This window comes from Pseudorca crassidens, chromosome 5 (assembly GCF_039906515.1).
Source record: "Pseudorca crassidens isolate mPseCra1 chromosome 5, mPseCra1.hap1, whole genome shotgun sequence".
Lineage (NCBI taxonomy): Eukaryota > Metazoa > Chordata > Mammalia > Artiodactyla > Delphinidae > Pseudorca > Pseudorca crassidens.
Window position 1 is genome coordinate 56,473,290 of NC_090300.1, and position 1,153,433 is coordinate 57,626,722.

The 1,153,433-nt window shown below is 36.1% G+C and overlaps 1 protein-coding gene and 2 pseudogenes across 8 annotated transcripts; 2 read left to right on the top strand and 1 right to left on the bottom strand.

Annotated features, from left to right (window-relative positions):
* The first annotated feature begins 2,215 nt into the window (after positions 1-2,215).
* Positions 2,216-891,707, top strand: NLGN1 (neuroligin 1). Of its 8 annotated transcripts, none has more exons than XM_067738068.1 (7): positions 2,216-3,012; positions 178,912-179,724; positions 394,655-394,714; positions 401,940-402,092; positions 880,529-880,741; positions 883,986-884,775; positions 885,575-891,707. In XM_067738068.1, exons 2-7 carry the CDS (start codon positions 179,232-179,234, stop codon positions 886,395-886,397), a joined length of 2,532 nt encoding a protein of 843 aa, XP_067594169.1. In that variant the 5' UTR covers positions 2,216-3,012; positions 178,912-179,231; the 3' UTR covers positions 886,398-891,707. The 8 variants fall into 8 exon arrangements, with proteins under 8 accessions (XP_067594169.1, XP_067594170.1, XP_067594168.1 ...); XM_067738069.1 differs by lacking the exon at positions 2,216-3,012 and adding an exon at positions 4,162-4,410; XM_067738067.1 differs by lacking the exons at positions 2,216-3,012; positions 394,655-394,714 and adding exons at positions 161,353-162,022; positions 180,151-180,210.
* LOC137224921 (mesoderm-specific transcript homolog protein pseudogene) lies at positions 436,547-438,775 on the top strand (annotated as a pseudogene).
* A 15,476-nt stretch (positions 891,708-907,183) lies between the features above and the next one.
* Positions 907,184-907,558, bottom strand: LOC137224265 (anaphase-promoting complex subunit 15 pseudogene; annotated as a pseudogene).
* Between the last annotated feature and the right edge of the window lie 245,875 nt (positions 907,559-1,153,433).

A 1,153,433-nucleotide genomic window follows, 5' to 3' on the forward strand; every position in this document is an offset into this window, starting at 1 on the left:
GGTGCTTTACATGCATTATTTTAGATACTCCTCACAACATTCCTGCAAAGTAGGTACTATTATTATCTGCATTTTGCAGAGGTAGAATTTGAGGTTCGGAGAGATTAGGAACATGCACCAGGCAATAACATATTAAGTGCAGATCCAGGATTCAAACCAGGCAATCTGATTCCAGAGTCCCAGCTCTTAACTGCATACCAACAAAAGAAGAAAAAAATAAATAAAAAGCAAAATTTCTTGCTTTTTAATTGCTTGTGGGATTCAATGGTATGGTATGGATTTATCTCCCTCAGGGGGTTTGTTTGGGAAAGTGGAGAAGAATAGGCGGGAGAATTTGGTTCATTTGCCTGTATTTACAGATTATGATAAATGCTATTTGTGTGACAATTCTATTGTGTTAAAATTCTTGGGCTTCGTAAGACTAACTCATAAAAATGAGATAATAGTGCCCAGCTGATAAAGTGTAGCTGTGAAAAGAATAATGAAAAAACACAGTAGAACCTATTTAGAATTAATCTATACTACAAATGCCAAATATTAAAAATGAAAAATGTTCAGTCATTACCTTTAGGGTTCTGATATTAACCTCAGCAGATGCATTTAGAATATGGTGCCCACAGCCTTGGGAAACAAGAGAGTATACAAAACTTTACATTCTGTAAATTACAATGGACAGTTTATCAAATAAGCCCTATTTCTTTTTTAAAAGTTTGGTTCTGCAGTTATCATAATGATACCCTCTATTAGGCTACCTTAATTGTGTAGTCCCATGAAAGATGAAAGGATTCAATCAGGTACTTTCATTGACTTTGGAATACTTATATCTCATCTTTTCTAGGAAATTTCCAGAGAACTCTCCAGATTCCAGAGACCTTTCACAGGATTTAGGATTTAGACAAACTGGGCAGGGTAGATCTGTCACCAAGAATCAGATACATGCTTTAGTCGAATGAAATTTCACTTTCCTGGGAGCAATATCAAAATCTACTACAATATTTGTCAACACATCACCTAAAGGTTACTTCTAAAAAGAAGGAAAAAATGACAAGATACACTGAATTCTAAAACTATGTCGGGAGAATGTGGTACTGAATTCCTTTTAAGGAAATGGAATGTTATGTCATATTTCAGATCGTTTTTAAAAATCAGATCACATATTCTGGAACCTTAGGTTTCTTATTTATTATTATTGGTAAATTAATGAGTAATACTTCAGAGCAATTGCATTCTAAGTGCTGGTTATTTTAAAGTTCCTTTCTTTGACCTGAATTTTACAGATTAAAGGATACATGCAAATGAGAAATATGAAGCAAGCTCTTAAACAAGAAAAAACACTTTTCAAGACCAAGTGTGACGGACTTCTCTTAGGGATTTCCTACTGGTGAATTTTATTATTATTATTATTACACGTTGCAGTCAATTAATTCAGTGGTTCTGTTGGTAGGCCCCTGTCCCCCAACTCACTTGCATTTAAAATTCACACAGAGAAGCTGGTAGGAGGTGGGTAGGTGTAAACATGTGGTATAGTGAGTCACACCCGTCACAAAAGCCAACACTGATTAGCTACGATGAATTTTTAAAAATCACCTATCCAGCAGCAGAAGATGTGGGCGCAGCCCGCGGGAAGAGGCCAAAGGCAGTGGCTTTGCATTTACACTACTCCCACATAGGAGACTACAACCGACACGTCAATTCGGAGCTTACTCTGCCTCTAGCTGGTGCAAACAGAAAACAGGGGCGAGTTTGGTGGCAAGGGATCTACCAAGGGGGTGGGGGGGGGGAGAGGGAAAAAAACAAAAACAGAAACTGAAGAAACACAGTAGAAGGCTGTTGCCTCTAACTCCTCACTACACCAAGACGAAAACGCCTGGGAGGGAAGCACAAGGACTCCGAGAACCGAGAAACCCGTTGCGTCCGAGGCCTCGCGGCTCCGCGGCCGTGCGGCTTCACTCACACGCTCCTCCGAGTGAACGTCACACGTGACGCCCGGGGCCTTTAACCCCTCCTGTCGCCGCGGACGCTGCGGGCGCTGCGGGAGGAGGGAGGGAGGAGGGCGGAACTTGTAAAGGGAGGGACCACCGCCAGCCTCAAGTCTGCCACCGCGGGACCCGCGCCCCCGAAGCCCAACCCCACTGAGATCGTGGCTCCGGACCCGGGGAGGGGACTTGCGGGGCGGGGGCGGGGGGGGGCGAATGCTGTGCCACAAACCGGGAGAAGAGACGGTGGCAGGGGTGGGAATCGTGGCTCTGAGGGGGCTGGACGGGGTCGGAAGGATGGGTCTAGCTTGATTCAGACTCCTGCACCCGGCAACGCCACGAGAGAGGGGGGAGAGGGAGAGGAGGTTGTGCTGTGTGTGTGCGCGCGTGTGTGTGCGCGTGTCTACAGGTAGCAGCGGCGGCGGCGGGGACCGGAGCAGGGGACGCATCTGCAGCCACCTCCCCTCCTGTGGCTTTCGGAGGCGATTGCTCACTTAGCTGACGGATCTGTACCCTCGGGAGCTCTTCTCATCCTCTCCATTTCCACGCGTCTTAGGCGTCTTCCAGTTTCAAGTGTGTGTTTTGGGTATTTTATTTTTATTTTTTTTCCTTCTCCCTCTAAATCTTTTCGGGAATTCTTCATATTGAAGCAGGTGGCTCCTGGGACGAAGTCTTTGGATACATTTGGCCTGCCAAGTTTTTCTTTTCCCCGTCCCCTCCCTCTTTCAGAGGCATCTGTGGTGCTTTCTTTTTGGATTTACATACAGAAAACGTATATATGTTTATATACCGACCGCTTAATATATAAATACATATACGCGTGCCCTAGCGCTTGGTTTTCGTCTCTCTTCCTGACAAAGCGGAATGTTTTGGAGCCGATGGATAACGAGAACAGTATTAACATTCTTTTGAGCCTGTATTTTAAAGAGGGGAGGGAGAGTGAAGAATTAACATTCGGCCATCGTTTGGCTGCACACTAAGCATCACGAAATATTTATGGTTGCAGATCAGGTGCAAACGGGGCTTAGAGAGAAAGGTAAGGGAGCTTCCTGCGTCCGCCGAGCTCCGGTGTTTTTCTTTATCCCGGGGATTGCCGAGAACTTCCTACTCCCTGCCTCTCCCTCTTCTTCCCCACCTTCCACCCACCCTGCCCCGCTCTCTCCTCCGTAAGCTTAACCCTTTCTCAGTTACGTTGGGTTGGGGCGGGGGCCGGGGGAGAGGGTTGCTGGAGGTGTAGACTTCTGTTAGAGTTTAAATGCTTCTTTCCCCTCTCTTCCCTCTCTTTCTCTCCCTCCCTCCCCCCCCCCCAGCTGAGTAACTGAGTTTCCCAATCCCCTTTTAGCTGTTTTAGGAAGCCCATTTTGTCGTTTTGAAAAAGAATGCTACCTCGATAGCTGTTTTAAATATTTCTTGGTGCCAACCCCTACCTTGGTGCGTACCTCTATCCTCTGACGAAAATAAAGGCAATAAAAATAACGAACTTTCATGAACTGGGTGGTTTCTTTAGCACTGGGGGTCATGGAACCTCCCAAATGGTCATTTTCATTTAAAGAAGAGCCAATACCTCAGGAGGACTCCACAGTGGAGGAAATTCAGCTTCCGTTTCTGCGTACTGCCAGTTCATTTACTTGGAGGGTCATTTACCAGAGTTGAAGGGGATGGAGCTGAGTCTAGTATAGGAAAAACTACACGACACTTAATGCCTTTTTAAACCCACCCTTTACAACAAGATCAGTCCCTGTTTAACTCTCTCTGTACTTGGGAAGCGTTTTCAGACTCGACCTTTTGGGGAGAGGTGGGAACTTGCCCTTATTTTTCCTTTTTTCCTTTCAGCCTCCTTCCTCCTCCGCTCACCAGCTCTCGCCCCGGCACTTTGTAAATTTCCCGTTTTGCCCACCCCTCCAGGTGGGTGTTCTCGGCTCTTCTCCGCTCCTGCCCCCTCCGTCCTCTCTTCCTTGGCGCTTTCAGAGCAGATGCCTCTTCTCTTTTCTTGGGCTCCCTCTCCCCCCACCCCCTCGCGCCGCCCCCCGCGCTCTCCACCTGCCCCGGCTCGCCTCGCCCCTCCTCCCCGCCTCCCGCGGCGCCCTGACCCTTCCAGCCCGAGACCGGGTCTGCGGGCCGGGGGGCGTCGTGTCAGCGCGCCGACGACCCGGCGGCCGACGCGGAGCGTGCGGCGCGCGCGACGCGGGTGTGAGGAGAGACCGCGGGGGAGGCGAGCCGGAGTCGGGCTAAGAGGCCGGGAGAGCCCGTCGGAGCCGGAGAGCCCCGGAGAGAAGGGAGGAAGCGAGAGTGAGGCGCGCACGCCGCCCGAGCTCGGGCGGAAGAGTGCAGTCGCCTCCGACGCCTTAGAGCGGCGCCCCAGTCGCTGCAGCCTTTCACCTTAGAGCGGTGTCCAGGGACCACAGAACCCAGGAGCCGAGAAATCGGCAGAGAGGTACCAAAGCAATAGGGAAAAGATTACGAGAGAGCGGGGAGGGTTTCCTGGCGAAACACGAAGGCTGAGCTGCTGGAGGAACAATGCCGCCTCCACTAGAAAACCCTTGCTTGAGGCCGGGGCGGAGCGCGGAGGAGCTGCCTCCAGCCTCGGGCTCTCTCTCCCCAGGCCCGCCGGCTCGTTCCGGGACCGGTTCCGCCTCGGAGTTTGACGGGGATAAGAAAGTTGCGCTTCCGCACAACATTTCCTGCGAAGTGGTTTTCAGATCTGCCTGGTTTGAGTCAAGATGTCACTCTCGGTAGATCCCCGCGATGAGCAGTTAATAGATTATGCATTATGGGGCAGTCAAGTCCCCTGGGCACAGAAGGTAGTCCAAACATTGCCGACCTTCTCCCTTGGCTCCCGACCGGCCAGCACAATGCTTTGGGAGTAGAGATGAAAAGCCGCCTGCAGTGAATTTAAAATTATTTAGGTTGAGATTTTTCAATTGGGAATGATTTATTCCAGAAGAGGTTGTTAGAGGGTTATAAAGATGAGAAAAATTCTGTGTTTATCTGAATCACGAGCAGTTGGCGTCCACAAAGGTATTCTTTCTTTTTTCATTTCCAGGACCATAGTGATACATGTAAGACTTAGAAAACATGGAATCAGAGAACTAACCCTGTATCTATTACTCTGCCTTTTTATAGGTACTCAATATACTCATTTTTCTTTTTTTTATACTGAAACTACAGTAGACTATTTTTGCTTAAATAAATGATCATGCTCTACATGAAAATTACAGTTATGTATTTCTCAAAAATTAATTGTGCTTAATTATAAATAAGACCATAGGTATAAAAATATCACTAAGGAAAGGTGTGGGTGCATGTGTTTGAGCATAAAACGTATAAAATGTCTCGGCATTTCATTCAGCCATTGTAACCTAGCAGAACACCAGCTTTCTGAAATGAGCTCAGAAGCAAGGGCCATGCACGTACTTAAAATATTAAGTGTTAAGTACAAAAACATTACGTTTACCGTGCCCTTGGCAGAGAATGAATCTCAAGTCTACCTGCTCTGCGGAGTGATTCACAGAGCAAGTGGAAGTTAATTATTACTCAGGCCTTCTGATTACATGGTTTGATTAAAAGAAGTAACTGTTTTCTGTAAGCCTGCTATTCTGCAGTTACTCTTTCCAATCCTATTAACGTAAGCAAAAATTGAGGGAGTCAGTCTTTCAACCGACTGTACTAGACTTCCTGCAGTGTGGGCTTCAGAAAAGCCCTCTTAAGCAACTCTCCTTTCCATAGTCTCCCTCCTCCCACGCCAAAGTACTTTCTGTCAGTCTTTTATTCCCTTAGTGGCGGTTCATTGTGTGAAATTTTCCTTTTATATTTAGGTATAACATATTTTCAAATATAAATGTCTGAATTGTTTTGAAATTGAAGGTGGAATATATACTTACAGAAGGTAGGCTGAGAACTTCATTTGCTGCAGGCAGAGTGTTTGAAGGTTTGATCACTCTTTGCATGGTTGGCTGACTTCCCTGACTTTAGAAAGTCTCTTCCAACCCTGAAATTCTCATATTTTATTCTATTCTTATTATTTCCACATGGTTATCCAGTAGCAGGGTCTATATCTTCCTTCAAATTTCTTTAAATTAGTTAGATACAATTTTTATAGGATAATTAAGTAGCTATAACTAGAGAATACAGATATAAATAAATCTAAGCTCCAGTGTTATTGACAACTTTTTGAGGGGCAATATTGATATTGTAGGCATAGTTGAAAAATACCTCTCTGGGATTCCGTATGCTGAAACAAACCACTTCTAACATTTTTTTTTTTAAAGCAAAGCATAGTAATTTTTTATTTCTAGAATTCTTTTTTAAAATTTTTACACAAAGGAGTTATTTTATGAATTATCAAACAAATACTAATTTGTAGTTTCTGTAAGCAAAACACAATTGGAATTAACAATAACATTGGAAACTGCAACAGTTCAACAGTACACTTCTGCTACATTTTCAAGTATTTTGAAGTGAAGTTTGGTGTCTGTTTCTATCTTATTAGATTGTAAAGAGAAAGATGTGGTTCCTCAGTTATATTTAATTATTTGTAAATGGAATCACCCAAGTCCAGTTCACCAAACATTTATTTATTTTTTTCTAAAACACAGTCTGGTCTTGCAGATCTTCTATCAGCCATGGCCAATGGCTCCTTATAGCTTGGATGGTAATATTTAGACCTCTGAGGGCATTCAGGTCTTTTCACAATTTACTCCCCAACCTTCCTTTTTAGATTAAAACACCTTCCACCTGGAACTCCTCCCAATTTACTCTGCATTCCATTCACCTGACTCCTCCTTACCATTTTCCCCAATACTACTTGACATTTTAGGCTTCTGTGCTTTTCTTATACTAGTCTTTCTTTATGGATTACTTCCCAGCACATAAACCCCAACTGTAGGATGGGAAAACATTTTGTTTCCTTAGAGTGGTCTTTTCTCTGTCACCCTGCTGTCCTTACTCTGAGCTCCCACAACATGTTATTCATGCTAAGAGTCCCCCACCTTTCACACTTGCTGATGATTGGCTCCCTCCCTGGAGAGTAAGTTCCCAGAGGTCAGAAGCCATGCCTAATTTATCGTTTCATTCAGAATGCTTAGCTCCATGTCTAAATATAAAGCAGGCCATAAGTGAATGATAAATGTATTATTTAGAAATACGTTTGGCTATGAGGCAACAGAAAATCTGGCTAACCGTGGATTAAGCAAATAAGGATTTATTTATCTCACATTATTAAAACAAAATCAGGAGAAGACAGTTGCTTAAGCATTTAAACAAGGAATCAGGTTTCATCTATCATCTAGGTGCTTTCCTTCTTATGGTCATAAGATCACTGCTCTGCCTCTGGCATCATGTCTGCTTTCTAGACCCAAAGAAGGAGGGGGCAAGGGAATGTAACAAAGGGTGTTCTAGCTCAGGATTTCTCAACTTTGGCGCTAGTGTCATGTGGGACTCATAAGTCGTTGTCTTTGTTGTGGAGGGAGTATCTTGCATGTGGGAGGCTGTTCGGTAGCATCGCCGGCCTCTACTCACTAGATGCCGGTAGCACCCTCCACCCACTCACCCACCTGGTTCTGAAAACCGAGACTATCTCTAGACGTTGCCAAATGTCCCTTAGAGGTTAAATCCTCCTGGGTTGAGAACTTGAGAATGATTAGAGTCTGAAGGAAGGAAATTCCTTGTTTCCTACTTCCTCATTTTTGCATTGCAGTGGTAGTGAGGATCTGTTTGATTTTGTTTAATAAATGGTAGAGGGCTCTTTATGAGATTAAAAAAAGAAAAAAGGGAGAGGAAAGGACCAAACGAACCTTCTCCTTGAGCATTTTGTCATTTTTGTGATGTGGACATTCTCCCCGTAGACTTCTATACCTACCAGAACTGTGTCAAATCACTACTTCTACATACCCGACAGGTTGGGAAACATGTTTTTCCTCTGGCATACCACTACCTTGGAGAAAATCAGAATCTGTGAAAAAAGAAGGGGAAACTGATTCGGGGTTGGAAACTAGAAGTGTTTGATACTGTGACAGAATAAATGAATATGTAAAAATCACCTAAATATTTCAGAAAGGAGAAAAAGTAAAGAAAAAGTAAATAGCCATAAAAGGGGATAGATATAATTTTTCACATGCTAAATATTCATAAAATAACTGTGATAACACTGTGATTTTATTTTTCCTCTGGATGATAGTTTACTTGGAAAATAACAGCTGAATGGAGGCATCCTACTCTTCCTGGCATTTTTTTTTTTTTTTTTTTGGTCAGAGAGCACCCTGTCTTCTTCAATCTATTGAATAAAGCAATAAAAGTTGCTATTCATGCTTACAAATTAGTCATCAATCATATGAGAAATGTTGTCAAGGAAAGAAAATGCAGATCTTTGTTTTAGTACTCTTTTCTAATGCATGTATAAAGATAGCACATGCGAGTGATGGCATTTGGTAAAATAATGGTTTTTTGTACAGGTGTATTAGCATGGACTGTAGTAACTTTAAATTAGGTTGCTCAGTTATTCACCTCAGTGTAGTTTACCATTATAGGGAAGAATTCTGCCTTACAAAGATGTATCAGTATTGCCCTGATGACCAATGATCTTATCTGATTGATACAATTTTTTCCCATGAGCTTGTTGAATGCTGATTTTTGCTCATGTCTGTGTAGAATATAGAAATATAAAATATGGTGTCTGTTACGAAACCTTGGCATGCAAGCAACACAATACCCAATTTAACATCTAAACAGTAAAGAATCATCTCTCAGGACAAGGATTATGGAGGTATACTGGTCCACAGTTGGCTACCTCAGCAGTTCAAGGATGTCACAGCTCTGGGACAGCTTTGCTGTAATTCTCTTGGCTCTCCATTTTGGAAACAAGATAAACAATATGACTACCACCAAGCCAAACACTACCTCTTCAAACAGTCCCACCCAAAGCAAAAAGAAGAGAGGAAGTCGTCTTCTCATGGAAATGTCTCTTGTAGTCAAAAAGGAAAATTTTTTTCCAGAAGCTATCAGCAAACTTCCCTTTATGCCTGATTGACTAAAACTATGACATCCCACTCCTAAACTAATCACTGGCAAAGAGATAATACATTGCATGACTGGTTTTGATCAATCATAGTCCTTCCCCAGGGGCTGGAGGAGAGGTCTGCTTTCCCTGTGGACATGGCAGTGTTACACTTAGACAAAATCAGAGCTCTTGTTAACTGACAGGAAGGAGGCAATAGTTGTAACCTAGGGTACCTAATAGGATGTGCCATAAACATCATGCCCTGACCTGCTTGAAGTTCTTATAATATGGAATGTCTACACTGGAATTAAGTGCACACGCCCACGCACACACACACACTCATACACACAAGAATTAAACAGTCTTTGGATCCGTGAACATAAACTGTACACATGTCAGGCTGCATGCTTCTGATATAGAATGATTGCTTTCATAATGTTCCAGAGATTTTTTTTCCAGTATTATCTGGAGAACTATTATGCTACATTCCACATATAAATCCAAAACCCTACATTTTCAACTTATAACTGTATCATAATAACAGAAACCACAGTTAAAGCAGAGCATGTTCTTCTTACTAAATAGGTCATCTATGTTTGTCATATTATCTTATATTCATAAATCAGAAATAATGTGAGAAATGACTGAACACTGTTGCCAGTTATTCTCATGAAGCACTTGATATCAGTTATGCCCAATTAAAATTACTTCCCTGCTTTTGATAATTGTTTACTTGGAGAGTCTAGGGGAGGGAACTAATTTTTAGCTCACAAGGCAGTATCTCATTAAGCATTATGAGTCTTTTTTTTAAGCACAGAAAGCCGTATTTTCATTTTTTTTTTGGTCTGACTTCATGGAAGCTCAGAGCCAGTTTTGTGTTCAGTTGAAAAAGAGGTCCTGAATTATCTCCTTTTACCCTGTTTCATTATTTGAATCCATTTTAAAACTTAAACTTTGGTTGAAGATTTGATTGTATTTGGGCTTTTTATCATAAGCTGCTTCAAATTATTTTTGGAAGGAGGAAGTATATGTACATGTATATATACATGTACGAAAAATGAATGGTGTCATACATCACTCAATAAATGTTTTCTTCCTGAAAGAATATATGTTTAGAGATTAGACAATATTGTGTGCAATAAACTCTGAATTATGCTCCCATCAACATGTACAATAGGATTTCAGGGAAAGGAGATGTGAGTGATGCCTGGGCCATTCGAGAGAGATACACATTGTACTTTTGCAGACAGATGGAAAATTAAGGCAGGGTGGGTGGAGGATGTATAGCTGAAGTCATTATATGTATTTTGCTCTATGACCAGATAGCAATTGGTTTTCAGTTTTTTTACCCTCTATCCTCAGTATTTCAATAACCACCTTTCTACCCTATAACTTCTCCCCAATATAAAGGGGCAATTAAACTTTAACACCAAAGCTACACGGTAAAAGAACCGTGAACTAGAAAAGAATGGATCTGATTTCTCTCTTTGTTCCAAAGCAAATTTTGTGGTCGTTGGCAATCTTCTCTGTTACCCCTGGCGTTTCAGAATGTATGTTCAGAGTCACATCTTTGCATCGTCAGTGCTCTATTTTCAGGCTCCAGGCCTGAAGCGGTTTGCAGCACAGCTACCACCTCTGACCTGGGCTCCTTGCCTCCAGGGAAACTGATTTTTGAATCAAACTTAAAATGATAATGAGTAACTCCATTTGTGTTTGGGGTCAGAAACATATGCTTCCCCTTTTTGTTTTAAGAAGGCATATTTGAAAGTGAAAACTGAGTGAAATTGGGTTTTAAATAGTTCACATTTTAGTGGACACATTTGTATCAAGTAAAGACCACGAGGGGAGGGCGTGTTCTAGGCATCTGTCTGACCTTCTCTCCACTGGACTTAGCAGCGTCTTGTACTTCAGCATATCCACTGTGAAATAGTATGGTTTACAGTATTGACCCTAAGGTACTGCAAGTTTCTGAGGCTTCTCTTAGGGAATAAAATGTTTAATTTTATTGAATACTTTACAAATATTTCATTTAAACTAAGGAACCACTGACTACAGGACACATCGTTATTTTACGAATGCTTTAGAAAGAAGCAGCATCCCAATTAAATCGTTGTACAATGCTTTCCTACCACTTAGAATTTTATACTTTAACAAAGAGCAATTTAGACTTAAATAGATGTAGATTTTTCTAATATATTAATCTTATGCATGTATAAAAAGTATATTAAAAAACACATTGGTTTAAGAATTCAAAAATTTTTGTCCTATTTAGATTCTCACTCTTTTGAATCATTTTTTTTTTGACTCAGAGTCATATCCATATCCATGTTTTTCCCGACAGTAGTCTGTGTGTGTTGGTGATGGACCCTTTCTTAAGCGTACTTCATGGTTGTCTTTAGGATTTCATTCCAAGCAGCTGATACCTTCTGAAAGTTTTGATGGTGGTGTTTTGTTGATCTTACTAGAATGTGACAGTTGAAGATTTTCAGACAGCAACCAGATCTCATATTTCTTCCTTCAATTGTCCTAAAATATCAGGAGTGATGGTTGTCTGGTCGTGGCAAGAGAAATACAACCAATTTTCACATACAAAGTCAATGGCAACTATGCCTCCACTACTGCTTGGCTATAAGGAATTATAAAATGCATCCTGATTTCAGAGATGTTAAAGGTTAAAAAATAGTGTGTCAGAGTCAGTGAAATATGGCAACTTTAATGATATATGTGTTCTCATTTTTAAACAAGCTAGTGGAATAATGATAATTAATTAACCAAGCTATTTAATTAATCTCTAAGCTTTTGGATAAGAGAGAATAATACGTAATTCTTAGAGAGTGTGATTAGAATCCAATTCTAACCCTTTTTATTCTCTATTTACCCTCCCAGTTTGCAATGTACAAAATGTAGCTAGTCTTCCAGATGGATAATGGTAGGATGAAAAAAGCACAAGACTAGGAATCAAGGGACCTGAGTTTATAGAGCAGACTCTTCTGATAACTATATGTGTCACTTCCTATAATTCACTTCATCTCTCTGGGCCTTGGTTTCAGTGTTTAAAATATATAGTTGGACAAATTGAAATTAAATGTGTCTTTTGGGTCTCAGAACTGTTTTGGGGAAAGATTATCAGTAATAAAGAATGTTTATAATAATAATATATATATATTTAAGCTGGTATTATATAGGTATATAGTAATAGAGATGTGTCACTCTAAACTGGTAAGCTTAAGATATACAATATGTATTGTATATCTTTAAGATTATACAGCTTTTTTGGAGGTTTACACATGCATATCTTATTTGCTATTTAAAACAACTGTAAGCAATGCAGAAGGTTCAAAAGAACACAGTTAAAACTGAGGACCCTTCTTCTCAAACATACTGGAATGGAAAGATTATTGAATAAATCAAAGCCAAATAAAGGATGTAGACCTGGGAAGAGGCAAGGAGATAATGCATTTTCCATCAAGAACAAAGAAAACTTCCACAAGGAATGAACTATCACTATATATAAATGTTCTGCTTAAAAAGAGAGTCATCAGTAAAAAGCAGGAGAAAATTAGCAGGTAAAAATGAAGTTTCTTTTCTAATTTTTGTTTTATCATTACTCAACGCCATACTACTGATTTTAAAAAATATGAATAAAAGGAAGAGGAGTCTTGGCTTGGATCAGTCAGATGCTACTATTTGTGGATATATCTTGACAGTTCTTACTGTGCAATTCCACAGACAACAGTGATTCTTCTCTGTATTGTATTTGAAAATTGCCACTGCTCTTAAGTGGTCAGAAAGCTGGGTACTTACTTTCTGATGAATAACAAGCTCTCCAAAGGTGCCCCACTCTCTTTTCTCTCATTGTAGCTGTAGTCACCACAAAGAAAACATGATGTTGCCATAAAAGTGAGTTGATTTATACAGCATGAAGAAACCTTTCCCTATTTTTTTAAACTACATATTCTGGAAGCTCTCTTTTAAAATAATTAAAGCGTGGAATATGTAAGATAGAGATATAATATTGCTGCAAGTAAGTAGATTTTTATTGAATAATTAATTAAATAATTTTAATCCTCTATGTAGGTCCATTTGTCCATAAGAAAAATATTCAAGATAGTAGTATTTAACATGGAGAATATTATTTAATGGTAGAGTCTTACACCATAAAATAGGATGTTGAGATTATATTTACATTGCAATCACTATTTTATGACTAAAAGGGAAAAATCACAATTTTTGACCACAGATGATCTGTAAAACATGTTTTAAAAAGAGAACAGTTCATTTTTAAAGCTCTCAATAAATATTCAGTGGTATTTCCAGCTGAGAAACTGAATGGGCCATAATGGTTTTTTTAGACAATTATAGGGCAACCTTCTTAGATTGCAGGTGGCAAAACTGAGGCTGAGATAAGAAATGACTTGCTCAGTACATACAATGATAGAACTTGGACTGGAACATCCCAATCTTCATGTAATATTTTCATGCATCAGTTTTACATACAGGACAGTAATACATATACCAGCATCATATATGATTTGTATCTGTGATTATAGAATTATTAGTTTAGAAGTATAGGCAATAATTGCCAGAATATAGGAAGAAGAGAGTTTTATTTTTAGGAAGGTTTAGTGAAGAAAGTGTTACTTGAAGGACATTGGGATATGAATGAATGAATGGAGAAGAAGAGGAAGTAAAGCACGGCTTGATCAAAAGCAGTAAAAATTAAGAATAGGACATGTTACAGAGGTAACTGGTCATTCTAGACTTTTTCAAAAGGAAAAAAGCAAAACCAAAATCAAAAAACATACCAATCCACAGTAATGTTACTGTAGAAAAGAAAGAAATGTACTCATTGAGAAAATTCATCTCATTCCGTGTTCAGTAGTTTGGCTTAGGACCTATGCAGATCAGAAATATAAATTATATACTTATCCTGAGATAAACAGGTCCTTGGAAAAACTGGTTTATATTACTCATATAAGAAGAAACTCATTTCTACCGGAAAGCAAATTAAATTATTTAAAATGGAAAATATGACTTTCTGAGTATGTGTTTATGCATATGTGATTGATAACAAATCCATCTGAGATCATTTGATTGTTTGTCATCAAAAGAGGAGATTCTTATCATAACCTGCCTAGATACTATTTTCTAACCTGGGTACCCTCTCCGCAGGAAGTACTAGAAACACTCTGCCTCTCCAAACATACCTTCTTTCCCAACCTCCCTTACAATATAATGCTTGACTGAATCCTTCCAGATCTGCTGATTATAGGACACTTATTGAAATGTCCCATTTGCTTAAGGGAGAGAGGCTCTAGTTGGTGCTAATCTGCCTTTTAATACCCAGCAATCATCCTCATCATCACTTAAACAATTGTAACATTTCTAAGGTCTTGGAGGTGCAGTTTCAAGTGAGATACATTCCTCAGTTTCTACTGAATTGCACATGAAATCAACATGTCCCTCCTGACTTTCCTTGAATCCACTCTCTGTAAAAACAGCAGCTCATTTTGGGAATCGGTGAGTAGAATAACCAGCACCTAGGGAACAAGGAAGGAATCAGTTAGAAGAGCATGAGCATGTTTTCTACAGAACTCCATAAACATGGTCATGATTTCTCACAAATCGGTGCATTACGACTCTGCTAGTCAGAAATACGCTGGGAATAGTCTTGGTATTCAATTTAGAATGTCATTCCCTCACCAGTCTTCTCTAAAACTCTAAAGAAGCATGAGGCTTCACAGAACCACCTCTCCTCCTGGGGCCCTGTCTGTACCATGCAAACCCATAAAGAACAAGAGAGTGAGGTGATGCTGGTATAGGGCAGAAAGAGGGCATAATCACTGGAATGGAAACCTCTATCAGGGAGATAGAATATAAAGAGCATATTTACGTTTGCAATATGCTTTAAATCTGCTATACTTAAGCTTGCAAAACAGTTTTATATATGTGTGTGTGTGTGTATCTATTATCTATCTACCTGTCTGCCTATGTATCTATCTATCTGATTTAATTGAAAATTGTAGATGACTGCCTGATATCAGAAACTATGAGAAGAAACAAGTACTTTTCTTGGAAAGGTTATTAATATTCCATATACTCTTTAGATGAGAAAGGGGAGAGACACTAGGAAATGTGCTCCTGGCTGCTGGGAAGATTAACCCAGCATCCATCTATCAGTCTGTATATGTTTTTCTTATCCTCATGAATCTTATTTCTCTCCTGCCTCCCACCCCTGTACTCATGACTCCTGATCCCTGCAGTATATTCTGTGGTTCCCTTTCTGTATCTAAAACCAACACTCAAATTAAAAATGTTCCATTGTACCATGGGACTATTGCAAAAGCCTCCTAACTATGAATGTCAGCAACTAACACTCTAGTACAAATATGTTTGTCTGAATTTTTCCCTCCCCCATGTGATACTTGGCTAAAATGGATGAAATAAAAAATAGACAGGTATTGATGAGGAAGGCCTGGAAGATCAGTTTAAACTAGGACCATTTCCAGTGAGATGAAGCCTCTGTTCATGCCAGGTGCTTACCAGAAGAATGCTTTAGGGTTCTAGAGAGAGTCCAAGAGGCAATCCCTGGAGATGGTGGGGGATTGAGGAACTGGGCCATGGGAAAGGGGCAAAAAATGAACAAGACTGAGGAAAATGAACTTATTCTGCCTCACTCTTTAGCCCCAAAGGTGATCCTGTTGCCAAGATAGTACAAAATGCGTTATTCTTTGTAGTCTTCAAACTTTCTTTGATTTAGTTTATGTATCTGTCCAAAAGGGTTGATGTTGTCAACTTCATAGGGCTGTTGTGGGATTAGATGAAGTAATGTATTATAGCACCTTTGTCTGGCACATAAAAAAATGTCCAGATGTGTTCTTATTACCATGATAACCCTCCACAAATATATACAAACACACTCTCTGCTTACTCAGTAATAGGCACTTGATACATATTTTTTTATGCAGCAGGTTAGACATAGTGCTAGGCATAGTAGAGAAGGCAAAGCTAAGTCAGACCCGGTCTGAGACATTCAGGGAATCTTTCTTTTTGCCTCTGGAGGCTTTGAAATTAGGCTATAGGGTGTTCTACATCATTGTTTTGGCTAATGCAAGGAAGATAGGGCTGTTTTTATTTTACAAGCTCATGGAAGGAAGGGTAAAGCATTTAGAAATGGTGAAATTGGCAGCTTCAAAAAAATTCAAGGACTCTATCAGCATTAGAATGTGAAAACATTTGAGTCAGGCTTGCTAGGGAGTGAGTGTTTAATAGACGCCTTCGTAAAATCTCCAAACTAAGCTGTATCATTTTCTATACATGCTTAAATCTATTAATTACAAAGCAACTTTAATTATACATAAAGTATGCCTCTTCAATCATGTTTTAATCACACATGAAAAAAAATTAAATTTATCCCAAAGTTATTTTCTGCATTTCAATTCTGATTTTTAAACTCTGGCATATTCTGTACCAAAAAATTGCATTAAGCTAATGTTTATGCTTGCACATAATCCCACACTTTCAAGGCAACACTTAAAATATTCAGAAGAGCTTCACAAGACGGAGTAGTTTAATTCTGTTGTTGACTCAGAGCCATTGTTCTTCACAGTTAGAGCTCTGCTGGCATAGGCTACATATGGTCACTTGTTTTCTCAGTGTACAGAGTGATATAATGCATTAACATTCTGGCTGATGGTGGAAGCTATGCTGTGCTTTAGAGGAATGTATCAGGGAGGATGTACTGCCTCTTGGAGAGAAAGGAGGACAAGATCAACATGGGAGAGCCTGAAGATTGCAGATTGCCTTTGACTAATCACCATTGCCTTACAATGTGGAGACTGACCTAGGAGCCTAGACTTCAACCATTGGCTGTCTGTGGGTAGGACTTGTATTGAAAGAGCAGTCATTGGAGACAACTATGGATCGCAGCCATGAGAGGAGATTTTGCTCGCTTCTTTCCCACTGCCATTAAGTGATGCTGTTCTGGAGCCCTCAGTTGCCTTTTGCAACAGACTATTTATGACACCATGTTTGCTCCAATCACTACTATGGAGTCCACAGGTCAAAGTGGAATCCAGGGCTGGAGAATTGATGGCCGCATGGAGGTCTGTTAGAAGTACTTAAGAAGTTTCTTGGGGCATTAGAATTTCAGGAACAAGGATGGGGGTATCTGGCCAGGGTTTAGTGAACATGACTTTTCTTTTACCTTTTGCAGTTCTCTTTGGTGTATATGAAGTGAAGGAAAAAGGCCAAGGAAGAAATTGTGTCTATTCCCATATCATAAAGGATGTCACCCTTCATCTAATTTTATTCCAAGTGGAATTGTATTCCAAGAGACAATTCTAGTGATGCAGGCCCTCAGGGCTTCTACTTACCTTTCCCAGCAGCTAATCTGGTTTACATCTATGGCTGTGAATATTAAAAACAAACAAACAAAAAAATAAAAAAAAAACAAAAAATCCCAAAACTAATACTAGTGGCAGCACCAGAGGGAGCCACTTACACAGTTTTGTCTCAAGCATCAGCAAAGCTGACACTAAGGCTTGAAATGCAGAAATATTAAGATTTTATTGTATTTTCTAAAAAAGAATAGCAGAAAAGTTGATGATATGTAACATCTGTTAGCAGCAATCCCAAATTATGGGACTAGTAGCAACCACTTCATTTCTCCCACTTGAAATATTTGCCAGTGGTAATTGCCTGGCTGTAGTCCAGAAAGTAAATCATATTTCAAAATGTTAAATTGTATTTGGAGCAAGAGGTATCTCTCTGATCCTGCCATTGTCCCTTTGCAAAAAACTATCAGCAAGTTTGTATGTTTGAAACTTATGCCAGTTTACTGTTTTTGTAATGTAAATGATGCTATGAAAAACAAAGATGAAGGATAAAATTCTAGATGCATGTTCCAGTGCTCAAACACATCCTCTCTCTCTCTCTGTCTCACTCCCTGTCTCTCTCTCACACACACCCATACACATGCAAACAGACACATACAAACACATGCACACACATATTTGCACTAGAGATTTTGTTGTAAAACAGTGGAACCAGGATTGCTTTAAAGACATCAGGTAAGCTTGTCTTTGAGTCCCATAGTGGGGAAGAGAAAATCTGTACACTGAAAGGAAAATAGAAGGCACATAACATTATTAGCATACTGACATTTTTTATGAAGAGTTAGTCAAGTGCATACAGTCCTGAAGATAGTCTCTTTAATACCACGCTTGACAAGATATTTCAGGAAAATGTATTGATTCCAACTGTCTGTTCTTGGAGGGGAGATTTCTAGGTCCTCTGTTGCTTTACCTTTGCCAATTCTAACCCCAATCATAAAAACATTGGAAAGGGAGAATTGCCTTTGTTCTTTGAACAAAAGGGCTTTATTCTTAATACTGCTGAGCACCCACCAGCCTTGACAGCATCAGGTAAATTTCATTACACACAATCACAAGAAAGAATGATTCTATCAAGTAAAATGATCTCCATGCTCATGTAATGGCACTTTCTTGACCTGATTACGGTAAAGTCTGCAGTGCATAATGCTGACAATGAATGCTTTTTCAGGTTCCTTTCCAGGTAACAGTCATTCTCTTCAAGACAGTACTTGATTATTTGTGGTTTGTGCTACAGATGGAAAGGAGAAAATGAGAGAGAAGATTAGTTGCACTTGACTCTCTGGCAGTACTTATCCTTCTTTGTTTATAACAGTCTTTCATTGTCTTCCTGTACTGCCGCCCCAGCCAAACTGCTCCCCTGATAAATTGCTCATACTTAATCAGTTTATGAGGGAAGTGGTTGAGGGAGGGTAGTTGGGGGTATTTAATGTGATCTGATCTAATGTCCTTCTGCCTGTGGGACTTCAGTCTTACAGATTTGCCTCTGAGTCAAAGAAGCATGTACCGCTTATTTTTTGGTTGGTTTTTCTATCTATCTACCTATCTATCTACCCACCAATGCATCTCTGTCTATTTTATATTTCATTTTAAAAATAGTACTTCCAAATCTAGAGAGATGAACCATTACTGGGGAAAGAATCCAAAGGAATTTTGCCAGCTGCCAGGAGTCTAGCTGACATCCATTAGCACTTCCTCAGGGAGCCTTGGCTCGCAGATGTCTAGAGAAGTTCTGGGACTAGGCCATGGGTCATGTGGGGAGGCCTGGATCTAAAGATATCAGGTGATCTGCCCACTCCATGGGCAAGAAGGGAGGAAGAGACCTTTTCTTGCTTGGAAGAGGATGAGGGAGAAATCATCAGTGGCGATAATGTGGAAGGCAGCCATCAATGGCAGAGGGGTTGGTGTGAGCTTTGCAGAGAGAGGGTGCCCCAGAGTGCCTCAGTGGCATCTCCATTCTTAGGTTTCACTGGGATGTGTGACATATCAGAACAGGAATCCCAGAGAAGGGGGCATGTAGGATCTGAAATGGTCATCCTCACACCTTGTTGACCCTGAGCTATGTCTTGCAGCAACGTGGTAGCTGTACCACTGGCTTAAGAGAGAGAGGAATTCCTGAACATTGATTTGAATGTGAGAAAGGAGGTACTTATTATGTAGTACTTTTCTTATTCTGTTCTGGCTGCTATAACAAAAATACCATAGACTGGGTAGCTTAAACAACAGAATTTTTTTCCTCATACTTCTGGAGGCTGGGGAGCCCAAGATCAAGGCACCTACAGATTCAGTGTTTGGTGAGGGTTTAGTTCCTGGTTCCCAGACAACTGTCTCCTGGGGTCTCTCTTATAAGGGCACTAATCTCATTTGTGATGACTCCACCCTCATAACCATATCACCTCTCAAAGTTTCCACCTCAAAATATCATCACATGGGTGATTAGGTTTCAATATACGAATTTGGGAGGGACACAAACATTCAGTCTATAACAGTACTATTATTGGTAGTATGCAAAAAGCTGGGCAAGGGCAGAGGGCAGGGCAAGTAGAAGGCCCAGTCTCTGCTCAGGAATGATTAGATGGTGATATTTGCGTTGGGATGGCAAAAGAGCAATCTTCAGGCAGCTAGGATAGCAATGGACTTAAGGGATCAGTGTTTTTTTCTTTTAATCTTCCCAGAATTACTGCTATACTTTGTTTAGCAGAGGGCACATGGAGGCTTCAGTTTGCTACCTCAGAGGGAGATCAGGAGCTTTAGATAAGTAATTAGAATGACATTGTGTGTTGTACTACTCTTAGTTTCCCTCTGTGATTAGCAGTAAAACCCTTGAAAGGAAAAGGACCTGCACGTTTATGTCTTTGGGGAGAGCAAAGAAGGAGGATTTGGGGGGCAACGTCTCACTTTGAAGTCAGATTTATTGGAGCTGGACCACAAGGGGTGGAGTGAGTGGTATTAAGGCTGAAGGTATAGGACCTAAAAAGATAAACAGTAGGAAATAGGAAGTCTGACATGGGAAAGAATCTTGGGAATTAACAGTGGAGAGGCCCTAAGACATCCACATATGAAAACCTCCATCAAAGAAATTCACCTGGAACTCCTAAACAAATAAATTGAAATAAGAACTCACAATAAGATGCAGAAGGAGACAAGGGGCACTGAAGGAGGAAACTGCAAAGTGAACAAAACTCTTCCTTGGTCTTTGGTTCAATGTTTATCAAAGCAAAGTCAGAACACCTGGAGTATCTTGAAAACCATATTTGTTTTTTGAACTAATTGTGATTAAAGGGTGATTTCAAATGCTTTGATTTAACATTCCTTCAAATAATTATAGTAACTCAATGGTATATAGTTAAATTCTGTACCTTCAAGTAATGGTTTCAGCAAAAACCTCTTTTGTCAAGTGCAATATAGGCAAATTTACAGCTCCCTATTATACAGGGATTGCTGTTTAAATCTAAGGAGATTGCAGGGGATGGGAGGGGGCGATAATTTAAGGCAATTGACAGGCATTATATCTCTTTCTCTGATCCTTAATTTTTTTAGTCCTCGACAAGTAATTTAACAGTGTGAAGACAAATGTTGGTTGTTCCTAGAAGAAGTCAGATGAAGAAGAGCTTGATGCAGTGGATAGTGCACTGCATTTAGAGTTGGATGATGTACATATAGGTCCTGTCCTAACTTTGCCATATATTAATGATTGGTGGAAGCTGCTTAACCTAGCTCAGTTTTTACCCATGAAATGGGAAAGACGACATATCCTTGCCTATTTCACAAAGTAGTTGTGAGGATCAAGTGAGTCAAAGTCTGAAAGGGCATTTTATACACTGTTAAGCTCTATGTGAATATAGGGTACTGTTGAATACAGCAGAGCTGAAGGTAGAATCCTCTAGTGGAGTCAGGAAGTGGAGTGATTCAGAGTATAGGCTTACAGTCAGAGGGCCTAACTGTGAATTCCAGCTTAACCATCTGTCATTTGTCCTCTCTATGCCTCAGTTCCCTTATTTATAAAGAAAGATAAGGATAGCTCTACCTTTGAAGCATTTGGAAGTCTAGGGAGAATGTAGATAAAATGCTTGGCACAGAGCGTAACACATAAGGATAAGTGAATCAAATAAATATTAGCTATTACTAGGTGTGATTATTATGGTTGATTCTGCTGAGTTTATTTAACTTGGAAATAATAAACCTTTGAACTTCACAGAAAGGGATCTCGAAACCCAAGCACTATATTTCTATATAATACTCACATCAGTTTATCTGGATATGTAGTTTGGAAGAGCGAAGGACTGAAATCTATATATTTTACAGCTAACAGTGTACAAGAAGTACATCAATTTTTTTTTTCACTTGGGGAATTTGGTGACCCAGAATTTAGCATTGTATTATTGGGATCTATCTATCTATTTATCTATCTATCTATCCATCTGTCTATCATCTATCTATATCTATCTAGTTTTATGGGCTGCTGCATCCTTCAGCCATCATCTCTTGTGTCACATCAACATCAGGAGGGTGAATGAACATCATGCTGAAGGGGCAGACCTGTTTGGTCACAATGAAGGAATCCTGAGAACTCCCCTTCCCCATTCTATGGCCACAACCATGTTTACTGTGAGGCAGAAAAATACAGTATCCAGTGGTGCACAGATGTTTTAGAAACCACAGATGATTTAGAAAAGGGAAGTGCAGAGGTGTTTCTTTCAACTCCTTGTCTCTCTATTTTCTGCTATTACCTTCCTTTTATTTTTTTCCTCCTTTTCTTTTCTACCCTAAACATGGCCCATCCACATTCTTCCCACCTTCTCTCATTTTTTCTTTTCTTTTTTTTTTAACATCTTTATTGGAGTATAATTGCTTTACAATGGTGTGTTAGTTTCTGCTTTATAACAAGGTGAATCAGCTATACATATACATATATCCCCATATCCCCTCCCTCTTGTGTCTCCCTCTCACCCTCTCTATCCCACCCCTCTAGGTGGTCACAAAGCACCGAGTTGATCTCCCTGTGCTATTCGGCTGCTTCCCACTAGCTATCTATTTTACATTTGGTAGTGTATATATGTCCATGCCACTCTCTAACTTCGTCCCAGCTTACCCTTCCCCCTCCCCGTGTCCTCAAGCCCATTCTTTAGTAGGTCTGCGTCTTTATTCCTGTCCTGCCCCTAGGTTCTTCATAACCTATTTTTTAAGATTCCATATATATATGTGTTAGCATACAGTATTTGTTTTTCGCTTTCTAACTTACTTCACTCTGTATGACAGACTCTAGGTCCATCAATTTTGTTTCTTTTTATGGCTGAATAATATTCCATTGTATATATGTGCCACATCTTCTTTATCCATTCATCTGTCAATGGACACTTAGGTTGCTTCCATTGTCCTGGCTATTGTAAATAGAGCTGCAATGAACATTGTGGTATATGACTCTTTTTGAATTATGGTTTTCTCAGGGTATATGCCCAGTAGTGGGATTGCTGGGTCGTATGGTAGTTCTATTTTTAGTTTTTTAAGGAACCTCCATACTGTTCTCCATAGTGGCTGTATCAATTTACATTCCCACCAACAGTGCAAGAGGGTTCCCTTTTCTGCACACCCTCTCCAGCATTTATTGTTTGTAGATTTTTTGATGATGGCCATTCTGACTGGTGTGAGGTGATACCTCACTGTAGTTTTGATTTGCATTTCTCTAATAATGATGTTGAGCCTTCTTTCATGTGTTTGTTGGCAATCTGTATATCTTCTTTGGAGAAATGTCTATTTAGGTCTTCTGCCCATTTTTGGATTGGGTTTTTTTTTTTTTTTTTTTTTGATATTGAGCTTCATGAGCTGCTTGTAAATTTTGAAGATTAATTCTTTGTTAGCTGCTTCATTTGCAAATATTTTCTCCCATTCTGAGGGTTTTTTTTTTTGTCTTGTTTATGGTTTCCTTTGCTGTGTAAAAGCTTTTAAGTTTCATTAAGCCCCATTTGTTTATTTTTGTTTTTGTTTCCATTTCTCTAGGAGGTGGGTCAAAAAGGATCTTGCTGTGATTTATGTCATAGAGTGTTCTGCCTCTAAGAGTTTTATAGTGTCTGGCTTTACATCTAGGTCTTTAATCCATTTTGAGTTTATTTTTGTGTATGGTGTTAGGGAGTGTTCTAATTTCATTCTTTTACATGTAGTGTCCAGTTTTTCCAGCACCACTTATTGAAGAGGCTGTCTTTTCTCCATTGTATATTCTTGCCTCCTTTATCAAAAATAAGGTGACCATATGTGCGTGGGTTTATCTCTGGGCTTTCTATCCTGTTCCATTGATCTATATTCCTGTTTTTGTGCCAGTACCATACTGTCTTGATTACTGTAGCTTTGTAGTATAGTCTGAAGTCAGGGAGCCTGATTCCTCCAGCTCCATTTTTCTTTCTCACAATTGCTATGGCTATTCGCGGGTCTCTTGTGTTTCCATATAAATTGGGAAATTATTTGTTCTAGCTCTGTGAAAATGCCACTGGTAGTTTGATAGGGATTGCACTGAATCTGTAGATTGCTTTGGGTAGTATAGTCATTTTCACAATGTTGATTCTTCCAATCCAAGAACATGGTATATCTCTCCATCTGCTGGTATCATCTTTAATTTCTTTCATCAGTGACTTATAGTTTTCTGCATACAGGTCTTTTGTCTCCTTAGGTAGGTAGATTCCTAGGTATTTTATTATTTTTGTTGCAGAGGTAAATGAAAGTGCTTCCTTAATTTCTCTTTCAGATTTTTCATCATTAGTGTGTAGGAATGCAAGAGATTTCTGTGCATTAATTTTGTATCCTGCTACTTTACCAAATTCATTGATTAGCTCTAGTAGTCTTCTGGTAGCATCTTTAGGATTCTCTATGTATAGTATCATGTCATCTGCAAACAGTGACAGCTTTACTTCTTCTTTTCCAATTTTGATTCCTTTTATTTCTTTTTCTTCTCTGATTGCTGTGGCTAAAACTTCCAAAACTATGTTGAATAATAATGGTGAGAGTGGACAACCTTGTCTTGTTCCTGTTCTTAGTGGAAATGGTTTCAGTTTTTCACCATTGAGAACGATGTTGGATGTGGGTTTGTCATATATGGCCTTTATTATGTTGAGATAAGTTCCCTCTATGCCTACTTTCTGGAGGGTTTTTATGATAAATCGGTGTTGAATTTTGTTGAAAGCTTTTTCTGCATCTATTGAGATGATCATGTGGTTTTTATTCTTCAATTTGTTAATGTGGTGTATCATATTGATTGATTTGCGTATATTGAAGAATCCTTGCATTCCTGGAATAAACCCCACTTGATCATGGTGTATGATCCTTTTAATGTGCTGTTGGATTCCGTTTTGCTAGTATTTTGTTGAGGATTTTTGCATCTATGTTCATCAGGGATATTGGCCTGTAGTTTTCTTTTTTTGTGACATCTTTGTCTGGTATTGCTATCAGTGTGATGGTGGCCTCATAGAATGAGTTTGGGAGTGTTCCTCCCTCTGCTATATTTTGGAAGAGTTTGAGAAGGATAGGTGTTAGCTCTTCTCTAAATGTTTGATTGAATTCGCCTGTGAAGCCTTCTGGTCCTGGGCTTTTGTTTGTTGGAAGATTTTTAATCACAGTCTCAATTTCAGTGCTTGTGATTGGTCTGTTTATATTTTCTATTTCTTCCTGGTTCAGTCTCGGAAGGTTGTGCTTTTCTAAGAATTTGTCCATTTCTTCCAGGTTGTACATTTTATTGGCATGTAGTTGCTTGTAGTAATCTCTCATGATCCTTCGTATTTCTGCAATGTCAGTTATAACTTCTCCTTTTTCATTTCTAATTCTATTGATTTGAGTCTTCTCCCTTTTTGTCTTGATGAGTGTGGCTTATGGTTTATCAATTTTGTTTATCTTCTTAAAGAACCAGCTTTTAGTTTTATTGATCTGTGCTACTGTTTCCTTCATTTCTCCTTTTTTCTTTATCATTAGCATAGATGATTTTCTTTCAAGAACCATTAGAATAGTATTTATATATTTCAAATATTTTATAATGTTTTGCCAAATAGTGTTTTTCTTACAGTAGCTTATGACTTGGCAGGTCTGCAAACAAATGCTTAGAAGTATAATGAATGCAAAAATTATTTTTACCTTTATCTTTGTTGGCCCCTCCTAATTCTTATCCTCCGCAGTTCTTTCCCAAAGCTAATGTAAATGGAGCAATAGCTATAGCTATAGCTGTAGTAAGTTACCACCTTACTGCTTGAGAGCATAATGACATAAACTTGTTGAAAGGCTCTGGGGGCTTCCCTGGTGGAGCAGTGGTTGAGAGTCTGCCTGCTGATGTAGGGGACACGGGTTTGTGCTCCGGTCCGGGAAGATCCCACATGCCGCCGAATGGCTAGGCCCATGAGCCGTGGCTGCTGAGCCTGCACGTCCGGAGCCTGTGCTCCGCAACGGGAGAGGCCACAGCAGTGAGAGGCCCGCGTACCGCAAAAAAAAAAAAAAGAGAGGCTCTGGAATTTGGGGGTGCTATATGTTAGTGGTAATTTGACTTCTGCCCATCCCATTCCTATTTTGTTGTTCATCAGTTGGTAAATGGATACCTGCCTCATAAAGAGATACTTTGACAGGGAATGGGCCCCGGAGCCTTACCTGAGAGACTGAGGTCCTGCTACCTGCTCTCTGCACACCCTGAAGCCAACTCATCATCTGTGTTATGGTACATGCTTCTAAATTTCCCTAGCACCATGCCTGCCCTAACACTGGATATTTTATTGCTCCTGGTTCCCTTCCTGCCCTGATCCATGCCCAAGGCTGTACTCTATGCTTTTGTAGCCCATTACCATCTATCTCCCTCACTCTGTCTGAACTCCATGAAAGGGTGGTGCTATGGTCAGAATGTTTGTGTCTTCCCAAAATTCATTATGTTGAAATCCCAATGCCCAATGTGATGGTATTAGGAAGTGGGGTATTTGGCAGGTGATTGCCATGCAGGTGAAGACCTCATGAATGGGATTAGTGCCCTTATAAAAGAAGCTCCAGAGAGCTCCCTTGACCCTTTTGCCTTGTGAGGATACGAAGAAAAATCTGTGACCTAGAAGAGGTCACTGAACCAATCTGGCACTCTGTTCTCAGACTTCCAGCCTCCAGACTGTGAGAAATTTCTGTTAATAAACCACCCACTCTGTGTTTTTTTTTTTTTTTATAGCAGCCTGAATGACTAAGACAGGAGGATAGTGGTGTTTAGCTCAGTATTCCTAATATCAAGCAGATTGAGAGCTTAGTCTACTGGGTTCTCAGTATAAGTTTTTAAGAGTGATGATGGACCACTCTCATGCCTCCCCCAGTGGTTTGTTGCCATACTACTGGAAGACTTCCTCCCAACCTCTGCTGGTAGGTTTGCATAGATAGAGTAGTAAATGTTATTTGTTGGTGATTGGTGATGCTGTGACAGAGAAGGGCGCATGAATTCAGTCTCTAAAGGAGAGTGGGAGTTTGCCAGTTATTGAAGTCTTGAAGTAGGATATTCAAACAAAGCCATGGTGTTTTTTTGTACCTGTGGATAGTATGGTATGACAATCCTATTTTTAAAAAAATTCCAGCTATCTTTGCCATTTGGCTCCAAAAACTTTTGCTTTGACTTATAGCAAAATTCTAGAAGGTTTTGCTTTCTGAATTGTATGAGTGAGCTCTAGAATCAGATAGAAATGGTTTCTAATCCACTGTTTCTGGCCATTTCATGATCTCATTAAGTTAACTAACCTCTTTGAGCATCAGTTTGTTGCTAAGTGCCCGATATGTGATGGAGGATGAGCTCAATAAAGGTTCATTTCCTTTCATTCTTAACTCAGCTTTTTCTGGACAGATATTCACTTGCTTTCTCAGAAAGTGTGTGATACTGTTCACCAGTAGCTTGATAGGCTAAATATTTCAGGTGACTTCTACCCTTTATCTTTTATTCTCATTCCTTAAGCTTTTGTAGAGATTTTTTTCATGATTCAGATCTTGAAACATTAATTTCCATGTCATGGAAATTAATCTTTCTTGATGACCTTTTGTAAATAATTTTTCTGATTTGTCCTTGCATTTATCTTTCACTCTATTCTTTCACCAGATTCTTTCATACTTGACCATTTTCCTGATTTTGTTCCTCTGGCCATATATTCTTTTTTACTGAGAGTAATAGAAGATAAAGAATTAAGACATTAAGATGGGAATCTCTGCAAAAAATGGCTGATGAAAATTAAGTGGAGGATAGACATTTTCATGTATGAGTCAGACTGGTTAAAACATGGCATGTTTTTATGAAGATTCCATTGCAGCTGAACAATCAGATGTTTATGACATTTATGGTAATCAATCCCAATTACCATAAACTACAAGTAAAATTCTCCTTAGTGAGAGACAAACAAAGAAGTGTGGCTAGGTAGAATTAATAGTGAAAATTGACTAATATCCCAAGTTAGGTTGATTCATTCACTTTGTCAAAGGTATTTATAATGCTAGGCTCAGTTCTAGGATCTTGGACTACAACAGTGAACTATACAAAAGGAAATCCCTGAGCTCATGGAGCTCACATCCTACTTTTGGGGAGACAGACTATAAACAAAATGAATAAATAATTGTATAGTGTGTTCAAAGATGATAAGCACCACGGAGAGAAAATGTGTGGGGAATATTGAGGAGAAAAGGTATCATTTCAATTCAAAATCAGATGGTCAGAATAAGTCTCACTAAGAAGCTGGAAAAGACTTGAAAGAAGAGCTCTTTAGGTGAAGAGAACAGTCAGTGCAAAATTCCGCCTGGTGTGATCATCAAGGAAGCAACTAAGGCAGGAGTTGCTATAAGGGGGGAGGAAGAGAGAAGTAGGAGATGAGGTCACAGAAGTCAGGGGAGTGGTGCAGATCATGTAGGACCTTATAGGCCCTTGTAAGGACTTTGGCTTTTAGTCTGCTTAAGATGAGTCCATTGAAGGGTGTGACCAGAAGACTGATGTAATCTGACAATTTAAAAGGACAATTCTGTTTTTTGGGTCAGTAACAGAGTATAGGGAAACCAAGTTTTTAAGTGGGGAGACCAGTTACAACACTATTGCAATAATATAGGTAAACAGTGTCTTTTACCAGGATGGTGATATGGAAGTGGTTTTAAAAAAATGCTTGGATTCTGGAAATACTTTGACAATAGAGCCTACAGGATTTGTTTGTGGATTAAAAGTAGTTTCTAGGAGAAGAGTTGAGTACAGGATAACTCTAATAAGGTTTTGGGCATGAGAAAATGGAAGGATGAATTTGCCATCAACTGTGATAGAGATGGCTTAGGGTGGAGCAGGTTTTGAGAGGTGAATTCAGGAGTTCAATTTTGGACATATTGAACTTAGTAGTCTTTTAGGGATTCAAGTAGAGATGTCTTTTGGGCTGTTGTACACAAGAATCCAGAGTCCAGCAAGAGATCTAGGCTTGCTATATCTCTGTCTCTATCTCTGTGTATCTATATCATCTATAATATATCAATATGTATTTGGCAGTTGTTGACATACAGATGGCATTTAAACCATGAGACTGAATTAGATCACCAAAGGAGTAAGCAAGATCAATGTCCCAAATATGCATTCCATTCCGCAAATTTATGAGCTGTATAACCTTAGGCAAGCCCCTTATCCCTCTGAGTCTCATTTTTCATCTGTAAAGTGGAAATAGCAGTATTTTCCTCTTAGCATAAGAGGATTAAATGAGATAGAGTATATAGAATACATGGTACCTCATGGATTGATTTTATTCTGTTCTTTCAATGATAACCCAACCTTCAAAAATGGCATTGAAGGGTCAAATGAAAAACAGGGCATCAAGGAGGAGCATGAATTTTTTTCCCCTTAACTCACATATCTTTTGCTTTCCCAGTTTCTAAATGACTGCTTCAGTTCCGAAAATATTGTCTTTGATCACAAAGTAGACGCCTGTCAAGTATAATCCTGAGACTGCCCAGTAAAGCCATGTAAAAATTTACATGTCAAGTAATGTCTTTATTCCTTACTTGGATACCATTCCAAAACATGGAGGAATCAAGATTGGAAAGGAGGGATACAGAGATATATGCTTGCAAATGATAATTGTATTCTTTAGAACTCAGTATGATCAAATTTATGCTGGCATGGTTCAAGCACAAAGATTACATCCCTTTAAAATATATAGCTGAAGTGAGTCTAATATACTTGGTAGAGATATAAGAAAACCCAAGTGTTTATTTTGAAGTCTACAAATATGTTTTTATAATTTTTTATAGAATAAATCCTTTTGTTACCATGGATTGAACTGTAGCATTTCACCTGTATGTTTTAATTCAAAGCTTATGTCCAGTAATATCAATATATGCTTTTATAATTGTAAAATTAAAACTTTTTGTGAGTACAGTCTGGTGACATTGGGAATCGGTTATTTGGAATTAGTACTTTGTGTTATTTGTTTGTTTATAGAAAATGATCTACCTTTTTGTATTAAGTATTGTATTTGGACATATTCTTCCATGTCATGAGGTATTCCCTGTGGCTGCACAAATTACTTTTGTATGTCATTTATGTCATTGAATTTTAGAGTCCTATTTCAAATTTTTAGTCCAAGAAAGTTTGTAGTGTAGAAAATAAAATAATTTTTCTGATATTTTTTAGAAAAATGGTATCTTTCCCATTTTAAGACTATAGAATTGGACAGTCATTTAAAAGTTTACTAATTGAAATGACTTAAAAATAGTTCTTGATATGATGCTTCAACTCAATTCTTCAAATAATCTGTTTACATTTAAAATATATGTTTTCATATTTTGCTTAATTATTTGAATCAAATATAAGCATTTCTAATTTCATGGAAACAGTCATTCTCTTCATAAAATTAGTAATTCATATTTTATCGTCATGTGGATTTAAATTATCTCTTAGAAAGTATGATTCAAATACCATTGCTAAATCTTTTGGGTTGCTTAGTTTTATGTCATACATGACACAGAAACGTACAAATTTATAACATTTCTTGCAACAATGACTTGCAGTTTTATAAATATAATGTTGGATCCCTATCAGTTATACAATTCTTCTGTAACTTAATAGCAGATATTTTAAATTGCATAGCAGATAATGTTATACAAAATATGAAGAGAATGCACAATATGAAAAATTAACTACATTCTTTAGATGTTTTGTTTCTTCATTAACTAAAAATTTTGTAAATTTTCTGCCTCCTTATTCTCAGATTGTTTTCCTCACAACTTTTTAAAGCTTTTATTATTTTTATTAAGTAAGAAACACATGCTCACTTTATAATCATTAGAAAAGAAATAGTGCAGATAGAAAGAAAAATCCTAGAATCCTATCATCCTGAGATAACTCCATTTATCCTTTCAATTTCTTTCTCTGCCTTTCTTTTACTCTTTAATTCTCTCCTTCTGAGAAGTGTCACACACACTTTTTAATACAAAAATGACCTCTTAAGCTCTGTCATAAATTTATCTCTCATGTTTATATGTGAAATTTTAGATGACATAATTATTAGCTTGTTTTAATGACATAATTTAACACTTACTTGATTTTTTTAATTGTTTCTAGATTTATGGTTTGTTTTTCCCGTTATCAACAACAAACATTGCATACACATTATACAGTTGTTTGATTATTTCCGTAGGGTAAATTTTTAATGGGGAATTTTTTTGGTGAGGAATCTGTACATTTCCAGTCTTTTTAATGTATATTCCCAATGTGCTCTCCCTAACGGTGGTGGCCATATATAATCCCTCTGGCAAAGGTTCATTGTGCGCTCTTCAGTACCGTACATTACATTCCTTTTTAAAAATATTTTATTTATTTTTGGCTGCGTTGGGTCTTCGTTGCTGTACGCAGGCTTTCTCTAGTTGAGGCAAGCAGGGGCTACTCTTCATTGTGGTGTGCGGGCTTCTCTTGCTGTGGAACACAGGCTCTAGGCATGAGGGCTCAGTAGTTGTGGCACACGGGCTTAGTTGCTCCGCGACATGTGGGATCTTCCCGGACCAGGGCTCGAACCAATGTCCCCTGCATTGGCAGGTGGATTCCTAACCACTATGCCACAAGGGAAGTCCCTACATTCTTTTTAATATATGCCATTTTAATAGGTGTGATCTTCTTTCTCATTGCCTAATTGGAAAAACTTTGACTACTAATGATTTAAACACTTTATTAGCCAAATGAATTCCATCTTTGAGATTTTTCTAATCTATTGTCCCTTTATTCTATTTATGGGAATATAGGTCTCCTTTACGGTTTCCTTCTTTGACTTCAAGCTTAGCTTCTGTGACACCAAATTATATACATATTAACCTATATTTTCTTTAGATACCTTTATGTTTTGAGTTTTTTACAATTAAACTTTTACTTCACTGTTGTGAAGTAGAGATAAAGCTCTAAATAGCAGTATTGAAGAGCGCATCTTTCCATCCTAATTTGAAATGTGTTCTTTATTATGTCCAAAATACTTACATGTACATGCATCTTCTGGACTTTTTCTTCAGTTTTGTTGATCTGTTTATTTTTGAAAAATGCTACATTGTTATGATTTATTGTTTATTTCTGATATGTTTATAATGTCAAGTAATACAAATCCTGTGTATTACACTTTTTAAAGTATTTTATTTCTGTCTTATCCAGGCTTTCTTGCAGATGGATTGTAGTATATTTGTTAAGTTAAAATAACATTCTTAGAATTTTATTAACTTAACCAAATGAATTTTAAATAATCTTTATGCTGTTAAATTTTCAGAATCAGGAACCCAGTCTACCTATCACTTTTTTCAAATTATTATACACTTTTTATTTTGAAACAAACAAACTTATAGAAAAGGTGCAAGGAGAAAACAAATGCCTGTCTTTCTTCTAAGCCATTTGAAAGTAAGTTGCCCATCTCCCCTTCAAATACGTTAGTGAGCATTTTCCTAAGAATAAGGACATTCTGCTTCCTAATCACAATATAGCCATCAAAATGAGGAAATTAACATATATTACTCCATCTAATTCTCAGACTCTCTTAGTTTTTGTCAAGTGTTCCGTTAATGTCCTTTATAACAAAAGGATCCAGTTTAGAATCATGTTTTGTATTTCGTTGCCATGTCTCTTTAGCTTTTTTCAATCTGATACAGGTTTTCAATCTTTTTGACTTCATAACCTTGACAGTTTTAAGGATATAGGGCAGTATTTTGGTAGTCAGTCAGTTTGTTTCATGTTTCCTCATGATTAGCTTTATGAGCATGAATCTTTGGGAAGAATATCATAGACGGGATGTTACGCTCTTCTTCACTGAATCCTCTCTGGTAGCATTGGATTAAGGTGATGTCTGCTGGTTTTCCTCTCTGTAAAGTTACTCTTTTGCCCTTTGTAATGAATAATTACTTTGAAAGCGATGCCTTAAAGTTACATAAATATCTCATTCCCAGCTAACTTTTAATTAGTTATTTAACTGCTTTTTATCAGGATGTACTCATGATATTCAACTTTATTTAATGGGGGTACAACAAGTTAATCTCTTCTTTCTTTTTTCTGCTCAAATTTTCCCATATTTGACCAGTGGAGTGCTTTGGGGCAGAACTTGTGACCTTTTGACATGCCTCTATCATGCTTGGAGAAATAATACCTTGCTTTCTGGCTCAGTAAGATGTTCCAGGCTCATCTTGTACTTTCTCTTCTCCAGCCCCGAAACCAGGAATTTCTCCAAGGTGCACTATTTCCTTTTTTTTTTTTTTTTGTCACTTAACGCTTCATTTAGTTTTTCTAGGGAAAGAGTGGTTTGGGGCAAATAGGAAGTCAATATCTGTTTTCAGTCAGTCTACTTTTCTTATCAAATCTAGCAAATATATGTAATATATAATATATAAAATCTTTATCTCATATATATTAATGTTTTTATTTGCATGGCATATTTAGTGACATTTTTGATTAAACCAATATCTGTAAGCATATTTTCATTTTGGTAATTAATTTCCTTTGTATGATTTTGGAAATAAAATAGACTAATTTTTAGAGCAGTTTTAGAGTCAATGCAAAATTGAATGGAAGGTACAGAGATTTCCCATACACCCCTTGCCTCCACATACATGTAGCCTCCCTCATTAATGCCACCCAACCAGAGTGGTACATTTGTTAAAATTAATGAACCTACACTGACAAATTGTTGTCCCCCAAAGCCCATAGTTTACATTAGGATTAATTCTGGGGGCTATACATTCTATGGGTTTTGACAAATGTATAATGACATATGTTTACCATTGTAGTATCATATAGAAATAGTTTTACTGCCCTAAAAATCCACTGTGCTCTGCCTATTCATTCCTCTGTCCCCGCTAACCTCTGACAGTCACTGATCTCTTAACTGTCTCCATAGTTTTGACTTTTCTGGAATGTCATATAGTTGAAATCATGCAGTATGTAGCATTTTCAGATAGGCTTTTTCCATTTAGTAATATGCATTTAAGTTTCTTTTATGTATTTTCATGTTTTGATAGCTCATTTCTTTTTTGTGTTGAATAACATTCTATTACCTAAGTGTGGCACAGTTTATTTATCTATTCTCCTACTGAGGGGCATCTTGGTTGCTTCCAAGTTTTGGCAAGTATGAATAAAGCTGCTATAAACATCTGTGTGAAGGCTTTTGTGTGAACATAAGTTTTCAACTTCTTTGGATCAATACCAAGAAGCGTGGTTGCTGGATAGAATGGTAAGAGTATGTTTCCTTTTGTAAGAAACTGCCAAACTATCTTCCAGAGTGGCTGTACCATTTTGCATTCCCACCAGCAATGAATGAGAGTTCCTGTTGCTCTGAATCCTCAACAGCATTTAGTGTTGTCTCTGTCCTGATTTTGGCCCTTCTAATAGGTGTATAGTGATAATGTTTTATAGTGCATTAAAGCACTATAGTTTTATAGTGTTTTAATTTGTATTTCCCTGATGACATATGATGTGGGACATGTTTTCATGAGTTTATCTCCGATGTATGTATTTTCTTTGGTGAATGAGGTGTCTTTTAAAGTCTTTGGCTCATTTTAAAATCAAGTTTGTTTTCTTATTGTTGAATTTTAAGGGTTCTTTGTGTATTTTGGATAACAGTCCTTTATCAGATATGTATTTTGTAAATATTTTCCCTCAGTCTGTAGCTTGTCTTCTCATTCTCTTTCACAAAGTCTTTCAAAGAGCAGATGTTTTTAATTTTAATGAAGTCCAGCTTATCAGTTATTTCTTGCATGGATCACACATTTGATGTCTCTAAAAATCATTGCTATACCCAAAGTCATCGAGATATTCTCTTTTGTTATCTTCTAGCAGTGACTATTTCCTTTTAGAGGAAAATAATATATAAAAGCAAAAATCTGGGTGCTAGGTACTGCTATTGGAGTGTCACTCCCTCCAGGCTCTCTCAGTAGACAGATCTGGGAATATATATTCACAGACACTTACATCAATATTACTATGTCTTTCTACCTATTTAAAACAATGAGTTATCATTAATACTTCAAATCTAATCAAGTACCACAGAATTCATTCTGATCTTGTTCCTTCCCATATTTGCAAATTGCTTATCTGTAAGTGAGGAGCACATCTTCCAGTATTCTTAAGATATTTATTCATTTGATCAGTTGCCCTGTATGAAAAATTTCCCATTGCTGCCACTGCTCCTTCCTCTGCATAGATGCCCTCTTCACCCAACTTGTACTCTGACAGTCCTCGTTGGGCTGCTCCCCGCGTGAACACCCTCCCCATCTCATTTGGGCTCCAACAGCCTGTGTCTGGGCTTGCCCCTCTATGTATACTCTCGTTGCCCTTCTAATGCTCTGATTCCCCACACTGGGTTGCTTTCCTCTGTGAAACCCTTCCTCAACCTGCCAGGGTCTGACACCTTGCTCTGGGCCATCATGGATCCATGCCCTACCTTACCCTGCTTTACCCAGTTATTTTGACTTGATTGTTTAGTGATGAAAAATAAGGGGGAGAGAAGAGAGACAGATTTTTTATGTCCTTTAGTGAAATTTATACTTTGGTGTTATTTTCTTTGTTAGATTTCTAGCCATTTTATATTTTTGTTTGTATTGTGAATGCTTTTTTTCTATTTTCATGTTATGTTTGGTATATAAGAAAGTTTTATTTATATGTTGAGTGTTTAATTTATAGCCAGCCAACTTCTTAAGCTCTTCTATATAGATTTAATCATTTTCAATTTAGGAATCATAATTTCATCTTCAAATAGTGATCTTTTTGCTTCTTACTCATATGTATTTAATAGAACTTTTCCTAGAACATGAGTTTCTTATTTTATGCATAATGGAAGTTTCCTTAAATAGATAGAAGTCCTTTGCATTTGGGAACCTCTTAGCTTAAGTTGTATAATTTGTATTTATAGGAAAAAAGTTACTTAAATAAACATTTTTGTAAAATTTATTGCTTAGTATTAAGATTTATTTCTGGTTTATATTCTGATTAATATATTGTATTAATGTATATAAAATTATTAAATTTAAAAGAATGAGGGGCTTTTAAATATACTTAAGAATCAGCTAACATACTGATTGATCATTAAGTTTAGATTTTTTTCCTTCCAGACTATAGAAGTAGAAAATCCATGATTACACAGAATTCTAGAATCTACTGAATCCAAAATCCTTAACCAGAAGATGGGGGTCAGGTGGGATGGGAAATTTATGAAATTAAAACTATGTATTATGATTGATTCATATTAGACAATTTTTGAACTACTTAAGTTACTCAAAATATTCTTCCATCATTTCCTAGAATCTTCTAAAAGTATCAGAAGCATAGCAAAATAGATTCTAATTTTCATATTCTTCTGAAATAATGCATGAGCTCTTTGTAGCAGTGGTTTTCAGACTTTAACAGGCATATGAATTACCTGTGTATGGGGGCTGGGAATTCACATTTTCATCAAACATTCCAGGTGACAGCAGGTTTGTGAGCCTCATCTAAGAAACATTGATTTAGAGTGAGACAATGTTTGAATAAATATTTCAGCGAACACACAATACACTTTTGTTCCAAGTGTAACAAGCAGTTTCCCAATGAGGATATCAGAATTCATAGAATAGAAGGTATTATGTAGTTGGAGTCAACTTCACTCTATAAAATCTACTTCTAAAATACACTGTTGATGTTCATCATCTGTCTGGGACCAAGACCTAAGTTCTTTGAATGTTCCTATCATTTTTTTTTAGGTTTTTAGGAAAATGACACAATATAAAATAGTCTAAAAGGAGTTGCAAATCTACTCTAGTTATTTATCCAATTTTCAGTCTTTCAGAAGCTTTCTTCTAGGCAAGAGTAAGTTTAGAATTATCTGTGAGTAGCTACAAAATATCTGCTGTTGCCTGGAATTTCCTAAGTATAGCATATGTTTTGGAGGAAATTATTTGGTCATTTAGTCTAATGTAAAACTGAAAAGTGGCCCGAAGTTCGCCCCACAACTTAAAATATGTTGGTGTTCAGTTCTGTGTAACTAACTTTCTCTGTTGGTCTCTTTGCTATCTGTCACTTCTAAGGGCCAGAACTGTGAAGCTTGAGGCCACTCAGGTTCCAAATTTGTGACAAATCCCCCAGGGCTCACTGGAGTGGCAGTAAGTTCTCACAGTTTGATTTCCTTTCAACCACTGAAGTGTTAGAAAAGTAGCAACAAAAGCTCCCATGGAAAACAGCAATTCTGTTTCCTGACTGACCGCCATGGTGATGACTTACCTCTTTTGTTCCATTGATTTTTGTTGTTGTTGAATAATTTTAATACTTCCCTCCATATAATATATGGTATGGTTTTCACAAACTGGCGTAATCCTTTAACTGTGCTGTGAATGTAGCCACTGTTTCTCACATTCTTCTTCCGTCTATCCCCATCATCTGCCATAGAAAAGTTGATTTTATTTTTAAAGATTTCTTTACCCTTTTAAGCTGTTATTTTCACTTTAAATATATGGTGTTTTTATGTTATAAAGTTAGATCCTCTTTTAATAGTATAGATATGAATAAAAACCTCATGTTCACTGAAACATTATTTTGTGATATTTTAGCATCAGTCCAAGTAAAAGAAAGTCATTTTTAGGGAAAAATGTAGTATAGTCTATGCATTCAGTCAAGAAAGAAGACTAACATTTTTAATGAAGGAGGGATATTACGAGGGGGAAATAATGACTTTTGAGTCAGACAGAAACACCAGTACCAAACCAAACTGCTTGGCTTTTTGTAACTCTATTCAGAAACTGACTAATCTACAAGGACAAGGGCAAAATCAAACGCACATGATCTCTATTACTAGCAGTAATGTTTTTACTTTTGAGCATATGTCTAAAACTTCCTTTTAAAATCAACTTATCAAATACTAGGCACTTGAACAAAAAGGCAGAAATGATTATTATGTAGCCTTTGCTAAGAAATTAAGCATCACCTTTAAATGACCGACATTAAAAGCAAAATAGTTTTTCATCACCATTCAAATATATTAATAAAGAAAAATCTAGACTATATTTCCCAATATTCAAATTATTTCAGTGTTTTTAGAAACAAGCAAAAAGCTGCTACTTATCATACATTTTCTGTTTGCTCTGGCTTATGGTCCCATTCTTTGGCAAATAATGCATGGCACACATAGGAGTTCTGGAACGTATTTTAATAACTCTGAATTCCCTACCACTCATGACCCATCTGATAATTTGGGGACCCCATGCTATAGGGAAGTCAAATGGGGAAGACTCTGTGCTCAAGAGAGTTGATTTCTTGGCATGGTTTAACTATGCATCCTGTTAATGCTATAAACATGTACTGGTTATTATCTGTTCATGACCCCACCTCACCCAGGTCCCTGTTCTGCCCTTCTGTCTTATTCTATGCCCTGGGAGGCTGGCCTTGACCTCTTTGAGCTGCATTTACCCAGGCTCCCTGGACAGCTGGCTTCCTGTTTAAATCTAGCAGGTGCCAGTCAATGGCAGGAGAATGGAGGGTCGTAGAAGAGAGAGTTTTGGGTTATTTTTTCCCCTTTCTTTTCCTCTTTGGGCCATGGTTTCTGGCATCCTTCCATGACTACAACTTCAACAAGTTTCTTTCTTTCCACCCTCCAGCTCTAACTGTACTCCAGTAACACTGTTATTCCTCTTGCTCTGGGCCAGGAAATGACTTCCTTCAGTTGCTCTTCTTTAGGTGCTGCAGCATTCCTTTTTGGTTCCCTTTACCCTGCCCTCACCTCTATAAGATGTCCTCTTAAAATCTTCTGAGTTGGGTTCTGATTCCTGCATGACTGACACAGCATGAAACAGCAATAAGATGCACTACATGACACATTTGATTGACAAAAATTCCATTTTTGGATATAGAAATAAGGTGGGAAACCTAAAGAAAAGTCTCAAGGCCTGATCTACCTAGAAGGTCCTTACATTTCATACAGCTTGACTATTGCTCCCTACTGCTTCTCAGCTCCTGCTTTCTCGATGACTGCAACCAGCTCCTCAGCTACTGGCATTACCTACCATTCCCATTGCCAGGACCCTATTGCCCACAGTGATCAGAAATCTTTTAAGGTGGGGTGAAAGAAGGCAAGGCTATTTCAGGAGCATTAGTAGAAGATAGTTGAGGCTGCAATAAAACATGCATTGGGATTTATCTAGCACTCCTGTGGGCAGCCACCGCACCTCTTGCTATTGAATCTTGATGGAAATGACTTTTCTTCTAATCCCAGTTGTGATCCTGATACTTGGGATCCTGATCCCTACTCTGACCTGACTCTTTGTTTGGCTTACTGGACTTACTCTCCTCTCATTTGTCTGTGCATTTTTGATGTTCTTTTAAGTCCTACTCCAAGACTATAATATGCCAAGTATCACGTAGACGCTACCATCTTTGTCTCCTCTATTGCTGTTCCTGCCACCATCACTCTTGGCTTAGCCTCTGCTAGTGCCTTTACTTTCACCACTGCCATCCCCTACCCTTCACACGCCCCTCTACAACCCACCACACGTGCCATCCTGCTGTTCCTTGGTCTGCCATCATTGCCTTCCTTGACTCTGCCTTCCCTGCCGTTGATCACCCTTCAAGCGCTGCCATGATCATCTCCGCCACCAGCTCTGTATTTTGCACCAGCTGCCAATTTAACAGTCTGTTTCCTTCTGCATTTCAGCCCTTAAACTGAGCTCCCAAATATCTAGTCCCCACAGATTGTGGAGTTTGGTATTTTAAATTTTGTTTTTAACACTGCAGAAAATATAAAGAGAGGTTAGTTCTCAAGGATTCATTAGTTTGTGGTTTATAGCAGATGCACATGAATATATTTTTCTCTTGAGGAAGTAGGAATATGCCTTTGATCACTTTGTTATTTTGAGATAAATTTCATTTTTATAGTGTTTCTTTTTTCTTCCTTTGGACTCTGTTTCCAAACCCAAACCTTGTTCATTTGACAATGGAGAAAATCTTATATCCTGGGTGCATAAATTTTTTTTAATTTTTAAATTTAATTTTATTTATTTTTTTATACAGCAGGTGCATAAATGTTTTGTGCAAAAAAGTTTCTATAATAGAAATCCAATTTCCTGGTTAACACAGGAGTCGAGTTTAAATAAGATGATGAAAAACTGAATAATATACATATTGTCTTTCCTATTAAAACAATGTAAAGAAAAAAATGACAGAAATGAAAGAGATAACTGAACGAGGAGACCCGCCAACTTTCTTCAGAAAAATTTCTCTAGATTCTGGGCTATACCACTAGTGCTGGGATTACAGACATAGTATGCAGCCTTTCCTAAGCAGTGTATAATGTCACACTCTTATTTTTAAAAAATGAACATAATCACTAAGAAAAGCTTTTACTTATTTTTATAGTTTTATTTTCAAAGTTTATGGTTACCATTTTTAAGAAAGTCATAGACAAACTGTAGAAGATTTAGGAAGCATTAAAAATGACTCAAGAGTTTTAAAGTGGGAGCTCTGAAGAAAGCTTAAAGGAATTAGAATTATTCAGTAGAGAGAAAGATGAAGGTCCAGTTGCCTTCAGGGGATTAATAGGGACTGAATGTTCCTTTTTCTTCCTTAAATGTAAGGAGAGGGAACAGTGATATATGTTAGTAAGAAAAGTAAAAAACAGTTTCTGTGTGGACATTTTTAGCATTCTCTTTTCTGAAGTTCTTCAAAAATAGACTTATCTGGAAAATTTTTCCAGCATTTCCCAAATTACATTCAGTAGAGACGTGGTTTTTCAGCAAGACTAATTTTTCTAAGATTTCCTTGGTCAGAGATGCTCTGCACCCCATCCTCTTGCATACCCCATCCTCTCCTTGGATGTGAACAGTACACATCAGCGTATTGCAGGCTCTGAGAAGTCCCGGAAAGACAGGAGCTTGCTGAGGTCTGTTTAATGCTTAGGCGACAGTGTTTATTTCCAGAAGGGAAAATTTTTTATCCGCCTGTAGCACACATCATATTCTTTAGATTTCTCTTTAATACCTGTCTAGGAAGCACTGGTTTAAAGGCTGGAGAATGAATTTCCAAACCTGTTGAGGCTCACTGTTGACTTTTAAGATTACATTAAGAAATGGTTATGAACTTGTGGAATTTAATCCAAGAGATGAATGGGAGTTACATAAGAAATATGTAGGAAACTATACAAAGGAAGTACCTGGAGGTTGGGTAAATGCTTTATACTTCTATTCCTATGAAATATGTGTACCAGGATGGAGAATACAAGGAAAAATGTGCTGGTTCCACATATTTGGAGAAGCTGAGGTTTATTTTATACTATTAAAAGTGCTCTCCATGCACCTGCAAAATAACCTATATGAAGTGTATGTTAAATATATTAAGCCACCAGGCCCTGATGTAAATGTCTGGATGCTTTTTGCATTAATCTAATTTTAGAATTTTGAAATAAACCTATTTTTATTATAGAAAATTTTATTATAGAAAGTAGAGGTGCATATTCACCCTTTTAACTTAAAAATCATGACACTTGCATTCAAATTATGTAAAAAGTATGTATAAACAGCAATTAACTTAAATTTGGAGGAACGAAAGTGTCTTTGTAGGTTGGAAAAATGCCAGCAACATTCTGGAGCTTAATTCTATCATCCAGTATTCTTGCAATGATTTATGTTGAGTACACTGTCAATTTACTCTTGATTTTAAAATTATTCAATACTGAAAATTGTAATGCTATAAAGAACTAGAAAGGATTTTCAGTGTATGAAGAATATTGAGTTATTATAGTTGTATTTAACATGTGTTGAATGGTTATTTTTTCCCCTTTGAAATGCTAATTATATTTTCCCTCTAATTTGTTCTCATTTTCATTATAGGGTTAACTTGGTTTAGTCCCTCCATTTAATAAAATAGATCACATTTGCCTTTTATCCATCAAAAAATAATGTATAACATGCAAAATGTAAAGTATTCAGTGTTCTCCAAGGAAGGAGAGACTCCTACAGACTAATTTTTGTAACTTTACTTTGTTACCATGTGACTGTATATAGATGTCTGTGTTAAAGGGTTTAACTTTCACTTCAGTTCTCTTGTATATTTTCAGTAATTAATGAGTCTTAACATTAGACTTGAAACAACTATAATATATATTTTCATGATTATGTTAAAACTTTTAAAAATTACATTCTTTTTGAAAGGTGCTTGATTTATTCTATTAAAGTTTTACAAGATATGATAAGCAGTAGGGGAGACAATGAAACCTAGGGGTCTTAAATTTAAGAATATTAATGACCTGTCTCTTTTTATTTGTAGTTATAAATCTTTAAAAATTTTTACTCTGCCTAATTAATTATAGTATGACTTGGTCGAAAAACTAGGATACACACATTACATACATATATATGTGTGTGTGTGTGTGTATATATATATATATATAATATATATATTTAATTAAGCCAGCAACCTTCAGAATTCACAAAATATAATATAACTCTGTATAACCAGTTTAGAGGAATGACAGAGTGGTTTGAAGCTAGTTGGTGTAATAAAGCATTTGCATCATTAATCTTTCCAGGGGATGCAACTAGCTGTATATTTTATTTTATTTTTTATTTTTTTAATTTTTTTTTTTTTGCGGTACGCGGGCCTCTCACTGTTGTGGCCCCTCCCGCTGCGGAGCACAGGCTCTGGACGCGCAGGCTCAGCGGCCATGGCTCACGGACCCAGCCGCTCCGCGGCATGTGGGATCTTCCCGGACCGGGGCACGAACCCGTGTCCCCTGCATCGGCAGGCGGACTCTCAACCACTGCGCCACCAGGAAGCCCTAGCTGTATATTTTAAAGTGGAAACACAAGATTTAAAATTGAGTACCACATTTTAATTTTTTCTCTTTGATAACATGTATTCTTAAAAGAATAGATTGAGGTATTTTTGTTTTTGAAAATGTACTTTACTTCCAATACTGTTTTACACAATTGTATCAATTATGATTTCTGTTGCCTTGAGATTTTTCTAAAAATTGTTTCCTAATTCTGAAAGCAGTTGATGAGAAGGGAGGAAGGAGTAAACGAGACATATATGTGTATTTGCAGTATTGACAGATTTGGCCTCAAGTCTCTATAGATCACATCATTGATTATGTGGAACCGCTATGTACATGCTGGCCCATAGCAGATCTTTTAAATTTATTTTCAGACTTGAACTTTGGATATTTAATTCTCAACTTTCAGCAACGTATATTTTTCTGCCAATTTATGAATTTCCATTGCTTAAGGAGGAAAAAAGTGTAAACATTACTTTTAAGCTGGAAATTTTTTCTAGAGAACAATTGCATTGTATTTTCTCAGTAGGAAGACTATTCTGCCAATTAAACCCATTACCATTAAGTACTGAAAATTGGAATGCTGTAAAAAACTAGAAGGGATCAAATTCTTGCAACGTAATTCACTTTTGATATAGATCATTTATACCCACTCATAGTTATTCACTGGCAGCATGTCCTCTGTAAATAACAACTTACTTAACTGACCAGTGAACATACATTCTTGGCTAATAAGCTATAAATGATTGTATTGACACTTTGGTATTTATTTCATAATTTATGTTCTATTTTATTTTTGGTGATATCTATGTGTAATTTTAACTTGAAAAAATCTTCAAAAAATGCAGTTTGAAAACTATAGCACATACTGGTCACCTTTTAACAAATCTTGGCGATATTACTGGAAAACAATGCAAAGATTATTGAAAATCAAATTAACAGTCCTCTTCATAAAACTCTGACTTAAAACACCTTTTCAAAAAGTTCAGTATCTGCTTTTTAAAGGTTATTGTGAAATCTATTTCATATTTGATATCATGTTGTATGCCTAGATAAAACGATTGATAGATTTCTGTGACTGTCTGTATAGCAGAAGGAGAGCAGGTAATGCTGCTCATCAAAATGGGTAGACTCTAATATCCATAAAATGGAAGATAAACCTTAGGCTTCTGCTTGAGTTAAATGAGCCACTGATGTAATTTCATGCTAGTCCAGGATACATTTATTTCACCTTTACTTCTGCCATTCTCTTCTTCCAATCTCGACAAGGTAACTTTTATATAGTTGATTTGTGATCTAGGTATTACAACTGTTACTTTAAATACAAATGTGTAGATTTTGGTCTTTAAAAACTTCCTGCTCCTGACTCTTACCATTTTGTAAAAATAAAATCAAAAGCCCAAAATATATCTTCCTTATTTTACTTTCTTCAATTTGGCTGCCCTGAAGAAAATGGGTAATGATCAAAAAGGTTAACATTTAAAAGTGCCTTTATCATATTAGTTTATTTATTATACTCTCTACCTTCAAAAGCTAGATGTTCACCACTATAGGCTGCAGGAGCATACTGAGATAATTAATTCATATATACATGCATATATTATATTTTATAGCTTATTTAAATTATTTTTTTAAAGTTTTTTTTGGTGTTTTGTTCTGCTGCTTCAGAAATGAAAGCTGTAAGGAAATACATAAAAAACTTACTCGTGTGGAGAATCATCATGGTTTTCTGTCAATCAGTGCCTTTTCTTTTATTGGATATAATAGTAGAATGATCTGTTTCATATGTATGACATTGCCAGGTTAATTAAAGCTTAATTCCCAGGCTCAAAACAACTCTTCAAAGAAGGCATACATGTTTCAGATTACAGAAGCAAAACCTGAGACTTGGAGAGATTAGGTATTTTGCCAGTGATCACACAGCTAGTTAATGGCTGAGCTGACTCCAATTCTGAGCTTGTTGCCCTCCACTTACAGTGATCTCAGTTGTTACCCTCTGCAGTAATACACTAATGGTTTTAGATCCTGCTGAGGTATGTTGGACAGTTTTCTTCAGCACTAAATAGTTTCAGGTAGCTAAGCCTTTGGAACATTGTGCTTTTTATATGTCATCAGCCTTCTTCCCCCTTCTTGGTTGATTCCACTAGGGACTGTTTTCTTTGTGTTTGCACCAGGGCACCTGAGCACTGCTGGAGGAAATCTGAAAACAGAGAAGTTTGGGAATACTTCAAATTCATATTGACCAACCTCAGCTGAGCTCTCAGCACAGCCTAAGCAATTCTAGTGCTTTTCTCTAGTCTCCTGCTCTGCGCAATGAGGATTTCAAAGCTTCTTCACCTTTAGCAGACATTTGCTCTATCCATCCTCCTATTACTTTGAACAGATAACCCCTCTTTCTGCTTCATAGAGAAAATAAATGCTATCAGATATAAATTCTGTCAACTTTCTGGCCAGCATTCACATTCAAACTTTCTTACTGCTGCATTGAAATGAAACTCATATTTTGTTGAAAACTTACGATATATAAACTTTATTCTGTGCATTGTGTGTGTAGATATTAATAAGCCAAACTAGTTTCCTGGCCTCATGGAGTTATCATTTCTATAGTAGAGACAGAGAGTAAACTCCTGTATAAATATAAATAATAATTTTTAAAAGTGAGAAGTTCTAGGAGAAGAATAAAGAGGGTTTGGGAGAAGGCAGCATTTAATAGGGTGGCAAGGAAAGATGCTTCTTGGGAAGCAATATAGCGTGGTGATTAAGAATATAGATTGAGATCCAAATTCTACCACTTATTGGCTGGGAAACCTTGAGCAAGTTAAACTTAAGCTCTGTTCCTGAGTTTCCTCATTTGTAAAGTTGAAGCCTTGACAAGACCTTTATAATAAGGTTAATGTGAAGATTAAATACATGCAATGTGTTTAGAATAGTGCCTGGATTGTAGAAACTGTTCAGTGATCATAGCCATCGTATCTGTCAAAGGTCAATTAGCACCCTGAAAAGGTTCAACTGAAGAGAGTTTAATGAAGGGGGTATTTACAGAGGTGTGGACTTAGTTAAGGGAACTGGCAGGACATGGCAGATCGCCCAGGTAATAGTAATAATGGGAAGCCATTACTACCTTTAAGCCTAAAGGGACAAAAAGAAGGAATGATGTTATTTACCAGAGCCTGTGGGACAGAAAAGTCACTATGGTTGAGGATCCCCCAACAAGAGCTGAGGTGATGGGGAAACTCAGCCACTGTTTGAAGAATGGCTTGAAAGAGGAGAAACTGGGGATGGGAGTGTGGGCAACACCTTGACCTCTTTCTTCCCACCCTTCAATCTCCTGGCAGTGTTTACTATCAGGACACCCAACCAGAATTCAGGGATAAGAGAATTTAGGTGGGGCCATCATTGGAGGTCCTCCCTCCAAGGCACAGAACAAGGAAGAGAAGAGTAGAGAAATAATTTGGGGAAGACAGTAGGCAATCAGCTGTTATCATCATCATCATCATCATCATCACCATCATTATTTTGCCATTTTCCAAATTTTCAAATTTTATTTTTTGAAGAATTCAGATTTCAATATTCAACTTTTTAAGTTAGAAAAGCTGCAAAAATATTGGGTTGGTCAAAAAGTTCGTTCAGTTTTAAGTACAAATAAAAGACACGTTTTTCATTTTCTCACCAAGAACTTTATTTATTCATTAACCGAATGAACTTTTCGGCCAACCGAATAGTACACAAAGTTCCAATATCCTTCACCCAGGTACATTTCTTCCATTTCAGAATTGTCATATTTTATCTTATTATTTTATTTTTTATGATTTGATATGCATATATATTGGGAAATCATTGTCATCATTATTAAGTATATTTGGAGCTGAGAAGTCAGGCCATTCAGAGATCAGGGTGAAAGTACCAGAAATAGAGAAAAGTAAGTAAGTGTCAGTGCTCTGAAGCAGACTTGCTGCATTGGTTGTGCAGATTTTGTAGGGGCTGGTATTCACAGAGGCTATGTTCCCAAAGCAGAGAGATGAGTGTGGTTTGAATAAAATAAATAAGGGAAATTGAGGGAGAGGTGCAACTGAAGAGATAGGCAGGGCCAGGTCATGTAGGTTCTTATAGTCATGCTAAGGAATTTGATTTATTTTAAATGTAATAGGAAGGCCCTTGAGGTTTTAAATGAGGAAGTGGCTTGATTTGGTCTATGCTGATAAAAAACAACTTTGGGTGCTACCTGGAGATTGAATTTTGGACAGGCAAACAGAGAAGCAGGAAAGTTGTCACAGTACTCTTGTGCGAGACTATGGTGGCTCGGACTAGAGTGGAGGAAATGGAGAGAGAAGTGGACTGAATCTGGGTATGTGGGAAGTAAAGCCAGTAAGGCTTTCTGATTGGTTGAATATGAGAAGAGTTGAGGATGATGAAAAAAGAGGAATCAAGGATGATTCCAGACCTTTGGTTTAAACACCTAGGTAGATTAGATTGGCATTTACCAAGAGTGAAGGCCTGGAAATAGAAGAAATATCTGTATTTTGCATGTGTGTGGGGTTTGGGGGAGGGCAGGACTGGAGGGAGTGATATGTGGTAATTGCAGAATCAGGACCAGTGTCTGTGAGGCAAAGAAGTAGGCATATTGAGGAGATAATGCAGCAATCGGGGGTTAATTAAGACCTGAAATATACATTTAAATGTCATCAGCATATTGATGGTAATTAAAATTATGGAAAGTATAGTTAAAGAAGAGGATTAAGGATTGAGCCCTCCGGGTCTACCCCAACACTGAGAGATCCCACAAAGGTATAGACAACATAGGAGAGTGAGAATAAGCTGACAGTGAAGTAGGGGAAACCAGGAGTGTTTGTGACATGAATGTCAAGAAAAGAAAGAAAGAAAGAAAGAAAGTGTTTTAAGGAAGAAGAGATATCCTGTGTCCTGTGGAGCTGTACATATCATTTCCTTTCAGTTTCAGTAAGCTTATGCTAAAGTTAATTCTTTTTTTCCTCTGTATCATTTATCTTCTCCTAAGTATTGTATCCTTCCAATCATCACTCTTTAAGTATATTCAAATCTTTTCTCTCTTAAAAACAAAAACTAACCAAACAAAAGAAAACCAAAAAAAATTTAAAAATCCAAATCTCTCCCCAAACTCCTGTTCCCGCAACTTCCCCACCCCTCAGTATTTCAGTCATTTCCAAGAGCAATCTAAACTCTGTTTCCAGTTCTTTATTACCCAGAGAGTTCTTAATCCCCTTAACAGAGATGTGATTCTTTTGGTAGCAAGTTACTAAATGCCCAGCTAAAAGTGACTTTAAAATGAGGGTTTATTTTCTATGTCAGATGATTTCTATGCATTTTTATGCACGTTTAAGTCAACAATTCAAGGGTGTTATACTCTGTGATCTTGGCTTTCCCCTCATGGTTACAAGGCAACTGCAGTGGTTCTAAGAATATGTCCTCACGTAAGACATGTTTTTATCTCTCAGTGTTTCACATTTCATTAAGGAAGAAAAACCTTTCAAGAAGCCACCAGCACTCGTCACTTAGGTTTCACTGGCCAATACTAGGATACATTCTCTAGCTACAAGGGAGGCATCTTTAGCTTCAGTGGTGGGAGACAGGCTCTGTCAACCAGAAAAAAGAGGGCAACGGCCATTAGGTAGGCAACAGAATGCTGTCTTCCACACCACTCCAGTATTGCTCTCACCAGATCCCTCCACTAAGAGAGCTTTTACGTCGATTAGTGATAGTAGCTCCATCGTGATTTTTAGTTTTGATTTCACTTGATCTCCCTCCTTTTTGGAAAAACTTTTTCCTTTGAATTCAGCGTCACCATGCTCTTCTGGATTTCTTCCTCATATGTCTACTTCTCAGTGGCTTCCCATTGTTCTTAGGATAACCCCAAATGCCTATCCTACCCTACTAGCCCAAGTAAGTTTCATCACTAGATTCCCTGCCATTTCAGCTCTGCCAAAGAGCACATTACCTCATGATCTCTGCCCTTCAGTTACATGGATCTGCTTTCAGACACTTGAACCACACTCCCATGCCTTAGGACTTTCCTACATGCTGTTTAGCCTTTTTCCCTGGAGTTCTTGCAATGCCTTTATCTAGTTCATGCCTGTCTATCTTCCAATTTCAGTTCAAAAGTCACTTCATAAGGGAAGTATTTCCTAATTCCCTCCACCTGACCTGCCCCATGCTGCCCGCCTTTTTCAGTCTTACAGTTTTCTGTACTTTTGCATTGTTGCGTTCATCAGTTTGTATATGTATTAGATTACCAATGAATGCCTACTAGACTAAACTACTTGCTCTTATAGCAGTATCTGTTTTGATCACCATTTTATTCTTGTTTTTTTTTTTTTGCGGTACGCGGGCCTCTCACTGCTGTGGCCTCTCCCGTTGCGGAGCACAGGCTCCGGACGCGCAGGCTCAGCGGCCATGGCTCACGGGCCCAGCCGCTCTGCGGCATGTGGGATCTTCCCGGACCGGGGCACGAACCCGTGTCCCCTGCATCGGCAGGCGGACTCTCAACCACTGCGCCACCAGGGAAGCCCCACCATTTTATTCTTAATGCTCAGCTCATTGCTTAACTCAGTTAAAATACCGTTGTTTAATGGGTGAATGAATGAATTTCAGTGTGTCTTTTCAATTAACTACACTCAAAATTCTAATTTTCTATTTCCACTTTGCTGGAGATTAGCCAAATCCCCAAGTCCTTTCAGGTGTGTGTGTGCGTGTTCACCCACATGCATGTTGGTATGTGAATATCATAGCAAATAGGCTTGGCAAGAATGACTGACAACTCTCGCATAACAATGCACAAACTCTGTGACATTTATTTAGTTACTCAGAAGCCTTACATGCTAATTTTCTGCTTCTTGAGTTTGTTAAGGTCAGCAGAGATTGACAAACAGGTGGCATCTAGACCAATGAGGTTATTTAATTTCTTGTTGAAAATAAGATTCTGAGAAAGTATGGCAAACTTTCCTGTATTCACATTTTTTCCTAATAACTGAAATAATCTGAAGAAATTAATGCCTGATTGCACTTAAAGAAGAAAAGTAAAACTATTACCATAACTGTATTTATGATAATTTTATGGTAATGATAAGACATAAACAGACCCATTTCAAGAATCTTTATAACAGGTTTGAGTGAAAGGCTAGTCTTAAATAATTTGGAGTTAAACACTGTAACAGCACTTTTTTGTAAGAGTGTCACATACATATTTTTATTTTATTTAAAAAAGAAATTATAATCAGGGACCTTATTTATAAATCTGTTATCCTGGGTTATTGGGAATTTTTAAGCTTTTATTTAAAATAAAAGAATTATATGAGATGCAATTATTTTTTAGCATGTGTGGATGAAAATTGGCTATGCAAAATTATATTTTGGTATGAGAATTCTTAGATACATACCCTAAATAGTAATTTAAAAAATCAATATTTATTAATTAACATTAATTAACACATATTTAGAGAGCTACTAATGTAGGCTAGGCACTGTGGTAATGAGTTGATTGCAAATTTCAGAGTTGCAATATGTATTTTTATAAATCATGTAGGAATTTTGATGTGCTGTAATTACCCTTTGGACTTAGTGTAATATAGGTATCTTAGTTACTTGTGAAGTACTTCTAAGCTAGCTGAAAACAGGCCAAAAGAAAGAAAGAAACAGTCATACATTTAAAAAGCCAAAATGTTCATAACTAAGACAACAGCATGGCTTCTGGAAAATTCTAAACCTTGAGTATTTTATTGTTCAAACACTGGCATGTCTTCCTCCTGTAATAGTTCAACCAGCTAAGATTGAACTATTAAAATGTTGGATGTTGGGCTTCCCTGGTGGCGCAGTGGTTGAGAGTCTGCCTGCCGATGCGGGGGACACGGGTTCGTGCCCTGGTCCGGGAAGATCCCCCATGCTGCGGAGCGGCTGGGCCCGTGAGCCATGGCCGCTGAGCCTGCGCGTCCGGAGCCTGTGCTCCGCAACGGGAGAGACCACAACAGTGAGAGGCCTGCATACCACAAAAAAACAAAACAAAGCAAAAATGTTGGATGTTGTGACCCAAATATTACCTAGAGCTCAAGAACTCAAGGTATGTTTTATTGATTTTTCTTAGGAACCAGTAAGGGTAGAAGTACCAATCAGTAGAGTTCAGCAATTGATTGGATCCTTGCATTTGTACTGTTTGCCAAAAATTAGATGTGGTCTATATTGCAGAATTCCTATTTCCCTGGCCCAGACAAGAGTTGGATCTACAAAGGATAAAGAAAGTTTAACTTGGTTATAATCAGTTTTTTGGTGTCTACATGACAATAAAAGAGAGGTTTTCAGAGATAAATCATCTTTGGGGATAGGCATTGGTCCCAGGTGACTCTCATGTTCCCACAGTGTAAAGATCTGTCTAGGAATTCTCTTTCCAGACCTAAAGCACAGTTCTGACCATTCTGTAACCATCTTACAGAGTTGGGTTTGAAAGGGACTTAGGCTGTTTCCCCAGGGACATGTAGACAGCATTAAACATGGGGATGAATCAGAGAGAAAGGAGTATGAAGAGACAGGAATTTACTCTAGAAATTATTGAGTGCCAGAGAGGTCCATTACAAGCAAGTCAGATACATCTCTCGATCAACTTCAAGCAATTAACACCTATATGAGCTTTGATGTAAAAGAATCAATCAAACAGATTGAACTGTCTATGCATGGCTGAAATCCTTGATTCTGAATTAAAAGGGTGGTAAAGTACCAAATTCAGTTAGAGCTTTTAGTAGCACTTGGGGAATTTTACAGTCTAGCTAACCATATGGTTATCCAGTCCTCTTGGGAAAATATAGGCTCCTGAGTACACTCGTTCCTCCCACCTCATTCATTTCTATTTTTATTTTTTGAGCCTTTGCATTAGTCAGGCATTGCACTGAGTTTTACACGGACCACATCATTTAGCTCTCAAATGGGGAAGATTCTATTATCACTACCATTATGTAGATATGGAAACTGAGGCTTAGAAAAGTTATCAACTTACTTAACTTCACCCAATTAGAATATCTCCTTCCCCCAGGGCCCACCTTTCAGCATAGCCGTATGTCATACATGTAGTAGGCCTTCAATACATATTTGAGAAATAGAATAATAACTCACAAGTCCACATTAATACCATTCTTTTAATTTTCAGGTTGGTTTTATCATTGTTCTATAAACATTCGTGATTTAGGCCACAGATATTCAACCATGTGCTGTGTACTCACAAAGGAAACTAGAAAGATTCTCTCCCCATGTGATATTTTCTTTATACTTTGAAAGTGTACTGTAATATTCTATGAAAAATCTGTCCTTCCCTTGCTGCTCCTTCCTTCTCCTCATGCATTGTTTTAAACCTTCTATGTAGGTTAAATTTCTTACCACTTAATTGTTGTATGAGTTTGCTCAGTGCCTAAATTCTTCACCTGTACAGTGGGCATGAGAATAATGCTTCCTGGCATAGCTTAGAGAAATAAATTAGATAAAGCTTGTGAAATTGTGCTTTTCAGACTATCTCTGGTGAAGGACCATTTTTGGAAGGACTGTTTTCCTTAAGGAAAAATTAAATGAAAAATCAAAAGAAATTTTTATGGTTAGATTCAGCAGATGATGTTACTGTGCCAAATTGCTATAAAATTTTGCAAAGGTTATTCTCATTTCTGTGCCTGTCTCATGGCAGACTGATAGGGAATAGATCCCTGAATGGTGGTAGTCCTCTGGCCCTGTTTTGAGTTAACACTGATATAAAGCCCCTAAAAGACTACCCTGCACATAGTAAATGCTCGGTAAGAATTTGCATTTCCACTGAAAATAAGCCAGATACCAAAGACACTAGGAGTCATTTCTTGCCCTTTTAACCCTCCCTGTCCTCCCAACTACTTGTTTCTTTCTAGATTTTCTCCCTTAGATTTTTAACCACTTCCTGTCTTCCTCTGCACCTTTATTGCTCTTGTTAACTTATTTTGATCTTCCTTAAAATTTAACCCTTGCACTCGAGGCTCTCTCTTTTTCCATGCATTTCCTTGGGTCGTTCATTTCATGAGATGGTCACTTCTAAATCTGTATCACCAAGTCTCTCCTCCCTGCCTCTACCACTTCCTCCCGGGTTTTGTGTCTTTCCATAGCAAGTCTCTAATTCAGATAATTCTGCCTTCAGGGTGACTTTAACCTTCAGCTTTGTTATTGCACTCCCAGATTAAGGCAACAACCCCCTACTGCACTCTCTACTATCACTTTCTTTCTGTTTCAAATTATCTCGTATGCAGTGGTTATTATTCACCATCTTAATACCTCCCTCTACTTCAAATGATTGCCATTTATTAATTTTTCCTTTTCAAATTTCTATTAGGAGTTGATAACTTCGTATTTCCAAGCAAATTCAAGAGGAGATGTTCATTTTCTCTTGAGGTTTATTTTAACTCCAACAATGTCTTCTACCTAGCTCTTCTATTAAAAATTCACAATCCATCTCTTCTTAGCTTCTTTCATTTATCCATCCACTGTTCATCCCTCACATCTTCTGTGAAGACTGTTTATAACTCTGGTCATGGTGAATTGTTTTATGTAAGAGAGGCACAGTCTTCACTTTGTTCTAATCCCTCTGGGACATTTTCTTTGTCCAAATCTAGCTCTGTGAAGAAATCTTTTGTTCTCAAACTATGGGCTGAAGATCCTGGGGGAGTGCTAAAATTTCTGCAAGTGATCGGTGACTCTATATGTACCCTAAGCATCAGTATTATTAACTATTCTGAATAATCAAAACTCTACTTTCACTAGTATGAATCATTTTGCTCAAAAACATCAGCAGAAGATTATTCATCTAAAACAACTTGAAAACAAAATACAAGTCAATACAAAATATAAATACAAGTATGCTTACTCCCAATTTCATTCAGAAGTTTTCACATCCCACGTTTCCTCCACCCCTGAGCCCCCCAATTTATCTCCTTTTTTTTCTTAGTTCTCTTCAGTACAGATCTATTACCCCTCCTGACCTGGTTCCCTCATGATATTTTACATTGGGTACGTTCTATTCCACATTTCAACTTTCACCATAGATGTTACCATTGCCTAGAATGTTTCTTTGTAACTTTTCTGCCAATTAGTATTCATTTATTATTGTTGTTATTGTTACTATTATCGTTGTCATCTTCATCATGGTTGAATTGACTTAATGACTCACTTCCTCCAAGAAACTATCTTGACTAAAACTTCAGGCAAGCTGTTTTCAAAGTGTGATCTGAGAATCCCTCAAAGTTCCTGATATCCTTTCAACTCCATATCTGTGTGTGGACAGATTTTCTTGTAATATATCAAGCAAAACAACATATCCCAACAGATTGAATATAGAAGTAGATATGACAACCCAGCTGTCTTATAATAAGCCCAGCATTAAAGACACTTACAAAAGTGTAAACCAGTGCCACTATTCACTTCTCACTGAATAGTTTTGATTTTGAAAATATTTTTACATTTATAAATATGTTGTTAATATTGATATGTAATGGATTCATTACTGTTTAAAAATAAAGCAGTAAATAAATATTTTAATTAAAAAATAATTTCTATTATGGTAATCTGTAGGTGTATACAAAATGAGAAAAAGTCTTTGGAGTACTCCATAATTTTTAAGAGTCTAAAAAAATCCAAAGACCAAAAATTTGAAAACTGTTGTTTTAGGCATTAAGATGTAAGGGGCAGGGCTTCCCTGCTGGCGCAGTGGTTGAGAGTCCGCCTGCCAATGCAGGGGACACGGGTTGGTGCCCCGGTCCGGGAAGATCCCACATGCCGCGGAGCGGCTAGGCCCGTGAGCCATGGCCGCTGAGCCTGCACATCCGGAGCCTGTGCTCTGCAATGGGAGAGGCCACAACAGTGAGAGGCCCATGTACCGCAAAAAAAAAAAAAAAAAAAAAAAGATGTCAGGGGCATTTTGTTACTATTTATCTGCTCATACTCTCTAGCTTTATAAGTAATAATAAATATCATTTACTGGGAGTCTACTATAGAGAGGCATGTTATGTACTTTATCTCTAATTCACATAATAACCCTGTAAATTAGCTTTCTTATTCTAATTTTACAGATCGTAAACTGGGGTTTAGAGAAATCAAGGAATCCTCCAAGTTCTCCCAGAAATTAAGTGGTAGAGTCAGACTACTGCTTGACTCCAAATCCTTAGTGCTTCTTACTATTTTACACTGTCTTTCATAAATGCATATTATTCCTGAAACCACCTCCTGTGGCATGAGTTAAAATTCTATGCACAAGGAGTTAATGGACAAAATGATTATTGAATAGATATGGACATTCTTCAGAAGCCCTTAATGGTGAAGGTTAATCTTAAAATGACCTAATTATCTTTAGAAGTATGTTTTTCCAAAATATTTTCAGTTCTGGATTGCCTTCTGTAGACAGTGGATATTGGTTTTACAAATCAATACATTTCAAAGAATGAGCACAATTCATTCGGCTTTTCCTAAGGTAAGCTTTTGAAGCCCAATTCTATATTAATTCACCTGTAGATGCTTAATTTGATCTGGAAACATTTCATAATTCCATTTCTCAATAATATGCTTAGTCATTTCCCAACAGAGGAATGAAGATTTTCAAAGTTACCAGTGCACAATTAAGCTTTGTTCAATTAACTAGTCTCCTACCATGCTTGCAGGGTGCTGTGTCCTGCAACTCAGAGAACTAAAACAGCATCACAGAGGATACTGGCTTTTGTAGACTGAGCCAACATTGAAGACATAATGCTTAGGGGAAAAAAATGAATAATTGATTTTATTTGTTTCTGAGAACTTCTTGGAGGAAGTAGTACTGCAGGACAACTGACTCATCTTGTAGGAGCCTTATATAAACTTTGTGCTGGGAAAGATCCTAGTGGATGAGACCTACCAGGGCAACAGGGAAAAGAGAAACACCCCAGCTTAACATACAGAAACACAGTAGTTACCTGAGGAAAGGAATTGGTAAAAAAGATAATACATTTAGTTTTAGTCAAATTTGATGTAAAGGCTAGACTTTCAAATGGAAATGTCAGAGTAGGCAGTTAGAAATCTCTGAGCTTAAGGAAAGAACTGGATGGAATTTACAGAAGTGAATGTTTTGGATTAGAGGTGAGAGATGAAGCCATATTTTTTTTGAATGGAAATCACAAAGAAATAAGCTTAAAGGGATGACTGCTAATCATTGTACAAATCCTATGTTAGACTGAAAGATGAAGAAAAGAACAAGATAAAAATGGCCAAAATAAAATATGGTAGAACATGCAATTATAATACACAAGTGCCTTCAAGTTCTAGTGAGAAAGAAGTTTCAGGAAAGAATATCAACAGTATAAAATGTTCCAGAGGATGTGGAATTAAGAGAGGAAAAGAATATTGTGCTTATTAATCAGGAAGTCACTGGTGACCTGTGAGTTCTTGGCGTGAAGGGTAGATCCTGGAAACATGAGAATAGAAATGAGACGATAGCTTAAGGAACTAATGGAAAGACAACAATTATAAACAAAGAAATGAAAATAGACAAGGTTTTAAAGAAGACAGGTAGATGAAGTTAGGGTGGTGCATGGTTGACTTGAGAGAAAAGTTTATCTGCAGGTATCTGGTAAACACATGAAACATATATTCACTGAGCACCTATGGTATACAGGCACTCTTCTAGGTGCTTGGAATACCAGTGAGCATTTTAACTCCAAAGCTCTACACTGTGAAGCCTGATGTCTTTTTTGACTACTTAACAATCTCCTGGCCCTGAGTTAATTAAGCAAAATTAGAAGAATCATACTGTTGTGTATATGTTGTGGTGTGCTAGTAAACTAGCTCACTGCAAAAAAAAGATAAAAAATAAAAAGCCCCGATGTAGTATTTGAGGACTTCCTAGGTGTAAATATTACACGATGGCCAGTTCCTAGCTACAACATGATACCACTGACATGAGTTGGGGAAGATGTGCAGAATGACCTCCCAGAAGCCAGTACAGCTGGCTCCAGCATGGTCCTGGCATGTCTTGTTTTGTGTTCTAGGTATATATATATATATATTTTTTTTTTTTTTTCCCGAACGTTTTATTTTATATTGGAGTATAGCTGATTAACAATGTTGTGATAGTTTCAGGTGCACAGAAAAGCAACTCAGCCATAAGTATACATGTAACCCTTCTCCCCCAAACTCCCCTCCCATCCAGGCTGCCACATAACACTGAGAAGAGTTCCCTGTTCTAGCTATATTAACATACCTCTCTGCCTTTAGTTCATTCATCTGTACAATGGAGAAAATATTTTGCAATTATTATGGAGAGGGAGTTTATTGTTAAATAGTTTTGGTGGAATCAAAAACAGGAGGAATGCAAGCTATCAAAAAATTTACCATAAGTCATAGATCTTTATATGTGAAAATAATTTTAAATTTAGATGTGAAAAGCAACAGACAATTAAAAAATAAACTCACAGATGGTAGACAACTTTTAGAAATACTGTAATAGCACTTCACTTATCTAACATCATCAGGAAATGAGCTGCTTCACATAAGTGAATTTTCCTATTAGAACTTGCAGATTTAAGCACTAGCACTTTTTAATTTTAAACAAATTTATGTGGAAACTTCAAAAATGGATTAGAAAATTCCTTGCCTCCTTTATTTTTATAACATATGTTGTGAATTCAAAAATAATATATGATCATTATATAACATTTTAAAATAGAGACAGAAGATAAAATAAAGATCTTTCTAATCCCACCATCTAGAGACAATTAATATTAACATGTTGGTTTATTTCATTTTCATCTTCTTATTTGCATTCATATTTGTAACAAGTTGAAATATTTTGTATCTAGCGTATGTCACATAAATTTATTTGTAAGCATTTTCATACATTATTAACCATTCTTGGAATACGTGATTTTTAATGGGTGCATAATATTTCATCAAATGGATATATTAGAATTATTTAAAATATATACATAATGTTAGTTATTTAGGTGGCTTCAGTTTTTTTATAATTATGTGCCAAATGGACAATTTTATTTATCTCTGTGTACATCTTTGACATTTCTATTTTTTTTTTTTTTTGCGGTACACGGGCCTCTCACTGTTGTGGCCTCTCCCGTTGCGGAGCACAGGCTCCGGACGCGCAGGCTCAGTGGCCATGGCTCACGGGCCTAGCCGCTCCACGGCATGTGGGATCTTCCCAGACTGGGGCACGAACCCGTGTCCCCTGCATTGGCAGGCGGACTCTAAACCACTGCGCCACCAGGGAAGCCCCATCTTTGACATTTCTGATAATAAGTTCCTGGAAGTGGAATTAGTGGGTCAAAAGATAAGGTTATTGTTTTAGACTCTTAGTGAAATTGGTCAAATTTTAGTACAGATTGGTCAAACCTTGACTTCAGAAAGATTATGATAATTAATACTTCCACAAGAAGTGTATGAGAGTACCCATCTCTTTGTGTTCTTGCCATCAGCAAGTATTGCCATGTTTGCCATTGTTTTCAAACTTTGTGCTGTATGTCATAACGATTCAGAGTCACAATCATTCATATAAGTGGGATAAATGAGATCATGTAAGGGAGAAAACTTACTATACTCCCTGGCACATAGTTATTATTTAGTAAATAGCTTCATAGGTCCGAGTTGTGAGTTCACGCAGTAAAGATTTATTTCTCATTCACATTTCAGTATGGGTCAATGAGGAGTCTGCTCCATGCAGGCATTCAGACATCCAGGCTTCTTCCATCTTTTGGCTCCACCATCACTTGGGGCCTCAGAATCCTTCTTTTTATTTCTTTTTTGTTTTTCCAGCTTTACTGGGATATAATTGACATATAAGTTTGTGTAAGTTTAAGGTGTACAACGTGATGATTTGATACACATGTATGTTGCACAGTGATTACCGTAATAAGGTTAGTTAACACCTTCTTCTCCTCACTTAATTACATGTGTCTGGTGAGAAAATTTAAAATTTACTCTTCGCAACTTTCAAGAATACAATACAGTATTGTTAACTATGGTTACTGTGCTGTATAGTACACCTATAATAAGTGAGTTCAATCACTTTCATATTATGGTTGAAGAAACTGCAAATAAAACTTGTTCTAAATGTTATCCACTGCAATTGAATTAAAAGTTAGTGTATAATAGGGAAATTCATTTAAGTATTCTGGAATTGAGAAACTGATCTGAATTGGTGTATGACTAGGGTATGTGAAAGAGCTACTTGTGATTCCACAGCTACTAGATGTGTGATCTTCATCTAAAAGATGTTTTATAATACCTGTTCTATCTCCATCATAAGGTTGTTAGGCTTGGGTGAGATCAAGTATTCAGAAGAAATAAAAATGATATCAAAGCTTAAAGTAATACTACTATATTAAATAATATACTATTTATACTTTTTGTAAAGTTTTAAGTTTTAATCATCTCTTTTTTCTCTATCTATTGCTAGTTTGGATATATTTTACACAAAATTACAATAATTTATCCTTGACATTACGCTAGATAATGCACCTTTAAAATAGTTACTGAAACATCTCTTCAAAGGGAGCAACTTTGTAGATTTCCAACTAGGTATCTGACCACCAGTAGGCCACTGAAAGATAGCAGTACCCTCCCATGTTGTTAATTAGTTCTCCTACTCCCACTTATAGTGGTGGTTGCCTCCTTTTCTCTAGTTGTTCCTGGCAAAGCAGTCCCATTACATAGGCTGCTGTATGTTTAGTTGGGTGATTAGTATCTGTCATTTGAAAATGCTCCTTGGCTTGTAGCACTTGTACCTGTTAACCTTCAGAGATTCACGAGAGTATTCCTAGGGTAGCTGGATTGAAACTGGCATTTGGGGGATGTCTACAAAGCAGAATTAAGTCCTCAAACTGTTGGTGTATATATCTAGATCTATCTATCTATCGATCGATTGATCTATCTATAGGAAAACACAAAAAAATCAGTGGTATTTAGCACATTCACAGTGTTGTTCAACCACCACCTCTATCTTGTTCTAAAACATTTTTATTACTACAAACTAAAACCCCTAACCCATTAAGCAATTTCTCCTCATTTCCCCACCCTCCTGCAGCAACCACCATTCTGAATTCTGTGCTTTTAAAAACTTTTTATTTAGAAATAATTTCAAATTTATGAAATGTTGCAAAATAAAAATAGTACAAAGGACACATATATGCACTTTATCCAGATTCACCTACCATTAACATTTTACCCCTTTTGCCTCTCCCTTTATATATATAATTATTATAATTATATATATATTAATTATAGATATATTTTCTTATATATAATTATACCTATGTATATAGATATAATTCTGAACCATTTTGTGGTGACCCTTGGAGACCCGTGTGGTTTGGACAGATTCGACTTTAGAACTGGCTTGTCTTCTTCCACAAGCCACCAGGGCTGCATCTAAAGCACAGACAAGGCTGTGTCTCTCATATGCTCAAAACCCAAGGAAAACTCCTTTTATCTTACAGAGTAATCTGCAAACTGCTTTGTAGGGCATTCAGTGTGCTTCACACTCTGTCTTCAATTTCTCTCCCACTTCTTCTGCTGCCACTATTTCCTTATCTGTCACCAGCTCCATCCATACTAAACTGCTTCTGATTACCTGTGTCTTGCATTATTTTTCTGGAGATTTCTTCTTCCAGATATATACATCTCTTTATCTCCTTGTCAGATTCATCTGTGGCTCAGCTTAAATGCATATTTTTGTTACGGCTTCCCTGACCTCTTCCCCCACCCCTAACACACATAGCGTTTGTAGCAGAGACACTAAAATCATAGATTTGTTTGGTTGAATCCTGACTCTGTCACTTTTTAGGCATGTGATTTTGCTACATTCCCTTGTCTTTTCTTCTGCCGCTCACCTGTAAGGTGATAATAATAGCAGTACCCACCTCCTGAAGCTGTTACAGGATTAAATGACATAAGGATTCTAAGTGCCTAAAGCAGTATGGAAAATAGTAAGCAGTCAATAACATGTTAATTACAGTTTTTTTGCAGAGCACAACTCAGTATATTTTAATTAGTTGTTTATATATCAGTCTCCCATGGAAGATTATGAACTTCTTAACAGTTAAAACCTGTATTTATTCATCTTCATACCTCCTGCCCAGCCTTCGGTAGAGTTTACTCTTGGATAATAAATACTGCTAATTCTACAGGTATTGCAGAGCAGAGTAGATTACAAGAGGCATCTTGAAGTGACACACTGCATTGAGGAGTCTTTAATTCATAACTGCTTTTGTAATCTGTAATGAGCAAGTAAGAATTCTAATGTTTTTCTAGGAAAAAATCAAGTGAAAGAATATGTTGATCTTCAGAAAAAAAATACAGTAGAAACCCTTGTCATTTCAGCAGTTTACTGAAGGAAGACATTACACTTTGGGATGCTTCTGTTGGTGCATGTCATTCTCGAGGAAATAAAGGCAGTTTCTAGGAAATGACTCCCATGTGGTGCAGGTGGCAGAAATATGAAGGAGATAGACTACAAAGAAACACATCCATTAGAATAAAAGTTCACAATAAGCCAACAGTATCTCTGAGTCAGTTACTAAGGTCAAAATTTATCATAGATGTATTAGGGGTGCCATAACAAGGTACCACAAACTAGGTGGCTTAAACAACAGAAATTTATTGTTTCATAGTCCTTTGAAGTCTGAGATCAAGGTGTCAGCAGGGTTGATTCCTTCTGAGGGCTGTGAGGAAGAATCATGCCTCTCATTGAGCTTCTGGTGTTTTGATGGCAATCTTTGGTGTTCCTTGGTCTATAGATGTATCACCCCGATCTCTGCCTTTGTGTTCACTTGGCATTCTCCTGGTGTGAGTGTCTGTGTTTAAAATTCCCTTGTTTATAAGGACGCAAGTTATATTGGATTAGGAGCCCAACCTACTGTAGTATGACTTCATCTTAATTACATCTGAAAGGACCCTATTTCTTTTGCTATAGGTCACATTCTGAGATATTGGGGGTTAGGACTTCAACATATAAATTTTGGAGGGACATCATCAACCTGTAGCAAAAGATTTTAGAGAATGTGTTTAAAATTTGTTAAAGGCAGAATTTCAATGCATGTGATTTTGTTCTTCTATTGGGCTTGGAATAGCATTGTTTTAGATGCTGCTTTTTGGAACTTAGGTGCTGAGACCAAACCCATTTAATGTTTCTCAACTTGTGTCTGTGATACTCGATATTCCTGTGTACTAGAGCAATTTCCTATCCAAATAGATAGATTTATGATTGCTTAGAGATCATGAACCTGAACTTTGCTGAAGCAGGCAGGTTTGCAAATTTTAGCAGTATTGACATCCCAAGAAAAAAGGTAATGAATTCCAGCTTTCAGAAATTCAAATCTTATTATTCATGCAGAAGTGTTTGGGGTTAATATGAAACTCACCAGAAGTAAAATATTTAGGAGAACTGTGGAGATGTCATAGAATTTAGGGACTTGGGAAACATGCAGTCCTTCTACTAAGATAATTATGTCCAAAATAAAGAATACTGTATTCTCAGTCACTAAGCACAGAGACAGGATGCTGGTTATATTACAGTGTAAGATAAATTTGAAAATGCTTAGCTTCTTAGTGTGCCCAGTGGTGGTATCTCTTAAATTTGACCGTAAACTTTAAAACTATCTCTTTCTTTCTTCTTTCTTTTTTCCCTTTTCTCCAACAAAGAAAACCATCGCCCCTATCTTCTCTATTATTTTATCCTTTTTGTAATGTCTTTATGAATGATTTCATTGTTTTATCTCCTTAAATCTTGACCTATATAGAAAATGTATATGTGAGCCCTACAGAGAATTATGTTCCTTACCCAGAAAGAATATTTCAAGAATAAAATTTGTAGTTAGGAATTATATCAAATATTTCAAATAGAGAATAACTTCAGTTAGCAAATTGTATTTGAGTTAACCTTGAGGAACTGCCAGTATGTAGCATGGTGCCTTGGATAGAAGGAATTTATTAATATTGCCAACCCTCTTGGACTTCTTCAAATTATCCTCTATTCAATATTTTTTACTAAAAATTAATATTTTGCTCTTTTATTATTACTAATAAAGAAATAGTCCTACCTGGAATGTAAACACATAAAAAATGTCACAGGGACGCAAGTTCTCAGAGAATTTAATTACTGTGCCAGCAGTGTCTTGTTCTTAGTATTTTTCGATTATCAACTTTAAAAAATCTGTTATTTATACTGTGTTAGGTACTTTTATTCAACGCTGAGTTTTTAACCCAAATAAGATAGCAATTTGTTTTTATCTGTCTTCTCAAGAATCTTTTGGGTTGATGGATCTCTCATCATGAATAATTGAACAGTGTTGGATTGTAAATTCCATCGAGAACGCAGTATCTCAGAGATTAGTATTTATTTCACAAAAGACAGCTATATTGAGGAAACAAATCTGTCAGTTCTATATAAAGCTTACTTTCAAGTGTGTAGCATGAGAAATTTTTCATGGAATGAGAAGTCAAAACCCTTGATAGCCAAAGAGTCAATAAGCACACAGTAGAAATCCATGAATGGTCCATTATCCTTCCTAGTATTAAGATCTATGAAATATTTAAATACTGTCTCTAAGTATGTGAATTTAAGCTATACAAAGTAAAAGAAATATTGAGAAGCTGTATTGATAATTACTGCAAATTGAGAATCTGTATTTTCCCAGCAAGAGTACCAGGCCTTCCTAGAAGAATGAAACAAAACTTCAAGGAGGACGTTGTTTTCACTGTTCATTTTGAATGTTGGCCATCGGGTTAAAAGTAGAGATGAATTCCCCACTGTGGAAAATGAGCTTCGAAGTTCTATAAATGCTGATTTGCAGAAAAGATGTTTAGAATGAATTCAGTTTTCTCTGCTTTGACCTTCAAATATAGACCTTGAATTCCAGAAAGAAAAAAATTATAAACATGAAACTTTAGTGAAATAATTGCCACTTGAGGAATCTGAACCTTGAGTACTGCTCCTCTCAGATAGTGACACAACATGGTCTCTTCCAGAAAACGCTCTCTCTCACCCCTCCCCTCTGATTTTCCCACTGCCAATGGTCTGTTTTTAAATAGGAGTATTATATAATAAAATAATGACTTTCTTTATCCATCGGGCAGTAATTCCTAGTTTACTTTCATGTGTGCATTCCCTTTTCAGTCCCCAAAGAAGTATTCTTAAGTCAGCTTCTCAGCATCTTCTTAATGGTCAGGAGGACAAGCCTGCTGTGTGCTCTACAGCTGCCAGGATGCCAGCAGGCTGATAACACAGGGCTCCCTTTAACGAGGTGGCGGATCTCCTGCCTCTGAAAATTATGAATGTTGGTCTCTACTGTACTTTGGCATAGGGTTGCCTTTCCCTTATAAAATTTCTTCCAGTAGCAGCAGAAATAGTGCCACTGTCAGCCTCAAACCCAGAACAAAGGAAAGGAAGTAAAATATATGGTTAACCTAGGCCAGGTCTCTAGTGAGGTTTATAGTCCCGTGTATATGTTTTTCTTCCCCTCCTCTCTCACTTTTCCTCCTCCTCCCCCTTCATCATCTTCCTTCAAGTTTGGTTTGTCATCTTTGGGAGTCTTAAAACCACCCTCAGCTAGTATGAGATAGGATCTTTAGTACTTGGTAAAAGAATTATCTTTCTTTTACCTGAACACAGAATAAACCTGAATCAGCAGCTGATTGAACAAACTGTTCTGGGATTGTTGCATGGGAAATATGCTGTATATTCTGTGGAATGTTACAACATCCTAAAATATTAATTCCAAATAATTTCTTAAAACTATCTATGTATCTATAGATATAGATATGTTCATATAGGTACAGACATAGACGATACAGATTTAGATACATACATATATGTATATATAAAGTATCTGCACATATATATATGCAGCATTTAACTGAAATGTTCAGTTACTCATAAGAACAGAAAAAAATGAGAACATTTTGCTAATATTTTAAAAGTTATTCTGATGTAGTTTGATCTATATATATATACACACACACACACATACACACACACACACACACATACATATACTGATAGCCACAATTTTCCGTGCTTACTTTAAACATAAAATATACATATTTTTTATTATATGTCCTAATGAAATGGTGGAAGTTATACATAGCAAGTTAATATGGTCTCTGATATTTTGATATTATATGTAAACTTAAAAAGTTTTCACATCAAGTGCAGAATGAAATTTTTTTTCTCTTTTTTTTTTAAGATCTTTATTGGAGTATAATTGCTTTACAATGGAGTGCTAGTTTCTGCTTTATAACAAAGTGAATCAGCTATACATATACATATAACCCCATATCTCCTCCCTCTTGCGTCTCCCTCCCTCCCACCCTCCCTATCCCACCCCTCTAGGTGATCACAAAGCACAGAGCTGATCTCTCTGTGCTATGCGGCTGCTTCCCACTAGCTACCTATTTCACATTTGGAAATATATAGAAGTACATGCCACTCTCTCACTTCGTCCCAGCTTACCCTTCCCCCTCCTCGTGTCCTCAAGTCCATTCTCGACGTCTGCATTTTTATTCCTGTCCTGCCCCTAGGTTCTTCAGAACAATTTTTTTTTCTTTTTTTAGGTTCCATATATATGTGTTAGCATACGATATTTGTTTTTCTCTTTCTGACTTACTTCACTTTGTATGACAGTCTCTAGGTCCATCCACCTCACTACAAACAACTCAATTTCGTTTCTTTTTATGGCTGAGTGGTATTCCATTGTATATATGTGCCACATCTTCTTTATCCATTCATCTGTCGATGGACACTTAGGTTGCTTCCATGTCCTGGCTGTTGTAGATAGAGCTGCAATGAACATTGTGGTACGTAACTCTTTGAATTCTGGTTTTCTCAGGGTATATGCCCAGTAGTGGGATTGCTGGGTCGTATGGTAGTTCTATTTTTGGTTTTCTAAGGAACTTCCATACAGTTCTCCATAGTGGCTGTATCAATGTGCATTCCCACCAACAGTGCAAGAGGGTTCCCTTTTCTCCACACCCTCTCCAGCATTTATTGTTTGTAGATTTTTTGATGATGGCCATTCTGACTGGTGTGAGGTGATACCTCATTGTACTTTGATTTGCATTCCTCTAATGATTAGTGATGTTGAGCATCCTTTCATGTGTTTGTTGGCAATCTGTATATCTTCTTTGGAGAAATGTCTATTTAGGTCTTCTGCCCATTTTTGGATTGGGTTGTTTGTTTTTTTGATGTTGAGCTACATGAGCTGCATGTAAATTTTGGAGATTAATCCTTTGTCAGTTGCTTCGTTTGCAAATATTTTCTCCCATTCTGAGGGTTGTATTTTCATCTCGTTTATGGTTTCCTTTGCTGTGCCAAAGCTTTTAAGTTTTATTAAATCCCATTTGTTTATTTTTGTTTTTATTTTCATTTCTCTAGGAGGTGAGTCAAAAAGGATCTTGCTGTGAGGTATGTCGTAGAGTGTTCTGCCTGTGTTTTCCTCTAAGAGTTTTATAGTATCTGGCATTACATTTAGGTCTTTAATCCATTTGGAGTTTATTTTTGTGTACGGTGTTAGGGAGTGTTCTAATTTCATTATTTTACATGTAGCTGTCCAGTTTTCCCACCAACACTTATTGAAGAGGCTGTCTTTTCTCCATTGTATGTTCTTGCCTCCTTTATCAAAAATAAGGTGACCATATGTGCAAGGGTTTATATCTGGGCTTTCTATCCTGTTCCATTGATCTATATTTCTGTTTTTGTGCCAGTACCATACTGTCTTGATTACTGTAGCTTTGTAGTATAGTCTGAAGTCAGGGAACCTGATTCCTCCAGCTCCATTTTTCTTTCTCAGGATTTATTTGGCTATTCGGGGGCTTTTGTGCTTCCATACAAATTGTGAAATTTTTTGTTCTAGTTCTGTGAAAAATGCCCTTGTTAGTTTGCTAGGGATTGCACTGAATCTGTAGATTCAGTTTTGTTTTGGGTAGTATAGTAATTTTCACAATGCTGATTCTTCCAATCCAAGAACATGGTATATCTCTCCATCTGTTTGTATAATCTTTAATTTCTTTCATCAGTGTCTTATAGTTTTCTGCATACAGGTCTTTGTCTCCTTAGGTAGGTTGATTCCTAGGTATTTTATTCTTTTTGTTGCAGTGGTAAATGGGAGTGTTTCCTTAATTTCCCATTCAGATTTTTCATCATTAGAGTATAGGAATGCAAAAGATTTGTGTGCATTAATTCTGTATCCTGCTACTTTACCAAATTCATTAATTAGCTCTAGTAGTTTTCAGGTAGCATCTTTAGGATTCTCTGTGTAGAGTATCATGTCATCTTCAAACAGTAACAACTTTACTTCTTTTCTGATTTGTATTCCTTTTATTTCTTTTTCTCCTCTGATTGCTGTGGCTAAAACTTCCAAAACTGTGGTGTATAATAGTGGTGAGAGTGGACAACCTTGTCTTGTTCCTGATCTTAGAGGAAATAGTTTCAGTTTTTCACCATTGAGAATGATGTTGGCTGTGGGTTTCTCCTATGTGGCCTTTATTACGTTGAGGTAAGTTCCCTCTATGCCTACTTTCTGGAGGGTTTTTATCATAAATCGGTGTTGAATTTTGTTGAAAGCTTTTTCTGAACCTATTGAGCCGATCATATGGTTTTTCTCCTTCAATTTGTTAATATGGTGTATCGTATTGATTGATTTGTGTATATTGAAGAATCCTTGTCTTCCTGGAGAAACCCCATTTGATCATGGTGTATGATCCTTTTAATGTGTTGTTGGATTCTGTTTGCTAGTATTTTGTTGAGGAGTTTTGCATCTATGTTCATCAGTGTTATTGGCCTGTAGTTTTCTTTCTTTGTGACATCTTTGTCTGGTTTTGGTATCAGGGTGATGGTGGCCTCGTAGAATGAGTTAGGGAGTGTTCCTCCCTCTGCTATATTTTGGAATAGTTTGAGAAGGAAAGGTGTTAGCTCTTCTCTAAATGTTTGATAGAATTTGCCTGTGAAGCTATCTGGTCCTGCTTTTGTTTGTTGGAAGATTTTTAATCACAGTCTCAATTTCAGTGCTTGTGATTGGTCTGTTTATATTTTCTATTTCTTCCTGGTTCAGTCCCGGAAGGTTGTGCTTTTCTAAGAATTTGTCCATTTCTTCCAGGTTGTTCATTTTATTGGCATATAGTTGCTTGTAGTAGTCTCTCATGATCCCTTTGTATTTCTCCAGTGTCAGTTATAACTTCTCCTTTTTCATTTCTAATTCTATTGATTTGAGTCTTCTCCCTTTTTGTCTTGATGAGTGTGGCTTATGGTTTATCAATTTTTTTTATCTTCTCAAAGAACCAGCTTCTAGTTTTATTGATCTTTGCTATTGTTTCCTTCATTCCTTTTTCATTTTTTTCTGATCTGATCTTTATGATTTCTTTCCTTCTGCTAATTTTGGAGTTTTTTTGTTCTTCTTTCTCTCATTGCTTTAGGTGTAAGTTTAGGTTGTTTATTTGAGATGTTTCTTGTTTCTTGAGGTAGGATTGTATTGTTATAAACTTCCCCCTTAGAACTGCTTTTGCTGCATCCCATAGGTTTTGGGTCATTGTGTTTTCCTTTTCATATTTTTCTAGGTATTTTTTGATTTCCTCTTTGATTTCTTCAGTTATCTCTTGGTTATTCAGTAGTGTATTGTTTAGCCTCCATGTGTTTGTATTTTTTACAGATATTTTCCTGTAATTGATATCTAGTCTCATAGTGTTGTGGTTGGAGAAGATACCTGATACAATTTCAATATTCTTAAATTTACCAAGGCTTGATTTGTGACCCAAGATATGATCTATCCTGGAGAATGTTCCATGAGTGCTTGAGAAGAAAGTGAATTCTGTTGTTTTTGAATGCAATGTCCTATAAATATCAATTAAGTCCATCTTGTTAAAAGTGTCATTTAAAGGTTTTGATTCCTTATTTATTTTCATTTTGGATGATCTGTTCATTGGTGAAAGTCGGGTGTTAAAGTCCCCCAGTATGATTGTGTTACTGTTGATTTCCTCTTTTATGTCTGTTAGCATTTGCCTTATGTATTGAGGTGCTCCTATGTTGCGGGCATAAATATTTACAATTGTTATATCTTCTTCTTGGATTGATCCCTTTGATCATTATGTAGTGTCCTTTTTTGTCTCTTTATTTTAAAGTCTATTTTTTCTGATATGAGAATTGCTACTCCAGCTTTCTTTTGATTTCTATGTGCATGGATTATCTTTTTCCATCCCCTTACTTTCAGTCTGTATGTGTCTCTAGGTCTGAAGTGGGTCTCTTGTAGACAGCATATATACCTGTCTTGTTTTTGTATCCATTCAGCCAGTCTGTGTCTTTAGGCTGAAGCATTTAATCCATTTACATTTAAGGTAATTATCGATATGTATGTTCCTATGACCATTTTCTTAACTGTTTTGTGTTTGTTTTTGTAGGTGTTTTCCTTCTCTTGTGTTTCCTGCCTAGAGAAGTTTCTTTACCATTTTTTGTAAATCTGGTTTGGTGGTGCTGAATTCTCTTAACTTTTGCTTGTCTGTAAAGGTTTTAATTTCTCCATTGAATCTGAATGAGATCCTTGCTGGGTAGAGTAATCTTGGTTGTAGGTTTTTCCCTTTCATCACTTTAAACATGTCCTGCCACTCCCTTCTGGCTTGCAGAGTTTCTGCTGAAAGATCAGCTGTCAATCTTGTGGGGATTCCCTTGTATGTTATTTGTTGCTTTTCCTTTGCTGCTTTTAATATTTTTTCTTTGCATTTAATTTTTGATAGTTTGATTAATATGTGTCTTGGCGTGTATTCCTTGGATTTATCCTGTATGGGACTTTCTGTGCTTCCTGGACTTGATTGACTATTTCCTTTCCCATGTTAGGGAAGTTTCCAACTGTAATCTCTTTAAATATTTTGTCAGTCTCTTTCTTTTTCTGTTTTTCTTCTGGAACCACTATAATTTGAATGTTGGTGCATTTAATGTTGTCCTGGGGGTCTGTGAGACTGTCCCCAATTCTTTTCATTGTTTTTTCTTTAATCTGCTCTGTGGTAGTTATTTCCACTATTTTATCTTCCAGGTCACTGATCCATTCTTCTGCCTCAGTTATTCTGCTATTGATTCCTTCTAGAGAATTTTAAATTTTATTTATTATGTTGTTTATCATTGTTCGTTTGCTCTTTAGTTCTTCTAGTTTCTTGTTAAACGTTTCTTGTATTTTCTCCATTCTATTTCCAAGATTTTGGATCATCTTTGCTAGCATTAGTCTGAATTCTTTTTCAGGTAGACTGCCTATTTCCTCTTCATGTGTTTGGTCTGGTGGGTTTTTACCTTGCTCCTTCATCTGCTGTGTGTTTTTCTGTCTTCTCATTTTGCTTAACATACTGTGTTTGGCATCTCCTTTTCACAGGCTGCAGGTTCGTAGTTCCCATTGTTTTTCGTGTGTGCCCCCAGTGGCTAAAGTTTGTTCAATGGGTTGTGTAGGCTTCCTGGTGGAGGGGACTGGTGCCTGTGTCCTGGTGGATGAGGCTGGATTTTGCCTTTCTGGTGGGCAGGACTGCATCCAGTGGTGAGGTTTGGGGTGTCTGTGACCTTATTATGATTTTAGGCAGACTCTCTGCTAATGGGTGGGGTTATATTTCTGTCTTGCTAGTTGTTTGGCATAGGGTGTCCAGCACTGTAGCTTGCTGGTTGTTGAGTGGATCTGGGTCTTACCGTTGAGGTGGAGATATCTGGGTGAGCTTTCGCCATTTGATATTATGTGGAGCGGGGAGGTCTCTGGTGGACCAATGTCCTGAACTTGGCTCTCCCACGTCAGAGGCACAGGCCTGACACCCAACCGGAGCACCAAGACCCTGTCAGCCACATGGTTCAGAAAGAAAGGGAGGAAAAAAGAGAGAATGAAAGAAAGAAAAGAAAAAGAAATAAAGTTATTAAAATAAAATATATTAAATATAGAAAAATGTGATTTAAAAAGAAAAAAGAAGAAAGCAACCAAACCAAAACACAAATCCACCAAGGATAACAAGCTCTAAAAAGTATTAAAAAAAACAAAAAAAAAAAAAACAAAAAAAATAACGGACAGGCTGAACTCCAGGACAAATGTTAAAAGCAAAGCTATACAGACAAAATCACCCAAAGAAGCATACACATACACACTCACAAAAAGAGAAAAAGGAAAAAAAAAATATATATATATATATATAAAAGAGAGCAGCCAAATCAATAAGCACATCTACCAATGATAATAAACCCTAAATACTAAACTAAGATAAACATAAAAGCAGAAACCAGCCAGTTGCATACAGCAAACCCCAAGTCTACAGTTGCTCCCAAAGTCCACTGTCTCAATTTTGGGATGATTTGTTGTCTTTTCAGGTATTCCACAGATACAAGGTACATCGCGTTGATTGTGGAGATTTAATTCGCTGCTCCTGAGGCTGCTGGGAGAAATTTCCCTTTCTCTTCTTTGTTCGCACAGCTCCCGGGGTTCAGCTTTGGGTTTGGCCCCGCCCCTGCGTGTAGGTCGCCTGAGGGCGTCTGTTCTTCGCTCAGACAGGACCGGGTTAAAGGAGCAGCTGATTCAGGGGCTGTGGCTCACTCAGGCTGGGGGAGGGAGGGATTCGGATGCGGGGCGAGCCTGCGGCGGCAGAGGCTGGCGTGATGTTGCAACAGCCTGAAGTGTACCGTGTGTTCTCCAGGGGAAGTTGTCCCTGGATCACGGGACCCTGGCAGCAGCGGGCTGCACAGGCTATCGGGAGGGGAGGTGTGGATAGTGACCTGTGCTTGTACATAGGCTTCTTGGTGGCGGCAGCAGCAGCCTTAGCTTCTCATGCCCGTCTCTGGGGTCCGCGCTGATAGCCGCGGCTCGCGCCCGTCTCTGGAGCTCCTTTAAGCGGCACTCTTAATCCCCTCTCCTCGTGCACCAGGAAACAAAGAGGGAAGAAAAAGTCTCTTGTCTCTTCAGCAGCTCCAGACTTTTTCCTGGACTCCCTCCCAGCTAGCCGTGGTGCACTAACCCCTTCAGGTTGTGTTGACGCAGCCAACCCCAGTCCTCTCCCTGGGATCTGACCTCCAAAGCCGGAGCCTCAGCTCCCAACCCCCGCCCGCCCCGGTGGGTGAGCAGACAAGCCTCTCGGGCTGGTGAGTGCCGGTCGGCACCGATCCTCAGTGCGGGAATCTCTCCGCTTTGCCCTCTGCACCCCTGTTGCTGCGCTCTCCTCCGCGGCTCAGCAGCTTCCCCCCTCCGCCACCTGCAGTCTCCGCCTGCGAAGGGGCTTCCTAGTGTGTGGGAACCTTTCCTCCTTCATAGCTCCCTCCCACTGGTGCAGGTCCCATCCCTATTCTTTTGTCTCTGTTTTTTCTTTTGCCCTACCCAGCTACGTGGGGAGTTTCTTGCCTTTTGAGAGGTCTGAGGTCTTCTTCCAGCGTTCAGCAGGTGTTCTGTAGGAGTTGTTCCACATGTAGATGTATTTCTGATGTATTTGTGGGGAGGATGGTGATCTCCACGTCTTACTCCTCTGCCATCTTGAAGGTCTCCCAGAATGAAATTTACTGAAATAAAGTTACACCCTAGTAAGTTTTCCAAAAATGAACAAATAATAATGATACTTTATCTTTTAGTAATTAACTTAGACTTTCAAGTCACACCTCTATAATTACTAATATTTGTGAAAAATAGAATATAGTTGCAAAAGTAATGTTACTGTGATAACTTGTTAGTGTAGTTAATGCTATTTCTATATGTAAAAAGTTACATGTTTATAATGGTTTAAACTTTTTCTTAAACAAATTCTGTTGTTTTCTGATTAATTAAGAAAAAGACTTATGAAATAACTGTAATCTCTGTGTTTATGCATTTGTATATATACATGCTTGCATGCATCCCTCCATACATGTGTATTTATTGCTTAGTGTTTGATTACTCAGCTCTCTTACCTGACCTTTAAATATGTAGAGTTGTTTATTTTTTTCCAAATTTCCAACAAAATATATGAATTGCAATCAGCTGATCAAAAGCAAAACATCTCATATGATATGCTATTTTTTGCTTACAAGTCTGGCTAAATATTAATACAATCTTTTGGGGAGCGAGCACTATATCTTGTCCACCATTGAATTCCCAAATCCTTACATGGTGATCGATATGTAGTGGCGATCTAATAAATATTTGTAGCATGCATCAGTGAATGAATGATTGATTTGCTTAGTGAATAATTATTACTAATCATTCTTCAAGTGTATGTTTCATCTTTTCTGACTAAACACATTACTCTTAACAAGATTTATAAAATTTGAAGGTGATGTAAATACTTTAATCTTTGCATCTGGAACAGTTTCTAAAAGAGTCCATCTGCTAAATGTTGTTGGAAATCAGTTAATTGGATTCATTTATTAACCAAAGAAGCATTGTGCTTTAAAAGAATTGGCATCCAGTACAGCTAATGGGGTGAAAGGAAGGAAGGGAGTCCTTTTCTACTCTGAGAAATTAGAGAAGTCGGCATGGTGTTATGATATTTTATGACTGTAGTTCTCTGCCTCCAGTGTCTCATAAATACTGATTACTTGAGAGTAGAGTGAGATAAGCTGGAGAATTACCTAAGGAGAAGGCCAAGAAGAGAACAAAAACCCCATTGGCAGGAAGACATAATTCAACCCAGAAGCAAGCTGATGTCTCCCTTTGACCAGCAGAGCATAGCCTGAGCGGGGACTTCGTCCTCTAGAGACAGTAGTAATGCTGTAAGTTGAAGATAGGTTTCCAGACAGGTATTAGCAAAAAGTCAAAATTTTATAGTAAGCTATATAAAAATGATTTTTCTTCTCTTAACCTGTATGTGGAAGAAAGATTTGGATAATCTTAATATTGTAGCTTTTAGGAGTTAAACCATTAGGCAAGATAACCGCATACATTATTTAAATCTATTTATCAAGTCTTTGAAGATTGCTGTAAAAATTGGTGTTTTTTTTGGTGTACGTGAGCCTGCTTCACAATGGAGTGGGTGTTCCAGGAAGAATAAACAGGATGGGCAGAGCCCTAGAGGCATAAGAGAATATGGAGCATTTAGGGAACTGTATAATAAGTAGATATCATAGGTGGTTAAGATGGAATGCAGAAATAAGAAGGACCTGAAGATGAAAGGTCCTTGTGTGCTAACATAAAGAATCTGTGCCTTATTCATCATTAAAGTGGAGTGAAACATTAAAGTTGTATTTTGAAGGGCCATTCTGACATCTCTATGGAGTGTGAGTAGATGGTGTTGTACCAGAGATACAGAGACCAGTAATAGAATATTTCAGTATGCTAGAAGAGGTAGAAAATTTGTTCATCTGCATGTAAAAGGTAACATCCATAAGTATTGATTATGGATTGCTTATGAGTTGGAGAAAGAGGGAGGAATCTAAGGTGTTAACTTGAACCAGGGTCATTGTGGGAGCAATTGAATGGTTGGTGGTGACATTGACCAACATAAGGAAAGGAGGAGGAAGAACAGGGGAGAGACAAGTTCATATTTTGATATGTTGAGGTTGAGGTATCTGTAATATCTAAATGGAATGAGCATTGGCAGCCAGTTGTATATATTGCTCAGAATTCAGAAGGGAGATCTGGACTAGAAATGTGGACATGGCTGCCATTTACATATAGTTGGTAGGTGAAGCCATGGAAAGTGAGATGAAGCCAAGAATTAAACTCTAAAAAATAATAAATTTTAAGGGATAGTCATGGAAATGGAGCCTCTATAGGGACCTGAGATTGAATAATGAGAGAGGAAAAGCAAAGAGAATGGAAGCATGGAAGCCAAAGGAAGAGTAAGTTTCAAGGAGTTAGTAATCAACAACATCATGTGTTGGAGATAGGCCAAGTAAAACAAGGACAGAAAAGTGAAACTTGGATTTGGAAAACAGTTATATCAATTTTAACTGTTGCATATTGCATTTCAACGGAGTAAATAGGGTTAAAACCTGTTGAGGAAGTGGATGAAACAAGTATAGACTTTTCTTTCAAGAAGCTTAATTGTGAAAGAAAGTAGAATGAGAAGGAGGTAAATAAAGCAGGATATGCCAAGGAAGCTGTCTGTGTTTGTTTGTTATATGAAAAAAGACTTTACATGCAATGGAAAAAATACTTAATAGAAAGCCATGATCTGAAGACATAGAAAATGAAGGCTGTGATGGAATGAGTTGGTGAAGCAAAGTTCCTGAAATGATGGAAGGAATCCTTGGGTAAGAGTGAGGATGAAGGAAGTAAGAAAATAAAGGAGGGAGGCAGAGAGGGAGGGGAAGAGGGAGGAAATGGAACTGATACATATTTTAAAATACCAAACCAAAATATCACAAACAAAAAAGGGAATTTATTGGTTGTCATTTTTTGTGTAACTCAGGGCTGGAACTGGCTTCCATAAAGCTAGATCCAAAGGATCAAAGTCATTGCAGCTGTGACAATCATGGTCCTTTATGGTTTAATTCTGTACACAGGCTTTCTTTGTGTCATTAGTTTGGTGGTCTCTGAGAGGTCCAGATTCCACTCCTCCCATTTTAGCAGCCTCTGGGGAAAAGATTCTTCTACTCTCAGTGTTGATATATCAATCCAGAGGAGTTCTCTGCTTGACTTTTCCTGGCCATGTGCCTGCCCCAGATTACAGACAAAGGTGGGGGTGGGGAACATTGTTGACAGCCTAGCCAAGACCACAGGAGATGGGAATGGGATGTGGGAGGAACCATCAAAATTGTGTGGGACAGGGAAGAAAAATCAGCAGTATTCAACAGAGAAGAAAATTTGATATGATTTGAGAAAGGGCTTAAGATTGAGGGAGTAAACACACAATCATTTTTATCTTTTGTGTGTGTGTGTGTGTGTGTGCGTGCGTGTAAAGTAGAAGGATGTTATAAAAGTGAGAAGTATTGGCGTCAAGTAGGAGACTTGCAGACAGTGATGGAGGTTTGCAACTGTCATTGAAGAGACCTAGAAAGGAATCTGACCTGAATATGTAAAGCGATGGACAAGTTGTAGGATGTTTCTTATATAAGACAGTTGAAAAGTTACTAGATTTGGTTCAGAGGGATTGGAGTATATTCTAGTGCTGTCACATGTTGTTTGTGTGAGTTTAGGCAACTCCTCTGACCCTCTATTATTTTCTTTTTTTCATTTTTTACAAATGAAATGTGCAAAGCATGTGGATCTCAGGGCTGGCCACAAACTGGATATTACATTATGGATTTGTAGACTCAAAATCAGATGAATGACATTAAAGTGATAGGAGACAATGCATGACTTGCTTCTTGGAAAAGAAATGAATAATGGGTTTCCACTTGAAATGAATATTTAACTTTCACTGAACAGAAAATGTAAAAAAGAAACCAAAGTTCACTTTTCTTTCTCTTGACATATTTAAAAACTGAACCTGTTATATTGGTGATGCTCTGCACGTGTGCACTCAGATTTGAATAAACCGATGGAGAATATAAGAAGAATAGGTCCAAGATGTTACTCACGGGGTCTGGACAGATACTAAGATTTATAGCAGTTACTTTCCATATCTCATTACATAATTACCCAATCAAGGACATCAACAGGATTTAGTCTGATTAAATTGGTAGTAAATTTTCTAATTTGTCAATAGGAAATCTCTGGATAATTTGGCTAGGTGATAGTTCTTGCTTTTTAATTATTCAGCTTAGTCAATCACTTATCTTGGTCTCTAAGTTCTTTCTCTAAGCTCATTCAAATGTTACTTGAATTTAGTAACTACAGAATCTTTGAAACTACCTAGACTACAGCAAAACTCCAAACTGTTTAGTTCATTTGTTCATCACAAGAGAAGTAAAATAAGATCAATTGCATGTCAGGTAATTAGTGTTTCATGAGCACAATGAGCGTGTGTGTGTGTGTGTGTGTATGCGCGCGCACGCACGTGCGCCCATGTGCACACGTGCGTGTGTGTGTATGTACACAAACCCTTATACTGTACTTTTTGTGGCAGGCACTGTTATAAATACTTCACATATATTAACTCATTGAAATCTTCACAAACATGCCTGGAGGTAGATATTCATGTTATTATTATTAGTCTAGTGGTAGTATTCTGAATTGTTAGATGAGGAAATTAAGACAGAAAACGCTGGTGTTCAAACCAAGGCAGTCTGGGTCCGGAGTCCATGTTCCCAATGATACAGTGATTATGCTTTAAATATTTGCTATTTTAGAGAGGTTTTATGTACAGAATTTAATTTTTTTCCAGAGTTATTATTTTCCAGTAATGATTCATAACTACAGAAATATTTGTAGTAACTACCTACTATTTTAAAATAACATTATTTTTCTGACTATAAAGTAATATGAATCATCATGGAAAAAACAATAAAAACTAAATATTACACATAAACTATCAGGCAGAGCTATTAACTGTTAACCAATTTGGTCTATTCTGGCCTTCTTAGTAAGATATTAATTTTTTTGTTTTATAAAATTTGGATCAAATTTTAAATAAATTTCTGTATTTTGCCTTTTTCATTCAACATTTGATGGGGACCATATATTTTCCTAAATTTATACATATTCTTTAAATTAAGTATGTTTTTGGATATGACATTTTCATATGGGTGTATCGTGATATATTAAATGTCTTCTATTGTTGGATACTTTGTGGATCCAGTATTTTATTTACTTAAATAATGTGATGATCATTGTTATGCATTTTGAAAAATTTGTAAAGGTACTTACTTAGATGTTGAATTGCTTAGTTAAAATACGTGGTTTTTAAGGCTCCTTGAAAGACACTCCCAACTTGGTCTCCAGGAATATTATTATGCCAGTTTACATTCTCACCAGCAGAGTGTGAAAATACCCATCTCATCACACCCTAATTAGCATGAATATTTTCACTTAAAAAAATCTTTGGCACTTTGATAAGTGACAAAATTACATTTCATTTGTACTTTAATTTTCATTTCTATGATATTAATAAGATGAAACACTTTTGTTAGTCATTTTTATGTCTTTTATGAATTGCTGATATCTTTTATTATTTATCTCTTTCTTATTAACTTACACATAGAGACTTTGTTTTCCAGACCCTCTCCACTCTCCCTAAATTGTCATTGGTCTTCCAATTTTGTTTGTAGTAGTATTTGATATTTCCCTTGTATGTAATCAAATAAAGTGGCCCTTTATGTGTTATTTTCAATTCTGATGGCACATGGAAACATCTTCTTCACTCTTATGTTATGCTAATCTATGTATATTTCTAGTGTTTTTATATTTTCATTTTCTACAATTAAACTTTAATATTCCTCAATTTCTCTTTTACATAAGGTGTGAGGAGGAGCTCACATTTCTTACTAAAGTACTTTTGAAATTACTAATTTATTATGCAATACAAATGTTTTAATATAATTGATTATTTTTCCCAGTATGGATCTACCTTTGTCTTTTGGTTTTGGTAATCATTTATATTCCTAACCACTATCCCCTCCATCTCCATACCTCCAATACACTATCAAAAATTTCCTGGATATAAGTTTTCCTTTCTACGTGAATTATAGGAACATTTTTCTATTTCCTCAAAATATCACATAGGAATTTCAATTAAAAAATTTGTAAATCCCTTGGTACTTTGGATGAGCTCTATTGATATTTAATGTTTCTCTTGGAGCTATTATAGGTAGAGTGGTCAGGGAGGTCACTCTTTTCTTCTCCCCCTTCCCATTTCCCCCATTTCTTTTCCCTTGGGAGTGTTGCCTACTCTGTCAGATGATCCTTATGGGGAAGTCTTAGATGATAGCCCCTGTTAGCCCCAGTGAGCCAGGGAGTGAGGGGGAGTGGGTGAACCATAGGGAGTGGAGTGATGCCCAAACAGTGCAAAATCATAAAAAGTCTATCTTGTGCCACAGAACAAATCCTTAGGTCAAGGCCTCCCTCTTTGACCCTCAGGAGAAGCAGCATTAGGGGAAAACATCGGATCAGGGGGCCCATGAATATATAAAACAAAATCACATTTTTATTTAAGGCTCTTTGAAAGACAGTTACTATTATCTAACTGAATTTTAGGATTTTCTTTTTTTTTTTTTTTGGTTAGTATGATAACTTTTTATTTGACACCTACAAGATTGTGGTATATTGAAGCTTTTGACCAGGTTTATACAATCTTAGTTTTTCAATAGTGCAACCTGTGCAAGCAAAAAAAAGGAATGAAAAAAAAAAAGAAGCAAAAAGACCAATTGCCCCATCACTTGTTTTTTTATAAACATCTATTATAGGTGAAACAAAACTTACCCATATTATAGATGTGTCTGTTTACATTTGTACATTACCATTTTTAACAGCTTGAGATAAACTCTACAATGTCTTACAACACATTAAACAATATTCAAGTTACTGGGTAACAACAATAACAACAAGAAATAAACATACAGCAGTGTAGACGTTATCACAGTACATATCACAGATCTTTTCATGCCCCTTATAGTTAGAGATATATCAAGTATTATTTCTGCTTATTATTATTTTGAAATTACAGTAAGAACTAGTCTTGTAGCTATCATAGTTAATGCTTTATTTTTTAAGAAAAAGCGCACACAGTGCTATGTCATAAATTTAAAAAAATATTTTGGTGGTTGAATTTTAATTTCTTTGTAATGCTGTATTTATGGACATTTCGAGATGAAGTTTATAGGTTTCAACAGACTGTCAAAGGGGCTCATGGCACACAAAAGCTAAGAACCTTAGACTGTAATTATATGTCCAGGGATTTGGAGCAAAAGTTGTGGAGAAAAGACTTCCTAAGGCTCTTTAGTACTCCTATTTTTTATCCCTCCACATACACGTGGCTCTGTACCACACTGATGTACTTCTTAGATACTGAAGAAGAGCTCTGAGTCACTGCAGCTCTTAGAACAGGCATTATTTGTCTCAAGGCAATGGCAGGAAGGAAGCAAGAGTACAATGCTAGTTGTTCTTTACTATTTTATCCTCCCACACTCGTGGATGGCTGTCTCCTGCTCAAGATGCATACCTGAGCAAAACAGTCCTCTTCAGTTTTGGAGTTTCTGTTTTCTCAGTTTCTTTTTACACAATCAACTTTTGCCTGATTTATTCTAACTAATCTGTATATTTCATTAATTTTTGTTCAAATAGAATTTCCTTTTAATGATTTCAAATTTTAAAAAAAATTTCTAATGTCTTAAGTTAGACTTCTACCTTGTTCTTTTTTAATCTTTCTTCTTTTCCAATATATGCCTTTAAGATTATGAATATTCCTCTAAGTACTGCTGTAGGTGTATCCCAGAAAACATCTAGTGTTCTTATTACCATTTCAGATCTATATATACTAGCTACTTTTGTGGTACCTTCTTTGACCCATGAGTTATTTAAAAGTATATTTATAAAGTTTCAAACCATGATATGGAGGGGTTAAATATTTGTGATTTTGTTGCAGTGTGGTTTGTATATCATTCCTTTTGTCTTTGTTAAGCTTTTTTGTGTGATCAATATTTGTAGATCTTCTATGTGTGTTTGAAATAATGTTAATTCACTAATTGTTCTTGCTAGAGTCTTGTACTTGTCCATTAGGTATCATTATTTGTCTTTTCCAAATCCTCTGTATCCTAGCTTTTTTGTTTGCTTTGTCTGTCAGATATTAAGAAATCTAGGTTAAAACTGCCAAATTAAATGTTTGTTTTTGTTCATTTCTTCTTGTAATTCACTCAGTGGTTTTCCTGGGAAGATATAGGAGAAATATTATTATGTCTTCCTAGTGAACTGTTCTTTTTTTATCACTGTGTAATTAATTACTCAGTTTACCTCTAATATTTCTTTTTGTCACAAAATGTATTTTCTCTGAAATCAATATAATTACACCAGTTTTCCTTTCTATTTGCTTAATTTCTTCTTTTTCATTATTTTTATACTTTCTCTGTTATGTTTTAGTTATTTTTGTAAACAGTATACACTGTCATTTTTAATGCATTCTAAGAGTTTCAGTTTCATCTAAACTTATGAGTTTATTTAATGTATATTCATTGTGGATACTGATCCATTTTAATTTCTTCTTTTTTATCTTATATGTTTCATAATTACTAGTTTTTGTTTTATTTTTTTTGTGGGGAGGTATTTTGCTTTTTCATTCTTTTTTCCTGCCTTATGTTTGTTGACATTTTTTGTTCTATTTTGTATGTTTTATATTCTATTTTTCAGTATTATACTTAAATTTAAAAAAAAAGACTTTTCGTGCCAAAACAGTGCCTAACATTAAACAATACCTGTACCTTCCTTTCTAACAATATAAATCTTAGAATACTATATACCTTTAATCACTACTACCTCATCATTTTGTGTATTGTTTTACCTTTTTTTGGATTTCAACTTCTTTTGATACATGTGTACTTCTTATGAGTCAATACAGCAATATGTAAATGCAGAAAGGATTGAAAGTTATAAATGGTAGCATTTTGTTACCTTAGAATTTCCTGTAGATTTGGATGTTTTCTAGCGAAGGTTAAGATTGGTGTGCGTATATGTGGTTCATAGTTCTATTAAAATTATAAATATATTAGAATATAGTAATGAATTAGTCATAATTACATAATAAGAAATAAAGTTAGCAAGGGAAGATAGTCTTAAACATATTGGATCAGAATCCATTTCACATACAATACAGTTGGCCCTTCATATCCATGGATTCTGCATTCTTGGATTCAACCAAACTTGGATCAAAAATACATGGAAAAATAATTCCAGAAAGTTCCAAAAAGCAAGACTTACTTGAATTTGCTGTATGCTGGCAACTATTTATATAACATTTTAATTGCATTTACAACTATTTACATAGCATTTGTATTGTATTAGGCATCATAAGTAATCTAGAGATGATTTCAAGTATATCAGAAGACGTGTGTGAGTTATGTGCAAATACTATGCCATTTTATATAAGGGATTTGAGCATCCTTGGATTTTGGTATTGGTGGGGGGTAGGAGGGATGGTCCTGGAACAAATTCTATGTGGATATCAAGGGATGATTGTAATTCACTGAATCAGTGGGCCAATAGAAAGGTAGAATAGGTAGAAGAATATCAAAGGATAAAGGAAACAGTAACCTTTGATTTATTTGCACTGAATTATTAAAGAGCATGATAGGTGAATAAATTGGTTTTAAGGCATTGAGCAACTAGGCAACAAGAATGGTGTCTCTTCGAATTTGTGATTGGTAGTAAAATGCAGACTTTTTAAAAAAAATATACTTAATGCCTCTCATTTTTAAAGTCCAGAGAGGCAAATAAATTACCTGAGAAGGTGATATCAACTCAAAGTAATAAAATATTCAAACAATGTGAATGTAAACTATAGAGTACTATGCATAATCCATATTTCTCAGGAATTTTTTCAGTCATATTTCTCTCTGGCACTTACACAGTCTTTTGGTTTACATTATAAAAATAACGTAGTAAAAATACAAATAATAGTCTCCATATCTGGAAATTTAATTTTGCTATTGTAACCCTCTTACCTTGGGCTTAAAATTTGGGACACTGATATTCTAACATGGCGATTATGAGTATCTTCCTGAGAGTCCTGGAAGAAAGAACTTTCTGGATCTTTGAGCCTATCATCCAGCTGCAGGTCATTGTCAGCAGTCCCTGAGACATATTATTATATATATATCAATAAATATTTCTCAAGTAGTAAAAAATGAGAACTCCACTTATTGAGTTTATATTATATGCCATACTCTGTACTAAAGTTTTACATATAGTAAATTTCATTTATTCCTCAGTATATGCCTGTGAGGTATTATCAACCTCATTTTACAAATGAAGAAATCGAAGTTCAGCAACATTAAATATCACGCCCCAGGTCACACAGCTGTTAAGTCACTTGTCTGAGAATTTAATCCAGGCATGTTTATGAAGTATGAATCACAGTCTCTGCCTTCTGGATATGTGCCATATTTTGCCTGCGTAGTGAAGGAATTCTTTTTTACATGCTCCCTGGTCTAAAGAACATAAAATGGCTTTGTTTCAGCATCTAATAACAGACGTCAATTTGTGTTTATCAGATGAAACTGCTAATAAAAACGGGGATCAGTTATTCAGCAATTTCAGTGTGTACTCTTGTCTGTTGCAAATACATGTGGAGTGGATGATGTACTTGAGTTAATTTGTGTATGTCATAATATTATAATAGGTAACATTTTTAAGTATTTATCTTGTGCTAGGTCAAATTAGAAGTGCTTTGCATGCATAAGCTCTTTGAATGCTTACAGCAACCGTACAAAAATGGTACTCTTATTACTCGTATTTTACAAATGAGGAAATTGAGGCACAGTGACGTTAATTGTTTCATCCACATCCACTCAAACGGTAAGTAGAAACCTGAAATTAAAACTCAGCCAGTGGAACACAAGAATTTATATACTTGACCACTACTCTGTAAAACAAATACTACACGTAGAAAAAGATCTAACACATGCACAGTGAATGATTTATTTGCTATATATATATATATATATATATATGTGTGTGTATATATATATATATACACACATATATATATGTAAATAGTATTTCCTTGGGGTTTATACTCTGATTTTTAAACTTTTTTTAAAAGCTTCTAAGTTGAAAGAAAATTACAAAAAACTTCCATATAGTCACTGCCCCATATTCAACAATTACTGCATTTCACCATATCAGAATGATTGTTCTGTAGTTATTGTGGTATCTTATTGTGTTTTTAATTTAAATTTGTCTCCTGACTGAAGATGTTGAGCAGTTTTTCATGTGCTAATTGGCCATTTGTAAGTCTTCTTTAATGGAGTGTTTCTTTCAGGTATTTTACTCATTTGTTTTATTGGTTGTCTTTTTATTATTGAATTATAAGTGTTCTGTAATATATCCTCAATACTAATCCTATGCCAGATTTATGTTTTACATATATTTTTGTGAGTTTGTTGCTTTCCTATTCATTTTCTTAATGATCTTTTTTCTTTATTGAGTAGAACTTTTTGATTTGATGAAGTCTAATATATATATATATATATATTTTTTTTTTTTTTCTCTCTCTCTCTCTTTTGGTCTGTTTTCTGTGGCCTACCTAAGAAATTTTGACTATCCTCAAATTATACAGACATTCAGTATCTTTCTCCAACAGCTTTTTATTTTGCATTTTATGTTTAAATGTATAAGCTGAATTATTTTTATGTGGTATGAGGTAGGGCTGAGAGTCTTCTTTTTTCCCGCTATGGATATCCAGTTATTCCAGCATCATTTGCTGAAAAGACTTTTCCACTATCATTTAATTGCTTTTACATATTTGTCAAATAAGTGGGAATTTGTTTCTGAGCTCATTATTCTGTTTCATTGATCTATTAGGTTTTATGCCAGTATTATTTAGCCTTGATTACGGTAGAATTATACAAACTCTTGAAGTCAGATAGTATGCATCCTCTAATGTTGCTATTCCTTAATAAATTGCTTTGAATGTTCTAGACATTTCCACGTAAGTTTTATAAGCAGCTTGACAATTGTTTTGGCTGTGCAAAATCCTTTGTATATACATATAAATTTTATAATCTGCTTGCCAATTTCTATAAAAAAGCTGTAGGGATTTTATTAATGATAGTATTGAATCTATGGATTAATTTGGGAGAATAGATATCTTTCAATTCATGAACATGAAATATTGCTCCATTTATTTACAACTTCTTTAATTTATGTCAGCAATGTTTTGTGGTTTTAACTGTCTTGCATAGATCTTCCACATCTTTTGTTAAATTTATCTCTTAGTATTTTGTATAGTGATGCTGTCATAAATGGAATTGCTTTTAATTTTAATATTCAGTTAGGTATTGGTCTATATAAATATAATTTTTAATATTGACCACATATCCTGCTAGTGTTAAAAAATCACTTTCTAGTCTAGCAGCTTTTTGATAGATTCTTTATGGGTTTCTATACATATGATCATGTTGTTCACATAATGTTTTTACTTCTTCCCTTCCCATATGTCTGGTTGTATTATTTTTTCTTGCCTTGATTCACTGACTAAAACTTCCAGCAAAACTTCCGGTCTGCTGAGTGGTAAAAACAGATATTCTTGATTTGTTTCCAATCTTAAGGAAAAGTGTTCAATCTTTCACAATTAAGTAGGTTATTAGCCACAGTTGTTGGTTTTTTAAAGAGACTTTATCAAATATGAGTTTATTGCTTTTTTAACATAAGACTATCTGGAGGTATGTCTCTAATTGCACTTGTTTGGCTAGTTGACAGTGCCAGAGCTATCAGAAATATACATTCATTTTTATACTTATTTCTCAGAAATCTAAGAGATGTCGTAAAAGGATATCAGTACCCATTCACTTTTTATCTTGTTTTGAGCTGTAGACTTTAAAAAAAATAGATGCCCTTTATCAGTTTTAGGAAATTCCCTTCAAATCTCCCTTACTAATTTGCTGAGACTTTTTTTTAAACCATAAGGGGTATTGAATTTTCTGAAATTGTTTAAAAAAATATCTATTGAAAAAGTCATATTGGCTTCTTTTTTAGTCACAGTAGTTAGTATGACTGGTTACACACTGAATTTCAATCATTAAACCAGCCTTGCATTCCTCAGAAAAGCCCCACTTAGCCAAGATGTATCATTATTTTTGTATATTGCTGATTTCAATTAACTAATATTTTGCTCAGGACTTTTTTGCATCCAGGTTTATAAGGGTTACTCGTCTGTAGATTTCATTTCTTAGAATGTCTTTTTTTTTTTTTTAATTTTGCTATCCCATTAAAGTTAGCTTCATAAGTTGTAAAGTTTTTCCTTCTATCTTTTGAAAGTGCTTTCGTGGGATAGGTATTATTTCTTCTGTAATTGTTTAGAAGAATTTATAAGTGACAACCATCTGGGACTGGACTTTTATTTATTGGAATATTTCTCAATTTATTCAATTTCAGTTTAACTATTGTTACCTGGCCTTTATAGATTGTGTCTTTCAAGGAGTCTGTCTGTTTTATCTAAGCTGTCAACTGTATTAGCATAAAGCTGTTCATATTATTCCCTTATTACCCTAATGTCTGTGACAACTGAGTGGTATTTCTTCTGGCGTTTCTTGTTAATTTGTGTTTCCTTTCCATATCTCCTGATCATACTGATTATGTGTTTACTGATTGTTTTGAACTTTTCAAAGAACCAGCTTCTTTTTTTCACTGATTTTCTCTAGTGCTTTATCATCTCCTATTTCACAGATTTCTGCTAACTTTATGATTTTATTTCTTTCTACTTACTTTCAATTTAATTTTTTATTTTTTCTATTTTTCTTAAGATGGATGTTTAGATACTTGGTTATGAATCTTTATTTTTTTCTAATAAAGACATTTGAAACTATAGATTTCCTTAAAGCACTGCTTTATGGTTTTTTTCCTGTACATTTTGTATGTTGTAACTTTCTTATCATTTAGTTAATTTTCTACTATCCCATGTGATTTTGTCTTTGACCTGTAGATTATCTCTATGATTTCAATACTTTTTTAAATTATTGAGGTTTTGTTTTTAATGGCCAGTCACATTGTCTACCTTGGTGAATGTACCGTGTTCTTGGTGAATGTACCAAGAGTGTGCTTTCTGCAATTGTTGCATGCTCTATTCTATAAATATCAAATCTAGAGGATTAAAGTCTTGTTCAGATCATCTATGAGCCTACTTAATTTTGGTCTGGTTTTTAAAGAATATACCTACATATTCTTAAAAATGGGTATCAAAATCTTCAATTGTTATTATGTAAATGTCTTTGTTCTTCTCTAATTCTTTTCATTTTTGTTTCATGTATTTTGAAGATTTCTTATTAGGCCCAAATATCTTTATGAATGTTTTGTATTCCTGATGAATTAATTCATTTATCATCAGTAAGTGCATCCATGGCAATATTCTTTGCTTGAAGTCTATTTATCTGATATTAATATAGATAATCCCCATTATGCTTATTCTTTTGCATGATATATCTTTTTATATCTTTTTACTTTGAAGTATATCTTTATATTTAAAGTGTCTCTTTTGTGGCTACCATAAGTTTAAGTCTCTTTTTTAATGCATTTTGAGAAAGTCTGCCTTTTAATTAGAGTGTATATTAGTCCCTTATCATTTTATGTAATTATTATTATTAATACTTGAATCTGTGCATACTATTTTTATTATTTTTCTGTTTGTCTCTTCTCTTTATTTGATCCTCTTTTCCCTTTTTCTGGTCTTCTAGATTATTTAAAATATTTTTAGAATTTTAACTTAATTTCCTTATTAATTTTTTACTATACCTCTTTGCTTTTATTGCAGTTACTGTAGGGATTCCAGTATATACCTCCTTAACATATTGCAGTATGCTTATAGTTAATATTTTATCACTTCACAGAAAAAAATACAGCAATCTTGAATCCATAAAGGTCCATCTACCCTTATCCCCACCATCCTTTATTTATAGTTGTCATATATATTATACCTACATATATTATAAAGCCCACAATATAATAATGTAATTTTTAAATAGTCATATGAATTTTGAAGAGATTATAAGAAAAAAAAGTCTTTTATAGTTACCTAGATACTTTCAGTTCCAATGCTTTCATTCTTCCCTGAAGATCCAAATTTTCTGTTGGTAAAAATTACCCTAACCTAAAGAATTTTATTTAATATTTATTTCACTATAGATTGGCTAACAGTGAATTCTCCTTAATTCATCTTTATCCTTGAAGGATATTTTCAAGTGATATAGAATCCTGGATTGACAATCCTTTAAAAATATCTTTAAAGATGTTTTCCTGCCTCTATAATTCTGATGAGAATTCGGTGGTCATTTGAATCATTTTGTCCCGCACATAATATATCCTTTTTCTCTATATGCTTTCAAGACTTTTTGTTTATCTTTGTAGGTGTGTTGTTATAATTCTATTATTTATGTGCCTAGGTGTACTTTACTTTCTTTCTTTTTTTTTTGGATATACCCTATGTGTATTTAGTTTATTAAGCTTCTTGAATAGGTAAATTTATGTCTTTTACCAAATTGTGCAATAGTTAGCCATTAATTCTAGTATAATTTGTGTCCCTTTTTCTTCCTTCTATCCTTCCAAGACTCCTATTGCATGTATATTAGACCTTTAGATATTGTCCCTGAGGTCCTTAAGGCTCTGTTAACTCTTTAAAAATATTTTTTCTCTCTGTTCTTCAGATTGTATAAATTCTATTATTCTATCTTTAAAGTTATCTGTTCTTTTCTCTGTTGTCTCCATTGTGATATACAATAAAGTATTTTATTTCAAATATTTTATTTTCAATTCCATATTTTGTTAGTTATTATCAATAGTTTCCTTTTTTCTGAGAGTTCTTTAATTTTTATTTGAGGGTATTTTAACCTGTTGTGTACGGTTATAAGGACTTCATTAAATTCTGCTAATTTCAGCCTCAAGATCATCGATCATCTGAGCATTATCCTTCATTATTTTCTTGAGAATAGTTTGTGTTTCTTGGTCTTTCATATGCTGAGCACTTTTGGATTTATCCTGGACATTGTGAATGTTATGTTGTAGAGTCTTTGAGCTTTATTTTCATCCTGTCAAGTGCTATTTTTGATTTTATCAACTAACTTGGTTGGATTCAAACTACAAACTGTTTTGGGTGCCAGCTTAAATTTCAGGTTTGTTTTTTTTTTTCTTCTTGGATGTGCTGTTTTTTTGTGTGTTATTGTTTTTTGGTTTTTCATGTTATTGATTTTATATGTTAATTCTTTCTTATTTTTAATTCTTGGTTAACTCTTTATTTTTTCTGTAATAGTTATTAAATCTCTTTTTTTACCCTTTGGAGTTTTGCTAATAAACTATTTTAAACTTTTAGCTTTTGTTGTTTAACATATTTTTTCTTTATGCTTTAATAACTCATATTTATTAAATCAAGCCAGTCACCATGGATTTAGCAGTAGACTTCCCTCTCACTCATCAAGGAGGATTGGTATACATTTCTTTTATTTGGCTTTCTCCTTAATAAATGCATACTATGTATACCACCCACACCCTGCCATTCCCTTATCATTCTTGCAAATATGAACTCTAAAACTGTAAACAGAGACCCCAAGGCTTCTCCAGTCTTCAGATATGATAATAATAACAGCAACAACAACAACAGAAAATGTTTAATATGTGACTATTATGTGAATTAAGGGAAGTGGCCACTATGGATTTTATTGAAGGTTTTCCTTTTGAAATTGAGTAAACAGTATTTTCTCAGGTTACCAACTGACAACTGAACAAGGAGGAGAATCATTATCTGGATATATTTATCACCAGTGAAATTCAGTTTTAGTTTCCTTTATAGTTATCTAGCCAGAAATGACCAGAGTTAAGTACTGAGACCCTGCCATAGGCTCTACTTTCTTTATATTCTTTATATCTGGTATGTATAGAATCTAAAATTGTACCTTGCTTCTGAGACTGTGCTGATAGATCAGTGTGTTGACAGTTGTTTTTATGTCTACCTAGATGTTTTATGTCTATACCATCAGAATATAATTTATATACAAAGGTATTACATGATATTCTGGATAAGCAGAGTTCTATATTGAATCTAATTTCACTCTATTATTGTTAGAAAAGCTATCTCTGGCATAAAGCAATAATTGAGATTTTAGTTACTCTTACATACAACTCCTTTTTTTCTGTACTTGGTACAAAAAAACCCAACACATTTTCTTAGTTATGGAGTATATATTTTGCCTGCTATTTAATTTAACTATGTAATTAAGTTTTCCTGGATCCTAAGGTCAAGCTCTTCCTTGTCTCTGGATAGCAATTAACAAATATTTTATCCATTCTTTTTGTACCGTCTGTATTATTTATGACAGCTGTACATGTACCCCATCTTCTAAATGTCTTTCCTTGTCACAGTTTGGTGTTGGTTCAGCCCTACTTGTTTTTTTCTCTTTCTCTTTTACCCTTTTCTTTTTTCTCTTCATTATATCTTCCCTCCTAATTTCCAATTAATTCAAATAAAGTTTTGTTTCATTACTTACTATCTTTCTGCCATTTTGTTATTTGTCCGTATTGCAGATTCTGGCTGCAAAATTAATTACTTCCTTCTCCCTTTCAAAGTTCACAATTCTAGACCCTTTTTTTTTTTTTACTAGACAAATCTCTCTATGCTTTTGTTCTCATCTCCCCTCAACTTCCATGGATTTTGTGCTACCAGTTACACTTGGATTTTTATATCTTCATGCCTTTTCTTATGGTTCTTCCTAACAGGATTCTATTTTCTTTTCGTCACCCAATTCTGAGAATAGAGATCATGTCTTCATCATTCTGTATTCATCAATCAGTCCTTAACTGAGTGCCTGTGTTGTGTCTGTATTGTTCTGAGAATCTAGGTTGCAAAGATGTAGTTCCTATCTTTGCTTGTGTAGAATGCGCACTCTTTCATCCCTCATCTTTACCACTCTCATCAGTCCCTAACTTAACACTTTGTAATAAAGAGCGTATTACTGAACTGAATAGCCACCAATTATTTAAATAGTCTATAATTAGATGCACCCTCACTTAAAATTTTTTGTCATACTGCATATTCTTTTTAAAGTTATAGTTAATTTTCACTTATGCAAACTTTGAGCTCTAGACTAAACTTCCAACTTCTATTGAAATTGTAATATTTTATTAAAATTTTTTTCTTATTTAGCCCATAATCGTCACTACTTGCAGTCCATCAATAGTTATCTTAACCTGGTGATTGAGACAGTTGTAAAATATCCTGGTAATTGCTCATCTCTAGTGATACTCAGAAAGTTCTTAGAACAGTGTTTCATAAATTTTAATGTTAGTATGAATTATCCAAAGATCCTGTCAAAAGAAGATTCTGGTTCAGAAAGTCTTGGTGGGCCTGGGTTTCTTTATAATGGGCTATTAAGTAATACCTGTACTGCTGGTTCAAGAATCACAATTTGAATAGCAAACTTCTAGAGTATTCTGGGATATTGGGGACAGGTAAAGGTTAGATCAATAAATATTTTCCCGTCTAATAAAAATAAGAAATGTAGTTTTATGTAAACATACAAAATACTGAAATTTATATTCATCAAGAGGCAGCATATACCACAGGTGAGCAGGACTAAATTGAAGATATATAAACATGCAGTAAATTTTATTTTTTTTTATTTTGCTGAAAATTGGAACCAATTAGGTGATCGATATTAAATAAACAAATACTTTTAACCAAACATGGGAAAATCTGAGATACATTGAAATCATGAGCAGTGGAGAGACTAGCTATGTAGATTTTTCAATCAGGGGCACATTAATATTTAGCCTTTCTGTTGCTATCTCATCACAATTAACAGAGATCCTTTGGTTGTGAGTTTGGTATATGAACATAAATATCGCTGATAGAGGAAAGAAGAAAACATTTTTCTTGGGGAGAATACATAAAAAAAGATTGGTGTAGCTATTAATGTTACTCATATGTTTAAACAGAGCGCATACTTAGAGTAAGATTTAAAGAAATATGACTTCTTGTTTTAACTAGATGTCTTTTAATCTTTATTAATTACTAAATCCCTTCTTAATCCAACTCTGAGATTTTGAAGCCCTGGGGCTTCTGTTACTCTACCAGCAGCTTTTTTCAGCTTTTCTTATTCTGTTTTTTCATCTTTTTTAGTAAAGCGTACCAATTACTTCCAAAATGACGGAATAAGACAGTTATGCAACGGTGTAAGAGCACTGTTCTCCATGAATCACTGTGAATACATTTTCTCTAGACAAAGAATTTTTGTTTTCTGACTTTGTCATTGTTTCTTTAGAAAGCCTTTTATTCATGTCCTCTCCTAAACTTTTACAGATATCCAGTAAACCAGCAGAATCAGCTCACAAGATAATTTAGATACTTCTTTTTATGAAAATCTTGAGATTAAAATTATTCAGATATACATATATACCTATTTCATATCATACTTTTTAATGTACAGTTAAGTAAAACAAAACATTCCCACCTGCAGGGTGGTGAATTCCAGTTTTCTTAAACCCTATCCCAAAACTGAGCAGGATTATTCCTTTAAATAGCTTCATTTGCACAGAGAGGCCTTTTCTAACTCCCCAGTGTTGGTTTACTCCCCTTGCTACTAGCTCCCATGACTTCCTAGGCTTATATTTACCTAATCATGACATTTAGCACACTTAGTAGTATCACTTGACCAATTGTGTGTATTCCTTGCTCTACTGTGAGTTTCTTGAAGGTCTGTGTCAGGTTCTTCTTGTTTACCCCAACACCAAACACAAAGCTTGATACATGGTGGACACTAAAGAAAATATCTGCTGCATTTCAGTGGTTATCTAATGACTATGTATATGTACAAGCTGACATCCTCCAGGTTTATTTAACTCTTCCAATAAGATATTTCAGAGTTGTGAACAGGAAATAAGATGACCTCTGAAGACCTGGCTCTCAGAAGTCTAGTACTAATTATTTTGTAAGAACATAGGCAATATTAAAAATAAGCAAAAACAAAACCCAAAATTGAAGGGGACTTTCCCAACATACTTTTCTCACTTAGAAGTTTTCCTTTAGCATACAACAATAATTGTTTTCTATGTACCATTTCTGTTACCACTTAATTAATGATTTTCAGTTATAGATTTTGTTCAGTTTTGAGAGAAGGGAAAAATGTGAATGGAAGATAACTGTAAATATATTAATTTCTTTTCTGTTTAGTACATGTAAAAAATTATCATTAGTGTAAAGAATAGTTTATAAAATTTTTATCAGAAGAAAGTTGGCTTCTTCCTGACTCATTAATTAAATGCTGCACAATCACTTAAAGGCTGTTGACTGGAAGTGTTCCAAATGGTTAGCCTACCCAGGACACCCACATGCCTTAGTATAGTCATAGCCCTATAATAATAAGACAGTGTGTTTGAGTACCCACAGTTTGCAAGTCCATGGCTGATCCCAAAATTGTATCCTTTCACTCATTCTTGATTTAATAATACCTGTCATGACCTACACTTTGAAGTTGCTAGACACTTAATGAGTTTATATTTTAACTCATACTGTAATAATTTTTCTACAAAATATTTTTGCAAGTTTAAACATTTCAAGTGGTAAGTAGTTCATTTCGACAACAATCAAACTCTATTATCAAGAATGGATTTCTGTTTTTCAGTGTTCAGAAGTGATTATTAATTTTTTTGGCCATAAACATTAAACTCTAGTTCTTGGCAATTTTCCTGGAGACTTAGGAAGATAGGATCTTATGTGTCAAAATCTCTAAAGTATATAAATAAATCTCCAGGTCTAAAGGGGTAATTTCAATGAAATGTGATACCTTTATTCATGTGTGAACTCTTAGATGACACAAATTAAGTTGATTTGAGGTTTGCGCCATGTCAAGTCATGTATTTAATAAATGCTTCCAGAGAATATGACTACTACTCTGATGTTGCCACAATTCTCAGTTTTTCACAACAGGACTGTATGCTTTTCTAGCTAATGTTTTCTTCCTGTGCCCACATATGTTTCAAGTTCATTTGTGTGTGTGTGTGTGTGTGTGTGTGTGTGTGTGTGTGTGTTGCTAAATATTTTTTATTCTTCATACTGAAAAATATATGGGGGTTTTGTTTTTTTCTATGACATCAGTCACCTGCAGGAGAGGTATTAATAATTTGGTGCAGAGTATAAATACTAAGTGTAGAACAACTGGGAAAGAGATCTAGCAAATGCCACACATCACTGAATTTTAATTGACATCCTCTCCCCTGGCAGTACTTATAAGTTCCTATATGACCTTCACAGAGGGGTTTCATGTTAAAACATTTAGAGGAAGCAGTGTTCAGGTTAGCAGCAGAAGCTAAAAATGCACTTCTAAGTCTTGGAGGCTACTTATATTTGAGTTGCTGTTTGTTGTAGTTTTATAAACTAAAGCTGAATTATATGTGAATTACATTATATTTATTAATTATATATAATTTTATAGACCTTTTACAACTTATTGAAGCCTTATTGTGTATGTGTATAGTATCTCCTTTTTTCCACAATAATGTGCAAGAAGATATGGATGTTTGTGTATATACATTATATATATATATATATAACATAATTATATGTACATATTATATTTATAAAATTAACCGCATTTACAAATGAGAGAACTGACACTTAAAGACATCAAATGACTAACCTGAAGCCTCATAGCCATTAAGGCCTATACACAACAGCTTGGATACTTAAAATCTTGGTAAAAGCCTACTTCAGTAAATATATAAGAATTAAGCAATATGGCAACAAATAGAACAAATCTATTGGCAAATATTTGCTGAGTGCCTACTGTGTGCAAAGCGGTGTAGGAACCTCATTTTCTCATTGCTTAGTGGCACTTTCTAAACTCCTTGGCTGTTTTATAGTTGCATTTTCCATCATTATAAAGGCATGACCCTCTCCTGGGCTTCAAGCCAAATACTGAACAGCATGAGATAATATGCAAAAAGTTATTCTTGTCATCTGATAATTTATAAGAGCAAAATTGTCCATGAGAAAGATCTCTATAAATATGCTTTATATAAAATCATGTGTAAGATTTTACTTTTTGAGTTAAACCACTTGTTTTCACTTATATTTTAAGACTGTTGATCAAGGTGGCCTACTTAGTCGTTACAGAAGCAGACATTTCTAGTGCCTGCTGTTCTCCCTGGGAATGCTTGTCACTTTGCAGGAACCATATTATCTTTTTGAGGCCACCTGGGGATAGTTTATTAATTTGTTGGTTTACCAGTCTCTAATTATCCTGAAATACTTAATGCCATTTCCAAAGGTGCTACAGAGAACAGCACTGTAAGTCTGATACTTGGTAATTTTCACTTTGTGATATCTTTCCATGGGAAATTCTAAATGCATATCTAGAAGGCAGCCGTGGCTAGGGTTCTTTCTCCTTCACTTAATATTCTCCACTGAAGACAATTTGTTTCCCTTGCTCAGTGAAGAGAAGAAATAACACACGAGAGTTATTGGCAGCAAAATAGGAAAATAGCAACATCAGAAATGTGACAATTAAGAGGCCTGTAATGGCGCATATGTGTCGTAAACTGCCAATTAACCTTGATTATAAGAAATGTAGTCAACCTCATTTACCAATATTCCTCTTCCAGAAGATCTTGACCGCCATCAATGGTCAGTGCAGTGTCTAACTTGGCTTTTGTTTCATTGGACCACTATGGGCAAACCTTTTTACTTCACTTCAGAATTCTCATCTGGAGGTTACAAGGGAATGTTGTTTCTAGTTATTGAGTATAATCCATGTATTTGCTTATTTGTACATAATACAGAACACATGTATAAAGCAATTGGTGAATTCATGAAGAAACATGTGGAATATATTCCAAGACTTTTAACCTGATGGTTCATAAGTGTGCTTCAGCATTTCCAGAAATAGTCAATGTTTTGATTTCCTTTACATCAAATTTATTTCAAGCTTATTTTTTCCATCAGCTTCAATAACTCAAAATTTAGCCTAAAAAGAGAAAAAATGTAGTTTGCAAAATGCATATCTTGTGGTTCAAATGTTCTGATAGTATGAGGACCCGTGAAATCTCTTGACCTCCCATTTATTTTCCACACTAGTCTGCTACCATTCACAGTCCAAGGTTAAAAAAAGAACTGTTTACATCCAAGTTTCCATGTCCTCTTTTCTCATTCACTCTTCAGACCACTCCAGTCTGGCTATACATCAACTCTGCACCAAAATAGATTTGATCAAATAACATCTTTCGGTCCTCTTTATTGTTGATCTCTCAGCAGCATTTGACCTCATTGGCTACTTTCTCTTTTCCTTATCTTTTCTTCTTATCTATCTCATTTCTTCTTTCAGAATTCCCTGAAGGCTTGTATTCTTAAATATGACTGTTAAATGTCAGTTTCTCAAGACCAATAACTCCTGGATGTAAACGGGCGAGGCCCCGATTCTAAGTAGCAGGCTCAGAGATTCAAGATCCTGCTTGATATCTCCAGTTGGGTATCTCATAGATGTCTCAAGTTTAACACATTTATAACTAAATAAACTATAATAAATAAAGTATACCTTTCTTTTCCCCTCACACACACACCACACACACACATCTCACACATCACACACATACCCCACCCCACCCCACAAACAAACAACCACACACCACACACTTCTTCATAACCAGCCTTCCTCTTGTGTTCTGTATCTCAGTAAATGGTGTCCCCCTTCAACCACTGCATCAGAAAACAGGAAATTATGCTGGGCATCTATCTCTTTTTCATCTTCTTTATCTAGTTATAAATTTAAATTTCCAAATCCTCCTTGATTTTGCCTATTTCCAGTTCCCACTGTCATAACCCAAGTTCAGGTTACTTTCTTCTCTTGCCTGGATTAGAATCTGCAATGGCCGATCCTCACTGAACTCCCTGCATTAATCTAGCCACTGCATTGCAGCCAAAGTGAACTTTTGAAAGCATAGATCTATCATGTCCCTACCTTACTTAAAACTCTGTGTTGTTTTAATGTAACATAATTTAATTATATACTATAATTCTTAGGATAATGATCAAGTGTTTCATACATCCCAAGATGCCCTACAGAATATAATCCCTGCTACCTCTCCAGCTTTATTCTGTGCCATTCTTCTCCTAAGTGCCTTTCAGTGTACCAGGTTCCTTTCTGTCTCAGGACTTTGGCATAGTCCATTCCCTCCATTTAGAAAGCTTTCTGCACCCATTGAACCCTATCTCATCTCCCTTCACCCAGTAAATAACTACATATTCTTTAAAGCTCAGTGAAAATGTTGGTTCCTCAGAAGCCTTCCTGACCATTCAGAATCCTCTTGTTATAAAGTCTCCTTGGCTGTCCTTTTCTGTTGTTGAATCTAACAAAAATATTAAATAATGGCTTAGTTAACGACTTGTTTGAAGTTTTTCTCACCTGCTGTAATATATGCTCTATGGGATCAAGAACTGTATTTATATTGCTTGTTACTGCACAACGCCCAAATAGTACCTTGCTATGAAAGCAGTTTCATTTATGTGTATTTAATGAATGATCAAACGAACAAGTAACAATTTAAATGATAACTGATATTAGGAATTTCTAAAACACTGGCACATAGTAGCCACTTAATAAATGTTTATAAATCAATCAATGAATGTTTAAAAGATACCATTTTTTGCTTAAATAAAGAATGCTCCTGGTAAATATTGAAACCTGGCCAGATTATTAACTATACCTTTTATTATCAAAATGATGTTTGTTATTTTTTGCTTTGGCAGAGGGAGTTTTCTATTCTCTTGAAAGCATACAATTCAGAGAAGAGAACGTGAAATGCTTGAATGCCATCATACTAAAGCTGATAGTTACCATGTTATATATAGGAAGTTTTTTCCTGTCAGAGTCTACGTATTTCAGATTTTTTAAAAATGGGGTGGAATAAAATTTTCTGCAACTCTTAGGTTTAACTGATTTTGTCATTATATTATTCTAGATGTTTTAAACTCACAAGACTTCACTGACAAACTCAGTAACCTCTGCTGAATTGTAGTATTTTCTTTAATTATGAATTTAGGCAATACACACACTAGTACTAGCTCTAATTGTGACTCCATTACCTATAGAAATTAAAAGCTTTTCATATATTAGAGTGGCTGCAGACATCTCAAATATCATTTTAAGTAATCTCTACTTTGAAATTATGGGTAGTTACATTTTGTTACTTAATGTTCTAATAGAGACATAAAATGCTATATTACGAACTTAATCATTTAAAATATTGATGACTGTATATTGGTTCCTTTGAAATTCTATGTGTTTTTAAAATGAATTTTAAAACATTACTCTGGAACGAGGACTTTAGGTTTTACCAGATTGCCAAGGATTCCATATCACAAAATGTAAAGAACTCTTGCATTATACTATTTTTTTAGTTGTGTCATTCATTGTGTTTAGTGTTCATTCAGAAAACAATTCTTTAGCGGGGAGACTCCAGTCTTCAAAAGAAGGGTCAAAATGAAAAAGAATGCCACAGGTCCTACATTCAAATTCAGTTGTTAAAATCTTGGTTTTTCAAACTGTTTTGTAAATTTCTTGCTTTAACATGTAGTATGTTCTTTTCCATCCCTATCCTGTTTGAACCCAAATTCTACTCATTTCAGGCTGAAACTGAGGTTTTGAAGTAGAGCTGGGTCCCTAAACACTTGCCACTTCACACCTCTCTGCATGGAAGTAATTCTTTGGGACTAAATTTTTCTCTTTCCCTGTAGGGAATAAATACATGTTTGCTGACGATGAGAAAGAATTAACCTCAGGCTCACTCTATTCTGGGCCGCATAAGCCTATGGTTCCGAATGGAAGGAGGTTGCAAGAAGCATTCTTATTATTTTGTCACACTGAGGGTGGAGGAGTTGGTCAGTGATTGCTAATGAAAATACAGTCAGACTCAGTATTTCCACCATGCTATAATGGCTTTAAACAAACTAGCAATGAACTGTCTGTTTTAGTGAACTTTCTAGGTAATTGCTGAATTGTTTTTGTAAATGTAGAAACTTTGATCCATATTATTTTATTGATCAGATTATTTATAAATGCATTACATATCTTCTTGCTTTCCTAAAGTGTGTTTGTGGATGTATATACAGATATATACACATCCACACACACACATATTTCTTGCCTGCATTCTAAAAATGATTTAATTGTGACCATAGTATTGCATTCTGTTAATTATGGTTCACTTTTCCTGACATTTTCAGATTACCTATAATGAGAGCAAATGTTGGTATCCCGAAGGACATTGGCTTTGAAGCAAGACATCTGGGCTTGATTTCTGCCTCTTCTGTTCAACAAGCAGTTTTGTGACCATGGGCAATTTATTTAGCCACAGCTCAGCTTACTCAACTGTAAAAAGAGGGTGTTAATACTGCCTCATTAATTGAATGAAATAGTAGATGTACATTGAGAGGTACATATCTGGTACCTAATAAATGGTAGTGACAGAATTAGTGTGTTATAAAATTCTATCTTCAGGACAACTGAATACTTTGTGCTTTTTCCTGTATGAAAGATCTGTTCTAGTGTTCTTTTGTCTACTTTTAGTGGCTAGCATATCACTGCTGACAGAGTAATTGTACTTTCTAGCTCCTTCCTTATTTTTGCCTTGTTTTATTCTTCCTCTCTTTGTAATTTTGGTTCATAACTTTTAGTGTTATGATTACCAATTCTTGCATTTCATAGGCAGGGTTAGCCATTGCACATGCTTCTTCCATTTGATCAATGAACTAATGAATTATACTTTGAAGCATGCGATAATTTTTTCTCACGTATCCTATTGTCTTTTGGGAAATTTTATGTTGTTCAGAGGCTTTTCTTTTTCTTTTCTGTTTGGTCTCTTTTGAGATTATGGGAACTACCATGAATAAACAGGTGTAATCTGAGGTTGCTTTCCTGTGTGATGTCCCCTAGGCTCTGCAAGTCATACATCTGGGGGATGTCACTACTCCTGCTGTCCCTCTGTTCCTGTGTATGCTAGAGATTTGGGACATTTGTCAGTCTCCTGAGTTGTGCAACCTACTCTTCTTTTCCTGTTCATTAAGAGAGAAGCCCACAACACTTCAGTTTGCTCCCCCAGGAATATAGTTCTCCAATCATATGAAACTGTCCTCTCCAAGGCAGAGAGCAGCCACAGGGTGAGGTTGAAGGCATGTTGGGTCCTGGTGGGGTTGAGTTCAACCTAAACTCTATGCCTGGATTGACTGCACATTCTGACACCCATCTCCATTAGATGTCTCTTACTCATTGTCTCACAATTTTCCTTGAGAGTCTCGCTGTCTTCCTGTCATTCCAAAGTCATAATTCCATCATCCCAAGTCCATCAGAAAGATGCTACTTCTGGAATAGGTTCAAATGTATTTCCTGCGGGGCCCATATTTAAGAATATTTTGGGACAGGAAGTTCATCAAACACTCACTAATAGAAGGTTTCCTTCTCTTCTTTCTCCCCTCCATCCCAAACAAACACAAAGTAAAATTCTAATAAAACCTTCACCTCTGGCTGAGTTAAAATATGCTGTTACAAAAGTAATTCTGACAGATTTTGATGTTTTCAACATTTAGATATTTTGAAGAAAGATTTTAAAACTCATTTTCATCCTGTGTGAAGCTTTCGCCGTACATTTTTCCTCTTACCCTGTTTATATGGATTTACATTTTTAAGTCAACTTTTTTGCCATCAAAAATGTACTTAAATTATAAATAGTATTTCTATATTCATGGATTTTTCTTTTCACTAGCAAGCAAAAAGTCAGGATATCTTAGCTGTGTAATAGTTCTAAAACTTTTAGGTAAATTTGTGAATATTAGAAATTGTACTTCACATGAAAATATAAGGTTCATGTGGTACTTTTTTGAATTTAAAAAATATTATGGTATAATTCTTTTTCTTTGAATTCATGAATTCATCAACAAGTTAATCTTAGGAGAATGGATTTTCTTTAAAAGGACTGTGGTAAATCTAACTTCAATGTTCAAATGACCCATAATGTGAAGGAGATAAGCACATGGAAGATGCTTCAGTACACAGAACAGAGTTTAGTCATAGGAATAAATTTGATAGGAATCACATTCGGCTGTAACAGGAATTTACATGAGGAGCAATGTAGCGGGTAAATTCTCCACTTAAGGGATCAAAATGTAAGGCAGACTTACATAGCTTCTAGGTTTGCTGCATTATGATTATGCTGTTGTTTCATCATTCACTCCTAGGGTTTATTTTGTGCCTCAATGTGAAAGGGAGCTTTTGTTTGTTTGCTTTTTGTGGGTTTTTTCACCGTTATTTGTTGTAAGCTGTTTATTTCTTCAGTAATGTTTCACAATTTCATTCAACAAACATTTATTCCATTTGGCTTTTTCCACAGCAAAATCTGGAAAAAACTGTGTCAGGTTCTGTGGAGAAACAGAAATGAATAAGGTATGAATTTGCACTGTCTTCTAATCCACTAGTGTAAAGAGACATACAGACAACTAATTCACACAGAGTGGAAGGAAATGAGAGCTGTGGCATGTATGCAGAGGGACAGCGTTAAAGTGGATGTGGAAAGGAATATGTCTATTTCATGAGCGAATTCTTGAAAAAGAGGTGGGATTTATGGTTGCTGGACCTAGCATTCAATTAATAGCTTATGAATAATATGGATTGTTATTAGAGATTTATTTATTTATTTTTGTGTTCAAGCACGTTAGGTGAAAAAAGTAATAAATTTTAAAACCAAAAAATTGTGACAAGTGAAAATGCATACAAGCATCCATGTCACATTTCCTTTTCTTTGGGGAGCAATATTAAGTCAAGTCAGAGAACAGGGAAGTGGCTTTATCTGAAGGGTTCTTTTAGGAATCACTAACATTTGAGTTCAAAGTAGATAATTACTTCAGATAAATGTAGTTTAAATATAGTTTTCACCCTAATGACTGTGTTTAAATCTTAGGCTATCTAGTCAACAGAAACATGAAGTTTCACATTGCTAGACACAGTTAAGCATTCCACAATTGCCCTTTCTTGCCGCTGTGTTTGCAGTTTTGAACAAAACTGATTAACTAAATCCAAAAGTTTTTTTGTTTGTTTTTTTTTGTTTTTATTTATTTATTTTGAGAATAAGTCAAATGGATTTTAAATGGCTTAGGAAAAGATACTTATTTTTATTAGAGGGCTTACTTTCCTGTAAGAAATTCAGCAAGTTTTATGGCCTTATCAGGGGCATATTTAGAAATCAAACAGAGAAAAGGTTTTAACAAAACCATGTTTCACAGTATTTGTCTAAAACTTCCTCATAACCATTAGCTCAGCTACCAAAGCTGGTACCATTTTGTGATGGTGGAACTTTAATATGTGCCCCTATACCCCTCTTCTAATTGTTAGGCCTGAGAAATGTATTAATTGTCTTCATACTAAAAAAATATGCACAAAATGGTAAATCACGTGGCTAAATCCAGAAAAGAAAGCAATAAAAAATATGACTAGAGCCATTCCTCAACATTCTCTCTTCCTTTCCTCAATACTGCACAGTTTTAGCATATTTATTTCTGTACAAATTTTATAAATCGACATGCTTTTTTAGAGTCAGAGCTGTCTTTGTGTTCCTTGCAACAGGTAGCATGGTCCTTGCCTATAAAAGACACTTGGTAACTATTAGACCGAACCACATAAATTGCTCTTTGTATAGAGTCAGAAATACTCAAACACTAGTGATGTCAAATGGTTCAATCTAAATTTGTTGAGTGAATGAGGAAATCAGTGCATGAATTATTCTTCCAACTCATAGTCTATGGATTTTTATCACATAACATAGAGCTTTTACTGGATAATGCACCTTACTGAGCTTTGTCACTCTAGAACATTGCTCTCCAAGCTCCTTTGATGACACACCCTCATTAATAAAACATGTTTGAGATGACACATCCAAACATGTATTCTTATTATAATCTATATACTTACGTTTTATTACAATACTAAGGTATTCTTGCAATTCTGTGCACCATCTATCAGTTCCCTGGTGTATGCATGCCTCATTTTGTAAACACCATTCGTAGCTGAGCTCTCTGGTTCTTGCAGAGAACTACAAGTATGTTATAACTGATCTTCAAAGTTAATAATTTCTGAATAATTTCATCTAAAAATATAACTTCTGTGTAAAAATTTAATGATGGATTCCAATCAAAGTGGGAGAAGAGATATTTCTCATATACAGACACATTAATTAAACAACAAAGGGAGCCCTCATGCATCCTAGCAGATTCCCCCTTTTAGGATTCTATTTTAATTCAATTAAATATGGCCGCTTTTTGTTCAAGGTCATGTTGTTTTCAATTTGTATCTATTCAATCTTTCATAAATTGCAATGTATTCTACCTAGGAGTTATGATTTATACCATTTATACTGCCTCATAAAATGTCTTTAATACTTTAGCCTACATTTATTTCTCCTTAAAAATTCTAATGGCATGTATTGTCTAATTCAAACAACTGCAGTCATTACCATATGCTGTTTTTGTTGGGAAATCTAAGGAAGGGACAGAGGCTTGAAGTGGATGATCTGCTAAGTTTGGTTCTAAGATTTGATGCTTCTGAGTTTATGAGAAGGCTTTTAGGACTTGAATGTCACCTTTCTCGATCTATACAAGCAATAACCACATAACCAAAATTATTTTTCTATTTTTAAAAAAAAAGAAAATAAAAAAAGGATGCTGGAGGACAGTTAGAGAAACTGAGGCTCTAATTCGTCCTTTAAATGTGGCTCCTTTATTCAGCGTGAGGATCAACATCACTCACCTGTCATTTAATTTGATACTCTACTCTTGGCAAGGTTTATTCTCCATTAGGCTCAGTGGGTGATATTGTCACTGTCCATATGATTAAATGACACTTAGTAATATGGATTTTCCAAGTTGTGTAATATCTTCCTACTATGTCATCACTATCCCCACTTTATAGCCAGAACACAGGCAAATTTGGCTCTACAGTGAAGGGTTCAGATAGATAAATACGAGAAGGGGAGGTTTTAATTTGGCACTAGCGTTGTTTAGGATTCATAAAAAATTGTTTTACTGCCCAGATGTTGGAAATTTATTAATTATCATATTGGCTCTTGGGCCTCGTTCTTGCAAGAACTATAGTAGGTGCCAGAAGCTAAATAACCTTTTGTCATCTGCTGAATAAAGGATTGTTTGTGCTCTCCAGTTGATGAATTATCTCTGTGCCTTGTCGTTATAAAAAGAAACTCATCTTGTTCACTGGCCTGGCAGGAGATGAGAAGGCCCTAGAGAGAGCACAGAGGATTTTTCCTTTCACAAATCATATGTAGGATGTATGCTGTGAGTCCTGTCTGGAAATGAAAGTGAAAAGAACTCAGGACAAAACATAAAACTTTCATTGTTAGTAATAGTTGATATATGATAGATCATTACAAATTTATAGGATTAAACATCTGCTTTTACCCATACTAAATTATTTCAAACTAGAAATCAGTTGTAGCATAGACAAATGTACTTTTGCGTGTGCTTTGGAAGTCAAGGGAAATTTAAAATTAAAATTTAAAATTCTAATGAAGCTAAGATAATACCAATAATTTTATGTTATTATACTCGTTTATGATAGATTTATGGAAACATTTGATATCAGAGCATATCATTGTGTATTGAAGAGAAAAAGCTAAGTTATTCCTTATAATCATTATGTTTCCACTAAATAGAATGGGTCAAAACCTGCAACTGGATTCATTGCTTTGCTGTTTTTTCTTTTTTAATTAGTGAATAAACTTTATTTTTTAGAGCTGTTTTAGGTTCACAGTAAAATTGAACAGAAAGTGCAGAGTTCTCATGTAACCCCTGTCCCCACATTGATAGTGGGTGATAGATTCACCCACTGTCAATATCCCACACCACATGGTACATTTGCTATTATAGGTGAACCTACACTAATACACCATTATCACTCAAAGTCCATAGTTTACATTAGGGTTCACTCTTGGTGCTCTGCATACTTTGGGTTTGAACAAATGTATAATGAACATGTATCCACCATTATGATATCATACAGAATAAACTAAGCTCTCTGTGCTCTACCTATTCATCCCTTCATCCCCACCCCCAACCAATGGCAACCATTAATCTTTTTCCTTTCTTCAGAGTTTTGTCTTTTCCATATTATTGAAAACATACAATATGTAGCCTTTTCAGATTGGAATTTTTTCACTTAGTGATATGCACTTAAGTTTCCTATGGAGGACTCTCTTTTTAAGGCTTGATAGCTCATTGCTCCTTGTCTGGGTGTATCACAGTTTATTTTTCTATTCACCTACTGAAGGACATCTTGGTTGCTTCCAAGTTTTGGCAAGTATGAATAAAGCTGCAATAAACATCCATATACAGCTTTTTGTGTGGACATAAGGTTTTAGTTTTGAGGGGTAAATACCAAGGAGCACAACTGTGGATCACATGGTAAGAGTATGTTTTGTTTTATAAGAAACTGCCAACTGTCTTGCAAAGTGGCTGTACCATATTGCATTCCTACCAGCAGTGAATGAGGGTTCCTGTGGCTCCACATCCCCACCAGCATTTGGTGGTGTTGGTGTTTTCTAGTTAGCCTGTCTAGAAGCTTATCAATTTTTTAATCTTTAAAAATAATCAGCTTTTGGATTTGTTGATTTTCTCTTTACAATTTCTTTGATTGTGGCTATGATTTTTATTGTTTCTTTTCTTCTGCTTACTTGGACTTAATTTGCTCTTTTTTTCTAGGTCTTGGGGGGAGTTTAGATTATTGATTTTTAGATCTTTCTTCTTTTTAAATATATGTGTTCAATGCTATAAATTTCCCTTTAAGCACTGCTTTTACTGCATCCCACAAATTCTGATAAATTGTATTTTCATTTCCATTTAGTTCAGAATATTTTAAAATTTCTCTTAAGATTTCCTTCTTTGACCCATGTGTTATCTATAAATGTATTGTTTAATCCCCGAGTATTTTGGATTTTTCAGCTATCTTTCTGTTTTTGGTTTCTATTTTATCTTCATTGTGGGCTGAGAGCAGACCTTGTATATCTATTTTTCCAATGTGTGAAGGTGTGTTTATGGCACAGAATGTCATCTGCCTTGGTGATCGTGCCATGTGATCTTGAAAAAAAATGTGTAATCTGCTGTTGCTAGGTGAACTGGTCTATATATGCCCATTTATCTAATGAAGTGATGATACTGTTGAGTACAACTGTATCCTTACAGATTATCTACCTTCTGGATCTGTCCATTTCTAATAGAGGGGTGTTACAGTTTCCAACTATAATAGTGTCTTTATTTCTCCTTGTAGTTCTATCAGTTTTTGCCTCACTAATTTTGATGTTCTGTTGTTAGGCACATACTCATTAAGAATTGTATGTCATTTTGAAGTATTGACACTTTTATCATTTTGCATGACCCCTCTTTATTCCTTATTGTTTTTCTTGCTCTTCCACTGTGAGCTTGTGGGCTTAAATGAAGTAATGAGAAGGGAATACAGCAGGAGTTAGAACGAGAGCATTATGGAGGTTTTAGTTGGAGGAAGAAGGCACAAACTCTTTTCACCAATCTCACTTATTCTTCAACCAAATGCAATTATGAATTCTGCACACATAACTCATTTATGAAATTACTTGTTACAAGTCCAATTAACTAATATTTAGTCTTTATCTTATTTGTTCCCTCAACTGCATTTGACACACACAGACTACTAGACTACTCTCTTCTTTTGAAATATTCTCTTCCTTTGCTTTCTGTGATACTGCAATCTCCTTATTCTCTAACTTTTCTTTCTACTCTTCTCTGTTTCAGATATTTCATTCTCTCTTACCCTGCAAACTGTGGTTCACTTTATGACATTACTTTAAAGCCTCTTCTCCCTTTGAGTACTTTCCTGGAACAGATGTGTCCACTTCTATGGCTTAAGTTTCAACTGTTATAGTTATGACTCCCACGTCTACACATCCAGCTTAGGTCAATCTCCATAAGCTACAGACCAGCATATTCAAGTGCTTACTGGACAACTCCACTGGGAAATCTTTCAGACACCCTGAACTCAATGTATAGAATACTGAATTCAAAGATTTTCTCCATAACTCTAGTCCTTTTTCTGTGTTCCTTAACCTAGTGAATGATATCAGTCCACCATACCATGTTGCTCTAGCAGAGAAATTTGGGATAATTCTTAGCTCCTCTTTCTCATCTCCAGTATACAATCAATCATCACATCTTGTGTATTTGAACTCCGTAAAATCTCTTGAATCTATTCAATTTCCCCTATCTTTTCAAATTTGTGTTATTATCATAGTTGAATGGAATTGCCACCATTAGCCCCTAATTGGTCTTCCTCTCTCCAGTCTTTCTACTTATCCATTCTTTATCAAACTCTTTTTTTTTAACATCTTTATTGGAGTATAATTGCTTTACAATGGTGTGTTAGTTTCTGCTTTATAACAAAGTGAATCAGTTATACATATACACATGTTCCCATATCTCTTCCCTCTTGCGTCTCCCTCCCTCCCACCCTCCCTATCCCACCCCTCTAGGTGGTCACAAAGCACCGAGCTGATCTCCCTGTGCTATGCGGCTGCTTCCCACTAGCTATCTATTTCACGTTTGGTAGTGTATATATGTCCATGCCACTCTCTCACTTTGTCACAGCTTACCCTTCCCCCTCCCCATATCCTCAAGTCCATTCTCTAGTAGGTCAGTGTCTTTATTCCTGTCTTACCCCTAGGTTCTTCATGACCTTTTTTTTTTTTTCTCTTAGATTCCATATATATGTGTTAGCATACGGTATTTGTTTTTCTCTTTCTGACTTACTTCACTCTGTATGACAGGTCCATCCACCTCACTACAAATATCTCAATTTCGTTTCTTTTTATGGCTGAGTAATATTCCATTGTATATATGTGCCACATCTTCTTTATCCATTCATCCTATGATGGACACTTAGGTTGCTTCCATGTCCTGGCTATTGTAAATAGAGCTGCAATGAACATTTTGGTACATGACTCTTTTTGAATTATGGTTTTCTCAGGGTATATGCCCACTAGTGGGATTGCTGGGTCACATGGTAGTTCTATTTTTAGTTTTTTAAGGAACCTCCATACTGTTCTCCATAGTGGCTGTATCAATTTAATTTACATTCCCACCAACAGTGCAAGAGTGTTCCCTTTTCTCCACACCCTGTCCAGAGTAGTTGAAGTTTCAAACACTTGAAACTTCTTTCAAAAAGGGTAATGGGTTTGCTCTCCTGTCTAAATGTGCACTCAGGTTGTTTTCCTTGAATGGAAGTCATTCTCATGACCAATTCCCTTCTACTTATCTTTCTTGTGTAGGTTAAATGTTGCTTTCTCTTGAAATCACTTTATGGACATCCAAAGTGTGTGTCCCATATGGTCTACAAGTTCCATATGGTCCTGTATACTCTGTAGTGTAAGACTTACTGCACTGTTTCTTTACTGCCTGATTAGTTGTCTCCTCCCTTGGCCTGCAAGCTCCTTGACACTCCTTGGCCTTTTTCACTATTATGCCTCTGGAATCTAACACAGTGTTTGACATGGAATAGGTAGGTAAAATTATTTTCTTAATGGAGGAATAAAAACTAAGGCAGAAGAGAGAAAACAGTATAAATAATAGCAGGGATTTTTGTTTGTTTGTTTGCACTTTTGAAGTTCTTACCCATAAAGATTTCTGATATTTACACAGAGAGAAAGGGGAGGCTACATTTGAAAATGCTTGGAAGCAAAGGAAGGAAGGGGAGCAGCTGGAAGATGCTTCTTAGGAAAGATGTGGGAAAAGTATTGGAGAGAAGGGATATCTCTTACTTTAAATATTTAAAATAGATTTTGTTTATCTTCATGAACTAATTTATACCTGTTTTACAAAATTCAAAAGTACAACAGGGTGTATAGTGAAAAGTTAATTTCCCATGTTTCCTGTCACCCAGCCATCCTTTTACTCACCCTGGGGACAATCACTGTGATTAGTTTTCTTCTTTTCCTTCTATGTACAGTCTATGTATTCCTAAACATCTATATATGTTTATATGTATGTTTTTTAAAATATATTTTATAGAGTCAGCAGCATGATATACACTTTTCTATTCTGTGCTTTGTTTCTGCTATTATCTATCATCTATCTGTCTGTCTATCTAAAGTATCTATCCATCTATCTGTTTATTTATCATGTGCTCATCAGCATAACCTTATTCTTTTTAAACTTTCATAGAATTCCATAATATGGATGTGTCATATTTTCTTTAATCTGCTCCACACTATGGACAATTGGACTGTGCTCTATCTTCTGCAGTGACAAAGAGCATAACAATGTATACCCTATACCAGCATCATTTTGCTTACATGAAATATAAATACTTAACATTAGAAATGTCACATAAAAAGATGGAAATATTTTTAATCTTGAAGGACTTTACTAAGGTGCCTTCATTGGAAGCTGCATTAGTTATACTCCCACCAGCTGCATCTTCAGCTGCCTTTACTGGCACTGTCACCAATGCAATATGTTGCCAGGCAAGTTTATTTTTGCCAAACTAATGGGTTAAAATACATCTCATTTTAGTTTTAATTTAAATTTCTGCTAATATAGCTGAGAATACAGTGTCCTTTTCTATGTTTAAAAGCCATATGTTGTTGATTTTTTTTCTTTTTGGTAAACAGTCCATATGCGTTGCTCATTATTTTCTTAGTGGGCTATGAGTATTGTGATGATTTATTTCAAAGTTCTATATCATTATAAATATTTATGTAACCTATAATTATATTTAAATATTTATAATGGTAACTGTAATTATTATATATGTATGCGTATATATATATATATAGCTATAGTTACATATCACAAAGATATATGTGTGTGTGTGTGTGTGTGTGTGTGTGTGTGTGTGCATGAGTATGTGATACGAATAGAAAATATTTCCCCCATTTATCTTTTATCTTCTGACTTTGTTCATGAAGTTGTTACCCCTTTGGAGAATCTTTTAGCACTGCGTAGTCAGACTTATCAGTTTTTCTTTTACTGCTTCTGAGTTTTGTATAATTTGGGAAGTCATTCCTCATTTTAAATTATGTTTTAAAAATTCTCTGCTGTTTTCTTTGAGTAATTAATTTAATTTTACATCTAAATCTTTAATTCAACAGAATTTTATTTCATTATAAAATATGAGGTCATATCCAACTTTTTTTTTTCAGATAGTTTCCCAGATTTTCACAGTGTTATTCAATGTATGATACATATTTTCTTCACTGCTTGGAAATGTTATTCTTTTTATATATGTCAATGATGATTTGCTCAGTTTTCATATGTGATTTATTTATAGGGTTTTTGTTTGATTCAGTTTGATTCTTCTCTCTTTCTACTTCTCCACCAGATCAATTTTTTAATTATTAAAGCCTTATCTAATATATTTTGATATCTAATAAATACTTTCTCATTAATCTTTATTTTTTTACTACCTAGCCTTGATTGTTTATTGTTCTATGTGTTCTTTAGACTATCTTTAGACTAGTTTGCCTAGTTTTTACAAAATCTGTTGAATATTATCATTAACGCATATTAAAATAGATTAACTTACAGATACTAACAACTTAATAATAATTTTGTATCTTCTGCAAGAACATGTTTTTTATTTGTTTTAGTCCTTTTGTGTTCCTCAGAGGATTAAAAAATTTTTCTTATATAGAATTTGCACATTTCTTATTAATTTATTCCTCGATCTTTGATATTTGATGCTATTTAAATGGAATATTTTCTTTCATTATTCAGCACGATTGGTTTTTGTATGCATGTATGAAAGCTATAGATTTCTGCATATTAATTTTTCACTTACTCATTGATATCTTTGAATTTCCAGATAAAATAATTTAATAATTATATTAATTGAATTAATATAATATTAATATAATTAAATCAATTGATATTTGTTTAATATATCAATATCAAATAATATATTTTTCAACTCTCTTCCAATTTGTATTTCTTTTCCCTATCTAAATGTGTTGGATAGTACCTCCTTACTTATGATGAAAAATGTTTGTAAGAGAAACCATCTCTATCTTGTTTCTGACATTAATGGGGGTATTTCTATTGTAAACTTATTAAACTCATGTTGTGAGTTTATGATTTCAGGTAAATATATTTATGTTTTATCATATTAGTAAAATAATTCTTTATTCCTCTCTTCTCATTAACAATTGTAATCATTATCAAGAATGGGTTTTGATTTACATAAAATCTAGTATAGTATAAAATGTAATATCTGTACATAATAATAATAATTGTATGATTTTTTTCACTTTAGATTTGTTATCATGGTGAATTACACTAATGCATTTCTTAATATTTGGTTTCTTCACATTTCTGGGAAAAAATACTTGGTATTTTAATATGCTGCTGAAATCTGTTTGTACTTAGACTAATATGATGGGAATAGATGGAAAATTATGTTGAGATAGGAACAAGCAAATGTATGCGCTATGTGCTTATTATTAATAACCTTGGTCATTTCACTGAAGTAAGAGGAATGATAATCTCTTTAATTACTAAACATTTTAAATGCCCATCCTAGAAGCGAGGATTGTGCTTAACACTGGGGTTAAAAAGATGAGTAGGACATTATTCGTATCTTCAAAGATCAGTCAGAAAAACATTCAACAAATCATAATGCGTTGTGGTCAGTGCTTTTATGATGATAGCGGCCATGGCAATTCAGAGGCTGGGACAACCTGGATGTATGGTGGTGTTGGGGAGGGCACCACAGATGGTGACACATCATCTGGTTTGGAAGGGCAAGTTTAGGTTTTGCCCTAAACTTGGGAAGTGGAAAGAAAGAAATGCAGAGGGTGGCAGGTGGGACATCCTCAATTCATGATGATGTGCTGGAGACTGAAGTTTGATTTGAGGTGTACCTGGAGCAGCAACAGGGTGTAATTTGTTAGGAAACAAAGTGGAGATGGTTTCTGGTAGCGTGTACACAGAAGGAAGTGCCAACTTGACTAGAATTATTATATAAAGGCTGAAAAGAAACTTAGGACTTATTTCATTTATATGGCTACCTTGGTTGACAGCACCTTTCTCTAGCCTGAGAGATGGTACTAAAATCACCCAGGTGTAACCAGGTGGTAGAAGTCAATGTGTGCAAGAGCCTAGTGAGGTTCTGGGCACAATGAGCATTTCTTCCAAAGAGGGGTAAGAATGATTGCACTATGTAAAGAGAGAGGCATTGAGAATAAACACATTCTGATGGTGTCAAAGAAAGAAATCAGCACTGCTTATTGAAGGGGGCATCTTTTCTCCATTGTATATTCTTGCCTCCTTTGTCTTAGATTAGGTGACCATAGGTTGCGTTGGTTTATCTCTGGGCTTTCTGTTCTGTACCATTGATCTGTATTTCTGTTTTTGTGCCAGTACCATACTGTCTTGATTACTGTAGCTTTGTAGTATAGTGTGAAGTCAGGAAACCTGATTCATCCAGCTCTGTTTTTCTTTCTCAAGATTGCTTTGGCTATTCAGGGTCTTTTGTGTTTCCATAAAAATTGTAAAATGGGGAGGGGGAGGGAGGCCCAGGAGGGAGGGCATATAGGTATACATACAGCTGATTCACTTCATTGAACAGCAGAAACTAACACAACATTGTAAAGCAATTATACTCCAATTAAAAAAAAAAGAAAGAAATCAGATGAGACTGTGTAGCTAATATTTAACAACTTCCAGCTGAATGCATGCCAGACACTGTATATGTACTATCCCCAAACCTCAAAGCAACCCCGAGAGATAGGTATTTCATAAGTGAAGGGTAAGATACACTATGTAGTGTGCTTAAGTCACAAAGCTGGTAAGTGACTGAGTCAGGATTAGAACCCATGTCTGCCTGGTTTTGGAGTATAGTGAGAGACACAACATCACAAACCTGAAGGGATGCCTCGAGAGGCCACACAAGTCCTGTGTATGTTCATGCCAGTGTGCAGCTTATGTGAAGCTAGAGATCAATTATGGAGAAGTATGTAAGAGCTCCCTGGGGGACCAGCCTTCTGTCTCTACAAACTGCCTACGTTAAGATCCCAGTTCTCCTTGTGGCCACTATGTGCCTACAAGTATTGAACACCCAAATGTGGCAGTGACTCTAAAAAAGGGTGGCAAAGCCTAGATTCAACATTGTGCTTATGGTCTGGTCTCTTGTTCTTCACTAATTTTTAAGGTCAAGAATTCTTGACCCCTTTTCTGACCCTCCTAATTGTATCTGCTCTCATAGAAAGTTTGACCTCTATACTTTACATACAAAGTCCTATACATTAGAACTTTGTTGTTTCCAGAACCTACCAGCTCACTTATTCTGAGTCTAGTAATAGTAATGATAGTGCTTATATAGCATTTATCATTTGCCAGACACTGTTCTAAGTGCTTTACATATTTTAACTTATTTAGTCCTCCCAGCAATGCTGAGGTAGGAACTGTATCAGCAAGAATTAAGCCACAGAGCTTCTAATGGCAGAGCATGATTTGGCTCAGACCTTAACAGTGAAACTAATTTATTAAACATTTTCTATGTGCCGAGATGCAGTAGGTGCTTTATTTGCACTGTTAGCTCTAATTCTCACAATAACTCTGTGAGGTGGATATTATTATCCCCATTTGATAAATGAGGAAAGTAAGCATCATAGAGGTTAAACGACTTGCTAGTAGGTGGTGGGTGAATCCGGGATAATTGAAGCACAGGCCTGTTTGACTCCAAAGCCCAAGCTATCTCAGTCCATCCATGCCTGGAGCCTACCCGTCATTCTGAACTAGCTCTACTCATCCATGTTGGGTCCTAAGAGTGGGGAATGAATAAAGGACGCTGATGGATTCAATGTACTGTCATACTGGATAATAAAGAGAGATGGTGGGGGGAATGAATGGAACAGAAGCTAAGCTCTCTTAAGGAAGAAATGTTCTCTTCCGGACAGTAGTAGATATTATCCTCATACACAGAAGATATTTGTGAGGGTAATTTACAGAAGTGAGCTTAGTTGGATTACTTTCAGATATTTGAATGAAGAATTTCCATCATCTGTACTTAATTTAGCACTTTTGACTGAGAGCTACTGGTGTTGGTCTTTTACCAGCAGAGAAAACATTACTGAGTTAATTGTCACTTAAGGTGTTAAACTGCTGGTTCTTTAATTTCTCATCTTTCTACTCATAAATCTGATTTGATGCTAAGTAAATGCCTGCTCCTTTTCTTTATTTCTGAAGATAGAGTCTAAATAATTACTTCATAGACTATTTCTTTACACTTCATCACTTTTCTTTTGTCAGTTGCTTAGTGTATAATTGTATTTAAAATATTTGGTTTTAGTCGATGCTCTTTTTTAAAAATTAGGCTTCTTGAAGTATTTTTGATTGTCTTGGGCTTTGCTTTAATTGACATAACCTTCCAGTTCTCCAGCTTTTTTGAAACTTTCCAAATGTTTTTTTTTACTTCCCAAATTCCTGCTATTGTTTTGGTATTCTGTGACCTATACAGCTCTTCACTTTTAACATATACTGTTACCCTATTCAAAAAATTATATATTAATCTATTGTGACACTTATTTTTCTTGAAAATAACATATATTCCATAAATTTTGTGTTCAAGCATGTAAATCCAGAGGACTTTTGGATTTTGCCTTTATCATTTTTTTATTACTATTATTTTTCCAAACACCTTGATGTCAGGATATATGTTAGAAAATAGGGGAGAAAATATAGAAGTATAGTGCTTGAAGACCTTGATTTTTCAAGAATTGTGAAACTTGGTATAAACAGAAGAAGGGTATATAGGCAAAATAACATGGCAATAGGTATTGCAAAAACTTTTCTGGAATTTCCTACTATTGCTAATTCTGTAGGACATTTAAAATTACAAGTCTTTATGGTATTCAATTTTGTGAAAAAATTCAATTATTGTCTTTAATTTTTTCTTCATTCTTAGGCTATTTCTAGCTTATGTGATAGACTTGATTTTGATTCCTTTTTATTTTTCCTAAAAATTTTATTAATTTTTACCTGTATGGAAAAATACATACACATTTCTATAGAAATCATGTTATTAGACAGTCAGGTTCTTATCTTCTTTATTGCAGCTAAACTTCCAACTACCTATAAATCCCATGCCTCCTTTCATTCAAAGGCAAGGTAACCAATTATTTAAACATGTAATTCTCAATAGATCAAAGATTTTACCTTTGGTTGGCAGACAGTCTAAAGCTCTACCTTACATTTTCCTGTAAGGAAATAGGATATTTGATCCTTGGTCTAAGTCCTCTGCTATTTTTTGCTGTGATGCCACTCATCTCCTTATAAAATCCTGCATTTCATTATTAGCTTCATGCAGATCTGCAAATGGCTGTTTTCTCTTATTAAGTTTCCTTGGGCTCTTCAGCTAAAATGGGGCTCTATTTTATAGAAATGCATTTCTACTCTTACTATTACTGTATCCTTTTAGTCATTATTTCAATTTCCTCCTCACTAGATTTCTTTTGAATTTCCTTTAATTTGGTCCCTTAACTCATGAATTCACCAAAGCTATATTTCCAAATGTCACTAATAATCATTTCTTGTTAAAAACCCAAAGCTTTCTCTCTGCTCTTGCATTTCTTTCACTCTTGATTACTTTAGACACATTTAAAACTCTCTTTATTGCTTATATTTTTTTCTCAGCTCTAAGACCCTATGAGTTGTAGATGTTTGATGTCATCTCTTTCAGATATGTCTTTCAAACTTTTAAAAGTCATTTATATTATTTGGTCTCTTGAGGACCAACTGTGGACATTTCAAGGTATAACTCCTCTATTTTCAGGAACTGGCAAAATGAAGGATAATTGGAACTACATTTACATTCCTAATGCGTTTTTTCTTCAGTTTTCACACTGTCCAGAGGACATATCCACTGGAATAACCCATTGCCATCTTAAAGCAAACCAGAATTTACCAACTCTTTCCTATTTCTAAGCCATTTGTCTTACTATGTACATGTATATGTGTTTCTTGAGGGAATCTCAGTGATTAATTAGATACTATATATTGTCTGTGTCATCATAATAAGCAAAATCTGCTCTAATACAGTAGTTGCTAGCCATGTTTGGGTGTTGAGCACTTGAAATGTGGCTAGTGATTAGCTTCACTTGTTTCTTTTTTATTTTTAAACGCAAATGATATATTTTCTATCTATAGGGATAAATATTAGTAAAAGTTTCACCTGTTTTTGCATTTTTAAATGTGGCTACTAGAAAACTTAAAATTACATATGTGGCTTACATTTTATTTTCTTGGGCAGTTCTGGGAAAGGTTATGCTACAGTCACAACTCCCAAATCTTAGTGATTCACAACTACAAAAGTTTAATTCTCACTCATGCTTCATGTCTGTTGCAGCTTGACTGCAACTTATGCTCTAAATCCCCTCACTTTAGAATCCAAGTTGATGGAACAGCCACTATCTCAAAGTCTTTCAGTCAGTGGGATAGAGGGAAAGGGAACTCCAGGGGTCTTGAACAAATAATGAAATGCTTTAGCCTGGAAGTGACTCTCTTTACATCTCTAGTTTTGATTCATTTATCAGCAAAGGTTGCATGGTCCAACACAGCTGTAAGATCAGGAACTACAGCGCTACTATGTCCAGAAGGTAGAAAGCCAAAACTATATAACAAATAGCATTAATCTACTATACAGTCTTTTGGAAAGTTCTTTCTGATTGTTTTTCTCCATTGATTTTAGTGTCTTTAATGCAAAATGGCCTCAGTTGTCTGTTTTCCTTTAGTCGCCTATTTGGAAATGCTATTTTCGCAATCATACCATTACATTTTTTATAGAATAATGGAAGTAGTTATTTAATCTTCAGAGGTATCTTGAATTATTTTCAGTTACTGATTAGAACTTAGTCATTATTGGATGTCTCATACAATTGTTATAGTTCAAATTAAATACGTATTAGAAAATTTAGAAAAGTAAATATTGGCAGTTTTCACTTATCCTCTTTGTTTATAGATTATTTCCTCATGATTTTTTCCCAAATTAAAGGACTTTTATATTTTTCATAATGCTACAGAGATGTGTTTCCAGTTTAGCAGAGACTTCATAGCAATTAACACACTGTCACGAGCTGTAGTCACTAGAAGAACAGAAAATATTGAATTATTTGTTACCCTATGATCATGGGGGCAACCATTCTTTCTATGAGACACTGCTGGAGTTGGTGTCACCTGGTTCTTCTGGAAAATAAAGCCTGTAATTTTACTTATTCAAATTCACCTTATGCTTTTTTCAGAGAGTTGATGTAAAATCCTATATGAGATGCTCACTCTCCATGAAAACGACCAAACTACATTATTGACACAATCACCACAAAGATCCCATAAGATGCAGTTATGCAGAGAGGTGAAGGGTGATAATGAAAATATCACAGGTTTTGGAACACAGACTTAGCCAGGAAGCATCTCCATGTTACCATTTGCTAACTGACCTTAATTAAAGTATTTAAGCTTATTAAGCTTCACCTGCTCTGGAAAATGGGGGTAGTTCTTACTGTGTAGGACTGATATGTGTCTAACTGACTTCTGGCATGTATTAATTTCTCAGTAAATGCTAGTTGTTATGAGAAGAGCTATAATGTAGCCTCATATCCTAATTGGTGGCAACAAAGAGCATATTACTTTTCACAGATGGATTCCTTTTGCAGAAGAAGTGTTCTCATTATTAGTTTCTTCTCGATAGCTTTTTCATTTTATTTTGAAATTATACAGTCTGTTTCAATTTGTCCTTCAACCCTGAGTCTTGTTGTACCTTTACTATGTGTTCTCAAACACCTTAGGTAGCCCTTCATTTAAATCACTAGAGGCTTTCCTTCAAGTTGGCCTCACAGCTGGGTCTCTGACTTTGATCATTTCTTTCTGCGCCTTTCCCCACTATGCTTATGCCACTTTCATAGCATTTATTACATATGCCCTTCTACTATAGTCTTATGTATAAGAGTTATTGCTCTATAAATCTTAGGCTTTTAAGGGAGGGAACTTTCACAGTAAGAATCAATTAAAAGTAAATGGAAAACACATTCTGTACTAAGCTTTCCAATGCCTTTATCTCAATTTAAAGCTCTAAGGGACACAAAAAGACAGATGCTGTGTTATTCCTGTTTTATAGACAAGGGAAACTGAGGCTAAGACAATAAGTACCCAAAGTAATACTGATAGGATTCAAAGCCAAGCTGGCCTCTATTTAAAACTCAGGTTCTAAACCACTGCCCACATTTCCTGCCCCACCTCTGCTCGACTCCTGTGGACCTCTCCACTCCCTGTAACACTCAACATACTGTCTTGATTCATGCTTTCACTTGATTAATAAATAAATTTAACTTTCCTTAAACATCATTACTTTTATTAGTAGTCAACTCATGTTATTCATGAAAACCGAAGGGATCAAAAGCATCAATAACTTAAGAACTACAGAAAGTAATACCTCTCTCTTCCATTATTTTAGATAAAGAAGACCAGTCACAGAACATGCTGAGAGGGCCTGTTTCAACTGGGCAGGAGCTAACTTCTAAGCTTAGGGCCACAGTTTTGAGCTTCCTTCATGGTGCATGGTTCCTCTACACTCTTGATAACATTTCCTCTTCTATCTCTATTTATTACCTACTTATTACTTCTACTTTTTTAGCCTATGTTTTGAGATAGTTCATAAAGATACAATTTAATAGAATTACAATGAAAAGATGGAAAAAATAAAACATGGAATAAAGGAAAATAAGAATAGAAAAGCTAGATGCCAGGAGTATGGTTTGTTCACAAGGATATATCGTAAGACCCTAGACAGCTAGGGGGAAAAGACTGGAAATTTGTTGCTGGTCTTCTTTACACCTAAGTAAAGTAGAAATGTAATCAAATGTGAGGTTTAGTGTTCCTAATATGGAAAAGACTGCTTTCTCAAGGGAAATTTAACATATGCAGGCATGTTTTGGTGTAGTGAAAAATATCCTCTATTAAATACATTACATTTTCCATGGCTACTTGATAAGTTTTGCTTTGTGTCACAGCAGTGCAACAGAACTCGCTTATTAAATGGTGTGTATTCTGTCTTTCCACCAGATGCCCATCTTATTCCCTACTACATTTAGATATCAGGCTGCAGGTGGCAGTGGCAGGACTGAGGAGGGAACTATGAGTCTTAAAATACACATATAAAATGAAGGGGAAAATGTAGGTAGGATTGTATTTAGGCTACCAAAAAAAAAAAATGTAAGTAGGATTGTGTTTAGGCTACCAAAATGAACAGACTCCAAAACTGGAGTGAGATGGTCCCACCAGACTAAACAATGACCACAGATGTTGACTCACTTACTTTTGATGATGATGAACAAGACCTATTTTCAGTAATGATTTCACGTATATTTAATACTTGCTCACATTTCACTGTTGTTTCTTTAGCACCCATTGCTAGCTTTTGGTTTTCTGCTGTCAAAATAAGTGGGAAAAAGAGAAGGTCAGGGCTTCCCTGGTGGCGCAGTGGTTGAGAGTCCGCCTGCCGATGCAGGGGACATGGGTTCGTGCCCCGGTCCGGGAAGATCCCACATGCCGCAGAGCGGCTGGGCCCGTGAGCCATGGTCGCTGAGCCTGCGTGTCCGGAGCCTGTGCTCCGCAATGGGAGAGGCCACAGCAGTGAGAGGCCTGCATACCGCAAAAAAAAAAAAAAGAGGTCAAATGGATATGGCATTTTTTATTCCAAAATAGGGCATGAGATTTGAGTATAGCCAAGGACATGCACAGATGAGTTTTGACTAAACTAAGAATACGTTCACAGTCATCAGGTCAGCTGTCATGATCTGAAACTGATTAACTGATTTACAGAGTCACGTGGCAAAAACGAAGCACTGTGACTAGGCAGCAGAAGTGAGTTGGAAAATATAAACCAAGTTGCCTTTTGGAGTGATCTTTTTGAGTGACGTTGGGGTCTCCAGGAATTTGACTGGCTTGGTGAATCCCTTTCTCTTTGACCCTCCTCTGCCTCTCCTGGATGTGTCTGTAGAGATGGGAAGATGGCCATTGATCCAGTTGATATCTTACCAATCACTGAGCTCTTCTGAGAGGTGACCAAGCATGACTCTCTGGTTTCCACTCTGTCTTAATCACAGTCAGTTCTTTAGATGGTTAATCTTCCCTGATAATGAGGATTTAATAATGTTTTAATTGTGATTTTTACTTCCTCCCATTTTCCATTTCCATTACTTTTTTCACTGAGAGTTAATCATTCATCAACATTTGAAGCAGAAAGTAAACAATCTTTTGAACTTTAATGTGTAAATAGTAAAACATTAAGGCAGTATTCTCAAAGTGTGTCTAAGGGCTACCCATATCAGAATCTCTTCGTGTGGGGACTTCCCTGGTGGTCCAGTGGTAAAGAATCCACTTTCCAATGCAGGGAATGCAGGTTCGATCCTTGGTCGGGGAACTAAGATCCCACATGCTGTGGGGCAACTAAGCCCACGTGCCTCAACTAGAGAGCCCGCGTGTCACAAGCTACAGAGCCCACGTGTTGTAAGCTACAGAGCCCACGCACCGTGGAGCCTGCACGCCACAATGAGAGAGAGAAAACCTGCATGCCAAAACTAGAGAGGAGCCCCAGTGCCAAGGTCCCACGTGCCGCAATTAAGACCCGTTGCAGCAAAAAATCCCCACTCCAGACTCATTGAAGTTTGAAAAGCAGTACCTTATGTAAACTAGCATAGCAAAAAAGTAATTTTTACTTACTCTTCATTGTTTTAATTATTTAAAGGTATAATAATGCTAGCTATCTTTCCATGAGTTACCATACTAACTCCTGTGGGGACTATGGTTCTCAACTGGTGTCCCACAAGGAATTAAACCCTAATGACTTAAGGCATCTGTTATATGTAATGAGCTTTTCTATTATGCCTCTAGAATGATACTAGTTATGTAGCAACTACCAGAGAGTGGAAAAAAATAATCATTCAATTTTCTATGTTCTGAGGTTCAGAGGGGCAACCTTATTGAGAAGGAGAATTAAAATCATTTTATTGAGTTTATAAACTTGGCATTCTCATCCGTTAACAAAGACATGATATTTATGTTACTTAGGACAAATTAGAAATTGGCAATGTCTTTTGATGTTTCAAAATGTCTTATTATCAAAGTAAATCATGCATATGTTTAAAAAAAATCAAGTAGCGTTCTTCCCCTAACTTCTGCTGCAGTGAAAAGCAACTCCAAAGTTGCATTGGCTCACAACAGCAAAGGCTTATTTCTAGCTCATACTGCATATCTATCCCAAGTTGTCTGGGGGCTAGCTCTGAAACATGTATTCTCATTCAGAAACTCGGGCTGATGATTAGCCACCAGAGTTTCTGATTAATGTTACAAAGAAAAAGGGAGAGGGTGGTGAATTATGCACTGGTTCTTAAAGCTTCCGCATGTCACTTTCACTCAGCTCCATTGTCAGGAAGTTCAGTCTTGCCATATTCTCACAGGGCAGAGACTGGGAATATACAGCACTAATGATTACAAGTTTACTGAAAAGCAAGTTTATTTTTAAACTCCTCCCTCCTCCCAGGCTCCGTCCCCAAGCGACAACCACTTCTGTTTCTGTGCTTACCTTTTCTGATGTTTATTTTTAAATGATATGTTTATACCTCTTTTTTAAAAATATACTTACACATAGTATATTGATTTCCTGCTATGAAAGAATAGTTTAGTTCATTCACCCCATCAACCTCTCTGTTCCCTGCCCCTGATCCCCAACTATCTTGCCTTCTTTGGAAGTGAATTGAAGATGTACTATAGTAAGAAGAGGTTATACCAAGGAAGATGAATACATGTCGAGGAAAGAGTGGCCTTAACTTAGAAGCACAGTCACATGCTGTCCTACTATGATAGCTATACTGCTGACTTAGAGAAGAGTAGAACAACTGGTTTTGGGTAGAAGACTGGAAAATAGGAGTCTGTAAGATACAAAGAATGATTTAACAACTTGCACAAAATTACGAATATGGTAAAGGCATTTGGTGGAGGATTAAAAAATGAGAATTCATTCTAAATGACACAAAAAAGTATTTTCCTTATAGAAATATAGGGGCTATTGGACTTAGATGAAATAAAATCCTAGTATATGACTCAAGGTTGCAACTGACTATACTTGCAGCAGCAGCATCACAGTAATAACAATTACTAGGTTTGAGAGTTTGGAACTAATCTAACTATATAAATATAAAAGTAAATTTAAGGCTGTCAAAGCTTAGGTAGGGCAAAAAAGAGGGTGAGGAATGGGTGGGAGCATTAATGTCCTTTCTCATTCTGCAAAATGTGGAGTCAGTGCGTATTGTCTGTGATTCCTGACATTTGAAGTGGAGGTTTGAAATTTCAAAGGTATCAATGAGGGGACTGAGGATAGTGATTTAATTATATGTGGATTGGAAGATTAACTTCCTGAGAAAGGAAGCAAGAGTGGTAAATTTTCTGATACTTTGCGTACCTAAAAATGCCTTTATTCTACCTTCATATTCAACTGATAATTTCATTTTACATAGAATCTTTTTTTTTCATTTATAGTCCATTACTTTGAAGGTTTTGCTCTAATTTGTTTTCATACTTCCAGTATTACTAGAATCCAATCTGATTCATGTTCCTGCATTGCTGACCTATTTTTTTTCTCCTTAAAAGAATTTGTGATCCCATCTTTGAACTTGATGTGGTTAATTTTTACAAAGATGTATCTATACGTGGATTTCTTTTTTCATTCTTTTTACTAGGTACTTGATGAGCTCTTTCAATTGAAAAGTCATATCCTCCAGCCCTGGGAAATTCTCTTCTACTATTTCTCTGATAATTTTTCCCCTACATTTTTTTCCTATTCTCTCATTCTTGAATTCTGGTTAATCAGATAATGGACTTCCTTGTTTGACCTCCTGCATTACATATTTTCTCTTATTTATTTCATCTTTTTAATATATTTTTACTCTTTCTAGAATATTTCCTTTAATGTGACTTTCATTTCTTCTACTGAACATTTATTTTGGAAATTTTATTTGCCTTTTCCAAGAGCTCTTGTTCTTTTATTGTTCCATTTTTGTTGAATCCATTTCTTATTTTATGCATTCAATGTCTTCCTATATCTTCTTCCCAGATACTAATGAAAGCCTCTTTTAAAGTCTTATTCTGTTCTCTACATTTTTTCTGTCTCTTTTGGAGTTGATTTTTCCATTTGCATAGTTAGGCCATTTTTTTTTCCACATTGCTTTTTTTTCCTTAATGATTGGCTACCTTTTATGGTTAGAAATGAAGTATATAAACGTTTCCTAGAAGCTCTATAGATGTGGACAGAATTGATCATTAGTTTTCTCTTTATGGTGAATAGGAAAGAGGCCAGCCCTTATACTGGGGTTCTGTAAATGTCAGATACTGAGTTTTCTTATATTTTCATTAGAAAAGAACTCTCTGTTTATTGTTTGTTTGTTTGTTTATTTTTGACCTGGGATAAGTGATGGACTACTGGGTATTTTGCGGGATCAGGAATTTTATTTAGACTTCCGTTTAATCTCCCTTTTTTCAGTTTCATCCCTCAATTTTAGTGTTATTTATATAGAGTTGTCCTTTACATTTAAAGATGTTGTTGCTGCAGGTGTCAACTATTACTCTAAGAGCGATTAAAAATCCATGCTACATGTCTGTTATCCCTTCCATTCCAATAACTATAAAATACATATTTTTGTTCAAATAGCTGTAGCTGGTGTGATTTTTCTCCAGAGTTCTGAATATTTCCTTTAACTTTTCTACCTCATCTACTCACATGACCTGTGTTCAGCTTTTCGTTTGCAGTAGGTAGTCTATTGTATTGAATGTATTGAAGAAAACTCAGTATTTACTTGCATCATTTTATCTAGTTCTCTTGCTACCCTGGCTTTAGACAACTCAGGTGAGCATATTACCTAGCTTAATTTTGTCCAATTTCTTAATTCTGTTTGAAACATCCATTATTGGTTTTATTTTGGGTTTCTTGGGGGGTTATTTTTTGTTTTTGTTTTTTTTGCACTAAAATGTCAGAAACTATGTCATTGAAACAGAACTTTTCATCCAGAAAAGAAAAATCATTGCTTATATAGCTTCCAGCTAATTTCACAACATATGTTCAGATTTTCTACTTTTGACTATTATCATAGCACTTAACAATGTTCTACAAATATAGCAAAAACGGATGTGCTACTAATGAAATCTGTCACTTGGATGTGGGGCTTCCCTGGCACAACTTAGTAAAGAACTCAGAGCTTCTTCAAGATAATGATTAATTTTAGCACTAGTCTGCCTTTTCAAAGCAGTACATACACTCCTGATGTATATACATATGACATATTCATTAGGATAAAACCAGTTCTTGAATAGTCTTGAAGTTTTCTGATAATTTTGACAGTGTCCAGTGAGTTGAAAGTTTATCAGAAGATAGCAAGCATATTCTAATATTATCTTATATTCTGAAACATGACTAAAAGAGATTAAATAAAGTCAGATATCATAAGTTAAATTCTTATAAGAGTAGCCAAAGAATCTTGGATTTCTGAGACTAAGACATCAATAAGATTGATGATGATTCATTCATTTATATATGCAATTAAATGTTTATTGAACTCAAAATCTGTGCTAGTCACTACACTGAAAGCTAGAAATAAAATGGTAGAGAAAATAGATGCAGTTCTTTCCCTCATAAAGCTTAGAGATAAGTAAAGAGAGAATTGTAATACAATGTGATAGTGTAATAAAATATTGTTTGTCATGGGAACACAGATGAGTGACAGTAAACAAAGACTTGGGTGGAGGGATGGAGGTCAGGGAAGTTTTCTCAGTGAGAATAATGTCTTAGCTGAAATCTAAATGATGTGTGGAAGTTAACCAGGTATATAAGAGGTCAGGAGTGTGTTTTAGAGAAAAAGGACATGGAAAATTCTGAAGCATGGGTATAATTGAGTACCAAAATAATGTTTAGAGTGACTGAAGTATTGTGTTGAATCATGTGTGAGAGTGGAATAAGGTGGTAAGTCATAATAGTGTGCTAACAGCAAAGGAAACCATAAACAAGACCAAAAGACAACCCTCAGAATGGGAGAAAATATTTGCAAATGAAGCAACTGACAAAGGATTAATATCCAAAATATACAAGCAGCTCAATAACAAAAAAAAAAAACCCAATCCAAAAATGGGCAGAAGACCTAAATAGACATGTCTCCAAAGAAGATTATACAGATTGCCAGCAAACACATGAAAGAACGCTCAGCATCACTAATCATTAGATAAATGCAAATCACAACTACAATGAGGGCTTCCCTGGTGGTGCAGTGGTTGAGAGTACGCCTGGCGATGCAGGGGACAGGGGTTCGTGCCCTGGTCCGGGAAGATCCCACATGCCGTGGAGTGGCTGGGCCCGTGAGCCATGGCCGCTGGGCCTGCGCGTCCGGAGCCTGTGCTCAGCAGCAGGAGAGGCCACAGCGGTGGGAGGCTCGCGTACCACAAAAAAAAAAAAAAAAAAAAGCTACAATGAGATATCATCTCACACCGGTCAGAATGGCCATCATCAAAAAATCTAGAAACAATAAATGCTGGAGAGGGTGTGGAGAAAAGGGAACCCTCTTGCACTGTTGGTGGGAATGTAAATTGATACAGCCACTATGGAGAACAGTATGGAGGTTCCTTAAAAAACTAAAACTAGAACTACCATGTGACCCAGCAATCCCACTACTGGGCATATACCCTGAGAAAACCATAATTCAAAAAGAGTCATGTACCAAAATGTTCATTGCAGCTCTATTTGCAATAGCCAGGACATGGAAGCAACCTAAGTGTCCATCAACAGATGAATGGATAAAGAAGATGTGGCACATATATACAATGGAATATTACTCAGCCATAAAAAGAAATGAAATTGAGTTATTTGTAGTGAGGTGGATGGACCTAGAATCTGTCATACAGAGTGAAGTAAGTCAGAAAGAGAAAAACAAATACCGTATGCTAACACATATATATGGAGTCTAAGGAAAAAAAAAAAGGTCATGAAGAACGTAGGGGTAAGACGGGAATAAAGACACAGACCTACTAGAGAATGGACTTGAGGATACGGGGAGGGGGATGGGTAAGCTGTGACAAAGTGAGAGAGCGGCATTGACATATACACACTACCAAACGTAAAATAGATAGCTAGTGGGAAGCAGCCGCATAGCACAGGGAGATCAGCTCGGTGGTTTGTGACCACCTAGAGGGGTGGAATAGGGAGGGTGGGAGGGAGACGCGAGAGGGAAGGGATATGGGAACATATGTATATGTATAACTGATTCACTTTGTTATAAAGCAGAAACTACACACCACTGTAAAGCAATTATACTCCAATTAAAAAAAATAAGTGTGCTAAGTCATAATAAAGACTTTATTATTTTAAAAGTAATAGAAAGCACTTATTTGATTTTAAGTAAGAAAGTGCCGTGATTACTTGTGTGTGTATGTGTGTTTATTACTCTGCTTCTGTTGGAGAATTGTCTAGAGAGAAGCAGCTTAGGATGCTAGAAAGGCAAAGGGCTATGCCTTCAACTGTGTAAGAGATAAGGACGTGGCAATGAAAACAGAGAAAAGTAGATGTCATAGAATTTGTACATTCTAGTAATTTATTGGCTATAATGAATGAGGAAAAAGGACTCAGGAAGCACCATATTTCTAGCTTGGGCAACTAAGTGGTTATCAGTACCATTCCCTGAAAAAAAAAAAAAGGAGTACATGGAAAGAATTGGGTTTGGAGAAATCCTTGAGATAAGTTTGAGATATATTGAGTTTCAAGTACTTGGTGGAACATCCAGAAAGAGGTATGTAGTAGATAGTTAGAAAAATCGGTTTAAAAAATATTTGACATAGATTTGGAAATTTTCCATTTATTGGTGGCAAACTAAGCCATAGAGTTCATGACACAATCCAGAAAAAGACTGCAGAATGAAAAGGGAAAGGGTCATAATAGAAAACTGAGGAACCTCAACATTGAAGGGATGGGAGACCAAGAAGGCCCTAGAGTTAGGAGAAAAAAACCGGGAAGGGGTATTACAACAGCATCAGGGAAAGAAAGTGCTGTGACATGGAGGGAGAAAGTAATCAAGAATGTGAATTGATACTGACAAGTCAACACATGATAAAGAGTGTAAGTTATCTGTTAGATTTAGCGGCAAGATAGTCATTGACGACTCTGCAAAAATTTTATTGTCAAAGATGAACTGACGCCTAAGAGGTAGTGTAAAGGCAGAGATAGAAACAAATATACATCCCAGAAGACTTGTAACTCTAAGAAAGTAAGTGAGAATTAGCTTTCTTTGAAGCCCTGTCCTGCAAGAATAGAGATTAAGCTAGGTAGATAGATTAATTTTAAGTAAAATTTGAGACTTTCTCACAAGAGTAATAAAAGAAAAATGCATATGAATTAGATTTCACTAGATCCTCTGTCTGGTACGTATTGGTATGATAAGCCTGGGCAGTGGGTTGTGCTGTCAAATCTCTGCATTATTGTTCAACTGACAATGAAATGATAACAAATGTTCAATATCATCTCTTTATATATACTTGTACTTATACACATAAGTTGAGCAATACTCACAAATCTGCAAACAAAAAAGTATTCTGCATCTTGAATGAAGAAGAAAATAATTCAGTATCTTACTAAATTCCTTAACAAAAAGAGCAATGCTCTTTTGAAATACTGTTGTAAATTAATACATGCACATGCTTTTTTAAAAAGAAAATACTGGGCTTTCCTGGTGGCGCAGTGGTTAAGAATCTGCCTGCCAATGCAGGGGACCTGAGTTCGAGCCCTGGCCCGGGAAGATCCCATGTGCCGCAGAGCAACTAAGCCCGTGCGCCTCAACTACTGAGACTGCGCTCTAGAGCCCGTGAGCCACAACTATTGAGCCTGCACGCCACAACTACTGAAGCCTGCATGCCTAGAACCCATGCTTCTCAACAAGAGAAGCCACCGCAGTGAGAAGCCCGCACACCTCAGCAAAGAGCAGCCCTTTCTCGCTGCAACTAGAGAAAGCCCATGCGCAGCAACAAAGATCCAACACAGCCAAAAATAAATAAATTTTTTAAAAATTTTTTTTAAAAAGCAAATACTGCTCAACTCAAAAGGTATGAAATAAAAATATAACATCTTACATTAAGCCCCCGGGTTACTCCCTGGAGAAAACCATCTTTTCAGAACTTTTCCCTGAGTCTATAAGTAAGATATGCATTCTAGGGGAGGCTTATCCACTTTGGGGCACTTGTTAACTGAATTTGGGACTAGAGTGACTTGCATTATTTAAATTGTTCTTGGGTACAATTACTATTTTCTCTTGTGACTATCTCAGTGCATACCAGTCTGAATCTTTCCAAATCTTATTTTCATACCAGAGGCCACCATCAGCTGTCATTTGAGTTCTCTCTCATTCTGAACTACAGTCTTGTAAATTTTTTATTCACTCAACAGGATTATAGCCCATACTTTGAAAGGGGTACTTCATGCTAATTAGTTCCACAGGTGCCTTTCTTTTCAAAAGGAAATAGTTTCCACACTGTCTCCAGAAGAATGTTTTTGGGTCATTATCCCTTTGATAAATGAACTCATTGCTGAGCTGGGGTTTCCTTAAAGGGTCTCTGTGATGCACAGAAATGCTGTGTTATAACTTTTGATCCATGACTGCTCTAATTTTCTCAATTTATCCAATATTATATCCAGATATGCAATCCCAGATCTCCAATGAACCACACTGATACTTCCTTGTTAATTTTATGTACTTATTTTTTCTCATGTTGCTACTAAACATAAGTTCTTCTCTTCATACTAGTTATCATGTGTCAGCATTTACAGAATTAGGTTGTTTATGGCATTGGTATGAGAATAAAGCATTCACAGACAATGGATTAGTGGGTTGAATTCTTCCCATGCTATCAGTAATCAAAAGTTGTTAGTACTCTCTTGGGGTCTATATAAAGTGAAGGTGGTCAGAGTACAATTCTAAGGCAGGAACAGAAGTCTTGGTAAAGAGACCAGATGTCTTCTTTGAATAGCAATAAAATGTTTCATTCTCTCTTCCCAGCAATTTGCTCATACTATAGTAATTTATAAATTTATTAACTTACCCATTTACTGCTTTCTCCAACGGTAAAAGCTCAAAATGTTCTTTGAGATTGTTTCTGTTTTCCTTGTTCCAAACCAAAGCCTGCCAAAACCAAACATCTTTGGTCCTTCACTTAACACCTGCAGCTACCTTATTACTGATGTTTCTCTGGATCTCATAGTTTATCATCCTGTCAAATGATGGCTGTAAATCTATCCTGCGTCTCTAAAATTAATGGTTGGTCAATATATCAAAGAAGCTTTATGTACATTTAACCAAGTCAACTAGGATACAAAAATATATATAAGATGATTTTTGAATGCTTCTGTGATATCAGCCAGACTTTAAAGTTTTGCATACCTTAATATAATAAAAAGGTGAAAGAGAAAGCATTGAGGAAATCAAACTGGAAACTGTGCTTGAAATCTAGAATGTTTCAATGCGCCTAAACTTTCCTTTCTAGACATGTGATGCTTCTGAAGTGGTTACAGAAATAATGTGATCTGTCTGGAGAGCTAATAGTGGTCAGTATGTTTTAAGACAATTTTCTGAAGGAAAGTACAGTATATGATTTTTGTTTGATAATAAAGACTGGACTTTGATATTATTTATTGAAGAATTTTTCCATTATTTTTTACTGTGGCCCGCAAAACATGTATTATTTTATATTAGGATCAAGTATACACAAACACACTGACACGTATGTGTATGTGTAAATATATATATATAAATATGTTTAGATTTGTATGTGCATGTATATGATATGGAGCAGAGATTTTATTAAACGATTCTTACTTTACAATGTGCAGTGCTCTCTGATATATTCTATTCTCTTCTATTCTACTGTGTACCATTAAAAAATAACTAATCATATTCCATTAGATTTATTTCATGCCCGATTAATGGGTTACACACTACAGTTTGAAAAACACTGCTCTATTGTGATTCCTTGAGAATTGTGAATATATATTTCTATATTATGTTCTTCCTACCACAATTGCTTTCATTTAAGAAAAAGATTTGTCATAAGATATATTTATGTGTTAGGGATTTTTTTAAACCACTAACTCTGAATTTCTGTTAGATTAAAGGTACCACATGTTCTAAGGGAAGACCACAAGTATGGTCAGTATCATTGTGGATCAAAATAGTCCATAACTATCCCTCTTTCACACAACTAGATAGTAAATCCAGGTAAGCTATGTGTTTAAAAGGAGTATCAAGCGAGAGAGTGGCATGGACATACATACACTACCAAACGTAAAATAGATAGCTAGTGGGAAGCAGCCGCATAGCACAGGGAGATCAGCTCGGTACTTTGTGACCACCTAGAGGGGTGGGATAGGGAGGGTGGGAGGGAGGGAGATGCAAGAGGGAAGAGATATGGGAACATGTGTATATGTATAACTGATTCACTTTGTTATAAAGAAGAAACTAACACACCATTGTAAAGCAATTATACTCCAATAAAGATGTAAAAAATAATAATAAAAAAATAAAAGGAGTATCAAGATTTTTCTTTTCACTTGTGCTTATCTGTTCCCTGAATAAATGAAAGCCTGCTTCCTAGACTAATATTCCAGCATACTTACAAGCTCTAAATATTCTTTAGCAAAAGACAAAAGTAAATATTTCAAATTTTAGTTGAACAAAGTGATTATATAATATCTTTCACTCTGTATATCTATTTTAATATAGTTTCAGTGAGCTATACATGTTTTTTTTCCTGTTTACTGATCTATGCTCCTGTGTCAACAAAAAAGTTGCCTATCATTTTATACTAAAATTTACTTTCTCCCTGAATGAAAACAATGCTTCCTCTTTTTTTATTAGATTAAATTATTTACAGGAGGGATGCTAAATCATGCAATGCTTGTTATAAAAATTGTTTGAACCAGTTCTTTATGATGCTTACATTCTTGGAGAAGATGACTGTGCATATTTCTGAACCAAATTTAGCCTGCTGACAATGTTAACCCTTAAAATTTGGAGGACAAAGCAGTCCTTTGTAAGTTATGTTCATATTTCCTTTGCCTGCAAGTCATCCAACATTTTTCACTCTATTACAGAAGTCAGTCACATAGTCTCTCCTAAAAGCTAACCCTTCCCAGTGGGCCATGATTGGTGACATAACCTTATCTTCTACCTCAGTGATTAATTCCACAGGTCACTGGCAGATGATGGTTTTCAAAATGCAGAAAGTGATGAGGAGATTATGAGGATATGTGTCACTTGAGTTAGACTCTGAAAGCCTGAAAGGAGTCATGAATTCTATTGTTGGCTCAGTCAAGGTTTGACTTTTAATATCTCAATTGAACTTACCCTTTTCGCTTTTCCTGCAGAGTATTGCAGTTTGTTATAATTTTTTTTAGCAATCTTGAAGATTTTTTACAAGTGGAATGTGAATGAGAAGTACCTTTAGGCAATTAAGATGGAGAAAATTTTGCTTTTAATAAATACATGCAGAGGTTTAGAGCAAATATCAGTGTAATTGGCTATCGGATCCAATATATGTCACGTTTTGATAAATAGTGCGTTTAGGCACATGTGCCTGGTGTCAAGGAAGGATCTAATGCTTTTATGTCCTTCATCAGTCTTCACAAACGACTGAAGTTTAGGGAGAGCAGGAAGAGTAAAAGTAAAGAAAAGAGGGCTTCCCTGGTGGCGAGGTGGTTGAGAGCCTGCCTGCCGATGCAGGGGACACGGGTTCGTGCCCCGGTCTGGGAAGATCCCACATGCGGCGGAGCAGCTGGGCGTGTGAGCCATGGCCGCTGAGCCTGCGCGTCCGGAGCCTGTGCTGCGCAACGGGAGAGGCCACAACAGTGAGAGGCCCACCTACCGCAAAAAAAAAAAAAAAAAAGTAAAGAGTCTAAATGAGTTAATAAGAATAATGTTAGATATTTACCTTATTATTTCCCTTCAACACATTCATCACATAGAATTTTCGAATGACCTGGGAGTCATCATAGTCATCATATGGCTACTGGGTATTTAGTATATTTCCTAAAACTACTGAAAAAATGTTGAAAGTATTTGCTAAATTCTTAAAGTTCACAAGCCGCATTTGTAACCTGCGAAGTCTTTGTGAGACTATTATGCTAATATTTAGTGAAATTAATTTTACTAACATAAACTTTTCTCTTAGACCAGCGACTAGAACAATAGAATGTAAACTAAGATTTTATCATGAAACATCTTAGACATTGAGAAGTTCTGACTCATTAAAATATGCACTACAATTTAGTCACTTATAGCTATATCCTATAAGAATATTTTTAATTTAAATTCCCTGACATTCTTCCAGTTTTTTTCCCTACACATATGGTCTTTTTTCATCGCAAACATTTCTATAATCAGATTTCTTCACTGCACTATCACTTTAATTGAAAAACTTCATTCTGTTTCTTTCTTCTAATCACCTCCACTTCTGTCTTAACCCTCATGTGTAACTTTTGCAGCAGAGGAGTCACAGATTGAGTTGGGCTGGAGTTGCGGACAGGTGGTGACGTGATGACTACAGAAAGTAAAGGAATATCAGTGATGAGCGGTGTAATTGTCAGATTCTTACCTGAGTTTTGACAGAAAAAAAAATAAGTAAAAAATGGAATTGAAGTGAAGGATCATCACATCTTGGGACAAGAACACAGAGCTAAGCCAGCTCGGTGCTAGCTTGAACTAAACATTGGAGATGTTAGTTCTGCTACCGTCTATATTATGGATTGATTAAATTGGTTGGATACTCTTCGTCACTTAGTTAATATGCAAGATTTAAACGGCTTAACGGCTGGAGTAATTGTTTTGTGTTTTTGAAAGTATTGTGTTTGACATAAATTTTTTTTTAATGATCTCTGATCCTAAGAAGGGTTATATTTATGCCCTGAGGATCCACCCTTTAAAAGATCCTTTTGTCTTTTACATAAACTTTGGATCTACTTTGATGTAATCTCTCAATTTTAAAGGTAATTACTTTCTTCAACAGAAAATCTCTTTTTAAAAAAATTTTATTTTATTATTTTTTTTTAGCTTTTTATTTTATATTAGAGCATAGCTGATTAACAATGTTGTGATAGTTTCAGGTGAACAGCAAAGGGACTCAGCCATAGATATACATGTATCTATTCTCCCCCAAACTCCTCTCCCATCCAGGCTGCCACATAACTTTGAACAGAGTTCCCTGTGCTATACAGTAGGTCCTTGTGGGTTATCCATTTTAAATATAGCAGTGTGTACATGTTGATCCCAAACTCCCTGACTATCCCTTCCCCCCATGCTTCCCCACCCCAGTGTGGTTCATTCTCTAAGTCTGTGAGTCTAACAGAAAATCTTTTATGCATCAATATGAAATCCCTTCCAGAGGCAGGCAGAGTTGCACTGTGATCATGGAATCAAAGCCATACGGCTCCAAACCCCAACTTAACTATTTACTACTCAGGTGACCCAAACCAAGCTCTTTCATATCTATAAACTTCTATTTCTTCATCTATATAATGGTACCAATTGTACTTACTTATTCAGAATTCTGTAAGCATGACCAATGACAGTACTTTGCAAGAAAAAGGCACTTAAAAATGGTAGTAGTAGCTGTTTTATTATTGTCATTATTAACAAAGCTCTGTATAAAGTTCCTAGGCACTATAGTAAGTTAGCAGTAATTACAATTTATATAGTTATAAATTACAGTGATTCCTATCAGCAAATTAGTAGAAAACTAAATAAAACAAATATATCCAAAATGATAGAGAATACTCTTTGTAAGCCAGCCATAAGATGATGACTGTTAAACAATGGATGATCCTTTCCTTAGAGAAGAGAAAATTATTTATTCCATATTGAAATAGATGCACTGTGTAAAATTCATGCTGTGACACATGGGAAATTTTCTGTAGAATGTGTGACTAATCCACTGTATAATAAGTTCATTTTCACCTTTGTGAAAACATGGAAAAGTCTTTTTGATGGCAAAAGTGAGAGCTGGCCACCTGGGAAGAAAGGAAGTCAGCCTATAGAAATCAGATTCTTAACAGGTACAGGGTCAGAAAAGTTACGGTGGTTTTAAATACAGCATGACTTTTGAGCCTCTAAATATTGAGCCTCTAATTATTGGCCTCTAAATAATCCAAGATAATTTGAAAGAATATTTTTTTCTTAGCTCAAATCATCCATACTTCAGATAATAATTGTTGGCAGTGGAGAATTAATGTGATAGTCTCTAATTTTTCCTACACATTTGAGATTTTTGTATTAAATAGCATCACTTATTTATATATATGTACTATTGTTAATGTTTTGCCTTATTTATATGTTTATATAATACAGTAGTGTAGAAAAGCACACTATATTTTTGAAATTTAATGATTTCTATATAAGAAACTATTTAGATATTCAAAATATGATCTGTGGACTAGCAACAAGGAAGCTTATTTAAAATGCACACTCTCAGATTCTGCCTCAGAACTATTGAATCAGGTATTGTGTTTCAATAAAATTCCAGGTAATTCAGTGCACATTAAAGTTTGAGAGGCCTTGGGTTAGATCCCAAAGTTATTCCTGACTTCGGAGATCTTTATATTTCCAAATTATAAATACTTGCAAATTAGTCCTGCAGATCCAAATTTCCAAAGTGATGGGAATTACCATAGTTAAGTGGTTCATTAAGAAATAAATCCTAATTAAACAAACAAAAAAAATCTAAGTGCACATAGATATGTATGAAAAGGAAATTACATTGTTTACCAAGGCTGATACCAAATCCAAAGCAATGACAAGAGTCTCTAAATATATGAAGGGCTGTTCACCAGAAGAGAAATTGAAATTACTCCATGTATTGTATATGCAGAGAGAATTACTGGCATCAATGAATAGAATATAGAGGAAAAGAGATTTTGGTGACAGGTAATTGAACTGTGCATATGTGCATTACATTCCTTCACAAGTAATATGTTTATCTCCCTTCCCCAAGCATAGGTTACCCAGTTATCTGTCAGGAACACTGTTGAAAGAGCTTCTTGGGTAGGAGGTTTAAACTGAAACACCTCAGAAGAATGACCTCCGAGGTGACTTTCAACTTTAAAATTCTAGGATTTGTCTACTCAGGTACTAAAAATGCCTGTGAATAGTTGGATATATGTGACAAGTGAAAAGAGAACTGTTTGAATGAACATAAGTAGTGGTTAGGTTTAACAGCTGATAAGAACAATCAGCTACGCTGCCTGTGTAGATTTAAGAGGCAAATTACATGTTTAACAAAGCTGACTAACAGAGGTGCTTCAAACTATTTTGTGAAGACGTGGAAATTCTCTCACTGAGCCCTCTGCTGGCTGATATGCAGGGCAGCACTGATTTTGGGGTAGGAGAGGAGACAAAACTTCCCCTCTGGGTATAATGTTAGCTGGTGTTTGTACATAAAGAGAGGTACAGAGAAAGAGCAGGGATCAGTTGACTAAGATGGCTCGTGAGAGTTGCAACTTGTTTGACTCTTGGAAATTTATTTTTGATTATCTTTGTTATAGCAGTTGATTCAGTTGGTGCCATGTGGTGACACCAGTAGATAACTTATCAATTTTTAAATATTAAAACCAAATCTATTTTCAAAAATTATGCTGAAATTTATAATTATATAAAGCTTTAAAAAGTATAATTAATAATTGGCAGTTTCCTAAATTAAGAGTGAAAGATAATTCAAAATTACTTTAGAAGAGAAACAAAACTGTATAAAGGTCTACCCCTGCTTCAATATGTTTAAAACTAGGTTTGTTTAAGACTGAATCAACAGTGATGGTTAATTCACTATCATTTTCAGGATGCAGTGGTGCTATTGAGGGAGAATCCAACACATGGGGGGAAAATACCCTAATGTGGAATGTTTCCATTATCCCCCAGAGTTCCTATTGTGCTTTTTTTCCAGTCAATCTCTAACACCTACTTTTCTGAATTGAATCACACTTTAATCAGCATAGCTTAGCATTGCCCATTCTTGAATTTCAGTGTATATGATTTACGTTTGGCTTTTTTGAGTCTGAAAGATTCATTCAGGTTTTTGACTTTATCAGTAGTTTGTTCCTTTTATTTATGAATAGTATTCCACAATTTATTAGTTCTCTTGATGGTGGACATTTAGCTTGTTTAAAGTTTTTGGCTCCTATAAATTAAGTTACTATGAATTTTTTTTATTTCTCTTGTGTAAATAGGTAGTAGAATTTTTTCTCCTAGGGTAACTGTGTAAATATAAAAAAACTAACAAACTGTTTTTCATAATACTCAAACCTTTCTACATTCCCACTAGCAATGTCTGAGAGTTCCAGTTGCTCCACATCCTTGTCAACACTTGGTATTTTTAGTATTTTAAATTTTAAGCCCTTCTCGGCTGGGGGGGGGGTGATTATGAAAATGTATTTCATTGTTCTTTTAACTTACTTTACTCTAATGATGTTGAACACCTTTTTGTGCCCTAATGGACCATTTATGTGTCTTCTTTAGTGAGTGGTTTGTTCAAACTTTGGCTATTTTTTATTGTGCTGTTTATCTATATATTGTTGATTGCTTAGTGTATTTTATATATAAGTCCTTTATCAGATCAAGAAAAAATCCTGTTATTGTTGGTTTGCTTATAAATATTTTAAAATCACAAATGGGTATAAAATTCTATAGTTATTTTTCATCAATTGAGATGTTTATATAATTTTTAACATTTAATTGATGAATTACATTGAATTATTTTTGAATGTTAAGCCTGCCTTGAATTAATGGGAAGCTACAAATTGAAGCTTTTGTATATATTGCTGTATTCATTTTACTAATATTTTGCTAAGGACTGTTACTCCTATGTTCAGAAGGAACATATGTAGTTTTGTGTTTGATCTCCTTGTCACGTTTTGGTATCAGGATTATGTAGAGTTCATAAAATGAATTGGGAAGTATCCCATACTTTTCTAACGTAAAGAGTTTTTTACGTAAAGAGTTTTTTAAAGATTGAAAGATTGACATTATTTATTCCTTAAATATTTGATAAAATGCAACAGGGAAGCCTCTAGGCCTATAGCTTTTTTGTTGTTGTTACTTTTTTTTAAGAAAGGTTTTTAATTATTCAGTTTTTAACATAGATATGGGGCTATTCAGATTTTCTCTTTTCTCCACTACTTTTGATAGGTTGTGCATTTCAAGCAATCTATTTATTTTATTTAAGTTGTCAAATTTATTGGCATAGAGTTCATAGTATTCCTATGATTTCCTTCTATTATCTGAAAGTTTTGTTTTTACTTGATCTTACCTCTTTCATTCATGATACCAGTAATTTATGTCCCCTTATTTTGCTTGACCAGTCTTCTAGGTGTTTTTCAATGCTATTGATCTTTTCATAAAAACAGCTTTTGGTTTTGATGGTGTTTTAAATTGTTTCTTTGTATATATGTACATATTTGGGGGTGTTATTTATTCTCTTTCTTCTAACATTAATTTATGGCTATTAATTTCTATCTAAACACCATTTTAGCTGCACCTCACAAATTTTGATATTTTATAATTGTATTATCATCTACTTAAAATGTTTTCTGAATTACCTTGTGATTTGTTCTTTGATCAATGTGTTTTCAGGAGGGTGTTTTTAATTTCCAAATGTATGAAGTGTTCTTTTTTAAGATTTTTTTTTTTTTTTTGCTGTTGAATTCTAAGAATTAATTGTGGTCAGAGAAAATACTCTTCATGATTTTAATATTTAAAGGTTTTAAAACTTATTTTGTGCCTCAGCATATATTACATCTTGGTAAATGTTCCATGTACATTTGTAGTTTTTGTTTGGATGAATAAATACATAATAAATATGTAAATAAATAAATATCTATTAGTTCAAGATAGTTGATACCTTAATCCAAATTTCCCTAGACTTAACTGACTTTTTAATATGCTTGTTTATTAGTTATTGAGAAAGTAGTGATAAATTCCATAACCATAATTGTGAATGCATTTACTTCCTCTTCAACTAAGTTTTGAAGCTCATTTATTAGGTATATACATATTCAATTTTTGTGTCTTCCTAATGAATTGACTTTTTATCATTATGAAATAATGATAAAATTATCTCATAAAACTCTTTATCTTAAAGCCTATTTTTATGGTATTATGATAGCCACACCAGTGCTCTAATAATTAGGGTTTGCATGGCACAGGTGTTTCTATCTTTTTTATTTTTAACCTATTTGTGTCTTTATATTTGAAGTGTGACTCTTGTACACAGCATATAATTCATCTCACCTTTTAACCTAATTTTAGTCTGGTCTTTGAATTATTTAATCCACTTACATTTAATATAATTATTTTAAGATTGTGTTGAAGTCTCCTATCTTCTTTTATTATTTTCTGTTTACCCTATCTAATCCTCTTATTTTGTTCCTGCTTTTTTATATTCTTTGAATTAATTGAGTGTATTTGAACATTCCATTTTATATCTTCTGTTAAAATTTTAGCAAAACCTCTTTGTTTTGGTGATTGCTTTAGAATTTATAATATGGATTATTAACTCATCAAAGTCTACCTTAAATTAAGTATTTATTACTTACCACTTCACAGAGCCCCCTCCCTTATATTTTGTCCTATTGCTACACTTATTTCTATATTACTAACCCCTGACACTTTGTTATCATTTTGCTTTGTTTTTAAACAAATTGAGAAATAAACTGCAATGCAACACCCTCCTACTTCCAATATTGTAAGTTCAAAAAGGCAGAGGCATCGCTGATGGTAGTTGGTACACCTAAATGTAGATGAATTTAATCTAATTAAATATGAGTGCCATTGCCAGATCAACTCAGCCTGCAAGGATGCTGAAAGAGCAATCGCTCATATTAACTACCAGAGAGAGGAAAGAGCTTGTACTTTCAGATATTTGGGTTTATTTTGGATTGATCCTTAGCAGAGCCCCCAAATCTGAGGTGCTGGGAATACTGTGCCATCTCTCAACTTTCAGCCCCTCCTCCACTGCTGCTTTCTTGGAAAGATTCAGGAGGGAAGAATTGATGGTCCAAATAATTTGTTCTAACATTTGGGTATCTTTTAGATACACACACAACCTACATGCCCTACACTGTTATCTAAGGCATGACTGATTTGCCCTTGTCCTTGAAAAGTCTCTCTGTCTATGACAGACCTAGTCTCTCTCTGCCCAGATCAAGCACTTAACTCAGTGTGTAGAAGCTGCTACACTCATGGCTCACCTATTAAGTGCCTGTTCTTGTCTGGAATTTGGTTCATCAAGGCTTCCTAGCATCTACCATGCTTCATCCACCACACAGAATGTTATGATTTTTTATTTGTCTAGTTTTTCCTTATTATTACAAAGGTAGTGAAGGTGTTTTGCACTCCTCTACATCCTATTTGGAAGTAGAAGACTCACCAGCAAGTAAATACTTTAAATCAATACTGTCTTTCTCTGCAGATATAACTAGAGATAGAGATATATAGAGAGATAGAGACAGATATACAATAGATTTAAAGAAATGTTTTAGCTTAATGTATGTTTTATGCTCTGTGAATGCTAGAAAGCTTTATGTATATATTTTATATGGCTAGTTAAATGAGAGTTATATATTAGCAGACTTTAAAATAGTATATGAAATATTCTCTCCCATGAAGAGAATACATCTGATCATTAATACAAGGCAGTAAAGTATATTATCAATTGACTTCAGTGATAAAATTACTTTATCTAGGTCAGCTTTGCAGTAAATCTGAGCATTACAACTTTCCTTATAGTCCTAGAGATGTAGAATTGTAATGAAGAGAGAGAGAGAGAGAAAGAACAGGAAGAAAGAGGGGAGGGAAGGAAAAGGGAGATGCTGTGAAAAGTATAGAGATTACTTGAGACATTATCACTGCCTGGTTATTTACTGCTGTAAATTTAAAGCAGTCAACAGAGTGATTTTTTTTCCTTGTTCAAATACTCACCAGTTTTAGGTCAGTGCTAGTTTTTCTGCAGACCTTTACATTTTGGACTAGATTCTTAGATATATTCTAACATGTTAAAATTGCAGAGGTTTATAAAACTTACAGAAAATTTTAGTTAGTTGCATTTACCCCAAGATAAAAAGGCAAACATTAGAAATGGTGAAATTACTCAAGATTAACTAAAATGCCAAAATAACTTATATGTATGCATATCTATATCTACCTACCTACCTATCTATCTATCTATCTTTATATATATTTGTCTCTGGAAAATTCTTCTCTTCAAGACTGTAAGACTGTTCAGGCCTGGATATTCTTGGGCTTTCACAAGGTAATATAGCCATACCTTCTCATCATTTGCATCAGTGATAAGGATTAAATATGTTGAAGAACACAAGATCATATACTGCTATAAGCTATTTAGCTGAAAAATCAAGATGTTAAAATATATAACAGCTTATCAATTATCATCTATACAATAAGGTTTATTTTATTTTGTTTTCTGTTTGTTTCCTTTGTCTTATATCAAAGAGAAGCCTAGATTGTTCCTGTCAAGAATTGTCTACAATACACTCGAGAATCAATAAGTACTTCCTTCTGGGCTTAGATTTCAGCCACTGCAAAAAAGTTTGTCATTACTTGACAAAAGCTTTAGGTGGCCTCAGCTTAGTGATGGCTGCTCTCTAGGAAGGTTATCATTGGGTCCTGCTCTAGCAGGCAAACCATCAGAGAATTTCTATCTGAGGAAGCATCGCCTTCACTTTCAGCCTCTTGTCTCTGCCCTGAACACATTGGTTGCTTATATGGTTGTGATGTTGACTTCTAAGATCTGTGCTCCCTTCCACATTTTTCCTAGTCTTTGTTTTCAGATCTCATGTCTCCCTAGGTCTTAGCTCAAAACCCCATCCAAAAGCTTTATTATCTTCTGGCAGAAACAGGGGTGTAGGTCACTATGGTTGTAGATATACCTCTCACATCAAGATCCCCTGAGGGCCACAAACAGCACAGGGACTTCCACCTTCAACTTAAAAACACAATAGCAGGCATTACATATGTTTGGCAATAATATAAAATTAATTAAAAAGTACTATATCATAAGAAAAATATTAGTTGAAGACTTTTTGCTGCAAAAGAAGTAAGACATTGCTTAAAACAAACATATGTATTACTTTATTCATTAACCGATTCATTGGATTAGTAGTTAATTCATTGAGCCCATATGACATATTAAGCACTAAATTAGATGCTGTGAAAAGTATAGAGATTACTTGAGACATTATCACTGCCTGTAAAGAATTTAGCCATCCAGTAGGAGAGATGAAATATGTACATTAAAAAGTATAACGAGAGGTATAATCTGCTGAAGGCTATACAACATTCTGGGAAAATGCTTTAATGGTCCAATTTCTTCGAAGTGTTGTGGCAGAAGGATTGAAGAAGTTGGGTCATGGAAGATCAGCACAGTTGGACCTTTTATTTATTTTATTTTAGTTTTTTAATTAATTTTTATTGGAGTATAGTTGCTTTACGGTTGTGTTAGTTTCTACTGTACAGCAAAGTGAATCAGCTATACATATACATATATCCCCTCTTTTTTGGATTTCCTTCCTATTTAGGTCACCATGGAGCACTGAATATAGTTCCCTGTGCTATACAATAGGTTCTTATTAGTTATCTATTTTATACATAGTATCAATAGTGTATATATGTCAATCCCAATCTCCCAATTCATCCCATCCCCCCTTTCCCCCTTGGTATCCATACGTTTGTTCTCTACGTCTGTGTCTCTATTTCTGCTTTGCAAATAAGATCATCTGCACTATTTTTCTAGATTCCACTAATATATGATATTTGTTTTTCTCTTTCTGACTTACTTCACTTTGTATGGCAGTCTCTAGGTCCATCCACGTCTCTACAGATGACCCAGTTTCATTCCTTTTCATGGCTGAGTAATATTCCATTGTATGTATGTACCACATCTTCTTTATCCACTCCTCTGTTGATGGACATTTAGGTTACTTCCATGTCCTGGCTATTGTAAATAGTGCTACAGTGAACGTTGGGGTGCATGTCTCTTTTTGAATTATGGTTTTCTCTGGGTATATGCCCAGTAGTGGGATTGCTGGGTCATATGGCAGTTCTATTTTTAGTTTTCTAAGGATCCTCCATACTGTTCTCCATAGTGACTGTATCAATTTACATTCCCACCAACAGTACAAGAGAGTTCCCTTTTCTCCACTCCCTCTCCAGCATTTTATTGTTTGTAGATTTTTTGATGATGGCCATTCTGACTGGTGTGAGGTGATACCTCATTGTAGTTTTGATTTGCATTTCTCTAATAATTAGTGGTGTTGAGCATCTTTTCATGTGTTTGTAGAGAGGCAGAAGGGTGAAGATATTTCAGACAGCAAAAAGAATGTGAGCCAAGAATAAAGGGGAGCCCCTGAGAAGCATATGCTCAAGGAATGAAAAACAGTGCAATTTGAGCAAATGCTAGGGAATGTGGAGATGGTATAGCTGGAGATAATCCTAGAGAAGTAGACCAGGATCAGATGTGTATGTGTGTGTGTGAATGTGTGTCTTGGAAGTGGGTAATGATGTAAGGGGCCTTACATCGTTAATTCAACCACTAAAGACTGCAGTAACTAAAATATATATAGCAATCTACATTTATATATAGCATCTTATTTAATCTGTCCAGCAATTGTCGTCACTCAGTCTCCTTTGTTGGTTACTCCACTTCCTCTAGACATTTTAACATTGGAGTGCTCTGAGGTTCAGTTCTTGGTTCTCATCCTATGTGTTTACATTCACTACCTTTGTTATTTCATTCGGTCTCATGGCTGAAAGTAGCATCTATACGCTATAGTTTTTCAAAGCTGCATCTCTATTCCAGGAAGTTCTTTTGAATTCCAAATTTTTATACAAAGGCACAAGTCAGTACTGCCTACTGGACACTCCACCAAGATGTCTCATAAACTTTGCCTAACATATCCAAAGTTGCAATCCTTATCTCTTCACATCCTCCGAAAAAAAAAAAAAGCCTATTCCACCTGCAGCCTCGCCACCTGAGATAATATTGATTCCACCATTCCAGTCACTCAGCTTGTAGTATATGTTGCAATAGTAGAGAAACGTGCTTGCAGTATGGGTCATCTGAAGACATGAGCTGGCCACAGCACGAGCCTGCAGCTTTGCAGTCACCAAACATTGTGTAATGAGAACACAGTGTGCCTGCTCAGAGTGAATTGCTGTTCGATAAAAATTCGAAAACAACTTGGAATTACTGATAATATACATGCATTTGCTAGTTGAAAAACATCAACGGGGCCTTTTAGAGATGCTCCAAACTCACCTGAAAAGGTATTGCATGAGAAATTCAGAATAAACAAGTGTATCTGTAGGAAAAGCTAAAGGAAGTTAAATATAGGTAAATGGGCGCCAAAAGCCAGGAATGATTTAAGTTTATTGACTATCAAGAGACATTTATTTACATCAAGTAGTAAAATTATATTACTAAAAAGATAAGAAAAACAACAACAACTTTATCTAATTAAGAGCCTCTAGCATTACCAGGACTCTGGATTCTCTCCAATCTGCTTGTATATGTTTGCTCTCAAACAGATTTATATTTTACTGAGACCTTTGAAAATGTGGTAATGTTATGCAACAAGGGCACAGACCTTAGAGTCATCCTTGAGTCATTTCTTTTTCTCACTCCCTCCTATATTCAGGAAATCTTCTTGCGTCTACCTTCAAAAGATACGGGAATGCCACACCTTTCTCACTACCTCCATTCCTGTCACCCCAGTGAGAGCCATCAGCATCTGCCATTTGGATTTCTGCAACTGGCTTCTCACTGGTCTTCCTGTTTCCACACTTGCCCCTCTACATCCATCTTCAACACAGCAGGAGACTGAGTTTTTACAAAATAAAACTTATTTTCCATTCTCATGTTCAGCATCCTGCTAGGGGTTCCCATTTCTCATAATAGTCAAAATCCCTATAATGGCAAGTAAGATCCTATGTGATCTGGACCTTATTACCTGTCTGACCTCATCTTCAGTCTCTTTCCCCTTTCTCTCTGCTCTAGCCACACTGGCCTTGTTGCTGCTCCATGAACAAAGATACCAGGCACACCAGGTACTTACTTGCTCTTCCATCTGCCTAGAATGTTTTTCTCCCCAAAAGAAGTTTGCTTCTTTGAGCACCTTCCACCTGTTGTAGGCACAGGTTTCTGTTAAATACCTCTGCTTTTTCTCTATGCCCGTTATAAACCTTAGTGAAGGGAACAATATAGGGATATAGGATTAATAATGAAGAGTGCAGGTTTCTATTTATCCTACTTGTTCAAGTAGAAAGACATTAGGTAGAACTATGCTGATCCTACTGAGAAATGGATGCTTAAGGATATCATCCCATCAACTCTGAGCTCCTGAAGAGATGGAAGCATCACAAGATGGTTCAATCCTCATTCCCTGAACTCTTCAGTGTCTATGAGGACCAGAATCTCTACTGAGTCATGTTGTACATGCCATGCACAAGAAATCAATCTTTATTGTTATAAATAACAGGAATTTTAAAGTTATTATTATAGCCCAACCTAATCTTTTCTGAATAACATACTATTGTTTTAATTCACTTAGCATGTTTACCAAGGTTACAATTAAGAGTTCAGAAAGCTAACAGGAATGAATGAGGAAAATCTTCCATTCAGTTAATATGTGTTAACCATGCCTATTTTCTGGATACTGGGAATATAGTGATAAGTAAAATTTCCTGTCTTCTTAGAGCTTACAGTCTAGGAGAAGTTGGAATCAAGTGTTGGGTAGAGGGAACTATGAAGCAAATGTCCTGCCAAAAGGGAAACCCAGCCCAAGGTGATGAGGATGAGGAGCACAGGGCAAAGTTGGACGGGATGTGGAGCTAGATTACAACCATTTTAAGTTGGGGAGGTCAGCAGAGGACCATTAGAACTCAGTCCTGGGAAATGGGGAAAGCGAGCACTGTGAGGATGTGGAAGAGAGCAGGCAGCCAGGTGAGGAATTCAAGAGAGTAGTCACCATATAACTTACTTTGATCATATGGGAAGATGTTAAAGGTATGCTGTTTGTACATCTAAGAGCCAGTGTGCAATTATCCATGCTTTCTTCTCCTTTGTGAACTCTGAGCTCATGAAGAGACGGCAGCATCCCAAGAAGTCTCCCGTGTAGACTGAATAGAGTAAGATAGGCTGCAGGCTGCCTTACAGATGGAGGATAAAGCGGATGCCAAGGTGAGAGCAAGTATTTTGCAGTGGTGCAGCATGGGAGTGGGAAAAGGGAGATTACCCGAAAGTGACTGGGATTTGGTAGCTGAGCAGCAAAATTATATTTTGCAAACTCTAGTAAATCCCAGGATCTGGGCTGCTGAATTCTTACTTGTTCTACTTCCCTGAAGCCAGGAAAAGAACCAGAGTGCATTTAGAAAGCTGGAGCCTTCTTCTAACAATTATGATGGGCCTAGGAAAGGCTAGGTACTAAAAGATGGTGGAAGTAACATGGGCAGTTCTTCAGAGAGATAGCTTTATTTTTCCCATTGCATAGGGAAAAAGAGAGAAGTTGTAAGATATCTGTCACCACAGAGAAAGGAGGAAAAGTTCCAGAAACATGATTTTGAGACATGGCTCTTCAGATTCCTAGTTATATGTAATATCACATAAAGATAAACTGATTCATACTACCACCAAGGTGCTTTGACAGAAAGAAATGCTCTGACAGACTTGACAGTTTCAAATTCAGAATTAATTGGAGTGAAGATGGAGCAGACGTTACAATGAGAATTTTATTAAGACTATAGATGTATGTATTGAAGAGCATTTCCTTTGAATGAAAGAAAACAATGCCAATTAAAGCTGTTTTAGGCATATTAGAATTCAGTGAATTAAACTGATTTTTTTCATTAATTGTGAATAGAGATTTAATCCATCACTATGTTCATCCTCTTCAAACTCAAAGCAAACAGAATTATTCATAAAGAAGAGGGCCTGAGAGAAGTGGGATTAGGTAAAGAATGGGCTATAAGGGGTGAGGTATAATGGAGAGATGTAAGCCTATAATTAATGGCACTGAGAGTAGCTGATGTCAGGCAGTTATTACAAAATAGTACTTTATTCTTTCAAATTAGTCTGAAGAGGGCTTGAAAGCATGCATCACCGTATCTTGTTCGTTAATGGGTTAACCATCCACAAATTTCATGCGTCATGATTTCAACAGGAAATAGCTTTAGGATGGAGATTGAAGCTACAGAGTCTAGCTTTTCCCCTAGGCTTTTAATTGTTAGGCATTGTTCTTGACCTTCCCTCACCTCAACTTCAACAGCATTCAGACAAATTAGTTAATTATATGGGTTAATAGGTCACCAAAACATGTATAATTGAACAAACCATATGCAAATCAAGACTAAATTATTTGGGAATTAAATAATGCTTGTAAAATTAGATTCTTTAGTGACACTCATTAACAAAGTTCTGTGAAATCCTTAAATTCCGAAAAAGAATCTGCATTCTAAAATAGTATCACTCTGTGCCCCACTTTATATCTCAATACTAACTGATGCTCATCTTCCATACTTAGCCTTTCTCAAGTATTTTTCCCAACATCCTCTATATCCCCATCACACAAATGATTAAACATTTTCTTGTCTATGTGCTGTTGATAGCTCTACTTCAGCAGTTATCTCTTTGGCTCATACCTCTTTATTTTTTTAAAATAAATATTTATTTATTTATGGCTGCATTGGGTCTTCGTTGCTGTGTGCGGGCTTTCTCTAGTTGCAGCAAGCGGGGGCTAGTCTTCATTGCGGTGTGCGGGCTTCTCATTGCGGTGGCTTCTCTTTTCGCAGAGCACGGGCTTTAGGTGCACGGGCTTCAGTAGTTGTGGTACATGGGCTCAGTACTTGTGGCTTGTGGGCTCTAGAGTGTAGGCTCAGTAGCTGTGGTGCACAGGCTTAGTTGCTCCGCGGCATGTGGGATCTTCCCAGACCAGAGCTCGAAGCTGTGTCCCCTGCATTGACAGTTGGATTCTTAACCACTGTGCCACCATTCCTAGACTGCAAATCCTTTAAGGATAAACTGTAACTTAGGCATCTCTTTATCTCTAGGGCTTGGTAGACGGCCTGGTACATAGTGTGTCTTCAAATTTTTTTGGTTAAAAAAGGAATGAACAAATGAAACGTAAAGAAGAATTTTCCTGCAGTTTGAAAACTAAAAAAAAAAAAAAGATTTATTACCCATAAGTCAAATATATAATGAATTATTCTAATATCAAATGGTGTCATAAGATGACACTAATGTAGAAGAAGGGTTTGCAATGAGTTTCATTCTATGACCCCATAGGACCTTAGGAAAAATTTTTAACCCCTTTACCTGTTAAAAAAGGATGATAATACCTATAATACCTACTCCTATTATCTACTTTAATCTTTGCTTTGAAGATAATTGAGAATTGCATAATCGTGTGTGTATGTGTGTGTGTAAATTCTGAAAACCATGATATGTTAAAACATGTAAGTTTCCAGTGCTCCATTAAAAGTGGTCACCTTCTATAAAATAAGTTAAATTAGAAAAGGCATTAATCAATTTCAAGAACCCCTATTTAATATTACGGTTGAATGTATGAACCATACATATATTTACTATTAATTCTAAGCTGAATCATTTTTTTTTCTTTTGGGGTACTCTTTTTTTTTTTTTTTTTTTGCGGTACACGGGCCTCTCACTGTTGTGGCCTCTCCCGTTGCAGAGCACAGGCTCCGGACGCGCAGGCTCAGCGGCCCTGGCTCACGGGCCCAGCCGCTCCGCGGCATGTGGGATCTTCCTGGACTAGGGCACGAACCCCTGTCCCCTGCATCGGCAGGCGGACTCTCAACCACTGCGCCACCAGGGAAGCCCTCTTTTGGGGTACTCTTAATCTCACTAAGTTTGAGATATTAATGGGAAGGATGGAAAATTCTGTTTTATTTTTCCTTTTTAAAAATCCAGTGTACTAGTTTTATTAAATAGAAATAAGGGAGGTATACATTGATTCAAATAAATCAAATATTTTATGTTTTTGTTATCCTTCAAAATTCTTCAAATCCAAATGTTTACATTTTTATATAATTGAAATCAGAGCAGAAATTTAATTTTGAATACTGTTTCCTTTGCTTGCATTGTATCTTGAATGTTTTTCCAAGTTGCTACAGAATTTCCTAATAATATTTATCAAGCATATTACCATATTTTACTTAAATATTTCACTAATTCTGGATATTTTGATTGTTGCTAATTTTGCTATTATAAATTATATTGGAAGGAACGTGTTTCTGTAAATAGGTTTTCCTTCTTTGGGATTATTTCTTTGGATTAAATTTCTAGAGTAGGGATAAATTAAACCACTCGGCTAAGTTTACCTCCAGTAAACACCTATATAGGAAAGGGGAAATATTTTCCTTCTTAATAAAGAATTCTTCTGTTGAGCGTCAAAATCCTGAAGCTAAATTAAATGAATGACAAATAAGAATTTGAGATATGTCATGAATATTTAAAACCATTACTTAACAAACAAAACTAAAAAAAGAAATTGGGGAAATAAAGGTAGCTTCAGAAAACAAAAAAAGATTCCAGGACTTATTTCTTCAGCACTATGTGTTTGTTTTGTCACTACTTTTGCCTGAGGTGAAAAATGCAAAATTACAATGGAAATACTATGGTTCTTAAAAAGTTCAGTAAAATTACTCTCCAAAAGTATTTAACACCAATAATGTACTAGTTTATCCTATCAGTTTTGTGAGAGTGTTTTGTACTATGGAAATATGTTTGATTAGACTTAATTTTAATAAAATTATTGTATTGTTTACCTTAAAAGCAAAAGAAGTAAAAGAAAACAAGGGAAAGCCCAGGATTGTGAGCCTTCATACAAATGTTTCTTCACAATCTATTATGTATTAGATTTTAAAACAGAGATTTTTACTTCATCTTCAGTTTATGACTTAATCTGTAGCCATGTTCATTTGGTTACTGAGGGCTTCTATTAAATTTTTCATTTCAGTATTTAAATTCTATAAGAACTCATCATTCTTTTATAGGTATGTTTCAGAGAAGCCTATTTTTGTTGTCTTAAAACAGTAGTCCCTTGAGTCTCATTAAGAGTAACAGGTTAGGGCTTCCCTGGTGGCACAGTGGTTGAGAGTCCGTCTGCCGATGCAGGGGACACGGGTTCGTGCCCCGGTCCGGGAAGATCCCACATGCTGCGGAGCAGTTGGACCCGTGAGCCATGGCCGCTGAGCCTGCGCATCCGGAGTCTGTGCTCCGCAACGGGAGAGGCCACAACAGTGAGAGGCCCGCGTACCGCCAAAAAAAAAAAAAAAAAAAAGTAACAGGTTAAATGAAAAAAAAAATTTCCTCTGTTTTCTTAAATATATATTTCCCCACCATGGTTTTCTTTCTTTCTCTTTTTTTTCCTATTTATTTGTTCTTTCTTTTTAATGCTATGGGTTTTCCTTAAATGCTTGCTGGTTTTCTGTTCAAATTTATGAATAAAAGATTAGATTGTTTAACATAGGTATCTGGCAAGGTTGTCCTCTCATGGTAATGGAAAGTTTTAGAGCTGTGAATTAGGAGCCGCTGAGGATCATGGTTGCCCTATTTTCTGGCAGTGTGATACAGTATATGCAGCAAGTTCAAGTGAGGCCCACTTCTCTGGAATGTATACCACATTGTCCCACATTCGTGCTTTTTATAAAAAATTACTTAGAAAATAGCATTCATTCATTCTTGTGTTTTTTCTTTCAACAAAATTTATTGTTGTGACACTGAATAAGTTCAAAGTGCTTGTGAATAAAGGTGACTCTCTCCCTCAAAGAGCAATTAGTAAAAGTGCAAGTGTGGGGCTTCCCTGGTGGTGCAGTGGTTGAGAGTCCGCCTGCCGATGCAGGGGACACGGGTTTGTGCCCCGGTCCGGGAAGATCCCACATGCCGTGGAGCGGCTGGGCCCGTGAGCCATGGCCGCTGAGCCTGTGCGTCCGGAGCCTGTGCTTCGCAACGGGAGAGGCCACAACAGTGAGAGACCCGTGTACCGCAAAAAAAAAAAAAAAAAAAAAAAAAGTGCAAGTGTGATAAAAGAAAAGGAAAAGTAAAGGTTGACTAAAATTCCTCCCTAACCCAGGTTGGGAGTGAGACCAGAGGCTGGTAAGAGGTGGGGTTGGGTGGAGTGAGTGGTGTCATGATCTCTAGAGTCAGTGCTGACTATAGTAAGATTTGATGGATCTGTACAGTTAAGAAAGGTGAATTGGTTGAGAAAGAGGGCTTTCAAAGAGAACTTTCGAGACAAAAGGAAAGTCATGTGAAGAAGTCAAATGCTTAAGAAAGGCCACGGTGGATTTGAAAAATCACAAGTAGCTCAGCATGCTTAGAGAAAGTAGTGTGTGCAATGGCTGGACAGGAGGAATCAAGAGACATGACGTCACTAACTGGATGAGCTTATTGGACGAATCACTTGATTACTTTGTTTTCTTATCTGTAAAAGGAGCAAGTGGTTTTCCAGTGGTGCTCCAAATTGCCCTCCTAGGGGCTGGAGGAGCATGGTGGGCAGACCTCTTGGTCCCCTGCCTCCTTCCCTTCTACTACATCAGTTCTGTTTTCATCTGAAATATTTGACTTATAATTTCACGTAATTTTTTTGAAAAACTTATCACCGCCAAAAATATTTTGGGAACTAAAAGACTAAACTATTTAGGTCTTTCTGCCAATTTAGGAAAAATAGCAATGTGTACTGTTAGAAAAAAACGTCAGACTGGGAGTCCAAGGTCTGATTTCTACACTTGACAAACCCCTGCGTGACCATAAGGAACTCAATTTTCCTCTTAGTCAATTTCTTCAGTAATAAAAAGGAACAAATATTATCTGCTCTCTTGTCTCAAAGGTTTTTTTTTACAAGTCAAATAAAATTAGATTATGCTGAAGTACTTAATACTCAAAGTACAACCATGATTGATATTCTTAAGGAAAATATCACCTATACTGAAAGGTCTTTCTATGTGCAAGAATCTCTTATATCAAAGATGCTCTTGGCATGAAGGATTTGGTTACTTAAGGGAAGTATCACACTTATGTCACACATTTCTTGGCTCAAATTCCTTTACCTAGAATTGAGATAAAAATCTCTGTAGTGGACAACTTTCTCCACAACTTTCAAGATATATCAGAATGAGTTTTATTTATTTTAAAGTTTTATTTTAATAAAATTTAATATTAATAAGCATTATATAGTTCATTGACCAGTGATGGTAACCCTGTATCCCAGGATTTTTCCTTTTTCCTTTTTTTTCCTCTTTTGGCTGTGCTGCACAGCTTGCGAGATCTCAGTTCTCTGACCAGGGATTGAACCCAGATCACCGCAGTGAAAGCACTGAGTCCTAACCACTGGACTGACAGGGAATTCCCTTCAGGATGTTTCCTTGAGTTATACATTCCCTCTCCCAAGTATATAGAGATACTATGTATGAAATGAAATGTATCTGTTGTTCATAGTACATTCCTTACAAAGCTCTGGAGAGTAGGTTTAGATGTTTGGTTTTCTTGATTGTTGGCGGTGTTTTAGTAGAGCATTTACAAAAGCAACAAAGCTTTCTCTTATTAATGCTGATCATTCCCAATAACAGAACTTAGACATGTGTTAGGTTAAGAGACCTTTCTCTATCCAAGACGAATAGGTGAAAAAATTGAGGAAAATAGATAATTCTGCTTTTCCACAAATAATGTGGCCATTTCAATATTGCACATGAGGAAAGAGAAACTCAGAGGAAATAAAGTGTCACTAGCAAGTGGAACACTTAAGAATTGAATCCAGATCCATATGATAGCAAGCAAATCCTGTGCACATCACTCTGTGCTAGAAGGTCCAGTTTAATTCAGTTAAATATATTTAATATTATATACACTTATACATTATATATTGTATTGTATGTATGTTAAAAGAGAGGTAGAAGGGGAGAAAGAGAGAATGAGAAAAGGAGGGAGGCAAGCTATATTGAGACTGTATTCTGTTTTCTGTTATTATTGCTATTATTATTGTTATTATTTTGTCTTTTACATTGGTTCCTGGTCTACTTCTTGAGGTATTCAGGGAACAAGAGGATAGAGAAAGATTTTTTAATTTCACCAATATTAGGAGTCAAAAAAGATGAAAGAACATTAGCATTATATCATAAAATTTCATTTCAAATGTATGTAGCCAAAATTAAGATTGATATTGAGTTGTAGTTTGACTAGTTTTAGATTTGGATTAATTTTGAAGCTTTTATTAAAAGCACTCGATTTATAACCCAAAGTTCTTTGTAACTCAATTAAATGCTATCAATAAGAAATACCTTTTGAGTATGGTGTAAGGTAGTGTTCTAATTTCATTCTTTTACATGTAGCTGTCCAGTTTTCCCAGCACCACTTATTGAAGAGGCTGTCTTTTCTCCATTGTATGTTCTTGCCTCCTTTGTCATAAATTAGGTCCCATATGTGCATGGGTTTATCTCTGGGCATTCCATCTTGTACCATTGATCTATATTTCTGTTTTTGTGCCAGTACCATACTGTCTTGATAACTGTAGCTTTGTGGTATAGTTCAAAGTCAGGGGCACTGATTCTTCCAACTCCATTTTTCTTTCTCAAGATTGCTTTGGCTATTTGGAGTCTTTTGTGTTTCCATACGAATTGTAAATTTTTTTTGTTCTAATTCTGTGAAGAATGCCATTTGTTCACTTTATTGTACAAAAGAAACTAACACAGTATTGTGAAGCAATTATACTTCAATAAAGATCCGTTAAAAAAAAAGAAATACCTTTTGATAAAAATATGGTTGATTAATTAAATAGAAATATTCACATAATATTGATGAGTAAACCAGAAATAAGGAGACCTTACTGCACTAGAAGATAGAGCAAGATACTAGATGTTAAAATTTGATTAAATAAAATTAAAATTCAATTTGAAATTTAATATTTAAATAATTTATATCAGGCTTCCTATAAATAAGTAGTTTGAAAAAACATTATTGGAAAGCATATTTCCAAAAACACTTGATCATTTTAGGTATTCTGTTTTTAAAAGTGTATGATCCAAGGCAGGCTCCTACCAAAGTTTCTCATTTATACCCATCATTAGACTAATTTGCTTAATGGACAGTCTTGATTACAAAACAAATTCCTTTGGAAACTTTAATCCTCAAAGAAAGGGAAAAGAGAACAGGTCATCAAAGAACATTCATTGGATACCACAGAGAATGATTATTCAACTTTCAAAGGATCTACTCAACTACTCCATCATTCAGCTTCAGAAGAAAATTATGAGTGGTTTTTATAAAAGGCCTTGGATGGAGTCAGGATAAACAAATCGAGCCACATTTTTGATCTGCCACCCCAGTAATTCTAATAAAAAGATTTTATTCTGATTTGTCATACACTTAGTGAACACATGTGAATGTGGGTTCTAGAATTTCAGTTAATGTCCAGAATAGTACACTTCAGTTTCTGGAATTCTGTTTGAAAAACAGGACAGTTAACAATTTTCATGGCATTTTTCCATGGTGACTCAAAGATAATAGATATTAGTTCCCAGAATACATCTTCATGTATTTTTAGTATCCTATTAGGTAATTGATTTAGACTTGGAATCTTAAAACTAATTTAAATCACCTTAGGCTTTCTTACCATCTCCTCACCATCATATTCTTTTCTAGTTTGAACATCATTCTTCTCTGTGGAGAAATTGGAAGCTAGGGTTTAATGGTTTGCTTTTCTATTGGTCGTTTGTTCATATTACCTAGTTGGCCCCAAGCAATGTCATTCTTATCCTATCCTTGGTTATCTTTTTGCTCTGAAAATATCAGAGAAATTTCTTTTCTTATATCCTTAGCATTTTTCACAAACATCAGACAACTCAGTATTGTTAGGTATTCATATTCTTCTTTCATGTTATGTTGTTCTTCCTTTCCCAGTTTTTCTTTTTAAACATACTTCTTAAGTGCAAAGTTACAAGAAAATCGGCCATAAAATCATCCTGATTTCTTTAGATTCCTTTATGATTCTTAATCTAGATTGTTATAGATAAGAGAATATTAGAATCAACTGTAGAATAATATATGAATTTTTCTTTTTAATTTGTTTCTTACTGTCTGATGCTGCACTGTTCAATGTGGTGGTCACTTATATGTGGCTTTTGAGCTCTTGAAATGGAATTGGATACCAAGATGTCCAATATAAAGATTAGATTTTATACTTTGTATGAAAAAATTATAAAATATCTCAATAATTTTTAATAGTGTTGCATGTTGAAATGATACTTTTAAAAAATATATTGAGCTAAATAAAATATTGAATTTACTTTCACCTGATTCTACTTCTTTTTAAAAAACATGTTAGAAAATGTAAAATTGCATATGTCACACACACTTGTTTCTGTTGGGTAGCATTGATTATTCTCAGAATACTTCTAATATTTTTAATTAATTGTATTATCTTCCTATTGCTGCTGTAACAAATTACCATAAATTTGGTGACTTAAACAACAAAAATTTATTAATTTGTAGTTCAGGAAGTCAGAAGTCTAAAGTGGGTTGGCAAAGGCTGTCTTCTTCGGAGGCTCAAGGGAGGAATCCATTTCTTTGCCTTTTCTAGCTTCTAGCGGCTACCTGTATTCCTTGGCTTATGGTCCTTTCCTCCATTTTCTAAGCCAGCAGTGTAGCACCTTCAGATCTCTCTCTATTTATCTCCCTGTGATCTCTGCTTCTGTTATCACATTTCTTAGTCTGACTCTGACTCTTCTGCCTCCTTCTTATTAAGGACCCTTATGATTACATCAGGCCCATCTCAAGATCCTTAATCACATCTACAAATTCTCTTGTGTCATATAAGGTAACACATTCACAGATTGCAGAGATTAGGATGTGGATATTTTTGGAGGGCCATTGTTCTGTTTACTATATTAAGTACATTTAATGTTATGCATCCTTGGTTTGTTTGTTAATTACAATTTTTTAAATTTAGTTTAAGAACAATGACACTTTAATACAAGCAACCAAACAGAAACAGAAACAAGTCTGAAGTGGCATGGTGCAATGGTTTCTCATCTATCAATGCCATGGACCACAGTGTGACCTTAGTTACATCAGTCATTTGCCTTCTTGGGCTTTTTCTATTTAGCAAAAGGAGATTTGGGGTGTCTATGCAAGGACTATAAAACTGTAATTCTTTGGGTCACAGTTCAAATATACTCTACTTTGTTTAATGATTAGTTTGAATCCTGGTAAAACTAATTTCAGCTATTTTTCCTGTATCTTTTATCAGATTTGTGAATGAGAATATGAATTATTAATTGGTTTAATGTATTGCAGATAGCTAAGAATTATACTTGCTTCATTGTATAATAGGTAAACTCCATTTTTCTAAACTACCTTATAGTCTGTTAACTTTGTGACTTATAACAAATCTTGCTTTGAACTTTTTTGACATTATCTTCTCTGCATAATGTACTTAAGCAACTACTTTTTAAAAATTACTATTTTGTCTCTTTCCTTCTCTCCCTCCCTTCTAGTAAACTTAGATATAAGTGGTCAAGATTTCATTTTTAAAATAACAAAACATCATTTATTAGCTTGCTTATCTCTAGGGAAGTTTGGGAAGTTTTTAGAGAAAAAACCAAAATGCTTAAGCTGAAGGTCATGATTTTTAGAATGGATGGTTGGAAGGTTGAACAACTTCTTATGCATTGAGTGTAATGTGGTTTTATCATTCTGTTTGACTGCATCATTCTACTGTTTGTTTCCAGGTATCAGAAATGATTTTATTCACATACAATCAAAAAACAAGCTCTAAATCCAAATACATGTGATTTTAGAAAAACATCCTTTTGAAACATTTGTTACATAATTCCTAGTTCAATGTAAATAATCAAACATTAACTAAAGAGGCAGATTTATGTATTCAGAGATCCTGAGAGGGAGAGACAGACACAGACAGAGAGAGAGAGGGAGAGGAAGAAAGAGATGGAGACACACACAGAAACATACAGAAACAGAGAGAGAGAGAGAGAGAGAGAGAGAGAGAGAGAGAGAGAGAGGGAATATCCATTCCTTTTTAAGATGTAATTTAAAGGTCTCCTTTATTTAATGTTTTAGGAAATTATGGAACTAAATATTTTGGGACAGGTAGATGATGCTCATTAAATCACTAATTGAACAATAATGAAAATCCAGGCTAGTGTTTACTTTTAATTGTGTAATTGGCATAAAATCCTATTCAGAGAAGAAAAAGTAACCAACCCATGTGTGTGAAGTCAATGAGATGGCAATGCCATTGGGATAGAACTAAAAATTTTTTTTCCAGCTTGAACTACAGAACATTAATTTTCATGTGACTTTTCCATAGTTAGGTCAAATTTTACAATAAATTTTATTAATACTGGAAGTAAGACTCAAATAAGCTAATATACAATAAACTTTAATGGATGATATACAATAGGATGGCTTCCTGGTTTCCTGGTTGTATTTATTTGGTACTAAAGGAATACTTAAGGAACTTTTAATACTTATTATAAAATACATTTTAGACTGCACTACAATGTATTAAAATTAATCATGGTATGATGGAGTCAAAAGCAGCTAAAATATCAAGAGAATCTGCTGTGACAGTTATGAGAGGGTCAGCATAAATGCTATTCAATCTTACAAATATATAAAGATCTACAATTTAAAATAAATCAGATTTTCCACAAAATGATAATGTATTAAGCTATTAACTAAAATCTTTGAAGTTGAAAATGTATATATATATATATATATATATTTTAAACATCTTTATTGGAGTATAATTGCTTTGCAATGGTGTATTAGTTTCTGCTTTATAACAAAGTGAATCAGTTATACATATACATATGTTCCCATATCTCTTCCCTCTTGCATCTCCCTCCCTCTCACCCTCCCTATCCCACCCCTCTAGGTGGTCACAAAGCACCGAGCTGATCTCCCTGTGCTATGCAGCTGCTTCCCACTAGCTATCTATTTTATGTTTGGTAGTGTATATATGTCCATGCCACTCTCTCACTTTGTCACAGCTTACCCTTCCCCCTCCCCATATCCTCAAGTCCATTCTCTAGTAGGTCTGTGTCTTTATTCCCGTCTTACCCCTAGGTTCTTCATGACCTTTGAAAATGTATATATTTTTAAGTAAAGAATAATTGTACCAATTAAAGATAAGTATCAATAATAGGTATTTTAAAAAAGAGCTCCTTCAAAAAGAAATGAAACAGATTCTTAATTATTAGCATATTATTAGCATAATAGCACAAATATTTGGAAGTTTTTAATAGATCAAAATGATTTAAGCTTGTTTTGAAATTTTGGATGTATTTCTGACTAAGTCCCTGAGCTTTGAAAATATGTTTCATTATCTCATACAACCCTTGATGAAGAAGCCCCATTTCTCTATGTAATAGTTTCATCCTAAAATATCTAGTCTTGATCATTCCTTCTTTGGTTTCCATTACAGGTCTTCAAACCAGGAAATATAAAGATGCATCTGGTAAATTTAGCATTCAAGCAGGTGTGTTCTCCCAATACATACCTGAAATATTCAGTATCAGTCAAGTGTTTTAAGTAGTCTTTTCTAATTAAGCAGGCTTATGTGAGCAGATTCTTCCCTGTAGAAAGAACCTCTTCGTAAACAGCCACCCTTGCAGTAGTTAGACCTTGTAATGTTGCAACACTTTTTATTTTTATGCCTTTCATAATCCCCAATTGCCATTCATTTAGATTCAAGACTTGAGCACTTAAAATGAGGTTACATCAGGGGAGTTCTGAAGATGGTAGAGGAGTATTTTTTCCGAAGACTTGCTTTTGAAATATGTTTTACAATATTTTATAAGGTATTTTTTTTTCAGACATAGACCAATCTTTCATAACATCCTAACATGTTTACTACCAGGCAGAACTTGATTGATTTGACCTGGTCATAAAAGTGTGCTTTTATATCAATTATCCAAAAAAAAATTACAGTTCTCTTTTCATAATGACTCTTGTATTAAAAGCAACAATTAAATACTTTCTCATCTAGTTTTTCATAGAACCATGCAATTTCTTTATATGATCCATTTGGTATTAATCATTTTTTAAATTTGTTTACAGTAAAGAAATTGAAATAGGATGTGTAATCCTACCTACTGTGGGTTTTTTCAGCTGAAATTTTAGTGACGCAATCAAATTAGAATCCCATATTCCAACTGGCACTCAAGTTTGCCGTTCTTGGCCCTTCATTTCCCATTATTGTTAGTCATAGTAATTTTTTACTTCCCTCCTCTATTTCATTCTCTGAAGAGAGACTAGTGAGCCCATCCAGCATAGAGAATAAATTTGTTTTCTTCATGTACTGACTAGTTTCACTCTTTGATCTATTGAGTCATTCATTCACTAATCATTTGCACTATGAGGAATATAAAGATTAAGTAAGTTTCTATCATCTCTGTAAAGTAAACCATCAGGGAAAGAAATGAATTTTATTCATATTTTATTCTCATCCTCCTACTTCTTCTTTTACTTTTCCACCTTCAGTGACTCTTTCAACCTGTCAAACAAGTTTGCACTTAAACACACTAAAAATGAACCTTCATTTTTATATTAATATCTATATCTCTTCAGTATGCATGGTGAAGTATTAATTCAGAATAACTGGTAACCATTTACAATCAACAAATCAATCATCAATAGCAAATTCAGGGTTTGTGGTGGTTGTTTGTTTTAAAGTCAAGTCTTCTGTGATATGCTTTGTACCGTGCCCAGTATGCAAGAGGTATTCAATAAGTGGTTACTGAAAGAATATGTCAACCTCTCCAAATTTCAGAAATATTGTATCTGCTTCTTGTAGACCCCTTGTCTGCTCTATTCTCAAAGGAAATTAAATTGTTCTCTTACTCTTTCTTTATAACAAAGCTTCTTTGCTTATTGCCCAGGAACACTGTTCTGAATGGTTGACAATCTATTGTTTGACGATTTGTCCAGACATCTTTCCTGAGTTCACTGTGAGTTGAGAATATTAACTGCTAATATAGCTCATTTTACTTCTAAGATTGGGCTCTAAAAAATTCTTCCCAAATATTTGGTACCTTCTCCTATTTTGTATTAATTATGAAAAATACTATCTAATGACTTTGAAATGAGATTTCCAGTTCTCATGTTTCACATCAACAAAGTCGCCTTATTTGAATTCACATGTGTGTTTTAAATGTTCTGGAAGAATCTTCTTTTGTGTTGTAGTTTGGCTTGGGGCTACTCTGAATTTGGTGGTTTCCAGTTAACTGGTCAGAACTGAACATGGTCAATTAATTGCCTGTTTCACAATTTCAGAGGCCCAGTTGCTATATGTAAGATCAAAGGAAAATACCGCCCCCCAAAAAAGCTAGTTAAGCATTACTTTTTCCCCCTATTTCAACCATATTTTTCTCATTTAGGTGGTGATTTTTGCTTGCTAGCTGGAAATTTTTATACCCCTTATAGAAATAAATAAGCATCTATGCATTTCCAGTTCTTAGAAATATAAAGAACTACAAATTTAAAAAAATCTGTATAGATTTAAAAAATCTATATAGACTTCTATGCAGACAGTACCTTATGAAATTCTGAACTCTCATATTATTTTTTTCACTTCTACATACACTTATTCTAAACAGAAATTTTTCTAAAACTACAAGCGTTCGTAGAAATCATCTAATTTAAATATTTCATTTTAAGAAAATGGTTCAGACCTACAAACACTTTACAATGTGATATTATAAATACCTGTGTGGTCAACATTGAGTATGAGAAAGAAAGCGCTGAACATTGGGTTGAGGCTCCCCACAATGTCTTTCCAATTTCATTAACTTTGGTTCATCCCAGAGATAACCTATGCCCTGAATTTCATGCTTATCATTATCATGCATGTTTATATAATTTTGCTACATACACATATGCTCAAAAACAATAGATATAATTAGATATAATAATGTTTTAAAACTTGATACATAAATATATCATCCCACAAGTACCTTTCTGCAACTCTGCTTTTGTTGTTGCAGCTCCACATTGCACTTTTGAGGTGCAGTCATGCTAACTCAAGTAGCTATAGTGCATTCACTTTTCTTTTTACTGCATCTAATATTGCAGTATGTGAATATTCTATAAATTCCTTGTTCACTAATATATCCAAAGATGTTTTTATTTTTTCTCTTTCAAGTAATTTTGCAATGGGTATTTTCCATACATGCATAGAGACCTAGAGAAGAATGCACGAGTGGAGAGACTGGATTTTGGGATGGAAGAATCTTTATTGCTCATTCTCTTGAAAGTTGTACTATTACCTGTTCTTCACGGTTTCTCCACATCCTCATAAATATTTCATATTGCTGGACTTATAAAATTTTGCCAATTTCATAGTTGTGAAATGATATTTCATCATTTTAACTTGCATTTCTCTACTAATTAGGGAAATTGAATACCTTTTTCAGATGTTTATTGGACATTGAGAATCCTCTTCTGTCAACTGACTGTTCATCTTGTTGGCTCATTTCTTTTCTATAATATTTTTGTCTTTATCGATTTATAAGAAATCTGTATGTACTTGGATACCAATCCTTCTTTGGTTATATAACCAGAGATATCGCATAGCAAATATATTCTCTCAGTCTATGCTTTGACTTTTTGTATGTACATACATTTTTTTCATATGCCTAATCTATTGTCTGAATAATTCATCTTTCCTTACTGCCCTCTAATGCCACCTGGTATTTATCAAGTTTCCATAAATGTGGGGATAGATTTCTAAGCCCTCTATTTTGTTCCCCTGGACCAACTTCTAGCTATGAACCAAAGCTCCATTGCCTCAATTACTGTCATTATATATTAAGCCTTAATAGTCAATATAGAAATTCCCCATACCTTGTTCTTCAAAATTGTATTGACAAGTTTTGACCCTTTCCTCTTGTATAAACACTTTAGAATTAACTTTTCAAGTTCTATGAAAAACTACAGTGGGCTTTCAATAATAATTACTTCAGTTTTATAGATTAATTTACAATTGAGTCTTCCATCCAGGAGCAAGTATACTTGTTAGTTTATTTGAGTTTACTCTTTAATTTTAATAGATACATTAACCCTGGGTCAGAAGTGACTGCTCAAAGTCACATAGCCAATTAATAACAAAACCAGTGGTAGAAGGAAGATCTCTTGACTCCTTAGTAGCTCGTACACTAAAAACATTTAATTATTTAGTCAGTTAAGAAAGAAGACCTTGGAGTCCTTGCAGCTACTGCACCCACCAGCAGGAAAGTGAATTCAACTTCCCGAGTTTACTAGGCCCTTGATAAATCAGAGTGTAGTCAGAGGGCTTGCTAGAAATGCAGAATTTCATCCCTTCCCTGGTCCTACTGAATCAGAATCCTCATTTTTAAAAGATCCCTGGGTTATTGGTAGGCACATTAAAGTTTATGAAATATTGCTTACCAAACAATCCTGAAATTCATTGCATTGGTTGTTTTTCTCTAAAACCTGCCAAAAATGCATATATATATATATATATATATATATACACACACACACACACACACACACACACACACATATGAATATTCCTTTAAAGGAAACAAAATGTTAAGGGTTTTTCTAAAAACAGCATATCTCAGGAATACTGAGTCTTCTTTTGATATCTGTAGTTATTCAGGAAACAAATACATTTGCTTTGAAATCACTAGCTGCCCCAAATTGGCCTTTTAGCTACTATAAGCCATTGGGGAAAATTCTGTAGAAAAAAGATGGAATACTGCAGAGACAGAAGCACAGAAGATTCAATCTTTAAAGTAAAACAAAGAAGAAAGATCAGACGATTTTTTCAAGTAGTCACATACTATTCATGTTAATCTCTGTTCAGCCTTCTTCTTGTTTCACTACTATAGCAGCCAGTTATCTACAGGGGGGAGAGGGGAGGGGAAAAATAAAACGGTGAGGAGAGGGGATTAAAAAAAAAAAAAAAGTGAGATCCCTGCAATATCACGTCAAGCCACTAGGGGTATCTTTGTACCATTTTTCATCCTGCACTGATTTGGAGTAGAAACCTATATTAGGGGAAAACCAGGGTCCTCGGCATTTTTTGCGAGCAGTGCACCCAGAATCCAAAAAAGACTTTAAAAAGAAAGAAGGAAAGAATCCACAGTTCTTTTGGTCATCTGAACAGGGCTACGAAATCGCTCTACTGGACATCAGCACCAGGGATTCATTTTTGAGGTCAATTTCCAATCGAGATAAATCTATTGGATTAGTAGGATTATCTGATTGCAGCTGAAAGAAGTAACGTTGTTTGATCATTTGTATTTTTCGCCTGATGGTCGGATTTACATGGAGGTGGCTTTGAGTCTCAAGGATTCTGGATCGTGGTTGCATCTGGAGAGAAAAAAGGATCAATCGACACGTTTTGGAAGTGTCCGTGGGTGAATAAAAAAAAAGAAAAAAAAAGGAAGGGGGGGGCGCAAAACTGGGGTTGCGGCTGCTTAGAGAAGAAAAAAATAAATAAAATAAAGGAAGCATCTTGAATTCTGAAACAAGAATTAACCGGGTGCTCGAGATTCCAAAATAAGCGTCTAGGAACTGGTAAATACTTAGAGCAATTCAGCTTGAATTTGACGGCGAAGTGTTACAGAAACTGTCTCCTTGAATTATTGGAAGGGGACTGGGGGAAGATGAGGGGGCTCCTTCTGTGGATTTATCTTACTGAGGGTAAGTGTGGGGTTTTTTATTGGGAGGGGGCTGCCTGGGTCTGTGTGCCGCCGCGCGGAAGGTGCTGCGGACACGGTGCCTGTGAAATGGAAAGAGAAGTGGGGGATGTAGACCACCTCGCGCATCTCCGGTGGATCGCTAGGGAGCTACCTAGATCGAGCTTAAAAACCTTATTTTGTGGCGTCGGTGGGGAAGCCAAGCAACCCTCCAAGCTCTCAAGTTTGCATTGAAAATCTCTCAGTTGGGAGATCCCTCTTGGATCTAGTGCTTTCTCCTAGTGATACTTTAAGGAGAGGCGGCAGCGATGCCTTGGAAAACCTGCATGTGGAAGGGGGGGGAAACCCAAGTAGAAATCGCTGCTGCCTTGGCCGCGGTTTTGGTGGCTGTCTTGGCTTCCAGGGGGAATTGGCCGTTTCATATTGTCTCTTTCTCCCTCGCTCTTTCTTCCTTCCCCTTCCCGCCTCTCCCTCCTCTCAGAAACACCAAAGGGTTACAGGGTCACTGCATCGGATAGAGACAGTAGAAGTGGGTGACTGGCCACACATGTTGTTTTGTAATTCACTTGCTCGACTTTGCATAATACAGTCCGAGGTAACTTTCTTCGAGTTGGACGAGTCCAGGAAGGCGTTGCAGCCTTTCTGCCGAGGGCCCAGGCTGGCAAGTGCGCCAGGCAGCCGGCTGCATTTCTGATGGATCCCTACCCTGGCTCCCTCGCCAGTTACTGGCTTTTCTTTCCAACTGAGCGGTGCGCGCGTTCCCAGACATTTTCTTGCAACTGAATTCAGGGATTTTTTTTCTTTTTCTTTTAAAATGTTATTTCATTGCTCTCAGTAAAAGCTCGTCGTTATTTACAGTAGGAAAATCAATTTCAGCAGATATAATTAAAATTAATCACTCAAATGAGTGAATATTAATTGACTTAGGAAACTGTAAGTTGCTTTGGAATCAGAAAAGCATATTATTCTGAACCAATTTTGGAGTCCACATAGGTTCAGAACAATTATATATAAAGAAGTGGTTCGTTTAAAATATGTAGATAGATATGTTAAATAAGTTAATGCACTCCCCTCCCTTTATAAGCTTCTAATACCTCAGCATCATAGTTTTAGTTGGCTTTTCCTATTTATTTAGGCCAATTTGTTAAATTTTAAACCTCAGACGTTCAGCTGTATTAGAATAAAATGGAGATATATAATAGTTAAACTATAAAATAATGTATTTTCTACATTTTAATCTTTTAAAGAAAAGCATCAAATATTTTTTCAGGGGTTTCTGTTTATAGATTATGAAATGTGACCTTTATGGTTTTAACATTGAAACCTGTTCATTAAGTGTGAACTCATTGAAAGGCAACTCTTCAATATCATCTAAAGCACTCATCATCCCAATACTTATTTCAGGAATTCCAGATACATCAGACGTTCAGGTATTAAAAGAGGAGCCTCACCAAACTTTCTTCCTGGATTTGTGTGTGTATATGTGTTTCGTAAATCTAAACACTGAAACAAGAACAATGCCATTCCTTTTTTAAGATTAAATAGTAAAATATGAAACTCTTGTCTCCCAAGGATTCTACAGTGGAAAAGTTACTTATTTCTGCAGGCTTTGCGTAAGTTTTTCTAGAGATGATAAAAACAGTAAGAAATAGTTTCTACAAGCCAAACTGTTAGTTTTAAGAAGATATCTGAGAGGTTGGGTTTGCCTTTTTTTTTTTAAAAAAACGCAGCTCTAAATCACGTGGTTTATGTGCAGCAAGAACTAGAAGAATGGATATTCTGCATTTTGTTACATTCTAGCCACTGATGCTGGCCACAGAGTCCACTAATATTAACATCTTTTTCAAAGTTTAAGTTAAAAAAGACAGCTAGCAAGTAACACATTAAATGATAATAGTAAATCAATAATGAAGGTGAATGGGAGATGGGCTGGGATTCCTCTTTTTAGACTAGTAGAGAATATAATGTTGATACTATAAAAGTAGATGGAGAATATGAAATATGAAAGAGGAAGTCATTTTAAAATTTAATTTGCATATTTCACAACCACTGACGCAGTGGTCATGGCATGTGCCATAGTGCTAAAGCCAGAAGAGTCAGCTTAAAGGACCTTTGTAATGGCTGAACAATATTTTCGTTTGTCAAGAATAATCAATACTTAGTAGTCCCTCATTCCATTTTCTTTTGGCAGTAAAAATGAAAAGGGGGAAACTTCGGCCCACTCTATGGTTTCTACAAGCGGTTCCTACATAAAACTCTGGTAAACTTTGTAGATGGTAGATCCACTTTGGAAGGTTAATAATGATAGAAATAAAAATAAACAAAATGATACACCACAAAAAAATTTTAAAGCTGTAGCCAGTAAATGAAGAGCAAGTTACCCAGTTACATAAAAGTTCTCTATTAATAGAGTGGATGACTCTAAGAACTATTGAAAAACCTGAAGAGTTCATTTAGAAAATTAATTACATTTGCTCTACTTTATCCAAATACATGTTTTTTGGGTCATGATTATTAAAAAGAACATGGTAGCCTTGATCAGCTGTTTCAATTTTGCTATTGAATAACACAAAATGTGGTAGTTTGGGGTAAAGAAATAGAAACTCTCAATTAGCCCTGAAAGTTGCAAGCACAGTTCCTAATGTATGTGACAAGAAATAGCGTTGGATTCCCCCAAGCTTATCACCATGGAAAAACTGATGTTGATTCACTGGAGCTTTGCCGCACCTGTCTCTCGAAAGCCTTCCATGTGTTCTAGCTGGCCTGACATTCAGGGGGTGCTGAATACATTTGCTGCAGATTCGTTCCATGATTTTGAGACATTTAAATACAGTTAAATATTATTCTACATTAACTGATTTTTTTTAAAGAAAATTGCTACACACTCTTAATTGAAAGAAAAATGAAAAGGGCAATCCTTTTTTAATGATTTGTTGAAATTTAACACATGGCTTCTCAAAGTGCAAATCTTCCATCTCTTCTGCTTTATCAAGAAATGCAAAAAAATAAAACCCTTAAAACTTAAAAAGTTTCAATATTTAATTTTGCAAAGCACAGAAACATTAAAAAAATTAACATATAGAACACTCACGATGAATTTAAGGTGTCCTTTTAAATGCCTTTTAAAAGGTAATTTAAAACATTTTGAGGTAGCTAACCTCTTAATGTTGTGGGATAGCTACATTCTCAACTGTTCCTAAGAATAATTCCTTAATAGTAACAGGTTTGATTATTTATGCTTTGTTATTAATGGCGTCACATTGACAATGTCAAATTTTGCTATGTTGCTATAAAAGGATATGATATATTTCTGCCTTCAATATCTCCCCCCCCAAAGAAAACCCACCTATTTGGTAGCAAACATGTTTGAAAGAGAAAGACTGCCAACTCTAAGCTTAACTGAAGTCAGGGAAAACTAGTAAATCACTCCAGACATTTGAAATTATTAGACATTAAACTTTTGGGGGATTTTATATGAAGTCTTTTTATAACAGTCGATATAATCTCTTCTGTGTCTATTTCCGTTGCATGTAAGAGAAATTCTAGTCAATGGCAAAATGCTTTACTGCTGCCATTACTGCAGACTTTATAGATGAGAGATGTGTCAGCATGTTAGCTTTAGCAGTAATGCCTCTTTTGTGTGAAACCTTATGGGCCTTACAGGCACTTTCTCATCCTGACACTCATAAAACATTCAATTCCCCATATTTATTATTTAATTTTCTTCCTATATATAGCAACAGAGCACTTCAGTATATGAATGCGTACCCAAAAAAATGACAGGCAAGCATGAATGGGACTAATGAGCTTTAATAATACACATATTAGGGGTTGCTAAAGGAAGTTTAATTAAGAAAAACAAGTTGAGCATGAAATTCATTTTGGAACAAATGCAAGTTAAGTTATTTCTACAGATGTAAAATCAAAAATCACAGGGATACATCACAGGAAATAAAGTTCCAGCCTGAGACTAGACCTACTAAATGCAGTTGACATCTTAGGACCTGCCTTTAAGTTGATGAGCTTGGATCTGACTTATGAAATCGAAGAATATACACCTTTTCACAGTTTTCACTCTTCTATAGCAATTTTGGTTTAGTACATTAACTCTGTATCCAGGCATGTTCTGTATTAGTCCCCTTGAGACAGGCCACACAGTAGCCTTTCATTTTTCTATGGTCTACTTTTCTAATACCACATATGCCTGCAGGTAGGGCTACCTGCCAAAACCCATGCCATCCCTTTGGGTGTGCTGTAAGTGGTGCTTCCGTAGGAGGTCTGCTCATATATCAATTTACCTGCACCTATAGTTTAATTTTTGGCATAATTTAGAAAATAAGTGGATTTATTTATCTGTTTGCTTGCTTATTTATTTATTTGGTAGTGGCATTGTATATTGGGGCAGAAATTGAAGGAGGGAGAGAATATTGGGCAAATATTTCCTTAGAATGTGGTTTTCTCATATTTTGTCTGTATTTAAATAATGTAGGTACATTCTGGGAAGAGTGAAGCAGTCAGGCAATAATATGAAGGTCCTCCTTCACATTATTATGTGTGCTCCTCAACAACTGCCTTTTTGGAAACATCCAATTGATAGGCTAATTTATTATTCATACAGACCTTTGGCATCACTTGTGTGTAACAGTAGTTTTTTCTTCCTTGAAACACCCAATGAATATTGAGTCTTCAGAAGAAAAGAGGTTAGTTGTAACATTTCAAAATGAATTGAAAATCTTGCCTTTTTTTTAGATAGTTATGGTGAATACTTTCATACTGTCGTATGGAATACTCCATATTGGAACTTTAACATGGTCACACATTAAATCAATAAATACTGATTTGATAAAAAACTAACTTAGAATTATCACTGGCGTAAGTTTTTCCCATAGGACAACCATTCCGCTTGTGATAGAACTGACCAGGAAAACAGTGATTACTACATATCACATTGACCAACAGTTATCACAGTATTCACACCTGAAAATAATACTTGAGCCATCAATTCGTTAACCGTAATGCTAAAAGGAGTAAAATTTCACTTCTGTAACCATTATGTTTCAAGTCAGTGCATCTGTCATTTTTAATTTAAATCTATATTACTTAGCTATCCAAAACTTTACGTGCAAGTGACATTGTTATCTATCCTTTCTATTATGGGTTAAAAAAAGAAAGTTACTAGTTTCTTTACCTCTTTAACTGTGCCAAGTATTCTACTGCATGTGTTGCTCTAAGATTGATGCCAAAAGTTTCTATTATTTAGAGCTGTGGTCTTTAGTAATAAATCTGAGAATTATTTAATATATAAGAGTAAAACATTTTACATGCTGCAATAATACAGTAGTAGTAGTCTGTATAACAGCCATAATGGCAGGGATTTTTGTCTGGCTTTTCAAAGCTATGTGTGTTTCTCCCCAACACCTAGAACAGTGCCTGGTATATCAGTAGTGACCAATAAATATTGCTAAATAAATATAGAGACCTGGTTCTAGCCTTGGTTGTTAACAACTAAATTGGTAACCTCTTGCTTAATACCTGATCTCTTCATTTTTGCTTTTAATTTTTTCTTAACATAAATCGTTGTTTGAATTGATAGATATTTAAAGCTATGTGCAAAATTCCAAAAGTAGAAAGGAATATATTTAAAAGATTGCATTTTAATCAAAGATAAATAATAATTAAAACTTTTTAGTGAAATTTTTATACAGTTTATTTTATTTTGTTAAATTATTTTATCAAGACTCATAAGTATAATAGGATTGTTTGTGGTTATACTTTACTAAAATGTACATTAGAATTATTTTCTGCCATGTAGAAAATGTGATATCTCAAGGAACTTTGGAAGCACCACAAATTATTTCAAACACTTAGAACACGGGCAGTAAGATCTAAAATATAATGATGTTTGGCATTTTGGCCATTAATTCTTTTTTCAATTTTTAAAGCCATTTATAATTACAAATTTCCTATTGTTCGGTTTTATTTAAATGGTGAAATAATTTAAACTTACTCCATGTGTATATTAAATTCTTGTGAATATATATTCATTGATGTTTTGTTACACAAATGGCCCATGAATAGAGCATTGTTTTGAATTTTGTTATTATTAGTACTAATAATACTGTAATGCATCAGTGTATAATGGATCTGTAATACGAAGAGAAAATAAAAGATGTGGATATCTGAAGAAGATTGCAAGTGTAATAGCCTTTCCCCTTTGGGGCACTGGTTGATCTCTAAGCCAGGTCAGGAGTGACAGAACCCTTATTGTTGTTTGGTGCCTTACACGAAAGGAGTTGGTGGTCTCAGTCCAGTTCCTAGCAGACAGTTACTGCTTAAACAATGGTAACTATAGTATTTGCCAATTCCAGCAGAAGCCTAGGACTGAATGGGCACAAAGGTTTAACTCCCCCCTCTCTGCTAATCATCCTCCAAGGGGTCAAGATTGACTCACCCTGGCACAGGGCCATACTGAGAAACTTAGCCCTTCCTCTGCCAAAGTTGTAGCTATTCTCTGGCAGCACGGGGTTTTTTAAAGAGGAATTTAATTAAACAGGGCACCAGGAATGGCAATTCTCCACTCTTCCCAGGCACAGCAACTCACCACAAAGAAAAATAGGCTTAAATACTGAATTGAGAAGGTAGCACTGCTCTTAGGTTGTACTGTCTTCTCTATAAAGATACTGGCGGGCACAATTAAGTTGCTTCTGGACACGATGACTTGCAACCCAAAAGGGGCTCTTGTCAGACAAAAGCCTCATTAATATCAAGGAAAGTAATCAGCTCTACCTAGCTGTCTCTCCTGAGCTCTTGAGTGATTATTCATTTCTTTTGGGAGAATCACAGGGTCACCAAATGGTTTTAAAAATGTGTCCTGTGGTATTTTACATATACATTAAAACTGTTGCCCATGCTTTTTTTTTTAACAACCTGTTTTACAGTTCTTGCCCTTCTTGCCCCCTTAACCTTCTTGCTCCTCAGTAGATTTTAAATTTAACAATTAATATTTAGATATTCTATCTGAGAATAGGTTCAGAGTAAACAGAAAGTAAAACTTGTTTTATACAGTTAGATGTTAAATGGATTGTTTTACTTGCATACCCAAAACAAAACAAACAAGAACCACCCAATGTTTAGCCATTTGTGTAATGATGGTCTTAGTAGAAATATTCAGTTGCAGAATGCAGAAGGAAACACTACCACTTAGATCTCTTTTTCTTTGTGTTGTCAGAAAGCTGTTATGGCATCTTAAAATCCCAATTTTTGCCAAACAGTAATGGAATTAGTCACCAGTCTATATGACCGTCCATGCACACCTCTGCATGATGAGGAATTTTCATTGTACTTCAACTTGTCATCGCCTCTTCTCTGTTTTATCTTCTCTTGCTGCAACTGTAATTAAGATAATGCCTTCACAGAGGTCAGGTATCACAGATGAATAAATAAAATCTGAGGATAGGGTTAATTAGTGAAAAACAATATAATGAATGAATGGGTTATTCATTCAAGAAATATTCTCCAGTGACCTACAATGTAATAAATTGTTTGGGGGATGGTAGTTACAAATCAGCAATTCAAAAGCCATAGCCTCTGTTCTCAAAGATTAAGGCTAATCTGATTATGTTATTTTTGTGATTATAATTATTCTCATCATACTTGGAGTAAGATCTCACATCCCTAATTTTTTGGCCTAGAATTTCTTGAAATGTCACTTCTTCTCCAGCCTGATGCCCCACCCTTCTCTCAAGTTACACTGATCTCTTTGTTAATAGGGAGCCCCAGGCTTCACAGCATTTGGGTCTCCCCTTGCCTCTGTCTGACACAGTTTGCCCCCTGACAACTTCTACTCATCTTTCAGAACCCAGTTTATAGATCACTTCTTCAGGAAGATCATCCTTTCCACTCCAGACTCATTAACTCTCCCCTCAGAGCATTATCCTTCTTGGCAAAGCATTTATGACTAAATAGTTACCTGTGTGATTGATTTACATAAAATTTGTCTTCCCCATTGAACTTTAGTCTCTTTGGGAATCATCACCATGCCTCTCTCCTTCATGTTGGCCTTCCCCGTGCCTGACAATAAATGATGTAATAATATAAGAATGAATAGGGAATCCAAGTTTACAAATTACTACAGTAAAAAGTACTACAGGTTCAGTTACAAGAAAGGCAACAAATGCTTTGAGAGTTGCAGGGAGGGAGTGTTTTTGTGACTGGGAGGGTCTGAGAAGGAAGTACTGACATTTGAGCCAGACCTTGAGGGATCCTAGCTGGAGTCCCTCCAGGCAAAATCTGATGGGGAGAGTATTTTTCAGGAAGGAAGATCTTGGTAAACAAGTTAGGTCCAATTCACTGACCATGGCTCCCAGTGCTGTGTTTTGTTTGTTTTAGTTAATATTGTTTTTTCACAAAGATAGTTTGCTACCAGGTATAACCTCTGTGATATACTTGTGATTTTTTCCTGTTAAAATATTTTGTTGGTAAAATTTTTTTCTCCTATTTCTGTCAAATTTTAGTTTGCCTTTTCTCCGTAACATTCTATTTTCTCTGTTATTTACTTACATCATTAGAGAAGTTCATTCAGAGTAGAAATAGCCCAAGGAGAGAGAGAACAAGTAGAACCCTGCTTACATGTTCTGTGAAGGAAGGGAGAACGGGATGTAACCTGGGAACCCACTGAGGCCTGCTTACCCTTCCTCCTAGAAGGAGGCTCTGGATAGAATTGAGGAAGAGGCAGGGTTTATCTTTAGAGTCTCTAAATTCTTCTGCCTTATCTCTTTCTATTTGTTGGAACTCCCTACGTTCATAAAAATGTTTTCTTTTTTTGTTGAAAAGTGTTTCAGTGGTTTTGTGTTTCTGATCTTTAGTTTAATTATCTGTTACATAGAGATGATAATTGTCTCTAACTCATGGTATTTAGACACAGCTAAATGAGATGATATAGTTAGCTCACTGGCCCCAGTCCATACTTGTTGGTGCTAGCATTAATCAAGTTATTAATTAATTAACGATGATCATGCCAGTATATACTTGTCACCATGTTGTCCATAGCTACGGGTTGGCATGGCCACAACATGGGCTGTGATAGACCTTGAACTTCTACATGATTAAGGTTTTGAACTTTGATATTCCCATCTTTGTGATTTTTGCTTCTAATTCTTTCTTACGTTTTCTCCTTGTACCCTTCTGGTTCTGCCTGCCTTCCTACCCAGATTTAGTTAATCTATTCAACACTAGAATTACCATTTCTTAAAACCTTTGCTCCTTGAAATTCTACCATTCTTGCCTTGCTTATCCCTATTCCTAACTGCTGTCATTTACTCTCTGACCCAGGTTATGGAATGTTGCTGGAAAAACTTTCAATACCACACCATTTGGAGCCTCTCCAAATGATGCCTATTAATTAACCTCAGCAAGCTAATCAGCCACCTTCCTATTTCCCTCCTGTTGGTGTCCTGTGTATTTCACTCTCCTGAATACCTCCAAACTGAGCGTACGACTTTATTGAGTTTGTCTCATTCAGGAGCAAAGCAAAATGTCATGTATCATAAAGGTTCAGGACATATTCTTTAGAGTTAGGGAGTCTGCCTTTTTATTTATTTATTTATTTATTTTAGCTTTGTGGCCTTAAGAAAGTTATCTAACCACATAAAGCCTCATTTTCCTCATCTCAGATAATAATACTTGGCTTATAATTTTGTTGTGAGGACTGAATATAAAGTGCTTTGGACAGAGCTTGGCAAATATTTGATGATCTATAATGTTAGCTTTTCTTGATGTCATTTTCACATAAATGTGGATGTATTTAGCTGTACTTCAAACTGTACATGAAAATAAAACTGTTTCCAGTTTCTTTCCCACCAATTCATTCACTAAAGTAATGGTTTCCACACCTTTGTGGTCACATAATCCTCTGTTTTTGATAACCAAATCATAAAAAAGTATAAAATATATACTTATACTCCTACATAAATATCTCTACCATCAGGTTGCAAAACATACACAAAAATAGACACTAAGTGATGAGAAAGATGTCAGTTTTTTTTTTTTTTAACATAAACTTGATGCCTTCTTCCCATGATTCATTAATAGCTCAAGATGTAGAGATTCTTAGGGCACAGTTCACAGCTACTAAAATGGATATAAATTTGCATTTCAAAATTATCTTTATGATGTTTGTAAATATTTTTGTCTGCTTGTTATTATATATGATTAGATAGCCATTATTTTCAGTCTTGCAATGTAGCTGAAAAAGAACTTATGCTAGAACTAGGAGAAGTTTCATTTCTGCTCTGTTTTTGTCCATATATATATATATATGTTTTTGTTTTTGTTTTTTTTTTTGCGGTACGCGGGCCTCTCACTGTTGTGGCCTCTCCCATTGTGGAGCACAGGCTCCGGACGCGCAGGCTCAGCGGCCATGGCTCACGGGCCCAGCCGCTCCGCGGCATGTGGGATCTTCCTGGACCGGGGCACGAACCCGTGTCCCCTACATCGGCAGGTGGACTCTCAACCACTGCGCCACCAGGGAAGCCCTGTCCTTATTCTATTACTAGTATTTCCTTTAATGTATATCTTGTGGGAAAATCTTAATGTAGTAGCCAATTTTTTGAGTGTTACATGAACTAAAACATGATGAAAAAGGTATACATCTGCTTATCCAGTGATATTAACTCTAATACATCACCAAACATTGAAAAGGAGCGGTAACAACAACAAAATGCCACCTGCTGGCAAACCCACCGCAGTGTAGAACCATCACCTTCCAAAGAACATCTCAAGTGTTTTGTGCATCATACAACCACGTGAAGACACTGGCATGAAACCATATATTCATATTAGCAAAGCTTAATTTCTTCCTCTTTTTGCTTTATAAAAAAATTACAATACATAGAAGTTCAATGATTTACTTCCCTTCTCTCATCTGGTACTCTTGTGGTGGGGTATGAACACACTGCTTTGGGTATCTCTGCTCCACAGTACTGCCAGTTTAATTTTCTTGTGAATAGATTTGATAATACTCTTCCCCTGCTAAGAACATTTAATGGCTTTTCATCATCCAGTGAATAAAATCCAAACTCTTTAGCCTTTTAATTAAGGGCTTGCTTGATTTGGCTGTAACCTGCCTTTCCAGTCTCATCCAGTGCTCAACCTCATTTACTCTGTGTTCTGCCCAAACTAACCTGTGCCCTCCTCAAATGTGCCTGCTGCTTTCCTTTCTGTCGTAGGTCAGGTTTCCCAGGGAAAAAAAAATAAAAAGACTCTGAGATGGAGGTTTGCCTGCTTAAAGTTTATTTGGACATACCATTGGGAAAAACACCTGGGAGGGCAGTCAGGGAATCACAACCAACTCCTCCCTCGGCCCCTTTCCACAGGGAGCTTTGGGTCTGGGATGGCCCCTCAGAGTGGGTCTGCATTGAAGCAAGAAGACCAGACCTTTCTACACTGGTGTGGACTTTCTACTTGGAGTGTGAGCTGCTCCCAGGGAGGTTGAGCACCACACTACCACTACATATCTTTTCCACTGTTTCTAGAATATGCCCTCTACCTGGAACCCCTTCTGTAACCATCAGTGTTTGTCCAATTCTTTGAGGCCCAGCTCATATTCCCCTTGATTCATGAACTCTTTCCTTATCCACTAATTCAAGGTAGACCTGTCTCTCCTTTTAAAGCCTAAGAACATTTTTTTTTCTGATTGCATTCATTTGTTTATTCATCTCATTTTTAATTACTATGTGAATTAATTACACATTATTTACTTTAAGTGGTCAGTTACTGAACTGACCCACAGGACTCAGATAGGTTATACTCACTGGACAGCTTTATTACAGGCAAATAATATAATAGAGCAATAGCAGGAGAAGGGTATGCACTGAATAGGGTCTGTAAATCTCAGACTCAGGCTTCTTTGTTCTCCCGTTCCTGGATCCCACGGGATACCCCTTGTCTCCAGGTCTTGAACCACCAACAGTGTGCATGTGAAACATCTTGGTATAGGAAGCCCACAATCTGCTGGTGGTCAGGTTCTCTTACAGTGAGCCGTTCCCATAAGCGCATTTCAGTTACATGGCCAGCATTGGCCATTGTAAACTGCCACACTCCACTGAATCCAGTTATTACTAAATGCAATTATTATTAAATTATTATTACTAAATCCAGCTCTTAAATCCGATTATTATTACTAAGTGCTGTTGCCAGGCTATGTTCTGACTTCAACTTATAGATTCATAGGTATGAAACATTATTTATCTTTAGTTAATACAGTCAGTCATTTATTTCTGGATCTGGATTGCAAATTTGCATGTTCACTAAAATTTATTCATAGCCCCAAAGTCAATACTCATGGTGCTTTTGCAGTCATTCACAGACATGAGCAAAGCAACAAAAAATGTGAGTCACCCCATGAGCGTGCTTCCTGCTGAGGTTGAGCAAGGTGATGATGTGACTTCTGGTTTCAGCTCTCACGCAGAGATGAACAGAGGATGGAGATGGTAGAGAATGCAGTATAGTGAAAGAAGCTCCAGCTCTGGGGCCCGGTGGAGGGGATTTGAATCCCAATTCTGTCATCTATCAGTGAGGTGGCCTCAGACAAGTCACTAAACACTTCTGAACTTTGTTTTCTCTTTTGTAAAATAAAGAAAATAGACTCTACTAGGATGAATTGTTTTAAGGGTTTAAGATGATAATTTGTAACTATGTGAAATATGTATATATAATATATGTTTGTGTGTATATGCACATACACATTCACACATGCATGTATGTATACACATGCATTTCCCTCAGAGCAATGGATTCATATTCTCTAATTCAGTGTTTGCAGTGACTTTATAGAACATAACTATGGTAAATAATAACCATCAGTTGTGTAGCATTGGCCAGGCTCCATGCAGCTCTGGTGATAAGCGTGTAGTCAATTCAGATCTTTACAATATTGTAGCTGCTTGGGAATAATGACTAGATTGTACTTATCTTTAAATTCTCATAGGATTTAGCACAATAGCTTATACGTTATAGATATCCAATAAATGTTTGTTGAGTGAAGGAAAAATTGGATGCATGTGGCCACCCACTGTGATTATTTAATGTCCTAGAAATTTCTCTCTACTCTCTCCAGCATCATCTCTTTGATCTGGGTCACTCAGGAACAAACTAGTTGATGGACCAGGTGTTATGCTAAATTAATGCAAGGAGGTAATATATTCCCATCTATTATGTTTTTTTAAATGTTATTTATTTTTGTTTTATTTATCTCAGTGGGATTGCGCATGCTTTAACCCAAAGGGAAGAATAATGGAAGAATTTGTGAGCTAGTATCTCCACCTACTGCAAAGTCAGAGAAAGCTAGTCCTGTGTGGCTTGATAAGCTCATCTACTTGCCTGGACTACTGAATAAGGCTTTTCTGACCTCATTATTTTAATGTATTTATTATAAAATATTTCAAACATACAGAAAAATACAGAGAATTCCATAACAAAGATGTGTGTGCTTGTGTGTGTTTGCGTGTGTCACCCAACACCATCAAATCTTAGATTTGTAAAACTTGCTGTAGTTAATTGTGGTCTTTTAAGGCCTCACCCCAGATTATCATTCAGAGTTCCGATTAATCAATTAATAACATTAATTGCTAGAACTAATTTCATACCCTTTTCTCCCTACCCATGGATAGCAAATATTCTGTTATTACATATTTATGCATCTGTGAATAATATATAGTTTTGTTTTTCATATTTTAAGCTTTATTTAAATAGCATTTTACTATATCTAATCTTTTTCAAAAATATTGAGATTTATTCTTGCTGATATATTTAGGTCTAGGTTCTTTATTTGCTCTGAAGTATAGAATTCTAATTTGTGAATATATCATAATTCATTTATCAATATCTGTTAATGGACATTTATCCTATTATGAAGTTGGGCTTTTTGGGGTTACTCATTATTTTAACATGATCTTGCGTAAACACATATACATACCCAATCACTGCATTCAATGTAAAGTAAAAAAAGGTAAAAAAGGTAACAAAATCTAAAGTGCCAGTAAGAACAAGGTAGACCATTTAAATTTCTGTTTCTATGAAATCGTCAGAGTATTTACCTCCATTCTGTCTTCTGAAGGAACATAAAACACTTTTACAATTCAATTTTAAATGCACTAGGATCAGTTTTTTAAAAAGTGTTCATTGTGAAGTGAGAGACTGTATCATGTGTAATGATCAAGGGGATGGCCTTTAAATTAGATGCCAGTGGGCTCCTGGATCTGCTGTTGTTTAGCTGAGAGACCTGGGCCAAGACACTTAACCTCTAAGTCTCAGTTCCTTGTAAGTAAAAAGGAGATAACTGTTGAAGCTAGTTTTCAGAGTTGTTGTAAATGAGATGTAAATGCCTAAAAACTAAGGGTTTGGCATATACTGTACTAATAAAGCACCAATAAATAGGGAAAAAAAAAAACCCTGCCAACAAATTTGAAAGTCTTTATATTTAGGCATATATATACACGTATATATGTAAATTTTCAGTTATTTAAACAAGCCATATTTTTACATTAAACTTGGGCAACTGTTATTATTATAACAGTGACCTCTGAAAAATATTTGGGGTCGATACTGTAATTATACAGGTAAGCCCATGTATAATGGGATATTTATGTAACCTTAAAAGCTAACCATTAGAATTTGAAAATTTACCATGGAATGCAGAATTCTCATCCTCCACAGTTTGTGTTAAAGTAGCACATTAAAGTGGGAAACAGCAGCCCTTTTATTTTTAACACAGTTAAGGATTTGTGAGTACAAAAATGAGCGTTATTTTGTTAGTAACCAAACAAGTACTTTTTTTTAATTTTTAAATTTTATTTTATTTATTTTTTATACAGCACGTTCTTATTAGTCATCTGTTTTATACATGTTAGTGTATATATGTCAATCCCAATCTCCCAATTCATCCCACCACCACCACCCCACCCCACTTTCCCCCCTTGGTGTCCATATGCCAATCAAGTACTTTTTATTCTGGATGAGATACCAAGTATGTAAAGAAGAATTTTTAGAAATCACTGTATTTGAAAATTAAGCTGAATAAAATATGGTGATGGAAATTTTTAAGTCCTCACCACAGGTTCTCTATTTTAGGTGTCAAAATGCTGCTCTTTAACACCAAAAGGTGAGTAGGGAAGACTGAGTCATGCTGTGGCCCACCACGATTCTGTGCAAGAATGAGCATTATGTACTCTTAACAGAAGTGGGTTTGTGTAGCTAAATCTTCAATACATGCTAGAGTTCTGGCACAGAAATGGGATGGGTCTAAGCCTGTCTTTTGTATGTTAATGTGCTTTCACAACAAAGGTATGAGCATTAACACAGACAAGTATTCTTGAAGAAAGGCATTTATCTTATTGCCATCTGTGATGAATTGTTCAGAGCTAAAGGAACACCAGGCTTGAACCAAATCTCCTGCTGCCCTAAATAGTTTTTGCAGTCTCCTTTTCAATAATACAAAGTCAGGACAGCCTCACTGCCAGACCAGCACTTCTTCAGGAATCTTCCCCATAATATGACAGGATAGAACCATCTATAATACAAATCAACACTGTTATTTTCAAACTATGCACTTTAAAACATTGCTTGAACAAGAAAAGACAGATTTGTCCAGTTGTGTGCTATTTTGCAGTTAACGCAAGATTACACTGTGAATTGCATTGCACTGAATGTTACATTTTATTCTGATGCATCCTAAGTTGGACTGGGTAAAGAGTGTTAGATGTTTGATTAATGTCAGTATGCAACGCTATGATTAGGTATGGTTGCTCTTTGAAACTGCCGCACTCTTCTTTTTGTGTTGTTCCTTTGACCTTTAACAGGTAGTGAGAACATTTGTAATTTAAAATATATTGACTGACTCAGAAGTTAATTTTCCTGTTGCAGATTTACTGATATCTAAAATATATAGCTAGCTAGATGGTAAAAAGAAAAAGTCTGCAAAAAATGATGCCAACTTCTGTCTCTTTTTCAAGTTGTGTCTAAAGGCATTTTGTCTTTTAAATTCTTGAATCTTAATTTAAGGTGAATGACCTTATAAGGTAGTTGCACGTAAATGATCATAGTTGAGCTAATATTGGTTTTCTTGTTCTAGCATAATCTTTGTTTTTTCTATATAGCACAGGATTGGGGAACCATCCTTTTATTTGTTTAATATATATAGTCATTCTTAAAAAGTTTGTTTATATTCCACTAATTCCCTACCTATATATATATATATATTTTTTTTTTTTTTTTTTTTTTTTTTTTTTTTTTGCGGTATGCGGGCCTCTCACTGTTGTGGCCTCTCCCGTTGCGGAGCAGAGGCTCCGGACGCGCAGGCTCAGCGGCCATGGCTCACGTGGGCCCAGCCGCTCCGCGGCATGTGGGATCCTTCCGTACCGGGGCACGAACCCGTGTCCCCTGCATTGGCAGGCGGACTCTCAACCACTGCGCCACCAGGGAAGCCCCCTACCAATATTTTTAAAAAGTTTTTCTGCTACTGAATTCTAATTTTTAGTATGTTTGGTGATTAATACTGTGGTCCCTTAAAGTGATTGAAGACTTTCAATAAAGGGAAAACTTCACACATAACCTTCAGTATTTTAAGAAAACTATATTGTGAAATGCTCCTGAAACTGTATATTTTAACAAGGCCTGCTTTCTATTAAGTGTGTATAAAGCCAGGAGGCAAGTTTCTCAATATTCTAATTATCGGTGATTTCATCTGTCATCTCACATCAAACCATAATTTTCCTATGGTAGTATTTAACTCACCTGAGTCCAGCCTATAAAAGTATTTCTGTAGCTTGTAAAACATCTAGTTATCACTCTGTCTATTTTAGCTTGTTTGTACTAATGATTTATTTTCATTTTCTCTAGGATATAGACCTGCAGCTAACTGGATTTGATTTATAAGAGGGAAATGTACAGTCAATGGCCACTCTCACTATGTTGCTACTATGGAAAACAGAATGGTCAATAGGATATGGCCTGATAAATAGCGATGATTGAAGATGCTACTTCAATACATGTGAAATCAATGGGAGATACTGGCTGCATGAAGAGCTTTCTGAGCTTTTCTTGACAAGCTCGCCTTTGAGAAATCTGAGGTGTATTCTACCGTTATACGGTTTTTCTCAAGTGGATACAAACACCTTTGCCTCACTGCAACCAGACAACTACACAACTGATGTGGGACCATGGCACTGCCCAGATGCATGTGGCCAGCTTATGTTTGGAGAGCAGTAATGGCATGCTTGGTACACAGGGGATTGGGTGCCTCATTGACTCTTTGTGTGTTGGGCTGTTTGCTTCAGGCTGCTCACGTGCTCTCACAAAAATTGGATGATGGAGACCCACTGGTGACTACCAACTTCGGCAAGATAAGAGGGATTAAGAAAGAACTCAATAATGAAATTTTGGGTCCAGTTATTCAGTTTCTTGGCATTCCATATGCAGCCCCGCCAACAGGAGAACATCGTTTTCAGCCTCCAGAACCACCATCTCCTTGGTCAGATATCAGGAATGCTACTCAGTTTGCTCCTGTGTGTCCCCAGAATATCATTGATGGCAGATTGCCAGAAGTCATGCTTCCTGTGTGGTTTACTAATAACTTGGATGTGGTTTCATCGTACGTACAAGACCAGAGTGAAGATTGCCTGTATTTAAATATATACGTCCCAACTGAGGATGGTGAGTTTACTACAGGAAAAACAGGGAGATATATTTATATTATTCTATTCTAACAATATTAATTCATGTGTACTGGTAGCATGCATGGCTTTTCCTGTCGGCATGTAGACATATTTTACATGTGTGCATGCAGCTCTTTTTGTTTATGTGTGTTGGCGTTCTTATTTTTTTCCTGTGCCTACTCATTTTCTTTCCTCTGCAGCACGTATATTTAGGTAGAAATGGGTTCCTAATTTCCATTTCCTACCGAATGACTTCTGAGAAGATGCATCAACATTTCTCCATTGCATGTGCAGGCTCACCGAATTGGGGATCTTTCGCACTCAGTAAATGCAGGAGCGTATTAAGTTAGATAGTGGTGTTGCATGTTCCGGCGGTCTGTGATGGAGCGCCATGTTATTTTCTAGTCTTCTATTCATTTTTCAGTAAAAAGAATATCCAAGGAATGTGCCAGAAAACCCGGCAAGAAAATATGTAGAAAAGGAGGTATGTATAAAAGTGAAAATAAAAAATGGGGGAAACAGCTTGCAGAGGAAGAACAAGATATTCTCCCTAAGGATGATTTGCTGACGCTGGGAAGTGAATGGTTAGGCGATATTTGGAATTTATTGAAGGCTGTCAAAGAATAGAAAGATGGTTGAGGAGAGCTCTAGCTGAGTAGATGACATTGACAAAGCTCATTGGTGGTGCCCTGTGTGCTGGCGCTGGTGGCATGGACAGGAGTTGAATCTCTGCTTTGAGTTTGTGTATACAGAAAAAGATACTTAGGTTGTTACATTGCCTGCAGGGAACCCAAAGATGCTGCCTTCCCAGCTGTTCAGCTTTGATCTCTGAACCCTTTTCTACAGATAATAGATTCCTGTTTCTGTTAAAATTGATCAGTTCAGTCACAAACCTAGTTTTTTGTTTGTTTATCCTTAGTTCCTTCTGAACACCCTATGAACTTTCTCATGTAAGGGTAAATTTTCCATAACTGTTGGGCAATTACCATTATTAAGTAATGGTATTTTTTCCCAGACAGTCTTTCTGTTTTCAGTCACTCTTCCAGAAAAAAATGAGATTTTGCAGCTTTTTATACTAAATATTTACAGTCTTAAAATTGCTTTAACATTTTTATATTTATGTTAAACAATTTAAAGCATAGGGAAGAACATGATTCAGAAGCTACAATTAAATCAACCTTCAAAGCATCCTCTAGCCAGATTGAGCAAATGTAGACACTGACAGCTGCAGGCTTGCATCTGAATGTAGCTTGTCCACACTCCATTTTTATAGAACATCTAGTAAATCACTCATAGGAGAGTATGATTTTCTCTGGCAGTAAATTATCTGTGTTATTTTGACCTTATTATAACTTTGTAGAATTTTCAATCTTCATACAGAAGTCATATTAATATTCCAGTTCTGTACATTCTCTCTCTCTCTGTGCATTTCTAATCTCCTGGCTGGACCAAGTCAGATTTCATTACAACATTCTTGTGGGGTGGGGAACGTCTAAACTGCTTTTTTTCACTGGGATTGCATTATGTGGAAGAAGCTTCATATCACCAAATCCTCAATTGCAGATCAGACGTATTTGCATTAAATTGAATTTTGCTTTGTTTTTGTTCTTATTTCTTTGGTCAGACTGATAGAATGGAATTTAACCTTTATTTTATTATTAATGTCATGATTTGGGTTAAAAGAATAGTATACTTAAGAAGGTGGATATGGAGGCAACAAAGATGTTTTAGATAACTAAAAAAGTCTCTTGTTTTTTCCCCAATGAGAATAACTGCAGTAATTTATATGCTTTCAACTAATGTACAGTACTGCAGTGGTTATTATTATGCAGCTTATCAAGCACGTGTAATTAGCTAAGTGACTTTTGCCTCCTATCACAAAGATGTTGATTCACAAAGTCATAAATAAAGATGCCATTGAAGAATGCATAAATATAGCATAATACATAAAAATGTGTACAATTAAAAATTGATAAGGACATCAAAAGGTAAGCTAGTAAGTGAGAAAGTGACCTTCTTCTCATACAACTTCAGAAAGAAATGGATTCATTAAAAAATTCTTTTTCATGGTTCTTTCGATGGTTGGTTCCATCTGCTTTATGAGAGAGTTGGCAAAGAAGTATGTAGGCTGTGCTATTTACTTTGGCAAACTTTGAACTACTTTATAATTAGCCTGAGGACAAGATCTATAGATACCTACATCAGTCTGTGGTTTATAGTCCAAATCTACTGTGTTTTCATATTAAGAATTCTAAAACATTTGTTCACTTTGGTATTTAATATATTATTATAACTAAGTTATGCTGTTTATTAGCTCTTTGTATATTATCCTAACATCTAAATAATAAATAATTTAAATGTAATTTTCTATATAAATAGTTTTTTTAAAAAATAAACAAAATCAAAGTTTAGAGCTTGACTTTTAAGCAGAGGAATAGAACTTTTTCCCCCAAACTTTCAGCTTTTTTTTCCTTCTCTATCGTGAAGGGTCTATTCACTTCAGGAAATCATATTTTCCTGGTTCAAAAAATATTAGTTATTTCATATTTATGCATATGCTAATATATATACTGCATATGGACTTAGAGTTCTTCAACAGAATTGTGGAAGTTTAGGAAGTATAGAAATAGTTGTGTTGCATTTTATCTAGGTGCTAATAAAATTCTGGCTTATTGTTTATCTCTTCTTTTTTTAATTGTGTATGGTCATCTGCAGAGGCAGATGGACCACCACCCTTGTGCCAATCTGTGTGTGCTGTATTCATTCAAATCTGTTTCTTAATTGCCTATTATATGCACTATCAGTAATGAATGAAACAAAGATCTCTCTTCCCATAGAACTTATGTTCAAGTAAGTTTACAAAGAACAGAGCATTTTCTGCACTTTAATCTGTATGAAAGGAAGAACATCTTCTCCCTCCTCCAAAAGATGCTTTGCTGTAATTTTTAAACAGAGCTTTTATACTATTTTTCCTATACAATTGAAGAAAAAAACATATTTTTACCAATAGGCTGCCTCTCATTTACAAAAGGTCCCAGTTGCACTTTTTAATCCATCTTTTTAAATTTCCCATGATAGTTTTAGCCATATGTTAACTACTCTTGTAGATATTTCTTCAGGGCTTTATCCTTGAAAAACTGAAAGAAAGGATGAGTGATTAAAATGAGATAACTGTCAGCACTTGGCCAAATAGGCAGGCAACATGTGATAGAAGCTGGAATTTGGACGTAGAGACTGACATAATTTATCACCAAACTTTATGAAGAAAGTATATGACTGTCCTTATTTTACAAATTTGAAAGAAGGTTCTCAGAGTTAAGCATTCTGACCCAGTTTCTACTGCTAGTAAGTGGGTGGAGTCAGGTTTGGCCCTAGTTCTTGCTTATATTAGATGCATTTCCATTATGTTAAATTACATCCTGTAGATGATTTCTACAGCAGAGGCTTGTATGTCTCCACCCCTTTACCCTCCTTTTCTTCCTGCTTGCTTTTGCACATTCAAATGTATCGTGAATTCTTTTTATTCTATCAGTTGACTCTATTTTAGATGGGTTTAATGCTCACCTTATTGAATTGGGTCAAGCCAATGTTAGCAACTGATTTCCAGAAAACATGCTTAGTACACATTTTAGTGAATACTTTTAAATAGTACACGTTTTCTCACTGTCCAGACAAAGATCCCAGCGTATTCCTCCTGGCTGCTATCAGGAGTAGCTTTAATTTGCTTATGTTTCATTTTGCTTCTCTAGTTCACTCTCTTATGAGAGTTGCCAACAAACCGTAAAGTGGTCAAATATTAGGCAGTAAACATGAGAAGAGGAACAAGAGACCCGGAGAATCCACAGCAAATTGATTGGCTTACGGATACCCTAGAGTTGTTTAGCTTTGTATTTCTCCAGTACTTTGACTATAATTTGCATAGCTCGTGTGAGACGAATACAGAATTAATTTTCGTTTCTGCATAAGTTAACTCACTTTTTTCACTTACCCCAATTTTATTGTATAGAAAATTACAATCTCTGTAGATGGCTGTGGTACAGTTCTTGACTCCTTGAGAATTTTATTCCTGATTTTCATAAGTATTTAACATTTACACACTCTGCTTAGTAGTCTTTACCTGAGATAATATTGAATTCATTCAAGAGCCTTTTCCATAAATTTAGGGTTTATTTGGTCATTTGTTGAACATAGAGACTGATTTTTTTCCTAATTAGATATGTATAAAAATGACTGCTATCACTGTCAGTGTGTTTAGGATTTTAAAAGGGGATTATATTCCAGAATGCTCTTCCTTCATGCTTATACATTTCTATCTGATTTATTATTCACTTAACAAATGTTTATTGAGTCCTTACTCCGTACTGATTAGATTACTGCTCTAGGCCCCTGAGATACATCAGTGAAAAAAAAAAGCAATTAAAAAATCCTTGCCCTTCTGGAGCTTATATGCTAGTGTGTGGAGACACATTGTAGACAATAAACACAATAAACAACTAAATTTAGAGGGTATAAGAAGATGAGAAATAAACAGAGTATGGAGGCTTGGGTGTGCTGGTGTGGAGGGTGAAGGTAATTTTAAATAAGTTAGCCAGTATTGTCTTCTTTTGGACAAAGCCCTGAAGGAAACGAAATGAGTATCTGAGGAAAGAACATGACAAAGAGCAAGCACAAAGGCATTAAGATGAGATTCTGCCTTGTGTATTTAAGGAACAACTAGGGGTATGGTAAATCTGGAAAGAGTAGAGAGAGTGAGGCAATGAGATTCAGAATGATCTGACTTTATGTTAAAGAGATCATTCTGACTGACTTATTGAGAGTAGATTGTAGGAGAGTATGGAGGAACCGGGAGAGCAAAGAAGAGGTTGTTGTAGCTTGGACAAGATGTCAGCCTGGTCCAGGCTCAGACCAGAGGAGTAACAGTGGAAGTCATAGTCTTGATATATTACAAACATCACATTTCTTGCTCATTTGGTTATGGGTTGTAAAAGAAAATGAGCAGTCAGAGAAGATTCCTAGATTTTGGTCTGAATGTCTAGGAAAATAGATTTGCCATCAATTAAGACAGAAAAAAGGAATGTAGAATAGTGTAGGAGGAGGCACAGTAGAAGAATGATGTTTAGCTTGGACATGTTAAATCTGAGGTGACTCTTAGACATCCAAGTGTAGACATCAAGGAACCAGTTTGGCATTCAGGAGAGAGGTATAAATGGAGATATATATCTGGGAGTCATTGTAATATAGAAGGTAGAGTTTTAAAGTCATGAGTCTGAGTGAGAATAAAAGGAATTGAATGAAAATAGAGTAAAGAGATGACACCAAAGATTAATCCAGGGACATTCCAACATTAAGAGGTCTGGAAGAAGAGAAGGAAAGACTATGGAGACTGAGAAAGTGTCACATGTGAGATGGGAGGTAAACCAATATATTTTTGTTGTCCTAGAAGCTAGGTAAAGAAAATGCATCAAAATAGACAAGAGTGATCAACTCTACCAAATGAACTCTTGTGGGGTGGTGTGGGTCTGACACACTGGAGTGGGTTGAAGAGAGAATGGCGGAAGATTTGGAATCACTAAGCATAAATGATTATTTTAAGGAGTTTTGCTGTAAGAAGGAGCAGAAAAAATGGAAGTGTAAGGACAATAGAGGTTGTTTTGTTGCTATAGGTTAAGATGGAAGAAATAGAGAAATGTTTGTATGATTAAGTTTGACATAAATACACTACCATGTGTAAAATAGATAGCTAGTGGGAAGCAGCCGCATAGCACACTGAGATCAGCTTGGTGCTTTGTGACCACCTAGAGGGGTGGGGTAGGGAGGGTGGGAGGGAGACGCAAGAGGGAAGGGATATGGGGATATATGTATACATATAGCTGATTCACTTCATTGTACAGCAGAAACTAACACAACATTGTAAAGCAATTTTATTATAATAAAAGAAAATTTAAATAAGAGAAATGTTTGTATATAGTAGGAAGGGAACAATTAAAAATATAGAGGAAAGATGATAGACTTCTAGAATAATATCTTTAGAGAAAGTTGGGATCTAGTATACAATTGGAGGTTTCAGATTAAAAAGAGCATTAGTAGATAATTTAAATTAACATGTAGCTAGGCAGAGTACATGAGTATGAGTACATGGGTAGAAGTAGTAATATGATTCTATTCTCATCTGATTGTTCCTATTTTAATTGTTCAGTGTGTAACATTAAGGGAAGTGGAGATAGAATTAGCATTGGTGAGCTCTTAATATGTTCTAGACATTTAGCCTTATTCATTTATTTAATATCACAACAATCCTATGAGATTTTTATTCCCACTTTACAAATGCAGAAATAAATGGAGGACCAAAGAGGTTAAGTATCCTGCCCAAATATACGTAATTTGTTAGTGGCCAACTGTATTTTCTTTAAGGAGATGATTTTAGAACAGAGGGAATAAAGCAAAGCAATATAGCAGCAACAATAACAATTCTGTTTATGTGGGATCCCAGATCAAATAGAAAATTTGGTGGCCAATTTGCTAGTAGAAAAATCACTACATACTGAAATAATTAAAACGTCTGGTTTATTTGGGGTCTGAAGATAAATGGGAAATCAGATTAAACCAGAGATTTGGCTTCATATTTGAATTAGTATCCTTGGACAGATGTGGTTAAGTCTTCTAAAAGCTAAACAGTTTAAGTTGGAACTCTGAAATGAAGCAGATCTAAAAGGGTTGTAAAGTTTTAAAAGAACAACATCAATTGTTCCATTGTCTACTGATAGGCAGAGAGAGTCTCCTGAAGCTGATGATTAAAAGACTGTTATAGGTGTCCAACTCATTTTTTCCAGAGAATAAATACTTTTTTTCTTGTAGAAATTGGGGTTGAAGTTGAAAACATATGACATGCCACCAGCAAAAAGAGCTATGTCACAGAATAAATCCTCTGTAGAAAATGCTTTCCTTTCTACTATCCAGTGTAATGATACGTGTTTTAAAGTGTTGTTTTCACATATAGAATATACTACTAGCTTCATAATTATGATGTAATCTTTGCTTTAATTAACTTCTACATTACTTTCTTTTACAGATTTTGTTGATAGTCTTTTGTCCTCTCATATTTCTCCCCCTCTTCTTCTTCCTCCCATGGAGGTACATGCTGAAGTAGTTTAGGAAATGACCAACTTCAAAAATCACACCAGTACATATATTTGCTAGTAACAATCACATGATCTCATTCTGGATTTGATCATCTTAAGCTCTGGACTAGATGTGGAAGCATAATTTCTAATCATAAATCTTCACATAGTCCTTTGTAAGTGGCCAGAATACTCTATGTAATACTCCCTATATTAGATTCCTAGGGCTGCTGTAACGAATTGCCACAAACTGTGTTGCTTTAAACACCAGAGATTTATTCGCTCACAGTTCTGGAGCGGAGAAGCCCAAAATCAAGGAGTTGGCAGTTTTGGTTACTTCTGGAGGCTCTAAAGGAGAATCTTCCTGCCTCTTTTTGTAGCTTCTGCTGGTTGCCAAAAGTCATTGGCATTCTTTGGCTTGTAGTTGTATTGCTCCAGTCTCTACTTCTGTTGTCGTGTGGCTTTCTTCCCTGGGTGTCTCCCAGTGTCTCTGTGTCTTCACATGGCCTTCTGATAAGAATACCAGTCATAAGATTTATGACCCTTCCCAATCCAGTATGACTTCATCTTAATTACATTTGCTAAGGCCCTATTTCCAAATAAGGTCATTTCTTTGCTAGGGTTGCTGTACAAAGTATCACAAACTGCGTGACTTACACAGCAGAAAATTTTGGCCTCACAGTTTTAAAGGCTGGAAGTCTGAGATCAAGACACTGGCATGGTTGGTTCTTTCTGAGGGCTGTGTAGAAGATTCTGCTGTAGGTCTCTCTGGCTTGTAGATGGCTATCTTCTCCCTGTATCTCTTCACAGGACATTCTCCCTTTTTCTATTGAGGCATGATTGACATGTAACATTATATTAGTTTCAGGTGCACAACATTATGATTTGATATTTGTATATATTGTAAAACAATCACCACAATAAGTCTCGTTAACAGCCATCCCTATACATTTTTTCTTATGATGAGAACTTTTAAGATTTAGCAACTTTCAAATATGCAGTACAGTATTATTAGCTATAGTCACCATGCCGTACCTTACATCCCCATGACTTATTTATTTTATAGCTGGAAGTTTGTACCTTTGACCCCCCCCTTCACCCATTTTAACCACCCCTCACCCCCAGCCTCTGTTCTATCTATGAGCTTGCTTTTTTGTTTGTTTGTTTGATTTTTAAATTCCACATTTATAAGTGAGATCATACAGTATTTGTCTTTCACTGACTTATTTCCCTTAGCATAATGCCCTCAAAGCCCATCCATGTTGTCTCAAATGGCAAGGTTTCATTTTTTTATGGCTTAATAGTATTCTATTATGTGTTCTTTATCCATTTATCTATCAGTGGACACTTAGGTTGTTTCCGTATCTTGACTATTGTTAAGTGATTCTGCAATGAACATGTGGGTACATCTTTTCGAATTAGTGTTTTTATTTTCTTCAGATAAATACCCAGAAGTGGAATTGCTAAATCATATGGTAGTTCTATTTTTAATTTTTTGAGGAACCTCCACATTATTTTCCATAGTGACTGTGCCAGTTTACATTCCCACCAGCAATGCACAACTGTTCCCTTTTCCCAACATCCTTGCCAACGATTATTATTAGTTGTCTTTTTGATAATTACCATTATTATAGGTGGTATCTTATTGTAGTTTTGATTTATATTTTCCTGATGATTAGTGATGTTGAGCATCTTCTTACATACTCATTGGCCATTTGCATGTCTTCTTTGGAAAAATGTCTGTCAGATCCTCGGCCTGTTTTTTAATTGGATTTTTTGTGTTTTTTTGCTCTTGAATTGTTAAATTACCACTTTTTATAAGGACACCAGTCATATTGAGTTAGGGCCCACCCTAATGACCTCCTCTTAACTAATTATATCTGTAAGACCCTATTTCTAAATAAGGTCACATTCTGAGATACTCAGGGTTAGGACTTCACTATATGAATTTTGGGGTAACACAATTTAACTTGTAAAGTCACATTCTGAGGTTCTAGTTGGATATGAGTTCTTGAGGGATACCAAGCACTCTTCCATTTTTTTCATTCAAACTGAATCCCTGGAAAGATCTCAAAACGGTGTTATAATTATACCCATTCTATAGTTGAAGAATTATTGCTTGTTGGGGTTAAATAACTTACCCAAGGTCACATGGCTGCTAGTTAGGAATGCTGGGGCTCTTTTCAAATCAAAACTCAAATTTCACTTGATATCCAGTCCTTCTAATAGACACAGATTCTCTCTCCTCTACTGAGAAGTTCCTTTAATTTGTTTTTAAGCATTTTTCTATCAAGATAGTGTACTATGCATTAATCTAGATACTTTTAAATATCTAAGTGTTTGACTTTGTGTAGACAAAATAATTCAGACTTTTAAAAAATTTTCCCTGAATTTTAAACATTTTATCCAGATGGTTGCTTACATGCAAACACTGTTTTAGTTAAGATTAAGATCTTACCAATTTAAAGCTGTAGTAGCATTGATTTTCAATACTGTTTCATTTGTCATATTTAGGAAATTGGACCAAGTTCTTTTTAAAATAATTTTTAATTGAAGAGCTATTTCTTTGTTCACTTTAATCCTATTCATCTGGTATCTATGTAATGATAGCATTAGAGCAATTTAATTATAGCCCATAATTTTCATTAAAGTATGTGAAATGTTGCAAAAATTAGTTTTCAACAATGACAAAAAGAAATCTTAATAAAAGGCTGGGGTCTTTGCAACCATTATTATAATTTTCAAAAGTAGAAAAACTGATTAATCAATAATAGTCTCAATATTCTGTTCCTTGTTTCAGGACTGAAGGAAGAAGTTTTCACTCTCCCCTTCATCCCTTTCCTTTGAGGCAAAGACTTTTGCCACTGTTACGTCAAAAAGGAAATGACATATTGTCTCCTAGTTAGGAGGATGATACAAAAATACCTTCCCTCTCTTCTTTTTGGCTCACATTCTGTTCTTCCAAAAACGGTTCAGGGCTCCTCTTCTAGAACCTTCTTTTCCAAGTTCTCCAAGTGGAAGGAGGAAGAGAGAGGATAGAGGGATAAGTGTGCACAGCACAGGGATGACACAAGGACAAATGTAACACTTCCAAGTAGATATGAAGCATTTGTAAATATTGCTGCTGCCAGGAAAGGAAGAGGGAGGCCTGGGTAGAATTATTAAGAACATTTATGCTCCTTCTGATTTGGATTCCTAGGCCTCTCAGGAACAGATATGTCCCCATGAAGCGGGTCTGTGGAAAGGGGAATGCCCCTGGCTAGTGATCACTCTCCATTCCTGCTAAGTTCTCATTCACCATCTTCTTCAAGCTCACCATCGTTCCAGGTAGTGAAAGGTCAGGCCTCAGTTTGCAGCTCTAAGCTTTGGCCAGAAAGAATTGATATGTCCCTTTGGCACAGTAATTTACAAGCCAGGCAGTTCCTGAGGATTCTGAGTGCCAGCGCCTCTCCTGACCCACACCCAAGTCCCCACCATCACCCAGTGCCATGCCCTCACACATCCACACCACCAGCACAACTTGGCTTTCATTCCTTACACATATAGGGAGAGACTACCTACCGTGTCAAGATTTCTTAAAAAAAAAGAAGAAAGGAGGGGCGGGATTCTGTTGTTTAAAAAAAATTGGAAGTCATTTATTTAGGGGATTAACTTTATTTCAATGAGAACTGAAATATCTATAAATTTGGATTCGGAAGAGGAATATTTTCTGTAATGACCATTTAAAATATTTTGTATTTCAATTTACTCTGAAAGACCAGGGATGAGATTTTTTTCCTGTTTTTATTTTATGAAGATCTTTGGTCAGCTGTGCAGTTTAGCAAAGGGCTTTTTGAGGGAAACACACATACACGAACACACACACCACACACACACACACACACACACACACACACACACACGTAAAATGTGGAATATTTACTGGGGCCTCATATTGCCATTAGTGGACTCTTTGACTATCCAAGCCGTGCTTTTCCCTATCTATATCTATCTATCATCTATCTATGTATCTATCTATGTATCTATCTATCTATGTATCTATCTATCTGTATATCTATATATTTATGTATTATTCTTTTGGTGTTGATGTTGCTTTGCTCTGTTTTGTGTTCTGCATCCAGAAAGCGGTGCTTCAGATTTCCTACATGACTGTTTCTTCTCTCTGCCTGAGCCCACTGTGGACAAAGCACTCATGTCCAGAACTGCTGGAGGCTCAGTTGGGCAGGACATATTCTTTGCTCTCAGGGAGCTTAACCTGCAGTGACAGCCAACAGGACATTTTTGTTAGTGACCATGTCAATATGACCAAGCAAATGTAAGCCTGATCTGTATTGAAATCTCAAAACAAAATGAGGGAATGGCTGTTTCTGTGAGAAAAAAAAAGGTAATGAGGCTGATATTTGGCACTGTGTTCCCTATAATAAAACATTTAATTAAATCTTTAAATGTGTTTGGAGAACAAAATATGCACATCAGGCATAACCAAAACTATAATTATATCAGTCCTGTTGCCTGAGCCCACCTTTGTTGCTCTGCCAAGAAGCAATGGTTTAAAACTTTCTATCCATCTGTTTAAAAAAAAAAAAACAAAACAGCCTATGCTGTACCTCTGCAAATCTCTGTAAACCTTGGGAATGCTTTGGCTACTGATACAACAGCTGCCAAGTTTCTGGGCTGCAGGCTGTCTCCTCTAGAGGTAGGTTGTCAGCTGCTGCTCTGTGGTTCTTTCCACACTTTTGTTGAGCATCTACTCTATGCAGGGCCCTGTGGTGGGCCCTGGAGATACAGAGATAAAAAGGGCATTAAAGAGCTGTCCTCAAAGCATTCCCTGTCTTGTGTGGGTAGCAGATACAGAAAGAGAAAACAACAAGGTAGTAAGAGCCCTGAGGAAGGGAAGCAAGGACCATTATGGGAACACACAGGAGAGGTGTCTGTGGTTTAGAGATGTCTCGTGGTAGAAAGTTGTCCCCTATGTGAGCACCCAGGAATAAATATTGTAGTCCCTTCATGCCTTCAAAGGCTAGCATGGTCTGTGGGACCATTTTACCAAGTAACTCCAGATTAAAATATCTCTGAGTGTTTATTTCAAATGTTTGCTTGTTTATTTGTGGGTAGGGATGTGTAAGTATGTATATCTGTGTGTCTCCACCTTCTTTGCCCAGATATCAATTGTCTTCTGTTACTGCTCTTACTTTGCCAGGCTTTACAAACACTGCCTGCCCACTTCTGAGGTAATGAATCTGATCTGTCATGGGTTGGGAAACTGAACAATCACAATTAAAAAGAAACAACAAAAAAAACTTGTTTGTGAAGTAAAAAATAAATAGGCTTGAAATGACTGTCTCCACTATGAGTAATCCATAGCAACTTAAATATATGGTCTTTCTTCAAAGATTTTTTTTTAATTTTATGTTCTAAATAACTGAGGCTTTTGAAGATGTAGCCTCCGGATAAGTGAGGTGTTTACTAATTGTGAAGCTATAGGAGCCAACCTCGTCCTCATGAGGTGACCCCTCAGGGATGTGTGCAGGCATCACTTACTCCTGATACTCAGGATACTGCAGGCATTATCCCTCCACCTCAGTGCACCCCTTCCCTCCTTCCTTCTCCACGTCCCTTACCTTAATCTAGAACCTCCATCATTTCTTGCCTGAACCACTACAATAGCCTTATAACAGGTCTTTCTATTTCCATTCCTGCTCCTGCAGTACATTCTTCACATAGTGGCCAATGTGATCTTTAAAGTCTGAAATCAGATGCTATCACCCCTTTCAAATCCCTTCAGGGGTTTCCTATTGCTTTTAGAATAAATGTAGTACTACCAACCATGGTCTACGAGATCCTACATGATGATTCCTGCCCATCTCTGCAGCCTCCTTCCATATATTTCCTCCTTGCTCTCTAAATTCTAGCCTTGCTGATCCTCTTTTGATAACTGGAATAGCCAATTTCTATCCTGCCTCAGGACCTTTGCACTTGCTGTTCCTTCTTCCTCAAATGTACAATGTCTACCTCTTTTCCTAAGTCTTGTAAATCAAGTCTTGGCAAAATGCCACCTTATCAAGGGAGCCTTTGCTGAACACTCTGTTAAGGTAACCTCACCTCACCATTTTCTTCCACTTATTCTTTTACATCCCCTTGGTTATTTCCTTCATTATATTTTTATCTCTATATGAAATTATCTTGTTCATTTATGTGCTTACATATATACTTTGCCCCAGAAGAACATTTCTCTTCTTCACTGCTCTATCCTCAGTACTCACAAGGGATTCAATAAATATTCATCCAAAACATAAACAACCTTAAGAAACAATGCACTTTGTTGGAGAAAGCCTTCATCTCCCACCATCTACATTTATTTGAGTAATACTGCACCTGCTATCATTCCTCACCAGACAGAGCAAGTAATAATATATTCTGCTCCTCTCTGCTATGCAATCACTATTTGTTTATGGCTCCCAAAATAAAGAAAATTTCAAAGCCAACACCAGAGTCCTTAACTAAGAAATAACAGTGTTCAGTGGCTCAGTGTCTGACAGATATAACCTGGACTCTGTTGCAGGGGCCCGAGTGGCTGCCAACAGCCGAGCCGAGGCTCTTGGCCCTCTGCCTTTGCACGTTTCTGCCAGCCTTATTGCCTCTGCACTGAATTTATATTTTAATATAGGACGCCAGCAACGCATTTGTGTAATAGGAGCACGGAGAATGATTTTCCTTTTCCAGGCCAGATGCTTCATTTTCCCTTCCCACCTTCTAATTTAATTTTCTTTCCCTCTTACCCAACCCCAAGTTCCCTCCTGTGACAAATATATTTTCTTTTGTAATTATTTTACCTTCTTTTGTCCTTGTTCTACCATCTACCTCTGTGATAGGACTCCTCGCCACTGTTTCTACTAAGGCATTTCATTTGAGGTTGCTCAAGAAGCAGCGCCTGAGTGCTAGATGAGCTAAGAGGAGGTCTAACTGAATTTGCTTAAGGGATTTTCTAGATAGTATGAAATAACTCCTCCAGTGGCCTGTGCTGGGGAGCTCCTTCCTTATGATTTAGCCTTCAGTTCGTTCATATCACCATTAACATGTGCGTGTATCCAGAGGGTTATTTTGCCCTTTTCTTCTTCTATTAGGTATTATCAACTACTGGCTTTCCTATGAAAAACCAGAAATTTCTTTTTAAAATGAGGCAAACCAGAGATTGAGACCTTCCTATATGTACAGCACCATAGGCAGAGTTTTGGAACATGGTTTGTGCCCCCAAATGACTGATAAATGAAGGAGTATTTTGAGCCTGACGAATAATGGGCAGCTTATATTACTGAGATAAATGGAGAGGCCAGTGGCTTTTCTAGTGGATGGTGGAGGCTGGATCTTGTACAATTCAGGATGGAGAGGCATAGTAAGAGCATGGTAGACCTAGAATCTCTTAACCTAGTTGAGAGAGACAAATCTGGCAGTAACGTAGACTAAATCTGTGTTTCAGAACACATTGCAGAGCTGATGAGTAGAGGATATTAGATTCCTAATACGGCTGGCTTCATAGGAGGGTAGTCTGTGCAGTCAAACTGATCCCTGTATGCAGAATGTCTTCACACTTAGTTAAATGCTCTACTGTTGCCATCTTGAAATTCATAAGAATTTTTGAACAAGGGATTCTGCATTTTCATTTGGCATTGGGCCTCACAAATTATGCAGCCAGTCCTGCTTCCTGGCTTTGCTGGCATTTTCCCCATTCTGCATACCCATAGATGCTCTTGTAATTCTGAGAGACAGTAGAACAGAAACCCTCTGTGCATGTCGGAAAGTCTGATTAAAACTCTCAACTGAAACGCTATGAACACTTGTGTTTGTACCCTTAAAGTTCCCTTCACGTCTAAGGGGAACAATGAAAAAGGGACATGTTGTAATTTGGGGAAATAAAAGGTCTGTTTTTCTCTTATTGCTATTTTTATGCATTTGTTCATTTCATGAAGCAGTTACTGTGTCTAATATGTCCTAAGGACTATGCTAGAAGCTGAGAATAAAAACAACTAGATATACTAGATATGGTATTTGCCCATAAGGGGCAATCAAGCAAGGAATAATTTTTAAAAAAATAATTATTATAATAGCTACCATTTGTGCAATGCCTATCGTGGACTAGCCATCGATTTAAGCATTTTATATATTAACTTAATTCTCGTAGAAGCTCTTTGAACTTGTTACTGTTTGTGTCCCCACTTTACTGATGAGAAATGTAAGGCACAGATAGGTTCCATAAACTGTATGAGATTCCACAGCTAGAGAGCGGTGGAGCCAGGATTCAGAACCAAGCAGCTTAACTCCTTTGACAGTGCCCTCCGTCATTAAGTGTAACAGATGTTAGGGGTGCTATGAGGGAAGTAAATAACAGTTATGTGTGGTAGGGTGCTGTCCTGAGGAGGGAATGGCTAGTTCCATCTTGGATGGGAGCTGGAGAGAAAAGGGCTTATTGTAATCATCTTGCTTGAAATGGACTGTGAAGCATGAGGAGGTGGCCCATCCACTGAGGAAGAGGATCTCCTGGGATGACGAGGGAGGGGGCTTGACTAGGTAGAGAGCAGCATGTGGTCAGAGAGTACACTGAAGCCTTGATAAGGCAGCTCCCAGATCTTTGTGTCTAAGGACCTTGGAGGTTTTATCTAGGTGATGGCAAGTCATTAAACATTTTAAGCAAAGACTTGACATGATCGGATGAGCACTTTAGAATATTCTCTCTGACAACAGTGTAAATCCACGAATGAAAAACCACAGTAGAGATGAGTAGAGGGCTATTGTAATGGTGTGTTAGTGACTATGCAGGCCTTACCAAAGGCAATGGCTGGAGGGTAGAAAGGAGGAAATGAAGGATAAGAGATGTTTATTGGCAGCCTGATAGGATTGGGGGGTTGACTAGTGTTGGGACGGCGAGGAAGGAATGGAGCACAGGATGTCTCTGGGATGTCTCGGTGCCCAGTGCCTTCCATTCTGACCCATTGACCTTGCTTCCCCTAACCAGCCTTCTCTAACGTGCTTTTTCACCAGGACTCAAGAGGGAAGGGCAGGATAGAGAGTGAGTTACAATAAAGAAATGAAGTTTGAGGGAATTTCCTGGCAATCCAGTGGTTAGGACTCCATGCTCTCACTGGCAAGGGCCCGGGATCAATCCCTGGTCAGGGAACTAAGATCCCACAAGCCACATGGCAGGGCCGAAAAAAAAAAAAAAATTAAGAAATGAAGTTTGAGAAAAGGGAAAATGTCAGTAGCAGAGGAGAAAGAGAAAAGGAAAAAAGCTTCCAGAAAACAAAACAAACAAAAGGACAGAATAGTATACTGAACAAGTTTTTAATCTCCCATATGCCAAATGTAAGTTAAACTTCTGAAAATAATGCCATATATATATATATATAAACTGAGTCATCTTTTAACAGTAGAACTTAGAGGGAGAGAGAAGTATGTCAGCACGAGAAAGACTTAGACGCTTAGAAAGAGTCCTGAGTCTGTAACCTACCCTTGGTTGGTGCAAGCTTGAAAGTGATAAGAAAGAAATGCATAGACAGCAAATCACAAACTGTCAACTAGAAAGAGAGTAAAATTATTTAGTTACATGTAAATTGTTAAAAAGAACATACAGGTGCATAATTTATGTAGATTTGTATTAATGACTAGACAAACGAACGTAAATTTTCAGAACACTAATAACTCAGAAAATACATGTTGATTGAATTCAACATGTATTTGTGGAGCATTTACTTTGCGGTATGCCTCATGCTAGCTATTGGAATATAAACTCCAGTCTGTACAAATTAATGACACATACAGACGTACACATTATACATGCTGTACTCAGGTACTTAAAATCTAGTATGGGGCTTCCCTGGTGGCGCAGTGGTTGAGAGGCCGCCTGCCGATGCAGGGGACACGGGTTCGTGCCCCGGTCCGGGAAGATCTCACATGCCGCGGAGCGGCTGGGCCCGTGAGCCATGGCCGCTGAGCCTGCGCATCCGGAGCCTGTGCTCTGCAACGGGAGAGGCCACAACAGTGAGAGGCCCGTGTACCGCAAAAAAAAAAAAATCTAGTATGAAGGTAAATTATAGATAATCAAGTATGTGTACTAAAAGACTAGAGAGGTCATTAAAGAAAGACATGTTATAGATCCTTTTAAGAATGCAAGAACTCATCAAGTTGGGTGTGAATCAGAAAAGTTCCTTAAAAGAGGTAATATTTTGAATCAGCCTTGAAGGATGGGTAGACTCTCAGCAGGCAAAGATGTAGGACTTGTATCCAGCAAAAGGAAAGGCATAGCAATTAACAAAGACTGGGGACAATAGTATTCAGTTATTTATATCACAGAAAATATTGAATTATAGTAAAAGATCAATACTAGTTTTAGTGAAATATTAGAAGGCTAAGATGAGTGATTTTACTATCAACGATTATGCATTAATGATTTTGGGGGCAAGGGATTATGATAAGTGTGGTTTCAGAAGAAAGTGGGCAAGGAACAGGAAGGTTGGAGAATTGACTAGATTACAGGAAAGGGGACTAGATAGGAAATAATGGTCCTATAGTTCAAATGAAAAGTGGCTTGCAGTGGAAACAAAAAGATGATGAATTTGAGAGAGATTTCAAAGCAGAATTAGCAGAATTGGAAATTGATTGCAAAAATATGGGGGTGGACAGTGAACAAGGAGCCATTGTCAAAGTTGACAGAAGATAGGAGACTGTATGATCCTGAGGAAATTGATGCTGTTAACAAGTCATATTTCCAGATCTACTCCAGGAATAGATGAGCTTGTGAAGTTTTCAGCAAAATTGATCATGGGAATGAATATGCCCTCCTTTCCTTTATTCTTATCAAAATGAAAGTACAAGAAAAGCTATTTATGCCTTTGTAGTGTGTTCAAATAAAATATTAACCTCATCAAGGCAAGGAAAGCCCCTGAAAAAAACCCTACATTCATTTTTTTATCAAAGAGGGGAAAAAAAGATGATGCATCTTCTGCACTAAAATTCCTCTATGACTGTCATTTCAGAGCTGAGTATAGCTCTAGATTTCCAAAAGAGAAATGAATAGGGTGCATAATACTTTGCTCAGAAAAAAGCCACCCATATACTGCCATAGCCTGTGTGAGTATAATTCTCATTGACAAGCCAAGATTGAGAAATGTATACAAGGCCAATTACACAGACTCAGCCTGTTTTTCCAGCTATTTAACTGTTCACATCAAGGGCTGTGTTTACTTGCATGGAAGTGGAATGGACCCAAAGAACCTGAAAGCAGCATAGCCGCATGTCTTGCTGTGAGAAGTACATGCAGGGGCTGGTGAAGCTTTTCCCTGAGACTCATACTCCTAGATCATTAAAACCACATAAACCTCAGAGAAAGACTGAGAATACAGAATGTGGGACATGAGGTAGAAAATTATCTAAAGCAGTGGCAGGAACATCTGGCAAGATCAGAGCATGATAGAATGCCCAAATTGCTTTCTGATGCTGACCTGCTAGAAGAAGAAGAAAAATAGTCCCAGGAAAAAGGGGGAAAAAAAATCAAACTCATTTTGAGATTTTAGGAAAATGAAAGTTTACATTTCTAAAGTGATCACAGTGATCACTTTTAATAATAAGTTTCAAATAGGAAAATTACTTATTTGGGGGGATTTCTGAAAAATAAAAAGAGAACAAAGTAACTAGCCAACCCAATTAGTAAACACAGCAAGTTGCCATATTTCCTGCCCAATAACAGATGCAGGCCTTAGGGGAGCTGCACGCCGCCTTCCAGATCATTGAACAAATGACTTCTGCATTGCACTAATTATGCTGAAAGAGTTAAAAAAGCATCTAAATATGTTCTACACCCTAGGAAATTTTGGGTCTCAGGGAAGCTCAGCTGTGGGAAGAACCAAACTATGACTATTCCTGAAACCCCACATGCCAGCATCCAGCATCCTGTCCCATCACCATCCTGTCCCATCACAGCAATGCATGATGTTTATTCCTCTCTGTCCATCTTGTTTGCCATGTCCATGTTGGTGGCCTGCCTCTAATATGGGCTTCCACATAAACCTCAGTGAAGGTTAAACTTAGTGAATGTTACATCATTCTTATGTGTTTTGTCCTGAAAATCCTTTGGCATGAAAGTCAGTGATACTGATTGCATGTTGACAGCAGGGGAGCCTATGACAGGGTTTTAAAAGGGCTCAGTGGATGGGAAAGGAAGTTAGGACAGGTACGTATATAATGTAAGTATAAGGGAGTATGATAATCTTCATGAAAGAAGAAAAAAGTGGAGTCTTTGGAGGCTTAAAAGATAGGAGGGATGATATCTAATTGTGAATGTGTTTTAGATCAGGTTAGAGAGTGGGCAATCAGAAAATGACAGTATTTAAGGTGACCTGGACTTTTGACAAGCAGATATGGAAGGAGAGCAGGTGTGCCAAGAGGACAGAAGAGCATGAATGAGGAGAGGCAAGGAGGTAGGAAAGAACAAGGATTGTTACTGTCTCCTGGCTGGAGTTGGGCTGGGAAGCAGGCAAGGAGTACCGGGAAAGAAAGACTGATTGGGACTTTGTGAAGGACTTTGAATGCCAGTGTGAGGATATTACATTTAATTTGGTAGGCAAAGGAGAGCCGCCAGATGTTTGTGCATAAGAGAGTGACATGACTAAAACTGTTTTACGAAGATTAATTTGGTAGTTGTCTTTGGTTAGATTGATGTTGCAAGAGGCTGGGACTTGGAAAAAATTGGTTAATAGGCTTTTACAATTGTGTCATCTGATCAGTAATTTAAAAAATCTTATAAATATTTAAAATTTCCTGTAGTCCCACTGGTATCTGTTTAAAAGACTCCAAAAGAGTATAAAGAACATTATTAGCTTTTTCTTTCTTTCTTTCTTTCTTTTTTTCAAAGAAAGAAAGTTGTGCTAGGAGAACCAGCACATGAAGTTGAAAGGTTGTTTTCTGGGAAAGGGGCTGGGCCCTCCAGCCTCCTGTCAGCACATTAGCTGTGGAAAGAGCTCGGGCTGGATTCATGGCTTCCTGTTCTCCTTCTGTCATTGCATCGCTGTGTGACTTTGAACAAGTCGTGTCACCTCTTTGGGCCTCAGTTTTCACCTCATTTATGAAATGAGGTTTGGGCTCCATGACCTCTAGAGTCATTTTCATATTTCACTCTTTCAGTTTTTTTTTTTCTTTTTTTAATAGGAACAAAGGGAATTGCAATGGATAAAGGATTAATGTCTGTCTACATTTTCTTCCGCCTATTTCACTGACTCACCAAGAATTCTAGAGAGGAGGATGAGTTGAACACTTCACTTCGTGCGTGGATTTAATGTAGCATGAGCTTGTTTCATTTCTTGCAACAGTTTAAATGCCATCTTTAATGTTTTCTTGTCATGCTACTCTTGCTGTTTTTCCCTGTTTCCAGGAAACTAAACTGTTGCAGATGTCTGTTCCCGTCTTACAATGAATTAAGGATACCTTAAAGATATAGTTTCTTCTTTATATTTAAAAAGACTTAGAATACCAATTTAAATAAATTAGCTGTGGTGTAATATTGGTATATCTTAGTTTTATCTGCAAGGGAATAATTTAAATCAGCTAGCTATGAAGTGTAATACTTTAAAGACGTGAATGCAAGACAGCTGCCGCATGCAATAAGAACAAACAGAGGCTATTTCTACTAATTAATTAAATTATAACAGAACATAGCTAGCATTAGGCAACCAATGGTAGTATTTCCAAGACTGATTTATAGCTCACAGGTTGCCTAATTTTTCTTAACTGGGGAGGTGATATGGTTTATAATTCTTATATTTTTTTCTTTCCTTCTTTATTTATATATTTTTTCTGGAGGCTTCCAGATAGTCTTATAAAAGGCTTGTGAGGATAACATTATTAATATGTATTTCAGTGAGAATCTTCTTGAGTTGTATGTAATTTCATCCATGTCAGTTTGGTCAGACAGATAGGTCAAATATTCTTAACTCTACTCCCTTGCCACTTTCCTGATTCTATTTAGAGAATCATCAACTGTTTCTGGATATACTCTATTATGTTTAAACAGTATTCAGCAAACAGAGTTTGAGTCATTGGGGGACTGGGGATACTACTGTTAGAAGTACCACTCCCCTTTTCTTTAATTTTACAGAAAAATGGACAGGTGAACTACGGTGGTAAAGAATTAGGGTAAAAGAATGACATTAATACATTAGGAACAGTATCCTTCATATGAGTTTTAGAGATAAGCTAATGTGAACTGTTTTCTGAGACGTGGACAAGTATTTTGACGTTGTAGAAAATGGAAAATTTTTGCCTCTTTCCCACCCTAACCCTCCCTCAGACACACATACCATCATTGCTACCACCTGGTACTTTTGCTCATATGGCAGTTGAATAAACAAATTTGGATTTATTTATCGGTTTTAGTATATTTGATTAAGTGGGGATATGTGTACATTTACTCATGCTTCTACATCGTCTCCCAGGTAGCATTTCCAAATGGGTCTTGGTCTTTCCCTTTCCTCTTTGAGAAGATACAAAAGACATGTTTGTTTCAAGCTACAAATCATGAACCATTTACTAAATAATCTGTTATGTATTATTTATGAATTAACTAACACATCAATATTTTAGTTATTGATCCAAAATTAAGAGCAACTGTTAACTAGTAAAATAATAAGGTAATTAAGAAGTATTCATTCAACTTGCCTGACCTAGTCACCTAAATCTGCCTCAAAAATCTTGGAATGTTTAACGTAATAAAATAAGTATTTAAGGAGTCTACAGATACAAATCAATTGACTTTTAACAGAGTTATCAGTTTGAAAAGCTCAGTACCAAATTGAAAAACCTTAGTGTTAGGACTATGGACTTTGATTAATATAAAGGGTGATAGAAACATCTTTGAAATTTAGTGTGATTACTTCTTCTTGTAGCTAGATATATAGCTTTGGCAATTGAATTTATATTAGCATCTGTATCACAATACATTCAAATTATGAAGTCTCTTCTCTGTTTATAGCCTGTAGATCAATGTTGTCTAATAGAACTTTCTGTAGTCATAGAAATGTTCTATATCTGCTCTGATTGGTATGCCAGCTACTAGCTACATGAGGCTATTAAGAACTCAAGATATAGCTAATGTGACTGAGAAACTTAATTTTTATTAATACAAATTAAAATTTAAACAGCCATCTATGATTAATTGCTACCATTTTGGACAGTGAAGCTAGAGGATGAATACTAGTATCACCAGAAGAAAGATAAGGGTTATCTAGGATTTTCATATATGAGTAAAAACTTAGTATCTTTATTTTCATGAGTTTGAATTTAGAAGATAATAGCTATTAACTGTTACAAAAAAGGAACTTATTCAAATGGAATATGTCAAGTATGATTATTTTTAATTTCAGGCATTTTTAGAATAGGACACTATAAAATTTATTTTAACCAGCTCTTTGCAAAATTTTTTCCTTGAAATTTTATCATCAATGAAAAATTGAAACAAAAGATATTCAGAACAGTCTGTTGCATCAAAGGTTATTATTTTATACAGGGTACTCTTGATAATATTTTTTTCAGAGAGATAGATACTTAAGAGCTTCTTTTTGTTATTGAAACTAATGTTTACCAAATTTTCTCTCAAGGACATATACCATTGTGGGCCACATTCCCCTAGCTATTCTAGAATTGGTCTCTGAATAGTGACTTAATCATTTGGAATTATTTTTATTAGTTGTTTTTATGACTCTCAGCTTACAAACTTGTCATATGGTTTGTTTTTAGAGATTTTAAAGTGACCATTATAACTGTTGAATTTTCAAATCGTTTTCTAAGACTGTGCTGATGAATCATAATCTATCCTTCATTTTCAAAAACTAGCTGTTGCCAAAAATGGCAAAACTATCCCAGTGGGAGACAAAAGTAGATTTTCCTCGGGATCTTTTGAAACTCACTGTCTGGGGAACAAAAACATTTTCATGAGATTGGTTCATGAGGGCTTCCCTGGTGTGCAGTGGTTAAGAATCCACCTGCCAATGCAGGGGACACGGGTTTGAGCCCTGGTCCGGGAAGATCCCACATGCTGCGGAGCAGCTAAGCCCGTGCGCCGCAACTACTGAGCCTGCGCTCTAGAGCCCGCGAGCCACAACTATTGAGCCCGTGTGCCACAGCTACTGAAGCCCACACACCTAGAGCCCATCCTCTGCAACAAGAGAAGCCACCACAATGAGAAGCCCGTGCACTGCAACGAAGAGTAGCCCCCACTCGCCACAACTAGAGAAAGCCCGCGTGCAGCAACAAAGAACCAACTCAGCCAATAAATAAATAAATAAATAATAAATAAATAAATTTATTTAAAAAAAAAGATTGGTTCATGAGTAAGCCAACGTCACCAAAAGTGATGTCTTCTTTCTTGCCTTTCTTTCTTTACTCTGATTACTATGGTTTTAAGCTGAATGCATTATATGGAAACGTTTGCAATTTGTGATTTTCTAGTATATTAACTTGCAGTATTGCATCATCTCACCTAGCGTGGCTTTTGATGTTGTTGTTTGTTTGTAGCAAATGAGTTCATTGCAGCCCTTGGTACAAAACCTCTTGCTTTTAAGGCTATTATTCTTTTACTCATGATTTTCTTAATAGCAGCTTGAGTTTTTTCTAATTTTTAAGAAGATTACATGTCACTTATTTTGCATACTTTTTTTGTCACAAGGACTCATGCTTTAAGCTTTCAAGAAGCTGGCTGTGCTTATCATCCAGGTGAGACTTTTTATCTGCTGCCTGTTCAGCAAAAGAATCGTTCCTGAAAATCTGTATTCATTGTCTGAATTCTTCTGCTGTCTTCCCATGAAGCTTTTGTTGATGTTGTATCTGAATCCAGTATTTGTCCTTTGAACTTCTCTCTTTTATATCTCCGTATCTTTCTCTTTTACGTGAATGCTTGCTTCTCTTCTTGTCAGATACTGCTCTCATCTTCTATCATTTGCATAGCTGGGAGTTTAAGCAGTGAAAAATAGTTCTTATTGACTTGAGCCTGTCCTGCCTGAATAAGCAACCTTCCTGAAGCCCCAGGGTCATCTGAACTGGCTTGGATTCCTCACCTGTGAGATAATCTTGCTCTGTAACATGCTCTTCTTAGTGAAGACTGTTTTCTGTTCTTGTTTATAGATGTGAGGATGTCATTTGACATTAACCTTAGGGTGAGCTCACTCATCTGGAGGGAAAAAACCCCACAAAACCTCTTTCTTATTCTTTCATTATTACTGAGTTTTTCTGCCTGCAATTCATATGAATTTCCACACATTTCACGAATTTTAGGTTTTGCCTTTTAACAATAGTCATCGAGCATCCAAGCTGTGCAGAGCAACATATTGGCCTTGTGATTGGTTACATATGAAGGAATCCATGTAAATATGCACATAAAGAAAGGAGTTAGAGGGTATGCCAAATGAGAGTTTTAAACATATATTCACTCAATATGTAAAACATTGTATAGTTACTGTCTAATAAAATTGAGGAGAACCTTAGAGATACTTTAAGCCACATTATTTTTTAGGAAAGTAATTTGTTTGGGACCTGACATAACTTTAAAATTTTGTCTTAAGAAGCTAAATGTAATATTTTCATTACTTAATGAAGTCAAGGCACTTTGTGGAGCTTTATATAAGTAATTATTATTACTTTATAAGCAGTTTTAGGATTCCTATAATCTTTTTCTTTATTGTTTATTTTAATTACAGTGGTAAGGGGCATATCTGACTTGTAGAATATCTTGTTGCCTTTTTTTTTTTTCAGTCCTCTAACCAGGAGGATCTAATTACTTCCTTGCACATGGACCAAATCCTCAGACTAGAGTTGATCCAATGTTAATTAGGTTGGCAAACACCATCTCTAAGTTCTTAAAAATTAGACTTCAAGAATAGCAAAATGATCAATAGACAATTACCTTTTTAATTAACAAGTACTTCTCAAATTAAAAAGAAATATTCTTTATTCAGAGACTTAGCTTTGGTTATCATTAAAATAGAAAAAAATAATTTAGGTTTAAAGGAAGAGCCATGTAACAATAGGTTGTAAAATATCCAATGAAAGGTTATTTGAAACTTGGGAATCCTTAGATAAAGGGCTTTTAAGCAAGTTTCTATTAGACAACTCCCTTTGAGTCATGTATGCATAACTAATCCCTTTATCTCCAACCCCTTCGCGTCTTGTTTAATATTGCTGGTTTAAACATCTGTACCTTCATTGCTTTAAAAAAAGAAAAGAAGGCTTGACTCTGTTAAGACATTGAAGAAATCGATCTCCATTTCAGACTTTATCAGACTTGTATAATTATAGTTGAAAAAGCCTTCAAAATTCAATAAATTCTTTTTCTAACCTTTATAGAAAAGTTTTTTAATACTGTATACCAAAAATTCAAGAGAACTTGAAAAATGCTGAAAGTTAAAAAAAGGTAGGAGTTGTTTGAGGAGGATTTCTTTTCTCTAGCAAAGGAAACGAGAGAAAAATGCATGTCTTTAGAATAAACTATGTTTGTTGGTTACTTATGAGACATGCCTGGGAAAACGAACAAAGGCAGAGCCAGTCAAGTGTAATTGGGAAGCTAAGCTATTTTGGAAGGAATTACCAAGTCTACACAGACAAGGAGAAAAGTATTTCCAGGGAAGCGCTTAAATGGCTGACATTCTCTCCAAAGGATGAGGAAAATTTTCAAGGCACAGAGCTAATGTTTTCCCCTGTTGGCATCATGAATAGAGAACAGTAATGTTTTTTAAAGTAATGAATATGAAGTTCTAGAACCCCTAACTGTACTATAATTATTCATAATCTTACCTGTTTTTCTTTAATTTTGGAGTAAGTCTGCTATGTTTAAGAAGATAGAACCAAAAAAAAAAAAAAAAAAAGAGAGCGAGAGAGAGAGAAAGGAAAGAAAAGAAAATTTTATTAAAATATGTGTGGATGGCAGTGTTCTGCATTTCTCCCCAAATCAAGTGGTTCAGTATATTGCTTTCAGGTAGTTCCTACTGACCTTAGATACTTAGACAACACCCCCCACCCCATCACCAATTTTGTGCAGTAATCAATTTAACAGCATTCTTATTTAATATTATCATCCTTCAGAATATCTTCTTTTCCATAGAGGGAAGCTCAATCCTTTGTGAGGTCTATCTCTGCAAGGGCATCTGTCAGGTACCAGCATTCTTTAAATTTCCTTTCTTACATGTTTCCTCGATGTAGAACAATATGCTTCTGACGTGCCTTGCTTACATTTTATTTCAAGTGTTATAAACCTCCTTGACTTTGTTACCCCAATTAACACTGCATACAAATATTAGAGTTGTTGAAGGTTGAGGAGGAAGCCTCTTGGGAGAGATGAGACTTGAGGGATGTAGTAAGGAAGAGGTATGGTTTGGTTGAGGTTGGTCCATATGGGGAGCCTCAGATAAAATTCCAAGATAAGAGCCAGTAGGTAAGTTGCCTTCTCAGGACTTAAAATGTGGTATGACAATTTGGCCTTCTCAGTGATCTTTCTGATTGGTAACTTCATAGATAGTTTTAGATTTCAATGATTGGAGAGAGACAAGTCCATTCTGAAAGTGCTTACTTTATATCAAATGTGTGGTTCAAATCATTATTATTAGCAAGTATCTATTAACTGATCACTGAATAAGGAGTATTCTATTAAGTAAGCAGGCAGGGGATTCTTACATGTAGAGAATACAGATTCTTTGTTTTGAAAAAGATTGTTTATGATGCTATTTGTTCATCCTAAGTGTAGATTTAAAAAAAATCTTTAGGGTTAACTTTTCTTTCCTTTTTTTCTTATTTATTTTGGGACTTAACTTTCCTTTTACTCCTGAACAGCCAAAAACAACAAAAGACTTTGTGCTTGGCTCATATGTTTCTGTGTTTCTGTGTGTGTATGTGTATGTGTGTGTTTGGCGGGTAGTAAATATTTCTATGAAATATGTATATATGAAAGAAAGTGCTGCTACTAGGAGCAAGGGTTTCACTTCTATCTTTGTACTTCAGAAATGTTGGTTTTTGTCTGAGAGTTATTTTTGAAGTATAATATCATTTGACAACTCAGTAAGTGTAGATATTTGTAGTTACCTATAACCATGGTTACAAGAGTAAATCCAGTCCAACTACAAGTAAAATCTACTCTGGAATAATAGTTATTTACTTGGGAAATTATTTTCCAGCATGCCTTCAGAATAAGTGAAAATGGGTTTCCATCTCACGAATTTCTGGTCATTATTTTTCTTGCATTGTACATTAAAATTAAGTTGTGGCACAAAAGCCTTGAAAATTGTTTTTTGGTAATTTATAATTTAAAGATGGAGTTTAAAAATGTTCCTTATTTCATAATGAACGTTAATATTTTTCTCCTTTCTTAAGCCTACAAAACTTGATCCAGGAGCAGATTATTTTACAGCTGGGGTATAAACTTTTGGAAAATGTTTTTTATAATAGAAATGCTGCCATAACTTTAAATCTAGCAGTGAGAGGAGGCAACCTTCAATCTTCATGATTTGCTGACAACATAGAAGTTTGTTTTCAGATGCATCTGCAATGTCTATCTTGAGCAGTCCAGATTGTAGGAAATAAAGTATCTTCCTCTTAGAGAAAAAAATTCATTTTGCTGAGGGCAGCATCAGTGGAAATGGGTTTAGTATGCTGTACATTTCACTTAGTGCTTCTTGAATTTTGCTATATATTTTGGTTATAACATGGGGCTTCCCAAATGGTGGTTGTGCAAACATTTGTTCTGCATTATTTTTTCCCCAGAGTGTCTGGAAACCGTAGCTATGAAGTTTCTAGGAATAGAGTAAAAAATTTCATCTTACTTTCCTTTCAAAAATTTTGGTGCATCCTAGTCTTGTGGAAAATGCCTGAAGTTACTGTGAGATTATTTTATCTGAAGGGATGCTTCTGTTGATGGTCTGTATATTATAAACAGTCAGAAAAAATGGCCATAAACTGCAGCAGAAAAAAACGACCTTGGTTTACTTTTCGCCTTGTCATTTTGTGCTTTATGTCCAGGTGAAGGCCAGAGAATTCAGTCAATCAATCATTAGATATTTGAATACCAGCTGGGTGCTTGACTATTTCTAAAAATTTTTATTGGGGTATAATTGCTTTACAGTGTTGTGTTAGCTCCAGGTGTGCAGCACAGTGAATCTCTGCCTGTCTAGCAAAGCTCAAGGAGGCAGGGTTGCTTACAAGTCACTCTGCTCCCTCTGTCCATTCTTTCTCTCTTGAAATTAAGAGACAGGGAAACCAGCTCCCAGATATTTGTGTTCCTCTAATACTGTGGGCTCACTAGGTACACAGACAGGATTTTTGATAACTACAGAGGGTTCACCTTGAAGGATGGTTTTCGTAGTTGTCTTCCAAAGAAGGATTGGGATGAGATTACTTCAGTATCTAGTCTCAGAGAACTATGAGTCTAAGTGCTTCTGGAAAGTATTTTCGGTAGTGAAAAGTTTGTAGTTCTTAAAATATTCCTAACTTTTGATACCATGAAATATTTGTTATATAAAAGAGGTTCGTGGGAGCTAAAATCTGATAAATGGTGGGGGAGGGGTACGGAGCAGATCATAGAAAGCCTTGTAGGCTACATTATGGACTTTAGCTTTTACTCTGTTTGAAATGAGGAGTCTTTGAAGGATCTTGAGTCAAGAATCATCATGAGCTGACTTTTTTTTAGCTCGTTTCAATCTTAATAATAGTATATCCAGAACTGATATCTTCAAAACATGACAGATTATTTTACCATCATTTCATACTCTAGTTAAAAACCTTCTGTGGTGTTCATTTGCTCTTCATATAATATCTTTCGTGGTTTGGCCTCTGCCAACTTTTTCTAGATTTATCTGGTTCCACACTCACCTTGCTATCTGGACTGCCTTCACTTTGTCCTTCCTTTAACATTTCTAATATACTTTCACTAGGACAGTTTCTCCTATTGTATGCTCTTAGCCATATATATGTATATCATTAAGTGACAAGATGGGTGTTTACAACTGATCTGATAGGAAGTGGGAGATTTTGTAAGTTCCTAAAAAGACATATTTTGTAGCCCAGGAGTTCACCCTTGGAAGAAACTTTGGAGGTATCTAGTTCAAACAATTTCCTAGCATTCCAAAATGGCGACTTGGGTTCTATGTGGACACCTCCAGCGACAGGCAAAGGAATTGCCACCTGTGAAGAAAGCCCAGTCCTTTGAGCTATTAGAAACAACTTCTCTGAGAAAAGAATTCCTGATGAAGTGTATCAGGTAAAGAAAATTAGACTTCTAGGGCCACAACAGAAAGAAACTTCCTGATTCTCCTTCTGGCTCTCATTTAACAGTACAGTATTTATAGAAAAACAGAATATATTGGTCTGGATTTATTTTTACTCTTAACCCTTACTGATCTCCCACAGCTTGTTAAACTTCTTACGCATAATCTGCTTCTCTTAGCTTATACTAAAAACGACACAGCAGGGCATTGTTCTATTGCCTATTTTAGTAGAATTCTGAGATGGTGTGATGAATGACAACTTGTCTAAATAGTTCCCTACTATAATAAAGACAATCTACTCAAGGCTTTATATTCCAATAAAGGTAACCTTGCCTAAATCCATATTTTTAATTTAAAACATTATAGGCCTTTAAATTTTTCAAATTACTTGTGAAATACATATTCCTTGTTTTTTTAAAAAACAAACAATATAATATTAGATAAAACAGTAAGTGAAAATCTCCATTGACCTCTTGCATCTCACTAGATAATTTACTGACAGAAAATATGAAAAATATGGTTATAAAACACAAATTAAAGTTAAACAAAATGCCCATTATATGCCCCATAAAAGAAATGAATAATAAAATCTCCTCCCTCATGCTCCCCAATCCCATCCCACAAATATGATTACTATGAACAAATTCATAATCCTCTATATTTACATATATTGCTGTGCCTCATGTAATATATTCTTACATACATATTACAAATATCTATCATATGAATAAGTATCTAATTAACTCTTTTACAAAACGGGATAACATAATAGATGTTATTCAGCAATTTGCTTTTTTTCACTTAGCAATAAATTATAGACATCTTCCCACATTCCCTTTTTTTTTCTTTTTTACTAATTTTTAAAACATGTAATAGGAGGTTTTACCATGGTTCATTTAACCATTCCTGTCTTGAAAATGTATTTTAAGATGCATACTAAATATTATTTTATTTAGTGCATTTATACTTTAGCTTATTTACTGTTGTTAATGAAAACTGTGCTTTAGGAAGATTGCTCTGTCGTCAGTGTTCAGGAGAAATTGAAATTGGGAAAGAAGGTGCACGAGAAGAGCAATAAGATATTTTTTCTCCCTGTGATCATCCCGATCTGAGATGGAGTGAGATAGACTGGGATGGTGCAGAGGAAGGGCTGAAGCTGAGAGCTGGAGGAAGCACAGTCAGGGAAGGGGCCCATGGGATGACAGTAGAACATCTGAGTGGACATGAAGAAGATGAGAGGGCTTTGTCACACAGTGTAGGAACGTTGCCACTGTGACACATAGATAGATTGAAATTTTGGATCTCTTCTAAAATAAAACACACTTAAAAAAATAAAGTCATCAACAGAGTCCATGAACATTAATTTTGCCTAAAACCCACTGATAGTTATATAATACCATAAATAATAACAGAAAATATTTACAGGCCATTGTTATGTTTCCACTTGCCATTTGCTTCTTATACACATACCATCCACTTTCCACAATCCCCCTGTGAGGCAGGCATTGTCATCCCTATTTTATTTTGTCTGTGTGGCTCAGAGATATTAAGTAATTTAAGTTTATAAGGAGTTATTATCTTTGGAGCTATGCTGCTTCTGCAGATAAGGGCAAGGGAGCTCCTGCTTCCTATATTAATTCTCATTAGTTCCCTAATAAACATGAAATAAGGCATGATGGCAATAGAAGTAGAGTCCTCTGTCTAGTTTTGAAATACAGGTACTATCGTTCCACTTTTCTGTTTTGAATTGAAAGTTTGGGTTTATTTTTTCTGTTTGTTAGAAGAGAAAAACAATCACAGAGATCTATGGTGTCTTGACTATATTTCTAATAGGAGTATACAAGATTTTTCTGAAGAAAATGATTTCAGAACACACTTTTCTGGAATGTATGCTCAGGCCATTCAAGAAACTGACTACAATTTGAATTCTCTCCCTTTGTTTGGGTTTCTATACTCAGAAATAATTTTTCTTTATTATCTTAATTTTTTCATTACTGTTATTGATTGGAAGACATTTTATATGCATGAAAAGCTTAAAATATCATTCATTCGTTCCTCAAAATTATTAGAGACTCTGTCTATGGGGAGCTCATTATATAAAACATTTTTGAAAGGACTGAGTTTTATGTTTAGTAAAATGAGACCCACAATTCTGTGGAATTATTTTACTACTGAGTCTGTTAATAAATAGATATGGAAGAAGATAGTGATCAAGAACCTTAGCCTCCTGATGTGCAATTCCAAGCAGAGGAGAGCTATAGTTTATTTATTGGCCATGCAAAGACATCAAGGAGGGAGTGTTGTATTCCCAACTTCTAAATTATTTTAATTTGGTATTTGCCAAATTGCCTACCCTAGTTTCTGTATGCCTACTAAAAAGTAAGAAGGGACCTTAACAATGGTGTTTATCAATTGATTGTTTAGTAGGATATAATTAGTCAGTATATGGAAAAATTGCTCTGTATAAATTGTATCTGTGATTCCCCCTACCTCACCCCTCATTTCTTGGGTTCCAGGAGAACTCATCCCTGTTGATTTCCAGAACTTCACATTTGGTCCTTCCCTTTTGGTACTTCCACCAGTGCCAAAAGAGAAAAGAAAAGAAAGAGGGAAAAAAATGCCTTCTGTCAACCACCTGTTTCCTGTATAATTAATTAATAGAGCAGTGAAGTGGTCCTATTACACTTAGAGGTAATATAGAGCCCCAGAGAAAAGTAAGACTCACAGTACCAGAGTTGGAGGGGGAGGGTAAACCCTGAAAGGAAATTATAACCTAGTATAGATTACAAAACTGAGATTCAGAAGTTGAGTATCTTCCCTAAGGTCATAATTTGTCCATGACATTTCTGTCTCTTCTTCTGCCTTTCTTCCTTTTATTTTATTTTATTAACCAGAAAACCACTCATTCCTCATCTTTAGTGTGTCCTTTTTTTAAACTCTTCAGCCTGGGATATTTTTGGTATAACTAAAAATTTCTAAGCAAAAGAGAATTGAGTTCATGGTATGGAATTTCAGAACACAATTATAGTAAACTTTTTGTTCATTTTTGGGACTAGCTGGAAAATTGTTCTATGGGTACTGTTAACTTGACCAAATTTTAAGAATAGGAAGGATATTAATCTTCCAGATAACACAGTGACTCTCATATTTCTATTGGATTCATACACTGTTGGGGTCATTAATAAATATAATGGAAAAGATTACAATAACAAACAAAATTAGAAATCTAAAAGAATTAGGATGAAAATGACTTCCCATGTAAAGAGGTCAAAAGAGGACCTTTGGGTGTCTCATGACAGTGCTGTGCTTAAACCAGTGTAAAAAGTAAATTCTCCATTGTTAACTTTGATTCAAAGTAGAATAGAAATAAGATAAGCTCTGGGAAAAATTTTTGTCTCATATTAGTCTCACAGTGAATAAGGTAATGTAGGTTATTCTGATACATTCATAAGAAAAGTGTTACCTTGGCTGAAGACACATACTGGGTCCTTTATTCTCAAGAAAAGGACTTGGCTCACCTATCTGTAAAATCTGAAGGTCAAGGAAAATCAAGAGGCCTGTGAGATGTCTTAGCATATTATACATGGAGTGAATAGGTAGCTGTATCTAGGAGACATTTTATTATAAAATAGCTTTGGAAATATGCAGTTTAAAATATTGAGAATAATTTTAGTTTCCTCCTGCTTTTTCATTTGCTCTGCTATTATAATACATAAAAGAAACAGTGATCACAATAGTCCATAGTTGGTTTCTGAATAACATTCAAATTGAATGACCCACACCTGGTATGAGTCAGATAGAAAATAATTTTTTTATACCTATTCCTCTATAGGTAAGTCTTTTACATGACTTTGTTTCAGTCACTAGAAAATGGTGAAAGTAACATTTAAAAAACGAGTTAAAAAACAGTACCGTATACCTATTTAAGGCTACTAATATAATCAGAATTTGATTTTTATGACCGTTATTGCTTTTACAGGCATTATTTTATAGTTGAGATATTGGGATACTGTGATGTTATGAGGCGTGTCTACATAGCACAGATGTTTGTTCTCTGGAAGCTGAGCTTAGGGAAGCTTCTGTGATGCCTTAACATATAGAACTGAGTTATGGGTGAGAAGGCCATGGGGAAATTACATCACTAGCTATACTATTATGCAAGGACATAAAGATGGTTTCTTTTGTGCCTAGGTCACTATAATATGCACATAGGATATAAACTTTGATGGGTGCTTGTGCTTCTCTGTATCTATGTATTGGATTTGGCCCTCTGGACCCAGATAAAAATCACTAGAGACACTGTTTCATTCCTTACCTTTCAGCATTTGGAAGTGGAAAGTTGTGAAACTGATGGTAAACCACTCACTGCAGTTGAAGGTGTATGCTGTTAGGTATATTGATAGATTTTAGTAGAGGTGTTTTCTTTCCCTACATCCTCCAGAGATCTAAAACTTGAGATAAGACTTTTTTTTTCAGCTAGGATAAAATTCTGGTTTTATGCCACTTCATGTTTATCAATACAGTTCCTGTTCTTTTTTTTAAAACCAGTGAATAGATAGGGGAATGCATTTGCTAGAATATTTCTTTTATATACAGTAAAGGTGAAAAACCATGGATGTGCCTCTATTTTGATGTTCCAGGCTGAAGAAGTGTCACTATAGCTGTGAAATGAAGTGGGTGTGAAATGAGTTTGATGGTTCCATCAACTTCAGTAGGCATATGTTTATTTTATCCTCTAATAGGAATAGATAATGCAAAAATTGTTATAAAATTAAAAGTACAATAAGTTGAGGAAGGAACCAAGATGGTGGAGTAGAAGGACGTGTTCTCACTCCCTCTTGTGAGAATGCCAGAGTCACAGCTAACTGCTGGATAATCATTGACAGGAGGACACTGGAGCTCACCAGAAAGGGTACCCCACATCCAAAGATAAAGGAGAAGACACAATGAGACAGTAGGAGGGGCACAATCACAGTAAAATCAAATCCCATAACTTCTGGGTGGGTGACTCACAGACTGGAGAACACTTATACCACAGAAGTCCACCCACTGGAGTGAATGTTCTGAGCCCCACGTCAGGCTTCCCAACCTGGGGCTCCGGCAACGGGAGGAGGAATTCCTAGAGAATCAGACTTTGAAGCCTAGTGGGATTTGATTGCAGACCTTTGACAGGACTGGGGGAAACAGAGACTCCATTCCAGGAGGGCACACACAAAGTAGTGTGCACATTGGGACCCAGGGGAAGGAGCAGTGACCCCAGGGGAACTGAGCCAGACCTACCTGCTAGTGTTGGAGGGTCTCCTGCGGAGGCAGGGGGTGACTGTGGCTCACCATGAGGACAAGGACACTGGAGGTGGAGGTTCTGGGAGGTGCTCCTTGGCGTGAGCCCTCCCGGAGTCTGTCATTGGCCGCAGCAAAGAGCCCAGGTAGTCTCCACTGTTGGGTTGCCTAAGGCCAAACAACCAACAGGAAGGAAACCCAGCCCCACCCATCAGGAGTCAAGTGGATTAAAGTTTTACTGAGTTGTGCTTACCAGAGCAGCAGTCAGCTCTACCCACCACCAGTCCCTCCCATCAGGAAACTTACACAAGCCTCTTAGATAGCCTCATCCACCAGAGGGCAGACAGTAGAAGCACGAAAAACTACAATCGTGCAGTCTGTGGAACAAAAACCACATTCACAGAAAGAAAAGATGAAAAGGCAGAGGGCTATGTACCAGATGAAAGAACAGGATAAAACCCCAGAAAAACAACTAAATGAAGTGGAGATAGGCAATCTTCTAGAAAAAGAATTCAGAATAATGATAGTGAATATGATCCAGGACCTCAGAAAAAGAATGGAGGCAAAGAAGAGAAGATGCATGAAATGTTTAACAAAGACCTAGAACAATTAAAGAACAAACAAACAGAGATGAACAATACAATAACTAAAATGAAAACTACACTAGAAGTAATCAATAGCAGAATAACTGAGGCAGAAGAACAGATAAGTGACCTGGAAGACAGAATGGTAGAATTCACTGCTGCGGAACAGAATAAAGAAAAAAGAATGAAAAGAATTGAAGACAGCCTAAGAGACCTCTGGGACAACATTAAATGCAACATCATTTGCATTATAGGGGTCCCAGAAGGAGAAGAGAGAGAGAAAGGACACAAGAAAATATTTGAAGAGATTATAGTCGAAAACTTCCCTAACTTGGGAAAGGAAATAGCCACCCAAGTCCAGGAAGTGCAGAGAGTCCCATACCGGATAAACCCAAGGATAAACACACTGAGGCACATAGTAATCAAATTGGCAAAAATTAAAGCCAAAGAAAAATTATTGAAAGCAGCAAGGGAAAAATGACAAATAACATACAAGGGAACTCCCATAAGCTTAACAGCTGAGTTCTCAGCAGAAACTCTACAAGCCAGAAGGGAGTGGCATGATATACTTAAAGTGATGAAAGGGAAGAACCTACAACCAAGACTACTCTACCCGGCAAGGATCTCATTCAGATTCGAAGGAGAAATCAAAAGCTTTACAGACAAGCAAAAGCTAAGAGAATTCAACACCACCAAACCAGCTCTACAACAAATGCTAAAGGAACTTCTCTAAGTGGGAAACACAAGAGAAGAAAAGGACCTACAAACACAAACCCAAAACAATTAAGAAAATGGTCATAGGAACATACATATCGATAATTACCTTAAACGTGAATGGATTAAATGCTCTAACCAAAAGACACAGGCTTGCTGAATGGATACAAAAACAAGACCCATATATATGCTGTCTACAAGAGCATATATATGCTGTCTAAAAGACCATATATAGACTTTAAAATAAAGAATGTTACAAGAGACAATGAAGGACACTACATAATGATAAAGGGATCAATCCAAGAAGAAGATATAACACTTATAAATATACATGCACCCAACATAGCAGCACCTCAATACATAAGGCAACTGCTAACAGCTATAAAAGAGGAAATGGACAGTAACAAAATAATAGTGGGGAACTTTAACACCTCACTTACACCAAAGGACAGATCATCCAAAATGAAAATTAATAAGGAAAGAGAAGCTTTAAATGACACAATAGACCAGATAGATTTAATTGATATTTTTAGGACATTCCATCCAAAAACAGCAAATTACACTTTCTTCTCAAGTGCTCATTGAACATTCTCCAGGTTAGATCACGTCTTGGGTCACAAATCAAGCCTCAGTAAATTTTAAAAAATTGAAATCATATCAAGCATCTTTTCTGACCACAACACTATGAGATTAGAAATGAATCACAGGGAAAAACACATAAAAAAGACAAACACATGTAGGCTAAACAATACGTTACTAAATAAGCAAGAGATCACTGAAAAAATCAAAGAGGAAATCAAAAAATATCTAGAGACAAATGACAATGAAAACACGATGATCCAAAACCTATGGGATGCAGCAAAAACAGATCTAAGAGGGAAGTTTATAGCTATACAAGCCTACTCAATAAACAAGAAAAATCTCAAATAAACAATCGAATCTTACACCTAAAGGAACTAGAGAAAGAAGAAGAAACAAAACCCAAAGTTAGCAGAAGGAAAGAAATCATAAAGATCAGAGCAGAAATAAATGAAATAGAAACAAAGAAAACAATAGCAAAGATCAATAAAACTAAAAGCTGGTTCTTTGAGAAGGTAAACAAAATTGACAAACCATTAGCTAGACTCATCAAGAAAAAGAGGGAGAGGACTCAAATCAATAAAATTAGAAATGAAAAAGGAGAACTTACAACAGACACGGCAGAAATACAAAGCATCCTAAGAGACTACTAAAAGCAACTCTATGTCAATAAAATGGACAACCTGGAAAAAATGGACAAATTCTTAGAAAGATGTAACTTTCCAAAACTAAACCAGGAAGAAATAGAAAATAAGAATGACCAATCACAAGTAATGAAATTGAAACTGATTAAAAATCTTCCAACAAACAAAAGTCCAGGACCAGATGGCTTCACAGGTGAATTCTATCAAACATTTAGAGAAGAGCTAACACCCACCCTTCTCAAACTCTTCCAAAAAATTGCAGAGGAAGGAACACTCCCAAACTCATTCCATGAGGCCACCATCACACTGACACCAAAACCAGACAAAGATACTACAAAAAAAGAAAATTAGAGACCAATATCACTGATGAATATAGATGCAAAAATCCTCAACAGAATATTAACAAACAGAATCCAACAACACATTAAAAGTATCATACACCATGATCAAGTGGGTTTTATCCCAGGGATGCAAGGATTCTTCAATATACGCAAATCAATCAATGTGATACGCCATATTAACAAATTGAAGAATAAAAACCATATGATCATCTCAATAGATGTAGAAAAAGCTTTTGACAAAATTCAACACCCATTTATGATAAAAACTCTCCAGAAAGTGGACATAGAGGGAAACTACCTCAACATAATAAAGGCCATATACGACAAAACACAGCAAACATCATTCTCAATGGTGAAAAACTGAAAGTATTTCCTCTAAGATCAGGAACAAGACTAGGATGTCCACTCTCACCACTATTATTCAGCATAGTTGTTTTTTTTTTCTTTTTTTTTTTTTTGCGGTATGCGGGCCTCTCACTGTTGTGGCCTCTCCTGTTGCAGAGCATAGGCTCCAGATGCGCAGGGTCAGCGGCCATGGCTCATGGGCCCAGCCGCTCCGCGGCATGTGGGATCTTCCCGGATCGGGGCACGAACCCGTGTCCCCTGCATCAGCAGGCGGACTCTCAACCACTGCGCCACCAGGGAAGCCCTCAGCATAGTTTTGGAAGTCGTAGCCACGGCAATCAGAGAAGAAAAAGAAATAAAAGGAATACACATTGTAAACTAAGAAGTAAAACTGTCACTGTTTGCAGATGGCATGATACTATACATAGAGAATCCTAAAAATGCCACCAGAAAACTACTAGAGCTAATCCATGAATTTGGTAAAGTTGCAGGATAGAAAATTAATGCACAGAGTGGCTTCCCTGGTGGCGCAGTGGTTGAGAGTCCGCCTGCTGATGTAGGGGACACGGGTTTGTGCGTCGGTCCGGGAAGATCCCACATGCCGCGGAGCGGCTATGCCCGTGAGCCATGGCCGCTGAGCCTGCGCATCCGGAGCCTGTGCTCCTCAACGGGAGAGGCCACAACAGTGAGAGGCCCGTGTGCTGCAAAAAAAAAAAAAAAAAAATTAATGCACAGAAATCTCTTTCACTCCTATACACTAATGATGAACAATCTGAAAGAGAAATTAAGGAAACACTCCCATTTACCATTGCAACAAAAAGAATAAAATACCTAGGAATAAACCTACCTAGGGAGACAGAAGACCTGTATGCAGAAAACTATAAGACACTGATGAAAGAAAATAAAGATGATACCAACAGATAGAGAGATATACCATGTTCTTGGATTGGAAGAATCAATATTGTGAAAATGATTTTACTACCCAAAGCAATCTACAGATTCAATGCAATCCCTATCAAATTACCAATGGCATGTTTTCCAGAACTAGAACAAAAAATCTTAAAATTTGTATGGAGACACAAAAGGCCCCAAAAAGTCAAAGCAGTCTTGAGGGAAAAAAACAGAGCTGGAGGAATCAGACTTCCTGACTTCAGACTATACTACAAAGCTACAGTAATCAAGACAATATGGTACTGGCACAAAAACAAACTTAGATCAATGGAACAAGATAGAAAATCCAGAGATAAACCCACGCACCTATGGTCAACTAATCTATGACAAAGGAGGCAAGGATATACAATGGAGAAAAGACAGTCTCTTCAATAATTATTGCTGGGAAAGCTGGACAGCTACATGTAAAAGAGTGAAATTAGAACACTCCCTAATGCCAAACACAAAAATATACTCAAAATGGATTAGAGGCCTAAAAAACTCTTAGAGGAAAACATAGAAAGAACACTCTTTGACATAAATCACCGCAAGATCTTTTTGATCCACCTCCTAGAGTGATGGAAATAAAAACAAAAATAAACAAATGGGACGTAATGAAACATGAAAGTTTTTATACAGCAAAGGAAACTGTAAACAAGAAGAAAAGACAACCCTCAGAATGGGAGAAAATATTTGCAAACGAATCAATGGAAAAAGGGTTAATCTGCAAAATATATAAACAGCTCATGCAGCTCAATATTAAAGAAACAAACAACCTAATCCAAAAATGGGCAGAAGACCTAAGTAGACATTTCTCCATAGAAGACATACAGATGGTCAAGAAGCACATGAAAAGCTGCTCAACATCACTAATTATTACAGAAATGCAAATCAAAACTACAATGGTGTATCACCTCACACCAGTTAGAATGGGCATCATTAGAAAATCTACAAACAACAAATGCTGGAGAGGGTGTGCGGAAAAGGGAACCCTATTGCACTGTTGGTGGGAATGTAATGTACAGCCACTATGGAGAACAGTATGGAGGTTCCTTAAAGAACTAAAAATAGAATTACCATAAGACCCAGCAATCCCAGTACTGGGCATATACCCAGAGAAAACCGTAATTCAAAAAGACACATACACCCCAATGTTCACTGCAGCGCTATTTACAATAGCCAGGACATGGAAGCAACCTAAATGCCCATCAACAGACAAATGGATAAAGAAGATTTGGTACATATATAGAATGGAATATTACTCAGCCATAAAAAAGAACGAAATTGGGTCATTTGTAGAGACGTGGATGGATCTAGAGACTGTCATACAGAGTGAAGTAAGTCAGAAAGAGAAATACAAATATCATATATTAATGCGTGTATGTGGAGCCTAGAAAAAATGGTACAGATGAACCGTTTTGCAGGGCAGAAGCTGAGACACCGATGCAGAGAACAAATGTATGGACATCAAGGGGGGAAAGCGGTGGGGGGTTGGGGTGGGGGTGGGATGAATTGGGCGATTGGGATTGACATGTATACACTGATGTGTATAAAACTGATGACTAATAAGAACCTACTGTATAAAAAAGTAAAATAAAATTCAAAAAGTGAAAAAAAAAGTACAATAAGTTGCAGCTTTGTGAACATTTTTAAAAGAACTGTATATGGAGAAGTTTAAAATAAAGTTTTTGGTCATAGTCTTATAAATATTTTTGTTTCATTTTTTTAACAGTTACCTCCTAAGTATGTGAGGTTAGGTCTCTAATTCCTTTGATATTTTGTTTCTCATTTGTAAAATGAAGGTGATACCTACTATACAAGGATTAATGAGCAGTTAGATGAAAAAATGTGAAAGAGTTGTAACTCTATCACCTTTTGCATGTAATGGGTTATTTTGTCAGAGATGAAATCTCCATGAAGTGCTTTTTATGGGAATATCAATTTTTTAAATATGATCTATAATCTCATGGTTCTATGATAATTTTTCCTATAAGACCATTATAAGAAGCACCCAAAGTAGCTTTGGAGAGAGGAATTCTTTTGCTGTATTAATTTTCATGTACTAATTAAAGGCATTAATTGCTTTCCCAGCTGATAGAATATAGGCACACAGTACAGGAAGGTATTGCCACACATTAAAGGAAGTGTTGCATAAATTGAAGAAGTATAGTCACAATGTTTAAAAGTCAAAGAAGTGGGAATTTAGGAAAACGTTCGAACTTAGCTCCAGGTTTGATACCACCCATACTTACAAATTATAACGTATTCATATTTGCTGTTACCAAAGGTTAATCATTCTTGTAAAATATGAATTAAGGGATTCTATTTTTAATAAAAATAGAAAAAAAAGAATTGAAACTTTAAAGTGAGTGATTGTCACGCCTTGTATTACTTTTAGCCTGTTTCATGTGCTAAACAGGAATGCTGAAGGCCTTGTGAGACCTGCAGGGGTAGGGAAAGTAGCAGTATTGTTGAACTTGAATCTTTGATACAAGGTACTTCACCCAGTTAGAATTTGATTCCACTAGATTTGTTTTCTGACTATAAATGTGAATGGGACAGACCATTAAGAATAAAATATCTAATCAATAAACAGTTTTCCTGGCCAGCATGCTCTTTCTGACTCAGGGCTACATCCTAGGGAAAATGCTGCTGATTAGCAATCTCTCTCATACCTACCCAATGGAGTGAGATAGTTATTTGGGGTCTTACAGTCCTGAAAGTTCATAGTTATTTGGGGTCTTACAGTCCTGAAATTTCAACCAGGCAGGTGACTAATTTGAGTCCAGAAGTAGAGTGAAGGGTGTAGAACTTGGTCTGACAGCAAACAACATGGCAAAATGACAAAGAGGTTAAGAGAACATAGCCAGCCTAAATGTTTATGCCCTAATAGTAGTTCTTCAAAATACATAAATCAAAACTTGATCAAACTTCAAAGAGAAATAGATAAATTAGAATAATCTTCTCTAAATAATTGATAGAATCAATAGGCTGAAAATCAACAAGAACGTAGAAAAGGTGAACAGTTTTACAAACAATTTGAACTAATTGACACATATATAACATTCCACTCAACCTAGAGCAGAATACACATTCTTTTCCAAGTGCACACAGAACATTTACCAAGGTAAACCATATTCTGGGCCACAATATTCTCAATGAATTTAAAAAGATTAAAGTCATGCAAAGTATGTTTTTTTTTTTTTTTACCTTAATGGAATTAAACTAGAAATCAGAAAGAGAAATTCTCTAGAAAATTCCCAAATATTTAGAACCTAAATAATATACTGTTAAATAACACATGGATCAAAACAAATCAAAATGAATATTAGAAAGTATTTTAAACTGAGTGAAAACAAAAATACAATATATCTAAATATATGAGCTGCCCCTAAAGCAGAATATAGGGGGACAGTTATAACAATAAACTCCTATATTATAAAAGAATGGTCTCAAATCCATGGCACCAGCCTCTACTTTATGAATCTAGAAAAATAGGAGCAAATTTTACTCAAGTTTAATATAAAAACACATGAAGTACTTAGGGATAAATCTGCCAAAAGATATTCAAGACCTGAAAAATATTGTTGAGAGAAAGTAAAGAAGACTGAAATAAATGGAGATATACCTTGATCATTGGTCAAAAGAGTCAAAAGAATGTGTATTGTTAAGGTGTCAGTTCTCTCCCTAATGATCTATGGATTCAGTGTAATGCCAATAAATATATCAACAGGCTTTTTTCTTAAAACAAAGATTGATACCTGTCTCAAGCTCATAGAGAAATGCAAAAAATCTGGACTATCTAAAACAACTTTGAAAAATAAGAAAAAATTAGGAGAATTAGTACTACCTGATTTCAAAAAAATATTAATAAATTGAACATCACCAAAATTTAAAACTCTGGCTCATCAAAGGATACTGTTAAGAGAATGAACAGAGATGCCACACACTGGGAGAAAGTATTTGCAAATCATATCTCTATAAAGGACTTATATCCAGATTATGTATAACAAAACCTCAAGAAGCAATAATGAGAAACCAAAACACAAAATAAAAACTGGTCAAAATATCTGAACAAATATTTCACCAAAGAAAATTTAGGGATAGGAATCAAGCACATGAGAAGATGCTCAACATAATTATTCATAATTACTCACAACAGCAGTATACCACTACATATGTATTACAATAGATAAGACTGACCATGCCAAGTCGGTGGAGGATGTGGGGGAATGAACACTTTTGTACATTGCTGGTGGGAATGTAAAATGGTACAACTACTTTGGATAACAGTTTAACAGATCCTTAAGAATCTTAACAGACACTACTATATGATCCTATCACCTGATTGCTAAGTAATTAACCCAGAGAAAAGACAGCATGTGTCCATGGAAAGATTTATATGTGATGTTCTTAAAACCCTTATTTGTATTAGCCGAAAACCTTAATCTACCTAAATATCCATCAACAGCTGAATAAATTGTAGAATATTCATAAAATGGAATACCACTCAGTAATAAAAAGAGAATAAACTACTGATACAAGCAACAACATGAGTGAATCTCAGAATAATTATTCTAAATGGAAGAAGGCAGACTGTCTTTTTGCCTACATTTCTCTTTCATCATTCTTTACTCAAGTCAGTTTCCTATAGATAGCATTTAGATGGTGTCCACTATTTTGCCATGGCAAATAATGACACAGTGAATAATCTTTTGCATGTACTGTTTTTTACTTTTGGAGGATTATCTTCTGGATGAATTCCTAGAAGTGGATTTGCTTTTATTGGGGAAGAAATTGCCAACTTCCACTCCATGTGGTTGTACATTTACACTGCCACCAGCAATCTATAGTCTACTCATTTCCCCCACAGCCTCTCCTTTGTGTGTGTTGCCAAACTTTTGAAGTCTTACCGATTTGACAGATTAGGAATGGTCTCACCTTTTAGGTTAAATTTGGTATTATTTTACTATTTGGGTTATAATGAGGTTGAGTACCCTTTAATATATGTTCAAAGACAATTGGTATCTTTTTATCTGTACTTTCATCTCTGTCAGTCTCTCTAGGTCTCTGTCTCTGTCTCTGTGTCTCTCTGTTTTTGATTTTTAGAATCTTTTTCTATATTAGGGTGGTTTTTCTGTGAGATAAACTGCAAATATTTTATTGCAGTTGGTAATTTGTCTTTTGTCTCTGCTTATGGTATCTTTTAGAACATGGTAGTTTTTTTTTGTTTGTTTTAATTGTAATTGAAGTTATCAAACTTTCATTGTTTCTGGATATTTGGTTATAATTAAGAAAGCTTTAGTTATAATTTAGAAACCACACTCAGTTTATAAAGTGATTCATCCACTTATATGTCCTTTTAGTATCAACATGGTTTACTTTTTTTTCACTTAAATGTATTTCATTTGGAATGTATTCTATTGAGTAATGTTAGATGCAGAGCCAGGTTGATTGTTTTAAAAATGACTATCCACTTGTCTCAACATAATTTATACACTCCATCTTTTTCTTATTGATTTAGAATACTACTTTTTTTTTAACTAATTTATTTATTTTTGGCTGTGTTGGGTCTTCGTTTCTGTGTGAGGGCTTTCTCTAGTTGTGGCAAGCGGGGGCCACTCTTCATCGTGGTGCGCAGGCCTCTCACTATCGCGGCCTCTCTTGTTGCGGAGCACAGGCTCCAGACGCGCAGGCTCAGTAGTTGTGGCTCACAGGCCTAGTTGCTCCGCGGCATGTGGGATCTTTCTGGACCAGGAATCGAACCCGTATCCCCTGCATTAGCAGGCAGATTCTCAACCACTGCGCCACCAGGGAAGCCCTAGAATACTACTTTTATAATACACTAAATTTTCACATATCCTTGAGTATACTTTCGGTCTTCTATTTTGTTCTATTAGAGCTGCGTCATATAGTTTTAAGATTGTAAAGGCTGAAGAATTTGTTTTCATATGTGGCAGGACTGGTACTCAATTATTCATATCTAGGGATTTCCTAGCTATTCTTGCATGTTTATTTTCTTACGTAAACTTTAGAATTAACTCTCTTAGCTCAAAAAATGAAAAGTTAGCATTTTTATAGACATCATAATGAATTTATGTGTTGATATGGTTGATTGAAGATGGCTACAAATTCTTGGTTACTCATACATGAAGACGTGGAGTTTAATAGCCCTTCCGGTTTAATGGTCTAGCAGTATTAAGGAAGTTGTATGGCTTTGGGATCCCATGGTGTGTTTGCCTCTTGAATTCCACTCACTATGGTATCTCAGGTAGGAGCCTTAAATTCTGGGGATGAGGGAATCTATGGATCCTTCTGCTTGTTAAACAGATTTTCAAACAATCCTGAAGTTTTTAGGCTTGATTCACCACCCTTTTAACTACTTATTTGCCAATTCTTGGAACATTTGGAGTTCTGCAGTGAAATTGGGTTGGTGTTTGACCTTCCTACTGCAGCTTAGAAATCAACTGTTTTAGCTAAGTACTTCATTTCTTGTTTTTCAGTGTTCTAGCTTCCAAAATGGTACGATTGTCTGCTTTCTCTTCTTTTGTTATTTTGATGTTTTGCCTCTTTCAAAGGATCTGAACTGTCATTTTAAGGGGAACTGGGGAGTAGTGAGGACTGCTAACACAAGGTTTTTGCTTTGAATTCATTTTTTTCGAAGTATAAATACTTCCTCCTTAAAATCATTAGTTAGAAACCTGATAACACACTCTTGTTTTAGAATGTTTTAAAATATGGTGCATATATTCTGCCTTCAGCTAAAAAAAGAAATTAGAATTATCCCACCCACTCCAAAGTCCCAGATTCACTCACTTCATCCTCAGTAACACTAGATAACTAACTAACTAAATAAACAAACACCAGGGCTTCCTGAGAGACAGAGCCATGAATAATGGATAATTTTGAGAAGTACTGGAATGATGATCCTTGTTGGAAATGTTCTTCCCAAAAGTTTCTTATTACTTCATGTTATTTTTCTCATAAAAGCTGATAAATGTGACAGCAGATGTATGCCCGGATCTACTGTGGGAGTGATAAACCTAAGTTTGAAAGTGCATAGACACTTTCACCAAAATTCAGTAAAAGGGATTGAAAGAAATTAGGCTATAGCAACTCTACCAATAAAACATAGATAATTAAGGAGAGGAAAACAGTATAACTTGTATATCTAAGTTGAAGTAACTTAACAGACGAGGTGACAGTGTATATATTAGTAGAAGCTGTGGCTGTACATATTTATAACACAAGTCCAAGATACCACATCCTACAACTATTAGCATTCAGCAGGATCTTAGAATTCAGGATAGTGACCTACAAGAATGATAATCTGAATTTTGTACATGCTAGGATAATGCTACTTCTGATTTCTATACTGAAACATTTTGGCTACTCTAACCTTAATCTGGAAATAGCATAGAACCTTCCTGTTCCATCAGATGACTTCTGATATGTCCGCTCTCAGGTGTGCATGCTTTTGCGGAGCTGGCAAAAATGAGTCAGGGTGAAAAGGTATCAAAGGCTTCTTGCTACTTTGTTTTGGTTCAAAGCTAAAGGTGCTGCTAACCCAAGACTCTCTTTGGGTTAATCTTGCTAGTCTCTCCCCAGGGCCCTGTTTCAAGGGTACGAAGGTGGGGTGTTGATTCCAGTGCTAGCCATGGTCTTTAAGTGGGGGCCCCAAATGATCCACTGGGCCTAATATCTCTGTATGGTTTATAATGTACATTGCAATCTATTCTTACAGGACTGTGTCTGTATGATTTATACACATGCATAGAATGGCGGTCCATCCTTAAAACATTTGTAAAACTATCCTATAAAGTAAAAAAGTTATTCAAAGAGAATAAATATCCCAGATAGCCTTATTTGGCACTTCTGTGAAGACAGGCACATAATTATCACAGCCCTCTCTTCTCCAAGGGAGAAATGTAACACGAGGAATGTAAAACCTAGTGTCGTCTCATTAGGCAGATGAGTCCCTTAACTTCTATTGCCTCTATTTTTATATTTTAACCAGAGAATCTTGGCTTACCATTTGTGTCACTGTGAGCAATAGCCAGTGCAAGTAATAATAAAATATCCAGTGAAAATAAAATGTAGAAGAATTCTAGAGTTCAAAAGGGTGCCAAGTTAATATATACATATTCTCATATTATATTTAATTGTGATGTATTAGCTGTTAAAAACAAAGTGGATTAAAGAAAAGGCACTTGTATTGTAATTTTTTTCAAATAAACAAGTGGTGATTTCTAAGTCTATTCTATTTGCTGACTTCTCTTTTTGCTGTGTGTCAACTCTTTGTGACACAGCTAAAATGACAATCACTGCATGATATAACCATGTACCTGGCGTATACAAGGGTATGTCAGAAATATTAACCATGTGGGAGTCATTTAAAAAGCAAGTAAGTATGACCAGAATCATTTAGCACTTAGAACCTTCCAGAGGAGCAGTTTAAAAAATAGGCTTGGGCCACAGGGTCTTCTTTGACAGCTAACATCCTGGGTTTATTATATAAGAGGGACACTGTGATGCCTTGATCCCTGATTCACACATTTTAGAGCATTGCTAGCTTCAAATCTTGACGTGTGTATTGTTGCTGCTTATTTGTGACTCTCTGAGCTTCTTCGTGTGCCTTTGAGTGTATTTTCTTCACTGCTTTCATCATTTGCATGCTTGTGTTTGTCTTTAGCTAGGAGTTATATGTGTGTGGTTCTGTTTTGTCAAAATCCCCTATCATAATGGTCTCCCACCTCAATATCTTGTAGGCTAAGTGTGATTCCTGAAAGTCATGTGTTTTGTTCTGAATTTACTTAACTTCTTGTATTTAATTGATAGAAAATAAGTTTTCTTCTTCTGTACTCTGTTGGTTTATGTAGGTCTCCTATCCTAAGTATATAGCAAGAGAAGATGTGATACATGTTGTAGTAAAATGAGTGGTTATTCTTGCCATTCTGTAGAAACCTCCATGACATAGAGACAGCAGAGGCAGGTGAATTATGTTCCTCTATGTCAGCCCCAAGCTAAATGGGGCTTTATCTTTTCCACACAATGAAAGCATCTAGAGAGAATGCAAAGTAGTTTCCATTGTACAATGAATCACTCATTAAAGTCAGTTGACATCCATGGAACACTTGTTTCAGGTATCACAGCCATTGGGGCAAAAGCTGGTTATCAAAGAAAGACAGAACACTACATTGGACTAATTGTACTTTTATATTCTTTTCAAGTGAAAAACATATTTGGGGGTACATTAAAGACATTTTCTGTATATGTGCATTGAAATTTATGTCCCCCAACTTTCAAGTGTTGTGTTTGTTATAGGTTTCTGAACATATGTGCGTTATTTTAACTTCTAGAAAGTTGTCAAACCTCTTAAATTGCCTGAATGATTGAGGATCAAAACCATTCTAGTCAATTATTATGAGAATGCTATTTGAGTGAAGATCTTTGGAACATGATGCTTTATATATTAATTCAACTTTACAACTTGGAATTAAAAACAAAACAATTTTGTGCAACAAAAACTGCTTTAATATACTTTATCTTATCTAAGACACTATTAAAATGCTAAAATGTACTACTACTAGTTTAAAATGAGGAATCAGAATCAAAGAAACATGAGGTTCTCCATGATAAAGTCCTTTTGACTGGTAACAAAAATACTGGTTCATATATTATATGAGTCTCCCCAGTCTGTCCTCTCTTCATATTACACTTTGAGGTATCATTATGCCCTGGAAAGATGTTTGGCTCAATTTCAGACTCAGCTATTTACTCTGTATGATCTCAAGTTAATGAACTTCTCTGGGCTTGAGTTTCTTCAGCTGTAAACCAGGAGAGTATGAGAGTGCTTTTAAAACATTCTTTGAAGAGACTGGAGAGCAAGCAGGAATGAGTAGTGTCCAGTTAAAGATCTATTATAATAGTCCACTTGAGAATGATTGTGCCTTTCGTAAATGTAGTAGCGGCAGAATTGAAGAGAAATGAACTAATTAAGGAAATGTTTAGATGAAGAAGATCAAGAGAATTAAAGGTAGAGTAGTGAGTTGAAAAATTTTGTAGAGTTTCTCTAGGACTCCAAGAGAAAATATTTGGTTGATGACTATGATAATTATAATACTTAATGTTTATTAATGGCTTACTGCTATGTGTCTTAGTAAAGGTGAATGATATTATCCACCTTTTTCAGATGGGGAAATTGAAATCAGAGAAGGCATGTGCCTTCCTTAGCATTACGTGGCTGGGAAGTGGAAGCATCTGGATTTGACTCTACATCTGTCTGAATTCAAAGTCTAAGCTCCCAGAATTAGGTACAAACCAAACTATATGGTAACAGTATATGGTTAGTATTGATACTACATTACATAGTGGTAGTGATGGTATGTACAAAGCACTAATAATTCCCCTTAGGATTCTGAGTTTCCTTCCACCATTTGAAAGAAGAATTTCTTCTTTGATTAGATATTTGGCATGTGTATTCCTAGAGCTATGTATCACCAGACATAAGTCTTTGTTCTCATTAGAGAAAGGTATACTGTTACTTGTCTTCAGCTGTCTCTTAAATACAGCTGCCATTCATGACTATAAATTATCCAGAATCATTAGGTAAAGATTGTAATCCAGCATTTTGGGCCGTTTAGTGAAGGTCATTAGAATAACCATTTTATTGATTAAAAAGGAATATTTACCAATATAGTTAATGTAAACAGTGATCTACTTACGCTATGTGCATAGTAATGCAAATCAGAACAAGAAGTAGTGTGTGCAACAACATTTGGGATCCCCATTAATCAGACAACCGCAGCTTTTTACTAATTAAGTTGCTGTGGGATGATTGCTGAAGGCATTGGTCTGTCAGAACTCAAATGACAAGACTCATGCCAGTGTTTGCACGGGTAAATTCTTTAATCATTTCACTCTTCTTTGTATAGCTTATAATTCTGTTACCCTTCCAGTGAAAGATAAACAAGCTATCTTTCACTGGTTACTGAAGTCTCCTTTCAGCCCATGTGCACTCATGACAAAGGACATTATGGGATCTTAAGAAGAAAAATATTAAGGCTGTTCAATTCCATTGTCAGATAGGCCCTTGCAGGTCCTAAACTTAATACATAAAGAAGGGATGATAAACTTAGACTCAGATAATTTGCTTCTAGACATAGTTCTGCTACTTACAAAAAAAAAAAAAATTCAACCTTGACAAAGTCACTTTATCTCAGTTTCCTCACATATGAAATAAGGAGGTTGTACAATTTAGGGTGTCTCTCATCTATAATATCCTAAAACCTGGTCATCTAACTATGTTTAATTTCATAAACTATATTAAAATTGTTAGAATAATCTGTGCAGTTTAAGGTTGATTCAGAAATCCATTTGTGGTATCTCTTTCAAGATAGCTACAGTCTTTCCTTTTTTATTCCTTATAAATATTAGATGTTTGGTTCTCTGGAAAATTGGATTTTTTTAATTCATTGGCATACAATTTTATTAATTTCCTTTAACTTAATCAGTAATTCCCAACTGGAAGAATTTGGCAATGTCTGGAGACATTTTTGATTGTCACAGATCGGGGAATAATACTGGTACGTATTGGTAGAGACCAAGGATGCTGCTTTATATCCTATAATGCACAGTACAGACCCCTACCCCCAATATAGAATAAAGTGTCAACAGTGCCAAGGTTGAGAAATCCTAAACTAAATATGCACTTTAGAGTAAATAGGAACTAGTCTGGGGGTCTTACTTTGTACCATATTATATAACATATTACAGGGAAAATATATAAATCAATTCATTACCTATTTTAAATCCATCAAGCAACATTGAGTTGTAAATAATGTTTTTCAGTTTCTACAGAGGAATATTTGAAAGGCAGTGGGATAGATACTAAGAGAGATTCTGGAGTGGGCAGATATAACTTCATAGCCCATATTAAAAGAGAGTATTAAGTGCTTATAACTAAAAGCTGTTTAAAACTGACACATGGCAATGATTATGTTAACAATGATTTCAATGAATAGTATACTTTTGTTAATTGATTTCCTAAAAAAATTCTATGAATCAAAAATTTCTTTGTACCAGTTGTTTGACTTATTAAGGTTTTACAGCAGAAAAGGAATACTGAGCGATGCTTCTGTTTCTTATTGAAATTAGAAAAGAAAATAGGACAAAAACAACTTTCAAAAAAGTTTTTTCCCATTTTTAAATAATGTAGGGAAAAAAATAATTTTATATGCTGTAAGAAAGAAAGTACTTGCATATATAGAAACTGGTGCCAAAATAATAAATAGCATTGGAAAGATACTGTAAAGAACTGTGCTGAACAAGAGAAGCTCCTAAAGATATTAAAACCACCCACAAATGAATCAGAAAAAAGCTACAGTTGAAAGATGACTAGAAATGTACTGGTAATTGAGCTGGGAACCATCTTCAACATGCTCCTTTTCTAAATATTCCATCTTTTCTGTACTAATGTGACCTGTAAGGGTCAGTAACCATGACCAGAAAATGGTCAAGTGTAGAGCAGTGAATTCAGATACTTGAAAGCCGAGCTTCCTGAAAATGATCAGTTTAAAATCTATAAATCAGTGCTATTCTTTCCCATTATGAGCAGTCTTTTTCCCAAAGGAATCCTGGCTGATGAGTAGGAGTGCATTGTTGGAAAGAACTGCAGGAGTACTTCTTAGGTGTTTTTCCCCTTTAGCAAACCGTTGGGTAGCTGGAGGAGTATTCAGCATGAGGTATACTGTCATTATATTTATTCTAGGGCTTTTTCAGCACTGTAATTTATTTTTGTGCCAAAACAATATAAATTGTTAAAAAATGTACTTCTTCACAATATGAAACAATCGGACTGGATCCCTATGGAATTATGCACATATCTTAGCTAAGAGGATGGTATTTTCTGAATAATAAAAACCACATCCTTTTGCAAAAACAAAACACTTAAAATCTTTATCAGTACATTTTTAAGGGCTACTCTTCTAGTTGGACCTAAAATGAACTTTTGAAAAATTTTAATGATGCCCTGAAAGCTCACCACATCTTTATTTTACAACACATTACATCTACTATCTCTTGCCTTTTTACTGAGCTGCTTCCTTCCGGAAATGAACACTTAAGTAGAAGCAGTGTCTAAATTTTAGAAATACAGAATCACTTCATTGTGCAGGGAAAAAGTTCTAGAAAAAGTATGGCCAAATCATCCCCTTTATGAAAAAGTAATGGGCAGCTTAGATAAGAGAAAAATTAAAAGTAAAAAGTGAGCACTAGACAGAACTAGCAATTCTCTCCTCTGTGATCCTAAGGCAAAGGATAAGGAAGTTCCAGTCACTGAGCACCTGCAGTGGGTAAAGCACTCTTCTGATGCTTTCACATATGTTCTCATGGAATCCTTTGAGGCACCATGCAGGATGAGTGGCACTGTATTGTGTATATTTCATAGATGAGACTACTGAGGTGCAGAGAGGTTAAATAAGCTCATTCAACTAGTGAGTAGACAGAGTTTGAGTCCAAATGTGAGGTCTCTAAAGTTTGATACCCTTTCCTCTAATCACACTGCTTACATTCTTTGCTGTTCTCTTATATGTATTTCTATTAAAAAAAACTTCCTCAACCACCTTAAATCTCCACTGCTAGATGAGTTAGTTCTTCAGAGTCAGAAGCCAGGGTTTACACATGTTAGTGCTCATCAAATACTCAGTATTACTGACTGGCATATGGTTGGTCCTTACAAATATTTGTTAGATAGATGCCAAGATTGAAAACATTCACAAAGTGCATCATCCTCCATTTGTCAAGCAAAGGTTGTAGAATGGCATACCTGTCAAAGCATTTATATATTCTGAAGGTCAATGTTAAATAAACGTGTGGTTTTAGTTCTGCTGAAGTGACAGAGTTTACGTAATTGACACTGAAGACTTCAACATGTGTAAAGACTGCTTAACTTCTGTCTACTTGAATCACCTTACGAAAAAAAACCCAATTCTTTAGGTATGTGTTCAAAAATAGTGTTTGTCTAAAACAACATGGGAAAAATAAGAAGATATGTATTTCAAAGGAAAACATTTACATTTACCTATGTGGTGTGTGTATTTCTCAATGTGCAAAGGGAACAAATCACCTGTAATTAGAAGATCTAAAGTAGTGGTGACCAAATCCTTTTGGTAAATTGTTTCTATAATAGGAACTTTGTTATGCTTGTTCACGTTTTTTTGCATTTGTAATTGGTATTAGTTTCTAGCCCCAAATGATATTATAATGGAGCGCTGCCCAAGTATTTTGTTTATGTCTGACCTCTTCTCGTGAACTCCTGGTGGGCAGGGACTGGCTATTCATCTTTGTATCCCTGCTGATGGTTAATGGGTGAATTCGTAGTTTACAGTACTGTGGTATGTGATTGAGGATGCAAACTGTGATATAACTGGAAAAAGTATCATGCCTGGACTGGAAACTCTAGCCCCACATCTTCTCTTAAATGTCTCTTGACTTTGAGTTCCTGATAAGTAAAATTATAGCATTGCAGAAGTTATATGAAGCCTTTTCCCCCTCTGCCAATCATATTCTATTGACATAGATACACACAAGCCTAAGGATCCTCTTCTCTATTAATAGAATACACTGATGCAATTCTGGACCAAACCATACGCTCTGACCAAGATGTGTATCATTTTGAGTGAACTATATTCAGTGAGAGTTAAAAGTTATACTCTGCAGGGAGTTGAAAGCATGCCTGATGTGTTCATGTTAAAACAATTTATTGTTTTTGAAAGAAAATTGTGTTCAGTTAGATCTGTCTTAATCAGAAGATGTCAGAATTTAAGGACCTTTTCTCCTGTACAGAGATATGACTAACAGATCAATCATTCCATAACAGGGAGTCTCCTGATGATGTTGTCTTTCTTTGAAAATGATCCCAGTTCTTTCTGAATGTATCATAGCTTCATTGCTATCCTGAGGGTGAAAACTCTGTTCCAGTCACATATTAAAAAAAAAAAGGCCTACATTTCCATGAATACTAACTAAATGGATAATAAAGATGAGCAGCTTTATTTATAATATTACTTTTTATTTATTTATTTTTTCTTATTAGTCATCCAATTTATACACATCAGTATATACATGTCAAACCCAATCTCCCAATTCATCACACCACCATGCCCACCCCGTGCCGCATTCTCCCCTTGGTGTCCATACGTTTGTTCTCTACACTTGTGTCTCTATTTCTGCTCTGCAACCCGGTTCATCTGTACCATTTTCTAGGTTCCACATATATGCGTTAATATACTATATTTGTTTTTCTCTTTCTGACTTACTTCACTCTGTTTGACAGTCTCTAGATGCATCCACATCTCTACAAATGGCCCAATTTCGTTCCTTTTTATGGCTCAGTAATATTCCAGTGTGTGTGTGTGTGTGTGTGTGTATATATATATATATATATATATATATATATATATATATATATACACACCACATCTTCTTTATCCATTTGTCTGTCGATGGGCATTTAGGTTGTTTCCATGTCCTGGCTATTGTAAACAGTGCTGCAGTGAACATTGTGGTACATGACTCTTTTTGAATTATGGTTTTCTCTGGGTGTATGCCCACTAGTGGGATTGCTGGGTCTTATGGTAATTCTATTTTTAGTTCTTTAAGGAACCTCCATACTGTTCTCCATAGTGGCTGTACCAGTTTACATTCCCACCAACAGTACAAGAGGGTTCCCTTTTGTCCACACCCTCTCCAGCATTTGTTGTTTGTAGATTTTCTGATGATGCCCATTCTAACTGGTGTGAGGTGATACCTCATTGTGGTTTTGATTTGCATTTCTCTAATAATTAGTGATGTTGAGCAGCTTTTCATGTGCCTCTTGGCCATCTGTATGTCTTCTTTGGAGAAATGTCTATTAGTTCTTCTGCCCATTTTTGGATTGAGTTGTTTGTTTTTTTTAATATTGAGCTGCGTGAGCTGTTTATATATTTTGGAGGTTAATCCTTTGTCCGATGATTCATTTGCAAATATTTTCTCCCATTCTGACAGTTGTCTTTTCGTCTTGTTTATGGCTTCCTTTGCTGTGCAAAAGCTTTGAAGTTTCATTAGGTCCCATTTGTTTATTTCCATTACTCTAGGAGGTGGATCAAAAAACATCTTGCTGTGATTTATGTCAAAGAGTGTTCTTCTTATGTTTTTCCTCTAAGAGTTTTATAGTGCCCGTTCTTACATTTAGGTCTCTAATCATTTTGAGTTTATTTTTCTGTATGGTGTTAGGGAGTGTTCTAATTTCATTCTTTCACATGTAGCTGTCCAATTTTCCCAGCACCACTAATTGAAGAGACTGTGTTTTCTCCATGTATATCCTTGCCTCCTTTGTCATAGATTAGTTGACCATAGGTGTGTGGGTTTATCTCTAGGTTTCTATACTGTTCCATTGATCTATATTTCTGTTTTTGTGCCAGTACCATATTGTCTTGATTACTGCAGCTTTGTAGTATAATCTGAAGTCAGGGAGTCTGATTCTTCCAGCTCCGTTTTTTTCCCTCAAGACAGCTTTGGCTATTCGGGGTCTTTTGTGTCACAATACAAATTTTAAGATTTTTTGTTCTAGTTCTGTAAAAAATGCCATTGGTAATTTGATAAGGATTGCATTGAATCTGTAGATTGCTTTGGGTAGTACAGTCATTTTCACAATATTGATTCTTCCAATCCAAGAACATGGTATATCTCTGTATCTGTTGGTATCATCTTTATTTTCTTTCATCAGTGTCTTATAGTTTTCTGCATACAGGTCTTTTGCTCCCCCTAGGTAGGTTTGTTCCTAGCTATTCTATTCTTTTTGTTGCAATGGTAAATGGGAGTGTTTCCTTAATTTCTCTTTCAGATTGTTCATCATTAGTGTACAGGATTGCAAGAGATTTCTGTGCATTAATTTTGTATCCTGCAACTTTACTGAATTCATTGATTAGCTCTAGTACTTTTCTGGTGGCATCTTTAGGATTCTCTATGTATAGGATCATGTCATCTGCAAACAGTGACAGTTTTACTTCTTCTCTATCAATTTGTCTTCTTTTATTTCTTTTTCTTCTCTGATTGCCATGGCTAGGACTTCCAAAACTAGTTGAATAATAGTCGTGAGAGTGGACATCCTTGTCTTGTTCCTGATCTCAGAGGAAATGCTTTCAGTTTTTCACCATTGAGAATGATGTTTGCTGTGGGTTTGTTGTATATGGCCTTTATTAGGTTGAGGTAGGTTCCCTCTATGCCCACTTTCTGGAGAGTTTTTACCATAAATCGGTGTTGAATTTTGTCAGAAGCTTTTTCTGCATCTGTTGAGATGATCATATGTTTTTTCTCCTTCAGTTTGTTAATATGGTGTATCACATTGATTGATTTGTGTATATTGAAGAATCCTTGCATCTCTGGGATAAATCCCACTTGATCATGGTACATGATCCTTTTAATGTGTTGTTGGATTCTGTTTGCTAGTATTTTGTTGAGGATTTTTGCATCTATATTCATCAGTGATATTGGTCTGTAATTTTCTTTTTTTGTAGTATCTTTGGTTTTGTTATCAGGGCGATGGTGGCCTCATAGAATGTGTTTGGGAGTGTTCCTTCCTCTGCAATTTTTTGGAAGAGTCTGAGAAAGATGAGTGCTAGCTCTTCTCTAAATGTTTGATAGAATTCACCTGTGAAGCCATCTGGTCCTGGACTTTTGTTTGTTGGAAGATTTTTAATCAAAGGTTCTATTTCATTACTTGTGATTGGTCTGTTCATTTTTTCTGTTTCTTCCTGGTTCAGTGTTGGAAGATTATACCTTTCTAAGAATTTGTCCGTTTCTTCCAGGCTGTCCATTTTATTGGCATAGAGGTGCTTGTAGTAGTCTCTTAGGATGCTTTGTATTTCTGCGGCGTCTGTTGTGAGTTCTCCTTTTTCATTTCTAGTTTTATTGATTTGAGTCCTCTCCCTCTTTTGCTTGATGAGTCTGACTAATGGTTTATCAATTTTGTTTATCTTCTCAAAGAACCAGTTTTTAGTTTTATTGATCTTTGCTATTGTTTTCTTTGTTTCTATTTCATTTATTTCTGCTCTGATCTTTATGATTTCTTCCTTCTGCTAACTTTGGGTTTTGTTTGTTCTTTTCTCTAGTTGCTTTAGGTGTAACGTTAGATTGTTTATTTGAGATTTTTCTTGTTTCTTGAGGTAGGCTTGTGTAGCTATAAACTTCCATCTTAGAACTGCTTTTGCTGCATCCCATAGGTTTTGGATCATCGTGTTTTCATTGTCATTTGTCTCTAGCTATTTTTTCATTTCCTCTTTGATTTTTTCAGTGATCTCTTTGTTATTTAGTAATGTATTGTTTAGCCTCCACGTGTTTGTGTTTTTTACGTTTTTTTCCCCTGTAATTGATTTCTAATCTCATAGTGTTGTGGTCAGAAAAGATGGTTGATATGATTTCAATTTTCTTAAATTTATTGAGGCTTGATTTGTGACCCAAGACGTGATCTATCCTGGAGAATGTTCCATGCACACTTAAGAAGATAGTGTAATCTGCTGTTTTTGGATGGAATGTCCTAAAAATATCAATTAAATCTATCTGGTCTATTGTGTCATTTAAAGCTTGTGTTTCCTTATTAATTTTCATTTTGGATGATCTGTCCTTTGGTGTAAGTGAGGTGTTAACGTCCCCCACTATTATTGTGTTACTGTCCATTTCCTCATTTATAGCTGTTAGCAGTTGCCTTATGTATTGAGGTGCTGCTATGTTGGGTGCATGTATATTTATAAGTGTTATATCTTCTTCTTGGATTGATCCCTTGTTCATTACACAATGTCCTTCTTTGTCTCTTGTAATATTCTTTATTATAAAGTCTATTTTATCTCATATGAGTATTGCTACTCCAACTTTCTTTTGATTCCCATTTGCATGGAATGTCTTTTTCCACCCCTTCACTTTCCATGTGTATATGTCCAGAGGTCTGAAGTGGGCCTCTTGTAGACAGCATGTATATGCGTCTTGTTTTTGTATCCATTCAGCAAGCCTGTCTTTTGGTTGGAGAATTTAATCCATTCACGTTTAAGGTGATTATCGATATGTATGTTCCTATGACCATTTTCTTAATTGATTTGGGTTTGTTTTTGTAGGTGCCTTTCTTCTCTTGTGTTTCCCACTTAGAAAAGTTCCTTTAGCATTTGTTGTAGAGCCGGTTTGGTGGTGCTGAATTCTCTTAGCTTTTGCTTGTCTGTAAAGCTTTTGATTTCTCCATCGAATCTGAATGAGATCCTTGCCGGCTAGAGTAATCTTGGTTGTAGGTTCTTCCCTTTCATCACTTTAAGTATATCATGCCACTCCCTTCTGGCTTGTAGAGTTTCTGCTGAGAACTCAGCTGTTAAGCTTATGGGAGTTCCCTTGTATGTTATTTGTAATTTTTCCCTTGCTGCTTCCAGTAATTTTTCTTTGGCTTTAATTTTTGCCAATTTGATTACTGTGTGTCTCGGCATGTTTCTCCTTGGGTTTATCCTGTATGGGACTCTCTGCGCTTCCTGGACTTGAGTGGCTATTTCCTTTCCCATGTTAGGGAAATTTTAGACAATAACATCTTCAAATATTTTCTTATGCTCTTTCTCTCTCTCTTTTCCTTCTGTGACCCCTATAATGTGAATGTTGTTGTGTTTAATGTTGTCCCAGAGGTCTCTTAGGCTGTCTTCATTTCTTTTCATTCTTTTTTCTTTATTCTGTTCTGCAGCAGTGAATTCCACCATTCTGTCTTCCAGGTCACTTATCTGTTCTTCTGCCTCAGTTATTCTGCTATTGACTCCTTCTAATGTATTTTTCATTTCAGTTATTGTATTGTTCATCTCTGTTTGTTTGTTCTTTAATTCTTCTAGATCTTTGTTAAACATTTCTTACATCTTCTGGATCTTTGCCTCCATTCTTTTTCTGAGGTCCTGGATCATCTTCACTATCATTATTCTGAATTCTTTTTCTGGAAGATTGCCTATCTCCACTTCATTTAGTTGTTTTTCTGGGGTTTTATCTTGTTCTTTCATCTGGTACATAGCCCTCTGCCTTTTCATCTTGTCTGTCAGATTTATTGAGCAGCTACTATGGGGCCAGAGAATGTTTTATTCTCTGGCTTTAGAGTGGATTCCTTAAAGAGAAAGAGGATTTACATTTTAGTACAAATATTGCAACATTATTTGTAATAGCAAAAACTTGGAACCATGAAAACTTAATACTGTGTTATATTCTCACCAAAAAGAAAAAAATTGTAAAATATTAGGTGATGGTTGTGTTAAGTTGATGGTAGAGTCCTTTCCCAATGCAGATATATATCAAATCATCACATTGTACACTTTAAATATCTTACAATTTTTTTGTCAGTTTACCTCAATAAACCTGAAAAATAATGTTATATCTCATTCATTTATTTATGTAATCCATAAATATATGTTTATTGTAGGTTGTAGGCCCTAGGGATACAATGTGCTTTCCTTAAGAAGCTTACAGTCTAGAAGGAGGATATAGACCTGTGAATAGTAATATAAATGTCTAAATACTCTAATTGGAATTTTTCCAGGTTATCATGAATTCAGAAAGTAGGCAGTGATCATCAAATTTTCCTTAAGGAGAACCTAACTAGACTTCATGGAAATGGTAGTTGACGGGTCTCAAATATGAGAAGGCAGTTGTCAGTTTGGTTGAGATTTCAAATCTGAAGAAAAAGAAAGGTGTTAGCAGAAATAATGAACAGGGAAACACCCAGCTAAATTAAAAGGCACATAATTTAAAATGAGTGTATGAGAAGGTAGGTAGGGTAGTGGGAAGGTTGGTGTGACGTGAAGAAATAATCTTGAATTACAACACAAGTAGAAACCATATCTGAATGGGCCTTTCAGTTATTGTAGTTTTCACATGGTCCATAACTATCTGTGCTCTCAAGAAAGACAATCCTGGGTGAAACCCTGGCTTGGCCCTTCTTTAGTGGTATTGCCATGGGCAATTCACTTCCTCACTGTCTTATTATTTTTTTAATCTTTAATATGGGAATACTAATGCTTAATTCAGAAGGATGCTAGTAGTATATACTAGTTGTGGCTAAACCCCATGCATAGCCTGTAGTAGTTTATCATAAATATTAAAGCTATCATTGCTGTATTTTTGTGCTATGTTTATTTTTTTTCCTATAGACGTTGAGAAGTCATTACTGTCATTTTAAGCAGGAAAGTAAATGATTACATTCTTTTATTAAAAAATTGGGATGGGATAATTTTATTTTCATTTTTAGTTTAGTTGAGGAAAATGATCACATTCTCTTTTTTCTATCTATTATCTCATGTATTTTTCTTTTTTCCTTTTTTTTGTGAGAACATTTCAGTTCTATTCTCTTAACAAATATCAATTGTACAATTCAGTGTTATCAACTGTAGTCACCACATTATACATTAGATCTTCAGACCTTATTCATCTTATAGCTGAAAGTTTGGACCCTTTTATCAACCTTTCCCTAACTCCCCCACCCCCAACCCAAGGCAACCACTTTTCTACCCTCTAGGAGTTTGACTTTTAAATTTTTTTTTAAGATTTCACTTATAAGTGATACCATGCAGTATTTGTCTTTCTCTGGCTGGCTTGTTTCACTTAGTATAATGCCCTCAAAATCCATCCATGTTGTCAAAAATATCAAGATTTCCTTCTTTCTTGTGGCTGAATAATATCCTGTCATATATATATATTACATCTTCTTTATCCTTTCATCTGTTGATGGACACTTAGGTTGTTTCCATATCTTGGCTACTGTGAGTAATGCTGCAATGAACATTGGAATACAGATATCTCTTTCATATCTTGTTTTCATTTCTTTTGGATATATACCCTAAAGTGTGATTGCTGGATCATATGGTGGTTCTATTTTTATTTTATTTTTTTTGAGAAACATCCCTTCTGTTTTCCATAGTGGCTGCACCAATTTGCATCCTCAAGATGATTGTGTTTTTAATTTAAGAAAGAGCAGTGTGGTGGCAATTTGGGAATGACTTGAAGGGACTTAAGAAACAGACTTCTTAGGAAAGTGTTACATTTATTGAGTGTGTAGAGGGTAATGTGGGACAATCTTTTAATATATTGTTTGTATTAGTTTCCTAGGGATGTTGTAACAAAGTACCATAAACTAGGTGGTTTGGAACAACAGAAATTTATTTTCTCACGGTTCTGGAGTTCAGAAATCTGAAACCAAAGTGTCAGAAATGCCGTGCTCCCTCTGAAGGTGCTAAGAAGGAATCTAGCTTCTGGTAGTTCTTTGGTTTGTGACAGCATCACTCCAGTCTTCTTACATCATTCTCCCTGTGTGAATGTCTGTCCTTCACATGGCTTCCTTTTCATAAAGACACCAGTCATATTGGATTGGGGCGCATCCTACTCTGGTATGATCTCCTCTTAACTAAATACATCTGCAACTATCCTATTTCCAACGAAAGTCACATTCTAAGGTCCTGGGGGTGAGGACTTGAACATATGAATTTGGGAGGACACAATTCAAGATATAACATTGTTCTTTCTGACTTCAGAAAGAGCATTGTGGTAAAGATTACAGAGTGAGAATTCAAAGCTACTTTGTAGTTATAAGGTCAGTTTTATTATAGAACCAACTGCCTCTGTTCATCAGTGCTAATCAGAAACAAACCTCACCATTCAAATACTGGGCAAGTATGGGATGGTGCCTATAACTTCTCTTAATTATGCATGTATTCATGGATCAGGCAGTTTAAAATTATTAAGTGATATCAGGTTTTAACAAAGCAAAGTATAAAATTTTGTTTATAATATAATTAAAGCTATATAAGGAATATTCATGTATGTGCATGTCTAAAATTTAACATACTAAAAAGAAGTGTTAGTTTTATTATGATGCTATGATTATGAATTTTTCCAAAATTGTCTTTAAGTTGATTTTTCCTATAAATAAAGAGAAAGCAGATAAATCCAAAACATCAGCTGATTTGTTAAAACTGATTGCTTTGACTTCTAGATCTTGATTTCCATGCAGTTTGAAACCTATCATCATTATTCTGAGCATATAGAAGAAGCTTAGTAAATGCTTCGTGCCTTGATGTGATTATTAATACCACAGCTCAGATGTGACATGGAAAGTGAGTAGAGTGCTGAATTGTTTTAACTGCATCTATTCCATTTTTGTTTTAACTGTTGGCCCATTTCTTGATGTTGAGAGAGATAATGTTTAACTCAGTCTCATTTTAACTTAGAGTAAGGATGAAAAAGTGTTGATCATCTCATTCATTTACAGAAGAATTATGGTAGCTTTTTCTTTCAGGAAAAAATAATTTTGGACGCCACCTAAAAAGGCACTGCTTTTGAGTAAGATGAAACGAGAAATAGAGGTGTGCCGTTTGTTAATTATGAGTTATTGGTGGTATTTTTAGAAATTCTATAAGTAGCTCAATTTAAAAATGGGCAAAGTGTGTGAAGTTATTTTGAGAACAAAATGTCATTACCAAAGGTGTACTTTGTCATATACTGAACTAATAAATAGTTCAGAAAGTCCTTTGCAAATTTATCAAAATGTCATCTTCAGGTACTGGGTTGGAAAATTAGTAACTGCTGGAGTGTGTGACTACTAAAAGGTGTCACTGTAGGCAGGGGCCTATCAGTTTTTAGCTTCAGGCATAAAGCAAAACTGTTAATCATCAGTGTTGAGATTTAAAATGTCAGAAGTTCTTAACATAAAACATAAAGGTTAAAAGTTAAGCATCTATGGTAGTGTATATCCCAATGTACAAAAAGAAAACAGAATGCTAAAAATGTACTCAAATAAGTATCTGAGTACTTTAAAAATACTCAAATAAATTACAATAGCTAAGAACGACATAGGTAGCAAGCACCTTTATAGTATATAATGGCATGTTCTTTAGTTTTATTCCTATAAGATGATTTGCCTTGGCTTTTAACTACTATAGGTGGGCTGAGGGATGGTTAGTATACCCTTCACACATACACCTAGATACACATACACATAGATACATATGTGGCTATTAATGTGTTTGGGAAAATATAATTTTGCTTCCTCAACGAAATTCTTAGCATGTGGAAGTAGCCTAAAACCTTTAATGAAGTGATATAGAATTAGACCATTTTACTTTAACATGTTTATCCACTTGGAAGAGAGAAGACCTGCGTAGGAAATGACTCTATGCTCACTATACCTGCAACAATATTTCTCCTGACACTTTATATTTGGCTCTTTGCTCAACTTCCCAACACTTTCACATACACTTGGCTCATTTGCTCCTCCCCAGGATGCAGATGGAGCCAGTAGGAAATCCCACTTGACAAACGAGGTCAAAAAAGTGACCCTCTGGTGTTTCTAGTATTTGACCCAAAGGCAAACACAGGCTAGACCTGGGACGAGAATTTGGGTCTTCTAGAGGTCAGAGATCCACTACAAAGTATTGTGGATAAAATGATATTTTAAGTGCAGAATAAAGATTTAGGGCTCATCAGAGTTCAAGCAAGAAAGGAATAGCTTATTTTTAGTCATGAAGCTATACTGGTCTTTAAGATTTGAGCAGAGTAACACTTGGGATTTATCTGCTACCCTTCCTTCAAAGAGAATACATAAATATTTCAAATGCTATTAATCTATACCAGTGAGATAGCAGATGGTGACTATTAGAGTAGATAAAGACTGGCCCAAATGCTTAAGGGACCTGCATAAGGCCACTGTTTACAGCACAGTCTATTCTGACACCTAATGATTTAGAAACCCTTGGAGAGATAAAGATTAAATCCTGGCTGAATTCTCAATGGCTTTGGACAAGTTATTAAACCTCTGAGAGCCTCTGTGCTTCATCAGTACAATGGGCTGCTGGTAATTCGTCTTGGATAGAGTTGACCTAAGGATTAAATGGGAAAGCGCATGTAAATTCCCTAATAGAGGCCTGACACATTCAAGAAAACATGCTTCTTCCCTTTCTCTCTTCTCTCCATCACCTAAGGCACTTCTTTATGATTTCAGCCTAGTTTACTTCAATCAAGCCTAGTTACTATTTACCTTGTTATCATATTTATAGTATTTTGTAGTTTTATCCTCAAGTTTAAGTACTTATTATAGCGTGCCTCTTTCAACTGAATTGTTTTATTCTCCTTGCTGAAAAATAGAGGTCAATGTCACTTTATAACAGCATAAATGATTATGCTCATTATTTGGGGGACATTTTAGAAGGAAGCAGACCTTTAGGGACTCATTGGAGGTTTTGCTGGCTTAGGCCTTCTCAGTAAGCAATTGATCTCTCAGAGTAAGGGAATTTGGAATGACAGAGTTTTATTTTTAAGAACTGTTATGGTATAACAAGGGAGCTGGTTTGTGGTAAATAAAGGTTGTTTTTTTAAAGGACTAAATGGATATTTTAGGAAATTTTATTTATAATTCAAAGATTTGTATTTGTATTTATTTATAATAAATTATAAATTTATTTCCTCGTGAATAATATGGAAGAGACAAAACAGCATTTTCTGATGCTATGAAATGTACCCCTGGGTAACTGAGCAAACTAAATTGCCAAAAGACATAGTGAGTCGAACTGTGAAGAGTGTCTCCAAATACAGTGATTTTACTTGAGCATAATTCATGTTATGTCATTTGTTTGGCAATAATTAGGTTCCAGTCCTAGTTAATCCCTGATAAAATCTTTAACGTATGATGATGTGGTCATGCCATCCACACAGAGGAAGAGAACGTCTTCCTATTTGCTACAGCAGAATCCTTGTGCATTTACTCTGAAAGCAGTATCAGAGCTTTAGGATATACGTTAAGAGGAGAAGCTTTAAAATACGGCCGCCTTTTGAAATACTGGTCTGGTCTGTCAAGGTAGCATACCTTCTGACCATGATTTTTGCAGTGATGTTAAAATGCCAATTTTTAAGAAAAAGAAGGGAGTATCAAGCATGATACCAGTATCTTACCTACATTATTGTATTTAGTTCTTAGAATAACCTTGTAAGCTCAGTGGTGTTATCTCATTTTACACATGAGAAAAACTGGGGCTTGGAAAAGATTAGCATCTTGTTAATGTCACACAACTAGCTAGACATTACAGTGCAATCTCTGAATACAGTATCCATTTTTGTTAGTTTTTTTTATTGTTTTAATTACGTGCAGTCACCCAATAATCATTAGTGTCTGGAGATCCATATTAAGGTCATGAAGGTTTGTTTCATTTTCTGGAGTAATAAGAAGTGAATGAAAAGTGTACAATATTAAAAATTTCTTTTGGCAGATTTCTGTAAAAGATAAAAGAAAATATAAGGACAATCAATAGTAAAATGGTCTTGTCTGAAATTTACTTATTTCATATAAGAATTATTCGTCATTTTATCAAGCACATTTATTGAGCCCTTATTGCATACCAAACGTTAAGCGTTCACATTATTATCTCAGTTTTAAAGATGAGGAAACCAAGGCTTAGAGAGTTTAAATACCTTACCTAGGTCACCAGGCCTTAACTGGAAAAGCTAAGATTTGAGCCAATGTTTGGATGACTTCAAAGTGTGTGCACTTAATAGCTTTGTTTTCTCTTGGGCTGAAGAGGAAGCCCTGTAGGGGAAAAAATGTGGTAAAGTTTGAACACATTATTCAAAGCTGTAGGAAAATTTGTTAAAGATATAAAAGACTATCCTTTCAAAAATGGTATCTGTATAAGAAACCAGTACTGGGGAGTTTTTAGGACAATAGTAAATTAAGGGTTGAAGCCCAGTAATTATTAGGGTAGCTTTAAAAATTTCCATTGCAAAGACCTTTCCTGAAGTTAGTTTTTTTCTGAAATTATGTAAATAAGACATGGTAAAAGAATTTAGAGAGTCTTAGTTGGCATAAGACATAAGTTCATAAACTTGGAGGAAGTGATCCAAATTAGGCAAAGTTTTCTGTCCCCAGGTATCTGTAATGGCAGTAATAGGACCCTGAGATCTATTTTTATTGTTACAAAAAATCTAACTCTTTTCATGTTTTTTGCATGATGAGGTTATTCAGGTTCACTACGTTTCTTTGTTTTTTACTCATATCCATCAACCAGCAAGGTAACATTATTCTCCCCAAGCTGACCAGGAGTTTTGATTGACAGCTATATCCTTTTAATTTATAAAATGCATTGATTATTAATAAATGGTATTTGTTAGTCTTTAAAAATATGAAGCTTTGGATTTAGTATAAAGAAGGAGTGAAGCAATAAAAAAGAAATCTTTGTTGATTAAATATTTGGAAATGATTATACTGAAATCTATGTGGATCTTTTTTAATGAAATCTTTTTACACAAATATGGATGAATGTCAATAGAATATCCTTTTTTTGTTCTTTTTGGTCTTCAAAGTAGTTGATTTTCAAACTGCCGGTATCCCAGGCTCATTTCATTGCACATACATTTCTCAATTGACCAGCCAGCTCAATATCCAGACCTGATCATATTAATATGTTTAGGAGCTTCAGGTAGCAGAAGTAAACCGAGCAATTTATTAGAACAACAACAAAAACAAAAACAACTGAGAAGTCCTTACATATCAGAAGTAATCTGAAAATCAAACTACAGGTAAATGAGAAAAAAGCGGTTGTAAGTAGGGGAAGTATCACATTACCCAATAGTTTTTTTGTTTGTTTTTTTTTTTTTGCGGTACGCGGGCCTCTCACTGTTGTGGCCTCTCCCATTGCGCAGCAACAGGCTCCGGACGCGCAGGCTCAGCGGCCATGGCTCACGGGCCCAGCCGCACCGCGGGATGTGGGATCTTCCCGGACCGGGGCACGAACCCGTGTCGCCTGCATCGGCAGGCGGACTCTCAACCACTGTGCGACCAGGGAAGCCCTACCCAATCGTTTTAACCAATTCTTTTATTCTTGGTGTCTGCTAATACTTTATTAACTATCATTTATTGATGCCAGGAACCAAGCTAGATGTTTTGTAAATATATAATTTCATGTTCTAAAAAACATTCGAGGTTGGTTTATACATGAAAAATAAGGTTAAGTAACTTGTATAAGGTTATATAACTTGGGATTAAACCCCTGCTTGCTTGATGCAAAAGCCCATCTCTTCTATCATGCCATTTTTAAATGCAGTGTAATAAAAGATGTAGCAATGGTACCATGGCATACTACTCAGCAATAAAAAAATAATGAATTGTTGATACACTAAACAACTTGGATGAACCTCAAGAGAATAATGCTGAGTGAAAAAAACAAAAAGCCAATCCCAAAAGATTATGTACTATGTGATTCTGTTTATATAACATTCTGGAAATGACAAAATTGTAGAAATGGGGAACAGATTAATGGTTGCTAGGGGTTAGGAGGGAGTGTATGTGGAAAGGGGCAAGACGGAAGTGGATGTCTTTACAAAAGAATAATACTAGGGATCTTTGTGGTGATAAAATTGTTCTGTTTCTTTTTTTTTTATACAATTATTACTTTATTTATTTAAAGTTTAATTTGAATGGCCTGCAGCTGGTTTACAATGTTGTGTAGTTTCAGGTGTACAGCAAAGTTATTCAACTATACACATACATATATTTATTCTTTTTTAGATTCTTTTCTCTTATAGGTTATCACAGAATATTGAGTAGAGTTCCCTGTGCTATACAGTATGTCCTTGTTGGTTATCTATCTTTTATATCGTAGTGTGTGTATGTTCATCCCAAGCTCCTGATTTACCCTTCCCCCAACATTTCCCCTTTGGTAACCATAAGTGTGTTTTCAATATCTGTTAGACTGTTCCTTTTTGTAAATAAGTTCATTTGTATCATTTTTTAAAAATTGGATTCCACATATGAGTGATAACATATTTGTCTTTCTCTGTCTGATTTAATTCACTTAGTATGGTAATCTCTAGGTCCATCCATGTTGCCGCAAATGGCATTATTTCATTCTTCTTTATGGCTGAGTAATATTCCATTGTATATATGTACAGCATCTTCTTTATCCATTCATCTGTCGATGGACATTTAGGTTGCTTACATGTCTTGGCTATTGTGAATAGTGCTGCAGTGAACATTGGGGTGCATGTATCTTTCTGTTTCTTGACTCTGGTGGTGGATACATGAAACTGTACAAGTGATAAAAGTGCACAGAACTACACACACACACTGACACCACCCACATATACACATGTACATACACACACATACATATACACACACATACATATACACATACATACATATACACATACCTACACACAGAAGTACAAGTAAACTGTGGAAATCTGAGTAAGGTCAGTGGATTGCATCAATGTTGATATCCTGGTTGTGATATTGTATTAAAGTTTTGTAAGATGTTACCATTAAGGAAACTGGGCAAAGAGTACAGGGGATCTCTCTGCAATATTTCTTTCTACTGTATGTGAATCTACAATTGTCTAAAATAAGAAGTTTAATTTTAAAAAGGTAGGAAAGGGAGTGCAGAAAGGGAAACCTTCAGCAAACTTTGGGGCTTGCTAATCTTTCCTGCTTTCTGAACGGTCAGAGAGGTGGGGTAGTGATGCCTTGGACAGATTGTAAAATCTCAGCAGGCTAACGGGCAAACCAACAGGACTGGATGTTAACAGGGTCCAGATGGAAAACTGGAAAAAAAAACAAGGCCTGGTAATAGGGCCAGAGCCCTGCTATATTTCAAATAAGTGCAAATGCCATGTAAAGAATTTTAGCCAGTCCACCCTCCTTGGGCCCTGACAGTGGCCATTTAGCCCCCAATAACTGATAAAAGAGAGAATACACAGGCTATCTTTTCTAGATAAAATGAAATTTTAGGGTTTTTTCCTAATAAAGGTACTATGTTAAATGTATAATTGATTTTATGTGTATACCTTTGGTGTACTGTTCATGAACATTTATATGTCAGAAAATACATTTAATACAAATGATATTTTTGTTGTGAACATATAGTTGCTACATACTGGAGATGTTGAGTAAATATCCATCCTTAGACTTAAGAATGCCTAAATTTCCACTGCACATCTCAATATACTCCAAACAAAGCAATTTTTCATACTTTCTTTTCATTATTTGTTTTCATGTTCTCCCCTGTCTAGACATTGAGTCCTAGGATTGTGGGCCAATTCTTCATTTTTTTTAAATCTCTTCTTCTTTTACTGTGGGCATAATACCATGCAAATAGTGATCTTAATTAATGTGTGTTGAAATAATATAAAAGTGAATGGTGAGGAGAAAAAGGGTAAAATAGCATGTATAACTGCCCAGAGCATATTAAATTTCCAGGGAAGGAGAAGGCTACAGAATTGGAACTGAAGGACCTGAGACGCAGAGAAAGAATATTTCTAAAGCCATCAGACAAGTGCTTTGTTGAGGGACCAGGGCAGGATATACAGATGTCCAAACAGGTATGGAATGAAAAATGCCTATCATCGGGGCCAGAAGGGTGATCTGGAGACCAAGATTCACACCTGAGGATACAAATAGGAAGCCAGCCAATTATTAGAGAATTTTGTCTTTTACCAGACCTAAAAATAGTTCCATTTTACATCTGCTTGGAGCTAGATGCTGGAATATATTTCTGACATCCAGTCTAGTCCAGAAAGTGTACGAAATTTAAGCTCTTCTTGCATGTAATTCTATGCATTTCATATCTCTTTTGTCTGCTTTTATTGGTTCATTTTCATTCCTCATAACATATTAATAAATTTATCATTTAAGGTCTTCAAGTTGCCTTTAAACTGTTTTGGAGAGAATTTGATTTTGACTTCCTTAGCAACAATTTTTTTGAACTAAAACAGTTTCTTTACAGATAGACAGAAATATTGTTGTTCAGAGACCACCGCATAGACTTGATAACTGTATAACCAATATATGAAGCTTATGTATTCTGAACGTGTATTCTTAAAAATATTTTAACATAGATAGAAATAGAGGTGTAAATATCTAAACACTTACATCCATGGGACAAAAAGAAACTACTATAAATGAACCGTCTCACGATCAACCAGACACTGTGTGCTAACCACTCATATAATCTTCCTAATAATCATCCCTTCATTGTGTACTAATGTACACATTTGGTAGGTACAGAAACTAAACTTTGGAAACATTAAGTAATTGATTGAAAGAGATACAAAAATACTTGAGGTGGGATTAAATTTGATGGCTGACTCCAGAGCCCTGTTTATTCTGTGACATCAAGTGGCTATTTTCAGGGAAAAAAAAAAAAAAAAAAGGCCCAGTAAAATATAATTTAATTTTCAGTTATCTATAATTTCTGCTGTAATGTTTAAAATTTATGTTCAATTCTGTCAGTGGGATACGTGCAGTTTCCTCAGTTTGTCCCTTATCTTGCTATATGTATGTGGAAGCAGTTATGATTTAAGCTGTTGAAACAGTTTCTGAATTGAAATGCAATACATCTAGTCAACCTGAGTGCCCACAGGCCTTTAATGTGACAAGAGCAGTTCATTCTCACAGTGTCTCTGATGTAGTCATACAACAAACATATAGTAAATGTCTACTATTTATCAGTACTTGTTCTACATACTGGAAACACTAAGATGAATGTGACATGATTCCTGCTCTTAAGGAACTTATAGATTGGTGGAAGGGATATGTAAGAAATAAGAACTCCATAGAGTAATTAGCATTAGAGGTAAAAGAAAAGGCCATATTGCTCGTACAAAGAAAGGAGAGCTTATCGTTGCCTACTTATTATGAAGCTATGAGGAAACTAGGGCAGGCTTCACAAAAGAGATGATGCTTGACTATGAATTGAAGGAGTAGTAGGAATTATCAGATAGACACATCTCGGGTCATTCCAAAGAGAAAGATTCATGCTCTGAGGTTTCAAGGGTGCTGTGATAGTTCATTGTTGTTATAATAACTACAGAGTAAAAAGTTGAGGAGTGGCTGAAGAAGAGGCTTAGAGAGGTACACTGGGGCCAGATTTTAAAGGAACTTGTACAGTAGCCAAAGAGTTTAGTCTTCATGTTGTTGGTAATGAAAACCATTCACGAGCTAGTTTTTTATCAGGAGAGTGACATGATCAGATAAAAATTTCGAAATGATCATTTTGGCAACCGCATGGAAAAAAGATTAAAACAAAAAAAAAGCCGTGGAAGCAGAATACTGGTTAGGGGGCCACGAATGTAATCTAGGTGAGAAATACAGGGGTCAATTCAATAGGAATTGAAAAGAGGGGCGGATTTTAAAGATATTTAGAAGAATGTGTTGCTCTGTAACATGTTGGTGTTGAAGAGTCTGTAAAAGCTGGGTGGTTCCATGAACTGATATAGAGAATATAGTTAGTGGAGCACGGTTTTGTTGAGAATTAAATAAATTTGGTGTAGCTATGTTGCTGAGTTTGAGAATACTCTGGAGACCATCAATTAGTACTGACCCAGCCTGTCAGTACAAAGAATTCCATTCTGCAATGTTATGCAGTCTAGATGTTAAAAATGTACAATTAGATTTTAGAAGCAACCTAAGGTTGATGAAGGACAAGTGGATGAGTTGACTGAGGTTTTTTGTGAAAGAAAAATGTGATTCACTAGGGCTGGTAAAAATGAATAAGTACAGGGAGAAACTGGTAGATCAGCAGAAAATACACAGATCAAGGACTTAGAGGTCCCAGGATTTCAGAAAGAATAAGGGAATGAAAGAGCTGAAAATAGTTTTAAAGATTTTACAGGTAGAAGAATTCTGAGTCATATGGTACTCTATAGATTAAGGTTATATGAATGGGTTGCTGAAATTATTTGGGGATAAATTTTATTATAAAAGAAGAGATCAAAAAACTGAGAAGCTAGGAAATTGGATACATGTACTGAAATCACTCAAAATCATTACATGAGTTAGACTGGAGAGGGAGATTGTAAGCCAAGTTATTTTTTTCTGTGAATATAGGGGAATGATTTGAAGATCAGTAAAAGAAATGATTAGAGTGAGGAGTGAAATATAGTATAGTAAAATATTTTGGCCTGTAGGAGAAAGGACTTTTTCAAGAATGAATTAATAATATTCTTAAAATTGAAACCAGAAGCCAGGACAATGCCTGAGGTAACCCCTGTGTCTGATGAGAAACCAACTGCATGAGTACTATCACCAGATGCTGACCATGGATGACTAAGTCATGGAAACCAGCTCCATGTTCTAAAGAATATGGCCTGTTCTATGATAAAAGTTCTTTGGAAAGTGCCTGCTGAAGGAACAATTAATTATGATTGGGGGAAGTCAGGGAATGTTCTACAAAAGATAAAATATTGGACTAATACTTGGGAGGTGTATAGGATTTTCACTGGAGGAGAAAAGAGGAAGAAGTTGGAGGGAAATATTTCAGAATAGCAAATATTTTGAGGCTACAGTGAAAAGAAGATGAGGTTGGAAAGCTTTTATCCTGTCTTTTAAAGTTATTTTTTTTTCTTTAGCAGGGTTATGAGTTTTGTGCTAATTTATGTGACTATACTGCAGGTTTCTTAGAAATTTTACTTGTATATTGCTTACTGATAAAGTCATTTGTCGAATAGTAACTTAGCATTTATTTGAAAAAGGAGATGCCATTTTAGGGGTAATCAGAGATATACTTTTAGTATGAATCACCACTCATAGTTTTAGAAAAGCCTAAAAGTAATAAAAAGCAAAGGTGGAAAGGTCAATAATGTAATCTTTTGATTAATTTAAAATATAATCATTAGTTTTTAGAACACTGTTCTCTATGTTATGGAGGTGGTAAATTTTAAAAATTCTAAACAACTAAATTCATTTTAAATTCTAATTCTCTGAATGTCAGGCGGCAAGATGGATCAAGGTCGTGCATGGTCCCTGTGCTTTCTCAATAATACCATTTTATGGCAATAATGATATTCCAGCGTGAATTTGAAATGTGTTAAGGGCAAATAATTGAAGGAGAGGAAGTTGGTTGACAATCCATTTAGACCTCTGTCACTAGGGGATTTGTAAGGAAACTGAAGTAACTTTGGGGATTGAATTATATGTATATATAATTGTTTCAGACCTTGGTGCAGAACATTTTTGATCTGATTTATATATATATATATATATATATATATATATACACAAACACATATGCACACACATACACATATATATATATACACACACATATACATACACATATATTAAAAATATATATAAATACATATATAATATATAGTACATATTAAATATACCTACTAGATATGATATATTTATATATTATGTATATGATATATATAATATATATATATCTCTCATATACATAATATAAGGTTAAAGAATGTTCTGAACCAAGAACTGAAACAAATGCACCCTTTCTAACCCAAATTAAGCAATCTGATGCCTAGGAATTGGAATTTGAGACATGGGAAATTGGGTCAGACTTTCTTTCTGCTTCAGGCTACATTAAAAAGAAAGCTAGAACAATTCATCTTAAAGATTGCCCATTTGTCTCATGTTAAAGCAGTATTTTTCAAGAAAATAATGTTTACCAGTAGGGATTGCAGCTACATTTTTTATTTGAAATTTGTTAGTCTATCAAATACATGATGACAAGATTGACTGTTAACTTGGTATACCTTCAGACTACTCTCTCTTCAAAATACATGTAGCATTTTCTGTCCTGTAAGATGAGATAAGCAGAGGTTGTTTTATATGCTGAGCACTACTTTTTTAATACGGTAAGGAAATATAAACATGAAATGTTTTCTCCAAGCCAAGGTAACAAAATGACTTTATGGTCAGTGTTTGGGTATGAAAGAGGAATAGAAGATTGATGTTTTGATGGATAATGATTGACTCTTAGCTGTTCTCACTCTTCTAAAGGCAAGGATGAATTTGCACTGATGCTTCCTTGCTGTCATTCTAAATAATATATTTCTGTTATCAGTAATTGTAAGAGGGTATTTTTGTGACAGTCAGCCCTCTGGAGCCTGTGTGATGAATCTGTCCTTGGCTTCTTCAGCCCTCCCTGGCTGCTGTACTTGAGGTGTGCCTCTGCACTCCCTACCTCTCAGGATGAGACCTGCACAGTCTTTTCAAACTGTTTTTATGACGAACTCCCTGAGTAAGAAGCAGTTGAATGCCTTGATTAAGCACTTGTGCTCTGGACTCAAACCTGCTGGTAACTACCTATTCGATATATGATCAGGGCAAGTTATTTAAGCTCTCTGCACCAGATTCCTGCACTGAGAATGGGAATGCTGACAGCAACCTACCTCACAGGAATGTCAAGCTGAATGAGCAGGCGTGGAATGCCCTCAGTAAAGAGCTCATATGAGCTCAATGAATGCTCAGTACTGTACTTACTATGATGTTTGTTTGGGAATTCATCTAACTACCCCACTCAACCTCCTTATTTTTTAACAATATTTGTAACAGATTCTGAGATTTGTAAAATGAACTTACTAAGAATTGACAGACGGTGTAAGCCCTATTAAGTAGGAAAGCAGGCTATGAAGTTTGTTAGACCTGATTTGAACTTGACTGTGCCATTTACTAGTGTTGTCTGTGGGCAATTCATTTAAACTCTCTTTGCTCTGTTTTTCATTTTTGAAATGGTGATAATGCTAGTAATATCCACCTTATAGGGTTTTGAAAGAATTAGATGGGCAAGTATATATATACCACTTCACATAGTGGCTGACATAATGAATTCAAGAAATGATAACTATTGTTATTATTAATATTACTCTGAAATTTTTCATGAAGTGATTCCCTTTATGAAGTTATCTCTGCCCACCTACAATAACAATAGCTATTACTATATATGCCATGATTTTCCAAAAGATATTCCTTATCTTTTAAATTGCTGCCTGAGGTGTCAATGAATTATATATTAGAATGTCATGGATGTTGAAACCTGAGGGTCATACCTAAACTTAGGTATCTCTTTAGTTGAAGAAATCCACCAAAGCCACTGTAATTTAAGGAGTTTTCTCCATCATGAGAGAATATTTAGAGATTGTTATTAAATTGTCATCCTGTATAAGTTGCTGCTCTTGCAACTATTGACAGAGATGAAAGCTGTGCTTTTCATTATAGGGCATTCTGTATACAGCATGCGTTTTTGTGGTTAGTTTTACAAAAATAAATTTAAATGTGCTTTCTTTCATTTAGTATTAATATGCAGCTGGCATGTATTTATAACTGATGTATAAGTAGCTATTTTTTGCTCCTTTTAAAATACAGAGATTTCATTTGATTCACTTTTCTTTCATTTTAATCCTCTTGTGTTCTCAGTGGAAGAAATGATCATTCCTGCATATGTCAGGTTCTCCTTCCCAGCCCCCTCCTCTGCTCCTCATGAATTTAATGCTGCTTCATGCACTGTGTGTTTGAAAACACCATGTTTAGTGAGTGCTGGCATTATCTTTCTGGAAAATAGGGTTGAAATTTCCCCAGATCCCACTAAGTTTTCCTCAGCCTGTCACAATTGAGGATGTGAAATTGACTCCAAATGGGGGGAATCTCCCAGTGACAGAACGATGACCAGTGCTGAGACATGTAAAAGGTAAAGAATTAGAGAAAAGACTAGATTTGATAACCTAGAGGTAGTAACACAAAATATAGTTTTCTTATCCTCTTTCTCGCACTCCCCATTTTCATGGTAATAAAAAAAAATGACTTAATTACAAGTTAATCACTTCCTGTGAGCAAATCATTTATACTTAACCTCAGGTCCATACAATTAAGACACAAGTAATTCCCTTCACTTGGTTGATAGGATCAAATAAGATAATGTATATGATGAAGGCACAGGATAAACTGTGAAGTTGAGAAGGGTATGTCAAGTATTATGCTTTTGTGAATTTTTTCAAATTTAATCATCCTTTCAACCCTAAGAGATGCATATTATCACCATTTGGCAGATGAAAAAACAGACTCTAAGGATACATGTTAGTAATTGTCTGTAGGGTTTGATTTTAACCAAGATGCAGCTGATTCCAAAGCTAGTGGTTTTTGTTTTTTATCACAATATGCAAATGTAAGATATTATTATTATTACTTAATTATATATAACAAGAGTACCTTATTTTGTTCAGTGAGTTAAAATTCAAACCTGCTAAAACAGAAAATAATTCAGAGTGATTATTAACTTTTCAAAAGAATTCTATGCTTTTGATGACACAATAGTGTCTTTTAAATATAACTTTTTTTTTCTAGTGCAATTAAGATACAATTTGATATTTAAAGACTTCATTTATATTCAAATTTCCAGAAACGTGGTTTGCCTAAATTGACATGTCCCTTCAGTGCATTTTCACTTTGAGCTCAGAAAGTAGATGAAGCATATTTGACAAGGATAAATTTGGAGGTTAAACATCAGAATCTGCATAGTGTACTTGCCATGTTCAGCATAGTTTAAGTCTGAATTGTACCTGAGTAATAAGATATAAGCGATGTTTATTGCTCTAATATACTTACAGGACATTAGCTTTTCTCACATCTGGACTTTGAAGACCTAGGCCAAAGAAAAATATGCTTGTGATGTCCAAAGAACTCAATGTTTAAAATGTGCTGAAATGGTCCCATTAGATCTGTGAGCTCATGTGATACCCAATTTAGAGCATATTGGAAGTGCTGGTCACTGAGTCAGGTTATTGTTTGCTTCTTTGTTAGTTTTAAAATTATATACGGAGAATTTATGTGGAATTTATATTTCCTGGAGAAGAGATTTAAAATCTGAAAGTTGTATGTAGTTTAATTGACTATATAGTCATCTCAATTTAGTATTTTCCTGGCCATAGCAGCTAAGACCATAACTCAGCTATTCTAAAACTTAAGCAAATGAACAATGGAATGATACTCCAGAAGCTTTAAAGGTAAATAATCCTTGTCCTACATCTAATGATTCAGAAGTTACTGTTTTTAATAAAGTTCTTTATGTTGAGGATAATATATTACTTCATACTGATAGAACTTAATTTATGTCACCATTTTAAGCCTCTATGCCCCAGTATGGTGCCAGATGAGTCCTACCGTGATGTTAGCCTTCATTATTAGACTATCTAAGGGCCTTTCTCTTTCATAATGGAAACTCATTTAATAATGTACGGTTTGTGTTACATAAAAGATAATTACAGGATACCCAGTAGTTGCCCCAGTTGAAAATCAATTTAAATAAATTGCTCCCAGTATTACAATAGACACAAAATGAAACATATTGGTAATTACTAATTATGAGACAAAATCATTAAGAGCTCTGTGGACAAGAAGAGGACACATTTGAATCATTTTTTATATATGGTTAAGACATATCCTCAGGTTTTATGAGCTATGTGGGTTGAGGTTACTAATATCTTAAGAAAATTAAGTGCTAATGTTTTGGAATGCATCAATAATTTGAAGTGTTCTAAACACTATGGTAAAAATGTTCCCAAGATTCCTACCCACACAATATTGCTGTGTGGTTTTTGAGACCTTAAGTTATTAGGTATCATTGTTATTCCATAGCTGCTGCATAGAACATGGGCTGCTAGGCATGAAGAAAGGAGGATATTAGGATCTAATTATCAGAGATAGGTTGAAAGTCAGTGATTCAAGAAGGTGAGCTCTGTGTTGATAGGGAAGGGAGATGAATGTGTCAGGTAAGAACCCAAATCCAGGAAATTCAGTAAATCAACCTAAATCAAGGTTGGGTGATTCTGAGTGACCCTGAAGCAGGGACTGGGATTTTCTATATACACTGTATCAAACAGGCAAGCCTTAAGAGAGGGTTTAAAGTGGGTGTGGACAGATCATTACTTTTTGTAAACCTCAGATGTCATCACACAATTAAAATCAAAAGAATAAACTTCTCCCATTTAAGTATTTTTGTTTTATTTTCATTACTCGAGGAGGTGGGTCAAAAACAAATCTTGCTGTGATTTATATCAAAGAGTGTTTTTCATGTTTTCCTCTAAGAGTTTTATAGTGTCTGGTCTTACATTTAGGTCTTTAATCCATTTTGAGTTTATTTTTGTGTATGGTGTTAGGTAGTGTTCTAATTTCATTCTTTTACATGTAGCTGTCCAGTTTTCCCAGCACCACTTATTGAAGAGACTGTCTTTTCTCCATTGTATGTTCTTGCCTCCGTTGTCATAGATTAGGTGACCACAGGTACATGGATTTATCTCTGCATTTTCTATCCTGTACTATTGATCTATATTCCTGTTTTTGTGCCTGTGCCATACTGTCTTGATTACTGTAGATTTGTATTATAGTCTGAAGTCAGGGAGCCTGATTCCTCCAGCTCCATTTTTCTTTCTCAAGATTGCTTTGGCTATTCAGGGTCTTTTGTGTTTCCATACAAATTTAAAAATTTTTTGTTCTAGTTCTGTGAAAAATGCCATTGGTAATTTGACAAAAGCTTCTGCATAGAAAAGAAAACCATAAACAAGACAAAAAGACAACCCTCAGAATAGAAGAAAATATTTGCAAATGAAGCAACTGGCAAAGGATTAATCTCCAAAATATATAAACAGCTCATGCAGCTCAATATCAAAACAGCAAACAACCCAATCAAAAAATGGGTGGATGCCCTAAATAGACAGTTCTCCAAAGAAGACACACATATGGCCAAGAGGGACATGAAAAGATGCTCAACATCACTAATTATTAGAGAAATGCAAATCAAAACTACAGTGAGGTATCATCTCACACAGGTAAGAATGGCCATCATCAAAAAATCTACAAACAGGGCTTCCCTGATGGTGCAGTGGTTGAGAGTCCGTCTGTTGATGCAGGGGAAACGGGTTCATGCCCCAGTCCAGGAAGATCCCACATGCTGCGGAGCAGCTGGGCCCGTGAGCCATGGCTGCTGAGCCTGCACATCCTGAGCCTGTGCTCCGCAACGGGAGAGGCCACAACAGTGAGAGGCCCGCATACCACAAAACAAAAACAAAAACAAACAAAAAAAAATCTACAAACAATAAATGCTGGAGAGGGTGTGGAGAAAAGCCAACTCTCTAGCACTGCTGGTGGGAATGCAAATTGATACAGCCACTATGGAGAACATTATGGAGATTCCTTAAAAAACTAAAAATAGAACTACCATATGACCCAGCCATCCCACTACTGGGCATATACCCTGAGAAAATGATAATTCAAAAGGACACATGCACCCCAGTGTTCATTGCAGCACTATTTACAATAGCCAGGACATGGACGCAACATAAATATCCATTAATAGAGGAATGGATAAAGAAAATGTGGTACATATATACAGTGGAATATTACTCCACCATAAAAAGGAACAAAATTGGGTCATTTGTAGAGATGTGGATGGACCTAGAGTCTGTCATACAGAGTTGAAGTAAGTCAGAAAGAGAAAAATATTGTGTATTAACACATATATATATGGAATCTAAAAAAATGGTACAGATGAACCTATTTGTAGGGCAGGAATAGAGACGCAGACGTAGAGAATGGACATGCGGACACAGAGGGGGAAAGGGAGGGTGGGACAAATTGGGAGATTAGGATTGACATATATACACTACCATGTGTAAAATAGATAGCCAGTGGGAACCTGCTGTATAGCACAGGGAGCTCAGCTTGGTGCTCTGTGATGACCTAGACGGGTGGGATGTGGGGGGGGAGGGAGGTCCAAGAGGGAGGGGATATGGAGATGTATGTATACGTATAGCTGATTCACTTCGTTGTACAGCAGAAACTAACACAACATTGTAAAGCAATTATACTCCACTTTAAAAAAATTAAAAAAAAAAATCTTCTCACTTGGTTGAGAGGATCAGAACCTGAAACTCATGAGGGGGGTGTGTGATGTGTTTGGTGTAGTGACATGTGTCCAGGAAGAGTAGTTATCATGTGTGAGAAAGTGTGTGACACTGGGACATTGTTAATCTATGTATGTTGGGTTCTCCTGTGGTTGCGAAGAAACTCCAAATGGAATCTACAATCATGTTGTTTTCCTCGGATTTGGGACTTAACCATATGTTTGTAGAACCATGATAGATTCCCCTGAAACAGTGGTTTGCAAAATGATCAGACTCAATAACTTGTTTGTATAAAATCTTTTGTAATGTACTTTAATTATACTGAAATGAAGCTAATAGAGAATATTCTCTACCTACATATGCCTTTTTTCAAAACTAATTTTAAAATGAATATGTACTTTATTATGTAAATGCATGGGAATGGCTTCACTAGAAGATAGATGAAGTAGTCAGATGTCTATGCCTATGCATAGAATTGCTAAAATGGCTAAAATGCAGACAGATACAGGTAAGCTGTGTTGGAAACACAGACACCATCAGCAGTTCTGCTGTCAGTCACCCTATTCTCCAAAATGGTAAGTGACTCTTGATAATGTTCTGGAAAAGAAAATACAAACTTCCCTAGATTTATATAAATAGTTGTATTTGGGGAGAATTCATATTTCTATTCGACTGTGACAAAAATAAAATGTTTAAATATTGATAAGCAAAAAGGAGTCAAATTATGGGCTCAGATAACTACATATAGTCTTTTTACTTTATATATATATGTCCAGCAAGGTGTTTGAAAGGTGTGTGAGATGAGATGTAGGATAATTCTTCACTCTACAGGATTGTTCTTAGAAACAGAATATCTAGCAAGTAGTGTCCAACAATCAATGAGAGAGGCTCCCAAATTAAAAACAAACAAACATAAAACAGGCTAGAGGGCACCAACCACTGTAGGTGGAAACTGTTGCTCTATACTAGTTTTTAAATCTGAATTAAATTTCAGGAAATATTAGTTTTCTAACAAAGGTCTAAAATCAAATAGAATGGTAAGGAATGCAATCATAAGACATGTTAGTGTCTAAAGTGCCTGATCTTATGGTCATTCTGCAGTTCATACATGGAAATGTATGTATTTGTTTGGGTTGTGGACCTAGACCGAGTCTGAGTGAGAGTGTGCCTTGACTTTTCAAAGCCCTTTTCTTCAAATTTTAAATGACACTACATGACATGGTGTATGTGAACATGCCTTGTAAACTGTTAAGTCAAATATGAATGCTAGCAATTCTATTATGGAAATTTCCTTAAATACTGACATAAGGGTTTGTTAATGGCTCCTAAAAGGCAATGGAATCCTTTTAATTTGTGTGCTCTCCTGGGGTAGTAAGTTTAAGTAAGCTTAGACAAAGTTAATGACTCATTAGGATTTGAACTTTGGCCCCCCAAAACAATACTGTTTTCTTAGGACTTTGTATTCCTCGGAGTGCTGCATGGCTGGGAAGCAGAGAACAACTAAAAGGTCATTTGCATTTTCTTTTTAATCTTAGTAATCCACTGGAATCAAAGAATCATAGTCACTCAGAGAGCTCTTTAATTGTTTTAGTCCTCAAAATAAGGCTGTTTATCGAATACTAAACATATGCCAGGCACTATGTTATTAAAGACATTGTAGGCAAGTCTCATGGTCTAACTCTCCCTCTAACTGGATGTGTAGGAAAACTAATCTTGCCTTCCTCTACATCTGTGTTAAACAGTCCTTACAGTCAGTATTCAAAAGTGGTCTTCAAAATCTCACGGACAAATTGCCAATTTCTGAAACAAACTTTTCTTATTGCCTTTTCTCTCCCTAAAACTGTCAAGGAGTATTTGGAAGGGTGTTATGTATGAGACGATGGCAAAAGTTGAGTTTCTCCATTTCAGCATCCTGTTGTCAAATTTAGTCCCTGCACATTCCACGTGGGTGTACCAATTATTTGTACTAATTACTGACATCTGAAACTAGTGCAATTTATGTCCTGCTCTGATAGACCTTACTCTGCTCTGACTGGCTGCATTGGCCCCATTTGGCATCAAGACAGTCAGACCCTGTTTTCTGCCCTAATTCACTTCCAGCCTCTTCTTTGGATTCTTCTACATTATCCTGGTGGACTACTCAGCAGGTTTGCTGGTTCTCAACTCAATATCTTGACCATGTGAGATAGTGCTTGCAACATAGCAAAACCTACCCAAGAGCCTTTCTTTGTCTGACTACTTATGCTTCTAAGGGTATGAAATTTAGTTGTGTTCCAAGACCATGTGGGATAGCACATGAGTTGGCTTCTTCCCCAAGTCATAGAGACTAGATAAGAGTCATGGTGGAGCTTGCAACTAGTACAAGACCCATTCCGCTCTTAAGGTTCCTCGCACTTACCTGATGCTCCTCCCTATGTTTTGGACAATCTAGGAAAGTCAGGACATGCATCTACTGAAATGGCTCTTCTACTTTCCTTTCCTTCTTTCCAGTGTTCTCTGGGGCCAGAAAGGGGAGAGTGGGATTTGGCTACATGGCCTTTTCCTGTTGACCCTGCCAAGGTCTGACCCTCATTACCCTAAAGGAGGAGCCTAATTAATTTTGACAATTATTTCTCAAGATAACGGGAACCTCGTTTGCAAGGCTTAGATGTGCACAAAAATCAGATATTGACTAAAATAAAAGCTAACTTTTATCTCCATTTTTTCTTCCTTTTTGTATTTTATCTTTAACAAATCCTGATCTTCCCATTCTACCTTGCCCCATTCAATTAGGTGCTTTGGGTGAACTGCAATAAAAATCCTCTTCTCATGATAAAAAAGCACTTTGATAATTTTCAAAATATATCCCCAGTAAACTAAGCATTTAAGATAACGGTGGTAGAGAGGTAGACATTATCCCTATTCTCATGGAGTCCACATTCTATTTGTGGAGAATGGACACAAGATAAGTAAGTATTAATATAAATAAAATAAATTGAAATGAGTATACCAAAAAAGTAAACAGAATGTTAAAGCAGGGAATATTGGTGGGCTTGAAGATATTGGGTGGTTCTGATTTTTTGTTTATATTTAAAGAAACTGAGACTTAGAACTTTTCAAATATTAATCACTTAGTTACTGGGAGAGTCAGGAGTAGAGGCCGAACTCCAGAATCCTTTCTGAGTGAACCCATTTTACAGGTGACATTTAAAAATAATAATAATAATGATTCTGGCGTGAGTGTCGGTCTGACTGGTTTGTATAAAATATTATGCTATAAAATATCCTCTGCTCCAATTAAACTAGGGTGCTCACCACCTCCGTCATAGCTTACATATTTCATACCTTTGTGCTTTTTTGTTTTTCATTCCTGGAACGTTATATGCTCTCACTTCTAGGCATCATAATTCTCTTCCAGCTTAGACACATCCTTATTCATGAATCTAATTCTGAATACCACATCTAGAAATAAGCTCTCAGCTCCTGTAATTACCTCATATGGCATTTTTCACATACTGCCTGAATTACTGTTTGGTTTCCCACTGAGTTGAAATCATGTTGTGGTCCAAATACTATATACTATAAATGTATATAGCGCTTTGCTCACAGTTATTGGTAATTATTTGGTGACTAAATACATGAAGTATGTAATAAAAACCCATGATTCTAGATTCCATAGAAATTCCTGGTACATAAATGGTTCAAGGGCCTCATTATCTAATCTAGTTAATGAAGGACATAGTTTCTGCTTCTGTTTACAGCAACACTGAATGCATGCAAGAATAAAAGCACAGTGAAGCATAAATATAGATACGTGACTAATTTTGTATATGAGGAGATCAGAGGCAGGTGTGCTTAGTGAAGGGAGCCGAAGACAAAGAACTTGAGTTTAAACCGTTTTTGAAGTACAGGCTGAAAAAGTTGTGGTGCCTTGGAAAAAGTGGCTTAGGAGAAGCTTTAGAAATTGCAGAAGTTATAAAGGGTGAAGACAAGTTCTGTGTAGAGTATAAGTTGATATGCCTGAATGGAGTATTAGCTGGAGAATCTAGGGGATGGGGAGGTGGAAGCTTTGAAGCCTGTGATTAGGAGTTTTAATTATATTCAAGGGATAATTGGGAGCCATTGTTGGCTTCTGAGAAGGGGAACTTGAAATAACATTTAGGGAATACTCCTACTCCTGTCCTTTGCTCATGCTGTTTTCCCATCTGGAAGGTTTCTTTTCCTTTCTTCCCACCTCTCTTTAGCCCATTTTCCTTCAAAGATTTGTTCAGGCCCTCCATCTCTGAAGCTTTTCTGATGATTCTAGTTAACGTGCGTAATCTCCTTCTCTCTCTCTCTTTCTCTTTCTCTCTCTCTCTCAATGTCTCTCTCCCACCTGCACCCCACTGCATTCACTACAAAATTAGCACCCTTCTTAATTCTTTCTTCTTAATTCATAATTGACTCCTTAATTTTTTTTTTTTTTTTTTTGTGGTACACGGGCCTCTCACTGTTGTGGCCTCTCCCGTTGCGGAGCACAGGCTCCGGACGCGCAGGCTCAGCGGCCATGGCTCACGGGCCCAGCCGCTCCGCAGCATGTGGGATCTTCCCGGACCGGGGCACGAACCCGTGTCCCCTGCATCGGCAGGCGGACTCTCAACCACTGCGCCACCAGGGAAGCCCCTTAATTTTTGTTTTATTTTATGGTCATATTCAGTAGTCCAGAGTTTCTTGTGTACATCGATGGAAAATAAGGTCTCTGCAGGAAGGTATTGTATATTATATTCTAGAATAGATCTAGGTGCATGGATGATTAATACATATCTTTAAGTTACACTGGAAAAACCTATGACCCAGTTATCAGCTCAGAAATAAATAAAGTTTAAGGGTTAGAAGGGACCTAGAGTCCTCTTCAGAGCTTGTGTTGGGATCAAATATGGAATCAGTACCAATGGTTTGTATCACACTTTTGACCCTCGGTGGTGTTTTAGACTGATCATATGCTAGGTTCACCATACCTGGTTCTGAATGATATTGATCTGTCTCAAAAAGAAAATAAAATTAAGCAGCAGCAACAAATATTTCCTCTAGGTGAAATGTTTTCACTGTTGAAGGTTTTGGAAAAGTTATTGGCTTCTAGTTGGTAACTAATAGACAAGTTGAATTCCCATTTGCAGAAGGACTTTAGTCATGTGAAAGCCAAGATGGTCTAGCACAATGCATCTTTTTATAACTGAATACAAGATTAATTTAATTGCTCTTAGATACATATATCTTGCGTACTGTGGATTTAATATATCAGAAATTAGTAGAAGATTTATTTTTCTGGTAGCAATAATTAGTAAGTAAAATTCAATGTACAAATAAATTCAGTGTACTGATTATTATGTCAAATCTGGCATCTTTAGAAAAAACTGGCATCATTATGATTTCCTTTGTATTTAGTTTCTAGAGATAAGAAATTCTTATTTGAAATCAACATTTTGTTAAAGCCAACTAGTGTTTAAAGAAAGAATTGTTCTGATATTAACCTGCTAGATGTCATTGCATCACTTACTTAGGTAGCCACTGTCTTTTCGAGTATAAAATAAGTAAGCTGTAAACCTTGTTTGGCAGATATCACTCCTCTGTGCATGGCAGAAGTGCATTTTTACTCAATTATTTTTTAAAAAGCAATGATATATTTACATATGTGGCATAAGAATTAACTGATAAATATCTCTGAGGCCCAAATACCATGTGACTGCTGTATAATATAGCAAGCAATCTTTGAAAATATAGAATACTATATAAATGCAAACTGTGACTCTTTTCAACCACATTTCTCTGAAGTACAGAGGTAAGATTGGACTTATCAAATATCTGCAGTGGGTGTTGAAAATCCTTGGTAACGTACTAGTTTAACTTTTATATTATTTTAGAAATGTGTTTGATAGCTGAGATTTGGAAGTGCACAGAAATCTTCAGAACCCTGAAGGCAAAGATGAGCTACTTGAATTTAATATGAACTAAAATGGTAATACCTTATACTCAAAAGCTAACTTTTTTTGCAAGATACTCTGAAGTCTTTAGCTGCATTACGTCTAATACTCAGAATACATCTGTGAAGATGGTCTCTGTGAACAGGGTTAAATGCAACGGAAAGAACACTGATAGAAATAAGGAGGGGTCACTTCCCCATTAACAGTTACTGTATAGAGTGAAAAGTACGTGCCTGATTTCAGAAAGAGCTGATTACACAACTGTCTTCTCCACTAGTGGGACAGGTCAATCAAATCAAATATCTTTGCTGTTTCACATGGTACAAATTTGTGGCCTTGGAGAGTTTTGTTACATGATTTCCTCAAGAATACACTAAGTGAGAGTAAGAATTATGAGAAGCTGGCTTAGGAATCTTTCTAAGATAATTTTATGGAAAAATAATACAGCAAGTAATTTTGACATCTTAAAGTAGAGTGAGATGAAATACTGAGGATCTTGCAATATGGGGGAAATATTTTGGGTGACCAGTGAACCATCTGTAAGGTCAGTCTTATTAAGGACTGGGAATATGTTTTAACTATAAATTTCAAGGAGCAACTGAAATAAAATTTACCTATCAACTACAGGAAACAAGGGCCATTATTGCAAATTCCTGCATAGGTGAGTGGTAGCATCAGAGGTAAAAGCAAAGGAGAATAATGGAGCGTGTAGGAAAGTGAAGAATAAATAACCCACCATGTATTCAAATCCAACTTACACTTTTGCATTTGGGCCAGAAAAACAAACATCTGCAGGCCCAATTTCAGGTTGCAGTATTTTAGATTGAGCTCTCTGATATATGTCAAAGGGTTTTCCAGAAATATTAAGACTGTAATTAGAAAATAACATTTTGTAGAGATTCTAAACCATGAGTTCAAACTTTACCAATACTTCAAACACTACATAAAAAGTTACCTAAATATTGATATGGTATTTATAAGTTAAATGATCCATTTATTGAAGAGAATTTCTGTAAGCATCGCTTTAACAACCTGGTTATACTTGTGTTTTATTAGAACTTTAATTCATATTAGCCTTTATTCTCCTGAATTTAGTAGCATGAATTAAAGAATTTTTTCTCTCTAATACTGGCTGTAGGACAGAATTGCAGATAACTAATATTTGGGGTTGAAAACATGGAAAATAATGAACAAAAGGAAAACAAGAAATTGTGGTTAGAAAGATGAAAAAAGAAGTGAATTTACCAAAAAAAGGTTTTTTCTTGGGCTTTATTTTGGGTCTCCAGATATCCAGAGCAAATATTTTCAGGGGGAATTGGAGATACTGCATTGGAGAAAAAGAAAAAGTGATTAGAAAACTCTTAATATAAGAGATCTTAATTTAATCCATGCCGCAGAATGAAATTTATAAAGAAAGCATAAAAGCACACACTTTGGGGCTTCCCTGGTGGCGCAGTGGTTGAGAGTCCGCCTGCCGATGCAGGGGACACGGGTTCGTGCCCCGGTCCGGGAAGATCCCACATGCCGCGGAGCGGCTGGGCCCGTGAGCCATGGCCGTTGAGCCTGCGCGTCCGGAGCCTGTGCTCCGCAACGGGAGAGGCCACAACAGTGAGAGTCCCGCGTACCAAAAAAAAAAAAAAAAAAAGAAGCACACACTTTAAGGGCAACACACTGACAGCGATATGAAGACACAGGAAAGTAATAGTTCTTGAAAAGCATGGCGAAAGTCCAGAGGAAACTGTATCCTTATATATATAAACAGAGAGTGCTGTGAAATTGACCAACCCTATTAGTAATTTTGTGGGACATATATTGGTTGCTACTGGTTAAAAGTGTAAAACTCAGGGGTTTTTCTCTTTGTGCTCTAAATTAAATAATATCAATTATCAATTATACCTATTTTTCTATATGTTTAAGTCAGTGATTCATTGTGGTTAGGGTAGGACAAAATAGGGCAAGATGAACCACCAAATAAAGCTAAACATAATGTAGAGGTGCTAAGCAACCTGAAAATGAGTTGGACGCTTGAGGGGCAAGTGGTGTGCTGAAAGCTTGTGAACAATAATGACGAGGTCCTATTTAGTGTCTCAGTGTGTTTGGTGCATTGGGACACATTGAGGGGTGCATGATCGAGGGCTTCAACGATATCAAGATATGAATTGATTCAACAACACATATTTTGTTATTACATTGTCTTGTGCTACAAAAAGAAGCAGCATTGCACAAGCTCTTGTTTGTCTGTCAGAGTATATGGTTGGATAAATAAGACATGCTTTTGTGCCTAGTTTCTGGTATCCAGATTGAAAGCCTGCCATTGTTGCATAGGCATCATTGAAAATATTACTTGCCTGATGGATTTCTGCCTTGATTGTAAATTGAAAAGTAAGATTATTAAGCTAGGACCCTCAGCATATGTATGCAATGCTCCTGATTGGAAGGTTACTCTCATGTGCAATTTTGTGTTGCCTTTTATTGACTGTGACAGAACACACTTGCAGCATTCGTACAACCAGCTGCTCCAAAGAGTATTAACAAGAAATGAATTCCAAAGGTGGAAAATAGAAATATATTCTGCTGCCAGCCCTTCACTGAAGTGTAGACAGATAGTTGAGCTGTTGAAAATTTGCAGGTTTATCAGATTCTACTAATAAATTTCTACCTATATCTTTATTTGTCCTCCTTTTTTGTAATGATATTGAGACTCTTTAGCTTTGTTATATGACACTTTTCCAGAGACTTTTAACCATGTATATGGAGACTTATATGTAGTCACAGACTTCCAGTTTTTTAAAATTAGTCAATTTTTAAAGTATTACACATTTTATGGCCAAATAAAGTTGCCAATAAATAATGCATTTCAAAATACACTAATTTTTCAGAAGAAAAAGGGAAGAATATTTACCTTCAAAAGCTAAAGTACTTTGAAAATGTAGTACTGTAATTTTAAATATTCTATCAAACTGAACAGTATTAATACAGCCAGTCCCCAAGTTTCAAAGGAGTTGTGTCCTAACATTCACTGGTTAGTCAATTTCTTGGAAGTAAAAAGTATACATACATATTTTTATGTAGGAAATGGTGATTAGGTTCCCAGACTGACTCACAAAATCCTCCTCAATAAGTGCCGCTCATGGGATACATTCATACTGGGGCTTTTATTACCACCCATTTATTGTTCTGAGTTACTGGTAAAGTTTTAGTGGCAAAACTTGGCCTCATATATGAATCTTTTTTTTTTTTTTTTTGCAGTATGCAGACCTCTCACTGTTGTGGCCTCTCCCGTTGCATTGAATCTTTTGATCCTATTATTTTCCAATGCTATTTACACTGGTATGCTACCTCTAAAATTTTTGTTTTTGTTTGTTTCTTTTAATTGGATATCGGTGAGTAGTCCATAGACTTTCTGGTTTGGATATAGGAGGCATACCTGCAAGTCAGTTTTGTCTTCCTCACTCTTGCAGTAAAATCTTGGGCAATTTACTCTCTGACTCTCACTCAGTTTCTCTCTCTACCTGTAAAATGCAGAGAGTAATTCCTTTATCATAGGATGTCTGTGAACATTAGAGAGAGAGTTTGTGAAAGGTCTGTCACAGTGCCTAGCATATGTTGAGACACTCAATATGTGGTAGCCATTTATGTGTGACACTTTATGGTGCCTCTGAAGAGATTAAGTTCCTACTAACTTGATCAAAAACTGGAAATCTATTAGATTATATATTTCAAGGAAAGAGTGAACAATAAAATAGTGGCATGCGACAGGAGCAACTGGCCCTCAGAAATAACTACAATCAAAGCTTTAACTGCTGACAGCATTCTCTCCCTAGCTTTTATTTCTGTTTGTCTTGGTATCTTGACTTCAGGGCCTCCCTGAACACTCTAACTTCTCTGATGACATAGTGGGAGAATGGCTATGTAATCTCCTAAGACCTTCTTTTTCATCTCTAGTTCTTTAAATCTAGGGAAAGGACTTTGAGTTGACCATGTTGGTTAAGTGGTCTACTCACTGCTAAACCAATCATCTGTGGCCCCAAATGGAGTCATTCTGAGCTAAAGTGAACATTCATATGGCAACTGTCTATGAGGAGGGTGTAGACTGAAGTTTCTAGAAAATGGAAGACAAATGCTGGGCAAACAACCCTGTTTGTTATGCTTCTTAGTTCTTTCCTCTCCTTCACGTTTCTTCTCTTTCCTTTACCTAAAAATATGGCCAATTGACAATTGAAGGAACACCAGTTAGACTTGTTTCCTTGTTTCTAACACCAGTAAGACTTGTTTCCTTGAGCCACATAGACATGTTGCCCCACATACACAAAAAATTCTCAATTTCTGCAGTCTAATCATACTTCCATGATTATATTATGATCATTATTCATCTGCAAGGAGTTCTACAGACATTATGGGGTAAATACCTAACACAGTAATATGTTTCATAGGAGTGTTTTGCCAAATAAGAACATGTTTGTTGTAAAGAAAACGATCGGAAGATATGACTCTTCCAAAAGTGGACAGTCTACTATAGCCATAGAGGAGGCCCGAGTATCCCTGGCTGTACTTACCAATGCTACTCTTCTCATATAACTTTAAAAATATGATCAGAAGTAATATTATCATATTGGTTTTGATCATGGGGAAAGTTAAATTATCAGTTTTTGTGCTATCTTTTATTAACTAATGTATAAATACATATTTTAATTACAGTGAGATTTCATAGCTATGCATAGAGAACTCTGATGAGAGTCAACGTGGCACTGTGTGCGAAGCACAGGTCTGGGAGCGGACCAGTGATTTTTTCTTTGTTTTTTGTGGATATTTTGGAGGTCTGGATTTCCAGGTCTATGTGACCTCAAGCAAGTTATTTTACCTTTCTAAGCCTCAGTTTCTACATCTGGTAAACAAAGAAAATGCAGATATAAATAGTGCTTACCTCATAAGATCTTTTTTGAGAAATATAAATAATGCATGCAAAGTATCTTGCACACAGCGCTTTCATATAGGTTAGTGATAATAGTGATTATAAATGAATTAGTGACCATTTTTATCTCTTGTCTGATTTTATGGAATTTTTAAATAAGATTGAGAGCAATATGCAAATGTTTATACTGTTTGTTAGGGAGAGGGAAAAAGATTTTCAATCTAATTTTCATGCCTATTCTCTCGTATAGGCTGGACCCTCTCTGTAATTAGAGAGTAAATTACTCACCTTTTATTGTTACATTAATATTTTTCAGATTACTGTGGCCATTTTGTAAATGTGTGTTGCAGTGCATTGAATGGTAACCAGTGGCCTAAGAGCATTAAGATAAGGCTTAAGAAGTGAGAAAAAAATATGCCTTATCTCTAGCTAACTTAAACACTATCTGCTTTTCCATGTTTTAGTGTATCAGTCCATAAATTTTTTGGAGAATCATTGCTTTGTTGCAGGAGGTTGTTGATTTGTGGAGCTTTGTATTTTTTTTGCAACTATTAGACACTCAATAAATGCTACTTGAAGATAATGGTGGTATTTTCTTTTCCCCTCAAGAAATGGAAATTCAGAAAAGAAAAGCATCACATTGCAATAATGAATTATCACATTGAAGATTTGTTTTTCTATATACAAGTGAAAATAAAATCAGTGTTCAGGTGTTCTTTTCAATACTGATTCTTCCACTGATGAGAAGTAAAAAACCTTTCAAACTATTCCATTAAATAGATTCCATGCACTTTCTAATGGGAGAACAACAAAATACTCCCTTTTGATATGTTAAGACTTCACCCACTGATGGCAAAATGCCTTATAGTGGGGGCTTCCCTGGTGGCGCAGTGGTTGAGAGTCCGCCTGCCGATGCAGGGGACACGGGTTCGTGCCCCGGTCCGGGAAGATCCCACATGCCGTGGAGCGGCTGGGCCCGTGAGCCATGGCCGCTGAGCCTGCGCATCCGGAGCCTGTGCTCTTAGTCTACACCTTGTTCTTTACCATGCCCCGTGGGACATACTAAAGAAATATGTCCTCAAAAAGCAATATTTTGCTAGATAAATTTTCTACATTATGAAAAAATATCTGAAATTCTTAACAACAAAAACTAGGACCATTTACCTCTTAATCATGGCAAAACCATTTCTTAGATTACTAATCTGTTTGGTCATGCTCATAAACCATGGTTAAATCCTTGCAATAGCCAATCTTAGGGACATATATTTATTGTCCCTACTTCTCCCAATTTTCCACATTGTGTATTGTGTAAAAAAAGTAAGGCAAATGCCAGTTCTAAATAACAATTTTAGATGAACTAATTATCCAGTAAGGCTGACAAATATATGCTTTGACTGGTATTGTAGAATTACCTCATTTGTTTTAATAATAGTATGAGTTACTGTATCACTTGTCACAGTGTTTCTTATAATTAATTGAAGGGGGTTAACCTAAAATTAATCTAAATTTTCTTCTGTTTGAATTAATATCATTACATAATTTGTGAAGCACATATGACCTCACTCCTGTAACCTGTAAGATAACTGTTTTTATTTTAGTTGTTATATGCACCCTTCTAGCCTTTCTCCTTGCATTCATAGTTGTAATCAAAATTGATAATAATATGGATACTAAATTACATTTCCCTTTCAAAAACAGGACATGGCCTTAAAATTATGGGATGCCTCATTTAAAAAACACCTTACAAAGCCTTACCTCAAAGACAAATGTTTGTATGACTCTGATTTAAAACTTAATGACAATTTGTGCATTATATAGCTGTGCATACATAGATATTTTCAGCAACTTGATTGTTGATTTTCGTAATGTATCCTATTTTTACTTGGTTTTTATTTCCTTGGATATGAATAAGCATTTTTTTTTTTTTACTTGAAGGAGAGATTTAAAATGTAAGTACCACCTTCATCTTAATTTTATTCTGTGTTCTATCCACTTTATCTATTTTTCCATTTCAGAGGCCAAATTTCATGATGATTTACCAAGCATGAATATAAGATAAAGGAATCCAAACTAAATGTCACCAATACAGTTAAAAACATACATCTATAAATTTTAGGAAAAATCCAAAATCAACCTGATATTAAATATGTTAGTCTACTCTTGTGAAGCTCTTTTCTTCTTGGTTTGCTTTGACCTAAATTTCCAGCCTGATATTCTGATTCATATGTGTCATGAGGGCAGCCAGATGGCCTGATTTTTCCAGGCCAGAAGCAAAAACTGTTCTGTTTTCTCATGGATTATTTGAAATAAGTTGCTCTTGCAGTGAATATAAATGTAAGCTTCCTGTGTCAGTGAGCTAAGCAACAGAATGGGCGGTTTAAAGTCACAGGCCTGAGTCCTCGTCTCCAATACTGTCATCATAGCCTCTGTGACCTTGACTTGTTTTTCAGTCTTGAAAATGGGAATTATAATATGATCGAGAGCATTTTATGTCCTAAGGCTTGGAGGAAAGAATAATGTAGAAAGGTATAGGAGTAGCAGCAGGTAATTTGGGGGGGACTGGATAATAGAGACATTGTAAATTGCCTCACAAATAATGAGCTCTCTTCTCCTACCAGTGGGGAGAAAATTACCTACTATTACAAGGTTAGAGGATGATAAGAAAAGAAAAAGAAAAAAGAATTTTGCTGGTCACAGAGGTACCATTTAGTGCACTGGAGTGCAATTTATTAAGTGGACCTTTGTGGCTAAAAAGAGCTAATTCACCTACCAAACTGAGCAAATTTACATTATTCCCATCCGAAGGATGAGACCCTGCATAGCTAGTTATTCATCTTTTGGGAAATAACTTGGTAAGATATGAGCAATGGAGTAAATCAGCAAAATGAAATGTATTCCAAAATGCTGAAAACCACAGGCTCCTGGGAAATATACTAAAATATTATTGTTAGTTGTATATCTACAAAAATTCTTGTAAATGCACTCATGTTAATCACTACTGCAGAAGCGCTCTATTTCCTTATGTCTTATAATGTTCTGTTTCTCAGAAAAATACAAGATAATTTAAAAATTAATCAAAAGGACCAGATTAGTTCATTTTAATTAAATCTTATGGAAAACTGCCTTGTTATAGATGTGAATCCTAGTTAGTGACTTTCTCAAGGTGAGAAAAGATATACGCAAACCTCCATATTACTATAATGTACTTTGTACTCTACAAGTAGAAACAAATAAATTCCACCATCATTAAGACTCTATGAAGGAAGCTGGGCAGTAGTGGTTTATGTTTTCACAGTGAGTTTCTGGTGTTGAATGGAGAATTTCTATCATATTTTCATTGAGTTTTCATAGCATCTGTACATAACAAAATGCCTCTTTTTCCTCTCTGATGCATCATTTTTAGGCAGAAACTTGTGTTTGTGTTTTTGGTGTTTAGCTATTACCTGAATCTAACCCAGTCTCCAAAGATTTCTGCCACATTTATCTTTTGCATGCAAAAGATTTTTCTATAGAAGCTATGACTGATATATGGCAGGGCAAGCCAGTTATCAAGAATCCAGAATAGAGTGCTAATGTGTGTATTTGGGAGTGGCCAATAGAAATCTTAAAACCTAGGCTTCACAAAGGTGCCAGAAAATCCCATTAAAGTTTATCTAAAGATTTTCTGAAGCATATAGTCAGAAAAATGCCACCCCCTCACCGAAGGATGTCCATGTTCTAATCTGAGTCTATGAATATGTTACGTTATATGGCAAAAGGAACTTTGCAGATGTAACTTATTTATTTTTTATTGAAGTATAGTTGATTTACAGTGTTGTGTTAATTACTGCTGTACAGCAAAGTGATTCAGTTATACATCTATACATTCCTTTTTTATATTCTTTTCCATTTTGGTTTATTATAAGATATTGAATATAGTTCTCTGTGCTATATACAGTGGGACCTTGTTGTTTATTCATTCTATATATAAAAGCTTACATGCAGATATAATTAAGTTAAATACCTTGAGGTGGGGCAATTATGCTGGATTATCTGCGTGGACCCAATGTAATCACAAGTGCCCTTATAAGAGGGAGGCAGGAGAGTTAAGGTTAGAGGAGATGTGAGGAAGTAAATTGAAAGCAGAGTGATGCAGACTTGAGCCAGGAAAGAGGGTAGCTGCTAGAAGCTGGAGAGGGCAAGGAAGCAATTCCCCTAGAACCTCCAGAAATAATGCAGCCCTGCTGACACCTTAACTTAGCCTAGTGAATCTGATTTTGGACTTCAGACCTCTGGAACTGTCAGATAATAAATTTCTGGCATTTTAAAATCAGTAAAATTTGTGGAAATTTGTTAACAAGAAACTAATAGACAGTTGTTAATCTGACTTTTCAACTTTAGAATATAGATTGAGGTTTAAATTAGAATAGAGTGATTCAGACACGACCCTGAGCCATGCTCTTAGTTCTTTTCAAATAACAGAGCTAGAATATATCTTAGTGATATAAGCCTATTGCACTTGAGTACTTAAAGCCAGAGGAGATAAATGATCTGCTCAAGGTAACACAGCTAGTTACAGTGCAGAGTAACTTTGGGGCTACATAAGACTCTTAGACTACTGATATGTAATTTCTCTTCAGCTGCCTCCGTTTCATGATATGAAAACATTTGCTTACAAAAGGTCAGTGCTTAAGAAGTGTTTTCATATGTTGTGATAAGGAACAGGGGTAAAAGTGAGTGTGACGGTGAGGGCATAGGGCTGGGGAGGGGTCACTTCAGAACAAGAATTTATACATGTCCTACTGAATTCAAGACTAGGCAGACAGTCATGAACTGATTAGCCATGTCCCCTGCCCTCTTGGTTTCTGTTAGTTAGGAAGGCAGACATAAACAATTATAATTAATAAATAACTTGCAAGCAGGAAGATTCTGCAAAGAAGCCTTCAATCACAATATGCAAGGAATTTTTTCCATAATCTATATGGTCTTTGAATAAGATGATAACCAAAAAAGAATTTAGTTTCACCAAGAGACCACCATAATTTTGAGCTGTTGTTCTTGCCCTGTAGAGATTTCATAATCACCTGTTACTTTGGGGAAGGATGGATATATGTATTTTTCAATATCTTTGGAAACATACTTGTGTATTTTTTAGAAGCCCAGGTTTGCTGATGACACTTTACTGCATTACCATCAGTTTCTATGGAGACACTAACTATTGTGCAGTTAAGGGGGGGGGGAAAAAAAGACTCCTCTGCTTCCCTGTGGCTTTAAAACTGTTTTTACTTGTTTTCCTATTCTGCGTATTCAGAAATAAAATTAAAATGGTTTTCTTTTCAAATAATGTTATCTGAATGCCAATAGGATTCTCTTTTATTTCCCCAAGACTGTAAACATTTACAAATTAAATACAGTCCAACAGAAAATGAGATCTTCTCTGACCATCCCATTCTAATGGCAAAGATAGTGTTTCCTCTGTTTGCTTTATAAATCTAGAAGTTTTTGGCATTATATTTCTTAAGTTCCTTTTTAATAACTTATACATTAAACATTACCAATAACTTTACCTTTGATCTTTTGTACAACTGTGGTGTGTAGATAACTTCCATTTACATTAACTGAAGTTACATTTGTATGCTAATAGGAAAGTACCCTTTATACAACCAAATTAGTATAAAGCTATATGAAAGAACAAGTCTTTTCTACTTAGAAGAGGCATGTGATTCTATTTAACAAAGGAATTCACATTAGCGTTTGTTTCCTGGATTCTGGTGGATCCATTCTGTTTTCTTTTGCATCATTTAAAATAAGTTTTTAAAAATGTATTTGGTAAACAACAGATAGGATTTCCTGCTCCAAACTCCCTTTTTACACTGGCTTTACTTACTGGGTAGATCTTTTGATTCATTTTAATTCCTCCTTAAAATAGGATTCTCTGCCAACTGTTTTTTTTTTTTTTTTAAGTTCTATGAAATGCTGAATTACATACATATCAGTAAATATTAGAGTTGGTGAAGGCTTAAAACCTTTCCTAAAAATGGTTGTAAGATATTTAAAAAAAATTACTCCTGAATTCATACATTCAAATGCACTTTAATATCAAAGTTAAATGTTAAGTGTTAACAGTGAATCCATGGAGATGGTGTCATACTTTGCAGTCTAAGTACTTTTAAGTAGCACAAGGTCTTTCAACATAATTAGCACAGAATAGTGAACCCTGCCAGAAATATGGGATTCACCATTAAATTTAGAGGCTTCTTTATCTCTCTAAGTCTAATCATGTGTGCAGAAGACTAATTGTTAATAGCATGGTCTTTATTGCTCATAGCTTTCTTTTATTTTAAATGGAATGGTCTGCTTTGTGAGAAATTATTAGGTTTTATAGGCCTACCTACATAGAACCTTTTGTTGAATGTCTTATGGTTTTGCCAATTCAGATCCTGAGAGCAATTAGAGGCTATGGCAGAACTGTTCCTTTAATCACACACATCTTTTTTATTGCCTGCTTTTTATTTTTTTTACCTGCAGTAGCAGGTGCAAAAGCTTCAGTTACTTGCGAGTACACAGAGTAATTGTTAGCCAGTGCAAAAGCTTGGATTGGGAGGCATAAGCTAGGAAGAGGAACATGTTACATAAGTCTGGCACATGGCAGAATGTGTCCTGATGTCCAACATTGTCCCCACAATGCTTATGTTCTCAATCATAGAAGAACAAGTCTTTAACCATTCTCTAAAATGACAGGGTGGTTTCATTGTTTAAAATGACGGTCAGAGTTGGTCAGACTGCAGTCTTTTCGGACGTATGGATTTGTTCAACCAAAATAATTTATTTGCTTCCCATAGTCAGTTGGGAATTATTTGTTGTTCAGTGAGGTAAATAATGGGGACACTTTTCAAACGTGCTCATAACAGTGGTCACAATCAACATTTCATTTCTGAGAGTTCAATTTATATGATGAGTCAGAGACTCCCCTGGTGAGATCCGATAGAGGCATTGTCAAAAATGTTGCAAAGTTTGATAGTATTTTGAGAGAAATTCATGTTACGGTAGAAAATTTTGCTGAAACATTTTGGCCACTTGGCCTACTGAGCTTCTCCATGTCACAGAAGGACTCAATGAGATTACTCTTAATAATTTAATGATGATGAAAGTCACTGTTGTTTCTATATTAAAATGCCTGTATAAACTGCATATTACTTAGAGTTGTCAAATAGTGATGAAGAGTTGGTATTTACTTTCCAAAAAGCTTTCATCAAATGACAGTAAGCTCTATGTGTGTACTGTTGCATGTGCCTTGAACTTAACAGTGCTTTTCCTTCTCTGTATCTTCAATTTGTTAGCCAGTTACCGGTTGCTCAGGCAACTCTACTTCTGCTACCATATAATCAATAACAGTCAGGGTACTCTCAATCTTGACAACTTTCTTTAGTGGAAAATTACTTTGCATAGGCTTTTTACCATCCCGACTGACAAGCCATCTTCACTCAAATCTACAGTGTCAGGCATTATCAACCCCCAAAAGGTACTGACAGCTTTAGATATATGCATGTACAAATCAATATTATTTTTCAACTAATATCCTTTGGAAACATTTTTTTTTTTTACTGAAATAATAAAAACTAGATAAATTTGTGACCTAAATCTAGTGGCAAACCTGAAGCTAACTTTGAAGAATGTCATGTGAAGTTTCAGGAGCCACAGTGAAATATACCGGTGGGGAGTGGGATGACCTGTCATTTTTGATATAAAGAAATAGGTCATTGTGAAAATGTTGTCATAGCAACCAGTGGTACTAAGATGTTTCTTCCTCCCTTTCTCCCCCTTCCTTCCTTCCTTCCTTCCTTTCTTTCTTTCTTTCTTTCTTTCTTTCTTTCTTTCTTTCTTTCTTTCTTTCTTTCTTTCTTTCTTTCTTTTTCTTTCTTTCTTCTCTCTCTCTCTCTCTTTCTTTCTTTGTCTTCCCCCCAAGGTAAAGGAAAAAATAGAAAAACACCTTTACGCTACCTGGTAGATTCCATTTTGGGTAATGGATTTTAGACAGGTAAAAATGCATATTGTTGCTTTGAAGCATACCTGAGATCTTTGAAATCCTAAGAGGGGTTTACAGTTGTATAAGTACTTGTCTAATTAAAATATTGATGAGAGATTGAGGGAGTATTTCTTTTTATGGAAAAGATATGAAGAAAATAGAAAATCCAAGAATAACTTTAGCAGGTAGGAAGTTTTATTTGAAATAATCTGACTTCTTTGGTTATAAAAACATGGAATAATTATTCTGTCATCAAGTGGAAAACCTAACCTATCTGTCCTTTTTCTTCTTTGGACATTTTGGCCACAAAAAAACCTTGTTTGTATTTATGAAAATTAGTTGTTGTAGCGCTGTTTTGTGGTCTTCAGATCAAACGTAATTAAGAAAAAAATTCTAAAAGAGGTTGAGAGTTTTTGAGTAATTTACCCCTCAAAGGCAGTAAGGTTGGGGAGAATAATGTGTTATGAGTTATGACGACTTATAATATTTAAACTTAAAATAATTAAACCTACTCCTTGCAAGTATTCAAACAGTGCTAGTGTTAAGTAGAACTTGAAAGTTCCTTGTAGTTCTACTTTCAGAGATAAATATTGTTTATGATTTGGTATAGACTTTTCCGTACTTGTCATACATATGTACATATATTTTATCTACTTAAATGCAGGCATACTGTATTTACTGTTCCATCAGTTGCTCTCTTCACTTAACAATATAATGATGATTTGTTAATACACGTAGATTTACCAGTTTTTAGAAAAAGATGTTCTGTAATTTATTTTTTAAATTCCATATGATTAAGATTCGGACTGTTCAAATTTTCTCCATTATAAATAATAATACTACCATACTATTCTACTATAATAAATGTGCGTATGCATATGTCTTTGAGTACTTGTTCAGGTACATCTTGGGTATCGGTTTCTGGAATTGGATTTGCTGGCTCCAAGGTGTTCAGGCCGTTAATCCTATTTTACATCCCCACCAGCGATGTATGAAATTTTGGGTTTCCACATCCCTCATTTACATTGTTCTTAACTATCTTTTTTTGTTCTGTGTTGCTATGATAAGTGAAAATATATTCAGTTGGTTTTTGAATCCGCTGCTCTCTGTTATTAGTAGACTATTGTTTTTTTCAGCCATCAGATATAGCAGGCATTACCAAACGTGTAGATATGGATATCTCCCTATAGATATCTATGATTATAGATCATATAGATATAGACATGGTTATAGATATAGTTACAGATATAGTTGTAAACACAGATGTAGACATAGATATAGACATAGACAAAGATACACACACACACACACACACACACACACACACACACACACATTTCTTTTCCCCATCGCTAGCTTCTGCTTATGCTGTTTCATCTATCTAGAAACTTGGATTTCTCCCTATATACCTTGATTCATCCTGGGAAGCTGAGCTCATGTTCTTCTATCCCTACTGAGTCATAACTCTTTTGATTGCAAGAGTCAGAAATTGTATCTCCCTCCTTAGGACGTCTGTGGTGCCTTGCACTCCTCTGGGACACTTAGACTTATCCTATCTCTTTAATTTGACATAGGCATTTCTCAACTTCAGTATTAGTAGGTACACTCCCTGATTGCAGGAACTATGTCTTACCCATCTTTCATCCTCCACAGCTACCTTTGATTTGGCAATATTTATTGATTTGGGGAAGGTAATAAGTCAGTGTTGTATACTTATGAGTTCCCATCATTGTCTGCCACAAAAGGTGTGATGTTTGAGAAATATGGTGTTTTGGAAAAAAAACATAGGATGTGGAGTCAGAGAATTTGCCACTTACATGCTGTGTGATTTGGGGATGTTCCTCATCTTCTGTGCACTTCAGTTTAATTAATCTGTGAAATTAAGATAATAGCAATATACTTCACAAAGTAGTAATGAAGAATAAATAATAGTTTGATAATTGCTTTGTACATTTTTCTATAATCATAAATATTAGGGTTAAGATGTGAATTTTTGTGTCAGTAGAAAGTAAATAAGAAGGCTGAGTCCCCATCTCCCAATGTGTTTCCAATGATGTGAATCTTAAGTAGGTAAGTAGATAACAAGATTCCAGTTGTAAATGTTATGACCATATGCATCCATCAGAAACTGTTTAGTAAAAACCGAAAGAAAAATCAACTCACAAATAGGGTTATACTCTCTTTCCTGTATGATAGAATAGTTAAATTAATGGCTAAATCTAATTAAGAAACTGAAAAATTACAGCATTGCCTGCTGCCAATACAAAACCCAATGGACTGTGAGATAGGGGTATGGTAACACTTGAAATTACCTCACATTGTTGAATATTAAGGCAATTTTGCTACCTGTCCTTAGAAATAAAACGGCCCTTGCAATTACATTTTGTAATTTATCATTGGTTCAAAAATTAACGACTTTTACTGTAATAAGTGGATCATCACAGATGACAAAGCACAGTTTTAATTAACAGTGACAGGTAAAAGTCCTTACAGTCAGATTGAATTTATATTAGCAATTATATAAGAAATTCTATTTTAATTATCGCAGTTTTACTTTGAGGTTAAGAGTACTAATCATATATAGTCTTACCCCTAACAGTTTGTAAGGCATGAGCAAATATTAAAGAATTGTAAAATTCTTAAATATGTTAAATATGTTCTTCTTGATAAATACATTTTCATAATGACCTAGAAGCCCAGGTTTGAATTTAGAATTCTCTAACCCTTGGGTTTCTATGTCAGACCTTGGCTGAAGAGCAGGTCTCTCATCTGTTGACTGAGGCATCACTTTTCTATCCCCAGCTCAACGGTACACCACAAGGGATCTCATGCTCCGATTCTAATGAATCCTGTTTCTAAGTCCCTTGATGCTACTTCCCAGCCCCCAAAGCTCTGTCTTGGCCAACCTTCTGGTCTAGTGATACACATATTCTACCTTTAGGAAGATGGACTAGGAAGGAGTCCTACAAGTTCCTGGATTAACCTTAGGAAGATTAGGGCAGGAAATGTCAGAGTTTTACATATCCTGGAGAATGGTCTAGAAAAGGTACCATAACCTGCAGGTGGGCACATCCATTTGGCCCTGCATATTCTTTATCACTTGAGGAGTGCAGAATCACAGGGAGTCATAGATAGGCCTTATAAAGTACGGGGTCCAGGGGCCCACCTCACCTGGGTCTAGGGGTGGTAATGATTGCACATGAAGGATTTGAATATATCTCAGAGTTATCAATAGATAATGCCACAAATATCTCAAAGATAATAATGTCTCATATACTGATTTTAAATTATATACACTTTATATGATAAAGAAGGCTTTATATTTAAACCAATGCATTATTTGGTATATTAATTTTGTTTTAAAAACAAGGTTTCTGTTTGAAACAAAATTTCTGTGATTTCTGTTGAGTTGTGGTATGATTTCTTTTCTAACATTTTTGTAGGGCATGTAGTTATTAAGAAATCTATATGTCAAAGGCGTATATGTCAAAGTCACAAAGTGTACCAAATAGTTCACATAGACAGTGCTACAGCTATAGGTATATGCACAAGTCTGGAGAGTCTAGGTATTTGTCCAGCAGGACTAATGACTATCCTGTACACTGTATAGAAGTATATATCTAGAAAAGCATAAGAAACATTAGAAGCATATGCATCAAATTGTTAACAATGGTTTCCTTGGGGGTGGAGTCTACATTTCTAATGTTTTGTGCTTTCAGTACCTTTGTAATATTTTTAAAACTAAAGCCATTGATAGACTTTAAAGGTATAAATACCTAATGCAGTACTTATATGTTGAAATTTCAATATGTGTATACCTAACATTACTTTTTCTTTTATGCCATGCCAAACTGGTGATGGACATATCTTTCATTAAATTTGACATTCAGTAGACACAACTAATTCTAGATTTTCAAATATTTAATGAATGAATATATATTTAATCTGACACTGTAAGAAAATTTTAATGAACATGTGAAAAGATACAGTAGAAAATATTAGCCTTACATAAAATAGAAAAGGAACAAGAAGCTACCCTTGTTGACTTCTTTGGAATCCTATAGGTTCTGGAATCTCACTACTGTCATGTTTAACATTTCATTTAATAATACTCTATTTGCTGTATTCCTACTCACACTCACAACAAAAAAAATCTCTGCATTGATTTCCCAGGATTCATGCTTTTCTTTCTTACTTGACTGTCTAGCACAGTCTAATTTTTCAGCATTTAAGTACCCAAACCTAGTTTTAAATGCTAAGTTTCTGAATTATTTCCAGTTATTACCTACTGAAAGCAACTAAAAACAAGTCATATTGCTTAAAGATGATTTAATTTTCTAAAGCTTGGTTTACGTAGAATACTAAGTCTATGTCTGCAATGACCATTGAATGCCTCACAGTGCATGAGTGCAGTGTCTCTGATAGCGGGGCTTTTGTTAAATTAATGAAAGCTTAATAATTGCATTTTTAATTGTAGCCATAAATTTTTTGTTAACTGAGGATCTTTTCACAGTGAAGTCCCTTCATACCTGAGACAGTTTAGAGGTACTACATACTTTTAGAGGCATCTAATTCAGGCTTAGCAAACTCCAAAGCATGTATAACTGATTTACTTGCTGTACACCTGAAACTAACACAACGTTGTAAATCAACTATAGTCCAATAAAAATTTAAATAATAAAAAATAAAAATAAATTAATTAAAAAAAAACCCAAACCAGTCAAGTACTATGAGAGAGTAGATCGGCTAGTCTATAAGAAAAGAGGAACTCATGGTTCGTGTGGTGACCTGGGAGTGCATACACCTCCTAAAGGCATCCGTTAGAGCTCTTTTAAAGTGTTGTGCCAGTGAAACTAAACACTCTTATGGGCTCTGAGTTTGAGACTCTAGAACTCAGATTCTCACTTATTATACATATTTAATATTCTGTATTGACCAATGCAGATAAGAAGGTCCATAGATTGCCATATTCTAAATTGAGGAAACAGGAAAAACACAAAATCAAGAGATGCAGACATTTGTGGATGGAAAATAGTATTGATTTTATGATGGATATTTGGTATTATTGAGCTCATTTGGGCTATCTGTTAAGATTTAAGTGATTCAGGGTACTATTTCACAGATATCCCAATTTAGATGTTTTCTGGCTTAGAACCAACAGTGGGCTTATTAGCTTGTGTCTGGTGACGAGGGAGAAAAATCAGTGTGTAACTTGCTTTTCAAGTCAGGGAGGTAAAAGGCAATCTCTTAAGTCAAAACATGGAGCATAAAGAAAAGAAGTCCCCCAATGAAACAGAAACTGTTAAAGCTACCACTTACTGCACGTCTGTTTTCTTTGCTAACATATGAAGGCAGCAAGGCTCATAATTTTCATATTACTAGGTTCAGGTCAATCAAAGGGTTAAAAAAAAATGGAGGCTGAAGGGACTTGTCCTTTTGCCAGGGGATGTGTCTCCATCATTCTTATCTTTTACCTGCTCTTAGGGGTACCCAGTAAGTATGGTGGCTGCTTATGCTTGTTATGGGAATTGGCTCACCAAGGTGTTGCCAAGTCTCCATGAAATGGGAGCCCAGCTACCTAAGGAGGTAAGGTTAGGGCCTAGAACCTGACTGGCAGTGAGGCTGTCTGGATGCCACCTGACATATTGATCAACAGCCCTTTACATTTCCCAGAGCAGGGACAATACTTGTTCCAGGTTTGGAGTGGCACAGAGATCACGGCTCACTAAGTGGGTCAGAGAGTGAGCAATAGAAAACTGTGAGGGCACAGAGCAATACAGGTCATTTTACTTTTGAATCTGACATTTGTCAAGAGCCACGTGTATTATTTGGTTCCTGCTTTTAAGCAGCTTTAAAAAGTGAACAGAATGTAGATCAGGAAGTACTGTACATTCTTCTATGGCTGTGCCTAATAATAATTTATAAGGCATGTAGTATATGATAGTGATTTTTTTGTTTTTAGTGGATTTCCATCTGAGGACACTGAAATTTAGAGAGGGTGAGTTGCTTGCCCAGGAACACATAGCTAGTAAGAAGGGGGATTCACACCCATGTTTGTTGAATTTCAAGCCTAAGCTAGCCACTCTTTATTAGCTATGATTAAGCTAGCTACACTTAAGATTCTGAATCACTAAACTTGTCTAGTCATTTTAGCATAATGGCTAAGATTTGGACTCTATACAAGGCTGTCTGGGTTAAGAACCTGGCTCCACCACCTGCTACTTGTGTGACCTCAAGCAAGTTACTTTACTTTGTTGAAGCTCAAGTTTCTTACTATAAAATGAGGATAATAGAATTCAGTTCCTAGGGGTCTCATTAATATTAAACGAATTAATACATGGGACATGCTTAGACTAAATCCTGCCTAGCGCATAGTGAGTTCTCCATAAATAGCAGCTATTATTGCTATCATTATCATTACTATTACTAATTATCAAATACCACCAACCCTACAAGTAAGGGCTAAACAAAGCCTTATAAATAAATGAATGACTTTTTTTTAACTTGAGGTATTAAAATTCAAATTTTTGAAGTTATGATGAGCAATGTGCTATATGTTAAGTAACAGATTAATTTCAACACTTCAAAACAGACTGACAAGGGTCGAGAGAAATGCAAAACAGCAAGAAAACATGAGAAGGAGAGAGACAGACAGACATGCACAAAGAGACAGTGAGAGACCTATACAGCAGCAGCCAGGATAGAGTCAATGATAAGCCCAAAGACAAAGAGGCAAATGTACATTCTAAGAGACTGTTCATCAAGCAATACAATTAGCTTGTGATTTCAAATGAACTATTACTTTAAACAAGATTGCATTTTCATAATTCTAGGCAGACATCAAAATATCCTCTCTTTGTATTGATTCAGATGGAGGCTTAAATAAGGCTTTCCAAAAAAATAGCTGTCACAGTATCACTGAGAACTCTGTGATAATGTGGAATCAGAATAAAGAACAGAGGCTAGGTCCCAAATAAGCAAAACATAAGAAAATGGATACTTTATTTGTGTTCTCTTTACTCAATAAAATATTACCATCTTGGGGTTTACAAATTACAGAGACACATGGCTTCATAACTTAGTTCTCATTTGTTTAAAAATCAACTTTATTTTTTCTTTATCTGTGGGGAGCAAAGTGATAATGAGTTAGTACAGTGTAAGAGTAGAACAGTTAAAGAAAGGAAAAGGATGGCACAAATGTTAGCTTTATATTTTCAGATATGATGCTTAGGACACTGAAAATTGCCCTCCTTTTTGGGAAAAACTGTAAATTATTTCCGTTTTCAAAATTATAATAATCCTATAATATATGGCCAGATTGCCTGGCTTTGAATCCCAACTTCACCACTTACTATATGACTGACTTTGGATAATTATTTGACCTTTCTGTACTCTTTGTCTTTAAGATGGGATTAATGATAGTAGAGGGTTCTTGTGGGAATTAAGTAGGATAAATATGCAAAGTGTTTAGAATGCTGCCTTACACCTATTTGTACTCAATAGATGTTTATTATTAGCAGTAGATATTATGTATGTGATTATGTTCTTTAGCTGACTTTCCATTAACCAGGCTACATATGCACTCGTTAGATGTTATAAAAATGTTTCAGTGATATTTTATGGCTTTATTCCTAAAGAGTTAATGCTTTTTATGTTTTGCTCCCTTCAACCAAGTTAGAGATGGCCCAGGATACAAAGATAAAAGAGAAATATGAAGAGACAAATAAACTAAGGAAAAGAGGGATGAATATTTGAAGGCAAAGAATAATGGGAATATATTTGTAACTCTGTGTTATTAGAAAATAATATCTTTTAAGGATATTAACTTGTTAAGATTCAAATTACAATGTTACATTAGTTGTAATAATTGGTTATAACAATGTTTTGAAAACATTCAATTTTTTGTGTTATATCATCAGCTCAGCTGAGAATGTCTTGAAAGTGGAAATGCAAGTGTTGATAACTCTAAGGACATAAACTTTCACTCATCCATTTATAGAGTCTTTGTTAAATACTTAAAAAAAAATGGCATTTAAGAAAATGGGTTCTGGGGACTAGAACAGAAAATTTCACAATTTGTATGGAAACACAAAAGACCCCGAATAGCCAAAGCAATCTTGAGAACAAAAAACGGAGCTGGAGGAATCAGGCTCCCTGACTTCAGACTATACTACAAAGCTACAGTAATCAAGACAGTATGGTACTGGCACAAAAACAGAAAGATAGATCAGTGGAACAGGATAGAAAGCCCAGAGATAAACCCACGCACATATGGTCACCTTGTCTTTGATAAAGGAGGCAGGAATGTACAGTGGAGAAAGGACAGCCTATTCAATAAGTGGTGCTGGGAAAACTGGACAGGTGCATGTAAAAGTATGAGATTAGATCACTCCCTAGCACCATACACAAAAATAAGCTCAAAATGGATTAAAGACCTAAATGTAAGGCCAGACTCTATCAAACTCTTAGAAGAAAACATAGGCAGGACATTCTATGACATAAATCACAGCAAGATCCTTTTTGACCCACCTCCTAGAGCAATGGAAATAAAAACAAAAATAAACAAATGGGACCTAATGAAACTTCAAAGCTTTTGCACAGCAAAGGAAACCATAAACAAGACGAAAAGACAACCCTCAGAATGGGAGAAAATATTTGCAAATGAAGCAACTGACAAAGGATTAATCTCCAAAGTTTATAAGCAGCTCATGCAGCTTAATAACAAAAAACCAAACAACCCAGTCCAAAAAAGGGCAGAAGACCTAAATAGACATTTCTCTAAAGAAGATATACGGACTGCCAACAAACACATGAAAGAATGCTCAACATCACTAATCATTAGAGAAATGCAAATCAAAACTACAATGAGATATAATCTCACACCAGTCAGAATGGCCATCATCAAAAAATCTAGAAACAATAAATGCTGGAGAGGGTGTGGAGAAAGGGAACCCTCTTGCACTGTTGGTGGGAATGTAAATTGATCCAGCCACTGTGGAGAACAGTATGGAGTTTCCTTAAAAAACTACAAATAGAACTACCATATGACCCAGCAATCCCACTACTGGGCATATACCCTGATAAAACCATAATTCAAAAAGAGTCATGTACCAAAATGGTCATTGCAGCTCTACTTACAATAGCCTGGAGATGGAAACAACCTAAATGTCCATCATCGGATGAATGGATAAAGAAGATGTGGCACATATATACAATGGAATATTACTCAGCCATAAAAAGAAACAAAATTGAACTATTTGTAATGAGGTGGATAGACCTAGAGTCTGTCATACAGAGTGAAGTAAGTCAGAAAGAGAGAGACAAATACCATATGCTAACACCTATATATGGAATTTAAGAAAAAAAAAAGTCATGAAAAACCTAGGGGTAAGACAGGAATAAAGACATAGACCTACTAGAGAATGGACTTGAGGATACGGGGAGGGGGAGGGGTAAGCTGTGACAAAGCGAGAGAGTGGCATGGACATATATACACTACCATACGTAAGGTAGATAGCTACTGGGAAGCAGCCGCATAGCACAGGGAGATCAGCTAGGTGCTTTGTGACCGCCTGGAGGGGTGGGATGGGGAGGGTGGGAGGGAGGGAGACGCAAGAGGGAAGAGATATGGGAACATATGTATATGTATAACTGATTCATTTTGTTGAAAAACAAAAGAAAAAAAATCTTTTCTTTTTAATCATATACTGAATAAAGTAGGACCCTGAAAATGGAAAAAAAAAAGAAAAGAAAATGGGTTCTGGGGGCAGATGACATAGTGTTCAAAATTCATTTCCATCACTCATAGCTACAACCCTGGTTGATCTCTCCAATTCTTGATTTCCTCATCTGAAAAAAAAGGGCAAACGATATGTCTATCACAGAGGTTGTTGTGAGATTTATTGGACTAATGCACATAAAGGGCTTAGAACTGTGCTTGATGCCACATTTGCATTCCCTAATTGTAACTTATTATATTAATCCTTGGGTTAGGAGGGACGGTGATCAGAAAGTTGCTGTTCTTTTTTCTTTTTATTGGAGTCTAGTTGATTTATAATGTTGTGTTAGTTTCAGGTGTACAGCATAGTGAATCAGTTATACATGTACATATATCCACTCTTTTGTAGCCTCTTTTCCCATACAAGCCATTACAGAGTATTGAGTAGAGTTATCTGTGCTATACAGTCTGTCCTTAATATTTATCTATTTTATGTATAGTAGTGTGTATATGTCAATCCCAGTCTCCCAATTTTTGCCTCCCCCCACCCCTTGTTCTTGGTCTCAAGCAGATTGCAAGTCAATTGGAAGACACTGAAGAGTAAATAGGCTTCTGTAATATGGTATGGTAATTATTCTGCAGCAGATAGAAGTATGTATAGGTCGCTGCTCATAATGAGTAATGAGAACCCAATCATTTTAGGGAATGAAGGATGCCTTTCTGGAGAATGTGATCTGTGAACTGGATTCTAAGAAAATGAGATTTAACCTGAGAAGAGAGTGGGAAGGGTATCAAAAGTTGAGGGCACTGCATGTGCCCAGGATACTTTGGGAAAATTCCAGTTGTCTAGTATTGCTGGAGAAAAGTGAGCGAGTAGGCTGAGGAGAGCGGAACAGTTGATAGAAGAAGAAAAGTGAGCAGGGGTAAGATCAGAAGGGTTTTGTTATAGGTGTCAAGGAGGTTAGACCACCAGGGATTCCTCAGAATAATCACATGTTGAGAATGAAGCTGTAGAAGGTCCCTTTGGTACAACATAGAAGATGGAAGGAAGGAGGTTTCTGGCAAGGCAACCCCTTTGGAGGCACTTCCTAAACTCCAGTCATGAGGTCAGAGTAGCCCCCAAAAGGGCCCAACAGTGGGGAGAGGGATAAGTGGATGGATTTTACTCAGGTGGAATCAAGGGAACTTGATGTTTCCTCACTTCTTTAAATATGAATACAGACCTTCCCTCAAATGATTATTCCATACCCATTTTCACTTTATTTCCTAAGTATAAATCTGGACCTTGTAATTTGTTTTGCCCAATAAGAACTTATAATATTCATGTTTGATGGCCTCAGTATAAGCATTGTTCTTGCCCAATTCCACAACTATCATATAGACCATTTCTGCTTGAAATGTATTAGGTCCGTGGTTCCAATACCAAGAGAAGAAGAGGCAAAATAAATACGCCACTTCTTTTTTCCTTATTTCATAAGTGACAAACAATTTTCTTGGTGTGATTCATCTCACTTATTAAACAGTTTTAACATTTGAGGATCTGATTTTGTGCTATTACAGAATAAAGGTAGCAAAAAAGGGACTATTTCCCTGTGAGAGGAGAAAGGTTTTGCATCCTTTTTATTACAAACAAACTTGACTTCAGTTTTCTCCTCATTTTCTATCCATTGGCCAGTATATAGAAGTCTTATTATGCTTTCTGATACTGCATTGATGAGAAAAATTAAGTTACTTAGATAAGTAGCATCCATTGTTTTTATAGTTAGAAAGTTTATTGGTCAAAAATATATAAACTATTCCACACAGTGCATTGGTTGATAGTTAAATGAAAAAATAAAATCCTTGTTCTGTTCACACTGTCTTTTATGTTATAACAATAAGAAAACAGGGTTTCAGACTTATTTTTTTTCTTTATTTAGAGTTAATGAATTTTTTCAACTCTTGCTGAACAAATAAAATTACATAAGACAGCAGAGAGTTGTATTTTAAATTATTTGGAGGATTTTAAAAATCCCTAATAAACATGTTTACTATGTTTAAAATCCCTAATAAACATGTTTACTAATAGCTAGAGATATTCATAAAACAATTCTACCATTAATATAAAAAGCTTTGAGGTTTTTTTTTTTTGCAATACGCGGGCCTCTCACTGTTGTGGCCTCTCCCGTTGCAGAGCACAGGCTCCGGACACGCATTCCCGGACCGGGGCACGAACCTGTGTCCCTTGCACTGGCAAGCGGACTCTCAACCACTGCGCCGCTAGGGAAGCCCCGCTTTGAGTTATTTTACAAAACAAAATTGAATCTACAACCTTATTGGTTTCCTGTCAAAATTGACTATATACAAGATCTGGTTGAGAAAATGAATTTGAAGTTTTAGAAAAGGGATTTAAAGGAATTAATCTTTACAGACATTTTAAATTTCTGAATTTAACTAAAATATCTCATTTACTGGAAAGATGGGTCACAATTTTTTTAGATATATTCATTTTACTTAAACATGAGTGCTTGTCAGTAGGATAATTTTTTATTTATGTATAATATATACCATATATACATAATGTTTGCGTTTCAGGTAAAGTATCATTTATATAATCTATAAGTAAGTGACTCATTTAAACTCTCTTACAGAAGCCTAAGCACTACTAATATATAGGAAGCAAGAGGCAGCGCGGTCTTTACCTCCAGAGAACCTCAGATCTCACACCTTTGGAGCTCATCAGAGCCCATTCAGATTTATCCCGAGGGGTCACTTGATGCACTGCCTGATTCTCCTTCTTCCTGGGGGCTGAACGCACAGCTTCAGTAAGACACCCAACTCCTGCTGGCTTAAGAACAGTGTTATTTTAGTGATGATTATAATGAGCTTTAGTGTTGCTGGGAGCCAAATGTATCCTTAAGTCCAAGAGAGAACACTGCAATCAGGGTGAAGTATAACGTAGCTTAGATTATTATTTGATAAGTTGGCCTTTTAATTTTTCCCTTCTTCTGTACTCATTTATTGCCTACTGTTCCAAGGTGAATAATTACCATGTATCTTTATGAAGATATCACAGCAACTGAAACACATTGAAGGCACTGAGGGGAGGGAACTGCCTCAGAACATCTATCCTGACACATAAATCAGTGAAACTGTGCCTTTGATCCCAGGACCTGAATTCATTTCTAGTATTTGATTGCGCCTCCAGCAACCATTACAAGCTACTTTTTATTAAGTGACTCCGCCTTAGCAGATGACTTTTAACAACTGCTAAGCCCATCCTTGCACTGCATTGTCATGAGAAGTTCATTTAAGAAACATCTAATAAAAGAAACTTCAGCTAGCCATTCGATATGATGATGCCGTGGCAATCCTGAGGGTTAGTGGACATTGCGAGTGAACTTTGGTTTTAATAGAATTTGATGTGATCTGGTCTGAAGTGGTTCTGTTTATTTTCTCTCCTGCCAGACTTTATGGTTGAGAAATTTGTGGAAAAGAATCAAGTCAAGTCGTTTTCATTTTTAAGCTGTTAAAATCTCTTAAGGGAAGTGCATTCACTTGATATTGCTCATTTCCATTTTCACGAAAAAAGGTTTATCCCACCAGATAAAATTGGGAGTGCATAAGAAGCAGGAAACTAGAGGTCTTGGTCCCAGCTTGCTATGTAACGGCTCCTAACCAGTGGCTCCCGAAGTGTTTAGGGTATGATCCTTAGTAAGCAGCACATTCTCCATACAGTATACACAGTATGTTAAAAATTGAAAAAAAAAGTTTCACAGAATAATACCTTTTGTAACAGACAATGGACTCTATTTTCTATTCTATTTGATTAAGAAGAGATGTTGGTCACAAATCACTAAATTGATTTCACCATCCATGAATGGGTCTCAGTTTGTAAAACACTGCTCTAGACCACAAATTACACGACTCAGAATAGAGGGAGGCATGCAATCTATTTCTAAAAGTTCCTCCCAACTGTAAAAATCTATGACTCTGACTAGAAAATGCATGTAGATATGATCCTCACGTGGTAGATTCAAATCAATGAATATCCTGACTAGGCCGATAGATGCATCACCTGCCTGTGTGATCCCATTCAATATGTGGCTCTCTGATGAAAATTGTTTCTAAAATAAGTGGTAAAATGTAAGATTTTTTAAAGAACATTTTTTTAATAATCACCAAAAAATGCTTATAAAAATACCTGAAATTTTACAGTTATTGTACAATATGTGAGTATTACAATTGGTGAACTGAATGTGAAAAACTTTTTTTGAACCACTAATATAAAATAATTTCCTAATTGCTGAGCCACAGTTGAAGGTAATTTATGTAATGAGATCCACTTTTCACACCACTATCATTTTCTCTGTCCCCAGGATAGACCCAGGCTGGCATGGAAATTTCATGGGGACAGGGCCATTGTGTCTTTAAGACCCATTGACCATTTTTTTCCCAAAGCAAGGCACTATTCTAGGCCCAGTTCCATGGCACTCACTGGGTATTTATAGAGTCTATGAATGTAAGTGAATGGATGAATGGATGGATAAGTAAGTTTGTTTTATTAAGGCTTGTACTAGACAACCCAGAAGTAACAAAACTGTCTTATTATATCTGGTTTTACTTTCTTTTAGTCCTTCCTGGACTTAATTCCCTTAGTAAATGTACCCATTCTGATCTCTTGTTTCACCTAAACCACTTCCTTCTGAGTACCTTCTTGCCTGACTTAGCTCCTGACCATCTTCTTTTTACATTTTCCTCACAAAACTGACCAGCCTATTATCTGGTTCCTCAGATCATTAGTTACACACTAGTGCCCATTATTTGGTTCTTCAGGCCATTTAGTTAAACACTAATTAATTCATGTAAAGGAATGAAGAAATCTCACTAATTGCTTATAGTATAACTGCTTTCAGAAGAATTTACATCTCTTTTCTGGGAGAAGGCATCCTATTGGATGGTGTTATTAGCACTGTCAGAAAGATATGGGAAAGTTAAAGGAGCATATTTTGTCGCTGTCTCACAAATAACCTCATATGGTTGATTTTGAACTTTCCTCAAAATACGGACACTACGCTGGGGACATAGACCTTTCTGTGGTCTAGGAGAGTTTTCTTTTCTTTCTTTCTTTCTTTATTTATCTATCTATCTATTTAACATCTTTATTGGAATATAATTGCTTTACAATGGTATATTAGTTTCTGGTGTATAACAAAGTGAATCAGCTATACATATATATATATATATATCCCCATATCCTCTCCCTCTTGTGTCTCCCTCCCACCCTCCCTATAGGAGAGTTTTCTCAAACTGTGGTTGTGGATTTTGGGGTGCTTCTAAAAAGGGTCAATCTCTGAGTCATAAATCAGACCTATTAAATCAGAATTTCTGAATATAGTAACCAGAAATCTTTATTTTAAAATAAACTGTGTCAAGTGGTACACACGCATTAAACTGAAGACCCACAGTTTAAATATTTTTTTTGCATGTTGCAAAGTATCTGTGATAACTTGTTTGAAGATAAGTTTCAATGTCCCCCTATTCAAATGATCCAAACATCACTTATTTTTCCTCTTGCATTATAAATGGGCTTTGGGACCATGTGACATGAAAGCACAGTTTAGTAGGAATGTACAGTGAATTCTAGACTACTTATCAAGACTTATCAAAAGTCTGCCTCCTTAATAATCAGAGCTAGTGTTCATTTATCACAGATTATTTACTTAGGAATGACCAAAAATGTTTGAGACGATAGAGGTAGATGATCTTTTAATCCTGTTTCAGCTCCAGGGGAAAAAAAACCCAAAACTTTCATCATACTACACATTATTTGGAAGTTAAATCCACTAAGGAAAAAACACAACAAAACTAAATGTTTTACTCGTATTTCTATGCAAATATATTCTGAATATTCGAGACCTTTAGATTTTCCATCTGAGTTTCTCTACTAGCAAGGGTAACAGAGTTAAATTTATTCTTTAAATGAATATTATTAAATGCCTACCAGATAGAAGGCATAGTGCTAAGATCTGGAGATGGAGGAAGAAACAAAGACTTCATACTTGTTCTCATGGAGCTTTTGATAATTCTAAGGAGATAATTATTTGTGAAGTTAATTTTTAATGATACCGAAGTACAGTTGCAATGAGAAGTATGTGAGTGGGAGGCCAGGGCACCTGATTCAGCCTTAGGGGTCAAGAAAGGCTGCCTTGAGGAATAATATTTCATCACAGTCCTGAAGAATGAACAAGAGGTAGATGACCAGGCAAAGGGTCAGGCAAAGCATTTCAGGCAGAGACAGCATCAGTGAAGAGCCTATCCTTTCATTTGTAAAAGATGTTTTGTTTTGATTTTTTTTTGAGTGTTCATGTGCAGCACAGCACGTATTTTCTAAGTAAACTCTATCGTTTTAGTTGTACATAATCAATTCTTTACTTTCTACTTCCAAATTTGTCAGTTTGGTCACCAAACTCTAAGGTAAAATACAAATGCGTAATAATTTATAATAATAATACTATGTTCAGGATGCTTGCTGTGTGCTAACTACTGCTCTTAGTATATTTATGAATTATCTTATTTCATCTTTACAACAACCCAATGAGTTTTTCAAAGGCAAAACACACTATATAAATTTTATTTAATTATTTATAGAGATTATTAGAGAAGGCCTTGAGATAGTAGAGAATTTTAAAAGTAAGAAAATATGTTTATTACTGCTAGAACAATTATAAAATAATTTTGTGTCATCTCTGCAGTATAGTAGTCACAAAACTACGGCTTGCTCTTCTCTCTGCATACCCATTTAATCATTTTAATGGAATGGAAAAGTGGCTCCCATTTGGCCAGGATAAGGTACCAGGCAGGCATTGGTCCTGAGTAGGAAGCTGCTATGACTTGGTGGACATCATGAATATATGCTGGGCAAAAAAAGGGCCCCCATGGACCTGAGTTAGATATTTAATTATTAGAGTTTTAGAGTCTTTTGTATTTTTCAGGAGTCTGTTGTAAAACTGTAAGTTTCTTAGAATGAAGAAACACCTTAAGCAGTGGCACCTCTGAGAGATTAGTAAAATAACAGAATTGATTGAAAAATTGCTCCAAAGTTAGTATCTACAGACTGGGTTGGTATCCTTTGCTGTCTCAGTAATAAACTCTGTGATAGCTTTGTAAAAGCCATTACCCTGTACAGACTTTGCTTTTTTTTTATCCTCATAAACGGTCTTAGACTGTACTCATATATTAAGCCACAGGAGACAATACTAAGAAAAGTTTCATTGTGCAGGCACTGTAGCCACACCAAATCCAGGGTCTGACAACTATACTATCATGTGACCTTCATAAACTTACTTAACCTCTCTGTACCTCCCTTTCTTTATCAGTACAATAAGACTGATAATACTCTCACTATCGTTGATAAGCTTAATACCTATCATAAGATTTTTGTAAAGACCCATTCATTCATTCATTCATTTATTCATTGAACACATTTTTAAGAGCACCTACTATGTGCTAGGTACTATGGTACTTTTCAGTGGAGGAAAGAAAGACATTAAATAAAAGAAAAAAATAATGGAGTATGGAGAAAAGTTAATTTGAGAGGAGGAGGACTGTTTTAAATAGCATGTGTAGGGAAGATATTGCTAATAAAATGGCATTTGAGCAGAGAACTGAAAGAAATGAGTGAATAAGTCTTACAGGTGTGGAGGGAGTGGGAACATATTGGTAGAAGGATTAGCAGAGGCAGAGGCATGACATGAGTGTTCATGACATAGTCATAGAACTGCAAAGAGGCCATTGTGGTTAGGGGAGAATTTTGCAGAGATAAGTTCAGGAAGATATCAGGATGGTAAGAGCATATAAGGGCCTTGTAGAACATTATAAGTACTGGCTTTTACCATATATCATCACATTTAAGACAGTTTTAGTTTCACCATTATTCCATATATGACTAAGAAAAAAACAAACCTTCCATGTAAACAGTGGTACAGTGTTTTCCAATTAAATTTTTTTATTTTGTTTTTATTTAAAGAGCTCATTTAGCTTTATTTAGGCAAAGATTCTTTTTTATGCCATTCATTCTGGCCTGCCACTGTGTCTTGTTGCAAACACAATAACTTCTAATTTCAATGTTGAATCATAGTAGAAACTTATTGAAGATGTTAACTCAAGATATGTAGTCCCAACAGTATCTATAATTCAGCTGAAGTGATGGTGCTGTGAGCACCTATGACCAAGTTTGCTCATGCATAAGCAGTGACCACTGTATCAAAACTGCCACCTGGCTGACAGCAAATATCATACACCTTTTGATTTCATATATAAAAAGTAAATGTGTATTATTATCAGTTAAATATAGGCCTAAATGAGATAGAAATTCAGAAGAGAGTGTATTGAGAAAAGGGGTAATGATTTACTTCAAGAATCATTCTTGTCCCCATAAAGGGAATAGACTGACTGAAATGAGCAAAGGTGGAGGCAGAGAGTGGGCAGGAGGTTTATTTTAATTACAGTAATTCAGTTAGATGGTAGTGGTTTGACTCCAGTGGTAGTTCAGAAATGGTATGACATGGTTAGGTTCTTATATATTTTGAAGGTAGAGCTGACAAGGTTGTTGATAATTGGGTATGGGGAATGAGAGAGAGAAATCAGAATGACTCCCAGGTGATGGGGAAGACTGTGGGCAGTTGGTTTAAGGTCCACAGAGAAGGTTAGGAGTCTGATTTTAGGCATGATACATTTGAAACTTATTACTCATTCAAATAGAAATGTTGAGTAGGCAGTTAGAAAATGGGCCTGGATTTCGGAGAAGTACAGTCTAGAGAATCAAAATTGACATAAAATGACTCCATCCTAGGATAGATGCTGTTTAATACCATGAAGCAGGATGGCATCACCTAGGGCAGTGTTTCTCAATATTTTTGGCACTATCCACACTTAAAATAACATTTTACATCACAAAGGTACACAACCTACACACTGGAGAAAGAGGTATTGTTCCATGTAACTTTATCTTACTATGTGTGATACATTTTGTTTTTCCTGTCTCCTTTTCTCCTTTTGTTCAAAAACCACAAGTTACTGCATGTTTCTCACCTTGAAAAACAATAGCCTAGAATGACAATGAGGATGGAGAACAGATGAGTTCCAAAGACTGAACCTTGGAGTTCTCCAACATTTAGAAATCTAATTGATATAGTATATGCAAATATCTTCAACAATGCCTAACTCAAAAAGTTAAGTTTTCAAAAAAATGTTCATTTTTATTATTAAAATGCACTCCCTCCCCCAAATATTCCTTGATTTATTGTTATCGGTCTTACAGTTAGAGGGCTCAGGCTGTAGTTTACAGAAAAAGAAATAGGTACTATGTTAGTTTTCTATGGTGTATAAGTAATAATCACAAATTTAGTAACGTGAAACAGCATACCTATATTATGTCAGTTTTGACGACTTAGAAGTCTGAGTACAGTTTAGATGAGTTTTCTCTTTCAGGATCCCACTAGGTTACATTCTAGGTGTTAGCTAGGGCTGTAGTCTCATCAGAAGCTCAACTGGGGAAATATCCAATTCAAAGCTTCTCAGGCTGTGGGCAGCATTCATCTCCTTAGAGTTGTAGAACTGAAGTATTTAGTTGCTGGCTGTCTCCTAGGGGTCACTCTTAGCTCCTAGATGCCACCTCCTTTTTCTATTCCTTGACCCTCTCCCTAGACAGTTCAGAGCATATATCTTACTTCTTCAAGCACAGCAGGTGAATTTCTCAAACTCTAGTCTGCTAAGATGGACTCATATAATGTAACATAATCATGAGAATGACAACACAACCTTTGCCATACACTATAATATAATCAAGGGAGTGAAATCACTTTTGTCATACTCTATTGGTCAGAAGCAAGTCATTTGTTATACCCATAAGGGGAAAGGACTATAAGAGGACCTGGCTTATTGGAGGTCACCTTAAGGTGTGTCCTCCTGCCTTTCTCCTTTTTATTCAGGTATTCCTCACAACCTGGAATTGTAGAAAAGAGTTAAATTTCTGTTCTTCATCTTGATTATGAAATAGGAGAGCACAAACTAGGGGTTAAAAAGACATGACCTCTACTATGAGTACTTTCACTGTTATCAGGTGAATATGACAATGTAATTAACTGTCAGAACCTCAGTTTTCCCATCTTTAAAATGGTGGTTGCAGTGTCTTTCTAGAATCTTTTCTCACAGGACTCTCATGAGTATGATATGAAATAATTTATGTAAAATTGAATTTTAAGCTATGAAGTAGTGACAATACAAAAACTCTAAGGTGACAATATTCTATATGATGATTATACTCTAATTCTCTAAACTTTCATTGGCCATCTGGGAGGATACAGCAATATTATAAATGGCTTATGGCTTTTCACTTTGCTCTAAACCTTGTCCATAGCAAGCTCTCAAATATTTATTGGACAAGTAAGACGTGTTTTTCCCCATTTGGTTTATAACTAGTTTTGTTTATCTTGGGAGCCATAGATAGTTTTACCTTCTTTTATAAAGTATGTTTGATTTTTAAGAGAAACCACAAGTGTTGCACAGTTTGTACTAAAGGACTACTTTATTGCTTTTTTTATTACCTGAAAAATGCAACAACAATTTAAAATTAATAACAGTCAGTAACAGGGAATAGGGATAATAAAGGTTATGATACTTGCTTCAGAAGCAACTGACTTTCCATTTCTTATTAAAAAAAAAGATGAGAAAAGCTTCTGGTGGTTTATCAGGGGAGTATTAACAAAGGAGATAGAGAAAGAAATAAGAAACTTTTAAACTTGAAGCTTAAATTTGCTACTTAGCATCTTTCAATTGAGAACAAAATTGGGGATTTGCTTGATTTGGATGGTTCCTCAACTCCCAGAAGAACCATATTCATATTTGGGAGGAGAAAACAATGAAACATTAGGGGGGGAACAGAGCAATCTGGGTACCATAATTATTTCATGGGACCATGTCAGTTGGTCAAAGTGGCAAGCTTAAATGACCATTCCCAGAAAACTTATGTGATATACAGAGCTGAATCCCTGGGAAAGAAACATATTTTCTTTGTAGAACAATATCTATTTTGTATTTGTTTTAATTTTTTTTATTTCATTAAACACATCTTCCAGTGCTCATCATTTAAAATAATTGCATCTTGTCAGTATCTTGCATTTATGCCTGTCACTGTCTTTCTAGTGCTGGAGTTTTATGCTCTTTTAGCATCTCAATCGATCTCCTAGAAATAATATTAACACGTCCAGGGTCGCCTTTCACCATCTGCTGGGTATTTCCAAATAAATCTTCTTCTTTCAACTGAAATTCACTTCAGCAAAAGCAAGTTTCTAACCTTTCAACCTGGTTCTTGCCCAGCCACTTTTCCTTCTTTATCTGTATAAGGACAAGAACATCTACACCTGGCGTGTGCTATGGGGCCTCAGTCCACAAAAATGTATCTGAACTCTTTATCCTTCATTCAGGGAAGACATTCTGGTACATTTACCAATCTTTTCTACCCTGGAACATTGGTTTATAGTGCCTTTTGAGATGAAGGCAGAATTATTCTGATATAATGTGTTCTGTACATTTTTTGATATTGCTGAGAAAGAATTTTTGTAATTACTGCCTCTTGCAAGCAAGAAGTGAAGGAGGGCAAAAGACACAATACACTCGGGCTTACTGGAAGTGATGTTTCCCATCTAGTTGTAAAAGAAAGTATATTTGAGTAGGTGAGTCAGGTCAAAACATAAAAGTCTTTGTACCTGGTCTAAGGAGTTTAGATTCTACCCCAAAGAAATAGGGAGCCACTGAGAGTTTAGGGATTATGAGGAAATGTGAAAAAAAGTAAGAAAGTAATCTTTAGTGGTTTGTCCTATGATTCAATCACACACCTTGAGGCCGGTGTTGCTTTGAAGGTGGTTATACTCATGCTGGTGTGAGGTGCTGAGGTTGGGTAGAATTAGAAGTGAGAAAGACAACTGCATGTGTAGTAGAGAAAAATGACTAGAGTTAGTGATAGATTTGAGTGACAAATGGTTAAGATGTGGCTAGACTGTAAGTCCTAAGAAAAACAAAAACACAAAAACTTTCATAGAAGCTCTCTTAAAGGCAAGTTTTGGAAAATGGAAAAATAATATTTTTACACTACAGATCTAGGTAAACATTGCACGTATGTATGAGAAAACAGTGTATAACAGAGATGATTATTTTGTTTTTTGACCTTTCTCTTATCTTGCTTAAAGCCATGTGAGGCTTAGAATTAGTTAAGTATCTATAGTGGTTTGAATAGTGCCCCTCCAAAATTCATGTCCACCCAGAAGCTCAAAATATGACCTTATTTGAAAATAGGGTCTTTGTGGATGTAACTAGTTGAGTCATGCTGGATGAGGGTGGGCTTTATATCCAAAGACCTGTGTCCTTACAGGACAAGGAGAGAATACACAGGGATACACATATAGGGGAGAATGCCATGTGAAGACAGAGTAGACTTTGGCATGAGGCAGCTACAAGTCAAGGAACACCACATATTGTTGAGAGCCACCAGAAGCTAGGAAGAGGCAAGGGAGGATGCTTCCCTAGACTTTAGAGGGAGAATGGCCCTGGTGACAGCTTGATTTCAGATTTCAAGCCTCTAGAATTTTAGCAGAATAAAATTCTCTCATTTCAAGCCACCAAGTCTGTGGTAATTTGTTATAAACACTGTACTTAGTGCTTTGTTCAGATGAGTTCACAGAAATCTGTGTTGGAGGGCTTATTATTACATACATTTTAAATGAGGAAACCAAGGCTTTGAAGGACTTTGGACCTAAGAACACAGTGGTAGTATCTGGTGGAGCTGGGATTCTTAAAATTACAGTTGGACTCAAGATCCACCAAGCAGATGACCTCTCCTCCATTCCTTCAGCTTCAGAGCAACTCCTAGGAAATGTATTTCAAGGTTTAAGGGTCTCTGAAAAACATTTTTCGTTGGAGTAATTAGAATCAGGAATGGGTCAAGTGTTTCTGCCCCAGATAAGACATCTTATTCCTGTGCTTAGACTTCTTGGGCTTTCTGTGGGCCTCTGAGTCTTTGGGGATCACAAAAACTTCATTTTGTTTCCATCCTTCCCAATTCTCCAGTCTTTGGTAACTAAAGATTTTTATAATCTCTAAAGTTTTTTACACAGGGACATAAGTTGTGTGGGTGGTTTAAAATACACACACTTCCATAAACTTGGAGTCTCAGTGAAGCAATATGCAAAATATTTAAGCTTTTTTTAATGATTTCTTCTTAATTTATCATAATGCCTTTGATGGAATGCAAATCTGCACTTTGGAGTTTCTGCTGTTTATAGAAGATGTACACTGGCAAGTGAACTTTTTTCCTTTTGAAGGAGAAATATCACCAATATTGAATAGAACCCTTTGAAAATGTCTTTCGGGCTTCCCTGGTGGCGCAGTGGTTGAGAGTCCGCCTGCCGATGCAGGGGACACAGGTTCGTGCCCCGGTCCGGGAGGATCCCACGTGCCGCGGAGCGGCTAGGCCCGTGAGCCACGGCCGCTGAGCCTGCGTGTCCGGAGCCTGTGCTCCGCAACGGGAGAGGCCACAACAGTGAGAGGCCCACGTACCGCAAAAAAATAAATAAATAAAAATAAATGAATAAATAAATAAAAATGTCTTTCATAGCCATGCTTGTATATATTGAAGGTAAATTCAATTTTTAAATCTCCAGGTTTCCCACATTATAAATGTATACATTGTTGGATTCATAAATGGGTGATTCAATAATATCATATAAATTTTTATTTATTGCCAATTTCCATATTATTGTAAATGCTTCAGAAATCTCATTTTTCATTTACATGTCTCTTTGTTTCAAATATTTCATTTATCGGACTTACAATTTCTGAGTGGATCTAGGAGGCAAATTCTCCTCTGCTTGCCCTCTGCTCTGAATTGTGTTTACTGCTAGAAAAACGCATTGGTTCGTAATACAATCAACATTTACTTATTGAGTGCATACTATTGGCCAGACACTATTCTAGATATTGAAAATATAATAACGAACAGGAGAGTGTAAAATATGGTTATATGCTTATGTGTATGCATACGTAAGAGATTAATTTGATCAATTCTCTGGGAAATACTAGGATATAGAAGAAATAGTAAAAGAAAATTGTTTTAGGAAATATCACGTACAGAATATCAATGACTTCTGACTCAAACTGTCTCAGGGTTTGATTTTCTAACACAGTGCAGTCCCAAAGAAATAGAATGTGAGCTACAAATTTCACCATATGTAATTTTAAATTTTCGAGCAACCATGCTTAAAAAATGTAAAGAAAAATAGATGGAATATATTTAATATATTAAATAAATGTATTAAAATATGTGGTAACTATATATTTTATTTAACCTAATATTTCCAAGCATTATCATTTTAACAAGTAATCAGTGTAAAAATTATTGAGATCATACATTTTTTGTACCAAGCATTGAAATTCAATGGGTATTTCACACATACAATATATCTCAGTTTGGACTAACCATATTTCAGGTGCTCAAAGCCACACGTGGCTAGTGGTTACTATATGACACAGTGCCTATCTAATGCCTTGATTTTTTCCTTACCTTTTCCATTTAAAATAGGGACATCCGATCTTTTTTTTTTCTCTAGTTCAACATTCTACAAATGGAAAAGATGGGGGAGAAAAGCGAGGATTTATACTCAATTATTTTCTCCAGTATTCCAATAAAAACACAAAGTATAGGATTTATTAAAAGGACATTTAAAAAATATAAAGCTAAAATGTTCATAGCTTGCTTATAAAAGTATCAGATTTGGATAGCAGAAGCAGATAATAAAATCCCTGATATATGTTTTTTGAAAATAACTGAGCAAATGATATTTTCTAAGTTTAGAAATTTAAAGAAATTTGTAAAAGACTTCAAAAGAAGCCATGATATGAGCCTTGAGAGATCTTTGGCCAGCACCAAGGGATTTTTCTTTCTCTTCGAGCAGCTCTGCAGAGGAATTTTATAATATAACCTGTTACTGTTTTCTTTCCAATATCTATCACGTTGAGTCTCAGATGATGATTTTTTCTTTTTCTCTGGCAGAATTCAGTACTATTTTATGCATAATTTAGATTGTGTTATTACTCTGGCTTTAACGAAAAATAGGTTTTTTGCAATTCTTAGGTTCATTTTATTCTTGATGAGTTTATAGTTTTGATGAGTTTTATACATTTGTTCATTTAATATAACAATGAAACCTAGCACTGAAATCTGGAGAATGAAAAGAGAAATGGAGTTACTTTATAATTCTGTTTCTAACACTTTGTAAAATCATTTAATTATAAGATAGACTATGTTTAATTTTAAATTTTTACTTCAGAGGTGCACAAATGGTATGAAAACTGTATGGACTTTGAATCTTGGGTCCCACCAGGATTATGAGTTTCCTCATTGTGAAATGGGAACAATACTACCTTCACTGCAGGTCTGTTGAGAGGATTAGATGAGATAAATGTGACATACAGCGTTGTAAGAGTATCACAGCATTGTGTGACTATTAGTAAAGGTTAACTACTCCTTCTCCCTTACCATAATCACGGCTTATTTTTCTGTTAAAACAAACAAACAAACAAAAAACCAAGTTCTATCTTCAATCTGAACAACAGCAGATGAAACATTTTTTTTCTTCTTAAGGAAACTGATAAAATTAAAAAAAAACTTGGTTTTAAAAAATAATGCATCAAGAACAAAATCCTGCTCCTATAATTTATGTAGGCATATAAATATTTAAACAAAAAGTGCAAAGTAACATGCATTTAGGTTCTTCGATCATGACTGATTAGTTGAAGCAGTCAAAAAATAAAAAATCAAAAATGAAAATACTGCTCTTTGCCAACAGGTTAATCAAAAGACAAAATCACTGAAGAATTAACTCAATAAAAATCATAAAAGAATTATAGTTTAGAATAACTGATGTATATTTTTTCAAGAGAAATACAGACTAAATTATTTTCTACATTTATTCTAATGCACACCTCCAATTTATCAGTGGTTAGGACAGTATTTTAAGCTAGTTAAGATAAAATATTGTCTGTCATTTAAATTGCTTTAAACCTGCTTCACTAGAACCCTACATGCCCTAGTAGGATGTCTTAGCATAACTAGATGTTTTCCGTCTTTTAATTACTATGACTAATTTTTACAGCTCAGTTACAAACCCTTGAAAATAATGAATATGGTGACACAATCTTAATTATAATGGTGCAAATAGCACCACTCTAATACAGTGTGAGACTTACATTGAAAAGGAATTTCCCCGGAATTGAAGCTCCTCTGATTGCTTTCCACATCACGTTTTAAACAAACACTGTGGTGCTTTAGCCATTACTTGGTTGCCTAGGATACACAGTTAATGTAGCCCTAAGATGCTGCTACCAGTTAGGCTTTGAAGCCATGCCTGGAAGTGCTGCATATAGCTGCTTTTTAATAAATTAGAGAAATTTAACAGAGACACTTTGGGGGAGGTGCATTTTGATTAATGAAATAACCAACTATATTTTTTGAGTAGTTACATTGCTAATAGTTATTTTTATTTTAGTTTAGTGTAATTTTCTGTGAGACAGGCTAAAAGTGACTGTTTATAAAACAAATGCAAAATTGATTCAGTGACCTAATTCTCAGGCCATTCTCCAAGATTATAATTTTCTTTGTTACTGAAGTACTGAAAAAGGTAACTAGCTAATCAGATGGAGTCATCTCTATAAGCTTCTTCATTGGATAGTTTCTTTTATTGTTACATTTTTATTTAGTCTGTGTGACATACCACAGTTTATTTTTTTAAGATAGTGCAACGTTCATATATTATCATAAAAGTTTTATTACAATAAAAATAAACATTAGCAAGACAGTATTTGTAACCAAGTAACTAATGAGATGCTGAACCACAGAAATGTACATAAATTTCAACAGTTGGTGTATAGGTTACTATATCTTTCGGATTAACAAGTTACCTTTCAATTCCTGTAATAGTACATTTTTAATGTTTCACCAAAAGTTGGTTTGCGATTAAACGTAAGATGGAAATACAAAGCTAGTTTTAAATCTTAGCAAAATTTGGGGTTATCTGATTTTAAAAATCAGTAGTGGTCTTGCCTTATTCCTATGAAAAATTGAATTGTTTTCGTGGCCGACTTGAATGCAAATCAAATTGGAATTGCTGTTGAGTGGGAAAATCCAGCACTGAGCCAGCAGGTGGTGCTTGAGTTATAAGTGCATTTAGGATAGAGTTTTTTTTGTTTGTTTGTTTGTTTGTTTTTAAATCTTGTACAGTCTTCAGGGATGGTTGCTCTTGTTTTTGTTTATTCTGTAGGAGTCCTTACATTTTAGAGGGGAAAATATTATTTAGGGATTCTGAAGTATCTCTGGAATTGAGAGGCTTAACTCTTTTCCTTTCTTTCTTTCCCTCCCTCCCTCCCTCTTTTCTCTAATCATTGTTTCCTGCTCCACAGTGGCTTTCAGCAGCTGTACTGTCAGGTAGGAAGGGTGAAATCTTTTCTCCAAAGTAGAGCACCTGGGTGGTAGGAGTGGTAATATATTGTTTCTACAGTCAGGTGCACAGGGAGAGATTCCGGCATGTAGTGTGCAAGTGCATCACTTTCTTATCTGGGAGGGATTCAAGGAGGTTCCTACCTTCATCTTGAAATCTTAGTATATGTTTATGGCTCCACTTTCCAAGTTCACTGTTCTGTGCCTGCTCTCTTTGCCTGTGGTTATTAGCATGCAGCATTCTTTATTGCGACTTCACTTTCTTAAATCCTCAAAACACATATGGTCTGAAAGGTAACAAAGTTATGTCTTTTCGCATTTGTTACAAGTAGGAAGGATGGTGTTTATGTACTAAATTCTCCAGAAAAGAGTTTACCATTTGGCCAAATTCAACAGGACATCAAAAATCATTGCTTTTCGGTAGATTGTGCATTTTTTATTGAAATATAGTTAATTTACAATGTTGTGTTAGTTTCAAGTGTACAGCAAAGTGATTCAGTTTCATATATATATATATATATACATATATATAAACTAACATATATATGTTAGTTTCAAGTATACAGCAAAATGATTCTTATATATATAGTGCACTTTTAAGTTAGATGTACTAACACTAGTGAGTGACCATAGTACCTAAATAACAAAGGACATTATACTGCTGCATACCTAGTGTTTTTTCTTTCCATGAGCATATCCAGTATATTTTACTCTTACATTTTGATTATTAAATCTAAAAAAAGTGCCAAATAGTCCACTATTGCTACAGAAATAATCAGAGAGCAATTTATAATTGCATTAACTTTAGAGAATCCCTTTATTGGTTGTTTTTATTAAGTAATATTTTGTTTTGTAGTAAGGATAATTTTAAGGTCCTAGAGTTTATTTGGACCGTCAGGTTTCTGATGCTTTAGTTTGGGTGTTAACTAAGTTATATTCCTAAAGTAATAGGTGTGCTGTTTCTCCATTTATTATGAATTATATTAGATAATAATTAGACTATGTGGATAGTTGATTCATTTTAATATAAGCAATCTGAATAGATCACATTTTTCCTTTCATAAAACGTCCCCTTTCTCCTATTTTTTTTTTTTCTGTAGGAATTTTCCCTCCCAGAGTTAATTCTTCAACCAATTATTGTAATGGTTCCTTTCTAACTCTGATTTAAAGTGGTCAGACCAGTTGGTATCAGCAATGGCAGAGTAAAGCAAATAAAATAATGGGCCTTCCTTCTGTATGATTAACATGGCATCACACATCCTTTTCTTCAAAAATTTTTCTTTTCCCTCTTAGAATTAAACTTAATACACTATTTGTCAGTTATAAATCAGGCTATGAAAATGGGGGTCTGCTAGGTCTCTGATGAAGGGAATGAAATTCATTTTGCCTGTGTAAGCTCCATTGGTTTGTACGTTACATTAATGTTCCATTTTCCAGGTTTTTATTATTAGGAGTGGACATAGATGCAAAATGTATACATGGTTCATTCAGACTCCAACTGCTATTGAAAAACATAATAACCAAAATACAAAGTCCTAATGATCTTGGGTCCAGGGAGTGACTATTTTGTTTTTTATTCATGGGAGCTTATTTTCATATCCTTTCTCCCTTCAGATCTTGCACATAGAACCAGTGAAACAAATTTCTTCTTTCCCAGTTCATCCTTGGCTACTTGAATTTACTGTAGAGCTAGAGAAAAGGAATGTAAAATACTAATGAAACAATGTCAGCTCACAATCCCAGAGTGCCGCAAATCAAACTCAAAGGGTTAGGAAAAAGACCCCTCTTACGAATTTATGAGAAGGACTAAAATTTCTTACCAGTTCACAAATTATATTTAACTTTTCATTCTTTTTCTGCATATAAAGCTTATTGTCAGCTGGCTGATTCTTTACACACCAGGCCAACTCTTCTGTCTCAAATCTGCCTAGAGATAAGTTTTGAGAGGAGCAGAGACCCTTGGGGATGAAATTTGGTTTTGCTAGTTTTGTTATTCCCTTTTCACAGGACACTGTATAATAATTTTCTGCTCTGGGGTCTTGAAATAACATTAAAGATTGACAATTCAGTTAGGCTTGTCACCTTCAGGTCTAAAGTTGACTCATATTGTACAGGGGAATTATGATATCCACATGACTTTTAAAAAATACGTTTTATATATAAATATTATTTTTCCAATTACAGGTGGCATTTCAAAATACTTTCCTGTGTTGTGGGTCATTCAAACACATTATAAAAATACGTATTTTATCTTTGTATACCCATACTCTCCCTTAGGGTGATTTTGGTCTTTGGAGGAGCTCTTAGAAATTTCTTTCTCAGGCAGACACCAAGCAGATGGGAGCACAGAAAAGTTGGAAGATTCCATGATTGGAAGATAGGCAAAGACTGAAGGAAGTAGATGCCCTAGGTTAGAGATAATTCCCAGGATTTAGGATTGTGGGAATGGGGTAAAAATGAACTCAGCTTGATTCATTTTTAGGCTTTATATTTACGACTTTGTACAATATATGAAAATGAGAACTCTTTCTACCTACCTTTGTTTTTGGCCTTCCTTCTTCCCCCCAGCCTTCTCAACTATGGAAGTGAAATTGCTCATTGATTTCTGTGGTTGAAGAAGGAGGAAATTTATCCTGTGCCCCACCCTCCTTCCCTGCAAAGCCCTGCAAATGTGATCACTGAGCTTAGAAAAACCATGTAGGTTCATTATGTACATTTTGTATGTAATGTCTTGGCAAGCTTAATGTCCAAGGAACATAATTTATAGACAGGAATGCAGAACCAGTATCAAAGGAATGGAGAAGAAATGCAAACAGAGAAAGGGACCAGAACATAGTTATGAGATGTGATTAAGCCTTCTCCCTTTTGTTTCTATTTCTGAACAAAAATGTTTCCTTTGTCACTTCTCGTGGAGCTTTCTCCTATGTAGGAGGCAGGCTTGGGAGCTTGGGGAGGATTGCAGTGTGAGAGAGGAGTCATTAGAGTGACCAAAATGAGTTTTCACTTGAAAATCCATGTACCTATACAAGTTCCTTTTTCCTGTTCTGTGGGTGGTCTTTTCAGTTTCTTTATAGTATTCTTTGCAACACAAGTTTTTAATTTGGGTGAAATCCAGTCTATAAATTTCGTCTTTTGCCATTTGTGCTTTTGGTGTCATATTTAAAAAGGCTTCACCTAATGCAAGGTCACAAAGATTCACTCCTATATTTTTTTCTAAGAGTTTTATTGGCTTTGCTCTTTAGGTTTATGGTCCATTTGGGTTAATTTTTTGTGTGGTGTGAGGGAAGGTCCAACTTCATTCTTTTACATATGGATATCCAGTTGACCTAGTACCATGTGTTGAAAAACCTATTCTTTCCCCATTGAATCGACTTGGAATCCTTGTCAAAAATTAGTTACTGCAAATGTGAAGGTTTATTTCTAGACTCTTAATTCTATACCATTGATCTATATTTCTGTCCTTAATGCTAGTACCACACAATCTTCCTTGGTAGTAAGTTTTCAAACTGGAAATTGTGACTCTTCTAACTTCGTTATTTTTTAAGATTATTTTGGCTTTTTGGGGTCCCTGAAACTTCCATTTAAATTTTAGAAACAGCTTGCCAATTTCTGCAAAACAGTCAGCTGAAATTTTGATAGGAATTGTGTTGAATCTATAGATAAACTTGGAAATTACTGCCATCTTAACAAACAGTAAGTATTTTGATAGATGAACATGAGATGTCTTCCTTTTATTTATGTTTTTAAAAATTTCTTTCAATAATGTTTTATAGTTTTCAGAGTATGTTTTACACTTTTTGTTAAATTTATTCCTAACTCTTTTATAATTATTTTTATGCTTTAATAAAGAAATTGCTTTCTAAATTGATTTTCTGATTATTCATTGCTACTATATAAAATTAGAATTTATTTTTTATATTGATCTTGCACAACACAAAATTGCTGAACTCATAAGTTTTAATAGTTTTTGAGTGGATTCCTTAGGATTTTATATAACAAGATACATCGTCTGCAAATAGATTTTTTACTTCTTTTCTAAAATGGTGCCTTTTATTTCAAAATCAAAAACATCCAGTCCAATGTTAAATAGAAGTATCAAGAAAAGACATGCTTGTCTTGTTTCTGATTTTATGGGAAAGCATTCAGTATTTCACCATTAAAATGGTAAAATTAGCTCTGGGTGTTTTGAGCATGTCCTATGTCAGGCTGAAGTCGTTCCTTTCTATTCCTAGTTTATTGAGTGTTTTTCTCATGAAGAGCTGTAGATTTTTTTCAAATGCTTTTTCTGTATATGTTGAAGTAATGGTGTGATTTTTGTCCTTTATTCTGTTGTTATGGTGTATTACATTAATTAAATGTAAAACCAAACTCAGATTCTTGGGATAAATCCTACTTGGTCATGGTAGATGATCTTTTTATATGTTCCTGGATATAATTTGCTAGTAGTTTGTTTAGGAGCATACTCACTTCTACAATGCAAAGCACTTGTAAAAGCAGGCTGAAAGACAGATACAAACAGACTATGCATCCACCCTTGCCCTGTTTTCATTCAACATGTTTGTCATCAGCAGCAAAAATGAGGAGATACAAATTTAAAGTATTTGGTATCTTAAATATACGTGTGCATTAGTGACATAGCTAAAGAAATACATAAGATACCAAAATCATGCCAATCCTAACCTCCAGTTTATAACCAGGAAAAACATTTTGAATCTGAATCTAGGTGTCCCAGAAAGAAAATGTCCCTGCCTCCATTTTGAGGTAAGGAGAAAAAAGTTGTAGATGTAGATCTATATATCATCTACCTATCTTATCTATTTATCTATATCTATCTACCTAATCTTCTTCTCACAAAAATTAAAATATATTTGCTGAGGAATGTCACTTTCTATGGGTTTAGCCTTTACTTGGTAAGCAATGGAAAAACACTGCCATCTTTTGATTAAGGATGTGCTATAATAGACGTGCAAAATCTGGTTAGATGAAAAGCACACGTATCTGTAAAGGTTTTAACCTGCACAAAAGGCTACTGACTAAAGGTCCACGCTCTGACAACCAACCTAGTAGATCTTCTGGAAAACAAAGGGAACCATTGTTTATCTTGTCAATGGAAGGGGTTTGCATATATTAATTCAGGTTTAATAGCAAGCTGAGCCATAGGGAGCTGCTATCATGATGATAAACGCCATTGGAGTCCTCCAGAAAAGGTACTTGTGATGTAAAAGACCTCAGGGAATGGTTTCTGGGGAATCCGTGATTAAACGTCACATCATGGCAAGGGCAGAGATAAAAAATGACTTGGAAAATGATAAAATACGAATGTCGGGTCAAAATATTTTTATACCGTGTAGAAAAGGCTGGCTCTCTATCTAGTGGCTCTGGACTTCCCATCAAGCAGCTTCGGTGAATAAACTATTTGTAAACAAAACAAAGATAGTGAATACACTTCAGCATTGCTTGTCTTGATAATGTTGATAGAAATTCCTGGATTCTAAACGGGATTTCTTTCATTCTGGATTGATGTCCACGAGAAAATTGAACAGAATGATACAACAGTAATTTGTTTCCTAATAGATAGTTTAAAATATGTTAGGGATGAAATAGTTGTACTTGCTTTCCTCACTTTCCCTAATTTAGTTTGTTTATTTAAAAAAGGAAAAAAAAAGAAACAAATAAACCTACTTTAGTTTTTGGTCGTATAGTCTGATAAGAGAGTATTGTGATTCAAAACCAGTTCATTCCTCCATGTGGATCCAACTCACTGTGTTAAACACATAAAATATGAAGGTAGGTAAATTTATACACAGTAGTACCCCTGGGGGCTGCCATAGAAGCCAAACAATTAAAATTGCTGGGCATCAACTGAACTGGGTAGTTGGAACGACATCAGTGATTTTGGAAAATACTGGTTTAATCCTACAGTAAGGGTAATTGAAAAATTCTGATCTTTAAAAAAGTGGATTCCCACTTTCATGACCTTCTTAGGTGAGTTTAACAGTGAAAGAATGGACCATCTTTTGCACAAGGTACAGAATGAATATGACTCTTTAGATAAAGTCAGATATAAAACCAATATAAAAGCAGTGTCCTGGCCATAGTTTCTCCCTAATCTCTCACCCAACCCCCTTTTCCAAGAAATGCTGACTGGTAAGAGAAGAAAATGAGTTAAGACAAAAAAGAAAGAAAAATCTCAGGAATAGAAGTTAAACAAAATACAGTGAAGTTTAGGAAATAGAGAATACAGAAAACAAAACTAATGACGACAGGCAACAACGTCTAAAGTGAAAATATGCTTGCTTTTTCTCATACCACAGGTCATAGGCAAGGAAGCATTCTTGGATAATGACAGATTTTGGAATTGAAGGAGAAACTGAAAGAATAAATTGTTCTCAAAAACTAAAATAGCTGTACATAGGTGGAAGAGGTAAGGGCTAAGGACCAGCACTGACAAAGAAGAACCAAATGAAAGTAGATGAGATGTGAAATCAAGAAGGAGTCAAATTATCTTCTGTGACACTTTCAAGGCCTATAGAAAAAGTTTTGACCTTATACAACACACACTGTATTATTAACATCCAAAAACCAGCTAGTAGATTTAGGAAAACTCTTAGCAAATAGATATGGAAATAGTTATGAGAATGACTAAATACAAAGAAATTTGACTTAGTCAATATTTTATAAACTAATAGAGTTTTATAAACTAATTAAGATAGTTATTAGTACATAAGTATTATATCTTAAATATCATAAGAATCAATGCAGTAATAATCCATTAACTTGCTGCTTGATTTTCATTAAGTGGCACCAACTGTATTTATGTGCCTAGCACAATATCTGGTACATAGCAGGCAATCAATAACTATTTCTTGAGTTAGTATATAAATACGTTTTATCCAGTGCCTTCATAGAGCAGATGATATTATTGGCCTTCACCCAATATTTCTTACATGCCCATTATGTGCCAGATAAAAGGGACACAGGACACACATGTTCTGAGGGGTTGATAAACTTTGAAATGGCATAAATGGGCTCATTGACATTTATTCTATTTACTGTGGTCTTTTATAACAGCTCTCGAACTCATGAAAACATAGTTATGTTACAGCTAAGAAAATCTAAGATACAAAGACTGGGAAAAGTAAGAAAGCTTCTATCCCTGAGAAAGTTGAGTATGTATCCATACACCTACCACATCCCTCTATTTCATGCTCCCTTCATGGAAGCTGGCATTCTTGCTCCCTCTAAGCCCTCTGGGGAGCAAGCAGAACTGGTCTCACTTCAGTTCTTACATCAACCAAGTCACAGAGATGTCTTAATTTATCCTGCAATGCTGTCCATCCTTTCTGTAATATGATTTGTTTCAACCATCTCTCTTCCTTCCAGAACCCCATTCCACTTCCCTTTCTCCAAGGATAACTATATTACCTCTCTTAGGGATGAACAGTATATCTATTTTCCCTTTAAAGGAGGCTGACACTTTTAGTGAAACTGAAGACTCAAGTAGTTATCAACAGGGACATTGAAGAAGAAGAGGGAGGAGATAAAAGAGCTGAGATTCTTTAAAATTATGACCAATTGTTACTGTACCAGGTAGTATATATAGAATTTTTCTATTTGTCTCAATTGATTAAATGTAGTTAATGCCATTTCCAAAATACTTTGTTTTCCTTAATAAAAGAAAGTGAGTGAAATATTTTCAAGCTCCTACTACATGCTATACATGACTACTACATTATGCATACATTTTATATACACTATCTTACTTAATCTTTACAATGATCTTTTAAAAAGGTAGCTACTGTATTCCCATTTTACAGATGAAGAAACAGTGTCAGAAAGATTGAGCTTTCGTTAAGGACTCATAACTAGGTATATTATAGAAATAGCTCTAGACTCTTATACTTTCTTTCATAAAACATTATTGCCCATATATGAAAATAAAGATTTAATTTTTTATATGACATATTGATGCAACAAATTCTGCCTGAGTTCAGGCATATATTTCTCCTTCACTTTTGATTTATGCTAGATACCTTTGCAAGAGGGCAAGTTGTGATTTTGTTCTCATGAAAGTGGCTCTGGTTTCCTTATTTTAGTTGAGGTTTTAGGAACCTGTTCCTATGGGTCATCCCTAATGTAGGAAAAGCAGAAGCATATTTAATGCTATTTTGGATAAATTATTTTTCTAGATTTGGGGGTGGATTGTTTGTATATTACCTGTAAAATTATTTGTACATGTTTGAATTTAGTATATTTCCCCCAAAACTTGTAGAGATTGCCTGGCTAGACCTATGTCTTAATAGCAGCAACTTTGCTACAGAAGATCATTACGGGGCTTAGCTTGTTTCCCTCAATATGCTTTGTCTACCAAAACTTGTATTATTATTGAGACCTTTCTGTAGATGGAAGTTTTCTGCTGTTGACCCTTAAAGACTCATAATAAACTCACACTTCAGCAATATATGGCAACAGTTGAGTTCTGCAGTCTAAATTTAATTTATCATTAATATTTGATAGCAGCTTTAATATTTAAAATCACACAAATATCTAACAAGGAGTGGTGACATGTATAGCATCTTGAGTAGCTTGTCCTGGAGTGTAGTCTAAATTATGTTCTCTGTGATAATGATTTCATAGTGACTAAGTACTCATCAGCTCGAGGGACAAATACACCATTTACTCTACTGTGTTATATTTCCTTCTTTGAACAGCTGCTACTTAGTATTCTTATTACTTCATGTCAGGGCTTTGTACTATCAAATATATCATAGCAAATATCCATTTCTTTGCTTCCTTCACATAGAATTTGAGAAGAGAATCAGTTTTTTTCTTTAGAATTTCCTCTTCACTTTTTTCAGCTTTGAAACAGTATTGCCAACATTCTGTTTTCTGTGTCTTAGGGAAAAGTGTTTCATCCTTTGTGGGGCTACAGGGATGAAATAACAGAAGCAGCAAGCTGCTGGCCTCTCATTGGGCAGTTTGATGTGGAGGGGGTGGGAATTGTTCAAGAATGAACTCTGATTCACTAGGCAAGTTCTCTGTCTCTCCTTCAAGGTTAACTCCAGCCTCTGCAGTTTCTTTGACTACCTGCAGAATCCGATGTTCAGAGATAGACACTCATATTTCATTTGTCATATGTTTAATATTTAATATAGTAAAACCTGTCAGAGGAGGCAGTTGTCAACTGTGTAAGATTTCTGAACACTGGAGCATCACCATTTTTTAAAAAATTTAAAATAAGCCAGTTAGGAATTCAGACAAATTTCTGTAACATAAAGAGGCAGCATGATATAGTAAGGAGTAGTGGAAAATGCATGGATTTGGGGCTACACTGATCAAGGTTTATGTCTGTGCTCCACATATTTTAGTTATGGAACCTAAGACCATTGACTTCATTCTCTGAGATTCAATGAAATGCAAATAATAGGACTCACCTTGAAAGGTTGACATGAGAAATATATATCATATCAGGATAATAGATACCACACAATATGTATACAAAAGTTTCTTTAATTTCTTCCTTCCGTTTCTTCCTCTTCCTTTAAACAGACATTTATTGAGCCCTCAGACACTATGCTTTGGTCTAAGGAGACAGTGATAAGCAAAAGCAGATGTACTATCTGCTCACAGGGGGTATATAACTGAATGGAGAGAACTACAACAAAAAAACAATCATACAAATAGAGGTACACTGTCATTGGAACAGGTACTACAGAAAGGAGGGACAGATGAGAGCATATTTCAGAAGAATTTGAGTCTGCCATGAAGGTCTGGGAAGACTTTTGTAAGGCAGTGACAGTTGATCTAAGGTCTAAAAGAGAATTAGGAGTTAACCAGGCATAGTAGGGGGTGAAAACCCATCATCATCATCATCATTATCATCATCACCACCACCATCATCATCATCATCATCATCATTATCCCTACCATCACCATTATAAAACACGAGCCTCTTTTAATGTTTTTCCGGAGAAGGAAACTCCATTCCAAATTTTGCAATTCATTAAATTGTGCTGTGTATCACATCGTTGTCTTTCCTTCTGCCTTTCTGTATGCACATCCCTGCCTTTGGTCACTTTTGGAGGCTGCTGATCAGCAGTGGTACTGAAGAGGCTGTTATTAATCTTTTGTTTTCTTTATTGCTTTGTTGGGGTGAGGCTGATAGATCTACTGTACATACCTTCCAACAATTAAAATCCTCTCTCTTCTTCAGCAGAGTCCATCACTCACTCTTTGTCCACATCACCAACTCCAGATGTTCCTAGCATTGTTAACAGGCTACCTGTCTTTCCTAGCACTAAACTGAAACTGGGAAGTCCAGTTGGGTCAGTGGTGTGCATTCCTAATGGTCCATTCCTGACCCTGGTAGATGAGCCCTGTGTATGGGCAGGCCATGGCAAACATGCACAATGGCACTTGTATTCTTCATCTATTGTGAAATGTCTGTAGAATTAATGACTTGATAATTCAACTCTTACCATGTTTTCTGAGTTCAGAAATGGCTTGCTTGTGACTAATGTCCTTACTACAGTTTAAATGAAGAAAAAAGGGAAATGGGGGCAGATGATAGCTTTATAGTAACAGATATCATAATATAGTTATGTATGCAATTATTTACTCAAGATATGTAAATTACTTATCTTCTTTATCACCGGAAGATAAGTAATCCCCAAGAAACACAGATCATGTCTTTTTGTTCAATATATCACATAAGGAAAGTGGAAGTTATTGAATATAATGGAGGAAATGGTATCAATATCTACCTAGTATGTGTGGAACAATTTTTGACACCTGGTGACAGCTTCTGGGAAGAAAATGTAATGGTGGGATGGTTTTCGCTCAGAGTTATCCACCAATGTATGTGAGCAGAAGAGTTTTCATCTCTGTATAAACATTGCCTGTTTGCCTTCCCATATCTAAATGAGGGAGGGAGAATAAGAAAAGGATGGATGTGAGGAATTAGCCTCACAGTGACTGGCTGTATCTACATATTATCACAACATCCAGATATAATTTTTTTTAAAAAATCATCTTTCTCCATATGATCAACCATTAACGACTAAAAACTGCCTGAGCATGGGCTTATGTTTTTACTTTTCATCTGGAGAATGAAAAGTGTAGACATCTACCTGTCTAAAATGTGTAGACATCTACCTGTCTATAAATGTGGCCGTTATATCATAACCCTAAAAAGTATATTTAAAACAACTGCAACACAGCATTGGAATATTGACATAAGGTCTGAGAAGTAATTCTGATGGTGGCTCCAAATTCTTCTCGATGCAGGTGTCAACAACTTTTTCTGTATGAATCTATCATGGCTAGATAAACTGCTATTATTTACTAATAACAATATTGTCCAACATTTGAATTACCTTTGAAAGTTTACCTAGTGTTTTTGTATATGTTTTCTCATTGAATCTTCACAATGATTCTCTGAAGGATGTAAAAATATTATCAGAATCTTATCTTGATTGAGGTGACAAAAACATTAAAGAAAGGAGTCAAATCCAGATTTTCAGATGCCAAGTCTTATTCTCTGAGCATAATCAATTTAAATCGTGTCCATTAAATATACAGCCAGATAAAAAATAGTTTCAGAAACTTAGTATATAAACTCTTAACATATTGTACATTCAGGTTCTTCTATTGCTAACATTGCCCCTTGTTAACAACAATATCTATCTCATTGAAAATACTATACTGGTAATAAAGTGTTACTTGGAAATAGTTTGGAAACACAGCTTGGAAATATTTAGTTTGTGTACACAATTTAATTTGCTGTAATTCTTTATATATATATATATATATAGCAGTATATCTGTCAGCAGATATAATTAGCATTAGTATCTGTCAGTCTTTTGGAAATATCAATACTTTTAAAGTTACAGGTAAAAAGATACTCCAGTGATTTTCTATCTAGCTCATAAATTTTGTTTTGCCTCTAAAATTTAATTTGAAATAATTTTAGTAGCATTTAATGCTCATTTTTTAATTTAGTAAGTTGAAATCACTACCCTTAAAATTAATTTTAGTTGGGTATATATGGATTACCTATTTCTAGCTTATTTTATGTGGGTGTTTAGGAATGGAGAGTTAGCTGAGACGTTCTCCTTCCCCATAGATGACCAGAAATGTGGCACTTTCACTATAACTATCTAAAAAGGCCTCTGTGGAACAAAGTGGAGAATAAATAAGTAAATAAATAGATAGATAGATAAATAAATACAGATGCATGCAAAGTAGAAGTGGCATTGGAAAACTGTCAGAATTTCAGCCTATTTACATACTTTCATATTTTTTTACAGGGGTTATAGCTCATAGTGCATTTCCATCAGCCTCTGAGAAAATGACATGGCCCCTGAGAAATGATGCACTTTGGACTCAAACCTGTCTCTGACCCCCATCTCCGCAGTCATCATGTGTAAACTTAAGGAGATTTTACCCCTTCTGTAAGATAGGAAGAATGATTGATCTCCTGGAGAAATGGAGGAGCTGAGACGATTATGTGCATATGCACAGGAGCACACACATGGCGTGGTGGTGACCAGCACAGTGTGGACCCATATCCAGTACTTAAAACATAGGAAAGTACATTCTCTTGTGTTCTGTTTAAAGTCAAGGAACAAACTAGCATTCTTATAACAGTATCAAATAGAAGAATCTCTTCTCAATATAAGATGTGAACTATACAATTAAAAGATATAAAAAATATTTATAATTCAATTCCTCATATAGGGGCTAATTTATCCATCATATCTCAAGTTACCTAGAAGTAGAGCCTGAGGTGGAAAATTCTTGTACAGGTGGTTATTGAGGGAGTGCTCATGCAAGAAATGGCATGAGAGAAGCAGGATAGGGTAGGAGATAAAGCTTATAATTAAGGTGGTCTTAGTGAGAACTGAGCTTTAGCCTGATGGCTCCAGGAGTCCTGGAGCATTAATTACCCCACAGAGCTGGTCCCATCTTGCTGTATGGGGGTGTGGCCTTTTGTCCAACGTGTGCATGATGGGGGAAGGCATGCCAGGGGTGCGATATGTAATCTCCTGGGCAAGGTGGCTCCTGTGTGCCCAAAGACAACTCTCCAAAGAAAGGGGAAACTGTGACTGTTAGCGGCCACTGAGGAGAGTTCACTTGCCTGATAAAGGGTATGTGGGCAAGGCCACCACAGTGGTCACAGCAGTATCTTATTATATTACACTGTATCTCACATGCCAACCAAAGGAAGAGACACGTCGGGTAAAGTCTGGGAGAGTTCCAAATGAGAAACTTCCATCATTTTCACAGATGAGTTACCCTCCTGACATCGATATATGACAATACTCAAAGAGTATTGCCAACCAGGAAACTCACCTGAGCCTTTTGTGTCCAGCATTTTGTTGAGGCTTCATCACCTGGGCATTATTGATTTAATTATTGCCAGGAGAGTTAAATTCAATCAGCCACCTTCTCCTCCTTGGACATATGTAGAGATATGTGGCTCAAAACCATGTGGTTGATTTTTGTTTTTTTTTTAAGATTTGTCAACCCCCAATCCCAAATCACCTTGTTAACATAAACTATCAGGTATGGTCCATGGGGCCCTCCATGAGTCATCCGGTTAGGAAAAATGATTAGGTAAGAGAGGAGGGACACGATAGGTACAGACACTCTCATCACTCAGGAAATTCCAAGAGTTTAAAAAGGAGCCCGGGCAAAACCCAGACCTCTCTGTAGGTGAGGCCAAATTCTTTACTACACATAGGCAATAATTCTATTCTTTAAAATAGTTTGCATCTTCTTATGATAAATGCTTTGCTCATTGGTTTATTGGACCTGAATTCTCACATGGACTCCAAATTAAAGTCTATTACAAATTAGCCTAAGGCCTAGATCCTCTCTCTTAAATATTACTCTATGAGTGTGATCCAACCTACCTATACAATTCTCATAAAGAAATGATCAGAAGAAATTTTAAAGTTCCTGAAAGGAGAGGATTTTGGTAGCAATACAGTTGGAAGAATGGGAGATTTGTGTCTAAGTATCCTCTGAAAGCTACATTTGTAGATCAAGCCTGCAGTTTAAGACTGCTTATTTATTTGGAGAAGTTTTGATTGCTGCTGAGAGGCTAATTGATGAAATAAAATGGCTACTCCTTGGTGCTGCCTCTGGGTATAGAGAATCCAGGCTCTTTGTGGCCCTGTGATTGCAAACATGTGGAGTCATGATATGCATATAGTATGATTAAGTTGTGAAATTGAGTTCAAATGCATGCTTATATTTTGTTTGCATATATGTGGCATCTTCTGTGTGCTTGATGCCATCATATAGAGGTGAACAGAATACCTGGGTATCACTCAGGTGTACTCAGAGGTTCTGGTACATGGATTAAACCCCTCTGGCTGCATCCCCTATTTTGACACCTAATTGGATCTGTGGTCATCTTTTCCCGGTCATACTCTTAGGCACAGTTTCTTTACTTTTTTTTACCCTTTCTTTTATTCATCTACATTCTTTCTGTTTGACTTCTTTTTCTAGGAAACCAGAAATGCTATGACAGAGAAAGAAAAACCTTAGGTAGACTATATTTTATTTTATGCCTAATTTACTCTAGTTAATCAAAGACTGAAAAGTGAAGGTGAAAATATAAGGTGGAGAACACTATGATTGAATTAAATACACAGCTTGTCTTCAAAACATGTTTCACTTGTCCTTTTTCTTTTTTAATTTAAGCATATTTTTGCTATAATTTAGAAAGCAAACTTGGAATAAAGTCACAGGAAAAAATAAGACGATGATTTATGGCCTGTGAGATTTACAAAGTCATTTTTTCGTATGATCACGTAGTTTAGTCAAAAGGCTATTGAACAGGCCCTGAATGGATCAATTTGTCTTTCCTAGCCCTCAGTTTCCTCTTCTGTAAAATGAGATTGTCCTAGCTGAATGGTCTCTAAGGATCCCTTCTAATTGTAATATTATACGTTTTACATTGGGTTACATGACTTGAGAATTTGGCATGTTAGTGACAAATTCAATTAATGTAGACAAATAATTTGATGTCAGTAAACCAAAGCATAACTAATGATTTCATTAACCAGAAAGACCTTTTGTCCAAAATAAACGCTCAACTTTCTAGTTTGAAACAACACCAGTGATCCTTATTCCACATGTAAGACATCATTTCCTAACTAGTACTTCTACTGTGAAAATTAACTGTGAAGGTAATGTGTTTATTCAAAATGTTTCTCTTCTGGCAAAAGGTGATTATAACCCATTAAACATTGCTGTCACTGGGCTGTGATGACCAATACATACTAACTAAGAACAGAATGAAGTGTTTCTCCATCACCTGGTTTTCTGAGAATAACTCCCTGTGTAACAGAGTAAAATTTTTATATTACAATAAAATCTTCATAAACTACATTAAGTTATCTGGACAGTGGGAATGTTCCACTGGTAAATTTTGTATACTTTTTGTTTATTCGTGCTCAGTTGAAGATAACAGTGCCTGAAGTAGGTAAACTTAATGAAGTTTGTCTCCAGTCTTCTCCCCTGTGCTTTTTCTCTGCTCTGGTCAGAAATTTGTCCAACTGGAACTGTGGAGACCTAGACTGAGTTGATTCTGTCATCCCATCAGAGGCTTCTTCCAGAATGTGGATACTGCCCTGCCCTGATTTACGCTATACCAAAGCAATCTTTCTTACGCCCTGCCCTTCTTCTCTTTCCACCCCTTGTAACTCTGCTCATTATTTTGGACTTTCTGCTGAAGCCTATTTCATGTTGTCCAGGCTTTGGGACTTTATTTTGCTCCATATTTAATGAAATTTTATTATCACAACAACCCTTTTCTCATGTCTTATACCATAACCTTATGCTTCCTGTATTTGTTTTAAACTTGGGTAATGAAGTTTCTGGTAACAGTGTGTCACTGAATTGCATCACCTCTGCAAATTGGAGGTTACTGAACTAAGATAGAAAACTCATTTCCTTGGCATAGTCAGGGTATTATATTTTGTACTTAACAAAACTTAACAAAATATTAGCTTACAGACTGAATGGAATTTGCCAGTTTTCTAAGAATTAGAACGCGGTACAGTACAAGTAGTTGTGGATCTGTACCAAAATAATTTTATATCTGTTGAGAATTCAGAATGCACTTCTGTGCCTCAGAGGAATCATTATGCACACTAATTACTATTGTACACTGCTGAAATAGCAGTTAGTAGAAGTTTCTTTTGATAGAAAGGCAGATAAATCAGGTTCCCTGTAGTTTAATTCTTTAGATGGTACATAATCTCTTTATGCAAATGCAGGTGTCCTGCAGTTTACATTGAGGTCTAAACTCCAACAGAGTTGTGTGGAAGAAAACTCAAAGGCAAAAAAGTTCTTTGTAATGTACTTGACCCTGGGATCATCAGAACATTTCAGCACAACTCAACTGCCTGAAGAAAGAACAGTGCTGTAGAGGAAGAACTTTAACTATGGTGGATGGTGCAAAAATCACATTAAGTGTAATAGCTCCAGAGAACGTGTTTCAAAAAACAGTTGGAAGGCCAAGTGTTCAACCATGTGACAGATATGTCCCTTGAAACTGAATTCTGGTTACAAACTATAGAAGTATAGCTTTGAATTTTAAAATATGATTTTAGTGTAACCAAAGTAGGGGAATATCTATAATTGGACTATACTAGTTATAATTATGTTTTGTGCAAAGACAGACCATTTGCTTTTTTGGAAAACAACAACAACAAAACTGACATGATCCAATTTCAAATGACTTAAATATTCTGCATTTCCATTCATTGCTTGCCACAGAGGATCATAGAAGCATATAATATGTTTGTCAATTATTTAATATATATAATAAAGACATCATGGTCATAATGAAACCACACAACTCAGATTGGGACTTGAACCCACTGTCTTTTAATTGAGATCACACACATGGTCTCAGAACTTGGTGAAGCTCAGGTTCTTGATGTCTTATCTCAGAAAGAATTTAGTGAGAGACAAAGTGATAGGTAAGAAGTGGATTTATTTAGAAAGATACACATTCCACAGACAGAATGTCGTCTGTCTCAAAAGGCAAGAATGGCCCTGGAAGAAACACACACCACAGAGTGTGGGCCATCTCAGAAGGCAAGAGGCCCCAAAATATGGAGTGGGTAGTTTTTATGGGCTGGGTAATTTCATAAGCTGATGAGTGGGAGGATTATTCCAACTATTTCAGGGAATGGGTGGGGATTTCCAGGAATTGGGCCACTGCCCACTTTTTGATCTTTTATGGTCAGCCTCGGAACTGTCATGGTGCTGGTGGGTGTGTCATTTAGCTTATGCTGATGTATTACAATGAGCATATAATGAGGCTCAAGGTCCACTGGAAGTCAAACCTTCTGCCATCTTGCACCTAGTTGGTTCTAACCAGTTTATGTCATATCCTCACCTCAAGGGCTATGTTATTCTTTTAAAGGTTTGGCCCTGCCCCCTTCCCTCCTGTTCCAATAACTTGTGGATTTAATCTAACACTTATTTATCAGTTTTCTAGTTTTTAATGAAGTAGTTTTAATTCCGTCCATTTTATTTGCTGTATGTTTTTGTAAAAGGAAACACATGTAAGCACAACTATCACATCTTCCTAAATGCAGACGTGTTGCATCCATTTGTCCAATTCATTCAAACAGGCCTTAACTAAGTTACCTCTGTGAGTGAGAGTCTACTGTGCTAAGAATCAGACACTGATAAGACAGAGTCTTCCGCCAAGGCATCAAGAGTCTAGATAAACAAGTCAACGATTTTGTCGTATACAGGAAGGAAAAGATTATCCATAAAAGAGAACAACAGAAATAAAGTCATGGAAGTGTGAAAGCTTAAGAGAATTTGGGAATAAAACATAATAATTGTTAGTAAGCCCTGTTCTAGGTACTATGCTAGGAACTTTATTATCTAATGTTATAATATAATAATCTATTTTATTCTCTAATATTATAATATTAGTGTTATCTATTATGAGTCCCATAACCATCCTTCAAGTTAAGTTTACTTTCCCAATTTTACAGATAAGAAGCTGAGGGTTAAATAACTTGAGCAAATTGTCAAATCTAGTAAATCATGGAGCTGTGACTTGAATCTGGTTCTGACTCCATTTCCTGTGATTTTAAAACTCTGAGTCTTAGACTGAGTGGTTTGTCACAGCTGGAGAAAAGAATTCTGGGAAAAGTGGCTGAAACACAGTCTCTTTACCAGGCAGGTGAAGATCTTATGGACCCTGTGCACTGCATTTGTATTTTTCTGGTCTTCAAAATTTCATTCATGAATGTGAGTTATTTCCAGGATTATGGTGATAACAAATATCCCTCCTGCCAGACTTCTGAGTGGCAAATAACATATATTTTCTGGTTTCTGAAAAATGCAGATTTGCATTCTTGACCTGACTTTTTTTAACTTGGAAAACGTACGCAGTTTTTGCTGTGAAGACTGTTGACCTCTTGAACTCTTTTCTTTCCTTCTTGCCCTCAGCCCTATGTCAACCACTCACTCCCACAGACACACCCTGTATCTTCCATCAGAAGCAGAAATTCCTCCATGAGCTTGCTTTCAAGTATTCCTCTCTCCAATCACCAACTACTCTTTTCCAAGCTTACCCTTGATGCCCCAAAATCTTAAAATTCTTCAGTCCTACTCAGTAATGCATCTGTTGATTCAACCAACTCTTCCTTGTTTCTCATCCCATTGTTATCTTCTTCCCCAGGTTTAAGAAGCTCACAGTCCATCTTTGTTATCTCTTACCTACAACTATATTTAATTCCCTACCCCTCTCTTCCTAGACCCTGATTGTCTGCTTCTTCACTCATTCTGCTAAATATGATAGGAAAGGCCACAACCACGTTGAGTGGCTGGCCACTCTAAATATACTGCCAACTTCAAGTGGTTCTCAGGCTGCCCAGTAATTATATTATAGTTCCCTTGTTTATTTTCCTTCCTTCTGTCGTTGACCTCTCCTGAATAACTCTTTCTGAGTTATTGTTTTCTCAGGATATATGCCCAGTAGTGGGATTACTGGGTCATATTGTAGTTCTACTTTTAGTTTTTAAAGGAACAACCATACTGTTCTCCATAGTGGCTGTATCAATTTACATTCCCACCAGCAGTGCAAGAGGGTTCCCTTTTCTCCACACCCTCTCTAGCATTTATTGTTTGTAGATTTTTTGATGATGGCCATTCTGACTGATACCTCGTTGTAGTTTTTGGTTTGCATTTCTCTAATGATTAGTGATTTTGAGCATCCTTTCATGTATTTGTTTCATATGTCTGTATGTCTTCTTTGGGGAAATGTCTGTTTAGGTCTTCTGCTCATTTTTGAATTGGGTTGTTTGTTTTTCTGCTATTGAGCTGCATGTGCTGCTTGTAAATTTTGAAGATTTTTCCTTTGTCAGTTGTTTCACTTGCAAATATTTTCTCCCATTCTGAGGGTTGTCTTTTCCTCTTGTTTATGTTTTCCTTTGCTGTGCAGAAACTGTTAAGTTTAATTAGATCCCATTTGTTTATTTTTGTTTTTATTTCCATTTTTCTAGGAGGTGGGTCAAAAAGGATCTTGCTGTGATATATGTCATAGAGTGTTCTGCCTATGTTTTCCTCTAAGAGTTTGATAGTGTCTGGCCTTAAATTTAGGTCTTTAATCCATTTTGAGTTTATTTTTGTGTATGGTGTTAGGGAATGTTCTAAATTCATTCTTTTACATGTAGCTGTCCAGTTTTCCCAGCACCACTTAGTGAAGAGACTGTCTTTTCTCCATTGTATATTCTTGCCTCCTTTATCAAAGATAAGGTGACCATATGTCGGTGTCTTATAATTTTCTGCATACAGGTCTTTTGTCTCCTTAGGTAGGTTGATTCCTAGATATTTTATTCTTTTTGTTGCAATGGTAAATGGGAGTATTTCCTTAATTTCTCTTTCAGATTTTTCATCATTAGTGTATAGGAATGCAAGAGATTTCTGTGCATTAATTTTGTATCCTGCTACTTTACCAAATGCATTGATTAGCTCTAGTAGTTTTCTGGTAGCATCTTTAGGATTCTCTATGTATAGTATCATGTCACCTGCAAACAGTGACAGCTTTACTTCTTCTTTTCAAGTTTGGATTCCTTTTACTTCTTTTTTTTCTCTGATTGCTGTGGCTAAAACTTCCAAAACTATGTTGAATAATATTGGTGAGAGTGGACAACCATGTCTTGTTCCTTATCTTAGAGGAAACGGTTTAAGTTTTTCACCATTGAGAACGATGCTGGCTGTGGGTTTGTCATATATGGCTTTTATTATGTTAAGGTAAGTTCCCTCTATGCCTACTTTCTGGAGGATTTTTATCATAAATGGGTGTTGATTTTGTTGAAAACTTTTTCTGCATCTAGTGAGAAGATCATATGGTTTTTCTCCTTCAATTTGTTAATATGGTGTATCACATTGATTGATTTGCATATATAGAAGAATCCTTGCATTCCTGGGATAAACCCCACTTGATCACGGTGTATGATCCTTTTAATGTGCTGATGGATTCTGTTTGCTAGTATTTTGTTGAGGATTTTTGCATCTATGTTCATCAGTGATATTGGCCTGTAGTTTTCTTTTTTTTTTTGACGTCTTTGTCTGATTTTGGTATCAGGGTGATGGTGGCCTCGTAGAATGAGTTTGGGAGTGTTCCTCCCTCTGCTATATTTTAGAAGAGTTTGAGAAGGATGGGTGTTAGCTCTTCTCTAAGTGTTTGATACAATTTGCCTGTGAAGCCATCTGGTCCTGGGCTTTTGTTTGTTGGAAGATTTTTAATCACAGTTTCAACTTCAGTGCTTGTGATTGGTCTGTTCATATTTTCTATTTCTGCCTGATTCAGTCTTGGCATGTTGTGCATTTGTAAGAATTTGTCCATTTCTTCCAGGTTGTCCATTTTATTGGCATAATTGCTTGTAGTAATCGCTTATGATCCTTTGTATTTCTGCAATGTCAGTTGCTACTTCCCCTTTTTCATTTCTAATTCTCTTGATTTGAGTCTTCCTTTTTTTCTTGATGAGTCTAGCTAATGGTTTATCAATTTTGTTTATCTTCTCAGAGAACCAGCTTTTAGTTTTATTGACCTTTGCTATAATTTCCTTCATTTCCTTCTCATTTATTTCTGATCTGATCTTTATGATTTCTTTCCTTCTGCTAACTTTGGGGGGGTTTTGCTCTTCTTTCTCTAATTGCTTTAGGTGTAAGGTTAGGTTGTTTATTTGAGATGTTTCTTGTTTCTTGAGGTAGGATTGTATTGCTATAAACTTCCCTCTTAGAGCTGCTTTTGCTGCATCCCATAGGTTTTCAGTCGTCATGTTTTCCTTGTCATTTGTGTCTAGGTATTTTTTTATTTCCTCTTTGATTTCTTCAGTGATCTCTTGGTTATTTAGTAGTGTATTGTTTAGCCTCCATGTGTTTGTATTTTTTACAGATTTTTTTCCCTGTAATTGACATCTAGTCTCATAGCGTGTGGTCAGAAAAGATACTTGATATGATTTCAATATTCTTAAATTTACTAAGACTTGATTTGTGACTCAAGATATGATCTATCCTGGAGAATGTTCCATGAGCATTTGAAAAGAAAGTGTATTCTGTTGTTTTTGGATAGAATGTCCCGTAAATATCAATTAAGTCCTTCTTGTTTAATGTATCATTTAAAGCTTGTGTTTCCTTATTTATTTTCATGTTGGGTGATCTGCCCATTGATGAAAGTGGTGTGTTAAAGTCCCCTACTATGATTGTGTTACTGCAGATTTCCCCTTTTATGGCTTACCATTTGCTTTATGTATTGAGGTGCTCCTATGTTGGGTGCATAAATATTTACAATTGTTATATCTTCTTGGATTGATCCCTGGATCATTATGTAGTGTCCTTCTTTGTCTCTTGTGATAGTCTTTCTTTTAAAGTCTATTTTGTCTGATATGAGAATTACTACACAGCTTTTTTTTGATTTCCATTTGCATGGAGTATCTTTTTCCATCCCCTCACTTTTTTTTTTTTTTTAACATCTTTATTGGGGTATAATTGCTTTACAATGGTGTGTTAGTTTCTGCTTTATAACAAAGTGAATCAGTCATACATAAACATATGTTCCCATATGTCTTCCCTGTTGCGTCTCCCTCCCTCCCACCCTCCCTATCCCACCCCTCCAGGCTGTCACAAAGCACCGAGCCAATATCCCTGTGCCATGCGGCTGCTTCCCACTAGCTATCTACCTTACTACGTTTGTTAGTGTGTATATGCCCATGACTCTCTCTCGCCCTGTCACAGCTCACCCTTCCCCCTCCCCATAACCTCAAGTCCGTTCTCTAGGAGGTCTGCATCTTTATTCCTGCTTTACCCCTAGGTTCTTCATGACATTTTTTTTTCTTAAATTCCATATATATGTGTTAGCATACGGTATTTGTCTTTTTCTTTCTGACTTACTTCACTCTGTGTGACAGACTCTAGGTCTATCCACCTCATTACAAATAGCTCAATTTCGTTTCTTTTTATGGCTGAGTAATATTCCATTGTATATATGTGCCACCCCTCACTTTAAGGCTGTATGTGTCCCTAGGTCTGTAGTGGATCTCTTGTGGACAGCATATATATGGGTCTTGTTTTTGTATACCTTCAGCCAGTCTATGTCTTTTGGTTGGAGCATTTAATCTATTTACATTTAAGGTAATTATCAATATGTATGTTCGTATTACCATTTTCTTAATTGTTTTGGGTTTGTTATTGTAGCTCTTTGCCTTTTCTTGTGTTTCCTGCCTAGAGTAGTTCCTTTAACATTTGTTGTAAAGCTGGTTTGGTGGTGCTAAATTCTTTTAGCTTTTGCCTGTCTGTAAAGGTTATAATTTCTCTGTCGAATCTGAATAAGATCCTTGCTGGGTAGAGTAATCTTGGTTGCAGGTTTTTCCCTTTCATCACTTTAAATATGTCCTGCCACTCCCTTCTGGCTTACAGAGTTTCTGCTGAATGATCAGCTGTTAACCTTATGGGGATTTCCTTGCATGTTATTTGATGTTTTTCCCTTGCTACTCTTAATATTTTTTCTTTGTATTTAATTTTTGATAATTTGATTAGTATATGTCTTGGCGTGTTTCTCTTTGTATTTATCCTGTGTGAGACTCTCTGTGCTTCCTGGACTTGATTGACTATTTCCTTTCCCATATTAGGGAAGTTTTCAACTATAATTTCATCAAATATTTTCTCAGTCTCTTTCTTTTTCTCTTCTTCTTCTGGGACCCCTAAAATTCAAATGTTGGTGCGTTTATTTTTCTCCCAGAGGTCTCTGAGACTGTCCTCAATTCTTTTCATTCTTTTTTCTTTATTCTGCTCTGCAGTAGTTATTTCCACTATTTTATCTTCCAGTTCACTTATCCCTTATTCTCCCTCAGTTTTTCTGCTATTGATTCCTTCTAGAGGATTTTTAATTTCATTTATTGTGTTGTTCATCATTGTTGTTTGCTCTTTAGTTCTTGTAGGTCCTTGTTAAACGTTTCTTGTATTTTCTCCATTCTATTTCCAAGATTTTGGATCATCTTTACTATCATTCCTCTGAATTCTTTTTCAGGTAAACTGCCTATTTTGTCTTCATTTGTTTGGTCTGGTGGGTTTTTACCTTGCTCCTTCAACTGCTGTGTTTCTCTGTCTTCTCATTTTGCTTAACTTACTGTGTTTGGGGTCTCTTTTTCACAGGCTGCCGGTTTGTAGTTCCCGTTGTTTTTGGTGTCTGTCCCCAGTGGCTAAGGTTGGTTCATTGAGTTGTGTAGGCTTCCTGGTGCAGGGAACTCGTGCCTGTGTTCTGGTGGGTGAGGCTGAGTCTTGTCTTTCTGGTGGGCAGGACTGCGTCTGATGGTGTGTTTTGGGGTGTCTGTGACCTTATTATGATTTTAGGCAACCTCTCTGCTAATGGGTAGGATTGTGTTCCTGTCCTGCTGGTTGTTTGGCATAGGGTGTCCAGCACTGTAGCTTGCTGGTCGTTGAGTGGAGCTGGTTCCTAGCATTGAGATGGAGATATCTGGGAGAGCTTTCACCGTTTGATATTATGTGGAGCCAGGAGGTCTCTGGTGGACCAATGTCCTGAACTCGGCTCTCCTACCTCACAGGCACAGGCCTGGCACTCGACCAGAGCACCAAGATCCTGTCAGCCACACGGCTGTTGGGAAGTCTGAGGTCTCTGCCAGCGTTCAGTAGGTGTTCTGTAGGAGTTGTTCCACATGTAGATGTATTCCTGATGTATTTGTGGGGAGGAAGGTTATCTCCATGTCTTATTCCTGCACCATCTTGAAAGTCTCCCCATGCTGAAGTTTATAGGTTTGAAATGATATGATTTCTGAAAACTGCTTTGAGATACTTTGTAACAAAAGAAGAAGTAGGACGTATAATTTAAAAATCTTCATCAATCTTGGATGATGGGTGCTGTGGACTGAATTATGTTTGTCTCAAATTCACCTATTGAAGCTCTAAACCCAATGTGACTTTGGAGATAGGACTTACAGGAGATAATTTAGGTCAAATGAGGTTATGAGGGTGGGATTCTAATCTAATAGTACTGGTAGCCTTATAAGGAGAGGAAGAGTGAGGGCTCTGTTTTTCTCCCAATGCAGTCACATACCGAGGAGCAGTCATGTGAGGCCACAGCAAGAAGGTAGCCTTCTGCAAGCCAGGAAGAGGTTTCTCACTTAAAACTGAATTAACTGGCACCTTGATCTTAGATCTCCCAGCCTCCAGAGCTGTGATAAATCAATTTTTGTTGTTTAAGCCACCCCATCTATGGAATTTTGTCTTGTCATCCCAAGCAGACTAAGACAATGGATGGGGGGAATTGATTATATTAGGCTTTCTAATTTTATGTATTTTGAAAACAAAAAATTCTTCTGCTGACAGTTTCTGACCTATGTCAGTAGAAATAAAATGTTATTTAAAAATAGAATTCTCATTTTACTACTCTGTCCCCTAACCTCAATCCATTTGATCTTGTAGGTTTCCTGCTAATATGTCACTAGCAGCCTGCAGCCTATAGGAGACAATCCAAACTGCTTAGCCAGCCAGTCTTTCCCATAATTAAGCTCTAAGTAAATATTTCCAGAAATGTCTCCCTCTGCTCTCTGTAACACATCTTTATACTTTAACAAAAGAAACTAACTTTACATTACCAAAAATGCCCTCTCTCCATTTATATTTGTAATGATTCTTCAAGTTCAGCTCAATTTTACATTAAAATAAAAATAACTAAACAGTTACTATATCCAATTATATGCAACCAAATAAATGAAGGCTGCATAGGTTCAGACAGCACCCCTTGATTTTTCCTTCCTAGGGAAATGGTAATAACCTTCAATCAGTGTGGCTGTGAAATTACTTCAGATAGAACTGTACATCCTCTCTTATGACTCTCATGCTGGGAGCCTCATTGGTGCAGGCATGTTTCCTAGTTTCAATACCTTTATTGATGAGTTCATAGTTTTGCACTTATATACTTGCAGGATGTTCAGCCCATATTATTGTGTTGCTTTTCTTTTACCTTACACATTTTCTTTCCCATCACCTTCTTTTTACATAACCCCCGCCCCCCAGGATGTTGATTTTAACTTGCTACTTCCATATTCTTTTAATTCATGTAATTATATACACACACACATACAAAAGTTTCAGTCTTTGGTTTACAAAATGGGAATATTTCATCTATACTTCTCTGCATCTTGCTCTTTCTCACTTAACAGCTCATTACAGAAATCCCACCTCATCAGATGATGAAGATTTAACTCATTCTTCAAAATAACTTCATAATATTCTCAGCAGAGATAAACCACAGTTTACTCAACCATTTCCCTATTGATAAGCATTCACTTGTCCTCTTCTAGTTTTGCCACTAACATCTTGTGGGAGTGGAATCACTAATATGTGGATTTTAATTTGAACACATGCTTTCAAATTGCTTTCTGAAAAGTTTGTGAGAGTTAACATTTCTTTAAGCAATGTCTAAGAGTCCCCTAGTACATGGGGGCATGCTAGGCGTTATTACACTTTTGGTCATATGCCATCCACTGGGGAAAATAGTCGTATCTCAGGTTTACTTTCATTTGCATTTCTCACACTCTCCATGGTGGTTCATCATACTTCCATCTATCTTTGCCCATTTTGATTTGCTCTGTAAATTATCTATTCTTATCTTTGGCCCATTTTTATGAGATATAAGTCTTTTTGTTATCTGTTTTTAAATAACTTAGAATATTAAGCATAATAACCCTTTTAAATTATCTACATTACAAGTATTTGTTTTCTCTAATCTATCATTTATTAACTGCTTAAAATTTACTTTGGGGGCTTCCCTGGTGGCGCAGTGGTTGGGAGTCTGCCTGCCAATGCAGGGGGCGCGGGTTCGTGCCCCGGTCCGGGAAGATCCCACATGCTGTGGAGCGGCTGAGCCCGTGAGCCATGGCCGCTGAGCCTGCGCGTCCGGAGCCTGTGCTCCGCAACGGGAGAGGCCACAACAGTGAGAGGCCCGCGTACTGCAAAAAAAAAAAAAAAAAATTTACTTTGTTCATAAATGAATTTTGAATGTTTATGTAGTAAATATGTTTATCTTTTGTTTCATACCTTCTAAGTCTTTTGTCTTGTTTATAACAAACTCTCAAACATCTAGGTTGTATTATATAATCTCTAAATTGTCTTCTAAGATTTTTATTGTTTTATAATTACATCTTTAATCAACAGGAATTGGGTGAGACAGGGATCCAATGTATTTTCTTCTAATGGATAGTCAGTTATAATATCCACTTACTAAATTAGACCATCCTTTTCAAATAAATTGAAAAACCTCCTTAGTGATTCATTATATTCCACAATATACTGTGATCTATTTCTGAGCCATGTGTGCCTCTCTGCCAGTGGCTTTAAAATTTTACATTCATATAAAATCTTCTCTCTTACTAGTTGGAAGTTCTGTCTTCTTGCTTTGGGGTCCCATAGTACTTTATTTTTACTTCTCTTAAGGCAATTACCACTTCCTACCTCAAATTATCTTTGCTTATACACGTCTCTATTTTGCTATAAAATCCTTTAAGGGAAAAATGCCCATCTAATTTATCTTTGCACGTTCCACAGTTTCTTGAGCAATTTAGAAACTTTGGACATAGTTATTGAATGAACACACTAATGATTAAACACAAATTATGAAACCCATAAGAGTTTCATACAGTTTTAGAAACCCCAAATGATGGTGATTCTAATCAAGATGATGCAGGATTTGTTCTTGTTTTACCTCAGAAGTTCTTGCTACAGTGAATGGATTTGAACCAAGAAATTTTATTTATGTAATCTCTTAATGTTTTACTCATTGGTGTATAAACTCTTCTTGCATAGTTCATTCTACTATATGAACATTTAGTAAGTGGTTCAGTTTAATTTAGTTTTATACTTAGTACCTTTTCCCACTTATAACGTCATGAATGACATAAATGAGTTCATACATCTACAAGATCCAGAAAACTTTGATAATATTAAACCAAACCAGAGAAAAGCATTTATTATTAAAGGTGGTTTATTCACATATTTTTCTTAATCACAGCTTTTGAAATGCCAATTTTGCTGTAATAAAATAACAAACAACAATCAGAGCAACTAAAATTTCTAATTCATTAATATGTTCGCATCACATAGATCTTGATATTCAAGTCAGCAAAAAAGAGGGATTAACAAATGTTCACCTGGAGCTACCTAAAATCTTGCAGCTTTAGCTCTGGGCCTATAACAATTTGCAGAGGAACTGTTTGTGGTAGCCTCTGGGTAAGATAAGATAGGAAATTCTGCTTCATTTCCAGCCATTCTATGAAATACACTGAGAAAACCTGAAAGCTGACTCAATTTTGCCCTTTTTGACATAATGTTTTCTTTCTTTATATTCAGCATATATATATAAGGCAGTGTGCAAAAAATTTTAATACTCAAATGAGCATGTAATGATAATACTGAGATGCAGTCCTTGTGTTAAAAAAACACCCTAATTTGCTTGTTCTGGTAGGGTGCTCAAAGTGTGAATCAAAAGTGCAGCTGCACTGGGGCAAAAGCTAAGGGGTCCTGATGAGGCAGACTGATAGGCTGGATTTATGGAACATTGCCACTTTTAAATATGGTTATTCAGCTCATTTTGGACAGCTCTTTCTGAGATTTTTTATTAAATAAATCATCATATTTCTGAGATCAGGAGCCCTCCATTAATGTTTTAATAGACTTCATCTTCCTTAATGACCTTCATTTCCTACAGAAATATTTCTTCTAGCCTGGTAACGCCAAAATTAGCAAAATGAGCAAACAAGGCCTTGGCCATTGTTGTATGAATTGAGTGGATGCTCTTTTTGTCCTTGTTACTTTTTTTTCTCTGATTTAAGCTTCTCATTTGAGATAACATAGACTTTTTACCAGGAACAAATCAATGTCAGAAGGCCAACCTAATAACAATAAGCCAGGAGCCATCAGCTTAATATCAAAGTCTTTGATTAAATCCTTGGAATGGGCCAGTAGACACATCTAGTTCTCAGAGTTCAAAGCAAAGAAATAATCCCAGAAAGCAGTTGAAGGGTTAGAGAAAGTCAGAGGGACAAGAATCATATGGCTTGCTAGTAATTTTAGTGCTAGTCAGTAATATTGAGACATTCTTCTGATTTAATCCTGATTATTTTATTTCTCCAGTACAGGAAATAAGCCAAGGGTGGTTTGGGTGGTGCTGAGTTTAGAGGAAATGCAGAGAAGTGACTCCCTTGGAAAGAAGGGAAATAACAAAAGAACAGTGTTAAAGTAGACACCAGAGAATGATGTTCTCTGACAAGCAAACATGCTGGGTCTAACTTGCCTTCCCTGGTAATGAAGCACTTTTTGTTTTGTCATAAAATGAAAAGCAGTTTACTTTAACAGTGGGTTGCTAAACGTGAGATCCATCATAAAAGTGATGATGTAAACAGATATTTGACCCATTTAAAAATATAATACATAAAAAGAAGTGAACAACAAAACAGTTGAGTGATTAAAATCTAAATGAGATTAAATATACCATGGTTACATAAAATATGCAAATGATCTGATCTTTTTCTTCATTTCCTATGTCTTAATGGTCGGGGAAATAATGTACTTCCAATTGATACTAAAAAGAAACTGTTTTATTATGTTTACTACACAATGAGTCTGCCTAAGGCATTCTCTAGTTATGTTATACATTATTAACTGTTATAAACCATTACTCTGAATAGCACCCAAGAGTCCTGGAAGTTAATGTATCTCTTTAAGTGCTTAGCTCACTACAACAGGGTAACTTAGACATTGAAAAGTGACTGCTTGTCCATTGACTCTGATTCTGCCAAGATTAGGATAAAGTTAGGAGTGGGGTCAGAGCATGTCATAAAACATAAAATGAAGAAGAGGGGAAAAATTCAATTCATTGAAACAGAAATTCTCAATGCTGATTTTATGATACTCTAGGGTATCTATTTCAGTAACTGTCACAGAATTCTCCAAACGATCAAAGAGTATGGCTCTGACATGCCCTTCTAACCGCCCCCTCTCATAGGTCCTTAACAGGCATGAGGCATGTCTGTGGCCTTTCCCCTGATACCACTGCTGATAAGGACATGATTAGAGAAATGTACAGGGTTTGGAGAACTTACTTCCCTCTTTCTCTTCCTCCAATCTGTTAAACGTATTTGGTCAGAAAATTTTTCTATACTTCCTGTACTGCTAAGGACAGAGATAATTAACTGTTGATTATTTCATTAATGTTATCCCAACACATGATGTAAGGGAAGCTCCCCTCCATTTTTTGTTCCAATCTCTACTAGAAAGTATAAATACATATTCCCTTGTCTGATTGAATTTATTTTTTTATTCAGCAAACATTTATTCACATATCTACTATGTGCCAGGTAGTATGCAAGGAGTAGGAAAAAAATAAGATATATATATCCATGTCCTTTTGAATAAAATTGGAAAACACTTAAGAGAAACTCATGGTTTTGGTTTGTTTCTATATTACAAGTATAATTTTGGTTTGATAGGACATTTGTGATTTTTTTAGTTTACCTTTCTTTATATCTCATTCATTGTGAATTTTTCCTAGACCTGTAAAACATTTTTTGATACCATGAAGTCTCTCATTTAATTTGCATACATGGTACAGCTAACAGAACTTAATATTAGTTAACAGGTAATAGGACTGTCCCATGCCTTCAACTTTGTTCTTTCTGAGCTTCTTCCTGGTGGACTCTCCTTTATTATATGCCAGAGATATAAGAAAAAGGAGAGATATGAGGAAGAAAAAAACTGAAGAGGGAACACAAAAAATGGAAAGAAATAAGATGGAAAGGATAAAGGGATAGTATGTAACAGGAAGACAAGGAAATTCAGAAGTGGGGAAACAATCAGTAATGTTAAAGACAGAAGCAAACTCATACTTATTTCTTGTTTCACACATCAAGCACAGCCCCTCACTGTTTCCTAAGAGGTAAATAAACATTTATTATCCAAACATTTACAAGCAGATCCTCACTGTGTCCAATAATCTAACAAATGTCTGAGAGATTGCATTGAAAAAATTACAAAACACTATTCATCTATTATTTTTAAACCTTCTTTTCATTGGGCATGTTCAGTTATTGAAGTTGTCTGTGAAGTTTTTGTATTCTCACAGATGAGTTCCAAACAAACAGCACAAAACAAGCAAACAAACAACAACAACAAACCCTCTACAGTTCAGGATGGAGAAAAGTTTAACGGGAGCTCATGACAAAACACACCTTGGGATTGCAGTAGAGTGGGGTCTTAAAAATGTGTTGAAGTATAATGTGGTCATCAGGAAAACCAATATGATCTTAAGTGACATAATAGAAGTATAATGTGCAAAAAGGAGGTGATAATTATACTGTGTCTGATTAGACCTGCCTTAGGTTTTACATTCATCACGGAGGACTGCAGACAGACTATACTCCTATACTCCGTTTAGAGGGTATGACCAGGAGAATGAGTAAACTGCCTCCTGTGGGCTTGGACTGTTGAGTAAGCAAGATGAGAGCAGAACTAGGGGTACAGCATGGCTGTCTTTACTTACCTGAAGGGCCACCATGTGGAACAGGTATGTTTGTTCCTATGGCCTCACAGCATTAGGAGTAAGAAGTATATTCCAGCTCACATTTTAAAGGGTATTCTCGTCCTCACAGATGCCAGTAATAGATTGGGCTATGCCAAATTCCTATTAGCCACAATTAGCATAATCTGGATACCTACCCGGTAAGAATATTGTTGAAAGATTCGGTCATCAGGTGGATAGCTAAATGAAAGGATTTCTATGTCTCCTTCTACTCTAAAACATAACTTTCTGAATATTAATAGAAAATAGAAATATAGAGTTCTCTAGTCTATCAAAAGATATATGTATTAATAAATATCTTAGTATAGTTTTCCTCAATAAATAATTTTTATTACCTTATGTCAATGAACCAGTCATTTATATTGGTTTTTATAACACTGCATGATACTATATGATAATTTCTATCTTATTCATTAGAAAAAATATCCTTATGTCCATCATTAGGGCTTCAAGACGGATAAGTGAAGACATGTGCCAGAAATTACACATGTAGATGCGTATGTACACAAACATTTGTATGGAGGAGGTTGTCTATTTAGGAATAGAATTACTTCTGGCTCACAGAATTACTTCTGGTTTGTGAATATTAGAAAGAAAGAAAGAAAAAGAGACACGAAATCTGGCGTAGCAGAGAAAACTTTAATTTCGTGGAGAAAGATATACAGGAAAATGAGTTTTCAGAATCTAAAACAGTGTGAGGGGAAAGTTCCATTGGTTTAATAATAATAGGTAATTGACCAGATAGGCAAGAGCTGTTTCTACATTGTAGACTAAGCAGATTGAGAGAAATCAGTGATAATGTCCCTGGAGAGATGGTAAAATGATATGCAAAGAAACAAAGAGAAAATTTACCAGTATGAGCAGAAGGTGAAAAAGGATCTGGAATTTCTTTTTTCTTATTTTGAAATTGAAATCTTTCTCCTATAGCCTCCTTCTTTCTCTAGAACCCAAAAGAGTAAGCGAGCATCTAATTGGAATGGTATCCTGTTTTAGAGAATTTTACATGCTCTTTTCACACCATACATTCCATTGGTCCAGTCTAAATCTGTAACTCTGTCCAGTTTCCTTTAATTATTGGGTTTTGGAATGAGCACTGATGCCATGGAGAGTCCTACTCTTATATTATGAGGTTAGGACTCCAAGAAAAGTTGCTTTACACACTTTTACTATCTGCTTCAATGAGAAAAGAAAAAATTGATTTCCATTTCTTTTCAGCACATTTTATTCCAACATATAATTATTTGGTCAAGATCCTTCCATCACCTTTGTGTTACATCCATTATGTCCTTTGGAGGTAGGTCATACTCAGGGTTTTGGTGACATAGTAAAACTTGGTGGAGGACAAAATCTATTTTCTAAGTCACTGTATTCATGTTATTATATAGATGCATATATATATATATATATATATATATATATACACGCACAAACATAATTTCTTTATTATGTTTTGTCTTTTCTTCCTCTTTTCCTCATACTTTTTCTTATTCACCTTATTCTCCTTCCTCCTCTTCCTCCTACTTTTATTACTAGTAGCAATAGCAACAGTAATATCTTCTACTTATTGAACAATGACCATATGTTTGGTGTGTGCTTGTCAGCCTACATACATTATGTGTAGCACTGAAAATGTTAGTATTTCCCCACTTTATAGGGGTAGAAACAGAGGGGGGAAAAATGTTAATTCACAGAGTTAGTAGAGCAGGATCCCTGCATTGAATTATTCTAAAAGTCAGGTAGTGCTGAAACTAAAATTTCACAATTTGTAAAGTTAAGAGGACTGGTCTCAATGGATGTTGAAAGAAGCAAAGGGAAACTTGTTTTACATATGCAAGTAATGATAAATATTTCCATTTGTATAATTTCGGGACAAGTTTATAAATGAAATCACGGTGTGGACATGAGTTATTTCTGGCTGTCATCTTATTATAGTGCCATTTAAAAACTCCTGTGTTAATTGAAAATGATTCTTACCAAAGTTTTATCTAGATAAATAATAATTTCGAAATTTTGGTTAAAAGTTTCTGCTGCCTATCTCCCTAAAATATCTCCTTCATTGATGCTCCATTCTCTAGATCAGTAATGATAAATAGTAATTACAGTTTATCTTGAGAGGGTACTTTAAAACTTCAACTATAACTGGCTGTAAATGTTTAATGTGTAATTATAATGTGGAAATAAATTAATAACCTGGAAAAACAAAAGAAGGGGTTGGCATGTGTTCCTTTCATATTGAACATTTGTCTTCCAATAGACACTGAATCAGTAATATGAAATTGGTACTTAAAACAATAATGTAAGCCTAAAGGGATTTCTTACACTTGATGACCAAATTATATTTGGTACATAATTGATATTCAGCATATGTTGGTGAATAAATGAGGGATGGACAACATAGACCAAAGTTGGCTTGTACTTAGCATAAAAGATATTTTCTAATATGTAAGGAATGATGGCCAAAATCTTGGAGGGTCCAAAGGTATTTACAAGGGAACAGGCATTTTCACCTAAAAGATATTAAAAATAATAATACTAGAGAATTATTCAGACAGTCTCAGATACTGACTTTCCAAGACCTCTCCACCAGAAATTTACTATTTGTTTTAAATTATCCAGCTAATTCATTAAATCATTCAACATATGAATACATTGTTTAGTAAATAAAAAGAGTGGACTCAGAGTAAACAATGGTGACCCATTCAATCTGGAGGAGTAAGGCACACATTAATTGATATTCTACTTGTATATGTTTTAAAGTTTCAAAATTTTTTTGAAATTAAATGATAATTTCAAAATCTAGAAACTAGTCTGGACAAATCAAGTCATTTGGCAAAGTTCAGCGATTAAAGGAATCTTCACATTTGATACAATTGCATCCCTAATCATTTCACTTTCTGCTTTTGAACAATAATTTTTTGTAATTTAAATTGTAATTTTTAAGTTTCCTTTGAACGTTTAAAGATTAATTTTATTTAAATTTCTCTGTTCATCTCAGTATTACCTAAGCACAGTTATTCAGAAATAAGTTCCTGAGGGCTTCCCTGGTGGCACAGGGGTTGAGAGTCCGCCTGCCGATGCAGGGGACACGGGTTCGTGCTCCGGTCTAGGAAGATCCCACGTGCTGCGGAGCGGCTGGGCCCGTGAGCCATGGCCGCTGAGCCTGTGCGTCCGGAACCTGTGCTCCGAAACGGGAGAGGCCACAATGGTGAGAGGCCCGCGTACCGCCAAGAAAAAAAAAAAAAAAGTTCCTGATATTGCCTTCTATTTTTTTTTTTTCCTATCTGAAGTTCTGTCTCAAATTCATATGTATTCATGAAATACTTGGAAAATTTATCCACGTTAGAAACTGGAAATTAGGTAATCAAAAACAATTTGACTTTCCAATACCTGAGTTTGGCCAAAAAAAAAAAGAGAGAGAGAGAGAGATTAGAGTTATTTTTCAGAGAATAGTACTTCACTGATTTTTTAGAAAATATCCAATTTCTGCTATGTGAGAGCTGAGATGTTCTTTGTGAAGCTCTTATCTGATAAAGAATGAGTTTACTCATCAGTTGTCAGTTACTCAAGATGATTCAACAGGAAGTGAGAGAAAAATTGCTGAGACAATGCATGCACTAAGCAGTTTATTAATGAATGAATAGCCCCCTCCTCCAATTCTAGTAAACAATCCTGTACAGATTTGCTTCTTAGCATCTTGAGAAGATTTTCATCTCAAATGTACCTCTTTCAAAGATGCTCAAACTCTTGGAATGGTCACCATTCATCAGCTTACACTTTACATATTACATATGCTAAGTATTTCCTCAATGTCACCTTTTATTTACCTCTCCCTAGGACCGTGTATTTTTAAAAGAAAATTATTTCCATCAAACTACATTTATGTTTTAATTAATTTTCTTCCTTTTACCTATCAAATACATATGATATCCAATCACAAGTACTAAATTATTTTTTCAGTCAAAAGCAAAACAACAAAACTTAAATTTTAATTGACCTAGGTATATCTCCATTACTTTATTTGAGACTCTTCATGGCTCAAAAAGTCTGAATCAGGAAGCATAGTTTTGTTTTTTGGGTTTTTTTTTTTTGCGGTACACAGGCCTCTCACTGTTGTGGCCTCTCCCCTTGCGGAGCACAGGCTCCAGACGCGCAGGCTCAGTGGCCATGGCTCACGGGCCTAGCCGCTCCGCGGCATGTGGGACCCTCCTGGACCGGGGCACGAACCCGTGTCCCCTGCATCGGCAGGTGGACTCTCAACCACTGCACCACCAGGGAAGCCCAGGAAGCATAGCTTTGATTATTGTGATTAATAGTGATTTTTTTAGTATTAACTGATTTTTTCCCTTTTAATCCATCTTCTTCACAACTGTCAGAATATCATATTTACCATGAAACTCCTCTGCCAAAATCTTTCAGTGATTAACTGTTTCTTCCAGGAGAAAAAACAAGCTAATTTGCATGGTTTACAAGAGCAGCCATAACCTGCCCCATTCCTCATCTTCCACCAATGCTTGAGTTACAGTACATATTCAAGTGACTAAACCATTTGCCTTCTCAATCTGTACTTCACTTCCCAACATTCTCCCCAAGCATATATACTAGTATCTTGTGTTCTCTGCCAGTCATACTTCTTCTCAGCTCAGAAAAACCCAACTTTCCACTCAGAAAACTCTTTTGAACTTTTCAGCATGTGCTCCCTTGGCAACTCATGTGTGTGTCTGGAGTAAAACATGCTATGCATGCAGCTATCTGCCTTTCTAGGTGCTTAGCTCTTTGAGAGGTGGGTCTATGTCTCAAGAATCACGTACTCAGTGCTTGGCACACACAATGGCAGGATTGGAGACAGGCTTTAAGCTGGTGAGAGAGACACTGAATGGAAAGATAGAAGAGTATAAAGTTGAGTTCATCTATTTAACTTCCTTTAGTCATATGCCAGTGAATAAATGAACAGGAGCATCTTGTTATGATTTGAAATACACAAAAGAAGAGTTCAGGGTCAGTTGGCTTCTGATACACTCTTCCATTACATCACCCACCCCATTGGAAAAAGGTGGCATTTCTCCTACAGGACAACAGAAAAATATACAGTATTTTTGTTTTTTATATTTTCTTCATGCAAAATCTATACTTTTCAAAGCTCAAGGCAGTTAATGGAGGTCCCCAGTTTCTACTGTGTTCCAAAGATGCAGCAAAGTTTGGAAGTTACGTTCTTTTCCTGGACTTCTGGAAAATGTTATACCCTAATAGAATTCTCAAGCTGGTAGGAATCTTAAGAGATCTAGAGCAACTCCTTATTTTACAGGTGAGGAAACATTTGCTTATTTATCCATCATCCATTTCATAGTTGAAAGTGCCTGGTGCCATGACAAAAAAGAGTAAGCATGCTCTTATTCGGGGAGTTCACTGTCTAGTTAGAAATAATGCCATTTAATAAGGTAATTACACAGATAAAACATTTACAGAATTTGGACCCAAAGAGGTGAGTTGATTTGCCCAAAGCCTCATGCACAGAAAATTGGTGGTTGATCTAAAGTGTAGGGTACAAATGAGTTAACTTCTGTCCTTTGCTCTTTCTGAAATTGTTTTTAAAAGTTTTGTAAACTATAGAGTGATATATGAATATTTTAATTACTTTGTTGTTACCCTTTGATGTTTTGCTTTTCTACTGGTAGAATATTAAATGAGTATTTACTGCAGTATATCTAAAATTCAGGTCAGTACTGTCCCTCATAGACTCCTAATTCCTTTGAGAGAAGGTATGGTATAATGATAAAGACAACAGCCTTTTGAGTGAGAGCCACGTGAATCACAGCTGTAGTCCACCACTTAACAAAAAATACAACCTCAGACAAATTGACCTTTCTCTCTTAGTTTCCTCATCTGTGAAATAAGAATGGAAGTGTTCCTCCCACATACGGCTTTTAGGGGATTTAATAAGACACTGCATGCAACATACATAGTAAGCACTCAATAAAATGGAAAAAAGTTTGCTATTTTTGTCATTTTGCCACTTATATACAGTCTTTATAGTACAGTCTGTGAATCAGAAAACATACTACCAATAACATAGCACTTCAGAACTGAACTTGGAGTTCACTCAGTTTACAAAGTAAAAATCATTTGCTCACTCCTTTGTTCAAGCTGATTCCTCAACTTGCAGTAGTCTTGCTCCTGTCTTTCACCTCTCAAAATCCCTATGATTCTTTAAGTTTCACCTCAAATGCACTTCCACAAAGAAGCCTTCACTAAGACTGCACAGAAAAATTGAATCCCCCCTTTTTTCCCTTCCCATAGTAGTTTGCTGTTATCACTGGTTTCAAACATCCTGATTTTAAAATTGTCTGCAAGTCTATCTTCCCATAGTATGATGAGATCTGTAAGCATATGGGGAATGGTTAGCACAATTTTGTGCATAGTAGGTTCTTCTAAACTGAAAAGAAAATGAGGAACTTCATTATCCTTGTGACTCATCTTAATTTTGCAATCATATGCCATCATTTAGAAACAAATTTATAAACTTAAATGCAGATGTGATGATTAGGGTATTTGAGCACATTGAGGAATATCATAATTCTAGAAAACTGTAGAGGAAGTAATTTTCTTGACTGGAGAGCAGTGGTAAATTCACTCATTTTTCATTTTTTATTTTAGTTTTTATTGAACTATAATTGACATACAATATCCTGTTAGTTTCAGGTGATTTGATATTTTTACACATTAAAAGTGATCACCATAAGTATAGTTACCATCTGTCACCACCATACGATGTTATTACAATATTATTGACTATATTCTCTATGCTGTACATGACATTATTGTGACATTTATTTTATCACAGGAAGTTTATAACTTTTAATCCCCTTACCCTATTTAGTCTGTCCCCTGACCCCTCTCCCTTCTGGCAACCACCAGTTTGTTCTCTGTATCTATGAGTCCATTCCTGTTTTGTTTTGTTTGTTCATTTGTTTTGCTTTTTGGATTCAACATAGAAGTGAAATCATACAGTATTTCTTTCTCTGTCTGACTTATTTCACTTAGCATAATATCCTCTAGGTCCATCCGTGTTATCACAAATGGCAAAATTTCATTCCTTTTTGTGACTGAGTAATATTCCATTGTGTGTGTGTGTGTGTGTGTGTGTGTGTGTGTGTGTGTATCACATCTTCTTTATCCATTCATCTATCGATGGACACTTAGGTTGAATACATATCCTGGCTATGGTAAATAATGCTACCATGAGTATAGGGGTGCATATATCTTTTTGATTTAGTATTTTCTTTTTCTTTGGATAAATACCCAGAAGTGGAATTGCTGGATCAAATGGTGGTTCTATTTTTAATTTTTTGAGAAGCATCCATACTGTTTTCCATAGTGGATGTACCAAGTTACATTCCCACCAATAGTGCACCAGAGGTCCCCTTTTTCCATGACCTCACCAACCCCTGTTATTTCTTGTCATTTTTGTAATAACCATTCTAACAGGTGTGAGGTGGTATCTAATTGTGGTTTTGATTTGAATTTCCCTGATAATTAGTGATGCTGAGCACTTTTTCATATACCTGTTGGCCATCTGCATGTTTTCTTTGGAAAAATGTATATTTAGGCCCTTTGCCCATTTTTTGATAGAGTGCATGCTTTTTTATATTGAGTCATATATGTTCGTTGTACATTTTGGATATCAACCTCTTATTGACATATGATTTGCAAATATCTTTTCCCATTAATGGTTGCCTTTTCACTTTGTTGATGATTTCCTTGGCTGTATCATGTATTCCTATTTGTTTATTTTTTCTTTTGTTGCCCTGGCCTGAAGAGACATATCCAAAAATTATTGCTAAGTTCAATGTTAAAGAGCATGCCGCCTGTGTTTTCTTTAGGAGTTTTATGGTTTCAGGTCTTACATTTAAGTACTTAATCCATTTTGAGCTTATTTTTTTATGGTACAAGAAAGTGGTCCAGCTTCATTCTTTTGCATGTAGCTGTCCAGTTTTCCCAACACCATTTATTGAAGAAACTGTCTTTTCCCCACTGAATATTCTTGTCTCCTTTGTTGTAGATTAATTGACCATTTGTGCCTGGGTTTATTTCCAGGCTCTCTATTCTGTTCCGTTTATCTATGTGTCTGTTTTTGTACAAGTACCATACTGTTTTGATTGCTATGACTTTGTAGTATAGTTTGAAATCAGGAAGCATGATACCTCCTGCTTTGTTCTACTTTCTCAAAATTGCTTTTGCTATTTAAGGTCTTTTGTGGTTCTGTAAAAATTGTAGGATTATTTGTTCTATTTCTTTGAAAAGTACCATTAGAATTTTGATAGGAATATCATTGAAGCTGTAGATCATTTGGGATAGTATGGACATTTTAACAATGTTAATTTTTTCAATCCATGAACATGGAATATCTTTCCACTTATTTGTGTCATCTTCACTTTCTTTCATCAGTGTCCCATAGTTTTCGGAGTACATGCCTTTCACCTCCTTGGTTAAATTTATTCCTAGGTATTTTATTCTTCTTGATGTAGTTGTAAATGGGATTGTTTTTGTACTTCATTTCTCATTCTGATAGTTTACTAGTGTATAGAAGTGCAACATATTTCTGTATATTAATTTTGTATCCTGAAATTTTACTGAATTCACATAATACCTTTTTTGGTGTGGCCTTTAGGATTGTTATATATAATATTATATCATCTGCAAACAGTGACAGTTATACTTTTTCCTTTCCAATTTAAATGTCTTTTATTACTTTCTTTTTTGTATGTGTAATTGCTGTGGCTACAGCTACTGATACTATGTTGAATCAAAATGGCAAGAGTGAGCATCCTTGTCTTATTTCTAATCTTAGAGAAAAAACTTTCAGCTTTTCATCACTGAGTATAATGTTAGCTGTGGATTTGTCATATATGGTTTTTATTATGTTGAGATATGTTTTCTGTATACCCATTTTATTGACATTTTATCATAAATGGATGTTGAATTTTGTTAGATGCTTTTTCTGCATCTACTGAGATGATCATATGATTTTTATCCTTCATTTTGTTCATGTAGTGTATCATGTTAATTGACTGTAGATGTTATACCATCCTTGCATCCTGGAATGAATCACACTTGATTATGATATATGATCCTTTTAATGTATTGTTGACTTTGGCTTGCTAATATTTTATTGAGATGTTTTCATCTATGTTTATCAGGGATACTGACCTATAATTGTTTTTCAGTGTCTATCTGGCTTTGGTAGCAGGCTAATTGTGACATTGTAAAATGAGTTTGGAAGTGTTCCTTTCTTTTCAATTTTTTGGAATAATTTGAGAAAGATAGGCGTTAACTCTTTTAAAAATATTTGGTAGGTTTACACGTGAAGCCATCTGGACCTGAACTTTTGTTTGTTGGGAGTTATTTTTTGATTACTGAGTCAATTTCATTACTAGTAATTGGCCTATTCAGATTTTCTTTTTCTTCATAATTTATTCTTGAAGATTATATGTTTCTAGGAATTTATCCATTTCTTCTAGGTTGTCTAATTTGTTGTATTATCTTTGTACATAGTTTTCTTTTATGATCCTTTGTATTTCTGTGGTATTGGTTATACTTTCTCCTCTTTAATTTCTAACTGTAATTATTTGAACTCTCTCTTTTTTTCTTGATGAGTCTGACTAAAGATGTGTCAATTTTGTTTATCTTTGCAATGAACCAGCTCTTAGTTTTATTGATGTTTTCTTTCCTTCTATTCTTTTAGTTTTAGTTCATTTATTTCCACTCTAATGTTTGTAATATTTTCTTCCTTCTACTAACTTAGGGCTTTGTATATTTTTCTTTTCCTAGTTCCTTTAAATGTAAATTAGATTATTTAAGAATTTTCTTGTTTCTTCAGGTAAGCAGGCATTGCTATGAACTTCCTTCTTAGAATTGCTTTTGCTGCATCCCAAAGATTTTGGAACATTGTGTTTTCATTTTCATTTGTCTCAAGGTGTTTTCTGATTTCCTCTTTGATTTCTTCATTGACCTATTGGTTGCTTAATGGAATGCTGTTTTGTCTCCATGTGTTTGTACTTTTTTAAGTTTTCTTGTTCTAATTGATTTCTAATTTAATACCATTGTGGTTAGAAAAGATACTTGATATGATTTCAATCTTCTTAAACTTATTGAGACTTGTTTTGTGGTCTAAATGTGATCTATCCTAGAAAATATCCCACGAGCATTTGAATAGTATTTGTATTCTGCTGTTCTGGATGGAATAGTCTATATATGTTTATTAAGTGAATCTGATCTAATGTGTTGTTTAAGGCCAATTTTTTTTAAATTGATTTTCTGTCTGGATGATCTACCAATGATGTAAGTGGGTGTTAAAGACCCCTACTATTACTGTATTACTGTCAATTTCTCCCTTTATTTCTGTTAATATTTACTTTAAATATTCAGGTGCTCTTATGTTAGATGCAAAAATGTTTATATTTATCATTATGTAATACCCCTTTATTATTATATAATACCCTCTTCACCTTTTGTTACAGTCTTTGTTTAAAAGTCTATTTCATCTGATATAAGTATTGTTACACCAGCTTTTTTTTTTTCCATTGGCATGGTATGCCATTTTCCATCCCTTCACTTTCAGTCTGAATGCCTTTGGATTTGAAGTGAGTTTTGTAGGCAGCATAGAGAAATGTCTTATTTTTTTTTAGTCCATTCAGCCATCTTATGTCTTTTGTTTGAAGAGTTTAGTCCATTTACATGTAATTATTGATAGGTAAGTACTTAATGCCATTTTGTAAATTGTTTTTGGATGTTTTTGCAGTTCCTCTCTGTTTCTTCTTCTCTTTCTCTCTTCCCTTCTAGTTTGATTGTTTTCTTTAGTGTTATGTTTAGATTCCTTCCTCATTTCCTTTTATGTATTTATTATAATTTTTTTCTTTGTGGTTACCATGAGGTTCACATATACTATCCTATATATATAACAGCCTCTTTTAGTTTGATAGTAATTTAATTTTGAACACTTTCCAAAGCTTTATATTTTTACTCCCCCTGGCACATTTTATGTTTGATAACACATTTTATGTATTATCTTTTATGTATTCCTCAAGTAATTATTTTATGTCAATTAATTTTACTACTTCTGTCTTTTACCTTTTATACTTGCTTTAGAAGTGATTGATTCACTACCTTTATCAAGTATTTATATTTTTCTCTGAAATTTTTCTTTTGTATGCCTTTTAAATTATTAGTGTCTTTTAGTTTAGAGAAGTCCCTTTAACTTTGCTTGTAAGGCTGGTTTAGTGGTGATGAACTGCTTTAGCTTTTACGTATCTGGGAAACTCTTAATCTCCTCTTCACTTCTGAATAATAACCTTGCCAGGTACAAAATTTTTGGCTGGCAGTTTTTTTCCCCTTCAGAGCTTTGGGTATGTCACGTCACTGTCTTCTGACATGTAAAGTTTCTGCTGAGAAATCTTCTGAGAGCCTTATGGGGTTTCCCTTGTACATAATAAGTTGGTTTTCTTTTGCTGTTTTTAAGATTCTCTCTTTATCTTTAACTTTTAACATTTTAATTATAGTGTTTCTTGGTGTATTTTTCTGTAGGTTATCTTATCTGGAACTTCCTGGGCTTCCTGGACTTGGATTTCTGTTTCCTTCTCCAGATGAGGGATATTTTCAGCCATTATTTTTTTCAAATAAATTTTCTGACCATTTCTCTCTCTCTTCTTCTGGAACCATATCATGTGAATGTTATTCCACTTGAAATTGACTCAGAAGTCCCTTAAGTTATCCCCACTTCTTTTCATTTGTTTTCAGTTTTGCAGCTCTGTCTGGGTGTTTTCCAGTGCTTTCTCTTCCAGGTCTCTGATTTGTGCTTTACTTCATCTATTCTGCTGTTGAACCCCTCTACTGTATTTTTCACTTAAGTTATAATGTCTGTTTGGTGCTTTCTTATATTTTTCTATCTCTTTGTTGAAATTCTCACTGTGTCCATCTATTTTTCTTTCAAGAATGGTGAGCATTTTTATAACCATTACTTTGAACTCTTTATCAGGTTGGTTGCTTATCTCCATTTCATAAAATCTTTTTCTGGGGATTTGCCTTGTTCTCTGTTTTGAAATATAATTCTCTGTCTCATTTTGCATATCTCTTTGTGTTTGTCTATATGTATTTGCTGAAATGGCTACCTCTCTCAATCTTGAAGGAGTGGTCTATATAGGAGCAGATCCATGTAGCCCAGAACCACAATCTGCCCTGGCCACCAGAGCCAGGCACTCTATGGATGTCCCTCATGTGGGCTGCATGCATCCACTGGCTGTGATAGGGCCACGACTGCTGTGCAGGGAGGGAGGGGCTCAGTGCACTCCCCCCGACCAGATGATGGCTCAATCATCGCATGGGGAGGATCAGATTTGAGTCACTTAATTGTCCTGGTTACAGCTTCATCTTCGTATGAGATAGGCAGGGCTTGGGGCATTTGCCTGGGCCAGTTGCAGCTCAGCTGCTGGGAGGATGTAGCTCAGGACTCTCATCCTTCCTGGTGTGGCATGGGATGGTCAGAGCCCTTCCTCTGGTACTAGCAGGATATAGACAGTGCACCAAAAGTGACAGCTGTAGGCTCCATAACCAGCAAGTTAGAATGAGATTATAAAAATGGCATCCACCAGTGCTTCCATCCTCAGATAAAGTTCCTGTTGGTCCCTAACTCTCTGACAGATGGTTTAGAATTAGTAGGTGGGTCTCCCTCACTTATGGTATAGCTGCTTCTCAATCTGTTGCTTTTGCACTGGATCTCAGGGCCAGTGGGTTTGTCCACAAGCCCTTTAACTGCAGGATCTCTCTTCCCTACCAGCCTATGATTCTCTTTATCGTAATCCCTTTTGATTTTCAAACCAGACCTTTTGGAGGCTCATCTTTCCAGTCCCAGCCCCCAGGATTGGTGTGGCTGATGTGGGGCATAATTCCTTCACTCCTAGAGGGAGAGTTCTGTAATTTTGGGATCTCTTCTGATTATGAGGACACCACAACTGGGGGGGGAGGGGGGTCTGAGGAAGGCTGTGTTTCTGACTCTCCTACCCTTCCTGATACATCTCTTTTGTTTTTTTACTATGGAGGTACTGTTCATTTACTGCTCAGGTCCTTTTCAAGGAAAATTATTTCATATGTAGGTATAAATTTGTTGTATCCTTGGGAGGAGGTGAGTTCAGGGTCTTCCTACATGGTCATTTTGAATGCCTTCATTTTTAATTGATGGGCTAAAGAACTACTCCTTGAATGAGTAAGTACTCAAGGGATAAAATGAGAACTTGAGTTGTACAAGGTTTGAATGTGACACTGTATTTTAAAAATAAAAGCTAGTAAATGGGTAATTTGAGTTTCATTCATTTATCCATTCATTTCTTTCAAATATTTATTGAGCCTTCAATAGGGCTCTAGAATTTAAAATATTATTACCTTACCCTCCAAGATTTCAATATTGTTAAAATATGGTAATATTAGACTTGATAATTAGAATGTTTACACCTGATTTAGATTTTAAAAATAAGTTTTGATATTTATTTAAACAAATTATTTTGTACATGCTGTATTGTAAGAATGGGAATCCTTTGAGGAAGAAGATGGGGAAACAAATTAAAATATTCTAATTCTAAATATATATATATATACATACATATGTATATATATATATACATCTTCAAATAGCTGTGCATTCAAATTTTAACATGTTATAATTAACTTGAAGTCTTTTCAATCTTGAATTTAACAAAAAAACAGTAAAGTGTAATCTTATTTTTAAAAATTCTATAGTTCTCTTTGATGAATGATAGTAATGATCAGTACACTGATAAAAGAGAACTATAGAATCATTAGTATTGATCATTATTGATCATTAGTATTGATCATTAATCATTAGTATTGACCATTCATTAGTATTGATCAGAGGGAACAAAATCCTTGGTACATTTTTATTAGTCATATAAATATGTGTTTCAGTTATTTAAAGGGAGAAGAGATTTAAAAGATTATTGACTCATTTCCATTTTCCCTTATGTAGATGTTAAAGTTTTTGGGTTTTTTTAATCAATTAATTAATTTATTTTTGACTTCGTTGCTGTGTGCGGGCTTTCTCTACTTGCAGCGAGTGGGGGCTACTCTTCGTTGTGGTGCGTGGGCTTCTCATTGTGGTGGTTTCTCTTTGTTGCAGAGCACAGGCTCTAGGCACACGGGCTTCAGTAGTTGTGGCATGCGGGCTCAGTAGTTGTGGCATGCGGGCTATAAAGCGCAGGCTCAGTAGTTGTGGCCTACGGGCTTTGTTGCTCTGTGGCATGTGGTATCTTCCTGGACCAGGGCTCGAACACATGTCCCCTGCATTGGCAGACGGATTCTTAAACACTGTGCCACCAGGGAAGTCCCGAGGTTAAAGTTTTGACTAACTTATTCTCATCTTAAATAGTGTACAGTGGAAATAATTTTTTTTTAATTTGAAAGAACACTTTTTATTATAATGAAGTAAAAATCAAATTTTTTTCACATTTTCTCATACTGAATAATGAAATTTTATAAGATACTCTGTTTAAAAAAGAATATGAAAAAATGAATAAAGCAAAATTATAATGATTGTGCTTCTCAAATTTACACAAAATCAAATTTTCATATATGTTTAAATTCACTTATTTCCTAACAAGTCAATGTATTCAGAACTGTATAATCTTTCCTTTATTTTACTTTACCTTTGCAAAGTTATAATTACAAAAAAAAAAGTGATTATATTGTGTTTGTAAACACTCACACTCTAAAGATAAAGTTAAAATCTCCCTTTACCCTTATCCAAACTCTCTCCCATTCCCAGAAATAACTACTGTAATCAGTATATCTGCCATCATTTCCTATATATTTACAGGCCTACTCATTGAGTTTGCAAGAACATTTTATGTGTGTTTTAAAACATACACATCATTCTGCACCCTTTTTCTTTGGCTTTTTTTGGTCTTTTGTACGTTTTAGTAAGTTAATGGCTTTATCTCTAATGCATTTAAAATTTTTTAAGTTTAGCTCATATTTTTGGTTACTATTATGAATGGACACTTTTCTTTATAATATTTTCTGATTGCTCAAATATAATTATTTGAAAGCTTTTGATTTTTATGTGTTAAACCTGTTGAACTCATTCCTATAGTTTGACCTAGATTCTTAAGTCATCTATGTAATTGCTAATATTTCTTACAGATTTTGAAAATATTGTTTCTTCTTTTCCTATAAATACATCTTTGTGGGGGGGGTTTCTATTTTTTGGCATAAAATTCTTCTCTATTGAGTAGAATCAATGATGGAATTAATGACTCATCATATCACAATCATAAAGCAACTTCTTTTTTTCCTATTGTGCCTTTTTATCCACTTGGTGGACAATTTCCTGTTCCTTGGAGGAAATTACAGTGGTCCCCTAGACCACTGTAATTGTGAAAAACTCACATTTTATTCAAAGTTAAACTTCTCTTCTCCCTCAACTTGCTACTGCTACTTGCTACTGCTTCAGATCAGAAGCTTGCACCAGAGAATGGGGTGTGGTGGCCTTTTTCTCTTCCCATTCCTGCTCCTTAGTGACTCTGATCCTCCTTCCCACTCATTGAGTGTGTTCTTTTTTTCTTTTGTGGGTTGCCTGACTCCTTCAACTGCAGCTTCCTCTCCCTCTGCCAGCAGGTTATAATCCTCTCAATTTTGCATCCAAGGGCACCACTTGGACATCTTTTGAAAAAGCTGTTTTACTGTGGCTAAAGCCTGCTTGGGTAAACTTTCTTTTCAAATAACCCGTGGTCAACATCTCTACCATGAATTCCATATTCACTCTCCTGGAAGTATTCACCTTTGGTCTTCAATCAGTGCAAGGGCAGTTACTGCCCCAGTACAACATTCTGCCCCTCTGCCATGACTCATTTCAGTCAATTTTTTTTTTTTTCGTTACGTGGGCCTCTCACTGTTGCGGCCTCTCCCGTTGCGGAGCACAGGCTCCGGACGCGCAGGCTCAGTGGCCATGGCTCACGGGCCCAGCTGCTCCGCGGCATGTGGGATCTTCCCAGACCGGGGCACGAACCTGCGTCCCCTGCATAGGCAGGCGGACTCTCAACCACTACGCCACCAGGGAAGCCCCATTTCAGTCAATTTTTGCCTGTACTTTTTCCCACTGAGCTCCAAGGCATGCATACCAAGCTCTCCAATCCACTCTTTGAAGCTGCTCATACTGAATGGGAAGTGAGGCAAAGCATTCATCTTCCCTCCTCCATGGGGAGGGGAAGGAAAATGTGTCCACATATAAATCATTTATTTCCGTATAATCAGTATTGGGGTAGGAGTCACAAACCAGCTTTTTGGTCACCTCTTTTGCTAGTTTTACATAGACAATCTAGAAGCTCACTTAGGAGTAATTTTGTTCTTGACCTTGTCTAAGAAAGAAAACATTCATATAAATTCATATAAACATCTTTTTTAAAAAAGATTTTTTGATGTGGACCATTTTTAAAGTCTTTATTGAATTTGTTACAGTATTGTTTCTGGGTTTTTTTTATATGTATATGTTTTGGTTTTTTGGCCCTGGGGCATGTGGGATCCTAGCTCCGCCACCAGGGATCGAACATGCACCCCTGGCATTGGAAGGTGAACTCTTAACCACTGGACCGCCAGGGAAGTCCCCCTAAATATCTTGTTTTTAAAAAAATCCTGGGGCTTCTCTGGTGGTGCAGTGTTGAGAGTCCGCCTGCCAATGCAGGGGACACGGGTTCGTGCCCCGGTCTGGGAGGGTCCCGCATGCCGCGGAGCGACTGGGCCCGTGAGCCATGGCCGCTGAGCTTGCGCGTCCGGAGCCTGTGCTCCGAAACGGGAGAGGCCACAACAGTGAGAGGCCTGCGTACCGCAAAAAAAAAAAAAAAAAAAATCCTGGCCATTCTTGATTTCAGCTGATCTGTTACCACTAAATGTGGGTTTTGTTATAAATTTCAAGTAGATAACTTTCATTACTTTATTAAAATTTGTTGAATTAATAATTAAATTAAATACCTATTTGTGCCATGCACTGTTTTTGATCCTGGAGATATAACAGTAGGAGGAAAAGTACTCTGTCTTACATTGTAGTTGGAGGAGGAGTCATAAATGTATAATACACACAGATAATTACATATATAAATATATCCAATATTTTAGAAGTTGATAAGTGCTATAAAGTAAACAAAACATGGTTATGTGACTTGGGTATGAAAGCAGATGAATTGGGGGAGAAAAGGTTTCTTTATAGAGATGGCATTTAAGGTGGATTATCAAGTGGAACTAATCGTGTAAGGAACAGAGAACCTTCTAGTCAGGGAAAGTAGCATCTGTGAAGTCATAAGATTAGGATATAATTACATATCTAAGAAACAGAAAGAAGGACTGTATAGCTATAGAACAGTGAGGAAGGCAGAGAGTAGATTCATTCAAATATCAGAGCATGTGGACCATGGTAAAGAGTCTAAATTTTAATTTTTTTTTTACATCTTTATTGGAGTATAATTGCTTTACAATTGTGTGTTAGTTTCTGCTTTATAACAAAGTGAATCAGTTATACATATACATATGTTCCCATATCTCTTCCCTCTTGCATCTCCCTCCCTGCCACCCTCTCTATCCCACCCATCCAGGCGGTCACAAAGCACCGAGCTGATCTCCCTGTGCTATGCAGCTGCTTCCCACTAGCTATCTACCCTACGTTTGGTAGTGTATATATGTCCATGCCTCTCTCTCCCTTTGTCACAGCTTACCCTTCCCCCTCCCTGTATCCTCAAGTCCATTCTCTAGTAGGTCTGTGTCTTTATTCCTGTCTTACCCCTAGGTTCTTCATGACATTTTTTTTTCTTAAATTCCATATATATGTGTTAGCATACAGTATTTGTCTTTCTCTTTCTGACTTACTTCATGCTGTATGACAGACTGTAGGTCTATTCACCTCATTACAAATAGCTCAATTTCATTTCTTTTTAAGGCTGAGTAATATTCCATTGTATATATGTGCCACATCTTCTTTATCCATTCATCCGATGATGGACAATTAGGTTGCTTCCATCTCTGGGCTATTGTAAATAGAGCTGCAATGAACATTTTGGTACATGACTCTTTTTGAATTATGGTTTTATCAGGGTATATGCCCAGTAGTGGGATTGCTGGGTCATATGGTAGTTCTATTTGTAGTTTTTTAAGGAAATTCCATACTGTTCTCCACAGTGGCTGGATCAATTTACATTCCCACCAACAGTGCAAGAGGGTTCCCTTTTCTCCACACCCTCTCCAGCATTTATTGTTTCTAGATTTTTTGATGATGGCCATTTTGACTGGTGTGAGATGATATCTCATTGTAGTTTTGATTTGCATTTCTTTAATGATTAATGATGTTGAGAATTCTTTCATGTGTTTGTTGGCAGTCTGCATATCTTCTTTGGAGAAATGTCTATTTAGGTCTTCTGCCCATTTTTGGACTGGGTTGTTTGTTTTTTTGTTATTAAGCTGCATGAGCTGCTTATAAATTTTGGAAATTAATCCTTTGTCAGTTGCTTCATTTGCAAATATTTTCTCCCATTTTGAGGGTTGTCTTTTGGTCTTGTTTATGGTTTCCTTTGTTGTGCAAAAGCTTTGAAGTTTCATTAGGTCCCATTTGTTTATTTTTGTTTTTATTTCCATTTCTCTAGGAGGTGGGTCAAAAAGGATCTTGCTGTGATTTATGTCATAAAGTGTTCTGCCTATGTTTTCCTCTAAGAGTTTGATAGTTTCTGGCCTTACATTTAGGTCTTTAATCCATTTTGAGCTTATTTTTGTGTATGGTGTTAGGGAGTGATCTAATCTCATACTTTAACATGTACCTGTCCAGTTTTCCCAGCACCACTTATTGAAGAAGCTGTCCTTTCTCCACTGTACATTCCTGCCTCCTTTATCAAAGATAAGGTGACCGGGTTTACCTGGTGGCACAGTGGTTGAGTCTGCCTGCCAATGCAGGGGACACGGGTTCGTACCCCGGTCCAGGAAGATCCCACATGCCACGGATTGGCTGGGCCCGTGAGCCATGGCCACTGAGCCTGCGCGTCTGGAGCCTATTGCTCTGCAATGGGAGAGGCCACAACAGTCAGAGGCCCACGTACCGCAAAAAAAAAAAAAAAACAAAGAAAAAAAAGATAAGGTGACCATATGCGCATGTGTTTATCTCTGGGCTTTCCATCCTGTTCCATTGATCTATCTTTCTGTTTTTGTGCCAGTACCATACTGTCTTGATTACTGTAGCTTTGTAGCATAGTCTGAACTCAGGCAGCCTGATTCCTCCAGCTCCGTTTTTCATTCTCAAGATTGCTTTGGCTATTCGGGGTCTTTTGTGTTTCCATACAAATTGTGAAATGTTTTGTTCTAGATCTGTGAAACATACCAGTGGTAGTTTGATAGGGATTGCATTGAATCTGTAGATTGATTTGGGTAGTAGAGTCATTTTCACAATGTTGATTCTTCCAATCCAAGAACATGGTATCTCTCTCCATCTATTTGTGTCATCTTTAATTTCTTTCATCAGTGTCTTATAATTTTCTGAATACAGGTCTTTTGTCTCCTTAGGTAGGTTTATTCCTAGATATTTTATTCTTTTTGTTGCAATGGTAAATGGGAGTGTTTTCTTGATTTCACTTTCAGATTTTTCATCATTAGTGTATAGGAATGCCAGAGATTTCTGTGCATTAATTTTGTATCCTGCTAGTTTACCAAATTCATTGATTAGCTCTAGTAGTTTCCTGGTAGCATCTTTAGGATTCTCTATGTATAGTATCATGTCATCTTCAAACAGTGACAGCTTTACTTCTTCTTCTCCGATTTGGATTTCTTTTATTTCCTTTTCTTCTCTGATTGCTGTGGCTAAAACTTCCAAAACTATGTTGAGTAGGAGTGGTGAGAGTGGGCAACCTTGTCTTGTTCCTGATCTTAGTGGAAATGCTTTCAGTTTTTCACCATTGAGGATGATGTTGGCTGTGGGTTTGTCATATATGGCCTTTATTATGTTGAGGAACGTTCCCTCGATGCCTACTTTCTGCAGGTTTTTATCATAAATTGGTGTTGAATTTTGTCAAAAGCTTTCTCTGCATCTATTGAGATGATCATATGGTTTTTCTCCTTCAGTTTGTTAATATGGTGTATCACGTTGATTGGTTTGTGTATATTGAAGAATCCTTGCATTCCAGGAATAAACCCCACTTGGTCATGTTGTATGATCAGTTTAATGTGCTGTTGGATTCTGTTTGCTAGTATTTTGTTGAGGATTTTTGCATCTTTGTTTATCAGTGATATTGGCCTGTAGTTTTCTTTCTTTGTGACATCCTTGTCTGGTTTTGGTATCAGGGTGATGGTGGCCTCATAGAATGAGTTTGGGAGTGTTCCTCCCTCTGCTATATTTTGGAATAGTTTGAGAAGGATAGGTGTTAGCTCTTCTCTAAATGATTGATAGAATTCGCCTGTGAAGCCATCTGCCTGGGCTTTTTTTTGTTGGAAGATTTTTAATCACAGTTTCAATTTCAGTGCTTGTGATTGGTCTGTTCATATTTTCTATTTCTTCCTGATTCAGTCTTGGCAGGTTGTCCATTGCTAAGAATTTGTCCATTTGTCCAGGTTGTCCATTTTATTGGCATAGAGCTGCTTGTAGTAATCTCTCATGATCTTTTGTATTTCTGCAGTGTGAGTTGTTACTTCTCCTTTTTCATTTCTAATTCTGTTTGAGTCTTCTCCCTTTTTTTCTTGATGAGTCTGGCTAATGGTTTATCAATTTTGTTTATCTTTTCAAAGAACCAGCTTTTAGTTTTATTGATCTTTGCTATCGTTTCCTTCTTTTCTTTTTCATTTATTTCAGATCTGATTTTTATGATATCTTTCCTTCTGCTAACTTTGGGGTTTTTTTGTTCTTCTTTCTCTAATTGCTTTAGGTGCAAAGTTAGGTTGTTTATTCGAGATGTTTCCTGTTTCTTAAGGATTGTATTGCTATAAACTTCCCTCTTAGAACTGCTTTTGCTGCATCCCATAGATTTTGGGTCGTCGTGTCTCCATTGTCCTTTGTTTCTAGGTATTTTTCAATTTCCTGTTTGATTTCTTCAGTGATCACTTCGTTATTAAGTAGTGCATTGTTTAGCCTCCATGTGTTTGTATTTTTTACAGATCTTTTCCTGTAATTGATATCTAGTCTCATGGCGTTGTGGTCAGAAAAGATACTTGATACAATTTCAATTTTCTTAAATTTACCAAGGCTTGATTTGTGACACAAGATATGATCTATCCTGGAGAATGTTCCATGAGCACTTGAGAAAAATGTGTATTCTGTTGTTTTTGGATGGAATGTCCTATAAATATCAATTAAGTCCATCTTGTTTAATGTATCATTTAGAGCTTGTGTTTCCTTATTTATTTTCATTTTGGATGATCTGTCCATTGGTGAACGTGGGGTGTTAAAGTCCCTTACTATGAATGTGTTACTGTCGATTTCCCCTTTTATGGCTGTTAGTAGTTGCCTTATGTATTGAGGTGCTCCTATGTTGGGTGCATAAATATTTACAATTGTTATATCTTCTTCTTGGATCGATCCCTTGATCATTATGTAATGTCCTTCTTTGTCTCTTCTAATAGTGTTTATTTTAAAGTCTATTTTGTCTGATATGAGAATCGCTACTCCAGCTTTCTTTTGGTTTCCATTTGCATGAAATATCTTTTTCCATCCCCTCACTTTCAGTCTGTACGTGTCTCTAGGTCTGAAGTGGGTCTCTTGTAGACAGCAAATATATGGGTCTTGTTTTTGTATCCATTCAGGCAATCTGTGTCTTTTGGTGGGAGCATTTAGTCTATTTACATTTAAGGTAATTATCGACATGTATTTTACTATTCCGATTTTCTTAATTGTTTTGGGTTCATTATTGTAGGTCTTTTCCTTCTCTTGTGTTTCTTGCCTAGAGAAGTTCCTTTAGCAGTTGTTGTAAAGGTGGTTTGGTGGTGCTGAACTCTCTCAGCTTTTGCTTGTCTGTAAAGGTTTTAATTTCTTCATCAAATCTGAATGAGATCCTTGCTGGGTAGAGTAATCTTGGTTGCAGGTTTTTCTCCTTCATCACTTTAAATATGTCCTGCCACTCCCTTCTGGCTTGTAGGGTTTCTGCTGAAAGATCAGCTGTTAACCTTATGGGGATTCCCTTGTGTGTTATTTGTTGTTTTTCCCTTGCTGCTTTTAATATGTTTTCTTTGTATTTAATTTTTGACAGTTTGATTAATATGTGTCTTGGCGCATTTCTACTTGGATTTATCCTGTATGGGACGCTCTGTGCTTCCTGGACTTGATTAACTATTTCCTTTCCCATATTAGGGAAGTTTTCAACTATAATCTCTTCAAATATTTTCTCCGTCCCTTTCTTTTTCTCTTCTTCTTCTGGAACCCCTATAATTCGAATGTTGGTGCATTTAATGTCGTCCCAGAGGTCTCTGAGACTGTACTCAGTTCTTTTCATTCTTTTTCTTTATTCTGCTCTGCAGTAGTTATTTCCACTATTTTATCTTCCAGGTCACTTATCCGTTCCTCTACCTCAATTATTCTGCTATTGATCCCATCTAGAGTATTTTTAATTTCAGTTATTGTGTTGTTCATAATTTCTTGTTTCGTCCTTAGTTCTTCTAGGTCCTTGTTAAATGTTTCTTGGTTTTTGTCTATTCTATTTCCAAGATTTTGGATCATCTTTACTATCATTGTTCTGAATCCTTTTTCAGGTAGACTGCCTACTTCCTCATCATTTGTTAGGTCTGGTGGGTTTTTATCTTGCTCCTTCATCTGCTGTGTGTTTTTCTGTCTTCTCATTTTGCTTATCTTACTGTGTTTGGGGTCTCTTTTTTGCAGGCTGTAGGTTCGTAGTTCCCGTTGTTTTTGGTGTCTGTCCCCAGTGGCTAAGGTTGGTTCAGTGGGTTTTGTAGTCTTCCTGGTGGAGGGGACTAGTGCCTGTGTTCTGGTGGATGAGGCTGGATCTTGTCTTTCTGGTGGGCAGGTCCACGTCTGGTGGTGTGTTTTGGGGCGTCTGTGGACTTATTATGATTTTAGGCAGCCTCTCTGCTAATGGGTGGGGTTGTGTTCCTGTCTTGCTAGTTGTTTGGCATAGGATGTTCAGCACTGTAGCTTTCTGGTCGTTGAGTGAAGCTGGGTGCTGGTGTTGAGACTGAGATCTCTGGGAGATTTTTGCCGTTTGATATTATGTGGAGCTGGGAGGTCTCTTGTGGACCAGTGTCCTGAAGTTGGCTCTCCCACCTCAGAGGCACACACTGACTCCTGGCTGCAGCACCAAGAGCCTTTCATCCACACGACTCAGAATAAAAGGGAGAAAAAGTAGAAAGAAAGAATTAGTAGAAGAAGAAAGAAAGAAAGAAAGAAAGAAAGAAAGAAAGAAAGAAAGAAAGAAAGAAAGGAGGGAGGAAGGAAGGAACGAGGGAAGGAAGGAAAAAAGAAAGAAGATAAAGGAAAATAAAATAAAGTAAGATAAAATATAATAAAGTTATTAAAATAAAAAAATAATTATTAAGAAAAAAATTTTTAAAAAAAGCGGACGGATAGGACCCTAGGACAAATGGTGGAAGCAAAGCTATACAGACAAAATCTCACACAGAAGCATACACATACACACTCACAAAAAGAGGAAAGGGGAAAAAATCATAAATCTTGCTCTTAAAGTCCACCTCCTCAATTTGGGATGATTGGCTGTCTATTCAGGTATTCCACAGATGCAGGGTACATCAAGTTGATTGTGGAGCTTTAATCCGCTGCTTCTGAGGCTGCTTGGAGAGATTTCCCTTTCTTTTGTTTGTTCTCACAGCTCCCCGGGGCTCAGTTTTGGATTTGGCCCCGCCTCTGCGTGTAGGTCGCTGGAGGGCGTCTGTTCTTCGCTCAGACAGGACGGGGTTAAAGGAGCCGCTGATTCGGGAGCTCTGGCTCTCTCAGGCCGGGGCGGGGGAGGGAGGGGCACGCAGTACGTACGGCGTGGGCCTGCGGCGGCAGAGGCCGGCGTGACGTTGCACTAGCCTGAGGTGCGCCGTGCGTTCTCCTGGGGTAGTTATCCCTGGAACCCGGGACCCTGGCAGTAGCTGGCTGCACAGGCTCCCCGGAAGCGGGGTGTGGATAGTCACCTGTGCTCGCACACAGGCTTCTTGGTGGCGGCAGCAGCAGCCTTAGCGTCTCATGCCCGTCTCTGTGCTCCGCGCTTTTAGCCGCGGCTCGCGCCCATCTCTGGAGCTCCTTTAAGCAGCGCTCTTAATCCCGTCTCCTCGCGCACCAGGAAACAAAGAGGGGAGAAAAAGTCTCTTGCCTCTTCGGCAGGTCCAGACTTTTCCCGGGACTCCCTCCCGGCTAGCCGTGGCGCACTAACCCCCTGCAGGCTGTGTTCACGCCGCCAACCCCAGTCCTCTCCCGGCGCTCCGACAGAAGCCCGTACCTCAACTCCCAGCTCCGCTCGACCCGGCGGGTGAGCAGACAAGCTTCTCGGACTGGTGAGTGCCGGTCGGCCCTGATCCTCTATGCGGGAATCTCTTCGATTTGCCCTCCGCACCCCTGTTGCTGTGCTCTCCTCAGCGGCTCCGAAGCTTCCCCCTCCGCCACCCGCAGTCTCCACCCGCGAAGGGGCTCCTAGTGTGTGTAAACCTTTCCTCCTTCACAGCTTCCTCCCAGTGGTGCAGGTCCTACCCAGGTACGTGTGAGGTTTCTTGCCTCTTGGGAGGTCTGAGGTCTTCTGCTAGCGTTCAGTAGGTGTTCTGTAGGAGTTGTTCCACGTGTAGATGTATTTCTGGTGAATCTGTGGGGAGGAAGGTGATCTCCGGGTCTTAGTCTTCCGCCATCTTCCCGGAAGCCTCTAAATTTTAGTTTAAAAGCAACTGGAAGAAATTAGAAGGTTTTCAGCCAGGAGAGTGAATTAAGGTGTAAACTGAAGTTGTCACAAGCAGACATTGATGTGTGATCACCCTAATTATAAGACTCCTGAGATAGCCAAAGCAAGAAATGTTAGTGGCTCAGATAAAGCTATTAGTAGTGGAGATGGGGAGAACTCATAGGAAGTGTGCATGGGGGAAGAAAAGGACATCCTGCAACATAAGGTGCTTCAAATAGCCAGTCTTTGCCTCTGGGCACTCCCTAATCTTCCTCTGAGTTTTTGGCTACCCGGTCAGCCTATCTTTCCAACACAAATTCTATATTTAAAAATCCTTTCAACAAACAGTGAAAGGCCTGTCTGGCCTGGCCCAAGACAGGGGTAGGAGGACATTATAAGGTTCCACAACTGCTTCTACTATCATATCCCAAATAGCTACATTATGGGTTCTTTGGAGTCCTTTCTACTTCTGGTCTCTCTTGGTATTGAAGCCACCTTTTGTGGTGTTTTCAGTGAGTGTTTTGATGGTGTTTTCTATGTTCAATCCAATTTCATTTGTTTTCTGTATTTCTGGAATTCCGTGATATTTCTGAGTACATTGGTAGTCTTATTCATATCTTTTTCTTGGAATTTCAAGATATGTGGGGAGTGAGAGAGATTCTAGCTTTTCTTTAATCAACTGTCTTGATCTTGAACGTCTCTAATACAGCCCTGCAACACACACACACACACACACACGCACACACACACTGGATATTACATATCATTTTAACATAGAGTGCTTTTCCTTATTGCTACAATATTTAAACTCATTCAAATCTTTTAGTTGCACTTCTAATGTAATATCTACTAGTTTTGAAAAATCAGGTTTGATACATTACAGTTGTCTTCCTCAGGTATTGAAAATGTTGTGTAAACATTTTATCATCGCATTAAATTAATGCAGACAATCTTAAGTCAATAAAATAATTTTATATTTCCTGAATTTCCTGTCTTTTTTTCATCTAGATGCTTATTGCCATAATCGAATATGCTTGTCTTTTCTGAGTATTTATGAGAAATACTAGGTTTACTAAATCTGCATTGAATTTGCAATAATTAAAAATTAAAGTTACAAGAACTTAAATCTTTCAAATATAACTCATTATTATATATTCAGATTATATAATTTAGATTATTTCATGGCTTTACATCCTTCATTACTTTTATGAGTTTTAAAATACATATGTGTCTTCTGTCTACTTTTTAATCTTTTAATGGGAATGTGCTGCTCTCCCTTAAGACTTTGGTCTTTGGAGTGGACCAGACCTGAATTTGATTCCTAGCTGTGCACTCTGTAACCTTGGGTAAAATACTAATCTCTGTTACTTCTTTTTCCCATCATAAAATTGGGATGATGTCTACTGCAGGAGGTAGTGGAAATTTGGTGATGTAATGTATTTAAGGCTTTTTCATAATGCCAGATTTTTAATAAACATTCATTGCTATCGTTCTTCCTGATTCCACGTTCGATTTCAATTTTGGCATCACCACTTATTGGTTGTGTTGATATAATCTCACATAAGCAATTTAATAATTCTGAGAGCATAGAATTTAGGGGTTAATTAAATATGAGTGTAGATTCTAAAGTGATTTAAAAACAATAAAGTATTTGATAAATGCAAAGATTGCAAAACAGAATTAAAGTGACACTTTTCTTGACTTAGGACATCAGAAAATACATCACTATTACATAATTACAGAATAGAAGGAAAGATAAAGACAGTAATCATGTAGTAGGGCTACACAGCACTGAGATTAAATGTGCACAGTCATAATAGACAATCAGTATCAGATATGGAAACATCAACTCTTGTCTATCTACTTCAGATTTTCTGCTGGAGTTCTTTACCGTGCATTATAGCCAGTTTCTACCAGCAACATTAGCTTGTCCGATCAACTTGTATTTTTCCTACAGGTTCTCTCCCCTTTGCTTCATCACAAAACATCCAGGTAAAGAGGCCCCATTCATATTTTTCTTTAACTAAATTTCTGCCTTAACCATTAGTCCCAAATGTGCAATTCTAAATAATTGCAGTTTCTTACAAATATTTGGGTACCAAACAAGAATATTTCCTTAGAAATTATCATGTTTTACTACACCTATCATTAGTAAACTTCATCAGCGGGTTTTAGGGAGCCCGTAAGCTAAATATAAATAATATGCTCATAAATGGAATTTATTTATTATGGATTATATGAAGAATTTGGTGAGATATAATAAAGGAATAATGGCTTTTTAAAAGTATAATTGCATCTTTTATCCTTTCTTATTTTAATATTTGATGATATGAGTTATTTGAAGAGATTTGGTTTTCTTACTGTAGATTGATATAATCAACTGACATCAATGATAAGGTCTAATCTACTGTAGTGTTGCCAATCTGATACAACTGGGATTACTCCAGTAATGTGTGTGGAGAAATTGATTTAGTTGATGGACCTTCAGCAACTGCCATCGAGTACCACATTTTCAGTTCTTTCTTTGTCTTTCTTTCCTTCTTTTTTGTGTCAACCTTAGTGCATGTATTTTTTTAATTGAAGTATAGTTGATTTATAATAATATATTAGTTTTAGGTTTACAAAAAGTGATTCAATATTTTTATAGATGGTACTCCATTTAAAGTTATTACAAAATAATAGCTATATTTCCCTGTGCTGTACAATATATCCTTGTTGCTTATTTATTTATACATAGTAGTTTGTGTCTCTTAATCCTGTACCCCATCACCGCTCCCCACTTCCCTCTCCCCACTTGTAATCACTAGTTTGTTCTCTATATCTGTGAGTCTGTTTCTGTTTTGTTATATACATTCATTTTATTTTATAAATTCCACAAGTAAGTAATAATATAGAGTACATTTCTTTCACTGAGTGTAATAATCTGTAGGTACATCTGCATTATTGTGTGTATATATATATATATAATATATATATCCCACATCTTGTTTTATTCATTCAGCTGTTGATATGCACTTAGGTTGCTTCCATATCATTGCTACTATAAATAATGCTGCTGTGAACATTGGGGTGCATGTATCTTTTTGAATTAGTATTTTTATTTTCTTTAGATATATACCTAGAAATGGAATTGCTGGATCACTTGGTAGTTCTATTTTCAGTTTTTTGAAGAACCTGCATACTGTTTTCCATAGCGGCTGCACCAATTACAATCCCACTGACAGTCTACTAGGTTCCATTTTCTCCACATCCTCACCAACATTTGTTATTTCTAGACTTTTTGATGATAGCCATTTTGACAGGTTTGAGGTTATATCTCAGTGTGGTTCTCATTTGCATTTCTTATCTGATTAGTGATGTTGAGCATTTTTTCATGTGCCTGATGGCTGTCTATGTATCTTCTTCAGAAAAATGTCTATTCAGGCCTTTTGGCCATTTTCTGATTTTTTTTTATATTGAGTTGTATGAGGTATATATATATACACATATGGTATTAACCCGTTTTGGTCATATCTTTGCAAATATTTTCTCCTATCCAGTAGATTGTCTTTTCATTTTCAGTGGTTTCCTTTGTTGTGCAAAAAATCTTTTAAGTTTGATTAAAAGATTTATTTACTTTTGGTTTTATTTTTTTTTGCATTAGGATATAGAGCCAAAAAAATATTTCTGTGATTTATGTCAAAGAGTATTCTGCTCATGTTCTTTATTTTCTAGTTTTATGGTTTCAAGTCTTACATTTATGTCTTTAATCCAGTTTGAGTTTATGTTTGTACATGGAGTGTGATTCTTTCCTTGGAACTGTACAATTTTCCCAGCACCACTTATTGAAGAGACTGTCTTTTCTCCATCGTATATTCTTCCCTCCAGTATTGTAGATTAATTGACCATAGATCTGTGGGTTTATTTCTGAGCTCACTGTTCTGTTTCATTAGTCTGTGTGGCTGTTTTTGTGCCAGTATCATGCTGTTTTTATTACTTTAGCTTTATAATGTAGTCTGAATCAGGGAGCATGATCCTTCCAGCTTTGTTCTTTTTTCTCAAGATTGCTTTGGCAATTTGGGGTCATTTGTGGTTCTCTATAAGTTTTAGGGTTATTTGTTCTAGTTCTGAAAAACATCATGAGTATTTTGATTGGGATTGCATTAAAACTGTAGATTGCTTTGAATTGTATGGGCATTTTAACAATATTAGTTCTTCCAGTCCTTGAACACAAGGTATCTTTCCATTTCTTTGTATCATCTTTAATCTATTCATCAATCTTTTATAGTTTTCAGAGGACAGGTCTTCACCCCCTTGGTTAAGTTTATTCCTAGGCATTTTTTTCTTTTCGGTTCAATTTTAAATTGGGTTGTTTTCTTGCTTTCTTTTTGTTATAGTTAATTATTTGTTTATAGAAAAGCAACAGATATATGTATATTAATCTTCTATCCTGCAACTTTACTGAATTCATTTGTTAGTTCTAGTAGTTTTTTGGTGGAGACTGTCTGCATTAATTTAATGCATTGATAAAAAATTTAAACAACATTTTCAATACCTGAGGAATACAACTCTAATGTATCAAATCTGAAATATTTTCAAAACTAGTAGATATTACATTAAAAGTGCAACTAAAAGTTTTGAATGAGTTTAAATATTGTAACAATAAGGAAAAGCACTCTTTTATTTCCTTTCTATCTTTATTATTTTCTTCCTTCTGACTTTGGGCTTTAATTTAAAAAATTTTTTTTTTGCAATACGTGGGCCTCTCAGTGTTGTGGCCTCTCCCGTTGCGGAGCACAGGCTCCAGATGCGCAGGCTCAGCGGCCATGGCTCACGGGGCCAGCCGCTCCGTGGCATGTGGGGTCTTCCCGGACCGGGGCACGAACCCGTGTCCCCTGCATTGGCAGGCGGACTCTCAACCACTGCGCCACCAGGGAAGCCCTAATTTTCTTTTTCTAATTCCTTTAGATGGTGGGTTAGGTTGTTTATTTGAGATTTTTTTGTTTCTCAAAGAAGACCTGTATTGCTATAAACTTCTCTCTTAGAACTGCTTTTGCTGCATCCCATAGATTTTGGAAAGTTGTGTTTCTATTTTTCTTTGTTTCAAGGTATTTTCTGATTTCCTCTTTGATTTCTTCATTGACCTATTTTTGTTAATTAGCATGTTGTTTAGTGTCGATGTGTTTGTTCTTTTCTCATTTTTCTTTCTGTAATTAATTTCTAGTTTCATACCATTGCAGTTGGAAAAATTGCTTGATGTAATTTCTATCCTCTTATAATTGTTGAGAATTATTTTGTGGCCTAGTATGTGATCTATCTTGGAGAATGTCCCATGTGCACTTGAAAAGAATATGTATTCTGCTGTTTTTCGATGGAATGTCCTGTAGGTATCTGTAAAATCTAACTTATTTATTGCATCATTTAAGATCACTGTTACCTTATTGATTTTCTGTCAGCATGATCTGTCCGTTGATGTCAAGGGAATGTTAACGTTCCCTACTATTATTGTATTATAGTCAGTTTCTCACTTTATGTGTGTTAGTATTGCTTTAGATATTTAGGCACTCCTGTATTGGGTGCATATATGTTAAGGAGTATAATACCCCCTTCTTGTATTAATCTCTTCATTATTATATAAAGCCCTTCTTTGACTTTTATTATAGACTTTGTTTTAAAGTCTATTTTGTACGATAGAGCATTGCTACCCGTGCATTCTTGTCATCTCCATTTGCATGAAATATATTTTTCCACCCCCTCACTTTCAGTCTTTAGCACTTCAAGCATATAGATGGATCCTTTTTTAAAATCCAGTTAGCCACCCTATGTATTTTGATTGGAGCATTTGGTCCACTGAAATTTAGAGTAACTATTGATAAGTATGCACTAATTGCTATTTTATTATTTGTTTTCTAAACAGTTGTTTGTAGTTTTCTCTGTTTTTTTGTTTTTCCCTGTGTTTTGATGATTTTCTTTAATAGTGTTCCTTTCTTTCTTGTTTCGGTGTATCTATTGTAGGTTTTTGATTTGTGGTTACCAAGGGGTTCCTATATGTTGACCTATAACTATATCTATGTGTTCTAAATTTGTAGACATTTCAATTCAGACACATTCTAAAAGATCTGCCTTTTTTACTCCCCTCCCCTACATTTTGTGTTTTTGTTGTCTTACTTTACATCTTCATGTTTATCTCTCTACTGCTTATTGTAGTTATAGCTGCTTTTACAATTTTTTTGTCTTTTAATCTTTGTACTAGCTCATTTAATTGGTTGATCCTCTGTTCTTACTACCTGTCTTTCCCTGTGGAATTTTTCCTTTCCTATAGTTTCTTTCTTCTTGTTATAACCTTTTCTTTTCCACTTAGAGAAGACACTTTACAGTTTCTTTTAGTGTAGGTTTAGTATTGATGAACTCTTAATTTTTGCCTGATAAGGTCTTTATATCTTTTTCAATTCTAAATGATCTTGCTGAGTAGTCCAAGTTGCAGGTTTTTCCCTTTCAGCACTTTGAATATATCATGCCACTCGTTATGACCTGCAAATTTTCTGCAGAAAAATCAGCTGATAGCCTTACAGGGGTTCCCTTGTATATTACTCTTTGTTTTTCTCTTGCTGGCTCTAGAATTCTCTCTTCAACTTTAACTTTTGCCATCTTAATTATAATATGTCTTGGTGTGAGTCTGTTTGGGTTCACCTTATTTTGGATGCTCTGTGCTTCCTGTACCTGGATATCTGTGTTCTTCTGCAGGTTTGGAGAGTTTTCAGCCATAATTCCATCAAATTTATTTTTAACCCCCCTCTCTATTTTCTCCTTCTATGACCCCATAATGCAAATGTTGGTACACTTGATGTTATCCAGGGATCTCTTAAACTGTTCTCATTTTTAAAATTTGTTTTTCTTTTTGCTCTTCTAATTGGGTAATTTCCATTATTTTGTCTTCTAGATCACTTATGCATTCTTCTGTTTCACTTAGTCTGCCATTCATTCTTTCTAGGGTTTTTCATTTCAGTTATTGTATTCTTCAGTCTGATAGGTTATTTTATAATTTTCTAGTTCCTTGTTAAAATTCCCATTTTGTTCATCTATTCTTTTTTCTAATTCAGTTAGCATTCTTATTACTAATGCTTTAAATTCTTTATGTGGTAAATTGTTTATTTCTGTTTTATTTATTTTTTGAGGGATTTTCTTTTTCAGTTGAGACCAGTTCCTCTGTCATTATATTTTGCTTAACTTTCTCTTTCTCTATGAATTTAGGTGAAACAGTTACCTATTGAGGTTTTGAAGAGGTGTTCTTATGTAGGAGTATTTCTATATAGTCTGCATGTGCCCATGCCTTTGGTGGGAGAGCTGGATTTGTTGTGAACAGAAGTCACGTCTTTCTTCAGGGTGCGGCTGTCACCTTGGTAAGAAGTGGGGCTGGAGATGGAAGAGCTAGAGCTGGAGCTAGGTGTGAGGTGGGGCTCCCCCTCTGTTCAGTGACTATCGTCTTCATATTGGGGGTGGGGTCAGATACCACGGTGATGGAGCAGAAACTATGAGTGTCAGGGCCAAACTGGCTCTATTTCCAGTTCTCTCTCCCAGCACCAGCATCCTTGCCCCAAAGGGTAAAAGTATTGGAGCAAGAGGGGCCCGTGCAGGCTCTTGGCTTATGACATGGTGTGAGCTGGAGTAGGCTGGCCGCAGACAGAGGCAGTGCTTCTGATGCGCTGCCTGTGCAGATGCTGGCAATGGCAGCCTCCACTGTCTCAGAGTCTCCACTGTCCTTTACAGCTGATTGCTCCCCCCAGCCTCTGCTGCCCCCACCCTTTTGTGGAGCAGGCAGGCCTGCATTGGCTCTTAGTGTGTATCAGGGTGCAGACTGTCACAGTCCAGCCACTCTCAAGAGATCAGGACCACCTGTGATGTGCAACCTGTGTAAGCGCCAACAGTGGCCACCCCCACTATGATCAGACACTGCCCAGGGTCCAAGTCGCCTTTGCGTCCCATGGCTGAGGGCTGAGCTCTCTCACCATTTATGGCAGCCCTCACTCCAGTGTGGAATTGCGAGGTGAAGCATGCAGAGATGGAGCATTCACTTGGCTCAAGCTGAGGTCCATGCCGGGGTGGTCATGGGAAACTGGGCAGCCACTGGAGCAGTCCTCAATCCACCCTCCCACCCTACCTTGTGAGTATGTCAGCACTTGCACACTCCTCCCAAGTGGAGTACACACTTCCCACAGCCCTCTTGTTCCAATGGCCCTCCAACCAGCCAAGGGGGCTCATCTTCCATGTCAGACTCCAGGACTGAGGCACCCAATTTATGGCTCGAACTGCTCACTCCCCAGGCTAGATCTCTGCCCATGTAATCTCCCTTTCCCTCTGAGTCCCCTCCTAGGGGCACAGGTTCTGACTTGATCATTTTCCTTCCCTTCCTACCCAATTCCATGTGGATCTTTCTTACAGCCTTGGTTGTACAGGAGTCTTTCTGCTAGCTTTCAGTAAGATTTTTTCCCCATGTTGATGTATTTTTGATGTGTTTATGGGGGGAAGTGAGTACCAAGTCTTCCTACTCCACCATCTGGATCAATCTTTGCTACTTTAAGTGTAAGAGAAGGAAATCAATTAAATGATTAAAGGGGATTTCCTCATAATTGATCACTCTCTGATGGCAAATCTGATTCCTATGGAAGCCATGTGAATGACTTGGCTGTTAATATGTTTATTTTCCTCTATACACAGAAATAATATGTGTGACCCTACAGTGATTCTCCAACGAGAGTGACTGGTTTTTTTTGCCAAACTAGATGCAGATACCTCTCCAGCCTTTTCTTATGATTCATTGAAAAGGAACTCTTGTAGGGAGGTTTGATAGATGGGTTTTTGATAGCAATGGAATAGACTTTCATAAGACAACATCAACTGAACACAAATCAAACCTGTGAGTCTGACTTCATTATTGCCAGTATCTTTATATCCAAGCCAACAGTGTAGACTGTGTAGACCATAGAGAGGTGTTGATGAATTAAAATTTTTAAAAATAAAACTTCGTCAAAATAGAGTATCTGTATAACTGGGTAAGCAATAATAATGATTAAACTTGCAGGCTCTGTGACATTGCTTTAAATTCAGGTTCTCCACTCATTGATTTGGACGAGTTACTTAATCTTTCTAGAAATATCAGTTTACTCACTTATGAAATGGGGATAATAACAGTATCTACCTCACAGAGTTATTGAGTAGAATTGATAAGGTAATTCATGCAAGGTTGTTTTGCCAGTGCCCAGGGTATAATAGATAATAAAAGCTAGCTTTATTAGATTTTATTACCACCATAAGATAGTACTTTGAATATCCAAAGTAGTGTGTTATAGATTCTGTGAGTGAATCTTCATAAATAAGTGGTAGAATCTATCCCTGAACACTCAAATGACTTATGTTAAAGAGCATTTACCACTCTTTTCCAAATTCCATGCTGGTCTGAAAGGGTTCATGCAACTTTCCTAAGTATCTTTTTCATGCATGAAAAATCTAGCACATTTGTGACTAATAATGAGAATAAACATTTTATTAAACAACCGATGCTCCAGTGGTTATTGCATTCCTAAGGAGTATAATCCTATGAATATTAATCAAATTCATTTTTCAATTAAGGTGTTAAAGTTGATGCTTGGTCCCTGAAAGGCCATTCCTGATGATAGAAGCTGGGATTGTAAAAGTGTATTTTAAAATAGCATACAGTTTCTTTAGTGTTCTTTTTTTAATCACGTTTTTCATAGCCTGTGATCATACATTTATATTTACAATATGAGTGTCTTATTCATGTGGGTCCACTTTATTTTTTTCTAGCTTTATGAATCTCTTATTTATTTTGAAATTAGACTATAAATTGTCCAAAACAAGTACCTCAGTATCCCTATCATTGTTGAAAAATAAGAAAAATGGAAAAGACTAGAGCCCTGCAAAATATTCAGCAGACTTTATTAAGCAGTGGTTTTAGGAAACAGAAGTGAATTTTTTTGTGTGCCAGTGTTTCCATCTTATTACAGATGGCTCTTGCTGGCAGAGGATAAGGGCAGAGGGAAGCCAATAAACTTGCCATCTTTTTCCTAAGAAGATATGAATAATATAACATATACCTCTTAAAAATATTTTTTGCCATCATTCTCTAATAATATCTGTTTCCTCTTGTTTATCTGCCTTAAGGTTGCTATAGAAAGACAATATTTAACCTCCATATTTCTTGTCAAAAAATATTATATTACTGTTGAGTGTATTTTGTGTCTTAGTCGTCTCTTTCTTAACAATGAAGTTAGTGTTCCAAACATGGATGGCAGAAATCAATTTTAACTGTCAGGTGATGTGTTTTCAATAAGCAACTTAAATCACTTCATGTTCTTTAAATAGAGGAACAAAGGTAGAATTTAGGATTATACATTACAAAAAATAGAATTTAGGATTAAGGATTATACAAACAAAAATAATAATCAATGTGATTGAAGATTTTGATATATTACTGTTTAACCAATAATACTTATAATGGTAAAAATTATTCTTATGGAGTAAAAATAAATGCAGAATTATCCTATTTAATTTGAATATCTAATATATCCCTGGTATAACAAATAATTTAAGGTAAGTGGGCTAGTATCACATTTAATGTTTTATTCATAAAATATCAAATAATTTAATAATAAGAATGTTCATTAAATAAGAAATAGTTATACTTGATGTATTTTACATCAATAATCTGTGGAGATAAATAGTAGGATTGTAGAAATAGTAAGATCTGATAAGCTAGAAAATTTGAATATTCTCATTAATTAGACATTAGTTCAAATATTCATTTTATTTTAATACTTCATTTTTTTTCTGGAAAATATTGCTTGATTTTTCTTAGTTGAGTGTACTTTATTGAACACAGACTGCATTTTTTATTTTTATTTTTCATGTATAAGGTGTCTGAAAAGCCTCAGAATAAACATTGTGAATGCTATCAATTAAACTTATAGCATGTGGTACCTGTAGCTATATAGGTAGAAGAGATTTGTTTGACTCTAGAAGGCATCCAGTTTAGGTGAAGTGCTACTTTGATTCAAGTCATTTCCCTTAATTTTTGTTACTCCCCCTTATTTATTTAACAAACCTTTACTGAGTTCTAAAATGTGTCAAGCTTTGGGCAGTGACTTCAGGTGCAAAGATGAGTTTGACATGGCCTCTCTCCTTCAGATGCTCAAAATATATTGGAGAAACCAGAGAAACATCAAACCAACTGAAAGCAGTATGGCAGGGATTAATGTAGTTTGGACTAATTATTGTGGAGCATAAGTTAAATCTGTATATTACAGAAATGTTAAAATTAAGCTGATTGTATTTCAGTTAAGTAGATTTTGAGAAGAGTTGTCAGCTACAAATCTAACTGTATGGGTCCCAGGCTTGGGGTAACAGACCTTAAGGATGAGTAGCTGAATATGGAGTCAAATAACAAAAAATGTTTTACTAGTTTTCCCTCAACTACTATTTTTACAAGATTATATGAAATGTTCACAAATTGATGCTTCAGTTTACAACTAACCATTTTTTAAAATTTTCTGTCAGTTATTTATTTATTTTTGCCAAAAAAGTGCTATCCATTAATCTGCAAGGTCTGTGAGTCAGGGAATTAAAATGCATGAATAAACTTTCAAACTTGCTCTGCAAAAATGTAAAAAGCTACACGTTTTCTAGACAGCTGTCCATGGAATATGTCATTTGTTCTTTGAAAAGTCCTTATTTAAACTTAAGGTTGACACTTTGTCCTTAATTCATGCTGCAATGCTTCTAACTTCCCTACATAATAATGTGAGTTAAGGACTGTATTAATGTATAGTTGCTAGTGCTGTCACTTGGTTCATATATTTAACAGTATAATAACAATGACTCTTACATGTTTCTCTCTGTATGATACAGAAATACATGCATACATGTGTATGTATGTGCTTATTGGGATCATAAATGGATTCACAGGTTATATTTATGTCCTAAATATGAGTCTCAAATCATACTCTGTAGTTTATCAGCTGAAATAATTGCTGTGGTAAGTTCAAATAGCTGGAAGACTTAAAAGGTTCAGAGAATGTTTCATGAAACATACACACTTTTGAGTTGCCCATCTGCATCTTCAATGTCATGTACACTGGTAATCAAGATAATAGCGTGTGTCTTGCTTATCCAACCGGAATATCATTCTGAGTGGCCATTTTATTGATGAGGTAAAAATTCAACACATTTATCCCTGTGTAATTTAAACTCCCCACTAGCGTTATAATTAATTGGAGAAATTAAATATTTATTCAGAAGTCAATAGAGATTTTGGCACAAATAAAGTCAAAGCATCATAGAGCAAGAAGTAATCTAAGAAAAGCAGACATTTAAAGGTATACCTTGAATATTTATTTGATTTGTCCCAGGTTTAACAGAAGTTAAAAATTATGACCATATGATATTTTTAGTGATAAAAAAATGGAAACACTGAGAAGAGTGCAGGTGAAAAAGTAAACGTTCACACTCTTTCCCTATAACACATACCATACTAACTCCCTAGAGAAAACAATTTATAACAGTTTCTGGATATCCTTACAGGGAATATCTGTGTACATTTAAACATGTGTGTCTTTAATTCTTTTTCTATACAGATGAGATGATGCTTTCCATATTGTTCTGAAATTTGCCTTCTCTTCTTAATCATGTGTTACATAACTTTAATATCAGAACATATGGATCTAATTCATTTTAACAAATGCCTAAGAGTGAATTGGTTCACTGCTAGTGAGTAGATGAACTTTAATAGATATTTTAGTTTCCATTTTGCTTTTTTATCATTCCCATTTTTGGATTGACTTAATTACCGTGTGTTATCATGGGCAGTTGGTTATTTCTGAAGCTGAAGATGGTTTAAGTTGGTCTCCATGAAAAGTATTGGATCAAACATGGGTAACAGAGTTGCCACCACTAGTTAGTGATGGGATTTTGGACCAGTGGAGTTAACTTCCAATGTTTCTGTGATTACATTTATAAGATAGATATGTTTTATTTTTATTGTTCTTTTAGAGCTTTCCTTTGACTCTTTTTTATTTTACTTATTTATTTTTGGCTGCCTTCCGTGGCATGTGGGATCCTAGTTCCCTGACCAGGGATGGAACCCGCACCCCCTAAAGTGGAAGCATGGAGTCTTAATCGCTGGACCTCCAGGGAAGTCCCAGATGGATATATTTTAAAACAGGAACATCAACCCTTGACTTACAAGGTGGTTAGGAGAACACAGTGAAAGAATGTGTGTTTAGTGTTTTGAAAAAGATGAAGTCTCTTTTAAATGTAGATTTAGCGTCCCATGCTCTTATAGAGTTGTAAACTGTTAGCTCAAATCTGGACAATGTTACATGTCTCAGTCATGGAAAAAGAACTTCTGGTAATTTTATTTTATTAGACTTTACTTAATCTGAGACTTAAGGGAAGTTCGAGGTCTCACTGGGCAACACACAAGACACAGTGGATGAATCTGCCTCTCCTTGTGCCTTTAGTTACTGTTATTACAACTGGTCCTGTGAGCCCAGCAAAAGCAATCCTACTGTCGGAGAGTCTTCTGAAGTTTTTAGTTATCTTTGTCTATCTGTAAATTGTGGATAGAGAGGAGTAAGACGAATCAGTTGTGGAATCTAATTTGTGGCCCTGTGGCAATTGGGGAAGATAGGACTTTGAAAGTGCTAACTAGGCTAGGATAAAGTACATGCAACACCTAGCAAAGTTCCCTCCTATTACATAGATAACCAAGTTAATCGTAATGTAGTACAGGGGTCGCCAATCCCCGGGCCACAGACCAGAACCGGACCGCACAGCAGGAGGCGAGCGGTGGGCGAGAGAGCGAAGCCTCATCTGCCGCTCCCCGCTCCCCATTGCTCGCATTACCACCTGAACCCTCCCCCGCCCTCTGTGGAAAAATAGTCTTCCACGAAACCGGTCCCTGGTGCAGAAAAGGTTGGGGGACCGCTGATGCAGTAAAGGCAATAGGTAGTGGAATTATAATAAAGAAAAATCTCAGCAAGATATTTCATTTTACTATAAAACCATAAAAAATGTACAAAACTGTGTGTGTGTGTGTGTGTTTTGGTAAACTGGTAACTTACTATGGCAGTTCTGAGCACTGCATATTTCAAAAAATTCAGTACCTTCTAACAGCTCCTATTTTATGAACGTTTGTATTTTATGGACTTTTGCTCCTGGGAGTAAATAGTAAAATAACTGCAGGTATTTTATCTACTCATTCCATGCCTCAGGCAGCCCCTGGGAGAACAGGAAAGGGAACAGGTGTGGTGTGGCCAGGCAGCTTTTATTGTGTTCTCAAAGCTTGCCTACTCCCTTTTCTTTGCATTGTTCCTTAGCACCCATGAATTAAAATTGTTACAGGAATTTCTCAAACTGTAGACTTATATCTAGTTACCACATTTCATTCCCCCCTTCTTTGGTTTAAGTATTCACAACTAATTAGATTTCTTTTCAAAAATCTAAAATCACTATGCAACTGTAAAAAAAAGATGAGGAAGTTTTACATTTATTGGTATAGAAAGATCTCCTGGATATATCATTAAGTAAAAAAAAGCAAGGAGCAAAACAGTGAATTTAGAATATCATCCTTTATGTAAAAAAGAGTAAAAATAAAAATACATATAGTTAATAATTGCTTGTGTCTGTATAAGTAATTTCCTTGAATTTGCATGAAGGATACAGAAAGGACACACACAAAACTGAAGAGTAGTTACTTACAGGATTGGGAATAAAAGGCAGGAATAGGGGAGTTAGGGGTGGATGAAATGGGACTATGACTTTTCAATGTACTTTGATATTTATTGATTTGATTTTTCAACTTTGTGAATGAATTATCTATTTAAAAGATACACTAAATGAAAAAAATTTTTGAAATTCATAGTGGATGTAGCAAAATGCATTGCAGACAGCACGGACTATAAACCTGAAGGGAATGGGTTTTTGTAGCACATGTGTCACTGTAGCCTGTAACTTAGGACAAGTTTCTGAGACTCTCAGTCTCCCTGGCCTCAGTGTCCTCACCTGCTTCAGATGAAGAGGCTGCAGTAGACTATCTCATGCCCTAGATGTCATTTGGGTTGTATTTTAATTGATCTAAGACTGTGCATAATCTAGAGCTACCGGATTAGTGCCATAGGCCACTGAAATAATGGAAACATATCTTCTAATATATTTTCCATCCAAAAAGTTGTCATAATATTTCTTTGAAGAGGTCCCTTTTATAATGTTTTCTAGCTGTATTTTTTAAAGGTAGGGACATTGCGTGAAATAATCTCTCTGTAAAATATTTGATTATATAGCAGTTTCCGTTAGAGGAATTTAACTTGTCAACAAAATTTGAGCCTAGAAATATGCCCTGATGATAGTGATAGAATTTATGGAGTATCACCTATGTCCCAGGTAGTGTACTAGGAAGTTTACGTCTGTAATTTTCACACCAACCCTACAAAAAGTTGCTTTTACCCGTATATTTCCTCTTGAGGAAATAGGGCTTAGAGATATTTAGATCATGGAATAGCGATTCTAAGTGTAAAACTTGAGTGTCAACAGAATGTGTTTGAAAAGGCAAGGAAGATGAATATTAACATCCCTCCATAGAATATGTTAGCTGTAGCCCTGTCTAGAGGCAATAAAGGGCTAGATAATTTCTTTAAGTCTTTTCACTGACAGACTGGGTCTGAGAGAGGGTATGTATCATGGGAGCTTCTCTTGTCTGCCTACTGTCCCACAGGCATGCTCAACAGAGAGACATATAGAGAAAAGCGGACACACTGAGACACCCACTCAGTGATGCCCATGTAAATGGGAGCAAACAAGCAAGACCCACAAACTATACCCACAGGCACAGAAAGAAAGAGAGAGAAAGGGAGATACATACAGGGAAAAATGCAGAAACAGAGATACATGCCCTCAGAAACACAATCTCAGAGACAACCACTGCAGAGATACAGTGAGATGGATCCGGGAGGCTCACAGAGAAATACACAAAAATACAGATAGAATGGGACACAGAGTGTCAAAGACATTCAGAAGCAGCAAAAGAGAGACTCATAAATGGAGACCCAGGGAAATATATACAACAGATAGGAAAAAGTACGCGCCTGGTCAGAGAGATACACATGGCAGAGCGAAGCATGCAAATAAGCAGCAAGACATAATTGGGCAGAGTCTCATACATTCAGAGCCATTTAGACACACAAGAAAAGTGGTGACATGTAACTCCACAAGAATGAAACATGCACTTAACTAGACAGAAAAATTCACACACCTTCACATACAGAGAAATAAAACACAGAGAGACAGATGTAACATTCATGCACACGAAGATAGGCACACACATAAACAGGGGGGGAGACATAGATACCCATAGCCTGGAGACAAAGAGAATAAGACTTTAGTTCTTAATATAATAATTGTTCCAAAGTTTGCCTGCTTCCCTGGCTCCTGCTTCAGGCAGAGGGCCAGGAATTCCTCGTTTCCCAGGCCACAGATGGCGCCACCACCCTTGGATTACTGTGCTCTGTTCTTATTACATTTTTATATTTCTGTTCATTTCATTATGTTCTAGGGAACAAATTTCTTTCACTCTTTGATGTTTATCCCCCTTGGATATTTCTTGACAATTTTCACATCTTCCTTACATTACACTCCTTAATTATCCTAAAGGAAAGTTCTGAACTGCTTCAGGTTGGGGTCATTGTTTTGTCTAAAAATGACATTTTCCTATTTAGGATTTCCTACATAGCATTTTTTCCTATATTATGTATAATAGTAAAGTGAATATTCTTACTAATAGGTGAACCCCAAAGAATCAAAAATATTATCCGTATTAAATACATTTTATTTATTCACACCAATATGGTATAAAACATTTTGAGGTAAAGATTATTTTTTGACTAGACATAAATATGAAAGCAAAGGAATGGCGCTACTTAGTACTTTTAATGGCACATACATGTTTACATGGAGATCTCTATATATGTGTGTGTATATATACACACACACACACACACACACACACACACACACAATCTATCTGTATATATATATCTATTTACTTATCTACCTATTTAAATATTCCCACGAAATACAGCATTTTTGGGGAATGGGCAACCCTCTTTCTTCTGGGCATTGTCTTCTCAAACAGAATGCACTATTGGCCTTCAGCTTGCAGTCACACAGACATTTCCAGCTGATGTGTGTCATAGCCAGACATGTACACAACTTGGTCAGTTTCATATACTTATGTACAGCTTTTCATTTTACTCCACGTTGAGAGTTAAAACAGAAAAAGAGTCAAGATTCCCCAAATAGGAAAAGGGTCTAGAACCCAAGTTTTCCTCAAAGTATGGCCCAGGGACTTCATTTATCATTAAATTGTTGAATTCTAGACTGAACCCTGACCAATCTCAGGGGGAAGGGGAAGTAAGAATTGTCATTTTTAATAAGCTCCTTAGGTATTTTTTATCCACACATGTTGGAGAAGCACTATCTGGAGAACTAAATTATATTGATTTTCTTACAGGGATTAATTCTGAAAGATATGTTCAGATACAGATGAAGGACAATGTGGGAAAATATTCCAGCTGTGAATCTTGTGCAATGAAATTGTCCTGAATATCCCTATCTATTAAGTTTTCTTTCTTCCTTTTTTAAAATGATGAACCATTTTAGTCTTTTTATGCTCCTGTTCTCTTGTGAGTTTCTTCACTGCCCTTCTGCTTAATAAGGAATATCTAGAACAATTAAGTTGCCTACAGATTTCTACACCATTCCAACAAAATAGTGTTGAAACTCATTCATTCTCAAGGAAAAGTTATTTTCAGGTGAATCACAAAGGGTAAATGAACGCTGATTCTATGCAGTTAAAACATTAGATACTGTTTCTTAATGTGTTCCAGAAAAGGTGAGTTTTAATACTAAATAAATACAGATGTAATCCTATTCAAAGGAAAAATACCTAGGAATGGTAACTTAGAAAACTCACATTGGAGTGATTTTTCTCTTATAAAAGGGATTTATTTATCCAAATAATTCAGCACAGGGTGTTCAACAATGCAGCATCTCTTAGTGTCTTTGAAATTTACAAACATTGATTCATGTGCAAATTTTTGAAACACATCTCTTGCTTGAAGTCAACTGCATATTTTTTATTGCTTTAAATTTTAGTACAGCTGTTTTGAGCTTTCTGTATTAAAATAAAAATTCTGTGATATTTGTGACATGGCTGTTTAACTAAATGTGAAATATTTCACAAAATCAAATGTGATTTCCATATATTTGAAAAATGTGCTTTTTGTTTTCATTGTAAAAAACTGGAGACTAAATATAAAAGTGTTTATATGGGTAAGATATTTTTTTTTCTTCAAAGGAAATCTTGACTGCCAGTAGCAAAATATAAGTTATTAAATATGTTGTTTTTGATAAATATTTTTATTCTGAACTATCTTACAGAAAGTAGCTTGATTCGAGGCATTTTAATGGCTTAGAGGGAAGAATGAAAATCAGAGGAAGGAGAAATCAATAAAGCATGGGACCTCTTATCCTATATTGATTCTTATAATCCAGTAACCATTAAATACTTGAGAGATAAGCCTCTTTTAAAATGGCATGTTTATATTTTGAAGATCAAATACGCTAATTTTGCTCATGGGTTTCCCAAAATACAGTTCATGCACAGGATAGAATGCAAGCTTTCAGTGGTCGTGCTTCCTATTACAGATATTCTTTTTTTTTAATTTAATTTTATTTATTTTTTTATACAGCAGGTTCTTATTAGTCATCAATTTTATACACATCAGTGTATGCATGTCAGTCCCAATCACCCAACTCATCACCCCCCCACCCCCCTGCCGTTTTCTCCCCTTGGTGTCCATACGTTTGTTCTCTGCATCTATTACAGATATTCTTAAGCTGAGTGTCTTAAAGGCACATTGTGAGTGGGATTACCCTCAAGCAATCGCTTCTTACAATGCGATTTCACCTTTTAAGCAATGCTACACATTATAAAAATAAAGCTAGAACATCCAAGTTGGTAATAGAATTAACAATAATATTTTAATATTCAAATAATTTAAAAGCATAATGTCATCCAGAAGATCATTGTTAACCTTTCTGCAAAAATTTTTGGCATCTTAACTGGATAAAGTATGAGAATGCTAGCTTGTCCCAAACCTGAACTCACTTCTTGATGAGTATTATTACAATGGAAATAAAGAATTGCTGTGACATTTTGCTTTTAAATTTTCTTTTTTTTTTTTCCTCATGCTACAAACTCAGACCTGACATTTTGCCAAAAATGAAAAAGTACTTTTTAATCCTCATTTGCTGGTAATCATTTTCAAATCTATAATGACTAAAAATTAAATGGGTAATGGTTATATTAAATACATTTGGAACCTTTTATAAAGACACCATAAAATACCTATTTTTTTCTCGTGCAGTTCTAGTATCAGTCTAGTTTTTTAATGTTTCATTTACTGTGTTTTATTAATAATTCTTAATATTTAGTGTGTCCTTAAAATGTTCCAGGGACTGGTTTATTACTACATTTAATGTATGAGCTTGGTGTTATTTCTATTCCCAATTAACAGATGGTTAAGTCAAGGGCCAGAGTTATCAAGTAACTTGCCTAAAGTCTGATAACAGGTAGGATAGTGCAGCCAGGGTGCAACAACAGGAAATCTGATTCCAGAACTTGTATTATTAATAGGCATGTAATAGGAAGCAAGGGGATTTTAATTTTTAAAAAATTGTTTTAAGTATACATGGACTTTCTTCTTTAAGATAATACAAATACTCTTCTTTTGAACATGTGATGCAGTCAGTTCTTTGTGTCATAGCCATGACCTTTGTAACTGGTAGTCCCCACTATTTCCACTTCACTTAATTCCAATAATACAAAGCTCCCACGTTACATGTGAAAAGTCTTTCACAATATGTTCAGAACCATCATCTTATTTGATTCTACAATAATCTCCTGAGATGGCTAGAAGGCAGTGTCTTTTTCTTTTTACAGCTAAAGAAAGGGAGGCTTAGAGATGTGTAGTAACTTGAACAATGTCACACAGATTATCACCTAGTTAAGTGGCAGAGTTCAACCTAGAACCCAGGCCTTTTGTTACTAATTTGCGCTCTTTCACTACAGAATCTGACAGCTGTCATTTTGAGATGAGCCATCTCATGCCGCTAATTCCTCTGGGTACTTACTGTGAGCGCAATTGCCTTACAGCTTCACCATCTGGGCCCTAGTGTGCCTGTGGGATCCATACCGCTGGGACGAAGTAACAGACTCAGGTTCAAATGTGATGTTCTCCATTTAAATAGATCATGCTTCCTGCCTTCTTCCAGGCTGCCTTGCTTGCATGAAGCTAATTTCCTGCTTACTTAGCATCTCTGTTAGGGACAAGCCCCTATGAGACCCATTCCTTCTGCAGACCACAGTACTCACGTATGTCTTTATTGTTTTAATCCTGGGTATACAACCTTGTTTCTCTTTCCTCATACCATAGAAGAGTTACTCAGCACATCTTATCTTCCACTTTCCCACATTTGTAAATGATTCATTTACTGTTTTCTTCATCATTTTAATGCACCTAATGCCATATAATAAATTAGCAGCAGAGTTTACTCTGAGTGGGTTGGGAGTCTCATATATATATATATGTCTCCCAATGAGACACTCCTGGATTTTGACTGCTATTCCATTGATCTCCCTGAAAGCAATTTAATGACATTTTTGTGATATTCCGCAGGGGCACAGAATAATCCTGATGGTATGAATTCCAGAACAATATAGATCTGGCTCCATATCCTGGCTCCCTACTTATTAGAAAAAAGATACTGGACAAATTTGTCATTTTTCTAAGCCCTGGACTCCCCTTCCAACTCACCCGTAAATGGAATAATAATAATTCTGGGATTTGGAATAGTTGTGAGGAGTCAGTGAGATAATCCCTGTGGAGTAGTTAGTATAGCATGTTTTCTTAAACAAGTTTATTCATCTCTATTTCCCAAACTATTAAATGAAGTTAATACCACCTACGTCATTACAATAGCTATATATATAGCTATTGCTATATAGCTATATATATAGCTATATATATAGCTATATATATAGCTATATATATAGCTATATATAACCTATATATATAGCCTACATATATAGGTTTGGAGATATATATATATCTCCAAACCCATTACAACGTAGTGGCAATATCAAGAAGTATTAATATATATTTTAGGGAATACATTTTAGAGTCATAGACTTCTGGGTTTGGAAATGTCTTTGAGATTAATCCAGGGGTAATATTAAAAATGTAAATTGTCTAGTTAGAAAGAATATCAGCCTAGCAATGTGGCTAGGTGCTAGGAGCCCCCTGCTATGCCAGGCATGAACCCTTTAGTTTCTTAAACCTGCTGCAGTGAGGACATCTGGGGAAGGGACTAAAGCCAAAGCATCTTAGGTCCTAGAGTACAGGGTTCTGGGCAAAAGTAATTTGCTAATCTGTGCAAGAATTTCACTATTTCATTGGCCTATATGGCCATACCTTAGCCCTAGCTATTCTTGTTCTTCTTTTAAGTCAAGTTGACTTTAATTTGTCCACACTTAAATTATTCCATAAACAATTCAGTTTAATAATATGCATACTGGGAAACTGTTCCTCTTGACTTGTATTACTTATTTGGTTTAAACCCTATGCTCTTTGTCCTTCCTAATCTGTTGGCTTGTTTTTGATATTTTTCTGGTTTTCTATTTAAAGGCATTTCTGTGACTTCTAAATAAAATGCTGATTAGGGGAATACTAATGGCTTTATAGTTGTTATATAATTATGGTAGGTCTATTGGTTTGTGGTTTATTTAAAAGAGATCTATACTACATCAGATACTTCCACACCCAATTTTTCCATTTCTCTGCTTGTCTTTTATTGCCATGTGACTTATTGTAAAGGAGCTAACTAGATAAGAAATTTGAGATCTAGACCTGGCTCTACTTTTGACTAGCTCTGGGGCTAGGCAAAGTCATTTCACACTCTTATTTTCTTCAGGACCTGTGAAGTGAGAGGGTTTGATAGTCACTCAGCAGGGTCCCTTCCAGCTCTAGTGTCTGCCCTATGAATCTGGGCATGTATGATCACTGGATTCAAAAGTGTTTCTGTAGTATCTAGTGTAAGCTTTACACTTACTGTGTCAGGCGAGAAGGAGCACAGAATTGTGTCCCCAGCAGATTTCCACTTGCATGGTAAGAGAGAGACAACCCGTGTGGAAAGGAGTGCATGGAGTAGAAAGAGGATAAAACTGCTTCACTGAGGATCACAGATGTTTAACAAGGACGGGCATGTGTGAGACTGGAAACTCAAGAAGTCATCTCAGGAACACACACTCATCACGGGCTTGTCTTCACTGGCTTATTTCTCAATGAGACCCACTTGGATAATAGGAACTTAATAACTGGAACTTCATAATTACTTGTTCAATTTATTTATCTCACTTCTGGAGATAGAATGTAGTACGGTCGAGGAATTAAGGTATTTTCATGTAGTACGGTCGAGGAATTAAGGTATTTTCACAATCAGGTCTTGCTGAGGAGTATAGAACTACCTCTAGTTCATATCCTGAAGACAGCAGTTGAGGCTGAAACACACAGTAGTACTCCTTTTTTTCGGTGTAAAAATTTTTACACATTACTCTAGAGGAGATACCCATGATTATCCATCTCTTTTCCTCCTCTCTGAGTTGATTATAATTAGAACTTTAATGAGTTAACTCTATGGTATAAAACACACAAGGTGTGAGTGTGCGAGCTCTTTTCTGTGCAACAGTGATAAGACTCACACTGGAAAAAGAAGTATTCTGTTTTTATTGTTTGTTTGTTTTTTCCTCACATATGATTTTTGGTAAGAACATTTAAGCTCTGCTCTCTTAGCAAATTTCAATTATACAGTACAGTGTTATCAACTATAGCTATAGTCACCATGTTATGCCTTAGATCCTCAGACCTTATCCATCTTATAACTGAAAGTTTTTACCCTTTTACCAACCACTCTCTATTTTCCCCACTCCCCAGACCCTATCACTTATTTTTCTACTGTTTCTATGAGTTCCACATATCAATTGATACCATGCAATATTTGTCTATTTGTCTTTCTTTGTCTGTTTTGCTTCACTTAGCATAATGCCCTCCAGGTTCATCCATGTTACTGCAAATGAGGGGATTTCCTTCTTTTCTAAGGCTGAATAATATTTTATTGTGTATGTGTATGCTACATTTTCTTTATCCATTCATCTGTTGATGGACACTTAGGTTGTTTCCACACTTTGGCTATTGTGGATAATGCTGCTATAAATATGGAAGTACAGATATCTCTTTGAGATAATAATTTCATTTCCTTCGGGTATATACTTAGAAGTGGGATTGCTAAATCATATGGTACTTCAATCTTTAACTTTTTGAGAAACCTCCATACTGTTTCTATATTGGCTGTACCAGTTTACATTGCCACCGACAGTGTACAGGTGTTCCCTTTTCTCCACATCCTCTCCAGCATTTGTTATCTCTTGTCTTGTTTGTTTGTTTGTTTGTTTTTTGCGGTACGCGGGCCTCTCACTGTTGTGGCCTCTCCCGTTGCGAAGCACAGGCTCCGGACGCGCAGGCTCAGCGGCCATGGCTCACGGGCCCAGCCGCTCCGCGGCATGTGGGATCTTCCCGGATCGGGGCACGAACCCGTGTCCCCTGCATCGGCAGGCGGACTCTCAACCACTGCGCCACCAGGGAAGCCCAATCTCTTGTCTTTTTGATAAGAGACATCCTAAGAGATGTGAGGTGATATCTAATTGTGGTTTTGACTTACATTTACCTGATGATTAGTGATGCTAAACACCTTTTCATGTACCTGTTTATCATTTGGAGGTCTTCTTTGGAAAAATATATATTCAGGTCCTGAATTTTTAAATTGTGTTTTTTCCTACAGAGTCGAACATGTTGCTTATGCATTTTAAGGTATTAACCCCCTATTGGATATGTAGTTTGCAAATGTTTTCTCCTGTTCCATAGGTTGCCTTTTGATTTTGTTGATGGTTTCCTTTTCTGTGAAGAGCTTTTCAGTTTGATGTGGTCCCACTTGTTTATTTTTGCTTTTGTCATGTTGCTTTTGGTAAATTCAGAACATCATTGTTAAGACCAACGTTAAGGAGCTCACCCTCTAGGCTTTCTTCTAGGAGTTTTAATGTTTTATATTCAAGTCTTTAATGCATTATGAGTTGTTTTGTGTATGGTGTAAGATGGGGTTCTGTTTCAGTCTTTTGCATGTGGCTGTCCAGTTTTCCCAACACCATTTATTAAAGAAGCTATCATTTCCCCATTGTATATTCTTGGCTTCTTTTTTGAAAATTAATTGACCATATATGCGTGGGTTTATTGACCATACTGTTTTGATTTCTGTAGCTCTGTAATATAGTTTGTAATCAGGTTGTGTGATGCCTCTAGCTTTGTTCTTCTTTCTCAAAATTGCTTGGGCTATTTGGAACCTTGTGGGTTCCATACAAATTTTAGGATTACTTGTTCTATTTCTGTGAAGAATGTCACCAGAATTTTGATAAGGATTGCACTCAATCTGTAGATCCCTTTGGGTAGTATGGGCATTTTAACAATATTAATTCTTTCAACTTGTGAACATGGAATATCTTTCCATTTATTTGTGTCCTCTTCAGTTTCTTTCATCAATGTCTCATAATTTTCAGTGTACAAATGTTTTACCTCCTTGGTTAAATCTATTCCTAAGAATTTTAATCTTTTTGATGGCATTACTTGTGGGATTGTTTTCATAAATTCTCTTTCTGATATTTCATTGTTATACAAACACAGCTGATTTTTGTATATTGATTTTCTATCCTGCAACTTTACTGAAATAGTTTATTAGTTTTAACAGGTTTTTTTTTTGATGGAATCTTTAAAAATTTCTATATATAATATCAGATCATCTGCAAATAGAGACACTTTTGCTTCTTCCTGTCTGATGGATACATTTCATTTCTTCTTCTTGCCTAATTCTTTTCGATAGGACTTCCAGTACTATGTTGAGGAAAAGTGGTGAAAGTGAGCTTCCTTTTCTGGTTTCTGATCTTAGAGGAAAAGCTTTCAGCATTTCACCATTGAATATGATTTCAGCTTTACATTCGTCTGTCATATATGACCCTTATTAAATTAAGATACCTTCCCTCTATACAGAGTTTGTTGAAAGCGTTTTGTTTTGTTTTGTTTTATGAAAAGATGTTGAATTTTTCCAAATGCTTTTCCTAATCAATGGTCCTTGATTTTTATCCTTCATTTTGTTAATGTGGTCTTTTCACATTGATTTGCAAGTGTTGAACCATCCTTGCATTCCTGGAATAAATCCCATTCAATCATGGCATATGATTCCATTAATGTGTTTGAATGATAATGTATTTGTAATGAATTTGGTTTGCTAACATTTTCTTCAGAATTTTTGCTTCTGTGTTCATCAGGGATATTGCCTGTAATTTTCTTTTCTTGTAGTGTGTTTGTCTGGCTTTCATATCAGAGTAATGCTGGCCTCGTAATATGAATCTTGAAGCACTCCCTCATCTTCTATTTTTTGGAAGAGTTTACAAAGAATTGGTATTAGCTCTCCTTTAAATGTTTGTTAGAATTCAGATACAATGTATTTTGTATCTTTTCAGTGGAATGAAAAGATAAAATCTGGAAACAGTAGAGAGGGTCTTATGGTTCAGTCTGGGGCATTTAGTCTAAGATAATACAGAATAAGGAGATAGTAAAGGTTTTTAAATAGAGTAGTGAAACAATGAAAGTGGTGTTTAATGAACACTAATCTGAACTGTATTTTAAAAAATATTTTACATGATTTGTTTCTATTTTGAATTTTAAAAAATCTTATTTTTGCTCATGAATTTCTAAAGCATCAAAATGAGTGCTAAACTATATTTAGTTTTCATCTGTCTTTATAGCTATTTTAAATCTCACAGTACAAGATTGTTGTATATACTTTTGCATTCCCATTCCCTTGGAGTGCTTTCAGTTTTAGTCTTAGAAGGAGTTGAATGTGTGTACATTTTAGCTGATGATGATTATTAAATCCTTTTCTCCTTGGGTTCACCACTATTATAATCTACTACTTCAAAAACTTATAGAATACAAAATGGCTTGAGAGACAGTCTAGAGTCTGGATGATCGTGGGAGCAACTACAAGACTACTGTAATAATTCAGGCATATGGTAACTGTGGCCACAGACCAGGTTAAAAATAGACAGTTTGGGGAGAGGGTGACAAGAACAAAATTTCTCTTGGAAAATTTATGAAATCTGGCTAAGGTAAAAGGGAGGAAGAAGGAATGGTTCAAGATTATTTCCACATGTATAGTTTAGAAACAGAGGGAAGCGTTATACCTATGAAAGCAAAACCTGTGTTGGGAGGTAAAACTGGTTTTGAGGTGGACATGCTGGGCATCCCTGTTATACTGAGATAAGAGTGAGATATCCAAGCAGAAATAGCTTGTGGACTATATTTTTCTATGAATATAAGAATAGTTAGGATATGTTAATTCTCAGGCAAAATAGATCTAAATATGTGTTTAATAGAAAACTTTAAAATATTCATAAAATCTCAGATATGCTGGAGTCTTAGATTTTATATTTTGTGACATTCATTTTATTTGCAAACAAAAATAGAATAAGACATTGTAGGCTCTTTTTCCTGATCTAATTTCTTCTAATAAAGCTATTCTCATCTGATAAAAATATAATGCAAAACCTCTGTATAAAATATCCTCCGCCATATTTCTTCGAATGACTTTGCCTCTTTCTAATTTTCTGTTTAAGATTCAGATAGGGCAGAGTTTATCAGTCTGTGCTTAAACCTTTTAAATGGCTTCCTATTGCTTTTAGGATTAAGACAAAAATCCCCAGGCTAGAGGAGCTGCATGCTCTGAATGATGCCTGTCTATCTCTTCATTCTCACCACGCACTACTCTCTCTTCTACTCCCCATATGGCAGCCACAGTGACCTTCAGGCTCCCTCTCATTTTAAGCCTTTGCACACGTCATTGTTTTCTGTCTGGCATCTTCTTCACACCCTGCCTACCCATCTGCAGCCTCCGTTTTTGCTTAGTACTCACTTATCCTTCACTCTTCAGGCTACATTGCACTCATTCAATGAAGACTGCCTGGGCTCAACCAGGTCCCTTTGTACAACCTTTGGTAACATCAAGACTTAATATCCTTAACACAATTTGTGTGTGTTTATGTGTGTGATTATTTGTTTAGTGTTTCTTTCTCCAACAAAATTAATTTTCATGCAGGCAAGTGTCTTGCTTTTTTTCCCACTGTATCCTAAGGACCTAGCATAATATGCATTTGTTGAATGACTAGATGACTGAATACTGGCAGCTGTGACAGGGAGGTTGGACTATTGATGCTATCTCAATCTTCCAGCCTTGTTGAGATAGTGCTGAGCATCTGGTGGTACTTGTGTCCTCACCATACTCCAGGTACATCTCTGGATAATATGTGGAAAGCCAGGGCAGTGGAGAGTGTATTTTCACGAAGTACTGAAGGGTTTATATAGCATACAGCCATGCTGCTCCAGATGGGAAGGGAACATTATTCTGACATTCTTCAAGCTATAAAAATACTGCATCTGCATGTTTTAAAAAAATCAAACAAATATAAAAAATAATGAGCATGTGCAAATTTGGTGATGCTCAGATTAGGGATTAACCTATTTTAGTTACTTTTTATCTAGTTAAAAAAATTTTCCCCAGATCCTATAATTTTTATTTTAGACAGGATTGCTTTTGACTTCAAAGTGTTGTAATCAGGGTAATTTTATGAAGATAAAACTTGTTTTTCATATAAATATAAATAAGGTCTTCTTAGTATACTGGACCAAAAAGATTTTTCTTCCCCTCTCTCTAGATTTTAACATCAGATTCTGTTTTTCCCAAGAGTCATGTTTTCTACTGTGTTCTTCCTCTAAAGAACTGTCCAAGGGAATATGTTTTGTGTTCATACTGGCATTTTCTTCCAACACAAAGATAAACATAAAGCATGCCTGCTGCTTTCATACCCTTGGATGCCAGTTTCCATAGCATGTGTACATATGAACCACTAGCCTAAATAGTCAGCTCACCTAAAAGATACTCAAAAGTCATGAATGACATGCTAGTGCCACCAAAATTCACACAGGTATGGATTCTTTGAAAACTATCAATTGTTCCAAAGTTTGCTTCCAGTGTCTCAGCACAGCTGTTTGCATTACATTTTAATTTTATCATAATGTAGATTTATGACATTATTCAAAGATGTTGTCTTTTAAATCGACAAATTTTCAGGAAAGAAAGTTATTTTCCAGCCATGATTTTTTGATATATGTTCGTATAATTGATAGTTTAAGAAGGGTGATAACTTTAAGTAATACAGTAGTATCAAATTAATTATTATTCCAAATCAGTTTCTTTCACGCATTTCTCCATTCTTAAGAGGTGTGTATTGCAGTTATATAAAATCGACTAAATTTCAACGGGTAAAATTTAATACCTTTGCAATGACACCAATTGTTGTGATATTTGATTTCTTAAAGTCATTGTATTTTAATGTTTATCAGTTTGGAAAACAATCAGATACAGTAATATACTGCTATTTTTATCTAAAATGGATCAAATTCTGGTATTGCCCTCCATATGTTCTTCAGACGTAGTTAGATTTTTACATCCTTGACCTTAGTTTTATAAATAAATTTGTCCTAAGAACATCCCTGAAAAGATTTAGCCTGCTTCCAGTTGTTCCAGAACAACAGTGGTAGCATCCTTAAATTTTCCCATTCTGTGGAAACTGCCTTAGGAATCCTTCAGAGTCAGTTTACCTCAAAGGCTGTTGGGTAAAGAGGGTGGGGAAAGAGTATAGCAGTGTCATTAGCCAGAGCTCGCCATTTATCCCAATGGGACTCACTGGAGCCTGGAGCTCTCAATAATCCTAAAAATTTCAAAGACATATTCTCTTAAGAAGGACACATATTCTCATGGACAGCTTTCTAAGTCAGGAGCTAATGATACCCTCAACCTACTTGCCTTTTTGGGCAGATATGTGTGACACAAAGTACGGAAAATTTCTGCTGAATTGAACCTGTAATGAAGGAATTTATAATCAGTTCTAATGTAGGTGAGACCTAAAGTATATTAGACTTTCATCAAAGGGAATGATAAGAAGCAGCATTAATGTGGGTGGATAGTAATTATTTCGAAGCTCGTAATTATTCTCCAGTTAACTACAGAGAAATGCTGGTATTTTTATTCCTTTTTGAAAAAGTAAAAGGCACTATGGTCAGATTCTGAAATGTAAGAATGCATCATACATCTTTTGTAAAGGCTGATAACTTTGAATTATACTTATGTTAATAGCAAAGGAACTATTTTAGATTTAAGTTGAGTTCAAAGTTCATGGTTAGGAGTCCCTTTACCTTTCGTAGTACTGTTGTTTCACCACTGAATCTATTTGTTGCCCTTAGGAGATATAAAATATAGTATTTACTCTCACTCCCTTTCAAAAAGACATGAGGTCCACTTTCTTATTAACTCTAATAAGAGTTATGTGTGAGTTCCTCAAGGAGGACAGACCCTATAGTGTTTCAAGATAGGATAAATCACTTCTACACTCAGGTTTTAGAGGACTCATTTGCTTTATATTTTGGTGATTTAAGATACCCCTTTAAACTGCTGGTATTGAAGATGCACTATCTGTAGTTTAAAAGAATCATAAGCTGTGGTTGGAATGTTGATAATGATTGTTATTTATTATGACGGATAAATGTTTTACCCTTTAGGGAAATCATGTTGATCAACTTGCAGGAATACATAATCTAAATAGTGGTTGCCTAATTTTCATAAGAAAATTAATGACAGTTACCCCTTACGATATTTTATTTCTGCTTAAAATTTTTTAACATCAGTAATTATATCAACAGTAATAGATTAAAAGAAAAGAAAAATGAGCCAGAGTTGCTAATATCCTTGAAAGAAGGGAGATCAAGACAATGGTTTTCTTTCCAGCCTGGGAATAATGAATCTTGAGATCATATAGGGATGTTTCTGTAATCCACAAACATATGTTTACTCTACTGAGGCTTCCTCAGGGAAACCAATGTTGAATTAGTTTCTCAATTTGCAACCCAAAACCTCTCAGATATGTATTCTCAGTTTCTTTAGGCACACGACATAAAGGAAATCTGCTTTCTTTCTTTTTATAATCTTTTTTTTTTTTTGGTAGGAAAACTGTTATCAGTCCTCTTTTTCCCAGGTAACCTTCAAAAAATCAGATGTGTAAAAAATTCTTGATGTTAAGAAAACCCAGCTATGCTTGACTCACTAAAGTACTGCTGGAACCCATAATGTGGGAACAATTTAATATCATCCAATAATAAGGTTTTAAATAAAACCTATAGTATTCAATAAATGAAATTCTTTAGCTGGGAGAGTGACTTTATCCTTCCCTAGGGTAATGATGCCCTCATCTACTCATGATGCTGAAGCAATATCTGTAATCTGTTTCTAACCCTTCCGATTTGCTACAGTAAAGGATGTTCTATATAGTGTATGTATGTAATCATTATCCCACATCAGTTAGAGGCATGCAGCTTTCTGAATAGGGAAGGTGATAATAAATAATGTAGCAAAAGGCTGGTTCAACCATTCCCTTCACAGAAAAATTCTCGTATATACAGTATCATTTCCATGGTTTATCTACTAATGCAGACCCAGAGTCAAATAGCAACTGAGATCTATGTTCCCCATGCAAACAACTGGGAGATCATATGTTAATAAAGATTCTGTTACTGTCCCATCTCATGAAGACCAAGAGCTAACAATTCTGTATGTGTGCAAAGTATGTAAAACTATTGGCTCTTGTCTGTAGAACCTGAATGATTTCCCAAAGAAGGGAGTCATGTAAATTGCTTTGGCTACCCTAGGAGGAGAAATAAAGATAATCATCCAAGAGACACCTTATAAAGCCCCACACTTAATTTAATTGTGATAGGTTTACATTTGTCTCCAAAAATTATTGAACTAACAATTCAGCAAAGAAAAATTTGAGCTCACATTAACAGTTTCCTAATATAGCCAAGAGTCAAGCAAATTAAGTAATTTAACTAAAATTGGAAAACAGGTGTGGTTTTGGCAGCAATAAATAACTAACACTTAATGTGTGTCATTAACTAGTAAATAAAACCATAATTTTTATATAGTATCCTTGAAAATAAAAATGCAAGAAAATATTTTTGTTGAGGTTTGTCCATTTACTCCTTTAGGTAATTACAGAAAAATTAAAATTTTTCTAAGTCTAATATTTTACATGATATTTTAAAATTGGAAATATTTCAAATATAGTTCTGATACAGCAATTTTTAAATTTAAATTTATTTTTTTTTTATTTTTCAGAAATGCAGCAACATTGTTGCATGAACATTAAATAATACTGAGATACTTTCTGCATTTAAACAGGGTCATATTCAAGACATGTAGATTTCTGTGAACTTGCAACTGAGTGCTAATTATAAACTATTGCTTTCATCTAGGTTTTTACTTAATGGAATGATTGCTTGCAGAACTGTGAAATATATCATTTAACTTACTGTGTACAGCTCCTCTGTCTGTATTTGGAATGGCCTTGAAACTATGACCTTACAATCAAGTAGTCAATGGGTCCCTTCAGTTACATCATCAATTTCTCCATTTCCAATCTTTAGATCTTTGCCAGTTATTACTGTTTTTCAAGGCTGTCTCTCTGAGCTGACGAAACTCATCTATATCTCATATTTTCCTTCTGTTTTCTGGGATGGTGTTCTTGAATTCTTTGAAGACTGTGATATTAGGTGTAGTTTTGAATTACAAACATAATGCATAGTAATCGCTGAGAAGAGTTCGAAATCTTTCTCAAAATGTTTAACAATCCTTCCCTATGAAGTGTGCTTAGAGTTAATGCCTGCTTCTTTACTATTTATATTATTGAAATCAACATATGACTTTCAGCCCTCTTTTTTTTCTTCCTTTTTCTATAACTATTATTTTATGCATGACAAAATTCTCTTGCTTACCGTTATGTGGTTGTCTGTCTTTTAACTTGAGTGTTATGTGTTTGTAATGATTGCTTTTTGCATGAGGATTATGAAATGCCATACAAATTAAATGGTTGTGAAATGCAGGGCTTCACCTGCTTTTTTGTACACTGAATATGTCAATCATGTGACACTTAAAATTACTTTCATATGGCCTGTGACTTCCCCTTTGGTGTGTGCCTTTATTCTTAGCAAATTAGTGTGGTTAAGAATAATAAAACATTTATTAAACATCCACAGTATTTTAATACAATTATTATCCTAAAATATGATCCCATTATAAATAACTATACTGGGCATGGAATTGCACTAGGGCATAATTCCATTATATTTCTAAATTGATTATGAAATATAAGCCCTGACTCTGTAACTACCTTAATTGCTAAACACCAACTTCTACAGTGGTACCTTTGCTCTACCAAGTGATGAGATTATTTATTCATACATTTGTGCAAGTTGAAATTTCTTAAATCCACAGTTAATATTTAATCAAAACACATGGGGAAATATTTGTATAGTGACAAGTAATTTTAAAAAGTCACAGTTTTGAAAAATGTATGATATAAAAATGTATAAAACTTAAGTGTTAATGCTTTTACAAAAAAAACAGAAGAAAAAAGAAAAAAGAAGCCTAAAATTTTTCGTATCTCTGTTTTCCCTAATGCTATTATACTGTCCCAAATTAAAGAATGAGTTTGGCCTACTTTCTTTATTGTTGTCTCCAATTCAGATTAGAAAAGACACTGAATAAATTAAGTTCTTTCATCTAATAAAACTGTTTACTTTTTTTGTATGCAGTGGGTATTTAAAAAAAAATCATTTCCTTTGCTTATGACTTGAGTTTCAAACCATAACGTATTTTTTTATGCTGGATATATTCACAAACCAAATCTTCTATGAGATATTTTAGGGAAAGGGTATTTTTTCTTAAACAAAATAGGTAATCAACTTTGATGTAACCACTTTCCCACTCTTTTTTGGAAATATCCTTGAGAATTTTGGTATTTACATTTATTTTTTCCCCTCAGTCTTGTTTATTCTTGAATTGTCTTTTTTTTTCCCCTCCATTTCTCCGTTCTCAATCCTAGGTCCCCTTACAAAGAAACAGACAGATGATTTAGGTGATAATGACGGTGCTGAAGATGAAGGTATTTTTTTCCACCAAATCTATTTGCATGACAAGGGCCTCAATCACTTTTTCCACCCCTTTCTATTTTTTTACTTCTTGTCTTTTTTTGAAGAGTTGTTTTTAATTCCCGTTTTTGATGTGTTTTGTCTTCTTGCTTGTTGTTACATATAAATAAGCATTTTTAATTTTTTAAAAAATGAGTGTTAAGTTTTGCTTTTGATGCCAACCATTACAACCTTTTAAAAAGGGGGCATTTTTTTGTTTTCTTGAACTGACTTTTGATATGTTTCATCCCACATTTTGACTGAAACTTGTCCATATTCTCTGAACTAACAATCTCTCCCCTGTAGTCTCTCTGTACCCATTTTGCATGTTTTCTAATCTATGTAAATATTTTACCCAATATCAAAATGTTTCATTTTTACATTTGATATTTGTTTAAAAAAACCCACACCCAATAAAATGAAGGACAAGCTAAAGACTGAAATAAAGTGTTTCTTGAGCAGTATAATTTAGATTAAAAAAATACTGTTTTCTGTTGATGTGCTTAAATATCACATAAATAAATGAAATCGTATAGATATGAAGGATATTACACCTATTTAGATAACTGTAGTAAACATTATGCAACCACTTAAGTACCCTGAGAAGATTAGATGGATATCCCTTAATTTCAAAGGCACGTAATTTTGAGATTGACAAATGAAAATATTCTGAATTTCAAATTGTTGCCAACTATAAGTAATAATTTTTTCCTACTGTACTAATAACAAAATTCTTTTCTCTTTCCAACTTTCTTATGACATACAATTCTGACATACTCTGTAAATGTAAGTACTCACTAGATTGATTTGATATTTCTCATTCCATTGTGTACCTTTACCTGGTATTAAATGGAGTGTCTAGAGAGGACTGTTGATTCTTTCAGTTCATTTTGGCTCCAATTTGTTTTTTTTTTTAATACCATTCTAGTTATGATTCTTATAGAGATAATTAATGTAATCTCAGGCTTAAAAATAATTCCCAGAACCCTAGCAATTAAATCTCATAAGGATATTAATAATATGGTAAGAAAGATTTTCCAAAATAAAATAATCCACAAGCAAGTCAGTAGACATGCTAGTTCCATGAGGTACAACTATGAATGAATGCATCCTTAACTGTTTTCATTAAGATATATATATTTAATAAACTACTTCATAGTAGAAAATTAAATTATAGAAGTAAAGTATTAAAAGCTTAAAAATTATATTGAGTGTTAATATATTTATAACATTTAAGAATTCTTCTGATTAAATGAAATTTATGACATTTGATTAAAAATTCATTTATCATGAACACCACCAGTGGATTAAAGATTAAATACAAAGCAGTCATTAATAGTTGAAATAAATCATTATAGCTGCACAAGATTGTCATTTTGAATGCGAAATAGCTAAAAATAGACATAATATCAAAATGCAAATTGTGATTGTTTTTAACGTTGTTGGAAATCTGAAGTATTAAAACATCAAAGACATTTATTCACTTTGAGGACATGGGTTTTTGTTCCTAGTGCTCTCCCTATGAAGAGTGCTGCCACTTGGGGGCTTTGAGATTTGTTGAACCCTCTGAAAATCCTTAACTCTTAGACATTTGTTATCTAAATAATACCTAAGACTTCCTAAATTCTTAGTGTGTACTCACAAGGTTAGTATACATCATTTTCCTGTTTTAAAAATATTTTGATTGCTGATTTAATATGCTTTTTTTTTTTTTTTGGTAAAACAGCATTAAGTGAGATATTTACATGTTTACAGATGATACCTCTGAGCAACCACAGTGAGCTAAGCCCTATAAACATGAATATATCTCAGAGACCTATTTTGAAGCACGTGTAACATTTTTAAATAGCCATTAAAAATATCCTAAACCCCTACTTAAATTGGCAGGTAGTATTTAGGTTACGTACTAAGCCAGTCGTCATAAGAGTTATCAAATCAATAAATATATTTAAATGCTCAAAAGTGTAGAGTCAAAGCAGTTCAATTCAAGTTCTGTCAATTCCTCTGTGTTATTTGGGTAATTGTTTAGAAGACAAGAAGGATAAATTCAAATACCCTCCAGACAAAAACCTTCATAGAAAAGTCTGAGCATCTTCTGTTGAATTTGTTTGAAAATTTTTCTGTTGATGTGAGGGTGAATGAAAACCAAGGCCGATTTTCACATTTAATTTGTTTCAAATCTTGAATCAGCATTATTAGATAAAGCAACAGATTTAAACTACTTGATAAACTACTCCTTTTACTTCAGTCAGAAGTCTAGTTATCTGGTCATTTATATGGGATTGTCCATTGTTTCCTGATAGCCCAACTCTTTTACTTGATTTCTAGCTTTCTGTCTCAACACTGTATTCAGAGGCTACCTGAGACATTGACTGGGGCGCGCCCCTCATTCACTTAAACTCATCCAAAGCTTCTCAGTGGAGCACTGTTCTTTACTTCTAATTCTCATTTGTGTTTTTGCCATTATTTTTTGCCACTTTAGGCCAAACACAATTGTATCAAATTTTAATAATAATCATAAGAGCTGCATATTTTATTGGCTTTTTCCCTAGTTTCAGAAAGACTAATCTGAAGTGATTAAAAATGGGTCAAAGCAAAATCCTAGGTTTCTACCAATTTATTTTGGGAATTTAAGAAATATTTAATTTTTTAAACTGTGCTGGGAATACCTTAATTTTTCAATATTCAAATGCAATTTTCTATCCTATATAGAGCTTTTTAAAAGTTACTCTTGTAGATTTTTATATATTTTTTAACTAAAAATTGTACTTTTGACCATAAGTCCAGTTTAACAAACGCAGATTTATCCAACACTTCTATATTCTTTTGCTGGTCCTGAATAATAGCTGAGGTTCATCAAATGAGTAGGGGGCAAAAAAAATCTTGAAATATCTTTAAATGTATCAGGGAAAGATTTAACTGAGGCAATACCCCACAATTTAAAAACTGCTAAATGCTCCAAAACTCAAAATTATGGGCAATTAAAAACTTCATGAGTCCTTTAATGAAAGAGAAACCAGTAAACATGTTTAAGGAGTTATGTGACTAATAATTATTCACTAGGACTATTTTTTTTTGAATTTTATTTTATTTTTTTTAATACAGCACGTTCTTGTTAGTTATCCATTTTATACATAGTAGTGTATACATGTCAATCCCAATCTCCCAATTCATCCCACCACCACCAACCCCGCCCCGCCACTTTCCCCACTTGGTGTCCATACGTTTGTTCTCTACATCTGTGTCTCCATTTCTGCCCTGAAAACCGGTTCATCTGTACCATTTTTCTAGGTTCCACATATATGCGTCAATACATGATAGTCGTTTTTCTCTCTCTGACCCACCCCACCTTGCATGACAGTCTCCAGATCCACCACGTCTCTACAAATGATCCAATCTCATTCCTTTCCATGGCCGAGTAATATTCCATTGTATATGTGTGCCACATTCCTCCCATCCATTCATCTGTCGATGGGCATCTAGGTTGCCCCCATGACCTGGCCACTGTAAACAGTGCTGCAATGAACATTGGGGCACATGAATTCACTAGGACTATTAAAGGGAATTATGACTTCAAACATAGGTTGTCAGGCAAAAATAAATCCACATTAACTGCTCTAGAGCTGTTGGCACTTGCTACATTGGCTTAAATTTTTGGTTTATCAGAAAGATAAAAAGTTACTAAAGTTAAAAATCAAGATGTCTACTCAGATTCCAGTTTATTATTTTTTAACTTGAAAATCTTAAATACTTTCTTACCATAAAAATTTTAGAAGAAAAATAATCATCAGTGTAGTTTTTATCTTCCCACTTTTTTCAGAGACCTAGATGCTTAGCAAAGCTTTAAAACATTGCAAATAACAGAAAATATAAACATGCTTTAGGAATATTTGTAGTTTTACTAAACCTGAACTAGTGTTTTAGTCTTTGGGTATTCTTTTGATTTTAGTAAGGTCAGTAGCAGCTAGTTTAGGCAAACTCAGATATCTTAGGTAAAATCTACTTTATTTCTAAGGGAAAATATGAGACAAGGTTTAGAGGGACAACATGGCTCTAATAAATTCATTATAAGCCACTACATCTAATATATTTGAACTAAGACACAGTGGCCACCCGAAATTTTGTTATTAAAATGATGGCATTAGCAGATAGCATTCAATGGTAGGCTATATGATATATCAATTTCACTTATAGAGGTCTGGTTCTTTTTAAAATCAAAGTAAATAGAAATATAATTTAAACTATTTACATTTATTGTTCTATTATTATGATATTATATTTATCATATTTAAACAATTTACTATTATATTTACATCAAAAATGAGCTGTAGTGCTTCCCTGGTGGCGCAGTGGTTGAGAGTCCGCCTGCCGATGCAGGGGACACGGGTTGGTGCCCCGGTCTGGGAGGATCCCACATGCTGCAGAGCGGCTGGGCCCGTGAGCCATGGCCGCTGAGCCTGCGCGTCCGGAGCCTGTGCTCCGCAACGGGAGAGGCCACAACAGTGAAAGGCCCGCGTACTGGAAAAAAAAAAAAAAAAAAAAAGAGCTGTAGACTATGAAAAAAAGTAAAGTCTAAGATAGAACTTATGATAAAACACTATCAAAAGTAAAGTCTAAGGTTGACCACTCTGATAAAACATTATCAAATAATTCTAATTGCTCTGTAATATAAATATGGCATTTTCCAAGCTTTATTAGCAATATTGAGTTGTTATGTACAAAAATTGTACCTATTTTGGCAATTAATACACCATACAGCATTAACTTCATGGTTACTTCAAGCAAAAAGAAATACTGTTCAGAACACAGCATTAGAATTTTATAAAACATTCTGGAAAAGAACTGCTGGACACACTAAGTTCTTAGGCAAATTTGAAATCATTGAGAAGTTTGGGAAGACAAATTGGAAATTAGAATCAGCCCAAACAATCAGTAATCTTTTCAAATCTAATTTTCAAAGAAAAATAGAGATATACCACTCAAAATTGCTCCTAGCATCTATTATTGTATTTTCAGTGTTTCCTGACAAAGTCCACTTCATTCTGTTATTAGGTATAAAATATGGCAGGTCTTCCCAATGTGTGCCTGCATTGTTTTCCAGGTGAACAGAAGGATTCTACCAAGATTTCATTACTGTTCACAGTTGGTGCTTTGTAATTCTATGTAATTTTAATTAAAGAAGAATTCTGAAACAGCCTCCCTCTGTGCTACCTCCAAGCATACAATTAGAAGAGCACAGAGTCTGCTGTGAACAGTCAGTTAATGGCTTCAGTTTAATAATTTATTATTGCTTTTTCAGTGCCAGACATACTAGAAAAACACGCTAAAACTGTGTGCAGCGAACAGGCGTTTAAGGAGGAGAGTTTGACAATTTCAGAAGAATTGTTTTCTCTCTGTAAGCCTAACATCTCCACAAGCCCCCAGATCTTACAAATGAGTGAATATCATTTTCCCTCCCAACGATTTAAGGAGAAAATAAATTTAGGTTTTTTTTCACTAAATGTAGCTGAGTCTGGTGAATGTCAAAGTATCCTCATCTCACCAGTTAAAAAATTAGACACTCTTCTCAGGTACACCCTCACAGGGAGAGGGGGAGATTTTGATAAATTTATACACTGATATTAAATACTAAGTCAAACATAAAGTAGTCTTTTTTTTTAAAGTCCTAAATTCTGCAATTAGCTATTTCCCCAACTTGAAAATCTGGACAAACAAGTTGAGCTACAATTCCTGATCTTAAAATGATTTTCATTGAAGGAAATCACTTTATTATTATAGTAGAAAAATTGAAGCATTTATACTAGTCATCTTTTTTACAAGAAATGTAAAGCAGCCTCTAAATTATCACCAGTTTTTTCAATGAGTTTATATCATGTTAGTCCATTCTGAAAGTTGAAACCTCAGTTGTTATGATGTAGGAGATTTGTCTGATAAAAAATGTCAAAAGCAAAGGAACAAAGCCATACTTTTAAATGACACTTTTAATATTGTCATAAAAGAAAGATAATACACGATGTAATTTTGTTTCAATTGTGGGCAGAAGAGATCATCGACCATTATCTAATGGTAATGTTTTAGGTATGTTTATATTCATAATCATATAGATACATGTACACATATAATACTTCAATCTACATAATAGTTAAAACCATGTTCACCAATATACTGTTTAGCATTTTTATCTCTAGAAATTAGTATCTTTTAATACCAATTATAATTATCCTATGTTTCCCTTATGTATTATTTCTAGACCCTTGTTGAAACTGCATAATCAGGGTAAAGTATCTTAGAAAAGCACATACATTTGATTAAAATTTAGAGCTGTAGAAATCACTTTAACATCACCCTAAACTTTAGCATTTTGCACTTGGATTTAGCTGTATTCTGTCTCAAATCTGTATGACAAAATCTTAGAGCCAAAGTGGGGCTAAGAAGAGTAGAATATTTACAAAAAGAGGGTAAAAAATAAGTTAATCTGTTTTCTTCTTCCAAAGGGTAAGGGTAATTGGAGTGAGCAGAAGACCTGGACTGAACTGAAAAATATCATTTAAATGAAAGTCCCCTAAATGCAACAAAGACAGAAATATAGATGTTTGGACTCTATTGCCTAAACATTCATCTGACAGTACTTGAATAGTTAAATGAAACTTCTTGCAACTTCTATAGCACAGTGTTGTAATTATGTTCTCAAATTGGAGCATAAGTTATTCCATGTAATTATGATGCATTCAGTACATATCTTTACAGTAATTAAGAAATGGAAAAACAGTGTTTTATTCATAGTAGCAGTGATACCATTGTACTTAGTTTATGGTTCATAAATTCCATATGAAGTTTATAACATTTGTAAAACGAAGTTTTAAGAATCATTATCATTCTATTATTTCTTTTGATTCTACTGTCACATCAGGAATCAATAAAAAAAAAAAGCACTGAAATTCACACCTACTTCCAATTTGTCCAAGTTTTGTAATTCAGTTTATGATACTTAACAAAATTTTAGGTAGAAAACAATGGATATCTATTGCTCTTTTCTGCAATAGATCTTAACATAAGTTGCTTAAGAAACACTTTAACAAAGACAGTAATTTAAGGAACTATGTTAAAATCATTCCCTCTTGTCCCTAAAATGGAAAATGTATTCTCTGCTTCATTATGCGTGTTGAGGATAAGAACAATTGCCAACCATTTGTTTTTCAGATATTCGGGACAGTGGGGGTCCCAAACCAGTGATGGTGTATATCCATGGTGGCTCATATATGGAAGGGACTGGAAATTTATATGATGGGAGTGTCTTGGCAAGTTATGGCAATGTGATCGTCATCACAGTCAACTATCGACTTGGGGTACTCGGTAAGAAATTTCTTTTTTCCCCCCCATTAATCCATGAAATATGTGATAGTTTTGTTTTGAATTGTTTTGTTTTGCTTTGCTTTGTTTCACTCATTGTTCTATGCTTGCTGATTCTGAAGCAAAATTTTTGATATTTTCAGTCAATTCTATAAATATTCATAAATTACTTGATAAAAGACAGCTAGGGTTGGTTTTAATATTTAATATAAAAGGTAATGAAATTATTCACATTGTTATGGAGTGTTCTTCTTAGCTTGGCTTTATAGAAATGTGAAAGGCAACAATGGCAGGGCCTTTCTTAAGAAGAATTAGTCCCTGGGCAGATTTTTCTCTCTTCTACTTTTCTTTTTTACAGTGCTATAAAATTGCCTGAGGTTTGCCATGAATGTAGAAATAAGTTTTTATTCTCTTCAAGAATATGTGTATGGACTAGCTTTGGGGAATGATTGCCATTTCTGTGTAGGTTTGTTTGTTTGTTTCTTAAATTTATCAAATATAATTAGAAATATTTTGTTTAAATGTATTTTGATTGAATTATTTGATTTGCAAAACATGCATTGATTTCATAAAGTGTCAAAGAGTTCAACTCAATAATGTATATACATGTAAAACAAAATCAAACTAGTTATCTTTCGTTTTGAAGAAAAGTATAGAACAATATTATTTAAAATAAATTTTTAAGTACTCTGAAATAGGCATAAACTTGCTATTCTACTTGTATAAATTTATTTTTTATAGTATTGTCACAATTTGGTGAGTAAAATAACTGTATCATTTAATAAGACACCTTTATCTGTGGTATTAGTTAAAGGTATTTGCTAAGAGTACAATTCATTACAAAAGTTTTTTTTTTTTAATCTTAATTGATCAAAGTCTTTTCCCTTCTTATGCACCTAAAAGTTATCATTTGTGTTATTTGGGCACAAAAAGATACCTCACTCATTCTTTACTCTGAAATATTTTGAAAAAATTATTTGAATTATATTCTCCTTTATAATAATTGTTAATATAATTTATTTTAGCCATTGAGAATCAGTTTATTTTTCTCTTCAGTGTTAGTTATTATTATTCTAATCCCTTCTATGTAATCATAATCTGTGTTTATGCCAATCTCAAAATATAAAAAGGAATGATTTTTGTCAATCACGTTTGTGTGTCTTGGGGAAGGAGATATGTTAGCAAAGCAAAGTGAGAGCTTGATCTTTTTCTAGTTTTCTATTTTGAATTTGGAGTATGGTGGACGATATAATAGATACACTCTGTCAATGTAGATATAAAGTATTTCTGTACCATTGTTCAAGTACACATTAGTTTCCCCATCATGTCTAATCATGCATTGCTTCAGTTATTCTTATAATTTCGCTGCATAGGGATGAATGACTTCCCACCAATGAAAACTCTCTATATTAGAATATATATAAAGAGATGTTAATAATAATCTTCTTAAATTAATCTTAAATATTATAGTGTTGTCATCTGTTTCTTAGGCAAGATTTGAATGTGAGGATCTGCACTATCTTTAATGCATTTAACTTTAATCATGGCATTGTTTATAGCTTAGTTGTTTTTAGCGATTATTATTCTCATATTTTTGTGAATTTCTTAAATTGAAAATCCTGATGCAGTGACTAATTTTCCAATTGAAAATTTCAAATTAGATGCCAAATTGTGGTAACAGTATTTTTAAGGACTTGAACATCCACAAAGTCATATACACTGATTTTATTTTTAAAAAGTCTTTTAGCCACCCCTTACGTTGCCTCACTCTGTTACTGGTTGTACTCACATACAGTAAGGTCCCATAAAATAAACTGTGTTATGTTGGTATAAGCTTTGCCCATTTTAAAAAATGTGTTCAGAACTGATGAGGACTTGACTTTGATCCAATTTGAATCCTATATTCATGTTCATATACTATCTTTAAATTCCATACTCTGAATAATTGGATTTCAGGACAAAAGATTAACCAGTTAAAAAATGAAGAACTTTGTCTGTATAATGGCAGGCAGTGTTGGTGTTGATGATGGATGATTTTTCCAATGGTAAATATTTGTTCTGGCTCTACTGCAGTTTAGGATTTAACCTTTAGTTGGCTCCTTTGTTCCTCTTAAAGACGTTGTAAACTAATAATCACTACTAAGAATCAGCTGTCCTTTATAGACCTCCTCTCAATATGATAAAGTACAAAACTTTGTTAGTGAAACATTCTTAGGTGAGTTTTGGGACATTAGTTCTAGAACATATGTATTCTGGTCACTTCTAAAATATGTGTTGGGCCTTGTGAAAATGTATTTAAATGAATTAATTCATGAAGAATAAGTTATCATAACATTTGTTTCAGCACACTTTGCCTGTGTGGTGTACCACAACCAGCTCAACAGCTGATCTGCCAGGAGAACTGCAACAATAAAGACTGTAGGGTTTTAGTTGTTGTTGTTAATACTTTGTCTAACAGTAACAAGGTAAGCCAAGGTTTCTTGGGTGTAGGATCCAAAAGTATTGCTGTTTAGTTGGCACTTGGAAGAGTTTTGGACATTAAGTAGAAAATAAGGTTTGATCCCATGCCAGAGGAAATCCTGAGCTGTGTTTTAATTTGGATGTTTTGGTGTTAAGGAAATGAATTTTGGGGTCCAATGTACAAATTGGCTAATTAAGAGACTTACTGTCAGCTGATTGCCAGGAAATATCAGGATGTCTGAAACAGATAATATAATTCATTTTGAATTGAATTTGCCATCCCAGAGGAAAAATATATTACAAGTTTATTTGTTTTAGCAGTAACTAAAAAGGTGATAATGTTTCAGTAAAAAATTTCATACAGCTATCTAGCAGCCAAATTTCCAATTTAAAGTATTTAATGTTAAAAACATATTTTGTTCATTACAAAGAAGAATTAGCGTAGAAGAAAAAAATACCTCCTATGATAGCATTGTTTTGAAGAAGCTATCAACAGGTTGGAGTTAGTTTCTCAACCAAGACCCTTTTGTGGTTTCCTTTGAAGTGGTAACACAGGCTATCAATATCATTGCATTGAAAATGCTACTGGTGGTAAGAAAAACTGCAATAAGTTTGGGAAAAAAAAGCCTAGGGGGTAGTGGATTCTGCCTGCTAACCTCTCTTCCCCAGTTTCATCTTAGAGTTCTCCATAATCTTATCTCATTCAGTCTCACACTTCTTTTAGTAAACAGTTAGACTTTCTGTCACTTTTGGTTATATACATTCTTTGTCCTCAGCCAGTTTTAACTCTTTGTCCTTGGTTATCTAATACATAAATGTATTACATAATGTAATGTAATACATAAATGTATTATATAAATGTAATACATAAATGTATTATATAAATATTATGTATATAATACATAAATGTATTATATAAATGTCCTTTAAAATGTATTTAAAATAATTATTGAGTTATTTTTTAATATTCTGGTATATAGTTAAAATAAAAATAAAAATTATCGTGTTGGAAACAGTGAGAAATGCTTTGATTAGGTGGTCTTAAGAGAGGAAAATAGTATTAAATATTTTTACTGTAAATAGGGTAAACATATGTACTTATGGACAAGCATTGAAAGAGAATATGAAATAAATTCTTCACTATTAAGATGAGGTATTATACAGTAAACGTATTTGAAAATAGAAACTATCTACATATATTTTCAAATATTAAAAATGAAAAAATACATTAACTAATTTAGTGTTAAAAATGTGTTTCAGCCCCCTCTCTAAATTTAGAATAAAATTATGTTATTTATTAGAGAAAAATTTTTAAAAATTATCTTTGTGGAGATCTAACTTAGGCAAACATAAGATTTTTATCTGATGGAAATTTAATAAGATACTTTTATTTTGCTATGGATATTTTAGCGACAATTATGCATTCATAATTCAAGCACATGTGATTTATATTAGAAAAAAATTCTCAAAGATTTCAGAACTACTGATATCTCTGGATATTTGGCAAATTTTTAGTAAAGGGTCTAATTAAATATTTTACTTAGTAATCTTATGTCTCTACTACCCATCTATGGAAAAAATAATAGAGTGCTAGTTTATTTACTAGTTACATTTGAAGAATTACATTTAGCTAACTTCATAATGCCATGTGAGGCTAAACCACTTAAAACAAGCTTTCATTAACGTTACTGTGTATCAATTTTAATGAACAACTAAATTTATATTTATTCTATTAGAAATGGTTGTGAGACCTGTTAATTCTTATAAACTATAATGTCTATGCAATAATAATGCTTCAAGTATTATCAGACAAATGACAGAAATAAATATAACTTTGGTGTGGTCAGTCATCAAATATATAACACTTGTTTGCAGAACTGTACATCTTCTATGCAGGATAAAAAGTAAGAAAAATACAGTCCTTATCTTTACAGAGTTTTCAATCTAATTGAGGGGGAAAACAAGCAGTCAATAGAGAATAAAGGAGAATAAAGGAGTTTACCAAAGGAGATTTGGTAAACTCTAGGTAGTTATGATTTAAAAAGAAAAGCATATTCATTTCTCAAGTGGCACAGTGTTTTGTCATTATTTTTCTTTTTTTTGCATTGTTTTTATTTGTTTGGCTCTAAATCCTAAAGCAAAGAAACAATGCTAAATGTGACCTTATATTTGAGAGTAATATATAATCAATTATTAAATTTTATAAGATGATAATAACCCACTATCATCCAAATGAGTTCTTAGGAGGTGGGAGACGGAATCAGTCTGTACTTGAAGAGTCAAAAATGTCTTCATGAACTTGGTAGTATTTGAGCAAAACCATGAAGGATGGACTGTCTCTGGGATTAACTAAAGAGGGGAGAGAAGGAAATCCTTTTTTATTTTTATTTATTCATACTCTTTCTACTTCAAAAAATTGGATGTAATTTGTGGCAAAGACACACATATAAATAGGTCGCTAAAATCATATTGAATATGAATACCCATACTATAAAGAAAGAGGAGAAACTTAGACTACGAATATATACTGGAATTGAACATAAATGTATATCCCAATTTCCTAGAAGCAAGGTAAAAAGGATAATGGATTGAATTTCATAATTGTTATTATCAGATAAAGGCAACATATATATCTATATTTTATAAAAAATACACAAAGTTTTTTTTCACACTATAGTACAGAGAAATTTATCATGAGTTGTTTTTAGTTGGAACACCAAGAAAACTATAGGAATCGTGTGATAGTCTTTATGTCATTAGAAGATGCAGAAATATTCTCAAGCATATGATTATGTATTAACCCTCTGTAAAAGCCAAAGACAGAATAATAAATGACCACAACTTCTATAGTGTCATTTCAGCAAAGAGGTAACCAAATACAATTCAAGTAAGAATTCACTTATAATAAGGTAGAGCTAAAAACCAATTTAGAGCAATGACAGTTAACTGAGTCCATAGATTTCTTCTCTCAAATACCAGTTGTGTCAACTGAGTTTTTATAAGAGCTGGATGGTAATCAATTTTAGATTGAGTGCTAAAATGATCTTCTGGAGTAGAGATATTGTTTGTCCTTTGGAAAAATAGAAACTTTAGATAGATAATGATACAGTGCAAAGTAGACTGTTCATTATTTTTATTCTACTTTTTCCCTCCAAAATGGTAGGTTGCAATAAAAGCAAGTATTTAGTTATGCCAAAAACATAGAAAACCTGAAAGTAAGCATGTCGGTCAGTGTGAGTGTTAGTTAAAAGAAGTTAGTTTAAAAAACAACAAAAATGTGTTTTAGGTACAGTCATGTAGTATCATTCATTAATTGATTAATTCAGCCATTCATTAATTCTGTATAAATTGAGCAATATTAAGTATCAGGCATACTTATTGAGCATATTGTGAAAAACAAGATGGATGTGATCTCTGCTGTCCAGTAGGTTACTAGCTATTGGGGGATATAGAAAATAAATGAATCATTACAAAAACGATGTCCTTTACATAGATAATGATTTAGTGCAAAGTTAACTTTCTTTATAATTACCTAGTAAGTGCAGTGAGAAGGCAGCTAATCTATTCTACACACTCAGAAAAGGTTTCCCAGAGGAGGTGACATTCAGGTTTCCCTTTCTTATACTTTACTGAAAAAGGCCTTGTTGAGACTCCCTGGGGCTTCGAGATTGTCGATTCCATTGGTCACTTCTCCGTTCTCATCTTATTTCATCTCTCCATAGCACAGGACACAGTTAAGCAGTCCCTTTCGGTCATGCTTGTTCCTTGGCATCACACCAGGGTTTCCTCCTGCCTCACGGTCTGCTCCTTCTCAGCCTCCTTTGCTAGCTCCTCTCTTACCCTGAAATCTACATGTCGAAGTGCCACTAAGCAGAAATTTTGGCTCCCTTTCTTCTCTCCCTACCATATCTCCCTAGGGGAATTTATGCATGGCTCTAAATGCCATCTGTAGATAAGTGACTTCCAAACTGTATCTTCAGGACTGACTGTTCCTCGGAGCATCAGACTTGTGTACTTCTGCCTACCAACATCTCTAATGACTAATGAATATCTCAAGCTTAATGGCTAAAATATGTTGATTTTCTCAGGTCTGCATATTTCATTGTCTTCCACATCTAGGTTATAATAATACTTGCAACAACAGTAATAACAATCACAGGCACATTCTTTGAGAACTTATATTCCAAAAGCTGTTTGGGCAGTTTGTATAGGTGACATTTTTTTTGGCTCCCCATTGAGGAGTCCAAGGATTACATTATTAAATTCCCACAGTAAGCCTATGCGGTAGAGTTGTTATTTTCCCGATTTTATAAACACAGAAACAAATGAGTAGAGAGGTTAAGTAACTTATTCACAGTCATATGGTCAGTGTTAAGTGGTGGAGCCAGAATTCTAACCCAGACAGTGTTCTCTTGGGCACAGCACTGCACTGATGGCATTGGCACTGCCATCCATCTGGACGATCAAGCAAAACCTCTAAAATTTTTTTCCAATTTGTCTTTCCTTTAGGCTGAACATACAATTCATCAGCTTCTCTTACTGAATTGTTCCAGCGTACACCCTGGGTCTGTCTCCTTTCCATTTCCCCCTCTGCCAAACTAAGCCAGTTCTCCTTGAACCTTATATTATTTATCTCTTTCACTTTTGCTCCCTACCTGTAATTCATTCTCCACACAGCAAAATCAAATTATCTTTTTAAACCATAAATTATACCAGCTCACTTTTCTGCTTATACCCTCCACTGGCTTCCTGACTGTTCACTGAGAATAAAATCCAAAGTCCTTCCCTGCCCTTTGTCTCACAAAACCCTGCATGAATAGGTATCTGTATCTCTCAGTACCTGTACCTCTTGTACCTGTATCTCTTAGATTGTCTCAAAATGCTCTTCCTCTCTATGCAAGCCATCTTTTGTTCTTCATACACACCAAACTCATTCCCATTTTAGGGATAGCATACTTGCTCTTCCCTCTGCCCCAGATCTTTGTGGGGCCAGTTCCTTATTCTCCTGATTTGGTTTAAATGTCTTCTTCTCAGAGAGACTGTCCATGTTCATCCAATCTAAAAAGAGCCACCATATTACAAGTCATCTACCTTTTAAAATTCTCTCTATTACATTGATCATACCCAATTACTTCCTATTTATATTTGGATGGTTTTTTTGTTTTATTATTGTCTAGCTCTCTAAAGCCTAAAGTAGTCCCTGGCACATGGTATTCGCTCAGAAAATATTTGTTAAATAAATATAAAGTGGATCTGAAGAGTCACTAGGTGTTGATTTGATGTGGTCATGGAGTGAAGGAGGCCAGGTGTGAGGCAGAGAAAAAGTCTGGGTGAAAGCCAGGGGAAGAGAGAGGCTTGGCATGTTGAAAGAGATGAGCAAAGCCAGCTGTAATGCTTTGAGTAAGGGGTGAGCAGTGTCAAGTAAGGCTGAAAACAGGCAGCAGGCCACACAGTATCTCATTAAAGATTTAGGAATTCTAAGAACAATGAGAAACAGTGATAGGGCATTGAGCAGATAAGTGAAATGATTAGATTTGCATTTTAAAAAGTGTGTTGAGTAGGCCTAGACCTTGATCAAAGTTGACATTCTGCTATGGATACAAAAAAAAAACATGGCTTGTGCCTCATTAGGGTGAGATGCTTGGTAAAGTCAGTGAATGAGACAGATATTTCACTCATAGAGGATCAAGGGATAAGCTGGGCACTGCCTGACTCAGGTGAGTATGGGAATCTGTCCTTTATACAAAGAGCAACACAGGGGTTTTGCTGCTTTTCCCTCCTTTTTTTGATAATGGAAAGAATCAAACCATCATTGTGGAGAGGTCTACTGAACTCCTGCTTTGAGGAGTATGAATCAATATGATCACTATTATTCCAGAGACTGGCCAATAAAAAAAACTGTAATAAATTACTGTATTATGATGTTTTCTTATTTGAGTTTCTGTGTTATTAATATGACCTCATTTAAGCTCTGGGTTGTCCTAAAAAAGAGACTTTTTTTTCAATTCTAAGACAAAGTTGGACGTCTGTGGTTTAAGATTTCATTAAGATCAGTGATTTTGAATAAGGCCTAGAACATAGAAGAAACATTTCCCTCATTTCTAGTCAAGGTGTTCTTCTGGGGCCAGAATTGAACAACTTTCAGGCACTCAAAAGGACTGCAACTCACCAATACATGAACAAAAATATATTTTGTTTCCCTTTCAGAGCAGAGGCCATCATCTTAACTCAGTCATTCACTTATTCACTCATTAATTCCACAAACATTTACTATATGCCCACAATTGGTTCCTGGTAGTTGGGGGTCTGTGTTCACAATGTTGAGAAAAGATCAGACCCAATCCTTCCTTTCTGAGCCTCACAGTGAGTAAAAAGATTTCCATTAAACAAATAAACAAAACTATTAGCACAAATATGATAAGTTGTATTTCCAAAAAGAATACACTGTTAAGAAAAAGAATATTTGTGGTGAAATGTAGGCCTTTAGGAAAGGCCTCTATGTACCTTTCATGCCAGCACAGTTGTAGTTTTTAGTTTTTGTTTTTCTCCATGCATTTACACAGTTAAATATTAAAAGATAGATAAATATTTTGAAATAATTTTAAAAGATGTAAGATAACTAGAAGCAAAAAAAGTCATTTAAACAAGCAGCTGGGGTAAAAATGCAAAAATCCAGACAAACAAGCAGACCACCCACAATCAACCAGGCAAAGGTCTCTATCAGAATTAAGTGAGCAAAATTGGTTTGTGAAATACAAATACACAGGGAAAGAACCCCAGAGAAGGACTAGCTCTTAGCTATTGGATCTATAAATTGAGAGCTAAACAGTAGTACTTTTCAGAGACAATTGAAGGTGTCCTCCCTCACCTGCCTTATATCCCTGAGATGATCTATGCAAAGTAGTAAGTTAGTCCCATTACTGACTTTATTATTATTATTATTAAACGGAGATATGGGTCCCTTCTTCATCCAGCGTCAGTTTTTCCTCTTTGTTCCAAACAAACAATGAGGGCTTGGAATTTGCTTTTAAGTTCAGTTTGCTTTCAAATGATCCTTTCCTCCCTCTGATGAGTCCTCAATATCAGACCAAGGCAGGACTCCCCCAACTTCCCATGACCTAGTGCCGTAGTCCTTGATATCCCACTCACTTTCACTACTTCGCCTTAAACACGTACTGCAATTTCATCTGCCAGGACATGTCATGAGGTCTTTCTCTTTTTCTTTCTAAAGTCTTTCCTTGAACTACTTCATAAACATTCAAATTTTGCTCCTTTTCCTTTGTCTTCCTGTTTTTAATTGGCAGAGTTTAAAAAAATTTTAATTGCTTATATTTGCTTCCTTCCTTCTATTTCTATTGCTACTAACTGTTCACCTTGGGTTAACAGGCCTTCTAGCTGACCTTCCAGCCGCTAGACTCAAATGTATGTGTCATTTCATTCCACACCACAAGCAGGCAAAATACCTTAAAAATACAAAAGAGTATCAGTTTGGTTGTTTTCGTTGTTGTTGTTTGTTCTGTTTTGTTTTATTTTCCTCTGGTCTACATCTCTAAATGGTTTTCATCAACTCTGGGATCCATTCCAGATTTTTCCTGCCATTGCAGATCTGCTAAAGTATGTTGCTCTTCATCTTAGCAAACTGTATCTTCTGTTCATTTCTGGAAAGTCCCTTCCACCCAATCCAGAATGACTTCTTCACAGCCTACCTGGATCATTTCCAACCACTTACGTGCCACATTTTGCCCAGTCTCCAAGAATCAGCTATCACCCTACCTTCTGCAAAACTAACCCAGGCCAGATTGATCTATCTCTTCTTTCTGCTTCCATAACTTTCACTTTGGCATGCAGAATGCATCTATTAACTGCTTAATATGGTAGCTGCCTTGCAACCCAAACTAGAAAAAAACACTGTATGTTATCTGGTTTTCCAGTTTCCTTAAGACGAGTAGAGTACTCTGCATATATAATTCAAAAGCTATTAATATTCACTGTGTCCTCTTCTCAGGATATACATGTCTTAGGATACAGAGCAGGTGGAAATAGTGGTTGCTGCTGGAGGATGTGGATAGTAAAGAGTACTAACCATGTCCATACACAGGCCTCATGCCTAGTTCCACGTAAATGAGGTTAGATCTTGTTAATGGTAGCAATACTTTGCCCCCAGTAGCAGTGGCAAGAAAAGCCCCTGGATCCTCTGGAGAAACACCCTGTGTACTGGAACGGTAACACATGAAAGCTGTAATTTATTTTAAACTGATTAGTGATTTCTGCACTTACCATGTATTTAATATTTACAGTATTCTGTTTCCTGCTTAGCACGGGGTAAGTGAAAATATTGGTGCTCCTGAGCAATAGATAAACTTAAAAACAGTGTTAAGGGATTCCCTGGTCGCGCAGTGGTTGAGAGTCCGTCTGCCGATGCAGGGGATATGGCTTCGTGCCCCGCTCCGGGAAGATCCCACATGCTGCGGAGCGGCTGGGCCCATGAACCATGGCCGATGAGCCTGCGCGTCCGGAGACTGTGCTCCGCAATGGGAGAGGCCACAACAGTGAGAGGCCCGGGTACCGCAAAACAAAAACAAAACTGTTAAAACACCACTCTTTGAGTTAAAATATATACAATATGGCAGAAAGGATAACTATTGACTTTATATGTGTAATGGGCTATGAAATCTATAAATTTTTTGAACTCAGCTTAGGGTTGCTCCTTTGTAAGGACAAAGGGAAACAAAAGGAAAAATTTTTTGTAATTTCTTTAACTTTGCCTTTTGATACTTTACCTATCTTGAATAGCATTACAGGTGCTCAACTATTGCCATGAACAGACAGCGGTTGGGGTGAGAGATCTTAAACTGACTGTTGATTACCCACATTCCAACCCATTTTTTTCTGATAGTGCAGTTAGGACCATAGGTTTAAATATTATTCTTCGAAATTTTTTCCATATATGAGACAAGTTATATTTCATAACTGATTCATATATCAATAAAGTCACCATTTAGAAACCTTTCTAAAGAGCTGAGACATATCCCTGCGATGAGACAGATCCAAGAGAAATATTAATTTCTGTTCTGGTGTGTGCTAGCTTCCTGTATTTGACCTTTGAAAAACAGCACCTTTTCTAGAAAAGTCAGTTCTCATAGAGAATATACAACACACTCAAATAGAAATAAGTTTTAAAAAGGATTTTTGTGTTAGTATCATCATAATTAGGAATAGTTTTTCTGACAGAAAATAGGTAACTATTCTTAATGTTATTTAATTGTGCTAGAGTTGTTTTTTTTCATTTTGTATGAAAATAAGCTTTAACAAATATTCATTATTCATTTTTAACATAAATAAAAACAGTGCTCCACTACATAGTGTTTTCCCTTGAAACATATCATAACGTTATCTGTTTAAACTCATAAGAAATTTGTTTTTCAGAGTGTATGTTCGACCTTTCTGTTTTAGAGCCAATGTGTAATATTTACCAAAGCAGATTTTTTTTAGTCTACAGTTTATATTTAGATTAATTTTCTAGAAGAACATGTTTAGAGGAACCACAGCAAACCTATATAACTGTTCCCTAATTACAAGCAACTCTGCTTTGAAATGAGTAGTATCTACATACTTCCTTAGGAATACTTCACCATAAGTTATATAATCTTGATATTTAGAAAGGTTATTAACTACTTATTAAATAAAGACCTATTTTTACCCTTCCATTTTCTAGAAAGTATTTGTGGCAGCTTATCAGAGTATATACAATAAAATTATGGTTATATATAAATAATGAATCTGGTTTATAGAAAATAGAAGACATGGAAAAGGGGAAAAACATAGTCTCAAAACATTTTCAGAGTTGAAGATTTGGGCTCTGAGCTGGGACTCTACCAAGTTTCATTTATGTTTAACTGTGAAACATGACAATTCTTCAGAGAAATCAAAGATATTCCAGGCATTGAGTTTTTCAAAAAAAGCTCCTCATGTGTTATTTCATGTTCAAAGGACAATTATACAAATAGAATTCTATGATGAAAATGCTTAGAAATAAACAGCCAAAACCCTGTAATTTAAGCTTAATTATGCACCATTTTTTTTTTTTTTTTTTTTTTTTCCCGTACGCGGGCCTCTCACTATTGTGGCCTCTCCCTTTATGGAGCACAGTCTCCGGACGCGCAGGCTCAGCGGCCATGGCTCACGGGCCCAGCTGCTCCGTGGCATGTGGGATCTTCCCGGACCGGGGCACGAAGCCATGTCCCCTGCATCGGCAGGCGGACTCTCAACAACTGCGTCACCAGGGAAGCCCCTATACACCATATTTTGATGTGCTCTGTTTACCTACAATCATCTACCCCATAGGGTACCTATTCTCCACCTGTTGCTAGAGTCCAGCAAAATGAATCTTTCAGATAAAGAGCAGGTGGGGGCAGGAGATGTTGAAAATAAAGCATGTAGAGGGACGGATTTTTAAGCTATGTACACATTCTGTAAGTAAGTTTTCTAATTGGATATTTGTTTTGTATGAGAAAACTACTAGTTATCTTATTTTGCTGACCCATTATTTTTATAGGCAAACGGAATCAGAGAGTTTGGATTAAAAAAAACAAAAGCCTCTCTGTGGCTGGCCCAGTTCATCTGCTATTCTTAAGAGGAAAGGATAATACACTTAGTTTTTTGTGTTTTTTTTTTAAATGGTATCATATGATCAAGAACCCAAATTTGTTTCTGTCTATTATTCTCTTAAAAAGATCAACTTGCTATATTATCTTTTTTTCTTTTTTCAGTTCTCGTTGCTCCAGTCTTTACATAGAAGTAAAAAATCTGCTCTTTTTCTGAAGTAGAATTAAAATTGGGTAACTACAATTTAATGTCATGTCAGTTAACTGTACATGATTTCTATATGACTCAGTAGATGTCAATGGAAATTCTTGATTGTATTAAACTGAGTAAACCCTAATTAAAAATATCTTCACATTATTTTGAAGTTGTATATATACATGTACTTTTTCAGGTTAAAAAAATGATCTGTTAGTCTAGTTTTGAATCTTGCAAAGGTTATGGAGCTATTCTCCTAAATGTTCCTTTTGTAAAACTCCCTATCTAGCATTTACTGCTTCTAGCCCAGCTGCCCAAAAGAATTATAATGCAATTGATATATGTAATTTTAAATTTCAGAGTAGCCACACTAAAGGAAAGAAACAAATAAAATTAATTTAAAAAATTTTATTTCATTCAACTTAATATTTTATTCAACCAAAATATAATCATTTCTAGATTGAATCAACATGAAATTCTTAATGGACATTATGTATTTTTTCTGTTTTGCAATAAGGTGTATATTTTAAACTTACAGAATGTCTCAATTCATATGCTTATTTCCAACAGATAAAGTAAAATGTAGTTCTACCAAAATAATACAGTTGAGTTTAACAGAAAACAGCATTTGACGCTGCTTTGTTTTTAAAATTAAACAAAAATTTTAAATGTAGTTCTGTAACACAAAGCACATTTTAAGTGCTCAATAGTTGCATGTGGATAGTGACTACCATACTGGGCACCATTTATTCTAGACCTGGGTTCCCCAAACCCGGGTCGCAGACCAGTAGTGGTCCTCAGCCTGTTAGGAACCAGGCGGCAGAGCAGGAGGTGAGCAGCGGGCTGAGGGAAGCTTCATCTGGCGCTGCCCATCACTCCTCATCGCTCACATTACTGCCTGAACCATCCCCCATCCCCACAAAACGGGCCCCTGGTGCCAAAAATGTTGGGGACCGCTGCTCTAGACTGTTGTTTCTTAACTTTTTTGATTATACTCACCTGTTGGGATACACTTTTGAAGTAAGAACCCTCAGTTCATGAATATATTTGTAAATTATATACATATATTATGGTACTAATATATTATCTATATTATAAAAATACATAGAAAACAGAAGTTTTAAAGATGAAATATCATTTTAAAACAATGGTTATTTTATCTTACTCATTTTTTTTAACATCTTTATTGGATTATAATTGCTTTACAATGGCATTAGTTTCTGCTTTATAACAAATTGAATCAGCTATACATATATCCCCATATCTCCTCCCTCTTGCATCTCCCTCCCTATTCCATCCCTCTAGGTGGTCACAAAGCGCTGAGCTGATCTCCCTGTGCAATGTGGCTGCTTCCCACTAGCTATCTATTTTACATTTGGTACTGTATATATGTCCATGCCACTCTCTCACTTCATCCCAGCTTACCCTCACCTCACACCAGTCAGAATGGCCATCAAAAAATATACAAACAATAAATGCTGGAGAGGGTGTGGAGAGAAGGGAACCCTCTTGCCTTGTTGGTGGGAATGTAAATTGATACAGTCACTATGGAGAACAGTATGGAGGTTCCTTAAAAAACTAAAAATAGAACTATCCTACTCATTTTTAAGCACATTTAAAGCCATGTGCTTTAAAAGCATTGCTCTGTTTAAGATATTAGTTTCATGTTTTGTCATCCAGATATTCAGAAGACTGTTTCTAAGATCAGTCTAATGTTTAGTTTTAATGGCAGTTAGGGTTGAAAAAGATGATTCACAAAGACACCAAAGTACATTTAAGGAGCAGTTCATTACTAATCATAGTATATTTAAATCCATATAATGTCTTGATAGTTCTGAAGGCTGAATTCTTGTTAGATAGGATTAGACTGTCATGGTTTCTGCCTTGGAATGTAGTTGGCTACAAGCTCACTCTTAACAGAAAAATAAAAGTGTCATTTTGTGTCTTATTGGTACTTGTAACACCTTCAATCTGTGGGTTTATTGCAGGAATCCTTTGAAGCCACTTGCCCCCCCCCCCCCCGTGAGTGCTAGTTTTGTTAAAATTAGATAACATAAACAATAAATCTACCTAACTGGGCTCATGTAATGTGCAGTATGCCTTAGAACAATGAAATTAACAAGGACATAGAAGGCTGCTAGGCAATGTCCTCCCTGCCCTCAGGAGTTGTCATGCACTGTATATGACATGTGTATGTGACATGTGCACATAAATGCTGTGTTTGATTTACATACCCAAGGAAGGCTTCAGTGTCATTTTATATATTAGAAAAGTTAGATTTCTTTTTTTCTTTATGGTAGATAAATATAAATATATGTTTTGCTATTTTCTTCTTCCACTCCTTTGAATCACATCATGACTCCCTTGGGAAAGCACTTACCATTATGAAGACTACTGATCTAAGTTTAAATGTTCCTTATCATAAGGAGTATGATTCAGTGACATTATGTACAGATATTATGATTTGAGGATTTTTCTCATTGATCATTGGTAGTAGTTTCAATATATCAAATATAAGTAACTAGAAATATCTTTCATTGTTTAACATTGAACACCATGATATTATTAAAGCAGGCTAGAAATTTTATATGGGCTCTTTCAACTTTGTGAAAGTTGAAAAAACTCCATCCAACATCTCACAGCCTAAAGTGGGCCCAAAAATCCACTTAATCCTCCTCAAACTGTTCCCAGGAGAAGAGCACAGAAAACTGTGCCAGCCAATGAACAAATGTAAGAGTGGAGGAATTAAGATCTCTATTTTTAAAATATTCCTCATATCACTCACTTCATAAGAATTCAAATTAGGCTTTATTACATTTCAGATTATGATACTCTGCTAAAAGGGATTGAGAAAGCTTTTTAGCAAAAAAAAAAAAACTTTTTTAAAGGATGTTTTAAAGTGTTGGAAGTATGATTTTCATTTATTTTTCACTTATTTGCAAATGCCATTATGATAATGAGCACTTACAAAGATCCTTTTTCATATTTCATGGTGGGAAAAAACATAAGCATATATCATTTTTCAAAACTTTCAACTTGATTGTGTTTTGTATATCCTTTGCTTGGCTTGCTATATTTGTAGTGGCTAATATCAGTAAAATGTATTCTATTATTTAATATTTTCCTTTCTTTCCTATTTCCCCCAAATATAAGGCCTTTTATTAGTCAAAAAATAATTGGTGTTTATACCCTGCTCTCCAAACTCAAGAACTTTCTGGCCAAATTTGTTGGATGCTCATCTCCATGTAACATGATCTTTGCCTACATGGTGCTTGATATGCTCTTTTCCACTAATGAGAAGTAGATCTAAGAGGATTAGATCAAAGGAATGATAAAATTGAAATCACCATATGCTTCCTTTTGATTATTCAAATTATCAAATTATTTGATTGGTCCTATTATTTCAGATTCTAAAATACTTGAGGTTTCCCAAGTGAAATATTACTCATCTTCTGCTCTAAGATATTTTCTCTCAGATAGCTAAGAAGGAGCCTAATCCTAAATTGTGATTTTGGTTCATATTGTAGAGCAAATTACAGTGCATTTTGAGTCAAAGCTCTGATGGAAATAGGCAAGGTTAAGCCACCTCACTGAAAATGGACACTCATCTCCTACTTTTCTTATGTAGTTGCACCCATGAGACATACTTATTCAAGAAGCTGACAAATTTATGCAATTTAATTCCAGAGTGCTTTTTATAACAAAGAGTGCATTGACTATTGACTGTGTGTGTGTGTGTGTTTAAATAGGAGGATGTTTCTCTATTAGTCAGAATAGGCTAAGTTTTGCTGCAGCAATAAAAACAAAATATCCGTGGCTTAATATGACAAACTATTTTTTTCTTGCTCACTCAAATTCTTTTGGAGATACAGGCAACTCTGTTGATCGTCTGTCCTCTGTGTGACATTTCTATAACTCAGATTGTCTTGATCTTGACCTGTGTCTCTGCCATCACAATACATGGCCTCCTTGTTTCCTGAGGCAGAGGAAGATCACAGAATTTCACATAGCTTTTCATTGCCTCAGTTCAAAGTAACTGATGGCGTTGGCCACAACAAGTGATATGCCTCCAACTAACTGCAAGAGTACACATAGGGAAGCAATAGAACATGTTATTACTGCAAGAGTACACATAGGGAAGCAATAGAACATGTTATTACTATTTCAGCCATGATGCTTTAGTCATTTAAGGCAACACTTAAACATTGTGTGTCTGATTTCTCAGAGATTCATTCTAAGGTTCTGTCTGAATACTTTTCCTTAAAAAGCCAGTTTGCAGTGTTTTGAAAATAAGGGCTTCTGGTGAAGATATTGATAATGATTAATTCATTTGAAAAACAATAATTAAACGGTTAATTTATCCTAAGCTAGATATTGGGGATACAAAGAAGAGTGAAACATAATCTTTCTGCTCTTAAGAAGCTTACTGATTTGTGAAAAAGATACTTAAACGTATACATTTTGAGTTCTCTCACTTATTCAACAAGTATTTATTTATCACCAGTTACGTGCCAGGTCCTATAATAGGAATCAGGACAAAGTTTCTGGTTCATAGTGATTATATTCTACATGAGGGTAAAGAGAGTATATAAGAAATCTAATAAAAACAAAAAAAGTTATATCAGAGAGTAGTAAGTACTGCAAGGAAGAGTAAAACATTATGATGCTCAGAGATGAAGCTAAAAAATCTACTTTAGATTAGGTGATCAGAAAAGACTGCCCAAGGTGGGGCCCTTCCTGCTGAGACCTGAGGAGCCATCCATTCCAAGATGGAGGGACACAGCATTATGGGGAAAGACCAGGAAGGACCAAGTTTCTTAAATTGTGATTAGTTAGACTAGAGAAAACAGACCAGTGGCGCTACAGCACAACATATCAGGAGTAGTGTGATAGGGATTGAATCTGGAGAGGGAGGCAAAATGTAGATTACATAGGGTCTGTATAATGAGATGAGCATTCTAGTGAAGCAATGTAAATAAGCTTATGCTATTTAGGGGCACCAAATTGGACCTATTATCTTACAGCAGGGCAGGGATCAATGAGAAAAACTGCTTGGGGAGAAAGGGTGCCTGAGCTGGATTTTAAAGAATGAATATGAATCAGCTGGCCCAGAACAGTTGAGGGTCAGCACATGCAGGGAATGTTAAGCTGTACATTATTATTAGAGCTGAAAATGAGAGGAAGGGAATTGTAAATATATATCTGACTGTGCCGAGAATTTGCAGGCATGGACAGCAAAGGGAAAGCACCTTAAGCCATTTTATTTTTGTGGGCCCCACAAAAAATATCAGAAAAAATTGCACCATTTCTCACATTAACATTTTGCTTATCTAAAGAAAACAAAATTAAAGGACGTTTTATAGTTTTCATAATCGTGAGTTCGCTAAAATCATTCCTATGATTGAAGCTTCTTCATTATATGTATATATAATGGCATGATTTGTGTTGCTGTCATGTTATGTAGACACTTATTTAAACACGTTAATTTTGACATTGCAGGTTTCTTTCTGTAGTGTGAATTCTGTCATGTTTTTCAGGACTTCAACTATTTTAAAGGCCCTTCAAAAGCTTAGGAGATTTAAAAACCTAGGCTGAGGGTATATGTCCAGAAGTAGGGATCTCTTTCTATGTGATAAAGACAGGTGATTCCAGGTAGTAAGAGTCCTTCAACATTCATCCAACTAATATTCACAGTCTACTCTACCACGCTAGATGCTGTTTTAGGTACTGGGGACACAACAGCAAACAAGAGAAAAAATTCTCTTCCTTGTGCCTCATATTCAAATGAGAAGAGAAAAGCAATAAACAAAAATAAGTAAAATACAGAGTATGTTATGATAGTGATAGGTGCTGAGGAGAAAAACACATCATAGAAGGTAGATGGTAAATTTGCAAAAGGAGTAGTGAATTTTAATAGGGTGGCCAGAGAAGGCTTTGAATAAAGCCTGAGAGTCTGTACCAATAGATATCTGGGGAAGAGGGTTTTAAGCAGAGGGAAAAGCAAAAAGCAAAGGAACTGAGCTGAGAGAGGGACTATGTGTATTCAAGAAACAGCAACTCAGCCTACAGATAAGTCAGATAGGCCCTGGGGACTCTGCAGATGATGCAGAGTTGCCTTTGGAGGGAGTGTGGCTTCTTTTTTTTCTTTCCCTGAGTAATATGGAAAGGCTTTGAATGGTTTTGAGCAGTAATACCATGACCTGAATTACTTTTTAACTGTGATCTTTTGGCTTCTGTGTTGAGAATAGGTTGGAGGCGAGCAAGAGTGTATGAAGGGCGATTAGGTGGGAGGCTACCATGATTATCCAGGCAAAATATGATGGTAGCTCAGACCAAAGTGGTAAGTGTAGAGGTGGTAGAAGTGGCTGGATTCTGAGTGTTTTGAAGATAGAGCTGATAGGATTTGAAGGATGGACTTACAAAGTCAAGAATGGTTCTAAAGTTTTTGTCCTTAGCCACTGCAAGAGGGAGCTTCCATATCCTGAGAAGAGGATGGGGGGAGGAACAACTTTGCAGTGGTGAGGCAGGAGCTCAGGTCTGGATATCAAATTGGAAATGCCTATTAGGTATTAAAGTGGAGGTTTCTACTTGGTAATTGGATATACAAGTCTGGAGTTTAGGGGAGAGGTCCAGCGAGAAAGAAAAACTGGGAAAATTAGTGGTTTTTCATAATCCAAATAATCATGACTTTCGGGGTTTGGATTCTTTTGTAGGGTTTACCTGATTTGTTTCCTCAAATCTGTTTCATTCAGATTTTTATGTTTTTCTTCTGCCCTCTTGTATTCTAACAGTTAACATGCAGCCCATCTTATTTAATACTTGGCCTCGAGCATAGTCGTATATCTAATGGTCTTAAACATCATCTGTGATGTTTTCTTCTTATCTACAGCATATAGGTAATTGATCCCAAGATCCCCTGCTGAGTGGCCATAATATTATTTTCAAGATGAGTTTTATCAGGTTATAGAATAACTGGAGTTGGGGTTTGTACATATATGTATTATATATGTGAATGTGTACATATATATAATATGTATGTATGTATGTATATGAATATATATATTCAATCAGTTTATCAATATGTTTCCATGTGTTTAGCCTATGTTTTTATTTTTACTTGGACTTATCTGAGCATGTTAAAGAGATACCTATTTAATATAGTAAGCTATGCATACAGCCCAACCTGTCCCATCAAGATTTATAATTCTCTAATTTCATAGGTCAGTTAATAGGATTCCCATTCAGCTCCCAGGCTGTCATAACTTGTGACATTCAAGTATATGTTTCGGTATGGTTTTAGCCAAGGGAAGTCATGTAGCCAGTGAAGCAGAGAGAGGAAAGAAGATTACCATACTTGAATCTGTACCATCAAAATGACAAAATGGGTCTATCTGTAATAAACAATAAGTTAGTGCTTGATATGCCAACAGCGTCAACTGTAATGCACAACAGGCAAGTTATTTATGAAGTGAGCCTCTTGAAAATATATAGCTCTTATAATATGAATCTCATTTCTGTGTTCCTTCCAACAATATAGTGTGGCATTATCCATCTATTTAGAACACATGGTTGCTTTATTATTTTTTAAAAAAATATGATGACACCATAGAGCTAGGAAATATCGAAGAAATTCAATCATGTAACGAATGGAACCCAACTATTTTTAAAAATATGTTGTGATATTTAGCTTTTTTAAAATTTAGGAAAAAATAAAATATAATTTTCTAGAACACAAAGCAGGCTGTGCTAGTGTTAGGCATGTATTGTTTACCAAAAGGGGAGAGGCTTCTCGATAAAAGATCTGTTTAGTTTGCAACTGATAGTCAATAAAATTTTCTTTCTGGAGTGATCATTTAAATTTGCAACAGTAAAACTTAGGCCCAAATGTTTTCGTTGGGAACACATTTCATTGTCAATAATCTAAGTCAGTGGGTTATTCATTTTAATAGAGATGTAGTATATATTGAACAATATACATGTTATTATTATATGCAATTAATATAGATAATAATATAGTCAATATTGCATGTACACACACACATTCTTTTATCTATGTCTTCTCTATCTCCAAAATGATTTAAAACAGCATTTGGCTACCACAGATACATAAAAAATTTTTAATATTGAATTACAGTCATGAGTCACAATCCAAGAATACTAGATGTTTCCTTCCAGGAAGAAAAAAAGAAGTGGTCATCTGTCTTTCTCACCTTGAAAATGAGAAACTTAGAATTGGAGAATGAATATAACTCCATAGACTAAAGGACGTTAGAAAAATAATAGATTTACATATCACTGACATTTATGAATTGTTTTCACAGTTCTTTTCTCATTTGATCCTCATAAGATCTCTGTAAAGTTGGCAAGGCACGTATTAATAATTCCAGTTTGTATGTGGGACGTGTGAGGCTCAGTGATGTGAGTAAGGATGGCACTACTGATAGGTTTGCATGCCAGAGCTGGAACTTGCAACCAGGTATCCTCACTCAGGATAAAACGTAAATTCAAAATGGTTAAGATAAATCTGTAATATAAATCTACAGCATCATGACTATAGGGGCTATTAAAGACACTAGAATGTTTTGAAGTACAGTCCTAACTTTATAATGCCTAATATATCGTCTCAACCATTATGACAATTCTATAATGACGTGAGTCCTATAATGTTATTGTAAGTAAGACATATATTGGAATTTTGAAGTGTTATTCATACTATGAAGTTAACTATTCTTCGAGGTTACCACCACATTACTACAACTGCTGTTTCTATTATTACTACAACTAATACTATAGTAGTAATAATCATAATACCAGTAAAAACAATATTAATGATAGTTTATTCATTTATAGACCTTACTGTATATACAAGTTGGAGGATTTTATAAATTTATTTTTTAAAGAAAAAAGTATAAAGTCCTGACAACATATTCTCACCGATGGAACAATATAAACTTGGGGAAATAATTGTGGTTTCATGGAATTTTCTTTAGCAACTTCTTCCAGGCAATTTAAATTTAACTGACTTTGTTAATTTCATATTTTAATGTGGTATTATGATTCATGAAAGAACTTTCTAGACTTTTGAGACTCTATTACTGAAAAAGAAAAGTTTTCAGACCCCTATTACTATGCCTGTATCATAATTTTTCTATTCATACAGTGTGGTACAATCCATTAGTGGCATCAAAAGTTAGAACAATATAGCATTTTCTATAACTTCAACTTAAAATGAGCATTTCTGGTTGGGATTTTTTTCTAAGGCTGTCAACAAAATGATAATACTCACATGGGGAAGTGGATCTAGAATATATAATTACTTGCTAAATTGATCTCAAGGCCCCTATATTGATCTACTAGGTAACACGGTAGTCATTTTTGAAAATCACTGTAATATGTGTTACGAAAATCATCTGAAATATACTTACATAATAGATGTTAATATCTCCTTTGGAACTTTTGCATCCCTTTTACATGTTAACACAATGGACTAAATAATTCTAAAATTGTATGTTGAGGAAACAGTTTTATTCTTTTTCCCCAAACTATGCATGAAAATGACAAGAAATAGGAAATTCAGCGTACTCCATTTTCATTCTTAATTCTCCTCCTTGCCTTCAAGACAAAAATGAGGATTTTTTTAAGTTCTTAATGCATATAAAATTAAATAAAACCATACATATACTTTAGGGTAACATTTGAATGTGTTTATCTATATTTAAATGTGCTCGTCATAGAAACTATAGAATAAAGGAAAATCTGCTTTAGGACAGTAAACATAGACAAGTCCCCCTTCTTTATGAGACAACCTGAATTTTAAAAGAACGTCTGCTGTAAACGTATCTGAAGACTCTGAAAAGCCTTTTGTTCCATAATGATATTCATTAATGTACAATATGTTGAGCAAAAGGAATAGCTGTCACCTGAGGTAGACGCTGAGTATGTGAGTCTTAGCATGGAAGTGCAAACTCAGTGACACACTGAACATTCAAATTCAAATGCACTGTATGTTCTCATTTGTATCTGTATATTAAAGTGCTAATTAACTCTTTCTACTGCAGAGTATGTAGCATATTTAGTAGTTATACATTTAAGTTATTTTTCTTTTTAACTGTGGTAAATCAAAAATAAGTAAATAAATAAAACAATAACTAGCCAAAATGTATGTGTGTGGCTGTTAGGTTCTGTGCAGAGGAGGTCGGTGGGAAGGGGTGGAGATTATGCAACTCTAGACAATGGGTAATCCTGAAATTTTTATATAATTTCAAGTCATTAAATAATCAACTTGTATTTTTGAAGGAGCTTTATTGAGGTGTAATCGATATACTAAAAACTGGGCATATTTAATGTAGATAACTCATTGAGTTTGGACATATGCATGTACCCACTAAACCATCACCACAACCAAGGTATCAGTCAAGGTATCAAGCCATCACCTCCAAAAGTTTCCTTGTCTCTCCTTATTGTTATTGTTTGTGGTAAGAACTCTTAATATAAGACTCTCCTCTTAAAAATTTTTTAATTGCATAATATACTACTGTTGACTATAGACACTACACTGTACCACAGATATCTAAAACTAATTCATCTTGCATAAGTGAAACTTTATACCAATTGAAACAACTCCCCATCCTCCTCTTCCCCCAGTCCCTCGTGATACTATTCTGTTCTGTTTCTGAGTTTGTCTCTTTTAGGCATTTCATATAAATGGAATCATATAGTAGTTGTTCTTCTGTGATTGATTTATTTCACTTGACATAATGTCCTCCAGGTTCATCAGTATTGTCATAAATGATAGGATTTATTTTCTTTTTTAATGCTGAATAATATTCCATTAAATATATATACCACATTTTCTTGTTGTTTTTTTTTTTTTTTTGCGGTACACGGGCCTCTCACTGTGGTGGCCTCTCCTGTTGCGGAGCACAGGCTCCGGACGCGCAGGCTCAGCGGCCATGGCTCATGGGCCCAGGCGCTCCACTGCATGTGAGATCTTCCCGGACCGGGGCACGAACCTGTGTCCCCTGCATCGGCAGACGGACTCTCAACCACTGCGCCACCAGGGAAGCCCGTATACCACATTTTATTTATCCACTTACCTGTTGATGGACATTTAGGTGGCTTCCATAACTTGGCTGTTGTGAATAGTGCTTCACTGAAAACTTGTGTTTTTGAAATTTTACAAATGGCACACTTACAGTTGAAAAAACAAAAACTAGTCTTACTTTGATTGGACAGAATAGGAAATAGTGCTGTGCAGGTAAGTGACAGGAAGTAATGGAGGAACTGAGTCTAGAACCAGATTTTTTGATCCCCAAGTCAAGGCTTGTTCTTTTACATTGTGCCTGGTTAACCTGAGAATTTTGTTTAGTGTGAACAGTTGAAATTGCATACCACCTGGTCAACTTGCTATTTTGACAAGGAAAAATTGATAACCGGCTATATAAGAATGTTTTATTTGTATCAGTTTTAACATCAGATTTGGCCAAATTTGTAGCCTTGTAAATAAGTATGACCCCCTAATTTTGGATAATTTACATTTAGCATATTTGGGATACTTTAAGTGTATCAGATTTTGTTCAACCAACTGCACATTTATGACTTTATTTTGAAAGTTAACTTTTAGCCTTTACATTATGGTTTGTTCAATTACTGATTCAGGTTATCACACTTACCAAGTGAAAATTTTCTTAGTAATTTTGTATACCTTGAGAAGTTAAGTTCTTTTTTAGTATGATAAATAACTTTTGCCAACCCTAGTCTTAAAGTCATTCCACTAGAATGTATGTTTAATATGAACTGGGGATTTGTCTGCCTGATTCAATGCTGGATTCCCAGCCCTAAATCCCTGCCTGTCACAAAGAGCCTTTCAAGAAATCTTTGTTGAATGAATGAATGATTCATTGCTGCTTTTCTATAGAACTTGTTTTAAAAAAAAGTAGATAATGATGTTGGTGGAGTTTCAGAATATTTCCAAGAACTTCTGAATTGCTTAGAGAGAGAATAAAAAAATTGGGACTTACGATTGCTGAGGCAATGGATTCTATACTCATAGAGTGAAATTGTCTCTATGTTTGGAATCCTGAGAGTGCGAATAAAAATATGATGTGCAAGCAGTCGAGGTTGACTGATGCTTCACATGAAAAGTCTTACTGACATTGAGCTATAGTTTTCTTCTGCATATATTCATCCAGTTCAAGATGTTAGAGTGTATGAATTATTTTTATTCAGGAAATAGGTTTTCTTGGTTTAATTTAATATTATCAAGAACGAAAGTTTGAAGAGAAAATTAGACCCTCACACTACTGTTTCTTTAACTCCTTGAATTAGATAACTACTTTTTCTTTAGAGATTAGGATACAAGCCAGTAATTTATTTCACCTTTGGTTAATGTGAGTAAAAGAAAACAATCCACCAACCTTTTCTTAAATCATTGAACTTAAATCATGTAACACAATAGCTATCGCCCTGTCATTTTTAAATTTTTTTTAGTTTCAAGTGAAACTTGGATTTAGAGTGTTTACCTATTATATAAAATTGTCGTGTTTTTTTTTTTCTTTTTTTTTGCTGTGTGGGGGCCTCTCACTGTTGTGGCCTCTCCCGTTGCGGAGCACAGGCTCCGGAAGCTCAGGCTCAGTGGCCATGGCTCACAAGCCCAGCCGCTCCGCGGCACGTGGGATCTTCCCGGATCGGGGCATGAACCCGCGTCCCCTGCATCGGCAGGCGGACTCTCAAGCACTGCGCCACCAGGGAAGCCCGAAATTGTCGTATTTTTAAACAGTGAGTTTTTACCCAGTGTTGAGCTAGGTCAAGTCATCAGCATGATGAGACCCTGAAGACCCTCTGAGGGGCTCTAAAAACTAATGTGTGCTTTTTTTTTTTTATTGTGGTAAGATGATTTAACATGAGATCTACCCTCTTAACAAATGTTTCAGGCTATGCGGATAATGCTTAAATCATCCAAACAAGTGTGGCAGTCAGAGAGGAAATGTGTTATTACGGATGTACCTAATAGCCCTGTTATTGTTGTTCCCTCTTAACTGATAAAGCAAATGAGGCACAGAAAAATACAACTTGAAATAGTTACACTGCTAGTAAGTGGTTTCTGTGGACACTGGAACCCAGAGACAACCTGAGGCAGAGATTCCAGCCTAACTACTGTGCTGTTTTACAAATGAAAACCTGGGTAAGGGTATATTTTATACTTAATTTGACAGACAAATTAAGGTTAGAAATTTAGTGATGGTTTTTGAGGTAAAAAGATATGCTTGGACTGTGATTAACAAAATAACAGAGATAATAAGTATGTATATAATGGTGGGAGACTATAAAGAGGATATCACATACCTACACAGCAAGGAGGGTTGCACTATAAATGTGAGCATGAAAAGAAAGAGGATTTGTTGTTGTTGTTTGTGAGAGACATTGTAGGACACCTCATGAATGGATGCAGGAAGGAGGAGTCAAAGGTGAAACTGTGGGGCTTCCCTGGTGGCGCAGTGGTTGAGAGTCCGCCTGCCGATGCAGGGGACGCGGGTTCGTGCCTGGTCCGGGAGGATCCCACGTGCCGCGGAGCGGCTGGGCCCGTGAGCCATGGCCGCTGAGCCTGCGCGTCCGGAGTCTGTGCTCCGCAACGGGAGAGGCCACAGCAGTGAGAGGCCCGCGTACCGCAAAAAAAAAAAAAAAGGTGAAACTATGTTTTTGATATTCCCTACCCAGTTTTTAATACTCTCACAACCTGACTTCAACTTACCTGTACAACTTCATTTCTTCCAGCATCTCTGTGAATATTATAGCTGTCAGCCCACTCTAAGAATTACAACACACAGATCATTTTGCACTGTGAGCATAGACGCTACTAGCTTTATAATAATTATTCCTACTTTTTTTCTCACTGTCTAAGCAAATCTAAAGTTTTTGGAAAAATTTAAACACTCTACCAAATTAACTGTCTTCATATTTGTTCCACATGTATATATCCCAAATCAAATACCAGTCAAATGTGGTAAAATTGTTTGTTGTATTATTGTAAATGGATCATTATTTTCAGTGTATACATTTTCCCAAATATAGATCATCTGGTATGACTTCATCCCACCCCTCTTAAATGAGAGTATATTTATCCGTTAAGGCAGCTTTAGAAAAATTTTGAGTCTAGCACCTAAAGTAGATGAAATTGGAGAATTGTCTTGGCATTCACAAACTACATGGGATAAGAGAAAGTTGTTCGGGGGATGGAGGATGAGTTCAGTCTTTTACATGTTTGCTGATTTAAGTTTGTAGTGAGATAGCAAGGTGGAGATGCCCAATGAGCAATAGCAAACACTGATCAGTAGGTCTGGAGGGACCTGTTGTTGGAGATGGACGTTTGGATGGTATCCATAGAGGGCATAGGTGAAGTCTTGGGTGCAAATGAAATGACTAAAGGAGAAATATTGGATGGCAAAATGTGTTGAAGGTAGAAACCTTGGGTAATTTCTACATAGAAGAAATCACAACGAAGAAGATGGATCAGCATAAGTAAGAAAAAACACAGAAGTGAAAGGAGATCCAAAGGATGAAGTATGATGAAAAGGAATGGTTAGTTCTCCAAGAAGGCAATGGAGAAATGCTGGTGACTTTGGTGGTCATGCGTGACATTGGGGAACATTGTTTTTATAGAATGATAGGGCCAGAATTCAAATGGCAAATGGTTAAGGAACCTGTGTTTAGCTGGGGTTGAGGTGGCAGTGAGGTAGCCCTTTTAGATTGCTCTATCAAGAACTCTGGTAATGAAGGAAAGTAAGACAGAGGGAGTGTTATGAGGGGAAAGTAGAGTGGAGGGAAGTGCTGTATTTATTTTGTTTTCATATATTGATGGAGTGTGTGAGTTTGGTTGCATGTGGGTAGGTATGTTTGGAAGGGTGGTCCTAAGGAAAATTAAATGTGAAAACATTTCTAAGGAAAAATTAAATATGCAAACAAAAGCTGTGGAGAATAATACTTTGTTAAGGGGATGCAAATTTGATGCAATAAGTTCTTGAAACACGAGGGAGGGGCTGAGGTATTAACTTTTCTGTAAATTTAACAGCAGAGTAAGAAAAGTTTTCAATTTGTTTCATCTGCTTCTACATTTAAATTTCTTGAGTTAGGCTGTAAATATTGGAAGGAAGGAACAGTGAATAATAATGTTTTTCATTGTTTCATTATAGACATTAACAGAGTAAGCATAGTTCTAAACTTATTTGGCATGATTATTCAACATTTGCACTCATTTGACAACTTTTATTGAGTGTCTAGTTTGGTTTACACACTATACCAGAAAAGACAAAAACAACACAGAGTTGCTGCCAAGTTCAAGGAGTTCACAGTTCAGTAGTTTAAAATGACCAACCGTTATAAAGCAAAGAAGATTATGACATAAGAATAAAGACATTATCTTACGATCTGTGGAAATTCTTTGAACTGGCAAAATGCCATGCATTTAAGATGGTATCTCTAGGGAGGAAAAGGGTTTGGGGAAAAAGCCACTGGATTATGTGAAAAGGAGTTTCTCGGTGATCTTAAAAGATAGTGATTTCCATAAAGGTAGCTCACTCTTCATTTTGTTAATTCCATACTCCCACCATCCTGCTGATGTTAGTTGAACAAATTCTAATATATTAACAGACTTATCATTATTTATGGTAGAACAAATATAATTTTGAAGTAGTCATGTAAAATGAGTCTGTGCCTTAATGGGCAAACCCTGCAATTTTATTACAGTATCAATACATAATAGGGCGTGCTTTATTGGGCCTTCACTATATGGCTGGTGTGCTGTGAGTTGTAAGGCCAAATCCTATCCACTTTCTACTGTAGAACATCTAGGCTAATGATCTTCTATAAACAAAAGCAAAGAAACAAAATAAACCAGAACACATACACACACACACACACACACACACACACACAGACACACACAGACACACAGACACACACACACCCTGGAATTATAATGAGAAATTTATATTGTTAAAAATCTACTCTTTTCAGATATTTCTTTAGGATTCAGTAATATTCATGATAGATAGATAGATAGATAGGGATATAGGAATTAATCCAGGAGCAACTTAATAGGGAAAAAAGAATGTTAAAAGTGAAAGGGATTTAAATAGTATCTAGTCCAACTCTTTCTTTATAGGTTAAAAATTGAGGTGAGGTATTAGAAGAAAACATAGGGCTGAATCTAGTTCTCTTTACTCTCATTTTAAATTTTAATTTAAAATGTTTTGATATCATAGTATTTAACACTTTGTCCTATAACCATTTGTTTAGTCATCTATTTATCACTCACCACTGGGATGGTAATTTTCTTGATAGGCAAGAGCTATACTTTGCTAGTTTGTGTCCCAGGTACAAGTACAGCTCCTAGAACATAAAAGATATTTTAAAATATTAGTTTGAAAATATTAGTAGGAACGAATGAATGAGCCATCTTATCTAAGATGCATATTTATAAATCCTCCACTCAGGACTCCATCCAGTGTTACTGAATGAAGCCTCATTGAACAGAAAAACCTGCCCACACTCTGTTAGATCCTCTGGCTTACTAGGGTACACTCTCAGCAGATAACAGGAGACCCAGGGCTCAGTGCTTTCGTATAAGGTAAACTGGCCCTGGTATTTCAGGGACATTTCTAAGCAATTTAGAATGGAAGTTAGAAACAGATCTGGAGATTACCTGGAGTGTCTGGGATGAGAGAAGATGGGAGGAGGATAGGATGGACCCAAGCTGGGGAAATCCTCATTCAGATCCCACCAAAATTGCAAGTTTCTTAATCCTCTGGATGCTACAACCATGACTCTTGACCTGGAAAGATGGGGAATCTGATTTCACTGTGTGCCATCCCCTCCCATTTCCACAAATGAATTGAACCAGAGAGAATCCTGCTGGGGAGAGAATGATGATATTTTACTGAGGAGGAAATTAAGACATGGGAAGATTAACTCATTTGCTCAAGGGTAAGATGAATTACGTTTGCTCACAGTATTACACCTAACTGATACTCCCCTTCCACGTCTTAGTATCACTGGACTCAAACCGATATCACTCACCTTAAGGATGGTAATTTTCTTGATGGTCATGAGCTATGCCATCTGTGAGTCTGAGTTACTAAATTAAATGGAAGCTTTTCTTTTAATATCCATGTGAATGGTGGACAGACATTGCCCTTATGTCTAAATGAATCAAGAACCACTCTAATACATATCTCCCAGAAGCATTAATAGTCTAAAAAAATTTTAGAACCTTCCTTTGTAGTCAACATTTGTTTCTTTCCTACTGCTCCATGAGTGCACAAGAAAGGAAAATGTTAAACTGCCTCTGATGCTTAATAATATTCCAAAGTAGTTGTCTTAAAAAGTATATTAAAGGTGACTCTCTTACATGTCTTCCTTTACCTGATTAAATGTTTAAAGAACAACTGTTTGAAATGATGAACTTGCAAAAGACAGTTAAATATGTTCTTGTTTAAAAAAAAAAAACACTGCAATGAGAAGATTGTTTAAAACGTATCTTGGGATTGCATTCTGAGATGACAACTGATGAATAGCTTTGTTTTGCTCTTTTTTTGCCAGAAAGCTTTTTATACATTACTTAGATCTCTCAATGCATTTTTCTCACATCTCAAAGATGGTATGGTTTTTATATTACTTACAAAATGCAAATCAAACACAAAGGGAAAACAGACATTTTGATCAAGTCCTCAATTCTTCAAATAAATGTTTCTAACAATGACTGTTACCAGCTATATTAGAAATGTTAGCTTTAAAGACAGTGGTTTATTCTGAAGAGAAGTTTTTAAAAAGCTATATTATTGTATTACTTTAGGCACTCCTAAAAAGTGTATTCATTATAAAATTATTTTCTAAGTATGTAGAGAAAAAGATAAAACTTCTTTATATTATGAAATTCATTCACTTTCACCTTTTCCTACCTGTATTTCTCTAAAATACAGCCTTGGCTGCATGGGAACATTTTTATAAATAATAATAAAGTGAACCATACTAATTATTCCCCTTAAGAATAATTATTTTCATTCAACCAATAATATAATAGGAGAAAAGCTTACATTCACTGCTATGTACTTGTATAAGTCAAGAAACATTTATTGAAGATTTGAAACAGGTTAGGTGATTATAGTGTCAAAGAGATGAATAAAAGTTATTCAGTAAACAAAAACTTTCTGTTCTCAAGAAGCTTACCGTCTAATGAAAGGAGTAAGTAACAAACAAGTATATTAAATTTCCCTCTACTGAACGTTTACTCTATGCCAGACATCTTGTTAATGGCAGGGCATGATTTTTCAAGCCCTATTACCTGGACTCAGATAAAAATTCGCCAATTACTAGCTGTGAGACCTTGAGCATGTTACTTAACCCCTTTTTCCTTTTCTGTAAAATAGTGATAATTGTAATACCTGATGTTGTTATGATAGTTTAATAAACTGATAAGTGTAAAAATCCTGGAAGAGTGCTTGGCACACAGTAAGCATGAAGTCAATATTAGCTATTAGTAACTTGAATCCTCATTCCACATTTATGAGGTAGGTGTTGTAATCTCTGACAGACAGAGAACCTTAGAGACATCAAGTCTTCCCAAAGTTGTACCCTAGAGAGGACAGAGCCATGAGTTAGTCCCGTGTCAGCTCACCAGACTCCCAATTCCACTGGTCTTCACAATGGTTTTCAAATTAATTTTAACGATTAGAAACCTTCAAGTCATGTATCTCACAGGGTAGTAACAGTATAAAGCTATATATTTTATTTCTATTGCAAATGTCATCTTTGTGAATGCTAAAATATCTTACTCTTTCACTGCTTTTAGCATTAAAATATAGAAATGTATACATTTCTACATATATTTGTATGTATAAATATATGTATATATTTTATATAAATATATATATAAAATGCCATTTTCCTCTGAACTGCTAAGAAAAGGAAGATGTGAAATAAGCAATAGCTCTTCTAGAATATTGACCTGCATTTATTGAAGTATACACAGTCACCTTCCAATTTGGAATACTTTGTTGATTTTCTCAGCTAATTTTTCTTCTATTTTTAATAGATATTTCATTTAATTTTTATGTGAATTGTTTTACCTCCTATTGGGTTTTAATGAGATGTGAAGTATTTTATTTTCCAGCTGTTATAGAATTAAATAGTATCTATTGACATTAAAAATTAGCTATAATTACCTGCAATAGATGTATTTTTAAACCACCCATAAAGAACAGAAAAGCTGTTTTCTAGGCATAAAGAAAGTGTGTTGGGGAAGGGTGGGTGAGTGGCAAGTTGCACATGAGATGAGAAACCAGTTGAAGGGTTCACAACCTCCTAAAAATGCAGGAGGGACATAGGATATTTCTAATCATTTTATGTACAGCTTATCAGCAACTCTTCCTGGACTACAGATGATTTTTTTGAAATACTATATAAGCTTTACAGTAAGTAACGTATAATTAAAAGATCATTTTTTTCCATGGGGGGAAGGGTTATATTTTTTCCTTCAACTTGATATTGTTTTGTTTGAATTACTCTATATGTGGTTCCAGATAAATATGTGCTTAATTTTAGTTCACATTGATTAGTCACTTTTCTAAGGCTCTACTGAGCTTTATAGACATTAAGGGAAAAAAGGACAAATTCGATCTCTAGTTGACTCCATGTGTTGTCACTCAGCCATCTAAAATACCATAAGACCAATTAGGCAAAGCAAGAGACTGCAGAGTGCAGTGGCTCCTTCATCTGAATATGTCTGACAACCTACAAACATTAGAAGGGTTCACGTTACTAGAAGCTTGTTTGAAAATTCATACTGTTTTGGACTTCACTGGTGGCACAGTGGTTAAGAATCCGCCTGCCAATGCAAGGGACACGGGTTCGAACCCTGGTCCAGGAGGGTCCTGCATGCTGCGGAGCAGCTAAGCCTGTGCGCCACAACGGTTGAGCCTGCTCTCTAGAGCCCGCCAGCCACAACTACTGAGCCCGCGTGCCACAACTACTGAAACCCTCACGCCTAGAGCCCGTGCTCCTCAACAGGAAAAGCCACCGCAATGAGAAGCCCGCGCACCACAACAAAGAGTAGCCCCCACTCGCCACAACTAGAGAAAGCCTGCGTGCAACAACGAAGACCCACCGCAGCCAAAAATAAAATAAATAAATAACCAAACAAATTTTTAAAAAAAGAAAAAAGAAAATTCATACTATTTTATTAATACAAAACCTGTGGTGTGCAAAATGTTAAGTACTTCTTAGGATTCGTAATTCAGCATGAATTAGGTATGAATTCCATGCTGTCTTAAAATACTGCTTTAAGCCAATGCTAATTACTTGTCCTTAGTCAAGCACTTTAGGGCAGTGTTGGGAACATGGGAAGCAAACTGTGTGATACAGTAAAAAGGGTACTGATTAGGAAATTGTCCCTGCTTTGGCGTTAGCCTCTAATGTGGATTTTGGTAACTCATCTCAACTACCTGAGGCTCCCTCTTCATGTATAGTATTATGACAGATGATTAAACCAGATGATTTCTATGTTCCTCTACTGTGATGCAATTCTCAGATCCCATGACTATGGAAAATTTTCCATTCAATAAATAGATGTGTTCATAGTTCATTGATATAACCAAGTACATTTGAGCTCAAATGTAAGAGTCATATATACTAAAATGAAATATATTTACCTAAGCATAATGTTTTCTCTATATTAATGTATTTGTTTTAATTACACACACACACACACACACACACACACACACACATTTCTTCATATAAGTGTAATACTTCCCGCAGAAAACTCAAGTAATACAGAAAAAAATATAATGAAGGGTGTAAAAAGCCCTAAAGTCTTACTGCTCATAGACAGCCAGTAAAAATAGTTTTGTGAACAACTTTCCAAACATTAATGCTTGCATTAATGCATTAATCCTTACATACTAAGGTAATGTAAAATTTTATATAAACTGCATTTTATACATATAAATCTGTATATGTATGTATTTATATATTTTTCTATTTAGCAATATAGCCAGACATCTCTCAATGATAATGACCATACTTATTAAAGATGACATGCAATAACATATAATAATTACACAAGGTGATCCTCTTAGGTCCCCGGGGGGCAAGTTCTCATCTTAAGAATCACCGTGTTAATGCGCAACCGGGTCCCCAAACATGGAGTCTTGTAGCCCAGGTCTTACCTGAATCAGGATGAGGGAGTGGTGGGTCCAGGTGGGGCTGTTGGCTGTGCCCCTGCTTGCAGCCTATCTGCACATCCCGCCCCCCCAGCTTTCCCCTGCTCTTCACTCATGGAAGTCATCAGGCAAATTTTTTACCTACAAGGGACTGCGTATCTTCTACCAAGACTCTGTGGGTGTGGTTGGAAGTCCAGAGATAGTTGTGCTTTTACACGGCTTTCCAACATCCAGCTATGACTGGTACAAGATTTGGGAAGGTCTGACCCTCAGGTTTCATCGAGTGATTGCCCTCGATTTCCTAGGCTTTGGCTTCAGTGACAAACGGAGACCACATCACTATTCCATATTCGAGCAGGCCAGCATTGTGGAAGCTCTTTTGCGGCATCTGGGGCTCCAGAACCGTAGGATCAACCTGTTGTCTCACGACTATGGGGATATCGTTGCTCAGGAGCTGCTCTATAGGTTCAAGCAGAATCGATCTGGTCGGCTTACCATCAAGAGTCTCTGTCTGTCGAATGGAGGTATATTTCCTGAGACTCACCGTCCTCTCCTTCTCCAAAAGCTTCTCAAAGATGGAGGCATGCTGTCACCCATCCTCACGCGACTGATGAACTTCTTCGTATTCTCTCGAGGTCTCACCCCGGTCTTTGGGCCATACACCCGACCCTCTGAGAGTGAACTGTGGGACATGTGGGCAGGGATACGCAACAATGACGGGAACTTGGTTATTGACAGTCTCTTGCAGTACATCAATCAAAGGAAGAAGTTTAGAAGACGCTGGGTGGGAGCTCTTGCCTCTGTATCTATTCCCATTCATTTTATCTATGGGCCACTGGATCCAGTGAATCCCTATCCAGAGTTTTTGGAGCTGTACAGGAAAACGCTGCCGCGGTCCACAGTGTCGATTCTGGATGACCACATTAGCCACTATCCACAGCTAGAGGATCCCATGGGCTTCCTGAATGCATATATGGGCTTCATCTACTCCTTCTGAGCTGGAAAGAGTAGCTTCCCTGTATTATTACCTCCCCTATTCCCTTATCTGTTGTGTATTCCACTTAGCAAGAAACGCCCAAAAGAGGTCCTGGCCACCAAACACTATTCTCTCACAAAAGTCCACCTGACTCACACTGGTGAACAGCATATAGTAAAAAGCCAGCAGAAGCTCTAAGGGTGACCTTCTAATAGTCCACCTCCCATTCCTTTGACATCTGATCAAGTGTGTGGACTTGCCTTTGTGTTATTAGGAAATTCTGATGGGCACTACTACTCACTGATGCAGAAGGACAGACAGACAGACATTCTTTTGCATAAAAGTCTTTGAAACACTTCTATGGACTTTTCTGAAATATTTAGAAATGCTAATTTCTGGCCCTGGTTGGAATTATCTAAAGGTGCCACCTTCACCTCGCCTTGAATGGCTTTAATTCTCTAAGTGGCACAGCTTCAAGTGAGAATGAGTCTCCCTTGTCATAACTTTGGATTTAGTTTCATTAGCTGCTTCTAACTGTAGTCATTTTGTTAGACTTTGGTTTCAATAACACAGTATTCTAAGTATACTTTAAGACTATGATTTACCTACACGTATTATGTATGTATTTTATAAGGACACTAAACCAGCAGACAGTTACTCTAGCAGAGTAGTTTAACCTTATTAAACATGTTTCATTTCTGAGTAAATTGAAGTAAAGCCAAGCTATTTAAAGAATTTCCTAAAATCACAGAACATTAAGGACAGTAGTCTCTGTGCCAGAGATTTACTGTTATTTGCTGTTAGAACTGGTCTCTCCAGCTAATAACAGTCGGACTCGTCATACCTCAGTGCTTAGAAGCATGTCCCTCCTGAGCCAGAGTGGAGAGGAGGGGATCGTTGTACAGTCCAAGTTACCAGGCTGAATATATACTGATTGCTTAACTTCTCGTTGGTTGTCCCAGAGAGGGTTCCTCATGTAGCTCAGCAATTCCTGTACTTTACAGACGGGAAAGTTCTAGAAACTTTAAGAACAAAGTCTGAAAGTTCTATGAGCAAATGGTGCTGAATACTTTTTTTTTTAAGCCACAGTTTCATTGTCTTAGTTAAAACAGGATTATTAAGTGGTGATTTTAAATTCTTTTTTTTTTATTAGCAACTTCAAGTATAACAACTGGAATAAGTGTTTATTTTCTATTAATAAAAATGAATTTTGACAAAAAAAAAAAAAAAAAGAATCACCGTGTTATAATTTCTGGGTTATGCTTAGATTTTCCTCACCAAATGATTAGAAACATGTTTATTCTTACTTTCTTCTAGTACTTCCTTTGTGGGAATTTAAAAAATATATTTAATTCTTGACTCTGTCTGGAATTTAGTATAAAGAATGAGGTAAAGACACACATCCCTGTTTGATGGCCATTTCTCTACTCTTTTGGTTGAAACAAATATTTTCCTTACTAACTTTAAATAATTTTGTGAAGTACACATTAAGAATTTTATATTTACTTGGGTCTATTTCTAGACTCTCTTTACTCTTCTATTTGTCTTTTAATCTTTTATGTTGCTTATATCATGGCATTTTTACTTAGCTTTATAATATGGTTTAATATTTGATGGGTCAAGATCACTTCACACACATTCATTACTTTTTTGTTCATTATTTTCCTATGTTCACAAATTTATTTTCTGACAAATTTTAGAACATTTCATCTCAAATTTAACTTCCTGAAATTCATTATAGGGTTGTAATTATTCTGTAGTGAATATATAAATTAATTTAATGAAGATAATCGCTTTTTACAATGTCAAGTCATTCATTTTCAAGAATAAGGTCTCTTCTATTTTCAGGTCTCTGATGTTTATTTCAATAGACACATATATCTAGGCCATATAAGTTTGTGATTATATGTATTCCTTGATTTTTCAGGGTTTTGTAAAGGTACATTTGAGACAAGTTTTTTAAACTGTATTTTACAAATGATTACTGTTCTGAAGTGATTCCTAAACATCCAGCTTAAAGAATGATTTTTATACTTTCTAATAAGTTTTCTAATAACTTAAACTTTCCAACAACCAAGATATTTGAAAATATTAATAATGTTATCTCCAGCTTTCCATACACATTAACTGAATGAGGACTAGATCCAGGTTTGGTTGCTAACAATATTATCCCCTTCATTAACAATGCCAGGCACCTGGAAGATGCTCAATAAATAACTGTGAGTGTGTTAAAGATTTTTATCTCGTGGTTCTAGCTTAGGATTTAAATAAGAGAAGGAGCAACCTTCATTTTGCCTAATTTCAAGAATGCTTCAAGAATTCTACCATTAAACCAGACTTGGTCTTTTGATCAGAGTCACAACATACTCATGTTAAAATGTTAAAGAACTACTCATCCATTTCTTATACGCTAAGAGTCTTATTAAAATAGACTTAAAATTTTTATCAAATGCCGTTTGATATCATTTGGCACTTTTTCCTTTCACCTATCAATATGGTAAATTAGAGTGTTTCCAGTTTATACGGGGCCTAAAACGTATACAATTTAAAGGACTCTCTTTAAGAAAGGAATACAGAATTATGAATGCCTAGTTGAGTCTGCAAGTGAATAATTGTTTAGGATGGAAAAAGAAAAGCTGCCATGGAAGAGTTCCCTAGGAATAAAAGGTACTGAATCTAAAGCTTTATCAAATTCATGTTGTCGTGAATTATAGAGAATTTCTAATATTTAACTAACCTTGTGTTTCTGAGCTGAACCCTATTTGGTCATGACATAATTCATTAAATATCTTGTTTACTTCTATTTGTTATTAATATATTTGTAGGGGTATTTTTGCATTAAGATTCATGTAAAATTGTGAATCAGTGACGTTTATTTTGTAAAAACAAATGAGAAACATCCTTTCCTTTCCTTTCTCTGTAGATTTTATATTCCAGTGGAGCTTAATGCTCTTGTTTAAATTATAAGTCTTTTATATTCTTGAAATTATCAATAACAACTTGATGAGTTGTTTTTAATCTCATCAAGCTGATACTGATAGAGCATAAATGCAAAGATGTTTCCAGTTAGTCTCAAGTGAGTTTATTTGTGATCTTCCAATCTTCCTATATTATTGCTATTTTAATATAATTGCTGATCAGAAATTTAGGAGAAATACACTGAATCTTCCACACCTTTATACCCATATCTTGTTCACCTTGCATACTGTTCTATCTTTAAGACACAGCCACAATCACATGTAACCTGCTTCATTAGTCAACTCCTTAGATGTCTTCCCAGATATTAACTGTAGGTTGTCAGCATGGTGGTGCTGCCACAGAAAGAATAGCAACAAATGATACCTTTCCTTACTAAGGTTGGCAGGTAGTCAATTATTTGTGAGATGGAGAAATACTTCTCTCTCTTAATGTTCCTATTGCTGATGCTTTTGGGGCTTAAAGAATTAAGTTTAAGTATGAACTAATAAAATAGTTTCAGCACATCTGAAAAATCAGGAAACAGTATGAACTGAATTTTATACAACGTTGGTTACATTTTTAAATAATATCCTTAATAACTTTTTCTCCTAAACTCAGTCCCTTTTACAGAGGAAGTACTTTTGTAAGTAAAGCGGTAGATCCAACATTAAATCCAATCTAAAATAAGTATAACAAATACACTACAGAGCGTCCCAAAAGTCTAACACCGAGAAAATTGCATATTTACACTGCAGCATGCTCGGTGGCTGAATTTCACAAATGGATTGAATTATACACTAACACATCAACTATTTCTTGTATGTGTCTACTAAGTGCATTTTGACTGAGTCTTTGTACTGAATACATGTCTTTTAAAAAAATTTTATTTTTATTTGGACCATTTTTAAAGTCTTTATTGAATCTGTTACAATATTGCTTCTGTTTTATGTTTTTGTTTTTTGGCCCCGAGGCATGTGGGATCTTAGCTCCCTGGCCAGGGATCGAACCCACACCCCCTCTTTTGATAAACTGATACAATCTTTAAAACTTGCATTACTTAACAAAGACAGATTGTGTTTAAGCTTCATGTTTTCTGCAGATTTTTCCTGTGCCTTAAGAAATTTCACGATTTTAAACATCAAAATAAATCAACCCAATAGTGTGTTAGGAACTCAGGGTCAGCAATAATGGTGATAGTATCTTTTCTGAGTTTTAATTAAAATTATTGTGATAATCATTTTACAAGTTAGTTACCAAAATGAATATACTTTTGATGGTGATGTACCTTGTTTTATATAATTGATATATTACACCCCAAATATTTTTATTCATTATATGTAAAAATACTATATCTTTAATGTATTTATAAATGCTATTTGTAAACACTGATCAAACACTTCAGAAATGTGAAAAAACAAAGTAGGTAACTTTTTACCATTTACCAAATGTCCAGGTTCTCATTTTATCACTTTTATGCTGTAGAATTTTGTTAGTTTTTTTTAATTTTTAAGCAAAATGCACCTTTAATATAGGGAAAAAAACCTTTTTTTCCCAAATAATTCAAATATCCATTTTCCTTTGCAAAGTACACCAGTATAGATTTTTTTAAAATGTTAGCTACTTGGGAACTCATTTTAATTAAAGTAATCAAATTATATTTGTACCTAAATTAAATGTCCCATAACCACTCATTTTTTTTCTTTTATAAATTTATTTATTTTTGGCTGCATTGGGTCTTCGTTGCTGCACACTGGCTTTCTCTAGTTGCAGCAAACAGGGGCTGCTCTTTGTTGCGGTGCATGGGCTTCTCATTGTGGTGGCTTCTCTTGCTGTGGAGCACGGGTTCTAGATGCCTGGGCTTCAGTAGTTGCGGCACACGGGCTCAGTAGTTGTGGCTCGCAGGCTCTAGAACGCAGGCTCAGTCGTTGTGGTGCACGGGCTTAGTTGTTCCACAGCATGTGGGATCTTCCTGGGCCAGGGGTCGAACTCATGTCCCCTGCATTGGCAGGCGGATTCTTAAACACTGTGCCACCAGGGAAGTCCCCCCATAACCACTCCTCAATTTCAATATACAAAAAGGGAAACAGTGCAAGAATGCCAACTGAAGGCTTCACTTCTTTTTGGGTTTGCCCAGGAAGACCCTTTCCTTTGAAGCATATATGGAAATAATTATTATAAAGAAAGAAGGGTAGGTTATGTGAGTATGAAATTGTGCTAACTTTCTGTGTGTATATAATATTCACTCATATCATAACCAGGACTAACTTTTTATCTACAGGATAACGAATAACTCCTTTAGCTCTTTTCAAATCAATATTTATTCATTCTTTTATTATAGTAATGACAGCCCAAGAAGAAAGTTACATGATAAATTCAAAATTATTGACTGATAAAAAAATATGGAAGTACAGCAGATGGATTGCCATTAAAATTGATATTCATTGGGAAAAACATGGTGGAGGAATTGATAACTGGGGCTTGAAAGACATATAGCCCTGAAACAGAGGGAGACATGTAGAAAGGTGTCACTACTGTTTTGCCAAGATGAGGTTTGGCAAGATTGTTACCTTCCTACTTATACCTAGTTGCTAGAAAAGTCGAACCAAAAAAGCTCAGATCTTTGCCAGGCTGGTTTGCTTGTTTGAGTATACTACAAGATCAAAAATTAGAAGAGACTAAACATTTTGTTCAAAATCATGAAGAATTATTTTTTGGTAGAGCAAAGTGTATCAATCCTGTCTTATAAATATTAATGCACTATATCACATTTTTCACTATTAGAAGGAAGGAGTAAAAAGGAAATGTGACATAGTCTGTCACTTTAGATGCTTTAACAAACAGTATTTGCCAAAATGTGGATGAATTTTTTTAGGATCGTTACATTAACAATTGATGATAGTGTTCATAAAAGTGGTGATACAAAAAACTTGTATTTTAAAATTAGTCCTGTTTGTGCACCAAGTTACTGACTAAAGTCGACTCTTTGGAAGAATAATTATAATACAATTAATATGAAAACATTTTCTTTGCTCAAGTTGTTTCCTCTGGATGTTTGCATGTTGTCATTCAAGTGTGTATGTCTAAATAAAATTGTCACTTAAAATATACATGAAAGGGCTTCCCTGGTGGCGCAGTGGTTGAGAGTCCGCCTGCCGATGCAGGGGACACGGGTTCATGCCCCGGTCCGGGAGGATTCCACATGCAGTGGAGCGGCTGGGCCCGTGAGCCATGGCCGCTGAGCCTGCGCGTCTGGAGCCTGTGCTCCACAACAGGAGAGGCCACAACAGTGAGAGACCCGCGTACCGAAAAAAAAAAAAAAAATTCATGAAAATATTTAAAATTTTTCGAAGTAACTGCACTTTAAACATTGTTTAATAAATGTCTATTTTGGTAGGTTAACTAGAAGCTACTAATAACAAAATAGTCTTGATTTTTTTAAGTTGAGATGTACTTGGCAAAGGAGTTTTCTGCACTAAGCCTACATATTTGAAACATTAATTTTAGATGTGTCTATGGCAACATAATGCATTCTTGTAGTCTTCCAAGATGTGCCACACTTTGTAATCTTTCCTAAGAGTCACACACCAAGAGGCCTGCCATATGTAAAGTAAAGGATGACCATGACTGTTCAAAGAGAGTTGCCAATACTAACACTTTCTAACAAACTTCTATTACTCAACATACATGGCTTGAATGTCAAGAAATACTGTAACTAATTTTAACATGAAATTCTAGATAATTCTGAGTATTGCCCATCATCCCCAGTAGAGACAAGGCAACATTACAATTCAACTCTATAAATAAATATGCCAAATCTTTTATAATTTATATTATTATGGTGGCCACACTGAAGGTTGGGGACCATACACTGCCACAGCACTATCATCCTCTAAAAAAACATTTAATTTCACATTTCCTCATCATATCGGTTACTTTGTGATGAAATAGTAATGCTGTTCAGAATCTTCTCTCTCCCTGAATTTTCATTGCCAGGTCTTATTTTTCCCACCAACAGCAAAGAGAAGGAAAGATACTAGTTCTCTTCTGTTATTCAGCTGTGTCCAATATCAGGATCTTAAGGCATTCTTCTCGGGGTATTTTGTCAAGTGTACAGCCTCCTATTCTGGTGTGGATAGAATAAAAAAGAGGCTTTCCTAATGTTGCAGAGACTTCACTTCTAAGGAGTGTAGTTGCAACACGTTTATGCTGCTGCCATAGTAGTAATAGTAACATTGCCAAACATGAGTAGCATTTTTGTAGCTCTTTCACTACACATTATCTGCTTGCTCATGCTATCTCATTTACTCCTTAAAACCACCTGTATTTTGGAGGTGTTAATCCTGTTTTCCAACTGAGCATAACTGAATTTTAAAGAGTGTTTAAAAACTTTGTCTAAGTCACATAGTTGAAATGGGAATATAAGACAGATCTCTCTCAGGTGAAAACTGTCTGAATACAGATACAAAACTTGATATTTAGTAATTGTATTTGCCAGAGGTTGAAAAAAGAAAGTAGCACTTATATTTCTGTCACAGAAAACTTCCCTTGTAGCCAGGAGCTATTGTCCAGCAAAAGTGGCAGCGATATTATACACCATAGGTGTGACAGTTCGGTCCAAATTAGATTCAAAACCAGCTCTGCAAAAACAGAGAGGCTGATGATCCTTCCTGGAATCTATTTGCATGAATGCGTATGCATGGAGACTGTTCCACAGGGAATCGGAAGAAAATGAGAGTTGGTTTGTAAATGGAAGACCAGGGAGTAGTAGAAGACTAGAGTGTTGGGCAAATGGCAAGAGGTCCAAAATATCACTGGAAAGCCAGAGGTTGACGGACGCAATTTCATAACAGGTTTTGTGAGACTCAGTATAGAATGAACTTTAGAGCTCATATTCACAGGGAAGTACAAATTGCACAGAGTCACCATTCTACCACACAGAACCCAACATTACTCTGGCTTTGGGGACACTGGGAACTTGGAAATATAGAAAACGTTCTTTTGGCATTTTCCCAGGGCATTAATTAAAAAAAAAAAAAAAAACAGAAAAAACTGAAGAAACAAGATCTTTCATGTGGCTCATGTTTTTATTTAAGACTCACTCTTGAGCACAAGAAGAAGTTCATGTAAGAATTACTGGCTAACATTCTAGAAACATGTAAGAATAACTGCCAAAGGCTTTGAAGTGGATGGAGCTTGAGTGGAAATGCCGTAAGTCAAGCAGACTGAAGCCGAGAGCCACGGTAATTTGGGTTGATCCAAATTTTTCTGTTGATCCAACTTGAACCCACTGGCTGCTGATGCCCGGCACACTCGTGATCAAAATCCTAAAAAACTACTTGATGTCTCCTGTATACTCTAAACATCCCCAGTATCATGATTTGAAACACACAGTCTTCTCAACCTAAGACTCCCTCCCATATCAGTCTTGGAGATTTTATCATTTATTTTTCAAAACCCAAGTTAACTTCCAATTTTCTTAACTAACCTGAATGATTTTCCTCCTCTCTCACCTCCCAGTCCTACGAAGTGGACACGAAATAAATACTTTGCGAATTGTCAATATCGAACAAGCTTTGAAAATTGACCTACAAGTACAAAAAAAAAAAATTGCGAAAAATCATGTTACCACCTTGGAAGGAGAAAAGAGGGATAAAATTCTTAAAGACTGCGGCCTCTGAAATAGATTCCATTTATTGGGCTCTATTGGGTATCTTCAGGATATTACTTTTTTTTATTTTCCTGCCCAAGAATTCCAGGATCCCCTTATTCCCTCTCTCAAGCATATTTTTTAAAAATTAAATCAATAATGACCAAGTGCTAATAACAGAAACAATAGTTTTTAAAAAACTGTTTAAATCTCAGTATTGCCCTCGGTACAAAAACATTTCTCTTTGTATTTTTTATATATATATATACATACACACACACACACACGTATGTGTATATATATATACACACATACATATATATCTTACTATTTCAATGACTTCATTGAATACACACATACACGTGTGTGTGTATATATATATATACACACACACATACATATATATCTTACTATTTCAATGACTTCATTTTGCAGTTACCTCTTTGTTATCATCTCCACTTGCATAGTGAGCCTGGAAAGAGATTTCCAGCCTTTTCTTTTCCATTTTGAAATCTCAGAGGACAACATTGTGCTGGATTTAAAAGAAGCATGAGTGAAGAAAAATGAGGTCCATCAGACTTCTCTGCTTTAGACTGAGTCATATATTTGCCCTATATCCATACACCAGGCAAAATAGAAGGATAGAATGATTTGTCATTTCCTGTTCTGGGATGTTTAATTTCAGCCACCTTTTTCAAGGTTTGGAAAAACAGTTACCTTCTGTTTTAAAGTTATAATCTAGTAATCAAACCCATGTATGGCCTGGGTAAAATGTTAAGATTTGATATATTTCAGAGAGCACTGCCATTTGGATAGGTTTCCAATTTCTGAACTCTCTTATTTATCCCAGTTGTTGATTAAAATGGGTCATGATTTCTATCATTAGTTATCTCATTGTAAACATACAACTTTAATATCGAAAGGAGTCAGCATAGATGGTTCCCATGATAATTCCTAACTCATACATTATTTGATTTCATTTCATTTGGAATGTCAGTTTTAAACCTGTAAGTACTGAGCCCAAATGAAATTTTTATATGAAACTCCTTATTCATCATTAGGAATAAATTGCATGTATAGTTCATACAGGTAGCTTTGGATTTTTCATTACTACAATGTCCCTGCAAAATACTCATTCTAGGTCTGAAAATGATTCTCAGATCACTTATACACGTCTTCACAACCATAGAAGCCACACTAGTAATGTCAGTAGTTAATTGAAATCATGGATCATGTCTTAGTTTGAAAATGCCTCTCTAGCTTTTGTATACAGTAAAAACTTCTAAGGTTTTGGATTGGAGAAAATCATAGTATAATTTCAAATTGTTTCTCTACTTAATAAAAATATGTATATTTAATATTCTGTTTCTGTATGGCTTAATTTCACTTTGTTGTTGTTGTCTCACTTTGCACAGCAATGAAGCCTGAAATACTTCAGGGAAAGAAAAAATAAAAAGAAAGAAAGAAAAGAAATGAAATCTTCCCAATTCAAGGGATTTGGTATTTTATCTAGTTTGACAGTAAATAAAAGTACTTTGAGCATCTTTCTAATAACTAATACTATGAAAACGATATCACACTCTCAAAGAGCTTACAGTATTGTTATACTTAAAAAAAATCAGCAACACAACACTGTCTTCCTGTTAGTACTCTTGCACTCTAAAAATGTATGCCTTTGGGCCTCTTTTTTTTCCTGCCTCTCAGGCATATGTAACTGTGACCTAGCAAAATTATTTTGGCTTGTTTTTTAGTCTATTGCTTTGTACCAATAACAGGCCACACCCAGTATATTCAGAGAGACCACCATGCAGGTAGGAGTCTTGGAAAATATTTTTAAGGGCTGTTATTTTAGTCCTTAGGAGACAATACTCTCATGTGATATGAATGAGAGAGATAACAGTTAAAGAGACATTTGATAATATTTTTTGACTCCATTGATACAGTAAATAAAATCAGTTAATTAAAATACTTTTCCCCCCATTGAAAAGCTGAATTTTCTTCTCTAGGCCTCAGTTTCTTATCTGTCTATTTAGGGGCTTGAACTAAATAATGTATAGATGGGTTCTCTTATTTTACATATTTGAAATTCTTAGATGTTATACAGGGCATGTACACTAAACATTGTCCATTTCATCCAAATTTAAAATTTTTTGGCATCAAGTTGTTCACACTATTCTCATGGTATTTCTAAATCTCAAGGGTATCAGTAGTTATATCACTCCTACTCCTTTTTAGTCTTAATTTTTTAAAGTTTGTGCTCCTTTGTTACTTTCTTAATCAATCCTACCAGAGTTTTGTTTATTTTATACATCTTTCAAAGAGCCAATTTTTGGTATTATTAACCCTCACTGTTTTGTTTCTTTATTTTCCATATTAGTAGTTATTTATTTTGTTTATTTTATCTTCCTTTTTATTGTTTGTGTTTTACTTTGTTATAGTTTATAGTTTTTATTAGAACGCTTAGTTTATTAACCCTAGTTTACTTTTTATTTAACATTAGTAAATATTTTATTAATTATTTGACATTAACATTTAGATGTATCTCAGATACTTTATAGGTAATATTTGACTGTTGTTCTGTTCCACGTATTTAGAAATTTCCACTATGGTATCTTCTTTGACCCAATGCATTATTTATATGCATTTTTTTTGTTTTTGAATTTCTGAGAATTGTTGGCTACTTTTAAATTTCTAATTATATTGATTTTTCTGACTGCAGTTTGTAGCCTATCAGTTACTTTATGTCTGTTCAGATGTTCCTCTGTGGCCCATTGTTGTTATAAAAATATTATCTATTTCATTCCAGAGATTCAAAAATGTTTTCTAAAATTAATAAATCAAGGTATATATGTGTGTGTATATATATATATATATATATATATATATATTATAGCAGGAGGAAGGATGAGTGTCATCAACAGATTAGTTAAAATACATTTAAAAGAGTAAATAACCTACCCTTGTGAACAATGTGATCAGGTTGATTCCTTAAAGATTCCAAAAGGCAAGGACATTTATATCCAAACTTCTGTTTTCTTATAAAGAGAAATACTGTCTAAAGAGATGAAATGTATATGATTTTAATTCTTTTTTTAATATCTTTATTGGAGTATAATTGCTTTACAATGGTTTGTTAGTTTCTGCTTTATAACAAAGTGAATCAGTTATACATATACATATATCCCCGTATCTCTTCCCTCTTGCGTCTCCCTCCCTCCCACCCTCCCTATCCCACCCCTCTAGGTGGTCACAAAACACCAAGCTGATCTCCCTGTGCTATGCTGCAGCTTCCCACTAGTTATCTGTTTTACATTTGGTAGTGTATATATGTCAATGCTACTCTCTCACTTAATTCTTCATAACATTGTTCTTAAAGAAGAATCTTCCACAGTGTCTGTCTGCCTGCCCTGCTTCAGTAAGAGGGCACATTCAAGGACAGGCCTATGGGATAGAGGCTTATAAGACTGTCACAGAAATGCATGCCAGTTGCCTATACTAGTCAGCATAAACATAAATGGACATCCAAAGAGTATTAGACATCTTCTTTGAGTTACAATATAGGTTTGTATATCCTTCTATAGTTCAATATAGTACATGATTTATACTCTTAATGCCATTTATCTGTTTTTAGGTTTTCTTAATTAGCCTAATGTAAAGTCAGGGAAGACTTCATTATATCTCAAAATTTAAAGTGCATGTTTTAAACCTTGAAAACATAAAAATAATAATTATAAAATAACACATATTAGATGGTGGTAAAGGTACGGTTTTGAAAGAACAGTGACTACTTCCTCTTATCTTTATACTGTGAAGTCTATAGATGATGCATGGTTTTGGCAAATCAAGAGAAAAAAGTAAAGGTCTATAAATCTTAAAGTCCTTATGGCAACCACTAGAAATTTTTTGAAAATAGTGATAAAATAAAAGAAATAACAAAATCCAGAGTTGGGAGATGGAGAGGAAGAGAGGGATAGTGTTTTGTCTCCTAAATTTCTTATTTTTTGTATTGGTGAGTTAATAGATATTGTTATGAGTTGGTAATTCCAGTAATTGGCATGTATGTGTTTATGTAATTGTAAATACACAACTATAATATTTAACAAATAACAGTAAAAGTTAAAATGACTGCCAACAAAACAATTAAAAATAAAACTTTGGGTAGTGCAGATGGACTGAAGTTTATGTATATATGTGTGTGTGTGTGTTTCTGAACTTTTAGTTTTATACCTCTCTGTGTGGTTGAAAATATTTAATTATGAGTCTGACATAATAATTTATTTATCATCCTATATTCAGGCAAAGAATACTGTTAAGATAAATGTTTCACTACATCTGTATTTACTGATACAGAAAGAGGACTACAATATATTTATAAGTAAATAAAAACATAATACATATAATGGTGTGTATTACATATTCTGATTGTTTAAGAATGATAAAGATACATATATGTTTCTATTAATCAATTCATGGAAAGTATCAGGAAAGAAACACACCAAACTAATAACAGTGACTATTTGGACAGTGCTTTATCTTGTATTCCGTTGTATTATTTAAATAAATGTTTCACTATAATAATGCATTGATTATATAGTACAATTTTAAGCATAAAAGAGATTCTAGGTAAGTTAGTTGGCAGGATATCTAACTTAACCTAGTTTACTTTGTGCTTCCAGTGTTCAGGTTTTCAACTCTGTACGTATAGGAACTCTCTGTGCCTTGGTCACGGCTCAGCAGCCAGACCAGGTCAGTCACAAAACCACAACAGCAACTCTTTAAATATTTCTGGAATGAATTCATAAATTTAAGCAAATTTCTTAATATAATATGTGACATATATTAATAGAAGGTATGCAATAGATGAAAGCTTTTGTTTTGTTAAATAACCTATATGAACTAGTAAGAACGAACAGCTTTCAGTAATTAAAATTAAAAATCATTCAGATAACAATGTGAGTGATGGCTGGTGGAAAACTTTATTTTTTCTATTATTTTCCTCTCTGTAGTTTTTAGATGATCTATTTGTACACACATTTCATTTTTAAAATAAAAAAGCTATTAAAAAGTTAACTCCAGATTGTTTTGGCTCAAGATTACAAACAGAACATTCTCACTTGTGCCTTTTTATTTCTGTCAGTGGCATATACCTGCCTTTCTTCGCAGTTTATGTTTAATCCAGATTTCTCCAAAATGGATAATACAATTCCTAAAGCTTCTTCATTATCATCCTTCATACCAGCAAATCTTTGCTTACTTTTAGGTTTTAGAATTCTGATAAGCAGTGATGCTTCTTTCTCGTAAGTTCTACCTACAATAAAATCCTGTTGAGTACAAGAGTATGTAATGGCATTTACTTCCTCAGTTAATTTCATTGTGAATGTGCTAGAACTTGTGTCAATGAAGTTATTCTGAATGTCTTTAATAGACAATAAGCCTCAGTCATGAACAGAGTGAGGAAAAGGGAGAATTGCACATGGACTAATTGGATGGTTATGGCTTCCGATGAGTTTCCATTTCCCTTCAGGCTTTGGACTAAAGCTGAAAGCAAAAGTATTTAAAATGCAAGATGCCAGAGGTACTTTGCTGCTCTGATTTAGCTTTAAGTAAGTCAGTTGTGTTACTGACAGGACTGGCACTCCACAGTAGGATGGTAACCATAATACAGTAACCTAGAAGATGAGGTCTGGAAGTTTTCAGGCAGAGAACTTGGTCAGTTGTCATGGAGTCTGCATCTTATATTAATAAAGGGAAATTGATCAGTCTCTTGCAAAAGACATAGTTAATTTTCTCTTCAAACTCAAAGTACAACCTGACATAGCTGTTTCTGATATTCTGATGATGGTGGTGAGAGGAAAATTGAAAGAGTAATGATCTGTCTCAAACGGAAAAATTATGATCAGAAAGGAAAAATTTAACCATTTTGCTTTGGTATAAAGCTGTCAGTCCAATAATAGGCTGTTGAATGGCTTGTTTAAATGCAAGAACTTAGTATAGTATTCAAGAAATACGATATTATACTCTTTATTTAACTAGCATAATATGACAGGAAAAATAACCACTTGTCTCCATTTTAGAAATGAGATATAAGTAACATATTATAAATTTGTCCTAGTTCGTGGATGTGACAGTTAATTGATGTACATATTGGCAATTCACTTAGTAGATTATCATTTACTGTCACTTTTTAAATTAGAATGTGATCTTCCATTGTCTTTAATCTATTTACGTCATGGATGACAAATTTCTTTCCCTTAAGCAAAATCTTTATTTATCATAAGGCAATTTTACCAAAACAGTTACATAAAGGAGGAAACCATAATAAGAATCATTTAATTTTTGAATTTTCAGACTACTTGGCATCTTGAAAAAAATAATGAAAACTATTTTATTTTTAGTAAAAATATTTGTGATATTTGCCTTCTACAAAATGCTGAAATTTTCCTTTACCTTCAATATGTAATTATTTTGCCATTAATTTCGTAACCACGCCATGAAAAATTTGAGTAGACTAAGGCAGTGTTTATGTATGCAACTGAAACTTAAGTGCAAGGTATAATCATACACTTCTGGTCAGCTCTGAAGGCAGAAGCCACTTCTACAGTTTTAACTCTGACACATGCATCCCTTTCACCTATAAAGGCCTAAGTAAACAGTTCTACTGGTAAAAAGGGGTTATTTGTAGAGGAACTCTGGGCACATGGGTTGTGGAGAAGAGAGATGGAAAAAAATAGAGTAAAAGAGTCTGAACTACATTTTGAGGGGAAAAAAATCACGTGTGCCCATCCATCGGCTTTTGTTGGGAGTAAAACAGAAAGTGTATGTAGATGATGTTTAACTAATGAAACTTTGTTTAAATTATTTCAGATTGGACTACCAATTTGATGGTATAGTTAGCTAGTACTAATTCCAGAGTAAGACTGTGAGTGCAGTATGATATTTGTCAAAAGTAAATGCTACTCCGTACTAAGTGACATCTTTAGCTTTATTTTAAAGACTTGGTATGAAGTAAATATAACCCCAGTTGTATTTATTCTTCACTTTTACTCTTTGTATTTATTTTCAGTTCATCCATTTTTTTTTTAAATCTCAGTTTTGAAACTCACTTTCAGCCCTTTCATCCCCTAAGGTCTTAACATCACGATGTATTATACTATCACGTATATACTATCGTTTCAGTGCCTTTAGGAAAGATATTAATACTTCCTTGCCTCCAAAATGCTCCAACCTCAATGACTGTGCTTAGTTCTCATGCGTGCATAATTATAGCCAACATTTATTGAACATATAATGTGTCAAGAACCACTCTAAGTGCTTTACATACACTAAGTAGTTTATTCCTGACTGCATCCCAATGAGAGAGGTACTGTTATATTTGCAGGCTTACAGAGGAAAACCTGAGACACAAAAATGAAGAAAGTTGATCAAGGTAACCTTGCTGGGAACTAAAAATTTTGAAGTTTAAATTCAGGTGGCTTGATTTCAGACTTTGCCCTAAATCTTAAACATGGAGTTTTGATATTAGGAAATACAGATACCTCTTGGAAGGATGCTCTTTAATGTGGCTAGTAGACATTATTTATGCTTCAAAATGAATGAATGGAGGAAAACTTGGATGAGTATAAATTTGACATTGGAAGAGGGATGGCTCTTTGGGAATGAAATATGACAAAGAGCTGAGATGCTAGAATCTTAGAAACACAAGACCCTTGCTTGACAATTTTGATTAGAAAAATGTGTGAGAACTGTATTATGCTGTTAGCCATGTGTTCTGGAGTCTGAGAAGTAAGGGGTGGTAGGCTCCCTCTTCAGGTGACTAGTTTAACAGCACCAGGCCTGCACAGTTGAGAGAACCCCCTAAAAAAAGGACACCTATGAACACATCTGCTTCTTTCCCATGAGCCTGACATCTGTTCTTTCATGAGGGTAATTTTGTGGTTTAGGAGATCTGGTTGCAAGAATATTTTTGTGAAAGGCTCTGCAAGCAAATAATAAGGCAGCTCATTACTTTGAGAATTTCTAATTGTGGGGGGCCGGCATTTGAAAACAGTAATGACAGTAATTAAATAGACAGTAATCCTTTCTCTACATTATATAGTTAATAGGAGCTAAGGTTTGTTTCTTTATATGAAAGACTAGATAGTGAGAGAGGCTGAGAGAATAATGCTGTTTTTTTTGAGAAAGCAGTCATGTGTTTGGTATCACCTATTATGAGTAAAACTATTTTAGAAATTGACAATTGACTTACATAGAGTTGATTTTATATTCTCAACTAAGTTTTAGTCAATATCAAATTCGAAACCTCAGCAGCATCCAATTGATTTTCAGGTTTTAAACAAAAAGGAATCTATCTCATGGAAGATGTTGTGCCTGTGTTAACACGTAGCCACCGAAGAGACCACTTTTTCAATAAAGCCATGTTTTCTTATTTAAGAATATATGTATTAGGTTGGTAGTGGAGATTTATACAGTGATGATGTTAGTTACCTAGCACCCTTTTGGGGATAGTCATTATCCTGTACTTAGATATAATAGGGTTTAATTTATTCCAGAAAGATGTGCAACATTTCTAATGTCTTTATGGGGAAAGAGGAGTAAAAATGGAGAAGAGTTAAAACTTAGAAAATTACATCATTCAGAACTGCAAGTTTCCAACTGTATTTGAATGTTTATGGCTGTCTTAGGCACAATACTATCTTCCAACAATACAACCCATCTGTACTACTAGGAAGATCTGAGCAGCACATTAAGGGTCAATTTTGTGATTAATTAGCACTCTTAAAACTGATTTGTATAGAAACCGTCAAGTAAAATTTAAAATGTAACCCTGTCTTTACCAAGTCTACAGAAATGATACCAGATCCCAGCACAACAATCAGTCAGCTGTGTCTCCTAAATTTAGTTTCAACCTAGCAAAAATGTGTTTGCTGTATTGACCAGAAAGTAGAGGCAATTGTGGCCAATAGCTTGAGTTCATACATCTAGTAAACGGGCTGTCTTAGATGAAAAGAAATATATATTTTTCTGTATTTGCTAATTTAGAAGTTTTTGCACAAGGTTACTGAAACTACCAATGTGTGTCACTTATATTATGGTTTTGATATTTATCTATCTTTGATAGATAAACTGATTTTTATGGATATTTATGAATAATTCTATGTCAAATATAAATATTACAAATCCACTTTCCAGAAGTTAAACTAACTATACTAGTTTTTAAAGGAACATACAATCTACATATATTCTCTTGCCTCATGGCTTGTTAGTAAACTAACATATTGGTTAATATTAATTATCAGGCAGCTGCTAATTAACATTGTGAACAAAGGTGGTTTATTATTATTAGGTGATGGTGGTTGGGAGGATATGTCAATTACTCTTTCTATTGTAATAATGTAGGCACATTTCACTCCTAGAAAATAATCACCTGAAGAGGCAGGGTAAGGGGGACATGTGATAGGCTGAGAAGTTTCCAATTCAGTTACTAAGAATACTTGGATGTATATATATTTTTTCAAAGTGAGGTGGACCAGGATTCACTTGTTCGAACTGAGAGTTAGATTTGCTTTAGCTTTTCCAATTATAGCCCTGGAGAGTGTTCTTATATGGCTTTATTGCCTTTTTTTTTTTTTTTTTTTTTTTTTTGGCGGTACGCGGGCCTCTCACTGCTGTGGCCTCTCCCGTTGCGGAGCACAGGCTCCGGACGCGCAGGCTCAGCGGCCATGGCTCACGGGCCCAGCCGCTCCGCGGCATGTGGGATCTTCCCGGACCGGGGCACGAACCTGTGTCCCCGGCATCAGCAGGCGGACTCTCAACCACTGCACCACCAGGGAAGCCCCATTTTTTTTTTTTAAAGTAACTCGCTATCCAAAACCTTAATCCCTGCAAAGACAATAGTCCAGATTTTCTACATGTCTTCGAATTTTAACGTGGATTTTAAAACTGTAGCTTTCTAATATTTCCCAGTTACATTCATAAATGCCATCCAATTCATATCTGTGGCTTTCTCTTCACATCAATGATTGGTAAATGGTTGGTAAAAGTGCAACAATTGGAGAGTCCTGAGCTTTTTTTCAGCAGTTACAGAATCCTATGGGTCCAATTACTGAGTGGGGGGAGAAGTAGTTGATGTGGGTGAGTATGGAGGAGGTGAATGTGAGAATATAAGGAGATTGGATAACCAAGAAGTTAAGGCAAGATGCTGAAGGCAGTAATATTTCAAATGATTTATCTGCATATGTTCAGTCAACACCTTTGTCTATATTGATATCATTCAGCAGCTGAAAAATACCATGTTTTCGCTACCCAGAAATTCTGGTTTATATGGCATCATGTAGAGTTTACTTGGGTGGTTGTTTTCAAATAATTAGGATACAGTAAATCACGAAGTAAAGTTACATTGACCACTATTCACTTATTAGTGAATAAAAAGGCACTCGTACATCTGTGTCCCTCTTGGTTGTGGTTTCCACATCTTTAAGTGAGAGTAAAATGGTTCTAGTTATGGCCAAAAGAAGGATTCAACCAGAAATCAGGCAGGGTCTGACTGCTTGAAGTTTTACATAAAGAAAGTCTAGAGCAGTGACTCTCAAGCTTCACCAGGCATATCAAACTTCCGTAAAAATGTGAACTTAACAGGGTCCTGTCGCCAAGGATACTGATTCATTAGTTCTGGTGGAACGAGACCCTTGCATTTTACACACACTTCAGATACTCTAAGGCATATTTCCTCTGACCATATTCCATATCTTGAGGTACTCTAGTCACCAGTTGGGCCTAAACCCATAATATTTGCATGAGGCATTTGGAAAATGGGAAGAAGCAAAGAAGGAGGGAGGCAGCAAAGGAGGGAGAAAGAAAGGGAGAAAGAGAGTAAAGAAAACAGAAAGAGGAGAAAAGCCTTGGAAACACCCTCAGTTGGACTAAAAGGCAAAAGTTATCGATAGATTCTGAAAGAGCATAAGATAGTCTATTCTCGACTTAGATGTCATTTTTCATATTTTTGAGTATATTTTTACTGAGTGATATTTCACACTTTTAAGGAACATAGCAATAGATCAGAAAAAAGTTAATTCCAACTGCAAAGGATATCATTTGGCTACACCATTATTTTTTTTAAGTGCAGATAAATGGTGAGTAGCATTAAATCTGAACTTTGTAGTTTAAATGGCAGAGTCATGCACCACTATTGAAATTGCTATCAGATTCAGGAAGAAATAAAAGCAATTACTAATTGCTTATATTTGATAAAAATGAGCTGTTTTCTCAACATAGAAATGAATATATGCCTTTAAAACCAGTTCTACATATAAAAATCCTACTAAAGAGTGCCCATAAATTTGATGAAAATGATAAATAATCTTGAACTTTGCGAGATGATCTTATTATCTAGGATTGTATATGTATGCTAACTAATGGCCTATGGAAAATGTTGTTTGGTTTTATTCCCTGGACACCAGAAATCTATAATCTTTTATTGTAAGGAAAAATGAAGTTTCTCTTAAAATCCATACCCAGAACCTACCTTAAGAGGACACTTTTTATTTTTTGAATAGGAAATGAATGAAAAAGTCTGTCTTTAGGAAGCCGCATTTGCGGGTGGTCAGTAACCTAACCTGACCACATCAATGGAAACACAGGCTCCTTGGTGTGGGAAGAGGCCCTCAAATCAGCATGAGAGAAAGCCCATCTTTCCACGTCTACTTTCCAATTTTTGTACTGGCCTCTATGGAATTATACATATATATGTATTATATATATGTGTGTGTGTATGTGTATATATATATATGGCAAATGAGGCTCTAATTCATTGTCTCTTTGACTAGTGTTTTTGTTGCTGCTTGCATCAGATGACCGACAGAGGACAAATTAGTTTCAGTCTGTATCGAGAATTCCAGCAGGCAGAGGCATCTGATTCAGATAAATTAAGCACACATTTGAAAGAAAATCTTTTATTCTAGACACGGCTGACTTCATTGCTAGCTGTGATGTTCAGCAATAGATCCAGAGGCTGAGAGAGAGGAAGTGCTGACCAGTACAAATACATTTCAGTGTGTGAAGCATGCTGGATTATCAGAAAGTCTGTTCAGAACACATCCTCCTAGGTTTTAGCAGAGATCCTTACTTTTGCATCAAAAAACTAGTGTTTACCATACACGTTACCATGTGTCTCTTCAGGCCTGTTATTAAGTTGCCTAAATATATTTTTGTCATTATTTTTATCTTATTTGAAATTCAAGCTTTTAAATAAATTTATTTATGTATATCTGCTCCTGATTTCAAAACCAAAAACTATAAATTTCCTGAAATTAAGGACCACATCATCACAAAAACCTAATAAAGTACATCTCACCTAGTTGTTGACTATTTGTTGAAATAATAAATACTTGCTTAGTTAGAAGCAGCTTGGGAAATTAAAAATAACTCGAAAAACATGAGCCCTAGAGGTTGGTTTTAGGTAAAATTTTGTGCTAATGTAGCTCAGTGTTTTCTTCTTTTTAAGGTTTTTTTTATATTTTATTGACGTATAATTGATATACAACATTTTATTAGTTTCAGGTATACATCATATGATTCAATATTTGTATATTTTGCAAAACGTATACAACAATATGTCTAGTTAACATCCCTACATAGTTACAGATTTTTTTTTATTGTGATAGGGACTTGTAAGATGTACTCTCTTAGCAACTTTAAAATATGCAATATAGTGTATTGTTAATTATAGTCACTATGCTGTACCTTACATCCCCATGACTTATTTATTTTATAATTGGGAATTTGTACCTTTTCACCCCCTTCACCCATTTGCCTCCCCCCCCAACCCCCCGCCAATGAGCTTGGGGTTTTATGTTTGCTTGTTAGTTGTTTTGTTTTGTTTTGTTTCATTTTATTTATTTGGCTGTGCTGGGTCTCAGTTGCAGCATGTGGGATCTTTGTTGGGGCATGCAGGATCTTTAGTTGCGGCATGCGGGCTCCTTTGTTTGCAGCATGCGGGATCTAGTTCCCTGACCAGGGATCGGACCAGGGCCCCCTGCACTGGGAGTGCGGAGTCTTAACTACTGAACCACCAGGGAAGTCCATGCTTGTTAGTTTTTAGATTCCAAATATAAGTGAGATCATAGATGTTTGTCTTTCTCTGTCTTAGCTCAGAGGTTTCTGATAATTCGAGCAAAAAGGGGAACTGTTTGAGTTTTGCTGTAATGGTCCAGTAAAAGGAGTACCCAGGATGAGAGATTTACCTGGTTCTGAATTTAAAAATATATCAAGCTGGAAGATAGTTGAAGCTTTATAGTTTTTCAAAAGGGACAGAAACAATCTTCATGTTTCTTACATTAGCCCTCAGTGAAATGGGAGAGTGTGAAATTAAATGTTTACTCAGTGAGGATTTTACACTGAGGAGCCACCAGAGGCAGAAAGATCTTCTTGACTGTTGTTTCCCTAGGAGTTAACAAAATGCCTGGCATATAAGAGGATCTCAGTAAATGTTGTTTGAATTGAAATATCTCAATCTCAGTTAAAAGGCAAGTTGGAGATAGATCACTGGTTTTTGTTCTCCAAAAGATAGTATAGCCCTACTAGTAGCTAAACATGTGTACAATACCTGAAACCCAGACAACTTGGTACAATAGAGTCATGTCTGGACTACAATCTTGATAATGTATCAGGACAAGCTCCCAACTGGGTCAGACCTGCATGTTGCTGCTGTTGATACCTTTCTTCTGGAAGAAGAATGGTCCAGATAGAGACCACAAGAGCATGCATTCAGGTACGCTTGCTGCTTGGTCTAGATAGAGGCCACAGGAGCATGGTCTAGCATGGTGCAGATATGGACTAGAATGGTCTTGATAGAGGCCACAAGAGCACGCATTCAGGTACGCTTGCTGCTTCAGGTAATGTGTGAAATACCTAATCGTTGTCGTGATTCGGCTGGGAACTTTTGGGACATTACTTAGGATATAAAATTTTAAAACTTGAAAAAAAGATTTCTTTTAAACTTGCGTGACATTAAAATAAAATATGAAATATTTATTATCCATAAAACTTTTTATTGTCAAACAGTCATGGCAGTTTACTGGAATTCATGAGAAATAAATTGCTGAACAGCACCTTTGGCTTATAATTTAAACAAATGAAGACTGGCTGGGTGATCCACCAGGTGAGGCAGTGCTAGCTGCAGCCAGGGTAGCTGGGTAATGAGACAGGGGAGTGTGATCATGTGGGCAAGGACATTGAAGTTGCCTCCCTCTCATGGACCGAGGGAGTCCCCTGGCCAACACTACACAGTCAGGAGGACAATTTGATTTGACAGACTAACTGGCTAGCTCTTTAGTCTAAATTGAACGTGTGGGCAATAGAAGGGTCTTTAATGTTTCTCCAGGGTGGGCCTGTGCTAATGACTGAGCGGCTGTGATTTAGACTGCAGTGTAATCTGAACTAAAACGAAGCAAAAAAATCTAGAATTACAAATGACTTCTGTACTATCTCTGCCATGTTCTCGTTATCTCTGTGGGCAGGCAGGATCTCTGGGAAAATGCCTAAATAATCACTAGATTTGTCCAACGATGGCTTGACTAAATAAAATTTTGTTGGTTGTTTGTTTATTAAGGGAATTTGTTTTTCTGCTACTTTTGCTGTAGAAAAGTCTGTGTGTGTGTGTGTGTGTGTGTGTGTGTGTGTGTGTGTGTGTGTGTTAGCTTTCTGAACCTCCTTAGTTCCCTGAGACTAACCAGAGGGCCCACTGCATAGGATTCTTCAGTGTTTGGGGTGAGCCTAAGTGCCTTCAGGGCTAGAAGAATGACTCCTTTTCTTTTCCACTGAGGCCCTGCAGCTTGCTTTAAGGATTTTCTGTTTGGTTTCTATTTGGCTCCTCTAAAAGTAAAGTTTTGAAGTGGGTTTTAAAGCTTATAATCTCACTAAGTATCTAGTTTATTTCCATGCACAAAGGGCTTTCTCTTGGATAACGTCTGGAACTTCCCTTCATCCTTTGACTGCTTTGTCTTTTGTTCTTTATTAGACAGGGAGACAGGATATAGGAAAAGTAGGTGAAAGAGGATGTGAGCCAGACCTTAGAGTCTGATGACATGATGTCACTCACATCGTATTACGATGAAGTGACCCAAACCCTGAGGTCAACAGAGCCTGGCACATGAAGGAACTCAATTATTACTTGCTAACTGCAAAAATCCATGTATTACGGATTTTAAAATATTGTAAGCTAAGGAGATGCTTTAACATTTTTTATCAATATAATGAAAATTAACTTATAACTCTATTCAAAGTTTTAACTGTAAATTATTTAAAAGATGGATCCATTTGTAATTCTAGACGTTTGTGCTCCATATTTATATAGAACAAGAAATTCTTTAAAGTTCTTGTTTCATTTCACTGTGGAATTTTCTTTCTTAGTAAAAGATACTTACAAATATTGTAAATGTTTTTGAAGTAGTCTTTTATGCAAGTTAGAATATCCTGGTCAACTGTGAAAGCTTAGTATTTCTAAATTGTCATGACCTGGTTCCAGATATAATATTTTCTTCCTTCAGCTACACATCCTGTCTCTTGGACTGTAGACTTTGGACAGTAACTATCTTATGATATTGGACAGTCAAAAGGCTTCCTACCCTTACCCCTGGAGGTATACACGTGTGTAGACTGTCAGCTTTTCACTTTTAGAAGAGATCCTTAACGCTTTTTGGGCTACAGACCCCTTTGGCAATCTGATGAATCTTGTGGATCGCTTCTCAGAATAATGTTTTAAATGCGTAAAATAAAATATGTAAAATTATAAAGGAAACCAATTATATGGAAATATAAAATATCAAAATATTTTTAAATGTAAAGTTTAAGATTATATGGACGTTCTTATTAACACATTGAATAACAGTATCTAGCAAGTGGGTCTAATAACAAACATCATTTCAAAGTAGTGATGAGCATAAATAATATTTTGGCGTATCTGTATCAATTATAATGTGATATGAAAATACCTATGCTTTGTAATGATGACATAGTTATGGTACTGTTAATACTACTGTGGTTTATTGCCTACATTCAAAATGGAACACAATGCAAAATTTCAGTTAGAGGTTAGTGATGATAGACATGTAATATTTTTCCTCATCCAAGTTCACAGACTGAAGTCATGAACCCCTGTCATAGAGCAGTAATAACAGCATGATCTCCACTGTATAAAAAGGTAAAGATTTGAGACTACCTAATAGGAGGTACATTTTGAGAAATAAATTTGCACAGATCTATTCCATCTCTTAATTATTCCCTTTTGTGACTAGTAGAGTGTTTTAGAAAGGTGATGAAAGGAGGGAGCAATCTGATTACAGATGGAGAGAACCTAACCCGAGCCCTAAGACAGTGCCCTTTTAAATTAATGGATTTTGAAGTGTTTAGGAAGTACATGCTCTAAAGGCAATGCAACTAGTCATGGTTAGTAATTTTAGCAGGCTTTGGTTTTCAAAGGCAGAGGAGTATTGGGGTATAAACCCTGTCTTCTCAGGTTTTCCTGTAACAGAGCAAAGAGTTTTCACAAGCTTCCTCACTCCCTGTCAGACTGCCAGCACCACCTGAGCACCACAAGAAAAGCACAAAAGATGTTTGGCTACTGCTAGAATGTGTGGTTTGGTGGGGTGGTGTTCTAGTCTGTATGTGTGTGTCCCCCCCAAAATTCATGTTGGAATCTTAACTCCCAAAGGTGGTGGTGTTAGTAGGTGCGGCCTTAGGGAAGTGATTAGGTGAGGCAGAGAGCCCCCATGAATGGGATTAGTGTTATTAGAAAAGAAACCCCACAGAGCTCCTCAGCCCCTTTTACCATGTGAGGATGCAAGGAGAAGCCTGAGACCTGGAAAAGGGCCTTCACCAGACCGTGCTAGTCTATTGATCTCTGACTTATGGCCTCCAGAACTGTGGGAAATAAATTTCTGTCATTTTATAAGCTAGGCAATCTGTGGTATTTTGTTACGGCAGCCCTAAAGAGCTAAGACACTCAGTACAGAAATTCATGAATCCACAGCAATTATTAGTTGTACATGTGGCAGTGACTTTCAGCTCCCTCTTCCTTTCATCCAAACTTTACTTTCCAGGCAAACTCTGTGTCTGGAACCTCCGTTCATAAGATCTGTACTTAAGTCCTGACTCTGCACTGTATGCTGAATTTCCTTCACCCTTGGACTACTCATTTATAAAATCTGTTCTGTCTTCTGAAAAGATTTGTTGAAAGCATCAGATGTAGTAATACATGCAAAAACCATTTATTGTAAGTTGTGAAACAATGCACATACGGATAATAACATGATAGTAAAAATAAGCATACTGAACATTGTACTCATAAATGAAAATTAATGTAGCAAGACTTTTTATTTATTCAAAACAATTTTAAATAAAAAATGGCATCACAATTTTTTTTAATGAGAAAGCACTTTGATTTTAAATCTTTAGTCCAGAAGTATTCCTAATAATGTCCTGCATTTTTACAGAGTTACGTTTTCAATTGGTTTTATGATATTAAACAGGATAGATGTTAGGAAACTTCCGTCTTTCTAAAATTCTAACAAGAGTTCAGCATTTCAATTGAACCTTTTGTCTAATCAAATGACAGACTTATTTTCATTAGATAAGCAAGCAGAACCTCAGATGTACTTTGTAAATGAAATACAACTACCCAATAAGAAATTAAGAGATGCTTACAAAGAATTTAGTGCAGGTCAGGCTGGGGTAGGTAGGAGGTTTAAAAGCTTACCACGTGCCTGAAAAGCCTCTCAAAAAATCCCTGAGGGGGCTTCCCTGGTGGCACAGTGGTTGGGAGTCCGCCTGCCGGTGCAGGGGACACGGGTTCGTGCCCCAGTCTGCGAAGATCCCACATGCCGCGGAGCGGCTGGGCCCGTGGGCCATGGCCCTCTGGGCCTGCGCGTCTGGAGCCTGTGCTCTGCAACGGAAGAGGGCACAGCAGTGACAGGCCCGCATACGGCAAAAAAATAAACAAACAAAAAAACCCTGAGAAAATTTTAAAACTGAAGATGGTGATTGATCAATGTGATAACATTCTAAGTATAGTAACAGTGCTAAAGAGCTGAAAAATCAAATTGATTTTCCTGGAAGGCAGGCACATACTAAGAAATGTCAAGTTGGTAGGAGTTCTTAGAGGAAACAAGATGTTTACGTTTTGAACAGTAGGTTATGACACCTGTGGAAGTGGGTAATTTTGATAGCACATTTGCAGTGGTTGTGCGTCAGAGCAAGTTAAATCACTTTTACAAAATACTTTTTCTTCTTTGTAACTCAGTCATCGAATATTTATATCTCAGTTTAAAACATTTGGGGAGCTTCATTTTATTTAAAAAATTTAGCAAGAATTGATTAATTTTGATTAAAATAATGGTCAGCTGTTTTTTTACATGCATAAAATTGAAACAACACCTTTCAGTTTAGAACAATTAATGAAGGGACAATATTAATTAAACAAATTAAACAATTAAACAATAATTGGAAAATTTTAGACCGATATTGTTAATTTACATTTCTGTGAAAGAAATATGGAGCATTGCTAAAAATAATGTGATTTAAAAAGTTATTATATGATTCCAGAGCTGGGGCAAGAAAACATAAGATAAGCCTGGGGCATCTTGTGTTGCCAGAAAGTAAAAAGTGCTAAAAAAATTGGGGCATATTCAAAAGGCACAGAAGCTAACCTGACATAGCTCCCAATGGCCAAAGCTAGAACAACTTAAGCAACAAAATAAATAGCATAATAAATACATTAAATAAATGAATAATTTTTAGATTATATCCCAAATCTTAAATAAATATCTGTGAATCCATACTGACACAAATACGTAAGTAGATAAATACATGAATGGGGTTGAAGTGACAACTTTTTCTAGAAAAGAATTCCAATGAATAAATGTAGAAAGAATGAAGAAAATAAGAAAAATCACCATTAAACCCCAAAGTAATAATTGCTTTAGTCAAGATCCACTGATGAATGCTAAAATTGGTGAGTAAAAGTTTAAACAGAGGGCTTCCCTGGTGGTGCAGTGGTTGAGGGTCCGCCTTTCGATGCAGGGGACACGGGTTCGTGCCCCAGTCCTGGAAGATCCCACATGCCGCAGAGCGGCTGGGCCCGTGAGCCATGGCCGCTGAGCCTGCGTGTCCGGAGCCTGTGCCCTGCAACGGGAGAGGCCACAACAGTGAGAGGCCCGCGTACCGCAAAAAAAAAAAAAAAAAAGTTTAAACAGAAACTGGATGTTTGTATAGTCTCAAAGTATCCTCCTCCCCAAATGTGAAATTACAAAGGAAAAAATAATAACATTACAATAGAGAAATCCTGACAGATACTGCATCATGTTAACCAAGTGATCAAGGTTAACATCACCAGCAATACATAATGATATGATTGATATACCTCCCTTCCACACACTGAGAAAGGCACAATGCTGCTGTGGTATCTTTTCTAATAATACATAAACTGAATCTAATCATGAGAGAACATTAGATAGACCCAAATCATGAGCCAGTGTATGAAATAATTGACCATTACTCTTCAAAAGTGTCAAGGTCATAAAAGATAAGGAAAGACTGAGAAACTGTCAGAGAATGGAGGTGACTAAAGAGACATGACAGTTAAATGCAATGTAGGGTTCTGGGCTGGATCCTGGAACAGAAACAATATGTTAGTGAAACAGACTGGAAAAACTTGGATAAATTCTGTACTTTGGTTTATAGTAGAGCAACCAGGTTAATTTCTTACTTTTGATAAATGGTCTCTGTTTATATAAGATGTCAACATAAAGACAACCTGGGTGAAGGATATATGGGAACTGCTACTCTTATATCAAGTCTAAAATTATCTCAATATAAAAAGGTTTTTTTAAAGCTATTATAATAAAACTGACATATACAAGTATAAGGTAATGACTAACATTTATACAGCAATGTGTGCCAGGTACTGTTTTAAATGCTTTATATATACTAACTGGATAGTGTTTACAGTATTATCATATAACTGCTATTAGCATCACCATTTTAAAGATAGGAAAACTGAGGCAAAGAGAGGATACCTTTTTCTTCCAAAGTCATCCTTCTTGGTAATTGTGGAGCTGGGACTTCAACTCAGGCTTGTAACTCTAGAATATGTACTCTTAAACCACTGTCTAATGGTCTCCAAGATAAGTGACTTACCTATAAGGAATACAGTTACCGTAGTGGTTTTACCTTTGTTTTAAACACCTTGGGAATTTATTTCACAGTTTGTGGCACTTTTTATAAAATAACCTGTATGCTAGCTAATGTTTGTCCTTTGAGAATGTCTTTGGTCTTTAAAAATCATATAGGGCCACGTGAGCTAGGTAGTTTTAAATAAAAAGTAAGATGTGGTTATTTAGTAATGACCTCAGCGTTTTTTTGTTTTATTATGGGTTTTATTTTTAAATTTTAATGAAAAGATTTTAATCACATTTCTCTATTAAAATACATGGCATGTATATACTGTTCTGCAACCTGCTTTTTCACTAAACATTGTATCATGAATATATTAGAGATAAATACTCTTCTTCATCACTTATAATATGAAAAGCATTTAAATCAGTGAATATATTAGACTTCATGTAATCAAGTTTGGATATTTGGTATTGTTTTAAGAAACAATGCTGCTATAAAGATCCTTGTATATACAATTGACCCTTGAACGATGAGAAGATTAGGGCCGCTGACCCTCCATGCAGTAAAAAATCTACGTATAACTTATAGTCAGCCCTCTGTATATGCAGTTCCTCTGGACCCGAGGTTCCACATCTGTGGATTCAACCAATCTTGGATGGTAGAAATTGAAACAAATCCACTTATAAGCGGGACTTTGCAGTTCAAACTCGTGTTGTTCAAGGGTCAGCTATACATTCTTGTATCATTTTCCATCTATACATTTAGGCATTCATCCATACTTTTTCTCATTCATTCTTTCAAATATATTTATTTTTACCTACTAGTGCCAGGCACTGTTCTAGGTGCCAGAAGTATAGCAGACAAAAAAAGAAGTTATCCTCTGCCCTTAAGGATCTCATATTCCTTTTTTTAAAAATAAATTTATTTATTTTTATTTATTTATTTTCGGCTGTGTTGGGTCTTCGTTGCTGCGTGCAGGCTTTCTCTAGTTACAGCGAGTGGGGGCTACTCTTTGTTGCGGTGTGAGGGCTTTTCATTGAGGTGGCTTCTCTTGTTGCCAAGCATGGGCTCTAGGCGTGAGGACTTCAGTAGTTGTGGCATGCGGGCTCACTAGTTGTGGCTGGCGGGCTCTAGAGCGCAGGCTCAGTAGTTGTGACATATGGGCTTAGTTGCTCCACGGCATGTGGGATCTTCCTGGACCAGGGCTTGAACCTGTGTCCCCTGCATTGGCAGGCAGATTCTTAACCACTGTGCTACCAGGGAAATCCAAGGATCTCATAGTCTTTAGGATAAATTCCTAGAAGTACAATTGCTGAGTCAACAGTTATATGGATATTTATATATTTTGACCTATTTGCAACATTATTATCTAAAGAAGTTATGACAATTTAAAAACCCATCAGAAATGTTTTAGAAAGTCCTGGTAAACTGATTCTGCAATGTTTTCTTCTCTGTTCTTTAGATTGAATAATTTCTGTTGTTTGATCTTCAAATTCACTGAATTTTCTATTGTCTCCCTTAATGTTAACTCTATCTAGTGAAATTTTATTTCAGATAATATATTTTTCAGCTCTAAAGGTTCATTTTTTTGGACAGCTTCTGTTTCTCACCTGGTATAATTTATTATTGCATTAATGTTGAGTGTAGTGTCTTTACATTCTTGAGTATAGTTATAACAGCTGTTTAAAATCCTTGTCTATTCATTCAGACCCTGGGGTACTTTAGAATCAGTCTTCATTAGTTGCCTCGCTATTGAGTGTGTATCATGTTTTCCTATTCTTTTAATGTAATTTCGAATATATCAATGGATATTATGAATGATATATTGTAGAGACTCTAGGTTCTGTTATGTTCTTCCAAAGATATGCGTATCTTTGCAGTTGTTGTCCAGTGTCTTCAGATAGTTTTGTGTGATTTATAGTTGTCAGAACTTATAGTTGTCATCTTAGGGATAGTTGTTCCAACAGAAGCCGCTTGGCCATGACCAGAAACGTAATTCCATGTAAAATGATTCTTGAAAGCATTTCTCAAGAATATCTTAAAACCATTTGCTCTAAGATCAGGAACAAGACAAGGTTGTCCAGTCTCACCACTATTATTCAACATAGTTTTGTAAGTTTTAGCCACAGGATTCAGAGAAGAAAAAGGAATAAAAGAAATCCAAATTGGAAAAGAAGAAGTAAAGCGGTCACTGTTTGCAGATGACATGATACTATACATAGAGAATCCTAAAGATGCTACCAGAAAACTACTAGAGCTAATCAATGAATTTGGTAAAGTAGCAGGATACAAAATTAATTCACAGGATTCTCTTGCATTCCTATACACTAATGATGAAAAATCTGAAAGAGAAATTAAGGAAATACTCCAATTTACCATTGCAACAAAAAGAATAAAATACCTAGGAATCAACCTACCTAAGGAGACAAAAGACCTGTATACAGAAAACTATGAGACATTGTTGAAAGAAATTAAAGATGATACAAACAGATGGAGAGATATACCATGTTCTTGGATTGGAAGAATCAACATTGTGAAAATGACTGTACTATGCAAAGCAATCTACAGATTCAAAGCAAACCTTATCAAACTACCAATGGCATTTTTCACAGAATTAGAATAAAAACTTTCACAATTTGTATGGAAACACAAAAGACCCCTTGAGAAAGAAAAATGGAGCTGGAGGAATAAGGCTCTGGGACTTCAGACTATACTACAAAGCTGCAGTGATCAAGACAGTATGGTACTGACACAAAAACAGAAATATAGATCAACGGAACAGGATAGAAAGCCCAGAGATAAACCCACGCACATATGGTCATCTTATTTTTGATAAAGGAGGCAAGAATATGCAAAGGAGAAAAGACAGCCTCTTCAATATGTGGTGCTGGGAAAACCAGACACATACATGTAAAAGAATGAAATTAGAACACTCCCTAACACCATACACAAAAATAAACTCAAAATGGATTAAAGACCTAAATGTAAGGCCAGACACTATAAAACTCTTAGAGGAAAACATAGGCAGAACACTCTATGACCTAAATCATAGCAAGATCCTTTTTGACCCACTTCCTAGAGAAATGGAAGTAAGAACAAAAATAAAGAAATGGGACCTAATGAAACTTAAAAGCTTTTGCACAACAAAGGAAAGTGTAAGCAAGATGAAAAAACAACCCGCAGAATGAGAGAAAATATTTGCAAATGAAGCAACTGACAAAGGATTAATCTCCAAAATTTACAAGCAGTTCTTGCAGCTCAATATCAAAAAAACAAACAACCCAATCCAAAAATGGGCAGAAGACCTAAATAGACATTTCTCCAAAGAAGATATACAGATTGCCAACGAACACATGAAAGGATGCTCAACATCACTAATCATTAGAGAAATGCAAATCAAAACTACAATGAGGTATCACCTCACACCAGTCAGAATGGCCATCATCAAAAAATCTACAAACAATAAATGCTGGAGAGGGTGTGGAGAAAAGGGAACCCTCTTGCACTCTTGGTGGGAATGTAAATTGATATAGCCACTATGGAGAACAGTATGGAGGTTCCTTAAAAAACTAAAAATAGGACCACCATATGACCCAGCAATCCCACTACTGGGCATATACCCTCAGAAAACCATAATTCAAAAAGAGTCATGTACCACAATGTTTATTGCAGCACTATTTACGATAGCCAGGACATGGAAGCAACCTAAGTGTTCATCGACAGATGAATGGATAAAGAAGATGTGGCATATATATATATACAATGGAATATTACTCTGCCATAAAAAGAAATGAAATTGAATTATTTGTAGTGAGGTGGATGGACCTATAGACTGTCATACAGAGTGAAGTAAGTCAGAAAGAGAAAAAGAAATACTATATGCTAACACATATATATGGAATCTAAAAAAAAAAAAAAGGTTCTGGAGAACCTAGGGACAGGACAGAAATAAAGACACAGATGTAGAGAATGGACTTGAAGACACAGGGAGGGGAAGAGTAAGTTGGGACGAAGTGAAAGAGTGGCATGGACATATATACACTACCAAATGTAAAATAGATAGCTAGTGGGAAGCAGCCGCATAGCACAGGGAGATCAGCTGGGTGCTTTGTGACCACCTAGAGGGGTGGGATAGGGAGGATGGGAGGGAGACGCAAGAGGGAGGAGATATGGGGATATATGTATATGTATAGCTGATTCACTTTGTTATAAACCAAAAACTAACACACCATTGTAAAGCAATTATACCCCAATAAAGATGTTAAAAAAAAAAAAGTGCTTTGAGCATCAGAATAGCGTTTTGCATATAGACCATCACTGGATAGATAAATTCTCTAGACTTTGTTTAAGTTTCATTACTTTGTACCTGTAGTCTATAAGTAGATATGCTTTTTTCTTTCTAAGTTTTAAACCTATTGACGTGTTTGATAATTCAGAGATTTTCTTTCTTGTGAAATTAGATCAGCATTAAAAAAATAATAAATTTACATTGCCTTTACACAGAATTCTCTGTAATTGACAAGAATTCTCTGGAGGAGATAGAATTATAAATAGATATTTTTAAGTATTAAAAATAAGCCAGAAAAATCGGACAGAAAGGATAAACTTCAATTTATGACTTTGTTTCCTAGAATCTAATTTCTATTTCTGGGCATGCTAAAACTACCTGTCCTAGTCTTAAAGTTTTACCCTTATGTGCTATTTGTAATGAGGCACATTAGAATATAGGTGGTTTCAGATTTATGGCCTGCCCTGTTCAGAGTGATCTTCAAGTAAGAAATATAAATATAGCACTTTCTGTACTATTGGCTAACATATTGTTAACAGTGAGTGATGGGAAGTTCTGATTTAGGTTACTTAATAAGGACCTACATACTTTGGAGTGAGCTGGAATTTTTACACCCACATATACCCATAACACACAGAGGAAACTGAAAGGAAGTCTCCTACGTATGTATATGCATAAAACCCTAGACTCTATCTGTACACGTATTTTTATCTCATATAAATTAAAATCAGATGAACACATATATAATCTACCAATACAGTAAGATTCAGCTAAACTGTCGCAACTGTTTGCAATCCTCTGAAGATCATTCCTGAGGAATCTAGCAAATATTAATGTTTTACTGTGAAATTATGTTGCACATTTTTCCCTGACCTCAACTTTATTCTTTAAAGTGGTTTTTGTAATCAACTCCCCACGCAATTTAGAACAATATTCACATCCTGTATTCTGTTATTTTTTCATAAATACATTATATCCGTCCAGCTCATCTGAAGCACTTTATTTAAAGGAAACTTAAAGTACTTGTGCTAGGTACAGTAGATGATTGAGAAGTGAAGGAATGGCTAAGTTGTTTATTGTCATTGCCATATTAGAGTTTGAAAGCAAGGAAACACTTTAAGACAAAACTGAAATACTTAAGATAGTAAATGCTATATAGTTAGCCTAGAAATAGATTCTGTTACATATAAGAATTTGATATATGTACTATATTAAATACATGATAAATAAGAATTTTAGATCATTAATAAAAAGGAAGGTCATTCAGTAAGTGATTAAGGGATAAGTACAGGAAATAAAATGTATGTCAACATTATCAATTCACGAAATATTCAGTTAAACACTTGAATATTTTTTAAATGCTGAAAATCAAAACTCAGGAAACAGAGAAAACACAGAGAAGAAATAAGCTGCAGGAAAGAAAAAAAAATTAGTTGTCTGAGACATCGTTTTCAGCAAATATTAAAAAATACAAATCTTTATTACTAAAGCATTAAATACTGAAATATATTAAAACTCAGAAGATAAATGGACAAAGACATGAAGTAATCACTGCCAAAAAAAGTAATTAATAAATCTATAAGAAAGAGTTAACCCCTCTGTATTTAAAGAAATGTACATTGGGGCTTCCCTGGTGGCGCAGTGGTTGAGAGTCTGCCTGCCGATGCAGGGGACGCGGGTTCGTGCCCCGGTCCGGGAAGATCCCACGTGCCGCGGAGCGGCTGGGCCCGTGAACCATGGCCGCTGAGCCTGCGCGTCCGGAGCCTGTGCTCCGCAACGGGAGAGGCCACAATAAAAATTTTAAAAAATGTAAATTTAAATGACATTAAAAATCTATTTTTAGTCCCGAAATCAACAATTGTTAAATAATAGTATCTTATAGTATCAGTTGTATTTTGATTGGTAAAAATTTTTTTAGAAAGTGATTGGAAATTTGTATCAGGAATCATATACATGATAACATTATTTGTCATTATTTCCTTTACAAAGAATGCATTAATAGGAAAGAATCCAAAATATGAAAAAAATTTTACCGTAGGGATGCTTGTTTCAACGTTATTTAAGACAGAAGTACTTCATACCACCTAGAGGCCCATCAGTAGAGAACTATTTAGGTATATTATGGTACACACAGACTCTTACGCAGCCATTACAAATAATGGTCACTAGACCCTGTAAAGTTATGGCAGCATGTTTATTATATAATGCTATATGAAATATCAGCATACAAAATGATAAAAACAATATGATTATAGCTATGTAAAAGAAGGACACTTAAAAAGAAAATGAAAGTACTTCAAAATTGTAAAATTATGTGCATTATGGAGACACTATGAATAATATTTGTCTTCCTTGTTCTACTCCTCAAATTTACTGTTATATAGATACTACTTTTTAACTGCAAAAACAAATGTTAAGGGGCTTCCCTGGTGGCGCCGTGGTTGAGAGTCCGCCTGCTGATGCGGGGGACGCGGGTTCGTTCCCCCGTCCGGGAAGATCCCACATGCCGCGGAGCGGCTGGGCCCGTGAGCCATGGCCCCTGAGCCTGCGCGTCCGGAGCCTGTGCTCCGCAATGGGAGAGGCCACCACAGTGAGAGAGGCCCGCGTACTGCAAATAAATAAATAAATGTTAGGTATAAAAATTTTTAAATTTGCATGTTGAATACCAGAAATACTCTAATACGTAGTCAACATTTTTAACACTTTCGTCAGTTTTACCAACTATTATTTTTCTTTCCTTATGAAGACAGAGAGTATTAAACAGGAGGCAAGTGCAAGTATCCCTCTGGTTCTCAGGATTTCCATAGCACTTAAATTATAAACTAAGCCCTTAAACTGTACATAAGGCAAAATATTTTAGAAGCAAAAATAATTTTAATAATGCATTTTATCAATAAAAGCCTAAATAGTTCATAATTCAGATCTCATACATCTTTTCTCAATTTTGTTTCCTTGACTTCTTTCACCATCATAGCTAAATGCTGGACTTGTAAAGTCAAAATCCAGTCAAAATGTGGACTTAACTTTTCTAGTGATCTTGATAAAAAAGTATTTGGTAAATTTTGTCTAAAATATCAAATAAATATGTTATATTTAGAGCTGGAACAAGTCGTAAAAACTGTCATCCAATTCCCACTCTCCACCTCAAAAAAATTTTGAAAACTTTAAGTGAAGGGCAACAGCTAATTAGAGACAGAGTTCTCACAGGAAACTCAAGTCTCTCAACTCCTGTTCAGTGCTCTATCCAATATATTATGTTGCTATTGAGGATAATTTTAATTCTAATTTTCCATGGTTAGTCTTAAAGCACAGCCATTTCCTAAATATACTAGGGAAACATATTTTTTGGCTTTCTAAAAATAGCCAGCTCTGAAAGAGATCTTTCCAAGTTTTATCATATTTTAATAACTGTTTTTTAAAATTATCAATCTGTATTTATAAAAATTTCACTCTGAAAATTCAAAACAACATTAAAAAAAAAAACACTTCAGCCACTACCATCATCGCCAAAATATGAGCTCTTTTCAAGGAAATAATTTATGAACTTTAATTAGAACTTTCTAAGTGACTTTTAACTGATATTCTAACTGTATCTCATTCCTTAAAATAATGCATATATGTAGCATCAATAGGAAATGTTTATTGCCAGTGACAGTGGAACATGCTGGTGTATGTGATATGCATATGTGAGGCAGGGAATAGAATCTTTGTGAATCACAATACCCTCTTTATTCTATTCCCAGGACTCTCAATTATCAGCATATCTGAACTTCCCAGTCCAATAATAATTGATGTATTAACAGCTATCCTAAAGCAAAATAAGATACTGAAGTGCTTCTTGACATCACAGATAAACTAAAGAGTGTTGAACATATTTCTGTGTTATGCTCATTTCAATATAGGCTAATCTTTTGAATGAATGTATATTATAGTATGAAAATGTATTAATATGAATATTTGATTCCCCAGAACTTCTACCTAAAATAATAGATAGCAGAAAGTTATTGTGAAGTGTGTCTTTCTCTACATTATGTACCTACATGATTTTTTTTTCAGGTGTTGAAGAGGGCATTGTGATTTTGGGGAGTATTTCAACTCTGCAGTGTCCCAGTTAAAACCAAAACTCAGAGGTCCTCATTTTTTTACCTTCTTTGTCATTTGAATATGGACTATTGACAGCTCATCATTTACAAGACATGCACAAAGACAGGGTTATCATGACAGGGTTATTTAGTTGTTAATTAACTTCTTTGGCTGGAAGCTTCCTATTGTTAGGGTGGAATACTACATTCCACAGCAGCTATAGAAATATTTTGTTTGTGTTCACTATTTGCATGTAGAATAATTTTGAAACCAAAGTTGAAAGCTTCTAATTTTATGCAGAATGACAGCTATGTATTTCCATAAATGTCTGAGCATTTTGATGTGAAACTGTTTTTTCTCATCTGAAGTCATAATTGTTCAGGGTGAAAGTAGGACATGGGAATGAATAATAATAATAATTTGCCTTTTTGAGATCATGGCAATAATAAGCATAATTTTCAGAGCTGCATATAAGCAAAAGGAGCTTTGACTATAGGCAGCATGACAAGATGGTTATTGAGGGGAGGAGGTTTGTGAATTGCTGACAGGTGGATTACCCATCTTTGCAGCCATCTTGCTTCTCTGTCCTCTTTCTGCATAACTGTAGTCTCTAGCCACCTACCTGCTACTGCTATACTGGAGACTGTGACAAAGAGAGCAAAATAGAGGTCAGTGTAGGAATCCCAAAGGGTTAATACCTTTTATCATAAAGCTCGGTGGCATGACCATTTAGATGTGACATGCCGGTTTTTTAAGCAACCTGTTCCTCCTTAGAAGGATCCATTACTCTGGGTTGTCAAGAAGTAAAAGGTTTTTCATTGTTGTTAAATGATGTTTTAAAATCCTGTCCAATTTATGTTAAAGAAGGTAGCTAGGATGGTTGTGTCTGAAAGACAGCGAAACATGAAAAGGAATAAAAGAACACAGCAAACATAAGATCTGGCAACAACCATGCTAGTGGTTTGGCTGCCAGTACCAATAATAAGGACTAGTTGTTCTGGTTGAGAAAGCTGTTTAATTCAGATGCATCCAACAAAATACACATCCTTCAAAAGATATACAGTATATAAATGTATACTCTAAAAAGCACCATCACCAACTCCAATTCTGAATGACTCGAAAAAACATTTAAATTCCTCAATCTCATAGACATAAAAAAGAGTGTGTCGAATTGTGGGAATCAGGAGAGATTTTGCCAAAAATAAAGTGTTCACTGTGTGTGTGTGTGTGTGAGCATGTGTCTGTGTGTGTATGATTAGGTAAAATTTTATGAGTTTATTTGTACTCGGTATCATTTTCTGGTTACCCAGTAATCATTTTCAGTCACTCCACTTACCTATAAAGAGTATAGCATAGGAATCTGCAACCAAAAGCTGTCCCCATTAACATTCTGTATTAACCTGGACTATGAGAGGAAATTCCCTTTTAAATTCCCATTTCACACAGGGAACTGTCTTTCATGTGTTCAGACCAAAATACTGACCCTCATTCCTGGGACCTATCCCCTCAGTTGTTTTTCAGAGAGCGGTGAGAGGTTTATTCAGAACCACCCACACATGCTTGTCTATTTCCTGGTGATTGACAGAATGCATTTGTGAAAAGGCTGCTTGGATCAGAGATGCAGCCTGTGCCTTTGGTACAGAGATGCTCCACAGTGTAAAATCTAACCGCCCTTATTGGATATTGCATTAGCATCATGCACAAAATGTTCAGCTGCCTTACTCTTGAACCCTTTTCCCTGACCCCAAACAAATGCTTTCTGGAGATATAAACGTGTGAAAGGTGGTCATTTATATAAACCTGAAGAAATACAAGGAGATAGCATTGGAGGCAAATTGTTATTGCACTCTGACCTTGAAGGAAAATTGATTTATTATCATGAAATAACAAAGCACTCTTAAGGCTAAAACATTTTTGCCTTACTTCAACCTGATGAAAAGGTTTATTTCCAAGTTATAAACCCATCCAAAGTGTGGCCTCTAATGGAAAATCTGAGAGCTCCTTCACACGTGGCAGTAGGAGCCACTGTGCTAATAAAAGTCTTCATTAAAATATGGTCGGAATCTGTGTGCTATGGCAATTTTCAGCTACAAATAGAAAAAGAATTGGTTGCACCTGTAATGAGAATTCAATTAAATAACTTTGGGGAAAAAAACTAGAAGGAGGGCTTCCCTGGTGGCGCACTGGTTGAGAGTCCGCCTGCCGATGCAGGGGACACGGGGGTTCGTGCCCCGGTCTGGGAAGATCCCACATGACGCGGAGCGGCTGGGCCCGTGAGCCATGGCCGATGAGCCTGCGCGTCCGGAGCCTGTGCTCCGCAACGGGAGAGGCCACAACAGTGAGAGGCCTGCGTACCACAAAAAAAAAAAAAAAAAAAAAAACTAGAAGGAAATAAATATTGAATCCTTCATCACTGAGTGTTTATCTTGAAGGGAACAATGTATAGACTGGAGAAGAGTGGAGATGAGCAGACATGGCCCCTTTTCTGTTTATTCTTTCCTGCTAAGGACCTGTTCTCCAACCAAAGCCTTGCCTGCATGTCTAGTTCTGTGAGAAACAGGGTGAAACAAGACCACTTGTTCCACGCAACACAGAGATGTTGGAAATGTTGACAGGTAATGTCAGTAAAGCACTGTGAACTTTCTGGACACAACAGTAATACTGCACACTGTTCATTTTTTGGACTATTGATCAGATGCAATGGTTACTAAATAACCAAAAGTAGCAAATACGTACATTGATCTCTTGGTTCCCAGCTGGGAGCATTGTAGGCTAATAATATCTCCCTAGATTCTCTGTAACTTGATGTGGTATTTTGTTGGATTTTCAAGTTATCTGAATAATCTGAAAATCATTTAAAATATTTATAGAGAAAAAGGGTTTCAAATCCCTGCAGTGTATTGCATTTGGTCAAAGCACAACCCTAAAATAATTTCTCTTTTTTATGTACATTATGCCTTTGCCCAGTACATCCCTCTTCACCTGTATGCCTAGCTTGACCTTTACCTTTTCCTCTAAAATTCCCGAATCCAATTTTTTCTAGCTGAAACATCCACAAACGTTGAACAGCGGGGATGATTTACTCCTGGCCAATGTTCAGGGCCATTTGCCAACCTCCGCAGCACAGTCCCAAAGCTTACCAGGATGGTGGGTGTGAGTGGCCCCCACTGAGGTTTCCTGGGGACTCTTCTCAAATCCAACATATTCAAATTCAGAAAGGTTGGTCCTTTCTAATACCCAGTGATCAAATGAAATCTAATTATGCTATCCCTAAATAAACCCTCCAGCTCTGTCCTAATCAAGTCATAATAATGCCCATCGCGCAGAAAAGACAAAATTGCTTCTAGCACATTGCCTCACACCTAGCAGTAAGTAATAAATACTTGATGAATGAATATGCAGGCAAGTGCACTAAATAGCAGAATGCATATTCTACAGCCAAGGTCAGAGCAATTACGTTTTGGAAGCAGACTTCACGGGGAAGTAACAGTCGCCTGCATCACTGTTCTGCTGAAGCACATAAATGAAATGGTTTTGTTTATCGTGGAAACTTGATAATTGAGAGAAATCATCTATTTTTACTTTATTAGTATTTACTTATTTTAAATATATTTTATATCAGAGTTTGTTACACATATTTAAATAGTTTTTTGCAATTGCCTTATTTTATGCATTTTCATTTTTTATGTATTTTCGTTTTTAGTTCCCTTTTTCTGTTTGGGCCTGTGAACACAGACTGCTTTGTAAGTTTCTATATCATGGCCTCCAGTAGCTCTTGCCATCTCTGTTCTCTGTTTCCATTTTAGGCAACTTCTTTTTTCAGATGTGATGCATTCTTTCTAAATGTGGTTTGGCCAGAAGAAGGGTGAGAGGAACAAAACATTATTAGGATTTTCCTATACATGTTTGGTATGCATCATTTTCTTTTAAACTTCAGAAAAGCACTGTTAGGTAACTAACAGTAGCCTCAGTTTACAGAGGAGAAAACTTGAGTTTCAAAAAGTGTATAACTTCCCGCAGGCTAATGTATCAGCACACTATTCAGAACCAGGAAAAGACAAAACAACAAAAAAAGAAAATGACAGTTAAGAAATGAGAGACATAAGACATTATATCATAACATCTATAAATTTGAACGCTTACTATGACTTCCATATCTCTCTACTCTTGTGGGGTTCCTACCCAGCTCTATATCCCAATTATGGTTCAGGAACCACGGGACAGGCAAATGTGAGGTAACAGACAACAGTGACTGCAGCAAGTAGAGGGGAAGGGGAAGTGAAGAGTGCCAAAGGGTTATTGCCATAACCAGCAGTGAGGTTTTAAGCTGACTCAGAAGATATATTGTCCTTGACAGTCATTGCAGTAGGTGGCGATATTGTACTACCTTGGAAATTTGGGGAATTTTTTTTTAATATCTGAAGTGAATCTATACTACAGCTATGAATCTCCTGGGCCTCTGCCTCTTGTATACCTGCTAGTTACATTAATTTTTGACCCAGCCTGAGCTTCAGACAGGAAACAAGTATCTCCCTTCCACAACTCTCTCTGAGAAATCAGATCCCAATATCTGAGGGCCCTTTGGCTCTCCACCTGGATGTCTCCTAACACCTCAAACCCACATCCTAAATTGAATATATTTCCAGCCTCAAGCTATTTATCTCTCTTTTCTGACTTTTCTAATTAGAGATACCCCCGTCCACCCAGTCATCCAAGCTATTAACATGGGGGTAAGCCTTGTGGGCAATGACATAGTGGTTAAGAGCACAGCTTTTGTAGTAAGTGGGTTTTGAGGTCAATTGCCATGATTTGGAATCCGGCTCTCATACTAACAGTGTGACTTTGAAAAGGTTAGTTTACCTCTTTAAATCTCAGTTTTTCCATCTTTAAAATGGATATAAGAATCATACCTTTCTCTTAGTATTATTGTGCAGGTCACATGATATAATCCAAGTTAAATACTTAACATAGTGACAAGCATATGTTAAGACCCAGCAAAAATTAATTATGGTGATGACCATGATGATTAATGATGGTCCTTGACTCTTTCCTCACTCATCCTCACCACAGGTTACCAAATCCTACACATTCTAAGTACTTTCAGATCTTCACCTTATGTCTGTCACTTTGCCTTAATCCTTGATCTTTCTTTGTATAATCATTATTGTATGGGCTCCTAACCTGTCTCTTTACTTCTTGCTTAACCCACCTCCATCTGTCCTTTATGCTGCCCCAGAAGCATAAATACAATTTTGTTTTCCTCTGCTTAAAATTCTATAGTAGCTGGCCTATTGTTTATAAATCCCAAACTCCTTTTCACGTCATAAAAAGTTTTGCGTGATATGAACTCTGAATATTTATCTAACAACATCTTTGGCCTCCTGCCACTTATACCCTTTATTCTTTTTCATGCAGGATGTCAATGAGAAGGAACCAAAGTCGTTCCTCCTCTTCGTGCCTTTACTTGTGCCCCTACTCCTGCCTGAAACATCCTGCCAATTTATCCAACTTTCAAACTCCTATTCACTATTTAAAATCCCATGAAGCACCTCCGTGTCCTCTTTCCTACCCTTCCCAAACTGGTTGCTTTCTCTCTTATGACATACTGGATTTGGTATTGAGTTCCATTGTAACACTATCACGGAGTATTGCAATAATAATAATGCAACAGTATGATAATTATTATTGCCATTATATAGCTACTCTGGTCCCACTGGATGCCGACATCTAGCACAACACCTAACAGGAACCTGAGCAGAAGCCTGGGGAACCAGTGGAGCATAGTGGCTTACCAAGAGGTAAAAGGAAGACATACAAGCTCATTGCCAGGCACAATTGATCTCAGAGACTCAAGTTTATAAGAATGGAGTAGTCCTTGGTAGCTGATAAGTTTTCCAACCACTTGGGGTGGGGGAAGGAGTCTCCAAGTTGTTCACTGTCCTGGAAGATCTTCTTTGATGTTCTTATTTGAGTGTAAAGATACACTCTAATAGATACTTCAGTCATACAGTATATGAGTTTTTTTATTGCTGCCATACAAATTGCCACAAACTTAGTGGCTTAAGATAACACATATTTATTATTTTATAGTCAAGGAATTAGAAAGTCTTTCACAGGTCTCACTGGTCTAAAATCAAGTGTCAGCAGGATTGCGTTAGTTATTGCAGGCTCTACGGTAAAACCTATTTCCTTGTTTTTTCAGGTTGTCGACAGAATTCAGTTTCTTGCAGTGGTGGGGCTGGGATTCATTAAGAACTAATGTGACTAGATTAGGTCTATCTGGATAGCACAGCTGCAAAGTTCCTGTTGCCATGGAAGGGAGCATATTCACATGTTCTCAGGATTAGGGCATAGTCATCTTTGGGGAGCATTATTCTGCCTAGTGTACACAGAACCCAATAATTACTGTCAGGCTGGTCCGTCTGAGAACTAGGAGGTTTATAGTATGTAGAATAAAAGTCTCTTTGGTTCTGGGAAATAGGACGTCTCCTTTAAGTTGAGTCTTCCAAATAGCCTGCTGTGAAGTATCTGAAAGAACTAGATAGGCTTCCATCTCCAGTGTAGCAAGGCTTGGGGGTTGCTTGTGTGAATTCCCCATGCCCTGGAAAGGCATTTTACTTCCCTCGTATTTAGGACCTTAGTTGGCATGTGTTTGTTTGGTTTACAAAATATAGGCATGTGGAGCAAAGTTAGTATATGCTCTATTAGGAATTCTCTGACATTACCTCTGCTTTTCATTCTCTTTTCCATTCCAACCTTGGACTGTAGTTCCCATTCACCCAGTGGACATTGGCATACATCATTATAAGGTGCCTCTCAGCCCTGAAATCTCCAATTCTTTCAATCCAGCCTTCTTATATAGCATCACTCCCACTCCCTTTTCTCACCTAATCATATTCTTCCGCAGCAAGGGACCTTGACTTCAATTCTCATTTCACTCAAATAGATACTTCCTTCCTTGTCACACTCCCTTTTCCCCTTCCTTGAACTGGATTGTCAGTTGGTATTCCCAACCTGCCTTGATTCCCAAACCTACTAGTAAATATATCCCATCAAATTTTCACAATAATTATTCTTATGCCTTACCAAATGCTGTTTCCAGGGTCCCCAAAGATCTTCTTTGTCAGACCAGTGTTCTGTCACTCACAAGCAAGTACCTTACTTCTCTTTTGCATTTAGCTACTTCCTTTTTGAAACTCGATTCCATTGAATCTATGATTTTTTACTCTTTTGTTTTTTACATATTTTTAAAGTCTTACCATCTTTCTGGGCTTTTTTTGCCTCATAATAAGATCCCCCAAGATTCAGCCTCACTGCTTTCCCTTCTGGAAATCCTAGTAGAGATCATCACCTTTGTAGCACCTAGATGTCTTTGTAATAAAATCTTCAAGCACCTACTATTTCCCTAAATAACTACCATGTTAAATTGAGAGAGTGAGATTTGGTACTTTCCCTCAAAGGGTACTTTTCCATATCATTGCTACCCTTTTCAATTCCTATAAATATATTATTAAATAAACACACTGGCTGATGCCCACTGTGGATCTGTAGAACCTAGAAATTAGGTTGTAAATATGAATATCTAAGATTGGATAAGTTGTTAAGCTACTAACTATAGTCTAAATATAGTCTCAGTCACCAACAGGCACGGTTCATCCTAATAAAGAGATTTTACTTTTAAAGTGTGTACCCTAAATCCAGTGAGAATTTACATTTTGATCTTATTATATCTAGGTTAGGTATACTGTCATACTGATACCCCCACTTGAATGTAGAACAAGTAAAGTGTTTTTGTTCTAACTAGTGAAAGGCAAGATAAACAATAAATATCTTAACAAGAGGCAAGTCTTTCACTGAGCTGGATAAACTTTAGGGACTCAGTTCTACAAGGAAGCTATAGATTTCTTCTCTCCTTGCCATAAACATCTACAACTCATGTTACAAATCAATATTAATAAAATAGCAGGGTGTTCTTGCCCCTTTTAGACTACATGAGTCATTTCAATCGATCAAATTTATTCATAAAAGCCACGGTGTACTGTAAAAAGTTAATATTGAGGAAAAAAAGAATTTAAAAGCCACACATAAAAGAAATGCATTTTGAGATTATAGTTGAATTGTCAAGATTTGAAAGAGAAAATATGTCTAATGAAATGTTATGTCTTAACAATTAGCTTCTACTGACGTAAATGATCATCTTTCTACTAGATGTCTCCTCGTTATATGTAACAATTTTGAACTTACTAAAAACTATAAAGTGTCAAGCTCTTTATTTGTAAGTTATCCTGAAGATGTATTTAAAGTCCAATATTTTTCCATCTTTTAATCATTTAGAGGATTTTATTTTTATAACTGTACATTTATACAATTATATTTCACCATGCATTTTTATTTTACATTTTGCTTAAGTAAATATAGGAAGGAGTTTTGCTTTTCAGTTTCTCTTTTAGATATAGGGAGAAAAATTACTATAGTTTCTTAATACAGTAGCAGGCAGTGATGTGCTGGAGCTAGCTCATACTGGTTTGTAAAAGCCAATTGCATCCATCTTTCCCCAATTCTGCATTCAAATATGTCACATTCGTAGCTTAAAATTGGGCGTGGTGGGCATATTCACACCATAGAAATCAGCAAAAGCTACAGATCAGGGCTCTTCTCCCCAGACAGCTGGTTTTTTTTTTTTTTTTCCCAGACAGCTGGTTTTTAAAGTATTAACCAGCATACCACTGACATTAGGGTATATACATTTCCCTAATATACTTAGCTGCTAGATCTGGGGAGCCAAAGGACCTGGTTAATTGGCTTTGTTTTGTTTTTGTTGTCATCTGTGTGGTGGTTGTTGTTTGTGTGGGGTTTTTTTTGTTTTTTTTTTAGCAGTTGACTAGGGACTTATCCATTTCTGTGGTAAAACTGCCAGTATGAACTGTGAATCCTTTTTTAATAGTGGGGTTGTGCACTCCTTGACAAGGCACCAACCATAGTGACTGTAATAAACAGACTATCAGCCACAGAGTCAACACACTTTCAAAGAGATCCAAGGACTTTAAGCAAATTGAAATTTAAAGGAAAGATGAAATTGTCCTGTGGATGATTCATATAGAGCTTAAAGGAACATTGAAAATGATAGTAGCAATAAAAAATCAAGTTTGATCAGTGGGTTAAGAAATTAGTTTTTCCCAAAGATAATAGAATTATTTGATAATATTGTGTTAAAATAATTCAGTTTAGAGAGAGAATGATAGACATATACATCTCTGAATCTTTTAGCAAAATAAGATAGACAGGAAGCCAATTCCATTCCTTCTACTTTTCCTTCCTCACCCTCATTCCAATCTCCATGAAACTGTGGGCTTTGATTACTTTAGCAGAGGTGAAAAGCTTTGAGGTGTTGGGGTACATAAGCTTCAAAACTTAAAGGATGATCGCAGAAAACAAAATTTTGCTGAACTTGAAAGAAACAGAGTCTGCATTAATGATTTTTGTGATTAAAATTAATGCACTGAAATTTTTTTCAAACTAACTGGTAAAAAATAATTGAGTGACTTGCATTAGTAGAGTACATTGTTTAACTTTCTCTCAAAAAACAAGCCTGAAAGATGTTACCTCTATGAAACTCTTCAGTTGGGAACATGAGTGACCCTTGGTCACTGCTTTACAGCTCCTACTTAAACTAGACCAGCGAGATTAAACCAGGCTTGACAAACTCTGGCTGGTAGGCCACATGTAGCCTACCACCAGATTTATACAGTTGCTGAGCTCAGTATGATTTTTACATTTTTAAATGATTGAGAAAAATCAAAAGAAAAGTATTTTGTGATGTAAAAATTATATGAAATATAAATTTCCATAAGTAAAGTTGTATTGGAACACAGCCATGCCCATTCTTTTACATGCCCTTATGGTCACTTTCAGGCCATAATGGCAGAGTTGACTAGTTGTAACAGAGATTATATGGCCTGTAAAGCCTAAAATATTTACTGTATGTCCCTTTACAGAAGAAATTTGCTTAAGCAGGGACTAAATTATACTTATTTTTTTTGATGGTTTTATTCCATTCCTTTACTTGAATCAAATTAGCAAAATCAACAGTTTTCTTAAGGGCATCAAAGAGCTACATAAGTTAATTATGAAACATCTAAACATGGAAATAAAACAATGCATATCAATCAGCTGAGTTCATTGCAGATTATGTGTTCAGATTTTCCCTTTCCCCTCAGTTGTCTCCAGCCAGTGGCTCTTGAGCAGCTGGTGGATCTTCTACTCCTCATGTTCTCTCCTCACCAAAACACAGAGGATAAAAGGGCAAAGCCTTTTGGAAATACTGAAAAGAGATCAGTAAAGATAATGCTCAAGACAGAAAATAAAGAAGAAAGCTCATAATGATATTGTATTCTTTTTTACTGAATGCTAAAAACATTGATTTCTCAAACATAAACTTTAATATGTGCCCAAGTTTTTGACTGGAATAATCTGGACCTTCTCAGAGTCTGACCATAGCTTTGGGTGCATCTGTTACATTGTAGATGTGACTATACACTAATGTCATTTGTCCTGCTTATATGCAAATGCAGGTAGCCAACCAGAGGAAAAGAAGTAATTATTGGGCTTCCCTGGTGGCGTAGTGGTTGAGAGTCCGCCTGCCGATGCAGGGGACACGGGTTCGTGTCCTGGTCCGGGAGGATCCCACATGCCGCGGAGCGGCTGGGCCCGTGAGCCATGGCCGCTGAGCCTGCGCGTCCGGAGCCTGTGCTCTGCAACGGGAGAGGCCACAACAGTGAGAGGCCCGCGTACCGCAAAAAAAAAAAAAAAGTAATTATTGCTGGATTAAGGCTGCCCAAATGAAGAAAAAAATGGATTTTAAAATATCATGGATTTCTCCCCATGGTTCCCTTTTAATTACTTTCCTTATAATTAAATGTGGTTTTGAATAACTCTATCTCCATCTCTATCCCGTGTAGGTTTTCATAACTATGGGGGGACGGCAGTGGGGGGAGTAGAAGAGGGAATCTACTGTAACTTCTCATTTTTAAGAGGCAGGGTTTACTTAGGATTACCTATCCAAATCCCAAACCATCTTGAGGTCTTCAGAGTTTCAGAGGAAGGCAGGTATGCAAAGTACAAAGGTTCAGAGACAGAATTGACACTGAGACAGGGCAACATTTATTTTGACCAAGAAAGTAATCCTAGAAACTCAGTGAAACAATTCAGGCTTAATTATTATTTGCTTAGCATTTTATCCTGATAGGGGATGTGTGATATATTGCCAATACTGCTGCAGAGAAAACTAGGTAGTTATGAAGTGACTATTTTAAGGTCGTAAAAGCGATAATTAACATAGTCCTGTTTTAAAGCCAAGTCTTCTGTCTCCAAACTCCTATCTTTTGCAACTGTTCTTCAAGGAAAGCAGCATAGAGTCCAAGAAAAGCACATAGAAATTCTCTCTTAGGACTTTTTGACCATCTAATTTAAAAATATTCAGTTACTGTCGTTTAGCCTAGCAGAAGCTAGAATATAGATATATTTTCCCTCACCTTCCAGAAGAACGCTTTTCCAGTTTTGAACATGGCATTGTGACCGAGCATGCATTAGGAATTCACATGCATTGCTCTCTTCAAGATGTTCGTGTACAGTGTGTGGCCCACCACGGTGTGGGGAGGGAGGAAGGAAGAAGCACAATTAATACATAGACTCACTTCTGAAACCAATAACTAAAAAATAGAAATAGAAACAATATTTGGAAGCTAGTGTGATTTTTTTGTTGTTTGTGTGATTTTTTTTTTTTTAAAGAATGTGTTTTCTTTTAGCAGCTTGGCGTTTTTCTCTATTGCGTGTTAGAGTTGAATAATAAAATTATGGTTAAATCTGTTTGCAATCTCATTTTGGAGTTTGTTCCATTTGTTAGCTGCCCCCTAAAGAATATTTCCTATTTTGCTTTTTCAAGATTTGCATATTTTGTGTATAAAACTTAGGTAAGTGAGATCCTCATTTCTAAGATCCCTACAAAGTGATAAAGGGTTCTGTTTTTCAAAACTGAAGTATAAAATAGTGATAACTCTCTTCATGGTACTTGGGACATTTTGATTTTGCTCATTTCATTTTGGAAACTATGTTGGGAAATGATCTGAATTTACGCAGGGGATTTAACTTCTTTTTCAAGAATAGGCCCTAAAATGGTGTGGAATTTTATTGATTTACTTTGAAAATCACTGCACCACCCTTCAAGAACTCTGAACTGAATTGAAAGGACATATTGCAGTTGCTATATCAGAGACAGAGTCATTTGTCTCACAAAATTACACAGTATATATTGAAACTTCAGATAGATTTTGCTTGTCTAAAATACAACTTTTATATTTAAGTCATTTTAATGACAAGCTAGTATAAAAACTAATGATCAGATCTTCTGGTGTAGATTTTCTTTTTGTAGATTTTGTAGATTTTCTTCTGGTGTAGAAAATCTGGTTGCTTACACAGATAGCCCTTGAATAAATGTTATTTAATTATCCTAATCAGTGCTCATACTTTTTCAAGAAACCCTCCAGTTTCCCTCATTCTGCCATATCTCTGTATCCCAACTTCTTTTAGCTTGGATACTTTAACTTTTTCCAAATCCCACAGTTTTCCTATTCCTCTTGGATAGGACCCATTAAACAGTCCACATAGGGGTCTTAGCTTCTGTCCTTTGTGTTGGCCTTCCCACAGGGATGGATACATGACTGGCCTGTGTCTTCACATTCCTCCTTGTCTGGTGAGGATTTCAGGACTAGAAACAGCGGATTCTTGGGACTTCCCTGGTGGTCCAATGGTTAAGACTCCACACTTCCACTACAGGGGACAAGGGTTTGATCCCTGATCGGGGAACTAAAATCCCACAGGCCGTGCAGTGTGGCCAAAAAAAAAGCTGATTCTTGGCACTAAAAATGTGATTTTTAAGAGAGTTTGTGTAAGGATAAAGAAAAATGTGATATCTCAAATTTATAGATCAACTTGATTTCATATAGCAACATTTTCTAATGGTTACATAAACTTGCTTTTCACAAAATGGAATAATTTAAAATTGTATTTATTCTTCCACATGATCTTTGAGTAAACAGGGCTATTCAACTCAGTTTTTCAGCTGGCAACTATATTTTACTATTTGATCATTGGTTCTTTCAACAGGCTAGATAGCCTTACTCTTTTTTTTTTTCTTTGTCATTGAGAAAGCTTGGAGTAGACATGGAATAGTGCATTTTGGCTTGCTTCTGGGCCAGCTGAGAACACGATTGTAATTGTAGTAGACTATAACTATTCTGTGAACTCACAGCGTCCAGTCTAAAGATATCAGGAGCATCTATTTAACAAATATGTATTTCCTGACTACTATCTGCCAGTGTTCTGGTGTTAGAAACAAAAGTGAGACTCACTACTTGTATTAAAGAGCCTCCATAGGATAAGACAAATAAACACAAAGTACTGTGCTATTACTGCCATGATGAAAATACTATAAGAGCCCTTGGGTTTGCCACCTAACTTAGCTTTAGTGGATCAGGACATCCTACACAGGGCAAACAGCACATGTAAAAGTCTAGAAAAGTTTAGCGTGGAGAAGAGACTTGTGAAGTTAACAATGGCCAGGTCAGGAAGGGCATTGCCTCTTTGATTAAGAAGTTTACCCTGGGGACAAAAGGACACCACACTGATGGGCTTTCAGGAGGGCTATGGCCTTATCAGATCGGATCTGTAACAATCTGGGAGAGTGTTGATTAGATCTAAGGAAGAGGGATTCCTATGAAGAGAAGGGATGGTTTGGAGAAAGAACAGACCAGACCTGACTTGGCTACTGACTGAATGAATGAAGGAAATGGAGTAATCAGGAGTAATCATGACCTGGACAGATGATGAAACTTTTACCTTAGGACATGTATGTGCTAATGTTAAAAAGCTTTTGTATGATAATGATGATCTAATTTTGTGCTTTGACCATTTAAAAATATGTATAAAATATTTATATAAAATATAAAAATGTTCCTTTAAATTCTTTTTTTTTGCGGTACGCGGGCCTCTCACTGTTGTGGCCTCTCCCGTTGTGGAGCACAGGTTCCGGACGCGCAGGCTCAGCGGCCATGGCTCACGGGCCCAGCCACTCCGCGGCATGTGGGATCTTCCCAGACCGGGTCACGAACCCGTGTCCCCTGTGTAGGCAGGCGGACTCTCAACCACTGCGCCACCAGGGAAGACCTCCTTTAAATTCTTTAACAAATAAAGCTCTCTACTACTACTTTACTACTCTATTTCCTTTCTAGAAGGGACAGATGTCAGCTTCAGACTGGGAAGAGGTGATTAAAAAGTGAGAATTATCTATTGGTGAGGCCAGGGCTACCTCATCAAGGCAGTTGCATTTGAGGTACAGGACATAGGAGAGAAGGTAGGAAACTATACCTGTGGGTATATACCTTCTGAAACAATGAAGCGGTTGCTGAAAGCTGGGACAGTTTGTCTTCTATTTTAAAGTCTCAAATGAGAGTCCGTGTCAGTCTCAGCCAGATTCCTTGAAATACCGTCATATATTTCAGGGAGCTGTAAGGGGATCTTTTATTACATCCTTTCTAATCCTGATGTGCCCTCTAGAAGTTGGCTTTAAAATACTTATAGTCTTTTCTTCCCCAGCACAGACTCAGAAGGAGCTCTCTTTTTTTTTTTTTCTTTTTCCATTTTCAAGTAGCTACAAAGTTTACTGTTGAAGTAGAGATTTACTTTTCCAAGAAATTTTGAAGGTCTTCTACATGATGGTACAATTTGAACTTTAAGAACTTTGTAATATATTCATTTTATGTGACTTCAGGCTGCCAATTTTATTTTATTTTTTGAAAAGTTAAGCTCTCTGAGGTTCTTAGTCCGCATAGAAATTCTTGTGGGTTCCTTTAGGCACCACACGTTATTTCATTATTGTGTGGACTTTTTTAAAAAAAAAGAGGTATGGTGTAAAAATCTTCCTTTCTCATTTTTTCTGTCTCCTTAGCTCTCCCTTTCCTCTATTCAGTTTTGGCCCAACAAATATTTATTCTTGGGCTAATACATTTGAGGCTTTGGAAACTCAAAAAGAAAAAGAGGCTATCCCTACTGTCAAGTGTTTAGAATCCCTTTCTCTCCTGCTTTTCTCTTTTTAACTTTCACCTCTTTTAAAAATATATCTTGCCTTATTTGTTCTGCCTTTTTTTCCCTAAGTGGACTACACTTTTGTATGTATGTGAGTAGATAGCATTTTTTTTTTTCCATTCAGCGTTCAAGTAGGCAAGCACAAATACGAGACATATAGGCCCACGGAAAGTTTCCATCCTCAGCACGGCGGCTGGAGGAAGATATGGATGGTTTAGCTTTTCATTTCTTCTTCTGGGTCACTTCTACTTCTGGGAGGGAATGCTTGGGGCCAGATCTGACCATATAAAGATATGTTTGTGTTTGTGCGCCTGCTTGGTAGCCAGCAAAGTGATGGTGATAAGATTTGACAGAAAAATGCCAACGGATGTAGACTAGAGTGAGCTCCACTCAGGGAGATGCAGGATAAGCTTCCCAATACAAACTACACAAAGTTGGAGACACTTCGGTGTTCCCGGTGAGAAGACCAAGGTGCCCTGGATTTCTGGGACCCAGAAAGACCCTGATACCACTGCTTCCACCATATTCTTGAGGTGAGGATCTTATAAGAACTTTGGAAAAGCTCTCCTTTCTAGTATCATGGGGTTTTGAACACCCTTGGCACCTCCTGACAATAAGTTCAGGCAAGTTCTGGTTACTTGCCTGAGGCAAGTAATTGGTAACAATTCCAGAACCTCTGTGCTTGCCTAAGCTCTATTTCCCAAATGGACCATCTCCATAGCAGGATGAGGCCTCAGGCCTGCTGAGGTCTATTCCTACAAGTTCCAGATTATATTAATTTTCTACAGATGAATGGCACTGTGAATGTCTTAGTTATTTCTTTATTCTTATTTTGCACAGTTTGAATCTGCAACTTGAGCCCAGTTGTTAAAATGACTCTAGAGCATGGAAAGCCAAAGATTTCATATTAACTTCCAACCCCAATTTGTACTGCCTGCTTAGAGCAACACATTAAGGAGGATGCCAAGGCTTCATGCTAGTTCAGTGAGAGAGAGCCCTGGTCTATCAGGGATATATTCCATTGGCAGGGAAAGGCAGCAATGGCATGTGTTCCTGACATTTCCCATTCCTGGCCTATCACTATCCGAAATCTTTAAGAGAGCAGAAGACAGACCTCTCATGTGGCCCGCCCTGTGGCATACACTGGCCTGTTGGATGCCGTCTGTGAGTTAGATTACCAGATCTACCAGTGACGATGGATGTGATAAGAAATACATCACTTGGGGCATTTCAAGCAAGCACAGAGATGTTTGGTAAAAATAACAGAAGACACGGATCCAGAAGCAATTTCTCTAGCAGATTTGCCTCTATAATTGCAGGGAAGTCTCAGCACATAGTCTTTCCTTGAAGCAAAACGGATGTCACTGACATGGTAGGACTTGTGGGGTTCTGAGAACTCTTGCCCTAACAGAAATAAAAATTTCTTCCATCAGTTTGTGGACAGTCCTTGAAATTTAATCACAGGGATCATATCCCTGTGATATACTAAGGAAACTGAGCTCTGCTACGCGAATAAATTGTAGAATTAAAGACCTCTTGGAGTGAGAAGGAACACGAGGGTCATTGATTCCAGTACTATGGCTTTCTAGTCAAGGAAACTGAAGCACCCTAACCAACTAGTTCTCTTTGATTTCAGGGGGAAAGAAAACTAGTATTTATTCACTAGCTACTAACAACTATTATAGATTAGGAGACTTGAAAGCAGAGAGTTTAAGTAATATGTTTATGATTATACAACTAGGTTAGTAGCATAGTTAGAACTTGAACCCAACTTTATCTGGCCCCTAAGTGCCTGTGCTCTTTGCACAAGATTATATCGCTCTCTATCTTATTATCATTCTTCCCATCTATTCTCTTCTTTATCCAATTCACCCACTCTATAGATCTCTGCTACTTTTGACTTAGTAAGTGCCTGATAAACTAATATATGACTTGTGTTAAGACAATGTCTTATGACACTTATTGTGTACCTACTTTGTGATAGTTTCTAAGAATGTAAAAGAGATATCACCCTGCCCTGAAAAATTCCAGAGCATTAATGCACTGCCATCTATCTAGACAACCTATTACTATTTGTAAACAAATTTGTGATAAAGTTACAACTACATTTTCCATCATTCCCAACACAGAGCCAAAACAGTGGCTGCTTCTTTGGGCTATTTCAAATCTACTTCTTCTGTAACACTAGATTTCTTTCCTTTTTTCCCCCTTCTTTTAATGAAATATTAAGAATGTCTACCTTACTCAGGCTCTTTTTGATTAATTAATAACTGCTTGAAAAGGTCTTTGAAAGCCTCAAATCCTAAGCAAATTATAAACTATTTTCTCCTATAGTTTTTGGCATTTTTCCCCTCTAGGAACAGTTGAAGGGCTTTCCCATTGTCTGGGCCTAGTCATCACTAAAACCTAAAGAGGAAAAAATGGTGGCATGAAATATCTACTTATTATTGCTCCTGGCCAGGCTCAGCAGGCAGGAAAGTTTCGAAACCCAGAAAGCCTACAGCTCCGCTTCATTATAAAGAAATGCCACCACCAGCATTTCTCACTTCACTTTCTGAAAGGATATTTAAGTGTAAGAGTTTTTCCCCAGCAAGTCCTTGTTATTCAGATTGAAGTATTATGTCAGGTGATACCCTCTGACTTTGAGGCACAACTTAAAATGTGCATTGCCCCTTTCAGTTGGTGGAGAGCAGTGCATTCATGGTATTTCCAGAGTCCAGGATTCCACAGAGGGTTTCTTTGGAGTCAAGGACACTCTCCTTGCCCATGTCCCTACATTTCTGTCCTCAAGCTAAGTCATTTTCTCTCTTCTTATCCCATATGAAGAGTTGAGACTGACTATGAAAGAAGCATCCTGGAGAAGGTGTAACTTACAGTTGCTTCAATTATTTTTCACTTTTCAACATACTGTAGAGCTAAAAGGAGAAAACAGCACATTCTGTAGAAATAAATGTATGTCAGTTAAAGCTATAAAAATAAGGGATTAAGGGAATACTTATAGTTACTAAATTTAAAAAAAAGTATTTAAATGTTAATACCAAAGCTAGTTTGATTGCAGTGAAAACATCATACTCATCTGGTAGTTTCAACTCAGGGCTGTGCATCAGAACACCCTGGGGAGTTCTTCCAACTTTCCAATGCCAGCCTCCATCCCCACCCCAAACCCTTAGGGATGGAGCAAAAAGTGCTTTCTGAAAGAGATTTTCATAATATTTAAAGAGCAACGAAGATGTTTGCATTTCTAAACCTCATCATCTCACTGGTAGTAAATTATCCTAAAGAAATAATTCAAACTAAGCGAAGAGCTACATGAGAAGAGTTCAGAATTATTTATTATACATAAAAATTTAAAGAGTTTAAATATTTAATGGACAATAATAATTTCTATCCCCATCACCCCACACCCACCAATATAGCACCACCTGCCTGTGTTGGGCTTGAAGCCTGTCTAGTACAGAGTTGGCTCTGGAACCAGGCAGAATGAAGCCTACTGGTGGCAGATATCTGTGACTGTAGTGGGGTTGGCAAAGCCAGGGGCAATTAGTACTGATGTCATTTCTGAAATTAGACTTTAAAAAAAGACACTGCTTGTAAAAGACCAGAAGGAAATAGAGAAAAATGAAAATGATTTGGCTTGTTGAAATAGTGGGCCTGCACAATAATTATTTTTCTTTCATTTGAGAAAAATGAAAATGATTTGGCTTGTTGAAATAGAGGGACTGCACAATAATTATTTTTCTTTCATTTTGAATTCTGTTAACATAATTTTAATGTCTGTACAAACCTTTTTAATGGGAACTATTGGCAGGCTAAAGATATTTTTTAGCTTTATTAATTTATCTAAAGATTAAAATGTAATAACATCAACTGGCCAGACTCAAGCAGCTTAAACCCAGTGCCTTAAGAGTCACCATTTGTCTCAACTATCACAAAGTACCTCTTCCTACCAGTGGGACAGGAAAATGGATCATTCTTCCATTACTGGCACACATTTGGATTAGGACATTGTCTCCCAAAATTAATGTTATTCATTTTTAGGAAATGACTAGCATATGCATGTTATTATGTTAGCTAGTTACTAAGTCAGGAAGTCCTTATGGAATGATTCAAGGCGAGAAGGATTTGATTGAGGGGGGTCGGGGAGGCTCAGTTAAGATATAGAAAAAGCCCGGACACTGGCATTTGGTATCTCGAAAAGAAAAGCAATGCAAACTTCATTTTAACCCTGGGATTAACTCATTATCAAGGCTAGCAAGCTGTTGATCTTCTGTTTCCTTCTGGATACTTCTGTGGATAAATTGTTCCCAGGGGCCTATGTTGTGGATCATCCTTTATCATAGGACTTTCCCAAACCAAAGGATTGCCGGCTTTGGGCCTTTCCCATAACAAAGTTTTATTCAAAAGGGATTGTGTGTGTGTGTGTGTGTGTGTGTGTGTGTGTGTGTGTGTGTGCGCGCGCGCGCGCGCTGTGCCAGGTACAGTCCCTGGCATCCTAGACCTTACAATCTCATTTTAAGACTCAACTTGTTTAGTCTCTGCTATTGAGCAATCAGTTCACCTGAAGATGCTCATTGTTGCTGATGAATTGTGTGGTTTCTCATCTGTCAGGTCAATGGGCGAGAAATTTATTAACCCAGAGGTCTCCTAGTTTTAAACCCTAAAGTCACTGTAGTCTTAATCCATGCACTTGAAACCACTGGGGTTGATATTCAATATCTTTCTTCTTTTTCCTGATTGTTGGTAAAAGTTCCAGTGGATACAGTGCTTCTCAAATATTAAAGGCCACATAGATCATCCGGGGCTTTGCTAAATGGCAGATTCTGGTTCAGTGGAACTGGGGTGGTGCCTCAGATTCTGCAGTACCAGTGCCCTCAGGTGATGCAGGTTGTGTTGCTTATCCATGGGCTACACTTGGAGAAGCATTGGCTTAGGAATGAGCCAAACCATGAAGGACAGAGGAGGAGAGAATGCAATCTTTTCCTTCAACAAACTGAATACCAACCTTCATTTTCCCTTCTAGTAATTCATGTGATCATTCTAAGTCAAAAATTTGAAATTTGCTACTATTTTATTCTGCTCTATTGTGACTCTCTTTTTTCTTTCTTCTTTTCATTTCCCACACAGGAAAAAAATGGGAAAAATTATGTAGAAAATTCCTTAATAGAGCTCATATTTCTTTGGTATCCTTTTTGTTTTAAGTTCTATATATGGTATACAGATTTACATGCAACTTCAGCATATATATTCTACTGTATTTAAGATTTTAAGATTACTGAAGTTTTATAAATAATATATAAGGCTCTCAGCCAATGTGTATATTATGTAAATAATTATGTGCTTGCTTGAGGAAAACAATCACCTTGGTAGTGATGCAGCATAAAGAATCTATGTTTGGAGTCAGATACTTGATTTTGTTTGGGCTGTTTTAATTTCATTTTAACTGGCAATTTTCTTATCTTCTTAAATTGTTCATCATCTGTAAAATGACTATGATAATTAAAAGAGGAAATTTACGTGAAACACCTTGTAACTGAAAGCATTTTGTATCGTTGCTAAATATTGATGATTCATTGTTTTCGTATACCTTGTCTGAAATCACAATATGTTTTATTGCATTTCACATGCCAGTATCAACGAACCTCATTAAATTTAAGTAAAAGAGAGATAGTAAATTAAAAAACAAAAGCAGAACTCCTTAAACTCACTGTACCTCTAGAAAGAAACAAACTGTTATAATACACACACAGAATTTATTAAGAAAGTAATCCCCTAAAAAATAAAAATGTGCTAATTTTTGAGAAATAATTATTTAAGCTATTACAAGCTCCAGTGGTTTTATAGCTAACATTTTTTTCTCTAGCTTTGCGAAATCTAATAGTTTATCTCAATTATTATGTGACACTAATATGCAAGTATCTAAGAGGTGAAATAAATTCATATTAACCTTGCATAAAATGGCTTCTAAAACAATGATCAAACTTCATGAGAATGCAAAAATACGCCTTAAATATGATAATCATTCAGAAACACTGACACATATATCTAATGAGTCAAAAATATTAATTTTCTTTTACTCTCCCCCAATATATGTAAATGTTAGCTTGCCTGCTGAAAAGGTTGAATCAGAGATTAGCTCAAAACTGTCAAGGAGAATATCAAAACGGCACCTTCTAGGGCATGTAGGCAAAGCAGATACTTACTGGAGACAGGCTAATTTATCATAGTGCAGTTGCGATGGCAACAACAGTTCTTGGTGCCATGTGACCCAAAGCAGTTTCTGTTGACTGGCTCTAACTGACTGTCAGTTCAGCAAAGGTTCCACTGTTTCCAGTGAAAAGGAAGAGAGAGCATTGATACTTGTTGCAAAGGCATAATAATAATAGTGTATCTCAAACCATGAAAGCGTCCCTTTGTCTCCTTGACGTTTATTTTTATTCTGGCTAAAGGGACCCCTCTAATTTTTGTTACACAAAGCCCCCTTATTTATTCACAGATTAAATATGTGTTTCTCTGTTTACTAAGAATTCCATCTACGCCAATAGAGTTACAAACAACAAGTATTTAAATCGTTTATGATAATAATGATATTTTACTTACAATGTGCTAGATTTTGAGCATCATTTTTCTAATATTTTTCATAAAATCACAAGAAGTCTGGTCGCATGAAATATGAGCTAATAATTAAATTTCCCTGCATATCATTTTCTCAAATATAAAAAAATATAGAGCCTGATAGTGTTCCCCTCTGATCAGAAAGAGCATGAGATCTTTAGGGAAGGTAGACAATAGGCTTGCACATAAATTTTCTTGTCTCCTTTTCACTGTTAATTTTCATTGATGTGTAAGTAACAAGGGCCATTGAGATAGTCACACTCCTTGATTCCACAATTTCACTCTTGGGATTTTTGTCTTGAGGAAATTCCACTAAAGAAAGAGTTCTGTGACATAGGGGAGAAAGAATGAGATTCGGAGTCAGATAGATATGAATTGCAAATCCTGGTTCTGCCACTTGCTCACTGAGTGCCCTTGGGGAAGTATTTTACCTCTGTGAGCCTCAGGTTTCCTCATTTGTAAAACAGACTGGAGAGTATCCATCCTGAACAGTGATTGGGAGCCTTATAAACCATATGTGTTAGGTGTCTGGTCTATGCCTCGTGTATCTATCAGAGCTCTCAGTATGCAGCCCTTCTCAGTGCAGCATCGTCTGTAAAGCAAAAACCTGGAAACAATCCACATGCCCTGAATTAGAAATATGAGTTAGTAAATTCTATACTAGTAAATTAGGTATATCAACAGAATTAAATATGATGTAATCATTTAATATTTTGACCTTAAAAAAATAGGACTTATGGGGGAACTTTTATAACTTAATATAAAAACAGCAGCATTACAAATAGCAGAAGTAGAATAATGGGCTTTATATTACACTATCATGTGAAATATACATTTATGAAGAAGGTAGTTTTCCAAACGAAAATAGTATAGGTAGTATGGCTATAAGTGATTACTGTATTAATGTAGAGCACCTCCTTTATGGTACTTTACTATCTTTTCAATTAAAAATATATAATGAAAGAAAAAATGTAGAGGTTGGAGTGGCAAGGTGAGCACCCTCAGTGGCCTACAGCAACTGGAATGCCCCCTACGTCCCTCTTTCTCTTTCACTTAATAGAAAACCATTCACCCAAACTCCAAGACAGGAACTAAAATGTGGCTCTGCTGACACTGTTGATGTCCCCAGAGCAGTGCTGCTTCATGTGAGAAACAGAAAAGACTTTTCAAGAAAGAATCCATGTGTGAAAGAATTGCAGTTTATGCACCAAGGAGATAGTGAGTGGAAGTGAAAGCAATTTGCAAGGTTGATTAAAAGGTGTGGTTTGCATTTGGAATGCAATTTTCTTTCAAATTTAGGACTTAGACCTTAGATATCCTAGCATATGGAAGGAACAGCTGTAAGTCCACCTTCTAGTTTTTTCCGTAGCATTAAAAATTCATTATAACCTCAAACTAATGACCACAGGAACTAAGAGCCATGATTTTCTAGCTGAGTTTTTTTGTTTCTTTGTTTGTTTTTGCGGTACGTGGGCCTCTCACTGTTGTGGCCTCTCCCGTTGCGGAGCATGGGCTCCGGACGCGCAGACTCAGCGGCCATGGCTCACGGGCCCAGCCGCTCCGCGGCATGTGGGATCTTCCCGGACCAGGGCACGAACCCGCGTGCCCTGCATCGGCAGGCGGACTCTCAACCACTGCGCCACCGGGGAAGCCCTAGCTGAGTTTTTAAAGTAGCAGTTGAGCGGTTCATTGAGTGCCAGGTTCGGTGCTGACAGCCCAGGAAGGAGTGAGGAAGACAGATAAGAAGGCATTGAACGAGGCAGCTGGATGAGTCTCACAGTGAATGCTGACATGCTCTCCTCTCTCAATATCCTAGTTAAACTGGCTAGTGTCCAGGTACGCTTATCTACTCTGCCAAGGACAGGCCACATTTCACTTCATGCAAAAAGTATGTCAAGCAGAAGAACTCAGTGATAGCCAAAGAAAAGTGCTTGATGCCTTTTCACAGTATTCTTACCAAGACTGCTCTGCTTCCAACCATGAGGTGATTCTTAATGTACCTGAAGAGTCTCCGTTGAGTTTTATGTTGCTGTTTTAAAGCAGAAGGATATATATTGAAAAAGATTAAAAATATAGACTGAAACTCTATCCTGTTGGTCTTGGTAAATTATGTCTCATTCATTGTCTGTAGGCCAAAGTCACACCACACTCCAGTGGACTTATATGGTATACTCAAAACAAGGAAATTACACTTTAGTCAAGTACTGTGTCATTGGCATTCTCACCGACAAGCCCAAGTGGCCTCTTGAAATTTGGTGGCCCTGTGCTTCCTTATGACGCATGGGTCATAGTTTTGGACCATGGTTCTCCCTCCCTAGTTCACCCATCTTTCCCTCGTTCATCCATCTGTCTTTGAGATCTCATCTCTCTCTAGGATGTGGCTAAGTTCCCATTGCTCTGTTAGCCACCGGCTTCTCCCCTCGCCCAAATTCCTGGGCAGATCACTTTTGAATCAGAGGGAACCTCTGCTCCACTTCAGCCTGTGTTCAAAAGGTTTAGGCTTTTGTAAAGCAAAAGCCAGCAAGGCATTTGCTTTTTCTCTTTCTGACTTACTTAACTCTGTATGACAAACTCTAGGTCCATCCACCTCATTACAAATAACTCAATTTCGTTTCTTTTTATGGCTGAGTAATATTCCATTATATATGTGTGCCACCCTAGGGGCAGGACAGGGATAAAGACGCAGATGTAGAGAATGGACTTGAGGACACGGGGAGGGGCAAGGGGAAGCTGGGATGAAGTGAGAGAGTGGCATGGACATATATACACTACCAAATGTAAAATAGATAGCTAGTGGGAAGCAGCCGCATAGCGCAGGGAGATCAGCTCTGTGCTTTGTGACCATCTAGAGGGGTGGGATAGGGAGGGTGGGAGGGAGACACAAGAGGGAGGAGATATGGGGATATATGTATATGTATAGCTGATTCACTTTGTTATACAGCAGGAACTAACACAACGTTGTAAAGCAATTATACTCCAATAAAGATGTAAAAAAAGAAAAAAAAAAGCCGGCAAGGCTTACAGGCTCTGCCTGATTTGTGATCAGCCTTATATATCGCCAGAGGCAATGAAGCATACAGGCTACTAGAATAGGGAAAAAGGTAAAGGAGAACATACAGAGAGAGGAAAAACAGTTATTATCTACTGAGATGCATACCTTCACAGTCCAGGACAAAACACACAATAAAGTCATGTGTGTGTATGTGATGTGTGTATGTGTGTGTGGCTTTTGTTGCTATGTGAAAGTGAAAGTGAAAGCGTTGAGGCCTAGAGACAGGGAAAGGCTAAAGCAAACATGAATCAATAACGACAAGATCACCAGGTTGAGTGGAGTAACGATTTGAGTTCCCTGATATAGGCCCTTCAAACTAATGCTAGGTCAGCTCCAGCGATCACTGTTTCATAAATCAATAACTGGTTCAAGTTTATTTGTTTTGACTTTGTTTTAACTTAAAAGAGTGCCATACTTTGTGTGGTGGGATGTTCATTAGATGATGTGCCTGTATTTGAATGAGGCATGAGATTTTATTTTGAATGACATATGATCTTTGATTATGAGTTTTTAATAAAATTACTAATAGCATTAATTGTGACTTTTTTTAATCATTTCCACCTTAAGTTTGACTTTGGCCCTTTAGATTAGCTTGTTTGGGCAGCATATTAACAAGGCTGAGATTTCAGGCATTAATTTCTTCGGACCTGGCTAACCTGACTCCATTCCATGGTTATAGATTAGACTTCTAACCCCAACCTGCCAGTTTTAAATGACTCTTCTGGTCTCAAGGGGTGTTTTGTAAGAGAATGTGACCAAATCAATGGGAATCGATTTCCTATTGGAAAAAGACTCAAATTTTATGACCTACATCTTATGAGTAACCAGCGTTTTGCATATGGAAGACATAATTGATTCATTTATTTTCAAATGTCTACATGGATATCAAGATAAAACAAATTCACATTAAAAACATTGTTTACTCTTGACAGGTAGACCGAAGTCTATATCTGCAGGCAGGAAATTTATTGCTTTTGAATAATATACAATTAAGTTTTTCAGCATTTTCTAAGAGCGTTCAAAAAGGAAAAAAAATATGTACATACTCTCCTGCCTATGATTCTTTACCTTACAGCTAATCAAGTAACTTCTAGAGTTATTTTCAGCGTTGGTAATATACAAACTACTTAATAAAGACCCATTTCATTTGTTAAGCCAGTCAGATACTGTAGTAAATGTGTCAGAAATAGTGATGATGAACTGCTACTTTATAAGCTCAAGTCATGTAACTTGTCATCTGCTGCTCCCCTATTCAGGCCTTGACTAGTCTTTTAAATTTTTTTTCAAGAACCGTAATGCTTATGTGTTTGTCTCCTTTTGTTTCCAATGTCCATGCAGCTTCTTTTTCCAATTCATGCTCATGTTTAACGCCTATCTTACCTATCCTAATCTTTCTTATTCTTTTCTCATTTCTTTTGTTTGTTTGTTTTGATTAAAGTATCATTTTAGGCTGAATTAAGATTGTGTGAAAGAGGCAACATAGTTTGAACATGGATGTCATGAGCATGATTTTAAATTATCTAATCCTGTTTTCAAATCTGTAAAATTTAGGTAATGATTCACTCTATCTTAGGCTTCTTGGGAGGATGAGATCAGATAAGCACATTATTTAAACTGGCACAGTGTAAGCATATACAGGAGTATCAATACATAGTAAAAGTTAGTGTTTTGATGATTACTTATTATGATCATCAGGCATTGAGGGGTCTGAGTCCAATTCCCTTTCAGCTACCCCACTATTGCTGAGGTTAATGAGCTAGTTGTAGGGAACTATGATATCTGATAACTAGGTCCTTTCATGTTGCAACACATCATGAAACACTCAGTAACTACAGTTAACATCCTATATAAAATGTATTTAAAAATTACAAATCCCACACTTTGGAAGATATTAATATTGTACTGAAGATATTTTATCTATTGTATTATGAAGCCACAAACACAGTTGGTCAAACACACCTGTGGCATGCTAGAAATATTTTGTTCGTTCATTGATTCATTCATTTATTGATCACTATAAGTTGAGGGATTTTCGGAACAAAGAAATATTAAACTCCAGCTTAAGGAAATATATAAGGGAGGCACATAATTACCATACAGTCTAATTATAATATTTAGTATCAAGTAATTGGATACATGTAAAAGTTCTTTGTAAATGTTGTCGTAATAGTGACAATAAAGGATTGCATGAAAACCACTAAAAATGGTGACCAGTTAATCACTGGTGACCTTCAAGGTAGCAGTTTGAGTAGAATGTATCCTTTAATGCAATTTTTAATTATTGTAAAGCCTAAAAAGATACATAGCTTAATGAAGATTACACAAAATGTGTGGGAAACAGAGATGAGGCTACCTTTTCATAAAAGTGCTTGAATTTGACCTGACTGTAATATAGAATGAATGTTCCAGTTTATCCATAAAGGATATCCTAGTATTATGAGGCTGAGGCTTCACTGGCTCCTGGAGAATACTGAGAACAAATCTAAAGGCTTTAATTAGAGTAATGTTGGAAGATGAGAGCAAATGAAATGTTCTGGATGGTTTCTGGTGATTGAACCAAACTGTCAAAGAAAGCAGAGAGCAAGAAAGCAGACCTTGTTTTATGTCAATTCGGGTGGGTTTTTTTCTCCCAACTTCAGACTACAGTTGCAGAATAAGCGACTTCCAGCATACTACTTAATTAAGTGAGAATAACTTAGAAAAGGAAGAAGGTACACATTGCTTAAAAACTAGTTCTAGCAAGAAAATCTGAGTAAGTTCACTCCAAAGGGAATTTGAGAATTTACATAACAGAAAATAGGGCTAAATTTAGAGATGAAAGACCTGATGTGCAGAATCTGATATAGCTTCACTGGATGAGGAGGAAGTTCTTGGATTTTATCATAAAGGAAGATTAAAGGAGATAATGATCTTTTGGATTATTTTGTATTTCTCTGGATTGATACTTTTATCATAACTATTGGAGTCAGTCACGCCTGGAATTAAATTGACTGTGTAATTTTAGACAAACTTTGTGAGGCTTAGGTACCTCTTTTATAAAAATGGGAACACTAATACGTATAAAATATAATATGTTATGGTGACTGGTATAAGACCAGGTAAAAGTCAATATTCATGAAAATGGCAAGCATTAGAACATCATTTGAATACAAAAGCAGATTTTCTATGAAACACAGTATGTAAACATACCTTTTTTTTCCCCTCTAGATTTTTCTAAGCCATGACCTAAAATGGCCACTCCTGAGTTCTCTAGTGATGGTTAGACCAGTTACTCCCTATTAGGAAAAATATTCAAACTAAAAGTAAGGCAGAAATTCTGGGATGCCTGATGCCTTCCACCTTGTTTGAGAGGCCTCATATCTATGACAAGTTTAAATACTATCATCTGAAGTCAGGAAGGAGGTACTCACAAATTTTTCCCACAGAGCAACCTCTTATACTTCAACTTTTCATTTTTGGTTCCTTATCTCAATTTATTTTTGGTGAATAACATGGAATTTTAAGTCAACGGACTCTGGTTAAAATCCTTTCACTTTCTTTTTGTTTGTCCTTTTCAAGTTAAACATAGATTTAGTTTCTCATCTGTAATACTGAAGTATGAACACTTATCTCTATTTTCAGATTTAAATGAGATAGTGTTTATAAAATGCTTATCTCATTGATGCATAGTAAATATTCAGTCAAATGTAGTAATTTTTATTATTATTTATTAATATAAACAATACATTAAATATTACTTATTAATATCTTCAAAGTTTGATGTTTGTAATCCTTTTGGTATATATTTTTATGGGATCTTTACTCTACTTATTCAATGCTACATGATGTGTTCTCCAAAGGGTACTAGACAACAAAATGTTAAAATGCGTAGAGTGGCAGCCTTTTCTAAGTCATTTCTTATCTTCACTAATTGTGTAAATTTCCTATTGCTGCTGTAACAAATAACCACAAACTTAGAAGCTTAAAACAACCTAAGTTTATTATCTTACTGTTCTAGAAATCAGAAATCCAAACATCAAGGTGTTGGCAGGATTGCATTTCTTTTGGAAGCTCTAGTGAGGCATATATTTCCTTGCCTTATCTGTCTTCTAGAGCTGCCTGCATTCCTTGGCTTGTAGCCCCTTCTTCTGTCTTCAAAACCAGCGGCCCAGCATCTTCAAATTTCATTTTCTCTCTCTGACCTTTGCTTTCATCATCACATCTTCTCTGATTCTCAGTGTCCTGCCTCCTTCTTTCCCCTGCAAGGACTCCCATGATTTTGCTGGATCCACCCTAATAATTCAGGGTAATCTCCTTTTTCTTTCATAAAAGACAATTAATACTTTTTTAAAGGTTTACATACATTTTAAAAGATAAATAATATTAAAAATGTTAATATGGTTGCTGAAGAGTGTTGACTTTACTTAATCAAATGAGCATGCTGAGATGCTATTTCTTTTTTAAGTTGTAGTAGAGGGGCCCTAGACTGCAAACTGCCCTGAATAGTTGAGATATTTCTCAATGAGACATTGAGAAAAGAGGAGAAAACCTTATATCTTATGAATTCAGCAGTTCCAATATTGATCTTCCAATCTGATAAGACTAAATACAATTACTTAAAGGCACTAAAGTGAAATGGAAGTAAGATTATTACTTATAGTTATCAGGTATTCTACTCCACCTTTGTAGTAACCTAGCTAATCTCTAGCCCAACCTACAGGTTTTAAACAGTTTCACAAATTCATTTAGGAGCCACCAAAATGAAGAAGGAAGGATTCTTGAGAAAAGGAAAACTAAGTGCTCCAGGTCTCCCAACCTATGTCAACCAGAGCTTTTCAGTTCTTAGTTTGTTTTGACTGAGAGAGAGAGAGATGGAAGGAGGGAGAAGTGTTTGAAAATCACTGTTCTAGCACTTCATACCTGGTTGACAAATGCATTAACATATTTAAAATTAACAGTTTGTAATTTCAAACATGGAATTATAAATTCAAGGAACATAATATAAAAGTAAATTAAAATTCAGCGTATGTGTTTCAATTTCAGGATCTATTGACTTATTTTTCAACTAACATGTTAACTTCAAGTTTTGAGACTCAAAATGAGTTAAACCTAAAAAACCCTCCAAAACAACTTGGAACTTACATGGAGTACATCATCTATTTTTACAACACTTCGATGCTTATTGTGTATACAGTAGAAACAATGAAGTTGACTTTAGTAATCTATTGTTTTGGTCGTAGTGATTTATTTTTTCTGTGTTCAAGTTCAGTTGATACTAGGAATGCATCTGGAGACATTCAAAATAGCTTTCTTTCATTCATCTAAAGGCTTGGTTTCTTTTATATTGATTGTGATCAAATCTCATCTACTTTCCTAAGAAAATAATCCTTTCTCAACAACTCAAATTTAATTGAACCTATAAATATGAATTTTCACTTCACTTAAGAGATTATCAAGGCATTTTTCCAACAGGATTGTATTGTCCTCATTGAAGGAAGCAATTAAAGTGTGTATGAATTCTATGACTTGTCCCAAATTATACAGTAAATGATTGTCAAAATGAGAAAGGAAACTAGACTCTTACCAACTAGTATGTGTTCTCACCATGATGTTTCTTCTTCTGTATATAAAAACTTGGGCAGCACAAACATCAGAAATTGACACCATGAAGAATTTAGTGCTGTTGATCTTTGCTAATTGTAGTACTTGGGATTATTTGAATCGCTTGATTGACTGAAACAGACCCCGAGGACATGACTATTCTTACTTGTCACTCACTTTCTATCCTGAGCAGAACATTTTCCTCTGTGCCATTCTGAATGCGTTACAGCAAAAGATATATAGCAAGGCCAAGTTCAAGACCTTAGCAACCAGGGTGCTGCCAGACAGTTCCTAAGTCTTGTGTAATGTCTTGGTGTTCCTTGATTATTTGCTAAATATAACACTTACAAAATAATGTTTTAAGGAAACAGCCTCAGTGATCCAGGCAATACAACTAGAAATCTTTAAGGAAGAATATAGTAATAGATTTTCTTTCTGACTTGGAATAAAAACCAAGTTGTATACAAAACTAAATATTTATGTTTTAATATTTTTGATCAATTTTCATTAATAAACTCTCCTTGGACTTCAAATGGAGAGAATCAGGCAAACATAGGTTATTTGCCAAGCATGATAGAAGAAAGAAAATATAAATATAGTTCAGGCAATTTGTCTCTATATTCATGTTTACTAAAATAAAATCAAAGAGAATTATTTAATCATTTGTTTTCATAGCACCTTCAAATGAATAATTTAAGGTACATGGCCTAAAGGTTTGGAGGAGTTGTCTTCTGGAAGAAAGAAGTAGTTTTAGATTTTGGGGTGAGGGGAGTGGGAATTGGGCACTTGGGAGAGGATTTGATGGCTTGTTAGACACGTGTTTGTGAAAGGTATCTGGAATGACTCAGTAATAAGGCAATTATTTCAAATCAAATTGTCGTCTTCAGATGAAAACAAAATCAAAAACATTGAATTGGCAACATACGCTAATCAAATGTATGTCAACTGAGCAGCAAATTATAGCAACCATTTCAAATAATTTAAATCATATTTTAATTTTTTTGTCTAATATGAGGTCAAATGATAAAACAGCTCAATATGAGAAAAAGAAAAGAAAATCTATTGTCTGAACTCTTCAGTGTAATCAAGATGTTAAAATACCAACATAAAATAATATTTTGATGAATATTTCTTCATAGCCGTCAACCCTGGTGGTCAGTGGGCTAATATATGCCACAGGCTAGCAGACAAAGGTCATAGAGGCCCGCAGGCACATGTTTGTATGGCCCACAGAGTGCCTGTTCTGGTTATCCATTGCCACATAAACCAACCCAAAATGCAGTGGCCTAAACAACAATTTATTTTTCAGTTGTCTCATGATATTGTTGTTCGCTGGGCTCATCTGGGTGCTTCTCATTTAGGTCTCATGGGTTTTCAGTCAGATGATCTCTTTGCTTCTAGTCATCTGAAGATTTGAATGGGCTTAACATCCAAAACGGCTTCCTCACTCACACATCAGATGCCTCTGTATTCCTCTGTGCGGCCACTCTTTGTAGCAGAGCAGCACGGACTTCTCAACAAGAGCCAGGAAGCAGAGATGGCAAGTCCTATTCAGGGCTTCACAGATTGTATGTAATTTGTGAAGCCCAGAGCAAGGTAAAAATGCAGGGCCCCACGTGAAGGTGGGGTCCTGTGTGAAGCTGGCCTTGACTTTATTAAAAAGTATGTCTGCTGCTGATACAGTGTCACTCGTGCCAGCTCCCTGTTGGGGAATGTCATGTGCATATAGAGCTTAAAGAATTGATAGTGGCCATCTTGAAAGTAAACTAACATAGTAGTTTAAAAAGAAATGGAGCCAATGGCTGATATTGAAAAACTGGAATATTTTACATTAAAAAAAAATCCGTATTTCTGTCTTCCACTGAACTCTGGCAGCCATTTTCTGTAACTGACTAATGGCTACCTCTTTTAGACAGAGAGTGAAACTTCCCTTTCCCACACTCTCTACCTAGCCCCCTTCATATTTATGTTACCTTCCTGGCCACTGCAGGCATTTGGGTTTGAAACTTGTGCTATTAGCATAAAGTACTGTTTTTTTTTAAATGATATAAATATACCTGTTTTATAACTATCGTATAAAATTATGTGTGCTAGTCTAACTTTTTATATATTTTCAAATTTGATTTTGTGCATTTATTATTTCCTTCTTTGATTTCTCATTGTTTTCCTTTTAAGATAAACTATGGATTCAATTTAGTAAAAATACAATATGATTTACTTGGACAAAACATGAATAAATAACAAAGCCTTGTATTATCTAGCAAGGGCCCATTCATACTTAATTTCACAAAATATATTTTGTCATGGTGGCATAGATTTTTATCTAGTTATTTTAATCATGACTGATCTTGTTTATAGCTATTAACATATAACAACATAGTAAAAGAAACAAATGAGCAAGAAAAAAAGTTCTGACCAATAGTTATCTTACAAACCATATTCTACAGATTTTCAGAGATATTTGATGTGGCTTATTGAAGGAAACCAGAACTTGGGTATATGAAAGCAAATATTACTATGTTAAATAATCTTTACTAGTGCTAACAATGATTTACAAAGATTCCATATCATAATTATGTGAGCAAGAGTATTCACTATATATTTTTATATACTTAATAGTACTTTTAAAGTAAAAATACTATATAAATGCTAAGGAGCTGCATTTTTGACCATTAAAAAACTAAGGTATCACAATGCTTTCCTTTTGTAACTTTCAACTAATTATAATTCCTGCAAGAATATTAAATGTGAAAATATAATCCAATGAAAATTGATAAGAAAATTGAATGTCTTTCAGATACCCCATCTTTCACTTTAAAACCAATCAACTCAATTTTGTGGCTAATTATTTCTCAACAAATTTTCATATATAATGTTAACTTTGTTAGGAAATATAGCTCAAATTTAGAAAGAACCATTTCTCTTCATGCATCCAAACACATTTGTACACTTTTTGAAATTGAGAAGTTATTCATAGGAAATAGATAAATACTTTAATATTATGTTTTATAAAAGCTATTATACTTTCACACAATTATTTAAAATTTATCCCAAGTGGGCATTGGCTGAATTTTTTCAACCTAGTTTATTTTTTATTAATTTTGCGTCCATCTTCAAGAACTGCAGAGTTTCTTCTCAGAATAGGGAAGATGGCAGATTTTGGGTAAAGGTAATTGGAAAAAAGAAGTTGGAAGTTCTTTATTGGAAACAACTTATCACATTGCCTTTTTGTTCTAATGCTATGTATCTTCTCTGGAAAGCAGTTTTATTGACTAATAGTATGACTTTTTTCTGGGATACTGGTAGGTGTGCAGTCACAGCAGGCATACTGCTTGGGGGTTAAATATTATGAGCAAGTCACTTAACCTCTTCATTCCTCAGTTTCCTTATCTGTGAAATGGGAAGAGCAGTAGTGCCCATCTCATAAGGCTGTTCTGAGATTTAAATAAGTTAATGTATGAAAAGCTTTTGTTATAGTGATTGGCAAAATAAGTGTTACGTAATTGTTTGCTCTCATCATCATTGTCATTTTTGTGGTTTCATATATATATATACATATATATATATTTTTTTTTTCTTAGCAGAGTCTTACCTAAAAAGCTAAAGGATGAGATCGATGTTCTTGTCCAATATTTTCAAATCTTTTTAATTATATTGGTCTTAGAATTGGAGACGAAAAGAAAGGCTGAGAGGGAAAAAGTCAAATCACAACCATGGTTTCAGGTACACAGCAAAGTATATATATATATATATATATTTTTTTTTCAGGTTCTTTTCCCTTATAGGTTACTACAAAATATTGAATAACTTTGTTGTGCACCTGAAACTAACACAACATTGTAAATCAACTATCCCTCAGTAAAAAAATGTTTAAAAAGTAAGTGAAAAAATAAAATAAAATCTTAGAAGAAATGGTGGAATTTAGTCCTACAGTACATTTTATAAGATACAACTTCTGACAGTATTGAAACAATATGCAAATGATATTAATTGATATATTAAGCTACAAAAAAGTTATGTAAAAATTACCCATTTATACAAAAACTATTTGCACAGGAAAAGGTATGGACAGATAACATTATAAAAGTGATTATTTGTGATTGATGAGATTACACACATTTTATATTTTCTCCCTCTTGTCTGTATTTCCTATTTTTCTGTAATGGACGTGAACTGCTTCTGTAATAATTGAAAAGATCATACGCAATTTAAAACAAATCATAACCGTGGTCACTAGGGTCTGTGAGAGAGGGCAGAGGACAAGCAGGAGAGATTGGACTTTTTAGTAGAGGGTCCTGTTGATAACTGTGATCCTCAAACTAAACCAGCAAATCCTGGAAGTTCAAGATATTCCAAAGATTTCAGAATCAGTATTTCTAAAGGAATCAATATCCATCCTGAATGGTGATACACACTCCACTCTAAGATGGATCGGTCTGAGAAGGTGACTGCTTTGGGGGTATTACACGTGCTCCTTTTCTTCTCCTTTTATAAGTGCACTTCACAGAGAACAACATCCATCTCTTGCTTTCCAAAGTTTACTGATCCCTGTGGTTTAAAATTCTCAGGGAGGGGTTAAACATCTTCCAAGATGAAGCAATCTTGAGGAAATACTTTTAAAATTTTCTAAGTGATATATAATATAATCTCCGTCTTCTAGCTCATGGAATCTTCAGTATATAGCTGATAAATGAATTAAAAAATCTTCAGAGTCTTCAAGAAAATTTAGAATATTGGTGATTTTATTGAGAAAGAGAATGGCTGAGTAAAAAATCCTTTTACAAGTCAGTTAATTTCCAGTTCTTTCTTTTCAACAAAGTTGAAGGTGATGTTAATTGAGTTGTCAGCTAAGAGATCATTAATGGTAATTTTTTATTACAGATTACTGTGTGATTTCTGGCACATAATTTGGAAGGAATTTAAAGAATCAGATGACACTTCTATAACAAAACTCCTTCTATTCTCACTTTCTTATTTATGTGAATTAGTTTTCTCAGGACTGACATATAAAAACTAACAATAAAATTTATTTTGAATACCATCTTTTTAGAGCAATAAAAATATTCAGCCATGAATACAAGAACTGGTTGTAGAATCAAGGGCCATCCATCTCATGAAGAAACAAATTTCCAACATTTTAATTTTGGTTAGTAATTATCAAAACTTATGTTTATTTGTCTTGATCAAGTATATACTAAAAATAGTTATACTAAAAGTTAAAACTGGAATAAAAATGTTAACACAGATTCTCACGATCACAGGAAATTTTTACTTAAGTTTTTTAATATACATATTTTTGTGGCAGAAGAATTGTAAGAGGATGATCAACAGAGGTCTTTCATATGTAAAACATTTATTCTATTAAAATACAATGTTGAGGGAGAGGTGAAATCAACTAAAGTTCAAGGGTAGAAAGAAACAATTCATAGGAATTCCCTGGCAGTCCAGGAGTGGTTAGCACTTTCACTGCTGAGGGCGCAGGTTTGATCCCTGGTGGAGGAATTAAGATCCCTCAAGCCACGGGGTATATTTTTGTTATACCAAAAATAAATAATAAAAAGAAAATGCAAAATATTTTAACTGTTTCAGCAAAGTTTATTGATTTCATTTATTTTGTAATATATGATGGTGGTTATTAAGTTGATGTGACAATTAGATACAAATAAAAGAGTTACAAACATTATTTTAACCTGCCAATATTTATGGTGTATTGGGAATTACATATTTTCAAGTCTTAAATTTATGAGGAAACATTTTAGATGTGAAATGTATAAAAGTTCATAGTTTTAAAAATATTCCTTTAGAAGGTATATGAACAAAAAAAACCCTAAAAACCACACACTGGTGAAACCTTTTAAGGAATCATCTGGTCCTAAGATTATATGATTATTTTGAAAATGAAGTAATATTTAAGTGCATTTAATAAAATTTTTTTGAAATCTTATCAAGAATTGCTTTAGAAATATTTAGTGTTACGATCTTCAAAAACCTATTTTCAATTTTTTATGGTTTTTTTTTTTTTTTTTTTTTTGGTGTGGAAATTCTCTTTGACAACTTGATAGTCTTCCTGAAAATTAAAAAAGGATTAAGAACACACACATAGAGATACATGATGGGCAAGACCTTTGGGGTCGTTTGGGCAGAAGAGTAGGAGGGAAGGGAGAAGCCAGGAATATTCACTAAAGCACTATTTATTGTAATAGAAAAATCCTTTATGTAGATGTTAATAAGATAATCCATTTTAAGTACTTAATTAAAAAGTGACATTTTAGAAAGCTGTCTGTGGATAATGAAATTAAGCCACTGAGGTTCTTTTGGGGATGTTGGTATTTTGATGTGAGTTTTGGATTAACAACATTTTGAAGAAAAAAAATAGTTCATAAAAAATTCAAAGAGTAGTAACTCTCTGACTGACAAACCAACCCAGTGCATTCAAGAATAAGGAGAGAAACTTCTGGAGCAGATGCTTTTTATTTTACCAATTCAGAACAATTAAAAAACATCTACTTGTGCTATGTGACTGCTTCCCACTAGCTATCTATTTTACATTTGATAGTGTGTATATGTCCATGCCACTCTCTCACTTTGTCCCATCTTACCCTTCCCCCTCCGCGTGTCCTCAAGTCCATTCTCTACATCTGTGTCTTTATTCCCATCCTGCCCTTAGGTTCTTCAGAACCTTTTTTTTTTTTTTTTTTAGATTCCGTATATATGTGTTAGCATATGATATTTGTTTTTCTCTTTCTGACTAACTTCACTCTGTATGACAGGCTCTAGGTCCATCCATCTCACTACAAAGCAGTTATACTCCAATAAAGATGTTAAAACAAAAACAAACAAAAAAAACAAAAAGAAAATCTACCTGGACAAAATGTAGACTAGTAACAGCTATTATTGTCCAGATGTTTTCTTTAGCTGCCAACTTCACAGAACCACCATGCTTCTTCCCGCTAACCTGGGAGCTGAAGGAATTACAGTCCCATTTCCGGATATAGAACAAAAGAAAGGGAGAGCCTGCTCCCAGAGCAAAGCCCATCTATAGAACAGGGGAAGATAATTATGGGGTTTCTTCCCATGAAGAATGGATCTGTTGACAAATATATATTTGTAAATTTATTCTAAAAAGACTAATTTGAAACATTTCTAACTTATAATTTTTATTTTAAAATACACCATAGATTTAAAAGTTTGAAAAATATATATTCATAGTTTACATAATACTAAATCAGCACCCAGATTAAGAACTAGAACAATACCTTTAAAAAAAATTATTTCTTTAAAGTAACATCTATGTCATTATTCTGATTTCTCCCACTCCAATTAGGATGCAAAGATTTTTAAAAATTATAAATGTCATTCAAAACTTCTCTAGCTGTCATTCATTTTTATTTTAGTGCTGTCCTTTTCATTAGAATCGTGGTGTGCTAAAAACTCTAAGATCTTACTATAGTCTAGTTCTATTTAAAAATAGTTTATAGTGACCGTGCAGTGAAATACTTCTAAATCTGTAGGCCTAAAGATAATTTGTTAAAGTATGATTTCATTCTTTAAATGCTGTGTTTTTTTCTGTTTTCATGTTATCTATGAATAAACAGATCATAAAAGACTACCTTTCTAACTACCAAAGTTATCTCTTGTGTTCTGGAAAAGGTCATTTAGTTTTCCTAATTGTAATTGAATTATACCGTGAAACCTCACAAAAGTCTATGTCCCCAACTCTAGTTTCCCTAGATAATACTCTTTTATTTCATTTTCCCTTTCCAACCATAAAACTCAAAGATCAACTTCTAGCTTCCCATAGAAATTAAAGTTCACCCGAGTCTGCTTTGTAGGGATTCCTATTGTCCAATTCCAACCTTATTTCCCACTAAATTCTGAGAACAATCTGCTTCAAACAAACCCACTTGTCTTATATATTCACATATCCTCATCCTCTACCACCCATCCAGATTCTATCCACATTAAAACTTAGTTCCCTTTCTGGACTAGTACACAGTGAATTTCATCTCTTTGATCTCATGAGTTTTTTATTACTGGTTCTATCTCTAGTACCTATCGTATATGTGTCTTGTAAAGTTCTTTTACATGTATATGTGGCTACGTGCTCCACGAGGGCAGAGAACACATCTATGTTAAGAATTTTAAGAAACTGAGTTTGGGGGGGGATGGGTGGAGGCAGTGTCAGATGCATTATAAGTTCTGACTTTGATATTGTTGCCGGTGAATTTTGAGGTTCTTTCTTTGTTGTGAAAGAATTCAGAGACGAAGTGATAGGTAAGAATCAGATTTATTTAGAGAGAAACACACTCCACAGACAGAGTGTGGGCCATCTTGGAAGGCAAGAGGCAAGAGGCCTTGAAATATGGCGTGGTTAATTTTTATAAGCTCGGTAATTTCATAGGCTAATGAGTGGGTGGATTATTCCAACTATTTTGGGGAAGGGGTGGGGATTTCCAGGAATTGGGCCACCTCCCACTCTCTGGCCTTTTATGGTTAGCCTCAGAACTGTCATGGCACTGGTTGGTGTGTCATTTAGCTTATGCTAGTGTATTACAATGAGCATATAATGAGGCTCAAGGTCTACTGGAAGTAGAATCTTCCGCCATCGTGGACCTAGTTGGTTCTCACTAGTTTTTCTCAAGTACTATGGCTATGTCATTCTATTAAAGTTTGTGCCCTGCCCCCTTCCCTCCTGTTTCAATATAAGCCTTAACCCAGTGTTACCAAACCTAAGACAATCCAGTAATCCAGTACCTCTTTCAAAATATCATCATAGCTGTATTGTAGTTTTACTACCTCTTGATTTTGGTAGAGTATATGCAAAAAGCCAATTGAGTCTTTATTATCACTTCCCCTTTTAATAAGCTTTGGCAAATCATTTTTTTCTTCCCATAATTGAAAATATTCTTATACCTTTCCTGGACATTTTGTGAATTAATTTTTTTTTAATTTTTAATATTTAAAGTCTACTGTCAAAGCTGAAGTATCTCATCTAATTTGAATTCTCCCCTCTCCTAACTCAGGCCTGACCCAGGCTCAGGAAGTTATGGGCAGGGATGGGGACACAATTAGTCTTTTCTAGCTATTGTACTAGCTAGCTATTGTACCTCTCTGGCCTTTGTACCTCTAGCTATTGTACCTCTCTGGCTTTCCCCGGGCTTTGGAAAGAGAGGAAGAATAAGAGAGAGCTTGAAGTTAGAAAGAGCTTTCTTGGAACTGTGAGTGTCTGTACATTTTTCAAGAGTGGCCTCATTTTTGGATTGATGGAGACAGTGGGGACCATTGGGGGGACCTTGGTCTTTCATTCTCATCCAGCCATTATGTGTGCCAAAAAGAACATCAAAGCCTTTCTTCATTCTGAGCCAGGGAGCAGCTGGTGAGGGGTCCTACCCCTTGTGTCCCTGTACCCTGCCATTGCAGTGGTAGGAAGAGGGGCTCTGAGAGTCTCATACTTCTCTGAAGACCTGGTCATGTCCAGCCCAAGGCCTTGTATGTAGGAACTGTAGAACCCTCTTCTGAGTCCTTGAAATTCCCCAACATTCAGGGTCACACACAGATTTCCTGGAATACAAGTGTAGATAGATTTCTATAGTTTGTTTTTATTGCCATGACCAAGGAGTTGTTCTAAACAACTTTTAATATAAAACTTCAGATTTTACATCCTGAGTGCTGAGTTACGTATTGTTAATCATAGGGAGTGGTTAGTATTTGTATTCTCTTATGTGTAGAAACTGAGACTTAGAAAGTTTAATTATTTTCCCCACAACCACATACTTGTGACAGAGCCTTTTGATCCTCTGTTCTTTAGGAAGCCAGTTAGACTTTGATAACTTTCCAATTTGCCTTGTGAGGAGTGCTGTGTACCCCAACTGAGTGGTACATTACCTTCTGTGATCATGGACAAAATATTGAATTTCAACGATCTTATGTTAAAATAAAATAATCTTAATAATATCTACCTCAGGGACTTATTGGAATAATTAAAATCTACAATACCTGAGGGCAGGGACTATGTCACATAGTGTATGACACATAGAAGGCACTTAATATTGTTTGAATTGAATTGTTTCACAGATAATAAGATGGCTTTTGCCTTAATTTTCAACTTGAGATTTGTTTTTCTCTTCCTCTATCAACAATGTCATGACATTTAGAAGTACCCTCACATAGACAATGTATAGTTAACTTCTGAAAGGAATAAAATTTTAAAAGAAAGGTCAATTATAGTTGTAAATACCATTCTTATAGAATTCTCTATTAATAGAACATCTGAATTTTCTTGTGAAAGTCAGTTTCTGTAGACATGCCTAATCCAGAGGTTTTATATCAACTTGGCAAATGAGATACATTCCATTTAATCCATGTTTCATGAACAAAAGTTACATGAAATTCTTACTTTCCCTTGATTTGAGAGGAGCAAAGTGCTACTTGCATAATTCAATGCCTCACAATGGCTTCAGATGGAGGAAAAACTTGTAACAGTTGCACCGTGATCAGCTATGTTCTTGTCATCAAGGGTTTACAATCTGAGCACCATATGGTTGGCGTCATTTATTTTGCATTCTTGCATATTCTTTCTTTCTTGCAAATTACCAGCTAAGTTGTACATTCACCTTAAAGGAATTTAAAGTATATGGCAGGTTGTCAGATTTGCCCACACAGTATCAGATGTCAGACCACCCACTTTTAATTTAAGTTAGCTTTTTGCTGAATGGATGGGAATTATGTGACTTTTGATTCTGTAGTTATAATGGAATATTTTATAGGTAATCACTGTCATTTACAAAAAAAGAAGAAAAAAAGAGCAACTTAAATTTTCCCAAATCTTTTCTGGGAGGAACAAATCTCTTTATTAAAGTGTATGTCTATCCAATAAGCTCTTTCAAATTAATTCCTCCCTAGAACTCCTCCTGATGACACCTGATAGTGAAAGAACTAGTAGATGTTATTCATGGCAAGAAGAGAATATGTATCCCAGCATCTGCACGTGGTGCTTTTAGAAATGATGAATGTTTTAGCTAGGAAACTCTGCACCTACTGGGAGACTTATACTTTAATGTCATCTATCAAAAATGTAAATTGCATCTTACCCTGGGGTTGGGGCCGATTATTCTAATTATTATTATTTATTATTTTTTTATCACCATCAGTGTTGCACCAAGTGACTCTGGTGGAAATGTTCCAGTTAGAAGAGGAACTGTTATTTTCATATTTCCTAAGCAATATCGATTTGTGTGGCTAACATTTTAGCAATAAAAAGCAAAATGTAAAACTGCAGCCTGCTGTGAAGGGAAGTCTACACATCGAATGAACACTGCAGGGACATACTCATAAATATTCATTAAACAGGGTTTCATTTTCAATGAAAATGAAATTTAAGTACTGAAGGTAATGCAACACCAGTAGGTGAAAAGCTATTCCACTTCAGCTAAGGAAACAGGATAGAATGAGATAATCTAAGAAAGGAGGACAGAGTTTAAAGCATGCCTTTTGTATCCCAAACTCTGAAGTAAGAAGATGGAGAGTTAATTCAATTGTCATACTTATCCTGGTGCTTCTGATGCCCAATTTTCACAATAAAAGGGAACAGAGCATTTTTTAAACATCCTATCCAAAATAATCTGAATTGGGGAGGTGGTTTGAAGGTCTAGAGAGTTCCCTTGGAAGAGCTAGTGAAATGTAGTCTTCTGGAGATAGCACTGTTCAAGCACTCACAGTGGCCTGCTTCTTCAAATCTGTGTGGTCTCTAGTAAGTTGCTAAGATCTCTGAGGCTGTTACTTACCTGTAAAATGAATAACACTACCTCCTCACTCACACGGTCTTGTTAAGGAGAGAGAGAGTTTGTGTACGCAGAAGTGTTTTATAAATGATAAAGAACTATGAAACTATTTACTGTTATAATTTCCTAGTATTTATTTCAGTATACTTGTGTAGCCTAGTTCCAACCTCAATGATTGCTTAGTTATACTGACACTTTTACATTCATTGACTCTATTCTCTTTTCTTGCAATAGATGAATTAATAAATGAATTCAGACACTCGATCAATAAATATTAAGTGAGAACCTATTAAACTGCAAGCATCATTCTAGGGGTCGGGTAAATCAATAAACATAACAAACAATGTATCCTACCTGTGTGAACCCTATGTTTTAGTTAAGGAATGTCAACAAGAATCTAACATAATAACTACATAACAAATTAAGTTTGTTATAGATGAGAAGTGCTTTGGAGGAAAATAAAGCATGGAGGTGGAATAAGGAGTATAGAGAGTAGCAGGGGATGTAGGAGAGCTGGGTACAGTATTTTCAAAATAGATTAATCATGGAAGCCTTCAATATGCAAATATTTAAAGACAGACTTTGAAGTACACGAGGAAGCAAGTTCTATGGATATCTAAGAAAGAGCATTTCAGGCAGAAGAAACAGCAAGTGCAAAGGTCCTGAGGCAGAAGTATGCCCCTGGTGATCAAGGAAGATCAATAACTCTTGAGGAAATGGAAAAGAAGTGAGTGTGAGAAAAAATAGGTAGAAATAGGGTCAGAGATAGGAGGCCAGATATCATAGGGTGTTTAAGGTCATTGAAGAATTTGACCTTTTACTGTGCATGCATAGAAGAAAGGAAAGCACTAGAAAGTTTTGAGGAGACACATGACAGATCTGACCTATATATTAATAGAATCATTCTGACTTCTGTGTGGAGGTGTTAGGTGACCACGTAAGAGACCACTGTGATAATCCAAGTGAGACAAGATAGTAGATTGGGGAAGGGTAGTAGCACAGAGAGGAGTGAGAAGTGTTAAGATTCTAGATGTCTTTGGAGGTATTGCCAACATCATCTGTTCATAGTTTGGAGGAGAGATGGGATAGGAAAAACAGAGGCAGGATGATGCCAAGGATTTTCACCTGAGCAAATGAAAGGATTTGGTTCCTGTTAACTGAGGGCAGATTTTGTTTTGCTTTGTTTTGTTTTGATTTTTAGTGTGTTTGTGTCTGAGTGAGCTCGTTGGTACTTAAGATTAATATTAGACGAGTTACTTGTTTATTTTTTAACCACTTAGTAGTATGAGTTTTCCTGCAACTATCAAGTAAAAAGTGGTACTATTTCAAATTGATTTATGTTATTGTGGCAATAGGTTAGTCCTTAGTTTTGTTTTTTTAAAGATGGATTCATAAGGAATAAATTAGGCTATGACTCCTTTTTCTATGTCATTTCTGTTATTTATTACTAAACTATAGATGTATAGAGAAAAATACACTGGTATGTTATGATTAATTCCAGTATGCTGAGAACAATGAATTGTGTTCCATCAGAAAATAAACCCATCCTCAGCTCGGAAGTCTGTGAGAGAAAAGGAAGGTTCGTATTATTTTTTTTTTAAATTGATAGAATATTTCTACATGTTAAATCTGGGAGAAAAATAGAAAGAAAGTAGCTCCAATATTATTGTTCAGGAAAACTGTTAGGATAGTAGCATCAGCCATGGTTACTGAATTTTGGGTGTGTGAACAGATTCTTTAGGGTTGTGGTGGCAGGGGGTAGAGAGGACTAAACTGATAGAATTATTAAACTGGTTTTTACTTGTTAATCTTGATTAGAGTGATGGTTTCATCACATGTCTTATGGGCTAAAGAGAATGAATGAGTTAGCACTCTGGAGGACCACCTGGTAGATGACTGACTGAAGACCAGGGAATGACCAATATGTGTGCAGGATGAGTCCCTGACACTACTGCCTCAGGTAGCTGCTGTGTTACAGCTTAGCTTATGTGTAAGTGTGGGATATCTGCTAAGTCTCTTTTGGTATAAGCCACCTGAAATCGAAGGAGATTAACATAAGCATAAAGGTGGCTGGTGTGATGGGTGAGGGTTGCCTTTATTGGAAGTATGCTCAGAGAATCACAGGAAGTCCTAAACAACCAGACCTTGAAAAGGACAGACAACAAGGAAGCCTAGGGAATCTTAGGATTCTTAGGAACAAGTAGGAGAGGTACCAGTGATGAGCAAAAATTGGTATCTTGGGAGTCATAGAATGATCAAGTGGGAAAAGAAGGAATCAATGGTCTAAGAGATGAGAAAGCAAACAAATTAAACATTCAGAGGGGTACTGGAGACATCCAGGGCAATTTTAGAACTTGGATTAGAAAGGACCATAAATCAGATGTCAAAGTCTCTAGTGACTGATGGGACCACAAGTGAGACACTAGAAGTTCAGTGAATGGCAGCAGAAAGGAAAGTAGAAAGGTAGTGTTTTGCAAGCCTTATGGTGCAGAGAAAGGACATGCCTCCCACCACTGGACCAGCAAGTAGATAAAAATTGAGCCTCCATTAGCAGAACATTTCACAGTAAACCACAGTTCAGTTAAGACCACATGTTAGGGGTAGGAAAATGGCTGTCTTGGGGGTTGAATAAAAATAGCAGGCATTTGAGACAGTGTATTTAGTTTGTCACAGAATTACAAGTGACTCAGACCCACTCGTGCTTGGGAGGACCCCAAGCACTTTAGGAGAAGTCAGATCTGATGTAATTAGTTATTACTCCTTCTGGCCTTTTCTGTTTCCTCTTTCAGAAACGTATGATGAGATGATAATGACTATCAGATAAATCAGCGGAGGTTTCTTGTGATATTTTATTTACTTTCTCTTAATGTAGACACAAATCCCATTAGGCAATGACTAGGTTGTTTCTGTGTTCTGAATAACATCAAGCAGACTCTTAGAGCACTCCAGAGATGTTAATCTCAGCTACTTTGCCAAATCTCAAAGGCTCAGATTGGCTTTGATAGATTTTCTTTTTCTTAAGATATTTGTCAGATCACAGTGTTTTCTATAAATGTATATTGTAATTGAGTAAGGATGCTTTACTAAATAACAATGTGATAAACAAATGCTTCACTCATTGGAGGAGAAATGTTAACACCTGAACAATGCGCAGTGCTACTCTCAGTGTTAGGGGAGCTGCAAAAGACATTTGATTGTTTTCCAAGACTATAATATCATTAGAGAAAAATCATATGCACAAGTAAAACAACTATATGTAAATGAACTGTTTTAAATGCATCTAACAATTTACCAGAATCACACACACACACAGAGAAATCGGGATGGTTTACATTCTGTGGCAGATAAATTAAAAATTATCTTAGTTGCTCATTCTACTTTGTTGTTTTATGAAGAAGTTGCAAGAAAAAGTGAATAGTAAAGATTTGCATTTGAATTATAGGCAGATATTGTGATACAACTCAAATAAATGAAGGATAAGAATTATTTTGAGTAACTATCCACTTCTCATTCGGCTGCTTAGCTTTCTGGCCCTTTTCTACAACAGAGATCACATTGTACACATTGTCTTTATTCCTAGCAATTAAGATTTTCCCCTTATATATCCTGGAAAACCACATTCTATAAATAAGTTACAATTTTCTTGTTTTTCTTTGTTTTTATATTCTCAAACTGCTTTCTTAGAAAACCTCTTGATGGATCAGTTATTTTTATATATATAATTTTGTATTGAATGAAAGATTTTAAAATCTTTATAGTGCTTTACAATTTCCAAAAGTTTCACACACGTGACTTCATATAAACCCATGATAACCCTTTTCTCCCCACCCCTATATGCCCACCGCCACAAGTGGTAACCACTAGTTTGTTCTTTTTATCTGTGAGTCTGCTTCTTCTTTTTACTTATTTATTTTTAATTTTTTTAATTTTTAAAATATTTTTAATTTTATTTAATTTATTTTTTTATACAGCAGGTTCTTATTAGTCATCAATTTTATACACATCAGTGTATACATGTCAATCCCAATTGCCCAATTCATCACACCACCATCCCCAACCCCTCACGGCTTTCCCCCCTTGGTGTCCATATGTTTGTTCTCTACATCTGTGTCTCAACTTCTGCCCTGCAAACCGGTTCATCTGTACCATTTTTCTCGGTTCCGCATACATGCGTTAATATATGATATTTGCTTTTCTCTTTCTGACTTACTTCACTCTACATGACAGTCTCTAGATCCATCCACGTCTCAACAAATGACTCAATTTTGTTCCTTTTTATGGCTGAGTAATATTCCATTGTATATATGTACCACTTCTTCTTTATCCATTCATCTGTTGGTGGGCATTTAGGTTGCTTCCATGACCTGGCTATTGTAAATAGTGCTGCAATGAACACTGGGGTGCATGTGCCTTTTTGAATTATGGTTTTCTCTGGGTATATGCCCAGTAGTGGGATTGCTGGGTCATATGGTAATTGTACTTTTAGTTTTTTAAGGAACCTCCATACTGTTCTCCATAGTGACTGTATCAATTTACATTCCCACCAACAGTGCAAAAGGGTTCCGTTTTCTGCACACCCTCTCCAGCATTTGTTGTTTGTAGATTTTCTGATGATGCCCATTCTAACTGGAGTGAGGTGATACCTCATTGAAGTTTTGATTTGCATTTCTCTAATAATTAGTGACGTTGAGCAGCTTTTCATGTGCCTCTTGGCCATCTGTATGTCTTCTTTGGAGAAATGTCTATTTACGTCTTCTGCCCATTTTTGGATTGGGTTGTTTGTTTCTTTAATGTTGAGCTGCATGAACTGTTCATATATTTTGGAGATTAATCCTTTGTCTGTTGATTCATTTGCAAATATGTCCTCGCATTCAGAGAGTTGTCTTTTCGTCTTGTTTATGGTTTCCTTTGCTGTGGAAAAGCTTTGAAGTTTCATTAGGTCCCATTTGTTTATTTTTATTTCCATTACTCTAGGAGATGGATCAAAAAAGATCTTGCTGTGATTTATGTCAAAAAGTGTTCTTCCTATGTTTTCCTCTAAGAGTTTTATAGTGTCCGGTCTTACATTTAGGTCTCGAATCCATTTTGAGTTTATTTTTGTGTATGGTGTTAGGGAGTGTTCTAATTTCATTCTTTTACATGTAGCTGTCCAGTTTTCCCAGCACCACTTATTGAAGAGACTGTCTTTTCTCCATTGTATATCCTTGCCTCCTTTGTCATAGATTAGTTGACCATAGGTGCGTGAGTTTATCTCTGGGCTTTCTATCTTGTTCCATTAATCTATGTTTCTGTTTTTATGCCAGTACCATATTGTCTTGATGACTGTAACTTTGTAGTATAGTCTGAAGTCAGGGAGTCTGACTCCTCCAGCTCCATTTTTTTCCGCTCAAGACTGCTTTGGCTATTTGGGGTCTTGTGTCTTGTGTCTTGTGTCTCCATACAGATTTTAAGATTGTTTTGTTCTAGTTCTGTAGAAAATGCCATTGGTAATATGATAGGGATTGCATTGAATCTGTAGATTGCTTTGGGTAGTATAGTCATTTTCACAATATTGATCCTTCCAATCCAAGAACATGGTATATTTCTCCATCTGTTGGTATCATCTTTAATTTCTTTCATCAGTGTCTTATAGTTTCCTGCACACAGGTCTTTTATCTCCCCAAGTAGGTGTATTCCTAGGTATTTTATTCTTTTTGTTGCAATGGTAAATTCGGAGTGTTTCCTTAATTTATCTAACAGACTTTTCATCATTAGTGTATAGGAATGCAAGAGATTTCTGTGCATTAACTTTGTATCCTGCAACTTTACCAAATGCATTGATTAGCTCTAGTAGTTTTCTGGTGGCATTTTTAGGATTCTCTATGTATAGGATCATGTCATCTGCAAACAGTGACAGTTTTACTTCTTCTTTTCCAATTTGTATTCCTTTTATTTCTTTTTCTTCTCTGACTGCCATGGCTAGGACCTCCAAAACTATGTTGAATAATAGTGGTGAGAGTGGACATCCTTGTCTTGTTCCTGATCTTAGAGGAAATGCTTTCAGTTTTTCACCATTGAGAATGATGTTTGCTGTGGTTTGTCGTATATGTCCTTTATTATGTTGAGGTAGGTTCCCCAATGCCCACTTTCTGAAGAGTTTTTATCATAAATGGGTGTTGAATTTTGTCAAAAGCTTTTTCTGCATCTATTGAGATGATCATATTGTTTTTCTTCTTCAATTTGTTAATATGATGTATCACATTCATTGATTTGGGTATATTGAAGAATCCTTGCATCCCTGGGATAAATCCCACCTGATCATGGTATATGATCCTTTTAATGTGTTGTTGGATTCTGTTTGCTAGTATTTTGTTGAGGATTTTTGCATCTATATTCATCGGTGATATCGGTCTGTAATTTTCTTTTTTTGTAGTATCTTTCTCTGATTTTGGTATCAGGGTGATGGTGGCCTCATAGAATGAGTTTGGGAGTGTTCCTTGCTCTGCAATTTTTTGGAAGAGTTTGAGAAGGATGGGTGTTAATTCTTCTCTAAATATTTGATAGAATTCACCTGTGAAGCCATCTGGTCCTGGACTTTTGTTTGTTGGAACATTTTTAATCACAGTTTCAATTTCATTACTTGTGATTGGTCTGTTCATATTTTCTATTTCTTCCTGGTTCAGTCTTGGAAGTTATACCTTTCTAAGAATTTGTCCAGGGCTTCCCTGGTGGCGCAGTGGTTGAGAGTCCGCCTGCTGATGCAGGGAACATGGGTTCGTGTCCCTGTCCAGGAAGATCCCACGTGCCACAGAGCGGATAGGCCCGTGAATCATGGCCACTGAGCCTGCGCGTCCAGAGCCTGTGCTCTGCAACAGGAGAGGCCACAACAGTGAGAGACCTGCGTAACACACACACACAAAAAGAATTTGTCCATTTATTCCAGGTTGTCCATTTTATTGGCATAGAGTTGCTTGTAGTAGTCTCTTAGGATGCTTTGTATTTCTGCGGTGTCTGTTGTAACTTCTTTTTCATTTCTAATTTTATTGATTTGAGTCCTCTCCCTCTTTTTCTTGATGAGTCTGGCTAATGTTTTATCAATTTTGTTTATCTTCTCAAAGAACCAGCTTTTAGTTTTATTGATCTTTGCTATTGTTTTCTTTGTTTCTATTTCATTTATTTCTGCTCTGATCTTTATGATTTCTTTCCTTCTGCTAACTTTGGATTTTGTTTGTTCTTCTTTCTCTAGTTCCTTCAGGTGTAAGGTTAGATTGTTTATTTGAGATTTTTCTTGTTTCTTGAGGTAGGCTTGTATTGCTATAAAATTCCCTCTTAGAATTTCTTTTGCTGCATCCCATAGGTTTTGGATCGTCATGTTTTCATTGTCATTTGTCTCTAGGTATTTTTTGATTTCCTCTTTGATTTCTTCAGTGATCTCTTGGTTATTTAGTAATGTATTGTTTAGCATCCATTTGTTTGTGTTTTTTATGTTTTTTTCCCTGTAATTGATTTCTAATCTCATAGCATTGTGGTCAGAAAAGATGGTTGATATGATTGCAATTTTCTTAAATTTAGTGAGGCTTGATTTGTGACCCAAGATGTGATCTATCCTAGAGAATGTTCTGTGCACACTTGAGAAGAAAGTGTAATCTTCTTTTTTTTGGGTGGAATGTCCTATAAATATCAATTGAATCTATCTGGTCTATTGTGTCATTTAAAGCTTGTGTTTCCTTATTAATTTTCATTTTGGATGATCTGTCCATTGGTGTAGGTGAGGTGTTAAAGTCCCCCACTATTATTGTGTTCCTGTCGATTTCCTCTTTTATAGCTGTTACTGGTTGCCTTATGTATTGAGGTACTCCTATGTTGGGTGCATATATATTTTATGCACCTTTTCTTCTCTTGTGTTTCCCACTTAGAGAAGTTCCTTTAGCATTTGCTGTAGTGCTGGTTTGGTGGTGCTGAATTCTCTTAGCTTTTGCTTGTCTGTAAAGCTTTTGATTTCTCCATCGAATCTGAATGAGATCCTTGCCGGGTAGAGTCATCTTGGTTGTAGGTTCTTCCCTTTCATCACTTTAAGTATATCATGACACTTCCTTCTGGCTTGTAGAGTTTCTGCTGAGAAATCAGCTTTTAACCTTACGGGAGTTCCCTTGTATGTTATTTGTCGTTTTCCCCTTGCGCTTTCAATAATTTTTCTTTCTCTTTATTTTTTGCCCATTTGATTACTATGTGTCTCGGCATGTTTCTCCTTGGGTTTATCCTGTATGGGACTCTCTGTGTTTCCTGGACTTGGGTGGCTATTTCCTTTCCCATGTTAGGGAAGTTTTCGACTATAATCTCTTCAAATATTTTCTCTGGTCCTTTCTCTCTCTCTTCTCCTTCTGGGACCCCTACAATGTGAATGTTGTTGTGTTTAATGTTGTCCCAGACGTCTCTTAGGCTGTCTTCATTTCTTTTCATTCATTTTTCTTTATTCTATTCTGCAGTAGTGAATTCCACCATTCTGTCTTCCAGGTCACTTATCCATTCTTCTGCCTCAGTTATTCTGCTATTGATTCCTTCTAGTGTAGTTTTCATTTCAGTTATAGTATTGTTCACGTCTGTTTGTTTGTTCTTTAATTCTTCTAGGTCTTTGTTAAACATTTCTTGCATCTTCTCGATCTTTGCCTCCATTCTTTTTCTGAGGTCCTGGATCATCTTCACTATCATTATTCTGAATTCTTTTTCTGGAAGGTTGTGTATCTCCACTTCATTTAGTTGTTTTTCTGTGGTTTTATCTTGTTCCTCCATCTGGTACATAGCTCTGTGCCTTTTCATCTTGTCTGTCTTTCTGTGAATTTGGCTTTTGTTCCACTGGCTGTAGGATTGTAGTTCTTTCTTCTGCTGTCTGCCCTCTGGTGATAGATCAGTCTTGATTAGAAAAGATCAAATCACGGAGCAGGTTGAGTCCATAGCTTTGCCACCAACATGTCATTATTTAAATATCCAATGAGGTTGATTTTTAAAAACTCATAAATTTCTCTTTGGAGAGATAAGAGATCATGCATGCCTCTGGCCAACTCTCCAATAAAAGAGCCAGCATTTTATGAAGACATACCAGTGCCTGTTGTAGGTATTTTATTTTCAGGAGTTCATTAAGTGCTCATAGCAGCCTTGTGAGGTAAGTACTGTTATCTCCATTATACAAATGAATAAAGTGAAAGTTAGTGGTTATGTGGGCTCTACTAGTGCTTTCCATTATTCACAAACAGAGGTAGCTTTTCAGCCCAGCCATTGTTCTTAACTTCTATGCTAAGTTCTCTCCTTCTCAGAAATTTGGGGTCTTTTCGTTTTTAATTTGACTGCCTTAGTTCAGGGCTTCATCATTTCGCTCAAATCCAAACTAGTTCTTTAGCACATAAAGCCCTTCATGATCTTGCTCATGTCAGCTCATTTATAGTTAAATCATCTGAGGCTTATAAGTTAAGAGTCTTGCCTACAGTCATACAGCTCAAAAACATATCAGAGATGGAATTTAGCTGCAACTTAGGAATAAGAGATACAATTCTTAGTTTAAATCTTGCGACCAGAATCAGTAATAAAAGTCTAACCTAAAACTTTTTTATGCAGTCCAGCATAAATATATGGATTTTCTACCTTCACCGAAAGTCAATAGATGCTAGTTTTATTGGAACCCAGGAGAAACGAAAAATCCAATAAAGCCACTCCTCCACAAAGTCAGCCAAGTTCCAGCCTCTTGAAGTTCAAAGTGGCTGGTTCCATGTGTTATGAGAATATGGAGTCTATGTAGCACACGCACATGCACATGCACACACACACACACACACACACACACACACACACACACGCTTTCTATTAAAGTGATGAAGGGAAAAAAAAAATCCATTAAAACCAGAAACTAGATTTTTGATTGTCTAGACTAACGAGTTTGTTTGAGATTTTGTCTTATTTTTGTGTATGTAGTTTTGAGTCTTTGTAACCAGTTGTTAGTGTTAAAAGCAATTTTTTTTTAGTAACCAGGGCACAAAAATTATTAGAATTTGTAAACTCAAATGAAATACTGAATTATACCATGAGGGACGGTGGTAACTGATACAGATATTTAGACCCGAAAGACATATCAATCCCCATGGACAGTGAAAAGACTTCAGCAATGCTATTCTGAGCTAGTTAAAAATTCTTAAACATATTTTCAAGGGTAATGCTTCATGGAAAATATTGAACTAGTTGCCAAAACTTCTCACAAACATGGATTCTGTTGTGCAAAATTATCATTTACTTCATAAAGATTTTTGGATCTCTACATTAATATTAACCCTTTAAAAGGAATAGTTTCCTCTTTTATGTTATTTTTATTTTTTTCCAAACATTTATTATTTTCACACAATAATTTCTAAGATCAGGGTTATTTAAGATAAGTGTCAGCAAACTGCAGCCCATAGGTCAAATCCAGCATGCTACTTATTTTTGTACGGCCCTCAAGCTAAGAATGCTTTTTACATTTTTATATAGTTGAAAAAAAATCAAACGAAAAATAGTTCAAGATGTAAAAACTATGAAATGCAAATTTCAGTGTCCATAAACAAACTTTTATTGGAACACAGACCTGTTCATTCATCTAATTGTTGTTTATGGCTGCTTTCATGCTACAGTGGCAGCATTGATTAGTGGAAACAGAGACCCTGTAACCCGCAAAACTGAAGCATTTAATATCTGGACCTTTGCAGTAAAAATTTGCTAAATCCTGATCTAAGGCAATAGCTTTGAAGTCTTCTAAAATTACTTTTAACGTGGAAGACATGTTTCCTTTTTTTCCAAAATGTGAACCTCCTTTGATTTACTTTTATCAGGTCTCTCTCAAGGCCTAGCCTATTCATTGTATCAGTAAAATTGGTAATGTCAGCCATTAAGATGATTAAAAACTTAATTACAAGAAATATTTTCTTGAGAGAATATTTTCTAAACAGAGGCCTGTGTTGAAAGGATGGCTCTGGAAATCTCATTTTTAAAAGAAAAAAACTTGTTCTTCTTCAGACTCTATGTTATAATTGAAAGAGTGTGAATGTTGACTCAAATTCCTGGGTAGGATATTCGATCTGTCTCATACAGTGAATGGGGGTAATTATATCAACTTCATAAGTTTGTTGTGAAGTGTAAATGTAATAAGTTTTATAAACGAGTCAAGTTCTGAGGGTACTATTCTAATTTGTAATAGCTTGTCAATGTATTTTAATCTTTCTCTGTGTCTAGTCGAATGCTAGCTGGGCTCTCTGTTGTCTTAAGGCAAAAACTAGATCTAGAATCCTATGTAACAGCTCTAACAAAATAGGCTAGGAGTGAGTGGTCAGATTTTGTATTTTTTTTTAATGTTTCAAAGACTTATTCTGATTTTTAGTTTATAAATCCAGTCTCTGCATGTGCTTTCTCCTTAAGGGCACCATGTTTCACCCTAAGCATGGCCATATAGGTGTCTACCTACACTTCCCCATAAGTACCATGCATTTCATGTTTATTACAGTGTGTTTAATTTGCATTATTTCAGGTTCCTACACTGTGAGTTTAGACACTTCAGGTTAATAAGCATTATAAAAATTATTTCTCTCATTTATTCTAGCATTATAAAGGTAATTACATCTAAGTAGTGTGACACCATTGTGAATCTGTTTGGATGACCAGAATTACAATGGCAGACGGCAACCCAAGGACATTATTATTGCAGTTTACTGTTGTATTTTCACAAGTTTTAAATTAAAATCCTCAGCTGAAAGGGTGCTACAATATTGAAGAAAGTACTTTTAAAAGGAAACAACTTGTACAGCCTTTCATGAATCAGCATATTGATTCTATCATTCTTTTAGGTCTTCAAGGTATATGCCTTGTTTTGATGTACCACTGTGGTTGTAACATTATCGCCTGGAAAGGAAGACTTTATTGCCTCAGTTTTTACTCTAGCATTGGTACTTTTGCTTCAGCATTCACTATCATATGTGAGGCAGTGAGTATATTAACAAATTGGAGGATTTTTAAGTGATTCTAGTTGTACTGTTTCTGTCTTGAATTAATACATTTATTTTCATTGTTTAGAAATGTAACAAAAATATAGGTTTTTTTACCTAGAGTAGCATGTAAAACCGTGTAAAAGAAAACTCATGTGAACACAGAGACATATACATACATAGACATGTAAGGCAAGTTTTCTGAATTAACTTGTAACACAAATTTTCAAATCATGGAACTAATAATTTTATTTCTTTCCCGTCTGCCTCCTCTGAATCCATACGGCAGCTCCCAGACCATTTAATGAGCAAAAAGATCATCAAGACTGTTAGAAAAATGGCCAGATTTAAGACACTTTGGTTCGAAGTAAGGGCATGAGCTCTTAGTTATGAGTGCAGAATCTTCAGCTAACGCCTTTTGTGAATATATTAGCTTCTCAGGTGCCTTTTTTCTTTCTTAATGATAAATTGAGTCTCATTTACTAAGTTTATGAAATAACGTGCCTATCAACGAGAGGTGTTGGGGTATGTACAAATGAAGCAAAGATTCTGCCTCAGAGGACAAAATCAATAGATTTTACGAACCTTAGTAGTGGCTCAAATAGGGAGACTGGACTCAAATGAGCTCAGTTCTCACGATGATATTACAAGCAGTAGGTACACCTTGATCAGCTCTTTATATTACAAGTGATTTATTACTACTGAGAATTAAATATACAAAGTTTGTTTTCTCATCAATTAGAATGCAAAGAAAGAGACCAGACTAGCATGCAGAAGAAAGCATATAATCTGTGACTTCTCCTACCTATACCATATCACTTAGTAAGCAGTTGTTAGACATGAACCACTAATAGCTACTACACTTGACAGGTGATTCTGTATCATCTGTAACTCTTTATTTGTATCTCTCTAAAGTGTTGGGCATTGTCCAAATGTGATTAGCCTACGATAGGATAGTAGAGGCAAATGTGTTCCATTAAAAATTGTAAAGTAGTTGCTCTGTTCAATTTTGTAAGAAGATGTATATTAGTGTTTGCAGCTTACAAAGTTAATACTCGATGTTCTGTTAACATTTCAAAATTTGTAGTTGTGACCCACTAATATAGTTGTCCTGATGTTGAAATCATGCTTCTGGGGTTAATATTAGGTAAATATCACACTTAAATTGGTCATTGTGTTTTCAAATATTTATTGAGTATCTATTGTCAAACACTGGGAATGCAATGATGATTAAGTGAAGGTGCTTATCCTCAAGAAGCTTATTTTCTAGCATGGAAAGCAGAGAAAAATCGCATTGTAGTTTGAAGGTAGTTGAGTAGTCTCTGGTGCTGTTCACAAGAAATTCAGTTCTCTTTCCAAGCTCAGAGTAGAATCCCACTCCCCAGTTCCTCGAAGTTAGGTGTGGCCACTTGGATAAGTTTTAACAGATTAAATGAAGCAAAAGTATCACTCTATAGCAGAAAATTTAAGAGCTAAACTATGATTCACCACAATCCTATCCCTCCCCATGGCACATTGAGCACTGAAGCATGTGTTTCCTATAGAACCTCAGCCTGAGTGGCTGAGTTACTAGAATGAGCAGGCCTTTCAGTGATCTGCGTTGGATGTGCACAATGACTAGGAAATACTTGTTTGTTGTATTAAACCACTGAGACTTTGGAGTTCTTTGAGACTGCAGTCCATCTTGGCTGTCCATCTTAGCCTCTCTTGACTGATACTGCTAGTTGTGTATAAAATGTCAAAGAGGCACAAATTAGGAACTACATACTATTCCAGGCTATGACAGATAAGATCAAATGAGTAATTAATCATTAGCTTGGTTTCTGCAGTGTTATAGCTTGACAGGAGGACCAGAACACCTTCCAGACGGGGGGGACGCTCCTACCCCTTGTTCTCTACTCTGCATCCCGTTTGATCAACTCCTACGGAGAGAGGTCCTGAGAAAAAGTCTCACCTCAGGAGCTCTCGGCATCAGTGATTGATGGCAGATGTCCTTGATGGTAAGAGTGGAGTTTAGGGATGGTGATCTGTACCCCACACAACTTTCTATCTCTCAGCTGAATCAGGGATGATATTTGGGGGTGAAATGAGTAAATCAGTGTTTCCTAAATTTAGCTGATCAACACAATGGCCTGATGAACCTATTTTAAAAGTTGAATTTTTTTTTTAAGCAATTAAAGTTGAACACAAGGAAAACACAAGCCAGACCAAAAGGTTATAAGACAGTGAACATATATCTCTTCCCTTACCTAGACTGTAAATCTTATTTCAAGAAGAGATTAGTGTAAACAGTTTTTGTATGCTTCCAGAAATTTTCAATGTATGTATGTATTTGTGTAGCACATGGAAAAAAATATATGTATACAGTAAACACTTTTAATCTTTTATTTTGCTAAAATAGATTTATTTATGATACCATTATACATGTGGCTTTTTCTTCTCAATATATCTCCATCTGAGGACCTTTTAAAAATTCAAATTACTAGGCCTCCACAGGTTCTGCTTGACTGTATCTAGAAGAAAAACTCCAGAAATATTTATATTTAAAAAGCTGATCAGGTAATTCCAATAGTCAGTCATATTGAAAAATTTTCAGTAGGTAATCTATAATATTCCTTTTAGCTCCAAGAGTTTTAGATTCTGAGATATGTCTATATAAATGATAAAATTGTGACAGTATCATTGGTTCTTCATAAAACCATCATCTGTTTAGTCTTGACAATTAAATAACTTTGACCTTAGATCTTTGGGTCTTTCTTCACATTTCTTTAAAGTTAGAGAAGCACTGTATGGGTTATGCAAAATGGGCTTATAGAAATGAGTCATTAGCAGAATATTTTATAAAAGCCCACCCCAAAATGCCAAATATGCACATACTAGAAAAACTACAGTCCATGATGTAGCTTAAATTTCAACTGGAAACGTTCATCTAACTGTTCTTGTGAGTAGAAGCACTCAACTGTGTTGGATTCAACCAGCAACATTGATTTTCCATGTTCCTCTCCCTTCAGCTGAAAAGAATCAAGTTAAATCTGTAGGGAATGAAAACTAAACAGCCCTTAACGTGAAGGTCCCTGTCCTGTTACATTTATCTTGTAGGTTAAAATCACTCATTGATCGCTAATCACCTGTGGTTGTTTACACACAACAGGTTCCATGAATAGCACAAAACCACAAAGAGGATTATACATACCGCAGCAAGCAATCAATAAAAAAGTCTCATAATGATCTTCCTGAGAGGAAACTGAAAGATTTTCCCTTTGTGGCAGTCTGTATATGTGCGATAGGATTGTCAAAACAGACATAAGGGTTTCCAGCTGACAGAAACATGTTTTTTTAATATTTGGCTTTCGTATCCACTTTCCTTGACTCACTATAATGATATTACAAGTGAAAAAAAATCATTTTAAAATTTATTTTAATAGACAGTTAAATTCTTGCTTTGTATTTTTGCCCAAATAGAAACATGCCTTTTGTCACCTTCAGAGTATTACTGGGTTATTTTTGCTTTTGGTTTTGTTTTTTGCCCTGCTTTTGCATAAAGCATCCGCTCAAGTCTACTTTTATCATCTAACAAGCTGGATGATATTTATCTTAGTGTTCTTAAAAAGTGGTTCAGTGCATCTTCAAGTCAAAAATGATTATTTGGTCTTAAAAAGCATATTGTGTATAATAAACTTAAATATATTGAAACTTATGCTTCAAGCACTGATCTACGAACAGAAAATAAAGTCATGATTAAATTAAAGCTCACCTTTAAAAATTTCTTGTATCTTGTAGATTCTGGTCTACAGTATACATTATACCTCATTCTCATCAGAGGAAATAATGGAACCCATTAACTTGATCAACATGAGTTTATCTTTCCTGAGTTTTGTCCTGAAACATTTATATAAAACTATAGATTTGATATTCTCCATTCTGAAAAGCCAATGTGAACAAATTAAATTTCAAAATGAGTCTTTTACTCCAGCTCCCAATAACAAAATGAAGGAGACTGACCCATCTGAGAACACTTGAACGTAGGGAGACAACATCTCATCTAAAATTCCTTGAGATCTTCCATAATCATATTCTGCTATTTCCTGATTTCATAAAGTAACCTTATAATTTCTCCCCAGATGATATTTGATAGAGACATAATTCTCATAAACAGTTTAAGATTATTGAATCTCTGTGTGCATTTGTCAACCAGGTGCTCTTGAAACCAGCCAGCTGCTTATTATTTTACATTTATAGTAATAAATATTGACATACTGTATTATATGAATGCTCACTATAAATGGCTTTAATGATCATCATTTACCACCATTTATTTTCACTGCTTCTGAAACTTCACAATTCTTACCCCATTTTCCATAATTATAGAACATTTGATTTAAAAGTTTTAAATGTTACACTTGGTACAGTTTGGTAAAAGGGCTTTAGAGGAGCTTTCAGGGGTTAATTATGGGGAGAAAACAGTGGAAGTTGTCTAGCTGTATAAATGTGTATAGACTTTGAGAGTGAATGTCAATATCCACATGCCGGATAGTTTTGCTTGCTGCTCCAATTATATGAAGATCACAGTATGGAATCATAATTTGCTCCCCAAACTACCCAGGCCTTCCAGAACACTGCCTGGAATTAAATCTGCTCGTGCATGGCTTATGAAAAATGGAATGGCAGTTCATTTTCACAACACATGACAAACATAAAAGAAATTGTGAATTAATTTTAAACCCTGCTTAGTGAAGTCTTATCAAATTGACGGCACCCTTTGTCTCACTGAAGTCAGGCATCAGAGTTGATGTGCTTAATTAGAATCAGGCATCTCTAAATGTTTTCGAGTGACAGCTTGGATCATCCTATTGCACCTCCCCATGGTTTGAAGCCTAAAACAAAACAATTGGCTTAAAAGGTTGACTGGATATGACTTTCACTTCATGCACTACATTAAACACATCAGAATGTATTATTAAGCTGGATGTTCCAATCAACAAAAGCCAAAGGCTTTTTAGGGCTTGTTTAGATAGATGGATGGATAGAGAGAGAAGAGGGAGAGAGAGAAAGAGAGAGGGATAGATAGATGATAGATTAAAAAAATTTTTTGTATTGGCTTATGTGTCCTTGACTCTCAAACAATTTTTCTTTAATTTCTTTCAAGGGAAAACAAGATGAAGTTAGAATTAACTGCCCTTCTGCCATCATCTTTGGATTATTCGGAAGCCAACTATGCATTTGATGAATTATTTAGACTTTGTCTCTCCCATTTTGGCCATTTTGCTATTCATTAGACACCATTATCAGCTTCTAATTGACGCTATACCATGAACACACGGGCATTATCTACCTTAAAGGTATTCTACTTATGAACAACCTCCACAATGCTACAGGACACTGGCTCTTTGTTCTTAAGCAGATGTCAACACTGATGGAGGAGGCTGCCCACTGCTCCACATTTGTGGAACTTTGATGATCCTTCTTTACCCACTATTGTGTTCTTAGCTTTGGAGTATTTTTTCCAGGGAAATATCATGATCAGGAATATTGAGGAAAATATGTATTTGTATTTATATTTATGTAAAACACACACATTATATATATATATATATTTAGTGAAGCACTGCCTGTATTTTTGCCAGCTTATAATGATTGCTATACTGTTTTAGAGCTAAGAGCTATCTGGTCGGGCAAGTTTAGACTTACATCTACTTAATTAACTCATAAAAGTAACACCAGAAAGAAAAACTGACTCTAATGGTATTGGTTTGAAACAGGATCAAAATGTAAACCTGACCTCTGTTATTCAATGGAGACTAGCCTAGTAGCCATTATAGGATGAGGGTGAGACACCTCAGGTTGATTCAGATGGTTATGATGTGGTTCAGATTTTACTGTTTTTCCAGCATATTCCAATCTTGGAACAGCACCAACATTTACTGAACGTGCGGCATGAGCTTTAGAGTTCGAGGTTTAAAGACTTTTTCTTTCAATTTGGAGGGGAAACAAAGTTTCCATCCATTAAGAGCAAAATGCAGTCAAAAGAGAAGTGAAACTCTTGTGCTTATGGGAATAAACCTGTATTTGTTTCCCTTTTTTTCATAGTTTATTACAGCTTCAAATATTTCCTTGCATGACTGATAGTCTTCCATTAAAACAGTGAGAGTCATGACAAGGATGAAAGGTACAGATCTGGGTGTTAGTGTTAAAACTAAATTTTCATGTTAATTTAATTAAAAGTGCAGTTTATTTACTTTTAATTCTCTTTTTGGACTGACAGTTTAGCATATTAGTAGCCCTGAAAGTCATAAAGGACATAACATAGTCTTAAACATGTTTTCTTTGGAAGCACTCCCATATTAATTACTTTTTTAAAGGGGCCTTATGTATCTCTCTATGCCTTGTAACTCCAGCGAGATCCTTGCTGAACCACCCATCCTTTCTTTGCATTTCAGAATCAGTTCTTCAGGTTTCAGTGCGGCACCCGTTACTCCCACTAGGAAAAGAAGCCAGATCAGGAAAGACTAGAAGTTAACTCCAGTGAAAGGCCATTCACAATCAATTACATTTGCGCTTTTTTCTTCCTTAGGTACTTGGAGTGTCTGCTCCTACTTGAGTTGGGTTAACATTTTGTGTTATCTGCTTTATCAGGGAATGCTAAGAATTGAAAATGAACCAAATGATTGAAGCTTTTGGAGGAATTCAACTTCTTAGATTTGGAGGGTTTGTGCTTTTGTTGTATTTTACAGGCAAATTCCCTTTCCGGCCATCTGATTTTTCACATCTCCTACTATTATTGCCTATAAAAGTAAGAACAGCATTTAGGGAGCCCAGCAAAACTTCCCAAGTGTGACGCTATGACATTTTGTTATTCCAGAACCACTTCAGGAAGCAGTGTTGTATTTCTACTTAACATTTAATGTTTTGCAGCTGCTAAAGAATTATTCAGTAAGTAGTAAAACAGAGGAAAATCAATCTCTTCATAACATCATTAGTAATAAATATGTTTTCTTATATTTTCCAAGAGAAGTGACAAGAAGCGCAGATAATGAGCAACTATTTGACAGACAAATAAGTGTGCCAGCCAATATTAGACAAAGCAAAATACGAAATAAGAAACTGAAACATTTTATCATTTCTTGTAATAAAACCTCATTTTAAATGTCCAGTTAATATTACCAGACATTTCCCTGTGAAAGGAGAATTAAAATAAACATCCCAGGAAGAAAACATTGCACCCCTTTCTTAAGGACAATCAGTTCTTACAAGAAAATGTATTTTCATATTGTATTTTATGATAATTCCAAATTGAGCTCAATTAAAATGAATCATGAATGATCATATGGAAAAAAATACCGTATTTAAAAAGGGCAAAAAGTGAACTTCTGTCTGAAGCTTTGTTTACGCAAGCAATGTGAAGTCAGTGGAAACCTTCCTGCAGCATCTCCCCGTCGCTCTATGCTGGACTGCAGGGAGAAACTGGGAGGGGCAGCCTCTGGTCCTGGAAAGGTTGGTCGGGACGAACTGTTATCAGTCAGCAATCCCTCTCCTAAACCCAGGGTGTTCACTGTCAGGGTGGAGTTTGACTAGCAAGCCTAGCTAGGAGGGAAGAAAGATGTGATTCCAGCAGAAAAGGGAATTCTCCCAATCTAGTCTCATTGATTTTTCCTATTATCGATTTTGGTGTAGCTGGAAAATTGTGAGACTCACTTGTAAGGAAGGCTGTCTTTCACCTTCTCCATCATCCCCAGGCTATCTGCTATTTGACTACCCCTTTGCTCCTTTCCAGTGTTTTCTAGCCTGACGATTTGATGCACCGTATTTTAATTATCCCTTTTGTATTTTTGTTTGCCTCCTGGATTGTTAGCTCCTTGAAGGAAATGACCATGCCAAATTCACATTGGTTGTCCAGAGTTGGTATTCAGTAATCATTATTTGTATAAATTAATATATAATAAAGAGAAGAGTTTTAACTAAAGCTTTATATTTGTTCTGTCTGAGAATTCTATGGGAAGCTTTATATTGACAGACTTTGATGGTGAAGAGAAAATGAGATGGAGGCCACTTTCTGAATAATTTAGATCCTTAAGTCCCCTTTACCTGGCCTTAAATAGAAATTTGATTGGATTGCTTTCATCCAATCTGAGCTTCATTTGACCTGATTTGAAAGTCAATAACATTATATGATAGCAGGACTCTAATATATGCCTCATCTGCTTGATATCAGGAGTTTTTTGGAAATTCTGAAATAGATGGTATTTTTCATCACATCTTGGCTTCCTTCAGAGAGGGTGGTGGTACCAGGAACCAGAAATCTCTCTGGTGATGTTGGTTGCATCTGTGCAGCTACCAGCATTTCCTCCTACACCTGTATCCTAACAAATACATTTTTGGATGTGTGTATAAACCTAATTTCCCTGTGCATAATGTTAGTGCCCCTGGAGTGTGCAGAGCTGGCTGGAATCTGCACTAAGTGGTTTGGGAATAAGGCTTTCCTTGTCATTATTTGCACAGTCTGTAGTATTCAGCTTCAAACCCATGCCATATTATTTGTATGATGCTTGGTGACAGCCTGTGTTGACTTTTAGCTATGATTCTTGACATAATTTAATGAGCTAGAATGCCATTTCCCCTGTAAGAAATATGCACATATTTTCAATGCCAATGAAAAGTTGTTTATTTTACACATATATTATTTTTCTGAATCCACGATTTTGACTCAAAACATATTAACGTGATACATTCAGTATACAAAAATGTACTATTTTCCCACTTGCATTTACAAGTGGTTTGGTCTTCAGCATAACTGAGGGAGGAAAATGTACCCACCTGGTTGTACAAGGCTTGCTTCTTTTCTGCTCTTCCTAATTAGCTTTTAACAAGCTGTCAACCTTCCACTCTATGTGTTGCATTCCTAGGGAAAGGACAGGGGTGAGCTGCAGCCTCCCTGTGAAAGTAGACTGCATTTCTTAAGGGAGGGCAGCTCCAGGCTGTCAGGGTGGGTCTTAGTGCCACAACTTTGAGACAAATACAGTATGAGGGGCTTCCCTGGTGGCGCAGTGGTTGAGAGTCCACCTGCCGATGCAGGGGACACGGGTTCGTGTCCCGGTCCGGGAAGATCCCACATGCCGCGGAGCGGCTGGGCCCGTGAGCCATGGCTGCTGAGCCTGAGCGTCCGGAGCCTGTGCTCCGCAACGGGAGAGGCCACAACAGTGAGAGGCCCGCGTACCGCAAAATAAATAAAAAAAAAATAAAAAATAAAAAAAAATACAGTATGACTTTTCCTGGTGCCATAAACCAATGCTGAGCGCAGCATGTGTATTTATGTGTCTGTGTCATCTGTCTCTTTCCTTAGATATGTCATCAACTTCTTCTACAGAGACTAACTTTCATATAACTGGAAAAAGCCCATTCAATGTTTTTTCTTTTGTTACATTAGATATTTAAAAATAACACCTAATTTTTAAATAGGAGAAGTAATACACATTCAGTCTGAAGAAATGTAAGCAACTCAAAAAATTATACTGAATAAACCAAAATAACCTGTTAAGCCACCACACAGATAATCAATTTAATATTCTGGTGCATTTTGTGGGGGGGGGGTTTCATGTAAAAGTTTCTGTTCGATTGTATGTGTGTATCTACATACAGATGTTTATTGTTTATTGTTTTGTTCACAGGAAAGGTATATCGCATTTTATATTATTTTTGTAGCATGCATTTTTATTTAGCAATAGTTTATGAACATTTCCCACGTCAGTAACTATTACAGTATGATTTTTAGTACACTGTCATGTGGCAATATGATAATTTACTTAACCTACTCCCCCATTAATGGATATTTAGCTCATTTCTTGCACAAATTATCTCTTTGCATTTCCAGGATCATATTTTTAGGACAGATTCCTAGACATGGAATTATTGAATCAAAGGCTATGTCCATGTTGAATCTTTCTATATCTATTGCAAATTGCCCTACAGAAAGATGAACTCTTCTCATACTTCTACTATTAGAGAATGACTTTCTCTGCACTGGCCTCTGCTCAATGGGACATTCATTGTCTTTAATCATTAATATGACAAGTGAAATACACATTTTTTTTTAATTCACATTGGTGAGGTCAAATGGTTATCATATGTTTAATAGTCATTTCATTTAGAAGGAAAAACGAACGTAAGTAGTAGCTTAGTGTCATTTTTGAAAGAGGGGTTTCTCGAATCACATGGCCTGGTCCTCCACAATGTTTCACCCATGTCATGTGGCCTGAGACAATTGTCTTAACTTATCTGTATAATGTAGACAATAGTGGCAAATACTTCACTGATTAGTTGTTAGGATTAATATATTCCCACATATAATAATAAGAGGGAAAATAATAATATTATAAACATCTCTATGGTACTCACTACATGCCAGGCACTGTCCTTAGTGCTTTATATATGTTAACTCTTTTACTATATTATGAAGTTATAGATAAAGCATTTAGCACAATGCTTGGTACCCTCAATAAACATTAACTGTTATTTTTGTAAATATGTTTTTCTCATGGCATGTGCAGCACAGGGACTAATGTTACGGATGAAAAGTAATTTTACTAAAACATTTGCAAATCATCCACATAAAATTGCTTTAAAATATCCAATACAGAAGTTAACTATTGTGAGCAACAATTTAAATTTTGTTTTTTTGCTTAATGTAAGACAAAATTATGAGAAGGATGGATGTGTGAAAAAAATTGATTACTAAGTAATATCACTATTATTGACATATCTAGTGCCAGTGTTCAGTGTTCTTACTCATTGCTGGAATTGGAACATACAGATTACATGGAGTAGAATCAAGTAGATATTTAGTGAATTGGAACAGCAGAGGCCATTTATTTGGATAGTCAAAAAAGAAAAAAAAAACAATGATTTCTCCATTTTACTGAATTGTACTATCTGCTGCTATCAGAGGTCAAGAAACTGAAAGATCAAACAGTTAACTATTTGTTCATTTGCCCCTCAAAGTCCTAATATTTGGCTTCCAGTGGAGATGAGTGAGTGTTTTATTTATTTTTTTTTACATTTGTTTTCCAGATAATATTTATTTAACAAATATCCAATGCAAGACATCATGCTAGACTCTGAGATTTTTTCTTTTTAATTTAAAAATACTGTTTGCTTATGTTATCGTCTTCTGAAGGAGCAATCAACACTGGTTGCCTTCACTTCCATTTCAAAAACACATAACCTTTAAAATCATCAGTTGATATTCTTTTTGTTTTGTTTTAAATTTAATTTTTTATTTTATATTGGAGTATAGTTGATTTACAATGTTGTGTTATTTTCAGCTGTACGGCAAAGTGATTCAGTTATACATATACATATATCTACTCTTTTTTAGATTCTTTTCCCATATAGGTCATTACAGAGTATTGAGTAGAGTTTCCTGTGCCATACAGTAGGTCCTTATTAGTTATCTGTTTTATGTATAGTAGTGTGTATATGTCAGTCCAAATCTCCCAATTTATCCCTCTCCCCCTTCCCTGTTGGTAACCATAGGTTTGTATTCTACATCTGTGACTCCATTTCTGTTTTGTAAATAAGTTCATTTGTACCATTATTTTAGATCCCACGTATAAGCAATATCATATATTTTTATTTCTCTGTCTGATTTACTTCACTCAGTATGACAATCTCTGTGTCCATCCATGTTGCTGCAAATGGCATTATTTTGTTCTTTTTATGGCTGAGTAGTATTCCATTGTATATATGTACCACACCTTTACCTATTCCTCTGTCAATGGACGTTCAGGTTGCTTCCATGAGTGAGTGTGTTTTAAAGTTAGTATCAACATTTAAGACTCTGTGAGGCAATGCAGGAGGAGGCACAGAGATATGGCTATGAGCACACACTTTTTTTTTTTTTTTTTTTTTTTTTTTTGCGGTACGCGGGCCTCTCACTGCTGTGGCCTCTCCCGTTGCAGAGCACAGGCTCCGGACACGTAGGCTCAGCGGCCATGGCTCACGGGCCCAGCCGCTCCACGGCATGTGGGATCTTCCGGGACCGGGGCAAGAACCCGTGTCCCCTGCATTGGCAGGCGAACTCTCAACCACTGCGCCACCAAGGAAGCCCTGAGCACACACATTTTGGTGTCAGAAAAACCTATCTTCAAACCACAGGTCTGCCACTTCGAGCTGGCTGGCACTGGGAATGTTACTTAAATTCTCCAGGTACTGATTTCTTTACTTACAAAATGAGGATATTTACCTCAGAAGTTAATGTGAGAATTAAATAAGATAAGGAATGCCAAACGTATAACACAGGGCCTGGAACACAAGGCACATTACTAAACTAAATGTTAGTTGTTGATTTTATAATTATTACCATATGGACAATGCTGAATTATCCAACATGTGTTCTGTTGATGTGTCAAGATTTGATACTGAGGCATCTGCAGAAGATAAATGTGAACATGACCAGAAGATAAGTAGGTGTGGTTGCCTTAAATTCAAAAGAAAGATCTGAGCTTGAGAAATGGATTTGTTTGTCAATTAGTATATGGGCAAGTAAATGGACAGAGATAAAAGTTTCAGGAGAAAGATGGTACCTGAAAAAGTAGGCAGGAGTTGGGCCTAGGACACAGGAAGAGAACATTTTTTAGAGATAGGAAGAGGGAAGTCTATGCCATAGCAACAGGAGGGAAGGCAAAAATGTGTGGACAGATTCATGAATATTTATGTATTTGTCTTAAACTGTTCTAAAACTCCAGTACTTGTGCTTATGAATCTTAAAAAGTAATGCTTTTTATCTTGATTCTTACTAAAGTTTTATTTTAAAGTATTCTATGTCTGGAAGTTTTAATTGATTACAATAAACTCTTAATTTACTGGCAATCCAGAAAAAAACCCTAGCTAAAATAAAGGAATTTGTGGAAATTGATAAATAATGCATTCTAAAAGACATTTTTAAAAATGGAAGGCACAGTTTGTTAAACTTTTAGGAATCATGATTTTGTAGCCTAGAAAAGTTTTGCCCAATGGGAGGACATCTTTCTTCACTCTGTCTTTTAACTACTGTCAACCCATGTAAAAAATGGTACTTAACAGGGCTTCCCTGGTGGCGCAGTGGTTGAGAGCCCGCCTGCCAATGCAGGGGACACGGGTTCGTGCCCCGGTCCGGGAAGATCCCACATGCCGCGGAGCGGCTGGGCCCGTGAGCCATGGCCGCTGAGCTTGCGCGTCCGGAGCCTGTGCTCCGCAACGGGAGAGGCCACAGCAGTGCGAGGCCCGCGTACCGCAAAAAAAAAAAAAAAAAAAAAAAAAAATGGTACTTACTCATAAAGAGAAACAGTTAAACAATTAGATAATCAGTATAAATTAACATCTGGAGAAAAACTCCTCGCACATTCTATCTAGACTTACAGTTCCCTTTATGTAAGGAGAGCATGTTTTTAGATGCCTTTTATTACGGTTGCAAATCCTCAAGGTATAAATATGCTTTCTGCATCTATTCTTAATTATTTCAATAATTGGCTACCAAAAGGGGAGCTTTATGTATGATGCAGCCTTTAGTCATTTTTCATTCCTAGCAAAAATGATACATTTAAGAAATATAAGACTTCTTAATCTACATGGTGGAAAAGAGCAAAACTGTAAACAAAACATAATTAGAAAGATTTATCTTCCTATGTGACTTGGGGCATTTTACAAGTTCTACTTCTGCTTATTTATATTTTCAGAAAAACTCCTCTAATAGCCAGTACTATAAATGTCAATTTATAGACTCTGAGGTGACAGAGGCATCTGAATTGTGCTTTTGAAACCCTGTCTTTACTACCTGGAGACTAAATATGATGAATAGTTAAATAGTCTTCCATTGGTAGAACCAAGTCCTAAAAAATGAAGGCATCTAATAAACATTCAGCTTAAAAAATACTACAGAATATCTGTATAAAATTGTGTCAGAAAGTGAAGTACGGCATTGCAATAATAAATGAAAATTAAATAAAACTAGAATTTATATGAATTTATTACCGTAGATTTACCAGAGTGTTGCTAGACTTTAATGTGTCAGGAGGAAATCATATGTCTTGCATTGCTGGATCAGTTACCTTTGCAGCTTCTAATAAATTTTGTCTTCTGATTTTGATGGATGTTTAACCATCTGCTTCTGGAAAGATTTCCATTTATAGACCTGGAAAATGCTTCAACAGAGTACTTATTAAGTGTTAGCAATTGAAAGATACAAACAGGTTTTGTGTGGTTACAGTGGCTTAAACAAACGTTGGAACCGTATTTTGTAACTAAGAAAATGAAGGGTATTTAATGAATTATTGTTTTTCTTCATTTCTTAAAATGCTCCAAAGAATATTTCATGGAGTAACTTACGTTAAACTTTTAAATTATATTAACGAAATGGAACAAATTGGTAAAAACTTTCAAATTTGTCTCTGTGAATATTAAGACTTTCATTTAGACAAGTTTTAGTCTCATTTATAAATATTAGTTAAGCATTTGCTGACATAAAAAATATAGTTACTGGAAAATATAAAATATCTTTTCATAGCTACAAAAGAATCTGGAATTGGAATGTTTAAGTGTGTACTGTAAATTTAATCATATTAAATATATGTTTATATGCAAAAGAGAGTTTAAATAAATATATTCATATTCACACTTATTCATAAGAGGTCCTAAGTAATAAAAACAAAAGATGTTTATATATGGAACTATGTCTCCATCCTACTTGAAAAATAAATATTAAGAAAATTTTCTTTGGAAAATTTGTGGTAGCTTTTCAGTTTGTTAAAATTAGTCGAATACATTTATATATTATCTGATAAAATCAGACAATGTCGAAGACTTTTGCTTGGCATTTTTAACAGTATTGATTAGCATATTAATAATACTGAAGCCACAGCACAGGTGATCTTGTTTCTTCCTATTAGATATAACCTCTTTAAGAGCAAGTATCATTCTGATCTTCGTATTCTGTATCTTATAGAATTTTTGTGAATTTTAATGTATGTCTTTATATATTCACGTAATTTCACCATGGTTTAATGTTACATCATTTTATGTAATTCTTCCACAGGATAATTCACGCACAGTGCAGTAGAAAGTACATGTACCTGTGATAAAGGCCATACTGTGGTGGACACATAATACCACACTTGATGATGTACCTGGTGTGATTTCCTCTTCTTTTTTGTAAAAACACTATTGTGGCAGGGGGTAGAGGATGAGGGGTGAGTATTCTCTGGGAAAAACACCTCTTTCTCACCTCGTCAGTCCATACACTTTAGGCATGAGAACTTCCTTCCTACAGACCCATAGATGGGCATGTGACCCGGGACTAGCCAGTCAATCCATTCCACCCTAAAGAGACAGGTTTAAGGGTGGGTACGTGCCCCAGTCAGATCAGTGAGTCTCAAGTCCCAGACTTTGGTCCGACTCTTTCTACTGAGCCACGGAGATGGGAAATGAAAGCCTAGAGTTTCTGGCAGCCATATTGCCCATAAGAGGAGATATCCTGCAAGGAAGAATCCTTGTGACTCTTTGATTCTGGGATCCTGTCCCGTTTTAAACTAATACTACCCTGGATTTTTTAGTTAATAAATGACCTTATTTTTGCTTAAGCTTGTTTAAGTTGGACTTATATTACTTGCAACTGAAATATGTCTGACAGATACAGTAATCTGTACTGTGGTTATTTCATCTATAAAACAAAAGACTAGAATAGATGTTCCATGATCTCTCTTTCATAAATCAAATTCTATTTTTATGATTATATGGACTTGGTAACAGAGAGCACATATGTTTTTTATATCAGAATAAACCATAAGTATTTAGTGCTTTCCTTCATTTTATGTTTTTTCTTAACACTAGTTTTTAAAGGTACCTAGTTTCTTTTTAACCTCTATATCTTTCAGTGATTAATTACCTACTCTGCTATTTATGAAAATTCATCGTAGCTTAAAATTATTAATTTAAAAAATTAATAAAGGCAACCAATTGTATTTAACCATATAATTGACTGTGAAAGAAAAAATTCACATTTATAAATGAGATTATTGTACTAGGTTCTCTTGCCTAATACCCAAATCTTATTATCATTACCTAAATTGTTTTACCACAAGACAAACTTTGTTTAAACCCCCAGAAAACATATTAATTGTCTTGCAGAAAGAGCTTCATTGAAAAAAAAAAAAAGACTGTCACTTTTTTCTTTTTTTTTTTTTTTGCCGTACACGGGCCTCACACTGTTGTGGCCTCTCCCATTATGGAGCACAGGCTCCGAACGCGCAGGCTCAGCGGCCATGGCTCACGGGCCCAGCCGCTCCGCGGCATGTGGGATCTTCCCGGACCAGGGCACGAACCCGCGTGCCCTGCATCGGCAGGCGGACTCTCAACCACTGCGCCACCGGGGAAGCCCGACTGTCACTTTTTGAAGTAAGTTCTGTTAACTCTTAGAGCTGCACTCCAAATGGGTGCAAAACTAGGGTGATAACCTAGTTAATGGTAGACAGTCCTGGATTGCCCGGGCCTGTTTCAGTTGACATCTGTTTTCCTGATGTAATTATTAATGGTCCCTCATTTTACCATCATAAGTATCTCAGTTTGGAGAAAAATTATATGGTCACCCCAGATACAGCCACCAAAGATACTCCATAGACAAATGGTAAAAGAAAAAGGCCAATAAATGATGTATTTGAGAGACATAACTACAGATGGTACATATGGAAACAATTTATAAAATCTAAAATATTATCATCATTATACTACTGTAATTTATGGAAGAAAAGAATGGAAGAAATGTAGATGCTTATTGATGAATTTTGCTATACTCACTAACCTTCAACAAACTGTTCCTGAAAAATAATAATCAAATATGACTCACAGATAGTACCTGGTTCATCGACATCAGTGCATTCTATAACAAAACTCTGTGGTAAATGAAGCATTCTTTACTAATCATCTACATCAGTAGTCACCACTAAGAAGCTCTTTCTAAACTGTAAATCTTGAGATAAATGTAAAATGTTATTATTGTTATTAGCATTATCATTGAAGTGCATAGAAGTATAACCATTTTCATTGGGAAACCTGCATTTAAAATTTACAGAAAATTTGCTTTGCAAGATGAATTTCATTTTTTACTTCCTGGATAAACTGTTAGGTTAAAGTGAAATCATCATTTTACTACATCTGCCACCTAGTCCAAATGTCACTTCTTGATTTGTTACTTCTCTTGTGTCCTGCTTTCTTCATGTATATTCTTTGAGTAAAAACACAATCTACTTCTGAAGCATTAAAAGAAACAAAAGCTAATTATTTAGAACTTACTTATAATTTATTATTCATATTAAACCACAATAAACTAGGTTCAGACACAGTGGACAAACTAAAACCAAAGCTGCTTTTCCTGGACTTTCTTTTTAAATATATTTCCATCATTTTATTTAGATTACCTTATACTGCCACATACACATATACACACAAATATAGGAATAGTGGGCTGGCTCACAATTATGATAATTATCCATTGAATCTGGAAATAATACTGTGTATTTGCAGGATCCATGAAAACCCCTTTAGGTATCAACAGACCATAGGGAAAGATTGGCAGACTTTTTTAGTAAAGGGGCAGATAGTAAATGTTTTAGGTTTTATGGACCATATGACATTGGCTGCAACTATTTCATTCTGCCGTTGTAGCAGACAGACAGCCATAGATAAAACATTAACAGTAATGTGTGGCTATATTCCAATAAAACTTTATTCATGGACGCTGAAATTTGACTTTCATATAATTGTCACAAGTCATGAAATAAAACTCTTCTTCTGAATTATTTAACCATTTAAAATACAAAAGCCATTCTTAACTCATAGGCCATAGAAAAACAGACAAGGGACTACAATTAGCCTGTGAGCCATAGTTTGCAGACCCCTGTCAGAGAGCATTAACACTGTGCCCTATCAGGAAGAAAAAATAATAAAGAATTGTGTGTGGTATTCAACCAGCCTTCCCCAGTGTGCTTCAAGATACATATAATGTGTTGAAAAAGAGGAGCTGTATCTTTTCTTCCCTTAGAAAATTCAGAATATTATAGCACTGGGAAAATTTTATAACAACAGCTTCTAACTGGTTTTTACATAAAGAGTCCATGAAAAATACACTGTCAAAAGAATGCTTTATTATGTGGAGATATGATTTCAGTTTCATGTATAACCAGCTTCCTTGCCAACCAAATAATGCTATAGATAGGTATGACATCATGTCTAAGCATAATCATAGTTTGACTGATAGGTTGGAATATGGAATATAAACAGGAAACTAGAGAATAATTGCTTGACTTAAACTTTAGGTAAAAATAGTTGAAGAGGAACAATATTACTAACATATGAATGTATTAGGAATTATCCTAAAATTGTCGCTTCTATAACTAAGACATGATCTAATGATGAAAGAACCTTGAAAGTGTTTGATATTTAAATTATTGGTTAGTCAAATACTTCATTTTGAATACATTTCCATATATAGATCAGTATTATTAATAGAATTATAGACCATTCCGAACACTCAAGAATCAATACAGGGTGGGAGGGAGGGAGACGCAAGAGGGAAGAGATATGGGAACATATGTATATGTATAACTGATTCACTTTGTTATAAAGCAGAAACTAACACACCATTGTAAAGCAATTATACCCCAATAAAGATGTTAAAAAAAGAAGAAAAAAAGAATAAATACAGCTTATCATATGAAAGAGTAAATTATAATCTAATGCTAATTATTAGCAAAATATAGAATTACTTTTTTATGTTTTTAACTAGTGAAGTAAATTCTTTTTTAACATAAAACTACATAGAAAAACCTTTTCTAGGTGTTATAGAGATCTTTAATGACATAATGACATTAAAATAAAAACATCCAAATTTGATGAAGCAGAGTTTTGTTTTGTTTTTTAACGTCTTTATTGGAGTATAATTGCTTTACAGTGTTGTGTTTAGAGGGTTTTTTTTTAACATTATTATAATACTGTTATCTAATCTACAGATTTTATTCAGATGTTTTCAACTGTCTCAAGATATATATTTTAAAATTTATTTTTAAAATGTATTATCTAATATTTCATATGTAAGCAGGGTTGAAAATTATGAAGCATAATAATAAAATGATCATCTGTCAACCAGTCACTTAACTGAAGATCTAGAACAGGGGCCCATAAACTTTGTGTTATATTTATATAGTAGGCCAAATCCAGCCCGCTGCCTGTTTTAGTAAATAAAGATTTATTGGAACACAGTCACTTGGTGAGTCAGAGTTTAAATACTTAATTGCACCATGTGGTCTATCCAAGTTTTTCATTTTAGACAAGGAAATTAAGCAGAGATGTAAAGAGACTTATTTAAGGTTATACGGCAAATTAGTGGTAAATCAAGATAAGAATCCAGTTTTTTGTCTCTTACAATATTCTACAATGAAAGGAAGCAAGTGAAAGCCAGCTTGTAAACTGAGAAAAGAAAATGACAGTATTTTAAATTGGCCACAAGATCTTTCATTGCCATGACCATCTTCTTCTGCCTCCTCCTCTTCTACTCACTCCCCCCATTCTCCTCCTTCTTCTTCTTTAATAAGTTAGTTGTAAGCTTAATGTTGTAATTTAAAAGAAACTAAATTAATTCAATTTAGATGTAATTGAATATTATTTGTAGGTATTGCTATCCTAAAAATGTATTCTCAATTAAATTGTATTTTATGAAACATTAATTCCTCCATGGTGGTCCTGATTGTATATTTGAATATTTCTTAACATTTCCAACACACTAAATACACTTAAAGAGTTGTATTCAGTTGTATTTGTTTTATTTAGAAGAAAGCATGATGATACTGTTCATGATTGAAACTTATTGATAAATAACATTAAATGTAATCTTCTTATCCATGAATCCTAAGAAAGATTAGCAAAATCCTGCATATTAAATAACTCACAGATTTCTATGGGGATGGGAAAATTTATTTTCCCCACTAAATTAAGCATATGAAGGATTTTCTTTCTTTAGAGAACTCACTGATTCCTACCGAGCTGGATATTTTTTAATGAGTTGATAATATGGTGAGCATCATGAAATGGTGATTTCAGGCATCTATGTGAAAGGCTATCAAAACAAAGAATATAAGAGATATAGCTACAGGACTATGATTCATGCTATAAAATTACAGAAAAAAACTATCTGAAGGGTACTATATAAGATGAATTTTAAATATCTTAGCATTAAATGTGCATGTCTTTCTGAGGAAAATATGATATTTATCTGTGTAGATAAGCTGTTTGGATTAAACCAACCTTAATCACTGCCTACATGAAGTCAAAAAGGGCAATATTATGAAAATTTTCTCCTCCAAACAGATGCTCAAACCTTGCAGATCATAATGCATATATAAATACCAAAGCTCATTATATTTTAGATAGTTATAGTCTATTGGGAACTTCTGAAATATTATTTTGCTTTGTCTATTTTCTTTTATGGGTTAGAATAAAATACTGACATATAAAAGAAACATTGATCTGAAGCAGATATTACTGGTTTTCCCCAATATCCATTCTTCTTGGATAACCCCTGATTTTTTTTAAATTTATTTATTTTAATTAATTAATTTTTGGGGGCTGCGTTGAGTCTTCATTGCTGCGCACAGGCTTTCTCTAGTTGCGGCGAGCGGGGGCTACTCTGTTGCGATGCACGGATTTCTCATTGCGGTGGCTTTTCTTGTTGTGGAGCACGGGCTCTAGGCGCACAAGCTTCAGTAGTTGTGACACGTGGGCTCAGTAACTGTGGCGCACGGGCTTACTTGCACTGCGGCATGTGGGATCTTCCCAGACCAGGGCTCGAACCCTGTGTCCCCTGCATTGGCAGGCGGATTCTTAACCACTGTGCCACCAGGGAAGCCCTTAACCCCTGATTTTTAGCCCAGAATAATGGCTGTATTATTTAGACAACAAAATAATCATTTAAATGGGGCATGTGCGTAATTTCTGTCTACTAGGACATGAACAGAAGTTTCTTTCCATCCCCCTCCTGTTGTCCTGAATAAAGATGTAGTAGTGAGCCCTCTTTATCCAGTTGGAAGGAGGAAATACCTAAGGATGGCAGAATGATAAGAAGACCTAGGCGCCTGAATCCTCCATGCTTGGAGCCAGCATATGAGCCCTGGATTGATGATTCTTACTCTGAGGCATGAGAAAGATACTTACTTTTTATAACCTAACTGGTAAAGTTTTGTTATTTATCAGGATGATTCATTGTTTTTTCTTTAATGTTACGAGGAATTACATGAATATTGAATTTTAATATTCAATGAATGAACATCTTGCATTCTTGAAATAAGCTCTACTTGGTCAAGTTTGCAATAAATTCAGTTTGCTACTATTTTATTTAGGCTATTTATGTTAATATGAAAAGTTCTATTAGTCTGGAAATTTTTCTTTTTTTTAATGTTATGATATCAGATTCCTGCTAGTTGCTTTTGAACCACTTTGGTCCCAAACATTTTTGCCAGCTTTTCCAGTTTCTTCCATAATTACTGATATTTTAAGGTTTTCTTTTTTTTTAGGGGATGGGGAGGGTCAATTTGGTTAACCACATACACCTAGAAAATCATCCTTATGCTGAGATTTGTATACCAGATTTTACAGATTTGTATATCACATTCTCAAACTTTTTCTCAGATTTTGGATATTCTTTCATTCTTAAATGATGCTTCTTGGGTTTTTTCCTCTTTTTTCAGTATTACATAAGGCATAAATTTGTCTATTTGATTGCCTTTGTCAAATAACTTTCACTGATTTTTTTCTGCTTTATAATTCATTAAATTATTCACTGCAAAATTTGATTTATTAATTTATTTTTAGTTTTTATTGATTAATAATAAAAGCATTTGCAGATAAAATTTTAACTTCTGATTAAACCTTTGACCATGCCCTCCAATTTTTGATATGTAGTACTCTCACTGTCATTTTTCTACTAATATCTGAATGGAATTTTTCCCTCTCTTTGGCCCCAAAAGTTACTTTGTGGAGTCCTTTTTGTTTAAATTTCAGGGAATTTTGGAAGATTTGCAATTTTATTTCTAACCTTATTTTTTATAGTACAGTTATCCTTCTGTATCCGTAGGGGATTGGTTCCAGGACCCCTCCTCCCACTGCAGATACCAAAATCTGCAGATGCTCAAGTTCCTTATATAAAATGCTGTGGTATTTGCACATAACCTATACACATCCTCCCATATACTTTAAATTATCTCTAGATTAGTTATAATACCTAATGCAATGCAAACGGTGTGTAAATAGTTGTAAATATAATGTAAAATGCTGTGTAAGTAGTTGCTAATGCTCGACAAATTTAACTTTTGCTTGTTGGAACTTTCTGGAATTTTTTTTCTGAATATTTTCCATCTGCAGTTGGTTAAATTCGTGGTTGGCTAAATCCATGGCTGCAAAACCTGAGAGTATAGAGGGCTGACACTATTGGGATCAGAGAATATGGCCTAAGGGCTATCTACTATTGGAATTTATTCAGGTTTTTGGTATTTATATACAATAATTTAAAAATATTTTCATGGAGTTTTAAAACAAAGATATAGCATATAGACTTTAATTATAAACTATATAAAGAGAAATATATTACTTATATGTATTAATTTTATTTTTTAGATCCTTGGTATCCTTATCTGTTACATATTTAAGTAAAAACAGAGAGGCAAGTTATTTTTTTCCTTTATTCTAAAGTTTCTGCCCATTTTATCTTGAAATTATAAAAGTTTTTTTTTCTTTCTATGTTTAAATACAATATTATTCCTTTTGTGAATGTTTATATCTGGTCAGTATATTGTACAGATTATCAGTGTTACACCATCAGTGTCTGAAATACCACTTAGATTTATATTATTGTGATTCCTGTCTTCACATCAAATTTAGATGTTATTTCCTTATCTGTCTTTTTATTTTTAATTGTCCTATAGCACATTCTTTAGATGTGGTGTCATGAGTCACATTTGGATTTGGTATTGTAAGCCAATTGGATAACCTACTTTCAATTTTTGTGATTCTTTGCCATTTCCTATGTATACTTTACATCCTTTAGCTATATGAACTAGAATATAAATTATATCTATCTATCTATTTACCTGTCTATCTCTTCATACTGTTTTTTCAGGCTCCTCTCCTGCTTCTTTCTTTACTATGGTGGAAATAATTGAAGGGAAGCTCAAAAAATTAGTACCTCGAACGTATACCAAAGATGTGTAGCAGTTCTTGGGTTTGGGGACACCTTTAATCTACTCCCAACTTAACTAATCACAATTGTTATAATCGATTTCTCTTCCATCCCAGGGCCATTTTAGGAGTTCTATGAAAATATTGTTTATACATATGGACTATTTTTGAAAGCGTTATAAAGTAGACAAGTCATTTGTAGTAGTTGAAATGTATGCACATGTAGTTCTCTTTTGTATACTGCTTAAGATGAAGACAGAGAAGGGCATTAAATATAGGTGTTGAATATAAGGTGGATGTAATTTTTTGTAAACCTGAAGAAAACCCGTATGGCAAGACAAAGGACTCAGTATAGCAGAGATGGGGATGGTGCCTTCTCTGCAGATGAGGAAGGATAGACTCCATGCTGCATGGAGGGTCTGGATTCAGGCTTCTGAAAATTCCTCCTCTCTTTTGAGAAGAAAACTGAGAAAATAACTTCACATAAACTCCCCCACATCAGAGAAGCTTCATCTGTCACTTGACCTTAAACCTTAATGAGGGCAGTCCCTACTATCTACTTAGCTATCTTGAGCCCCAAAGTGACTTACAGCTGCTCTGTCACTCATGAAGGTCTTCTTCCTTAAAGCATCTCTCTGTCTCCTGCTTCTTAACTTTCTGCTGGTCTGAGTAAAAAGTGACAGGGAGACAGAAACGTAGTAAGCTGTTTTTTAAAGCCTTGAGTCTTTGTACTCAGTTCATGAACAGTTTCTACTGGGAAAATGATTTTTAGAAATGAATTTGGACTTTGAAAATCAAATGCAAGACACTGGGTTTGCAACAAGGTTAAGTTCAGAATACAGAATATACATATATATATATAGTTTTATTTTCTGTGTTTTTGAAGTCATTTTGGAAGTCACTGAAAGGAGTCGTCAAATTTGAAGCTTCTTAGTCAAGTGCTATCTTAAATTGGAGGCCCAATGAAGAAAGTGTTTCATCCTCTCTTTTATAATACAATGTTGTTAAGTCAAACATCCTTTTCAGTCTGAGCTTACTCACCCAAGTCTATTCTTGGTGAAAGTTTTACCATGAACTGTCACATTTTAGTTAAAACTTTCAACATGGATGTTTTATTTCTCCCTTTTATTTGAACATACTTGAAAGTAGCTTTCAATTCTAAAACAGATGCTAGAAAGGCTCAAATATTTCCTAAAAAATCATTTCTTTTTCAAATGGGAAATCTAGTCCCAAAGATTAAAGTTCTGTAAGGATAAAGAATTTACTATGCAATAAACTAGGAAATTCTGTTAATACAAAGGCCTGTGTTAGTTCCATTAACTAACAAATACATTCTTGGATGTGACTTAGTAACTACAAAGTTATCCTTCTGATACAGAATAGCCTTAGGGTGCTTTCTAATTAAAAATTTGAAAGCTGATACTCAGTATACCATATCTCTCTGCATTTCTAAATTAAGCTGGGATCTCTTAATGTTGAGTTAGTCTATAGTCTTTCACTGCTGTGTAGCAGTTGAAAAAATGCTAATTTAGTAAATCAGACCAAGTTCAACCCTAAACTATTATTACTATAGCAAATAAAGTTAGTGGTAGTTATGGTTGAGCTGCAATTTATGGAACCCCATAATTCTACTGTAATAAAAATAATAATTCCAACAATAACAATAATCTACCCTTTATTGCACTCCTGCTGTGTCCCAGGCCTTTTAAATGTATTATTTCATCTGACTCATGCCACGACTATGTGAGAGTTATTCCAATTCTATGGTTAAAGCAGCTGAGGTGAGAGAAGAGGATGGTTTTAAATAAGACAAGGATGGAAGCCATGGAGTTGAGGGGGGGGTAAAGGGAGCAGTTAGAAAAGGGGTTCGTTAAAGAACTTTAAAAATCCTAAAAGTAACATTTTTGTAGGTTTATAAGTTACTTTTGTAATGTATTTGTGCCTTAGATAATGTGGAAAGATAAAGGAAAATATAGAAGAAAATAAAAATGGCCAATTCCATTTCACACGTGTTGCACGTAACATGCTTTGGGAGATTTCAGGAGGGCCTGCCGATTATTTGGTTGTAGGAATCAGGCGTTCAGGAAAGGGATCTGAGTTATAGTTTTGAAATTCATCAGTATGTAGTAGAAGTTGAACTTTGAGGTATGGAGAAGGTAATTTAAAAGAACTGTGTGGACTGAGTAGAAAAGAGGACAAAGGATAGGGTATGGGGAAACATTGGTATTTAAAAAGCAATAAAAATTAGGGATATTAGGAGAATTATTCATTCAAACAGGAAGTTATCACCAAAGCTAATAGAAGAGAGATTTTATGATATAGAAATAGTCAAAAATGTTCAACTCTGGGATTAATTAAGTAAGATAAGTCTTGAAAGTATCTAGTGGGTTTGCCAATTGGTTAACAAGGGAACAAGAGGATGTGGGCAGGCTTCAAAGCTCAGTGCTCTTTTCAGGAGCATGTGTTAGGTGGCTAGTGGGGAAGTGAGTGAAACTTTATAGAAGCCAGAGTGTGCAGAGAAGTAGATTACGAGGTCAATAGCTAGAAATCCAGAGAAGAATTTTATTAGAGGGACTGAAACACATGTATTTGTGGAGAGAGAGAATATCAAGATATAAGAGAGATAGATGATACCAAAAGGAGATCTTGAAGGAATTCCTGCATGTAGATCTCAACAGGATGTCCCAAGAAGGCTGCCTCAGATGGTGATGTAAGGCACTGGGGGAGGGGAGACTGGATGCTGAAATCCAGCCTGAGCCTTTCTTGCCCAGCCATGTCAGCTGGAGAAGATGGTGTTTTTTTGTTAATAGTCCCACCAAATGGGACTTTTTTTCTATTTAGTCTTCGCAGAAAGGACACCTTTTACAATTCATCCTCCCAGAAGAGGTGGCTTTTTTCTAATTTGCAAAAGTATTTGCTAGTAGCAGCCCAAAATTTAGCATAAGAATGACAGTGTCTGGGGTTTTTTTTTCCAATTCTCCATGTCATGTTATAGAAAATCTTTCAAACTTCAAACACAATTTTAACAGTTACTGTCAAATATCTTATTGAAACAGGAATGTAGCATACATTTTGAACATCTTTGGATAGCTAGATGAAGAAACAAATGACAAGCAACATCAGATAGACCTACTGTATACTTTTGTAGTTAGCCAAAATGTATTTGCTTTTTTATTTTTTAAGTACATAGCAAAGCAGAATCTTTATTTGTAATGATTGTAGCGTTTGGTTGGGGTTCATTACCCCTTGAGAAGAATAAGTAAATCTGTGTATTTTCATACATCTTCCACACTAAATTTTATTTTATTGTTTTTTAAAATTTTTATTTATATTGGAGTATAGTTGATTTACAATGTTGTGTTAGCTTCAGGTGTACAGCAAAGTGATTCAGTTATACATATACATATGTACTTCTTTTATGTACTTCTGAATAGTGAGTGACAGCACCAAGTCCTGTAGTTCATCCCGTTACCGTACTGAAATGACAGAATGTTGTCATTAGAAAGTACCTCAAGGTTGTCTACTGCAACCTGGACATGTTACATTTGAGCACATTCAGGAGGGTGCAGGACTTGCCTGGGATCATGTAGCTAGTCAGCGGCAGAGCCAAGACGGCTTCTGATTCCCCATTCAGTGTTTTTTCCACTATGCCTGGAAACAAAGACTTAAACTTTTGCTTTTGGTGGCAGATGTTAAAGCACTTCTTCGCAGCAGCGTCCTGAATGTCGAATTCACCTGATATGAGGTGGAAGCTTGAAACGCAGTCCTCTTGCTTTCTAAACTTGCCCTGCTCATGAAAGCTGGAGAAATCAGCTCTAATTCTGACTTTTTTTTCTTTTAATTTTTAATAATTGTTCTTCCTAAATGGATAAAAATGGGCATGGTTGAAATATGGCAGTTTCATTTTCCATGATAGTCTTATATATTTATGTCCTTGAACCCAAATAACATTTTTTGAAATATTATGCCAATATTTTTTAAAAATAAGAATATTGTTTGAGTTACATTTAACATTTTGAAGTAGTATGTGAGGATAGGATTGGCAGTCACATGGATTAAATTTAGAGAAGATCTTGGATTTTGTGGTAGCTGTTTAGATATGAGATCTGCATGGCCGTTCTGAGTAAGAAAATACACAATCATAAGGAGCTCTGCAGGACAACACTGAAGAGTGGCGTGCCAGTGTCTTGGTTTATATTTTCAGCCATTGTTTTCCAAATTGTGTTTCTTGAGTTATTTACAGGTATTATTTCAATAAATAAGTCTGTGATCAAATGATGCTATACTTTTACTATTGCCTCTCCCTACCACTATGTGAAAACGTATATAGAAGTATTCCACAGTTGGGAGAAATTTTTCTTAGGTTGTTTTCTTTTTTCCTTCAGGATCTTTCATTAAGTAGGCAAATTTTTAAAACATCTTTGAACACAATTGCCTATCTTCTCCTGAAGTAAAGGTTCACATGCTGCTCTAAAGGAACTGCTAAGCTAAATAGCTGAAGAAAACATGACACACTTTGCTATAGTAATGCAAATGCTACTGATACTAATACAGTAAAAAATAACTTAAAAAATATATAAGTATACATATTTTTATATTATGCACGTGTATGTTTGTGTGTAGATTTTGGGGGGAGGGAACTAGCAACGCAGCTATCTGTCTTTAGCCAGGCTTATTCATATCTTAAGGGTGCTTCAATTTTGTACAATTTAGTAGTATTTACCATGTATTCTTTTTGACAATTAAGATTTTAACTTTGAATAGGATGAACTAATATTTGAGATAAATGTTATTTCCATCGCACTTTGGTTTCTTGTCCCTTTCTGTTAACAATGGAGCCAGTGACCTAAAATCTCTTCTTCTTATGGTTAATATCTTTCTGGTCCAGTCAGAAGTCTACAGCTCTGCCTTTCAAAGCACACTTTCATGCATTCCCTTTCTAGGGGATAGCATGTTTTCCTGAATCCCAAAAGTGTATCACATGAGTTAATCTGAAGATGCCAAGATAGATATAATTTTGTTTGTTTTGATATGAAATACTAATAGGAAGTAAAAGGTCAATCTTGAAAAACCTGTCATCAGAAACAAAAATTACTATGTTACCCAACAAATAATATAAAGATAATTAAATAATAAACTAAGAAAGTATGTGAATTATTTGTACCACCCATTTGTTATATTACATAAAAGAATATGGAAACTTATAGATATCAAGTTAAGAATGTTCAGATGTCCCAGCTGATTGCTGATGCATTCCATACACTGACTATCTGCCGTGTATCACCAGACTCAGTAATAAGCAGACTTTGTGTTGTGATTCTTGCTCAGCAGAATCAACCATGATAATCTGATAGATTTAAAAAGACAAAAGTTGAACAGAACACTATACGAAAATAGAGGAAATATTCCCTTAAAATAGTGTCAATGTCTAGCATTGACCTTGGTAAACCCCCAAATTGAGAGTGGTTTCATGAACTAGAATACATTTTGCAAGGTAAGTACAGTATACAGAACTATGACCTGAACCAAGCCTTTACGTTCATTCAAAGAGAAAAGTCTAGGACTAAATAATGACAAGGCCAAAATTTCTTCAGTAGATGAATTGGAAATGAATATCAGAAGAAAAAATCATACAGTTTCTAGAACAGTTTTATCAACTTTGCCTACAAGTCGTACTTAACATCTAATAGCAAGACAAGGTCAACAACAGCAGGATCCTGGGACATCAGCATGGAAGTCAAGCTCACTGAAATTCAGATTTACTGGGCTGGACATGTATAGAAGATGAATAACAGCAGGGTGGTGAAGCAGCTGATAGAATAGCTGAAATGGAGTGACTGTAAGCACAGTAGGCCAAAGGAATACTCAAAGGCCTTTAAGCAATGTGGCAGAACTGCTGACTGCCAGACAGTGATTGCAGCAAACAGACCGTGCTGGTGCACTGCAGTCAGAACCTGCGAGCCTCACTTCCAGTGACCGTGCTGGGCAAGCTCTAGGACTCTTGCCTGAACTGTAATAAGGTCACTCTGTAGGGATGTATAATAATATGTTTTCTCTTAGAAATACTTTAAATACAGATAGGTCTTTATTGTATTGATTTGAACACAACTAATATTTCCTTTAAAAAAGAGTCCGTGTCAAAACCTGTCCTTTGGCATCTTCACAGGGGCCTTTTTTCACTCCTAAGCCACCCCAAAGTTCCCTATAACCTCTGGTTAAGTTTTTATATTACTACACAATTCAGTTTCTCAGAAATATTTATTTACTTTCTGCCCCCATCAGCATGCTCTGTGTGATCCTTACTTCTCGCTTTCAAGGTCTACTATTATTCATAATCCTTCCGGAAAGCATTTCATCCCATTTCCCTCTGCCTTACCCTGTCTTTGAACTTGTCTGTCCTATGAGTCCTTACTTTCACAGAGCTAAGAAAAAAAAAAAAGTAAATATGCATCATCTTATTTCATCCTTGCTGCCATTTCTTTAAACACTCATTTTTCTTCCTTAGACAAAAACATAAAGAAGACATAAAGTCTAAGGCCCAGCATGAAGTCTTCTCAAACTAACAAAGTTGATTGATTCAAGTTTCTAGCCTTAAGGAGCCTAGGCTCAGGCTTTGTAAGCTCTGATGGTAGGTGGCACGCGTCCCGTAATGTGTATATATAACTCAAATGTCATGATATCAAACTTGCTGGAGTTTTCAACATTACCTTCATCCCTTAAAAGTTGAGTGGTTCACATTTGTGTTTGTTTTTCCATAATTTATAGTAATAAATATAAAATTACAGTAAGAAATTATACAACCCTTGAAAACATCTTGGTATTTCAGTTGTAAAATAAGGCATGTAACTTATAGCATGCATTTCTCAAGTCTACGATATCTAATCTAGTTTAGTTACTCTTAAGAGTATCTCTTCCTCCTGTGCAAAATGAAGTTTTAAAATAATGACTGGATTTTGAATTGCCATTTTACCTGCCACACAAGCTATATGGTTACTGGACTTTTGCTTTTCAAATATAATTAAATCTAATGTCTTTTAACAATGGATTATGAGATATATCTTTATCTACACGCATACATACATATATATGTGTGTGTGTGCATATATATATTTTTTTTCTATACCCATATAGGTCTCTCAAACAATTACAGCCCTGTACAATTGCACTAGTTCTGAAAAATGGGTTAATGACAATTTTTACTTCTTTGACACAATATTGCCTGAGGCTTTTAATACAGTGTGTTAACCAGAAAAATATATTTTATAGCCAGAAGATACACAATGAATGCTTTATTGAATCCTAGGCTTTCTGGAAAGTTATCACAGAGCGAACTTTGATGAATTCAAACATTTTCTCTCACACTCTACAGTTATTGAGAAATCTTCTTTAACACGACCAAATTGGATAAGACAGGAATATGCAAGGAGATTTAAAAGAAAATTTGCCTGTCACTGTGTTGAATAGGTATATATGTATTTTTCATTTTATTTATTTTTATTTCTTATTGTCTAAATGAAAATGACTTGAGGATGATTTCAGCATCAAAATGTGACCAAAGGGAACAAAACTTAAATTATAAGGAGTTTGGGCTTCCCTGGTGGCGCAGTGGTTGAGAGTCCGCCTGGCGATGCAGGGGACACGGGTTCGTGCCCCGGTCCGGGAAGATCCCACATGCTGCGGAAAGGCTGGGCCCGTGAGCCACGGCCGCTGAGCCTGCGCGTCCGGAGCCTGTTGCTCCGCAACAGGAGAGGCCACAACAGTGAGAGGCCCGCGTACCGCAAAAAAAAAAAAAAAAAAAAAAAATTATAAGGATTTTCAGTTTTCCTGTAGTCAAAGTAACAAGGACAATATGCCATGTGCCATGATTTTAATTATTTGCTAAAGTAGTGCAAACCAGTTCATCTGGAGAGACAAATTATTTCCTAGTATTGAATTTTATATGACTTTATCATATGAATCCTTACAAAGGGTTTTAAAGTAATATAGTTGCAATGTATTTTTTGCAGAAGAAAGGCAAAGTTTCTTCAAATATTTTTATATCATCCACTTATAAAAAGCCAAGAATTAAATACCATTAGTAAATATTTTAGGGATTATCTAAAACTTTGATAATTTATATTCTAAATTAACACATGGACAGCATATAGAAAACTAAAGCAAGAGTTAGCCTGTCCCTTAAACAGTCTGTCTCAAATATTCTAGATTGAAACGAGCTTGTTTTAAGATCAAGCTGTAGTCATTTCAGGGCTAGATTCTATGATGTCTCTGAAGTGTCAGTATTTTATGCTGTTGATTCAATAGCAATCCATATTCTTTAAACATGATATAAGTCTGTGTTAGAACTAACATTTGTTAGGAAATCTGGGAACGTGATTTGCCTTCTCACTGCTTTTGCACAGAGTGGTGCCTACAAGTAGAATCAAAATTGTTACCAAAAAAGAGTTCTGACTCATCCTAAGTAATTGCCCAATAATTTATTGAAAATCTCAGAGTTCTGCTTTGTGAAGCACGGAGACGCTATTTGTGCTTAAAAAAATCTAACCATAAAATAAAACCTTTAAACGGCCTATTTTTATTACATCACTATAATATTTTTAAATGAGCTATATGCAATTATTTTAATGCACTCAATAGATGAATATCATGTACTGTATTGCTGACAAGGGTTTCTCTTTTTAACTCTTTTCATATGTTTTGATACCTAAAATAATAGGAGTAATTTAGATTGGTATTTTCTAAATACATATCAATTTAAAAATGTACTCTAGTCTCTTAAGCCCCTAGAGGAAGGTAAGCCCAGTCCTAAAGACCAACAGAGTACATGTGTTTAGTCATGGGTGATTCAAGTAAATGTTAGAAAAGACTTGTGATAGTCTCTGGTAAGTATTATGAGAGAAGATATCCAGGGTGCTTTGTGAAAACAGAGGAAAGTCACCTTACCAGCCTCAGCCCTGAAGGCCATTTCATTGTTAGTCATTCTAGCTAGAAGGAACAGCATTTCGCCGAGTTGAATGCAAACCCAAGAAGTTCACTGTGGCTCTAGTCCAGATGTTTTATAGATAGGTAGGAAGAGATTAAGGAGGATGGATGTAGGAGCCAGATAATGAGGGCTTTGCTTACACTGGAAAGAAAGTTGGATTTTATCCAAAGTTATAAGGCAAGCATTAAAGCTCGGGCATTTATAGGAGGGGTAGATTCCGGAGCTACTAGAAGAGCATAGCATGGAGGACCTGTCTAGATCTGGATTTAAATCCTGGCCTTGCAAGCTAAGAGTTCTGTGACTTGAGCAAGTTATTTAACCTGCAAACATAAGTGTCCTTATCTACAGAATACTTGCCTAGTGTATAGTTACTGTGCAATAAATGGTAGCTGTTGCTGATGACGCTAGCTGCTACTTCGACTTCTTAAAAAGTGAAACTGAAGATGGAATTCTAGAGGTAATGGAGGTATTGAGTGCTACCGGAGAACTGACTGGAAATAAAGGAAGAAGAGTAGGTTTGGAGTATGGTGTTTCAGACATGTTAAATCTGAGATGGACAGTAGAGATCTTGTGGAAATCAGTTTGTGAGTTATTGGTAATGGTGTGATGAATGGTAAAGCTGTGTTGGTGATTCACCACTCATTCTACTGCCTAGAAAGAGGATATAGACAGCAAGATGTCAATGGTGAAAACCGGGGTGCACTCTCTACTATTTGAGGACTAGTCTGGAAAAAACAAACAAACAAACAAAAATCAAAGCCTCTGAATTAGGGAGAGGGAACCATAAAGGGAACTAGGGAAAAGTGGTGTCAACAGTCAAAAAAAGATTCCAAGGGAGGGAATTGTTTATTCTATGGATGCCAGTGAGAAGTCAGCTGTGATAAGAGCTGAAAAATATCCACAGAAAAGAGCAACTAGGGAGTCACTGGCAACTTTCAGGGAGTGAAAAGGGCTAAAATCAAATTGCAGTGGGATGGGAAGTGCTTGAAACATGAAGAAATGGAGAAAGTATAGAGATTTGGCTAAAAATGGAGAGAGAAAGAGAGACATGACTCTGAGAGGGGAGGTTAAGTATGTGTTTTATCTTGTTTTAATTTGAGCATATTACCACACCCCAGGGAAGTAGCTGATTAATGAGGATAAGTACACAAGAAAAGTGGTGAATAGTTTTGTAATAGAAATTTTATTTGGAAAGTTCCCCTGGAACACAGAGAAACAGTAGATGTGAAATTCTAAAGTCAGGTACCAGACCCCTCTTAGAGATGTCAGCTTAGGTTTCTTGGGCTTCTCTGAGTCCATCATATGGGTTCCCTGCAGTCACAGGGCACAGAGAACAGGTACCCAACTCACACCAAGAAGTTAAGACCTCCCTGTGCACATCTAGAAAGAAAGTACCCTCCCAGAATTTGCCCAGGCTAAGGATGTGTGAGGATTACCTCTGAACCAATACCGTTCACAACTGAGAACTGGCATGTAGACATTGACTCTTGCCCAAGTGGACTGCCTGGAATGCAAATGAGATGGAGGGGTCTCTGGAGAGTGGACTTCCAGGAAACCAGGAGCCAAAAAAAGGAGCAATTCATTGGCCACTTATGACAGCTACAGTGGGAAGTGCCCAGCTGAGGAGCTTCTGAAGAGCACACAACATCCCCATAAAGAGAATCTTTAAGCATATAACAGGACTAGAAAACATAAAGCATCTTACAGTAGCATTAATCAAGTAAGAATGTTCCACCTTCCCTTTCCTAGTAGGAGAGGAAAGAGTAAGAAACACAGGCTACTACATTCCTTTCCTTGATGTCAGGAGACCTGCCTGCCTGCAATAGAAGTAGGTTCAGCTTGGATAAGAGTTCAGAGTTTTGATTACTTTTTAGGACTGGATTAGTATTTAGTAGATACAGTATTTGTGATTTAAAGTGATTAGTTTTCTACTACCTGAAAAAGACCAGAAAAGTCATGGATTGTTTGGATTTTTGTAGTGGTAGAGGAGAAGTACTTTTCCAGTGAATAAATGTAGAGACAGGAGACAAAAATAAAGTTTCAGTTTAAGTGCACACACAAGTCATGCTATTGAGCTTACTGGTACATGTTGTTAAATAAGGTCCCAAGGAGGTGAGAGTAATGAAGCCCACATTTGGGAAAATTGACCCTGAGCAACAAACTTTCACAAATGTGGAAAGAAGGAGATAATGAGGGACAATAACAGTAAGATGTAGTTGAAGGAGGGGTTGAGAGAACAGAAATAAGTTGAGAGAAGTGTCCTAGTTTCTTTGGGAAGTGATGAGCTTCCCTGCTGAGAGTTAGTAATGAAATGGTAGGTAGATTGAAAGATTGAGGAGAATGATAGAGGTTTGGGATATAGGACAGCACTGGTTCTCAAAGTGTGCTCTCTGGACCAGGAGCATAGCATCTCCTGGCAACTTGTTAAAAAAATGCAAATTATCAGGCCCCAGCCACACCTCTATGGGTGGAAGCCAACAATCTGTGTTCTAACAAAAGCAGCTGGTGATTCTCACACACACTGTAGAATTTGAGAACCACCCTGGTACAGCAGAGTGGTTTAAAAGCGCAGGTTCTATGTTTACAGCATAGCACAGTCACTTATTAAATCAGTGCCTTTTGCAAATTATTCAACCACTGTGTGCCTCAGTTTCTTCATCTGTAAAATGAAGATATCTAATAGCAACCAGCTCACAGTATTCTTGTAAGGTCTATATGACTCAATGCATCTTAAGTCTTTAGAACAGTCTCTGGTCTATTGAAAATTAATTATTATTATTGTGGAAAATAAAATAAAATGCTAATTATCCCTGTAAGACTGGTAGCTCTGATTAGTCTAATGGGCTATGCTTTGTGATATTTCCCCCCTTAGTGGCGTGGACTCATTGGTTTAATCCCTTGCCACAAGACTGTGAGCCCAGGAGCTGTGTCATCTTTTCCTTTTTTTGCAATGTCTTTAGCAGCATGAGGCCTGTGCTCAGGGACTGTTTGATGGAAGAAATGGAGGAAGGAGTGAAATGATGTGTGCAGAGCAATGCATATGCATAAGAGTTCTGAACAGAAATGTGATAACTCATTTTTGAAGAATAAGATTATAGTTTTGAATATTTTTAAAAACATTTGAAGTATTTCTTTGAAGAAATATTGCTAGGAGACCATATCAAATGTAGTGGTCCAGTGAAGGACAATTTCTGCGTTAACTAGAGAAGCCTGGTTTCCAGTGTATTTGAAAGAAAATGTCAATTTGCATTGATTATTTTTCCATTTACTTAGATCTACATGGCTTCATTCTTTGAGTGTTTAATAATGCTTTCCAAGACCCATATCCTTTGATCATAATGTTAGCCACATAGATGCCTCCCCAGTAGTTCTGTACTTAGTATCAGTGATAAAGCTACATTTACAAATCTCCTATTTGTCTTTTTCTGGTGTTACTCTAATAGGCTGGAAATGTGTAATAAAATACCCTAATGACTACACCTTGAGAACTAAATCCCATTCTAATTGTTTTGATGCATGGGCTAGCAGGATAATTGATTGACACTAAGACCACTCAGTAAACAGCCGGCTAACAGAATTAGATTAATGAAAACATATGGTAATTACAACTGTGCAGAACAACTTGGAATCTGCAACGTAGCTTCAGGGTAAATAATCAAAAGTCTGATCAAAGAGCAATTAGAGTTTATAAAAGTCTTATAGTGCAATTAGGATTAAGAGAGGCTGAAAGATAAAACTGTAAAGTTTTAAGAGGGTATTTGATGAAAGATTTACTTCATTCCTAAAAAAATGTTTCGGTATTCTAGAGTAATCATTGAATTTTTGAAAGATGGAATTATCATTTATGTTTTTATAACATTGTTTATGAAACATTTAAGACTTTTCATACTGCATTGGTATTTTTTATAAAACACTTGTACTTTTATTAGAGTCCTCACACTTTGACTCATTCATTCATCTGACAAATAATTATTAAGCACTTACTATATACGAGGCTGTAAATTAAACACTGTTGAGAAGAGGTAAAACAGCCACAAATCCTACCTTTGAAATTAGATTTTGGTGGAGAATTAAAATTTTAAAATCTATGATTCAAGGTGGAGGAAAGTAGAAAATCCTTTAGCAAAGGTATAGATAAAATACTATCAAAGATAAAAAAAGAAGTGAATACTTTTGTGGGGACTTCAGAGAAAGCTTTAGGATTGCTTCCTAATTCTTAAAAGTTTGAAGACTCTGTGACACATGTTGGTAAAAGTAGGAATGTTTTGTTTTACAGTACTCCCTAGGGGGGGCCCTATTTTATGTTTTATCCTTCCACGTGTATTTTTTTATGATTGAAAGTATATATTTGATTTTGTAGTCTCACTGTCTTATTTCCTAGATGAGTGAAACTAGAAGCAAAGCCATGGGTCATAAGTCATAAATATTAGGCTTTCCACTCTTATTTTGATACAAGATCCAGTGACACTCTTTTCACTTGCTACCCTGAATATTTATTATTAGGTTCAATGAGCTCAAATACAGTGGTGACCCATGGTCATACCTCTCTAGATAAAGAAAGAACACGGGCTAATGGGATTTATATATTTCCAAGGCTGGGATTTGAGGTGGTGTCAGCATCACATAGAAATGGATTTTACCTACTTCTGAAGATGAGTATATTTATACCTTCAGCTGTCTTCAGATACATCCATTGTTTTTTGCTAGATACCTTGGCCTAAAAATAATCTAGTTTTTGTCTCATCAATTTGGGGATTCAGGGAAAGGAGAGAGTGAGTTCACATGGATATTTGATGGATGGGGCTCAGCACTGGGGATCTCCCCCAAATCCCTCCCTTGGTTCCCCTCCACTACTATCCACCACTTTCCTTTCCAATCAGTGAGGAGTAGTTGGCTGGGAAAGAGGCTGCCAAGTCCTTCCGTCAGAATGGACGTCCAGGTTCAGCGTTTGGGCTCTCCAAAACGTCCTGCAGCCCAGAACTCCGCCCTCTGCCCCCTCCCCCCAGCGCAGACCCTCAGCCCTAACCCCACTGCCCCTGCTCCCCCTGGGAACCCCCCAGGGCCCACTGCCGCCTCTTCCAGCTCTGGAATGTCCTTGGGGACCACCCACTCCAGCGCTTAGGGACCCGTGAGGTCTAGTGAGCCCTACTGTGCACGCTGCCCAGATAATTTACAACCTTTATGTCCCTTGAGCTGAGCTGTGCTAACTCAGGTCATGGCACCTGTGCCCTGGACTCCTCACACTTGGGCTTTCAACTCTTCTCCCCGATGCCGACGCCCACCCTGCTGTGATGGATGGAGGGCATAGTGCCTTCTTATAAGATATGTAATAGGGAGTGTGTGTTTTACATTTAAATAAATGAAAGAGAGCGAGAATGACAAGGCAAGAATTATGGTATGAGAAGAAGGTGACAGTTGGGTGCTGTGTAAACCAGGGGATAATATGGGTTCCAGAGCAAAAATGTAATTGATCTTCAAGGAGGGGAAATGCCTTAATACTAATACTTACAAGTGTAATATTTCTTTGAAGTATGAAAAATATGTGCAGGCAGGGTGTCTTTGAAAAGATGAGAAAATGGAGATGCAGGCAGGGTGCCTGACTTACCCAAGGTTGCACAACTAGTGAGCTCTTTTCTGGAGATAGTATCTTATGATTCCTCTTCCAGTGCCCTTTTCTCTTGGAACCTAAATGTCGAGGCCTTCCCTAACCATCCCAGCAGCTCCCTTCCACTCTGATCATCATCTATCATATTACCCTTCATCTTTTTTTTCGTGGCATTTTTGTGTTCATGTCATTTTGATTGATTTTCTCATGTTTGTGTGTTTATTCCACTAGAGACTAAGTCTCCTGAGAACAATAATATATCCTGTTCACCACTGTTTCTACAACTGGTTATCACTGCTGTATCCCCAGCACCCAGCACACTATTGGTAAATCCACAAGAAATATTTATTAACTGACTATTTACTATAAAAAAGCGGGTTAGGTGTTGATAAATCAGGGTAATTGCAACTGAGTGATATATTGATACATTGAGTGCAACAGGAGTTATGCAGATAACATAAATATTCCAAACCCCACGTTTGGGGGTTTTATTCTCTTATTTGGCTATATTATAAAAGCAATTGTTCTTTTACCCACATAGAAAAATTCACATCCAACCTACACATAATATTTTGTATATACTTTATGAGAGATTTATTGACCCAAGATATTCTGAAGGATTTGCTATAGGATACACAATTCAGCAGTGTTAACAGAGTCTACTAGGTGCAGTGGTCCATGCTAGGCCCCAGGGAGTGCAGCAATGAATAAGATGCAGTCCCTTCTTTTGGGTAGTTTATAGTCTCATTTCATGTATAACTCTTCTGAAATAACAAAATCAGAATTTTAGAACCATTAAAGACAACATACTGATGGTCAGCATAGTTAAGTGATTGAATCAGTCAAGCTGAGAGGTAATAGCAAAGCTAGAACTGGAACACAGATTTTCTGGCTCTCAGTCAGTACTTCCTCTGCTGTAAAAGGCTATGAACACTAGTTATTCTTTTACTGATTCTCTATCATGGATAAGTATGACTTACTACAAGCTAGCCTCTCTAGTTTTCTTATTTTCAGTTAGTATTTCCAAGCTACACCGAAGAGCACAATTCTACAAGCCAGCGCTTCTTTCCATGACATGTGCCCTTAAGGAATCTGTGACCTTTCATATTTAACTGTCATTTTCTCAAGTAAACACTGGCAGTTCTTTTCATCTTTCCTCATAAATACTTTTTTAACTTCTTAATAATTTGATTTTTGGCCACTTGCCAATTTATTAAGTGTATATATTGTCACTTCAGTGATTTGTATCCAGGTTCTATACTCAATCTCTGAGTACTACAGCAAAGAAATTCACTCGCTCATTCATTCCTTCATATATTCTTTCATTTAACAAATATGTATTGAGTATTTACCATGTGCTAGGTACTATAGATATAATGTGAGCAAATATAGTCAAGGTCCTTCCTTTATAGTTTCCAAACACACACACATACACACACACGGATATATGTATGACTACAACTGTGCCAAATGCTAGAATGGAAAGATATCCACGCTATGTGAACCATTAGCAAGGCTATTTGACATCTCCAAGTGGATAAGGGAAGGCTTCTCTGAGAAAATAACATTTCAGCTGAAATCTGAAGCATGACCAGTTGGTAATTAGACAAATGGAATAAAGCATGTTTCAGATGGAGTTGCAGATGCGGGGAGTTGCCTGTGATTCAGTGATGGGAGGGATTATGGCAAAGGATAGGCATAATAGTAATGTAATAGTGTAACCAGAGTGTAAAGGGTGAAGGAGAGCTTTATCTGATTTGATAAGGTGGGTAGAGATTGAAGCATGTAAGGTCATCAACAGCATATTAAGGAGTTTCTTAACCCTAAAAGAATGGGCAACCACTGAAGTTTTTTAAGCAGGGATTTAAACTTTTCATATGAGAAGTTAAGGCTGACAAAGATGGCTTTAATGATCAGGTTTGTGTTTCTAGAAATCTAATGGTGCGATTTACTGAGATTGGGAACAATGGACAGAGTCCAGGTTCTAGGAGCATGAGGGAAGGAAATTCATGCATTCAATTTTCGCCATGTTGAGTTTGAGATGTCTTTGAAATACCCAGGAGGAGATGTAAAGTAGGCAGTTGGTTATACAAATTTGGAACTCAGAAGAGTGTTATGGCCTAGAGATATAATTGTATGAATCGGTTGTGACTAAATGATAATTGAATCTGTGAGCATGGATGAGATCACATAGGGAGAAAATATCAAGTTAGAAAAGGAGAGAGAGTTAAGGAGCAGTTTTAGAAGATTGTCAACATCTTGTAGCTTGAATGAGGATCGCATGCCAACAAAGTAGAAAGGAGAGGCAAAAAAATAGGAAGAAAACCAGGAGACAATTGTTTTGAAGCCAAGGGAAGAGAAAGTATTAACAATGTCATTGTCCATGGGAGACTAAGGAAAAGATGAAAGGTCATGACTCTCATTTTTACAGGTAACAAATAAATGGTATTTATTGACTCTGGCAGTTATAATATCCAGCATTGGTCTGGCTTCATGCAAGTCTCAGTCAGACACAATGCCACCAAGAATCATATATCTCCTCCTGCCTTCTGTGGCATTGGCCCCATCTTCATCCATGGGTGATTGGATGGAAGGATGAGTGAGAAGGGAATATTAAAGACAGATCCTGGGAGCTCCAGTTGCACAATTGATCAGTGTACAATACTTATAAAGATGGATCCCAGGTTCTGGCTTGTGTACCTGGTACATTGGCATTATTCACTAAGATTAATAAAACAGTGGAAAAACAGTTTTGGAGGGAAATTTTTAATTTAGTTGAGTTTAAGAGATATGTGAGGCATCCAAGTGCAGATGTTGAATAGGCAGTTAAAATTAAAAGAAAGTGGTATGTAAAGTTATGCAAGTGTCTGGAATCACTTATAAAGATATAAAGAAACTGAAGAGAGCCTAGCACCTAGCTTTGAGATACTCCAGCGTTTAAGGATTAGGAACAGACGTACAGCCAATGAATAAGAACAAAAAGTAGCAGTCAGGAAGAAGGAAAATCAACAGTAGGTGGTATCACTGAAGCCAAGGGAATAAGGACTTTGAAGAAAAAGGGAGTGATCACCTTGGTCAAATTACCCTGAGAATCAAGTGAAATAAAAATGAGTAAAATGAGGACAAAAAAATATTCATTTTAATTAACAAGGAAGGACACTGGTGACATCAGGAATTGTTTCACTAATAAACTGGTGGCAAAGGCCGGTGGGAGGGGAGAATTAAGTCAGATTGGAGTGAATTAAGGAGTGACAGTGGGATCAGAGAGGTGATTTTATTTGTTTGGTGAGAGACACTTGGGAATGTTAAAAATAGGAATAATCTAAGAGAGAGGAAGAAATTAGAAATACATAAAATAAAAGGGAAATCAACAGATGGGAGGGGATGAGATTCAGCGTATGTCAGGTACAAGGTCACAGGATTATTAAACATGAGAGCTTATTAAAATAATGGCTCATAGAATCTAGGTTGAATAGGACATGCATGAAGATAAGACAGGGTTAATGGGTAAGAAGTAAAAAAGTACCAATTATGTAAAGACTCCAATGAGACAAACGAAGGCTCCGTTTAGTTAATTGAGCAGCAATATCTAAAGAACGTTCTGTCATAACATAGTCTGTGCTAAGCCTGGTACACAGTGCAAAATTTTTCAAGATAGCCATGAGACTGGAAGTCTTCCCAAGGTTACTGGAGGGACATTATCTTCCTATACAACCTTGGGACTTTTTTTGTGTTCCTAGTCTAGTCTTTTCATCATATCCTTTTTTTTGATTGCTTATGTATCTGCCCGGCAAGTCTAGATTATGAGCCCCTAGAATACTTTTTTTTCCTTGCTTTAAGCACACCAAGGTTTTTTTTAATATAAAAGTACTCAATAAATGTGTTCAATGGATTGAGCTGAGATTTCTCATTAGCCATTTTTTTGTTTGTTTGTTTTTTGCGGTACGCGGGCCTCTCACTGCTGTGGCCCCTCCCGTTGCGGAGCACAGGCTCCGGATGCGCAGGCTCAGTGGCCATGGCTCACAGGCCCAAATGCTCCGCAGCATGTGGGCTCTTCCTGGACCGGGGCACGAACCCGTGTCCCCTGCATCGGCAGGCGGACTCTCAACCACTGCGCCACCAGGGAAGACCTCATTAGCCATTTTAGTGATGACTGTATTTGTACTTTTGAGGTTAATGTTGAGTTCCCAGGTAGTAGCAATGGCAAAAATTTACTTCCATCTCATTTTCTGGATTGAGGAATTGTGTCTTAAGGGTATAAAGGTCTAGAATTAGTGTGTTGTTGCTCCTGGTCCAAACCCACCTACTCAATACAAATACAGTGGGTTGAACCAGCCAGTTGTGCCTCTTGCCAAATTTAAATCGCTGGAAAGTGAATTTGAAAAATGAAAAATTATTTTATAACATTAACATATAAACCTCCCATTTAAAACATTAACTATTAAGTAAGAAGTAATGCATAAAGGACTACATTGACTAAAAATTACATTATCCTAAAATGTATGTTCTTTTTAATTTTCCTTCATGTTATTTTCACCTTTCATTCATACTTTCTATTATTTAATCATAGTATCATACAATACTATTTTTATTTCACTTTTCATTATATCATAAAAGTATTCCATGTTGCTATATAGTCTTTATATTTATCATTTTTGGTGACAGCAAAAAGTGCCACTGGGTTGAAACATTATAATTTACTCAGCTATTCCTATTTTGTTTGACATTTAGTTACTTCTATTTTTTTCCTCATTCTAATACTTTAATGAACATCTTTGGGAATATAGTCGTTCTTTCTTGTTGGATTGTTTCCCTAGGATATATACGTATGGGTATATATTGCCAGATCAAAAGATAAAGACATTCATGTGATAGTTGATATGCTTTCAAAAAAAGGTTGTATAATGCCATACTGTTCCAGACTCATCTCATCAGGTATAAAAGTTCTTGTTAGTTTAATATATATAAAATGGCTCCTCTGCTTGATTTGCTTGGGTGGGGGTGGATGTCATTTCATATTAGTGTAAATATTCCTCCAATATTTGAGTACTGTAATTGCCCATTTATATTTTGAGGAATATCAATTATTTATTATCAGTTTATTTGAGTTCTTTTTTGGAGAAACCAGTTCTTTATAATTTGATCCATATATTCTTCCCAGTTCAGACCTTCCCAATTATTAAAGTTCAGCTATGTCTATTATACACAATTCTACAATTTATTTTATTAAATAAATTCTATCCAACCTTTACTTGCAGCCTATATTTAAGAGTATATTAGTGTCTGAGGCTCTGGACATTGTAGTCACATGAAACTTGATTTGGAGCCCAGCTCTGAATCTAGTTGTCCTACTGGTAACTTTAACCTCCGGTTTCCTCATCTGGAGATACTAATAACTACAGTATAGCAGTTGTGGGAGGATTCAATATAAAGTACTGAAGCATTGTGTTCAACAAAGTTCAGCTATTCACTGATTTAATTTATCAGCCGAGCAAGTCAGGATAACTGATTTTATTTTAGTTCATTTTATTTTTATCATCCTCTTGTAGATTCACCAACAATGTGAGCTGATAGTATTTGGATGGTTTTATACCAGAAATAAAAACATAGAATGTTGAAATCTTTAGTGGGACTATTGACCAAATACATTTCCATATGAAGTTGTTTTAGCTCAAAGTGCTGGAGAGTTTAGGTCATTGCTCACAGGTATCACTGATACACTGTATAATCCCAACTATTTCTATGTTATATTAAAGCAGGGATCTCATTTTATTCAATGTATTACATCTGTTGTTCAGTGACATTGGCTAGATATGTCTTCTGTTTCTTATATTGCTATTGTAGGGGCATATTTTGATGTGCTGTTTATTTTAATGTTGTTAGATGTGTCCTTTTTTAAGATATAGAATTAACTTATATCTATGTTATAGTGTCTACTCTTTGCATTGTATACCATGGTACCAAGCATATTTTCTTACAGATAATCATATTCTAGCGATAATACACATACTTATATAGCACTTTGTAATTTTTGAAGCATTTTACAAGCATTCATTAAGTCATACACATAGGAATGTCATAAATACAGAAATAACCTGCCATGTTGCTTTCTTTTTGTTTCAAGTAAAATGATTTTAATGACTGACACTATTGTACCATACTTATGACTTTCAAAACACCCTCACTCTCAAATTTTTATTTAAATCTCTTTTGATATTCACCTCAAACATGTCAGGAATAGAGAACATGTATTAGTGTACTTAATTTACACATGAGAAAGTTAAGACTCCAAGACATTAAATAGCATATTGCATGGTCATATGTATAAAAAGTTGAAACAAATAGGTCTAGGATCCAGGTCTCTAACCATTAACTCTATTCAGACCACTCATGTGTGCCATTCTTTAGTTTGGTATAAATGTAAATGCCAAGAATGAGGCACTCTGGTTCCTAAGGATGAAAAGAAAATAGACAATTTTGCCGAGAAACATGCTAAGAAGCTTTATCTATAATAAAAAAATAGAAACTGCATAATTTATATTTTAATATTTAATTATTCCATGCAATTTTTTTCTTAAGAAAGAATAAGACTAATGGGAGGAAAAAGAAAATGCTTTTAGAAGAAAAAAAAAATAGAACTCCAACAGCCTTGCTGTCATTCTAACTCTACCACATATCTCTGAATGCTTGGTGCATAGAATGAATAAAGAGCCCACAGATAGGGAGCCAGAGGATGTCATGGCTAGTAAATTTAGAGTAAGGGCAATTAACTCTATAAGGTGAAGAATGATTGATCATTCTAGAGAATAAGAAAATTTAGGAATGAAAAGTAGTAAATGATTGATTAATGGTCATAGTCAGACATACCCTGTATCAATTTCTGAGTCAAACCTGCTTCCTGTCATATTGGTAAGGATGATCCCAATTGGTAATAAAATTGATTTCATCTCTATTGCTACTGTGAGTTTCAGTGATGGCAATGCTGATATGTACCTGGAACATTTAAGTACCTTATAAATATGATATTCCCTTTTTGAAGTTAAGTTTTGATTGCAGTTTACTTTGAAAAATACATTCCAAATTCTAGCTCATGCATTACATTCCTTTGTCACCACCAAACATTTCTTTGTTGCCTGGCAACATGATGCAACTCCATATCTGGAACCCATCTTGAAGAGGTATTAGTTGCTAGGTAGGTGAGTAGTATGTGGATAGTTGTCTAAAGACAGTGGACAGAGTTAGAATAATAGAAATGCTATTGGAATTCTACAATTTTCCTCATAAAAACATTTTTGTTTCCTATTACCTTTATTTTTTTCTCTCTGAAGGAAAAAAAGGAACCAAATACAGAATAATTAAATTTAAAACTACAGTTATTGATTTCTTCTGTTCTTTTCCTTTATTATTTTGGATAAACTCCTTAGCATATTTCTCATAAACATTGTCAGTCTTCTTTTATTTCACCTTCATGTTTGAAGGGCAACACATTACTTGGTCTTACATGGATTTGTCAGGACGTTTGTCAATTGGCATGTACTAAAGAAGCAACTAGTAAGTTACTTTATTTAAAGCGTGACTATAGGACACCCTTGCCTTAAATTTCCGCAGATCAGTTGTTGACTTCTTCCCCATTTTCCCTGAATATATGAGCTGTGAATGGAGAGCACTGGTCCCACTCTGCTCAGGAAATGCTTCTGGATTTTTTTTTTTAATTTTTTTTTAGGTCGCTAGAATGATTTAATATTTATAGATCCTTAGAATTGTAACAGGTATACAGTAACATAGGGGTTAGCAGGCTACAACTCTTGGACCAGATCCAGCATTTGGCCTCTTTTTGTACTGCCTGTGAACTGAGAATGGTTATTACATTTTTTTTTTTACATTACATATATTTTATTCATTTATTTATTTTTAACATCTTTATTGGAGTATAATTGCTTTACAGTGTTTGAGTTCAGTGCATGCCCAAAGGATTAGTGCAGAATTTTCTTATGTGTTTTTCATGAACCTCCTGAATCAGAAATACCTGGACATTTGTTTGAAAGGCAAATCTGTCCCAGACCTATTCAATCAAAATCCTTGGGGCTGGATTCCAGGAATCTGATCTCAATGCCCATCTCTCTACCTACCTCTTGGCTCCTATGCTCCAGCCTCTTTTGGTCTCTGACTCATGCCAAGTATGTCTCCACTAGAGGCCATGCACAGCTTTTCCTCTTTCTGGATCTGTCATTTCCCAACTTTCTCATGAAGGATTCCTTCTCCTCATTCAAGTCTCAGTTCAACTGTCACCTCTAGAAAGCAGAGTTCACTGACTCCCCAAAGTAACCCCCCACTCTCACCCAAGAGTTTCTATCTCATTAATATGTTTTATGCATATCAAAGTAGTTAGCAATGTCATATCTTGTTTATTTCTTTATTTTTAACATTTAGCGTCTGTCTCTTTATGATAAAGTTGAAACTCTACTAGCACAGGAACTTTTCTGTGCTTTGTTCACAGCTGTATTTGCAGGAGGTGCTCCAACAAGTACTGGTAGAATAAATGACTGAATTTTTAACGAGCTCCTCAGGTTAATGTCACACATCCTCAAAATTGACACCTTGGGGCTAGAGGATGTCTCAGGACTAGCATATGTTTCTCAATTAAAACCAAGCAATGTGGTGGCTGAGGTGATTCCAGTTCTTCAGCATAAGTAGATCTTCTCAGAGGCAAATCAAACCTAATTGAACCCTCCAGGAGTGCTCAAGTACATCCAAGAGCCCTGTGACAGCGCAAAAGTTTACTGGCTGGGACCAAAGAATCCTAGCTTTGGGTCCTGGCTCTGCTGTTTATTATGTACCTTTCATTTAGCCAAATAACCAAAGATTGTAGACTTTAGGGACTTCATGGTGATGCTTTATCTCTCAGAGTCTAAATTTCTGCATATATAAAACAAGAGAATGAGACCGGATTAGTAATCCATACTAGGTTCTACAAAATGCTAATTCATTAAAACCTAAATATTGGCTCACTAAAAATAATGCAAGAAATTGCAAAAGCTTGTATGGTACAAAAATGTAGGAAATTCTGACCACTAAGCTCTCTCTTAGAGATTCTCAGTACACATTTGTAGTTTTAAAATAATAAAAATCCTCTGGAAATAAATCTCTTTATATTTATTTAACCCAGAATTCATCAAACGTATCTGATCACAGCACCTTTGCTTATCCTGCTACAACTCTGAACTAATATTCCACAAAATTCAGTATGAGAAATACTGGATTAGATGATCCTAAAGCTGACTTCTGGTTCATGTGGTCCAAAATTGTCTGGTTCCACATTACAAGCATGCTTGCCACCCACTTCAGAAATTCTGTAATCCCCCTGGGACTGGCTGCACATCTGCAGTAAAAAAAGAACTATGGTGATTCGAAACTTTCTGCTTTCTGTGCTGAAATCACTCATCAACATCCACAAGGTTTGGAGTCATCCTGGATAAGATCAGCCCCCTTCTATGAGAGCATGTGCAGGCAGCCTCCCCACTCCATCCCAACAAATCCTGAATCTCAGAAGCTGTGCAAAATTAAAGGGTTCAGGCCAAGAGAACCTTTACCCAGGTAGCAGAAACTCATTCTTGTGCCAGATGATGGATTAACGAGAACATTTTGTCTATTTCTGTAGAAAATATGCATTGAAAAATTAGGGAGTTTTAAAAGTTTCCCTTTGACTGTTACTGACACAATGTTGCCATACTTCAGGTGACTCATCTGCTCAAGAGAATGCATGTATCCCTGAAGTCATGCATTTGGTAATAAAGTGATTTTTTAAAGAAACTATTGCATTATGGGTTGAATTGTATCCCCCCAAATTCATACGTTGAATTCCTAACCTCTAGTACCTCAAAATATGATCTTATTTGGAAACAAAGTCATCACAGGTGTAATTAGTTTAAAGTTAATAACATTAAGATGAGGTCATACAGGAGTAGAGAGGACTTCTAGTCCAATATGAGTGGCGTCCTTATAAAAAGGAGGAATTTGGACATCAAGACCAACATGCACAGAGGGAAGGTGATGTGAAGGGATACAGGGATAAGATGCCATCTACAATCCAAGGAGAGAGTCGTGGTATAGATCCTTCCCTCACAGCCCTCGGAAGGAACCGACCTTGCCAACACTTTGATTTCAGACTTCTGGCCTCCACAAACATGAGACAATAAATTTCTGTTCTTTTGGCCACCCGATTTGTTTCAGCAGACCTAGCCCACTAATACATAGGGTCTAAATGTTGTAATCAGGTCTCTTGGTCCTATATATACGCTTATCCAGTTGCCAGATGAGTTCCTTCCTCCAGAATACCAAATGTCTGAGTGGTCCTAAGATGTGACGGAGCAAGTCAGTGAGTGATCCTCTCCAGACCACTTTCTTTGGTTCTTGTGCCCTAGAATAGCTCACGTCTCAGAGTAGATCCCTTAATGATATTTTGCTGAACTTAACTTTACTCTTCTAGAGTATTTGGCTTCAGCTGAAATAAGCAAAGATTGGAAGAAATTACAAACATTTGGAAAGATAAAAGGCAATGAAATTACTTTGAAACACACTTTGTACAGCCTCATAAGGTTGACCAAACAACATTTTGGGCAAAACTGCCTAGATTTTTAAAGTGGTTGTTAGAAGCAGGTAACATAGAAAATTGAAGCGAAATCTTCCCTGAAATTACTGCTACCCTTGCCAGTGTTCTTTGAGGACTGGCCTAATGCAATTCCTACCTCTTCAGCCTAACACAGAGGGGTCAGAGCTTTAAATGGCACTTGTAACAAAGGGAAGAGTTAAATTGCTCTTGTCACTAATTAGTTCAGATGCTACTTCAAATTGACTTTGGTCCTGTTATTGAATCAAGAAATCCAAATCTGAGGGAATCAACTGTGGGAATGCTACCAGTTCAGAAAATTAAATTAGAGCTCCATTTTCTTTTTGATGTTTTGCAGTTAGAAAAGGAACTAGTGCCCATGTTTAAATTCTGTAGAGCACTAATTTCAATATAAGAGGGTTGAAAAAAATATGGAAATAATATGAAAAAGATCAAGGCTTGAATCTAAAGCTTATAAACATTTCCATGACATTTTCTATATTTGTTTCTCTGTTTGTGGTTCCTTTCTATATCCGTTAACCCAGTTTTCCTTAGTAGAGTAGTTTCATCATCAGCAACATCATCATCGTCACCATTAACTTCATTTTCATCAATTAAACAGTCATGCAGTGCCTCATCCCCCTGAACCTGTGCAAAGAGTCATGTGCAGACCCAACTCTGCCCTGTGGTTATTTATAATTATATCACTGTATTGAGTATATGCCATACTGTGATTCAGTGGGACTTAGAAAATGACTTAATAATTCTTTTCGGTTTTATCAGCAAAGGAAGTCTTACTTCTGAATTCTCACTTGCTTTGAGAATTAATGAGATTGTCTATTAGTCATGCCTTTACTGTCAAATATTCTAAATGCCTTTTCTTATCAATACCAACATTTTAAAGTATATTTTCATTTTATTAAAGCTGGTAGTTTCTACTCGGGTAATGTGACTAAAGCCACAATAGAGATGCACAGCTACATTTTGGGAAAGTGCACCATTTCTCTACCACCTAAAGAAAAATTAGGTACCCAATTACTGAATATACTCACTTTTGAAATGTAGCTTCATGTGCTCATTTCTTATTTTGTTTCCAAATGCATAAAAGATTTGGGGAAACAAACATTGGAGTAAACAGGAACAAGTCTATAAAATATAATCTGTCTAGTCTGATTACTATAGTGAGGGGGCTAGAACCAGAAGTCATCACAGTTTGCTTCTCTCTGTGGGAAAAGGGTTACCACAAACGGCAGATCCTAGCTTAAATGTTCTTTATTTGTATGGAATAAAGGCTCTGTGTGAGTTAGGGAAAAGCTCATTCTCAAAAAAAAACAAAAAGGTGAAGATGCAGAGTTTTTTATTCTCTCTTCTACCATGTTTCTGTCAATCCTTTGTAATAATCTGCTGTGTATTCTTAGAGCTTCCCATAGCCACTATTTTTAGCCAGTTCTAGGATAAATGAAGAAAAAGAGCAGGTTGCTCTGACTTTAACTGGAAGAACCAAGGTGAGAGGGCTTTACCTTCTTCGCACAAGTCTACCTATCATGACTTCCAAGGAATACTAATATTTCTTCCAATAATTATTAATAATGCTTCCTGGAAGCGCAACTGTCCAGGCAGAAGTTAACCTTTTCTCCTGTACTTTCTTTGTTCCCTGCTCAACTTTCCTAAATTGCATATACTGCTAGTTCGGTTGTTAAAATTTATTTATCCCTAAATATTTTTTTTTTATCTAGTGCTTTCTTCAATTGAACTGATCGATTCTACTTTAATTTTTGTATTAAGTGCAGACCTCTTTTTTTCTTTTCCTTCATACCACTGCTTTCTCCTCAGCATCTTCCTACTTTCCCTGCCATTTCTACTTATTCCTGTCATCTTATTTAATCACCTCTCAACTTTGCTGTCTCTCTGTCCATCTCTATTGCACAATCCACTTTTGTTTTTCCCACTTAGAATGTGGAAGGAAAGATAAGGCAGGAGAGACCAGCCAGCTGATTGACAAGAATCTTCATGAAGTGGCACTTAATTTGGTGAATGCATCAGGCTTTGGCTCAGCTATCTGCATTCCATCTCTCTCTCACAGTTTGTCACTCGTTAACTAAGCCCACAGAGCCTGAGATATAATGCAGCTGTTATCATAAAATGAGAACACCCACACTCACATCAGCTGCTATAACAGCATCAGCATGACTTACACATTCCTTACCTTTAGGCAAATCTGCACGGGAAATCACATGCTGTACTCAAAACAACCTGAGTCAGTTTTTCTTCAGAAATGATCTTTACCTAAGAGAGCTTGAAGAACTCTTGTCCACTCTAAAGATAACTTTGACAACAGCGTCATAATGCTTCAAGTGTGTTGCCAAAATCCCCTCTCCCATGGGCAGGCTTGAATGGACATTCAAGGATTATATTTTTCTCCGATGTTTTGTTTTTTCCGTACTTCCATGTCTGAGCAGGCTCCTTGAAGATTGACGGTTCTTTTTAAGTTATGATGACACATTGAGTCAAGTCATAATCTGACCTAGGAGACTCTTCCTCCATAGCTTTAAGAAGACTTTGTGTATCTTCAGTCTTACCCACTATAATGGTTAGAATGTGTCCAGCCAAAGGTAACAAAAGATCCCATTCATGGTGGCAAAAACTATAAAGACATTTAAAAAGAAGTCTGAGAGTTTGCAGTGTCAGGCCAAGTATAGCAAGCAGCTCGATTATGTCATGGAAGACCTTCTCCCAACCTTCCTTTCCCCCACGCTCAGGGTTTTGGTTTTGCATCTCATGATTCTCACAGCTTCAAGTCGTCATAGAACAAGTCAAGAAGGGAGGGACAGGGCCAGAAGGCTCTCTCATCTCTCAGCTCTCTCTCATCAGAACCCTTCCTGCACCCCACCTCATCCAAGCTCTCCCTCCCACTTTACTGCTCTTTGGGCAGACCTGGATCACCAGCTCAGCTCTAGACAAATTACTGGCATAGAAGAATAGGTTTGGCATAACTGGTCTAGAATAATCATGATCCATGGTTGGCAGCTGGGCATAAAATCACCCAGGAAGGGAATGGGGGATGGATTCTCTCAACCAGCAAGAAGTAGGAAATAGGCTAGAATGAATGACTGCCACACCCCACCCCACTGAGTGATTATATAGTTATACTCTTAGGAAAATGTGACTTCCTATATTTTTAAGTCTTTGGGTGCTAGGCAACATCACAATTTTCTCCAGGTACTGCTTACTTCACCTTTCTCATCCAAACTCAGCTGTTAACTGTTTTCTTTACTCTCCCTGTCTTGGGTGAAGACATTTAAAAAAGAGAGTCAACAGTACCTTTATAGAGAGAGACATTTTTTTTTTACGAACACACTGAAGATTGCAACTGGCTTGAAAATTTTTGCAAATAAGCATGCAGATTTTTATATGACTTGCATAACAATTCCAGTTAAGAATGTTCCATTGCCTTAAAGTTTTATTTTTCAGAGGGTCTTAATCCATTTTGAATGTTGTTTGATGCAGCCACTATCATGAAAATCGTTTGCTCTATTGGCAACTTGATTATAATGGCAGTTCAAGCAGTATGTGTCTTCTTGAGATAATGTCATTATAATTTAAAGGGAACATTAGTAAACAACTCACAGCTATTTGGTATGAAATGCGTGTGTATAGTTATAAATATTCATAAATATTGTATCCTAATAAAATGTATTAGTTTTATTTTTTCTTAAGAAAGATAGCAAAGGATATTAGAATATAAAATGTGCTTTCTGAGTCTGTTTTATTTTCTTATTGAAAATGTTTTTTTTAAGCATATACTGATTTTTAATAGGCTTTATTTTTTAGAGCAGTTTTAGGTTCACAGCAAAACTGAGGAGAAAGTACACAGATTTTGCATCATCTCCCGGACCCCACACATATATAGCCTCCCCCATTATCTACATGCTCCACCAGAGTGATAGATTTGTGACAGCTGATGAACCTATATTTACACATCATTATCACTCAAAGTCCATAGTTTACATTATGGTTCATTCTTGGTGTTGTATGTTCTGTGGGTTTGGACAAATGTATAATGATATAAAACTACCATTTTAGTACCACACAGAGTACTTTTACTGCCCTAAAAATCCTCTATGCTTGGGCTTCCCTGGTGGTGCAGTGCTTGAGAGTCCGCCTGCCGATGCAGGGGACACAGCTTCGTGCCCCGGTCCGGGAAGATCCCACATGCCGCGGAGCGGCTGAGCCCGTGAGCCATGGCCGCTGAGCCTGCGCGTCCGGAGCCTGTGCTCTGCAACGGGAGAGGCCACAACAGTGAGAGGCCCGCGTACCGCAAAAAAAAAAAAAAAAAAATCCTCTGTGCTCTACCTGTTCATCCCTCCCTCCTTCCTAAGCATTGATTTTTGAAATGTTAAAAAAACCTTAATAACTGATATAATCTAATAGAAAATACTTTGAAAATCAATAAAAAATATATTGTGTCTATGACTTATATGCATTTTAGAAATTGTATGTGATTCAATATCCTAAATGTATATGAATATATTCAATGTCAGAACACAGAGTGCCGAATTCTATAATTCATTGAAAACCTCTAGAGCAGGGCTGTCTGAATAAACTTCTGTGATGATAGAAATGCTCTATATCTGTACTGTCCAACACCATAGTTACTAGCTCGTATGTCTATTGAACATTTGATGTATAGTTAATGTTACTGGGGAATTGATTTCTCAAGTTTATTAAATTTTCATTAAATTTGAATTTAAATAGCCACCTGTGACTACTGGTTACTATGTTGGATATCACAGCTCTAGAAGGAAATGTAAATTATAAGGGAGAATATTTCTATCATACGTTATTGAAGGTTCTAGACACCCCCCTCTCAGAGTGTGGAGTCTCCAGTACAATGAATCCCACATATCAGGACACAGAAGAATTACCTGAAGAACCAGTTTTACTTGAAGCCCCTCAACATCAGAGTTGCTTGATCAGTAGGTTTTGAATGGGGTCTAAGATCAGGTGATTCTGATACAATTGTTCTGAGAACTACACTTTGAAGAGCATTGTTCTAAGGTCTGCCTATATCCTCTCCCCTGCCTGTCCACAGGAACCAGCACCAGGGGCTGCTCTCCCTTGTAGAGTGCCTTTCAAACATTGCTGCCTTTTTGCCCACAACTCATAGTAAGCAATAAGTTTATTGTTCTCCAGAACACACATACACACACATGAATGTATGTATGTATACACATATGTATACTACATATATACATAATGTATATGTATCACACCAAAATACATAAATTTCACAAAACCATATTTACCTTTATTAATGCAATGAACTCTGATCTTTTAAATGATATTCTGCTTTCAGTTTTTAAGAATCTGGTGATGACCCATTAAAATGATTTATGACTCAACAGTGTGTCAGGACTCAAGTGAAAAATAAAAAAAATTGTGGTAGAGTCATGATTCAGGCCCTGAAGCGGCACATAGTACCTCAGGGCAGAGACTCAGAGGCAGCAAATGGAGAAAGCTTTTTTGTTCCACCCTGCATTAAGCCATGGGCACTAAGAAATTTCTGATTCAACAAACGCACCAGTGGCTCTTTCTCTTTTTACTTTTAAGTGATTCAAGAGTAAACCACATATTTATGGTCTAGCTGCCATAAAAATCAAACATAAATGTCTCATGGAAGAATTACTTTCGTAAGTAAAATAGGCTTACCTTTTTTTAAATATGATGATGAATTGGTCCAAAAATAGATATAGTGGTAACTTTTTATGCTGAATACTAAACGAGTAGTTTTAACACACTCTCAGTGTGTTAAATACAATACTCTCAATGTATTTTTTTTCATTTTTATAGATCCAGAAAAGGCAAGAATATATTAATAGCATACATATAGTGTGAAGTTCTGTTCATTTTAAAAACCTAAATATTTATCATAGATCCTTAAGACAAATAATGCAGCAATGTTTGTGCTTAGTTGTTAAAAAAAATCCTGGGAGATATTTCTGTTTACAGCAATCTTAGTCTGTTTTTTCTCATGTTGGGATGGCTCTTAATTTTATCTTGTGAATTATAAATCTGAAGCCATTAAAATTAATGATTGTCTGGTATAATAGGTCAAGAGGCTATTCAATCCCTGGGGGATAAATGGTTCTTCATTATCATTTACTGTTCCTCCTGTTTCTTGTTAAAATATGTAAATAAATAGAAGAGGGACACCTTACAGGCATTTTCATTATTTTGATGTCACTGGGACACAGTTTAATACTCTCATAATGAGTGGTCTCTACACAGTTGGATCCCATATTCAGTGATATAACATTTTTATAGAGATGTCTTAAATGTGCTGTGGGAATATGTCAACCATTTTACAGATCAATTCCTCATGAGTTCACTTGTATGTGGCCAAGAAAATTCACCCATTTAGTTATTCATGTTGCTACTTGTGGTTTGTAAAAGATATACCATGTGTGCACTGAATGGTCCATTCTGTGCTAAATATATTTGTAGCATCATGTCAGATGGAATTTGGACATATGATTCACTCTCCTTGTTGCAGAGTAGCACAAGTGATTACAGCATGAAATGAATAGAGTTACTAGTGGCTAGGTCAAGAGTTAAGAAAGGATATGTGTGTGTGTGTGTGTGTGTGTGTGTGTGTGTGTGTCTGTATTTTTGTGTATCCCTACAAATGTTATGGTAACTTGCGATCAGTAGATGGAGTTGCAGGTCCCAGAAATGTTTTTTTTTTTTTTTATACTTTGGCTTTATTCATAACAGTATATATAGAGATGTATAGTTCATGGTAGCTAGAAGTAGCTCAGGTTTTCCATTCAGTAATTTAATTGTAAAATGTGTGTGTGTTTGTGTATGCATATACACACACATATATATATGCACACAAATCAATTAAAGTAAATACATTTTTTTCATGATATTATAGGTAAATATTTCACATCAGTCAGTATAAGTGGATTACCATAAAGGATTTTGCATGTTTAGCTCATGGAAAAAGTAAAATAAATTAGAAAACTTACATATGTTTCATACTTTACTTTAAAAACTGTGAAGCACATAGATGATATATTGGTAGATACTAGCTTAGTAAGATTTTCTTTTGTGTGAATATTTCCATATTTAACTTTGATAAGAAGCAAAAAAAGCTTTAATTTGTAATGCATTAACTCTATTTTAAAACCCATCAGAATTTAGCTTTCTATCTTACATCTGATGGCAAAATTTGAAGCTCATGTGAGATTTATTCCTCTTTTAGAGTGAAACATTTTGTTTATCAAAGGACCCAGACAAAATTAGGTGACAGCATTAACCCTTTATTTCTCTCTACCAGCATCTAATTCCTTGGCTTTAGGTTAGAATTAGGGACATGTGCTTTGCCTGAAGGAGATGGATATTTTTTGTTTTGAAAATCCCTGAACAATTTTTGGAACACCATGAGCACTTTACAAATGTCAAATAATTATAATAATACAAAGCAGAAGGCTAGACCAACATCAACAGCTTTACAGAGGAAATGTCTGAAGCTTTAACCTTACAAAGAAGAAACAGAAGGAGAAGGATGGAAGCTAACAGAATTGGGCACCAAACCTTCAGAAACTATTAGATATAAAAAAATATTGAATTTAAGTGAAAATGTCTAATGTTTGTGTTTTTCTTTCATTTTTCTTTTTTTACATGCTCACTTCTGTGGATTTTCTTGGACCAAAGAATTTATTTTTCCTACTCCTAGTTTCTTAAAAATTATCTAGCTACCAGCCTAAGGTCTGCAACGTTTGGTTGCTTATGAGAGAAACTAACTCAGATGGCTTAAGCTATAAGGAGATTTTATTAGAAGATTATTCAGGTGTCATGAAACCCAAAGGCCAGAATGCCATTGTTCCCAAGCAAGGGACTACAGCAAGGGACTTGGAGCCTGGTGGAACCTGGTGCTTCTCTCTGGGCGCCTACCTCATTCTTTCTGTAGACCTGCATTTTCTCTTTCAAAGGCACATGGAGGGAAACTTGGCCACTGCTCAGCTCCTGAATTTATGTTTCAAATCTTGTTTGCTTAAAGGAAAATGAATGAATGAATCTCAATCCCAAATTCCTAAAAGGGAGACTCTGAGCTGGAATAGGTCAGGTGCTCATCCTGGTCCAATCAAATATGCACAGATGGCATCCTATTGTACAAAACGCTGCAGAGGACTTTCTGCCATGTGAAGCGAGAATTAAGGAAAAATTATTGTGAATTGATCAGACACTCCAAGATACCCCTGATTAATGATAGACTATTGTGTGTTTTGTTTATAATCATAACAGTGACTCTAATTAGTTCCAGAATGTCAACAAATATGTATCAAATGCTCAAGAGGAATAGAGCATCAGTCAGATCAGAATCCTAAGAGTATATTAAGTTTGCTAAGAATTGTGAAATTGAGGCCAATGTGAGTGGGGCTTTTGATCCCTAATCCTACTTCAATTAAAGCTCTTTATCAAATGGATTCTAGGGTTAATAATGTTTCTTGAATTATTACTATGTTCCTAGCACTATTCTAAGTACCGTACATCTTCATAATTATCCTGTGAGACCAGTAGTATTATCATCATCTCCATTTTTAATTAGGGAACTACAGTATAGTGCATTTAAGTAGATTGTCCAGGTTTTCAGATTGTGTTATTAGCCATCACACTACAGCTGTACCTCTCAGAGCACCACTACACCAGAGTTAAAAACAAACAAATCCATTTTTAAAAATTCTGATCTAATCTAACCACATAATTTAAGAAGGAGGCTTTCAAAGCTCAATGAAGTAAAACACTAGAACCAAGCTCCACAGTTTCAGGGCTAGAATTGAGGTTCACAGTTTGTTTAGTGCTTTTCCCATTAAATAAGGAGTCATCCAAGGTCTTGCCCATCGTCTGTGCACTTTGACAACTAATATCCCGTGGGCAACATAATACCATCAGTGCAAATTTCTCTATGGATTGAGCCACACTTGAGATTAGGTGAAGGGATGACCATGGCTAGCTTTCATGATCTGCAAAACCTCCTGGTAGGTACTCTTTTTATACTCATTTTACAGAGGAGGAAAGTGAAGTCCAACAAGGATGCATAGTTTTTCCTATGTTATGTTTTAGTAAAGGGCATAGGTGAGCTTTACACTTTGGACAACCAGCCTCCAAAACATTCATTTCTTTCACCTCATTCATTGATATTTCACTTGCCAGGTACTCTATTGTCACCTTACTTCTGAATTTGGAATATGCTTACTTCAGAGGCAGCTTTCCTATTCATATGTAATTTATCCAAGCTTAAGGCACACTGTTACATCTTTAGAAGAAAATGTCCATGTGCCTTGAGTGTTTATGTGGAGAAGATAATAATGTTATGACTCTTTTTAGCAAGTGACTAAAATATATTAAGAAGAAATGATAAAGTATAATCTCAGAGTCAAGCTTCACTTGATTATGTGTATCAAATAAAAAACATCACTTTTATTAAAGCCCAAACTATGGCAATTTCATCCCTACCCACTAGGGATTAGCCACCTATACTCCAGTTATTGCACAGAGTCCCCAGAACATTGACACGTGTTCCAGGTTAAATCTGTTTACACTGTTTTATTCTCATCAGGTGTCACTGCCTGTCCTACCACTGCTCCCATAGAGAAAACCAATGGTCCTGCTGATTTCAGTTCTCTCAAAGCGGCCAACCCCTGAGACGCTGGTATGATGCTAGGCTCTGGACAAAGGTGAAAGGAGCATCATTCACTTATTGCACCCTCCAGCTCCACACCAGACATTATCACCTGGGTCTGAAAGCATTATTACCCATAACACAGTCTACGAAAGATCCCTTGCAAATAGTTCTTTGTACTGCTGGTCTTCAGCTCCTAATCTCCTGTCAGAAGTTGTACATACCAACAAAGGAGGCACGCTTACTTCTATGATGGCCAGCAACAGTCTTCAGACATAGAGCATGCTTTCTCCTACTTAGATAACTGTCTCTATGGGAGCCAATATCTCCAGAGATGTGGTGAACTCTGGATGCCCTGTAAAATAGTCTTCGTTACTTGATGGAACAGTTGAACTCCTTAGAGATACAATTGATTAGTCATATCCATTTCAGAAGAGGGTGGTTCCTTGATATTCTCATAATAGAAAGTCTGGTTGGTATTTTTCCCAGAACACAAGAACAATCTTCCTCAAAACGGATTTCAAGGAATTTTGAAGAAAGCTTTTAGATGACATTTTTCCCCATATTCTACCCAGCAAGGTTTTAAACATTTTAGGACTGAATTTAATTTGAAGTACTTGGTCCTAGATGAATGACATTAGAGAAGTTCTAGGAGATGATTTTACCTTTGATATCTCTGAATCTATGTTGTAAATAGCCAGAAATATAATTTCAGCTGTACATTTTATAGTAATGGAAAAAATTACTAACAGTAAGATGATACAAATAATGAACACCTTGTAGAATATATGTGGAAAAATTGTTAAAAATCACGGTTTAAAAGAATCAATATAAATTTTTTTCAAGAGTTATAGCTAAAGGGTACCTTTATTCTCCTGCTGCCACTTTGTATTTTAAAATCCTAATAATGTTTTGGGAACTTACCTCTTAATTTTCCTTCACAGCCAATTCATAAGACAAAGAGATTAATTTCCTTTCTAGTTACACCTAATTTTTGCCCATAGCTCGTATTAACCAGTGTGATCACTATTTTATTCACAAAAAGTAGCTTCAATTGACATTTAACTAATTCCAGAGAACAGAATCCACCCTTGAATAATGAAAGCATATCACTAACAAGTACACAGGGCAAAGCATTTCAAAGTAGAGTGGCATCTTCAAGAGAAGAGTAAAAACTTATTTTAAACAATGGTAATTCCATTGTCTTTCTAAAGTTATTAATTTGAAGAAATAACAGACGTTTTCTTTTCTAATATGACTAGATCTTTAAAAGTCCATTAACGTAGGGACTCATAATAAAGAGTTGCGTGAATACCTTAAACATTTTATTATCCCTAAACATACAAGTGCACATTACTGTGCCAATCTTTTGATGTAAGACCAGCAACTTTCCTTTGTGTCCTAGTCCATTAATGGGAATTCCTCACATTCTTTCTCATCTATAATACCCTGACTACAGATTTCCTGCTTTCATTTCTTTGAAGTGGAGTAAAAACTTTAAAAAAATTGCTCATCAGTATGAGAAAAAAATACTTCTAAATGTTTCCTATTTTTAATTATTATAATTCCACACCTAATTTACAGCAACTTGAATTATTCCAAAGTATTTGTTAGTTTTCATAGCAATGACTCTATTCATGTTCATTTTCATTGTTAAAGTAAATAATTAATTTATATACATAAACAAATTTAACTAGCATAAACAGTGTTGGAACAATTTTGCCAAGCAGACAACTCTACTTGTGGAAGCAAAAGTGAGTGGAGGAATCAGAGAAAAATCTTACCACCTCCCAGATTCTGTAGGTGTTGGAAAGCCGTCAGTAGATTTTACAAAGGTCAGAGAGATTGATGAATCCACAGAATTGTTTAAATCGAGGTTATATAAGAAAATTCTAGTACATTGAGAAATTATCTGTATGTCTTGTTTAAGGTATGTTAAACACCTAGTGTGAGAGTCACATAATGAGGGCAAGAATGCAAAGAACTCATTGGGTAGAGACGGATAGAGAAAAATTCATGATGTTAGTGGAACTTAGATGATAGGTAAACTTAAAAACCTGAGATAAAGGAGGGAAGGGTAAAATTGACCTGACAGGGGCAATATGGCAAGTACAGCATGTGTCAGGTGTGTTCAGTGGTAGTCAGGATTAAATTGCTTGACTGGGGGAAATGGGGTGTTCACTGGTCTTCCTTTGGGCTCTTCCAAATCCCAGGAGATCTAAGGAGCCCAGCCAGGGCCTGCCTTCTGTAGTGTTTGTTGTGTAGTACTTCAGCCTAATGCAAACTATCTCCCACCCCAGCCCCACCCCCACCCCCATAGTTCAGATCTACTTCATCAGGCTTAAATGCAAGATTTAATTGTGCTGAGGATTCATCAGCAAAGGACCTTTGTAAAGCATGCTAATCTAACATTTTCCATGGAAGATAAAGTTGACAAAGCAGATAAGGACAAAATTAAAATGGGCTTTCAAACTGACCTAAAATTTTCAATTTTATCCTTCAAGTTTATGAGAGAATGATTTGAACTGGTTATTTAATGAGTTTAAAAATCCAGGTTTTAAAAAGTTTTTTTTTTTAAAGTTGTACCAGTTTACACTGGCACCATTAGCACGTGCAGATGCTCTACTAGAGTTTGGAACACTTCTACATTTTACTTTTTTGTTGTTGTTTTTTTTTTTTAATTCCATTTATTTAAACAAACAAAAAAATCCCCAGCAGAACAATTCACCCATTTCTCCCACCCCTAAACCTTCCCCTCTGGCAACCACCAATCTGTTCTCTGTATCTATTAGCTTGGTTTAATACGTGTGTGTGTGTGTGTGTGTGTGTGTGTGTGTGTGTGTGTATTATATACATATATATATCTCATAAGGTTCCACATGTAAGAGAGATGATACAGTATCAGTCTTTCTCTGTCTGACTTATTTCACTTAGCATAATGCCCTCCAAGTCCATCCATGTTGTTGCAAGTGAGGAGAATTCATTCTTTTTTATGATTGAGTGATATTTCATTGTATATATGCATGTATATACATAGGGCACATCTTCTATATCCATTTGTCTATTGATGGACACATGTTGTTTCCATATCTTGGCTACTGTAAATAATGCTACAGTGAACACACGTGTACATATATCTTTTCAAATTAGTGTTTTTGTTTTCTTCAGATAAATACCTAGAAGTGGAATTGCTGGATCATATGGTAGTTCTATTTTTAATTTTTTGAGGAACCTTCATACTGTTTCTCATACTTTCTGCACCAATTTACATTCCCTCTGCCAGTTCACAAAGGTTCTTTCTCCACAGCCTTGCTAACACTTGTCATTTCTAGTCTTTTTGATAATAATCATTCTAACAGCTGTGAGATATCTCTATTGTGGTTTTGATTTGCATTTCCCTGATGATTAATGCTGCAGAGCATCTTTTCATGTACCCGTTAGCCATCTGTATTTGGAAAAATGTCTATTCAGATCTTCTGCCCATTTTTAATGGGATTGTTTTTGCTATTGAGTTGTATGAGTTCTTTATATATTTTGGGTATTAACCCCTTATCACATATATGATTTGCGTATATTTTCTCTCATTCAGTAGGTCGCTTGTTCTTTCTGTTGATGGTTTCCTTTGTGTGCAGAAGCTTTTTAGTTTGATGTAGTCCCACTTTTCAATTTTTGTTTTTATTGCTTTTGCAAAAATATTTATCTTTGTTCAAAATAGAGTCTATGTTTAAAGGGGAAAATATAGGAATGAGAAAGGACTTTTAAAAGGCTATTGAGGACTACCCTGGTGGTGCAGTAATTGGGAATTTGCCTGCCAATGCAGGGGACATGGGTTTGAACCCTGGGAACCCTGGGAAGATCCCACATGCTGCAGAGCAACTGGGCCCATGTGCCCCAACTACTGAGCCTGTACTCTAGAGCCTGCGAGCACAACCACTGAGTCTGTGAGCCATAACTATTGAGCCGCATGCCACAACTACTGAAGCCCGTGTGTCTAGAGCCTGTGCTCTGCAACAATGAGAAGGCTGCGCACCGCATCGAACAGTAGCACCCCGCTTGCCGCAAAGAAAGCCCACACAGCAACAAAGACCCAATGCAGCCAAAAATAAAATAATTAATTAATTAATTTTTTAAAAAGGCTGTTGAAAGAGACAATCTGAAAAGGCCTATAGCTATTAAATAATTGAGTCAATAATAATCTTCCAAAACAGAAAGCACTAGATGTGGATGGGCTCATTGGTGAATTCTATCAAATATCTAAAAAATAAATTATTCCAATTATCTACAGTTTCTTTCAGAAGACATAAGCTGAAGGAATACTTCCTAACTCATTCTGTGAGGCCAGCATTACCCTAATACCAAAACCAGACAAAGACATTACAAGAAAAGGAAACTACAGACCAATGTCTCTCAAGAACACAGTGTGAAAATACTTAACAGAATATTAGCAAAGTGAAAGTAATATTGTATAAAAAGACTTATACACCATAACTGAGTGAAATTTATTCTAGGTATGCAAGGGTGGTTCAACATTTGAAAATAATGTAATCCAACACATCAATAGTCTAAGAAAGAAAAATCACAAGATTATATCAGTTATTGCAGAAAAAGCATTTGACAAAATCTAACACCCATTCATGATAAAAACTTTCATCAAACTAGGAAGAGAGGAGGACTTCTTCAACTTGACAAAAAACATCTACAACAAAGCTACAGCTAACATAATACTTAATGGTGAAAACTTAGAAGTTTTCCTATAAAGATCTTCAAAGAAGATACATAGATGGCAAGTTAGCATATAAAAAGATATTCAATGTCATATGTCATTAGGGAATTGCAAATATAACAAGGAGATATACCACTATACACCTTTTAGAATGACCAAAGTCTAAAACATTGACAACACCAAATGCTGACAAGGATGTGGAGCAACAAGAACTCTCATTTATTACAAGTGGGAATGCAAAATATTAGTCACTTTGGAAAACAGTTTGGTTGTCTTTTACAAAACTAAACATGCTCTTACCAGGCTATCCAGCAATCATGCTCCTTGGTATTTGCCCAAATGAATTGAAAACCTTTGTCCACACAAAAAACCTACACACAGACATTTATGGCAGCTTTATTCATAATTGTCAAAACTTGGAAGCAACCAAAATGTTATTCAAAGGTGACTGGGTAAGTAAACTGTGATACATTCAGACAATGGAATATTACTCAACACTAAAAGAAATGACCTATCAAGCTATGAAAAGGCATGGAAGAAACTTAAATGAACTTTACTAAGTGAAAGAAGCCAGTCTGAGAAGGCTACATACTATATGAGTCCAACTATATGACATGCTGGATAAGGCAAAACTATGGAGACAGTAAAAATATCAGTTGTTGTCAGGGTTTGGGGTTGAGGGAAGGATGAATAGACAGAGCACAAAGGATTTTTAGGGCAGTGAAATTATTCTGTGTGATGCCATAATGGTGGATATTTATCATTGTACATTTGTCCAAACCCTTAAAATGTACAACACTAAGAGTGAACCCGAATGTAAATTATGGACTTTGTATGATTATGAAGGTGTCCAGTGTAGGTCCATGTGTAACAACATGTGGTGGAGAATGTCGATAGCGGGGAGGTTGTGCATGTGTGGGCACAGGGTGTATATCAGAATTCTCTGTACTTTCCACTCGGTTTTGTTATGAACCTAAAACTGCTCCAAAAAATAAAGTTTATTAATTTTTTAAAAAGTCCGTTGGAAAGGCCCAGGTGTGAGGTACCTAGGAAAATGATGGACTTCCAAGATAAAATACTGAGAGAGTCAACAGGAGAACTTAGTACTAGAGTGAGAAACAGATGGAGATACCTTTGAAAAATTCAGAAAATTGGGAGTGCAGGTAGGCTTTGGATGAAAAACAAAAACTCATTGTTAGATACTATTCAATTTGATAAATATTAATTCAATACCTACCATGTGCTAGAAATTGAGGATAAATCATGTGATAAGCTTCCAGAGGGCTTATAGTCTCATGAGGAGATCTGCAACTAAAGAGTCTATGATGTAAAATAAAAATATACTGTAAGGGTAAAGAGCTTAGACCCTAGAGTCATAATCAGACAGATGTAGGTTTGAATTCTGCACCCATCAGTTTCCAGGCTGGGACCTCTGGCAATTTTTGTACCATCTTTGCATCACTTGAGCTTCACTTTGCTCATAAGTAAAGTGTGTATTTACTTTATAACCATATTTTGAGGAGTAAATGAGATTAGATAATCTGTGTACAGCAGTTAGCTGTGTCTTGACATCTGGAGAATAATAGTTAATGTGATGGTGGTAGAAATATAATGACGGTAATGATGTAAAAGTAGGTTCTTAACATGATTTTTCCCACCAGGGGACATTTGGCAATGTCTGGAGACATTTTTTATGTCAAAATTGGGCGAATGCCATGGGCATCTATCTACTCATAGAGACCAGGAATGTTGTTAAACATCTTGCAACGTACAGGATAGCTCCACAACAAATAATTACCCAGTCCCAAATGTCCACACTGCTGGGGTTAGAAACCCTGATATAGAAGAAATGCTTTAACATGAGTAAAAAGATGCCATAGACGTAAAAATGAGGGAGTTTGAAATGAAAGTGGGATACGTTAATAGAATCGCCAAAGAATTTTTTTTTTTTTAAGTAACAATGCTCAGGCCCCACCCAATGGAATAGGACTCTGGGTCCAGGGACCAGTATTTTTTAAGACTTCCCAAGTGATTCCAATGGCATCTAGACAATGCTGGCCTAGATAAAATCACGAATAGGTAGAAGAATGTATGAAACTAGACCCTGAATTTTGTTTCCCAGAAGCAGACAAATGTTAAAGGCCACTGTGCATTTCTAGTGAAATTTTCTGCCCAGTGAGGAAGTCATTCTACACCACTTTTTGGAAAGAAATTTGGAAGAGCAGTGGAGGTATGTGGAGTGGAAGTATGTTGGTGCTGCCCCACATTTTCTCATTCATGGCTCTGTTTGAGTCAGCATCGTGACTATTCACAGCGAGTAGAAGTTTTCTTTATCATTTAGTATTTTAAGGTAAGTTGGGATAAAGCCTTTTAAGTAATTCATTTATCCATAAAATGTCAATACTTCAGTAAAAGGAAATTAGAGAAGTGCATAGAAGACCTCTGTCTTGGCTCAGGCTGCCATAACAGAATATCATAAATTGGGTGGCATGTAACAGCAGAAATCTGTTTTTTAGAAGCTGATCTTGGATGATCAGGGAACAGCAATGTGAGGTTCTGGTGGAGGCCCTCTTCAGTGTTGCAGGTTCATACAGTGGAGAGCAGAACAGAGGAAGCAAACTCTCTCGTGACTCTTCTAAGGGTACCAATCCCATTCATGATGGCTCCACCCTTATCACTTCCCCGTGGCCCCACTTTCTAATGCCTTCACATTGAGGGACAAAGTTTCAACGTATGAATTTGGAGAGGGCACAAACATTCAGTCCGTAACAACCTCAAAAGCCTGTGAAAAGCAGTGCAGCACACCACCAAAAGGAAGTAGCAGGGAATTGAGAAGTGAGCCTGGGGTGGCAAGGGACAAGTCTGTGAGCCCTTTTGAGGTAAGGGAGGTGGGAAGAAGGACTTAATGTTTCAAAAGAAAAATAGGGGCATTAATCAGATGAATAGCATCAGAAATGCTAAGGACTTCTAAGGGAGAGAAAATTGCAAAGGTTCTTTTCCTCTTTAGAAAGTAATTTCTTTTATTTTACATTATATATTGAGTAGGAATTGTTTTAGAATAATTGATGGCACTAGTGAAGCAGAGTTCTTTAAATCCTTGTTAGTCAGTGAGTGGTCAGTACGGACTGGCAGCATCAGTGTCACCGGGGAGCTTGCTAGAAATGCATAATTTGAGGTTCCACTCCAGATCTGCAGGTGTATTGTATGCACATTAAAATTTGAGAAGCACTGCTCTAAATAATAAAGTTGAGCATATGTATATTAAAATAAAATGATTTTTGAGAAACCCTTCATATTCTAAATCCTGCTGAGCCTGAAAACAATTTTAAAAGATTTTTATCTAATAGATACTTTTCCTGCAGGAATACAAAAAAGGATATTTTTAAATTCTAGCATATCTCTTTAAGTAAATTTCAGTGTAAAAATAGGGTTTGTTTAAAAATGGATGGAAAATAAGATTTTTGAAGAACAAATATATTTGTCTATCTTACCTGTAAAGCCTATATGATTAGGCTTTCCTCTGAGTTAATAGGATATGATCTGGTATTGTTTCACAATTGAACTTATCAAGATAATAAGTTTGATGGAAACTCATATTTAAGAAGTACTTGTAGTGCATAATCAAAGATTATATGTACAGCATTTATGAGATTTGTTTGATATAAGCATGCTCTGCAGTAGTTTATACTTTCCATAGAATTTTAATGCTAGAATGGACCTTATAAATGACCTAAAATAATTCACATTCAGTTCTGCAGTTCCTTCCTCTGTGTCTATGTATGAGGTTTTGATTATCTGTATCACTTAAAATATGTTTCTCAGAATTGAACCAAGCACCAGATCCACAAGCAATGATCACTTTTTATGAACTGGAATCTATATTTCAATTTGTGTAGCTTGAAGATTCCTTTTATCTTTGTTATTACTCTATTTTTTATTAACATTATTTAGAGCATTTGTTTAAAATTATGCTTAACCAAAACTATCAGAACTCTTTCCCATGAATTCTTGACAGTGTTGTCTACCAGTCTAGGCTTGTGCAATAGAATTTTTTGAAAATAAAATATAACTGCTGCATTGACAGTTGTTTAGGTGTAGGACTGGCTTGTTAGTATTTGTCAAGATAAATCTGAATCTTGACTCTGTCACTTCTCATATCAGCTATCCCTCCATGTTTCATGCCATCTGCCAATTTTAATACCTTTTTATATCCTTATTTAAGTAATTGACCAAAATGTTCAAGCCTAAGGAAGTATGCTGTTAAAATCAAGATATTCTTGATTACAAATTAAATTAGTTTGGAAGAAGGTCCTATGTGATTCTATGTTGGCTCCTTCTGTTTGGTACTTTCTGAACAAAAGGATGCTAATTTGTAAGCAATAGGAAAAATATTTCTACTTTACCTTTAAAATGGAGTGATAGTCATCAAGATTTCAAAATGCAGAAATACTTTCCTGTATTTGATCAGTCCAAATATTAGCATCTGTTGTTTAAACAGAGTAAAAGACTACATAGAGAGGATGAAGTATGGCCAGATATGGCTACTGTGGGAGTCCTAACAGTGGCTTAAATTATGTTCGTGTTAAATCTCGATCATAACATCATTTTACTGTAAGGTTTTTTTTTTATTAACTTCTGATTTTACAAATTATAGCTTTATTACTGGTGGAGAAAATGATAACAACCTCTAAAGATTATTCAATGTATTTAAAATAACAAGTCTATCTGGGTCAAATCCAATAATTAATATTTCCCTAATGAAAATAAAATAAAGATTTCTTCTTATTAAATAGTATTACATGCTATCTTCAGTTATTAACATGACTTCACCTCTCCAATGTACCTTTTATTCAAGGATGTAATCGTCTGTTACAATTTGATCTCTGTTTCATTGGTGGACAAACTGGGATATCAGAGGTGTAATGACTTTCCTTGAATTGTATGTCCCATTAATGATAAAGGCAGTTTTATTATAATCTATGACCTCTGGTATAAAATAGTAGCTCCATTCTTCATCAAATTGCTGATGATCCGGGCTTCCCTGGTGGCACAGTGGTTGAGAGTCCGCCTGCCGATGCAGGGGACACTGGTTCGTGCCCTGGTCCGGGAAGATCCCACATGCCGCGGAGCGGCTGGGCCCATGAGCCATGGCCGCTGAGCCTGCGCGTCCGGAGCCTGTGCTCCACAATGGAAGAGGCCACAGCGGTGAGAGGCCTGCGTACCGCAAAAAAAAAAGAAAATTGCTGATGATCCCTTTAAGTGTCACTAGCTGGAAAATCCATAAGTTCTGGATCTTTCTTCATCATATCTTTAGATTCTAGCGTAAGTGCCAGGATGTAGTAGATGTTCGATAAATATTGAATGAAGGTACTAACAAAGTATCATATGTATGACTCTTTCACTTAGAAAATCACTCCAACTGCAAAGTCCAAATACATAAACTTTACTCATTCCATCAGCTTGCTCTTGTTTTATCTGTTATGTGTATACAACATAAGCCCACTGCTGCATTTGCCTGATCTCAGTATACACAGCCCCCAAACCCTCACCCACACAAAGATATGCCTTACTCATTCTTGTCCATATGAAATTATTCATGCTTTTCTTGCCACCTTAAATGATTTTTTTTTACCATCAAACTAAATTTATATAGAGAAACAAAAGAATGACAGTTATATATGTGTGTACTGGAGCGAGCTGCCTGAGGGCAAATCTAGCTCTTTGATTAACCAGCTATGTAACATTAAATACGATACTTCACCTGTGTCTCATTTTCTCCATCTGTATAAGAGGATTGTGATAGTATCTAGCTCATAGGATGTTGTAAAAATTAAATCACCAAATAGTTAGCAAAATTGACTTTATCATATTTTCAGCTATATTTAAGACCTTGTTTTCATACTCCCCTGTGCAGTGCAATCAAGCTTCCTTCCCCAGCCTCCACCTTCATCTCCTCCATAACCTACCCCTGTCTCTCCTGGACCATTTGATAAGATTATCAATACTTCCCTGGTTGACAAATCTAATGACCTTTCTTGGAATTTGTTCTTGTTTTCCGCATAAACAGTTTTAAAGATGCCAGTGACTTTGTAAATGCTCCCTCCTCTAATTTCATAGCTCGTTCCGGGATCTCTTTCTATCTCTCTAGACTGTATTTCTAGTTTCAAGACTTCTATTTCTCTTCTCATCAAGAGTTTTGACTTTGTGGCCATCAGTATATAGTCATCCGGTCACAAATATAAAATCAGTTATATTTTCATATTCATTATTCATTCTGTCTCACATTTTCTCTCACACGTGTCCCCTTCCCTCCAACTCCACTGGCATTCTCTTTAATCAGGTCATCAGTTGCCTGTATTTGAAAAGATCTGTCCAGTCTCTCTCCTTATCTTATTTACCTCATGCACAAGCATGATCTATCTAAGCACAGTTCTAATTGTTTGTCCTGCTCTTTATTACACATTTTTAATTCTTTCCAGTTTCCAACCAGCCTCTACCTTATTTTGTCTGTTCACCTTGTTGTGGACTGAATTGTGTCTCCCCCAAATTCATATGTTGAGGCCATCACCCTCAGCATCTCAGAATGTGACTGTATTTGGATATAGGACTTTAAAAGAGGTAATTAAGTTAAAATGAAGTCATTAGGGTGGGCCCATATCTGATAGAACCAGAGACTTTATAAGAAAAGGAGATTAGGACACACAGAGAGACACCATGGATGCCTTTGCACAGAAGAAAGACCACGTGAGTCCACAGTGAGAAGGTGGCCATGGCAAGTCCAGGGGAAAGGCCTCAGGAGAAACCAAACCTGCTGACACCTTGATCTTGCCCTTCCAGCCCCCAGACTGTGACAAAATACGTTTCTGTTGTTTAAACCACCCCTTCTGTTGTATTTTGTTTTGGCAGCTGTAGCAAACTAATACACACCTCTTATGTCCTTCACAGTCTCATACTTTAATCAAATGAGTTTTTATTTCCTGTTCTGTGCTTTTGATCATGCCATTCTCTTATTATTTTTTTTTTTTTGGTTTTTTTATTTTTATTTTTTTGCGGTACGCAGGCCTCTCACTGCTGTGGCCTCTCCCGTTGCGGAGCACAGGCTCCGGATGTGCAGGCTCAGTGGCCATGGCTCACGGGCCCAGCCGCTCCGCAGCATGTGGGATCTTCCCGGACCGGGGCACGAACCCGTGTCCCCTGCATCAGCAGGCGGACTCTCAACCACTGCGCCACCAGGGAAGCCCCATTCTCTTATTTTCAAATGTTGCAATTCTCCTCCCATCAATCAACACAAAAAAACACTTCTTTGCGAAACATCCCCTGAATCCTTCCTGACTGTGACCTCCCAGAGCACTTTGTTTCACCTTCCCTTATGGCACGTATTACTTTATATCTTAGGATAGGTTATAGCTGACCATGTGCATATTTATATCCCCAGCTAGGAAGTCATCTCCTTGATAAGAGAAACTACATCTAGTAAGATGTGTTTGCATCATCCTCTGTACTTAGCACACTAAATGGGACAGAGCAGTGCTGAATGTAATGAAACGAGAACTACTTTTTCATGTTCCCAAGTTTTCATATGTGGAATCCCATCAGTATTGCAAGCCCTAGAAAGCAGGAGTCAGATCTTCTCACTGTACATATATCTGGAGATGCAGTTAGATTTAGATATAGATAGATAGATCGATCTCTATATAGGTACACACACACACATTTGTTAACATGTGAACATGCACAAACAAAATGATGCTGTTTAGGTGTGCAGTTGTTAACTGAGTTCTCCAGAATGAGTAGAGTGACTACAGTGATTTTGCTGGCCCAGACTAATCTTGGTGTGTGTGTGTGTGTGTGTGTGTGTGTGTGTGTGTGTGTGTGTGTGTGTGTGTGTGTGTGTGTGTGTGTGTGTGTTGGGAGTGTGGGGGAAGCCACTGCAGGGGTTTGTAGGAAGATTTAGTTGCCCTAAGAATAAACCCCAGAAGGGTTCTGTATTAGTCTGCTTTTGCTGGGTTATGTTGTGGTAATAATTCCCCAGTCTCCATCCTTGCAACAATACAGATTTTGGTTTAGCTCTGTCTCTGTTTCATTCCCTCTTCATTTCTGCCAGGCACATGTCAGTAGAGGGGAAAAGGTTAATGAAAGGACCGCAGAATATCTCCTAAAGCTGCTCCGATGTAGCATATGTCTCTACTGCTCACATTTCATTGGCCAAAGCATGTCACATGGCCAAGCCTGATGTCAGTGGGATGGGAATTATATCCTCCCCCCACAGAGAGGGGCCCTTTATGAATAGGGTTATATCAGTGCCTGATTTTGAAGAAAATATGTGAAAATTAAGGCAGGTACAGAAAAATCCTAAATTCCCCTTGCTTCTCACCCCAACATTTTTCTCCCAAAATTCTTTTCTGTTTTCTCCTCACCTGTACCCTTGCCCCAACCTCCTAAGAAAGTGATTCACTCTTGGCTCTTCAGGCAGACACTCAGGTTTGCTTGTACAGGTATGCCCTTCACTAGAGGAGGAGAACATGTCCTGAGTATATTCAAAATACTGATCCTCACTCTACTGTACAAATAGAGCTCTGTAGAGTTAGGGAGAAACACAGATTAATGTAAGACAATGGCACCAGGGCCATAGCTTCATATATAATCACCTACCCAATAAGGAAGCAAATTTCTTTATGAAACTTGGTCCTTTCATGGTCTTGGATATATAGACAGGGTTTCTTGGGAAGGATTGAAAACGCCCTTTCAAATTATAGCCTTTTCTTCTTTTTTTTATTGACTAATTTCATTCATTTACTCAGTCACTAATCTAACAGTATTGAACATCTATCCTGTGTTACATTCTGTGTTCCACTGTGAAAGATACTAAATAACTATAAAATATCTAATAGCTATGGAGTGTTTAGTATATGTCAGACACCATGATAAATGCATTATTCAAGGTGCATTATTTCTTTAAATCTTTACAGAACCGTAAGAGATAGATAGTATAATTGTATAGTAGAAGAAAAAAAGCTTAGAGAGGTTACATAACTTTGCCACATTTGCTCGCTAGAAATTGGTGGAGTTGGGGCATGAATCAATCATGGTTTCTTTGACTTCTGAGTCGGCACTCTCAACCACTAAGTGTACATAGTTTGCTTCTTCAGGAACTTTATTATATAGCTCATAATGAGTGGAAGTAGTGATTTCTAAATATCTAGGTTAAATTAAAATTAGAAAGCAAAATATGGTATTTGTAAGCTGTGTTTCATAGGAGAAGAGAGAAAAGTAGGAGTGATTAAGTCTAACAGACAGCAGAAAGGGGCATGGGAATCCTTCATCACGAAGTCAATGACTCAGCTGAGCTTAAAGGATGGGTAAGAATTCCATATGCAGAGGGCATTTATGGCTTGAGGAAGATCAGAGAGATGTGACCATGTGGAGAAGACAGGGCACAGATCTGGGTGATGCATGAATAGGATACGTATGAGATTAGAGAAGGTTGGGATCACAAAGAACCTTAGCAACTATAGTAGTGGAATTTGGACATTTTTATGGAAGTCAGTAGAGAGGTGCTTCCCCTCTAAATCATTATCAACTTTTTATGGGTATTCTAGTGAACATGGAATGACAACTTTAAAGATGGGTTACAAAAAGGACTTAAAAATTATCTTTAATCAAAATATACCTCTGAAGACAAACTTTGTGATATTTAAGGCCAATTTAGTCTCTGAAGTTCAAATGAGCATGAATATAATTAGCCATTTTCTCCCTCAAGATGAGGATGGATCTGTCTCATGTAGCTCGTAATTTGGCAATTGCACGTAAATCATGTTCTTCTGAAAATCACTGAAGTTATATAAAGGGACAGTCCTTTCAACATGTTAAACCCAAATGCTGACATTTTTCAAACATTATTTGATTTTTTAAATTTACAGCATAATAATATAAAGGGATAAAACTCTTTTCAGTTGAATTAAATATTATTTAAATGTTTCAGGAATAATTCTGTTAAGGCATCTATATGTAGTATTGTCTATTCCATATACTACATTTCTTCCTGATTTGATTTTTCTACAAATAGTCACAATTCTTCTGACAGATTATACATAACAGCCAAATTGCTTATTAGTTAATGTTTTATAGCAGGTAAAATATTGAATGAAAAACTTGAATCAGTGAATTAAAGTTGGGCTTCATCAAAATGACTTGTTTCTGTATGAAAATGAATGAGTTTGTTGATGATTTATTGCATTTTCCATTTGGAAGCATTTTATTTAGTACCATTGGGTTACTGTATAAAATATAAAAGGCTAGAAAAATTAATACCATATCTCTCTCAAATCTGATGATGGGATGAGAAGGTACAATCAGCCTTCAAGGTCAAAAAGGGATTTCTTGCTTGATTCAATTACTGCTCAATTTGATAGCGGTAAAGGAGTTAAGAGCATCTCTCCTATAATTTGGCTAGACTTTCATTATAAAAATAGAACACATTAACGAGAAACCATTAAACAAAATTTATGTGTGAATAGCACCCTCAGTAGAAGCTTTGCTCCTGCCACTTACAGGATAAAGTAGAGGTAGCTGTTTCGCATCAATTACCAGTCACTGTGGACAACATACTTTTATTAACTCTGTCAAAAGCATTCATATTTATATTTTAAGAACGACACAAATCCATTCTTTTCAGTATTAATCTGTGTCCCACACAATTACTGACCTGACATTTATTGGAGTAATAAGTTGGCTTTAGTGTTTGTTGGCTTTTTCCCTCCTTTCGGCCATCCTTGCTTTGCTGTATTGTCTAATGTGCCTTCATTTTTTTAACTGGCTGGAGGGAAAATGGTTCCAATTTCACATTAGTGAATGTGGCCCGTTTCTTTTAATTTCCTTGGTGTACCCCTAAGAGAAAAAAAAGTATATATTCAGAGTTTCAACTCAGAACAGTGGCTATAAACACAAAATGCAAACTAGCTTGGGGGTTTAAAGCTTCTATTTATTGTCAAAGTTTTAGTTCATGCTTCTTGGATCCATAACTATGCCACAATGGTTGTAGCTGTGTAATTCTAATGAGGAGACCCAGGTTCAAGTCTAGGCTATTCTTCTCTCTCTTCTGAAGCCATGAGGCCCTGGCAGTTCTGTTAATTTCTTCAAGTTTTATTTTCCCACCTGTAAAATGGGGATACTACTAGCTGCTTTCAGAGTTATTGTAAGGATGAGACTAAATAACAAATATTCAACAATATTCACTGAGGCTCATCTTGTACCAGACACTGGGCTAAGCAAAACTTACAGGAGTAAACAAAACCTAGAACAATCACTTCTCCCTTGGAACTTTTGTTTTGTCATATGAGAAAAACAAATGCCAATTTTATGGTATAGAGTAGGTATTCACTATTTCCAGACCTTTCCAGCCTATAACTGTGAGATGACATTCCTTTTAAATGCCAAATTGATAGATGTAGGGCCAGAACTTCTCTTCAAAGCATCATTCAGTGCTTCTCAGAGCCCCCAAGGAGCCTTCTAGTGTAGCTCAGAGAACTTGCTCAAGTTCTCTCCCTTCTCTCCCTCCTCAGCCCACCATGACAGTCAGTCTGTGCTTCTGACCTTGTGGGCAGCACAGCCCAGTGCCCCCAGCGTGGCCCTGTCCACCTTCCTTCATTACCTGCACTCGAGCCTCAGGGAATGCTGAGTCCACATTGCCCTACTGCCCGGTAGGCAAAACAAGAATTTACCCCAACTCCTTTTTTTTTTTTTTTTTTTTGCGGTACGCGGGCCTCTCACTGTTGTGGCCTCTCCCGTTGCGGAGCACAGGCTCCGGACGCGCAGGCTCGGCGGCCATGGCTCACGGGTCCAGCCGCTCCGCGGCATGTGGGATCTTCCCAGACCGGGGCACGAACCCATGTCCCCTGCACCGGCAGGCGGACTCTCAACCACTGCGCCACCAGGGAAACCCCCAGCTCCTTTCTTGATGAGGCCCATTTCTCTAGCTGTTATCAGTATTTTCTAACCCTTAATTTGACCTTTTTTTTTTTTTTTTCCAGTATGAATGACCAGGAAATCTCACTGGTTTCAAAGGAAATACCATTTCCCACTCAAACGGCATGTGTCCTTACCCTCAGCTTCTGACAGAACAGAGCAATCAGCCTTGACTAACACTATGGGGTACCTATTGTCCAGTCCATGTTGTCTTTACCATTTCTCCTCCAGTGGAGGAGTTCTACAGTTCCTCCTGCTGTCCTTGAGAAAGCTTCTTAGTTTTGAAGCCAGCTACTTGAAGATTTGCAATTCTTTTCTCACCATCAGTGTCAAAGAAACCAGGGTCAAATTTTGGTCATAGCTCAGCCCTAAGATAATAGCAGCAGATGGTCTACTCCCTTTTACAGATCTAACTCCAAGAAAATAAGACTACATTGTCTTTGTCATGTTTTGTGTAATATGGTTGAGATTGTACATACCACTTTCAAGGGATGTAGTAGAGATGCTAGATTTGAATATAACAACCAAGAACACTTCATTCTTTTGAGGATTTTTGATATGATGCTGTAGGAGAGGAAAATAATTGCCCCTTTACCCTTCTGAGTTCTTAGCTGAGGCTGCTATAATAAAAGATGTATTAACAAGAGAAAAACAAAGAAGTTGATTAACAAGTATATATGTACACAAGGGAGAACCCAGGGAAAAGTGAGTAACTCCCTGAGGTGGCTTAGAATTTCAGTTTAGATAGTATCGTCAACAGAGAACGATAAATTTTTGAAGAAATGATAAAGAAAAGCAGTTTCAGGCTTCTAAGGGTAAAGGCTAGTTAGTATAATATGTTATATAGATTCTTTTCGTGCCTTCTCCAGACTGATAAGGTCTAAAATTGTCTCTGGGGATTAAACTTTGTCCTTTTTGGTAGAGCAAGGAAGAGAGACACCTTTGTAAATTTATGTCCTCCTTTTAGGCAAATGGGGGAGAGCAGAGAACTTTCTTTGTATCTATTTCTTCCCAACTGCTTTCAACTCAAAATAATCTGTATGCCAAAGTGGCACCTTTTGGTGTATCACAATCTGCTACACTTCAACATTAAGTTACCAAGGCAGAGCACAAAATTTAGAGCAATAAAAGTGAATCAGATAGTAAGGAGGAAACACAGGTGCTTTATTGATATTTACAGATTGCAATAAAAGAATCAAAATTGTCATCTTTAAATATAAAGAGCAGCTTCTGCAAAAATGTGAGGGGACAGTAAATTCAGAAATGAGAATAACTTTAAACTGTGATGCGCATGACAGGTGAAGTCTTTCAAATAACTCCTCCAGATTTTGCACAAAACAGTGCATCTTGATGAGTCCAATTCTTGGTTAAGGGTATTTTCTTAGAATGATAACAGACACTTGGGATTTTGAGAGTTCTTGAATAAGTTCTTTATTCCTAGCAGTCCTCACGCTGTTAATATTTTACTATAAAGAATTTGAAAGTCTTTAGTGCTGTATGATTTGCAAATAACTGTTTTTGCTTTCAAAATAACAATACGATTGAGTTTAAGACCAATATGCACACAGTTAGATGAAATCATTTTTTTAAATGCTAAAATAATAGTATCTTACTAACCCAGAGGCAGTTATGTCGTTGAGCGATAGTTTATCTTCAGGAAGATCAAATTCAATACAATGGTGTCAGTTTCTAATTAACTACAAGGTCATCTAGCAATTATTTAAAATTATTGGCGATCGAATAGACCTTAAAATTTCAGACTAAAAGACAGAACCTAAGCATATGTGATGCCTCAGATACATTCTTTATGCCAGAGAAAACATCAGAGAAATCTCCATTTTTCTATTCTCATCTAGAAGTAGTGTTTTCTAAAGATTATGGTTGATACTGCTACATGTTTTTAGTAAACTGAAACTTTGTCAAAGATCTTACAAGTGTTGCAAAGTTAACAAGATAGTGAAGAGGTTCTCAAAATTGAAAACAAACCAAGTTCCATGGAAAATGTAAAAAAAAATTTTTTTAATTGCCAAATAGCTTCTAAATATCTTAGGATATGTAAACCACATAGGTCTATATAAATGAGTAAGTGTCCAATTTATCCTTTTATTTGTCCTATATAAGAAACATCAAACTTCTTAACATATCATCTTAAACATTTTGCTGTATCAACACAACCTATGTTTTCAGATTTACCCATATTTTGCTTAAGTTTAAGCCACTTCTGTCAAGTGCTTGCGCATCTGTATTGTTCGCTCTCTTTTTGCCATCTGTCGACATTCCACTTATTCTTCACGGCACTATTTAAATGTTATCACTTTAGGAAGAAATAATCACCTCCCCCTCACCTGTTACACTTGGTGCATACTTAAACGTTATTACTGTCTCCCCATGTGACTGCATTTCATCCTTTACCTGTGTTTCACCATTAAATTGTATCCAGAGGAAAGAGATCGTACTTTATCCTTCCCTTTAGGCTCTGATAGCATGTCATAGAAGATAGAGGCTTTAGAGCTAGACAAACAAGGTAGGATTTTGAATCTTAGTTCACAAGTATTATGTCCCAGAGCAAATCATTCAATCTCTACAACCCTCTGTTTGCTCATCTATAAAATAAGGGTAGTAACCTACCTCTCAAGCTTGTTCTGGGAATCAAGTGAGATACCACGTAAAGCAGTTGGTACAGTACCTAACCCTGAGCAGAGACTTAATAAATGGTGATCACTATTCTTGAGAGAAGAGTAGTAGAAAGGAGATCATTTCCAAGTCTGAGTGGCAGTGAAAGTGGAAATGGTCAGTAGGGGCAGGGCTGGTGAACAAACTGAGTAGCTGGAGAAAATCTCCAGCAACTCACATATCTAAGTGATTTTCATATGAACAAAAGCATAGTTTTCTTTACTCTGTGACTCAAAGTGGTGTTTTTATCTTTATAAACGATATTTTTGCTCTATTTATTGCTATAGTTTTATGTTAAGTCATTATTTTAATTTTATGGCCATCAGTTAAGAAACAGCACATTATATTCTTACAGAATCTATTATCAAATTATATGCTATATATAAAAATATTTTAATATTTAACCCTAGACTCAATATAACTCTCGATTTTAAAGGGACTTAGTTTTCATTTATCTAAAGTCTCTCATTGTACAGAAGTGTATGGTTGCTTCACCAACATTTTAATCGAAGTCAGGTTTATGATGCAGATCTGTATACCTTAATCTCTGGGTTGTATATAATAAATCATTTCTTTGGCAACCTGGCCAAGTATTCTTAGTTGAGATCCATTCACGTGATTTTGTCTCTTTAGAGGAATCATAGAGATTGGTAGAGTTTGTGGTCATTTTAGAATGGATTTATTGAGAAGGTTCTACCTGACTTCTCAAGCAGTGAGATTCCACAGATACATTTAGGCACATACTTAAGACAAAATTTAAATTGCCTTTAGAGGACATTATACACAAGGTTCTCCTTTCAAGACTGTGAAATAGTCAAGTATGTTGATTGGTTTCCCTACTTTTCCTTTGCCTCTGCAACCTCATTTGTAGGTTAGAAAGTACAAGACTGAGTATTACCTTTGATTAAAGTAGCCAAATACTCCTGTGTATAAATTAGATCCCATACAATGTGGATTGTGTGTGTGTTTATTTGTGTGTGTGTGTAACTTTAATACCGTATTTTTTAAAAATAGGACCAAACCAATAACAATGCATATATATTTATTTTAAAATATAAGAAGGAAAACCTGAAAAAAGCCCTAAGCAAATATTAACTAAAAGGATGATCACCACAGCAGTGTCTTTGTATCAAAAATGGAAACTTCCAAATGTCACAAAAATGGAGTAATAGTTAAACCACTTCTTCAATAACACCAAATACTACCAGTAGTAAAAAATATATGTGTGTGTATATATATATATATATATATATATACACACATATATATGTATATACATAGTTGAATTTAGGCAAGGAAATGTGTTCCCAAATATATCTATATATTATACAAGTAGATTATAATATTATATGTACAGTAGGATGCTATTTTGTTGCAAGTAAACACTTACAAGCATGAAAATATACCTAGAGATAGGTACATAGAAAGGCACCAACATCTTCATATGAGTATCTCTGGATGATGGACTTATCAGTGATCTTTGCTTTTCTTCTTACTCATTTAGGTTTTCTGCTCTGGATTTGTATCACTTCATACTAGGAGAAAGGGAGAAGTTAGTTTTCACAAAGGAAAAAAAAAATCCAAAGAGCTTTATTTTCTTTTAGCATTTGGTTTAAACACTTTAAAATGTTTGCATAGGTATGCACTAGAACAAGTGGTTGCCTATTATTAGAATAATAATATGTAAATAGCAAGCATGATAGAAACCATTCAAACAGTATTCCTTGACTCTTACTGTTACTCAGCCCTCAAGGTCTGTGTCACAAGATTGCATGATGAGTTTAGCAACGTTCAGTAACCTGCTTCTAAAACTTGAAGTAATAAAGCCTCCAGGTTGGAGACATCCTGTTACTGAATTTATGCTCTAATACATTGCCTTATGGTAGCTTCTGTTCCTTTTATATTTTAACGCATGTGTCTTTTTGAAATTTTTGTTAAAAAGAGAAATATCTTGGATAACATAAGTTGTAGGTCTCACATCCATCTGAACCTGTCATTTACCCAAATTGCAAAGCCATCATGTGTAATTTGTCTCAATTAGCAATTTTATAGTTAGTAATTAACTTTACTGTTAATTGATTCTCTCTGTAATAAATGCTTGAGGAAGTGAAATGAATATGATGCGATTTTTTTTTTTTTTTGGTCAAAGAGAAAAATTTTCACTTGAGCTTTGAGCAAAAGCTGCATTGCCTTGGAAGGACAGATTTGTTTTTCCTGCCAAAAATGACACGAAGAGATTGATGGGATTTGTATCAGCTCTTTCTGAAGACTGAAAATTATGTCGATAATTTTGGTATTGTTTTAGTTTTTACTTTTTAATTTTTTTTTCTCATTAGAATGCAATTTTACCTAATCTTTTAAACACTGATGTCTAGGTCTTGATGTACTACTCTCCCTAAAAGGTGTAATTAAATGTGCTTTCATAAGGAAATCCATTACACTAACAGTTTGAGGAAGCCTGTATAAATTTGTAAAGGATTAATTTTATATTATATCTGAGTCATCCACTAATTTGAAAGCTTGGCTTGTAGTTGACTGACTGAATGTATTTCAGTGTAGCAGTTTGGGTTATGCTCTTTAGCACTGGAGAAGAACTTTCAGTTTAAAGACCTCATTATGCTTATGAATATATGGGAGGGATGGGTAAAACGCAATTAGAAAACAATACCAGCAAATTAGCATGCATGTTCTTACATGACTATTTGGAATTCAGAATTAATTTTGTGTCCTTTAGTTGGTGCTAAAAGTAAAGATTTAGGGGTGTGGGTTGTGTTTTTATATTGTGTAGCAGATTCAAAGAGAGGAAAGGATTTAAAAGTACATAGTCCAGAAAGTGATGAGATACTTGTAAGAGGAGGAAAACCTTTTCCTCTTAGGATCTCTGACTGGGCCTGAAAATTAAACTGACAAACACAGATTAACAGGAGAAAAGCATGCACATTCACTTACCATAAGTTTTATGAAACATGGGAGAAAACGAAGACCCAAAGAAAGAGTTAAGCCTGAGCATTTTTATTCTAGGTTGATGAAGAGTGGAGAATCATGGAAAACCATGATAGGACAAAGGGTGTGCTCTAAGGAAGGTAAATTGGGGGAAGAGCAAAAAGGCCTGTTTGTTTGGACACCTCGGGTGTGCCTCTGTCTTTGCAGATAGGATGCTCCTTTCCTGGGAGGGCACCTGTCCTGGGAGGGGCTTCTGATCTGCTTCATGGGAGACAAGGGAGGTCAGAGAGGCCTCCCAGCACCTGCTGTTTCTATGACCTGCTTCAGGGGAGGGAATTTATGACAACTGAGTTCTTTGGGAGGCTGTGCTTTTAGGCAGAAGGTGATTTTAGGAACTCAAATGCCTTCAGCTCAAATAAATCTAATGTCAAAGTGGCTTACTTCCAGGTGTCATATCCTAATTCCCTTCAAGCTTCACACATTTCCCACAAATGATTTTTACCACTGAGTTTATCTCTTTACCTAATTGTTTTTTCTTGCTTGCTTTTTCCCCTTGATTTCTTCCTTTCGACAAGGCTGTCTTGGCTCTGGTATCTGGTAAACTAATGGATTGAGAGGGGTGGTCAGTGTGAAGAGAAACTTAAAACAAGATTGTATGGAGAGAGAAATATATTCATACTGCTTGCACATCCCCATAATATTTTTCTCACATCTCTTAGTATCACTGAACGATGATTTACAAGGACTGGTGCTTGTCAGTGATGAGACATTCATGGGTGAAATGGAAAAAATAAAGTTTTTCCTAAAAAAACTTTCCTAAAGCTAAATATATTCAATTTAAAGAACTGCCCTTTATTTTGAGATTATAAAACTCTCTTCTTTGAGTTAAAAATACCCCTTTGTTTAATGAAATGATAGTGTTAGTAGAAGAAAGTTTGTTTTGTTTTTTATATCTCTTCTGGGGAAAACAATTAGATGGAAATTCTGTTTTGGTTTCCCAGATATATATATTTTTTAATTTTAATTTTACTATTCTATGAAACACAGTCATATCGGAAGCCAGGTAATAGAAACTAGCAGAAGTAAGAAGTAAGGCAGTTCCTCTCAGCATTCAGGTAAATATGCACACCTGGGAACTGCCAGATGCCATGATTCTAAGTGTGTGGAGAAAATAGATTTGAGAGAATAGATCTTTACGCATAGAGTCAAAGAAAAGTGATGAGAGAGAGACGGGGGAGAGAAAGAAAGAGAGAGAGAGAGAGACCCAGAGGTCATCACATTTCTGGTTTGTTATCTCTAAGTCCAGCTCTTCTCTTGATTTTAGTTACATGAAATAATACATTCCTTTTTTTGCATGAGATAGTTTGAGTTGGGTTTCAGTCACTTGCAAACAACAGTGTCCAGGTGAAGGAGTTTCTGGAAAAGGCAATCTCCAGTTTCTTTAGAGAGGCCCTTGAACATTTTCTTTCAAGAGCAATGCCCACAGGCAGACATGGGAGTGAGAACCTTGACCTGGGTTACGGGGGTGGGCGCAAGTCCAAGGGGAGGGTTCCGTGATGCTGCCTTTCCCTCTCTAGGCTCTGTTGCTTGGTGTTCTAACAGATGGCCAGTAGGTGGTGGAGATCTCTGCCACCTTTGGCAAACTTCTGATGTCTCTAGATTTCTTGGTGCATGCCTGCTTGATTTCTACTTAGAATAAACCTCCTTTTAATGTCTAGCACTCCCTGGCAGTCAGATGGGCAGCCCCGGGATCTCTCTTCAAACCCGGTAAAGCAGCTCCCTTTGTTTATTGCATTTGCTTTACATAGCCTTTTGCTCTGAGGCTGAGTTGAAATTTAACATAGGTTTGTTACCATGACGTAAAACAATCTAGAAAATCCTAGAATTACAAGGTGAAAAGGAATACATGAGCATTTAATTTTCAAAAGCTGTGAGTACACAAACAAAGAGATTGGGGGCTTGTATGATTTTCAACACATTATTTTCATATACTTGTATGAGTTCATATCTTGGGAACTCTTTATTAAAATATGTCTAGTATTTATTTCCAATTTTTTGCCTTCTTTCTCTTCTAATGACATATAGTTTTCATATTTCTATTATCTTAAGGCCATTAAATAATAAATCTTCCTTAAGTCAGACTCAAGCAATATATAATTTATGATAAGTCAGATAGGAAATTTATTGTAAAGTTATGTATCTTTATCCTCATAAAGAGGACAGTGTTTTTTACAGAGAAAATTAATAATATAAGCATGGTTATTAAGTTAATAACTAATTTTTGAAGCACCTCAAATCTGCATATACCTGTAAACAATTGCTATGCTAATTTTAGAACATTTAAACTTATCTTCTGAAGTACCTTCACTTGACAACAAACTGGTAATTACGTATGCAGTATAGTAATAATTAAAATTTAAAATTTTCAGTCACTCTCATTGACTATACCCCATGTTGAACTGAATAATTAGGGTTGTACCAATACAAGTTTACATAACATAAAAATCTTAGGGTTGTCTTCATAAATAAATCCTAATGGTTAGAGATTTTTTAAATTTTTTCTGAGTTATCTAACAGTGTCACCACAGAATCCATGTCTAATAAATACCATTAGGCCAACAGTTATGGCTGGTGGTGGGTTATCTTGCCTCTTGAAGCATGAATTCCCCATTGCGAAGACACCATTTATGGACTAGCTTGTAGGAAGATGCAAGAGAGAGAGTAACTTTTTAAACTAGATTTTAAAGAATCTAGTTTACTGAATATTTATTCCAGAAAGTCAGGAAAGAAATCTCTGGAGTGAAAGCCCTGGGGTAAATTGTTGAAACGTTGCTGTCCCTGAGTACTGAGGCAGAGTTAGAGGGAAGTTGGGGAAATCATGGTTCTAGATTTCTTCTTCTAAAGACCATTCATTTGATGTACAATGTATCATTTGTCCCCGATACAAAGTTTCTCAAGATGCTTTAAATCTTCTGGATACATCTGGCTTGCTCTTCAAAACCTTACAGGACCTTAAAAAACAAACGAACAAAAACCTTACAGGACCTTGAAGGGGACAAAAGGGGTCTTCTGGAAGTGACGGTAATGGTCTCTTTTAGATCTGGGTGTCAGTTACACAGATTTGTTCACCTTGTAAATGTTCATTAAGCTCTAAACTTAAGATTTGAGCACTTTTCTCTGCATATGGTTTACTTAAAAATGAAAAAATCTAAAAGGATATTTTAAATACGACTGGAACATTTACTACCATAAATTACTGGAAGGGGGAGTCATTGAGAGATAAAAAGGAAAAGGCAAAAAAATATAAAATAAAATAAGAAGTAAGAGAGGCATCATCTCCATTTTACCTATGAAAAAACTGCAAAGATATATGATTCTAGGGTCCCAAACCTGGTATCTGCAGGAGCTGGGGTTCTCTTTGGAGACGGGCTCCTTCTCCCAGGTTATGTACAAGGCTTTTTGATAATCACAGGTGCTCCCTCTTCACAGGCATCTGAAATGCTGGCATCTGCCTGCTGTTTGCAAGGGTGAGGAATGTGATATGGGTAGAAAGGCATAGAATGAGTATCAAGGGAATTAATACCCATTACTTCCTTTGAGGTGGAAATCCATCATTGCAGTGTGGAGAGGCACTGCTGTTAAATTCTCTGCAAACAGCCATCTGTCTGAGATCTCCCTCAAGTGGCTGCCGTCCAGGATGACTGCAGCCTTCAAGTGGCTGGAGCGCTGTAATGTCTATGTTAATAGCTGGGAAATAGCAGCAGCAGCCAGACCACTTCAATAGAACAATTCGAATCTGGGTAAGTTTGAGCAAAAAAGTCATGCTGTGTGATGAAGAGGCAAAATTGGTAACAGTGACAGGCCCTGCAGTCAGCAGCTGCAGATTTTATGTGAAGGGCAGACTGATCTGGAAAATGGGAAGGGTCGACTGCCAATTAGCATTTCAGGGGGTTTTGTTCAGTGCATCCCCTGACTCCTTGTATACCACTCATCACATGTAGACACTTAGGAAATAAAACACACTTGTAACATCGCAAGTTGCGGAAGAGTATATACAGATACTAGTGTAGACAGAAGATAAAACTAGTGTTCATTGCAAAAATCCAAGCAGGGCACCAGGGCTTCTTCTGCTACGTCCAGAAGTTCATAGCTCCCTGGTGTTCCTAGTAGCCCTATAATAATAACATGGGCTTGACCATAGTTAAACTTCCATAGTAACACATAGATTATCCATAAATCAGAAAATATTTTTTGAGTATCTGCTGGGTATAAGGCTTGGAGTGTTAGTTATTTAGGGGACTAGAAGAGAAGTCCCATGGTTCCTGTCAGTACACGTTATCCTGCTAAATGAGTAATACATGCAATGAGGACCACAGGGCTACCATGTCTTTCTTCAGGAAAACAGGTTATCTTCTGGGTAGAATCAATTATATTTTAAGGAATGGGAAAGAGGCTAGGATTGGGAATACTTTAGGTTTACGACTCATATATGACATTGCAGAGTTACACTTTCTGTATCCCACTGAGAAAATTTTTCTCCATGTACACAAGACAGTCATTTGTATGTGGTCCTCCATAGAGTTCCCCAGGGCATTTCTGGCAAAAAATAAAATAAAGTAATATTTTAAAAAATAGTCATCATTCAGAGTCATGAAAGATTCTGAAGTCTTCTATCAGAAGCATTGAAAAGGCTGGTAAAAGTCAGATTCCCCACCAAAGGGCACCATGAATTAAGTCTTTCATAAACACCAAAGACTCCTTGAATCCTTTCATCTGCTTATTGACAATATAAAATCACTACCGTACTGTCAGTCTAGCTGTAGTTAAATAGTTGGCTCTGTAGTGATGCCATTTGGAGTTTGTGGCATCTTTCACATAGAAATCTTTAAAAGAGAAAATAAACACGTTCCATTTTATCAGCATTTAGTTGCACAAGATAAACAAATAAAGATTGAATGCCTACCTCTAAATCACACCCGTCATTTTTCATGAGCCCAGATGGCTCTTTCTTTAACTCTTTCTGGCTAATAATCTCCTCTAATAGTAATAATAATAACTGCTGTTTAGTAGATGCCTCCTGTGGGCCAAGAATTAGAGATACTTTACACACATTATTTTATTTAACTACATTCCCAGTTCTGCCTAATCATAATATTATGTAGATTTTTCTAGAAATCCAGTTTTGAACAACTGATTAACAAGCACATAGGCCAAACTTAGATTTTCCAAATGAGGGCACCCATTGCCGAGAATTGTTAAGTAACTAGCCTGTATTCTTTCTGACTTAGGGTTACAAAATATGACTTAAACATGACTCAAGAAGCACAAACCAAAAGTACAAAGCGTAAACAAGAAAATTAAGATACTCTTTTCAGTGAACAATATTATACACAAAACTGAAAGGAAGATCACAGCTTAACAGAAGATATATTCAGCATCTAAAATTGATAAAGGGGATTGTTATTTAGAACATATTAGGAGCGCCTTCAAATCAAGAACAATTCCAGAGACTCCAAGAGAAAATAAGCTAAGTATTTAGGAAAGGAAAGATGCAGAAAGGGAAGCCCAAATGGATAATAAGCATATAATACGATGTTTAAACTCATTAGTAAGGAGGGGAAAATGCAAATTAAAACAACAGGATGACACTTTATATCAATTCAATTGACAAAAACTAGAAAGGAATAACTATCAGGATTGCTGAGGATGTGGGAAGCTGGGAACACTTGTGCTCTGTTGATAGGAGTATAAACTGGATAAGTTCTTCTGGAGAAAAAGTTATTGCTGCAGAGAAGCATTTATAAGACTGCTCTGTGACACTGGCTACACAGCAGAACTTAGCTATGCAAAACTCATATAGTTAAAAAGTCACAAAGAGACAGCAACTTGTATTTTGTGGGAAATATCCCCTTATGAGAGGGAAAGGAGGCCATTTTATCAGTAGTTTTAAGCCTTTTACTAGACATTTAAATTAGTAAAAATAATGAAAAAAATTTTCACATATAGTCATTTATTTAATCCTCTATTCCCAGAGGCCAAACACTATGCCCATTATTGTGCCTTGAACATGTTTGATACTAATAAATAGTTTTAGATGAAAAGAAAAATTAATGTAGATGAGTTTTTAAAATCCTAATAACCCAACATGTACATACAGCCATATGGCTAATTTTAAAAATGATAAGTGGGGGAAAAAAAAAAGAAAAAACACAACTAAAATGTAGACTATATCACAAACACTACTCATATAAATAAGGAATAGATAAACATAAAATACTACTACATATTTTACAAGCATAACTGAAGACACATAACAAGCATAATAGAGTATGAGGTGGGGGAAGATTAGATAAAAGAAGTGGTCAGTAATAAAAGGGGAAATAAATAAATAAATAGCTTTAGGATACTTGTCATGACCATGTGCCATGAAATGTTAGGAATGGTTAACCCAATTCTCTGCCCTTGAGATCCAATAAGCAAACAAAACCCCCTCTATTATACAGTTTATTAACAACAAAGGCAGAACTTGGAGCAAACTCACAAAACCTCTGTTCCTAATCTTACCCTCTTTCTATATTGTGTACTGCTTTTAAACTAAATATTTCCACAATGTATTCATGCTATAAGGATCATTATAATTCAATTCAAAGACGTTTATTAAGTAGCAGTTGTGTGTGAGAGATTGTCTTAGGTGTTCAAAAAGAATACTGTGTAGCCAAAAGGGTAAGCCAAATAAAACTTATAAAAAAGTTTTATAAAACTTATAAATAAAACTTGGATAAGTTAGGTCCAATTCCATTAAAAAAAATAGAGAAAAACTAAAACAGAAACTGAACTTCACCAAGCCTTTGAAGCAATATAAGCCTATACTGAAATTGTTTCATAGTATAGCACCCAGCAGGAATTCTGAAAAATGCCATTTACCCAGCTGTCTACCCAAAGTCCTATTCATCCTGGCAACTACTCCCTCCAAAATGTATCTTCTTGGACTCTTTCAACAATTCCAACCCTTCTCTCTCACACCTTCTTTTCAAACTTTGTTTAGTTTTTCTTCTTCCTAATGTAGCTACTTCTGTTCTCATCTTGAGCTCCACAGCTCTACTTATTACCCTAATACACAAAAAAAGGCTAGCACGTAAGGTTCAGGGAGGAAGATTATAAAACACTTACATAGGGTGACAGTCCTTTTGGAGACAGATGTATTTTAGAATTCCGTTTTTTTTCAGATTTTTGGAAGTAATACAGTGCATAAGAAACACTATTAAGGAGACTCTGCTGCACTATTTATCACAGTTGTATTATTTTTTCTGCAACAAAACATATGAATATTCACACTATATGGAACTGAGACTTAACATAAGTTCAGGTCAAGTTTTACCCTGAAATAAATTCAGATCAGGTCAAGTTTTGCTGTCAAATTAGTTTTTAAAAGTTTGATTTTTATACCTTTGAATTATGAAATTGAGGATAAGGGAATGTGGTTCTGTACATCAATTTCAAAAATCATAATCACGAGTTAATATACATAAATTCATAGACCATTGTATAGGTCATGATAAATATATAATGGGTGTTGGCTATGATTATTATTAATAATAGTATACACTTTTGTGGCACTGGATAATACATTCACTGTTTTACTTAATCCTTATAACCACTCTTTAAATTAGATATTCTTATTACCCTCATTGTATAGAGAAGGAGAGTGAGGCTCAGTACTGTGTCCAGAAGCATGTGGGCAGTTTGTGGCCAAGTTGAATCTCCATGTAAGGTATGTCTCATTTCGAGGCATGTGCTCTTAATCATACACTATACTGTGACTGCTGACCTCAAGAAGAATCGACCTCTGGTCAGAGATGACAGAATAAACATACATTTACCTATTCTTCCTCCTGAAAGCATAATAAAATAACAGTAAAGGATATTTTAAAATGCTATATCCATGATGGGGTAGGGGTGTGGAGGAGAGAAAGGGTGGTAGAGGGAAAATAATAAAATTTTGGAATTTGCAAAGCAGATGAACAAATTATAAATGATTAAATACTACCAAGGAAACTAAATCCTAAACCAAAACCAACCCAATTTAAATTACAGAATCCACAAAGGCTCAGGAAATGACCAAATTAGATATCTCTAGAAGTGAGGATAAAATTGGAATTTTAAAAAAGGGAATATTGGTTAAAACTCTTTAGAAGCAGAAAAATGAAACTTCTAAGAAAAAATAAAAAGGAAATGCTAGAAATCAAAGATATTGTAGGAGAAATGAAGACTGCCCTTGATGGCCTCATTACTAGACTTGACACAGCTGAGGAAATAATCAATGAGCTTGAAGACAGGTAAACTGAAACTTCCCAAACTAAAATGCAAATTCTCTTGAAGAAAAGAATTAATAAGGCAGATTGGAATTTCCAAGAACTGAGGGGAGATTTTTAAAGGTGTAACGTATATGTAATTGGAATACCAGAAGGGAAGGAAAGAGAGAATGCAGCAGAAGAAGTAATAATGTTCAGGGACTTTATAAAATTAGTGACAGACACCAAACTACACATCCTGGAAATTTAGAGAACATCATGCAGGATAAATACCAAAAAATAAAAATAAAAAACAAAAAAAACAAAATACCCCTACAGTTAGGCATATCATATTCAAACTGCAGAAAATCAAAGACAAAGGGAAAATCTTAAAAACGCCAGATAAAAACAACTTACCTATAGAGGAATAAGGACAAAATTACATGGGGCTTGTCATCAGAAACCATGCAAGCAGGAAGAGGGTGGAATGAAATATTTCAAGTGTTGAAAAAAAAGGAAAATCCCCACCAACCTACAATTATATATTCAGCAGAATTATTTTTCAAAAGTGAAAGAGAACTAAAGACTTTCGTAGACAAACAAAAACTGAAGAAAAGTGAAAGAGAACTAAAGACTTTCGTAGACAAACAAAAACTGAAGAAGAAATTATTTTTCAAAAGTGAAAGAGAACTAAAGACTTTCGTAGACAAACAAGAACTGAAAACTGAAGAACTGAAAATCCCCACCAACCTACAATTATATATTCAGCAGAATTATTTTTCAAAAGTGAAAGAGAACTAAAGACTTTCATAGACAAACAAAAACTGAAAAACAGACTTACTTTATTAAAAATTTTAAAAGAAGTTCTTTGGGCAGAAGGAAAATACTGTACACCAGATATTTGGAGCTCCATGAAGAAAAAAAGCATCAGAGAAGAAATAAATGAAGGCAAAGTAAAATTTTTCATTTTTCCTATTCTTAATTGAATTAAAATGTAACTGTTTAAAGCAATAATAGTAACAATGTATTGGGTGATTATAGTGTATAGATAAGTAAAATGCCTGATAACAATATCACAAGAGATGAGAAGAAGGAATGGAGGATTCTCTGTTATAAATCACTGTACTACATGAGAAGTGGCATGATATTATTTGAAGGTAGACTTAGATTAGTTTAAATAGTGTACTGTAAACTCTAATGCAGCCAATAAATTTTAAAAATTAAGTAAAATTGATACACTGAAAGGGGAAATAAAATAGAATCATATAAAATGCTGTTTGGAACCAGGGAAGGCATAAAAAGGGAGGGTGGGCAGATAGATGCAAAGAACAAGTGTAACAAATAGAAAAGAGTTACAAACTAGATATTAGTCCAACAATATCAACAGTTACTTCAGTTATGAATAGTCTAAACAGACCAATTAAAAGGCAGATTCTGAGGGTGGATAAGAAAACAAGACTCTAATATATGTATCTATAAGAAACCTACTTTAAATATAAAGACAGGTCAAAAGTTAAGGGATGGGGCTTCCCTGGTGGCGCAGTAGTTGAGAGTCCGCCTGCCGATGCAGGCGACACGGTTCGTGGCCCGGTCCGGGAGGATCCCACATGCCGCGGAGCGGCTGGGCCCGTGAGCCATGGCTGCTGAGCCTGCGCATCCGGAGCCTGTGCTCCGCAACGGGAGAGGCCACAACAGTGAGAGGCCCGCGTACCGCAAAAAAAAAAAAAAAAAAAGTTAAGGGATGGAGAAAGATGTGCCATGCTAACCCTAATCCAAAGAATGCGTAGAAGACCTAAATAGACATTTCTCCAAAGAAGGCATACAGATGGCCAACAGGCACATGAAGAGATGCTCCACATCGCTAATTGTTAGAGAAATGGAAATCAAAACTACAGTGAGGTACCACCTCACACTGGTCAGAATGGCCATCATTAAAAAGTCTACAAATAACAAATGCTGGAGAGCGTGTAGAGAAAAGGGAACCCTCTTGCACTGTCGGTGGGAATGTAAATTGGTGCAGCCACTGTGGAAAACAGTATGAAGTTTCTTTAAATATCTAAATACAGAGTTGCCATATGATCCAGTAATGTCACTCCTGGGCGTATATCCAGAGAAAACTCTAATTCAAAAAAATGCATGTACCCCATTGTTCATAGCAGCACTGTTTACAATAGCCAAGACATGAAGCAACCTAAATGTCCATTGACAGAGGAATGGATGAAGATGTGGTACATATATACAATGGAATATTACTTATCCATAAAAACGAATGAAATAATGTCATTTGCAGCAACATTGATGGACCAAGAGATTATCATGCTAAATGAAGTAAGCCAGACAAAGACAAATACCATATGATATTACTTATATGTGGAAACCAAAATATGATACAAATGAACTTATTTACAAAACAGAAACAGACTCACAGACATAGGAAACAAACTTACGGTTACCAAAGGGGAAATGGGAAAAAAAGAACGCTGGAGGAGCAGCGTTAACTTCAGAGGTAGACGATTTCAGAACAAGAGAGATTATCAGGAATTAAGAAGGGTATCACAGATGAAGCACCCGCTGTGTGTCTAATATCATGACACCTTTTTTCACTTACATTACCTCATTTATTCCTCACGGAAATACAACTGTTAGGAGGCATTTACTCTTTGAATATAAGGAAATTAATAAGATGCAAAAAATGGCAGTGCATTGGTTTCATTTTATTAAATTCATTTCATTAAAACAGCAAACAGAAAACTGTCACTTGAAAACTACAAACAGGAACTCAAAGCGACATCATGTTTGCTCATCTTGTATTACACTGATTATTGTCATATAAGCCTATTCAAAACTGCTGACACTGTTGCTGCTCCCAGGTAGACAAGAGACCCAGGAAGACGTGTGGTCAACAGAACCTTTCACTTCAGCCTGTTGCCTTGTGTGGTCTGTGGTTATCTTGTCTCGTCTCGTATGCTCCTGATGCCCTGCAGTCTCTGTCACATGCAATCTTGGTGGCAATTTCGACTGCTTCCCAGTGTCTCACAGTTTTGCCACATGGCTTGATGTTGTGTTTGGTATGTGCTTAGCAAATTTCGTCTGCCTGCCAAGTTTGCGTTTGCTCCACTTAATGCAGCTCCTGCCTCAGTATCCTGCTACCATCTATCATCCACAAACATCTCACCCTGCAGAGCAGAGCTGGTGGAAGTGTGGCTTCAGTTTTGCTGGGCTGGCTGGAATCCAGGGTCTTGTTGCCAGTGATCTGCAACTCCATTTAACAATAGAAAGGGCTGATGATGTGGCTCGTGAAACTGCCTGAGAAATCCACGTGCTGGCAAAGCTACATCTCATTACCACTGCCATGTACTTCAGTATTTCAGGCCACTGACCTTATTCATGGATACATGATCCTTTGGATTACCAACTTTATACACTCTCCATTTAAAAAGTAGACAATATATTATTTGGTCTGATGTGGAAAATGGCCTGGTTTTTTATATCTTTACAGTAAAGAGATAGTTGGTGTCATTCATTATTAAGGGTATGTGGCAATTCATTAACTTTAAGCAAGAAATTAACATTTTAGTTTTATAAATATTATTCTTTAAAAAAATTGTCAATCAACTACAGGACCATAATAAGTAAAGCCCAGATTGGACTTAAAAACAAAATAAAACAAGCAAGCAAATAGTTTAACCTGGATATTCATGCCCCAGGCCTCCTCCACACTTCCTGGCTTTGGGGGGTTATTTTATACATATAAGTTGTATTTAACACACTCTTATGTAGTGATCATTATATGCCAGATAGTCTTTTAGGTACTTTACAAATATGACATCATTTAATGCTCATAACAACTGTATGAAATAGGTACTATTATTATCCCCACTTTATTGATTAAGAAACTGAGACACAAGAAGCTTAAGTAACATGCTGTAAGTCACATAGAAAGTGGCAGGGCTGAGAGTCCACCTAGGCAGAGCTGCTGCATAATCTCAGATTATAACCACATCTGTGTTTTATCATCTCACCCAACGAGAGTGTATTCCCAGGGCTAAATTTCAGTATTACTTCAAGCCAGACTCTTCATTCTATGGAAGCGTAGTTTATTATTCTCTTTCACGATACATGGAAGGACACCCTAGATGTTTACTGATTGCAGAGAAACTAGATATGATGTAAAGCAGTTTTAACCCCAAACTAACAATTAAGTAGAGCAGTGAAGTTTAGCGAATTGCTAACAGAAACCAAATGAGATTTACAGGGTTAAGAGGAACAATCTGATGAGAATTATATTGTCTACCTCCACACTGACTGCGACCCCTTGGATAAATGGAAAACAACAACAACAGTGTCAAATGAGTGAGGCAGCCTGGTGTGGGCAAAAGATGACAGGTTGGGGATCCCAAGTAGAAGTTCTAGTCACTCTCATCTCCTGGAATATTTCAGTTATTTTGGGCGTCAGAATGTAACTCCAGTTTGTTTCAGACAAAGCAAGTCTCCAACCCAGCTTCCGCCTTTCCTCTCAGGACATCTTTGAAGGGTAGGTGCATAGCTCCTCACTTTCTTTTCCTTCGGGGCAGACATGTTTTCTACTTTTTTAATTTATTTTTGGTATTATCTGACAACATCTAACTGGACAAAGCAGATCTTACTTAAATGTATTTATTCATCCTGGTAGCCAACGAAATTATAAGTACCTACGTACTAGGTACTAGGCTGTGTAACTAGGTTCAAGGCTATGTTCTGAGAATACAAAGTGAGACACTAGGCTTCTGTCTTCAGAAAGTTCAGTCTAGGGCCTTCCCTGGTGGCACAGTGGTTAAGAATCTGCCTGCCAATGCAGGGGACACGGGTTCGAGCCCTGGTCTGGGAAGATCTCACATGCCGTGGAGCAACTAAGCCCGAGCGCCACGACTATTGAGCCTGTGCTCTAGAGCCCGCGAGCCACAACTACTGAGCCCGAGAGCCACAACTACTGAACCCATGTGCCACAACTACTGAAACCCGTGCGCCTAGAGCCCCTGCTCCGCAACGAAGAGAAGCCACTGCAATGAGAAGCCTGCACACTGCAACAAAGAGTAGCCCCCACTCGCCACAACTAGAGAAAGCCCACACGCAGCAACAAAGACCCAACACAGCCAAAAATAAATAAAATTTTTAAAAAAGCTCAGTCTAGTGGGAAAGATAGATGTTTAAGTCTGCTGAGGTAGAGATAGGTCAAAATTATTAGAGGCTCACAGAGAAAAGTAACACAGAGAAAGCTTCACAGAGAAGATAATGTTTCAAACGTTCTTGAGAATGAGTGAACTGGGTGGACCAACAGGGAAATGAATAGGGCCTGAAGATACATAGCCTGTGGGAGTACAGGTGAGAGCATAAAGTGCTTGGTAGGGGAGGATAATGGAGGAATGGTCCATGAATTAGGAAGGTGGCAGGTTATTCATTGGAAAAGATGAGATAATCAACTGTCCTCGGGGTGTGGTCTGAGCAGCCTCAGCATCACCTGGAAACTTGTAAGAAGCACAATTTTGGACTTCCTGGTGGCACAGTGGTTGAGAATCTGCCTGCCAATGCAGGGGACACAGGTTCGAGCCCTGGTCTGGGGAGATACCACATGCCATGGAGCAACTAAGCCCGTGTGCCACAACTACTGAGCCTGTGCTCTAGAGCCTGCGTGCTGCAACTACTGAAGCCTGCGCACCTAGAGCCCATGCTCCACATCGAAGAGTAGCCCCCTCTCACCGCAACTAGAGGAAGCCCGCACACAGCAGTGAAGACCCAACGCAGCCATAAATAAATAAATAAATAAGAAATGCAATTTTTCAGGACCTACACCGGACCTACTGAATCAGAAACCCTGGGGATGGGATCCAGAAATATGTGATTTAACACGATCTCCAAGTGATTTTCATGCAAGCTAAACCACTGACATAGAGTGAAAAGCGAAGCTCCCAAATACTCCCTTTCATATGAACCTTATCCCTCACTTTTCAGCTGGTTCCTTCAACAAGTCTGAAGGCTGAGAATTCCTAGGAAGAAAAATTAGGTAGCTAAACCAAAATAAATTCTACCTGGTGACTCCTAGTATTTATGGAAAGAGGTTTTTATCTATAGCTCAAAATATACAGGCATACTTACATTCACCTCTGTTTATGTTTCAAAACTGACTATTGTTAGTGATATTTTCTCCATAAACTCAGTTCAGAAACAAGTGCACCACCTTTCTGTTGAGTGGACTGATCTCCACTAGCACGACTAAGCTTGAGAAAACTAACTCTTGACGTTAGAGATCACAGCGTTGAGTAAAGAACTACCAATGTAATGTCCTTTCGTGCAAAAGGCTTAATAACAGCTCCGTGAACAAGCCCAGTTGACCCTTGAACAACATGGTTTTAAACTGTGCAGGTCCACTTATACCTGCATTTTTTTCCATAGTAAATACTATCATCCTTCACCATTCATGGTTAGCTGAATTCATGGATACTGAGGAATTGTGGTTGGGGAGGGCCCACTATAAATTACGTGTGAAGTTTTGAGGGTTGGCGTTGTTCAAAGGTCAACCATGCATCTAGGTGGTGCCACCACACAAAATACTATTTACAAATACGCACAGGTGGGGAAATAGGAAGAAAAACTACTTACATATCAGCTAAGATTGATAGTTAAGGATGAACTTCATTTTGTAGTGTGTTAATTTAGTATAATTAATTTTTTAAAGGCCACTGTGTCACTCATGCTATTTTGCATGTTTTAGCACCTTTTGTTTCCTCTGAAGTAAACACATGAAAAGAGTAATTAAACAGCCATAGAGGAAGGCTAAGACAGTGGTTTTGAGCATATTAATTGAGTGGTAATTTCAACAATGAAAAAGTACAATTGACAATGTGATGAAACATTATTGAAGAATGGTGCTCTGAGGACTGGGATTTTAATAGGTTGAAAGAGAAAGTGTTGGTGCAAAAAAGTAAGGGCAGGGCTTCCCTGGTGGCGCAGTGGTTGGGAGTCCGCCTGCCGATGCAGGGGACACGGGTTCGTGCCCCGGTCCGGGAGGATCCCACATGCCGCGGAGCGGCTGGGCCCGAGAGCCATGGCCGCTGATCCTGCGCGTCTGGAGCCTATGCTCCGCAAAGGGAGAGGCCACAACAGTGAGAGGCCCGCGTACCGCAAAAAAAAAAAAAAAAAAAAAAAAAAAAAAGTAAGGGCAGAGATGATGCCTGATGTTAATGCCTCCAGTAATAATAAAAATATATCGAATGAATTTTATGACAAAAATATATTTGCAAATATGGAAAATTATGTTTCTTATTCAAAGAATGTCATGAGGTGTGAAGTCTCCTGAAGAATAATAACTAAAATAAGGTAATAAAGAGAGAATGTAACAGTCAGTGTGAATCTGAAGAATATGATTCTCATTGGGTTTTAACTCTCATTTGATTTCTGTGTGCAAGTTATGGAACTTTACTGCCCCAATGAATTGTTAGGTTTTGGTCAAAACTAATTTTTAAAAAAATCTATTGTCTAGGTGTTCTGTGGCCAGTGGGCACATCTTACTCATTGTACCAAGGAGATTCACTGAGGGTCAGCCATTATAGCCTCATTTCATTCTCAACTCATTCACCGTATTGACAATGAATGTAACTATATCCTTTGCTCTTCTTGTGATGTGAGACATGTACTCTACCTGAAACACCTTTCCATAAGAAGATTCTCAGCAGTAAGCCACTTCTACAACTTATTCTAAGGATAGTCTTTTCATCATGTAAACACATACTAAAAATGAAGTTCAATGCCAACTTCTGTCATCTTTCTTGTACAAGTCTGTTCGGAATGCTCCTGCAGGTGCTGTAGCTTATGAAATATCCTAAGGTTACCCACTGAGTCCATCACTGATTTATTTAAAGAAACCCCTTTCTTTCAAGAACAGCTACTACAAAGAGTTAAAGTCTTTTGCTTTGGAAAAAAATTACGTGCTGGGTCTAAAGATGTCCTAAATCTCTTATGTTTCATTTCCTGAGTGTTCAGGTGACCTTTCATAATCCCTACACATTCTTAAAGTGATCTTCTTCCTCCTTGTCTAGGAATCTTGAAGAAGAACTGAAGAAACATACTCCAGCTCCCTTAATCCCTTCCCTTCTAGACCTACAGTAGCCAGTGATGCTTGATTATTTTGTTTTAAATTGGTTTTTTGTTTTTTGTTTTGTTTGTGGTACACGGGCCTCTCACTGTTGTAGCCTCTCCCGTTGCGGAGCACAGGCTCTGGACGCGCAGGCTCAGCGGCCATGGCTCACGGGACCAGCCGCTCCGCGGCATGTGGGATCTTCCCGGACCAGGGCACGAACCCGTGTCCCCTGCATCGGCAGGCAGACTCTCAACCACTGCGCCACCAGGGAAGCCCCGGGAAGCCCCTAAATTCTTTAGTTATTTGATGTATATAACTCTTGAGGCAAAGACCATGTGACATTTTCCTTTTATGTGCTCCACACAACCCATCATAGTCTTGAGCATCGCAAATTGCTCATTGAATGTAAACATAATTCACTTAGCGAGCTCTAGTTTCAATTGAATTCGTTTCACATAGTACGAGACTCCTCAGGCAAAAGAAAACAAGAGAGGCTCCCTTAAAAGCCAGTCATTTAGGAAGGAAGTACCCAGTCTCCAGTGCCAGTTGCATCATAATTTTACCTTCAGATCCAGAACATAATTTTTTTTTTTACCTCAAAAGAGGTTATCTTATGGGAAGCACAGTCCAAGATCCCTCAGTTAATTTCTGTATTTCCAAAAGCCTTTTCACTGGCTCCAAGGGATTTATTTTCCCTTGAGAATGAAGCATTCAAGGACATCAGGGAAGAAAGATAAGACTCAGTAAGTTAGTGAAGCTGTTGGAGCTCACTCCTTGCAAAGGACAAAATATGCATACCCGAAAAATGAAAACAGCAATGGGGTGACTTCCAGACCAACCAACGCAGTTGGGGTTTCTGGCAGTGAGGGTGCGGTGTGTTTGGAATTGTCTGTGTTCACGGTGCCTTTGTAGGCCTGTGACTGCCTGTGCTTAGGAAGATAAGGAACGTCGAGAGGTAACAGTTTTCTGCGTAAGAATGTGAGAAACTCAAGTAAAATAGGTAGGACCTTCAGGTTGGGGCAACGGTAGCTGGAAAGTTTGTTGAAGTTGAGCTACTGATAAGCCCAGAATAGAAATAAGGCCAATCCTCGCATGTTCCAACCATTTTCCTGAAAATGATGTTTCTGAGGTCAATATTCACAGTTCTCACAAGTCAAAGGCATTTTTCTCTGTCCTAATTCTCCTTGACTTTCCGTAGCAGTTGACTCTGGCTCCCCACTATTCGTGATAGTCTCTAATTTGACACCCATTGCTACATTCTTCTGTCCTCTTTCTTTTTGCCTACTCTTTTCTTTTCAGAGAAAAGGTGCAGGAGGCTACAAAAGGCTGAATGTCCACCATGGATCTACTTCTGATTAGCTCTGTGTGTTGTGAGGGGAGAGAGGGAGAGGAAAGCCTGTTCCTAGGGCAGGTCAAGGACACCCTTCAAAAGAAACTGAGCAAGTGACTGCCAACTCTGTACAGGAGGGATGTGGAGTGAAAGTTAGGTGGGGAAATCTGAGTAGATTCTAGCCTTCTCAGAAAGGAGCTTCCTGTGAACCTGAAGGGGAATATAGGTGAAGTAAAGTATAAAAGAAGCAATACACATTGTAGGTCAACTTTGTGCTGGGCAACACATTCATTCATTATAAAAGGAAAAATTGTTAAACTACATCAAAATTTAAAACCTCTGTTTGTTGAAGGACACCACTGAGAAAATGGATAGGTAATCCACAGTGTGGGAAAGAGTAGTTGCAAAACATATGCCTGAGATGTCATGGTCTCATTTTATCTCAGGAAAATCCTTTAGGGAGAAATTAAAATCTCCTCTTTTCCAGAAGATGAAAAACATCAGAAAGTTTTAATTTTTTCAATAATTTTTATGAAAAATTTCAAACATCAACAAAGTTGAAAGAATTTTATAGTAAGCATTCATATATCTACTATTAAATTTTGTCATTAAAATGTTTTATACCTATTTTACTACATATTTATCCATCTATTTATCCCTCTATCTATCCATCAATCCATCTTAATTTTTGATGTAATTCAAAGTAAATTTCAGACATCAGTACATTTCTCCCCAAATACTTTGGCACATGTATAACTAGAATTCAATATTTTGCTCATAATTTTTTTTCTTTTGATAGAAAACACACAAATGCACAAATCTTAAGTGTTTTTTAACAAAGTTTTGACAAATGCAAACAGACCTGTGTAACAAAACTGTGATCAAGGTACAGAACACTGGCATCGCCAGCATGCTTTATCCCAGTCATTCCCCAATCCAAAAGGCAACCACTCTTCTGATATTTTTTCTAGAATAGTTTAATTTTGCCTGTTTAGAAGTTCTTACAGATGGAATCAAAGAGTATACACTTTTTCCTGTAAGGCTTCTTCTACTCAGCATAATTATTTTGAGAACTGTTCATGTCATTTGTATATTAGTACATTTTCCCTTTTTATTGTTGAATAGTATTTCATCCTATTATTATTATACCATAGTCCATTTATTTATTCTTCTATCAATGGACACCTAGGCTGTTTGCAGTTTGAGGCTATTATGAATAAAGCTTCCATGAATATTATTATACAAATCTTTTTATGAATATCTATTCTTATCTTTCTTGTGTAAATACCTAGGAATGGAATTTCTGTGAGATATTTCTCCAAGTGACTGTACCATTTTGTATATAAACAATATATGTCAGTTACAACTGCTTCACATCCTTAACCAACACTGGTGTGCTCAGACTATAATATTATTCAGTTTGGTAGGGTTTGTAGTAGTTTTAATTTATTTCCTGGAGACTAATGATCTTCAGCACTTTTAATGTACTTATTGGCCATTATTTATCTATTTTTATGAAAGGTTTGTTCAGATATTTTGCCCACTTAAAAATTGGGTTGTTGGACTTTTTATTATTAAAATATAGAATTATATATGTCCTGGATACTTGTTCTTTATCAGATACACATTTCATAGATATTTTCTCCCACTCTGTGACTTCCCTATTTATCTTCTTACTGGTATCTTTTGATGAGCAGAAGTTTTAAATTTTGATGTATTTTAATCTATCCGTTTTTTAATACTTACTGTTTTCTATCATCTAAGCTAGCTTGTCTAGCTCCAAGTCATACAGATATTCTCCAGTATTTTCTTTAAGAGCGTTAATGTTTTGGATGTTACAAATTAATTTTTGTATGTGATATGAGGTAGTTGTTGAGTTTTATTTTTTTCCATGTGGATATCTAACTTTCTAGTACCCTCTGCTGAAAAGACTTTTCTTTCTCTATTGTATTGCTTTGGTTCTTCTCAGAGACTTTTAAATAAATTACCCAAGATTTCACAGGTAGTAGGCCAAGGAACAAAAGTCAAAAATCACATTTGACTGAAAAAAGCTATTTACGTCCTTTCCCAAAATGTGTATGGCTAATAAAAAACAGTGCTAATAAAAATAGCCAAGAATTAATAGTCACTGTGCTGTTTCTTAGCATAGATTGTTTCATTTAATTTTCAAATCCACTCTATTAAATAAACATTTTTATAATGCCAGCTACGAGATAAGGAAACAAACTGATAGTGGTAGAAAAATTTGTTAAAGTCACACAACTCCTAAGTGACAAAACCAAAACTTGACCCAGGTCTATTTGAATGTGTAAACTGCATTCCAAAGCAGTGTGCTGTATCACCCCGTAATGAAGATCAATATGCCAATCATACATTTCACCTGGTGAGAAGTGACGACATTAGCTAAGACTGCTTCTACTATCTAGAAAACAGGCAAATTTGAACCTATACAATACCTGGAGAAAACTGGAATTTCAAACCAGCATTTTAAAAAGTGGTATCATGATGTCTTTAATGACTTATGTTTTCATTTTTATATTTTGCTTATAGTGTTTAAATCTACTTGCAAATATGATTTGAAAATAGTGTAACAGAGATTAAGAATAGAGTGTTGAGCTTTTAAAATTCCTTTTTCTTTGTTGAAACAAAGCAGGCTGTTCAATCCTCTGAAATAATTTCTATTGAATATAACAAGAGGTCTGATCTCAAATCAGATTTTCTTAGTTTCAGGAAGTCTGAAAAAAAGGCGCTATGATTTAGAGTACTACTAGGGTAAAAACTACTTGTTTGGAGACTATTTGGTCATTATAGTCTTAGTGTTTCAACAATGACCTAAAGAAAAAGGTGTTATCTCAATATGTGTGAGATTTATTGCAAGCATATTACTAAGAACTGTACCTTCTATTTTGCAAAAGCATGTGAAAAATTGAGGCTCCATACTATATTTTCTTAAATATAGTTTAGCAGTGACTTGAAATTGCTTTTATATATAAAAAGATAACAATAGTATTTCCTCAGATGGAACAAGAGTTTTGTTCTTTAAATAATAATGGAAAATTGAACATTGCAGAATAATATATTTACCCGTTTCATTAAGAGCAGGCACCAATGCCTCTAATAGAAACAAACAGACTTTTTAAAAAATTCTTTTCCTTTGTTTGTTTGTGTGACTGTTTAATGCTTCCTGGAGCTCTACATTAGTGCATGGGAAATGGGGCTGTGCAGAATTTCTGAGCTCTGCTAATGATCTTGCAGTCACAATCTCCACATTGTAACACTTGTTGGACTCTAGTTACCTCTTGTTTCTGTGTTTGAGCCCACATTTTGGGTCCAACAAACACATGCTTTTCTATGCTTACATGGAATAAAGAAAACAATCTAAGTGCAACCTAAGGACTATATCTTAGGAAATACAGATTTATACCTCTAATTCATAAGAGGCCTCCCTACACCCATGCTGCCTACATTTTAAAATTGAGGTGAAGATTAAACAAAATTGCTAAATAATTGTATATTTATGAAGTATCAGAGGGTGGGTTCCACTGCTAAGCAAAAAATTGCTTTCTCATTCCTTAATTTTATTTAGTGTTGTATCAACCATCCAACAGTGTTTACAAGAGCTAATAGTGAATATCTGTGAAAATTGTATAGTATACTTAAAATAGTTTTTGAAAGATTTTAAAGAGTTAAAAACAAATCCACCTTGAGTGTAAAATTAAAATTGTTAGGGGAAGTTACCAATGATGAATCGATGGGATTTCTAGAGTTCTAAATATTTCTATCTTCACATTGAAAGAAATATTAAATATAATAGAAATGTGTCATTAGGTCAGAAATTCTTGTATTTTTCTCTGCCTTTACTTACTATGTTTCTTATATTTAACTTATCATAAGCACAAACCAAGATTACTAGATTCTGAACATTCTAAGTGCATTTGAATGTCATCAAGTTGCCCGAGTTTTGAATACTGTCTGCATTTAAATACAGGTATACTTCACTTTATCGTGCTTCTCAGACATTGCATTTTTTACAAATTGAAGGTTTGTGCAACTCTGTGTTGAGCAAGTTTATTGGTGCTATTTTTCCAACAGCATTTGCTTGTATCCCTGTGTCATATGTTGGTAATTTGGTAACACTTGGTAATATTTCAAACTTTTTTATTATTATTATATTGGATATGGTGGTCTGTGACCAGTGCTCTTTGTTTGATGTTACTACTGTAATTAGTTTGGGACGTTGCAAACCATGCCTATATAAGACAGCAGCCAATCGATAAATGTTGTGTGTGGTCTGACTGCTCCACCGACCAGCCGTCCCACTGTCTCTCTCCCTCCCCTTAGGCATCCCTAATCCCTGAGACACAGCAATACTGAAATTAGGCTGATTCATAATCCTAAAATGGCCTTTAAGTGTCCAAGTGAAAGGAAGAATCACACATCTCTCACTTTAAATCAAAAGCTAAAAATGATTACGCTTAGTGAGGAAGGTATGTTGAAAGCTGAGGTAGGAGGAAAGCGAGGCCTCTTGAACCAAAGAGTTAGCCAAGTTGTGAATTCTAAGGAAAAGTTCTTGAAGGAAATTAAATGTGCTACTCCAGTGAGCACAAGAATGGTAAGAAAGAGATACAGCATTATTGCTCATATGGAGAAAGTTTTAGGGGTCTGGATAGAAGATCAAAATAGCCACAACAGTCCCTTAAGCCAAAGCCTAATCCAGAGCAAGGCCCTAACTCTATTCAGTGCTATGAAGGCTGAGAGAGACGAGGAAGCTGCAGAAGAAACGTTTGAAGCTATCAGAGGTTGGTTCATGAGGTTTAAGGAAAGATGCTGTCTACAGAACATAAAAGTGCAAGGTGAAGCAGCAAGTGCTGATGTAGAAGCTGCAGCAAGTTGATCCAGAAAAGCTAAGATAATTGACGAAGACTTTCGATGTAGATGAGATAGCCTTATATTGAAAGAAGATGCCATCTAGGATTTTTATAACTAGAGGGGAAAAGTCAATGCCTGGCTTCAAAGCTTCAAAGGGCAGGCTGACTCTCTAGTTAGGGGCTAATGCAACTGATGACTTTAGGTTGAAGCCAATGCTCATTTTCATTGGCTAAACCTAGGGCCCTTAAGAATTATGCTAAATCAACTCTGTCTGTGCTCTATAAATGGAAGAACAGAGCCTGGACGACAGCACGTCTGTTTACAATATGGTTTTCTGAATATTTTAAGCCCACTGTTGAGACCTGCTGCTCAGAAAAAAAGATTTCTTTCAAAATATCACTGCTCATTGACAATGCATTTGGTCACCCACGAGCTCTGATGGTGATGTACAGCGAGATTAGTGTTGTTTTCATGCCTGCTAACACAACATCCATCCTGAAGCCCATGGATCAACGAGTACTTTCAACTTTCAAGTCTTATTACTTGAGAAATACATTTCATAAGGCTACTGTTGCTATAGACAGTGATTCCACTGATGGATCTGGGCAAAATAAATAGAAAACCTTCCAGAAAGTATTCACCATTCTAGATGCTGTTAAGATCATTCATGATTCATGGGGAAAAGGTCAAAATTAACAGGAGTTTGTAAGAAGCTGATTCCAACCCTCATGAATGACTTTGAGGGGTTCAAGTCTTCAGTGGAGGAAGCAACTGCAAATGTGGTGGAAATAGGAAAAGTAGAATTAGAAGAGGAGCCTGAAGATGTGACTGAGTTGCTCCAATCTCATGATAAAACTTGAACGGATGAGGAGTTACTTATGAATCAGTAAAGAAAGTGGTTCCTTGAGATGGACTCTACTTCTAATGAAGAAGTTGTGAAGATTGTTGAAATGACAACTAAGAATTTAGAATATTATTACATAAACTTAGTTGATAAAGCAATGACAGGGTTTGAGATGATTGAGTCCAATTTTGAAAGAAGTTCCACTGTGGGTAAAATGCTATCAAACAGCACTGCATGCTATAGAGAAATCATTGGTGAAAGGAAAGGTCAATCAATGCAGCAAACTTCATTGTTTTCTTATGTTAAGAAATTGCCATAGCCACCCAGCCTTCAGCAACCACCACCTGATCAGTCAGCAGCCATCAACATCCAGGTAAGACCTTCCACAAGCAAAAGTATTACAACTTGCTGAAGGCTCTGATGATGGCTAGCATTTTTTAGCAATAAAGTATGTTTTAATTAAGGTATATACATTTTTTAGACATAATGCTATTGCATCCTTAATAGACTACAATGAAGTGTAAACATAACTTTTTTATGCACTGGGAAACAAAAAAATTCATGTAGCTTGCTTTATTTTGATACTCACTTTACTGCAGTAGTCTGGAACTGAACCCACCATATCTGTGAGGTATGCTTGTATATTTTTATGAAGTGCAAATTTTTCCATTTCCTTTAAGTTAGTGAGAAGACAAGATTCCATGTACAGAAATTAATTTTACAGTAAACCCTTAGATTACATATCTATTCTATCAAGTGAAGGATTACAGTTTTAGCCAAGGTCAGGTAGACAGTTCTATATATAAGTGAGATGGTGACTGACAATTGAGGTATGAGTTAGGATTTAGCAATAGATTGAGAATCATCCAGATCCATCTATTGAGCTGCTACCATATGCACGTACTATTATGTTTGCTTGAGAAAATTACAAAGAAAAATTTCTAGACAGTTCCTGTCGTTGGGGATTTTATGATCTGATAGGAGGGATAAGAAGTGAATAAATCTTAAACACACATATATACCTACACACAAACACACACACACATAAGTACACATAGCAATATGTATCAAGTAAAATATAGAGAACAGCCAGACAAGATAGAGTGTGCTACTGGTAGTCTAGAGACCTTGTACCAAGTTCTATCTCTATCACTGTTTTATTTTTACAATTAGTTATTTTTTTCTGTTTTATTCCCCAGAAATATTCAAGATGGTCCAAAAAATAGCTATAATTTGCAAGTTATTTCTTTCAGACAAAGATAGTTGATGACATTTATGTGAAGGAAATATTTTAGAAGGAACAGTAATTTGAAACCAAGAGGGACCCTAGGGTTCTAACTGGGAGCTCTGAGGTCTTAAACATATTCTATGGGTGGGCAAAAATTGGAGTATGAGCTTTCTAGAAGGCAATAAAAAGGAGATCTGATAAAGTTTATCATTTAAAAGGTCTAAGGAAAGCAGTTGCATGGGAAGAAACTCATCTATTCTCAGAACTCAGCAAGAAGAGAAGTGTGTTCCATCTATCCTCAAGAAGAGAATGTTGTGGGAGAGAGTCAACATCTGCAACACATCATTGCTATAAACACAACGGATTTCATGAGATTGTTTCTAAGACATCCCTTCAGATCAGCTGGTGGTTTACTATTAATTTGGTCTGAAGATCAGTTGTGTTCTGTAGTTTTGGACTAGTCACTTGCCCTTTCTAAGCTTTAATTTCTTCACGTGAACAGTGAGAGAATTAGATTGATTAGATGATTTAGAGAATAAATTTCAGCTTAATGCGCCAAAGAGAGGTGAAGTCATTGGTGTCAATGAGGGCAAAGGAGGCTTAGAGGAAGAAGTGTGAGTTTGGTCACATATAAGTTGATATCCTCACAGAAACATTAAGGAGACAGTTGGAAGCAGGGCAACAGAAAATGATCAGGACTGAAAACAAAAGTTGTAGGTAACGACATGTATCACAAATTAGAGCTATGAGAAAAAGAACTTCTTCTGGAGGGAGTATATAGGTAAGAGACAAGAACCAATCCATAAAGAAGGATGTGACAATCAATCCATAAGGAATACCAGAATTAAGCGATGAAAGAGGAGCCAACAAAAGTGATAGAGAAAAACAGAGTTCAAGAATTTTAAAAGGATATCATAAATGATGAATTGCAATGAAAAATAATACTTGAGGATAAGATACATTAATAAGTATGATGCAAAAAAATTGATTTTTTTAAAGATTCTTTTGATGTGGACCATTTTTAAAGTCTTTATTGAATTTGTTACAATGTTGCTTCTGTTTTATGTTTTGGTTTTTTGGCCGAGACGCATATGGGATCTTAGCTCCCCGACCAGGGATCAAACCCGCACCCCCTGCATTGGAAGGCAAAGTCTTAACCACTGGACTGCCAGGGAAGTCCCTGATGCAATACAATTAAAGAATTCAAATTAAATACATAAAAAACTTTAATTAGATCAGTAATTATAGATGCTAGTTAACAAAGAAAGTTTTAAAAATACTAGTAAAACAGTTATTGCTATAAAAATATTTTATATTGTATAAAAAGTGATGAAATAAGTAAAAAAAAAAAAGAGAGAATAAGTTAGACTATCATAAATGCCAAAAGACAAGCAAAAATTTCTGCACCTATGAAAAATATAGGTTATGTCTGGCTAGCAGATCCAGGGTGAGCTTAATGGAAGTAGAAAAATTGAAAATGATCCTCAAAGAACAAAAGCCACAGGATTAGAGCATAGAGGGGGAGACATGTGTTCTGAGCATCAGAAACAACATGGGCAAAGACTTGGAAGTGAAAAAGTTTGAGACTTTCAGGGAACAGCTAGTAACTATGTTGGTCACATAGAGTATTCAAGTATATATAAGGCAGTACTTATTGATGTGTTTGAAAAGTTAGGTTGAGTCGCTCAGATGCTGGTGTGAGAAAAGTTATATTTAATTTGTTGGACGATAGGAAGTTATTGAAGTGTTTTGAGCTAGTAAGTGACATGATCAGAGAAGTTCAGGAAGACACATTTGTCAGTAATAGGACGAAGCGGAACAGGATTGGCACAGGGAGTGTGGAATGGGAGGTTTCAGAGGAAGTCCAGTTATGGCAAAGTATATGTAGATGGCCTGAACTAGGGAAGTTGCAGTGGGAATGGAAAGAAAGAGATTGAGAGGGCTGGCACACTTGGCCAGGGGTTGAATGTCAATTTGTAACTACTGGAAAATGACAGCGTGACCTAGGCTAATTCCCTATCTTCACTGCCATCTTTCTTACTTAGTAAAAATGGATTACAGTGTTTTGCTTCTACCTGTCTCAGAAAGGCTGTCAGAATTGATTACACATATTTCCCCAAAGTAATCTAAAGTGCTTTAATTCCTTGGAACTGGATACTATGTAAATACGATTATTCATTATGTATAGAAGAGGAACACAGGATGATGGATGTGCCGAGCTTACACAAGAGAACTGTTTAAGATTACTGAGAGAGAAAGAAGCTGGATAATCAATATGTTGTTTAATGTGGAGGCTAAAGACATTGATAGAAGGATACTGAGTGAAAGGGAAATAGAGGAGGATAACGCATTTGGGAGTTAGGACTGATGAAAGAGGGTTATGTTACGTTAAATAATTTCTAAAGAAAGAGTAAGTATTTTAGGTTCCCTAGTAAATATTAAGTAAAAAGAAAAAAGCTTGAAATAAAAGTCACTTTATTTTAGATCATTGGTAACATTTATGAAAAGAGGTGAAAATGGATTAGAGCAGTTATACATATAGGTGTACATTCTAAATTTTACACCAAATGTGGTCAACATTTCCATGTACAGCCACATTTCTATAGAATAGCATTTTATTTCAAAGACAAGTCACTACAGTTCTATAGTTCTAGTGACTAGAGTCAGGCGACTAGAGTTCAAAAGAATGGGCACAGTTACAGGGTACCGGTACTGACATTAGGGGGTAGATGTAAAGTGCTCAGAAAAATCACGTTAGGATCAGGATTTTAGCTGATACCTATATCAATAACCATGAAAAGAAAGGAATCCAAGTCAGTGAAACTGAGAGTTTGAAACTTCTATTTTTTTTGCATTTTCCTAGTATGATTATGGATCACATTGACCTAGTATTTATCACAGATTAAAAGTCTGTAATCAACTGGTAGAAAATATTGCATCATTTAGCATCAAATAAGCAGTGTCACAGATGGACACCTAATGTCGTGGCTGTGTGCAGAGAGGAGGCTCTATTTTGGATTAAAAGGTGAAGTTAATTATGTCTGGCTTTTGACCCTTCCTTCTCTTGAAATGTTACCATCCCAGCCGCTTGGCCTCTTTTTCATCAAGAGTTTCTTTAAAGCTTTTTCTTCTCTCAGCTGATAATGTCTTTTCTAAAAAAAAAATTATTGGAGTATAGTTGGTTTACAGTGTTGTGTTAGTTTTAGGTGTACAGCAAAGTGAATCAGTTATACATACACATACATCCACTCTTTTTTAGATTCTTTTCCCGTATAGGTCATTACAGAGTATTGAGCAGAGTTCCCTGTGCTGGACAGTAGTTCCTTGTTGGTTATCTATTTTCTGTATAGTAGTGTGTTTATGTCAATCCCAATCTCCCAATTTATCCCTCCCCCCATACCCCCTAGTAACCATAAATTTGTTTTCTACAACTGTAACTGTATTTCTGTTTTGTAGATAAGTTCATTTATATCCATTTTTTCTTTAAAATGTACTCATGAATGCTGAAGAACATTCTAGCATCACAAGAGGAAAGCTATAATGGTAAAATGGGGACTAGAGTTATTGCTCTGAGGGTGAGAGGTGTCACTTCTTTCTATTTGTCCGACCAGTTGAGCATAATGAGTCTCATCACAGGAAGAAGAGAGTTCTGGGCTGAGAGGTCAGATATTGGGAAAAGGCTTGGCTAACTCTGGCATCCTATAGTCAGAGCATTGTAGAGGGATGCCCTTACCAGCACTTCTAAGGATGTTGTTAGTATAATTACCAGAAACTGCAGGGGCATTTCACAGGGAGTTAGATGGGTGTGTGAAATCACTGATCCCACAGTTTCCAAACAGAGTTCTATGAGATTCTAATGTTCCTTAGATTTCCCTCATGGCCAAATGCAGGAGGTAAGGGACCAAGCAGGGAGGCCTCTGGTTCCCTACTTCTGGTTCTGCTGCACCAACTCTGTTTTTACATGTTTTACTTGATGTGTTTACCATGTTCCAAGTATTATTATGCTAGGAAATAAGAGTCCACTCCTAAGGTCAAGTAACTGGGATCCGAGGAATAAAGTGACTCACCTAAGTTCCCACTGGTCTCCCGTTTGTGCCACTTAATGTTATTAGGCTGATTTGTGAAGAGACCCAAGTGGGCTGAATTTCATAGCCCGAGTCTAAGAGACAGAGTGAAGGAAGATTTGGCATGTCCCTCCGAAGGCTGCCAAGGCTGGGGTTTCACTGATGAGACCATTCCATTCTCACCTTTTTGAGCTGGTCAGCCTCCACATACACCAAGGAGAGCTCCCTTTTTCTTTATGCGCATTGGCTTTTGCTGTAGCAGAACTAACTGTCTGCAAGGCAGATTTCTTACAATCAATTTGGAATGGCTCTGAGTTTCTCTTACCCTTATATATGGCAATCAACTCTACATGGATGCCTGGAGGATGCTTCAGGGACTGAAGGACGAGAATGAGACAGAATACCTTATAAACCAGGGCATGTCACAAAAACTGAGGGGAGAAGGTAATTATAGTACTCAGTACTATGGGGAGAACTAACTGGATCAAACTAATAAAAGGAGCTACTGCTTGAAAGTAAGTGGCATTAGCCTGTGTGAGAGCCTCAAAAACAATGTCAAATGACGCTTTGTGTCATTAAAATCTTTTCCCCACCCATCCAGAAGTCAAAAGTATATCCCTGGCAGACAGACGAGCTTCATATGCTTTCGCTCTATCTAATTTTCTGTTTGTCTGAATAAAAATGCAATGCAGTAGTATTGAAACGAGATGTAGATTTATATGCTTGACAGTAATAGCTCTAGACGTGGATTCTCTGCCTTTCCAGGGCCAGTAAAGACCCCCTTCCCCTCCGTGGAGAAATTTAGTTATTCATGTAGCATAAACTGTTTTAACACTGAACTCAAGGCTCACAAACTCCAAGCAATTCTTCAGTAAGATGTTCATTTCTTTTTTACTTGCAGCCTCACACTGATATTGAGATGTCACTGGATTCTTTCCTCTATGAACTTTATGAATGTGTCGGGTAGGAAATGTAAAATGAGGTTCATTTCAACTGGGGCAAAGAGAAGGCATGTATTGGGTAGGAGAAAAATTACTCAGTGCATCAGTCTGTAATGCATGTGTTAGACAGACTCGGACACAATTCTGGCGGGTAGGAGAAAAATTACTCAGTGCATCAGTCTGTAATGCATGTGTTAGACAGACTCAGACACAATTCTGGCCTCTTTTGATAGCGTGTTTATTTTTCCTTTTTCTTCATAAGTATGTTAATTATTTTCTCTGGAGACTTCATTGAAGAGTTAACAAGAGAATTGATGAGATTTTTTTTAATTAAGCAAGGAATATACTTGAGAATGCATAATTTGTAATAAATAAGCATCAACACTTAAAACCCATGAAGCAAATTTCATTGGGACCTGCTTATTTTTTAACTTGAATACATTTGGTGAATAGCCATATTTCTTATTATTGCATATATTTTAATGCATTAAATAGGGTGATATACAGGTATATTTCAATATGGCAATAAAAATCAAATGGAACAAACCAAATTTTTATGATGGTGAGCCTGGAGGCTAATATTTTACTATACCATTTATTTAAATTCTCATCTTACTAGTCATTAATAAGAGAAAGGTGAGGTAATTGGTTGCTTCTTGTAGAGGGTGTACAGTTTAAGCATCCGTGTCACTGCCACTAATGGCGGAGATCTGTGAGATTTTCAGTACTGCAAATCTGACAACAAAACTTGGAACCAGTAGATTTCTAGAGAATTCCCAATTTGGCTTAATCTGTCGAGATTATTACATTACAGTGCCAACTGCTTTGTGAAAGTAGCAGCAATACTCTATCAAAAATGCTTCTAACAAAATAGATGTGGCAATAATGTTTTACAACTAACTAATCACTACCTTATCCAGGGAGGAACATTATAGAATGAGATTATTTGTACTCCACACCTATCCTTGTACTAGTCCCAAAGCACATGTATAGGACTTTTTAGAGTTATTGCATTCTGTCAGAGCAATATTATCTTTTAGCGGGATACTGGAGTGTGGAAGAAAGTGCCTTGAAGTCGACCTTAAAAGAAAAAAACAACTTGGGTGAGTCTCCTGCCTTCAAGACTTAATATCATGCAATTAGGGGCCAATTCCTCACTATCCCTGAGTCTCAGTCTGCTCATCAAAAACTTAGGAGTAGAATTCCTTGTTCCACTCAGGTCTCAGTGCCATTATGAAATTAAATATGATGATGAGGTTGATATTATTTGGCAAACTCTGAGGCAAGAAGCAAATGATCATTGTTATATATATATATATATGTGTGTGTGTATATATATATATATATATTTTTTTTTTGTGGTACGCGGGCCTCTCACCGTTGCGGCCTCTCCCGCTGCGGAGCACAGGCTCTGGACGCGCAGGCTCAGCAGCCATGGCTCACGGGCCCAGCCGATCCGCGGCACGTGGGATCTTCCCGGACCGGGGCACGAACCCGTGTCCCCTGCATCAGCAGGCGGACTCTCAACCACTGCGCCACCAGGGAAGCCCCCATTGTTATATTTTTAAAATCTATGCATCTAGTAGTCTTACAAACACAGTTTTACTAACTATAAATGCACCATTTGAAATGAACTCTATATTTATATACAGTTTTTTGTTTTTTTTACGCTATAAATGTTTTTAATAGAGATCAAATTGTCATAATCTGATGTTGTATGTCTATAATGCTTTGCCATTAATATTGCACAATGTGCTTAGCTATTTACCATAGGAAAAAAAAGCATCAAATAATTAATAGTATAATAGCATTCCAACAAAGCTGTTAAGAAAGTGTTCAATAGCTTTGAAGCTAGCAATTCATGTGTATATTAAACAAAACAAATTTCTATCTAAAGTAGTCACACTTAAAGAAACAACATAGAATTGTGGTTTCCAGGGACTGAGGGAAGGAGGAAATGGTTAGTTGTTTAACAGATACAAAGCTTCAGTTTGCAATGTAGAAAAGTTCTAGAGAAAGAAAAAGAAAGAAAGGAAAGACATATATATGACACAGCATGTGAGTTTGTAAAAAGAACAGCCCTTCACAGATGATTCTTTTTTTTTTACATCTTTATTGGAGTATAATTGCTTTACAATGGTGTGTTAGTTTCTGCTTTACAACAAAATGAATCAGTTATATATATACATGTGTTCCCATATCTCTTTCCTCTTGCATCTCCCTCCCTCCCACCCTCCCTATCCCACCCCTCCAGGTGATCACAAAGCACCAAGCTCATCTCTCTGTGCTATGCGGCTGCTTCCCACTAGCTATCTACCCTATGTTTGGTGGTGTATGTATGTCCATGCCTCTCTCTCGCTTTGTCACAGCTTACTCTTCCCCCTCCCCATATCCGCAAGTCCATTCTTTAGTAGGTCTGTGTCTTTATTCCTTACCCCTAGGTTCTTCATGACATTTTTTACCTTAAATTCCATATATATGTGTTAGCATACGGTATTTGTCTCTTTCTGACTTACTTCACTCTGTATGACAGACTCTAGGTCTATCCACCTCATTACAAATAGCTCAATTTCGTTTCTTTTTATGGCTGAGTAATATTCCATTGTATATATGTGCCACATCTTCTTTATCCATTCATCCTATGATGGACACTTAGGTTGTTTCCATCTCTGGGCTCTTGTAAATAGAGCTGCAATGAACATTTTGGTACATGACTCTTTTTGAATTATGGTTTTCCAAGGGTATATGCCCAGTAGTGGGATTGCTGGGTCATATGGTAGTTCTATTTGTAGTTTTTTAAGGAACCCCCGTACTATTCTGCACAGTGGCTGTATCAATTTACATTCCCACCAACAGTGCAAGAGGGTTCCCTTTTCTCCACACCATCTCCAGCATTTATTGTTTCTAGATTTTTTGATGATGGCCATTCTGGCTGGTGTGAGATGATATCTCATTGTAGTTTTGATTTGCATTTCTCTAATGATTAGTGATGTTGAGCATTCTTTCATGTGTTTGTTGGCAGTCTGTATATCTTCTGTGGAGAAATGTCTATTTAGGTCTTCTGCCCATTTTTGGATTGGGTTTTTTGATTTTTTGTTATTAAGCTGCATGAGCTGCTTATAAATATTGGAGATTAATCCTTTGTCAGTTGCTTCATGTGCAAATATTTTCTCCCATTCTGAGGGTTGTCTTTTGGTCTTGTTTATGGTTTCCTTTGCTGTGCAAAAGCTTTGAAGTTTCATTAGGTCCCATTTGTTTATTTTTGTTTTTATTTCCATTTCTCTAGGAGGTGGGTCAAAAAGGATCTTGCTGTGATTTATGTCATAGAATGTCCTGCCTATGTTTTCCTCTAAAAGTTTGATAGTTTCTGGCCTTACATTTAGGTCTTTAATCCATTCTGAGCTTATTTTTGTGTATGGTGTTAGAGAGTGATCTAATCTCATACTTTTACACGTACCTGTCCAGTTTTCCCAGCACCACTTATTGAAGAGGCTGTCCTTTCTCCACTGTACATTCCTGCCTCCTTTATCAAAGATAAGGTGACCATATGTGCGTGGGTTTATCTCTGGGCTTCCTATCCTGTTCCATTGATCTATCTTTCTGTTTTTGTGCCAGTACCATACTGTCTTGATTACTGTAGCTTTGAAGTATAGTCTGAAGTCAGGGAGCCTGATTCCTCCAACTCCGTTTTTCATTCTCAAGATTGCTTTGGCTATTCGGGGACTTTTGTGTTTCCATACAAATTGTGAAATTTTTTGTTCTAGTTCTGTGAAACATACCACTGGTAGTTTGATAGGGATTGCATTGAATCTGTAGATTGCTTTGCGTAGTAGAGTCATTTTCACAATGCTGATTCTTCCAATCCAAGAACATGGTATATCTCTCCATCTATTTGTATCATCTTTAATTTCTTTCATCAGTGTCTTATAATTTTCTGCATACAGGTCTTTTGTCTCCTTAGGTAGGTTTATTCCTAGATACTTTATTCTTTTTGTTGCAGTGGTAAATGGGAGTGTTTTCTTGATTTCACTTTCAGATTTTTCATTATCAGTGTATAGGAATGCCAGAGATTTCTGTGCATTAATTTTGTATCCTGCTACTTTACCAAATTCATTGATTAGCTCTAGTAGTTTTCTGGTAGCATCTTTAGGATTCTCTATGTATAGTATCATGTCATCTGCAAACAGTGACAGCTTTACTTCTTCTTTTCCAATTTGAATTCCTTTTATTTCCTTTTCTTCTTTGACTGCTGTGCCTAAAACTTCCAAAACTATGTTGAAGAAGAGTGGTGAGAGTGGGCAACCTTGTCTTCTTCCTGATCTTAGTGAAAATGCTTTCAGTTTTTCACCATTGAGGATGATGTTGGCTGTGGGTTTGTCATATACGGTCTTTATTATGTTGAGGAAAGTTCCCTCTATGCCTACTTTCTGCAGGGTTTTTATCATAAATGGGTGTTGAATTTTGTCGAAAGCTTTTTCTGCAGCTATTGAGATGATCATATGGTTTTTCTCCTTCAATTTGTTAATATGGTATATCACATTGATTGATTTGCGTATATTGAAGAATCCTTGCATTCCTGGAATAAACCCCATGTGATCATGGTGTATGATCCGTTTAATGTGCTGCTGGATTCTGTTTGCTAGTATTTTGTTGAGGATTTTTGCATCTATGTTCATCAGTGATATTGGCCTGTAGTTTTCTTTCTTTGTGACATCCTTGTCTGGTTTTGGTATCAGGGTGACAGTGGCCTCGTAGAATGAGTTTGGGAGTGTTCCTCCCTCTGCTATATTTTGGAAGAGTTTGGGAAGGATAGGTGTTAGCTCTTCTCTAAATGTTTGATAGAATTCGCCTGTGAAGCCATCTGGTCCTGGGCTTTTGTTTGTTGGAAGATTTTTAATCACAGTTTCAATTTCAGTGCTTGTGATTTGGTCTGTTCATATTTTCTGTTTCTTCCTGATTTGGTCTTGGAAGGTTGTGCCTTTCTAAGAATTTGTTCATTTCTTCCAGGTTGTCCATTTTATTGGCATAGAGTTGCTTGTAGTAATCTCTCATGTCTTTTGTATTTCTGCACTGTCAGTTGTTACTTCTCCTTTTTCATTTCTAATTCTGTTGATTTGAGTGTTCTCCTTTTTTTTCTTTGAGTGTTCTCTCTTTTTTTTCTTGAGGAGTCTGGCTAATGGTTTATCTATTTTCTTTATCTTCTCAAAGAACCAGCTTTTAGTTTTATTGATCTTTGCTATTGTTTCCTTCATTTCTTTTTCATTTATTTCTGATCTGATTTTTATGATTTCTTTCTTTCTGCTAACTTTGGGGGTTTTTTGTTCTTCTTTCTCTAATTGCTTTAGGTGCAAGGTTAGGTTGTTTATTCGAGAAGTTTCCTGTTTCTTAAGGTAGGATTGTATTGCTATAAACTTCCCTCTTAGAACTGCTTTTGCTGCATCCCATAGATTTCGGGTTGTCGTATCTCCATTGTCATTTGTTTCTAGGTACTTTTTTTATTTCCTCTTTGATTTCTTCAGTGATCACTTCGTTATTAAGTAGTGTATTGTTTAGCCTCCATGTGTTTGTATTTTTTACAGATCTTTTCCTGTAATTGATATCTAGCCTCATGGCGTTGTGGTCAGAAAAGGTACTTGATAGAATTTCAATTTTCTTAAATTTACCAAGGCTTGATTTGTGACCCAAGATATGATCTATCCTGGAGAATGTTCCATGAGCACTTGAGAAAAATGGTTATTCCGTTGTTTTTGGATGGAATGTCCTATAAATATCAATTAAGTCCATCTTGTTTAATGTATCATTTAGAGCTTGTGTTTCCTTATTTATTTTCATTTTGCATGATCTGTCCATTGGTGAAAGTGGGGTGTTAAAGTCCCCTACTATGAATGTGTTACTGTTGATTTTCCCTTTTATGGCTGTTAGTATTTGCCTTATGTATTGAGGTGCTCCTATGTTGGGTGCATAAATATTTACAATTGTTATATCTTCTTCTTGGATCGATCCCTTGATCATTATGTAGTGTCCTTCTTTGTCTCTTCTAATAGTCTTTATTTTAAAGTCTATTTTGTCTGATATGAGAATTGCTACTCCAGCTTTCTTTTGGTTTCCATTTGCGTGAAATATCTTTTTCCATCCCCTTACGTTCAGTCTGTATGTGTCTCTAGGTCTGAAGTGGGTCTCTTGTAGACAGCAAATATATGGGTCTTGTTTTTGCATCCATTCAGCCAATCTGTGTCTTTTGGTGGGAGCATTTAGTCCATTTACATTTAAGGTAATTATCGACATGTATGTTCCTATTCCCATTTTCTTAATTGTTTTGGGCTCGTTATTGTAGGTCTTTTCCTTCTTTTGTGTTTCTTGCCTAGAGAAGTTCCTTTAGCAGTTGTTGTAGAGCTGGTTTGGTGGTGCTGAACTCTCTCAGCTTTTGCTTGTCCTTAAAGGTTTTAATTTCTCCATCAAATCTGAATGAGATCCTTGCTGGGTAGAGTAATCTTGGTTGCAGGTTTTTCTCCTTCATCACTTTAAGTATGTCCTGCCAGTCCCTTCTGGCTTGCAGAGTTTCTGCTGAAAGATCAGCTGTTAACCTTATGGGGATTCCCTTGTGTGTTATGTGTTGTTTTTCCCTTGCTGCTTTTAATATGTTTTCTTTGTATTTAATTTTTGACAGTTTGATTAATATGTGTCTTGGCATATTTATCCTTGGATTTATCCTGTATGGGACGCTCTGTGCTTCCTGGACTTGATTAACTATTTCCTTTCCCATATTAGGGAAGTTTTCAACTATAATCTCTTCAAATATTTTCTCAGTCCCTTTCTTTTTCTCTTCTTCTTCTTCTGGAACCCCTATAATTCGAATGTTCGTGCGTTTAATGTCGTCCCAGAGGTCTCTGAGACTGTCCTCAGTTCTTTACATTCTTTTTTTTTCATTCTGCTCTGCAGTAGTTATTTCCACTATTTTATATTTCAGGTCACTTATCCGTTCTTCTGCCTCAGTTATTCTGCTATTGATCCCATCTAGAGTATTTTTAATTTCATTTATTGAGTTGTTCATCGTTTCTTGTTTCATCTTTATTTCTTCTTTGTCCTTGTTAACTGTTTCTTGCATTTTGTCCATTCTATTTCCAAGATTTTGGATCATCCTTACTATCATTATTCTGAATTCTTTTTCAGGTAGACTGCCTATTTCCTCTTGATTTGTTAGGTCTGGTGGGTTTTCATCTTGCTCCTTCATCTGCTGTGTGTTTTTCTGTCTTCTCATTTTGCTTATCTTACTGTGTTTGGGGTCTCCTTTTTGCAAGCTGCAGGTTCGTAGTTCCCATTGTTTTTGGTGTCTGTCCCCAGTGCCTAAGGTTGGTTCAGTGGCTTGTGTAGGCGTCCTGGTGGAGGGGACTAGTGCCTGTGTTCTGGTGGATGAGGCTGGATCTTGTCTTTCTGGTGGGCAGGTCCACGTCTGGTGGTGTGTTTTGGGGTGTCTGTGGCCTTATGATTTTAGGCAGCCTCTCTGCTAATGGGTGGGGTTGTGTTCCTGTCTTGCTAGTTGTTTGGCATAGGTTGTCCAGCACTGTAGCTTGCTGGTCGTTGAGTGAAGCTGGGTGCTGGTGTTGAGATGGAGATCTCTGGGAGATTTTCGCCATTTGATATTATGTGGAGCTGGGAGGTCTCTTGTGGACCAGTGTCCTGAAGTTGGCTCTCCCACCTCAGAGGCACAGCAGTGACTCCTGGCTGCAACACCAAGAGCCTTTTATCCACATGGTTCAGAATAAAAGGGAGAAAAAGTAGAAGGAAAGAATTAGTAGAAGTAGAAAGAAAGAAAGAAAGAAAGAAAGAAAGAAAGAAAGAAAGAAAGAAAGAAAGAAAGGAGGGAGGGAGGAAGGTAGGAGGGAAGGAAGGAAGAAAAGAAAGAAGATAAAGTAAAATAAAATAAAGTAAGATAAAATATAATAAAGTTATTAAAATAAAAAATAATTATTAAGAGATAAAATAAACGGACGGATAGAACCCTAGGACAAATGGCGGAAGCAAAGCTATACAGACAAAATCTCACACAGAAGCATACACATACACACTCACAAAAAGAGGAAAAGGGGAAAAAATCATAAATGTTGCTCTCAAAGTCCACCTCCTCAATTTGGGATGATTGGCTGTCTATTCAGGTATTCCACAGATGCAGGGTACATCAAGTTGATTGTGGAGCTTTAATCCGCTGCTCCTGAGGCTGCTGGGAGAGATTTCCCTTTCTCTTCTTTGTTCTCACAGCTCCCTGGGGTTCAGCTTTGGGTTTGGCCCCGCCTCTGCGTGTAGGTCGCCAGAGGGCGTCTGTTCTTCGCTCAGACAGGACAGGGTTAAAGGAGCCGCTGATTCGAGGGCTCTGGCTCACTCAGGCGGCGGGGAGGGAGGGGCACCGAGTGCGGGGCGGGCCTGCGGCGGCAGAGGCCGGCGTGACGTTGCAACAACGTGAGGCGCGCCGTGCGTTCTCCCAGGGAAGTTATCCCTGGATCATGGGACGCTGGCGGTGGCGGGCTGCACAAGCTCCCCGGAAGGGGGTTGTGGATAGTGACCTGTGCTCGCACACAGGGTTCTTGGTGGAGGCAGCAGCAGCCTTAGCGTCTCATTCCCGTCTCTGGGGTCCGCGCTTTTAGCCGCGGCTCGCGCCCGTGTCTGGAGCTCCTTTAAGCAGCGCTCTTAATCCCCTCTCCTCGCGCACCAGGAAACTAAGAGGTAAGAAAAAGTCTCTTGCCTCTTCTGCAGCTCCAGACTTTTCCCCGGAGTCCCTCCCGGCCAACCATTGCGCACTAACCCCCTTGCAGGCTGTGTGCACGCCGCCAACCCCAGTCCTCTCCCTGCGCTCCGCCCGAAGCCCGAGCCTCAGCTCCCAGCCCCGCCCGCCCCGGCGGGGGAGCAGACAAGCCTCTCGGACTGGTGAGTACCGGTCGGCACCGATCCTCTGTGCGGGAATCTCTCCGCTTTGCCCCCCGCGCCCCTGTTGCTGTGCTCTCCTCCGCGGCTCTGAAGCTCCCCCCCTCCGCCACCCGCAGTCTCCGCCCGCGAAGGGGCTTCTAGTGTGTGGGACCCTTTCCTCCTTCACAGCTCCCTCCCACTGGTGCAGGTCCCGTCCCTATCGTTTTGTCTCTGTTTATTTTTTCTTTTGCCCTCCCCAGGTACATGGGGTGTTTCTTGCCTTTTGGGAGGTCTGAGGTCTTCTGCCAGCGTTCAGTAGGTGTTCTGTAGGAGTTGTTCCACGTGTAGATGTATTTCTGGTGTATCTGTGGGGAGAAAGGTGATCTCCGCGTCTTACTCTTCCGCCGCCTTCCCGCACAGATCTATATACAGTTTTGACATCATATTTAATTTACTGTACTTTTTTCAGTTGGTTTTACTGAACTTCTATTCGTTTGAAATCATTCCAAGTAAACCTCTGTTTTGTATACTCTTGAAGTTGTCGTTTTGATGGATTAGTGTCTGGAAAAGGAACAGTAGGGAGTGGCTGAGGCTAAACGCTCGTTGACTCCAGGTACTAACAGTTAACAGTTGTTTCCCTTTTGGCTTTGGCCCTTCCTTACCCTTCTTTCTTTTTCCCCAGAGCCATCCTCTCTCATTTTCTAATTCCCTAATCCTTGTCCTTCTTTCCCAGTTGCTACTCTTCAATTCCTCCTTCATTTCATTTTGCTACCTTCTCCTGGGGTGTCTAATTATTAGAGAAGAAAATTCACAACGTTACCTAAAATTGATTACTTTAAAATTGTTGCCTTCCTTCACTATTATTAAAAATCTTCAGAATAGGAAATATGCATAATTTGTTCAAAATATTGTTCCATTGTGAACAACAGATATGACTCTTTCAAGTGTTTCCACTGAGTTATGAGCAACTAGACAGCTGGGACTGGGTCTAATTCATGGCTCTATTCCCAGCGCCTCACTTGGAGCTCTGAGTAACTAAACAAAATGGAAAATTGACAGATTGGTAAACCTAAGTCAGTGCTTTCAAACAGCAAAGAGGTTGCACTAACACATCAAGAAAGCTCAATTACTACATGGAGACCAACTAGACTCTTTCTATGGAGAAAACCACACACACAAACACGTAATTGTACTCAAAAATTATTTGACAGTGCAGAACTGAGCAGCTGTGAGGAATACAAAGATGTCTAAAATAAAATCATTGACAAAGAGTTTATAACCTTGAGAGGACGAATTAAATGAGTTCTATAATAAAACTTGTTATATTAGTCCATAACCCTTCATGATCTGACCCTTCACTTCTCTTTCTTAGTTTCTTGCCATCTCCTCTGACAGTGCTTCAGGTGTTCCAAATCGGTGCTTCTCAAACTGGGTTGAAGGACCGAGTACTTTTGTTTGTTTATTTCTAATTCACATTGGACGCATACATGGTCCTACTGCATGTGACTAGGACGCTGCTTATGCCACATGTGAATCATTTGTTCAACAATGAGAATTGTTTTATACCATATTCAAGGCAATGATGAGTCCATTGATGCTTGATGTCACAGCAGGATCAAACTTCCACGAAAGTTTCTGCACACTTACTCCCAAATTCTGAACTTAACTCTTTTGGACAGTCTGCCATCGAGTTGGGGGATCACAGTTTTAAATAACACTCTTTTAAATTACTTGCAGTTTGCAAACCACGTGGCACCCTCTGCCATTCCACTTGTGGTTTCTCCTTCCTGGAATGACCCTGACTTCTTCTCCCAACTAACCCCTGACTTGCCTGTCAGAGTACTTAAAACATAAACCCCATTCTCAAATAGCTAATGGAATATCCAGACAGGCAGCAGTGGAACCTATCTCAAAATTTTGGGTGAGAATTAAATGATTTGCCACCAGTAGCCAGCACCTCAAGTCACCTCCTACAGAAAGCCTTCCAAGACTGTGACTCAAAGCCCCATTACTGTGCTTACCCTCTGCATATATCACAGTACTCATTACCTGCATTCAAGCATAAGGGTTTACTTTTCTGAGTATGAATACCTTAAAGGAAAGGTCTGTCTTTTCTCTCCAGTGCCTAAAAGTGCCTGGTGCTCAACACTGACATTTAATATTTAATTACTGAATGAATGAATCACTAAATGAACCAAAGCACATTAAGTGGCACCGGCAACACAGAATAGGGAGATGTTAATTCTGGTTGAAGGAACTGGAGAAGATTTCACTGAAGAAACTGTATTTGAACTAGCCCTGGAAAGAACAGGAAGTTGGCAGGCATAGGAAGGGGCAACACATTTTAGGCTGCAGAAAGGCCAGGGCAAAAAAAAAAAAAAAAGAGGTATTGATCATGAATTCGTGAACTTATCAAGAAATCGTGACTTGTTTTATAGGGCTAGAATGCTGGGCCTTTTTCAGATAAAGCTGGAGAGAAATCTGGAGAGAGAGACTTACCTTGGACTTGGACTTACCTTGTGGGATGTGTGAAATCATTAAAGATTTTGGGCATTTTGGAAAGATTCATTCATGGTTTCAGTCCATAGCTCCTAAGTAACTGAATGTCATGTACTATGTTTGGTCCTCCTCTTAAAACATAAACCCCATTCTCAAATAGCTAATGGAATATCCAGACAGGCAGCAGTGGAATCTATCTCAAAATTTTGGGTGAGAATTAAATGATTTGACCTGTAAACAGATAAAACAATGCTATCATAAGCATTGTTTGCATATCATTGCAAACAGTGGTAAGCACTCCCTAAATGTTACCCCAATACATGCCTGACTTCTTCTTCCTTGATCTTATTATAAATGAATTTACAACATTCTTAATGTCAGGTATGTCTATCCAATTCAACTGGACATTGAATTAGTTCTGTTTGCCTCTCAGAAGTATGTTACAGCCAATTTTATCTATTCCAGCAGAATCTAAGTCTACATTGTTTTTTTCCAGTATTCAGTATTCCAGTATGCAGAGCAAATTTTGTGCTCAGGGCTTTGCATGTGTTACTTCTACTGTTTAATCCTGACAACTCAATGAGGAAGATACTATTATTATCCCCTTTTTAAAGATGAGGAACTTAAAGGGGTTAAGGAATTTGCACTAGGGAATTTGAGCAAAGATCTGTCCCCAGAAATCAAGCTCTTAACCATGATATCTTATAGCCTATTTTTCCAGAAATACTTTTAGATAATTTGCAGTTATATAATAAGTGTATTGGGTAATTCCTTATGTTGCTTTTCCCCCTTACTTCATGCTTCATTCTCTTTCAAATGCGTTTTCTTACTAAGAGTAGAATAGTTTCTCTTTCTCTCTTTTTTAGAGTCAGGTTTTGGAGGTTCTGAAAGCAATTCATATGGATGGGAAGAAAGATGGACTGGAAGATCTTTTGTAATCTTTCCCTTCTGAGAATAATTTTTTTCTCTTTATTGAATTATATGTAATACAGATTTATTATCATTCAGATGTCATTTAAACAGTCTACTTGAGCTTTTTCTTACTAACTCAGTGTTATAATTTTCTTGAAAGGTGAGTAAACCTTAAATCTTTCATTGGAGCAGGTTTTACTTTCAGTACAAAGGAGAATTCAAAGTTCTCACCACAGAAGTTCTGTAAGACCAGTGTATATAATGGGATTTTTATAGTTACTCGTTGAAGATAAATGGCCATTTCTGTTTCTATTTTCCTGTAATGAACCATTTAATAAAACATTAAATTTCTCTATGTCATTTGCTAATAAGCTCAAGTGCTATATTTCAGATTTAAGAAAACCATTCTCCTTTCAGGCATTTTAATAAATTGAGAAGCCTTGTCATTTATTATGGTAAATATGAACTTGATCAAATTAATAGTAAAGGACTTCTAATTCATCTTTGGATGCTTTCATTCCCTTGGGAAATACAGTTTTTATAATATGACTTTTAAGCCACTTATATTTTTTTTTCATTTTTCTACATTAAGATTAATTACTTGCTGATTGACAGTTTGAGTTGGGTCCTATTTTCCTCCCGCTTAATTACATCTAATCATTTCCTTATCCTTCTATAATTTCATGACAACTCTGCTGAAAGTATTGTGACTGTAGATTGATGTTCCACAGCTTCTTATATTCTTGTAATTTAGGGCCTATTAATGGCAGACTGGGGGGAAGAAAACCAAGAACTTAATTGGCTTTAAATTGGCCTTAAACTGTAATTAGAGGAGGAGAGAAGTAAGTCATAACTTAGGTGTTTTTTATCACAACAAAATTTAGAGGCGTTGATGTGTCAGGGCACTGTTTTTGTGGGGGGAGAGGAAACTTCCTGGTAATTAGACATGTGTTAATGATGCAGCGCTTAGCAGAAAAAGAAGCCAGCCCCGGTGGAGATGCTGATGAACCTTAATTTGCCAGCAGGGACTCCTGGATGTCTCATTCTAACAGTCTAGCCCCAGGTCTGTAGGTGGCCAGGCAGAAAGGTGAAAGGATAATTTGACATGTATATGAAACCTCCCACCAAGACACAGGACATAAAAATGAGTTGCTCGGCAACTGGGTTTGAGGAATGCCCTTCCATAAAGTTTTCTCATCCTCCTTATATGTCATCCTTGCCACCAGTAGCCAGCTCTGGCTGAAAGTAACCTTGATCCTGCAGTGGTCGTGTCCATGGGAGGGTAGTCTGGCTGCCACATCTGTCATCCGTTGATCCTTCAGAGTTGATTCTGGTCGTCTAACTTGCTAAGTGGGGGTCCCTTTTCTTTTCCCCTTCAACTGTCCATCTGTATCCATTGCAAAGCTCAGTCAAAAAGGATGACCTTCCAATATAGAGGAGAATCATCTTCAGTCAAGAGAATTGTTGAATTCCCTGGGTATAATTACAAAATTAGCTCTGCTGGGGGGTGGGGTTAAATCATTTCCTGTAATTTGCTAAGACCTCCTACCTCTTTTACAATAGAAAGGAGATAGATGCTGAAGAGAAGTCCTTGTGTAGTCAGAGATAGAGTAAAATATTTGGCTTGGTATTATCCCATGGCATTGATTGTGATTTTGAGGGAAGAGAGAGTTGTAGTTAAGATGATTTCTTTGCATTTGCAGTGAAGTGACTGTAGAATGCAGTAACAATACACATGGCAAATGGTAACAAGGCAGGTAAGAATATATTTACCAGAATTTTTTATGCCTCCTTTGTCAAGTGAATGAGCTCAGAGCCTTTTATATCATTATTCATGTAAAAGCAGTCTGTGCATGGGGAATTAGGCAGAGAGGCAGTTTTTATTTTCACAGTTGACTTTTAGAATTATGAAAATTTAACTTCTTTAACTCCCTTTGCTTGTACATCATTTTGACACATTCTGTAATGAAATTTTATGGCAAAGTAAAGCATTTATACTGGAGAGTACCTGTTTCAGTTAAACTAGATAAAAAGCACATGAATTGGACACACTTCCCATTCCACTGCAGATGAATCTCACTTTTACAGATTTTGGAGAAGAGCATTAGGAGTGCCATGTTGTAGCACTAATAAAGAGATTTATGTATTTCATCTTGCTTCTTTCTTGCCGTTTCCCAGGGCCCATGAAATTGCCTGAAACACAATAGGTAAATACTCATATATATTTGTTGAAGAATTCATAAATAAATAGATGAATACCAATCAAAAACTACTTGAGGAATTTGCATTATAAATCAACTTGCATATATATTTTAAATATTAATAAAAATATTAATCTCCTATCATTAATTTTTTCTGACCTACCTCTGCCAGAAAGTGTAAGGATAGTTTGGAAGTAGATATATGCATTGTACGGTTATTGTGAAAAAATAATAATCCATACCATTTTTCTAAGATTTTAAAGCAGCACATTTCTATGCAGAAATATCTAAAGCACTGAATTTGTCAATACCTCCTTGCCTATAGATAATTTCTGTTGCCAAAAGTTCAGCATATCCTTGGGCAAGATATTGAGAACTCTTAAGCAAATGCCAGGTCTTTCACATTCAACCCTGCAGGATTGAGGATGAAATGTGAGTAATCTGATCTACAGATATATTCACAAATGTGTATAACAGCTGTATGTAAAGAGAATATGAACAGTTTCCCATTGCTGTTTAATACTTTTCTGAGCTTCCACAATGTGCCTGGTGCTAACTAGGGCACCTCAATTATTCTCCATCTGTGCTCACTACCAAAGCTGCCAGCCATCAGACTGCTTGCGCCCTGAAGCCTATGGCAGAGAGCCTGACAGGGTAAATGGTGCAATCTAGTATTTCTTCCTGGGCAAGCCTAGGCAGTTAATCTAGTAAAGGGATCACTTTGTGCCCAGCATTGACTTAGACTATGAAATAAAGCCATGGGTTAGCATGTCCTCCAAGGCAAATTTGCATGGAAAAGATACTATGTTGGAATTCCATATAACAGTATTTTCAGTGCCGATGGGATAAGATGGCTTAAGGACAAAGATACTATAAATGAAGGGGTTTTAGGGGAGTGTGGGGGAACTTTAGTAATCAAATTTGTGAATAGGATATAATATGCATCAGCCTCTACTCCCAGTTTCACCTCCTATTAAATAGCGTGCTAAACCAAATCAGATGGCCTTTTCTGCAAAAACCTTGGGAAAGCAGTACATGTTCTTTAAGCTAATAGCCATTTTTAAATCTTGAGACTCTGGCTGGTGAAAATGAACATCTATGACTTCTGGCAATATTTGAATCAAGTCATATGCCACTCTATCTGGATTCTTATTTCTAATTCTTTTAATAACCACTCAAGTTAGATGTTATCACTAACTGACGGGAAGAAACTGAGGCACGGAGAAGTTAAGTAATTGTGCCGAATTTGCATGGCTGTCGTGTCTAAGCTGGAGATTTGAAGCTGGCTGTATGATATATAACTCACATTGTTGTATACACTGCATCTAAGGGCTCAAGGCCCTCATGGATTTAGAAATAATTTATGTGGCTTCTGAGTTCTCATCTTTGTCCCCTTTAAAACTGCTGGTGAGTGTGTGGGTTGGAGGAGAGGCACCCAAAGAAGTTACTTAGCTTTCCTAAGGGCATTGAGAGTAATCATCATGGTACCACCAATGTTGGACTAGAAGCCTCAATTCAGGATCATTTTTATTTTTCATTTGTGTTTTCACATGGCATTCAGTATGTACTCTATAATAAAAAAAGTTGAGTTGGGGGATGAATATGGTAGGGGAAGCAGTGAATTGGAATGTTTTCCCTTTTCCAGCTAAACCTGAACAGGCTACCCCATCTTATATGTTAGCAGATCACACAACTTCAGCCATGCATAACTTGGACTTTTTGAGTTGATGTGAAAATAGAGAAAGAGGAAAAAGAGGAAGGGCAGGAAAAGAGAAAATGGGAACGACCCTGGAACTGATTTAAAACTGCAAAAAGAACCAGAACGTGTGTTCGCCTTTACTCTCCTTGAGCAGTAAGGTTTAAAGCAAGTGGAACCAAACATTTCCTTGAGGCTCCTTATCTTTACTCTCTCCCTCCCCAGGCAGATATTCGTTTTTCTTGAAGGAGATTGGTGATCAGAATCAAACTCTCCCTTCCTCTTTCTTGCCATATCCCATCCTGCCCTACAATTCAACTTGCTTCTTCCTACGCATTCAAGATTCCTCCACTTTCAGTCAATAAACGATGAGAAGAGCCGTGCTGTAATTTTGTGCTTTTCACATTCTTAACTTACTTTACAATGGGAGTTTGAGGTGCCTTTTGCCGGCTCATGCTGATAAGAAAAAATATATAAGAGTGTTGGCTTCTTGAGCTTACATCAACGTTGTGAATTATATAATGAAACCTGTCTGGCTTGGAATTCTAAAGCTATTATCCTTCTAGCGCTGAGATGGGACACCGGAAGAGCCATTTAGGATCTCTTAGCCATTTATAGCTTGTGAAATCAGATTCTTTTCCTCTTAAAAAACATTTGTTGAGGATAGTTATTCAACTTACCACCTTGTCAATATTTTGCATTACCAGCCCTTGGGGGAACACACTGAATCCTAAGGTATGATTTCTCCATAAGGTTATTCTGCCTCTTAAATGAGGTCTCAATATCTATTCTAGTTGTGTTTGAAAAGTTTTCACTTGGGATCTTCTGTGACCTTGGTGTTGTGTGCCATTTGTGCATCATTAAATTGTTGTAATGAAGTTCTGCCACACACAGATTGTAAAAGGTCAAGCAGAAAGTTGGGAGCCAGTGAGGTTGGGAGTAAAAATTGTGCTTGCTGCAGAAGTTGAGGGATTCATTATATTGATGCTGTGGGGTTTTCAGCAGAGTAATAACTGGGTTAGCAATAGAATGTAAATCTTCTCAGCCACTTAGTCTGAATCTGCTTCTTCTTGATTTGTGGGGATATATTTTTAACACAGTACAAGGAAAGTCATTACACTCAGAGGAAAGCCAGTGGAATTGGTGAATTCACTGTAGATGGGTCGGCCATAAAGAAGAGTAGAACTAGAGGAATAAAGCACATCAGCCTTCCTGGTTGCCACTCTAAGAAGTATTGTCAACCCATATGAAATAATTGTCTCAGAAGAACTTTGCATAAATGATTACTTTAATTCTTAGACGGATATACAGTATTGTTTTTAGCTTCAGTAGTCCAGAAGTGCAAGTATAGCTAATTAAAATGCTTAAAATCATCATCAACAGAATTAATTAAATGAATTTGAGATGAAAATAACATCAAAATAGCAGCAGCTTCAAACCAGTTTATTAAGGACCAGCAAGATAAGCTAATGGGGTCTTGGCTACTCTAAAAGGGGAAGAAACTCTAAGGCTACTGGTTCTCTATTGAATATCCTCTGGATGCATTTTCTTAAAATGGAATTCTAGAAATTATGTGCAAAAGTGCAGCAGTTGATTGCATGTCTCACAAGCTTACATATGGAGTGAAATAATTTCTTCTTTAAACAAGCCCTAAACCATCTGTTGACTTAAGTCAGCTCTCTGAATTTTACTTGGAAATAATTAGAAGTCTAGATAATCCATAAGAATATGTGGCTCAGTGTGTTTCTTTAATTTATTCATGGGCTTTTCTCTGTGTGTGTATGAGGGGGAAGGGATAAGAAATCTTTTCCTCCAGAAGGATGAAGAGTCAGTAAGATATGTCATAAAATTAAGCCTATTATTAGGCGTCTCAACTTGATTCAGCTCCATTGATCTAAGTTGAGTGATTTAAAAGCTTTAGAAAAATGAAAATGACTTTTTAGAAAGTTTGGGAGTAAAGGGCAATGGGAAATCACAGATAATTTTATTGAAAAGCTTGTTTTGTAATTATCAAATGTTAAGGTTTCAGAGCCTATAATTTAAGGTAGAAAACCTACCTATAGCTCTATTTTCAATAGGTGGCACTCTATTTTGTATAGAAATTGATTCATTTTCTTTATCAACACTTTATAAATGACCTCCTTGGGCCAAGTGGAGTATCTCTTGCTATTGTTCACATATAATAATCCCAACATTTAAAAAAAAAATTTGTCCAAAAATTCTAACTGATTATACATCAACTAAGAAGACAGTGTAATTCGATGGCTTGAAAGTATTCCTTGAAAGGAAAACAATGATTGTATGAACTGGAATGTTATATCACAATCCTTTAGAACTAGAAGGACTTATGTGTGTCATATATACCATTCATTAATATAGTCTCATTGTTCAGAAGAGGTAGCTATTTTTCTGTCTAGATTTTTTTCTTCCAAAGTATGTGTTGGTGAAATCATTGGCTTTGTGATCAAGAAACATAGTCATTTATTAATATGTTATGTCTTTATTACTTTAGAACTGCCTTTTCTATTAAAATATATGTACCCAAAACACTCTGGTTACTAATTTAACAATGATTTAAGTATGATAATTATGTATAATAAATATTACATTCATTATGTTCACCCCTAAATATAATATTATATTAAATACTAATAATAGCAACCAGAGTGTTTTCTTGGCAATGGTACCAATCTCATTTATTTACTCATTTATTCACGCATCCAACAAACAATTTCTAGCAATTGCTCTATACCAGCCTGTTGTAACTTTCCCCTCAGAAAAGAGCCTATTATCTAGTAGAGAACCAGATATATAGGAAAATAATGGCAGTCCAACATGACAATGTATATAGTAGAAGCGTACAAGGGTACGTACAGCAAGTAGAATCATTGTCGAAAGGGTACTTTGCTATATATAAGAAATCAGGGTGGTTGTGAGAAATAAGTGAGATAAGGGTATGGCATTCAGAAAGTATTCACAGCTATTAGAGTTAACTGGATCACCATCTACCAAATATGTATTGAGGATCTTCTATGTGCCACACACTGTACGAGACTCTTTAGATATAAAAGTAAAAAGGACAATCTCCTTGCCCTCAAAGAGCTTACTGCCAAGTAAAGGAGACAATAGAAGAATAGGGGAAATAAAATCATTACATCATTCCATAATGATAAATGCTTAAATCATGCTTTTAGCAACCTGCAGGGGAAGGACTTATTAGCTTCCTGAGTGGATTGGGAAGACTTCACTGAAGAGAAAAAGTGGAGGAAGAAGAAGCAGCTTAGATAGATGAATTGGAATTTGCTGGACAAGGAAAGTTGATCCAAGGGGCAGGAATAAAAAATAGAACAGTAAGATGGTCTAAAAAAGCATGGCAAGGGAGTCGAATATTAGAGTATAAATTTCAGGGAAATGTCTCATAAAGACTTAAGGGGTAAGGTTGATCACACCATGAAATTTCTTAACATATGAGCATGCAAGTTTTTCTGAAAAGCATAGATCTTTCATTTTAATTTATAACATTGCAGTCTTAAAATGGCACAGCAAAGTAAAAGAAGATTTTAATACAGTTGACTCGAACAGCATGGGTCCACTTATATGCTAGATTTTTTTCAGTAGTAAACGCTAGAGTACTGCACAATCCATGCTTGGTTGAATCTGTGGATGCAGAGGAACCATAAGTATGGAGGAACCTCAGGTACTGAGGAACCAGGGGTATGGAGGGTTGACTATAAGCCTCACACAAACTTTCAACTGTGCAGAGGGTTGGCACCCCTAACCCTCCTATTGTTCAAGGGTCAACTGTACATCAATTTCACTCTAAGATAGGACAAAATGAAATAGATCTAGAAGAACTAAATAACATAATCAATAAGGTAGATACTATAAATATATATTGAAATGTACATCATGATAATAGAGCATATACAGTCTTCTCAGATGCACTTGGAACATTCATAAAAGTTGACCATTTATTAAGCTATAAAGCAAATCTTAGTACGTTATAAAGTTTCAATAATACTGACATGTTCTTATCAACATACAACAAAACTAAATATTAATTTTAAAAGACTTTTCAACCTGGAAATATCAGAATTCTCTACTAAACAACTTCTGAGGAGAAAGGAAAATACAAACACTGATTTCAGAATTTCCAAAAATTAATACTAAAACTCCACGTATTCAAATCTAAGTGATACAAATAAAGCAATGATAAGAGAAAAATTCATAATCTTAAATATTTATATAAATATGAAAGAATGATATAAATGAATTAATTTCTCAACCCAGAAACATAACAAGTAAAGCTTTAAAAAAAAACCCACCAGAAAAAAGTAAATAATGAGGAAAGAGAGTGAAGTTAATTAAGTATTATAGAAATGAGAAAAAGAGAAGAAATAATAGACACATTACATATTGGCATTTTGACACATTAATAAATTAAACAAGCCACTATCTACCTAGATCAAGAAAAAAGGGGAGAATAAAAAATAAATGGAAATAAGATACATATCTTACTATAGACTGAAACAGAAAAAACTAAAAATTATGACACTCTTTGCCTAACTCTCTGAAAACAGATTAGATAATATATCTTACTGTATATTGAAACCAAAAAAAACTAAAAATTACGAGACTCTTTCCTAACTCTCTGAAAATGGATTAGAAAACTGAGATAACACAGATAATTTTCTAGGAAACAGTGCACATAGACCACAATACATGCACACAATGGAGCACTATGAAACTGTGAAAAATAATGAGAAATATCTGATTAAAAATATAGAATAGTCTCTATGATATATTGTGAATTGAAGAAAGCAAAATTCATAATATTTATGTTGACAAATATAATTTAGACTCTCAGCAATAATATCATCCTTAATGATTACTAGAAAAATTTTAAAGTATGTTAGACGTGAGGAATCAAGGAAGTATGCCTCATAATCAACAAAATGGCAGTTAATAGAAATAGAACTTGGGTGATTCTTATTTTGGAACTATTAGAAAAGGACTTTAAAGCCTCTATTTTAAGTATATTCAGTGATTTAAAGGAGAGGGTGTTCACAATAAATAAATCTATGGAGAAATCTCAGCAGAGAAGTAGAAACTATACAAATGAGCCAGATGAAAATTTTAGAGCTAAAAATGACAATATCTGACATTTTAAAAATCAAGGAAGGGCTTAAAATAAAATTGGAGAATGCAGAAAAGGTTAGTGAACTTGAAAACAGACCAATAGAGAGTACTTTATCCAAAGAAAACAGGGAAAGCTTGAAAAAAAGTGGAGTCTCAATAACTTGAGAGACAATGTCAAAGTGATCTAAGTTACATGTAATATGAGTCCCAAAAAGAGAAGAGAGAAAAATTGGAGCAGAGAATTTTTTGAAGAGATCATAGTTGAATGCTTACCAAATTTGTTTTAAAATATCAAGTTCAAGAATTTCAGTCAATACTAGACAGGATAAATAGAAAGAGAACCTGATTCAGATAGATCTCAAACTGCTAAAATCCAATGTTAAAGAGAAAACCCCCAAACCAGCCAGAGGAGATAAAATACCATTATGTACATGGGAAAAGTGATACGAGCCATAGCAGAATACAGATAAGGATGGAATGGCATCTCAAACGTGTTGAAAGGAAGGAAAAATTGAACCCAGGATTTTATTTCCAGTGAAAACATCTTCCAAAATTAAGGATTAAATAAATACATTTTTAGATAAATGACAACAAACAGAAATCATCATTGACAGACTTGTACTATAAGAAATGCTAAAAAAAAAAAGTTCTTTATGCTAAGGGAAATGACACCAGTGGAAATTTTGATCTACAGGAAAGAATGAAGGTCACTGGAAATGATAAACTGGGAGGGGGTAAATAAGAGATAATCACCTTTTAAAAAATTTCTTTAAAAATTTCTGTCTGTTTAAAATAATAATGTACTGTGGGATTTATTCCACATGTAGCCTTAAAGTATATGACAACAATAACAAAGGATGGGAGAATAAATGAAATTATATTCTTGTGAGGTTCTCATATTTTAAAAGAAGTATTAAAATTTATTATCAAATGGCTTAGCAAAAGAATAATATGTGTGTGTGTGCACAGGCTTGTGTGTGTATGAGAGGGAGAGGGAGAGAGATTAAAACAGAGGATGTGGTAAAAATGTTAATAGTTGGTGAATTTAAGAAAGGGCTTATAGGTATTTATTAGTCTTTCAACTTTTTATAGTTTGAAAAATTTTAATAATAAAAAGGGAATAAAGGAAATAGCAGATTCTGAAGTACCTAACTGGATAAATTTTAAGGATGAAAAAGAAACAAACAAGGGAAGAGTCTAAGAAAAAGATATTGGAAGCTGCATAAAGACAATACTTTATTCTTAATATAATGCTAGAATTTAGTAGGTGTAAAATATTTTGGGTAAGTTAGTTAATAAATAGGAACTTGAGAGATGGGAGATTAGAAAGAAGAAAAGGAAAATAATTCTGAGTATTTATCCACCCTCTTAATTTAACAAACATATAGTATAGTAATTAAGAACATGAACTGTGGAGCCAGATTCATAGTTTGAGTCTGAATCTTGACTCCATTACTTACTACCTATGTAATATTGGACAAATTACTTAACTTCTCTATGTCTTACTTTTGAACAAGTTTAATTACAATACTGTCTGTATAGTTGATATAGGGACATACATATATATGTACATGTACACATCATATACACATATATATACACACATACACACATATACGCATCTTAATATATAAAGTACTTAAAGGAGTGGTAAGCACATGATAAGTACTATAGAAGTTTTAGCTTTTGTTATATTAAAATTTTTAAAATATTTTCAAAGAAAGCTGTATATTTAATGAGGTATCTAATTATTTTATTAATAAATACAATATATAGCCCCAGAATAAAATTTTTATGACAAATTCTTCATTCATTATTTGTCAGTTATTTAATCATATCTTCTGAAATATATGCGGAAAATATTCAAAAGACATAACCAAACCTTGACTTTTGAAAGAGAGATTCTCTTGGTGCAGCGGAATAACTCAGGCATGATCTAAACATTTTAAGACATTACTTTAAATCCATCTGCATGATGTGACAGTCTTCTTCTACACTGGCCTGCAAAGATCCCACGTCCTCATAATCACACTCTTGTGTAATCCCCTCCCCTCGTGTGTGAGCACAGTCCCTACTGACTCTCTTCTAGTGAAGAGAATATGTCTAATATGTGAGGAGGTTATAAAAGAAAGTGACTTTTGTCTTGTCCTTAATTTCCTCCCCCCTCCACCAGCTCTCCTCACTTTACTTGGTCTGAGGAAGCCAGCTGCTGTATTGTGAGCGGCCCTACAGAGAGGCCCATGAGGCGAGGAGCTAGGGCAGCCTTTGACCAATGGCCAGAGAGAAATGAAGTCCTCAGTTCAACCCTCTAGGAACTGAATCCTGCCAACAACTACATAAATGAGCTTGGAAGCAGATCCACCCCCTAGTTGAGCCTTAAGATGACTGCAGCCTTGGTCCATACCTTGACCACAGTCTTGTTAGAGACTGAGCCAAAGGACCCAGCGAAGCAGCACCAAAATTTGAGACCCATAGAAAATGTAAGATAATAAATGTCGTTGTTTTAAGCCATGAAGTTTCAGGTTAATTTGTTGCATATCACAAAATAACTAATACACTTGGCTTTGTAAAAGTGTATTTTTAAAACAAATTTGAATAGCTGAATAGCTTAATGACATTTTTTGAGATCTTAAAAGGGCTGTTACAATAGACTTAATGCCAACTTCACCACTATACAAATGATTCTTAGACTAATTATTCATGGTCTCACTAATACAAATTTGCAGAGGCAGTTTATTCTTTTTTTGTTTTTCCTTCTGTTCCCCTCATTTAGAACAGATGATCTAGTAACTAAACCCTCTTGAAAATAATGGACTTTTTAAAATGAAAAGATTTCAGAATTCTCTGGCTCAAAGAAAAAAGTGAAGTTATATCAAGATAGGTATTTGACATCCAGTCAATTTATTTCAAATCTGTATATAAGTAACCTGTCAACATATTCCAAGGTTGAGTATGCTTTTAAAAAGTTTCTTTTCTTATTTAGTTTTCACTGTTGACCAAGATGTCAATTCTATCTCAATATAGCTTTTAGATGGATTATGGAGCGAATCTTTGTATGTGTATCAGTATGTGTATCTTGTAGACTTAGTTGATTTTAGGTTATGGTCAATTCTACTGTGGTGAAGTAACTAGTATCTTGTCAACAAGCATGTCTTACAGGATCTCGAGGTAAAACCATGTCTCTGTGACACCCTTTTTCTTTCAGCGCTAACCTTAAATTGGTTCTTGTTGTGGGCAAAGTGTGTTTTGGCAGGACTTCAAATGTGAATGACTTGTGTGTGTTGGAAATTATGACCTGTATACAAAAAATCAGAACCAACAATCTTTCAAGCGACTGGCCTTGTGTTTGATAGAAGAGAGAGTTGATAGCTAGTAAGTTCTTCAAATATTCTCACTGAAGTTAATGTGGTTTTCTCAGATTGTGATCCTCTTGGTGATAAAAATAATAACACAAAGAAATTTATTTGACACAATCTAAAATCCTTTTCCTTCCCTCTATTCCTGAGTTCTTTGCTTGATAAACATTATAACTGTTTCTCTGTTGCACTGAAAGAAGTTGCCTTTGGTAACTCCAGATAAGGAAAAAAATTCAAAAACATAATCACGAAGGAAAATAGGTAAATAATGATACTATGTTTAAAGTCATCAGAGTTGGCAAATCTTGATCTTTTTCCTTCTGTTGCTAAGAGACTGAAATAAATTTGATAAATTTACCTTTCTACCTGCCAGGCCCCATTAAATTAATCATAGTACAAATGGGAATTCAGTAAAACTAGAATATATTTGGGGGTTATATTTTTACTGACTATAGAGGTAGTCTGAACAGTAGTAACTTTTACTTCTACTGAATATTCAGAAATAGTAGATCAGTAATTGCAAATTCAACATCTGGAATTGATTTTCTTCTGTTTTAAATTAGAGAAGAGATTTATAATGGTGTTTGTTTAGAAAATGTGGCTTAAAAGTCCACATGGAAAGTGTTTACTTTTCTTCTCAGTGACATTACAGAGTTTGATGAAGTCTTAATTGGGTTAAAGTAGGCAGATCTGAGTAGATTCCTATGAAAATAATTATTGTCAGGTCCCCCTTGCTCTGATGGGCATACAGTGTTCTACCAGAGGAATTTCATTTGGCAAATTTGTTATGAATCTGTGCAGACCAGCTCTGTTGCCTAGTTTAAGTCATCTGTTACACCCTGTGCCAGGGTCCCCAGATGTCTAAACTTAGACACCCTTGAAGAAATGGAATAATCAAATTCATCTCTTTGAAGAAAATACTTTGGGACATTTGGGAGAATATTCAAAAGGACATAAATATTAAAGAAAGTAAGTGTAGAATGTTCAAGCAGAGAGAATTATCTTGAGAATCAGGACACAGAAGTCCCGAAAAGCACACCCTAGTTCTTTACTTTGAAGCTATACAGGATTTCCTCTCAGCAGGCTGGCCTGAGGCAGAACTGGGAAGTAGGTAAGGTTAGAGTACTTTTTTCCCCCTTGTGTCATTCCTTCTAGCACTATATGTGCATTTGCATTTTAACTGGGCTTCCTTGCTTTAACTATTGGAAATTGACATTTCAGGTGCTGTGAAAATAACTGAGAGAAAAGTGTTTCTGAGTATGGTGACCTTTCAGAGCTTTTCCAAGTTCACTATACAGCGGCTGCCTGCTCTGTCTAAGCACCCCAGGGCCCTATCTTGAGGATAAGTTAGTGAATACAGTGAAAATGTTGTATGAAATGCAAACATTATATGAAATACAGAAACATCTATTGGAAAGCTTCAAGTCTGTCCCAGCCCACCACCATGAGCCCAGTCTGCTAGGTATTCTGACCTCTACGTCCCCCCTTTCAAAACCACGTGTGTACTTAATTTGAACCTGATAGGTACATTTTGCACTTAGAATTACATAACGTTAGTTGCCTTTCAGAAATGTTCACCTTAGACTGACTTTATTTGCAGGCTTTTAAAGTTTGTTTTAAAATATTAATTTAGAAAATGTTGGTGTACCTGAAGGAGTTATATTTGATATAGAAATGATCCTAGCCACATGTTCCCTTTAATCAACCTTAGTTCTGCTTCATTTTAAACTCTTAACGTGATGTTTACCTAAAATAATCGATGGAGTAAAAATACATTTTTAATTTTTAATGTAAAATATCAAACTGAAAGCATTTTGTTGAACAGCAAGTATACACCCCATTAAGGTGTGTGGGGATGGAGTGATATCAGACATTTATTTATACCTGTAACATGCCAGGTATGGAGAGCAATGAGTTGGTGGGGAGAAAAGCGTTATCGTTGTACATATGTGTGTATACATCTGTGTGATTCTGTGTTGAACTGTGGGGTAGAGTCAAGGTTTCACAGGAGGGAATCATTAGCAGACAAGAGACGTGCACAGGCTTTGGAGAGGGATAAAGAATGGGGTTTAATCTTTCCGGAAAAGCCAGAAGAAGCTGCATGATATAGAAGTCAGAATAAGTCATGTGTTACCTGTAGCAGAACCTCACAGGGTAGTAAGCTTAAATACTTAGGAAGAACTTCATTGCCTTTGATGCAGGTGTGCCCTGCAGTTTGTGAGCCTGCGTGTAATATGATCAACATGGTGTTTTGGAAATGTAAATGATAGCCGGGCACAGGCCAGATTAGAGAGGAAGAGACCAGATGAGGGAAAGAAGCCAGGAGACTGTTGCAGTGACCAGACAAATGACGATAGTGGGAATGAAGAGGAAGGGAATACCCTGGGAGATATTTTGAAGAAGTAATTAATGAGACTTTCTGTTTCTATAAATATAGCACATGAAGGAGGCTATGAGACCCCTAAGATACCCAACTGCATGTGTATCATACAATTTCTTCCTATATATGGTAAAAATAAAATCTGTGTTATCTAAACATATATTTTCTGCAGCAAGTGAATATTTTAAGGTTGGATGAAGGAGAAATACAACCAAGTGAGTTGATAGTAGTGCATGAAGGTGTGAAACTGGACCACACAGGGGACAGTGTAGGGAGTTCATTGCTTACGCAACTGTCTAGATAGCTTTTGGCCCGGAAGTCAAGAGGTGATAAAGAAACCATCTCGGTGTGTCATGTAAGTGTCAGGAAAGTAGTTTGAACCTCAGTCTTGTTATTTCTGAGAAAACTGTATTCTCGAGTGGTTATTAACACATGTAAGGGAGGAAAACTTTTCCCTTCTTCCTTTTGAGGTGCTTTGGCTGATCTAATAATTAAATTGACATAAGACATATTACCAGGAGAAAAACAAATTTAATTTTTTATGTATGGTAGCCCCAAAGATATGAGGGTCAAGTGACCAAAACAGGTAGCTTTTATACCTTTTAGGAAAAGAAACAATAACTTTGTGTTGAACTGACAAAACAAAGGGTTTGGGGCTTGGGGTAACAAATTAGTGAAGAGGTAACAAGATTTCTTTATACAGACTTTGGCCCTGAATTTCCTGTCTCTGGTGATAGGATGTCTTTTTATCTCCTGGTACAGGGAGGTTCCCCTTCACATGGGAGATTTATTTCTTGCTTTCAGGAGAAAAAAGGAGGATCAGAGTGTCCTTCTGGCACCTGTAGTTTCTTAAGTAAATTTAAATCAAAATAATCAATATGCCAAAGTGGCATATTTGGGGTGGCATATTTTGCTCCCCTTCACACAGGATCCAGAGGCAGAAAGAACAAGTTTTGGTTCCAACTCTAAACCTTACTACTTGTGCAACCTGGGCTGGGTGGAAACATCACTAAGTCTCAGTATCCTCATTTGCAAAATGGAAACAATAGAGCCTCCCTATAGGGTGATTATGAGGATTAAATGAGACAGCTAATGTACAGTACTAAGGGTGGCATTCAGTAATTGATCAGTACATAAATATTAGTTGCTGTTGTTATTACGGTGCTGTTATAACATGGACAAATGAACTTAGAATGATGATTTGGGAGATGGTTAGAGGCAATGTTGAAGTTGGATCTTTTCTGCAACTCTAAGGGGAAACTAAGGCTGTAAAAGGCTGAATTAAAGAGAACTTAGATAGAAGATTTCTGCCTAAGATTTTTTTATTAAATTGAAAATAAAAGTCTTGTAACTATGCATTATAGTTGGTTATTATTTGCCAGATAATTTATAACATGCACCTCACAGTCCCTGACATTTTAGTATAAAAGTTTGTATGCTAAATATCAGAATATTTATCTTATTGAAATGTCTGGAATGGCTAACTATATAAACTGATAAATTACTATGAAGTTGGTCTACTAATTAAGAGTAAGGAGCATGGCTAACATATGACATTTTTTAAAAAATGAAAGTCTAAATAGGAAAACTTTTCTATTTCTTGGTGCCCACATGAAAGAAGAACAGGGATTTGAGGCAGCTTTTAGTTTTCTGTTACTCTATCATTTGATAAGCCTTTATTTTAAAAAAAGATGACTGATGATTTGATCCTGAAAGCCAGAGAAATGTTGGTAGAATATTGAAGGACGTAGGTTTGTAAGGAAATAAATTTAATTAAAAAGGAGGTGATGAATGCTTAATTGTGTTGTGTGGAATGTGAGACAAAAAGAGTTGGCTGTACCACCTAAGAAGATGTCAGCTGCACATTTGAAAATATGAAGCTGGCAAGCAGGTAAGAAATAGTCTCAGGTCATTCCGTTATTTATTAAGCACATGTTTACTGTGAGAAACCACGGTAAGAATTTCCAAGGACATAGAGATAATTTTCTGCTTTTAAGTAGTTTATATACAGGTTAGATCTGGTTGCAGAATCAGGACAGCCAATGCCTTCAAGAAATATTTAGACAAGCAAAGATTAGAAGGCGTTCCATATGGAAGAGATCTGAATGAATAAATGAGTAGAAGAGGTGTATGGTTGCTAACGTAGCAATAAAAACAGTTGTGCTACTTGGCTACAGAAAAGGGCAAATATAGTAGAGAATCTTTGGAAAGTAAGTCTGGGGTAGGCAAATACTTTTGCATTATTATATTTAATACTCACAGTTGCACTAAGTGGTAGTTGCTTGCTTTTTCTATTCTACAAATGAGAAATTTGAGAATCAGAGAATTCATTGGTTTGTCTAACATCATTTAACCAGAAAGTGTGATATGAGGACTCCCAATTCCAAGGAGAGACTTTATGTCTTTGGGGAAGGGGACAGAGGAGGAGGAGGTTTTGATCTTGGGTGAGCTGAAAGATGGTGTTGTTATACAGGGACCAAAGAAAGCCAGCAGAAAACTAACTTTGGCATGATCATGAAGAGTTTGTTCTGAGATCGCCATGTAACAGATACCAGCAGGACATCCAAATCAAGACTGGAAAATGTAGACTCAGGAGTTAAAAGTTGACAACTTATAATAATAAAACTATGAAAGTGGTGGGCACATCAAAGGTACTGACAACAAAATAAAGGGTTGTGTTTCAAAGGTGAGGTCTGAGTTGAAACTGGGCAACATGAATATGAGGCCAGCTGGATCCGTAAAGCTGTCTAATTGCTTCCCACAATGTTTTCAGTCCAGGGCAGGAACAGACAAAGCAGACACTGTGGGTGTCAGAGGCAAAGGTATTGGTGTGGCTGCTGTAGCATAAGGTAATAGGTTACTGAGGATTGTTTGGGGAACCCCACAGAAGTTCATGACCGTAGCACCTATGAAGAAGCTAATGGTGTACAAGTGACTGGGGAATAGAAGAGTGAATCATTACCACTAGAAAGTGTTCATACCTGTGCAGTGTATTTGAAACATAAAAGACTCAAATTAAAGACATTAAGATATATTGCTGCTCCCAACGTAAAGAGTATAATATTCCCTTCTTAATAAAGTGAGTGACTCTGAATAAAACATGCCTTTTTATGTGGAATTTCATCTGCATCAAATAGTTCCATTACCTAAACAATTCCTTAAGTTTTCTTTGTATGGTATTAATATGTACAATATATAGCTCAACTATTTTATTTTCTCAGATTCTCAAGAGAAAACAAATCAATAAAAAATAAAATTTTAGGTTTAATGTGTTCAAGAAGCATGGATTGTCAAAGAAAGACCTAGAAAATATTTAATCCAACCTTTTGGTTTTTTTTTTTTCTTGAATGAAGAAACCATGTAAAGTTATACTAGGGGTACAGAGGCCATTACTTTAATACCATTAGAATAACAATATTCTAATCAATCATGAAGTTTATATGCAACTTTTACATATTTCAGTATTTTATTTCATTAAGATTAACTAAGAGTTTATGCTGTGTATATTTCAATAACTTTTAAGGGATTTCAGAGTTTTTGCTGGGGGAGGCTGCTTTAGAATATCTGAGTAGCGTCAGGATGAAATGTTTAAGAGTGTATCTTTTGAGCATAGAGCTGACAAGATTTACCTAAAATCATTTTCTCCACTGGTAGAAAATTCTAAACCTTGAAATCACTCCTTTGGATTAAGACACTGATTCTCTGCCTCAGTTCTCTTCCTTCTAGAAGTCCACATAGGTAGCCGTGAAGCCTAAAAGATTATTTTCAATATTTTGGAAATCCTCATAAAAACCTTAATTTACTTCTTCACATTTGGTTGAACATATAGCAACCCTAATTTCATGCTAATCAGAAGCTCAGATTAACTGTTAGTGTCATCACTGAAACTTCTGGGATGTGATGGATGTAGAAGACTCGCTTATTGGTCATCACAGTGGCCATTTCGATCACTTATTTGCACAAAAATACAAAGTATTAGCCAAAATCTTGGAAAACATGAGATCAACGGGGGGAAAAAATAAAGTGACCCTCTGTGGTTTAAAAAAAAAAAACAAGAACCACTATTTTTAAAGTAATCATAATATCCTGACTTAAAATGTAAATATTGCCTGGAATGACACAATAAACTGTTGACTCCCACCTCATACAGAAGCAAAGACTGGGTTATCAGATACACTAGCAGAAAGCAAAAGCCAATACAATATGCAGAAAAGATGTCAATCAAATTGAAAGCAGTGAAAAGGTCAGGAACAAGACTCTTCTGGGAATGTTTGTAACATAAGCTTATTTGGAGTTCAGTGTAGAAAGATCATCTCAAAATAAAAGACTTGATTCCAAATGGAGGATTGAGGTAAGTGATAACTGCTTCAGACAAGCTCTGTTTAAGTCCTAGGAAAATAAAGAGAATCAAACAGACTTTATAAATCACAATTATTGCCCATTTTCTTTTGGCAAAGATGATGATGTGCTAATATTTATTGTTAAGCTTCTGTGATTTAGGTGTTGCTTGTGATTATTTCCCACTAATTTAAATTATGTTTATTTTAGTAGAAACATAGACATGAAAAAGGAAATATTTAAGTCAAAGCTATTTTTCATAGTTATAACCAATTAAAATATGAAAAGAGTGAGTTTAATTTCTGAGGTATTATTTTCTTGTTGAAAACATTTTGAAAATCTGGAACAAAATGGAAGTCATAATATTCAGGATTAGACATGAATTTAGCTTTAGCAAATTACACAGGGTTTACTTTTCTAAAGAACAGAAAGTATAGTTAGCACAGTCAAAGTTGACAGCAGAGAAATCAGCCACATTATCCCATAGCAAACATGGTGTAAGTTTCTGGGCTTCCCCAAAGAGGCCTCACTAGTAGAAACAATTGTGCGTGATCTTAGTGCTTAAGGGTCACATCAGATCTTCTAAAAGCTCAACTGCTCCCTTCAGCCCAGCCTTAAAAAACACGAAGGTTAAGCTGACTGGGACACAGCCTTGTCCAGATATATGCTGATGACCACCACACCTGAGCCAGGAGTTTCTGATCAATCTTAGGGTTCTACAATGCACAATATGATAGCTAGTGTATACTAGAAACCTTGTTTGTTTAATTCTGAACAAACTTCTCCTCCATCACTCTTGCCCTTCCTAAGATTACCTCACTTGAACCAAGCACATTCCTGAATTTAGTGCTGTGGAACCAGAGCAAGGTTTAGTTACCTAGATATCTCTTGGAGTGATGCTAACAGATCCATGGATGAGCTGTAGGAGCTGTTTGACAGAGGACTACAGGATCTACCATAAATTTTCATCCCAAATTTGAGTGGCACTTAAAAGGGTGTTCTTACAATAGTCTAGCTTAATTTTTAACGCATCTAAAAAAAAAACAATTCCAGCAATATTTGAAAAATGTATATTTCCATGTCCTCAGATCTGGAGAAATTTAGGATATAATCAATAATTTATTTTAAAGAAGCAGAGTATCAAGTTAAGTTATTACATGAAGATAATGATTTTAAACCACATAATATTGGTTGATTGTGTTCCTTAATCAATAAATAAATAGCAAATCAATTTAAATGATAATCAGAGCCCCTGGATTAGAAACAATTTTGATTAAGTGGATCTTTAAAATAAATGACAGACATGATTTAAAATGTCACAAAATGAATCAAAATTTATTTCTGATACTCATGTTGGCAGTATAACCTGCCCAGAAATCACACATCCTAGCTGAGGGCAGAATGGAGCCACATAGGAGTAGACATTCCTGCAAATTAATATGACTTTTCCTTCAGTTTTTAACCACTAAACCTCATAAGCATTTGTGTATTAAAGAATATCTTAGAGGAAAAATAAAATAAAATATACTTCAAGATATTTATTTTTTACTGTTAGATCTAAAAAGAAAAAGAGTACATAGAAGTAATCCACATGTGGATTATTGATCCTTATGTATATCAGTATTTAGATATGTCTCCATGCAACCAAAAATAAGCTATTAATATCTTAATTTCATTGCTTTAATTAACTTTATCAGTATCAAATCATGCATGGAAATAGCTAATTTAATACTAAGAATATACACTACACTGTTCTATGAAGAATCACTGTGGGTGTAACAACATCTGAGATAGTAATTAAACTAAGCAACAGCACTTTATTTTACACATCTCTGCCCACGCTCTATCATTCAATTAGCTTGTAATTGCTAACCCAATTAAATTATAATTTATATTATATTACTTATACCATATAACATATTATATGTTATTTGTCCAATATATATATCTCATGTCCAAAATTGGACCCATAAATCACCAAGATATTTTGTAATTTTAAAAATAAATATTTTTTCAAATGAATTTTGTTCTTCTTAGAAGTGATACAGGCATGTCATAATTTTAAATTTTAGAATATATTTAAGATCTGGTCTTTAACCATTAGACCCAATTTTCCTTTATTGGTTTAGCTGCTTTGTTGGCATACAGAGAGAGAGCCTTAGCCTTCTTTCCATCACTCTATTCGAACTTCAGTGAGGTTTCCTGAACACTCACAGTGGGTCTGGATCCACACCAGATTACAGCGATTCAGGATGGGTCAGAGAAGACCCAGACAGTGTTCCACTGTGTTCAACCAAAGCTTTCATCACAACTAGAAATGCTTCTCTATGTTCTCTTTCCCTAACAGACTCCTACACATCTTTCTCAATACAATTAAATTGTCATATCTCCTGTGAAACCTTTCTTGAATCTACCAGGGAGAGTTAAGGGTTGGTTCCTCCCTCCTCGGGGACCATAAAATTAGAGTGCTTGTGTGTGTGTGTGTGTGTGTGTGTGTGTGTTTGTGTTTAAAAGTACTGCGGGTGGATTTAAGGTGGGTAGCCCAAAGATTAATTATCAGGATTAACTTGTAATATTACTGAAATGCATTTGAATCATTCACACTCACTGTAATTTACATGACGCTAACGAAGCTTAATATTCAGGACTTCTTATTTGCATAGGCTCCTGTGAGTACTGGCAATTGCCTGAAGGTATATAATGAACCACTTGCTTGTATTTCTGGTGAAGAGATCTCAAAAGAAAGGCATTTGAATCCCCAAGATTTCAATATTAGTTGTGTTTTACTTTCTTATTCTAAATAAATATTTACTTTGTGCCTAAATTAGTGTTAGGATTTTTTTTTTTTTAAAGAAGTTACCCCTGATTGCATAAGCGTTGGGCAACACAAAACCTAAATCATTTTCTTTTGAAACTGCAAAGTAGATGTAAGAGAGCAAGTCACTGAACTAGTGAGTAAGCTTAGCATTTTTTTTGCACTCATCACTGCATTCAATAGAGTCTTGCTAAGGTCCCATACTAGAACCATAAAATTCTTTGCTTTTTTCCCCTTATTTCCTCTTCACATGTAATTTTTGCAAGGCAAGTTTCTGGAGACCCAAAAATAAAGACATTGTAATAGAGAAAGAAGAAACAACAAAAAAAGAAGAAACAAACACACTGAAGTCAGGGAAATCAAAATTGGAGGTTCAAATCCTACACCTAGCCTTTATTCACTGATATAATCATAACTAATCAATTTAAAATTTCTGATCCCTTATTTCTACATGTGTGGAATAAAGACAATAGTATCTACCTGGCAGAGTTTAGAGATGATTAGAGGTGACATATTTAAAATCTTTCATAAATCACAGGTAATCAAAAACTGATGTAACTGCCATTAGGATTATTTACCCTCTTAGTAAAAAATGTTTGGGGGAGTGGCTTATGCACATATCTCTTTCTTAATTCCAGGTGTAGCCATGAAAGAGTTTTAATTTGGTGCTAATATTACCTTTAACAGCTCTCTTTAATAGTGGGTAGCTTCCGATCTTCCCCAACAAGGAAAGACCTCTGAGTTCCATTTTTATGAGAAGGACATGGCCTTTCTTAACTCAAGATATTTACCTTACCCACTGAGAAAATACCAGGGAGAAGGCTGACAGAGGACACAGAATATTTTAAACCAAAACAATCAAACATGCAAGTCAAGAAGATTTCTTCTTTAATAATATTTACTCTTTCTGGATGACTATACATTTTGGATACAGGAAAAGGCTAATATATTCTATCTGTATGCCTTCTATTGATTTTAAAGAGCACCAATCACTTGGTGAAGGAGCTGAGATCATTTGGAAATCTTGGAAGTCACTGAAAATGGTAACTAGATAGCTCAAATTTCTTCTGTCCAAAGCAGCTCTGGGTAGGCCAGCATGTGAACGATTAACCTACAGAATTTTCTGCAGCTGTTAATAGAAGCTGAATTGTTCAAACAACTGGATATTAAACACATTCCCAAAAGAATGTTTACTTTATGTATCTTATATGCATATTTTACTGCTAAATCAGCACTCTGATGGACACATCAAGTGACAAATTACTGTGAAATCTCATTTTTTTTAACATCTTTATTGCAGTATAATTCTTTACAATGGTGTGTTAGTTTCTGCTTTATAACAAAGTGAATCAGCTATACATATATATATATATCCCCATATCGCCTCCCTCTTGCATCTCCCTCCCACCCTCCCTATCCCACCCCTCTAGGTGAACACAAAGCACCGAGCTGATCTCCCTGTGCTATGCGGCTGCTTCCTACTAGCTACCTATTTTACATTGGGTAGTGTATATATGTCCATGACACTCTCTTACTTCATCCCAGCTTACCCTTCCCCCTCCCCGTGTCCTCAAGTCCATTCTCTACATCTGCGTCTTTATTCCTGTCCTGCCCCAAGGTTCTTCAGAACCATTTTTATTTTTTTTTTAGATTCCATATATATATGTGTTGGCATATGGTATTTGTTTTTCTCTTTCTAATATACTTCACTCTGTATGACAGTCTCTAGGTCCATCCACCTCACTACAAATTACTCAGTTTCATTTCTTTTTATGACTGAGTAATATTCCATTGTATATATGTGCCACATCTTCTTTATCCATTCATCAGTCGATGGACACTTAGGTTGTTTCCAGGTCCTGGCTATTGTAAATAGTGCTGCAGTGAACATTGTGGTACATGACTCTTTTTGAATTATGGTTTTCTCAGGGTATATGCCCAGTAGTGGGATTTGCAGGGTCATATGGTAGTTCTATTTGTAGTTTTTTAACGAACCTCCTTACTGTTCTCCATAGTGGCTGTACCAATTCACATTCCCACCAGCAGTGCAAGAGTGTTCCTTTTTCTCCAGACCCTCTCCAGCATTTATTGCTTGTAGATTTCTTGATGATGGCCATTCTGACTGGTGTGCATGTAGCTGTCCAGTTTTCCCAGCACCACTTATTGAAGAGGCTGTCTTTTCTCCATTGTATAGTCTATTCTTGCCTCCTTTATCAAAGATAAGGTCACCATATGTGCATGGGTTTATCTCTGGGCTTTCTGTCCTGTTCCATTGATCTGTATTTCTGTTTTTTGCCAGTACCATATTGTCTTGATTACTGTAACTTTGTAGTATAGTCTGAAGTCCAGGAGCCTGATACCTTCAGCTCCAGTTTTCTTTCTCAAGATTGCCTTGGCTATTGAGGATCTTTTGTGTTTCCATACAAATTGTGAAAATTTTTTTCTAGTTCTGTGAAAAATGGCATTGGTAGTTTGATAGGGATTCTTTTGAATCTGTAGATTGCTTTGGGTAATATAGTCATTTTCACAATGTTGATTCTTTCAATCCAAGAACATGGTATATCTCTCCATCTGTTTGTATCATCTTTAATTTCTTTCATCACTGATGAAAATGTATCGTTTTCTGCATGCAGGTCTTTTATCTCCTTAGGTACGTTGCTTCCTAGGCATTGTATTCTTTTTGTTACAATGGTATGTGGGGATGTTTCCTTAATTTCTCTTTCAGATATTTCATCATTAGTGTATAGGAATGCAAGAGATTTCTGTGCATTAATATTGTATCCTGCTACTTTACCAAATTCATTGATTAGCTCTAGTAGTTTTCTGGTAGCATCTTTAGGATTCTATGTGTATAGTATCATGTCATCTGCAAGCAGGGACAGTTTTACTTCTTCTGTTCTGATTTAGATTCATTTTATTTCTTTTTCTTCTCTGATTGCTGTGGCTAAAACTTCCAAAATTATGCTGAATAATAGTGGTGAGAGTGTGCAACCTTGTCTTATTCCTGATCTTAGTGGAAATGGTATCAGTTCTTCACCATTGAGAATGATGTTGGCTGAGGGTTTGTCATATATGGACTTTATTATGTTGATGTAAGTTACCTCTATGCATACTTTCAGGAGAGTTTTTATCATAAATCGGTGTTGAATTTTGTCAAAAGCTTTTTCTGTATCTATTGAGATGATCATATGGTTTTTTCTCCTTCAGTATGTTAATATGGTGTATCACATTGATTGATTTGTGTATATTGAAGAATCCTTGATTCCTGGGATAAACCTCACTTAATCGTGGTGAACGATCCTTTTAATGTGCTGTTGGATTCTGTTTGCTAGTATTTTGTTGAGGATTTCTGCATCTGTGTTCATCAGTGATATTGGCCTGTAATTTTTTTTGTGATATCTTTGTCTGGTTTTGGTATCAGGGTGATGGTGGCCTTGTAGAGTGAGTTTGGGAGAGTTCCTCCCTCTGCTGTATTTTGGAAGAGTTTGAGAAGGATAGGTGTTAGCTCTTCTCTAAATGTATGATAGAATTCGTGTGTGAAGCTATTTGGTCTTGCGCTTTTGTTTCTTGGAAGATTTTTAATCACAGTCTCAATTTCAGTGCTTCTGTATGGTCTGTTTATATTTTCTGTTTCTTCCTGGTTCAGTCTCAGAAGGTTGTGCTTTTCTAAGAATTTGTCCATTTATTCCAAGTTGTCCATTTTATTGGCATATACTTGCTTATAGTAATCTCTCATGATCTTTTGTATTTCTGGATTGTCAGTTCTTACTTCTCCATTTTCATTTCCAATTCTACTGATTTGAGTCTTCTCCCTTTTTTTCTTGATTAGTTTGGCTAATGGTTTATCAATTTTGTTTATCTTCTCAAAGAACCAGTTTCTAGTTTTATTGATCTTTGCTATAATTTCCTTCATTTCTTTTTCGTTTATTTCTGATCTGATCTTTATGATTTCTTTCCTTCTGCTACCTTTGGGTTTTTTTTGTTCTTCTTTCTCTAATTGCTTTAGGTGTAAACTTGTTTATTTGCGATATTTCTTGTTTTTTGAGGTAGGATTGCATTGCTATAAACTTCCCTCTTAGAACTGCTTTTGCTGCATCCCATAGGTTTTGGATCATCGTGTTTTCATTGTCATTTGTTTCTGGGTATTTTTTGATTTCCTCTCTGATTTATTCAGTGATCTCTTGCTTATTTAGTAGTGTTGTTTAGCCTCCATGTGTTTTTAATTTTTACAGATTATTTCCTGTAACTGATAACTAGTCTCATAGCCTTGTGTTTAGAAAAGGTACTTGATACGGTTTCAATTTTCTTAAATTTACCCAGGCTTGATTCGTGACCCAAGATATTATCTGTCCTGGAGAATGTTCCATGAGCACCTGAGAAGAAAATGTATTCTGTTGTTTTTGGTTGGCATGTCCTATAAATATCAATTAAGTCCATCTTGTTTAATGTATCATTGAAAGCTTGTGTTTCCTTATTTATTTTCATTTTGGATGATCTGTACATTGGCGAAAGTTGGGTGTTAAAGTCCCCTACTATTATTGTGTTACTGTCAGTTTTCCCTTTTTTGGCTGTTAGCGTTTGCCTTATGTATTGAGGTGCTCCTATGTTGGGTGCATATTTACAATTGTTATATCTTCTTCTTGGATAGATCCCTGTTTCATTATGTAGTGTCCTTCTTTGCCTCTTGTAATAGTCTTTATTTTAAAGTCAATATTTTCTGATATGAGAATTCCTACTTCAGCTTTCTTTTGATTACCATTTTCATGGAATATCTTTTACCAACCCCTCACTTTCCGTCTGTATGTGTCCCTTGGTCTGAAGTGGGTTTCTTGTAGACAGCATATATATGGGTCTTGTTTTTGTATCCATTCAGCCAGTCTATGTCTTTTGGTTGGAGCATTTAATCCATTTACATTTAAGGTAGTTATCGATATGTGTGTTCCTATTACCATTTTCTTAATTGTTTTGGGTTTGTTATTGCACGTCCTTTCCTTTGCTCGTGGTTACTACCTAGAGAAGTTCCTTTAGCATTTGTTGTAAAGCTGGTATTGTGGTGCTGAATTCTCTTAGCTTTTGCTTGTCAGTAAAGGTTTTAATTTCTCTGACTAATCTAAATGACATCCTTGAGTGGTAGAGTAATCTTGGCTATACGTTTTTCCCTTTCATCATTTTAAATATGTCCTGCCACTGCATTGTGGCTTGCAGAGTTTCTGCTGAAAGATCAGCTGTTAATCTTATGGGGATTCCCTTGTATGTTATTTGTTGCTTTTCCCTTGCTGCTTTTAATATTTTTTCTTTGTATTTAATTTTTGATAGTTTGATTAATATGTGTCTTGGCATGTTTCTCCTTGGATTTATCCTGTATGGGACTCTCTGCACTTCCTGGACTTGATTGACTATTTCCTTTTCCATATTAGAGAAGTCTTCAATTATAATCCCTCCAAATATTTTTTCAGTCTTTTATTTTTCTCTTCTTCTTCTGGGACCTGTATAATCCAAATGTTGGTGCATTTAATGTTGTCCCAGAGGTTTCTGAGACTGTCCTCAATTCTTCTCATTCTTTTTTCTTTATTCTGCTCTGTGGTAGTTATTTCCACTATTTTATCTTTCAGGTCACTTACCCGTTCTTCTGCCTCAGTTATTCTGCTATTGATCCCTTCTAGAGAATTTTTAATTTCATTTATTGTATTGTTCATCATTGTTTGTTTGCTATTTATTTCTTCTAGGTCCTTATTAAACGTTTCTTGTATTTATTCTATTTCCAAGATTTTGGATCATCTTTACTATCATTACTCTGAATTCTTTTTCAGGTAGACTGCCTATTCCTCTTCATTTGTTTGGTCTGGTGGGTTTTTGCCTTGCTCCTTCATCTGCTGTGTATTTCTCTGTCTTCTCATTTTGCTTAACTTTCTGTGTTTGGGGTCTCTTTTTCGCAGGCTGCAGGTTTGTAGTTCCCTTTTTATTTTTGTGTTTCCCCCCAGTGCCTAAGGTTGGTTCAGTAGGTTGTGTAGGGTTGCTGGTGGAAGGGACTGGTTTCTGTGTTCTGTGGATGAGGCTGGATCTTTTTCTGGTGGGTAGGACTGCATCTGGTGGTGTGCTTTGGGGTGTCTGTGAACTTATTATGATTTTAGGCAGCTTCGCTGCTAATGGGTGGGGTGTGTTCCTGTCTTGCTGGTTGTTTGGCATAGCATGTCCAGCCCTGTAGCTTGCTGGTCATTGAGTGGAGCTGGGTCTTAGCATTGAGATGGAGATCTCTGAGAGATCTTTTGCTGTGTGATATTATGTGGAGCCAGGAGGTCTCTGGTGGACCAATGTCCTGAACTCGGCTCTCCCACTTCAGAGGCACAGGCCTGACACCTGGCCGGAGCACCAAGACTCTGTCAGCCACACAGCTCAGAAGAAAAGGGAGAAAATAAAAGGAAGAAAGAAAGAAAAATAAAACGTTTTTAAAATAAAGAATAAAAAGGTAATAAAAAAGAAGAGAGCAACCAAACCAAAAAAACAAATCCACCATATGATAAAAGTGCTAAAAAGTATACTAAAAAAATTAAAAGGACAGATAGAACCCTAGGACACATTGTAAAAGCAAAGCTATACAGACAAAATCACACAAAGAAGCATACACATACAAACAAAAAGAGAAAAAAGAAAAATAATAAATATATATATATATTTAAAAAAAGGAAGAGAGCAACCAAATCAATATACAAATCTACCAATGATAATAAGCTCTAAATACAAAACTAAGGTAAACATAAAACCAGAAACAAATTCGATGCAGAAAGTAAACCCCAAGTCTACAGTTGCTCCCAAAGTCCACCGCCTCAATTTTGGGATGATATGTTGTCTATGCAGGTGTTCCACAGATGCAGGGTACATCAAGTTGATTGTGGAGGTTTAATCCACTGCTCCTGAGGTTGCTGGGAGAGATTTCCCTTTCTCTTCTTTGTCTGCACAGCTCCTGGGGTTCAGCTTTGGATTTGGCCCTGCCTCTGCGTGTAGGTTGCCTGTGGGCAACTGTTACCCCCCCCAGACAGGACGGGGTTAAAGGAGTGGCTGATTAGGGGGCTCTGGCTCACTCAGGCTGGGGGAGGGAGGGGTACAGAGTGCCGGGTGAGCCTGCGGTGGCAGAGGCCGGCGTGACTTTGCAACAGCCTGAGGTGCACCGTGTGTTCTCCCAGGGAAGTTGTCCGTGGATCACGGGACCCTGGCAGTGGCGGGCTGCACAGGCTCCTGGAAGAGGAGGTATGGTTAGTGACCTGTGCTTGCACACAGGCTTCTTGGTGTCTGCAGAAGCAGCCTTAACATTTCATGCGCGTCTCTGGTGTCCACGCTGATAGCCGCAGCTCACGCCTTTCTCTGGAGCTCTTTTAGATGGTGCTCTGAATTCCCTCTCTTTGTGCACCCCAAAACAATGGTTCCTTGCCTGTAGGGCAGGTCCACATTTTTTTCTAGACTCCCTCCCGGCTAGCTGTGGTGCAGTAGCCCTGGGTTTGGCTCACCCGCCAAACCCAGTCCTCCCCCTGGGATCTGACCTCCAAAGCCAGTGCCTCAGCTCCCAGCCCCCGCCCACCGCGGCGGGTGAGCAGACAAGCCTCTCGGGCTGGTGAGTGCCGGTCGGCACCCATCCTCTGTGTGGGAATCTCTCCGCTTTGCCCTCTGCACCCCTGTTGCTGTGCTCTCCTCTATGGCTCTGAAGCTTCACCCCTGTCACCTCCCGTCTCTGCCAGTGAAGGGGCTTCCTAGTGTGTGGAAACGTCCTCCTTCACAGCTCCCTCCCAGAGGTGCAGGTCCCATCCCTATTCTTTTGTCTCTTTTTTCTTTTCTCTTTTGCCCTATGCAGGTATGTGGGGAGTTTCTTGCCTTTTCGGAAATCTTAGGTCTTCTGCCAGCGTTCAGTAGGTGTTCTGTAGGAGTTGTTCCACATGTAGATATATTTCAGTTGTATTTATGGGGAGGAAGGTGATCTCCACATCTTACTCCTCCGCCATCTTGAAGATCCCCCTTGAAATCTCATTTTTAAAATGAGATTATGGAGACTGTATTGTGGGAGAAAATGAAGTATTGCATTACTTTTAAAGTGTTGCTCCATTAAGATCAAAATGCATCAACGTAGATACCCTGACTAATTTTACAGGAATTTAATGCACTACCACATCATGGAAATCTGTGAAATAGCTTCACAAACTTGGTTTTTAAGTGAAACTTGTCTTATTTAAGCGAAGCAGTTTACTTTCTAAAGTTGTTATAATAGAGTAGGTAATGTAAGGCTAATTATATAGATAATAGCGAATGCTCAGAAAATAGTCAAATAACATGAAGAAAGTTGGCATATTTAGACCTTTATCTTCATTGCTCAAGTTTTTGGTTAACAGCAATCAGGCAAGGAAGGCACATTTTTATAGAGCTCAAAATATCAAAAATTTGGTCTCTAGAGGGAACAAAAGCCAGAAACATCTCACTGATGTGCAGTTACTCTCTGATGAATTACAAAGCTGTTTCCTAAAGTCAGTCCATGGGGATGTCAGTGATGGAGGAACAAATTCAAACAGTTAAATGTCTACATATGCTATGTAGCCTTTTGCCTACAGAGGGAAAATACTCAGTACTGCTAAAACTTAAGTAGAATATTTTTAACATCTAATTTATATGATGGATTTATTGTATTATTAGAAAAAGAATTACTATTTAGTGAGGTTTTTAAGGAGAGCAGCAAATGTAAGTTCATTTTGCTAATCAATTTATGACATGTCATGTTGCAAAAGGATGACCAGCATATGTGTTAGATTCATCCCTTTTGGAGAAAAGTTTGCAAACACTCGATTGTGTTATGTTCTGGAATCAGCCCAGTCTGTTCACTGAGGAAATCAGAGGTGTTCAGTAGCATTTATTACAAGTATTAACAGTAATCAATTGTCCATCTGAAGGGTTCTGGGCAGAAATTTAGACCATATCATTTCTGAAGGCTCTTACAACACTAAAATTCTATGTTGTCTCAATTTTGTTCTCCTATTCATGTATATATAGGATTCTTCCTCACAAGAAAGCATATGGACATTTCAAAAACAAAAAGCAAACAAACAAAAAATGGTAATGGCCTAATGGAAAGAGCTTATTACTCTTTAGGGTCAGAAGAAAGATCAAAACTTAAATCCTGACTGGCACTTCCTACATAGGTAACATTAGGGTTATCATCCAGTCTTTGCGACCTGGTTCCTTTTTCATAAGGTGATATTAAAGATAGAAATTACTTTCCCAGTTTTACATTAAAGTCTCTGAAAAAGAAATGGACTGGCAATTTATTTATGGCTGTTTTACATTAGAAGCAACATTGGATTTGTCATTTTAAGAGAAATTTTATTTCAGTCATGCTTTTCAACTTCCTACTCTGGGAGTATCTTGCATAATCCTTCCCCATCTACAATACTACTTTTATATTAGCTGTATTTCTGTAAATTCAGATTACTTTTCTTTATTACTTTAGTGAAACAAAATACCATGATCTAATTACGTGTGTGCATGTGTGTGAGTGTAAATATAAGTATATTTTTCTCCTCCTTCTTTTCTGTTAGATTGCAGTGTTAATGCATTTGGCTAAAGACTGTGCATGATCTCCAAGTATTACATCTGATTCTTTTCACTCTGCTGTCATAATTTTTGTCCAAAAAAGCATTGCACCAACAATGCCTACATCCAGAACGTATAGCCAGTGGGACAGAGATGCTAAATCATAAGAGACAGAATAAATTAACCCTTTTCTGTCATCCTGGTAGAGATTAAATATCAGAAATCTGGTTGCTGTATTGTGTGGGTGACTGAGTTTGAAGATCATATTCATCAGTGGGTGGGCTGCACATCTCTGCAATGGACTTAACTGTGAGTTGTAAACTGCACAAGAAAAAGTCTGCATTGCTCCATGTTACTTATGTCAGAGGGAGAAAGGCATGCATTGTATTTATTTATAACTTGGAAAAAGAATGTCACTTAAATTATAGAAGTTTACCTTGAATTATTTAATCAAATTTAAGGACATTTCTACTACCCAGTTTGTTCATATCAGAGAGCAAAAGAGGGGTTCTTATATGAGGTATTTAGGCTGTAAGACTGATACTGAAAAGTGTACAATGGCTACAGTATTATTATTATTATTTGACTTGTGATATGTGTTAAAATGAGAGTCTAAGAAATGAATTTCATTATTCAGATTATACTTTGTACTTGCCTCTCTGTTTAAGTGAAAACATCAAGCAATTTTAAAAGAACCTTCAATTTGGGGATTTTCCAGTGAGGCAAAACACACATTTATGTGAGATGTATACATATATTCTCAATACTTTCTTGATATGACTGCCCATTCTTCCCTTTTTATATGCATCTTAATATACTTTAATCTGAGACTTTATTTAGATCATTGGGCCAAGGAGAAGTTCATTAAAAAAAGAAAGTAGCAATTTAAAGAGGTAGATGGTAGATATTCTGTCAGGCTTATTCATACTAGCTTTAGCAATCATTTTTCTATGACTTTTGGTTTAAAACAAGACCAGTATGTAAGCAGTTGGTGGCATTTTATTCAGTCACCGAAAAATAATAATCAGAAGAACTGCATAATAGATTGGAGATTTTTAAGATATAATAGTAAATTGAATAAAAGGATAAATAATATATCTCAAACATGAATGGAGCTTTGTTTATAAAAAATGTGAAACATTTTAAAAATAGGAAAATATACCAAAATAGTAAGTTTCTTTTCCTTTGTGTGGTAAAATTCTGATCCTTTTTTTCTTTCTACTTTTTTTTTTCCTATTTACAGTATTCTTTTCTTTTTTTTTTTGAATTTTATTTTATTTTATTTTTTATACAGCATGTTCTTATTAGTTATCCATTTTATACATATTAGTGTATATATGTCAATCCCAGTCACCCAGTTCATCCCACCAGCAGCACCCCCCAGCCACTTTCCCCCTTTGGTGTCCATACATTTCTTCTCTAAATCTGTGTCTCATTATCTACCCTGCAAACTGGTTCATCTGTACCATTTTTCTAGGTTCCACGTATATGCGTTAGCATACAATATTTGTTTTTCTCTTTCTGACTTACTTCACTCTGTATGACAGTCTCTATGTCCATCCACATCTCTACAAATGACCCAATTTCGTTCCTTTTTATGGCTGAGTAATATTCCATTGTATATATGTACCACTTCTTCTTTATCCATTCATCTGTCGATGGGCATTTAGGTTGCTTCCATGACCTGGCTATTGTAAATAGTGCTGCAGTGAACATTGGAGTGCATGTGTCTTTTTGAATTATGGTTTTCTCTGGGTATATGCCCAGTCGTATGATTGCTGGATAATATGGTAATTCTATTTTTAGTGTTCTGAGGAACCTCCATAGTGTTCTCCACAGTGGCTGTATCAATTTACATTCTCACCAGCAGTACAAGAGGGTTCTTTTTTCTCCACATGCTCTCCAGCATGTGTTGTTTGTAGATTTTTTGATGATGGCCATTTTGACCAGTGCGAGGTGATACCTCATTGTACTTTTGATTTGCATTTCTCTAATAATTAGTGATGTTGAGCTTCTTGCCCATCTGTATGTCTTCTTTGGAGAAATGGCTATTTAGGTCTTCTTCCCATTTTTGGATTGGGTTGTTTGTTTTTTTAATATTGAGTTGCATGAGCTTTTAATATATTTTCGAGATTAATCCTTTGTCCATTGATTCATTTGCAAATATTTTCTCCCGTTCTGATGGTTGTCTTTTCATCTTGTTTGTAGTTTCCTTTGCTTTGCAAAAGCTTTTAAGATTCATTAGGTCCCATTTGTTTATTTTTGTTTTTATTTCCATTACTCTAGGAGGTGGATCAAAAAAGATCTTACTGTGATTCACGTCAGAGTGTTCTTCCTAGGTTTTCCTCTAAGAGTTTTATAGTGTCTGGTCTTACATTTAGGTCTCTAATCTATTTTGAGTTTATTTTTGTGTATGGTGTTAGGGAGTGTTCTAATTTCATTCTTTTACATGTCGCTGTTCAGTTTTCCCAGAACCACTTATTGGAGAGACTGTCTTTTCTCCATTGTATATTCTTGCCTCGTTTGTCATAAATTAGTTGACCATAGGTGTGTGGGTTTATTTCTGGGCTTTCTAACCTTTTCCATTGATCTATATTTCTGTTTTGGGGACAGTACCATATTGTCTTGATTACTGTAGCTTTGTAGTATAGTCTGAAGTCAGGGAGTCTGATTCCTCCAGCTCCGTTTTTTTCCCTCAAGACTACTTTGGCTTTTCAGGGTCTTTTGTGTCTCCATACGAATTTTAAGCTTTTTCGTTCTAGTTCTGTAAAAAATGCCATTGGTAATTTGATAGGGATTGCACTGAATCTGTAGCTTGCTTTGGGTAGTATAGTCATTTTCACAATGTTGATTCTTCCAATCCAAGAACATGGTATATCTTTCCATCTGTTGGTATCATCTGTAATTTCTTTCATCAGTGTCTTAAAGTTTTCTACATACAGGTCTTTTGTCTCCTTAGGTAGGTTGCTTCCTAGGTATTCTATTCTTTTTGCTGCAGTGGTAAATGGGAGTGTTTCCTTAATTTCTCTTTCAGAATTTTCATCATTAGTGTATAGGAATGCAAGAGATTTCTGTGCATTAATTTTGTGTCCTGCAACTTTACCCAATTCATTGATTAGCTCTAGTAGTTTTCTGGTGGCATCTTTAGGATTCTCTATGTATAGTATCATGTCATCTGCAAACAGTGACAGTTTTACTTCTTCTTTTCCAGTTTGGATTCCTTTTATTTCTTTTTCTTCTCTGATTGCCATGGCTAGGACTTCCAAAACTATGTTGAATAATAGTGATGAGAGTGGACATCCTTGTCTTGTTCCTGATCTTAGAGGAAATGCTTTCAGTTTTTCACCATTGAGTATGTTTGCTGTGGGTTTGTCATATATGGCCTTTATTATTTGAGGTAGGTTCCCTCTGTGCCTGCTTTCTGGAGAGTTTTTATCATAAATGGGTGTTGAATTTTGTCAAAAGCTTTTTCTGCATCTATTGAGATGATCATGTGGTTTTTCTTCTTCAGTTTGTTAATATGGTGTATCACATTGATTGATATGCATATATTGAAGAGTCCTTGCATCCCTGGAATAAATCCCACTTGATCATGCGTATGATCCTTTTAATATGTTGTTGGACTCTGTTTTCTAGTATTTTGTTGAGGATTTTTGCATCTATATTCATCAATGATATTGGTCTGTAATTTTCTTTTTTTGTAGTATCTTTGTCTGGTTTTGGTATCAGGGTGATGGTAGCCTCATAGAATGAGTTTGGGAGTGTTCCTTCTTCTGCAATTTTTTCGAAGAGTTTGAGAAGGATGGGTGTTGGCTCTTCTCTACGTGTTTGATGGAATTCACCTCTGAAGCCATCTGGTCCTGGACTTTCGTTTGTTGGAAAATTTTTAATCACAGTTTCAATTCCATTACTTGTGATTGTTCTGTTCATATTTTCTATTTCTTCCTGGTTCAGTCTTGGAAGGTTATACCTTTCTAAGAATTTGTCCATTTCTTCAAGGTTGTCTTTTTTATTGGCATAGAGTTGCTTATAGTAGTCTCTTAGGATGCTTTGTATTTCTGCAGTGTTCTCCTTTTTCATTTCTAATTTTATTGATTTGTGTCCTCTCCCTCTTTTTCTTGATGAGTCGGGCTAATGGTTTATTAATTTTGTTTATCTTCTCAAAGGATCAGCTTTTAGTTTTATTGATCTTTGCTATTGTTTTCTTTGTTTTTATTTCATTTATTTCTGCTCTGATATTTATCTCCTCTTTCCTTCTGCTAATGTTGGGTTTTGTTTGTTCTTCTTTCTCTAGTTCCTTTAGGTGTAACCTTAGGTTGTTTATTTGAGATTTTTCTTGTTTCTTGAGGTAGGATTGAATTGCTATCAACTTCCCTCTTGTAACTGTTTTTGCTGCGTCCCATAGGTTTTGGATCGTTGTGTTTTCTGTGTCATTTGTCTCTAGGTATTTTTTGATTTCCTCTTTGATTTATTCAGTGATCTCTTGGTTATTTAGTAATGTATTGTTTAGCCTCCATGTGCTTGTGTTTTTTTACCTTTTTCCCTGTAATTGATTCTAATCTCATAGCATTGTGGTCTGAAAAGATGCTTGATATGATTTCAATTTTCTTAAATTACTGAGGCTTGATTTGTGAACCAAGATGTGATCTATCCTGGAGAATGTTTCATGTGCACTTGAGAAGAAAGTGTAATCTGCTGTTTTTGGATGGAATGTCCTATAAATATCACTTATATCTATCTGGTCTGTTGTGTCATTTAAAGCTTTTGTTTACTTATTAATTTTCTGTTTGGATGATCTGTCCATTGGCGTAAGTTAGGTGTTAAAGTCCCCCACTATTATTGTGTTACTGTTGATTTTCTCTTTTATAGCTGTTAGCTGTTGCCTTATGTATTGTGGTGCTCCTCTGCTGGGTGCATATATATTTATAATTGTTATATTTTCTCCTTGGATTGATCCCTTGATCATTATGTAGTGTCCTTCCTAGTCTCTTGTAACGTTCTTTATTTTAAAGGCTATTTTATCTGATACGAATATTGCTATTCCAGCTTTCTTTTGATATCCATTTGCATGGAATATCTTTTTCTATCCCCTCACTTTCAGTCTGTATGTATCCCTAGGTCTGAAGTGGGTCTCTTTTAGACAGCATATATATGGATCTTATTTTTGTATCCATTTAACAAGCCTGTGTCTTTTGGTTGGAGCATTTAATCCATTCATGGTTAAGGTAATTATCGATAAGTATGTTCCTATTACCATTTTCCTAATTGTTTTGGGTTTGTTTCTGTATGTCCTTTTCTTCTCTTTGTTTTGTTTTGTTTTTTTTTTGCGGTACGTGGGCCTCTCACTGTTGTGTCCTCTCCCGTTGCGGAGCACAGCCTCCGGACGCACAGGCTCAGCGGCCATGGCTCATGGGCCTAGCCGCTCCACGGCATGTGGGATCTTCTCAGACTGGGGCATGAACCCGTGTCCCCTGCATCAGCAGACGGACTCTCAACCACTGCGCCACCAGGGAAGCCCCTTTTCTTCTCTTGTGTTTCCCACTTAGAGAAGTTCCTTCAGCATTTGGTGTAGAGCTGGTTTGGTGTGCTGAATTCTCTTAGCTTTTGCTTGTCTGTAAAGGTTTTGATTTCTCCATCGAATCTGAATGAGATCCTTGCCAGGTAGAGTCATCTTGGTTGTAGGTTCTTCCCTTTCATCACTTTAAATATGTCATGCCACTCCCTTCTGGTTTGTAGAGTTTCTGCTGAGAAATCAGCTGTTAACCTTATGGGAGTTCCCTTGTATGTTATTTGTCGTTTTCCATTGCTGCTTCTAATAATTTTTCCTTGTCTTTAAGTTTTGCCAATTTGATTACTACGTGTCTCAGTGTGTTTCTCCTTTGGTTTATCCTGTATGGGACTCTCTGCACTTCCTGGACTTGGGTGGCTATTTCCTTTCCGATGTTAGGGAAATGTTCGATTATAATCTCTTCAAATATTTTCTCGGGTCCTTCCTCTCTCTCTTCTCCTTCTGGGACCCCTGTAATGCAAATGTTTTTGTGTTTAATGTTGTCCCAGAGGTCTCTTAGGCTGTCTTCATTTCTTTTCATTCTTTTTTCTTTATTCTATTCCACAGCATTGAATTCCACCATTCTGTCTTCCATGTCACTTATCCATTCTTCTGCCTCAGTTATCCTGCTATTGATTCCTTCTAGTGTATTTTTCATTTCAGTTATTGTATTGTCCATCTTCGTTTGTTTGTTCTTTAATTCTTCCAGGTCTTTGTTAAACATTTCTTGCATCTTCTTGATCTTTGCCTCCATTCTTTTTCCGAAGTCCTGGATCATCTTCGCTATCATTATTCTGAATTCTTCTCTAGAAGGTTGCCTATCTCCACTTCATTTAGTTTTTTTTTCTGGGGTTTTATCTTATTCCTTCATCTGGTACATAGCCCTCTGCCTTTTCATCTGTGTATCTTTCTGTGAATGTGGTTTTTGTTCCACAGGCTGCAGGATTTAATTCTTCTTGCTTCTCCTCTATAGTTTTCTTTAATGAACACAGATTTCATTCTTAAAGGAAAATAACATATATGTTAGATGAACATATATTAATATGATGTTGCATAGTATAGCAAAGTGGTTAAGCATGTAGATTCTGGATCCAGACTGACTGAGCTTGAGAGGTGATTCCTCTTCAGCAAGTTGTCTCAACTTTCTCTACCTCCATTTCTTCATCTATGAAATGTGGATACTTAAAGAGTTCTCACTCATCTCTCTGTTGTGAGTAATCATGTTAATGTATATAAAGCAATTAAAATAGTGCCTGGCACATTGGAGGTAGTCCATATGTATTAACTATGATGGTTAAATTTATAATTTAAAGAACGTTGCAAATTGAGAACAACCTAACATTCAGTGTTCTTTGAAAACACAGTTATATCTAGAATTGAATTTATAATATTCAGTAGCATCCCATATTTTGAGGTCACTTACTTAAAATTTGTAACATAATTAGCTATTTGGACATAGTTAAAAATGGATATTTAAGTCTTTGAATATTTAAAAGATAGATGTAAGAAAGTTCATATATAGTTCTTGTGTAATTCATCCTTTAAAGACTCTCAAACCTTCAGAGTAATTGTCCTTATTTTGCAACCAGTGCTAATACCCTGATCTCAATTTTTTCCCTTCTAACCACAGCAAGTAAGGCAGATGAAAAATGCTGGCCATAGTAACAGGGTTTCTGACAAGAATACGGAGAGTTAGCCAGTAGCCAGAGTGTTAGGACAGGGACATTATAGCCGTGTAGTGTGAAAAATAACAACAACAACCAAGTGCCCAAGAATTATTCTTTCTGTGGAGGACAGTTTCTGGGAGAAATAATATAATTTTGTATTTTGCAGTACAATGAATACAAAAAGATGATGCTTCTGCTAAATTGTTAGTAAGTTACAATTCGAATTCACTATCTCATAAAGCAGAAACATTTTTTCACACATTTTAGAAGGTTTTTTTTTTAATTTAGTACTTTTGTGTGGGAAGGGATATGGGAAGAAATAATTACATGAAAAGGCTGATCACCTAATTTCAGATAACTGAGTACTAATACAGAAATTCCAAATTACAGTTTTTAAAGTTCTCTCCTTTTGAGTTTCTCATATATTTTTCTAAGATCGTACAGGCACTTAAATTACAGCTACAGTCAATTTATTTAACTAACATACATTCCTGAAGATTTATTAATGAGTAGATTACAATAAAAATCCATGTATCTTCTCATAGCCCTTTCTTTCTAGGTTTTACTTGAAACAAAAACAAAAACAACATACTCTTTTCCACTCTTCGAAAAGATGGTATGGAGTGAAAAACGGGGATGCGGGAGGGAGACTCAAAAGAAACTGAACATGTAAATTATATTCTTTGTTCAGGAGAACCCAGATAACTGAAATAAGGGTGAGATTATGGTTGGGTTTGTCAATATTCAAAAGTAAAGAGTGATTAGAAAGGATTATCTGGTCTAAATAGAGTTATGTCAACCTGTTAATAACTTCTCTGAGAAAATATTGTTCCTAACATTTAATTCTCCAAATTCTTCCTATAATCTTTGTTTCACTCTTATATGCCACAAAAGCCGATTCTTCTGTAATTCAATCATGATTCATGTTTTTACACTAGAATGATGAGCTTCAGTCTTGATAGCTTACTAAAGTTGGCTTCAAATATTTAAACTGTGCAAACTAACTCTTTTTAAAAAACCTAATGGGAAGACAATTGTAGTTCATCTTTTTTATCAAAACTAAGACTATATTTCCTCAATTATGAAATATCTTTGATTGTAAGAATTATCACTGGGCTTCCCTGGTGGCGCAGTGGTTGAGAGTCCGCCTGCCAATGCAGGGGACATGGGTTCGTGCCCTGGTCCGGGGGGATCCCACATGCCGCGGAGCGGCTGGGCCCGTGAGCCATGGCTGCTGAGCCTACACGTCCGGAGCTTGTGCTCTGCAATGGGAGAGACCACAACAGTGAGAGGCCCGCGTACCGCAAAAAAAAAAAAAAAAAAAAAAAGAATTCTCACCAAGTTAGAAACAATCCTTGAAAGAAAAACAGCACTATCATATTTAAAACATATGTTGATGGTTGTGAAATGCAATCCAATTTCATAAAAGCTACAATTATAAAAGTATAAAAATGATTTCTTAAAATTTGCACCTTAGGAATGGATAGGTGGTACATACGTGATAAAGCAAATGTGATAAAATGTTAGGTATAGTTGTTATATGAATGCTTACTGTATTCTTTTGACTTTGCTGTATATTTGAAATTTTTCCAAATAAAATGTTTGGGAAAATATACTTCTTAGAATGGGACAATTAAAACCTCCTGATTGAAATTAAGAAAATAGCATTTATTAGGCCTTCAGTTGCTTCACTGAAGTATCTTTCTATTATCACTCACTTATGAATATGCTTTCATGAAGCTGTACTCTCATAAATCAAGTATGAGTCAAGTCATTTCCTTGGCAATATAGTTCCTGTAAGTGATTTCACTCTTATCCAGTGGGTCTTGTTCAAATTTCCTTCTTCCATTACTCAAAACTTCATGCTGAAGAATTTTCATAACACATAGCTCTTCCTCTTAAGCTACCTCCCACCTTCTAATTGCATTGTAGTCACTGTGTTTGATTCTTAACATTTTGAGGGAAGATCCTTTGTATTTTTTCCTTCACAGCAGAGGATTACAGAGTGGGAAAGGAGACCCTGAGGAAGAGAGGAAAGAAGGCATTTTTTAATTCTTCAAATTAAAAATCTAATTGGTAAAATTCTAATTTTTATCTATTGTTAAATAGCTTATTGAAAGTGAAATAGCTAGTATACCCAGTTTATTGTCAAACAGATTTTTTAAAATATTGGAATCTAAGTTCAGATTTTTTAAATGAATTTATTTATTCTATAGTTTTTAACAAATAGTATTTTAGCTCTTACCATGGTCAAGAAAAGTCTTTGAATAAAAGTCTTCTAATTTCCATTGCAAAAAAGATTGTCAATTGATTTTCAAGTAAATGAATGCATTTTTGGATCAAATCATTAATATTCATCTGTGATTTTTTCTTTTCTTTTTTTTTTTTTTTTTTTTTTTTGCGGTATGCGGGCCTCTCACTGTTGTAGCCTTTCCCGCTGTGGAGCACAGGCTCCGGACGCGCAGCCCCAGCGGCCATGGCCCACGGGCCCAGCCACTCCGCGGCATGTGGGATCCTCCCGGACCGGGGCACGAACCCGTGTCCCCTGCATCGGCAGGCGGACTTCCAACCACTGCGCCACCAGGGAAGCCCCATCTGTGATTTTTAAAAAGTCAAATAGTACAAAAAATATATATAGTGTAAAGTTATTCTTCTGTGACCGAATGTACCAAGTATCTCACCAACTTCTTATGCCAACCACAATCAATTTGTCCTTTCATAAATATTTGATGAAGCATGTATATATATATATTTTTATGTGTATATATACAATTTTGGATTTAATGTGACTGTTAAACAAGTCATTTTTAACTTTTTTTCCTGATCTTGAGACATTAATTCAATTATTAATAACTTTAATTTGTACTCTTAGAGGAAAAAAGTCATATATGTGAAAATGGTCATTACAGCCTTTGAAACGATAGGATAAAAAGCTTTGGTAGAAATACAGAGAAGTAGGACTTCCCTGGTGGTCCAGGGGGTAAGACTCCATGCTCCCAATGCAGGACGTCTGGGTTCGATCTCTGGTCAGGGAACAAGATCCCACATGCATGCCGCAACTAAGAGTTCGCATACCACAACTAAGACCCAGAGCGGCCTAAATAAATATGTTTTTAAAAGAGAAATATAGAGAAGTGAATACAGCATAATGTTAAGTTCAGAAAACAGTACAAATTTTATAACTTAATGTAAGCAACTATATAAATCATATACTTGCTTAAAATGATTGGGACGGAAAACTCAAAAATTTTAATAGCCTTTGTGTCTCTGTGGTAAAATCCATGAAAACTTTTCCTCCTATTTCCTAAAACAATCTCAAAACCTTCAAAATATTCAAAGTATTACTTTATTTGAAATAAATATTTGAGAAATGCAATCTTAGATAATATATAATACAGGAATCTATTTTTTCTTATTATAAATCAAAAGATTATAGCAGAATCTCTATAAAGTTAAGTTTGTATTGTTGTTTTAAATTTTTTCTAGTTTTACATCTCCAAAGACAAATTCAGAATCTTTTTTAGCATCCAGAATGCAATTAATCTGGGGACATAATGTAAAATCTTTTCTGAAGGATACTATCAGTTTTTCATAGACAAACCATTACTTTTTTTTTTGTAAACAAGCAGGTAGGCGTTTGTTTCAAGCACTCATCTCCTTAGAGCCATTTTGTTTTGTATTTGTCACAGTAAGAACAAGCTGATCAACCTTTCTATAATAGTTAAGTGTAAAATTACAAAGCTTACCAATGCATATGTAAATTGCTAAAGGTATAAAATGCCTTTATTATCTTGAGCCACAAAGATAGTATGAAAGAAAAAAAATGTATACTGTTGCCAAGTTTTAAGTGATTTAACTAACAAGTATGCCCTACTCTCTCTCTCTCAAATCTAGATCCAAATATGAGGTTTAGATCTTTGCGTAGACTCATTCTCTGGGATTTTTCATGACTCTGTATCCTGGCCTTTAAACGTGGTGTAAAGTTGTATGACACAGCTATACCTGTGGACACTACAAAATTACTTTTAGCATGTTTATGTTTGCCCATGTTCTTATGACACTCTTCATAATTGACCGTAAGGATCCATTGCCCCATGCTTTTCTCATTTGGATAGTTATGAGTGAGAACTGTGGTGATGTATGGAATTCTCTTAATCCCGAACTACATAACAGAGAAAGAAAGCAAATGAGTTCTCAATCTGAGGAAGGAGTGTTTTTTGTTTTGTTTTGTTTTTTGTGGTACATGGGCCTCTCACTGTTGTGGCCTCTCCCGTTGCGGAGCACAGGCTCCGGACGCGCAGGCTCAGCAGCCATGGCTCACGGGCCCAGCCGCTCCGCGGCATGTGGGATCTTCCCAGACCGGGGCACGAACCCATGTCCCCTGCATCAGCAGGCGGACTCTCCACCACTGCGCCACCAGGGAAGCCCTCAGGAAGGATTTTTTATTGTCATCTTTTGCTTTGTATTCCTGCAGTGTGGCACCATTTGCTGCCCAAGGCAGAGACTTTTAAATCATTATAAATGCAAACAAAATTTTAATAGGTTTTACTACATGATACTTATTTAGCATTCATTACATTTTGTGTTTTTCCCTACGATGTCATGATGTAAAATAAGGTAATATCATAGAGTGATGGGAAAAAATTCATTTTGTTTCAAGATTTACTTTGCTTTGACTTTAATAGCCTAAGTTAAAAGTTAATTTGTAGAAGTGTAAACAATTCATTCTGGGGCCAACAAAGTTCAGATACCTTCCTTCAGGAGAGAAGGCAGTAAGATTCAGAGGCAAGTGAAAATTTCAAAAGTGACCAGAAAGGAAAATAGATTACTTAGGAGCCTTGAGAGAATATAAAAATAAAAACCACATGAAAAGTGCCCATTTTGCAACCTCTGTTGTCACAGTTGAGGCCTTGTTTATTAAATTGTCGAAAGAGGGGAGAAGAGAAAGATCATCAACCAAAAGAAAATGATTTTTTATTCTTTAAAATTAAACAAGTATCCAAATTTTTCAAGACAGTGTAAGGAAGGTGCCTAAAATGCATTACCAAGTGCTGGACCGTCTGCAGTAAGGACCCATTTTATGACAGATTTCAAATAGAAGTTGAGGATACCAGAGAATAGAGCTACGGTCTCTTTTTAAAAAGTCATTAGCTTTTAAAATCCCAAACGCTTTCATGGCTGAGATTAGTAAAGACCAAGAATCCATCCTGAACACACACGATGACTTCTAATATAAAAGGAAAAATGAAAACACTGCTGTTACTGACACAGTCAGTAGATCCCACCACAGTGTATACTGTACTTTCTATATTTTTAATTTAAATGCATATAGTTCCAGGGACTGGAGAATGATCAGCACTCTTTCACTGCAGAGCATAATAGAAGATGGGAAGTTTGTCCCATAAATAAACATATAACCTGCCTTGGGTACCATTTTGCTTAAAATATTTTCCCTAGAAACTTATCTAGCCATTCTCAGTATGTGTTTCTTCCTCTAACCTGCTCTTTATTACTGCTTTCCTTCTTTCAACTAGAACTTGAGCAGAATATTATGAAATTGTGGCTTTTGCCTCAGGCTTGTGTACATGTAGTCCAGAGTCCACAAAAACAGAAGCCTTGTTCCAAAAGAAGGTATTAAAATATTTACATTCAGAGTTTCGCAAACTTAAAGAAATGCACAATTTACAAGCACATAGTTTTTCCCAAGGACCTGGAAGTATTTCTTACCCTTTGTGTTTATAAGTCCTTGGGGTAAAAGGGACCTCTACTTAAAAAAATTTTAAGTAATTAATAAATACTAATGTAAAACATATTTCAGCAGCACTTTTATTCTTACTGTAAAGGGTTAGGCTACCAATAAATCATCCAGGAGAGCTCTGCAGTATTCATGTGGAGTGTGCAACAGATCCATTTCATCCAGTTATGTTCAAGAAGTGATTCCTTCACTGATAGGCATCCAAAATTTCTATGGCCAATTCACAAATGTATCCAGAAAGCAAAATATACTACACAATATTTGCCTTAGAGACTGTATAAACAGACCATTTTTTCTTTCAAGGTAACATGTGGTAGACCCAGGTTTTTGTGGTGGTATGTTTACTATATCTAGATTTATCATTTTTCTTTAACCCATTAACTCTTTATCAGCCAAAAAGCAGTTCAGTAGAGATTTGCTTTTCATTAAGGATCTGCCACCATTTGTCTCATAACATAGGCATCCACTCAATGCATTAATTTCTAAATTGAGGAATAAAGAAAAAACTTTCCATGAATATAAGACAGACCAGAGGTGTACAAGTAGAGAGAAATCAACCTGCCTGTTGTAAAGAAGAACATGCATCCCTATGTGTAACCATTTGGTTTCTGTGTAAGAATCAATAAAATGTTCTATATATAATGCAAATTACTTTGCATTGGAATTTTAAATAGAAAAAAGAAACAACATAGATAGTGCCTTAAGAAGGAACGGTTTATTGCTCTAGAAGCCTTCACAAAGATATTTCAAAGGGAAAGAACACTTGGATCAATTCATACAGGGTGAGTTGGCTATTTGAGAACCAAACTAAAAGGAACTCTCTATAACCAAACCAGTAGAACTCAGGTTGAATACAAAGGCACATACGGATCAAAAACCCGAGGACTGGCAATATTTGTACATGATCCATATGAAATTTAAGAAAACAAAAATTTTTTGCAGGAAACCATAACAATTTTCCAGAAAACCCAGGGATTTCTAGTTGCTTTCTGTTTAAAGTGTGGTCCTCAGGGCTTCCCTGGTGGTGCAATAGTTGAGAGTCCGCCTGCCGATGCAGGGGACACGGGTTCGTGCCCCGGTCCGGGAGAATCCCACATGCCACGGAGCGGCTAGGCCCGTGAGCCATGTCCGCTGAGCCTGCGCGTCCGGAGCCTGTGCTCTGCCATGGGAGAGGCCACAACAGTGAGAGGTTCGCGTACCGCAAAAAAAAAAAAAAAAAAAAAAAAAAAAAAAGTGTGGTCCTCAGACCAGCAGCATAGACATCATCGGGGAGCTGGTTAGAAATGTTGATCTCTGGCCCTAGTCTGACCCACCTAGGTGAGTTTTACTCACTTTAGAGTAGTAATGTCTCACTTTCAAAGATATTTGCTGCCTCCTCCAGATTTTCACAATTGTAAATCACATTGCAACCTTGATGCATTGATAGACCATAATCTGTGTAGCCTGAGGAAACAGTGCTGAAGCAATGAGGCAGAATTTCTCTTTTCCAGACAGCTCTGACCTACCCAGAGCAATGATTGATCTTAGATGACCTGGTGCTTGAAGGAAATTAACCTGGTGTTGTGAAACCAAGGTGAAAATTGTAGTTATCTCTAATCAATCTGGCAAATGGATTATTTGAGGGCTTCAATGCTGCTCATCTCTAGTTAAACTTTTTAGAACAGCTATTTGTTTTCAGTTTCTATTTTGATTGCCAGTGCTTCATGCAGTTTCTCTATTTATTCAACAAGTAAAGAATGTATTTCCATTCTGGGAATTTTTTTTTAAATTTCTTAAGGTGATTTATGAATTAGACCTAATGGTAGGAAATATTTTCCAATTACTTAACAAGGAAAATCCAAATTAATAATAAGCTTGCCTTTAACCTTTGCCTGTTGCAGAAATATTTTCTTTAGCTAGTATAGTATAGTATCTAGCCAGGGGTCATACTAGATCCAAAACTATTGTTTGATCTTTCACAGTGTTTTCTTCTTTAAAACTAACAAAGAGATCATACTGTGTTTACTATCATTTTTAATCCAGAAATATCATTCTTTAAGATAGTTTGATAAATTATTTATTTCTCCTTTCTTTAGATACTGGAAAACATATTTGTAAAACCAAGTGTTAAACTTTGGTTTTCTAAAAGTAATAACATTTGTTTTGGGGAATTTTCTTTTGCATTTAAGATATATTATAAAACCTTATAAAGTCTACCTAATTCCAGTTAAATTTATAAATATGTTTAAAAGGCAATTTATAATTCATTAATTACTAACCAATGGTTCCCCTCTTTCTGTCATCTAAACTTTGATTTATCACTACTATTATAAGTCTCCTCAAATATGGCCAAGTCCCAAAGTGAAGAGCAAATGAAGTAGCTGAATCTACTCTACAAATACTGTGCTAAAGAAATCCTAGAATAAATGACTTGAAAAATAAATCTCTGACTACCTCTGAGCTTTTGGATCTCCTGTATATATGAAAGAATAGACAAATGTATCTAAATTATAATTACAAATAAAAATACATTGAATTTTAAAAAGTATGAAGAAAGAGAAAAAATATGTTTTGTGAAAAACATCCCTCAAGTACCTCATAGCCACATGACTGTGGCTATAAAGTGAAGGAGTTATTCTGAGAAGGTACCAAAAACAGGTGACTCTTTAGAACTTTTAAGACAGTAGTGGACCGGCAAATGCAAGGAGGCAACTATGAGCTGGAAAAGACACATAAGAAAAACCAGAGGAAAGAGGGTATGCAGAGGATAATATACAAGTATAATAGAAAAAAGAGAGAGAATAATCTCATTTTAAAAAATGGACAGCAGTTACCATTGGTATGACAGATAAGATTTGTTGTTTTCTTAGCAATTATAAGAGAAAATTTTGTGGAAGGTACCATGAGAATTTTGGTATATCAGAAGGTTTCATTTATCCATAGGTACACTGAGCTGTGTTTATGTCTTATTAAAAACTGTTATCAAAATAAGTTGCCGTTTAGAAAAAATAAATGAAAGTGATACCAACGACAGGATCCTGTGTTTCACATTTTTGAGACAAACCAAAAAGTGATATTATTCATAACATTTCTCTCTCTCTCTCTCTCTCTCTCTCTTTCTCTCTCTGTCTTTCACTTCAGAGGGGAAAGTGGGTCTCTGGAGCACTTTGGTACATGTTGGTACATGACAGTTCTGGTCATCTCATGAAGAAATAGTTAGTCCAATCATAATATTCCTAAAGAAAACATGAACATTCAGCTTTATGGTTATTCAAAAGTTAATGGGCAATTGCCATTTCACGTGGCCCATGGATTCTAACTTCAAAGCGGTCCTCTATCTCCCTTCCCCCTATCTTTAATCCATCGAGTCTTTACATTTTCTAGGCCATTATCAAAATGAACTGAATCTGTACCAGGATTCTGGAAGGGAGCAGCCCCGTAGCTCATTGTTATTCCCCTGAGCTAGTCAGTTCTAAGGGCCATACCTAAAACAGTGAATACAAAAAAATAAATCAAACTCTAGGATGGCTTTATTATTTTTTTTATTGGAGAAAAATTGCTTTACAATGTTGTGTTAGTTTCTGCTGTACAATGAAGTGAATCAGCTATATGTATACCTATATCCCCTCCCTCTTGCATCTCCCTCCCACCTCTCCCCATCCCAACCATCTAGGTGGTCACAGAGCACCGAGCTGAGCTCCCTATGCTGTACAGCAGGTTCCCACTAGCTATCTGTTTTACACATGGTAGCATATTTATGTCAAACCTAATCTCCCAATTCATCCCACCCTCCACTTCCCCCTCTGTGTCCACATGTGGGATGGCTTTAAAAAGCTTAGTTTTCTTATAAGAATGAAGCTTTAGCCTTGCCTGGCACATCAGGATCTAAAGGAATACAATCTTCCATTTATTTGCATTAACTAGAAAGGCATTGTGACAAGACGGAACCTTATTTTCTGCAAACACAATTTTGCAGGAGAGAAGGAAAAGGAAGAATTGAGATATCTATCTGAAGTAAATTTAACCAGATACAAGGATCCAGTTATGGCTAAATAAGTGCAAGCAATAAAGATACATGTTTTCAGAATAGTGCTTTCTTTAATAAGATCCCACATAGCCTGTTAGAAGATGAGGGCATTTTAGAGGCACAGCTTCCAGCTAAGCCACTGTAATACATACCCCGCTGTCTGTGAGATATTGGTTAGAGGAAGGAAAGAAAGGCAGATTACAGTGTAGTTAAGAAAAATTAAAACAGTAGCTTGTCTCTCTGAAGCGAACTGATTAATAGTTACACACAAACTCATCAATAATGCTAATACCTAGCAACAGAATAATGCAACACTTTAGCCTACTTGATATAAATGAAACCCCGGAAAACATTTAATAAAGGTGTGAATTTGATTGCCTCTTTCCCAAGTTTGACCTTATAAATAAATTGTTCAAACCTTGAATATAATTTTTTCTGCTAGCTGGTATACCTTTAATATTTGGACAATCCTTTTAGCCAATGTCACAATAATTTAGTTAATATCTATTTATTACTATACATATTTATTAAAATACAAAGATTGAGCCTCTTTCCTGCTTCTTCGCATCCCAACACATACTCATTCTAAAGTGTTTCATAAATCTTTTTTTTTTTCTCCCTCTCTAATGGTCTTCTCTGTATTCTTATATATCTAAAGGGGAAAATATAATAAAATTTAATATTATGGTTTTGGAATATAAGGAAAGGAAATTATATAAGGAAATTCTATTTTCCCTGGAAATTAAGTTGAGGAAATTTGTCTTTATTACATGGATGTACAAATCTGAACATTATCCAAGAAAGTAAAAATCTATATCCTAGTGTTCTATATAGTATAGACTATACAATTATAGTACAGTGACCCTAATCCAAATCTAGGGTAGCAAGGCGATTTTACATATTTTCTTTTTTGTTTTATTTTGTTTTTTAATGTTTATTTTATATTGGAATATAGTTGATTTACAGTGTTGTATTAGTTTCAGGTGTACAGCAAAGTAATTCAGTTATGCATATGCATATATCTATTCTCTTTCAGATTCTCATACCATATAGGTTATTACAGAATATTTACATATTTTCTTAAATTTTTTAATAACTTCATCTTTTACTAATAGTCTAAAAAGCAATTTATGGATTTTACATCCTCAAAATAGCATAGTGTAGAAACAAAAATGAAAAGGTGGTTTCTACCTTTTGTTTTACATCGAATATGTTTTAAACATTTATATTTTAAGGACTCAATATCTCTTACAGGAACTGGTAGCTACAAGGTGAAGTCACCATCTTGCAGCTTGACTGAAGTTTGTATGGCTTGAAGCTCAAGTCCTTTCATGTCACTTTGCCTCAGTGTCCCCATATGTGAAATGGGACTTATTATCACACCATATGCTATTAAGATTTAATAAGTATCCTTTGGATTTTATTTTGGTTGGACTCATATTTGAAGGTTACAATTTCTATTAATCTACGCTAAATCTGTGTGAAAAATTCTACTTGAAACTTTCGTTGTGAAGCATAATTATCTCATGGAATAAACGTGGGATTTTAGGAATGTCTGGGCTTTAACTATCTGCAAGTATAATGCCCTAGGCAATTTTCTTCTCTCTGAGCTTCAGTTTCTTCCTTAATAATAATAATAACAACATTTGTCTCACTAGATTATTGTAAGAAATATTCGATAAATGGATGTGTAAAAATCTTTTTATAAATTGTGAAGTTGGACTACATATATATTGATATCAATCAGTAATATCACTCTCAAAATTGCCATTGCCAGGTTTTTTTGTGTGTTTTGAAAAGCAAACAAAATTTTGCATTCACATTTGAAATAACAGATTTTAAAAATGTACATTCCATGTTAGATGGTATTTATAAACACATGGCTTTCTTCTTCTCAACCATAACAATAGTTCACATGGATTTCACCTTCCCTGTCTCATAGCACAGACCCACAATGATGAAACATCACTCCTGCATTTTCTCCATTGAATTCCTGCTCTGCTTCATTTCAGTGAGATGCTTCAGAATGGGGGAAGGAGTGATGTCAGTTGAATGGAAATCAGAAAAATTTGTATCTTTTCAAAGGAGTCCTTTGTTCTTAGTAAACATCCTTCCTCTTTCTGGTCACCAGCAAAACTGGCTTCTTATCTGACACATACTTTACATCTCCATTTAGAGGTCTCCATCACTGCAAACTTAACTTGCCCACCCATTTCATAGCACAGTACAATGTTCTTGAATTCCTAAAATTGGCAAGATCTTATGGGCCTCAGGATCTATATGCACGTTGTTCTTTTTGCCTAAAATAATCTCATCTTTTGAGTCTTAGGTTTGATGTCACCTCATCTGAGAGGATGTCTCTGGCTACCAAATCCACAACACATTCCACCTATACTACCCTTTCCTTTTCCTTCATAGCATTGATCTCACTGTGTAATTATGTATCTGTTTATCTACTTACTTGTTGTTTGCCTCCTCCAGTTTACTGTGAACTCCATACGAGAGGGTTACCATGTCTGTTTTGTTCCTCTCCATGTATCTAACAAAGTACCTGATACATAGAAGGCATTCAATAAATGCTTATTGACTAAATGAGTAAATTAATAAAAGGAACAGAGAAAATATAATTTTTAGTGTCTTGTGAAATTAGAATTTGTCCAGAGGCACCATCTCGGAAGGCTGGATTAGGTCATTGTAATTGTTGGACGAACATCTCCTTGTGCATCTTTTGCCAACATTTTAGCTTAGTATGCCTTAAACTTAATTCATTATTATTTCTCTACTTGCTGTACTCACCTGCTCATCTTTATGCACTGCCCAGCTCTTAAAATGGCTCCATCCACCTCCTAGTCTAAAAGTAAACTTGGGGATCATACTTAGGTCCTTCATCTTCTTCACTCTATACATCCAAATAGATTTCCTTCTCTGAAAGTTTCTTCTTCATTCTTATCTTACATTCATGTGTCTCTTATCTGAAAATCTGCATAACTCCTGACTAGTCCATGTCTTCAGTTCCTCCATCCTTATTTGTATGCTGCTATCTCCTATTAAATTATAAAAATCTTAAGGGCAGGGATTCTCTTAGTTATCACAGTTCATAACATAGTGACATACACATGGTCAATTCCTGCTTAGTGCTTATTTACTTACCCTAAGGTTCAGTAGTTCCTATAAGTCTTTGTAGAGCCAAGCTATGATATGTAATAACGATGAGTTATATTTGTAAAGTTGTTTACAACACACCTTCAAATCCTTTGTCTCATAATTTAGCTTTAATTTGGTAACCATTCAAACATCATTTAAAACCTATATTGCTGATTCTTCTGTTTCTTTCAGGCAGTCTGCCCTGAGGGTATAAATAATAGTATCTATTATTTACTTTTTAGGATTTCCATGTTATACCCTATTAAACCTTGATAAATATTCTCCCTGTGTGTTTCTAGGGAAAATAAATTGCTTTTCTGCTCAGCATTCCTTGGCCCTACACACAAAAAAGAGTTAAGCATATATTTTCAGGTAGAAAAGGGAAACCTGGTGACCCAGTCACAAAGACTAACTTTTTTCATCTCAGCAGCTGTGGGACTTGGCCAGCAGCGGTCCCACCTTTTGAAAAGTAATAGCCTAATCAGAGTGGAAAGAGGCAGAGGGATCAGGTTGATCAGAGGAGGCTTGTCTGTAGCATCTAACCATTTCTCTCTGCCCCAGCAAGGGGCAATGAGAGTTCATCAGGCATGCAGCCCTCATATCAAATGTTGTGGACACTTTCTTGGGGGCATTTGTGGATTTGTGACTGGACAAGCCTTTTTCTGCCTCAGCACCCTTGTCATGTTGTTTCTTCATGGTCAACATGACTGAGTTAAATGTACGAGGGTAACTTGACAGGGTCTGAAAAATAGATAAACAGACCTTGAACCTGCTGAAGAAGTTTCAAAAGTTAAAGTTATAAAGGTGCTTATGAAAAAAAAAGTAACACAGGTATGGAGCTGGATTTAGTTCAAGAAGAAAAATCTAATTTTAGTAACAAACAGGTAGCCTGAAAATTAATGAAATCAATTTAATGAAAATTAAATTAAGGGCAGTTGTCACACATCTTGCAGGTTACCTGGAAAGTCACTAGCAATAGCAATGATGTGTGCTAAATTAGATTGCTAAAAAACATGATAGGGGAGTCACTGTCTTGTGTAAGAGCCCATATATACATACATATTATATGTGTAACATTTTACAGACACTACTATAAATATCACATTCAAGGAGTGAATTTTCAAACATGTTTACCAGTAGAATAGTTTTTCGTATGATATTTTTAATGGACACTGAGTGTATAAAATAGATTAAAATGGAACTACTGTGGTTAAAACAATTATGGGGAAGAATCGGAAACCCCACGCACTTGGCCTTCCCACCTGTCTCCCATGGTGACCCCTAAAGGTCTTCTACACAACTTGGGCTGATTTAATCAGGTACCAATACAATCTATATACTTTAGTAGTGTAAAACTTTCTAAAATGCACTTAATATAATCATGGAAACCTTATTTCATAGAGCATTAGTTACCTGTGTAAGTTATATGTCTTACCTTATTTTGTAGCAACAAATCAGAAAGTAAATAAATATTTCACAAATGTTACTGAATTCAGAAAGGCTTTGAGGGAAATTTGACAAATGATTTTGAAGAAAATGAGGCTCATAGTGGTTTTATTCTCATAACTTTTCCTAGGAGGGCATGGGCAGTAAAGAGCAAATGATTTCTCTGCATTTGACATTAGAAATCCATTTCCTGGAACTTGCATAGCAAACATATTCATCCATGTGTTAGTCATCATAAGGGTCGTGAAGAATATCAGATGTAATGACAGAGATCAGTACATTCACAACGACCTCAGATCAGAGTAGTCTGAAATTAGAAGATCAAAGAAGACCAGATCATACAGTAAGACAATGCTCTTTTTCTCAAGCTGCTCAATATATTTAACTGTGTTAAAGGAATTTGCAAATATCCAAATATACAGTTCTTCGCAAATTTTAACAAAGTAGACTTCTATTAATATTCAAATGTCTGAATGGCAAAGCTTCGGACTCTAGAGGGAGGTCAGAAATCATTCTCATCACCTCCACTCCCAAAGAGAAAGAGTGAAATGGATTTCTTTTATTCGTCATGCCCCAGGCATAGAAGGATTCGTGGCCTCAGAAATCAATGTGGTACTAGGGGAAAGGAGTCAAAAGGTGGACTACCCAAGTCGATCTCCAGTCCAGACTAGCTTTCTACTTAAAGATTCCCAGGATCACACTTACTTTGTTTTGGCACAAAGTCATGATAGAAGATTATATTCATATTTAGAAATGAAGTAGGCAATAGGTAGAGACTTCCAAGTGTAGATTCATTGCTAATCTATGAGAGATGCATGCTGGGTGTAAGTGGACTAGCTTCTGACCCCAGAAACCTGGGAGAAGTAAGTGATTTGTTTAAGGTTTGCTCCTCATTTCTTTTCTCAATCACTACTATCAGTATGCTCTTTCAGGTTCCCAATAATGACAACTGCTGTATGAAATCCATGAACATTTTTGTAGACATCATGAAAATAAGAAGTAAATCCAAAAATAAGAACGTGCCAGAGTAATTATAATATTAATTATCATCATAATCCTTAATAAAAATTACAAATGTGAGTTTTCAAAATCAGTATTGAAAAGGACATGAACATTGATGACTATTGTTTATTGAGGTAGAGTTGATTTACCCTATTTTATTAGTTTCAGGTGTACAACACAGTGATACAATATTTTTATAGATTGTACTCCATTTAAAGTTATTACAAAATAATGGCTATATTTCCCTGTGCTGTACAATATATCCCTATTACTTATTTATTTTATACATAATAGTTTGTGTTTCTTAAACCCATACCCCTATCTCATCCCTTCCCTTTTCCTTTCTTCACTGGTAACCACTAGTTTGTTCTCTATATCTGTGAGTCTGTTTCTGTTTTGTTATATACATTGGTTTGTTTTATCTTTTAGATTCCACATATAAGTGATAATGTAGAGTAATTGTCTTTCTCTATCTGATTTATTTCACTAAGCATAAAACTCTCTAGGTCCATCCACGTTGTTGCAAATGGCAAAATTTCATTCTTTTTTAAACCTGAATAATATTCTACTGTAGAACTTGGATAATATTCTACTGTAGGCATTTAGATTGCTTCCCTCTCTTGGCTATTGTAAATAACGCTTCTATGAACATTGAGGTGCATGTATCTTTTCAAATTAGTGGGGTTTTTTCCCTTTGGATTTATACCCAGGAGTGGAATTGCTGGATCATATGGTAGCTCTATTTTTGACTTTTTGAGGAACCTCCATACTGTTTTCCACAGTGACTGCACCAATTTACATTCCCACCAACAGTTTATGAGGGTTCTGTTTTCTCTACATTCTCACCAACACTGTTGCTTGTGCTCTTTTTGATGACAGCCATTTTCATAGGTGTGTGGTGATATCTCATTGTGATTTTGTTTTTCATTTCTCTGATGATTAATGATACTGAGCATCTTTCCACGTACCTGTTAGCCCTCTGTATGCCTTCTTTGGAAAAATTTCTATTCAGTTCTTCTGCCCATTTTTTAAGTGGGTTATCTGTTTCTCTGATATTGAGTTGTATGAGTTGTTTATATATTTTGGATATTAACCCCTTATCGGTCATATCATTTGTAAATATTTTCTCCCATTCAGTAGGTTGTATTTTTGTTTTGTGAATAGTTCTCTTTGTTGTGCAAGTGTTTTTAAGTTTAATGAGGTCCCTTTTGTTTTCTTTTGCTTTTGTTTCCTTTGCCTTAGGCAGCGAACCCAAAAAAAATATTGCTGTGATCTATGTCATATAAATGTTCTGTGTTCTGCCTATGTTTTTTTCTAGGAGTTGTATGAGTTCACGTTTTACGTTTAGTTTTTTAATCCATTTTGAGTTTATTTCTGTATATGGTGCAAGGAAATTTTCTAATCTCATTCTTTTACATGTTGTTATTGTCCAGTGCTCCCAGCACCACTTATTGAAGACACTGTCTTTTGTCCATTGTATATTCTTGTCTCCTTTATCATAGAATAATTGACCACAGATATGTGGGTTTATTTCTGGGATCTCTATTCTGTTTCACTGATCTATGTGTCTGTTTTGTGTGTGTGTGTGTGTGTGTGTGTGTGTGCGCCAGTACCATGCTCTTTTGATTACTATAGCTTTGTAGTATAGCCTGAAGTCAAGGAGAGTGATACCTTCAGCTTTGTTCTTTTTTCTCAAGATTGCTTTGGCAATTCAGGGATCTTTGTGGTTCTATACAAATTTTAGGATTATTCTAGTTCTGTGAAAAATATCATGGGTATTTTGATAGGGATTGTATTGAATCTCTTAGATTGCCTTGTGTAGTATGGTCATTTTACAGTATTAATTCTTCCAATCTACAAATACAGTATACCTTTCCGTCTGTTTTGTGTTGTCTTCAATTTCTTTCATCAGTGCCTTATAGTTTTCCGAGTACAGAGCTTTTACCTCCTTTGTGAGATTTATTCCTAGGTATTTTATTGTGTTTGATGGGATTGTTTCCTTAATTTCTCTTGTTCATGATCTTAGAGGAAATGTTTTTAGGTTTTCACTGTTGAGTATGATGTTAGCTGTGGGCTTATTATATATGGCATTTATTATGTTGAGATATGTTCCCTCTATACATACTCTGTGGAGAGTTTTTAACATAAATGGATGCTGAATTTTGTCAAAAGCTTTTTCTTCCTTTATTGAGATGATGATATGATTTTTATTCCTCAATTTGTTAATGTAGTGTATCACATTGATTGATTTTTGGATATTAAACCATCCTTGCATCCCTGGGATAAATCCCACTTGATCATGGTGTATGATTCTTTTAATGTATTGCTGGATTCAGTTTGCTAATATTTTGTTGAGGATTTTTGCACCTATGTTCATTAGTGATATTGGCCTGTAATTTCCTTTTTTTGTGTGTGATATCTCTGTCTGGTGTTGTTATCAGGGTGATGCTAACCTTGTAGAATGAGTTCAGAAACTGAACATTGATGATTCTTTTTGCTTCATAGCACTTGCTGTGAGTTTCTATTATGTGGAAACTGTTCATTTTGGGAAACACAATTGAAGTAATTTTTTTTAAAAAATGAAAATAAACCTCTCCTCAAATTGATAAGCATTTGCTGTATTTTCTCTTGACATATTATTAACCTCTTCTTCTGGCATGGTTCCAGTGAGTGGCTGGTTGCAACTTCATTAAGTTGACTGAAATTCTTCTTGTAACCTGTTCACAGAAGCTTGTCATCAGTCAGTCAGTGTCAGTGCTGCCTTCTTTCTTTTTCTGTGTGGATGAGAATTAAGTAAAAATTAGGACATCTGACATAGGACATTAAAGAACCATCTGAGATTTAGGAACTCTTGGTTTCATATTCTTTCTCATGCTTTGCTGAGAAATGGCAAAGCAATTGTAGTTAAGTATTGAAATCTCATCTGAACACACTAATACAAGGTGCCCTTCCTCTGACTCCCTTTTTCAACTGAATTTAACTCTCTAATTCCCCCAGGCTGGGCCAGCTACCTCTTTTTTCTATTCCTTTATCCCCTAAGACTCCATCATAATGCTTTTCACATGGTCCAGGAGGTACATGAGTATTTTTGTGGGTGGTAAATGAACCACAGATTCTGTGAAGACAGAGACCATGTAATGTTGTCACTGTAGCCACAGTATCTATCACAGCCCCTGGTCCTTTGGAGACTCTCAATTTTACATTAATATAGGAACATTAATTTTATGAATGGATAAACTCAAATCATGCCAACAAATAGCACTCTTGATAAATAAGAATGTAGATAAATTCTTTTTGGAGCGAGATAGCATGACTCCTTTATGCTTCTGCTTTTAATTAGGTAACACCCTAAAATACTGATAGGAGAGCAGGAACAGATGACACAGCTCCCCAGTTCTGTCCCTGAGAACCACTGATAAGAAAGCCAGTTCTATCATTGATACCTCCTACCATCACACTCATTTATACAGATTCATTTTTTTCTTTTACAATCTGGATTTCCATATGAGAGTCAGCTCATCTGGTAAACGAATTCACAATTAATTTATGATTAATAAATATGTGGTATTATGATTAATAAATATGTGTTATTAACACAATAGCTTACTACCTAGGTCTCCTTTACTCTTGCAGAGAATACATGCATTTAAAATGACCTATAAGGCTTAATCAGAGGGAATAATCCTAACTGGAGTGTTAGGGATACAATGGCAAGAGGTTATGACTATATCTCTACTGCTAGATTACAAAAGTAGAAAGGAGTTCAGTTTGAAAATGGATAAAATTTAAATGTGGAAACCCCCCCAAAATATGTAAATTATTATGTTTGACTGAGATGGGATTTCTACTAATATTTTGTGATTTTTTTGAATAACAGAACTTACAACAATGGAAAACCACTGGTTTCTTTTATATTATTTAGGTTTTTGTTAGGAGTAATAATTTTTGAGAAAACCTACTGAATTATGTTATTTTAGTGGGAACTCTCAACACTGCTCTTATTAATTAAGAATATTTGTTAATTTTTTTTTAAATGTGATTGACTTTGTGGAACCCATGTTAGTGGTATTTAGAAACTCTCTGAGACTTTCATAGGTGACCTTAAAAGGTAAAGCAATATCTTTCTGGGAATAACATCTTGGAGTAAATGAAGTAATTAAGTAAACAAACACAAAAACAAATGTGTGTGTGTTTATGTGCATATGTGTTTGTGTGTGTGTACTTTTTTAACTAATAACTTGTGGCTTTCACCACCACTGAATATTCAAAGGGCTTCCCTTTTTCCACTCTGGCAATGATTTGAGGGTTAATGAGACAATGGGTCTATGAGTACCACTGTAGAAAGATGCTAGCTACATATAAATGATTATAATTATCCAATTTTCTGAATGTTTTCTTAATAAGCAGATGGGAAATTTCCGTTCATGGCAAGGAATTTCAAAGGCTTAATCATTTCATTTTTGTAACTATTCAAAGTTTCAAGTAGAGCTCTGCTTAGAACTCAAATCACTTTTAGAAACCATTCATATTTATTCTTCAGAGCAAAAATTAGTGAATGAATGTGAATAACTTTGGACGGTCTACACACCAAACAGCAAAGTGAAAACTTGGCAGCTGTTCAATTTATTTGATCAGTGTAGATTGTCAGATGGAATATTCATGGCCCCAAAGGGAGCCTTTAAAATTGTTTGGATTTAGATCTGCAAAGAATTGTTTTTATGTATTAATATAATGTATGTGAGTCCATTCTATCAAGCCTGTGTTAAAAACAGATAATTCCTCTAGTCACTCACTCAGCCTTTTGAATAGTCAATCATTAAATCCAAAATTATTTCAATTGATGTGAATATAGGGTACAATTATGTAGTGTTTTGGAGTCAGTGTATCCAGCTGTGAATAAAAACAGTGTATAATGGAACATCTCTGCTCTAGGTTTACAAAGAAAGCAGTTATAAAGAGTAACTGAAATAGCTCCTGGAGTTTCATAGAGAGATCAAGTCCTGATAGAAGTAGTCAGAGGTGTGGCACAGCCTCTAACTAATGACAAAGATACCCGCTCATTATCACTCCACACCAGCTCCCCCTAATAATGCAGTGATTCATTGTCAGTGAGTGAGTGGTATGTACTTACAAGCGTAACTGCCCACAGTTTAATTAATGTAGCTCCAAACTTATGTCTGGATTAGCTGTTTTATCTGTCTTTCTTCTCCAAGTACTTTCTCTGCAGCATATCACTGAGGTGGTATTAACATTCATCTGATAAAATCAAAGCGTTTCCCCATGAATGTTGGACCAAAGCAAACGCAATTCACAGGAAAAGGAAATTTAAATACAAATCTCATGCATAATGCTGCTAATTTGTTACAACTTGCAATAAAGCTCTTAATGAGATTTTACAGGATTGGACCTGTTTCCACTGAGAGTTTCATTAACCTCCCTGAACAAAAATTTTTCCTCTGTTTATGGCTGTATACTTAGTATATTTGATTATCTATATTTCACATCTTGTAATTCAGTCTTTGAAAATTTGTTTTATCGTGAAAGTAGAAAATTCAGATGTGAATGATAAAATTGTTCTTTGTGTAATATATATATGTCCATCTGCCTATATACCCACTTAGAAAATTATTTGGTAAAGGTAAAAGGAGGAGAACATTTTTATCAATAGCAGGGAATTTGCTGCTTCAAAGGTTGTTTCAAGTGTGGAAGACAATAAGAAAATATGTTAAAAGTTGGGTGTCTGGTAGTCACAGTTTTCTGCAGTCCTATTCAGAAGTGATACACTAAATAGAGTATAAAATAATACTTTTCAGACTTTCATATGCATCTGAGTCACTTAGGCATCTTGTTAAAATTCAGATTTTGATTAGTTCAGTGTGAGCCCTGAATCTCTGCATTTCTAACCAAATCCCATAAAGGCGGCTGCTCCATAAATCAGTAGCACTTTGAGTAGTAAAAGGATTGTCTATTAAACTACTAATAGGTAGAATCACTTCCAGTTTAAAGAACAGAACATAAAGCAAATGAGTGTTATAACCAAAAATCAAAAAGTGAACAATGTCTTAAAAATACATAAGCCATTAGAAAATCCATTACATAAAAGCCTGGTTATGCATTTATCAGGAATCTTAGCTTTGTTTATTTAAATAAGATCTCATTAATTGAATGAAAATGCCACAAAATGAAGGTATCAACTAAGTTGGGCTCCCTGATGTGAAATTCTGATAGTTACTCATATTAAAGATAAATTGCTTTATTAAAACTGGACATTTCTATTAAAACCAAAAGCAGTCCTTGAATCAACTGTATAAATCAAAAAGCAAATGTTCAAGGGAAAACAGTAGGAGGTATGAAGCAGACATTTTAGTCCAGGTTCTGCGTGGAACCAGCTTTCTTTTTCTATAAATTGAAGATGATAAACATCTGATCCAAATCTCATAAATGTGTCGTGAGATCTGAATATGAAAATCCACATGTATGCATTTTGAAATAATTTATAACTTATACCTAAAACCTTTTTAAAATTGCAAATATTATTTTCTGCTGTAGATACCAGGCCATGATATAGGCCATGCTGGTATATGTGCTAATTTACAGTGTTTGATTTTGTTTATGATCTCCAGGTTTTAACATACGTGAGGGAGAGAGCGTTCAATTTTACTTGGTAGTACACTTTCAAAAAGGCCCGGTTTCATCTGAAAATATGCTAGAGATTCTCTTGGCACAGATTCCATTTAAACGTGTGGTAACATTATTCATTCTCATTGAAGGCTGTCCCTAGAGTTCTGAGATTAAAGGAGAGAATACAGTTCCATATCTGGATAAACAGTTACAGAAAGTGATTAAAACTTATTAGTGGTAGGTATCAGTGATTATGTTAACTGGCAGTATATATGCCATCATTTTAACCATTTAGTTAAACATGGTAAGGAAATTGAGAAGGAAGCCTTAATTTAATTAATCTCAGAAATAAAAAGTTCAGAAGAATTTGCTAGCATGAAATAGGTGCCCCTGTGAAAAGAAAACTTACTGTTAGTCAATGCAGAGACTCAAAGAGAGATAAACTGTGAAAAAATCTGTGGAGTTAATTCTGTCAGGCAATGAATTTTTTTCCAAAAGTTGCAGTGTTTCTCGATGCTCTGGCTGGGATGCAGTGCTGATGTGATTTGCTGAGTCAGGGATTCCTCATGGCAGCTGTCAAGGTTGATGCGTCCTCTTTAAAGATGTCCCCTAAAACTTTGCTATGACCCATGGTGACTCTTAGAGCTTTCTGTGGATCACAGAAGGCATGATTAGTTTAGTTTATTCAGGTTTTGCATTAATGGAGTATGGAGTTTGTGTTTCTTGTCGAGCAAAAAAATGGGAAGAAAAATCTTCCTTGAGTTTTCCAATATTTTACTTAAAATGGAAACCCACAATGCAATCATATGCTCTCATTGCCGCTCACATTTTGCTAAGCCAGACTCTAGACAACATAGGAATCTTTCAACATGGGTTAAATTTTGCATGACTCAGCACATCCTTATGTTAAAAGTGTTTACCTACCCACAGTTGTTTTTTAATGTCCACCATGAAGTAAATTATTTTTATGAATTTAACATGCTTATATTAAAGCTCTGCCTCACTGCTGAAATCATCTTTTAAAAGTTCATGGCTAATCTTGTCTCTCGGTTTGAAGTCCTGAAGTGACTCTGCTTCCCAAAGCTTTTGAATAAAGTCAAACCACTTTAGTGCAGCAAACAAGGTTCCTTGTCATCTGACCATGCCTGCCCTGATTTACAATCCAATTTCTTCATTCTCACATCCTGGCTTCCAGTCATATTAACTTCTAAGGGTGGTTTCCCCAGTGGCCCATTGGAGGAACCACTGTCTCAAGCCACCAGGCTTTTACACAGGCTGTGGTTTATATCTAAAAAGTTACTTTGTGTTCTTTCTCCCAAATTGCTCAAGTTCAGTTTACAAGTCATCCCCGCCAGAAGCTTTCTAAAATCCTTGTAAAGGGTAAGGAAGGTACCTCTCTGGGTAGAGTGTACATTTTTCTAGGTTTTCTAGGGACAATCCCGATTTATGTGTCTATTTTCAGCATTCTGTTTGGTTAGTACCCCCTTTCCCTCTCAATATAGTATTTATATTGTCCTGGGTTGGGTGATATGTTATGTGGCCATCCTGCTTCTAGGGCCTCCACATTCCCTTGTGCAGCAAGAAAGATGCCAAGAACATGACTGTTGTGAAGTTGGCCAGGTCTGACTTCAAAGGCTTCTACCTCTATCAACTGTGTGATGTGAACATAGGCAGTTAACTGACTCTTTTTGGCCTCAATTTCCTCCATAAAATTGGGACAATGATAACTAACTTTTGGTAGTTTGTGATTTAAATCCAGTTATGCACGCAAAGCACAGAGTTTAGCGCTTGCTACATTGTAAGCTCTCAGTAAATTACAGTTGATTTTTAACTTAGTAATGGCAGTGTGTTTTAATTATATAGTACCTCTTTCACTGGACCGTGAGCTTCCTAAAGACAGACTTCTGTTTATCTTTTATCTAATTTTCCTTGATGCCTAGCACAGTAGCTACCACATTATAGATTTGTAATAAATGTTTATCAAATGGATAAATGACTAGAAGAATGATTGACCAACTGACTGAGTGAATGAATGAATGAAGACTTACTACCTGTCCTCAAGGGAAGAAAAGTGCTTTTACTATAAGCCATGCTATGTCAGAAGTGCCCTAATAAATCAAAGACAATGGGAACAGTGAAGAAATTGCAGTTGTTTTCATAGGGGAGATCAGGGAGTACTCACAGAGAAAAGGGTACTTGAATAGAGCTTCAGCATGTAGAGAAGAAATGACATGTCAGACAAAGGGCATGATCACTATATTTTCATTGTACAATGAATATCTTTGTAAATAATATATTATATAACTTTAAAAAAATCAAGAGTATTTCTAAAATTGAATGCAAAAGTTCAGACTTTCCACCCTCTGAAGAGACCTTTGTGGTTGCCATTTTTTGAAGGACACAGGTATTGCTGAATGTGAATCCTCCTATGTTGATACACACTTTTAAAAAGTCACAGTCAGGTTTTCTTTTTCCTCTTGGTTTAACGGTTGAACATTCATGTGTATGTGTGGTGGTGGAGTGAGGTGTTCATTTTTTCCCCCTTTGCTTTTTAATGTAATCGTCTCTTAAAACTAGAGTTAAAATTAATAAAGATCTTTTTTCTAAAATTAGAAGGATCTATTTGCTTTGACAAGTTCTAACTGTTTATAGTGTCAGATTATTTTCAAAATATTACAGATGTGGAAAAGGGGTAGAATTAGTTTTGAGTAAAATTATGGCTTGTCGGCAGATAACACAATCAACCTTTCAAAAGCAAACACCTCTTTCCAAGTATAGTTGTTAGGAAATGAAAACCTTATTCAAATGCTAAATAAGAAAAATGAGGATAGGAATATAAACTCCTCTGGAGAAAAAATAACAAAGAACAGTATTTTAGGCATGGTTTTCAAAGAGATTCCCAACTGCAGGTGCTACCTAGTTGATTGGTTCATTGGATGGCCTTGATGGTGTTGACAGCCCATGAAAGTGGGGAATTCAAGTTAATGGACAGCTAATAACATGACTGAATGGTGCCTGATCTATCTGAGGGTGGAAAATCAATAGTGTATTAGATTCCTCAGGAGAAGATGGGGAAGGGAAAGCAAGCTGTATTTGCCCTCATCACCATGGCCACACTAATTAAGCACTGCCTTAAGATGGAGAGGAGCCTGGAGAAATGAACTGGTAATGAGATTCAGGCTTGAAATAAATGAAGCAACTTCACCATAAGGCACACTGACAGACAATTAAACCTCTTTATCAATGCAGCTTTCATCCAGAAATAAAATCTCATATGGCTGCTATAAAATAAATGGGGGACTGGGAGGAACTGTAAATCTTTTTCTCAGCTTGCAATTGTTCTTATAACTTCCACATTGTTTTGACATTTGGGTTTATTTGCATTAGAAGTTAGTCATAGTGAGTAACATTTCATTTTGCTACATAGAATTTCCTGGTGTGTCACATTTGTTGAAATGTTTCAGGAAAGGTTTTGATTAAGCATAAAACTGATTATAGATGAAAAGCAATTTCCTCAAAAATTTTTGGACTGGAAAGAGGGAATATTCTAAAGAGTAATAATTGCTGTTAGCATATCAAAAATCCTTTCAAAAATATTTCAGAGTAGTTAATTTTATAGATAAAGGCTCATTTTTACTTATCCAAATATCACCTTTTCCTCCAGTTAAAAATTCTCTGTTGAGAAAGACCGTCACAAATAGCCAGAGAACCTTCTCATCTAAATTTTTGGAACTGGAGTAGATTTTATTTTAAACACAATGATGGGAGAATGGGTTTTTATTGGCAGGTAAATGTTCTGGAGAATGGACACATATCAAATATATTAAATATAAAAAATATATATATAAACCCATCAGCATTTTACAAAAATGTATGTCTTTGAATCAGAGGCCTTTTGCTGTGTTGCAGTGTATTAGTGTTATGGTGAACTGCTGTACATAACATAAAAATATTATTACCTATTAGAATCCCACCAAAATCCCTCATCACCAATTTCTTGAATATAATTTGTACTGTGTGGCATAGCCGTGCATTTACCTATTAAGTTTCTATACACATGTTGTAAGATTTTGAGGGGAAATGGCTAGGGCATAACAACATCTTTCCTTTTTTTTTTTTTCTTTCATGTATCCCTGATACCTAACACTGTGTACTTCACACAACTGACATTTATCATTTTCCTTTTGCTATATATTGGTTTTTAGTAACATTTCCTAGCTTAGCTTCTGTGTAAAGGCAGAAAAATAAAAACAACTGGCTGTTTCCTCTCATCTCATAGAGTCATGATATTTCACTTTATCTTTTGTTTACTCTTACATATTTAATACAGTTTTCCATTTCCCACTCTTTCACAATGGCTTCTCATTTCATCCTTCAGCATTACAAACTATCCTTTCTTTAAGCTTTTGTTATTTCCTTATTTCTTCCGCAGTTGTTTATTTGTCCTTCTATCCACGTTCTATGGCTTGGCTATTTAAGCTTCAAAAATATTATAGTGATGCTTCACTCAAATTGACTCTGTGAGTTCTAGAAATATAATAATATTTCACTAGAGCTATTTTACTCAAATAGCTTTTACTGGGTATTTACTAGATATATTGCACTGTGGTATATTCGTCCAGGGATACAGATGTGTGCAGTCATTCCTTCATTTACTCAAAAAATATCTGTTGAATGTTTAGAACTCAGTGTACTGTGTGTGGCGAATACCAAGGAGCATAGCATACTGTGGATTCAAAGATAGTCTTACTAGGCATAGATTCGGCCTTTGAGTATTTATAACATTATTTTTTAATTCAACATACAATCCAAGTTAGATATATTAAAATTAAATATAATCTAAATAAAAATCAAAGAAATAATACAATAAACATATTTGATGAGTTGTAGTGCTACATAAAAGTTGAGTTTTTTCTGTTTACTTTCATTGTTCTTAGGAATTAAAAGGGGTTTCAGGGAGGAAGTAGGATTTGAGTTCATTCTTGCAGATGAGTAGGATTTTTGTAAGTGATGGAGAAGTGGAGAGATTCCCATATTCATGAAGATGTGCAAGTCAGCAGGATTAGAGTTAGTTTCTTTTGGCAGGATCATAGATTGTGTTGAGATGGGTGGCATGAAATCGGGGTCAGATCACAGAGGATATCAAGTGCCATGCTGAGGAGTTCAGACATTATGCTGGAGCCAATGGAAATCTACCAAAGATTTCTTCTGACCAGGAAATTACGTGACATTATGAGTTTTCAGGATATGGCTAGTGGTAATCATTGGAAAGAATGCGCAGCGTAACTGTGTGTTCTCAGATTGTAACTAGCAGCAAGAAAAGAAAGAGCATTCAGAGTTCAGTGAGGAGGCTATTGCATAGATATAGGTGAAAAATAATATACACTTGTGTCTTGGCCAGTAGGGTAGAGCTAAGGCTGAAGAGCAACCAAGAGGTAGGTTAGAAAGTTTAATTCATGGAACTTAAGTTCTCGCTGGATGTGGAAGGTGCCAGAGGGGGAGGAATTGAAACTGATTGAGTTTCTAGCTTGACTGAATCAAAGGGTTTTGTTGTTGACTTAACTCAGTGACCCCAGATTATTTTCATTCTGGGAAAGTGTCTTCACCATATTGAAAGGATTGTTTTCTTTCTTGGGTATATACAACTCTTTCTGACTCTTCAGGTATATCCACCTTTTTAAATTTTAGCTAGTGAATTCCTGCCACTTCTCCATTAGAAAATAATAGTACAGAGGACGCTTAGGGACCCTTGGAAATGTATGTTACCAGTGATGCTGGTTTGGGAGCCATTGTATGAATGGTTACAATATCCTACGGCCATGAAGTGTGTGCTGGGCACATGGGTAAACTGCTCAAGAAGGTGGAGGCTTGGTCTTTGCCTCAAATGCTTGAACCCCTGAAAACAGTGTAATAACTACCATTGATTGGATATCTATACTGTACCTGACCCAGAGATAAGACCTTTACACAAAATATCTCATTCAGTCTTTGGTAGGAACCATTAGTCTTTTACAGATGAGTAAAATGAATTTCAAAAAGATTAAATCATGTGACCAAAGTCCCACTACCAGAGTCACTGAGGAACGATTTCAACCGATGTTAGAATCTAGCCCTAGTTTAAAGTTTATAAGACATTGTTAACTTTTTGAGATTAAGGAGCTCTTTCATATACGCTTTTTTCTCCAAGAACTTAGGGTTATCCTTTGTATATAATACTTTCTCAAAAATTCAAGAATGGTTACATTTTTCCATTATAAACTGAAGCTAGATTTTTTCTATCTGATTTTTCGCTCAATATTCCTGGATATAGAAGCAAATTATAAAATTCTCTCAGACATCCATGCTCAGGCTTCCTCAACAAAATATTCTCTTCTTGTCTTTTATAATGGTTTTTAGAATTATTTTACTTCATTTCATTTATTCAAAGTGATTAATAGCCATGCATTTCTGTAACACCATAATTTTTAATTGAACATTTTATTTGAGATAATTGTAGATATACATACAGTTGTAAGAAATAATACAGAGAGGTCCCATGTTGTGGGACCTTTACAGAGAGGTCCCACAATGGTAATATTTTGCAAAACTATAGTACAGTATCACAACCAGGATATTGATATTGACACGGCAAGATAAATAATAACTCCATCACCACAAGGATCTCTCATGCTTCCTTTTATAGCCACACCCACTTTCCTCCAGCTTCACCCCATCCTTAATCCTTGGCAGCCACTTCATTTCTATAATTTTATCATTTCAAGAACATTGTGTAAATGTAATCATCTGAGTAAGATTGGGGATTGGCATTTTTCACTAGGCCTAAGTCTCTGGAGATTCATCCAGGTGATATCATATATATTTATATCTATATTTTTGCATACTAAAATATAAGCAGTGTCTTTAATATTGAGTGAATCTATGTATTTTATAAATGTGGATGTTTGATATGTTTATAGCAAAAAATGCTCTGTAAATTTTAATAGAACTGTGTAGAGTTGCATACTGAGTATTTTAAATAACTTTTATGCTGAATTGTCTTATTGTTTTGTTTTGTTGCTAAGCTTTTAGAATTAATTGGCTTACTTGGAAAAAGAAATGGAGAACAATTAATGGTATAATATAATCTGAAACAAGTGTCTTCTAATAATTTTAAGGTAACATTATTGTACTTTATGGGTGATTTCTCCTTCTGGGGAAACTTGTAAAAATAATAACCTCCCTTATCTAAAGTTTCAAAAGTACTTTTCCCCTATGTCTATTTGCAGCCCCCTATTGAGTGGGCATTCTTTCTTGTTCATCACTTTCTAGTTTGGATTTAACTAGCTTTGAAGTCATTGTTAGGTGCTACTGAATGGCCATTACAGCTTTTTGGAGTTGCTTCTCAGTTTTTATTCTCTATGCCTAACTTACAAGGACTCCTTCCTCTTGTTTGATCATGCACATTTTATTAAGCCACTTAATTTTCATAAACATTTTATTTGACCCACACTGTCAAAAAGGTTCTCTTTCTTTTTCTTTGATAGTATTTTTCTTTATTGCTGAACTTATGTCTTTATAAAGAAACTAACATATTAAAAATTTTTTTTATCCTTTTTATTTTGGCTCAGTTGAATTTTTATCCAGGGTGGAAAAAAGCATTAGCCATTAATATGTTGTACCTTGTTGGAATATTTATGATAAGCAAAAATGTGAAGATATTTTAAGCATCTAAAGATTCCTTTCAGGGTTACATTTGATGTTACTCTCCAGGAACAAATCCTTTGAAATTTAAATGTGGATTCGTGTCTGCTGATGCTGTAGCATTCATGTCTGAAGTAAAATCAGAAGCTGTCCATAAGTTCCTAAACCATTTCTCGCTTGGCCAACTGAAAAGGGAGACAATGCAAAGGCCTTTTTGTGAATTAGGGCATGTTAAAGAACTGCAAAAATCTAAAACACTGCCTTCGCTGAATTCTATGAAGTGTTCCACATTTTTTGGTTTTCAGGGTGGTATACACTTGATATGTCATTTTTAGAAGTGAACATTCTACCAGTACATACTTCCCCAGACTTGTTAAAGCTTGAAACTACAGATGTTCACTTGGGTGGCTCTTCCTCAGCGAACATTTCCCTGATTTGTAGTTATTTAATTCCCTATTCCATCGGGTCCTATGCTGCATTTCCTTGTAGATTTGTACTTTCTTTTCCATATCTCTACATCCCAAATGAACTAATCACAGCCTTCAGTTTGGCTGTGTCTGGGTTTTATTTCTATCTAGCTATTTTAAAGGGATGTTTATTTCCTGATACTTTTTTCAGGTAAGGTTAGATATTATTCTTCTTGCTGTTTGGATCTAACATCCAGAAGAAAAGCATAAAAACCTGAAATCAATAGAAAACAAATATTTTATTTTTTTTACTAATTGGCTTTTCAAGTATTTTTTCTTTGGGTTTAAGTACATTGTGGCAATGAATGAATAGTATCAAAAGAGAGCTATTATGACATAAACCTCAAGGACAATGCCTAGCACATAGTAAATACTCAAATATTCCAGTTTATGAACAAATGAATAAGAGATAAAGAATGTTTGCTTGAAGTAGACTGCCAAAAAATGTCATTTTGACCAAGGACCCTAGTCAAGGATATTATTTTCCTAACATCATGGCTCTTTGCTTAAGTTATCTGGATGAATGCTTCAATTTGTCAATATATTTTGACTATATAAACACAGAACCTTAGAACATTTTCTTTTAATAAATGACCCAGGGTAAAATGTAGATAGGTTAAACAAATTTAAAGCACTAAACAAGAAATGTATTATTCCAGACCTTTTCTGGCTTTTGGTAAATAGTTACTGCTGCTTTTTAAAGGTCACACTCAGAAAGACCCAAGGCAAGTGTTGAGAAATATTTATTGTCAGTCCTTCTTACACACGCTTGGGTACCACCTGGTACTGAGCAGCAGTAAATTTGTCCTCATGAATCATCCGGAGTAGATCATTTTTAAATTATCATTTTAATTTTTTTTAAAAAAGCATTTTAAAGGGTTGAGGTTCTGTGATTTTCATAACTATTAGCTATTACTTTTATTAATTACTAATCGGCCAGTCTAAGAACAGAGGTACCAACTCATATTCCACAATATGGCCATGTGAGGTAGTGAAGTTGGCAGGGGTGGGACTGTAAAGCATGCACACTCCCCAGGGAAAGCAGTAGCTGCTTCTAAGCTCTGATAGGTCATGTTTAAGACTGCAGACCAAATAGCTCCAGATCATACAATTGTTTCAGAGAAGCTGGAACTTTGAGTTTTTATGTAAACTCTCCTCTCCCAATCCATAAATGTAGACAAATATTTCCTGTGTTTTTTAACCAACTGTGATTAAAACAAATGAGCTACAGGAAGATGCAAAATACAGATGAAGCTTAACAATATATTAAATAAAAAATAGAATCCCAAAATATTTCATATAGCTTTTTTAACTTTTTGTAAAGTTAAAGTTATAAAATCTACTTTTAATGAATATATGCATGTGCAGTAAAACTCTAGAAAAAGGAAAGCAATGAAATGATGAACACAAGTGATACAGAATGGTAATTATATTTGGTGGAGGAAGAAAAGGAATGAATTATTAGATACATGTTATCATTAAGGTCCTGTCTTATGGATTGAATGGAGGGTTACTGGATACCATTACATTATTAAAAATAAAATACGAACTAAATAAATGAACACATGAACTTACTCATGAACTTAAAAGGAAAGTATGTCATAAGACAAGGGTCAAATTCTGTGCATATTAAGTCTAATTAAAAAGTGTATTAGACCAAGCTAAATACACATGCTATTAGATCTACCAGTGAACCTAGTCCTGGAACCACGAATTTTCAACCTAAGAGAAAAACCCAGCTAGCAAGATTATTATGTAGGTGAGAAGTTGATATGTAAGATCAACAACAGTTTAATAGAATGACTAAAGAAAGGTCACAAAGTAATATCTAAATAATTGCCAAATTAATATATAGGCAGTTGACACTAGGTCATGAATTAGGGAAATCTCTAATTGCTTAGGAAGATGTATGTATGAGGTATAAGAGCCAAGTCTTAATGTATAGGTGGTTTAAATGTAGGAACTTCACAAGGTCAGACTATCCAGTTGAAAAATAAAGTCACCTAGATATTGAAATAGATACATAGATAGATATTAATTTAAACTTTCTCTTACTCCATTGCCATATGTATAAATTTAAAAAAACAAAAAACCTCCCTATACTTCAGAAGGCTGTTATGAATATAAGAACTAATTCCCAAAATAGAGTTTGAAGTTCATGGATACAGTCATTAAAGTAAATGTAGGAGAAATCAGTGTTATTGTTATTATACTGAACTAATCACTGAAATTCCTATTTTTCTCTCTTTTTTTTTATGACTCAGTGCTATTTCAGTGATGTTTTGCTAATACCACTCTGTTCTGCTCATTGTTCAATAGATCCAGGACACAGATTAACTGCCCAGGTTGGATGCAGAATGTACTGTGTATCTCCAGCTGTATTGAAAAGTCATTTTAAAATGTCACTCATTACTCCTGCTTCTCTATTAAAATGATGAATTCAAACACTAGGAGACCAAAGTAAATTGATTTAAAAGTCTTTATTTATAAGCCAATACTATCACATTTTTAAGATATGTTATACTAAAATCCAAATATAATTAATTCTTTACTTTGGTCTCATTATTACGTAGTAACAATAACAGGCACAGTGATTAGCATTTAAGTAGGTATTCAGTAGTCAGTGAACAAATAGATTAATGGTTTGCCTTTTTTTCTTTTTTAATTGATCCTCAGAACAATGATACAAACCACAAACCTTTATGGCTAAACACAAGCATGTATGTTATTCCTGTAGAAAATGTATATAAGCATATATGCCTACATGCACATGGTATCCTCTATAATTTTTGCTTTTTCATTTTCAAGGAATATTAGCATTATCATAGAACAGATACATTAGTAAGGATAGGAAAATGAGAAAAGTCAAAATAGAAATAATCCCACTACTCATACCAGATATTTAATGTTTTGTTTTTTTAATGTTCTATACCATGAGTAAATGCTTTGACATTTTTCTTCATTTGAAGGCATCACTCCTAAGAGCATCTGCTTATCAACACTCTATAAGCTCCAAAAGACACATTTTCACATGCAAGTAGATTAGGGTATTAATTTCATATACGTTCAAAGAATTGATCTTCAAAGAATCAAACAATAACATACAGAGATTTTGAGCTCCTAATGTTTCTGAGGAAAAATGGTAAAGTGAAAGCAATGCATAAAGGATGTGTTTTATTTCCAAAGTAAGACAAAGTTTTCTGACACATATTCTTTACTATTTAAATATATTCTATTCTAGTGTTAATTAGGGGAAAGTGTCAGTAAAAAGTGATTTAAGACTTTGATTTAAAACTATGACTTTCTTTTCATTCTTGCATCCCTTAGCTAAATGAATTTAAATCCCCTTTTGTCTTGAGAACTTTGCAACAATTATTGCCATAAAAACAACTGGAGATGCTCTGTGTTGTTTTAGATCTGGTAATAGGAACTAGTGAGCTTAACTTCTACACAATTAAATAATTGGAGCTAAACTCAACCTCTCTAGGTTTGCATCCTGGCTTTGCCATTTGTTAGCTGTGTGGCCTTGGAATAATCACTTAACTACTCTGAGACTCATTTTAATTATTTAAAATATGGATACAAATAGCACTAGTGTCATAGAGCTGTCATATAGATTTAATAAAATGATTCTTGTATAGGTCTTAGGTTCCTAATATTTAGAAATATATTAATACTTTAAAATACTTCTGATATTTGATAAGCCTACTGTTAAATTTTTATATATCAGTAATTGTACATGGATGAATGAACTTAAATCTTAAGCCCTGAAAATTTGAAGGCTCTATATCAACCCTTTTTTATAATCACACTATAAATCTTTGGAAAACAGGATTTATAACACCAGCTCAGACAGAACTTAACTACAGTACAGCAGAGGTAGGTGCCACTCTAATAAAGGTAATTTTTCACTTCGCCAGAAGCTCTCTTCTCTACCTTTATCTCCCCCTCCTTCTCTATTTTTAGATTGAGTGGTACAAAGATTAGCTAGAAATTTTCAACATGTTAAATGGAACTACTCTTGTGTAACAGAAATATATTTCTGCATCATATTTATTTAGGCTAAGGTACCAGTTTTTTCAGTGTTGTACATGAACAAGCTTTGGTTTTTATGCCAGCTGATCCAGCCTGCTTGTATTTCCTTGCTGTTTTCACCTTTGTGGCTATTAGAGTATTAGAAGTATTTAGGCATTTAAGTTCTTAGAAACACAGCTTGCAGGAACAAACATATGTCATAAACATTAAGAGGGAGACTTTATGTAGCTCATTAAAATACCCATCTATGAATATCAACTTAAAGCCCCCAGTAATATGACTGAAGTTGTAAAAATGATCTCTTCTCTCATTTTGCATAATCCTCTATTTTTAAATGGCATATAAAGAGTTTCAAAACTCCCAGGAGTGCTCTAAATATTGTAAAGTGGATGCTTCACACCAGTTTATCTGATGCCTCACTCAATGAGCCTTTCAGTTTCAACTAGATCAAGTCACAAAAATAATTACTATGTCAAAAACAACCCCAAAAATATAAACGTGCTTTCTTTCCTTCAAAATCTGTTTCCTCTTAAGTTACAAATTTGGTAAACATGATTTTATTCACATACTTTCTGGTTATGTTTGTCACATTTACATTATGCTGCATAGTTTACATGCATTTCTACGTTATTTGTAAGGTGCTGTTATCATTGTCTACCTCACAGATGTACCCAGCAAACACATCTTTCTGTCGAATACTCATTTTTACCTTGGCTCGAAGGTTCCAACAATGCTTCTAGGTCTCCTCTCTCAGCGACTACGGCCCTCCAATTTATAGTCATCTCTCACTCTCCAGATCTTGATCTCAGACCTCTACTACAAACTAGTAGGCATAATTATTCATCTGTTAAAGGCAAGGAAACTGCAGTTCAGAGTGATTTGCTCAAGATTATAAAGCCAATAAAGAGTAAAAGTTGGACAGGAACCTAGGTTTTCCAAATATTGATAGAGACATCAGTGCTGCCTGGTTAGCAAATGACTATTGACTACACTAACATATAAAGTTGTTCCATGATTGTAGACTGTCTCTGTCCAAATTTATTATGATTTTTGGTTTCTCCTATTTGCAAATTAAAAATTAAAGTCAGCAGAGTATGGTCGATGGAATAGTACATTGAAGTTAGATTTGGTTCAAATCCTGTATGGCTGCTTGCTAACACTATGACCTTGGAAAGTGATACAATCATCCTGGGTTTACTTCTTTGCCAATGAGAAGATTAAATGAGATAACTAAAGTGCTTAGTTAAGACAGCGCTTGTCACTTAAAGTCAATAAATAATAGCCATTATTTTGTAAAAATTAAAATGTGGGAAAAGAGGATTAGATATCAGACAATACCTAGCCCTGGCTAGGTATCACTAACTGCTGTGTGACCTTGAACAAATCTTACTGTCTGGATATTGTTTTCCTCATCTGTTAAACAGATATAAAACCATATTACAGAATCCATATAAAGATAAATGATTCATGGAGAGGTCCTTTAAGCAGAGAGCCTGGAGGTCATGGAGATAACTTTTGAATTCCTGATCCAAGAAATTAAAGGTATAAAAATGTCTAAGAATAGGTGAGAAGGGAAAGGTGGCAGGATTAACTTAGACACTGGGCAGAGATAAAGGAAGCCTGGGGCTATTCTTCCATCTTAGAAGATATAATAAAAAAGACAAAGCCCTAGGGTTTAAAAGCTTGGTCTGTAATTTCTCCTCTACTGCTAATTTGCTGTGGAGCCTTAAAACTGTCACTTACCTCCTCTGATCTTCAAAACCCTATCTGCTTAATTAAGATGTGGAACTGGATGACATGTGACTGTGGTCACCTCCAGCACTAAGGTTCTATGTGTCTATACATTAGGTGACAGCATCATAAAATATATTCCACTAAATACTTAATATTTTCAATATTCTACTGATGTTTTAGGGTGAGAGAATGAAATGTTCCCATAGGGAGTTCTGTATATGCCATCTACCTCCTAAAAGTTCATAAAAGAAAAATTTCTTGGAATATTAAACATCTAGGAAATCAGCATAGAAGGAAAACAATCAACCCCTCAATTTACAAGCTTAGTAGCCTCCACGGAACTTGTATTATCACTTTTATAAATGTTGCACTAGATAATATACGAGCTTTAGAAAACACAGAGGTTTAGTCAAATGGAAGAGATTTTTATCATCATCGTTACTACCACCATCATTGTCAACAGCATCAACATTACTACCTTACATTTATGAACACCAGTTCTATATACTGCAAAATGGATTGGGACATGAACAATTTTGGTTCCTCACAGGCTAAAATAGCATTTGGAAACTGTATGCTCACATTTCAGGAAGCTGAATGTTGATTTTGGACTTCAGTATTAACTTGGTGCATGTTTAGAATTCAAATATTCTTAGATAATGGCAATTGAAATAGAACACATAGGAGCCATGTTCCAGTTAAATTTCATTTCAGTCCTGAATGACTTTCACTTACAATATTTTCTCACTTCTTAGAAGTAACAGAATGATGCATGTAAAGAGAGTTTTATTCCACAGAGGGAGAAAGTATAAGCTGGCGTTGACAGCCAGCCTTATAATTTAATAATACACAGTCTCCAAAACACTTTTACATCCACTATTTTATTTGGTATTTGTAACAATCATATAATAGTAAGATTAGAAGATATTATTTCATCCATTTTATGAACAAAGTAAGAATAAAAGGTGAAGTCACTTCTTCAAGGGTGGAAACCATTTTGAATTTTAATGATCATTATTGTTTAACTTTATTTTGTTTTGCTTCCATTCCCTTCAATTATATTACCCTTTGTATTAGATATTTATCCAAAAAGCTGGTTTATGTGAAAGAATGAAGATTGCACATAACAGATCAATGTTTCTCAAGTTGTTTTGTCATAGCACACAAAGAAAATGACTGGGATAACTGAACCAGCCTGCTTATGGCTGGTGAGGAATGGGCCATGAGGGTTGCTAGAGGCAATACCTAATACACCTGCAACCTCTGCAACACCCCATTGTGAGACTGCCCCCCAGCTGGGAAGCTCTGAAACCCATAAAAATATATGATTGATTTATCCAAAGAATAGAAGGAAACTCTGTTACTTTCATTTTCCTAAGTCATTTTTTCTGTTGCCCATTACAAATCCTTTATTAAACATATAATCTTGGGACTTCCCCGGTGGCGCAGTGGTTAAGAATCCACCTGCCAATGCAGGGGACATGGGTTCGAGCCCTGGTCAGGGAAAATCCCACATGCCGTGGAGCAACTAAGCCCGTGCTCCATAACTACTGAGCCTGTGCTCTAGAGCCTGCAAGCCACAACTACTGAGCCCGCGTGCTGAAACTACTGAAGCCCACACGCCTAGAGCCTGTGCTCCGCAACTAGAGAAGCCACTGCAATGAGAAGCCCGCGCACCACAACTAAGAGTAGCCCCTGCTCGCTGCAACCAGAAAAAGCCCGTGTGCAGCAACAAAGACCCAACGCAGCCAAGAATAAATAAATTAATTAATTAATTTTTTAAAACATATAATCTTAACAGACATTCAAGTCCAATACTCTGTTTCAGGATCTGAATCTAATCTGTTTTCAAAGAGAACAAAGAAACGTTATAGGTAGGGGATAAATTTGTGTAACAAGGAGGTTTATTTTTTTTTTTGCTAATTAGGGTCATGTCATGAATACTTTTTTCTTGTTGATTTTTCATCTACCTTTAAAATTGCTAATTTTTCTTTTTTTTAATTATTTTTATTTTTAAAATTCATAAATTGTTTGAGCCACTACCATTTAGCACTGCTGAGGGTTGTTTTTACAGGGAGGAAGGGAATAGCATATATTTTCTCCAAATTTCTCTCATGACCCTGATCACTTTCTTAGTATTATACTTATTTGTAGGCATTTAACTTGCTTTCCTAGAGGGAGCATACATGCCTGCTTCAGTTTCAGAGCCGTCAGAGAGCTTACTGTAATATATTGCACGTAGCATCCTAACACCACAACAAAAGCCATCCATTTTCTGTACACTTAATTGGGCACCTACTATGAACCCTATTGTATGCAGACACTAGGAATTAAAAATAAATAAATGAAGATGTATTTAGGGGGTACATAATTTAGCGATAAAAGCTAAAGTTATACAGCAGTTTCATTCAATACATTATAATAAGTGCTAAGGTTTACATTTTTAAAAGCATCCTTTATTCACTTGTAGTGCACAAGGAGCTAAGTCAGGAAACATTTCATGAAAGAGTAAAATCCTAAAGTTATTCTTGATGGATTCTTAGATGTTCAGTGAGACCATGAAGGTGATATGGGAGTAGAAAGAAGGCTCTCTCTAGCATTTGCCTACCAATGGGATCAAAAAGAGACACAAAAAAATCTAAGCATTTGGCAGGATCTGGAAAGAAGTTATGTACAAGTGGAGTGTAAAGTAAGGTACCGGTGGGTTTGTGTTCCATACTAAAGGCAATAGTGTGCCTTTTCCTGTTAACACCCCTAGCTTATATAGGTTGCATAGTTGGATGTGAGCTCTACCTAATGTTGTCCATAATCTATAGTAAATAACCCTGTGTACTCTCAATATTCTTCTCTGTAATCTTTTTAAAGGTGATAATAATTGATATTCCAACTCTAGCTAAGGCAGAGGAACTAGGGGAAAAAACACTGGAATATCTTATTTGTTCATGGTTAGAATATGTGTGATTCAATTAAAATAAAATTCATACAAAAGTAATACATGTCTGTTATGAAATGTCAAGTAATACTAAGGCTTTTAGAGTAAAAGATGAATATCTTTCTTCATCCACAACTCATCATCCCACAGAAATAAGCCACCATTGAGTGTTTTGTGTGTGTATTTCCAGACCCATTTCTATTCTTTTCTAAATGTGCATGTTTCTTAACATTATAAGTGCAATCATTATATAATGTGCTTTCTTCATTTTGTTTCTTTTTCATTTAGTAATATGCCATAGACAACTTTCCCTACAATACATATAAGTTTCCTTCATTCTTTTTAATCACTCCAAAGTACTCCATAGCTTGGATTTACTGTAATATTTTTTAAATCCCCCCATCTTAAAATTTTGTGCAAACTCATTAAACTAGACAATGTTGTATTTCACATAGATCTATGAAAGCTTTGCCATATACCCAATTATTCTGTGGACTTATATCAGGACCCTCTTGTTCCATACCACATGCTCTTGCTAGGGGCTCTAAAATTGCTTCAACATAATTGTTTCTTCCTGGAATGACTGCAGGATTACTATATGACTTACTTAGACGCCAAGCCCTCAGGTGGTAGCAGGCTTTTTTTGACTAAGAAAGTGTTCCAGGAATATTTGCCAAGGACTCATCACTCTAAGATTACTTTATCTAGATCAGAATTTCCCGAACTGTGTTCTATAGAATACCAGTGTATCTCCAATAGGCATTCAACCAAAAGGAATTGCTTTGTCATATAATACAGTATTACAATAGTTTCCCATGGATATTCACAATGCACCAACTTCTATTAAAGGTCAGGAAGTTCCTATAGTAAAAAAACACTTATATTTGCTTAATTTAGGATTTCTTAATATGAATGCTGAACGCTTTTTAAAGTAATAGCTGTATCTCATGAAATACTGGTATGCACAGCTTGAGAACCACTGGTCCAGATGCCTAGATACTTCACAAAATGTCCCTTAACATTAAAAATAACAAATATTAACAAATTAAATACAAAATATCATAAAATAATAGAGCTAGAAATATCTTTAGAAATAGGTGTTAGGTTGTTGTGAGGATTAAATGAGATGATAATATGAAACATGTGGGCATCAAGCACATAGCAAGCATTCAAAAAATGCTAAGTCTTGTCATTATTAGTCCCCTCTATCTGGTCATCCCATTGGTTCATTTATTAATTTAACTCTCTAGAAAATATTTACCAGAGATCCACTTTGCCTTCCTAAGGAATTCAAATTTTACCCTGTGGCACTGAGTAACAATTAGAGATTTTAAAGCAGGATATGACACGGTCATGTTTGAGTTTTAGAAAAATCTCTCTCTCTGCACTGTGGAGGTTACATTGACAGAGGAGAGTTAAACCCCCGAAAAGGTAAAGTTTTAATCCTCAAAAATATAAAGTTTCTTGGGCAAGTTATCACAACTTATAAGTGCTAGAACAAAGACTAGAACTCAGATCTACTTCAGTCCAAATCCAGGCTTCACTCAACAGTACTCTGCTGGCTGTGTTCCCAGCTATCAGTAAAATAAGGCCCAGCAGTCATTATTTGACCCGCAGTATATCTGAATCTGCAGGGCAGTAGGCTTTGTTGTTAGCGATTCACTTCAGTGACTTAATAGCTTGCAGTTTTCAAGTCTCTGTAACTTATACACCAGGAAGTACCTTAGAGCCATAGAAATTCAAGTTCAACTTGAATGATACCTTTAGAGTCAACTGCGTAGCCTTGAGTGTGAACTATAGTTGGTAAAACATGGAGGGTTCAGGCCAAGTACATATGCCCATTATTTCTGCTGCTCTGGAGCAGAGACTAGCAACAGCATTTGAAAGAACAAAAGCAGTGAGTTCTGTCTGAGAGCCACTTGACCTTTTCAACTCTACTTGACCTCCACTCTGCCCACAGTTCCAAAGTGGAATGAGTGTTCCTGAGAGTGCTATTGTCTATGGCAGCATGTTATTTTGAGATTACTGACCATACACATTTCCATCCAATAGGATGACCTGTGTTTTATGTGAAAAGATTGTCTGTAGAGCACAGGGCAACATTGCCACATTGGTCCACGTATGTATTCTGGACAAGTTGGCAAGTGTATGAAATTAGCTAATTCAATCAGCGATTGGGTCTTAAGCTTCAAGTCACCATGTAAACTAGTTCTAAAGTAGGCTTTCAGAAGTCTACTGAGAAGATGGCGGAGTAGAAGGACATGCGCTCACTCCCTCTTGCGAGAGCACTGGAATCACAGCCAACTGCTGAACAATCATTGACAGGAAGACGCTGGAACTCACCAAAAAAATACCCCACATCCAAAGACAAAGGAGAAGCCACAGTGAGATGGTAGGAGGGACGCAATCACAATAAAATCAAATCCCATAATTACTGGGTGGGTGACTCACAAACTGGAGAACAATTATACCACAGAAGTCCACCCACTGGAGTGAAGGCTCTGAGCCCCACATCAGGCTTCCCAACCTGGGGGGGGGTCCAGCAATGAGAAGGGGAATCCCCAGAGAATCAGACTTTGAAGGGTAGAGGGATTTCATTACAGGACTTCAACAGGACTGGGGGAAAGAGAGACTCCACTCTTGGAGGGCACACACAAAGTAGTATGAGCATCAGGACCCCGGGGGAAGGAGCAGTGACCCCATAGGAGACTGAACCAGACCTACCTGCTAGTGTTGGAGGGTCTCCTGCAGAGGCGGCGGGTGGCTGTGTCTCACCGTAGGGACAAGCACACTGGCAGCAGAAGTTCTGGGAAGTACTCCTTGGCATGAGCCCTCCCAGAGTCCACCATTAGCCCCACCAAAAGCCTGTAGCCTCCAGTGCTGGGTTGCCTCAGGCCAAACAACCAACAGGGAGGGAACTCAGCCCCACCCATCAGCAGGCAAGCAGATTAAAGATTTACTGAGCTCTGCACACCAGAGCAACACACAACTCTACCCACCACCAGTCCCTCCCATCAGGAAGCTTGCACAAGCCTCTTAGATAGCCTCATCCACCTGAGGGCAGACAGCAGAAGCAAGAAGACCTATAACCCTGCAGCCTGTGGAACGAAAGTCACACTCACAGAAAGATAGACAAAATGAAAAGGAAGAGGTCTCTGTAACAGTTGAAGGAACAAGATAAACCCCAGAAAAACAACTAAATGAAATGGAGATAGGCAACCTTCCAGAAAAAGAATTCAGAATAATGATAGTGAAGATGATCCAGGAACTCAGAAAAAGAATGGAAGCAAAGATCGAGAACATGCAAAAAATGTTTAACAGAGACCTAGAAGAATTAAGGAACAAACACCTATGCTTCCTCTTGGAAGAGCAGTTGCAGCAGCGATGCTTCAGGCCCGATTCAGCCATTCTCGAAGCTGCTCCAGACACTCAGGGCTTACCAGCCCATCATACCTGGACCCGAGCTGAGTCCCCTGACACACTTGAGATGCCATATGTGAGCTGCCCTATGGAGAGGTCCCTATGGCAAAGAACTGAAGGGAGCTGCTCATTCACAGTCCTTGAGGAACTGACGCTGTCAGTCCAACAGCCCTCAAAGAACTGAATCCTGCCTGCAACCATATAGCAGCTTGCAAGCAAATCCTCCCCCAGTGGAACCTTAAGCCATGTGGCTGACAGGGTCTTGGTGCTCCGGCCGGGTGTCAGGCCTGTGCCTCTGAAGTGGGAGAGCCGAGTTCAAGACATTGGTCCACCAGAGACCTCCTGGCTCCACGTAATATCAAACAGCAAAAGCTCACCCAGAGATCTCCAACTCAACACTAAGACCCAACTCCATTCAATGACCAGCAACATACAGTGCTGGACACCCTATGCCAAACAACTAGCAAGACAAAAACACAGCCCCATCCATTAGCACAGAGGCTGTCTAAATCATAATAAGGTCACAGATTCCAGAAAACACACCATCAGATGCGGTCCTGCCCACCAGAAAGACAAGATCCAGCCTCATCCACCAGAACACAGGCAACAGTCCCGTCCACCAGCAACCCTACACAGCCCACTGAACCAACCTTAGCCACTGGGGGCAGACACCAAAAACAACGGGAACTACAAACTTGCAGCCTGTGAAAAGAGGACCCCAAACACAGTAAGTTAAGCAAAATGAGAAGACAGAGAAATATGCAGCAGATAAAGGAGCAAGGTAAAAACCAAGCAGACCAAACAAATGAAGAGGAAATTGGCAGTCTACCTGAAAAATAATTCAGAGTAATAATAGTAAAGACAATCCAAAATCTTGGAAATAGAATGGAGAAATTACAAGCAACGTTTAACAAGTACCTAGAAGAACTAAAGAGCAAACAAACAATGATAAACAACACAATAAATGAAATTTAAAATTCTCTAGAGGAATCAATAACAGAATAACTGAGGCAGAAGAACAGATAATGACCTGGAAGATAAAATAGTGGAAATAACTACCAAGAGCAGAATAAGGAATAAAGAAGGAAAAGAATTGAGGACAGTCTCAGAGACCTCTGGGACAACATTACACACACCAACATTCGAATATAGGCATTGCAGAAGAAGAAGAGAAAAAGAAAGGGACGAGAAAATATTTGAAGAGATTATAGTTGAAAACAACCTTAATATGGGAAAGGAAATAATCATGTCCAGGAAGTGCCAAGAGTCCCATACAGGATAATTCCAAGGAGAAACATGCCAAGACACATATTAATTAAACTATCAAAAGTTAAATACAAAGAAAAAGTATTAAAAACAGCAAGGGAAAAGCAACAAATAACACACAAGGGAATCCCCATAAGGTAAACAGCTGATCTTTCAGCAGAAACTCTGCAAGCCAGAATGGAGTGGCAGGACATTTTTAAAGTGATGAAAGGGAAAAACCTACAACCAAGATTACTCTACCCAGCAAGGATCTCATTCAGATCAAACCTTTACAGACAAACAAAAGAGAATACAGCACCACCAAACCAGCTTTACAACAAGTGCTAAAGGAACTTCTCTAGGCAGAAAACACAAGAGAAGGAAAAGAACTACAGTAACAAACCCAAAACAATTAAGAAAATGGTAATAGGAACATACATATCAATAACTACCTTAAATGTAAATGGATTAGATGCTCCAACCAAAAGACATAGACTGGCTGAATGGATACAAAAACAAGACCCATATATATGCTGCCTACAAGAGACCCACTTCAGACCTAGGGACACATACAGACTGAAAGTGAGGGGTTGGAAAAAGATACTCCAGAAAATGGAAATCAAAAGAAAGCCGGAGTAGCAATACTCATATCAGACAAAATAGACTTTAAAATAAAGACTATTACAAGAGACAAACAGGGACACTACATAATGATCAAGGGATCAATCCAAGAAGAAGATATAACAATTGTAAATATTTATGCACCCAACATAGGGCTAACTCAATAAATAAGGCAAATGCTAACAGCCATAAAAGGAGAAATTAACAATAACACCTTCATTGTAGGAGACTTTAACACCTCACTTTCACCAATGGACAGAACATCCAAAATGAAAATAAATAAGGAAACACAAGCTATCAATGATACATTAAAGAAGATGGACTTAATTGATATTTTTAGGACATTCCATCCAAAAACAGCAGAATACACTTTCTTCTCAAGTGCTTATGGAACATTCTCCAGGAAGGATCATATCTTGGGTCACAAATCAAGCCTTGGTAAATTTAAGAAAATGGAAATTGTATCAAGTATCTTTTCTGACCACAAGGCTATGAGACTAGATATCAATTACAGGAAAAAATCTGTAAAAAATACAAACCTATGGAAACTAAACAATACACTACTAAATGACCAAGAGATCACTGAAGAAATCAAAGAGGAAATCAGAAAATACCTAGAAACAAATGAAAAAGAAAACACGATGCCCCAAAATCTGTGGGATGCAGGAAAAGCAGTTCTAAGAGAGACGTTTATAGCAATACAATCCTACCTCAAGAAACAAGAAACATCTCAAATAAACCTAATCTTACACCTAAAGCAATTAGAGAAAGAAGAACAAAAAACCCCCAAAGTTAGCAGAAGGAAAGAAATCATAAAGATCAGATCAGAAATAAATGAAAAAGGAATGAAAGAGTGCTTCCCTGGTGGCGCAGTGGTTGAGAATCCGCCTGCCAATGCAGGGGACACGGGTTTGTGCCCTGGTCCAGGAAGATCCCACATGCCGCAGAGCAGCTAGGCCCGTGAGCCATGGCCGCTGAGCCTGCGCTTCTGGAGCCTGTGCTCCGCAATGGGAGAGGCCACAACAGTGAGAGGCCCGTGTACCGCCAAAAACAAAACAAAACAAAAAAAGAAATGAAGGAAACAATAGCAAAGATGAATAAAACTAAAAGCTGGTTCTTTGAGAAGATAAAGAAAATTGATAAACCATTAACCAGACTCATCAAGGAAAAGAGGGAGGGGACTCAAATCAATAAAATTAGAAATGAAAAAGGAGAAGTAACAACTGACACTGTAGAAATACAAAGGATAATGAGAGTATACTACAAGCAGCTGTATGCCAATAAAATGGACAACCTGGAAGAAATGGACAGATTCTTAGAAAAGCACAATCTTCTGAGACTGAACCAGGAAGAAATAGAAAATATAAACAGACCAATCACAAGCACTGAAATTGAGACTGTGATTAAAAATTTTGGGGCTTCCCTGTTGGCACAGTGGTTGAGAGTCCGCTTGCCGATGCAGGGGACATGGGTTCGTGCCCTTGTCCGGGAAGATCCCACATGCTGCGGAGCGGCTGGGCCCGTGAGCCATGGCCGCTGAGCCTGCACGTCCAGAGCCTGTGCTCCGCAACGGGAGAGGCCACAACAGTGGGAGGCCCGCGTACCGCAAAAAAAAAAAATTTTGCAACAAACAAAAGTCCAGGACCAGATGGCTTCACAGATGAATTCTATCAAACATTTAGAGAAGAGCTAACACCCATCCTTCTCAAACTCTTCCAGAAAATTGTAGAGGACAGAACACTCCCAAACTCATTTTACGAGGCCATCATCACCCTGATACCAGAACCAGACAAAGATACTGCCAAAAAGGAAAATTACAGACCAATATCACTGATGAATATAGATGCAGAAATCCTCAACAAAATACTAGCAAACAGAATCCAACAACACATTAAAAAGATCATACACCATGATCAAGTGGGATTTATCCCAGGGATGCAAGGATTCTTCAATATATGCAGATCAATCAATGTGATACACCATATTAACAAATTGAAGTATAAAAACCATATGATCATCTCAATAGATGCAGAAAAACTTTTGACAAAATTCAAAACCCATTTATAATAAAAACTCTCCAGAAAGTGGGCATAGAGGTAACCTACCTCAATATAATAAAGGTCATATATGACAAACCCACAGCCAACATCATTCTCAGTGGTGAAAAACTGAAAGCATTTCCTCTAAGATCAGGAATAAGACAGGGATATCCACTCTCACCACTGTTATTCAACATAGTTCTGGAAGTCCTAGCCACAGGCAATCAGAGAAGAAAAAGAAATAAAAGGAACCCAAATTGGAAAAGAAGAACTAAAAGTGTCACTGTTTGCAGATGACGTGTTACTAGACGTAGAGAATCCTAAGGATTCCACCAGAAAACTACTAGAGCTAATCAATGAATTTGGTAAATTTGCAGGATACAAAACTAATGCACAGTAATCTCTTGCATTCCTATACACTAACAATGAAAGATCCGAAAGAGAATTTAAGGAAACAATCCCATTCACCATTGCAACAAAAAGAATAAAATACCTAGGAATCAACCTACCTAAGGAGGTAAAAGACCTGTACTCAGAAAACTATAAGACACTGATGAAAGCAATCAAAGATGACACAAACACATGGAGAGATATACCCTGTCCTTGGAAGAATCAATAGTGTGAAAATGACTATACTACCCAAAGCAATCTACAGATTCAATGCAATCCCTATGAAACTACCAATGACATTTTTTACAGAACTAGAACCAAAAATCCTAAAATCTGTATGGAGACACAAAAGACCCTGAAGAGCTAAAGCAGTCTTGAGGGAAAAAAATGGAGTTGGAGGAATCAGACTCCCTGACTTCAGACTATACTACAAAGCTACAGTAATCAAGACAATATGGTACTGGCACAAATACAGAAATATAGATCAATGGAACAGGATAGAAAGCCCAGAGATAACCCAGGCACCTGTGGTCACCTTATCTTTGACAAAGGAGGCAAGAATATACAATGGAGAAAATGCAACCTCTTCAGTAAGTGGTGCTGGGAAAACTGGACAGCTATATGTAAAAAGAATGAAATTAGAACACTCCCTAATACCATACACAAAAATAAACTCAAAATGAATTAAAGACCTAAATGTAAGCCCAGACAGTATAAAACTCTTAGAGGAAAACATAGGAAGAACACTCTTTGACATGAATCACAGGAAGATCTTTTTTGACCCACCTCCTACAATAATGGAAATAAAAACAAAAATAAACAAATGGGACCTAATGAAACGTAAAAGATTTTGCACAGCAAAGGAAACTATAAACAAGATGAAAAGACAGCCCTCAGAATGGGAGAAAATATTTGGAACAAATCAATGGACAAAGTATTAATCTCTAAAATTTATTAACAGCTCATGCAGCTCAATAGCAATAAAACAAACAACCCAATCCAAAAATGGGCAGAAGACCTAAATAGACATTTCTCCAAAGAAGACATACAGATGGCCAAGAAGCACATGAAAAGCTGCTCAACATCACTAATTATTAGAGAAATGCAAATCAAAACTACAGTGAGGTATCACCTCCTACCAGTTAGAATGGTCATCATCAGAAAATCTAGAAACAACAAATGCTGGAGAGGGTGTGGAGAAAAGGGAACCCTCTTGCACTGTTGGTGGGAATGTAAATTGATACAGCCACTATGGAGAACAGTATGGAGGTTCCTTAAAAAACTAAAAATAGAACTACCATATGACCCAGCAATCCCACTACTGGGCATATACCCAGAGAAAACCATAACTCAAAAAGACACATGCACCCCAGTGTTCATTGCAGCACTATTTAAAATAGCCAGGTCATGGAAGCCACCTAAATGCCCACCAACAGATGAATGGATAAAGTAGATGTGGTACATATATACAATGGAATATTACTCAGCCATAAAAAGGAACAAAATTGAATCATTTGTAGAGATGTGGATGGACCTAGAGACTGTCATACAGAATGAAGTAAGTCAAAAAGAGAAAAACAAATATCATATATTAACGCATATATGTGGAATTTAGAAAAATGGTACAGATGAACCAGTTTGCAAGGCAGAAATAGAGACAAAGTTTTAGAGAACAAATGCATGGACACCAAGCGGGGAAAGCGGAATTGGTGGTAGTGGTGGTGGGATGAATTGGGAAATTGTGATTGACATATATACACTAATATGTATAAAATAGATAACTAATAAGAACCTGTTGTATTTCAAAAAACAAAATAAAATTAAAAAAAAATAAAGTAGGCTTTCAGCACAGGAAAGTATTTTAAAAAAAATTTTTAAGCTTTGCTTCATAGCTATGTTAATAAAATTTAGTCTAATAGATTCATTTCTGGATGTTCAAGTCTCCAATATTACCATGGAATTTTCCATCAAATATAAACAACTAGTTTTCACTTTTAAACTTCAACACCTTCAGGATCTATACACCCATCTGTTAAAGCACCCATCATTTCAGGTACATGGAATTTTATGGGGACAAAATCAAAGCTTAGGATGTACTACTAGGGCATGTTTCTAATTTCTTTTCTTTGTAGAACTGAACTTACATGAGCATATAAATATGAGAAACTGAACTCACTATTCTTACACTTGTCAGTTTCTTTTTTAAATCAAGCAGACTCTACTGCTTCTAATTTACACCCACACTCTCCTCCATCTATTCTTTTACCCTATTTCATATATGTGGAAAATTTTCCCATCTTTCACAAGTAAAGACTTCTCTTTTTCCTCTTCGAAATCCCTTTACATGTGGACTGGCTCTTAATCATGCTGCCTTGAAGTGTCCTGTGGAATAAAGGAAATAGATGAAAAGAAAAATGGGTAAACATTTTTCCCAAGCCCAGTCATACTGTCTATTTTCAGTATCCATAAAAACATAGCAATCTGTGTAATGCTGCCTGCATCTAATTGTTTTTTCTCTTTCCGGAGGTAACCTTCTTGAGAGAAAAATTTTTTTCACCTAAAACTTTAACCCATTTTGAAAACTGTCTTTCTGCATGTTCTATAAGAGCTTGAGCATGAAGGAAAGGCTTGATAACCATAAAATAAAAATAGCAGGGTTGTACAAAAGAGATGTAACCTTGCCGCATTCTTTCTTGCTTTAACTGAAAGAAGGTTGTGCCCTCTGTTAGCTGAAAATCCACCAGGATCCCTTAGTCTTTTATTATCTTCTACCTAGAGGGGGAGATTATTTTTTTCCACCTCTCTGATGACATTTTCAAAATAATCCTTGTTCTATAATAACCTCTTCAGGGAGAAGGAAAGAATGCAATTTATGACATCCCCATGATTATCGTGTGGCAAATTTGCCCCTCAGATTCAGCAATGACATTGTTTTTAAGCCAAAACCTAGAGCTAGGTCTCCTAAAGCGAAGATTGCTTGCTCTGGCTTCTCTGTCACACGGAAAATCATGCCTAGCCTTGCTTAGTTTATGTTTTTAAATAACAGAGAGAAGAGAGATTCCTCTTCTCTTTTTTTATAGCTGGATCTGCCATGCTTACACATGGCATGCTTACATGGTGGTAGATTCTGTAGTCACAGATGTACCAAAAAATTTTGTTTCAGCAGCATGTTATTTAAAGACAAAAATAAAAGATACACTAATCAATGAATACATATCCCATCCTTCAAATAAATAAGGAGGAACCTTTTTAAGATGGTAAGCATATATTCAAATATTCGCTGATATTTGAGCATAATTTGGAGCCACCAAGAATGGGGATGCCAAATGCTACCAGTTATGCATTTAGGTAGCTGGTAAATATAACCATAGATGTTCAATCTGAGATAAATTCACCTAACCTGAGGCGCTCTGGTGTTGACTCTAACTGTAAGGGAAAACTAGATTTTTCTTCTTTTCTCTCATGACACCAGATGTGTGGGGAGTTTTCTACATCAAGCAATTCTTTACTTCTCAGCAGACAACAACTGGGTGTCCTACAAAGTTAATTCTAATACTGTCTACCTGCAGATAGCATCAAATCCCTCAGATTGAGGGCTCAATCCCATAAGACTGCCCCCACTGTGGATGTCAATCTCAAATTCAGGTGTCGTGGATACTTCTGACCAATCAGCTGTAATTCTGAGTTCCCTCAATCCACCTCCACAGGTTTGATAATGTACTAGAATGGCTCACAGAACTCAGAGAAATATTTACTTTCATTAACTGATTTATTATGAAAGGAAACTACCTAGAAACAGCCAGATGGGAGATGTGCATATGGCAAGGCATGGGAGAGAAGGCGTGGAGCTTCCTTGCTATGTCTGGGTGCACACCCTCCCAGCACTTCCACATATTCACTAACCCAGAAGCTCATCAAATCTGCTTGTTCAAGAGTTTTTCTAGAGCTCAATCTCTAGCCTTCTCTGCCCTCCTCCCTTCCTGGAGGCGGTGGGTGGGGCTGAGAACCCCTCCAGTCACTTGGTCTTTCCCATGACCAGCCCCATCCTGAGGCTATCTAGGAACCCTACCCTGTCACCTCATGAGCATAAATTCAGCTGTGCTCAAAGGGCTCCTTATGAATAACAAAAGACACTCCTATCACTAAGGAAATTCCAAAGGTTTCAGAAGCTCTGTCCTAGGAATCAGAAACAAAGACCAAATATATTTCTTAATATACCACACCAGCTCACCAGGATTCATAACTGGGGACCCCAAGGCAAAAAGAAAGCCATTTGCAGGTAGGTTTTGAAGATGAAAATCAGTGGCAAAGGCAGAAAAATTATGGTCACCTGAACATTGGGATTCGTTGCTGATGAATTACAGGATAGAGAGCAGAGAGCTCCTGTACCTGGTGTGGTGGTCAGATTTCTGCCCATGGGCAATCAGTGCTGAGTTTGTTGTCAAGTGGCTGTGTTGTTTTGTTTGCAGGTCTACCTTGAGATCTCTACTCCAGTTTAAAATTTTTTCCTTCACAGCCTCCTCATTCTTATAGTGCTTTTTTCACCTTCTTGCCTCATAGAGTCATAAATATATATATTTTTTCTTCCAAGCTGTTATAAGTTTATTTTCTCTTTCTGTGAAAAATTCTCCTAGAATGACTCTCTTCCATCTATTCCCATTGTCATTACTGAAGCTCTTGCTTCCATGCCTTATGCATGGTTGAATATCATAGCCAGAACCCATCTGATCCATCCTGCCTATACCTGCTGTTATTTCCTAATGCCTCCTGCACTAATCAACACTTCTGCTTGGCTTTTAAAATCTGTAATATATACTATGTACTTTAATTTTCTTCTCCTCCCATATACTTTGGCCCATCTTAAGTCTTACCTGTTTTATGAAACGTTATGCTATGGACTGAATTGTATTCATGTAAAATTCGTATGTTGAAATCCTAACCCTCAGTGTGATTATATCTGGAGATAGGGTCTTTAAAAGGTAATCAAGATTAAATGGCCTGTATGGGAAAAGAATCTAAAAAGTGGATATATGTATATGTATAAATGATTCACTTTGCCATACACCTGAAACTAACACAACATCATAAATCAACTAAACTTCAATAAAAATTTTAAAAAAAAGATTAAATCAGGTCATAAGAATGCATCCTAATCCAATAGGATTGGAACCCTGTAAGAAGAGGAAGAGATCTCTCTCTCTCTCTCTCTCTCTCTCTGACATGTGGGGACAAAGCAAAAAGGTGACCATCTTCAAGCCAGGAACCCAATTGACCAGTACCTTGATCTTGAACTTCCTAGCTTCCAGAACCATAAAAAAATAAATTCCTGTTGTTCAAGGCAACCAGTTTGTGGTATTTGTTATAGCAGTCTTAATAGATTAATATACATTGTAACTAGTATCATTGTTGCTCTATTAATAGCCACCATTTCTTGAATCCGCTGGACATTGAACATTAATCCACTGGACATTGAACACTGATCCACTAAAAATGTTTCTTGAACTCCTATTTTGTATAAGGCCCTGTAGTGGGTAGGGGAGATAGACTGGAACTGGTGAACAGTTGCTGCCCTGTGAAGCAATCTTCAGGGGGAGATGGAAGATATATATATATATATATATGTATATGTACATATATATATGTATATATACATATATATGTATATATACATATATATATGTACATATACATATATATAAATAAATGCTCTAAGTATTAGGAAGGAGAAATACAGAGTTCTATGAAAGCATGTAACAAAAGAACCAAGCTTAGTCTGCTTAATTTGGAGGTTCCTGGAGGTTTCTCTGAAAAGTTTAAGCTAAAACTTGAAATTTGACAAAGAATTTACTAAGCAAAGAGGTAGGAAGGACAATAGGTGCAAAACGTGTGACTCAGGAAGGAACTTGGGGTATTTGAAGAACTTAAAAAAGAATAGTCTAGCTGAAGATTATTGAATGTGATGGTGAGTGGCATGAGATGAAGCTGGAGAAATACTTACGTGGCAAATTACAGTGTGGCAGTGTAGGCAAAGGCAAAATTTTTATTTTTATACTCTAAGAGCAATGGAAAACCATTGAAGTGCTTAAAGTAAAGGTATGGTGTGAGTGGATTTTCAACTGGTTGGGGGAGTTGGTGTGATCCACAGAGTTCAGGTGTGGACATAGTCCCCTTGGGAACTGGTCAAGTAGACAGTCAATGGAGGTATTGAATAGGCAATTGTATAATCCACTTTGGGACTCAAAAGCAAGGTTGAATTCTGAAATACCTTTGGAGTTATCAGAATATACATGTATATGTCATGGTTGTATGTGAGATTCTATAGAAAGAGAGTACAGCGATAAAAGAAGCAGACTAAGATCCAGCACTGAGCCCTGAAAAAAATCAAGACGTTCCAAAGAGGTAGGAGGAAAGCTTTAAGACTGAAATCTCAGGTCATGAGGAATGAAGATGTTTCTAGAGAGTTTTCACCAGTCACTTTGTCAAAAATTATGTAGGTCATTTAACGTGAGGCAGAAAATGCCCATTGAATTGCATGACACAGAGGTTCTACTTTGGGGCAGACATTATGCAAGGTGTTTTACATCTAGCTTTAATTCTCACAGTGCAGTACATATTATTGTCATGGGACAGATGAAGAAACTGAGCATCAGAGTTCAAGGTCACAGAGTTGGAAAGGGTGAGGGCAAATCTGGGCTTCAACCGAAGTCTATGATGTTGGAGACATAGAGCCCTATACTTCTATTCTGCCACTTAAGCCCTTCCCTAAACTGGTTTTGGTTTTGTTGTTGTTGCTACTTGTTTGTTTGTTTTGGTATTAAAATCAAGGCCACAGAACTAGATTCTGTTTATTCTCTTACTGCTTTATATGTATGTAGTAGCCTTGTCTCTCCCACTGGATTTATGAGTTCACTAAGGGCAAGCACCAGAGCATAGTGTAGGGAAAGAAAATAGACTTTGCAACCTGACAGACCTCGGTCATAGTTTAAAAATTATAATGTTCATGAAGTGTCTAGCGGAGTGACAGGTACAGATGAGCCAAGTGTTGAATGCGACTTTCATTATTTCTTTGTATCCCTTTCAGCCCAGTGTGCTGTACAGAGTAAGGTTAAATAAATATCAAATTTAATTCTTAGGGTACTGTAAGTGATAATAAATTCTTTATCAGTTAATTGTACTCATCATAATTGCTAATATAGTTTAGGAGTCAATCCACTCCCAATAATGAAAACTTGCCTTACCCTGGGACTGAGAAGAGAATAGATAATGAGATACTCTGCCTTTCCTTAAACTTGTGCAAATGCCACATTGGAAAACTAGACCCCTGAAAATCACGAGCTCATTGACAACAAGTTCTTTGATTTCTCCAAGCTACCATTTCCATTGTACCTAATCTAGCCCTAGGTGCATGGTATTTACACAGTCCTTACTAAAATAAAATAAACAAATTGCATGTTGATGAAGAAGAGATTTCTTGGCCCCTGAAGACATCAAAAGTTTTCTTTTCTGAACTACAAAATGTCAGGTGCTAGCATGGCATTCTAACTTCCTAACTACCACACTCACTTCTGTTTGTAATACAGTTTATAGGCATACACAATAGGGTATATCTTATCATCCTTTCCAAAAATGTCATGGAAAAATATGATTTCAGAGGTTATTTTTGACACACGAACAAGCTAAAAATGTTTCTTAGACTGAAGCCAAGATTTAACAAGTACTTTACTATCATGACTCATCAAACTTAATATACTGGAATGCTGTGTGAGAACTCTTATCTGGATGGTTCAGTCATGCCCAAGTATGAGGGAATTTATTTGGGACCAAATGTAGATGTTTAAAAACTGCTCAGTTGTCTGTTTTTCTCCCTTTCAAAGCTTTACACGTATAGTATACTGCTCATTTTCTATTATATAGGTATTATAAGAACGTAATATTTTAAAACCACTTGATTCTTTGTTATCCTGTTTTTTTCTGGAGGATTTGTTTACCTGTGATTGCTAATTTTTTGGACAGAGTGACAATAGTACCTTTTGGATCATGTGTAGGGCCATGAAATAGTGCTGTTCTCTCCCTCATCCCATGCTCCTGCCAAACTGGTCTCTTCAACATTTTCCAATGTGCCGGTTCTACTACCTTCTCCTGAAATGGCATATACCTCCCATGCATCCTACTGTGGAAATTCCCCTCCTTCCAAGGTTCAATTCCCAGACTACCCTCTCCAGGAATGTATATGTAGCAGAGACTCAATAGAGGCTTGAGTTGAATTTAATAACAGACAGCAATTTTCTTCCTAACTTAATCCCTCATGTACTATTAAGAATGAATAATTTGGGTCCATTAAATGTCTCTTTCTACAACTTGAATGAGTATGTGCAAACTGCAGGTGTACTGCAGGCATCTCCAACACAAATGTTTACGGGGACCAGACAGTTAAAATAAATGAATATAGTGGGCTTGATGGTCAGAATGTAAAGTAGGGGTGGTATGGCTCTGATAAAACTAAAGAACATATTCTTGTATGTAGTAGCAGCTCCTGCTACTTTTAGCTGATTTTTGTCCTACTTTGTTCTGTCATGTTCTTAATGCCTAGAAATGTGCCTGGCACATAGTAGAACCTCAATAAATATTTGTTGAATGAGTGACTGAATGAATGAATGAATGCTAAATGAGAAATCAGGCTCCCAAATCTCCCACTTTCTCAATAAATAAGAGAAGTTCAGATTTTTTTTGGAAACATTCTGAATTTTTAAATTTGATGACTAGTCCATTGAAATGAAAAGTATGCTCTGACCAAATACATCTACTGATCAAGCTTGACCTGAGAGCCAGCAGTTTGCTACCCATCCTACATTTGATTTTTAAGAGGGAATTCTCTTCTAACAATTTTGTAAAGGGTAATAATTTGGGTACTATTTCTAGCTTCTCTCTGGCTGGAATCATGAAAACTAGTTAAATACTTAGAGAATGTGTTGGATAGATAGGAATTACACTTAACATTTTCTGAAACATTTTCATTTGGATTCTCACTTGATCCTTACAACAGCTCAGTTAAATGGAAAGAAAGTTACTCTCACCTCCATTTAATTGCCTTTGAATACATCCAGTCTCTTCACTGCTGTTCTGATTGAATGGTGATTATTTATTGACCCATTTTAAAAGCAGCCCCAAAGTCAGTGTAGTTCTTGTCTTTGTACATTTAGTCAAACTGACGGACCTTAGAGAACCCCGAGTGCAGTGCTTTTACCTACTCAGTTGGGAGCTTGTCACTTGTCCATTTTGGGGCGAGCTATTTCAGTGGCTTCATAAAGGAGCCACATGTGTGGACATTCAGGAAGGCTGGGTTCTTTAGATATGGTGCTGCGTAAAGCAACCTGAAAAGAACATCATAAAACATGTCCTGATTCTTGCCTTCCTCACTGCCTCATCTGGAAAATGTGTCTGCCTGCCAAATACAGCAGGCTTAGGAAATCAAAATAGAAACAGGAAACAAAGGAAATTAGAAACAAATTTATTTTCAGAGTGTGTCCTTGTCCTGTGAAGAGCAAAAGAACAACTGCATCTGTTTGAGGCTATTACCTAGACATTATAGGAAACAATCCTCAATGCAGACATGTCCAAATACGTGTGGTTAAGCCTGTTGTCAAATCTGGAGATGAAAGACTTAATACAAGCAGATAAGTATCATATAAAAGTGGATGGGGGCTTCCCTGGTGGCGCAGTGGTTGAGAGTCCACCTACCGATGCAGGGAACACGGGTTCGTGCCCCAGTCCGGGAAGATCCCACATGCCGCGGAGCGGCTGGGCCCGTGAGCCATGGCCGCCGAGCCTGCACGTCTGGAGCCTGTGCTCCGCAATGGGAGAGGCCACACAGTGAGAGGCCCGCGTACAGCAAAAAAAAAAAAAAAAAAAAAAAGGTATGTATAGAAAAACATCTTGAATGATATATACCAAAATAATAGAAAAGATTATGTCTGGAAGGCATAATTAGGAGTGATCCTTGTTTTTCTTTTTATAATTTCTGTTAATGGCATATCCAATTTTTATATTCAGAAAAAACAATAAAGGAAAACCTCATATTTCTATCTTAAATCATAAAACCAGAAGATAAGCTTGTAAAATGACAGGCTGACTAAACCAGTTGGGTAACTCTAACTCACAAACTCAGGTTTGCAGATGAGCTGTGCTTCTTCACATGTCAGAGACTCCCATCGCTTTGTACTCATTCAATCCTTGATTTTGGTAGTGTTAAAACGGTCTGAACTAGAGAAATTAAGGAATTCTTTCCATTCTTGAAGATATCCTTTTGTCTTTCTAGTTTAAATTACTTTTATGATCTTATTGTTCATACTTCAAAGGTATTTGCTGTTTATGTGATTTTTCCCCTCCTATGTTTATTCTTTCATGGGAGGTGATTCTAATATGCTTGCTATCAAACTGTTCCAGATTCTCATAGACTAAGTAACCAACAATTGATGAAGACCACCAAAGTGGTCATAATGACAAACTGTAAAGATTATCCTCTTCAAACTTCCCTAAATCTTTGAACTATTTTTCAAATATCTGTTCCATAGAAGCAAATATGTTCCACTATGTGGTTGACATATCCCATCTGCTATCTGTTTGTGTGTGTGTGTGTTTTTTTTAATTGACATATAGTTGATTTACAGTGCTGTGCCCATCTCTGCTGTACAGCTAAGTGACTCAGTTATACACATATAGACATTTTTTTTAAATATTCTTTTCCATCATGGTTTATCCCAGGAGACTGGATATAGTTCCCTGTTCTGTATAGTAGGACCTTGCTGTTTATCTGTCCTATGCTGATCTGGAGGCTTCCAAATGAGTTCAAGACAAAGCATTTTTATTAATGGTTTGGCTTCCTCTTTACACTTCCTCTAGGATATCACTTGTGTCTATAGTAGTAATAAAAAGTGCTGAGTAATCCCCAGTGAAACAATTGATAGATCACCAATGGATGCTAAAGCCATTATGTGAAAGTTTGGAGTGGGAGTGGTGGTAACAGAATAATTGCAAGGTTTCAAGGTATTACTCTATAGATTACTTATTAATTGCAAATGGGAAAACTTCATTTTACTATGGAGAAATCGGTGGGAACCACCTTAACCAAGAGATCAAATTTAACTTCATTAATAGTGGGATAAGCTGACATTATGTGCCTTCTGATTTGAAGTAATATGAAGAACAAAGTATTGCTTATAGGGTATTCTTGCCAAGACTATTTAACTTAAATCTAACCAAACCTTTAGATATAACTTCCAGTTCACAGGAAGTACAGAGGACAGAGGCACAGGTTAACTAAAACCAGGAGGAAACATAGAAATCCACATTGTAAGCCCTTCTACAAGGCAGTTGGCCTGGTCTTTTCTAAAAGTCAGTGTAATGGGAGAAAAAACTGGTGGGGTACTGCTCTAGACATAACAGACAAATGCAATATGGGAACCTTTATTGGATACTGGTTTTAAAAAATAGCTATAAAAGACATTTTAATGACAATTGGGAATATTTGAATATGAATTGGATATTGAATGATATTACAGAATTGTATTTTTAAGTGTGATAGTGATATTATAGCTACATAAGAAAATATGCTTATTCTTAGAAGATGAAAACTGAATTATTTGAGAGAAAGACTTATGTATGAAATTTACTTTCAAATAGTCCCTCCCAGAATGAGAAAGAAAGTAAGAGAGCAAGAGAGAGGGCAAGCAAACATGGTAAAATATTAATTGTTGATTTTAGACGGTGGGTATATGAGCACTCGTTTTATTACTCTTTCAACTTCCTGTTGTTGAAATTCTTCATAACAAAAAGGGGGAAAAGGGAAGGTTAAACCAAAAAAATCAAGCCCTTTATAGTAATACTTGGCATTCTGATTGTATTTGCAAACCTGTATCATAAACATAGGATATTTAAAATTTTCCTTTCATGGAAAGGAAAATTTCTTTTTCTTTTAAAGAAAACTTTTCTTTTAAAACTGCTTCAGAGAAAATAAGATTGTAAGACTGACCCTGTCTTGAGGGATTTATGGATTTTTTTTTTTTCAGTCTGTTTGTAACCTCCTGTAAATCTTCTGGAACCTTTTGGATTAATCATCAATAAACATTTACTAAGCACTTCCCAGAGTTCAGGGCACTCTGCTAGTCACTGTGGGCTTAACAGTGTTCAGAGTAGACTCTGTCACTGCCTCAGGTGTCAGGAAAATGATTCTGTTCTTTATCCAGTAATAGATTATTTTAAGTGATCTCAATAAGGAAATTCAGTCTGGCAAATGATTATGTTCTAGGTATAAGACTCAGTGCTCTGTGCCAAGGGAGTAGATGAGAGAACCATAGGGAATGTTCACCAAGCATGGAATCCAAGAATCTGCTAGGGTCACTCTGTCCTTTGGCCACAGATAAGCTAGGCTCAAGCTCTAGTCCATGATTTGTGGAAAGTCCAGCGCCCTCCCCAAACTTGCTGTGAATTCCTGGGTACCACAAAGTCTCATGGTCACCTCAGACTCTACTCAGCTTCTGCCAGTGAATCCATTCTCATTCCATCCATGTCAGCTCAGCCCCACTTCTTGATTTTAAAATAAGGATTTTATGATTTATTGGAATTTTGAGAGGTCATGTGGTCAATAACATTAATTGTATGTTGGAAGGGGAGAAATGTAAAACCAAAGAAAAAGCAGCCAAGGAATTAAAACCTTCACAGATCATAAACGATTCCAGAGCGTATCCTGTTTCCTTATCTTTAGGTTGAGCCTCACTGGAAAAATGTCTTTCTATCCTTTGCCATCTAAATTTCCAACTACTTTTTAGGCAATCCCATCTATTTAATCTCTCCTTCAGGATCCATCTCTCTTTCTCCCAACAGTACAAGTCTCACGTCTAAAAAATTCAGTGTGAATTAATCCCTGGGTGACCTGCCAGTTAGTTCTTGGAGGGATATTGCCCTTTGAATCGAGCACAGTTTTGACTTTTGTTAGGAGGTGGGTGGAAGGTTGGGTACCAATGAGATGGAGGATGGGGGAAGAGGCTTTGGCACTCCCAGTCAGGCGAAATAGTCTATGGTGGACAAGACCTCCCAGCCTAGTCCCCTTGTAGGTCTTCCCTCTAGCGAAGACCTTAATTACTCCTCTGACTGTAGGAGCAAATTCACACACTTTGCAAAGATAAACAATAACTTTTTGGAAGCAGATTGTCAATCTTATGAAAGAAAACTTTTTCCTACCTGCCTTCTTAATTAGCAAGGCCATCTTTCTCACAATGGAATGAATATTTCTTATCACAGAAAATAGTGATTTTTAAAATCTTTCCCCTACCATCCGCCCCATACAATACACCCCCCCAATACTATTAGCACACACAACCTCACACCACAAGCCCATACATACCCCCCACATACACACCCACACACATTTTTTATTTGAGCCTTTTTAAGCATTGGAAATAGACCTGGGTAACTCTTTTGGTTATTCCAATACCCAGAAAATACTTTGCAGCTACAACCAATAAGGTCTTAAACTGTTAATAATTTCTTAGGCAAGGCATTCCTCATCCTCTGTTTTGATCTTGAAGGTGAAGGAAGAGGGAAAATTATTTTATTGTAGCTCTAAGACCAAGAAGGAATGGCTGTGATTCAAGAACAGAAATAGGAGAGTAACCTGAAAAGTAGTCAACGACTAAGGAGAGAATCAAAAGGACCATTTTAGAAAGTGATGAATGGGAAAGCCAGTTTGCAAAACATTAAGGAATGAAAAGATTATGAGGAATTGGTGAGGTAAAAATGAACACTTTTTACACAGTCTACGAGAGAAAAAGAGAGAAATGAGAAAGCAACATGGCCCATCTTGTTTGGTTATCAGCTCAGTACTTTCATGTACATGAAGCCATTTACTTAGCCAAAAAAATGAATTAAATCGTTTTGGGAATCTTTATAATTTAAATTATATCAGCATTTAAGGCTTTGGAATAGAAAAGCTATATTTCTTTGTGAACCTGAATGAGATGTCCTGTCCCCTTCCTGACTTTGTACTAAGAGGCTAAGTAACCGACCCCATGGTGGGTACCCAATATGACACTACATAAAGAGACTGAGGTATGTGAAGTACTAAGAGAAACCTGATTTATCCTCATATTTCTGGACAGCCGAGAGGAGCCTGCAGCTTCTGAGTAAATGACTTGAAGCTGGATAGTGTGGGCCCCGGCAATTTTGAAGAAACTCTCTTATGCTACCATGGGAGTGAAGACTCGATCAATTTATCATACACAGTGAAATGCTACCTGAGCAGTGGCAGTACAGCTGGGTGCCCAGGTGCAAGCAGAGGCCAGGGTCTAATCCCGTCTTCCCAGATATCAAGCAAATTCTCCAAAGGGTATGCAAGAGAGATCCAGGGCTGTGCCCTCTTGTCTTCCTGGAGGGGCTGGCGCTCTCCCTGCAAGAACCTGCTATTTATTCTTTCCTTTCAGAAACAATTGTAGCTACTTCTGATATAGAAAAAGGCAATTTAACGTTCTGCCAAAGTTCTGAGATTATTCAAACCATTTTCCTAATATCTTTATTATAATAGCTATCATTCTGATCATCCCACTTCTAACATTATTGTTTCTTAAGATTTCTAATGCATCTTAATCAGACGTTTGGTTTCCTAAGTTAACCACTTTTGAGGCAATTTCATGAAGATTATATTACTCAGAGCCCTTATTTTAAATCATGTGTTAGGTAAATGTCTAAAAATACTGAGTAAGTGGATAGGGTACAACTTTTATTTGTATTTTTTTGCAAATAAAATTGTGAGTAGTTAACTAGAACATATAGTAGGTTTGTTTTCTGTTATATCCTAATGACAAGCAGAAGATGGGAAGGTGTAACATGTGTTTGAAGGTTAACAGTGTTAAATATGCTTGGAGAGGGGGGTAGTTTCCTATAAAATTCATAGTTGAAAGCAAATATTTTTCTAACCCTCTAACCCTTTCTAACCCTTAATGATTCCTATTAATAATCCAAATATATTTTTGAAATAGCCAGCTTTACTGTTTACTCTAGTTCTGGGTAAGTGGGTTTAAAGTTCTAACAGTTTTGACGTTTAAAAATATATTCTGTCATCTCCAGATCTTTCACAGAACAAAATGTACCCACCTATAGGGTTCAAAATATGGCTACAGGGTCCAGTGCTGAAATGATCACTGAGGTCATCTGATGCTTTAGCTTAATTTAAAATAAAAATTGAAGTTTATCTATTACTAAGTATGTAGCATAAAATTTACAGAACTATCTTGACTAAGTAATTATTATTTTAAACTAGTAGCTTCTGGAAAGCCATTTTTAAGATTCAGACCTAGATCAAATCTGGTGAAGTAAAGAAATAGATATTAGTGTATCATTGGAAATTAAAATTCAATAAAGAGAAAAATGACTATTATTTGCAGACTATTGTTTTTAAATTTTAAAATTCTACCTTCCTTTTTTTTTTCTCAACCAACATGGCTTAGTTTCTGTTCTAATGTGTTTAAAGCTATGCACATACATAGGGGGCTTTGATCTTTGCTTAATCTGCAAATAATTCCAAAACCATAAGATTGAAACAGTCCTCGATTACTGAATACTTTGCAACTCACAGGATATGGCAGATGTCTGTAAGCTGTGAAAATGTGTCTGATGTATTGGTGGGTTCACATTAATGTTCAGAACAGGAAAATAAAAGCCACATCACAATACTTATATTATTGGCATTTGTTACCTCCACTTTTAAGATGCTATAGGAAGGAACCAAGTCAAATGAATACTCAAGACTTTTCATGAACCCTAATGCTAAACATATGTGTCTCACTATCATCAAATTTTGACTTAGGTCACTGAATTCCGAGGCTACAGAGGCAGGTAAAATATAAGGAAAACTTTATACTTACGGGGTAGACAGAGCAACATTTTTCTGACAGTGAAAATTATCTAACTATAATTTTCTTTTAGGAAAAGCATACCTAGTACAGACCACCTGATTATTAAGAGGAAGTTGGGGAAGGGATTCTACTAGAAGCAAGGGAGAAATACTCTTTTCTTGACATTTTTCACTAGGTTCAAGTGAAACAACTCAGTTTACCATGAATAAACTAGCTCTCTTCCATTTGAAAATATGTCTGCTGTAGGCAGGTCAGCTTTGCATGAGACTTTGGGACAGGGAGTTGGATTCCTGTGTTAGGCAAAACCCTCTAGGTTCCTTAAATATCTCTAGAGTCAGATATGACGAAAGAGGAGCCATCACTCAGAATTGTAATAGGACCTAAAGGCCATTTTGGTCCTGGCCCAGAGTTACTAGCATAGCTTGCAGTGATCTAACCCTGCAATTATCTTGCTGTGCAACTCCATGCCTGAGGATTTAACCAGATACACAATACTGTGTATTATGTCACTGCTTTTCACCTCTTAGTTAAAGAGTGTTTTCCTGAAAAATTATTTAGTGAGAAAAAACTCTGAGAAGAAAATAGTAGGAGTTTTCAACTGAAGATACTCTTAACTCTCTGGCCCAGTGAGAAAACTAATCAAATGATACTGAAAAGGGAAGGACTGATGGTACACTCATTCATTCATTCATTCATACAACATGTGTCTACCATATGTCAGCCAAGTTCCACGTACTGTGTGATGAAGGAAATACAGTCTCTGCCTTCATGGGAGTTAGAGTTTAGCCATAACATTCTGCTAAAGATGTTAAAGTGTTACACTCAATGTTTGAAGATACGCACACTTTCTTTCATGAAAGTAAGTGTTCAGTCAATGCACTGCCCCTCCCCACGGTGCTATATTGCATTTATCTTACTTAAAGAAATGTGTGTGTGATTGTGTATAATTCTAGTTTTTCTTGTCAATAGTGGAACCAATTTTCCCCTGTTCAAGTGGGGATTTTGCAGGAGAAATGTGATTTCTGCCTCTTCTTTCGGTCTCTTGCAGAGTAGGATGCATTTGTATTCTCATCTGAAAAGAGGAGAAAGATCTCAAGGTTAGAGCTCTCATCTTTTTTCCTTGTCACTTATTTATTCAATTCAAGGAAAATTACTACAAATTGGTTATAATTTGTTTTTAACTTTTAATGCAGTAGCATGTTCCTCATAGTAACTCCATAAATGTCTGATCATTGTATTCATATATGGAATCTAAAAAAAAAAAAAGGTACTGATGAACATAGTGGCAGGGCAGGAATAAAGACGCAGCCATAGAGAATGGACTTGAGGACACGGGGAGGGGAGGGGGAAGCTGGAGCAAAGTGAGAGTAGCATCGACATATATATATATACTATGTAAAATAGTCAGCTAGTGGGAAGAAGCCGCATAGCACAGGGAGATCAGCTCGGTGCTTTGTGACCACATAGAGGGGTGGGATAGGCAGTGTGGGAGGGAGGCTCAAGAGGGAGGGGATATGGGGATATATGTATGAATATAGCTGATTTACTTCGTTGTACAACAGAAACTAACGCAGCATTGTAAAGCAATTATACTCCAATAAAGGTGCATGAAAAAAAAAACAAACTTACCATTGTGTGCCCAGCAATTTTTAGTTAGTAGGAAAGAAGAGGATGAGCAACATCTAGTATCTGCCCTCTAAGTGCTTAAAATGATGATAATTTAATCATTATAACTAGTGACAAGTCAAGGCTTTTTTACTAGAAAAAGTAAAGACTACAAATAATTTATTTTTCATGACATTTTCTCAAAAGAAGTATTTCACAAACTGTTCTAAAGTCAATTATACTCTAATTCAGTCCATAAGAAAATCAATTTAAGTTATATCATCGGTGCACGAGGGATATGTAACAAAGTTAAACAGGCAGCTTTACTGCAGGACTTAGTACACTGACTGTTCAAAAGGTACTAATATGCTAGATTTCCCAAACTAATTTGACTGTAGAATCTGTTTTTTTTCTGGAATACTCATTAACTTCAGTCTCACAGAACATGTGTCCCACTGAAGAGTTTGGGAAACACTGCTGTAAATTTTATTGCCTTGAATAATATCTCCTGGAATATGTTTCTACATGACCTAAAAGAAAATGAAATACACCAACAAGCACAACACAAAAAAATCACAAACAAATATGAATTATGCAGTTTCTTAACACTGTTTAAATATTGCACTCTAACATTAAGAATGTAAACAACAGCATTTTGCAGCTAAGAGGATTTGTTTAGGAGTCACTAACCTAGGTTTTCATGTAGACTCCACCTAACTTACTAGCGAAATGATCGTGGGAAAGCAATGTCAACTCTCTGAACCTCAGTTGTTTTCATCTGTTCTATGCGAATACTAATATCTATTTTGACAACCTTGCTGGAACATTGAAAAATCTCAGACAAGGTCATAGATATGAAACAACTTTCAAAAATCTTGCATGGAAGGATTATTATGATGTACCACCAGAAATACTATCTGTCATTGAATGTCCTGGTATAACAAAAGGCTGTAAATATGTGTAATGAATCAGTACAGACATATTAATTTTGACTTTTCTTTGGGTAAAAAAAAGAATAGTCTGTATTATTTCAGCTATTTTACATGTGGGGGAACTTAAATACTGAAAACTGAAGTCATTTTCTCTGGTTTTATTGGGCAGAACGGGGCAATAACATCTATTCCAGCTCCTGATTTCTAGAAAGAAACAAAAACAGGCTTTATTTACACATATGGTGCTCAAACTATTCTGGAAACCGTTTATCTGGTAGTATTTGGTCAAGTGTCTTTCTGCTTGTTAACACCATTAGCATAGAAGAAATTGATCATTCCAGTTGGACTGCTAATCCATTTGACTCAAAGTTAGAATTGACACTGTTTTCTAACCATTCTATCCGTTAATCTATAGGCATCATTCAGAACACTAGGAAATTTCAGGTCCCCTAAAATCTAACATAATGCTTAATATAAAATACAAATAACTTGACACTGGGGTAAATAAAATAGCGTAACAGATAGCAAGTTTGGTCTCAGTAGAATTTGCCTGTTTTCATATATATATATATATGAATATATATGTAAGTATACATATACATATATAACTGCCATATATATATATATATGGAAATTACTTGAAATTTGGCATAAAAATTTAGTCTCCAAGGAATAGGGTCTCTTGTTAAGTTAATTCAAGCTACTAGAAAGAAATGTTGGTTGCCAAAATCTATGCAAATTATTTTTAATAAGGTTATTTTTTACCTCTTCAAGGCTTACTCAAAGTTGCAATTCAGAATGATATAATTATTTTTTTAATTGAAGTATAGTTCGTTTACAAATTGTGTTAGTTGCAAATGTACAGCATAGTGATTCATTTTTTTCAGATTCTATTCCATTATAGGTTATTGATATCATTATTCTTAAATTATAATTTATTCTACATTCACTACTATTACTAATTTATACAACTCTTGGCTTAATATTTAGTTTGTTCTGAATAACTGTATAATTGTAAATGTTTTTATGAGTATATCACTTCAATTTTCAATCTTTATTTCCTCAATTTTGGGTGTTCACAAAAATATAAAAAAGAAGGGCCAGGTATTTAAGGTAAAAAAATTAAATCACCTAGTTGATTAATTTTGGGCAGTAAACTTGCAACTTTTTTGTTTGTCTATCTGAACTTAATTTTCTAGTTGTTTTATAATCATGGCTAAAGCATATATAAGCAAAACATACTTTCAATACCTAGTTTCAATTTCTTATGCAGAAAAATTAGATTCTATATTCTGCTAACATTACTGTATTATTGCTTAGTTGATATCTACAAGCCAGATACTTTTTTTTAATGAATAGACTTTATTTTTTCAGAACAGTTTTAGGCTCACAACAAAATTAAAGGGAAAGTACAAAGAGTTCCCATTAACTTCTGTTACCACATATATACTACCTCCCCCACTATGGACATCCCCTACCAGAGTGGTACATTTGTTACAAATGATGAACCTACATTGACACATCATTATCTCCCAAAGTCCATAGCTTACATTAGGGTTCACTCTTGGTGATATACATTCCATGGGATTCAAGCAAATTAGGACAAAATTAGGACAAATATATGACATGTATCCACCATTGTAGTATCACACAGAATAGGTTCACTGCCCCCAAAATACTGTGCTCTGTCCCCCTAAGCCCTGGCAGCTACTAATCTTTTTACCGTGTCTATAATTTTGTCTTTTTCAGACTATCACGTAGTTAGAATCATACAGTATGTAGCTTTTTCAGATTGGCTTCTTTCACTTAGTAATATGCATTTAAGTTTCTTCCATGTTGTTTCATGGCTCGATAGCTCACTTATTTTTAACGCTGAATAATATTTCACTGTCTGGATGTACCAGAGTTTACTTATCTATTTACCTCCTGAAGGACATCTTGGTTGCCTCCAAGTTTTGGCAATTAAGAATAAAGCTGCTCTAAACATTTGTGTGCAGATTTTTGTGTGGACATAAGTTTTCAGTTTATTTTGCTAAATATCAAGAAGCAAAATTATTCAATTGTATGATAAGAATATTTTAGTTTTATAAGAAACTGTCAAACTGTGTTCCAAAGCGGGTACCATTTTGCATCAGCAATGACTCAGAGTTCCTATTGCTTTAAGTCACTGTCAGCATTTGGTATTGTCAGCGTTTTAGATTTTGGCCATTCTAATAGGTGTGTAATGCTATCTCAGTGTTGTTTTAATTTGCAATTCCCTAATCTTTTCATAAATTTACTTGTCATCTATATATCTTCCTTAATGAGGAGGCTGTTCAGGACTTTTGCCTATTTTTAATTGTGTTGTTTCTTTTCTTATTGTAGTGTTTTAAGAGTTCTTTTTTATGTTTTTGATAACAGTCCTTTATCATTTGTGTCTTTTGCAAATAATTTCTCTTAGTCTGTGGCTTGTCTCCTCCTTCTCTTGACCAGATACTTTTCTTCTGTCGAAATATTAGCTATACCTTTCAGGTGACTTGTGATATATTATTTATTTTATCCTACTTTAAAGACATCCTGTATTTTAGACAAGCAAAAAACATTTATAAGAATGTAAACATAGAGTTGATCCATGGTTTCTTGCCAGATAAATTTATATGCTAACTTGACTATTTCTAATATATTTTCTCAGCTTTTTTTAGACATGTTCATTGTCTTGTTAGGCTTCAAGAGATATTTTGTAAGACACCCGTCATTTCTTTCACACAGAACTTAAGAGTCAAATACATTAATCTTGACATTTAAAGTTTTGTATTTCAGATAACCAATGGTAAAACATATACTATATGCTGGGGGTATTCCAAGTATTTTATATGTATTATTTCATTCAACCTTCAAAACTCTATGAGACAAGGACTGCTATTATTATCCTCATATTATGGATGAGGAAACAAGACAAAGAGAAAGTAACTTTCTGAAGGTTAGTGCCTGGGCAGCAAAAGTAGTATTCAGACTCCAGCACTATAGTCCAGAAACCTGGGGCTGAGCTATTACATCCCATTATGGTAGGTCATGTTTCTCCTCTCTGCAGCATTAAATCTGTGATTGTTATTGGTTGGTAGTATCTCCTTCAGTTTTCTATCTTGTGGATTATTATTATTTTTTTAATCAGCAATTTTTTACAGTGATTAAATTTTGAGGAAAAAGCTGAGAAGGAAGATTAGGTTACTTCATAAATTGTAAAGCCAAAAGTGGAATGGATTTTTTTATAACTCTGTGATTGGAAAAAAAAATTATATTAGCTAATGACTCAGTTCTTGGGAATGATGTTAGGAATTTATTTTTAATCTCTACATTAAAGTATTAGCATTTATTATTTCTGAAATAATTAAACAGCCAAAGAGTCCAATTTGAGCAAAAGCAAAATTTTAAAATACATATGCTAAATGTTCTTTAATGGCTTCTTGGCCCATTTTATAATTGTTGTTACACTTCACTTAACATTTTTCTGGTCTTCCTTTAGTAATTAAGTACTTCTGGCTTTTCCATGCCATTTAAGTAATAGTTTTCACACTGTTTTTCATTAAGAAATTAACAAGAAAAAGTCATTCCTTTAATACAAGCAAATTATTTTTCAGGCAGTTAACAGGAATAGGATTACATCCTTCAGGAAATTTACGAGTAATTTTCCTATCCAGTGATAGAATAGGTGAGAGGAGGGTTGCTGAAGTGTTTCCTAATCTTTCATCTTGTCACATTAGGATTCATTAGATGTCAAAATTAAAAATGCCTCCCATGAAGAAAATAAAATCACACGTTTCGATGGTCAGCTATTCAAGGAAGAGCAATGGGTGCAGAAACAGGAAACTCAGTTTGATGAGAAAATGGTTTGATTCACTGAAGATATAAATAAATCCAATTAAAATCTAAGGCCCCTACAGGATCAATATATAAATACCTAAAAATGTCTCCCTCACAGTACTCTGTAGTTAATATATCTGTAATACATACTCACTAGTGATTCATTAAATCAACAGATTAGTATATTCAGTGCTTACTAAGTGCAAGGTACTCTCTTATTTTGAGCCCAGAGAGACCAGGTACCAGTTTTATCCTGCAGTCTGGTGGGGAAAAGGAGAGAGACAAATAATAAACAGATCATCAGTAAATGAATATAGTAATTTCAGTTAGTGATAAGTATGAGAAAATAAAACATGAATACAGAGGGACGGATGGCCAATTTAATACATAAAAATATTATTATTTATATTATTTATTCCATGTCTATACCACATATATAGAAATAAAATACACAAATGTGTAAAATCTAGCTTAGGAAATAAAACATTTGAAGCCTTCATATACCTGCTGATCTCAACTTCTCCATTACCACCACCTCCAGAATTTGCCACCATTTTTAATTTTGTTTGTCATTTGCTTAGTTTTCCTAATGATTTTACCACACACATATATACGATTGTCTAGTTTTCCATGCTTAAAATGTTATAAATCATAGCTTTTTCTGTTTGTCTGCAACTAGCTTTTTTAGGTCTACATTTTGTTTCTGATATTCATCCATGCTGATGCATATTTATGCATATTCAGTGCTATGTTATAATATTCCAGTGTGTGAATTCATCACAGTGTATTTATCCATCCTGCTCTCTATTGACATTTGGATTTTCTTCAAGTTGTTTGTTCTCTTCTTGTTTGCTATTACAGCTAACATAGCTCTGATCACTTTTTTTAAATCATGCTTTTTATCTGATGCATATGTGTTTCTCTATGGGTATGTACCTAGATACGGAATTTCTGTGTCACAGGGTAAGTTTGTGTTCACATTTTCTAGATACATTTTCTGTTCTTTCAAGTAGTACCTATGCACACTAGAAATGTGACTGTTTGAACACAGAATGTTCCACCCAAAGAGAATACAAGCAAAGGCCATAAGGTGGGATGAGCTCGGTTGTTCTAAGAAAAGAAAGAAAGGCCAAAAAGCTAAAACATAGCAAGAGGTCTAAAAGCTGGGAAACAGCTAGATCAGATAGAGCCTTTAGGACCTTTGAAATAGTGATCAGGATAAGAACATGATTGTATGTACTACACTTAATTGTCAGTAATCTTCAAATATATATACATTAATTTATATCAATATATGTTGATAATAAATAGTAATACATTATAATACACAGTTATGTATTACAAAATGTATAATACATGTTATCATGTAGAATAGAGATATAAAATAATTTATAAGATAATAAAATTATATATATATTATTTATAGACTGCTACAGACTACGTAGAACAGGGAGACAATTGAAGCCACAGTCAGCCACTGGGAAATTTGTGTTTTACAAAAACTCCAAGCTCTGAAACCAAAGTGAAGAGAACCACAGAAGCTAAGGTGCTATGATTGATGTTTGGCCATAACTTTACAATTATTATTGCATCATAAGATGCAATTGCTTTTCCCCAAGATGTCACCTCTAATTATCTCTCTGCTCCAAGTGGCCTCGGTGGTTGTGTAGCCTGGCTAAGAAGTAGCCAGCAGAGACTTGTATTAGATTAAAATCTAGCTTTCTTTATTCAGGGTGAACTTTGTGAGGTGCTGATGGAGATGATCGAGGCGGAAAGCCTCTCTCCACAACACACCTGTCGGCACAACCACAGAGAAAGAGTTCAAGTATGAATTTATGGTCAGTTATTAGTTCCCAAACAGGCCCCCTTACACGGAGGGTAGGGAGAAACTGAAGAAAAAGGCAGACCACTTCAGATTGGTAGACGGCAGGTTTAATTAGCAAGGGAACTTCCTTACAAGGCTCCTCTTGGGCGGCCACAAGAAGAGTAGATCTTTACACCCCTCCTACCAGCATCTTAAAAGTGTATATAGAGGCCTTACCTGGGTTCAGTCACAAATACCGTCCAGATGGTCTTAGCGACACATCGCTGTCTCAAGGCTGCGCCCTTGAAAATGGCTCCCGCTGTGGGAACAGTGGGCAGGATGTACATTCCAAGGACAGGGAGGGGTTGAGGAGCCTCTAATTACCCAGGTCCAGTTCTCAGGACAAGGCAGTCACATCCTCTCAATTACCTCCTCCAACAGTTATTTAAAGCTCCAGTGTGTTTATTTTTCTCCATCAGACACGAATTTAGGATTTGTTAACAAACTCTTCACAGCAGAAATTAATTACTGATTAAACAACATCTACAGAGCTGAATAAATCAATGTTGCTTGATTAACTAATGTGTCTACCTTGTATTCATAGAAGATAGAAGGCATGTAAGATAAAGTAGACAAAATAGTTATACAAAAAGACATTGAAGAAACATTGCACTTTTTTTAAATGAGGCATCAGTCTTAAACCTCTGACATTGCTGCTTGCATTTTGCAGCACATTGATTTTATTCTAATAACGTTCTCTGTTTTAAAGTACCAAAAAATTCCCTGAAATCTAAGATACTACCATTATTCTTAGTTTGTGAAATTATAATGCATTTTAGTAATTTTTTGCACTATAAAGCTAAAGGAACATAATGTATTTAAAAAGATGTTCAAATCTAAACTCCGTATCTACCTAAACTAGTAACACAATTTCATTAAATATTATCAGCTCTAACAGGTGGAGACAGTGTGCTCTAGTGCAGTGGCTGTAAACTTTTTGACCACATTTCCAGTAAGAGAATATTTTACATTATTCCTAGCATGTACACACACATGTTTACACATGTATATACACACACACACAAATCTTATAACTGCATCAAAAGTTTCAGAGTCAAAATTTACCACTAATATATACAGGTGCCAAAATATAACCCCTTCTATTAATCGATTCTATTCTATTCTATTCTACTCTCCTCTGTTCTTTTTTTCCTTCTTTCCTTCTTTTATCCTTTGCAGTCTTTCTTTTTTTATTTTTTTTCTTTCTTGTCTTTCTTTCACACTGTTGTAGTGGTTAAGAAACATGACTCTGAAATCAAACAAAAGTGGCCTCAAGACGACTTCACCACTTTCAGACCTTAGGGAAGTTATTTAATCTGTAGCTGTAAAATTTGGGTGTACTTCATACGGATTTTGTGAGATTAAATGAAATAATGCATATAAAGATATCAGCACTATTTTATAACCAGTAGTAATTGCTCAATAAATGTTAGGTATCAATAAAAGTGTTAGTAGTTTGAATTTTAAATCAAACCAAATACTTTCAAATATTTGAAGATAATTCAAATACAATTTGTTGTTATACAATAGCTGACGTGAATCTGAATTACAAAAAGTGGGCCTTTAAAACAGTAATCCGAAATCTATGGTATACTCTTTCCCTTAGTAGGGTTTACATAGAACAGGTTTATGAGAGAAAGAAAATCGGTTCATGGACACTGTGCTTTAACAAGGGTGAAAAACACCTTTTTAAGCAGAATTGAAAACTTTGTTTCTTCAAGATGTTTTATGGATATAGATACCCAGTGAACCCCCCTAATAGTTGAGATTGGCTTTATCATTCATCCCCAGTTACAGAAACAGCATTCCAAATGTAGCCAGTATTTTTTATTCACGCCAAACTACAACTAACACCATGGACTATTAAGTTGAACTGGGCTGCGTGTAAGGATGTCATGAGTTGCTCTAAGTGTTCCCAGAGCCTGGAGAAGTCCTCTTTAGACCTAAGGAAGACTAGTCACGTGCAGTGGGGCATGCGTGGAATCAGAGCGCAAGGGTGTCCCCTACAGGCCTACCGAGCCACAGCAAGTCGTTGGCATGAGAAGTGTAGGCTCCCTGTTGCCAGCTCTTCTGATTTTTTTTACAAAAGGGACTGAAAATCTAGATTTTTGTGTAATAGCTTCCTATTTCTAGATTCTGGCAAATAATCTTTAAAATATTACACACCGTGTGGGCAAAACAAAACACACTGCTAGCTGGATCTGGCCCATGAGGTGCCAGTTTAGAGGCTGTGATATAATTCATCCTGAAGATTTATACTTGCTGAAACCAGAGGAAGGGAGGGTGTGGGAATTAATTAGATTATTGTGAATAAGAGTTTCTTAATATATTTGGAAAGACCTCCACTTCAAACACTGCATATGAATAATACATGATAATGACATGAATATTATTGTACTTTAAACATAAATGTACTACCACGTTAAAATAGCTTCTAAGTCCTCCTCTTGTTCTTAGCTGCAGAACAAATTTGCATGCCCCAATTACCAACATTCTGGTGTGCATTTAGCAGAAGAACACTTCTACAAAAGAATGTGTGTCATTCAGTGAAGAATGTGACATAACAGGGTTTCAAGCTACTGAACTGAACAATGAATTTTTAATTTTGTCAGTGACGAACATCAGCTATTCTCCAATTTGATTAAGGGGTATGGGTGTTTTCCCACTTTTGCACCCTTTTTCTGATTAACAAAAAAGGCCTCAGGAAAATGTGTCACTTATGAATATACTGTTTTTCTATTCAGTTTCACTAATTTAGATTTCAAAAGTGACATAATATGTCCTGGACAATCTTACAGAAGCCATACATTATCTATAGAAGTTGTAGGGTAAAAGTAATGATTCCTAGATGGGAGGTATTTCCCCATTACTTATATATGCATAAATATATAAATTTATGAAATTGTCCCCTAGCTAATTTGGAAATATATGACAAATTACCATGATCCAATAGCTACACTTACATCTTTTTCTCTGCTTCCCACTCTCTTGCATATATTCCTTTAAATTCATTTTCAGTAACATATAATTAATACTCAGCAGCATAACTGAATTTACTAGCAGTTAATTGTGTCCTCCCACTTAAGTATATAGATCTTGATAATTCAGATACCATCTACACGTATACATGTATTCTAAGAAATTTTACATGTTATAAATCCAAGTAGGATTATTAAATAGGGGTCAAAGATATTAAGCTATTAAGAATTATTGAAGACTCTATAATAACTATTTGTGTGGTTTCAACCCTTCATTTATTCATCAAATATTTACTTAGCACCTGCTGTATGCCTGACCGAAGTATACGTGTGAACAATACAGCAGTAAAGCTTTTATTACTTATACTACTCATTTCCACAATTATACTATTCTGCTATTATAGACCTACCAAATGAAGTACAGGTTGCCGTAGTATACCATCTGAAACCTGTTGCAACAGTACATAAGCTCTTTCTGACATTTTCCCCTACTCTTCTTGTATGTACACTAATAGAATACTTGTATTTGCAAGGACCTGGTGAATAACGACATTCTTAAGGTGTGATTTCATCCAGCAGTCATGACCTCATCTAGCTCTCATATTTTTATGTTTAATAAGAAGGATAACTTTTCAGATAACATTAAACCCCTCCCTAATTTCCACCAGGGTTCAATTGGCCAGAATTGGATCCCAGTGATGCCCTAGCCAGAAGTATTGAGCAATCACCAGTAGCATCTGCCACAAACGCTTATTGTAACCCAGATCTAACATCCTCTCTTAAATCTTCATCTTCCCTCATAGGACCCCTCTGAAATATCTTCTTCTTCTGACATCTTCACCTGTTAAAAACCTCCATTTCAGTAGCCAACTGAAACTTATCCTGAGGTTTGCATACACCTCTCCTTCCCAAAGAGAAGAACTTCTGTATTTTGAACATTTAGTCTGTCCCTATCTTCTTCTCTAATTTCTCTGCTTTGTTTAATAGTTATTAGCCTGTATATCTTCAATTGCATTTCAAATAAACATCCTTTAATGTAAAGACAGGTTTTTATTTTTTATGGCTTTCAAACCTTTCATTACTTTCTTTAAATGATATAGGTGCTGAACAAATATTTGATAAACTGAATAAAATTCAAAAATTTTAACCCAAGTAATTCTAAAAATATTTGAAGTGATTTATATGTCAAAACCAGAACAACATATGATAGATAACAGGTCATTTGTCTTTAACAGCCTTTTCCACATTGCAGGTACTCTCCTCTGCCTTTGAATACCCTGGGCCGTAGACATGTTTTCCCCAAGTCTGGAAACATTTCTACTGCTCACATAATTCCCTCTTTCTTTTCTAAGTGTACGTCTAACAGAGCAGGGCTGTGATATCATATATTGGCAAGTGGTGGCCTTTACACATAGAAATCAACAAAAGCAATCTTCATTTTGAAACAGTGAGTTACATAAAAGAAGTTAATTCCTCACTTTTACTTATACAAGTTTAGAAAAAGCTGTTTTGTATTTTATATATATATATATATATAACGTTTTGCTGTCTATCTATCGGTTATCAATCGATCTCTACATGCTAATATTTAAAAATTTTACTTTCTACCTTCATTACCGCCTGACAACCTCCACAGGTGTTTGAAATAGTTTCTCATGTTGAACATGCTGATCGTGTGCACAATCTTTCAAACATTCTTCTGACATCTCAGCCATAGTATGTGTGTGTTTGCATTTCTCTGGAATGTTGAATTGTCCTCAGGCCTCTAAGGTAGAACATATTTATGTTCCCAAATAAATTTCTCTTAAGAACTGATCACAGACAGATTAAGTTCCCAGGAATCTCTAGAATATTTGGTCTTTGTAAACATTTACATAGCCTCCAGAAAACAAGCACAGCTTGGTACAGACTTATTCAGATCATTGTGTTCTGTTGACGGATTTCTTTGTGAGATCTAGTGCTAAAAAGTTTTTTGCATCAAGGACTGAGTGACTGATTTAGGTGAAATATGCTGCCTGAACCATTGTGTATTAAACAGGGATCCAGATATTCGTAAAGTCTTTGAACAGAGTTCCTCTTCTTCTCTTTAGCTGATTCCCACACTGCAAGTGCACAAAAGATTTATTTCAAAAACCCATTTCCTAGTTAAAAGTTAGCTGAGAAAAAGAATATCTCATGAACATTTATTAGCATTTTTTTGACCTCATAATGTAAATAGAAAAAAAATGGCTATGAAGGAAAGAATACATATACAAAAACACCTCTGTATATCAGTTTTCATATCAAAACTTTAAGAAAAGGCTTCAATCACAAACCATGTGCAAAAGCAGCCAACCAAAATAGGTCTGATTTTTTTTAAATAAATTTATTTTATTTTATTTATTTATTTTTGGCTGCATTGGGTCTTCGTTGCTGCACGCAGGCTTTCTATAGTTACGGTGAGAGTAGGCGCGTGGGCTTCAGTAGTTGTGGCACATGGGCTCAGCAGTTGTGGCTCGTGGGCTCCAGAGCACAGGCTCAGTAGTTGTGGCGCACGGGCTTAGTTGCTCCATGGCATGTGGGATCTTCCCGGCCCAGGGCTCAAACCCATGTCCCCTGCATTGGCAGGAGGATTCTTAACCACTGCACCACCAGGGAAGTCCCAGGTCTGAATTTTTTATTCTTCTGAATTGCAAAATACAATGGTGGGAAATAAAAATTATTAACTAAAATGCTAAACTGCTTAAAGAAAAGTAGAACTAAACGTTTCATCTAGGCCTGCCCCAAAAGTACCATATACTATTCAGATAGCGTACTTATAATATCTATCTACCTACCTACCTACTTATCTATATTTATATATATATAAATGTATCATCTGAACCATATTTAGCATACTTAGGATTCTTCACCAGAAGGAAAGAACCAGATGTTCTCAATTTCAATGAAACAATAAAATAATTTAAAGATGAATAGTATTTTGCTTACCAAATATATTAGTTTTAAAGGACATATCATTTAGGCCTTCATATGTAGTATTCATTGAGGATCCAGAGAGTTCTATCATATTATGGGAAAATTTAAACAATTCTATACTCAACTACGAAATCCAGATAATTAATGTAACATGATGATCCTAAACCATCTATTCCTATGTACCACCTGCTGTGACCACTGTCTATTTTCGCTGGCATTAGCCAGTATGATCATTTTTAAAAGTTTATAAAATCATTTTACTCATCTGCTTATAAGTCTACAATAGCTTTTCATGCATTTAGAATACAATGCAAATTCCTTGCCAGTCTCTACTAGTTTCTGTATGATCTAGCCCTTGCCTACCTTTCCAACTTGACCTCATTCTTTCCTCTCTCTGTCTCACTACACTCCAGGCAGCCTGAAAACACCAGCTCACGTGTTTGTCTTCCACATGGGCAGCTAGGTTCTTCTGTTGGTGACTTCTCTATCTTCAAGTCTTAGTTTAAGTGGTCCTCCCTTGAAGAGGTTTATCTCTAAAACGTTACTCTCTTACGTCTTCCCCAGCATGTCCTAGAACTTACCGCAATTTATAATTTTGACAAATTATGACAGTTGTATTTTATAGGCCAATGGTCAATGTAATGTGTGTACTTAATATAAGCAAGGTAACATTTCAAGGACAATTTTCAACTCAATTTCCCTCAGGTTTGAAAAAAATGTATAGCTAGACGTGGTGATATTCACTTTCCCAAACGTATTTAAATTACCCATAGGTATAGATATATGTAGCATTTTGCTTACAGAGCAAATTATACTAAAACAACATATAGTCTGGCTAGTCTTATCTTTTATCTTAGTTCCCCGACCAGGGATTGAACCCAGGCCCCCTACAGCAGAAACGTGGAGTCCTAACCTCTGACCAGCCAGGGAATTCTCATCTTTATCTACAATGTCAACTGTACAACTTAATAATTACATTCATATTTATACTTAATTTTTCGTGATTTTAAAATAGCAAACATCTTTGAAATGCTTATGATTTTATTAAATTTAAATTGAATTGAAGTTGGCACATTATCACAGAACAAAACTACAATATGTTGTAGGATATATATATTTTTTTAAATCAGCTGCACTTTGAACCCTAAGGATTTAAAATTTTTAAGTGAGTGCTGTTTATATTTTTATGTTTATATGTTTATATATTTTTTATAGAGTAGCATTTTCAATTACCAAATTTCAATTGCCAAATGGTTATTTTTTAAGTTTTTTCTTTTTTCTTAAACAGTACTAGATTATAATAGCTTAAAATATTTGGGTCCAATCAAATTATCAATATAATTTGGCTAAGAAATAATGGATGAATATGAATTTAATCACTTCATTTATAAATGCAGATAATGTAAGTGAATTCATCTGAATTTTGTCCCTTTAAAGCCTCACCATTTTTCCAAACACTAGCCAATTCAAAATGGCTATCCAGAGTTTTCTCAAATAGAGAAAACCCTGGATATCTTTGGCATTTACAGAAGAGTCACAACGTAGCCAAAATAAATGTAACTGTGATTCATTTCCATACTTGGTTAATGGCTCATGGCAAAATCTTGAAGGTCTTCACTGAATTATATTAGGTTATTAGAGAATTAAGAAGGAGTCTAAAACTATCATTATTCTTTAAGATGGCATATTTTTCTTCTCAAAGCAGAAGTTAGCAGAAGGATCCTGGACAGAAAATGAATCTCAAGAGAGATAGTTTACACTTCATTTTATAAAGAACTTCAATATTAAACTGATTTTAAATAAATTTCTCTATTAGAGTGATAGTATAATACACTTTAAGATTCTACAAAGGAAAAATGAGGTTGCATTTCTGTGGAATAAGTGGTGACTTTTCCAATTTAATTTAGGGCTCTCTGTCCTCAAGTAAATTGTTCTGTAGATGACATAAAGAAAGCGGTTTGGTCCTTTCTACACAGGAATTTTCAGATATTTTATGAAGAAATATTACTACAAGGAATTTTACTGAACCAGAAAGTGTAAATGAAGGATCACTTATGAAATGTGTTGAGAGGAGGGCAAAATGTGAAATGCTGCTGAACTAAAATGAACTTTGTTTTGTCTCCAGGGCAGCCCTGACTTAATGAAATGCAGCTATGAGCAGAATAAATCAGACTTTGCACAGAAAATTGGCAATAAAAGCACTTAAAAAGAAACCACAATGTTCCCAAAATAGAATCTATATGTGTGTATATGTTTGTGTATATGTGCTTGTGTGTGTATATAAAAGATTTTCATTTTCCTTCCTGAATACATCTGATATATTTGAAACACTTTTGTTCCTCGGTTATTGAGAGATCAAAAGCCCATCATTTTAACATCAACTAGCATAACTTGAATTTCTTTTTTTATTAAAAAAAACCTTGCCCTTACTAGGTCTTTTTTCAAAGACAAGACATTGGTGCTCTAGGTGGAGGCTGTTTACGTTTCTTTCTTTCAAGAGATGCTTGACAGCTGCTCCCTGGAGAGGCGCTCAGACTTTTAAAATTTTTATTAGACTATGGTATTTGAAATTTGGACAGTAGACATTAGCCTTTGAGGTGCAGTGTTTGATGGTATGAATCTTTTAGGCCGTAGTACTGTGAGAAAAGATTTTAGAGATTCGCTACAGACCATTTGTCAGGGGACAATATTGTTCAATATTGTGAACAATATACTGTGAAAAAATGCTTGCAAAGTTTTCACTAGACAATATGGGAAAATCTTACGGGTATGTTTTTCAGGATTCAATGAGATGTCAAATAGCATAGCTACTAAGGGTGTAATGGATTTTTTTTACCATTTAGTTCTCATTTTCAGACAAAAGGAATGTCTCCTTGGCTAGAGTTGTTTTATGTTACAGAAGTAGTATATAGCACAAATTGCAATGAAAATAAGCAAGAACATGCAAAGTGAATAATGAAGTATCAAAATGAATAAAAAAAGTAAGGATGGCAAGAGCTGGAGTGTGTGTGTGTGTGTTCACATTTTTTTTAATGTAAAGGAAACACTGTGGTTCTCAGAGAGCAAAGTAGATCTTAGTGAAATCCATTTTATGCGCTTACAGAAAGAATGTTATTCCTTTAATTTTTTTCCTTACAATTGTTTCCGTCTTCATTTGTAATCTAGCCTTTCCGTGGAAACATAAACTGGCAGGAGGCCAAATTCAAGGCACATGTTGATTATTTTAAGTAGCATGGTACACAGGCTGTGAGAAGAAAATTCATCAGCGTTAACCAGCCAAGGCATAAAGAGCAATGGTAGCAGCTTTGGTAAAAAAAAAAAAAAAAAAAAGTTGTGTTTCTTTAATAAATAACATCATGCTCCGCTTCTCTTCTCCTCGAAGGCCTATATGGGGTAAAGGCAGCTGAAACATGCTGTGTGCTGGATAGTGGCTTTAGGAATACCATTTAAGCCAGTCAGCTGCCGTAATACTACAGTAAGCCTTTTTAACTAACAGCTATTTCCAGAATAGTTCATTTCTCTGGGAAATCTGTCCAGGAGATATTTCAATTAGGGTCAGCTGGGCTTCCAGAAATATGTTCACCGTCTTGTGTGGTATCTTAGTCAGCTCAGACTGCCATAAGCAAATACCATGGACTGGGTGGATTAAACAGCAGACGTTTATTTCTCATAGTTCTGGAGGCTGGGAAGTTCAAGATCAAGTTGCCAGCTGATTTGGTTCCCTGATAAGGGCCCCTTGTCAGCCACCTTCTCACTGGGTCACATTGTGGGGTTGGGATGGGCAAAGTGTGAGGGAGAGAGAGAGAAAAGAGAGAGAAGAGACAGAAGGCGGAGAGAGAGACTGAGAGGGAGAAGAAAGAGACAGAAGGGACAGAAGGCAGAGAGAGAGAGAGAGAGACTGAGAGGGAGAGAGAGAGAGGAGGTGTTTTGTATCTCTTCCTTAAAAGACACTACTTCCATCATGAGGGTCCCACCTTCACAACCTCATCTTAACCTAATTATCTCCCAAAGGCTCCCATCTCCAAAGACCATCACCTTTGGGCTATGGCTTCAACACATGATTTGGGAGAAGGAACAACACAACTTAGTCCATAGCACCTGGTTTTCTTTTTGACCTATTTTGTTTTATTTTGTTTTGTTTTGTGTTTTGGGTACGCGGGCCTCTCAGTGTTGTGGCCTCTCCCCTTGTGGAGCACAGGCTCTGGACGCCCAGGCTCAGCGGCCATGGCTCACGGGCCCAGCCGCTCCGCGGCATGTGGGATACTCCCGAACTGGGGCACAAACCCGTGTCCCCTGCATCGGCAGGCGGACTCCCAACCACTGTGCCACCAAGGAAGCCCTTGTTTTGTTTTTTTTAATGCTCCTAGTTTTCTGAATAAAAATGAGATGATCAAATTTGAATGGAATATTTAGAAATCCTTTTCATTCAATGGCTTCATATAATTACTCATCTGTCAATAGGAAGAGTGAGTTTTTTCCTATAAAATTATGCTATGTTAACATATAATGTATATGTTAAAATTATATACATTAAAGGTAATCGTTTTAAGAATGATGTTAAGATATCTAACATAAACCATAAGGGGGTATCTCACTTAAGGAGGTCCTCGTTTTTAAGAGGTAAATATAATTTGTAATGTGCAGATTTAAAAATATGAAATTAATAATACTAACAAAGTCTGAGTTTTGCACAAAATTTACAATTAATGCCAAAATTTAAAACAAATTGATGTTGAGAAACACTTATGGGGAACAGTGTTTTTTGTATGGGTGTATATGTATCTCATAAGGTCAGGGGCTGGGGAGGTGGGAAGGGGGTGAGGGGAGCCAGGGCAGGATATATGTACTACAGTTTGAAAAAGCCATTAATCAAACTATCAAGGCTTACTTAATACAGACGTCAGGCTCATCATGTCTGAGCTCCTGAATTCCACCTTATAAATCAATTTTCGTCATTCTTCAGGTCTTTCCTGTCACCTTCTATGTTAATCTAGACCATAACAGCTGCTCACAACTCCTGGATGCCCTTATCTTTTTTTAGTCTTCCTTTCTAAAATCTTGTTTCTGAAGTCTTCACAACGTATATGAAAGATATAAAAATTTCCTTTCTGAGGGGTAGAGAAGAATTCCCTCCTGAGTAACCACTGGGTCAACTCAGGAATAGCCAGGTTGATATTCATCCAGTATGCACTGGACACCATTTTATCTGTAGTAAAATATCTTGACTAGCTCCCTAGGGAATGGCCACAACAACAAAAGTAAGACTTCCTATTCTTTATCCACAGTTCTCTGAATTTATGGCACTCTGAAAACCAGTATGAAATAAGATACTTGAGAGATTTTCATCTTTGGTGTCTGTACCTACCTGACTACAGTTAAATTTTGATCCATTTTTAGAACTGATAAGTGTCACTCAACCACCAACCAACCAACAAACAAATCAACAAAGGGCCAAATCCAAGGAAATAGCAATTTGAGGGTAGTTTTTAATTGAGAGAAACATTTTTAAAAACTCAGTTCTAAATATGATAAGGCTTACATTGTATTCACTAAATACACCAACTCAATTTCATAAAGGCCAATTTATTCTGATTATACAGACAGGAAAGATAAGAAAGAGAAACAGGATCTAATGAACATCTGGGAGAGGAAAAGAGAAAGAAAGCTCAGTAGGGAAAGAGATTTTCTAAAAGAGGTGGAGAGGGAAGAAATATTTACAAAGAGAAGATCACACAGAAGAGAAAAACTTTAGAGAGGCAGCAAGAGACAAGTTCTCTAGGCTGTGAGGTTGCTGTGTTAATCAAGTTAGGCTTCCAGTCTGACTCCAGTTTATTTGTACTATAACCATCAAAGGAAGTGATCACCTGTTATCCCTCTCCTTTGAAATTCCAATGAGCTTTTCAGCCGTTATCCACTAGACATTGCTCTTCAACTATTCTTATTATGCTTAACCTTAAGAAGGCATTTAACAAGATGCCATGACAGCCTCCACAGGGGATTGATTTCATTCTCTTAGATGCAGTGTTACAACCATAGCAATATCATTTCATAAGTACTTAGAATGGAACAGATGAAATCAGTTTCTTGTGGGATTTTCTTTTTCATGCAAAGCATATATTCCATTTATTCCCTGATTGTTAGCATGGATTCTTTTCCTTTCACCTAGCTCCAGAACCCCCAAATAGATACATGCACACAAAAGCACAGACTCTACAAACAGAATCCATTACTTGTTTTTCTTTTTCAACTTCTCTTCATAAATAATTTCAAACTTACAGAAGTGTTATAAGAATTATACAAAAAACTTCATCAAGATTTTTCAAATGTTGATATTTTATCACATTGGCATTCTCTCTCTCATTTTTTATCTGAGGCATTTGTGAGAACATTGTAGACCTGTAGATCCTGATGGTCTCTTTCTCCCAAGTACTTCAGTATTTCCATCCCTTCAAAAAAAAGGAAAGAAAGAAGGAAAAAGATTTTTTTTTACATTTAATTATAGTAATCAGTTATTTAAATATTGTTTCTACTGGTAAGATTGTTTGGCCTCCTCCACCACTGTATTACCTTATATATAATAAAATCGAGGTTAAAGAACATCTTTTTAATATAACATTTGTTTTTCCACAAGAGGTTTACTTGATTTGCTGATATCTCGTTTCTCCATATTCATTCTTATACTTTTGTGAAGTATTTTGGAGGAGATGACTGCAAAGCATAATACCTTAAGTGAACATTTTTTGCTTTTTTCTATAAATATTTATCCCCATCTCCTTCCTAAACTTCGTGCTTGACCCTACAAGTAGTGTGATGCTATCTCACTTCCAAACAGATCAATATAATATACACCTTTAACAATGGCAACTGAAGAACTGAAAATGGTTTATTTGGGACAGTCAGTATCAAATTCCAGAACAACAATTTTTGCACTTCTAACTTCACTGAAATCATGTCAACTTGGCTGTCTGTACATAAAGTTTTTGAGGATTAAGTTTGCTAATAAATGTAAAGCACTTAAGAAAAATGTTTGGCAGGTAGTAAGTTTTGTATGAGGGCTGCTGTTATTACTTTTTAATATCAGATAATTCTTCAAAACCATTTTCCCTTCCCATTATTTTCCTACTACTCTCCATGGTTATGTCATATTCTTAGCCACATAGGTTCAATTTCTTAGAGTTATCGTCAACTTTCTCTCTTATTCTTCTGTCACTTCATTCCTACTTCTACCTCTAGGCAAACACATCTGATTATTTCTACTTTTGTAATTGCATTTGTTCCTGACGTTACTGCCACCAGTCTGGGCCAGACCTCACCACATCATATGTCTGCTGTAACATTAGTACCCCAGTTCCAACTCTTCCTCCCATCCAGTCTTTCTATACAACATTATCAGATTACCTTCCCCAGGTGATCTTCTTCCAAGGTCTTGGAAACACAACATCCTACCTCAGCCTCCTCACACCAAATACTCCTGCTCACTGCAATGTATTTCTCTTTTTATCTAGCCATTAATTGAGAATATTTATGAATGTACTTTGTAGAATATAAAGTCCTATGTGGAATTTTATTGTTATGCTACATTTTAACTGAAATATCTCTGGATTTAATCAGTTGTTAGGAGAAAATTCTATTTAGTGTTATCTATAGTTCCATTCTTGAATCAATGTGGCAACACGAGAAAACTGAAGATTAGTGTGTCTTTAAAGGGTGAACATAACTAAATGTCAATTGTAGTACTTCCTTTACATACATATTTTGTCACTTCCATTTTTATGGAACAAATAGTGACCAATTTTTAAACAACCTGATAATGTAGATTTTTATGTTTTCTTTATCTTTCCCTTTTCCTATTCAGTTGAGTAAAGGATTGTGAAAGCAATTCCAAATCTGTGATGGAAAACTGTATGAATAATATTCATGCTCGTGGATCATAGCTTAGAAATGCAATAACAACCAAAACAATTCACCTGAAAACTGTTTCTCACTGGCAGATTTTCATATGTCAGAAGTAAAATATTTACTTAGGAAGGAAAATATTATTTTTTGGCTTCCACATAGTTTTAGGCAGTGTCTACCAGAAGCTTCTGGAGGAAATCAAGAAAGGGAAATATTTATTGAGTATCTACTATGTGCTCAATAAATGTGTGCTTATATGTGCTTGTATAAAAGTCATTTCAGAAAGAAGAGGTGTTACAACTGTTACCACAGAAATGCAAAGGATCATAATAGACTACTATGAACAATTATATGCCAACAAATTGGACAATCTATAAGAAGTGGATAAATTCCTAGAAACATACAAGCTACCAGATTGAATCATGATGAAATAGAAAATCTGAACAAATTACTAGTAAGGAGATTGAATCAGTAATCAAAAACCTCCCAACAAACAAAAGTCCAGGACCATATGACTTCACTGGTGATTTCTAACAAACATTCAAAGAAGAATTAATACAAATCCTTCTCAAGGTCTTCCAAAAAGTAGAAGAAGAGGGAAGTTCATTTTATGAGGCCAGTATTACCCTGATACCAAAACCAGACAAGTCTATGACAGGAAAAGAAAATTATAGGCCACTATCCCTGATGAGCATAGATGCAAAAATCCTTGACAAAATATCAACAAGCTGAATTCAACAATACTTTAAAAGGATCATACATCATGATCAACTAAGATTTATTTCAGGGATGCAAGAATGATTCAACATCCACAAATTAATCAATGTGATATACCATATTAACAAAACGAAGGATAAAAACACATATGATCATCTCAATATATGCAGAAAAAGAATTTGACAAAAACATCTATTTATAATAAAAACTCTCAATAAAGCAGGTATAGAGGGAACATACCTCAACATAAGAAAAGCCATTTATAACCAGCCCACCACATGACAGCATGCTCTACAATGAAAAGCATGTAGAGAGGAAAAACTCTTAGAAGTAATAAAGGCATTCATAATGTTACAGGATACAAAAGCAAAACCAAAAAATCTGTTGTGTTTTTATACACTGAAATAAAATGAAATATCAGAAAGAGAAATTAAGAAAATAGTTCCGTTTACAATTGCTTCAAAAATAATAAAATATCTTGGAATAAATTTAACCAAGGATGTGAAAGACCTATATATTGAAAGCTATAAGACATTGATGAAAGAAATTGAAGAAGACAAAAATAAATGAAAAAAATATTCCATGTTCATGGGTTAGAAAATTTAATATTGTTAAAATGTCCATACTACCCAAAGCAATCTACAGATTCAGTTTAATCCCTATCAAAATTTCAATCGCATTTTTCATAGAAATAGAACAAATAATCCTAAAATTTGTATGGAACCCCTAAAGACCTCAAATAGCCAAAGCAATCTTGAGAAAGAAAAATAAAGCTGAAAGCATTACCCTCCCTGATTTCAAGCTATATTACAAAACTATAGTAATCAAAGCAGTATGGTATTAGTGTAAAAACAGACACATAGATCAATGAAACAGAATAGGGACCCCAGAAATAAACCCACACATATATGCTCAATTAATATATGACAGAGGAGCCAAGAATATACAACAGGGAAAGGACAGTCTCAAATAAATGGTGTTGGAAAAACTGGAAAACCACATGCAAAAGAATGAAACTTGACCATTGTCTTACACCATACACAAAAATTAACTCAAAATGGATTAAAAACTTGTACAGAGACTTGAAACCACAAAACTCCTAGAAAAAAACATAAGTGGTAATCTCCTTGACATAGGTCTTGGTGACAATTTTTTTAATAGGACACCAAAAGCAGAAGCAATAAAAGCAAAACTGTTAACCAACTGGGGCTAATGCAAACTAAAAAGCTTCTGCACAACAAAGGAAACCATCAACAGAAAGAAAAAGCAACCTACTGAATGGGAGAAGTATTTGCAAAATATATATCAACAGATATCCAAATGGCTGATTTAAATATCCAAAATATATAAAGAACTCATACAACTCAATAGCAAAAAAAAAAAAGCAAAAAAGACAATCCAATTAAAAAGTTGACAGAAGATCTGAATAGACATTTTTCCAAACAAGATATACAGATGGCTAACAGGTAGACAGAAAGATGCTCAGCATCATTAATCATTAGGGAAATGCAAGTCAAAACTGTGATATCACCTCACACCTGTTAGAATGGCTATTATCAAAAAGACAAGAAATAACAAGTGTTGGTGAGGATGTGGAGAAAAGGATACCCCTGTGCACTATTAGTGGGAATGTAAATTGGTGCAGCCACTATAGAAAATACTATAGGGGTTCCTCAAAAAATTAAAAATAGAACTACCATATGATCCAGCAATTCAACTTCTGGGTATTTATCTGAAGAAAACAGAAACATTAACTTGAAAAGATATATGCACCTATGCACCTCCATGTTCATTGCAGCAACCAAGATACAGAAACAACCTAAGTATCCATCAATAAATGAATGAATAAAGAAATTGTGAGATATATATATATATATATATATATATTATTCAGCCATAAAAAGGAATGAAATCTTGTCATTTACAACAAAATGGTTGGCCCTCAAAAGCATTATGCTAAGTGAAGTAAGTCAGGAGACAGAAAAACAAATACCACATACCATATGATCTCTCCTACAATTAAATGTAAAAAACAAAAACAAGATCATAGATACAGAGAAAGGATTGCTTGTTGCCAGTGGTAAGGGGTGGGAAGTAGAAGAAATGAGTGAACTGTTCCTTATTTGTTTGTTTGTTAGTTTAAATCAACTGAAAAAAAGCACTAAACTTAGTTTTACCCCAAAGTTCTTTGGTGGAAAAATATGAGAGAACAATACCAAAAATAGGGTTCAATTAAATGTTTCACTTCATTGACAAATTTCTGCAGTGAATATAATCAATATATTAGTTACAGGTTGATTAAGAAGTAATATTAACTTCTAACAAGTATTAGCCAATTTTTATTATAGTCACCATTTAATTCGTAAATACTTAGCTACTACTCCTCTCTGTACATAATTAAGTTTTAATATAATTTTTAAAGTATTATAAGGTTAGTTTTTGTTATTGAATTGACATTATTTAGAATCCAGAAAACTTGTGGAAAAAGAGCATAGTATCTACTGAAGTTACTTTTTTCTACTTAGGAACTTTGTGCAAAAAACTGAAGAGCTAAATAATAAAGAAATATAATATTAATTTCAGCACTGTGCATATTGCTTAGAAATTTCAACTATCTTGATGGTAGTAAGATCTTAAGTAAATAGGCCTAATTTTCTGATGAACAGATTTCTAAACCGGAGAAAGAGATTTCCATTTTGAATTTTTAAAAATAAGCTTTTAAATTTTAATTGTTTTTATTTTTATTATAGTATATTTTTCTTTGCATTGATCAAGTGCATGGCTTTAAAATAACAATCTATTAAGAAGAGTTGATTGCCATTGAATATTTGTACCTTTACATAAAACAGTTTGAGGCACATGAGGAATATGGCAGGCTCAATTTCCCTCCATATATCACATTTCATCAATACAGAGACAATTTTTCCCCTATGTTTTGACTCAATTCTAAGAGTTGATGGCATCTTACAATCACTCTGAGCCAGACAGCAATTTTGATGTGATTGTCATTGACTGTGATGTGATTACTTGGCCATAACTGTTTATACTGTTGTCATTTCAGTTGAGTTATATGAGTTATAGTGGATACACAAGTGGACTTTAATTATTATTTAAAGTCTTCCACAATAAAAAATGAAAGCATATTACTAGTATTTAAAAATAAATGAAGAAACACCAGAGGTATTAAAAAATGGTGAATTCTTATTAAGCTATAATGAAAAACAATGATATCTTACCCTACCTATTAGTACTCTTAAGGGAAATTAAGGAATGACTGATTTATCGCTTCCCCTCTGACTATATGCACAGGATGTCAAGTATTCCTTCTACTGTTGAGAAGTTCAGGATGTTTAACAGCCACTGACCAAGATTCACTATGTGTTTAGGGAGACTTTGAGCGCTTAATATAAGAAGTTTCCAAATTTTCTTCATTTCTCTTCTCCATAAAATTTCTTGAGCCTGTTGATTAATATTAGCACAAATACAAGCCTGAGATATTTTCATTTCTATGGGCTGTCTCTTTTGTGTTACAGTTTCAAATAAAAGAAAGTAATGCTATACTATACCAATTTTTAAAAAGCACTGGAGTTCTAACTGTCTTCTTTAATTTTCCTTAAGCCTAATAAACAAGGCCTACAGATTAGACCAGAAGTTCTCAATTTTTTTCTGCCACAATATAAACCGTGGAAAACACTCCCACAAATATTGCCGATTTTGACAAAACACCAAAAATATTTTGTAAAATAAAAGGCTGTTTCAGTATGATTCAAGATTTTCATCATCGTGAGCCTCAGCTTCCATCTGCTTCCACAAAATCAGGAATTCCAGGGTTGGAAGGGCTTAGAGGACTGATCCAAATCTACATCCAATACAGGAATCTTCCAGCATGTAGTTCAACAATTTCCTCGGTAGTCACATAAAAAAGCAGCAGAACCTATTTCAGGACAATTTAGTATCTAAAGTGAGGAACAATCTGGCCCCCCCCAGTATCTCATACAATGTGTCCTAGCTATGACTTCTGAGAAATATAAACATGATTACCCTCTACCCCTCACCCACAAATAGAAATTAGAACTCTCATGTTCTTTTTAGGGCTTTTTTTCACTCCTTCTCCTGGCTCTATGTAGTCAATTTTTCTGTGCCTTACTAACATGAGATGGCTTCCGGACTCTGACATCATTCTTTAGTTTGTCAAAATGAAACATCCAGATCCGCACCAAGTAATCCAGGTATGGATTGAGTTTGACAGGACTATAAACTCTAATCAAAAGCTGTTCCCATTTCGTTAACTTCCAGAGCAGCTGCTTCATAGTTTTTCATTCATTAAGAAAGTAATCTATAAGACAAATATTTTTGTTCTGCTTTTTAATATCAACTGCTATCAACTGAATTATGTCCAGTTCTGTATCGCGTGATTGGTTTATTGAATTTACTCAAGGTTTTGTATTCATTCTTCTAAATTTTACTTCATTATTTTCCAAAGAAACGATTGGATTGTCCTCAGTGATAAAATGGCTGTGGATCCGGATTAGGGATTTGCACTAAGAAACATGACATGACGAGTTTAAAGCATTCTAATGGCTCTTCTGCCATCTTGTGAATATGCAAACTCTCCATGGGTTAACATCGAGGATGTTATAATAGCCTATAATTCAAGGCAGAGGCATCTGATTACATGAGGATGAGGGAAAGGAAAGAAAAAAAATCACTTTAATTCTTCAGCTTGTTCTCTGTCAGGCACAGGATTAGGTATATGAATTATCACTCTTTATTGACACCCAATCCTAAGAGGAAGATATATACAGATCTGTTCTCTCTGTATTCTACCACACTGGTTTTAAAGTCCAGAGGCTTAGGTTTATATCTTTTCCCTGCCATTTGCTAGCCATGTGTTTTAAGCAAGTTCCTTGAATCTACATTTTATAGTGGAGAACAGATGAGATTAAACCTTACAAAGAAAATTCTCATTAATTGCTATTTGTATTAAGATTATTACTAACTACAGGACACCACTATCTACTAGACTAGAATATTTTCTAGATAGGACTGGGGATAATACCAACCTTCTTCCGAAGGTTAGGAAGTTAATTTTTTTCTTTTTCCTCCTTTCACGAGATCATCATTCACTACCCATAGTTATTTCTAAGCTCTCTAATCAAACTTACGTTGTTTCTTTAATATATAAAGTACATTTCCATATGAATCAGAATCTAGAAAACTTTGTTTTCTTTTCTGTGGTAACTTTTAAGTTTTGTTCAATTTGTCCATCAACACTTCTCACCTGCTACAACCTTTAATAATATCTTTTGAGATTGAAAAATAAAATCCAAACAGTGCTTTTCCTGGAATCTTTACTTCTTTAAAAGCTACTTTGCTTTTGTGCCCCAGTAATGGTGTATTACAGAGCAGAGCGGCAGGTGGATGAACCACTGCTGTAATCCATCAACAGGGCTCCCTGGCTCCATGATGGGTTATTGTATTACATCATCAGCCCAGAGGCTGACAGGAAAGAAAGTGCTTCAAACAGGCCTCTTTCATAAATTGTTTTAGTCCTAATGAAAGAAATAATGGTTTGAAAGGGTATAGATGAGTAGGAAAACTCACTATACCTTCCAGCTCTAGTTTGAATTATATACACGTGAGAGTAGCCACCAAAGTTTTCTAGTTCGCAAGATGGAATTTTCTTTTTGTTTTAAAATGATGATACCAGCTAATGTGTGTAACAGTGACCACCGTATTCAACAACATCTTGAAGAGACTTTGGATCATCTGAATTAAAGAAAAGATTTAAGTAATATCAGAATAGGTTTTACAATACGTGAACTTTGGTTCTTCAGTAACGTATTACATATGTATGCTATTGCTCTGTTAACCCAAATGTTTAATTAACTACTTTCTGCATTTTGTATCCTTATTGGGTAACAGATTTGTCACTAAACTTAAATATATCTGTTTACATATTTATACATGAAAAACGTGAAACAAAAATTTGCATTCTTATTAAGGAAAAGCAGTCATGAGTCCTGTTATCCATTTACTCGACACTTGACATTTAATAGGATTTTAATAAGTTTGTTGGAAGAATAGGTAGACAATTATATGATTAAATCTCTAAGTTAATTTCTTTCTTTTTCTAAAGAAATCAGTTTGAAAAATATAGTAACATCATGTTTTTGAGAATAATAAGGTCAAATGTTTTTGCAAGCAAATTCAATAAGTATACAACTCTATGAAAAATAATTTAAAATCAGGTGTCTCTTATTGATTGTCATTAGAGAGTTGTATGAAAAACATGAACTTTGTATGAGTTAATGTGTATTTTAATTTGCCTATGTTGCTCTATTTTGTTCCTAAATTAAATAGCATCATGAACAAAATGAGTTTTAGGACAAAGTCTGTTATATCTCTTACCCTGAATATGCCCCCCTCTGCACCATTTTCCAACTGTAGGATTTGCTCATTAAAAATAAATAGTGGCACACTATGCTATGGGCAGAGAGAACACTGATTTGGAATATAAGCTTGTAAACTAGTTTTGACCCTTTTCTAATAACTCATTTAGTGTTTTAAAGAGATCTTTTATGTTGAAAATTTAATATTAAAGTCTTTAATTTTCTTCTAAGGCCACTAATAAAATTGGGTAAAGTGAATTCATAAGCATTTTTCAGAGCTTTCATAATACCAGCACCTGAAATCATATTTTACTTCACGATTTTGAAGTTTTAGGTATGACATTACTCCCAAACTTGAAACATTTAGTTACATCAATTGACTTCTTCTTTCATAGTCCCAGGACTCTCCTTGTCACCAATTTTCTCACCTCTCACTCCAAGTTTTGTGGCCTTGAGAAGCTCACATTCCACATGTCAGGGTCACCAGCTTGGGTGACAGTAAGTCAATTCTGTCATTCTTCTCCCAAACTTTTATTTCTATGCCAAATTATTCATCATTCTGGTCAATATAATAACATCTTCCTAATTTACTTGCTAGACTCCAAATTCTAATGTAATCCTTAGATAGGGTTTAAACTTGGATATTTGGATCTTTGGATGCCAAGAGTTTTCCCAAGGCTTTCTCTATTATGCCAAATATCTCTTTTCGAAGCTCTTCTGGTCTTTAAAATATCCACTCACTACTTTAGTGACATGGATATTGCATGGAAGATTATCATTAAAATTCTACTCCCAGAGCCCTGTGCTATCTACTAACCCCTCTACCTCACATGTGCAGAAGGTATTAGCATTTATAAAGTGCTTCAGTACTTAATTATTGTAAATTATTTGTGAGGGACCACAAATCTTCTTCACCATTTTCAGAGTGAGGAAAAGGAGACTCAGAGGAGGTTAAAAGACTTGCCCAAAGTAATGCAATCCTAGTACAATAAAGAGCCAATCATGGGTGGCTCCATGCTAGAGATATTATAATGCATTCTGAACAACTCTGCCATGCTTATCACTGGTGCGATTGCCAATGAAAAATCTTTGTAATATTTCTCTTTTCCCACCTATGGTGAAAATATTAGATTTGTCTTTCCCATTCACCACGCTCAGCATATGTTTTCTGTATTAAAGCCACATCCACATCCACAAACAGGTCAAGGAATACATTATTAGGAGGGTTTTGTACTTAACACACATCCATGAGCTCTGTTTTGGGGTCAAATTTGTGGCTCTGAAATCAGTTTTGTTGAATATTGTATTTTACGATGTAGTTTACAAGTCATGTTGGGAAATAGGAAAATGCAATTGTATATTTTTAAGTGCAAAATACCCTTCACCTTTTACCTTACAGTACCCTAGTAAAGCCTCATTAAATATATTTATATCAAGTAAATATAGGAAGCAAATAAGAATTTTCCTAATTCTGTTACCTACATGAACATTCAGAATTTTTACAGTAAAAATTTTCAAACGATGTTTAAAACTGTCTTAAGTTAACTCTAGTTGTACACAGATATAAATAAGATAAATCACTAGAGGCATTTTAAAAGTTCCAACCATGATGTATGGAAAAACAGGACTTTGTGTTTATAGTAAACAGCTTTTCTGCGGGCCATCAGCTGTAAGATCCCTTTCTCTACTGAACAGACTGCCTCCTTGGGAAGGAGGAAGCCATAACAGCTTAGTATTCTGAATTTTTTTATTTTTTTTAGAAAGATTGTAAATTGTTTTGCCTGTTCAAGTGCAAAATAGTGAAGGAACAGTGAATAATGACTTTGTGATATAGATTGGCTATCCAAAGGGAAAAGAACAGAGGCCAGTAACATCATTTTAATTGGACCTAAAAATCAAAAGCATACATCTTTTGTTTGTTTGTTTGTTTGTTTTTGCGGTACGCGGGCCTCTCACTGTTGTGGCCTCTCCCGTTGCGGAGTACAGGCTCTGGACGCGCAGCCTCAGCAGCCATGGCTCACGGGCCCAGCCGCTCCGCGGCACGTGGGATCTTCCCAGACCGGGGCACGAACCCGTGTCCCCTGCATCAGCAGGCGGACTCCCAACCACTGCGCCACCAGGGAAGCCCAAGCATACATCTTTAAATGCAAGTGTGCACATGCAATCATTCAGACACTCATGCACACTCACAGTTAATATCATTTAGCCATAATTTATATGCATAACATACAGACAGAAAGGAGAGTTCCTAATAATGTGTATGTCTTGTGTCAACTGAAAGTTGCCTTAGTTCTGATGACTCAAAATTAATCCACGCAAACTTTTAACTGCTCAGTGCTAAATTTTATGGAACACATCAGATAAAGAGTTATCTAGTCAACCCTAGAGAAGGAGATTTTTACAACCTGACAAGCTATAAATATTTAATTTGAAATGATGCTATTGTACAACATAGAAATAGTTTAGAAAAATATACTCTTGTAATTTAACTGTGCACTATACTGAAAATTTGGAAATTATTTCAGAATTTTTGGCTGTATAGACACTCTACTTCAATAACAAAAATATTCTTGGAAAAGATTTGGAAGGAAATGTATCATTATTTTTCTCCAACTGAGGGTACTGTGGGTAATTTTTTCCTACTTTTTACATTTCATTTCTCCCCAATTTCCTACAGTACATATTTTATAGCTTTGGGTGTTAAAAAGCTACTTTAAAAAAAAATGAGTATAAAATTTTAATATCTACTGAGAAACATTCATTTGTATTATGATTAGAAGGAGTGGCCATATTGACTGGTGATAAATTCTGTTTGACTCCTTTGTTCATAAGCTCCATTATTGATTATATATATGTACTGTATGTGATAAATATGAAGAAATAACTAAGTACAAGGCACTGTCTTCAGCAAGGGAGAACATTACTGAAATTTATGGAACACAATTCTTTTCAGTTTTATAGTTAAGGAATAATCATTTGGATATCAAGTAAGAGATGGTTCTTTTATTAACAAGTCTCAATATTTTAAAAATGCAAGGTTTTTAATTTAATATACTTCCATACAGTCAAAATATCACTCATGACCTTTCATTGTGTTATATTCCTGAGAAATATTAGTCTAGAGAGTAGAAGTAAAAGCATAGTCACAATTAATTAACTTATGCTTTATTCTTCATGCTGCAGTCAGTCTTCAACCATGACGTAATGACATTTCAGACAACAGTACTGCTCGGTGAGGCATTTGGCTCATCCTGGGAAAGTAGAAGAGTGAAGTGAGGAGAACACAGGCTCCAGAGTCAGGCCCAAGATGAATTCTAAGCTCTGCCACACACTAGTTTTCATGAATTTGGGCAAGTTCTTTAATGTCCCTTTGCCTCAGTTTTCTCATCTGTAAAATAGGTATAAAAAAAGGTAATGGGCTTAATAGTGCCTGACGTGGTAGGAAATTCTTGATGAAGATTAACAATTATTATAGTCATTAGTGATTTCTACCAATTATGGTTGTTGATAAAGGAAGCTCTACATACTATGTGGAGTGTTCACAAATTATTTATAAAGCAGGCAGTGCATTATTTGTTTTATATTTGCCACTTAAAGTGCTATCTCTGTACTCACAAGAATAAGCGGAAAGAAGAATAAACTATCTAACTAATCTAGGGCAAAAGATTTTTCCCTTGGTTTATTAAGATAACTGACCCCTGAAGTATGCTTTCATTTTTAATTGAATTATAGCTATAATTTTCTCCATTCTCCACACAATGTGTGTAGTCAGCCTAGGTGTTATTCAATAGACCTGTTCCAACGTCTACTGTAATTGATTTATTTAGAAATACCACCAGACCAAAAGGAGAATGAAAATAAATGGAACATATCACAACACTGTAAAACAATTATACTCCAATAAAGATGTAAAAAAAATAAAATAAAATTTATTCTTTTTAATCCTAAAAGAAGAAAAGAAATGGAACAGATAAAAGTGCCCTGCTGCAAGCAAGAGCTACAAATTGAGGTTAAGAGTAATTACTTTGGCTTAATCGTTATTTGTAATCTTAGAACAAATGCAAATCTTCCATTAGAAGCAATAAATCCGGTGCATAAAGTAGAAGATGAGTATTTCACTGCCTAGCAATGGGAAGCCATAGCTGAATGCTAAATGCAGCCATGTAAAAATTTCCTCAGGTCCTTCAACTGAACTGATAATGCAGGGGATATGGTGGACACAGAAATACCTCAGAAAATGAATATCGAGGTATGATTTATTTGCTCTATGTATTTTCTTTTTCCAAGACACTTTATAAAAACTATGTCTTTGTACTTACAAACTCTTCATGTGCTCTTTCTCAAAAATACTTTATATTTATCCCGAGTCTGACTTTCATAAAGCCTGATGTTCTTTTTGTGGTTATGAGTCTTCACACCTTCATCACTGAAGTAGATGATAAGGTGAAGTTATTATCTTTATTTTAGAGAGATGAGAATAGAAATATTGAGAGGTTCAGTGACTTTCCCAAGGTTATAAAACCATTCTGTGATAGATCTGGGGAGAGTATAAAGTATATGCAATTCAAACTCATTTCAACTACCATATCATTGTTTTTCAGATTATTTTTTAAAGTCAGTAGGTTATTATTAGTAGTGAAATTATGATAACCATAGTGATAAACTAAAGGTTGTCATTAGATTCCTCAAATATTCAACAAATGCAGGGCCAAGATTATGATATAAGAAATGCCGTATTTATTTTAAAATAAATTGCTTGCCTCATAAGAGAATAGTATTTTAAACTATTAAAGCTTAGATAGGATGATACTGAGTTTTTGGCTATATATCAGTTACCTTGTTGTCTTCATTATGAAGAATAAATGAGATTCCAAGGTCTATGTGTACCTACAAGATTATTTAGAAACATAAGTTGCAGAAAAGACTTGGGTAGGTAAAACTGAATATGTGTATTTGAGAAAGTGATGGCTGCAGTGGGAGAGAAAATATATTGGAGTGTTGCAATAGAATAATGAAAAACATCAGTATTCAGACAGTTTCTGCTGTATATATAGTCAGGGTCAAGCATCAAGTAGATTGTTTTAGTCTCCCCGACTGAGATCATGCCACCTTAAGATTATTTGTTAGATGTTGGCAAGAAGAAAGGTTAGTGTGGTATAAATGTATTTTAAACTTAATACATTTATTTTGTTGATTTTTAAAGAATACCGTGTCAACCCTTGAGAGGAAGGAGGGCAATGCAGAGTCTGTGGCAAACCCAGAGTAGTTACACTGCTTTAGACAAATGAGTATGTTTCAGCTCTAGCGAAATGGAACATTTCTGGGGGTTATTACCCTAAGACTGCTATCCAAATGTGATCTCAGCTTTCTCACAAGATCCTTAACAGTTTAAGAAGAGAATTTTAATTTGAAATCCATTTCTAAGGGGCAACATCCACAAGGCCACCCTACAACACCTTCTTTTAATGTGTGACCTCCTCCTGTAGAAGCCACCTAGTGAAGTTTTGATCTGCACTCATAGTTAATCATTTATGATGCCCTGGATTGGGAGGGACATTCTTTTCCAAAACAGTGACAGAATTATAGCAATATCATCCCAAGTTGATTCAGTGAGACCATCTATTTTCCTTCAATAAAATAAAAGAGCTGTCAAGAACCATTTATGCCCCACGCCACCATTTCTATATGAAAAGAACGCAGCCACCTTCTTTCAATTTAGTAAGGAGGCAGAAAAGTCAAAGAAGAGTTAGAGATGAAAGAAAAATTAAACACAATGCAAAAATGAGAGTGCCTTTTAGCATACATTAGGGAGACGAGAGTAAAATATCAAGGACACTAGTATCGCGGGCAATCGTTCCCTCACAAAAAGAAACCACCAGTAACTGAAGGAAAGTTTGCACCTTTATCACTCTTTCTTTCTCTTTCCTGTAGACTACAATGTGTTGTCCAATTTTCGTGCGAATTTGACCTAGCTGAATGGTTGCATTTAGCTAACAAAGAAAATTAACAAGTGCAAGTCTGTTTTTGAACTGTTTGTAGAGAAATGTCATGCCATTATAGCAAAAGCAGATGTGGTGGTCAGAAATATTTTACAGGGTACAAATGGCTTTAATGAAGGGGCAAAGGTGTTGATCCTTTGCCCCTTAAAGCCTAGTGTTAAGTTACTGATGATTTATACATATAGCAAATGTGGGAAAAGCTCACTTTTAATTTTATTCCTGTAAAGATGGTAAATCTCACCTTCATCAATTATCTGCCTCATTCAATAATTAAGAATCCAGTTAATTTGTCTGAGATAATACATCTGTTCTCTGAGCGCCTACTCTGTACCAAGCATGATGTCAATGACTGCGATGTTTATAAAAATAAATAAGATAATATTCCTTACTTCCTGGATATCATAAGCAAGTAGAAGACTCAGACTATAAGAAAGAGAAAAGGCAGCCTATGAATTTTGAGGTACAAAAAACTTGGGAACTATGGAAAAGGGAGAAAGAATATGGTTTAGCTTCTTTAAAAAGAAAAAAGAGGTATTTAAATGGGTTTTGAAAGATCAACAAGAGTCTAACAAGAGATTGGCTTGCAGAGAAAACAGATTTATATTTGATTTATTTCTTTGCAAATGAGGAGCAAGGATATCACTAAGTTGCTGTGTTTCTCACGTGAGAGACATGGTTTGCAAGAAATTACTGTGTACCTTGATCTGCAATAACCAGACGAGTGACACTTCATAACATTATTTACCTGTATTTTTCAATATAGCAAACCTCCTCTTGACACAGCATACTACTGTCACATGCAACAACATAAATTTACTGAACAAACCCTCTCGCAGGCCTTCTCTGCGTGGTTTCCTTTGTGTTCTGGGAGTCCACACCACCCTCCCATCTTATCCACTGAACATATGCACATATACCTGGCTATTTATTAGGGCTTGATGGCTCATTGGGGAAGTCCCCTCTTCTGAGAAGCATTTTCTGAAATCATGCATCCCAAATCTAGATTAAATATTCCTTCTCAGGGCCACCAGCCCATTGCTGTTACCTTTATCATAGCACTTACTTCATTCTATTTCAGTTGTCAGTTTGTTTTTCTGTCTCTTCCGCTGGACTGTAAATTCCTTGAGGGCAAAGACCAAATAATATTAGGATAAGCCTTTTTATCTACAACACCTAGAAAAGAGCCTGCTTTCTGGAAGGCACCGACTCAATAAATATTTGTTGACTGGGAAAAATACAAATAGAAAAATGTAGAAAGAATGGCTCTGAATAAACTTGGGATCTCATCCAGGCTTCAGTTGGCCAGTAAAATCAGTAAGTGATTATATTCACCTCACCATAGGTCTTGTACTTCCTCTCACCTTCACTTTTCATATCTGTAATTAGCAGAACCTACCAGTGTTTCCTTCAAAATATTTCTTTTCCCTTGCCTCTTCTTTTTTTATCTCTACTAACATTGCCCTAATGTAATACCTCATTTTTCACCTGGACAATATTGCAATAACCTCTTAACTGGTCTCCCAGTTGCAGTAAATGCCTATTAAATTGAAATGGCTGAATTGTTTAAAGTAACCCTCTTATTTTGAAAATAAATCAACCAGCAAATACCTGCTACCCGCCAACAATATGCACTGTTATGTGCTTTGGGGGAGTCAGAAGAAGCAGAGCATAGAAAGTGCCACTCTACTCCCAAAACACTGTCATATGGGCATGGAGGACCGTTAGAAAGTGCTTCTTAAAGTGTGTCATGCATGCAAATCACTTGGGGGTCTTACTGAAATACAGACTCAGTAGGTCTTGGGTGATGCCTGAGATTTTGCATTTCCAATAAGTTTCCAGGTGATGCTTGTGTCGCTGACCTGTGCACCATCCTTTCAGTAGAAAGAAAGTAAAACCCATTAAGTGACTTAGAGTGGCCTTACAGTGAAGATTCTAAGGGCAGGCAGGGTTCCGAGGCAGCAGGAGATAGAATGAGAAAGTCTTCAGGTTGAGAAAAGAATGTAAGCTGAGAAGATGCAAGTCTGTGCCCTATTCCAATCAGTTTTGGACTTGGCTCACTTCTCATCTCTTTAAAGCCTGTGAATTTCCGCAGCACTGCTTCTCTTCTTCCCAACTCCATTCTTATCTGTCCTCTAAAGTACACTCAGAAAGATCTGTATAAAATCCAAATCTGATGTTGCCACTCGTAGGCTTAAAGCCCTGTAGTGTCTTCCCATCACCTGCCATATAAATTCCAGACTTGAAGATCTGTCCCCCAGGAGCAGTGCCCAGCTCTCTAGCCTCACTTTCCACCACTTCCACCACACGTAACCTGTGTTTGCCAGCCTTTACCTCATGCTTTCTTACCTCTGCTTTTCACAGGCTGCTGCCTTTGTCTGGAAAGCCCTGCCCCATTGTCTATCCTGTCTGTCATGCAAGGCAGAATTAGGTGTCTCAGTGCCCCTTTTAGTTCCATAGCACAAAACACATGATTGCATTCTTCTGTTTATTTCCACTGATGCCATTGCTCCCATATGAGCCTCTATTTGGAAGGATCTGAATCTCATCTTTCTTTGCATTTTCTACCTATATTTGTTCAAAATATCGAAGGTGCTTCAATAACCATTGGCTAAGAGGATGAATGAATGAATAAATCCCAACTAGTTACTTACTTAAATATCTTCACTTACTAAAAAATAATTTATAACAGCACTAATAAACAAAACCAATACATACTGGGATGAGTTTTCAATATACGGAGGAAGCAAATGTTGGGGTGAAAGGGGAGGAGAAAGAAGGTAGAGGAGGGAAATTCTAGGACACCCTGCAACAGGAGAGGGAGGACAGATATTTGTCACTTACACTTGTCTCTGCTCTCCTGCACATGCACACACACACACACACACATGCACAGGACATTCGTAATTTAAGCTGCCCTAAAAAATCCTACCAAATCTGAGCTCACCTCCAGAAATCAGTAGAAAAGTCAGGAAAGTGTGTAAATACTCCTTATTTTCAGGTCACTTATTATTCGCCTAAGTCCTGGAAGTCGTGTCTCAGATATTGGATTGAACTGAAATGAGGGTCTCATGGTGAGAACAGTCAATGTTCCCCCTATTTACAGAAGGCATGGCTGGGCTTATAGACAACATATATGAATTATTATTTTTCAGTTGAAAGTGAAGCTCAACCTTGAATGTCAGGGAGCAATTCAAAGATGATCCTGAATAAAAATAAATCATGCCTCATAGCAACGCCTAAGAAAGCCACATAAATGATCACGTTGGTAAAAGAGAAAATATCTTTAGCATCTTTTCTAGACCACCTCTCAATAGAAAAAATATAAAAGTCAAAAATATTAGATATAGTGATAAAGAGTCAAACAGATGAAAAGATTACTTGCCATTTACACTGAATAAATTATATTATCAGAATTGTTACTCAGAAATCTTACATCATTAATATGAAAGGAACTTGACAATAAGTAAAATGACTTAAAAGTATCCTGTACATCTCACTCCAAACAAAAAGCACTAAATCAAAATTAATGTAAATAGAAACATCAATGGGCAGTTATAGTGTAAAGAATAGTGTCACATTATGTAAGTATTAGCCTCAAGTTTACTTCAGATAATTCTTCTATAACAATTAAATATGTGTAATTTATTTCCCCCCAAAATTGTAATATTACTTTTCTATATCATCCTTCATTTTAATCTTTTTTACCCCCAGTACTTTAGAGTGTTTTACCAGGTTATAAATGCAATGCTTATTGAAGTCGAACAAAAATGATTTATGATTAGTTACCATATCAGTCAATCAGAGCATCTACCTATATGCTGAGCACTACACTGAAGGAAATATAAGAAACAGACACATGGGCACTGCCTACCTTCCCGGGCATTAAAATGTAGACAAAAGACAATACAAACAGTGAGAACAGTGAGGAACTGTGGAAGCTAGTACATACGCTCTATCCTGTAGCTCAGAATGAAAGTGCTGTTGGGATTCAATGTTGCGAAGTTCTACAATTCAGGCTTGATTTTATGGGTTGGGGATGGAAAGATGAAAAAGACTTACAGGAGGAGCTAGGTATGAAGTGAAGTCCAGAGTGAAGAGACACGAGGAGATGTAAAGCTCTTCGGAGTCAAGGAAGGGTGTGATTATAGATCTAGAGACAGGAATGAGTATAATACACAGCCAGGTAGGTGCCTGTAGCACAACTAAGATTTAAGTGGGACCTTTTAGAATTGCTACACGCACAACCTGCCCATGTATTCAGAGGCCCTGCTGTACAGCTCCCTGAACACATTGTGCTGTTTTAAGCCTCCTTGAACTTACTTGATTCTGTCCTTTGAGACCCAAACATTTCTACCTCTGTGAAGCCTTTCCAGATCCTCAACCTTGCGTCCAACTCTGTACATCTATTAGCAATTCTCTCCATAGGCCATGATTCTATATAATCAACCTACCAACTCCTCTACTAACCTCCCCACATATTCTAAACCAGCACTGCTCAGTAGAACTTTCTGTGATGATGAAACTATTTCTGTATTTTTCAATAAGAACCTCTAGCCACGTTGGCTACTGAGCACTTGAAACGTGGCTGTTACAGCAGAAATGAATTTTTTACGTTACTGAATTTTGATAGATTAAAATTTAACCAGCCATATGTGGCTGGTGGCTACTGTATCAGACAGTGCAGTTTTAGACTATGAGCTTCCTGAGGGAAAGAATTGTGTACTATCATCCATATACCTCGGCACGTTCAATCACGGTGCATGTTCAACAAAGTAATCAAGCAAGTTTTGTTGAATGAATAAATGAGTGAATGCTCAAATCTGAGTGGATCCCAGTGTGTATGACAAAGTAATGAATGTAAATATTAGATACATGAAAAAGTTACAATTCTTAATGGCACTTAAATTAAGTATTAAAAGATGAGAATGGGGCTTCCCTGGTGGCGCAGTGGTTGAGAGTACGCCTGCCGATGCAGGGGACACGGGTTCGTGCCCCGGTCCGGGAAGATCCCACATGCCGCGGAGCGGCTGGGCCCATGAGCCATGGCCGCTGAGCCTGCGCGTCCGGAGCCTGTGCTCCGCAACGGGAGAGGCCACAACAGTGAGAGGCCCGTGTACCGCAAAAAAAAAAAAAAGATGAGAATGGAAAGTAATGAGGCATGTAGGTATACTTTTAAATAATTACTGGCAATGGTGGCCTAGAATAGAAATTAACAAAAAAAAATCTGCTGAAATACTGATGCTCCATACAGTTTATATACAAAGGTTTAAACTACATTTATCCCCTTACATTGTACTTTCTTCATTATATTTAAGTCTTCACATGCTAAGCTATGACCTCCTTGAGAACAGGGACTTTTAATCTCACTGTATTTCCAGATCCTAACATAAAGCCTAGAACATAGTAGGCACTCAATAAATGTTTATTGGGTAAATGAAACAAATGATAAAACAGGAAATAAACTATATTAATAAAACTAGCAGAGTCAATGTTCAGAAAGGAAAGATAGCTATTTCAAAGGCCCTAAGTGACTCTCAGCAATAAAGCATCCTGAAGCATCTACTTTATGTGTACATTTACACCTTGTGCTTGAGAAAGTTGTAAGTGTTATTTCAAGTAACTTTTCCTAAAACAAAATCTCAATTATCTTTTTCTCCCTGTCCCCCACCGTTGTTCTATAGAGTCCCATTGCTTTTAGTTTTACATTTGGTGTCAGCCTTTTCAGGTCTTTCACTATTTTCTTTTAGTATTTTTGTGACCTTAAGGAATTGGAATGGAGTTTCTTTTACTTTCTCATAGTAGGTAGTTAACATTATGCAAGGAGAAAAACGTCACCATAGACTAATCAGAACAGATTGCAGGAGTTTTGCCTAATGCTTGTGCATCAGACCTAACACATCGACTAGCATATCCAATTTATCATTTCTGATAGACTAGAGTCTAGTTTATATTTTCCAGCCAGTGATGGTTCTCAAAGCATAGTTTTCCACCCTGTCATGTCAGAAGGGATTATTTTTACTTCTCCAAGTTTGGTTACCTTCTTTACTTTTTTCCGTCCTCCAAGGGGCTCAGGAATCAATATGAAAGCAGGTCTTTGATTGTTAATGCTTAAATGAAACATAATAATTCCAAAGATATTTATTGAGCACTTACTACTCAAGACCACGTTCTAAGTGCTCTGAGGGATGTAGAGGTAAATTGTGCATGAACCTGAACTCAAAGAACATGGTCTCTTCTGGAACTTCAGATATGTATATATTAGTTCCAAAGCAGGAATGAATAAATTTAGTACAATGGTTTAGAGCACAGACCTGGGAAAGCAACCTTGGATTTGTATCTTGCCTCCCATGTTAGGAGCTGTGTGACATCAGACAAGATACATTAACCTCTCTGAGCTTTATTTTCCTCATCTGTGAAATGAAGAATACTGATTTCTGTTTCTGGATTCTTGAGCTATAATTTGAATAAAGGCAAACCCTCTGGTGGAGTATGAAAGAGACAAAGCATGTGCTACCTTAACATTGTTCTGTTCCTGGCACACGTATGAAACACTTAGCCAGTACCTGGCACAGAGCAAAGTGCTTTCTAAGTTTAGAGAAATGATGTTTCTGCTGTATGGATTACCTGAATTTTATCTGAGACAGAAAGACCGATAAGATTTAGATATAGAAAACGCAAAGGCAAGGTGTAAGAAGAAGGGTGTTAACATTATACACAATAATTCCAAAGGCCGGGAGATTTGGTGTAGGTTATTAATTTTCTTAATAGTTGTATTTATCTAAACATTAAATGTCTACAGTGTATGAAGTACCATGCTAGGTGCCGTGGGGAGGGATGGCACAAATATAAATGGTCTCTGCTCTCACAGGAGTAATTAACTAGTAGAGGAAAATATGTACAAACATCATGGTGAGGGATAAAAAAGAAAGGGGCCACAGGACCAGGACTCAGTGAGGGGTAAGTGTGAAAGTAGCCATTCTTTATATCTCAATTCAGGTCAATTCCTTCATGATGTATCCTGTCTTAAACATGGTTCCAGACCTGTGGAAATAATGGTTGGTTATTTTATCCTCATCTAGTAGCTAGATCAGGGGCCAGAGAGAAGAACAACTTCAAATCCCATCCTAGTGGGACTTCCCTGGTGGCGCAGTGGTTAAGAATCCGCCTGCCAATGCAGGGGACACGGGTTTGAGCCCTGGTCTGGGAAGATCCCACATGCCGCGGAGCAACTAAGCCTGTGCGCCACAACTACTGAGCCTGCTCTCTAGAGCCTGCGAGCCACAACTGTTGAGCTGTGCCACAACTACTGAAGCCCACGGGCCTAGAGCCTGTGCTCCGCAACAAGAGAAGACACTGCAATGAGAAACCCGCACACCGCAATGAAGAGTAGTCCCCGCTCACCTCAACTAGAGAAAGCCTGTACACAGAAACAAAGACCAAACACAGCCAAAAAAAAAAAAAAAAAAAACCCATCCTAGTGACATGCTTACTAAGATCAGAAGGTTGGGGATTTGTAAGCAGAGAGCTGCCTAGGAAATTTGGCAACCATGATAGGGAGTCAACCAAATCTGACAGGGTCCCAAAAAAACCTGCAGATCTTAGGATGAGGCCTCTAACTGGAGAGCTGCTTAGAAGTCATGAATGATGACATTAACTATTTCTAGCTCCACCTTGACTTGATGGGCTCCTGGGAGAAACATTTCCTAATCACTAACCTCTACTCATGATTTTCTCATTGGTAAAAGTTAATATTATGTGTTTGCCAGGATGTCCTAGATGCCAAGGACGATGCTTCAGTTACCTTTGTATCCTCTAAGCTCAGCTCTTAGAACACAATAGATACTTGTTACATATTTATGGAATGAATGAATCAAACCACATATTACTGAATGAATATATTCTAGTTTTATTCAATAGTAAAGTTTAAAAACTTGTAAAACAGTTTTTTAAAATAGCTATTTGAGTTCCAGAATGTAAATACTTAAATGATGTTTATCAAAGAGAACAAAGTTTTGAAGGCAGAACTAACAGCTGCCGAATGATTTTAATAATAAAAATAGTATTTATGATAATATCGCATGTTTGTATTGCACTTTATGCTTTTCTAAAGTTCTTTCGGTTTTTAGCTTTATATTTTGTATTTTTATGAAATATGGTCATCTGAATTTGTTTAAAATAAGTATCTTTTCACCCAGAAAGTTTCGAGAAATGAAAAGGCATAAAATAATAGCCAATTATAGTAAAAATAATAACAGCAATAAGGTCAAAAACATGAGCTACCATTCACTGAGTAGTTGCTATGTTCCAGCTAGTATAATAAGTACCTTTCATGTGCCGTCTTATTTAATCCTCACAGCAATCCTATGAAATAGGAACTATTGCAAGCTCCCTGACACCATGGCGGAAACTCAGAGTTAGAAATCTTAGAATGTCAAAGATCATACAGCAGGGATATAGCAAGACCAGGATTGGAACCCAAGTCTGTCTGCCCCCAAAGTCCTTGCTCTTAACCACCCCGCTAAGCTGCCTCCCCAGTGCTAAATAACAAGAACTAATACTATTTATAAACCCATCATGTGCTCCATGTATTGGATCTTCATTGTATTATTTATCCTCAAAACAATAGGAAGTTGTAGGTTTGATTATCCTGTATTCCAGATGAGAGAACCGAGGCTTAAAGAATCTTGGCTCCTTGCCCGTGTTTACAAAGCTAGTCAGTGGTAGAGTAGAGAACAGACTCAAATTCACTTCAAAGAGCCAGCAGGGTCCTTAATCACCACCTGATGTTAATGAAAATTAAGTGTTCTGGTTAGGAGGAAATTATTATATTTAGAGTATATGAATTTTTACTATAGCTAGAATAAAATAACATACCTACACTTAATATTAAAGTCATACCAAGTGTAATTTCCTCTTTCTACAATGATTAGAAAGGCACTTCAGAATCTTGAAGTGCCTCGTCATCATGCCCATAATTAGCATATAATAATATTTTTAAAGTGCTGGTATTAGAACCTTTGGGCCATTTAGCTTCTGAGGATGTGGGAGTTTGCTTGAAACATTTTCCTTTACTGCAACTGTGTTTGAGTAAATTTGTTTTGAAATCAAGTATGAATGGAAGGCACAGAGCACAGAGTACTTTTAATCCAAGCCGTACACCCTCACATGAGAGAAAAAATATCACCCTTCCCTAGTGGAATGGAAGCATTATGGGAGAAGGGTAGCATAGCTCCAGTGTCCTCAATTTTTTAAATTACTCTTTAACATCTAACTCATTCCATTAATAGTGCATTCAACTACCACCCTATTTAAGTAATTGTTAATAATCAGGAAAACTTTCCCCATCCTTCGAATCTATTTCATGAAAGTGAAATTTTCCTAGCACCATGAGGAAAAAAAATTCAAGTTATATGAAAGAACTTGCCATTGCATTTGAGGTAGTGGGATTTAAGTTATGTATATGTCCATCATTCTTGAGCAGGTTTCAAAATCTGCTGTGTATTATCTTTTTTACAACTAATAAAACTCATTAGACTAATAGTCTAGTATTATGTAAATGTATTTTATCCAAATATCTAGTATCCATAAGTAGTTTATTCTCTATATCCCTAATGTAATATATCAAACAACAACTCATTTGTCAAAGGGAGACAGTTCATTAAAATTCAACAACCATTTGGCCAGGATAAAACAGCAACAGTATAAAAATTGATGTTGCGAAACTTAACAAATGAAGGAATAAGGAAATTGTGAATCAGGAAATTGCAGGCCTGCCCTCTAGGACCATTTTTGGGTCACTTGTCTGAATTTTAATATTACAATTGTTTTACAAAAAGTCTCCAAGTTATTAGGCTGGGAGGGAAGCCAGTTTACAGCTAGGTGACTTGAATATCAGGGGCATTCAATAAATGAGAACATGATACCACTTGGGATTTAAGAGTAGAAAAGGTACAACACTTGAGCGCTCTACTACAATTCAGTTTCTAAAAGTTAATTATTATGTGATTTAGAAAGTATGTTTTCTACTTTGTTGAGTCGTATTTAAGTAGCACAGTGAATAAGAGTTTTAGACTTTTTTGTTTATGATTTCAAATGCAATTTTTGCTCCATATTTTTAAAAAGAAAGAAAATATCAAGTGAAAAAAATAGCACCTACCAGAATTTTGGACTGTTAAAAAAGCCAAAAATAAAAACCAAAACCCTCATCCTATTGTGAAAGTATTATAAAAGGTAACCACTTTTAGAAAAAAAATGAAAACATGCAACTTTTTAAGGCACTTGGAGAAGTACAATTAGTTTTAAATTAACAATAAAAGATTATAATTATATATAATTATATATATTATATAATATGTATATATAATATATGATTATAAAAGATTATAAAAACATCAGATATTTTTAATGTAGGTTATGTTCACCAAGATTATTTTATTCTAATCATTAGTATATTCATTTGTGCATGTGTACACATTTAAGGAAGAAAGTTCATTATGTTTACATACAGTTACTGGTTTGCACATGATTTATTCGTTGGCTGTGTATAATTGTTACCTAAATACCTTAGGCTCACATCACTTTAGTGGTATCTGTACATTTCCAAAATCCTTTCCCTTGTGCCCAAACAGGTTCTGATCTACATACAGTTATCAGGGAATGTCACATTTGACTCTTCACATAGCCAAAGGAACTGATTTTCCAGAAATCTGTCCTTCCAAAGGCAAATATTAAGGGTTTGATTGGGAGCAGAGATACCTAATACTTGCTATGATTTTATTCTATTCTCTCCTCTTTCTGTTGACAGTAATACATTATATAAACTATATATATATTAACTTATTTAGGTATCAGTTATATACAGCCAACTAATAAATCATATGTGTATGTAACAGTATATTTATAAAACTGTATATACTTATATGTTATTTATGTATATCATGTATTATATATAATATGTAATACAGACTTATATATAAAACTTACACAGATTTTATATAAATATATTTGCATATTTTATATCAATATGTATTTATGTTTAAATAACAGATGTATTTATAAAACTTATTTTCCTACATAAACCCAATATATTACACTTGTTTTTTCAGTTAACAGAAGCTTTTGCATGTGGTAAAAATGGCATGCATTGTGAAAGGAAGCCAAAGTTGCCAGACTTGTTTGGCCCTTCATAGATCAAGTCTTCCTTAGAAATCCACTTTCTGTTCTCCATAAGTTTATTGTGGGGAGATTTTCTTATGCAAATAACCAGACCTATACAGTGATCTCCCTAACATATTTCTGCCCTATCGGAGTTCCACCTGCTATTAGAAAGGAGCATTTGGTGTCACAATTACTGCTTTGCTATGCACATGAGAAGAAGTAATCAAAGTACGGTATGTAGTTATTTATTAGTACATAGTGAGTGGTACAGCTATGCTTCCTTTTAAGCTGTTAGTCAAATTATGCAGCTAATAAGCAAAAGACAAATGAGCGAAGTTATTTTTGCCTCCCAGTTTTTCTCTTGACAGAGATCAAAAAGGGGGCTGGCTTGCAACTCTATGGCCTGTCATTATGTAAAAGCGTGTTCCCTGCCAAAAATGAAACTACAAATCACATGTTGTTTGATAGTGTTCATGTACTTGTTTGAACAGACCGCCTCACTGAAACTATGAAGAAAGTTCTGACAGCCACTGTCTGCTTAGCAAAATTACAACTGCAATAACGCATCAAGTGGAATCATTGAGAATACTTAGAAGCTGCATTCCAGGCATTGGGGCTTGAACCTAGACTTTCAGATTTCGGGTTTTTGTTTTTTTTTCTGTTTCAAAGGTCTGTCTTCAAATAAGATAACCTGACTGTTTGAGCATGGTACCTGTCTCTAAAATTTACTTCAGGTGGGTTCCTTATTCAGTCCTGCAAATGACATCTATTAGAACTACTTGTCCATATAGTTTAATAGAGGTTTATTTAAACAAACAAACAAACATGATTGTGGCTTATAATACTTATACTTCAATTTTTCTACTGTGCCTAAACCCCTGAAATTTCACTGTGTGTTGGCCATATAGCAGGATATCCAGAGCAGATATATGTTTTATTTTTGACGGTGTCAGATTGTAAAAAAAACAATGTTTCATTTGAAGAGATCATAGAAGATACACTGTAATAGGATTTTTGAAACACATTAGAGAAATTTTGACTTGAAAAATTCAGTCTTAAACAGAAACCTTATTTACTCTCAATTTAATTTTTGAAAAATGATTGAATTCACTCAAGTGACCAGGGTTTTTTGCCTACTTGATGACTAGTAATTTCTTCGGGGAACATTACCTTTTCAACTAGGTGCTTAGGTGTCCTATCTAAGATGCAATTTAAGAGAAGATTAAATTCTTACAGAAATCAGTGATACTGTGCAGATGTTATAACTCATGAATTTTTTTCTCAACAAGTTAACAGAGGAAATATATTTATTTAAGTATGCATTCAATATTTATTTATTAAGTGGCTGCTCTGGGCTTAGCATTGAACTGGGCTCCCAGAGAAACATATAATACAGACAATGTAGTTCCTGCCACGATTACTGTTGCTTAGTTTTTCTGTGTTTTTGTCTTGTCTTCCTCACTGGCCTGTAAGCTCTTGGGGAAAGCTGTATAGTCTTATGTGTTCTCCAAAGTGCTTTCCACAAAGAACTATTGATAGATTAGTAAACTTTTTTTTTTTTGACCAATAAAGAGCATGTTTTATGAGCTTCCTCCCTTCACATTCATTTCCTGCCACTCTGTTTCCCCCAAGGAACTCTGACCATACAGACTACTCACTATTCCCCAGAATGACTTGTGTTTCCACATCTCAAGGACTTTGTTATTGCTCATCTCCTGCTAAAAAACTGAAAAAAAGCCCTATGCCCCTTTGTCCTTAAACTTAACTCCTCCTTCGAAACTTGCCACTATTAAAATACTTACCTCATTGGTATGTAATTAATTGTCTCCCCCCTTCACTAACCTACTAGACGTTTGGTATCATTTTGTTGTTGTTGTCTTTGCATTCACAATGTCCAGGAGAATGCCTAATGCCCAGGAGAGGTATTCAAAAAGTGTTAGCTGAATTCAATCTAATCAATGAGACACACATAGTTATTACTCCTTTTTTTTTTTTTTTTTTCCGGTACGCGGGCCTCTCACTGTTGTGGCCTCTCCCGTTGCGGAGCACAGGCTCCGGACGCGCAGGCTCAGCGGCCACGGCTCACGGGCCCAGCCGCTCCGTGGCACGTGGGATTCTCCTGGACCGGGGCACGAACCCGTGTCCCCTGCATCGGCAGGCGGACTCTTAGCCATTGCGCCACCAGGGAAGCCCTCCTCCATATTTTTGAAAAACATATTCTAAGCTTTTATTATTTGCCAGCAACTGTGGGACACATGCTGTTTTGCTGCCAGGGTTATTTTGAAACAATCTAAAAAAATAAATAAATATCAGCCTTTTAAATTTACCTAGTAGTCTATAAACAGACCACATATGAACCCTGGTCCACATGCCTCGTGCCAGATACGATGAGAAGTGGAATAAGGTTCAAATATAGGGTGAGAACCAGTGATAGGTTAGAGGTTAGTGAGAAAGTGAGAGTGAGGGATAGGATGACCATAAAAGATATCTATTGGCAAATTGGCAGTTTTACATTTTGGTATAGCCTCATCAAAATTACCATATCAAATACCCAGCCACATATGAACATCTATAAGAACAGTTGGTGCAGTGGAACAAAGAAGATGACCATATTATAGAAAAATGGAGTTGGGGATATTTCAGACTTTGTCCAAGAATAATCATTGCCAGTATTGGCTAAACTATTAAATGGGATAATTCTGTCTTGTGGTTGCTTCCAACTTTCTCCCTTTCCTTTAGACTTCTCTGCTCTTCGGATTCCCTAGCGTACCTTCCCCACATATCCTCTGCTTCAAAAGCCTCTCACCTTAAAGTCTTCCACACCACAGTTTGGAAAGGGATCATTGGTTTAATGATGATACTCTTTCCAGGGGTATTTATATTTCAGTGAGAGATAAATGAGCTTAAGCCAAAGAAGTAGATTTTGAATTGTGAGGTCTCAGGCAGCAGCAGAAATAAAGGTAGGAACAGTTTTCTCAGAGGCCTACACAACCCAAAAACTTCTTCCCACTCCACCAGTATCAGTCCTGTGTCTCCTGATGAGGTTTTTGTGAGAGATGGACATATTGCTATTATATGGGAAATGAGTTATGATTAAGATTATTCCATCCTGCCATGGAAAAATAGTGTAAATGGGCATATGGGAAGAGTGAATGAATAAGTGCTTTTATGAAGAGAAAGCCAAAAAGATGATCCATCTCTCATTTCTAAAAACACCACTGTGCTATCTGGTATAACATTACTATTTTTAAGTGTTGCTTCAGATAATATACATTAAAAAATTATTTTCTGGTATTATAAGGTTTTCCATTTGTTGTTTATTTTTAAAATTAATTTAAAAGCCAAGAATCACCCAGAGCTTAGAATAAATTTAGGTTTTTTTATTATTTTTCTTCATTTATATTTACCCATGGAATTCCACACCACACCATTGTTAAATGGTGCTTCTATTCACTGTATCATGATGCTCCTCTATTTATTTATACTAAAGGAACACCATATTTCTTAATTGGATTTCAGATTCACTTTCTAAAACTTTCCCCCAATACCAAAAGTGCAAAATCTTACTCTAAATTTGAGAAATAATCTCTATTATTCTCTTTTATACATTTTCCACCTATCCATTTTCAGTGCTTTCAACTAAATCAAATTATTTAGGTTATATCCAGAACTAAAGCTAACTGTGATGTAAAAGCACTATTTGTAGAGAAAGAATTAAATTCTTTGAAAAGAAATTAGATTGATAGGTATAGATGATATAGATATAGATATAAACATAAATAGATTTAGCACTACCTTTCATAACTAAGAAGAATCTTGTTGATAATAAAGTACAACCTCTTCACTCAAAAAATAAAGGAAAAAAAAGGCCCAGAAAGATTCAGTGACCTACTCAGGGTCATATTTTTTATTCCACGCAGACCTGGATGCAAACACAGAAGTCTTAACACTTAGACTACTTTCTTTCCATAATAGGTAATAATTATTGGAATTTTACGTTCAAAATAGAGTAAACAAGCAAGTTTATGATCTCACTTGTTTGGAAAATGGAGGGTTTTTTTTAACTTCTTTATTGAGGTATAATTGCTTTACATTGTTGTGTTAGTTGCTGCTGTATAACAAAGTGAATCAGCTATATGTATACATATATCCCCATATCCCCTCCCTCTTGCGTCTCCCTCCCACCCTCCCTATCTCACCCCTCTAGGTGAACACAAAGCACCGAGCTGATCTCCCTGTGCTGTGCAGCTGCTTCCCACTAGCTATCTATTTTACATTTGGTAGTGTATATATGTCCATGCCACTCTCTCACTTCGTCCCAGCTTGCCCTTCCCCGTCCCCGTGTCCTGAAGTCCATTCTCTACGTCTGCGTCTTTATTCCTGTTCTGCCCCTAGGTTCTTCAGAACCCTTTTTTAAATTATTATTTTTAGATTCCTTATGTATGTGTTAGCATACGGTATATGTTTTTCTCTTTCTGACTTACTTCACTCTGTGTGACAGACTCTAGGTCCATCCACCTCACTACAAATAACTCAATTTTGTTTCCTTATATGGCTGAGTAATATTCCATTGTATATATGTGCCACATCTTCTTTATCCATTCATCTGTCGATGGACACTTAGGTTGCTTCTATGTCCAGGCTATTGTAAATAGTGCTACAGTGAACATTGTGGTACATGATTCTTTTTGAATTTTGGTTTTCTCAGGGTATATGCCCACTAGTGGGATTGCTGGGTCATATGGTAGTTCTATTTTTAGTTTTTTAAGGAACCTCCATACTGTTCTCCATAGTGGCTGTATCAATTTACATTGCCACCAACAGGGCAAGAAGGTTCCCTTTTCTCCACACCCCCTCTAGCATTTATTGTTTGTAGATTTTTTGATGATGGCCATTCTGACCAGTGAGGTGCTACTACATCATTGGAGTTTTGATTTGAATTTCTCTAATGATTTGTGATGTTGAGCATCCTTTCATGTGTTTGTTGGCAATCTGTATATCATCTTTGGAGAAATGTCTGTCTAGACCTTCTGCCCATTTTTGGATTGGGTTGTTTATTTTCTTGATATTCAGCTTCATGAGCTGCTTGTATATTTTGGAGATTAATCCTTTGTCAGTTGCTTCGTTTGCAAATATTTTCTCCCAATCTGAGCATTGTCTTTTCATCTCGTTTATGGTTTCCTTTGCTGTGCAAAAGGTTTTATGTTTCATTAGGTCCCATTAGTTTATTTTTGTTTTTATTTCTATTCTCTAGGAGTTAGGTCAAAAAGGATCTTACAGTGATTTATGTCATAGAGTGTTCTGCCTATGTTTTCCTCTAAGAGTTTTTATAGTGTCTGGCCTTACATTTAGGTCCTTAATCCATTTTGAGTTAATTTTTGTATATGGTGTTAGAAAGTGTTCTAATTTCATTCTTTTGCATGTAGCTGTCCAGTTTTCCCAGCACCACTTATTGAAGAGGCTGTCTTTTCTCCATTGTATATACTTGCCTCCTTTGTCAAAGATAAGGTGACCATATGTGTGTGGGTTTATCTCTGGGATTCCTATCCTGTTCCACTGATCTATATTTCTGTTTTTGTGGCAGTACCATATTGTTTACTGTAGCTTTGTAGTATAGTCTGAAGTCAGGGTGCCTGATTCCTACAGCTCCTTTTTTCTTTCTCAAGATTGCTTTGACTATTCATGGTCTTTTGTGTTTCCATACAAAGTGTGAAATTTTTTGTTCTAGCTCTGTGAAAAATGCCACTGGTAGTTTGATAGGGATTGCTTTGAATCTGTAGATTGCATTGGGTAGTGTAGTCGTTCTCACAATGTTGATTCTTCCACTCCAAGTGCATGGTATATCTCTCCATCTGTTTGTATCATCTTTGATTTCTTTCATCAGTGTCTCATAGTTTTCTGCATACAGGTATTTTGTCTCCTTAGGTAGGTTTATCTCTAGGTATTTTATTCTTTTTGTTGCAATGGTAAATGGGAGTGTTTCCTTAATTTCTCTTTCAGATTTTTTGTCATTACTGTATAGGAATGCAAGAGATTTCTGTGCATTGATTTTGTATCCTGCTACTTTACCAAATTCATTGATTAGCTCTAGTACTTTTCTGGTAGCATCTTTAGGATTCTCTATTAATAGTATCATGTCATCTACAAACAGTGACAATTTTACTTCTTCTTTTCTGATTTGGATTCCTTTTATTTCTTTTACCTCTTTGATTGCTGTGGCTAAAACTTCCAAAACTATGTTGAATAAAAGTGGTGAGAATGGGCAACCTTGTCTTGTTCCTGATCTTAAAGGAAATGGTTTCAGTTTTTCACCATTGACAATGATGTTGGCTGTGGGTTTGCCATATATGGCCTTTATTATGTTGAGGTATGTTCCCTCTATGCCTACTTTCTGGACGGTTTTTATCATAAATGGGTGTTGAATTTTGTCCAAAGCTTTTTCTGCATCTGTTGAGACGATCATATGGTTTCTATCCTTCAATTTGTTAATATGGTGTATCATATTGATTGATTTGCATATATTGGAGAATCCTTGCATTCCTGTGATAAACCCACTTGATCATAGTGTATGATCCTTTCAATGTGCCGTTGGATTCTGTTTGCTAGTATTTTGCTGAGGATTTTTGCATCTAGGTTCATCAGTGATATTGGCCTGAAGTTTTCTTTCTTTGTAACATCACTGTCTGGTTTTGGTATCAGGGTGATGGTGGCCTCATAGAATGAGTTTGGGAGTGTTCCTCCCTCTGCTATATTTTGGAAGAGTTTGAGAAGGATAGGTGTTAGCTCTTCTCTAAATGGTTGGTATAATTCACCTGTGAATCCATCTGGTCCTGGGTTTTGTTTGTTGGAAGACTTTTAATCACAGTCTCAATTTCAGTGCTTGTGGTTGGTCTGTTTATATTTTCTGTTTCTTTCTGGTTCAGTCTCAGAAGCTTGTGCTTGTCTAAGATTTTGTCCATTTCTTCCAGGTTGTCCATTTTATTGGCATAGGGTGCTTGTAGTTATATCTCATGATCCTTTGTATTTCTGCAGTGTCAGTTGTTACTTCTCCTTTTTCATTTCTAATTCTGTTGATTTCAGTCTTCTCCCTTTTTTTCATGGTGAGTCTGGCTGAAGGTTTATCAATTTTTTTTATCTTCTCAAAGAACCACATTTTAGTTTTATTGATCTTTGCTGTCGTTTCCTTCATATCTTTTTCATTTATTTCTGATCTGATCTTTACGATTTCTTTCCTTCTGCTAACTTTGGGTTCTTTTGTTCTTCTTTCTCTGATTGCTTTAGGTGTAAGCTTAGGTTGTTTATTTGAGATGTTTCTTGTTTCTTGAGGTAGGATTGTATTGCTATAAACATCCCTCTTAGAACTGCTTTTCCTGGATCCCATAGGTTTTGGATCATCAGGTTTTCATCATCATTTGTTTCTAGGTTTTTTTTTGATTTCTTCAGTGAGCTCTTGGTTATTTAGTAGTGTAATGTTTAGCCTCCATGTGTTTGTATTTTTTACATTTTTTTCCTGTAATTGATATCTAGTCTCATAGTGTTGTTGTCAGAAAAGATACATGTTATGATTTCAGTTTTCTTAAATTTACCAAGGCTTGATTTGTGACCCAAGATATGATCTGTCCTAGAGAATGTTCCATGAACACCCGAGAAGAAAGTGTAATCTGCTGTTTTTTGGATGGAATGTCCTATAAATATCAGTTAAGTACATCTTGTTTAATGTATCATTGAAAGCTTGTGTTTCCTTATTTATTTTCATTTTGCATGATCTGTTCATTGGTGAAAGTGGGGTGTTAAAGTCCCCTACTATTATTGTCTTACTGTCGATTTCCCCTTTTATGGCTGTTAGCATTTGCATTTGCCTTATGTATTGAGGTGCTCCTATGTTGGATGCATAAATATTTACAATTGTTATATCTTCTTGGATTGATCCCTTGATCATTATGTAGTGTCCTTCTCTGTCTCTTGTAATAGTCTTTATTTTAAAGTCTATTTTGTCTGATATGAGAATTGCTACTCCAGCTTTCTTTTGATTTCCATTTTCATGCAATATCTTTTTCCATTGCATCACTTTCAGTCTTTATGTGTCCCTAGGTCTAAAGTAGGTCTCTTGTAGACAGCATATATACGGGTCTTGTTTCTCTCCATTCAGCCAGTTTATGTCTTTTGGTTGGATCATTTAATCCATTAACATTTAAGGTAATTATCGATGTGTATGTTCCTATTACCATTTTCTTAATTGTTTTGGGTTTGTTATTGTAGGTCTTTTCCTTCCCTTGTGTTTCCTGACTTTAGAAGTTCCTTTAACATTTGTTGTAAATCTGGTTTGTTGGTGCTGAATTCTCTTAACTTTTGCTTGTCTGTGAAGGTTTTAATTTCTCTGTCAAATCTGAATGAGATTCTTGCTGGGTAGAGTAATCTTGGTTGTAGATTTTTCCCTTTCAGCACTTTAAAAATGTCCTGCTTGGGCTTCCCTGGTGGCACAGTGGTTGGGAGTCCACCTGCCAATGCAGGGGACACGGGTTCGTGCCCTGGTCTGGGAGGATCCCACATGCCACGGAGCGGCTGGACCCATGGGCCATGGGCGCTGGGCCTGCGTGTCCGGAGCTTGTGCTCCGCAATGGGAAGGGCCACAACAGTGAGAGGCCAACTAACTGCAAAAAAAAAAAAAATGTCCTGCCACTGCATTCTGGCTTGCAGAGTTTCTGCTGAAAGATCAGCTGTTAACCTTATGGGGATTCCCTTGTATGTTATTTGTTGCTTTCCCCTTACTGCTTGTATTTTATTTTATTTTATTTATTTATTTTTTAACTTCTTTATTGGGGTATAATTGCTTTATAATGGTGTGTTAATTTCTGCTTTATAACAAAGTGAATCAGTTATACATATACATATGTTCCCATATCTCTTCCCTCTTGCGTCTCCCTCCCACCCTCCCTATTCCACCCCTCCAGGTGGTCACAAAGCACCGAGCTGATCTCCCTGTGCTATGCGGCTGCTTCCCACTAGCTATCTACCTTACATTTGGTAGTGTATATATGTCCATGCCTCTCTCTCACTTTGTCACAGCTTACTCTTCCCCCTCCCCATATCCTCAAGTCTGTTCTCTGGTAGGTCTGTGTGTTTATTCCTGTCTTACCCCTAGGTTCTTCATGACATTTTTTTTTCTTAAATTCTATATATATGTGTTAGCATACGGTATTTGTCTCTCTCTTTCTGACTTACTTCACTCTGTATGACAGACTCTAGGTCTATCCACCTCATTACAAATAGCTCAATTTCGTCCCTTGCTGCTTTTAATACTTTTTCTTTGTATTTAATTTTTGATAGTTTAATTAACATGTGTCTTGACGTGTTTCTCCTTGGATTTGTCCTGTGTGGGACTCTCTGCACTTCCTGGACTTGATTGACTATTTCCTTTCCCATATTAGGGAAGTTTTCAACTATAATCTCTTCAAATATTTTCTCAGTCCCTTTCTTTTTCTCTTCTTCTTCCGGGACCCCTATAATTCGAATGTTGGTGTGTTTAATGTTGTCCCAGAGGTCTCTGAGACTGTCCTTAATTCTTTTCATTCTTTCTTCTTTATTCTGCTCTGCAGCAGTTATTTCCAATATTTTGTCTTTCAGGTCACTTATCCGTTCTTCTGCCTCAATTATTCTGCTATTGATCCCTTCTAGAGAATTTTTAATTTCATTTATTGTGTTGTTCTTCATTGTTCGTTTGCTCTTTAGTTCTTCTAGGGCCTTGTTAAACATTTCTTGTATCTTCTCCACTCTATTTCCAAGATTTTCTATCATCTTCACTATCATTACTCTGAATTCTTTTTCAGGTAGTCTCCCTATTTCCTCTTCATGTGTTTAGTCTGCTGTTTTTATACCTTGCTGCATATTTCTCTGTCTTTCCATTTTGCTTAACTTACTGTATTTAGGGTGTCCTTTTTGCTGGCTGCAGGTTCGTAGTTCCTGTTGTTTCTGGTGTGGGTAAGGTTGGTTCAGTGGGTTGTGTAGGCTTGCTTGTGGAAGGGACTGGTGCCTGTGTTCTGTGGATGAGGCTGGATATTGTCTTTCTGGTGGGCAGGACTGCGTCCAGTGGTGTGTTTTGGGGTGTCTGTGAACTTAGTATGATTTTAGGCAGCCTCTCTGCTAATGGGTATGGTTGTGTTCCTGTCTTGTTAGTTGTTTGGCATGGGGTGTCCAGCACTGTAGCTTGCTCGTCATTTAGTGGAGCTGGGTCTTAGCATTGAGACAGAGATCACTGGGAGAGCTCTTGCCGATTGATATTACATGGGGCCAGGAGGTCTCTGGTGGTCCGAAGTCCTGAACTCGGCTCTCCAACCTCAGGGGCTCGGGTCTGAGTCCTGGCTGGAGCACCAAGACCCTGTCAGTCACACAGCATAGACAACTGTGGCAAAAATCTGACTGGTGTCTTGGATTTTTCTTTTCTGGGCAGTTTATCCAAGCCAGGTTCCCTTTGTCAGAAACACAGCAAGACAAAATGCTGAGATATACAAGGTTTGCAGTGAAGACAGGGCTTATTCACAAGGCAGCCAAGGAGAAGACAGGAGAACAAATCTCAAATCTGGCTCCCAGAAGACAAGGGGCTGGGGTATTTATGAGATAAAGGATAACACAGCAGGGCGGTCTCCAACTATGCATTTTTGTTCATCACAGCTCACACAATTCCTTTTTATTTTGTTTGAATAGTGAGCATAATTCTTCCTCTCTTGACCAGGCACCACAGATAGAGATCTGAAGAGCTGACTTTGGTAAGAATTCTCACCCCTTGCTCACTTCTGCCAGTTTTCCCAGGATTCTGTGTCTGGAAAATGGAGCTTTTAAAGATATCATTGATGATATTTCAGAGGCATAATTCTTAACAGCAATTATCATTGTATCATTATAACACAAGTTAAAAAGCTGCAGTAAGTAGATGTGTGAATAATTAAGCGTTTATTATATTAACACTCAAAGTGACAATCTGAAGAAACAGATTAATAAACCAGGAAAAGACACTACAGATATTAGGGGGCCAATTAATCTATGAGATTGTACATCCAGCCAAATATCAAGTCTGAATTTGGACTTGGACTGCGTGGGGGCTTAGGGAAATCTCTAGGGTCAAACCCATTGATTGTACAAGACAGGCCAAGTGTCTGTGTACAAGCAATAGCCCTCTCCTGATGTGCCACATCATCTTGATTCCACGTGTTTCATCTAGGTTAGAAGAGATGTCACTAAAGAACAGCAGGTACAGAACACATGGCCCAACTCTTGGAAACCACCAGTGATACAAGCTACAGTTTAGAAAAAGTTGCCTGTTTCAGGAGAGATGAAGTATAATCAGAGGTTAAAGTGGAAATCTACTAGTGGAGAATGGCCAAACATTCATACGGATTGGGGGTAGGCTGCAGTTCAGCGAGCTCATTTCAGGTTCACCAGTTGCTAGGCCTGGAGAGTAAACCTAACTCCTAGACCGCAAATATTGAAGGTCATTGAACTCCTAATCTGATGAGGATTAACTAGGAAAGACGCAGCTCTAAATTTGTAAGTTGAATCTTCAGCAGTGTGTATAGGTAGACTATTCTAGAAGGCATAGACTGACAATAATAAACTTAAAAATTTGGTTCCTAAAAAGATTTTCATTAATGTAATGCATTCAGTTAAGTAGCATCATTTCATTCACAAATGCCTATTGTGTACCTGGCGGTAGTTTCTAAACTTTCCATAATCTAGGATTTTGTCATACTCAGTTTTTATCTCCAGAACCTAACATAACTTTATAGCTGTAGATAATTCAGAGGATAATTCTGTGTATCAACTTTTCTCTTATTTTATTCACATTATAAGTAATCTGAAAATCCCCCAATAGTCATCCAAAATTATACTTACTTAGATTTTCATTAATATTCACTTATAAACTAAAGTAAAACTGAAATTTATTTTCAAAAGTTCTCAATTTGAGTTTTATCATCTTGGATACATCTTGTATGCAAGACTATAAGTTAAAATACATATATGTTTAAAAAATTATTATAACCATCTACCATGACTACTGATCCTAACTCTTCATGCACAGAAGTTGCTATTTCTTTAGAGTTTTGGTGTGTTTTTATAGAATGGACTCTTTTCTGCAGCATTTTCATTGATCATAGATCAAAAAGCACCCTGAAATATTTTGGGGTTTATTTTCTATAACAGATACTCATATGGCACTTAAGTTATAATGTGAAAAATAAATCAGTTACATTTTAAATAGTGGCCAATAATCAACGTTGTCAAGATCAACAGTGTGTAGAAAAAATTAACTAACACACGTAGAACTTTGTATATGCCAGGCTCTATCTTAAGTGCTTTAAATATGTTGACTTTATTAATCTTTACAACTCTATGAATAGGAACTGTTATTATCTCAGTTTTACAGGTGAAGAAAACTGAAGGTTAAGTAGCTTTCCCAAGGTCATTTAGCTTGCAAGTGGAGAAGTAGGAATTAATTACACCACTCAGGTGGTCAAGCCCCTGAGTCCATGCTCTTAATGAATATTTCATTTGATCTATTTGGAACAAAGTATTTTGTAGCGTGTCTTTTTATTGTGGATCCATGAATGGCAAAAAAATCACTATCCTTTTCAGCTATCACCTTTGCTGAAATGTTGAGTAGGTCATACCCACAGAAAGTGAGAAAGTTTTATGTAAACAGTTTTAACAAATAGAGCATAGGACTGAAAAAACAAGGCTACATTTCAGCAATGTAGTGCATGTGTTGTGTTCTAATAATGAGCCAAAATTCTTGTACATCTTGAAGCCAACACTAATAAGCTAATGAGCTTTTCTTTAGCCATTTCTTCAAACCTATAGATTAAATACAAGTGAAGTGATCTCTGGTTGCAAGAAACAGAAGACAACTCTGACTACCCTAAGCAAAAGGAAATGTACTGAAATACAGTGGGAGGCCACAGAATCACAAGGAGGTTGGAGAACTAAGCTTGGAAATGCAAGAACCAAGTCATGTTGCTGGAGAAGTAAGACAGAACTATAGGTACAGTTTATATCAGCTACAGTGTGGTCAGGGGAGCCATACCAAGATGAGTGAATTCCAAATATTTACAACCTGTTTGCTGGTCTACTGAAATTCTAGATTCAAATTCTAATAAAGGAGGAACCGATTAGCTTGACTTTGAAAAAATGCTAGGAGAGGGAGGGAACTGGAATACAATCCTGCTAGGCTATGTTCAGTGAGGACAACATATGTTTCCTAAAGACAATTGAGCCTGCTATTAGGAAATGGAAATAGATATGGTCGGTCAAAATCCCACAAAATCCATGGTTGCAACCTTCAAAATAATTACCATTATCTCGTGTGTGAGTGTGTTTGTATGTTTATTAAAGCAATCTGTTGTGAAAACTGCTTTAAAATTATATTTTAGTATATTTTTCTGATTATAAAAGTAATGCATATCCACTGTAGAAAATTTGGAAAATACACAAAGGTCACCTATAATCCCAAGAGCTCTCTAGCATTGACATACTAACGTTTTCCCTTTTTTCTTCCTACAAACAGTTATGCACACACACATATACACATCTGTCCAAAGCCCACATTATAGTCAAGTTCGTCTGCCATTTTTTTCCCCTGCCAGTGACCATATTTCTGGACATCTAGGCATGAAGACCTCTCTCTGGAGACCAGATTTGACAGGGAAAGTTTGGGAGTTCCTGGTCTGGCCAGCAGAGGGCGTGGGTTCCAGTACTAAGGCACCAACAGCCCTGGCTTTGAATTCTGCCTCTGGCCTCTGCCGTTTACTCATTATGGCCCCTTGGACAAAGTACTTAATTCCCTGTTTCCTCATCTGTAAGGTGGAAACAATAACAGCTACCTTTCAGTGTCAATGCTGGGAGGAAATGTAACTTTGAAAGCTCCTAGCACATGATAGTAATTTATAGTTATTATTAATAATAACTCAGACACTGGCCACTCAACTTCTAAGGCTTGAATTCTGTGTTCTGAATTCAATTGTCTCAAAATCAGCACAGAGCTTAAGTCTTCATATCCTGGCCCAGAAACAGACCTCCTCTACTGCTTCTGTCATTTATACACCAAATGTAAGGTGAGTGCTTACTGTGCACAGGCTCTATCTAGGTGCTGTGGAAGGCATTAAGATTAATCAGACACAGATTCAGCATTGAACCTCCCTACAGTCTATCGGACGCGATGAGGTGCGAATTGGTACACATAGCAGAAAGTGGTAAATACTTCAGTAGAATAAGATTTCAGAGACAGTGCTATGAATGTTGAGGAAAGATTAATTTCAACTAATAAAGGTCACAAGGTAATAATATTAACAACCCTTTCCTCTTCTATGGGCTTTTATCTGGGACTAAAATCTCACTCCAGCCTCCCTCTCAGCCATTAAAGTGGGCAACTTTATCTTGCTCGACCTTAAAAAGACCAGTTAGCCCTCCTCTCACTAGTTATTCTCCTTAGCTATCAGAAGAAATATTTCAATAGCGTGGGGGTCCAAAGTGCTGATAACCTTTTTAGCTCATCTAGAGAAGTAGTATCCTCAGAATCTGTAAATGCTTAGATCCCGAAGGTAGAAACTGGTTTGTTTGTTCTCACCCCTGCTAAGGTCTCTCTTCCTTAGTGGCTCTGCTGAGACTGATTCCAGGTCTCTCACCTCTTTACTCTTCTCCTTACTGCATGGCATCACCTCCCCTCAGCAATGCTGGGTCACTGACAGCTTTCTCACCCTGTGGACAGTTGGGTTAAATTGCAGCCTGGAGATCCAGGGATTGTAAGTTTGGATGAATGAGGTCTAACAAGAAGTAGGGATCAAGATGTCAGAAAATCCTCAAGTTCTTCTCAGAGCTTAAATGTAAAAGGTGAGGGCAACCTTGAAAGAGATTTGTCACACATAAATATCTCCCACCAGGATTGCCGTCCACTCTCAACTAAAGTTTGTGCCTGTTACTGAACCAAACTTGGTTCCACTCACCTGCTTGCAGTAAGGCCAATCTACTGACACCGGGTTGCGGTGAAGGAAAGTGCAGCATTCATTGTAAGACACCAGACAAGGAGTCCAGGACAGCTAATGCTCAAAAAACCCAAACTCTCTGATAGGTTTCAGGAAAGCACTTTTAAAGGCCAGGTAGGGAGGGGAGTCACTGGGTTTGTGATCAGCTGGTGAAAAATTCTCTGATAGGTTGAAGGTGCGGTAATAGGGTGGTGTCACAGCGGTTAACATTATCAATCCTCAGGCTCCAGTAGGTCTGAGGGCTATGAGTTCATGATCATCAAGTAGTTAATGTCTTCCATTGTGTAGGGGTTTTGGTATCTGTAAAACAACTCAGGAAATGTGCATCAGATATTGTTACAAGTTCTGCTGGCCTGACTGTTCCTTGTGTCACTACATATTCACATCCTTTCAGTCATTCATTCTGAGCCAGGCTTTTTTGACTCAGGGGAGGCCTGGGACACTATAGTTTTTCTACAAACAAGAGGCAGGCAGAGGACATGGGGGCAGGGGTCGGTCCCAGGAAGATGCCATAGTGTCTTGCTGGGTTACATGCTTAGGGTGTGAGGAATAGAAACCTCATTAAATGGACAAGATAATGAGTCCATGACAATGTTAACATGCACTGAACTTACTTCTTTCCGTGGTTCCCCTTTACCTAATTTTCCCAGACCTTTTAGGTGAAGTTTCTTGTTGAAGGCAGATTTTCTTCCCCTTTGTGTTCTCTTTTTCATTCATATTTCTTCCCATTCATTTCCTCTCTCTGCTCATTATTCTTTGATCATACCTTCTTTTTCTCTTATGCATCTTTCTTTTCCCATTTCTGTTTCTTCCTTTTGCTTCTTACACTCTCAATCCACTTCTTTTTTCTCGTCTTACTATCTTGACACATCCTATCTCTTGATGTCTCTCTTTTTTCTTATCTCTCCCCCTTGACACGTGTCTTGTATGCACAATACCCATGGTACCTGAGGAATTTGGGATAAAATGACCTGGGTCCCACACAAACCTTCTTGCTCCACTAAGCTAAATACAGAGGCTGGTTCCCGGCATCTCTTAGTCACGTCTATTTCCAACTGAAAAGACTGCTGATGATCTAGCAGGTTCACTGTGTAGATGGAATCCAATTATCTGCTGTTTGCTGCACAATGGCCTTGTATCTGCCAGCCATGTGCCAGGTGGTGAAAATAGTGAGCCTACTTTATTCCTAAGCATGAGGATGCTTTTCTACTATTAAAAAAAAAAAACCCAAAAAGTAAAAGACAAAAAAAAAAAAAAAACACCTGAAAAATAGTTTTGAAACTCAAAGTATTTTATCTAAAAGGTCGAAGATTCAATGGAATTCTGTTCTTTTTTCCTTGTTATTCAAGTTGCCATTTTTCTGTAATATTAGCTGTGGTATGTATATGTTTTCAACCTGAGTTCTTTCTGTCCCCTACTTATTAGGCTTTGCCTTCAACTCATAATCCTGCCTGCTTTTCAGAATGTTCCTTTTTCCATGGCAACAGAGATGCAGATGAAATATTCTGATGTTACTGTGGGGAAGAAGTAGAGGAGAACCTGAGTGTGACTCATCTAAAAAAGCTGTTATTTGAGACTAAATATCTGGCCGGCCGTCACCAAAGTCAGTGAGTTGCACAGGAGTGGCGGAGGGCAGGATTTTAGCCCTCAGTGAGTATTGATACATATCAGTCAGGTAAATTGCCCTTATTTTTTTGTTAGAACTTCTGGATTTTTTTTCTTATAAAAGAGAAAGCACTTCCTTTACAATTTTTTGCAGACAGATTTGAATGTGTCACTGAACAGATATGTCTGTATGAAGGGCTTGCTTACTGAAACACACACTTAAGATCTCTTCTCCTATGATTATTAGAGTTCTTGGCATGGGTACCCACCATCTCACATCCCCCCTAGCAGAAATTCCCTGATGCTGCAGTGACCTAGACGAGAGAAGTAGTATTCTGCCCCTGTGCAGTCTGGCAAAGGTTACTATTCCAATTGCTACTGAGGATTTCCTTCATTGAGAGACGTTTAGAATTCTTGTTGGAGGGTCCTGGGGTGGGCAGAGAGTGACAGGAGGATGTAAGCATTCACCTGGCAGATTAGTTGGTTGCACATTTGTTCTGGGACAGCTCAAGGTGGATGTTTCCTGTGGTGTTTTGTCTTAGGGCTTTCTTCCCTTGCCCAGGGCACTGTTATCCCATCATCAACCATGCTGTTTCAGCTTCAGAAGGCAGATATAGCTCCGATTCATCCAGGGTACCCAGATATATGAAGAAACTGGATGAAAGACCAGAGAACACCCTTCCATCCCCTCTCCTCCAGCATCATCAACATAGGATGCTGTCTGACATGAATATAGACTAGGAGTTGTGGAATTTCTCATGAAGCAAGGTCTTGAAAGAGGCAGGTTTTTTTATTAGGTCTACTTCTACAGAATTTCTAGATTCGAGTGATAAAGCCGTGGCTATTCTGTTATTATCAGAGACTTAATCAAATCATTCTTTATTTAAAAAAAAAATCTCCATAGCAACATAGACACAAAACAGATTTTCTGGGTAATATCATAATTTGATTCAGATAATACAGAACTTCTATTTTAAAATTATAATGACTGTACAGATATTTTTCTTGAAGCAATAATATTAAGATTTTTAAGGAAAGGAACTCATGCCCAAAACAGGTTTTATACTTTTCTATTAAACGTAAGAGAAAACAGACTTATATCTCCATAAGTAAAATTAAATCAGATGATAATCATTAATTAAATATGGTTTATTTCTCTAAATCTCTAATTTTTTTTACAGTAGTGGGGGGTTTTGTTTTGTTTTTTAAAAACTTCATAAAATTAGCATATCATTAGCTCAAGTCTTTAATAACTTCTAATGCCAGAGTAGTTTTGTTGTTCTTTAAGGACAATGAATCAGAATATATTTTAAGATTCTACAACACCCTATATGTGTTCCCAGAGGGCGGAGTAGTCTCTGCATGTTAAAAAAAATTTTTAACTTAAAATTTAATTAAGCAAAAGCATGGATTAATTGTGCTTCCACTGATGTAAAGAAGTCTTTATTGGACATTTCAGCTGATCAGTCACTGGATTAGTTCATAAGATAAACTCATTCATGAGTGGTAACTGAAGTCCTTGTGGTTTCAGTGGAGTGTGTCAGATTCTGTTGGTATTTTCTCCACTAAATATAGGGTTTTTTCTTTCCTAAACAATAAACCTTGGGGTGAAAGTTCTGAGACAGTATAAGCTCATGAGGAAGCAAAAAATGTAATCTGATTAGTTGGATTTGTATCTGAGCATGGTAAATTATAGAAGATTATGGTGTTTCTATGACTAACACCCTAGAAAAGCTTCACAGATGAAGACTTTGTTGTTAACACGGATACTCTTTTATGTCTAAGACAGTTTAGTATATCATCTACCACAACTTTCCAACTTTTGAATTTCTAGGCAGGCAAAATATTAAAATGCATATTAACTAAACTTCAGACAGGTTTTTTTTTTTTTAGATGCCACCTGTAAATCCTTCTGGATTACACACCTCCAGATAGCATATCTTAGTCTGCAGGGGTTTATTAAAGAAGGATTTAAACGTGATTACCGGCAATGAGTTGGCAGAAATGGAACTTAGAAAAGTAGTCACGTGATCATATGGCCTCAAAGCCTCTTGATCCAGAAATTATTTAATTGTGCTTAACACAAATAGTTAGCAAATTATTGTGGCACTTTTATTAATTTCAATATGATTCAAAATAAAAAACCATTTTTATATGTTCAACAGATATCTCAAGTGACATGAAAATATATTTGTGGTAAGTTTACCCTTAGGAATCCACTGAATTTCCCTCTTAAGAAAACTAAGATATTGAAATCAAAGCCCTTGAAAATCTTAACATTGATTCTGTCATATTCCCTTTTCAGAATACAATTAGCCTGAGGTTAAAGCTAAATATTATATCATTACAATTTTCAAAAAGAAAATGGAGATGTTTAGAATTCCATTGTTCACAATTACTTCAACACTTCTTTTATAATTAGTCTGTACAACTGTCCAAACATAATAATAAATGAACATTTTAACTTTAGTTAACATTGAAACATCAAAGTAACTGTATTTTTGTTACTGAAAATATTTTAATGCTTATATTACAGCTGCCATTTTTTTCTCTTCCCTTATGGTTTATCACAGGATATTCAATATAGTTCCCTGTGCTATATAGTAGGACCTTGTTCATCTATTCTATATATAATAGTTTGCATCTGCTAATCCCAAACTCCCAGTCCATCTTTCCCCCCACCGACCTTGGCAACCACAAGTCTGTTCTCTATGTCTGTGAGTCTGTTTCTGTTTTGTAGATAAGTTCAGTTGTGTCATATTTTAGATTCCACATATAGGTGATATCCTATGGTATTTGCCTTTCTCTGTCTGACTTACTACGCTTAATATGATCATCTCTAGGTCCATCCATGTAGCTGCAAATGGCATTATTTTATTTCATTCTTTTCTATTATAGCAGCCATTTTTAAAGTTTTCAACTCTTCAGGAGTTTTATATGTTTTTGCAGTCATAGTACCTATATATGTGCAGTTCTTTTGTATTTCTTTTTAAGTTGTATTAGCATAGGCATTTGGAAGTTAAGTTTTACAACAGTAAAATAATTAAACCACCTGAAAGTATATCCCTCTTTCTAATTTCTATGATTTTGCATTTAAAAAGAAAATATTGAGACAGATGACTATATATTGTATATATTTTTAAATAAGAAATACGGTAGCACTTAAATTCTGATTAGTAAATGTGTGCTCTTTTAATTTTAATATGCTTCCACAAAATATTGTAGAGAAGGACTCTGTTTTAAAGACTGTTTGTCAGGGCTTTTATTCAGTAAGTTCAACCTTACAAGGCTCTTGTGAAGGTTACTGAGATAACTACATGTAAAGTGCTTCAATATAATGCCTGATATCCAGTGCTCAATAGCCAGTGGCTGTGATTATTTTTATTAAATATTTTAATCAACATAGTGAAGTAAATATGGAAGTCATATGGTTAATTTGATTAGTCTAGAACCTAGAATAACAAATGGAGCAACTGGGCAAACACCTCAACTGTTAAAGTCCAAATGAGTCTACCAGAACTCTTTAGCTATGTTGACCATATTTGTTTCAAACCAAAAGTAAGAACACATGATTTGATTTCAAATCAAGAAAATGCAGCATGCATTCTCAGAATAATCCCAAGTCATCTCCTGAGCAGATGCTCCAAAGGCCTTGAGGAGGCATCATGTTCCTTTCTTCCTTTGGTCTCCTCTGTGTCTGCGGTGGGAGGAGTGAACTCAGATGGTGTTCTCCAGGCTCACATCAGCTGTCAGCCACCAAGGTCAAGGAGGCAGGTCCAGATCGAGGAGGCAATATCAGGCACCACGGAAGCAGGGCCAATCCTTGACAAAATTATGAATTGCATTTTAGCTACAACACCCTTCCATCTTTCCGGAGAGAGCCCTTCTTTTACCTCACACCACTTCCCTTGACTCACAGGCTTCCGCTCAAACCCCTTATTTGCTCAATACCTCTCATCACTGCTCTCTACTGAGGTCCCCTACTCCCAGACAAGGAAGGAGTGCCTTATGTTCTAGACTCATCCTCTCACTGCTCTTCATTCTGAACTGCTTTGGACACCTGTCAGTGCTCTAGAGAACTTGCCTCCTGGAGTTTCCCAGACCTTCTTTTCATCTCCTGGTGAGATAATGCAGGCTAAGATCTCTACTGAGAACTACTTGCTGGGCTTCCCTTCTTAAGTAGCATTCTGAAGACCTGTGTGGAAAAGGGAAAAGAGCATTAGAACCCAGGCAGCACCAGATGTTCCTATTCTTGTGAAACTAATAGGCTTTAGAAGGCAGAGATGTGCCTTTATTTACCCAGCAAGACCTAGTACAGGACTGGAAAAAACTTGATACTCGATTGGCATGAGCCTCCTAGATTATTCCATATTTCTTGTTGGGAGTGTGAAGTATGCTTTCCTGCATATTTGCCTTATCCTCCCTTTCCCTAGACTCTGGACTGCTTTCAGAGTTACACACATCAAAGACTCACAATGGGTAAAATAACCCTGCCCAGCCCCAGGAGCTGCCGATTTAGCCTTCTGTGGGAAAAGTGAAAGGATATTAAAACTTCTTTTTTCTCTTTCCTCTTCTTCCAGCCCGATGAGATTTGAAAAATGAATGGTGCTTATGTTTTGAGGATTTATACCTCTGGAGAACTAAGTAGGTCTGAAAAGAGTGAAAAGAACAGTAAATAAACACGATCTGGGTGCTCAGGCCTAGTAGGTTGGCATTTAGACTTGTAGGGGTTCCATGAGGACTCTACAGTGTTTTGTACAGCTCATCTGTGATGAAGAGGGAAAGATTTACCAAAAAAAACATGGTCATTATGAACAAAGACAACATACTTGGCCAATGTAACCTTTTATTCTATTCAATATAATGGCAATGCCCAGATCCTACATAGGATGAGACCCCAAAAGATTCTTAGCCTCAGGCACAGGACCTGGCATGTAGTAGGCACTCAATGCTTATCTGTCCAACAAATGCACCAGTACAAGGATACAGACAGAATGCATGCAGTACTGTTCTTAGCTCAATTAGAAATGAAATGAGTACTTTTTAATTACAAAGAAATTGATTCATATTGTCTTGCCAAGCTAAGTGTGTGAACTGAATGGACTTTATTTATAATCCAAATGTATAAGGCTCCTGTACATAGGTACCACAGATTATGAGACATTTTTACTATAAGGACATTTTGTACTCCAGGATTATTTTCTTATCCTATTTTCCAAGTAAGACAGAAATAACTGTCCCCACAGACATTTGCTTGTACTTTTTATAACTATTAATTCTTTGTGTGTCTTGCTGCCTCGCCAAACTATAATCTCTTTTTCCTCTCTGAACCCCTCATGGTGCCAAGCATAGAAATTTACACATTCTAGACCTTCAGTAAAAGTTGAATTAATATTCTTGTTAATGATGTATAAATGAATTTCTCTTAATACAAATATATGCAAACTAGAAGTGCTTGCCAAATTCTAATTGGTAAATAATGCAAGCACCACATGTGTTTGCTTTGCTTTCTTTGAATACTGCCTATATTTTTCAAACCCCTTGACACGTTATAAAACAAAGCTTTCGCAAAAGGCAAATCAATTTATTTTAACAGAGACTTCTTAAGAATGCCTTTGGGGAACATGAATGAATGATATAAAAAAGGCATCCGCTCACCATTATTTCCAGATCATGAAAATATCATTCATTTCCAATTCTGTGCTTCCTGCCTGACCACCCAAAGGAAAGCAGCAGTCTGACTTTTTATCCTCATTTCAAACAGAGGATAGTCTGTTGAAGACGCAGTTGAATTCAATCAAGTCAAACTTTGTCTTAGCAAAGTTTGTACTAAATCTACGAAGCAAAGAGCAGGGTGAGGGTGATCCAGTTTGCTACCACAGCTTAACAGTGAGTTTATTCAGACAAGAGGAGGAAATAAATGGTAGGCCAAGGCAGATGATTCACCATTACTGTAGCTGACATGACCCCCATTTCAAACACCTAATTTAAATCTGATCAGATCTACTTCAAAGAGCTAAGACTGGGATCAGATATAGTCTAAGTCCTCACTGAAAGTTCCCCAATCCTCTGTAGTATTGCTGGCACATAGCTGGCCTTAGGTAACTTGCATTTATAAATCTGACCGCCTGTCTATATTTTGCCATCAAAGGTGTACCATTATTACTAGATAATGCCATTACAGAGTAAAAAGAGAATGATAATTCATCAATCTCAAGAGTTAAGAAAATAAGCACAGTGCCTAGAACCTCAATTCAATCAGCAAAGACCCAAAGGAAATCACCAACAGCCGCAAAAGTACTGAATACTCATTTTTCTTTCTTCGTCTGTGTTTGTGAAGGTCTTTAGTACATTTGCGGCAGGGAGCAATGTGTGTCTTACCCTAGTGGTATAGGTAGGTAGTAATTCTATGTTTTTAACTGAGGTGCTGCTACTTTTGTTTTGATGATTTGTTAAATTCTTCCTTCATCCTTCCCTTTGACCGTACCATTACTCTGTTTCTTTCGTATTGCAATCTTTAGCCCTTTGCATTATACATTCTTCAAATCAGAGTATGGAAGAACATCACAAAGTTTGTTGTTACTTAGTTCTTGTCACCATTAATATAGTATTTACCCTAGTGGATCTCTCCATCACACAGGGGTAGACACATTCCTGCAGGTAAATGTTTAATGAAGTGGTTGGATCAGATGGGATACGTGTTGATTTGAGTAGGCATGTTGTCACTCTGGAGAAGGATGATGTTCACCACACTGGTACGTCCCTACTGGCTACCCTGTCTACCTTTCTACCCTTCATCTCCTCCTCTGCTCACCCAGATCGCTATGCCTTGGGCACCCTGGCATTATCTCTCTTTCTAGACCCACTGAGGTCATCCCTATCTTAGGGACTTCCTGTTGCCTCTTCCTGGAATGCTCTTCCCTCAGATTGTCACACGACAGGCAGGCTTCCCCTTAACATTTCCTTCTGAGCTCATATGTTATTTCCATAAAAGTCACATCGCCTATATTCCCTGACCTCTTTCTTACACATTAACACCAATTTTTATGTCACATCCCCTTGTTTGATGTTCTTCATTTTACTTACCACTATCTGAACTTACATTGATTTTCATATTTGTTCCCTGTGTATTTCTCTCTTCTCCACTGTAATAAAAGATCTATGAGACTAAGGGCCTTGTCTATCTTGCCCACTGTTGTATCTCCAACACCTTGAGGAGTGCCTGGTACACAGTAGATGTACAACAAATATTTCTGGAAAAATAATGTGCCCTTCAAAGAGAACTGTAGGCAGGATTAGTGAGGTGACTGATGTTAGCAAAGGTCGGAGAGAGGGGGAATCATTGCCTATTTTCCCCGATGACTAAATTTTCTGAGACCCTGAAATGTCATAGAATTTAGAAGCTGGAAAGAGCTTAAGGCTCAAAGGAAATGAGATTCTTAGTCTCTTGGCTGATAATTGGCAAAACTGAGGCTAAGCTCAAAGTCTTTGTACTGCTTTCCCTCTCCTTACCAACCCCCAGCTTAAGAACTTGAGGCTCTAAACTGTATTCCCCTATTAGCTTTATTACAAATGGCATTTTTAAATGCAGAGAAGTTTGTTTTCCATACCTGCTATAACAAATTACCTCAAATATAGTGGATTAAAACAGCACAAAGTTATTATCTGACAACTGTGTACGTCAGAAGTCTGACACAAGTCTCCCCGGGCTAAAATTAAAGTGTCAGCAGGACGGCATTCCCTTCTGGAGAATCTAGTTGAGGAATCCATCTCCTTGCCTTTTTTGGTTTGTAGAAGCCAACCATGTTCCCTTCCTCCAACTTCAAGGCAGCAACAGCTGGTCAAGTCCTTCTCACATCTCATCACTCTGACCTTCTCTTCTGCCTCACTCTTCCACATTTAAGGACCCTTGTGATTACACCGGACCACCCTGCCTAATCTAAGATAATGTCCTAATTTTAAGGCTAGCAATTTAGCCATCTTAATTCCATCTGCAACCTCCCACTGTGTAGCAGATTCGCACATTGTGCGGAATAGACTATGAAAATTGGGGAGTGGGGGGGGTGCATTATTCATCCTCCAAGAAGCAATGTGAAAAAAAAAATTGATAACTCTCCCTCTTTCAAAATCCCTATGGTTTACCTTTTGGAGTATGCACCATTTGAGTTGTAGACAATTTTTAATGTTAATAAAATTCTGATAAAATAGTTGCCCACAGACGTAGTTAATTTTTGTGTTAAAGTATAATTTTTCAAAAGTTAAAAATAGGACTCTCATATATGTTTAAGATAAACACATGTTATATTGAGTTTCTAAATTATGCAGTTATTTACCTGAATTTATATTAGCTATTCTGAAATGCTTAGTAAATTTCTGTGAAACTAGCTTATAGAAACAGACAATTATTAGTGAACTTAGTCTTTTTTGCCATGCAACAACAATGGTCCCTATTAAAAGTGTTAATAAGTACTTAACACATTTATGGGCATATATTGTAGTGTTATCTTTTGAGATAATGCTTATATCTTTAAGAATGGAGCCATACTCACAAGACCCTTTGGTACCCCTTTTGGTTACCCAAGATGGCAGATTCCTAAACATTCAGTTACTGAGAGTTTTTAGAAAGCTTTCAGTTGTTTTGTTTTGTTTTTTTTTTGTTTTTATTTTTTAAGTATAGAATAAGCTAGTGAGCAGTTAGATTAGTCTTGACTATATGTAATATTATAGAAAACCCAAAATATAGTGGCTCATAAAAAGGTGATCATTTGTTTCTCAAGTAAAAGAAGTTCACAGATGATCAGTAGGGTAGATCTATGGTTATCAGCAACCCAGGATTCTATAGTCCTAGCCTGAGTTCCTTCTTAAAGTCATTTTACAATCCAAGATGGCAGCTTCTTAGAAATTGCACCAAATCCTTACACTTAGATGTTATTGTCTGAAATGTACTGGGAAATGCAGTGTTTTGATTGGATGCATGGATGCCCCAAATAAAATCAGAAAAAGAAGGGAAAAATTAATATTCGGTGGCAATGAGTAGTTTTTGCCATGTTTAATTATTTATTTAAACTGCTGGAATCTGATGGAATTGACAGGGAGCTCTAATCAAAGTCAAGACTTCAGAATTTCAGGTCGAGCTATTATTAATTAGGAGTTTTCCCTGGTTAATGACCTAAACTTTGAACCTCAAATCGTCATCTGACTTAACAGTGAACATATCTTGGGTTTCTTCCAGTTCAAAAATCCAGTGATTTTATAACATTTATTTATAATAAAATACAAATTATAAAATTTATATTTTCCTATTTTTATAATATTTCTTTCTTGGCCTAAGAAACAAATTATGGTTGGATTTAACTATTATTATATAGGCTTCTGGAATGCTCAAGACAGAAACTAAAAACATTTTGGAGAAATTTTTAAGCATATGAGTGCCACTTGCTGTCCCACTAATAGAAATGTGATACTTCCAGAAGCCTGTGCATAAGCCTCAAAATAAAAACACTATTTAAAATTATATCTCCTGCCTAGGATTGAACCAACACACTGAATACTTTCCTTCATATAAAAATCTGAGAACTATTTGCATTTTAGGAGTATACATTTTAGCTAAGCTAGCAGGAGGGAAAGTATTTATTTTGTACTGAGAAAATTTTGTTTCAGGAAGAGTGAAGGTATGTGACTGACGATTGTCATCTTTTATATGCCTTGTAACTGTGATAGATGGTCTCGAGCTTCAGTGCTTCATAATGGCATTTGGAGGCATGTACAAAAAGCAGCTAATTCAAATGAAGGAGTCAGTAAAACATTACAGCAAATATAGGTCGCAGAAAACCATGGAAATCTAACAGAAGGGCAGTGCGTTGCCAGTGAATATACTTGAGGACAGTAAAAGAAAACTATTTCTACACTCATCACTGGCTCCAAATAAAATGGTGTTTTTATCTTTTCTACTCCAGCTTCCCAGCATGACAACCTTCCTCCCTCCATTCCTTTCACTCTTGCAGACCCCTTTACCCCACAGAACCAAATGGTTTTATGCTTTCCTCTTAAATATTCAAATCTCCTTAATATTCAGAAGAGAAAACTGTGACCCAGAGGAGATTCATGAACACCCCACGGGTGAAGTTTTGGCGGTACAGAGATTAGAAATCCAATTTTACTGGATTTCCAATTCACTTTCAATTGCAGTGTGGTGTTCATTAATAATTCCTGTTAAATTGTGCCCTGTCCAGGCTGAGGCCAGTATCTGGACTCTTCCCATTGACTCCTTATACCTCCCTCTATACATCCTGTCATCAGCAAATGGGTTTGCATTCTAAGATTTTTAAAAAGGCTTCATGGAACCAGTGAGAGAGTTAAACAGAGAGACATAGGGCTCCCCCAGTACAGGTGACAGGTGACCCCTATCAGGAGGATAAGTCAGCTCAAGTTTTCCAGACTGATCATTATCTCATTCATTCTTTCAAACAGGTTTTGAACACATGCTCTGTACCATGCACTATGCAAGGTGCTGAGAATTCAAGGGGAACAAATATTTCTCTTCCTCCATCTGTCAGTTATGTTGGCCTTGAACAAATGGGTAGAGGGAAGTGCCCCTTCCTAAAATGGAGAAGGCTATCTGAGGAGCAAAATTGCAGGAGAAGACCAAGAATCTACAAGAGCGCCTGATTCTTTAGGCTCTCAACCAATGATAACTACATCCCTGGCCATGTTCCCCTCTGTATTTGCAGTATTTAGGAAGAGCAATATTTAGGATAGTTTAGATGTCAGATTGTGAGATTGGGTAAGCTCAGAGAACCCTGACACCAGGATCTGTCATGTATGGTTGATGGATGCCACACATCCCTTTCCATCTCAAAATACCTTTCCCCTTGACCTGTCAGGTACCTGAGTCACATCATTAGTAGGATTGCTTCTGCTATGTCTACTGAAGGCCTTATTGTAATAGACATATGCAAGTTATTCAGAAATAACATTTTAACAAATTAGGCTCTGTATTGGTGTTCTAGGCCTGCCACAACAAAGTACCACAAACTTGGTTGTTTTTTTTACTGTTTTAAGTGCTCTATTTGTTTTTAATTTTTAAATTTTCTGTACAATATTTAAAGGTTACTTTCCATTTACAGTTATTACAAAATATTGGCTATATTCCTTGTGTTGTACAATACATCCTTGAGCCTGTCTTATACCCAATAGTTTGTGCCTTCCCCACACTGGTAAGCACTAGGTTCTTCTCTATATCTGTGAGTCTGCTTCTTTTCTGTTATATTCACTAGTTTGTTGTATTTCTTAGATTCCACATATATGATATCATACAGTATTCATCTTTCTCTGTCTGACTTATTTCACTTAGCATAATGCCCTCCAGGTCCATCCATGTTGCTGCGAATGGCAAATTTTCATTCTTTTTCATGTCTGAGTAGTATTCCACTGTGGTTGTTTAAGTAACAGAAATTTATTCTCTCACAGTTCTGGAGGTTAGGACTCTGAAATCAGGTATTAACAAGGTGTAATTAGTTAATAGGAGGTCACACTCTATTAGGGTGGGCCATAAGTTCAATATGACTGGGGTCCTATAAGAAGAAGACACATGAAAAGAAAACACCATGAGATGTCAGAGGCAGAGATTGGAGTATGCTGCCACAAGCTGAGGAATACCTAAGGCTACCAGACATTGGAAAAGGCAAGGGAAGACCTCATGTTCACTAATTACACCTGTAACTAATTATACGTGTTTCTAAATAAGGTCATATTCTGAGGTAATGAGGGTTAGAACTTCAACATATCTTTTGGGGGGACACAATTCAATCCATAGCAGTTTCCATTAACACATAAAGTTGTTTATCAGATTAGTTAGACCTTACCCCAGCAGGAAGCAAGAACCCTGGAAGAATGGTAAAGAGGGCTGAAAAGTTTGTATGAAGTGAAGGGGGAGGGTGAGAGGGCAGGGAGGAAATATGAAGGAGAACGGAATGAAGCCACTATGGCAACCCCAAGTAAGATGCAATGATGAAAAATCCTTGGTCAACCAGAAGACCACAGAAACATATCAGGCATCAGAGGGGGCGGGGGGGGGCACCCAAAGACTATGCCAGCAAAAAGAGTGAGGGTGGTGAGGAAGACTTTACCTACTTCATAAGTTTGCCTGTGCCAGAAGATAAATGAACTTTAGAAGCAGAGTTTTGCAATTTAAAGTCAATTAAGTCAATGAATAATTTCCTCAGAAAATTGTCTTTGGCCCTCTCACAGTACTTTTATGGCTTATACTATATTTTTCATGGGAAAAATTAATGCTTTAGACAAGTTGAATCCATACCACTTAAGTTCCCTTTAAATAATCAAGCAAGGCTAAAATGAGAATATTCATGGTAATAGAACCTGCCACCAGGGGAATATCTCTTACCAAGTAAACTATGACTAATACCATTCTTTGACCACCCCTTACCTTCCTGAGAGTAATAAGGTAAAGTTGCAGTAGGGAGGATTTAAGACAGATAATAAAAATGCTCCCAATATGGGTTTTTTGTTTTTTGTGCTTTTTTCCATAATTGCTGCATCATTTTTCATTGAGGGAGATTAAGGAATAGTAAGGAGGTTTTCAGAAATGGTTTAAGTACGATGCTGCTTTACTTCACTGAGTCTTATAAATTTTTCTTAGTTTAACCAAAATATTTCCTAGCACAAATACACTTTTTCTTTGCCCCTCGGCACAGAGAGTTGCTTTTTCAATAAACAGCACTTATGTCCTTGAGAACTTCACCTCATGTAGTATTGCAGCCAAGGTCCATGTTGTAGACCTCCTTCAAAAAAGGCATTCTCATCTTTGGAAAACTCTTGGATGGAAGCCAATGTGTCCCTTCAAAAATAAGACCACCCTGAAGAGAAGTATATCAGAACAATGTAATTGAGGCATTGATCATTAAGCCTTTGATCAGATAGGTCACCAACATTTCCCAAGCTTTATTTTCCCCCACAGAATTCACTGTAATTGTAGTTTCTTGGTTCTTGACATTCTCTAAGTTTCCCACTCTGTGCAGGGATCCAGATGACAGTAGCCCTTTTTCTGTTGTTTGGAAGCATTTCATCAGTTCCCTAAAGTGGGAGGATCGCCTCTGGCTGTTGTTGCCATTTATCGAGGTTGAGATGATGCTCTAGTTCTGACAGAACAATTCTGGTTTATGTTCAGCTGGTGACTCATTCTGACCTAGATGATTTTCTGCCATATTTGTTCATACTCAGTCTTCCCTCTTTCAAATAAGTACGAGATACCCAACTTTACTGCAGGTAACTTGTCAAGATACCCAAAAGGTGGTTCCCTATTTTCTAATGCATTTGTATTAGTCAGAGTTCCACAGAGGAACAGAGCCAATAAAAGAATACACACACACACACACACACACACACACACACACACACAGTATATATATAGTATTGGTTCATGCAATTATGGAGGCTGAGAAGTCCCAAGATTTGCAATCTGTGTGCTGGAGACCCAGGAAAGCTGACAGTAGTTCCAGTCCAAAAGCCATCAGGCACAAGACCCAAAAGAACCAGTGTTTCAGTCCAAAGTCCAAAGACCAGAAAAGACCAACATCCCAGCTCAACAGTCGGGCCTTCTTTCTCAGTTTTTTTGTTCCATTCAAGTCTTCAGTTGATTGGACAAGGTCCACCCACATTAGGGAGGGGAATGTGCTTTACTCAGTCTACTGATTCGAATGTTAATCTCATCCAGAAAGTATTGTTAAACAACACATATAGAATAATGTTTGGCCAAATGTCTGGGCACCCCATGACCCAGTCAAACGGACACATAAAATAAACGATTGCAGCTGTTAATAGTGCCAGCTAGTGCCATAATCACACAGATTGTTCGGGAGACCACTCTGAAATGGAAACCAGGACCCATGGAAGAGACAGGTAAGAGGCTTTGTGAAGGAGTAGAGTGGAAATGCCAAGGATTTTAAAACCAGATAGACTAGGTTTTGACCCTGCCTCTTCCACTCTTCAGTTGGGAAAGTTACATAACTTTCCACTTCTCGGTGTCTCTATCTGTAAACAGGGGATTAATAAACCTACTCCATAGACTTGTTCTGAAAGTACTTCTCAAGATAGGGTCCTCAGATCATCTGCTCCATAATCACATAATCATAGTGGTTGCTTTCTTAGGCAGATTCCTAGACCCCACCCCTGAAGCTTCTGATTCAATAAATTTGGAAGGCAGCCCAGATCTCTGACGTTTTAGCAAACATCTCAGATCTTACCAAGCCTGCCAAGCCTAGAAAACCACAGCTGTGAGATTTAAGTGTAAACCACGTGGTACATAGTAGGAGTACAACAAAACAGATCTATCCTGGACAAATCATCAGCTCCTGGAAAACAGGGCTGCTGTCCGTTCACCCTTGCATCACCATTAGTCCAATACCCTGGCACATGACAGATGCTCTGTAAATGTCTGTTGATGTGGATGGTTAGAAATCACTAGTCAGAGTTGGAAGCAAAGACCAGGAGAGTCAGAGAATGTTTGGTTCAAGTGCAACAGCATAAAAACAAGACATCCCATCAGAAAATAAGCAGGATTGCTCACTGCAGTTCAGTTTTCCAGATGTCAGCATTCGTGGGGAAAAGCAGCCACCAGGTATCAGGTAGAAACCATCAGGAAGACAGTGGAAGGAAGAAGTTAGAAATATCATGGATACTGTAGCAGGAAGGAACCAGGCAGAGAGATGATGCAGAACTCATTGGCAATCAGGATTAAGGTGTCCACAAAATCTGAAGGACAAGACACCACAAGATGAAGAGCAGAGACTTTGCCCTGAGAGTGTGAAGCAGAAAATTTGGGCACCCAGCTGAGTGTGGGAATTTTCGGGGAGATCTGGTGGGCAAATCATCAGAGGTTGGCAGTTTCAGGGGTGGTACCAGACTAAATCAAAATTAAAAACATACTGAAGAAAACTAGAAGCATCGTTAGTTGTATGATAATATCAGACAAATTGAGCAGGCCCAGTTAATCAAAAATTTGGTTGTAAATTTGTATGGCGATCTCCTGCAGAGATGCACCTGTTGGGACCCTATTTCACACACTCTCCACCTCTGATCTAGACCTAGGAATATATATAATTAATGTTTTATAACTGGAGCAAACATGGTTGTTAGTGGAATCATAACCAAGCAGTGATTTGATCCTTAAGTGCAGAATATCCTGACAAAAGTACTCTTTGCCTACACACACACACTTGAAGACAAATTAAGAGGAAGATAGCGTTATTCCAAAAATAATAGCGAATTGACCATGTGAGAATGATCTCACGGATTTGAGAAATATACCTGACATATGTGTACCTAAAGCTTTATTCCTCTTTCATTTTACAGTTGATTACCTCAGACATTGTCCATATGATGTATGGATCTATTTTCCTAGTCTTATCATAATACGGTTTTCTAGGGCATCACTTTACACATGATTGTGCTTTCCCAGTACCTGAGTTATAGTCTTATATCTTATTATGCATATGAAATATTTAGGCAGCAATCAGTCCAGCAATTCAGTGTATTAATTACTTGATTTTTAGAAAGTAACTTGCCAGCAATCTGCAAAGAAAACCACAAAATAATTCTATGGCAGTACAAGCACTTGTGTGTTTTTACACATAAATCCATTACAGCGAGTCATTCATGGGGAATAAATGGCAAGCAAAAATAGGACTTATCAGGGTAAAGCCCTAAGGGTTGTAGGAAACACAGGAAAGTCCAATTAGAACTGCAGGGAGTTGGTTCCATCTCTTAATCTGCAGCACAGCAGATTAATATTATTGCCTACTATTTAAACTTTATTACTCCATTTTTCTGTCTGTGGTCCTCTGCTTTGCCAGCCCACCTTGAAAAGATGGCAGAGAGAACCATATAATACTTTTTATGACCTTGGCATCAGTACTGTTTTGTGGCTTGAAAGATAAGTACCATTCTAGAAATGATGAGGTAAGGAAGCAGGCGACACTTTAGCTTGTTTTACAAGCCAGAGTGTGGGCCTGTTTGCACTGCATTCTAATCAAGAAAGCCATCAGCACGGGTGCTTTGCCAGCTCCTACTGACTGACAACAGAATTTACAGGAGTCATTTTTCTATAGCATTATCCTCATAAAGTCAGAGGCATCAAGAGACAGTGACTACAGCAAAGACTCCAAATGGGTGGTGGTCTTGTGTTCCAATTATAACAATGACACAGATTTACCAAATGACCTTGGACAAGTCACTCAACTTCTTGGTGTCATGAACAGTCCTTGAAGTTTATTTAAAACCAGTTTCCTGGAGCAGCAGTACTTAACACAGACATACATAAACATTTTCTTTTCTGAAAAACTCATGCAGATTGTGAATTCCTTCTTGTATTTTACTTTGCAAGCACTTCAACTAACAAAAGACTTCTAGGCTTAAGAGTACATTCTTCTGCTGTGTATAGAAACTTGGTAGGCAAACGCTAATCTGATTCAAAGTTTAGAAAACTGATAAATCAGAGCCTTCTCCCTGCCCCAATCTGTGCACACATTATTTCATATAGTAAACCGACGTAGTATGTGGCTTGCAAAGTAAATAACTTATTATTTCACAATCAACATGGTGCTGTCTCACTTAATCATATTTTTGCATAAAAGGTTCCTAGGTTAGGTTTGGGGTCCACTTTGCATTGGCACAAGAACTCATTAGATTCAGCGCAGTCAATATATATGGCCAAATAAGATTCCTGTTTGGACAAGCAAAGTTTTCTTTTCTCTGAGTTTGCAATTCTCTTCCATTTTTCATGTTCACAAGACACATGTAAATGTAATCTCCCTTATGCACACCACGGATCCACTTCTTTCTTCCATTTCTTCCCAGGTGTTGATTAGACAATCCCAGTTGCCGTTTGTATCTATTGTACCATACAGAGTTGTTGAATTGATACAAATGGAAGTGTTTATTTGAAAATATCACTTTTCCCCTTAGCCTTTTACTATTCTAAGGTCATACTTTACTTTTTAAAATGTACCACTAATCATTTTTTCACATTTTCAAAATCAATTCTCATGTTTCATGGAACTTATTTGCTGGGATTCTTACATGGTTTGTGCCACCAGAGAGGGGAGTAGCCAATCTCGACTCCTCGGGGGTTTTATATTTCTTCCATATATTACTGAGAATATTTTACCTTCTCCTCACAGGGTTCTCACATGGATCAGAGGAGAGCTGACAACTTCACATTGTTCCCACCCCCAGAATCTCCCACATCTACCCTTGCCTTCCTAACTAAATATGCGCTTTATTCTCCCTTTGTGCCAAATCAGTGTGCGCTTCTGCTTTTTATATTTATTGTTAATCTGGTGAATGCCTTTTTTGGTCCTTGATGATAAAGGGAAGGTTCAAATCTTTTTTGGCACTAAACCAAAGTATCACATGCGATTAAGTTCCTAACAAGCTTGGTCTTCTTCCTTCACTTTCACTTTCTTTCCCTGTTTCCTTTTCCTCTGTCAGTCCCTTAATATTGTTATTCTACAGGGTTTCTTCCTTCTCATTTTGCCTTTTCCTAATCTCACCCACTCACCTGCCTTTAACCAACCTGCCCGCTGGTAACTCTCAAATCAGTGTGTGCAGCCAGATGTCTTTTGCTGACTTCTAAATATGTGTCCTAGATCCAGAACAAGTACTTTGTTGACAACTGAATATCTCATGTGTACTTTTCCAAGAAATGTTTTTCAAACTTTGTTGACTTCTTTCCACAGAAATAAATGCATTTTGCATTTCAAATCACAAAGTATACCCAGAGACACAAAAGGGCTGCGTGACTTGGCGCTCCCAGTAACATGACCATAATGTAACAAATCATCACTACTTCCAAATTGCTCTTCCTTCTGTATTTTCTCTCCTGGTTTATGAGACCCTAATACAGAAATCCAAAAGTTATTTTGGACTCTCCTACATCTCTTACCAAGTTGGCCACCAAGTCATTAGCATTCAACTTCTTAAATATCTCTCGAATTTAACCCCAACTGTCTATCCCACCGCATGGACTATTATTGCATGATAATTCCGATAGTGCTGCTTGTCTCTTATCTGTCTCATGACGTTTAACCCATCTTCCATCCTGTTGCATACATTATTTAATGATGTTTGCTTATCTTTCTCCTTCCATATATCCACCACTTTCTAGGTTCTAGATATGAGCAAGAAATAATGCCTCTCCTGAGTTACTTACAATCCAGCAGAGGAAACAGAATTGTAAACTAATAAATATAAGATATAAAATATAGATCTAAATATAAAATATTAATAAAATTATAAATATAAAATATTTTAGAAGTTTGAAGAGTTTCAACATCTCAAGAAAGGGATGACATGGAAATCCAAAGGAATTAACTTAAAGTTGTTGTCTTCAGAAAGCAAGTGTATACACATACACTCATCTGGTATCTACCATCTCTACCTTTCCCTTTAGGAGATGTGTGAAGCTAACTGAACTTTTTTTGCACTAGTCTTTCATCTTTGGAGAGTCACTCAAATACTTTTCCAGAACCCCCAGGATTTTTCACAGAACATGCTTTGAACATCGCTGATATAGCCCAGCACACTCTGTTTAGAGGTAAGGGACCTGAGGCCAAGAGGGGACAGTTGATGTGTCCAAATTCAGAGAGCTTCTCAGAGGTTGAATCAAAAGGAAAACCCAAACCTTCCAAGTAGTAGCCCTTGTTGTTATTTTAGGTTTGATGCAGGTTCTTTCCTCATCTCTGCTGCCCTTTTCCCCTCTCCCAGAACAGAAAATGACAACAGTCCTAAGTATCTCATTAATTCAATACCTGAGTTGGGAAGGGCTGTCTGTGCAGTCTGAGATGTTAGTTACAATATAATACTCTGAAAAAAAAATCCCAAGACAGGAGTTTTGAATCTTGTTTGAAATTTTAATGAAAAATATAGCCTTTTTCTCCAGACAAACAAAAGTATGCCCAGAATTTTAAGGGTTTTCAGATGCCACTAAACGCTTCCAGAGATCCCATGGACTTTCAATTTGTGTAATGGGCAAGGGGAGAAGAAATTCAACAACCAGCATTTGGTCCAACCAACTTGCAACATAAACAGCCAAAGTGATGCAATATGCCTTGTACTGTTGGTCTATCCTTGTATTATTATTATTATATTATTCTTGCAAGTCAGAAAGATAAGGGAGGAGACTTCCCTGGTGGCGCAGTGGTTAAGAATCTGCCTGCCAATGCAGGGGACACAAGTATGATCCCTGGTCTGGGAAGATCCCACATGCTGTGCAGCAGCTAAACCCATGCGCCACAACTACTGAGCCTGCGCTCTAGAGCCCGTGAGCCACAACTCCTGAAGCCTGCGTGCCTAGAGCCCGTACTCCACAAGAAGAGAAGCCTCCGCAATGAGAAGCCTGCTCACCGCCACGAAGAGTAACCCCCGCTCGCCGCAACTAGAGAAAGTCTGCACACAGCAATGAGGACACAGCACAGCCAACAAATTGATTAATTATTATTTATTTTTTTTTTTTTTTTGGCGGTACGCAGGCCCCTCACTGTTGTGGCCTCTCCCGTTGCGGAGCACAGGCTCCGGATGCGCAGGCTCAGCGGCCATGGCTCACGGGCCTAGCCGCTTCGCGGCACGTGGGATCTTCCCGGACCGGGGCACGAACCCGCGTCCCCTGCATCGGCAGGCGGACTCTCAACCACTGCGCCACCAGGGAAGCCCTAATTAATTAATTTTTTTTAAAAAAGAATGGGTATTTAAAAAAAAAAAACGAAATATAAGGGTGCAGAAAAACAAGGTTTATAGTTAGGACCATGAAGTATCTTCATTTTGGGGGGTATTTTGAGTCCTTTTTGTGTTTGTTTTTTTGTGTGTGTCACTATAATTAAACTCTAGAAAAGCAAGATATATTACGCACATCAAGGAAAAGATTTCTAGAGCAGAAATACCAGTATGAAATATAGCAAAAAAGCATAAAGACCTTATTTTATTAGAAGTTGTGTAGACATCATCACAAAATTCCATATAGTTTTCTCCTTTATACTGAATGTCGTGTTTCCTATATGAAATAAAATTGAAACTCACTAATGGCCACCAAGACTTAATTACCCCCTGGATCATCAAAATCTGTTCAAAGAGACAGATGGCTGGAATTGTCTCTGTTATGAAGAGAGCGTGGAAGTTCTTTATAAGCACAGCTAGGAAATGATCGTGGATGCTAAGAAAGTACATGGTTTCTAATTAAAGGCATATACTATCTAGAGGGAAGAGATGGACTGTTAGCTGCTCCCCCCTCATTATCGAGGTGTATTTGTGACCATCCATTTCTCATATAATGCAAGACCTTGACCTAGCTCAGTATGAAGAGCTAAGCAGGCCATACTGTGAGAGGGATTTTCTCCAGAGTTGTGTTTTGTTTCTTTTGTTTTTCTTTTGTTTTCCAGGTTCAGTTAGCATGACACAGAAGTGGTAATTTTAAGTTCTAGTTTGAATGTGACTTTCAATATTGCTGTAACATTGGGATACTATTAAAGACAATATATAAGATGCTTTTAGGCTAGTTTTTGTTGAACTCAGCTTTTACTAATCTCATGATGCATTGAATTTTATTGTTACTTCCCCTACTTTTTAAGTATCTTACAACATAAGGACCAGGTGCTGTATGTCTGTTACTCAATTAAAAAGGGCTATATACCATCCACTAAAATTTAAAACAACACTAAAATGAAGAAGTGACTTGCTGAAATGTTCCTTTGTGAATATTCCCCCCATTTCTTGGGCTGCCTGATTATGGCCTTTCTATCCAAATTGGCAGTTCAGGGAATTATTCACTTCTGGAGGTGATGACTTTTTCCATTTGTCCCAGCTGCAAAGGAGTGCATGTGTTTTAATGAAGTTACATCTTAAAGACCTGGTTATTTGTTACTGGTATACAAAAATTAAAAGCAAATAGAGATAGGATCCTTGACTTTAAGTGACTCAAATATTGAAAATAATTCCAGGCTAGGTCTAGTAAGGTTTATAATAGGCAAGTTAAGGATAATAAGGATTAATTTCATAGGCTTTACTTAAATTTGTAAATGGGAACGAGCAATTGTTATACTTACCTGCCAGGTTCACATAGACAGTATATGAAAAACATAAGGCAATGTTTATTACCTGTACAATTAGCTAATTGAACACTTAGGTAATTTTAAACACAATGAATTCATTACGTCAACCGAATTCCTTGAAATTGTGACTAAAACATAGCCACCCAAGGGAATACCCACTCTTGCTACTTACTGGGGAAAAAAAAAAATTAAGATTTTTACTATCATCTCCATTTTAGTAAGGAGGAATCTAAAGATTAGAAAAGTCAATGGAAGTTCACAAAACTCATTTGAATGTTTTCAGTTCCTTAATCTCCTCTTGATTTATCTACAGCACACAGTAGTCATAACACTTCATATAATTATTTTATTTTTACTTCCAATTATTTCATAATTTATCAGTGTAGTCATATTTTTTAAGAGTATAATTTTTATAACAGAAAAAGAGTTTCAGAACTCATCTAGTTCAAACTGTTTATTTTACAGATGAGAAAACTGTGACCAAAAAAGGCAAAGAAAATTTCTTAAAGACTAATAGATGTCTGGTGGTAAATATTTCAAGTGTTGGAACCTAGATTTCCAAGTCTTTTAAAAATATTTATTAAATAGTGTTATTTAATTAATTCAAGTGGAATTATATTTAAAGTACAGAGATGGAAAAAGAAATTAATGCTGTCATAATATAATATTTATTTGTCATACAAATATACCAAGTGTATTAAAAATATAATTTTGTTTGTTGCCATTAAATTTGGCCAGAGTATGAGCACAAATAACAGAATCAAATCTGACATTACTTGCACATTATATATACTTAAATGATTTTTTTTTTTTTTTTTTTTTTTTTTTTTTGCGGTACGCGGGCCTCTCACTGTTGCAGCCTCTCCCGTTGCGGAGCACAGGCTCCGGACGTGCAGGCCCAGCGGCCATGGCTCACGGGCCCAGCCGCTCCGCGGCATGTGGGATCCTCCCGGACCGGGGCACGAACCCACGTCCCCTGCATCGGCAGGCGGTCTCCCAACCACTGCGCCACCAGGGAAGCCCTTAAATGATTTTTAATATATATTTGTATGTATACTTATGAAAGTTCTTACATCATATTTGATAGTAGTGAGAAAGTTTGATATTAGTTCAGAATTGTGTTTTTTCTCTTTCTATTTCCTTATATTGAAATCATTTCTCAGTTGGCTTTTCCAAAGGGAATTCCTCAGTTAATTATGTAGGTATTTATTAAGAAAATTGATTCATGAAATTAAGATTACCTTTGTTCATTTGATTTTGGAGGAGCACTACTGTAACAAATAAACAACCTTGTCATTTGCTACTGTTTTCCAGTGAGTGCTCAGGAGAGAAATTAAAATGATACATCATCAGTGTATCTTCCTGTAAAGTCAGATGGAACAACTTTTGCAAATCAAATGTCATGCAGTTCCACATAACAGAGATTTGGCTCAATTATGAGTCTAATCATTGTTCTGTTAGCGTAGATCATTTACCTTCATCCCCAAAGGCACATACTTGTAGGATACCTACTACATAGTAGGGACTAAGGAAACAAAACTAAAGACATCAATGTATTTTCTTTACCATGTATATAAGAGGATGTAAAATATCTTTTATTTTTTAACATCTTTATTGGAGTATAATTGCTTTACAATGGTGTGTTAGTTTCTGCTTTATAACAAAGTGAATCAGCTATATGTATACATATATCCCCATGTCTCCTCCCTCTTGCATCTCCCTCCTTATCACACCCCTCTAGGTGGTCACAAAGCACGGAGCTGATCTCTCTGTGCTATGTGGCTGCTTCCCACTAGCTATCTAGTTTACATCTGGTAGTGTATATATGTCCATGCCACTCTCTCACTTCGTCCCAGCTTACCCTACCCCCTCCCCATGTCCTCAAGTACATTCTCTATGTCTGCGTCTTTATTCCTGTCCTGCCACTAGGTTCTTCAAAACCATATTTAGGGCTTCCCTCGTGGCGCAGTGGTTGAGAGTCCGCCTGCCGATGCAGGGGACACGGGTTCGTGCCCTGGTCCAGAAAGATTCCACATGCCACGGAGCGGCTAGGCCCGTGAGCCATGGGCGCTGAGCCTGCGCGTCCGGAGCCTGTGCTCCGCAACGGGAGAGACCGCAACAGTGAGAGGCCCGCGTACTGCAAAAAAAAAAAAAAAAAAAAAAAAAAATTATATTTTTTAGATTCCATATATGTGTTAGCATACAGTATTTGTTTTTCTCTTTCTGACTTACTTCACTCTGCATGACAGACTCTAGGTCCATCCACCTCACTACAGATAACTCAGTTTCATTTCTTTTTATGGCTGAGTAATATTCCATTATATATATGTGCCACATCTTCTTTATGCATTCATCTGTCAATGGGCACTTAGGTTGCTTCCATGTCCTGGCTATTGTAAATAGAGCTGCAATGAACATTGTGGTACATGACTCTTTTTGAATTATGGTTTTCTCAGGGTATATGCCCAGTAGTGGGATTGCTGGGTTATATGGTAGTTCTATTTTTAGTTTTTTAAGGAACCTCCATACTGTTCTCCATAGTGGCTGTATCAGTTTACATTCCCACCAACAGTGCAAGAGAGTTCCTTTTTCTCCAAACCCTCTCCAGCATTTATTGTTTGTAGGTTTTTTGATGATGGCCATTCTGACTGGTGTGAAGTGATACCTCACTGTAGTTTGATTGGCATTTCTCTAATGATTAGTGATGTTGAGCATCCTTTCATGTGTTTGTTGGCAATCTGTATATCTTCTTTGGAGAAATGTCTATTTAGGTCTTCTGCCCATTTTTGGATTGGGTTGTTTGTTTTTTTGATATTGAGCTGCATGAGCTGCTTGTATATTTTGGAGATTAATCCTTTGTCAGTTGCTTCATTAGCAAATATTTTCTCCCATTCTGAGGGTTGTCTTTTCATCTTGTTTATTGTTTCCTTTGCTGTGCAAAAGTTTTGAAGTTTCATTAGGTCCCATTTGTTTATTTTTGTTTTTATTTCTAGGAGGTGGGTCAAAAAGGATCTTGCTGTGATTTATGTCATAGAATGTTCTGCCTATGTTTTCTTCCAAGAGTTTTATAGTGTCTGGATTTACATTTAGGTCTTTAATCCATTTTGAGTTAATTTTTTTGTATGGTGTTAGGGAGTGTTCTAATTTCACTCTTTTACATGTAGCTGTCCAGTTTTCCCAGCACCACTTATTGAAGAAAATAAGTGTGACATAGATGCTATTCAGCATGTGATAACTACATAGTTGCTATTTTAATTCCACAATGATATGCTCCTGCAATAAAATTCCATTTGCCCTTTATCTACATCAGGTGAAAAAAAAAATCATTTCAGGGCTTCCCTGGTGGCGCAGTGGTTGAGAGTACGCCTGCCGATGCAGAAACACGGGTTCGTGCCCCGCTCCGGGAGGATCCCACATGCCGTGGAGCGGCTGGGCCCATGAGCCATGACCGCTGAGCCTGTGCGTCCGGAGCCTGTGCTCCGTGACGGGAGAGGCCGCGGCAGTGAGGGGCCCGCGTACCGTAAAAAAAAAAAAAAAAAAAAAAAAAATCATTTCAAACTGTAGCATGAAATATGCCCATCCTTTCCACAGCTCTTCTTCAGAGTATGCCTGCTCCCAATAAGTATGTTTATACAAATCTAGTGATGAAATAATAACATGGTTTTTCTAGTCTGTGAGGTTTCTGTGGGAACCAAGAAATAGCACAAATATCATGTAGGTAGACTTGTATTATATAGATTATAAAGCACACATTGATAATTTCCTGGAGGGTGTTACCACATAGAAATTAGTCTGTAGTGTCCTCTTCCCACTGAAGATCAGCGATTCCATTTGTTTCCATAGCACATTGTGGTTCATTGCACAGACTATAGCCTCAGACTGTTTGGATTTTAATTTTTAGCTCTGCTACTTACTAGCTGTGTGGCCTTGGGTAAATTCTTTACCTCTCTGTGTTTTAACTTCGCCACAGTAAACTAGGGGTAATTATAGTTCCCACCATATAGAATTATTAAGAAAATTAAATGAGCTACTATTTCTAAAGGACTTATAGGACACCTGAGAGACAGAAAGAAAATGTGCTTTGTTGCCAGACAGAAGTAGATTTTAATTATGAGTCTGCCACGTATTAACTGTGTAATCTTGGGCAAGTTTCTTAAAATTTGTGTTTCAAATGGGACTAAACTGGGACTGAGATCTCCATCAAGCCTGGCTCATGATATACACCCACCCAACCCCTTTCCCCTTCTTCTCAAATTCTCAGTTTACAAATTTGTAACAAAATCAAACTATACAATTCCCAAATCAATAAAATTGGAATGATGTTTGTTTTAGTTGCTTGATTTGAGGTATAATACACTTTCTTTCAGATCTTTGTCTTAGGCAAAGTTCTCCCACCAATGAATGCTTAAAAAGAAAACTAGCAGATATATATATTGTATCTGTAGGATTTGCTAATTAATTCAAGGAAGTTTTCAATAAGAACAAAAGGATATAATAAATTTTCATGTTTTTGTAATTGTGATGTTGTGATACCACTTTTAGAAGGATTTCTTTCAGTAGGAAGGTGACTACTGATTCTTAGGCCTGGTTTCCCTAAGCCTGTTTGTTATTGTTGTTTATATTGCCTGCATATGGGGACCTCTCTCCACTCCTGTCTGAGCAGAATATACTTGAGCCTCCAGTTCTTGTGTGATATTAATTTGACAGGAAACACACTCATCCTAAATTGATGAATTAAAAGAAGTTCAGAAAAGTGCTTAAATTCCTTCTCATTAAAAAATTTTTCCCCGGGCTTCCCTGGTGGCACAGTGGTTGAGAGTCCGCCTGCCGATGCAGGGGACACGGGTTCGTGCCCGGGTCCGGGAAGATCCCACATGCCGTGGAGCGGCTGGGCCCGTGAGCCATGGCCGCTGAGCCTGCGCGTCCAGAGCCTGTGCTCCGCAACGGGAGAGGCCACAACAGTGAGAGGCCCGCGTACCGCAAAAAAAAAAAAAAAAAAAATTTTTTCCCCCATTTCATTATAGTCTTCCAATACACTTTTTCCAGAAGATTTTCTTTCACGTGAAGGCCTCCCATGTTCCTAGGTGAAAGTGTAGCAAGGTTCAAATAAGGCTCTCACCCTGATATATCTTGAACACCCACTGTGTGCACAGCAACTTCCTCTGTGCCTCATGAGCCCCCATCATTGGAGAAGTGTAAAATTGAAAAAACACTGCATTCAATCTCAAAAGCTGACTGAGAATTGAGATGAATATTTTCCTGGAAAATTTCAATCAAGAAAATTTAAATGTGTTCATGAACAACATGAGAAAATTTGCAGCCTCACTAAAAAGTCAAAGAAATATGAATTAAAAGAAAATGAGATGCCATTTCCCCCCATGAAGTTATCAGAGATGATTACAAAAATTATAATATCCAGTGCTAAGATTAATACAGTGATATGGAGCTAACATACACAAGTATTGGTGTGTAAAGTGATATAAACTTTCTTGAAAGAAATTTCATAATATATATCTACCTTAAAATATGAATAGAGTTCTTCCCAGTGTTTTCACTACTAAAAATCTAAAAATCAGAATATAGAAAAAAATGATTTATGAACAAAGCTGTTTACTTCAGCATTATTGGTTTTAGTGAAATATTGTCATTAATCTAAACGTTTAAGTATAAAGATATAGCTAATAGATTATAGTACACTTATAAGACAAAGTATTATCCTGTTATTACATATTATACTTTTAAGTGACTTTAATGGTATAAGAAATTATTTCTGATACAATTTTAAATGAAAAAGCCAAATGAAAGTTGTACATATTGTGTATATAAATGTAAGAAATTCTCTTATCATTTAACAGTAGGTACTCGGATGAAGAAATGATGGATAATTATTTTCATTTTCATAGTTTTCTTTTTCCTAATTCTCCAGCAATGGCATGTACTGCTATTACTGTCACTTAAATGCCTTTTAAAACTATGGAAATGTGATTACAAATGACATTATGAAACACAGCAAAGTATTCAAAAATATTAACATATGGTTGGCTTATGGAAATTAATTTAATCCCTAATCCACATGGCAGGAAGTTTTCTAATGAATTCAAAGGGGAAGAAATTCCATTGGCACAGAGTGTTTTCTGGTATTTTCTCCTCTCATCTCAGTGTCAACTTGCTGTCCAGCAGCAGCTCAAAAGCACATCTGACTTGTTGCTAAATTTTATGCTGCTCAAACTCTGAGAGTTTTTTGAAAGCTTCTGCTGTATCAGTTACAGTCCAGCTGGGTTAATGGAATATTCTGCCCCTTCAGCTTTGTCCCTCTGAGGAGCTCAGAGAGAACTAGGGGATGTCCCAAGGAAGAGTATACTAGAGCCAGGGGGAAGTGTGTGGTATTGAGAAATCGCCCCAGTGAAAAGTTAGTGGTTACAGTAAGTCTGGAAGCTTCTAAATGTTGGGTAGCTTTATATCTGATAGTCATAGATGAAGAAGTATGCACATCTACCTTCTGCTTTCCAAAAAACACATTGAGTTAGGTTTCAGCAGGGCAGTCTTTCAGAGCTGACCACTTGTATCTTAGGTATTCTGAGGTGTTTCTTTCCTTTCCACCCTTAAGTGACCTCTGTCAGTTTACCACTAGTTTCTTAAAACTAATTTAAACAGGTTACCTAGAATAGTCCTTCTTGCTTTATACCTCCTGTCTAGATACAGTTGTTAATAGTGTCCCCTTTCATTCTCAAAATGCCCTAGTTTAGTGAAGTTGTAACCCCTGAAACTATGCAAATATACCTCGAAGAGTAGCAGATTAAACTGTTGTTTATTTGCAACAAACCGTCTACTATTTTCCCTTCTCATTATTATGGCTTTAGTTTTAGGTGACATCATACCACACTAAAAGTAATCCAATAGCCTTTGAAATAAATTCCCTCTCTCTAGCCTTACATTTCTCCAAAATACCTTCCATGTGGATGCCAAATTGACAGAAGATCCATATAACCTATTTCCCCTGCTTATTAAAGCCCTTCTTCAATTCCTCATGGTGTAAGGTTAAAAGATAAGCTTTTTAAGATGGCACATATGATCCTTCATAATATGGCTTCTACCAACAGCATAGAAAATACTCAACGAATGCTAGCTTTTGTTTTTATTATCCTGCCCAAACCAGCTATATCAGCTCCTTAAGGAATCTTTCCCTAGTTCTTTTGTGCTACCTCACTGTTTTCTACACCTTTTATTGTTACACTTTTCATACTATATTTTACTGTAGGTCTGTGTTCCTTATTGATCTGCAAAGACTGGATCGTATATGTCTCTGTTTCCCAGAGTACCTAGGAATTGGTGCTCAAAAATGAATATTTAGTAAATGAAATTTAATTTTTGATGTTTATCAGTCTTTCCAATGAGTCAGCTTGTTAATGGTGGATTTACAAAGGGGAATGGAGAAAATTAGGGCCTTAGGAGTCTAAATATGGGTGACTAACTTACGACAAAAAAGAAATACTTATGGTAGAAGTGCGGGGAGATAAGTAGTCTGGATAACAGACTCTTCCACAGTTTCCCAAAACAATGTGCCTTCAATGTTCAAGACTGCAGGCTGCCAACAAGATGGCACTGACGAGTGGCATTGAAGGAGAGGATTTTGCCTTTGGTATTTTCCATCTTCTCTGCAAAGTATCACTCTTCCCTAATTTGGGGTCTCCACACTCATGATTCCTGATATCCAGGGCTCTCATACCTTTCTGTCACCCCAGAACCCCAAACTGGGATATCGCTTCTAAGTCAAGCTGGCCTCGCCAGTGCTGGCGTGCTCCACACTTGCCTCTTTCCTTATCTCGACTCCACCTCCAAGGTTCCTTTTCCTGGCAGTTATGTAGAGAAATGGGTTTGCCTTTCTAAGACTGGGTTGATCTTCTATAAAATTATGGAGTTGCACATTCCTTGGCTTTATGCATAGTGATAGCTGAACCTTTAGATGAGTATTCTCTTGAGCCAAAGGAATGATTTGCAAGTATGGGAATTTCAGCCGCGAGAGTGTCCGGCACTGAAGATGGCATTTAGTGAATACAAATCTCTGAAGAGTGGTCACCATTACCACCCCAGCCTTTTACTTCTTTGGTAATAATGCAAATTCAGTATTTATTACAATCTGTATTATATGCTAATTTCTAGCTTATTTTTGGTTGTGCCTATGACAAGTTGACATATAGTTTCTCTTTCCTTTTATTCTTTATGTGGGCATTTAAACGTTAATTTTCTGTATTTCTTTTCAGTAATCTACTTTAAGCTTCATGTGAATAAAAGAATATGAAACTTAGTCCTGCCCCACTAAATCACTCAGTTATGCTTTTAGCACCAAATTAATGTAAAATAAAATTGTGCAGTTTATAACTGCACTTTTTAAATATATAAGAAAACCTTCTCTTCCTAAAATTATCTTGTATCTTGAATTTTTAAACAATTTCCCTTCACATTTCTTCCTCTGATGCATGTTTTATATCCCATCCTGCTGGACTGTGTAAAAAAAAAAAAAGGCAATCGTTACTCTCATCGTTCTAATGTTGGCTAGTTTGTTGTTTGTAGCATTAACACATCATCAAACCAACATGAAGAGCATTAGATCGGAATTTTATCAACCTTGTCACTGACTTGGGCTGAGAATTCATAATTCATATGTTCTGAAGTTTAAGGATGTCTCCCCTAAATTCATTTAGAAATCTACTCTTGAGAACATTTAACCCAATGAAACCGGGAACTAAACAAGAATTGTCCACCTCCTTACCCCTCCTTGGTATATTCAAAACCTGTAACTCCCACTCATTCCAGCTCCTTCCCCTGAACTTTTCTTCTTGGCTGAGACCTCAGTTCTAGGCAGTGATAATAATTAACTTCAGTGAAACTGGTGTGAGGAAAAAGGAACAGTGGAGAGCACATACTTCTTAATTCAGTTACTTCTTCACACTCCAGCACTTCTCTGTATCTGTGTGAGATAATGTGACTCCAGCTCAGTGGTTTAACAAACCTTTTTTAGTACATGTTACCCTATTATCTCTTATAATATCCTGGTCCGATACATCATAACTTCAGATTCCTAAGACCCGGAGAAAGTAAAATAGGGGATGTGTTTTAATTAAAAATGGAAAATCCTCCTTAATAGGCTTGCTATTTTATTGATTTATGTCCTTTGTGATTAAAAATAGGATTTATGGTTGCTACTTGAATACTAAAAGTGTGGATTTGTTAACTTATCCTCTGTATGATGGTCAGATAGCTTATATAAAATTATAAAAGGCTTCATTCCAAATAGAATAGTGTTCTCTTAAAGAGCAGAACTAAGAATAGATTTGAGAAAAATGACCCAAACAGACAAGGAATAAATTGAACTCTTCCAAAATCATCACCCCCTGTTCCCCTTTACCCTTCTTTTATTGATCTCTGTAGAACTTTTCACCTTCTGATATTCAATATATTTACTGGCTTATTAGTTTATTGCTGTCTCCCTCACCTAAAATTAAAATGCAAGAAGGCAGGAGTTGGTCTGTGTTGTTCATGGCTGTATCTCCAATGCTTGGAAGATTGCTGGTACATAGTAGACCCTCAATGAATAGTAATAAATAAATGATGGAATGAATATTATTGATATGCTTTTTGAAATCTACAAAGGTTTGGGGCCTAGCATGTGATCAATTTTGGTAAATATGACATAGGTCGTTGAACTTGTGTTCTCTGTAAGGTGCTTATGGTATAATACAGGCAAATTAATCCAACCTGTAATCCAAACATCACAAAATTCAAATCATGTAATTCAAATTCTCTGTGCCCATTTATATTTACTGCATAGTCTGTCAAATGCGCAAAGAGTTACATAAAATTCTTCTAAAATAATTGTTCTTCTACCAGTGTTTTCCTTATTAATTTTTAAAATTGTTATATTTCTAGGAGGCTTATTTTTATATGTTTTAATGTTATTCTCTTTGTCATGTAAATATTCATGACAACTATTTTCAATGTAGGTTATAACTCTGATCCAAAATGTGGATTTTTCTTTAGGAAATAAATATGTTATTTAATATTTTCTTTCTTGACTTTTACTTTATCTAAATTTAATACTGCCCTCAATGCTTGCTTTTAGTTTCTTAACCTTGTAATGTTTTTCAATCCATTGACTTTTATATTTTTTACATGCTACTTATAATCAGCATGTATTTGGATTTTGTTTCTTAACCAGTCAGAAATTCTTCATCTTTTAAAAGTAGAATTTATCCTATTTATATGTATTATCATCGCCACTCTCCTGGCTGTATGTATTTTAGCTTTAGTGTTTTCTATTCTTTATCTCGGTTATAATTCCTGATAGTTATCTTTATTTTAGTAGTTTTTATTGTATGGATTCGGTTTACTTTTACTTTTCCAGTGAGTACAGGTATTTCCAAATCTACAGAAGTAAATGCACATACACACTGTGCTTCTAACTCTAAAAGTAAGTTCATTAATTCATTCAACTAATATTTATTGAGCACCTACTATATGCTAGGAAATGTTCTAGGCAGTTGAGGTACATCAGTTATCATCAAAACACAAAAAAACATGTACCTTGAATCCTAGTGAGCTGCTTTTTTTTTAACATCTTTATTGGAATATAATTGCTTTACAATGTTGTGTTAGTTTCTGCTGTATGACAAAGTGAATCAGCTATATGTATACATATATCCCCATATCCCCACCCTCTTGCGTCTCCCTCCTACCCTCCCTATCCCACCCCTCTAGGTGGTCACAAAGCACGGAGCTGATCTCCCTGTGCAATGCAGCTGCTTCCCACTAGCTATTTTACATTTGGTAGTGTATATATGTCAATGCTACTCTCTCACTTCCTCCCAGCTTACCCTTTCCCCTCCCCTTGTCCTCAAGACCATTCTCTACGTCTGTGTCTTTATTCCTGTCCTGCCCCTAGGTTTATCAGAACCATTTTTTCTTTTTCTTTTTAGATTCCATATATATGTGTTAGCATTTGGTATTTGTTTTTCTCTTTCTGACTTACTTCACTCTGTGTGACAGACTCTAGGTCCATCCACCTCACTACAAATAACTCAGTTTCATTTCTTTTTATGGCTGAGTAATATTCCACTGTATATATGTGCCACATCTCTTTATCCATTCAACTGTGGATGGACACTTAGGTTGCATCCATGTCCTGGCTATTGTAAATAGTGCTGCAATGAACATTGTGGTACATGACTCTTTTTGAATTATGGTTTTCTCAGAGTATATGCCTAGTAGTGGGATTGCTGGGTCATATGGTAGTTCTATTTTTAGTTTTTTAAGGAACCTCCATACTGTGGAATGGTATGGAAAGACCAGAGTTAAACCCACGCACCTATGGTTACCTTATCTTTGATAAAGGAGGCAAGAATATACAATGGAGAAAATACAGCCTCTTCAATAAGTGGTGCTGGGAAAACTGGACAGCTACATGTAAAAGAGAGAAATTAGAACACTCCCTAACACCATACACAAAAATAAACTCAAAATAGATCAAAGAACTAAATGTAAGTCCAGACACTATAAAACTCTTAGATGAAAACATAGGCAGAACACTCTTTAACATAAATCATAGCAATATCCTTTTTGACCCACCTCCTAGAGAAATGGAAATAAAAACAAAAATGAACAAATGGGACCTAACGAAACTTAAAAGCTTTTGCAAAGGAAAGGAAACCATAAACAAGACAAAAAGACAACCCTCAGAAATGGGAGAAAATATTTGCAAATGAAGCAACTGACAAAGGATTAATCTCCAAAATATACAAGCAGCTCATGCAGCTCAATATCAAAAAAAAAAAAAAAAAACCCAATCCAAAAATGGGCAGAAGATCTAAATAGTGAGTTGCATTTAAGAAATTAGAAACAATAGTTATATTATAGTTAATTCATGGGTAAAGTCAAAAATTAAATAAAGTCTTTTTTGCTTTCCTAATTTAATGTGAAGAATTTCAAATACGTTATCTCCACCTTTATTTGCTGCCCTCCATTCAAAGGCCTTATTAATATTATCTACTTGTTTAGACCTAAAATTTTACATTAATTTTTATTTACAGCTTAAACAGCTTCTATTCCAGTAATGTTTTATGTTTTATTCATTTGTCTATCCAAAGCCACAATTACTTAGAGTATTAACTATGTTTTATAATTTTACATCACACCAGTCCTTTAATGATACATTTTTCCAGTTTTTAAATTCTGAGTTTTAATTCGTCATTCAGTCAGCTGGAATTCATCTTTAAGTAATATCTGCAAAATGGACATAATTTCTGAGCCAAGCATATCTGAAATTCTCACTCTTTTGCTTTCATGTGTGCATAAATATTTAATTAGGATAAAAATTTTTAGCCATCGGTTGATATCCTGCCCTCGAAACTCTGTAGCACCTTTTTAGTTGTCTCCAGATAGTTCATGTCTCAAAGTAGTCAGTTGCTAGTCAGACTTTCATTCCTTTCTGGGGAACCTTTTTACCTGTATAGTTGACAGTAGGATGTATTAATTATACTTGTGATTCAAACATTTTGTTCTAGTAGGTGTTTATATATTTGTTTCTTTTTATTCTAGGCCATTATAATACTGATGTTTAAACTCAGGGAAATATCATCATTGTACTTAAATTTTTGCCCTGCTAATTTGCACTTGCTAATCGCCTTCTTTGCAATTGCCCTGATGATGTTTTCCTCTAAAATGTATATCTATAACTCTCGGGTTACATAGCCATTTTCTCAAACTCTAATTTCTTTCCTTTCTTTGTTTTTGTATTGTTGTCCTTTATGCTTTATTATAGGGGAGCTTCTTAAGTTTTTCTTCCTCCTTGCAGATTGCATTTTCAGTTCAGACTTATTTTATCTTTATAACAACTTCCTAATCCAACTTCATATACTATATATTTTTGTACCACACAAAGAATGCAAAGTAGTATTGTCCATATTTGTTTTCCAATCCCCATAGTAAAAATTTTTAGAGATAAGCACTGGCTCTCAGTCATGCAGATATTTTCTCTCTCTGTCTCTTTCTCTCAGTGTCTCTAATTTTCTTTTCTTATTCTCAAATGGAACGTCATCTACACTGACTGAATATTTACTACTCAATAGGGTGGGTGAAATGTCCTGGCTCTGATTTTTGATAACCTACCAGCTAGTTACATACCCATTTCATACCTATAGCTAAAAGGCAGAATGTGTTGCCCAAATCCGAGAATTTGTATCCTGGCATCTAGCATATTTGTACTATACTGATATCCTCTTGGCTGCTTGTATCTAGAATTTATGCAAGAGAGGGTCCTGATGGTAGAGGAGATTAAACCTTTGGATTAACCCATGCATGATGTCAGTTACTTTTTAGTTATTTTATTATATGACCCAATAAATTCCTTTTATTATTGTTGCTTTTTTTGCTTGATTCCTTTAAACATTTTCCTTTCTTATAAATTAAAAGAATCTTAGCTAATACAATAGTTATTATTTCTTTATGTGTTTTAGCATGTTAGAGACTGAGGCAGTCTGTAAAATTGTAACTGCTGAAAACCAGGTCAAGGAGCACGTTCATTAACCAGCTATTCAGTCTTAGATCTAAGAAGGGAATTTTGCCAGTTGAAAAGTTGACTGAGTAGGACTAAGAACAAGTCAAAACTCATAATTTGACAGATTCCAGGTCTGGATACCATGCTCAAGGGAAAAAAAAGGAGAAAACATCAAAACTAAAAAAATATTTTCCTATTTAAAAACATTATCAAGCAAAAGAAAGGTATCGCCATACTGAAAGAAAAGCAGACCTTTGAAAATGATACAGAAACCAGAATATAATTTTAGAAATTTGACATTCTTCCTAGAATGTATAATATATTACCTCTGCAACAGAGGTATAAATCAACTTAGAAAAAATAAATTGAAATAAAAGACATCAGTCTGATATTTTAAAGTGGGTGGTGAGATAAGGAAGGATATCAAGAGAATTAAAGTGGCAGATTTTAAGTCAACAATGATTGATGTTAACAAAGAGTAGAATCAATACAGTAGAAAACTGATTCATTGATGTGGAGGTTATACTTTAAAAGCCCACTTATAATCTAGGGAAAAAAAGAGACTAGAGTTGCAATGAGGAGGGAGAAAATGATAGGTATGATGTTAAAAACATAGAAAACTAACTTTAGAATAGTAGAGTTTTCTAAGAAAGATATAAAAATTGGAACAGAAGCATAAAGAAATGTATTATGGAAGAATTTTCTTGAGTTGAAAAAAATGAGTAACCAAATTGAGAGAGCTTTTCTTATTACAAGCAAAGGCTAAAAAGAGATACCCACATTTAGACAAGCCCTAAAACTTTTTTTTAATTACAAAGACTGAAAAAATGCATACTCTCACCCCCCGCCCAAATAAAGTATATAAAGAAAACCAACACACAATAGGATACCTAGAAAGGAACAAAAAAAATCAAGCCCTAAATCCAACTTCATTCCAGAAGACAACAGAGCAGCACACACAGAGTTTTAGGCAAAAACATTGTGACCCAAGGACGTTACACACAACAAAATTCCTGTTCTCAGATATTCAAGGGCTCGGAATTAATACCACACCTGCATTCATCTTGAAACAAAGTAAGAACTCAAGTACATGATATATGTAAGAGAGTTTATGGTTCTTTCCCTACTTCGGTCCCAACTCAGGAGTCCAGGTGGAAACTGTCTTGTCAGGGAATTCTGCAACCTAGGGGAGATACTAGGTTCTACATTTTTCCTCAGCTCTTTGTCTTCTGCTTCCACACTTCACCAATTTCCAAGATGTGCGCTTTGTGCCACACCTTCCACTTTACAACTAAGATGGCCTCGCATGACTTATCTGGTGTCTACTTAAAATAACAGGTGCTATCCTAGCCTAACAGTTGCTAACAATTACAAAACTTAGTGTTGAGAGTTACACAATGCTTTGAACACCACATCTTTTTTTCTCCTTTATTTTCCACCTAGAAAAGCAGAGGTGAATGAAGTCCTGTTATAATCATTTTAATTACTAGAAAATGTAATTGCAGCCCTCTGTATCTTTTGAAAATTCTTATTTCAAACCTAAGACAGTTTTTCTGTCTTTCTAGTAATAACTGAGTGATTTTTTTTCTCCATTTTATGTTTTTATTGTTTTCTTTTACAGGTTTCAAGTTTTCTTTAATGCACTGCTTTTTTCATTAAAAAAAAAAACAGAGGCAATTAAAAATTTTTAAAGTAGTTCTCATGCAGTAGAGAGATGAATTCACCACCAGATGTTGACCTTGGACTTTTGAGACAGGAGTCCTTGGAAACAGTTTCCTAAGCAACCAACATTCAGGCATACACTTATTTGCCAATACAAAAAAAATTATTTTTGAACACCTTCCTGGTACTTAACTTACATAAGAGAACAAACTCAGCACAGCTCTTGTCCTCAAGCATCTTACAGTCTTTTGGGGAGACAGGTTCTAAACCAATAAACCTACCTACACACACATCCTTGCCAATTTGGCTGTGTGTGCAGCACTGCAACTCTGCTCCAAAAAGTAGTCTTTTATCTGGTTTTCACAGTAGCAGAGTATGTTGGTTTTGAACATGGACTTTGGAGTCAGAGCATCTGAGTTCAAATCCAGGCTCTACTACTTATCAACTGTGTGAGTTTGAGCTGATAATAATAATTATCAGTTAATACTACTGACCTAATAAGATTAATCAGGATTGAATGAGTCAACATTTGTAAGTTGCTTAGACTGCTAGCTATATTGTAAATGATGTATAGGTGTTAAATATATAAAATCCAGTTTGATCAACTTCATGATCAGTTCAAAGTTCTCCAAGATGTTTGTCATAGTCTAACTTTCAGACTTGATTTTTATTGTCATTTAAAGTGTTTTATTTCTCTACGTCTTTTTCATTATTTGAGGGAAAGTTGAGAGAGGGTGTGTTGGGCCTGTTTTAATCACACACCATTTTTAATCACAAATCTTGCAAAGCTGAATAGAATATCTAAACAGGCCCAAGGCACTGGGGTATTTAAATGTTCACTTACAAACATTTCTAATTTCTAAAACAAGTATGCCCTTTGCCTACTGCTTTGATAACCCTTTGCTTCAAGGAAGACAAAGATCATACTTAAATTCCTCCTTTTAAACATGTCTGTGTTCCCAGGTCCAGGGCCCACAGAATGACTTAACTGGCTTTTCAGGCTTGTGGGTGGGCAGGCTGGAGACCACAGTCACTATGGCAATGACAGGTTTAAATAAACAGTGTCAGCAATATAAATAAGCGGCTGCCACAAAGCAAGACTTCCAAATCAAACTCAGAACCATAACTCAGAACCATGACTGTAAGCTCAGAAATTTTTACCTAACATTAGATTAGCCGGGTCCCTACCCCTGGGTCTTTTCTTTCTCGAAATCTCTTTCAAATCCCCCTCTGTATAATTTTTTCTGTCCCAGCTTCTTTTTAAACTTTCCTAATATGTTCTCTGGAAGTCATGTTAGGTTGGTGATATTTCAGGCTCTCACTAATTACAGTATATATAATTCCTTATTCTTAAAAAAAGAACCACAAAATACTTGTTACAGATAGAAATAAACATTTAAAAGTTTTTCTGGGATCCTACTTGAAAAGTACCCTATAAAAATGACAACTGCCCTTAGCACATGGGGTCAACACATGTTAATGCATTTAGTCAACACAACAACCTAGTGAGGTGTTGTCCCAGTCTTCAGAGAACACTGTTTCACAAGAGGCAATACATTCACTGAAATTCACACCTCTAATAAGTGGGAGAACTCACCTTAGTACCCAGATTTTCTGACTTGTTAGGTCCAGGCTCTCTGACACTTCCATCATCACAGAGAAAGGGGGAAAGTCAACTTGGTTCACTTGTGTTTAATTGTGGTCTTTCATCTCTTAGAAGAAATTACTAACAACTGAAAGTAGACCATTTTCTTTCCTAATAAAATAAGTGCAGGTTTTCTTTATGTTTTAGTTTGTTTTTCTTCAGACAATCACTGAAGAAGGGAAAGGGAGTAATGATTTCAATAAAGCTATTTTTAGTCTTTTTTTTTCCTTCATTTAATGTTTCTTAACCATGTCTTTAGACACTTAAAGAAGATAGTACTGATTTGAGAGCTGATAATCAAGGGATAATCCTCCTGCTTAATTTGTGGAGAGTTTAAAATGGTCAAATATTATGCACAAAACTTTCTACATGATAATCATCATCAACTAAGACTTAAAATTCTAGTTTGGAGAAAGCAGTAATTAAGAATCTGGTCTCTACTAGGAACACCACATTTCCTCATTGAGAGTTAGTTATGTATGCTCATTGAGGTGGAAATACAATACAGAACATTTGAATAACAACATTATTCCCCCCCAAATGTCTTTTTATTGTCACCTTATTGAAGAAAATGCTAAGTAAAACTTGAAGAATTGAAATTTAAAAAAAGTGTAGGGAAAACAATAGAAATATAAGAGGAGATTAAAATTATTACTGCAAAACAGTGTGTTTTGGAGAATTTTTAAAAGGCGAAGTCATAGATGTGCAAAACAGGTATACTGAATCTTTTAAAAGGCAGATTTAGAGTCTTCCTAGTTTCTGACCAGATATTAGGACAAGAGGTGACAGAGAGACCCCCATTAAAATGCTTGGTGAACACTCCAGAGGCCACCTTTCAGTTAATCGGTAATTTTTCACAGACGTCTAATCTATGAGTTTAAATTACTTTGCACTCTTATTATTCTTTAATTGAAATGCACAAATGTGAAATTGCCATAGATATCACAGGAATGATTCTAGCCTCAATTAACTTGGGTGGAATTGAAGCCCTTTTTTCCCTGAACTGGGACTATTGTCTGACATCTTGTATTTATTTAAATTGTTGATAGAAAATTAGAGGGAGACTGTGTGTGACTAGGTGTTTTATAAGGATGTTCTAGAGCCAAAAGAGCATCTGCACAGTCTATTGCTATTTTAATCCATACCCCCTGATGCAGCTGTTTTGTGTAACAGATGTGCAGCCAGCAGTAGCTTAATCTCCCCAGATTCCATTTGGAAAGCGTAGATTCATAGCACTCATTTTTTTTCAAAGTGGCATTTACAGTCCCCGTGATATTTAATTCAAAAGACAACCACCCTATTGTTTTAAACTAATTCTACATAGCTGCTGTTGTTTAACATATGAAACATGACTTAAGCTTTCTGTTGAGATTGTGGGGAAGGGCAACAAGAGTGAATGCCTATATTAGGCATTCCATTCTATCAATTCTAAAAACTTGGAAGAATATATTGCCAATAACTGATGAATATTAATAGGCAACTGATTTAAAACTATGGTCTTCTGTTTTTTCTAGCCAGTGTCACTTGGGAAAATATTCTTGTTTGAATAGTTTTTACCTGGAATTAAAAACCATGAGGAAAATAAATCTGGTCTCTAAACACACAGTAACTGAACAGATATAGATACAAGCTCTACAAAGGCTGTAAAGTAATGATGAAATTATTCCCTAATTCTCCATATTACTAGTAAATATTATTTATATCAAGGATTATACCTCTAGGTGTTTTCTAAAAGTAAGTTTTATAAGTTCTCTATATGGACAAATTGATCAATTTATGTTTTGAGTCAAATATTCTGCCCAATTTCTTTTCACATTCTTAAGACTCATAACCAGCTCTGAATGTTATATCCAAAAGTCTCCTATTACATGAAAATGTTACCTGGTATGGTAACCTAATATGTTATCTAGTATGGAACCTAATTGGCATTACTTGGAGATTAACATCAAAGGTGATTTTCTAGCCTTGACAAAATTGTGCCCATTTTTTATTCAATTCAAGGTATATTTGAGTACCTATTATGTGTTAAGCCCTAGGGATATACACCAAGTGGCTCCTAGGCATTCAATAGTCATTCATCAGATTATTTAGCTAGTCCCAAAACAAGTATTTCAGAAATGAAAGTGGTAGTGCTGACCCTGGTTAAGGCCTGCTGAGATTAAAAGAAAGCAAAAAGCTCTAAAAGAAATGCGGAAATGGCAAGATTCCCACCACACGCTTACTTATCTATTTTGCCTAGTCCAATTTAATGAAAATGAAGTCATTCATCTTTCAGTTGTATTGGTTGCTCTATATATGATTTTATCTCTTAATCCAACTGGTTATAATTGCAAATCCAGCTTTCCACACACAGACGAAATTTTGTGGGAAGAATAGGCAAGGCTATGCTTTAGTAAAAATCTCACTGGGATGGCCCTAGTTTCAGTTTTAATAAGACATTTTCTTGATTCTAGAGGAATCACACTCATGAATGAATGGGTGGTTAGGTTTCTCGCAGTGAAGAAAAATGGCTCTTGATAATCAGCAGGGCCACACTGTTGGATGGAATCAGTCGGAACCAAAGAGAGCATGGTTAGTCTACCTTAGGAAAGTGACAAGTAAATTGAGCTAATTCAACTTAAATGCCCATCGATCCTTAACAGTATTATGTTATGGGCCAGGTAGGCATATGGGCCAGAATAATCCTCAAGAACCAATAGCTCAAAAGCCTATTTAATTGGAGCATTTCCAAGTCTGAAGATTGATACATCTTAAGCCTCTAAATTACTGTAAATCAATCATGCATTAGGGAAGATTATCTATGCTTCTTTATAATGCCACTAAAATTTATGAATCGTCCATGTTTTTAGGCATTACTTAGAGACCAGCATCAAATATGATTCTCTAGTCTTGACAGTACTGTGTCCATTTTCAGTTCAAGTCCATGGACTTTTATTGAGAGCCTATTTTATGGTAAGCCCTAGGAATACACAATTCCTGGAAATTGTACAAATAATCCTTCACTTCAACAGGCTCACCAATCATTGAGTTTCTTCTTAACATGGGTTCTTCATCCATATCTGGCAGAAGGTATATTCAATGTCTTTGAAAGAAAAGACCACCTCCATTTCTCTCTTAAGAGTCTGTTTCTCAAAACCTGTACGAAGGGCCTTGTGACAGGTCTCTCTCGTCCCAGCTCTCTCTCACATCTCTACCTCTTATTCAGACTTCTTATCTAAATGATTTTATCAGTTCAGCAGGGAAGTCTCTCCGATCTTTTAACTTGACTCACAGTTATCTATAATCCCTGCGTAGTAGACAGCTGTCAGCTAGACCAACTTGCATTCATCAGTCACCAATAAAGAAGATGAGATAGAGATAGCAAGCCTACGCCAACAGTCCATCACAGCTATGGCAGGAAGTCACTAACAGCCATCTCAGCCGGAAACCTCCCGGCTGTGAAAGACTAGCTGTTTCAGGCTCCACAGCGATGGCTACTGCTCTGTTTTGCTCCAATGTCTGACCTCATCTGAATAAGGACTCAGAGTGTCTATAAATTTGCCTGAAAATTTGCCAATGTGTGACGTATGTAAATTACAGATTCTTGAAAACATAATCATCCACAGGACATGTTTTTAGCCTGTGTCTGTACACAAGAAATAAACAGACCGGGAATGCCTCAATCATTCACACTGGCTGTGTTAGCAAGCAACGTGGATCACTGCACAGTCAGTTCAGTTTCGGATCTGGTAGGGGCCAGGCTTCCAGCTCCACCTTCAGATTTGCAAGTGGAGTTCAGCCAGATCATTAGCAAGTGAGGGGATGCACAGAGGGAACAGCAAAGTCAAGACCCCAAACTGGCTAGGAGAAATGATACTCAAATTCATTTATACGTTGTATCATTTTACAAATCATGGCCTACTGTGTGCTAAAGGCTGGCAGGGGATACAAAGCTGAAATTTTTTTCTCTCCCCTCAATCTCATTCAAATGTTTATAGTCTAATATGGAAGAGTCATGTATTTATAAAGATTATCCACAATAAATATGTACAGTCACCAATTCAGCACACATTTATTGAGTACTTATGGTTTGTTAGGAAGTGTACTGGGGACATACTGCAAAATAAAGAATTCTAATATAAAGATTGTATTTCAGATTATAGCGTGGGAGGTTAGAACCAAAAATGGACACTATAATCCCATATACAGCCTTGATATTAGAGTTCTTTATATTACTTCCATAATGTCATTTTCCCCACCCTTGCTTCTCTGCCCTCTACTCTGTGGCTTTTCCATGTCCAAAAGATTTGTGAGGGCTCTCCATACAATGGAAAGTTTCAGATGACAGTGTAAGGAGCCCTCAAGGGAATGTAACAGTTGTATTAGTGCGCATATATTTGTCTCTTAATGGTACAGCCTTAGACTCTGAATAAAATGTTGTACACCTGAAGTCCTAGTTTCTAGATGTTAAAAACATACCTGTTATGGATAGTGCCCTTCCCCTACCTTTAATATTTTGTCACTGCTTCATTTAAGAACAGCAATAAGCTGAGAACTGCATTTCGTCCTTCGTTTTTATTATAATGTGATTGTTCCAATGTATGTGTTGCTTATTTCCCATGCCTCTCTAAACTCGGTGCCCAGCGTTGTGCCTGCACATGCTCCAGTGCATTCTCCCTTGAGCTGAACTATAAGGTATGTTATGAATATAATTAAGAGAGCCCCCTCCCGCCAGAACCGTATGGTCCTATATAGAAGATATGAAGAATGGAGCACTCAGGCAAAGATCCAATGCCAGTCTCTTTAAGTTACATGACCAGGGAACATAGATAGCCCCTCCTTGAAATAAGACTAGACAGTTCTGTCCCCAGGAGCTCTGACTGACAGCTGGCTTTCTCTGAGATGAGTGCTGATTTCAAGTGAAGCTATTTCACATTCCCTTTAAAATTAATGTAGAAATGAATAAGTACTTTATCCACTTACCTACTTTATGAAAAGTGAGTCCTATTCTACTTACATGAAGGCTGAAGAAACCACAAGTCATTAGCCTGGAAATACTTTTGATGAAAGACAAATTTTCTCTTGAGTTATGTTTAAAACCAGAGGAGTTTCCTTCACTTTCCTTTTTTGCTTCGTTATTTTTCTCTTCTCTGATTGTGCCTTTTGTATCGTAAGAAGGAGGCTGCTGTGTTTCATTGTTCACAAATGGATCATGCATTTGTTCCAATGTGTGACCTATAGAAAGGAGAAGATTATATTATCAAGGAAGAAAAGGAGGTTATGTAGGTTGGATGATTTGTTAAGGGAGAAAAAAGTTAAGTGTTCAGAAGAGAAATGCTTAGAAACCCAGGAAAAGTCATCCTTTAGGTTGCTACAGCAGATGAATATTTGGCTTAAAAAAAGATCATACATAAAGGCAAACTTCTTTATCAAAATATTAAGTGCATTTTTTTTTTTTAGGACAAAACCTTTATCTTACTCTGTCAATAACTCACTAGGTGACCTCAAACTCTTATCTACTATTCAGGGTCATTATCTAGATTAAATGAAACATGGTATGCAAAGTACTTAGCCAAGAGCCTAGAATAGTGTAAGGTTCTCAATAAGTTCTAGTTATATTACATAGGACAAGAATTATTATTAATTTCTACATAGTATTAGAATTGGTATTACTAAAAATCATGTAATTAGTCCATATTCTGGAAAGACCATATATATATATAATTATAATTATATATGTATTAAAATAAAAACACATAATTTATTATAATATATATTAAAATATTTTAAATTTTATTTATTTGGTTTAAATTAAGGGGTTTATTTGTGTGCAGCGGAAAGGGTTCTGTTAAAAGAAAAAATGGCGGCTTGAGGAGTGAGAATCTAATGCAGAGAAACTTTCAGATGGTAGAGGAAACACAAGTAGAAGGACATCGACTTAACTGAAAGCCTGGAGGAAGACTCTGGAGAAAAAAAAGGAATAGAAGTCTGACCTGGCTTAATCAAAGAGGCTGAAAAAAAGAGAAGGAGAAGGAGGTCATACTAGTGGAACAGACTTGGTGCTGGGTCTGGAAGTTTGAGAAATTAACATTCTTTACTTCTGATCACAAATAATTTAAGAGGAGCTGTGGCCCAGCTCAGGAAAGGAGCAGCTGTGACCTGGGATATATATAATCAAACATTGATCACCCCTTCTTACCCTCGGAGCCGTACTTGTTCCTCGGAGTGAAGTTTCTCTGGGCAGGATCTGACATGCTGTTTTTAATAAGGAAAGGGCTTTTTTGTTTTACCACTGTATAACTATACCAGCTCAGCTGAGGAGGAAATCAAGGTTTGCTCTATTGCCAAACTTGCACCTGTAACTGGGGCTATTTTTTATGAGTCAGCCCACCATGTGTGCTTTGGTGGCATTTTTTATCTTTGATGCTAGTAATATTAACCAACTCTAATTTTAAGAAACACAAAGAAACTATGTATAAAATAGAAAACTGCTATTTTTATAATTCTAAAATATTCACAGAAATGATTACTAAGAAATGAAAACTTTACAAATAATGTGCATTTAATATTGGAACAGTTTGCAGAGTATAATTTTTTTTTCTTTGTAAGAATCGTGGGGTAGGGAAAGAGTCTAAGCCTGTTTACACACAAATATAATCCTAAACAATTGGAGGAAGCGTGTTGTGGACCTCTTGGACCAGCTACCACTAACTCATAATGCACTTATGTGCAAATTAGAAAAAGGCGCCCCCTGCAGGCCAACTCCCTTGTGCTGCGACAATTTCCTCACACAGGTGGCCCTGTTTATGTGCAACCCTATGGTACCAGGGCAGAGCTGGTCAAATGCAGTATGCCAGCGGCCTCTCCTCTTAGATAAGCTGAAAAAAATCCTTATCATGCTGCATGATGATTTTTCTCTTGGCATGGATAAGAGGTGAAAAACCTAGAAAGCAAATTATTTTCTGTAGAATTTATAACATTGCTTTTGTTATAATTAACTTTATTCAAATAAATTGCAAATTAAACTATTATAACTTGGCTCTGATCAACAAATATTCATCTATATTATGTATTTATCCATTTGTATAAGAGCCGGGGAATATCTTCATACAATGTAGACCAAAAAGAATTTGGATTATTTTGCCTGAAGAGTAAAGATTTTCCTTGAATATCCTGCCAGAAGAACCCACCAGATGTTTAGCATCTCAGAGTGCAGAACAAAAGGAAACTGGCTTGAACTACATAGATATTTCAACTCTGAAAAGAATTTCCTAGCAAAGAGAATAATAAAATTAGTTGATAAGAGAACTTTTCTTCCCAAGGTAGCTAGAACTTTAAAAGTAATATTAAGGATTTTATTGCCCCACATTTTAAAATCCAGTTTTTCCTTTCCTTTGGAAATGTAAGGATAATTTGTAGATAATAATCGGCATTCTTAACTGCAAGAAAAATTAATAAAGGTACATAGAATAGGCTTCACACATTCATTTTTTGTTGTGGGAGAACTGATTTTTGCATGAGTAAATACCCCTTCTTGTCTAGAATAAAGGGCAGATGAAAGGTAGTCTGGAGAACAGGTCAACAGAGCACATAGCTTCATACAGCAAACTTTTGCCATCATAGTCCTATAACACAAAACACTATTACATGGAAATAGTTGATTAGTAAAGCAAAAAGAAGAGGAAACAGACAAGGTAGTGAATAAGTTTGAGTAAAGAAATCCACAACCTATTTCTTACCCTTTGCAAGCATGGGGCTTAGAAGATAGGAAACCTGGAGTCCTAAACAGCTGTGTGACATCATGCAATTTATATTCACTCTCTGATCCTCAGCTTCTCATCTGTACAATTGTTTGGTTACACTAGTTATTAACATTCCTTCCAGCCCTAATATTTTTGGTAGGAATTCCTTACACTCTTTACCTCTAAGACATCAGAATTCTCAAATTTTAGTGTACATGGAGATTCTGGGCTCCTTCCCCAGACATTCTGATTTCCCAGACATAGATTCCAAAGAATCTTTTTCACATACTTTCTCAATGTTGAGACTGCAGGAAGGCCAAGAAATATATTCAAGAGACATTTGAATAAAACCTAACTTTCTGAATAACAGAGGACATGTCTTATTAGACTTTGTACACTGAGTAACAAGCAGAGTGCTTGGGAAAAAGTAGGTACCCAATGAATGTTGATTCAGTGAACTAATTTTCATTAAAAGATTCATATTTGTGATATTAATTATCTCCACAATTATCTGATTCTCTAAGAGAAAGAAGGGGTATTTCTAACAGAGGGAAGATAGGCTATATATAGGTTTCTCAGAAACTACAAATTGATGCAGAAGTACTTTGTAAGTTAGCATTTTTTTTAATCATACTTTCTCTTCAATGTGGCTCCCTTACAAACCTCAAAGTAAAAAAAAAAAGAAAAAACTTGAATTCTGCCCTTGTATGCCTTTTGCTAAGTGGCATAATAACAGGATGCTCTTTTTACTCTGAAAAGAGGACTAACTCTTTACATTTAAGTGCAAGAAAGTCAAGCTGTCACTTCAACCCACAGCAACTGTCTCTTGCAGCATCTCTGCCAAATGTCACCCTTCCTCGCTGGGGTTTGATTCTGCCACCGGATCCGGGGGAGTATGCCTCGCTGCACAGCTTGTAACATCAGTCCCTGTGCCTCCAAGCCTCAGGTTCTTTCTCATTTCACCTCATGTACAGTAATACGGTGATTAGTTTCACTTTTTTCTTGAACAGCTAATCACTTGGCAGCCAACAGCCTACTGTAACATTGCAGGTCAAAAGCAGCTGAAAAGGACAGTGACTTCAAGCTGGAAAATATAATGCTTCGTGAAAACTGCACCCGGGACAGGACCTCGGACTTGTCACCCAGACATGAAAGATTTATTTTCAATTACAAATCCAAGCTTAATGTGAGGGCACCCTGGGGGAGATTCAGATCACTGCTTCTTCTCAATTGACCTTCTACTTGTTTCAATATTTCCTTCGCTATTAAACAGTATTCCGTGACCCTCTAAGCTGAAGATCCATATTAGCTACTGTAAAAATTGCTGGGCTAGGAAAACTTTTGAAGAATTTCTCAGCTGAAAGCCAAGTTACACGAATAATTTCCTCTATGATGAGCCTTCACCGGTTAACACAGCAATAGATTTGGGGCTTCAGGCAATATTTCTGATGCATTGCAGGGGCCAATATCACCAAGCTACTTAGGCTTCAGTAGAATCCAAAAGCAAAGATTTATGCCAGTTTTCAATATTAGGTGGATTTACTGTTAACATCTAATCAAGACCTATCGTATATCCCTTTGGCATCAGTAAATAAGATTACCCTAGGCTGGCTGTTGGTGCTGCTACCTTGGACTCTGGAATTAGAGATTTGCCTCAGGATATTTTGGGTCTCTGTTCTAGTGCCTTTATGTATACACTTAGCAGCTGCTCCAAAATGCATGCCATATGGCCCTAATCTAGGGTTCACAAGCTTGTCTTTGAAGAACCACTAATTGAAACTTCCTAGGAAACGTTAGGTTTTTAAAAAATCCTTATAATTTGAAATTTGCAGGAGTGAGACATTTGGATTTTCATTCAAGTTTAATCAGAGATCTGATTATTGGGAAGTAAGTTAGTGTAATTTTCTTTATATTGCAGATTTCACTACTTTTAACCTGAGACTTCTCTTTTGACATATGTTTCTAGATCATTTATTGTAGAATACTTACAGCATTCTTGGTTTTCGCCTTTGAATCTAACTATTATGCCTATAATCATGGATAATTGTATTAGAGGAGAGTAAACATATTACCTTCACTAGGTTTATCTTGTGAATGTTCAGTTTCTACTTAGTGATTGTGTTTATATAACATCAGGAATGGTGCTAGATTTTTCTGGTATTTGTAAACCAGGATAGTCCAATTATATGCATATTTAGGCTTGCATAAAAAAATCATTAACTAATTCTCTCTTGCCATATGTATTTTTAACTATTTTTTCCTAGAATCAAAGGTACTTAGAAAGAGCCATCTTTAACTTCACAAACATTTACTGTACACCTACTATTTGTATGGTACTGTGTCCCATCTGGGGATAGGGACAAACAAATAATTACAATCCAGTGTTCGTATATACTTACAAAAGAATGTCCAGAGTAAACTGGGCATTTAGAGGAAAGTGGACTAGCTGTGTTTGAAGTTCTCCCAACAATAATATTTGAGCTGAGCCCTGGAGACTGAGTAGAAGTTGACCACTTAAGCAAGCCAAAGAACAGTGGTCCTCTGCAGAGAAAAATCAGTGGATGAGAGTGATGAAGTGATGCAATCAAAGCCAGGTTCTCGCTAACTGCAATGACTGTAGTATTTTGGTGACTTTTGAGATTTAAAGGGAATATTCAAGTTTATTATAGTGCTTAGGCTTTTTCTTAAAAGAAAGTTTTTATTCAAAACGGACAAAGGGGGTTCTGAATGTATTACAATAGTGTATATTAATATTATCGCATTCCTAGGGTATTTTGACAATCAACTGAAGGCACTATACAAATTTAGCTACATGCTCCATCAGGCAAGAGAGCATAGTGATAAAAGTTCTACTAGGAAATTCATTCATTTGTTATTTATGGATTGTTTCATGGAATATTTATTCAATGGTAATTAAGTGTCAGGAACACAAAGATGGTTTCTGTTTACTCAGGGAGATAGACCTATACACCAGTGATAATACACTTTGGCAAGAGCTCAGGTAGAGATAACCCAGAGACTGGGTGCTAAATAAACCATCTTGTATATATCTTTCCTGTCTTTTACAGTTTTCAAAGTACATTTGAAGTGTTCAAGGAAGGAGTTGTTCCCCTGTTCTCCTTATTGCCTTTATTTTATTCTGTTGGCATCATCTAGGTTATTCAACCTACCAGCTATTTCCATAATCCTCAAACTTTAAGTCATTAAAATTATTCTTTGCTAGGGAGAGTTATAGATTTATTATCGCTACCTGTTTTGTTTGATGTGTGCATGTGTGTGTGTGTGTGTGTGTGTGTGTGTGTAATGGGGTGTTGGTACTTCTATATGTGGTATTGGTGAGATTAGTGTTGCTCCAGATTAGCAGTTTTAACCTCATTATATGCCACTTTTTCACAAATGAGATATCCTATACTCCAAAATTCAGGATGCTTCAGTTTCTGTTTTTTGAAAGTACTAAAATTTTTTGTAATCTTTGTAATTAATTTTTGTAATCTTAATTAATACACTTTACTAAATTACTTTGTAAGTTTACTTAATTTTGTAATTACTAAATATTTTTTATTGCTTTATATATGAAAACACTATTCAAAAATTTTAACCAAAAGGAAGTTAAAGACCCCAACTATTAGAGGTTTCTTGCAAAACATGCTATTTTACTGCATCAAAGAGAAGTAAAAATGTGCTCAAACATGATGGATACATGTCAAAATGACATAGGAACCAGTATGGAGAGACTCCCACTGGCCAAATATGGGACAATTTAAGCATCAAAATAAATAATAATAGTAAAAGATGATAACCCCCAGGATAAAATAAGAACCCATGAGGCTATAATGATAGGAAGGAATGAATGAATGCAAATTGGGGAGAAGAAAACCTTTTTCTTACAGCCAATTCCAACTAATAATAAAATGTGGTAAAATTGATATTTGTTTCAGATAAGAATCATGAACAGATACTAAAATTAGTGGATGAAAGTGTGATGAAAAACAGGATTTCACATAGTCTCAACGTAATCTCTCTACTTTATACTTACTAACTGGAAAGGGAAAATAAGTTAGTAGTAGAAAAACCTGGCAAACAGTCACGGGACAGATCAACCAAGTGCCCCCTGTTACGATGCACTGAGATAAAAACAACATTACTTCTATGATTTTTCTGCAAAAATTCATAAGCTGAGGAAATATAATCATGAGGAAACAGCAGATAAACCCTAATTGAGGGACATTCTACACAATAACTGACCTGTATTTCTCAAAACAATTTCAAAGTCAAGAAAAACAAAGACCAAAGAACTGTTTGAAGTTAAGGAGATTAAGTGGAAAACTAAATTCAACATGTGATTCCAGATTTGATAGGAAAGAGAGAGAGAAGGAGGGAAGGAAAGATGGAGGAAGAAAAGGAAGGGAGGAAGGAAGGGAGGGAAAAACGAAGGTGTTAGGATGTGAGAAATCTGGGTGAAGGGATACATGGTCATTTTTTATTCTATTTTTTGAAATGTTCCTGTAACACTGAAAGTTTTCAAAACTAAAGAGTATTAAAATCATTAAATCAGTCAGATTAGCTTTTAATAGAGAAGAATATAATAAAAACAGCTGGTCTTTTAATAAAGACCAGATTTTACTAGTCATACCTTATACTGATGTTTATCTTCTCAAAAAATCCTATGATGGTAGAAATAAAAGAATCTGCTTTGGATTGCCAACAAACACATGAAAGAACACTCAACATCGTTAATCATTAGAGAGATGCAAATCAAAACTACAATGAGATATCATCTCACACCAGTCAGAATGGCCATCATCAGAAAATCTACAAACAATAAATGCTGGAGAGGGTGTGCAGAAAAGGGAACCCTCTTGCACTGTTGGTGGGAATGTAAATTGATACAGCCACTGTGGAGAACAGTATGGAGGTTCCTTAAAAAACTAAAAATAGAACTACCATATGACCCAGCAATCCCACTACTGGGCATATACCCTGAGAAAACCATAATTCAAAAAGAGTCATGTACCACAATGTTCACTGCAGAACTATTTACAATAGCCAGGACATGGAAGCAACCTAAGTGTCCATCAAAAGATGAATGGATAAAGAAGATGTGACACATATATACAATGGAATATTACTCAGCCACAAAAAGAAACAAAATTGAGTTATTTGTAGTGAGCTGGATGGACCTAGAGTCTGTCATACAGAGTGAAGTAAGTCAGAAAGAGAAAAACAAATATCATATGCTAACACATATATATGGAATCTAAAAAAAAAAAAACCATGGTCACGAAGAACCTAGGGGCAGGATGGGAATAAAGATGCAGACCTACTAGAGAATGGACTTGAGGACACGGGGAGGGGGAAGGGTAAGCTGGGACAAAGTGAGAGAGTGGCATGGACATATAGACACTACCAAATGTAAAACCGATAGCTAGTGGGAAGCAGCCGCATAGCACAGGGAGATCAGCTCCGTGCTTTGTGACCACCTAGAGGGGTGGGATAGGGTGGGAAGGAGGGAGACACAAGAGGAAAGAGATATGGGGATATATGTATATGTATAGCTGATTCACTTTGTTATAAAGCAGAAACTACCACATCACTGTAAAGCAATTATACGCCAATAAAGATGTTAAAAATAATAATAATAATAAAATAAAATAGGTAAACAACAAGGTCCTACTGTAGAGCACAGAGAACTATATTCAATAGACTGTAATAAACCATAATGGAAGAGAATATGAGAAAGAATATGTATATATATGTATAACTGGATCACTTTGCTGTACACCAGAAACTAACACAACATTGTAAATCAACTATACTTCAATTAAAAACAAAATTATCTCAGGAACAAAAAAAAAGAATCTGGTTTGGTCAATATTAGTATGAAATTAAGTAAATTGTTTTGTCAGCTTTTTTCATTGCCCAGACTTTATGTCCTGTTCTTCCCTTTTTATTTTCTGTGTCCTTCTCAGGGGTCAGCTAGTGTGGGATTGAGGAACACCACCTGTCTCCTTCCCACTCAGGTCCCAGCTCTGTGCAGTTGACTACTGCTGCTTGTTTTATAATTGTCAAAATTACTCAAATATCACTTGTCTTCTTTTTTTTCCTCTATTTCCTCCTACAGTCTAAGATATGTGTTAACAATTTTGCTAACCATTCTAAAATAATGAGCCATCAGCAAGTCAAGACAGAGCCTTTACTGAACCAAGTTCCTATGCCCAGTGCACAGTGAGGCCAAACAAATGGAAACGCTGAAGTTTGGAGCAGAGAAAGCTTTATTGCAGGGCCAAGCAAGGAGAACATGTGGCTCATGCTCAAAAAACTCAAATTCCCTGAAAAGTTTTTACAGGGAAAATTTAGGGTGAGGGCGGCAGGGTGTGTGACTTTCTTCTGATTGGTTGGTGATGAGGTAACAGGGCGGTGCTCCAGGAATCTTGGGCTCAGCCTTAAGTTACCATCCTCCACCTGAGTGTGGGCCTTAGTTCCTGCAGAAGAACTCAAAGTGTTATATATATTCTTTAAGCAAGAATCAGGATACCGCTTTAATCGCTGCACTACTGTTTCTTGACTGCTCGTCCTTTGCTTCTGCATTCCCTCACTTCCCTGATTAGCAACTGTTGAATCTGCCCTTTGGAACTCAGGGAAGGTCTCAGAGGCTGAATGAAGCCTGTTTCCTACGAACAGGAAACAGGCGACAGGGAAAGAATTTGTTCCAGGGAAGACCCTGGGTTTCACAATGTCTTCTACTTAATCAACATCATAGTATTTTGGTTCACAAAACTGTTCTCGTTACAATAAACCCAATTAAATGTTTGACTTGAAATTCTAAGGCACTACCTGCAGTGAATACAAACATGTCCTTTACCCTTAGTGGGATTCCTTAAATGGGCTTATATCATAGCAAATACCCTTACTACCTGAATAAGACTTAGAGGGCAACATAGGTATTTTCAATTGCCTCACCAGCTGCAGTCTGTAGAACAATTAAAAAACCTCTGTGGTAAATTTAACCTTGTTGTGTGTATCTATATCTATATATATATATTCAACTATTTTATAATTTTCAAACATTTTTTAATCTTTTTGAAATTTGTATTGATTTTCAATAAAAATGGAATAATGGCTTATTTTTTTAATAAGTGATAAAGAAAATGTCCAATTTAGTTGATTAAAGCCAAAGCATTTTTACCCAACATACACTAAGCCCTCCTGTGCACCAAAAACATTATCTCCTTTAATAATGATAACTGTGCAGGGTAGAACTGTGATTGTTAACACTGTCTACTAGGAAATAGTCTCAGAGGAGCTAACAAAAGTGCTCACACTGTAACTTTCTCATACACCCAAGTTGTCCTACTACGTCCGGGTGCTCTTTTCACAACACCAGCTACTGAGAAAAGCTCAAATGCCTTTCAAATTCTGTGTCCCTGGGCAATAATCTGGGCCAATATTTTGGGCCAGCCTGCTGGTCCATGTGTTCTCTTCTTTCATGTAGGCCTTACCCAGTACTGTCCTATTTTTCTCCCTTTAAAATTACTGCTACCCACTTTATGTCTAGGAGCATTTTCCCCAGAGATTGGCTGCTTGAGAGGGTTTGCTCCTAAATTTCACTCTGCTGCTGCCATCAAAGAAATACACACAGACCTCTTTCATTTGGAAAGTTTAGTTGTTTGTCTCCATGTGGTAACAGAATTGTAATATATTAATGCCTGTTCAGCAAACAGGTATAGCATGGCCATTTGGGGCAGATATAGTGGAACACCCAATCCAGAAAAGATAAAGATGGGCAAATTATGAATACAAATTATAATTTACAAAGTACACACACACATTGCAATGGAGTGCATGAGAGAGACCAAAATATATGTTAGATGGTTAGATATTTACAAAAATTTTTATAGTCCTTATTGTTCCTAAGGCAATATAGCATAGCTCTAAATTACATAGTTCGTGAAAATTTTTCTTTATATGGCAACCACTGTGGGTCCCTCATTGTAAAGTAAAGTATGCATTTAAATTGCTAGACGCATTCCTGCATAATCAAAACAGTTAGAAATGAACAATGTGATTTCTTTTCTCTCAGTAGGCCTTTTAAAAGGGAGACTTCTCTTTTTTCACTTCTTTGTGAGAACAGGTTATTCGGAAAGCACAGAACAGGTTATTCGGAAGCACAGGTTATTCGGAAAACAGGTTATTCGGAAAAATTTTTTCAATTTTGGTACAGGTTTGTTGTCCAGATTCAAATAGACAAGAAGTACACAATAGCCTAATTCAGTGGATGTTGGATAAGCTTTTCTTGACATGCAGACCAAGAAGTGTGAACATTAACAACCTTAGGTTGGGGTGGAGAATAGAGGAGAAGGTGTTGGAGCTGGGGCTGGGGATGACTTTTTCCCCAGCATCTTGAGCCCTTCTTGTAATGGAAATAGCATGCATAACTCAGGGCTAAGCAAATCATGGCCTTTTCCTCTCTATTACTATCTATATTCAGAAGAAATTGGTTAAAATAAATATTTTAGTCCTGTTTGGGGGAAGGAATCACAAAATGTTAAAATTAAATTATAATATAGAAGGATCAATCTCACCTACTGACCTTGAAAATATTGAAAATACTGAGAATTTGGGGACTTAGAAATATCTACAGGTGTTTTCTTTCCAGGTATCTGTTAGCAGTCACCTTCTTTCCCATTGTATTCCTTCATGTTCAGCTACCAGGAATAAAAGCCTTGGCCAGTAACTCAATTTGCTTTTCCCAAAGATGGGTCATTAAAAAGCAAACTATCTCACAAGACACGAATAAAAAAATGCACCAAAATATAAAAGTTTAGAAATACCACCAAGTTATATGATATTAAGATAGCAGCCTCATTTTACAGCAGTTTTTTTCCAGAGTATACATACAAAAAGGAAATTATTTTGACTTTATCTTTTGTCACTTTCCAAGAAGAATTTGGACAGTAGCTCTCAAGAGAACACAACAGCAAGGAAGCTAGGTAGGGATGATGGGTAATTAAATGGTGCTGTGTGTTCTTTTTCCCTACACAGACCCCAAGTTATCCAATTTGAGGAATTTTAAGCCATCATATTTTAAACAATCTTGACTCAAAAATATAAAGGGAAACTATCCAATTATGTATTAATATGAGGGTTTTCCCATACCTTTTTTTTTTTTTTTTTGGCCGTGCCACGCTGAATGAGGGATCTTAGTTCCCCCACTAGGGATCAAACCCAGGCCCTCAGCAGTGAAAGCATGGAATCCTAACCACTGGACTGCCAGGGAATTCCCAGTGAGAGTTTTATTTGGGTATAACAGTGTCCCCCATCAGAACAGAGTATTTTTCAAAAGTGAGTTTGTGGACAGAAAAAAAGGAATCTTGTTTGCTGGAAGATTGAAGGTTGAGTGACTAGTTAGAAGGATTTTATGGGTCTAAGAAGAAAAGAGGAGGATCCAGACTAAGTCAGTAACATGAGTAGAAGACAGAAGACACAAACATAATGCAGAGGAAGAACTGACTTGACTTGGCAACTAAGAAGATAGGGAGAGTTAGCCCGTGGGATTTCCAAGTGTATTTTTAGCCAGAGAAGTTGAGCTACTATTCCCACAGTTTTAAATTCAGTTATGTTAAAGGTGCAAAATTCTTAATGAGCTAATTTGCTGATCCGTATTCCCAAGTCCCTAGAAGGATGCCTCACTACTATTCAAAGTCTCATGTCTGCAAGGCTGGCTTTTTACTAGTCATTATGGTCTCTTGAAGTGCTTTATCAATTTGACTCAAGGAGTCAACCACAATCATCTGTATCCAGACAACAGCATTGATAAGCACAAAAGATTTCTTTTCTACTCTGTATATCATGAATTACATACTGTAGAATCTAAAATGTATATATATTCTATTTAACACATTTAGAAATTAAACACAATAAACATAGACATTCAAATCTCCCCCCTCCCAAAGAAAAGAAAGTATAGAATCCCTGATATCTTAAGCTTCTGACATTCTAGATGTCATCTCAAATGTAAACATTCTGCATTTTTCCTAATCCCAGGTTTCTCCTTGAATATGTTTAGATATTTTTTTCTACTAAGAAACACGATTCTTTCCTTTCGTTTTACATTCTAAAGGTGTTGCCTATATGGTTGTATTGTAAGAGATTTGAATACAGATTGGGTCAACCACTAAGTTGCAAGGCTCCTGCCAGACAATTTAACTTAGTTCTTCCCACACTCCTTAGGGTCTGCCTATCAGAGAGCTATCTGAGTTCATTGTGCATCAGTAACCCAAGCCAATACCTTGGTCACAGTGATTCTTTACTTTTTTTCCCCTTTCCCAATTTATTTTAGGCATAAACTGATTTTTCTACTCCAAGGGCCTGTGGACTTATGATCAATTACGTGGTTTCTCAGTAATACCTAGAAAGTAATCCTAGTTGCTAAATCAGGTAATCATCAAATTGAAGCCAAATCTGCTCAGCAAATTAATCAGATCAGTAGTAGTTCCATGTAGGTAGGTACAACAATATTTGGAGATTTTTAAAAAATAGAAGGAAGTTTTAGGTGGGAGGAATGACATTAAGTAAATTATATTTGAACACATAGTTGAATGGTAAATGTAGTGGATACATGAGCCAGTGACATCATCCTTGACAAAACTGTAATTTTGAATTTTGTTAAGTTTGCCTTAAATTTAAAAGTAATAATTTTTTCATGGTCTTGTAGTCATGAGTCAAGTAAGTTAAAGAGTTGAATACAAATGTAAAGTTACAGCTAGAGTGATCTGAAACGATTCTGCTGTTAAGGACATGACAGCTGAGTCGATATTAAAAAGAACTTTAAATGAATACTTCATTCAATAGCAAGGTATAACGAATACTGCCAATGCACATAAGTTGGACAATTAGCAAACTGTGGCTCTTTCAAGGTAGCAATTTATTTAACTTTCTTCATTTTGTGCCCTTAGCTGAGCCACAAAGTTTTGTTTGGATATAGAACCAAAAATCAAAGAATTCATACAAGCATATAATATCACTTTAACAAGTCTAAAGAGATACGATTTTATTAGTTGGCTGGCCTTAATAAAGCACATGGTTACCTTTTTTTTTTTTCTTTCTTTCTTTTTTTGCGGTACGCGGGCCTCTCACTGTTGTGGCCTCTCCTGTTGCGGAGCACAGGCTCCGGACGCGCAGGCTCAGCGGCCATGGCTCACGGGCCTAGTCGCTCCGCGGCATGTGGGATCTTCCCAGACCGGGGCACGAACCCGTGTCCCCTGCATCAGCAGGCGGACTCTCAACCACTGCGCCACCAGGGAAGCCCTGCCTCAGTTAATCTTAAAACTCTTATTTTGCAAAGAGGCAATTTTAGGCTCCTGATAACATTTGGAAGCTTCAAAATACCAATTGAAGTACGTATTACATTCAGTTTTTGGAAATTTTAGAGCTATGGTTGCCCAATTCAGTTTCAAGAAAAGTAAGTTTGGGGATTTCAAAAGCTTCCCATAATGGCCACTGATATTCTAAATCACCTTTAGTTAGGTTGGTCCATTAGTTAGAAAGGTACGTGAGGAAGGACCATAGTTTTTGGGGTTTCTTTTATTTTTTATTTAATATTATTTTCATTTTTTTTTCCACACACACACTGTATTTTATTCTTACAAGAGATAAATAAACTGACACCAAGCATTGTAAATGGATGACCACAACAAAAGCAAAAATGATTGCAATTACCAAACACGAAACACTCATACTATGTCATAATATTGACATTCAGTACAGTAATCCTCCACTGTAACAGCTCCTTTACTTTGCAGTGAAAATTGATTTGTATATTTTTTGCCTCTGTTGTCAATTGCATTATTATGAACTTTCATCAAATCTTTAACTGTGGTCATTTTTAAGTCTTTTGTCATTTACAGACAGTTCTGGGTGTACTCTGATGCTTTTGCAAATATTTTCCTATAAAAGGGTTTCATCTTCAAGGAATTCATGGAAAAGACTCTGACAAGTACAGGTTTCTGGTAACTGACTATACTGCTAAACTGAATGAATAAGCATTTTCAGAACTCTAATGGAAAACTGATGAATTCATAAAAGTGCTAACAAAAGATCAAGATGAAAAAAAATTAATTACATGGGACTGAGTGAACTGATGAGGATGATTATAATTTTTGTGACTTTCTGTTTGAATAAAAGGACCATAGTTTTTTTTTTTTTTTTTTTTTTTTTGCGGTACGGGGGCCTCTCACTGTTGTGGCCTCTCCTGTTGCAGAGCACAGGCTCCGGACGCGCAGGCTCAGCGGCCATGGCTCACAGGCCCAGCCACTCCGTGGCATGTGGGATCTTCCCGGACCGGGGCATGAACCCGTGTCCCCTGCATCGGCAGGCAGACTCTCAACCACTGTGCCACCAGGGAACCCCAGGACCATAGTTTTTAAACATAAAACTGGTCAAAAGGTCCCTGTAAGTGGGGCATGCTCAAAATGTTTAGTTAACTGGGATCCCATTCCTCAGAGGTTTCAACCTAGAGTAAAAGAATCATTTTTCAAACAGCCTAAACAGCTCAAGCAACTCAAAGAGCTCAAACAGCCTGCAGGCCTAATACCAGCCAGTTGAAAAGGAACAGTCTAGTCCAGAGGGAGCCAAGCCGAAGTATGCTAAGTACAGCTTTAATGGAGCAGCCCAATTTGAAGGGAGTCAGGCTTAATAGTGCAGTGCCAATGGAACACCCCTATTATAAAAGGAATTGGGTCAAAAGCTGAACTGGCACAGTTCTAAAGAAACAGCCCCTGTTCCTGAAGGATGGGCAAAAAGCTAGGCGATTCTAGGATAAACAGCCAGCCCCGTTCCAAAAGGAATCCTGCCAAAGGTGAGCACAGTTCCAATTCAAAAAGCCCAATTTCAAAAATCAGGCATAAGTGCCAAACAAGTACTTGCATACAGAACAAAGTCGTAGCCAGAGAAGAAAGCCTTAAAATAGATCCCCAATAAGATAGACTCATCCACCAGAGGGCAGACAGCAGGAGCAAGAAGAATTACAATCCTGCCTGTGGAACAAAAACCACATTCACAGAAAGATAGGAAAAATGAAAAGGCAGAGGGCTATGTACTAGATGAAGGAACAAGATGAAACCCCAGAAAAACAACTAAATGAAGTGGAGATAGGAAATCTTCCAGAAAAAGAATTCAGAATAATGATAGTAAAGATGATCCAGGACCTCGGAAAAAGAATGGAGGCATATCGAGAAGATGCAGGAAATGTTTAACAAAGATGTAGAAGAATTAAAGAACAAACAAATGGAGATGAACAACACAATATCTGAAATGAAAAATACACTAAAAGGAATGAAGCAGAATAACTGAGGCAGAAGAACAGATAAGTGAACCTGGAAAACAGAATGGTGGAATTCACTGCTGCAGCACAGAATAAAGAAAAAAGGATGAAAAGAAATGAAGACATAGGCTGACATAGGAGACCTCTGGACAACATTAAATGCAACAACATTCACGTTATAGGGGTCCCAGAAGAAGAAGAGAGAGAGAAAGGACCCGAGAAAATATCTGAAAAGATTATAGTCAAAAACTTCCCTAACATGGGAAAGGAATAGCCACCTAAGTCCAGGAAGTGCAGAGTGTCCCATACAGGATAAACCCAAGAAGAAACATGCAGAGACACATAGTAATCAAATTGGCAAAAATTAAAGACAAAGAAAAATTATTGAAAGCAGCAATGGAAAAACGACAAATAACATACAAGGGAACTCCCATAAGGTTAACAGTTGATTTCTCACCAGAAAATCTATAAGCCAGAAGGGAGTGGCATGATATACTTAAAGTGATGAAAGGGAAGAAACTACAACCAAGATTACTCTACCCGGCGAGGATCTCATTCAGATTTGATGGAGAAAGCAAAAGTTTACAGACAAGCAAAAGCTAAGAGAATTCAGCACCACCAAACCAGCTCTACAACAAATGCTAAAGGAACTTCTCTAAGTGGGAAACACAAGAGAAGAAAAGGACCTACAAAAACAAACCCAAAACAATTAAGAAAATGGCCATAGGAACATACATATCAATAATTACCTTAAACATTAATGGATTAAATGCTCCAACCAAAAGACACAGGCTTGCTGAATGGATACAAAAATAAGACCCATATATATGCCGTTTACAAGAGACCCAGTTCAGACACAGGGACACATTAAGACTGAAAGTAAGGGGATGGAAAAAGATATTCCATGCAAATGGAAATCAAAAGAAAGCTGGAGTAGCTATACTCATATCAGATAAAATAGACTTTAAAATAAAGAATGTTACAAGAGACAAGGAAGGACACAACATAATGATCAAGGGATCAATCCAAGAAGAAGATATAACAATTATAAATATATATGCACCCAACATAGGAGCACCTCAAACATAAGGCAACTGCTAACAGCTATAAAAGAGGAAATCGCCAGTAACACAATAATAGTGGGGGACTTTAACACCTCACTCACACCAATGGACAGATCATCCAAACAGAAAATTAATAAGGAAACAGAAGCTTTAAATGACACAATAGACCAGATAGGTTTAACTGATATTTGTAGGACATTCCATCCAAAAACAGCAGATTACACTTTCTTCTCAAGTGCACACGAAACATTCTCCAGGATAGATCACATCTTGGGTCACAATTCAAGCCTCAGGAAATTTAAGAAAATTGAAATCATACCAAGCATCTTTTCTGACAACAATGCTATGATATTTGAAATGAATTACAGGGAAAAAAACATAAAAAACACAAACACAGGGAGGCTAAACAATACATTACTAAATAACGAAGGTATCACTGAAGAAATCAAAGAGGAAATCAGAAAATACCTAGAGACAAATGACAATGAAAACACAATGATCCAAAACCTACGGGATGCAGCAAAAGCAGTTCTAAGAGGGAAGTTTATAGCAATACAAGTCTACCTCAAGAAACAAGAAAAATCTCAAATAAACAGTCTAACCTTACATCTAAAGGAACTAGAGAAAGAAGAACAAACAAAACCCAAAACTAGCAGAAGGAAAGAAATCATAAAGATCAGAGCAGAAATAAATGAAATAGAAACAAAGAAAATAGCAAAGATCAATAAAACTAAAAGCTGGTTCTTTGAGAAATAAACAAAACTGATAAACCATTAGCCAGACTCATCAAGAAAAAGAGGGAGAGGACTCAAATCAATAAAATTAGAAATGAAAAAGAAGAAGTTACAACAGACACCACAGAAATACAAAGCATCCTAAGAGACTACTACAAGCAACTCTATGCCAATAAAATGGACAACCTGGAAGAAATGGACAAAGTCTTAGAGGAGTATAACCTTCCAAGACTGAACCAGGAAGAAATAGAAAATATGAACAGACCAATCACAAGTAATGAAATTGAAACTGTGATTAAAAATGTTCCAGCAAACAAAAGTCCAGGACCAGATGGCTTCTCAGGTGAATTCTATCAAACATTTAGAGAAGAATTAACACCCATCCTTCTCAAACTCTTCCAAAAATTTTCAGAGGAAGGAACACTCCCACATTCATTCTATGAGGCCACCATCACCCTGATACCAAAACCAGACAAAGATACTACAAAAAAAGAAAATTAGAGACCAATACCACAGATGAATATAGATGCAAAAATCCTCAACCAAATACTAGCAAACAGAATCCAACAACACATTAAAAGGATCATACACCATGATCAAGTGAGATTTATCCCAGGGATACAAGGATTCTTCAATATACACAAATCAATCAATGTGATACACCATATTAACAAATTGAAGAATAAAAACCATATGATCCTCTCAATAGATGCAGAAAAAGCTTTGACAAAATTCAACACCCGTTTATGATGAAAAAAAAAAAACCTCTCCAGAAAACAGGCATTGGGGGAACCTACCTCAACATAATAAAGGCCATATATGACAAACCCACAACAAACATCATTCCCAATGGTGAAAAACTGAAAGCATTTCCTCTAAGATCAGGAACAAGACAAGGAGGTCCACTCTCGCCACTATTATTCAACATAGTTTTAGAAGTCCTAGCCACAACAATCATAGAAGAAAAAGAAATAAAAGAAATCCAAATTGGAAAAGAAGAAGAAAAACTGTCACTGTTTGCAGATGACATGATACTATACATAGAGAATCCTAAAGATGCCACCAGAAAACTACTAGAGCTAATCAATGCATTTGGTAAAGTTGCAGGATACAAAATTAATGCACAGAAATCTCTTGCATTCCTATACACTAATGATGAAAAATCTGAAAGAGAAATTAGGGAAACACTCCCATTTACCACTGCAACAAAAAGAATAAAATACCTAGGAGTAAATCTACCTAGGGAGACAAAAGACCTGTATGCAGAAAACTATAAGACAATGTTGAAAGAAATTAAAGATGATACCAACAGATGGAGAGATATACCATGTTGTTGGATTGGAAGAATCAATGTTGTGAAAATGACTCTACTACCCAAAGCAATCTACAGATTCAATGCAATCCCTATCAAATTACCAATGGCATTTTTTACAAAACTAGAACAAAAAAATCTTAAAATTTTTATGAAGACACAAAAGTCCCCGAATAGCCAAAGCAGTCTTGAGGAAAAAAAGCGGAGCTGGAGAAATCAGACTCCCTGACTTCAGACTATACTACAAAGCTACAGTAATCAAGACAATATGGTACTGGCACAAAAACAGAAACATAGATCAATGGAACAAGATACAAAGCCCAGAGATAAATCCAGGCACCTGTGGTCAACTAATCTATGACAAAGGAGGCAAGGATATATAATGGAGAAAAGACAGTCTCTTCAATAAGTGGTGCTGGGAAAACTGGACAGCTACCTGTAAAAGAATGAAATTAGAACACTCCCTAACACCATACACAAAAATAAACTCAAAATGGATTAGAGACCTAAAGGTAAGACCGGACACTATAAAACTCTTAAGAGGAAAACATAGGAAGAACATAAATCACAGCAAGATCTTTTTAGATCCACCTCCTAGAGTAATGGAAATAGAAACAAAAATAAATGGGACCTAATAAAACTTCAAAGCTTTTGCACAGCAAAGGAAACCATAAGCAAGACGAACAGACAGCCCTCAGAATGAGAGAATATATTTGCAAATGAATCTACGGGCAAACAATTAATCTCCAAAATATATAAACAGCTCATGCAGCTCAATATTAAGAAAACAAACAATCCAATCCAAAAATGGGCAGAATATCTAAATAGACATTTCTCCAAAGAGGCCAAGTAGCACATGAAAAGCTGCTCAACATCACTAATTATTACAGAAATGCAAATCAAAAGTACAATGATGTATCACCTCACGCCAGTTAGAATGGGCATCATCAGAAAATCTGTGAACAACAAATGCTGGTGAGGGTGTGGAGAAAAGGAAACCCTCTTGCACTGTTGGTGGGAATGTAAATTGACACAGCCACTATGGAGGACAGTATGGAGATTCCTTAAAAAACTAAAAATAGAATTATCATATGACCCAGCAATCCCACTACTGGGCATATACCCAGAGAAAACCATAATTCAAAAAGACACATGCACCCCAGTGTTCACTGCAGCACTATTTACAATAGCCAGGTCATGGAAGCAAACTAAATGCCCATCGACAGACGAATGGATAAAGAAGTTGTGGTACATATATAGAATGGAATATTACTCTGCCACAAAAAGGAACGAAATTGGATCATTTGTAGAGACGTGGATGGATCTAGAGACTGTCATACAGAGTGAAGTAAGTCAGAAAGAGAAAAGCAAATATTGAATATTAACGCATATATGTGGAATCTAGAAAAAATGGCACAGATGAACCGGTTTGCAGGGCAGAAATTGAGACACAGATGTAGAGAACAAACGTACGGACACCAAGGAGGGAAAGCAGCAGGGGGGGGGGTGTGTGGGGGTGTGATGAATTGGGAGATTGGGATTGACATGTATATACTGATGTGTATAAAATGGATGACTAATAAAAACTACTGTATAAAAAAATAAAATTAAATTAAAAAAAAAAAAAACAGATCCCCAGTAAAACCTGGAGGACTTCAAAATGCAAATAGAGCAGACACTTTAGTGGAGAAAAACTTACTCTTCAATTCCAGGGCTGGCGAGTAAAGCAGTGAGTAACAACAGGCTCAATGAGGGTATCACACTTGTTTGCCACCAACCTGGAAGTCATCAAGGGTCTTCTCTTGATCCCCATGCAGGCTATCAAAAGGTTGACCTAAAACAAGTAGACTGCCAGCTATTTCTGCAGTAAAAATGGGTTTGTTTGGGATCAAGAGAGAATTGCTGTTTGGGTCTACAACCATGGCAAGCCACATGCAAGTCCCCTCACAGCAAGGAGAGGAGAACTTTTTTAAAAGGGGGAAAAGGAAGCTGGGAGGGCTGTAGTAAATAAAGAGTCCATTGGAGGAATTGAGAGTTTGAAGTAGAGTGGCTTTTCACTGGCTGAGTTGTGAGAGTCTCTCATTGGCTGAGTTCTTGCCAGGCAAGGAAAGTTTTTGTTCTTCCTGCTGAGCTCTGCTATTGTCATAGGGCATGAGCGCTTTCCTTTCTGACCTCCCAATTCTATTTTAATTGAGGTTTCTTTTCATTAATTTTAGACTGTTCTTCTCCTTTTTTCTTGAATTGCCTTTTCCACTCTATCAGTTTACATCTTTATAATGTCTCACCACCTCCATTCTTTCTATTATTCAACATATATTTCTTTTCATTATTAAATTCACTATAAAATGGAGCTTTGAGTACTGGAGAAATATGAATCTCAACTTTTCAAAAATCTTCAAATATTCTACACTGTTTTCTAGTTGAGCAGATCTCCTCAGTTTAGCATTTAGGGCGTTCTAAAATGTAACCTCAAATTACGTCAGGTACAGTGATTCTTAACCATGGGGCATCATCAATAAAAATGTGCATACACCTATATATGCAAAGAGTTGCGTATAATTTTATGCACGAGTCTTGGAAAAATACCCCTGCTCTATACCGTCATATCCTGCCACTCTGCCACACATACCTTAAATTCCAACCATATTAGACCATGAGCAACTTGAGGACTGACAGTATTTATGCAAAAACACATTCTCATACACCCCATGATACTATCCCAAATATCTCCACCAGGTAACTTGGCCCCTAGAATATCTCCCTTGAGGTCTTTCAGAATGTTTTCATTCTCTTTATCTGCCCCCTGTTACCTGTTACCTGGATAACTTGGGAACATCTGGGGAAGATAAATGTCATTTTTCAGATTTTAGTCTCTGCTATTCTTCCTAAAGTAAATTATGCTATTCTCGTGGGAAATAAATTTTTACTAAAGAACTTGGATTGTACTCATCTTGATGAACACAGGCTTCAATTTTATTTAAATTTGATGTCTATCTGATTCATGTCAACTCAAAAGCGTGTTCTTTGATGTCTTTTTATTTCTGTTTTCCAGGTTTCTTGAGCACAGGGGATCAGGCTGCAAAAGGAAACTATGGACTCCTTGATCTCATACAGGCTTTAAGATGGACTAGTGAGAATATTGGATTCTTTGGTGGTGACCCCTTAAGAATCACTGTTTTTGGATCTGGTGCTGGGGGTTCATGTGTCAATCTGCTGACTTTATCCCATTATTCTGAAGGTAACCGTTGGAGCAATTCAACCAAAGGTATTATGCAGGTTGCAAATTTTGACAAATTTGGTGTCTGCATGCCACGACCATCAGTAGTATGTGATGCTCTGTATATATTTCTCTGTTTAAACTGTTAGGTTGAACTCAATAACTGTTTACAACTTTGTTTCTTCAGCTTCTCTATGCATGTTTAAATTTTTGTCAAACTCTTTTGTCTCCTGTGGAGCTTGGTATGGATGCCCTTTCAAACACACTTCAGAATAATTAACATTACACTACTTTCCTCTCCTCCAAAGGGTGATTTTGGGGAAAATCAAAGATGTTCACAGTTCTGTTATCTCTGTTTATTCAGTAATCAAAATCAAAGACAAGGGTTTTTTTATTTTTTTTAATGCAAGGCTTGTATATAATCTATTTTCTAGATAGTAGATGTTTTAAACCCTTTACTAGTATGAAGATAATACGGAGGCAGTTGTAAGCTAGTTTGTCTGGAAACGTGATTTTCACTTGTTGTCTGAGTAGAGAATGGAGTTTGATTATTTTGCATGCGTGATCCAAAATTGTCAAAGCATCAAGGTCGCTAGTAGAGCTTTTGATTAAAAAGAAAAATATGTTTGAATTTGTGCTTTTTCTATTTTCAACTCCAAAAGTGTTCATTTTTTTTCCCCTGAAGGCTGGCAAAGCAGCATGGAGCACTGAGGGTGCTTAAATCCATGAAATATTGTTCTTGTCTCCATTTTCTGGCCTTGACATCCGTTTTCCAAAATGCCTGCCCAAGGCTTATCATGCTGGTCTTGATGGAATCCCATTTTACCATGAGTTTAGTCACCCATTCTTAAAGCATTATTAACTTGAAATATCCACAAAAGTATACACTGTCAATTGTAATTCATGAAGCTTCTTAATTTGTAAGACTGAGTTTTATGATATGAGCAACAGACATAGAATATTTGGTTTTGGTATCAAAGACACATTAATGTGGAATTTCAAAATAACAGTCATTAAATGAGTTTGTATATTTGGAGGATCATATATTATTATTGACTTAATTTATAGACATAGTTTATGTAACATCTCATTTGTATTAGTAGAGTTCTGAACCGAGATGACAAAATGACACATGTGTGAGAACTCTTTCAATTGTATAGAGATTTTGGTCTGTAGTGAAATGACTTATTTTGAAATAACAAACTTCGTTGCTGTTGTTTTTCTTAATTGAACAGACTAGACTGTTCTAGCCTGAGGACTATACTAACGCCAATACTTATCTAGGATAACATTGGACAATCTGTTCAGACTTCTTAGGATCATTTGGTCTCAAATGCTCTTTGTGCTGATTTTTTCTAAAACTTTTTCTAAATGTAAAAGTGAACATGGGCACCAAAGCCATTTTCAGCCAGTATAACACTAGCATTGCATAAAGAGATGAATCAATTAGTTCATCAGCTAGCATTGCTATTCATCAACTCATAATGTGGTAAACAGTGGCAAATGGCTATGCAAACAATTGAAAATATAGCATTCCATCACACTCTTCAAGGAAATCTGTCCATGCCTGGCTAGATAAATGGACTTACGTTTGATCTAGTCATAAGTTTATCTCTATTAGCAAAGCTGCCTGAATTGACCAGGAGATGCCCAGAAGAGGTCTTGAAATCATCAGGCTAATTTTATCTCCATTGCAGACATAGACTTTAAGGTCTGGGAACTTCCCAGAGCTGCAACAATGCTCAAGCCTGTATCTATCAGGAGTCAACCACACATAACAAGCACTCTCGCTGACAACAGAATATGTGGTTTTTCCCAGTATCATCTAGATGGCATATTTCAGACTATATCAAATGTGATGTGTATTGTCCTTAAAACCTTTTTTGGTATATTTAATTAATGTCATTAAGTCCCTAAAATGGGAAAGAATCTTATAGAAGTCTTATTTTAGCTATAAAGTTTTTAAGGAGTACAATATTTCTCTGAGCAAATGTTGACAAACACATAGCCTATATAATTTTTTTAAATTATTTGTATTTATATTATTTGCTCTGGCAAACTTTGCTCTAGCAAACTGAAAATATGTTCATAAAGATGTCAGAAACCAAAACAAATTTAAATTAGTATTGTTTGACTTTTTGAATTTTTTATAATTATCTAGAAACATATTACAGACATTTTGAATACATATATGTGTTTGGAGAAAAAATGAAAACTTTGCTTCTAATTCAGTCATTACTTTAACACCTCTGTGAAAGAGTTCTTACACATTAACACATATGAATGATTGAGCATGTGTTTGAATAACTGAACTACAAAGCTGTATTTGGAAATTGACAATAAATGTAATTTCTTAAATAAAATAAATTATATTTTAAAACAAGAATTTTATTAGAGAATACCTTAATAAGTAAAGTTCATTTATAAATTTGAATGGTATGCAGCTCTTATCAAGCTGCATATGGGACCATGATTTATAATTCTTAAATGTAATTAAGTGAAATGCAGTGGACCATGTACTTTTCATCTTTTATGATAAAATAAAGCAGTGCACATTCAACAGTGGAGAAACTTAAATCACCCCTCCACTAAATCCTTCTGCTGATGGCTTTTTCTTTAACCTAGTGAAGATACTTCAAATGTTATAACTTCTTCTGAAAGATGAATATTCAGCATACTATGTCTGACATAAAGAACTGGAAAGAGTATGTCTAAAGTAATATTCTGTTTCGTGTGCCTTTAGGGCCATCCCCAGGGTATTAGCAAATTCCCAGCCCCAGTAGTTATGTGAGGTCTGAACAATTTTTTTTCAGATAAAATCTGATTAAAACAAACACACAGAGCCATTTTGAAGAAAGATGCTTGCAGCCAAATTGGAGGAAATATACTCAAAAGACAATACAAAGTCTGATGATGAATTAAAGGGGAGAGAGTTAGCCGCATCTGGTTGGCTATGGTAACAGCATAGGTGTTTACATGCTGAGCAAATAAATACTTGGGCCAAGTATTTCCACACTCTCCTTCTCTCCTTGCTTACTGCTTTTTTGAGACATTGCACAATTTAGATCTCTTGATCCCAAAGTAGTTGCTACTCAAAGCAGATGACTAATGTCCACCTCTCGAATTCATTATACCCTGGGGATGACTTTATGTACCTTCTCTTAAGCAAAACTGTCTCTATCTCCCTGTTTCTTGAGTCATATCTGGGACATGTCTCAAATATCAGATTTTATTGTTTTACCACAGCATTATTCAAAGGTCATCTGAAACTCTTTGTTGTTTTTTCCTATAGGACTTTTTCAACGAGCAATAGCTCAAAGTGGAACTGCCCTTTCCAGCTGGGCTGTTAGTTTCCAACCTGCAAAATATGCTAGAATGTTGGCCACAAAAGTTGGTTGCAATGTTTCAGATACAGTAGAGTTAGTGGAATGCTTACAGAAGAAGCCTTACAAAGAACTTGTTGACCAAGATATTCAACCAGCACGATACCACATAGCCTTTGGACCTGTGATTGATGGTGATGTAATACCAGATGATCCTCAGATACTGATGGAGCAAGGAGAGTTTCTCAACTATGATATAATGTTAGGAGTTAACCAAGGGGAAGGGTTAAAATTTGTTGAAAATATAGTAGATAGCGATGACGGTATCTCCGCTAGTGATTTTGACTTTGCTGTTTCTAATTTTGTTGATAACTTATATGGATACCCTGAAGGCAAAGATGTTTTGAGAGAAACCATTAAATTCATGTATACTGACTGGGCTGACCGTCATAACCCTGAAACCAGAAGGAAGACATTATTAGCTTTGTTTACGGACCATCAGTGGGTGGCACCAGCTGTAGCTACAGCAGATCTTCACTCAAACTTTGGTTCACCCACATATTTCTATGCCTTTTACCATCATTGCCAAACAGATCAGGTTCCAGCTTGGGCTGATGCAGCTCATGGTGATGAGGTTCCCTACGTACTAGGAATCCCCATGATTGGACCTACAGAGTTATTTCCTTGCAATTTCTCCAAAAATGATGTGATGCTGAGTGCAGTCGTAATGACATACTGGACAAATTTTGCTAAAACTGGGTATGTACCTAAGGAATGAAGTTTGCTATAATTTAATTAAAATATCCTCTTAAGCACTTAAAAAATACATATTTTGTGTCCAAATGATTTAATTTAATAGATTAATACCAACAATACATTAAGTTCCTTTATTCAAAATTTATATTTGTGGTGTTTCAAAAAAATCACTGCTTTATTCTTCCTTTGTAAAGTTTAAGACAGTCATACCTTTATTGCATTACTCAATAATTAAATTTATCTTGTTTTTTTAATTACACAGGACTTCTTATTATTGTTATTCAATAGTGACAAATATTTTATAAAGACTTTTCAATTTACAGTACTGTATGCCTTTTGATCCTCCCAACTACCTTGTGAGGTGAGCAGCTCAGATACTATAATCCCATTTTACAGAAAAGGGACGTTAGGCTACGAGAGCTTTACCTGGATATTCATATGTTTAGTGTACAGCAGCATCAGGACTCAAATCCTCACCTGCCAATTCCAAATGCCAAGTTTTTTCCAATGCTGTCTCTGCTAGCTTACCTATGAGACAACTCATATGTACATGAATTTTTAAATCTTTGGGTATATAGCAGCCCGTGGGTAGAGAGAACAAGAATGTGAGATTTCCTTATACTACATTATCATCCAACAACCTGCCTGAGCTGGGATTGATATTTCTAAATTGACCCAAGTTATGTTAAAACACAGTCTAAAGCCTGGCTGAGTTCACCCTCTTCAATTAGATGTTAAACCAGTATTGTTTTGATTTTTAAAAGAATAAAACAATTTTTTTCTCATAATTTCTCTTTTCTAGCGACCCAAATCAACCAGTCCCTCAAGACACAAAATTCATCCATACCAAACCCAACCGCTTTGAAGAAGTAGCATGGACCAGATATTCCCAGAAAGACCAACTTTATCTCCATATTGGATTAAAACCAAGAGTTAAAGAACATTACAGAGCCAATAAAGTAAACCTCTGGTTGGAGCTGGTACCTCATCTGCATAATCTCAATGACATTTCTCAGTATACCTCGACAACAACTAAAGTGCCATCAACTGACATCACTTTCAGACCTACGAGAAAAAATTCTGTATCTGTCACATCAGCCTTTCCCACTGCCAAGCAGGATGATCCCAAACAACAACCGAGTCCATTTTCAGTGGATCAAAGGGACTACTCAACAGAGCTGAGCGTCACTATTGCAGTTGGAGCATCACTGCTGTTTCTGAACATCCTGGCCTTTGCAGCCCTGTACTACAAAAAGGATAAGAGGAGACATGACGTTCACAGGAGATGCAGCCCTCAGCGCACGACTACGAATGATCTGACCCACGCACAAGAAGAGGAGATCATGTCCCTCCAAATGAAGCACACCGATTTGGATCATGAATGTGAGTCCATCCATCCACATGAGGTGGTTCTTCGGACCGCCTGCCCCCCAGATTACACACTAGCTATGAGGAGGTCACCTGATGATGTTCCCTTAATGACACCCAACACCATTACAATGATTCCCAACACTATACCAGGAATTCAACCCTTACACACATTCAATACATTTACCGGAGGACAGAACAATACTCTGCCCCATCCTCATCCCCACCCCCACTCACATTCAACAACCAGGGTATAGCCAGATAAGAGAAGCAAACTCTATTTTTTTGATGGATTGCAGTAAAAGATTACTGAAGATTCCTTGGCTTTCAACCTACAAGACGCTTACTATTTAAATAAGGAGGAATACTATGTGAATATACATATCAAGAACTTTGGGGGCTTTGAAAAACACATGAATTGTACATATATACACAAATCAACTTTAAAAATGAATTTCAATTGCTTGAAGCAATTGTTCTGAATGATACTTTTTCATTCACATTCAAGAATTAATTTTTTGAAGATTTATGTTACATGATGGAATTAGGCATGTGGAACACCAAACAGGAAAGAACTATGTCTGAAATATAAAATATAAAAAATTTAAAAAACAACCATGAATATGCACAAGGGACACACCAATGGAATGTCAGCTAATTTTCACCAGTTTTTATTTGGAGCTGTTTTATTGTGTAGACCATATTTACATATTTGGATAAGTACACAAAGCACCAATGCTGTTAATGGCCTTAGCGGAGGCTCATGCTGAAATTTGCCAGTAAAACAACGAAGTTTAAAGACTGGCAGGTACAACATTATCACATAAGTGCTGTCAGTATAAAGTTGTGGGGATAAAGGAAACTGGATATTTTTAGCACGATGTGCATGATAATTTATATGCTTGGTGGCTGTGCTGCTGATTAAGCTGTAATTAAAATTCTTCTCATCCCATTGGAGTTTTTAATAGAAGCTTCCTCCATCAATTGGCAGAACCTAAAGAAGATTTTAAGGGGCAAAAGTAATTACAATAAAATAATTCACAGTAGTTTTGATAATAGATGGAATTAGTTATGAAAGGTATTTGAAGAAACTATAGGTATAGTGGTGAATACTCGCTGATATGAATCCCAGAAAAAAAAATTCCTATATTTTTAATATTCTTTTCATTCCCATCTAAGTACTTCATGGAAATATAACCCTAATTGGACATGTGTTACAGGATCTATACTTTGCTGTGGTTTTTGTTACTCTGTATTTTGTTCCTTTTGGTAAGGTGAAGTGTGTCCAAAGAGTTACTTACTAGTCTTTTATGATACAAGGATGCCCCAAATTACCACTCTGATTACAGTTCTCAGTTCATTGATTTACTCATGTTGCATGACAAAATGTTTACTAATAATAACTCAATATAAAGTTATGTCCCTTCTCACGTCACTTATCTTTCTCGCTGAGGTTCATTCACTGGAATTTATTCACGCAATCTCAGTAGAGTGCAACGTAGATGCAAAACCTAAAAGGAGAGTCAACACCTGGAGGATTTTAGTCTTACACATGCGTGTGATTTTAAATGAATATTCTAAGACCACAGGAAACTCTTCATCCCCCTGTTGTTTACCAGTAACAGTATATCACAGACCTTTCCAAATGTTTGTATATGTAATCAGATGTACATTTGTATTAAAAAAAATTGAGATGGACTTAAAGAGCACATCCTGATAAATACTTTCTCTCTTACCTGTACTATATTTCTATTAGACTAAAGTTATGTGATTTTTTTTTACATTTTTTCAGATGACTAGCAATTTTGATAGTTTGTAAGATAATGCAAAGAACTTTCTCTGACAAACTAACTGCAGTAACAGAAACCTTTCTTTTCAGTTACTCTTTTTCAAGAATGAAAGCTTATTATACAAAAAAAAATTGTATACTACTTGATGGAAACAACTTTGTACATCTTGGCCATGTCACTGGTCATTGCGTGAAATAAAGATAATAATGACTATTAGTCCAATGCTAAGAGACATGATCTTTGCTCATTAAAGAGCTAAAATGTTTATTGCTGTTTTGTCTTTTTTTAAAAAAACAAGAACAACAGAAAAAGAAACATGACTGTCTCAGAGAGTCATTTTTCTAGACAAGTCAGGTTTTTGAAGACATATAGGTAACTTCTACAGAAAACACACCATGTATTTAAAGGCAAGTCTCATCTAAGATGAAACTGATGAAACTTTAATATTTTGAATTTTTAAGCCCAGGAACTCATGAAAAAAATACTAGCTTTGTATTTTTAAATACCTCTTATGTGAAAGTGGTGTGGAAATAAAATGTGCCAATTGTTTTCAGTTAGAAACACAGGTTCCAATTCTGATCATCAAGGAACAGGTCTATTGGAAATAAATGTGCAATATTCATGAAATAGGATAGCTAGGTTCACAATATAAGGGTGATTAAATTATCATAAAGTAGTGGTTAGAAAGTTATCCTTCTAAGAAAATTTTAAAGTGCTGAGCAAGACATTAAGCTAACACTAAAGATAAAAATCTTTTCTTTCAAGGAATTTGTTTACTTATAATTCCCCCTCCCAATTATTAACTATCAGTAAAATGTAGATATTGCTCCGTAACTTCAAATAAAAATCTGTTAGAAGCAAAAAGTCTTCAAAATCCAGAGCAGTCTACGTGCAGTTTTTGCCTGATTGGTTATGCTTTTAGACTGTGAACTGCCAATGTAAACAAATAAAAAGAATTGTTTTAACATCTGAAATATTGTTTAATCAGAAACTGTCTTTTACTGTATTGATTAAACAAAAGATAAAAACAGAAATAGAAATGACAACAAAATAAGATATAAATGAAATCTTTCACATGCATTACTTCACTTAGCAAAACCATTCTATTATATTTTAATGATGGCCATATTTATATCTATCTACCTATCTGTTGCTCTAAACTTATCTATTACTTGATCTACATAGCTATACCATAACAGACATCTATTTTATACTAATTTAGGGAAATGATTTAGGAAAACAAAGCATAGCCCTATTCTTTTTTTTAAAATTAATGTAGCATCAACTTTGTGGAAGATAAAGCAGCTCTAGGTTTTATTACTGTTTCAGGTCGTGATGAAGTCATTGTGAATGAGTGTTAGTTGCTAGATTTATAATTACAACAGCTAGTTTTCTGAATGTAAAATGATGTCCCACAATAAAAAGAACATTAAGAACTGTTTTTAAAGCTGAAACATAAATTTTAAATGCAAGAAATATTTTGAATATTGTTATGAAATTTTACCCAATATGTTTAAAGTATATTTATTTAGATGATAATTTTCTTTAGAAAAAGAGTTGCAAAATTGAAAGAATAGTCCTGTCATCACTTATTACTTCAGATTTTCCTGCCTCTGATGAAACTGCAAATAGTCAAGGCTGCTTACAGTTTATACAAACATTAAGCCAAAATTGACTTTATTTCATTGTCTTGCTAGTATACAAAATTCTTGCCAAATGTTTTCCAACAGATTAATGTTGTTTTAGAGGATGGCATTAGCAATATAAGAGTGACAGATCTCATAGTTTTAAATTTTTATTGAATATGTTGACTGTGAACAAAATCTAGTTGACTGCTACAGATATATCATGAGTTTCATTATTAACTTTAGGAAACTGGAAAGTCATTTGCTAAAGCATTAAAAATACCCAATTTGAATCTGGAGAGATCATGCTAATAGCTCAAAGTAGAAAATCTGAGTAAAGTATAGATTATTTCATTCTTCATTTCAAATTTAAAAGTTGACCATAATAATTCTTTAATTCAATTTTTTTATCTGTATAACATAAAAACAGCAACAAATTTTTTTAAAAAACAATCAACCATACGTAATACTAAAGAAGAAAACAAGGATGGCACTAATCTTCTTACAGAAAAGAAATACCAGAACTCAATTGTTTTATCTATAACATATTATTCTCAGTTATTTCACCTGTTGGCACACTTATACTGACACATGTTAATGTAATGAAAGGATTCAGAGAATGTGGTTTTGTGTTCCAGCTTTAAAGACACTACTACATAGAAATTACTGGGATTCTTTTCTTTGGCGAGTTTCACAGAAATATTTTCATAGGGCAAAATGATGAATGGAATTCTTAGGAAGCTGTCGAATATGGTGGCAGTCCTTTGATATTTGTTTTCTTCTGTGTTATTGGCTCAAAGTACTGGCCTTTCCCTTCATTTCTAGTAATTAGTTGTTATAGACTATCACTTTTTAATATGAGTGAAAATTAGATAATTTGGTTATACATGTGAAACATGCTCCCAAATAAATTCAATTAATGGGCACTTCCCTGACGAGATTTTGTTATCATTCATTTAATTATCTTGTCAAGCTTTTTGTTACAACAATTGTTTTGGCTTTTGAGTCCACAAACTAAGGAAATTTCTCCAACAGCCTTATACCTCTCCTGCACTTGATATAACAGCATACACTTCAAATTTCCATCAGAAGTCTCTAAAGAAATTTCCTACTGATGTGAAACATTTGGTAACAAACTTGATTATTTTTCATAAGCATTCTGATATTATTTTATTCTGGCACTTTGCTGTATTTGTATGCAGGCCAGAAACCAGTTTCATTTGAAAAGGGTTGTAGCATCTACAGACTAGAATAACCATGTGCAGGGCATAAGTGCCTTTCTTTCTAGGATTTTATTTATGAACATTACTGTCTTTTTTAAATCTGCAGATCCTAATAATTCAATTTAAAAGTTATAATAGGGTGACCATGTTATAAGTTAACAATAAGAAAATTTTATTTAGAAAGGTCTTTTCTTGCATTTACTTTGATTTTTGTATGTTATCAAATGGGTCCAAATGACTTCTGGAAAAGAGCAAGGTGAATTTTTGAAAAGCAACAGTTATTTAGGAATTTGATTTAATTGTACGTGTGGAAACTTAAATCTCTAGCAAACTTAAACTTTTTCTGCCAAATAAGTAATTTTAATGTAAAAGAAGTCTGAAGTTGTTAGGGACAATCAAATCAGACAGGTATATAATTTTATCTAGTCAACCATCATATATACCATGTGGTATATATAGCCTATGAACTATATAGTTTGTAGGATATTTATGATGGCCCTTTCAGACTCATATATTTCCAAATGACATTGTATACCTCCCTACATATGTATTAGTGTGATAGAATTTAGTCCTCTATGAAAAGTCAAGCCAAAGTGCTAGCAGTTTTGTGTTGAAATGAATGATGACAATTAGAGCTTTAAAGAAATTTGTAAAAGTACAGTAACAAAAAATCAGCAGATGAAATTAAAGCAGAGGAACTATTTTTGAATGCCGTTTCCAGAATTGATATCTATATTAGATGGTGTGTTTAAAAGGATTTTAGTGTTTTTGATTCATCCTTCTCTGCACTTGTATCATTTAGCAAATTAATGGGACATATGTCATGTTTTTTGTAACAAAAGGCCATTGGGTTGTCATGATTCAGTTTGTGTTTGGACATCCATGGATTTCATTAAAAACAGGTTTATTATCATGAATAAATATTGCCATGTTTTCCAAGTTGTGTTGACCATTTTTAAACTCAGAAATAATTTCATCTCTGTTTGACACACACACACACACAAAAACATTTCCAAGATAAATGTTCCCTTGCAACTCCTTTCTCTTGCCCACACATGTGCTGACAGTTCTGATTTCATGGAAACAGTATTTTATGGTCTGTTCACCTCTTGGTGAAGGCAGGGAAAGAATTTGGAGGGTAAAAAGTTTGGGAACTTGGATACAGTTGTTACACAGCTTGTCAGAAAAGAGAGAGGAAAGTGGGAGGAGGAAGAGAAAAATGAAAAAGGGAAGGACTGAGGAAAGAGGGAGAAAGAAAGGAAGAAAAACTTCTCAATTTTTAATTAATGACTTCTTGCCTCCAAATAGTTTTTTTTTTCTAAGCAGAGATATATGACAGTTACTCAAAAAGAGCACAAAGGGATTTAAATAAATCCCTTTAAACCATAATCTATTGTCCTTAGAGAAGAAGATTCATAATGTTTAGGAAGAGGCACAAAATTTAATCGTTGATACAAGTCTTTGTCAAATTGTGTCACTAGAAACAAAAATAAAATCTAGAGATATGTACTTCTCGTCTTGTACAATCTAATCAATAATGATCTCTGTAGGGAAGACTAAGTGAAGTGTGGACATCTCTCATCTGACTATCATCCAAGATAAGAGTACAGTAAACAATTAGGACATCATAGAATTTCCCCATGCATGGTCTAAAGACCAATATTTTCAAACTGCTAAATAGAACTGTCATGGCCTTGCTGGTCTCTGTGACCACATATAGCCATCAGTACCAAATAAACAAACAGTTCAAAAACACATTCTAAGAGTTTCACTTTCCACAAAAGGATTTTGATGTTTAGTAGGATTTCATGTTGTTTTATATGATTACACTTTTTCATTACATTTTTACATTTCCTTCCAGGTTACAGAATGTTATTTTTGAGTTCAGAAGAGATGTCCCAAATATATTCTATAAATGTTCATATGAAAGCAAGCTTTTCTAGTGGAGTGCCATAATTTGAAGTACTTTCTCTACTGCCCCCATCCTGGAGAGTTGCCTTGAATCTCCCCTTAAACATTTCTATTTCTCTCCTGAGAACCCTCAGCCTCACTCTCAGAGCTGACTTCCTCTGCACTGCCAGAGATCTCCCCACCAGTTCCTGCAGCTTCCATTCCCATGCCTTCTCCCATTATTATGTATGCCTCCTTCTTCAAGGATGTAGAATTTGTAGGGAAAGTCTTAAGGTGAATTAAATAAATGGTGCTTCGGGCAGGTTGGAAGCTAGTGATCACCAATCAAGCAATGAGAGGAATTAGCCATCCATTCACTCAACAAGTGGTGCCCAACGTGTGCCAGACAATGTACTGAGTGTTAGACACATGAACCAACTCTGTGATTTACCCAATAACAATTATTGCCACACTAGGAATAGTTTTAAACACTTAAACTACTCAGATCACCTTTTGTGCTACCAACTATATCACATCATTATGCAACATCTTGTTTTATCTATTTGATAGGTCTAAAAATAGTAAAGATAAAACAACATTTGTTCAGTTCCCACAATATTATATGAATTCTATTGAGCAAGTCCATCAACAGAGGCAGGTGTATAATAATGCTTCCTAATAATAAATATGGCCATATCTGAAGTCACCCTATATTAGGCCAAAGTAGATCATGGAATACGAAATACTCAGCTTAAAGCTCACCTGATCCAACCACGTAACTAATTCCTTAATCCTCTACTACAATCCTAACATGTGGTTGTGAACCCTATCATTGCACAATACCATGAATCAGGAATTCTAAAGCAACTGGCTACGTTTGGGACCATTTGGACTTTCTTCCTTATACTGATCTATTGTTCTTTTTTTTTCCCCTAAAAGTCATAAAGTCTCCATCATCTGACTTCCTTTTAAATATTTTAAGACAGCTATTATATCTTCCATGAGTCATTCTCTTCTCAAAGGAAGAATTTCTATTTTCAATACACCATTCTGAACACTTTTTTGAATATCCTACCAAAGTAAGTTTCTCAGGAAGTATGATGTCAAGAGTTGAACATAACAAATGTTTCAAGTATAGGTTGATCTTTACTTCACAGAACACCACTATAAGTGTCCTCATTGTAGAAAATATTTTTTAAAATAAAATCTATGATAGTATCACCTTCTTTAGTGGCCACAGCACACTAGTAATTCAGGCTGAGACATACTCCTTACTAAGACTCTTTAAAATCTTACACATACAGCCATTAAGGAAATTCTACCTTCACCCTGTCCTTGATAATTTGAGTTTTACCTCATCTTTAGGATACTGAACACTATTAGATGACACTTCATTAGATTCAGCACATTGTTCTAGCCTATGAAGTTCTTTCCATTCAAGAGGAGTGAAATCCATTAAAATGATGAACATCCTTCTATCTTTACCCAGATCATTAACAAAAAATACTGTCCAGAGTTAAGTTGAGGACAAAGCTCTGGAGTAATAGGAATAGTAGTATGTATAGTACTGAGAACAGCAATAGATATATTTGCTGAGCACTTGCTAAATTCTAGGTTCTGTATTTACAACCCACAACAAACCACCACACACCACCCTCACAGTACCTATCAATCATTTTCTATGCACTTATTCATTAATTCATTCTTTAAAAGATACTTATTAAAGATCATTTACATACAAGTCACTGAGCTATTTGTGATAGAAAAGTGAATAAACTATAGCCTTTTTCACCCATTACTAGCAACCAAATGATTAATTCTTCATCTTGTTTACACACATAGCCTGAGACATTATCAGATAAATTTGAAGAATTGATTTTCTGCTATTTAAAATATTTGAATGACATCATAGTCATCTTTAGTAAGAAAATTGGGGTAATTACCCTAGAACTTCTATTTAAAGATTTCTGAGTGGCTAGAGCTTTGTGGTAAATGGTAGAAGATATCACAAAAAAAGACTGTGGTTTTGCCACTTCAATATTTTCCCCAATTCTTACACTAATCATCTGTCATAATTAAGATGCTGGCTTAGGCAAGACAACTGTACTCTTCAAATGGGATCATTTAATAGAAAACTACCTCATGAACAAAGTAGAAAAATTGAAATAGTATAACATATTTTACAGTGAAAAGTAAACATCTGTCTCACTTCAGATCTCAATTCCTTCCCCAGAAACACTGACAATTACTAGTTTTTATATATATTTCTATGAATATTCCATTCATACATGAACAGGTGCAAATGTGCATTGCCTATGTCTGGACGTGGAGAATATGTATATATTCTTTTTTAACTTATCTGGAAATGCTCCATGGGAGCACAGTAGGTCTGCTTTATGAGATAACTGAAGTAAATAAAAATAAGTTTCAAATTTATCCATGAATCCAAACTACTCTAATCAAAATTGCAGCAGAGTATATTTGTTTCTTTCCAGACCTTAGATGGGTAAATGTCAAGAATGACCAAGATCATTTCGAAGCAAAAGAATAAGGAGCAACAACTTCACCTACCATATTTCAAGAGTTACTAATAAGCTGTGGTAATTAAAACAGTGTAGTATCAATTAAGAGAGACAGATGGAGAAAAACAGTGAACTCATAAATAGATCAATGAAAAAGGAGGAATTTGGTGTATGCCAGAGTAACATTACAAATCAAGGGGAAAGGAAAAATTCTTCAGCTAAAAGTAGCTACCTACATGACAGAAAATTATCTCTATGTCTTACTACACACAAAAATTAATCCCACATAAATTAAAGATAAAAATATGAAAAGCAAACTTTAAATGTTTTAGAAGAACACATAAGAAAATATTGTCACATCTTGAAGTAGGGAAGAATTTATTAAACAAGAAATAAAATAGTATAAACTATAAATGAAAGGATAAGAATTGAAATTAAAATCTCAATACCTCAGACAAGATTTTTTTAATGATGACAAGCACACACTGAAAGTAAATATTTACAACATATGTAAGCAATGAAAGATTAATTAATGAGTTGAATAGAAATCTCCTGTAAATAATAGGAAAATAACCCACAAGAAAAATGGGGCTGATGAAATATTGTGGATTGAAAACATGTCTTTGTTTCTTCCCTCTCCCTAATCCTCACAAAAATATGAGAGATGAAAAATACATAAATCCATCAGAACAAGAAGAATAGAAGAAGAGATTACAGATTGGGATTTCTATAAAGCTTCTGGATGATAAAAATTAGATAAATTAAATGATATTAAGGAAATAATACAAACTATAAATAATAACATAAATCAGAATTAGAGAGGTTAAAAAGTGCCTTAATTAGAACTCAAGAAATAATTGTAAATAAAAGAAACAATGATTTCAAACGTGAAGATTAAATTGAAAGAAACACAAGAGCAAAGAATGCTTTAAGAAACTTAAAAAATGCCTCAAGACAAATAGAGGTAAAAAGGAGAAAAGGTCCAAAAATAAAAAAGAAAAGAAAGAAGAAGAAGGATTCAAGTATAAATGACAAATAAGGAGGCAAACAAGAAGACTCAACATATGTGTATATGGAATCTTCCAAAAAGAAAACCAAAACAGAGAACAAAATAAATACAATAAAATATAATTACAGAAAAATTTCTCAATGTAATAGAAAAAGATTTGAAATTACATTTTGAAAGGATGTACTGAGTATCTGAGAAAACTGATAAAAAATGACTAACATTAAGACATATTCTATTAAGATTATTGAATATCAAAGAAAAAAATTCTTTGGGCATTCACAGCCAGGTAAAAAGATCAAGTCTCTTATGATGGATAGTCTCATAATATAATTATGTTATCATCAGAGTTTTCAAAAGCAACGCTTTATGCCAGAAGAAAATCGAGTAGCATATGCAAGATGCTCAAGGAAAGAGAATGCGAGCCAATGATTTTTATATTGAGCCATAAACTAACTTTACTTAAGATACAAGTATGAAGGCCATAGACAAATCATTAATGACATTCAAGAGCTTAGGGAATATTGTTTCCATGAACACTTCTTGAGAAATTTAGCAGAAAGTGACCTCAGACAAACAGAAAGATGACACTGATGTAAGGACTTATGATGAACACTAAATATATATTCACTCAAAGAACTATGACTAAATGAGGGTTATAAGGTAGAGAGTACATTAGACAATGGCTATATACTTTGACAATGTAGACATAATACATTTATAAAAAATGTGAGAATAGGAAAATCATATGCAAAAATTTTCATTACTTTCAGTAATCATATTGGTGTTGGTAATAGTGCTACTGCTACACTGAAACTGTTACCTGTTATGAGGGATACAGCAAGTGAGGAATATTGTGATATGCTAATTCTATCATCCCCACTGTTTTGAGAACCAGCAATAGTTTTTTATGGAATTTTTGAATTTTATTTTATTTTATTTTTTTATACAGCAGGTTCTTATTAGTTATCCATTTTATACATATTAGTGTATACATGTCAATCCCAGTCACCCAATTCATCACACCACCACCACCCCCGGCTGCTTTCCCCCCCTTGGTGTCCATACTTTTGTTCTCTACATCTGTGTCTCAATTTTGCCCTGCAAACAGTTTCATCTGTAAAGAACCAGCAATCTTAATGTAGAAGAAAGGATATTCTGATGCAAGATAGAATAGGTTAAGTAAAAGCCCTGTGGTTTGGATTTTAAAGTAGAAGTGTCAGAATAAAAACTAAAAAAAAGTTAAGCAAATAATGACCAAGCCAGTAGCAATGAGAATCTCCAGAGCTCACATTGTGGTCTTGAAATAACAGTCACTACTTTAAAAGCAAATCACAGGGAGAGAGACAAAGAAGGAGAGAGGGAGAAACAGAGAGAGACACCTGGGGAAAAAACTGTCCGAGATGAATCTGGAACATCTTGTCAAAGACTTCTATAAATATATCAGAAGGACTCAGGAGCCTCCTTGAAGATCTCACTATCTAAAGATGGGACGATTTGAGTATCAACAAGGATCATTTCAATTGATTGAAACAAATCAAATTGAAATCCACAAGTCAGTAACAGCTAAAAAAAAAAACCTCTTCTGTCACTTATGGAGGATAACTGGAATTCAACTTATTGTTTTGAAAACGATAAATAAAAGGAAGCATTAAAGAATTTGTCCTATCATTCTTCTATAAACTATGTAATTAGGTAGCCAAATCATAGATGAAAGGAATTTACTCATTATAGAATTATTTCAGCTAATAAAAGAAGGATCATTGTATTAGAATTTCAGATTTTCTCACTTCCAATAAATTAATGGAGCTAACTATTGAGCATTGGTATCATTATAAAAATAGAAGCAACCAGTCATGATGTGCCTCTGGATGGAAATTCATAGCACCAATTCTGAAGAGGTCTTGCACCCAAAAGTGAACCTATATCTGATGAAGTCTCTATGTCCAACTACTAAGAAATACATAGGACAAAGAAGCAGCTTAAAATACACCATGGGAATAAAAACAACAAAATTCATACTATAGGATATTTTATCAATTAAATTTCCTGGCGTCTTCAATGAATAAATTTCAAGAAAAAAATATGGTGAGATATTCTGTAGATTAAAAGAAATTTACAAAAACAAACAAACAAAAAAACTGCTTAGGGAAGTATCCCTGGGTGATAAAATTATAAAGAAAAGCAAGATGGGTAACAAGCACCCAAGATGGTGTTAATTTAAAGGAGAGGAAAGAAGTTGTGATCAGGACAGGGCATGTGGAGGACTTTTGAGGTGGTCTGCAAAGTTTTATTTCTTAATCTGGGTGGTTTTTTCCAGAGTATTTTTCTTACAATGATGTATTATTAAATAAACATTTATTTCATGAGGTTTTTCTGTACCTGTATCATAATTTACAATAAAATAAAAAGAATTGTAATAAAAGAGGTAATACATGAAAATGTTTCAGCCTTAAAGGACATGAGTTTATTAAATGAAAGGGTCTACCAACTGTCTAGTACAATGGATGGAAAGAGCACCCCATCAAGGCAGTCATGAAATGTCAGGGCATCAGAAGAAAAGTTTCTACAGCTTCCAGAGAGAAAGAGAAGTGGTTCTCAACATCAGCTCTGGAAACAAATGCCTTCACATTTTTTAGGGGAAATTATGATCTACTTAGAATTTTATATATAAACAAAATATTAGTCCAATGTATCAGTCCAAGAAGACATGGATCCAGGAGACAGAGGGAGGGAACAGCCAGGACGACTGCTCAGGAGGCCAGAGAACAACCAGTCCCGCTCAGAGTGTGATGCTGGGGACCCCAATAGAGAGGTCTGTACAATAAAATTGAAACTGATGGAGTATCTGATATGTTTCATCATATAAAAAGAATGTCATTTGTATGGATTTTATAATTTTTTGCTGAATTTGAGAAGGATGTAGAAAACTAAGCAACAAATAAAATGATCATTGTTGATACGGAGAAAAACAAAAAGTGCTATAAGAAATGGAATGTAATCCTTGAACATATATTTGTGCACATGAATGGAAGTACACTTAAGGGATTATTCTTACAAGTAGAAAGGTTGGATCAAAGGATATTTTCTCTTTTTTGACTATTTCCTGATTGATTTTCAAAGATGTTATACAAATTTACACTCCCACCAACAGTGTATTAAAGTACCCATTTCCCTCCACTATGGCCAAAAATGTAATTATCACTTTTTTATCTTTTCCATTTTACTATAAGTGGAATGTCATTATTGTATTAATTTGCATTTTTAAATTGAGGTAAAGCATCTTTTCTTATGCTTATAAGCCATTGTATTTCTTTTTATATTAAAAGTCTTTCTTTACTCTGTATATTTTTTCTATTTCTTTATTAATTTCTTCATATGGAATTATGAGAGCTCTCTATAGATAAATAAAATCAGTACTTTTTGTCATGTGTGTTGTAAATAATTTTGCTCAATTTTCCTTTGAATTTTATGTTATTTTGTGCTGGGCAGAAATGTTTGTGTTTTGTTATTTAAGTGTATTGTGTTTCCTTTATGTTTTCTGGATGTTGTGTCTTGCTTAGAAATACATTTCGCATTCCAATATTTTTTTTTAATTTGCTCATATTATCTTCTGTATTGACAGTCTCATTCTTTATAGTTCAATTTTTTGATCCATCTGAAATTTATATTGATGTGACAGGTAAGGAGGAATTTAGGTTTTGGGGGGTTTTTTCCCCAGCTAAGTCAAGATTTTCATTCATTTCAGACCTGAGTAAAATGAATGTTATTGTATTGTGAAACTGAGAACTTTTTAGTTTTAGCTACTGAAATCTACAAGACTATAGAAGAGCAAGATGTTAGCTAAACCACATGTAGGTCATTACTACCTCTGTCTCCTTCCATGCCTATGACCGAAACCTACCTGTTTCCTTAGTATGTGACATCTTACAACCAGATGGGAAATTCCCAAGGAGTTTAAAACTCTCTAGCCAGTGAAGGGAAGGTCCTCTGGCTTATGATCCCAGTCTGCACATGGGTGCCATCATAGGGCTTTGGGTTATTAAGTATATTTACATCTACAGACCATATTTTCTAACTGCTACTCACTATCAAACTAGCTTAAAAATAACAAATTTGCTGGCCCTATAATCAGAAGAAAATCAGTAGTAAGAAAAGTATTGTGGTGTGTTAGTAGTTTGATCTAGGTTGGAGTCAGGAAAGAGCAACAACAAAAGTATATCTTCACCTGCACCTGGATTTACAGACCTAAACCAAATGCTTAATAAATGTTGCCACAAGATTGCATGGGATGTCTCCCAAGTAGGGTATCTTAAAGACAAGAGTGGTTGTCTTGACATCTTTAAGATACCTTACATGATGGTCTTGAGTTTCTTCCCAAATTGTACAGCAATAGACAGTCCTCTAATCACTTTTTCCCCTGCTACTGAGAAAGATCTTATTTAATTGCTTGCTTAATTTCTTTATCCATTGCCCAAGATGTCTGTTGCAACTCTAATTTTCTGGCCATCTTTTTTGAGGTTGATTCTTGGGGACCACACTTTGCTAATGCTATATGACTTATAACTATGCTTTTTTACTTTAAGTCCCAAAGAGCTTAAGAACAGCTATTAGCTATTTAAAAAAAAAAAAAAAAAGTAAAAACTAAAAGGAAGTGATAAAAGAAAGGATCCACATTAGAGTTGGAGAATATCTAATGGAAACTACTTTTGTTCAGATTTCCATGAAGCCTTTTAGCAAAGATGAATGAGCTCATGCCATGAAGCTGTGTATGTTTTAAAAAGTGATAAAAGGTTAACTGGGTACAGTGTGAGCAAGACTGTATATAGAAGGAACCCTTTAGTTGATGATTTAAGTACACTTAATATTCATATATCTTATGTCTACATCAGGTTGCTGTTCTACACAAAGTCTACACAGTGTTTTGGGAGACAAAATAAAAGAGCTTAGCAACATGTGCACAGTTTATAATAAAACATTTTTGGGGAGTTAGGTAAGGAAGGGAAAGGGGAAAGAACTGGGATGCCCAGCAGATGTGAAAAGATGTGTTAAAGAGAGAAAAGTTTAAGTATTTATCCCCCCTGGCAACCAAAAGGTTCTTTGAAGAGTAAGCACATATGTCTGTTTCAAGGGCTCTAAAACTATGGGAAAAGATTGAGGCCCCCCCAAAATTAGAGCTGAAGCTGACAAATCATCATTCTTAAGAGGAAGGAAGTAGTCATCAAGACAGTATTCTTTGATAGGATTCAATCTCATCAATTTCCCCTTGAATTTTCCACAGTTCAAATTCTATGTGAAATTACATTTTCTTTCCCTGTCCTAAATCAGAAAGTTCTTTTTACCTAAAACCAAGAAACATAATACTATAGCTCTATATACATTTGACATGGAGGTAACTATGCTAATCTATCAGAAAATATTTTGTCCTTTCTTTGCTATGTGGACCAAAAAAACAGTAAAGTGGAGAGGTGAATTAAGACTCATGAGATTGCTTTTTTCTTGTGAGGATTCAGCCTTAAATATCTTGGTCAAATTGTCAAACCACTCTTCTGTACATTAGATAAAAAGATCCGTCAAGTTGCATTTACCCAGCTAAGGTGACTCCATTGCAAAGGCTACCTTCTACCTACCTTTTTATTTTGGTGGTTTTTTTTTTTCCTTCTACATAGTTTTGTCTATACTCACCTCTATGCAAATGAACATCTCATTGCAAATCCTGAGTTTCTCCCTCATTTCTCCTGCCCTCCATGGCCCCCAACCTTTCTTTTCCTATTTGTAACTTATTTTGCCCTTTCTCCTGAGATGCACTACTTAGTCTTTCTCACCTCGACTTTACTCCTGAGTAGGTTTTCCTTATTGTTCTCTATAGCAATGCATTCGTAGAGCCCACTTTTAGTGCCCTCCCAGTTAGACAGGTTTCTAAGGAATCTCCTTTCATGTATCTCATATCTATCTCATCTGTAACATCTTTATTAATCCCCAGTGACATTTTATAGTTTTGACTCTCAATCACTCTAATCTGGAAGTTAAAACAGCCTTCTACATTGTCTCTAAAATCCTGTATCATCCAGCTGCTGCTTACCATCAATAAGCTTCTTCATCGTCTTCTCCCAAAAGCCTAGACTTCAACCACAAAGAAATTTTCTGAAGTTCTTCAAATGCATTGTGCTCCTGGTCTCTCTGCTCTGGGTCTTTGCACAGACATCTCCATCTTCCTTCTCTTTGCTTGGCCAACTCAAAGTCATCCCTCAGGACTCAGCTCAGGTGGACCACATCCTCTGGGTAGCTCTCTCTGGTCTTGGTGACTTCTAAACTAGGCAAAAACTGGGCTCTCTGTTTTGTCTCTGCCACAATATAAATCACACTTTACTTGATTGTCTTTCTCTGTACCTTCCTCAAGGCTATAAATTCATCAGTCAGGGACCATCTTCTTTGCAGTTTCACTCCCCACGATTACTGCTCAGTTCAGATTTGGGGAAAGAAAATGACATGGAAGTCCCTGAAAATGACTTGACTATTCTACCTCTGTGATTTTTTACCTGCAGCTCTATTTGCCTGAATTTCATCCCTACAAATTTACCCTCCCTCCAGCCCTCTGACCATGCCTTCGTCTATTGTAACCCTGCTTATTCTTCCAGGTCAGACTCAGGTGTTCTCTCTTTCATGAGCATTCCCAAATCAGACCCGCTAGAATTGATCCGATTTATCTCCTAGCCATGTAACGTGAACCATACATGGCTTTATCATGTACTCAATCTCTTGTTTTTTCTCCCAAAATAGATGGATTAAAAATAGAGACTATGTCTTAAAATATTTGTATTCCCCATATCATCTATCACAGTGTTTTGCAGAGTGCCAGTGCTTAATATGTACTAAATGATTTATTGTAAAACAATTTTCCGAATTTTCTGTGTTTCCTCTAGAAAATGTTCAGTAATAGTACTTTTCCCCCTTGGGAATTTCTTAATCTTTCCTTTTCTAACAAGGAAGTATGTGAGTTATTTCTATACATTTTCCTTACCAGACTGCAGCAGAAATCCTTCTGAAGATTTGGTGGGAGCAACAGAAATGTGTGAATAATTCTGTTTGGTACAGGTGAAATTGTAATTAGAATTCACATCTGTTCAACTGATGTTTCAAAGACTCAAAGATATCTGGCAGGAACGTTCCTCTCCTCTACTTAAGAGCAATGTGGAGCACATGACTTTTTAACGTTTTCTCTCATCACCAATGTAACCAAAGCCCAACCACCCTTCCTTCAATACTCCAGCTCAAATCAGACATTATTTGCAAAGTCTTCCCTGCTTCCTCTAACTTGAAAGTACTCCCTTCCAGCCCTGTATACACACAATATTATATATGTATCTCTCTTATGACAGTCATCTCTTTCTCCCTCATATTTTTGTAAAGATGTATGCCCATGTCTTGTATCCCTTCTGAATTGTGAGTTCCCGGACAGCAGAATTTGTGCCTGATTTGCTATTCCCCTTTGCCCATAGAAAAGTGCCTTGCATTTATGTATTGGTTCTATAGCTTATATTAGCTGTTAAATGGCATGTTGCATATACATGAAGATTATGTGTATAAACATAGTAGTATGTACATACAGTACCCATATTTGTATATTTGCAGCAGAACTAATATCTATGTTAAGCCAGTCTGATGACCACTGTAAAAGTGAGAGAATCAGATTGATGTTATTAGAGTCTAAATTGCTATACCAAACTTATTTTGGTGCCATTATTCTCCCTCCTAAGATGTAACAAAAACCTCAAATCGAATTTTAGTCATGTCTTAGATATCACTTCATTCCAAAGTCTTTCCTGATTCCCAAAGAAATTCTAGAGTTTTTATTATAATTCCACAGCAGTAATTACAGAATATTGTAGCTGCCCACTCATCTAACTGCTTTGTCTTTCATCTCCTTGAGGGCAGGAACTACATCATGATGTTGACTTTTTTGTTCACACTGCTTAGGAAGATAGCTGTGGTGGATGGAATAATGTTCACCTACCCACCTCTGCCCCCACCAAAGACATCCATGTCCTAATCCCCAGAACCTGTTCACGTGTTACCTAATACGGCAAAAGTAACTTTGCAGACATGACTAAGCTACGGATTTTGAAATGGAGAGATTATCCAGGTGTGACCTCAATGTAATCACAAGTGTCCTTATAAATGAAAGCCAGAGGCAGGAGAGTCAGAGTCAGAGAAGACGTGTCAACAGAAGCACAGGTTGGACCAACACCATCAGTAGCTTTGAAGATGGAAGTGACACAAGCCAAGGAATGCAGGCAGCCTCTAGAAGCTGAAAAAGACAAGGAAGTGGAGTCCTCCCTAGAGCCTCCTGAAGGAACACAGTTCTGCCTACACCTTGATTTTAACCTGGTAAGATCCATGTTGGACTTCTAACTTCTGGAAGTGTAAAATAATGTGTTGTTTTAAGCCACCAAATTTGTAGTTAAACGTATACAGTAGCCAACACATGGCGGGTGATTCATAAATATTTGTTCACTAGAAGAACCACAGGATATTAGGCCTGAAAAAAATGTCTGATAGAGTTAATGGATATGGGTAACACAGAGGGTGTGCCTATGAGAGAAGGGCAGGTAAAGGAAAACTTCCCATCGCTCATTGACAGTGAGCTTGTGAGAGAGGTGTAGGTAAAAAAACAAAGCAAAAACAAAACAAACCCCCCCAAACTCCCCATTTTATGGCTTAAGCAACTAAATAGATAATAGGAAATATATAAGGAAAGGTTGTGATCTTAGTTTTGGACACTTTGGAATTAGGATCACTATGGAACAACCAGATGGAGATATCCAGGAGACAGTGGAAAATTTGGTCCAGGAACTCAGAGGAGATCAGATATAACCCAACAGCCTTGGAATATGAGGTTAGAACAGTAAAATAACTGGTGATAAGACTAGAAAGGTAGCATGAGGTTTCTTAAATGCCAAGGGAAGCCAAACCCAATTTATCAGAAGGAGGTTGGAATGGGCATCTGGAGGTATTTGGACTGGGAAATGATGACATCAAACTGATGATTTAAGAAGACTCCTGTGGTTGTCTTATGTAAAATAGATTGGTAGAAGGGGAGAATTAAGGCAGAAATACTATTTAGACTTTATAGATCACTTTCAAAGACACTTTCCTATTTGATCCTCACAGCAACCTTGTGAGACAGTTAAGACAACGCATTATCAAAGGCCAACCTTTTTGTTATATCACCAAAAACCACCTGTATTATATTGACAATTATTTCAACTTACTTTTAAAGCTTTGCTTGTAACTTGCAATGTGCTCAGTTTCTTACTACTCTAATCAGTGTATCAGGGTTCTTGGTCAAATTCTTAGTCTCTAATATTCAGGATCTATTTATCAATAGAAAATCAACAGAAGTGAATGATTATCATCCATATAAAATATTTCAATCCTTACATAAACCAAGTTGTCCTGAGGGGAAGTGGGGAGAATATTGTATTTTCATTAAAAGGAATAATAAAATATTGCTGTCAAACGAGTCGGATCAGGTGTTTTATCACAAATAACTTGTTATGAGAGAGTCATATTAGCCCAACCTTGTGAACCAAGTAAAAGCATTTGGATGAACCAACTGCAAACCTTCTCTATAAAGTCTCTGACATGACACCTTGAGATTTCAATTTTGACTCTAACATCCACCTGACCAGGCTTTAAAATCAAAGAGCTTAAAAATCACATACTGCAATGAAAGAGTCTCTGGGGCTATATTTAGGTGCTGCTAAATCACCAGGAATGATTAGGTCAGAACAAAAGAAAGATAACTGAGAGAGTGCCCAGGTAAATCAGGTTAGGAGCTCAAAATTTCTCACCATTACAATTCCCAATTCAATTCTCGCCATTTGATTTATAGAAGGCTGCTCTGAAGCACTCGTATGAATAATTCAGCACTTACAGACATAAGAAACAATGTAGGCTTATCGTCACATGGATTAAGACAAGTTCTAAAGCTGATTTCACTATGACTGAAGCTCATCCTAGAGTTTACTTTTGACTCATGTTTTGGTTCTACACCATCATTAATCCAGATAAAACCACTATTTTCAAAATGCAAATATTAGCAATTATTTTAGGGGATCTCAGTGTTTCAGCAACCCAGAAATGGTCAACATGGTCTAGAGCCCTATTGCTCAAAGTACTGTCTGAGGACCAGCAACATCAGCACACATGGGAGCCTGTAAGAGAAGGGAAAACTAGTGACTTCCCAGGACTTACTGAATCAGATTCTGCATTTTCACAAGATCCCCAGGTAATTCACATCCACCTCACAAATTTGAGAAGCTCTGATCTGAAGCATAGAAATTTCAGAAACTGCTCTGAATTTTGTCTCCTAAAATCCTTCCAGCAAACATTTCTATGACATCACAGGAGCTCCAAGCCCATATACATTTCTTATTTCTTTTACTTCTGATCACTTTCCATGAGATCATAAATAGCCAATCATCCAAAGGGTTTCCAGGCTCCTTATACTGGAGCATCGTGGTTGAATGCATATAAGGGTTTATTTTTTTTCACTAAACACACTTCTTACTTTTTTCCAACTTAAGTTGTACAAATCTTAGTATGGGAAGAAGAGAGAGTGCAGTTGGCAGAAAGAATGTGTTGGGATGAAGTGGAATGCATTACAGGTCAGTATCTATTTCTCCCTAGTTCCACTTCATGGGTAACAATTTCAATTACTGGATGTATGATTTTAACCAATTTATGTTAACTAGATATTCACTCATGAGAAACAGATAAATCTCTGTAATTTAATAAATTACCTACAACTTTATTATCTGTATTTTCTTAATCGGAGATGGCTTGAGTGTGACATTTCCTCATGAGTAGAACAGGTGAGCAGAAGTCTTTCTTGCTGTGTTTCATTTTTGTTTTTCCTAAACAACCAGCAGCTGGTTCTGCATGGGGTGTGGAGCACGTTGGCTGGCATGGAATCTCCCTGGGGCTACCCTGCCCTGTCTACCTCGATTATCCACTGGTCCTGATCCTGTCTGTTGTCTTCCAGGTCCACCTCAGTGACTCTCCATCATCAGGCTACTCACTGTAATCATTCATCTCGTCCATATCCTGGATGACCTCATTGCCCTCTGAGTCTTCACTCTCCTCGTCTTAATTACCCTCCTCCTCCTTCTTATCATAGTGTTCTGAGGCTGGCTTGCCAAGAGATACCAAGTTGCTGTCTTTCTGTGTGATGCTCTGGAGCTAGGCTTAGTGCTGCTGTTCCCGCAGCTGCAGCTCTCTCCTCCACCCAGGGTCCATCCAGATTCAACCACAGTGTCTCAGGCACACGAGGCAAGAGCTAGGGCAATAAGGTAGACATGGCTCCTAAATAGCTGTTTGACCTTGGACGAGTCTCTTTACCTCTGAGAACCTCAGATTCATCATCACACCAGGAAGCAGCAGGCTGCAGTGGTATCTTAGGTTATGGAGTTTGCATGGTAGCAGGATGATAGCAAAGGTGAGGAATTTCCAGCTTCCTGCAGGAATGTGCAGTCTCAGCCCAGAGTTAAAGCACAAGGGAACAGGTATGTGCATACGCTTTGATTCCACTCCTGGTTTTGTTACTGTTTGCAATCCTTTGCCAGCCATGTGGCCTTGGACAATCTTTTAGCCCGTCTAAGGCTCTACTTCCTAGGCAGTGTGATGGGGAGAGGTGTCTTCACTTATGTTCAGTGTCAAATATGTATCACATGTCTTTATACTCACATGTCACTCTTTCCTCCCAACAATTCTGTAAGACTAATTTTTAGCCTTAATATGAGAAAACTGAGGCTTAGAGAGATTAAAGAATTATCCCAAGATCCCATAACTTACAGATAGCTGAGAAGGAAGTCAAACTCAGGTCTGACTGACTCTAAGACCATGTAAAAGATCATTTATTTTTTTTTCTTTACACCAATGCAGCCTACTGATATAGGATATTGTGATATTCAAATGAATTTTTGTAAATTAAAGAACTCTTTAAAAAAGCAAAACATACAGAAAGATGTGATTGTAATACTTTAACTAACTTCATTTTTATTTTAGTAGGAAAGCAAAAAGTCTCAAGCCTTGTCCCAAAGATGCTGCCAGTCTGGCTGTGACAAAGCCTCATAAAACAGATAATGGATATACTATATCATATACATTTAGTTCATTGACCTAAGTATGTAGTAAGAGTGGCTGGGTTTGATTTTGTAAGAGATACAAAGATGAATAAAATAGGCTCCTTCCCTCAAGGAAAGAATATCATACTATAGTAAAGGTGATATGTAAAGAGCTTGTTGCAAAACAGGGCAGAATGAAATGAGTACAGAGAAAAAAACACTGACTGAGCACACCAAGGAAGAGTCTACAGAGCATGTCGCTTTTCAGGGTCTTGAAAGATGGGCAGAGAATGTGAGAACACATTCCAGGCAGAGAAAAAAACGACTCCAAAGGCACAGAAGCGTGAAGGCACACATGTGAAAAAGCTGAGTTGACGCAGTTACATCTGGGAAGGAAATGGTCCTGGAGAGGAAAAAATAGAAAGACTTACCATTTTAACTATAACTATTTAGTATTATTTGAGCTCTTTTCAACATGCCTGCTCCCATGGTTTTTCTTTTCAATTTAAGTGATGTCATATCTGAAGGAAAAAAATGTGTTACATGGTACAATGGAAAAAAGTTGGAATAAAATTTTCTACTGCGTAATGTGCTAACTACAGGTGCCAACGGTAAAACCAAACAGGTTAGAAAAAAGCAGAGGGTTCCCAAAGAAGAAAATTTGTACAAAAGAAGCAGGGTTTGAGGTGGCCTTAAATAATAGGTTAGAGACGACTAGCTAGAGAGGAGGAAGAATTGAAAGAGAACTCGGATGATTTGTCATTTCAGTCATGCCTCCTTGCCTGACCCAGTTTGCCTGAGTGGAATTGTGCAAACAATTGTGGAACGTCTCTGCCACCATGAGTACATATCGCTGTGGTTAAGTTTAAAAACCCATGAAATGAAGCATGCTACAATGAAATAGAGTGTTTTTCAGTTTGTCTTTAAAGTTCCTCCTTAGCAATTTGTATCTTCTCTCCAAAAGCTTAGAACAAATTTAAGTTCATGGCATTTAAGTTCATCTCTCTCTTTTCTTTGCTCTCACATTTCAGTGTGAATGGTGAACGTATAAGTAGAAAATCTGGGAACCTATATTTGAGCTTTTTAAAGGATATTATGACATCATTCGTTCTTTACAAACACACACAGGCACTTAATTAAAGTCTCTATTTTTCACTTCAATAATTACATTTGTGAACCTAAGTCCAAGTTTTTTGAGCATTGGCATAGTTCTATCCCTTTCCTAAGAAGAGGGTCAGAGTCTGCATAAGGGCCTTACCATCTGCAAAAGGCAAACCAACTGGATGGAAGAGAGAGTCGACCTAAGAAAACCAACTTAGATGTTCCAGAGACAACTTTCTATATTACTGAGGTCTAGTTTTTGCCCTGGACACCAGGAGTCTGATTGTTCACTAGGAGAGAAACTCAGATTCAGATACTTTTAATGAGTGAGTAAGAGAAAAGTTAGGTACTCTGAGGATTTCCCAAGTACACGGCTAACAGGGTACAGAAAATGCACACTCCTTACCTAACAGCTCAAATGTGGGTATCCCATAAAAGACATCTTTCTCCCTCAGTGTCCCATTCTTCCAGGACACTTTTCCAAATCTCCCCACACATCCAATGGCATCACCCTCTGTCTTTCCCCCTATATCTAGAGTTCCATTCTGGTACCTTATCCAACTCTGGGTCCTGGGACCTCAGCAAGGTCTACAGTCCGAGTCAGCCTGGCCCAATTAGCAAAACAGAGCTCCTGACATGTAGTTCAAAGGGACCTTAAACACAGGGAACTACTTACATATGTGTTGGAAAAGATGCACAACCAAAATGGGTGATGAGAGAACCCTTAACATTAGCAACAGCAGAAAGCTACTATCACCCCTCAGGCTGCAGGGATTTTAAAAAGAATATGAAATTACTAGGACCCTGGACTCAGGGATGCCTGATACGAAAAAATACCACCAGGGGGTAAACTGAACAGTAAGCTGGTACCACAAGAAAAGGCACAACCGTTACGTTAAACATCTCCCAAGTCAGAGTACAAGAGGGAGAACAGAACTCTGGCTTCTTGATTTTGCTTTCCAATTTTCTGCCAATTCCCTCCATTGGCCAAACCAAATGAAAACCAGCAGGGTTAATCCCTTGTGATACAGATCAGGAGAAGGCTGGCAATGGATCTGAGACCAAACGCCCAATGACTGTCATAGTCCCCTTCTCATCCAGGACTGGAGATCAGGCAGGTATTTGATATCCCGTCTCCAGGAAGATGTCTGGGACCCACACAACCAGAATACCCTGGAGTAATATCTTTCATGAGCCTCTCTCTCTCTTTAAGTGACTGATTTTTCTCTCCCCAAGCAGCAAGTGAGATGTGCTGCACAGCCTGACTTGTGGCAGTTTGCTGAAGTCTCCTACCCAATTCTGCCAGCCAGGAACCACGACCTAATCACAGATGTGGAATTTGCTCTCTCACTGTAGAGCTCAGCACCCTTATCTCCGCAGTAACTCTGAAGTCTTTGATGCCTTGTAGTGATTCACTGTGGAACTGGAGATCTTCCACTTCTTTCTCCAAGTCATATTGCATCTAACGGGGATAATCATCTTTAGCTGTCACAATAATGATACCGAATCTTTAGTCATGATCTAACATAATAAAGGTTTATTTCTCATTTGCACAAAGACTGATGTGGGTCAGGATCTCTCCTCCATCTTTAAGCCAAGTTGTTAGGATTGCATGGCCTCCAAGGCAGCTCAGCACTGAGCTGCAGCTTCTGACAATCTCTAAGGAGACAGCCACTAAGGTCATTTATCAGCTTTGACAGGAGGCAAGATCCGAAGTCCACAAAGCTCTGCAGTTCTGGCACCTCAGCCAGGAACAAGAATGGAGTAACAGAGCAGAGACAGGGGACTGGCAGCCCAGATTCACTGGCACCAAGATTCAGAACTATCCAGCAGCATCAGGGTCCAAACCTTGGTCATGTCAGCCTAAATCTCTTGTCGAAATTGATGATTGTCCCCATTGATTCATATGTTGGGAGCATATCAACTACTTAGTCCTATCACTCACCCACCAGCCAAGCTGCTCAATGGTGCAGTGTCCACCCTGGCCATCACCTATGACTGATACTTCCTTTGAGAGATCAAGGCTGAGGCCATTTCAAAGCACATTGATACAACTTTTGGAACACAGATAAGTATATCATCAGGATTCCTCCTCTTCTTAGGGCACCTGGTGTTTTTGTTCAAGAGGTAACAACAAAATAAAAACATAAACAACCAGAATGGTGAGCTCTTTCTCCATTACAATCATAAAATGTGAGGTAGCTCTCTGCGTTCCTCTACCCACAAATGATCTCTGACCTCTTGAGCAAGAACCAGTAGTTAGTAAATTGATTTTCTAGGGCGCCTACAATGTGCCCATGAAGCTGAGGTATAGACGATGACCTATGTCACCTATGTCAGTAAAAGCATGTAATGATTTCATTTGATTTGGGAAATAGCCTAGCTCGGGTAATCCTTCATGAATAAATTATCTTGTATTATCTCTTAAGAAAGACTGAACTGAGTGGCCATAGGGAATGCTGTCCTCTCTCCTGACACGCAGACTCCCTGTATTTCATCTTTGACTTGTCCCGCATATGGCTATCACCCTCTTCTGGAGTGAATCCCAATGAATTGAGATGGTATACTTCTTTTTCCTTATACACGTATATAAAACTGCTCCAGCATATTTATCAATGGGTTTTCTGATTCTGTGAAGCATCTGGCAATCTGATCTCTTAGTCTGCCTATTTGACTTTTTTTCATTTAAAGCCAGTGTTTAGTTTTTAGTCAAAGTGTTGCACTCATAAAGACTCAAATAGTATTGAGTCATATAATGAAAAACAGCAGACAGCCACTATTATCAGGTTTTTCTCTCCAGAGAATCAATTTCAACTCTTTTGACTAGTTTTATGTGGTATTTACCTTTATATTTATAAACATGCTTGTATTGTTTCTTTTACTCTCCAACTTTCATTTTCAAAATTTTCGAAGCCCCAGAAGCATTTAAAGAATGGTACCTTTCACTGAGATTCACCAGTCGTTAACATTTTGCAACAGTTGTTTATGCCTCTCTCTTTTGACTTAAGTAGTTGGCTGTATGTTGCACATATTATGACACTTTACAACCAAATACTTAAGCAGATATATTCTAAAAAAAGGGTATGTTTGTTCCAAATGTCTTCCAGCTTTTGACAGTACTATTTAAGGAGCTCTCAGGCTCCATTAACACATCCGCAACTCAGAAATCAAACTGATGACCTAGTGGAACACATCCATTGATCATTAGAGAATTTTTAATCCTATACTGCCTACTAGCACATACCTGGTACATCTACTTGACACCATAGAATTTGAATATAGTTCCCTGCATTCCTCTACCTATAATATTCTCTTCCATGGAAATTATAAGTTCCATTTGCACTGCTTTCCTTCAAACTTCAGTGCCACATCTGCTTTTTACATCCACTAATAATTTCCAGCTGACTTGTACAACTGGGGACCAAGGAGGACCTCAAACATACTTGTAACTGTATAAGAATGACATTAAGCAGCCACAGGCTCTGGTGTGAGATGGTCTTTGCATCTTCTTGCAAATTCTACACTTACCTTCATCTTAAAAGCAGGATGATTTTCATTTTCCTTTTGTAATTTTTGGTGACCACATATCTCTCCTTGTCAGACTTCCCTTTTTGGCCAATAGAGATCCAAATCCTTTATAATGATGCTTGCTGAGAATGTTTTGCAAAGTCTATTTAACTTTCTTGAACAGGGAAAGCTTTTGTTTCTCTTTCTAGTGAGAACCCCTGCTTACTTACAACTTATAAGAGAGCAACCATTAGCTTTTCTTCACAATGATCCTTCTACTCCCAGAACTTTGGCCAAAGGTTTTTAGCTTGGCTTTTAAGTCTCCCCATTTATCTTTTATTTGTCTGCCTCTCTCTTCATGGGCCGAGACAGAAAGACAAAGTAGATCATCCCAAGCATTTCTCTACCAGAAGAATGATTTTCTAATTTTGCTTTAACCAATAAGAGAAATGCCTTTTTGTATTGAACTACTATTTATTTTTTCTAATAGAAACCCAAATTTATTTCATCTTTCCTGAAGAGTGCTTCAGCTATGCAATTTATAAAGCTTCAGCTATGCAATGTATAAAGTTAAATATTTAATAATCCCCATAGCAAATATTGTAGACAGGATCAGAAACGACTGCTTTCTAAAACTAATACCTCCTAAACGAAGGGATAAATCCTCAATTTATTTAGGAGTATAGCATATAGATCTCATTTACATGAAACTTGAAAGTCATTTAAACAGAGAACAAATGTAAAATTATCACAAGAGGAAATGGCAAATAGAACATTGATGAGTTCTAAATATTAATATTTACGATGAACACAGAGAAAACAACTTTAAAAGTGGACTTCACATGAAACACTTTACTTTTAACCTCACTGAATTACTTTGAAACTCTAGTATGAATTTCCAAAGTCATGTTTCTCAAAGTGTGTCCCACAGATCAGCAGTATCAAAATTTCCAGAATGTGTGTTTAAACTACACATTCTTGATCTCTATCCTAGATGCTTTCCTGATGATTCTCACCCACACTAATGTTTGAGAACTATTATGAGAGAGAAGAGAAAGTAGAGTAATTATTTGAGAGAAAGGATTTTACGAACATAAAACATCAATGGTAACTATGAAAATGGCAATAAACATCCATGTCTTTGGAGATGAGTGTTAAAATATTATTTACTAAAGAAATTATGTGGTGTCCAGGTTGAAAACAATTAATCCTGAGTTGATCATTATTGAAGCTGGGTGATGGAAACACGGAGTCATTATTATCTTAGTTTTATATATATTTTAAATTTCCCATACCACAAAGTCTTTTAACATGTTGTTATATAATGTTCCCAAAATAAGGAACAGACATTGGCCGTAGGGTGACCTATCTTTTTTCACATGATGAACTAAAAAAGATTAATCCCACATGCCCTGAAATCAGTTAGTGTACATCTGGTATTTAATCTAATTTCAACTGAGCTATATCTGATTGAACACATGCAAATTTGTCTTTGAAAGTATTTTTTCTTTTTAAAACAACATTCTAGATTATAATAGTCATTTAAAATTATGTTTTTTACTTTCTCAACATTTCTCATAGTGTTTCCAGCAAGACTTATTAATTATTACTACTCTGATGTAACATCACCTTTCATTTTCTGATCTTTTTCTTTCCCACATGACCTTGTCTCTCTTGAAGAATAAAACTCTTACTTTGGAAAAGCAACTTTAATATCTGGGATCAGGGGAAATGGTCATGTCTCATTTATTAATGTGTTGGACTCTTTGTCCCTTTAGTCTTTTTTGATCTGAATAAAACTAACTTTATTTTTATCTACTAACCCCAAATACTGTGAGGTATTGAACTCTTAGCCTCTCTATGCCCAGCAGCTGCTTTTTAAAGGACTAAACTCTTCTTAGATTGGTTTGTACAAGTAAAACAATTTGAAGTACATCTATAAGTTTTACGAGATCAATAGACTAGCCTACACAGGAGATGGCAGAATGGTACTGAGAGTTGTCCAAGCCACAACTTTCTTTCAAACAGCTCAACAGTCTACAGACATCAGCAAGATTGAACTAATCAATACCTCCCAGCTTCTGCCAGTCGCACTGCTGTGTAGGGAAATAGCAATTGATTAGCTTAATCAAAGTCAAGGTTGGAACAGTCTACAGCCATGAATATAGAAATAGCTCATGGCTTTAAAAAAAAAAAAGCATTATTATGAAACTATGTTTAACCTTTACATCCAGTGACATTTTTTTTTTTTTTTGGCGGTACGCAGGCCTCTCACTGTTGCGGCCTCTCCCGTTGCAGAGCACAGGCTCCGGACGTGCAGGCTCAGCGGCCATGGCTCACGGGCCTAGCCACTCCGCGGCAAGTGAGATCCTCCCGGACCAGGGCACGAACCCGTGTCCCCTGCATCGGCAGGCGGACTCTCAACCACTGTGCCACCAGGGAAGCCCCAGTGACATTTTTAAAGAAGAAGGGAGATTAAAAAGAAGGAATCAAGAGGAAAAGAGTTTAAATGGTAGAAAATATTGCTTGAAAATCAATTAACTTCTTGTTAACGAAGACACAGCTAAGCTGTTCGGGGGGAAGACACTGCCTCTCATGTTGTCAGTGGAGCATGTTGGCTGTGCTTAATCAGTACTGAATGGTGATGACCTGGGCTTCTGCAAATGCTAAATCATTTCTAGCCAAAAATATGCTCTCTTCATAAACAAGCAAAACTAAATTCTACTGTTTAAGAGTTCAATCTTTGGTGTGAAAATTATCAAATAAAACAAAGAAGTGATTACCATAGAAGCTGGAACTGTGGTTACTTCTAAGGGGGAGACAGAGAGTTGGCATTGGGAAAGGGGACACAGGGGTTCAGGGGTGCGGACAACATTCTCTTACTTGAACTGAGAGGTCGCTACACAGATGTTGGTGTATACAATAATTCAACTACCTATATATTTATGTTTTATGCCTTTTAAAATGTATTTTGTATTATACAATTTTTCTTAAATGTGTAAATAAAACAACTACCTAAGCTAGTGTGATTTATACATCTGGTTTGCTAACAATGGTTCTGACCAATCTGGAACAAGAAACAACCAGAATTTTCAAGAGGAAATTCCACCCTTTAAGAATATTATGTAGGGAATTCCCTGGTGGTGCAGTGATTAAGAATATGCCTGCCGATAGGGTTTCCGGGAAGACGGCGGAAGACTAAGGCGTGGAGATCACCTTCCTCCCCACAAATACACCAGAAATACATCTACACGTGGAACAACTCCTACAGAACACCTACTGAATGCTGGCAGAAGACCTCAGACCTCCCAAAAGGCAAGAAACCCGCCCACGTACCTGGGTAGGGCAAAATTAAAAAGAATAAACAGAGACAAAAGGATAGGGACGGGACCTGCACCAGTGGGAGGGAGCTGTGAAGGAGGAAAGGTTCCCACACACTAGGAAGCCCCTTCGCGAGCAGAGACTGCGGGTGGCGGAGGGGGAAAGCTTCAGAGCCGCGGAGGAGAGCACAGCAACAGGGGTGCGGAGGCCAAAGCGGAGAGATTCCCGCAGAGGATCAGGGCCGACCAGCACTCACCAGTCCGAGAGGCTTGTCTGTTCACCCGCCGGGGCGGCAGGGCTGGGAGTTGAGGCTTCGGAGCGCCGGGAAAGGACTGGGGTTGGTGGCGTGAACACAGCCTGCAGGGAGTTACTGCGCCACGGCTAGCCGGGAGGGAGTCCGGGGAAAAGTCTGGAGCTGCCGAAGAGGCAAGAGACTTTTTCTTGCCTCTTTGTTTCCTGGTGCGCGAGGAGACGGGATTAAGAGCGCTGCTTAAAGGAGCTCCAGAGATGGGCGCGAGCCGCGGCTAAAAGCGCGGACCCCAGAGACGGGCATGAGACGCTGAGGCTGCTGCTGCCGCCACCAAGAAGCCTGTGTGCGAGCACAGGTCACTATCCACACCCCCTTCCGAGGAGCCTGTGCAGCACGCCACTGCCAGCGTCCCGGGATCCAGGGACAACTCCCCCGGAAGAACGCACGGCACGCCTCACGCTATTGCAACGTCACGCCGGCCTCTGCCGCCGCAGGCCCGCCCCGTACGTACTCCGTGCCCCTCCCTCCCCCCAGGCCTGAGTGAGCCAGAGCTCCCGAATCAGCGGCTCCTTTAACCCCGTCCTGTCGGAGCGAAGAACACACGTCCTCCGGTGACCTGCACGCAGAGGCGGGGCCAAATCCAAAGCTGAGCCCATGGGAGCTGTGAGAACAAAGAAGAGAAAGGGAAATCTCTCCCAGCAGCCTCAGAAGCAGCGGATTAAACCTCCACAATCAACTTGATGTACCCTGCATCTGTGAAATACATGAATAGGAAACGAAACATACCAAATTGAGGAGGTGGACTTTGAGAGCAAGATTTATGATTTTTGACCCTTTTCCTCTTTTTGTGAGTGTGTATGTTTCTGTGTGAGATTTTGTCTGTATAGCTTTGCTTCCACCATTTGTCCTAGGGTTCTATCCGTCTGTTTTTTTGTTTGTTTTGTTTTTTAATTTTTTTCTTTTAATAATTATTTTTTATTTTAATAACTTTATTATATATTATCTTATTTTATTTTACTTTATCTTCTTTTCTTTTTTCCTTCCTTCCCTCCTTCCTTCCTTCCTCCCTCCCTCCCTCGCTCCCACCTTTCTTTCTTTCTTTCTACTTCTACTAATTCTTTCTTTCTACTTTTTCTCCCTTTTATTCTGAACCATGTGGATGAAAGGCTCTTGGTGCTGCAGCCAGGAGTCAGTGCTGTGCCTCTGAGATGGGAGAGCCAACTTCAGGACACTGGTCCACAAGAGACCTCCCAGCTCCACATAATATCAAATGGCAAAAATCACCCAGAGCTTTCCATCTCAACACCAGCACCCAGCTTCACTCAACGACCAGCAAGCTACAGTGCTGGACATCCTATGCCAAACAACTAGCAAGACAGGAACACAATGCCAACCATTAGCAGAGAGGCTGCCTAAAATCATAATAAGTCCACAGACACCCCCAAAACACACCACCAGACGTGGACCAGCCCACCAGAAAGATAAGATCCAGCCTCATCCACCAGAACACAGGCACTAGTCCCCACCACCAGGAAGCCTACACAACTCACTGAACCAACCTTAGCCACTGGAGACAGACATCAAAAACAACAGGAACTACGAACCTGCAGCCTGCAAAAAGGAGACGCCAAACACAGTAAGATAAGCAAAATGAGAACACAGAAAAACACACAGCAGATGAAGGAGCAAGATAAAAATGCACCAGACCTAACAAATGAAGGGGAAATAGGCAGTCTGCCTAAAAAAGAATTCAGAATAATGATACTAAGGATGATCCAAAATCTTGGAAATAGAATAGACAAAATGAAAGAAACATTTAACAAGGACGTAGAAGAAATAAAGATGAAACAAGCAACGATGAACAACACAATAAATGAAATTAAAAGTACTCTAGATGGGATCAATAGCAGAATAACTGAGGAAGAAGAACGGATAAGTGACCTGGAAGATAAAATAGTGGAAATAGCTACTGGAGAGCAGAATAAAGAAAAAAGAATGAAAAGAACTGAGGACAGTCTCAGAGACTTCTGGGACAACATTAAACGCACCAACATTCGAATTATAGGCATTCCAGAAGAAGAAGAGAAAAAGAAAGGGACTCAGAAAATATTTGAAGAGATTATAGTTGAAAACTTCCCTAATATGGGAAAGGAAATAGTTAATCAAGTCCAGGAAGCACAGAGAGTCCCATACATGATAAATCCAAGGAGAAATACGCCAAGACACATATTAATCAAACTGTCAAAAATTAAATACAAAGAAAACATATTAAAAGCAGCAAGGGAAAAACAACAAATAACACACAAGGGAATCCCCATAAGGTTAACAGCTGATCTTTCAGCAGAAACCCTGCAAGCCAGAAGGGACTGGCAGGACATACTGAAAGTGACGAAGGAGAAAACCTGCAACCAAGATTACTCTACCCAGCAAGGATCTCATTCAGATTCGATGGAGAAATTAAAACCTTTACAGACAAGCAAAAGCTGAGAGAGTTCAGCACCACCAAACCAGCTTTACAACAAATGCTAAAGGAACTTCTCTAGATAAGAAACACAAGAGAAGGAAAAGACCTATAATAACGAACCCAAAACAATTTAGAAAATGGGAATAGGAACATACATATCGATAATTACCTCAAATGTAAATGGACTAAATGCTCCCACCAAAAGACACAGATTGGCTGAATGGATACAAAAACAACACCCATATATTTGCTGTCTACAAGAGACCCACTTCAGACCTAGAGAGACATACAAACTGAAAGTAAGGCGATGGAAAAAGATATTTCATGCAAATGGAAACCAAAAGAAAGCTGGAGTAGCAATTCTCATATCAGACAAAATAGACTTTAAAATAAAAACTATTAAAAGAGACAAAGAAGGACACTACATAATGATCATGGGATCGATCCAAGAAGAAGATATAACAATTGTAAATATTTATGCACCCAACATAGGAGCACCTCAATACATAACGCAAATACTAACAACCATAAACGGGGAAATCGACATTAACACTATCATAGTAGGTGACTTTAACACCCCACTTTCACCAATGGACAGATCATCCAAAATGAAAATAAATAAACACAAGCTTTAAATGATACATTAAACAAGATGGACTGAATTGATATTTATAGGACATTCCATCCAAAAACAACAGAATACACATTTTTCTCAAGTGCTCATGGAACATTCTCCAGGATAGATCATATCTTGGGTCACAAATCAAGCCTTGGTAAATTTAAGAAAATTGAAATTGTATCAAGTATCTTTTCCGACCACAATGCTATGAGACTAGATATCAATTACAGGAAAAGATCTGTAAAAAATACAAACACATGCAGGCTAAACAATACCCTACTTAATAACAAAGTGATCACTGAAGAAATCAAAGAGGAAATCAGACAATACCTAGAACCAAATGACAATGGAGACACGACAACCCAAAACCTATGGGATGCAGCAAAAGCACTTCTAAGAGGGACGTTTATAGCAATACAATCCTACCTTAAGAAACAGGAAATATCTCGAATAAACAACCTAACCTTGCACCTAAAGCAATTAGAGAAAGAAGAACAAAAAAAACCCAAACTTAGCAGAAGGAAAGAAATCATAAAAATCAGATCAGAAATAAATGAAAAAGAAATGAAGGAAACGATAGCAAAGATCAATAAAACTAAAAGCTGGTTCTTTGAGAAGATAAACAAAATTGATAAACCATTAGCCAGACTCATTAAGAAAAAAAGAGAGAAGACTCAAATCAATAGAATTAGAAATAAAAAAGGAGAAGTAACAACTGACACTGCAGAAATACAAAAAATCATGAGAGATTACTACAAGCAACTCTATGCCAATAAAATGGACAACCTGGAAGAAATGGACAAATACTTAGAAATGCACAACCTGCCAAGACTGAATCAGGAAGAAATAGAAAATATGAACAGACCAATCACAAGCACTGAAATTGAAACTGTGATTAAAAATCTTCCAACAAACAAAAGCCCAGGACCAGATGGCTTCACAGGCAAATTCTATCAAACATTTAGAGAAGAGCTAACACCTATCCTTCTCAAACTCTTCCAAAATATAGCAGAGGGGGGAACACTCCCAAACTCATTCTACAAGGCCACCATCACCCTGATACCAAAACCAGACAAGGATGTCACAAAGAAAGAAGACTACAAGCCAATATTCCTGATGAATATAGATGCAAAAATCCTCAACAAAATACTAGCAAGCAGAATCCAACAGCACATTAAACGGATCATACACCATGATCAAGTGGGGGTTATTTCAGGAATGTAAGGATTCTGCAATATACGCAAATCAATCAACGTGATACACCATATTAACAAATTGAAGGAGAAAAACCATATGAGCATCTCAATAGATGCAGAGAAACCTTTCGACAAAATTCAACACCCATTTATGATAAAAACCCTGCAGAAAATAGGCATAGAGGGAACGTTCCTCAACATAATAAAGGCCATATATGATAAACCCACAGCCAACATCATCCTCAATGGTGAAAAACTGAAAGCATTTCCACTAAGATCAGGAACAAGACAAGGTTGCCCACTCTCAACACTCTTATTCAACACAGTTTTGGAAGTTTTAGTCACAGCAATCAGAGAAGAAAGGGAAATAAAAGGAATCCAAATTGGAAAAGAAGAAGTAAAGCTGTCACTGTATGCAAATGAGATGATACTATACATAGAGAATCCTAAAGATGCTACCAGAAAACTACTAGAGCTAATCAATGAATTTGTAAAGTAGCAGGATACAAAATTAATACACAGAAATCTCTGGCATTCCTATACACTAATGATGAAAAATCTGAAAGTGAAATCAAGAAAACACTCCCATTTACCATTGCAACAAAAAGAATAAAATATCTAGGAATAAACCTACCTAAGGAGACAAAAGACCTGTATGCAGAAAATTATAAGACACTGATGAAAGAAATTAAAGATGATACAAATAGATGGAGAGATATACCATGTTCTTGGATTGGAAGAATCAGCATTGTGAAAATGACTCTACTACCCAAAGCAATCTACAGATTTAATGCAATCCCTATCAAACTACCACTGGCATTTTTCACAGAACTAGAACAAAAAATTTCACAATTTGTATGGAAACACAAAAGACCCCAAATAGCCAAAGCAATCTTGAGAATGAAAACTGGAGCTGGAAGAATCAGGCTCCCTGACTTCAGACTATACTACAAAGCTACAGTAATCAAGACAGTATGGTACTGGCACAAAAACAGAAAGATAGATCAATGGAACAGGATAGAAAGCCCAGAGATAAACCTACACATATATGGTCATCTTATCTTTGATAAAGGAGGCAGGAATGTACAGTGGAGAAAGGACAGCCTCTTCAATAAGTGGTGCTGGGAAAACTGGACAGGTACATGTAAAAGTATGGGATTAGATCACTCCCTAATACCATACACAAAAATAAGCTCAAAATGGATTAAAGACCTAAATGTAAGGCCAGACACTATCAAACTCTTAGAGGAAAACATAGGCAGAACACTCTATGACATAAATCACAGCAAGATCCTTTTTGACCCACCTCCTAAAGAAATGGAAATAAAAACAAAACTAAACAAATGGGACCTAATGAAACGTCAAAGCTTTTGCACAGCAAAGGAAGCCATAAACGAGACCAAAAGACAACCCTCAGAATGGGAGAAAATATTTGCAAATGAAGCAACTGACAAAGGATCAATCTCTAAAGTTTATAAGCAGCCTATGCAGCTCAATATCAAAAAAACAAACAACCCAATCCAAAAATGGGCAGAAGACCTAGACATTTCTCCAAAGAAGATATACAGACTGCCAACAAACACATGAAAGAATGCTCAACATCATTAATCATTAGAGAAATGCGAATCAAAACTACAATGAGATATCATCTCACACCAGTCAGAATGGCCATCATCAAAAAATCTAGAAACAATAAATGCTGGAGAGGGTCTAGAGAAAAGGGAACCCTCTTGCACTCTTGGTGGAATGTGAATTGATACAGCCACTGTGGAAAGCAGTATGGAGGTTCCTTAAAATACTAAAAATAGGACTATCACACATCCCAGGAATCCCACTGCTGGGCATATACCTTGACAAAACCATAATTCAAAAAGTCATGTACCAAAATGTTCATTGCAGCTCTATTTACAATAGCCCAGAGATGGAAACAACCTAAGTGTCCATCATCGGATGAATGGATAAAGAAGATGAGGCACATATATACAATGGAATATTACTCAGCCATAAAAGGAAACGAAATTGAGCTATTTGTAATGAGGTGGATAGACCTAGAGTCTGTCATACAGAGTGAAGTAAGTCAGAAAGAGAAAGACAAATACCGTATGCTAACACATATATATGGAATTTAAGAAAAAAAAATGTCATGAAGAACCTAAGGGTAAGACAGGAATAAAGACACAGACCTACTAGAGAATGGACTTGAGGATATGGGGAGGGGGAAGGGTAAGCTGTGACAAAGCGAGAGAGAGGCATGGACATATATACACTACCAAACGTAAGTTAGATAGCTAGTGGGAAGTAGCCACATAGCACAGGGAGATGAGCTCAGTGCTTTGTGACTGCCTGGAGGGGTGGGATAGGGAGGGTGGGAGGGAGGGAGATGCAAGAGGGAAGAGATATGGGAACATATGTATATGTATAACTGATTCACTTTGTCATAAAGCAGAAACTAACACATCATTGTAAGGCAATTATACTCCAATAAAGATGTAAAAAAAAAAAAATCTGCCTGCCAATACAGTGGACATGGGTTCAAGCCCTGGTCCAGGAAGATCCCACACGCTGCTGAGCAGCAAAGCCTGTGCGCCACACCTTCTAAGCCTGTGCTCTAGAGCCCACGAGCCACAACTACTGAGCCCATGTGCCACACTACTGAAGTCTGCACACTGAGAGCCCATGCTCCACAACAAGAGAAGCCACCACAATGAGAAGCCGGCGCACTGCCAAGAAGAGTAGACCCCACTTGCAGCAGCGAGAGAAAGCCTGCACACAGCAACAAAGACCCAATGCAGCCAAAAATTAAAAATTAATTAATTAATGTAAGAAATAATAATATTATATACAGGGAGTTCCCTAGTGGGGAAGGATTAGGCCTAGTGGGGCCTAGTGGTTAGGATTCTGGGCTTTCACTGACAAGACCCAGGTTCAATCCCTGGTTGGGAAACTGAGATCCCACAAGCCAGATGGTATGGCCAAAAAAATAAGAAAAGAAAAAGAATATTATGTAGTGAGAAATATTATGTGTTTATGTATGTATGTATGTACACATGCACATTTTTGTACATGGTTTTATTTCTTCAGTAAAGATGTACCTGCAGCAACATTTCTGACATCTGGTTAAATCTAGAGGAGTCCACTTTTGGCTAATATTTCAGAGTGAACTTTTTAAGTTTGACTATGAATAGCCTCAAAATCTTTTCTCAGCTTTATATTCTTTCATAATACAACCTCACATTTCTTAATCTTATCCTCTAGACTGTTTTCAATAAGGTCTCCCAGACAAAAGACCTGTATGCAGAAAGCTATAAGACACTGATGAAAGAAATTAAAGATGATACAAACAGATAGAGAGATATACCATGTTCCTAGATTTGGAAGAATCAACATTGTGAAAATGACTATACTACCCAAAGCAATCTACAGATTCAATGCCATCCCTATCAAACTACCAATGGCATTTTCACAGAACTAGAACAAAAAATTTCACAGTTTGTATGGAAACACAAAAGACCCCAAATAGCCAAAGCAATCTTGAGAAAGAAAAATGGAGCTGGAGGAATCAGGCTCCCTGACTTCAGACTATACTACAAAGCTACAGTAATCAAGACAATATGGTACTGGCACAAAAACAGAAATATAGATCAATGGAATAGGATAGAAAGCCCAGAAATAAACCCACACACCTATGGTCACCTTATTTTTGATAAAGGAGGCAAGAATATACAATGGATAAAAGACAGACTCTTCAATAAGTGGTGCTGGGAAAACTGGACAGCTACATGTAAAAGAATGAAATTAGAACACTCCCTAACACCATACAGAAAAATAAACTCAAAATAGATTAAAGACCTAAATGTAAGTCCAGACACTATAAAACTCTTAGAGGAAAACATAGGCTCTACGACATAAATCACAGCAAGATCCTTTTTGACCCACTGCCTAGAGAAAGGGAAGTAAAAACAAAAATAAACAAATGGGACCTAATGAAACTTCAAAGCTTTTGCACAGCAAAGGAAACCAAAAACAAGACCAAAAGACAACCCTCAGAATGGGAGAAAATATTTGCAAATGAAGCAACTGACAAAGGATTAATCTCCAAAATATACAAGCCGTTCATGCAGCTCAATATCAAAAAAACAAACAACTCGATCCAAAAATGGGCAGAAGACCTAAATAGACATTTCTCCAAAGATATACAGATAGCCAACAAACACATGAAAGGATGCTCAACATCACTAATCATTAGAGAAATGCAGTGTACGCTAGCTTTCATTCAGAGCTACTTCTGGAATAAAACAGAAAACCCTTCTGGAGTCTAGGTTCAATTTACCAAAGGAAAATGAGGGAATTTTAGGGTATGGACTGTGCCCAGGCAAAGGAGTAAATGTTACCACTCCAGACTCTTTAGGAAGGTGCTGCCTGCTCTGTGCACTTGACTGTGTGAGCTGAACCAAACCTTGGCACAAGAGATCTAGAATTCTTGGAACCCAGACATCCATGAAGTAGCCACGGTAATCCTAACTTAAATATTTGAAAAATTCTTAGAGAAAAATTCTATTTTCCCAATATAAGACCACAGTAAATTATTGTAAACAGTTTACTTGGAAGACAAAATATTTGTCTGAACCGTCAGTGGAAAGACAAATTACAATAAGGGCTCTTGGTGGTGTAATGTTGGGAACTACTGCTCCAGGGAACAGAGATTTAGGCCATTTCTATACTGCTCAGAATCTAACATATACGAGAACTCTATAAATATTAACAACTACCTTTCAGAAGTGACATTGTGGTGAGTAGCTGATACTTTGAAAGAGATTAACAAGGATTCCGAAAATAAATTTTTGATCTTATGCCATTACAGAATGCTAGTGCAAGGAGATTCCACACAACATCAACTGAAGCATTATAATACTACTCTGTTACAGGCCCTAAGAGATTTGGAAGAAACTGATGTACCAATTACTTTAGTACTGGCAATGAAATCTGTTTATGAATGGATGTACTTTATTGTTGTTAGGGATTTGTTGGTTTGTTTTAGGAAATAGGGTACTTCTGCTTTTCTTCTCAAGGCTGAATACATGTTTCATAAAACACACACTGAACAGATATGTTCCTAACAGTTTGTCTGTAAAATATGCCCTTGAATGACATGAGTTCAACTGGCATATTTGCCACATCTTTGAGATGAAAAATGTTGCAGACATTGCTTAACTTTTCTGAACTTCTGACTCATGAGGATAATAATATGGAGTTGAAAAAAAAAAGACATGTGAAAGCATTTTGTAAACTGTAAGGGCGAAATTTTATAAAGGACCAAAAAAAAAATATTCTTTCATAATATGACCTCACATTTCCTTCCATAAGCTTTCCCAGTCAAATTACTTAGGACACTTGGCGCTCTTGTTTTGGTACTCTATGGAACCATTGTTTTCCCCCACGAACTTCTGTTACATTATTAAGTATGCTATTATTCTGGTCAGGTTCAAGAGAGAATTATTGGCATGATTTATCACCAAGACAGCATGTGTCAATTACATCTGAGTCAAAAAAATTTCAATTCCTTAAATACAGCTGGGAATCTCTATTTGTGATTAGTAGGAATAAAGGTTTGCCAAATCTAGACAAGTAAAAATTAAACGTAAGGCAAAGAATATATAGGTATAGACAAAAGTCTTTTCTGGTGACAGAAAAACCCTTTCATGTAAATAAATTTATGATTGTATGAGTATATAGATATTAGATGAAATATGTAAAACCTTAAAAATTAACATTAAAGCAAATTATCTTTGAAATCTGTCCAAAGCAAATTGAAATATAATATCACATATTGGTTTTACAAGTTTAAAACTGCTTTGGTTGCTGTAGGCTGAGTGATATGCAGTGAGCGATTGATTTATATGAATTCTCCAGACTTATTCCTTTTATCTTTTCCTCTGGAGCACTGTCTGCCCCTAAACTTTTTCTAAAAATTTTCCCGTCTTTTATTTCACTGAGAGAAACAACAACAAAAAAACAATATAACATTCAGAGAATTAAAGGGTCAGCTACCTGCTTTATTTGAACAGAGGCTTATGCTCAAATGTGCTGCTTCTCTAGAGCACTAAAATTACTAAAATCCATATTGCCCTTGAAGAGGAAAATAAAATAAAACAGTTGCAAATAGGTTGAAAACCGACAATTCCTGTGTTAGCTGCTCCAGGGATATGGTAGGAGATTGACTTTTTTTTTTTTGGTTGCGTTGGGTCTTTCTCTAGTTGCGGTGAGCGGGGGCTACTCTTCGTTGCAGTGCGTGGGCTTCTCATTGCGGTGGCTTCTCTTGTTGCGGAGCATGGGCTCTAGGCATTCGGGCTTCAGTAGTTGGGGCACAAGGGCTCAGTAGTTGTGGTTGCTCCGCGGCATGTGGGATCTTCCCGGACCAGGGCTCAAACCCGTGTCACCTGCATTGGCAGGCAGATTCTTAACCACTGCGTCACCAGCGAAGTCCTGGAAACTGACTTTTGTAATGCAGTGTTATTCATGCCTTCAAACACGGATTACTTGTTGTGCTTCCTAGGGTTAAGACATGGATGTCACTCCTTTCAAACCCTCATGCTTCTTAAAATTGTGCTGGCTTTCTGAATTCAACATTTATGGCATACAATTATTCCTGGCACATATGTTTATTGATTGGTGATGTTAGAACACACGTGACACCACTAATATTTAAATCCATTAACTTATTCACAGATTCAGCAAACCATAAGCCACCAAAACACTGAGCTAGGCACTGTGAAGACTAGATGAGAATGTGCCTTCAATGTACTCTCAATCCAGGCTGCTGTGTGCAGTTGTATAAGCAACTATTAGAATGGAATGTGATATGTATATTATAGAGATGGGCATGGGATGCTACAGAGAAGAGAGGAGTTGCTAAATGTCCCATAGGCATACAAATTTAAAAAGCAATTATCATGAAAGCCATATACTAAAATATTCATTTAAAAGTCTATCACGAATAGGTGGAAATTAAACAACATACCTTTGAATAATCAATGGATTAAAAAAAGAAATCAAAAGAGGAATTAGAAAATATCTTGAGACAAATAAAAATGAAAACACAACATACCAAAACTTATGGGATGCAGCAACAGTAGTATTAAAAGTGAAGTTTATAGCAATAAACATCTACATTAAAAAGAAGAAAAATCTCAAATAAAAAACCTAACTTTACACCTCAAGGAACTAGAAAAAGAAGAATAAACTAAGTCCCATGTTAGCAGAAGGACGGAAACAATAAAAACTAGGGCAGAAATAAATGAAATAGAGAAAAGAAAAAATCAATAAAACTGAGTTGATTTTTTGAACAGGTAAGCAAAATTGACAAATCTTTAATTAGACTTACTAAGTAAAAGGAAGTTGTCTATCTAGCCATAAAACGACATGGAGGAAATTTTAATGCATATTGTTAAGTGAAAGAAGCCAGTCTGAAAAGGCTACATACTGTATGATTCCGACTGTATGAAATTCTGAAAAAGGCAAAACTAAGGAGACAGTAAAAAAGATCAGTGGTTTCCAAGGGTTGATGGGAAGCGAGGGATAAATAGATGCATCACAGGGGATTTTTATGGCAGAGAAACTATTCTGTGTGATACTGTAATGATGGACACATGACATTATGCATTCGTCAAAACCATAGACTGTACAACACAAAGAGTAAACCCTAATGTAAACCGTGGACTTTAGTTAATAATAATGCATCAATATTTGTTCATCGATGTTACAAATGTACCACACTAATGCAAGATATTCATAATAGGGGAACTGGGAGTAGAGGAGGCATGAAAAACTGTACTTTCTGGGGAATTTTTCTGTAAACCTGAAACTACTAAAAAATAAAGTCTATTTAAAAAAAGAAAGAAAATGGGTAAAATTAATTTTAATAATATACTCAATTTTACAGTTCCAAAGTATTATTTCAACATGTAATCAATATTTTTTAAGTATCAAGAAAATTTTATACTTTTGTTCACACTAAATATTTGTAATCCATTAGACAAATTTCAAGTCTAATGAAGTCAAATTAATAGTCACATCTGGCTAATAGTTACCATAGTTGACAGTGCAGGTGTAGATTAATTATGTCTTAATTGTTAGGATAGAGGTGTTTACGGATATAATAAAAGTGGGGGGAGGGGTATTTAAGGCAACCTCTGTGGGACAAGAAAGGCTTCAGAGTGAGGAGAGGGCTGAGCTGGGAATTGAAGGAGTCAGGAATTATCTATTAAGCACAAAACACCAGGCAGAGCCAAGGCAAGGGTCAAGGGTAAGCCCTGACTGACTCAGTCAGTAAAAATATAATAAGCCACAGTTAGATCCAGGAAGCTTATTACTTACACTGACAGTGAAAGAAAGAATAACTAAAAATACCAATTCCCTGGGTCTTTATCCTACACACCAAAAAGGGTGACAGGAAAACAAAAAGGTGCTTGTTGACTGCTATATGAGTTGTGGGATAACCTACTGCTGAAGACTCAATTCTAGACTGTGGCTAAGTGGTGTTATACAGCTGTTCTCTGAAGGAGATAGGACAGAAAGCCTCATACTTCATCAGAGGTGATGAGAAACTGTCTCCCAACAGCCTCCCAGAGAAATAGGGAAGAAAGTGAGAGATGACCTCATAGCTTCTTCTCACAAGCCTCTCATCCTTTCAAGTCCTGGAAAGAACGAAAGGCATTCTGCCAAGACTCAGATTAGCTGTGGCTCAAGCTTTTGCCTGCATGATCTATGTGGATATGTGCAAGGTTGCCAGGGAGCCATGGCAGAGATATTCCCCTACATTGCTGAGAAAGAGAAAGAAGAGAGGACATCTAAGAAAATATAACAGCATGCAGAAAGGCAAAAGGGTGCAGCCTCTGGCTAGAATTCGATGTCATGTGGCAGAAATATGACAGAGGAGACTTGAAACTTAGGCACAGATTAACCTTGACAGGTCTTGTAAATCCTAATGAGAGTTTTCTACCTAAAGGAGTTTCAGGAGAGAAGGACTGGATCACATTTAGATATTAGAAAGGACCTTCTGACAGCAGTGTAAAGGAGGACTGAAATGGACCTGGACTGGAGGTGAAGCTGGGGCTGCTAGAATAGACAGTGAGAGCAAACCATCATCAGTTTGCATAGCGTCCTTTTATGGTTAAAAAGAAACACTCACCAATCCATAGAACGCTGTCCCCATAAGTAGGCAAGGAAGGCAAAGGGCTCAATGCCACATGCCCCCTGTCCCATTTGTCAGTAATCCAATTCTGCCGCCTTCCTTTTCATGTTGTAAATTTCGATCTTGTCAGGATTGCTTCCTCCCCATTTTTTGCTAAATGGAGTTCCATCACTTGGTCTTGAAAAATGAAAGTCTGAAAGACTGGTGAAAAAGCTTTCAGGAAGACAAGAAGGAAACACTGTTGCGTGTTCCCTTACCCTACAGAAAAGCTCGTACTATTATGTGTCATGAAAATGTTATTGCTAATAGAGTACTCTGGCAAACATCCAGACTCCTAATCTCGGTCTGCCTGCCCATGCCCTAGGCCTTTGCTAAAATGTCTCCTTCTCACTGCAGCCTTTTCTGACCACTTGATTTAAAATTGTAATCTTCCCGGGCCCCCCGGCAATATACTCCATCTCCCTGCAATGCTTTATCATCATCTAACATTTATTTTACTTATTTTATTTTCTGTTTACTTCCACTAAAATATAAGCTCCATGAGCTCCTGAGTACTGTATTCCCAGTACTGTAATAACTGGCCACATGGTTATTAAATTTTCAAAAAAAGTATATATATCTTGTGATTCCATTTATATGAAGCTCCAAACAGGAAAAAATATTTAATGGTGAATAAATAATTAATTATTTATACTCATTATTTAAAACAAATAATTATTTTAAAATAATAATTATTTAAAAATTATTTAATGATGATAGACAATAGTGATGACCTTTGTGGAAGGGGATAATAACAGGTAGAGGGTATGAGAGGTGCTAATACTGGTGCTAATACTATCTTGATTCTAGTAGTGGTTACACAGATGTGTGCTGTGTTCTTATGACTTCTGTACTTTTCTATATCTGTTATATGTCAACTAAAAGTTTATCTAAAGAAGTTGGGAAGAAGACACATCTGCCTAGCAGCTGCTTTTTCTGTCTCTGCTTTTTTGTGCTTGGGTTTTTTGTCTTTATTGCATCACCATTTCTAGATGGCTGCTCCCCCTTGAGGCATTACTTCCTTTTTTTTTTTTTTTTTTTTGCGGTATGCGGGCCTCTCACTGTTGTGGCCTCTCCCGTTGCGGAGCACAGGCTCCGGACGCGCAGGCTCAGCAGCCATGGCTCACGGGCCCAGCCGCTCCACGGCATGTGGGATCTTCCCGGACCGGGGCACGAACCCGCGTCCCCTGCATCGGCAGGCGGACTCTCAACCACTGCGCCACCAGGGAAGCCCGAGGCATTACTTCTGTGTTCCCAGCAGGGAAAGGACTGAAAAGTGAAGGGGTGAAGGGCTTTCTCTTGGTGAGATTTTTCTTTTCATTATGAAAGAAAGCCCTCCTGGGACTTATGCTTACCTGTCACTGGGTTACATGGTTACTCCTGTGGTAGGTGTTCAGCTTTGCAGCCTCTGTACCAGAGAGATATTAGATGTGGGTTTTTCAGGAATCAACTTATATTATCTCTACTTATCGAAAAGAAATTTGAGGACAATGTGAATACGAGTATTTGTAATGTAAATGTAATGTAAAAGGAAAATACCAGGACCCCAAACACTTCAAAGCACACATCATTAACTAACCCCACATTTGCAGTATATATATTAGACCCCAAAGCTCCTTCATGCTCTTTACTTCCAACTGGTGCTTTGGATTGGTATTTCAATCAGGTCTCCTCTGATCAAGAGAACTGGACCAGATGTAAGCATCCATACTTTACATACAAGGCTTAAAAGACAGGCAAGTGTGGCCCTCACTACTCTTTCCCCTGAACACACCCAGATTCTTGCATGACTTCTCATGTTCTCCCAGGCCTATCATATGTTACAAATGCTAGTGAAAGGAATCAAAGAGCATAGTGCAAGAAAGATTAAGGAGAGAGCCTACAGAGGGGTGTAAGAGAAAGATTAAATGAATCAATTTAATTTGTTTCTAGATTTGATACATTTGTTTCTTACTCAACTTGCTTCTGAAAGTGTTCATGATGGATTCAATTTTACTTGTAATGTATATCTCTCCCACAACCAAATTAAGCCCGAAGCCACTGTCTTAAATTTTTATGTGATTGAGGGTTGCACTTTATATTTGTCTTATATCTAAATCCTTCTTCCCGAAGACTAATGTGGCAGAAGGAGTGGGAACACTTCAACTCCCCTTAGAGGTTAAATCTTGTGACCCACACTACCAGTCATGTATTCTTCCTGGAGTTAACCCAGTGTATTTATAAGTTTATAGTCTTTTCTGGCTGTTGTTTTTCCCTATTAGGATTATTCCTGAACACTTCCTGCACCTTCATGAGAATTATTTCCAGCCTCAAAGTCATTTAAAAATGCTGTTTGATATTGCTTAGAAGCCATTGAAATGTTTCAAGTGACCTTAGCCCACCTTATACACTAAATGTAGCAGTCACCCCTAGACTATTCCCAATTCTCAAAATATTACTGACTCTGTTGTCCTACTACATCAATGGCACCATGTTAACATCAATTAATTACTATGTGTCAGGCAGTATGCTGAGTACTTTGACAGACATTAATCAATTTGATCCTCACATAACCCTATTTAGTAGATGCTACTACTATTCTCATTTTATAGATTAGAAAACACAGAGGTTAAGTAACTAGCTCCAGTTAATTCACCCAGAGGGGATTAGAATCCATAAAGTCTGGCCCCAAAGAGAGAGTACTTCCCTCTACCCTATCTTTGCCCCAAAGTAATATCATCTTAATCCAAATAATATATAATTATCTAATACTTACTCCATTTCATAAAATGTAAAGCTTCAAACTCTATCTAATGTTCAAGTCTGCTAAACCACCTATTGTATATTTTTTTAATTAGCTGACTATACATAAATAACTCCCCTCCTGATTTTCTTCATATTCTTCTCAGAGGGTCACTGGTTGGAGTCTGGGTTTCTCATTCAGAGGCCACAGCTGGGATACTCTGCCGCAACCTCCAAAATTCTGTGACTTCAGCTCCAAGATTTTCTTATAAACCTTCTGTTTTCTGAAGTTAGTGATGTACAAATATGCTAGCTCTGGGACTTTCCTGGTGGTCCAGTGGTCAAGACTCTGTGGTTCCACAGCAGGGGGAACAAGTTCAATCCTTGATCAGAGAACTAAGATCTCTGATCTTAGAACTAATGGGCATGACAAAACAAACAAACAAACAAACAAACAAAACAATGCTAGCCCCATACCCCCAGATTTTTGAGAACACAATCAGCCTTAGAAAAAATAGTAACAAATTTAACAGCTATTAATCTATGCATTGTTTCTCTTTGCAACTATATTTCCCATTCAAAAATTTAGTAACAGATTCCATTATAATTTTAATTTCTAGGACAATAATTCTCAAACAATTTTTCATCAAAAGATAGTATCTACTTCTACCAGTAAGGTGGTTCATTACAATGATTTGAGGGAATGGAGATGAGTAAGAGGTAAGCAAAAATCTTTCTTAGGATGTGTAACCCCATAGAAAAGGTAGGGGGAAAAAAGAAAAAGAATTATTTAAAAATGTGTCCTAGTTGAAATGTGTACTCATTTTCGAACTGAGAATCATCATCTGAATACTAAATCAGAGAATTAGTGATTAAGTGAATCGGAGGAGCACACAGATCGCTACAGAGATGGATGAGAGTTCTGAGTTTCAAGTTCTGAGTTTCACCTTGTGCCAGGCATCTTGTGCAGTTCTTTAGAAACTACCACAAGTAAACTTCATAACACTTAGAAGATACATCCTCAAAAGAGATAAATTGTGAAACTAAGATTTCCATATACTTGGATTAAAAACAACAACTCTGCTTAAGAAGACATCCTTCTTTCTCAGAGATCAGTACCTGTAAGATATCTTACTGTAAGAAAAATTGGAAATTTTCTGAAATGGACTCTAGTCTTGGACTAGTCATGGACTCTAGTCTTCAGCCTTTTCTTCATGTCTCCTTCCACAACTTCTGTATATGTAGAGAATACCTGGAGCACGATAAAATAACCAGACTTTCAGGAAGTTACATTAAAAATGGATATAACTTCCAGTCCTGGGTATATATCTGAAGAAAATGAAAACATTAATTTGAAAAGATTCATGCACTCCAATGTTCATAGCAGTATTAGCTACAATAGACAAGATATGGAAGCAACCTAAGTGTCCATCAACAGATGAATGGATAAAAGAGATGTAGTATATACATACAATGGAATATTACTCGGCCACAGAAAAGAATGAAATTTTGCTACTGGCAACAACATGGATGGACTTGGAAGGTATTACGCTTAGTAAAATAAGCCAGATAGAGAAATGCAAATATTGTATTTTATCACTTATATGTGGAATCTAAAAAATAAAGCAAACTAGTGAATATAACAAAAAAGAAACAGATTCACAGATGTAGAAAACAAACTAGTGGTTACCAGTAAGGAAAGGGAAGGGGGGAGAGGCATGATAGGGATAGGGGATTAGGAGGCACAAACTACTATGTATAAAATAAATAAGCGGGCTTCCCTGGTGGCGCAGTGGTTGAGAGTCCGCCTGCCGATGCAGGGGACACGGGTTCGTGCCCCGTTCTGGGAAGATCCCACATGCCGTGGAGCGGCTGGGCTCGTGAGCCATGGCCGCTGAGCCTGCGTGTCCGGAGCCTGTGCTCCGCAATGGGGGAGGCCACAACAGTGAGAGGCCCGTGTACCGCAAAAAAAATAAATAAATAAATAAATAAATAAGCTATGAGGATACATTGTACAGCACAGGAAATATAGACAATGTTTTATAATAACTATAAATGGATTATCTTTAAAAATTGTGAATCACTGTTTCACACCTGAAATTTATATAATATTGTTAATCAATTATACCTCAATAAAAAAAGAGAGAGAGAAAATTTTTTTTAATTTTTTAAATGGATGGATCAAGTCAAAGATAACCAAAGCCCTCCCAAGGAAACAGAATGGTTCAAGGGTCAGTAGCACTTGAGTCTAAACCCTTAAAGAATATGTCCATCAGAAGAGGTTGTGATCATAAAGGGTGCATAGAGAAAAGACAAAGCACCCAACATCGACACAAGCGATGTCCAGGGCAGTAGTGCTAGGCACACCCAACAGTTGTTCTATTAAGTAGGTGGCAGTAAAAGGAAACACATGCAGTATAGAGGTGAAGCAGACTGACTTTGCGTCCTTCAAACCTAGGTTCAAATTCTGTCCCAGCAGTTGCTGCTTGTGATACTTTGAGCAGGTTATTCTGGGACGTTCCAATTTTTTATAAAATAAGACTAATAATACCTACTTCATAGGGTTTTGTGAGATGAAATTATGAGATAAGGCATGTAAAATGCTTATCATGATGCCTGGCACAAGTATATACTCAATAAATATTATGAGTATAGTAGACTGAATAAGAAGATGGACCCAAAGATTCCCTTCTCTCATGTACACCCTGTATAATCACCTCCCCTTGAGTGTGGCAGGAACCAATGAATATGATGAAGTAATCGCTTCCATGATTAAGATTCCTAATCAGTCGACTATAAGTTAACCAAAATGGAGATTATTCTCAATAGGCCAGGCACAATCAGGTGAGTCCTTTAAAATTAGGAGGATTCTCCTGCTGGTTTCAAAGACTAAGCAAACTGCCATTTTATGAGAGGAGATGGACATAGGCAAGAACCTGAGGGCAAGCTCTAGTTGCTGAGAGTGGTCCTGCGCTGAAAACCATCAAGAAAATGAGGACCTAACAGACCTACACGGAAATAAATTCTGCCAATAGTCAGTGAGATTGGAAGAGGACCTCAGACCTCAGGTGAGACTATAGCCCTGGCTGATATCTTAATTTCATCATGAGATCCTGACCAGTTGACCCAGTTAAACCATAATCAGACTCCTGACTCGTGGAAATAGTAAGAATAGATGTGTATTGTTTTGAGCCACTAAGTTTGTGTCAATATGTTATGCAACTATAGAAGATTAATACAAGTAGTATCTGTTGTTGTGATATTGTTACTATTACTATAAGTAAAATCATATAACTATATTCCTGTTTCTGAATCTAGGCTCACCTCAACTTTCTGATAATGTTGGCATCTCCTATGGCTTGTTCATAAGCAGAGTGTGCTGGTCAAGCTAACAATTACAGAATATATTTGGTATTTACATTTCAAATCAATTTATTAGTAAAACCTGGGAGGTCACAGTTACTTACAGTAAGGAATAATTGAACTAATAAATACTCCACTTTTTTTGAACCATTTTTCCATCCCAGCCAGTGCAATCTCATTTGTATACTGATTAGAGCCAGAGGGCCACCAAGGAGGGCTAGTTTTTTTGTTTGTTTGTTTGTTTGTTTTTCAGCCACACCATGGGGCATGCAGGATCTTAGTTCCCTGACCAGGGATCGAACCCGAGCCCCCTGCAGTGGAAGTGCAGAGTCTTAACCACTGGACCACCAGGGAAGTTCCAAAGAGGATTAGTTTTAATCTTTGTGGTAGACAGCAATGGTCAACAAATATCCCACTTGTTATTCTAAAGGGTCCTACTTTCTATGCAATGAAGTGTGATTGAAACGACACTAATCACTTCTAGACTGAGGCAATAAAAAGCCCGTGAGCAACGTCCATTCTTTATCTTCTTTGGCCAAGCCATCCAAGGAGACCACATGTGCCAGATGATGCAGGTACAAGATGGTGAAGCCATCATCAGCCTAGGTCCCTGAGTAACTAAATGAAGCAATACCCATATCAATCCTCACTGAAAATGCAGCATAAACAAGAAACAAATTTTTATTACTTGAGTATCTAAGATTCCAGAGTTAATTTGTCACAACAGCAAAACCTAGACTATACTAACAGATAGGTTAAATAAGTAGAAATGGATTAGGAAGGATCACTCATTTAGAGTTTTTTTTTTCTCTGCCCTCTGTGTATCTCTCTTCTCTTTTTTATCTAATGTGGATGGTTTAATAATATTAAGACCCATGGGACTTCCTGCTTGCCTGACTCCTTTCTCACTAGTAGGTACACCATATAACAGGCTAAAGTTTGATCCTTCACATTCATTCATCCTCCATGATAGCATGGTTGAAGCCATAACATACAAGAAAAGGTATCAGTTTGGCTATCACATTTCATGTGTCAAAACTAAGGGTAGGCAGCAGCAACTATATCAGCAACTGATGACTGGAAGAGATTAGAAGACTTAGGGATCCTGGCTATATTTCCTTTAGAACTGACAACCAGAAGCCATCCTTATCTTGTTCATGACTTTTAAAGGCAATTTTCTAAGTGTTTCACCATTAAGCATGACATGAGCTATTGATCAAAGTAGATATTATGATTTTTAAGTAAGATTTTTCTTTCTGAATTTCCTTACAAATATTCTCAGGAAATAGCTTTTTTTGGACTCAATGTGAAGGATGATAAGACTGTTCTCCAGGGCTTCCCTGGTGGCGCAGTGGTTAGGAATCCCCCTGTCAATGCAGGGGACACGAGTTCGAGCCCTGGTCCGAGAAGATCCCACATGCCGCAGAACAACTAAGCCCGTGCGCCACAACTACTGAACCTGAACTCTAGAGCCCGCGTGCCACAACTACTGAAGGCCGCGTGCCACAACTACTGAAGCCCGTGCGCCTAGAGCCTGTGCTCTGCAACAAGAGAAGCCACGGCAATGAGAAGCCTACGCACCGCAAGGAAGAGTAGCCCCCGCTCACGGCAACTAGAGAAAGCCTGCGCACAGAAACAAAGACCAAACACAGCCAAAAATAAATTAATTAATTAAATAAATTTAAAAAAAAAAGACAGTTCTCCCTTGACAGTTTGAAGTGATAAATTATATTAATAGATTTCCTAAGCTTGAATCATCTATATTTCCTGGAATAAACTCTACTTGGTCATGACAGATGATAATTTTTAATGCAGACTTGAATTCAACATGCTAATATTTTGCTTATAATCTATACATATATATTTCTAAATGATACTGACCTAGAGTTTGTTTTGGGTTTATTTTGTCAAGCTTAATATCAAGGTTTTCCAGTTTCAAAAATAAATTTGGATAGTTTTCTCCTTTTTGCTATACCATGTAATATATTATGTAGTATAAGCATTATATGTCTTTTTAAGTTTTAAATAGTTGGCCAACAAGCCATCTTACTCCAAATATATGCTAGAATAATTATTTTATTATATTATCAAGTTCCCTGTATTTTTCTAATTATATTTTTTAAATTATTCCTGATTCAAATTTGGCAATTTATACTTTTCCAGAAAATTATCCTTCTCGTTAAGGTTTTCCACTGTATTAAACGGTTTGCTCTTTTTATTATCTTTCTTAATTTTAATTTTGGTGATTTTTTAAATGACAGTTGTTAAATAACTCACCTTAGTAGTTTCTAAATCAAGTCAGAATTAAAACATGTAAACTGTTGCATCTGTGTTAATACAGGAAATGCCCGTTAATGTTCATGAACTCGATTTGCAACATTATCTATTCATAACATTTCTAATCCAAACTTTCTGCACAAGACTGCAGATAATAGCAAGGTGATACCTTAAACTATTAAATGATGTTTAGTGATAATAACTCATAATTTCACACAATGTAAAAAGGGAATTACCTCTGGGTTGCTTTGTAACACGTGGGACATCAAAAGTCATGCAAATTATAATCAAAATATGGAGGAGAGTTCAAGGAACATATTCTGCTTATTGACAAAGGAATCCTATGAGAATGAAATGTAACAGATGTAAACAGAAACATGGCTCTAAATCACGATGTTCATTTTATAACATTTTTTCTTTCAAAACACAGATCTAGAGCATAAAGCAAGATCAACATGCATCATATAGTTACAAAGCCAATCACTTTATAGTAATATAATGCAAAGAGTAAAATGAGAAATAAAGTCTCGCTAACCTGATTAAAGTTTAACATAAATGGATTGGCAACTCAAATGCAGGAAATAATTTATTTTTCCCAAGAGAGCTATTCATAAGAACACAGTCCTCTACAATGTCTGGCAGTATCATTTATGGAATATAATCTTCTCCATATATTAAGCTAATAACTTGTAATTTGGTTAAAAATGAGCTTCCTGACCCCATCCCATTCTTTATCAGAAAGAAAGAGACACAGTTCTGTGGGTATTCAGTTTGTTTTCATGGAACCAAAGGATTATGAAAGCTCAGATAGGCTATGAAAGCTATCTTTTGATATTAGGTGAAACCTTCTTAAAATACATTGGACAAACTAAAAGATACAGAGATACCTCAGCAAAGTCCTGTATACTTTCAACAAGCTAAAAGGCAATCAAGAGTTTCTGGAAGGTTGATACAGTGAGCTAGAAATTGTGATATTTGATGTAGAGGGTCATATACATAAATACTGATGTATTCTCAGTGATGAAAAAATTTGAAATGGAAAAGAAAAATGAGTTTTTTGCATCTCTATCTTAGACAGATGTTTGGGAATAACCAGGAGTTTGGTAAATGATCACTATGAGTCAGAATAAAGAGTGGCATATACTTCAGAGGATAAGAATTTGTATATCAAGACAGAGGAGGAGGAGTTTGTAAGTGACCGTGACATGCATGATGGATTAGGGAAATAACTGGGTACAGAGAGTTCAGATGGAAGTCTATTGTAATAGTCCCTGCAAAACAAAAACAAAAACAAAGCAGATAAAAAACAACAACAACAAAAACAATGAACCTTTGATTCAATCCAACTCAACAAATATTTATTGAACAATGACTATATACCAAGTACTCTTCTAGGTGGTTAGGTTAAAATTGTGAACAAAACAGTCTAACATTCTTACCCTCTAGTGACTCACATTTTAGCAACTGAGGGCAAAAGCAATAGAAAGAAAGACTATGACAGCAAGAGATATTGGAAAGACTGAGTTGACAGGACCCTCTTGATATTGATGGTCAAGAAAAGGAAGAATTTGCAGAAAATTCTATGGCCTTAACCTAAGTCACAAGTAAAATAGAAAGACCATTGATAGAGAGGGAGCAACTTATTCAGCATATGTTGAAGCCTTCCCAAGTACTAGGGACATAAAGATGAAGAGGAAGGAGCACCATTCTGGAAATGTGACTACTGTGATGAGAGTGGCAGTTCTGGACAACTTGAAATTCTGATTCAGGCAGGACATCCTTGTGAAATATTCAATAAAACAATTGAAAAGGTGATTTTGAAATTCAAGAGAGAGGTTAGGCTAAGAGAAATCTGATTAGGAAGTGATTTTTCTGGTTATCATCATATATGAAATCCCCAAGAGAAAGAGAATAGAATAAAAGGTAACAGCCAGAGACAAAAACTAGAACCCTGATATTTATAGTTATACATTGTAAGAGGAAACAAAGAAGACTAAGTTAGGATAGCGATAGAGATGGATATAAAATAATAGAAAAAGAAAAATGCTGGAATATCATCCAAGTGATATTAATCTATATGAATGTTTCCAAAAGGATGGAATCATCAATATCAAAATGAGCAGAGACTGAATAGAAAGAGAAAAGACCAGAAGATAAATGTTTCAGAAGGAAAGTGGGAATTCATGAGAGGAAAAGCCAGACTGCAAGAGATTGTTGGTTAAAGATCAGAAATGGAGAGAGTTCATGTAGACTACGCTTTTAAGAAAACTTGGTGGTCTACAGAGGTAATTTTGGCTCTTTGTGGGAAAACTGATTAATAGAGATTTGAGTATGTTTATAAGCTGAGGGGTAGCAGAAGGTGCCACTCCAAAATATGCTCCTTTGGCATAAGGATTATTTTGAGCTGATTATTTTGAAAAAGTGCAGACACAGAAGAAGCTCTGAAAACAGTAGAAGTTTCCCTTTTGTAAGGGAAATTTACATTAGAAAGGGGGCCGTACCAGGAGTTTAAATTGTTTGTTTGTTTTTTTCTCCTGTTAATCTGTTTTTTATTACATGGGGGTCTCAGCCAAGAACCTAATAGGGTAGAGGGAAAATTATTTTCCCTCCCTTACACAACTAAAGAGAAAAAGTTAGTGGTCAAATTGAAGATCCAAAAGCAAGAGATTGAACAGTTCTCAGAAGAGACATGATCATTTGGAATCTGGACCATAGTCAAAGGGATTAGCATTAATATGACAAGGCATTTCTTCTGTCAAGCAAGCAGGACATGCTATATGAATATAATTTGAGTTGCAGAGAAGAAGAAATCAGAGGGAGTCTATGTATGGGAGCTTAGGTTTTACTCAATAAAGGAGGAGGAAGTTCATATGCCTTGTCTTCAGGTGATAAGGGTGATGAGAAAGGTAATGAAGATTATGGAAATTTTTAAAATTACCACTTTTACGTTCCAGCAACTTAGTGAAAATTCAAGACCGTAGGAACTTAAACCAAGAAGAAAAAGAGGGAAGTGTATAGAAGAGAAAGGGACATGTGCCTAAGGGAGATATTGAAGAAAGATCTGAACTGGAGGAAAAAAATCTGCCTTTCAATTCATTGAGGGATGACTTGGGAAAATGTAATTTAAAAAAAGAAAGAAAAAAAGGGAAAAATTTTTTTCCTGGGAAAAACTTCATATGGAAATGCAATGGTAAAAAAAAAAACACCCTGATATATGCTATATTTTCAATCATACTAGCCAAATTAATATGTTCTAGAATTCACTTTGGTAATCATCATATATTATCACATATATTTTGAAATTAATAAATTTCAGTAACAATATCATATACAATGTTCAGATATCAAATGGAACTCTGCTATTAAAAAGCCAAGATTTTTATCTAATAGTAGAATTAGTAGGCATGAAAATTTGATAAATTAATCTTATACTGGTTTCTATGAATGGGTAAGTAAAAGTGAAGCTGGATATTCATATTTATTTATTACCACAATCATTGGTACTAATGGCAATTGAAAAATTTTATTTGCATTTTACCAGGTGAAACAAAGTAAGTATTTTATATGGATTGCAATTCTTAAAGAGAGTATCTGAATTTGTATCTACTACCTTGTTTTTCAAAAAGTGGCATAATCAAGAGGGAGTTACTGCATGCCTGATTGCAAATGTCTTAGGTGAAATGCACACATTTCTTGTTTAAAGAGTTTAATACTTTCCAGAGACAAACAAGGTTTAATCTAATGATGGGGTGAAAGGTCTTGAAAATAAAATATGAATAAAACTTAAGTCACTAGAGTTAGAAAAGATGAAACAATCCTATATTTAGTGTAACTCTAAAAAACTGTCCAAAAAAAGCATTCTTTTTGAATGTGTTTCTTCATATGGTGCTATTTTTTATTTTTCATTTCTCATTTCTATCCATATATCAAGACTTTGCCTCTGTATTTAGGCTTTAACTGATGATCCCAAAATACAATGTCTATTTCAGCATGAGTGCAGAGTCTACAACATTTTTTTCTTGTTTTGTTCCATGTTCATCATTATGTATGAATAAAAGCAAAATGCAGTCAATATTCATGACAATTAATCACAATGAAGAATGCCTTACATTGTCTAATGTAAATCTAACAAGACATAGCACAGATAAAAAAGATAACATTTTTTTGTTTTTTTATATTTTTTTTTACATCTTTATTGGAGTATAATTGCTTTACAATGATGTGTTAGTTTCTGCTTTATAACAAAGTGAATCAGTTATACATATACATATGTTCCCATATCTCTTCCCTCTTGCGTTCTCTCCCTCCCACCCTCCCTATCCCACCCCTCTAGGTGGTCACAAAACACCGAGCTGATCTCCCTGTGCTATGCGGCTGCTTCCCACTAGCTATCTATTTTATGTTTGGTAGTGTATATATGTCCATGATACTCTCTCACTTTGTCACAGCTTACCCTTCCCCCTCCCCATATCCTCAAGTCCATTCTCTAGTAGGTCTGTGTCTTTATTCCTGTCTTACCTCTAGGTTCTTCATGACTTTTTTTTTTTCTTAAATTCCTTATATATGTGTTAGCATACGGTATTTGTCTTTCTCTTTCTGACTTACTTCACTTTTTATGACAGACTCTAGGTCCATCCACCTCATTACAAATAGCTCGATTTCATTGCCTTTTATGGCTGAGTAATATTCCATTGTATATATGTGCCAAATCTTCTTTATCCATTCATCTAATGATGGACACTTAGGTTGTTTCCATGTCCTGGCTATTGTAAATAGAGCTGCAATGAACATTGTGGTACATGACTCTTTGAATTATGGTTTTCTCAGGGTATATGCCCAGTAGTGGGATTGCTGGGTTATATGGTAGTTCTATTTTTAGTTTTTTAAGGAACCTCCATACTGTTCTCCACAGTGGCTGTATCAATTTATATTCCCACCAACAGTGCAAGAGGGTTCCCTTTTCTCCAGACCCTCTCCAGCATTTATTGTTTCTAGATTTTTTGATGATGGCCATTCTGACTGGTGTGAGATGATATCTCATTGTAGTTTTCATTTGCATTTCTCTAATGATTAATGATGTCGAGCATTCTTTCATGTGTTTGTTGGCAGTCTGTATATCTTCTTTGGAGAAATATCTATTTAGGTCTTCTGCCCATTTTTGGATTGGGTTTTTTGTTTTTTTATTATTGAGCTGCATGAGCTGCTTATAAATTTTGGACATTAATTCTTTGTCTGTTGATTCATTTGCAAATATTTTCTCCCATTCTGAGGGTTGTCTTTTGGTCTTGTTTATGGTTTCCTTTGCTGTGCAAAAGCTTTTAAGTTTCATTAGGTCCCATTTGTTTATTTTTATTTCCATTTCTCTAGGAGGTGGGTCAAAAAGGATCTTGTTGTGATTGTTTTTTTAAAGATAACATTTTTAATAATGACACTTAGAGAAACAACATTAAAATTCTTTAAAAAGCAATTCTTCTGTTACATATATATATATATATATATATATATATATATATATATATGTATGTATAGTTTTTGTTTTATGTTTCTCATCCAAAGTTGCTTTACATTAAAGTAATTTGTCATTTTCAGGACTAGATAGAGAGGATCTCAAATTTAGCCCTCAAATATTTTCAGAAATTCCAGTTTTCAAGTTTGAACAATGCTATGTATGCCAGGCTATGAGGAGCATGTGTGGCCAGACTGCCAAGATCACAGCACAGATGCTGAAGCCATAGTGTTTCATGAATTTTGTTCTGCTGAATGGACACATCAGAATCACTATTAAAATATGTATTCCTGGGCTGTCTCTGAGACCTACTGAGCCAGAATTTCTTAGGACTGGTAGCCAGCAATCGGCAAATTTAATATTTTCCTGGAGATTCATGCATACTTAAATTTGGAAACCACTACCTAATGTTGTGTCATAGCCTGGCAATTTTCACAGCTGTGGGGAGGGAGGGCAGTGATAGATAAGTAGAAACAGGTTGAAAACTGGAGTGAAAATACTTTGCTTGAAATATAGACCATTATAGAGTTAGCCACCTACGTTTGGGTGAAAGAAAGATATATTCTGGTAGGCAGAATTCCAAGATGATTCCCAAGATGCCCCCTCCCTGGGGTACATAGCCTGTATAATCCCTGACACTGTGAATATGATGGATTTTACTCCCATTATTAGGTTATATTATTACTATTATTATTATTTTATTTATTTTTTTTTTTTGCAGTACACGGGCCTCTCACTGTTGTGGCCTCTCCCGTTGCAGAGCACAGGCTCTGGACACGCAGGCCCAGCGGCCATGGCTCATGGGCCTAGCCACTCCGCAGCATGTGGGATCTTCCTGGACTGGGGCACAAACCCGTGTCCCCTGCATCGGCAGGCAGACTCTCAACCACTGCGCCACCAGGGAAGCCCTAGGTTATATTAGATGGGACAGTTGATTTTAAGAAAGAGAGATTATCCTGGGTGAGCCTGACCTAATCAGGTGAGCTCTTGAAAGAGACTGGGCTCTTCCTGATGTTTGTGATTCACTGTATAAGAAAGGCTTGACAAGATTCCCCATTGCTGGATTTGCAGTTAAAAGGAGCCATGTGGCAAGGTATGCTGGCAGTCTCTAGGAGCAAAGAGAAGGCCCCACATGACAGCCAGCAAAGAAACAGGGACTGCAGTCTTACAACCACAAGGAGCTGAATTCAGCCAACAAGCTTAATGAACATGGAAACAAATTTTCTCCCAGAGTCTCCAAGTGAAAAAACAGCTGGCCAACACATCAGTTTCAACTTTGCAAGACCCTGAACAGAGAACTCAGTCACTCCACATCTGAACTTCTGACCTAAAATACTGTGGGGTAACAAATGGATGTTAAGCTGTTACATGTATGATTATTTGTTTCACAGCAATTGAAAACTAATCCACACCCAGCTGCACAAAAGTGACCTGGCCTGTGGTGATAGGTGCCTAACTGAACTTAGCCACTGCTATGCACACTTTGACCTTCTTGAACCTCAGCTATAAATGAGATTGGTGTAATGAACCAGCAGATTTTACATATCAAAGATAGGTTTATAAAATCACCAAGATCTCTTGTGTCTAGGTTAAAAAAAATTCATTAAGAAATTATTGGTAGGGGGCTTCCCTGGTGGCGCAGTGGTTGAGAGTCCGCCTGCCGAAGCAGGGGACACAGGTTCGTGTCCCGGTCTGGGAAGATCCCACATGCCGGAGCCTGTGCTCTGCAACGGGAGTGGCCACATCAGTGAGAGGCCTGCGTACCGCAAAAAAAAAAAATAAATAAAAATAAAGAAAGAAATTATTGGTAGGAAAAGCAGAATCCCAAATACAGTAGTTCAAAACTATGTTCAAGTTTATATGTTACAATCAACATTATAAGGTAGATTAATATTTTAATCGCCATTACCAAAGAGGCATAAGAACTTAATTGGAGTAGATGGTCCAAGATTGTGCACTAAAGCTGCCAGCATAAGACCTCATTTTCAGAACAATTATTTTCCTTCACCAAAGAGAATCTCATGAGTTCATCTATTCAGCCAAGATAAATCAATTTTTTTCTCTTAATGTGCCCACGAACAACATCTACTTTCCATTATTTCTTGTGGTCACAAAAGCATTTCACTGAATATTTCTACAAATAGCTCTCACATGACCATGCCTCCTTTGATGACTTTGCAATTCTAATAAAGTGATTAAAACTCCTTATCCCTGCTGTGGCCTCTGCTAAACAATGTGAAAATACCTCTCCTGCTGGGGTTATCCTGCCAGCAAAATTCAAATGACCCACCAACAAGTACATCTGTTGTAATTTGACTTTCTTTGCCCTTGTTACTTTTTTCTACTATTCTGTAAGATTTTGAATTTTCCCCTTGAAGCTCTAAATTCCTTTTTAATTATTTATTTGTGGAGAATCTCTTCTACAGATAAAATCAAGTTGATTAGTCTTCTAGTTTTCCTCTAACGGAATTTTAACAAGTCACTTGCTCTCTGAAACCTCACAGCTTCCTAATTAATAGGTGTTTGAACATGACAGGGTCATGCAATTTGTCTTATGTATTCATTGTGTTCGATTATGGGTCCCAAATATCCTGATTAACACATGTACAGTTGTGATCTTGCTGGGGAAGAACATGGCAGTGAATCGGAAATACAAAGTCAATGAGATTTTGACAAGTAGTTTTGCTAAATACAGGAGGTAATTTAGAGTGGCAGAACATTTAGGCACAGGCCATTAAATGTTTCATCAATATTCAAGAAATGTTAAAAACAAAACTGGCTTTGGGGACTTCCCTGGTGGCACAGTGGATAAGACTCCGCGCTCCCAATGCAGGGGGCCTGGGTTCAATCCCCGGTCAGGGAACTAGATCCCAAATGCATGCTGCAACTAAGAGTTCACATGCCACAACAAAGGAGCCCACATGTCACAACTAAGGAGCCTGCCTGCTGCAACTAAGACCTGGTGAAACCAAATAAATAAATTAAATAAATTTTTTTTAAAAAACTGGGTTTGGTGGAAGAATTTTTTTTTTTGGACTTTCTGATTTATACGTTTCACACTGATGAAAGAAAACTTGGTCCTTTGCTGAGTTTTCCTTTAGTCTCATCCTCTGGTAGCAGCACCTGCTCTTCCTTTGGGCAGAGAGCCCTTTCCCATTCACTCTATGGATCAGACAATGCTGAAACTATTGACTCCTGGATCCACTAGCAGCCCAGCCCTGGCTAACAGAGTCACATTACACTGACCACAGTGAGGAATGCATCACCACTGTGGGCCAAAGCAGTCTGGGGATTTTCATAAAACTGTTGGGAGAGATAAGCTGTTGTTTCCTCTGGGGTTTCCACATGGGTTAAAAAACCTCTGAAGCTACTATTGACCCAGTTTGCCCTTACATAGGAGAACTTGCCTGAAAATGGCAATAACCTAGGAGGAAGCAGGACTGAGAACAGACAGACGAGTGTGGCCATTTCATTGCTCCATCCTCTGGCACCCAGCCAGACCTGAAGTTATACCACCCGCAGCCTTTTCAATTACTTGAGCCAATCAATTCCCTATAATAGTTAAGCCCCTTTGGGCTGTGTTTTCAGACTTGCCACTGAAAGAATCTTTCTGCATAGAAAAGGTGTCTCTCACAAAAGTTAAATTAATCCAAGACTCTACCCTTTGAATTTAGTAAAAATGACATTATAAAGCTAATTTATTGACTTAATAATTTTTGAATGGAATACAATCAAACTCCTAAAATATACCTTTGGTGATTATTTTACAGTCATAACCATTACATCGTTTGAATTTTTCCAGTATTTAAAGGTACTTCAATGATATAATCTCATTAATTCTTACAATGTCCTTTTGAACTAGCCAGGGGACAGGTATGCTTATCTAATAATATAATAGTCCCGTTCTCTCTTGCACTTCATGACATATTTCAGTGAAGGCTGAATAACAAAGCACAAGGTCACCTATATAAGCACCTACAGAAAACGGTGATTACTTCCCTTATGATGTAGGTAGGATATCACTGTGGAAATCAGCATAAAGATTCCAGCACAAATTAATCACCTGTGAGGAACTGTGTGGCCAATAGAATTTTTAATAGTGTAGGTAGATGAATATAAAATTTACATGATGTATATTATATGCACTGTGTAGATATTTAATCAACACATTTTAATGAAAGTCCTTCTACTTGTACTTCATTATATGTATATTATATGTAAGATAATTACATAATTTATAAATACAATAATATGTTTATTAAATGGTTACTGTATGTATGTTCTTATAAAATGTATATTTAAAGTATATGAAAATATACTTTATTTGAAATACGCTGAAAGTAAATTTAAGTGTTCCCCATTATATTTTTCCTCACCATACAAAAAGTGTGCTTTTTTCCTCTCAAAAAACTAGCAGCTATTTCGACTCCTGAGTAAAGTAAGATTGGGGTAGAAGATATTCCCACATTGCTAAATATTTTTCTTATTAAGATTCAGATTATATTTTAATTTTTTAATAGAAAATTTCCTAAAATATATTACATGACCCTGACAATTTAATCTGCTCTTGATGACTGAGTGGCCTCCTCATAAGCATCCTTCTGGGTTATAAAATTTTAAGTGCTCTGGATCTATTAAAATATGTAGTGTGGTTTAAACACCAATGCTGTGCTTTATGAATTTATATGTCTGCTCTTAGTAATTTTCTATTTTTTTGAATTCTGTGGAATTTGTGTAGCTTGCAATAAAATCCTTTTTACTTTAGTGGATTTGAGTTTCTATTACTCATTAGATGTTTTAGGAGTGTTTACAGGAGGCATTTTAATACATAGCCTTAAAAAAACAGCTATATAACCCAGCAATTCTACTCCTGGATATAATCCAACATAAGACACATACAAAAATGTTCAGAGAAGCACTATTCACAGTAGCCAAACCTGGAGATAAAGCTAATGTCTATCAAAAGTAGAACTGATTCCTAAATTTTAGAATATTTGTTTCAGGAAAATGGGGCAAGAGAGAATGATCATGTCCCAGGTCTCCAGCGAGTTCCTGGGACAGGCCACCAAGTAAGATTTCTTGGCTTCGTGCAGGAAAGAATTCAAGAGCGAGCCATAGTAAAGTGAAAGCAGGTTTATTGAGAGAGGTACACATTCCATAGGCAGAATGGAGTCCATCTCAGAAGGTGACAGTGGCCCGGGGCTGTGGAGGTGGTTAGTTTTTATGGGCTGGGTAATTTCATAGGCTAAATCGTGGGAGGATTATTCCAACTATTTTGGGGAATGGGTGGGGATTTCCAGGAAGAAGGCCATCGCCCATTCTTTGGCCTTTTATGGTCAGCTTCAGAACTGTCATGGTGCCTGTGGGTGTGTCACTTAGCATATGCTAATGTGTTACAGTGAGCTCATAAGGAGGCTCAAGGTCTACTGGGAATCAAATCTTCTGCCATCTTGGGCCTCATCAGTTCTAACCAGTTTTTGTCGTATCCAGTTTTTCTCAACAGCTGTGTCATTCTTTAAGGGTTGAGCCCTGCCCCCCTCCTTTCCTGTCACCTATTCATACAATGAAATATTGCATAGCCATGAGAATAGATAACTTCACAGAATAATATGCATGAAATTCCCAAGCAAAAAATCTCATCAGTGAAGCTGGATACAAGAGAGCTTGGTATGAGGAGGTTCTGGAAGGGAACAAGGTGGGGAAGGCTGGGGTTCTGGGTGTCACTAATATTCTGTTCCTTGATCTTGGTCCTGGCTCCACAAGCATGAATACTTTCTGAAAAGTCGTTGAGCTATGCTGTGGTTTGTGCATGTTTCTGCATGTACTTTATAGCTCAGCAAAAGTTTACTCAAAAAAGAAGATAAAAATTAATTATGATATATGCCTTTCTATTTATATTGAACACCACTTTCAAAGCCCATGTATTATCTCATTTTATTCATCCATTTCATAACTGTTCATTTGTCTGTTTGCTTATGTGTTCCCTGTCATGTTCCAGGTAACAGGCAAGGGGCTGGAGATGCTGCACAGATTAAGCAGACCTAATCCCCACTTGCATGGAGTTTACACCCATGTCCCCCCATAACATTCCTGTGAAGTAGGTAGAGAAGGTATGGTCTTTTGAGTTTTTGTTTGTTTATGTGGTAGGATTACATTTTTGACAGAAAACAGTTTTGTTTGTTTATGTGTTTGTTTACATGTTTGTTTGTTTCATTGGGAGATAATTAAGCATGCTTATGTGCTTCACAGAAGAACCCATTTGAGAGGTAACAGATGCAGGATGTGAGAAGGAAGGAAGAAAAATTTTAAAGTGAGACCCCTGAGAAGGACACAGGAAAGGACCCCAGAAGCAGGAGAAAGGAAAGAAAACTGCAAACTGGGAATTATCAGGGGTCATGTGCTGTTTGCTAGCAGAGCATGGACCTGAAGGAACCTGGCACCTCAGCCACATCCAACCAAATTTCTCTTCATCGTTGCCATTTCTAGGATGCCAACAAATCTCATTTATACACATGTGCTTGCATGCATGCACACACATATATACTCTAAACAATAAGCCTGCTTCCTATGCACATAGTTCACCATCATCTGCTGGTGATGTGTTGTATTCCCTTCAAAAAAAGGAGGCCTGCAGGCCAAGTTTCATGGCTTAAAACTGGTGGAGGTCTTTGCTTTCTCTGGCAGTGGAGAGAACTAGAATGGAAAGGAGGGAAATATGACAAGTGTGAAGGGTCAGAAAATAGAATAATGACACTAATGAAAAATATGGGAGAAACTCCTCTTTGGAAGTTATTGATTTGAGGAGTGAATTTGTAAATACCTTGGGATTTGTCATCAAAATGCTTTCTAGGAAAGCAAAGACCTGAGCAAGAGGCAATGCTGTGTGCCTTGAGCCCTGGGGAGAAAGTTCCTTTACGTGTTATTCCAGTTTCTGCAAGCAGCAGACAGGGAGACGGAGTTAAATGTGGAAAAGATTGACAAGGATGAGTGCCTATGAGGGAAAGTGAGGAGGAAGCTAGGGAAGCTTGGAGGAGCCACAAGACTAAATGTAAGCCTGGTTCTTACAAAAGACAGAGAAGGAATGAAGTTCGGACAGAAGAATCTTAGACTAGGGTGCACTTCTAAAATAATCCAGCAATGTCAATGGGAGTCCTCAAAGCAAAGTTGTCCATCAGACAAGTCCCACATCCCACAAGACTGGGCCTGCCTTAGTATTCCTGCTGCACTCAGTCACCGGCTGGGAGCAGCCCCCAGAAAGTGCTGTGTTGTCATGAATGTGTTGTTGAATTTCAGAGCACAGCAGCTAGGGCCATACAGGAATTATATTCTCCCCAGTTAGAGATCCTAGAGAGGCATTTTTGTGGCCACCACACCTTGTATGTTTTGAAGGATAAAAATGGGACAATACTCATTTGGAGGATAAGAGAATCTGGGGATTTTTTAATATTGTGAATCTTCATCCGGACTCTGCAGATGTGATGCTTGCAGATATATATTGCCATTTTAGAGAGTGCAGGCGTTACAATTGTCTCTGATAGGTAACATCAAGCAATGGCTTGAATCAAGTGCGGAAGTAATCCACTTTAATGTCTGCAGGAGAACATTCTAGGCAGAGGGATCAGTAAATGCAGAGGTTATGAGGAGGGAATATGCATGTCTTGCTCGAGGAAGAACAAGGAAGCTAGTTGAGAAAATAAGAGGGAGAGTAGAAGCCTACTGTAGAGTGACCAAGATGGAGTGTAAAAACAAACGAGGTCAGGGAGTTAGTTGGGGACCAGATCATATAAGCCTTGGATGTCATGGGGAAAGCTGCAGCTTCACTCTAACATGGGAAGTCCCTGAAAGCTCAGGGTAGAGAATCAATGTTATTAAAGGGATCACTCTGGTGCCTGTGTGAAGGATCAACTATAAGTAGAAAGAGATTCCGAAAGTCATGTTTTCTCAACTTCTCTGGATTTATCTACATATATCAATTATTGTCTCAATCCTTATGTACTGCCTTTTTCATGGGCTTCTTTCCAATAGGTGAACATTCAAATGGAGTAACTGAAACACGTAAGAAAGGGATTGCATATGAGAATAGGGGAAGGGTAAAGGGAAACCAACAAAAGAAAGTGATGTTCTCTGGTTCCCACCCACAGGCCTGAAGGGGGAAGAGGAAGGAGCAGTTACCAGAAGGTGGAGAGAGAAACCATTGCTGTGGGAGAGTATCACCAGAAAAAGCTGTGGAGCACTTAGCCACTGCTAACCCATGACACCAGCAGGGAGGAAGGCTGGGCAATAAATACCTTGATCTCACTTTTGGACAATGCTTCCACATCTGCTGGTGCCTCCATTGACCAAAACTCACCAACAGTCAGAGTGCACGAGCCCTCATAATGCGATTCATACAGGTCGACTTCCTGATAGAGCAGTCGGAGAAGGGTGCTGAGTGGATCTGCAGGCACATTCAGCAATTGGTCACTACAGATACGCAAAGTATTTATCTTTTTTAAGAAGTTATGTTTGCTCCTTAAGTTCTACGTGCCTCAATTATCCTGTCGCTCTCATCTCCTTCCAAGAGAAGCTTCTTGAATCTACTTACCGTCACCATCTTTTGAATTCATTCCTCTGCCCACTTCCCTCTGGCTTCCACTCACTCCCAACACTCACTTGAAAGGGATCCTCCCAGCATCATCACTAAACTCCTCCTTGTCACTTCTACCAATCTCAGTCTATTTTATTTGACCACTTTTCAGCATTTGATCATAATAATGACACACTTTGCCTTGAACTGGCTTTTCTGTTGATCTCCTCTTTTCTTCATCTTACCCTTATTAGTTTCCTAGGGCTGCTATCACAAAGTACCACAAAATAGGTGGCTTAAAACAAAAGAAATTTCTTCTCCCACAGTTCTGGAGTCTGCAAGTCCAAAATCAAGGTGTCAGCAGGGCCATACCCTTTCCGAAGTCTCTAAGGAGGATCCTTCCTTGCCTCTGCCTAACTTCTAGTGGCTGCTGGAAATCCTTGGTGCTCCTTGGCTTGCTCCAATCCCTGCCTCTGTCATCACATAGTGTTTTGTCTGTGCATGTGTGTGCGTGCATGTGTATTTGTGTATGTGTCCTCTTATATGGATTTTAGTCATACTGAATTTAGGGTCCACTCTAACTCAATATTACCTCATCTTAACTTGATTACATCTACAAAGAGCTTATTTCCATATATGGTCACATTCATGGGTTCCCAGTGAGCATGAATTTTGACAGGAAACTATTCAACTCAGCACAGGCTCCTTTCTTGGACCTTATTTCAAAGCACCCATCCTTTAAAATATAACCTTGCCCAGGGTTTTCTTCATTCCCCACTCTCTTATTTTGCACAAGTTTCAAACACAAATGCCTACAAGGAAGCAAACATATGACAAAAATGAGTGATATGGTTCTTTTATAAAGAAAACTAAAAAACGCCTGCCTAGTAAATAACAATCGACCCTTGGTCTAAAGGCAGGTGGAATGGCCTGTGGTCAACTGAAGAAAGCGTGTCCTATTCTAAAGGTGACAAGCTGTTCAGGCCCATCTGACTGTTGTCATTCAGAAATGCAAGCTTAGTGACGTTAAGCTGATTTTGTTTTTAAGAAAAACTGGAAGTCTTGATTTTTATATAAAATCACTTAGAAAATGATTCAAAAATAAATAAAACAAACAACAAAAAATAAAAATACCAATATGTGGGGAAACACTATGCAGACCAAACAAAAGCCATTTATGTGAATGGCTCACAGGTCCAGTTGGTAATCTCTGTTCTATTTTTTTTTTTTTTTTTTTTTTTGTGGTACGTGGGCCTCTCACTGCTGTGGCCTCTCCCGCCGCAGAGCACAGGCTCCGGATGCACAGGCCCAGCGGCCATGGCTCACGGGCCCAGCCGCTCCGCGGCACATGGGATCCTCCCGGACCAGGGCATGAACCCGTGTACCCTGCATCGGCAGGCGGACTCTCAACCACTGCGCAACCATGGAAGCCACCTCTGTTCTATATACATCTCTCTGATGATGTTGAGGGTCACTTAGGATCAGTGGTAACTTGGTTTTTAGACTACCCATCTTTCTAGTTGGAGAGATGTAGAAAGGACATCATAATGGACAGTCACACTTGTCTACTCACAAGAATATCAAGCTTCATACGTCAGATATTAAATTTGGCGTTTGCCGCCACTAAACCTGCCTCTCTCTCTCACAGTCACTTCCTCAAAGACTGTCAAAGTCATCTCAGCTTTCCCACTATCCCTTAGCATATTTAACCATATATTTTACCCATGCAGTATCTTTTTTTTTTTCATGCAGTATCTTTTAAGTCTCTCAGATGAATACCCCAAATCTCTCAAATGAATCTCCTTCTCTCCAACCATATAAACACTAGCTCGTTTTGTGTCCTGTTCTAATAGCAGCTTTTAGCTACTAAGCACTAAACCTCTTTTAAATAAATATGTATCTCACTTAATCTTCATAGAAACAGTGTAATAATGTTGTAGTTTAGGTTCTAAAATAGAGCATGAGAAAGGTCTTAGGTGAGAAAAGCAGAAGTGAGGGAGGGAAGAAGAGCCAATTTAAGGTGTATTGCTATGATTGCTTCTATAGGCAACAGGAGCTGGAATATTTGAGAAATGAACAGAAGGCCTCCAAGAAATGGCCATCCAAAAGACAAGAGTTTGAGCCATTTACCACATCTGCCATCCCCCTTTGTTAGAGGACTGGCCCTGGGCCATTTTTGCATTGATTGAGAGGCTCCTACAGCTCAGGGACAAAAAGAGAAAAGATACACACCATACACTTGAGTTGGACTACTACCAGGGCAAAGTGAGCCTGAGCTCACGTGGAACTATTAAGCACAGCTGCAGCTAAGCCCAAGGTAAGCTAAGGGGAGGTGACACAGAGCACCAAAGGCATCTGCTTCTGATGAAGAAAGTAAAGGTTTGAGAGGTAACACAGATTGAAAAGTAATCAAATGCGGATTTATATTCACGTGTGACTCCAAAGCTTCTACTTTCAACTCCTATGTGTAAGAAGTTTCAGCCAACCTCAAAGTTAGATGGCACAGTTCCCAAGACTGACCTCAATTTTTATACCAGCTGCGAGTTTGGCAGTGTGTGTGTGGTGGGGAGGGGGGCTGGGTAGGGGAAGAGCGGTGTCCCAAAGCCATCATCAGTTTTAATAATTCATTAAAAAGACTCATAAAACTTACTGTCTAGGAGAGTTCTGAATGTGAGCTTCCTTGGTCTGCTCCCCATGGAGTCAGGATGCATTACTCTCCCAGAATCAACATGTGGCAATACTCATGGAGCACTGCCACCAGAGAGGCTCACTCAAACATCAGAATTCATCATTTTTATTGGAGTTTCATTACACAGGTTTGATTTTCTTTTCTTTCTTTTTTTCTTGGCCACACCATGCTGAATGCGCGATCTTAGTTCCCTGACCAGGGATCGAACCTGTGCCCCCTACAGTGGAAGCACACAGTCCTAACCACTGGACCGCCAGAGAAGTCCCTACATTGGATTGACTGATTACCCATGTCATTGATCTCAGCCTCCAGTCTGAATGATACCACATGACCCCACCCAAAATCACAAGGTTGGTCTCTCTGTTATAACCAATCTCGACCCTAAGATTATCAGATGTGATTGACCCCACCCTAAAATCTGGTATGGCCACCCCCACTCTGAACAAAGATAATTCTATCAGGTATGACATGGATTACCTCCAAGAAGCTGAGGACAAAAGCCAGACTTCTCTTTGGGCAATGCCAAATTCTTGACTACATACTATGAAATATGATTCACGATTCAGAATAAATCATGGCCATTATAAAATATAGGTCTGATTGTGTCTTTCCCTCCTTGAATAGCATCAGTGGCTCTCATCACCTTCAGAGTAAGATCCATTCTCTTTAGAATGGCATACTAAGCACCTCGTCATCTGACCTCTATCTACCTTTCCAACCTCATACTATGCACTCTTTTCTTTGTACCCTATAGCCCTTCCAAACTACTGGAACTTCCCCTAATGACCCTGTCCTGTTCTCATCAGCAGCCTGACTAGTAAAAATGAGCACATACACTCTATAACAATAAGAAAGTTACTTTTTTTTTGTTGCTGTTGAGCAGTGCAAATAGATTAAAACAAGGTCCTGAGACCTGTGAGTGTGTGTGTAGGAGGTGTTCCTTGCTGAAATGTCAATTGAAGAGGAGAGGAGAGGGATTTGAGAGAATAGGAGAGAAGAATGGATATACTCTAGTTTGGCAGGTGAGTGGCCGAAGTAGGATTGAAGTTCAACTTTCTTCCACCATTTGGAGCAGAAACAAAATGTTCAGACCTCTATCAAATTCTAGCACATGTGGCCCTTTCTTGCCTCAGAATTTCTGAAGATGCAGTAACGTCTCCCCAGAAAGCATATGCATATGCACATATTCACACACAGCTATGTTTCAAGACTCCGTTCAGAACATCTTCCCTCACCATTATCCCTGCCCTCTTTCCTCTTTATGCGGATCACTCCTCTTTCTCTTTATTGCACAATACTGCCTGAACAGTTACCGAGGTGGATTCCTACTGTTTATTTGTATATTCTTCCTCTATGAGCTTTAGGAGAAAAAGACCATACTTTTTATCTCCACACCTTTATCACCTAGCACAGGCCCAATAACATTGGGATGAAAATTTATAGAGTACATGAGCAAATAAAGCAGGAAGAGAGAGACAGAGAATGGCAGGAAAGAAGACAGGGAAGAAAAGAGAGAGGGAGGGTGGGAGTGCTGAAAATTCATTTGGTTTGCAGAGAAGCAGAGGATGAGTTAGTGTCAAGTTTAATAGAATACTATCCCTTGAAACCCCCAACCCTTAGCCCCCAAGCAGCAACCCTGCTTCTGATGGCAGAGTTTGGGTAGTGCAAGGATAACACAAGGCATAAGCTGAACGACATTAAACTGCTCATGGGTTCATGCCCAAACCAATTCCCTCTGCAGGGAGGTAACATTTCTGTAGTCTTCTGTGGTACTTGCAGAATCTCTCCAGGCTATGGTGACAACAGATTTAGTGGACAAGAGGGAACTAGCAGCACATCACATGAACTGAACTGGAAAATGTCCTGGCCAATTAACAGCAAATGTTTGTGGCAATTAACAAACAGCCTGGGAACAAAGACTATCTACCCTGTTATGCTCAGTCCTGGAATGTTCATAGTCTCTTCCTGTCTTGGTTTTATAGTTTCAACATCTGAAAGATGGATATTCCACTCTTTAACTAGTTTGTAAGCTCCCTTGAGGACCTAAACCCATCTAATACATCTTTTTATTCACACAACACCTAGCACAGTGTTTGACTCAAAGTAGGTATGTCATAAATATTTTTGAAATAAATAAAAAATTCTACCCCAAACTTAAAACTATAGTTTGCCTCCTGCTATCAGGTGACCGCACGACATGGGCATATAAATTAAATAGTGTGGTTTAAACATTTCTCCACCCTTTTTACTTGTCTTAATCAAAATCAAAACAGATAAAGTTAGGTTTGTATGAGGAAGGACATTTAGAGGTTATTTAGTTCAATTCTCCCCTTTTAGATGAGAAACCTCTTAAATTGGCTCCTCTAATATAATGGAGCTAGAACTACGGCCAGACTATAGTCAGAAGCCGGTCTCCAGACCTTCAGTCTAGTGCTACTTTTTTTACAGCAAGTTTTTTCTCATAACTTCTTTTTAGTAATCAAGACAACAGGGTGTTTTTTTAACAATACTTAAGAAAACATAAGGCACTTTGGTACATTTCAGTAGTTTTCTCACTAACACACATCAAACAGCCTTGAACCTTTGTTAGTTTGCATTCAAGAGCTCTTTTGATGGTTTGTCATCAACATTCCCCCCATTTCTCTGAAAGAATAGAGGCCATCAGCCAAGGTCACTTTTTCCTTCTGATTCCTCTTGATCTATTTCTGATTACTTCTGATCTACAAATTTATCCTACTTTCCTCTCGGTTAACCTTAGAGAAAGAGATGTTCCTTCTCTTTCTCAGGGCTAAATCTACCATCCTGGCACTTGATCTAATTCTTGTCAATATCCAAGAGATTTGTTCTATAGTCTAGCCTCTCTCTCTCTCTCTCTCTCTCTCTCCTGAGGCTTAGACCTCTCTCTAGCTCCTGGCACCACAAACAGGCTTAAGTTTCCTCCATCTTGAAGCCTCCTGATCCTACCTACTTGAATAACTACGTGCAAATCCTACCCTCCCCTTCTCATTCAAACATTTTGAAAGAATACACTCAGTCTCACTTTGTTAACTTCATTCATTTCTCAGCTCGCTACAATCTACCCTCCACCCCCAGAATATTACTAAAATGGCTCTAACCAAGACCACAAACTGCTTCCTAATAATCAAACACAGGGGAAATTTCAAGTCTTATGTTACCATCTTGCTTTTTTCATCTCAAAACCTTTTCCTATTCTCTCAGTTCCCATGACTCTGTATTCATTTGATCCCCTGAAATGTTTTATTCCTGTTTTCTGTGTGGGTTCTTCTTCCATCTACCCTTAAAATGTCAGTTTCCCACAAAAAATATAATCATGATTTCAAGTACCAATATACACTGATGGCCACCAAATCTGTATTTCCATCTCAGACAGTTTTGATATTCAGATATAGGTGTTCATATACCTATTTAATGAATTCCATGTTCATGCGTGATAAGCACCACAAAAACTCAATTCAACATCTTTGATCTTATTCCCTACTTATACATACTGCAGAACCCCACCAAAATGCTATATGTGGAGTCGAAAAAATTGCTTTGGCTAAAATTCAAGGTCACATTATTGTAAGGTTAATTAAAAAGTCATGCTATAAAATTGTAATAGGCACAAAAGTAAAGATAGTGAAACATATATTGAGTACAGATGGCCATACACTGACTGAAAAAGGCTCAAATGATCAAAAGGCACTCACTTCCCAACTATTCTTTGTTCCATATTCCTCCCCCCTGTTTTTTTTCCTCATGTTCCTCTTTCCCTGGGGCTGGGAGGAGGATTGGAACCAATCATAAATCCCATTATATCCAAATTCATGTTATAAAGCAATTTTACTGAATTTTCTCTCTATCTTACTTAGTGGTATCACCATCAACCTAAGCAACATCACTTAGAATAAAAACTTGGGGCTGATTCTTGTACCCTCATTTCATTACTCTCTAGGTCCAATTAATCAACAATTCTTGAAAATTGTACTCCTTTAAAATTGTACCTCTTTAAAAGTCCTTGAATTGGCATAGTGTTGCCATGTTCCCTAATCCATACCGTAATCTTTTTCTGGATTACCCAAACAGCCTTCTATCAGGTCACTCTGCCTCCAGGTTTGTCCCACTCAAATTTCAGAACTGAGATTCTAGAGAAAATGTAAGGTACTAAGGCCCTCTCCCTGCCCTACATCTCACAATCCCACTTGTGAAATATACCAAGATTTTTCACACGTCAGGAGTTTGCACTTTCTCTGCCTAGAATCCTTTACCAACGCATTGTTCACCCAGCAATAGCCTATTGGTCTATTAAGACTCACCTCTAATTTAATCTAAGAAGTCATCCCTGTTCTTCCTTCCTCTTTCCAAAGAATGCAATTGACCACGCCCTATTTTTGGTGTCCTCTCTTTATAGTCATGTGTCTGTTAAAATATCTATATCATTTCTTTATTCTCGGTCACTTACTTTTTTCTTTTTCCCACTAAAATTTTAAACTTATTGAGGAATGGGGCTAGAAGTGATTCAGCACTGGGTGTAGATGGTGGATACAGGGTATGTATAATTATTTTTTAAACTACATTATGTTCTATGCATTGTATAATATATCTCACAGTTTAAGAAAATAAAGGGAAAATAAAAGAGATTACACAGAGCCACTAAAGTCATGTGAAAGGCAGAAGTCAAATTAGAAACAAACAATAGGTAGGAAAAGGGAAATTATGACAGACCATCCTTGATAAGGAAAGGAGTCTGTGTTTGCTATCTATCACTTTCCAAACTGTGACTCCTTGTTTGAAGTGAATCTTTTGCCTATTTCCTATTCTTTTTTCCCATCTAATGAGCAAGTGAAAGCCGTCATTGGCTGAAATCATACACAAACAACTGACCACTCTAACTCAACATACAGATAAGAAACTAGTAAAAGCATGAAGCGTGAAGTAAAGAGAGAATTTCCCCTCAAAATAAGTTTATAAAAACCTCCAAAATTACTTCAAGCAAGTATTATATATCACACATTAATGACTTTACCCATCCTTTTATGCTCTTTCAATAGTTTTTATCCCAGACCTCTTCTGTCATAATTTAAATCATAAATTAGTATAAATAATAAATATCCAGATATTATTTTTCTCATATGCTGCAAATATCTATTTGAAGAAGTGGGAAGTTTTTAATGGGAGCCAAGTGTTCTAATGAAAATTATGTAAACAGTGGCAACTTGAAAATTTCTACATAGAAAGGACTTGTAGACAGTAATTTGGCTGGAATCAGAGGCTGAGAGACTTATTAGAGAGAAGTGTCGGCCGTGCACGCTCTCTGTTTTATTGGCACATATGTTTGTTTGGGGAAAGCTTAAGGAGAAGAGCGTGGCTGATGAAGATTGTGAACGGGATAAATCTTCTCAAGCCGTCCATGTGTGCCGACACTAAACACCATGCATACCTGGGTTGTTGGGATTTGGGTTTTGTTTTTCACTTTATGAACACACCAAAAATAACAAAGAAACACATTTCGAATGAAAATATCTGAAAATAAATGAGTGGTCATCTTTTTTACAATTTCTGAACCGAAAAAATTAAAAATATACAAAACAAGTATGGTGGGAATCAGTGTAAAAGTTTTCTTCATGCTATTTGTAAAGGCATAGAAAGAGTAGTAAAAGAGCCCTGCCTCTACCTCCCTCTATGTTCAATGATTAGGTAGTATCTCTCATTTCATATCACTTGACTTGAGTGAAGGATGCTATTACATGCATTACCTGAGGAAACATGAAATTGTGGGATTGTGTCCTAAATTTCCCTGAAGGCACAATAGAATGGATGGGCTCTCTCACTTGTCTTAGCTTTTATTTGAACAGAATTTGAAGTGTGTGTCATCAGCAAACCACACATTTCCCCTAAACAATAGTTTTTATCCCCTAAACTCTTTTTTAGTTGTAGGGTGGCATAATGTGACAGTAAGTGTCTCCAAGTACTAGTCAAACCAAATTACACTCTTGAGCCTGTGCGTGCTCTGCCTGTTGATGGCAATGTCCCTGTTCTGTCATCCTTCCTCATCAGCTGTCTTGCTAAAGTGTGCAGTGAGTAATGATTACAAGGTGATATTTAATGAAAATGCTACCCGTGACTCTGAGCCATATGTGACCCCTACTATTCTTCTCCTATTAAAGAATAATTACCCATTCCCCATGCAATTGCAACTGCGTGTGCCAGAGACCTTGAGTTGCCAAATATGCCAGTAAACTACTCAACTTTTGAAAAGTTCTCAACATACAAGGTGCTAATATTGATAAAGGAATGCATAGGAAGTAAAAAGTCTAGTTCTTGGGAAAATTAAATGTAAATAACCCCTGTTAAAAAAAAAAAAGCAGAAACTAACACACAATTGTAGACCAATTATACTCCAATAAAGATGTTAAAAAAATATATATATATAAATAACCTTGCTTCTACTAATTTGGGTGAGAGTTGCAACATGCTTTTTAACTAGCTTTTATATAGGAGATGAAATGAAGATGCCAAAGATTAATGCTGTCAATTTCAATGGCCAGCATGTATCCAAAAGGCAAACATATAAATCTAAAGCAAATAGAAGTGCATTGCTTAACTTCTGCTTATCATTCATTACACAGCTGCCCGGAAGTTAGCCATTATATTTTGCAAATCTATCACATCTCAAATTCATCTTGGAAAAGTTCCTTCCTCCATTACTGGATTGGGCTTTTATGGACCTTTGATGGCTCTCACAGTAATCAGCACTGGAAGATCTACAAGATTAACATGAACTAAAGTTTTGAGAGAAAGAAAATGAATGTATTCCACATTATTCTCTAATTTTTTTTTTACTGCCTCAAAACTAAGAGTATTAATGTAGGCTAAGACACTTTACTTACAATGACCATAATTCTAGCAAAGAGAAAATAAGTTTAGGGTTTCTAGTCACCTGTTTCTCAATACAGACAAAGTAGTAAGCAACTTGTAATTTTTCAAAATGCCCAAAGCCTAATGTTCTCAGCTTTGGAAAATTCTTTAATATCATTTTGGAAAGCAAATCTGACTTGTAATAAATAAATTTTCTAGTATTCATAAGCTTCACATATACTCTCATATGTCTTATTCAATACATGTAATCATACATGTAGTAATAACAGCAGGTATAAGGAGTAGAGGTACAATGGAACAAGTGATCAATTTGAAAAAGGGAAAGGAATAAGGTAGGACATGAACATGGTCCAAAGGCTTCATAGTGGAGGTGACTGTCTTGAAAGATAACAGGTATTTGCTATATACATATAGTGGTCTGAAAGCATATCCCCACATTCTTCGACACTCTTTCTACCAAGAGGTGGAATCTAATAACCCTTCTCTTGAACACTGTTTGTCCTTAGTGACTCACTTCTAATGCATAGAATGCAACAGAAATTACACTGTATGACTACTGTAAGGCTAGTCCTAAAAGATGATATAGCTTCCACCTCTCTTGCTCACTTGAGACATGTATGTTTGAAGGCCCAAGACACCATGTAAAAAGTCTGACCCTCCTGAAGCTGCCATTCTGGAGAGACCAATTCAAAAGACCACATAGAGAGATGCCCAAGGAGCCAACTGTTCCAGATACCAGCTGCTTGAGTCCTTTGAGTCCAGGAACAAGGCATGTGAATTAACAAGTCTCAGACAATTCCAGTTCCAGACACCATCTTTTTGTATCCACAGCATAGACCTCACTGGGCAAGAACCACCTAACTAAGCACCACCAACTCTCCTGACCACTGCTAGTGTTGGCATGATTTATTACACAGCAGTAGATAACTAGAATGGTAGCCAAAGGGAGCAGCCTGTGAAAAATTGTGGAGGCTTAAAACATCCTGGTGTTTCAAGCAAGAACAAGTAGCTGAGCATGGCCAAAGGACAGAGTCTGAGTCAGGGCAAGGCGAGAGACAAGACTGAAAGGGGTTAGCAGAGGTCAAGTTACGGAGGTCAGAGTAATTCATGCCATGGAGTTTTATCCTGGAACTAGTGGTTATTCATCCATATTTTGAAACACATCTATCTAGAAAGATTAGTCCAGTACTTGTGAAAATGTTTCAGAATATTATTAATAATATTCTGTGAATACTAGTGAACACACACACTGCATTGTCAGTTTAAGAAATAACATGTTTTGTAAGTGTGCTTATCTGTTGGTATACACCTCTTTAGTCTCTGGAAACTCTGAAGAACTAACTGCTTAGATTAACACTTCACTTTACTGAACTCAAAGCAACCCATCCTGGATAATGGCTTGTCCAGACTTATTATCATTCAGGGGTTATTTTCTAGTTAGCCGCTTCAATGGCTCTGGTTTTATTTAGAAGGATTTCAGTGCTTCCCTGAAATGGTTCATCTGAGCACTCTGTGCATGGTTAACATTTTGTGGCTATAAAGATTACTTAGAGTCTTTAATGATAAGAACGCTGAGTGGAAGAGAGGTTAACGTATTTGCCAAGCTCACACAGCTATGTAGTTCTAAGGCCAAAAATAAGACCTACACCTTTTTTCAATAAGTGGTTCTTTGCAGAACACTATTTACTGGCCAACTAGTGGCCACATTGGAAAGAAACTAGAATAAAGTGGTAAAGTCCTTAATGCTCGATTGCAACTATTTCCATAGAAATATTGCTGGGTTTGGCAAATCCTGACATTTTGACGATCTATAGTTGTAATTCAATATTATATTTGTAGCAGAAAATATGTATCTCATGTTCATAAGAGACAAGAGAGGTAGAAAAGAGCTTCACAATGTAAGGTCTGCTCATTTTATATATTATATATACATTTATTTTCATATTGAACTCATAGATTACAGGGCATTTGAAAAATAGGAGTACATCTGACTTTTTTCTTTTTTTCACACTAAAAATTGTTTATTAAAATGCAAAGCAATGGACAATGAAAACATCCTGCGTTTTGTTTTTGGTTTTGGTTTGTTTTTGGTTTTTGTCATTGTTGTTGTTTTACTTTCTGGTAGGGGTAAGATGGGGCATACAAGGGTTAGGGACAGATGGAGACAGCCCAGAAGGAAAGACAGCTTCACCTGCTCCTACAGCTTTCCTGGGGCCAGCCATGTGTAGTGCCTCTCAAATTTTGGGAAACAGCATGTTATAGTGAAAAGAATATTAACTCTAAAAACAATATAACAGGGTGTTAGCTAGGGCTTGTCCTATTGCCGCTAAATTTCAGCTGAAGCCCCAAGTCTGAGAAAAATGGATGATAGGTACTTCCTACATTCTAAAGAAAAGTGTTAGACACATCCATGTGAGACTAACTTAAGGCAGCAAAACCAGGGCAGCAATGAACCCCTACTTCCTAGCTATATAAAAGAACACTAGTTCATCAGAGAGGTAACCAAGGTAAAGAGTCATCAGTCTTATTGAAGTATTCCCCCCTCCACACCAAGATAAGTAGAATAAGAGAATTACATAAATATTAGGAGTGTCTAAAAGGGGCACACTGGGGATCTCACTCCCCAGTTGGCTGTTTGGGGAACCTGACATATATTCCCCGGACCTATACAAACATGGAAACTGGTTGCTGCCTCTCACCTGGAGAGTGTTAAAGGTGGGAGGGTGGTGGAACTGATTTGATTTGCAAGGCAAGTAGAGAGGGCAGTAGTGGGAAGCAGACAGCACTTATATTGTTTTGTGAAGCAAGGAGGTTTGAGTTCCCTCATGCCAAATGGATTCCTTGGAAGGTAGGGTTCAAAACATATCGATGGACCCCAGCCAAAAGGGCATCCCTCAGGAAGAAGCTGGAAATGTTCCTTGCTGTAAGAGAAGGGAAGTTTCAAGGAGTCGGCCAGAGCATGAATCCCGTGCCAGCCAGCATTTGGAAGTGTGCCGTCAGAGAGGACACCGAGAGATGAACTATAGAGCTACTGCAAGAGAGACATTGCTTTGTCCTCCTACCTCAACCCCCTCCAGCCCCCACTGGGGCCGCCCCCCCCCAACACTGAATACATTGAAGCAACCCAGTGCCGAGTAAATGGAGAGGGGTAAAAAGCCTACAGCAGCTTTCTCACTTCCCATCTCTGATGCCCAGCTCTGACCTTAGCTAGGGCAGGGGAAGAGCTTTGAATCAGATGGACGTTTGAAGATTTGTTTTAAGAAGGATCAGACTTGGTAACACCTGATTATCAAAAGTATTCTTAAGCTGAAAGTGACTTGAAAGTTGTGCCATCTCCTGATCAGGTGAGGGGGAGATGCAAAGGACCCTTTTAGAATGCAAACATGGATGAAAAAAAGCTGGGTCCTGGTTATAACCTATCAGAATTTCACTCGTGCAATAAAGTAGTTACATACAGAGAAGTCTGAGTATCAATATTGTCATGTCAGATTTGTTTGAACCCAGCTTCATTTATAAAAATGGGGTGATAAGACCTATGTCACAGGCTGACGGGAGAAATAACTGAGGTAATGCATGTGTAACACGTAGCACATAATTTACAATAATATCCTGTTTCTTCTGCCTTCTTTTCTTGGTTGCCATATTTTTTTAAAAAAAGAGTTAAGGCAGCTTATACTTAGGTTGCCTAATTAGAAGTTGAAAATCAAAATAATAAAAAGGAATGACTGACATATAAGCCAATACCATATTAAGAACCAGGTTTATTAATATGATTAGGGCTCCAATTTGAATTTATTAGAGACTGGAACAAAAATTATCTGATTAAAAGAAAACTTTCCAGTTCTTCAAGAGAGAGCCACTCTTTTGGGGTACTTAAACCCTAAAGATAATCTTATTATATAAAACATCCAGGAGACTCTCCTTTTATTTATGGTGTCTAGAGATTCTAAAATGTATAATCCAATTATATTGAAAATGTTTTTTTTTTTTTTTTTGGTCTGTACTTTGAAATTCAGAAAGGTGTTAAAAGGCCAGTCCATAAAAGCTGTTTAAGCCACAATATAGCTTATTTTTATGGTGCTACTGTTATTCCCTGAGTTCTATTTCCTGACAGAGCAGAGATCTTGAATATAGCCTCTGTGTGTATGTGTGTGCATGCGTGTGTGTATGTGCATACAAGCTCCCGCACAGAAAACAGAGGATACTTTTTGAGAAATCTCTTTTCTTGTAATTCATTAAAATTATTTTCAATATTCTTCCTGTACCACAATATTGCCCACCCAGGCCTGGTCCACAGCAACCAAAGTGTTTCATGTTTTCAAATTATTTGCTTTCCTTTCTACAAACAAAAACAAATATTGCCAAGGGCCAGCTGAGTTTAGGAGGAAAGCAACCTGATTAAATGAGTTCATACTAACATGTAAATACCTAAAACCCATTTACCGTTCACATAAATGTTTGCAATTTTATCAGTGTTCATTTTTGAGCCCAAATATTCTAAGAATTTCAGGTAGCATAACAAAAATGAAATAAAAAACAATACCTAAACTCAATCAACATAGCCTATCTTTTAAAGCTCCAAGTCTTTGTACAGCACCCATGAAGTGATTTCCTGTGCTGGGAGGATGGAGCTACAGAGAGAGCAGTCAATTTTTTGTTGTTGTTTGTTTTTTGGCCACACAGCACAGCTTGTGGGATTTTAGTTCCCCGACCAGGGATTGAACCAGGGACCTTGGCAGTGAAAGCTCGGAGTCCTAACCACTGGAAGGCCAGGGAATTCCCAAGAGCAGTCAATTTATGCAAGGGCTGTGTATGAAGTGGGCTTTTCTCCTTCAAAGATTGACTTCTTTTATTACAAAATCTCATTCAATATACACCTCTCATCTATATTGCATTTTTAATTAAGTTGGATCATTTATGACATTTGTAAGTGTTTCTAAGTTACTAATAATCAAGCTAAATGAGAAAGGAAAGTCTGCAAAAGAATAATCTCACTGAAAAAAGAAAAAAAACTACATGATTTGTCAAATGAGAATGGACTCTGAGTTATCTAGAATGAAGAGCCTCTTAAAATGGAGACGCCCACAAAGCAAAGACACTACATTCTTCAAGGAAAGTTTGTGTTCCTGTTTTTCCCAAGATTTTCAGTGTTTTGGAATGGACAATCAGTCTGTTCATTTACATGTGATGAATGATTTTCTGAGCATCTCGGCTGTAAATTTAGAGAATTTTAAAAGGAGTGAATTGTTCCTGCAGCCCACAATGCTGAAGAGGCTCCAGGGAGCAGAACAGTAGAAGGAGCAATAAGACATTTGTCAGCCACCCTCGATAACTTAGCATTTTCCCTGTGAATTAAGGCATGTTGTTTAATAAATGTTGATGTTTACTTAGTTGGGGCAAACCACTGTTAAAGTGGTTTTGAAACAGAAAGAACTTCCTTAAGATACTCTAATTCCTCCTCATTTTTTAGAAGCTGCCTGGTATGATGGCCCACTAGACAGAAGTCTGGATTCTAATACTATCTGTTAGTAAACACTTGTATGACTTTATTTAATCAGAGAAGTTCTTTTTTCCCTTTACCTTTTAAGTATGAATGGTACACTGTACTCTCTATGGCCCCCATCCTGTAAGCCTGGCTATCATCTGAAGCAGCACTGCCTGTCCGCCGTGCTACTGCTGGCTCACAAAACCCATTTCTGACTCAGGCAATTTTTTCAGGCTTTGCTTTCAACATTGAAGCATACACTTCTCAAAAAATCAGCAATGAAGTCCTGGACCCTTTGTCTTAATGTCTTAACTGATCTGCCTACTCATCTTATTTTACTACTTCAAGATGTAGAAAGAGCATATATTATGGGTGATTTAGAAATATTGATGTTTGTTATTTTCTAGGTTCTTCTCCCTATCCCACAAGCTTCATAACTTGTAATCATAGCAAAAAAAAAAAATCCATATCATGACATTTTTCTATCGTTTAGTACACACCACCTGGAATACAGGCCAAGAGATTCCTGCTCTATCCAGAGAGGGGGAGGGAGCATCTCTGAGCTCAAAAATACTATGATGACTCTTTTATCTTAATTTAAGTAATTCTATTATCTTCTACATGCTTTGAATTCAATGCCTTGGGTTAATTTTCTTTTTTTAAATAACTAGGGCCTATAAATTTACTTTGTAATTAACTGTATTGAGTGTTCTCTTATAATGTCTACAATTATCCTTCCACTTTTATTACCCAGAATGTCCACTTTTCCTTCTTAAAGTAGTCCCACTTTCCTTTGTCTGATCCATTTAGATTTTGTATTCATCACCACAGTAATGGGAGCTGCAGCCCTGGTAATAGATGAGATCACTCAGCATTAGTACAGATGGAGAAGGCTGGGGAGAGCAAACCAATACTTTAGGACCAGGCAATAGAGGAGACTTCAAAGAAAGAGATTTTAAAAGCATTACAGTTAAAAAAAAAAAAAGGAAAAATATATACAATGTTATCCAGGAAGCCAGGAGAGAGAAGACATTTCATGTGGGAAGTAGGGATGGGGTGCATACAGGGAACACAGTTCATGTCAAACAATAACTTAAAGAGATCTGACAATATGAAGATAATTAATAATGAATCAAATACAGTTGAAAATGACAGTTTGCAAAGGATTGAAACATGAATGGTAAATAAGTTTCACCATGTTTATAGGTCAATGAAAGAAGTTATAATGCAATACACAGAAGGGAACAGGATCAAAGGAAGTTGTTTTCTGACCTGAGATTATTTTAGAATGTTTATAGAAGTAGCTAGCAGAGAGGAAGAGATAGAAGATATTAAAAAGAAGATAAGGCAGGCAAACTTGCTAAAAGTGGCAAGAGAGAATGGAATATGGATTCTGATAACAATTTAAGTAAAAGTGAATCTCCTTAGTAGAGGAGACTCTATTTTTTCCTGATGATTTTTAAAATTATTTTTAAAAATTATTTACTTTTCCTAATTAACTTTTCAAAGTTATGTAACAATTGTTTTCCTTCCACTCTAGGAACTCATTGACTACTTTTATATTTGAAGTTCTGGTCTACCTAATCTGTACCTTACCATTCTAGTGTATCTTAATGTTTACTCTTATCCATCAATAAAAACCTTAAAAGAGCCTGCTTTAAATAGAAATATTTAGGTTTTACGAAAGTACTCTGCTGATTGTTATTTTTATCTTGTTCTCTTCACGTTCCTAGGTAAAAAAATAAGAAAAAATGTCCCCAAGTGATACTGCACTTTAAAAAGCACAATTACATTAGAAGAAATGTTTTCCCTGTGGAAATAAAACACAGCATAACAGAGGTTTGATGTAGGGAAGGACATACTTTGAAAAATTCATTTCTCAGTTAAAGTATCTGCTCAAGCTTTGAAAGGGGAATTGTTAAATCTATCTTAAATTAAATAATACCCTACTGACAAACACCAAGAGGGTAATGTTCATTTCAACTGGAGTTTATTTGATACCTGACAAAATGACTGGATCTAAGACAATCATTAAAATCATAGACTACTAAATTACACAGTGAAGAGCGTATAGGTCTTGGTCTTTTAACACAAGGAAAGGGAGCCTCAGTCAATTTGCCAATCACTTCCTTAGATAGAGCCTCCCATTTTGGATAAAATGTTACAAGTAATGGAAGTGTTGCAAGTTAAGCAGGAGCTCTGTTTACAGAAATGTATTTGAGTGACTAAAACATAATGTAATTTAAATGTGATATCTGATGTGACAAAGTGAGAGAGTGGCATGGACATATATACACTACCAAACGTAAAATAGATAGCTAGTGGGAAGCAGCCGCATAGCACAGGGAGATCAACTCGGTGCTTTGTGACCACCTAGAGGGGTGGGATAGGGAGGGTGGGAGGGAGACGCAAGAGGGAGGGGATATGGAGATATATGTATATGTACAGCTGATTCACTTTGTTATAAAGCAGAAACTACACACCATTGTAAAGCAGTTATACTCCAATAAAGATGTTTAAAAAAAAAATGTGATGTCTGATGGAAGCAGTTACGCAGAGTACCGTCACAAGCATCTGTAGTCTCACTCCAGAATAATTCCAGGTCAGCGTCTGTGGGACGCTCCATGATGAGTTAAATGATAAGAACCCACACAGCCTAGAGCAGGGAGTCTGTAGTGCTTCTTCCCCTCTTGGAACAAATGAGCCCTCCCGTATCAATCCTCAATGGGGGTGAATATAGATTGGTTTTCTCCTTAGACCTAATGCTGTGTGAGCCACCCCACTAGAGCTCCTAGCTCTTCCTCTGGAAGTGAGCCCTGTGGGACACCCATTGACCATTTCCAGTGTGATCTCACAGCCTTGCTTTACAACTCCAGTAGATTAGGAAAGACAAGCCCATCTTACTTAGAAAGTTCAGAATAATGCTGGCAGTTGATGAAAACCCCTGCCTTTCAATGTGTAAGCAACCTATTCTAAGTAATGCTGGAACAATTTGGCTTATAGATAAAGTCGTGCAAGCAGCTGAAGATAGGCAGAGGTTTATAGCCAGAAGAGGATGCAATAGTATTAAAAGGAGGGATTAATGTCAGTAGCTGGGGTCTTAACCATTTCTTAAATGCATGTATATGAAACCCAGGATTGAAATTGGAAATATGTGTTTCTAACAAGTCAATTTCTTAATAATCAGGGGAAAGTCAGGATTGTAAAACTAAATAAAATTTCAAGTAATGTTTAAATATTTTACTCTTTGCCAGTTTCTGCCACCTATGATTTCAAGACTTCAACTAAATCAAAACCTCCTCTTTCAGAAAGTAATGGTTTTAGATTTTAGGTTAGTACAGATTATGTAGTCCCTATAAACACTATCTTGTACATATGCCATAAGAAATTAAACAAATTTATTATTAATTAGTCTATGGTAAAAGATCTTATTAAAACTCCTTATTATATTTATTGCAAGGATGTTGTAAGAACCAAAGAAAGAAATGTCTCCTGAATCTCACTTTCAAGAGAAACTGGCCTTCTCCTGAACAAGTAATTTGGTTTTGTTTCTTTGTTTGTTTTTTTAATAAATTTATTTATTTATTTTATTTTTGGCTGCGTTGGGTCTCCATTGCTGCATGCTGGCTTTCTCTCTAGTTGCAGCAAGCAGGGGCTACTCCTCCTTGTGGTGCAAGGGCTTCTCATGTGGTGGCTTCTCTTGCTGCGGAGCATGGGCTCTAGGCGCGCCAGCTTCAGTAGTTGTGGCCCGTGGGCTCAGTAGTTGTGGCTCACGGGCTCTAGAGTGCAGGTTCCGTAGTTTTGGCACACGGGCTTAGTTGTTCCGCGGCACGTGGGATCTTCCTGGGCCAGGGCTTGAACCCATGTCCCCTGCATTGGCAGGCAGATTCTTAACCACTGCACCATCAGAGAAGCCCCTGAACAAGTAATTTGATTTTTTACATATGCTTGTATTTTCTAGGAGTCCTGTAACTTACTTTATTCTCTGTTTTGACTGCTTAGAAACTCAGAAGAAATATGCAGTCCATCTATAGAAGCATAGAGAATAAGATGGAATTTTTGTACTAACCCTACCCTGGGCTTTATCTTAGTTATTCTTCCATGTCAAATTCTTCATCAACTTACTTTTTGAAAATGTATATCTGTGAGGTCTTATGGATATTTATTTTATACTTTGGGTTATAATCCAATACTACTTTGTGTATTTCGGTGCTCAAATTTTTTTTAGTTTTAGCCATCGAGAGCTATTTCAGTTGGTTCTTTTGTCCCATGGACATACCCCTATTATTAGTTTTTTATTTTTCTTTTTAAACACTTCCTTACTTTCTGGCACTAGTAGATTCTCTAGGATCATCTTGTGTGTTTCCTCTCTATTCCTAGAATCAACCATTTCTCCAAGCAGCCCTGGATACATTTATTGGAGAATGGGGTTAGAAACCAAGATCTGAGCTCTAAGTGTGCCATTGTTTCTAGTTCCTCTTACCTGAAAGAACAAGGAAATATATGCATGTACACTAACACGTCTGTGAACACATAGCTATAAATATTTCTACATGTAACCATATAGATCACTTTCTAAGTGTTTAACACATTACACCTTTAATTCTTACAGCAGCTCCGTGGTATAAGTTCCATGTGTGTCCCTATTTTATAGATGAGGAAACAGATGTAGAAGCCATAGGAACTCACCGTAGGCTACACAACTTATGAAAGCAAAGATGTAGTTGTTTTTGTCCCATGCTTGTATAAATTAAAAACCAAGTTATAAAGAAAACAATGTGACAGTTTCATGAAAAAGTAAACATAAGTTTACCATACAACCCAGTAATTCCACTTTTAAGATCCTACCCAAGGAAATTGAAATTATTTGTTTACACAAATACCTGCATGTGAATGTTTATAGCAGAATTATTCATAATAGGCAAAATATAGAAATAACTCAAGTGTTCATGAGTGAAACAAAATATGATTTATCCATACAATGAAATACTATTGAGGAAAGAAAAAAAAAGGAATGAAACACTGATACTTGATATGACTGATACTTACTACGACAGGGATAAACCTCAAAAATATTACATAAAGTGAAAGAGACCAAAACAAAAGATTACGTTTGGTGTAATTCCATATATGTGAAATGTCTAAAAAAGGCAAATCTAAGAAGACAGAAAGTTGATTAGTGTTTGCATGGAGCTAGAAGTGAAAATGTAAGTAAAATCTAAACGTACACAAGAATCTTATTGGGGTGATGGAAATGTTCTAAAACTGGATTTCAGTTTTGGTTGTATAGCTCTACATTTATAAAACTCACTGACTTGTGCGTTTTAGATAGAGGAATTTTATAACATGCAAGTTATACCTCAAAAAAGATGTTTTTAAAAGTTATCGACAGAAGTGATAGTTGCACAACATTTGAATGTACAGAATACCACTGATTTGCATACTTTATCACATGGGAATTTCACCTTCAAAACCTAAATAACTAAAAAGTTTGAACACTGTCAGAATGTGTGTTTTTTGTACTTATTTTAAGTTTTTTAATCATGTTCTTATTCACGTCTTTACTTTTAAATACACAATTCATATTTATTATATAAAAAGCAGGAAAGAAAAAACCTAATTGCCCATTATCCTACTTCTTAGTAATAATTTCATTTAATTTGTGCACATATATCCTGCCAGTCTCTTTTTCTGTATATTTTTATCAAAAATGTAATCCTACCACATATACATAGTCCTACAATATGTTTTGCGGCTTAACAATATACATAAATGTTATATTATGCTAAGATGTCATGGTTTTGAAATTTGAAAACCAAATGCACACCTCATTTAAAGGTTAAATCTACTCTGTGGGAGACACAATGGCCAATCCACCAAATACAACCTGAATCACCACTCTCTGTATGCCACGTGCTATGGACGGAATTATGTGCCCCCAAAATTCACACATTGAAATCCTGATCCCCAATGTGACTGTATTTGAAGATAAAACCTATAAGGAGATACTTAAGGTTAAATAAGATCATAAGGGTGGACCCTGACCCAATATGATTAGTGTCCTTATAAGAAGAGACAACAGAGCACTCTCTCCTTCTCCCCCTCTCTCCTTCTTCCCCTCTCTCTCTCTCTCCCTCTCTCTCTCTCTCCCTCTCTCTCTCTTATTCCACCATGTGAGGACATGGCCAGAAAGTGGCCATTTGCAAGCCAGGAAGAGAGACTTCACCAGAAACCAGACCGGCTAGCATCTTGATGGGTATCTCAACCTCTAGAACTGTGAGAAAATAAATTTCTGTTGTGTAGCCACCCAGTCTGTGGTATTTTGTTATGTCAGCGCAAGCTGACAAATATACCATGTTTTCCAGTCAATCCTAGCTCCTGGACTAATCAAGAAACTATGCAACAGGCTTTCTTGAGTGTGAACTATTATGTTTCAGGCACTGTACTAGGTATTTTAATATTTTTTATTTTGGTTGCGCTGGGTCTTAGTTGCAGCAGGCAGCCACCTTAGTTGTGGCATGTGAACTCTTAGTTGCGGCATGCATGTGAGATCTAGTTCCCCAACCAGGGACCCTTCAATGGAAGGCAGACTCTCAACCACTGTGCTACCAGGAAAGTCCCCTGTACTAGGTACTTTAAATATGTTACTTCATTTTATTCTTAGAACCCCTTGAAGTCATTTTATAAATAAGGAAACCAGGATTCAGAAAAGAAAACTAACTTAGTCAAAGTCAAACAGCTACTAAATGCCAAAGTTTGAACTTGAACCCAGGCATATTGGACTGCACAGGCTATGTACATGCCCTGACAATTCACTGTATGCTGTCTCCCCATAGGACAGGAGACTGCTGAAGCTAAGAGACTGAGCTAGGAATTAATAGAGCAGGATTTATTTCCAGCATAAAATTTTACATATATTATACTTTTATTGATCACCCACTATGCACTAACTACCATTTACAGAAGGCCATAAATGCCAGGCTGTAGAGTTTTTATTTTGTCCTGTAGTTCAGAGGTCAGCTAACTTTTTTCTTTAATTCTGTAAAGGGTAAGACAGTGGAAATTTTAGGTTTCGTGGGGGATACCGTCTCTGTGGCAACCGCTCAACTCAGCTGCTATAATACCAAAGCAGCCATAGGCAATAAGAAAATAAATAAGCATGTCTGTGTTCTAATACATTTCATTTATGAAAATAGTAGGTTGAATTTGGTCATCACACCATAGTTTACCAACCCTGATATAGCCAATAATAAATGATTGAAGGTATTTGAGAGGGATTTTATCAAAGATGTGTTTTTTGAAGATAGATTTAATAGTAATGTACACGATGATTTAGGGGAGGGAGAAAATAGAGGCAGATAAAGCTTGAGAAGACTAAGACTCAACAGATTTGGTATAAGGCATGAAGAGAAAGAAGCAACATTCATCAAGTCGGTCCAGTTTTTAGAACATATGATCCCCTTTAGAACTCAAACTGAGAACTTTCCCTTTGACAACACACAAGAATAGATTATATGCCAGTTTAAGTCAATAATTAATTTTTTTTTGGCAAAACCCAGAAATCCAATTTCCAAGGAGTCTGAAGATATTCAAAAGCAAATACCTCTGTCTCTCTCTTTCTCTTTGTGTGTGTGTGTGTGTATGTGTCTTATAGCCCAAGGAACCCCAGAATATCCATCAAATGTCTTTATTTGTAATCACATTATCTAGTAAATCAACCAAAGAGTCAGGATGTGACAATAAGGATGATGCTGAGGAGTTCATGCCTCACAAATTGCCAAACTCTAACACAAAGCTGGGTTGATAGATTAGAATAAAACCATTCATTTACACAAGCTTCCTTGGAAAGAGATAGGAACTGGGCCACTTGTCCCTTTATTTCTCTCCATAAAATCCTCTTTTATAAAAATGTTGCCATGGCTGGACTTCCCTGGTGGTGCAGTGGTTAAAAATCCGCCTGCCAATGCAGGGGACATGGGTTCAAGCCCTGGTTTGGGAAGATCCCACATGCCATAGAGCAACTAAGCCCGTGTACCACAACTACTAGTTTGCAGTCTAGAGCCCATGAGCCACAACTACTGAGCCTGCGTGCTGCAACTACTGAAGCCCACGTGCCTAGAGCCCATGCTCCGCAACAAGAGAAGACACCGCAGTGATAAGCCCGCGCACTGCAACGAAGAGTAGCCACCGCTCGCTGCAACTAGAGAAAGGCTGCGCACAGCAACGAAGACTGAAAGCAGCCATTAATTAATTAATTAAAAATGTTGGCATGGCAATTTCCTTGTGAGGCAATGAGAGGGGAGAATTGACTACACCGTTTAGTAGATGAAAAGCAGAAGACCCAAGGGGACTTTAATTTACATGGTCAAGATCACCCAATTAAACATTGCTTTATTTGGGAAAAATGCAAAACACTATGAGTTTCTATCTATTTGATCTCAAAGCCACAAACTAGAAAGTGAACAATCCAGTTAATGAGCCAATTTTTGTCTATGTGATGACAAAACATTGGTTTGGCTCACATTACTTAAATTAACCAGCTGTTTAGGTAATGTGGTACAGAACAACTGGCATTCCAAACCATCCATTACTTCTTCCAGTTAAACTGTATTGCCTTATAACTGTTAGCAAAAGAGTATTCACTCATTTGTTCATGCATTGTTTACTGGTTAAACATTTAGTGAGCACCAGCTGTTTCTCAGGGCAGGGTACTGTGCCTAATAATAAAGGAAATACAGAAATGAGGGAGACTCAACCTCTGCCTGTGAAGAGCTTCCAATCTCAGAGAGGACATAAGACAACAAAACATGTATTGATCAATAAATGACAGAATGTGATGTGTCCTATGTTGATAAAAATTCCGGTGCTTACAACCCACAGGGCTTCTCTCTTTGAGGAAACTGCACTTGATACAACTGTGATATATCGGATTCAGGTCTGAGCGCTGCCACTGACTAGCTTTTGGCATTTGCTTAGTCACGACTTTTCTGGGCCTTAATATCCCCATCTATGAAAGGATTGGCAGTATTAAGTGTCTGTTAATGCTTTTTCCTACCATTACTATCCTAAGTTTCAATATTTTAAGTTGGGAAAAAACATGAATCAGAGTACTTTTCAAAGGATAAAGGAAACTTTGATGAAAAAGGTAGAAATGTGGATGTTCTCAAAGACACAAGAATGGATCTTAATTGATGCAGCTGAGTTAGGCGTACTCTGTAAGCAAAGGGAATAGCATAAACCAGCCACATATGTAAGAAAACATAATGATAACAATACCTACATTTGTGGGGTAAATATCTGGAAACAGAATCTGCTCAGAAAACTGGAAGGAGGCATGAGGCTGAAAGCAGATAGAAATATCAATGATTAGCATTTGGTGGGCAAAAAAAAATTCTTTGGGTCACCCCCTTTTCTGCATAGACAACTGCATGGGGAGAGGGAAAGTATGGATGTGGGAAAGGCTATCCAGTGAGGGAAGTGACATCCTGGAAGGTCAGTCCTGAGTACTGAGAAGCTGCAATAGTGCCAAAGCCAGAACGAAGCATCCTTGCTCCCATGGCACAGGGCTACTAGGAAAAGGCAAAGGGAATTCTCAGGATTCAGTCTCCAGGCTGGATATGTTATGTGCAGCTCGGACCAGCTTATGGAAATCTCTACGTCAACCAAGTGAGTGAAAATTATAAGGGTGACAGGAATCTGGAAGTTTAATTCATGGCAACATCAAGAGTGAGGAAAAAGATCTTCAACATTTGTGTTGGAGTTGTTAAGGTTTTTTTTTTCCCCCGAGCCACACCGTGTTGCTTGAGGGATCTTAGTTCCCCGACCAGGGATTGAACCCAGGTCCTCAGCAGTGAAACCGCAGAGTCCTAACCACTCTTCTGAGTTAAAATTAGCAAACCATTCTCATTTAGAGCAGCAAAAGCAGGAGCTTTCTAACTAATATGAGCTGTGGAAGTTTTGGAAATTTAATAGTATGTGAGACACTTGAACAGTAGTTCATCGACCCCTTTCCTTGATTTCTCACTAATACTGAATTTTATCCCAGAGGAGGAGGAAAAAGCAACAATTTTAGAAGCTTCTGGGACCAAGTGTAACGCTAGTAGCTGTGGCCTAACCTAGGCCTTGGCGGTGGACGTTGCTGCAGATATAGATCTATGTCTCGAGATTAAGTCTGTGGCATGGAGGCTTCTGTAAGCATGAGAGGCCAGATATTCTTCAAAAAAAAAAAAAAACCCACAACCCCTTATTCCCTCCTCCTTGGTCTTGTCTTAGAAACACCCGTGGCCTGAGCCCAGTTTTCTTGCGCTCTGAGGTATCCCCAACATCTGAGCAGAAGGAGAGTTTGAGGTGAAAACTGAAGTCAGTCCCTACAGGCCTGGCTCGTGGGATGTGCCCAAGGGGAGCAGCCCGGCATCACGTTAGACGATTCAAGGGCATTTCGGGAACAATCTAGGAGGATTGCTTTGTAGGAGATTAATGACCTGAGGGATCATTTTAAAGAACTGTTGGTTAATAGGATCATTACTGCATCATAGCCCATATGCCTCTCCAATTGTGGTAGCGAGAAAGGAGACTGGAAAGAAATGGAGAGAGTGTGAATCATCATACAGTTCATTGCTGAACCAAGAGTCATGAATAGACTGCTTGTAAAGAATGTGGAGAGTTCACCTGGTTAGATTTGCAGAATGGGTATTACTAGATAGATAGGTGGCTGAAGATAAAGAGAACAGAGCTTTCATCTGAAAAGCAAGGTCTCAGCCATTTGAAATGATGCCTCAGGGTCTCTCAGGAGGCCCTACTGTCAGCTCTCAATGGAGAAGGTTGTTGGTGACAGAAGCTAGCTTCAGGCAGTTTCTTCCCTTGATCAGAAACATCTGTTTCTTGATGGTAAGAGATGAAGTACCTCTCACCTGTGTACCAGTGAAGGGCCCCTGCTGCTCAGGAAGCAGTGCTGTTCAGTCCCACCCACAGCTTCTCAGTGCTCACCTCTAAGCTGAAGGCTGCTTATTGTGAATAAGTGTCGCTCCTTAATGGAGGTCTGCCACCCCACCCCAGCCTGGTAGCCCAATAGACTTGCCATCAACGCTAGGCAAAAGTGATAGGAGTTAATGGCCCTAGAAGCAAGCCTCAACCAATGAAGAATACTCACCCCTCTCTTGAGGTAATTCTAAAGTATGGTCAGCACAGACCTCCAGAGTTCTTTAATGGGATTACCTTCCTGTTGCCCACAGTGGTAACTTGCTTGATAATTTACTCTCTATTGCCTTCCTTCTTTTTCTTGCCTACTTCCCTATTTCCCTACTGGTGTTTCCTGGAATCACCTCCCCACTGACTCTCAATCTTTTCCTCAGCATTTGTTTCTGGGGGAATCCAAACAAAAACACTCAGGTAACACACCTTGTTACAAATCAATCTCAAATATTTTTTTGGTTTTGGTTGTGCCTAAAGCATAGGAACACAAGCATATATACACTTCTAATTTAAATACAAAGGCTTCCACCTTTTTCTACCCTTTGGCCCAAAACAGGAAGAAAGGGCAGGAGAATTGTATCATTTCAGGACATAACTTACATCTTACCTATCTGGGGGTCATCTGAGCATCCTCATTAAGGGGAAAAGGGGAGTAGGGGTCTCTAGGTCCTTTAAAAACTTACCACTCAAAGTTTAGTATCACTCTGGAACTTGTTAAAAATGTAAAATGTCAGATCCCATCCAAACCTACTGAAAGGACCCGTATATTTTTTAAACAAGATCTCCAGGTGATTCATATGCACATTATAGTTTCAGTGTCACTGCCCTCAGATACCAGGCTGTGGTCTTTTGGAGGAAGAAGACACAATATTTCTAACAGCAGATCTTAGCAGCTGCAGCTCTCTGCTTAGGTGTATAGCGTATCACTGCTATGTCAAGTAACCCAAGAGGAGTCCTTGAATTTCCCTTATATGGGGTTACCTGGGTATAGATGAGATTTTACCACTTGCCACCAGGTGTAACAAGCTGTCAGGTGCAACAGTGTCCTCCAGCCAAAGACCCAAGAACACAGGTAATTGAACAAGTTGAGTTTATTACCAGTTGCCTGAAGAGAGAACACACATCATGGCGAATCCTGGGGTGTCTCAGTAAGAGAGTATCAAAAAGAACTTATTAAAGGATTTGGATTTTGGTTGAGTGATTTTGGAGAGAGTCCAATGAAGTAGGGTTTTGCTGTGAATTGAGTGCTGTCAGAAAACAAGGATAATTTTGTAATTGGGTATCCTAATAAATCTTATCTATGGGAAGGGCAAACTAAAGTGAGGCTAAAGTTATAATTGGAAAAAACCACAGAGTGAGAGTGAAACAGAAGATATGAATCTGATTTCTCGTTTGTAGGTTTCAAATCCGTTATGCCACAATATACCACTCTTAATTTGAATCTAGGGATTAAAGATGCATACTATTTGTACAACATGGCCTTTAAACAAACCAACTACTTTCTTTAATGCTCAACACAAGAAATGGTGATATGTTCTACAGTTTTAAAACACTGGTTGTATTGGACTCATTGAAAAATAATATCATTCAATAATTTATTGAAAACAAAATTGATACTCTGCAGTTACTGTGTACCACACAGTAATTTCTTGTTACCTAAAGATACATGGTAAAGAAGACAGATAATGTTCTTACTCTAATAGAGTATGTGAATAGTGGAGAGGGACAGACAATAACAAATAAATAAGATAAAAATTCTGATAGTGAAAATGTCATAAATAAAATGAAACATAGTGGGATATTAAAAAATGGAGAAGGGGACTGCTTGAGTCAGTTTAGTCAGGGAAGGGTCCACTGAGGACATGACATTAGAACTGAGACCTGAATGAGGTGAAGAAGTTAGCCATATATAAATCAGAGGGAAGAGTTTCTGGGACAGAGAGAACAGACAGTGGAAAGCCCCTGGGTTTGGTACAAGATTGGTGTTTTCAAGTAAATAGAAGGTCAGTGTGGCAAAGTGCAATAAATCAGGAAGAGAATGGTACAAAAAGAGCTAGAGGTAGAGAGGTGATGCTTACAATTTTGTTTGCAATTTCTGAACCTGTGAAGTTTAAGAGGCTTAATAAACAGTTGGTAGTTGGATATTTGAGCTTGGGATTTGAGGTAAGAGTTCAGAACTGGAGATATAAACTTGCGAACCATCAACTATGCTGTATGCTCTGTTGTTCAACCTTGAGTTCTGCTTAGGATAGGTCTTCAGTATATAAGTTCTAGAAACCAGGTATAGCAACTGTTAGGTAAAGAAAGATAAAATAATGGGAAACTATGGCTATTGGTGTAAGCCAGTATCCTTGGAATGGGGTGAAAAATTACAAGGTCTTTGAAATGTTTTGGTTTTTTTTCTAGGTAGGATTGGAAGAAGATGCCTTCCAATTGACAAAATCCTGAAGAACAACACCCTTGAGTTGAATCTGCTTATCGATAAAGAGTGATTAGAACAGAACATTACTCAAAGTAATCTCCATAAAAACATTAGCTATTATTATTTGTAATAGTTGCAAAATACTATTTCATGGTATACATGTTCCAAAATGTATTAAACCAGAAAACCTGATGAAATAATGGATCTAGAAAATAATGATCAATGGATGCTAAACCCTTTAGGTGAAGACTAGATTGGTGATCATACCAATAACATGTGAACACAGTAATCAATGTTAACACTGAAAAGTGGGACAATTAGACATTACATGCCTACAAATGTGTTGTAACAGGCAGTATTTAGCACCACCTATGAAATATTTCTATCTAAATAATTTAACTAAAATCTAGTAGACCCTCAGTATCTAATGGCTGACTAGTTTACGAGAAAAAAAAAAAAATGAGGAATCAAGTAGTATGTTAAATAAGACCACAAGGAAACAAACAGCTAAATCTAGAATGTAGAAAATGCTACAAAACAAATAACCAAGTTTTCTCAACAAATAAATTGCATAAAACAGGAGGCAGGGAACTCTTACAGATGAAAAGAGACTTGAGAAATATACCAACAAGATGCAACGTGTTGGTCTTGTTTGGATTCTGATTCAAACAAATCAACTGTAAAAAGCATTTTCGAATCAAAGAGGAAATTTGAACAACAAGTGATGTTAGATATTAATGAATTACTATTAATTTTCCTAGGTATAGTGATATTGTGGTTTTTTTAAGAATTCTTATTTGAAGTATTTATGGGTGAAATGATATCTTTTGATAATCCAGGAAAAAAAAATTGGAGGGTAGACACATAAGATAAAATCAGAAAAAATGGTCATAATTTTCCATGTGATTTGATGAATTTATAGGGATTCATTGTATTATGTCGTTCACTTTTATGTATGTTTAAATTTTCCATAATAAAAAGTCTTCTCTTTAAAACTGTATTCAAACATACCCATATCAAGAGGCATTTACTTGCGTCTGGTTTTTTTAACATTAGGAAAGATGCTGTAATAATATATTCATGTTTCCTTTTAGTTCTACAGAATAGATTTCCAAGAGTAAAACTGCTAGACTGAAGGGGTATGTGTGTGTGTGTGTATATATATATATATATAAATTTAAAATCTATCATCACATTGCTTTCCAAAAAGATTGTAAGCTTTTACATTTCCATCAGCTGTATATAGCTTTACCCTCTCATGCTTACTAACATTTGGGGTTACTACTTTTAAAGTTTACCAATCTGATGAATGTAAAATGTATGTAGCTCATTTTTTTTTAATTTACATTTTCCTTACTACTAGGGAAGTTTAACACACTATTAGTGTTTAGCAGTCATTTAGATGGGCTCCTTCATGAACTGCATTTTAATATTTTGATATTTTTTCTATTGGGATATTTGTTTTCTTGTTATCAATTTATATGAGTTCTTTGTGTAATAGACATTAAATTTTTATCTATCATATGTTTGTTTGAAATATGTTTTATTATCTATAATCAGACTGTCAACTTTGTTTATGGTATGTTTTTCCAGGCAATATGTCTTATTTCCCTTAATATGTTCATATAGCTAAATATGTCTATCTTGTACCTTTGCTTGTTTTCAGGTTTTATTTGCCTGGTATCTCTTCAACAACCTCTTTCTTTATCACCTTACACCTTCTTTATTACATTGTTTCTTTTTTTAATAAATTTATTTATTTTATTTATTTATTTTTGGCTGCATTTGATCTTTGTTGCTGTGCACGGGCTTTCTCTAGTTGTGGCGAGCTGGCGGCTACTCTTCATTGTGGTGCACGGGTTTCTCATTGCGTTGGCTTCTCTTGTTGTGGAGCACAGACTCTAGGCATGCAGGCTTCAGTAGTTGTGGCTCGCGGGCTCTATCTACAGTGCAGGCTCAGTAGTTGTGCCGCACGGACTTAGTTGCTCCGCGTCAAGTGAGATCTTCCTGGACTAGGGTTCGAACCTGTATCCCCTGTGTTAACAGGCAGATTCTTAACCACTGTGCCACCAGGGAAGCCCCTACATTGTTTCTTATAAACAACATATACCTAGTTTTTTTTAAATTATAATTTCTGTTTTTTAGTGTCATTTCTGTTTTTAAATAAGAAAATTAGTTTCACTCATATTTAGGTACCTGATATAATTGCTTTTATTCCTTTCATCTTACTTTGTTTCCTACTTACTTTAATATTTTCTCCCTTTCCCTGTCCTTCTACTTATTTTTTTCTGATTTTTAAGTAACTGTTCTTTCTTTACTTGTTCCCTCCTAATTTAGAGTTTTATTTCATTTTCTATATTTCTTTACCAACCATTGCCATATTTTTAAAGACACTCATAATAAAACATATATCACTTCCAAAATATAAAAACAAGAGAGGATGAGCTTCAAGATAGCGGAAGAGTTAAGACGCGGATATCACCTTCCTCCCCACAGGTACATCAGAAATACATCTACATGTGGAACAACTCCTACAGAACTCCAACTGAACGCTGGCAGAAGACCTCAGACCTCCCAAAAGGCAAAAAACTCCCCACGTAACTGGGTAGGGCAAAAGAAAAAAGAAAAAACAGACACAGAATAGAGACGGTGCCTGCACCAGTGGGAGGGAGCTGTGAAGGAGGAAAGGTCCCCACACACTAGGAAGCCCCTTCGCGGGCAGAGACTGCGGGTGGCGGAGGGCGAAAGCTTCGGAGCCGAGAAGGAGAGCACAGCAACAGGAGTGCGGAGGGCAAAGCAGAGAGATTCCCGCACAGAGGATCAGGGCCGACCAGCACTCACCAGTCCGAGAGGCTTGTCTGTTCACCCACCGGGGCGGCAGGGCTGGGAGTTGAGGCTTCGGAGCGCCGGGTCAGGACTGCGGTTGGTGGCGTGAACACAACCTGCAGGGAGTTACTGCGCCACGGCTAGCCGGAAGGGAGTCCGGGGAAAAGTCTGGAGCTGCCAAAGAGGCAAGAGACTTTTTCTTCCCTGTTTGTTTCCTGGTGCGCGAGGAGAGGGATTAAGAGCGCTGCTTAAAGGAGCTCCAGAGACGGGCGCGAGCCGCGGGTAACAGCGCGGACCCCAGAGACAGGCATGAGACGCTGAGGCTGCTGCTGTCGCCACCAAGAAGCCTGTGTGTGAGCACAGGGCACTATCCACACCCCCTTCCGAGGTGCCCGCCACTGCCAGGGTCCCGGGATCCAGGGACAACTCCCGCAGGAGAGCGCACGGCACGCCTCACGCTGTTGCAAAGTCATTGCGGCCTCTGCTGCCGCAGGCCCGCCCTGCACTCCGTGCCCCTCCCTCCCCGCCCCCCCCCCCCCGCCTGAGTGAGCCAGAGCTCCCGAATCAGCGGCTCCTTTAACCCCGTCCTGTCAGAGCGAAGAACAGACGCCTTCTGGCGACCTGCACGCAGAGGCGGGGCCAAATCCAAAGCTGAGCCCATGGGAGCTGTGAGAACAAAGAAGAGAAAGGGAAATCTCTCCCAGCAGCCTCAGAAGCAGCGGATTAAAGCTCCACAATCAACTTGATGTACCCTGCATCTGTGGAATACCTGAATAGACAGCGAATCATCCCAAATTGAGGAGGTGGACTTTGAGAGCAAGATTTATGATTTTTGACCCTTTTCCTCTTTTTGTGAGTGTGTATGTGTTTGCTTCTGTGTGAGATTTTGTCTGTATAGCTTTGCTTCCACCATTTGTCCTAGGGTTCTATCCGTCCGTTTTTTTGTTTGTTTGTTTGTTTTGTTTTTTAATTTTTTTCTTTTAATAATTATTTTTTATTTTTATAACTTTATTATATATTATCTTACTTTATTTTATTTTACTTTATATTTTCTTTCTTTTTTCCTTCCTTCCCTCCTTCCTTCCTCCCTCCCTGCCTCGCTCCCTCCTTCCTTTCTTTCTTTCTTTCTTTCTTTCTACTTCTACTAATTCTTTCTTTCTACTTTTTCTCCCTTTTATTCTGAACCATGTGGATGAAAGGCTCTTGGTGCTGCAGCCAGGAGTCAGTGCTGTGCCTCTGAGATGTGAGAGCCAACTTCAGGACACTGGTCCACAAGAGACCTCCCAGCTCCACATAATATCAAATGGCAAAAATCTCCCAGAGCTTTCCATCTCAACACCAGCACCAAGCTTTACTCAAGGACCAGCAAGCTACAGTGCTGGACATCCTATGCCAAACAACTAGCAAGACAGGAACACAATGCCAACCATTAGCAGAGAGGCTGCCTAAAATCATAATAAGTCCACAGACACCCCAAAACACACCATCAGATGTGGACCAGCCCACCAGAAAGATAAGATCCAGCCTCATCCACCAGAACACAGGCACTAGTCCCCACCACCAGGAAGCCTACACAACTCACTGAACCAACCTTAGCCACTGGAGACAGACATCAAAAACAACGGGAACTACGAACCTGCAGCCTGCAAAAAGGAGACGCCAAACACAGTAAGATAAGCAAAATGAGAACACAGAAAAACACACAGCAGATGAAGGAGCAAGATAAAAATGCACCAGACCTAACAAATGAAGGGGAAATAGGCAGTCTGCCTAAAAAAGAATTCAGAATAATGATACTAAGGATGATCCAAAATCTTGGAAATAGAATAGACAAAATGAAAGAAACATTTAACAAGGACGTAGAAGAAATAAAGATGAAACAAGCAACGATGAACAACACAATAAATGAAATTAAAAGTACTCTAGATGGGATCAATAGCAGAATAACTGAGGAAGAAGAACGGATAAGTGACCTGGAAGATAAAATAGTGGAAATAGCTACTGGAGAGCAGAATAAAGAAAAAAGAATGAAAAGAACTGAGGACAGTCTCAGAGACTTCTGGGACAACATTAAACGCACCAACATTCGAATTATAGGCATTCCAGAAGAAGAAGAGAAAAAGAAAGGGACTCAGAAAATATTTGAAGAGATTATAGTTGAAAACTTCCCTAATATGGGAAAGGAAATAGTTAATCAAGTCCAGGAAGCACAGAGAGTCCCATACATGATAAATCCAAGGAGAAATACGCCAAGACACATATTAATCAAACTGTCAAAAATTAAATACAAAGAAAACATATTAAAAGCAGCAAGGGGAAAACAACAAATAACACATAAGGGAATCCCCATAAGGTTAACAGCTGATCTTTCAGCAGAAACTCTGCAAGACAGAAGGGACTGGCAGGACATATTTAAAGTGATGAAAGAGAAAACCTGCAACCAAGATTACTCTACCCAGCAAGGATCTCATTCAGATTTGATGGAGAAATTAAAACCTTTACAGACAGGCAAAAGCTGAGAGAGTTCAGCACCACCAAACCAGCTTTACAACAACTGCTAAAGGAACTTCTCTAGGCAAGAAACACAAGAGAAGGAAAAGACCTACAATAACGAACCCAAAACAATTAAGAAAATGAGAATAGGAACATACATATCGATAATTACCTTAAATGTAAATGGACTAAATGCTCCCACCAAAAGACACAGATTGGCTGAATGGATGCAAAAACAAGACCCATATATTTGCTGTCTACAAGAGACCCACTTCAGACCTAGAGACACATACAAACTGAAAGTAAGGGGATGGAAAAAGATATTCCATGCAAATGGAAACCAAAAGAAAGCTGAAGTAGCAATTCTCTTATCAGACAAAATAGACTTTAAAATAAAGACTATTAGAAGATACAAAGAAGGACACTACATAATGATCAAGGGATCAATCCAAGAAGATATAACAATTGTAAATATTTATGCACCCAACATAGGAGCACCTCAATACATAAGGCAAATACTAACAGCCATAAAATGGGAAATCAACAGTAACACAATCATAGTAGGGGACTTTAACACCCCACTTTCACCAATGGACAGATCATCCAACATGAAAATAAATAAGGAAACACAAGCTTTAAATGATACATTAAACAAGATGGACTGAATTGATATTTATAGGACATTCCATCCAAAAACAACAGAATACACATTCTTCTCAAGCGCTCATGGAACATTCTCCAGGATAGATCATATCTTGGGTCACAAATCAAGCCGTGGTAAATTTAAGAAAATTGAAATTGTATCAAGTATCTTCTCCAACCACAGCCCTATGAGACTAGATATCAATTACAGGAAAAGATCTGTAAAACATACAAACACATGGAGGCTAAAGAATACACTACTTAATAACGAAGTGATCACTGAAGAAATCAAAGAGGAAATCAGACAATACCTAGAAACTAATGACAATGGAGACACGACGACCCAAAACCTATGGGATGCAGCAGAAGCAGTTCTAAGAGGGAAGTTTTTAGCTATACAATCCTACCTTAAGATACAGGAAACATCTCCAATAAACAACCTAACCTTGCACCTAAAGCAATTAGAGAAAGAAGAACAAAAAACCCCCAAAGTTAGCAGAAGGAAACAAATCATAAATATCAGAACAAAAATAAATGAAAAAGAAATAAAGGAAACGATAGCAAAAATCAATAAAACTAAAAGCCAGTTCTTTGAGAAGATAAACAAAATTGATAAACCTTTAGCCAGACTAATCAAGCAAAAAAGGGAGAAGACTCAAATTAATAGAATTAGAAATGAAAAAGGAGAAGTAGCAAGTGACATTGCAGACATACAAAGGATCATGAGAGATTACTATAAGCAACTCTATGCAAAAAAAATGGACAACCTGGAAGAAATGGACAAAATCTTAGAAAAGCACAAGCTTCTGAGACTGAACCAGAAAGAAACAGAAAATATAAACAGACCAACCACAAGCAAATTGAGACTGTGATTAAAAGTCTTCCAACAAACAAAACCCAGGACCAGATGGATTCACAGGTGAATTATACCAACCATTTAGAGAAGAGCTAACACCTATCCTTCTCAAACTCTTCCAAAATATAGCAGAGGGAGGAACACTCCCAAACTCATTCTATGAGGCCACCATCACCCTGATACCGAAACCAGACAGTGATATTACAAAGAAAGAAAACTTCAGGCCAATATCACTGATGAACCTAGATGCAAAAATCCTCAACAAAATACTAGCAAACAGAATCCAACAGCACATTAAAAGGATCATACACCATGATCAAATGAGGTTTATTCAGGAATGCAAGGATTCTTCAATATATGCAAATCAATCAATGTGATACACCATATCATCAAATTGAAGGAGAAAAACCATATGATCATCTCAATAGATGCAGAGAAAGCTTTTGACAAAATTCAACACCCATTTATGATAAAAACCCTGCAGAAAGTAAGCATAGAGGGAACTTTCCTCAACATAATAGCCATATATGACAAACCCACAGCCAACATCATCATCAATCGTGAAAAACTGAAAGCATTTCCACTAAGATCAAGAACAAAACAAGGTTGCCCACTCTCACCACTCTTATTCAACATAGTTTTTGAAGTTTTAGCCACAGCAATCAGGGAAGATAAAGAAATAAAAGGAATCCAAATTGGAAAAGAAGAAGTAAAGCTGTCACTGTTTGCAGATGACCTGATACCATACATAGAGAGTCCTAAAGATGCTACCAGAAAACTACTAGAGCTAATCAATGAATTTGGTAAAGTGGCAGGCTACAAAATTTATGCACAGAAATCTCTGGCAATCCTATACACTAATGATGAAAAATCTGAAAGTGAAATTAAGAACACACTCCCATTTACTATTGCAAGAAAAAGAATAAAATATCTAGGAATAAACCTACCTAAGGAGACAAAAGACCTGTATGCAGAAAATTATAAGACACTGATGAAAGAAATTAAAGATGATAGAAATAGATGGAGAGATCCATGTTCTTGGATTGGAAGAATCAACATTGTGAAAATGACTCTACTACCCAAAGCAGATTTAATGCAATCCCTATCAAACTACCACTGCCATTTTTCTTTCTTTCTTTCTTTGTTTTTTTTTTTTTTGTGGTACACGGGCCTCTCACTGTTGTGGCCTCTCCCGCTGCGGAGCACAGGCTCCGGATGCCCAGGCTCAGCAGCCATGGCTCACGGGCCCAGCCACTCCACGGCATGTGGGATCCTCCCGGACAGGGGCACGAACCCATGTCCCCTGCATCAGCAGGCGGATTCTCAACCACTGCGCCACCAGGGAAGCCCCCCACTGGCATTTTTCACAGAACTAGAACAAAGAATTTCAAATTTGTATGGAAACACAAAAGACCCTGAATAGTCAAAGCAATCTTGTGAACCAAAAACAGAGCTGGAGGAATCAGCCTCCCTGACTTCAGACTATACGACAAAGCTATATTAATGAAGACAATATGTACTGGCACAAAAACAGAAACTTAAATCAATGGAACAAGATAGAAAGCCTAGAGATAAACCCACGCACATATGGTCACCTTATCTTTGATAAAGGAGGCAAGAATATACAGTGGAGTAAAGACAGCCTCTTCAGTAAGTGGTGCTGGGAAAACTGGACAGGTACATATAAATGTATGAAATTAGAACACTCCCTAACACCATAGACAAAAATAAACTGAAACTGGATTAAAGACCTAAATGTAAGGCCAGACACTATCAAACTCTTAGAGGAAAACATAGGCAGAACACTCTATGACGTAAATCACAGCAAGATCCTTTTTGACCCACCTCCTAGAGAAATGGAAATAAAATCAAAAATAAACAAATGGGACCTAATGAAACGTTAAAGCTTTTGCACAGCAAAGGAAACCATAAACAAGACCAAAAGACAACCCTCAGAATGGGAGAAAATATTTGCAAATGAAGCAACTGACAAAAGATTAATCTCCAAAATTTACAAGCAGCTCATGCAGCTCAATATCAGAAAAACAAACAACCCAATCCAAAAATGGGCAGAAGACCTAAATAGACATCCTCCCAAGAAGATATACAGACTGCCAACAAACACATGAAAGAATGCTCAACATCATTAATCATTAGAGAAATGCAAATGAAAACTACAATGAGATATCATCTCACACCAGTCAGAATGGCCATCATCAAAAAATCTAGAAACTATAAATGCTGGAGAGGGTGAGGAGAAAAGGGAACACTCTTGCACTCTTGGTGGGAATGTAAATTGATACAGCCACTGTGGAGAACAGTGTGGAAGTTCCTTTAAAAACAAAAAATAGAACTACCATATGACCCAAGAATCCCACCAGTGGGCATATACCCTGAGAAGACCAGAAATCAAAAAGAGTTATGTACCAAAATGTTCATTGCAGCTCTATTTACAATAGCCAAGACCTGGAAGCAACCTAAGTGTCCATCAAGAGATGAATGGATAAAGAAGATGTGGCACATATATACAATGGAATATTTTTCAGCCATAAAAAGGAATGAAATTGAGTTATTTGTAGTGAGGTGGATGGACCTAGTGTCTGTCATACAGAGTGAAATAAATCAGAAAAAGAAAAACAAATACCGTATGCTAACACATATATATGGAATCTAAGAAGAAAAAAAAAAAAAGAGAAGGTCATGAAGAACCTAGGGGCAAGACGGGAATAAAGACACAGACCTACTAGAGAATGGACTTGAGGACACTGGAATGAGGAAGTGTAAGCTGAGAGGAAGTGAGAGATTGGCAAGGACATATATACACTACCAAAAGTAAAATAGATAGCTAGTGGGAAGCAGCCACATAGCACAGGGAGATCAGCTCGGTGCTTTGTGACCACCTAGAGGGGTGGGATAGGGAGGGTGGAAGAGAGGGAGATGCAAGAGGGAAGAGATATGGGGACATATGTATATGGATAACTGATTCACGTTGTTATAAAACAGAAACTAGCACACCATTGTAAAGCAATTATACTCCAATAAAGATGTTAAAAAATATTGTTTAGCATAAATAAGATCATACTGCACATATTGTTCAGCTACTTTTTTCTAATTTAATTTGGTTGTGGACAGGGAACATGATTTCAAAACTTTGAAATTTATTAATATTTGTTTTATGGTTCAGCATATGATTTATCTTCGTGCATGTTCCATGCACTCTTGAAAGAAATATATATTCAGCAGTTGTTGGATATAGTGTTTTGTAAATGTCACTTGGATCATGTTGATTTATAGTGTTGTTCAAATCTTATATGATGACCTGCACTGATATTTTGTCTACTTATTCTACCAATTACTGAAAGAAGTATTAAAATCTTTAACTTTGGGGATTTATCTATTGCTCCCTTTAATTCTGGCCATTTTTGTTTCACGTATTTTGAAATATTATCATTATTTTTTAAAATTAATTTTTTAATTTTTATTTTTGGCTGCTTTGGGTTTTGATTGCTGCACGTGGGCCTTCTCTAGTTGCAGCAGGTGGGGGCTACTCTTCATTGTGTTGCGTGGCCTTCTCATTGCGGTAGTTTCTCTTGTGGAGCATGGGCTCTAGGCACGCAGACTTCAGTAGTTGTGACCCACGGGCTCAGTAGTTGTGGCCCACGGGCTTAGTTGCTCTGTGGCATGTGGGATCTTCCTGGACCAGGGCTCAAACCCGTGTCCTCTACATTGGCAGGCAGATTCTTAACCACCGTGCCACCAGGGGAGCCCTTGAAATATTAAGTGTATTCACTTTAGGATTTTTATGTCTTCTTGATGAACTGATCTTTTCCTGATTATAAAATGACTCTCTTTAAGTCTGACGATGCTTCTTGTCTTGAAGTCTGTATTGTCTGACATTGCTATAGCATACCAGCTTTCATACGTTTAATGTTTGGTGTATTTCCATCTTTTTATGTTCACTCTGTCTTTATTATTGTTCAGTGGATCTCTTGTAGGCAGCAAATAGTTAGGATTTGCTTTTTTTTTTTTTTTTTTTTGCGGTATGCGGGCCTCTCACTGTTGTGGCCTCTCCCGTTGCGGAGCAACAGGCACCGGACGCGCAGGCTCAGTGGCCATGGCTCACGGGCCTAGCCACTCCACGGCATGTGGGATCTTCCCGGACCGGGGCACGAACCCCATCGGCAGGCGGACTCTCAACCACTGCGCAACCAGGGAAGACCAGGATTTGCTTTTTTATGCATTTTATAAACTCTGAATTCACATTATCGATGTAATTGAGATGAAATCTACTATCATGCTATTTGCTTTCTATTTGCTATTTGTTTATTTGTTCTTCCCTTTATGTCTTTTTTTGATTTAATAAAATTTTTAATATCTCGTACTGTCTGTTCTATGGGCTATTTAGCTAATACAGCTTTGTGGAGTTTTGCTTTGCTTAGCTTTTTGAGTTTTGGCATGTTTCCTCTAGGGGTTATAGTGTGCATCCTTAATCAATCACAATCTTCTTGAATTAATATTATGTCACTTCACATATTGTGTAAGAAATAGTGGTAAAATTCAGTTTGCACTGTCCCTCTCCTTTGTGATACTGTGTCACATATTTATCTCTGAAAGTGTTATAAACCTCAAAATATACTGCTTTTACTTTTCTTTTAAGTATTTGATGACTTGAAGAATTTAAGAAAGTAATTAAGTTAATATTTTGTGTTTACCTGTGCATATAATATTTCCATTATTTTCCACTCCTTCCTATATACCTGAATTCCCATCTGGTATCAATTTTCTCAGTCTGAAGACATTCCTTTAGCATATCTTTTTCTGTGGCAAATTCTTCTGGCAACAAGTTCTCTCAGCCTCCATTTATCTGAAAATGTATTATTTTTCTTTCATTTTCAAAAGATATTTTTGCTGGATCTAAAATTCTAGGTGAGACTTCTACTTACAGGCATGGGGATGTAATATGGTCTAGAATTACCTCTTGCTGTCAACTAGAAAGTGGAAAAAATATAGAAAACAACTATTTTCAGATAGTGGGCAATAGGTAAGACAGATCTGTGATCCTTAAGAAAGGAAATCAAATGAGGTGAGTCCTATCATGGCCCTGACCTCTGACTGGAAATTATTCCCAGATTTTGGCATAAGGAAGGCAAATGCAAAAAGAGTCCAACAGTCTCACTGAATTGAGGAGAGAGCTTAGAGACAAGTGCAGCTAGAATTGTCAGAAATCAGAATAAGGAGATACACAGAGAATGAGTTTTGTCAATCTGTATGGGGTCTCGTTCTTCCAAGGTTCAAACTCCCTCCAGTTTCTGATTTTGGTTGCCTTTAAACAATCTTGTTTCTAATGTTTTCCCCAGAATTTTATCATTGTTATCAGCAGGAGGATGAGTCTGATACTCCAGAACTCCTATGATTTTTTTTCACCTGTTGATAGAAGCCAGGACTGCTATGAGTTTCACCTATGTCTTAGAGATCTTTTGCATCAATGTCACATATCACATCTCATTCTTTTCAGAGCCAGCATAGCATTCCATAACAGAAGCAGCATGATATATTTAACCATTCTTCAGTGAAAGGCACTTAAGTTACTTACAGGATTTTACTATTAGAAATAATGTTATGTTAAATAGCCTTACAAATATATCTTTTGCACTTGTTCTAACAATTTTTAAAGTTTGGATCCCAAAAGTGGAATTGCTGTGTCAAAGGGTCTAAACACTTAAAAATTTTAGAGATACTTATAAATAGGCTCTACCAAATTAAACTTTACAATGTATATGTTTCCCTTTTCATTTACTCCTCAAGAATAACTTTCAAATCAACCTATGAAATTCCACTTTTAAATATCATTAGAATCTTAATTTAGATTATCATTCTCTTATTTTATTTGTTTATTTGGTTCACATTTCTTTTGATTTTATTTTATATTTTTAACCCGTTAGAATTTTTGTTGGTGGTAGTGCTGTTGGTGGTTGGCTCTACTGTTAATAAACTTGGTTTTACATTTCCAGTAAAAATTAATAAAGCACTAAATAGAGAAACTTTGAAAAACACAAAAGAAAATATTTTTAAATGAGGAAAAAGTATTATTTTTCTTTCTTCTTAGGACATTTTGTTCCAATCTTTTTTTCTTTTTTTTTTAATGCATAGGTTTTGGTTTTAAAAAGTTTGATCATATTGTATATTTAATATTGCAAGATACATTTCTACTTAACATTACACAAGAAGAATTTCCTCTCTTGTTAAGTACTTGGATTCTTTTCAGTTTTGATTATTTTAAGTAACACTGAAATTATTTTGTACAATCCCTTTATAATAGTTTCCCAGAAGTGGAATTACCTGGTCAAAGTTTACTGATACATATTTAATAAATATTGTTAAATTACTTTCCAAAATGTTCCAATAGTTTACATTCACATTTATTAAAGTGTCTATTTCATTACACCCTTGACAGTGATTTTTTAGAATTCTGATAATTTCATAGATAAAATATAAGGTTTCTCTTTTTTTCTATTTACAGTCATTTTATTACTTGTAAGTTCAGACATTGTTTTATAGGCGTATTAATCAGTTAATTTTCTTCTATTGAAAATTATTAATTTTTTCATTTATTTACTTTTGGTCCTCACCAATATACTTTCATCTACTAATATCCCGATCACTGTCCCTCATTTATTAAGGGCTTTGTTAAATCACTCAGACTTGCTTAAGTTCCGCAGCTATTCTGATTATCTACAAACGTCCATCTAATATCTTTGCCTCTTATTTAATGACTTCCTCACTTCCAATGACTTCCATTTCCACTTCACATTTGCCATACTCTCCCGTTGCACTCACCACTGCAAATGCTTCATAAAGTCATCAATTCACAATTTTCCTCTCACCTTAACCTCACTCGTCCTTCCACCTCTTCTATTTCATTATTACCATAATACTTTGTCTTCATCTAATTTCCAAGTACTGAAGAATCATGAAACTTCTCTCGCTCCATCAAATCTATCTGTAATCTATCTGCGAAACACCCCTTATCTTCAGATCCCACATCGACTCCATGAAATATTTTCATAATTATCCTTTAGACCCTTATCTCTCTGGCCCATTTATCTTTTGTTATATATATTCTTAAAAAATTCAACCCAACCCAGCTCACCTATCCTCCTCCTCTCTGACCAAACTTTGCTTGATAAGCACTGCTGATAATTAGCCCCATCACAATTCAAGATCTTTTGCCTCAACTGGGCTTTCAGTGCTTTTCAGGAATCCTTTATACTTCCTCTAGTTGCTCCTACTTTCCCCAGTTGTCAACAATTACTACAACAAATTTTCTTCACTTTCTCAAACTACCAAGATACCTCTTCCAATGTCACTTTCAGAATACGAACTCAATCATTACTTATAGAAAACAGTAACCAAATCTTCCTCAGCTTCCTGTCGCTCTATTTTTATCTTTTACTCCTCCATTGTTGCTCTTCTGCCTTCTCTGCTCCATCCATCGCTCCAGCTCTCTCATGTGTCTTCAATATCTCCAGTAATCAATTTTTTTTTGTCAGCATTTAAATTTACTCATGTTTCTCTTACATTAAAGAGAGATAGAAGAAAGGAAGAAAAGGATAGGAGGGAGTTCAGGAGGGCAGGGGGGAGAAAGTGGGAACTTCATCTAGGACTCCACTAGCTAATATGCTTGCAGATAAAAGGTTATAATAAATATTTGTGGAATAAATGTTAAAGAGCATTAAGTTTCAGTGTGATAAACCTTGATACATGAGCTTCATGGTGTCATGGAAAAAAACTCTACCATCCTTCGAGAACTGTAGATATAACCAAACAATGCCCTAAAGGATGTACGTGACCCATCCATCTATTTTGTAACAAAGATTACATGCAAACATAAAAGTAAAGTAGTATGCACTTGTATGTTTTCTAATCATATAATGTATTTCTTTTTAAAGTTTAGCTTTTTCAGCAGACCTAGAAATGTTTATTAAGGGACAGAGAACTTCCTTAATTATTCTAAAAAATTCCAACATATAAATTAGTTTTACATTTTAATTACCTTATAAACATAGAATTCCTGTATATTTGTATTTTGTTTTGTTCAAGCTTTTTTAGTTTAGGTTAGAAAGAAAATTGCGTATTTCACAAACCTTAAAGCCTTTCACTTTGTGGCAACATTAAGGATAGTGATTTGCATTTTAAAATATTGTCATTAGTACACATCAAAATAGCATTTCTTCCATAAATCTGTTAATCTTACCTAATTACTTGACCTATCAATTATTTATGAGTTTAAGAATTTTATTCTTAAATTCTTTGTGTTCAAAGTGAATACATTGTAGATTAATTTTAATATCGGATACAAGAACTATAAGTTCACTGTACATATGGATTCTTGTGACATCATATCACCTTTAAGAATAGATTCTCTAAAAAGTTTCAGATATATACCGAAACCTGAAATTCATTGTTTTATGCACCAGATGTCACTGTTTCTCCATGCTAGTAAAACAGGTCAACAAATTTTGGCAGTTAAAAAAACCAACTTACCCTTTATTTCTATTCTTAAGTCTATATCCAACAGAAATATGTAAGTGTGTAAACCAAGGCAAAACCAAAGATGTTCATAGTGGTACTATGCATAATATTTAAAACTACAAATTACCCAAATGACAATCAAGAGTAGAATGGATATATACCCTGGGGGTGTATACACACAATGGAATACTATACAGCAATGAGAATAAAAAGTCTGCAACCACGCACAACAAATCTCAAAAACATGTTGAGTGGAAGAAGTCAGACAAAAAAGAGTATATTGTATAATTCCATATATTTTATAAAGTTCAAAAGCATGCAAAACTAACGTATGATTTAGAAGTCAGATTAATGGTCAACCTTGAGGGGAGACTGTCACTTGAAGAGGCCAAGAGGGGACTTCTGAGGGTGCTAGTAATATTTTGTCTTTTGACCTGGCTGGTGGTTATAGGGGTTTATTCCATTCATTGAGCTATAATTTTATGATTTAGGCAATTTTATTTATATATGTTATACTTTAAAAGTTCAATAAAAAAAACAAGTATGAAGAATTAATTGAAACTAGGTTAATAAACCCTCTGAAGATTTACTCAAAATATAATCCAAATTTAATGATTAAATATGTTGAATGAAATGCAAGAATTCCTGAGCTTTTCCCTTCAGTTGATTCCAAATCCCCAAATATTTTGCTTTGACTTCCACAGTTGCTCCCTGGGAAAGAGAAATCCCTTCACTGTGGCTTACGAGTTCATCCTGCAGCATGCACCCTTAATTGATCAGCTCCACTCTTCATTATCTCAACCATTTCCTCTCTACTGACACTTTCTCCATAGCAAATAAACCTGTTTATGTTTCTCCCATCTTCAAAAACAAAAAAATCTTCTCTGCTTCTCATCTCCTGCTAGTTAGTATGCCATTGTCAGGGTAGAACAATACTTTTTTACTACCCTCTTATGTTCAGTGTTTGGGGGCCTGCAAATTGCACTGACAAAAGGCAGATTAGTAAGAGAAAAGACATTTTTCTTTTTTTCACAGCCAGGCTTCTTTGTCTCCATATCCTTGTCTCCCAAGGATATCTCCCATGGCAACACAGAAGTCCATGAAGATTGTTCTCCCTTAGGTCACAAGTAGCCTCCATATTGCAGTTAGCTTTTGCAGTTAGCTTATTCCCTGAGGTATTAAAATACACTATTGACAACTATTTCTTGGGTACAGCTAAGCTGTCTGAAAAACCATAATTCCTCACCTAATGTATAATGGGGGAAAATTTAGTTCTATGTAATAATTTAAGCAACATCATTAGATCCTATTTTCTTCAGGTAAAAATTCCTAACTTCTCAGATATCTGTTGCTATCCCAGAAATCTCTCCAAGATGACAGTTAGGTACAGAGTAGCGTGTCGCTTATCATATCTTTCTAGCAATGAGGAAAAAAATGGAGATTCTTTAATCTATGTAATGTACTTATGCTGTTTTGGCACTTCTCTCTCCTCTTAGTATTACCCTCTAGGGGAGGTTTTGGAAATATTGGAGTAAGGGGAAGTAATGTTGTTTGTCGCAAAGATTAGTAGATGATACTGGTATTCATTTGGGTGGAAGAAGGGCTGTTAGATGTTCTGCACAATAAGCACTGCCCCACATTCCATAAGACCTTAAAATGTACCACCAAATCTTCCCATAGATTAAAAACCTTTTTATAACAATAGGACTCTGAAACCTAACTTCATTGTATATATTAAAAAAAAAACTATATTTCTTGCAAGTTTAACATATATTGAATTTTCCAATAAAGCTAATACTGTGTAAACTGAGGGAAGATTTAACTAAGAGTGTTCACCATTGCTGAAATTCACAGTGACAATGCTACTTATATACTTGATTTGTCATTAAAACATGTCTCATCAGTCCAGATTTTTGGTTATAGCATTCACAATTATTGTACATATGGTACAAACAATTGTCCACTTTGTTATATAGTCTAGTAACTAAGGAGATGGAACATTCACATATTGAAGTACATACTATTTTATTGTAAATTGCATTTTTTTCTCCCTTATATCAGATTAAACATATTGATTCATTAATTTTGTTATTGTGTAGATAAGCTATATTAACTATGAATTTAACTTTAACACAATAAAGAGAATATTCAAAATATTTGTTAAAAGGGGAGCCATTGGATATAATAGGTTGACAGTCATTGGTATAATTTCTAGATCAGGCCACTCTTTACTTAGTGACAGTCAAGTGATGCTCCCCGGCTGACCATGACCTTCTTCTAGTTTCACAAATAATTCATGATGATGGCCAGAGGGCAGAAGAGGGACTTACTTACTCATAAAAGATTCTCATTTTAAATTTGATTGTCCCTTCAGTACCCCAGTTACCTCAGTCTGCCCAGTACCTGAGGTATGTCCTAAGTGGGTATTTGCAATAACTCCAATAATTTTGATCTCCTGCCCCATCTCTTGACTATAATTAACCACCATTCTCTTTTATGGGTAGAGGCTAAACTCAGTTTAAATCAGGCATTTAAACTATCCAACTATTAGGAAAAGGGATAAAGTGTTCTGGTGGATAAATAAATAAAATAAATAGCTCTCTTGGTGTTGGAAGGAGTGCAAAAATAATTATCTGTACCAGGCACAGATCTAAAAACTTTGATGTATTCCCTCATTTTATCCCTGCTATGAGGGAAATACATATTATAATCTCCATTTTACAGTTAAGGTAATTTAAGCACAGAGAAATTAAGTAACTTGCACAGGATGACACGGATAATTTTTTTAAATGAAGAACATTGGAAATATGAATTACCAATGTCCTACTTATGTCTAGGGAAATTCAATCTTAACATGAGAGTCAACAATTAAAAAAAACAAAACAAACAAAAACACTAAAAAACCCCAATATATAGAGCTCTAACACAAACAGTAAATTAATGTAGGATGATGTGGTTGAGTCTATTGTTGCATGAAATAGGGAGATAAAATATAACTGGAGCTATCAAATTTGGTTTCTGTTTTTGCTTACTGATATTTTTCTTTACAGAATTTCAGTTTAACAGTCAGGAAGTAGGAGAGGAGAGAAATGTGATAGTAACCTAGGGTAGTGAAACTTTGTCAGAATGAACAGGGATGGTTAAAGGAGATATAACTGGATTTAAGGAAAATCTTTTATATGGAACCTACATTCTCTTTCACAAAAAGCTTGTAATGTTTGTTCATACTCTGTCTTCAAGCAGTTCAGACAGGTCACATGGAAATTTACAGAGGCTGGTACACAAAGGCTTATAAATGCAAACTTCAAAAGAATATCTGCAAAGCTTGCATGCTTTGAATCTATAAAGTAGGTATCTGGGTTAAGACTGTAAGCTTTTGGAACAATACAAAAAGCCATAAAAGAGGCTTTTAGCTGTTGCCAGGTGGTTTTGAATTTGGGAGGTACAGGTAAGGGGTGAAACTTATGGAGAGCCCAGGAATGATATTTTCCAAGTTTACATCTTAAGAACTGGGTACACATATATGCAATTTTCAACTGTACACACCTCCCCCACTCCCCCCAATAAAAAAAGATTTTGTAATTTCTGATGGGGCAGTTTCAATCCAGCATTTTAAGAACATGGACTAAGGAACCAGACTATTTGGGTCCAAAATCCAAAATCTTGGTAGGTCAAAAATGAATAAAAGTGGTTTACCTGTACAAGAAAAGAGAGAACAGGAGAGAGAGCTCAGGATGAAAGCTAGTTTTGAATACAGAATTATATAAATGTCATACATATTTTTTGAAAAAATAATAAATCAGGATGACAGAACAAACCATGCCCCAAATTTGAAAAAAAATTGAAACAACCTAAGTGACAAATTGTCAACCTAAGTGTATATCTGGTTGGTACCATAACTGAATGGACAAGAATTATTCCAAATAAGTTTAAAACACAATATTTTGACTCTACATCCCTAGTGGACATATCCTAAGGGAAACAAAGAAACAATACCAAAAGCACACTGAAATTGTATTCAATGCTCTTGTGAATAGTAATGTTGATATCATTATTCTGGTATTTCATATAATGATATTATTAGTTTGAAACTAATATATGTATTATATATGCACATTGATAAAGCAAATGAATAATTATATTTATATCATTAAGAAACAAGGTTTTTCAAAGTAACAGAAGAGATACAAATATAAAATCAAATAGATAAGTAAAACAAATAACAAACTTATGCTTTATTTATTTATTTCTAAAAAAAATTTGTTTTCTAGCACGGTTTGCAAAAGGTGCAAGAAATTGCAATGAAAAGACAATGTCTGCAATCATTATCAAAATGATATCAAAATATGTCTCTCATATATATGTGATTTATACATATATAAATCATATATATGGTTTATATAAGGAAGGAAGGAGACAGGGCACAACTTTTGAAAGAATGACATAGCCAGAGGACAAACTTATTAGACCCAAATGGATCCAAGATGGTGGACAAGTCGACTTTTTCTACTAGACCTTGAGCCTCAGTATCAGCAAGCTCACATCAGCAAGCTAAATGACACACCCACAGGTGCCATGACAGTACCATAAGGATCAAAAAGTGGGCAGTGGCCCAATTCCTGGAAATCCCCACCCCTTCCTAAAATAGCTGGAATACTCCTCCCACTCATTAGCCTATGAAATTACCCACTCCCGTAAAAACTAACAACCCCATACGCTGGTGCCTTTCTCACATTCTGAGATGGCCCACACTCTGTCTGTGGAGTGTGTTTCTCTCTAAATAAATCCACTTCTTACCTATCACTTTGTCTCTCACTGAATTCTTTCTGCGATGAGACATCAAGAACCTGAGCTTCATTAAGTCCTGAAACCAAGTGTGTGATCTCAGTCGGAAGACTGTGGGTTTTGGCCGGGTTTGAGTCCCAGCCATGTGGATTCAAGTCCCAATCTGGGTTTTGGCTGGGTTCAAGTCCGGACACGTGGGTTCAAGTCCCAATCTGAGGTGCACAGTTTCAAAAGTAGGACAATCATATTATGATCTTCTTGATAAGATGCAATAGGTAGTACACATAATATCATCTTTCTGTGGTTTATTATCCAAAAGAGAAAGAGAGAGAGAGAAAACAAAGCTGATCTAATCAAGTCTGTATCTGCTGTCATATTACTGTAAAGACATGAGTGTGAAGGAACATGTTAATTAATACCACACTGATATAATCAGTCCAGTGGAAAATGTGAGAAATTCTGCAGTACAAATGATCTGGTGCTTTAATGAGAAATGGCATAAAAGGATGGAAGCGGGGGGTGGGAGGGTCGTTAGCATGCTAAACAAAGATGCTCACACTGTATGCCCGCTGTCATAGCTCTAAACACAGTCCCCAGTCTTCCAACTGTGCTCCTTTCAGACTTCTGACCAAACGGCTAACCCATTCAGCACTGCCTAAGCGTCCAGTTATACCCTTACTTTGGACCACTTCTCTCTCTACACAAAGTAAATGACCAGATGCCCTGGCTGAAGCTCTGCCCTTTGAGAGGATTTCCCCTTACCTCCTTCAGGACCATTCTGGAGTAGGAGATGTAGGTTAAAAAAAAAAGTTTATTTTCAGCTTGCAACCATATGCCAAGAAAATCCATTCATGAATCAAGTCCAAACTTCCCTCCTCTATCAGCTGGTAATGGAGAACCCCTCCCAAGAAGCTGAAGGAGAGCTGTTAATACAGCAGTTGCAGCTGACATGGGAGTCTGGGCCATTTGTTCTTATAGGTTACTTATATTCTCTGGACGTATGTGAGCCTGAACATTGATAGACCACTTCCATCTTACAACAGATTGCTACAGGGCTCGCCCAATTTTATGACTTGATAGGTCAAGATTGATAATTTTTACTACTTGGTTATTTGATGCTCTCAGGTCAGAAGCTCAGTTTCTATCTGAGTTCAGTAGTAGTATGCCAGGAGCTGTTTTTGAATTCTGGATAGCTTTCTCTTACAGATGGTATATCCATCTTAGTCCTATTGAAAGAGAGAAATGACAGAGTAATTTGAATAGGAAAAGTGCAACACAAAAAAAATTATCAACTATAGGTCCTACAACTAGTGAGAAGTGAATGAGGATTCTAATGCAGATATTTGTAGCTCCAGTACCCACACTCTCTCCACCAGATCTTCCAACTTTTGGCCCCTTATAATTCCTATTTTCAGGGCAGTTCAGGCAAATATTTCTGGAGACCTCAATACTAAGGATATAAAACAATTGCTGAAAATTTACCCTAACCAGGGGAATTATTTCCCCATGGACCACACTCTGGGGTGATTGTATGAGTCCAGGATTCATCCAGCAAATATGTCTGCAGTTAAAATTTCATTCTGCAGAATGCTGGGGAATCCTGCCTGAAACTTTACTATCTTAATGTCTTAATAGTGTCTTAATAGTCTTAAGTATTAATGTCTTAATAGTGAGTTTCTCTTTGCATTTCATCATCTACTGGATGGATATTTTAGAACAAGTCAAAAGCAAACATTTTTGCATCACAATGACCCTCTATATACAAAGTCTTCTGGTTACACCCACACCTGAACTGATGACAGTGAGGTTTCCCCTCATAGGACCTGTCAATATGCTATGATTATTAACCAGATCTCCTATTCTAATTGAGGGAACCAAGATGGGACTCTGGGTCCAGCATAAATTCAGACCCTTTAGCCAAAATTCTTCAATACGTGCATTTCTCTTTCCCCAGAGTATGTTTATCTAAGTAAATAGCCATAGATACCTTTAAATAATGATGGAGGAATCATGGCTGTATACACTTGCTGTGATATTGTTGAGTTCTTCTTCTTGAGATGCCTCTTTTTCAGCCAATGAGTTGTGGCTCTAAGAACTAGCTAAGGACTAAAAATTGGGATTGAGATAGTAATTGCAGCAATTGTAAGGATGTAAAATTTTCCTACAAAGATGAGGAAATGAATACCTAAATATAATAACTCAATCTATCACATCTATCTATACTACTAATACTAACATTAAAAATGTTATAATAGATAGCATTCCCACTATAGAATTCTTCAGGATATATTTTATGTATTGTTTCATCTAATACTTACAAAAAGGGATAAAAAGACAACATAAGGAACATCATGACCTAACTTCCATTTTCCTCCCCTTCTTTTCTCATACTCTAAGTCTAAAGTAATTAATATAAATAAGCAAATGAATGTTGTTGAAGCCTCTGGATCTGTTGAGATCTGCAGTAGATTCCTTGTTGTCTCTTATTTTCATTATCTTCTTTCCATGTATTATAATAAAGTTTTAAGTGGCCACATATTTGCCCAACTAAAGATTATAGTTTCCAGATATCTTGTAGTTAAGGGTGACCACATGACAGAGTTTTGTAAATTTAAGAAAATTGAAATCACATCAAGCATCTTTTCTGACCACAATGCTATGAGATTAGAAATGAATTACAGGGAAAAAAACATAAAAAACACAAACACATGGAGGCTAAACAATATGTTACTAAATAATCAAAAGATCACTGAATAAATCAAAGAGGAAATCAAAAAATACCTAGAGACAAATCACAATGAAAACACGATGACCCAAAACCTATGGGATGCAGCAAAAGCAGTTCTAAGAGGGAAATTTATAGCTATACAAGCCTACCTCAAGAAACAAGAAAAATGTCAAATAAACAATCTAACTTTACACCTAAAGGAACTAGAGAAAGAACAAACAAAACCTAAAGTTAGCAGAAGGAAAGAAATCATAAAGATCAGAGCAGAACTAAACGAAATAGAAACAAAGAAAACAATAGCAAAGATCAATAAAACTAAAAGCTGGTTCTTTGAGAAGATAAACAAAATTGATAAACCATTAGCCAGACTCATGAAGAAAAAGGGGGAGAGGACTCAAATCAATAAATTTAGAAATGAAAATGGAGAAGTTACAACAGATACCACAGAAATACAAAGCATCCTAAGAGACTACTACAAGCAACTCTATGCCAATAAAATGGATAACCTGGAAGAAATGGACAAATTTGTAGAAAGCTATAATCTTCCAAGAGTGAACCAGGAAGAAATAGAAAATATGAACAGAACAATCACAAGTAATGAAATTGAAACTGTGGGGATCCCTGGTGGTGCAGTTGTTGAGAGTCTGCCTGCTGATGCAGGGGACACAGGTTCGTGCCCCAGTCCGGGAGGATCCCACATGCCGTGGAGTCACTGGGCCCGTGAGCCATGGAGGCTGAGCCTGCACGTCTGGAGCCTGTGCTCCGTAATAAGAGAGGCCACAACAGTGAGAGGCCCACGTACCGCAAAAAAAAAAAAAAGAAAAGAAAAAAAAAGAAATTGAAACTGTGATCAAACATCTTCCAACAAACAAAAGTCCAGGACCAGATGGCTTCACAGGTGAATTCTATCAAACATTTAGAGAAGAGCTAACACCCATCCTTCTCAAACTCTTCCAAAAAATTGCAGAGGAAGGAACACTCCCAAACTCATTCTATGAGGCCACCATCACCCTGATACCAAAACCAGACAAAGATACTACAAAAAAACAAAATTACAGACCAATATCACTCATGAATGTAGATACAAAAATCCTCAACAAAATACTAGCAGACAGAATCCAACAGCACATTAAAAGGATCATATACCATGATCAGGTGGGATTTATCCCAGGGATGCAAGGATTCTTCAATATACCCAAATCAATCAATGTGATACACCATACTAACAAATTGAAGAAGAAAAACCATATGATTATCTCAATAGCTGCAGAAAAAGCTTTTGACCAAATTCAACACCCATTTATGATAAAAACTCTCCAGAAAGTGGGCATAGAGGGAATCTACCTCAACATAATAAAGGCCCTACATGACAAACCCATAGCAAACATCATTCTCAGTGGTGAAAAACAGAGAGTATTTCCTATAAGATCAGGAAAAAGACAAGTATTTCCACTATTGCCACAATTATTCAACATAGTTTTGGCAGCCCTAGCCACAGCAATCAGAGAAGAAAAAGAAATAAAAGGAATACAAATTGGAAAAGAAGAAGTAAAACTGTCACAGTTTGCAGATGATATGATACTATACAAAGAGAATCCTAAAGATGCCACCAGAAAACTACTAGAGCTAATCACTGAATTTGGTAAAGTTGCAGGATTCAAAATTAATGCACAGAAATCTCTTGTATTCCTATATACTAATGACAAAAATTCTTGAAGTGAGATTAAGGAAACAATCCCATTTACCACTGCAACAAAAAAAATAAAATACCTAGGAATAAACCTGCGTAGGCAGACAAAAGACCTGTATGCAGAAAAGTATAAGACACTGATGAAAGAAATTAAAGATGATACCAACAGGTGGAGAGATATACCATGTTCTTGGATTGGAAGACTCAATATTGTGAAAATGACTATACTACTGAAAGCAATCTACAGATTCAATGCAATCCCTATCAAATTACCAATGGCATTTTTTACAGAGCTAGAACAAAGAATCTTAAATTTGTATGGAGACACAAAAGACTCCAAATAGCCAAAGCAGTCTTGAGGGAAAAAAACGGAGCTGGAGGAATCACACTCTCTGATTTCACACTATATTACAAAGCTACAGTAATCAAGACAATATGGTACTGGCACAAAAGCAGAAATATTGATCAATGAAACAAGATAGAAAGCCCAGAGATAAACCCACGCACCTATGGTCAACTAATCTATGACAAAGGAGGCAAGAATATACAATGGAGAAAAGACAGTCTCTTCAGTAAGTGGTGCTGGGAAAACTGGACAGCTACATGTAAAAGAATGAATTTAGAACACTCCCTAACACCATACACAAAAATAAACTCAAAATGGATTTGAGACCTAAATGTAAGACCGGACACTGTAAAACTCTTAGAGGAAAACATAGGAAGAACACTCTTTGACATAAATCACAGCAAGATCTTTTTTGATCCACCTCTGAGAGTAATGGGAATTAAAACAAAAATAAAGAAATGGGACCTAATGAAACTTCAAAGCTTTTGCACAGCAAAGGAAACCATAAACAAGACAAAAAGATATCCCTCAGAATGGGAGAAAATATTTGCAAACGAATCAATGGAAAAGGAATTAATCTCCAAAATATATAAACAGCTCATGCAGCTCAATATTAAAGAAAAAAAACCAACGCAATCCAAAAATGTGCAGAAGCCCTAAATAGACATTTCTCCAAAGAAGGCATACAGATGGCCAAGAAGCACATGAAAAGCTGCTCAACATCACTAATTATTAGAGAAATGCAAATCAAAACTACAATGAGGTATCACCTCACACCAGTTAAAATGGGCATCATCAGAAAATCTACAGACAACAAATGCTGGAGAGGGTGTGGAGAAAATGCAACCCTCTTGCACTGTTGGTGGGAATGTAAATTGATACAGCCACTATGGAGAAGAGTATGGAGGTTCCTTAAAAAACTAAAAATAGACTTACCATATGATCCAGCAATCCCACTACTGGGCATATATACAGAGAAAACCATAATTCAAAAAGACACATGCACCCCAATATTTATTGCAGCACTATTTACAATAGCCATGTCATGGAATCAACCTAAATGCCCATCGACAGATGAATGGGTAAAGAAGAAGTGGTACATATATACAATGGAATATTACTCAGCCATAAAAAGGAACAAAATTGGGTCATTTGTTGAGACATGGGTGGATCTAGAGACTGTCATACAGATTGAATTAAGTCAGAAAGAGGAAAACAAATATCGTATATTAACGCATCTATGTGGAACCTAGAAAAATGGTACAGATGAGCCAGTTTGCAGGGCAGAAATTGAGACACAGATGTAGAGAACAAACATATGGACACCAAGTGGGGAAAGCCACAGGGGCGTGGGGATGGTGGGATGAATTGGGAGATTGGGATTGACATGTATACACTGATGTGTATAAAATGATGACTAATAAGAACCTGCTTTCTAAACAGTAAATTAAATAAAATTCAAGAAAATAAATAAATAAATAAAAAAAATAAGTTAGAAGGCATGATGAAATAACCAGTAAAAGGGTGGTAAGTGAAAGCTTTGATTTCTGGACTCTTGGTTGCAAATGCCAGAAATCCAACTGAAACCTTTTTAAGGAAAATAGGGTTTCATGGCTCATGTGCTTGGGAGGCTTAAGGGTGTGCACAGAGGCTAGGGCTGATATATCTGTCTCAACTCTGCTTTCCTCTAGAGATTTTCAACTCTTTGTCACTTAAAAATTATAATTGGTGTTCGTGGATCAAGAATTTGCCTCTGGGCTTCCCTGGTGGTGCAGTGGTTGAGAATCTGCCTGCCAATGCAGGGGACACGGGTTCGAGCCCTGGTCTGGGAAGATCCCACATGCCGCGGAGCAACTAGGCCCGTGAGCCATAACTACTGAGCCTGCGCGTCTGGAGCTTGTGCTCCGCAACAAGAGAGGCCGCAACAGTGAGAGGCCCACGCACCGCAATGAAGAGTGGCCCCTGCTCGCCGCAACTAGAGAAAGCCCTCGCACAGAAAGGAAGACCCAACACAGCCAAAATTAAATAAATAAATAAATAAAATTTAAACATGAAATCCTGAATGCTAAATATCACTTAAAAAAAAAAAAAAAGAATTTGCCTCTGGTCGTGGAGTCAGGGCTCTTTTCTAGATAGTTCTATCAAATTCATCTGGGGTGGAGAAAACCATTTTCCCAAAGGCAAGGACATATGGCAGGGGAAAAAGAAGTTATGTCCATTGCATAAACTGGAATGCTAGTATGGAAGATATGAAAGTTACATCAATAGTTATATCATATACTTAATGGAAAAATCATGAAAGTGATGAAACCTCAAATATATATACTATATTAAGAAAGTTGGAGGGCAAGTGTTATGTAATATTTGGGATGGGTTATCTTGTCCTTACCTTTTGCAAGGTTTATTAAGTTATTCAAACCATTCTGTATTCTAGTAGACTTCTTTTTTCTTAATCATTAGATGATCATTTTATTCTATTTCAAAGAAGACTCTAAATTATATTAAGAGTGTTTTGCTTATAGCTATTTAAGACACGTTCTAGTATGGAAAAGTCTCACAGGTATTCATGCTAAGCCATCCATCCAATAAACAGAGCTTGGGCTGTACATACCATTTAATATTTTCTTCTGGATCATTTGGTATATTGACAGAGCAGGAAAAGAGAAATTCTCAAGTTTCTTTTCCACCATACAGTCTAGCCATGTATCAATAATTTTTGTAAAAATTGGATTTTCAAGATGTGAACATATTTTAAAGGCTTTATAATGTGATGAAAAAGAAAACTGGCAATTATACAGTTATTCTTTTAGTTAATAAATCACTCTGGAATACCAAAAGTAAAAAAAGGAAAGAAGCAAATTATACTGTGCATTAGAGGAAAAGAGGAATAGAGAAAACTTCAGTTTAATGTTTTTGAGTAATTAAAATTTTGATTTCATGAATAGTCCTTCACGGATTCTTTAATGAAACATATCCTTTAGACAGATAGAAAGAAATCCTTTGAACTACTTGGATATTGATATTTTGAAAAAAAAAATCAATAAATAGTAATAGTAATAATAATAGTAATAGTAATAATAAACAGTAGTAGTAATACAATTTTTTTAGAAATCCTCATTATTTCAGACATAGAAAATCATTTCTGAATGAAGATAGAAAATTTAATTCATAGATCAAACATACAAAAATATTTCTTAATATTATATGTTAAAGAAAAGAATAAAGTTTTTGTGTATAATAACTAAGTCCTTAGTTCCTTCATGGATCTTTAGAATTCTTTTATTTCTCATTGAAGGGAAATTTGTTGCTTGAATTAGTCAAAATAGGCCAAAAGCTATTACAAACAACACCAAAATGTCAGTGTCTTAATGCAATAAAAGTTTATTTCTCACACACAAGGTCCAAAGCGGATGTTCTAGATTCAGTGGCTCTCTGGTAGCCCTCCTCTAAGCAGAAGGTCAAGGTCCCAGGCTCCTTTCATCTCATGGCTCCTCTATGGAGGGTACAGAGATTGGACATCACAAGAAGGCACATTTATTCTGGGTATGGATTTGCTTTACCTGCCGGCAATGCTTGGCCAGCAGCACCATTCATGGACTTACAGAACACCTACAGTCACCATCTTGAAATCCCACACAACATTGTTTCACAGCAAAATAAGTGAGGCAGAATGATATTCACTGGTTCTTCCACATATGTCACTGACTGGGATGCAGCATACAGTATATGTTTTGAGCACATATGATGCTGTTTCTCCCAAAGTTGGAGTGTATGGCTCCAGGAATCTAGAGCGAGAAATATGAGTGGCTTCTCTCATGACTACACCTAGTTATCTGCTTACAAAAGTTTGCTTCCCATCCCTGAAACTTTGGATGCTTCTGATTTAGTGATCTCAATTTCCAAGGAACTAAGGAATGTTACTACCAGGGGACATGACTACTGTTCCATTGAATTGGAAGTTGAGACTTCTTGCTGGCCATTTTGAGGTTTCCATATCACTGAATTAACTGTCAATGAGGGGTATACTTAATTAGCTGAAGCGATTGATCTTGATTATCAAGGAGAAATTAAGCTGCTGCTATACCATGTCCAGAGAGGACTATATCTGGAACCCAGCAGCTTCTCTGGGTTACCACTTACCATGTACATATTTAATAGTAAAAATTAATGGAAAACTATAGAAACACAAAAAAGACAGAATTACTGAGGCATTAAATTCTTCCGGAATAAAGATCTGAGTCATTCTACCAGCTTAATAACCATAACCAGCAGAGATACCAGCTGAGGTACAATGGATAATGGAAGTTACAATTATCAACTTTCTCCTGACTGGTTACAGAAACAAGGACTCCAGCATTTTGTATATAGTATTTTCCCTCTTTCCTCCTTATGTCCTTATTATTTTAAATAAAGTTTGGTGATGATTGTTATTACTTTTACTTTCATGTTCAGTTATAGAGTATCCAAGGTGGATTTATGATTGAACCAATAGAGGAACTAACCTAACTAATAAATCGGAAGGGTGATGTTGCTGCTCTTGTCTGTGTCTCCTTTTTTGAGGGAGAAGGTGAGAGTATTGCTGTTTGAATAACTGCAGAAGCATGAAGTTATTGCTATAGAAGTGAAAAAAATGTGAGGAGAGATGTGCACAGATGCTGAGATGACAAAGGTGAGGAATGTGCTGGGTGTTTGCCCATGGACTCTGCTCCAAATCCACCCTTCCACAGTGTCTTCCATGATGCTGGGGCTAGGATAGGTTTCATTTCTGAGACACTGATGAATTTCTACTCACAGGCAGCACGAAAGGGATTTTGGAAAGTAAAAGAGGAGAGAAGAGACTTTATTTTTCCCTGTCAGCATGGTTTGAGCAGCAGCAGATAAGGTCTCAGTTGTCTCTTGCTGCTCACCAAACTGGTCTTGCGTTGCTCTCTCAGAGGTATCAGCTGCAGCCAAACATGCCCCTTGTTAAGAGGTCAGAGTACCATTCTTCTGGGGACCCTCTTCTGAGCTCCTAAGGTACGAGCAATAGCTGGGAGACACCCTGTAACAAAGAGCTCTGACTTCACTTTTTGATCTTTGATTTCTGACTTTAAGCCTCACCCTCCCTTTCCTATTTGGCCCCATGTGTGAACAGGCTGATAAGAAAGCCCAGTGTGCCTCCTCCTTTCACTCCGGTGGGCAATTTAACACCTTGCAAATCTCCAGCCCATGCACAGGAACTTTTTCCCCAGACCCACACCCCTAGAGCGCCTATGAGGCATTGTAGAGGCCCAATCACTCCCTCTGTCTCCCCCCAAGTCAGCATGAACCTACTTGAGCCTACTCTTCTTTCCCCAGGGCTCCCTTGTATGTGTCATCAACTTTTTCTCAAATTCTCGTGGTGTGTGTAGTGTTATCAGCTTCTACATCCCACCCATAATTGGGAGGGAGTCCATTCCACCTTTATGAGGTAACCATAAAATATAGTTCCTCCTCAGAGGACTGAGAACCCAATCACACATGGTCACTCTCTGAGTTCCCAGGTTTTGGTAATCCATCTTTTCCCTTTTGTTTTCCTAGTGCATTTATTACTGCTGCATAACAAAGTACCCAAAACTAGTGCCTTAAAGCATTTATTGTTTCCCAGCTTCTACAGGTCAGGAATGGGGAGACATTAACTTGGTGCCCCTGGATCAAAGTTTCTCATGAGGTTGCGTTCAAACTGTTGGCAGGCACAGCAGTCACATCTGCAGGCTTGACTGGGAGGAAAAATCAGCTTCCAATCTCTCTCATATGGTTTTTGGCAGGCCTCACTTCCCTGACACAGGAGACTTTCTCCCCACAGGACTGCCTCATGGCTTGTCAGCTGGCTCTCCCCAGATGAGGAACCCAGGAGAGAGTGAAAGAAAGCATGCTTAGAGAGAAGCTATAGTCTTTTCATACCTTAATCTTGGAAGTGACATCTCATTACTTCTGCTTTATTCTGTTCAATAGAAGTATCACTAGATCCAGCCCATATTCAAAGGGAGGTTATTGTACAAGCATGAATACCAGGAGGTGGTAGCTGTCTCCTGCAATTATCTCTGAATTACCTGAGTGTTCCCTTTCTACTTCTTCAGCTTCACAGATTACACTCTGTGTAATCATTGCCTTGGTATGAAATTGCCTCTCTTTAAAGAGTGTGGTTATTTTTGCTGACTTGATATGGAGAGATACAGTACTTAGAATCCTCTGCTGAAATTTCTCCAACCATCCGGCTCAACAAATAAAGACAGCATGGCATACTGTCATCCACACTGCATTGGTCAGAACTCAGTCACATGACTAATATAACTGCATGGGAGACTGAGAAATGTATGGGGCACACCAACATCAATGAAACGAACAGCTTCTGCCACCCTGCTTAATATTCAAGAAGTCATACACACATTGTCAACACCTCCTGGATGCCACTTTCTCAGCTAAGTAACTTTCTTTACACAAAAAATTTCTGCAAAAACTCAAAACACTCTGTAAGCCGAGTGATTTGAATTTATTTACTTATTTTTCATTGAGTTCCTCACACTGAGGCCATTAATTTCTTGAAAAGCATTGGAAATAGCAGGGACTTTATATAGTTAACAATTACAGAGAGTCTGCAGACCAAAGGTACTTTAATGTAAGAAGTATTTTCTTTTAGTCATTACAGAATTAAAATATTAGTACTTGCTACTTACTATCCAGTATTTGCAGCAAAAGAAAACGGACAGTCTATTACCATAAAATACACTGTACTTTATGCATTAATTTCTCTATTACTGGGAACTTTAAAATCATTAGAGAGAAATGAATATGAATTTTATTTGTGTGTGAAGGTTTACCTGATATTTTCAAATAGTACAGACCTTTATAGTCAAAACAGATGTAAATAGAATTCATAGTTTAGTTAGGAATTCTTAATAGTAAATTTCAGTGCTTTGGGATTATGACAGGGAGATTATTCAATTTCAAAATAACTTTTCCAACTTTATCTTTTTACACATTATGCATACTATTTAGCATTTGTTTTCTTTTTTTAAACCTGATTTTTCAAACAGATAATATATTTACACAGCCCCCCAAAAGAAAACAGAAAGGTATGTAGTGAAAGTCTCTTTTTACCCCATTCTCAGTCCAGTCAGCACATTTGAGCTCCCCTTTATATGAGTAACTATTGCTAGTTTCTTATGTTTCCTTCCAGAATTTCTTTATGCACGTGCAAGTAAATATAACCATATCTCCTCTTTATACAAAAGGTACTATATTTTACACACTGTTCCGTACCTTGTTTTTCTTTCACTTTATATATCTTGTTCTATTTCTCAAACCTGTTTACAGAAAAGTTCCTCATTCTGTTTCTTTATTTTTCCCCCAAAAACTGCATATAGTACATTCTATTGAATGAATGTATTATAATTAATTTTACCAGTCTCCTATAGATGGACTTTTAGGTTATTTCCAAACTTTTGTTATTACAATGAATAATACTGTACATGCATTAGTTCTATAGCATCAACTCCCAAAAGCAATTTGGTGGTTCCAGGGGAATATAATCCTGGTGTTTGTAATTTTGATTGTTACTAAAGAGTTCTCTGTAGGGGGGTAAAATATTTTACACTCCAGTCAGAAATGTATGAGAATGCCTATTTCCTAAAGTTGTTTGTTTTTCCAATGAAAATTTTAATTACCTGAGAATTTCTAGTTGTGACAGTGTCCAAAAACCAAACCCATAAAGTGACCATTCTTCAACCTACCGCAATTGTCTAAAGTGACCAGAGTGCTGATTTTTAGGCTTGAATAGTTTCATGTAGACCTATTCTAAAATACGTACAGTGGATTCCATAAGTACATATGCGCTGTTGACAGGGCAGAACAAGGATCTGTATCTTTAAGATTGTCCTCCCCTACTGAGCTGGATTAACTAGCAATCTTGGAACACAGTGTTCTCAGCTAAAGTTCAAATTTGGCTGGGGAATCTCACTTCGGCTCTGATACAGTCTTTAGTATATGAAATTAGTTTAGAAAACTATGAATTTGTTAAAGCTGTCTACCTGTTTAACTAGTGCTTCTGTTACATGGTAATTTAGCAACAGATGATGTTGTAACACTGTTCAGAATGTGACATGAAATCCTTACTACCCTGAAGATTTAAGTTAGAAAGAACAATACAGTCTTTTGCAGTCAAAACAATGAATCCTTTCCAATATAATCTTATATGAAATCTTAAATAAAAATCATATTAACACACTAAGGTTAAAGTCAGTTGTGTAAAAGGGACTTGTAATGTTATCAAATGGATATAATTTAATTATAACTTTCTATCTATAAAACGCCTTGAAAAGCAGATCACTCTATGCTTTACATTATTAACAGTAATTAATGATGGATTTAAAAGTTTTAAAAGCAAATGCTTACTAGTCTAAATCTACTTTTGGATAAATTCACAAAATGCTCAAAAGGCCTTGAGTCAAGGTTTAGTTTACAGAATGCGAGAAGTCAAACTAAAAAGTGCATTCAAGTGGATTCAGGTGATTGAGGTGTTTATGGGCACACAAAATCATGTGGGGAATTTTTGTCTCTACCTAAAATGAATGGAATTACCTCAGACCAAAACATTTCAGGCAAGGAAGGCTTTTTTATCTGAACTGACCAGATCTTCTTGGTTCTCAGCTTTGGTTTATATTGTCTATTTGTCTAAAGCAAGTCATAAGTATTCATATTGCAGAAAGTTCAAAAGTTCCCTTAGAAAATCTTCCTAATCTTTCTCTATTTTTGGGCTTGGGTTTTGTTTTCTTGCTCCTTTTAGTTTAAGGGCTTCACACCATTTGAGATTTTATCTCTTTGTTTCACTTTAATACAGGTTTAATGATAGTCTGTTTGCCTCAGCCCCAAGGTTTAGCAAAACAGAAACAGAGTGGGATTCTTATCTTACTTAGGGTTTTCCCCAATTCTACAAAATTTAACCTCCTCAAATATTTTGCTTGTGCTTCTACACCGAAAGAGGCACCTACAAGTATTTTACCCTGTAGGAGATCTCCTAGGAAAATGCAAATCTGTAGAAATTCTTCTACAAGAATCTGATAGAGGTTTTTCTTTGTTTTGTTTTTCTATATTGTTTTTTCTTCTTTCTCCTCTCTTTTTTTTCTTTCTTTTATTCCTATTTGAAAGGCTGGGTGGTAGAGCAAGGCACCCATCTTTCTTTATCTGATAGAAAAAATTTCCTCTAGCCTTTGGTGCTTACAGTTAATTACGGACTAGAACCGTTTCTGATTTCTTTTTGATTCTTGCACAACAGTTCTATTACTGTTTTCTTGTTTGTCTAAAACAACTTCTGATTTCACATCTGTCAATTTACCCTTACTCTCATTAAAACTTCAACTGAAAAATCTTCTTTTCAAAAAGTTTGACCCTACTTACAGAGGCCTAGCTAAAATTCCTTCCATTCCTTAGTATTAATTAAAACCACCTTTCCCCTAGGTAGTTCCATTGTACAAAAATAATATAGCAAAAGTAGAAATACAGTGAAAGCAGAAGCAAAGGGGAGGGAGAATGAAAGTGGGAGAAATTGTTACTTGGAATCTTTAACTGCATGCTCATTGTGGGTGGATACTCATACATTAAGTAACTAGTTTGGCTTTTATTTTCAAGTTCACTCCTCAAATCTTTATTCAGATTCCTTTCTTCCAAAATTGACAATACAGATGGAGCATAATACAGTTATTAAAACTAAGCAGAATGCATCCATCTGGCATGCCTTTCAGGAATCCAGCCCACTAATTTTTGCTATGGTTTGATGACTCAACCCCCCTAGGAGGCAGCACGGGAAGAATTTCCTCATTTTGCAGAACTGCCAAATCTCATTCATTGGAGCAAAGGCTCCTCATTTGGGGCTCATTTTTAAACAGTTGTTTATCTGTTTAAATATTTAAAAAAATCTCCCTCAGTAGAGGGAGTTTGTCATGCTTTTCTAAATAGCAAATAAACACACTCCTCCTCCCTTCCCCCCATGAAGCTTCAGCTTTCTGGCCACTGGGCCTAGTTTTATTGGTTTTTCTCCTCCCCCCCACTTTTTCCCTCTCCCATCTCAGCTACATCTCTCGGCCTCATTTGCTTCTTGAAGGTTCCAGTTTCTTTTCTTCCATTGAGACATTTGTCTCATTTATCCCTCGTGAAAAAAAAAAAATCCTTGCCTTATTTTTCTGTCTTCTTCCTTTTAAAGCTGTTCACTTATCCCCCCTTTTATTTTTCACTCATAATTAAGCTTTAGTAAGTGCAAACTGCAAGCACAATGCCAAGTACTCTCTCAATATTCTCCCGCCCTAAGGACATGGCTTTATTACCCCGTTCAAGGGATGAAAGAAACAAAGGTACGAACTCAAGTAACTTGCAGAATAAGGTCCTGAAGCTGGAAGGGACGAGGCTCAGCACTATACCCAGCTAGCTACCTGTCCGGAGGCAATGCACTTAAAAAAGTAATCTTTAAGAAGTCTTATTAGATATAGAAAAGTACTTGTAAAATATATTCAAATTATAAAAGAAGCTCATCTCTCTCCTACCATGGGGCAAGTTTTCCAGTTTTGCCCATTTAAAAAAAAAAAAACCTTCCCTATTCTTGAGCCTGTTGCCATTTAACAAGGCTCCTCAAGCCCCCTTCCCGCTTCGCTCGGCAAACGTGTCTTTTATTATGACTCAGCCCAGCCCGCTCCTTGCCAAGCGGCTGACGCTCGCGGCGGAGGCGCCGGGGCAGCAGCTCGGCGGCGAGAGCTCGCGCGCTCCTCCCGCTTTACGGCTGCTGAAAACCCGGCCCGCGCCCGGCAGCCGTACCGCAGACGAGCCCGCGCCCGCGCCCGCGCCGCTCAGGTAATTCGAGTCCTTCTGTTTCCAAAGTTTTGCCCCAACCAGCTCGACGCTCGGAGGCGGCGCGGCCTCGGCCCAGCCGTCCGGCCCTCCCTCCCGTCCCCACGACCGGACCGGCGAGGCTGAGGCGCGGGCCGCACCCCTGCGTGGGTCCCGGCGCGCCGATCGGGTGTCAGGTCCCCGGGCGGAGGGGCGCTCGGGCGGCGGCGGCGGCGGGGCGGGAGCGACCTGGAGGGGCGGCGCGCGGGGCACCGGGCTCCGGCCGCTCCCGGGCACGCGCCGGCCGGAGCAGCCCGCGGCCCCGCCTCGCGACCCCCGCTCATCTCCCGAAGCCGGTCGTCTAAGTGCAGAGACCCGAAGCTCCAGAGAGCCCGTTTCTGACACGTTCACACACGCACGCACGCACGCCCGCCGGGGTAGACAGCGGCGCTGCTGACCCTGCTTTAGGGATGGCTCGCCCGAGGGGCGCCCTCGCGTGTGGAACGCCTCTCTTGAGGACGCGCACCGTCGCTTGCTCTAGGAAGTTTAGGAGAGAATGTTGAAGGAGCAGCCTGTGATTAGCGCCTGCGCTGCTTTCTACCCTAGTGTCTGGCTCTTACTACCACATCTCCCCCACGGTCTCACTCTCCCATCCTCTTCATCCTTTAGTCCTCCCTCCCCCTTTCTTTATCCACACTTACTATTATTATTATTATTTTTTCCCTCTTTATTGGGTATCTCATCCTTTGGTGTCTTGTCTTCTTTTGCCCCGCACTGTTAGAATAACAGGCACACAGACAGTATCCTTTCCTGTTCTGTCGTCCTTAGCAAGACTGCTTACCGTGGCTTGTGCATCTTGAGGAGCAGAGTATTGGATCCTGGACCTGTATGTGTGATTAAGTTATTGGACTGTGTGTCCTGTTGCCTCAGTTGGCCATGCTGTACAGAGGACAAGGGTTTGTTTGAAACCAACCTTAGGAACTTAGAGCATGGTGTTGCTTCTGTTGATGGACTACATCTTGACAAACAAGCAGTTACATCATAGGTTCTTGTAGTATTCATTCCATTCAGTTCAATCCACTAACATTTCTTTGAATGTCAATCATGGAGAGCTGGTGAAGGACTAAGAGAGAAAAGAGATCCAGTTCCTGTCGTCCAGAGAGTGCATACCTAGAAGGGACCATGGTGAGCACTGGGATAGTGGTACCAAGTGCTCTGGGTGAATGGGGGAGGAAAGGATTAATGAAAAGGTTAGGTTTGAAACTGGGCTTTGATATTTGAGTAGAATTTTCCTCATTTTCTTTATTTTCCCCTTTAAGAATTCTTAATAGAAAGAAGAGATCTTTCAAAAATACTTTCACCTCAGGGCTTCCCTGGTGGCGCAGTGGTTGAGAATCTGCCTGCTAATGCAGGGGACACGGGTTCGAGCCCTGGTCTGGGAAGATCCCACATGCCGCAGAGCAAGTGAGCCCGTGTGCCACAACTACTGAGCCTGCGCGTCTGGAGCCTGTGCTCCGCAACAAGAGAGGCCACGATAGTGAGAGCCTCGTGCACTGCGGTGAAGAGTGGCCCCTGCTTGCCACAACTAGAGAAAGCCCTCGCACAGAAACGAAGACCCAACACAGCAAAAATAAATAAATTAATAAACTCCTACCCCCCACATCTTCTAAAAAAAAAAAATACTTTCACCTCAAACTACTCAGGTTTTTCATCTTTGCAACTGGCAGTAATCTCTGTTCTCAGGACTTACAGGGAATGTAAGAGAAATTCCTCTTCACAAGAATGATCTTATGATTCCTGGTACCATACAAAGAGTATTATAGACTATTATAGGACCAACAAGAGTGAAATGGTACAATTATTGTTTACAAAAAGCATTATCAGATTCACATAGAGAGCTCAATACTCATTTATTAATTAAGTCAACAAATATTTATCATGTTTACTGTGTGCCAAGCATTGTTTTTGGCACTGGAATAAAGTACTGCCTTTTTGGAATTTGCATTCTAGTGGAGAGAAACATTATATATAATACATAGAAAAATATAAGGTGATACTGTACAGGAATACCTTGGAGATACTGCGGGCTTGGTTCCAGACCATCACAATGAAGGGAATATTGCAATGAAGGAAGTCACAGGAATTTTTTGGTTTCCCAGTGCATATAAAAAGTTATGTTATGCTATACTGCAGTCTATTAAGGGTGCAATAGCATTATATCTTAAAAAAAAATGCTTTATTGCTAAAAAAAAAATGCTAACCATCATCTGATAATGCAGGGTTGCCACAAACCTTCAATTTGTAAAAAAAAAAAAAAAAAAAAAAGCATTATCTGTGAAGTAATAAGAGAAGCACAGTAAAATGAGGTATATCTGTACTAAGTGCTATGAAGAAACATAAAGCAAGAAAAGGTGTGTGTGCATGTGTTTAGCAGTTTCAAATATGATTATAAGGGAAGGCCCCCAGAGTAGGTGACATTTCAGTAGACTTGAAGCAGATGAGGCAGTGAGCCAGGTGATATTTGGGGCATGAGTTTTCCAGTCTCAGAGAAGATAAAAATGCAGAGGCCCTGCATTTCGGTGTGTTCAAAGAAGCCAGTGGAGTGGAGTGGTGTAGAGGAAGGAGGAAAGTAGGTTATGTGGTCTTAAATGAAATAGAGGTTAGATAGTACTGCATGGTCTAGTAAGCTGTTGTAATGACTCTGGCATTTACTTGAAGTGATATGGAAGCCTTTGGAGTGTTTTGATCAGAACAGTCCAACAGAACTGTTGAATTCCATTACTCTTGCTACTGTGTTGAGAACAGATTGAAGGAAGGCCAGGGCAGAAGTAGGGGTGCCAGTTGTGCAATTATGATAATCCATGTGACAGAGATGGTGGCTTAGACCAGGATGGTAACTGTGGAGGTGGTGAAAAGTTCATATGCTGGATGTGCTTTGATAGTATGTTCCACAGGATTTGCTGACAGATTAGATATGGAGTGTGACAGCAAAGAAATTAGGGAGAACTCGATCACGTAAGCAATTGAAAAGACAGAATTTACATTTACTCAGATGGGAAAGATAGCAGGAGAAAGACATGGTGGTGAAGATTAATAATTTGGATTTGGACATATTAAGGGTTAGATGCATTTTAAATATCCAAGTGGGGATGTCAAGCAGATGGTCTGAAGGCCAGGCTAACGATATGCATTTAGGATTCTTCAACCTACAACTGGTTTTAAAAGCAAAGAGATAGGTAGATTCATCGAAAATATGTGGGGTTAGAAAACTGAAGAGGACCAACAACTGAGCCTTGGGGGCCTTCAACATTAAGAGATGAAGAGCTACCAGCAAAAGATTCTGAAAAAGAGCTAGCTGTATGCTACGTAAGGGGAAGGGCAGGAGTGTGGAATCACAGAAGCCAAATGAAGGAAATGTTTGAAAAAGTAGGGAGATTGTCAAAGTTGAGGATTGAGAGTTGATTTAGCAAAGGAAATCATTGATGACCTTGATGATATCAGTTTCCTTGGAGTGGTGGGTGGTGAAGCCTTGTTTGGAATGTTTGGCAAAGCAGCAGAAGCAGAGGAGTTAGAGGGTAATGGTATACATCCCTTGAAGATTTTTATTGAAAAGGAAAGGAGAGAACTGGATCATTAGTTGGAGGGCCATGTGATATAAAGAGTTTTAAAGATGTGCAAAGAAAAAAAAAGTATGTTATGCTTCTGAGAAAGAGTCAGTAGAGATGGAAAAATGATGCAGGAGAGAGAGAGGGAAGCAGTATTCTAAGGATGGAACAGGAGAGGCTATCTGTTTCTAGGCTTATGGGCTATTTATCTATACTAATAAGAGAGAAGGAAAACTGTGTGGACACAGGTGCAGGTGGGTGTGTGTGCATGTTCTCTTTGGATTCCTTCTCATTGTGATGAGTGGCACACAGTGCATAAGAAATTTGTAGGAAATGGTTATCTTTTTCCCATTTGGTCACGGATGTATTTGATGAGAAAATACTTTGAGATTCTCAGAATTTGTCGAATTTCTGCTTGAGAGAAGACTTAGAAAGAAAGTTGAGATTATAAAATAGAAGGTAGCTAGAGGTGAAGGGGGAAGTAAGGTAAGCAAGATTATATCATGAAGTCTGAGAAAGGCTATGGTGAGGACAGTAAAAACATTGAATCTTACCTCCATTGCTGCTGGCTAACTACAGTAATGTTCTAAAAATATTATTATCATATCAAAGAGATAGCTTACTTTTTAAGTACCAAGTGTGATCTAATAGAGAACCGTGTTATTGCTGGTGGTGAATCTACTTATGGAGGGGTGGTATTAGACCTGGAAAGAGATGTTAGCTAGGAATAGATTTCAGTTGGATTTTGAAAATGATGTAATGAAAACTGTATTGGCAACAAATTGGGTGTAAGGAAAGAGCATCTTGACAACACTGCTCATGGATACTAAGCCACTGCACTTAGTAGGTGGAGAGAATTTTGCAGTTGGAAATAGTACCTTGTTTGACATGACTTTCCTTCAGTTATTTAGGGACCATTTGTTTATTAAATCATAATTATAAAATAGGGTTTTGTGTGAGGTCTTGGCAAGAAATGGTGATACCAAGATGCAAATGACATGATCCTTGCCTTCAAATTACCGTCTCTAGTAGAGAAGAAAAGAACGTACACAAATATTCTGAAGAATTGATAAATGCCATATGAAGAGAACTGAATGCTTTGATTTTCTTTTCTTAATTTATTGTGGAAATTATCAGACACTCAAGGGTAGAAAGAATAGCATAATGAACTCCAGTGTACTTATCACTCTTCAAAACCTATCAGTTTTCTGCCAAACTTGTATGTTGTGTGAGAGTAGGGAAGGGAGCAATTGTTTCTGTTTGTAGATCGGGATAGGGAGATTTCATGAAGCCTCTCCTATGTGGAGATGTAGAAAGAACATTGAACTGAGCCAACTGTAGAATTCTTGCTTCTAGTTCTGTACCTGCCAGTGCTTTGCTGGCTGACTTTCTGTTACTCAACTGACCTCTCTGTTCTTTACTTTCTCAGTAGAGTGTGGCTGTTATTCTACATCAGGAGGCTGCAAACATTGTCCCTCAGGCCAAATCCAGCCTGCTACCTGTTTTCATGAACAGTGAAGTCTTATTAGAACACAACTACATCCATCAGTTTATTGTCTGTGTCTGCATTTGTCATAGATTATATTTTCGTAGTTGAGGCAGAGATGGTGTGGCTGAGAAGCCTAAAATATTTACTCTCTCGCCCTTTACAAAATGCTTGCCAAGTCCTGTTCTATATGGTCTCTGATATTCCTTTAGCTCCAATATGTTACTCTATTAGCTGACTAAAAGTTAGTAATTTTGGGGCATTTACTAAGAGCCAGCACTGTTGTTTTGGTTTGTATGTACTAACTCATTTAATCATCACCAAAACCCTACTAGGTGGGTTCTATTATTTCTACAAATGAAACTAAGGCATACATTAACTTGCCCAAGGTTACATAGTACTAAGTAGTGGAGACAGGCAATCCTGTTACAGCATCTAGCATCTATATTCTTAATTGTAATGTTGCATTTCCTTTAGATACATAGAAAAATATATATATGAAAAAAATTTAGTCAATTAGAGAATGAAAATTCATAAATCAATGATTTGCACTTAAGTAAAGTTCTATATTGTGATTATAGATGTAAAGGCTTTAGGATGCTGACTAATCCTGAATGTACATTAGAGGTGAATAGTGTGTGAAATCCAAATATGCCTGGGTAGAAAATTCTAGTACATCATAATTTTCTCATGAAGCCTTAGTGGATTTTTGAAAGTAGAACGCTGTACTTAAAAAGAAAATAAATATAAAATGATATACCAATAGGAGTCTATTATTGTTTCTTTTGACAATATTTACGAGTTTTCAGGAGTCCATGTCATTAGGATATGACATGATTGTTTGGTGCGAAAGATTAGGAGTCAGGGGCCCAGAGTTCTAGTCCCAGTTCTGTCCCCAGATCGCTTTTGTGTTCTTTGTCTTCTCTCGCCTTTGGTTTTTTTAACTGAAAAATGAGCAGGTAGCCCAAGATCATTTTAGGGCTTCCTACAGCTCAAAAATATGATGCTGTAACTTTTTACATGGCATATTCAAAGAAATAGATGAGATAGCAACATGGAAGAACTAGGCTTGTAAACACAAAACTTTAATCTCCCCTTTTATCCTGTCTACACATACGAACACATATAAGATATGTATACATAAAAATTCAAGCACGTATAACTATAAAATCAGTGTGATTCATTTTATATGTGATTTCTAGTCACATTTGATATAGAAGCAGTTAAATATCTGTCCTTATGTTAGTGTATTTTTGTATTTATATGAGAGAATGGGTGATTTCTTTTCTTCCTTAGCCAAAAACATACAGTTGTATAGAAAGCGAGTCTTGATGAATTCCTTGACCTCTGTGATCTGGCAGTGTGCCTCATGTTTTCTCTAGCAAAATTTGATTCATTGTTCAATTTGTTTGCCAGTTAAAAGCAAACAGTATGCCCGAAATCAGGGTTGTCTGTTTTGCACTGTTGCATGGGATATTGATGTCAGACAAAATTGTGATTTAATTGTTTTGATATTTTGATCTGAGCAATTCAGATAAGAAAGGTGATTTATCTTTCATAGAAACCTTGTATTTTGAGCTCAGCATAATTTTTCCCCAACTACTTGCTTATAAATGTGGTTTCAATTTTTAAAATGTTGGGTTTTACTCATAATGGGAATTTGCTCTCAGTATTAATTACGAGTTTGGTTAGGAGTATATTACAGATACTTTATGTTTTAGATGTTCAGTCATGAAAAACTTTAGAAGAGTTATGAATCCTTTAAAAACAGATAATGAAAATTCTATACCCTTTGACTTTTCCATTTCCATACAATATCACATGTGAATGTTTTCTATATTACGGATAGCTTTTTGCTTTTTTACAACCTTTGCATAGAATATTATTCATGAACTTCTTCAGTTTTAGGGCTTTATTATGTTGGTCCAGCCTCTGTTGGTAAATTTATAACTCTACATAGGCTGTGCTCTCTTACTCCTGTGCATTGAGTCCAGTTATCATTGGTGAAAAAATAACCTCAAATAATGTATTCCTAAATATACTTTGGGTCTCCTTATCTTTTTACACTTACTGGAGGAAAAAAATAAAACACAAAGCAGAAACACTTTTAAACAAATTATACTCTCTGTATATAGTAATGATTTAAAAATTTATTTATTTTCAATTTAACACACCAGTCAATGATTTGACAACCTCTTGGAGCATCTCCTGCTTCTAAGAAGCACTCACAGCCTAGTCAGCTTCCAGAGGGGAACGTTCAGCTTTTCTGAACCAAACCTGAAACATATTCCCCGCTAGGCTTCAGAACTCTCAGAGAGTGCTCAAACCAAAGTAAACACCTTCTGGTGCACTGTAACGCTTTTCTGAAATGCTGGTTGTAGAAGTCAGTTTTAATTTTTAATTACATTTAGGTGATAAAAGCATCCTTTATCTGACCTTCTCAAGAGATGTGAATCTGTTTGGGAATGACTTAAGAAGGCTTGTAGTCTTGGACCCTTTCCTTTAATTTTCCTAAATTCCCAGAAAACTTTAAAAACCAGGTGTTTTCAAGCACAACAGCTGCCAATTATGCAGGAAGCCTACTCTTGTATGTGTATGTTTGTGAAAATGCTTGCTTTATTGCTTCTTGTTGAGATGAGATAGCATTTGAGTTATATTTCCCAGGGAGGCTCTGTTTACAGGAGGTACTTGGTTCTTAGGATAAGCCCTTTTCCAGTAAATCACAGCTGAAATTATAGAGTGCTAGCAGTTATCCCTCTTCTAAGAATTTTCCCCAAGATAGCCTAATCACCAGGGGTCTAGTGTCTACCTCAGAGTAGGCCAGCCTAAATGATTTGTAAATCACCACTTTGGAGCTGTAAAATAAGATGATGATTCTCCAACTGGGGTACTCTGAGCTATGTTAGAAGGCTCCAAGCCACAGGTAAACATGACTATCTTCTTGGAATGTCAAATACACTAAACAATTTTTTTTGAAGGAAGTAGTTAAGTCACTTATATGGTAAATTAAATGTTTAAGATCATAAAAAGATGGTGAATATGACATCCAATGCAAAATACATAGTTTTTAAAATAAAATTTAAGACTTCAAAATAATTTCTTACATATAGTAGGTCTTTATAGAATATATTTTCAGACCCCAGGAAAGGATATGGGTTGACATACAGATAGTAGTTTGGTTGTCATATTCCCATCATGTTTAGTCCCATTAAGCTTATATTCAGAAGCTTATAATCAGTCCCATCAAATCTTCAGGTTATAACCATTGTCCACCTGCTTTGGTTTACTTGCTGTTCTGATGTTTACCCACACTGATCTTTTAAATTTGCGGGAATGATTTTCCTCTTTACTCTTTCTATGTTTTTCCTATACTTTTGGCATTGAGATATTATGATTTCTGTGAGAAGCTGCCCCCGCTTTTTTTTTTTTTTTTTTTTTTACGAAACTGTAGATAAATAGGAATTTGCAAAGATAGTACCAGAGAGGTCCTGTGTTCTCTTTACCCAGTTTCACCCATTGGTTATATCTTATACAACTATAGTATGATATCAAAACCTAGAAGTGGACATTGGTACAGTTTGTGTATATAGTTCTGTCATTTTCTCTCATGTGTGGATTCATGCAGTTACCACCACAATCAAGATATAGAACTATTTCATCACCACAGAGATCCCTCTTACAGTACCCTGCAAAAGAGATACTAAAAAAATCATAGGAATTTAATCTAGTAAAGGAATTATTCACTTTCTTATTTCTAGTTTTTGAGATTTTTTACACAAATGCTACATTGTTTTGTATTTTGGGCCATGTAAGAGAAAGGTGAAATATTATCTTTACACTACAGGAGAGCTTAAATAATCAAAATAGTTATAACGGGGCTTCCCTAGTGGCGCAGTAGTTAAGAATCTGCCTGCCAATGCAGGGGACACAGGTTCGAGCCCTGGTCCGGGAAGATCCCACATGCTGCGGAGCAACTAAGCCCATGCGCCACAACTACTGAGCCTGCACTCTAGAACTCGCGAGCCACAACTTCTGAAGCCTGTGCACCTAGAGCCTGTGCTCCGCAGCAAGAGAAGCCACCCCATGAGAAGCCCACGCACCGCAACGAAGAGTAGCCCCCGCTCACCGCAACTAGGGAAAGCCCGCGTGCAGCAATGAAGACCCAATGCAGCCAAAAATAAAATAAATTAAATAAATAAAAAAAAAAGTTATAACAGATCAAGTCATCTGTGAAAGAAGTTTTTGAAGGCTTAATCTCAAGTTGTCTTCAAAAACCTTTGTTTTGGGACTTCCCTAGTGGTGCAGTGGTTAAGAAACTGCCTGCCAATGCAGGGGACACGGGTTCGAGCCCTCGTCCAGGAAGATCCCACATGCCACGGAGCAACTAAGCCCATGTGCCACAACTACTGAGCCTATGCTCTAGAGCCCAAGAGCCACATCTACTGAGCCTGCGTGCCACAACTACTGAAGGCCGTGCACCTGAAGCCTGGCCTCTGCAACAAGTGAAGCCACCACGATGAGAAGCCCACGCACCGCAACGAAGAGTAGCCCCCACTCTTTGCAACTAGAGAAAGCCTGCGTGCAGCAACAAAGACCCAATGCAACCAAAAATAAATAAATTAAAACAAAAAACAAAACAAACAAAAAAAACCCTTTGTTTTGGAAGGTTAGACATTCGTATACCTGAAGGTAGGGACCATGTGGTTCCATCCATCTTTGTGACTAATCCTTATATGTGTGCTGGAATTGCCTGGACAAAAAAGAGAAAATGGGGGAGCAAATAGAAAGAGGGATCTTGTTTAAGGTCCTAAGTAGTCAAGCAGACTTGTCTCTTCCTGGGGAACCCAGAGTTGGAGAAAAATAATATTTCAGTATTATCAAAAGTGCTATTAAATGTTCATGTCTACAGCTATGTCAGAATCACTCACTTTCTTATTTTGTTTAATCAGATTATGTGAGAATAATTATTCTATTACTAGGGCCTCAGAAATCCTTCCTGATAGTTTTTCTCAGAAGTATTTTCAGCAATCATGATCTGGGATTTTATTCTCATTGTCATATGAACAGTGTAAATGTATTGTTAAATTACAGTTTGCATAGATCTTAGTTTTAGCAATTTACAAGATAATATATATGTATATATATATATATTTTTTTTTGCGGTACGTGGGCCTCTCACTGTTGTGGCCTCTCCCGTTGCGGAGCACAGGCTCCGGACGCGCAGGCTCAGTGGCCATGGCTTACGTGCCCAGCCGCTCCGCGGCATGTGGGATCCTCCCGTACCGGGGCACGAACCCGCGTCCCCTGCATCGGCAGGCGGACTCTCAACCACTGCGCCACCAGGGCAGCCCCTACAAGATATTTTAACTTCATTTATTTGAAACTTTGTGACTTTGAATGTATAAAATAGCTATCTTCTGTACGGTTTTCAGCTATACAAGCAATAAAGTATTTTTGGAGTTTTGGAGATACTATTGAAAATTTGTACTGTAATTAGTAATAGCTGCTTGTCCATTAGTCCTTCCCCAATCTTTTTAGGTTATCTGAATAAAGCAAAGAATTCCTGTTTCTCTTCTCAGTTTTTGCTTTGCTATCTGAATAATCTTCATAATATTATTATTGTAGTGATAGTTAAACATTAGGTCCAGATTATTGTCATCTTCATTATGTTCCATATCAATTTTCCAAGGTGAAAACAGCATTATATATGTATAACTATAGATATTGTTTTCATTTGCTTTACTAAATTTGAGTTGGGTGCACAGGAAGGGCAAGGCAGAGAGTGAGCATGCTCATTTTGTCAAATATATTTTATTCTATTACAGCAGTTGAAAATGATGTAATTCCCCCCCAAATCCTTAATTTCACTTAGAATGAAAAAAATCTATTTTAATGGTTATTAAATGTCAAACACTTTTAAAGTTAATAAAAAAACTGACATTGTGTAAGTATAGAAAGAAAGGGTGGCTTGGTTTTTACTTTTACCAAGATTAGCATGGTATGCTGCCATGTGTCTCTAACTTCTGTATCATCCTCAATTTGGGAATGTTGGTATGGATTCTGCTGGTACTGAGGGTTTTATTTATTGCCAGTATTAGAGACAGTGACATTAGTGAGATTCAAGTGACTCATCATCACCATTTCTTCCCTTGAGTGGAGAAAGTTGCTCTTGACTTCATTGCTGCCTGGTGTATATCTATAAAAAAGCAACTGTTCTCTTACTTGCTCAGTATCAAATGTAAAAATCTAATTGTGTGATTTTTCATATTATTGTTATTAAGAATTCAATTTTAAAGCAAGCAGTGTGTGTTTGTATTATAATCTAAACTCTTCTTAGTACGTATCCAGTTTGAACTCTTCTAAGCATTTTTATGACAAAAACAAAAACAAAAAAACCCATCAGAGTGTATTTAGGACAAAGTAGTTACAAAACTTTTAAATTAATGTTTGATAAAAATGGACTTGCCATTATTACTAGTTTCTATCTCTGATTAGAATTGCTCTATTTCTCATGTCTTCTTTTTGGTTTACATGTTTTTGGGGGGGTAGTGAAAAACAATCTTTACCTATTTTCATAACATGTACATTTTTGTTTCTACATAGTTATTCCTTCACTTTAATATAGACAAAAATAACATAACCAATAAAACAGTGTTCATTAATGCAGTGTTAAGGATAGTGGAGGGATTAAGGAAGAATCTTGTCAAGTTTGGTATCTGTTTCAGTAGCTCACTTTTAAGCAGTTAAAAATGTCTTTAGGACATCTGCCTTGTCTTTCTCTTGCACCTCATCTCCTTGGCGCACTTATATTTATGACCACCTTTCAGAATTTTAATTTCTTTATTTATAAAGTGATGCTAGTAACACTTGACTATGTAAGATTATTGTAAGAATAAATTAAGATGGCATGTGAGGAAACTACATTATGCTACATACATGAGTATATTTGAAGTTAGTCAAGTCTGGGTTTAAATCCCAGTTTTTTACCTTGGTATTCTATTACTCTGTGATTTTTGACAACTTGTTGGCCTCTGCTTTCTCCTCTCTAAAATGGAAATGATTTTACCTACCTCAGAAGGTTGTTTTGGAGTTAAATTGATAATACTGTAATGTATGTGAAGCACTTAGTACATTTCCTGGCACCTAATACTTAGTAAATGCTATTTCCCTTTTCTTTTCCCCATTTTCTCATTCTCCCCAGACATGGGGAAGGGGACCTGGAAAAGATCAGATATGGGTTAGGATGAAATCATTTTGTTCTGTGTTCTTTGTCAAGCTGTAAGGGGCTTTTCGTTCCCAAAGGAAAGTTAGTGAGGGGCTTTCTTTGTGGGTGAAAGACCGGGAAGATTTTCCAAGTCACCATCCACCAACAGTTGTTTGATATCTGATCATCTAATACTATCACTCCTCTGCTGAAACGTCTTTGGTGGCTCCTCACTGCCTTTGGGATGAAGCTAAACTTCTTAGCCCACTGAACAAAGCCAGTTATAATCTGGCCTCCATTAAAGACTCCATCCTCATGTCCTGTCCCTTATCCTAAACACACTTTGTGATATAAGTAATCCTCCTTCTATGCTCCCATCTTTACACACATGTGGACACTCTGCCTGGAATGCCTTTCTCCCTTCCCTAAATGACAGATGCTCGTATATCCAGCCATATCTCTTTTTGTAAATGTCCCCACCCCTTTTCCCCAGAGCCAGTCACACTCCCTCTACTGTGGTCCTATATTCCTTGTATATATGGCTGCCTTTATTAGCACCATTTTGAATGTATCTTCATCCCCCACCCCTGCCATGTTTTATTTGCCACATGGTCAGACACAACGTCTTTTATTCTTTGCCTCCTTGTCTATCATTATATTGCCCAGAGTGTGCTTATTAAACTTTTTTTTTTTAATTTATTTTTTTTGGCTGTGTTGGTCTTCGTTGCTGTGAGCAGGCTTTCTCTAGTTGTGGCGAGCGGGGGGCTATTCTTCGTTGCAGTGTGCGGGCTTCTCATTGTGGTGGCTTCTCTTTTTGAGCACGGGCTCTAGGCGTGAGGGCTTCAGTAGTTGTAGCACGTGGGCTCAGTAGTTGCAGCTCGCGGATTCTGGAGCAAAGGCTCAGTAGTTGTGGCGCACGGGCTTGTTTGCTCCGCAGCACGTGGGATCTTCCCGGACCAGGGCTCGAACCCGTGTGCCCTGCATTGGCAGGCGGATTCTTAAGCACTGCGCCACCATGGAAGTCCCCTTATTAAACTTTTTAAATAAATTTGTCTTCATGACAAAAGCTATGTACCTATAATGTGCTGTAACATAACAGCCCAAACCAAAGCTGTTCCCGAATTCCTCCCCCACATCCCTTGTGAAGATGTACTTCCCCAAATAGATTATAAACTCATAAGTATCCCTGTACTTAGCTTTGCCAGGCACACAAAGGTTGCCTAGGCTCACATCAGGTGTGATTGGGGGTTGAAGATACAACTTCATCTTATAACTTCACTGCCTTTTGCTGCTTAAGCAAAGCTGGTGCACTGAACGGAGAAGATAGACTAATAGATAGGAAGTGAGGATTTCCTTACCTGAAACTGTTTGAGAATAGCCAATAGGGCCAAGTTTGGCCCCTTTTTGAGATATCGCACGCATTGTGTGTGTTTGTGTGTGGGGATGGGTGGAGGGGGTGGGTAGGTGTGCTTGGGAGGGTATGAATGGGTGGGTGGGTAAGTGGGGCAGGAATGAGGAGGACCATGACTCCTAGGGTCATACAAGGGAGGTCTGTTTTGAGGTAGTCCCCAAAGACACTTGATATAAGTAGATAAGGAGAACTTTGTGAGTAAAGAAGCAGGAAGCCTGAGAGTATAAAAGATGTTCAAGAGTTGTATTAAGCAGGAAGAGCTAAACAGGAATGAGGGAAGGTCAATAACAGAACTGGAGCTGAACTTAATTATAAATGGGTCACATGTAGATCTCAGGAATGTCATCTGCTGGAGCCATGTTCACTTCTGGGGACACTTAAAGGCAACGAGTTACACTGCACGGTAGGGATGGCATGGGGAAAAGTAGAGAAATAGAAAGATTAAATCAGCTTGGCTGTGTTTTTTCGCAAAATAAATATAGGGATATATGGCCTGAAACATGGTTTGGGGACGGATATAGGAAATCAGGATTTTTTATTTTTATAGTGATAACAGATAACTGTAGATAATTTGGGCCTAGAATTCAGGTCACTTCAGTTAAATTCAGTAAACACTGAGAGCTATTCTTTGCTGAGAGAAAAAACGAATACCCTGATTTGCCTTTCACAGAACTTTTATTGTACTTGGAGGAATGAGAAAATAAAAGCCACTAAATGGTAAGATATTGTTTTGTCTTATTTTAATTTTTTTTTGGCGGTACGCGGGCCTCTCACTGTTGTGGCCTCTCCCGTTGCGGAGCACAGGCTCCGGACGCGCAGGCTCAGCGGCCATGGCTCACGGGCCCAGCCGCTTTGCGGCATGTGGGATCTTCCCGGACCGGGGCACGAACCTGTGTGCCCTGCATCGGCAGGTGGACTCTCAACCACTGCGCCACCAGGGAAGCCCCTATTTTTTTTTTTCTTTTTAATTTACAAAACTGTTTTTATCTGAGACTCTGATTTATATTTTATTACATAGACGAGAGATGATGGTTTGATGCTAATATTATTAGATAGCAGTAGCTTATAACATATATTTAGGATTTGCTTCTTCGAAAGGTTATTTTGCCTACTCCATTTTCAGCTCACTCTATTTCTTCTTCTACTGATATTGAAAATGTTGAGTGTGAAAAATGAGGTTGGTAAACTTGAAAAAAGTAGTGTAATATTTTTAGAATGTCACTTTTTTTTGCTATAACAGTCTTATGTGTCCTTCATTAGAAGCCACATCACATCCTTTTTGGAAATATATAACTAATTAAAGTAAAACTAATAAATAAGCACAAGTGTTGGGATACAAAAATTGACACTGTTTTACATTTAATTAATTGTATTCTCTATTCTTATTCTTAGAGGTGTAGTTACTTTAAGAGGTCGTCTAGTTTACCCCTTTTCATTTATAAAGAAGTATTAAATGACCTTCTCAGACTCACATAGGTCTGACTCAAATGAGACCAAGCTGGGACTAGAAGTTGGTGTTCTGGCTTACAATCCAGGCCTTTTCCACTATCCAAATCCACATATTGGTGTTTAAAAATAAAAACACCAACTTTGTTACAAGTAATGGCCTTCCCATTGTTTTATTAAAATGTGCAGAAGCACTTTCAGTGCACTTTTATTCTTTATTTCACATTATTCTAGTGGAGCTACTAAGCGACTCAGGATTGCTTCCTAATTTAGTTAATATTTTCTTCAAGCTTCTCTTATCTCTTAGGGGGCTATGAAGGTAGACTAGCGAGCCATTATTCTTCCAGGGCAGAGGAAAACCTGAGGGAATGGGCAAGAGAGTGAGGGGAGAAGGGTTCTAAGGAAGGGATGGTCCAGAAGAGTGGTTCCCAAGGTTTTTAGGAAATTTCCACTGGTCTTTAACAAAATGAGGAAATAAGGATTATGCAGTGAGTTTTTCCACTCTCTTTTATTCTATAATCAAATCTGTCCTACTCTTTCTAGTAACATTATTGAGAAAAAGTTGATAACCCTATATCAATACTCTCATATATATATATTTTTTGTTTTGTTTTGTTCTGCTTTGTTTTTAGCTTTATGGGTCCGTGAAGTCCAAAAGGTGTAGGAGATGCTCATCCAGAATCTATAGTGCTGTTCAGGGAGAAAAGCCCAGAGGAGGCCTCTTATAATAGAACCACTGGGTGACATTTGGGGCTAGATGCCTGGAATGAAAGAGGTGTTAAGAGACAAGTGTGTTTTAAAGTGGAGGAGATGTCAGATTTGAGGATAGTGGGGAAATGGGGAAAATGAAGATGAAGACTGTTTATTTAGTTGGTTTTCTCAGGATTGGTGTTAAATAAGGTTTACATGTGAAGAACGTGCAGTAGACAGTGACTTGGAAGAATGCTTATTTGGAATTCTTGCTGTCTGCACAGGATTCATTTGGTACTCTTACCCCAGTTATGGAATCACTGAGTGTTTTACCCTCAAAACAGGAATTTAAAATGCTGATTTTTAAAGTGCTTCGTGATCTTCAAGTATACCACTCTAAGCTTCAAAGATAGTGTCTTCACTTGGATACAGTCTTTGAAATGGAATTCCACTGAAGCTTTACAAAGTGGTAGTGCAGCACCTAATGACAGCAATCTTGCCTTTTTTTCATGTTTTCAAAACCACCTGTTATATTGTACATGGTCTGTAATTATGAAGTGATGTGAAAAAATTATTTAATTTTTTGGAAAGTTGGGTCAACATGTTAGTGGGATAATGGCAACATATACCAGGATTAAAAAAATGAAACCCGCTTTCTAGATAATCTGACTTTCTAGGAACATAAACACATGCTGCTAAAGCAAAATGAAGAAACAAGACAAAACCAAAAGCAATTCCCCCTCTCCCTCCACAAATAATATCCATAAATAATCCCCCATAATAAGTGGATATGCTAGAGTGCATTGAGTCATAGCATCTGGAATCAAAGATACAGAATAAAGCATACTAAGAACTATTTTTGATTTTTCTTCTCCATATCATATAAGCCCTAAATGTGTTTTCCTCTTGCATAAGGAAGAGAAATAACTCAAAGATCAGTGTTGTGTTTGGCTGGCTTTTTTGTTCATATGTAAAAGCAGTGTGTGAAAAATGGAAGCATTTAGCATTTACTTCTATTTGAAAAAGTTTGGTTAGAAAGATCCAGGTGATATAGATCATGTATATAAGACTTGTTTACTTGTGTTATTTTCTGAGAGCACAGTACAGGTGAGCCTTGCACAACTTGAGGGTCAGGGGCACGTATCCCTCCTCTTGGCCCCGCCTCTGCCCCCCACCAATTGAAATTCCACTTTTAACTTTACAGTTGGCCTTCCATGTCCATGGTACTGTATCCGTGGATTCAACCAACTGAGTATTGTGTAGTACTGTGGTATGTATTTAGTGAAAATAATCCAGGTATAAGTGGACCCACGTAGTTCAAACCCATGTTTTTCAAGTGTAGTGTCAACTGTACAACTATTTAAAAGTAGAGTATTACTCTGATTTGTTACATTAGTTTCAAATTGACTTTCAGAGAATATTTTCTTTGAAAAATTTTATGTTTATAAGCTTTTTTCTAGTGATCAAAATAATATAGTCATTGCAGAACATTTAGAAAGCCTAGAAATATATAAAGAAATAGAAAAAAATGTCACCTATAATTCACTACCCAGCGATGTCCTGTTAAAATCTCGGTATTTTTTACTTCTGATTTTTTTTCTATTTTAGTTTATCCTTATATTTTTGAGATCACACCAGATATTTTAACATTCTGCTTTTTCAACATAACATGTATAGAGTATTTTTAAAATATTATTTTAACTTTATACGTGTAATTATTGATGACTGCATGGTATATCATCTGACTTGGCCATAGTAAATCTAACTATTTCTCTGTTGCTGGACATTCAAGTTGTTTGCATAAATATTCAATCTTTAAATTAATGGAAGTTTGTTTTCTTGAGGCTTTTCTGTTCAATTGAGTTAGCTTATTGAAGAGATTCTTTTTAGGATTAGATTTTCCTTTTCTTTTCCCATCCCCTCAATTACATGCTGGCTAATTCCTGGAATTTTCCCCTACCTGTTCTTTGTAATCTGAAAAACTCCTTGTTCTCTATGACTAGTCTGGCAGCTTCAGCTTAGTTGTGATGGATGTATTGTGACTGTAAAAGGTAAGTACATATGGCTCCTTTTGTTAAGTTACCCTGAACCTTAACAGGAGGTCCTTATGCAACTTGAGAGCCATAAATATACTTTAGAAAATATGTGCAAAGATGCTAAATAGAATGTAAGGAATGAAATACTACTTGCTCACTATAGTTTTTCACTAGTTAAGTTTTTTACCTCAGTTGTATGCAAAATGAAGTGTTTTACGCCAGTATTAATACTGATGGTTGCATGAATTATTGATTTTTTACTCATAATGTATTTTTTATTGATTTCAAGAGTACAGCAACAGTTTGTCAGTATTATATTATAAACATTCTATTGGTTATATGGGACCTATCTGAGTTTATTATTCTTTTCAATAATATTTTTCATTTTGTAGGAAAAGATGGATAGTGTTGTGGACAAGATTATTGAGCAAAATGCTTGGTTCTTAGATCCCTTGATAAGGTTATGTGGATTTTTCCCTGCTTTAAGATCTTTTTATTCATGTTGGAAAAAGTACTACTTTGTGCAAAAGTAAATTGCTATTCAAAATAATATATATTTCTTTGGGAAACTTTCTTCAACATCCCTTTTCCTAGCCTTATGATAAATTTTATTACACAGGCTTATTTTGAAAATAAATTAATTAACTGTTAAGATTATTTCTGGAAATAGTCACAATATATGATAATAAACTAGTTTACATTTTTATTTAACAAGATGCTTTTTCATAGCATTAGACTTTCTATACCACAATTCCCTCATGTACTTTGAAGAACTTCTAAGAGGGACTTCCCTGGCAGTCCAGTGGTTAGGACTCCACACTTCCATTTCAGGGCGCATGGGTTCGATCCCTGGTGGGGGGGTGGGGGAGGGAACTTCTAAGACAATAACTGTGTGTGTGAGTTATTGTGTTTCTAATAGCTATATGTTAAAATTACTTTAAAGAATAAATAGCTTATCTGGCATTATAGTCTATGAATTTTACATCTCATTAAAAGAATAATTTGAAATAGATATAATGAATTGTGTGTTCTATGGTTGTATTCCATTTAGACTATTTTAGGAATTCATCATGAAACAAGGCATGATTTATTGTTTCTCAGGGTTTTATTGTTAAAGCAGCTTTAATTTTTAATATTCTATTCATTTAATACCATTGTTTTACATGGAAGGCATGAGAAAAATATTAGTTTGCCCATAGAAAAACCTTGATTTTTGTTTTTAAATATTTTTTCTTTAAATATTTCTTCTTAAATGTTGTTCCTTACTTCCATAAATGAATGATTATTAGAGCATGTATCCTTGACTTGTGGAAAATTCTTCAGAACTCAACACAAAGACAGCACTATATTTCCAAATGGAAATCAAATCAGAATATATAATCATTTTATTTTCACACATCTACTGAAATCAGAAGGAAAATTTCCTCTCTGTATGATTTTTTGGGCTATTTTAATAATGGAGCAGTTCTTAAAATATTTAACAAATATTTATTGAGGATACCAAGGACTTTTAAAAAATATTTTTTAGGAATAAAAATATGGAAGTACTATGAAAACCAATGAAAAATTGCTAAGATGAAATGGAAAAATCTTCAGTAATATAGAAATCTCTTTAAAATGGCTGGTGCTCTGAAAAATAAACATAAATCTGGATTCAAAATTGACAAGACTGAGATAGTTTAGAGAATTAAGTCCGTTGTTGGTAGAGAGGTGAGTGTCAGTGTATGTGCATCTTTGAATTAGGAGACAATAGTTCTCACTATGCTCTTGAAGTGAAAGTAAGGAAAGGTGAAGGGACCATTTAGAACAAGTATTAACACACAACAAAATTAGTTAAAACAAGTCAATTCATATTGCAGAGTTAGAATAGGGAAGGGTTCCACAAAATTGAGGTTTATTTGTTTTCTTTTTAATTGATTGACTGATAACGTAGAGGTGCTAGTAGATTCTGGTTTATAAACATGGTAATCCTGTTATACCATTTGCTTCATTGTCAGTGTTCTGTTATATTACAAAGCTACTGTGAACAGTCTATAAATTTCTGGGCTTTAATTAGCACTGGAAATATGCAGAGTTTAAAAGTAAAAGTAATTGCTCAGGCTCTGATAACTTGTGCACAGTGAATCACCTTCTTTAGAAGAATGCTACATAAAACAAACAATTGTACAGAAGAGACAATTAGGAAAATATGGTTTTGTTGCTGGGTCTGCAAGGAGGGATTTGCAGATTTTGTGAGATCCTGCAGAGAGTCAGTGAAATCTGCATTATAGCACATTATCTCCTGTGGGGAAGAACCTGAAGGGCTGCTTAGAGGTCTCAACTATCTCTGCTCTGTATGCTTTTGTCCTACTATGTAAAAAGCCTTCCATTTGCTGGAAACAGTAACAGTGTTGGAACATTGAGAGAAAAGGATAAAAGAATAATGAAAAATTTCAGCTATCTGAGAAGGACTTTTATAGGCAAGCTTGACAGGAAGCCTGGGAGTCAAGTTGAAGGGTGATTAGATAAGCTGATATGATTTTACATACACTCTTTTATTTTGAAAAATAGCTATCATATTCAACGGGGAGAAAGCCAATAGGTTGAGTGAAGAATACCTGATATGTAGGTATATCTGAAGTTCTTTTTGTGAGAATCCTAAAAACTAAATTTAATGCTATACACTAATGATTAATTATCTTCCAATTTTTTTCTTTTTGTAGTCAGATTTTGAAATTTACTCTCTCAGGTGCCTTTTTAAAAAGAAGTAAAAGTTGCTGAAGAATGCAAAGTTGAGAAAGAAATAAATTTAAAAGTAATCACTAGAGGTTAGAAGGTATATTTGGAAATTAGGATGCTGATATATGTATTGGTGGAAAAAAATAAGGAATTCCAGAAAACCTCATATTTCTGAGCTATAATATTTCTTGGTTTTAACCTTTATTATTTTCTTGATTTAGATCTTATTGTTTTTAGTTTGTAGGCTTATTCCACAAACTAATGTTCAAGGTTTTAAAGTGTTTTATATTTAAAGAAATAATACTTATGAGATTGTAGTATCTTATTCTAACCTATATCTGTAACAATTTTTAGTTTAAAGTTACATAATAACAGGTTTCATAGTACAAAACTTCATATGTTAAACTCTAAAATGATCATTTTAAAGTTGGTTGTTAGTTTCATTTCTTTTTTTGTATAATTTTGCCTTAGTTTCTTATATTATTGTAATTTCTGGCACTTTTTTGGGGGAGGGGTTGTCATCAGTGAGCCATTTACATTGTCTTAAATAAGATCTAAGCTTATTTCTCCTTCACATAAAAATGGTAGGATAGTTTATAAGCTTCAAACAGTTTTTTAAAATGAATAAAATTGTTACAATTATGTTTTCACTTGACAGAATTTATCTAATATAACAGCTAGTTACTCCAGAATTTTAATGCATTAAAGTGAGTTAAAACAAATAAAATGTTTGATTTTGGCAAATTCCAAGTGAATGTTGTTAGATTAATTATAGATTATTTTTCATTAGATTAAATATTTGTCATTTTTAGGTAGATAACACTTTAAGATATCCTATTCTATGATTCACTTTTCAGGTGAAAATGTAAATGAAATAGCAAGGTGTTTGCCAGTATTTTTCTTCCTGTAATAATTAGAATAAATTCATGTAGAATAGAAAGGAATAATTTAGTACATGCTGTTATTTTTAAGCATTTTACAGTCTTTATTGAGCAGATGGTTTATATATAAAGGCCTAACAAACTTCAATATCTTACTTCTGGAACAATGCTTTAATGATTAAAGGGCATTAATAGGGCTTCCCTGGTGGCGCAGTGGTTGAGAGTCCGCCTGCCGATGCAGGGGACACGGGTTCATGCCCCAGTCCGGGAAGATCCCACATGCCGCGGAGCGGCTAGGCCCGTGAGCCATGGCTGCTGAGCCTGCGCGTCCGGAGCCTGTGCTCCACAACAGGAGAGGCCACAACAGTGAGAGGCCCGCATACTGCAAAAAAAAAAAAAAAGGCATTAATAATTTTAAAGTATATGTAATGTGAATTTTCATTACATTTCAAAATAAATTTTTTTTGTCTTGAAACTCATTTTTAAACACAGTGAAAACTTTTTCTTGAAGGATCATTGTATTAAAGAGATCGAGTGTGTATGTATAATTCTCTGTGTGTTTTTAAAAAATAACTGTTCAAAAAATTGATAATAAAGTAATTTTGACACAATTGAACTGAAGAATGTTTACCTTTATATATCAACACAATTAGTGACATTTGCTAGTGATCTTTTCCCAAACAAGAACTGTGTTTTATTCACCTTTGTATCCCCAAATCCAGCACAAGTGTCTGTCTAGTACATATTCAATAATGTTTACTGGGTGAGTTTCAGTATCTTTTCTGCTAAATTCTTATTTGTCATTATTTAATCAAGCTAAGATAACATATTTGTTTTATAATTCACTGTAAGTTTAAATGTATTTAAATATTTCCAAATACAGTTAATTATATTTGAGTTACTGTGCTTTTCTGCTTGTGAGAAGTAATTATTTGAATATAAAACAAGGTGTCTGAACTACAGTGTATTTTTCTTTCTAATGCTTTTGCAATAACATCAATTTTCTGAGCATAGAAAATATCTGTTTCTGATATCATTCTTCTGTTTTGGTCAGTTTTTTATTTTCTTTCTGTTTATTAATTTTTACTCATTTTTATTTCTTAGTTGTAGTCTTATATCCTGATGCCTAAACCTACACACACCTTTTTTCTTTTATTTGTACTTAAAAAATTTTTACCTTTTCTTAATACCTCCCTTGGCCAATCTTTGTGTATGTGCATATGTTTGTGTATATCTGTTTGTGTGTGTATTTGAGAGACAAAGTTACTGTAACAAAGATATCCATTGGGTTAAAAAAGATAGAACCTTATTTCTCCTTGACATAGCAATAGTAGGGTATGGTAGTCAAGGTTGTTAAAGTGGTTAGTTTCACAAGGTTACCAGTCCCAAGTTTGTTACATTTTTTTACTTTGTAGTCTAGGAGGAAGTTGTCCTTGTCTGCAAAGTTAGATCTGGGTCACTACCATTTCTGCATTCTAGTTTGAGAAATAGGAGAAAGCATAAGTAGAAGGCAAACAATTTCCTTTTAAGAAAGTGCCTGAAAATTTTCACATTCCATTGGTTGGAACTTTGCCACATGGCTACACATGGCTGCAAGGAAGGCTGGGAAGTATAGTCTCTGTATGCTTGGCTACTGAGCTAAAACTCTGTTACTATGAAGCAAGGGAAAATGAATTTAGGTGACCACTACTAGTTGCCCATTGCATTTGACTTGTATCCTGCTGGCTGGTAATTGTGTTTCATTTGTGCTATTAAGGAAAGGATCAAGGGAAGGATACAGTATTCCTATTTTTCTGGAATATGTCTACTGTGACCTAGCAGCATGGTGTGTCAAGCATAATTAGTAGGACTCCCAATGAGAAAATCCTAGGAAGCAATAGTTGTGTTTAAAGCCATATGACCCCATGTAAGGACTGTCCCTTCAGGACCAACCTTAACAGAATTTGGGTTTGAGGGGTTTTATTAAGGGAGATTGGGTTTCACACACAGGATATCTGGGTGTCCATTGTGAAATACACTTCTTTAGGTTAGTGTTTTTGTGATAATTTGCTTCATTTCTTCACAGCACTTTGGTGAAGTCTTAATTCCCAGTGCTGCTTTTAGTATATCATTCACTGCACTCTCTTAGCTTAATAAATGTTGGACATATTAGAACATTTTTTTTTGAATTTTATTTTATTCACTTTTTTTATACAGCAGGTTCTTATTAGTAATCCATTTTATACATATTAGTGTATATATGTCAATCCCAATCTCCCAATTCATCACACAACCACCACCCCCGCCACTTTCCCCCCTCGGTGTCCATATGTTTGTTCTCTACATTTGTGTCTCAATTTCTGCCCTGCAAACTGGTTCATCTGTACCATCTTTCTAGGTTCCACATATATGCGTTAATATACAATATTTGTTTTTCTCTTTCTGACTTACTTCACTCTGTATGACAGTCTCTAGATCCATCCACATCTCTACAAATGACCCTATTTTGTTCCTTTTTATGGCTGAGTAATATTCCATTGCATATATGTACCACTTCTTCTTTATCCATTCATCTGTCAATGGGCATTTAGGTTACTTCCATGTCCTGGCTATTGTAAATAGTGCTGCAATGAACATTGGGGTGCATGTGTCTTTTTGAATTATGGTTTTCTCTGGGTATATGCCCAGTAGTGGGATTGCTGGATCATATGGTAATTCTACTTTTAGTTTTTTAAGGGCCCTCCATACTGTTCTCCACAGTTGCTGTATCAGTTTACATTCCCACCAACAATGCAAGAGGGTTCCCTTTTCTCCACACCGTCTCCAACATTTGTTGTTTGTAGATTTTCTGATGATGCCCATTCTAAACAGTATGAGATGATATACCTCATTGTAGTTTTGATTTGCATTTCTCTAATAATTAGTGATGGTGAGCAGCTTTTCATGTGCTTCTTGGCCATTTGTATATCTTCTTTGGAGAAATGTCTATTTAGGTCTTCCTCCCATTTTTGGATTGGGTTTTTTGTTTTTTTAATATTGAGCTGTATGAGCTGTTTATATATTTTGGAGATTAATCCTTTGTCCGTTGATTCATTTGCATTTTTTTTTCCCATTCTGAGGGTTGTCTTTTCGTCTTGTTTGTAGTTTCCTTTGCTGTGCAAAAGGTTTTAAGTTTCATTAGGTCCCATTTGTTTATTTTTGTTTTTATTTCCATTACTCTAGGAGGTGGATCAAAAAATATCTTGCTGTGATTTATGTCAGAGTGTTCTTCCTATGTTTTCCTCTAAGAGTTTGATAGTGTCCAGTCTTACATTTAGGTCTCTAATCCATTTTGTGTTTATTTTTGTGTATAGGTGTTAGGGAGTTTTCTAATTTCATTCTTTTACAGGTAGCTGTCCAGTTCTCCCAGCACCACTTATTGAAGAGACTGTCTTTTCTCCATTTTTATCCTTGCCTCCTTTGTCATAGATTAGTTGACTGTAGGTGCATGGGCTTATCTCTGGGCTTTCTATCCTGTTCCATTGATCTATATTGCTGTTTTTGTGCCAGTACCATATTGTCTTGATTACTGTAGCTTTGTAGTATAGTCTGAAGTCTGGGAGCCTGATTCCTCCAGCTCCGTTTTTTTCCCTCAAGACTGTTTTGGCTATTCAGGGTCTTTTGTGTCTCCATACACATTTTAAGATTCTTTGTTCTACTTCTGTAAAAAATGCCATTGGTAATTTGATAGGGATTGCATTGAATCTGTAGATTGCTTTGGGTAATATAGTCATTTTCACAATATCAGTTCCTCCAATCCAAGAACATGGTATATCTCTCCATCTGTTTGTTTCATCTTTAATTTCTTTCATCAGTGTCTTATAGTTTTCTGCATACAGGTCTTTTGTCTCCCTAGGTAAGTTTGTTCCTAGGTATGTTATTCTTTTTGTTACAGTGATAAATGGGAGTGTTTCCTTAATTTCTCTTTCAGATTTTTTATCATTAGTGTTTAGGAATGCCAGAGATTTCTGTGCATTAATTTTGTATCCTGCAACTTTACCAAATTCATTGATTAGCTCTAGTAGTTTTCTTGTGGCATCTTTAGGATTCTGTATGTATAGTATCATGTCATCTGCAAACAGTGACAGTTTTACTTCTTCTTTTCCAAGTTGTATTCCTTTTATTTCTTTTTCTTCTCTGATTGCCATGGCTAGGACTTCCAAAACTATGTTGAATAATAGTGGTGAAAGTGGGTATCCTTATCTTGTTCCTGATCTTAGAGGAAATGCTTTCAGTTTTTCACCATTGAGAATGATGTTTGCTGTGGGTTTGTCATATATGACCTTTATTATGTTGAGGTAGGTTCCCTCTTTGCCCATTTTCTGGAGAGCTTTTATCATAAATGGGTGTTGAATTTTGTCTACTGTGTAGGACAGAAAGCTTTTTTTGCATCTATTGAGATGGCCATATGGTTTTTCTTTTTCAATTTGTTAATATGGTGTATCACATTGATTGATTTGCGTATATTGAAGAATCCTTGCATCCCTGGGATAAATCCCACTTGATCATGGTGTATGATCCTTTTAATGTGTTGTTGGATTCTAGAACATTTTTTCTTTATGGTTTATATATTCTATCTTGAAATGTAAGTCTTTTCACATTAAAACACTGTGGAATTGCTGTGTTGTTGAAGCTGAGGGAAATCAGACCCTCCCATATTGTGGGTGGGATTCTAAAATGTCAGTCATTTGGAGGGCAATTTATTAATGTTTATGAAAATTACCAACACATATTCCCTTTAATATAGTATTTATTATATATATTTAATATATCTCTCTGCAGGTATACTTACACATGAGGCATGATGTGTTTATGAGGTTATTTGTTACAACATGGTTTGTAATAGCAAAGAACAGAAACATCCTGAATAACTATCAATCATGGAGTGGTCAAATGAACAATGGTACTGCTATAAAATGGAGTACTATGTAGCTATATAAAATGTTGAAGCTATTTAAATACTGAAATGAAAAATTCTCTAAGATTCATCAGTATGTGGAAAAAAAAAGTACAGAACACTGTGTGTGTTAAGACTCCTGTGTATAAAGAAGGGAATGAAATAATATATATTCATATATGCTTATAAGCACATAAAATACCTCCCACAGAATTACAAATGCATATGATAGAGCCAAAATATTTTTATTTAGGAATTACACTATAAACTCCCTCTTAGGAATCCTAATTTTATCCTTATGAAATTATGTCAATTTTAATGAGCAAAGGAGATTTTTCTCCATTAAAATATAAATCTGTTTATTTTAGAAAATGTACTGATTGGCTAGTTCAGTTCTGTCTGATGTAGAAGTTCTGTTCTACAGTATCCCCACTTACTGGTTATCGTTTGTGTGTCTGAACACTGCCATTGATAGGCACTTGATTACCTTCCCAAGGGAGCTAGTTCTGTTCATTTAGGTACAGTGAGAAAGCCCAAAAAAGATCTGTCTAGGGTGGGACAGAGATCTGGGAACTGGATATGTTACTAGCCTACAGGTACTAAAAATTTTAGATCAATTTTCTGAAATAAAGGGTCAGATTGTTGAGGAACATTGTAAAGAGCATAGTTCCTACTTGAGGCAGTGCATACCATTCTTAAATAAGTGCTAGAATTCCTCTTTATATAAAGCTAAAATCCACCCAGATTTACCTCTTCCATGACTTCCATACATTAAATTTTATTTCTATTCTGTGATTTTTATTCAAATAAAAGCCTTTCAGATATTTGAAAAGACATCAGGCTACAGATCCTTTGTTCCTTTGATGTTCTTCATGTTATATAATTTACAGACTCTATCATACTGTTTCTCCTGTAGAGGTTCTTCAGTGGAAGCATGGTATGCAGAAGTGAACACAAGGATCTCAATATACAAAGACCAGTAGACCCTTGTGTAAATAAACCTGCCTTGTTTTACATGGTGTGTGTGTGTGTGCACGCATGCATGTATGTATGTATGTTTTAATGCTAAGAATATACGAGTTCTGCTGGCACCTAATGCACATTGTTGTCTTATTTTTAAGTTAGAGGTCCATTAGAGTAACTAGATATTTTTCACATGAACTGCTATTAATTACTGTCTCTACAATTACTATCTCTACAGTACTTTTTATTTCTTACAGAAAATATTCTTGTATTTCTCATTTGTTTATCATAGAAGTTAAAAAAATAGAAAAGCAAAAAAGAAATTCCAAATTGTACTTATTATAGCCTCTATTAATACATCATTGTGTATCCTTGCAGGCATTCTCTAGATCTGTGTTTCTCCAAACTGTAGGATGCTACCTATTAAGTCAGCTGTGAAGTTAACTTAGTTAATTACAACTAGCATTTAAAAAAAGAAATAGAATAGTATAAATTAGAAAATATTTTACAGCCTTATACACAGAAAAAGTGAGTATTGTTCCATGAAAATGTTTCGATTAAGTACTTGTATCTGTGTTTTAATTAAGCACTTCTATATGTGGAAGAAGATGTACAATGCATTTATTAGAATGGAACACAATGAAAAAAAAAGTTTATTAGTAGATTCACTTTCCCTCTTTTCTTTCCATTTCTTTCTGTTTCACTGTCGTCCTCCCTCCTTTTACTTTCTCCCGCCTTTCCTTTCTCTTTCTTTTTTTTCCTCCAAAAATGAAATCCATTTTGCATGCTGTTTATAATGATTACTTCATTGAACTATGTTGTGAACAACTTTCTGTGTCAAGCATTTGTCTCCAGAGGCGTTTTAAATGACTGAAGAATATTCCATTGTATAGATGGCCCCATCATTCACTGATTCTGTAATTTGTTTTAACTGTTGTGTTAGATTCTGGTGTACAGCAAAGTGATTCAATTTTATACACATATACAATTTATACACATACACAATTATGTGTATATATGTTAAATTACATAATTTATGTACATATATATAGTCTTTTTTATTGTAGGTTATTGAGTATCTTGAGTATACTCAAGATATTGAGTATAGTTCTCTGTGTTAAACAGTAGATCCTTGTTGTTTATCTATATTATATATAGTAATTTGTATCTCCTAATCCCAAACTCCTAATTTATCCCTCTACCCCCTTTCTCCTTTGGAAACATAAATTTGTTTCCCCTGTGAGTCTATTTCTGTTTTGTAAATATGTCCATTTGTATCATATTTTAGATTCCACATATAAGTGATATCATATGATATTTATCTTTCTCTGTCTGCCTTACTTAGTATGATAATCTCCAGATCCATCCATGTTGCTACAAATGGCCTTCTTTCTTTCTTTTTTATGGCTGAGTAGTATTCCATTGTGTGTATGTATGTGTGTATATGTATGTATATATATATATATATATATATATATATATATATATATATACACACCACATCTTTATCCTTTCATCTGTCGATGGACATTTAGGTTGCTTCATGTCTTGGCTATTGTAAATAGTGTTGCTGTGGACATTGGAGTGCATGTATATTTTCTAATTAGAGTTTTCTCTGGATATATGCCCAGCAGTGAGATTGCTGGATCATACGGTAACTGTTTTTAGTTTTTAAAGGAATCTCTATACTGTTCTCCATAGTGGCTGCACCAATTTACATTCCCACCAACAGTGTAGAAGGCTTCCCTTTTCTCCACACCTTCTCCAGCATTTTTTTGTTATGAACAATCCCTAGAAATAGGATTGGTGGTTCAAAGGACAGGCATATTTTCAAATCTTATAAAAAGTTCCCAAGTGCCTTCCAACAGTGCTCTTATTTGTGGTGCCTATCAATTTGATAGTTTAAGATGGCAGGTTATTGTTTTACATTCTATCTGTTCAAAATGATTTTTGTAACTTAAAGGTGAAACCTTGTATTTGTTTCTTCTATATTTCAACATGTAAATATAAGCTGTTCCTTAAAACACTTTGGGTCCTTTTAAGTTACTCTTTCTGCCTTCTAAAAGATGAGTTATAACTCCAAGATATATGCTATCTGAAAATATTTTATAAGCCTATTGTGTTTTCACCCAGTTCACTGATAACAATATTGTTAATAGTTTGGGTCCAAATATAGAATCACAAGGCACGATACTAGAAACATTCTACATTGATAAAGATCTACTGATCAGTCAGAGTCTTGGGCAAATGTTTAGCCAACTTTGAAACTACCTAACGGAAAGGTCATCCAGCCTAATATTTTCCATCTTTTCTATAATAATTTCATGAGAGCCTTAATCAAATTTTTTCCACTTATATGAGGCCATATGCATAGTGGTTATAAGAACAAAACCTTGGGCTTCCCTAGTGGCGCAGTGGTTGAGAGTCCGCCTGCCGATGCAGGGGACAGGGGTTCATGCCCCGGTCCGGGAAGATCCCACATGCCGCGGAGCGGCTGGGCTCATGAGCCATGGCCGCTGAGCCTGCGCGTCCGGAGCCTGTGCTCCACAATGGGAGAGGCCGCAACAGTGAGAGGCCCACGTACAGAAAAAAAAAAAAAAAAAAGGACAAAACCTCTGCAGTGTTCTGGGTTTGAATACTACACCCATAATTGACTAACTCCATGACCTTTGGCAGGTTGCTTTACTGTCTATTTGACTCAATTTCCTCATCTTTTTTTTTTTTCAATTTCTTTATCTTTAAAATGGCAATATTTTCCCTCATAGGATTATTGTGAGGATTAAATGATATAATACTCAATTCTTGGCATAAAGAAGTGTTCAATGAGTGTTGATATTACTGTTAGCAACTTTGATGTGTCTATAATTTTCCAGGTTAGTAATTCTAATTAAAAAATAAAAGAAAATTAAAATCTGGTGTGACCTCTTAAAGAACTCATGACAGCTCTTGGTGATCAGTGCGTCCATTTATAAGAGCTCACGAATCATCTTATTAAATAATTATTTTTATTTATTTATTTAAATTTATTTATTTATTTATTTATGGCTGTGTTGGGTCTCCATTGCTGCACATGGGCTTTTTCTAGTTGCGGCGAGCGGGGGCTACTCATCGTTGTGGTGCATGGGCATCTCATTGTGGTGGCTTCTCTTGTTGTGGAGCATGGGCTCTAGGCGCACAAGCTTCAATAGTTGCAGCATGTGGGCTCAGTAGTTGTGACACATGGGCTTCCACAGTTGTGGCTTGTGGGCTCTAGAGAACAGGCTCAGTAGTTGTGGCACACGGGCTTAGTTACTTCGCGGCATGTGGGATCCTCCTGGACCACGGCTCGAACTCGTTTCCCCTGCATTGGCAGGCTGATTCTTAACCACTGTGTCACCAGGGAAGTCCCGCAAAATAATATTTAATAAATGGCGTTTGGACTATTTCATAGGGATTAGGAAAATATTTAGATCCTCACCTCATAGTTCATAGCAAAATAAATTCCAACTGGTTAATAGCAGAGTGAGAAAGAAATCAAGCCACTGTTGCATTAGAAAACGTAAAATTGAATATCAAATATCTGGAAGGGAAAGGAATTTCAAATTCTAAAAGCAAAGAAACACATTATTAGGGAAAAGATAAACAGATTTAATTAAAGTAAGATTTCTTAACATAAAGTATTTAAAAGGGAAAGAAAGTGAACTATTTGCAGGAAACAAAGTAGACTATGTTACAGCATATATAAAATACAGTTTAGAGAAAATATTAAATTAGTGAATGAGTAAGGTATATAAGGGATGATCGTAAAAATAATGAGTAATGTTTTGTATAGTTTGTGAAATGTTTCTTTTAGTCTCATAAAAAAGTAGTTATAGGGGCTAAAGTTAGAACAGAAGAGAGTAATATTCTATGAAAGCATCAACTAAGTTTCTAATTAATGATACAAACTTACACTTGTAAGAATCACATGCTGAGTGAAATTCTAACATAAATCATGCACTCATTCATTTTGCAAACATTATTTGAAGATTTAATATATGCCAGATATCACACTTAACTGCTAAAATGATAAATATGAATAAGAATGAGCTCTTTTCAAGGAATTCACAGCCTGGGGATGGAGCATTTCTTCCCCCCTTTCCTCTTCCTCTTCCCTTTGTAAGCCTAGTCCATCAGTCCATTCACTCATCTGTTCATCCAAAAAACAGACTTAATGAGTCCCCTAGAATATATAGCGCCTTATGCTAAGTGCAGGGGTATTAAGATAAAAAGTGAAACTCTGTTATGAGGGCATTTAGTCAGGGAGATGGGCCGAGGAAACTGGTTAAGAGATACCAGAGATGCCATTCCAGAGAATACATATCTCTAGCTCTGTGAGGGGAGAACATATACTGTGTTGGCAGATCTTGCAAATCAACACCAACAGTATTAACACATCTTATTCAGTTGTACATTCTTAACACAAAAGTGTTATCATTCTTTTCAAATATAATACTTAGTAAATGAAATAATCAAGTCTTTATGAGAATAACATCATTACTTGTCAAGGACCCCATGCAAGTTTATTGAAGTGTAAGCAGGTTTTGCCAAATATCTGTCCTTGTGATTTTTTAATGGTTATTCAAAGGCTAAAAATAGAACAGTCTTCTTTTGACATAAAAACCACAGTTATTACTGATAGAATGAAGTGGGAGCAGCAGGAGAGGTACATAATATCTAAGAGCTTTATAGAGATCAGTTATGATATATTTTTCCTGTGTTTGGCTATTTTCATTTAATGCTTTTAGTTGTCCTGTGGTACTTTGCTCTTTTCATTTTCAGTCTTCCTCTCTTTTCTTTAGTTTTATATCTGTTTTTTTTAATTAATTAATTAATTTTAAAAAAAATTTTTGGCTGTGTTAGGTCTTCGTTTCTGTGCGAGGGTTTTCTTTAGTTGTGGCAAGCGGGGGCCACTCTTCATCGCGGTGCGCAGGCCTCTCACTATCGTGGCCTCTCGTTGCGGAGCACAGGCTCCAGACGTGCAGGCTCAGTAGCTGTGGCGCATGGGCCTAGTTGTTCCGCGGCATGTGGGATCTTCCCAGACCAGGGCTCGAACCCGTGTGCCCTGCATTAGCAGGCAGATTCTCAACCACTGCACCACCAGGGAAGCCCTTATATCTGTTTTGTAGATAATTTAATCTCGTCTCTAATATTTCATTATAATGTCTTAATTTTCTAAAAGTTTATTCAAGTTGTCCATTCACTTTACACTTAAAATTTTTTTCTAGGAATATAAATGATCATAAATGAGTACAATTCTTAAAACGTTTCTGTACTATATAAACTTTGAAATAAACTATACATGTTGCATGTTATAGAAATGCTAAGGTTAATTTTAAATAGTAGTAAATAAATGTTTAGAAATGAATTAGTTCTTATAAACCATTATTTACTTGTCATTGTCAATAGTTATTATGTTGTGTTTATTTTTTTCTGCTGACCCCTGGATACATGTTTATGTATTGACTGAAGTGGTTTCATGAATTATACCCAGATTGGTTGAACATGGTTCAACAAATCTAAGTGTTTTAAATGGGAATTACTGAGGAGGAGGTGCCGAAGAAACTCTGTCTAGGGAAGGTGTAGCAGTCTCAAAGATCAGATGTCTTTTGAGCTGGGTCTCACTAAATATTTCCTGTTGAAATTGACCCCAATGGCTCATAATCAGGACTAAAGTTCTGTGATAATTAAAGAGAAAAACAAACAGCAAAATTATCCATATACATTAACTTTGTTTCAAAATGTGCATAAAGTCTTGAAATTATGAAGTAACCTTCCTTATGGCCATTCCATCATGTAACTGGTGTTTGGACCAAATACAGTTTCCTTGATATAAACCTGGGATTATAATCTCATTCTGATGATTTTTAGCTCTGTGCTCTTTCTACACATTTTTTCCAATTTTGTTTATAATACGACACTAAAAGAATGAAACCACATGACAGAGGTAGGAAGTGAAAATAAATCAAAATTTACATTTACCATATGCATCCCAGTAGAATGCTTGTGTAGGCACCTCGAGTCACTTTTAAACAGTCACTTGCTACAGATGTGCACTTAAACATTGACATCTTAGAATCACAAAACATCATGTTGGGTGAAAGTAAGGGGCAGTGATTTGTATTAAGCTGCTGCCTAAATTGGTTAATTGGCTTTCTACAGAACTCCCTTGTTTAATTTGTTTTTGAAATAATAAGAGCTATGACATTAAGAAACATGCTACCAGAGCAGAAATTTGCATGCTGTAACTTAGCTGTTCATTTCCTATTATCTGGAACAAATCTGCAAGTGCCCTAGAGCAAAAATTACCCACACACAGATTTCCTCTGGGGAAGGATTAAAACTGGAAAGTCAGTGAGCTAAAGAGACTTAATATTCTTGGTTTAGAAACATTATAGAATAGGTGAATAATTTTCCTAAGGAACTATACAAGTTCTTTCACTGTTATCCATGAGTATTTCAATGGAAACTGTTAAGGAACAACTGTAGTATGAAGGTGGTAAAAAAGTAAAGAGTTTTCATAGATTTAATGGAGTAAGGTCATTGATTATATATATCTATGCAGGAGGAGTTTAATGAGGAATTGAGTGGTTTCTATATTTAGCTAAAGAGAAAAATACCCTAATTATTGGCTATTTAAAGTAAAATATGGCTTATTATTTTCCATTTTATATGTGAAAACTGTGATCTACTTATGATATAAAACAAAATTATCTTTAACATTATATTTTACAAATGTTGATTGGTTGTGTTTTCAGAAACTTATGACTGAATTAGAAGGTGGAATTTTGTCTTGTGTTTTGAATTGTGTCTTCTGAGATATATTTATTCATAGAAATGTACAATTGTAAGATTTATGTTAATTTAAATTTAGCCTCTGGAAAACAAGACTTCCCCCGGTGACAGTCTCTAACAGTGTTTCCGAGAAGTTAAGCATCAGAAAAGCAGTACTCTCTTACGTACTGTGGTTACACAAATACCTAGAGTCTATTAAGATTGACATTTAAACTATTCCTAATAGATATAGAAAAAATAATGTTTGTATTATTACTTGTTCAAACCGTGATAAAAAATATGTCAGTTTTAGAAATCAGATATAATTTGGGGTATCTTCTTTCCCTCTAATTCTATAAAAATATATTGCTCATAAATAACCTCATTAAAATATATTAATAAATGTGTATTAGATATCAGTTGAAAAGATATTCAATGATAGTATTCATGGGTAATTAAAAATAAATATATTTTTAACATTTAACATATATTTTAAAGAAATGCCAGATTTTGTTTTAAATGTCTTTTTTTTTTTTTAACATTTATCATAGCTATGTATGAGACTACACTTTTTGGCTCATCTACACTAATAATGGTTGTAATCTGTCTTTTAAGTGTTTGCCAGGCTGATAGGTGTGAAATGACAGTTCATTGTTATTTTAATTTACAAATCTCTGCGTTTGAGCTTCTGTTTAATGTTTTTTCCCCCTCAAATTTGAATTTTCTTTTATGTAAATAGCCCTTTAATTGCTAATTTTTCTACTGGGTGTTCATATCTGCCTTACCAAGTTTTAAGAATTCTTTATAACATAGAGTTTACTCTCTTTATTTAATATTTTCCCTAAATTTATAGTTTGTTGATTGAGTTTGTTCATAATATCTTTTGCCATACAAAAGTTTCAAAGCTTTGAATAAATATATGTTTACTTTGATAATTTTATAATAAATTCATTCTTGATCATGAAAGTCTTTCAAAACTCTTTATTATACATAGAATGTGCTGTATTTTCTTATGGGATTTTTATTGTTTTATCCTTTTATATTCAAGTCTTTAATCCTAAATTTTTAAAGATATGATGTAAAATTGTAATCTAATTTGATTTTCCTCAAGACATATATTTAGTTTTGCCAGTACCATTTCTTAAGCCATTGACCCCTTTCTCAAATCCTTGGTCTCATTATTGGGGAGATTATCTATCTGACAATAATCATATTATCTGATGCACTTTGTTGTTAAGTCCATGATTTGATAATAGAGGCTTCCAGCAACATTTTTTTTTTGATGTTGTTGTTTTTTGTTTGTTTGTTTGTTTGTTTTCTTGTACTGCAGTTTCTTGTCAGTCATCAGTTTTATACATATCAGTGTTTACATGTCAATCCCAATCGCCCAATTCAGCACCCCCCCATCCCCACCCCAGAGTGGTTTTCCCCGCTTGGTGTCCATACATTTGTTCTCTACATCTGTGTCTCAACTTCTGCCCTGCAAACCGGTTCACCTGTAACATTTTTCTAGGTTCCACATACGTGTATTAATATACGATATTTGTTTTTCTCTTTCTGACTTACTTCACTCTGTATGACAGTCTCTCGATCCATCCACGTCTTAACAAATGACTCAGTTTTGTTCCTTTTTATGACTGAGTAATATTCCATTGTATATATGTACCACAACTTCCTTATCCATTTGTTGGTCGATGGGCATTTAGGTTACTTCCATGTCCTGGCTATTGTAAATAGTGCTGCAATGAACATTGGGGTGCATGTGTCTTTTTGAATTATGGTTTTCTCTGGGTACATGCCCAATAGTGGGATTGCTGCATCATATGGTAATTCTATTTTTAGTTTTTTAAGGAACCTCCTTACTGTTCTCCATAGTGGCTGTATCAATTTACATTCCCACCAACAGTGCAAGAGGCTTCCCTTTTCTCCACACCCTCTCCAGCATTTGTTGTTTGTAGATTTTCTGATGATGCCCATTCTAACTGGTGTGAGGTGATACCTCATTGTAGTTTTGATTTGCATTTCTCTAATAATTAGTGATGGTGAGCAGCTTTTCATGTGCTTCTTGGCCATGTGTATGTCTTCTTTGGAGAAATGTCTATTTAGGTCTTCTGCTCATTTTTGGATTGGGTTGTTTGTTTTTTGATATTGAGTTGCATGAGCTGCTTGTAAATTTTGGAGATTAATCCTTTGTCAGTTGCTTCATTTGCAAATATTTTCTCCCATTCTGAGGGTTGTCTTTTTGTCTTGTTTATGGTTTCCTTTGCTGTGCAAAAGCTTTGAAGCTTCATTAGGTCCCATTTGTTTATTTTTGTTTTAATTCCCATTACTCTCAGAGGTGGATCAAAAAATATCTTGCTGTGATTTATGTAAAAGAGTGTTCTTCTTATGTTTTCCTCTAAGAGTTTTATACTGTCTGGTCTTACATTTAGGTCTCTAATCCATTTTTAGTTTATTTTTGTGTGTGGTGTTCGGGAGTGTTCTAATTTCATTCTTTTACATGTAGCTGTCCAGTTTTCCCAGCACCACTTATTGAAGAGACTGTCTTTTCTCCATTGTATATCTTTGCCTCCTTTGTCATAGATTAGTTGACTATATGTGCATGGGTTTATCTCTGGGCTTTCTATCCTGTTCCATTGATCTATGTTTCTGTTTTTGTGCCAGTAACATATTGTCTTGATTACTGTAGCTTTTTGTATAGTCTGAAGTCAGGGAGTCTGATTCCTCCAGCTCCGTTTTTTTCCCTCAAGACTGCTTTGGCTATTCGGGGTCTTTTGTGTCTCCATACAAATTTTAAGATGATTTGTTCTAGTTCTGTAAAAAATGCCATTGGTAATTTGATAGTGATTGCATTGAATCTGTAGATTGCTTTGGGTAGTAGAGTCATTTTCACAATATTGATTCTTCCAATCCAAGAACATGGTATATCTCTCCATCTGTTGGTATCATCTTTAATTTCTTTCATCAGTGTCTTATAGTTTTCTGCATACAGGTCTTTTGTTTCCCTAGGTAGGTTTATTCCTAGGTATTTTATTCTTTTTGTTGCAATGGTAAATGGGAGTGTTTCTATAATTTCTCTTTCAGATTTTTCATCATTAGTGTATAGGAATGCAAGAGATTTCTGTGCATTAATTTTGTATCCTGCAACTTTACCAAATTCATTGATTAGCTCTAGTAGTTTTCTGGTGGCATTTTTAGGATTCTGTATGTATAGTATCATGTCATCTGCAAACAGTGACAGTTTTACTTCTTTTCCAATCTGTATTCCTTTTATTTCTTTTTCTTCTCTGATTCCCGTGTCTAGGACTTCCAAAACTTTTTTTTTCCTCAAATTTTGAGCATCTATTCCTCCATATAAATTTAAGATAATTTTATTTGATAAAGGACAAAAATTGGGATTCTAATAGGGAATTCATTAAATATACATAGTAACATTGAGAGACTTACTTTAAAAATAATATTTAGAATTCTTATTCAAAAACATTAAATATCTTTCCATTATCCTCTAATAAGATTTTAGTTTTTTGTTCATAAAGGTTCTGTGACCATTCTTGTCAACAGTAGTTCTAAGTATTTTATACTTTTTTGAGTAATATGAGTGAAATTTTTGTATGTTTATATTGTTTTTCATCTCCTTAACCAATTCTCTTACTGCTAATTTCCTTTCAGTAGAACTTTCAAGTAAGTGTTTTGTTTTATTTTGTTTTGTTTTAAGTAGTGTAACAAACAGGTTTTTAAGCTCAATTTTAAGTGTGGTCTGATAAGTTTGGCAATAGTAATGCTACTATTTAGAGGCAGTGCACATTAGTATTTAGTTTATATGAAAGTATCGCTGTTTGATACAAGTATCACTCTTGAAAGTATCATTATCTACAGAAACTTTATGTCATGCTGAGTTTGTACTTGTATTATCAGTCTCATTGATTCATTTTATTGGAAGATTTTTTTGACAGAGATTTTCTGAAAATAGAATGGTAATGATAATAAATTATTTGACATCTCATTAAATTATTTTTCTTCACGCATACCAAATAACCTCCTTGGAATATTACTTAAAATAGGAAATATACACCTTTTTACTTTCACATTAACTCCCACCCTCACCCCCCTGCTAAACACACACACACACAATCTTGATTTGATTGTTTTGATAAGTACTGCAGAAGTACTTATACACTGAAGTATCCTTAGGGGAAAATAAAGAGGGATACCTGGATTGCTTGAATTGCTACTCACAGTGGCTGTTTAAACTGGTAGAATGTGTATTGGCTTCTGCCTTGGATGTAATAAAGAATACAGGGATGATTAGACCTGTGGGCCAGTCATGGCTTTGTTACTTAACTAGATGATAACAATCAGTAATTCTCCAAAGAATATCTTTTCCTTAGTTTTGTTTTTTCTTAACCATTTTGCAATTATGAACTTTTTTTGACTCTGATGAGAATATATAAAAAATCCTTTCCAAGAAGATGTTTACATACACATACACAAAATTTTGCAGCTATACATTTTGAGGGAGTTAGCCTATCTCTTGAAGCCTGACCATGGACCTGTCTGTTCCATTATCTCTAGCATACATGAGTTTTAGTCTTTGTTCTAACAATATTTAATTTATCCTTGGCTAATCACTTAAACTCTCTGGACCTCAGTTTTTTCAGGTAAAAAAGAGCAGATTGGATCTGATGAGCTTTAAAGCCTATTCCAACTCTGAAATTCTTTGAGCTAAAGACAAAGGTTACTGCAGTATCATAGCCTAACCTGATGAAAGCAGTGCACTCTTATTATTCCACAATTAAAAGCTATTCCTAGTGAGTATCTGCTGTTGATTTAACTCTTTTCATTCATAAATTGCCTGATTTAACAGATGTTTATTGAGAACTGCCGCAAAGCACAGCATGGTGTTTGTACAATTGACTCCCTGCCCTTAAAGATCTTAAACATAAGTTAAGAAGATGAATAATATAATGAATGCTGCTTAAGAGAGGTATGAAATGTGAGAATTTAAAGGAATAAAACTGGGATCAGAAAACTTTGCCTATAAAAGGCCAGATAGTAAATATGTGGTTTTGTGGGCCATACAGTCTCTGTCATAAGTGCACAACTCTGCCATTGTATGATGAAAGAGGCCATAGATAGATAATACCTAAATTCATGGGTATGGCTGTGTTCCAGTAAAACTTCTACAAAAACAGGCAGCAGGCCAGGCTGTAGTTTTCCCACTCCTGGAATGAAGGATTATATTCATCAAGGAGCACTTTAATAGAAGAGATGGCATTTGGGATGTGTTTTGAAGGAATCATAGGCATTTGGATGGAGCAAAAGAAGTCAGGGGCAAGAATTCCATGTTGGGGAGACAACATGATCAAAGACTTAAAGTAAGAATGTTTCAGAAACTGTTGTATCATTGATCCAGATGGAGAACTGGTTTTTATTCATGTCATTCGATATTGGAGGGATTCCATGAGAAAGTCTGTCCATTATCATGAGTCAGAGGACCTTTAGCCTTATTTTAACATTCTAAATGTTGTTTTACTACTGTTTGTGCTAGGAATTTTGATAGAGGATGGATGACTTGGAGAAAATTGTTGTCTGTTACTTTGTTTTAGACTTAACATTTGCTTTTGATTACGGTAATCAAGAGAAAAAGCTCTTTCAAAATTCTTCTATCACGTGTTCTTAGATTGGTAAGGGATGCATCTCTCTCTCTCTTTTAACAGTTTGAGATATAATTGACACACAATGTGCAATGCCTACTTAAAATACATAATTTGATAAGATTGGATTTGTTTATACATTGCCAAGCCTCATAGCCATCAGGATAGTGGACATATGCATCATCCCCAGAAATTTCCCCATGCCTTTTTGTAATCCCTCCCTCCCACTTCTCTTGATCTCTTTCTTTGCATCACCAAGTAACAGCTGCTCTGCCTTCTATCACTCTGTATTGGTTTGCATTTTTGACAGTTTTATATAAATGGAATTTTATGGTATGAACTCTTATTCTTTCATCCAATGTAATTTTGAGATTCATCTGTGTTATTTGTGACAATAGTTACAATTCCATTCACATGCAGGTCTTTCTGTTTCTAGTTTTTTTGCTATCCTAAGTAAAGCCCTATGAACATTTGTGTACAAATCTTTGTATGGTTATATGCTTTCTTTTATTTTGGGTAAATACCTGTGAGTTAAATGGCTGTATGTTATGGCAGATATATGTTTAACTTTTCAAGAACCTGTCAAACTGGTTTCCAAAATTGACCATTTCACATTCCAATCAGCAATGTATGTAAGTTCCAGTCCTTCCACATTCTTGCCAACACTTGGTATGGTTAGTATTTTAAACTTCAATCATTCTGATAGGTTTGTAGTGGTAATATCTTGCCATTTTAATGTGTTTTTCCCTAATGATTAATGATTTTAGCATCTTTTCGTTTGCTTATTTGCCATCCACATATCTTCTTTGGTGATGTTTCTGCTTAAATCTTTTGCTAAAATTTATTGGATTGTATGTTTTCCTATTGTTGAGTTTTCAAAGTACTCTGTATGTTCTATATACAAGTTCTTCATCAGTTATATGATTTCCAGCTATTTTCTTCTCTTTTGTGACTTGTCTTTTTGTTCTCCTAAACAGTGTCTTTTGAATAATAGAAGTTATTTTTTGATGATATCTAGTTTATCATTTTATTCTTTTATGAATTGTGCTTTTGGTGTCATATCTAACCTCATCTAAGGTCACTTTCTCTTTATTTTTTTTCTTTAATTTTTAGTCCCAGATTTTATGCTAAGGCTGTGATCCACCTTGATTTAATTTTTATATATGGTGTAAAGTATGGATTAGAATCCTTTTTTTTTGCAAATAAATTTATAATTTTTCTAGCACCATTCGCTTAAAATCTTTTCTCTACTGAATTAATTACCTTTTCCAGAATATTTTGTTCATGTAATTTGGATCTGTTTTTGGAATCTCTATTCTATTACATTGATTCACTTATTTTTGTACCAATAGTATACTGTCTTGATTACTGTAGCTTTATAATAAGATTTGAAATCAGGTAGGATTGACTTTCAAATTTTTCAGAGTTGCTTTGGCTATTCTAAGTCCTTTGAGTTCACACATGAATTTTAGAATTAGTTTTTCAATTTTTTTAAGACAGCCTGATGGAATTTTGGTTAGAATTATGTTGAATCTATAGATTAATTTGGGGGAGAATTGATATCTTAACACTACTGAGTCTTCTGACCCACGAACAAAGTTTATCCCTTTGTTTGTTTAGGTCATCTTTTATAAATAAAGTTTTCAATGTACAGGTCTTGCCCGATTTTGCCAGATTTTCCCCTAAGTACTTCATATTTTTAATATGATTGTAAATGGTATTGTTTTTATTTCAGTTTCTGTTGTTTATTTCTAGTATATACAAACAAAATTAATTTTTCCAATATTATATTAAAGCGTATCCTGCAACTTCCTAAACTCATTTTTTAGTGCTAATGGCTTTTTTATAGATTCCAGCAGTTTTTCAACATAGATGATCATGTTATCTATAAACAAAGATATTGTTTTTGTGTTATCTAATTTTAAATGCCTTTTACTTATTTTTCTTATTTTATTGGCTAGAAGTTGCAGTACCATGTTGAATAGAGGTGGTGAGAGTGGACATTCTTGTTTTGTTGGTGATCATTCAGATTTTCACACAGACTTATATGATGATAGATGTAGATTTTTCAGATTCCCTTTATCAGGTTGAGGAAGTTGACTTCTATTATTAGTTTTCTGAAAATTTTTATTAGAAAATGATGTTGGATTTTGACAGATGCTTTTTCTTTGACTATTAAAATGGTTTATATACTTTTTTCTTTTTGTTAATATGATGAAATACATTGATTTTTGCATGTTTAATTAACCTAGCATTCTTAGGATAATCCCCACTTTGTAATGATGTATTCCCCTTCTTGTGCAATGTTGGATTAGATGTGCTAATTTTTTTTTTAGGATACTTTTACCTGTGTTCATAAGGGCTATTGTTCTGTAGTTTTATTTTAAGTCTTTGCCTGGTTTTGGTATCAGTGTAATGTTGGCCTAATAGAATCACTTGGAAGGTATTCCCTTCTCTTCAATTTCTAGATGGATTTGTGTAGAATTGATATTATTTCATCCTTAAATGTGTGACAGAATTCACAAGTTAAGGTATCTGGGTGTGGAGTTTTCTTAGTTTCTTTGGTTTTCTCCTATGTTATCTTCTACGGTTTTTATAGTTTTGTGTTTTACATTTAGGTCTGTGATCCATTTTGTGTTAGTTTTTGTGAAATGTGTAAGTTCTGTGTCTAGATTAATTTTTTTTTTTTTTTTTGCCTGTGGACGTTCAGCTGTTCCAGCACTATTTGTTGAAAAGACTATCTTTTCTCCACTATATATTGCCTTTCACCTATTTCAAAAATCAGTTGACTGTATTTATCTGGGTCTATTTATGGGCTCTCTGTTTTGTTCCATTGATCTACTTGTCTGTTTCTTTTACTTGTCTGTCTTTATTATTCTAGCTTTATAGTTAAGTTTTGAAGTTGGGTAGTGTCAGTCCTCCAGCTTTGTTCCTCTCCTTCAATATTGTGTTGGCTATTCTGGGTCTTTTTCTTCTCCATATAAACTTTAGAATCAGTTTGTTGATTTTGATTGGGATTGAGTCTGTAGATCAAGTAGGGAAAGAATGACCTCTTGACAATATTGAGTTGTCCTGTACATAAACATGGATTTTTCTTTCCATTTATTTAGATCTTTTTTGATCTTATTTTCTTTGTGAGAGAAGTTTGTAACTACAAATTCAATATCTTTAATAGCTCTAGGTCTGTACAGGGTTTTCTATTTTTCTTGAATGAACTCTGGTAGTTGCTGTCTTCTTGTTAGATTTTCCATCTTATCTAATGATACTGTTAATTTGTATTGAGTCTCCTTTTTTTTGTCATCATTTTAGATGTTTATCAATTGTTCTGATTTTTCTCAGAGAATAATTGATTTTCATTATTGTTTTATATTTCTATTTTGATTTTTTCTGCTCTGTGATTAATCTCTGACTGTAATTATGGATTTATTTATTTCTCCTAAAGTTCTATTAATTTTTGTCTGGCATATGTTGATATTCCCTTATTAGATGTATAAATCTTTAGGATTATTATGTTTTCTTGATTAGGGGTTAACCCCTTTATCATTATAAAACCCCTTATATTTCGTATTATTCTTTGCTCTGAAATCCAATTTTCTGATATTCACAATTAATTCACAATTAATGAATTTGAATCTGACTGGATCTTCTAATAACAAGTTTGTTGTTCTTTCCATTGCTTCACTGTATAGATATTTCACTTCTATTAGTCAAGAAACTCCTTGAAGCCTGGAAATATGATTAAATGACATACAACAAATAAGCGCTATAGAAATTCAAAGAAAGAGATATCAGTTTGGCTGATAGCAGTTATAAATGCCTTCTTGAAAAGGATGAAGTTGAGCAGTTTAAACATTTAAACTTCTTGTTATTTAAGTAACAAGAAATAAACAAGAATGCCAATAAATGCTGGCTGTGTGATCCTTTTAATACCATATGAGAAGGCATCTATAAGAGTGAATCGATTATCCATTTGACTAACGTCTTCAGGGGTCATTTTTAAACTTAGATTTGCCTATGCTTCCCATTAATAAAAGAAGAATGATTCTCATGTAAATGTTAAAATTTTAAGCAGTGTTTTAGTGGACTGAGGCCAACATTTTCTTCTGGAGAAAGTAGTCTCTACTATTGGAATGTAATTAATAGAAAACCATGATTTGATTTTCAGCTCATTAGTTTTGTACATAAGCATTCATTCAGTGAGTACTTGTTGAACATATCTACAGAAGATTACACTGGCAGGTCAGGTTTCACCTGCAGATTTGCTCTGTTTGGTCTGTAAAGCATTTGAAAAATATTTCAGTAGGTGGCTCACAAATAAAAATCAAGGGGTTTCATGTATAACCCTGACTTTCTGGAATTTTTTAATATAAGGAACCACCTGATTTAACAACACTCATCTGCCTTCCCTCAGTTGGCTGGAGTAGCATAGCAGCTGCCCATTTCAAGAGTAGACACTTTTCAGATCACCTTATTTCCTACTCATTTATGTTGTCTTGCTGCCCATTATAGTTATTTGAGACTATGATTCTTGATGTCCTGTGCATATGATACTCTGCAAGATACATGGTGGATCCTTCCAACAATAAAAGTAGGAGAGATAAATATGATGCAAGGAAGTAGAAAAAAATAATCTACATGAGAAAGGCTGAAATTTATATTCAGTAACACTGTTTTAACCATCATGGAATACTGGATTCCCAAATAGTTATGATAAGCAGCCTTTTTCTTTTCCAAGTCAATCTGGGAAATTTATCAACAGTTGTACATAGTCTTACTTCTACATAAACTATGCAAAATCTGAACCTGCCCACTTAGGAATGCTCGAGAAAGAACAGTAATATGAGAAATGGGAAAACAAATGATAGCATTTGTTCCAAAATGCTATTTATATATTGATAGACTAAAATTTTCTTTTCCTTTTTTTTTTTAAACTCAACTGTGAAGCAGTAACTAGTTACTACCACTGAAACCTTTCACTACTTATAGTAGACATTAAATATTTGTCTATATAAACCCCTTCCCTCATTTTCTGAGAAAGCACTCTAAAAAACTCATACACACATGGATGCCTTACTTTATCCATGAGGTCTTTAACAGGAGCTACTACCTTCCTATGCTCAAGTTTGACCACTGTCAAAAGTTCAGTGAATCCGTGAATCAAGCTGGGCCAGTCAGAGACTTTTTTTCTGGTATTTTTTTAAACAGGTGCAGGTGTAGAGGTGAGTGTTACAGAAGATTCCTTTTCTCTCTGGTCCTGAAGCTTAGAGGATGGAAATTGGGAAGCTACTAGTGGCCATGTCTCTGGCAAGGAAGACAAAGTCAGTCTTTAATAGGTAGGTATGAAGCCAACCCATAAGAGAAGAATAGCAACATGATACAAATCCCTGTATCTGTGATATTTGGAAGATAGCCCTATCATTCCTTTTCCATAGTTTGTTCATATGAGCCCAAAACAATTCTCTTTTGGTCTAAGTTAGATGGAGCATATGTCATTTGCAACCAAGATAGTTCTGATTAATACACCACTATATTTTTTTCAACGTTAATAATTTAATCCAATGATTTTTTTTAATGGCCATAATTTCAAAGCAACTGCTAAGTGTTTTGGAATTCAGACAAGAGTAATACACAGGCATTGTTGCTTTCAGAGAACTTGAAGTCTAGAAAGGGAGATTAGGAAAATCCACAAAGATATAATAATTTAGAGTTATATGAGCTGTATAAGAAAAAAATATAATTAAAAGAGGAAGGAATTATTGTTTTGAGGGAATTGGGATAGTTTTCCTGGAAGAGGTGGCATTTGAGATGGATTGGATTTCACTGGGCAGACATGTGGGGAGGCATTCCATGCCCAGAGAAAAGAATAAATAAATGCATTAAGTTTGGGAGTATGGAGTAGTTTTCAACAATAGTAAACGGTACAGTTTAGCTGTAGGCAGCTAAAATGTCTAGGCTGGAATGGGAAGTCATGGCTACATTGTGGAAGCCAGGAACGTGAAGGTCAATTAGCTCTATTTGATTTGGTGAACATGATGGGAGAATATTGAGTATTTTTGAACGTAGATATACTATGATCTGAACTGCATTTCAGGACTAGTTTTGCAGTAGTGAATCACTTGGATTTGTATAAGGAAAGCTAACAGGTAGAAAGATTAGTTTGGAAGATACTACAATTATCAAGTTTAGGAGTGATGATTACTTGAAATAGATCCGTGAGAATGGAATGGAAAATGGATGTCAGATAGAAGTGACATGTTGGGAGAAGAAATCAGAGATAGCTCAGAAGTTTCATATATAGATGATTAGTTGGATGGTAATACTAGTAACCAATGAAGATTAGAAGCCCTATGAACCTCTAGCACACAAGCCGCATACCACGTTTTATTACTTAAGTAGAAGACTAAGCTTGATCTGAATGCAGTTTTTCTTCATCTTCACCATTATAATCAAAAGACCACATAATTTGGAGTTAGCTAGATCTGGTTTTAAATCTAGTTTCAGCTGTTTTATAGCTGTGAGACTTAGGTAAGATACTTAACCTTTTTAAATCTTAGTTTTGTCACCTCTTCTATTAATATGATAGGATTAACCTACTATGGTACTCATGAGAATCAGGTGAGTTAATATATGCAAAGCAACTGGAAGCATACCTGGGATACAGCAAGTGCTGTATCAGTAAGTGCTTCTTAGTTGTAGGCATTGATATACTGCCTAAATCCCTACAAATTCATAAGCCAGTCCTTAATAAGAACGCAGTATGTAAAAAGCCTCTTTCTACCCTAAGAGTAGAGACTGTTCTCAACTTCTCATCTAGAGTACCTGGGGTAAATTCTTAGTCTATTTCTTTACAATCTGATGGCATTCCCCAAACTTTTGTCATATTTGCCTTGTCTGCCTGGCTTGGTTTCTTCCTTCATTTCTTTTTTTTTGTCAGTGTCATTTTTTTTTTTAACATCTTTATTGGAGTATAATTGCTTTACAATGGTGTGTTAGTTTCTGCTTTATAACAAGGTGAATCAGCTATACATATACATATATCCCCATATCTCCTCCCTCTTGCGTCTCCCTCCCACCCTCCCTATCCCACCCCTCTAGGTGGTCACAAAGCACCGAGGTGATCTCCCTGTACTATGCGGCTTCTTCCCACTAGCTATCTATTTTACATTTGGTAGGTATATATAAGTCTATGCCACTCTCTCACTTCGTCCCAGCTTACCCTTCCCCCTGCCCGTGTCCTCAAGTCCATTCTCTACATCTGTGTCTTTATTCCTGTCCTGCCCCTAGGTTCTTCATAAACAATTTTTTTTTTTTAAGATTCCATATGTATGTGTTAGTGTATGGTGTTTGTTTTTCTCTTTCTGACTTACTTCACTCTGTATGACAGACTCTAGGTCCATCCACCTCACTACAAATAACTCAATTTCATTTCTTTCTCCTCCTTCATTTCTTGATTCACAGCCTCTACTGGATCTAAACCCTATTCTGAGCCAGCCTACTGAGCAATTGGTTCTCACATCCTGCTTAGTTCCTGCCATTCACACCTATAAACACCCCACCTCACCCTTTGAGGCTGCTCTTTATAACATCTTCAAACTAGATGAATCACATAAAATCACAGCCACCTACTTGACTTTGGTCATGACATGATGTAATAAACACATGATATTATTGCCTACCTGTGATATTTCAGCTTTCCCCCTCCTAACCCATTATCAACTTTGTTACTGATGTGGATAGAGTCTGCATTGCCACATTGTATCTGTCATCTGGATGTCGACCAGCTATTTCTCGACCCCATTGTTGGTTACTGGATAAATCTCATCAGATTATGATTTTAGAAATTTTCAGGTCATCTTTTTCCTTAAATTCTTTCTGTATTATTAAACACAAATTTTTGATCAGTTGCTTTTTGACAAGAGTACCAAAACAATTCAAGGAGGAAAGAAGAGTTTTTCAACTGGTACTGAGACAACTGTATATCCACATGCAGAGAATGAAGTTGCATAGCCCTACCTCATACCATACAAAAAAATTAAGTTAAAATGTGTCATAGACCTAAATGTAAGAGCTAAAACTATAGAACTCTTAGGAAAAAAAATATGAAGAAAACTTCATGACCTGGGCTCTGCAGTTTTTTTTGTGTTTTTTTTTTAAAGATATGACACCAGAAGCACAAATGACAAAAGAAAGAATAGATTACATCAAACTTTGTGTTATAGATTATACCATCAAAAAAGTAAAAAAATCCATATGATGGGAGAAAATATTTGCAAATCATATATCTGAAAAAGGATTTGTATCTAAAAGATATAAAGAACTCTTAAACTCAATGCTAAAAAGATAAGTAACCCAACTAAAAATGGGCAACGAATCTGAATAGACATTTCTCCAAAGAAGATATGCAAATGGCCAATAAGCACACGAAAGGATGCTTGACATCATTACACATTAGGAAAATGCAGATCATAACCACAATAACATACCACTTTATATCCACTAGTATGACTCAGATAATGGTATGTGTTGGTGAGGATGTAAAAAATTGGAACCATCATATATTGATGAGTGGAATGTAAACTGGTGCAGCTGTTTTGAAAATGTTTGGCAGTTCCTTAAATTAAACATAGACTTTCTGTATGACACAGAAATTTCACTGCTAGCTATATATCCAGGAGAGATGAGATCATGTCTATCCACACGAAGATACGGACAAGAATGTTCAGTATTTTTCATAATAGCCTAAATGTGGAAACAACCCAATTGTTCATCAGCTGATGCATGGATAAATAAAATGTGGTATATCTATACAGTGGAATATTATTTGGCAATAAAGGATTTGAAGTATTGATACATTCTACCACATGGTTGAACTTTGAAAATATATATGTGGTAAGTCAAAGAAGCCAGTCACAAAAGACCACATACTGTGTGATTCCTTTTATATGAAAGGTCCAGAATTGGTAAATCTATGGAGACAAAGTAGATTATTGGTTTCCTAGTGGTGCGAGAGGGGGGAATGGGAGTGACTGAAAATAAGTATGGGATTTCTTTTTGGAAGGATAAAAGTGTTCTAAAATTGACTGTGGTGATTATTGCACAACTTTGTGAATATACTAAAAAACATTGAATCGGGCATTTCAAATGGGTGAATTTTATTGTATGTGAATTATATCTCAAGGATGATTTTTTTAAAAAGTCAAGAACTCCTGGTTTCAAGTTTAGAGGAAAGCGACAGTCTTATAATTTGCAAAGCCTCTGGAGAGTAAAAGGAGGGAAAGCTTAGGTGAATTGAAAATAATGGAATGAACTAATTAAGTAGGGGGGAATGTCAGCTCTCATCCTACAGGTGGGAAGAGCCCTTCTATTCAGAGAGCAGCCCTCTGAGAGCCTTTTTTTGGGTGTCTTATTAAGTGAAGTGGGAGTTGGTGGGTTTCTATTTCATGATTAGCAAAATAAGCTGGCCATTTAATCTCTTCATACTTTAGATTCACACATAAAATATTTAGTACCACTTCTTAATTAAAATTAGCAGTGGGGTTTACATCATGGGAGGAAAAGGAGAAATATTTACTTTTAAAATATTATATAGGTATATAAAGTAGTACCTATATTTTCCAGAGCTGTTGCCAGAAACAATGAGTAAATCATTTTCTGGGAGCACATAGCCATAAGAAGTGAATGAACCACATAAGAACATTGAGATACTCAGTATCTTGTAAGAAATTACTTGTAGAATGGGGTATTGCTTCAATGGAAGAAATTACTTTATCAATTTTGGGTGATCAGTATACTCTCAGAAAGTACATTATGAATCTCAGATCACCGTAACGTGCATTAATATTGCTGGTGTTCTTTTTTCAACCCTATATCACTTTTCACCATTATATCAATTACTAAATCTCGTAACTGTAGGCCATGATTATATAGCCATCTGCCCCGTGCTCTGTAGTACCTTTTGGCTATCCAGAACAGCAGCAGTCGCAGTAAAATTTTTAAGTCTTAGAAGCTTAAGGTATTCAAAGCACCATCATAGACTCACGCTGTTCATTATCATAGTTATAAAAAAAAGCCCAAACACACTCTACTTTTCTTAAAAGTTTCATTTTGGTAGTACTCTTTAAACTATTTGTCATTATTATTATTGTCCAATATTGGTTATTGAGACAGTTGATTTTCGATGTCAGCTCACTTGTTACTCTCTAACATCTATTATATGCTTAAATAAATTAATACCAGTTTAATATATATCTGATACCCTCAAGAATTAGTCTCAGCTGATAATTTAAGTAGATGTCCCTTCTAAGGAGTCTTTTGTGTTTTAAACAATCTTCTGAAGTACTGGATTTTTTTTCTTCCAGCATTGATATTGCTTCAAATTGTCCTAACATATATGATAGGTTTGTGTTGTAATATGCCATGATTATTTCTCAAAGGAAATGTTTGTATGAGTCATTCTCTTTCAACAAAAAGTTTCCCAAAACTTTTGATCATTATACTCTGTATGCAATTTATAAAAGTACTTTTATCAAAAGAAATGAATTCTTTTCTAAATGCATTCTTGTTTTTCCTGCGTCAATAAAGATCATTTCATTGTCTTGATTCTGTTGTCACTTGGCGTATTTAAAAAATATATACTTTTAAAATTTACTATTTCAGAGTACCTGGATACCATTTAGTAAGTCGCTTTGAATTGTATCATAGAATCCAAGATAATTTTTATAAATTAATATATAACTTAAATTCTGTAACCTGTTGTGATAAGTTCTATTTTTCTAAGACTAATTTTTGAGAAAATGAAGACAGCTAGAATACTCAATCTTGATGAAAATAACTTTGGAGTAGCTTAAGGCACTGCCATGAGCGATACTTACCGTAGGTACTTTTTTGTGCTGAAAGCAACATCTGTGTGCATTTATAATTCCAAAGGCAGTTTGTCCTCAGAGAACGGATGGAATTTGTCTAAGAAGTCTGGAAGGTTCATGGTCTTCAGCTGTGCAAACATTTCCAAACTCGACTGAATTTATATTAATCTCTTCATTTAAATAAGTACTCTTATGTTATTTCTAGGTCACCTCCAACAGTGTCAGTTGCTGTGGCAAAATAAGACCAGGTAGAATCAGAGTCTTTGGGCTTGTGGGATTGCAGAAGGATTCAGCCCAGACACTTCCTTTTCCAGGTGAAGAACTGAAGCACAGATTTTCTTTTTTTGGACAGGCATCATATCATTTTATTAGTAAATAAGTTAGCACCTATCTATAAAAGATAAGGAATTCTTATTAAACCATAAGCACAATACCATCATCACTCCTAAAAAATTTATAATAATTTCTTAGTATTGTTAAATATCCAGTGAGTGTTCAGATTTCCCAATTGTCTCATGAATATTTTGATTCTCTTTGCTTAGATTAGGATCCTAACAAGATTCATAAATTATGATTAGTTGATAGGCATCCAGTGTCCTTTCCATTTTATTTATTTATTTTTTAACATTTTTATTGGAGTATAATTGCTTTACAATGTTGTGTTAGTTTCTGCTTTATAACAAAGTGAATGAACTATGTTCATACGTGTATATATATCCCCATATCCCCTCCCTCTTGCGTCTCCCTCCCACCCTCCTTATCCCACCCCTCTAGATGGTCGCAAAGCACCAAGCTGATATCCCTGAAGCACAGATTATTTAAGGCCTGTGCCCAGGGTAAATTCAATGTTTAATGTCTGAGCCAGGACTAATATTAGTCCAGTTGTTCTTCCTTCAGCTCTGGTGCCAACTTTGATGTAACAACTGGGTTTCAAAACCACTGCTAGAGACCTTAGGGATTTCTTCTTGATATAATGTTTTAAAGGTAATAGAAAATATTCTGAAAAATCTGGCTTATTTGGAAACATTCTGAAAAGACTGAAGAACATAACCATAACACACCCTTTTTATATGAGTGAGGATATGTGTTACGGGTTGAATTGTGTTTCCCCAAAAATTCACGTTCAAGTCCTAACTGCCAGTATCTCAGAATGTGACCTTATTTGGAGATAGGGTCTTTAGAGAGGTGATTAGATTAAAATGAGGTCATTAGGGTGGGCCCTAAACCAAATCAATTGATATCCTTGTAAAAAGAGGAAATTTGGACATAGACATGGACAGAGGGAGAGGTAAGACCGTGTAAAGACACAGAGACGACAGCCATCAAAAGCCAAGGAGAGATGCCTTGAACAGATTCTTCTACACAGCCCTCAGAAGGAACCAACCCTGCTCGTTCTTTCTTGATCTCAAGACTTCTAGCCTCCAAAACTGTGAGGAAATAAATTTCTATTGTTTAAGGCATTCAATCTGTGGTTCTTTGTTATGGCAGCCCTAGAAAACAATGAGTTTTATTTAATTGTATCTAAGGATGTGGGAACAAGTACATTCTGAAAGTTCTAATATGTAAAAAAAGAAAAAAAATTCATGATCGAAACAGTTACATATACAACAGAAGAGGGATCTTAGTTCTTCTGTATCTTTTCATTCATTCATTCACTTATTTCCTCAGCCAACATTTATACTTACTATGTCTTGAGCATTTTATTAGCATCTGTGGGCACAAAAATTTGCTTGGTATAGTATGTGGCCTTGAAGTGATTCTAATGGTAGAAGTGAACACCTAAACAAATCATAATATATATATATATTACATGTATAAAATTGTTTGCCCCACTCTTATGCACCGCCTCAGACAACTGTAAAGTTTAAAAAAAATTGCCTGTCATTATTTTCAACAAATGCCTTTGGGAAAAAGCCTTTTCCCATTAGGTGCTTTAGGTTAAATATAGGTAAGCTTGAAGTAGGTCTTTTAGGAACCACTAAATAGGTCAAATCATGCCATTTTTCTGGGAATGAGATTTTTAAGATGCTCCAGCCCCATTCTGCTTTTTGTAGCAGTTGCTGGTTTGTTGGTATTCACCACAAAAACTACAGTATTAATTTTCAACTAATGGGATAAGGGACTACGGCAAATTCAAATTCCACAAAGATCACTATTTTTACTGAGATCAGTTACTTTTCTTGAATAAAAACTTCCCAGAATGTTGCAAGTGTTTGGTTAATTTCTAGAGTTCTGAAAAAGTTGATTCTAACAATTTTTTCTAGTTCTCTTGTTGCTTTAAGGAGGAGAATTTTTGGAGTTTCACTCTGATTTTCACGGATGTCACTCCATTTCTTGTACTTTATATAACATGTATTATAATCTTTTAGTATAAAATGTTTTATAATTTCCCTTGTTATTCCTCTACTGACCCATGGGAAGTTTAGAAGTGTGGTATTTCAGGATTCTAGATATCTTTTTGGTATTGATTTTTAATTAACTTTCATTGTGTTCAGATAACATATTTGACTTCAGTATGTATATTTCATAAAATATTGTTTTAAAAGTTCTATGCTAAAAATATGGAAAAGTGTGCTAGATTGGAGAGCAAAGAATTAACTTCACATGGGGCAGACAGGTATGTTTTTTTTTCCGCAGCCTTAATTAACCTTGAAGGAAGGTTAGCTTCTGTGCCAGATGGAAAAAGTGTCAGGGCACTTCCTGGACTGGGTATGGTATATGCTAAAAGTTAAGGGAATAAAAAATGAGACTGACATAAGGAAACTTGACAAGATCTCTAGCCAGGTGGTTTAAAGAGCCTGTGGGAGATGCTATGGGTTGCTGGAGATGAGAATGGAAAGAACACCAAGATTTAATTACCAAAAGCCTTGTATTTTAAGGCAAAAATGTGTGTACTTGGATGCAATAGGAAGATGCTGATAGGTTTTAAGCAGGAGGAAGAAATGATCAGGTTTACTTTTTAGAAAACTAATTCTGATGTCATATTCCAGGAAAACTAGAATGGGAGCAGTTAAAGGTAGAGAGGACCTGTCAGTTCAGGCTCACAGTGTTGAGGGCCTCCAACAAGGTAATGACCATGGGAAAAAGGAAGGCATGAATTTGATAGATGTTTATAAGATATATTTGATTGGATATCCTTATTCAGTGCATGTTTTAAGTGAGGGAGAGGAAAGTTTAGTCAACTTTTTGGACTGGGGACTAGATAAATTATAATGCTCCTAATCACAATAAATATAGAGAAAGAAGCAGGTTTAGCAGGGGAAACACTTTGTTTAGATTTGAGATGGAGATTTACTTTGTACAAATTCATGTTCAGTCTGTTGGCAACGTGCCTAAGTCAGCAATATGTTATTAGACCCCGGAGACCACTGTTAAACCATCTGAAAGTGAATCTAATGGTGTTATTAATTTAATGAGAGATTCTTGTTCATTAGCCAAAATACCTTACTGGAAAGGTATCATTTTTTTTAATAACAGCAACATTGAGAGAAAATCTTGTTAATTTATTGAACATATAAAAGTCCTGGCATCTAGTTGTAAATTGAGAGCCATTTTGGAATAACTGAAAGATTGATCAAAATATATATGGAGTTGCTTAACGAAAGCCAATTTAAAAAAAATAGCCTTAGTGCATTAATAAGGGGGGCAATTCTTCTTCCTCTGGGAACCATCAGGGTGACCATTTGTTAGATGGTTTATACACCAATTCAATTCAATTTAACAAACATTTGTTGAGAATCATTTATATACAAGGCAGTGTATAACTATGTAGCCTTGTCCTTGCACACTTATAGTCTCTCAAAACCTTTTTAATTTTTAAAATTTTCAATTTTTTGCACAGAATTTTCTATCTGAGAAAAAAAAACCAGGGACCTTTTAATCAAATCCTTTTTCTGAAGTTGATAGTATTTAATATCCTATTAACTGAGAAGATAAATGATACAATCTGGAATTCTTGTATTTCCATTGATGTTTTAACAGGGACCTGATTTACCTCTCAATTTCAATTAACAATATTTTCCATTTATAATAAGAACAAAAAATAAGAGAAATTCAGAGAAGGTAGAAAAAAAAAGACATATTCCCTTGATGTTCTCCAGTAGCGTTAAGAGTTTGGAGTTTCTGGTCTGCTACAACTAATATATCCTGTTTTCACCAATGCAGATACTAGTAAAGCCACACTTACTTTGATAAGCCAAGTTATCTCACTCTGAGCCCTTACCTGCCAAAGGAGGAAAGGCCCACTCGTCCCCCTAACATCTGTCCCTTCCGTGTGTGCAGCCTCCAGACACCTGCCTGAGATTCTGACCTGACTGTACTGCCTGCTTGCAAGTGAAGCAGGACTGGATCTGTTCTCAGCCAAAATTGTATCCTCTATTTTCTCCCTTGCATATTCTGGCAGACTTACTTTTGGTTTCATGAGCTACCTACGTCAGATATTGTTTCAACTGCAAAGGCTGCCAGAAAGCAGACATCACACAGGTTATATTTGGCATGTTTACAAGGAATGGCAGTATAAATGGGCTCATGGAGAGCTTATTGAGTGATTACACAGAAGATATTGAACCTTTCGAGAATCAGGGATTAGGGATTCCAGCTGTCTATCTTCTGCTGCAGTTAAGATTTTTAATACTTACTGATAATATTAGACAACTTGGTGTGATAGCAAAATCAAATAGCTGGGACTCGAGATGCTATCTCCAATTTAGGACTAGTGAGTTGTGGTTCAATTTCAATGGAACTGTTTCCTCATCTGTTAAATGAAACAGTTGAACTAGATCAGTGGTTCTTAGGCATGTATACATGTAACTTTACATGTAATTTCAAGAAATTCATGGAATCACTGAGGTACAACAATGACCTACAGATTTGTGGACACTGAACTACATGGTCTCTTAACGCCTTTCCAGCTCTAAAATTTTCTGATTGTATTACGCCTGAGCTCTTGAACTCCAGTTATGCTTTCTTTTGGTTTAGCAGCTGCTCTAGATGGGACACCTCTGGCTTTTCTAGGGTGGCTGATGAACAGTCAGCAGGCCAGCTATGTTGATTTGTTCCATAACCTCATTAGGCATCTGTCAGTATTTCCCAGTTCAGTCCATGCACATACTGTCTCTACTACCCTGAAATTTTCTCATTTGATGGTCTATGAGAACACTGGGCACCCTTGAAGCACTTAATATGCCAAGGAGAAAATGCAACTTCCATTAGCACTTTGGCTCTCTCTGTGTTGACGTTAGATGTTGATAATGCATTTGACTCATTTCTTGGCTATTTGCATGATCATATACTGTAAGGGTTTATTTTTCCTTTACCTAAATTGTAAGGCAGAGAATTTTCTCCTACTGTAGAATTGGTTAAAGGAAAGGATTATTTGTCCATCTATCTATCTATATATATATGCTGAGATTTGTTCAATACTCAGGGTTGGAATTATTAATCTTTTAAGTATCCTCGGTTAAAACAGTGTTAACATCTAGTTTCCATCTCAGCTTATTGCTATCCTTGACCTTGATGAGATCACTTACAGTTCTATTATTCTGATGGATGCTGTAATAATAGAAAATTAATAACCCTGAACCCAAATTATGTTAGAACACTTCCATAACTATTTCTCTTTACCATCATAACCGCCATGATCCCTGTGGAACTCCTCAAGGGCTATAATACTACAAGAAGTTAAGCATGAGGCTATTGGCAGTGAGATCTAGACTAAATGTGTTCATTAATGTATTAATTAATTCATCCTAAGTGATCAAAATAATAGCAGCCAGCATCCAGATGAACTGTCTGTCCTACCCCATTATTTACCCGTTCCATTACTTGCTCGTGAATGCAAAAAGTGAATTATCTATTTAAGCTAGTTCATTTACAAAAAACTATACCTTTAGAATCTTATCCTTAATCTTTTCTTAACATTTCCTTATCAATTATTTTGCCAAAATATTTTAATATTTGAAAGTACAGTGGCCCCCCTTTATCCCAATTTCACTTTTTGCAGTTTCAGTTGCCCAAGGTCAACCTTGGTCTAAACATATCATGGACAATTCCAGAAATAAACAATTCATAAGTTTTAAATTTTGCACCTTTCCGAGTAGCATGATGAAATCTCACACCATTCCCCTCTGTCCTGCCAGGGACGTGAATCATCCCTTTGTCCAGCATATACCACTTGTTAGTCACTTAGTAGCCATCTTGGTTATCAAACCTATTGACTGTTGGTATCACAGCGATTGTGTTTAAGTAACCCTTATTTTACTTAATAATGGCCCCAATGTGCCATTATTAAGAGTAATGATGCTGACAGTTTGGATATACCAAAGAAAAGCTGTAAAATGCTTACATTTTTTTCATCTTTTAAGTGAAAAGGTGAAAGTTATCGACTTAACAAGAAAAAAAAATGGTACGCTGAGGTTGCTAAGATCTATGGTAAGAATGAATATTCTGTACTTAAATTGTAAAGAAGGAAAAAGAAATTTGTGCTAGTTTTGCTTTCACACCTCAAACTGCAAAAGTTACGGCCACAGTGTGTGATGAGTATGTTTAGTTAAGATGGAAAAGGCTTTAAATTTGTGCAATAAGGTCTGTTTTTTTAAATTGAAATTTAGTTGACTTATAATAGTATATTAGTTTCAGGTGTATAACATAGTGATTCAATATTTTTATACATACACCTACAAAATTATTACAGTATTACTATTTTCCCTATGCTGTACATTACAGCCCTGTGACTTATTTATTTTATAGCTAGTAGTTTATACCTCTTAATTCCCTTTGCCTATTTCTCACATCTCCCCAGCCACCTTCCTTCTGGCAACCACTAGTTTGTTCTCTATATCTCTGGGTCTGTTTCTATTTTGTTGTATTTGTTCATTTGTTTTGTTTTTAGATTCCACATGGAAGTATAAATATACAGTATGAAAACATACCTTTTAGGTCCATCCATGTGGTCACAAATGGCAAGATTTCATTCTTTTTTTATGGCTGAGTAATATTTCATGTGTATCACTACTAAGTGATTGGTATATGTATATATATACACACACATATATATATGTCACATCTTCTTTATCCATTCATCTATTGATGGGCACTTAGGTTGCTTCCATATCTTGGCTATTGTAAATAATGCTGCAGTGAACCTTAGGGTGCATATATCTTTTTTAATTAGTGTTTTTGTTTTCTTCGGGGAAATACTCAGGAGTAGAATTGCTGCATCATATGGTAGTTCTATTTTCAATTTTCAATTCAACAGAACCTCCATACTGTTTTCTGTAGTGGCTGCACCAGTTTATATTCCCACCAGCAGTGCACGAGGGTTCCCTTTTCTCCATATCCTCCTCAACAATAATATATTTTGAGAGACAGAGATTGAGAGAAAGAGACCATATTTATATAACTTTTATTATAGTATATTATTATAATTATTCTATTTTATTATTAGTTAATGTTAATCTCTTGCTGTGCCTAATTTATAAATTTATCATAGTTATGTATGTATAGTAAAAGAAAAAGCATAGTACAAATAGGGTTCAGTATTATCTGAGGTCTCAGGCCTCCACTGGGGGTCTTGGAACTTATCCCTCATGGATAAGAGGGGATTACTATATAGATGATGTGCAAACAGATAACATTTTTCAAAATCATTACTTTAGTTTTAAATGGGTATCATTCCCATATATTCATCTTATATTTATGTTAAAGTTTTTCCAGTCCTGCAACTTGTGTCAGTAGGGCCTGAAAGGAAGAGATTTTTCTTTGTTAACTGAATCGTCATGTTAATTCAATGTTACCATTTACTTTACACTTAGCTTAGAAGAGTCTTCCTTTAGAAAGCTTTCCCTCCCTTAGCCTGCACTGTGTTTCTTACCCCCAACTCCGGTATGCTTCCTCCTTGGTCACGTTATGCCTTGAACACATCTCTGTATACCTCTATTATTGTACTTGCCACATCTTTTGAACATTAGCTTCATAAATGTCTGTCTTCCCCACTAGACCATGACCTCCTTTATGGTGGGGAATTGATCTTATTTAACTTTTTTCCTTATTACCTGGCACAGACTGCAACACTCAATAAATATTTTTTAAATGAATAAATAATTCCATTTCCTGTTGATTGCTTGTGATAATGTTGAAAATTAGAGGACTTTGACTAAATATGTGACAATATATTTAATTCTAACAGTTTTCAATGTTAGAGTCTTTAATATCAAAAACTGAAAGATGAACCTGACAAAGAGTATATTTGGAATGAAAATAAACAAACGTTTTCAAACTAAACGTGTTAAATGCTTCAAGAGTAAATCAGTGAATCCTAACATTTTGGAAGCGTATCTCTTTTCTTTTTTATTCTTCACAACTTTATTGAGATATAATTGACATACAATAAAGTGCCTATATTTAACAGTCTGTGAAGTTTTGACACATGTATACACTGATGAAACCATCACCACAATATAATGAACATACCCATTAGGTCCCCAAATTTCCTTCTGCCTCTTTATAAGCCCTCCCTCCTGTCCAGGCCCTGACCCCAGGCAAACACTGATCTGCTTTGTCATTATATATTTAGTTTTCATTTTCTGTAGATTTATATAAATGGATCATATAACATGTACTTTTTTTTTGCTTCTTTAAGCATACTTTTGAGATTTATCATGTTGTATTAATCGTTTATTTCCTTTCTAGTTGAGTGACATTCCATTGTATGGATATGCTATAATTTCTTTGTCTTGTCCCCTATTGAGAAACAGTTGACGTTTTCCGGGTTTTGACTCTTACAAATAAAATGGTTATGAACATTCTTATACAAGACTGTATATGGACCTGTGGATATCTAGAAATAGAATGGCTGGGTTGTATGGTAGGTACATGTTTAACATTTTAAGAAACTGCCAAACTGTTTTCCAAAGTGGTAGTATCATTTGCATTCCAATCAGCAGTGCAATGAGATTTCCAGGTCCACAGCATTCTTGCTAACCTTTGGTCAGGCTTTTAAATTTTAGCCATTCTAATAAGGGTATAGTGGTATATCTTTGTGGTTTTAATGTGCATTTCTCTAATGACTAATGATGTTGATTATCTTTTTATTTGCTTATTGCCATCCATATATGTTATTTGATGATGTATTCAAATCTTTTGCCAAATTTTTAATTGTTTTGTTGAGTCTTCAGAGTTCTTTATATTATTGAGATTCAAGGGCTCTTTATGCTTTTTAGATACGAATTCTTTATCAAATACGTGATTTGCAAATACATTTTCCTAATCTGTGGCCTGTCTTTTCATTCTCTTTAACAGTGTCTTTTGAATAGTAGAAGTTTTTAATTTGATGAAATCCAATTTGTCATTTTGCTCTTTTATGGATTATGCTTTTTCAATATCATACTAAGAAATCTTTGTCTACGCCAAGCACACAAAGGTTTTCTTTTATGTATTATTCTAAAAGTTTTAAGTTTTAAAAATTTAGATCTGTGATCCATTATGAGTAATTTTACATATGGCTTAAGGCATGGATCAACTTTCTTTTTCTTTTGTTTGTTTGCATATTGATTTTCAATTGTTGCAGCATCAGTTGTTGAAAAGACTGTCCTTTTCCCACCCAATTGTCTTCTTTCCTTTGTAAAAAAAAATCAGTTGTCCATCTGTGTCTCTTTTTGGAATGCCTATTTAATTCCATCGATCTGTTTGTCTCTGATCCACCACTATTCTTCCTTGATTACTGACTGTATAATAAGTCTTTCAATCAGGTAGAGTTAGCCCTAGAAACAACACAAGTTGTTTTGATTATTCTGAATCCTTTGCATTTCTGCTTGAATTTTAGAATTAGTTTTCAAATTTCTACAAAAATCCTGCTGGGATTTTGTTTGGGATGTGTTGGATCTATGTATCAATTTTGAGAGAATTGACATCTTAACGCAATTGCATCCTCTGACCTATGAACAAGTTATGTCTCTCTGTTTACATATATCTTCTTTAATTTCTCTTAGCAGTGTTTTGTTGTTTTCGCTTCACAAGTCTTGTGCAGGTTTTGTCAGATTTACTCCTAAATATTTCGTGTTTTTATCTGTTTTTAAATGGTATTTTTTTCCCTAAATTTGAATTTTTTGATAATTCATTGCTAGTATGCAGAAATACAATTAATTTTTATGGATTGTATGTCAATGTTGGATCTTACAACCTTGTAAACTCATTTATTTCTAGTAGCTTCTTTGTAGATTCCATTGGATTATCTATATAGGTGATCATATACTATAATTTACTAAGGCAGTTTTAGTTCTTCCTTCCCAATCTGAATGCCTGTTATTATTTTAAATTCCCTTTCCCCCAACACATACACACACACACACACACACACACACACACACACACACACAAACACAACCACACACACAACTACTGTGGCAGGAACCTCCAGAATTATGTTGTATGTAAATTGTGAGACCAGAAATCTTTATGTTGTTCCTGATCTTAGGTGGAAAACATTAATTCTTTCACCATTAATAAGATGTTAAATGGAGGGTTTTTGGTAATATTAGGGTAGGATGTTCCCTTCTATTCCTAGTGTGCTAAGAATTTTTATCATGAATGGATAAGGGATTTTGTCAAATGATTTTTCTGCATCCATTGAATTGTTTTCTTTTTTAGTCTGCTAATATGGTGAATTTTGTTAATTACTGTTTGAATGTTAAGCCAACCTTGCATTTTGGGATAAATCTCACTTAATCATTATATATTGTTAGATTCTATGGGCCAATATTTTGGTAATTTGTATCTTCTCTCTTTTTTTCCTCAGTCAGTCTGGCTAGAAGTTTATTTTTTTCTGATTATTTCAAATAATCAGTTTTTTTATTTCATTGAATTCTTCTATTTTCTGTTTCTCTGATTTCAAGTATATTATTTATTCTTTCATTTCTTTTACTTTAGTTTTAATTTTCTTTTTTGTTTTTAAAGGAGTTATTACATTTTTTAACTAAAGATTACTCATATGATAGATATCTGTGATCATATTCAGGTTTTTTTTCTTTGTTTAGTTTTATATTTTGTAGGTTAAGAAGAAAATTAGAGAAGCTTAAGGGGAAGTTACTCATTTCTCCTCTGGAGCAGAGTAGAAGACTTTAATGCATGCTTAAGCTAAGTGCATTTCCCTTCCATCCCTTTCCAATGCCAACCTGAAAGCTGCTGTTAATGAAATGCATTGTCTGATTTGCAAAGTATACATGCTCTAAATTTCAAGTTTACCATGCTTTAAGAGCATTGGTCTAAATTAATATTTATTATTTTCGTTATAATATATAATAGTTTTAATTGATGTTAAATTTACATTCTTATAATTCTTTTAAGATATTTTTAACTGCTCAAAATTTTTCCTGGTATTCTAACTGCCTGAACTACTTCTACTTCTTGAACAGCATCATATTCATTTAATAAATATATTGTGATAACCTATTAAAAACTGATACAGCATTTTTGATACACATTATTTGTGGTCATTAAATTATCTCAAATGTTTTTTCTTATAGTTTTCATTAGTCAATCATTTTTATTCCTAATATTAGTTATTGGCAGGTATATATATTATGTTTTACAACTTTGAATGGGGGAGCCTGTTAATTGGAGAGAATAATAATTTTTCCAACTTCTCAATGATATGTTATACTTTTTAAAGTGTGTTTCTGAGGCAAACATAACAGGCTTGATATGAATAAAAAATAGTATTGGTATTTTTCATATGTTCAGAAAATGTTGACAGTGCAAGAAAGGTGGGGTGGTCAATTCCGAAGCAAGGGAAATAGGAAGGAGCTATTTGATTCTGCTTAGTCAGTCAGATTTTCAAAAGTGGAAGATATAAGTTGTAGAGCAGTGAGGACATATAGGACATAAGGCTAATGTCTCCTACCCCCAAGTAGCATGACTCAGTACTATAATAGTACCCAAAATTTCTACATTTACATAAAGATTTTTCAGATGCTACATGTAGTTCTTGATATCTTTTTTTTTAAAGCAAACCTAACCATAAATTACCTACTTATATTTTCTACTTTATTATCTTAGTCAATGATAAAAACAAAAAAAGACAAAAAAAAAAAGACAAAAAAAGAAGTTATCAAAATCAACATTTATCTTAAGGGATAGACAGTATTTATTTTTGGTGATTTGGTTCATTTACCTTACTGATTAAAAAATATAATTGTCCAACCTCTGTTTTTCCTGATGATATTTATTGTCTTTCAAAATGCCTTTTTTGAATGTTAATTTAATAATTGGACTATTTAAAACTAAAATGACTGGCTGAGGTTTGTACTTATTTCACTTATACTAGAAATGCTATTTTAAAAATAATGCAGTTTTGAACAAATGAAAGTGTTTGGAAGTGGTAAACATTTTATTGGATTGTCTTATAGTATAAGAACAGCAAATGAATTTCCTTTAAAAATTTAGTAATTTTGCAAGAATAAAAAGGTTTAGAAGTTTTGACTAAGAATTTCCCTTTTTATTAGAATATAATGAAGCCCTCTTGCAATAGATCTTCTAATAAAATATTTATCAATCCATGTTTCCTAGGAGTTAATGCTAAGATAAGTCATTGTGTACCATCTTTTAATTTTCAATATTTTCTCTGGAAGAGTCAAATCAATAATTTTTGAAATATAAATAATGAACCTTGACAGTATTTCTCAAAAGTAGGAAATTTTAATGGTAAGTTTCTCTGTAGCTTCTGCACCAAATGCTGCTACCTTAATGCATAGCAAATCTGAGCTAACTTTCCTTTTCTGTACTACCAGCTTTTATAGAGGAGCAAACCAAACTACTCCACTTTTTGGTTGAAATGGGATTTGATTGGTAGGACAAGAGTAGAGCTCATTCTAATCTATGGATCACTGTCTTTATGTCTTTAGAGCATTAGAGAAATAAAGAAAAGAGAAATTCCCTCCTCTTTGCCCTCCTCCTCTTCCTTTTTTTCCCCCCACTATTTTTCCCCCCCCATCAGCCAGTGGCTGATAGAAAAAACAAATATCGACTATGTTGGCTTAACAGTCTATTTGCTATTAATTAGTATCTATAATAGAAAAACATTATATTGACAAAAAATTCATTTAGGTACTATATTAAAAAATGTTTTTATCATCTTTGTTGTTTTGCTTTTATTATTTGTATTAAAATAACTTTATCTTAATTGTATTTCTTAAAACTCCAGCATGTGCTGTATATGGTACAGATTAATAAAGAAGATGCTATGTGATATTATAATTTTTGCTGATCCTCTTTTTTAAAAAGTTTAGATTAGAAGGCCCCTCTTTGCCTCAATGTAATGGTTAATTTCATTTCTGCATATTATTCTGGAACATCAATTAAAGCAAAATGTTGCTTTCTCTTAGTTTTTTGCTGCAAAAGTATCCAATCTGTGCAAATCTAGGGTACTGTAGTCACTCAAAAGAAGCTCTTTACTATGCAGCTATTCTGTCAATTTACATATCTTGCCAGTGGTTGGACAAAAGAAAGATCAATTAAATCCCCATTTGTATCAAAGTTCTATTGTGAGGTAATCATAATGTCCTATGGTGAAACAGTATGTAGTTTAGTTTTATGTAGAGGACAAGATATTTTATTCCACAATTAGATCCAAGCCCCCAAATTCAGATGTTCTGGGGGAGAGCAGCAATTTAATTTTCCTTTCAAATAATATGAGGGTGATACACTGGGGATGACATACTTAGAAAACTTAGAGAAGTTACAAAACTTAATGGTTTGCTTAGCAAGTAGTTGTCCCTAGTTTGGTATTCCAACTTGATATTACCCTAGGTGCAATTGGGTGCTAATGGTCAAATCAAGATAAGGTAAGTCACTTGGTGTCTCAAGTGGCAATTCTTAGTTTTTTCAATCTAGAGGAGACTGGTCTCTAATTCTCCATTCTAACTACCTATTTAAACACTGTCTCCTGTTCTGGGAATATTTCCAAACTCAAATTTGTTCTTGATTTGTTGTATCGTATAATATAATTTTTTTTTATTTTTAAAATGAGTTTTCCTCCTTTACTAAAGGTAGTGACAACTTACACTAATTTTGTGCTTATTATAAGCTAGGTAGTAAGTAGCATGCTGAAAGCAGATTCTGAAAGGATATGGATATAAGTGATCATCACTATACTACTGGCATTGGGGCTGGTCTTATGGAGATAAAGAAGGAGGAAGGATGCAACAAAAATAGTTGCCACCTACCTGAGACTGTCCATTCACGAATAGTAGTACAAGTCTACTTCCAATCTGTGTCATTGGATATCTCTATATAAATAAGTGTTTTCTAGATATAGAGAACAAAGTAGTGGTTACCGGTGGGGACAAGTAAGTGGGGAGCAATATAGGGGTAAGGGGGAAAAGGGTTATTATGGGATTATATGAAATGTGTGAAACTTAAAAATTGTGAAGCACTATGGAGTTTAATGAATTTTTCATTCAATAGAGAAAGAAGTTTTTTCCGTTTTCACAGACATTGTCTTTAACCCCATCCAACCATCTCATGAAGGCACGAAGTTGTCAAAAGGAAAATCAGCCCAAACCATCTCCACTAATGAAAATATTTCCAAGTATATATATATATATATATATATATATATAGGTCATAACATCAACTCTGTATACAAAAGGGAGCACTTTAAAAAAAAACTTAAAATATGGTGTAGATCATTACTGTTATATTAAAGTCTTATTATGTATCGTCAGCTGATAATTTATCCCAAATAGAGCTTCATTTTGTAACCTAATATTATGGAGCAATGGGTGAAATACCTTTGTAAAAATTCTGCACTACTATCTCCATAATCTCTACTTCACTGAGTATCATCCAAGTGCAAAAATGAAAAATTATAACCTGCCAAGCATCAGTGGCAGAGTGAAATGAAAAAATTGTGAGCTAATAACAGTGATGCCTCAAAAAAATTTCCTGGCCAATTTAACATTGCTTCATCCAAGGTCATTTCTCAAAGCTGATTATTATTAGTAATTTGCAGATGAGACTATGCTACCTCGGTCATCGTTAGTGAAGATCAAGAAAATGCCAGAGAAGGTTTAAGACAAGGTTATCTATCTTTCTCAAATAAGATGCCAATAATAATTCCACTTTATTTTCTTAATACCTGGCAGAAAATAATTTTTAAAGAAAGGAAAATGAAAGCCTGTCTTATCTTCTACTAGACATATAATGTTGCAACATAAAACACCAGAGGTAAGGATAATAGAGGGACAATGTTTACTAGGTCCTTAAGTAGCATTCATTTGGGAAAGAAATCCTTGGGATATTTTCCTAGAATTTTAGTCTGATGCTTAAAAAAAAAAATTGTTCATTGAATTTTATATAGACATTGATTCTTATGACCACCTATAGTTCATTTTTAAACTTCTAGAAAACTTCCAAATTTACTTTCTCTTGCCCAGTTTGAAATTATATTATAAATAGTTCTTTAAAATAATTTTATTTGTATACATAACTAATTCAAATATAGACAAATACAAAAAAGAAAATGAAGCTTGTCCATAATTTTACCAATCACAGGTAACTTTTCTTGATCTTTTAGTGTATACTTTTCAGATCCGTGTGTGCATCAGTGTGTGTGCATCTGTGTATATGTGGGTAGAGAAGAGAGAGAGATCAGTAGAGGACAGATTTTTAAAAATGAGCTCACAGAAGATATACTCACATTTTATCTAGCAACTTGCCATGGACATCTTTCTTGCTTTTTAATTTTTTTTACTAGTTAAGTTCTTAATTTTGAAATTAGAAATAGTGCATTATTTTTATTTTTTAATTGGGGTATATTTGTTTTACAATGTTGTGTTAGTTTCCACTGTATAGCGAACTGGATTTCCATGTGCTATACAGCAGGTTCTTATTATTTATTTTATACATATTAGTATATATATGTCAATCCCAATCTCCCAATTCATCCCACCCCCAACCCGCTTTCCCCTCTTGGTGTCCATACGTTTGTTCTCTACATCTGTGTCTCTATCTCTGCCTTGCAAACTGGTTCATCTGTACCATTTTTCTAGATTCCATATATATGCACTAATATATGATATTTGTTTTTCTCTTTCTGACATACTTTACTCTGTATGACAGTCTCTGGGTGCATCCACATCTCTAAAAATGACCCAATTTCATTCCTTTTTATGGGTGAGTATATTCCATTGTATATATGTACCACATCTTCTTTATCCATTTGTCTGCCGATGGACATTTAGGTTGCTTCCATGACCTAGCTATTGTACATAGTGCTGCAATGAATATTGGGGTGCATGTGCCTTTTTGAATTATGGTTTTCTCTGGGTATATGCCCAGTAGTGGGACTGCTGGGTCATATGATAATTCTATTTTTAGTTTTTTAAGGAATCTCCATACTGTCCTCCACAGTGGCTGTGTCAATTTACATTCCCACCAACAGTGCAAGAGGGTTTCCTTTTCTCCACACCCTCACCAGCATTTGTTGTTCACAGATTTTCTGATGATGCCCATTCTAACTGGCGTGAGGTGATACATCATTGTACTTTTGATTTGCATTTCTCTAATAATTAGTGATGTTGAGCAGCTTTTCATGTGCTACTTGGCCTCTTTGGAGAAATGTCTATTTAGGTATTCTGCCCATTTTTGGATTGGATTGTTTGTTTTTTTGATATTGAGCTGCATGAGCTGTTTATATATTTTGGAGATTAATCCTTTCTCCGTTGATTCATTTGCAAATATTTTCTCCCATTGTGAGGGTGGTCTTTTCATCTTATTTATAGTTTCTTTTGCTGTGCAAAAGCTTTTAAGTTTCATTAGGTCCCATTTGTTTATTTTTGTTTTTATTTCAATTACTCTAGGAGTTGGGTCAAAACAAATCTTGCTGTGATTTATGTCAAAGAGTGTTCTTCCTATGTTTATGTTTACCTCTAAGAGTTTTATAGTGTCTGGTCTTAACATTTAGGTCTTTAATCCACTTTGAGTTTATTTTTGTGTATGGTGTTAGGGTTTTCTAATTTCATTCTTTTACATGTGGCTGTCCAGTTTTCCCAGCACCGCTTATTGAAGAGACTGTCTTTCTCCATTGTATATCCTTGCCTCCTTTGTCATAAATTATTTCACCATAGGAGTGTGGGTTTATCTCTGGGCTTTCTATCCTGTTCCATTGATCTATATTGCTGTTTTTGTGCCAGTACCATATTGTCTTGATTACTGTAGCTTTGTAGTATAGTCTGATGTCCGGGAGTCTGATTCCTCCAGCTCAGTTTCTTTTTCTCAAGATTGTTTTGGCCATTTAGGGTCTTTTGTGTCTCCTCACAAATTTTAAGAGTTTTTGTTCTGGTTTTGTAAAAAATGCCATTGGTAATTTGATAGGGATTGCAATGAATCTGTAGATTGCTTTGGGTAGTATAATCAATTTCACAATATTGATTCTTCTAATCCAAGAACATGGTATATCTCTCCATCTGTTTGTGTCATCTTTGATTGCTTTCATCAGTGTCTTATAGTTTTCGGAGTACAGGTCTTTTACCTCCTTAGGTAGGTTTATTCCTAGGTGTTCTATTCTTTTTGTTGCATTGGTGAATGGGACTGTCTCCTTAATTTCTCTTTCTGATCTTAGGTTGTTAGTGTATAGGAATGCAAGAGATTTCTGTGCATTCATTTCATATCCTGCAACTTTACCAAATTCATTGACTAGTCCTAGTATTTTTCTGGTGGCATCTTTAGGATTCTCTATGTATAGTATCATGTCGTCTGCAAACAGTGACAGTTTTACTTCTTTTCCAATTTGTATTCCTTTTTCTTCTCTGACTGCTGTGGCTAGGACTTCCAAAACTATGTGGAATAATACTGACTAGAGTGGACATCCTTGTCTTTTTCCTGATCTTAGAGGAAATGCTTTCAGTTTTTCACTATTGAGAATGATGTTTGTTGTGGGTTTGTCATATATGCCCTTTGTTCCCCCAATGCCCATTTTCTGGAGAGTTTTCTTTTTTATCATAAATGGGTGTTGAATTTTGTCAAAGCTTTTTCTGCATCTATTGAGATTATCATATGGTTTTTATTCTTCAATTTGTTACTATGGTTTATCACATTGATTGACTTGTGTATATTGAAGAATCCTTCCATCCCTGGGATAAATCCCACTTGATCATGGTGTATGATCCTTTTAATGTGTTGTTCGATTCTGTTTGCTAGTATTTTGTTGAGGATTTTGCATCTATATTTATCAGTGATATTGGTCTGTAATTTTCTTTTTTTGTAGTATCTTTGTCTGGTTTTGGTATCAGGGTGGTGGTGGCCTTGTAGAATGAGTTTGGGAGTGTTCCCTACTCTGCAATAATTTGGAAGAGCTTGAGAAGGATGGGTGTTAACTCCTCTCTAAATGTTTAATAGAATTCACCTGTGCAGCCATCTGGTCTTGGACCTTTGTTTGTTGGGAGATTTTTAATCACAATTTCAATTTTATTACTTCTGATTGGTCTGTTCATATGTTGTATTTCTTCCTGGTTCAATCTTGGAAGGTTATACCTTTCTAAGAATTTGTCCTTTTCTTCCAGGTTGTCCATTTCATTGGCATAGAGTTGCTTGTAGTAATCTCTTATTATGCTTTGTATTTCTGTGGTGTCCATTGTAACTTCTCCTTTTTTATTTCTAATATTATTGGTTTGAGTCCTATCCCTCTTTTTCTTCATGAGTCTGGCTAAAGGTTTATCAATTTTGTTTATCTTCTCAAAGAACCAGCTTTTAGTTTTATTGATCTTTGCTAATGTTTTCTTTGTTTCTATTGCATTTATTTTTTATCTGATCTTTATGATTTCTTTCCTTTTACTAACTTTGGGTTTTGTTTGTTCTTCTTCCTCTAGTTCCTTTAGGTGTAAGGTTAGATTGTTTATTGGAGATTTTTCTTGTTTCTTCAGGTAGGATTGTATTGCTATAAACTTCCCTCTTAGAATTGCTTTTGCTGCATCCCATAGGTATTGGATTGTTGTCTTTTCATTGTCATTTGACTCTAGGTATTTTTTGATTTCCTCTTTGATTTCTTCAGTGATCTATTGGTTATTTAGTAATGTGTTGTTTAGCCTCCATGTGTTTGTATTTTTTACTTTTTTTCCCCTGTAATTTATTTCTAATCTCATAGCATTGTGGCAAGAAAAGATGCTTGATATGATTGCAATTTTCTTAAATTTACTGAGGCTTAATTTGTGACCCAAAATGTGATCAATCCTCGAGAATGTTCCATGTGCATTTAAGAAGAAAGTGTAATCTGCTGTTTTTGGATGGAATGTCCTATAAATATCAATTGAATCTATCTGGTCTATTGTGTCATTTAAAACTTGTGTTTCCTTATTCATTTTCTGTTTGGATAATCTGTCCATTGGTGTAAGTGAGGTGTTAACTTCACCACTATTATTGTGTTACTGTCAATTTCCTTTTTTATAGCTGTTAGCATTTACCTTATGTATTGAGGTGCTCCTATGTTGGGTACGTATATATTTGATTGATCCCTTGATCATTATGTAGTGTCCTTCGTTTTCTCTTATAACATTCTTTATTTTAAAGTCTATTTTATCAGATATGAGTATTGCTACTCCAGCTTTCTTTTGATTTCCATTTGCATGGAATATCTTTTTCCATTCTCTTACTTTCAATCTGCATGTGTCCCTAGGTCAGAAGTTGGTCTCTTGTAGACATCATATATATGGGTCTCGTGTTTGTATCCATTCAGTCAGTCTGTGTCTTTTGGTTGGAGCACTTAATCCATTCACATTTATGGTAATTATTGATATGTATGTTCATATTACCATTATCTTAATTGTTTTGGGTTTGTTTTTGTAGGTCCTTTTCTTCTCTTGTGTTTCCTGCTTGGATAAGTTCCTTGGGCATTTGTTGTAGAGCTGGTTTTGGTGGTGCTGAATTTTCTTATCTTTTGCTTGTGTGTAAAGCTTTTGATTTCTCCCTTGAATCTGAATGAGATCCTTGCTGGGTAGAGTATTCTTGTTTGTAGCTTCTTCCCCTTTACCACTTTAAATATATTGTGCCACTCCTTTCTGGCTTGCAGAGTTTCTGCTGAGAAATCAGCTGTTAACCTTATGGGAGTTCCCTTGTATGTTATTTGCCATTTTTCCCTTGTTGCTTTTAATAATTTTTCTTTGTGTTTAATTTTTGTCAGTTTGATTATTATGTGTCTTGGCGTGTTTCTCATTAGGTTTTTCATGCCTGGGTCTCTCTGTGCTTCCTGGACTTGGGTGGCTGTTTCCTTTCCCATATTAGGGAAATTTTTGACTCTAATGTGTTCAAATATTTTCTTGGGTTCTTTCTCTCTCTCTTCTCCTTCTGGGACCCCTATAATGAGAATGTTGTTGTGTTTAATGTTGTCCCAGAGGTCTCTTAGGCTGTCTTCATTTCTTTTCATTCTTTTTTCTTTATTGTGTTCCATGGCAGTGAATTCCACCATTCTGTCTTCCAGGTCACTTATCCGTTCTTCTGCCTCAGTTATTCTGCTATTGATTCCTTCTAGTATATTGTTCATTTCAGTTATTTGTTCATCTCTGTTTGTTTGTTCTTTAATTCTTGTAGGTCTTTGTTAAACATTTCTTGCATCTTCTAGACCCTTGCCTCCATTCTTTTTCCGAGTTGCTGAATCATCTTAACTATCATTATTCTGAATTCTTTTTCTGGAATGTTGCCTATCTCCACCTCATTTAGTTGTTTTTCTGGTGTTTTATCTTGTTCCTTCATCTGGGATATAGTCTTCTGCCTTTTCGTTTCGTCTGTCTTTCTGTGATTGTGGTTTTCATCCTGCAGGCTGCAGGATTGTAGTTCTTTTTGCTTCTGCTGTCTGCCCTCTGGTGGATGAGTGGACATCTTTCTATGTCAATAGTTATTGGTTTACATTTTCATTTTTAATGGCTTCATATTGTTGTTGGTAACATCTGGTATTTCTGAACATTGAGAATTACAGTTTTTCAGCAGTTAAATAATTCTGAAATAAAGACAACTTTCTACATTCATCAGATTATGTTATAAAATAAATTTTAAAACTAAAACTGATGGAAATTTAAACATTTGATACTTACTACAAAATGCTCTCTAGAAAGATGTAAGTATATACTTCTCCTAGCACCACATTCTTACAAGGGTCTTCTTTAATTAGATGAGCGAACTGATATCTCAGCATTGTTTTTTTAATTAGTGATTTAGAATATACAGTTGACCATTGAATAACATGGGTTTGAACTGTCCAGGTCCACTTATACATGGATTTTTTTCAGTAAATGTGTGCTTTAGTACTTCACCATCTGTGGTTGGTTGAACCGCAGATGTGGAGCTGTAGCTATGGAAGACTGTAAAGTTATACGTGAATTTTCGACTGCAGGTAGGGTTGGCACCCCTAACACCTGTGTCTTGCAATGGTCAACTGTCTTTTCAAATCCTTAGTAGCTATTGCACTCTTTTTTGAATTTCTTGTTTATGTCATGCCCATTTTTTTGATTTGTATAGTCCTCTTATTGTTATTTAATAATAATTCTTTATATTTTTTGTCTTCACATATGTTTTATTCTTTTCCATTTTGTGAATTTTTATTTATTTATATTTTCCCCAATATTTAAAAAAATTTTTTTAATGGTTTGGCTGTGAAGCCATGCTTACAAAAGCTTACCCTACACAAAGTTTTATGATTAATTATTTTAATTTTTTTTCTGTGACCTTTTTATGTTTAATGTTTAATCCGTAAGCAGTTTATTCTCAGGTATGATTTGAGAAAAGAGTCTAACTTATTTTATTTCCAAATGGCTTGGCTGTTAACAAAATATCGCTTAATGAGTAGCCCAACCTTCCTCACTAATTTGACATGCCTCAGTTATCATAATAGTTTTCAAACTATGTTCTGAGGTATTTTAGACATTCTGTGGTGTGCTCTTGGGATATCCTTGAAGAGCTGGAAACTTGGTAACTGGGATTTTCTTCTTACCATCCTTATATCTCCATTGAAATATCTGTGATTTTTTTCTAATTCATTTTTTACATATTTTAAAAGTTTCATTTTTTAGAGGCATAATTGACATATTAGTTTCAGATGGACAACATAACAATTCGATATTTGTATATATTACAAAATGATTACCACAATAAGTCTAGTTAGCATCCATCAGCATACATAGTTACAAATATGCAGTTTCTTCTTAATTTCTAAAAATCAGTTTTACTGAAGTACACTAAATACAGATATTGTATAACATACACATCAATAAAGTTGTATAACCAGTACTACATTCAAGTTAGAGAACATTTCCATTACTACAGTAAACCTCCATTGTGCCTTTGTAGTTGATCTTCTTACTCTACTGTTGGCCTCTGGAAACTGTTGATCTGCTTTATACATTATAGTTTAGGTTTTTCTAGAAGTTCATATAAATGAAATAATACCAGCAGGTAGTCTTTTATGTCTGGCTTTTTTTTTTTCACTTAGCATAATGCTTGTGAGATTATCCATGTTGTTCATGTTCAAATAGTTTGTTCTTTTATCCAGCAGAGTAGTATTCAGTTATCTGGATATAACACAGTTTGTTTATCCAGTCACATGTGGATATCTAGGCATCATGAATATGGCTGAGGTTTTGCCTATCATGAATATAGTTATTGTGAACATTCTTATATGGGTCCATATGTGGATATATGTTTTTATTTCTTTAGGCTAAATACCTAAGAGTGGGATTACTGGGTTGAATGGTAAGTGCACATATAATTTTATAAGAAACTTCATAAAAAATTGCCAAGCGGTTTTCTTAAATATCTGTATTATTTTGCATTCCCACCAGCAATGTATGAGAATTCGAGTTGTTTTACACGTTTGTCAACACTTAGTATGGACAGTCTCTTTAATTTTAGCCATTCTAGTGTGTAAGTAGTGGTATCTTATTGTGGTTTTAACTGAATTTTCTTAATGGCTACTGTCCTTTGCATTTCAATATAAATTATAGAAGCAGTTTCCCAACTTCTACAAAAAAACCTGCTGATATTTTAATATTGATTTTGTTGAATAAATTTGGAGGCAACAGTTTGGGGACAATGACATTGTAACAGTAGTGATGAACATGGTATGTATTTTTATTTATTTAAATATTCTTTAACTTGTTTCAGCAAAGTTTGATAATTGACAGGGTACGTGTTTTACAAAATTAAAAAATTATCCCTAAGTATTTCATATTTTGATGTTATGAAGTGGCAGTCTTAAAATTTTTAATTTTTGTTGCTAGTATATAAAATACAATTGATTTATATATATTGATTTTATCCTGTGTACTTGGTAAACTCATTTATTAGTTCTCATGGCTTTATGTGGTTTCCTCAGGATTTTCTGTATGAATATTTTTTCTGAAAAAAAGTTTTCCTTTCTTTCCAAACTGTATATCATTTATTGCTTGTTTTTGCCTTATTTTACTAGTGTAGATGTCCAGTACAATATTGAATATATATGTGATAAAAGCAGATATCCTTTTTTGTTCCTGATATTAGAGGGAAAGTATTCAGTGTTTTCAGTATTTCACTATATAAGAATGATGTTAGCTGTAGGTTTTTCAGAGATGCTGTGTTAGTCTGCTTGGGCTGCAATAACAGAATACCACGGACTGGGTGGCTTAAACAACAGAAATGTATTTTCTCATAGTTCCTTAGGCTAGGAGTCCAAAATTAGGGTACTGTCAGTGTTGGTGTCTGGTGAGGGCTCTCTTCCTGACTTACAGATGACTGCCTTCTTATTGTGTCCTCAGATGGCTTCTTCTCTGTGAGAGAGGACAGAGAGAGACAGAGACAGAGGGAGGGAGGGAAGGAGGGAGAGAGAGACAGAGAGAGGGAAGGAGGGAGGGAGAACTTTCTGGTGTCTCTTCCTTTTTTATAAAGAAACTAGTCCTGTTGGGTTAGGGCTTCACTCCTATGACTTAATTTAATATGAATCATCTCCTTAAAGGCTCTATCTCCAATATAGTCATATGAGGAGTTAGGGCTTCAACTCCATATGAATTTTGGGGGGACAAAATTCAGACCATAACAGATGTTCTATATCAGATTGAGAAGTTTCTTTATATTTCCAGGTAGCTTAAATATTTATTTTAAGTAGCCGTTAAATTTTGTGAAATGTTTTTTGGCATCTGTTGAGATGATCATATGTTTTTTTCTTTTTTTTATAGTATATTAATATGGGGAAACATAATTCATTTTTGGAATGTTAAACCCATCTTTCATTTACTTGCATGTTTTATATGGCTTTCATGTATAGCACTTTAAGTATTTGTTTATTATATTTATATAAGTATAATTTATATATTTTATATATTGGGGAATACAATTTGTTAAAAGTTTGTTAGGGACTTATTTTCATGTCTAAGAAGTTATAAGAGATATTGATCTGTAATTTTCCTTTCTTGCAATGTCTTTGCTTGGTTTTGGATCAAGATGATGTTTACCTTATGCAACTTATGCAAGTTGGGAAATTTTCCCTCATCTTCTATTTTATGAAAGAATTTATATAGAATCAATATTATTTTTTACTTAAATGTTTGATAGAATTCCCAGAGATGCTGTCTTGGCTTGAAAATTTCTTTTGGAAAGGTTTTAAACTTGAGTTTAATTTCTATCTTTGTTAAGGGCTATTTGGGCTATTTATTCCATGTTGAGTCACATATTTCAAGGAATTTTTTGTTTCATCTAAGTTACTGAATTTATTGGCATAAGTTATTCCTCATATTCCTTCCTTATGCTTTTACTTTGTGTAAAGTCTGAGTGATGTCCTTTCTGTCATTCCTGATATTGGTATTTTGTGTCATTTCCCATTTTCCTTGATAAATCTGTCTGGAGGTTTATCAGTTTTTTTCTTTTAAAAAAACAGCTTTTGGTTTCATTGATTTTTCTCTATATTTTGTGCATCTTCTATTTTATAGGTGTGTACTTTTACCTTTATTTTTTTTAAATCAAGGGACAGAATTATTTAATTAATTAATTAATTAATTTACTTATTTACTTATTTATTTATTTATGGCTGAGTTGGGTCTTAGTTGCGGCACATGGGATCTTCACTGTGGCACCTGGGATCTTTCGTTGCAGCGCACAGGCTCTTTGGTGCAGCACAAGGGTTTCTCTTTAGTTCTTGCATGTGGGCTTTCTCTCTCTAGTTGTGGTGCACAGGCTTCAGAGGGCATGGGATCTGTAGTTTGTGGTGCGTGGGCTCTCTAGTTGAGGCATGCAGGCTCAGTAATTTTAGTGCACAGGCTTAGTTGCCCCATAGCATGTGGGATCTTAGTTTCTTGACCAGGGATTGAACCTGTGTCTCTGGCATTGGAAGGTGGATTCTTTACCACTGGGCCACCAGGGAAGTTCTCTTTTATCTTTATACACCTTCTTTCCGTTTATTTTGATTTACGGTCCTCTTTTTTTTAATCTTTTTAGTTCTTTAAGGTGAAAGCTTAAGGAAGATGATGTAAGAGTTTCCTTCTTTTCTAATACAAACATTTAATGCTATAATTTTCTTTTTAAGCACTGTTTTAGTTGCATTCACATATTGTGATATAGGGTGTTTTCATTTCCTTCAATTACAATATTGGGTTGGCCAACAAGTTCATTTGTTTTTTTCCATAAGATTGCTCTAGTAGCAGTGCTTGGTTGTCTTTAACTTCATTGGAACAATTATGTTAGATTGTTTTGTGACAGCTGTCACATCAGCATGCATTTAAAAAAAATCGAAATTGGTGTAGCCATTTTAATATTGAAGATGGAAGAAAAAATGCAACATTTGTGGCATATTATGCTTTATTATTTCAAGAAAGGTAAAAATGCAACTGAAATGCAAAAAAAGATTTGTGCAGTGTATCGAGAAGGTGCTGTGACTGATCGAACATGTCAAAAGTGGTTTGCAAAGTTTCGTGCTGGAGATTTCTTGCTGGATAATGCTCCACAGTCGGGTAGACCAGTTGAAGTTGATAGCGATCAAATTGAGACATTAATTGAGAACAATCAACATTATACCATGCGGGAGATAACCAACATACTCAAAATATCCATATCAAGTGTTAAAAATCATTTGCACCAACTCGGTTGTTTCTTGCTTTGATATTTGGGTTCCATATAAGTTAAGTGAAAAAAACCTTCTTGACCATATTTATGCATGTGATTCTCTACTTAAATGTAATAAAAAACATTCCATTTTTAAAACAAATTGTGACAGGTGATGAAAAATGGATACTGTACAATATGTGGAATGGAAGAGATTGTGGGATAAGGGAAATGAACCACCACCAACCACACCAAAGGCCAGTCTTCCTCCAAAGAAGGTAATGTTGTGTATATGGTGGGATTGGAAGGGAGTCCTCTACTATGAGCTCCTTCCAGAAAACGAAACGATTAATTCCAGCAAGTACTGCTCCCAATTAGATCAACTGAAGGTAGCACTCAACAAAAACCGTCTGAAATTAGTCAACCGAAAACGTATAATCTTCCATCAGGGTAATGTAAGACTGCATGTTTCTTTGATGACCATACAAAAACTATTACAGCTAGGCTGGGAAGTTCTGATTCATCCACCATATTCACCAGATGTTGCACCTTCAGATTCCATTTATTTTGATCTTTACAAAATTCTCTTAATGGAAAACATTTCAATTCCCTGAGAGACTGTAAAAGGTGCCTGAAACAGTTCTTTGCTCAAAAAGATAAAATGTTTTGGGAGGATGGAATTATGAAGTTGCCTGAAAAATAACAGAAGGTAGTGGAACAAAATGGTGAATGCGTTGTCTAATAAAGTTCTTGGTGAAAATGAAAAATGTGTCTTTTATTTTTACTTAAAAAAGGAACCTTTTGGCCAACCCAATATTTCTTAATCCATCATGACTTTTTTTCCTTTGACCCATGTGTTATTTAGAAAAATGTTGGTTTCTAATATGTGGGATTTTCCATATATATATGTGTTACTGATTTCTTGTTTAATTCCATTGTGTTGAGAAAACATACTTTGTATGATTCAGTCTTTTAAATTTGTTGAGATTTGTTTTATGACCCAGAATATTGTCCATCTTGGTGATTATTCCACATGAACTTGAAAAAAATGTGGAATGTTCTCCAAATGTTAATTGGGTTAAGTCAATTGATTGTATCATTCAAGTCTTCTACATACTTATTGACATTTTTCTGTACTTGTTCTGTCAATTACTGAGAAAGGTATTTTGAAATCTCTCACTGTGAATGTATATTTTTCTAGTTCTTTTTAAATTCTATCAGTTTTTATTTCATGTTTTTAAATGCATAAACCTTTAGGAGTGTTATGTTGATGAACTGACCCCTTTATCATTATGTAAATATACTTTTTATCCTGATATTATACATTGCTCTCAGATCTGCTTTTCTGATGTTAATGTAGCCATTTCAGCTTTCTTTTTTATTAGTGTTTTCATGTCATTTCTTTTCCTATCTTTTTACTTTTAATCTATATGCCTTCATATTTAAAGTAATTTTGTTAGATAGTATATAGTGTTTTATTTAGTCTCTACCATTTCATTAGATTGTTCAGGCCATTTATATTCTATATTCTTATTCCTGTGTTTGGGTTTAAGTCAACTGTCTTGATATTGGTTTTCTTTTCCCTATATTTGTTTTTTGTTACTTTCCCCCTTTTTCTTTTTTAGATAAAGTGAATATATTTTATGATTCCATTTTATCTTCACTATTTTTCCCATCTGTGCCTTTTTGTTTTATTTGCTTAGTGGTTACTCCAAAGTCTACAACATGATTTTAACTTATCAGTTCACCATCAGATAATATTATGCCACTTCACGTAAACATGTAAGAACCTTTTAACAACATACCTCCATTTTCCCCTCCCTTCCTTGTTTTCTTGCGTTTATTATTTTACCTCTCCGTATGTTATAAACTTTACAATAATGCACTATTATTTTTGCCTTAAACAGTTATCTTTTAAAATGATTAAAATGAGAAACATTTTATACCCTATAGTTACCATGTATTTACCATTTTCATAACTCTTCATCTTCTGTGCAAATTCCCATTTATATCACTTTATCTCTACCTCAGAAATGTCCTTTCATGTTTCTTATGTGCTGGCAAAGAATCCTTTTTTCTTGTTGTTTTATTTCAGTGCTTTAAAGTGTCTACAGTTGTCTTCTGTCTTTCAGTTTTGGATGATAAGTTGGCTGTAAGTCTCATCTTTGTTCTTTTGTAGAGAATAAGCCTTTCTTTCCTCTGTCTGCTTTCACTAAGGCATGACCCACTGGAGTCTCCTCTGAATGTCCAGGTATTCTTTGATTGTCTTTCCATTCAATGTGGTAGAAATCTTTCTCTCAAATACTGTGAGCTCTGAGAAATGTTTATTCTACTGTTTTCCAGTGCTTCTTTCTCTGGCCTCAAGTGATTTCTACTCACATAGGGCAGATCAGTAGCCACCTAACTCCTGGAATGGACTTCATGCAGATATTTAAAGCTTTCTTTATCTGTGTAGTAGTGGTATCCTTGGTATTCTCTCCCATTGATTCAAGCTGCCTTGGTCTTTCCAAACTCCGATCTCTATCTCCCCAACTCAGTGAGACATCCATGGTCTCTTTAGCTTCTTTCTTCCAGGCTACCTCTTGGAAACTGCCTCCAAGCACAAACTGGGGCAATCATAAGGTTCATCTTTATTGTTTCCTTTCTCTCAGAAGACACAGTGTTACTTGTTTTTCAATGTCTGAAAACAGTGTTTTCATATATTTATTCTGGTTTTCTTGTTGTTTAAGGTAAGAATTTGTCTTGTTTCTGCTACTTCATCTTTATTGAAGTGGAAGCATACAATTTCTTTGAACAAAGATTACCAGTGTCAGAATATAAGTTTGAATTCCAATGATAGGCTGATATCTTTTGTTTGTTTGTTTGTTTTTGTGGTGTGCAGGCCTGTCACTGCTGTGGCCTCTCCCGTTGCGGAGCATAGGCTCCAGACGTGCAGGCTCAGCGGCCATGGCTCACAGGCCCAGCTGCTCCGCGGCATGTGGGATCTTCCCAGATTGGGGCATGAACCCGTGTCCCCTGCATTGGCAGGCAGACTCTCAACCACTGCACCACCAGGGAAGCCCTAGGCTGATATCTTATATACCTCCATCTCTTTCTAGATTATTCATTCTGTTACAAGTATCTACCTGCTTATTTATTTATTTATTTACTTACTTACTTATGGGTCACCAATGCCACAACAATTTAATTATTTTATTCATTTTTAAAAAACATATTTTTTAATTGTAGTTGGTTTTAAAATTATATAATTGACATGTTTTCAATTTCATGTAAATTTTAATATTCCGTAGGGGATTTGTTTTAATATTGATAAGATCATTTGCAGGGGTGGGTAAAAGAAGTGTTTCACATTGTCAATATTGTTTTCTGTAAGCTCTTGTTTTTATTGAATAAAATTCAGTTTAGTTATCCTCTTGTCATCTTGTGCTTCCTAAGTTTACACTCTACAGTGTTGACCCAGATGTAAAACTCAGCTCTGTTTATGAAATCCATTCACAAAAAGCATATGAAATTATATTTTATTAAATATCTGGGTTTGGAGGGACAGCACTGAGATGTAGTAATACAAACAATTTCACATAAAACATGAGATATCCCTGTTTTTAAAAGTCCTTTGTTACCCCAACATCAGATTTTTATTTTACCACTTTCTTCAGCCCTGTGCCTACCTGAGTCTTGCTGATGTCTTTTCTTTATCTAACTCCTTTACTTCTTAGCTCTCTTCTCTCTACCCACTCACCTTTGAGATTTTGATTATTTCTAGTGCAAAGAAATTTAGCTATCTCTTTACCTGTATTGGAACTTATTCTACTAGACCTTCTGGTCCTACTTTCACCCCAACTGAAACATCATTTTTTTTTTTTTACTAAATTCTGCTGCCTACTGTTAAGATAATGAATTTTTCATCCCACTACATTTATGAAATAATGCTCTATATTTTTGAATTTTGTATTTCTATTTTAATTTTCAAAATTGAAGATGTATATTATTCCAGGAGATTTGATGGCTGTGGAGGCACTCCAGATGCTACTATCTTAATCATAGTCTTGAGCAATATAATGATAATTACCAGTATATAAGTTTCATAAGAGAAAGACAGTCATGTGAATAGTCAGATGAAAAATATCTGCAATATATAATCAACTGTAATATAAAGTTTCCAATTCAAGATATCTAACATGAAATGCATCTATTCATTTATACCCATGGATTTAATTGAAGATTATCTACATTCTTACTTGTTGGACTATTAATAGAATTTATTAGTTACTAGGTACTTATTAAATAATATTTTTAGGGAAATAAAAATGAGTTGTACACATGAAGAGATCAAATTATCTATATGTTATTGGTCCTGTTTCAAATTTGATACTCTTTCTTTCATAAAACAGTATGTTTGCTTCCATGTTATTGTTTCTTCAAAATTGTATAAATGTTCTTATATTGGTTTTTGATCATATATATGTTTTATTATCAACTTCTGGAAAAAATAAAGTCAACTTGGAAAATAATAACAATACTGGCTTTTACTCAGTAACATTACTCTTTTATTGATTTCTGCTCCCAAAAGAATTGTATGTCATCATTTGTAAGTTACTACACTAGGTACCATGAAGCTAGTGTACCAAGTACTTGGAAGCTAGTGCTTCCAAGGGTATTAATAACTAGTTAATGCCATAGAGTATTCACCTGTGACATTAATTGTAAAGAATGTTTACAGTTAGTTCATATTTAATATTCAAAATATTGATAGATTTCAGATATAAAGCAATGACTCTAAGGGAGCAATGAGAATGAAGCACTATAAGTCAGGAAGGCATCATGAGGTGAGTTTGGAATAAGTCCTAAATAGAAGGAAAACAGCATTTCAGAAAACGTATATCAGGTGGGGAAGAAAGTAATGCTCTAAGGCATAAAGATGATATGAACACAGTAAAAGCAAAGGATAGCCCTTTACTGTTGGGCTCATGCCCATTATTTTTTTATAACTTGTAACTGTTAAAAATGTAGGTTTGGAGTCAAATATTGCTTCAAATTCTGAACCACCATATACTGGTTATGTGTTCTTAAGCAAGCTTCATTTTTCTCATTTTTAAAGTGGGGACAAAATTAACCTACCTTAAGGAAAAAATAAAATGTTGCATCAAAAATGTTTTACACAGAGATAGCCTCATCTACCAGAGGGCAGACAGCAGAAGCAAGAAAGAACTACGATACTGCAGCCTGTGGAAGGAAATCACATTCACAAAAAGATAGACAAAATGAAAAGGTAGAGGACTATGTACCAGATGAAGGAACAAGATAAAACACCAGAAAAACAATTAACTGAAGTGGAGATAGGCAACTTTCCAGAAAAAGAATTCAGAATAATGATAGTGAAGATACTTCAGGAACTTGGAAAAAGAATGGAGGCAAGGATCTAGAAGATGCAAGAAAAGTTTAACAAAGACCTACAAGAATTAAAGAACAAACAAAAAAAGATGAACAAAAATAACTGAAATGAAAACTACACTAGAAGGAATCAATAGCAGAATAACTGAGGCAGAAGAACGGATAAGTGACCTGGAAGACAGAATGGTGGAATTCACTGCCACGGAACAGAATAAAGAAAAAAGAATGAAAAGAAATGAAGACAGCCTAAGAGACCTCTGGAACAACATTAAATGCAACAACATTCTCATTATAGGGGTCCAAGAAGGAGAAGAGAGAGGGAAAGGACCTGAAAAAACATTTGAAGAGTTCATAGTCGAAAATTTCCCTAACATGGGAGAGGAAATAGCCACTGAAGTCCAGGAAGTGCAGAGAGTCCCAGACAGGACAAACCTAATGAGAAACACACTGAGACACATAGTAATCAAATTGACAAAAATTAAAGACAAAGAAAAATTATTAAAAGCAACAAGGGAAAATTGACAAATAACATACAAGGGAACTCCCATAAGGTTAACAGCTGATTTCTCAGCAGAAACTCTACAAGCCAGAAGGGAGTGGCAGGACATATTTAAAGTGATGAAAGAGAAGAAACTACCACCAAGATTACTCTACCCAGCAAGGATCTCATTCACATTCGATGGAGAAATCAAAAGCTTTACAGACAAGCAAAAGCTTAGAAAATTCAGCACCACCAAACCAGCTCTACAACAAATGCTAAAGAGACTTCTCTAAGCAGGAAACACAAGAGAAGAAAAGGACCTACAAAAACAACCCAAAACAATTAAGAAAATGGTAATAGGAACATACATATTTATAATTACCTTAAACGTGAATGGATTAAATACTCCAACCAAAAGACACAGGCTCGCTGAATGGATACAAAAACAAGACCCATATGTATGCTGTCTACAAGAGACCCACTTCAGACCTAGGGACACATGCAGACTGAAAGTGAGGGAATGGAAAAAGATATTCCATGCAAATGGAAATCAGAAGAAAGCTAGAGTAACAATACTCATATCGGATAAAATAGACTTTAAAATAGAGAATGTTACAAGAGACAAGGAAGGACACTACATAATGTTCAAGGGATCAATCGAAGAAGAAGATATAACAATTATATATGCACTGAACATAGGAGCACCTCAATGCATAAGGCAGATTCTAACAGCTATAAAAGAGGAAATCGACATTAAAACAATAATAGTTGGGGGAACTTCCCTGGTGGCTCAATGGTTAAGAATCTTCCTGCCAATGCAGGAGACACGGGTGCAAGCACTGGTCCGGGAAGACTCCTCATGGCGCAGAGCAACTAAGCCCATGTGACACAGCTACTGAGCCTGCGTGCCACAACTACTGAAGCCTGCATGCCTAGAGCCTGTGCTCCACAAAAAGAGAAGCCACTGCAATGAGAAGCCCGCACACTGCAACAAAGAGTAGCCCCCACTCGCCACAACTAGAGAAAAACCTGCACGCAGCAAAGAAGATCAAATGCAGCCAAAATAATAATAATAAAAAAATAATAATAATTGTGGGGAACGTTAACATCTCACTTACACCAATGGACAGGTCATTGAGACATAAAATTAATAAGGAAACACAAGCTTTAAATGACACAATAGACCAGATAGATTTAATTGATATTTATCAGATATTCCATCCGAAAACAGCAGATTACACTTTCTTCTCAAGTGTGCCCGGAACATTCTCCAGGATAGATCACATCTTGGGTCACAAATCAAGACTCAGTAAAATAAAGAAAATTGAAATCATATCACACATCTTTTCCAACCACAGTGCTATGAGATTAGAAATCGATTACAGGAAAAAAACGTAAAAAACACAAACACATGGAGGCTAAACAATACGTTAAAATAACCAAGACATCACTGAAGAAATCAAAGAGGAAATCAAAGAAAACCTAGAGTCAAATGACAACCAAAACATGACGATCCAAAACCTATGGGATGCAGCAAAAGCAGTTCTAAGAGGGAAGTTTATAGCAATACAAGCCTACCTCAAGAAACAAGTAAAATCTCAAATATACAAGCTAACCTTACACCTAAAGGTACTAGAGAAAGAAGAACAAACCAAACCAAAAGTTAGTAGAAGGAAAGAAATCATAAAGATCAGAGCAGAAATAAATGATATAGAAACAAAGAAAACAATAGCAAAGATCAATTAAACTAAAATCTGGTTCTTTGAGAAGATAAACAAAATTGATAAACCTTTAGCCAGACTCATGAAGAAAAAGAGGGAGAGGACTCAAACTAATAAAATTAGAAATGAAAAAGAAGAAGTTATAACAGACACTGCAGCAATACAAAGCATCCTAAGAGACTACTACAAGCAACTCTATGCCAATAAAATGGATAACATGGAAGAAATGGACAAATTCTTAGAAATGTATAACCATAACCAAACCAGGAAGAAATAGAAAATATGAACAGACCAATCAGAAGTAAAAAAATTGAAACTGTGATTAAAAATCTTCCAAAAAACAAAACTCCAAGACCAGATGGCTTCACAGGTGAATTCTGTCATTTAGAGAAGAGCTAACACCCATGTTTCTCAAACTCTTCCAAAAAAATTGCAGAGGAAGGAACACTCCCAAAATCATTCTATGAGGCCACCATCACCCAGATACCAAAACCAGACAAGGATACTACAAAAAAAGGAAAAGACTAATATTACTGATAAATATAGATGCAAAAATCCTCAACAAAATACTAGCAAACAGAATCAAACAACACATTAAAAGGATCATACCAGGCTTCCCTGGTGACGCAGTGGTTGAGATTCCACCTGCTGATGCAGGGAACACGGGTTTGTGCCCTGGTCTGGAAAGATCCCACATGCTGTGGAGTGGCTGGGCCTGTGAGCCGTGGCTGGGCCTGTGATCCATGGCTGCTGACCCTGCCCATCCGGAGCCTGTGCTCTGCAGTGGGAGAGGCCACAGCAGTGAGAGGCCCGCGTTCTGGAAAAAAAAAAAAAAAAAAGGATCATACACTACGATCAATTGGGATTTATCCCAGGAATGCAAGGATTCTTCGATATATGCAAATCAATTAATGTGGTACACCATATTATCAAACTGAAGAATAAAAACCACATGAGCATCTCAGTAGATGCAGGAAAAGCTTTTGACAAAATTCAACACCCATTTATGATAAAAACTCTCCAGAAAGTGGACGTAGACCAAATCTGCCTCAACATAATAAAGGCCATATATATGACAAACCCACAGCAAACAGCATTCTAAATGGTGAAGGAATGAAAGCATTTCTTCTAAGATCAGGAACAAAACAAGGATGTCCACTCTAGTCAGTATTATTCCACATAGTTTTGGAAGTCCTAGCCACAGCAGTCAGAGAAGAAAAAGAAATAAAAGGAATACAAATTGGAAAAGAAAAAGTAAAACTGTCATTGTTTGCAGATGACATGACTATACATAGAGAATCCTAAAGATGCCACCAGAAAAATACTAGGACTAATCAATGAATCTGATAAAGTAGCAGGATACAAAATTAATGCACAGAAAGCTCTTACATTTCTATACACTAACAATGAAATATCAGAACGAGAAATTAGGGAAACATTCCCTTTCACCATTGCAACAAAAGGAATAGAATGCCTAGGAATAAACCTACATAAGGAGGTAAAAGACCTGTACTCAGAAAACTATAAGACACTGATGAAATCAATCAAAGATGACACAAACAGATGGAGAGATATACCATGTTTTTGGATTGGAAGAATCAATATTGTGAAAATGATTATGCTACCCAAAGCAATCTACAGATTCAATGCAATCCCTACCAAATTACCAGTGGCATTTTTTACAAAACCAGAACAAAAAATCTTAAAATTTGTATGGATACACAAAAGACCCTGAATAGCCAAAGCAATCTTGAGGGAAAAAAACAGAGCTGGATGAATCACACTCCCGGACATCAGACTATACTACAAAGCTACAGTAATCAAGACAATATGGTACTGGCACAAAAACAGTAATATAGATCAATGGAACAGGATAGAAAGCCTAGAGGTAAACCTACGCACCTATGGTCAACTAATCTATGATGAAGGAAGCAAAGATATACAATGGAGAAAATACAGTCTCTTCAATAAGTGGTGCTGGGAAAACTGGACAGCCACATGTAAAAGAATGAAATTAGAACACTTCCTAGCACTATACACAAAAATAAACTCAACATGGATTAAAGACTTAAATGTAAGACTAGACACTATAAAACTCTTATAGGAAAACATAGGAAGAACATTCTTTGACATAAATCACAGCAAGATCTTTTTTGACTCACCTCCTAGAGTAATGGAAATAAAACCAAATATAAACAAATGACACCTAATGAAACTTAAAAGCTTTTATACAGCAAAGGAAACTATAAATAAGATGAAAAGACAACCCTCAGAATGGGAGAAAATATTTGCAAACGAATCAACGGACAAAAGATTAATCTCCAAAATATATAAACAGCTCATGCAGCTCAATATCAAAAAAAACCAAACAACTGAATCATAAAATGGGCAGAAGAAGTAAGTAGACATTTCTCCAAAGAAGACATACATATGGCCAAGAGGCACATGAAAAACTACTTGCTCCACATCACTAATTATCAGTGAAATGCAAATCAAAGCTACAATGAGGTATCACCTCCCACCAGTTAGAATGGCCATCATCAGAAAATCTACAAACAACAAATGGTGGAGAGGGTGTGGAGAAAAGGGAACCCTCTTACACTGTTGGTGGGAATGTAAATTGATACATCCACTATGGAGAACAGTATGGAGGTTCCTTAAACTAAAAATAGAACTACCATATGACCCAGCAATCCCACTACTGGGCATATACCCTGAGAAAAGCATAATTTAAAAAATATATGTGCCACAATGTTCACTGCAGCACTATTTACAATAGCCAGGTTATGGAAGCAACCTAAATGTCCATCAACAGACGAATGGATAAGGAAGATGTGGTACATATATACAATGGAATATTACTCAGTCATAAAAAAGAACAAAATTGGGTCATTTGTAGAGAGGTGGATGGACCTAGAGACTGTCATACAGATTGAAGTAAGTCAGAAAGAGGAAAACAAATACCGTATATTAATGCATATATGTGAAATCTAGAAACATGGTACAGATGAACCAGTTTGCAAGGCAGAAATAGAGACACATATGTAGAGAACAACCATATGGACACCAATCATGGAAAGCGGAGGTTGGGGGGGAATGGTGATGGAATGAATTGGGTGATTGGGATTGACATATATACACTAATATATCTGAAATAGATTACTAAAAAAACAGCTCCTGTAATAAATATATTTCCCAGAGGGGGTGAAAAATTTTAAAAAATTTAAAAATATTTTAAAAGCATGTAAAAACATAAAATAGGAAAATGTTATTTTATTAAAAGATAGATTAAAAATAACCAGTGTGTATTAGAAATTTAAAAATATAATTATTAAAATTAAAATGGTAATAGATGAGTTAAACAGCTGATTAAACACAGCTGAGGAGATAATTATTAAATTGGAAGATAGAGGCAATGAAATTACCCAGGATGTATGTAACACAGAACACATTGGTTTAAATTTAGAACATCAAAATAAAAATAACATTCTAAAATGTTTTACAAATAGTAACACTAAGTTAATTACATTACAGCTCTTAGTATGTGTTTCCATTAAGATCAGTATTTAGCACATTTTACAATGCTCATTTATCACCCTGGTAGGTTACAGTTCTTTGCAGGGGCAGCTTTTATATCAGGTACTTTATTGATAAATATTATAGATGTGTGGCCAATTTTTACTGGACAAATAAGTGTTTTGCCAAATTAGAGAAACCTTTTGGGTAAGTAACTGATGGGAATCAAAGGAATGACAACTGGAAGAAAACCTTAAAGGCTGTAGAGTAGAGTTTAAATTGGATAGAATAGCATTTAGTGATGATATTATGTTTGGGGAACCAAACTGGCAGTAGTGGTTTAAAGTTGTCTGAGACTAGTATGAAACTGTCTCAATACGATACCTAGAAAGAAGAAAGAATGCTTTTTAGTTAAGTTCCAAAAATAGTCTCAGATAACAATAGACATTGAGCATGGGCAAAAGAGAAAAGAGATGAGAAGAAAGAAATTGTAGAGTAGGAGAAAAGAGCAAAAGAAGTAGCTTAAAATGTGAATAGAGATAAACTGGTAGGTTGAACCAATTACCTGTTTGCTACTAGAATATTCCATAGAACATTTATTATTGATTTTCATACTAATCTACAACATTGGCAACCAAAAACATTTTAGTCGTCATGCTTTCTATACTGTCTCCATCTCTTTTCTCTTACTAGAGTTGTAAATGTTACAGTCCAGGAGCAAGTGCCTCTAAAATATTGACATTGCTTCTTGTCAGTATTCTGATAGCAATCTTATTTTTGTTTATTTAATGGCATTTAGTAATTATATTTTAAATATAGTCTATATTCAGATATCAGTTATACATCTACCCATTTGACCCACCACTATATACATGAAAGGGAATACTACCTACCCAGAGACACACAGTAGCTCACCTTCTGTTTGCAGACACTTCAGTTCTACCTGCTAATCCTACTTTATTAAGCAAAAGTTGTTTTTCCTTTGGATTAGTTTGAAGGGCTTCCTATGAAATTATTGATTGAACAAAGATGATAAAAACTTATCTGTATACTGCTATCTAATAAAAGTGGTTTATTTTTTATATTATCTTTGCTTAAAACCAGAGGTATATATAATTTGGAACAACCTCTTTGATATAGGTTAAGTCAACCTCTTAAGTCATGTCTATAATGTTGTTATTCATCCAAAGAACAGCAATTTCTTTATGAAATTTGAGAAAAATATCAAGAAATGAATAAATTTGAAAGCCTAATATTTAACAATATTATTACAACATTTAAATTGTTCCTTAAGTTATTAAAAAATAAATGTAAATTGAAGCTACAATGAGGTACCACCTTACACAGGTCAGAATGGCCATCACTAAAAAGTCTACAAATAACAAACGCTGCAGAGAGTGTGGAGAAAAGGGAACTCTCTTACTCTGTTGGTGGGAATGTAAATAGGTGCAGCACTATGGAAAACAGTATGGAGGTTCCTTAAAAACCTTAAAATAGACTTGCCATATGATCCAGCAATCCTACTCCTGGGCATATATCTGGACAAAACTATAATTTGAAAAGATACATGTAGCCCTGTGTTCATAGCAGCACTATTTACAATAGCCAAGACATGAAAGCAACCTAAATGTCCATCAACAGATGAATGGATATATACAATGGAATACTACTCAGCCATTAAAAAGAATGAAATAATGCCTTTTGCAGCAACATGGGTGGACCTAGAGATTATCATACTGAGTGAAGTTGTCAGAGAAAAACATATATCATATGATATCACTTATGTGTGGAATCTAAAATATGACACAAATGAACTTATTTATAAAACAAAGACAGACTCATAGACATAGAAAACACACTTATGGTTACCAGAGTGGAAAGCAGGGTCGGGGGGAGGGCTAAATTAGGAGTTTGGGACCGCAGATACAAACTATCGTACATAAACAAGTTCCTGCTGTATACCACAGGGAACTATATTCAATCTCCTGTAATAAACGATAATGTAAAAGAATATGAAAAAGAAAACAATATAAAACTGAATCACTTTGCTACACACCAGAAACTAACACAACATTGTAAATCAGCTATACTTTAATTGAAAAAACTAAAAATAAATGAATTAATTTTGAAAGTTCCTTTGCTATAGTTACTTCTAAAATTAATTTTTAAATGGGTGTGATTTTCCTGTAGTAAAATACATATGATTTCAATGTATATTGTGATGTTAAGTTTTTCTTTCAACCGACAGGTTAGTTTTAATTTTATTTTCTATATTATTATTAGAGAAAATGAACCAACTTTCATATTCTGATTAAGACTTGGATTTATTGAGTTTTTTTGGGGGGAGGGATTGTTACTATTTATGTATCATCTACTGATTATTAAATGTTACATGAGAGACTGCTTGTCTGTGCCAGTGAAATGTTCTTTTGCCAGAAGAAAGCATTATGTACTTTCATCTTTAATTGCAGTACTTCTAGAACAATTATCCTAGCAGTTCCTTTTCATAATCTTAGAATTATATTTGCTTATTAGAGTTAATTGAAAATAGTGTTGATACATATATTAGGATGTTTTTCTGGTATGGTAATATAACATGGCAAGTATTTCTGCTTTACCGTGTATATTATATTCTTTTCTTTCTTAATCAGTTAAAAAAAATTATACCCCCCCAAAGAAAACCAAAATAGACTTAAAAAAAATTATACTTTGGCTTCCCTGGTGGCGCAGTGGTTGAGAGTCCGCCTGCCGATGCAGGGGACACGGCTTCGTGCCCCGGTCCGGGAAGATCCCACGTGCCGCGGAGCGGCTGGGCCCGTGAGCCATGGCCGCTGAGCCTGCACGTCTGGAGCCTGTGCTCCGCAACGGGAGAGGCCACAACAGTGAGAGGCCCGCGTACCGCAAAAAAAAAAAAGTTATACTTGAAGAAAATCTAGATGAGGTATTTAGCTAATGAGTAGCTGATTTTGTTTTTGATTAGTTTTAAGAAGTTTTAAATTCAAGTTGAACTTTGAAAAGTTGTTTTTCTTTCTTGAAGAGAAGACGTTTGTTTTAGTTATAAGACCAAATTTGTACCAAGTGATATGGCACCAAGCTAAATAAATACCTTGCGTTTACTCCTTGATTGATGGTACAATGGATTATTATTCTATTAACTTTCTCATGTCCTACTATATGTTTCTTTCAGTATTTTGTAGTATGTTTCTGTCACTCACTGATTTCCTCCTGAAACCAGAATGTTATTAAAAAAATTACTCAAACTCAAATGCCTTAGAGCCCATGTAAGTAAAATAGATGAATGAAGTGTAAAGATGATCTCTGGTAACTAACAAAAGGCCTTTATGCTGGTGAGAAAGTAGGGAGTGTGGGGACTCAAGAAACCTGGAGAGTATGTGCTCTATTTAAGGACAGTAGTCACTAACCAACTTCACCCAGTTTTTACTATGTGGGTATGATGGCCCAGGGTTGCCAAATCTTCCAGGTGTATGGAGAAGCTAAAAATCTGGATGTGTGTGTTTAATTTCCTGATCTTTGAAGTTTGGCAAATAACTTTTAAAAAACATTGTATGGACCAACACCTTGTATGGACCATCTTTATGCAAGATGATTTTAAAAAACATTTTTGATTCCCAACTTTTTAAACCTATCTAAAAATAAACCAGACCCAAGGTTGACAGTTTGGATGACAAAGACTGTTTAGAGACCATCTCTCTCTCTCCCTTCAACATCTCTGAGCCCTCTCCTTTCTTGTGTTTCCACCTGGTGTGCTGTACTGTCCTTATTCCACCAGACCAGTTAATACACAAGCCCAGTTAATTCTACCTCCTTAATAGCTTTCATTTCTATTCACTTGACATTCATCTCCACTAGTTGACATCTATCTTCATATCCACCTCAACTACTTAGTTGAGTCCACCATCATCTTTCGTCTGATTAATGACACTGTTTCCTAACTAGTCTCTCCTGTTTTAATCTTTCCGAATCCATTCCTCACACTGAGACAGAGGAATGACCTAACTATAAAGTAAATCACAGCCCTACTTCAGATCTTTCAAGGATTCTCCATTAACCTGAGAATAAAATCTAATCATCTTAACATGACCCACAAGGCCTTTTATTATCTGGTCTTTGGTTACAGGTCTAACTTTACCTCATGCCATTCCTCTTCATATTTTATGCTGTAGTCAGGTTGAATTCCTTCAACATTTATATTTTTTCTTGTTTATGGGTCTTTGTAAATGTGGTCCTCCATCCTAGGCCTCTTCCCCTTACCCATTCTGCAGCAAATTGATGTGTGAAGAAGAGGATGTAGGTAAAGCATAAGAAAGTTCAGATCTATTCTAATTGCACTGAGCACATGGTAGTCCCAGTTGCCTTTTCAAAGACCTGGTCAACTTTTTAAGAAAGCAGAAGTAGCAGCTCTTACATGATAAGTCTCTTTGTATTCTGGGTTTTTTCAAGATAAAGGCTCAGTGATTTGAGTTATCCAGAGTATGAAAAGCTCTGACATTACAAAGGTATGTCGTAAAATTATTTGAGTCAGCAAGTTATCTCTCTCCCTGTCTATTTGTGTTTATCTCTCTGTCTCCATCTCTTTCTCACACACACATTCACACACTGCACCTATAAGACAGGCATATCAGACAAAAAGTATTAACGGGAGTTTTATTAGAATCAATAATCCTGACTCAAACCAACATTCGGAGAGTATGCTCAGTACACAGATTTTATATTCTTAAACATGGAGATAACATTTTCAAATGATATTTTTTTCATAAGTCTTTGCAACATAAGATTATTCAAAAGCTTCACCATTAAGGTCAAGGTTAGTCCTTGGCATAGTTGTTTAAAAGAGTGAATGAATGAGTGAAGAGTAGTGGGTTTTGGTGGGTTTTTTTGCCTGTTTGTGTGTGTGTGTTTTTGTGCTTCCTGTTTTTCTTTCATTGCCCTTCTCTTACCCTCTTGTTTTCAATGTATCAATACCTTTCAGAGAAATTCCACGTACAGTGGCATCCTCTGTGTGCCACATATGATAATGATCTTATGCGTCCTCTACTTTGTCCCAGTATTAGTAGAGCTAGTGGTTGAATGGACTATTTTGGTAGTCATATAACACTAACCAGGAGCTTAGAGATGACTAACTAAAATGAGGGTAATCATCAGTTAAATCCATTACACCTGTCATCTGCCTTCACTGATCAAGCTTGCTTTAATTGCTGCTACAAAAGACTTGCAGGTCTTCCAAGCTTCACAGAGCCTAAACAAGATGTTCTGCCCGAGTTGCTTTCCAGAAACTTGGAGTCAGCTGTGTCTAGTTTGAGCTAAAGCTGGTTAAGACTGGTTGGGATCACCAGTCCTCCGACTGGGCATGCGCCAATGTCCCGTCGGTGACCTTTTGACATCAGAGGGCTGAAAACTCCACCCTAACAATAATTACCTCACCTTTTTCTTGCCTCTAATCACTTTTCCTCACACTCCCCAGCCTCAGCTCTACCCCATAAATAGCCCAGGCCCCTTGCCTTCAGGCACACGGATTTGAGATTTGTTCTCTCATCTCCTCACTTGGCTGCTTTGTGAATAAAACTTTTCTCTGCTGCAAACCTGGGCATCTCAGTGTGTGGCTTGCTGCTCGTCAGGCAAACGGACCTGATTCGGTAATGTAACCTTGTTATATGATGAAACTGGTGTTTAACAAACTCTCATTTGTTTTATTAAAAATATTTAAACAATGGCAGTATCATTGGAATAGAAGTAGAATCTCCCGTGAGGAAAGCACATCGTTTATATCTGGTTATACTTAATACAAATTCTTATAGTCATAACTCATATTCTGTCATTTCAGTATAATTTTGGCTTAATTCACATAAATTTTCTGTAAAAGCAAAGATCAAGGATAGTCATCTAATGGAGTATTCTGACATTTTTGTCTGCATGTCTTATACAAATGCACTTTGTTTAAGCTTTCCTGTAACAAAGATGTAATAGGTGGTTTAAGTTTGAAAACAACCTAAGACAGGATGACAACAGTGGAGTGACAGGAAAAAAAACTTCTCTGTACCAGCTGGATGAATTGAAAACAGATGAAAGATAAATTCTACCTCGTGGGATTTGCTGCCTGCTGGAGCTAATCACATTAATTCTAACCCACCTGAGGCTTCACACTGTTTATCTCATCTGTGGGAAAATGTCTTTTCCCTCATTTATGACTTTGCTATTCATATATTGCCAGGTCATTGCCAACTTGTGCTTAAATATAACCTAATTATGTGTGTTATTATTTTAGTAATCATAATCATATGGTTCTGTAACATTATTTTCCTTTTTCCTCCTTTTGAAATTCAGTTTGTGAACAGAGTAGCACAAGTCCAATAGGTACTTCATTCTCTTTTTGAGGTATAAGTGACAACAATTGATATAACATTATAATAGTTTCAGGTGTACAATTTAATGATTTGATATTTGTATGTATTACAAAGTGATCACCACAATAAGACCAGTTAACATCCGTTCACCGTACATAGTTGCAAACATTTTCTTTTCTTGTGGGAAACGTTTTTTTTCTTGTGAGAACTTTCAAGGTCCACTCTCCCAGCTACTTTCAAATATGCAACACGGTATTATTTACCATAGTCACCATGATGTGCATATATTCCCTATGACTTATTCATTTCATAATTGGAAATTTGTACCTTTTAACCCTGTTATCTATCTCCCTCCACCCCCCTGCCCCCGCCCTCAGGTAACAACCAGCCTGTTCTCTATATCCATGTGCTCAGGGTTTTTTTAGGTTGCTTTTTTTTAGATTCTACATATAAGTGAGATCACGTGGTACTTGTCTTTCTCTTTCTGACGTATTTCACTTAGCATAATACGCTTAAGGTCCATCCATGTTGTTGCAAATGGCAAGATTTCTTTCTTTTCTTTGGCTGAAAAATATTCTAGTGTGTGTCTGTCTGGGGGGCACATTTTTAACAACTATTCATCTCTTGCTGGCCACAAGTTGTTTCCCGGTCTTGGCTATCGTAAACAGTACTGGAGTGAACATGAGGGTACATATATCTTTTGGCATTAGTGTTTTTGTTTTCTTGGCATAAATGCCCAAAAGTGGAATTGCTGGGTCATGTGGAAGTTCTTTTTTAAAATTTTTGTGTTACTTCCATTCTGTTTGCCATAGTGGCTGCACCAATTTATATTCCTACCAACAGAGCACAAGTGTTTGTTCCCCTTTCTCTACATCCTCACCAACACTTGTCATTTCTTGTCTTTTTGATTATTGCCACTCTAACAGGTGTGAAGTGATAGCTCGTTGTAATTTTGGTTTGCATTTTCTTGACGATTAGTGATGCTGAGCATCTTTTCATGTGCCTTTGGCCATTTGTATGTCTTCTTTGGAAAATGTATATTCAGACAATTCTCTTAAGAGAAAATTACAAAAGAATTTTTTTTCTTTGAATATAGTTTGTCTCTTTATTTCTTCCTTTTTTGTCTTTCTCTTTTTTCCCTCCTTTGAGTTAACAAAAGCTCCTTGAAACATGATCTGTTTCTTTATGTTTGTTTGCAATGTTACATAATTAATAGCATCATATGTTAAAAATTTTACTGGAGTATGATTTAACTACATTAAAATACGATTGTCACTACCTCATTTAATGATGACATCAGATGGCATCCAACACAATTCTATCTTTGGTGTATCAAGGGACACATAGACAGTGATAAAATGATATTTTTATGGTGCATTGGGAAAAATGGATGAAGTGGCTTTAAACTGGAAATAAGCATATGTTTGTAGGAGGGGGTGTTCAGCCTGTCTGGCCTTGTAAGCCTTGCTGAAGACTGAAGGATTTGTCAAAACATACTGTAGCCATTGACAAGGTAGGAAGCTCTGTGAATTGAAATAATGTCTTAACCATTGTATACATGTAATTTTTTCAGATGAAAGTGAAAAATTCAGTCAATCTTCTAGAGAGTTTGTCTTTATGACTAACCACAGCTGGGTTTTTTTTTTTTTTTCTAATAAAGTTTAGTACATGGTAGATAATCAGTAAATTTTGAGAAACCCAAAGTTATATAGACAGGCCATTCAAATGATTGGATACATTTTTAACTTTTTATCCAGATGTCTGTTATCTTTTAACATACTATTTGACATTTCCATATTTAAAATGAATAAAACCCTGAATGATAGTAGCAGCTACCATTTTGGGGGCACCCACTATGTATCAGGCCCTCGTGAGATCATTTAATCCTCATAACATCTCTGAAAAACAATCCTGATTTGTATCCTCATTTTATGTAAGAGGATTCTGAGTCTCCTAAATTTTAATCAAGTAATCAAAAAAGTCATGGAGCAAGGTTTTAAACAGGCTGATCAGATTCCAAAGCCTGAAATAAATGTGGTTGCCATGTCTGTAAGGAGGATTACTGACCTGTAGCATTTGTTGAATAAATGACGTTTGGACCCCCCTCGCACTTTCTACCACTTTTGGCTTGTACTTCTCTGCATTCACCTCCATCTCTTATTTCATCATCCTCTTTGTCAGTGGTGACGTTTCCCAGACAGAGTGTAGGGCAGACTGGCTGTGCCAGGAGACTAGGATTCCTGTGCAGACACTGAATCAAGGCCTTGACCTCAATAGCATTGGGAGCCTAGAACACCTGCTTTCAAATCCTAGCTCTGCTTCTTTGTGGCCCTGTGATTTTGGACAAGCACTGTTTCTTCATCATTGTATAATGAGAGTAATAATAGTACATGAATTTTTATATAGGGTTGTTTGAGTATTAAATGATTTAATAAATGTATAACACTTGACATATTGCCTGGCATATAATAATATTAGCTATTATTATTTGTGATTACATCATGGTCACCTTTCATAACTTTTCTAAAGGAAACAATATTAGAGGAAAAGGAAATTTTAGTCGAATTTTTAAATGGCTAGCTCGTGTTTAGCAATTGCATTTTGTAACACTGAAATTTTGTATTAGTGTTTTATCACTGAAATAATTGAGAGCCATATTACAACATTTCTGTTCAGCATTTTGAATGTGTTATGATACATTTCATGATGGAGGATGGAGTGAAAGGAAGTTGCTATGATGATTCAGGGTACTTGTACTTATTTAATAATTTTGTTCTACCTTCTGATGTAGTGAATACTGGTTTCTAGGAAAAACGTAGAAAATTGGGGCACATCTAAGTGATAGAAAAAAGTCTTTTATTTTTATTTTAAAGTGTAATTAAGCTTTTAATTGTCAAAATTTGATATGTAGACTGTCATCTTAAAGCTATCTCAGTTGCCAAGGAAATTCAATGACAGGAAGCTTAGGAAGAGCTTTATCTAGTTGACAGGTTCTAAAGAATCTGTCCTAATGGAGGGAGGAATTTGCATGGAAAATGTGGAACAATGATCAATAAAATCATCCATCATATTTTATTGAAATTATATTCAAATATAAGTGTTTTTGGTGTTCTGGATTCCAGGGTGTATCTACAAAAAATTCTACCTGGCCTGTCCCTTTCTTGCTTTCTATTCCATATTGAAAATGGGATGCATAACTTCTCAATGATGAACTTGACTGGGAATTGTCAAGTTATGCCCCCCAGCTGTTTTCAGAAATAAAGTTTTATTTGAACATACACAACCATGCAAATTTGTTTACATACTGTCTATGGCTTTTTCACATTGGAACAGCAAAACTGAATAGTTGCAACAGAGACCATATGTTCAGCAAAGCCAAAAATATTTATGATATGGACCTTTACAGAAAAAAGTTTGCCAATCCCTGAAGTAGACAGAGCTAAATACACACATGAGAGTTTATTCCAACTTGATGTTTCTTACTTTCTCTGCAGGAAAGATTAACTCTCCTCACTAGGTTTTCCTAAAAGCATCAATAGTGTTGATTAAATATGGCTACTGTTTCATGTGTTAGTCTTTTCCTTTCCTTTAGATTATAAGCTCCCATAGCATGTTTAGAATTATAGGGATAGCCTTTTATAAATTACAAAATATCACAAACATAGAAAATAGGAAATGTGACTATTAAAATATTGAATGGGACAACTGATTCATCTCGTATGATCACCTTATTTTGTGAAACTGCTAACTAATTTGTTGAAGAAATTGAAGTTAAACACATTGACCTATATAGTTCATGTGACTTGAAAAAAAAGATGTAAGATTATGGGTATTAAGGAGCATTAAAGCAAACAAGCTATCATGAAATAGTGTCATTAAAAATCTATTGATGTTTGAGTTTATCTGGTTTTGTTTGTATGCATGTTGTGTTTCTCAATATTCTTCCCTGATTTTCATCACATTCTCTTGCACTTTTACTCATGGAGTTCTAGCCTTTTTAGTCATTTCCATGACTTTCTGGCATATTTTTTGGATTATTTTAGTTTTCTCTTAGAGTCCAGAATTGAGATCCGCTCTCAAAAAGTACTGTGATTAGTGTGGGATTAATCTCTAACCCATCTTATAAAGAGGCATGGTCTGTCATCATTATCATCAGCAAATAAAATCCATGTAAAGGCCACCTCCCTGAAGTCTCACTTATCTTTTTAAAAGTAAATTAGAATAAATACTGGTAATAGAATTTATGAGGAGCAGAATCCAGTGAGAGAATTCTCTGTAAGGATTTTAGAACTTCATATAGTTCATTTGCAGGTAGGTATAGTTTTCCTGCTCTGGGGAGATGATGCTGATTATTTAAAAATCAGAGATGAAACAAGAAACCCCTAAGCAAAATGATTTATTTGCTTTTTGGTAAACTTGATTCTGTTTTGTAACCTTTGAAACATGGATTTTATGACTGATAGTATTAAAATTTATACTCCCTCTAGAGCGTGTTGTTAATCATTATTGCTCTCCTGGGGCTCAGGATTACCTGTCTGCATTGTAATACAATTTTCCTTAATATTTACAATTGAAATACCAATGGTTCTTAACACACCTCATATATTTCTATCAGTGAAATGAAATTCACAAGAAGTAAGGGCTTGCCTCCAGAAATAAACTTCAAAATATTAAATTCCTCTTAAAAATTTGTAGAACTTTTTAAGATCAATGTTGATTTGTGTACTTGTGAAATAAAATATCTGATCCTAATGGTTGTATTTTAGTGCTCCAAAAGATAAATTCATTATCTAAGGATAGTTATAGCATAAATAAAAAGAGAGCAAACAATAGGTACTTCATTTATAATTCAGTTCAATGCACCAGACATTTATTATGTCTCTACTTTGTGAAAGTCCCTGCAGAGATGATGTCAGGTACTTATCTTTGGAGGAGGAGGATTGAAGACAGACATGAGCACCTATAATACTTTAGAGCGTGCAGATCCATTACTATGACTTTAGAAACTCCCATCTTTTGTAGAGAGGAAAAGATACCAGAAATGGAACTTGGAGCTCCAGATGAAGTTCAGGAAAACATACTGCACTTTTGAGACTCTTTCTTACTCTTATTAAGTAGTGGTAGCTGTCAGGAACTGTGTTAAGAGCAGGGCTTGATGGGTGGAAGCAATCCTGTGTCCTCTACAAAGCAATAAGTGATCCAGAGATACAGATTTGAGCCTGAACTAAAGTCACCCATGAGATTTTCAGCTCTGCCAAGTTCTTAGTGCTATCGAGAAGTCAGTCTTATTAATATTTTGAGTAGAAAAGGAACGTTGCGTACAGAGCTTGCCTAAATTTGGGAGTAGCAGGGACAAAGACCCTTTCTGGAGGAGCTCTCCCACCTGAATCAAATTCATTTATTGTGTTCTGTTGTGATTCAAAGAGTAAAAGGCAGCATTGGTCTCAGGGGCTTGTAGAATAATGAGGGAGATAAAAGATACATTGACGTTTCCCAAACTACTGAGGGAAAACTGGTTCAAGTGCCCGTTTCACATCCTGATCTATTCTGGGGAAAGGAATGTTCTCAGAATTTCTGCCCCTTTTTCCCCCCAGCACTCTTTTCCTCCTTCTTCATGGAACCCACTTAGTTTTAGCTTTTTAAACTCACTTGGTCCTGCACCAAAACTATATCCTCTATTGGCTTTCACAAGAAATCCATCACATTAAGCATACCATGACAGTTGTAAGTTTGTAAATTAGTTGAAGATTTGGTGGGGTCATCTCTGCTGGCTCCCAAAAGCTAAGACCCCTAATACATGTTGCTGTCTTCTTTATCTAGCAAATACCACCTGCCAAGGGTAGTCTAGTTTCCTCCCTTCCCACAAAAGTGCTGGTGATTTTTTTATTGTTGAATAAATAATACAGAAATTGCAGATGGAATAGAGAGAGAAAGCAACACAAAAGAACTTAGAGAGTTTGGAAGTAACCAGATTTTAAAGTGGCAAGTTGGAGCATGGTGATTACAGTGTGTGCCACTTTAAAACTCCATGGTAGATCTTGGAACAAATTCCTTTTAATCGCATTCCAACTGTGTGGTTGACAGTAAAGCATCATTCCAAAATATCCCTTGTATTCTTTGAGTCAGGAAATTACTGCTCTAGTAAAAGGACATTTTGGAAGCAAAATTATAATATGGATTTTGACAGTAAGACGTACTACTTGCAAGGAATGCAAGTTATACATAGAATCAATTAAAAGGAAAAACACAGTTATTAGGAAATGATGGGATTATTATGGTTAGATGTTAAAAAACTCATTTTCTCTACTTTAAGCACGATGTGGTTGGCAATAACTTAAAAAAGCAAATACATGCACGTATTTGTACATACGGTATAAAAAATATATTTAATATTGTACATTATGTGTGTATGTAAATATTAGAACAACTTAGTACTTCTGAAAAATATTTGAATGATAGGATCTGCTATTAAATTTCTTATGTTTGCTACAAAACACTATTTCTTAGTAAAAATAAGTGCTATAAAGCCACGTAAGTAAAACTGACACTATTTAGTTTTTAAGAAAAATTGACATTTTTCACCAATTGGTTTAGTTCATAAGGATTTCAAAATATCAACAATGAAAGATATTTTTGAGCTAAACTTAGGCTTGGGATATAGCTTTTTTCTTGTTTAATATTTTTTTGGGATGCTATGTAAATCAAAGTGCTCTGATGCTGTTTGAATTTATTTTACATAATTCCAGAAGTGGGACAAGTTAATTCAGCAGCTGAATGACATTGTCACAGAATCTATTTCTACCCTTCTGCTCTGCCATTCTCAAGATGTTAGCTATATCCTCAGATTAACTTACTCCATGCTGTCAAGATGACTAAAGCAGTTCTAGGCCTCATATCCATATACAACAGCAGAAGAAAAAGCATTTTGTTAGGAGGGTGGAAAACTTTGCTAGAAGCCCCCAGAATATGTTTCCTTGCATATTGTTGGCTAGATATGGATAACATATATACGCTTAAATCAATTCCTGGCAAAGGAAATGGGTTCACTACGATTGGCTGAGTCTAATCGGGTTGGCTGAACCTGGGCATAAGTCATCCTTCCCAGAGCTGCTTGGGGAAAAGACACCTAAGATGAATCAGGGCTCTGCCTAGCAAAAAAGAGGAAACGGTGGTTTGTATAGGAAGCCAATAGTGTCTATTGGAGAAACAAAGCATCAGACTTTAAGCTAGTGGTTCTAAACCCTAGCTGCAAATAGAATAATTAGAATTACCTGGAGAGCTTTTAAAAATATGTTTATTTAATTGTGCTGGGTTGCACATAGATATTATCAATAGCATTTTATAAAAATCCTGGTGATTTTAATGTATAGCTAAGTTTGAGAACCACTGCTCTAGGTAAACTGAGGATAGAATAAGGAAACAAAACCCTCCATGAATCTGTACACATTTAGCTGCTCAAGCAGTTTTCCATCTCTACTGAGCAGTACCTAAAAATTAATCAGCAGCCAGCAGGGTAAGGTTACCAACACAAAATCTGAGACCACAGTTAATTTGCCAACGTGAAATGATGCTCACTGCCATAGTCATTGCACATTTTCCAAGAACGTATGATTTTGGGGTACTTAAATACCCAGACAGCCTTCATAGCCAAGCCGAGATGGGGTTTTATGTAAAGGTAGGAACGTTAGTCCCATTTTTGTGATGAGAGAACTGAGTTGCAAAGAGGCTGTTACTGGAAGAGAGAGAGAACTGAAGGTCTTATCTTAGTATCCTGCAGCCACGGTTTCCTCTTTTTACTTATTTATTGTTGCTTATTTATTGTATGCTATTGTTCTTGTTTTATTTGAGACAGATGTCATTTGTTTTGGTTAAAGTAAAGCTTCATAACTATAACAGGTACCCTTTATTAACAGCATATTTTGAGCCACGAACTGTGCTAGGTGCTTTATTACTGTCCCAACATTTGTTTAATCACTACAGAAATCACATGCAGTAAATAGTACTAACTCTACTTCATAGAAAAGGATATTGGAACCAGGAGTGTTTGTTACTTCTCCGAGGTCTCATAATTAGCTCATTTCTCTGGGATCTAGACTTTGAACCCATAATGCAGTGAAATGCCAAAATGCATTTTGCTATGCACAGAGATTTGATTTTGTGCAGCTTACCGGTTCAGCAACTACCTATTGGTTGACTAACAGGTGATAGGTGCTGGACTAGGCCTGAGTTGGATTGCATTTTCCTTGCACAGTATAATTTACATTTTTTTTTAGAAATGGGTTTAGGCCAGTTGCTTTGCACCAAGCACTTAACATATGATCAAAGAATAATTAAATGAAGAAATGACGTGGAATCTTCATTAAGACTGCTTAATTTGGAGTTGCTCAAATTTTAAAGACTAGTGAAACTACCTTGGCAATACTTTCCTTTTCCAGAGGAACTTATTAAAATATAGAAAGTAAAGCTTTTAAATATGTAGCTTATGTTGTACTCCCTGATATTTCCAAACAAATACTGAGTTACTGGAGAGTGTGTCTTGAGTTATTCAGTCACACTCCATATTACTGTTTTTTAATAAAAACAGTACTCTTTTAATAAGAGACATAATTGGTCTGTATGGCTGACATTTATTCAGATACTTGCTTTAGAATGTGTTCTTCTAATTGAAAGATAAGAGGAAAATAAACTGAGCGACGGCTATTAAGGACTCACTGGTTTAGTTTTCACAGAGATAACATTTTCCAAATTACTGAGTTACGATATTGAAAATGAAGAGCAGGCTCCTTGTTGGGGGAAAGTGTTAGAATAGCCCTAATGCAGAATCTCATTAAAGCAACTGTCAGGATTCCTCTATTTTACAATCACCTCCCCTATTCTGTAAGAAGCAACTGTCATTTTGAGTGAGTGTACTGCCAAAGAGGCATTTACAAATAAATGAAAAATGTCACAATTGATTTCACTCCTTCCAGGATACTGTGTGTCAGCTTTGTCACAAACTGTCTTTGTTATTCTCTGTTTTAGATATCCCAGCTGGACATTGGAAATAGCTTTTGATGGTTTAGGGCCTCTTTCACTTGACCCCAGGTAAGCCCTCTATTGGTGACCTTTTATAAATATTTGTAAAACGGTTTGAGCAGTTAGAGAGTATAAAAACATTTTTCCCTCTTTCTCTCTGTAACTGCTGTTTTTGTCAAAAAGCATTTCAATGTCAATATCATTTACTTGCATTTTTGGACATTAGAATAATTCCGTGCCCTACAGAGCGTCGTAAAATTATACAATTATAATTCACATCCTCTTCCCTAACATGATGGTTTGTTATTATAATACTTAATCTAATAATAATTCTAATAACAATTACTTGAAAAGAAGATATATGAATATGCTCTTCCTGTATTTTGAAATAGGTGTCCAAATTTTTATCACTCTTTCTTTATAATATTATCTTGGATATATGTCTTTCATATGATTTATATATAACATTACTGATACACATTCATTATTGCCATCACTGTAAACCAGTCCACCAGCACTACGCCATCATGCTGGCATTAGTGAGCACTTACTCTGAGCCATATGCTATATGAATTAGCTATATGAATCAGCTTATGTGAATATATCACTGTGGTATTTGAATCCAAAGTTAATATGGATTTGAAAGAAAAGCAACTAATTAGAAATTACTAACAGTTGTTACTTTTACCATGGATATTAAAGTAAATCTTCATATAATTATACTTTAAGAAATTTTAATCAGTATAATTAGTTATAGATTATGGATCATTTGGGATTATTTATCTTTCTACTTGAAAGATAATGGAATGGACCAATTAGGAATATTCTGTTTCTCTTGAAAAATAGAAGTTGAAGCAATTCACTCATTCATGCAATAGATATTTATTGAGCACCTATTAAGTGGGAGCTATTTTACACTGAGGACATGATGGTGAAGAATATGTATCTATTTCTCAGGGGCTTACAGTCTAGTGACAAACGGTCAAGAACAGGCAAGTACACCATCATGTGATGAGTGAAAACAGTAGGGATAAGCATGGGATACAAAGTGAGAAATGAGGTGGGCATCTAAGCCAGACTAGAGATAAATGCTCAAGGAGGGATGTGGCAGAGAATGGAAAAATATTAAATTTTGGTTACAAAGTAGTTATGGTGTCTGAAGTGTAGTGTTTAAGATAGGAAGGTGTGCCTAAAGAATTCAGGAAGGGGCACATCATGAATGTCCTTCTGAACTATATCAAGGAATTCAGGTATAATTGTGAACAGTAGCAGTTAAACTGGAAAGACTTCATCTGATACTGAATATTTTCTTCAAACTAGGCCGATGAAATTCTCACAGGGCCAGCTTCCTATATCTAATAGCCAGGAAGGCAGGCCATTCTTCCTCCTTCACACCTACATAAGTAGAATATATTTCCTAGAATATAAGGTCTTTGTTAGCAAGGACCTGGGCTGATGCACCTTGTTTTCCCAGGATCTGTTGCAGTATTTTGCACATAGCAGGCTCTCGGTGTTTGTGCTGTGGGATGACAGGATCAAATGTAAATTCTGGGGAATGGATAGATTGACCCAACTGAGGGTCCCCACAAAGACTGACTACTTAAAGCCATATACTCCTCTTTCCCTGATCAGTTGTCACAAATGGCAAAACTGCTTTCTGCATCTCCTCTTGACTTTTAGATTCATAGTAAGGGGACTCCATCAAAATCAATATGAAATGCAATTTTTAAAATAAACAATAATGTATCAACTTATAAGTGAAAAAATGTATGTCAGTAAATTCTCTTTAAAGACATAAAAAATGTTTGAAGAAAGCTAAGAATAAGTGAAGAAAATTATTTTTAGCAAAAGAAAAAATAGCCAATATATCCAAGTTTTATTTATTTTAACTCTAGAAAATTGTATAGTCAATATACATTATAAAAGCTTTCTTTTGCAATGAGAAAGAGATGATAACTATCATTAAATTAATCATATAAAATAATGTATCAAGAAGATAAAGTGTACTTGTTTTGTAAGAAAAACTAATGAGGAGTCTTTAAAAAATATGGTGATTTACAAATCACAAAATTACTGGTGTATATTATTGTATAGTGTGGACACTTTGGGTTCAGTTATAAAAAAAACTTACCATTGTAAAGTTCTCCATTCTAGAGACTTTGCTATGACCATCTTTTCTAGAGTTATTCCTTTATTCTTATTTTTTATTTTTATTTTTTTTTTTGCGGTACGCGGGCCTCTCACTGTTGTGGCCTCTCCCGTTGTGGAGCACAGGCTCCGGGCGCGCATGCTCAGCGGCCATGGCTCATGGGCCTAGCTGCTCCGCGGCATGTGGGATATTCCCGGACCGGGGCACGAACCCGTGTCCCCTGCATCGGCAGGCGGACTCTCAACCACTGCACCACCAGGGAAGCCCTAGAGTTATTCCTTTAAAATATGCTGTCTTATGGTCACCTTGCTGCCAGATTGGGCTTGAAACCCGTGGAGCATTTCTGTGATTTTTTTTTTTTTTTTTGGTATGGCCACATAAAATTCTGGAAGGACTAAGACACCCACCCAAGGTTACACAGAGTAGGATATCAGCTCTCATGTGATATTTTAGTGACCTAAGGATAGACACAAACTGGAAGTTTCAATAAACTCGATAATTTTAGGACATTTAAAATATTTTTTTCCAAAATGAAAATAACTTTTAAAAATATAAAACCTGGGCTTCCCTGGTGGCGCAGTGGTTGAGAGTCCGCCTGCCGATGCAGGGAACACAGGTTCACGCCCCGGTCCGGGAAGATCCCACATGCTGCAGAGTGGCTGGGCCCGTGAGCCATGGCCGCTGAGCCTGCGCGTCCGGAGGCTGTGCTCCGCAACGGGAAAGGCCACAACAGTGAGAGGCCCGCGTACAGAAAAAAAAAAAAAAAAAAAAAAAAAAAAAATATATATATATATATATATATCAAACCTAAACTATATATATATATAGCAACAAAGAAAATATGAACAAGGATACCAAGTTGCACACAGAATCTCTCAACCTTAGAGTCACCTGTTGTTCATAGGGTAATGTTAACATTTTGCAAAGTGAAGAAGGGGCAGTTCTCAAAGAAATGCTGCCTAATGTTTTGGAAAAATGGACATTTCTCTGGCTTGCTATCACTCAAAATACAGGTTAAGAATAGCCAAATTAAAGAAAGTCTAATGAAAGTAGAAAAGAGGCAGAAATGAGAGCAGTAGAACTGGAAATGTTGTGAAGGATCAGGATATGCCACCCCAAAATATGCTTCTTTGTCATCAAAATGATTTTTTTGTCCCTAGTTTTCATTTTTTGTTTTTATTTTTTAAAAATTTTGATTGGAGTATAGTTGATTTACATTGTTGTGTTAGTTTCAGGTGTACAGCAAAGTGAATCAGTTATACATATATCCACTTTTTTTTTTTTTTTTAGATTCGTTTCCCATATAGGCCATTACAGAGTATTGAGTAGAGTTCCCTGTGCTATACAGCAGGTTCTTATTAGTTATCTATTTTATATATAGTAGAGTGTATATGTCAATACTTTGGGATTGGGCATCAAAATGATTTTGAGCTGAATGTATTTAGTTTCTGAAATCCCGTATCTGCCTAAAAGCAGAGCCTCCCCAAAGATCTCAAAAGTCACTAAATCAGGCTACCCTGGTGGCGCAGTGGTTGAGAGTCCACCTGCCAGTGCAGGGGACACAGGTTCGTACCCCGGTCTGGGAAGATCCCACATGCCGCGGAGCGGCAGGGCCTGTGAGCCATGGCCGCTGAGCCTGCGCGTCCGGAGGCTGTGCTCCGCAACGGGAGAGGCCACAACAGTGAGAGGCCCGCATACCGCAAAAAAAAAAAAAAAAAAAAAAAAAGTCACTATATCTGCTTCTGCAAAGCTACTGTAATCTTCTCATCACACCCAAACAGACTTTGTCACAAAACTGACATAACCCCCATTGGTTCTTCTAAGGTCCCTTTTATCTTTCCAAAATGTCCTTTGTTTTTCTGTAAGTGCCCTTTCTCCTCTTCCCCTTCCCCTAGTGAATTAAGTCTATGGACCCCAAATTCCAGCCATCCCTTTGAGGTATTCATCTCTGAGTTCTCTCTTATGTATGCTCAATGCACATGTAAATGAATTTGTTTTTCTTTTGTTAATCTGTCTTTTGTCAGTCTAATTTACAGGGACCTAGCCAATGAACTTAAAATGAGTAGAGGAAAAAAATATTTGTTTCCTCCCCTACTAATTGACTACTTAGGGTTCTATACCACACAGTCATACTGAGTACTAAGGACTTCACTTTAGGAGCATTTAGTGTAGGAACTTGCTTCCCCACATCAAAGTCAACACTTGATCTAAACTAACTCTTGGTATCTGATCTCAGTTTAACAGCCCTGCCTTTAGGTTACAGCTGGTCCAGGTGAAATAATACTAATGAAGAGATTAAAGTTGAACCATAGAGGCATTCTAAATGTCCTCATACTGCTAAATGACTTTAGCAAAAACATGACCCTCTGTCTTTAACAGCAAGTATCAATTTCTAATAAGTAAAATGAAAACCTAATTACTTCCTTTAAAGTAAGAAAGTGCCCAAAGAAATCAGCCCCAAATCCTTCAATAACACCTTTAACGGCAAAAGGGGCTTTCTAACAAATAAGACAAAAATGATTATTTTCTTTATTGTAACAAGAGCTCAAACAAATCAGAAACATTACTAACTCCTTTATATATTTAGAGTAAAGAAGTGAACCAAAAGTTCGCAAAACAGGCTTTCGTCTAGTAAGAGAAAGAAATTTTTTAAAAAAGAAAGAAAGGCAGACAATGTGGCCAGGCCTGTCAGTGGGATGTGTAAACAACTGCTGGCCGGACAATTGGCAGAGGGCTGGCTCTGGCTGGGCCAGGTGGTGGGAACAGTACGAGGCGCAGGCTGCCTTGTTTCGGGGTCACTTCCTGTGCTTATTCCGTCTGTTGGTTTCCTTCTTTTGTGTCCACCTTCTGACTTGGATAGCACCTGTTCTGTACCATTACCTTGGCGGGCAGCTTTCATGTACATTTTAACAAATTCTCTGTGCCAAATTCTCTCCTTAAGTTACCAAAGGCAATTGTTAAAATACTTTCAGAGCAAGTGAGACAAAAAACAGTTTTCTATAAAGACTAAGGAGTCAAGTATGCTACTGGCAGGACGACTGCTTGTGAATTTTGCACACAACATTTGAAGCTGGCTTGTTGATGAGAAAAACGTTAATTGTTTTTAATTGTCTGAGCAAAGGGGTGTAAATTTCCTCCATTCTGTTGCTGTTTATTGGATGTCTGTTCATGCTAACGTGCCCAATCTGGCTTCTCTTTTTCTTTAACATACCTCTGCAAATTTCCAGGAATTAAGACAAAAACAGTTCTTTTATATTAGGACATAGCCTTTTCCCAGCAATATAGTGTGGCTTATGCCAACCTGTTGTCTGGAGACTAGGGAACTTTACACATGGGTTTTCTAAATGATAGGTATTTTGAAATTTTCTATAAAAAAATTTGATAGAATTTTTTCTCTTTGTAGCTGTAGCCCATTTATGTACTTTTTGCCTCATGAAGATGGAGGGGGAGAATCAAAACATCCCTCAAAACTGGAATAATACAGTTTTGGGTGGGACACATAGTCCTTTTACTAGGAGTAAGATTTTGCACACAGGAGAACCAAAGCTTTTCTCACATTTCTTTCTCTTACCGTATCACTCTTCTTTACCTCCAAACTCTTACTGGATGTTTATTCCTAAAATATTGACATTTGGGTAACATGAATTTCAAAGAAAACTTTTCAGAAGCTCTTTCATCTCAATGCCTATCATGCCACATTCCACATTCCATTTAATTTTAAAGCCATTTAATTTTAATTGGGAATGAAATAAGATACCTATTATAAAGACAATTTAGAGATGAATTCCGGTAACAGATTATTTTTGATAACCATGTATCTGAATCATCTTTTGTGAAATTTTTACATACTGCTTTATTTTTTTTCTAAAAATATCTGAAATGATCCTGAGCTGGGACTAGAGCAGGATGGTTGGTGGGAGGGAGCTGTGGACATCTAGGCACAAGAGGAGTAGGCTGAATTAGGGTGCTGATGGGGGAGTGAATGAAGAAATACAGTGTAAGTAATTAAGCCATATTTTACTGATACTTATTTCTTATTTACAAATGTGGTACAACAATTAACACATTCCGGAGTTAGTAATCAGGTTAAATTACTTTGATTACCTCTTTTACATTTAATGAAAAACATTTGAAGAAAGCTACTTTCTAAGATGTTTTATAGTCTGCTTTCTCTCTATAGTTTCTCTTTTACTGATCTTTCATTCTTCTCCTTCTACCTCTCTCACCCTTTTTCTCTGTCCTCTCTCACTTTCCGTTCTAAAAGAACAAAAATTTAGGGTGCTTTTTATTAAGTTATATAAATAAATTAATCATCATTTTATATAAGTATAATAGTTTAAACCTCATATAGGCTTAAAATTTAAAAGTAGCACCTTGCTAATATTTCTCTCCAGGCGGCTCCTGAGACAATGATTTTCAACTCTTCTATTTTTTTCTTCTGATAGCTCTATGCTTAAGTAGTTATTTCTTGATTTATAGATACTTGATACTATCTATTGACTTCTTGTTTTGTTGGTTGAGAATTAGTTTTTCTAAGATCTCATACCCAGCCGTCCAAAATATCCTCCCTTTTAAAAAAAATTACGGTTATATCACAATTGCTCATTAAATTGTTTTCACGTTTGTAATAAGTGAATATCACTTCTTATTCTTTTTTTTAACATCTTTATTGGGGTATAATTGCTTTACAATGGTGTGTTAGTTTCTGCTTTATAACAAAGTGAATCAGTTATACATATACATATGTTCCCATATCTCTTCCCTCTTGCATCTCCCTCCCTCCCACCCTCCCTATCCCACCCCTCCAGGCGGTCACAAAGCACGGAGCTGATATCCCTGTGCTATGTGGCTGCTTCCCACTAGCTATCTACCTTACGTTTGGTAGTGTATATATGTCCATGCCACTCTCTCGCTTTGTCACAGCTCACCCTTCCCCCTCCCCATATCCTCAAGTCCGTTCTTCAGTAGGTCTGTGTCTTTATTCCTTACCCCTAGGTTCTTCATGACATTTTTTTTTCCTTAAATTCCATATATATGTGTTAGCATATGGTATTTGTCTTTCTCTTTCTGACTTACTTCACTTTTTATGACAGACTCTAGGTCTATCCACCTCATTACAAATAGCTCAATTTCGTTTCTTTTTATGGCTGAGTAATATTCCATTGTACATATGTGCCACATCTTCTTTATCCATTCATCCGATGATGGGCACTTAGATTGTCTCCATCTCCGGGCTATTGTAAATAGAGCTGCAATGAACATTTTGGTACATGACTCTTTTTGAATTATGGTTTTCTCAAGGTATATGCCCAGTAGTGGGATTGCTGGGTCATATGGTAGTTCTATTTGTAGTTTTTTAAGGAACCTCCCTACTGTTCTCCATAGTGGCTGTACCAATTCACATTCCCACCAGCAGTGCAGGAATGTTCCCTTTTCTCCAGACCCTCTCCAGCATTTATTGTTTCTAGATTTTTTGATGATGGCCATTCTGACCGGTGTGAGATGATATCTCATTGTAGTTTTGATTTGCATTTCTCTAACGATTAATGATGTTTAGCATTCTTTCATGTGTTTGTTGGCAGTCTGTATATCTTCTTTGGAGAAATGTCTATTTAGGTCTTCTGCCCATTTTGGGATTGGGTTGTTTGTTTTTTTGATATTGAGCTGCATGAGCTGCTTATAAATTTTGGAAATTAATCCTTTGTCAGTTGCTTCATTTGCAAATATTTTCTCCCATTCTGAGGGTTGTCTTTTGGTCTTGTTTATGGTTTCCTTTACTGTGCAAAAGCTTTGAAGTTTCATTAGGTCCCATTTGTTTATTTTTGTTTTTATTTCCATTTCTCTAGGAGGTGGGTCAAAAAGGATCTTGCTGTGATTTATGTCATAGAGAGTTCTGCCTATGTTTTCCTCTAAGAGTTCGATAGTTTCTGGCCTTACATTTAGGTCTTTAATCCATTTTGAGCTTATTTTTGTGTATGGTGTTAGGGAGTGATCTAATCTCATACTTTTACATGTACCTGTCCAGTTTTCCCAGCACCACTTATTGAAGAGGCTGTCCTTTCTCCACTGTACATTCCTGCCTCCTTTATCAAAGATAAGGTGACCATATGTGCATGGGTTTATCTCTGGGCTTTCTATCCTGTTCCATTGATCAATCTTTCTGTTTTTGTGCCAGTACCATACTATCTTGATTACTGTAGGTTTGTAGTATAGTCTGAAGTCAGGGAGCCTGATTCCTCCAGCTCCGTTTTTCTTTCTCAAGATTGCTTTGGCTATTCAGGGTCTTTTGTGTTTCCATACAAATTGTGAAAAGTTTTGTTCTAGTTCTGTGAAAAATCGAATATCGCTTACTTCTGAGCCAAGACTTAGATTTTGATTTTTTTTCCTTTCTCATACATTTTTAAGCATTAACACTTTCCTTTTTTGTTTACTTAGTTTTCTGTATATCTGTTACTATTTGTTCCCAAATATTCTATAAAAGACTGATTAAATGGCCATCAGTAACATTTTAAAATGATTTTTTATTGTTGTTGTTCTCAGAAAAGTGTGGCCTTGAATGGCTTCATTATTAAAGCAAATAGAGGCCCTGAGAAAGAATTTAGTCCTCAGCTTAGTATACAAGAAAAACCAAAGAATCTAAAAGAAACGAGAGAGTGTTCTGAAATACCAACAAAATAAACTCCTCTTGAGCTTGATGAGAGAGAGAAGGATAAGAATAAAGAAGGGAACAGATTCAGATGAAACTCATAAGCGATTGGCTACATTAAACTTTTTCTGGTTTTGGCCTGGAGATATTCCTGTTGTACCCCTTCATCCTCCTGCATCAGTTGTGGCTATTGTTTCTAGGCCTAGTACAACTGTCATTCTGGAATGTTTCTTTCCCACTTTTTGTATTAGGACCCTTTGGTACCTACATCTTATTTCTGCCTCCAATGGCTTTCTAAGAAAGGGTGCCTGGGAAAGTCTTCTGTTTCCTTACAAGCTAGATGTGTCTTTATTCTGCCCTCCTGCTTGATTGATAGTTTGGGTGATCACAGGCTGCTTCCTCTCAGAAGTCTGAAGCCTCTACTTTCTTATAGTCTTTCTATTGAGAAGTCAGAGGCCATTCTAATGGTAGGTGCTTCTTTTCTTAGGAAATTTTTGATCTCTTTAGTGAGCATCTGTGTGCCTTTTCAAACTGAATTTTCAGCTTGGTAATTTTCTTATTGGCATTGTTACATTATTGTGATTTTCTTTCCTCTTTATTTTGGCAACTCCTATTGAAAAAAAATGCTGGCTTTCCTGGATTAATTCTCTGACTTTACCCCTGTTAACTTTCCATTTCTTTTTGTCTCTTGTGGTTTCCTTGACTTTGTCTTTTATTATTATATTCCTAATTTTTAGGAACTCTTTATTCTGTGATTGTTCCTAATTTATGATATCCTGTTCTAGTTTTATGGTACACTATATTAATTTTATTTTGTTGAAGTATTTCTCACTCTGCATAGTCTGTTTCCTCCTGGTTATCTTTTTTTGCTGTTTGTTTTTGCATGGGAAGCATTCTTTACATATTTAATAATCCTTAAACATCTATTTTAAGAATTAAACACTAAAAGGTGATAAATATATGCTTAGGTGGGATTTGGTTTCTGGTGAGCTTCACTATGGAAGGGTGATGAACAAGACTTTTCATTTTCAATAACTGATATATATATATATATATATATATATATATCATCAAATTTTATAACCCAGAAAAGTAGATATTTCTCGCATTTTAGTGTTGAAGAAACAGAGTCAAATGGGGTTAAATAGTTTTTTAAAGTTAAATATCTCATTAGGTCTATGTGAATCAAAATCTTGTGCTCTTTCTAAGACATCATTGTCTAATTTTATTTTTTCTCTTCTGGAGCTACACCTCTGAGTCAAGAGGCATTATGGTAAAATTTTGTGAAGATAATCACAGCTCTTTAAACTGCAGAATAAAGGCAGTTTCACGTAAGTGTAAATACATTTTGAAATGCTCTCTTGAAGCCTTTCAGTTCATAGCATTTAAACTGAATGTTGGACTAGTAAATTATAAAGGAATTGAAATGCTTCACCAGTTTGTACTTTGCTGATATTACCACATTCTTAAAGCATAAAGCCGGAAGTGGAAAAGGAACCACCTTCATACACTACAGAATTGAATAAAAATATGTACAATATTTTGAGAAAAGAATTTGGTAATATACATTAATAGCCTTTAAAAAATTGATACCTCTGACCTAGACATCTAATTTTAGAAATCTCACAGAAGGAAAGCAGAGGTGTAGATAAAACTACAGATAAATATACAAAATTATGATGTTCATTATTAAATATGCCAACTTAAAATTAGAAAAAAACAAAATTCCTACAATGGCAGGACTTTTAAATAAATTACGGTAAAGCCATATGATGGAATATTATGTAGTTCTGAAACATGATGTTTTTAAAGAGTGTTTAAAATACAGAAATGTCTGGTGTGTTAAGTGAAAAAGCAGAATGCCAAACTGTACTCACTGTGCGGTGCAAAGTAGGTTAAAATTCATGTACATTTGCATAGAAAAATGACTGGAGGAAAATATACCAAGCTGCAATAGTATTTGTCTCTAGCTTCTGGAATTACAGGCAATTTAAATTTTCTCACTGATGCTATTCTGTAATTTCCAAATTTCCTAAAATAACTACATATTACGTTAATAATAAAAAAAGTATGTAGCCTTAAAAACACTCGAAGGAGAACAGAAAATCTCTCTCTAGTCTCTTTGCTATTGAGAATAAGTGAGGCTAAGTGTCCTTTGGCTCTTCCCTGCCTTCATGTAACCACCTGGGGATAGTACTAATGGGACAGAATTGGGCTCTTTACTGCACTGGATTGTTATTAAGAATTTTCTATCTTAGGAAAATGTGCTGATTCCTGTTATCTTTATTGCCCATTTTCTTCTTTTTCCTAACTCCATTCTCTCATATTTTTATTATTTATTTATTTATTTATTTATTTTGCTGTACGTGGGCCTCTTACTGTTGTGGCCTCTCCCGTTGCGGAGCACAGGCTCCGGACGCGCAGGCTCAGCGGCCATGGCTCACGGGCCCAGCCGCTCCACAGCATGTGGGATCTTCGCGGATAGGGGCACGAACCCGTGTCCCCTGCATCGGCAGGCGGACTCTCAACCACTGCGCCACCAGGGAAGCCCTCTCATATTTTATACCTTAAACACTCATCATTGGATTGTCATAAATGTGATTTATTTAAGTCACTAATGTACATTTTAAATTTATTGTGCATTTTTATTTACAGTGCAACTCTATATATGATTCATACACAAATTGGAACTTGTTTCTGAAATATTTTGTAAAAATCTATAAAAGCTTTCCTAGTGACAAAAGTCACATATGAAGAAAGTTAAAGGTGTGTAACTGGATTAAATGAATAAAACGTAAGGGGAAAAAATCATCCTGATTCCCTATAATTAATACTAGCCTATCTTTTAGACATTTTTCTAGGTAAACAGTCATTTCATGTAATTTATTTACTAACTGCAGTGATTTTAAACACCTGGGCTCCCTTTGCACTATCTATAAAAATCTTTAGGTAATAAGAATTAACACACGTATGATGTTGAAGTGGAGTGAAATGGGTGAGACCTAGATATTACAGTTGTCACTCGGTATCCTCAGGATCCAGGACCCCTTGTGGGTACCAAAATCCACAGATGCTCAAGTCCTTTGTATAAAATGGCATACTACCTTAGCTTTCCCTATTCATGGGCATCCCACAGATACAGAGGGCTGACTGTACTTACACTTTTATGAATTTCAGGTATACTGAATTCTAGAATAGAGATTATGTAAGCGGCATTATCAGTTCTGTGGATACAATTTTAATAACAGAACTTTTTTAAATGAATATTTTAAAACATATGTTTTTTAAAATTTCAAAGCACAGATAATTTGGCCAAATTAAATGATTAGTTCGTAAGGGCGGGCAGTAGATAATGTGTTCTTGAATTTTCAAGAGAGATTGCAGCACGTATTTTTTTTTCTATAATCACTGTGTAAGTTTTCATTACGCATCCAAGAGCTAAAGCTTTGCTCACTCTATTAAAAATGGAATTATAAAACATATGGGCTGGTATTGTATATGAATAGAATGAAATTTGGGCAGATTGCTACTATTAAGCAGCAATGTAAAAATAGTGCTTAAAGTCAGAGGCAAGGAACATCTTCAGCACAGCTTCATTTATGAAATATGGCAAATTAAATGACTTTTTAATTTTTCTCATTTTGACACCTCCCCTAACAGGTTAAAGAATTTATATTTGGTCTGAGTTCATAATTATCATGTTTGTTAATTTACAATTTTGGAAGGATGCTTTTAACTTCACTATTTTAGGTTTGACTTAGACAGCTTTACATTTTCATCCACTGAAATGAGGCTGATGGAGTGAGTGGCCTCACTACCTGGGGGGATGGTTTTCTTAGTTACAGATTCCCATCTGCCTCAGAATTGTCACACACTTTGGTTCCTCCTGTCCCCAAATCCTAGATGTGACTTTATTTTCCCACTTTGTGTTCTTCTCAAAATTCTGATCCTGCCCCCGAGGTTTAGTGTGTTTATATTATCAATGAAAAAAAAAAAGTTTTCTAACGGTCTCATCCTGCAACATAGTTAAAGGATTAAATGATAGCCACTGATGTGTTTTCTGTTGGCTAAAATACTTTTCCCCTTTTCTAAGTAGACAGTTTTTCTTTTTATTTTTTTTTTTGCTTATAGAAGGAAAAATGATAATTTAAACAAAATTTAGTTTATGTTAAAAGACAGTTGAAACACTAAAAGTCTTTATCTTTTGGACCATTGATCTCTGTTACCTGGGATAAAGGCAGAGATTCAACTGTTACCTGGGATAAAGGCAGAGATTCAACTAAGTCTTTAATTGTGAGGTATAAGAAGTATTTACAGTATGCTTACAATGTATCCAATTGAATATTTTGTTCAAAAAGGAAATTTTACTGTTTTGTTCCTCTTTCTGGGACAGACATTCACTTTTTTCCCCTTAAATAAGCAGATAATCGAATACATATTTTACAGGAATTTAAAAAATCATAAAATGTATGTGATAAAATAAATGTTGTTTAGTTCTCCATATTTTTATCCATTAGCTTTGGATTGCCTGTAAGAACCATGACTTGAATAATAAAGGATTCTGTAGCATATGTGTGTTTTACACATTACATACACTGTGTTCTTCATTATCGACAAAAAGTCAGTCTTAAATGTTTTCGGTCTGTCCTTGACTTTAAACAGAAATAAGTTCATTCAGTTTTCTTTTGGTGCATTATTTAATGACACCAACTTTTTGTACTGATGTCTGACATGTAAGGAGCTCCTTATAAAACATCTTCCCAGGTTAATGTATGGTTAGTGTGTGGCTCATGTATTCCCAGATGTTGTGGACTTTTACATAGTCCTCAAATATGTTTTTCAGCCAATGTTTATATAGGAAAAATTATATTGATTTATCTAAATTCAATGTATGATTTTTTAAATAAAAATAATGTTTGAGTAGAGACTAGATATAGTTGTTAGAGTGTCAGGATCAGGTGTAGCCTCTGCAGAAAACGTTGCATATAGCATTGGTGATGCACTTGAGTATGGCTGATGCTGGAAGCCACGCTGCTGCATCGAAATCAGCCATCTGCTAACTACTGTATTAATTGCTTGATGATCATGAAGCAATGTCTTCAGCAGTTTATATCCTAATATAATAGTTTGCCACTTAGAGTTTTATTTTATTTTTATGAATTTATTTATTTTATTTGTTTATTTTTAGCTGTGTTGGTTCTTCATTGCCGCGCGCGGGCTTTCTCTGGTTGCGGCGAGCGGGAGCTACTCTTCATTGCAGTGCACGGGCTTCTCATTGCAGTAGCTTCTCTTTTTGCGGAGCAAGGGCTCTAGGCACGCGGGCTTCAGTAGTTGTGGCTTGCGAGCTCTAGAGCGCGGGCTGTAGATCGCAGGCTAAGTAGTTTTGGCACACGGGCTTAGTTGCTCCGCAGCATGTGGGATCTTCCCGGACCAGGGATCAAACCCATGTGCCCTGCATTGGCAGGCGGATTCTTAACCACTGTGCCACCAGAAGTCCCGACTTAGAGTTTTAATGTGTTTTATGAAACTTATTGTATTGGGGTTAATGTATAACAAATACTAATATTTCCCATTCAGTGCAACAGGAAAAAAGGTTAACTTTTTATGTGTGATTTTTAGGAGCTGTAATACTGACATTCAATGGGAGAGATACCTGAACTCTATTTTGAAAGTCTGACGTGGTGGAAAGAAACATAGGCTTTGACATCCATGGTCCTTGGTTCAGATTCCGCCACTGCTACATTAGGTGTACTTGGATAAGTTCCTTAAGGGTTTTGAGGCTTAGTTTTCTCCTGTTAAAATGAGAACAGTAATATTCATCTTTTACAGTTGTTTTGAAGGTTAACAAAAATATAAATAAAACATTTCAATGCCTTGCACACAGTAGTCAGTATATTAGTGAAGGCTATTAGGATTAGTGATCATTTGCAGTAATTTACTATGTAAAAGTTAATAATAATTGCCAAATTTTGTATAATGCCTTCTGGTTGGTGGAGCACTTTCATATACAACATATTTAATCTTTCCTAAAGCTCTGGTGAGGCATCTTATTATTATTCTTAGCATGTCCCATATGTAGCTTACGTATGAGGTTAACTGATGTGGCTAATAAATGATGAAGTAAAAATGTGAGCCTAATCTTGTAACTTCCAAGTCTCTGCTCTTTGTACTATAAAATATCAATTTCTTATTAATAATTAGTAACTTCACATTCTGGATGACAAACATTTATTTGGCTTAAAAGTTTTAGATAGATAAGTAGATAGGTGAAAAATTTTCTAGTGGAATCAGGTATTAGTTTTTACTAAACATCAATAATGTAAGGAGCTGTTAGCACTGGATATATTACACAGTGATTTGCAATCCCCTAGAGTCTTCACAAGCTTTAATTTACTGAGACACATGTGGGCACTGACTGGGTAGCTACCATCCATATGTTACAGATGATGTGCCTGATGTCCTGAGAAGTTGTGTTTTGCTTTTAATAAATAGCAGAATGTTGTGTCTCCAAGTACAGGTTTTACATGAATTTCCCAAATTCTATTTTATTTAGCACTTAGTGAATAAGAATTATGTCTAGAGTAGATGTTAGAAGTACAAAAACAAACAAGGCAAGTTTCTTGCCTTTATAGAGGTTAAAACGTGTGTGTGTTTGTGTGGAGAGACAAAAATGCGTTTAAATGATCACAATGGAAGGTGCCATATGTCAGTGATCACAATGGAAGGTGATGTATGTTATAAGAATTGGAAACCCAAGTCGAGTGTGATGCAGAAGAAAACAAAATAAAACGAATGTAGATTATATCTTTGGTCAGAGAAACTCCCAAAAGGTGTAATAGTTTATGTGGAAGAAAACTGGAAGTGACTATACTTCTTTTAGAATCTGAAACTATGAAAAACTGCATTTTTTTCTTCAAGAGATTATGGACTGTAATGAGTGCACTCTAAAATGTGCCAAAATTTATGATAAGAAAAAATAATTAAGCAAGATAATATAACTGCCTATTGATGCTTAATGGAAATACTTATGTATTCATTAAGTTTAGAACATGGAAAACTTAGTTCTGTGTCTTGATTCATTCCACTTATGTCTAGGTGGCAATTAGGTTTAATGAGTTTTAATAATATCCTTGAATTTGATGTATTTAGCTTCATCTAGAACACTTAGGTCCATACTGCTTTAAGTAGCACATTAAGATAAAGATAAATTCTTCCTTTTCTTTCATCTATTCCTGAAAAATTTGAGTGTATGTGGTTTGGAATTAGTCATTTTCCATTTCTCATGATTAATTCAGGAAACAAGCATTCTGGGCTTTCCAGGTACGTTCTTTTTAGTAATGGGTGATTTTTTGTTTTACATTTGAAGGTGTTGTCCTCAGGTGAATGTTAGGCAATTCTCTGTCCTTAAGTGCAATGAAAGCTGCTAAATTTGTTCATCTTAATTTAGCTAATCATGTTCTCCATGCTATTATATTTTACATGCAAAGTAAAAATCTCTGTGCCTTAAAATAATCTAAACTGACATAGTTCGTAAAATTTTACAATTATAACTACCACATTATATTTTACATATTTTATAAATATCTTTAAAATATTTCTATTTTCTCCAGAAAACAGAAAAATAAAGAGAAATCACCCAGTCTTTGCCACTCATTATGCTTATTTAGCCTCTCTATCCACAAATAAAAAGTTATCATATCTTTCATGGTTTTCTCTTTTAGTTAATATATTTTGAATATCTTTCAATATTATTAAATATTCTTCTATAATATAATTTAATGGCTGTAATCTGATACATATACTGTAGAATAAGCTGTATCACAATTACTTATTTAATCTGTTGTTGAGCACTGAAGCATTCCTTCCCTCCTCCCTCCCTCCCTCCCTTCCTTCCTTCCTTCTTTCTCTCTCATTCTACCTTTTAATTAAAACACTACTAAACTCCTTTTCAGCAGATCTGTGAGCACATTTTTTATTGTTCAGGTAGAAAAACTTCTAGAAGCAGTATTGAGAAATTAAAGTATATGTACATTTTTAAGGGTAATTAAAGTATTGTTGCATTTTCTCCAAAAACGTTGTACCAATGTATACTCCTATATTCATGGTGATTTTTGTAATTAAAAATTTGGTTTTGTGTAGTCATAACTATCGATATTTTCCTTTATGTTATTTGCTTTTGATATCATGCTTAGAGAAGCCTCATCTTCCCAAAGTGTGTGTAAATATATAATATTTGTATATATATATTCCTTTCAATACTGTAATGGTTTATTTCATATATCTATACATAAATATATAGGTATGGATATAGATATAGATGTAGATATAGAGGTATAAGACCCTTTGGTCCAAATAGAATTTATTCTGGGCTACTCTTTAATACTCTAACAGTTGCTGTCCTGAGAATGTTATCAGCTAACTACAGGCACAGGGTTTACTATGGTCCAGCTAAGTGTTTTATAAGCATTATCTATTTAAACATCACCTATGACAGCAATCCCCAACCTTTTTGGCACCAGGGAACAGTTTCATGGAAGACAATTTCTCTATGGATGGGGCCAGGTTGGGGGGATGGTTCAGGCAGTAGTAATGTGAGTGATGGGGAGCAATGGGGAGCGGCCCATGAAGCTTTGATTGCTCACCTGCCGCTCACCTCCTGCTGTGCGGTCTAGCTTCTAGCAGGCCACGGACCACTACTGGTCTGCGGCCTGGGGGTTGGGGACCCCTGACCTATGTTATAGAAACTACAACGATTATCCTGTTTTACAGATAAAGAAACTGAGACTTAAAAACAAGGTTTAAAGCTAAGTATCTGTGGCTTCAAAGCTTGTTATCTTAACCAGTAAGCATACTGCCTTTCTTTAAAAAGAAGAGCTACACTGTGATTGAATACAATAATTAGTATTGTTGAATAGGAGATTTCCTGAAGGAGGGATTGCCTTTGATGATTGATGAAGAAGCTCAAGAGTCATAAAAGGAACCAGAGAGAGTTCCTGCGGGTTCCTAGACTCTACATAACTTTTTTCTCTGTCTTTTTTATATCACACTTTCATTTTGGATAGTGTAACTTCTCTGTAATCAGGCAATTGTAGTTAAATAAGTTTTCCTCTTAATATAATACAAATTTAAGGTGATAGGTGCTTGCATTCTGTGTGGAATTACAATTTCAGTTCAGACGTCAGGAAAAGGAATCTCTTTTGCAATTGAGGTTAAAGGTCCCACAGAACAAAGTGGAATGATTCACCACCTGCGTGAGTTTTCTCACTGCTGTTATGTTTTATCTTTTTACGAAAAAAGATTCTGAATATTTTAGGAGACTGTTGCTGAATTTTCTAACATTGTTGGCAAGTATGTATCACAACTGTGTTCTTCTTACTTACAGTTTAGTATTAACATTTCCTATTTGAATATTTAATATCATTAGAAAAATAGATAACATTCTTTTTTTTTTTTGCTTGCTCCTTTTCATTATAAAAAATATTGTCCTGGGGCTTCCCTGGTGGCGCAGTGGTTGGGAGTCCGCCTGCCGATGCAGGGGACACGGGTTCGTGCCCCGGTCCGGGAGGATCCCGCGTGCCGCGGAGCGGCTGGGCCCGTGGGCCGTGGCCGCTGGACCTGCGCGTCCGGAGCCTGTGCTCCATGATGGGAGAGGCCACAGCAGTGAGAGGCCCGCGTACCGCAAAAAAAAAAAAATAAAATAAAAAAATATATATTGTCTTGTCTCTTAAGTAAAAAAGAATGCATTCCCTTGGTTAAAAAAAAAAGAAGCAGCAGCAATTTTAGAAAATATTGATCTGGCTTTCATATCTGAAAGCTGTCTTTCTTAATTTATAAGAAATCACTGTAGAATTGTATAATTTTTTTCTCAAGAAATAAAAGAAAGGGACTTCCCTGGTGGTCCAGTAGTTAAGACTCCATGGTTCCACTGCAGGAACATGGGTTCAGTCCCTGGTCAGGGAACTAAGATCCTGCATGCTGTGTGAAGCTCCCTTTTTTGGAGTATGTGTTTTCAAAACGTGAAGATCCATAAATTGAATAATTTTCATGGATTATAAAATTTATAGTGCAGTTTTACAGAAATATATTTTGATTCTATAACAATCTGTAATTACATTATAAAAACAACATTTGAAGCCATATATTTTTATATTTGTTAAGATATTAATAATGATGTTCAAAACATGTTACAAATTACATTTTGTTTTGGCCTTTTTATCCCGATAGAGACTCAATTTTCTTAATCATTGACCTACGTGGAATCATAGACCTACAAGCAACATAAACGTTGTGTATTGACTTTTAAAAAATGCAAACTTATTTTTAGACTACTGTAAATATTCCCATTGTGAATATGGGAAATTTAACTATTTCTTTCAGGGGTTTCATCTCATGTAATAGCTCATGAAGTTTTTTTAATATCTCAAGGTTCTATTAATGTTATTTTTGTTTTTGATTAACATTATAAGAAAGATTTCTGTGTTAAAATGTGAAATATCTTTTTAAACTCTGAGGATCACTTTCTTGATTTTTAAAAACATCTTTACTGTAGTAGAATCCTTTAAGAGGTACCTCTTCATTAGGTTTTTAGTAAATATGTCATGGATTTTTTTCTCATTTATCATATGTGCTTATGGAGAAATATTTACATCCATTCACTAGCTGGTTTCTAACATCATGGGGTAGGAGTCTGAAGGAGTCTGTACCACTGGTTGGTGGGGGAGCTAGTACATAAAAAAGTAAAGCATTTTTGTATTTCTTTTAAAAATATCTCTTTGTCAGGAGGACCTCAATATCACTGCTAAGTTTGATGATTCGCTAGGTGGACTCAGAAGACTCAGGATGTAGTCAGGAGAAGGGCTATGGTTTATTACAGCCTAAGGAAAAGGCACATGGGGCAATGTCTGAGAGAAATCAGGTACAAGCTTCCAGGGTTCTCTCTCAGCGTAGTCACACAGGAAGCAGTGATTCCTCCAGCGATGAGTGTGACAAATGTAAAATGTTGCCAACCAATGAAACTTCTTAGAAGCTCAGCAACCAGCGTTTTCAGTGGGGATGGTCATGTAGGCACCTTCTGTCTGGCATGTACCAAAATGACAGACTCCCAGAAGAAAAGCAGGAATTCAGCATAATCTATATTATTTATATAAACTGTTTAGGCATAGCGAGCCTTGTATCAGTGCTGGGAATGGTGGGTACCCTCCTGAATCCAAGTTCCATCTCTACCACTAACACATTATGTCTCTGAGAAAATCACTTTTACCATTCCAAATCTCAGTTTTCTTCTCTCTTAAATGGCAAGATATGCTAGATAATATTAGAAGTAATCTCTAATTCTTAGAATCTGAGTTTTATATAGATTTGTTTCTTAATCTATGTAGACCAATGGGATTCTTTTAAATTACTTCTTCCTCTAGCCCCCAATGTGATTTATTATAGATGAGGCTCAGAGGTTTCTATTACACTTAGGTTATTTCTGTTTGAATTTTTCCTACTTTTATAATTTCCACATCCAAACATAAAGTTGTGTCTTGTATGGTAAAAATCCAAAGGAAGAAGTTAAGTTATAGACTGCATGGCCTTAATGAAATAGATATGAACTGTGACAAGGCAAGTAGTCAATCCCCATTTAGCTGAGGGGGGCACAATAAGTCAGAGAGAATAGTTAATTTGTAAATGTCTGTACAGCTAACACATCAAAGAGCCTAAACAAATAGTTCTTCTAGCTACTCAACAGGATGTTCTTTGAGGGCAGATACTGACATTTTGCAGTAGGAAAGTGTGGCTCAGTAAATAGGAGTGGCTCAATAAATGTTAGACAGATAATAGTTATACAAACTTGGAGCAATTGACTCATTCTCTCATGGGACAAACCTTTAGAACATAGCTATCAAAAACGTTCTTCCTTTTAATGTTTTGATTGATGGTTTTGTAATTACCTTTGGTGTTTTCAGTTCACCTGGGACCTGACTTTTGCTGTAGGGGATTTTATCCCTCCTCTTTAGAACATTAGTTTCTGCCTTACTCTAGCAGTTTCTTCCCCTGCTCTTGCTGTGTCTCTCTGTCTCTGTCTCAGGGTACTGGAGGCTACTTGGTAAATCGTAATTTTTTTTTTTGGTCTCCTTGTCTGCTTTCATGTACCATTCTGGTCTAGAACAAAGAAATATTTGTCCCTGCTCAAGCTGTCATTGAGATAGAAGCTCCCAAACAGCACCATTTCAAAGAAAACCCTTTGACAGAATAAAATAAAGCAATTTGCCATTTTCAGTGAAGATCATGGCCATTCTGGTGGAAAATGTGTTCAATCATTCTTGTAAATGAAAGAGAATTATAGTGCTACTATATTATTTTTTACAATACTTTATATATCCTGTACTGACATTTTTCTTTTTAGTTAGTTGGACGTAAATATAACTCTTCAAGTGTATTTTGGGAAGTATATTTTGTTCAAAAGTTCTTTGGTACTTTTGGAAAATTCTTCTTTAATAATTCTATTTTGAAAATATTTTTCTAGAGCTACATGGAAAATAAGCACTGTAACTAAATTTTTGGTATTAAAAGATACCTACTAAATTATTTTAAAGATGCATTTAATTGAATATTGAAAAATGATTCCATACTGAAAATATTGTATGTTGACAGCTAGACTCTATCTTTTGGAATTGTATCTTTGTAATTTCAGTACCATATTTAACAAATTACATTTATAGTTCTCTACTTAATTCAACTCTTAGGCATTATATGAAGGAGACATTTTTAAGTACCAGTAATTGAAGTATTATGATTAAATCTATTCATATAAATTTGATGCTTTGAGATTGTGAAAGAAAATGTCAATTAGTTTGTAATTTAAAATACCAGTAGCCCTAGAGTTGTAATATTGAAATGATGCTATGTTTGTTTCACTTGAAATAGTAGATTCTAAGAGATTTTGAAATGTTAATTTAAAACAAAAGGCATTGAGAACAATAATATGTGAAATATAAAAACTGTTTTCCAGTGGAGCAATAGAAATGACAGAGTAGGATGTAAGATATTTAGACTTTGGTGGAACTATAATTTTTTTTTTTTTTGGAACTATAATTTTAAATCTTGATTAAGATCTGTGTGCTTCAAATTAATTTATAATTTTGAATCAATAATATATTTACAATGCTTTTGCATAGTTGTTTACTAGTTGGGCCACAATATTGCCCCCCCACTAGGTGCCCTATTTTAATTGTAGTCTATGTAAATAATGCCTATTGTAGCTATGCCAGGAGAAGCAATGATCTTAGGAACATGCCATTTTGTTTGGCATCTGGTGACCAAGTATCAAGGATAGAAGTAGACCTTCTGTAAAAGTTGATATATTTGAAAATAATAAATATGTCAGTAGGGATATAGAAATTGTTTCAGAGTATTCACTACAAAGATTCACCATTTGACTCTTCTGAATCTAGCTGGGAATTCTAAAGTGTCTAAAAGTACTCTATTTTCAGACCTAGCCAAATTTCACACACAAACAAAGTCACAGTTCTGGATAACTCAGTAATAAATACTTTAAAATATAACAACAATTTAATTTTTATGATGACGTAGCAGTTTTCAAAGCAGATTTAACTAGACATTTAAAGCTAATATGTTGTTTTGGCTGAAATGATTCTGTTAATTTACTTGGTTTTCCACTGAATTTTCCACATGAAAAGGCATCTGTATATTGAGTCTTTTTATTTTATCTATTTAAACATTAATTTCTTGTTTATAAATGCTTAAGTTACAACATTTTTTTTCTGGTACTATTAAGCATATGTTTAGAAGGCCTATTATCTCTTTCCCAGTTATTTATAAGTATATGAAATATACTTTTTGGCAATATCACAAATATTTTAAAAGAAAAATTTCAGTAATGAAGTTTAGCATGTACTCTTTGAAATTTCATGATAGAGAAAAATTAAGACATACTAATATTATTTTATAAAATTTAATATAAATTAAATTCCCAAATAATTTGGGAAGGTTTCTTGTGAAGATTAGAAAGATTTATTTGGATTAATTTATGCAACAGCACCTAGCTAAAACTTACTTAAGACTAATATAAGCATTTAAGGTTATAAATGTCCTTTTAGATACTAAGTTTACTATATTCTACAAGTTATTATTTATAGTATTGTTTTTATTTTTACTCAGTTCTAAGTAATTTAAAATTTCCATTATGATTTATTTATTTTCTGACCAAAGAGTTATTCAACTCTGTGTTTTTAAAATGTATGTTTTTGTTTGTTTTTTTGTTTTTACAAACTTGTAATTTAATTGCATTCTGATCCGTGAAGGTGATCTATGTTTTAAATTTTGAAACATATTTTTTCCTAGAATAAGGTAAATATTTGTTAATATTCTGTGTGTGCTTAAGAAGAGTGTACTCTTCTTTGGTGACTGCAGATTCCAATGAAAGTCATTAAATTAAATTTGCTATTTTTATAAATTTCTATAACTATTAATTTTATCTAATTAACCTATTTCAGTACCTGAAAGAGGTGTGTCAGTCTCTCTCAATACTATTGATTTGTACATTTCTCCTTTTATTTTTCTCAACTTCTGTTTTATATATTTGGGGGCTTTTAAATTATGCACATATAATTTAGAATTATATATGTTACATACTCCTAGTGAAGTGAATGTTTTATTATAATGAAATTGCCATCCTAACTCTAGTAACAGTGTAGTTTTATTTTATCTGAAATGTACTTGGCCATTCCATATTTCCTTTGGTTCATGTTTGCTTTGCATTTCTTTTCCATCTGTTTCCACCCAGAGTTTCAAAATCTGTATGTTTTACATTTGTCTTGTGTCCCTATAGCTGTGTTTTATGGTATAATAATGATATCTTTATTTCTTTTTCTCTATTTAAAAAAAATTAATAGACTTTTGCTTAACAGTTGTAGGTTTACCAAAAAATTAAGTGGAAAGTACAGAGAGGTTCCATATATCTACTTATTTCCTCCATCTCCAATTTCCTCCACTAATCTCATATTACTGTGGTGCATTTGTTCCAACTGAAGAGCCAATATTAATAGATATGTTATTACTAACTAAAGTCTATAGTTTACATTAGGGTTCACTCTATGTTGTTCATTCTATGGGTTTTGATAAATGTATAATGACATGTATTCACCACTATAGTATCATACAGAATAGTTTCACTGACCTAAAATATCTCCTGTGCTCTACCTTTTTATCTCTCTTCCCTTTTCCTGAACCATTGGCAACCACTGATCTTTTTTTACTGTCTCCATAGTTTTGCCTTTTACAAAATGTCATATAGTTAGACACATATAGTATGTTACCTTTTCAGATTGGCTTTTTTCATTTAGAATTATGCATTTAAGATTCCTCCATGTTTTTCTGTGGTTTGATAGTTCATCTCTATTTATTGCTAAATAATATTCCATTTTATAGGTGCTTAAAAAAAGCAGTTTGTTTATTCACTCACCTACTGAGGGACTTCTTACTTGATTCCAAGTCTTGATAATTATGATTAAAGTTGCTGTAATTATTTGTGAATAGGTTTTTGTGTGAACTTGAGTTTCCAAACCATCAGGTGAATACCAAAGAGTGTGAGTGCTAGATCATTTTTTAACAGTTTGTTGAATTTTGTAAAAAACTGCCAAAGTGTCTTCTGAGATGACTGTGCCATTTTGAATTTCCATTAGCAATGAGTGAGAACTCCTGTTACTTCTTCACATCCTTGCCAGCATTTGGTGTTGTCAGTGTTTCAGATTTTAGTGTAGATGGAGTCGTAAAAATATCCAATCAGACATTTTCTTTTGTATAACTGATGAATTATTACATTTATATTTATTTTGATTATTGTTATTTAACTTACTGTGTCTTTTTTGTCTATGTCCTACTTTTTCAATGAACCATTTTTGTTTCCTTATTGCTTCATGTTGGATTGGGGCATTTGGGTTGTGTGTGTGTGTGTGTGTGTGTGTGTGTGCGCGCGCGTGTGTGTGTGTGTGTGTGTTATATCCCATCTTCTCACTTCTCTGGTTTGGAACTATTGTTTTTGTGGTTATTCTTGATGTTTACCATGTATACTTAAAGTGTAAAGTTGAATGGTAATTTAAGACTGGGATCTTAGAACACTTTGATATGATCATCTTTCTGATTTACTTGTTGTTTTCATTTTTTTTCTGATTTACCTGTTTTCATTTTTTTAATTAAATTTTTTAAATGACTGCAATTTTGACATTATTATTATCATATACAGATAATATTTGTGTAGATTTATTTTTTATTCATTCCAGAAACACAGCTTATTCAAACACAATTATATTTTGGTGATTATTTCCTTTCAGCACTTTGAAGATATTTTTAAAATAGTGTTCTGGCTTTCATTACTGTTGTAGAGGAGTCTGCTACCAGAATGGCTGGTGTTCATTTTTAGATTTGACCTGCTTCACCTCCTCTTTTGCCTTTTCACCTGCAGTTTCAGCATTATGTGCTTGGGTGTGTGTTCTTTTAGTTGCTTTTACCATTTGAGCATTTTTAGTCATTATCTCTTCAAATACAAACTCTTTAAACTTTTCCTTACACTCTCCTCTGGCTCTCCTCTTTAATATTATCTTACATCTTCTCATTCTATCTTCTATAACTTTAAAAATTTTCCCCATCTTTTTCTATCTTGTTTGCTCTTTGTGTTCCAACTGTGTAATTTCTTCAACTCTGTCTTCCTCTTCACTGATTATTTCTTTGGTTCTGTCTAATTTGTTGTTAACATTTCCCTTTTGTTTTATTTTCTAATATTTTATTTTATTTCTGAATATTCTGTTTGGTTTCTTTTCAAATCTGCTGATATTTTGGGAATCTCTTGTAGTATTTAAGTATTTCTACTCTGTAATTAATTTTAAACAAAACAAAACAACCAAAGGGCATGTTTTATAGAGGATAGATTTTGCTCACCCCTAAATCCACTCTGACAGGTACATACAAAGATGCTTACACTGCTATGGCCACTTCTAGTAACCATCTGATTTTCCAGTGCTTTGAGAACTGAGCATGTCATATAAGTACAAAACAATAATTCCTTTGGCTCTCATAGCAGAATGTAAGATTCGTGTAGCAGAAATATATGTTCTTGAAGACAGGTTGTGACGCAAATAATTTGATACTATTCTGGTTTGACATGAGCTATGACAATTTATATGTTATTAAGATTTTTATTATATTTTGCTTTTGATAAAATTAAAAATATAAACCATAAAAGATCTAGGTTATGTATATTTTAAGCAAACAGTTAAGTAAGTTTAATGAATAGTTTATTAACTTTAAAATCAGTATGGGATTTCTCTTCATGACATGTTTAATTTTTAAATTTATTGCTATCAATTAAAAATAGATATATACTTATTACTTATAGAGTATACTATATTAATTTTTCAATTATACTAAGACATTGGGTACTGAACATTTGATTAGAGCATTTTCCCTAATAGATCTTATTTATGCTTAATTGAATTGCAAATTTTACTACATGTTTTATTTCTGATACATTCCAAGTATTACCTTACCTATATTTATCTTTAGAATTTTAAATATATGATTCAATAATACTAAATGAGTTACTCAAATTTGACAATAATCTCAAGAGGCAATCTGATACAGTTAAATGACACAGGCCTAGTTTAAAATTATACTTCTGCTTTAAAAATAAACCTATATGAGCATATGACAGTTGTTTAGTTTTTTTGAATATCAATTTTGTCACTTACAAGATTAGACTAATAGTGTTGCTATAAATATTAAATGAAAATAAAAACTTACATAGTGCCTGGTACCCAATATTTTCCCAAGAAATGAAACTTGTGATCATTTTTATTATCATTATGTTTAATGAGTAGATACTTACAAGAATTTTGCATCCTTTGAGTATTTTTCTTAGAAGGTTACATTAACTCTACTAAACAATGTGAAACATAAAATAAAAATTATCCTTGCTATGTTTTTCAATATTATTTCTATTTGTTAGAAATGTTTATAGCCATTTTCAGGTATGAATTTATATAATATTGGAATTATGAGGTAGGTAGGATCTATCTATTACTGCATTTTAAGTATTAATGTCATTTAAGAGCTACTGTTTCCTCTTTTGTAAAACAAAGAGATTTATTTAACATAGTGTTTACAAACACTAATCTCTGTTTTTTGTCCTCTATCACTACTGATTTCTATTTATTGACACAACAAATTAATAACTTAATTAATCATATACATATTGATTGAATACATACCATGGAAAAATCACCAATCCAGATCTTATGAATTATTATAAGATGTAATTTTTGAAGGTGCAAGGAGGTTTTGATAGTGGAATAGCAACGATTAGAACTCAGTTTTTCTAAATCAGTTACATAGAATTTTTCACCATATCGTATTGCTTGCTGTAAAATGTCGTCTCTGAGCTGAAGTTTCATACATATATGAAAAGTTCAATTGTAATAACTGATGTGGTAACAGTTCAAAACAAAGGGTGATAAGTGGATAAGACTTATATATTTAACAAGGCAATGAATGATTAATTGGCAAATGAACCATGAAGAAAATCATGCTTTAGCAATTCAGAGAAGGAAACTATAATTTGTTTTGTGATTTTATTAGCAGTGTCATATGTCTATATCTCTGGGATATGTCTGTTCTGGGATATGTCTTGTCTCCCCAATTAGACTGTAAACTCATGTAGGTAGGAACTATTATTTTTATTTTTCTGTATCACCATGAAACATGACATCAGGCATGATTGCTGAAAGTGCTTTTGGATTTAAACATCATTATAATTATTCCTTTTTAAAAATAAGAACATATTCTAAAATATAACTATATTAGTCTTAATACAGGATTCTCTTTAAATTATACTAGAATTAAATCTGTACTGAAATGTTTTCAACATCTTGGCCATACAAAAAATAAGTCAACTACTGCATGCTACATCTTCTCAATTATGTATGGGATTATATCAAATCTCTTTTGCCTAATGATGAATTTTTCACAATTTCAGCCATCAAAAAATATGCCACCATTGATAGATCGTATTATAGTTTTCATGAATGTTATGAACTATATTTAAAAATGGAAAGATTATAAGATTTGCTAACAAAAAAATTGCAGAAGGGAGCATATCACATGTATATTATACTTGTGAAGAGTAGTTTCATTTGTATATCATTTTCTATAAGAAATACTTCTTTTAATAAGGAACAAGTATTGATCCAAGCAGAACTCATTAAATATGTAAAATTAATTATATTGTTAGTGTAGAAATTAAAAATATTCAACATCACATTTAAAAAAATGAACTTATTTTTTTTAATGTGATCAACATCACATTAAAAAAATCAACATTAAAAAAAATCAACTTCAACATCACATTAAAAAAAATCAACAAGTATTGATCCAAGCAGAACTCATTAAATATGTAAAATTAATTATGTTGTTAGTGTAGAAATTAAAAATATTGAACATCACATTAAAAAAAATCAACTTATTTGATGAATAATGTACATATAAAAAAGCATCCATTCTAAGTGTGCAGTTCAATGAATTTTGACAAATATGCATACCCTTGTAAATATGTGTACCCTTGTAACTATGTAACCGTATGTTTACAGTGGTTGTTTTAAAGTCTTTGTCTACCAATGCCATCACCTCTGTCATTTCAGGATCTGTTTCTATTATCTGATTTTTCTTCTGATGGGTGTCACTCTCCTGCTTCTTTGCATATCTAATGATTTTGATTAGGTGATTACGAGTGTTACACTGCTAAATATGAGTTTTATTGTTTTAAAACTTGTTGACATTTGTTTTGGCAGCCAGTTAAATTATGATAAGCTGTGTTAGACAGGTTTAAAATATAGTTTACCCTAGGCTGGTTAACTTCTATTACTATGGTATTACACTTTTGGGTTCTCAAATGAATGCCTTAGGTGTTCAAGGGTGTCTCTACATTCTGGCTAGTTTGAGCTTTGGGAATTGTTGAGCTTACAACTCCCCTTCCTTGTTCTTTGCTCAGCCTCGTGGAGTTTCACCCTCTACATGCACCACTTATAATTGAGCAAACAACTCAGAGACCCCTGTGCAGCTTCTTAGAGCTTTTTCTCTATGTAGCCCCATCAACTGTAGTACTCTTCCCTGAAAATTTAACGTCCCCAGTTTCCTCAAACACTAATTTGTTTCTTCAATTTTGTGAGACTTCTTGCTTGCTTCATTTTCATTCTTCTGTGCTATAGTCTGGAAAGCAATTTTATAACATTTGCTTATTTCCATGGCATAAATATTCCCCCCATGGCTAATTTCAATCTACCAATGTGACATTATTGAACATAGGGTTGAGGAAAATGCACACCATCAGTTCTTGTGTACCACTAAGCTTAGAATATATGACAGTTAATTTCTTTTTGAAATATAGTGTCCTACTTTAAGTATGTATAGTCACCCATGAATTTTAAATCTTGAATAGTTTTCCATGTTTGCTTAGACAGTTTCTTTTACATAATTTCTATTCATCTTCAAATTAAGTTGGGTCAATTGATAGTTTTCTGAGTTGCACTAGATACCTTCTAAAAAGCTTTTTATTTTTTAATTTTTTTATTTTTTGCGGTACGTGGGCCTCTCACTGTCGTGGCCTCTCCCGTTGCAGAGCACGGGCTCCGGACGCGCAGGCTCAGCGGCCATGGCTCACAGGCCCAGCCGCTCTGCGGCATGTGGGATTCTCCCAGACTGGGGCACGAACCCATGTCCCCTGCATCGGCAGGCAGACTCTCGACCACTGCGCCACCAGGGAAGCCCTAAAAGCTTTTTAAAAGAAAATCCAAGAGAAGGGAATTTTTGAATAATTTTATATGAATTTGATAAAATTTTTATTACATCCATAATGTTACCTGAAATTTTTATACAATATTTTTCATATACAGTATATTTTTGAGCCTGTCTTATAATGAGTATTTTAACATTGCTTCAGCTGTCCTTTCTTAAAAATGATGATTAGATTGTTCGTTTTCTTTATGGCAGAGTGAGCAGTAATGAGTGCTTTTTCTTTTCTACATATAATGTAGAAAAAAATATGTTATGAGTATTATTTTTAAGCATATTTTAGAATGGGATGTCATGATTAAAAAATCTGATCACAAAATAATGGTGTTCTGTTATACAGTTATCTGGATAATGTTTTTTAATTTCAGTATAATTTATATACAGTGCAATATTCAGATATTATGTATACTCATCAATCAGATTTGATGAATGCATATCAAAATATGAACACTTCCATCACTTCATTAAGTTTCCTTGTGTCCCTTTTCAGTCAATCTTCCCCACAGAAGCAAATATCTATCACAAGTTATTTTGGCTTGTTCTAGAATTTCAAATAAATGAAATCACACAGTGTGTATTGTTTGACTAGTTTCACTCAGCATAACTTTTTTGAGATCCATCTGTGATGTTGCTGTATCAGTAGATTGTTTCATTTTACTTCCTAATAACGTTTATAAAAGCAAAACAAGTTTATTTATTCATTCACCTCTTAATAAATATCATAGGTTATTTCTGGTTTTGGGCTATTAGGAATGAAGCTGTATAAACATTTTTAAACAGGGCTTTCTATGGACATATATTTCCATTTCTTTTGGATAATTAATTAGGAATGTAAATTGCTGCGTCATAGGGTAGTTGCATATTCAGCTTTAAAATAACCTGACAAATAGTTTTCCAAAGTGGTTGTATAATTTTAGTTAATTTTTTAAAAAATGACTTAAGTAACTTAGTATTTGAAGTACTCACAGTTTTCTCAGTGAAACACCAAATTTTAAAACATAACAAATAAATAAGAATCAAGTAGTATTTTGTGGATAATTTACTAATTAGATGTGATTTAAAAGGACAACAAAATCATATCATTGGCAAAATTATTAAAGTTGTAAATGCTTATAGATTTCTACCTAAAATATATATGACTGACTTTCTCCTTAGTTCGTCAGTAGGGTTGAGACTTTGTGGTCAGTTTTTTACTCCTTGGCAATGTGAATATTAGGTTTAAAGCCCAAGGTTTTCATAGTTAGGGATGAACTTGTCTAATAATTCTTATTTCATCAATGATTATAATTATTAGAAACATGATTTTTTTTTGGTCTGATTTTGAAATTGTTAGCTTTCATGAATATTGTAAAGAGATGTGTTAATTGGTAATTTTTTGCAACAATGGCCAGATATTACAGGGGAAAATCTGGTTAAGTATCTTAAGGAAAATTCCATACTGTGAAATTTTGCAAGTTTAGTGACAATCATTGAACTTACATATACTTTCTATGATCAAAGTTATGTAGTAAGTTTTTTTGGAGGAAGGATATGCAAGAGAAAGGTAGATATGCATCTCAGACAGGTATTCATTAACTCGTTCATGTAATATGTATTTGTCAGATGCCTATCATTTGCCAAACACTGAGCCAGGCAATGGGTATACAGTATTGAATAAAATAGATCCCATCACTGAACTCTAGGAGCTCACTGTCTAGGAGAATAGACGGAAATTAAAGAAGCAGACATGCAAATAAAAATATCATAAAAGCTTGAAATAAGTGCTCTGAGGAAAAATTATGTGAGAAATATGAGAGTACTGTGGGTAGAGATAATACTTTTGATTTGTATGGTATATGTTTACTTTTGGGTTTGAACACTGCGAGGAGAATGTGGAGATACATCCTTCACGTGTGTATAAAGTTTGTGCTCTTCTAAATGATAGAATGTTTTGAGTTGCATAAAAATTAAAGTATACACATGTGACATGGAAGTACTATGTAAATATTTCTGTTTAGATGTTTAACTAGACACACATAATTACAAATAATTTTGTGGTCATATATATTTACTATTGAATACATAACGGTCTGAGGATTCTTTCTTTACTTAATTGCGTTATACTTCTTTACTATTCTTACCTAATTTTAAACTTAAACCCTCAGGAAGTATTGCCCTTATGTATTTTGGTTGATTGATTAATAGCTTTACGGCTAATACTCTCAATAGAACTTGTTAAACGTAATACATCTGTTATAAGGTTTAAATGATACCTTCTTCCAGATCCTAAGAAAAGTACAAGTAATTATGTTCTCATTTTATTGGTACACCATTGCCTTTACAGTGACAGTCAAAAGCATTGTGCAGTGTAAATAGAATAAAATACAGTGATCTTAATCTGGAGAAACAGGTTTATTTTTTCCAACTGGAGATATCTGAAATGCTTGTCATAAAGAAATTATAAAAACATTTCAGTAGATGTTAAACACTACAAAGAGCTTGAGGGTAAATGCTTAAGTTTTTTCTTGGTGACTCCTGCATAAGTTAGCTTATGATCAGATAATCAGTTGTCTGGGTAAAAAAACAAACAAACAAACAAGTGTTTAGATGCTTAAGTATATATAGTGTAACACATTTGACTAGAAAAATCTGAATAATGGGACATTTAAAAAACTTATCCTTTGCTCTTATTTTTTAAAGCTAACATCTGATTTAATAACAATTTGAAAAATAGTTGAGAAATATTAAAAAGTTATAAAAGATGTTAGCTTTACTGATAATGATGTAAAAATTGTATTTATTAATCTGCCAGCAGATGTCAAATATAAATAAAAGCAAGTATTAAAAAGACTGGATGAAAAGTAGGCAGAAACCAGAAGGTATATTTGCATTTACATGGTTTGTCAGCCAAGAATATTTGTCAGTTTGTGTAAGGCAGGATGGCTGGAACCTAAGAAGTTTGTTTGTAAATTCTGCTAAATCCTTGATTGACCTCTGGACTATACATAGTATGCTATGCTCCAGAAGATCTTGTAGAAAGCAACAGCTGAAAGATTAAGAGGACTTTTCAGAGATTTCAGATACTGTCCAAGGTAAGAAAGATAAGAGTTTTAATCTAGCAAAGTTAAATATACCCTAGAACATAAATCAGCCTCTTTCAAAGATAGTAATAGAATTCAAAAACTAAAATGTGTCTTTCACAATATATACTACACAATAAAAATTTGCTAGGCAAGTGAAGAAACAGAAGAATATGAGCCAAAATCAAGAGAAAAACTGAATAGGGGGGACCTTCAAGATGGCAGAGGAGTAAGACGTGGAGATCACCTTCCTCCCCACAAATACATCAGAAATACATCTACATGTGGAACAACTCCTACAGAACACCTACTGAGCACTGGCAGAAGACCTCAGACTTCCCAAAAGGCAAGAAACTCCCCACGTACCTGGGTAGGGCAAAAGAAAAACGAAAAAACAGAGACAAAAGAGGAGGGGTGGGGCCTGCACCTTGGGGAGGGAGCTGTGAAGGAGGAAAAGTTTCCACACACTAGGAAGCCCCTTCACTGGTGGAGATGGGGTGTGGGCAGAAGGGAAGCTTCGGAGCCATGGAGGAGAGTGCAGCAACAGGGGTGCAGAAGGCAAAGCAGAGAGATTCCTACACAGAAGTTCGGTGCCGACCAGCACTCACCAGCCCGAGAGGCTTGTCTGCTCACCCACCAGCATGGGACGGGTGGGGGCTGGGAGCTGAGGTTCGGGCTTCAGAGGTCAGATCCCAGGGAGAGGACTGGGGTTGGCTGTGTGCACAGGGCCTCAAGGGGGCCTGTGCGCCACAGCTAGCCAGGACAGAGTCTGGGAAAAAGTTTGGACCTGCGTAAGAGACCATTGTTTCGGGGTGCGTGAGGAAAAGTGATTCAGAGCACTACCTAAACGAACTCCAGAGATGGGCGCAAGCGGCTATCAGTGTGGGCACCAGTGACAGGCATGAAACGCTAAGGCTCCTGC

Excerpts from the sequence above, each read along its gene's own strand:
- NLGN1 (XM_067738068.1), top strand. The coding sequence starts at position 179,232 with ATGGCACTGCCCAGATGCATGTGGCCAGCTTATGTTTGGAGAGCAGTA. Across the intron at positions 394,715-401,939 it reads TGACGGTGCTGAAGATGAAG|ATATTCGGGACAGTGGGGGT; the intron begins GTATTTTTTTCC and ends TTTGTTTTTCAG. Across the intron at positions 884,776-885,574 it reads ACAAATTTTGCTAAAACTGG|CGACCCAAATCAACCAGTCC; the intron begins GTATGTACCTAA and ends TCTCTTTTCTAG.